The sequence below is a fragment of the Natator depressus genome, chromosome 2 (genome assembly GCF_965152275.1).
Source record: "Natator depressus isolate rNatDep1 chromosome 2, rNatDep2.hap1, whole genome shotgun sequence".
Classification (NCBI taxonomy): domain Eukaryota; kingdom Metazoa; phylum Chordata; order Testudines; family Cheloniidae; genus Natator; species Natator depressus.
The window spans coordinates 9178096-10132742 of record NC_134235.1 but is presented as its reverse complement, the minus strand read 5'-3'; the positions used below and the strand labels follow the sequence as shown (position 1 = coordinate 10132742).

General features: G+C 42.5%; 5 protein-coding genes and 1 pseudogene across 19 annotated transcripts; 3 read left to right on the top strand and 3 right to left on the bottom strand.

Moving 5' to 3' along the window:
• Positions 1 to 10517: 10517 nt before the first annotated feature.
• Positions 10518 to 103586, bottom strand: AGO2 (argonaute RISC catalytic component 2). The gene is made up of 19 exons (XM_074942936.1): positions 103426 to 103586; positions 73026 to 73221; positions 69201 to 69321; positions 58963 to 59147; positions 43519 to 43655; positions 43228 to 43362; positions 38748 to 38835; positions 36271 to 36418; positions 35965 to 36084; positions 35408 to 35530; positions 33289 to 33422; positions 30036 to 30220; positions 28741 to 28900; positions 22913 to 23003; positions 21595 to 21789; positions 20609 to 20743; positions 14147 to 14248; positions 11890 to 12089; positions 10518 to 11311 (listed from the first exon to the last, which is right to left on the bottom strand). The coding sequence occupies exons 1-19, from the start codon at positions 103463 to 103465 to the stop codon at positions 11203 to 11205; spliced, it is 2604 nt and encodes an 867-aa protein (XP_074799037.1). The 5' UTR covers positions 103466 to 103586; the 3' UTR covers positions 10518 to 11202.
• Positions 103587 to 123969: 20383 nt separating this feature from the next.
• On the top strand, positions 123970 to 127159 carry RPLP1 (ribosomal protein lateral stalk subunit P1). The gene is made up of 4 exons (XM_074943803.1): positions 123970 to 124168; positions 125117 to 125191; positions 126238 to 126349; positions 127019 to 127159. Exons 1-4 carry the CDS (start codon positions 124097 to 124099, stop codon positions 127096 to 127098), a joined length of 339 nt encoding a protein of 112 aa, XP_074799904.1. The 5' UTR covers positions 123970 to 124096; the 3' UTR covers positions 127099 to 127159.
• A 3260-nt stretch (positions 127160 to 130419) lies between these two features.
• On the bottom strand, positions 130420 to 506018 carry PTK2 (protein tyrosine kinase 2). 14 transcript variants are annotated; one of them, XM_074943797.1, is made up of 36 exons: positions 505882 to 506018; positions 485015 to 485071; positions 437371 to 437397; positions 372172 to 372398; positions 354381 to 354547; positions 340977 to 341064; positions 296060 to 296139; positions 294542 to 294604; positions 277497 to 277551; positions 265482 to 265622; positions 264947 to 265024; positions 263686 to 263793; positions 259140 to 259257; positions 250978 to 251008; positions 245980 to 246032; positions 226005 to 226088; positions 224743 to 224760; positions 220003 to 220059; positions 218733 to 218753; positions 217540 to 217637; positions 213498 to 213582; positions 201446 to 201546; positions 199075 to 199190; positions 197267 to 197367; positions 194880 to 194969; positions 192848 to 193052; positions 173032 to 173143; positions 170313 to 170399; positions 169022 to 169159; positions 167029 to 167160; positions 150431 to 150493; positions 146844 to 146883; positions 146202 to 146308; positions 140343 to 140498; positions 139550 to 139630; positions 130423 to 131682 (listed from the first exon to the last, which is right to left on the bottom strand). In XM_074943797.1, exons 4-36 carry the CDS (start codon positions 372364 to 372366, stop codon positions 131470 to 131472), a joined length of 3282 nt encoding a protein of 1093 aa, XP_074799898.1. In that variant the 5' UTR covers positions 372367 to 372398; positions 437371 to 437397; positions 485015 to 485071; positions 505882 to 506018; the 3' UTR covers positions 130423 to 131469. The 14 variants fall into 14 exon arrangements, with proteins under 14 accessions (XP_074799897.1, XP_074799898.1, XP_074799900.1 ...); XM_074943799.1 differs by lacking the exon at positions 505882 to 506018 and adding an exon at positions 498448 to 498465; XM_074943798.1 differs by lacking the exon at positions 505882 to 506018 and adding an exon at positions 490815 to 490898.
• On the top strand, positions 448967 to 449395 carry LOC141981256 (small nuclear ribonucleoprotein F pseudogene; annotated as a pseudogene).
• A 164430-nt stretch (positions 506019 to 670448) lies between the features above and the next one.
• On the top strand, positions 670449 to 738055 carry DENND3 (DENN domain containing 3). Its single transcript, XM_074943787.1, has 23 exons — positions 670449 to 670583; positions 677810 to 678086; positions 678849 to 678964; positions 679464 to 679603; positions 687233 to 687344; positions 688533 to 688652; positions 691398 to 691616; positions 694132 to 694253; positions 695315 to 695470; positions 699128 to 699224; positions 702319 to 702422; positions 708953 to 709134; positions 710280 to 710801; positions 712448 to 712707; positions 713316 to 713486; positions 716567 to 716696; positions 717015 to 717122; positions 722973 to 723112; positions 729343 to 729503; positions 732453 to 732586; positions 733803 to 733921; positions 734054 to 734191; positions 735737 to 738055. Exons 1-23 carry the CDS (start codon positions 670500 to 670502, stop codon positions 735935 to 735937), a joined length of 3813 nt encoding a protein of 1270 aa, XP_074799888.1. The 5' UTR covers positions 670449 to 670499; the 3' UTR covers positions 735938 to 738055.
• Positions 738056 to 753508: 15453 nt separating this feature from the next.
• SLC45A4 (solute carrier family 45 member 4) lies at positions 753509 to 893769 on the bottom strand. 2 transcript variants are annotated; one of them, XM_074943786.1, is made up of 8 exons: positions 893504 to 893769; positions 798543 to 799150; positions 769200 to 769388; positions 765273 to 765452; positions 762860 to 763932; positions 762675 to 762774; positions 761364 to 761575; positions 753509 to 760338 (listed from the first exon to the last, which is right to left on the bottom strand). In XM_074943786.1, the coding sequence occupies exons 2-8, from the start codon at positions 798784 to 798786 to the stop codon at positions 759976 to 759978; spliced, it is 2361 nt and encodes a 786-aa protein (XP_074799887.1). In that variant the 5' UTR covers positions 798787 to 799150; positions 893504 to 893769; the 3' UTR covers positions 753509 to 759975. The 2 variants fall into 2 exon arrangements, with proteins under 2 accessions (XP_074799887.1, XP_074799886.1); XM_074943785.1 differs by lacking the exon at positions 893504 to 893769 and adding an exon at positions 852195 to 852381.
• Between the last annotated feature and the right edge of the window lie 60878 nt (positions 893770 to 954647).

The following is a 954647-nucleotide window of genomic DNA, read 5'->3' as shown; positions in this document are numbered from 1 at the left end:
TGCAATACACAGGTATAAACTGGTTAATAAACATTTAGTACCGCTTGAAACGAGGCCCTTAACTGCTCAACTTCTTAAAAAAATAGTAAACTTTAAATGGTCATAAAAACATTTTGATTCAAAATGTCATTTTTTTTTATAATCAAGAAATAAAAAGGGAGCATGTACAATCAAACTTTTGAGTTCTTTTTTGGTTCTTTTTCAGTTATTTTACAAAAATAAGAAAAAAACGGTTTAAAATTAAGGGTTAAAACCCTCAGTAGGTGTCAGTTAAATCTGAAGTGTACCAAAGGTAGGAAATATCTGGATTTAAACAATACATTCTCTTTTCCATCCCACCTCCCTCATGATCAGTTAACCACTTTGTTGCACAGAAATTTGCAACTGGTCTCAGTTTGTGAACTTGACTTACTGTAAATTCTAAAGGCCAAATATTCTGCTTGTGTCAACTGATGAAACTCCACTGAAGTCAATAGAGCTGTGTCTATTTGCCCCAGCAGAAAATTTGTCCCTAAATCTCTTATATGGAGGCAGCCCCTTCTTTTAACCAAAAACAAAAACCCCAAACAAAATAAAGTATATTTGGATCAGAATAAGATAGCAATTTGTCCAATATGAATGGTAACATTTTTCAGAACAGAACACAGGAGAAAGTTTCCAGGTATAGTGCTTCATTATAACTAGTTTACATTTTAACAATAAAGGCCCTGATTTAGTAAAGGAAAAATATTTATTACAGATCCTTTTTAAAATGAGTTAAATATCTTCTTGCCTGTATAAGTGTACACTATCTTCCCTACAACAACTAGTTTAAAACATGGAATCAGTATCTAAAAAAGCAAAAAACAAACATACATAAACTATTTGAAGTTGCCCAAGTTCTATCACACAAAAAGAAATGCAGAAGTTGGGCTAATTTAACTGAACCTGATTTTAATAGAGGCATTCCTGGGGTTAAACATTCCTGCCAAGACAATGTATGTTAGTTGGATCTATCAAAAGACTTAAGTTCGTCAAGTGGTTAGTGACATGTTATTTTACTTTATTGCAAATAAAAACAAAATAATAAAATATACCAAAAGGGCAAAAAAAAAAAAAAAAAGCCCAATCTTTCAATGTACATGAGTAGTCCTAAATAGTTTAATGATTGTTTGAATGTAAATATGGGGTCTCAAAAATAGGGCCAATGTTTGCTTAAAAAAACAACAACAAAGTATTAAGGGCTTGACCCTGTGACAACTGAAGTAAATGTGAATATTGTCATCAACTTCAATGGGAGCTGGACACAATTTTTAAAAATATCTTTATTGCGTGGTATGTTCTCACACTAGGGGCTTCATCCTGCCATTTTTGCACACCCCAAAACTCCCACTAAGTAAATGGGAATTTTGGGTGCACAAGAAGTGTAGGAACAGGCCCTCTGTAGTTAGACCTACTCACAAGTTATTAAGCCACTATAAGCCAGAATGAATGGAGGAGAAGACATGGCAGCCTTAAAAGAATAATAAAATAAAATAAATAAAAAAAGTCCCAAACCAATGATATTCAGACATGACCAGCATTAATGTGCAATTTTACACACAGCTGCAAGATTTAGGGACAGTGTGGGTGCCAGGCCAAAGTACTGTATAATATTTCAACTTTTAACTTTGGGAGAGGAAAAGTTGGTAGGCACAGAATGAACCAAGTCCAAGTAAACATTACATACACTTTTTGAGTGGCAGCATAGCCTAATGGAACAGATATGGACCTGGGAACCAGGATCTCCTAAGTTCCTAATCTTACTCTGTGCCTCAAATCCTTCCTCTGTGTACCGAGCTGGGCTTTTGGGATGTTTAAGTAGTTAAAGCTTCAAAGCTCTCAGAAAAAATAAAGTGTGAGGTAAGTATATATTTAAAAAACAAACAAACATAATGTCCTGATCGTCATGTTGATCAAGTGTGCAACTTACACTGATGACTTGGCCCCAAGTGTTTCAGCAGGGTTTAAGGAAAAGAAACAAGTTGGAGCCTAGTACAACAGAGTGCATGCAAGGAATGGGGAAAACTGTGGTAAGGAAAATCAAATGTTTTTAAACAAACAGACTTTCTTTTAAAACGTAAGCGTACAAAGAATGCCACTTTGTTTTAATATGTCTAATTTAATTAGGCAAAACAAAAATTTAAAATACCTTTTTTAAAAAAAAATTAAATATAGCCATTCAATTTAAGGTCCATCTATAAATACAATAAGCGGTCCAATTAAAGAGTAATCCCTCCTTTGAAGATATTAAGATGTATCCTGGGAACAGATATTAACAAAAGTCTGCATTTTGTGTCATGGATCCATTTTTTGGGGGAGGGGGGTGGTAGGATTCTTGTATCCTTACAAATCTTCAAGTCCAGTTCTCCCCAAATCCCTATACTTAAGCCAGTGCCCATGCCAATGACCTTGCAATAGCAGCCATCCCAAGCCAATCAGAATAGTCTTTGGCAGTCTGGGAGGAAGCCAGATGGATAAAATTCTGACATTCTTGTGGAGTTGCCTGCCAAGCCTCCCCTTCTTGCGAAATTCATAGGGTCCATAACTCAGCAATCTGTGCCAGCAGAAGCAGTTTGAATGTTGATTTTTGCTTCCAGACTGATTTATTGCCCACCTACCCCAAGAGCTGTGCTGCTTTTGGGTTGGCACCTTGTAGCTGGTCAATAGAAGCCACAAAGAGAACCTAAAGGGAGCAACGTTAATTCTCATTTGAATAAAGGCAGGATAAGCAGTGCTCTGGAGAACAGTCTCCACAGCCAGTCTCCGCACCTATTGTCCTTGGCGAATGGGGCAGATAATGCAATAGAGGTTGCATACGCTCTCTCCTACAGATCCGTCTGTAAAAGGCTCCCTCTTTCCACAGATTCCCAGGAGGATCTGGGCCTGGGTTTGGGAACGACAGCCAATTATCCAAAAGGTAACATATAATGCTATTGTTGTGTTATGAAGATGGGCTCATGGTGTGTTATGCTTAATAAATCTACACGGTGGAACACTCAGTGGCACTTCTTCTAGAGCCAGTATGGCATAGAGATGGCACAGGAATCCATAACACCAGATGTAGTGGACTGTCTTCTGAAAAGCAGCTATTGTACATGGGACCAAATCCTGTGCTCCACACTCACTGGGCATTTTGCCTGAGTAAGGGCAGAGTAAAAACTGAGCAGTCTCAAGGATTCTGCCCTTGAATAGCTGCTACTTGGTAAGCCTTCTTTTTTGGGATATGAATCTATGAGCAGTCAGTCAATATACTAGACTGTTTTTAATCTGTAGACAAATTTGTTAATTATAGGAACATCAATGAGTCTAGCTCTCCCATTCATACACACAATTTACACTAGTGTCCATGGGTGCCATGCCCAAGCACTTCAGTGAGAAGAAACAGCAAAAAAATATAATAATTACTTCTCACTCGCCAACTTCTGTGGCTTAAAGAACCAAATGATTTTTAAACATTAAATTTAGAAAATTCCGATAATACCGAGCTAATGTACTGTGCATAAGTTGATAAAATTTCTGACAACAAAGTGGTTAAATACAAAATAAGGAAGCTTGTCTGGATTCATTGTAAACAAAATATGATGTATTAACAGAGTTTTCTACAGTTCAGTTTTAGATCATTCAAAGCACCTTTTGTGTATGTGCACTTATTTTAAGATCTGAGGTGTGGCCAAGGCCTTGCACGTTATTGAGAGCACATATTCACAATACAAACATATTCAAGACATTTTCTGTGTTTAAAATTTATATCCTTATCACTTGGAATATAGTATCTTCAAGGTTACAATCTCAAAATTACCTAAAAGGTATTTTAAAAAAATATTCTAATACATAATTTTTGTCTCAGCTTCAAAATATGTTTCAAGCACCTTCAAATGTCACCTTCAATTAAAACATGATATATTTTTCAGCAAATCATAGAGCTAACACATGAAAACAATTTTTGCTTGGAAACAGCAGCGTGAAAACACAACTACTACAAGAGCGGACTATTTTAAGGTGGTATCCCTATTAACAAAAGTAAACATGAATGAAAATGAACATGCCAGACTTGTGAAATCAGTTGCCTCACTATTTCCAAAACTTTGACAGACAGCATTCCATTAACACCATCCCAACCTGCCCTACATAAAAATAATAAGTGGCAAGCAGATATCAAGAATCACAGTATGGCACATAAGTTCTCAAGCCAGAAGCAAACAATTCAGCTCATTTGGGAATATTTTGGCTGTTTACAACAAACGACAGTTGCATTTCAAAAGCAAATATTAATCTGTGGAAGAGTATAGGAGGTAGCTTTTAACTGCACCTAGCTGCGAACTAAAGAATGATAGGAAATCACCTTCTGTAGTGATTTGGCCAAGCCATTACATTTACTTTAACACTTCAGACAAAGAAACATGGGGGAAAAACAGCTGAAGAACTTTAAATGTTATATCATGGATTACACTTTACACCATTAAACACAAACTTTTGGATTAAAAATGACTCACTTTGAGACTTTCCAAGGTGCTATACACTACAGCCATTAAGCCTTAGAGCTGAGAGGAGAGATTTACCAACGTACTGTGTATAAAACAGTAGGAGTGCTGTAGTTTTGGTCTCTCCAGCCTCTAAGAAGCAAACAATCAATTAATGCAAATCATTAGACTGGTGGCTTTCTAATGTGGGTGACCAAGAAGGCAACTTGGTAGCCCTGTTTCCTAAGTCACAGCTCTAAAAAATACTATAGGGAACAATTCTGCATCAGCAGAGGAATAGCCTAGATGCTACATTAGGCTTTTCCATCTCTAATTTCTATGATTCTATTAACACTGCCTCACAGACTAGTCCTTTAGAATCTGATGCCAGAATCAAGTGCTGGAAGGAGCTAGGGAAAAAAAAAAATGCATTACAGAGCTATGGTTATTAGCACAGATATTAGCGCTATTAATTATCTACCAGTGATATTAAAGAGAGGCATTTAAATGCTTTACAATCTGAATTTTGGTAACTTCAAAATGTTTTTACATTTTGTGCAGTGTGGTGCAGAAAACATGGGTAGAAGGGAGACGGTTAGGGAAGAATTGTTATGTAAATAAAGACAAAAAAACCTGACTCCATATTACAGAAAGCAAATGAGAAACTGTACCCTTTGTGGATGTATCTACCACATGCAAAATGAGAAAGTGTAATAAAATTAAAAAAAAAAATATACAGCTCATATCTTAATACTGTAAAGTGGGCAGTATCTCTAAAAATGCAAGTACAACAATGAATGGTATGTAGAACATTTCAATGTTTTGCTATTCATGCTACTATTTACAGTATTTTCAACCAGCTACAGCAGATGCAAAAAAGTCTGTTACAGTAAAAGGGAAGTTTTCAAAAAATCAGTGCAATTATTTTCTGTTTAAATTGAAATTTTCCTTAGAAAAGATTGTAGGTATGCATTTAGAAGCAAGTTACTAAATAGAATATAAAAATAAAAAATATACTGTCCTGTGTTAGAAACTGAGAAAGTCACACTGGGTCTAACAACCACAGTGACGATTAAAGCAAAGGAGATGTTACTTTTGGAGAAATTTTCAAAATAGAAAAAACAATTAAGAAGACTATTTATAATCTGATTACAACTGGCATTGAGTGTGAAAACCTGGAGAGAGAACTTATTTACATTCCTTTTCTCATGTGTAAGAAATCTCTTACATTATAAAAAGTCTTATGGCTTATCTATGCCACCCGAAGTGTTCTCTGGATTACATCAAATGAACCAACATTTCCATCTACATCCCCCAGTAAAGGTCCCAATTCTGCATTTATAATTTGTGCAGAACTGATGGACTTTAGTGTGAGCTTTGCACGAGTAAAAGCTGCAGGACTGGCCTATTCTAGTCTTAAAATGTCAGCATTCTTAGTCAGAAAAGATAATCCATTAAACACGCACTGTAACCTACAGCATCTAACTGAAATTTTCAAGACAAAAAGGCAGATTCTAATGAAGGGCCTTTTCCTGCTCTCATGCTCATTGCAGTGAATGAGATGTTTGCTAATGACTTACTGTGAGAATAATCGGGTCTCCAATAATGTGTGGTACACATTTAACTCGAGGAATTTACTGCTGCAATCCATAAGTGCAAAAGAAAATCTGAGTTATCCAGCAAAGTGCAATGCACTTGTGATTACAATTTGATCCTGAGTGCACATACAAACCAGACAATATTTGGATAAAATTTTCAAAAAAGCCGGAATGAGGTCAGAGCTTAAGTTACATTTTCAAAAATGATGTAGGCACTTTGGAGCCTAACTGACTAGGGCCCTGACGTTTAAAGATATTTAGATGTTGCTGTGCTCAGCATCACAATGCCTAAATACCTTTAAAAATATGGGTTTCAGTGCCATTTTCAAAAGTGATTTAAACCTTTTTGAAAATTTCACCTTTAATCTTAATAATAAAAAAGTGATTTACTAATAAATATATCATTTTTTATCAAGCCTTGTTTGGATCGGACTACTCATTTAAATCTACACAAAGGCCACAACATTTACTGAAATAAGTTAATCAAACGTGAAAACTAAACATATGCTAGACAAATTTTGGGTTAAATAATTGTGAAAGATATGTTTGAGAGTACAAGAAAGAGGGAAATGGGGTCAAGAACACCTCCCACCACACTTACACAATGGAAATTTCTTTTAGCATAATTACCTGTAAAATTTGCAAGCAGACTCTAGCAGATTATCACACAACACCTCCTTGTGACTTGGGCAATTGACAAAAGCCACCTGAAGGTTTTTCTCATGACAGTTCTAGAAATATGCAAGTCAATATGAAAAGATTTTGGAAAATAGATTACCAACTATTCCAATGATCTATGCAATAGTCAATAAAATATTTAATTACAGGCGTGAAAGTATTTTAGTCTGAATCAAGTCAAAACTATGCACACTAATGCAAACTGACAAATATGCAACTACACATGGGCTAGGGCAAAGCAGGCGGGGAAGGGAAGGTGCAAGGACTGCAAGGGCTACCTCAAACAAACAGTTAACCCAAAGAGGGCAGAGGGGAGAACGCAGAAGCATAAACTCCATCCCTCACCAGCAACTGCTAGCAGAGTACAACCTCTTAAAGGGTGATTCAACAGTTTTCCCAGGTGCTCCAAAAGGCTTTGTGACTCTGAGCAATCCCACTGGGTCAGTGTAACCCTCCATCAGCCCAAACACCAGAAGTACCTAAAAAGGCACAACAGAGCCCAATAGTAGTTTTGTATCTAGCTTTTTTAAAAAATGGCTTCCATTGAATATTTTATCTTTGCTGGTTTTGTTTTGCACCTTTGAATAGCAGCATTTCTATTAGCCTCTGAAGTCTCTCTATATTTCAGTAGTGTTAATATTTAGTACAAATAAGGCAGGAAATTCAAAGTTATAGCTGACACTTAACTCAGAATTGTTTAACCCTTCATCTTCCCACACACACACACACACACACACAATGTAAAACCTCACATACCTATTTCTAACGTGTCCATCACTTATCAGCCTTTTTCATAAGGATCATTTTTATATAAATATAATGCTAATAAAGGATCTGAGATTGACAGTTGTAGAGCCTGGATCCCGTTTTTCCAGAAAACGGTACATTGTGAACACACAATTGTTCCACATTGTTCAATCCTGACCTGGTTTTGCTAACAAGAAGGCCAATTTGCACCAATCATGAGACCAAGATACAAAATACCATTGCTGCAATTGGTGCAAATGTAGCTCAGAGCAGAACCACTGTAACAGAAGAGGGTCTGCTTCATGGTTCTCTAGCAACTGGAGTTAGATATCTTTTTGCACAGGCCAACGAATTGCAGATAGTAAGTACTTTTGGTTAGTGCTGACCTGAGTTGAATTTGAACCAGTGACTTAATGGTTAAAACTATCAGCCTTACGTATGAATTCAATAGCATCTGTGGGCATGTGTCACAATCCTAAACTTCGTATACACAATATTTTGCAACCACTTTTCCTTAGTTCTTAGAGAGAATATTTTGTGGGTAAATTTATACACGTTTACCCGAGATATTGCTGTCCTTGCAGGCTGGAGTAAACTGAAAAGGATAAAGGTGTATTGTTTATTTGATTGGAGCTGTTTTGGTCTATGCATGTTGTTTATATTAATCTTTACAAAAAGCAGTTATGCACACAGAGTGCCTACTTTTCAAAGTGCATTGCCCATTAAAAAACTTTTCCTAAAAATATTTAAATCAATTAAATTATATGATGGACTAATTCACTGTATATTTCATTAGGAAAAAATCAAAGCCATTTTAAAAATTAGAGTACTCTAGCTAATATATATATCTACAAACTGTAAACTCCCCAGTCCCACCATACTGACAATCATTCCTCAGGGGTTTGCATCCTTCATTACATTTGAGGGAACTGCACACAATTCCCATTCGTGCTAACAGGACATAGGGGCAACAGACACTTTGGTGGAGTGTCTGCAGAACCCCCACAGCAATCCTCTGCACCCATGCCTTTTGGATATCTTGGCTGCATGTTACGGGTCTTTGGAGTGGGGGCTTCTGGATCTTTGCACAGAGCCAGTAGACTGGAACTCCCACATTGGAGAAGCACCTGGTATTCTAGCCCATAGACTAGAACAAAAGCCACAGGAGGAGGCACCATAGCCCTTTGATCTACCTTGAATTCAGGATGTGGGATTGAGGTGGATCCTTGCTGTATCTGGTTCCCCATATAAAGTAAAGTAATTTACTCCAGGTTTGTGCAGCAGAGAAAGAGGAGAAGATGATGAATATCATCCTGAGCACCTAACCATAACAAATAGCAAGAACCACCAATGGAATTTTAAAAATGGCTGACTAATTATTTTAACTTCTTAAAGAATAACTCATACAATTGTCTGATAATGTGCCAAAATTAAAGCCAGCAATGAATTTCTACACTGCTCAAAATACTGTAGAGAAAAGTGCAACACACTCATCATAGAAAAGCTACTGCAAATCAGCTAAATTTGTTTTAGTGGTGGCTTTTATAACCTGCTTAGTAATTACAAAGGGCTGAATTCTATTTTCAGTTACCAGTGTAATCAGGAGTAACTGTATTTACACAACTATAACTGACAACAGATTCTGGCCCACTGATTTCAACAGCAAGACAGGAATAATAAACTAGCATGATGTACATATGACTGACTCATCCATTAACAGAATTTACTTTGTTGCTTCAGCCAAACAACACGAGCAACAGCATGCTGTGCGACAAGGTGCAGACCTGAACTTGTACACAAAATTATGCACCTAAACCTTTTAGGCAGCAAAGATGGGCATTTTCTGGCTTACTCAACAGCAAACAGTTCTAGTCTATACAAAATATGGCACTGACACTAATTCTGGATGAGGCTGTTTGCCCACCTTGATGGCTAGAGGTAAATATGCTTGTCAGGGGGAAGGGAAAGAGAGAGAGAGAGAGAGAGAGAGAGCGCGCGCGCGCGCTGAATGAAACAAAGGAAGAGAATGCAACTTTAAAAAAAAATCTACATGCTTAATATGTACTTGATTTAGCATACGAGAACATTAAACAAAATCAAGTCAGCATAAACAACTTTTGCTTCCCCCCCCCCCCATCCTCTTCTAAAATTGTTTATGGTGTCACAATTAGTGCAATGGTTTATACATGTATTATGATGTATATGAACCCAGTGTGCAAACTAACAGAAGCATATATGTCTAATAATTATCAGTTTCAATTAATGCTTCTCCTAAGAGAATGGCAAAAATCTCACTCATACTATTGACCTTATGTATAACAAAGAGTTTCACTTTCTTCCACAAGTAAACTTCAAAAGTTTCCTAAGAGTTATTTTTACTGCATAGATTCTATTAAATTTGGCTAGCTAAACTATAAAGAGTGAACCATTCTCCTCAATTTGAACTGCTGCTTCACCAATAATCAACAAATAAATAAAGTAGAATTGTTTTGTGCTTGAATGGATGGAGAATGTTGGTCTCACGGTGTGTCTCTCTGAATGCACAGGTGAAACCTGCCATGTTGTGTGCATGCTGAAAAAGTCTTTCCAGAAATTACAAGCTATACAATACACACTGTATACATCTCTGACCTCTGTCATATCCAACTCAATTGCATATTCCTGCATTTGAATAATAATGTCTCCATGATACGGTTTTAATGTCTAAAATCCAAAGCTTTCTTGATATGTTAACAGAAATATGATGAGCACTCCTTAGTAAATAAAATAAATAATAGCATCTAGTCTATCACATTAATACTGTGAAACATATAAAATTTCCAAAAATTCAAACATAACAGTGAGGGATTGTACTGTATTTATCACCACAGACCCGTATTCTTTTAGAAACTTTGGAAAGTAAGTGTCAGAGTCCTATAGGACAAATTCTATGATTAGCTGTCAGTATGATTTTAAAAAAAAGTTTAAAAAAATTTGAATGGCACATTTTCTTTTTGCCAATCTCACTGGACTTATTAAAGGTTCAGATACAAGTTAATTTTTTTCTGAAATTATTTCATAAGTCTATGAAAAAATCTTTAAATGCAGCACAATAAAAGACATTCTAGAACAAATTTCAGAAAATACATTTGCTCTTAGACATACAGAATGATCCTGTAAGACAGTGGAGGACCAGAATTATTATCTTTTTGCACTTTGAAAATAAAAAACTTTTGTAAATGCATACAGAATGATCAAGGCTTCATAAATACTGAAGTAGTGCTTTTCCTTTTCTTTCTTTGTTTTAAAAGCAAGCTCACAGCATCTGAGCCCATCAAATTTGACGTGAGTAAGGTATTTCCAAATTATTAACACACAAATAAATTGAATAGCAAACTACATGAAAAAGTTTTGTTTTGTTTTTAGCCCTGAGATCACAGCTTTTGATTTAACTACAAAATATGGGTTTGTTTTCTGACAAGCAGCTTAGAGATTTTGGCAAACCACATTTCCAACAACTGTGGGGTTTTGTACGGGTCTGCAGTTCATAATCAAGTCTGAAATTCCGGACGGAAGGCTTTCTTGCAAATGGAAAAACTAATAAAATAAAGATGCATCACTCATTGCTGGCTGTCACTGTAGCGTGGGCAACTGTTGGTCTAAGTGCAGCTGGTCTCACGTGAATCCAACTCTACTAAATCGCTAAACATTAAAACATGTCAAGCAAAGTACATGGTACGTAACGTGTCCTGATGAACTTGAACTGCTTTAGCAAGTGCTTGATGATCTCTGCCATTACTTTGACCAGAAGTGTGGCTTCCTTCAGCACTAAGACAGGGAAAAGAAAAGAGAAGTCCTATTTAACCTACCTCTCCTAAAATACATTATTTTATTTTCAAATAAAGCAACTCTTTTGAACATCGCCTCGTCCTCTAAGCACCACAAATGGATCATCTGAGGAGCAAAACTGACTGGGAACTTGAAAAGGGGAATACAGTTTTGCTTTCCCTGATGGAGGTAAGGTGCTGCTGTTCAGAGCCACTGAATAAGAGGACCAATGTAAGGACCACTTTTGCAGCATTCCAGAGTTTAGGGTCAAAGAGAATCCACCACCAAAGGGGTACAAGATTCCTTCATTCCAGAAGTTAACAACCCTTAAAACATATTTTAATTTTTGAAAGTACATACAGGTAACACTATAAAAAAGGAAAAAGAAAAAAAGAAGCAGCATCTTCCTTCTATCTCACAGAGTTTTATTATAAACCTTCTTCTTCAAATGCTGTTATTCAGCAGAAACCAAATTTACCCACGAACTGCTTAGAGAGAATGCCACAGAACCCAGATTTAAAAAGCCGCATACCTTCTTCCTGTTAAATTTTGTAGCACCTCATAACACTGTAACTCACCTATCATGTTCTTTATCCACCAGATGATACCTGGCTCTGAAGGCAACCAGGTGTGCATAGTATGCTGGTGCGGGGATTGAGACGGAACGAGTACAGCGTACATATGTATGACACAGCTGGTAGGTAAGAATTTGCAGTTCATCTGACGAGAAACGATTGTCATCCCAGAGGACATGGTAATGAGAAGGTCTGCTTGTTCCCTAAGGGCAGATCACAGAAGTCATTAAAAAGGCTTTTCAGAAGTTCTCAGTTTCCACATCTAGTAGAAAAAGAAAATGAAAACACTATATTTTAAGTATGTTACCTCTACTAAACCACATGCTATCAATCAAACTTGATTCTCTTACCCAACATCCTCCTGCTGGATGGACAGAGGACTATGCCCCACAGTCCAAGTTATAGGGAGGCAGGTTCAAAATATAAATTAAGGACACTTAGGGGACTAAGCCATCCCTCCTGACATGTTTCATTTAGGTGTTATTCCCTTTAATGGAACATAAATCTGATGTATTTGCGTATGCATGCCCACCTGATAATGATAATGGTAATATGAAGTGCGAACTCTGTTCTGTCACACACTGAACACATGCATTTTTTTGACAGGTGTAGAGAATGCGTGAAAGGTTGGCATGTGGCTGTTTGCATCTCCAACATTCACTGTGTGTTGCCACTCTCCCTTAAACGAAGGTTCTGGAGCACAGTAGTACCTATTTAATATCTTGCATTGGAAGAATCGCAAGGATAAAGAACTTGAAGGATCTTTCACATTAAGCCAGATATCCTTCCAGGTTTCCCTTGTGATAGGAAGGCTAAATTCTTTTCCCCATTTTATTTGAGACTGACATTGAGAGGGTAATGCAAAGCATTAAGCCACCTATAAATAATTCCTACCACGTGACTTTTGTTTCCATATTTCTTAATACGTTGTTCTAGAGGTGAGAGAGTTGAAAAAGACCAATTGTCGCCTATCCTGCATGAAACCTTGAGCATAGCTGCTGAAAGAAAGAACTCTGAGACAGTGGTAGCTGATATTTGTTACACACGTAATTAAAGGAAGCCAGTCTATTATTCTGTATTATATCATTAATTTTTGTTAATCCTTTTTCTATGCAAATTGTCTTAAGCATGGAGTTAACCTGTGCCTCAGGATCAACGCAATCTCACTGTAGCATGAGAAGACAATTAGTAAAATTGGATACTGTAATCATCTTAACGTGTTGGAGGATGCCCTATGCAGATGCAAAGACTGGATTTTTCTTAAGTGCATGGGTAACCTCTTAAGGTATATAAAAGGAAAGAGGGAACCAAATGGCATAGCTAAGCTTTTTTCAATTTCAAACCAGGCCGGTGTATATACAGAACTACTGGACAGGAACCACCTTACAATAGGATGCATTTGGAATGCTAGATAATATAGATACAAATCTGGCAACCCCCTACCTCCCATTGCCCAGGATTTTTAAAGTATCTTGTGTGACAAGCAAGGCTGTTTTTATCCCACATAAATTGCATGATAAGCCTATTTATTCAAGCAAGGAGCAACGGAGAGACCTTGAAAGGCAATAGGCTAATGATACAAGTCATTCTTCGGCAGATATTCATTCAGTCACCCACTACCTTGACTTAACTCCACCTCTGTGAGAGCTGTTGTACCTGGGCAACAGGGTTCCAGCTGTCAGTGCCCCACAATGCCTCACACAGTGAAGTCAGTAGAAGTGCTCCTGGTGAGGATGTGAACTACCGACAGAGTATAGCGTGGACATGAAACACCACTTTAATTACTGTGATGGCTGGACGTCGACTTAAGTAAACTTAATTTTGTAATGTAGACATGCCCCTAGTTTGTGTGTGCGTGCGCGTGTGTGTTAGTAAGAGGATCTACAAAATTGTGGCTCTGATAAAAAAAAAAAATCACTCTGTCTGCTACATCTTGCAAGTGAATTCAACGCAAGAGAAATTTTTTCCCTTAAAATGTTTATTTGTACAGGTATAAAAATGAGATGCTTTTCAGACAAATAAGAGAACAAGGTACCTGCCCCCCAAAATTAACAATCTAAACAGATAACAAAACGTATGAAGCACAATAAGTGCATGACCTTTGAAATATAATATATGCCTTATTGGCCCCATTGAATTTAGGGGTGGGCGTGGTTTATTTTTTGGAGCTAATTTATTAACTTTCTTCAGAGAAATGGAAAGGCATAATAGATAGCACCGACAAGAGTGAAAGGACACGATTAACACAATAAAAGCATACCTGAATACCAGCATGACTACAAAGGTAAAAGTCAAACTCTGATGGATGGGTGATTTTTGTGTCCACTGTAGTACCTGCTGGAATGTTTCCACTTTTTCCAACCTATGTAAACAAAATAAATCATAAAATACCATAAGGTATATGACAGTTTACTTAATTTTTTTCCTTCCATTGGACAATAAAAAGTATATTCAAGGAAACAAACACTAAAACTATAATATAAACAAGAATCCCAAAATATAACTCTTTTTTTTTAAAAAACAAAAAAACCCCCAAAACCCCAAACACTAGGGACTAGAAAAAGTGACAATTTATTCAACTAGGAATCCTGAAGTGGGGCTGCCGCAATTCAGATACACCAGTAAAAAACATGAGTTACTCATTCCTTTCTTCGATCAGTCAAACTTCAATACTAATTGGTAAAATTTACAGAAAATTTCCTGCCATTGGCTGATCACCTCCCATTCTCATTTTAACATTCCAAGAGGGATTATTCCACTGTTGCCTCTCTTGATGGAGCCTGAAGGAGAGAGAAAAGGAGTACTTGTGGCACCTTAGAGACTAACAAATTTATCTGAGCATAAGCTTTTGTGAGCGAAGTGAGCTGTAGCTCACAAAAATCTGTTAGTCTCTAAGGTGCCACAAGTCCTCCTTTTCTTTTTGCAGATACAGACTAACACGGCTGCTACTCTGAAACTTGAAGGAGAGAGGAAGATTGGAGGCAGGCCCCTTCCCTAAACTCAAGGTGTAATATTCAGATTCGTATGCAAACAACCCTTAATTTTTTGTCAATTCCCTAACTGGGATTGTGTCATCTATAAAGTAGTACACATATATATTAGTTCTGGGAGTCATTAATCTGAACCCACTACAGACTTCAAAGCAATGTAGTTCCAATAATGCATAAAAAGAGACTGATATTAAGCCATAGAGAGGACTGATTTGGAGGCCTGAGTATGGGTTTAGGAGCCAGGAAGTCCTAATTTCTAATACTGACTCCCTCTGTGACCTTGGGGAAATTTTGTTCCAATTTCTTCACTCTGAAAAAGGACAACACAAGTTCTTACACAGAAATGAACTTCTATACGTATCTAATAGGGGTGTAGACAGGGTTAGTTAAGATTTATAAAATATTTTGAAGATAAGAGATATTAACATGAACGCTGTGACGCTTTGAGTACGTGTAAATGAAATTCCATGTCTGTCATGTATAGACTTAAAAGAGGTGTCATTTCTCTGATGACAATGGACTACGAAGGGAAATTTAGCTTCTTTATTACATGCAGACAACTACTTTGCTCTAGAAGCTCTATTTCGGCCTCCAAGCCATTTAAAGAAAAACAGTAAGAAGTGATGAAAATAGCCATATTTAGGTTTTAAGCTAACACAAAGCTTGAAGGTAAGCTGCAAAGGTATTTTGAGCGTAGGGACTTTGGCTACACCTATACTACCATTTATGTCGGTATAACTTATGTCGCTCATGGGTGTGAAAAAACACCCCCCCCCCCCGAGCTACATAAATTACACCGACAGCGCTATTTTGGCAGCAAAGCTTCTCCCGTTGATGTAGCTACTGATGCTCGTTGGAGGTGGATTAATTATGTCGATGGGAGAGGTATTTCCTGTTGGCATTGAGGGGCTACACTAGAGATTTTACAGTGGCGCAGCTGCATGGGTACAGCTGCACTGCTATAAGCTGTCCAGTACAGACATAACCTTTACAAAGATGTGTAGACACATGGTTAATGGACACTTGCCGCTGCAGTTTAATCTTTTTTCAAAAACCTCACACTTTTTTTTTTTTTTTTAAATAAAAACAGAAATGAAGGTTTCTTTCTGCAGAAAAAGCCTGAGTGAGAGCCACTACCATCCCTCTGTGCCAAATCATGCACATGAACAACAGGGAGATCAGGAGAGGGAAAAGAACCATAGCCAATGCCAGCACAACTAGAAACTAGGGCTGTCGATTAATTGCAGTTAACTCAAAAATTTAACTGTGATTAAAAAAATGAATTGTGATTAATTGCACTGTTAAACAACGGAATACCAATTGAAATTTATTAACTACTTTTGGATGACAGGTTTCAGAGTAGCAGCCGTGTTAGTCTGTATTCGCGAAAAGAAAAGGAGTATTAGTGGCACCTTAGAGACTAACCAGTTTATTTGAGCATAAGCTTTCGTGAGCTACAGCTCACTTCATCGGATGCATTCATCCGATGAAGTGAGCTGTAGCTCACGAAAGCTTATGCTCAAATAAACTGGTTAGTCTCTAAGGTGCCACTAGTACTCCTTTTCTTTTCGCGAATACAGAATACATTTTCAAATATACTGATTTCTATTACAACACAGAATACAAAGTGTACAGTGCTTACTTTATATTATTTTTGATTGCAAATATCTGCACTGTAAAAATGATAAAAAAAATAATATTTTTCAATTCACTTCATACAAGCACTGTGGTGCAATCTTTTTATTGTGAAAGTGTAACTTACAAATGTAGATTTTTTTTGTTACATAACTGCACTCAAAAACTAAACAAAGTCCACTCAGTCCTACTTCTTGTTCAGCCAATTGCTAAGACAAACAAGTTTGCTTACATTTATGGGAGATACTGCTAACTGCTTCTTATTTACAATGTCACCTGAAAGTGAGAACAGGTGTTCGTATGGCACTTTTGTAGCTGGCGTTGCATGGTATTTACGTGCCAGCTATGCAAAACATTCGTATGCCCCTTCATACTTCAGCCACCATTCCAGAGGACATGCTTCCATGCTGATGATGCTTGTTAAAAAAAAAAATGTGTTAATTAAATTTGTGCCTGAACTCCTTGGGGGAGAATTGTATGGCTCCTGTTCTGTTTTACCCACATTCTGCCATGTATTTCATGTTTTAACAATCTCGGATGACGACCCAGCACATGTTCATTTTAAGAACATTTTCACAGCAGATTTGACAAAACTCAAATAAGGTACCAATGTGAGATTTCTAAGGATAGATACAGCACTCGATCCAAGATTTAAAAATCTGAAGTGCCTTCCAAAATCTCAGAAGGATGAGATGTGGAGAATGCTTTCAGATGTCTTAAAAGAGCAACACCGATGCGGAAACTACAGAACCTGAACCACCAAAAAAGAAAATCAACCTTCTGCTGGTGGGATCTGACTCAGATGATGAAAATGAACATGCATCGGTCCGCTCTGCTTTTGATCATTATTGAGCAGAACCCGTCAGCAGCATGGACACATCTTCTGGAATGGTGGTTGAAACATGAAGAGACATATGACTCTGACATGTGCATCTGGCATGTAAATATCTTGCGATGCTGGCTACAACAGTGCCATGCAAATGCCTGTTCTCACTTTCAGGTGAGACTGTAAACAAGAAGTGGGCAGCATTAGCTCCTGCAAATTGTAACCAAACTTGTTTGTCTGAGCGATTGGCTGAAGTAGGACTGAGTGGACTTGTAGGTTTTAAAGTTTTACATTGTTTTATTTTTGAATGCAGTTATTTTTTGTACATAATTCTACATTTGTAAGTTCAACTTTCATGATAAAGAGACTGCATTACAGTACTTGTATTAGGTTGTAATAAAAAATTAATATAAAATGAGCACTGTACTCTTTGTATTCTGCATTTTAATTGAAATCAGTATATTTGAAAATGTAGAAAACACCCAAAAATATTCAAATAAATGGTATTCTATTATTTTTTAAATATGCAATTAATCTTTTTAATCGTGCAATTAATTGCTTGACAGCCCTACTAGAAACAGATAGTAAAAGACCAACACAAGCAAAGAAACAAAATATACAACTCAGTACGTTCCCAGCAACTGCAGTGTGATGGATAGGGCACAGAATTGGAACATGGGAAACCTGGGTTCTATTCTCTGATCTGCCACTGACGTGCTGTGAGATTGTGGACAACTTACTTCTCTTGTAACTGTTTCTCCTCCCATCATTTGCCTGTCTTCCCTATTTCGATTGTAAGGTTTATGGGGAGGGACTGTCTCTTTCTACGTGTTTATACAGTGACTTGTACAACAGGGCACCAATCTTGTTAGAGCCTCTAGGTACTACTGTAATATAAATAATAATAGGCATTTTTCTTTCCAATCTGCCTGGTTCAACAACTTATAAAATTTTCAATGGGATGCATGTCTATCCTGGTGCTGAATTTGTTGGTTTAGGGAGAAATGGTATATTCTATTGAGATGTTACGTGGGCCAATCCTGGGGTGACTGGATATTGGCGCTCCACAGCACTTGTTATATTACATGAGCCCCACAGGCTTCTGACAATCTGAGGGAAGCTCAGCCATGTCGATAGCGGACAGTGGTAAGGCAAGAGCTGGGAATGACAGTGATTGGGTTAGTTCCATGCTAAGATTTTGTTTACCTGAGCACATCCTCAACATGTCTCTCATCTCCTCTCTTCACAGAATAAATGAGACGACTCAGCAAGCTGCTGAGGGTAAAACCACTGTTTTTTCCTCTGGCACAACAGAGGCTCAGATTCCCAGCTTTAGGGTATTGGAAGGGGGGGGTGTGTGTCTCTGTACCCTTTTCCTGAGAGCCCAAGAGAAGAGGTTGTGATCAAAAGGTGGCTCTAGCTGGGATGGTTTTCTACTTTTCTACCTTCTTTTATCCTCTAGTACCACTCCAGGAGGCAGGGAAGGAAGTTAAGGAAACTGCACTGGACAGCAGAAGCTCAGATTGCAGTTTAGGTAGGTGTATATACTAGTGATATTACTTTACCTTGCAAATGAAGGCTCCCAAGAAATTGAGAATAAAAGGCATGTCAGAAGTGTAAGTTTCAAGGGGCAGTCAAACAATTAAAAAAAAATATCAGGAGGACAACACCACAGATGTTGCATTTGAAGGCTGTAATGAGAACTGTTTTTCTTTAAGTGACAAAGCCAAATAAAGGAAACACTGACCTCAGTCCAATTCAAGGGACAGATAAAACTTTAGCACAACAGCCTACAGACTGACATAGAAAGCTTTTCCCACCTTTACATATTTTTATGCAATTAATTGCTTGACAGCCCTACTAGAAACAGATAGTAAAAGACCAACACAAACAAAGAAACAAAATATACAACTCAGTATGTTCCCAGCAACTGCAGTGTGATGGATAGGGCACGGAACTTGAACGTGGGAAACCTGGGTTCTATTCCCTGATCTGCCATAGGGCCATTACCAATAGTGCTGTGCTACTGCCAAGCCCAGAAACGACAGCTTGGAGCACAAAGTAGCTATTTCGTCTTCCCTCCATGCTGGTAAAACAACCTCAAGAAAGAGTTGAAAAAGAAAAATTTTACTAAGGGGACTGGCCTTTTCACTGTTAAAAATTCATTGTTTGAAGAATAAAACCACCATCAGATCTCAATGGAGGAAAATGGAATAAGTAATGAGAAGTTCTTAAACACCAAAACCTATGTTTTAACACTTAAAACCTATGTTCCATGTTGGTGGCTCAGACCAGATTGTCTTTAAAAGGCTGCTGTTAGTACTTAAGAGCCCTTTTCAGTGCTCCGTATGCAGAAACAATTCCCCCCAATATCAAATGGGAGTTTTGCCTCAGAAAGGAGTGCTGAATTGAGCCCAGAATAGTAAATTAGGACCAGATCTTGAAAACCCTTTCTGATATGAACAATTCTGATTAATACTGGTAATCTCACTGAAATGAATTAGGACTATTTGTGAATGGTTGCTCACTTGGGTAGGATTATGACCTTAATGCAGACCTCCCCCATTACAATGATCCCAAGTTTTACAAGAGGTAAGGTACATGTATAATCTAGGAATTTTGAGGAGCTGCACAACTAGGAATAGTGAAATTAAAGAAAAAAAATGGAGTTGAGTATTAGGGAATCTTGACAATGATCTATTGGGCTGTAGAACAGTCTCCTAAGGAAAGGACATTGAGTGGGACATTTGAAACTGAGCTGGACAAAGCACCAGAAAAAATGCACCGAAGGGAATAATTCTGCACTGATTGGGAAAGGAACTGACAGTTAACATACCTCTCTTCCATCTCTAATTCCATAATACTGAAATGTATTTATATATACAGTTTATATATATACAGTTGGAATAATGGTTTTTCAGTATGCCACAGAAAATGTCTTTGAAATGTATCTGACAGTCCTTTCAACTGTGTTCCAATCTAAGAAAAAACTCCTTGCATTCTAATTTTTTTGTGTCAGGAATACATTGAGATGGGAATATCCATTGACGTTGGGCAAAAATGAGTTTGCTGCTCTCCTCACCCCTAATATGTATCCCAAAGCAGACCAACTGTTAGACAAATGCAAATTTCTTCGAACACAAATATAATTTACTCATTAATCCATAGATATTTTCAAAATTACCAATACTCAAATAGAAGGCAGTTTTAATACAGTTGTGTGGGGTATTCAGGCAATATGCCAAAACTTGAATGAATATTTAGAACATACCCGTTCATTTTTGTCTGTACAGAAGAGCCTGGTGTGATGCCTTTTCTGCACAACAATAAATGTAATTCCAGGCTGGTAGTCCTTTTCTAGTTTAATGCATGCTTCTCTGATAGCCAGCAGTTCATGGTGGAGAACCTAAGTCAGAAAGAAACACAACCGACAGAAAAATGTGATAAATAGGGTGCATACAAAGTTAATAACATCCAGCAGATTATAAAAATAATTATACTGCTACTCATTAGCTATTTAGGCCTTGTGGAGAAAGACATGGAAGTTCATACAAAGTTGAGTATTAGAAAGAGGATTTGGCATATCCACAAAGACTGGAGAAAGAATGGGGTAAAGTCTAAGAAATGATTCAAATGAAGACAACAAGCATGGAGCTTACCAAATTTTATGAACTTTTTAATGTAATAAAGTGTGAAATTATTTTAAAACTATTCAGTAAATATTTTTAAAAAATTAAAGCAGAAAAACTATGTATATATCTGAAAAAATATACTAAAATACTTCATTAAAACATGAGGCTTCTGAGAAAGAAAAATAAATACAAAAAGATGTTTGCCAATTTTGTGTGGGGCAAGTGGAAAGAGGTAATGTATCAAAGTAGGATTTAGAAAAATGGGAGAAAATCAGAAATCTTACGTACTTTTTTTTTTATTTTTTAAAAATCATTGTTATTAGACTGTGCACTCAAACTTCAATGTTAAACCCTTGATTTGGTCCCAGACATCAAATACACACCCAATTTTCAAAACTGAATGACATTAAAACATTTTCTTTTGTTGTGAAAGAACGTGCAATCCTTTTGTAAAAGGAGAAGTAGTAAGATCCTGAAAGCTATGATGATACTTTCCCTACACTGCTTGGCCACTGCCTGAGACCTTTTCAGAGGGGAAACCAGGTTTACTTCTTTTCATAATTCCAATTTAGCATACTGTATAATCAAAAGTCATGCAACAACTCATAAGTGTGAAGAATCTAACCTGTTGAAATTGCCCCTCAGAAACACCATCTCTGTAGAAAATAATGCGAGTTGGTTTAAATCTGGTTGATTTGTAGAACTGAATAAGCAGCTCCCTGACCATGGCAGCCAAGTCTTGGATGATTTCTTGACGATGCTGCTGGACACGCACAGTGGCGCAGTATCGATTAGGGTGAGCATCCATGCTACCTACAACCTGTTTAAAAACAAACACACACACACACATATGACCCATGCTTAATACCAAGCCAATACAAAGGATCTCCTTTAAGGTTATTTTTTAAAAGAACACATTTAAAAACAAAGACTAATGATTCATTACCTCACTAAAAATGCTATAATCTATACAGTTCATAAAGAAAAGAGAAAATGCAGTCAAAATTATTGTGTGCATGGGAAAAGTTTTCAGTATTGAGCTTTGGGCTACCTGTGACTATATATAATGCTAAAACTGAAGAATTAATATTTTATTTGTGAAACAAATCTATGAACTTGTGTTCTGAAAAACTGAAGGAATTTTTAAAGCACAATCTTAACATAGACTTTAACTAGAAAAATATGTTTTCACAACTGGTTCAAAACATAGGGGTGCCCTGGATCCCCAACTGATCCTAGAGTCCCTGGTGGTCTTTGTGGCAAGGAACGCTGCCACCCCACCCCCCCATCTGCACTTAGCTGGCCAATAACAATCATTCCTCTTGGATACAGACTTCACTGTTATCCACGTCTTTGTCACTTATAAACTGGATTAATCCAGTATATTAACTCTCCATAAAACCACTTGCAAGGTTCAGATAGCACTTAATGCAGCAGCTTGTCTGAATGCATCAGAATGATCATCGAGAGCTCACTACACCAACATTCTATAGACTTTATTCAGCATGGGACAACCAGTGCATTTCTGGGGGATTACTGCATAGTTTGTGTTCATTGTAAGACAATTCACCACAGCCTCGTAATGAACCACAAAAAGTACAAGGTCTCCAAAATACACTGTGTAGAGTGTCTCAGTACTATTATAATATACGTATTATGTAGATATGGGGGGTTGCTACCCATGTTTTATGACATTACAGTCAAAACTCCATTTTTGTGCAATGTTTGAGTTATTGTATAAATTAGTGTTACCTCACAAATATCTGAGTAATTATTACCACAATAAACTCTCCAAAAGAAGTTTCATTAGACTATGTAGTAAAATACTATTTAATACCATAGTGTCGGATAACAGTATCCTTCACAACCTCTGTAAAAAAACAAACAACTAAATTTAAACAGCAAAAGAAACCCCCTTTGAACGATTACCACTGTTTACTCACTGCAGCAATGGAAGGCTTTTTTCCGTCTCCAGCTGGTGGATGAGTTACATCTGCACCCAGGAATATGACAGGCTGCTGAAATACCGGAGGCCTAATGAAAAGAAAGTGAAAGTGATAGCTAGCATTTATAGAATGCTTTTCCAATATTAACTAATTGATCCTCAACACACCTGTGACATAGACAAGTACTATCCTCTTTCACACCTAATTGTTAAGTATTTGTATTGCAGCAGCATCAAAGGTCCTGATCAGAGTTCCATTGTGCTAGGTGAGGAACACACACATACTGAGAGGTTTCAGAGTAACAGCCGTGTTAGTCTGTATTCGCAAAAAGAAAAGGAGTACTTGTGGCACCTTAGAGACTAACCGATTTATTTGAGCATAAGCTTTCGTGAGCTACAGCTCACTTCGCCGGATGCATACTGTGGAAAATACAGAAGATGTTTTTTATACACACAAACCATGAAAAAATGGGTGTTTATCACTACAAAAGGTTTTCTCTCCCCCCACCCCACTCTCCTGCTGGTATAAGCTAGTACCTCTCCATCAATTGTGTTGTGAGTTTTTGGCTAAATCTGGTCAGTCTGAAAGCTGACATTCTAAGAAGCGACAGAGGAAGTACACTGAAACACCAGGCTAGATGTTGTAAATTTCAACTCCCCCTCTCCCAACAAGACACTTTATTTTAAAGGGAGTTTTTGTTTTTTTATCAGAAGGGTGGTGGGTGGGGGAGGGGGCGCAGAGGAGAGTCACTGTGTAGACTCGGCAGCTAATTTTCAAAATTAAGTTTCTCAGTATTTCAAAGGCGAAGAGCACTTCGTGTCCATCTGTCAGAAGAAATGCTTGGACAATGTCATTTTAAAACTAATAATTCAGAATAATTTTTTTTTTTCCTGGCTGAAATAACAGTAAATGACAATCAATTAAAACAATTCTATGATCAACAAAAAAAAATCCACTTGTTTAGAATGTCAATATCTAACACCAGACATGTTTTGGTGTGAATGGTTTTTTGTCTGTCTACTTAGTTCTATTTTCATGAGAGAACAGTTTATGAGAATGAAAAGTAGGAATCGTATCTCTCTGAATGTCAATGTTTCAAGTTGGTGGGTTTGGATGCGAGGAAAGAGCATGTCACTTAGTGAAGTTAAAATGTTGCCAGTGCTAAAGCCCAACTTTTGAGGAGAAAACGGTTACTAATCCACTGTTGTACTTTGCACATGTCCATTGCACTTCAGGTGTGCGTGTGCCCACTACACTAGTGTCAGAGATTTTTCTGTCAGCTGTACCCATTGGGATGGCATGCACATGTACTCTCTGCCACATGTACTGCTGCATGATGGCATAAAAGAGTGTAACCGCCCCAGTCCCCTGCAGTTCTTTCTGATCAGAGAGACTTTGATATAGAGGGGAGGGAGGGTGGGTTGTGGACTGGATATGTGCCACACATCTCAAAGAACTACCATTACAGAATGGGTTAACAACTGTTTCTTCTTTGAATGAGTGCAAATGTCCCTTCCACTTCGGGTGACTCACAGGCAGTTCAGTCAAGGGGTGGGACTGGAGGCAGGTAAATAATGGTTCAAAGACCACATGTCCAAATCTGGCATCATCTCTAGACTTCAGGAGATGGCACAGTGAAAAGCTTAAGTATGTACTCAAGACCAGCTGCCGCTCTACAAAAGTTCAGTATAGGCACCCAAGCCAGAAAGGCTGCATGTGATCTTGTTGAATGTGCTGATCGGTGGAGTTTACAGGAGGAAATCCATAACGAGATTCCTTTCATCCTGTCTCCACCTGCCACGAACAGCTGGAAGGATGACCTAAATGGTTTCGTCCCATCCATTCTAGTGTCCATTGTGTGAAACCTCTCCTCATCTTTATGAGTATGAGGCTTAGGGCAGGTCTACACTACAGCTGGGATCAGTGCTCTGAGATCAATCCACCGGCAGTTGATTTAGCGGGTCTAGTGAAGACAACAAACCTCTCTCCAGTCGACCCTTGTACTCTACCCCCAATGAGAAGAGCAAGGTAAGTCAATGGGAGAGTTTCTCCTGTTGACCACCCGCGGTAACTCAACCTAAGATACATTGACTCCAGCTACGTTATTCAGAACTGGACATAATACTCCAGTTGAGGCCTAATCAGCATGGAGTAAAGTGGAAGAATTACTTCACATGTCTTGCTAGCAACACTCCTGCTAATACAGCCCAGAATGTTTGCTTTTTTTTGGTGACAGTGTTACACTGTTGACTCATATTTAGCTTGTGATCCACTATGACCACCAGATCCCTTTCTCCAATACTCCTTCCTAGACAGTCATTTCCCATTTGTATGTGTGCAACCAATTGTTCCTTCCTAAGTGGAGCACATTGCATTTGTCCTTATTAAATTTCATCCTATTTTCTTCAGACCATTTTTCCAGTTTGTCGAGATCATTTTGAATTTTAATCCTATCCTCCAAAGCACTTGAAACCCTCCCAGCTTGGTATTGTCTGCACACTTTATAAATGTACTCTCTATACCATTACCTAAATCACTGACGAAGATACTGAACAGAACCAGACCTGATTCCCGCGGGATCCCACTAGACATGCCCTTCCAGCTTGATTGTGAACCACTGAGAACTACTCTCTGGGAACAGTTTTCCAACCAGTTATGCACCCACCTTATGGTAGCTCTATCTAGCCTTACTAAAGTTAAGATATACCACATATACCACTTCCCCCCATCCACAAGGCTTGTTACCCTGTCAAAGAAAGCTATTAGGTTGGTTTGAAATGATTTGTTCTAGACAAATCCATGCTGACTGTTACTTACCACCTTATTATCTTCTAAGTGTTTGCAAATTGACTGCTTAATTATTTGTGTCATTATCTTTTTGGGTACTGAAGTTAAGCTACCTGGTCTGTAGGATGTATTTCATCAGGCCCTGGTCACCTGAAGACATCTAACTTGTCTAAGTAATTTTTAATTTGTTCTTTTCCTATTTTAGTCTCAGATCCTACCCCATTTTCACTGGCATTCACTTGTTAGATGTCCAATCGCTACTAACCTTTTTGACGAAAACTGAAACAAAAAAGTCATTTAGCACTACTGCCATTTCCACATTTTCTGCAAACCCCGATGTAGGAGGTGGACTGAGATTACAGCCCATTCCCAACTCCGGGGCTGGAGTAGCAGCCAAGAAGAAATTGCAATGTGAATTCCTCTCCCACAAATACCCCACGTGTCATTGAGTAACGGGTGTACTCTGTTCTAGCTCTTCCCTTCCCTTCTAGATTGGTCCTGGTGTCAAGTCATAGAAAGAATGATAACAGTGGTACTGCAGTGGACAGAACTGCTTCGTCTTTGGGAGAGGAGAGTAAACATCCAACGACTAGAATCTTCAGGCTATGACATTTGTCATTGGTCTGCTGTGAAAAAACATGTCGGTCCCTCAAAAGGAAGATCTTAAATGCTGTGCTGGACCTCGAGGATGCCCTGATTACTGGAACCATGAACATCTATGTATTGCAATGGATAATGCTGTGGCTCTGGCAGTATCCAGCGCAGCCTGAACCAAGGCCCTGACTACCAACCTTCCCTTATCCAATTCTGTGAGAAACTCTTGTCTCACCTCCTTTGGTATCTTGTCTGTAAATTGTAAAACACTGTCCCAGAGGGAGAAAAGAATGGTTGCTAACTTTACATAACTGTTGTTCTTCAAGATGTGTTGCACATGACCATTCTACTGTACGTGTGTCTGTGCCTCAAGCACAGTCACCGGGAATTTTTCCCCTCAGTGGTACCTGTCAGGGTGGCTCAAGTGCTCCTAACGCTGGTATAAAGCATCCAGATGATCCCACGCCCCCTCAGTTCCTTCTTTCTGGCCAGCTCCGACACAGAGAGGTAGGAGAAACAACAAGTACCACCAGCGGCACCTTAGAGACTAACAAATTTATCTGGGCACAAGCTTTTGTGGACTAAAACCCACTTCATCAGACGCATGGAATGGAAAATACAGCAGGTATATATATATGCATATACATGAAAATCTATCTTCTTACTAAAAAGAAAAAAGAAAAGGAGTACTTGTGGCACCTTAGAGACTAACCAGTTTATTTGAGCATGAGCTTTCGTGAGCTACAGCTCACTGCATCCGATGAAGTGAGCTGTAGCTCATGAAAGCTCATGCTCAAATAAACTGGTTAGTCTCTAAGGTGCCACAAGTACTCCTTTTCTTTTTTCTTTTTGCGAATACAGACTAACACGGCTGTTACTCTGAAACCTATCTTCTTACTGTATTTTAGCAGTGGCATTCTCTCTCTCTCTAGAGTGTCCATTCCATGACCCGCGCGCGCGCTCTCTCTCTCTCTCTAGAGAGTGTGGGTCATGGAATGGACACATGCAACACATCTCAAAAGAACAGCAGTTAAGGAAGGTCAGTAACCTTTTTCCCTTTGAGTGATTGCACATGTGCATTCCACTGTAGGTGACTCCCAAGCAGTTGCATAGGTGGTGGCTATAGTTGCATAGGTGACTGTAAAACAGCTTGACCAAATTTGGCATCATCCCTGGTCTGTTGCATTATGGCGTAAAGGGAAGCAAACATGTGCACCAATGACCGAGCTGCTGCTCTGAAAATGTCCTGAACAGGGATCTGCACTAGGAATGCCACTACTAAAGGTTGTGACCTTCTGGAATGTGCAGTCAGGTTAGCTCGTGGCGGAACACCCACCTGACCATAACACGTGAATACATGATGTGATCCAGGACAAAATTCTCTGAGTAGAGATGGGGAGACCCTTCTGTGATGTTATCTGATTAAAATATGACCATGTAGATCATTGTTGCTACCACTGTTATATAATTGCAAAGAATCTTGTACAAAGTATGTCAAGTAAGGTGTCTATGGAAAGGTTATGATTTGCTGAATCTGATTATGCTATTTGCATGCACTTACCATTTTTGTATCTGAAGTTATGAATATTAACTATGTATCTGTATTTCAAAAGTTTGCTCCTGTGGCACTTAGCCAGCACATTGTGAAGGAACTATTCTAATTAAATGGCCCATCAAATAACACTTAACTCACAATGGAAGACTCCTATCTACACTTAATGGACTTCCCTGTGAACCTTCTAACTGGAGTATGGGTAATGGCTTCTGCTATGACTAAGTGAAATCATGCATGTAATCACATGTAGAGTCAGTGGGGGAGCAGGAAATAGAATCCAGATCCCTTGCCTCCCAAGCCTATGCCCTGAAAGAGATGTTCTAGTTCAAACAGGAATTAATTCAGGGAAGAGCTGTGGCCTATTTTATACAGGTCAGACTAGAGATAATTACAATGGATCCTTCTGGCTTTATAATCATGGTTGTTTACTCCATAGATTACAATCAGCCTGTCAATAAGAGAATATTAATTTTCAAGATGACGTCTATTTGTCATTAGATACAATAAGTAAACAGATCGGGTAAGGGTTATTTCAAGTGGAAACTCTGAAACAGTATTGCAAGCTCCAATTTTCAAATAAAGTAGCAATATTTTTTCTTTATAAACTGACAGATTCCAATGGGAATGATTTTTTTAAAAAATAAGTATTTCTTTGCAGTATCCAAATATTGCAGCAGAGTGCTAATTACATTAAAATCCAAAAGTGAAATGGACTAGAAACTGATTATAAAACCAGAGTGAAGCATCATAATTAACAAAAAGTAAATTCATTTTTAATAGTTTTAAGGTTATATTAGTAACAGGTTAAAAAAAGTAAACTATTTTAACCTGATTCATGTCTCCCTTAACATATGGAAACAAAACAAAAAAAACTTCAAAATCAACTTACCTCCCTTGTGGCAGCAAAATGTTATTTACTCCTCCTAATTTGACATTGATCTTTAAACAAAGATTGGACAGAGTTTGTGGTGTTGTTCTTTGCACATTTTTCATCTGAACACATTGCGTAGCCATCCCCAGCACAGTGTCACCAACACGCTTTACTTCCGCTGCCAAGACACAAGGAAAAATAAAAACTATTCAGATATTCTTAAATAAGAAATAAGAAAAATGGCATTCATTTAGCTATGATCACTTTCTCCCAGAATGTTATTGGTTCATTTGTTTAAACTTTTATTTTCTCCTCACTGCTACTGAGTTTATACTACCATCCTTCTACTGAAAAGGTACAAGTTTTATTGGAGTCTAAATGTACAATGATAATTGCAGATTTATCATTTCAATTGCTCCCCCCCCCCCTTTTTTAAAATACCGTTACATACATTTTAAAACAGTTTACGGAGGCACTGGTTGCAACTCCCTGGCTAAGGCTGAGTTTTGAAATGGACTTAAGGGTATAAATTTCTATTTTGTTCCACATATAGGTAACTCAATTTTCCAGTGAAATTTCAGAACATTAATTTATTAGACCTTTGAATTTTTTATGCAGCCTTTTTATTTCACTCTGTCTAATAATTTACTATGAAGTGTTTGAAATTAAGCTCTGGCTGAAATGTTTCAGAGCTTTTAATATTTTATTATCAACATACCTTTAAAACAATGTTGTACATCTACACAGAAACTGATACAGGTGAATCTTGAGCAAATAAAGTACAAAAGATCGTTTAAGAGAAATTTTTAGGATCATTTTTAGGTTTTTTCCAGAGGTTGGTGGCTGGAGTAGATGGAGTTTTTTGGGGGAGTTGATTTTTGTCAGTTTTCTTTGTTACTTGTGACTTTCCGCTGATAGCAGGTGGACCCAGAGATTACGATGGTTGTACCTTTAATTAAATTTTAAAAAGTAGCGAAAACTTGGCCTTCAGAGGTGGCCATGAGCTCAAGTTTCCAGCTTATATTATGTGCCTCACTTGTAGCCCAGGAGAAAAAGGATAGGAGGAGAAGAGGGAATTAAAAATAAATAAAAAGAGCTGGTTGAGAATTAAGAAGTGGAGAAGGGGTCAGTTTCAATGGCCTGGAGCACCCTTGAAGGAAGGAAAGAAAATGTAAGGCCCCTACTACTTTCTTTGTGGAATTTTATCTAATTGCTTTGAAATATGTTTTTGGTGATGGTATTCTTCATACAACTTACATACTCGTGACTCAAACACCCTCCATCTCCCATATATGTGATCAATATGCACTGACCATAAACTGGAGTCTTCCCTGGCAGAATGACTACCACAAGCTGTAGCCCAGCATAGGTGTTCTTTAGATGTCTGAACATAGGTTCCACACTATCTGCACCCTGGGCATATTTACAGAAACATGGCTGCCCCTGGATTGGCATTCCTGCATCTCTTGATATCTTCCTCAGTTGTTCTGTGAAGGACCTAAAGAATGCAGATACATTAGATTACTATGAAGAGAGAATGAAACATTCTGTTCTCAGTTATACTGGTACAATGCTGTTGACTTTGACGAGGTTGCACTGACATAAGAACAGAATCGGACCCAGTATGTGTACATTTTTTCATATCAACCAAATACCATTTAGCTTTTAATGAAGGTACAAAGGGGAGAAGGAACAGGGAGAGAAACTCTGTCAATACTCACTAATATCGGAAGCTTCAATATGCACCAGCATTCTCAATCACTACAACAATATACTGGGTATCAAGGTACATGTATATAAATCACACCATAATGGCAGAAATTATTTCTTTTTAATTTCTTTGTGACAACAGTGTCTGGAGGGCATTTCCTATTGGACTGAGCTTAATTAATTAATAAGCAAAGTCAATTTCACTGTTGGTTTACTTATAGAACCCCTATTTTTAATCTTCTGACCTAAACCCAAAAGTCCTGGTGCAGTGGTCTAAGCACAAGTCTGAAAGCCTGGTTCTAATCCTAATTCTGAAACTGGCTCCCCACTTTTGGCTTCTACCAAGTTACAACCTCTCTACTTCAATTTCCTCATCTGTAAAGTGGAAATAAGATACCCTTTGATTCCACAGTGGTTTTACGTGGACTTCAGTTATTATATGTAGTAGAATAGATAAATGCCAACTTATTTTTATTAATGCTATCATCCTCCAAAAAGCAAGTCTCCAGAACTAATGCTAAATTCCTAGCATCAAAGAGTTTCCCTTATCTTAAAGGAAAACTCTTCAATCAGATTTAGTTGAAATTAGTCAAATTCAAGACCTTGAAGACTCCAGCCTAATGCTTGTTACACCCAAAAACTAGCTACACTTCTACCAGCCAGCCTCCCTCCTCAAAAGAAACAGTAGCACTGAGGGAACGCCATCCCTTCTCCCTGCACTCCCAACATCTGAATTCCAGAGAAAACCAACAGAGGATATCTGGGAGCAAAGAACCCCTTCCTTCTGCCCCCCAGCCCTGTGCAGGGGGTTGGGGAGTCTTAAAAAAAAATTTCACGATCATCCCTGACAACAGCTGCTCGCCAGCTCAGAACAGGGCCCCAAACAAAAGGAGATGTCTTCCTGACTCAAAAGTCAAAAACAGCAGCAGCTCTGCGGCTGCGCTGCTGGTAACTAACTTCTTACAGGATCTGCCAAAGAGCATTCCAGCAAGCTCCTCCAACAGAGCAGTACATGAGAGGGCTACACCTGCCCACCAGCTAAGGAAGGTGTATTGTCAGTTTCAGAGTTCTGTCAAAAGTACAAAGGAAGCAAAACTAAAGAGAATTTTTTTTTTTTAAATAATTTTTCTGGGCTAGTAATCTTAGGTAACAATTTTTCTTCCTAGTTGCTGTGCAAGACACATATATACAAAAAAGGAAACTGACTATATACATAGCACTCAAATGCACAAACTAACTAATGTTTTTCATTTGGTAACTTAAAATAGTAACATTAAAAGTTGATGTTCAAGTTTGTCATCTACTGTACAGCTTCCAGTGATGCAGAACGAATCAAGGCTGATCTCACAGAGAAGGATCTTAAGAGGGGGGCAATTCACTGTATATTCCATTGTTTGGATGGCTTCTTCACATTCAGATATGGATTGTCCTTCATTTTCCAAGCGTGTAGGAGATAACTGCAACACCCATATGAGCTTCTGGTACAGTTCACTGTGATCCATCTTACGTGGGATACTGAAATCAGGTGGTTGGTCTGCAGGATCCATGTTCAGGTTTTGATTCATGACCCTTATGTTTACTCACAGCCTTCGCCACTTGTCTTTTGATGACAGTCCCGAGGTTTTGAGAGCTTTGGCAGCTAACCAGAAGGGGTTCCTGGACTTAAGGCTGCATAGAATCATAGAATATCAGGGTTGGAAGGGACCTCAGGAGGTCATCTAGTCTAACCCCTGCTCAAAGCAGGACCAATCCCCAGCTAAATCATCTTGGGGTACACTGGAGATCTTTGTAGATGGGCAAGTCTGGATTCGTTATTGTGCAGTCATATTCACGTATTACTGCAGCTTCTCTTTGTGGGGATAGTGGTAAGATATGCATGAGGGCAGAGAGCCAGACAGCTGCTGTTGACTTCAGCACTCCTGTGACAATTCTCACAGTGTTCAACTGCACACTGACAAGTTTCATATGTACACTACCATACAGACAGGCAATATTCAGCTGCTGAGAAGACAAGGGAAAAAGTGGTTGTCTACAAGATGCGAGCATTTGTGGATTATATTGTTCCTAGTCTTTATTTTGGCAGCATTCTCCGTCAGGTGTAGTAGCCTCACACACCATGGATCCAGAACCACTCGGAGATCTGTTGGGAAATCCTCGTGCCAAAGTTTGTTTTGCAGGAGGTGACATTCAAGCTCTTCTTTGCAGTAAACTTTTCAGTAAACTAACTGAAAAAATATTTCCCTTAACCTTTCAACTACAGTAATTTTGGGTGTTGTAACAATAGTGGGTAGAAAGCTTTATGAATAAATTTGATTTGTAAGTTGACAATGTCCATTTAAATAGGTCCAATGCAGATATAGATTTTTTCAGATTAGAACAGTTTATAGAGACATAATATAGAGACACATGTACATTCGACATTTCAGTGATGAAAAGTGTTCAATAGTAGACATTTTTCTTTGCTTCGATTGCCTTCTTTCTTCCTTGCTCATCTCCATTTCTTGGAAACCCCTATCGATGGCAGGCACCTTGCCTTATCCAGTGCTGTGCACATTGCTTTTGATATTGAGGATTTTATGATACTAGCACACAGAAAAAAAACAAACAAGAGACACATACTGGCTTGTACACCATTCAAAACACAGAATTCTATGTTTGTGACAGGGAAAATACAATCAATAGTTTACAGCTTCTAAAGCAGAGATATAACAAAGGGAAAAATTATTTTTTTTAAATACAGCATTTAGAATATTACTGCAAAAAAGCACAAGGTACAGTAGTGCCACACAATCCACTTCTTTCAAAACCAGTAAGGAACCAAAAATCTTTCTAGGAAAAAAGAAAAAACATACTTACTTAAGATGAACTTCAGTGCACTGTCGCTGGGGAGCAAAGCAGGCAATTGCCCAGACCTTAATTTCAATTCCAGTGTGAAACTGTTTATTCCTCATATCCCAAACCCCTTGAACTGGTGTAGCAATTGCTTTATTCTAGAAAAAGGAGGAAGTGGTAAATGGGTAATACTTCCAAAAAAATCCCCAAACCCCTGCTTCACTATAAGTATTGGTCTATTCTATAGTCTCAAGTCTGTGTCTAAATATTAATCCAGTTATTACACAGATCACTATCCTTCCTATCATTACAGCAACATATGTTCAAGTACGTGAATCTGATAATTTGTGAAATTTAGGAAGAGATAATACAGTTTATTCAATTTTTGAATGCTTTTTAAAAAAATACAAATCCCTATATTTGTTACAATAAAAATCAGCAGAATATATATGGGTAGTAAATGGGAAGAGTAATGAATGGCTGATAATTAATACATACATACAAGCTTGCAGTTCTATAGTTACTTTCCAGGAGTTCAATACAGTTTGCAGGAATTAATTTAGCCTCACAACAGTCCACTAAGATAGGTAAGCATCATTACCTATATTTTATATATCAGTAAACGAAGGCACATAAAGATCCAGGGATTCACACATAGTCACAGAGAAAAGATATGTGGAAGATCCGAGAACAGGATCCTGGTTTCTGAACTCACAGTCATATAGAACAAAGTCTTTCCCCTATTTAGTAGGCACTACTGTGAGGAATTCACTACAAGATCACAAGTTATATAGGCAACAGAAGATGAAGACTGAACTAAATCTCAGGATGGGAATTATCTTAATTGGTATGGATATCTAAAAGTGTGCAGCTTTTCCTCATATCTTTGACTGAAAATGCATTCTTCATGATGTTTTATTTTAATTTTAAATTGTACTGCAAGGTTTCATGAAAATCCAGGATAAATTGGAAGATCAAGATATGTCCTTAAATTATGACCCTCACTGAAACTGTAGGGCAAACACTTCAACAACAAGGGTAGACACAGAGGCAGTAGCAGGAACAGTGTGAGCAAAGGAGCAACCTATACATCCACTCCAGACCCCTCAAAGCCCCAAACTCTAGCTTTTACTCTGATTTATTTAGGTTTTTATACTGCACCCACCAGCATGGTATTTGAGTATCTTCATTACCCTTTGTGACATTAGAGACCACCCTCTATAGCAGTCTTTCCCAAATTGTGGGTCCTGCCCACCAGTGGGTCGAAGGAAGGATCTAGCTTGGTCACCTGTCACTTGCCCCCCCATATCACCCCTTGCCTTACACATACCCTCAAAGAAGTCCAGCATTTAGGGGATGGGGGAAGAGTTAGGCATAAGGGGAAGTTTGCCCCAGATGCCCAAACCAAGTGATGTTGCAACATGGTACACAGAGTTGCAGTGCCACTCACTCAAATTTTGTTGTGTGGAGGGATTGCTGGGCCAAATCCACGTGGTGCTGCGATTCAGTGTGCCAGGTTGCAATGCCTGAAATGGGGGGACAGGAGCTGCTGCTGTTGGGTGAATGTGGGGTGGGTTCGCTCTCCAACCTCTTTCTCCCCACCCTGGGCCCCTCCAGCTAGCTGCGGCTGAAGTAGTAGGGGGCAGGGCTGGAAGAACAAGATCAAGGGCCACAGATTACTGATTGGTACCTTTTTGGTGCTACTACAATATAATAAATTTCAGAGCTGTTGAACATTCACAACTCCAGACAGAGTTTTCCTCAAGTCAAATAGAGCTTTGGGTGTTTAGCACATCTGAAAATGGAGACCTTAGGTGTCCTAAGTTAGGTACCCAAGAACAGAGGAACCCAAAATTAGAGGTCACTTCTAAAAATGTTGGGCCTTAACTTTCCTGTCTCAGTTTCCACATCTGTACTGTGGGGATAATATTTCCACATCTACCTCACAGGAGTGTTATAAAGGATTAAATTAGTTCATGTATGTAAAGTGACTTGACAATGATAAAAGTTATGTAAGTGCTAAGTATTATGGTGGTTCCCAATGGAGTTACACCCAGGACTGAACTGAAGCACTCATATTAAGGAAGTTGTCTATTACTACAAAGGAATCATCCCAGACACTGCAGCATCTCTGTTTACATACTCTGCCTCCATACAGGATTGAGGGAGGTTGTAGGACTCTCCCAGTCACATCAGTCATTTCATCTTTGACCATTATTCCAAATTCACGAACATAAGGATCAGTATTAAAACTTGCACTTCGCATCTAAAAAGAGAAAACAAATTAATATTTCTAGTGGCAAAACAAAGTCCTTTTTGCATAAGTGACCCAAATTTTCAAAAGTATTTTCTAATTTTAGTGCCCACCTTGGTCACCTGGGACCTGAATTTTGGTGATGCCAAGAATTCACAGCTCCCATTATAACTCCACTTGTAGGTATGGTGCTCAGTACTACTTAAAATTTGGTCCTGGGTGTCTGAAACAGGGCACCTAAAATTAGATGACTCTTGAAAATTGAGGATGTTATAAATATTTTTAAGCGTCTCATTAACTGACGACATGAGAAAGTGTTTTACAGTTTATTACAAACTGTGTTTATTACCTGTAATAAGCACTAGATAGTAGTTCATTAACTTCAAGAGAAAAACTTTGTTCCACACTGTACCTCTGTTCCCTCCACAGAGGAACACAGCACTCACCAATTTGCTAATCTCTTCTTGACGATCAGGTGCTGATCTGGCAGTTGCCCGTATCATAGTGGAAGTTTGATTGTCAGTTAGCTTCTTTATACACCTCTGTCCTGCCACTATGTTGCACACCTAAGGTAACCCCATACAAATTGAGTTAAAAATTCAGAAAGTATCTGTTATACTTTTCTATATTTATTCATGCAACAATTCCCTAAGCAGTAAGATAGCTGTAAGAGAAAACCTAAACGTTTTTAGCTTGTGCTTTTTTCCCCTTTCTTCTTTCCAAGAATACAGTATTTTGATGAGTTTACTTGCCTCAAGAGGAAGGTATGTATGTTTCTGCTCCTGTCCAACTTGTAAACATGGAAGGTGAGGATAACGTAGAACCAACTTGTGTCTGTCCTTAAAATATTGAGCTACAGTGCATTCAACTGTTTGTCCACTCTCCTGCTGAAGTGGGAATCTATAGGAAACCAAATGTGAAAACCAACCATTTTACCAACAATACTTTCCCAAACTTTCTCATAATGTATTTTAGCACAATGAAAGACCCCGAGAGAGAGAGAGAGAGAAAGTGTGTGAGTGAGTGTATATATATGAGTGAAATACATTATTCTCTGTAATGGAGTGGAGCGAGACTTCCTACATTTTCACTTTTCAGGAGAGAGAAGTCTACAGAGGGTTAAACACCTATCACAGGGGTTCTCAGACTTCATTGCACTGCGACCCTCTTCTGACAATAAAAATTACTACACGACCCCAGAGTGATCACTTTAGATAAGCTATTACCAGCAGGAGAGTGGGGTGGGAGGAGGTATTGTTTCATGGTCTCTGTGTATATAATGTCTTCTGCAGTTTCCACAGTATGCATCCGATGAAGTGAGCTGTAGCTCACGAAAGCTTATGCTCAAATAAATTGGTTAGTCTCTAAGGTGCCACAAGTACTCCTTTTCTTTTTGCGAATACAGACTAACACGGCTGTTACTCTGAAATCTGACCCCAGGAGGGGGACTGAAGCCTGAACCCGCCCGAGTCCCACTGCCCCGGGTGCAGAGGGACCAGGGCCAAAGCCTGAGCCCCACCGCCCCGGGTGGGAAAGGGGTCGAAGCCAAAGCCCAAGGACTTCAGCCCCAGCCAGGGGGCCTGTAACCTGAGCTGCACTGCCCAGGGCTGAATCCCTCTGGCTTTGGTCCCAGGTGGTGGAGCTCGGGCTTTGGCCCTGAGCTCCAGCAAGTCTAAGCCAACTCCGGCAACCCCATTAAGTTGGGGTCGTGACCCACTTCGGGATTCGAACCCACAGTTTGAGAACCGCTGACCTATAAAAAAAACAGTGCATCTTAGGGAATGGTCTACATCTACAATCTTCATCCCCCTTTTCTTGGAACCAAAACAGAGTGTATTGTTTTTGCTGCCTGAATCCCTTAAGATCTAGAGCAAATATCCAGAAAATGGGCATCCAAACGGCCTGACTATCACTGTAATGGTATGTATCTCCATTCCCATGCCATGGGAAATAACAGATCTGCTATAAGATGTAGTACTGGAGGAGTTAACGGCAAGTCAGTCAGAATAAACAGCTCTTTATAAACCTATATACTGTTAAACAAAATGGTGGTGTAAGTCTCTCACATCTGTTAAACGTTTCACATGTAACCTGCCCAACACCAAGAGATTGAACTACATCTCCTAAAAACAGTTTAAGTGAGGGTCTGTCAGAAGTAAAATATTATAGGCATTTTAGTGTTGAGATATAAATGTACCAAATGCAACTTAATTCTACTTCACTAATTTAAGATATTAATATAAATTAGTGGAATCCTGACAAAGCTTTAAGGCCATGTTGCTTTAAAATGAAAAAAGAAAGAAAAAAAAGTGTATGTATATATGTGTGTGTGTGTGTGTGTGTGTGTATATATATAAATAAAACTTATCACGTTTTATTACCACTGAAAAAATACAAAGAAGCCCAGCAACAGAACAGTTAACTACCAGTAGTTGCTGATATTGTTCAGGTGTCTTATAGTAAAAAAATATGCTGATTGCAGCCTCATTCTTTGCATTTCTTTTAATACCACTCAGCTGCAATATATGCATATTTTGAAGTTACTCACAAGACTTAAATAAAGAATTCCAAAAATAAAAGAGGAGAAAATTGATAAACATTAGTGCCACGAGAAGCACCAAAGTTTAGGAGAACAGCTGGCAAAAGTTTTGGCTGTTAGAGACAATGGAGTGTAATACTCATTTTTAAGTATGTAAATCAGCTGTAATTATACCAGTGTAAATGAAAAGAGAATCGGGTCCATATGTTGCAGAGGTAACATTCAGCCTACCTAAAAGAGTATCACTTTCTTACTAGCCAATTATTAAAAAGGCCAATGTCATCAATGGGCTTTCTATTCCTGCAGCAAGTGGGGAAATCCAAAGGGGGGAAAAGAAAAAATTCAGGTGTGAACAGCTGATGGGGCCAGATTGAAGAGGGTAACTGAGCTGTCACAAAAGTCCATCTTATTAGTAAAAATATAATTAAAACATAGAAAAGGGAGAGATTAGTTTGATGTCTATTTTTAGTATAGTTTATTTTTAAGTGCTTGAGACGTGACAACTGAAAGTATCATTATACTGTGACAGCTTCCTATGTTGGTATACGTCAGTAAGGCAGGTTGATAGCTTTCCATGACAAGAACTGGACCGGATATCCACAAATTTGAAGATATTCACTGTACTACCATTTTAAAATACTATAGGAGCAAAAGGAAAAACAAACAAACAAACAAAAAAACATATTTTACGTTTGGTGACTTGCTGGTCGTCTGGTGACATTGCACACTCGGTATTTTCTCTTCATTTGCCCACAGTGTGTTATCTCCACCTTTAGACCTAACAATATGAAAACATGTATCACTACTTCATTTCTTCAAAACCATTTTCAATCATTTAAATCTTTGGTTACTTTTGTTCTCCTATTACAGTCTTGTTATAATTTGTAAGTAATTAGGAATTACTTTTTTTTGGACTATTCAAGTACTGTACTATGCATGCTCAATAAACACAAAAGTTAAAATCCTTCTTAAACCTTAAATAAAAAAACAAAAAAGGTGGGTAATGCAGCAAGTTGTCCTTTTAACTTTCCTTTCCTCTTTTTACAGGTTCCCCCCACTTACGGATACGCGCATTTGCTAGTAGAGATTGGGGGTGGGGGGGGTGTGTGTCTTGGCTACAAAATGTACAAAACCAGTTGATATAAATGGCTCGACTGTTGCGCTGCAATTCTAGAATTAGCATCCATTCATTTTCTCTAATTTCTCACACACGGAAATAAAATTACTATAAAGGAGCAAAATATATTTTCAGTTCAACTGTTAATGAAACACTGAAGACCAGACTGGCTAAGGAAACGAGCTGTAAAATGTCAGCTACCTCAAGGATTTTAATGTCTTGTCAGTGTTCATGGAGATGTTGGAAAAGTGTTAGTTCTCAGAGAAATTATTTAATATGTGCCACATGTCCGGGCTTACATACAATTTCACTCAAGTAATCAACATTTTTCCACATATAAATCAATAAGTTAACCCACTCAACCAGTTACTAAACAGGATCAGTCAAACTTGCAGCAATAAAAAACTTACTAACTACTAAATAACAAAAATAACGAGTATTCCTTGTGGCACCTTAGAGGCTAACAAATTTACTTGGGCACAAGAACCCACAAAAGCTTATGCCCAAATAAATTTGTTAGTCTCTAAGGTGCCACAAGGACTCCTTGTTATTTTTGCTGATACAGATTAACACGGCTACCTCTCTAAAACCTGTTACTAAATAACACTGGTTAAAGATTCATAAAAGTTTTGCTTGGTAAGAATCCTTTAGGATATCCCAAACCAAAAAAAACAGAACAAAACTTTGTTTGTCTAGAGTTAAAGAACAAGCATTACAAACCCAGGAAATTCAGAGGTAAGAAACTTAAAAGCCCAAACACTTGAATGTATGAAAATGCACAGTTAAGGCACTCAAACAACTGTAACTCTACCACCGTGCAAGTGTCTAGGACACAGATGGAAGGCGGCTGAGGCAGACAACCTCATCATTCATTAAAGTTTTACGTCAACAATCACTACAAATACAAACATATGCTTTACAGGAGGTCAAACTAGATGATCACAATGGTCCCTCCTAGCCTTAGAATCTACAAATATACCCTTAATCAGACAGTGGCTGTGCAAACTCCAGCCTTTATACAGCCATACCCCGTGCACAGAAAGGAACACACATTTTTTATTTCAAATTATTTTTTAAAAATAATCTATCCCAGACTCTAGCACCCTTGGATACAAGGCAATTGGATTGTGTTTTTAATTAAGACAAAAATATCAGGAAAAAAAATAAATTCAGAAGCCTTCTACCACACAGAAGAAGCCAGCTAATTAACATGAACTTTCCCCATTTCACTACAAACTTGGGTTAATGGAAGCTGCCTTACATCTACCTAATAATGCATGCATCTACACTACTAGCTCCCTTCCACCAACCTAACTCACCTGTAACGTCAACTTAATTACTCCACCTCTGTGAGAGATACAGTGCTTAATGCTGATGGGTCGTCAGAGAGGTAGTATAGACACACCATTGTGTAAGTCAACTGAATTGGCCTCCTGGGAAATTCCCATTTTCTGTTTGACCAGTGTGGAGAGCTTCTGGTGACTCAACATCCCAAACACGCTCCAGCCTGGAGTACACAGGAGGTGGTGGATCTTATTGGTCAGTGGGGAGAAGAGTCTGTGCAGGCACAGCTCTGATCCAGCCAAAGAAACAGACATCTATGAAAAGATTGCACGGGGCAGAAGAGCTACACCAGGGACATGAAGCAGTGCCGCGTGAAAATCAAAGAATGTCAGCAGGCATACCAGAAGGGGCCCTGTTTACACACAAACTTACATTGCATTAAACTGGTTTAGTCCAATTAGTTTAGTTGAACTGGAGTAAACCCCTGTGTTGATTCTCATTTCAATGTAGCTTTAATCTGTTCCTAATTAACTTTTGCTAAACCAAATAAGCCTGGTTTAAACCAAAAGAAGAGTGCCCATAAAGCCTTTTGCACTGGTTTAAGTAAATCAGTTTAAAAGCACACATTTTAGTTAAAAACTCATGCAATGCTGTCTGTAGACAAGTTCTCATTGACTTCACTAAAATTATATTTAAGGATAAATATGGGCACACACTCCTACAGCAGGAGGAAAAACAGGACGGTTGAGGACTGAAGTATAGACCTGATTGCTGCAATTCTTAAAGTCTTGTTAAATATTTTAGGTTATGGCTACACTATAGCTTAAGTCAACATAAGTTATGTCACTCAGGGTTGTGTGTGGCTAATTCACACTCCTGAGTGACAACTTATGCTGATTTAAGCGTTCGTGTGGACAGCACTGTCGGCTTCTTCTGCCGACATAGCTACCGCCGCTCGTAGGGGCTGGAGTAATTAAGACGACGGGAGAACTCTCTCCTGTCGGTTTGGAACAGCTACAGTAGAGAGCTTGAAGTGGTGGAGCTGCATGGGTGCAGCTGCACTGCTGTAAATTCTCTAGTGTAGCCATAGCTTTAGGCCTTATCTACACTACAGAATTTTATCGATGCAAGTTACGCATATAGCCACTGCTGTAATTAAACCACTGTTGCACGTCCACACTATGCTCGTGTCGGTGGAGTGCATCCACAATAGCAGTTCTTGCATTGACACAGACAGCAGAGTACTGTGGGTAGCTAACCCACTGTGCAACTGGCCACAGAGTGCTTTGGGGAGGTTGCAATGGCTCACGGGGGCAGGTACAGCATCACAAGATGAAGGTTTCTCAATCCCATTGTTCCATGGGCATCCTACTAGATTGCCAGATGCTTTTCAACTGTCCTGGTAACCTGCCACTCAACCATCATTGTCAGCATGGATCCTGCACTGCTGTTCAGTATTGTGCTGTGCATTATGAACAGAAGGCTATAGAAGAGGAGCCCAAGGGGGGGAGAAGGGGGAGGGGACTATTCAGCTGGGGGATGCTTGAAGGAACATATTAACACTGAGCCACAGTACTGTGTGTTGCTGTAATGTGCTGAGCCTGGCATGGTTTTTTGCACCGTGCTATGAACCTTGTAATGATTGCTATGTGTGCCCGAAACGTAACACATTTTAAATCAGCTCTCAGTAATATGACAAAACTGACACTGCTGAACACTAACACAAGAAGCCCACAGAAGTATGTGGTGGGGCGGGGGAGACAGACAGACACACAGAGTGTTGGGGGAGAGTGAGTGTGTCAGCACGCTGTCTCTTCTCTACGTTAAGACAGCAGCCAGAAGCAACCAATCCTGAGGCAGACAGCTGGTGTCCCCTGGGCCCCACCTCAGCTCAGCGGAGATTGGTACACCAGCAAGGGAAGGGGACACCTGAACATCAGCCTCAGCCTCCACCTCCCTCCCTGGCTCTGCACAGCACGAGTCTCTTTCCCCCCACCCTCCCGCTCCCAGCAGCATCCCACCTTGCCTGCCTGCTGCAGTGTGCCTAGTGCCGAGAAGAGCAGGATTCCACGTTAATGTTTTGATTCCATGATTCCCTCTGAGTTCTCCCACAGCCTCCTCTCCCCACAGACCAAAGAGATCTACCCCCTCCCCTGTAGTCCAGGCAGGAGTGCTTTTGCTGCTCGGAGCCAGCATGCTCAGCTGGGCAGTAGATCTCCACACTAAGGAATTTCAAAAACTTTTTGGGGCTTTGAAAGGGGTGGGGTGAATGTCCATTTAGCTGGATGCAAGGCAGCGAAGTTCAAAACAGAGAGCAGAGCAGTTACAGTGGGCACTGTGGGATACCTTCTGTAGGCCAGTTACAGCAACGTAACAAACGCAGTGTCTACACTGACACTTTGTCGATCTAACTTTGCCACAAAAAGCTCTACACCTCCCGTTGAGGTGGTTTTATTTTGTCAGCAAAGCAGGAGAATTTAGTCAGTGGGAGGAGCATTGTAGTGTGTACACCTCCACTGTTTTGTTGACAAAAGCTGCCTTTTGCCGACAAAACTGTGTACTGTAGACAAGGCCTGAGTTATAAGATGCTTTGCTTAGAATATGACACTTTTGTTATCCAATCTCTGTTCAAAAGCATACATATAGGATTCTACGTCTGTCAATTTCTATCCAAAATAAATCTCCTCCTGGCATCCAAACTTAACTTGGCACTTGGAAGTTCACATCACAAAGAATTAAGAAGTTTTGCTCCAATTATGTAATTCATACCTTTTATTTCTTTGGTAAACTTTACCCTTTGGGAATCTGTGAGAGGTTTCTGTTGCTCTTCAATACTCTTGAAATCCAAAACTTCACATACAAACTCAATTACTGGCTGTGCCTTATAAAATGCTGTTGCAGACACTGCAGACAAAGAGAAACACACCTGTGCAATTAATTACATTACTGGAGACTTTACAGCTCTGAAGAAATTCTTGAGAAGTCCAGCAAATGGGATTAATTTGAATCATTTCAAATGAACAGGATGGAACACAAATGGAGAAGCAGCACTGTACATACCATCAATATTAAGCATCATTTTCCAGAGTGAAGGTCTGACTGATTGATGGAACCCAAACCAAACTTCTCTGCCACCACCCAGAGGATTTGAGCACCCTTCAGATGCAGTAAAAAAAGAACGGCCAACGGGAGTATACCTGCAATCAAGAAAATAAACCCATTAACTACTGAATCAGATCTTATAATTAAAATAGGAAAAAAATCCTATATTAATAAAGCTGCAACAAATACAAAAATCATTTACATTCCTTTCAATGCTTCAAGTTTGTGTGTGTGTGTGTGTGTGTGTGTGTGTGTGTGTGTGTGTGTGTACACACACCAAATAAAAACCCTATACGCACGCACACACACTTTACAATGTCAGGACTAAGTCTATATATCTTTTAACTTTTAATGAATCATTTTAAGAGATTTGCTATTCTTCATGTTTTATATGTTATACTGATAACTGTTGACCTTACAGAAAATACAAGCCAAAGAACTTTAACATAGCTCAGTATGCCAGTGCAGCCACAATTCAGTAAGGGAAAAAACCTAAACAATTTTTATTTAAATCTTGCAATATAACAATTGACCCCACTTAATATTTTCTAAATAATCATTATTTTTCATAGTATAAATGCATGACCACCATAAAAGAGAAACGATGGATTTATCACTTTGTTTCCTTTCTAAATATGTATTTTTAATTTAAAGCCACAATTTTCAAACAAACTGAAAAGTATATTTGTTACTATTAATCTATTTCAAACTTACTCACATTATTTTCAAAATCTGTATATGAAAAACAAGAGTATCACCAGAATATGTAGTAATGGGTCAAATCTTGAAGTCCTTGCTCAAGAAAACTTCCACTGAAACCAATGGAAGCTTTGTCTGAGTGAGGTCCAGCTGAGATATTTTTAAGGTGTCTATCAGATTGGTATCTCAGCGCAATACGAAATCAGAGTCTAACAAAAATCAGGTTAATCTTCTCCATTATCCCATGAAAAGAGGTATGAATGTAATTATGCAAGGGAGGGAATTTTGCGTGTTGTGACAAACTAACGAAAGTGAGTTTTCCCCCTTAATGTCAGGATTTGGCAATGATACTTGCACTTTTAACATATAAAGCGACCTGTTACATTTTGGGGATCACACAGACCAGTAAGGGATTCTATCACTGCTTGCCTTGAATGGTGGAATGTCTTTATGCTGTGCTGCTGTGGCTGAGATCCTTGACACCAGTATCAAACCGACAAGCAGAATGTCTCACCCTGGTTCTCACCAGCCTAGTCACTCCTTGCAGGGTGACACCAACATCCCTTCCAGTCTTAAGTCTCCCCAAATCCATCCTCCCCAAGTTCTTAAGTACCAGACACTTGGATTGTTTCCCTCTGGTTCATCACCTCTTCAGGAGTGAAACCTGCTCCCACCCAGTTATCAGTTCACTGTGGCGCACACACACACTCCCCAAAGTTTGCACAACAGACACCTGCTTCATGTGAAAATAATAAAAATTTTTATTTAACAGAAAAACCACAGACACAAAGATGAAATAGTAAGGGGGAGCTAATATATAAACGTGACAGACAGACAGACAGATGCAACCTCAGGCTTTACACTTCCATATTAGATAAAATCCCTTTTTTAATACAAAAAGAAAAGGAGTACTTGTGGCACCTTAGAGACTAACCAATTTATTTGAGCATAAGCTTTCGTGAGCTACAGCTCACTTCATCGGATGCATCTGATGAAGCGAGCTGTAGCTCACGAAAGCTTATCCGATGAAGTGAGCTGTAGCTCACGAAAGCTTATGCTCAAATAAATGTGTTAGTCTCTAAGGTGCCACAAGTACTCCTTTTCTTTTTGCGAATACAGACTAACACGGCTGCTACTCAAACTTTTCTAATACAAGTTACCCATTGCCTTTCAACAGTTTTCCTGCCTATCCCTAACTATAGCGGGGATTCCCCATTTCCTTGGCAGGTTTCTGCCCAGAGGCTGTTGCTCGGTTTCTGGATGCCTTTCACTTGAAAACCCTTCCACTTCAAAGGACTTGCAGTTTTTTTTCCTTCAAATCACCATAGATATTTAAACTGAGACAACTGGGGATTTCCCCAAATGTGTTTCTATTAACTTTAACAGCCCATCTTTGTCTTTTCTTGGGTTGTACAATGGATTGTTACCTAAGTCTGGTTTTGTGTAAACACCTGCCTTGGGAGGTGTCTCTCCCTGTCTGATTGTTCATTGTCCTGCTGTAAGGTGGATCTGAAGTTTATGAGCACAGTTCTCTATACACACAACTACATAATCTCATAATCATAGCTTGTATAGAAGTCACATAATAATTAAGTTTGGAACATTCAAGCTTTCATAAAAGATCTTACTCAACATATTTTGATAGCACAATAACACTGTGTACAATCAGTTGATTCAACTGCTTATTCTTTGGGGTTCAAACCCCCCGTCCTCCCTTTGGGGTGTCTGGACCCTGATTATCTCATGATTTACAGAGATTTAATTGGTTTCAGAGTAGCAGCCGTGTTAGTCTGTATTCGCAAAAAGAAAAGGAGTACTAGTGGCACCTTAGAGACTAACCAATTTATTTGAATATAAGCTTTCGTGAGCTACAGCTCATTTCATCCGATGAAGTGAGCTGTAGCTCACGAAAGCTTATGCTCAGATGAAGTGAGCTGTAGCTCACGAAAACTTATGCTCAGATAAATTGGTTAGTCTCTAAGGTGCCACAAGTCCTTTTCTTTTTTAGAGATTGAATTAATTCTCAACTTCTCAGAGATATTATTTCCATATTTACAGTTGGGGCAATTGAGGCAGAGAGATTAAATGACTTGCCCAAAGTCATAAAGATAGTCCGGGCCAGAATGTAGGTTATAACTTGGGAATTCCTGATTCCGAATCCTATTTTGAAAAAATGCATGCCAGGTAAAATAATATTGTCTTAATCACTGTTCACCTTTGCCTTGCTAATATTTAACTGTACACTACAGTATCCACAATTATATCCATCTTCCACTTCTTTGACGGGGCAGAGGGAGAGAAACAAGCGTTCTTAGCATTAGGAGATGGACAGTGTCAAATTCCTGTCTGCATATGTTCATGTTGTTATATTCCAATATCAAAATAGGATCTTCAGGTGGTTTTTAAATCTACATCTGATTGACTGCCAAGAGCCATTAGGGGGATGATGGCTGCATAGCTTTACAGCTCCTTTCCCTCCCTCCTAAAATCCCAACCATCAGCAATTTAACCATTCCCCCCCCCCAATCTAATTTTTATCAGATATTATTTTACAACTCTTGTCTTTCAATTTAATACCCTTGTGGATGCTGCTTCATCTCCAGATTCTCCACAAAATCCCCAAAAGCAGAAGTTGTCAGACAATCCTCTTTCAGCCTGACCAGGGACAGGCTGCCCCTCTGAGACTAGATGAAGTTATGGACTGGTTAACACACATCTCAAGTGAATAGACATTCTTGAGAAAAATATCTGAAGATAACCAAGATCGAAAATATTATTAGTATATTTCAAACTATTTACAAGGTTTGGCATCTAAACTAGAGGAAGCTGAGAACAGAATCGCCTCACTAGAAGACACAGTGATTACTATGAATATAACTGCAGACCAACAGAAAAGAACTATTAAAGCACTTCAGGTTTCAGAGTAGCAGCCGCGTTAGTCTGTATCCATAAAAAGAAAAGGAGTACTCCTTTTCTTTTTATTAAAGCACTTCAGGAGATGGTTAATGATCTCAAGGGAAGATCAAGGAGAAACAACGTGAGAGATGTGGGACTCCCAGATACGGGCTGGAATAAGGCAGGACTGTTGAATTTTATCCACCATGCTGACAGCACTTTTACCTCTGCCCCCTTTGATCAGAACTTAGATATTGAGAATCCATTACTCCCTTGCAGCAAACCCTCTCCAAATGCAAAGCCTTTGGCCATAATTTTAAGATTTTAAAAATACAATATTAAGGAACTCATTCTTAGAAAAGCCCATGAACTTAAAAATCTAACACAGAAACAACACAGACTGATGATTTTCCTGGATTATACCAAGGACATTGTAGAAAAGAGGGCTAAAATCAATAGGTCAATAGCCCTAGCCCAAGGGTAGGTGTGGACTACTTAATTTCCTTCCCTGATACTTTCGAAGTTAAAAAGGAAGGCAAGATGATTCGTTTCATGACAGCAGAAGAAGCTGAAAGGTATCCAAGCTCATAACAGCAAGACTTCTCAAAGATACAGACAGGATGCATTAAAACAACTCTACCAGATTTGTCACTGCAATGTGGGAATTCACTTCTCAGTCTAACAACAAACTGCACAGGGCAAATCCACCACTTCCTCTCCTCCCTTCCCTTTAGTTTTATTTCTCTGGACTTCCACAGTTTCACTAGCAGTGGGAGCAAACTGGGGAGCGAGTGGGTGGGGAGAAGGCTCTCATCTCTGACTGAATTTTGACTCACCTGACCCTCCATCCAGACCCAGGAAGCTGCTATTGGCTCTGGCTGCTGCTGTTGGCAGGCAGTGTTACAACATGGACATCCTGCTTTGCGGCATCTATCCCTGCCTACCTCATGATTCCAGTGCACAGGGAGCATACCCACCTTTGAAATCTTAACTCCAAGAAAATTGCTTCAGTGGACCTGGGGACTCCTTATATCTGTGGATCAGCAAGGCTCAAAAGAGCAGTGTGATCGTTTTCTATATCTGCCGTGGTACCTTTTCTGACCCCTTCCCTCCTCTCTATTTTAAATCCTCTCCTTCTCCCCTGATGATTTTACTTTGTTTCATCCCCATCTCATTTCCTAGATTCTGGGTTTATAGTAAATCTGGAAATATTCAATCCATTTGCCTTAAATTTACACTTATAAGAGATACCAGATCTAAAGAATGTAATGAAGATTTCAGTTTAATGATGAATTGTTTAATTTCCCCAACTGTCAAGAAATTTGATCTCCTAAAATCTTATCCAAGAACAATTATTTTGCTGGTTATGATTCACTTAAATTACTGAGAAAGTGTTAGTATGAGAAGGTCAGTTGTTTTTTCGGTAATATTAGTTTGTTCTTCTGTTTAGTTTTTATTTTTGTTAAATGAGCTGTAATAAATATTGTGTTGATTTATATTGCTGATAACACTATTGGGCAATGACATTCCCCCTATATTCCAATGTAGACAAGGCTCTAAGGGGCAAAATTTAGGCAGAACTGTTCTGCTAATGAACCCTTATCTGCAAATGATCCAGTTATGTTAGAATAAGGTTATTTAAACAATCTGCATAACTTTCTTATATATTTACTATAGTCTTGTTCTTAAGTTTAGATCCTAGCCTTCTCCTCTGCGCCCCCCCCCCCCCAGCTTTGGATGATGGTGAACAGTGCAGAAACCAGGACCTCCCTTGAGATGAGAATATTTCTTCTTTATAAGGCTAAAGGGAATCCTGTTAAACCCTAGTTGGGTGTTTTAGAGAGGCTGGGGAAGTGAGTGAAGAGGTCACCCCCTTGCAAACCTCCTGGACTTCGGTCCAATTTCTTTTGAATAAGAATTATGTATTTTTAAGTGATCCTTGGTCAACTTTGATCACTTAATTTATTTTTCTGTCTGTTTCCCATATTATACCTATCTTTTTACCTTTCCTGGTCTTCAGTTTACCCTTTTGTCTCCCCCTCATATCCCCTTAGGGAACTCAGATATACTTTTCCTAGATATGAAACTAACAATGGCCCAAGCAATGACACTATTCAGATGCCTGATAAAGAAATATTTGAGCTACACACTCCTTATGGCTAATGTTATAAATTTTGTTTCTTGGAACATCAAAGGGATAAATCACCCAATAAAAAGAAAAAGAATGATCATTCATCTAAAACATTGAAAGCAGTTATCTTCTCACAGTGAACCCACCTTAATGGCTTGGACGCAGAGAAATTTAGGAGGGCCTGGGTGGGGGAGGGATGTTTAACTATTTCTCTGCAGCCCAAGGTGCAGCAATGTTGTCTTACAAAAAACTCAATTTACAAATTTTAGATGTAAGTAAATATGAGGAAGGTAGATTTTTGCTGGTGAAGGCTAAGATTTCTAACTCTCTATATATCCTAATTAATATATATGGACCTAATAAAGACGATCCAAGGTTTTTGATTTTTTTTTTTCCAAAAATTAATAAAAACATAAGAAAGGCCATACTGGGTCAGACCAAAGGTCCATCTAGCCCAGTGTCCTGTCTTCCAACAGTGGCCAATGCCAGGTGCCCCAGAGGGAATAAACAGAACAAGTAATCATCAAGTGATCCATCCTCTGTTGCCCATTCCCAGCTTCTGGAAAACATCCATGCCCATCCTGGCTAATAGCCATTGATGGACCTATCCTCCATGAACTTATCTAGTTCTTTTTTTAACTGTTACAGTCTTGGCCTTCACAACATCCTCTGGCAAAGAGTTCCACAGACTGACTGTGTGCTGAGTGAAAAAATACTTCCTTTTGTTTGTTTTAAACCTGTTGCCTATTAATTTCATTTGGTGACCCCTAGTTCTTGTGTTATGAGTAGGAGTAAATAACACTTCCTTATTTACTTTCTCCACACCAGTCATGATTTTATAGACCTCAGTCATATCCCCACTTAGCTGTTTCTTTTGCAAATTGAAAAGTCCCAGTCTTATTAATCTTTTCTCATACGAAAGCTGTTCCACACCCCTAATCATTTTTGTTGCCCTTTTCTGAAGCTTTTCCAATTCCAATATAAATTTTTTTTATCCCAAAAGAATCAATCATCATTGCAGGATATTTTAATGAGGCACTGGACCCTCTTTTAGATAAGTCAGGCTGGCCCAAGCATACACAATTACACGCTAGAAACGTTATAAAAGACTTTGTGAAAGAATTGGGATTAAAAGATGTATGGCACTTGCACAGCTCTACAGTGAAGGATTTTACTTTTTTCTCCTTCCCACGTATTCATGCACAGATTTCTTCCCGATTTCTACCAGTCTGGTGGAATCAGTACTTAATAATGAAATCGAGTCTATCATGATCTTTGATCATGGATCAATGATACGACAATTTTTTCCTCCCGAAACAGTCTGGACTTTCAAAAGAGAGTCTCCATCTTTTATAAGATGCAATTTTTCAGAACCATGTCAAAAAATAAATTTGATTTTTCTTCTATACTAATGAGACTAGAGACACCCCCACTGCACCCTGTGGGATACACTAAAAGCTATTATTAGGGGCATGATCATTTCCTAACCATAAGGTAGAAAGAGAGGTAGCCAGGCTGAACTCCTGAAATTAAGTGAATTTAAAGCTATGTATTTAGAATGCACAAATTACCCCTCCTAAGAAAATCTTAAAAAATTAATCCACCTTTGGTCTGAAGTAACTAGACTAACTTTAGCAAAAAACTGAATTTTCTCTTTTTAGACTCAAACTTACATACAGGGAGTCAGGGGAGAGAGCAGGGAAAATTATTGCATATAGATTAAAAGTGAGAGGTCCTGAATAGTATCACTCAAATCAGAACAAGGCAGGTTACTACTGATCAAAAAGAGATCAGTGATCATTTTTTGAAATGTTACCACGTTCTTTAAAATAATGATTCACCACCTGACCCAGAAGAACTGAATAATTTCATTAGAACTCTTAACCTCTCACAAATCTCAGCAGAGCAACAGGCCAGAGTAGCCTCTCCCTTGTAATCAGACGAAATAATCAAGGCCATGGAGGAAAGGAGTCCAGGAAAGACCCCCAGCCCCGATGGCCTATCGATAGAATTCAAAGTTTCAAAGAAATTATGTCCCCTAAGCTATTATGCATTTACAAAAAAAGATGTCTTGAAGAAAGATAGCTTACCTCCTACTATGAGGGAAGCCCTAATTACTGTACTACTTAAACTGGGTAAGGATGTGCAAAAATCTAACAGTTATAGACCCATCTCTTTAATAAATACGGATATAAAAATATTTTCAAAAATATTGGCTATGAGGCTTGAAAAAGTAATGAGTGATATGGTTCATCCTAATCAGGTGGGATTTTTTAAAAAAAGGCATGGTTCAGAAAACACAGCAGTTGATTAATGTTATGGCATTCCATCAACATTCTAGAAATTCCCATGGAATCATTTCACTCAATGGAGAGAAAGTCTATGACAGAGTGAACTAGCAATGTTTGTTTGGTACCCTGGATAAATTTGGGTGGAGAAATCCTTTATTTCATGGATATAGCTGTTATATTCCAATCCTAACTCTCATATCCTAACTAACAGCACAATATCCTCCTCCTTTGATCTGTTTTGAGGAATTAGACAGGGATGCCCCTCCTCCCCCCTCCTGTTCAATCTAGCATTAGAACAACTTGCAGTACTAATTAGGGAACACCAGGGTATTCAAGAGATTGAGTCAGGGACTCTGGAGACAAAAATTCTTGTATACACAGACGTCATCCTCCTATTTATTAAAAATCTGGATCAATCTATTCCAAATATCCTACAAACAATACATAACTTTGGTAAATCCTCTGGCTACAAAATAATTTGGGATAAATTGAAAGCAATAAAAATCTCATGGGATTTAGTAAGAAGTGGCTCTCCTATAGGGACATTTAGATGGCAACAAACTTCCAATATCTTGGCATCCTGTTCCTGAAGGAAATTAACAACAGTCAAGGTTAACTCAGACCCATTAATCATGCTGTTAGCAAATGATTTAAATAAATGGCAAGCACTACCTTTCTTCCTCTGGGGAAAAACAAACAATTAAAATGAATGTCCTTCCCAGAATCTTTTTTATTCTGAATTTCCTCCCTGTCCATATCCACTTTTATTTTACTAAAATTGCCAACATGTTCAGGTCATTCTTCTGACGTTCTGGTAAAAAACCCAGAATCTCCTTACAAAGATTACAGCTCCCTATCGAAACAAGTAGTTTTAGATCTCCCAGCTTTAAACTTTATCAGCCAATAATTCTTAGCCAAGCAGCACTGTGGCTCATACCCTTGTGCTTTAGAGCCCCAGATCGGCTTCAGCTGGACGCAGAATTGGTTGCCCCTTTACTAAAGCCCTGAAAATCTGCAGATATCCACTTCATATCCGCTGATCATGTTTGCAGATCACATATGGATGCGGATACAAATTTTAGATTTAGAGCCCCATAAATCTGTGGATGAGGATATCCGTGGCCTGTGTTCGCTGATCTTGGATTGGATTTTGTATCCATGCAGGGCTCTGCCCTTTACCCCTTTCCAATGCACTGTACTCTGATTACTACCAATTCCCTCCAGAACAATTACCAACTATTGTGGCAGCCACAAATACTTGGCACAGTAGGTCTACTAAATTTAAAAACCACCCTTTCTGCATACCAAGGCCTCTATCTGGGGTAACTCGAAACTCTGTATAGCAGGCAACTCCATCATTTAGCCAGACTGGATTAGAAAAAGGATTTTGACCAGTCAATTTATTGAAAATGATACTTTCCTTCCTTTTACAAAATTAAAAGAAAGGTTCAATCTAGAGATTAAGAAGCAGTGGCAATATATCCAACTTAAACGTGCCATCTCCCATCTGTTTGGCCACGATTCCTTTGCTTCTCCTGACCCACCTGAACTACTTGCATTTCTCCAAATACTACCCAGATTACCAAGACCTATGGCAACACTATATTCATACTTGACCAGCAAATCTGAACTAAACACAGATTCCCTAAAAAAGAAATGCGAAGAGGAACTAGGCCAATTATTTTCTGCTAACCGATGGAAACAAATTTTAGCCAGTGCTCTCAACTGCTCTTTGGACCTCAATTTAAAATTAATCCAGCAGAAAATCATATGGAGGATGCAGTGGACCTCTCTCCGACTATTCAAAACAGGTGCCACTGAGTCAGTCAAATGCTGGCACTGTGATTCAGCAGGTACTAACTTAACCCATATGCTGTGGGAAGGCTCCTATACTCGTAGGTTTTGGGCAGAACTGAATTGCAGTTAATTTTTTCTTATCAAATAAAATTGTGTTACAAGCTAAATATGTAATTTAAAACCTAATGGATGTTAATGGGAAGCTCAATAAATCTGAAAAACTTGGGCTAAGCAGAGCACTAATTGGAAATCCAAAAAGCGACCAACAATTGAAGACCAGAGCATAGATATTGTAAGCTTGGCCACCATGGAAAGAATTGTATTCCATAACAGAAATACCCTTGAAAAATTCTCAGTGATATTGGATGCTTTTCTGGAAGTATCTGAAGGATCCTATTAAACACACTCCCCACCACCTCCTGCTCCTCTCAGCTCACTTCCTTCCCCTTCTGTCTCTATCCCCCTCCTCTGGATTTTGCTTCTATTACCTTATTTTAATAATTTTTCCTTAACTAGCTGGATTTTTATATGCAAAATGTGTTTGTAAATTGTGTAATACAAGTCATTGATTTATATTGTAACCATTCATATTATATATAATTAAATGTTTCAACCATAGCTAAGATTAGGCAGCAAGTGGTTATTATAAGATTATGTTTATGTATATTTTGTTATTCTTTATTTTTTTTATATATATATATATATATATATATATATATATATATATGGCTGAACTTTTCAGTTTTAAAGAGCTAAGTAATCAAATGTAGATTTTTTCTACATTTGATTACTTAGGGCTTTAAAACTGCAAAGTTCAGCCATTCTAATAAATGTTATTCCCTGCTTCCTAATCAGTTTTGGTTTCTATTCTAGTTTTGAGTAGCAGCCATAAAATATTCACACATATCAGTGTCCCAATTAGCATCTGTATTTTCGACTCCGATATTTTTACTAAATCAAGTAAATGTCATTGCTCAGAAAAATTAGTCTTTGGCATTTTAAAAAAAAGTCACATAGAATTTGGGTACAAGATTCCAATTTCCATATTTTCACTGACAGGATTATTTAGGTCCTTCTGGTTCCCTCCTGCAGGCCTATACTGAAGGGCTCAGGTCAGGAAAAACTGCTATTCTGCTGCTTTTGTAATTTAAGTATCTGTTTATTTGAGCACCTAAAGAATTCCTTCGGTCACATAAATTAAAGATAGTAGCTCATTCCTGATCTCTGTTTGCAATTTCCTTTTTGAAATCAAATAGCTTAGTCTGAATTTACACCAGTGTAACTGAGATCAGAATCTGGCCTTAGAGCTGCCATTTTATTCATTAGCAAATGTCAACACAAAGAAACAGGTTATTTAAATAAATCCTAGGTGATAAAAACATTTAAGTAAATTAGATTAATTAAAATTTGAAAAAGGCCCATGAAGATGACTAAAATAAACTGTCTGCTGATAGTCATCCATAAGTAGTCATCCTCTCTGATTTAGTCTCTTAACTCTCTTTCTCTCTTCCTGTCCTCACACTACCCCACACTCATCCTCAGTGACTTCATTTTCCAGGCTGATGACCCATCCAACCCCTTAGCTCTAGTTTCGTTGCCTTCACCTCTTCTTCAATTCTCCACTCACCAAAAGAGCCGTTCATTTCACTTGTCATGCTGTCTGAAGTGGCACATGAACATGAGTACCAGCCTCAGGTCAGACTGTTACAAACCCCACCACAAACCCCAAACTGATGGTGAAATCTAAGTGTAGAATTCACAAATAAAGTATCAAGTGTGAACTCCTAAAGCACTTTAACTACCTTAACATGGAGTCATGGACAGTCCCCTAGGTCCTCTGATCTATCTTGCCACCCAAGCAAACCTGCCTTTGTGACAGATAGTCCCTTAGACCAAAAAAATCACAACAATATTCAGGTTATCCCAAAGAACCAGTCATTTACTCCAGGTCAGTTGTATCTGAGATCTCTCACCAAAAACAATGCTTGAAGCCAATCCTATAATAAATGATCTAAAGATTTATTGACTAAGAAAAGAAATGAGGAGTTATTTACAAGGTTAAAGCAGGTAAACATACAAACAAATGAGTTATCGTCTTAGGTTTCAAAAAGTAATAGCTGTTGTAATGTGCAAGTTCCACAGGTCCTTTAGAGCTAACCCAAGCTACACAGCTGGGGATCCCTCACTTATGCTTGGAAGTCTTGCCCCCTCCTTGAAGTCCACACAGCACAGGGATAACAATTTCTTCTTGATGGGGATTTTTATTCCCTTCCGCCAGAGCTCAAGCTGATGGGACAAATCTTTCTGCACATCTCCTCTACTTGGGTATGGAGGGAGCAAACAACAAATTGTCTGTCCACTGATATTCCACAATGGCTTGTCTGGTGTCTATCGGCCTTTTATTGGAAAGGAGACGACATCTCTTGGGGTAAACTAGTATTTCACACTTGGCAATGCTTCCCTCCTGACTGGGGGAGGGTCTACATTTTAGAGCAAACATTTTTATGTGGTTACAGAGCAAACAGCACCAAGGCTTAATGATTACAAGAAGTATGAACAGAGGACCAAGGTGCCACTCTACAGACATCTGCAACCGGCATATCCTTAAGTAATGCTACAGAAATATATAGTGCTTGTGTGGAATGTGCGATCACTCAAAGGGGACTGAACAAGAGATCTTAATACAACTGGAGATCCACTTAGATAAACTCTGTTTCAAATTTACTGAACCCTTCTTTCTGTCTGCAAGAGATACCAATGGTCTGGGAGATTTTCTAAATGGTTTGTTTCTATCTAGGTAAAAGGCTAATACCCTCCTGACATCTATGGAATATGGCTTCTTGACTAGCCCATTGTGGTTCTCAGGAAAAAAACCAGGAGATTAATGGTTTGATTAATATGAAATTCTGACAGCATTTTAGATAAAAATTTTGGACGAGCCTATAGCAACATTTTCTCTCTGGTGAATACTGTAAAAGTGGGGGGTTTGCCATTAAAGCCCCCAATTCTCCAACCGTTTGAGCCTCTAACTAGGTGTTCTTTATTGGATTTATAAATGAGACAGCCTTTCTGGTAGCCATAACTTCTGCCCAAAGGGTTGGAGAATTTGGGGCTTTAATGGCAAACCCCCACTTTTACAGTATTCACCAGAAAGTGTTGCTATAGGCTAGTCCAAAATTTTTATCTAAAATGCTCTCCTTAGGGTACCTTAATTCTTGTGGTACCAATGATATCAAAGATGGGAGCAAGTGAGAACCTGTGGAAGATGGCTTTGGTCCCAATGCAGTTAGTACCAAGCGCTTGGCATGAAAGTAAGTCGGCTCAGATTTCATCAGTACTGTAGGTAGCTGAGCAGTTTTGGTACTGTTGACTTGCATGTTACTGGTATCAAGTGTTGTTCCACAGCAGGCTTAGAACTCTTCTCAACAGCATCTCTGCCATTCTGACAGGATTCAGAGTAACAGCCGTGTTAGTCTGTATTCGCAAAAAGAAAAGGAGTACTTGTGGCACCTTAGAGACTAACCAATTTATTTGAGCATAAGCTTTCGTGAGCTACAGCTCACTTCATCGGATGCATACTGTGGAAAGTGTAGAAGATCTTTTTATACACACAAAGCATGAAAAAATACCTCCCCCCCACCCCACTCTCCTTCACTTTAGATAAGCTATTACCAGAAGGAGAGTGGGGTGGGGGGGAGGTATTTTTTCATGCTTTGTGTGTATAAAAAGATCTTCTACACTTTCCACAGTATGCATCCGATGAAGTGAGCTGTAGCTCACGAAAGCTTATGCTCAAACAAATTGGTTAGTCTCTAAGGTGCCACAAGTACTCCTTTTCTTTTTGCGAATACAGACTAACACGGCTGTTACTCTGAAACCTGTCAGAATGGCAGAGATGCTGTTGAGAAGCATCTTTGGTAGCATAGATGTACTCGGTGCCGCAGTACCATCTACATCTCTAATGGTTTCTGGTGACAGAGATCTTGATTTTGATAGGGCACTAGTGGTACTGGGAGGTCTATGTACAGGCGGTATCGAAAGCTGGTCATAATCATTAGTTTAAACTTGATATCCCTATTTCCCACCCCCTGAGAGCTACCCTTGAAGGAAGTGCAGACCTTGCACTTACAGGGGATACGAGTAACACCCAAACAGTGGATGCACTGGAAATGTCTATCACTGATCAGAATAGTCTCATGGTAGGAGAGGCACCTCTTGAATCCCGGGGAGCCTGGCATTACCAAGTAAAATATTGAAAAGTAACTCCTAAAAGGGGAAACTATTAACTAACTAGATCTATGAAAAAAAAATTGTATTTTATGATTTTTTTAAAAGAAAAAAACCATAAGGGAACAACCGTTTCAACAACAATAAATGCTATAAGGTAACTAAGGGTGGTTCACCCATGCAGCCCCGTATAGCCTTGGCACGGGGCATGAGGATGTGCGAGGTACATGCGCAAGCTGAATAGGCACCGCTACCAAAAATCTCCAATCAAAGGCACAGACTTACCTCCAGTGCAGTACCCACAGGGACACTCCTTGACGAAAAAAGAAGTTTCTCATCTGCTCTCATCCTCTAACCCATCCACTTGCCCCAATGGCTCCACCTCATCCCTGCCAGCTTCCACCCCACACTTGTTATATCTTCAAACAAGCACCTTTGTGCTTCCTTTCATACTGCTCTTCAAGCTGGGGCGGAGCACCTCGTAAATATCCACAAAGCTACCTCATTATCCTCCTTAAAACTCTCCTTTGCCATGATACCCATAAAAAAAATACTTGACAACAGTTGGGCTGCTGGTGCACTGATACCACTGCCTATCACACTGACCCATATCATTTCACTGTACTCCCTCAGTCTGCATCCATTATCTCATCTGATACTTAGCTGTAAGCTGTTTAGGGAAGGGACCATCTTTTTGTTCTCTGTTTGTATAGCACCTAGCAGAATGGGACCCTGGTCCATGACTAGGGCTGCTAGGTGTTATGGTAATACAAAATAAATAAATAAATTAAAAACCCCTGGCAACATACACATATAGGGAGACTGCCAAAAAAATCAGCAGTGCCATTGTGCTGGCAGACCTGGACCTCTCCTCATTCCACAATCCCTTTCCTGCCTCCTCCAGGCCAAGGACCTGTGATAGGGCAAGAACATTCAGACAGTGGTGTGGTAAAAGACTTTATAGCACTGCTATGACTGCAACTGCTATGGGTTCAAAGCTTGCTGGGAGGGAAGTTTTAAATTTTGCACAAGCCAAAGCACCATATAAAAATGCAAGGAAAGCGGGGTGGATATTTTCTCAGTCCTGATATGTGCAAGGGGGGCGGGGGGGGGAATATAGTCTGTACAGAATATGGGGAAGCAGGCTTGTAGTCTTAGGCACTGGGGACTAGAAGTTGACCAGGCCAGTCCAAAAGCAGCGGTACTGCTACTTTCACGGTTAGCTCCCTGCACATGAAGAGACCTGCTGCAACAGAAACAGAGTTGCTGCTGTCATGAAAATACACATTAAATTAGAATGACCATTTAAACAATTCAAATAATAAGATAATTTTATAAAGACCCTCAAGGTGTTTCCCTCACCTCATGGAAGGCAAATGCCTCATCACTACATCCAGAGCCTGGATAGTTTCAAAAGGAACACTTGGCAGCCGACCAGAAAGAGCATCATGTAAAGCCTGCAGACTCACACAGGACATCCATTTTATAGCCACCTTAAATATTCTGTCCTTCCCTTCTCCTGGAAGCGTGACCTCCAACTCCACCTGCAACAATTGGAAAACAAAACAAGATGATTCTTTCCATTTAAAGACACAAAAAAGCAGGGGAGATAGAAGGGGCATAGAGTTGCTTTGCGTAGCAATCTAACACTTTGAAGAGAGCACAGAAAGAAAAAGATGTAAGGGGGAAGTGTGGAGAAACACCATCTATTAGTTTACATCTTATTACAATTATTATTTCCATGAATGTGCTTCCACCTCCCACCCCTTTAAGGCAATACCATAGGTTGGCAGTGCTCTTATATTAAGTGGACAGTCCCACTGGGAATATGATGGTCTGATTGCAGATATAAAGACACATATTGATGTAATACATGTAGGAGTCAGCTATTGTATAAGCAGAATTGAGCCTGGTCTGTTGTCATCGTCTGCTTAGGATTCATGACTCTCCGTTCAGACTTTCCCTTCCAACGTACTGCTTATATTGTTACTGCTAATCCATTGTAAATGATGTGAAAAAGAATTCAGAAACAGTCTTCCAGAACATTATTCTTAATAAGATTTGTAAATTAGTAAAGGATAAAGCCAACTTGAGTGCTAGGGAAATTAATATGTACAAAGAGGGGGAAAGGATATTTCTTTCACATATTATGATTAACTTTGGACTCATGAAGTGAGCTGTAGCTCACGAAAGCTTATGCTCAAATAAATGTGTTAGTCTCTAAGGTGCCACAAGTACTCCTTTTCTTTTTGCGAATACAGACTAACACGGCTGCTACTCTGAAACCTGTTTAGAGCCTGCCACTCCCAGGTCAAGTTTAAAAAAGAAATGTGAGGATGTTTTGTAACACACAAAATTTTTTCCTAACTAAATTTAAGAGTCAGGATTGTTCTTTATTTTTCTGTTCTTTATTATACATTGCAAAGACATCTGATGAGAGAGAGGTTCTTAAACTTTATAACTATAATTAGGGCTTCTTGAAAATATGCTTTTGTTTCCATTTTAGTAGCTCCCAGAAGTCCCAATTAAGTTCCCACTGTGGTGGGATGCTAAACAAAAAACACTAGAAGATGGACCCTGCCTTAAGGAGCTTACAATTTCAACATAAACAAAAGGCATCCAGTGGATGTAACAGGCAACTGGAAGGAATGGCAAAGAGAAGATAAGGTTAACAGTGACAGAACCAGATGGTTGCATAAATAAATTTGTTAGTCTCTAAGGTGCCACAAGACCTCTTTCTTTTTATATTAGCTGTGACGATTAGCTTGTTTCAGTCAAAAAATTGTAGGTAAAAATAAAGCAGAAATGTCAGTAATTCTTACTGGACAGCTCCCTAGCCATTATCAGTTGGGAATGTACAACAGGCAATTTGAAACTATACTATCTACTGCCTCTGCACTCCTCCCAGAACAACATTATACATTATCTAATGTGTCTTGTGGAGCGAATTGTATTACTCAGAAGAGGACAATAGGAAATGGAGCCTTTCATCTCTAGGTCACCAGTTTGAATGAAACCCAGACTGGGAATTCTCTACTGATAAAATATGCACATAAAAATTTAGGTTTCCAACAGCCATAGGCTGAGAGTTTTTTATGAGTTTTTTTTTTTTTCCACTTTAAACTTCCATCAGAATGTCTCCTCTTTACATGCAAAGTACAAAGGCTTAAAGGGGAAGAGAGTTAGAGTATGTCTACACTGCAAATTAAACACCTGCAGCTGGCCCACATCAGCTGACTTGAACTCACAGGACTCAGCTACAGGGTTGTTTAATTGCAGCGTAGATGTTTGGACTTGGGCTAGACCCCAGGCTTTTGGAGCCCACAAGTGGTAAGGATCCCAGAACATGGGCTCCAGTCCAAGCCTGAACATCTACACCACACTTAAACAGCCCCACAGCCTGAGTCCCGCAAGCTCAAGTCATCTGACACTGGGCAGCTATGGGTGTTTAATTTGCAGTGTAGCATACCCCTAGTGTTGTGTAGCTGACCCTAACTATACATTTCCATACTTTTTTCACCCTTTTACTGTAACCTTGACTTAACGGATACCAGAAACAATGAAAATGATAAACATAACAAATCTTCTGTTGAAAGAATAGTATAAAAATAATCCATGGTCAGATAAGTTATGTCCATTTCTTTTTATCAGGTTTCAATTTACAAAGCCCCTCATTTGTGATTGGTTCTTTATCTTTTTACAAACTTGACTACTTGTCTGGCAGTAACTTTGCATCCTTCATGGAAATAAAAAGACACGTGATTCAAGTGTTTGTATTCCACTAACCACAAAGTGAACTTTTGCTTAACCCATTCCGTGATACTGCCTAATTTAGGTAGCTACCTTACAGCCTTTATTTCTTTAGGTCACGTATTTGATTCATTCTGTATATTATTAAAAAACATGAACCTCAAAATCCTAACATGTACAGAAACAGCTATTTTAAAAGACTACTATAAAGGTAAGCCTTGTAAGAGAGGATGTGATGGATGAATAGAAGTTAAAGGGCCAAACTCATACCTAATATAAGTAAGCACAGGTGCAATGAGTTGCTGATTTAAACCAGATTTGGATCAAAGTTTTTACTACTGAATCCAGACCCATGTGAAAAAGATCAAAACACAGTCATCCCTAAAATATGTAGGGTTTTAAATCCAACATTCTCAGGTTATTTTCTTCACAGATGGTTTTGTCTGAATCAGACGTTACAAAAAGTTTTATGTTTTACAGAGTTCTTTATAAAAATGCACTTGGTCCAAAGGGTAGCCCATAATCCATGGCTGTAAGAAGCTCTTATAAACTTTTAAAGTAAGTGCTGCAAATCACAATTTAAATTTGGTAATAACCAACACGCATTATCCAAAATGATAAACATTTTTAAAGATCTTATTTACACATTCTAGTTTGACAGAATAAGCAGAATATGATGAAGTAAGAGATTTCAGTGAGACTTTTTCCATATGTTATACTAGCAGGAATAAGAGGAATACGGAGGGCCAAATTCATCCCTGGTATAACTCCACTGACTTCATTGGAATTGTACCAGGAATTAATTGGCCCAAAGAAAAAAGTTTAGTCTTGGCCAGTACCGTCTCTCTACTGATCCATCACCATAGTCTAAGCGCAATTATGCCCATTATACAGATAGTGAACTGAGGAACATAGGAATATTACGTGAGTTGCCGAAGGTTATACAGGAAGCCAACGGGAGAAATGGGAATTGAACTTTGTTCTTCTGAAACCCAGTCCAGCGTATTAACCTCTATAACGTACTCCTGGGGGCATTCTGCGTGACCTCACACCCACAGAAAACGCCCCCCACAGAATTCCTGTTTCCCTGGGGGGGGGGGGGGGGGGAGAAAAAAAAAAACCCAGCAGGGAAGCAAAGGGAAGCCGCACAGAGGGGAGGGGGAGAGGTGGGGGCAACCATGGGTGCAGTTTTGGGGGGTGGGGGACCTGCCCTCCTCCAAACAGAGGTGAGGCATGGGGGCGCACACGGGATTACATGCCACTGCCCTCCCTCATTCTGCAAGCGCCCAGCTGAAGGAGGCTGTGTCTCAGCTCCGCTGACTCTGCAGCCAAATGCCGCCTCCTGGATCCTAGTGCCAGTCTTGCTCCCCCTCTGTGTGCTGGGAGCCTTCCTGTTTTCTATTCTGTGCAACAGTGAGTGCCCGCGGTGAGGCTGGGTAAGGAGAGTGTGGGGGAAATGAGGGAAGGGGGAGTGGAATAGGGTGGGGGAGGGGAATGTGGGAGTGAGGGGAAGGGTTGGAAAAGAAAAGGGAATAGGGGAATCACAGGGAGAAGCAGGAGCCCAGCATGCAGCATCCACCTGGCAGCAGCTGGGGCTCCCCCCGGTAAGCTGGCCCATCCAACTGTCAACCTGACAGACCCTACCCCCCTACACCTGGACCCCTCCAATGAGCCTCCCACATCCAGACCCCCACCCCAGTAATCCCCAACCAGCTTCACCTGCACCCCCACCCCATAAAGCCCCACTTCCCCAGCACCCAGCCCCCCCACTGAGCCCCCTCCCCCACCCACCTTCACCTGGATCCTCTGCAGAGTCCTATTGCCCCCGCACCTGGAACCACCCAATGAGCCTCTGTGCATCCAGATCCCCCACTGAGCTGCCCACACCCAGACTGCGCAACACAGAAACCTCTCACCCCACACCAAGCCCCTCCACACTGGGATCCTGCTGGGCTGAGCCTGCCCACTCATACCTGGTGTACCTAGTGCAGAGCCCCGGGGTGTTTCTGGGGCAGGCCCAGCCTTTGCACTGTGTCAGGATCAGGTGCAGCCTCACTGCCAAGTCCCTGTACAGGGGGAGGAGGGGACTTCAGGGTGATCCCCCACCTCAATGCAGTCAGTGGCCTGTACTCCCCACTGGCATTGTGGAGCCACATTTATTTATTGACAAATAAAATTTTCAGAATTTTAAGATATTGTGTGCATAATTTTTTTTTTGCATAGAATTTTAAATTTTTTGGTGCAGAATTCCCTTTGGAGTAATAATGAAAGGCAGTATATCAAGTGTTAGAGAACAGTAGCTGGAAAGAGGAACTCCTGACTTCTGATCCCAGCTCTACCAATGACTCAGTGTAAGATTCCAGGGAAGTTGCTTTCTCCGTGGCTCAGTTTCTCCATTTACAAAATACATATTAAATAAGAATGGAGTAATAAGAATAATTTGACCATATATAGGTCCTTTCATTCAAGAACCTAAAATGCTTCAGGCTGGATTTTCAAACAAGCCTTCGGGAGATAGGCACTCAAAGCTCAATGGAAGTAGAGCACCTAACTCCCTTAAGTTCCTTTGAAAATCACAACAGCAGGCCATGTCAACACTGTGGGGACTATAGCAGCATAGCTACAGCACCATAGCTGTGCTGGCACAATCCCTTAGCGTAGACACAGTCTGCAGCAACGAAAAGTGGTTTTTCCATCACTATACAAATACCACCTCCCTGAGCGACAGTAGCGAGGGCAACAGAAGCATTCTTCCATCTGCCTACCTATATTTCCATCAGGGGCTAGGTCAGCATACCTATGGCGCTCATGGGTGTGCACTGTTCACACCCCTGAGTGCCATAGGTATGCTGACTTAAATTTTAAGAGTAGGCCAGGCCTTAGACATTAATTAAATAAGCCTCATGGTGCCCCACTGTAGTCGGTATTGTTATTCTAATTTTTAGAGATGAAAAAAGTGAGGCAGAGAAAGGTTAAGTAACTTGGCATTTGTGGCATTAACAGAAGAGAAGGTTACTAACCCTGTGCAGTAACTGAGGTTCTTCAAGATGTGTGTCCCTGTGGGTTTTCCACTGTGGGTGCGGTAGTGCCCCCTGCCCCTGGGATTGGAGATCTTTGGTAGCAGAGCCTATTGGACAGCGCATACGCACCTCTCCGTCTTGCGCCATGAGCAGCATCTATATATATATCGGTGTGTGGTTCAACCACCCACACAGTTCCTTCTCTGCTGAAGAGCTTATCTTTCAGCTCCAAAGCAGAGAAGATGAGGGCAGGTAGTGCACCCATAGGGACACACATCTCAAAGAGCCTCAGTTACTGCACAGGGTGAGTAACCTCTTCTTCTTCTTCTTCTTCTTCGAGTGAGGTGTCTATGGGTGCTTCACTGTAGGTGACTATAAAGCAGTGCCCCTAATTGGAGGGCTGTGGCTTAATTAATACAGATGATAGAACAGTGTGTCTTAGTAGGGCATCTGATGCTATGTCATGACTAATCACGCAGAGATGGCTAAAAGTGTCTGCAGATGCCCATGTGGCTGCTTTGAAAACGTTGAGAAAGGCAATCGATGTGGCAAGAGACCAAGTGGAATGTGCTTGAGTTCCAGGAGGAGGTTGTCTATTGTGTAGGTGGTGGGAGAGGTGTATACACTGCAACATCCACTTGGAAAGACATTGTTTACAAACAGCCGTGCCTTTCAATCTTTCCACCGTTGATAGGAATAAGAGTGGTGACTGTCTGAAAGATTTAGTTCTGTCCTGATAAAATGCAATGCCACTTCCTGCTGGTTGCTGTTTGGTTTTGGAAAGAAGCAGGGAAGGTGGATTGGTTGATTTAGACGGAAAGAAGATGGTATTTTGGGTGTGGAAATAAGGTAACCTTATCTTTATTAAAAATCGTGTACAAGAGTTATGCCATGAGCACGCCAATTTCTCTTACCCATCGAGCAGAGGTAATAATGATAAGAAATGCTGTTTTCATGGATAAATGAATACCAGAGCACATTGCCATTTGAACCAATGGCAGTCTAGTAAGGGAGCGAGGTACCAGGCGGGGGTCCCAAGCTGGAGTGGGATCCCGTATGTGAGGGTAAAGATTTTGGAGGCCTTTCAGGAATCTTTTCATGAATGGGTGGGTGAAAACGGAGTGGCTGTCCATACCAGGGTGAAAGGCCATAATGGTGGCTAAGTGTACATGAAAGAAGCGGGTGGATAATCCCAATCCTTTAAGATGTAAAACAACCTAGGATGAGCGGTAAGGGGGCGTTCATTGCATTGACATGGTTGGTGGAAAATGCCCTATGAGAAGCTAAAACTAGAAAATTGTAACAAACCTCTGTCATACACGTCTTGCCATACTCCAGTAAAAGCCTCCAGTCCTTAACCTCTCTCTCTCTCTCTCTCATACACACACACACACACTCTCTAATTATCCTGAAGCAAACACTTAATATATACACCAACAGGTTTCAACTGAACTTGGATCAAATTAGCTTCATGTGATAATTTACTTCAGACTAAATCTGTTTAAGCACGATTTAAACTGGCGTATGTTTATATTAGATGTTTCTTCCAGGGTAATTAAATCAATTTATTAACTCCCGTGCAATTTTATTTTACAGACAAAATTTTACATATGTTACAAGAAACATTAAGGAAAAAAGTCCCTAAACTCTGCCTTGGTCCACATCTTTGTTTTTATTGGGAAGAAGAGGAAAGTTAATTTAAGGTTTTTGTCTAATTGTGAGCCAATTATATATACCTAAAAACTTTGCTCAGAACACACACACACGCTGCATGAGATTAAAACATTCTGCCATTAGCCTTTTGTAAACTATCAGTAAGGCTACGATTTGGTCACAGAAGTCACGGAACCCGTAACTTCTGCAGACCTCCATGGACTTCAGTCCACAGTGGCTGGGAGCTTCAGGGTACCCCCATCTCCCCTGGTGGCTGGGAGCTGCGGGGTACTCCTGCCTCCAAGAGTGGCAGGGGTCCCCAGAGCTCTCCAGTCCCCATGGGTGGCAGGGGATCCCCAGCAGCTCCTCAGCTGCCACCGCTGTCCTGTAGTATCACACCCAGCCTCCAAGAGGCACTTACAAGAGGTGAGTGTCCCCCGTTATACCACGGTTCTACCCAACAGCTAACTTATTTAAAAGTTTTGTTAGATAACACAGAGGGAGTTATTGATGTAAATCGAACAGCTGGAGTTAGTTTAACCTCAGCAACTGATAGCTAAAGCTACGATTTTCTCATAGACATTTTTAGTAAAAGTCATGGACAGGTCACGGGCAATTATTAAAAATGTCCATGACAAAACGGGGAGGGAGGAGGGTTGAGCACCCTGCCCTACTGTGGCTGGGAGCTGTGGCTCCTGCCCCGTGGCTGGGAGGGACACCCGCCTGTGGTGGCTGGGGAGCTGCGGGGGATCCCCAGGAGCTCCTCAGCTCTTCAGTGTCTTTTCCCTCCAGCCAACTCACAGAGTCAAAATGAATGAACCCCTTCCGGTGTAGCCAAGAGTTCAACAAACTGTTGGTCCTCACCAGAGTCTTCAGCCCCATCTCTGGGCTCTTTAAATCCCACCCTTCACTCAGGCTTCTAAACAAGCTTTGTCCCCTTCTCAGCGCTTAGGTCACTTCCCCAGTGACTGGTGGAGGGACCCAGGCACACCCACTATTCCAGTTCCCAACCCAGGGACCCTATAAACAGCAGCCATGTACAGTACTGCTTCCTTTAAGCCCATCAATTAGCTGCTGCTGCCTTCTTTGGGCCTCTTCCCATCTAGTCCCTTTAACCCTAAGGGAGGTAGAAATTTCAGGTCCTCTCTCTTTTAGGTCCAGTAAAGGCAGCCAGTCAAGCTCCTGTGGCCAGAGCAGCACACCCTTCCTCCCCCTTCTTGTCCCAGCCAGGAACTGATCACCTCAGGCCCTGGAGCTCCTTTTATCTCAGTGTACTGGGCTCTGATTTTATGCTTCCGTGCAGCCTTTCTAGGTAGGCCTGAAGGACCCACCTTTGCTGCTCCTTCCTGGGGGGAAAGAGGAGGATATAGTAGGATTGATGGGCCTCCAATAGAGGACCACAAAGGGCCAGGTACACCCCTCACACCTGAATACTTCTTCCAAATTATAATTACAGTATTCACTTTGAAGCAAAACACTGGAATTACAGTTCCAAAACTATTTCCTCTATAGCCCCCATTTTCATTCTCACAGCTTTTGAGGCATTTTTAATTTTTAACTAAAACCAAAGTTTTTGAGTGCAGGAATTTGAGGTCAGTTTTTGCAAATGTGCGCTCTGGGGAAAGGCAGAGCAAGAATTCTGAGGATCTGCCTGTTGTGTCTTTCCCTGCCAGCTGCAATTGAGGCTTTCCCCATTTTGAGAGGAATATCACCTCTACCCAGAATGCCAGGTCTGACCTCTACTCCATACAGTTGAACAGAAGGAAACCCATAGGAATGGCAAATCTAGATGAGAGATAAATATGTTTCCTGCTGAGAAATTGTTGCCACACTTAATTCCCTCCACATATCATTTAATACAGACAGACTTTTGAATTTAAAGCATCAAGAGTAGGGCTCCCTTTCACAAATATGTTTGATGACAGTCCCTGCCCTGAAGAGCTTACTCAAGATATAAAATGTAATTAGGACCATTTAAATGCTACCATTAAGCACAAGCAATTTCTCTAAAAAATAAAATAAAAAGCTAAATGCAACACATCTGGGTTAATTCAATACTGAGGTTACAGTACAACAAAAAGTAAGGAATTCAGAGATTCAATGCCAGCATTCGCTTATCCACCAGACATATATATGGTATTTTCTATTTGTTTTTCTGGTTAAATGCATAGTTTAAAATATTTCTATTTGTCATAGAATGGACACTAGAAAATACACAAGCTGGGCAATACCGCTGTTGCCAATTAACTTTTGCAGTATGGGCTTCAATAGGACTTGCCAAACTCATGAAGACAGCTTTAGAAGTTAGAAGTACATTTGTTGAGAATACTTTAGATTAGAGATTCTTGCTTGAGTTAAATTCTGTAGCAACACAGAAGAAGAAATCTTCTAAGTAGTAAACAGATATAAATTTTAAGCGAAGAATTTGATAAAGAGTCTTTTGGTCACTAAGAATCTTAAATCCTCAATTCATAGTTTTCTTAGATATTAGTTTGTGGTTAAGTAACAATTGTTCGATAAGATAGGGACATAATCCAATCTTTTCTGTAGCACACCTATTTGATATCATAAAATAGTAGACATTTGTATAATCGTAATGACTAGAGGTCTGGTTGAGTTAGGTACTGTACAAACACATTGTAAGAGACCGTTGGAGACAGTGTGGTTTAGCGTATGGAACACTGGACTGGTGTTTAGGAAGCCCCAAGGTCTATTCCTAACTCTGCCACTGATCTGCTGTGTGACCTTGAGCAACTCACTTCATCTCTCCAAATCTCTGTTTCCCTTCTCACCCTTTGTCTATCTTGTCTATTTAAACCGTAAGCAACCTCTTCAGGGTCTCTCACTGAGAATTTGTACAGTATCTAGCACAATGAAGCCCTAATATTAGTTTGAGCCTCTGAGCACTCCCATAATGCAAGTCATTAATAATAAACTTGTTCCTACCCTGAAGAGCTTGCATTCTAAATGGACAAGTATTATAATATGAACTCAGACCACAGACACAGTGTGAGTTATTTTATCTGGAATTTGTGTCAGAATGCCCTAATAAGACTGGTCTTTGTCTAGGGATTTACTCTAAGTATAAAATCACTTGGTACCTAAAAGGCTTGAAGTCACAATGTGAGAAGCCATTATATTAAAACCTCTGGCTAGAAATTTATTTTTAAAACTTACTTTATCCCTCCCAATAGGAAGTGGCATAGCTGTATAAAGGTTTTTTCTTCCATCAAATACTGGTTTACGATCCCCAAAGATCTGTGTTTTAAAGTGCTGGACCATATGCTCAACTATTTCTCTGAAAATATAAAGAAAATTAAGTTATCACATAATTTGAACAGAGTACCAAAAGAACCCCAATATGTTTATGTAATCAAGAGGAAACAAAAAACAATGGCTATTACATGAAGGGTTATCAACAGCTCAGCATGAAAGATCATATTCATTTTATTCATCTGAAGAGACAATGGAAGTTGATTTTACGCAAAGAAAATTTCATAGAACAAACTGTTTCTGTTTCTTGGGACTACTAAATTTGATCCTGATTTCTCATTGGAAAGTTTATAGCCCCAGTGTTTTACCTACTGTTTATTCTATGAGATAGAACACGTACGTAATATAAGCTGCTCTTCTCCATGGCTCCCATCTGCAGAACACAACTGATGGGCTAGGCAGCAGGACAGCATTGGGAAAGGAAGAATTTAGGAGAGGGAATGATTTGGGGCTGTGCACAATGCATACACCAAATTCCTCTGCATCACACTCAAATAACAATCTTGACTCTGACCTCTACTCCTGGGGGAATTCTGCACCACTGCGCATGCGGAGAATTTATGTCCTCCGCAGATTTCTTTGCTTCCCCACAGAAAAAATAACTTTCTGATGGAAAAGCAAAGGGAAGTCACAAAAGCGGTCATGCAACTGTCCTCAGCAGTATATTTTGGGTGCCCAGGGCAGCCGGCAGAGAGGTAAATCACTGTGGGACAGAGGGCAGGACTGGGGAAGACCCAGCTGGGGGCTCCTAGCCTGTGCCAGGCTTAGCTGCTAGTCCCAGCTGGGCTGGGGACGACAGGACTTCCTCTTCCCCTGCACGGCATCTGGGGCTGTGTTAGACCCACCCCTAGATTTCTCCCCCAGCTGTAGGAAGCTCTGCAAACTCTTCCCCCTCCTTCCCTGCACCCAATCGCTCCTCAGCTCAGGGGGAGAGATCACTGTATAGGGAGCTGCTCTCCCATCCACCCAACCCCCAAGCATCCAGATTCCCTCATACCCAGACCTCCCGATGAGCGTCCCCGCAACACCCAGACACCCCCCGCCCCCTGCTAAGCTCCAACCACCTTCACCTGGACCCCCCTGCAGAGTCCCATTACCAATGCACCCAGAACCCCCCCACCCCAACAAGCCCCTATGCATGCAGATCCCCCCCACACCTGGATCCCTCACTGAGCCACCCGCACCCAGACTGCCCCACACATAACCTTCTCAATCTACACCTGGATCCCCCCACACTAAGCCTCTCCACATTTGGATCCTGCCTTGCTGAGCCTGCCTGCCCACACCTGCTGCACTTGGCACAGAAGGGCATGGCTCTGGGGCAAGCCGGACCTTGTGTGGTGTCAGGGTTGGGTGCAGCATCACCGCTGGGTCCACGTCCTGGGGGAAGCTGCACAGAGATCTCCCACCTCTGTGCAGTCAGTGGCCTGTGCTCCCCAATACCATGATGGAGCCTCCACATTTGACAAATAAAATTTGCAGAATTTTAAAATATTTTGCACAGAATTTTTAATTTTTTGGCACAGAATGCCCTCAGGAGTAGGTGAGCTCGTACTTTTTCATGTAACAACAACAGTGTTTACCAGTACACACAACTATTAAGACTACAAATTAAAAAGTGTGATTGGAATTATAGGTTGTGCATTAGAGTATGATGCAGAGGAATTTGGAATGTGTATTGTAGCTGGTTATATGTCAGATATGCAAATGAGTTTGTAGTGGAATTTGTAGTATATTGGAATTATTTTATTCCAGACATCTGGGTTTAAATCTCTTGAAGGACATCACTGAGACTATAAGTACATTTAAGTTGAAATCCATGAGGCACTTCATCTTGAAAATCTAGTTAACATGGGAGGTACACAGTAGAGTGGTATGTGCCAGTACAAAACCCTAAGACAGAAGTCTGAGTGCGTTTAATTGGTGATTTCCTTGACATTTCATAAATTTAGATTTTTTTTTAAGGCAAGAAGGGACCATTTTTATTATCAAGTCTGCCCTCCATAACATAGACAATAAAACCGCACTCAGTAATTTCATCATCAAGCCTGTAACTTCTGATTTAGCTATGACATACTGTTTTAGAAAGACAACCACTTTGATTCCTCTTATCTCCTCCAAAGAGATCCTCTTAGATTTAAATACTTCAATAGAGAATCCACTACATTACTAGGTAAATTGTTCAGATGATTAATAACACTCACTATTACAATTTTATGCCTTATGAATTTCTCCAACTTTGTCTTCTAACCATCTTTCGTAGTGGTGTCCATGGGATTTGGGGTTGAGCAATATTAACTGTAAGCAAATTAAGTTTTCTGTTTGAGTCTGAAGCAAAAAATTCAGACTTCACTAGGTTTGTAAATAAACTCTTTTTTCCCCACGCTGCATTGGGAAAACAGACATAGCGTGGAATTATGAAAAGTGCAAATAGGATCTTAATTTCCAGTAAACAGTGTCTCTTCGTCCAGGTTCTTACAATGACCTTCATCACCGTATCATGATGGCTACTGATGAGTTAAGGCAGATCTGAGCAAACAAACAGTTATATGTATTCAACATTATACTGGTAAGCAACTACCTGTTGTGAACATGATTTTCCCTGATCTGCACTGACGTGGTCACCATTACTTCAGTTGCCAAGACTCTTCATGATTTTTAAGCAACCTCCACTTAGATTTTTTTCAAGTACTCTCTTACACTGATGCAACTCCACTGAAATCAATAGAGTTGCACTGGTGGAAGAAGAGAAATTGCTCCAATGGAGTTACTACAGTGTTGATCTTAGCCCATTATGTTTGTTTTTAAGTTAAATACAATTTTTAAACTGTTTTTAAAATATTACATTTAAAAATAATCCAACAGAGCAGGAAGGTGCAGTATAGAACAGCTATTTGTATTCCATGCATGTTAAATATTGTCTAATAAGAGTGCAGTTAGGTTAAAAAAAAATTCTACATTTGTAAGTTGCACTTTCATAATAAAGAGACTGCACTACAATACTTGTAACAGGTGAACTGAAAAATACTATTTTTTTTGCTTCCCTGGCCATCAGTAATTTGCAAAATTGATCCATACCTTTTTGGCCTCACTATCTGTATTCATTTGCATATCTTCCATTAATACAGAAGATGATGAAGGAGGGTAATTTCTTACCTGTTATAATTTAGTTTCTCCAAAGTCCTCTTATACCAGCACAGACAAATGGGTTTACTTCCCCCTGTCAGTAGGTGAAGACAGGAAAACAAGTTGTTGGTAATATCACCTCCCCTTTTAAGGGGCTTGCTAGCTGACTCCACTTAGTTATGAACTAAGCAGTAAACAACAATGGTCAAATTTACAGCTTGTATAAACTGGAATAACTCCACTCAAGCTAATGGAGTTGTGCCTGCCTATGCCACCAGTAATTTTGGATCAAAAGCTGAAAACTTCACTCAAAATAAGCTACAACCACCACAAAAGTCAGGTGGGATTTCTAGGTTGGTATAGGAAGACTTGGAGAAACCAAACTAACAGAAATAATGCTTGCTGATAGATATCACAAAGCAGGACGTATTCAAATGGGAAGATACTACCACATCTGATGAACAACAAGGATATCCATGTCCCCAGGTGCCCTAAGTGAAAGCTTGTACAGGACCCTAGCTTCTAAAAGTTCCTCTTTTTAAAAGTGTAAATGGAGGGAAAACATAAATAAAACTGGGGGAATGCAAAGTATAATGATATTACCGGTTAACTCTTCTTGGGCATTTCTCTGGCTTTATATCCAATTCATAATGGTAGATATCAATTTTAGGAATGTCCATTTCAAAGAAGTTGGCCTGTAGTTTGATTGTTCTTCCAGAAGTACCAAAATCTGGTCGAGGAGGAGGTTTAAAGGCATATCCCTGTATTGGTGGTGGCAATGGTGGAGGAGGTGCAAGCACTGAAAGGGGGAGGGGTGGGGAGGGGGAAAAAAAAAAAAAGCACAAATTAAAATATCCATCACAAAAATTATCCACATTAGGTACATGCAGTGAGAAGAGTAACACACACACACACACACACACACGCTTCAATACCATTTTAAAAATGCATTTTTAAACCTAGTCTTCATCCCTTGCTTTTTTTAAAATACAGTGAATTAACAGATGAAAACCTGTATCCTGGGCTGGAAGCCAGCAAACCTGGACTCACCTGTTCCCCAACTGATGTTAACTACTCTGTATACTTCACAATCCTTTTTACTGAACAAGGCCACAGGAGGTAGGTTAGCTTTTACAGGTGAGTTAACGGAGCACCTGGGAAGCTAAACAAGAACTTCTTTAAGGGCTGGAACTAGGACCCAGTTGTCTAATATGGAGAACCTAAAGCTCATTACTTAGCCACAATGCTCCTCACAAAATTAGTATGCTAAATCTTTTGTGCTTGGCTTCAGTATTTGCTAAATGGAGCTACGCCCAAATACTCAAGCCAAGCACAAAGACCTCGCATTCTAAACTACATTAAAAATAGTAGTTAATCTAGTCTCTGGAAACCAAAAGATTCACACCTATTAATGTCTAAGTGCTGTAGTTTCTCTGGAAAAGGGAAGTGACAGACACTAGAATACTGTTAGCTACATGGCCCATTTAAAAAGTCATAGGAAACTTCAGATTACATTATTCCACAAAAAACTGCTATAATAAAATTGAACAGCACACAAATTACAAATCAACATTTAGGAATTCTACTCTAACCCAAAAGACAGACTTTATGTAGATTTTTTTCCACCCCAATTAAAATGGAAATCCGGGTGCAACCTTAACTGTGGTGGCACTACCACTCCATCAGAATATTGTTGCACAACATTAGAGCCAGGAGTAGAGTTAGTGGAACACACTGGACTCATTTGTTGGCCAAGAGGTTCCCAGTATACAGTGCCCCATGACATGAGCTGCTTTTACATATTCAAAATGCTCTAAAATCCACATGTATACGGAGATTAGTACATCCTGACACAACAGTTTTCAGAGGTGTGAACTCATCCATTCATCTTATAAGGTGTTCTCCTCCCCATTCCAAAGTCTACCTTAGTCCCTGGTGTTGAATACTCATTTTCGAGATAATCTCGTACCTTAAATTTGTGTCTTTAAACCCAGGAAGTACAGAGTTATTTCACCTTAATTTGTTATTTCCTGGTTTCCAGATGTTTAAATACTGGTGCCTTCGAGGTTTGAGGAACTGCTGGTCAACCATAACTCTGCATTAAATGTGGTTTTTGGCAATAAATTAGTCCAATTTCTGTGTTTAGACATGACCTTAGTTCAATTAGAAAGGTTCCAAACTAGTTATGCCTAAGGGCTTGTCTACACAATGAAATTTATCTGAATAGTTATTGTGTCAGATATGGCAATTTCCTCTAACTTCCTGGGCAAATCTTATTGAATTAAGTTAAGCATTATTCTATTAATAAGTATTTTAGTTCAATATATTAAAAATGCAAATGCTGATGTATTATGGTGGAATCATATGCAACTTCTTTAAGGGGGAGGCAGGACTAATGTAAACCCTGGCAAGTGTTATGAGTTTCAGAGAACTCTCTTAAACCAAGATCAAATTTTCAGTTGAGTAAGTTTACTAGGAAATACTTGGAGGAAGGGAATGCAAATTACCCATCTCTGGACCCATCCTTTTGAAGCTGAAGGAAGTGCCCTGCGGTAAAACCCATTGTCTGCTAGCATCTGTTAGGTGAGAAAAGATCAAAGGCCTGATCTACATTAGGAAATTAGGTCAATATAACTATGTTGCTCAGGCATGTGAAAAATCCACACCCCTGAGCGATGCAGTTAAACCAGCCTAACCCCAGGTGTAGACAGTGCTAGGACGATGGGAGAATTCTCCTGTTGACCTAGCTGCCACCTCTTGGAGAGGTTGAGTACCTACACTGATGGGAGAAACCCTCCTGTCAACATAGATAGTGTCTTCACTGTAGCGATGCAGCTGTGCTGCCGTAGCAGCTTATGTGCAGACAAGCCCCAAGACTTGAATGAGAAAAAGAAGGAAATCTCAGATTCATGGGCATACTTGTTCTGAGCTAACAGCTATTCCGAATTTGTGACAACAGAAAAACCCCTAGGTGGGGTCTGAAGGACTTTTCACCAGCCAGAGCCCTTATTGGAGTCAGGGAGTGATATCTGGTAACCTTATTAAAAGTGTGTGTAGATTCTTTTATTGTTTTTAATATGTTTTCTCTAATGCTTTTACCTTAAGAATATGTAATATAATTTATGGAGAAGATGGTATGATGGGATAACATGATTTTGGCAATTAATTGATCTTTAACTATTCATGATAAATAGGTCCAATGGCCTGTGATGGGATGTCAGATGGGATGGGATGGGATCTGAGTTACTACAGAGAATTATTTCCTGGGTGTCTGGCTGATGAGTCTTGCCCACATGCTCAGGGTTCAGCTGATCGCCATATTTGGGGTCGGGAAGGAATTTTCCTCCAGGGCAGATTGGAAGAGGCCCTGGGGTTTTTTTTTTTTCCTTCCTCTGCAGCATGGGGCATGGGTCACTTGCTGGAGGATTCTCTGCACCTTGAAGTCTTTAAACCATGATTTGAGGACTTCAATAGCTCAGACATAGGTGAGAGGTTTATCGCAGGAGTGGGTGGGTGAGATTCTGTGGCCTGCATTGTGCAGCAGGTCAGACTAGACGATCATAATGGTCCCTTCTGACCTTCATATCCATGAATCTATAAGAATGGCCATACTGGGTCAAGGATCCCTCTAGCCCAGTACCTAGTGCTCCAGAGAGAATGAACATAACAGGTCAATTATCAAGTGATCCATACCTTGTCATCCAGTCCCATCTTCTGGCAGTCAGAGGTTAAGGAACACCCAGAGCATAGGTGCATCCTGACCATCTTGATTGACCAGCCATTGATTGACCTATCCTCTGTGAACTTGTCTAATTAGTTTTTGAACCCACTCACACTCTTGGCCTTCACAACATACCCTGGCAACATGTTCCACAGGTTGACTCTCTGCGTTCTATTTGTTTTAAACCTGCTGCCTATTAATTTCATAGGGTGATCTCTGGTTCTTGTGTTATGTGAAGAGGCAAATAACACATCCTTATTCAGTTTCTCCACACTATTCATGATTGTATAGACCTCTATCATATCCCCTCTTAGTCATCTCTTTTCCAAGCTGAATATTCGCAGTCTTTTTAATCTCTCCTCATATGGAGGCTGTTCCACATCCCTAATCATTTTTGTTGCCATTCTCTGTACCTTTTCCAATTCTAATATATCTTTTTTAGATGGAATGACCAGAACTACATACAATATTCAGGGTGTGGACATATATAGTGGTATTATATTTTCTGTCTTATTATCTAGCCCCTTCCTAATGGTTCCTAACAGTGTTAGCTTTTTTGACTGCTGCTGCACATGGAGCAGATGTTTTTGGAAAGCCATCCATGACTCTAACCCCTCTTTCTTGAGTGGTAACAGCTAATTTAGACCCCATCATTTTGTGTATATATAGTTGGGATTAAGTTTTCCAATGTGCATTACTTTGCCTTTATCAATGTTGGATCATATTAAAGAAGTTCTGTATTAAAATCACAAATGAGTTTGATTCCCCATAGTTTAAATTCCAGGGTATTACTAATTAAGAGGTCTCTTGGGTTTTGGTACTGTTTCTCTCCCTCTATGTGTGAAACTTGCAAGCTGCTAATTGTGTTAGTACATTCTAAGACAGAGTCTGTTCTCAAAGCAATTCACAGAGACTCAAAGCAATACTCTAACAACAGAAACAGCACCCAGAGACTCCCCGCCCTTTTGTTGTATTAACAATTGTGATTAAAATAGAGATAGAGGATGTATGTGGACGGATGCTTGGTGTGGATAACAACTGAATGATCAGGGAGGTGCCAGCCTAAGAATCCAGTGTCCATCGGCTGAAGAAGGCGTCAAGTGGAAATAACCAGAGGACCCCCGGAGGGCAGACTGGAATCCACCCAACAGCCTCAAGAATGGGAGAACCAAAGAACAAGATAACTTCTTGGAGCCGTCAGGAATGTGCTATCTGCTGATTGATTCAGCAACAGCATGATGAAGCAATTCCCATAGACTGGCATAGGAAGAAATTCCTATAAAAATAGACTCTTAAAAAGTGAGAACTTTGGGGTCTGATTCTGCAAACCAACTTCCAGGAGCATCAGATGAGCATCTGACAAGGCCCTGCTCCCTCCTCATGTCCAGGCCACCTGGCCAGTGGCTTGGCATGAGCAACTCTAAGGCTGGTAACTATGATGACAACCTTGCAGAACCTCTGTGTGTGTGTGTGTGTGTGTGTGTGAATAAATATGAGATTGAATGGAATGTTATAGCTATAACTAACTGCTTACTATGATAACAACCTTGCAGAACCTGTGTGTGTGTGTGTTTGTATGAATGAATGAGTGAATAAAGATGAGATTGAATGGAATGTTACAGCTGTAACTAACTGCTTACTATGATTCTTTCTGTATTCACAATAAATGTGGTATTTTGCCTTTTTCCCTTTAATAAGATCCTGCTGGTTTTTAATTTATTGGTACAACATCAACACTAATTTTCATGTGCCATTTTTGATGCCCAGCCGCTCAGTTTTCTAAGATTCCTTTGTAACTTCGCAGGCAGCTTTGGACTAACTATCTTGGGTAATTTTGTATGGTCTGCGAACTTTGCCACTTCAATATTTACCCTTTTTCCAGATTATTCATGAATATGTTGAACAGCACTGGTCTCAGTACCAATCCTTGAGAGAGCCCACTATTTATCACTCTTCACTGTGACAACTGACCATTTTTTCCTACTCTTTTTTTCTATCTTTTAAGCAGTTACTGATCCATAAGAGGAACTTCCCTCTTATCCCAATTGCCTGCCTTCGATGAGGGACATTGTCAAAAGCTTTCTTGAGTCCAGTACACTATCCACTGGATCACTCTTGTCTAAAGTTTGCTGACCTCCTTAAAGAATTCTCAGAGATTCGTAAAAGGAAGACATGCCTCAAAGCTGTGTTGACTCTTCCCCAACATATCACGTTCATCTATGAAGCTGATAATTCTTTACTATAGTTTCAGCCAATTAGCCTGGTACTGAAGATAGGCTTAGCAGCCTGTAATTTGCCAGGTTTGCCTCTGAAGCCTTTTTTAAAAATTGGCATATTAATTATCTGACAGTCATCTGGTAAAGACACTGATTTTAAGTGACAGGTTTCAGAGTAACAGCCGTGTTAGTCTGTATTCGCAAAAAGAAAAAAAAAAAAGAGTGCTTGTGGCACCTTAGAGACTAACCAATTTATTTGAGCATAAGCTTTTGTGAGCTACAGCTCACTTCATCGGATGCATCCGATGAAGTGAGCTGTAGCTCACGAAAGCTTATGCTCAAATAAATTGATTTTAAGTGATAGGTCACATACCACACTTCTTTCAAAACTGATGGGTGAATACCATCTGGCCCTGGTGACTTATCATGGCTTAATTTATCAATTTGTTCCATCGTCTCCTCTATTGACAACTCAATCTGGGACAGTTCCTCATATTTGTCACCTAAAAAGAATGGCTCAGGTGTGGGAATCTCCCTCACATCCACTGCAGTGAAGACGCACGCAAAGAATTAATTTAGCTTCTTCACAACAGCCTTGTCTTCCTTGAGTATCTCAATTCACCAGTGGCTGTTTCGCAGGCTTCCTGCTTCTGATGTACTTTAAAAAAAACAAAAGCAGAAAAACAAAAAAAAACACCCTGCTGTTAAATTAAGTCTTTTGCTAGCTGCTCTTCAAATTCTTTTGGGCCTGCTTAACTGCACTTTTACACTTGACTTGCCAGAATTTAAATTCCTTTCTATTTTCCCCACTAGGATTTCAACTTCCAGTTTTTAAAATGTCGTTTTGCCTTTAACTGCCTTTTACTTTGTTGTTTAGCCATGATGGCATTTTTTGGTTCTCATACTGCGTTTATTTTGTTTATTGTATACATATAGCTTAAGGTTTAGCGGTATTAAAGTGGTTCCCAAACTGGAGTGAACCCCTGGGAGTTCGCGAAATGTTACAGGGGGTTCTCAGGAAAAAGTTCCCTAATGGCGCACAGAGCTGTCCCTACAGGCCCCGGGCAGCATGGGGCCAGCAGCATGGAGCCCCTGGACTTCCAAGAGCTAAGCAGATCAAAGCAAGCATATCTATCACACTGAGGAGATTTAAACTTCAAGACTCCTTATAAGAAATGGAAAGGGAGGTGGATATTTTTTGCTGTTTTTAAAATTAAACAGGCAGCTAGTATCGTTTTTAAAATTATTATGAACAAGTTTAAGCTTTGTTGTAATGTGCGTTGTTTGCCTGGACTGCTCAAGACCTGAATGCTTGCGTAGGAGTAACTCTGAATTGGCTTCTTAAATACCTTCATGCTGTTTCACATCTGATACTCCTTGATGAAACCTAGGAGCCTTGTCTTATAACAGGCTTATTCAAAGTGAGATCTTGGAATAGTGTTGCCGTTTTCATAATGTAATAAAAATACTATAATGATAAATAGTGTGTAATAAACCTGTCATAAAAACAAACTTTATAGTTCCAAGATCACTGTTTTTATAATTTATACTCAGGTAAAAGGAGAAAATCCCTGTAAATATTCATTTTCAGGAGTGGGTTCGCGAGACTTGACATTTTAGCAAAAGGGGTTCACAGGTTGCTAAAAGTTTGGGAACCACTGCTCTATTAGGATTTTAAAAAGTTTCCTTGCAACTTGCAGGCAGTTCACTCTTGTAACTGTTCCTTTTCATTTCCATTTAACTAGTCTCCTCATTTTTGTGTAGCTCCCCTTTTTTAAGTTAAATGCTCCTGCGGTGGATGTCCTTGGTGTTCCCCACACCCCAATAAGGATGTTAAATTTAATTACATTATGGTCACTATTACCGGCTCCTCCCCAGCACCTCACCCAAGTCTGTCTAGATGTCATGAGAGGTCTGCAACCTTCACACCCTGTAGCCAATTCACCATGTGGTTCTCCCGGTCATCACAAACCCAGCTATCTACATTTCTAATAATTGACTCTCACATTACTATTACTTGTCTCTTCCTAATAACAGGGGTCCCCTCCCCTGGATAGGTATCCTCAGTGTGAGAGGACACCATGACATCATCTGGAAGGAGGGTCCAACTATGTAATTGTTTCTCTCCACTGCAGCTTGATGCTTTCCTTCCTCGAGACTTCCATCCTCCTCAACAGCACAGAGGCTGTCAGACTGAGGATAGGACCGCTCTACTATGGAAAGTCTCGGTTATGTACCTCCCTGTCTCCCTTACTTCCTCCAATTCAGCCACTCTGGTCTCAAGAGCCCGTACTTAGTCTCTGAGGGCCATGAGCTGCTTGCACCAAATGCACACATGCCACCGGCCCACAAGGCAGGCAATGACTCATGTGCTGGCTTAGACAGAGTTGTGTGGTAACTTATAGCTGTGGCATTTACCCTTGAGGAGAAAGCAAAGCAGCGGAGCTGGCCTGTTTAGGCAGTCTGACTTTGCTGGGGAATTCACAATGTAGACAGGGAACTGTGCAATCTGGGAATACCGGTCAGGAAGGAGAGAGGGTGCACGTCTCCACACAAGAGAGGTGATGGCTAGGGAGCCAGAAAATTAAGAGTGGGTGCCCCTGCCGCTGAGGGTGCCTTTCCCCTCAGGGGGAAAACAGATGCAGTTGCCTTCAAATGTCAAAGTTTTACCAGGATAATTATGCCGGTAAATTTCCAAGTATAGACATGCCCTAACTTGTATTTAATAGTCAGATGTTTTCTCAGCGTGTAAAGGAAATTTTAGAGTTTGGTTAGCAAGATCCGGGTGAGTAGGCTGGGTTACTTAGTGACCTTGTTTTTAATATTTTAATGTCCAAATTTTCTATCAAGGGAAGAAAATTTTAGGAATCTTCAAAATAAACTTTCTTTATGCAGTGAGAGATCTTGATAGCTGGACTGTATTAATTCTCTCAGCCAATAGAGCAGAGACATCTCCTCTGGAGGAGCAGTGCAGATGTCTCCATATGCATGCAGCAATATCTGGGGTGTGGCAACTACCTTTAGTGTCATTTCAACAAAGGAGTCTTTTAAGCTGCTGCAGCTGCAAAATTTCTCTAGCAGTGTTCTTTTCATATTTAATTCTGCAGTTTAATTTTTGCTTATCTGAGATCATAAAAGTGAACTAAACAAGTTGCCTGTGTTGCTATAGGAGAACTTGCAGAAACCAAGCTAAGGGCATGTCCAGTCTAGAATAAGAAGATGTAGGTAACAAAGACAGGCCCAATTTCATTCCAGTAAGTGCATCTTTATCTCGCTAACCTTTCTAGAATATCTGAAACATAGATGTTTCCTTACTCCCAACTTGCTGCCAGATCAGACTCATAGTACATCCTCTCATTTGCTAATCAAGGCAGGATGACAGCCAACAAGAATCTTATTTTAGCACCTTCAGCCAGTGAGGTTCTCCCTTTTCTCTCTTCACAGTCTTCCTTCCTCCTTAGCTGTCTTCCCCTGCCTAGCAAAATTTCCTGTCCACTCCACTAGCGCAATCACCTCCTTCTGGACTAAAGTGGGAGGAGAGCAAGACTTAGAGGGCAAACTGTGCAAAGCAGTCAACTGGCCCATTCCAGTCACACCCTGAGCATACTATCTGGACAGAACTGCATAAGATAAGCTTTCAGATGGCAAGTGCTTAAGGGAGTTCTTTCTGTGCAGTCTTAGGTCTATTTTGTCTGAGCAGAAGAATGGAGAGAATTGTTCTACCTCTTTTATTGTTCAGATTGATCAGTTTTCTCCCCACCCATACCCATTCTCCTTCCTAACTGCCAGTGCTGTCCAAACCTTATCAGCTCATTTGCTGTGTTGGGTTGGGTCACTGCTAGACGACCATTTCTGTGCAGTGGTGAGCCACACAACAAAAACAGTCCTCTTATCTATTAATTGTGCTCTGTGGTGTGATGAAACCTGGGCAGACACCCTGGATTGGTCACTACCTGCTTGAGTGACAGATGTGGACAACATACCAATGTTCTCCAGTGGTGAGAAACCAGTGATCACTTGAAGTAATATATGGAAAATGCACTCCAATTAAAACTGAACTAATTTGTCTGAAAACAGATGAGTCTAGCATAGCAGTTCTCTAGCTCTCATTCTGTGGAATGCTTCATAAGGGTCTGTGAGACTGCATGTTCATCTCTCCTCTCAGCACCTCACCGACTCGTTCTCAAAATGTTTCATTAACCAAAAGGAAAGGCTCCATGATGGACCTTTTTTAAGATTCATTGGCCAACTCAGTAACACCACCAGACATCTGACAGTGATTTTTGATATCAACACCTCCAAGACCATTAAAAAAACAGTTGCGAAAAAGTCATCCTCCTGCTCATTTTTCTCACTGGTTTAATCTCTCCATTGGCTTCTCATTTTCCACTCATCAAGTTTAAGCTTAACCTCCCCTTTAAGACATCTTACAATTTTGGTCTTCTCTAGTTATCTGCTCTTGCGTCTTAAATTTCACCCCTTCACTGCACCAGTGATGCAAGCTACAACCATCACTTGTTCACATCTCCCACAAGAGTCTCTGTGCATTCTTCCACCTTGCCCTTCATGCATGGAACACCTTTCCCACAAAGCTACTATACCCTCCTCCTTCAAAAAACTTTCCTAATTTCTACCATGATGCCTATAGGAAATCATACAATAGACAAGGAGCCAGTGGGAATTACTGACATTTATACAGAGATCGTTTAAATGTTAAATGATTCAGACCATCAAGTTATGAACATAGAATCACTATGTAAAACAATTATTTTTAATGTGGTCTTTTTTTCTTTTACCCAGCACTTCTCTCCTATTGGTTTTCTTGCTGGATCTTGTTTCAAGCCCAATGGTAAACTCTTTTGGGACAGGGAGTGTCCCTTACTCTGTATAGTGCCTAGCCTAAAGGAGCATCAATTTTGATTGGGGCCTTTGAATGCTAATACAAAACAAAAACAAAACAAACGTGTCTGGGTAACTCCACAATCCCACAGAACGTGCATAAGTGAACGCAAGATAAAGATGTATACATTAAGACAGGTTCAAATTGATGTCTGTCTTACACAGCACTGTGAGTCTTAGTAGCTGCTGCTTAGCAGAGTTCTCCTTATCGTTAATAAAATGTTGCAGGTCTTTTTTCCTATCTTTCTCTAACAGTCCTTAACAGAAGACCAATGCTACAAAACACCAGGCTGTACTTTTTAGAGAACAGTTTTAAAATACCCAGGCTCATGAAGACTATTTCTAATAAAGAAAAGGGTTTTGTTAAATGCTATTTTCTTGTGAAAAATATTTGACTGACTTTTTATACAAGCAGTATTTGACTATCTAAGAAGACTTACTATATTCCTGTTTTCAAAGTAGTTAAGAGAGAGCTTTCCACTGTTTTTCGTGTGAATTTCTCTTTCTGAAGTGAACTTTTACATTTTAAATCTTATAATTTCCCCTTAATGGTGCCAGAAAGATCAATCAACTCTTCACATCTACCTATGTTTGCATCCACCCGTGGGATAGAATTGAAAGAGGAAAATAAACCCTTTCAAGTTTCTCACTTTTGAGCTATCTTAATTTTTCCATCGCCATATGAGAAATTCATTACTTTGCAGGATTCCAGTATTTCACCTATTGCAACAGTGTTGTTTGGTAGCATATACCCAATTTTATAAACTGAAGTTAGATAAACTAAGCTCTCTTCTACCACTTGGTAAAGAGTTCTCTAACATTTCATTAGCACACATCCTCATTCCTAAAAAAAATGGAGTTTGGAGGAATGTTGAGAAGGCAGCTGTTGTTCTGACACCCGGAACATTCTGGGTAATTGTCAGTCTTCCTCTAGAGTCCAGAATGCATTGCACAGGGTAAAGAACATTCTGCTGTTTTTTAAATTTGCATCAGTTGGCCATTTTGGACCTCTCAGAAGTCTTTCATATAATAAACTGTAAATTGTTGCTTCATTAACCAATAGATTATTTTAATTTGGGAAACTGTTCCCTCCTGTAGTTCCAGTACATACAACAGAAGAGGTCTATAAAATCATGAAATATGGGGAGAAAGTTAATAAGGAAGTGATATTTACTCCTTCACATAACACAGGAACCAGAGGTCACCCAATGAAATTAATAGGCAGCAGGTTTAAAACAAAGTACTTCTTCACACAACACAGTCAACCTGTGGAACTCATTGCCAGGGGCTGCTGTGAAGGCCAAAAGTATAAATTGTTTTATAAAAGAATCAGATAAGTTCATGAAGGATAGTCTATTACCCAAAATAGTCAGGGATGCAACATAGGCTATTAGCCAAAATAGTCAGGGATGCAAACCCATGCTCTGGATGTCCCTAAGCCTCTGACTTCCAGATGCTGGGACTGGACGACAGAGGATGGATCACTCAATTTAAAATTTTTATTAAAGCTAATGTTAAAAAGTATATAATACACAGGTTAAGAAAAGAGAGTGTCTGTACATCTGGGTGTAGTGCTTAAATTATCCACAATACAAAGTTTTAAGAAGTCATAAGATACATATAGTGCATAATCAGCAATAACCGAAATTCAGGTGAATAAATTTAACAATACAGTTTAGATATTAGAATCCGAATACTCGGGTACATCACTCATGAAAAGTTATTCAGAGAGTTGGTTGTAAAAAGCAAATATAGGAATGAGTGTAGATTGTCCCTCAGTAGACTGTCCATTTGGAAAATACAATCTATGAGAAAAGTATTTCAGTTACTTTCCAACTACCCTCTGATCATTCCAACTGAAGCATCTAGCATTGGCTACTGTCAAAAGAGAGGATACTGGGCAAGATGGACCTTGCCCCCAAAAATTATCACAGCAGGTCTCTTAAAATAATTTCCACTCTTGATGTAAAAATTGTCAGTGTGACAAAGTTCCTCCTCTACCTTGGTGGGTCTTGTGCTTATTGGTGGATCTGCTCGCCTCGGAGATTCACGGCAGCCCTCAGTTTGGCCGTTTTCATGAACCCACAGTCCAGGTCAACTCCTTCTGTGTCTGACCAGGAGTTGGGAAGTTTGGGGGGAACCCAGGCCTGCCCTCTACTCCGGGTTCCAGCCCAGGGCCCTGTGGAATGCAGCTGTCTAGAGTGCCTCCTGGAACAGCTGTGCGACAGCTACAACTCCCTTGGCTACTTCCCCATGGCCTCCTCCCAACACCTTCTTTATCCTCACCATAGGACCTTCCTCCTGGTGTCTGATAATTCTTGTACACCTCAGTCCTCCAACAGTCCGCGTTCTCACTCTCAGCTCCTAGTTCCTCTTGCTCCCAGCTCCTCACACGCATGCCACACACTGAAGTGAGGTCCTTTTTAAACTCAGGTGCCCTGATTAGCCAGCCTTAATTGATTCTAGCAGCTTCTTGATTGGCTTCAGGTGTTCTAATCTGCCTGTCTGTCTTAATTGTTTCCAGAAAGTTCCTGATTGTTCTGGAACCTTCCCTGTTGCCTTACCCAGGGAAAGGGGACCTACTCAACCTGGGGCTAATATATCTGCCTTCTATCATTCTCCTGTAGCCATCTGGCCCAACCCTGTCACACCAGTGATGGAGAATCCATCCACTGGTAAATTGTTCCAATGGTTAATTATTCGCATGGTTAAAAAAATATGCCTCATTTTGTTTGAATTTGTCTATTTTCAACTTCCAGCCATTCGATCACATTAATACCTTTCTCTGCTAGACTTAAGAGCCAATCATCAAATATTTGCTCCCCATGTAGTTAAGATCAAGTCACTCCTTAACCTTTTCTATGTTAAGCTAAATAGATTGAACTCCTTGATTCTATACTATATGGCAGGTTTTCTATCCTTTAAATCATTCTTGTGGCTTTTCTCTGAACCATCTCCAATTTATCAACATCGTTCTTGAATAGTGGACATCAGAACTGGACACAGTATTCCAGCAGAAGTCATGCCAGCGTGAAATACAGAGGTAAAATAACTTCTCTACTCCTACTTGAGATTGCCTTGTTTATAAAGCCCAATACTACATTAGCCCTTTTGGCTACAGCATCAAACTGGGAGTTCATGTTCAGCTGATTATCCAACATGACTTCCAAATCTGCTTTCCAGATGTGAGAAATGAAAGGGGGAGGGAGGCTCCCTTTTATGGGCACCCAGCCAGCCAGTTAGCTATAAAATCTTCTTAGTAGCTGTTCTCCACTTGCTTTACCTGTAAAGGGTTTTAAAAGTCCATAGGTAAAAGGAAGGGAGTGGGCACCTGACCAAAAGAGCCAATGGGAAGGCTAGAACTTTTTAAAATGGGGGGGGGAGGGGGAGAGAGACGACTTTCCCTTTGTCTGTGTTGTTGTCCGGAGAGAGGGGACAGAGCAAAGTCAGGGCTGGAACTACGCTGTAAATGATTGGGCCAGGTATGAAAATCATCAGATGATACCTAGAAACTACTCATTTGAAACCCCAGATATGTAAGTAGATTAGGAAATGTCTAGGAAGACGCGATTAGGTTTCTCTATTTTATTTCTTTACGACTTGTGCCCTCCTCTGTGCTAACCCCAGGTGCTTTTGTTTTGATTGTAACCTTTAACCTGGATCTCAAGAAGCTATCTTGATGCTAAATCCTTGTAATTGTTTTTTTAAAACATAGCAAAAAGCCTGAATTCCAGATGTATTTTCTTTCTTTTTGTTCTTAATAAAATTTACCTTTTTTTAAGAACAGGACTGGATTTGTGTGTCCCTACAAGGTTTGTGCATATGTTGTTTATTTAGTTGGTGGCAACAGCTGGTTTTGTTTTCTTTCTAAGCTCTTCCCCAAAGGGGACGTGAAAGGGCTTGAGGGTACCCTACAGGAAGGAATTCCCAAGTGCGCCTTCCTGGGTTCCAAAAGTGGTTTTTGCACTTGGGTGGTGGCAGCATCTACCCATCCAAGGTCAGAGAAAAGCTGTACTCTTGGGAGTTTAATATAATCCTGAAGTGGCCAATATTAATTTTTAGAATCCTTGCGGGCCCCAACCTTCTGCACTCAAAGTGCCAGAGTGGGGAATCAGCCTTGAGACCAGAATAGAGTCTGCCATCTTGTATGTACAGCCTACACTCTTTATTCCTAGATGAACTCATTTATATGTAGCTGTATGACAATGCAGTTTGCTTGTGCCCAGCTTATCAAGTGATCCAGATTGTGCCGTAGTAGTGACCTGTTCTCTTCATGATTTACCACTGTCATAGTTTGTGCATCATTTCTATGGTCCCCTATTTACAATAATATTGTTAGACCTGTCAGTTTTTAATCCACGTAATGTGTACCATTTGTAACACTTTGGTTTCTTAATCAAAATGTCATGCAGTACTCAGTCAAATGCCTTCCAGAGCTGTAAATATAGAACATCAACACTATTACCTTTATCAACCAAACTTGTAGTCTCACCAAAAACGATAAAATTAGACAAAAGCTATTTTCCATAAACCCATGTTGATTGGCATTAATTACCGTCCTTTAATTCCTTATTCAATAAGTCCTGTATCAGCAGTTCCATTATTTTATCCAGGATAGACTGATTGCAGGCTGACTAGCCTATAGTTATCCAGGTCATTTACTTGCCCTTCTTAAATATAAGCTTTGCAGGCAGGGAATGGAAAGCAGGATTTGATTGGCAATAGAGATCTTGATGGATTGTAGCTGGAGGACATAAGGATGGCCAGAGAGGGGAACTGATGAGGGGGACGGGGCTAGGATCATAGTAGGGAGCAAGGAAGCATGATAGGCTGTAAGGAGAAGAGGAGGCCAGGCAGAGAGTCAAGGAGACAGAGATCAGTGTTTCAGGAGAAAGACGACGACAAATTAGCAATCCTTTGCCATTCCCAGACTACAAATCTTGTGTGTCTCGTTAGAAGGTATGTCTACACTAAAAGGGCTACAGTGGCACAGCTACAGCATTGCAGCTAAGCCATTGTGGCATACACTCTCTACAGTGAGAGAAGGGTTTCTTCCATTGCTGTTGTAAATAAACCCCTTTGAGAGGTAGTAGCTAGGGCAAAATAAGAACTCTTCTGGCAGCCTAGCTGCACGTACAATGGGGGTTAGGTTGACTTCACTACATTGCACAAAGCATGAAAATTTTCATGGGCCTGTAGCTAGATTGACCTATGTTTTAGGTGTAGACCAGACTTCAGAGCTATGGCAAGGGGAAAAATAGCAAAATACCAGTGCTTCCCCATGCCCTTCCCTCCCGAAAGTTTGATCTCTTCCTCAACACCCCACATGAACACTCTGCTCCCAGCACACTGATCCATTCACCCTGGGTAGGCATGTCACTTACATGCTTATCTCCCTGCCAGTGCTGCTAAAGTGGGGTAGATTGGCTAAAGAACGGCACTGCAGTACAGGAAGAGGTGGTAGGGGGAAGAACTTATTTCCCTACTTTCAAAAGTTAGCTAAAGAAGGGGTTATTGTGTTAAAATATAGAGATTAATTCAATCATGGAAGTGAGAAATAAAAGGAATTTTAATCTTGTTTTAAATGCAATTCTCAATGCCACCTTAATTATGAAATTACTACATTGCTAGATTAAATTGAATCACTGATTAAAGTTCCAAACCTCACCAAAACAAGAGGTGGGTGCTTATTAGATCCCCCATACACTCTTTATTCATCTGCTACTTTGTTTGAGAAGGGGAAGAAAATGTTCTTTAGCTTATCATCTCTGGCCATGATACTTTTTTCTATATCTTAAAAATAATGCTTTTTGGGGGGTTAAGGCCCAGTTTTTTAAAGGTATAAGTGTTGGTGCACTCAATGTAGCAATGCTTAGCTGACTTTGGAGCCTAAGTCACTTCTGAAAATGAGACTTAAGCACTGCAACGCTGAGTGCAGGAGTACCCAAACACCTGAAACTAGGCCTAAAACAAGCAGCAAATTAGCCACCCATGACAGATTTGATTTTGTGGGAACCAATAAATAAATAAAACAAAACAAAAATTAAAAAAATCAAGATTAAAGCAGATTTTTCTATATCTATAAGGACCAACTGTTTCCTTCTCTGTTCAGAATCTGCTACTCCACCATTCTATAAAAACAGAAGAATCAGGTATATTATGTTAGTTTTTCTAGAATAAAATCCCAATTTCTGCCTCCTCAAGACCTTTTTCCTCATCAATGGGAAGGACAAGGCCTCTGATGGGTTTGTTTTGTTTACTGAATTGCTGGCATTATGGCAGAAGAGAAAAAGTATTCCCACCAAAAAATCTTCACCTCTGCATTTGAGTTCTTAAAACTTCTATTCTTGGCACTGAGGACTAAACGCTCAACAACTATGGCAATAAGCACAATGTGAAAACCTAGAGAGGATTACATAGGTGTAACTTTTCTTAATCTTCTGAATCACTACTGAGAAATTCACACACGGCTGTTTACAGGATTGTTAACTTCCCCTTCAGGGCTTTTTGCTCCACTTCAGGAACATGATGAATAGTAAGGGGTCCTGGGGAGAACTATAGTCTATGTCATCATCGCTCCTAAGGAAGCCTTGGGCAAGAGGAGGACACCCCCAATCTTGAGCTCAGTACAAAAGGGAAGGCCATTTCTGGCAATGGTCTAAGGGCATGGCTACACTGGAAACTTCAAAAGCACTGTCACGGGAGCACTCCCATGGCAGCACTTTGAAGTGCGAGTGCGGTCGCATGAGCACACCGGGAGAGAGCTCTCCCAGCATTCCTGGTAATCCACCTCCACGAGGGGATTAGCTCCCAGCGCTGGGAACCTGTTTACACTAGTGCTTTAAAGTGCTCTGACTTGCTGCGCTCAGGGGGGTGATTTTTCACCCCCCTGAGCCAGCAAGTTGGAGCGCTATAAAGTAAGTGTAGCCAAGCCCTAAGACTCCTCAAGTTGAGCTCTGTTTTTCTTATGCCCTCTCTATGTGAGAAGGGCCACTGACAACATTGAATTTTTATTCTGAGTTTATCATTAGTTAGTACTTATAGGTCATTATAGTATCTGAGCCCTTACAGTCATTAAGAGATTTTACCCTCAACACTCCTCTGAGGTAAAAGTCTATCTTCATCTTACAGGTTATGAACCGAGACAGGATAAAGCAGTGGTTCTCAGCCAGGGGTACACGTACCCCTGGGGGTACACAGAGGCCTTCCAGGGGGAACATCAACTCATCTAGATATTTGCCTATTTTTACAACAGGCAACATAAAAAGTCAGTACAAACTAAATTTCATACAATGATTTGTTTATACTCGTCTATACCCCATACACTGAAAAAGTACGTACAATATTTATATATTCCAATTGATTTATTTTGTAATGATATGGCAAAATGAGAAAGTAAGCAATTTTTCAGTAATAGCATGCTGTGACACTTTTGCATTTTTATGTCTGATTTTATAAGCAAGTAGTTTTTAAAGTAAGGTGTAACATGGGGGTACGCAAGACAAATCAGACTCCTGAAAGGTTTACAGTTGTCTGGAAAGGTTGAGAACCTCTGGGATAGAGTAAGTGACTTGATCAAGGTTCTATAGCACAGTCCTTGTATGGTGCCCTGTCCACTAGGACATCTTTCCTAACCTATAAACGCCAACCAAGATCAGAACCCTATTGTGCTAAGCACTGTACAAACACAATGATAAAGCCCCTGCCCCAAACAACAAATTATTGCACCTTCCTGCAGGCTTTTCAGAGTTTTTAAGCTTAGTTTCCACTCTCTGTAATTGCCTTTTCTCGATTATAGAAGAATAGAGTCCAAAAGAATGTTGAGTTTCTAGGTCTTCCCCGCTCACATAATGTCAAACACTTAAAATTACTTTAGGTGGTGATTAAATCCACGAAAGGATCCCTTTATAAGAGATGCATCAAAAGTAATACCTGCCTTCCTAATTGAAAAAGCCTTGTGCAAGGGCAAGGTGACTTACAGCTAAAATATACTCAGTTTTTAACTCTGAATTTCCTAACTTCAAATAAAGCTCTACAATTTTAATATGTTGTATTTAATCTATTTAGATAGTGAAAGCAGATGTGGGCATGTCTTTAGTTTACAGGAAACCCACTCATGTGTAACCCTGTTTTCAAGAGATAATGTTGTGGTTTTCTATATCACTGTATAAAGGCAGTAAAAAAGAACCTTCTATAATAGAATATTTTCAGTACAGGATAAAACTGTATTCTTTATTGTGATAATTATTTTATAATAAATTTTCCCCTTTTTTCATTATGATTTATTTTCTTGTTCTCTACCTCCTGAATTTCTCTGGGACCTAGCCAGAGCTCTAGGCACTACAATAATACTATTTGGTATCAAGTGAGCTCCAGTTCATGCATTGCCACTGATCTCAATTGTGACAATACAGCAAGAGGACTCAAGTGGCCAAATCATTTAGGGCTTTATGGGCTAAAGACCAGCACCTTGAAGTCCACCCTTAAACTTAACAGAAGTCAGCACAACTCTGACCGCTGGTAGTGTGAACTCCTTACAGGACATACTACTCACCAAGCAAGCAGCTGCATTAGTCTGATCTTCTGAATTGTCCCAGTATGTAGCCCCCTCATACAACATATTACAGAAACCTAATCTCGAGATGAACACACGAAAGATTTAAATGGGCCACTCATCGAGCCAGACATAGGAGAACATGGCCAGATATGGTCACAGCTGCTATCTAATCTCCTAAAAAGTAGCCACGAGTCAAGCAAAACTCCAAGATTGTAAATCTGAGTCAGAAAAGGTGGATGTGCTCCCTCAGCTACAGATTTAAAAAAAATTAAAAGCTAATGTAAAAAAAATTATATAATACATAGGCTGAGAAAAGAGTGTCTGTACATCTGAGTATAGTGCTTAGATTATCCACAAATACAAAGTTTGTTTTTAAAAGTCATGATACACAGAGTACATAATCAGCAATAACCCAAATTTAGGTGAATAGATTTAACAATAGAGTTTATATATTAGAATCCAAATACTTGGGTACATCACTCATGAAAAGTTGTACAGCGATTTGATTGTGGAAAGCAATGAATGGAGATTGTCTCTCAGTAATTGAGAATTAGGTTGGTTGTCCATTTGCTACACTTTCAAGCTCCTGCAGTTGGTGCCCCCGACATCACTTCAGTCTTATCTGGATTTAGCCTCAGACAGCTCACCATCATCCACACTCCAATTTCATAAAACACTGGAATACTTGTTCCTCGTTACCATCCAGGTCTGTTGTAACCCAAGTGTGGAGCTGGGTTTCATCAACATACTGAATACACCGCAGCCCAGGCGTGCAAGTCACTTCCTGTATAGCCCCAGGATACAGCACTTGAAAACTTCAGTATGCAGACATTGATGAGATTCCACTCAAGATTCCATCACCAGTTTTACTATTACTTTTTTTTTAATATCAATGTAGCAACTGAAGGCCCCGTTCAGGACTGGTCCCCATTATACTAGACAATGCGCAGACTAAATAGGACAGTATTTTCTGCAATTTAATTTACCACAGGAAACAATGATGGCTAGAAGAAACCATAGGGAAAAGGGAAGGACAGGGTAGTAGCTTTAGGGACTAGTATGGGGAAGGCAACCCACATGTGAGTAGCAGCATGGAAGAAAGCATAAATTGCTTGCAGGAAAAGCAAACAAACAAGAGACAAGCCCTGGCACCATCGACAGAATAGAGGGGCAGCCGATGCAATAAGTTAAGAGAATAGATGGGTTGGGGATAGGGTGGAGAGGTTATGAATTCCCTTACCCAAAAAAAAAAAAAAAAAAAAGAGAGAGAGAGAGACTGGACAAGGAGCTTGTATTCAGTGTAGTCAGTGGAGGGATTTCCAGGAGGGTGAAATGGTAAGAGCAATAGCCTACAAGATGATTGCTGCAGCATTCTGAATGGAAACTAAGGAAGCTAAGTGGTTGTTTACACTGCTAGAGAAGAAGTTGCAGTAATCAAAATGAGAGATAAGGGTCTGGATTACCTTTTAATTTTGTTGTCCAAGATAAAAAGGTATGATCTTAGAAGTGTTATGCCAGAGGAAGTGGCAAGACTTGAATATGGCCTGGATGTGAGTGTCTAAAAAGAGAGCAGAATCAAACAGGACACTGAGGTTGTGCATATTAACACTTTAGAAGATGGTGGTGCCATCGATGGTGAGGGAGAAGCTTGTGAAGGAAAAAGAAGAGCCCAGTTTTGACCATGTTAAGTTTAAGTTGAATGCAAACCATTTTAGCCATTCTGCCTCTCACTCAGTCACCACCCACCCGTAAACCATGGTAAACTATGAGAACAAAGCCAGCAGAGAGGCTGCTTTGAAGCCACTATAATCAGAGGAGATCAAAATAATGTTACACAATCCTCCCAAACCACTAATGGACTGTTCCAACAGCTCAATGGTCTTCCTCCGAGTTGTCTGGAAACTCATGTTTCAACCTCCAAGAGTTTAAATGTATACATAACAATAAGTCATAAACATTAGCTTCTATAGCCTGTCTCATGATAGACGAACAAGGGAGCATTCACCAGAACTGAAAAGCAGCAAATTCAGAATTGAGAAACAAAACTTTATTTTCACACAACACATAATGAGACTGTGGAATTCAATACCAGAGGATATCAGTGAGGCCAAAAATTTAGCAAGATTCATACAGAGACTGAGCATTTATACAGGTAATAAAAATACCCAGAGTTATAATAGGTTTCAGAGTAGTAGCCGTGTTAGTCTGTATTTGCAAAAAGAAAAGGAGTACTTGTGGCACCTTAGAGACTAACCAATTTGTTTGAGCATAAGCTTTCGTGAGCTACAGCTCACTTCATTGGATGCATTCAGTGGAAAATACAGGGGAGATTTATATACACAGAGAACATGAAACAATGGGTGTTACCATACACACTGTAACCAGAGTGATCACTTAAGGTTATAATAGTAACTGCTAACACCAAAACAAGTTTTTGAAGGGATACAAGGACAAGTTATCCCACATCCACCTACAGCACAGTTTCTTGCACCTTCCCCTGAGTCTTCTGCTGCTGGTCATTGTTAGAGAGAGAATATTGATCCAGTATAGCAATTCCTACATTCTTAAGACCTCATTTATCTACATGATAAAGTTGCATCAGTTTAATTTAAATTGTTTTTTAAACTGATTTAGTTAGACATGGAATCCTATGTAAACTCTTATTTCAGTTTAGCTTAATCAGATTCCTTCAAGTTTATGTTTGTTTTCTATTTGAACCCATGCTTGCTTGCGTGGCTAGAGGCACGGGTTAAAGCTCAAGCTGTGCCTTAGTTCAGGCTGCAACCCATTTGCGGCGAGGATGCAGGCAAGATCACTCAAGTGCTCATAGTATTCCAATGTCCTTTCCACAATTCCCTCTCCCTCCTCCGCCGCCCACCCCCCACAAGGGGCAGACAAGCTCTCTAGAAATTGACATAACTGACTGGGAAAAAAATCCCAGAGCATCTCAACACAAAGAACCGCACACACTGGTGAGGGAAGACACAGTGAAGGCAAATAAATGGGGAAGGGCTTTGCTGCGGGAACACTCGTACTCAGTCTGGATGAATCCAAGTGCTCAGACCTAGGTCTTAATCACCCAGTTAAGCGTAGACATACTCTTACTAATATCCTATCTGTGACATTACCAGCTATAATGGCACTTCTTGCTCTCACCTCACAACACTAAGCACTGCATCCTTATAAACCAGTTTATAACACACGTGGCATTCTAGTTTATGACTCTTGCTCTAGTCTAAGTACATGGCTTAGGCCTGGTCTACATTGGGGGGAGAAGAGGGGGGAAAAGAAATAGATTTAAGTTACGCAACTTCAGCTACGTGAATAACATGGCTGAAGTTGATGTACTCAGATCTACTTACCCCAGTAAGTCGATGGCTGACACTCCCCCATTGACTCCGCCTGTGCCTCTCAACCCGGTGGAGTACCGGAGTCGACGGGAGAGCGCTCGGCGGTCGATTTATCGCATCTAGACTAGATGCGATAAATCGACCCCCGCTGGATCGATCGCTGCCCATCGAGCCAGCAGGTAATTTAGATAAGCCCTCAGAGACAAATTTAAGATTCTGGCCCTGTCCAAATCAGGCAGCCAAAACAGTGTTCTACACCAATATAAAACTGTAGGAGTTTACACTGGTCTCATAGCCATCTTCTCAAGTATAACACTTTTAAACATGGCTCTACCCGGCAACAGCAGGAACTACTAACTATTTCTGTTAAAAACAATATTGGTAGATACCACGCATGTGTAGTTTCAGCTACGTGACACTGAAATTTGTAAATATAGAAGACAGGTACTTGTACTAATCCACCGCCACTGCATGAATGTACCTTTGGAATAATTTTACTTTCATTCTTCCTTCCAAACCCATCCCACCTATCACAATTTGGAGGACAGGACAAATTATCTACAAACTAAAACATTGTTTTATTCCTTTTATAGCATATCTAGCACACAAAAGCATATGTCCTTGTATTTGTTTTAGATGCATATTGAAAAGGCTCCTATTATTTCACCACTATGTTTGCAGAGATTACATGTCTGACATAAATTTAGTCAAAGAACTTCCTGCTGTACAAAGCAGATAAAAGTTATTGAAGCCAGAGACCAATCAAGTTTCTATTTACAATACTGTACTTTTGGCACAGAAGTGTCCTTAGTTAATTACTAAATCAAAGCTCAATCACAAGTACTGGTCAACATCTGGCCCCCGTAGCGTTTCATGCATCACCCAGCCATTGGCTATTCGTGGGGCTGCAGGGCCCAGAGTGAACTGACCCTATAAGGGCAGCTCAGTGCTCGCAGAAATCTGGAGGGGTAGGGGCACGTGACTCCGCATTACCTCTGCTCAGGGTGTGGATTTTTCACACTCCTAAGAGAGACAACTATGCAGATGTAACTTTTCAGTGTAGACCAACCTATGTTTTGTTTCAAATCAAAGCGTAGACTCTGGAGCAAGGGGTGGATTCTATGGCAAAATTATGTACCTGCAAAAAAACCAAAAACCAAAAATCACAGGGCCTTCACAATGGTCAAAGTTAGAGGATAAAAAACCACCACCACCACATGTACTTATGATAAGTACATAAGTTATCATGTGTAAGAACCTGAGGAGCATATGCTTAACTGCTGTACGGAATTTGTAGGCTATTTAATAATGAGGGTCTGAACTAGGCTACGCAGGTGAAAAGCTAATGTATTAAACTTACCAAAAGATAAGAGGGTAAGTTTAACTAAGGGCAACCAAGTTGTTACCAGTATTACTGTCAAGAAAGTGAAACACCTGAGACCTAATTATGTACTATTCTGCATTTTGTATACTCACTTCACCTGTGAGAAGTGACGTACTCTACCATCTTTCTCATTCCCATCATCTAGGGACAGGGGCTGTTGGGCTCTTCCCCTGGAACCTGCTAACCATAGACCTCACTAGTAGGAGTCCCATCCATTTTTCATATTTGCCTCTAGCTAGGTTGAGTCATTTAAAATATTTCAAGCCCTAGTTTAGTCAAGTCTACAAAAGACTGAAGAACTTCAAAAATAACTGAGCAGTGCTATGACAGATTAAATTTGATGTACCCAAGTGCAAGCGAATGCACATTAGAATCCATCATTATTTGCATACTTCAGGTTATTCTTTCTGAACTAATTATACTGACTCAGGAAAGAGACCTAGGCAGCACTGTGGACAGCTCAATGAAAAACAGCTGCTCAAAATGTAGCAGCAGTGAAAAAAGCAAAGATGTTGGACTGTATTAGGAGGACAGCACTTCTGATGTTATACTGATACTGTCTAAATCAATTGTTTACTTTCACCTTGATTACAGTGTTCAGATTTGATCACTCCATTTCAAAAGGGATACAGCAAAAATAGAAAAGAAAAATTAGAGGCATGAAACTACTTCCCTCTGAGGAAATACTAGAAAGACTGCCTGTTAGAAAGCATGTGTTTTTCTCACTGCCAAGTACATGGGGAGAAGGGAGAGGGCTGGTATTTGGGGCTGACAGGTGTTTGTTTTGTTGATGTTCTGGTTAATTATTCTCTTTGGGCTATGGTGAAGAAAGGTAACTGGACAGGTTTAATACAAATGTCTAGTATTTCAGTTATGTCCAAGATGACTATTAGAAATATTGAGAGGTGACAACTAAGAGACAAGATAGAGGTATATAAAATAATGAATGGTATAGAGAAGCTCAGTCTGATAATTTTACTGATTGCACAACTATCAAAGAGGAAAAATACAACAGATGTTAAATTCAAATGAAAAGTGTGTTTTACACAAAGAATAACCTGTGATGCTCACTAACAAAGATGTTGAGAGAAACAGACTACTGGGTTGAAAACAACAGCCATTTATATGAACATTCAAAATTACACTAAGGAAGATTAAAACCACAGGCAGTATTATCGCTCTTGCTTCAGGATATAAGACAACCATTACATGCCCCTGGTTAGAGAAACTTATGGGAAATTTACATCTTCCTTTGAAGCACCAGTTAGTGGCCCCTACAGGAATCAGGATACCAGACTAGAGAGACCAGTATAGCAACTACAATATTCCTGTGATGAATCCAGAGTAAAAGCCGCAAAAAGGTTTCTAACTCCAACCCTTTTTGTTCCGAGGGGTTCATAACTTTCTAAAACTTTTCACTTTTCAGGCTGACATTTTCTAGGTCTGGCCTCTAGCCCAAGAAAATTAATTTGAAAATTTAAGCAGAAAATCTTCAGCTATTTTTGAATGAAGAGAAGAAGAAATGCTTCCTAGTATTAAAAAAGGAGAATGTGCTCAAGTTCTACAGTTTACTGGATAGAGGTTGAAACTTGGAATGCAGAGAGCTTTCATTGTCAGTTATCTTTGAGTGCTGTAGAAAACAAAAAATATTTATTTTGGACTAGTCATGAACTTTTGAAAAATCATTTACTGTACATGTTCAGGTCATCTGAACAAATTTTTCACCAAGCATAGGAAATGCACAGATAAGGAGGGCTGCATGACTAATTTAAATGTACTGAACACACATATGGACTCAGTCCCTGCAAAACTTGTAAGGAGCAACAGGATTAGGAAGAGCTAGTATATACTTAAAGTGCCTGGGAGGGAACTGTGCTCATATGCACCTGCAGAACCTGTGGAGGCAAGGGTTCCCTTCTGCAGTCCTTCTAAGTTGTGTGGGACAAAGCTGTCTGTGATGTTCAACTAACTAGTTCTCTATAATGGAATTTATACACATTGACAATTTTTTTGCAAGCCAGCAGAGCTTCAAAATCCTGAATAGTTACGTTTCTCTTGCTTTCCTTTTTTTCTATCCTCTTGCTCAAAAAGTCCTATGGAATTCCACATAAAAGCTGTTCTAAAAGAACATTAAGGTTGCACAGTTAAGCATTCACAAGTCAGGAAAGTTCAACCTTAACTCTTCCTTCCTTCATGTATACATTACAATAATCTCTGACTGTATATTAAGTGTACTGTACGCCAGAAGCTACATGTCATTTATATGAAAAATGAAGTAGTAACATACTACCTTTGAAGTTTACAAGAATACAGTGTTTTTGCATATATAGGCCACCTTAATTTGCACTGCCGTAATTACCTCATCTCTTCAGGCTGTACAGCTGGTTGATAAGCCATACTATTAGTGCTGACAATTATGAAAATACACACCTTAAAAGTTTATGAGAAATCTAAATCAAAGGTGTACTAACCATGATGGCAGTGAGCTTAGAGTATAAACAATTACAATGTGCTGTGCACGTAACTAAGACTGTAGAAAGAAATTTAAGTTGGAGAAACAAAAGTGTATTCACACAAACGGACAGAGTAAAGTTAAGTTTAATGCACATTTTGTCATCTGTGCACTTAACCTTGCAATACTAAAGTTCTCAACACAGGTTTTGGGTTTTTTCTTTGTAGAATTAAACCAAGGAAAGCTTTGCTGTTGATATTAAAAGGACAAGACAATTGAAGTCACTTAGTTTAAAGTACAATACTGATCCTCATAGCATGATCCAGTGCCAACTCAAGTACGTGTCCCTAATGGTCTTTCAGAACAGACAACAACCAGCATCTTCCCATAGTAGATCATCAAGACAAAAAACCCAAGTATAAAAAGTGTCACACGATGGCAAAATAGACATCCTAATCGCCTCAAATTCCAAAAACCAGGTAAAGCATTTGTACATTTCTACAAAAAATCCTTCCCCCCCCCCCAAAAAAAACAAAAAAAAACCCACTTAGTTTTAGAGGCTACAGAATCCATTAGTGGCAACTCCACCAAAACAGACATGAGCTCCTGATTTTTAAGCATATTTGGAGTCCTGTTACACTAAAACTGATAAGAAAAAAAAAAAAAAATCAATGCATGCTATTTTCACTCAATTTCTCAACAAAATTATTTCTAACCTGTCAAGATTACGTTTGCCAGCTTTTAAAATAAAACCTTCTGAATTAGAGTACAAGAATAGATTCTGACCAATGACACAAACAGACAAGCAGTTTTAAAAGCAATTTACATGAGTAGAAACCATACAAGAAATATCTCAAAAGTTAATTTCGATGTTGACAGAGGAAAACAGAAACTTAAAGTGACACAACCCTCCCAAGTATTACTATAGCGGTGTTATTTATCAAATGAAAAGCCATAACTTTGTCTTTGTTGATAGACTTAGAGAACCAATGACACATTAAAGAGAACTTAGAAAACTTGTTTCTCAAACTTTTAGAATGCATTTTCAAATATATCTCTTCTTTCTTATTCTAAATGTGAAGCAATACTCGTGTTTATGAAATCTACTCCAAACATCAGATTTAAGCAAAAGCAAGTGTCCTTAAAAAAAAAAAAAAAAAAAGAGCGAGAGAAAACAAATATATCTAAGATGTAAACTTTACAGAAAAATTGTTTCTGTACAGAATTTTCTCTGAAGTATTCTAGGAGGTATCAGGGCACCCTAGATATTGTAATTTAAAAGTTTAGAGATTAAATTTACTACTTCTTTTATTACTAGTTACTCAAAATATAAAGATTCATTAGTTTAATGAATAGTACTATATTCTCTTGACCTGCCCTGGCCTTCTAGAATGCAGAATTTAAAGATCGTGCAATCAATCCCCCCCCCCCTTTTTTTTTTAAAGACAGGGTTTTCCCTATGGCGTTCTAGAAACTCTCATTTTTGAATAATGTTTTTGTGAGAAAACTAAGTAGTAAAGCACCAGGCTTTGTATCCTCAAATGAAGTGTCACAGCCAAGTTGTGAATCCAAAACAAACACTTTGGGAAAGAGGACAGAAGGAGAAGCCCCTCATCAAGACACCTTCTCTAATCCCCTTTTCAAAGAACATTTAGATGAAAGCTAGGATTGGTGCAAACAAATTTTCTCTCTCTTCCAAAATCCCTTTTAAGCACAATCCCCCTCACACAACAGCCTGTTAGAATTAAGTTGCCATATTTAGTACCAATAAAAGAAGTAGCAACACAGGAGTCAATTTTTTTTTTTTAAATGCTCAGTCCAGGAGGGGACTGGAGATTTAACACCAAATGCTATGGCAAATGAATGACTGGATTGGCAAAAGGGACAAGAGACCCTAATGGCAAGATCTGAGTGGACTGTGGAGACCAGTTTGGTGATGGAATCTGAATAAAGAGGTGGCTACTTGCGTGTGTATACTGCAGCAGCACTGTTTGATAACTCTGACGGCAGTGAGGTTTAAGTGCACAGTATTTAAGTGGTGACAGACATGTATACAGGCAGATCTACGGACACCTATCAACTCTGATCCAGCTGTATGTGTAGTGAGTACTCAAACCATATACTAACTAGCTCAAAGGGGTGAATGTAACACCAGCATACATTCATTTAAAAAAATAGCAAGATAGCGTAGAGAACTGTGATGGAGGTGTGTCAAATAGGAAGTGGATAGCGTAGTCCTGGCAGCAATGGCAGATTCTGAGCCATGACCTTTGAACGTTTATTGAGGGTGAATGAGATGAACCTGTCAGCAGTAGTGGGATGCACGCAGAGGCCCCAGTGTGTGTAAGTGGGAGGATGAAAATAATAGCACTAGTGTCTGCAGAAGCAGGGCATGAGCACAGGTGCATAGCAATAGCAGAATCTGAGTTTGATGCTGCTGCTACACACAGCATAATCAGTTTCCCCAGTATGTCTAGCAACAGGCCTGAGCTCCAGGGGTTAAAAGAAAGAAAAGCACAGCTCCCACTCCCTTGCTAAAAGAGAGCTTCTTTTCAACTCACTGATTGGGAAAGCCCTGCCCCCTGGATCTTCACTCTCCTCCTCTGCTATGAGATGAAATTTAGAGCTAGGTGCAATTTATTTTGCTAAACGTCCCCCAACCTCCCTACCACAAATGCAGATCTGAGTTGACTGAAACATTTAGTGAATTTATATCCATTCTGCCATACTGTTTGTCCAAAAAAAGGAAAAAAAAGTTTCAGAAGTGTCACAACAGAACATTTTGCTTTTTTAGATGAGATTCATAAGGGGACTTAGGAGTCAGTCACAAATCCGAAGTGAAGGTGCCCCCCTTACACCCAATAGCCTAGTGCTTCGGGCATTCATCTAGGATGTGGGAGACCCAGCTTTGAATTCTCACTCTGGAACAGGGACATCAACTCAGGTCTCCCCCTTCCCAAGGGAGTGCCCCAACCACCAGGTTATTAGCTATTCTGAGGTGGATCTTTTTCAATCTCTCCTGCTGAAACTGTTCCATTCTGTATTAGTAACTAAATATTCACTGGCCCAGAGAGAGTGTGAGATTGACCTTATAGCCTGGTGGTGAGGGCACACATTTGGGAAGGAGAACACCTGGGCTCCAGTCCCTGCTCCGATCAATATTTACTCTTCATTGTTTTTATGATCCGGGTACACAAACTCACACTTTCACTTGCTAGTTACAAGCTTGTTTGGGGACATGAACTTGTTTTGGATAAATTTCTTCTCTAGTCCCTTAGTCTTCTCCTTGATGAGTTCCAGCTCCCCAGAAAGATTATTTGTCACCACATGATCTAGTATGACAACACCCACCAAAACTGGTGAATTCCTCCTCACTTTCACCACTCCAGAACAACAAACCCAACTGCCACAGCAGTGGTGGCAGGGCTTCACACTAATGTTATAAACCCAATCGGAGCTGCAAAACCCTGAATGGCAATACCAGCACGTCTAATGGTTGTGCCCTCAGTGGCGATCACAGCATGTCCAATATTGGCAGCGGTGCAGCCACAAGTAGTGAGTGTGTGCAACAATGATCCTGATGGTCCACAGGACAGCCAGGGCATGCTCCTGGGCATTGACCCCAGCACTATAGTACTGGCAGAAGCAGCAGCAGGGTATACTGGAATTAGCAGCAGGGTCCTGACTGGCGACACCAGTACACAGGGTGGGTAGCAACAGGCCATCCCAGTGCATGCAATGACGACCACGGTGGTTACAACGGCCCCGCTGCTGCCATGCACTGTGCCCCCAGCACGTCCAGTGGCCTCCCCGGCTGGCGTAAGAGGTCCTGAGCAGGGGCAGCAACGGGGCACTGTGCCAGTGTCTGCGTGCGAGGCTCTAGGGTGAAGGAGGCGAGCAGGCCCCCCGAGTTCCTGCGGCTGCTTTGCAGCCAGGCAGCCCCTCCCCGCGTCCGCAGGCTTCCCGCAGGGCCTACACCCGAAGCCTTCCCTACCTCCGGGGACAGCCCCCACCGCGGCAAAGAGAGGAAGGGACCCCTGCCCACAAAGAGGCCTCAGGATACGCACGCTCGCTCGATCCCTCCCTGAGGAGGAGGGGACGGCGGCGGCCTGACCCCTCCTTCCCCGCCCGCTTCTACAGCACACAGCCGGGCCGCGCGGCCATTCCGAGAGACTCCATAAGGCCCGGCCGGGGGTGGGGAGCCGACGCGCGCGCTGAGGCTCGCGAGTGCTTCACGCCCCCCTTCCCCCAGGGCTGGGCGGTTGGCACCTCGCGCACTCTCCCCAGACAGACCCCCCACCCCCAGCCCCGTCTCGCGGGGGACTCGCGCTGCGTCTCGCGCTGGCGGAGTGGCTCACGCACCAACGGTCCCACGCGTTCAAACCCAGCTCGAGCCGGGGAGCAGCGGGTGGCTGGGGACTCACCGGGTCCGGGGGAGGCGGCGGCGGCAGCTCCCGGATACATGTCTCCGTGTGAGGAGGCGGCGGCGGCGCCTCTCTCCAGGGCAGGCGGTTCCTACTTCAGCAGCGGCTCTGGGGAGCTAGCCCGAGCCCCGGCTGCACTGACGCTCAGGGAAGCGAGGAGGAGGGCCGACTCCGAGCCGGGAAACCAGGTTACTCAGCGGCACTGGGCGAGGAGGAGCCGGGTGGTCACGGGGGAGGCGGACGCTCCTCCCCCCGGCTTCCTTCTCGTCCCTCCCTCTACTGGCGGGAAGCGGGGACAGCCACCTCAGCGTCCCGGATCTGCCGCCCCCAGAGCTGAGCGACGGACCTTCCCCGCCTCCCCGAGGCGGCGGCCCACCCCATCCTTCCCTCTCGGCGGGCGGGTGGGCCAGTGACACATCCCCGCTGACACTGGCATCTCCTTCCCCACTGCCATAGCTGCCCGACCCAGGGGCGCTGGAATAATTTTATAGTGGGGAAGCGGGATGCTGAGAGCCATTGAATCAAACGGTAAACCCTGTACAGGACTGAAACTCCTTCAGGCTAAGGGGTGCACTAGCACCAGCTGACCCAATGTCCCGCTATTTGGGGCTTTTTCTTATATGGGGCCAATTACCCCCACCCCCCATCCCGATTTTTCACACTTGCTATCTGGTCACCCTAACCCCACTCCCCTAGTTCCAGCACCCAAGCCCACCCCAACTGCTCCTACCCCAGGCACTCGCAATGCTGATCCTTCCAGTTTCCCCCCGTCCCAAAATCCTGTTGCATCTGTTCTCAGCATGCCTGCAGCTCCTGTCCCACCTTTGCCCTAGCTCATGCTCTCATTTGCCCCCACTGGCTCCAGTTCTTTCTCCCCCCTTCGTGTTTTCTAGGTGCAGACCATAGGGGCCTTTCCTGCCTTCCTAGCTACTAGTTTTGGGGGCAACAAGAAGCCATCAGCCCATTTCATAGACTTTAACATCAAAGGGGCCCCATCAGATCATGTAGTCTGAGCCCAAAGATTTTCATTAGCGGAAAGTATTTCAGTCCTTAAGAAAATAAACTACTGTGTGCAAAAGGAAAAAGAACAGAAGAAGGGTCACAAAGGGTGGAGTATTGTCCTGCCTACTTGGCAGCTGTTCTTCAGGGGCCTCTGTCCCTACTTCTGCTAGGTCACTCTAAAATGGTTGACTGATACTCTTGCCTTTAGGGCAGGATTGGAGGAAGCTCCTTCCCCAGCTGAGTGGGAATTCCCTCTGCTGAGGTAAGCACAGTTGTAGGAAACCCATGGCCAATAGGGATAAGGCCAGGACACAGTTTACCCCCCTGCTTATTTTGGGGATTCCTCAACAGAGGAAATCTCACCCCCTGGGGATTAGACTTCCTCAGACCCCACATATAAAGCAGGCAGACCCAATCCCCGTATTTGTTTACTGTGGAGAGGAAGAGGTGAGAAGACGACAGAATAACAGTCTTCAAATACATAAAAAGTTGTTATAAAAGAGGAGAGTGATACATTGTTTTTGGTAACATGAGAGAATTATAAATAGTCATATTGCAGATTATCAGTATTAATCAATCATGTCAACCTTCCTAATGGTCACTTTCTGCAGTATATTTCTTTCTATATATAAACTTATATTATACATTTAATAAGGGAACAAAATCCTAAAATAGAACATTAAGAAGAACAGGATACAATATATACTGCATAGAAGCAATAATTAAGTTCAAGCGGTTAACTACTCTGACATGTAATTGCATGTAGTTCTTAGCTTGGTGCATGACCTGGTTCTATGGAAAAAACAGACTCACTGCTGGAGCACCTCTTTGTGACCAGGTGAGGTGTAGAACCTCCCTCCCCAACTGGCATGCCCTGCCAACAGCACTCTGGTTACCCATCTCTTCCTGTGACTCAGACCTCCATTCAGGTCACAATTAAGTCCATCCCTTTTGGGTGTAACAGATTTCAATAAATAAAAGTCCAAATATCATCACAGAAGGTTAACTCTGGGCTCTGTCCTTATCCCCTTATATCAGGGAGGCTTCATGCCCACTTCTCTGGGTTCCAGTCCAGGGTCTCTGTAGCTAGGAGGCAGTATCTGTCTGTATCAGACCCACCCCTGCTATATCCCTGGGCTTCTACATGAGCCTGTCAGCAGGGCCTCTCCATAGCCCCTCTGTGATCCAGATCCTGAAAGAAGGGGGACTCATAGGATTCTGCCCTAGAATCCCACAACAAAATCCCAAACAGAAAGTACCAACTTAAGCCAACTTCTGCCCTCGCCAGGCTTGATTTTTTTTAACCCCTCTTCTTCATTTTCCCTGCCTTGCTCCTTAAAAGAACACTTCCTGGAAGACCAGATCCTACTCCTTTGTCAGAGCTTCCCACCAGAGACAGCTTCACCCCAGGGGCTATTTCATGTCTCCTCTGGCCTCTTATCATAGAATATTAGAGTTGGAAGAGACCTCGGAGATCATCTACTCCAATCCCCTCCTCAAAGCAGGACCAACCCCAACTAAATCATCCCAGCCAGGGCTTTGTCAAGCTGGGCCTTAAAAACCTCTAAGGATGGAGATTCCACCACCTCCCTAGGTAACACATTCCAGTGCTTCAACACCCTCCTAGTGAAATAGTGTTTCCTAATATCCAACCTAGACCTCCCCCACTCCAACTTGAGACCACTGCTTCTTGTTCTGTCATCTGCCACCCTTGAGAACAGCTGAGCTCCATCCTCTTTGAAACCCCCCACCTTCAGGTAGTTGAAGGCTGCTATCAAATCCCCCCTCACTCTTCTCTTCTGCAGACTAAATAAGCCCAGTTCCCTCAGCCTCTCCTCATAAGTCATGTGCCCCAGCTCCCAATCATGTTCGTTGCCCTCCGCTGGACTCTCTCCAATTTGTCTACATCCCTTCTATAGTGGGGGGACAAAACTGGATGCAAAACTCCAGGTGTGGCCTCACCAGTGCTAAATAGAGGGGAATAATCATTTCCCTCGATCTGCTGGCAATGCTCCTACTAATACAGCACAATATGCCATTGGCCTTCTTGGCAACGAGGGCACACTGCTGACTCATATCCAGCCTGTCGTCCACTATAATTCCCAGGTCCTTTTCTGCAACTGCTGCTTAGCCAGTCGGTCCCCAGCCTGTAGCGATGCATGGGATTTTTCCTTCCTAAGTGCTGGACTCTGCACTTGTCCTTGTTGAACCTCATCAGATTTCTTTTGGCCCAATCCTCCAATTTGTCTAGGTCACTCTGGACCCTATCCTTACCCTCCATCATATCTACCTCTCCCCCACAGCTTAGTTTCATCTGCAAACTTGCTGAGGGTGCAATTAATCCCATCATGCAGATCATTAATAAAGAGTTGAACAAAACCAGCCCCAGGACCCACCCCTGGGCCACTCTGCTTGATACCATACATCTCTACTCAGGAGAGGACCCCAGGGCCTTCTTCATCTTCAGGGAATTTTCCTTGACTATCTCCCCACAGGCTAATCCCAGAGAGCTATCCAACCAGCGGACCAAATTCAGTGATGAATCCTGGTCATGTGCCACCTGAGGCATGTTGCACATATGCTAAGACAACGACTGCAAGCTTCCTCTCCTCCCTGCAGCCCCATCCATTCATTTTCCCTCTTTTTTAATAGTGAAGGAGACTTGACTGGATATTCTATAGCCACCACCAACTATAAAACTTCAGTACTTAGTGGTTTACATTGTCTTGGTCTGTCATGTGTCTTTTAGGTAATGTAAGAGTGCCTTTTTTAATAATACTCCATTTTCCCAATGTTTTTACTAAACAACAATAACTTTTACACCTTAATACATTTGAATTCCTCAAAAAAGCTTCTCCCTTTTTTTTAAGATCAGAACCCTTACATATCTATAAAAGGTGAGTAAATGTTTCTTCCACCTAAGTGCACATCGTCCATCTGTGTCTAATTATTTGAAAAATATTTTTGTTTAAGCCACAGTGGCCAATTAGTACTCTAAACAAAAGCACTTCATTAATTCTATTCAGGCTCTGAAGTATGTCATAGTCCTCTACTCAAGGGCACAATTAAAAAAAACTTCCTCTTTTTCCAATTCATCCAAATCTTTTGCCATCTCTTTTATATTAATTCCTGTTTACTCAATGGTATTTGTGTCAATCCTTCCATTTCTTACAGCATTTTTAGCTGCTTTGTCTGCCATTTTGTTCCCTGTTTTCCCCCCACAATATGTGATGGGATCCAAGGTAATGCTCCATGTATCCACATCTGAACTAACTCAGTTAATAGAAATATAATTTCACTGATTAAGTCACTTCTACATACTGAAACACCCTTTTAAAAAAACAAAACAAAAACACACCACCATAAAGCCTGAGGTGGAATCAGAAAAAGGGACTGCTGCTGCTGGGGATACATTCCAGATCCAATTTAATATTAGCATTATTGCTACTACCTCAACTGTCAGACATATACTCCATCTGATATTCTTTTAGATTAGCTAATTCCAAGTTTTGGTATACAATGTGCTGCCCCTACTTTCTTGTTTTTTTCTTTTTTGGACCCATCTGTATATATATTTGAGGAAACCTACTGTACTTTTTATCTATATACTGATGCACTTCATTTTAAATATTTACTATCAAATAAATCTAATACCACATTTGGACATGCGACTTGCCATCCATAACTAATTCTCCATTGACTAAAAGTTTTGACTTCATTCAGTTTTTCCTTGTTTCTCCTGCATCCACTCTTAAACTCAAACGGCATATGGAGTTCTAACATCATGTGCTATAGTTCACGTATTGAATTCTCAACAATCCTCATATGTTTGGTACTTTCATCATTGCAGATTCCATTAACTTTGGCCCAGAAAGTTAGGTCCAGTGGTTTCATTCATACTGTAACAGGCATTTCACTAGAAGCTATCTGTAGTGCTCATATAGTATTGTAATAAATCTAGAGCACACAATTCGTAGTGCCTGGGCTTGTATTAAATCTAATTTGTTAAATTCTGATGCTGACAGAAAGCCATAGTCAAAAGCTAGTCTGATTAAGACTCTGTATAGCATCAGCAGTGTTTTCTTATCCATCTCTCCCTCCCCCCCATTAGTCCCAGGCCCAGCAAGACTTTTAAGCAGATTAATCCTTCTTGTACATTTATCTTTAGCCTAGTTAATATGATCTTTTCAACATAATTTAGTACTAATTACCCCTTAGAATTTGAACTCTTAATTATATCTATTTGTTCTCCATACAGATACAGTTTATGTTCTTTTATAACTTTCCTTTTTGTAAAGATCAATCCTTTGGTGTTAGCAATGGAGATCTTGAAACCCCATGCATTTCCTCAGAGGTCTCTCATAATGCTTTGTTGATTCTCTTTTCTGCTACCTCAGTATTCCTGTTCCTAACCCACAGAGCACAATTATCTGCAAATATAGTGATACCTATTGCACTACTTGTTTGGGAGATCATTTATCATATTAAATAAGGTTGGGCTGAACTTCAGTACCCAGAAAGATAATGGAGCAAATAATTAAGCAATCAATTTGCAAACACCTACAAGATAATAAGGTGATAAGTAACAGTCAGCTGGACTTAAATTCAGCAGGAGCCCAACAGAGCAGAGCTCCAGTAAATATTTTCAAATCCATGGGCGGTGACAGGGCTCAAGGCTTCAGCCTCATGGGAGAGGTCCGGAGCAACAAAAGTGATTAAAGGTCTCAAAATTACAAGACCTATGAGGGAAGATTGTAAAAAATTGAGTTTGTTTAGTCGGGAGAAGAGAAGACTGAGAAGGGACATAACAGTTTAAGTACATAAAAGGTAGTTACAAAGAAGAGGAAGAAAATGGATTCTCCTTAACCTCTGAAGATAGGACAAGAAGCAATGAGCTTAACTTGCAGCAAAGGTGGTTTAGGTTGGTCATTAGGAAAAGCTTCCTGTCAGGGTAGTTAAGTACTGGAATAAATTGCCTAGGGATGTTGTGGAATCTCCATCATTGGGGATTTTTAAGATTAGGTTAGACAAACAACTGCCAGGGATGGTCTAGATCAGTGGTTCTCAAACCGTGGGTTGAGACCCCAAAGTGGGTTGGGACCCCATTTGAACGGGATTGCCAGGGCTGGCTTAGACTTGCTGGGGCCCAGGGCCAAAGCCTGAGCCCCACCGCCTGAGGCCAAAGGCTAAGCTTTGACCCTGGGTGGCAGGGCTCAGGTTACAGGCCCCCTGCCTGGGGCTGAAGCCCTGGAGCTTCGACCCCCCACCGAGGGTGGTGGGGCTTGGGCACCCCTGCCTGGGACAGTGGGACTTGGGCCCCACCACCTGGGATAGTGTGGCTCAGGCTTTGGTCTCCCCTCATAGGGTCGTGTAGTAATTTTTGTTGTCAGAAAAGGGTCGGGGGTACAATCAAGTTTGAAAACCCCTGGTCTAGATACTTAGTCCTGCCATGAGTTCAGGTGACTAGATTAGGTGATCTCTCAAGGTTCCTTCCAGTCCTACAATTTTATGAACACTATCCTGTGGTGTACCATTTTTAATATTGTATATATTTGACATAACTTTCCCAACTTTGATCTGAATGATCCTTTTACTCAAATTCTGATCTACCCTACATTCTTCCCCTCTCTCTAGTGCACTTACTTTGTGCCATATGACTTCCCTCCACAGCATGTTATATACCTTCTCAATATCTAGAAAGACAGCTGTCATGAAACCCTTGTGCCTCAAATTTTTGTATTTCAGTTTCTAATTTAGCAATGCAATCAATAGTACTTCTTCCTCTCCTAAAACCACTCTATACTTCATCTATAGTACCATTTTTTTTCAAATAGGAACCAATCTTTCAGTCACCATTCTCTCCATAGTTTTACCAAAGGCAATTGGATTATAGGTATTGAGTTTTGGGGATAGTTTGCCTGTTTTTTGTATGGGAATTACTGCTGCATATTTCTACCTTACCAATATCACTCCTTTTCTCCCATATAGTGTTAAATAATTTCAAGATAAATACCTCTCTGAAAGTAGTTTGAGGATTAAGCATTATGTTACATATATTATCTTTACCTGGGGATGTAATCTTGCTTATATCAACAGCTTTCTCAAGTTCTCACATACAAAGCTATTCATTCAGCATAGTATCTTCATGTTTACCCCAACTACATAATAGACTATGACTCTTTTCAGTGAATTGTCTTTTAATCTGGAGGAAAACATCACTTTCATTTCCACCATTACTCACCCTTAGAAAGTTTCTGCTAAAACTTCTGTTTTCTCATTACCAGAACTTTTAACTATGTTGTCAATGCCAATAAGACCTGGCATGTGGCTATTTTCAGTCTAAATTCCATTCAATCTTCTGATTTGCCTGTATATTTCTGATGTCTTGTCTTTGTTTATCTGCCCACAGTACTTCCTCCAACTCTCTTTCTTTGATTTTTTTTTTTATAATTCCTTGTCCTAATGACTGCTTTTATAGTTCATTAGATATTTGCTATTCATTGTATATTTAGCTTTTCTGTAGGCTTTGTTCTTTTCTTTAACTGCCATTTTGGACTCCTCATTCTACCACAGAAGTGAGTATTTAGTTTTGGGATACTTCAATATCCTAGATATAGCTATAGTAACTGCTTCTATTAATCCCATTATTACATTATCATTGAAATTCTCTAGGTCATCAGTCACACAATGATTATTCATAAATTCTGTACATTTACTTGTAAATGTCTCCCAGTTATCCTTCTTAAAATTCTTGGTGGATACCTTCAATCTTACCTTGCCCTTGAAAAGTAAGAAGTATAGGGAAATTATCACATCCCATTCCTTCTTCCTTATATATTTCCAAGTTGCATTTACTTGCAGTATCTGCCGTTATAATTCCCAGGTCTAAGCAGGAAAAACTACTATCTGCTGCATTAAATCTAGTTGGAGTGTCATCATCTAAAACCACTGAATTGTTTTAATCAATTAACTTTTCTAAGCATGCACCATTTTTATCACTTGTTTTACTGATATCAACATCATCTGATTTTGCTTCTACTCTTCCCTCTCCCCTACTTTGTAGCCATTATCCCTCTCTAACAGACTCTTCTTCAGTTTCCTGAGTGACTTCATTTAGGATCAGAAAATCCACCATCTCCAATCAGTCCAGTTAGTCCTCCACCCTAAGTCCTAGCTCAACTTCCTCTGTTTATAGACCTCTCCCACCCCCGTCTCAACTAGGCTTCATCTCAAATTAAACCTTGCCCATCCTCCAGGTGCAGCCAGGTAGCCAAATGGCTTCTCAGGTCCGCATTAGCCCTTTCAGTGCCTGTGTAGGGTACACACCTCATCACAGGATTCCAAGTAAATCCAAGTCCTTTCATTTAGATTTGTAGCAGCTCTTATGGGTCAGTCCTTAGATAAGCAGTGTAATATCTAATGCCCATTACTGAGTATTTCTTTTCTTCTTTTTCTTTGTTCAGGACAATCATTGTTCCAAGTCAGAAAAATACACTTAATTGGGACCATCTGTAATACAAAAAGCACCCTGTAAGAAAACCATTTAAAAATTATTTAGAAAATGAATTACTTTGCTCCAATGTGGATAATGAGACTTATTCTCATTTGTAACTGTGATAGCCCTAAAGAACCAGGTACTTACAACCATGGAAAACAGAGACAGAATTCCACCTCTTTTCAACTAGTATAGGATTGTCTCTATGGGATATTCGTGTGTGTTTTGTCCACCAGTTCCTGGTCATAGTACAATTAAGTGGCAAACATTTCCCTTCAGCATGCCATCATTTATGCTTATTCCTCTTGGAATAGTACATTTTCTACACTGTGAGTCAAATGAGTGCTTAGGAGGATAGGTGTGTTTGTCTACTCTATATCTACATCTATATAGATATACATATGTCTCCATCATAAATTGGTCCACTGGGGCAAGGAAGCAGAGATTTAATATTAACTCAGGTGTTGGGACTATATTTCAGGTGTTGGGTTATGTCTATTTTGTATATTTGGCTTATGTCCATTTTTCATGTTTTGTATAATTTCAGGATCCCATACTGATTTTCAAAATGGAGTTTGTGCCCATGTGATCCAGCTGATCACAGTTTTCCCGCCTTTTATTTCTCCTCAGAAGTGGTAAACAACTTCTGGATAAAACTGGTTTTTACCACCCTTTCCACAGGGTTTCCCAGAAGGGGTTTTCTGCTCCTTCTGTGGGGTTTCCCGGGTCAGATTATATAAGTCTGCCCCAAGCACTGCTCAGCTGCTGTCCATCTGAGTGACAGTAAGGGTCTGACTTGTATTCACCTACCCATCCTAGTGGTAGAGGGGGCTAGGCTTTTTCTTCCACAACTCTGCTTCTACTTTGTCAGCACCTGCAAGGAGAAGAGAAGGACAGACAGCCACATTCCACTTACCATCAGCTGCTGTCCCCTAATGTACCTTCTACTCTTCTACAGACCTAGAGGAACATCAGGGGACTCCCTGGAGTTCCTTTCCAATGGCTTTCAACTAGCTGGAGGATAGAGGTCCCAGGCAACAATAAACGCTTGATCTATAGAAGGAGGTTTCTATTAAGGGGTTTACTTACCTGTTTATAGGGTTCATTTTGGGGAAATCACTGTATTGCATAATTTTACTGTTTACTGCCTCCTTTTCTTTGACCCATTTGTTGAACACCAATCCCTCAATACACTTCATTTGCTTTTCACCTTATCACGACTGACTCCTCGTTATTCAAGGTGGCAGGGACTCTTTATGGGAAGATCAAACCTACCAGATGACAGATGCTGGATAGGGAGGGTCGAATCTAAGGAAACAGGAAGCGTAGGAATCTCTTGCCTTATCCCACATATATTTCTTTGCCTTTCCACCCTTTCTACCCATTGGCGACCGCAGCAGGATCTCTCTTTAGGTTTTCTTTTCCCTGAGAAGTCCTGTGTTTTGTTTTAATTTGCAATATAGTGACTGATTAGCCCATTAGCTCAGGGTGGATATTGGAAAGGTCGGTCTGACCTTGGGTATGTCAGGTTCCCGCTACGAAAAAGGATTGTGTGGCCTGGACACAGTGTCCTTAATTTAGTTCTGGGTGGAGAACTGGCAGTGGGTCAGAATAACTGCTTTTCTCCAATTCCACTCGAAAGGCCTTTTAAAATCCTGCAGCAGCTATTGGGGCGACTGGACCCGGAGTCCGACCCTAATTTCTGTGGTACCCCAAACAAAGGGGTTAGTGACCAGCTGCTTGGTGGTCACAGAAAAGACACCTCCAGCCTTGTTTAAGGTTAGCTTCGGTATCTCTCCTTCATGTTTTTTTTTTTTTATGGTAGGGAATGTTTTTATTGGAAGTGTGAGTCAGAAGGTTATTATTTTTACAGTAACCATAAGTGCCTGCTCTGGAACTCCAAAACACCCTTCCAGAGCCATGCAGTGGCCATTTCATTTTTTTTTAGTGGGCTCCTGGAATGGCATAGTAGTGATCCCTTTGGTGGGACACAAAAGAAACCTTCATTTTCTAGAGGATTGGTAAGGTCCTTAGGTGTTCAAAGATGAGCAGAGTCTTCAGCCTTAAGGGATGGGAAGCTGAACATAATAAATTATCTGTGGACCATGGTATCGATTTCTTTGGAAAAGGGCACAACCCATGGAACCCAGGTTCCATTATCGGGCTGGAGGCTCTGGAAGTGTTCAACATGCTATGGGAATGTTACAATCTGAGTAAACCTGTCCCAAAGAAAAGTGAGCGACGTAGCGCCCTCATAAGAACATAAGAATGGCCATACTGGGTCAGACCAAAGGTCCATCCAGCCTAGTATCCTGTCTGCTGACAGTGGCCAATGCCAAGTGCCCCTGAGGGAGTGAACCTAACAGGTAATGATCAACTGATCTCTCTCCTGCCATCCAGCTCCACCCTCTGACAAACAGAGGCTAGGGACACCATTCCTTACCCATCCTGGCTAATACCCATTAATGGACTTAACCTCCATGAATTTATCTAGTTCTCTTTTAAACCATGTTATAGTCCTAGCCTTCACAACCTCCTCAGGCAAGGAGTTCCACAGGTTGACTGTGCGTTGTGTGAAGAACTTACTTTTATTTGTTTTAAACCTGCTGCCCATTAATTTCATTTGGTGGCCTCCTAGTTCTTATATTATGGGAACAAGTAAATAACTTTTACTTATTCACTTTCTCCACACCACTCATGATTGTATATACCTCTATCATATCCCCCCTTAGTCTCCTCTTTCCCAAGCCCTCCTATACCGCCTTGTCACTTTTAGCAAGGAACTTAACAGACTCTCCTACTTAACCAGGAGATCACCCTCCTGAAAAGAAGAAGGGTGAACATTTAGAGAAGCAGCATTTAATAGACCTCAATGCTGAAAAAGCTAAAGTTGCCTCACTTACACATGAGGTCTCCCAGTTGGAACAACAAATAGGGAAAGCAAGTAGGCGAGCCTCTGCTGCTGAAAAGGCAGCAGAAGTAGGAGCAATTGAGCTCCAAGAGGCACAAGCAGCCATAAGGCAGCTTATGAGGGAGATGCAGGTTAATCAAAACTCCTGTACAAGCCATGTAACCTGCCAACATAAAATCTCTAAACTGCAGAGGGAGGTACAATCATATAAGGGCATGGCAGGTGCAAAGTGTAAGAATCCCCTTGCAGCATACCATCCAGGAGGGGAGAGTGACAGTGAAAATGACACAGAGGGTGAGGAAACTTCCTCCCCACCTTATACAAAAGCAGCTTTACCCACGGCCCTTGAAGGGTTGGTGGGAGAGACAAATTAGCTGTACCCTAAGCTGCCAGAGGAATATAAAACACCACCTATGGCTTGTAGCATTCATGCGGGGTTCATGCACTTGGCAACATTCAGGGCACACCCGGAGTGTTGTGTAGGAGCAGTGCACACACGGCTCCTCTCAAGGGCATGAACCTTGGAATCTCGCCCAGATGACATGAACCGTGGGAAGCCTCCCAGGACTGGGCTCAAGGCCCGAGAGCAAGGAATGCGGTAGATAGAAATTGGTAAATAAGAATATTAAACAAAGCCAGTGTATTCCTTTTATCTGTTGGAGTATGTAATGCACAGGAGGAGGGAGAGAAATAAAAGAGAGGGTGGAAAGCTGACAGGAGACCAGCCCGTCAGCAGACCAGCCTGCTTGCTTGCTTAAAGCCTTGTTCTGTCTTGTATTTGAACCGCAACAATGGCTCCCGTAGTAACTTCGGTTACACAATATGGGGGAGTAAATCCACCTCCTCCCCTAATAAAACATGAAAGTAAACCATTAACAGCAGAGCAAGCCCATGCATTAAGTAAACAATTTGGGCCTTGTGATAAAAGTAATGTACTGGAATGGTTACCGCAAGGTTCCGTAACCCCAAACTTAATGCATGATGATTTTGTAACGCTCTTTATGTGAGTGTATGACACCAGAAGACTTTGTAAATGTACCATATGATGCTATTGCTAATACAAATAATGATCAAGCTGATGTATATAGACGTATTCTTAAGATGTTTTATTCAAACACTAATATAACAGGCATGGCTTATGCTGACAAACAGAGAGTGAATGAAAAACCCGAGAGAGTGTCACCTGATGTGCTGGGATGCCATTGAGTCAGCCTATTCTGCCAGCCTGGGTCCCCTTTACCTGGCCTTGCTGGGCTAGGCTCATCAGCCTCTTTTAGTCAAGCACACAGGCAGGGCCATACCCAGCTGCACAGAGAGACAGAGATCTGCTCTGGAAAGATTCAGCCTTAGGGGTTTGCTCCAACACTCTTGTGTCCATTCCCTTTATGGGGTACAGACCCAAAGGTTTTATGACATTCGCCCCCTCCCTCAATGTGAAGGGAGAGATACACAACTTCTTGTCCCTCCAGTTAGAAATTACATAAACTGGGTTATATTATAAACAAGAAATAAGTTTATTAACTACAAAAGGTGAATTTTAAGTGAATATAAGAGATAACAGACAGAACAAAGCAGATTACTGAGCAAATAAAACAAAGTACGCAAGCTAAGCTCAATATGCTTAAGAAACAGGTTACAAAATGTAATTTCTTACCCTAAATGTTATTTTAGGCAGGTTGCAAAGTTTCTGTGGTTCAGAGTTCCAGTTATATTTCTTTTCAGACTGGATCCCGTCTCAGTCTGAACTCCTCTGCTGCCTTCCCTTCAGGTGGCTTTAGCAGTCTTTCTTCTTGGACAGACAGGCCATGGAGAGGAGGAGTTCCATTTGCCTTCCTCCCCACCCTTAAATAGGATTTACATAAGGCGGGAATCCTTTGTTTCACAAACTTGACACCTCCCTACCCTTCCAATGGAAAGTTACAAGAAGTCCAAGGTAATGTCTAGTATCAGGTGATAAGACCACCTGACCTAGTAGTGTCACAGTTAGGTCCCCGGACGCCTCCCAGGAGGGAGAGAGATTAGTATCTTCATGGTCTTGTTCCTTCCTGATGGCCCATCAAGTTTGATGGCCTGTCATCTGGTGGGTGTCTTCCCAATACACATCCAGTTGTAATTCTTACATAGTCCATATTTCTCACTTTAGATACAGAAATGATACATGCATACAAATTGTATAATCACATTCAATAAATCACAACCTTTCCAATGATACCTTACAAGACCCATCTTGCATGAAGTGTATCTCAGTTATGTCATATCCATATCATAAACATGTATATAAAAAGTAAACATGGCAGGCGACCAGCTTGGCTTAATGGTGAAATCCTAGCGGATCTTAAACATAAAAAAGAAGCTTACAAGAAGTGGAAGGTTGGACATATGACCAGGGAAGAGTATAAAAATATTGCTCGGGCATGTAGGAAAGATATCAGGAGGGCCAAATCGCACCTGGAGCTGCAGCTAGCAAGAGATGTCAAGAGTAACAAGAAGGGTTTCTTCAGGTATGTTGGCAACAAGAAGAAAGCCAAGGAAAGTGTGGGCCCCTTACTGAATGAGGGAGGCAACCTAGTGACAGAGGATGTGGAAAAAGCTAATGTACTCAATACTTTTTTTGCCTCTGTTTTCACTAACAAGGTCAGCTCCCAGACTGCTGCGCTGGGCATCACAAAATGGGGAAGAGATGGCCAGCCCTCTGTGGAGATAGAGGTGGTTAGGGACTATTTAGAAAAGCTGGACGTGCACAAGTCCATGGGGCCGGACGAGTTGCATCCGAGAGTGCTGAAGGAATTGGCGGCTGTGATTGCAGAGCCCTTGGCCATTATCTTTGAAAACTCGTGGCGAACGGGGGAAGTCCCGGATGACTGGAAAAAGGCTAATGTAGTGCCAATCTTTAAAAAAGGGAAGAAGGAGGATCCTGGGAACTACAGGCCAGTCAGCCTCACCTCAGTCCCTGGAAAAATCATGGAGCAGGTCCTCAAAGAATCAATCCTGAAGCACTTACATGAGAGGAAAGTGATCAGGAACAGTCAGCATGGATTCACCAAGGGAAGGTCATGCCTGACTAATCTAATCGCCTTTTATGATGAGATTACTGGTTCTGTGGATGAAGGGAAAGCAGTGGATGTATTGTTTCTTGACTTTAGCAAAGCTTTTGACACGGTCTCCCCCAGTATTCTTGTCAGCAAGTTAAGGAAGTATGGGCTGGATGAATGCACTATAAGGTGGGTAGAAAGCTGGCTAGATTGTCGGGCTCAACGGGTAGTGATCAATGGCTCCATGTCTAGTTGGCAGCCGGTGTCAAGTGGAGTGCCCCAGGGGTCGGTCCTGGGGCCGGTTTTGTTCAATATCTTCATAAATGATCTGGAGGATGGTGTGGATTGCACTCTCAGCAAATTTGCGGATGATACTAAACTGGGAGGAGTGGTAGATACGCTGGAGGGGAGGGATAGGATACAGAAGGACCTAGACAAATTGGAGGATTGGGCCAAAAGAAATCTGATGAGGTTCAATAAGGATAAGTGCAGGGTCCTACACTTAGGATGGAAGAATCCAATGCACCGCTACAGACTAGGGACCGAATGGCTAGGCAGCAGTTCTGCGGAAAAGGACCTAGGGGTGACAGTGGACGAGAAGCTGGATATGAGTCAGCAGTGTGCCCTTGTTGCCAAGAAGGCCAATGGCATTTTGGGATGTATAAGTAGGGGCATAGCGAGCAGATCGAGGGACGTGATCGTTCCCCTCTATTCGACACTGGTGAGGCCTCATCTGGAGTACTGTGTCCTGTTTTGGGCCCCACACTACAAGAAGGATGTGGATAAATTGGAGAGAGTCCAGCGAAGGGCAACAAAAATGATTAGGGGTCTAGAGCACATGACTTATGAGGAGAGGCTGAGGGAGCTGGGATTGTTTAGTCTGCGGAAGAGAAGAATGAGGGGGGATTTGATAGCTGCTTTCAACTACCTGAAAGGGGGTTCCAAAGAGGATGGCTCTAGACTGTTCTCAATGGTAGCAGATGACAGAACGAGGAGTAATGGTCTCAAGTTGCAATGGGGGAGGTTTAGATTGGATATTAGGAAAAACTTTTTCACTAAGAGGGTGGTGAAACACTGGAATGCGTTACCTAGGGAGGTGGTAGAATCTCCTTCCTTAGAGGTTTTTAAGGTCAGGCTTGACAAAGCCCTGGCTGGGATGATTTAACTGGGAATTGGTCCTGCTTCGAGCAGGGGGTTGGACTAGATGACCTTCTGGGGTCCCTTCCAACCCTGATATTCTATGATTCTATGATAAGCATATTTTCATAAAGAATATGGAATGAAACATCACACCGCTATCCTGGAGATGTTTGACATATTAGGCTGGATTATCCACTGCCTTTCACCTTCTGGAGTCATTTGCCCTTGTGCAAAGTGAAAATAAATTGTTCTCAAATCAGATTGGTAGCATTTTATATCTATTTCCATTCGGTGTGCACAGAAGCAAATGACTATAGAAGGTGCAGGGCAGTGGAGAACTGGGCCTACCATATAGGTGTCTGGCAGAAACCTAATGTTCTGATGCTTTAACACTTTGGTGAAGGACACTCTGCCAATAAAGAAGTATAAGTGAAATGAACTGATCTTTTATCTGTGTTCCAGATCTAGTATGAGGCAATACTCTTGTTTTTGAGTGTATCTCCCTAATGGTTGCAGTGAGATAACTCCAGCTGTGTGTGCATGGAAAGACCTGCTATGAAGCAGTACACTTTTGTGTGTGTACATCTAGTGGCTGGCAGGGGGTGAGTGGGGCGCAACTGAGTGTGTGTTTCTCCCTCAAACCCGCCACATCCATGCTCCCTCATCTCTGCCACCCCCTTTCAAAAAATCCCTACTAATTCCAACTAGTTCCAGTGCTTTTTCTGTATCCTGTTTCCAGTCCCTCAATCTGTAGGCCCTGTGCAAATATCTGTCTGTTTGTGGGGAGGAGAGGTGAAGAGGGAAAACCAGGCTTTGCTGGAAAGACAGAGAAACAGGGGGAGCGAAGATGCAGGGACAATGAAGTGACTAACATTCAGCCAATGCATGCTGTGGTAATTACTGCCAAGGAGCCAGGAGTGGAGGGGGAAAGCTGGGTTGTGATAGATGGGGGTGCTAAGAATTTTTTTTAAAATTTCCCCCCAAAACAAGGAAAGTAAATGCCGCAAAATGTTAATGCAGAATTAAGATTACACAGTGATGTCTCTTGCCCTTTCACAGTGTGGAGAGTGGCTAAATTAAACCTCTGACAAGGAAATAAAGAACTAAAGTAATGCAAACGTAAACATCTGAAAACCAGGAAATACAAAGTTAAGGTACACATCAGCCTCACAATGCAACCTTAACTATGCCCTCCTTGAGTGATGCCCAGACATGTCAATAACACATAGATTAGTATTCTGTCCTCTCCAGTGGTACACAACACATTGGGAACAGAGCACATGAGAACTGTAGGATAAAGTCTAACACCTTCTCCTTACCAAGACAAAACTTGAGCTGAGGTCAGGTGTAGCAAACAGGAACTACCTACACCTCCCCTACACGCACATACTGAGCCTACCCCAAGCAAACCACCCCAGACTTGCAAAATGTTACAGCCCCTTCACCCTGGGCGTGAGGATTCCTTCTGAACATTGCCTTCACTCACTCCTCACTAAGCCCTAAAGACCACTGGCATGTATGCCACCCAGATTATGTGGAGAACTGTACTGTTCCACAGTTGGAACTGCACACCACATGGTACCAGGAGTGCAAAGAAATTAAGAAAATATCCTGAGCAGTAAAAAGCTCCACAAGGGCTGAAAATCTCTGGAAATGTGGACGATAAATGGAGGAAGTTCAAACAGTGCTTTCCTCTGTATCTGCAAACAATGGTTGCCATTAAAAAGGAAGACAGTCAGATATCTTATTTTTGACTGGTTCTGGAGCACTTGATGTGTTCAATAATTATCAGTTAATTCAGGCAGAGGAGGGTAACTAAGGGTATGTCTACACTATGAAATTAGGTCGATTTTATAGAAGTCGATTTTTAGAAATTGATTTTATACAGTCAATTGCGTATGTCCACACTAAGTGCATTAAGTCGGCGGAGTGCGTCCTCACTACCGTGGCTAGCATTGACTTACGGAGTGGTGCACTGTGGGTAGCTATCTCACAGTTCCCGCAGTCTCTGCTGCCCATTGGAATTCCGGGTTAAGCTCCCAATGCCTTATGGGGCAAAAACATTGTCACGGGTGGTTTTGGGTACGTCGTCAGTCACCCCTCCCTCCGTGAAAGCAACGGCAGACAATCATGTCGTGCCTTTTTTTCGTGCAGACGCCATACCATGGCAAGCATGGAGCCCGCTCAGCTCAGCTCAGCTCAGCGTCACCGCTGCTGTTGTGTCCTGGGTGCTGCTGTCAGCAGACGGTGCAGTACGACTGCTAACTGTCTTCATCCATCGTGTCTACTGCAACTCTGCTCTCCTGCTCTTGTAAATGAGCTCAGTCTCAATAGCAAATTTCTCCATGTTGTCGTCATCCACCGCTTCTGCTGCAACTCTGCTCTCCTGGTGCCATGAATCCACCTCACAGGTCCTCTCATCATTCTGTACAAATATCTAATCTTGTGGCATCCGTCATCATCCACTGCTTCTGCTGCAACTCTGCTCTCCTGCAGATGCCATACCACAGCAAGCATGGAGCCCGCTCAGCTCACTGCTGCTGTTGTGAGCACTGTAAACACCTCGCGCATTATCCTGGAGTATATGCAGAACCGGGCTAAGAGACGAGCACGAGGACAATTTTGATGAGGACATGGACACAGACGTTCCTGAAAGCACGGGCTGTGGCAATTGGGACATCATTGTGGCAGTGGGGCTGGTTGATACAGTGGAATGCCGATTCTGGGCCCGGCAAACAAGCACAGACTGGTGGCACCACATGTGATTCGTTGCATCCAACGAAGTGGGTATTCACCCACAAAAGCTTATGCTCCAATGGAAACGTTGATTGCGCTGAGGTCTGACCTAGTCAGCAAACAGTGCCAGCGAGCTTTTAAACATCCAAAGGCACATTCTACCACCATTCTGCACTTGCTCAGCCTATAGTTGAACTGCTCCTTACTACTGTCCAGGATGCCAGTGTATGGCTTCATGAGCCCTGGGAGCAAGGGGTAGGCTGGATAACTATTGGCATTTCAACATCCCCAATGGTAATTTTCTGGTCTGGGAAGTAAGTCCCTTCTTGCAGCTGCTCAAACAGCCCAGAGTTCCTAAAGATGCGAGCATCGTGGACCTTTCCCGGCCATCCCATGCTGATGTCAGTGAAATGTCCCTTATGATCCACCAGTGCTTGCAGAACCATTGAGAAGCCCCAGAAGCTGCAGCTGGAGCCCCAGGGCCTTTAAATCTTTATTTAAAGGCCCCGCCTCTTCTGGTTGAGGCCACGCCCCTGCTCAGGACTTGGGTACCAGTGAGTCTTTTAAGTTACTTTCACCCCTGACCATTACCCTTAATTTCTGTGGTGTTTAGATGCTGCTTGTAAATATTAGAACTGGAAGCACTGGCTGTTGGGAGTCTGAAAGGACAGGAAACAGGAAGGGGTGGGGCATTGAGGAAGCTGAGTGAGAGCTACCAAGGGTGCAGCAGCAGCTTGGTAAAGAGGTTTCCACTTTAAAAATAAAGTCCTGTTAAAGTTTGTTAGTACCTTGTCTGGTTGTTACAACAATTTCCTGGTTTTCAGAGGTTTAAATTTAGCTAATCTCCTCATTCTAGAAGAATAGGAGGCACCATGGGCAATCTCAAGTCTGTGTTAACTACAGTGGCCAGGTGTCCAAAACCAAAAGGTCTGGTTGAAAAGGGAAACTGGCCGCGATTGGTCAGCACAGCTGACCAGACACTAAAATTCCGGTTACCTGCAATAACCGGCCTCCGCCACCTGGGGCGGGAAGAGCAGCTGCTGCTGCTGGAGGGGCTTTGCTTCGCAGCTACTGCCCTTCCCGTCCCCCCAGCCTGACAGAGAGAACTGAACGCATCCGATGAAGTGAGCTGTAGCTCACGAAAGCTTATGCTCAAATAAATTTGTTAGTCCCTAAGGTGCCACAAGTCCTCCTGTTCTTTTTAGAGAGAACTGACTGGCTCCCGGCTCCAAAGTAGGTACCGGTGTAACCTGTCCGCCCCTTGTGCCCCGATTTCCTCACCCTGGCCCCTCGCTCTGGGAAGCCCCGCTGTGCCCTGATTTCCCCACCCCAGTCCCTTGCCCCGGGAGTCCGGGGACTGACCCCTGCTGTGCCTGACTGGGCAGGTAGGAAGGCTCCACGTCAGCTCCCCCCCAGCCCGGCTCTGCAGGAGGCAGGTGAGTCTTGGGGGATGGGAGAGGAAGTGATGGAGGGGAGGGGATGGCAGAGGGAAGGGCCTTGCAGGAAAAAACGGGGCGGGGCCTCGGGGAAGGGGCGGGGCCTCGGGGGGGGGTTTGGTTTTCAGGGGTTGCAAAATTGACAGCCCATGTGCTCACACAATTTTGGGGCATTTAATAACGTAATAAACAGGTGACTCACAGGAATGCTGGGAAAGAGATGACGCTATTTCCTAGCATTACGCCAGCAGCTGCTGTTTAGCACAGCGTGGCTAGAAAGGACAGGAGTACTTGTGGCACCTTAGAGACTAACCAATTTATTTTAGCGTGGATGTGATTTTTGTCCGGTGGTTGTTCTCATTTGCCGGCAGGTTGCGTGTCCGCAAAGCTCGCTCCGCTGTGTTTTGACCTTTCTGTGGGGATGCGGGGATGCACTCCTCTGCCCGGGTGCGGGGCGCGGGAAGCGGTGCGCGGGAAACGGCACGATGACTCCAGCGGGCCTGTGGCGGAGGGCGGGAGATCCTCTCTTGCAAGGCGCGCCGGGAAGAAATCCCTCCACTTCGCTCCTGCTCCCCCTAGCGGCTGCGGCGGGGTCGCTCTGCACACACCTTTCCCTGCTCGGCTGTCCTCGGGTACTTCCGTGACTGTCCGTCACTCCCGCGAGAGGCGGGGCCGAGCACTGATTGGCTAGGACCATGCATTCTGTGATTGGGCAAGAGTATCCAGCTTTCGACTGACTGGCGGAGAGATCTGATTCTGGGCTGTGATTGGCTAAGGCTGGCTATATAAACGCTTCCCCGAAGCACCCCCATTCTCTCGTCTCTGTGGCGGCCCAAGGTGCTGTGTCCTTCAGCTGAAGCTAAGGCCGTTACATCCCGGCGACTAGCACCGCGCCCCACCGCCACCCGCCCGTTCAGCCATGGCCTCCAGCTCCGAGCTCGCTTGCATCTACGCCGCGCTCATCCTGCACGACGACGAGGTCACCGTCACGGTGAGCGAGGCCGGCCCCACGCGCCGCAAGATGGCGGCGGCGCGGGGATGGGGCAGCTCCTCTGCCTGGGTGGGAAGGGGGCGCCCGCCCCGCCGGAGGGGGAGGTGGGGAGTCCCGCCCCTCAGCCTTACGGGGGGGGCCGCCCGGGGTCCGCGTTGTGCCGCGAGGGCGGGGCGGGCTTCCGTGGAAAGATGCCAGCCCGCGTGGCCGTGGGGGGGCGGAGTTCCGCCGCGCGTCCCTCCCCCCATGGTCCCGAGCTCGGAGGCACCGCCGGCCCCCCCCCCCTCCGGCCCCCATCGCTGTGCCAGCGCCACGGCGGGTCAGGAAGGCGGGGGTGGGGGAGAGGTCAGGGCCCCGGCAGCCGCGGCCTGACCCCGAGCCCAAACGGGCGGGGACCAGCCGGAACCGGACGTGGGTGTTCCTCAGGCTGGCGTTCGAGGCTCGAGCCGAACGGCCGTTACCTGTAGCGCCTGGCTCCTAGGTAGAGCTCTTCGGCAGCAGCCCTCAGGGGTGGGCAAAGGAGATCAGTGTCACTCTGCCCATTTTACAGATAGGTGTGAGTGGCTCTGGTCATGCTGTGGCAGCTTCTGTAATGCTGTCCACGCACTTGACAGTTTCTAGGACTGAGCAGAATCTCTGCACTCAAGACTGGTCTCTGTCCACATTCTTATATTCAAGGTACTTGATCATAGTTTGCAAAAGTTTTGAAGTGAGCTGTAGCTCACGGAAGCTTATGCTCAGATAAATCAGTTAGTCTCTAAGGTGCCACAAGTACTCCTTTTCTTTTTGCGAATACAGATGACGGCTGTTACTCTGAAACCTGTCAAAAGTTTTGAGGAATTGACATTATTTGCAATCGTGAGACTGGGCTACAGTGACATGAAGTGTATGCATTGTGCATGACTCTTTAGTTTCTGTTCTAACAACATTCTTAATGAATTTTTTCAGGAAGACAAAATTAATGCACTTATTAAAGCAGCTGGAGTAAATGTTGAACCTTTCTGGCCGGGCCTGTTTGCAAAGGTAAGAAATTACAGAAAGGCGGCTAAACAAAGTATAGTCTGATCCAAGCATAGCATGTGCCACAGATGCCTGCAGCCTGGACACAGCTATAAAATGCCTTGTGAGTAGTCTGCAGATCACAAAACAAAAGCTAGGTGGTTCTGACATGGGTCACTAAGATGGATCTCAAGATAGCTTTAAAATTACTGTGAATAATTATTTAATTGGGGTCAATGTTTTGAGAATACTCTTCCTTTGATGAAATACCAAACTGGCAGCAAACAGAACCCAATTAGCAAATTAAGCATTTATCAGCATTGAGTACTGTTGGTGGAGGCAGGTATTAGCAAAATAGAGACATTGACTGCAGTGCACACCTCTAATAGAAAAAACTTCAATGTCCCTGGAGGTTAGGATTGGTCATCTTATTTTCAGATCCAGTCTGAAAAGGAACTGACATGGAGTTTATGGAGAAACAAACTGACTTACCAATGTGTGTACTAGGCCTACAAGTGAAAGGATAACTTTTCTAACTACTACCCTGAAAACTTAATCAAGGATCTGGGACTCAGGATGGTTTGTTCTTTCTCCTGCCTCTTCGCTTGTCAAAAGTACTTCAAGCCAAATTATGCATTCTGACGTGTGCAGCTTCATTCCTTTATTGTGCACTGAGTCTTTTTAGCCAAATTTTGATAAACTGATCAAGCTGGGAGAAGAAAATTGCTTAGAATAGTTAATGTTAAAGATGGCATGACAGATGTTCAGTTAACAACTTGGTTTGATCAAAATTCAGTAGCTGTCTCAAGTGTCTACTGAATTGTTTTGATAAACTTGTTATAGTTTTGTAAATTGACATGGAAGATAGAGCAACTAATTCAGTACCAGACTGATAGCATCCCATGCACATTAGTAAGTAAATGCCTGATTAAATCTAACTTGAACTGGTCAGGATAAGTGTTAAAGAGCTGAATTATGCCAATTTTAAATTTCCTTACAATAATGGAACAGCTGTAAATATTGTGCAACTTTTGTAAAATGTGGTACTAATAAATGTTTAATATTCTTAGGCTCTAGCTAACATTGACATTGGAAGCCTGATCTGTAATGTAGGAGCTGGTGGTGCTCCAGCTGCTGCTGCTCCTGCAGGGGGTGCTGCTCCTGCTGGTGGTGCTGCCCCTGGTAAGTGAGCTCTTGGATTGGTGTGGAAGAAATGGGTGTATAAAATGCTGTTACTGTACAAAGTGTCAAGTATCTCACAGCTGTACCTTTTTTGAATACTTACAACTGCTTTGTGCTCTTAAGTATCTTAATGTGGGTGAACTTGTGAGAGGAAAGGAGTTTAACTTTAGGAAATACTGTTGATTGCAAATGGAAATTTGTGTGGTTTGCTACAGTAAACTTTTAAATTCTTTTGTCTCCAAGGTCTATGTATGGACTCAATCTGCAAAACTATACTGTTATCTGACTAGGTTAAAGGGCAGAACTCTTTTTTCATAATTGGAAAAGGAGAATATTTCTAGCTTGTAAACTTACAACAATGACATCTTTTGGATTGAGGGGGGCTTGTTACTATAATGCTAATAGCAGTGCCTTAGCTCCCTTTCTTCCAGTGTTGGTGGTCAAAAGCACTGTATGGAATAAGGGCATTGATGATGTGGATTAGATTATCTGTAGGTGGTGTACTAGCATGCCCCTGAATCACCACAATTGTAACTTTAGCTTTCCAATGTAATTTGATTCTTGTATCTCAAACTCTTTGTGGAGTTTAGTTATTTAGGTCTCCCTACATCACTTTTCAGTAATATCAAATTTTCAGGATGAGATGCTAACCATTTTTTTCTTCTTCAGCTGAGGAGAAGAAAGAGGAAGAAAAGAAAGAAGAATCTGAGGAATCTGATGATGACATGGGTTTTGGTCTCTTTGACTAAACTGACTTTTTGTACCATCTGTAGTAATAAAAAAACACTCTTCAATCTGGTCTTTAAAGAATGTGAGGAGGGGGTGTTTTTTTTTTTGAACTCTTAAAAGTGGAGAGGGGATTAGGAAACACAAGTCATCAAACTGGTCCTATATCCTCCCATGTCCCAAAAGTTGCTATTGTATTGTACACAACTATCAAAATCTTGATTTTTTTCTCTGAAAACTTTTTACTCACATTTTAAGACCCACTGTAAGGACAGCATAAAACTCTTGTATTAATTGCTGTAGCAGTTTAAAGACATTAGCTGAAGTTGCTACCACATTCAGGTCCAGCTTGTGTAGGGGAAGTTGTAGTCATCACTGTCTTAGTAAAATGACACTTCAACCTGTCCAGCAGCATTACTCTTGAAAATATACATGATACTAGGGGTGCTAAATTGATGGTTCTCATCTTTGATCTAATCACCCCCTTTTTTCAGTAGGACTGCACTAGGATGTTTAATCATTCAGACAAGGCATTTTCAAGGAGCAGGAAAAAAAATCTTGCTTTTTTGATAATAGTACTGCACCTGGCCTTGTGTAGAAATTTACTTTATGGGTGATGAAAGGCTGCTGCCTCCTTTTTTGAAAGCAATTGAAACTAAGACTTTGATTTTGGCCAATAGAGGGTGAATGATAAAATTGTTGCAGTTTGACAAAAAGTCAATCTCCTTATACCTTAATCAGGTCCTGGACAGAGCCCATGTGAACTTCCCCCTATGTAGGAATGAAGGGCTAGTGTATACATCACACCCACATACAAGGGCTATAGTCAACTCACATCTACACCAATGTTTTTATTTTTCATCATAAATAGATGTCAAAGGCTGGAGCTTAAGACAAAACACTGAGGGCCTACTATCCCCTAAGAAGCTTCTGTTTTATTCAATGTTTTGTACAGCCTAGTTTTAAGTTAAACCCTAACTTTGAACTAATAAATGTGACCCACACTTCTCTCACTTAAGATGAAGTTGTATTATGCCTCCTTCCCCCTTTCATTAAAGCTGGCAAGTTGGTTAAAATCTCTGAAAAAGAATTTATCTGAGTTAGTATACAATACTTAAAGCTAACAGCATTTTTTAGACCAATTCAAATTTCTGTACAAAACTCTGCTTCCTCTTGCAGAGGGTCAGGTAGCTACAATGGTTTTCTGTATCACAGAGAGCAACTTGAACTTTTATACAAAGTTACTCTATAATTAATGCAATTTTGTGAACATCCAACCCCCTTAAAATCTTCACCTGTTGCATGAGTAGGGAGAACCCCTGTTCAACTGACTTGAATTTCACTTTGCAACTTCAATTCTTTAAGAAACCTACAGATTAGATCAGTGGTTCTCAAACTTTTGTATTGATGACCCCTTTCACACAGAAAATTTGAGTGCAACCCCTGCTATAAATTTAAAACTTTAAAAAAAAATATAAATGCTGGAGGCAAAGCGGGGTTTGGGATGGAGGGCTCGCAACCCCCCATGTAATAACCTCATGACCCCAGTTTGAGAATCCCTGGATTAGATCATCATGTAGGAAGAAAGCCAAAATCCTTCCTTACAACACCAAGCAATTGCTCTGAATACAAGGAAAGGTTCAAATAAATGCCCACAAACTGAACCAAAACTTTGAAGTTGCAGTTCTATAATGAATCTTTTCAGGTTAACTTCCAGAAATCCTAAAGAGCTCTCTGTCATAGGGTCCCCTTCTGTTTTTCTTCAGTATCTTTGCTTTTTTTTAAAACAAACAACTGAAAGTAGCTCAAAAAAACTGGCTCATTTTTCACAGGAGCCCATCCGTAATTCCTAAATCTTTCACTCAAATTCAATTGTATGAAAAGCAAAAGGTATTTTTAAAATAAAGTAATTAACAAGGTAAAACAATAGTGCAACTTTTAAAATTGAGAGAGAGCTCATTTATCCACAGCACATCCCACGTCCTACTTGTGTAAGTAGATACATCTGTGACTACCCCCTGGGGGGTAACTTGGGCCAGGAAGTTACCTCATTTAAAAAACACTGAATTCTGAAATACCAATTTTAGGTGAGATTCTGTGTTTTTTTAACTTGTCTTATTGTCTGCGTCCAGGAGTTTCAGATGAAGTCAGAAACCACAATGTGTATCTGACTAGTCCTGAGTTGTCAGCCCATCTTTCAGTTTATGCTCTGCACTCAATCCCACCACTCTCACAGTACTGGATTTCAATTTGTCTTCGGTTAAGCGCTGAGCTGCCTGAGCATATTAGCCTGAAGCAGCAAAGAAGTTGGACAAAGATCAGAGGAGTCATGAAATGCTCCCGCACACCATCTGTCAATGAAATAAGCAGAGTAGTTAAACCTACATTTCCATGGTATTTTGGTGTTCAAAATCTGTTGCTTTTCTCAATGCAGACTCAATTCTTTTTTTCTTGACTGAATTCATGTCTATATAGCAGGAGAATGGTAACTTCCATGGACTATGTTAAGCGACAGCCACAGTTATAAATAAGTTGACAATTGAAGAAAGTATATCCTATTTTAAAATGTATTTGAATGGAAAAGCAATCAACCCATCCCTAGTTAAGGAGGAAGCTGAAATTTTCAGAAATAGCCCAATTTTCAACTTTATCTTCCTGACATTTCAGTTCTGAGAAGTTTTGGTTACACAAAATTAGAAATGCATAGTATTTTGATAATTTACATTAAGTTCACTTGTTTTTAACGATTTTGTAGGGTTCAAGTCCTAAATGGGTTGGCCTAGAAACTCCGCATAATTTTACTTGCTGAGATGTGCGTTAAGGTGGTTTTTTGTTTTTGTGGTGTTAGTGGGAAGATTTTAGCATATATAAAACAACTAGGGGTTCCTTAAAGCCGGCATATCAAAAGATGGGAATGCTGAGGAATGGGCTCTGAGGGGAGAAAATGGCGGCTCATCCATGCTACCAGGACAGGAACCTGTGAAGAACTGGGAAACTGAAGGATTATATATTGCTGAAAAACTTTATTTGCCTTAGTTTAAGCTATCTGTTGCCTTTTTTTGGCAACTAGGTTGTAGGAATGAATTTTTTCCTCCCTGAACATTAGGTTTGGGTGGAGAAATGCTCTGCAGAGTTGTGTGTACCTTAACATGGAAGGATTTATCATAAGGTCAGTTTTTTGGCCTTCCTCTCAACAGTGCCCTTCTGTTTTTTTAAGTCTACATAAACTGCTGAAATTTAGGATTGATGAAAAAAGCAAGCTCAGAAAACTCCTCCAAAACGCTTTGTGCTCTGCAGCATAGGAAGAAATATTACAGCCAGGACTTCACTGGTAACACCTTTTTAATAGGTCAAAGTAACTGTACAGTTCATTATATTCTTCCTGAGAATAATTTATAACCCCCATCAAACAAAAGGGAGCATGGTGGTTTTTATTTAACAGAACAGATGGTGTAACTGGAAAAAAAATCAAAGAAAACATTCACACTGCTCTGCTGTAACTCCTCCCAGGCAAGATAGACTCAAAGATGGGTTAGTTAACTACAGTGGGTTTAAAATATTCAACATGGCTTTAATCTTTCTGTATAAATTATATAAAAATGGGGAACACATATGGTTACAGAACTTCTCTTCTAAATGCGGCTCTGAGTTGCTCTGGTACAAAGCAGCTTTTTGCTTCCAAGGAAAATAACATTGCTACAAAAAACTGGCAAGTTATTCTGGTGAAAAGACATACAAGAGTTTTCAGTTGTGTTCTACGGCTAGTTTCCAAACAAATGTTTCACACATCCACATGAAAGTAAAAGGCAGAAAGATGAAGAGGGCTTTAGTTTCTTTTGAAATGACTGAAGTCTTGAAAATATAGCTTTTTTATTTTCTTTCTCTGTAAATCGTGATTAGCATATTGCGACGTAAGTGTTCTAATAAAAAATTCCAGTCTGGATAGCTTGCATACTGTGGGCAAGAATTCTCAGCCCTGAGGTTTCCCAGAATTCTTCACTTCACAATATTTTTCTCCAATCTGCAGCTCGGACAGTCCTGGCTCTGAGATTGTAAGCCCTTGGAAATTTTAGGTAACACACATCCTATGTGATGATGTAAAATGTAATTGTCTTCCCCAGTCACGATTCCCAAGGGCTTCTGTACAAACTTCATTCTGCGATAATGCCACATTTTGAATCCCAGACCATCTTGGCTTTATGGTAAAAACTTGGTTAAACTTTTATAATGAGAGAGAGAGAAAACCAACAGCTGTCAATCAGGTCTGATGAAGCAGGAGTCACTGGAAATCCAGGACTATGCAGGGTTAATCCTCACCGCTGGTGGAAGGCTAGATAACATCCTTACATGAGCAATATTCCTAAAAAGAACAACAAAAAATTCTTCCTCAGTGTTTAATGGGGTCTGGACTGACCAATCATTTTCAGTCTGGCTTGATCAATAACATCCAGCAAGTTTTTGGCATCCACAGCCAGAGCATGAGCAGCTGTGAGCATTTGCTTTTTGTATTCCTGCTGCAGGCTAGTCATGACGTATTGCTGTGCCAATTTCATCTTGTTAATCAGTTCAGCCAAGTCAGAGTTCAACAGCTTCTGTGCCATCTCAATCTGGAAAGATATAAGATTCAGTCAGGCCCTGCAGGCAGCATTTCAGAGGAGGCAAATAAATCTGGGGTATCACACTCACGATGGAATTCCTAACCGTGCAGTGTACTCCCCCTAAGGGAGTGCTCCTTCTTTGCTGGTGAAACCTATACTTTAGATACCATGTTGTGGCCTCCATCTCTGTAGCCAACACACTGGATGGGGCAGGGTAGTAGTAGTTGTGCGGACTCCAGCAGCTAATGGGCTTTGTCCACGACAAACTAGACCAAGAATTCGCTCTTCCAGGCCACTGAACAGCCATCTAGTGTTAATAACTAGAGGACACTATTCACCAGTGCTGAATTTGAACCTCTGTCCTAGACAGTGGTGCTGGAACAATTTTTATAGTGCTGGTGCTGAAGATGGAAACCATGTATTTGGGTCATTATTACTACTTCAAGCCATGAGCTGCGGCAGCACCCCTAGTTCCAGCACCTATGGTCACAGAGATCAGATTCCTAAATCTGTTTCCAGGTTCCTAAATCATCCCCTCTCAGGCCTTTTTCTTAAAATTATCTTAACACTGATTATCTAAGCAACAATAAAATACAATAAATACGAAGGTGTAAGCTACAGATATTTTAACAAACCACACAGCAGGTGAAGTAACCATTTGGAAGGGGAGAGTCACTCAGCATCTCTCATACTCTGAGAATCATATTCTTCTAGCATTCTCATTGATCCCTGTTCATTCAGATTTTGCAGGCACAGACACAATGACCTGGGAAAAAATTTAATCCTGACTTACTTGTGCTCTTGTAGAATGAGCCCTCACTCCATGAGGGGGAGGAATGTTAGCTTATAGCAGAGTAAGATACAGCGTGAGATCTATTTAGAGATTCTCTGAGAAGATATATCTTGACTTTGAACTCTTTCCGCTACAGCTATAAACAATCTGGGAGATTTTCTGATTGTTTTTGTCCTTTGCAGGCAAAAGGCTAAGGCTTGTCGCGTGTTGGGGGAATGACATCCACTTTCTTTTTCAGATGCATGTGGTTTTGGAAAAAAACACAGGTAAGTGAATTGACTGTTCGTGTGAAACTTTGAAACTACTTTGTGGATGAACTTAGGATGTAAATGCTATGACTTTGTTTCTATGGAATATGGTGTAAGGTGGATTGTCATCAGTACTCTGAGACACCTTCCTGGCTGAGGTGATGGCTACCAGGGACAGAACTTTCAAGGATAGAAGAGACATGGATTCTGCCTTTCTCCTGTGTCAGGAGATTGGAAAAGGACTGAATTTTGATCGGCGACTGAGAGGACATGTGTAGGGGACTCAGGAACTAGAACTGTCTGGGTAAGTTGGGGGGTGATGAGAATGACTCATTTAAGAAGGAGAGCATAATAGATTCATAGATATTAAGGTCCGAAGGGATCATTATTATCATCTAGTCCGATCTCCTGCACAACGCAGGCCACAGAATCTCACCCACCCACTCCTACGAAAAACCTCTCACCTATGTCTGAGCTACTGAAGTCCTCAAATCATGGTTTAAAGACTTCAAGGAGCAGAGAATCCTCCAGCAAGTGACCCGTGCCCCATGCTACAGAGGAAGGCGAAAAACCTCCAGGGCCTCTTCAATCTGCCCTGGAGGAAAATTCCTTCCCAACCCCAAATATGGCAATCAGCTAAACCCTGAGCATATGGGCAAGATTCACCAGCCAGATACCCAGGAAAGAATTTTCTGTAGTAACTCAGATCCCACCCCACCTAACATCCTATCATAGGCCATTGGGCCTATTTACCATGAATATTTAAAGATCAATTAATTGCCAAAATCATGTTATCCCATCATACCATCTCCTCCATAAATTTATCGAGTCTAATCTTAAAGCCAGATAGGTCTTTTGCCCCCACTGCTTCCCTTGGAAGGCTATTCCAAAACGTCACTCCTCTGATGGTTAGAAACCTTCATCTAATTTCAAGTCTATACTTCCCGATGACCAGTTTATAGCCATTTGTTCTTGTGTCCACATTGGTACTGAGCTTAAATAATTCCTCTCCCTCCATGGTATTTATCCCTCTGATATATTTATAGAGAGCAATCATATCTCCCCTCAACCTTCTTTTGGTTAGGCTAAACAAGCCAAGCTCCTTGAGTCTCCTTTCATAAGACAGGTTTTCCATTCCTCAGATCATCCTAGTAGCCCTTCTCTGTACCTGTTCCAGTTTGAATTCATCCTTCTTAAACATGGGAGACCAGAACTGCACACAGTATTCCAGGTAAGGTCTCACCAGTGCCTTGTATAACGGAACTAACACCTCCTTATCTCTACTGGAAATACCTCGCCTGATGCATCCCAAGACTGCATTAGCTTTTTTCACAGCCATATCACATTGGCGGCTCATAGTCATCCTATGATCAACCAATACTCCAAGGTCGTCCTCCTCCTCCGTTACTTCTAATTGATGCGTCCCCAGCTTATAACTAAAATTCTTGTTATTAATCCCTAAATGCATAACCTTACACTTCTCACTATTAAATTTCATCCTATTACTATTACGCCAGTTTACAAGGTCATCCAAATCTTCCTGTATGATATTCCAGTCTCTCTCTAAATTGGCAATACTTCCCATCTTTGTATCATCCGCAAACTTTATTAGCACACTCCCACTTTTTGTGCCGAGGTCAGCAATAAAAAGATTAAATAAGATTGGTCCCAAAACTGATCCCTGAGGAATCCACTAGTAACCTCCCTCCAGCCTGACAGTTCACCTTTCAGTAGGACCCGCTGTAGTCTCCCTGTTAACCAATTCCTTATCCACCTTTCAATTTTCATATTGATCCCCATCTTTTCCAATTTAGCTAATAATTCCCCGTGTGGAACCATATCAAATGCCTTACTGAAATCGACGTAAATTAGATCAACTGCGTTTCCTCTGTCTAAAAAATCTGTTACCTTCTCAACGAAGGAGATCAGGTTGGTTTGGCACGATATACCCTTTGTAAAATCATGTTGTATTTTGTCCCAATTACCATTGACCTCAATGTCCTTAACTACTTTCTCCTTCAAAATTTTTTCCAAGACCTTGCATACTACAGATGTCAAACTAACAGGCCTGTAGTTACCCGGATCACTTTTTTTTCCTTTCTTAAAAATAGGAACTATGTTAGCAATTCTCCAATCATATGGTACAACCCCTGAGTTTACAGATTCATTAAAAATTCTTGCTAATGGGCTTGCAATTTCATGTGCCAATTCCTTTAATATTCTTGGATGAAGATTATCTGGGCCCCGCGATTTAGTCCCATTAAGCTGTTCGAGTTTTGCTTCTACCTCAGATATGGTAATATCTACCTCCATATCCTCATTCCCATTTGTCATGCTACCATTATCCCTAAGATCCTCTTTAGCCTTATTAAAGACTGAGGCAAAGTATTTGTTTAGATATTGGGCCATGCCTAGATTATCCTTGACCTCCATTCCATCCTCAGTGTTTAGCGGTCCCACTTCTTCTTTCTTTGTTTTCTTCTTATTTTTATGGCTATAGAACCTTTTACTATTGGTTTTAATTCCCTTTGCAAGGTCCAACTCTACTTGACTTTTAGCTTTTCTCACTTTATCCCTACATGTTCTGACCTCAATAAGGTAGTTTTCCTTGCTGATCCCTCCCATCTTCCACTCCCTGTACGCTTTCTGGTTTTTCTTAATCACCTCTCTGAGATGCTTGCTCATCCAGCTTGGTCTACAACTCCTATGAATTTTTTCCCCTTTCTTGGGATGCAGGCTTCCGAGAGTGAAGACCTAGGGCTCTTTTGGAGCAGTATACGTTGCATTTTCTGTTTGTTTGAGAGGCGAACAGGTCCCTTGTATTAGTTCCCCTAGAGGAAAAATACTGTCCGCCATGGAGTTGTGTCACACCCACATGTGATCGATAGTGAAGTGTCTGCTGAGGGAGTCAACTAGCACATTCTGATCCCCTGGAAGGTAATTTGCAGACACAGTGATTTGATTGTTGATGCACCAATTCCATAGGGTGACACTGAGTTGATCTTTACATCAAGCCAGGGAGCTCCTCACTTGTAGAGGAACTGTCACCTGCCTGTCCAAGGTGTGTCTGACTGAAGAATAGGTTGTTCTGAGCCAACCTTGAATGCAGCGAAGGCATAGCGTTGTGTGGTCGGTCATCTAAGTGCAAGCTGCCGTGTGTCCCAGAAGCTGAAGACCGTTCCTTATAGCAGTCCAAGGACTCCCCTGAATTGTCCATACCAATCTGACAAAGTTACGAACATATCTAAGAGACGGAAGACCCTCAGTCAATGATTCTAAAGAAGCCCCTATAAACTGAATCTTCTTTAGGGGGTTAACATGGATTTCCTTATATTGAGCTGAAGACCCGACTCTTGGAAAAGAGCAAGGGCTGTCTGGGTAGAAGACAGAACTGCTTTGTAAGAATGGCCCTTGAGTAGCCAGTCGTCAAGGTACAGGAAGACTAGGATGTCCTCCTGTTGGAGGTAAGCAGCCGCTATTGCCAGGGCTTTGGAGAACAACCTTGGGGCACAGGATAAACTGAAATGAAATACTCTGTATTGGAAATGATCCTGACCTACAGTGAATTGTAGATATTTCCTGTGGGAAGGGCGCGTATCGTTATATGGAAATAGGCATCTAGTAGGTCGAGGGCCGAAAACCAATCCCCCTTCTCCAGTGAAGGAAATATAGCTGCCAGAGTCACCATACTGAACTTCTGAGGCTTTACAAACTTGTTTGGATGTCTTAGATTTAAGATCAGCTTCCACCCTTCATCCTTCTTTGGTCTGAGGAAATACTTCAAGTAAAACCTCTTGACCCTGTGAGGGGAAGGGACTGGCTCTATTGCTACTAACAGAAGAAGACAGTTCATCTCCTGTCTTAATATAAACCCCATGAGGAATTGAAGAGAGGCAGTGCTGTAAAATGGACAGTATAGCTTGATGTTATGACTTCTGTGACCCACTTATCTGTAGTAGCCCATCACCAGGAATGCTGGAAATAGGAAATGTGGTCCCTAAAGGGAGCGTGATGGGCAAATTGGTGCAGCTGTAAAACCAGACGCATCTGAACCCTCGACTGGCCCATCAAAATTGCTGCTTCGAACATTGTTGTGTGGTTGTGGAGGGTCGGTGGGCACCCCTCTTTCTCTGAAACTTATGTATTTTCCTGTGGGGTTTGGTGGATCTATGGAATCCAGAGAACTGAGCAGGATGCAGCCTCTGGGCAGTTCGTGACCTAAATGGTCCCATATTTGTAGGTGTATATGCGCCCAAGGAACGTAAAGTGGCTCTAGCGTCCTTCAGTGTATGGAAGGACTCATCTGTGGTCTCCAAGAAAAGCTTATGACCAATGAAGGGGAAGTCTTCAATGGTGTTCTGTACTTCTTCCTGAAATCCCAAAAGCTGGAGCCATGATGGCCTGTGCATAACTACTGTTGTGGAGATGGATCTGGCAGCAGTGTCCAAAACATCCAGGGATGCTTGAAGAAAGGTCCTGGCCAATAATTGGCCATCTGAAATGAAGGACTGGAATTGCTCTCTATGTGCCTATGTCAGGTGTTCAATAAAGACCATCAATCTATTCTAGTCTGTGAAACTGTATTTGGCATCTGATAGTTTGCAATCCTGAATTGCAGGGTTGCTGATGAACAGGACTTCCGTCCAAATAAATCCAGTCTCTTTTGGTCCTTGTCATGTGGAGCAGACCTGGAGAAGCGTTGCCTGCCCTGCTTGTTTACTGCATCCACTACTAGAGAGTTAGGTGGAGGGTGGGAGAATAAGAAATCAGAGTCCTTAGGGGGAACATAATACTTATCTGCCCTTTTACACGTTGGTGGAATAGTAGCAGTTGTTTGCTACACAGCCTTTGCTGGATCCAAAAGAGCTCTGCTGATGGGTAATGCCGCCCTGGAGTGTGCTCCTGATTGTGGGATATCCAACAGCTTGAGTCGTGAATCCCTGACCTCTTCGAGTGGAATTTGAAGAATGTCAACTATCCTCTTTATAAGATCTTGAACTTGCTGAAAATCACCAGCCATGGAAGGTGGTGTAGGCACAACAGCTTCATCTGGAGACAAGGATGAGATCGGCATTTGATAGGTGGCCTCTTTATCCACCCTGGCCTCCTGTTCCTCAAATGTCTCCTCCTGTGTGGTTGGGGAGGAGAAGACTGAGCAACCCTAGTCTCCCTTTGAGACAGTACTGGTGGTCTGGAGAATTGTTGTTGGTAAGAAGTCCAGGGATCCCAGTATCGCCACCAGAGAGGGAGCCCATACAGGAGTGGGGGTGGCATGCAGAGTTGGTTCCATCACCTTTGATGGCAGTTGCGATCTTCCCTGTGACTGTCAAAGAATGAGTTCTTGACAGGATATGTTGGGGAACACTAGACTGAAAGAAGAGACCAACTGGAAGTCCCCTAAATGCTCCTCAACATCGTTCAGTGGAGGAGCCCACGTAGAAAGGGGTGGAGAGTCCTGCAGTTCTGAGGGATGGTATCAGTCTTGAGACTGTGGTCTTGGTACCAAAAGATGCTCGATACCCATGTGGAGTGGGGATTCTGGCACATCCATTATGGACAGGTCTCTCACATATCTACACTCTTGCAGTATTGAGTAGGGACTTGGTACTGAGATGGTAGCCAAAGATGATGGTACCATGAATGGCAGGTGTACTGATGTAGGTGTCAATGGAGTTTGGCAGTGTTGCTTGCTCAGTACCGATGGTGCTGAATGGACAGGTGCCAACAGTGGGACTGAGTCTGACAGTACCAGATCACGGTGCTTATGCTTGCCCTCCTTGTCCCTGGATAGAGGGTACAGAAGCCCTTTTGGAGCCATGTCTGTCTCTCAAGCTCCAGGGCTTTCCAGCTCTGCTGGCCTCAGAGGAGGAGTTCTTCAAGTCAACAGTACCAAGTCGAGAGGTCGAAGCTTTGAAGGCTATAGATTTTACATGGGATTTGGGCTTTTTTGGAGTAGGCTCCTTCAGATGAGAGTCCATACGTCTCTTTTTGGAAGCCCTCTAAGAAGCCCCCAATGACCTCCTGTTCTTAGGAGAAGCCTGTGCCAAGGTCACTGGATCTGTGCAGAGACAGATGTACATGGGGCAGGTCCCCTAACCTGATTCAGATGCTGATCAAAGTGAGTGCTCCATCAACAACAATCTGAGCTTAATCTCTCTGTTCTTCCTTGTCCTTGACTTGAGAGCTGGCAGAAATTGCACTTTTGGGAGACATGGGACTCCCCCAATCAACCATAGCTCACAGATATGGCCTCTCGGCATGAGAGGGACCGTCTGAAGCCTAGCAACCCAGTCATTCCCTGCCAAGATGACAAGGCTCTCCAAGGAAAAAAGAGAGGAGAAGAAAAAACAAAGTATCCTCTCACTACTAACACTTACTAAGTAATTATAACTACTATTAACAACCATACTAACAAAACTTAACAAACATCTATAAGAAGAATATGAAATAGTCGAGGCACGCTCAAGGTGAGCACGTTCGAGCTCTGTCTCAGGCCAAGGCAGCAGAGACAGAGCTGAGGGTGGTTTGCCCACACATCCCTATGTAGCCTTGGTGTCCTGCACGAGGAGGCATAGGGCACAAGTGTAGGCCAAACAGGCACTGTTAGCAGAAAAATTTCCAATTTAGGGCTCAAGGCACATGTGCATCTGAAATGGAGCACTCATGAGAACACTACTTGAAGAAGAAATGTGTCGGTATGTGAATAAATTAAAAGGATCTAGTATTTTAATATTTATAAAAGCTCATGATACAATACATGTCCCGATAATTATCCTAGTTGAAAATGACTTGACACTTAATGTACTGAATCGTATATGAGCAAATCCTTACATACCTCTCGGTGAGTGCTTGCAGGGAGCACTGGAATGGTCTCATCTACTGTTGCCAGTAAAGTTCGTAGTGCCAAACCAACTTCCTAATAAATTTAAAAAAAAAATAAAAAAATCAAAGTGACATTATAACAGGACAGAGTGCAGCACAACAATGTACCAGTACTTTCCGATTCGATTATGCCCTTTCAGCACTATTTTATTTCTTTCATCTGAGGTATGTCATTTATGCCCATGGATACAATTACATCTCTTAACCAAACACCTATTACATCTTTAAAAATTATTGTGGATGTCAAAGGATTTCGGTTGAGAATTTCAAAAGCTCTCAGTATTGGCCTAACTGCTTTGACCACTGACCAAAATGAGAGCAGAGCAATGCTGCTAAGCAGTTTTGAAAATTCCACCCTGAATTTTTTGCTTTCATAAAATGGAAAAATGGCTTAACCAGAGAAAACACATATACACAGCAAACTGACAGTGGCTGAAGTTTGTCAAAAGGTCGATTTAAAAAAAAATCCACATTTCTTTGTAAAAAGTAAAGAAATTGCTGCAGACCACATTCAATTCTTCATGATCATAGACAGTCTTGCGTCGACTACTGATGGTAATGATTTTTCAATATCCTTCAAAGCACCCCTGTCCTGACAATGAAAATAATACATGCACAGACTCAGACAGGTGTGTTTCTGCTCACAAGCTTTCCAGTGTTACGCAGTTCTATTTTATGCGCTGACAACTACGGTGCCAGTCAGGACAGAAATAAAAGAATGATTGAAGAAAATGGCATCTTCTTACCTTCACCATGGGCACATACTCCTCTGGAGGGGCAGGCTGGATTTTACTGGACATTTCTATTACAGCTTTCACCAGTCCAGTTACATTCTCATACACCTTGTCATTTGAACGATCCAAGTTGGCAGTGGGGGGAGGGCTGATTTCCTGTGGCTGAAGCTAAGAGCAAAAAAAGATGCTGTTTTTCCTCTCTTTCCCCAAGAGATGGTGCTAGATTACTTCACAAAGTCAACAGAACTCCAGGATGTAGTTTGCTGATTTAAGAAAGATTCTTCCCTCCACACCCCCTGAAAATGTACCCAAGGTTCTTTTTGATTAAGCATTGCTGTCAAATCTGAAGGTATTTAAGTCTAATTATTTTTCGACTGAGTTTGGTTAGTGAAATGAAGTTGAAGGAATTTTACACCATGAATTCTTTGAAGAGCTCCCCTTATGACTTGCTAAACAGAACAAGCAGCATTGAGAGAATCTGGGAATGAGAAGTACCGAAAAATATTTACAGCATGTTTAAAATTCCTTAGAGGTTCTCAACTGCAGAGATTGTTCCCTCTGAAATTTTGCAAGAATTCACCTTCAAGGCAGGAATGAATTTCATGGTGCAAGTTTTAGGGAGCAAATTGTTCAACCTGACCACTTGGTTTTCAGACCCCTCATTTTCTCAGCAAAAACTTAGATCATATTTATTTTGATATAGGAACTGGTAATTCACACATTTACCTGCATGGTCAAAAATACAGTTTTTCCTGAAAGATAAAGAACTTGATTCTTCACTGCCTTGCACCTCATGAAGTCATTTACACCTGTGCAAATAGATGGGGCACACTGCCAAATCATAATTCTTTGCTTTACACCCACTTTTTACTTAGTCTGCCTGGGTGCAAATAATAACACAAAGCTCAAGACAATGGAGTATCAGAGCCCAAATTTTCAGACAACTGTTTTGATCCCTATGTCAATGATAAGTTGTTAGCAACATATGCAGCAGCAAAAAGAAAGAGTACTACTGCAGTGTATATTACCAAACATTTTGTTAGTGGAATCCACATGGAACATTAAGGAAAATGAAAATTTATTTATTTTACATGCTCAGGATTAAAGCACTGCCAATGCAGCTAAGACTCAACCATTTTAAATATTTTCTCTCTGGTAGATCAGAGAAATACCAGGCTATATCCTGCAATCCTTAACTCAAGCAAAACTCCCATAGATCCCCAGCTAGGCTAAAGCAGAATCTAAGCAAGACTGAGGTGATCCTGATAGGAAGAGGAACAGACTTCGAAATACTTGGCTCCTCTGTAAAAACCCCCCACTCTCAACAGCATCTGCCCTTAGATTGTAAAGCTAGTCCACAACCTTGAAGTTTTTTTTAGATACCTCAATGGTACTGGATGACCAGTGCCATTTTGTAGCAAAAAACGTCCACTTCCATCTGCAACTGAGTAGTATTCTGCTCTGTTGGACAGAGACCTGGTCACAGGGATCCAAGCATTTGAGCCTTCCAGGTTTGATTATGACAACCCACTATATCTAGGAATGAAGCCACAGACCCTGGAAAAGCTCTAACTGGTATAAAACAGAGCACTCCATCAAGTGTATCAACACAGCTCATTGTGGACACATTACCCCAGAGCTCTGCTCTCTACACAGGCTCTCCAGGGAATAGAGTCTAGTTCAATGGTTCTATCCTGTTATTCAAAGCCCTCCATGAAACTGACCCCAGCTACCTAGATTGCCACTCCTTCTGTAACCATGGCAGCTTGATTCCACAGGAAGCACGAGGCTCATGACAGTAGGAGGAGGACCACCGTTCATAGGAGCTGGGTTCACACTAGGGACCTTAGTCCCTGAAAAGAAAAACGACTATGGCCCTCACCACTTCCAAAGTAAAATGCAAAACTCATTTCCTTGCTTAGCTTTCCCTCAATAAATTCTCATGCCCATTCACACACAAATGTAAAAAAGCAAACAAAAAGCTATTTAAGCTTAAGTCTACAGAGTGGAAAGAAAAAAAAACGAAACCCTAATTTGTATTTTTAAATACCTGGGAAGCACTCACATACTACAGTGATGAGGCCATAGAAATGCCTAGGCACTTTGCCTGAGTAAGGAATCCAGGATTTAGCACAGAGTAATCCAGTTTTGTTGCATTCCGCTACATAGGTGCTGATAGAAAATACAAGGATAAAGCATCCATCTCTTACATTGACGGGAAAATGAATATTGTTATTGGTTATGCTGGTGGTGCAAGGTTGTGTGAATTCTAATACATTTCAGTGACACTGTAGTAGAAATTAAACACTTAAATCATCTCTATTGTCAAGTCACATGCAAAGCCATTTGTGAATAGCACGCACACGCCACGAACACATACACTCTGTGCTTACCCTCCATGGCTATTGTTGAGCAGAATATGTGGGAAGGTTAAAGAAATTTACCAAAGGAAGGGAAAAAAAGAAAAACAATATTAATAAAATGCAGCAGGAAAAACCCCAACAAAACAAGTGCAGTAACTAGAGATCAGTTAAAAAAAAGCCTGCAACAAAAATGCATTCATAACAATTTTGGCTGGCTCATGTTAGCTATTGGTCCATTTGTTATGGAAGCATAATGTCTGAGCAATCTTCTTAGCACCCCAGCACAGGAAATGAAGTTATTTGCCATGCACTCATGCTTACATTTTACAAAATAAATGAGGAAGAGGACATGCAAAGCTTGACAGGAACAAACCAATCTGGCAAATAGCAAAGTGGTAAATGGAGTTAGGGGTCTTTTTCATAGTAGGAAAGCGTACCAGGTTAAGTGCTGGTATTTTTTAACACGGCTAATAATCCATTGCTTGATAGCTCAGGCAGAGGTTGCATAATTCTTGCTTGAAGATTTGTTTTTGAAGTCCTCATAGTGGGAAATATTTAGTCATCTAACTGTACTGCTCTTGTTCATGAAGATTCTTGGTTAAGACTGTGGTTATAAACTACTGAGAGACCATTTTGGACTGCTTACACACAACCCATTTGATTCCTTTGGCTGGGTCTTGGAATCACAGAATAAGGGTATCTGTAATTCTTGATACTTAATTTTTTTCTCTTTGCTGTTTCTATAGCCAACACCAACACTGTTCCACCGCAAACTAAACAGCCAGGGTTATCTTCACATGGTTGGCTGACTTCCCCTGAACAAGTAACTGTATACTGTACATTTTTTTGATGCCTCTCTCTCCACAGGCTCCAGGGATTAAGAACCTCAAGTCTTGTCATTTTTACTTGTATTCTGGCATTATGGAAAAGGGAGTTAGGAATTTAAAAGTTCAACCAGCACAATTTGCAAGAGACTCACTTTACCATATTTTTATGCACTAATGATCCCAGGAAAATCATCTTTTTAACTTGGAAGACTTTGACAAAGCCATGTTGTATTCAAATACAAGCCTCCCGAAAGAAGGTAAGAGAAACTAGTTTCAGGAAAAACAGACTCTCAATGCAGAAAATTAACACAAAACTATTTTTCTTCTGAAAAGAAACCAATAGCTCTAGCCACTGAGAGTCTCTGCATCTTTTATTAAATCTAACGTCGCCAATTACCTTTGCATTGTAGTTTTTGTCTGGCCCGGGTGTCAAAGGCATATTTTTTCTGCAAATGTTTTTAACGTGCATCAAGTGTTAGTATTTATAAGGGAATTTTAGACAGAAAAGCCGAATTTAGTAACACATCTGTTATTGCTTTTTACATTTTCTGAGGTTTGGCAACTTGAAAAGCACTGGCATCATTTTATAATAAACAATCTAGCTCTAAGTGGCCAGTTCTGTTCATTTATGCTGATTCTGAAGCATTCAGATAATCTCAGAACAAAAAACAGAGAGAAAGAACCTTGTGGAAATAGTCTATTTTTGCTAAGCGTACGACTTCGATGGTTTGTTTTGTATTTCCCAGCTGGGGACGAACTGGGTTTCCGTATTTTTTTTAAAACTATAAAACAGATATCACTAACCATACCAGCGATGTCCACCTCTGCAAGGGAATCCAGGTCTTCATTGCAGACTTGGGAAGGTTAGGATTGGATAACAGAGTTTCTCTTTTCCCTTGAGGCATGTTTGTAAAACTTCACTTCAGTTGTCCTTGCTTTATATCATCATTTATTTGTATTATGGCAGCACATAACTTATATGGCTTTGTGGGAGCTTATGTTGGACAGTGCAAGTTTAGCAGTGCTATAATATCTTCTTCACCTTTTTCCTCTCAGGATATTGCTGGAGCACAAAAAAATCACCTCTATGGCCACTCTTGATGGCATCAGCTGAGAAAGTGGAGGCAGGGGAGGGAATGCTGTTGCCTGAGGATTCTGGGTCGGTAATATTACAACAGGAGAAATCAAATTTTCATGGTGCCGTATTTTACTCCAGAGATGAAATGAAAGGATGTCAGGAATAAAACACCGCACTGCATAAAGTTTGTTTCACTGTTACAATATCACCGACCCAGAGTTCTCAGGCAGCATCATATATTGCCCCTGAAAAACTGCTCCCACTGAGAACAGCTCCAGCCTCGTCCACTTCAGGAGGCACAGAGGTCACTTGAGTTTCAACTTCCTGATAATTTGCAAGGCAAACAAATCCCCAAAAGCAGCGAACAGACATGTTTAAAGGTGACCTGTATGTTAAGAAACAAATCCCATTTACGTCAGCCCCTGGAAAAGGGGCACTTAGCACATGCAGCTTTCTTGTGCTTTAGGCCAAACTGCAGCATCCACTCCACTGGGATGCTCCAGAGCGCAGAGTTTTGCAGTGTCACAGCCACCATGGAATCCCGCTTGGGGGATGAAGGGATCAGGTGATTGTTTAGTATATGGAGCAGTTCTGTACAGTTTCATATGTTGCTATTTCATCTCTATTAGAGATGAAACAGTGAACAAGAAAATCTTTTAAAAACCACATAATAGACTTAAATGCACCATTTACTGGGCCCCTCCCCATAGCCCCCTATCAGGGCTCTAGGGCAGTGGTTCTCAAAGCTGGTTTGCCGCTTTTTTCAGGGAAAGCCCCTGGCGGGCCAGGCCGGTTTGTTTACCTGCCGCGTCCGCAGGTTCAGTCGATCACGGCTCCCACTGGCCATGGTTCGCCACCCCAGGGCAATGGGGGCTGCGGGAAGCGGCGTGGGCCAAGGGATGGGCTGTGGGAGCTGCAATCGGCCGAACCCGCGGACACGGCAGGTAAACAAACCGGCGTGGCCCACCAGGGGCTTTCCCTGAACAAGCGGCGGACCGGCTTTGAGAACCACTGCTCTAGAGCAGCTGTGACATTGCAGCAAGAAGCATGCTGAAACATCACAGCAGAGAGGGGGACAAGAAAAGAAGTCCAGTGTCCCACACATCCTAATGAGCAGAGGCATGCACCAAAGTGCCTAGGACACCTAACCACTATGTAAATAATCATAACATTACTGAAATAAGTAGAATTGTGGTTATGCTATTTGCTTTCCACCAATTAACATCACTCTGATAAGCTGGGAGAATGGGCAGTGAGAATGATCTCTTGTACCCCACATATCAGTTGCTCTTCAAGCTGGAAGTAACGGCCAAATGAAATTCCAACTAAGCACAATGGCAGGTGAAGGGAGATGGATGGGGGAGGGAGAGTATTATTTTCAGGAATTCTTGTTCCAAACAAGGTCCGACTGGAAAGAGATGCAAAACCACAGTAGCAAACAGCCAGTGTGAATATGTCCCATGACAACATATTCAGTTACAAGCTTCAATTTTGTTTTCACTTACAGCATCAGCTCACACATTAGTAACTGCTGATGGTTCTTTTTTTTGGTGCATAATGAGCAATTAGCTAAAACATACTTCATTTGACACTGAGCATGTACCTTCACTCCTTCATTGTAGCTGTCCACAGGGCTGTTGAGACTGGCAAGACTACCCAAATGGCTGGGGGCTCCAGGACGAGGTGGTTTCTTTGGCGGAGCTGCATGATCTAGTTAACAACATATTTTGCACACCTTACAAAAGGACTAAATTTATTATATTGACTTTATAACATTTTGGGAAGGTATTCAGCACATTGAATAAGCTTGTTCTATTTCCATTTATGAAAACTCCATCTGCCAAACTATGCTTCTTATCTTTATTTCAGCTAAAGGAAGTCAGAGACTAAAAGATCCCACAGTCTTTTTTCAAGCCTTGAAACAATGAAGATAACAACATGAACATTTTGATAAAGCCTCAAAAATCTCAGCCACAAATTTGAAAATTCTGTGGCCAAAAGTTTGGCATTTAAATAAAATCAGCCAAGACACCTCCCAAAACAATCAATAGATGTTGTGAGTGCTTACCACTTCTGAAAATCATGCCAAACTGTATTTAGATGCCTAACCTCAGGGTATCCAATACTGGCCTAGATTATTATTTACTACTGTGGCAACTAATGCAATTTCTGAGATTAGAAGAAATGCATCAAGGATCAGGAACTTGAGTGTTCATGCTGATTATATAGTAAATGTATGGCTTACCTGGTTTACCCACAGGCTGATATATGTGCTGGTTACCAGCCTGTAAAAGAAAATTTAAGTTTAGTATTCTAGTTATTACAATTACGGTGTTTATAACTCAGGATCCTCATCTGAAAGATTTGTTGTTGTAAGCTTAGCCATTAGAGTTATCCAATTTCTTTAAGATTTCCAGTGACAGACATTCCAAAAGTATTTCCCCTGCTCCCCCCGCATTACTTTAAGGTATCACAAGACACATATTGCTTCCAACTACAATTTCAGATAACATTACTTAGGATAAAAACGTTCATTCATCTTGTGTTCTGCTGCTCACAACCACATTGGCCTTTATCTGTATTACTAATAGGTTGTCCTTGCAAGGCTGATACTGGCATTAGTCAAGTAGGATGGCACATTTACCACATATTTAGTTCTCTATCCAAAGATAATTTTTAAATAAGTTGTGGCTGTTAAGAGAAAAAATTGTAGCAGAACAATTAGAAGACTGCATGCCTAGGGTCTTTTCTATTGCTATAGTTTAAATCAGATTAAACAGACGTTTAGAAATTCACAGTAAAAACAGAATAAATAAAAGATACTCTACATATTAATTTGGAAATTCTTTATATTGGATTGAAATGAGTTGCCTGGCTAATTATATTTACACAGCTTACTGTCAAGTCAAAGGGAAATCTGTTTAGTCAGAACAGAACAAATGCTTTATATGAGACTTGCAGTTGCCTTCTTGAAAAACAACAATCTAAATACACTCATATATTTTATGAAAGAGCTTCTGCAGAGTGGGGTTTCTTTTGCAAATTAAAAATGTTGACATAGCTACAGTTCTCAGTTAAGCACAGCAATAAAACATTTCAACAGGACATTTATTTATTAAGTGAAAACCATTCTGAAACAGGCTGCATATCTATACGGTAAAAAGACTGGAAAGAGATTTAAACTCTCAATTGCATTAAATCTAAGGGAGCTGCATTTTCAACACTTTAAAAAGAACTAATTCTGAGAACTGAGGGTTCACCTAAACTTGTGCAAAGACACATGAGTTCTTGCACGAACTCACCATTAGCTATGGATGAATCCAGTATAACTCACTGCATAGAGTGCTAATTAATTAACATGCCCAAATTAGCTGTTACTAGTGTAACCTCAGCAATCAAACTTGATTTTGGGGTGTGTGTTAGAGAACATCTGTGCTTGCAAATCTCTCTCTTAGGTACTCACATGGCCTACATTACTGTAGTAACTGAGCACCTCAGAATCTTTGAAGTATTTATACTTTCATCACCCTGGTGAGGTAGGGAACTATTACCCGCATTTTAGAGATGGGGACTGAGGAACAGAGACATTAAAGGACTTGCCTAAGGTTGCACAGGAAGTCTGTGGCAGAGCAGAGAACTGAACCTGGGATTCCCGAGTTCCAGGCTAGTGCCCCAGCGAATGGATCATCCTTCCATTAGCAAAGCTAACAGGATAAGCAGCACTAGAGACAGCAATGCAGTATTTATCCAAAAGAAGTTTTGTCAGGTCTGCCTTATACCAGCTGCCTTATAAAAGCTCAATTTAACCAAACCAGAGGTTGCAACATTCGCAGAAATAAATTTTATGGTATTAAAATTAAAGGCAGAGATGGCAGTGATAGCTATAGTTAAAGTTGTCTAACACTTTCCATTATAAGACCCTGTTTCCAGCTGCTTAAAACTTGGCCAAATTTTAACCATGTGGTCTGAAAATTTCCATGCTGGGTCTCTGCCTCATATTTGCAGAAGTACTGAACATTCATAACTGCAAGTGAAGCCCACTGGAGCTGCGTTCTAAGTATTCTGAAAAATCAAGCTCTAGCCGTCTCAAGCTGAGCACCAAAAATTAGTGGACACTTTTAGCTTTTATCATTTTGTGCTTCAGCTCCCCCTGCTGTAAAATGGGGATAATTTCCCCACCTCATCTGGGAATGCAGGGCTGAGTAGTTTGAGTTTTACATATAGTGCATTTCTCATTTAGGGCACAAGCAGACATCCTGGGATCAAGCAGCCATGGGAAGCAAAATTTATTAAAGGGGATGGGGGAATTGAACTTCGGTGTCCACACATTGTGGGTGAGTGCTCTAACCACTAGGCTAAAAGTTACAAGGAACCATCTCTCCCACTGCCTCCCGTTGGGGCTTAAGTGTGTGCTAGGTGACCTGGTGCCTAAACTGAGGCTGCTGTGCACATGGCTAGTGGCAGATCTTTAGATGCCATGGGCACTTTACCAGCAGAAATTTAGGTGCTACAGAGATAGGCAGCAGCTGGGCAGGGGTTTTGAGGATCTAAATTTTGGATTTAGGTACCTGAAGTGGCAGTTAGGTGTCTTAATCCCTTTGTGGATCTGTCTCAAAGTCCCTCTCCCCTATAATATTTAAGTGATGAATGAGCACAATAGAATCTCAGAGTTTTGAACCACACACTTCATTTGGAACTGGAATCAGGCAGCAGCAGACACACCAAAAAAAAAAAAAAAAAAGAAGCAAATACTGTACAGTAATTACATTACTGAGTTAAATGTAAACTAAAAAAAATAAAGGGAAAGTTAAAATTTTTTTGACAAGGTAAGGAAACTGTTTCTGTGCTTGTTTCATTGAAATTAAAATGGTTAAAAGCAGCATTTTTTTTCCCTGCATAGTAAAGTTTCAAACCTGTATTAAGTCAATGTTCAAAAGTTATAAACTTTTGAAAGAACCACCGCAATATTTTGTTCAGTTATCAACCACCTCCATATCCAAGATGTTCGTACCTCTGAGATTCTACTGTATTTAACAATTTGGATTTTACAAGAGCAGCTCAAACTAATGAGAAAGGCGAATTAAAAAATATGAATTTAGAGAAACACTGATGAAGGCAATCACTAGAGAAAAGTTACGTCAACCAGTCCAATGAAACCATTAACACACACACACACACAGCACAACCCCCTACTTTCAATTACTGTGGTACAGAGACGACAAAGGAAGCAAAACTATTTGAGCCCCCCCCCCCCTTTTTTTTAAACACAACAGACATGACTTAAGTCAGTGAGTGAGAATATATCATAGCTGCAGCTGTTGTCTGGCAGTAAATGAATGAATACTGGATCTGCCCCATTTGTTTTCTAGTAGCTCATTTACCCCCAGAGAGATTGTTGTTCTTGCATTACTCAAGACTTATGTTACTTATGAGAAAGCACTTCAGTTACTTAAACATCCGCATAGGTTATTTAATTTTGCTTCCTGTTGACAGAAATCTAAGCAAAACTATCCCTATTTTTAAATAAAAGCCCTGGGTAAGCATCCCATGTACACTGTAAAATAATCAGAGTGTATTTGCTAAAACATTCAGGCATTTGTTTCAACAGCAGCACCAAGAAAAAGAACCCCAAACTGTTGTGTGAACAAATTTGCTGTTGCTGCCATTCCCGCAGAAGCTAAGCCTCTGGAAACTTTTAGACCCACGTAATAATAATGGAAACATTTAGCAAACTTTAACTCGCCTCCCATAATCAGGGCAATGTGCAGTGTGTTCTATAGAGACCTAGAGAAAGAGTTGATAGATGAAAAGATACCACACATACATACTTACCGGGCCCTGGAGGCTCCCGTCCTCTCGGTCTATGCTGCCTCTGGAGAGCCGCACATCAGGTTTCTAGAGGAATGAACAATGTGGTTTTGTATTTTGTTTATAAGAGCATTATAAATTCAAACAGCCTAGGATTAAATTCATCCTAAAGGCAAGAAAGTACCATCAAAAAATTTACACTTTGACTAATAGAGATGTGATTTCATTCCATTCCATTCTTCACATCCCCAGTTCCTGTAACATGCTCCTGCAAGTACAGATACTGAAACTATCAGTAGCTTCTAAAGAACTGTTTTTCAGCTACCCGTTTTCTGCTAGCACATAAAAATGCTTTATATAAATATTGATAGTACCATTTCCCCAACACAACATTGGAAAACCTGCATTTTAATTCTCTCAGAGGCAGCAAAGTCGTTTTTTATTGTATTTTCTTCCTAACAGCAAAAATTTCAACCACAGGATGAGAAATGCTGCGCATTAATTCCTGTTTCCTGCTTGAGAAAGGCTTATATGTACTTGGCTCCATCTCCAAGCCTGCAAATGGGGCCAATTACTGGAGCTCTTTAAACACTGCATTTAAGATACAGAAAGCTAATAAAGAAGACTGGTTTCGATACCCTTCTGCTGATAGAAGAAGCAATAAACAAATTTACCTTTTATTAGACTTAAAAACAGTACATGGAGGGCTCTTTTTAAATGGTACAAATGAAAAGCTTTAGGGAAAAGACTTTTTTTTTTAAAACTTAATTTATCACTCCCTTCCTCACACACCCAGGTATCCACTGTACTTATACTTCTGAGACAAATAAACATTTAGAAAGACCAACAGATAGGCAGTCCTGAAACAATGGCTACGGTTGATCCCAAGACCACAAGGTCAGCTCCGTTAGGAAATTCCTCTGATGTCATGGATAGACCAACAAAGAATGAAAGAAGATCTGTCTTCTACCTCCCTCAGCTAGGAATGTGTATTGAGGAGTCCATTTTCCACTGCACATAATGCCTACTAACTCCAGTGAAAATTACATGGAAATACAGTGGAGGCTTTTCTTATTTAAATAAATGCAGACTACGAAACGCTGGATTTCCACTAAAGTTATGTCATGTAGGGCTGTAAATTGTTTTGGGGTCAAACTTTTTGGAGGACAAAAATTCTGTGATTTTCATTTAAAACTACCCAGTCTCTATTCTCTGCTTATGAATGAAAATATGGGAGTGCTGTGCCCTGGATTACTCATGGTTAGGCATATCTTGCTAAATGTTCCAGAAAAAAATTGAAAAAATTGAAAAAAATCTGTGCTATACTACAAAAACACACCTAGTATCAGTCTTTAGGAATAGTCACCATTTGTTGGCAGCCAGTAAGAAGAGCCTGGGCTGTGGTACAGTCATACTGTCAGCATTCACTCAGGCTTTCACAGACTATTTACTATTTATATTAAGGTAGCACTTAAAGGCCACAGCTGAGACCAAGACCCCTTTGTGCTAGGCACTGTACGACTACATAGAAAGAGACAGTCCCTGCCTCAGCGAGACCTTACATTTTAAATAGACAAGACAGACAAAAGGTGGGAGAAAGGCAGTATTATTATTCTTATTTTACAGATGGAAAACTGAGGCAGAGAGAGATTGTGTGACTTGCTCAAGGTCACCCTGGGAGTCTGTGGAAAAGCTTGCAACTGAACCTAGATCTCTTGAATCTCAACCCATTGCCTTAACCACAAGAGCACACATCCTTTCTGACAAAAGATTCTTTTTTGCTAGCTATGTAGGTGTCCAGTATACATATAAATATGTATCTTACATAAACCATGTAATGTTTTTCATTATATTTTAAACTAAACTAAACAACACAAAAATTATCTTCTCTATCTTAGTAAATGAATGTAACCAAAGAGCTTTACATTACTATTGGATTTGGAGCTAGTGTTCAGAAATTGTCTTAGTTTCATATTTATTTACATGCAAATGCTCTTGGGCAAAGCGAAAAAAAATCTCAGTCACTAAAACACTGGATTGGGCAAACTTTAATGATTTTTAAGTTTCAATGAATTTACTTATTCTTCCAGGAAAGTGCCTAATAGTAGCATTCTCTCAGATAATGGTGAAATATTCTGTGTTTTTGAAGCAAAGGCAGAAGCATAATTACATACACTACACCTGATAGAATAAAATACAACTTTTGGTAGCATTAAATAGATACAGAGAAAGGGAAAACTGATGGAACGATAGTACTTCTATTTTCCCAACTTCAAAATACAGGCAGGGAAAAAAAAATCACTCTTTTTTGATTAAAAAGAAAAGGAGGACTTGTGGCACCTTAGAGACTAACAAATTTATTTGAGCATAAGCTTTCGTGAGCTACAGCTCACTTCATCGGATTCAGCTCACGAAAGCTTATGCTCAAATAAATTTGTTAGTCTCTAAGATGCCACAAGTACGCCTTTTCTTTTTGCGAATACAGACTAACACGGCTGCTACTCTGAAACCTGTCTTTTTTGATTGTGCCTTGTTTTTAATATTCTGTAACTTTGCCCTTTAAATGCCAGGATCACACAACAGTGCTGTCTGACTACTATATAAAGAACAGAAATCATTTAACACAGGTACTCTAGACAGTTAAAAAGAAACTGTAGAAAATTGCCTGAGGAAAAGAAAGTCTCCACATGTCCCAGCATAAATCTAGACTTTTCACACATGCTCAATTGCTAATACTTGCTCCCTGTCTTATCTCTACAGGCTGGATTCAGTGCCCACTGAAATCAAAAGAAAGACTCCCATGACTGAATGGGCTTTGGATCAGACCCTCTAATGAGCAATTCACTTATGTTGTAAACACATTTCAATTTTAATCATCTTTAGGGATTCTCTTCCTTTTGGGCTTTGCCAAAATCCATATTGCTGCAGTTCCTTCTATATTTACTCCCTTCTCCACTTTTGCCTATCTTGGTGCATCTGTGGCCACCCCCATAACAGTAGTATCTTAGTGGCTAATGAAGACCAAAGAATTAATCCTTGCAACATCTATGTGAGATAGGGAAGTGTCACAGATCCACAAGACCAGTCCTATGGCCCCAGCTTTGGAAGAGTCTCTGGGAGGACCCCTGCAGGGTGCCAGACCCCCTAGGGGGGTCTCACTCTTCCTCCAGGGAAAGCCACATGGATTCACTGGACCTCTGGGCCTTCAGCACCCCGCTTCACACTCAGAGCTCTGTTCAGCAAGCCCACCTGGGACAGACCCCCTGAGGGAGACTTGTACAATTTTAGGGAGCAATGCACCTCCTCTGTCAGGATTTGCAGTGACACACAGCCAGTGTTGTAAAACAGAGGAGTTTATCAGCAGTCTGGAACACAGCATTGGAAGTCCTTGATTAGCACAGAGAAAAGCAAGTTACAGCAGAGTCCATCTTGGTCAGCACGGAATCCCAAAGCTCTGTCACGCTGACCTCTCTTTGTCCCAGCTCAGGAGTGCACCTCCATTGCTTCCTACAACCAACACTCAACTACTACCCTAGCACCTCCCCAGCTGGGCAAACTCTGCTTGGCTTTCTGCTGAGAGGTGGGCCATCCATGGTTGTTAACTGCTAGGTATCAAAGTCCTCGTGATTAGATTTGTCACTGTCTTCTCAGATGCTCCACCTAAGGTCCAGACAGCCATGAGCCATTCATACCTGTATCCCTGAGCCTCTGCAGAGAGCAAACAACCCTTTCTACCCTCTAGGGTGTGTTTGTGTGTATATATATTATATATAAACTTAAAAAAATAGGAAAATATTAAAATGCAACTCTACCCTGAAAAGTGACTATGTAAAAATAGCAACCTGCTCAACAGACTTGTCTCATGCAGCATCAACAGAATTGTTTACTAAGGTCCAGTTGGTTAGACCTATGCAAACTCATTGAAAGCAATGATGTTGCACAGGGAATCACTGAGGACATGATTTAAAGACAACGATGCCTACAGGTAACTACCAACTGATGATGGCTAGGTAGAGGGCCATTTAATATCCATTTAATTTATATGTATCTTATTAAAAATATAATGGACTTAACGCTGTGCACACAGCCAGCCTATGTAAACACATGTACTTACAATTGTTACCATTATTCTCCAATCCCTGGCTCTTTTTGGTTGTCTATTACATTCTTTTATTTTATCTGGTCTTAAATTAGCTCAAAAGGTTTTTTTGACGCAGGGTCTGTCTTTTACTGTATGTTCTTACAATACCTACCACTATGGGATATCAGGGCCTTTAATACTTATCTATATAAAACCAACAATATGGATAGCCCTTTGCAAAGGAGCATATTTTCTAGGGGCTAGCTGGTACTGGCCTGCAGCACATGTGAGTACTTCAGAAACTTAAGTACATACACAACAATATAAACACTTTCAGCCTCAGTCTAAGAATACAGTGCTCAATGACTAATAACAGGCACCGGTATGGCTTTCTAAATCCCTTGAGATAATTCTCATTCTCAGTTATTCATGTGTATAGCTGTGGGTTATCAGTTCAGCAAAGCGAGAGTTCTAAAGGCAATCCTATTGCAGCTTTGATCTTTCTAAGTGACAAGATTTCACCAACCCTTTTTAGCCCCTGGGTGCTAGCACTGGAACAATGATATGGTGCCAGAATTTTAACAAGGAGCAAAAAAACAAACAAAAAGCCCCCACCTCAGTTAGCAACAATGCATGTGACACTCCCTGAATAAAATACTTGCCATCCATCACACACAAAAATCTACCAGTTTCATACTCTATCCATCATTCTGTACTGCCAAACCAAATCCCTCATCCTTTCCATTCCCTACCCCATTCCCAGTACCTTTTGACTCACCATGCTCCCCTTCCCTAAAACCTTATGGAGACTTCCCTACTTGACAGTGGCAGCTGACAGGCACTGTGTGGCTGGTTGGATGGGGGGCTGATCCCCTCTGATGATTAGTTGGTCTGTCCCCTTATATATAAAATATGTCCCCTTTGGTTCTTGAGTGCGCAGTGGAGGGAGTTTTCCCGTGCTTATTGGGGAAGGAGTTGGGGGAGTTTCACGGCATATGGAGCTGGGAGGTAAAGGGGAGCAAAAGTTCAGGCTTGACAAAGCCCTGGCTGGGATGATTTAACTGGGAATTGGTCCTGCTTCGAGCAGGGGGTTGGACTAGATGACCTTCTGGGGTCCCTTCCAACCCTGATATTCTATGATTCTATGATTCTCTGAGGATAGTCCAGTGGTTCGCATGCTGCCTGAGAACTCCCAGGGTGGTGGTTCAAGTCCCTGTGCTACCTATTGTCCTTGCTTGAGTTTGGCCAAGTCACCTAGTTCTGGTGCCTCCTAGGCAGGCACCCAACCCCCATTGAACTCAGCTGGCATTAGTCTCTGGGTAAAATTTTCAAACGTACCTAAATCCCATTTTCAAAAGTCACTCAGGCACTTAGGAGCCGAAATCCCCATCACTCTTTGGCTCCTGAGTGCCTCGGTCTCTTTTGGAAATGGGACGTAGGTGCCTAAGCCAGAAACATTTTTGCAAACATGACCTTCTGAGCCTCAGTCTCCCTGCCTGTGCACTGGGCATAATAGCACTGCCCTGCCCCGCAGCGGTGCTGAGAGTTTGAATATGTTAAAGATGGTGAGGCGCTTAGCTACTGTGGTGATGCGGGGGGCAGATAAGCACCTAGATAATGCAGACTAAACCTGGGCTGGATTTCTGTTGCTCTTCGAGATGCAAAAGTCTCAGATCCCATCTGTAGTTCCTAGTTCCCTGTCTATTGTGGCCCTGAGACTGGGGGCAGAACAAGGAGTAATGGTCTCAAGTTGCAGTGGAGGAGGTTTAGGTTGGATATTAGGAAACACTATTTCACGAGGAGGGTGGTGAAGCACTGGAATGGGTTCCCTAGGGAGGTGGTGGAATCTCCATCCTTAGAAGTTTTTAAGGTCAGGCTTGACAAAGCCCTGGCTGGGATGATTTAGTTGGGGTTGGTCCTGCTTTGAGCAGGGGGTTGGACTAGATGACCTCCTGAGGTCCCTTCCAACCCTGATAGTCTATGATTCTATTCCCAAGGAAACCAGTAGGTTGCTGAGCCCCATGAAATAACCCATCCAGCCATGCTGGTGTGTCTTGCAGATCTAGTTAACACTATGGTAAGGGACAGAAACAATTTATAAAAAATGAATTCTGAAGATGTTGGAGAAATTCATGGTTTAGGATCCCACATTTACCTGGGAAAGTTTATCACTTGCCACTGGCGAGTGGGTTTTTCAAGCCCTGATTCTCCTCATGACCCTTAATACTGACTGCAGCAATAAAACCACCTTCAAACCCATTTCATGCATTTCCATAATATGAAGTCTCTCTCTTGACCTTTCAGACTGTGGGGCTGAGCAAAGGTTTATTTCAATGGCAGAATTACTGAATGTACTAAGCAAAAATGGAAGTGTAAGGAAAATATTTTGTGCTTGCTATTTCTACAGATTTCTTTAGAGCAGGAAGAAATTATATCCTTCTGGTCATCAATCCATAGTAAATCAAAACCCTCCAAAAGAAAGGGGATTTCTTGTCTACGTCTAATAAAGTGTGATCTCACATATCTGAATTCTTTTGGAAATATCAACACGGAGTTTTCAGAATGGATGCATATGACGAAGAATTGGAATATAACCTACTGTACTTACATTACTGTTACTCATTAATAAAAACATATCGGTATTTTCAGGACATGCCAAGCTATATCATCTTGGTAGGATTTTCTCATGTTAAAAATTAAAACCCTATTTTAGTAGCAAGTCACATCAATTACTCTTGAGTTACCGTTCTCAGAGTCAAAGTTGGACAAGTATTAAACCATATGCATGTGGGAACTTTTATATACACAAAAACAACCAACAAGATAAGGAAACTATGCAAGTTATTTCATCCACAGCTATTGAGAGAAAGGAATATAAAGTTCTTAATGTAGCACTCTGTCTCTGATGCCACAAGTGCTGAGAAATTGCTAAACAGACTGCATATGTGCATAAAGAACAATTAGGCACTATCAACACAAAACCAGAGAAGGATCCAAAGAATGAATAAAATACAATTGGGTGAACAGATCATTAAAATGCTGTAAGAAAACATTTTACAAAAGACCAGCATTGCACATTTAGCCAACCAGAGGTTCAGAATCTCGAAAATGTGTCTGCAATTATTTGGAATTTAACTGGCAAAACTATGATGTTTAACCTGAAACACACACATCTATGCATATACAATATATTTCCTCATCAGGGTTTTTGTATAGGGCACCTGTCACCATGATATTTACGCACTACTAAGGTAAATTATATCTACATGGTGAAGGTTTCTTTTGGACTTCATGGGGGCTTCTGTTTGTCTCCTTTCTTTAGTTGTAGAAGGCTCTCCTTTTGGGTTAAATTATACAATCACACACAAATACATTCTATAATCTAGAAATGTCAATATTCAATTTTCAAAAATCAGGAATATATTTGATAGATCCAAAATAATCAGAAATCAGCAATACAAGTCTTAAAAGAATGATTAAAAATTATTATAACAAATGAATTAACAGATTTACTTGAAAATTCATTCTGTACTCAGAGAGTAAATGATGTAAGTTTGGTTTATACAAACACACACACACACACACACACACAACGACTCTAATCCTATAATCCCATCCATATAACAGACCTCTGCCAACATGGATTCCCTGTGAATCAACAGGGCTCCGTAAGGGCACAAGTACCAACCTACACAGATCAGAGAGCAGAACTGTGGCCCACGTTCTTTTCGTCAGTGCTGTAGAGCTGAAATTGAGTGTGGCAGAAAGGGTGGTTTGGTGTGGTAAAGTATTGTGACAGTAGTGAGGTAATGCTTGGAAATTGGCATTGTGTTGATGTGAATGTTGCCTTAACTTTGGATTTCCTTGTTTTGTGCTTGTGTTGCCGAGAGAAAAATACACATGAACAAGCGTAACTAAGATTTTGTGTGTAAATAAACGCATGCAAATCAACACACGTGAAAAAGGTGAGGTAGGCTGCAGTTCAGAGTGAGATCTTAATTTATTTCTTGGACTATTTTAGGCATTGTCTTAATTTGGTTACTGAGTTAAGTTATAGCTATATAAACCAGCAGTAATCTGATTTAAGTGGGTCCACAAAGGGGTTTTAAATTAATCAAAAAACAAATTATATTTGCACCGGTGCAACTTTGATGTTTAGACATCATCATCATGATGTTCCTATTATGCCTCTGGCATTTAGGGCAGTGACGAAGCCTCTCCACTCCTGTCTGTTTCTGGCAGGTCTTTCAATGGCTCCCCAGCTGTGCCCCACGTTTTTCAGCTCGGCTTCCGCAGCTCTTTGCTATGTTGTTTTCAGGTGGCCTTGTTTTCACTTCCCTTCCGGTGTCCATCTTATTGCTCCTCTGGTGATGGAATCAGTTTCCATCCGAAGCACATGGCCAATCCATCTCCAATGCCTCCAAGCAATGATGGTGCTCAGATCCTCTTGGCTGCACTGTGTCAGTAGTTCTTGGTTTGAAATTGTTCTGGGCCAGAAGATATGGAGGATTTTTCTGAGGCAGGTTGTATGGAAGGAAGACAGTTTGGACATGTCATACTTTCTCATTCCCCAGCATTCTGCACTATAAAGTAGTGTTGAAAGTACACAGCTCTGATAAATCTTGAGTTTGGTTTTGGTGTTGTATTTTGATGATATCCAGACTGTATTTAAGCTCCTGAAAGTGTTCCTGGCTTTACTGATTTTGTTTCGGATGTCCTGGCTGATGCTGCTGCTACCCAAGTATGTTTAGACAAGACCTTGATAAGTAACGACTCTTCACTTTTATAATCATTTTAATCTGATGATCTCACGGGGCTTTACAAACACCAAGAAGGCCTCACAACCCCAATGAGAGTTAGGTCCATATCCTTTTATTAGAGATGGGGAAATTAAAGTTAAGTGATGTGGTAAAAATCGGGTGACCAGATAGCAATTGTGGAAAAATCGGGATGGGGGTGTTAGTGGCAGTTATAAGTTGCCTATATAAGACAAAGCCCCTAATACTGGGACATCTGGTCACCCTAGGTAAAAATCACAATCAGTGAGAGACTAGAATCCAGAACTCCTACCTGGCAGACTCATGTTCTGTCCAATAGAACATCTGAAGAATGAAATAAGCAAATGATAGACTTCTGCTTGTTATGCATAACATGTTTAATACTATTATCCCATCTCTAGATTGTTAGCTGACAGGTTTAGAGACTCTTTTTTTACTTGTCTGTACTATACTTAATACAATAGCAAGCTGTTCCTTGATTGGTGCTCCACACAATTCTGTAATACAAAGGACTGTAGAGTAAATTTTTGTCCATTGTCTTTCAGTTCCACAGCACTGTGAGACACTGATCTCCAAACATTTACATTTTACTCACTTTTGCCAAGATAATCTGAAATAAAATGTCTTACTGCTAATTTAATTCCTCATAGTGCAATAAAGATGCCAGCCCAGACAGTGTGTAATATGATCTACCTACCAGCAGATGCAGACAAGAAAAAAAAAACCCTGATGTCAGGTCTGTACTAAGGAGGTGTCCTAGCCAAATACGTGACTTCCTAATTCACTTCCTGTCTCCCAGCAGGTAGAGTTTTCTGTGTCTCTGAGCTTGAAGTTTTTAACAGTTCTTTATCCTATCTAACCTTGCTTCTATACTGACTGAAGCAGTTTTAGCTGATGGCTTTCCTTGGGAGATTTGTTTATTATTTTCTTTTTTATAAGCAGGATTTCAGAATACTGAATTCAGTTAATACCAACCAGTTAATACTGACACACGCAAACAGAATTTCAGTCTGTCAGTATTAACTAGCTTTGCATAGTAAATCAGTTTTATGAAAGCTACTTTCACAGATAATTTCTTCTCTGCCCATGCAGTAACTTACATTTCGATGCCATTCCAATTTCATTCCTTGTTTGCACTGTTCTTGTTAACAATAATCATAGCATAATATATTCAGTGTTAACGATCTTTGTGCTGTTGTGTTTGGAGCTACAGTCTCCTGTTGCAGAAAGAACAGAAAATTCTGAGTCTATGAGCAAATCAGTGTTCTTCCTGGTAAGCAGTGGTTGCACTAGTGCCATCCTCAGCATGGCCTCTCTTCTTAATGCTCAATATATTATCATAGGCAATTGGTAAATTTCTGTTTTCCTGAGAAACTTGATTCTCTGTGGCAGAAGCAATGCATGGTTTAGGAGCCTGGGGTATGCTGACTGCCTCTGTAAACAGACCTGATTCTGACCTCACACCAGTGCAAATTGGGAATAACTTCATTAAAGTCAAATGAGTTACACTCGTTCAAAACCAGTCTAAGTGGAGACTGAAATCAGGCTCTGACACATCTATTCTCTACACACAGAATAATCCTCTGAAAGTTTCCCAATTTTAGGTGCATCATGCAGGAGGAGAATCATGTTTCTGTAGAGATTTTTTCCCCAACTCATAGTCCTCATGGTTTCTCGTTGGAAAAGTATTCTTACCAGAGCATGTGTGGGACTCAGCAATAGATTTGAGAAAATAATGAACTCTGCTCTTCTCTATGAGAAGAAACAGGAGCACAGATGGGAAATGCTGGTGAAGAAACAAGTGATTTCTCACCAGACCATGAAGGATGTTCAGAACAAACCTCACATTGAATCTGATCTTGCATCCTTACACATGCAAGACTCTCATGACATCTTCAGGAAATATGCACCTGTAAGGTCTGCAGATTGGACCTATTGTGAGGACAGCTGAAGACATCATATAAGATGCACCAAAAGCAATCTTCTTGGCCAGCGAGACAGAATTCAAAGGAAAGGTGAGAGCATCTAAAAACAAATTTCTCCTGATGGATGTTAGGCAGTCTGGATTTAACAGAGAAGTTCATAAAAAAAATGTAGATACAAAGAAGATTTTAACCTTTTCATATCTATGACTATGGTCCATTAGAGACATGTGCTAGTAACCTGTCCTCCACCATAATTTCCCCAGGAATAAACATGGAGAATGAAATCTCATTTTCAAGAAGTGCCTGGTTGTTAAGTAAACCATTTCCTTTGACAACATACTACGGATTTGAATACATTATGCTAATAAAATGTTAGCTTGTAATACCTAGCAATATATAAATCTCCATCAAATCTGTAACTGGCATCCAAAAATACCCCTTTAAGTCTCCGATCAGAATACATACAAAGCAAATACAAGCAGGAGAAGAGCCAAAGGTGAGGGAAGCATCCTTTCCCCCATCATTTGCTCAAGAAAAACAAAAATAATCATCCAAGATGAGATTTTGGAATTTTGTGTGTGACTCTCCATTCCCCCCCCCCCTTCGTATCCCACTAAGAGTTCACATCAGGCCAATCCACCCTTCTGAGAAATGTACAACGTAGCTGCTCCCAGAGCCTGGTCAACACGACTTCTAATTTTGCTGGAGTGTCACCTGAGTGCCAGTGGTGGAAAACAAAGGCTGACAAAGGCAGACTGAAAAATAACAATTTCCTCCAAGCTGATGCTGAAGCTATATTACAGGCTAAGAGAACCTTCCTATCAGTCTTCTTTGATGCTGCCAAATCCCACCCCATGGAATTATCCAGAGCGGTACACTCTGAGTACCCAGTCTGAGTATCTACATCCTGTATTTGAATTGAGTATCCAGAGCTATAAAGAACTATCATCCTACTTCACTGAAAAGATCATGCACATTTGGGAAGGCTTCCCAAAAAACTCAATCTGCCCTGTCTGCAGCCCATAGTTTGCTTGAATTCCTCAAGTTCAGTACATTCACTCATCAAGAAGTTCTGAATACCCTAAAGAAGTCTTGACCCAAGACTTGTGAATCCTATCCAAACCCTTCCTGGCTTGAAAGAGAGAGTCATGAGCAACTGGTGCCACTCATGACCAAAACAGCCAACACCTCATTCAGGGAAGGACCCTTCTCTTCCTCCTTCAAACATGCAAAAGTCCAACCAACACTAAAGAAACCCACCCTGGATACATAAATTCTAGCCAAATACTTCAGTGTCAAACCTTCTTTTCCTGAGCAAGATGGTAAGAGAAGTTAGTCAAAAGCCATCTTCAAGCTTATCTAACCGAAACTAATATCCTGGGGCTGGCACAATCTGGATTCAGGCCAGGACATGAAACTGTATTGATTTAGTGGCACTGATGGATGATCTGCTGCCAATAGACAGAAGGCAGACATCCATTCTTATTCTTCTGGACTTCTCTGCAGTATCTGATCCAGTTTACAATAAGACAGCTGTCTTGCCTGAAAGAGGTCGCAAGGGTCAAAGATAATACACTAAAATGATTTAAGTCCTTCTTGGAGAGATGAACCCAAAGAGTAGTGATGGGACACTGCACATCTACTGTGTTGCTTCACGAGGAGGCCCACAAGTTTCACTTGTCTCTCCAACCCTATTCAAAACCTGCATGCAGCCACTAGTTGAACTGGTCAGATGACATGGATTCAAGTGCCTGTAATATGAACATGACACACCACTTTACCTATTCTTCACCACATACAACTATAGTGCTATCACCAGTAATTGGATGAGATCAGCTCATGGATGAAGAACAGCTGGTTGAAACTGAATCTAGGCAAGACAGAGGTGATGATGGTATGCAAACGAAAGCATTCTGAAGTGTTTGCAGCCACTGTGCAATCTCCTTTGGTAGCGGGTCCAAACCTGCAATTGGTCCATCAGTCTGTAGCTAAATTCTCACATTCTTCCCTGATGCTAAACTCTCATATAGCAACATTGGTAAGCAATGCTTTCTACCATATCCAGTTGGCTAGGAGACTCCATGCCAGCTTGGCAAATGATGACCTGGCCTCGGTTATTCATGCCTTTGTCAGTTCTGAGCTGCACTACAGCAAGGTGATACACCTGGGTATGAGATGGTTGAGTTCAGGATTTCGAAAAAAGGAAGAAAGGAGAGTAGCAAAATACGGACCCTGGACTTCAGAAAAGCAGACTTAGACTCCCTAGAGGAACTGATGGGCAGGATCCCATGGGAGGCTAATATAAGGGGGCAAGGAGTCCAGGAGAGCTGACTGTATTTTAAAGAAGCCTTATTGAGGATGCAGGAACAAACCATCCCAAAGTGCAGAAAGAATAGCAAACATGGCAGGCAACCAGCCTGGCTTAACAGTGAAAGCTTCGGTGAGTTTAAACTCAAAAAGGAAGCTTATAAGAAGTGGAAATTTGGACAGATGATTAGGGAGGAGTATAAAAATATTGCTAGAGCATGCAGGGGTGTAATCAAGAAGGCCAAGGGACAACTGGAGTTGCAGCTAGCAAGGGATGTGAAGGGTAATAAGAAGGGTTTCTACAGGTATGTTAGCAACAAGAAGGTGGTCAGAGAAAGTGTGGGACCCTTACTGAATCGGGGAGGCAACATAGTGACAGATGATGTGGAAAAAGATGAAGTACTCAATGCTTTTTTGCCTCGGTCTTCACAGACAAGGGCAGCTCCCAGACTGCTGCACTGGGCAACACAGCATGGGGAGTAGGTGAGCAGCCCTCAGTGGTGAAAGAACAGGTTAAGGACTATTTAGAAAAGCTGTTCATGGGTCCAGATCTAATGCATCCAAGGGTGCTGAGGGAGTTGGCTGATGTTATTGCAGAGCCATTGACCATTATCTCTGAAAATTCGTGGCGATCACGGGAGGTCCCGGATGATTGGAAAAAGGCAAATATAATGCCCATATTTAAAAAAGGGAAAAAAGAGAACCCGGGAACTACAGATCAGTCAGCCTCACTTCAGTCCCCAGCAAAATCATGGAGCAGGTCCTCAAGGAATCCATTTTGAAGCACTTGGAGAGGAAGGTGATCAGGAACAGTCAACATGGATTCACCAAGGACAAGTCATGCCTGACCAACCTGATTGCCTTCTATGATGAGGTAACTGGCTCTGTGGATATGGGGAAAGCAGTGGATGTGATATATCTTGAGTTTACCAAAGCTTTTGATATGGTCTCCCACAGTATTCTTGCCAGTAAGTTAAAAAAGTATGGATTGGATGAATGGACTATAAGATGGATAGAAAGCTGTCTAGATTGTTGGGCTCAACAGGTAGTGATCAACAGCTCGATGTCTACTTGGCAGCTGGTATCAAGCTGAGTGCCCCGGGGTCAGTCCTGCGGCCGGTTTTGTTCAACATCTTTATTAATGATCTGGATGATGGGATTAATTGCACCCTCAGCAAGTTCGCAGATGACACTAAGCTGGGGGAAGAGGTAGATACGATGGAGGGTAGGGATAGGGTCCAGAGTGACCTAGACAAATTGGAGGATTGGGCCAAAAGAAATCTGATGAGGTTCAACAAGGACAAGTGCAGAGTCCTGCACTTAGGAAGGAAGAATCCCATGCATCACTACAGGCTGGGGACCGACTGGCTAAGCAGCAGTTGCAGAAAAGGACCTGGGGATTATAGTGGATGAGAGGCTGGATATGAGCCAACAGTGTGCCCTCATTGCCAAGAAGGCCAATGGCATATTGGGCTGCATTAGTAGGAGCATTGCCAGCAGATGGAGGGAAGTGATTATTCCCCTCTATTCGGCACTGGTGAGGCCACACCTGGAGTATTGCATCCAGTTTTTGTCTCCCCACTACAGAAGGGATGTGGACAAATTGGAGAGAGTCCAGCGGAGGGCAACGAACATGATTAGGGGGCTGGGGCACATGACTTATGAGGAGAGGCTGAGGGAACTGGGGTTATTTAGTCTGCAGAAGGGAAGAGCGAGGGGGGATTTGATAGCAGTCTTCAATTACCTGAAGGGGGCTTTCAAAGAGGATGGAGCTAGGCTGTTCTCAGTGGTGGCAGATGACAGAACAAGAAGCAGTGGTCTCAAGTTGGAGTGGGGGAGGTCTAGGTTGGAAACACTATTTCACTAGGAGGGTGTTGAAGCACTGGAATGGGTTACCTAGGGAGGTGATGGAATCTCCAGCCTTAGAGGTTTTTGAGGCCCAGCTTGCCAAAGACTTGGCTGGGATGATTTAGTTGATGTTGGTCCTGCTTTGAGCAGGCGATTGGACTAGATGACCTCCTGAGGTCTCTTCCAACCCTAATATGCTATGATTCTAAATCTTCAGCAATTAGGAAACTAACTGGTACAGAATGCTGTACCATGTCTCCTCAGCAACACTGAACACATCAAACCTGTATTCCATTCCCCTATACTTGCTTCTCATAGAATACTGAGCCAAATTCAAGGTCTCAGTTGTTTTCTTCAAAGCACTCAGTGGCCTGGGCCCAGAGAACCTACAAGATCACCTAAAGCTCCACGAAGACAATTGTGGTCGATAAATTTGTCCCTTTGGCACAATGGAACTTTCTGCAATGAGGGTAAAGCTCATCTGTGCAAGGGCCAGTTCAGGACAGTAGAACAGACTCCCACAGGAACTAAGGACCATCATAAACCTCACTGCCTTCCACTCTAAGTGCAACATGCACTTCTTTGCCTTTGGTGACAAACATACAGCAACATGTGTACACTAAAAAAATTCTAAAACAAAACATTCCACTGTGCACACTTCTCCCCCTGGGGAAAGAATGAAAAAACACATGACTGATATTAGTCATGATGCTTAATGCACTAATGAAAGGTGATCATGGCAAGCGGTAAGCATGGCATAAAAACCTATATAGAACAGAACAGAGCACTGTTCCTCATTCTGTGGTCTGACTGTGCTGTCTTTGTAACACTCCCAGTAGGTGTTGGTCTGAAGAGTAAGCATCTGAACACAGAACTTGAACTCTGAATCTGTGTTTTGCTGCTAATATAGATGTTTGGGAAACTAGAATTTTGATTCTCCCTGAAGACCTGGGTTCCACCCCAGAAAGCAAGACTATGACCTTGGCAAGAAGAGAAAAGGGATGATTCATCTGCAGAGATTAGGAAATCAAAGAAATTACTCTCCCCAATTCCCTGCCTTTTTTTTTTTTTTTAAAATTACGCCCTCCCATCAATTTCTCTCACTGCTCCTCGAGCAGAAAATTGGACAATTCTTTCAAGAGACAGGGTTGCCTGATAAATGTGAGATTATCTCTTTTCCTAGGGATTGGAAAAGATTTAGAAATCTCTCTGCTCTACCTGCTCAGAAGCAAATCTGGATGCCCACACAGTAGCATTTTGCACCAACCTTCATAATCTATAGAGGCCTGACTGTGGAAAACAAATGTGTGATGAAGATCCAGATATGGACCACAAGAAAAACAGCTGCTCAAGAAGTTTTAAAAACTGGATTTGTTTGCCTAGCAAAACTTTTCGTTTCAGTTATCAGTTTAAAAAAGTCAATATTTCAGATGTCAATAACTGATGGTAATGAATCACATCATGTTTGTGTGGAACAGACAGAAGTTTGTATTTAAAATAGACAGTGGAGAGGCATATATTGTGCTATTAACTGAGGACTAGGATGGCTCAAATAAATGCCAGTTAAGTTTCAGTAGTAACTTATCTGTTCAATTAATATTCCTGTTACACAGAAACTATTAATTTTAATAAGCTTTAATTGTTGACTGCTACTGAGATTAGTGGTACTCTGCAATGTATTACCAGGAATCTCTCCTCTTTTTCAAGCCAGCGCTGATCTTCCTCCATTTCTTGTTGCTGTCGTATCAATCTCTCCTCCATTAGATGTGTTGGTAGGACCTGTCCCATTCCTCGCATGTCCAAAGTGCCAGAATCCTAAGAGGGAAAGCTCAAGGGTTGCCATTTGCCTACCATGGCAGAATGTCATGGGACTCAATAGTTTTTATACACAGTTGTGAAAACTCTTGTATTATAAGAGAAGGGATTTAGAAAACCCAAAACCTACAGTCCAAGTCAAGCATGGTTCTCAGCTCTACTAAAGTATTAAAGTGGCACATCAAAAAGGACACTTTCCAGTTGTAAACATTTAGTTTGCCCTGCTTATTATTATTGGAACGGAATGAATTTTAGAAATCTATTTTACTTTTCAAGAACTTTGACGTGCTTTTTTTTTCTCTTTTCACTAAGCTTGGATGATGAAAACAGATGTGTCAGTATTACTGTCTGGGTCTTGGGCACTAGCACAATGTCTGGGTTGCTAGCACTGTAGGACAATGTTTCTATCCAAACAAACAAACCCTCCTCCTCACCTGTTTGTACTGACAATTTTTAAAAATATCATGGGAATATTTCTAATAGATTTTGTAAACTTCTTGTTCTACAGAATCTAAATTTTGGGCCTAATGTACCTGACACTGTCCCCTTAAAGTGGTTCTTTAAAGCACTAACCACAAGAAACGTAGGGAGGGGTCTTCATAGGAGCCAAAGAGAGTTAGGTGCCCAACTCCAATTGAAATTCAATGGGATTTGGTCACCTAACCCCCATACATTCCTGAGAAAAACTCAGCTGTAATGTATTAGTGATGAATATGCACAAAACACATGATGTTCTTATACTGCCTTCTCCTTCACCCCTACCTTAGCACATATAGGGCCAGATTCTATTGTTCTTATTGACTAGTTGGGGGATTTAGGGTATTACTCTACCTGTGTAAGAATGGAAGAAACATTTTCATCATTAACTAGCCATTCCAACCTCATGGAGGAATCCTACAACACCAACTATCTATCGTGAAGGTAACAACCAGTACAGTATAGGCAGAACATATGATCAAGTCGACCTAGTGCTCTCTTGGGCAAAGAAAAGCACAAATATGGGTTTCTTTGCATGACACGTCTCTGCTGTCCTGTATTTAGCAGCATATCCCACTTCTCTGTTCTGCTCATGCATTACAGGTAGAGAGAGAAAAGCACCACCACAAGGAGCAAACAGACTTAGTAAGATGGGAGCTGCATGAGGATCACTACCATGAAGAGATAGGGAAAAGAAGGAGAGATGAAGGGACTGCAGGGAGAAAGGAAGGGAAAAGGATGGAATGTTGGAAGGGGAATGAAAAAGAATTAAAAGGATGAAGGGGAGGGAAGGGTTGGGGAAAGAGTTTGGCAATCTGTGTGGCACTTAGTGGCGTTGGGATGCTGAGAGGTATGCTGTGATCATGGAGAAACCTTGGATTCATAAAGTGCACTAGGTATCCCAGGCACTATATATTTTTTTAATGGATGATGAATTAATATGTATTTTATTTAGCATGAACTTTTCTCCTTTAATAATAAGTAATAACAACTTTGCTCTTTTGCGGTGCATTTTGTCTGAGGAACTCAAAGAACTTTATAACCATTAATTTAGTCTCAACACCCCCAAAAAGGAGGGTAAGTACTAATACCCCCATTTTAACAATGGGTGAACTCAGGTATAAGTGCACCACAGCTTGTCTAAGCTCATGTAAGAAACCAGTGGTAGAACCATGAATAGACTCCAGTCACGATTCCCACTCTGCTGTTTTTATTGATAAATAACATTCCCTTCCTTCATTAATCAAACCATTTTAAAACTCCCAGGAAAATTGACTTAGTTTCCCTAGATTAAACTCCAGAGTTGTAGTTGCAATTTTTAAAAAAAGCTTTATAATGCAAGTACTGTACAATGTGCAATAAACTTTGTGAAAATTCACATTACCTCCATGGTGGGGGGCCACATTGATATTTCCTGAGGCCGATGGTTCCAGGAATCTGCTTGATCCAAAAGAGATGCCTGGCCAGGATAAATGCTGCCTGCCATGGCTGGTATCCCATGAGAACCAGGATAGCCAGAGACCTATAAAAAGAAAATGCTTGATGATCATATTAAGGCCCCCAGTTAAGCTCCTCCATGTTTGATGATTCTCTCTCATGTATCCAAAACAGAGAGCATAATAAATGCCTCATGGCAGGATATTAAGTCAATGAAAAAAAAAAAGAAAAAGAAAAAAAGAAAATGTAGAGAACCAGAAGAAAAGTCAGCAATTCAAGCTAAAATATGACGTACTCTCAAATACTGCTTTAACAAACCACGTTTATTGTGTTAGAACTAGTGTCCACAACTAGTGTTAAAAGTTATGTTTTAACCCTAGTAGCAGAGGACATCAAAATCCCTTAATGAACAAAAACATATCCATCAGTACATTTTCAACATAAGGAATTACACACGCAGCTCTCATTAATGTTAACAGGAATCGTGCACATATCTCCCTATAAACTATGCTAAAAATGTACCCCCTAGTGTATGTTACAAGCTTAAATCCTGAGTGACAGCATGTAATTATCATAGCTGCAGGATGGCCTGACAAAATTCCTTCTCCATAGAAAAATCAAAGCAATTTTAATGAGATTGAAGTGCGCTCATTTTAAAAAATGCTGCTTCAGTCAGGGTGCTCTGCAGCTTTGAGCAAATCTAAAAATTCTGAAACAGCTCCATGGCAGAAGATGCTTTAAATTTACTTTGATGGTACAAGACCAAAGTTAAACAGGCAAGTATACTATGTGTTAACATTTGGAGAGGGCTATCAACTTGAGGGAACTTGAAATACTTCTAAGAACTCACTGGAGAACACAGCATGAACAAGGCCAAGGTAATCAGACCACTTAACCCTATTTTGACATGCAAATGACTTTGTTAGCCAAGTGTAAATTGTCACATGCATGTTACATGAACACTGAACTTCCTTGATAAATATGAGAAAAAGTTTATTACTGTAGTTTTAATTGACTGGAGAGTCAGACAAACAGTTGACTTGCTTGCCATTTGGAATCAACCTACCAGACTCAATTCTGGTCTTACACTGGTGTAAATCAGAAGTATGTCTATTGAACTCAATGGAGTCTATTGAACTCAATGAACTCAAACTAGTGCACACATGAGAAAGACACCCACTACATGCAAATGGATGATAAACTATTTTAAAACAGCAGGCACAAAGATAATATTTTACCTGGTAATGATTGGGCGGTACCATATGCTGTGGACTAGGATAAAACCCTTCACTGGATCTTGGACTGGGATAACCAGGTCTGCTGGGCTATAAATATAAAAGAGTGCACTTTTTAAAGAGAACAATCATATAAATAAAATACAACAATCAAAGTAAGTTATTTTCAGGAAAGGCAAATTTTCTCATACTGCTAAACTCACACGAGATGCTTCATGAAAGCAAGCTTCAAAATGTAAGCAAAAAAGGATTGTAGGAAACATAACAGAGTTGAGTGAATAATTCATTCAATGAATTTTGCCTCTTTTTCTGTTTGCAAACAGTTTAGGCTAGTCTCACATTTAATATTCAAAATTATTTGCTGAACAATTTCTATTAATAACTCTTGTTCTGTAGGTTCTTTGAGAGTAGCTGATTGTGAATATCCAATAACCCGAACTATGGGTTGGTTCTGAGAGGACACACTATTAAAGCATAATAATTAAAATCAGGTCTCAGGTGTGAATGCTCACGTTTCCAAGTTCATAATCGGCTTCCTGCCAGTATTTGCCAACACTTCCCACGTATTTTGGCGAATGCTCCTGACAGTTAACTCCTTTGCTACAATAGTGGTCTAAAGTACAGGTAAAGCACAGTAAAGTCTAAACACAGGGAAAGCAAACTGAATTATTTATTGGAATGAATATTCACAGAAATTATCCTGAGAGACTCCCTGAGCTCTAACTGTTAATGTCCAATCCAGCGAAGCAGCTAGAAATGTCTCCCATTAGAACGGACAGCAGCATTAACTATAGGTGGCACCTAGCAAGTGGCCACAAAACTCCTTGGCTGGCTATTAGATAACTGATCCCTTTCCTCTTTAGGATTTGTTGCAACACTTCCTGTAACTGTACATCGTCTGGTCAATCATGAAAAAGTGAAAGATTTCAGAGGGTGGTAATATCCACTGTAATGTTAAAAGAAGCTTGCTATTCTGCATTGGCATCTAAGAGTGTATGATTTTGCTGGAATCTGTTTATCTGTGGCCACCAAATGGTGGAGGTATTGCTAGAGCGACATATATAATGCCACATATATAAAGAGAATAACTTGAACAGGAACAAAAATGATCTAAACCCCTCAAATAGAAAATGATGCACAATACCGTGGGTATCAGATTTCAAAATCAGCATACTTGATCAGGTCCCAAAGCTCATAAAATCACTGTTCTCAAAGGCGTTAATGATGTGCTTTTCTAACAGTTGTAATTCTTCATTCATTACATTAAAAAAGCATTTAGTCCACTCAGATTAAGCTTTAGAAGGCAAAATTTAATCCCTTCATCAAACAATCTTTTAAATTATTAACCACCATTGTTATTATGGGTCATGCAATTTATTTCCTTTGCCAATGTATATATTACTGACTATTTAAGCACTAAATCATGACAGTTAGGCCAGGTCTACATTACAGACCTATGTCAGTATAACTATGTCACTCAGAGGGGTAAAAAATCCACACCCCTGACCGTAACCCCCTGTGTAGATAGCGGTACGTCAACGGGAGAGCTTCTACTGTCAACACAACTACCATCTTTTGGGGAGGTGGATTAACTATGCCGATGGGAGAGCTCTCGTAGGAACATCTTCACTTAAGAGCTGCAGCAGTGTTTTAACTGTAGACCTGCCCTCAATCTTAGTTGATTAAATAGGTCAATGGGGTATTCTGAATTAATTTTAGAACAAAAAGTTCAAATCATTTTTCCATGGGCTATGTTTCTTGTCCTGTTGACCCTATTAAAATGCAGAAGTGGGGCTCACAACTCTCTCAGACAACAAGCTGAAGATGGTTTAAAAAAAAAAAAGACCCCCTCTTTTGCCAGGACTCTTTATGGATGCATGTGGCAGAAACAGCAGCTGCTGGCTTCAGGTTTTCATGGTCAAGTAGCTGGTAAAGACACAGCCAATATTTGGCACTGAGATGATGATGAAAGTCTGAACTCAAGGAGAAGCTAGTCAAAATATTTGTGCTCAATGGCTCCAATGAGGAGACACGGACAATAGTGGACTTTGGGGCTACTCAGCACCTTGCAGGATTAGACTTCAAAACTGCACGGCAGTGGTGTCCAGATGGATAATAGATAGGCAAACCAATGAAAATACAAAAAAAAAAAAATACTTAAGCATCCTTTAAATTATAAAAGGGAAACCTTCAGAGAGGAATCGTAACAGTTTCTTCAGAATAAAGTAAAAATGTAATGAACTCATTTCTATCCACTCACTATTATGGTATAAACTTTACTTTATGATTGTCAGGGATCTTACTAGCTATTAATTTACAAGAAATAACACAGACAGAAAGAAAGGGGGAAAATGTTTAGCCCCAGGCAAAACAATTTAATGGCAAACCATTCTAGTCTTTTTCAAGCTACATGACCATGAGAAAAGAGAGAAACAAGAGAAAGGTTTGTACAATATTGGCTAACAGTCTGACCCAACACCACAAAACTGCAATACAAATCAGCTGTACTAACTCAACCTATGGAAGGCTGGGTCCTTAAAGTGAAATCCATCTGAAATAGCGTAAAATTAGTTAAGTGTCATCATTAGCAACAGATCACCAAACAGGGCATGAGAAGGGAGCCATCCGGCTTCTCTCATCATTGAACAATATTTAACAGGTTAATGGACTAAAATCATAATATTGTTGAATGTAAAGTATGTGTTAAAAAAAAGTTGGCTACCTTGGGAGGGGCTTCATCTGATCCTCCTGAATCCCAGGACACTGTGACTTGTCGCCTTGATTCCATTCTCATTCGTTCTTCTTGCTGCAGCTTCTCTTCCTCCAGTATTGTACTAAGGACAAAATAAAAGTTACACTGAAGATAAGTAATATTCTGGTTCAGTGTCTAATAGATGCTATCTCCAAATTTTTTCAAACCCCCAGATTAATAGATCCCAGCCCACAGACTGACAGGAATATACAAGACAAATAAGGCTGCTTTTAAATAGGGAGAGGGCTGGTTCGGTTTCATAAAACTAATGCTAGGGGAAAATACCTTTGCAAAATTAGCAACTGAAACACAACAATCTTGATCTGCAAAGACATATGGTAACGAAAGACATTTTTAGAAAATTATGGGTGATCCTGTAGAAGAGTTTTTCACATGTGAACATTTCTTTTGATCTAGTGGCACAAGGCATAATTATACTGAAAAATCCCAAGAGGCAATTAATCAAGCACATACTTGCAAACATTTATTTTTCATATGGAAATATTCTATTGCATCTCTGCAAAGGTATAAAACAAACTGCAGATATAATCTTCATGGAAGCATGAAAATCTTTCAGTTCTATTAACAAGTTAAAAAAAGAAAATCTTAAATACTATGACTTATTACATTTCAACGTAACTAGGAACACATTTAACAGACTAATTCAGCCAAACAGAAATGTGATGGCATTTACTCAGACTCTTACTATTCAGGCCAAAAGATACAATTTCATCAAAATACAAAACAGTTGTAAAACTAGCTTGCTACTTACCACTGTTCTGACTATCACAGACTATATGAAGTTCAACATAATACTGCTGCCTCCACAGTAGCCTCCTCCCCGTTCTGCTATGTGGATTATTAATCTTGGATATTTGCCATTTTAAAAATACTTAGAATGCAGCTTTCATATAGGAGTTAAAAATTTGCTAGAGCTGCATGCTACATAGATTCTTCAGGGTTCTGAGTAGGTCTGACTGTTTTCGTATCAACCTCTCCAGAATGACAAACTAATCAATCTTGTAAAGGAGCAATTCCCCTGTGTTTACCACCGTTCAGTTTCTAATAAGGAAGCTCATTCAAAGTTTTTAATCTCCTGGTTTAGTCCACTAAAAGCCACTCAGAATTACACATGCAGAGGATGAGATCAGTTGCAGTACTCCATTCTAATTTGGGAACTTTCTTGCTCATTTCAAAAATAAATTCTGCTTGACTGGACACTAAAACTCTGCCTTTTCTCTTTCAGCCAAAAACAGAAAATACCTAATCTAGTCTAACAGCAACAGAAATGGATTTAAAATATGCTGCTGCTATTTCAATCCATCGCTGCTGAAGTAAAACACACAAATGTCAGAATATGCTTTGGAAAATCTGATAAAGAACTTGTTAATAGCAATTCTGATACAACTGTTGCAGAAGGAAAACTCAAGCTAGGGTAGCCCAACAGATGGAATGTAGTGAGACAATCCTCCTATTCCCTTCTTCCTTCATGAAGCACAAGGACAACACAACGTGAAAAAAAAAATCCTTTCCTGAAACTATCAAAAACCACCAGTAGCTTTGTGTTTAGGGCCAGGTTCATATTTCAGATGCTGGGTACACCGCTGAGCAGCTTGAGAAATCAGTCTCTGTGCACCCATAACCATGAATAGCAGATGATGATTTTTCAAGACACGTGCCATGTCTCCAAGTTAAAAAAGTGAATGCTTTGTGTGTAATATACTTGGAGAGGTTTGTAACAGAGCCTTTGAGTCAGTGGGCTGATTCTCTAATACTAGCAAATGGAATGGAGACATATCAGACATTTAGACATGGATGATGTCAAAAATTTGTGCCACAGGTTTAATGTTGTGGAACACCCAGCTCCTAACCCCAAAAAGGGAATCTAACATTCTCATCTTGTCTGCCTGTCTAGCTATGTGTCACGTTCATCATCTTGCTATCTGAGTAACGGATATTTACTAAGTCCAAAAAGATGGAGTGGGAATGCCACACATAGACATAAATGACGTGTTTTTCATAACATAGGCTAAGCCTCTTGCCTCACGACCCCAACTCAGTCCAGTGAGATATTTCTTAGTCCTTGTCATAAAGAGGCGTCGACCCCCTTACCAAAACATCCTGGGACCATTCTAGCTAAAGACTGATCACATGAAATACAGCTCGCACTTGGATGCCTGGACTCCCCACTAGAAAAAATGAATATAAAATGGAAATGCCACTGGGAAGTTTTAAACTGCTGAAAGCAAAGAGTATAAATAACTCACAAAAACGTCTTTGTTTTTACAATGGGAAGACCAACCCATAGATGGAGTAAATCAAGAGATATTTTTGACCTTCTCTCAGTACAGCTGCTTGAGTACTCTGAGCAGTTAGTCAGACGTCAGAGAAGGTCAGGAAAGTCAGATCTAGGCATATTTTCCCAAACTACACATATTTTTAGCCACAGTAAGGACAGATGCATTTCTATTCATATAATTTCCCAGCCATTTCTTAAGGCAATGCCATCAAACTTAACATTTTTCTAGGAAGGTTTAGATGCTTGACTTACATTTATTAAATGGTTTACTTAACTTGAGAAATAAATTTAACTTTACTTACAAAGAGCCCGTTTCTGGAACATCTCACTAAAAAGAAAACAGTTACCAATAGTTTCCACACAAGAGTTATCTGAGATCCTGCACGGTTTTCTTTTACTTAAGAAAAAAAAGTAATTCTAGTATCTCAGATATCACTGTGTGGAAACTGATGATAAATGCTGACATTTTAATGGCAACTTCTCTCTTTCTAAGAAATTTGTCAGTGTAGCATCTAGATGACAAACTCAACAAATACAAGAAGCACTTTCTCGAATGTATGTCACCATATTCTCTACCCTGCCCTCATTTTATTCCTGTTTCCCAAGGGGATCATTCCTAATGGAGGTCTTTAAAGGAAAACACAGTTTAGCAGGGTAGATAAAAATCAATGATTTCAAATTTTTTTTTAAAACTCAGATTTGTATTTAAATCTGATTTTTGAAATTTAAATTAAATACTTCAAAAACTAAACATTTCAAATTACATTTGAAATTATGACAACCAATGCCCTAAAGTTATTATAATCTACTGAAATGATTTAAATTAAATAAAAATAATATTCAAAAAGTACGTTTGCTGCCAAAGTTTTTAATAGAAGTCAAACCACTGACTTGCTAAGCACCTGGACCCATTGTTTTTTGAAGGGCTAATCCAGTTTTTGACAGCAGTAGCCTCCTCTGCAGGTCCAGAAAGACTATTTTCTTCAGTTTATTTAATTAGTTTGAGGATCCTGGCCACGGCGACCAGAAACAATGAGTTAAATTCACTAACTACAGATAATACCTCCTTTGTTTAATAAGTCAGTTTTAAATGCAAATCATGTTTTCATAAAAAACATTTTTCTTATACATCCTGCATTTAAGGTAGTTTTAAACCATTTTAAAAAATGCTGCTCTTTGCATTCTAATTGAATTCCAATTTCTATCCAAATAGAGCACGACAGAAATCCGGAGTAACTAAATAATTCTCTCGTAAATAAGAAATACATCATTCACCAATTTCTAGACATAATAAAAAATGGAAAAATTAAGAATCTGAATAAATGTATGGTAAAGTACATACTTTCTTAAAGAAATGTGTACAGATATACTGTATCCTCCTGGTGTAATGAGCTCTTACCCCATATGGAGGATGTGGGGGGATGTTTGCAAGCTGATAGAGTAGAATACAGCCAGAGACCCATTTGGAGATTCTCTGGGTGGAGATGGTGTGCCCTGACTCTTTCTGCTACGGTGACAAACAGCCTTGGGGATTTCCTGATTGGTTTTGTTCTCTGTAGGTAGAAAACCAAGGCCTGCCGAACATCGAGGGAGTGAAGTCTTGGTTCCTCTGTGGAAACGTGGGGTTTTGGGAAGAACATAGGTAAGCAATGGATTGGTTAAGGTAAAATTCTGAAAGTATTTTAGGGGTGAATTTGGGGTGCAGATGTAAAGAAACCTTATCCTTACGGAATACAATGTACGGAGGATCTGCCACTATCACTCCAAGTTAACTGATCCTTCTCGCTGAGGTGATGGCTACAAGAAAAACAACCTTCATAGAAAGGAGGGACATGGAGCAAGTAGCTAAAGGCCTTGTGAGTATTGAGAGAACAAGGTTCAGGTCCCACTGGGGAGTCGGGTTCTGTTTAGGAAGGAAAGTTTGATTAGGCCTTTCCAGAATCTATCCATCAGTGGATGTGTGAAGACTGAGTAGCCCTGAGAAGGTGGATGGTATGTGCTGATCACTGCCAAGTGGACTCTCAAGGAGCTGATGGACAAACCTGATGTCTTCAAAGATAGGATATAGTCCAAGATGAGAGGAATATCTGTAGTCTCAGGAAGAATGCCTCTTTGTTGTGCCCAAGAAGAGAAGTGCTTCCATTTAGCTAAATAACATTTTCTAATAGAGTCCTTTCTATTATTGGAGACAGTCGTGTAACATTGTCGGACATTGTAAGGACATGGTGAGAATGGATGAATTGAAGAAAGGACTCATATGCTTTCTGTACTGCTCACAACTCCATGACACTGATATGCATCCTGGCCTCTCAAGATGTCCAAACACCCTGTGCTGTGTGACTGTTCATGTGGGCTGCCCCACCTAATAGGGATGCATCCAGAATGATGGTCCTGTCCAGGGAGAAAGAGAAAGCCTACATAACAACTGCAGATTGGAGGCCAGTCCTCGCTATCAGTTTGCCCTCGTCTATCAGAGCTTTAAAATGTGCTCTGTCTTGTTGCGGAAGGCTGTCAGTAAACTCTGGAAACTTGGTATAGTTTAGGAAATGGTATTTAGACAGTAGCACCTGGTAACTGGCTATCCTGAACTGGAGGCTGGATGATGGAGAAGATCTCTCTTCCCAGTAGATCCAAGTGTTTGCCCTCTTTGTCAGCAGGAGAAGACCAGGGATGTTGTCGTCTAGCTCTTTCAGAAATGGCATGGACCACCAGTGAAGTGGGAGCAGAGTGAAAAAACAAAAATTCCATACCCTTAGCCTGCACATAATAAAGCTTCCTCACCCCTTTGGGGGTAGGAGTGCAGGTGGCAATTGTCCTAGCTGGCTCCAGTGTGGCTTCATTAATGGGGAAAGCTATTCTGTTGGATCCGGAAGTGTGCAAGATGTCTACAAGTTTGTGCTAGGATCTCAAGCGGAATCTGAAGCTCTCCAACAACTCTGCAGAGACAGTTCTGGAACTACCTGAAATCACTGGTAGAGCCCTGTGTGGATACCAAATTTATATCTGCAGATGTGGATATAAATTTTGTATCCATGCAGGGCTCTAGTCATTGGGAGGTTGGGGGGTGGGGAGAAGGGGATGTAGAAGTCACTGCTTCAGCTGGGGATGATGGCGGCAATCTTGCTGGTATGTACATGTTATAATTCTTGACGTCTGATTTGAGTCCATTTATTCTTTTATATCACATTGGTAGATGTGCAGGTGAACGAGTCTCTGATAGCGTGGCTGATGTGATATATGCCATGTGCCAGCAATGCCCCTCTGCCCTGTACATTGGCCAAACCAGACAGTCTCTACGTAAAAGAATAAATGGACACAAATCAGACGTCAAGAATTATAACATTCAAAAACCAGCCGGAGAACACTTCAATCTCTCTGGTCACTAGATTAGAGACCTAAAAGTCACAATATTACAACAAAAAAACTTCAAAAACAGACTCCAACGAGAGACTGCTGAATTGGAATTAATTTGCAAACTGGACACCATTAAATTAGGCTTGAATAAAGACTGGGAGTGGATGTGTCATTACACAAAGTAAAACTATTTCCCCATGTTTATTCTCCCCCTACTGTTCCTCACACGTTCTTGTCAACTGCTGGAAATGGCCCATCTTGATTATCACTACAAAAGGTTTTTTTTCTCTCCTGCTGGTAATACCTCACCTTAACTGATCACTCTTGTTATAGTGTGTATGGTAACACCTATTGTTTCATGTTCTCTGTGCATATAAAATCGTCCTACTGTATTTTCCACTGCATGCATCCGATGAAGTGAACTGTAGCCCACGAAAGCTTATGCTCAAATAAATTTGTTAGTCTCTAAGGTGCCACAAGTACTCCTGTTCTTTTTGCAGGAATATTATGTCCACTGCATTCCTGCTATCCAACAAATCAGTTACCCTGTCAAAGAAGGAATCAAGCTGGTTTAGTGTGATTTGGTCTTAGTAAATCCATGCTCGCTGCTAGTGATCACCCCTTCATCCTCCAGGTATTCTCAAATTGAATATTTTATACATTGCTCTACTAGCTTCCCAGGTATTGAAGTCAGGCTGACTGGTCTATAATTCCTCGACTCCTCCTTTTCCCCCTTTTCAAAGACGGGCACTGCATTAGCCCTTCTCCAGTCTTCTAGGACCTCTCCTCTCATCCATAAGTTTGTAAATATTATTGCCAGTGGCTCTGAGATTTCTTCAGCTAATTCCTTCAGTACCGTCAGGTGAATAGCATCAGGGCCTGCTGATTTAATACATTCAAATTAGTCCAAAGATTTCTGAAGTGTTCTTTACTTATCTGCATCACTTCCCCTTTATTGTCTATGGTAACTTTGCTAGTCATCTGAACATGTTATTTTTTCTGACAAGACTGAAGCAAAGTAGGTATTGAGCAGCTGTGCCTTCGTATCATCTTCGGTTACCAGCTCACCTTCTCTACTGAGCAGCGGACCCGTACTGTCCTTGATCCTTCTTTTTTGTCTGACACATTTGAAGAACCCCTTCTTGTTGTCTCTAACATTTCTGGCAGCTGTAACTCATTCTTTGCCTTGGCCTTCCTGATTTGATCTGTACACGCTCATGCCATTCCCATGTATACTTCTTTGGTGACATGTCCCTCCTTCCACTTCCTGAATGTATCCCCTTTGGTTTTTAGATAGCTAAAAAGCAACTTGTGCAGCCACATTGGCCTCCTGTAGCTTTTCTCATCTTACCTCTGTGTCGGAATAGCTCTAGTATTACATCTTTTAAGAACTGCCAGTTCCCTTTGACTCCTTTTCTTCCTCATTGGTCTTTCCATTGGACCTTGCCTACTATTTCTCTGAGTCCATTGACATCTACCTTTCTGAAATCCAGCGTCCTGGTTTTGCTGTCCTCATGTCCTCCTTTCCAAAGGATCTTGAATTCTATCAGATCATGATCACTTCCTCCCAAGTTTCCAACCACCTTTACGTTCACAACTAATTCATCCCTGTTGGTCAAAACCAGATCCAAAATGGAGGAAAACAGTTGTTGAAACAGAAAGCTCTCCCCTACACATGCTAAGAATTTACAGGACATATTATGTTTTGCTGCAAAAGTCTTCCAGCAGATATCAGGGAAGTTAAAACCCCGCACTAATACTAGCTCACGCATGTTAACTAATCTTGTTACATGCTTGTAGAATGACTCATCCACTTCCTCTTTCTGATTTGGTGGTCTTTAATAGACCCCCCTATTGTAACATCTCTATAGTTTTTTTCCCTTGTTATTCTCCCTCAGAGACTCCCAGTAGGTCTGTCGCTCACTTCCCCTCAGACCTCGGAAAAAGTGTATACATTCTTGACGTACAGCACAACACCTCCTCCTTTTTCCCCATACCTATCCTTTTGGAACAAGCTAGATCCTTCAATGCTGGTACGCCAATCATGGGAGTTGTCCCACCAAGTCTCTGTTATGCCAATTAAGTCATAATTTTCTTCATAATTTCACGACTTCCAGTTCATACTCCTTACAGTTGTATACAGGAATCGAAGATATTTTGCAGACTGCCCTGTTGCTTTTCTTTTTGCCTTTTTAATGCCACTGTGACTTCTAGATCCTTCTCCAGAAATGCGCTGCTTCCCCTTGTCTTCGGTACTTAAGCCTAGATTCGCATTGGCTGGATTAGTTTGATTTCTCTGAAGTGGACTTTGAGGAACACTTAGTCTCATGCTTATGAGAGTGCATCTCACCTTCCTGACAACACTCCACCATGAGGTTTGTGCGGGCAGATTCCCCACGCCAGAGTCAGATGTTACAGCAGGAGGTACATTCCTTGCTGAATCAGGCCGACACACAGAGGGGTTCCCTGGCCTGGGTCTGACTGGGGCCTTATGGCCTTCTCCATTAAGTATTTGCAGAGATGAAATTCCTGCCCTTCTTCAGTATGGCTGGGGAACGATGGGCAGATACTGCATCTTGCCGCAATGTGAGATTCCCCAAGGCAGTACAGGCAGCGCTGGTAGTCATCATTGACTGAGAAGGATTGCAGGCAGGAAGCACAGAATTTGAAGCTCAAAGTCCAGGGTGTAGCTTGCTACCTAAACAGGGTATGGGGGGAAGAGAGGGTCCCCTCAGGGAGAATAATCTAATGCAGTGGTTCTCAAAGCCGGTCCGCCGCTTGTTCAGGGAAAGCCCCTGGCGTACCAGACCGGTTTGTTTACCTGCCGCATCAGCAGGTTCGGCTGATTGCAGCTCCCACTGGCCGCGGTTCGCCGCTCCAGGCCAATGGGGGCTGCGGGAAGGGGAGCCAGTACGTCCCTTGGCCCGTGCCGCTTCCCGCAGCCCCCATTGGCCTGGAGCAGCGAACCGCGGCCAGTGGTAGCCACAATCGGACGAACCTGCGGACATGGCAGGTAAACAAACCAGTCCGGGGTGCTGGGGCTTTCCCTGAACAAGCGGCGGATTGGCTTTGAGAACCACTGATCTAATGCTAAATGGTACAAACTATTAAAACTGTTAAATTATTTACAAACTAGATGATTCTTATTTTTTAGAATGAAGCCAAAGCTGCAGACACTGAAGGTTCCAACCCAGACCATGTGGCAGTGAGAAGGAACTGGAGAGATTGTTGGTCCACCCTGACTTTTACCTCCTTGGTTGAAGGCATGAGGTGAGCCAGGGTGCATGTGTGGACGGACAGAGACTACTTTCAAATTCTCTGGCTTCGGGCACGTGGTGTGCATGTGTAGCTTATAACCAGGGCTATTTCAGATGCAAGAGAAGAAAAGTATTTTCTTCACAAAGCAGTAGACTTCATCAAAATAAAGAGGAACACGGTGTCACTATAACATTGGCTCCAGAGTATAGAACTAACATGGCCCTCAGCTTCAAAAGCTAATCTGGAAGGTATCCAGAAGAGAGCAGCAAGAGCACATACACAAAGAGCCAACAGGGAAATGGCTTGTTTTTGCAAGTTCATGGGAATGAGTTTTGAAACATGATCTTCTCTAATTGGCTGAGATTGTGTCACTGTAAGGAAATCAGCAACCTTAATGCTGAGGTTGGCATTGTCTTTGTGGAGTGCAAAGCAGCTCTAGGGACCCTTGTGCAGCTGAAGGGCGACTCCTCAGTCAATTGCTGATCTGCCAGCAGCCAAAGATCATCAATTCTGGAGCTGCAAGAGAGATCTTTCCCCCTACTGGCTGCTTCACATTGCTCAGCCCTGGCAGAGCAGCAGACTTCAACTCCACAACTCTCTCTTCTCAATTTAATCTCCATCATAGCTGCAGTTTATCCTCTGGCACCTTTCCTCTGCCCTGGTCTTTAATTTCTCCTCCTTTCCCCATGTTTTCATGAGCTCTACTGACTTCTCACTTCCTGTAGTTCAGTGTCACTTCCTAAATCCCCACTTTCACAGTTCCTGTTAGTCTTGGCCAGCTTCACTTCTCCCCTTACCCAAGGGATATACTCTCAATTCTGGTCTACCAGACCATTGCCTTCTCTTTGCTCACATCATTTAAGACTCAGGTCTCATTCACATTGACAAGAAGTTGTCAACAATACAATTTAATACATATACCTAAACTGTGTAACCATGTTATCTTCTTGTGTTATCTCCTTGCTGTAATTCTGGTTCATCAGTACTATCAGCACCACATCCCCTCCTTTCTCTACTGTGAATGCCCACTCATATAATATTATGACTGTAAGCTCCTTGGGGCAACGGCTATATTTGTCTACCAGTTATATAAAACCAGTGGTGCACTTTTGTGCACTGTGACAGTAACAACAGGAGTGCTACTGTAGTTAGTCCATTGGCTACCCCTGGGGGAATTCTGCACGCAATATTTTAAAATTCTGCAAATTTTATTTGTCAAAATAACACTACATAATCACCCCAGTTTCAATTATTTTGGTAATTTATTTCCAAATATCTGTCAGCAAATATGTCTGTAACAATAGAGACACACAAAATTCCGCCAGGAGTAGGGCATTGAAGAAACCCCTATGACAACCCAGTTCCTGTTTCTCCGCTGCCCCCACCCCCAGGAGCCCAGCTGGGGGGCCAGACACCCACAGCCCCTCCTCCAAGTCTAGATGCGAGGCCCCCGCAGCCAATACACTCGAACCCCCTCCCCCGCTGAGCCCAGACGTGAGGGCCCCCCGCAGCCCAGATACCGCACCATCTCCCCTGCAGAGCCCACCGTGGCCCCCACATCCCAGACATGCCGCCACACACCCCCCTCCCCGAGTAGGGTCGTGAGGTGTGTGGTTTTCGACCAGAACCCTGGGTTGAAAAGGGACCCTGGTGGCTTTAATGGTCGGGGGCCATTAAAAGTCCAGTTGGTGGTGCAGCAGGCTCCCTGTCTGCTCTAGGTGTGTGTATGGTAACACCTAGGTGTTACCTACCCTAGGTGTGTGTAGCTCCTGGAAGTGGCTGTCAGGTTCCTGCAACCCCTAGATGCATGGGAGGCCAGGGAGGCTCTGTGTGCTGCCCCCTTGTGCCAGCTCCGCAGCTCTCACTGACTGGGAACTGTGACCAATGGGAGCTGCGGGGGTGACGCCTGCGGGTGTGAGGGCAGCACGTGGCTCCTCCCTTCCTGCCCATGCATCTAGGGGCTGCAGGGACCTGGCAGCCACTTCCTGGGAGCCACGGTAAGTGCCACTGGGACCCCACACCTCAAACTCTCTCCCACACCACAACCTCACGTCCCCTCCCACATCCAAACTCCCTCCCGCACCCTGCTCCCCAACAGCAACCCCCCTGCCTCAGACCCCCTCCTGTACTCCAAACCTCCCATTTCCGGCCCCACCCAGAGTCCACACGCCCAGCCGAAGCCCTCACTCGCCCTGCACCCCAACCACCTGCCCCAGTCCAGAACCCCATCCTTCACCCCAAACCCCTCATCCCCAGCCCCACCCCAGAGTCCACACCCCCAGCTGGAGCCCGCACCCCCTCCCACACGCCGAACCCCTCAGCCCCAGCCCAGACCCCACTCCTTCAACCCAAGCCCCTCATCACCAGCCCCACCCCGAGCCTACCTCCCCAGCTAGAGTCCCCCCAACACCCTGTCCCAGCCCGGAGCCCTCTCCCACACCCCAAACCCCTCATTGCTGGCCCCACCCCAGAGCCTGCACCCCCAGTCAGAGCCCTCAGCCACCTCCTGCACCCCAATCCCGCCCCCAGCTTGGCGAAAATGAGTGAGGGTGGGGGAGAGCAAGCAATGGAGGGAAAGGGGATGGAGCGAGCAGGGGCGGGGCCTCAGAGAAGGGGCGGGGCCGAGGTGTTCGGTTTTGTGTGATTAGAAAGTTGGCAACCCTACCCCAGAGTCCAGCCGTGGCCCCCCAGAGACCAGACGTCCATCTCCTCCCTCCCAGAACCCAGCCGTGGCCTCCCCCCCAGCCCAGATACCCGTCCCCCTAAGCCTGGGATCCAGAAGGAGAAACAGCCTGCTTCTGGGTCCCAGGCTTACGTGGAGTTTCCTGCACGCCACCGTCTCCTTCCCTCAGGGCATGCAGGGAACTGCAGCTGCTAGTAACTCTTTCCTCCCCCCCGCAGTGTCTTCTGTGTGTGAGCTGGGCTCTGCCTGGTCCAGTGGCCCCCAGTGGCGGCAAGCAGCACTGCAGCCCATTTCTGTAGAGGAAAGGAAATCATGTGAAAAAAACATTAATTTCTGCAAAATTCTGCATATTGTGCAGTGGCACAGAATTTCCCCAGGAGTAACTGGCAGCTGCTGGTATTTTTATTTGTCTTGATCTGCTGTAAGCAGGGTTTGACAATACAACGGTTCAAGCACTGGCAGGTAGTTTACACAGGTCTTCCACCAATGGAGCTGCACCAGCAGTAGGGCAATAGTGGGATATTTCAAGAAAAAAGTGGTTACTTAAACACAGACAATGTCTTTATACAAAAACAGAGTAGAAGAGAAACCCATACTATTCTGTGCTATTAAAATATTACAGAGATCAGGACAAAAGTTCTCCATTTAGCTAAGGGGAGGTATTCATAATTTATATTAGAATTCAGCATAGCTTATATTTTAATTGCTAATGTTTCACCCCAATCTATGCTTTCCTAACTTTTCATCCGATGAAGTGAGCTGTAGCTCACGAAAGCTTATGCTCAAATAAATTTGTTAGTCTCTAAGGTGCCACAAGTCCTCCTTTTCTTTTAACTTTTCAGTGCTTGCAAAAGCTGGATTATGAAAATAAAATACACCACAAAACAGAACTTGGAGTTGAGAAGAAAAGCAACACTAAATTATCCAGCATTGAATTATTCACCAGAAGTTCTCAGATTTGTAGAGCTAATTTGAATATATAAAGTTTTAGACAGGATGTTTTGGATCAATTTAATAGAATCTTTGCAAATATTTTGGCAAGATTTACATATATATAAGTATCACTCTGCTACATACTTATTCTTTTGCATGCAGTGGTATATTAGTGAAAGGTTTTAGAAGTAAAAATATTGTAAAGATAAATGAAATAAAGTTCTTGAAAAATCAAATTTGGTTTCCAAGTTTATCTTGACTCAGGAAAACAAAGCAGACTACACTGTAAATGGGTTCTCAGTATGTATCATAAATAGGATAATGAATTTTCTTATTATACTAATAAACATCCCTCTCATGATGCATCAGAGAATCACAAAGAGCTTTACAAACATAAAATTTATCCTTACAAAATCCCATTAATATACCAGAAGTATCATCCCCATTTGACAGATGGAGAAAGTGAAATACAGGGTGGTTAAGCGATTAGCCAAAGGCCACAGACAGTTAACTTTGTAGCTGGAATTATAAGCACAGCTTGTATCTGAGGGAAAATAATTATTACGGCTTTATCAAACTCAAGAGAGTATATGTGACCCAAGCACCTGTTGGTGCCAACTGGCAGAGGGGATGCAGAGGATGTTACAGGGATCCCCTGGGTCAGATATATGCATAATAGTTCTCCAAAGGATGGCTTTAAGACTGCTACCTAAAGTCTGTCTCATGAAAGGAGGGCTACAGCCAAACGAGGTTGTAAAGTGCTGCAAGGATTTTGGGAGAGCCAAACTCTACAAGAGATGAGACTATCTAGCTAACTAAGTCTAGGCTCTAGAATGCATACTATGATTTTATTTGTAACCATTTGTTTCCAATACTTCTACTTGCTGTCACTTAACTCTCTTCGCTTTATTAAATGAATCATAGAATCATAGAATATCAGGGTTGGAAGGGACCCCAGAAGGTCATCTAGTCCAACCCCCTGCTCGAAGCAGGACCAATTCCCAGTTAAATCATCCCAGCCAGGGCTTTGTCAAGCCTGACCTTAAAAACCTCTAAGGAAGGAGATTCTACCACCTCCCTAGGTAACGCATTCCAGTGTTTCACCACCCTCTTAGTGAAAAAGTTTTTCCTAATATCCAATCTAAACCTCCCCCATTGCAACTTGAGACCATTACTCCTCGTTCTGTCATCTGCTACCATTGAGAACAGTCTAGAGCCATCCTCTTTGGAACCCCCTTTCAGGTAGTTGAAAGCAGCTATCAAATCCCCCCTCTTTCTTCTCTTCTGCAGACTAAACAATCCCAGTTCCCTCAGCCTCTCCTCATAAGTCATGTGCTCTAGACCCCTAATCATTTTTGTTGCCCTTCGCTGGACTCTCTCCAATTTATCCACATCCTTCTTGTAGTGTGGGGCCCAAAACTGGACACAGTACTCCAGATGAGGCCTCACCAGTGTCGAATAGAGGGGAACGATCACATCCCTCGATCTGCTGGCTATGCCCCTACTTATACATCCCAAAATGCCATTGGCCTTCTTGGCAACAAGGGCACACTGTTGACTCATATCCAGCTTCTCGTCCACTGTCACCCCTAGGTCCTTTTCCGCAGAACTGCTGCCTAGCCATTCGGTCCCTCAATCAATCAAATCAATCAAAATGTATACTTGAAAATTGTATACTCAATCAAAATGTATACTTGATTTCACTATAAACGTAACTAAGTGCTGTGCATTCAGCAGAGAGGTGATCTGAGGTGGAATTGGCAAGCTGGGGTTTAGTGTTTCTTTGGAAGCAGTGAATCTGTGAATATTGCAAGCATCCAGTGGACCAGGGGCTAGACACTCCGGGGGGGGGGAGGGGCTCGAAGATTGGAGTTTGCCTGTCACTAACCTCTAGAGAGACAGTGGGGTCTGCGAGGTCTAGAGGGGAGTACTTGTGTATCCTGTGGCCAGTGGAGTTCATAAATTTAAATATTCCAAGGCCAGAAGGGACAATTGCAATCAGTTAGTCCAACCTCTTGTGTAACACCGGCCAGAGAACTTCCCCAAAATAATTCCTAGAGCATATTTTAAAGAAAAACATCCATTCTTGATTTAAAAATTGTCAGTGATGGAGAATCCACTATGACCCTTCATAAATTGTTCTCATAGACATGAAGGTCAGAAGGGACCATTATGATCATGTAGTCTGACCTCCTGCACAATGCAGGCCATAGAATCTCACCCACCGACTCCTGCAATAAACCTCTCACCTATGTCTGAGCTATTGAAGTCCTCAAATCATGGTTTAAAGACTTCAAGGTGCAGAGAATCCTCCAGCAAGTGACCTCTGCCCCATGCTACAGAGGAAGGCGAAAAACCCCCAGGGCCTCTTCAATCTGCCCTGGAGGGAAATTCCTTCCCGACCCCAAATATGGCGATCAGCTGAACCCTGAGCATGTGGGCAAGATTCACCAGCCAGATACCCAGGAAAGAATTCTCTGCAGTAACTCAGAACCCACCCCATCTAACATCCCATCACAGGCCATTGGGCCTACTGAACATAAATAGTTAAAGATCAATTAATTGACAAAATCATGTTATCCGATCATACCATCTCCTCCATAAACTTATCGAGCTGAATGTTGAAGCCAGACAGGTCTTTTGCCCCCACTGCTTCCCTTGGAAGGCTGTTTCAGAACTTCACTCCTCTGATGGTCAGAAACCTTCATCTAATTTCAAGTCTAAACTTCCTGATGACCAGTTTATATCCATTTGTTCTTGTGTCCACATTGGTACTGAGCTTAAATAATTCCTCTCCCTCCATGGTATTTATCCCTCTGATATATTTATAGAGAGCAATCATATCTCCCCTCAGCCTTCTTTTGGTTAGGCTAAACAAGCCAAGTTCTTTGAGTCTCCTTTCATAAGACAGGTTTTCCATTCCTCGGATCATCCTAGTAGCCCTTCTCTGTACCTGTTCCAGTTTGAATTCATCCTTCTTAAACATGGGAGACCAGAACTGCACCCAGTATTCCAGATGAGGTCTCACCAGTGCCTTGTATAATGGTACTAACACCTCCTTATCTCTACTGGAAATACCTCACCTGATGTATCCCAAGACCACATTAGCTTTTTTCATGGCGAGATCACATTGGTGGCTCATAGTCATCCTGTGGTCAACCAATATTCCAAGGTACTTCTCCTCCTCTATTACTTCCAATTGATGCATCCCCAGCTTATAACTAAAATTCTTGTTATTAATCTCTAAATGCATGACCTTACACTTCTCACTCTTAAATTTCATCCTATTACTATTACTCCAGATTACAAGGTCATCCAGATCCTCCTGTATGATATCCTGGTCCTTCTCTGAATTGGCAATACCACACAGCTTCGTGTCATGTGCAAACACATCCACTTTTTGTGCCGAGGTCAGTAATAAAAAGATTAAATAAGATTGGTCCCAAAACCAATCCCTGAGGAACTCCACTGGTAATCTCCCTCCAGCCTGACAGTTCACCTTTCAGTATGACCCACTGTAGTCTCCCCTTTAACCAATTCCTTATCCACCTTTCAATTTTCATATTGATCCCCAGCTTTTCCAATTTAACCTTTCAATTTTCCAATTATTTTCCAATAATTCCCCATGTGGCACCGTATCAAACGCCTTACTGAAATCTAGGTAAATTAGATCCACTGCATTTCCTTTGTCTAAAAAATCTGTTACTTTCTCAAAGGAGGAGATCAGGTTGGTTTGGCATGATCTACGTTTTGTAAAACCATGATGTATTTTGTCCCAATTACCATTGACCTCAATGTCCTTAACTACTTTCTCCTTCAAAATTTTTTCCAAGACCGTGCATACTACAAATGTCAAACTAACAGGCCTGTAGTTACCCGGATCACTTTTTTTTCCTTTCTTAAAAATAGGAACTATGTTAGCAATTCTCCAGTCATACGGTACAACCCGAGTTTACAGATTCATTAAAAACACTTGCTAATGGGCTTGCAATTTCATGTGCCAGTTCCTTTAATAATCTTGGATGAAGATTATCTGGGCCCCTCCCTGATTTAGTCCCATTAAGCTGTTCGAGTTTTGCTTCTACCTCGGATATGGTAATATCTACCTCCATATCCTCATTCCCATTTGCCATGCTACCATTATCTCTAAGATCCTCATTAGCCTCATTAAAGACTGAGGCAAAGTATTTGCTTAGATATTGGGCCATGCCTAGATTATCCTTAACCTCCACTCCATCCTCAGTGTTTAGTGGTCCCACTTCTTTTTTTTTTTCTTATTATTTATATGGCTATAGAACCTTTTACTTTTGGTTTTAATTCCCTTTGCAAGGTCCAACTCTACTTGACTTTTATCCTTTCTCACTTTATCCTTACATGTTCTGACCTCAATAAGGTCCTTGCTTTCCTTGCTGATCCCTCCCATCTTCTACTCCTTGTAGGCTTTCTGCTTTTTCTTAACAACCTCTCTGAGATGCTTGCTCATCCAGCTTGGTCTACAACTCCTGCCTATGAATTTTGTCCCCTTTCTTGGGATGCAGGCTTCTGATAGCTTCTGCAGCTTTGACTTGAAGTAATCCCAGGCCTCCTCTGCCTTTAGATCCATAAATTCTTCAGTCCAATCCACTTCCCTAACTAATTTCCTTAATTTTTGAAAGTCAGCCCTTTTGAAATCAGAAACCCTAGTCACAGATTTATTTTTGTTTATCCTTCCATTCAGTTTGAACTGAATTAGCTCATGATCACTTGAACCAAGGTTGTCCCCTACAACCATTTCTTCTTTGAGGTCCTCACTACTCACCAAAACCAAAGCTAAAACGACATCCCCTCTTGTTGGTTCAGCAACTACTTGGTGAAGGAATCCATCAGCTATCGCATCTAGGAAAATCTGAGCCCTATTATTATTACTAGCACTTGTCCTCCAGTCTGAGGGTTAATTACTCACACCGCCAAAAATATACACCTTATTTCCAGTTTGAATTTGTCTAGCTTCAACTTCCAGCCACTGGATTGCTGTATTCCTTTCTATGCTAGATTGAAGGCCCTATTATTAAATATTTGTTCCCCATGTAGATATTTATAGACTGGAATCAAGTCACCCCTAACCTTCTCTGTTAATCTAAATAGATTGAGCTCTTTAAGTCTATTGCTATAAGGCATGTTTTCAAATCCTTTAATCATTCTCTTGGCACTTCTCTGAACCTTCTCCAATTTATGAACATCGTTCTTGAACTGTGCACACCAGAATGGGACACAGCATTCCAGCAGTGGTCACACCAGCAGCAAACATAGAAGTAAAATAATTCCTCTACTCCTACTAGAGGGTCTCCTATTTATGCACCCCAGGATCACATTAGCTCTTTTGGCCACAGCATCACCAGGGGAGCTCATGTTCAGTTGATTATCAACCATGACCCCCAAATTTTTTTCAGAGTCATTGCTCTCCAGGACAGAGTCCTCCATTCTGTATGCATGGCCTACATTCTTTGTTCCTAGATGATACATTTACATTTAGCCATATTAACACACATACTGTTCGCCTCCCCCAATTTTTGTGTAATCTACAAAGGTTAATCAGTGATAATTTTATGTTTTCTTCTAGGTCACTGATAAAAATGTTAAGTAGTGTAAGGCCAAAAACCTGATCCCTAAGGGTTCTCACTGGAAACACCTGCTTGCTGACAATTCCTTGTTTACAATTACCTTTTGAGACCTATCAGTTAGCCAGTTTCTAATCCATTTAACATGGGCCATGTTAATTTTATACCATTTTAATTTTTTAAATCAAAATGGCATGTGGTATCAAATCAAACTGCATACAAAAATTTAAGTATATTACACATCCACATTATCACCTGTATCAACCCAATTAGTAATCTCATAAAAAAATATCCAGTTAGTTTGACAGGCTCTATTTTCTATAAACCCATGTTCATTTGCATTAATTGTAAATCCATAACATGGATGTTGGACAGCTGACCCCCAGGAGGCACAGATCAGGCTTCCTCAGACTCAGGGCAGGTGGTAGCGAGGTGTCTCAACTCTGGGTGCCCCCAACAAGCGCCACATATACACCAAATAAAAATACAGACAGAACTAAATGAGAATGTAAGGGATAAATGCTGGGATACAGCTGAGGATGTCTGCACAAGTCTCTTGGGAATGTCTTCCAGTCAATGCAAGACTTACATACTCAGGAAGGTATGTAATTGGCTGTTTACCCCCCTTTTCACCAGCTATTCCTTTTTGGACTCTTTTTTTTTTTTGCCCCCATTTTTCATAAGGAATACCTGTTTTTCCTTGGTATTGTGCCTAATTTCTGTTTAACTCTGTGGAAGACCACAGTGTCACCAACACTGGTGCATTCAGATCTGGATGCTTTATTGATAATAGAATCATTAATAATGGATTGCTACAATGGTCTACCTTATGAGGAGATTCTAGGATTTCATATCAGAATTCCAGTCTACTTCTAATTTCAAGGATATTTTACTTACTGATGTTATGTAGCTGCAGATATCAATCTTTAATAAACTGGAGCCAAAATTTTCAAACTTGGGTGCCTTAAAATTAGGCATATAATTACATTTCCGCCCCGCAAATTCCTAAATAACAGATACCTATTTTCAGAGGTGTTGAGCACCAGCAGCTCCCATTGACTTCAACAGGTTGAACTGTGGGCCTTCTGTGCCTCTGACAATCAGGCCACTTTTATTTAGGAGCCTACCTATGTATTGAGGGTGGACACCTTCAAGGTCCTTGGGGTTTAGGAGCACAAATCCCAGTGACTTTCAGGGGAACTTGCGCTTCAAAATTCCTTAGGTAGTTTTGAAAATTTCCCCCCTAGATGCCAAACTCAAGGCACTCAAGTCTGAAAACTGTGAGCAGGGTAATTAAAAGAAACGTGAAATTTCTGTACTGCCTTAAGAGAGATGGATTATATGATCTAGCAAGTTCTTTCCACCTCTAACTCTGAGGACCCCTAACATACCTACCTATGCCTATAAACACACTCTTAATACAGCCTTTGGGGGGCCGGGTTTGGATCTCAATTACACTGGATTTAGCGTCAAGTGTAATTCCTCTGATTTAAGTGGAGACAGTCTAGATTTACAACATTGTAACAGCAACTCAGTCCTTTCAAGGCACTAGCCTAGCACACTAGGCATTGTACTTTCCTTGGAAAGAAAACGATTGTATGAAAGACACAATCAAATCACATTTCTAATCAAAGAAATAATAATTAAAAAAGGCCACCCTACCTGAGCTGTGCTTTAAGTTCAGTAAACCTGGGTCGTCTGCTGGGGTCATATGCCCAGCACTTGGTCATAAGGCTGTAGAGAGTAGGAGGGCAGTTTGGAGGCATTGGTAACCGTTCACCATTCTCAATTCGACCAATCACATCATTGTTCTTCACTCCTTGGAAGGGCTTTACTCCATGCATTAAAATTTCCCACATACATACACCTGGAAACAAAAAGCAAGAAACTTCCTAAAGTGAGCGAACAACCAAAATCTGTGTTCTTGAACAACAAACTCCACGTTAAAGCTTAAGACAATGGAGTTGCTACTGAAGTGCAGCGCTAGGGGGCAAAATGAACAGTCCTTTCTCCAGAATAGCCATGTTTAGTAATTACCATGTATTAGAAGTTTAACGAAGTTTCCAATGCACTTTGTCCAGTACACACAACCACCAAACACAACCCACTCTTGGCTGAGAAATATAGCTGGCTAATCTATCTTTTTTATATAGGACCTATCATCACATTACCTACGTGCTGACCACAGAAAAGAATACTGAGCTATGTTAACTCTATCTCTAAGTAGGTAGCGTCTATAAAATTACATGCATTACTAATCAGGTCTAAGTATGAGGAAGTATGACTTGCATCTAACTCATCGCAAGCAGACAACTTTGAAAGGCTTCAGATTTAACTACTTTTTATCTCTTCTAAGTCAGACTGGTTGCTCATATTCAAATCTACATTTTTTCATAATGCTTGTCCCAGTGTCTATTTTCCATTGCCTTGTTTTGACTTGTGTGTGGTATTTTTATACTTTGACAGTGTTTTATTATCGGCGTTTGTTCAACTTTTTTCTGTCGAAACTATGTATCAAAATGTAGTTTCTGTTGAAACTATGTTACATGTGTAATGAGAAAGAGATAGCCTGTGGGCCTATGAGCAGCTGGGGTACTCCACCTGCACTGCTGTTCTATGCCAGATGGAAAAGATACTTTATTTTGCAATTAGAGATTCCTTTTTTCAACTAAACAGTCATTAATCTTGATAAATCACATACAGTTTTGCTTTATATTACTTAGAACTCTTTTGTTTTAAAGAGAACAAGCTGATTTTTTCCCCTGTAACTTTCTGCTATTCATACCCTGCTTGCCTTTTCTCTGCCTGTCACAGCTTGTCTGGTCTGCAGAGCTGAGTATTCAAGACTGGGAGATCAGACTACTGCAAAAACAGGAATGGTTTGCATAGTGAAGGGGACAGGATCATGGAAGATGGGACGCATTCCTATAATTCCTCTTTTCACTCAACCTCTTGTCTTTTCTAAGATGACAGGAGACAAAGGGATGAGGAGAGCTTATATGCACCAAAAGCGGTTGGACCCACGGTTGGAGTGAGCGAAGAGTGGGAGGGAGAGAAAGCCAGGACAAGATTTGGATCTCAGCCCAATCTTGTGAAGTGACTGGCCTTAATTCAATTTCAGGCTTTTTTTAAACATTCAAAAACACTTTAAATATCCTGCTAATTCCTCTTTCATAGTTAATGTTAAAGGGTAGAAACAGCGTAAGACAACAGAGGAAAAATACCCAGAGCAAGGGTGAACTGAACACTAGGAAAGGAAGGAGACAAAAGCAAGGACATTCACTGAGGGAGCCCACAGCACAGGAAAAAGTTGTGAAAATAGGAAAGCAGAAAGTGCAAACAGCTGGATAAAGGAACACCAGCACAATTATACTAGAAGACAAAAAAGAAACAAAATAAGATAAAAAAATTCCTGTTATGACTATGGGTCTCATTTTCATTTACCTTAAGAGCAGCTGTTAGGAGTGGTGAAAATGGGCCTTATGATAAATGAGAATCAGGCCCATGGTGTACAGAATGAAAAAGCATGGAGAGATAATAAAGTACCCAGTAAGAAGTCTGATTTTGGGATATGTAAAACAAACAATGGAGAGGAACTGGAAATTGTTCAGTTTCCATTAATAAAAATGGAACCATTAATTATCTTCTCCTCCAACAGTGCATCTGAGAAAAACCACCATCCATATTCACTTACCAAACATCCACACATCACTAGCTGAGGTAAAACGTCGGAAGTTGATTGACTCTGGAGCCATCCATTTGATAGGTAATTTTCCTTTGGAAGCTATGGGGAGATGAGAGGAAAAGGCCATTATTTTAGCTAATAAGCTTTCAATGTAGATGTTCCTCTATAAAATAATTTAGGGCCAAGTCCTAGCTCCAGCAAACAACTTGGTCAGGCTTTGTGTAAGAAACCTCTGTGCTTGCCCTTTGGCTCCTGCACCTTCTTTCCTGTAAGAGTGAGTAGGTGAGGAAGAAATAATGGCTAGTAGACCTGCAGTGTTGTGAACAGTCTCCTCCAGCACCATTTCAGAGGGTTCCTCACCCCGCCTACAGGGGTCATGGAAATCTGCAATCTCCCTTGCAACAGAACTACCGTAGTTTTACTGGAGGCAGGGCCGTCTGTTACTGAAAAGGAAGAGCAGGATTTGCTGCTAAGGCTACAGCTACACAGCGATCAACATTATAGTGCTAAAAATAGTGGTGTAGATGTTGTGGCTTGGGCTTTGAAGCTTAGGGAGGGGTGGGCTTTAGAACCCGAGCTCCATCCCGAGCCACAATGTCTACATGGCTATTTTTAGAACTGTAGCACGAGCCTCAGAAGCCTGAGTCTGTCAACCTCGACTCAGACTCATTGCCACAGGCTGCACAGATATACCCTAAACGTACATACATTGGATGAGCTTTTCCATTCCTGTTTCAAGTTAATGCTTTTTATCTGAAGGTATTTAAACTCCTACAATTAGCAATTATTTGTACCAAGCTTGAAGCTGCCATACACAATCTCACATACGGAGCAACTGTTTTTTAACTGAACCAGGAAAAAGTTTGCTTGTTTGTTCAATTTAAAAGAATGCAACAAATATTTCATGGTTTCAGGTAAATTTCTCCTTTCACCTTTGTAAGAAAGTAGAGGAAGGTATTTTGTTCACATTATTATGGGACATCACAGACACCAGAAGCCCTACTGGAGAACGGGGGGAGGGGCCAGGTAAGGAGCTTTTAAAGTATGCTGCAAATTTAGAAACATTTAAAATATTTTTACATATTGAGAGAGAAAAAAAATTATAAACATTGTTCCTAAATGTGCACCCTATCACTAAAAATGCTACTTACTTGACCCTCTATAAACAAATTGTATTCTCCTGTCAGGGTCCCTACATATCAGCGGTTCTCAAACTGTGGATCGGGACCCCAAAGGACCCAGGTCTGGCTTAGACTTGCTGGGGTCTGGGGCTGAAGCCCGAGTCCCACTGCCCAAGGCTGAAGCCAGAGCCCGAGGGCTTCAGCCCTGGGTGGTGCGGCTCAGGTTACAGGCCCCCTGCCTGGGGCTGAAGCTCTTGAGCTTCAGCTTTGGCCCCCCTGCCCAGAGCGGTGGGGCTTGGGCTTTGGCTCCCTCCCCCACCCGGGGCAGTGTAGCTCAAGTGGGCTCAAGCTTCGGTCCCCCCTCCTGGGGTCATGAAGTAATTTTTGTTGTCATAAGTGGGTCGCGGTGCACTGAAGTTTGAAAACCCCTGCTATATATCATGCATTGTGGGGCATCACATCAGAGTTCAAGCCAGTCATCTTCAGTCTTGGAAACCCCAAAGGGAAAAAAAATGTATGTTTCAAACCTTGTGTGTAATGAATGTCCCTATCTCAAACTCACTGAAAACAATTTGCAGGTCCCCATGAACTCACCCTCAGGTACTTGGGCTGTGGTGTGAATATGGGTATTTGTTAAATGAGTTTCAAAACCATAGATAATATTTGATACTCTAAGGGCTTGTCTACATGAACATTTAGTTTGCTGCAAACTGGGGTGTGAATCTACCCTGCACTGGCTGCGCACTAACTGTCCCTGTGGACCCAACCATCTGGGTGGACTCTGCTGATGCACCCTAATAGTTCGTTAGTGGGCTTTCATCTACTCTGCTTTGAAATGGGAGCAGATTAAAGCACATTAACAAACTCTTAGTGTGCATCAGCAGGGTCCACATGGGCAGTTAGTGTTGGCAGGCTAGTGAGGGGTAGATTCACACTCCAGCTTGCTGTGAACTAAATGGTCATGCAGACAAGTCCTAAGAGTTGCAAAGAAAGCAGTATAATGCCGCCCCCAAACTGGAATTATACCCATAAATGAATTTCCTGTCTTTCACCTATTTAACTTAACCATGTGATTTTTTTAAACAGCTCTGTGTGTGAATTTATTGGCATCTGTTAAACTGTTTTACTTTGCATTTTTATGTAATTAACCAGATTTCCTTAAATTAATTGTTTTGATCCTTTCAACTCCTTAGCACACACTCAATTCCTGTGACTGGCAAATCAGCTCGCTGACCTGCCTCTGTAGTTTAGGTCCACTAAGTACAGTCTCCTTACCTTTATAGTAAGTACTATCTTCCATATATCGGGACAAACCAAAGTCTCCTAATTTCACGCAGTCTGTGGAGGATACCAGCACATTTCTAGCAGCAATATCCCTGCCAAACAAACCAGAAATTTATCATTTGTAGTCACCTGTTTTTTAGATTCAGGTTTTCTTAAAAACACAGAACCTTTGTTACAGACCAGAGGTATCAACTAACATGCTGGAGCGAACCAAACTAAATTTTTTATGATGGTGTTTGGGCCAAGAATATAAAGTTAGAGTTGTACACAACCAATGACACCCAACAGGATTGCCTACTGATGACAGTGGGAAGTTTACAGAAAGACTGAGGTCACAATATGGCCCTTATGAGTAATTACATTTTTATGTGATAAAGTTATTATTGCATTCACCATCACTCTGGGAAAAGGGGTGGAGACACTTTCAGGACCAGCGTTATTTCTACCTTTTGTTAACCAGCAATTTGCACAAGCAATTATCACATTGCATGGGCACACACTATTTGTTGAATAAATGCAGGTTTCAGAGTCCATGTATTTACAGTCACTGGATCAAAAATTTAGGTGGTAGGTCTTAGCAGCTAGAATAGAATTAGTTGGGGAAGCAGGGGGAAGGGAAAGTCTTTGATATCGCAGAGGTCGGGAACTGGGGTAATGTCTTTCGTGTAAAGCAGGCATCAACTCATGCTCTTTGCAGGAAGGGCTTGGATTTGCAGGGAGGCTATTGTTCTCATGGCAAGGCCTGGAGGTTTTCTCATGCAGTTACCTATATGGGACTGCAGGCCTTGGATTCAAGTGGGCTAGTTATGCCTGGGGCACGTTAGGAGCTTTGGCTTTCAGCACTGAAGCAGGTGAGTGAAAACCAATGGCAGCTTGGGGTAGCTGCTTTCTTCCATTAAAATCACTGCTTCCAGGACAGCTGCCTTGACATATTTTTTGCTGATAGAGATTTTAATAGTCACAGCCACTTGGTCAAAATTCTACTGCCTATCTGTGTCCTCACTGGCCTCTGCCATTTACAAGATAATATGCCACTTAAACATACACAATTTATACATTTATACAAATAAAACGCTTAAGTCCAAATTGGCATACATGGAATTTGCATGTAGAAAATTGTTCGCTGTATATAACAGTGCCAGAGATGAAGGACTTATGGCCTGTTTCTTGTCCTACACAACTAAGTTCAACTTACTTAAACTAAAATTCCCCTCTCTCGTATGTGTTTTTAAAATTCACTTGTTTGTTAAACATAGGTATTTCCATTACAGAAACATTTCTGTTTTCCCTGTTCTTTAATTCAGGATGAGCCTGTTGCTCTCTCAGATAGGATTTTTCATATTTTGAAGATTACAGCTGACTTGCAGCTTTGAAAAATGTCGGCATTGCAAAGCAAAAGAGCAGCTGGTAACCCACAGTCTTCTTCCTAAAATCAGGCACTTACTTCAAGTCAATATAGCTGAGGCCCAGCAGGTGTCACCCTTGGTAGTCTATGTCAGAAATGTGGTTTTGTAGTGGATTCTCTAAAATTCATGAAGTTCTAACATGAAGCTGATGTAAACACACATACAGGTGGCTTTTTAAAAGTCTCAAAATACTGTTCTACATGTGACACACTTTTCTTATTGGGGAAATCAAGAAAATAGTTGAAACCATTAGAGAACGTTGATCTGTGCTGTAAACATTTCCCTCTAGCGAACATATCTAATATCCAGCAACTCTGCCAGCCCAGATATTTGTCTAATAATCTGTGAACCCTTTTCCTTAAATTGAAAGTTTTCATACAGATATAATCTTACCTATGTACAAATCTTTTGCTCTCTAAGTAGGCAAGTGCTGTGCTAAGCTGATAAGCATATAGTATCAGAGAGGCCAGATCCAAACTGTATTTTCTTACTTGCAAAAATGATCTCAGCTTTTGGAAAAAAGAAGAAAAGAGAGAGATGTCATGACAAATTAAAAATGAATCCAAAGGAGAGAGAAATCTCTAATGAGGTTTACACATTTAACAGTAAACAATCCTCCCCTTTAAACTAGAATAGAAAAGAAAGGCAGTTGTCATACAGAACACACACCCTTTGGGCTAAATTCAGGCTGTCTTTAATGTATGACAAGAGGTAGTTAAGTGGGATACAATTTTTGCACCCCACTTCTGTCTCCTCTTGAAGCCAAAGAGCTCAAACACTGCTGGGCCCACTTGGGTCAGGTGCTTCTGAACCTCTCCACATGTTCACTCCTTGGGAACTGCTCATATTGCTGGCATGAACCGTCTCAGCAGGTAACTGCATGGGTTTTGTACCCACACCTGGGCCAGCCTGAACACAGGGCAAATCAATATTTCTTGGGCAGCATTACTTTATGCCTATAATTGCACAGATTTTACTAGAGGCCTGGATTTAGCTCAGAGGAACTAAAACATGACATAAATTGTCTAGAAAAATAAGTCTAGTAAAAGGCAATTATAACACAACAGTGCAGCACTGGCTTTTGTTTAGAGGATTAAAATAAAGATTGAGAAGAAAGTTGTATGCTGAGAAGGAGGATTTGGGAACTAAAGGGAAGAAGTGGTATCTCTGAATAAAGGAATGGAAATAAATTGCGATACCCATTTTGGACAAATCTAACAAACTATAGTTTAATCTATTTTATTCAGGTATTTTCATATTGTATTATAAACCATGTAATTACTTCACCTCTGAAGTCTTTCAGAAATGTCTGATTCAGAGAAAATTAGTTAGAATTAAAAACAAAGGGACACTCAGAAAAAGAAATGTAGGTGCATCGACAATGTACTGTGAAAAGATCCCTACTCCTGAAGATGCTATCAACTGCATTACCAGAGGCGAAACAATTGCAGATAGAAACTGCTTACAGTAGGTGAAACTTCATGAAGTAGCAGAGATCACCTATAGTTGTGCTGTATTAATGAAAATGCTGCATAGGTCTGAACCTGCTCAATGGCCTCATTTACAATAGCACCAAGCAAACCTCAACAAAGGCCATTCAGGATTAGCTAAGAAATGTGGATGATTCCACTGTGATATCTTTCTGCTATGGTTTTCCTCATGAGACACTCACATAATGCAAAAAGAAAAGGAGCACTAGTGGCACCTTAGAGACTAACCAATTTATTTGAGCTTAAGCTTTCGTGAGCTACAGCTCACTTCATCGGATTTGAGCTTATGCTCAAATAAATTGGTTAGTCTCTAAAGGTGCCACTAGTACTCCTTTTCTTTTTGCGAATACAGACTAACACGGCTGCTACTCTGAAACCTGTCACATAATGCAAGCTACTCCAGCATTTAGTGTCAAACAGCATGGTATACATATTTTTGCAAATGTTGTTTATAAAGCTTATTTAAAATGTCACCCTCCAGACACACTAACATATTAAGGCTTTACAGAACCTTACTAAATAAATTCTAATATAATCACAAATTCAAAACTACGATTACTGCGATGACATTAACTGTGCATATAAGTGTTATTGTAGGAGGCTGCTACCAATGAGGGTCCTACCTAGGCAGTGCTAAATATTAATAAATCAGTTGAAAGGCAGGTGCCTTTAGCAATGACTATTAGTGCTGTAACTGCATGACAAGTCAAATGAACTCAGTTTTCTTGGAATAAAAAGCAAAAAGGGCATAATATGCTTTCCTGTATCTCTCAACAAAGACGACAAAAAAGTGGATATTCTTAATCTTATTTTTTAAACTATACTCCATAATCATTTAAGGAAGTGGAGCTGTGAAACCTCTTCTACGCAATATTTTAAACTGAACCATTTGTGTCCAGATGTCACGGTCTGAAGCACATACATTTTAAATAATTCACAGTAACATTCTTTCTATTGTATATCACCATGTGCACCTCTTACTTGACACAGACATTAGTTCTCACATTATAGAAGCAATTCAAAGCATCTCTGAGAACCATGGCCTAAATCAACCCTGATGTAAACAGGCTAATTCCCTTGACTTCAGTGGAGTTATGCCCAATTCCACCATGGCTGGATTTGATCCCGGACTTCACTTGTTTGATGAATTTGCCTTAGAGTGTAATATTTAGAACCCAATCCATTAGACTGAATAAGCAGTTCCCCAATCCCATATGAAAGTGTCTGTGAGATAAGAGGGAAGAAGAAAGAAGATACTTGGGAATTTATCATACCTCCCCTAGTGTACAGAGCTCCATGATTATCCAGACTGGGTTTTCCGTAATAACTCCAATCAACTTCACAATGTGGGGGTGATCAAACTGACGCATTGTTACTAGAAAGGAGGAAGCAGGTTTACTCATTAAATACAAAATCTGCCTGTTAAAGCAATAGCTGTTAAATGAAAAATGTTTTTGTAATAAAAGAGGATTCATTTAACTGGCTTTTACTGTAGGTCTGAACCAACTGTCATGTAAGGACATATAACCAGATTGTTTTGGGCGTGATTCTCCACTGCCTTGAATATTGTCTACTCTTTTGCACCTATGCAGAGTGAGTCTAAAACGCTATCTGATCAGAATAATCTCTTTACATTGATGTAAATAACTACAAGGTATAATGTATATCTTGACCAACCACAGAGTATTCGTTATTTTTAAATGGCGTATGATGATAGGTTACTCACCTTCTGCAGCAACTGGAGTTTTTCCGGATGTGTCTCCCTGTGGGTGCTCCACTTCAGGTGTGTATGTGCCCCTGCACCTCTGATCAGAGATTTTTGGTAGCAGTGCCCTTTCTGCCCAGGCATGAACCCTACACATCCTTGTGCCCTATACCTAGGCTATATTGGGGTGTGCACACAAATCGTTCTCAGTTCCTTCTGTACGGCAAAGCCCACAGAGGCAGCTCTGAAGCAGAGGTGAGAAGGGTGGGTAGCGGAGCACCCACAGGGACCATATCTTGAAGAACTCCAGTGACCGCAAAGGTGAGTAATCTCTCCATCTTCTTCTTCAAGTAGTGTCCCTGGGGGTGCTCCAATTTAGGTGACTCCGTAGCAGTAGCCCGTTAAGGAGATGGGAGTTTCAGAACAGAGTCCATTACTGAATGTGCCTACTGCCCCATCTGATTTTGCAGAGTCAATTAGGATGAAGTGGTCAGAAAATGTGTGCACCGAGGACCATGTTGCAGCCCTGCAGATTTCAGCAACCAGAATGTATTGAGTAGAGCTACGGATGTAGAGTGTGATCTAGTAGAGCATGCAGTCACTCTTAGGGGAGGTGTAACCTCAGCAAAATCATAATAGGCAATAATACATCCAGAAATCCATTTAAAAAGTCTCCAGGTGGAGATAGGGCTCCCTTAGATCTGCAGTAGAAACAAAGTCTAGGGAGGGGGTTCTCAACCTTTTTCCTTCTGAGCCCACCCCTCCCAACATGCTATAAAAACTCCATGGCCCACCTGTGCCACAACAACTGTTTTCTATATATAAAAGCCAGGGCCGGCATTAAGGGGTAGCAATCAGGGCAGTTGCCTGGGGCCCCAAGCCACAGGGGCCCCCATGAAGCTAAGTTGCTCAGGCTTCTGCTTTTGCCCCGGGATTCAGTCCTGCATGGCAGGGCTTAGGCTTTCTGCCCTGGGCCCCAGCAAGTCTAAAACTGCTCCTGCTCAGTGGACCCCTTGAAACTTGCTCATGGCCCCGTAGGGGGCCCTGGACCGCTGGTTGAGAACCACTGGTCTAGGGTTCTTCCGGAATGGCCTGATCCTGTCCAAGTAAAATGCTAATTTCCTCTTAACATCTAGTGTATAAAAATTAGACTCCTATGTAGACTGATGAGGCTTAGGGTAGCGGGTGGGGGAAGGAAGGTGAATAGTTTGCTTGATATGAAATTCAAAGGACACCTCAGATAAGAACTTCGAATGAGGTCTTAAAGATACTTTGTTGTCCAAGGAGAAGGTAAAGGGAGGATCTGCCATTAGAGTTCCCATTTTCCCAAACCTTCAAGCAGAAGTGATGGGCACCAAGGTGGCTGTCTTCATAGACACTTGTAGCAAAGAGCACATAGCTAATGGTTCAAAGGGCTGTCTCATAAGATGGTTAAGAATCAGGTTGAGATCCCAAAACAGTGTAGAGGTTTTACTCTGCAGGAAAAGATGTAGGAATCTCAATGTACTCAGATAAGCAAATACTCAGAAAACTTCTCCTGGCACATGGAAAGCTGTTATTGCTGCTTAATGAACCTTGATGGAACTTACAGAAAGGCCTGAATTTTTCAATTCCAACAGGTAATCCAAGATCAAGAAAAGATAAGACTGGATAGGAGAAAGATGATGCCAGTTAAACCAAAGGCTATAGTAGATTCCTTTTTGTTATTTAATAGGGTATCTTTTGTACTTCCAATGAACATGTGGTCTCTAGTCCTGAGAACCACTGAGGAACCAAGCTTGTAGTTGCAGAACGTTCAAATTGTCATGAAGGGTCTGACCCACATCATGAGACAACAGTCAAGGTTTGATTAGGAGCCACAATGGAGGACAAGTTAAATTCCTTCTAAGCTGCGCAGCTGGGTGGCCGCCCAGCAGGCTATCAAGTGCCAGGCACTTCAGGTGTCCCTCCCTCCACTGCCGCGCTGCTCCTGCCCTTTGCCTTGGAGCCCCTGGCCAGCTGCTCCTGGGAGCCTCCTGCTTGCTGTGCAGAGCGCAGCAGCAGTGCAGGGGGAGGGGGCGCTAATGTCAGGGTATCCCCATCCTCCCTCCTCTGTACCCCATCTTCGCAGACCAGGGGGGACACACGACAGGGCTCAGGACGGAGGGAGCTTGCTGGCAGCTGTTGCTGTGTCTGAACAAGCAGGCTTCAGACTGCTAAGTGCCAATCTACTTAAAAGGGCAGCGTACTTAAAGGGGCAGTGCATGTCTCTCTCTGTCACTCACACACACACAGTTTTTCACACTCACCTCCCAACACATACTTGTATTATTATTGTTGTTGTTACCTGATACTTCTTTCAAAGTGTGTTTTAGTGTTTTGACTGGTCTATTCATTTCATAATTTTTATTTTTCTCTTACGCTTAAATTTAATTCTTTGAGTAGTGAGTTCTAAAATGCCTAACCTGTCCTGGCTAGAGTAATTATCCCTATGACAAGTTTTAAAAATATATATATATAGGTTTTTTGTTTCTACTATTGGCGCACATCCACACATTACCTAGATATGGTGCACATAATAAAATTCATTCTGCACATGGATGGAAAAAATTAGAGGGGACACAGAGGGCAAGAGGCGAGTTTGATCAGGTAAGGAAGCCAAACTTGTCTTGGCCAAGTTGGTGCAATGACAGTGACTTTGGCTTGGTGCAGTCTGATCTTGATAAGGACCTTCAAGAGCAATGGAGTTGAGGATATGCACAGAAAAGACCCTTTGTCCATGTAATGAGGAAAACATCTCCTAGAGATTGGGGATCGAGCCCCGACTCTGGAACAGAATTTCCTTCACTTTGTGTTGGCTGCTCTGGCAAAAAGGTTGATCTCTGGAAATCACCAAGCTACAGATATTTTTTTTGAGGACCTAAGAGTCCAACTCCCATTCGTAATTTAGGGAGAAACGTCTGCTCAGGTCATCCACCATGGGGTTTTGTAAATCTGGGAGATAAGAATCTGAGATGACTATCCAACTGGCTATGCACCAGTTTCAAAGGTTTACTGCTTCGGTGCAGAGTGAGGAGGAACATGCTCCGTCCTGACAATCAATATAATACATGCACACTGTGTTGCCTGTCATGATCTTGGTGGACTTGTTTTTGAGCTGGGGAAGAAAGTGGAGGCAAGCATTTCTGACTGCCCTTAACTTCAATAGATTGATGTGTAAGTGCTGTTCCTGTTGTGACCATCTGCCTTGGATTGTCTGAGGACCAAAATGTGCTCCTCATCCCAAAAGAGAAGCATCCGACGTTAATACAATTGTAGGGGGATTCTGGTTGAACAGGATTTCTGAACAAACTTTGGATAGATTCATCCACCAGGTGAGTGACTGTAGGACCTGTACCAATACCTGCTTGCTGTGAATGGGTTTTCTGGGTACAAAAATAGTCCTGAGCCATCCCTGGAGACACCCAACATGGCATTTTGCATCATAAAATCACAATCTGCCATATGTCCCAGCAATTGCAAGCATGTCTTTGATGGATCTTGAGGGATGAGCTGCACTCTTTGGAGAAGGTTCTTCATGAGGGAGATAAGCTCTGCCCGTTATCAAATCCAGAATGTTCTGTCAGGGTGGTTCTCGAAGAGTCTTTTCTAACTTCAAGTACAGACCACACTCACTCCCGGCCACCTTCATGACCACTATGCTTTATTATACTGTTCCAGCAAGCCATTGCCTGTAGTGCTATTTATATATTTACAAGTCAAAGCCAGCTTCCCACCCTTGCTTCTGCGGGGAAAGGTATATACTCAGACAATTGAACAAGCATGTTAGACATCTGAAATTCAGGATAGCATCCTTAGCAGTTATAATTCTGTCCCTAGAATTAGGGGACTGGTTTGTAACCCTCAACTTCAGAGATGCCTACTTCCACGCAGCAATTCATCCTCGACCTCTTAGCTGCTGGTTCTGGTTGCCTATGGAAGACAGAAAATAGAGTAGGGTGGGATCTTTGTGCCAATTGAGGCCTGCTAATTTTTCTTTGTTTACAGGCATGTATAGCCCTAAAGACCTAACTGTTGCCCTACAGTCCTTTAGGGTATGAAGCGAGTCATCCATGGAATCTGTGGAAAGCTTCTGGCCATAGAAAGGTAGATCTTCCATAGTTGATTGTACCTCCCACGGAAACCAAGATAACTGAAGCCGGGAAGTTTGCCTCTTCACTACCCCAGTGGAAATAGACCTGGCTGCAGTGTCCCCTGCACTGAGTGAAGCCTGCAGCAAAGCTTTTGCTAAAAGCTGACTCTCCTTTATTGTAGCACTGAACTGTTCTCGATGTTCCTGTGGTGAATGGTCAATAAAAGCATTAAACTTCTCATAGTTCAGGTAGTCCAATTTTGCATCAGAACCTGGGTGGTTAGCTGTCCTGAACTGAAGTTGCTGTTGAATAGTTCTACGAACAAACAGGTCCAGATATTCCTGGTCCTTGTTATAAGGGGTGATTTTTTTGGATATGCTGCTTGCCCCTTTCATAGTGGATGTGACTGCATCCACAACCAGAGCGTTTGGTGCTGGATGGGAAAATAAAAATTCAGAACCCCGGGGTGCGCGTGTGTGTGCGTGTGAGTCAGCCAACTTGCATGTAGGGCTGGGCCATTACTGGAGTTTGCTAGATGAAACTGGCAGGCTCAGCAGGGCTTCATTAATTGGCAGTGCCACCCGTGCTGAGGCAGAGGTGTGTAAGATGTCCAGGAACTTGTGATGGGAATTCTGGACTCCTTCCAGGGATACTTGCAGGTTGTCAGCAATCCACTTCATCAGGTCCTGGAATTGCCAAAAGTCGTCAGCTAACGATGGCAGCGGTGGCATGACTGCCTCATCCAGTGATGACAAAGAGATGTTTGTGAGGGGGGTAATCTTTTTGTCCGCTCTTGTCCTCTTGCTCCTCAAAGGTCTTGTCAGGCTCAGAATGGGGAAGAGGGATGGATAGTAACGAGGAACAAGGTCTTCTATGTTTTCAGTGAGACTGAGTTGAGGTCCCTTGAAATTGCTGGCAATACATTGCCCATGGATCCTAGTAAGGCCGGTGAAGGAGATAAGACATGGGGAAGGAATCCAGTGCTGGTCATCCCAATTGTTGGAATGTAGAGGTCTGATGCCTTGCATCTGCAACAGGGAATAACGCCTCCTGGAATAAATTGGAGATCCTTGAACACAAAGTTCAGAGTCTGAGTCAGAATGCTCTTCCACATGTTGTATCTGAGGTGACAACCCATCCTCATGGATAGTTGAAGGTGGAGAAGAGGTAGGTCTCCCAGAAACATAAGCAGTCAGTGACCAAGCTGATCTCAGTACCAATAGGCATCCAGGAGTTGCAAGGAGCAGAGACTCAGGCTCATTTGGTTCATGGAGGATAGGCCCATCAATGGCTATTAGCCAGGATGGGCAGGGATGGTGTTCCTAGCCTGTTTGCCAGAAGCTGGGAATGGGTGACAGAGGATGGATCACTTGATGATTACCTGTTCTGTTCATTCCCTCTTGGGCACCTGGCATTGGCCACTCTCAGAAGACAAGATACTGGGCTAGATGGACCTTTATTCTGACACTGTATGGCCGTTCTTATGTTCACGTCTTTTGGGTATTGGAATTCCTACAGGAGAGCGCTTGAGACCAGGATTTCGGTGCTGTCTTCCTCTTGGACGCTCTCGGTGGCCTTGATCTCGAAGACAATGGGGCACTGGCAGATGTGGAGGGTCTCTGTACAGGGGGGTTCCCTGTACCCAGATCCGAAGCCAGTCTTTAGGCTTCTTTCATCCTTAATAGTCTATACTTAATTTCCTTATTTTTAAGTGGATATCCATTTAAAAGAAGAGCAGATTTTACACTTGCAGGGAATGTGAGTCTCCCAAGCAATGAATGCTGTGGGACTGTCCATCACTAACAGAGACTGATTCTTGACAAGAAAGGTACCTTTTAAATCTCAAGGAGCCTGGCATCCCCAACAGAAGAAAAGTTGTTCAAGCCCCTCAATAGGGGAAACAGAAAAACAAAAAATGTATTTCTTTCAATAAAAGGGGAACAAAGGTTCCAACTACGAAATACTAAACCTACGACTAATAAGAACTAACTATACAGTTAAACACTAATAAAATGGGGAAACAGGTACACAGCAAACAGGCACATGCTAGACTTCATCTCTGCCAAAGGTGGTTGAGAATGATGTGACGGTGGTTTGCCCATGGAGCCCTATATAGCCTTGCTATAGGGCACAAGGATGTGTAGGGTGCATGCATGGGCAGAACAGGCACTGCTATCAAAAATCTCTGATCAAAAGCGTAGGGGTGCATGTGCATCTAACATGAAGCACCGACAGGGACATTACTCGTTGAAGAACATAATTTAGGAATAGTTCAATTGCACATTTCTTATTTGTTAGAAGGTAAAGGGAAAAGTAAAATGTGTAATTCAATAACCACATAAAAATGCATTTCAGTGCTATGATACCCATAGAAAATCTCATGTAATGATTTGGTTTACATCAGATTTTATTTGCTATGGGCATAATTAACTTATTTTTACTCCCAGCAGTGCAATAACGACACCTTTCATGTCATAGTTATACACCTTAGTTACTAATGCTATGGGGGAGATAATATTTGCTAGCTGAAGAAAAAACATCAGCCTTTTGATTAGGTTTGATCTCATGACACACAGCAAGTTTCCTAAAATATATCTTAAAATTATATTTCCTTTATCTTTGCAGCTCACACTGTTGTGGTGGCTCAACAGAAATGTATATTCTTCCCTCAAATTAAATGGTCTACTTTAGTTTACATAATATGTGCCAAAAATAAAAAAAACCTTCTATACTTTTGGCTGCTAAACAGCACATTAATGCTGCAAAAATTAAGGATTTTTGTACCATAGTCTGGTTAGTCCAGGGGTGTCCTCTCAGCCTCCACACAGCTGTCACATAATCAACACATTTTAAAATAATCATCCCTATTATATTAATAAGTATAGTCTAGTTAATAATTCAATATTGCACCCCTCTATGACAAAACTTATAGAACTTAGATATAACGAGGTGCCCTGTGATTATATTCCCTTTGAAGCTTTTAAAATACATTTATTAAACAATATAGGAAATTAACAGTATACATACAGCAGCATACTTCTCTCACAGAACAAAACAAAGGTGTAAGTAGAGGTAGGTTTAGTGGGGTAAGTCGAGTTGGGTGATAATGGATAACGGAATACATTGCATTTGTGGCTGGATCCCTTCCCTTAACCATTCACTTCCAGGCTTTTTTGAAACAGACAATTTTTGCAAACTAAGTGTCTCTTTTGAAGGTTCAGAGGAGGGGGCAAAGCTACTTGGACTCCTCTGAAATTCACTTCCAGTCTTAACTTTTTGTAAATACAATTGATTTCTTTGGGAACAGATTACACCATGATCTTGAAAGCTTCTGAGTGCTCTTGTGATAATCACACCCAAAGCAGTTTTTAAAAAAAAATCAGATTTATTAATGTGGAATACATTGTACTGATTTGATTATGAAGCAGGAAAGCAGCTTAAATTCACCAGAGAGGTTTCCTTAAAATGAAGTTACTGCTAAAAATAATAATTCATTATTTTGTCTGATAGGGTCTTGGCAGTTTTCAATACTACAGACTTTTTTTCTGGTGACAAATGTACTCTATGAATTAAATCAAATTGATTTTGCTTGCTTGAATCTCCCAGTTCCAGAGAAGCAAAGTTACTGTATCAGTGTACTACCTAGTTCTCACATTAGTATATTTTTTATCCAATTTTCTGTCCTGGGGATGATTTTCTAAAGACAAGATTCCCTCATCACTAGCATCTGAAAAGAATGAATATTTTGGAGGAAGAAGCTATTCATTATAGCAAGTGGAAGATGGAAAAAGCCCTCTGAAAAACTGGCAGCTGAAGTGGCAATATGCAATTTAATTATATACAGAGGTGTTAATGTTAACATGCAGCTTTGTGAAATAAAGAGATGAGTTTAAGACATCAACAAAAAAGCTACTGAAGATAGAGATGTAGATCTTAAAAAACATTTTCTCACTTCCAATAATTTTTCATTGGGTCATTTTTCATGTTAAAGGACCTGCACTATCACTTTTGTATCAGCATAAAAAACCCAAACAAGCCTCCCTCTCCCCTCAAAAAAACAAAACCCAAACCCCACAGGTTATGAATCGAAATCAGAAACATTTGAAGCAACATAAGCCAGAGTCAGCTCTGTCACTTGTAAATTATTATTACTGTAAGTATTAAAATTATGGTAGCGTCCAGTGGGTCCAGTCGAGGTTGGGATCCACTGTGCTGGACACTGTAGTAATATGGAAAGGAGTCAATCCCTACCCCAGAGAGCTAACAATCTGAAGACACACACAAGTGAAAGGGAATGAATGGGGATACAAGCATACCCACAAACAAATTAGTATGGTGAGGAATTGGCCCAGCTTTGTTAGTTACATGGCGATTGTAAGTTTGTTTTTTTTTAAACTGGGGCAGAGTAGAGATAGGAAATAAGGAAACAGAAAAAGAAAGGAAGGGGAAGAGGAACAACAATAGCTTGTCACCAGGCCATCCATGATCAACAAACTGGGTTTATATGCATCACCTCACAGAAGAAGAGAGTCTTAAGAAGGGATCGGAGGAAGGATAAGGAAGAGTCTGTGTGGATATTTACCGAGAACATTTTCCTATGCAGATGGGGTAGTATGTTTAAGGCTGGGAATGCTGGCAGAGAGACAGTGCAGGTCAACTTTGCAATGGGTTAACAGATAAGCCAGGTAGGGAGTGCCTACACTGTGAAGGGCCTTAAAAGTAAAGACAAGAAGCTTGTATTTATGTGGAGGTGAAGGGGGAGCTGGTGAAGGGATTCAAGCGGGAGCTGATGTGGTCAGAGCAGTAAGCCAAGAAGATTATCTTGGCAGCAGTAATCTGAATAGACGTTTCAGGGCCAAGGTTGCAGAAGTCAAGGTCAGAAAGGAGGACATTACAGTAGCCAAGACATGAAACGATGAGGGCTTTGATGAGAATTTTGACTGTCTGGACAGAAAGGAAAAAGACTGGATTTTAGAGCTGTTGTGTAGGAAAAAGTGGAAAGATGTTGAAAGGGTCTGAATACGTGGGTCCAAACAGATGACAGGGTCAAAGATGACATCCAAATTATGGTTGGTATTGTATGATTGGGAAGATATAATCAATGGTGAGGGAGAAAAGGGAAGAAGAAAAGGCTTGAGGGGAAAAAAATCAAGAGCTCAGTTTTGGAAATGTTGCGTTTAAGATGACTGGACATCCACAATGAAAAGTCAGAAAGACAGGATGAAATACTAGATTGAAAGGAAGGAGTAAGCTAGCTCATCAGTAGAAAGGTAGAATTATGAGTCATCAGCACAAAAACAGTAGTCAAAGCCACTGTACAGGGAGAAGAACAGAGGCAAAGAATGGAGCCTTGAAAGACACACACAGAAAAGGGGAGAGGGAAGGAGGATAACTCACCAAACAAGACACTAAAAGATGGTTCAGAGAGCTCAAAAGAGAATCATGAGAGGACAGAACTACAGAAGCCAACGGAGGACAAAATATCAAGATGTAGGAAACGACAACAATACAAAAAAGCTTCTGAAAGATCACAGAGGATAAGGATAGAGTACAGGTCCAATATATGACCAACAAGAAATTGTTAGAGACTTTAGGAAAAACAGTTTAGTGGGGTACAGAAGATGGAAGCCAGATTGAAAAACGTCAAGAAGAGAATTGAAGGAAAGGAACTCCAAAGGTCTATTGTAGACAGCACGTTTAATGAATCTGGGGACAAGGCGGAGAAAGAAAGGAGATTGGGAGATAGTTTGAGCAGGAGATGGTGCCAAGGGTGTTTTTCTTTCTTTCTTTCTTTCTTTCTTTCTTGCTTTCTTTCTTTCTTTTTAAATGATAGGGGAGACCCAAAGGATTCTTGTCATGGGAAAGGAAGTAACTATTAGCCAGGATGGGGAGGGATGGTGTCTCTAGCCTCTGTTTGCCAGAAGCTGGGAATGGGCTACAGGGGATGGATCACTTGATGATTACCTGTTCTGTTCATTCCCTTGGGCACCTGGCATTGGCCACTGTCGGAAGACAGGATACTGGGATAGATGGACCTTTGGTGTGACCTAGTATGGCCATTCTTATGTTATGTTCTTAACCTGATGAGAGTGAGAGGCTGAGAAGAAGGGACAGGGCAAGGAAAGTTAGAACATAAGAATAGAAAATGAAAGAAGGATGGGGTCACTGTGAAATAGTCAACTAGGGAAAGTGATGGCAAGCAAATCACTTAGAACTAGACTGTGTCAAGCATGTACTGTGGGAGCCATGCTGCATGGGCCTGGGGATGGACAAAATGACCTAACACAGGCTGATGATCTCCTTCTTTCAGGAAAGAATCTTTTCTAGGTTTCTACTAAAAAACCAATGCTCATCTGTTTACTATTTGGCCTTTTCTGATTTGCCATGTTCAAGATGCAAACAGAAGCTCTCTCATACGTAAATCACTCTTTTCTGTATTGTTAGGAAGCATCAACCTACCATGTTTCAACAACCTTCTCTTTGTTTGCTTAGTAAGTACTGTGAACAATACCTGAGTTTCCTACAGGTGACTAAAAAGGAGCACACAGCTAGATACATACCATGTTTTTAATTAAAAAACCTTGAACTCAAAAAGGAATAAATCTTTAGCATTGAACATAGCAATTTTGTACAGAGAATTTTAAAAAGGTGACAGACATGGAATAGGAATGTCTTCTTACCTTTGGCCTTAAACAATCAATATATTGATGCAATACAGTGATTTTACATGATCTCACAGGCGTACAGTAACAATGAACAAGAAGAACGTGAAATAAGACAGTTCTATGTCCTGTAATATCAATTTATTTTACAAAACAGGATGTTAAGGAAAGAAAATCTCTTAGGAATTCTTTTTGGAGGTTAACCCCACCAGCCCCATCCCACCCAATTATGAATATTCAGTTGAACTTTTATGGATACATTTTCTAACACACTCACAAAGTTCTGCAAAGCCTTCCTCTGTATGCATAAATGCTGATTTTGTTAACATGGTGAGTTCAGGTTATGATGAAATTCATGCTCCAAATATTCAAAATGTAGGCCCCTACGGTCTCCCAAACAATTAACAAATCCCTTCTCATGGCATAAAGTCTTTGCAATCTTACTATCAAACAGGAAGAACTGTCCCTCTGGAGTTTGTTATGACGCACTGCAATAGGTTAGGGTTTGTAATATCTAATGGGGAAAGGAGGATATGGGGTATTAAGTCTCACTTAACTTTCCAACAAGGTCTCTTTCCTGAAGTCTTAAATGTGTCACGCAGCACCATTTAATTTGGAAAATCAGATAAGCAAAATGGCTGATTTTTAAGATTTAAGCAGAGCTGTATGCCACATATCAAAGGACAGGACCAAGCTCATGTGTATTAATAAAATGTTTAAAAATATATCAATAGTATGTGGCACAAAAAGCTAAACGGACCTCAAGAAAGAGAAACCTGCAAAGAAATAAAGTGTTTTAAAGGACTGTTTCCAAAAGTTAGACCAAAGGAAATGTTTTGTAACTTACAGGCTTCTTGTAAGAATTTCTCTCTCACGCTGTCTGAAGTGCAGTTTTTACATGTTTTGATTGCAACAGCCATAGCTGGATTTTCCTGCAAGAGTGAAATCTCAAATAATAAAAATGAAACCAATCACAAATACACTTCTTAAACTACAGTATGTGTTTTAAGAGACAGTAACAGACGCTTAGCTAAGCGCAATATTTAGTTAAAAAACCACTGGGAACATGAAAGTGTTCATGAATTAATAAAAATATAGAAGATCAAATATTTATAACCAACATATTTTACATTACGTTTACATCTAGAACATCAAGTTAAACTTGATCAGTCTGAAAGTATTACTCTAATTTACAATAATAGATAATTATAAAAACAGATGACCAGCTAATCTGAACCTTGGAATGCATTTTCTAACATTGCTGAAAAGGTGGCACACTATGGACACAATGTTAAGTGATGCAGAGGAAACAAATTGCTTCCAGCTTTAAAAATGTATTTGGCTTGTGCAACAAAGAAACCTATGAAAAGCCACACAAAGGATTTTTCTCAGGGTTTCACACTCTTTTGTAGGCTTTTGCACTGGGGAAGCTGAATGTAATTTTGACTGACTCAAGCCTTTAGTAATAACCACATCATTAATAGGATGCACAGTAATTAAATGTTTCTATTTAACTCATAAGCTAAGAAAGAATGTTCAGTAAATATTTTATGAAATAGCCTGCCCACCAGTTAAAACAGGGATTTTAAAGATTTTTTTTGTACTTCATCTATATTCAAAATCAGAAATAAACAAAATATAGCAGCCAATCGTTTCTCCTCTGGGTGTAGAAAAATGAGAATATTGTTGATACAGCCTCAAGGAGGCCTCCTGGGCTAAGACATCATCTTTAATTTTCTTTTTCTATGGTATGTTTTATAAATACTTTTTTTACAGGTTGCAGACAGCACACAGAAACAGCATCAGTTTTTCTTTTGTAAAAAGCTTTAGGATGTTCAAGCTTCATTTCTACTGAAAAATGTTATTTTGAAATATTCATTTAAATCCAAATTAACTGAATAGGTAATCTTCAAAACAAGATAGTAACATTCATTTACTTGTGGTTTTGCAGCATTCTCAAAACAACAGCTCTTTCAAGTCACCATAACAACTGCTCCAATGGAAGCATATCTTGATGATGATATCTGAGCCAATACAATTAATTTTGCATGTCCCAATACAAAAACCCCGGTCCTGCGAACATGCAACTCACATGAGTTGTCCCATTGAGTTCACTGACAACTGACATGCTTTAACTTTACTATCTGTATTAAATGTGCAATGACCAAGGCCTAAATGACAGAACTATGCACTATTTGCAGAGATGAGATTAAAAATTCTTTTCTGCTCAAAAATGCTACTTAGATAGCCAGGGAACATCATCTTCTTGCTTATGGAGTTGAGCTCCTTACCTCTCTCTGAGCTAAATTGAGTTGAGGACGCTGGGCACCTCACAGGATAATTAATCCTGGCTTGTGTTCATTCTGTTCCTGTTATTATTTCTATTTTTACATACAAATGTTACTGGGATAAAGGAAGATTATACTTCTTGGGTTTAAACAATTTTATTATCTATTTTCTGGGTCACTCACAGCATCTGTTTCTTAATCTTGCTCCCTTTCAATCCCACTGATGAAACTATATTACAATTCTAAGAAGGACCCTGAGAGAGAAACAAATACATTTTAAACACAAAAATACCCCATGTCATTTTAAAGTTGATTTTGTGGATCTATTTTTCTCACACTGAAACAGTACTCTGAATAACTGAAGGCCTTATCTAAGTAACCTATAATATTTTAGGATATAATTGTAAATCTAGATGATTTTATTCTATTCTGATGTAAGTATGCAGTATGGTTTCTACAGAGGGTATTTTGGAGATTTCTACTGTTGTACATTTTATAGTAATCAGTTTTATTGTGGAGTGAAATAGTTTAAGTCTTTGTAACTAGCAAGAATTTCCTGGCAATGTGCAAGATAAATGTAGAAGGGACAGTCATAGGATGAGGTAAATTCAGAGAAAAAAATTAAATTGGTTAGGAAAAGATTTTGGGTGGGGTGGAGGGAGAGATAATATTAAGGATATGGATGACTGTGCTAAATCTGCCATTATAATACAAGGATAATGATCCTGAGTAATGAAAAACAAATAGCTTTTTATATATATGATATGATAGGGATAGCTCAGTGGTTTGAGCAGTGGCCTGCTAAACCCAGGGTTGAGAGTTCAATCCTTGAGGGGGCAATTTAGGGATCTGGGGCAAAAATTGGGGATTGGTCCTGCTTTGAGCAGGGGGTTGGACTAGATGACCTCCTGAGGTCCCTTCCAACCCTATGATTCTATGATCTAAGTCCTTAAAGTTTGTTCTGATTGGCCTCAATTCCTACCCCTAAGATGTAAGGTCCTATACATGTATTTTCCATTCAGCCTTTAGCATCAAAGGCTGCTAGTGATTACCAACTGTTACCTATCTTATGAATGTTTAATGTAAAAGTGACATTCTGTAAGAGTGAATGGTGGGCTGGATTCTTTTATGACTTGTGCACAATTAACAGAGTTAAAGATTCTTTGAGTGCAATTTAGTAACTACTGGGAATAAATCAGCTTGTTTTTTAGATTCCAAGATACAGCACTTTAACAATATCACTTTCAACAGTAATTTTTCAGACTAATCTTTCATCGAATTTGTAGAAAACAAAACTTTCACTGACTTAAATGGGTGCAGAATCAGATCATAAGACATTTTAATCAGTTACAGGAGCTTTTCTATAAATTTTGTTATCAATCAGAAAAAAAGACTTTTTAGAAATCTCTCTCACTTACTTCCATTAAATTAATTTTTCACTTATTTTCAGATCCTCAAAAATGCGTCCTTTTAGTCTTGATGACCCTAAACTAGCAAAACACTTAAGCACATGCTTAACTTTAAGTACATTAGTCTCACTGACATCAACTGGACTACTCATATGCTTAAAAGTGCATTGCTGGATCTGGGACAAAATTACTATGTATCTTCTGAAAAGAAAGTGACAAGTAATAATTTGATTAAGGCATTCGTTTGTGCAAGTGTATGTTTAGTGCTGATCAAAGCCTGCAATTTACAATGTGTAGGCCAACAGCTTTGCCAATGCAGAGCCCCACTGACTTCAATGGAGCTCCATGTGGGCACAACAATCTGCCGATGCATTGTAAATTCCAGGATTGGGGCCTAAATCTTTAGCCTCTTTGCTGAGTTTGGGAAAGGGGTTGGGGGGACAGGGGCAATTAAAACCAGCTATGAGAGTGGCTGCATATAGTGGATACTTGTTTACCAAGATTGAGGCAGACCACCAGCTTGTTTCACATAGGCAATTAGACAGTTAAAACTTGGGTGCGAGACCATCTAACATTATCACCAGAAAATCTCACTACGTAGTTAAGTATCTTCACTAGTAAAAGAGTAATATCACAGACTAGAGTCAGATATTTCAAGAGAGCTCAGCACCCACAACTGAAACTCAGTCTTCAAGAGAGCTCAGTTTCCATGAAGACACTGAACAAATGGCCAGACTAGATGATGAGCTCTTTTGAAAATCTGGCCCCCAGCAAGTGGGGCAAGTCACATTGTTCTGTTCCCAAGACAGATAACCTTAGCATGCTGAGATATTATCCAGATGAAAAAGAAATAGCACAAGGTGGAGTAAAAAATCATCAGTTCTAATCCTGGCTCAATCGATGATTTGTGTGTGGGCCTGGGCAAGTCTACTTTACCTCAGTATTCCCATCTGTAAAATGGGAATAATAGTACCTAGAGTAGCTACTTCACAGGGGCACTATGGGGATTAATGTTTTACAGCAATTTTTTAACATATTAAAGCACTATATAAGTGCTATACATTTTATAAATACTATTACATCAAGCCACTATCAATCAGCATTAGTTCACTCAGGTGGACCAGAGATAAGACACATCAGGTTTCTAGTAGATTTTCTGAAAATATATGTTCATATTAAAAAAGATACTTACTGGACTCATGTAAACTCCTTGATGTACATCTCCAAACTGTCCTTCTCCGATACAGCGTCCCAGTTCAATTCTCTCTCTCTGAATCTCATAATCTCTGGCTGTAATAATACAATGGATTTAAACCTCAAACTACCGATGAAAAGCATTCAAATGAAATAATGCACAAGACGCCAAACTCAAAGTAACCTACTCCAATGCCTAACATATGAATAACTAAGATTTAAATTTGCTGAAAGCCAACCTAGACAAAAACTATATACACAGTGGAATCCTCTTAAACAATTGTTTGAATGAAAGCCCTGAATAAGACAGTGAAATCTGACTTACTAAATTAATTACTATGCAATATTAATTTCAATGCAATAAATATAATTAAATCCTTCTTAATTATGGCTTTTAAAGGAATAAGGAAAGGAACACAAATAGCCTAGGGTAATATGGAATTAATTAACTACAACCTAAAGCCATATGTTTAAGAGGATTCCACTATATGATAGTTTAGATCTCTGAACCATCAAATGAGCCAAAAGTATTTTTAAAGAGGTGGCTGCAGGGGAAAAAAAATGGAAGCAGAGGACTGTAAAAAGTAAAATGAAAAAGTATAAAACTCTGACTGTATCACACTTTTCTAGCTGTGTATAACTGGTACAAAATTGACATAAAATGTTCGGTGATTTATACAGTTTTATTAGGTTTGTTCTTTAGTAGACTAGGTACACCCAAGACAAGAAATGGCTCACTAGTTCAGCAATCAGATTTATTCAGTTCCAGGTAAATTATTTAGTTGGCAATTTAATTTCTGGCAAGCACTGAAAAAAATACTATTTTGGGAACAGTGGAAACACATATAGTGTGAATTTCTACTGATGTCATCATCTCCAGGGGAAAAAAATTGATTCTCATCCAGCATAGGCCTCATGCCTGATAATTTTATGGCATTATTAGCGCTACAGAAATGACATCAGCTAGCTGGAAACTAAAGCAATAAATGCCTTTTTCATTTATTTTTAAAATATTGCATTTTCCTCTTTAAAATTCCAAAGCTAACCAAAGAATTGGTTTAACTATAGAAACACAATTAAACCAGTTAACACAATGCTTATTAAATGAAAGTAAACAACTTTAAACTGAAAAACTCCACAACATTTCCAAAATTGCAAGCACACAGAGATGGTTAAAGGAGCTCCTGTTACCTTCATCTATTCCATAGCTTTCTGCAGTGCATTTAAGAGAAAAATCAAACACTCACTTAGAAATATCTTCTTAAAATTAACGAGACATTTGGACAAATATTTCATAATATTTAAAAAGATGAAAAATGTTAGCTTTGCCAAAACGATAACTTACCCAAGTGATTTTATGTTTGTACTAACACAAATCATGGGCCTGATCCTGCAATCTTTATTGAAGCAGGGCTCAAACTTGCAAGATGCATGTAAGCACATGACTTGAATTGGACTTCTCTCATGACTAGGGTTAAAGGCATGTTTTAGTGTTTTGCTTCATCAGATCAAAGTGCTTAGCACCTTGCAGGAGCCCACAGGTTAAAGTTCTCATCTAAGTAAGGACTGCATGATTATTCATATGCAATATCCATTTTTACAATGAATAAAATATCCCATTTGTCATATTTCTCTGTGATCCTGGGTATTACTTTAAAGTAGATTAATGCAGTGATTTTCTGTACACTACTCAAAATGTATTATTCACTTTCAATAAACGTATGTTTTCTTGTTGCCAAACAAATTCCTCAGCAACAAACCAATGCTCTATTCTGAATGCCTAAGTGGTGAATGAAATGTCCCTCCGCTGTGACCAGAAACCAGGACTGCAGAAGTCTTAAGCAAATCATACCCTTGAACATTCCTGAGTTTAAAACATGGGTATGAATTTAACTATGTCACTGGGTTTTCCCCCCATCATCCCACTCCTTAGCTTCAGGTATGATTGAAGTGAGAGTTTTCTGCAAATCCATGTACCTGTTACTATCCTATTACAGGTTAGCAATAAAAAATTACACAGCCAATCCCAACATAAATTGCTTCCAGAACTTTTAACACCAGATTTTCATTTTAGGGTAGTTAACACTAGCCTTCCAATTTCCGACAATGGAACAAAATAATTTCAGCAGATGGTGTATTAGCCTTTTGCCTTTGAAGACATCGATTCACAAGAGCTATGTGTTTTCCTCCATGTCATCAACACAATTGAAAATGCTGTGTTTTGGTATGAGATGGGATTTTACTGTAATACAATTGAGTACAGTAAAATATATCACAGAATTTGTTTACCTTTGCTTTAGAGACTGAGCTTGAAGGGCTGCAGAATTCCTGAGGCCTCAGAACATAATCTCACATAAAGAACATTTTCTTTGTGAGGCTTTGAAATGCAATTTAGTGCTTCCGCAATCTAAGAAGCTTTTCAGTCAAGTAAGAATATTCCAAAATTAACTAGTGTACTTACTTGAGGGCATTGTGTAAGTATCTTCTTCATCTATAATCTCTGCATAGTCATCTGTTTCTGTAAAGGAGGAATCGGAGAATTTCGGGAAAATGACATGCTAACAATTTTAAAAAATCTTTATCCCACCTCCCACAAATAAAAGCTGCTATGTACTTAACAACCCACTTTATACCACTGCGGAAATGCATTTAAGATAGCATGACTAAACTCTGCACGTGCACAGAAATTACGATGACCTCACTGTCCACTATGTTTCAGTACACATCCTTGTTTCTGAGGGAATAAAAGGAGAATGCATTTTTTAATGTATTAACTCTATAATTCAGATCAACTAGTCTAAGCTCATGACTTTTTAATAAATAATTCCTCTCAATATCATTTATAGAGATTTTCCTCAATAAAAAAACAAATGTTAACAATGGACAGAGACTGCCCATATCAAGAGATTAAACTCCTTTCTCTTTGGTGAAGTGCAAATCAGATAGGCTTTTGCAGTTCTTGCTGTGTCACACAGGCAGAACAGACTGTGTCCAAGGACAGCAAAATGCATACTGTTTACTATGTGATTGTCTGTAGGTCATGAGGTGTGTAGATTTCCCAGTTTGTGTAGGGCAGAAAAATCCCTCGAGCTGGTACTCTCTCTTTGGAATAGTTATTTCCCTGTTAATCTAAGTTTACATAGTTTCCTGGAAATTCACTTCGACAACTAGCCAGATGTTATTCTCCAAGTTCGTTGGTGAGAAACAGTACCTCATGAATAGAAAATTTCTAACGAAGTGTCAGTTCTTAAAAAGCTGACAGTTTAAGAAAATTGACAGTACTTTTCTTTCCCTTTCCCTGTTTAAGCACTTGTTTATATATGGGCTTGGATGTATTAAATTTTTACAATAAATGTTGGTAAACACTGATTTCACCATACATTCTCCAACCAGGTAAAATTATTTCCATTGATAATAACCAAAATTTACAGATAGGCAAAGTAAGAAAAATGCCACTTAAGAACTTATTAAAATTTGATTTAAGGATATTTACTTTGTATATTTTGACCTGTGAAATTGACAATTTTGTGTTTTAACATTTATAAAGCTTTAATTTTTTGAATGTCAGCATCTACTGTCATTAAATAATTATCGTCCTCCCAATTTCCTGCAACTCTGAAAATTTAAATCTATAAAAATAAAAAAATGCTTGAAACCCATAATTTTGTGCAATTGTGAAAATTTAAATCTATAAAAATATAAAAAATATTTAAATAAACATTGATATTATCCGTTAAAATTATAAAAAATAAACATTTAATTCTGGTAAGCCTGTTTATGTAACAGTAACTCCCAAAATGTTCTAATCTAGGTGACAAAGTTATACAAGGAGATACATTCCCTGCCCCAAAGCACCTTCAGTGAGAAAGCAGCTACTCAAGTGCTCATTTCCCTAACAACCGGACACTTAATTCTCCCACGGAGCATAAATTTAACCCACAAAAGCAGGTCAAGTATGCTTGTAAGATTTCTAAAGCTCTGCCATAATGGCCCTTGCCTAAATATACACAAAAGGGTCCAGATTTTCGAAAGAAAGGAGTCTCAAGTTAGTCTCCTGAATTCTTATTTAGGCACCTAAATAAATGGCCTGATTTTCAAAGGTACTAAGCATCCAGCAACTTCTAATGATATTAATGGGAGCTGCTGCATGCTCAGCATCTTTGAAAATCAGGCCCACTTCCTTAGGTGCCCTAATCTTAGCCCAGGTATTACCAGATGAAGGCATTTGTAAGAGAGAGATTTTCTTCTTGAAATATATTGTGTTCTAGAAAAATAAAGCACATTGGCAGGGGAATTTCATTAATTTTTTTTTCTTGATGAGTCACTTCCACTCAGGACTCCACAAAACAGAATCATGTGTTGAATATTTGATGGATGGTAAAAGAGTTTGCTGAGTGTAAACTGAAAACATGCACCAGAGGAAAGAAAAATTAATTTATCCATTTTCTCTTGGCTCATTTACTTCTCTCTCGCTACCGATATGATGCTTCTCCAGGATACCAGCCTTGGTTTGAGAAATGCAAATCTAAAGAATTAGCATCCATTGGAAAAGAAACATTTAACTTCCTATAATGTTGATGTATTGAGATATGGCATTCTGTTTTCCTGCAATAACATGGCGAGATCATTTTAGCTTGTCAGGATAAATATTTCTGATTGATGACAGCTACTCTATCTGCTGTTGAGGAGATACCATAGAATGGATAAGAGACAAGAAGAATGACTTGAGTTTACTGTGGTTTTAAAAATTTCTTCAAGAGGAATCAAATAAATCCTGTGCTTTGAGACCGGTGTCCCACTGATAGTTGGAAATGCATCACCACATTAAAATACGGAGTGATACTTATAAAATGTGATAAAGGGTTCAAAAAGCAAGAATAGCTGCTTTCTTTTAATAGAATAAAAGACAACAATAGAAGTTGGGAGCAGTTGAGGGTCCCAACTGTGCTCAACATCAGTTCCTTTCTTGCTACAGACTAACAATCAAGGTTCAATCAGGAAGTGTGTAATGAAGACATATTAGCCAGGATGTCGCAGAAGGTTACTTTACAGGATTCCGATACATTGTCCAAGTTGAACTGGAAATAGAGTCTCAATGAGTCCAACGTGCACTAAATGTATGTAAATAATTAAGCAAAATTAGTCTTCAGGAGTTTGACCAAATTTCTTGCTACACAACTGACAGAGTTTAGACGGTACAGAAAATACAGGTATAGTAAAAGGTTTGTCCAAGTCTTCAGCACTTTTTTTGGAAGTCAGTGGGAACCTCCACCATTCTTGTTAAAATCTGGTCCAGGGGTATTGGTGGCCATCAGTTTTCAAATGGCTCAGACCAAGATATCACTTGCAGTCTTTAAGTCAAGACAGGACATCTTTGTAAAAGACAAGTTATAGCTCAAACAAAGCTATGGGCTTGCTGCAGAAGTTACTGGGTGGGGTTCCTTGCACTCTGTTATACAGGTGCTCAGACTATATGATTCTAATGCTCTCTTTAGTCCTTAAAATCTACGATAGTAACGTTGTCCCCATAGATAGAATTTCCTACCACACAATTTTTGATGCCCCTGACAATGTACAGAAATAAGGGATTAAACAGGGCTAGTGCCTCAAAAACAGCTCTGCACTTTCTCACCTCTATAGAAGAAAAACACACAGCCAACCCAGGAGTCATTCAGATTACATAACGCATACAAGTCTCTTTCAGAAAAATATAAGGTAGTTAAAATAGGGATATCTATGTAGAGTTTTACTTGCTAATCCAGATTTTTTTTTTAAATTAGGCTCTAGAAAAACCCATCTCAGCAAACTGTGTTCATCACGGCTGTTCCATACACTAGATTCATGTTCTCTCTGAAATGTTCTGCGTGACTGTCCCCTTTCAGAGCATTTTCAAGTATTTATTATTGCCTTTAATGTATAACATGAAATGAAACATACATATAACCTACTGTAAAAGATTAGTAAGGTTAGCACATAAGGGAAGAACAGCTGTGTAACATCTGAGTTTATAAGAGAAATATGACCAAATGTTGTTAGGTCAATAGCCCTCACTAAGCTAACAGATTTCTAAGGGCAGACAGAAAACTTAAGTGGTGCTACCTTACTATGATTTATATCCAAAAGAACTAAGCAAAAGTTGGTTAACACTTCCTGAACATTTTAATGAGGGGACAGCGGAGCGTCATTATCTTTTATTTCTAATTTTTGTCACTTTTCATACTCTTGTTGATACTTGTTTGAGGTCAGGGAGTTATTCGTTTCCTAATTATGTTATATGGACTATTGACTCAGTGATGGAAGTCTGATTTCTCAATAGTATTATGTAAGTGACCCTAGATTTTCAAAAATGAATAGTGATTTTGGATGTCCAATCTGAGACTGCTTAAAGCGGACTTATTTTCAGAGTGTGGCTGCTCAACACTTTATGGAAAATTAGGCTTCTTTAATAGTGTGTCAAAGGGGACATCCATACAGTGAGGCACCCAAAATCACTACTCATTTTTGAAAATACAGGACAAAGTGTATTTTAGGTATAAAGTTATTATTACAATTTCCACCATCTTAAGAATAACTGTAAAGATTCTGCCATTAACTTAGTGGTTTCACGCCTAAAACCTGCCAAACATTCCATATGCTGAATCTAAATTTCTCTGTGTTGCACAACTTCTCTTCACTTCAGGCATATGACCAATGGGCAGCAGAGGACTTTGATGTTACCATGCCTTTGAAGTGAAAGCATCACCTGATGGAATCATTTACCAGTTTGTGTCATGTCTATTGACGTTACTCATTGAAGAAAAGTTACTTAATTCATTTTGTCTACATTATGCCGGTTATCTTCATCAAAACGAACCAACACTCTTGAAAAGCCCACACTTCCTCTGCTCCATGCCAAAAGTCTCACTGCAAACACATGCAATTCATACTTGATAACATGATTGATAAAATGGTACAAAACCCACTGCATACAGTATTTGAGAATGTTTTCCTTATTCAGTCCCAGCCTAGCAGATAATACCAGTAGCGCTGTTTTCATAAGGTGCAATATTTGACTATACCAGCTGATCTCTAATGCATGTTGGGGTTTTTTCATACTATGATCTGTATAAAAATTGATCACTGAAATGCATATTAGTTGTATATGGATATAAAGGCCGCATATTGCATGTTAGTAAGACATAGACTAGAAAACACATATTACCGTCCCCACTAATTTCATCTGCAGATCCAGGTAGCATGCAAGGAGAGAGAAAAACAAAGGGGAGAGAGAAGGGACAGAGAGATAAGGGGGAGGGGGGAGGATATACACTATTAAAATCATGAATAAACCAAGAATATAGCAAAACTGCAGTTATCTTATACACTTAGCTCAAGAGAAACCAGAAAGGTAGTGGAATTTAAGACATTTCCCCTAAAACTCAAGATATGGAGGAGTATTTAAACTTTTCAGTGCATACAATTAAATGTAGGCTAGTGACTGTTGCATGAAGTACAACAATCGAATTTAGGAGGGGAACCAGTTAATTCATTTTGTTACAAAGTGTCAATTTTTTATTTTATATGACGCTTCCATTACCAAGATAAAGCTCCTAGGCCAGATGAGCAAAACTGATTTACACCAGCTGAGGATCTGGCCATTAAAAGCTTTGTACATACAGTTATACCTTCAGATACTTAGAATTGGTGCTACCGCTTTCATATTGGATGTATTATTATGCTATTGCTTAGACATTGACAAGATACGGAACAACTTAATATTCATTTTATTGAACAAACTATAGTTATATGAAACTGTGTTTTAAATAATGACAAATGGAACAAGTCCATAGGGCACTTATTCAAATTAACACTGATATTCTGGATTTAGTCTATAGGCCTTATGCCATACCAAATATCCATACCAGAATGTGATGTATTTTAAGCGTTAATTACAAATAAAATTAAAGATGCACATTTCTATTGTAAAATTAATGCACATATTATTACATCCATTTTCCCTTTCCCCACACAGCCCAAACTGTCCAGACAACACTGGATGAGTACACAGCAGCCAGCATCACTGTGTTCACTCTTTAATTCAGTATGTAATCTTAAATTACATTTATTGCTGCTATCCTATTTCATTCATTTGCATGCTATATCAGGGGTCCAAGAATGCAATCCAAGTTTACCACTGAAAGAAGGAAGCTGAGGGATTTTGTGGCTGAGCAACTGTACAATTAAAATTACTAAATCATTTGCCACAGTCACATACGACAGAACAAACTCTCCTATAACAATAGTATCAAGTATATGACACATCTCACTGAAGATCCAATTATAGGGGACAGCAGAAATTTAACGTGATTATTCTTGGAACTCTGTTTACCTGAGGCTGGAGTAAAATTGTAAACAAACAGTAACAGAGTTAGTATATTCCATTTTGGGTTAATAAGGCAGCCTGTACAAAGAGCAGTGCAGTACCCTTAGGCGGTGGCTCATGGGAACAGAAGACGAAAGGGAGAAAGCGCCTAGCTTTCTTTACTTTATGCTGACAGTGACTGACTCCTTTACAAAGAGGCAAGAAAAGGAAAGAGAAAAACAGAAACAAATTATTTGGAAACAAAAGAAAACAAACTTGAGAGCACTTCTGCAAGCGTGAATGTAAAATCAAAAGATTTATATTACAATTCTACATCTGCATGATGTATATTTGAATTTTCTAAAATGATAAACTATATTTACTATGTTACAGTGGATTCCTCACCTTAGAAATAAATTATTTTTCTTTTTGTTTCACTTTAGAAAAAGTGCTTTATGGCAGAATCTATTAAGAACTCAACATTTGCCAACCATTATCAAGCACATGAAGAACTGGTTCTCTGATATTTAATTAAATTTATTAAATCCCCTTCCTAAGCTCTGCTATTATGTGGTAACTGTTGGCAAATTCTATCTTTTTAATGGCAGCCACTCTTCTAATAAGGACACAATCAATTTCTTGGAATCTTACAAGAAGATGATAAAACAAAAACAAACATTTCACACAATACAGGTAACATGAACATGAAAAACACTCACCCCAAAACAACACTGGAATGTATTTTCCTGTGAAATCAGTTATTGGAGTGATCCCCCTCTATGAAGTCAGATCCAGCATATCTAGGGTCTTTGAACAAACCCCCCCCCCCTTATTGCCCCTACTCATTCTCCCATCTCCCTAGGAGGAGCAACCAATGAGACCTGCTGCATATGGCTAGAAGAGCTCTTTTCCTCTCCTCAGGAGTTGTTAGAAGTTTTGAGGGGCGGATGGGAAGAGGGAGGCGCCAATACCATTATCACAAGGGAACTCAAAAAAGGAGGAGGAATCCCAGCAGCTCGGGGTTGCTCTGCTCCCTCTTCCCTCCTCTCTTCTTGTAATGAGTTGGTTCCTCTCAGCTGCTCCCTCCACGCTTCCCCTTGCCTCTCCCTCAGCAACTCTAAGCCTGGGAAACAAGATGGGAAGATCAAGAACACGTGCTAGAGCTATATCCGCCAGACTTGGGGACGGAGGTGCAGTATCACCCCTGGAGCTGTGAGGAAAAAGAACCTAGGAGAGGTGGAGGAACATCAGAAGTGTGCCAGTCACAGGGCAGATAATGGGGGGCCAGAGGTACAAAAATGATGTGGAGCTGAGGAGCACAGAATTAATTGATGAGGCAGATATGGGGCTAGGCTGAAATGGGAAGGCATAGAATTAATTAACTGGAGATTGTGGTTTCGTCAGCAAGCTCCCACACTATCAGAAACACTTTATGCAAATTTGTGCGATTTTATGCAAATTTTTGGTCACATGATGTTGGCAGGTATATAGGGTGCAAAATTATTTGTTGTATAATGTTCATCACTGGCATCTGGATGACTCATGCTCGATTTTAAACCCACAAATTGAATGGGTGACTCAAAATTATACACAAACTGTTTTTTGCTGAGATGGTAATTAATTAAAAAACGGAACAAGTGGGTAAGCCTTATACTGTACCCTGAAGAATAACAAAAATACCACTATAACAAGCCTGAAAGGGTAATTACAAACAAATGCAAATACTTTGTCATCTTCTCACATATACCTTTCAATAAAATCAGGCAAAACAATCATATTCAATATTTTTGACTCATGGAGATTCAAGGAAAGGGTAGATTATGGACTAAATTAGTATGACATCAGTATTATATATGGCATACAAGATATTAGAGATGAAGGGGAAATCACCTTTTTAAAAACATACAACACAATTTTCAACTATTACAACAGTCTAGAGGAGTTTGCATCTAAGTCATCAATATGAACAATCAGAATTAACTAACATTCATTATAAAATATTAAATGTGCTAAAGGAAAAGTAATCCTACTAGTATTTTTTTAAGTGAATCATAAAAAGGTAGAGGAATGCAAAGGCCTGTGGCTGAAACTGAAGAACAGACATGTAGTGGCCAGAGGCAATGCAAGATATGTAGGACGTGGAGAGAGAGTTCAATCCTTGGCCTCTCTGCTGAGATTGTAGACAATTCAGCTACTTGTGATGGTGGTTTTGTTATATGAACATCTGTTCCCTAGGACCCTGACTGAAACCATCATTCTATTTCACATAAACTATGAAACAGCAATCAGATGGAAAGGGCTTTCAATAACCACCACCCTGGTCTGGATTTAAACTGGTGATTTGGGAAGAAAAACTCAATCCATTACTTGTTTACTGTATATAAATTACTGCAATTTAAAACTTTGCCTTTATGATCAGGTATCAAATTAAAACTGGTGAAAGATTAAAGGTTTATTTTGTGGGTTTTCATTTGGTCATTTTGTTTTTTATGTTCTAACTACTTTCAGGAGCTTACACAACACCTGGAGCTATTCCAAGTATTCCACATCAACTTCCAGCCATTTAAACTGACACTCCTATGCATTCTTAGCTTTTAACTGAGTGCACATAAAGCTTCTAAGTCTGGGTGAAAGCAGAGTTGAGTTTAGATAAGAGCAGCTCACTAAAATTAAATGCCATATACTTTCAACAAATTATCATGGAATAAACCATTTTATTTATTTTTAAACTTTTTCAGCAATATGAAATTTATATAAGCAATGTATTTAATAAAGGTCTGCACCCTAAACGAAAAATCCGAACACTTCTAGGCATAAACTGCAACATTACTACAAGCAGTGCAAAAAGTGACCATTCAAATGAGTGATGTAAGCCCACTGCAACAAAGAGAGTGATGAAATAGGGAGGAGCAGAGGGGAGAGACAAGAGCAGGAAGAAAGGATTCCTTCAGAAGTAATTTGGATCACAAAATCTATGCAATACTATTTAAAAGTCAAATTTAGCATTAAAATGCTATAATTTCATCACAGGTTTCTGCAAATTACACAAACCACTGAAAGTTCACCACGACTTCAAGAAAATGTTATATTCCACAGCTAACTATTCCAAAGGACCCTAGAAAGAACAAGAAGGAAGAGGATATTCCTGGTTTACAGGAGTATGGTACAACTTCACCTGTGATCAAGATGCTATCAGTCTTCTTGCCTATCTACTCTTCCTGTTTCTCTTCCTCTAGTTACTTCTCAGATCTCCCTGTTCTCTCTCTTGCTCGTGTCCTCCCTTCCTTCTCAATTCACCCTACTTGCCATTCTCCTCTTTGCCACTCCTACAGACAAACATGCACGCATGGTTCTTCAGGCAGTTACAATGTCTAGTGCTAACAGTGAACCAGCTGGATTCATATACAACGGAGAGCATTTAAAAATCAAGAATGATGCCTACTAGTAGACTTAGAGAATTCACTGCACTGCGACACAGTTTGTGTGCAAGAAGGCTAATATAACCTTTTTAATATGAGGTAGTAAGATACTGCACATTAGCAGCAGACAGAAAATCTTAAAGCGTTGGTGTCTAAATCCTCTTGGCAAAAGATCCTAATGGAGACAAGCAACTGAAAATACTAGTAGTTAAGAATGTTTTTGTCTAACGTTTCCCTCTCAATTTGAGTAAGACCAGACTAAAGCTCTTAGTGTATTTTGTTCGAATTTCCTACCTGATCATTTCTCCTCTCATGTAGATGGATAGATGTGTTTAACAATATACATGTTGAAACGCTGCTTGTGATTAAATAGTTATGCCTGTGCTAATGTTTCCGTTTGAATAGAAATCTATCATTTTTCCTTTCTAGAAAAAAAGGATGGTGGGATATGTTTGTAAAGCTTCCAAATACAAAGTTGTTTCTTTTCAGTGTCCACCTATTATTCTTGTCTACATGAATGGTTGGAGCTAAGTTTTGGGGACAACCCATAAGGAGCTTTAGGGATTTTCTTCACTTTTTTATAAGACCCTTAGTTTTCAACATTTATATGGCATTTACTTGCAAAGACTTTTGTTATGTCTTTACTATTCAATAGTAATTACAGTTCTGTAGAGCCAGTATACTTCACATTACTTTACCTACAATTTAGTAAACATTGCCTGATATACACATACTACTAATGCATTTGTCTAGTCTATGTAACTTCTCTATTGCCATCATTCCAAAACTTTTGGATAAGCACTCTTTTTACTGTGAAATAAAGAATATTAAAAAACCTTTGTTTTCTAATAATGAAATTCCATGTAACGTTAGCTGACAATGCATATGACTCCCATAGGGTTTTGGGGCAAAAGTAGTTTTAAAATTATTGAGTTATTTAATTTAGATGAATTACTGCTAGTTATGGGCACCACATTAGACAGCAAAAATACATATATTCCAAAGCCACAGGGACCACTGTGACCATCTAGTCTGACCTGTATAACAGAGGGCATAGAACTCCCCCCTTCTCTCTCCCCCCCCCCCCCAAAAAAAAAAATGCCTAGGGCATACAGAATCATAGAAATGTAGGGCTGGAAGGGACCTCAAGACATTAAATCCAGCCCCCTGTGCTGAGGCAAGATCAAGTAAACCTAGACCCCCCTCCCCCAACAGGTATGTTTGTCTAACCTGTTCTTAAAAACTTCCAACAGGGATTCCACATCCTCCCTTGGAAGCCTATTTCAGCGTTAGCTACCCTTATAGTGATAACGTTTTTCCGAATATCTAACCAAAATCTCCCTTACTGAAGATTAAGCCTATTATTTCTCCTAACTCCAGTGGACATAGAGAACAAGTGATCACATGCCTCTTTGCAACAGCCCTTACCATACTTGAAGACTATCAGATTCCCTCCTCAGACTTCTTTTCTCAAGACTAAACATGCCCAGTTTTTTAACCTTTCCTCACAGGTCGGGTTTTCTAAACATTTTATTATCTTTGTTGCTCTCCTCTGGACTCCTTCCAATTTGTCTATATCTTTCCTAAAGTGTGCCACCCAGAACTCCAGCTGAGGCCTCACTGATGCCAAGTAGAGCAGCACAGTTACCTTCAACGTACAACAGGAAACTCCTGTTAATACAGTCCAGAATATTAGCCTTTTTTACAACTGCATCACATGGCTCATACTCAATTTGTGATCCACTATAACCCCTCATCCTTTTCAGCAATACTACCACCTAGCCAATTATTCCTCATTTTGTAGTTGTGCATATGATTTTTCTTTCCTAAGTGAAGTACTTCGCACCTGTGTTTATTGACTTTTATCTTATTGATTTCAAACCAATTCTCCAATTTGTGAATTCTAATCCTGTCCTCCAAAGTGCTTACAACTCCTCCCATCTTGGTGTCATCTGCAAATTTTATAATCATACTCTCCATTTCATTATCCATGTCATTAATACAAATATTGACTAGTACTGGACCCAGGACTGACCCTGCAAGACTCCACTAGATATGTCCTCCCAATCTGATAGCAAACCACTGATAACTCCTCCTTGAGCACAGTATTTCTACCACTTGTGGACCTAATTTACAGTAATTTCATCTAGAGAACATTTCCCTAGTTTGCTTATGAGAATGTCATGTGGGACTGTGTCAGAAGCCTTTCTGAAATCAAGATATATCACACCTTCTCCTCTACCCACTAGGCTAATAACCGTGTCAAAGAAAGAAATTACGCTGGTGTGGTATGAATTTGTTTTGACAAATCCATGCTAGCTATTCCTTATAACCTTATTATCCTCTAGCTGCTTACAAATTGATTGAGTAATATTTTGTTCGAGTATCTTTCCAGATATCGAAGTTAGGCTGACTGGTCTAATTCCCCAGGTCCTTTTTGTTCCCCCTTTTAAAGACACTTACTATGTTTGCCCTTTTCCAGTCCTCTGGGACCTCACCTGTCCTCCATGAGTTGTCTAAGATAATAAATAATGTTTCCAAGATTGATTGTTGCTGGTTCTTTAAGTACCTTAGGATGAATTTCATCAAGCCCTGCCAACTTGATTACATCTAACTTACCTAATTTTTTCTTTAACTTGTTTTTTCCCCTATTTTGGCTTGCGCTCCTTCCCCCTTGTTGTTAATATTAATTATGTTAAGCATCTGGTCACAATTAATCCTTTTAGTGAAAACTGAAGCAAGAGAAGGATTAAAACACCGCATCGTTCTTGCTGTAATCAGTTATTAGCTCTCCTTCCCCTCTAAGTAGAATACCTACATTTTCCTTTGTCTTTCTCTTGCTTCTACTGTATTTAAAGAATCTCTTCTTATTGCCTTTTATGTCCCCTGCTAGGTGTAACTCATTTTGTGCATTAGCCTTTATAATAATTGAGCTCTTAAAGAATAGTTTGGTTAAATAACTTTCTGTTTTGGAAGGCAGACATAAATCTACAGAATCTAAAACAGTGTATAGGAAAATAACTGAGAAAAGAGGGAGGATTAACCTGTTACAAACTGGTAAGGCGGAACAAATATTTAGATATATTAAACAAAAATATTATGATACAGGCAATAAAGCTAGTAGGTTTTTAGCCAGAAAGTTACAAAAGAAAAAGGATTTGATTAGAAATAAATAGGGAGATTTAGTAACTGCCATCAAACAGATCTCTGAAATATTTGCTAACCTTTTCCTTACTTTGTATGCTTCAGAGCAACCAAATCCTGAACTTATAAATAGATTTTTAAGAAGAGTGAAACCACCTCAGTTCTCAGAGGATGATGTGGTAGCTCTTGATAGGCAAATTGCTGTAGAGGAAGTTAAAGTTATAATTAAGAATTTAAAATCTAATCAGGCTCCTGGTCCCAATGCGTTTTCTGGGAAGTATTATAGAGCTCTCAAGCAGGAGCTGGTCCCTACTTTAACTGACTTGTTTAATGGCATAAAGCAGGGAAACGAGACTCTGGATTCTTGTAAAGATTCAAAAGTTCTTTCCTAAAGAAGGAAAAGATCTTACCAATTGTACAAACCTATTTCTTTAATTAATGTGAATACTAAAATTTATGCCAAGGTGCTAACAAAACAGATTGAGTTTCATCTTGCCGAAATATATTCACCCGGATCAATATGGATTTGTTGGTGGCAGGCATCTAGCTGATAAATATCAGAAGAGGTGTGCATTTGTTCTATGATATTAATTCTAGCAATTCTTCCTGTGTGCTGCTTTGTTTGGATGCTGAGAAAGCTTTTAACAGGCTGAAGTTGGGAGTACCTCAGACAAATCTGGGTAAGATTTGGTTTTTTAAATTAGTTTTCTATGGGCGTATTGACTCTATACAATCATCTTTGAGATCTGCTTTAGTCATCAATCTCCTTCTTTTAATTTTTCTAGGGGTATGAGTTAGGGTTTGCTTTGGCAATGGTGCCATTTGCAATAAGCATGAGAAACAGCCCCTTGGTTATGGGCATCAAAACGTTTTCTGGATTAGAACACAAAATACATTTGTACATTGACAACATCATGTTATATTTGCAGGATCAAGAGCCTCATTAAAAATTATAGAACAACTGACTTTGGAATCAGGAGAGGTATCGGGATTCAAAATAAATTACGATAAACCTGGAATTTTAAGAATTAACATTCCTGAAAGGATCAAACAGTTGTCAGCTACATACATTTAAATGGGTAAAGGAATCTTTAAAATATTTTGGAAAAAATATTGTGGAGAAAAATAAAACACTTTTTAAGGAAAATTACCCTCCACTGTGGAATAAAATAATAATACACTTTGAGGAACGGAACAAATATTAAATTTCTTGGCTAACACGTACAGCCTTTGTAAAGATGAATTTCCTCCCGAAGTTGTTTTTGTTTCAGTGTATCCCTATTGGTATCCCTGATATGACATTAAAAACATGGCAGGATGCGCTATTAAAATTTATTTGGAAACATAAAAGACAAAGGGTGAATTCTAATGTTCTGTATAAGCCTAAAAAATGGAGTGGAGTAGCTTTCCATAATCTAGTTTATTATTTATTAATTATTATTACTATTATGCATCACAGTTAAAAGATGTGATCAGCTAAGTTCAGATTAGACCAAACACTGGGTAAACCTTGAACAAGAATGGAGCCAAAATACTGCTATTCATCATGATTGTTTGGTTAAAAATAAAGGTACGACACCAAAAATAAAAAATAACCCATTCATCCAGATCACCAAGCAGCTTTGAAAATTCCTGTCACCAAGGCCCTCTCTGTTAGTTACTTTCATTAATAATCAGAAATTTATCTCTAGCAAATACCAAAATGACTATTCATTGTGGGTAAGAGCTGACATTTATCAATTTGGTTGGACAGGTGTTCTTGGGTCCTGATTTTAAGTAATACCAAGAGTTATGTAACCATATAAATAATATAAACATCCCATATTTTAAACATGCATAAATAATATGTTTTATTGTGAAATCTGGGTACAAGGATGTCTATTTAGACACTAACCACATTTGAGAAGCTGATCCAGGAGCAAGTTGGAACAAAAGGTTTAATTTCTAAGATACATATAATTTTAATTGAAAAAGATGAATATAAGAAAACAACCCAGATGAAAAGGTGGGAGAGGGATTTGGACAAAGAAATTGATCTGGATGAGTGGATCTCTACATGGGAAAGGGAATATATATCTATATCTATATATATCTGCAATTTGCATATAAACCAGTAAAGAAAATTTTTATAAATTACTGATTTATTTTATGTCAGCTTCCAAGTCATCCCTTGACATGCTTACTTAATGTGCCAGTATAGGATCTATATTTTAAACAGAATGACAATTTTTTTTTATTGTTAGCAGCAAAACTTTGTATTTCATGTTAGGAAAATATGACTTCCTCTTATGGAATTGTGGCATAGTAAAATATAGACTGTTCTTGTAACAAAAAAGCTTTCACATTCAGTATGTGCACAAGAGAATTGCCAAAAAGGATAGGTATTTAGAAAGTTGGTCACCCTTCTTAGTGTACTCAGAGGAGGAGGACTCCCCAGCCAGCATACCAGAATCTTTAACTTGGTTCTCTGAATATTAGCCTGATTCTGAATAAGTAATATACGTGTAGTATGCTGACTTTTTATTGTACCTTTGCATTAATGTTTTGAAAAACAATTACATTTTGAGAACTATCAGTTACCCAGCTTTTAATCCATTTAACGTGTGCCACGTTCATTTTATATTGTTATAGATTTTTAACTAAAATGTTGTGGGGTACCACAGCACAACAATGGTACCACAGCCTTACAGAAGTCTAGTACATCAGCACTATTATCTTCATCAACCAAACTTGTAATCTCATCAAAAAATATCAATTTAGTTTGACAAAATCTATTATAAACCCATGTTGATACGCATTATTACCCTCCTTTAATTCTTTATTAACTGAATGGCACATCAGACACACTGTTATCTTGCCTGGGATCAAAGTCAGACTGACAGGCCTATAATGACCCACATCATTCTGCTTACCTTTTTAAAATAAAAAATTTAAAATACCTTTTTAAATTAGCTTTCTTCCAGTCTTCTGAAAAACTTACCCAGTGTTCCAAGATTTATTGAAAAATGAACATTTAACAATCCTGCAAGCTCCGCAGACAGCCCTTTTAAAACTCTTGGATGCAAGTTATGTGCACCTGCTGTCTAACATTTAGTAGCTGCTGTTTAACATTCTACTGAGATACTAGTGGAACAGAATGTCGTCATCATCAATATGACTACATCATTGTCCCCCCCCCCCCCCAAATACAGAACAGACATATTTACTGAACACTTCTGACTTTTCTGCATTATTATTGATAATTCTACCATTTCCATCTAGCAATGGACCAATACCACTATTATAATTCTTTCTGTTCCTAATATACTTAAATGTTATTATTGTCCTTATCTCTGCTGACCATAGGTTTCTCTTCGTGCATCTCTACTTCTCTTATCAATTTTCTAAAATTCCTAGCTTCTGATTTATATAGATTACTATCTTCCCCTTTCTTCCAAGTTGTTTTTTTAACCAGTACAGCCTTCTTCCTTGATTGAAGGATTGTGGCTTTTTGGACATCTACTAAGTGGTTCTTAAATGATTCCCAATTATCATTCACATTTTTCTGATGAAACTCTTCTTTGCAGCCGATTTGGCTCATAATTGTTTCAGCTTTGTGATCCCTTTAAAGCTGATCCCTTTAAAGCTCCAAGTATATATATTACTGGTTTGGACTTTACTCTACTTACACATTACAAATGCAATCAAGTCATGATCACTGCCTAAGTTACAATTAATTTTTAGTTCTGTGATCAATTCCTCTTTCTCTCTCAAGACTAGGTATAACACAGGATTCTCCCGTGGTGCTGGATGGAGTGCGTTTTGAGTTAGGAAACCGTCATCTATAATAATAAATTCCGAGGATGTTTTAGTACTTGCAGCATGAGATATCCAACATATGTCACTCCAATTGAAGTCTCTCATAATCACAGTTTCCCCACCGTACAAATTATAGATAGGTGCGTAAGGAGCTGGTTATCCTGTTCCTTAGTGTGATTTAGTGGTCTGTAGCAGACACCAACTAATACCCCATCCTGTACTTTTTCTATTAGGACATTGACCCATAAGCATCCAAAATCATTTTCTTCGGAGTTGTCAGTGACTTGGAAACAGGCAATGCCATTTTTGACAGAGTGCTACTCTCTCCCTCCCCTTTTGCCCATTTGGTCCTCCTTAAATAGGTTATAATAATTGATTTTAACATTCTACAAATGTGAACAGTACCACCACCTTTCAGTAATACCAACTAGATCACATATATGTTCATAAATTCATAAAGTGTTGGGGTTTTTTTAGTAAAACCCTCTTCCCCGCCCCCCAGCTTTGTAAACAGAGCAAGTTAACGCCACAACAGATCATAATAATACAAACTGCAATCTATTGGGGCAATATACTGAATTTCAAGGTGCCTATAAATATTTATATATTTGTACTGAATGAATACCATACTTGTAAATCAATAGTAACTCCTCAGTGTGTGTGTGTATAAATACACCCATACACATGACATGTACACACGTACACACCCAAGTTGGACAGGTTTTTGGTAGAAAAAGTATCAAAGCAGGAAAATAAAAGGACAGGCAACACAGGAAAAAGGATAGGAATCCCCAACACAATCTAATAATCAGTCTCATATACAAAAGTCCATCCTGGTCAAGTCAAAGGAAATTATGTCCATGTACATATGGGAAGAATTTGACCAACTGGAAGAAACCTCTAATAATGCGCCACCACCTGGCTCCAGTTGTATGCTAGTGTAACTTCAATAGAATAACACAGTGGTAAATCAGGCCCTGGTTTTAAAATATAATATTAAGGTTATGACACAAATCAACAAAGCCAAGGAAGTTTGCTTTTCATAGTTGATGCCTATCTTTAACTCATCTCACGCTTCTCAAGAGATATCAACTTCAAGCACAGAGACTAGTGCCTTGTTGAAGGCCACAGAGGGAGCCAGCATCAGAACAAGGATTAGGTTCTTTTTTTAATCACAGGAGTGTTTCATTAGGTTATTAAGCATGGTATTTTCAGGTAATTCTGAAACTAAAAAAAAAATAATATGAATTGTTTTACCAAATATAGCTACAAGTGCAAAGAAGAAACACTTAAGGCTTCAAAATTCTCCACTGAAATAATTCTGTTACCAAACAGCACATTCATTTTGAAGTGACCTGATAAAATGCATATGTCAGAAAGTCAAGCTTTTTAAGCTGTGGGCAAAAACCACCTTTTTCCCCAATTACAGTTTAATAATTCTGTGGGAATGTAAGTTTTACACAAGAAAGTCTTTCAGACTTGAGCAGAAGACAGACTTTCATTTTGGGCACAGGGGTCACAAAACAGAGAATGCACTGTGCTTTGCCAGCAAATGTTAAATTTAAATAAAATCTTGTTTGCCCTTCACCCTGAGCTCTTAACATTGCTTGTAATTAGCCTGGTCTCCCCCTACTCCCACACTTTTGCAGGCCATATCTGCATCATTATTAAAAGCAGTTTTTTATTTTAGGTGCTATAATACTGAAATTAACTTAGCTTGTGACATCTTTTCCTACACTATGTATCAAAATATGAACATTTGATTGGCTTCATTTTGATCTACAGTAAGCAACTGAAAACATCCATAGTTCGTTTCTTTTATACAAATTAAATCATATTTGTTGTAACACATGCTAAATCTTTTGAACTAAAATGATTCAACCCCCTCACATAAAGAGTGAATTTTCTTTCTACGTCCCTTCTTTCCTTAAGATGTAGAAAAGAAATTCAAAGTTCTGAATAACATTGCTGAAGTTTTAGGGGCAGATCCTCAGCTGGTGTGAACTATCATAGCTCCATGGACTTCATAATTTACACCAGCTGAGGCTCCACCCCTTAATTAGCACACTAGGACAGAACCGCAGTAACTTAGTATATACTGAGTTACTGAGAGTTCAGTCATAATATGTACTTTAAGGGACTAAAATTATACTACTATAAATCTAACTATGACTTTACAGCAAAAATTAGTAAGTTATCTTGGGGGTCACTACAGCAGGTGATAAGCACCTTCAATTTCCATAGATCACAGTATATTTCTCAAAGAAAGCCACTCATCTCACCATTAAAGGGAAATGCCCTATGATTTCAGAAATTAAACTACTTTATACCAATATGGTTTAATCTGCTTGCGTTTTGTACTTCATTCTTGACTAAAACATAAAAACCTGGATTTGGTCACACTTCAATTCCACCTCTAAATAGGCACATACTAATACTAAAAGTTAGACTCTATGAATTATTTTGGGGAAGTTCTATGGCCTGTGTTATACAAGAGGTCAGACTAGATCACAATGGTTCCTTCTGGCCTTGGAATCTGTGAATCTATGAATGCTGCAAAAGCTGTATTTCATTACGGAAGAAGTTCACCACTACAGCATATGGCCAGCTGCTCAACCACTTAAATTTTACCACAGAGTCCTATTTTGAGGGTTTAAATGAGATCTTTAATTAATTTCCTCTTACAAGTCCACTTTCCAGCCAGTTACAGCTCCATGCAACATTCCCTCCCTGCATACATATTTTTCTACCAAGGAATAGTGTGTGGGATGTGGGTGTGAGTGGCCATTCTTGATCAAGAAGTTTCCACACTAAAAAGCATGGACCATGCTCAATGGGCCCAAAGCACCAATCCGGGGAGGCCATGGTCTCTAGCTCCACTTACATTGTGCCTGTGGAATAGTCCCTATGAGAGATTTGGACAGCTAGGATTAGGAGAATCCCTGCCTATGGATTTCCTAGCATTAACAAGGCACAAAAAATGGCCAGAGGTTGACCACAAGGAGATAAAAGCATGGTAATTAATACTCCTAGTCATACTCATCTAAAGGATGAATAAGATACATAGATTTAGAAGAAATATATTTAAAACAGGCGTAAGTAAACTGAAGATGCATTAATTTAATTTCTGTGAAGGGAGTTATATAATAAGTATAACTGAGTGAATAAATTATTATTTTTGGAAGTAGTGTATGTCTTTTCTAAAGCTAATATTTGCTGTTCAGAAACAAATTGCTGGCCAAGACAAATTCTTGTAGACTAGACTAGACCATTTGCTAAGGAAGACTCCAAGCAGAACAGCCTGCAGTATAGTCAACACGATTTTAGTGAACTCATGTGTTACTTCTTTTAAATTAGATGTATTTATCTTGATACCAAACATACAGTATCAGTTTGCCAGCAGCACAACATGAAACACACAAGGTGGATGAAAACTGGGATTATGATGCAGAGTCACTTCTGTGGCTCCATAATAACTAAAACCAAAACAACAACACGGTCACAACTAATCTGTAATCCGGTTGAAGAAAGTACATTAAGTAAAATATGCCTATGTATAGATAAATTTAGTGACTTGTGACTGAAAAAGATTTAGTATTCATTATTTGTATTACAGTAATGCCTAGAGGCCCCAACTGAGACTGGGCCCAATTGTGCTAGGCACTGTACAAACACACAGCGAGAGACAGTGCCTGCTGCAAAGAGCATTGGATCTAAACAGGCAAGACAGAGGGGAAACTGAAGCACAAAAATGTGAAGTGATGTGCCCAAGGTCACACATTTTTTGACTCCCATCCCTGCCATCTACCAGACCATGCTGCTTCCAACTATGGGTGAGAGGTTTCTAGAACCAACCTGCTCATTCACCTTAGTATGAAAGGAACCTTGTTGCTTAAGGCTAGAAAAACATCAGGTAACTTTCCAGCTTGTTGTTTTTCATTTTCATGTACTCTATGCCTCTGAACACCTTGGAATGCCAAAATACCATGGAAAAGGTGGTGCTTGCTTTCACTTGGGCCAAACACACTTTAGGGAGTGTCAGATATTTCATGGAAAAAGCTAGAAATCTTGCAGAAACAGTTTAACATTGTATAGCCAATGGCTTAACACAGGGGTGGGCAAACTACGACCCGGGAGCCGCATCTGGCCCTACAGACATTTTAATCCAGCCCTCGAGCTCCCGCTGGGGAGCAGCTTTCAGGGCTTGCCCCGCTCCAGCCGGGGAGTAGGACTGGGGCCTTGCCCCACTCCGCGCGGCTCCCAGAAGCAGCAGAAACATGTCCCCCCTCCTGCTCCTACACACGCTGCCCCCGCCTCAAGCGCTGCCCCCGCAGCTTCCATTGGCCGAGAACCACGGACAATGGGAGCTGCAGGAGTGGTGCCTGCGGACAGGGCAGCACGCAGAGCCACCTGGCTGTGCCTTCACGTAGGACCCAGAGGGGGGACATGCCGCTGCTTGAGGTAAGTGCCCCACAGAACCTGCACCCCTGGCCCCCTCCCGTGCCCCAACCCCCTGCACCATCCCTGATCCCCCTTGGTCCCAGCCGAGAGCACTCTCTTGCACCCCCAACCCCTCATCCTCACCCAAGAGCCTGCACCCCAGCCAGAGCCCTCACCCTCCCTCGCACCCCAACCCCCTGCCTAGAGCCCGCTCCTGCATCCTCAACTCCTCATTTCTGGCCATACCCCAGAGCCCACACCCTCAGCCAGAGCCCTCACCCCTCCCACACCCCAACCCCCAATTTTGTGAGCATTCATGGCCAAGCATGAAATTTCCATATCCAGATGTGGCCCTTGGACCACAAAGTTTGCCCACCCCTGGCTTAACATATGCATTTGAACATGTAATGCATCCCCAAACCAAATAATGGCAGTGTCTGGTCTTTAGCTATAATCAGTACCTCATTAGCTTTGTAGAGAAATCATTTTGAAACTGTTCTTCTCAGCTAAGAGTGTTAAAACTACAAATATGGCTGGTTGGCAAACTTTGATATAACTATTTTTTGTTGCATCTCCAGTTCAAATTTTGCTACTGAGGTTCTAATATTGGGGAAATACTAAACAAAGAATAGCAATGTCAATGAAAACAAGCAACAAAGTTGTGAATTTATGCTTTCAAGCTATTAAGTGCGTGAAGGAGGGTACAGCTGTTAGATAGCTATAAAGGCCTGTCTTATTTGAAACCTCTGGATGTAAGCATTAAAATGTCATCAGAGAAAAGCTCTTTTTCTGCAGCTCACTATGGCATCATCCACAGATGGTTCTGCACTGGATGCTGTCAGCTGTCAGCCTCTGCTGATCTGCAACTCTGGTGTTAACTGAGCATTATGCACATCTGTTGCTTTCATTGTTCAGTACCATGTATCAGATACAGATTTCAACAAGAGTGCTACTTGTATGTGTCAACATGAAACATTAATATATTCAGGGAGCACAGGAGGCTCAAAGAGAACATCTCCTGAGGAAAAATATGTCCAAAATACCACATACTTACATGCTAACAATCTGTGTCTATGGTATAAATTCAGTGTTAAGATATCTGTGCCAAGCTTGACAGAGGACATGTAACATGACTTTATTTTGGGTAAACAAAGGTCAGAAAGTATTGGATAGTCTTCCATGTCACCTCACAGGAAAGAGTACCTCCCCCTCAACCTCCAAATCGGTAATAAGCAGGATTGCATGAATCATCTTTGTGCAGTGTCATTGTTTCGGGTGGTTTATAACTCAATATGAAACCCAAAGGCACAATGTTTTAGTATGAGATGACCTGAAACACTATAAAATAAAAACAAAATAGTATAAAAATACAAAATTTGTTTGGCTTTCTTAGCGGGGTGGAGGGGAAGAGATTTGCTGGTTTAAATTGTTTTGTTTTCTACTAGTTAGGCCCACCGTTGTTTCTTCAAGTTTACAGGCCAATGACTTAGAGAAGTGATTCCCAACAACAGGTCCACACACTATTTCTGTTTGTGTGTGCACAAGTGTGCAATGCTCTGCCGTTGGTCTCAGAGCACTGCTTGTCTGTCTCCCGTTCATATCTACATTTGACCCTAAACACCAGACTTATGGGGTTAGAAGACCATAACATCATCATACCAAAACATCTGATCACATTACTACAACAACCTATTTATATAGTTCCGTAAGTGTGCATGGTGCTTTAGAGAACAAATCAAAGGCAAGTTTCTGCCCAGAGACATTCACACTAATTCAGATATAATGTAACTGGGGATGGAGAGGCATGTGAGTACAAGGGTTAGAACAACAGGTTATAAATGGGCTGGCACCTGCCTCTTACAAGCACCCCCTGGTCGAGTGTCTGCAGTCTCAGTTTGTGGAGCTGTATCAGAGTGGCACCCACCTCTTGTGAGCGCCCCCCCCTTGGTCGATGGTTTCTTTGGTGGGGCTTCAGTGACTCAGCCCTCCAACCACGTCACACACCGTCTGCAGGTGAAACAGAATGAACTCCTTCTGGGGTATACAATCTTTACCCTCTCCCGGCCCTGGAATGGGGCCATATCCCCAGCAGTAGCACCGGAACTGGGAGAGGCCAGGGGGGCTGTCTCCTTCCTCACTCCTCTTCCGCTTGACGCCCCACCCCCTAGCCAGGCCAGTGTGGAGCCCCGTCTGTTGTGGGAGCTATGCAGACCCTCCACCTGCCCATGGTGTGGGAAGACTGACAGCAGCCCCCAACCCGAGTCCCGCCCGGCCCAGGGCAGGTGGAGGTGGAGGGTCCATGATGCTGCATCAGCTTACCACAGCTGCTCACATGGCTCTCCCTGACCCAGCTCTGTCCGGGAGGGGGTGAGGGTCCTCAGAGCCACAGCCTGGCCATGGTAAGAGCCACACCCACAGCTGTGGGGAGCCTGGGTCCCCCCACCTGCCCTGCGTGGGGCGCCCGGGGACATGGGCAGGGGGATGCTTTCAGCTCCCCTCTCCACGGGTGGGTGGGGGTCCCTGGCCCTCCTCTGGCTTGGCCGGGGGCAGGGCCTCTGGTGGAAGAGGAGGGGCGAGGGTGGGCCCCTGGTGTGAAGGGGAGGGGTCTCTGGGGGAAGTAGGAAGGCAGGGGCCGGGCCCCCACGCCCACCACTTTTGGGAAGACTCCGATGCCCTTCACCCCCAGGGCTTCCTCCCTGGAGACACTGTCTTCCTGGAGCCCTCCCTGGGCTCAGTCCTTGCTCAGTCTCTGCATCCAGAGGCAGGAGATCCTTCCTAGTTCCCCTGGTCCCTGCCCACACCGAGCTGTCCATGGTCCTGCTGCTCTTCCAGCCAGCCAGGAACAGTTCTTGCTCTTCCAGCTCCAGGCAGCAACTGATTGACTCTTGTGTCTGCTGCTCCCTCTTATACGGCCCCCCTGGCCCTGATTGGCTGCAGGGGAAGACAATCTAGGCCGCTTGGAGAACTTCTCTTCTGCTTCTATCTGGGATGGGGTATGGCAGGACCCTGACGTCACCCTGCCACACAGATCATGAGTAAGACTACGTTTAGTCACGGGTATTTTTAGTAAAAGTCATGGACAGGTCACGGGTTCACAACCTGTGACTTGTCCATGACTTTTAGTATATACCCCTAACTAAAACTTGGGTGGGGGGATGCGAGTGCTGTGGGGAGGACGGTCCGGGGGTGCTGTGGGTGGTGGGGAAGGGGGTCTGGGACCACACTGCTGCTGAGGGCAGGGGCAGCAGCACGTGGCCCAGGACCCCTGCTGGTGCTGGGGGGCGGGGTTTGACAGGGCTGGAAGGGGCTCCCTACCTGACTCCACGTGTTCCTGAAGCTCTTAGGTGGCAGAGGGGCAGGGGGCTCTGTGCACTACTCCCAGTTCTGCCACAAGCGGCAGCTGCGCAGCTCCCATTGGCCGGGAACTGCAGCCAATGGGAGCTGCAAGAGTGAGGCCTGTGGGTGCAGGCAGCGCACAGTACCCCCTGGCCCCTCTTCCACCTATGAGCTGCAGGGCCATGCCAGTGGGAGCCAGGGAGCCCTTCACTCCAAGGTAAGTGCCCCCCCCCCAGCACTCCCCAGCCCCTAGCCCTGAGCCCCCTCCCACACACCCAAACTGCTGCAGCCCCTGAGCCAGCACCGGCTGCTGCAGAAGTGACAGAGATCATGGAAAGTCACGGAATCCGTGATTTCCATGACCTCCATGACAGACTCGAAGGCTTCATCATGTGATATGTGCACTTGTTAATTTTATTTTTATATATATATTGGGTTTTTCATGTGGCTGTGTTGAGGGAGTTTAGGTGGAGGAGTCACGTGGGGTGTCTCACTTTAGTTTAGAGGGTTGTTTAGTTGGTTGGGGAAGGGGCTGCAGGATACAGGCTTATATGGATCTAGTGCCACCAAACCCTGCTTAGTCGACACTGAAGGATCAGATGCTGTTATTCAAGTGAATGGGCTGGAACAGTAGCCCTGGTGATGCTGTGTGGCAGCCCGCCATTTTGGTATGTGTATTAATTCCATCTCCTTTTCCATGCTTATTTCCCTGCACAAAAGTCTGTCTAATTGGGTTTTATGCAAAGAGGGGAGTATTTCACCTAGAAGGAGTAATATCAGGCAGAAGCAGAGTTAATATAATGTTCTTTAAAAAGGCTAAAGTCTCAAAAAAGCTTTAATCAGAGACACACTAACCAAATACCAATGTGCCCTTTCTACATAGCATGATGGACCATCAACTAGAGCTACGAACTCCATAGCTTCTTCTGTGCATGCCACCAATTTGTGACAAGTTGAAAAATATTATGGCAAAGTTGTAGCCTCTCTATAATTAAGATTGCAGCTCAATGTCCATTGTAAACCCCACTTGGTCCCAAAATTGGTACCTAAGGCCTGTGGCCAACCAATATAGCTCTACAGTAGTGTGGCATAATAATCATATTCTCTTGTGTTGTAAAGCTTCTCTATACACGGGTATATAACCATTACTAGGCAATACACATCTAAATCCCTGTGCATCAAGAAGATGGTGTATCCTGCAGAGGGACTCTCAACTACTTTTACATTTTCCTCTGAGGAAATGTCCATCCCTTCAAAGAGAGCCAATGTCATCTTGAAAAGCTTTACATAAATACAGCAGCTCTATCCAAACCGTGAAACTGCTACATGCTGAAGGAATTAGGAATCTATTATTTCCATACTATTATAAAATAGCGAATATGTATTTATGTTTTTCCTCACATCCTCTCATCCCCCAAAGCTCAGACTAACTTCAGTGACTTTTCAATATCTAAAATATAAATAGTGGTTTGCACAAAACAGCAGCAACAAAAAGCAAGCTAGTAATGATCTCCACTTCTCTCAGAAAACAAAAAAAAATGACTGTGGAGTTTTTATATTGCCTATTTTCCTTTCATTACAGCTATTACAAATTTCAATTATGAGTAGTAATTTGTAAATAAACACAATTAATTAAAAGCCATTACAATCTAGCATATTTCTAAGCCACTGCAAATTTTAGTACTTAAAATTAGCTTTGCTTTGAAGTTTTCTGACTTTATATTGTATACTTAAAAATAAGGATATAGTTACAACTGGTAGGTCTTATAAACAACAGTATGTAGGAAAGCTACAAAAAGTTGTTTTTCTTTAGAAACTCCACAAGGAAGGAAGCAAAGCTAAGGTCTTAGGAAAATTAGTAGCAATGCAATAAGAAGTGAGCTATATTTACACAAGTGTAAAACACCATCCAAATATTTGCTAGCTTTATGAACAAATGTATACTTTTAATGGTCCTTACCTGATACAGAGACTGTATGCGACCTTACTCCTTGCTTCTCATTGTTGGCCAGCCTGTAAAATAAAGGTTTAAATCGGTGAATGCTGTACATTCTTCACGGTTGAATACACTGTGAATTCATTCTAACAGGGCACCTACTGTAATTAGTAGAGCCAGTCCATTTCCACAGAGACAAATTTTGAGGGGGAGAAAATTAAAAGAGGAATGTACCATTTTAAGTCCACCTGGGGGAGTAAGAGTGAAGGGAATGCTTTAAGAAGCCCATTTTAAAAAGCACAGAAATTCATTATGACATAAGCATAATTCAAGAAAAGCTTGTTTTTAACAAATTTGACCAAACAAATTTTAAAAATACATTTCTAAACAGCATCAGTTTATTTACCTAATTCAATAGTATGTCCACTTTTTAAATTACATATTGGAAACTTAAAATGAAAACAGGTTTCAGAGTAGCAGCCGTGTTAGTCTGTATTCACAAAAAGAAAAGGAGTACTTGTGGCACCTTAGAGACTAACAAATTTATTTGAGCATAAGCTTTCATGAGTAGCTCACGAAAGCTTATGCTCAAATAAATTTGTTAGTCTCTAAGGTGCCACAAGTCCTCCTTTTCTTTTTGCGAATACAGACTAACACGGCTGCTACTCTGAAACCTAGGTAACTACTGGAGGCCAAAATATAATTTAAAGCAGAGTGATGGGTTACCTTGGTTTATTCTGCAATTTTTTGTGTATCCTTCTGGCAGAGTGAATTGGCTTTTTGTCTAAAATGTGATTTATTTATGTACAATTGAATAAACAGTTTTCAATGATTTTCTATGTCGGGTAAATAACTGTGACTAACATTGCATTTATCAGTCTACTAAACATCAACTGTAAAAGAAACACTCTGGTTAGCCGTTTCAGTAAATTATTATATTTTCTTTTTACAACAGAAGAAAAGAATCACGCACTCTTCATTTATGAAACAGAAATCTGATCTGCCAAAGGAAAGCCTTTCCAGATGCAAGATGTGTTGCCTAAAACTTATGAATATTTGACCCAAGAACAGTCTGCTACCGTCACACGAAGAGCATATATAGTACCTGTAATTCAACAGTATGGAATGTGCAAAATTACATTTTAACTCACTGTTACCAATAGAAGCTCTTCTAGAAAACTGTTATTTCATCACAGAAAGCTTAGCAGCTGAAAAAACTTTCAATACAAATCTAATGCATTTAAAAATTAATTATTTCCTACTTATCCCCTGTATCCATTTTATGTAAAAATATTTTTATTCTAGCATCTCATGCATTAGCCCCTCTGAATAACCACATAGTCCGATTGATTTTACCCTTGTCCTTCCTTTCCTGCAATCTTGTTGCCCCCTTTGTTGCGGCATGCCTAATATTAGGCAAGCTGCTCCTCAGAGGTGGCCCCCCTACTCTCATGTGGAGATCCAGTAAAACCAATGGGTCTTTACCATGAATAGATCATACCGATTAATTGCTGTGCTTCATTTTCATGCAGGAAGACACCTTCTTCTCTTATAGGAAAGCGATCATTTTGTTTTGCCCATATGGTCAGCTTAATAAATTACAACTGAAACGTACAGACAAGAGCAATTTTTTCTGAAGGTATTACTTCATAGATACTCTGGTTCAGGAGAGCACTGAAGCATGTGCTTATGTGCTGTCATGAACAGGAATGCTTTTATAAACTGGTGCCTTAAACTGTAAATAATGTATGCAGCATTGCAGTGCTTAATTTGTAATGAAAGAGGCACCAGGGCTCAAGCAATTTTTTTTACTTTCATAACTGATGTGGCAAGCCCAGAGGTACCGGGGCTCAGAATTGCTATGCCCAGAGGTGCCGGGGCTCAGAATTACTAAGCCTAGAGGTACCGCGGCTCAGATTTGGCAGCTCAGGCACAAATTAAGCATTGCAGCATTGTTGTAGTTATGTTGGTCCCAGGATATTAGCAAGACAAGGTGGGTGAGATAATATCTTGTACTGGACCAACTTCGGTTGGTGAGAGAGACTCTAAAGCTTGTCTCTCTCACCAACAGAAATTAATCCAATTAAAAAAAAACTGTAAATAATAGTATTTTTAGCCTACAGTCTGCTTTAAAATGTCAGGCTTGCTTTTGGAGAATCACTGATTTTCTCCTAGTGCCAGGGATCAGATATGCAACCACACACTTTATACATCTGTGGAAACTGATGTAACTTAGGTTGTGATTTTAAGTATTGTTAAAGAAAAAATGTTTTATGGAATCCAATAAGAATAGAAATGTAGCATGGGGCACGGGTCACTTGCTGGAGGATTCTCTGCTCCTTGAAGTCTTTAAACCACGATTTGAGGACTTCAATAGCGCAGACATAGGTGAGAGGTTTTTCGCAGGGGTGGGTGGGTGAGATTCTGTGGCCTGCGTTGTGCAGGAGGTTAGACTAGATGATCATAATGGTCCCTTCTGACCTTAAGATCTATGAATCTATGAACAGAATCCCTATGAAAATTATTTTTTGTTGGGATTTAAGTATTTGCTTGTGATGTTTGTAACCCATATTCTGCAACACTATGTTTATACCTGAGAATCAGAAACTGAAACTGACTTAAGGTATGTCTACACTTCACACTCCTTTCAGCAGTGGGTAGTGTATGGGTACTACATCCCACCTAGCACAGATATAAACAGCAATGTAGATGGTGAGGCACCGCTTACACAAGTAGCGTAAAGACATGCCTGAACCCTGTGGGTATGTACCCTACATGGCTCTCTGCTCGCCCAAGCAGTGCATCTTCCATTTGCACTGCTAAAAGGGAGCTGTTTCCCTGCTGCTGGAGGCTTTCCCCACCTCAGGGAGCTGACAGAACCTTTCCCCACTGCTTCCCCACACCAGAGCCTTTACTCACCACAGTGAAAGGCTCCAGCAGCAGGAAACTGCAAGAGCCTTTCCCCTCTCCTGCCAGAGCCTTTCACTTACACATGTAGCTACATGCCTCCTACTTGCCGCCATTAGTGACGTGTAGTACCGATGTAGCCTTAGAGTAGTTTCACTCTCCAAGATGAGTGAAATGTTGACAGGATTTTTAATTATCAAAGGTAGTGTTAGAACACAGGCAAGGACAAAAATAGCTATTTTTATTCTAACGGGCTCCCTAGGTGAACAGTTACAGTTTGCTAAAAACATCATTTTTAGGTATCCTTTTTTTGGAAATTTCCAGATTCAAGAGCTGGTACCTGGTTCTGCCTGCAATGGTCTGTGCTGTGCCTTGGCCGGAGACAACTTTCAATAGGTTCATTGGAGTGGGATGCTGACAACTGGATTTTTCCAAAATGAGCAGCCCAGCACGGTGTCCAACATCACAACATAGGGGTTGTGGAAGGTTTCCCAGTGAAGACATTAGGGCTTGATACAAAGCCTATGAGTCTTTCTGCTGCGTTCAAAGGGCTTTGGATCAGTGCCTAAAATCCTATCTAACTGTGTCTGGGGCAGGACCAGAGTCCCTGCTCCTGCATGATGATGGATAGTTCCTTCACGTTTCAGTTTAATGCTGAAAAAAAGTGACTCTCTGGTTGTACATAACTCAATTCACTCTAAACTTGAGCTGTCCTAAAAGTGGATTTTGGTGCCTAAGCTTTTCATGCTTAAGACAGGCAGACAGGTGACCAAACAATTCATATGTTAGAGTGGCTTAAGGATAAGGGTCAACAAGCATAAGGTTGGCAGGTGGTAATGGGGCTTTGACCACTTTTTTCTTAATGTTTTTCCTTGTCTTGTGTAAATTGTAGCTCCCCTGCAAAGATGGGCAACCAAATTCAGGATGAGACTGCACACAGGCTTTGGGGTGGACCTTCCCCTCTCATTTTGGCACATAATTAGTGGCTTTACCTATTGCCAGCCTTGAGCTTGATGAGTGTGTGGCTAAAAATACCTCTGATCCTGGTTGCTAACCTGGGAGAGAATGACCTAGTGAATGGAGCGGGTTTGTCAGTACAGGTCAAGTGGGTCTTGAAGTTGCTATAGCAGAGTTTTCCCCATGCTATAATTGGTGTGTTATGAAATGCAGCCCCAAGGACAAAATAAGCATTTCAAGGTCAAGCGGTACTGGAAACAGGAGATGTTAAAACGCTTGTCTGGCATTGGGTGGAAGTGGAAGGAAAGTGAGTCTCGACACCATTTCATTAAGAATTTCTAGGTTCTGGTGGCAGAGTGCCCCACCATGTCTTGGACACAGGATGGCTGCCTAGCATTGGTCGGAGATATTAGCATCTATTTGTCTGACACACATTGGCATTCTCTACAGCTCCACAGTCATGGCTGGAACAGTATTAGCTACCCACTTAGGCATTTTTTTTTTTTTTTTGGTAATTTAACAGGCTACAAAATTAAGGTGCATTTTAATATCACTGATATTATTTATTATTTGTCTTACAATAGTGCCTCAAGGACCCAGCTGAGAGTAAGCCCCATTGTGATAAGTACTGTACACACAGGAAGAGACAGTCCCAGTCCCAAAGAGCTTACAATCTAAATAGATAGGATGACCAATGGTTGGAGAATGGAAACATTACTTCCATTTCACAAATCCAGCATTGAGACAGAGAGAGATTAAGCCCCCTATTCAGCAAGGTACTCAAACACTTAACTACTCATGTGCTTAAATTTATGCACATGTTTAGAATACCTGATTTCCTGAATCCCATTCCAGTGCTTTAAACAAAGGATTGCCCTTTCTCCTAGTCAAATCTCATCCATGGTGGTTAACACTTTTTCCTCAGATCTTTTCTTGAATACCATTTGTATCCTTTACATCACCTGTCACTTATCTAAATTACGTGGTCTCATATGATTACACATTTTTCTTGTATTCGCCTAAAGCAACAATAAAAATGAAATATATATTTTAAAAACCTAGGGTATTCATTTTCATATTCATTTACATGAATCTCAACAAAACTTTTTAGAACTCAAAACTGATGTTTCTTAATGACAAATTACAGGCAAAACTTACTTTGGTATTGAAGGTAAAGCTCTTTCACCTTCTGCATAAAGAGAAAAAAACAAGGTTAATATTTTATTTACATGTTATTGATTAAATTCCCTGTACAATATTTATACACATAAAATCCTGTCTCATCACAATAGCCTCTCAGGGAAATCACCTATAGAATCGAAAGATCATTCTATATTCTTATTACAGCAGCATATCACACAATATTATAATCTTGTTAACAGGCTATACAGAACTTCTCATTGAATCTCATCCATATGGTTTTCAGTTTGTCCTCAGATCTTTAGCCTTTTTTCATTATTCAGAACAGAATTTAACTTAGTCAAATCACTGCAGAAAATGACAGTACTGTAATTCCTTCCTCTATTAATGAACATTTTATAAGATACACCTAATACACAACTATAGATGAAGAAGTTATTCAAAACTAATCTGAACCATCATAATCAGTACATAAGAGACACTGTATGAAGCATTACACTAGCTAATATAGCATTTTGTAATATGATTTATTATTTGGACTCTATAATAAAGGGACAACACCTGCTCAATAGCGAAAGATAAATTAGATTTTCATTATAAGTCCAATTTTCAAACTCTCTTCCCAACCTCTCCAAAAAGAAAATGTACTTCCTGAAAAGAATTCTGCTTTTTTTTTTTTAGCTAATAATATCACTAAAATGCTTGGGCCTAGACAAACTTAATTTTTTTTTTTTTGGCTGACTGTGATGAGAAGTGTCTTTTATCGCAGTATCTTTGTGGGAGGTTAGTAGGGAAGTTACAAAGAACAAAAACAATCTGTGATACTGCACCCTAAAGTAGGCAGGGAAGGAGATTATTAGTGGTTGTTAAAACAGAACTATAAAAAGGAGTCACTGGAATACTGAGGAAGTGGCCCTGAGGGGAAAAGGAAGAGGAAAGTGCCACAGGTTCAGGAAACAAGGAGGATGTGGGAACGGGCTATCTACTGTATATAAGAGACTCTGTAAGTTCAGGACTGTTTGTTTTTCCCTGGCTGAGCAAATGTAAGCTTTGACCAGATGAAAGAAAGCTCCAGTTTTGCCTCCAGGTACCTTAGGATGGGATGGAGAAACACTGCACACAGATATATGTGCTCTAAAATGTCAGGCTGAAATATTTTGTGTCTCCTTGGCCCTACACACAATTATAATACCTGTAGCTATGGCTTTGGCTACACGTGAAAACAGCTCTGTATTGGTGTATAAACAGGAAATTTTACATTATTTTTAATGTTTAGAAACAGAAATATATCTTCTGCAACTGACTCCAGGCATAGATTAGATAGAGTAGAATATGGGAGGGAACACAAAGGGGCAGGAGTTTGGGAGGGGGCATGGTGTGGGGTCAGTGGTCTGAGAGGGCCAGAGATTGGGGCTTGAGGACTGGACGGCATGGAAGCTGTGCTGCCAGTCTTGGAATCGGGGCTGGGGAGTGGGATCTGGGAAAGGCAGTGTCTGGAGGCGCGACAGGACTTTGGCAGAGCTGTGTTGGGTTTTGAAGGTGGCTTGTATGAAGGTGCTGGGCTTTGAAGGTGGCTTGTATGAAGGTGCAAGGGAATGACGTGAGAGACAGGGAAAGATAGAGATTCTTAGTCATGTTCAACTCAACATTTTATATATCTTTAAACTTGTAAACACTTAAAATTTTCATTGTGGATAAAAACCTGCCTATGCCCATCTTTTTCACTCCACTCTCCTCTACCCTCACATTGCACCCAAACCATAACCTTCTGCCCACTTGCCCCTCCTACATTTGCTAAAGTGTATAGGATGGATACCTTGCTTTGAGAGGCCTCATAAGATCAGTCAGAGTTGGACTCCTCTTTCGACCTCAATTCACCCCCCCTTTTTGTTTTGTTTTTTTAAACAAGGTTTCCATTTCCAAACTCTAAAGAGTAATGGTAATAAAACATAATAGTTTTAAGAACTCTCTTTAGTACCAGAGTAACACTGAACAGAACTTGTGCTCTTATCTCTGGGCTGGCTGGGGATGGAAGCGCAATGGAGACTGTATGCTCAACCTTGGGGAAAAAGAAGGAGCACACTGTACCTCTCTAAAGCAACCTCCTAATTTGTGCACAAATTAGCACTCCCTGTATGCACAGACCTTTGCTGCTGGACGATCACCAACAAGAGGAGAGACAATCAGGGGAAAAAGAGGAGGATCTTGAATGATATGTCCCCGAATGTCTACACTGTCAAGTATCAGAGGCAACATCACTGTTTACAGTATAGAAAAGATTGAACTGCATTGCAATGCTGTTAAAATTGCATTTCTTTAAATATGAATTGATCACTTCAGGTAAGCCCAGGCAGGCTGGCCTTTACAATATGAGACAAAAGCATTCCTGTAACAACTGTAAGATCATAAGTACTTGTACAGCTCTGAGATCTGAAACATATCACTAAGACTGGTCCATTGCAGAGGCATTCATTTTTCATTTCAAGAGCTGAGATCCCCAGTCACCCATTCCCAGCTTCTGGCCAACAGACTCTAGGCTAGGGACACTTCAGAGCATGGTTTTGTATCCCTGCCCATCCTGACTAATAGACATTGAGAAGAATGAGGGGGGATTTGATAACTGCTTTCAACTACCTGAAAGGGGGTTCCAAAGAGGATGGATCTAGACTGTTCTCAGTGGTAGCGGATGACAGAACAAGGAGTAATGGTCTCAAGTTGCAGTGGGGGAGGTTTAGGTTGGATATTAGGAAAAACTTTTTCACTAGGAGGGTGGTGAAGCACTGGAGTGGGTTACCTAGGAAGGTGGTGGAATCTCCTTCCTTCGAGGTTTTTAAGGTCAGGCTTGACAAAGCCCCGGCTGGGATGATTTAGTTGGTCCTGCTCTGAGCAGGGGTTTGGACTAGATGACCTCCTGAGGTCCCTTCCAACACTGATATTCTATGATTCTATGACCTATCCTCCATGAACTTGTTTAGTTCTTTTTTTGAACCCTGTGCTAGTCTTGGACTTCACAACATCCTCTGGCAAAAAGAGTTCAACAAGTTGACTATCCGTTATGTGAAGAAATATTTCCTTTTGTTTGTTTTAAACCTGCTGCCTATCAATTTCATTTGGTGACTCCTAGTTCTTGTGTTATAAGGAGTTAATAACACTTCCTTATTTATTTCCTCCACACCAGTCATGATTTCATAGACCTCTGTCATATCCCCCCCTTAGTTTCCCTTTTCCAAACTGAGAAGTCCCAGTCTTATTAATCTCTCCTCATACAGAAGCTGTTCCTTACCCCTAATAATTTTTTCTGCCCTTTTCTGTACCTTTTCCAATTCCAATATATCTTTTTTTGAGATGGGGCAACCACATCTGCACGCAGTATTCAAGATGTGGGTGTACCATGGATTTATATAGAGGCAGTATGACATTTTCTGTCATATCTATCCCTTTCCTAACGATTCCTAACATTCTGTTAGCTTTTTTGACTGCCACTGCACATGGAGTGGATGTTTTCAGAGAATTATCCACAATGACTCCAAGATCTCTTTCTTGAGTGGTAACGGCTAATTTAGACCCCATCACTTCATATATATAGTTGCAATTATGTTTTCCAAACAATTAGTGTGATACAATATCTAGTGAGAAGATATTTTGCTATTCTGACAGTAGGATGAAAAAATTCAATTAGTACTTGAAAATGAAACATTTCATATGACTGAATAATGAACACAATTATTTGGACAACTTTCCATCTTATTTAATTTTGATTTGAAGTATTTAAGATTGATTTTGATTTGATTATGATCTCATCAGAAAGGAGACAGAGGAAATAATGTTTGACTATAAAGATTGGTTTTGGTATATAGGCATAACCAGCTACATGCTTCATCTATTCATGTATTTCTCCATAGCATTTCAGAAAGAGTCTTTGAGCAGTTTGTTAATCAATGCAAAATTGCCAAACTGATATAGTAGCTCAAAAATTCAGTCACAAGATTTAGATTTCAGGAAAGGCACTGGACTGCTGTAACCATTTAGTGTACCAGATCATGAAGATGCTAACAACTTAGTTCCAGTCTTCAAGTCTTTATAAAAGTCATTTGATTAATACTCTTCTTCCATCAATTATTAGGTTAGCCTAATTTCACTTGATTTAGCAAAATATTTATGAAATAACAGGACAAATAAAAAGTAGAACTCTAAATTTTCAGGCTTTAAACAAAACTACTAATAGTGCTCTCTCAACAAATACAAATTTACAGCATCTCAATAATTTATGTATAGTGTTAATATCCCAAAGACATGGCTTTCTTCAGTGATCCAGAGTGATAATTTGTAAGGACCCTTGCCATAAGGAGCCAAAAGGAAAAAAATGTTCAAACAAGAGAGAAGACCTATTGAGTTTGGAGCCAGAGCTGCTATAAAGATTTTTTTCTGGCATAGCTTATATAATCAAAGCTCATTCCAGGAGAAGGCTCTTGGAATTCTGGATCCGGGTTGGGGAAGAGCTTTCACCGTAGAAAATTTTAATTAGTATTTGATGAGGCTGAATATTGCCATGAGATTAAAAAAAAAACCAACCAAACCTCAAAGAAAAAACATTGAAAAGACCCCAGTTGATCTTACATGACTAGGAAATGGTGTAGGTCAGTTTGCATCAATGAAGCCAGGCCTTTTTGAAGAAACTTGCCAAATATATATTCTATTTGAGGTATTCTTCTTATGTTAGTATATCGAGAACAAACTTACATACAGTAAGCGAAGTACAGTAAGGCATGTTGCTTTAAGAATAGCCCCTTATCTGAATCATTCATTACTCATTTGTTTCAGCTAAGATATACTTACAAGTACATCACACAGATCAGTGCAAATCACTGTCACTCTTTCTAAAGTAAACTTTTATAGTTGAGTATGGTTTTAAAGCTACAGCAATCTGAGGAGGAAAACAAATGGTCTGGAAAAAATCTTTCTTGCACAGACGGTAACAGCTAAGGTATTACATGGGGATTGCTGGCAGTTATACAGAAAAAGAGCGTATCAATAAATCCCACAAAGATTGTATCATTCTGATGCTTTGAAACCACTAAGGATCAGACTAAACACAGCATTTTTTCCCTTAGAAAGTATACGGTTTTATGGCTTTCGAACTGGGGCTAAACCTAAATTAGATTATTTTGTGCTAGCATGTCATCTGGTTTAATCTCAAATGTAACCCAATGGGACTGTCAGTATTTGGATGACAAGACACCCAAGTAACACTCAAGGTGTTAGTGGTAACTTAGTAGGTGACACTCTCCCCTCTCAGCTGGTACTGACCCAGCACCGTATGGGGGTGTGAAAAGTGGTTATGTTGTTGGAGATAGTGAGTTTCATTTGAGAGGTAGAAATGAGGCCTTGGCCAGTAGTTGTCACTAAGGATCCACTGAACTTTTTGGCAAGTCTATTAATTTGTAAGGAAGCTTGCAAGAGAGGTATTATCCCCAGTTTCTTGGCCATATTTCTTTCCAGTAGCTATATTCTACCCATTGAAGTGTTCCCTGTAGTTTCAATTTAGTGAGGTTTTTTTCCTTCATTTCCTGTTCTAAGCTATTCTGTTGTGATGCCACATGTAATGTTCCAGCACAGACATGGCTGCACTTGCACCACAGGTTATTATTTAACATTTCTATTGCAGTAGCACCTAGAAACCAACCACTGTAGGAAATGACAATCCTTGCCCTAAGGAGCTTACAATCTATAAGACAAGACGTAGCAAGTGACACATACAAGCGGGTTAGGATTGGGGGAGAAAAAGAAATGGGGGATATGGTGAAAAAAATACTCGGATGTGTGCAATTCTTAGCCAGCCAGGGGCAATAAATCACAACTCACCACCTGCCTAGCCAGTATCAGGTTGCAGTTAACTGTCGGCATTTAGGAAGAGGTGAGTTTTGAGGACAGACCTTGAGAATACAGTGGCTGTTTTATGGACTTTGGCTGGGAGATTTTCTTCTTGTATGGGTGGCAACATGGGAGAAAACACAGAGGGATTTGCGAGAGAAACAGAAAATCAGAATATCAAGGATGCATTATTGGTAGAGTCAAATCAGGAACTGATTACTTGAGAAGCCTGTAGATCAGATGAATAGGAACAAGGCTCAATGGTGAAGGGCCTTAAAGGTAATGACAAAGAGCTTATGTTTGATGTGCAGGAGAACAGGGAGTCAGAGCAATGAGCCAGAAAGATCCTGGCAGTTGTGATAGGAATTGATTTAACAGGGAGCAATCTGGTTTGTGTCATGAGTTGATGGGAGCCTGAAAAAGAGCCTTGGCAGTCTGGAGAGATAGGAAAGGCCGAACCTTTGAAATAGTACTTAGGCAGATGTGGCAAAACTTGGACAGGGACTGGATGTGTGGCTCCAGAGAGAGGGCAGTGTTAAAGAGGACACCCAGATTATGGACTGCGTAACTGAGAGCATGGTGGTGATGTGGAGAAATTGGGGTTAGGTAAAAGCTTGGGTAGGGGAAAGATCAAAAGTTCAGTTTTGGCCATACTGATTTAAAGTTGACATGTGGACATCTGAAATAACGGTTGCATGGTCTGGAAAGGAAACTTTTGGGGCTGGGAAGTGGCAAAAAAATCTGAAATTGTGGTGTTTGGGGGGCGGAGGAAGGATTGTGAATCCTGGTTGGGAAGAAGGTTGGAGGGCAGGAAAAAGAGAACCAGTCAGGGATGGCAAAAAATTGGACCTTGATATGGATGGTGGGTGTGGAATTTATACTTTTGGGAATGGAAGGGTTGGGAACCTTTTCTGTGATTGGAAGAGAAGGAAGTAGAACTTGAGGGATTCAAAAGCAAGCAGCTGTTTGTCTTGAGATGAAGGCCAATTGCACAAGAAGTCAGAATATACAAAGCAGAAGCATTCACCTTTAAGAATAAAGTTATCAATGCACATGAATAAATTATATTTAATCTGCATAATAGCAATAAGTAATTGCTTAATAGTCACATCTGTCAAGATAGAACAATTAAATGCTGTTCCTTTAGGGAGTAGAAGGGAAGAGTGCATGGAGTTTTCATAACCATGTACAAGTACAATATTTCAACGAAGACCACTGAAGGACCTAGATTGTCTCAACAACCCTACATCATTTGAATAGAATTGACAGAAAAACAGTTGCAAACAAGAAGTGAAAGGGGACTCAGTCTGCAGGTTCTAGAACCACATCTTAGTAACAAAACACAGGAAAGTGTGTGGTTCCTTAAAATGTAATTTTCATCCTGACAGAATCCAAGCTGATCTGACAGACAAGATAACAAAGCTGTTTGGACAGGAGGAAGGGTTCAAGCGGGCAGATTCACTAATAAGGATGTCAACAAGTGCAAGTGTTTTTAGCATCTCAGTGCATCAGTGTATGGTATACCTCACATTTGTAAATCTGCCTGGTATATTTACTCAGATGAAAGTAAATAAATTGAGCAAAAGTCTCCTTTATTTAATCCTTAAGAGACTTTCCCAGGATATTTGATAATAAATTCACACTTTCTGAAAAAAAATCAAGTTTCTGTCGAGGAGAAATGACTAAAATGACTAAAAGCCATACGCTTCCCTTGAATGCAGCTGTGACTGCTTACAGTCCCTCCCCACCCCCATTTTGTATTAAAACAACTGATTCAATTTGGTATCAAAATATTACAGAACACTTGCTCTGCTTTAACTATATTTTGTGAGAAAGGACCACAATACACCAAGGCTAATAAATGAAAATGGAGCAGTTTAAGAGTATTTGGGAGGAAGAGAATTTTTAGTTTCACCGTATCATGAGTCAGAAACCCATTCTAACTGGCCCAGATTGATTTTCAAGAAATAGTTCCTCATTAGATGTGCCTGTAATTACAATTTATAATTTACAATTTATAAATTACAATTTATTTTCTATCATTTGCAGCTACCTTTATAACAGTGTAAAGAAATTACTGGTGGAAACCTATCTAAATTATCCATCATTAAGTGACCTTTCAGATGAAGATATCTACTAACAGTTTTTAACAATAACAATCTCCCATATTTCCTGATAAAAAGAGAGCAGCCGCCCCCCACGAGTAAGATTTTGTTGTTACCTTGCATCTACAGTTTAATTTTCAAGTAGTATATCACGAATTGGACTATCACAAAGTAAATTCTTTCCTGAATGAAACAACAACTTACCTTTCTGAGGCCTGATAATAAAAGACTGCGTGGCTCCATTCACCAGTCTGCAGTATCCGTCTATCAGGTCAGCCATATTCTCTGCAATGGTTAAGGATGGTGCTGTCACTGTCAGAGGCTAAGAAAAAAAACACAAAAAAAAAAAAACAAGGCACCAACAAGAGAGGCATTATTTTGGTCGCAAGCATTGAGCAGAACAGCTGTGCCACTGTATCAGAGATTTGTACATACTTGAAAACATTAAACAAAGATGTGGGCAAGAATAAAATTAAATACAAAATTAAATTAAAAGATTATTAGCAGTGATTATTTGCACTCTGGTAGCACCAACAATATACTAAGTGCCATCCGCATCCACAGGAGGACACGGTAATACAGCATATATTAAAATATTTTTGCAGAGGAATATCAGTCCCAATTAATACCCCTAAAGAATAAGGTCTGAAGGGGCAGCAAATTAAAATTTTGTTCCTAAATGGAAAATTAACCTGGTCTTATTTAAGTGGTTTCTCAGGCTAGCCTCTAGTGGCCAATTGTCCACATCAAAAAAATCAACACTGAAGTCACAATCTTGACATATTTCAGAGTAGCAGCCGTGTTAGTCTGTATTCGCAAAAAGAAAAGGAGTACTTGTGGCACCTTAGAGGCTAACAAATTTATTTGAGCATAAGCTTTCGTGAGCTACAGCTCACTTCATCGGATGCATTCCGATGAAGTGAGCTGTAGCTCACGAAAGCTTATGCTCAAATAAATCTGTTAGTCTCTAAGGTGCCACAAGTACTCCTTTTCTTTTAATCTTCACATAATTTTCTTCTGCTGTGGAAGCTCTTTATTCCTCTGAACTCTTAAAGGTGATGGTATCTCCACCATGCTTTCCTTTTCTACGCTCCTACAGCAACACATTCCCTGCCCTAATAGTAAGTCTCCTCCAACTTTAAAAAGTCCAAGCTTAAAGACTGTTTTGGCATTAACTGTTCATTCCAACATTTTATTCTTTCTCCTCCATGTGGACACAGACAGCTTGTCCTCTCTCTTTTTCAAATCCTTAGAGGCTGCATTGTCCAGTGGATAGGACACAAGGACAGGAGATGCGATTTCTATTCCCAGCTCTGTCACTAGCTCACAATATGACCTTGGGGAAGCCACCTCTTGGTGCTTTGGTTTCCTGATCTATAAAATGGTGACAATACTACTTAATCACCATTTGGAGATCTATGAATGAAAAATGTGATGCACACTCCAATTCTTATTAATGCTAGAGCAGCAGGACACTTAGTTTATTTATTTGTGCTTCTTTAAGGCTTACATCTTTTTAATCTACGCTCTTTTACAAAAATTAAAAGAAACAAAACTGAAAATAGAATCACAGAGAATACGGTGAACTGCAAACACGATGTTAAAATAACTGGCAACAATAACCATAATAACCTGACCACTCTTTCTATTAACTCACCCTCTCCCCCAAAGACCCAAGAAAAAAAAGAAGAGTTTTGCAGAATGTCTGGAAAGTAATGAATGCAGCTGTTATAATTTATTTGTGTTATGTAAGGCTTAGAGACTCCAACAGACATCGGGGGTCCCACTCTGCAATTAACTGTAAAAACACATTGTAAGGCAGTCCCCTGTCTCAAAGAACTTACCATCTAAATAGACAAGACAAAGGGAGGAGGAGAAACAGAAGTACAGAAAGGTCAAGTGACTTTCCCAGGTCATACAAATGGTCAATGGCATAGGCAGGAATAGACCCCACTAGACCACAGTAACCTCCAGCTCTCACAGATAAAGATCATCTTCCTCATTCATTATTCTTTAAAAAAGGGAAGGAGGAGGATCCTGGGAACTACAGGCCAGTCAGCCTCACCTCAGTCCCTGGAAAAATCATGGAGCAGGTCCTCAAGGAACCAATTCTGAAGCACTTAGAGGAGAGGAAAGTGATCAGGAACAGTCAGCATGGATTCACCAAGGGCAAGTCATGCCTGACTAATCTAATTGCCTTCTACGACGAGTAACTGGCTCTGTGGATGAGGGGAAAGCGGTGGACGTGTTGTTCCTTGACTTTAGCAAAGCTTTTGACACGGTCTCCCACAGTATTCTTGCCAGCAAGTTAAAGAAGTATGGGCAGGACGAATGGACGATAAGGTGGATAGAAAGCTGGCTAGATCGTCGGGTTCAACAGGTAGTGATCAATGGCTCCATGTCTAGTTGGCAGCTGGTATCAAGCGGAGTGCCCCAAGGTCGGTCCTGGGACCGGTTTTGTTCAATATCTTCATAAATGATCTGGAGGATAGTGTGGATTGCAACGTCAGCAAGTTTGCGGATGATACTAAACTGGGAGGAGAGGTAGATATGCTGGAGGGGAGGGATAGGATACAGACGAACCTAGACAAATTGCAGGATTGGGCCAAAAGAAATCTGATGAGGTTCAACAAGGACAAGTGCAGAGTCCTGCACTTAGGACGGAAGAATCCAATGCACAGCTACAGACTAGGGACCGAATGGCTAGGCAGCAGTTCTGCAGAAAAGGACCTAGGGGTTACAGTGGACGAGAAGTTGGATATGAGTCAACAGTGTGCCCTTGTTGCCAAGAAGGCCAATCGCATTTTGGGATGTATATGTAGGGGCATTGCCAGCAGATCGAGGGACGTGATCGTTCCCCTCTATTCGACATTGGTGAGGCCTCATCTGGAGTACTGTGTCCATTTTTGGGCCCCACACTACAAGAAGGATGTGGAAAAATTGGAAAACATCCAGCGGAGGGAAACAAAAATGATTAGGGGACTGGAACACATGAGTTATGAGGAGAGGCTGAGGGAACTGGGATTGTTTAGTCTGTGGAAGAGAAGAATGAGGGGGGATTTGATAGCTGCTTTCAACTACCTGAAAGGGGGTTCCAAAGAGGATGGATCTAGACTGTTCTCAGTGGTAGCAGATGACAGAAGGAGGAGTAATGATCTCAAGTTGCAGTGGGGGAGGTTTAGGTTGGATATTCGGAAAAACTTTTTCACTAGGACGGTGGTGAAATGCTGGAATGCGTTACCTAGGGACGTGGTGGAATCTCCTTCCTTAGAAGTTTTTAAGATCAGGTTTGACAAAGCCCTGGCTGGGATGATTTAGTTGGGGATTGGTCCTGCTTTGAGCAGGGGGTTGGACTAGATGACCTCCTGAGGTCCCTTCCAACCCTGATATTCTATGATTCGGACCACATCACACACACCCATCTTTAAATTCTTCCATTAGCCCCCTCTTCTCCATTACACCAAATTCAAGCTTCTCTCTCTTCCGTTGCTTTGCCTTACTGTACTCCAGATTATTTATCTGACCTAGTCCCCTTATCACACTGCCTGCCTGTTCACCCCCCTAGTCTCCATCAATTCTGCCAGCCTCTATGCTCTGTTTGTATGTTTTTTCCACAGTGGTCTCCGTGACTTTTTCCATGTTGCCCCCATGCATGGAATGTCCTCCATGACCAAGTTCACCAAGCTCTCTCTTTCCCCCTATTTCAAATCCTTCCTTGAGGCAAAAAAAAGGTCCACCAAAACATTTTGTCTTATTTCACATATTTACTTACTTTACATATTTTTAATACAAAAAATCCCTAATAATATTTCCCCCATGCTGTGCACATATCTTTCTTGTGTAACCACAGAATTTTGTTACTGTGTCCACTGTCTCCCCTCCTTCAATACAACTGCACAGGGCCATGTCATTTAGATTGTAAGGGCTTTGGTGCAGGAAAGCTGTCCTATTTATTTGTGGTAGCAAATTTTTGGCTGCTGTGAAATTATTATTCATAATAATCCTATCTACTTTATTCTCAACTTTTCATAAAATCTAGTACTGATTTCAGACAGCTCTTGCTAATCACTAACATTTGTGCTGAATAAGTGCATCATAATGTGCCTATAGAACAATATAAAACCAAGCCAAGTACTGAAATCCAAGAATTCCAGAAGGGAAAAGCCAGCGGAACAAACCCCAGGCCCTATATTTTTCTAAGTTAAAAATATACATATATTTAAAATTCAAAGTAACAAACCTATAACGTTCAATCCAGTATTATTACAAATTCTTGTAATGTATTTGGTACTCTGAACAATCAATTGTTAGGACTATTTTTCCTCCCTATAGAACATGAACTACTCTTCTCTGAGCTTTGGTTAATGTTGACATGGTGTAAAATTCTCTTTGCTCTAATTTAAATGTTCCAATCTATAATATTAACAGGTAAATAAAAATGTCAGAGACTCAGCTTGGTGATAATTTAAGGGAAAAAAAGACCTCAAACAGGCAGCCACTTAAATATTTTCAGTAAACAAATTTATTCTGTTTTATTATAATTAGATTGCAAAAGAGAGACTTAAAAAGCATTACTACACACAGAATAATTTCCTCAAGCTCCATTATTGGTATTAGTATATATATATACGCACACACCTGTGTAACTGTTGGAAACCATTTCAATGTAATTTTCTTATAGGGTAGAGAAACAAATTATACATAAATTTTATCAATAACTTTAAGGTTACCACAGCAGTCAATATCTTACCTCAGGTGCTCCTGCTATTTTGAGCTGCAACATCCCTTTTCTATCCTTGTCTTCACTGTTTGAATACTGAATAGTCTGCACTTGATTGAAATCTGCCAGGTGGGTAGGCTGCAGAAAAGCATATATAAAAAATGAGATATGCATAAGAATTGCATAATACCTTGACTCTCCTCTACATTCCCGGTATCTCACATATGTATAGCATTGAACCGCTACATTACATTGAGCAAGCTTGAATTCATATCTACCTGATATCAATTCCGGTCTCATCATGTCATAACCCTCAACACTCCCTCCTCCAATTTCTATGGATTTTACACCCTCATCATGGTAATCATGTTTGTAAGTGAGGAGGGGTGGACTGAAGCCAGTCAATACCACTCCTTATTATTTGCCTGAAGGGGTCACTGTTAAATAAGGATAGTTATCTTTTCGCGCTTCAGTGCAAAACACACCACAATCAGTAGGTCAATCAGACTGTGTCCAAATTCATAGCATACTCAAAGGAAAACATTCTTTTGAGTGCTCTAAGTGGAATGTTCTCAACTGAACACACCACTGATTTCCAAACCTTTCTGTATCTCTGATTTAAATACAGTGAAAGTTAATACATAGGTTAACACAAAGCACAACAGTAAAAGCTGCCAGATGTGTGGTGATTATTCCTGTGTGTTTTCTCGAGGCAGGAGGGGATGGGTGTCTGGGTGCTATAACTTAGTCAAATGAATTTACTTCAGACAAAAGTAAAATGATGCAGTACAAAATAAATGAACTAAATATCAAAACAAAAACAGATATGCTACGCTTTCTGGTATCGAGATACTACAGAAATTGTTGCATTACAACAGCTTTTAAATGATAGATAAAAGTGCTGAAGGATTTATTTAGCCAAGTAAATATTCTGCTTAAAAAAAGCGTTACAGATGTGAAATACCTAAATTATTATTATTTTTTTTTAAGATGTCACCACCAATATTTTAGATTCCTTAAATGTGTGCCTCAATGGGTATCAAAAGCCAGCAAGTCCAGAGTTAAGGTCAGTCGTGGCTCTGTTTCACACCATTGTGCTTTCTCCCCATCGCACAGCATGAGTTAATGCTTGAGTAACAGCTTTTACTTTGAATTTTCTGCCTTTTCTTAGTTTGGCTCAAAGATTAGACTTTTCATTCATCTTTGTCTAAAGTCCCATTCACAACAAGCTGTGCCTCACTCCATAGCCTTTAAGACAATCATTGAGACAAGAAAACAGAAGCAGACTTACATTAGAGCCCTTGTCTGTAAGGTAACTGATTCCTTCTTCTGGGCCAATTGCCAGCTCCACTGAAATAATCCAGCTTGACTTTTTATGTAGAAGGAGGTGGAGACGGTGACATTTAAAGGGAAAAAGAACAAAATTGTGGACAAAGGCTCTCCAGCATCATTCATTACACTCTTCAGTGAACAATCTTTACAAACTTGTAAACTCTTCAAAACAAATCAAACAGATTAATATATAACTTTATTCCTTTCAACGGCTTTCAGAAGTTAAGCACCAATGTATATTAAATACAATAAATTTTTATATCTACTGACATCTAACTACCACACTTATTCCAAACTCTCATGCGTCTGAGATACTCATTTAGAGAGATATGTATGTAATCAATATCTTTTGTGGTTAATGAAAACTTAAAAAGAGAATCCTTTTAATCAAAACGTGTACTATGCACAGGCAATTAATTGCAGATCTAAACAATGTCAATTATACCCATTATTCCATAATGGGATCTGAAGACTACTGTGCTCCCTATACTTACACCCAGAGCACATTTGAAGCATTCTTTGTCAAATCTGTATACTGGAGACAGGATCTCAAAGAATTTCAGAATACTTTCTTCTCTATTGAGGATGGCAAACTGTCGAAACGTTTGTTGAATCAGTTTTCTTAGTGTTTTGGCCTGTGTAATGAAATATTTAAAGATCACTTAGTGTCTGTGCATCTAAAGCTGTGCCAGTGATGGTGAATATTAAACACATCTATTATTCAGTATCAGTTACTCAAATTACCACTGAAACATAAAAGATGTGATTCTTAATCAGAAAAGGATGTAGCCAAACATTAATAATGCACTATTCTATCTTCCAATTTTACTGCACACAACAAAATCCCTCCATATTTACTGATAGATGCTTTCTGTGTAAAATCAAGCTAACAATTTTAATTAAAAACATAAGAATGGTATTACTGGGTCACATCAGTTGTCCATCTAGCCCAGTATTCTGTTTTCCAACAGTGGCAGGTGCCAGATGCTTCAGAGGGAATGAACAGAACAGGGCAATTACTGAGTGATTCATCCTGTCATCCAGTCCCAGTTTCTGGCAGTCAGAGGTTTAGGGACACCCAGAGCATGGGGTTGCATCCCTGACCATTTTCGTTAATAGCCACTGATGGACCTCCCCTCCATGAACTTATCTAATTCTCGTTTGAATGCAGTTATACTTTTGGCCTTCACAACATCCTGTGGCAATGAGTTCCACAGGTTGACTCTGCATTGTGTCAAGAAGTACTTTCCTGTGTTTGCTTTAAACCTGGGTTGACCTCTGGTTCTTGTGTTATGCAATGGGGTAAATAACAGTTCCTTATTCACTTTCTCCACACCATTCATGGTTTTATAGATCTCTTATCATATCCCCCCTCAGTCATCTCTTTTCTAAACAAAACAGGACAAGACAATATGATTATTATCCTCTGCATGAACTAATTTTTCTAAGTTCCTTGTTTACCGCTACTTTCTGAACCTCTTACCAGTGTAAAAAATATCAGCAACCTATGCTTTCAATAAATTATGAAAAATTCTACTAAAACACTTTGTCTTCTAATTTGTACTTGCTCTTTATTTGTGCATATACTCTAGGCTAGGCACCTAACTGATCACCGGTGCACACAATTTGCATATAGCCCTTTTGCAGTTCACACATATCAGAAACACACGGTCAGTTTTGAAAATTTGTCCCAAAATCTTTTGCAACCTCCTACTGATAAGTAAATATATATTTTTCAAAATAAAGTCCTCTCCACAGATCCTCTTTTATTCAGACACAATGTTAAAGCTGTTATTTTCAGCAATCTCTTGATTGCGTTCTCGTTTCTTATAAAGGAACACTGCCTGTGAGTCAAACAAACATCACAGCACCCACCTCTATTTGTGCTCTATTTCTATTTCTTGTGAGAAGAGTTTTCAGTTCAACCGTATAATTAGAGTGGGTATATCCTGAACTAATGCTCTTTCTTGTACTCTCTCCATTAGGCCACAGGATGAAGATACCACAACCACTCTTCTTGAAGGATTTAACTGACGAACTGTGAGTGTACACATGAATCTATTTGCTTTGTAACGGATACTGTTGGATAGTCTATACGATCAAGTACTAAAAAAGCCCTGAATACAATTATTATTTTTATGGCAAAGTTTGACTAATTTGTACACAGAGAATTCTGTCCCCTTCTTATAAGTGCTGATCGAGCATGTGAGTAATCCCATTGAAATCAATGGGACTTACGTGCATGAGTAAAATTAAACGTGTCCTTGTGTGGTGATTCATTGGTTCAAGGCCATATATCCTTCAACTTCGGGGTTATTGAAGTCTGAGAAGATGTACAATTTAGTGAAAATAAATGAATTTTATACCATTTTACTAAAAGTCTCCCCTGCTAAAAATGAACAATGCACAAGTTGCAAAGGTCATCCTTCTGCCCAAACAGATAACGTCACTTCCAGTAGACACAGGAACCTGATTATGTATCCTTGAGACTTGAAATGTGTGTTTTGGTGAGTAAATGTTCAGGACTTGTGTAGGCGTCACTTTTTTATCATTAACTGTAGATACGCACTTTCATAAAAAAGTACTCATAGGATGAACTAAATATATATACCTATATTCATATATAAAGATACACACATCTGCACAAAATATTAAGCACAGTACCAATACCTGGCTGCATAGAGAGGAAATCCCTGGACTTTTTGCCTCCGTGTGTTATGATAAAGAGCAACAAACTCAGAAGCAACATCCCCAATATGCTCAACCAATCCCATAATCAGTAACCCCTTGGCAGTGGATCAAATGAAGGGACCTTATGCCATGATCTGGCCAACTGGCCAGGGGAACAATTCCAAAACCAAGGACCCCCTAAAGAAAATGCTCTGCCCTCAGAATTTATCTGGACACCGTTAGTACTAGTTTCTCCCCACCTGCTGGGAGGATACATATGGAAAGATGGTTTCTCAGACAGGCCGGAAACAGACCTCACAGAGCTTTATAGAGTAATACCAAGACAATTAATTGTTTTTGGAATCTTTTAAAACAAAAGTCAATGTAGCACAAGTAGCATGGAATTTACTACTTTAGGACAGTACTTGCTACTTTAGGGTATTAAGAAAAGAGAGCAGGCTTTTCAACAGTTCAGTGTAGGCCTAATTCTTCTATCTTTGAAGTCAACAGGAGATATACCCACCCATAAGATACAGTATCCATAAATTAAGTAAGCCCTAGCCATTAGAGCAAGAAACATATACTGTGTGTGGGTGCTTTAGAGCCAGCTTGATTATTGTCTCTCTCAGTTGTTGGCATCAATGTCAAAATGTCAACAATATCTATATTTTGCCTCTATATTTTTTTCCACACAGATAGTAGATTTTAATCTAAAATAACCGTATGTTATTAGATACAACAACTACTTAATGTTAAAAAGTAGTTTCCTTTAATGCCAGCTAATTTTTATGAACTGGCAACAGGAACTGTGCAAGCGATACTACCAAATCCATTTTTCTGTTATGTCAAAGTTAAGATGAACAGGAATTACCAATGGCTCCCTCTTGGGATACCCCATTGTACTAACTACTACATCTGCCTTAAAAGCACTTCACTCTTCTACTTGACCAAGGAATAGGGCAAGACATTGCAGACAAAAACAGAACTTCCTCTTTTGCTCTACTCCCTAGAAAATCTGGCTAACACTTTATGACAGGGCATGGACCCTACACAGGCTCTGAAGGGGTTAATGTGGGCCTGTGAGGCTAATTAACATAACTGGCAGCACCTGTGAGAGCAACAGGCTTCACTTATGATGGAGCCCAGCTGGGGAGGGCCTGGGTGGAGATTATAAAGTCAGGAAGTTTGTAGCTGAAAGAGGCTTAAATAATGAGAATTAAATGAAATATAAAAAAAAAGTAAGGTAGTTGTACAAAGGGCTATAAAAAGGGCAAAAAGAGAAACCTGGAGGACAGAATGCGGGACAGTAAAAGATAACAAGACAGCAGATGTATATAAGCAAATTAGGAAAATGAATGGAATAAAGAGTTAGAGACATATAATAAATACCAAACCTTGAAGAGTAATAAGCTCAAACAAAGAAAAAGCAGAAATTCTGGCCAATATGTTTCAAAAAGTTCAGTAATGATGAGGATTAGAGGATATAAATTAGGGAAAGGAAAAATATTCATTAAGGATAATTATGAGATGAAGAAGAGGGGGAAGGAGGATGTGGATAGTATTTTAAATTAAAACATTAGCATGAGGGAATTCCAAAAAGCAATAAAAAGGAACAAAAGCATCGCACCAGGGAAGGACCAAATAAGCTTTGAAATGCTTAAACACCTAAGTGAAGGAAACTTGAGGATGATACATCATAATATCATAACAAAATTATATAACAACATATGCCAAAAAAGTGAAATACCTAAGGACTGGAAATATTCAATTACTGTCCCAGTGAGAAAGCCAAGTAAGTGGCACTCAAGACCCGTGGCATCCAGACCAACTGCCCTCACAACATGTTTAGGTAAAACCATAGAAAGAATGGTAATGGAGAGATAACGAACACACCTAGAAAGAAATGGGTTCATAGATGGAACGCAAAATGGGTTCAGAAGAGGTAGGAGTGCTATTAACCATATTGTAAGGATAGACACAGAAGCACAAAAAAGCATGAGAACTAAAGAATTCATGATAGTAACCTTCCTGGACACAGACAAAACCTACGATGCATTATCGTAAGAGGGACAACTTTATAAAATGGTCTTCATGGGTAGTATAAGAAAAATGGACAGATGGGTAAGGGACTTCTTAAGCAAAAGAACTACACAAGTCCGAATAGGAAAAGCTTTTTCCAACATACATTCAACTGTGAATGGAATGCCACAGGGAAGTGTAATTAGCTCAACCCTCTTGAAAAATGACCTCTGTAAAGAGATGAGTTCAGGAACAGGGATCACATCATTTGCTTAAGACTGTGCCATATGAATCAAAAGCAGAACCCTTGAAAGCATCACCAAAAGAATCAATGATGCACTTAAGAGAAGTGCAGACTAGGTAACAAGTGGGGCTTCAAATTCTCCTTAGACAAAACTAAGGGAATGATCTTCACAGGGAAAGTCCAAAAAGATGTAAAGTTATACCTATATGACCAACAGATAAATATAGTGAAAAATTATAAATTCTTGGGCGTGATATTTGATAACAAGCTCACTTGGAGGGATCATATTGAAAATATTAAAGGTAAGTGCAAAGTTAGAATTAACTTTCTTAAAAGTATCTCTGGAACGTTCTGGGGAACAGATAAGAAAACAGTGTTAGTGCATCCGGAATGCTAATTAGACCAATTATTGAATACGGAGTCAGGCCCTTGGATCAGCACCGAACACAAATCTGAGAAAACCATACTATATCCAAACACAGGCAATGCGTACTGCGGGTGGAGCCTTTATTACTATGCCTCTGTGTGTACTACAGATAGGCATTTCAGCAGCTGCTATCACTCCTAGAATGAAGCTCCTGGATTTAATGTTTTGGGTCAAAACACTAGGTAATAGTGAAGATGACAACATGCAGCTAATATATAATGATTGCTGAGAATTAAGTGGAGGCTGGATAGGGCCAAAAAAAAAAAATCATCACAATTCTCCATGTAAGTAGGGTACAGAAGGGGATAAAGGATCTCAGTGAAAAGAAAGGATTGAAAAGACCGAAATCTATAGCCATGGAAAAACCACTGAAAAACCATCCCTCCTGAGACAGACATGGAATTATGTAAATAAATAAAAAAAGAAGAAGACTGAAAAATATACAAGATATAGCAAATCAATATATTAGTGATAAGTGGGGACACTATTGCCAAATATAGACAGACGGCTCCAAACAGGAAGGAACAAGAAGAGTAGGAACAGTTTCCTGTGTGCCCTCCCTCAGATTCAAGAAAGCTGTAAGGCTAACTAACTTTGTATCCATCTTTACAGCTGAGCTAACAGAGATTATGCTAGCACTCAACTGGACTTTAGATGTGTGGCCAGCTGCCATGGCAATCCTGTCATAGAATCATAGAATATCAGGGTTGGAAGGGACGTCAGGAGGTCATCTAGTCCAACCCCCTGCTCAAAGCAGGACCAATCCCCAACTAAATCATCCCAGCCAGAGCTTTGTCAAACCTGATCTTAAAAACTTCAAAGGAAGTAGATTCCACCACCACCCCAGCTAACGCATTCCAGTGCTTCACCACCCTCCTAGTGAAAAAGTTTTTCCTAATATCCAACCTAAACCTCCCCCACTGCAACTTGAGATCATTACTCCTCCTTCTGTCATCTGCTACCACTGAGAACAGTCTAGATCCATCCTCTTTGGAACCCCCTTTCAGGTAGTTGAAAGCAGCTAACAAATCTCCCCTCATTCTTCTTTTCCGCAGACTAAACAATCCCAGTTCCCTCAGCCTCTCCTCATAACTCATGTGTTCCAGTCCCCTAATCATTTTTGCTGCCCTCCGCTGGACGCTTTCCAAATTTTTTCACATCCTTCTTGTAGTGTGCGGCCCAAAACTGGACACAGTACTCCAGATGAGGCCTCACCAATGTCGAACAGAGGGGAACGATCACGTCCCTCGATCTGCTGGCAATGCCCCTACTTATACAGCCCAAAATGCCATTGGCCTTCTTGGCAACAAGGGCATACTATTAACTCATATCCAGCTTCTCGTCCACTGTAACCCCTAGGTCCTTTTCTGCAGAAGCGTCTGACTCCTTAACAGGGCTGCAGGCAATTTACATTGGTAAGTCTGAAAGCAGAAATGATATTCTATATTGAAAAGTTATGTTAACAACCAAACTGGCACTACTGGTTATAACCATAGTAAAATCTCAGCATACATGGGGATAGAAGGCAACAAACTGGCAGAAAATACTATTAATCATGAACGCGATGACCTAGGAATCCCTTTAAGCAAAATGGAATTTGAACACCTAATCAAAAATGAGCTAAGGGAGGAACAGGAAGAACTATGGGCAAACGAAACAAAAAGGGGAAAAATTCCGAGAAGTATGTCCAACAGCTGAGAACGCTGATACAATGCAAGGCCCTGAGAGGAAGAGTGAAGTGCCTCTAGTTAGAATTCTAACAGGGCAGTGTGGATTAAACAGTAATTTATTTATAATTAACAGCATAAAGATGGATTATCCATAACCTATAAATCCAGAAAATGCAAGATTATATCCTTTGTGATTGTAAAGATTGTACCAGTGAATGGAGGCGTTTATACAGAAAACTCAGGGGTCTTAAGGTAACAAAATTTTCCTTGCAACATCTATCAAGAATACAAGGAAAATGGGGCCCAATAAAAAAAAAGCTATTCTACAGTTCTTTAAGAAAACCAGGAAAGGTGGAAGAATCTGAGTCATGAAAAAGATATAAAGTACAGTGCATGGCAGTCAGGAAACAAGTCTGTTACGCCAAAAAAACAAAGAAGAAAGGGGCTGCAGGAAGGGAGTCTGCAGTGATTCTCTGGGAACAGAGAGGTAGTGAGGAGGAAACTGGGTGGCAGGGGCATGGAGCAGGAGGCGGCAGAATAACCCCTCGGATCCTAGCCCTGAAAGAAGAGTCAACCCAGACAAGTTGTGGGAAGAGAGACCACCGCAGCGACAGAGCAACCATTGGTGGGGGCAGCATACAGGGAAGACAGCCTCTATGCCATACCTGGACACAAAGAGGCGATCCTGGGGTGGGTGAACCCCTTTATATACTCCTTAGATCAATAAGTCTTTACAGAACATTTAGAATTATTCAAGATATTTAGAAAAGGGAGGATTACTCTGCGGGCAGAGGGCATCAAGATAGTAATACACAAATAAAGAGAACAATTAGTTTGGGGCACTTTGCTTCTAGCCCATTCCAACGACTACTGAGTTCTATTTCTTTCACTGACTTTGGTTAGCAAATGAATCAAGCTTTAAGAGAGCTCGAAAGGCTCAAGCAGTGTCAAGAACTATAGTTTCTATTGGGAAGAAGTGGAGTCACATAGGAAGTGTGAATGCAGGAAGAACGGTAAGAGCAAACTGGAACAAGCAGCATCAGCTCAGCATCCTGTCAAGATAAGTCAATGAATTGTATTTTCAGTAATATTTTATGTTTAATGGGTTACTCGTTAAAGAGGCTTTGCCGATTTTTTATTTTGTAAACTGCTCTTTGTCTGGCTCAGTCTGATAGCACTCTTTACCAATCACCATGCAGGCCATTATAACAGAGAATGGATAACCTGTTGTCTAAAGAAGAGGACTGAGGGTCAGACCTAGGTATTATCCCCAGTGTTGTCATAGACTCCATGTATAACTTTGGGCCTCAGCTTCCTCACCTCTAAAATGGGGATAATTTCCTCCCTCACAGGATAAGGGGAGAAAGGGATGTTAGGCTTAACTCAACATCTATTAAAAGGTAGAAGGAGGATATTATGGAAATTTTAAAAAGTATTAAATTAAAAAAACCCTAGGTTAAATGGTCCTATGTGTCTTAAATTACCTGATTATCAGAGGATATTTTCTTGCTACTCAGTGCAAGCTGCATTCAGCAATACCAACTTGCCTCCTCTTTATACTGGAAAGCATTATTTGGCTCTTGTAGGTCCACCAATACATCGCTGATACATATTGTTCAATTTCAGGTCAGCAATATAGAATCACAGTGCTGGAAGGGGCCTTAAGAGGTCATCTAGTCTAGTGCCCTGCACTCATGACAGTACTGAGTACTATCTAGACCAGGGGTGGGCAAACTTTTTGGCCCAAGGGACACATCGGGGTTGCGAAACTGTAAGGAGGGCCGGGTAGGGAACACTGTGCCTCCCCAAACAGCCTGGCCCCTGCCCCCTATCCGCCCCTCCCACTTCCTGCACCCTGAGAGCTCCCCTCAAAACCCTTACCCATCCAACCCCCCCTGCTCCTTGTTCCCTGACCACCCCCTCCCCCTAACTGCCCCCTGGGACCCCACCCCCACCCCTATCCAACCCCCCCAGCTCCCTGTCCCCTGACCCCTAGCCATACCCCCACCCCGACAGGCCCCCCGGGACTCCCACGCCTATCCAACCCCCCCTGTTCCCCGTCCCCTGACTGCACCCCCAAGAACCTCTGTCCCATCCAACTGCCCCCCACCCAGAACCTCCGCCCCATCCAACAGCCCCTGCTCCCTGACTGCCCCCCAGGACCTCCTGCCCCTTATCCAACCCCACCCCGCTCCCCACCCCCTTACCATGCCACTCAGAGTGGCAGGACTGGCTTATTGGAAAGCCTGGGAAGTAAGCAGGCGCAAGCTGCACGGTGGCGTAGCTGTGGGGGAAGGGCCAGGGGCTAGCCTCCCTGACCAGGAGCTCAAGGGCAGGGCAGGATGGTCCCAGCCTTAGTTTGCCCACCTCTGATCTAGACCATCCCTGATAGGTGTTTGTCTAACCTGCTCTTAAAAATCTCCAATGATTGAGATTCCACAACCTTCATAGGAAATATATACCAGTACTTAACCACCCTGAGTACTTAACCATCCTAATGTGCAACCTAAACTGCCCTTGCTGCAATTTAAGCCCATTGCTTCTTGTCCTATCCTCAGAGATTAAGGAGAACAATTTTTCTCCCTCCTCCTTGTAACAATCTTTTCTGTAAAGGTAAGTGTTCTCTTTAGATGCTTGCTATTCAAGACTAAATAGATCTTATTAGAGAGGATAAATATAAAATATTTCATTATTTTTATTCATATATTATAATGATACACAGGAGAAGTGACACAGATATAGGTCCTTTAGTATTTTCATTATGATTCCTGATTCTGAGTTGTTCACAACAAACTGTCACGATTTGCATTCAGGTGGAATTTGGGATACACATCTTCTACAATTTTAAATAAGTTCAATTCATTTTTGAAGTTCTTCTCCCTGTTCTACTGTATTTTTTTAGACAAACTAAAATGAGAATTAAGCCCTTTCAGCATTCTCTTCTTTTTCATAATGGGTAAGAGATATTAACTGAAAATAGTATATTGTACACATGAAAATACACCTTTCAACACCATATGAGTTGCCCTCCATTGCCATACTACAATTTAGTCTCTAAATGTATGCATATAAACTACTGAATACGAACAGTATACATAGTCATCCCATTCATTTCAAGACTCCTATAAAACAATGTTGAGGATTGTAAATTACTTAGTGACAATTGTCTTATCCTCCCTCCAATACCAGCATTAGAGCAAATCATGCAGCATTCCACTGACTTCACTGAGAGTGAGACTTGAGTAAAAACTGAGGGCTCAGTCCAGCTTCACTGAAGTCAATGGGAATCTTTTCTTTGATTGCAATGGGAGTTGGACAGTGCCTTCAGCAAGGACTACAGAATTTGGTTTATCAGGAGTACATGCTTTTGGTGACTTCTTAATCATGTCTCTTCCTCTTTTCCTCTCTCCAAATTTCCCCTTCTGCTTCAGAAGTTACATTCTAAGCAACATCACAACAGAGAGATTACTTTGGGAGCAGTCTCTAGCACTACTACATTGGGTAAGGAAGACAGAAGTGTAACCCTATTAGCTAAATATTAAATCTCTAAGGTCATGTGAATCGCCTCTGTGATGAGCTCAAACTTCATCAGTTCATATATGTGCTATTTAACTACATTGCATTACATAGGGTGACCATTTTTAAAGGGACAGTCCGGGATTTAAGCTCTCCTGCAGGTTTCCCGACTTTTTCTTAGAAACAGACAAATTGTCCCATATTTTCTGTCTCCCCCCGCATCAGTACTGGCGGGTCCTGCTGCTGACTGGAACCCAGCTCACCAGCTGCCCGCCCACCAGCGGTAAGTGGAGGTTCAGTGGCCAACGATTGGGGTGGGTGTGCAAGGCTGGTGGTGGGGCGAAGATGCAGCGCATGGGGCCAGCCGCTTCCTCTGCTGGTCCGCCAGTGCAGCCCCCTCTGCGTGCCGGCTTTTCAGCCAGCAGGGCCCTGCCCCATTTCTGGCTGGCACTGGCTGTGCGCTGCAGCAGCCAATGAATGCAGGCAGGTGCCAGGTGGCGGATGGTTACATGTTGCTTCTGCTGTCACCCATTGGCCCTTTATGTTCTCCCCTTCTCACTGTCCTCTCCCTGCTTTGCCCCCCCGACCCACTGGTCCTCCATATTCCCCTCCCCCCCCCGCCCCCAGCGGAGCGCGTCCCATTCCCAGCGCTGTGCGGAGAACCAGCCCCTGGTCAGAGCTCTCAGTTCACCAACAGCCTGGCTGGCAGCCTCTTTCCTTCCCCCATTGCCTCTGACTGGGCTGGTGCCCCCGGAAAGCCCAAGACTCTCCATCCTGTGGCGCTTGCCAGGAGGAGCTGAGCCCTGCATGTGCCAAAGCCCTCCACAGCACTGGCATGGAGAATCCTCTCCTCCCAACAGCTAAGTGGCGGGGGGGAGAGGAGGGGCTGTTCCATCCCCTAGGCACCCTCCCATGTGAAGTCACCCCTCTGGCTGGGTTCGCTGAAGTCCCTGCAATCAGGTTCCCTGGGCTTTGGTGCACAATGCATCCTTAGGGCTTAACTCCTTCCTGCCCATGCTGTAGCCGGAGGCGGCTGGGTTATGTCCATGGCCTGCAACAGTCTGGAGGAGTTAGCTGCCTTTCGACACTGTGTGGCCAGGAAAGGACAAGTAGGAGGCGGGGAGAGAGAGAAGAGATGACTGTGCAAAGACACGGGCCAGGTCATCTCTTCCCCACCTCTTCCTCCCCTGTGGCTGGAAGCAGCTCCCATCCCTTCCCTCCCGCACAGTGCCAAAATGATGCTGCTGGCCACATTCTGGCATGAACCCTGGCAGAAATCGGGGGGGGGACATGTGACCCTGTGTGCCCCCCCACGAGTTGCCTCAGGGAGATGTGGTGCCAGGTACCAGGGGAGGCGGATCCATCCTGGGGAGCCAGCCAAGCATGGAGGGTGGAGAGCCCTGGGAAGGGAGGGACATGTCGGTCAGTCATCCTCCTCCTCCCCACCCCGTCGTGTGAGAGAGGTGTATGGGAGTGTCTGGGGGGAGGGGGGGGAGGGAGGTAGGGTTGTGTTTGTCACCCTCCCCCTGTGAACCCTAAAGCCTTAAAAATAAGAGGGTAAATAAAAAGAATCCAACTAGCAGCATTTCTTTTTAACAGGGGCTCGGCCAAATTAACTTGATGTTAATTTGATGTTTGCACTGCATTGTTCTGATCAATTGCCGTTGAACTCACTTGAATACGAGTAAGTTTACTAGGTGTCCCATATTCAGCGTAGGGAAATATGGTCGCCCTAGCATTACATGCTACCAATGTGCGAGAACACCAGTGATTAATACTTTTCTCATCGAGAGAAAAATGTTTCCATAGCAGCCCAGTTACTACTATAAAAGCAAAATCATGACCCAATTTTCAGTCTCTGAAGCAGACTAATGGAATCCAAAGCCATTTTCATTTTCTCCAATATTTGAAAAATATGCTGTTCATGGATTTGAGGCTCATGATCAAGGGAAAGTATAATTACCTTTACAGAATCCAGCAAACTCTTCGGAAAAAATCTCTTTAAGCCAACATCTTTCCTGAAATAAACAAACACACATATACTGTTGATAAGAAATCTTATGAGATACCATGGTGATGGGGGTCTTTAGAAATGCATGCAAATATACTAGAGAGACAAGGTGGTTGAGGTAATTAATATCTTTTATTGGACCAATTTCTGCTGGTGAGAAAGACAAGCATTCAAGCTTTTACACAACTCTTCTTCAGTTCACATCATCATATGGTTACAATAATACTGCATGCAAATATAATCCTCAGTAACGTTCAATTTTAGAATGCAAATTCAGTGTCATTAAAACGTTAACATTAGCCACTCCATAGCAATTGCTGTACTGTAAAATATTCTATTTTTAAATATAGAAAGATACCATCTTTATAATAGGCCCCTGGGATGGAGAGTGTATTGCGTTTAATGGTGTCCGCATGCAATCACAGAGAAGTGCTGCAAATGAATTGCTTGCAGTACATATTTTATTGTTTCAAGAAACACTAAAAACACACTCACTGCACAGTATACTGAGAAAGGATGGGCATGAAAACTGGAACACCCAATCATACTTTTGCACCTGCAACAGTCCTCTGATTTGTAGAATTTACCATAAATGAGGAGTTCGAAGGACCACTAAGTCTGTTACCAGACTGGATTTCTCCCTCTTATGGGCATCCAAATAAATCTGTATTGCTATGTTACTTCTAGCATTATAATTATTATAATTAAGTTCCTGGCATGGATTTCCACTATAATTTTTTTTCTTAAACTTAAAACTTTAGGATTAAAATATCTTCTTGGTTGAAACAAGATGTACCCAGTGTAAGCCTGACATGTTATCTATATCCCCAAAAACCTTTTTGACTTTGATTTAAGATTGCAAGTCTACATATGCCACCAACACAAATTGTAAAAAAGCAATGAAATATGCACTGAATCATTCAACACTCAAGTGACAAGTTGCCCTCCTCAATCTCAACTACTTCCTTCCACCATACATAGCTACATTTCTAAGTGTCAGTGTTGGTACACAGGTGCAATTGCAAAACCATGTGATATATTTATCATGCACCCTTGACCACCTCACCTATCCTCTGCCCTCTAATTATTTTCATAGAATTTATTTTAATGTCCCAATCCCCTAGGCATCATACAGCCACTAGTTTTTTTTTCTTAACTAGTCTACATCTCTGAAAAATGTGACCATCCCACACTAATGCTAACAAAATGTTACCATCACACCCATACACTCCATATTTCAGACACACACGCACACCCTAGAAGTACAGACAGAAAGGATTAAAAAACCCAAACATAAATGGTGGACTGTGATGGGGCAAGGCCAGATGACTACAGGAAAGTAGTGAGAAACAGGTATGTTAGCCCCAGGGTAAACAAATCCCTGTTAACATGGTAACCAAATGGCAGTTGCTCCAGGTTAATCAAGACACCTGGGGCCAATTAAGATCTTTCTAGAAAGCAGTGGAGACAGCTAGGTTGATTGGGACACCTGAAGCCAATCAAGGGCTTGCTGGAACTAGTTAAAAGCCTCCCAGTTAGTGGCACATGTCAGGAGCTGTAGGAGGAAGCCGCGTTGCTGGAGAAACTGGGCAGGACAAATCCTATCAGGCACAAGGAAGGAGGCCCTGAAGTAAGGGTGAAGTAGATGTTGAGGAAGTGGGGGCTGCTGTGGGGAAGTGGCCCAGGGAATTGTACTTGTCCTGTTTCAAAAAGTCAGCTACCAATAGCTGCTACTATTAGGGTCCCTGGGCTGGAGCCTGGAATAGAGTGTGGGCCCAGGCTCCCCCCCCACCACACTCTTCCCAATTAATCACAGAGACTGTGAGACAACAGAGACTGTGTGAGGGAGGGTTGCTTCTTCCCACCTCCCTTGCTGGCTTATGATGAAAATGGCTCAGTAGGCTGTGATCCTTGCCTCTAGAGAGAGAAGGGCTACGTGGAAGGTCACAGTGAGCCTCTGAGGCTAGCGTAATCTGCCTGGAAGTGCGGGACCCACTGAGACAAGGCCGGAGATTTGTCACATGGACCCAATCTAAAAAGTTAGGATCCAGGTTCAGAATATCCCAACCTCTGGGTGTTGATCTGGAATTTTAGTTTGGCTCAATGTCTAATTTGGATGACTATATAGTATTCAAAATAGTGCTTAGCCTGGCTTATAAATATACCCTCAACTTTGAATTCTGTTGCTTTTATGGAGTAGTTGGCTGCCCCTATTTTCTCCCTAGCAGCCAATTTCTAGAGCAGATAAGACTGAAAGGGAAGAGCTGGAGAATTTCCAGAGGTGTGTCAGAGCACGAAGATACCATCATGCTGGTGCATCTGAGCAGCATCTACCAGGCTGTGTCAAACGCCACAATCTGCACGAACATAAGAAAACAAGGTTCAAAACTGGAAAAAAAATCTGTATTGAAAAAGGATTTCTGCCCTAATCTTCTCAAGGGGTCATACAAACTATACTAAAAATAAAATAATAATAATAAAAAAAAATTAAATTTGAGTGAGTCTGTGAACTCTTCATAGAAGGGACCATTACCTCTTCAATGAACATTAAGGAAAGCCTTCCATACTGACATATTCTGAACGGAAGGAGAAGATAGTAATGTACCTCAAACATCTACATCAGGTATGGCCAAACTTACTGACCCTCTGAGCTGCATATGACAATCTTCAGATTTTCAAGAGTGGGGCCACCTGCCAGGCCTCGGGGCTTCTGCCCTGCAGAGAGGTGGGGAGCCTCAGGGCTTCTGACCTGCAAGGACAGGATGGGCTTGGGGCTCCTGCCCCTTGGGGCACACCTGCCAGGGCACGAGACTTCAGCCCTGCTTCTGCTGAAGTCCTCAGTCCCGGAAGGTGCTTCCCACAGGGCTGAAGCCCCAAGACCCCTCTCCCTGCTGGGCAGAAGCTCCTAGCCCCACCACCCCACCGCAGGGCAGAAACCCCGAGCTCCCCCAAACAGTCTGGTAGGTGGAGAATGGTGGGGGTTCCGAGAGCCGTACTTTAACTGTTGGCCACCCCAATATTAAGATACCAGGATTGTCACGGTGTGTGTCATCCTGAAGCCTAGAATGTCTGTTGAGTCAGAGTGAAGCAAAGGAAGCAGTTACAAACATGGATGAAAGCTTTTTTCGTTAGAATAGCACCAGGTTCAATCATCACTGGGACTGCTGGTCTGCTACAATCCCATTTTTAAATTCTAAGCCATTTTGACTTTACAAATTACACCTGTGCAGTATATGGCTACAGTAAAGCATGTATCTATGCCATAACAAGACTCCTAGACCTCAGATATCAGAGGTAACTCAATCACCACCTTACTCTGCAGCTAATTTGCATGCAAGTTTCATTTGTTGTCTGAGGGAGATTGCACCGATCTCCAGCCTACATCAGAAAATTGCTGTTAGTCAACCTGTGAAGTATATACAACCAGCTGCCTTCCAATGGGCTAAGAGGGAAACAACATACACGGAACTGTAAGTCTTACTTATGGAATAAAAATAAAAAATGATCTTTTGAAGCACTTTCTCTGGGCACTCAGGATGTTATACAATAATTTCATAAAAGGCATTTAAAAACATTATAAATTGAAAGTAGCAGAATACTCATTCACAGCAGTGAACCCTGGAGTCTGTGCAATGACACTAAGCTGGAAAAGATTATAAAATTTCATAAACATTAAGTACTTTGATGTATTTCATCTCAAATGCAAATTATGTGCAGTTTTATCATTCTATGTAGAATTAGATAAACCTGACACACCATTACAGTCTAAATAATATGCAAAGACATTTTGACAAGGAATACATTAATTAACATTAAACATTTTAGCGAGAAGAAGAATTCTGCAAAAATTAAGTTCTCTAAATTAATGCAGCGTTGCCACCATCTTAACACTATTACAGCACATGGTTCCCACATTCTGCTACAATAATTTGTTTCTAAACTGAATCACATAACAGCTTTTGGTTACAGATCTGAGTTTGCCGCAAACGCCACACAAATCACCACGCAGAATTTAACAAATAGCAACTCTTAGTCACATTTGCTAATACAACATATCCTATTTTTAGAATTAGATTGTAAATCAAATTTTCTTAATTTAGCAGAATTTAACATAAAAGTATACAGAGTTCCAGCAGCGGTCTGTGACTGCAATATGCAACACTTTTATAAACGAGAACAAATAAGCATTATAAATTGAAATGTACCCACAGCCGTAACATAAAATACCACATGCAAACTCCAGAAGGCTGCATTTCATGGCTGTGGAGGAGAGAGATCAACCCACAATACCAGACTAAAACCTCACAGCCTTACTCCCATTGGCAGTTAGGAACAATTAATAGCTGTTACTGGTTTATATTAGGGCTGTCAAGCGATTAAAAAAAAATTAATTGCGATTAATCATGCAATTAAAAAAATTAATCATGACTAATAGCATGATTAATCGCACGGTTAAACAATAATAGAATACCATTTATTTTAATATTTTTTGATGTTTTCTACATTTTCAAATACATTGATTTCAATTACAACACAGAATACAAAGTGTACGGTGCTCACTATATATTTAACCATCTGGAAAAAGGGGTAAACAGTGAGGTGGCAAAATTTTCAGATGATACAAAACTACTCAAGATAGTTAAGTCCCAGACAGACTGCGAAGCTTCAGTCTTAGCTACAAAAGGATCTCACAAAACTGGGTGACTGGGCAACAAAATGGCAGAAGAAATTTAATTTCTGATAAATGCAAAGTAATGCCCATTGGAAAATATAATCCTAATCATATATACAATGATGGGATCTAAATTAGCTGCTATTACTCAAGAAAGAGATCTTGGAGTCATTGTGAATAGTTCTCTGAAATCATCCACTCAATGTAAAGCGGCAGTCAAAAAAGCAAAAAGAATGTTAGGAATCATCAAGGAAGGGATAGATAATAAGACAGAAAATATATTGCCTCGATATAAATCCATGGTACACCCACATCTTGAATACTGCGTGCAGATGTGGTTGCCCCATCTCAAAAAAAGATATATTGGAATTGGAAAAGGTACAGAAAAGGCAGAAAAAATCATTAGGGGTATAGAATGGCTTCCGTATGAGGAGAGATTAATAAGACTGGGACTTTTCAAAAGAGGCGACTAAGGGGGGATATGATAGAGGTCTGTAAAATCATGAGTGATATAGAGAAAGTAAATAAGGAAGTGTTCTTTACTCCTTCTCATAATACAAGAACAAGGGAACCCCAAATGAAATTAACAGGTAGCAGGTTTAAAACTAACACAAATAAGTATTTTTTCAAGCAACGCATTGTCAATCTCTTGAACTCCCTGCCAGAGGGTGTTGTGAAGTCCAATACTATGATGGGATTCAAAAGGGAGCTAGTTAGATTCATGGAAGATAGGTCCATCAATGGCTATTAGCCAGGATGGGCAGGAATGGTGTCCCTAACCTCTGTTTGCCAGAAGCTGTGATTGGGTGACAGGGCATGGATCACTTGATGATAACCTGTCTGTTCATTCCCTTTGGGGAACCTGCCACTGTCCACTGTCAGAGGACAGGATCCTGGGCTGGATGGACCTTTGGTCTGACCCAGTATGGCCATTCTTATGATCTTATTTATTTTTGATTACAAATACTTGTGCTGTAAAAAACAAAAGAAATAGTATTTTTCAATTCACCTCATACAAGTACAGCAGTGCAATCTCTTTATCATGGAAGGTGAACTTACAAATGTAGAATAATGTATGAAAAAATAACTGCATTCAAAAATAAAACAATGTACATCTTGAGAGCCTACAAGTCCATACAGTCCTCCTTTTTGTTCAGCCAGTCACTCAGACAAACAAGTTGTTTACATTTGCAGGAGATAATGCTGCCTGCTTCTTGTTTACAATGTCACCTGAAAGTGAGAACAGGCGTTCGCATGGCACTGTTATAGCGGGTGTCGCAAGATCATTATGTGCCAGATGCACTAAAGATTCAGATGTCCCTTCAGGCTTCAACCACCATTCCAGAGGACATGCGTCCATGCTGATGACGGGTTCTGCTTGATAATGATCCAAAGCAGTACAGACCAACGCATGTTCACTTTCATCATCTGAGTCAGATGCCACCAGCAGAAGGCTGATTTTCTTTTTTGGTGGTTCGGGTTCTGTAGTTTCCATATCAGAGCGTTGCTCTTTCAAGACTTCTAAAAGCATGCTCCACACCTCGACCATCTCAGATTTTGGAAGGGAATTCAGTTTCTTAAACCTTGGGTTGAGTGCTATAGCTATTTTTAGAAATCTTACATTGGTACCTTCTTTGCGTTTTGTCAAAGCTGCAGTGGAAGTGTTCTTAAAACGAACAACGTGCTGGGTCATCATCCGAGACTGCTATAATATGAAATACATGGCAGAATTCGGGTAAAACAGAGCAGGAGACACACTAGTCTCCCACAAGGAGTTCAGTCAAAATTTAATTAACGCATTATTTTTGTAACTAGCATCACCAGCATGGAAACATGTCCTCTGGAATGGTGGCCGAAGCACGAAGGGGCATACAAATGTTTAGCATATCTGACACAAAAATACCTTGCAATGCCAGCTACAAAAGTGTCATTGCAACACCTGTTCTCACTTTCAGGTGACACTGTAACTAAGAAGCTGGCAGCATTATCTCCCATAAATGTAAACAAACGTGTCTGTCTTAGTGATTGGCTGAATTAGAAGTAGAACTGAATGAAATTGTAGGCTTTAAAGTTTTACATTGTTTTGTTTTGAGTGCAGTTATGTAACAAAAAAAATCTACATTTGTAAGTTGCACTTTCACGATAAAGAGATTGCATTATGGTACTTGTATGAGATGAATTGAAATATACTATTTCTTTTATTTATCATTTTTACACTGCAAATATTTGTAATAAAAATAATAATATAAAGTGAGCACTGTATACTTTGTATTGTGTTGTAATTTAGATCAATATATTTGAAAATATAGAAAAACATCCAAAAATATTTAATAAATTTCAACTGATATTCTATTGTTTAACAGTGTGATTAAAACTGTGATGAATTGTGATTAATTTTTTAATCGCAATTAATTTTTTTGAGTTAATCGCGTGAGTTAACTGTGATTAATTGACACTCCTAGTTTATATGGTTATGCTAACAGCTTTATATTTACCATAATCCCACTCTACTACCAGTGGGAATGATTTGGATATAAACACTGCATTTTCTTGTCAGTGTAAACTTCATTAGGATTAACTCATCCAATACCAACTGCAGCGAGCTCTCTGGGTTTGCTACCATGGTGCTTATTAGTTGTAGAAAATATATCTTTTTCTTCTGTTAGTTTTGTATTTCTATTTTTTTCCTGAACACTTCAATAAAAAAGTTGATACAAAAAAGAGAAAAGTAATATTAGGACAGCATGAAGGGGGATGTGCTTCTTAAAGTTTTTTTTTAATGCAGTAGGTGCAGATGCTTCTTTCTATCTCGCAGTTTTGCGTCTGTGCAGCTTAATTCCTTCTCCTGGGTGTAGGAAAGTATATTTGTTAGGACCAAGACTCCCTTCATTGCAGTCCCTACTACAGGTCACTCTGAAGTTTGACTCTGTCTGCCTCTTTGGTCTACCTCCCTCCATCTTTGGTTTCATTTGAAAATCTGATCAACAGCGAATTTACATTGAACACACCTGACAATGATAGGCAATAAGCAGCCATATCAGGTGCAGAGGGGTGTTTGTTTATGTTCAGTCAGTCAAAAAAGTCTTCATGTACTACAAGTGCCAGAGTAGCAAAAAACAACTCTGCTTGAAAAGCGATGTTCACTGTTGTGATAAAAAACATTTCCATAGTCCACCTGGAAGGGATGGTCCATGAAGTACAGTTTGAGAATAAAACAACTACTAATCTTTCCGTAACTGTTGTTGTTCAAGATACGTTTCTCATACCCATTCCACATTAGGTGTGCATGTGGTGTGTGCACAGACACCGAGATTTTACCCTCAGTGGAGGCCGTTGGGCCAGCTCTAGCTCCGTCTGGGGCCACGTACTCATGCGCTGGTATACAGGCCCCAGCTGGCCCCTCACCCTCTCAGTTTCCGCTCATCAGCTAACTCCAACAGAGGAATGGCAGGGTGGGTTGTGGAATAGATACGAGCAACACATCTTGAACAACAACAGTTACAGGAAAGATAGTAACTGTTTTTTCTTCTTCGAGTGCGTGCTCACGTCCATTCCAAGTTAGGTGACTCACAAGCAGTACCTGAGGAGGTGGGCTCGGAGTTCATGGATATGTGGATTGTAACACTGCTCTGCCAAACTTGGCATCACCTTTTGCCTGCTGGGTGATGGCACAGTGGGAGGATAAAGTATTGTGACAGGGTCGGGCCAGATGGCTACAGGAGAGTAATAGAAGGCAAATATATTAGCCCCATGTTAAGTAGGTCCCTTTTCCCTGGGTAAGGTAACAGGGAAGGTTCCAGAACAATCAGGAACCTTTGGGAGACAATTAAGACAGACAGGCTGATTAGAACATCTGCAGCCAATCAAGAAGCTGTTAGACTCAATTAAGACAGGCTAATCAGGGCACCTGGGTTTAAAAAGGAGCTCACTTCAGTTTGTGGTGTGCATGTGAGGAGCTGGGAGCAAGAGGCACTAGAAGCTGAGAGTGAGAACGCGGACTGTTGGAGGACTGAGGAGTACAAGCATTATCAAACACAAGGAGGAAGGTCCTATGGTGAGAATACAGGTGTTGGGAGGAGGCCATGGGGAAGTAGCCCAGGGAGTTGTAGCTATCGCACAGCTGTTCCAGGAGGGACTCTAGACAGCTGCATTCCACAGGGCCCTGGGCTGGAACCCAGAGTAGAGGGTGGGCTCAGGTTCCCCCCAAACCTCCCAATTCCTGGTCAGACATAGGAGAAGTCAACCTGGACTGTGGGTTCAGAAAAACGGCCAAGCTGGGGGCTGCCATGAAGCTCCAAGGCGAGCAAATCCACCAATAAGCGCAAGACCCACCAAGGTAGAGGAGTAACTTTGTCACAGTATGTACTCATGACCAGGTCGCTGCCTTGCCAATGTTCTGAATAGGGACCTGGGACAGAAATGGCGCTGATGAAGCCTGAACTCTCGTTGAATGGGCTGTCAAGATGGCAGGAGGTAGGGTGCCCAATTCCTCATAGCACATACGAATTCAGGAAGTGATTCAGGATGAAATTCTCTGGGCTAAAACCGGTAGGGCTTTCATCCTATCTGCTACTGCCACAAAGAGCTGTGTGGATTTATGGAACAGCTTGTTTTTTTCAGTGTAGAAAGCCAGGTCGCATCTAACATCCAGAGTGCGGAGACGCTGCTCCTCTGTTTTCTTGTTCAGTTTTGGGAAGAAAATGGGCAGGAAAATAGCCTGATTACTATGAAACTGCAAGATCACCTTTGGAAGGAACACTAGTTGGGGGTGGAGTCGAACCTTGTCCTTAAAGAATACCATATTATAAGGGTTCTGATGTAAAGGCCCTGATTTCTGAGACCCTCCTGGCCGAGGTAATCACTACCAGGAAGGCGACCATCCAGGAGAGATACGACATAGGGCATGATGCCAGGGGCTCGAAAGAACCCATGAGTCTCGACAGGACTAGGTTTAGGTCCAATGGAGGGACAGGTTCGCAAATTTGAGGGTAAAGCCTCTTTAGACCCAGAAGGAAGCAAATGGACATTTCATGTGAGAAGATTGACCTATCATCCACTAGAGGGTGGAAGGCTGAGATTGCTGCTAGATGCACTTTGATCAACGAAGTGGCTAGGCCGTGTTGTTTCAGATAAAGCAGGTATTCCAGCACGGACTGGAGAGGTGACTGAGTTGGTGAGAAGCCTCGTTGGGAAGACCACACTGAGAAACGCTTCTACTTGGCTAGGTAAGTCGCTCTATTAAATGGTTTTCTATTAGCTAGCAAGACGTGGCAGTCTTGTTCTGAACGGGCCAACTCCATTAGGTTAAACCATGGAGCTTCTACATGGTCAGCTGGAGGGCCTTGAGGTTTGGGTGGAGCAAATGGCTGTCATCTGGCGAGATCAGGTCCACGAGAGGCAGGAGTGGCAGTGGAATTGCTATTGACAGATCCAGTAGTGTGCCAAACCAGTATTGGTTTTGCAGGGGCTATAAGAATCACCTTTACTTTGTCTCACTTACTTTTCAGAAGGACTTTGTGTACCAGAGAAATGGGGGGGAAATACATAGAACAGGAGCTTTGTCCATGGGAGTAGGAAGACATTTGAGAGAGAGCCTGGGCTGTTCCCATGCAGTGAACAGAACTGCTGACATTTCCTGTTCTGCTTGGTTACAAACAAGTCTATATGGGGAAACTTCGACCTCTGTGGGATGGATCTGGTTACCGCTAGGTGAAGGGACCACTTCTGGTGAGAAGAAAAAGACCTGCCAGTGTTCCAGGCTCCCGGAAGGTGGGAAGCTTTGAGGTGAATGGAGTGTTTCAGCCAGAAGTCCCACAGGAGAATGGCCCTTGACACAGGATAGATGAGCGTGCTTCTCCTTGTCTGTAGATTAAACCATGGCTACCATGTTGTCCATGTGCCCTTGTACAACTTTGCCTGTGATCTGGGGTATGACTGGCACGCCTAAGCAGATTGCTATGAGCTTGCTGATGTTTACGTGCAAAGAGAGCTCCTCCTGGGACCACAGGCACTGAGTCCTGACGTGCTTGAGGTGAGCCCCCCCAACTTAGATCGGATGTGTTCAAAATTAGGGATGCTGATGGTTGAGGGGTGAGAAAGGGATCGCACGCATAAATCAAGGGAGGCGAGGACCAGGACAAGAACAGTGAGCACCGAGTTTAAGTGGTGACAGCTTGGTGAGCATACCGAGGCCAGCCAAGCTTGAAAGGGTCTGAAGTGCAGTCTTGCGTGCTGAACCACTAAGTGCAAATGGCCATGTGACCTAAAAGTGTGAGGAAAAAAATGGACTGTGGGTTTTTTTTTTTTTTTTTTTCAGGCTCACCCGTTGTTATGGGGTGAGCCTGGACCTTGGATATTAGAGCCAACATTGCCTGGAAGCAAGCCTCTGGCCCCGGTAGAATTGAGCACTGCACTGATAGATTCTGTCCTCTGGATGGAGATGAGAGTTGAATTTTGCTCATTTATCAATAGGCCCAGGGTACGGAAGGTAGTTTGGACCAGACTGATGCTGGCTTTGATCTGGGCTTGCACTGGCCCTTGATCAGCCAATAGTCGAGATAAAGGTAGACTTGAATGCCTCCTTGCCACCACTACCATCCATTTACTGAAAACCCGGGGGGTTGCCAACAGGCCAAAAGGGGAGGACAGTGAATTGGTAGTGGGTCTGGTTTACAATAAATCTGAGGAATCTTCTTTGGCCCTGGAAGATGGAGATGTGGAAATAGGTATCTTTCAAGTCAAGGGCGGCATGCCAGTCCCCTGTATCCAGGGAGGGAATAATGGAAGCCAGGGAGAGCACGTGGAACGTCAGCTTCTTGAGATAACCATTGAGGTGACGCAGGTCTAGGATGAGTCAAAGACCCCATTTGGCCTTCGGGATTAGGAAATAGCAGGAGTAAAATGCTTTCTCCTTCAAGTTCCGAGGCAACTCCTCTACAGCCCCTACCATCAGGAGGGTTTGCACCTTCTGGACTAGAAGTTGCTCAGAAGAAAGGATCCCTGAAGAGAGATGGGGGTGGGTGGGAGGGAGAGGTGGAAGAAAACTGAAGGACGCAACCTTCCTCCAACATGCTCAGCTCCCAACAGTTGGATTTGATGAGGGACAGTGCTGGGCTGAAGTAGGACTGAAAACAAGAGGGGAGCAGGATCTGGTGGATATAATGCCCTCGGGAACCCCTTCAAAAATTCTGCTTTGGGCCTCCCGGACATTTGTGCATGCCTGGTAGCAAGGCTGAGGTGGAAGGGGGCAGTTGCCTGTGCTTATAACCCCTGCTCTGTTTTTTAAACAGGTCTTGGTGAGATGGTGGAGCAGAGAGACGGATAGGTTGCTGAGGTCTGAAATGCTTCCTTGAAGGTGCCAAGGAGTAGAGGCCCAGGGATCTGAGGGTAGCCCTGGAATCTTTCAGGCCATGGAGTTTTGTATCCGTCTGTTCAGAGACGAGTGAGATTCCCTGAAACAGAAGATCCTGAATGGACTGCTGAACCTCTGGTGGCAGCCAGGAGAGCTTCCCATGACCATAGCTGATGCCATTGTTCTGGCTGCCATGTCAGCTACGTCTAGGGCTGCCTGGCTATGGTCTTTCCTTCCTCTATTAGAGCAGAGAACTCTTGCCTGGATTCCTGGGGCACCGAGTCTTTAAACTTTGCCATGGAGTCCCAAACATTATAGTCATACCTTCCAAATAAAGCCTAGTGGTTGGAGATGTGGAACTGTAACCCGCCAGTTGGCAGGAACATAGTATTTCTTCTCTGTTCTTTTTGAAGTGGGGGGCAGAGAAGATGGGGTCTGCCAGAGGGACCTGACTGGACACATAACGGCCTCATTGAGGCGTAGGGCCACCTTTGCTGGGGCCACCACAGCCAAGATGTTGATCAGGCTGTGTGAGGACTCTAAGATTCAAAATCACCGTTTTCAATAGCTCCTGGTGAGCTCTAAAGTCGTCCTGTGGCGCCGAGCTGCTCGATCCTGACAGAGCTTCGTCTGAGAAGGCGGTGGCAACCTGCACTGGCAGGGGACCTTCCTCCTCTGCATCTGCACTGACCACATCACACAGGCCTAAGTCCTGAGTGTCGGTAGTGGGCTCGGTACCAGAGTCCAGGTCGGATGCCGGATGGTGTGGTGGTGACGCCCTTCTCTCAGACACCACTGAGTACAAACAGCTGGAAGGCAATCCTGGTACTGGGAGAAAATCCCATGGATTCCAAAATGGCCATTGGACCTGCACAGGCCACTGTTCTCTGGGCCAGGTGACCGGGGGGCACCCGCACTGGCATCTGGTGGAATGTATACTGGGTACTCGTAACGGCCCCTGGATTGGGTGCAGGACTCCACCTCCGACTACGAGTGTGCTTGGGGAGACCATGGGGGGGCAGTACCCCGCACTTCTGCCAGCTGGTCCCGAGGTCCAGTGATCAGTGCCAGAGTGGGGAAGTCTTCGCCAACATCAGCAGGGCCAGTTGCCCTCTGGTTGGTACTGGAGAACCTGGTGCCAGACAGGAGCTCGGGGCTATCTGCTCCCTTCTGCTCAATGAACTCACTGGTGCTGGAAGTTGTCCTGCTGGGATTAGGAGTACCAGGAGGATTATCATGTCCCTAGCTGCTGCAAAGGCCTCCGGGATGGATAGCACCGTCATCTCACTGGCACCAAGATGTACCCCTGCTAGTTTTCAATCAAGGTTATTAACCTAAATACTGATGCTTATACTTTCAAGTATGTCCAATAAATGACTTTGGAACATCTTATTGATGGTCATGCTGAAATCTAAACAAACTGCACCCACTGCCTTTCCTTAGGTCTTTCTTGCTCACTTTCTCACAAATCTATCAAATTTGCCTTTCACTCTTCCTGCTGAACCCCCAATAATTCATTTGTAGTCATTAATCTCACCATTTATCTTCCTTTTAAGAAAGTGACACTGTATCAGCCTTCCTCCAGGTCACCCATACAGTCACTTCCTTTATATTAACAACATTTTCAAATATTTTCTCTCTCTTAATATTTCCTACGGCATCTCTCTATTCCTTCCTCTTTGTATGTATCCTAAATGGGATTTCTCCTGATGATCACTGACCTTGAACTAACCCAACTGCCTCTTTGCTCTGCCCTGTTCTTTCCTTCACTTCCAACTTTCCACATGAAATGTTCTATTACTAGGGCTGTCAATTAATCGCAGTTAACTCACACGATTAACTCAAAACAAATTAACTCAATTAAAAACATTAATCGTGAGTAATCGCAGTTTTAATCACACTGTTAAACAGTAACAGAATACCAATTTAAATTTATTATAAATATTTTTGTTTATTTTTCTACATTTTCAAATATAATGATTTCAATTCCAACACAGAATAAAAAGTGTACAGCGCTCATTTTATATGATTTTTCATTACAAATACTTTCACTGTAAAAAACAAACACAAACAGTATTTTTCAATTCATCTCAGACAAGTACTGTAGTGCAATCTCTTTATCATGAAAGTGCCACTTACAAATGTACTTTTTTGTTACATAACTGCACTCAAAAATAAAACAATGTAAAACTTCAGAGACTACAAGTCCACTCAGTCCTACTTCTTGTGCAGCCAAACACTAAGACAAACAAATTTGTTCTCATTTACGGGAAATAATAATGCCCATTTCTTATTTACAATGTCACCTGAAAGTGAGAACAGGCATTCACATGGCACTGTTGTAGCCAGTGTTGCAAGGTATTTACATGCCAGATATGTTAAACAGTTGTATGCCCTTCATGCTTTGACCACCACTCCAGAGGACATGCTTCCATGATGATGACACGTGTTACAAAAAATAATGCATTAATAAAATTTGTGACTGAACTCCTTGGGGGAGAATTGTATGCCTCCTGCTCCATGGTTTTATCCACATTCTGCCGTGTTTTGGCAGTCTTGGGTGACGACGCAGCATATGTTTGATTTAAGAACACTTTCACTGAAGATTTGACAGACTCAAAAAGGTATGAGATGAGATGTCTAAAGATAGGCACAGCACTCGACCCAAAAGAATCTGAAGTGCCTTCCAAAATCTGAGAGGGACGAGGTGAGGAACATGCTTTCAGAAGTCTTAAAGGAGCAACACTAATACAGAAACTACAGAACCCAAACCACCAAAAAAGAAAATCCATCTTCTGCTGATGGCATCTGACAGATGATGAAAATGAACATGCATTAGTCCGTACTATTTTGGATCGTTATCGAGCAGAATCTTATCAGCATGGAAGCATGTCCTCTGGAATGGTGGTCAAAGCATAAAGTGGCATACAAATGTTTAACATATACGGCACATAAATACCTTGCAATGCCAGCTACAACAGTGGTATGAGAACGCCTGTTCTCACTTTCAGGTGACACTGTAAATAAGAAGCGGGCAGCATTATTTCCTGTAAACGTAAACAAACTACATTTGTAATCTGCACTTTCATGATTAAGAGATTGCACTACAGTACTTGTATGAGATAAATTGAAAAATACTGTTTCTTTTGTTTATCTTTTTTACAATGCAAACATTTGTAATCAAAATAATAACATAAAGTGAGCACTGTATACTCTGTATTCTGTGTTGTAATTGAAATCAATATATTTGAAAATGTAAAAAACAAAAATATTTAAATAAGTGGTATTCTATTATTAACAGTGTAATTAAAACTGATTAATCACAATTTTTTTTAATCTTGCAACTTTTTAAATCTTCCAATTAATCATGTTTAATTTTTAATCATTTGACAGCCCTAGATATTACATTTAATAAGTACATACTGCACACATACTACTGTTATATATTTTTAAAGTATGTTTGATATGTATTAGTATAACATTTTCTACACAAAAAGAACAAAGTCCTTGAAAATAATGAGACACATATTTTAATAATAAATTATCATAATATTCAGGCAGAGCTGAGATTGGAACCCAGGAATTCTTGACTCCAAACTATGTGCTCAGTACGGTTGATCTCTGCCACTGCATTATTGGAACTAATGTCCTTGCAGTCTTGCTCACAGCATAGCCTGCTTTCCCTGGCATATGTGCTTTGAAAGAGGGTTACCTATCAGTGGAGCATCTATTCTCATATCAATTGGATATAATTGCTGGAAGTAATTTTTTAACCTGTTTAAAAACGAGCCAACAAAAGAAGTATCTTTCCTCATGAGTCCTAAAACAACAATTTAATTGCCCTTAAAAGAATCTTCTACCCTACCTTCAAATGATCCAGTGCCAAACCTTAATCTGAATTAGCTCATTTTATTTTATTTTAAAATAAAAACCGGAAAGCTGAAACTTTTCTTGCTGCCCTGAGCTGTTAACCTAATTTTGTATTATGCCATACACCTTGTCTTCTCTATCCCACAAGGGTTTTAGCAGCAAAGCATAATAACTAGTTAGAGTATTTGTTGATACATTATTCCACTGAAGCTAATGAAAACACAATTGACCTTTAACAGGGTTGTAACAAACATTAATTGTCTCCTTTGGAATTGAATGCAAAGCTTCTCAGGTTTCAGAGTAGCAGCCGTGTTAGTCTGTATCCGCAAAAAGAAAAGGAGTACTTGTGGCACCCTAGAGACTAACAAATTTATTAGAGCGAAAGCTTATGCTCTAATAAATTTGTTAGTCTCTAAGGTGCCACATGTACTCCTTTTCTTTTTGCAAAGCTTCTCAAGCACTCTGTTCAAATTTGGATTGAAGCCATCTCCTATACAGCATGATTAAGTCAACAAATTAGATTTGCTATCAGGATGCTTCTTGGATGTTTTAAGTTTTGGAATATGTGGAGGACACACTATATGTTTATTGACTGCAAGATCATAACAACACACTTAACAGAAGCCAAGGGAAAATAAAACCTCAGATTTTAAATTTCAAGTAGCTGGTAAGTAATTAAAGAACTCTGTGTAAATTAGTCCTGTGACTGATTAATTGTACACGGAAAATCCATTTTTGTACAAAGCATTGTTAAATTTGTAGGACTAGACTAGCTTATCCCACAAGCACTAACAGAATACAGATGACTCAAACCAATGGTACTGCATATCTAAGTTTAAACTGTTAACAACCCAATTTGTCTTAGTCATACAGTGGTAAATGAGCTCTCACCACCTCTATAGATTGAAAGGTCTGAAATTTATCAGGTTTTAAGATTTCACACTTTATTTTAGATAAAATGTTGTTAATGTTAGATAAAAATAACAGTCCTACTGTCGTGACCTCACTACGAAAAATGGCAGCAGTGCTGCGTTCTCACTAAACTGGTCTTCATGTTCCTGTACAAGCAACCGCCCAAGCCTCAAACTGAAATGCAATACTTACTCTAAAACTTCATAGTTGGACTTCTTTTCTAGTGCATTGCCCCTCATCTCCCAGTAGGATCTCCTGAAGTCAGGGAAAAAATATTTGCAAGCAATAATTATTGGATGAACCAGCTTAAACCTACAATAAGGCATTCAGAGCTTTCAGAGACCTACCACTAAAAGCCATTTGCAGACTGACTTCAAATATGTGTTCACTGACATACTATTACACTACTACAACCGAGTAGACTTTAGTTGATTAAAGTATTTTTCATGCACAAGACATCCCAGAATGATACACTAATAACATAATACTAGCAGCACCATGATGAGCATGAAGACAAATCAGACAGCCACTATGTGCTGGGCAAAAATATCGGAGAGTAGAATCTGTATGAGAGAAAAGTGCCCAGGATAGTGGGTTGTTATATCCGTTAAATTTTCTAAAAAAAGGTTACTAGAATTTTCACTTCTTCCAAGACTGCCACGAAGGCTAGAGAAAACACTTCAAGCCCTTACCCACAATACCCAAGTGCCACATCCTCGTTATTGGTATTCCTGTTCCTAGTGGTAGTCCTAATCCTGTTTTATCTCTGAAAATTACTGTTCAACCTGCACTTTTTTCCTTTGCTCTATATCACTTGATTTGCCATTCATTTCTTAATGATCTTGTTACTGTCCTAGTCTTGCTCTGCAAGACAATAGCAGAACTAAAGTAATTATCTCAGCCCTCAGATTCTCCATAAAATACGGTGATCAGATGTCCCGTTTTTATAGGGACAGTCCCGTTTTTTGGGACTTTTTTCCCCCAATATAGGTGCCTATTGCCCCCCACCCCCTGTCCCATTTTTTCCACAGTTGCTATCTGGTCACCCTACCATAAAATAGCGAAAATACATTTCAAAAGGTTTAAAGGGGTGACTGTTTCAAGATTCTCAATGTGGTAAACATACACTGAGTATCTCAGGTGTTTATGTTTATCAGTTTGAAATGGAAAAGCTACACAAAGTATCAGTGCAGCTCACAAGATCAGTTCATTTGCCCTTTCAGAAACTTTGTTCTGAAAAAATATTTTGCATTCTTAAATTAGCATGTTAAAAATCTTCAACACCAAGTGCAGAGAGAAAAAGCGGCAGTGTTATTTTTAATTAAATTCTTCATCTGTATTATTAATAGAAGAATGAGGACGTGACGCTATCTGTTAGCAAATGCACTTCAGACTTATTTTCTTTTGAATATTCCAGTTTAGTCTTTAGGCCTTCGAACTGTTTAGTTGCTAATATGCACCAAATAAAATCAATATAAAAAGATAGTTAATTGATCTGTAAAATTAATTTGTAATTTACAAACCATTAGGAATTAGTTACAATATATTCTGATCATTTTTTCTTTGAAACGATAAATTAGTTTTCATAATTCCTAACAATATTTTACTAATTTATAGAGGTAAGAGAATCAGGAAAAATGAGAATTAAAAACAGCTTCAAAATTAATGTATACAGTATATCAGAAACAAAATACGCAGTTTTCAACTTACCGGATTTCAAGGCAACCTAGCTTCAAAGCAATTTCCTGGTCCACTTGATCTGCTATTTCTAACATATAATCATTTTTCACCTACGGTAAAATAAGTAGTTTTGTGTCATAGAAGGATAATGTCAATGCTACTTAAAGTTGCTTCATTGGTCCATCATATTAACTATACACTTGAATATTGTTCAAGCAACTTTGGATATGTGTACCTTAGGTGTAAATAATTTCAGGGGGTATCAGCCTATCATAGTGTATAAACAGAGAAAAAACTATTATGTTTCTCATCTGCATATATGGCGGAATGCCTGTAGGCAATCTCTTTCAACAGCAATTTTGATGCAATTTGCCACATCTCTGTCTCTGTTACTTACATTAGACTTTACTAATTTGAATCTAAATAGTCACAGGGAGCCTGGATGTCATAGCTGTGACATTTGCACTCACAATTAATGTGACTTGCATGTTCAATTGTGATACATATGCATGCCTTGTAATTTTGCATGTGTAATCACAGTAACTATGCATATACACTAGACACATATGCCTGCCGCTTATGGGCAACAAACATGTAGAGAGTTGTGAAAATTTGACCCACAACATCAATGTAAAGAAATAATAAGTAGAGTCAGTATGTGATCACTATACACTCAGCACACCTTCAGCCAAGTCTAATTTTTAAAGAATGCCTTTTATACTGGAATATACCAACTATATACAAACACCATTCACACAAAGAAATACACATTTTCCACAGAAAAGAATAGAACACAAAAAATTACTGCCCAAGATTTTTGTGTGTAACTGATGTTTTGGCTTATTCCAGTGTGAAAGGTATTCCTTAGAGAGACACATTTTAAATAAAAGTGAATATGAACTTTTATTTTCACAGCTTATTGTGTTTAATCTTGTAATGCGTTCAGAATCCTATTACTGTGATGCCGTGGTCTGTTGACATGCAAAAACTGCCATCTCACAAAATCAGTACCCACTGCAGATCAAACATGAAGACACTATGCAGTGTGAGGAGCCAAACCTTTCAAAAAGAACTGGGTAGTCACAAGGTATGGTGAGAAAAAAAGTACTTGAAAATTGTACTATGAAATTCTCTTTTTAAAAAATTCCAACAAGGAAAAAAGCAGCAACTTGATCACTGAAAGCAGCTCTGGAAAAACAGACATCTTTATGGACTTTGTAAGATGAGAATGTGAATTACTGTGATAGTTTCAGCAATGTCAGAGAAAAGCCTTTTAGGTCTGGACTGCTCAATATTTTGGCAAAACAAAAAACTTTTAATCCTTCTCAGTATAATGCTAACAAATACTAACCACATAATATCAGGAAGAGATTTTAATGTCAAAAGTGTAAATAGCTGTGTTACCCTGAAGGATGATTTGTCAATATAAACTTATTTATTTACTTGTGCGTGCACACACAATGAATTATAGCACAAACTGAGATGTTTATATGAAGGATGAATTATTAATTTTAGAATTGATAGTGCTTTACATCTTCAAAATGCTTACATTTTAGAGAGACAAAATCTTAGATTTGTAGAAAAATGTGAAGTCTATCGAGTTCTTCTGAACTATAATTTGTAAAAGTTTACCTGATTCCTGTAAAGAAATATGGACTTAAAAGTTATCTGGTCATTACAAAGGTTGTAAAAATGATACCATCTTTCAATGATGCATTTCCCAGGAAGTCAGAATTTAATATGCTATTAATTAAAAAGCTCAAGAAAATCCATTAAGCTACTGTAAAACACATCATATTGCATTAACCAGATAAACATGTATTGCTCTAAGTGAAGAATATCCCATCTTTTACATGCTGGTGTTTCAATACAAAAATAATCATACATGAGTCAAGGATAATTGTCTGTTAACGGTATTTTCTTCAAGATTAAATACTGTAATTTAACTCGTTTGAAGATGACAAATGGTGAAACTCATGGAGTTTGACATTCTACTCTTCTGTGAAAGCACATATCAGCTGAAGCAACATTATAAAATTAACATAATCTATACATTTGCCATAATTATACAATTATGTTTCCTTTTAAATACTTTATGGAATTCTCTCTCACTGTTTTATCCCCTTATTCAAAGCTACTAACTGTCTGTCACATCACTGATGTAATACAAGTTCTCTTCTGCAGTATGAAGTGGTGACATATTTGTACATATCATTAAGGTGTGGCAGACGTATTATTCCATTCATTTGCATGATAAAACTATTAATGTAACTGGGAAGCAGATTTCCCACAAAGAGGACTTCAACATCATGGATGTAATTATGAGAGAGAGAGCTCCTTAGCGGTTGAACCTTAAGAAATACTTATGTATAATTTTTGTTTGATTAAAAAGCACCCATTCAAAATTTATCAGTGGCTGAAGTTCAACCTTAACAAGACAGAGTATGCTGGTAGGTAAAGAAAAATACTATAAAGAGATTGCTGCAACAGGGCATTCTCCGCCAGTCAGAGACATAGAATCATAGAATATCAGGGTTGGAAGGGACCTCAGGAGGTCATCTAGTCTAACCCCCTGCTCAAAGCAGGACCAATCCCCAATTAAATCATCCCAGCCAGGGCTTTGTCAAGCCTGACCTTAAAAACTTCTAGGGAAGGAGATTCCACCACCTCCCTAGCTAACGCATTCCAGTGTTTCACCACCGTCCTAGTGAAAAAGTTTTTCCAAACATCCAACCTAAATCTCCCCCACTGCAACTTGACACCATTACTCCTTGTTCTGTCATCTGCTACCACTGAGAACAGTCTAGAGCCATCCTCTTTGGAACCCCCTTTCAGGTAGTTGAAAGCAGCTATCAAATCCCCCCTCATTCTTCTCTTCCGCAGACTAAACAATCCCAGTTCCCTCAGCCTCTCCTCATAAGTCATGTGTTCCAGTCCCCTAATCATTTTTGTTGCCCTCCGCTGGACTCTTACCAATTTTTCCACATCCTTCTTGTAGTGTGGGGCCCAAAACTGGATACAGTACTCCAGATGAGGCCTCACCAATGTTGAATAGAGGGAAATGATAACATCCCTCGATCTGCTGGCAATGCCCCTACTTATATATCCCAAAATGCCATTGGCCTTCTTGGCAACAAGGGCACACTGTTGACTCATATCCAACTTCTCGTCCACTATAACCCCTAGGTCCTTTTCTGCAGAACTGCTGCCTAGCCATTCGGTCCCTAGTCTGTAGCGGTGCATTGGATTCTTCCGTCCTAAGTGCAGGACTCTGCACTTGTCCTTGTTGAACCTCAGATTTCTTTTGGCCCAATCCTCCAATTTGTCTAGGGCCCTCTGTATCCTATCCCTATCCTCCAGCATATCTACCACTCCTCCCAGTTTAGTGTCATCCGCAAACTTGCTGAGGGTGCAATCCACACCATCCTCCAGATCATTTATGAAGATATTGAACAAAACCGGCCCCAGGACCGACCCCTGGGGCACTCCACTTGATACCGGCTGCCAACTAGACATGGAGCCATTGATCACTACCCGTTGAGCCCGACAATCTAGCCAGCTTTCTATCCACCTTATTGTCCATTCATCCAGCCCATACTTCTTTAACTTGCTGGCAAGATTACTGTGGGAAACCGTGTCAAAAGCTTTGCTAAAGTCAAGGAACAACACGTCCACTGCTTTCCCGTCATCCACAGAGCCAGTTATCTCCTCATAGAAGGCAATTAGATTAGTCAGGCATGACTTGCCCTTGGTGAATCCATGCTGACTGTTCCTGATCACTTTCCTCTCCTTTAAGTGCTTCAGAATTGATTCCTTGAGGACCTGCTCCATGATTTTTCCAGGGACTGAGGTGAGGCTGACATACTCATGAATTACACTGTCTGAGTTCTGGGGTGCTTCTCATCTCAGTATCAGAAAGCTCTCACATAGCTGCATTCCTAGGAAACTTGACTGACCACCTCAGACAGGCTAAGTGTTATCCTCAGCAGGGACAGGATGCATAGACTTTGATAGAGCGCTGTCAGCTTATGTGGAGACTGTGGTACTGCAATTTGTTTAGGCTTGAAAGCATCAGCCCTGAAGATTTTGCAACTCCTGCTAAATGCAGCCACATGACTTCTCAGCAACACTGGTTATAAAACAGCATAATTGTGCTCCCCTCACCTCACTGGCCGGCCCTCTGTAGAGCTCTGTGTCAAGTTTTGAAGACTTGATCCTTGTTCAAGCCTCTAAGTCTGGGTCCAGATTAACTATAAAACTCCCTCACCTACCCTTAACAGCTCCAAAACTACTAAGGAAAAATGAAGCTGTCTACACCAAGAGACAAATGTGTGTACAGGAGACACTTTTCTCAGGTGGGTGGTGGGAGTGAGGCTAGGGTTACCATATTTCAGGTTCACAAAAAAGAGGACACCGCCAGGGTGCGGGAGGAGGAGTTGGAGGGGGGACACAATTCTGCTGGAGGGGGTACCCTGTGGTGGGGGTACTCACTGGTCGCTCCCTGTTACGGTGGCAGGCGTAAGCCCAGGATGCAGTGACAGCTGTTAGTCAGTGCCTCCCTGCAGGACCCCCCCGCCCCAGGGCTGGGAACTGGTGCCTGGGTTGACAGGATCGGCAGCTGTGGCTGCAGGGGAATTGACTGATCAGCTGTGGAGGCAGGGGAGGGACCAGTCAGGAAGTGGACCAATCAGGGCTCTTTCTGAGCTGTAATGTCTGCTCTTCAAAAATCCCGGACATTTCCTGTTATTTGAAAAATCTGTCAGGACAGAGGACGGAGTCTCAAAAAAAGAGGCAATGTCCGGTTAAATCCAGACATATGGTAACCTCCAGGTTGGGCCTGGACTGTGGAATTCTCTCTCTCAGGCAATTCAAACAATAAACTTCACTATTTTCCAGTTCAAATGTGGCTCGTTCCTTCAATCTTGCTTTTCTACTAAGCAACATGGAGCACATTAGCTTTCAAATAGATAAGCGCGCACACACACACCCCTTCTACCTCTTTACCCTCTGGGGAGGAATGGAGAAGAAAACCGCACAACAGGTGCTAGTTTCACAGGCTGTGTATACACTAAGCATCTCCTGAAAATTTTCACACCACTGTAGTCCCACTAGCAGTAGCAATAGTGGGTGGACAAGACAGCTCTTGGAGTTAAACACTAAGTCATTTAGAACTGCTCACAGCTAGTCTATATGATATGGTGGTAACACACTGGCTGGCGGCCCTTTGTCTACACTAACACTTCCACTTTTTTTTTTTTTTTCCACACTACAGGTGGAGCTGCCCCTGTATTAGCAGTGGTAGGATATTTTTCAGAAAGAAAGCCTAGCATAGGTAAGGCCCTTGTTTATTTGTAAACCTGGAGTGTTACTGCATGCCATGGTGATGGGCACAGTAAAAGAACCTAAACAGAAAGTTAGATTTGGACTCCGGTAGACCAACAGGGATGTGAATGCTAAAGTTAAGCACCTATCACTGAAAACTTCAGCACCACCCCGTTTCATTTAAACCAGGATCTTAAACTCAGCTACCCACATTATTACCACAGGTGGTCTCTGCAGCATCTACAGATAAGAAAGGGACAGAACTGAATGATGCCTGCTGTTCTCTGAGGGCATGTCTACTTCGGGACACTCACGAAAGGTAAGCAAATTAACTGAAGGTGTGAATTTAAAATGCATTAGTTAAAATGCATTAAACCCTTGTGTGAATGCTCTCATCAGGAAGTGAGTTAAGCTAAAGCAAACTAAGACCACTTTTAACCCTGTAGGGACATTTATTCAAAAGTAATGTGCTTTATCTAATGTACTTTAAAGTCAAACCTTGAGTTAATGTGGCTTAACTTTTTTGAGTGTCCCCATGTAGACTGTTGTGATAATAAGGCTTACAAATCTACCCTAATTGTGAGTTCAACCGTAAAAATTGAGAGAAAGTTCATAAAGTGTCACAATAACCTATAATAATAAATGCTGATGGAAAAAGTTATAAGAAGGAAACAAAAAGACTGAATTAATGCAAACAAAAAGAAGGCTTACTGATATAATTTTCAAGGACTCTTAAGATCTTGCCTAGTAAACAAGACAGTGTGAGACTAAAAAATCAATGAATAAAAGCTGGTGTTTTGGAAATTAGGTATACAAAATAATGAGAGAATGGGGCTAGACTGCCCAACATGCCCTTTTGGGGTTCTTAAACAGAAAAGAAAAAAAGAGACATTGGGGGAAAAATACAAACAGACAGAGGCTACCGCAGTACTGCCTCCTTGAAAGAAGAGAAAGGAGAGAGCTTCATCATTGTGGCTGACACCCCTACTGCCTCCTGGGACCCTGGCCTTTCTGCATCCTGACCTTAAGGATTGTCCTAACCAGACCATGCCAGAGAAAGGGACCCAGATGACACCTCCACCTGCTAAGTATCAGCCTGCACATGGGACATGAAACTTTGTCACATACCCCTCTCTCCAACACACACACACACACGTACGTGTGTTCTCTTCCTTCCCCACACTATTTCTTTTCTTTCCTATCCCTCTCCTTTTTCCTTCTATCTAATAAGAGTCTGGCTTAGTCAGCCAAGACTATATTTTGCTACATTGCTGTGACCAGAAAGAGGTAACTAAATGAAATGCCCTAAACAGCTTGATGCTGGTGCAAGTTTGCCAAGTTTCAGAGTGGCTGATAAGATTGTGCGTGGTGCCTGTGTTTTTGCAGCAGTGAGATTGCACATGAAAGTCAACAACAGAGACAGAAACTGCATTTTCTATCTTTGCTGTTCTTTTCTCTCCTATTTTCTGTGTTTGTCTTGTTTCGTCTTCTAAGAAACATGATCAGACTTTAACAGCAGCAATGACAGCTTTAGCCCACCTCAACTAACTTCGTCTCTTTTCCTCAAAAGGATGGTTATTACCATCTTTAATACCATCTAACAGAATGTCAAACAAGGGGGGGTTTCTTTCTAAAAACTTTCTCTAGCTAACAGGAAAGAGAATGAGGAATGTTGTTAAAATGAAAGCCTTTCTTAATATTTCACCTTTCAAATGCTTTAGTGGATTTTTCCTTTGTTTTCTGCATCTTTAATAAATGGCTTAAATGATTTTTAACAGTGTTTGCCATGCTGCTCAGGTCTCTGTATATCAAACCTGGAGTCCTGTTTAATATTGGACAGTTATTGAGTTATGTTAATATCTTTGACTCGTTGGGCCCAGATAGTCCATCTAAATTAATATAAGACATGCCATGAGTTACTTCCTGAAAAGTTGACATACCAGTTCATGAAGTCTATCATCATGCCTTACTCTTAGCCAAATTAAATTTAATTGGCTACTTCATTTAGATCAAATGGATGTAAAGGTAGCAAATTGATATAAGGAATTTGTTTTAGCTTGCTTTTTCAGAAAAAAAAATACACAAGGTGAAGGAAATCTACCAACAGGTTTTGTGAAATGAACAAGGTAGTAAAACAGAGATGTTTACTTACCTGTGTAGTAATATGAATTTTTCAAGTTGCATGATCCCTATCTGTATTCCACTGTGGGGTATGCTTGAGCTCCATGTGTCTGAGAGCACAATTTTTTTGCTAGCTATGTCCATTGGTCCACACCTGTCTCTTTTTCTCCTCATGCTCTGAGCCAAGTGTATAAGGGGCAGTGCAGACTGACGGGTAATGGAATACAGATAGCGACCACATACCTCGAAGAGTTCTGGTTACTATACAGGTAAGTAAGTCCTCTTTTTCTTCGAGTGCCTATGTGTCCCTATGTGTATTCCACTGTGGGTGATTGATAAGCAGTACTCATTAAGCAGGAGAGTACGAGGACCTACATGATATTAAACTGAAGTATCGCCAAGCCAAAGGATGTATCAGATGCAGAGGCTTACACCTAATGCCCCACTCTGGAACCTGTACCCATAAAAACAGCTATATCACATACTCCATGGGGATTCCATCCTGAAAGAAATCTTTCCTGAACCCCCTCTTCTGCCCTTCAAATAACCCTCCAACCTTTCCAAACTCATCATCATCAGAAGCAAGCACCCCACAGACCAGAACAATACCAACTCAAAGCAGCACCAGACCTTGACAGAACAACAGATGGAAAATTTACAGACATATCTCCATTGCTACAATGATCAACACACATTTCAAGATCCTTGAGTCCTACACATGCCTATCACAACATGTGGTATAGCTCATCCAGTGCACTAAATACCCCACTAACTATGTTGTGAACCAGACAATCACTATGCTCTTGAATAAACTCACACAGGAAAATGATAAGAGACAAAAACACTCTATCACATGTGGGTGAACACTTTTCACGAATTGATCACTCTATAGTTGACCTGTCAGTCCTCATCCTCAAAGAAAACCTATCCGATACTTTCAAAAGAGGAGCCTAGGAGCTTAAATTCATTACTATGCTAGACACTAAAAATCATGGACTGAACAGAGACACTGGATTTATGGTTTATTACAACAATCTGTAACCCACTACCCCCCCCCCCTTTTGTCCTATGACTGCAGAGGTGTTAACGGGCCTCTCTACCTTGAACGGTCCCTTACAACATGTGCTAACAATTTATGTTAAACTATCTGTTTCACCTTGCATTTTGCTGTGATGCTAGAAGTACGTTTCCCAGACCTGAGGAAGAGCTCTGTGTGTTGTCATCAGACGTCACCAGCGTGCGTGTGTATTCTCCCTGTGTGCTGCCCAGCTCTGCACAGATAGCTGGCACAGCAGATCTCAAGCGAACCGCCCAATGACCTCAGACTCCAATAAGCTAAGAAGGCACCCAGCCAGGTTTATTGTCAAACAAAACACAGCCTCTAGCTCCCCGGATCAGATGTCCACGGTTCTGTTAGTACATATATGCTCCCTGACAATGGACTGGCTCAGTCAGTGGTGGGATTCTCCACTGCCCCCTAGGCCAGAACAAGACAACTCCTCAGGGGTAAATTCTTATACACAGGTACAAACAAGTTACACATCACTCCTGACATATTGAGGTGCAACCCCTCTACGTAGTAAGGTGCCACCTCTCACCTTGTACATGTTGGTTCAAACAAAACAACAGGGTCAGCCTGTTCCTTGTTATCTGTGTGGAATGTGCAAGTATTGGAGTGTTCTGGTACCTTTTAGGTATGTGTATTTTTGCAACATCAGCCCTTTCCTTGCCAGCTTCTGTGAACAGGGCCTGCCTCTGGCTCACAGTTTAACTTTGCTTTATGTTAACAAATTCTTGACCGTTACTTTAGTTCAGGCCTTAGGTCTCATATCGGGCCTCTGATACAAGGGTTTATGTTTCAGGGCCTCATCTTACTACATCTGGCTTGAAAGCTTGTCTCTCTTACCAACAGAAATTGGTCCAATAAAAGGTATTACCTCACCCACCTTGTTTCGCTACACCATATTTGTGAAGGTGTGTATGGAGCTCAACGTTGCCACTTTACAGATGTCAATGAGTGGTATGTCATGAAGCAAGGCTACCAAAGCTGCCTTGGCTCTGGCAGAGTAGGCCCTCACACCTTGAAGAGAAGGGGTATCAGCTGCTTTGAAACAGAACAGGAGATAGCCTAAAATCCACCTAGAAAGTCTCTGAGAAGGGATCGCTTTCTCCTTCATTCATTCTACCAATGAAATGAACAATTTAGTTGAGTTTCTAAATAATTTTATTCTCTATCAGTAGAATGCCAATTCCTAGCATACATCCAAGGAATGGAGTCTCCTATTCTCTCTGGTGGCATTTGAACTTTGCAAAGAAGACAGGTAAGTGTATTGTCTGGTTTAGGTGGTCAGTAATTACTTTGGGGGTGAATTTAGGGTGTAGTGTCAGTGAAACCTTATCCTTATGGATTATTCTATATGGTGGATCTGCCATAAGTGTGCCTAGGTCTCCTACTCTTCCAACCAAAGAGATGGCCATTAGAAAGGTAACCTTCATAGAAAAATTGGATCGTGAGCCCGTCACCAACAGTTTCAAATGGTGACTCAGTTAATGTCAAGAGGATCAAATTAAGATCCCATGCTGGAGCAGGTTTAGTCACCAGAGGGAAGGTTCTAACTAGACCCTTCAGGGAACATACAATCACTGGATGGGTGAAAATGGAATGGTTGTCAATTGGAGGATGGCAAATGTTAATCGCTGTCAACTGTATTTGTAGGGAATTAGGAAAGATCTGAAGTCTTAAGGGTGAACAGACAGTCTAAAATAGTGGGAATGTCTGATTCTTCTGGGGACATCTGGCAACGTTGAGCCCAAATAGTAAATCTCTTCCTCTTAGCTAAGTAGCTCTTTTTGGTGGATTCCTTCCTGTTATTGATGAAGATAGCTTGAATGGCTACCAAACATGTCTGCTCTAGATTGAATGCCCATCCAAATACAAAGGCATGAGATGGAGGGAATCCAGACGGGGATGTTTGATCTTGCCTTTGTCCTGTGTCAAGAGGTCTGGGAAAAACTGGATGCTGATGGGTACATGGGTTGACAGCTGATGAAAGCTGGGGAACCAGGATTGCCTGGGTCATCTAGGAACAATAAGTATGATTACCGCCCAGTTCTGCTGAATCTTCCTGAGAACTCTAAGTAAAACGGGATGGGGAAAAGGCATACCTGAAGTGTCCTGCCCCTGAGATTAGAAGGGCCTCTCCCCTGGAATCCTGACCTTGCAATCCGCTGGAGCAGCGTATCCTGCATTTCATGTTTTCTTGTGACACAAACAGATCCCAGGACAGGGATTCCCATTATCCAAATGTGCTCTTTACCATGGAATCCTGTAGCTCCCATTCATGATCCATCGAGAAGTGTCTACTGAGGTCGTCCGCTAATATACTGTGTATTCCCTGGAGGTGTATTGCTGATAGGGTAATGTGATGATGAATACACCAGTTCCATCATCTCTATGCACAGGCAGAGTGGATCTTGCTCCCCCTTGTTTGTTGATGTAAAACACTGTTGTCATGTTGTCTGAACCAAGGGATTGTTTGAGTAGTAAGAATTGTTTGCAGGCCTCTTGGACAACTTTTAGCTCCAGGAGGTTTATGTTCAACCTGGACTTGCAGTCCCCGGAAAAATCATGGAGCAGGTCCTCAAGGAATCAATCCTGAAGCACTTACACGAGAGGAAAGTGATCAGGAACAGTCAGCATGGATTCACCAAGGGAAGGTCATGCCTGACTAATCTAATCGCCTTCTATGATGAGATTACTGATTCTGTGGATGAAGGGAAAGCAGTGGATGTATTGTTTCTTGACTTTAGCAAAGCTTTTGACACGGTCTCCCACAGTATTCTTGTCAGCAAGTTAAAGAAGTATGGGCTGGATGAATGTACTATAAGGTGGGTAGAAAGCTGGCTAGATTGTCGGGCTCAACGGGTAGTGATCAATGGCTCCATGTCTAGTTGGCAGCCAGTGTCAAGTGGAGTGCCCCAGGGGTCGGTCCTGGGGCCGGTTTTGTTCAATATCTTCATAAATGATCTGGAGGATGGTGTGGATTGCACTCTCAGCAAATTTGCGGATGATACTAAACTGGGAGGAGTGGTAGATACGCTGGAGGGCAGAGATAGGATACAGAGGGACCTAGACAAATTGGAGGATTGGGCCAAAAGAAACCTGATTAGGTTCAATAAGGATAAGTGCAGGGTCCTGCACTTAGGACGGAAGAACCCAATGCACAGCTACAGACTAGGGACCGAATGGCTAGGCAGCAGTTCTGCGGAAAAGGACCTAGGGGTTACAGTGGACGAGAAACTGGATATGAGTCAGCAGCGTGCCCTTGTTGCCAAGAAGGCCAATGGCATTTTGGGATGTATAAGTAGGGGCATAGCGAGCAGATCGAGGGACGTGATCGTTCCCCTCTATTCGACATTGGTGAGGCCTCATCTGGAATACTGTGTCCAGTTTTGGGCCCCACACTACCAGAAGGATGTGGATAAATTGGAGAGAGTCCAGCGAAGGGCAACAAAAATGAGGAGAGGCTGAGGGAACTGGGATTGTTTAGTCTGCGGAAGAGAAGAATGAGGGGGGATTTGATAGCTGCTTTCAACTACCTGAGAGGTGGTTCCAAAGAGGATGGTTCTAGACTATTCTCAGTGGTAAAAGATGACAGGACAAGGAGTAATGGTCTCAAGTTGCAGTGGGGGAGGTTTAGGTTGGATATTAGGAAAAACTTTTTCACTAGGAGGGTGGTGAAGCACTGGAATGCGTTACCTAGGGAGGTGGTAGAATCTCCTTCCTTAGAAGTTTTTAAGGTCAGGCTTGACAAAGCCCTGGCTGGGATGATTTAATTGGGGATTGGTCCTGCTTTGAGCAGGGGGTTGGACTAGATGACCTCCTGAGGTCCCTTCCAATCCTGATATTCTATGATTCTATGATTCTAAGTTCACGTTCCTCATGTTGTGTATTTATCCAGATGGGTACTCCATCCTAAGAGGGAGGCATCTGTAATCAAAGTTTTTTGGGGGGGTGGGGGGCGGCGCTAAGAGAAAGGAACTGACATGCATACATGTTCCCTGCTCTTCCATCAAGCTAGAGAGCCCCACATTCTGGGGTGGGGGTGAGAGCGTATTGTGTATGGTTGATACTTATGCTGTCCGAAGCTCAACTGTAGACGGTGAAGCTGAACTCTCGTGAAAGGTGGGACATAGGTACAGGACGCCATGTGACCCAGGAGGATAAAGCATGAATGAACTGACACCTGTGCGGTCTTTCAGAGTTGACTGAATAAACTGTTCATTTATTAGAATCTGTCCAGAGAGAGGTAAGAATTGCTCCAATAAATTCAATGCTCTTCTTTTGCGCTAAAATGGACTTCTCTGTGTTTGCACAGATTCCGAATGACACTAAAGACTGAGCAAAGATGAGGTTGAAGTCAGTCCCTCCTAACTAAATTTCCGTCAACAGCCATTTGTCTAGGTAATGAAAGACTGTTGAGCCATGGCATTGAAAGCGTGCTGCCACCAGAGGTACTGTTGCTACTCCAAAGAGGAGCCCCTGTATCGATAATGGTTTGGACTTATAGTGAACCTCAGAAATCTCCTGTGATGGGGTGGATGTCCATATGAAAACAGGCTTCTTTCATGTAGAGAGCCATGAACCAGTCATCTCTGTTTAGAGACAGAATTATGGACACTAGAGCGACCATCCTGAATCTCAATCTGTGGACATAGGTGGTCAGTTGCTGGAAGTCTAAGATGTGTCTCCATCCTGCCTTTGTATTGGGGATGAGGAAATATTTGGTATAGAATCTCTTTCTCTGCTCTATGGCTCCCCACAGAAGTAGGGATTCTATCGCCTGAACGAGTATCCTCTCATGAGAGTGGTTCCTGAAAAAGGACAGGAAAGGGAGCTTTGTAGGGGGAGGAGAACTCTGTGGTGTAGCAAAAACAAATTATACTGAGAACCCATTTGTCTTATCATTTTTCATATATAGAAAAAATGGGCTAGGCAGCCACCAAATTGAATTTCAGAGGTGGAGAGACATGGTATTTAGGTTAGTTTACAGCTTTTCGAGGTTCCATCAGAAGTATTTCTTGACAGACGGTTGTGGTTGGAAGGAGGAGCGTTCTTTGTTTCTCTGAATCCTGTAACTTTCACGGTGCTTTCATATCCTCTCTGGTTGTAGGAAGAGTTGTGGTGATGGTCTAGACTTATAAGGGTGCCTATGATAATTCCTCTTTGATGCTGGCGTACATATCCCAAAGGAGTGGAAAGCTGCCCTTGAGTTTTTCAATGAGTGTAATGAGACATCAATCTTTTCGTTAAATAAGTTATTCCCATCAACGGGCAAATCCTCCAAGTTCAAGTGGGTTGAACTTCCTTGGGGAATCCCAAGGAGAAAAGCCAGAATTTGTGAAGCATAATGATAGCAACCATCACTGACCCTGAGGCTGTGTCAGCTGCATCTACTGCAGGGATGGTCTAGCCACCAATCTATCCTCCTCAATAAGGACCTGAAATTGTGCACTATCCTGAGGAAGCTTGTTTCTGAATCCTGAAAATTTAGAGTAGTTGATATAATCATACTTTGAAAGCAAGTTCTCATAATCGGCTATTTGGAATTGAGGCTGGTTGATGTAAATACCTTCCTTCTGAGAAGGTCCAAACATTTAGCCTCTTTATCTGAAGATGTAGACCCTGTGTGCTGTTGCCTACTACCTTCAGTTATCAGCTTGAACTACTGAAGAGTTTGGGGCAGGATGCGTGAACAAAAATTCTGCTTCCTCGACTGGGACAAAATACCCTTTCTGCCCTCTTGGGAGTAAGCGCACAGGTTGCTTGAGTATGCCACATGACTTTGGCAGGCTTTAGGATGGCCTCATTTATGGGGCGTGCCACTCTAACTCTGTAAGACATCAAAGAGTCTATGAGGTGTCTCTTGGATTTCCTCCAGAAGAATCTGGAGGGTTTGCAACACTATTTAATAGTTCCTGAAACTTGTTTGTGGTCATTTGGCAGATACAGTGAGGATGAGGCAACTGCCTCATCAGAAGATGATGATACTCCTGTTGGCACCAGCAGTACTCCTGATTTGGCTCTTCTTCTTTCTCTCCAATGGGCTCCTTGGGAGAGCTCTGGCAGATCTCTGGGAGGGAAGGGATTATATGAGACCTTACTGATTCATGATATTGCATGTATGAGTCCCATGGTCACTAGTAAGGCCAGTGGGAGGAGGAGGCAGAGGAGGACCCAAGGCATAGGGTACCAATAGTCCTGAGGATGGTACACAATTTTATAAGGTTATGAGTTGGCCCAGGAGACTCTGGATCTGCTATCTGGGCTTACATCTCTGGGTGAAGGTGATGTCGCTCCCTTCCTGATGTCAGATTCCCAGAAAGAGTGGTCTCCAGTTCTAATGGTAGTGCTGTTGGTAATGTCGATGCTGAAGTACATCAATTTGTAGATGGCATGCAGGATTGATTTCTCTCATAGAGTTCAATGGTGTCAGAATCTCCCTTGTAAGGGCTGGGTCCAATAGAAATGGAGACTCTTCCCCTTATGTCGTTGGTTTGGCATACAAGCAAAGGAAGGGTGCAGGTGCACACCAATGGACGCTGCCAGCAAAAATAATCTGGTCTCAGATACATAGAGTGCATGCATAATCCAGTGGAATACACACAGGGACCAGCGTTCGAAGAAGAAATTTCAGCTAACAAGACAAACTGACAGAGATTGCAGGCAAGATGGCACTGAGTTGTTCTACCTTAAATAGGAAGGGAAAGAAGGAACCAGAAAGGGACAAGTCTTCATTTATATTTGAACAGATGTTATGATTAAGACAGATTCAATTTTATACATTAGATCCAAAGAGGAAACCTGTGTATTTACCTATATAAAACACACCAATCTGAATTTAACATAAAAACAAACTAGAGAGAGAACAAAAACAGAAAGGAAACAAAGATGCAAAATACCTGAAAAGAAAACATTGGGAAATGCAGGATATGTTTGGCAAATCTGAATATGATTAAACTTCTGAGGTAAAGGACACAACAGCCAACAATGAACACATTCTAGTGGGCTACTTAAAAATCATTTCTGTTGTGCTGCAAATTTACACAATGCTTCAAAGATACACATTAAGATGCTCCTTGTTCCAAAGAACTTACAATCTAAGGTTCTGATCCAATGGGAATCTTACCACTGACTTTAATGTGACTTGGAGTGCATCTATATGCCCACCAGCTAGCAATAAACTACATATGAGGAGGATGATATACCTGATATCTCTGAAGAGATGTTCACCTATGGTGCCCCCTTCTCCAATATAGAAACAATCACCATTCTTCTCTTGCCCAGTAAAAATCCCACATTCAATCTCTCTGATGTCTATCCAACCCTATCCCTCCAAACTATCAGGAGACAGCTTTCTTTAAAATAAGAGAAATACAAAGGGAAAACATGACTCTCTCCATTCTGTTTCCAATACCCCACATAAATAGAAGAAATTCTCTCATCTGACTGGATGTTTTTTGACGGATTCCTTTCTTTGGATGGTAGAAGACGAAGACAGGAAACATGCTCAAAGTCTAGAAAAAGCTCTAGCTAAGAACCTAACAAAAGATCTGCTGTGTATTGCACAATACAGTTTAGCAAAGAAACAAAAGTTAAATGGAAGAGACTTATCAGGTCATTTAATGCAAACTCCAGGGGCCAGTGGAATACTTTTTCCTATAGTATATTTTCATGCTTTGTCCACTTATTATTGTTCATTATATTTTTAGTGTTGACAATGTGCTCAGTGCTACACAAGTCAAAGATGAAGACAGTCCCCTGCCCTGAAAAACTTGCAGGTTAAAAGACACGTATACATAAGTCAAGGTGCATTGGCAAATTTAGGAGGAGAAAACAACATAAGGATTTTTATACGATGGTTATCACTATTATGAAGCGACAGTTTATGGATGTCGTGATAGTTTTAGCTCTCAACAGTTTCCACCACTTCCTTTCAGAGACTATTCTACAGACTAAATCACCTGTCAATAACTTTCTTCCTCATATCTAGCATTTATTTGATTTCTCTTAATTTTACTCCCTTACTTTGATTTTTACCCTCAACCATTCCTCTCCTAGGTACTGACATTATTAAAAATGCCATTACACAAAGCCATGTGAAACTATAATTATCAGAGAATCCAAAGAAGCAGGTTAGGAGAGAAGGCAAATGTTGATTTGCAAAAACATTATTAAGACCTCCTATTACAACCAAGTAACTTTCCTCACCACCCTCCGCCCCAGTCAAGAATAGTCTCTTCAGACCCCCCTCCTCAGCTCTGGGATATCACCTAAGGTAACCAGCCCAGTGGAGGAAAGGCAGAAGAGTAACCCATTAAAATATAAAATGTTATCATTATGCTGTTTTTCTTTACTACATTTTCTGGTGTAACCTTTATAAAATTTAAGTGGTCCTATTTTCTTAAGGTACCAGAATCTTTCCACCTAACTCATGTAAATGCATGAAATACATCTAATTTTGTAAAAAACAAAAACAAAACAGCAGCTCTAACACATTCCCATTGATTAAAAGTAACCTTAAAAGCACTCCCACAAAACCCACATGACCTTAACTTATTTATACCATGCTTCTGAAACAGGATGCTCTGGCAAGGATTAGATTAATGAAATTTGCAGTCACCTTAAAAGCTCCAGAGCCTCTGGTCTTAGCAATCAAGCATATAAAGATCAACATCAACACATTCTGCATTTATTGAGGGACTTTGAAGTCAAAGTTTATAACAACACAAATCTATAATACAATTTTCTAGTAATAAATACGCACAGGAACTGTAAATATGTTACATCTTATTTGAATGAATCGAATTAATCTACTTCGCTAGTAAATTGTTCCTTTTTCTTCACATTTCTCTACCTGCATTCTACTGTACCAGCACATGCTTATCTGATCTTGCAGAGAAAAAAACACTGAAAAAAGATTAAAGACAGAAGTAAGCAAGAAATGACATTTCTATCTGCAAACAATGTTAAAACTAAGTATTCCTCCCTCAAAATTGTATTTGAACTGTGCTTATATTTTGTATTCAGTTTTATAATCTAAAAGATGTCAGCTCTTTGGGAAAGGGACAGTCACTTAGTATGTTTCTATAGTGCCTAGCACAATAGAGCCCCAAATTGGTTCAGTCTTCGAGGCATATAGTAACAGTATAAATTTAAACAATAATAACTGTAGTTCTGTTTGCTCACTGTCAGGGCGGCAAGCAAGAATACAGCTGAAGTCCATGGTTCAACAGCAGTTAACCCTCTAGTGCTGCAAGTCTATGTGTAGCCTACTGCCATTGAAGGGATACACGATGTGAAAAGCCAGATGCCTAGTATTAATGTGACTCCTTTTCAAGGACAGTAAATTAAAAAGAAAAACCTTTCACTTGCCTAGGAGGCAAAAAGATGGCCTGTCTATACCAAGGACGTGATAAAACGACTACTTTTTCTCTCTCTCTCTCAAACAAAATAAAACCTGCAAAATCCAATATTATCCTGTGCCACTAGTATTTCTAAAAGATTTACAATTGCCATGTCCTACTATTTGCTTAGAATTTCCTTCACTTGCCTCCTACTCTTACCAGCAGCAAGTTCCACTCATCTGCTCCTCTTATATCAACCAGAGGTCTCCTGCTGGTAGGAGAGAAGCTTTTTTGGGAAACATGATGCAACTTTGCTGAATGAAGGAGCCAGCTTCTACAAGGGCTTCTCTCTCTCCTTTGCCATTTCCCCTCCACCCGTTTCCCACTGCTAGAACACAACATACCACCCTAGACATCCATAACCCCTTGTCACTCACAGCCCTTCCAGCACCCGGGACTTGCAGCAACCTCACAGGTCAGCCATGGAACTTTACTGTCTCCCCAAACTAGATCTCTAAAAGAAGCCAAGAATGAGAAATATCTTCCCTGATGCACTGTCTCAGATTTGCAAATGTCTAACAATTACTCTATTTTACTGCTTCCCATCTTCTCAGTAGAATTACTCCCATCCCTGCTTCAAGCAGGATACAGAGGCAGAGGTGGATGAAAGAATATAGTAACTTGAAAATATTTACAAGATCACCTATCTGTAGTTTTACTGGAAGTCAAAGCAAGTAATTGAAAAGCTGTACTCGGTGAGTTGGGGTAACAGTATCCTTTAATGACAGGTTTCAGAGTAGCAGCTGTGTTAGTCTGTATTCGCAAAAAGAAAAGGAGGACTTGTGGCACCTTAGAGACTAACAAATTTATTTGAGCATAAGCTTTCATGAGCTACAGCTCACTTCATCGGATGCATTCTTTATCCTTTAAGACTTCAGAGCCTTTTTTGAGCAATAGAAGTGATCAAATATGCTCTTAAAGCAGAGAGGAATATAAGAGTGTGGACAAACTGGGATCCATGAGGTAGCATCTTTTCACATACTGCAGGCCAGCAGGAACCAGGCACATGCACAGAAAAGTTTTTTTTAGGACCACTCTTATTTTTGGTGACAGACACTTTCCAAGCATCTTTTCTTTACTTTCACAAATAAGTTGCTGACTCCGCACTTTTGAAACTTTAGTTATTATCAAATAATGGTCAAATTTTTCACACTATAACTGGTTAGCAAATTCCAAATGGCAAAACTTGTTATCATGATTGGAAGGCTGAGGCGTGTCTGTGTTCACGAACACTGAGAAATTAGTGAGTTGCCTCACTCTATGACACATGATCTAAGAAGAAGAAATCTAACACAGGCATTACATTTTACCTACCAGCTGCTACTTTGAAAAGCCATCTGCTTTATTCACCCACATACAATTTTTACATAGCTACACTATTTTGGGAAAATATTCACTCCAGGCAGACAGGCTACAAACATCATCTTCTTTACAAAATTGTTTGCAAGTGGAGTGAGAATTTCATAAAAGTGAAATAATTTTCACTTTAGGTAATGAACTTTTTCTCCATTCCATCTATGGATAAAAAAAATTTGAGAAAACAAATTCTTCCTATTCCACCATTATTATTCTGATTTCACTCTTGCATATATAATACAGAAAACAAATGTTTAATAAAAAGATCAAATATGTTTGATTGGATTTTATCTGTTTCCAAACTAAATTGCTATAGAAATTCTTTGATGGTGTCTAGAATCAAGTACTTTGTCTCAAACTGTGCTATAGACCAGTATCTAGATCAGCCTCTTACGCTGGCTTTCCAACCACGTTTCAAGTCAGCAAGAAATTTCTCACAGGAAATATCCTCCATTTTTCCAGGGGGATGATTTAAAGATAATAAGTGATCCATTTCTCACTTTACTTCTGTGTCTACAACCCACTTATACCAGACTGCTTTCTTACAAGCATGGTTTTGAGAAACTGCTTTTCGTGCAGTGGACTACCTGAGTGAGTATACAGAAAGTTTAAAATCCAGCTGTAATAGTCAACACTACAGCATTTAAAAAAACATACACAAACAACAATAGTATCTTTCTGCACCACAAATACAAGGCAATCTAGAAATCAGAACTAAATTAGTTTAAAGAAGCAGGGGTGAGAGGAGAAGATGGCTACACTTCGTCTTTATAAAATGTCTTTCATCCAAAGATGTCAAGGTACTTTACAAAGGTAGACTGCAGATTCCTGGCTAAAGTGAAATCAGTGTGAAAAATCACAGCTCTTTAGCAACTGTGATCCATTCCCAATAACGGTTGATACACATTAGGACCACAAAAGCCCAGACAAAAACAGCTAAACTATTGCTGAGGCTGCCCAGCATTCTCTTGCATCCAGATCAAATGTACCGAAGTGGTCTATTCAGCTTCAGAGTATATCAGTAACAAACTAGCAAAATACAGGGTTTCTTTGATTATAGTTTTAGATCTTAATCTGGAATATAAACATATGGTAAGTAAATGGTGCAACTAATTCTGGCAAATTTAATATTTGTATAAAGGGACTAAGAGCATTAACTTTTTAATAGTGTACCTTGCCATGAAAGATTGGAAGCAAGTAAGGAAGTTTTGGGGTTGTATACTCTTTTGTTTTTAGAAAGTAATTTCCTTTATTTATATACATTATACTTTCCCACAACTCCGTAGATGCCATCTGTGACGCTGGCAGACCAGGTGCCAGCTTATGTCAAGATCCTTAGGCTTCACTGAACACTGACAAATGTATAATTGGAAACTAGTCTGGCTTGCCTGTGTGTTAGCATTGTTAAAATAGATATTAGAGCTAAAAGAATGCATTTAGACTTTTTGGAATACTTGAAGAATGCTGCATGTATTAATCCTACTTATATCATCTGTATCCCGTGTTATAAGGTAATGCTTAAAATGTTTGCTCTGTAACCATAAAAATGTTTGCTAAGGCTGTAAACTCCTACCGTCAGGAGAGAAGCATTACCAAGTGTCACAGTAACAGCCTGTTAGTCTGTATTCGCAAAAAGAAAAGAAGTACTTGTGGCACCTTAGAGACTAACCAATTTATTTGAGCATGAGCTTTCGTGAGCTACAGCTCACTTCATCGGATGCATACTGTGGAAAATACAGAAGATGTTTTTATACACACAAACCATGAAAAAATGGGTGTTTATCACTACAAAAGGTTCTCTCTCCCCCCACCCTACTCTCCTGCTGGCAATAGCTTATCTAAAGTGATCACTCTCCTTACAATGGTGTATGATAATCAAGGTGGGCCATTTCCAGCACAAATCCAGGTTGTCTCCCCTGGATTTGTCCAGTGGAGGGCAACAAAAATGATTAGGGGACTGGAACACATGACTTACGAGGAGAGGCTGAGGGAACTGGGGATGTTTAGTCTACGGAAGAGAAGAATGAGGGGGGATTTGATAGATGCTTTCAACTACCTGAAAGGGGGTTCCAAAGAGGATGGCTCTAGACTGTTCTCAGTGGTAGCAGATGACAGAACAAGGAGTAATGATCTCAAGTTGCAGTGGGGGAGATTTAGGTTGGATATTAGGAAAATTTTTTCACTAGGAGGGTGGTGAAACACTGGAATGCGTTAGCTAGGGAGGTGGTGGAATCTCCTTCCCTAGAAGTTTTTAAGGTCAGGCTTGACAAAGCCTTGGCTGGGATGATTTAATTGGGGATTGGTCCTGCTTTGAGCAGGGGGTTGGACTGGATGACCTCCTGAGGTCCCTTCCAACCCTGATATTCTATGATTCTATGAATGACTCTGTTGATTGCTTCCATCCCACATGAAGAGGCTTCGTGCAGGAGTGCTTGTCCAATGATCCTTGATTCTGGGGTGACAGGGGATAAAAATCCCTGACAAGGAGAAACTAGATCTTTTATGCCATCTGGACTCTGAGGTAAAAAGATTCCTAAACATAAGCAAGAGACCCCCATGCTGCTTGGCATGGGTCATTTCTAGATGACATAGAAAACTGATTATAAAAGCTTATATTACCTTTTTAAATCTAAGACTATAACTCATTTGTGTTTGTATATTTCCTGTTTTCACCTTGTAAATAACTCATTTCTTTTCCCTAGTTAATAAATCCTTAGTTTATTACAGGACTGGCTACAAGAGTTGTCTTTGATTTGAAATCTGAGTACAACTGACTTGGGATAAGTGACTGATCCTTTGAGACTGGGAGTAACCTGAATATTGTGATTTTTGGTGTAAAGTTACCGTCTATCACACAGTCCATCTTGCCTGGATGCCAAGATAGACTGGAATGTCCAAGGGGATGGTCTGTGACTCCATGGTAAGACTGCTATAGCACTCTAGGAGTTCACACTTTTTACTGGATGGGTGAAATCTAATTATAGAACATACAGCCAGTTTGGGGTTTTTGACCTGAGCTTGGAACTCATGGTCACGAGCCACTCCAGACAGCATGACATTCCTAAGAATCCCAGTGAATTTCCTTGTATGTTTGACTGATTCTTAAAATTTCTGATTTTATAGCAGGGGATTCCAGAGTATAATTACAGATACTTTAATATCAGTCTGAACAGCTGACTTCATTTTCACCTACTGTCTACACTATCATTTATGTAGGCAAAAATTGTGTCACTCAGGGTGTGAAAAAACCCACCTCTGAGCGACATACGTTTTGCCAGTGTAAGTGGTAGCATGCACAGCACTTTGTCAGCGTGAGAGTGTTTAACACCATTATAAATACTGGATGCAAAGCGGGGTTTGGGGTGGAGGCTGACAGCTCATGACCCCCACATGTAATAACCTTGCGACCCCCTGTTTGAGAACCCTGCGCTAACAGAACAAGTTAACTGCAAGGAGACATCCAGCAGAACCTCACAGTTACAAAGACCAGAGAGTTACAAACTGACAGGTCAACCACACACCTCATTCAGGACTGGAAATATGCAATCAAGCAGCAGCAGAGACCAAAAAAAAAAAAAAAGGTAAATACAGTACATTATTGTGTTAAACGTAAACTATTAAAAATATAAAGGAAAGTTTAAAAAAAGATTTGACAAGGTAAGGAAAACTGTTTCTGTTCTTGTTTCATTTACATTAAGATGGTTAAAAGCAGAATTTTCTTCTGCACAGTAAAGTTTCAAAGCTGCATTAAGTCAATGTTCAGTTGTAAACTTTTGAAAGAACCACCGTAATTTTTGTTCAGAGTTACCAACAGCCTCCATTCCCGTGGCATTCATAACTCTGAGGTTCTACTGTAAGTACTTTTCCTCCTCTCCTCCCCATTTTACCCCAACGTAGAAAACTTACACCCTGTGCAAAATTAGCACCCTATAATTTTTGCTGTACTTTTGTTCTATATGGGTACAGGGCCTAGCACAACTGGGTTCTGATTGAAGACTAGGGCTCCCAGTACTACGGTAATACAAATAAATAACAATAGTAGTTTCAGTTGGAAAATGTGCTGTGCTTTCTGTCCTTATCTGTTGCGTAGTAGTACTGGCAACTGTTGGACAGCTGCCACATTTCACAAAATGTTGAAAGCGCTAAATGAATGTATAGTAAGGCAGTCACCGCAACAGAATTATTTACATTTATACCACACAAATGTCACAGGCCAAGGGGTCATTACCTTTTCATGGCCACAGACGCCAATTCATCGGTAGTCACCAGTGTAGCCCCTGGAGTTTTCCTCAGTAGCCTCCCATTCAAATCCTGCATGGCTGGTATCTCAAGATTCCAGCCTAACGCATTTGGGCTGCAGAAATCTTAGGCAAAAATCTATGGTATTAGTCTTAATTTTCTCCATTCTTCTTAAAAAATAGATTGCTGCTAATGTCATGAATACTTTACTTTTCAGGAGCCACTTTAATGAGCTGTTTAAGTATTACACCAACAACTTCTAAAATGTGATGTCTTTACCGCTCCACTACACGTATGTGCCTCCTCCCACTGTGCCCATCTGATAATACAAGATGCATTACATGCGGCAAGTCTACATTAGGGAAAATTTAAGCCTCAGTCTTTTCTAGGAGAGTTAAAAGCACAGATTCTGTATTAGGATAACATTCATCTGCCATCTGCCCTCAGCTGCTGCTGCTCCTCCTCCTCTAAGGTCGAAGTCTCTATATTAACAGGAGTTGATCTTTGACATCCCTCACTTATTTCACAAACCCCTATGTTAATAATAAGGACATTAGAGATTAGGAAAAAATCAACTCTTGACAAGGTATTGTTTGAGACAGAATGGCTAAAAATGATCCCTTCTGTCAGGGTGGGCAGATCTCCAGATGTCACTGTAATATATGCTGCTGCTTCTCAAATCTTTGATAAAGTAGGACTGTACACTTGGGAACCATATAGCACTGAACCTATGGGACATGCTCTGCTAACTGCTAATTTAATACTGTTCCCCTCCCCCATATTGAAGTTATCTTTTCTAGTTCAAATAAGCATCAAGACCAGTGTGACTCACTATCGCTCAATTTCTTGCCTGACACACTTTTCATATAGTTAATCTAGTATCCAGAATAACACAATATTCATCTTGCTGAAGATCTTTCATACAAATGAAGGATATTGTCTATACAACATGAATGTCCATACAGACACAATTATGTTTCCAAGTATGTTGTATCTAGGACCTTTAAAAACATGAAATTGGGGAAAAAACAGGTAATCTTTAAAAGCTGATGCAAGCTAGACTTGACAAAGTCCCATATTAATTGGAATTAACATTGTGCTACTGTCATGTATATCTTTCTCAATCAGTGAAAAAGCCTAGTGTGATACACTTAGTGTAAATTCTGACAACTCAAGCCACTAGGCCAACTTCTGACCTGGTGTAAATAGGCACAACTTTAAAATCAAAGCACGCATTTGCCCCAGGATTGAATTTGGCTAGGAACCTAGTAAACAGCAGATAGATACACATTAGTCAGACTGCTAGTATATTACACAAACACTGTGTTATTGGAAAGCAGAGATGTTTTATACAAGACTTAAAAGAGGTATAGAATAGCTTATATTATTATATAAATCAAGCCTATTTTGGTGGGGGAAGGCAGATGGGGTTTTGAGATTGCTCAATTGCAAAATTCCTACCGTAATGTTTATTTTCCAAATATAATGATTAATTTATACGCTTTAACCTCTTCAAAAAGGTATTTCACTTATAATTATCCTTATAAGCTGTTAGCAGCAGAAAGGTGATGTTTAGTTTGATTTATCTTTTTCATTTTTAAGCAGCTGCAAGCCTCATATTTACGAACACTTCCCTTTAGGGCATACTTTGTGTGTCAGCCATCAGCCCTTTATGCACATCTCTTTTATGGGGTATCAGTGCTGGTCATAATATAGAGCTCTTCTGCAGATGTCTTTGATTGGCCTTGATTTTTCTCATAGCTTTTATTGTCATCAAAGTAAGTCATTTGGTCCAGGCCTTCTATTTTTATCACCACCAAAGTTAAGAGATGTTAATACTTAATTAGGTTAAGCAGTCCTATTCCCTGCCAGCGCTGCTATTTTTCAATAGCCTACAGCTTTTACAACTAAGCTTTATAAAAAGCTTTAACAAAGAAGTTAAGTAATGTTAAATCTAATCTGAAATTACTTTAACACGCAGAAATAAATATTGTAAATGTTTACAAACTGTTTACTTTAGATGATACATTTCTACATCACAGTGAAAAAGATGATGATTTTCATTTCAGAAACAGAATTATAAATATTTTAAGAGCTTTAAAATTATATTGGTTCCTGATATAGACTGTTGTAACTGAACAGCTAAAAGCTCAAATGCGGCTCTGCAACTGTTAGAAACTTCACTTCTTCATACAGTTCCATAATGTTGTTTCCAAGAATTATTTGTTTTTAAAAAATCGTCAAGATATGTATTTTTCAAATTAAACACAACTGCTCAATCTCAAAACCAAATCACATGTCACCATGCTGGATAGTATATTGCTTGATCCCTCAAAAGTCTACATTTGAAAGGTATGAGCAAGGACATATTTGGGAAAAATGATCTGAAATGCTAATTTAACCCCCAATGACTAGGACTAGACTAGGAATATTTTAAGAGGGAAATACATGGCCAACACTGTGTTAAGGCATAACTGGTGAGTAATGAGGTGCATTACAAATTATCTTAAAAATGACAAATTATCCTCAAAGATCCACAATCCGACATTCCTCTACATGCATAGCTTTGACTATCATTGTTACAATGATAACTCCCAAATCTATGTCTCCCCCAGACCAAGCCTCCATCTCACTGTTTCCAACATCTAATGGACGTCTAGCCAACACCCTAAATTTAACATGACGAGAACAGAACTCTTGATATCAAAGGTGATGGGAGAAGTGGGAGGCTTGGGGAAAGAGCACTAACATCCCTCTCATCAGTCAGGCCCATACCTATGGGTTACCTTTCACTCATGCCCCTTTCTAGACATCACATCCAGGGAGCATCTGAATCCTGCCATTTTTTTCCTATGTGACAGGATACAGATCCAGCCTCTCCTTTGTGTCCAAACTACTAAAACTTTTTCTGAGGGCCTTATCTCACATCTTGACTACTGCAACCTTTGGGTGCTACTCAACTATTATTTAATGGAGTTATCTTGCAGTATCACCTACAAGCCCCTGTCACGAACCAGGGCCCCACTGTGCTAGGGGCTGTACAAACACAGAACAAAAAGATGGTCCCAAATATCTAATACATTTTAAACATTAATAATTCAAAGAACTCCCTAGGAATTCAAAGCATTCTTCTCCATATGGAGCAAATATACCCAGGACTGACCATCATTAACAGACTTTTGTACAAAAGTATGGAACAAAGTAAAAATTTTCCACTGCACAAGGCCCCACCCTGAGTCAAGAGAAGTAGGAAGCAACATAAAGGTAATGAACAATGTAAGAACCTAAACAGAAAAGGCTCGTAATCCCTGCTGGGGAAAAGGGTGATATACAGCAGTTCCCTATTAGGGAGACACCTTGGAGGAAGGAAAGCTATAAAGGGATTACTTTTTCCTGCACACTGGAGGACAAAGCCCAAACCCCAGTTGAAAGAGATTTTAGACCCTTTTGCCAGCATAGGAAAGCCACAGGCCAGCAGGAAGTAAGTAAAGGTGGGGCAGAGCCACAGGAAGCCCAGCAGGCAGTCAGGGAAGCTAGACAGAGCCAGAAAGGTTGCTCTTAAGTTTTTATTTTGCCATTTCCTATGGGACAGTCGGTTCAAAATGGTTTTAATTGCTGCTTCAATGTGCTATAAAGGACATCTAGAAATAAACAGTGAGAGAGAACCAGTGGCACAATCAAATATTTCTATCTCCGCTCTGAGTTTTACTGAAAGATAACCATCAGCCCAGCTATAAGCAACTGTTGCTCAACCTTCCTTATGCCTATTGAACTGTAACCTCTTTGCTGATCTGTATTGGCTATAGAATAGAATGAGTGGATTTGGATATTCTTCAATACAGTTTATATGGAGAAAAATATTTTTCGGTTAAATTACTAACTTCAAGTAGGACACTAACCTAGATGGGTAATTTTAGTAAAATATAGTTTAAAATTGTAAGGATAGAAAGAGCAGGAAACCTAACTTTAGATCAAGACTGAAATGTAGTCATTCATTAAACTCCACAACTCATGTCAACATTTTACACAGCCAGAAAGCCAAGAAGTAGAAAGCAAGATTACGAAGAAATTTTTTTTAGAGAGAAGCATGCAAAATAGCAGTGCTTACACTGTTACTCATCAGAGCACTTTGTGCTAGCATGTGTGTATCTGAATAACAAACTAAGTTATTCATGGGGTAAACAGTCAAACTGCACAGCATTTAAAGGCAGATGCTGAAACTGCTTCTAGGAGGTAAAGAAAAACTTTCTGATAATCAAATGCAGCTGTTTCAGTGTGCACTGTGAACCTGGTCTCATGCTTGGTATTATTTGAAAGCAGCTATGGATAGTGTTACACTGAACAGTAAATGAAACAGTGTTTGCTATTCTGAATCAGACCACTGGTTTGTCAAGTTCAGCTACTGGCTATGGCCAATAACCTGATGGTTCAAAGGCAACTCTCTATACCTTCATGAGCATAGTGTACTTAAGCCAAACATGCAATGGTGAATAAGGGGGGGGTGGGGGGTGTCTTCCTGACCACTATAAGCAATATCTTACCATGAAAGACTGATATTTGATTATTCTCATCACAGCTAGTATAACTGCACAAACTGATTAAAATTCTTAGCACTAATGTAGAACTTTATAGGTTTGATTCAGTCTAGAGATACTTCAATTTTCTCTACATATCCCAGGGCAATGAGCCACTGGCAGCAAACTATCTGCCTGGATTGATCCATGATGATTCAAAGACACCCACAACTCATACTCTGCCAGGACCTGGAGCCAAAAGGGCTGTACCAGCTGCTCTCTGAGAAGGCCTGAGAGATAAGCTGAATCATGCATGGTGTTTCAGCAATTAACTATTGCTACCTTCCCCTACAGAAAGACAGGGACAAAGCCCCTCTGGGATTCAGGTACAAATGTAACCCTACGTAACTAAAATATAGTGCAAAATAACCTACAGAAGGAAAGTAGTACAATTTCCATTATACAGATTTAGAAACAGATGGATAGATTACTAAATTAGGCTTAAAAGTCATCTGTGTCTTATCTATGGCCCACCTTGATTATCATGCACATTGTAGGGAGAGTGGTCACCTTGGATAAGCTATTACCAGCAGGAGAGTGAGTTTGTGTGTGTGTGTGTGTGTGTGTGTGTGTGTGTGTGTTTTGTTTTTTGTTTTTTTTTGGGGGGGACGGGACGGACGGACCTGGATTTGTGCTGGAAATGGCCCACCTTGATTTTCATACACATTGTAAGGAGAGTGGTCACTTTGGATAAGCTATTACCAGCAGGAGAGTGAGTTTGTGTGTGTGGTTTTTGGAAAGGGGGGGGTGGGGGGTGTGAGAAAACCTGGATTTGTGCTGGAAATGGCCCACCTTGATTATCATACACATTGTAAAGAGAGTGGTCACTTTGGATGGGCTATTACCAGCAGGAGAGTGAGTTTGTGTGTGTGTGTGTGTGGGGGGGGGGGGGGTGGAGGGTGAGAAAACCTGGATTTGTGCTGGAAATGGCCCAACTTGATCATCATACACATTGTAAGGAGAGTGATCACTTTAGATAAGCTATTACCAGCAGGAGAGTGGGGTGGGAGGAGGTATTGTTTCATGGTCTCTGTGTATATAATGTCTTCTGCAGTTTCCACAGTATGCATCCGATGAAGTGAGCTGTAGCTCACGAAAGCTTATGCTCAAATAAATGGGTTAGTCTCTAAGGTGCCACAAGTACTCCTTTTCTTTTTGCAAATACAGACTAACACGGCTGTTACTCTGAAATGTGTCTTATCTATGTGTCTGTGTTTTATGCTAAGGCTGCTGTAGCTGGGCACCTCTCTGTGATCTCTCTGCTGAAAGCCCCCTGCTGGAGTGGAGACTTCCTGCTGGGGCAGGCATTCAGCAGGAAGTCTTTCAGTTGAAAGATCCCTGCTGGAGCAGAGGGCAAAAAGAGGATCTCCCTGCTGGTAGATAAGGAAATGGGGCTGAGGGAGCGACAGGTGCATCTTATCTTTATAATGGAATGATTTTTACCAAGGGCAAAGCCTACATGTAGCCAATATTTGGCTGAAAAAGACAATTTTAATGAAGTTAAACAGAAAAGGAAGAAAAGTAGAGAGTACAAGAATAGTTACATTATGTTTGGATTTTTTTTTTTTTTTTTTGGTCTTGATATTACCATGGAAAGTCCCCAACCACAAGGTGTCATTTGTTTTCAAGTGTTCGTATATAAAAGTATGAGACCAGGAAAATTCAAGAGACAGTTAGAAAAGAAACACCTGGAATAATTAAAGGGGGGCTATAACTTTTTCCTTTGGAAACAAGAAGAATTAAAGCGGCAAAAAACATAATTTCTAAAGAAGCAACTGTCCCTCAAAAAAATCTTAGAAGCATCTTATGCTGTGGCTATGTGAATTGCAAAACACAAACAAGCACCTACCATTGGTGAGACCCTACTACTTCCAGCAGCAATAGATGTGTACAAAAGAACATGGGCACTGAAAAGCATTCCTATGTCAAACAATACCATCCATCAATGCATTGATGACCAGGCAGAAAACATCCAGGACCAGCTGACAGAACAAGTTAAAGAGTTAGTATTTTGCATTGCAGCTTAATGAATCCAGACACAGGCAACATGGCTCAGCTTCTGTGTTATGCGAGATTTGTCAAAGCAAGTACAATAGCTGAAAGACTTTTATTTTTCAAAGAAATCCCAACCCAAACAACTGGTAAGGAAATACTCAAGATCATCAATATATTCACAGTGGATGAACATTTTAACCAGGATGTGTGTGTGGGGCTGTGCAAAGTTGGGGCAGCACTCATGACCAAAAAGAACAGTAGCATTGAGCATGAGTAAATAAAGTGGTACCAGCACCTATCTGGACATGACAGCATGACTCATCGCCGAACATTGGTATCAAAAAAGTTGCAATCTGAACTACATGAAGCCCTCAACATTATTATTTAAATTGTTAATTTTATAAAATCCCAGACAATGAAGTCATTTGTTTTAGTATGCTGTGTGAAGAGATAGGCTCTTACCACACTCAGCTTCCATTTCACAGTGAAGACAGGTGGATGTCATGTGAGAAGTGTTACAATCAGTCTTTGAACTGCGTGATGAATGCAGAATTTTCCTCCTTGGGAAAACAGACCGTACAGATTACGTGTGTAATGTGGAGTTCTTGACTACGTTAGCTTACATGATAGATGTACTTGGCAAATTGACTGCACTGAATCTAACACTTCAAGGGAAGAATGCAAATATACTAGATATAAAAGAGAAAATCAGAAGATTCATGATGAAGCTTTGTCTGTGGAGACCCCACACTGAAAAGGGAGTTACCAAGCTGTTTCTAGGGTTATCAGACTTTTTAAAAGAACAGCATGCTATTGATCAAAACATTATTACAGACCAAATATTTGAATTTATTTGTCTGGATTGTATTCCCCTTTTGGTGAATATTTTTCTGGAGTTGAACATCAGTCACCACATACCAACTGGATTCAAAACCTGTTCTCAGAAACTATGGACTCCACTTTAACCTTAAGCATCTCAGATCAAGAAAACGGTGAAGTTTTCAAACCTAACAAACAAGGAATTCTGGATCTCTGTTGAAGGAGAGGATGAAATTCTCAGTGATGAAACTAAGAAAGCGTTGCTTCTATTCACTCCCAGTTATCTCAGTGTCAGGGTTTTCAACAACAATTTCTGTGAAAACTACATACAGAAATCTTTTAAACTTGGAAAATGAAATGTGTCTGGTGTTATCAGAGATTCAACCAAACACTGCACAACTATGCAGTTTGAAACATACTCATTCTTCTCACTAAAATCTTAGGCATGTCCAAACATGTCAAAAATCCATATTTTCTGGCAAAGTATAGTTTTTAAAAATCCAGATCATATAAATCAATGATATGCAGCTGAATAAAGACGCAAAACCATCCAAACTCTAGTGCCCCTCTTGAATCTAGCGTCCCGAACTCTTGAATCATAGGATCATTGCAATGTAGGTCTGGAAGGGACCTTGAGAGGGCATCCAGTCCAAATGCCCTCACTGACACAGGACCAAGTAAACCTAGACATCCAGTACAGGTCCTTTCCCAACCTGTTCTTAAAAACTTCCAATGATGGGGATTCCGCAACCTCCCTTGGAAGCCAGTTCCAGAGCTTACCTATCTTTAGAGTTAGAAAGTTTTTCCTAAAATACAACCTAAATCTCCTTTGCTACAGATTAAGACATTACTTCTTATCCTACCTCCAGTGGATATGCAGAATAATCAGTCACGGCCCTTAACATATTTGAAGACTTATCAGGTCTTCCCTCAGTCTTCTTTTCTCAAAACTAAAGGAAGCACAGGGTGAGGCAGCTGTGTTGCAGGGTGGCTAAGTCATTACAGGCAAATGCACCACCTTAAAGAACTGAATGCAGAAGTTAGTGAAGAGTTACAAGCAGGTTTTGCAGAAATTAATACTACAGAGTTTGGAGGGAGTTTGAAGGGAAGTAAACGGTTAAGAGTTGTGGAAATGTTAAAAGGTAACAGTTGTGAAGATGTTAAAGACTAACAGTTGTGGTGTTATAAGGAGGAAGATTTTGGTCTGATAATAAAACCCAGTTATGTAAATGTAATTATACGTGCAACTCCACGTTGGGTGGAATCCTTGTAGTTAAATAAATTATACAAGGGGGTATATATAGGGGTGGCTACTACCACCACTATAGTTTTGTCCCCAGGAGCCTTTACAGCTATTCTGAAGGAAAATGGGCCCTTTTCCCACAGGAATTATTTGTAAATATGATTTAATCAAAATCACTAAAGAAATATAAGGGGGGTTTCTATTGGAACTTAACTTGACTGCCTCAGATTGTACAAGATGGGAATGTAATTTGGATACAGTTGTATAAAAATAATCAAAGTGGTGCAAGGGGTGTTGGGCAAAAAACAAAACAAAACAAAACAAAACAAAAAAAAAAACGTGTGTGTGTGATTATGTAAGGTTTTAAGGACCTAAATCAACACTCATGGTTTGTAAAATCCTGTTTGTAGGTTTAAGATAAACTGGTTTTGTTTTGTTTCTTAAATTAAAAAAAACACAATGCCACTAAAACTCCATTTGAATCTCTCATTCAAACTTGCAACTCTGACAGACCCTTGTGCCAGACACCGGAAGCTAGTTTTGATGAAGCTAGATTGATTTAGTTGGGGATTGGTCCTGCTTTGAGCACGGGGTTGGACTAGATGACCTTCTGAGGTCCCTTCCAACCCTGATATTCTATGATTCTATGAGGCTTTGGTATTTAGCAGTTAACTCTTTGGGTACTTGCATGTTTTTATAAAGTTTACTATCTTTTTAAATAAGGATCAGAAAATGTGACCCTGGCTGGGGCAGCCAGAAATGGGAGAATGGGGAGAGATTCGGGATCCTTTTTTTAGTAATAAACAGCAGCTAAGAACTGCAGGAGGGGAACCAAACATTAAATGACCGTGTACATCTGAAGCAAAGGCAGGGGTGAAATGTACAAAAAAGCAATGTCAGAAACATTGAAGTATTGAAGTGGTGTTTTGAGGTGGCTCTGAGTAATCAAACTGTCACAGTGTTAAACCTTGGGATAAATGCAGTGAGTAACCCTGTAATAATGGGTTACTCACTGCTTGTAAACTTTGTCTGGTGTACAAGAGGGGAAACTGAGGTACACCACCTCATGAATTTCATGAATGAATAGTGGGATAATTCACTGCCTATAGAACAAAACAATGAAGTATACTCATCCTGCAACTGACGGGTGTAATCCTGCACCACCATACTGAGGACCCATCGGTCTGATGTTATAGATGCCCACTCAGGGAGGAAAGGAGAAAGAGGGTTGGCAAAAATAGGGGAGGGAGAATCCTTGGAACAGTCCGGTAGGTCGCCCTCGGGTGTAACCCTCAAAACGAGCGCTTACCCAAAGGACACTGAACTATCTAAACTACTACATGCCACAAGAGGCCACAGCAACGGTTCCCTTAACCCACCCAGCAATACTGTCAATCTATCCAACTATACTCTTAGCCCAGCAGAAGAATCTGTCTTATCTCAGGGCCTCTCCTTCTGCCCCTCCACCCCCACGAACATGATACAGTTCTGTGGTGACCTAGAATCTTATTTTCGACGTCTCCGACTCAAGGAATATTTCCAACACACCTCTGAACAACATACTAATCCACAGAGACCTTCCTACCAACACTACAAAAAGAAGGATTCTAGGTGGACTCCTCCTGAAGGTCGAAACAACAGACTGGACTTCTACATAGAGTGCTTCCGCTGACGTGCAGGGGCTGAAATTGTGGAAAAGCAGCATCACTTGCCCCATAACCTCAGCTGTGCAGAACACAATGCCATCCCCAGCCTCAGAAACAACTCTGACATCATAATCAAAAAGGCTGACAAAGGAGGTGCTGTCGTCATAATGAATAGGTTGGAATATGAACAAGAGGCTGCTAGGCATCTCTCCAACACCACTTTCTACAAGCCATTACCCTCTGATCCCACCGAGGGTTACCAAAAGAAACTACACCATTTGCTCAAGAAACTCCCTGAAAAAGCACAAGAACAAATCCGCACAGACACACCCCTGGAACCCCGACCAGGGGTATTCTATCTGCTACCCAAGGTCCATAAACCTGGAAATCCTGGACGCCCCATCATCTCAGGCATTGGCACCCTGACAGCAGGATTGTCTGGCTATGTAGACTCCCTCCTCAGGCCCTATGCTACCAGCACTCCCAGCTACCTTCGAGACACCACTGACTTCCTGAGGAAACTACAATCCATCAGTGATCTTCCTGAAAACACCATCCTGGCCACTATGGATGTAGAAGCCCTCTACACCAACATTCCACACAAAGATGGACTACAAGCCGTCAGGAACAGTATCCCCGATAATGTCATGGCAAACCTGGTGGCTGAACTTTGTGACTTTGTCCTCACCCATAACTATTTCACATTTGAGGACAATGTATACCTTCAAATCAGCGGCACTGCTATGGGTACCCGCATGGCCCCACAGCATGCCAACATTTTTATGGCTGACTTAGAACAACGCTTCCTCAGCTCTCGTCCCCTAATGCCCCTACTCTACTTGTGCTACATTGATGACATCTTCATCATCTGGACCCATGGAAAAGAAGTCCTTGAGGAATTCCACCATGATTTCAACAATTTCCATCCCACCATCAACCTCAGTCTGGATCAGTCCACGCAAGAGATCCACTTCATGGACACTACAGTGCTAAGAAGCGATGGTCACATAAACACCACCCTATACCGGAAACCTACTGACCGCTGTGCCTACCTACATGCCTCCAGCTTTCACCCAGACCACACCACACGATCCATCGTCTACAGCCAAGCTCTACGATACAACCGCATTTGCTCCAACCCCTCAGACAGAGACAAACACCTACAAGATCTCTATCAAGCATTCTTACAACTACAATACCCACCTGCTGAAGTGAAGAAACAAACTGACACAGCCAGAAGAGTACCCAAAAGTCACCTACTACAGGACAGGCCCAGCGAAGAAAATAACAGAACGCCACTAGCCGTCACCTTCAGCCCCCAACTAAAACCCCTCCAACGCATTATTAAGGATCTACAACCTATCCTGAAGGATGACCCAACACTCTCACAAATCTTGGGAGAAAGGCCAGTCCTTGCCTACAGACAGCCCCCCAACCTGAAGCGAATACTCACCAACAACCACATACCACACAACAGAACCACTAACCCAGGAACCTATCCTTGCAACAAAGCCCGTTGCCAACTGTGCCCACATATCTATTCAGGGAACACCATCACAGGGCCTAACAACATCAGCCACACTATCAGAGGCTCGTTCACCTGCACATCCACCAATGTGATATATGCCATCATGTGCCAGCAATGCCCCTCTGCCATGTACATTGGTCAAACTGGACAGTCTCTACGTAAAAGAATAAATGGACACAAATCAGATGTTAAGAATTATAACATTCATAAACCAGTCGGAGAACACTTCAATCTCTCTGGTCACGCAATCACAGACATGAGGGTCGCTATCTTAAAGCAAAAAAACTTCAAATCCAGACTCCAGCGAGAAACTGCTGAATTGGAATTCATTTGCAAATTGGATACTATTAATTTGGGCTTGAATAGAGACTGGGAGTGGATGGGTCATTACACAAAGTAAAACTATTTCCCCATGTTTCTTCCCCGACCATTCCTCAGACGTTCCTGTTAACTGCTGGAAATGGCCCACCTTGATTATCACTACAAAAGGTTTTTTCTCCCCCGCTCTCCTGCTGGTAATAGCTCATCTTAAGTGATCACTCTCCTTACAATGGTAACACCCATTTTTTCATGTTTTGTGTGTATATAGATCTCCTCACTGTATTTTCCACTGAATGCATCTGATGAAGTGACTGTAGCTCACGAAAGCTTATGCTTAAATACATTGGTTAGTCTCTAAGGTGCCACAAGTACTCCTTTTCTTTTTGTGAATACAGACTAACACGGCTGCTACTCAGAAACCCGCCTGCTTATTGCCGGTCAAGCTTGGCTGAGAAGCCTGTTGGTTAGGATGTCACTTGTATCCTCTAGATTTCTTAGGGGAAGGCTCCTGGCGAGGGTGGCTCCCCTGGCCCTCAGGCTGCTGTGGCTTGAGCCGCTTGTGGTCAGGGCCAGGAACATACAGGCCCAACGTTTTCAGGGTTGTGTGGGAGTATGAGAGGCCATGAAGCTTACTGTACGTCTGTTCCGCAAACAGGGATTGCCCGTCGAAGGGAAGGTCTTGCCTCAACTGCTGAGCCTCTGTGGACAAGCCAGAGAGGAGCAGCCAGGATGCCTGGCGCATGGCGACGGCTGAGGCCATGCTTTGGGCGGTAGTGTCCGCCGTATCCGAAGACGCCCGGAGCATCGCCCTGCCGCAGTCATGCCCTCCTCTATAATAGCTCGGAATTCCTTCCTAGAAGCCTCAGGAAGGAAGCTCCTGAACTTGGCCATGGCCTGCCACATGTTAAATTCATAGCATCCCATGCGGGATTGATGGTTGGCCAACCTCAATTGGAGATTAGAGGACGAACAAACCTTATGCCCAAACAAGTCTAGTCTCTTGGAGTCTTTGTTCTTAGGGGTAGCCCTGGGTTGACCCTGTCACTCCCTGTGGTTAACCGCTTCTACCACTAGGGAGTTGGGAGCAGGTTGGGTGTACAGGTACTCGTGGCCTTTGGATGGCACAAAGTACTTGCTCTCAGCCCTCTTGGAGATTTGTGGTAGGGAGGAGGGAGTTTGCCACAGGGCATTAATGATCTTAGAGACCTCTTCGTGAAGGGGCAAAGCCACCCTGGCTGATGCTGTGGAGCACAGGACATCGAAGAGAGAGTCTGAGGGCTCCTCTAACTCCTCTGCCAGAAGACTCAGGTTGGCAGCAACCCTCTTCAGTAGTTCCTGGGGCACTTTAGCGTCATCCGGAGGAACCAGGGGAGGAGGCCCCATTATAGCCTCATCTGGCGACAACGAGGAAGATGCTGATGCCATAGGGTCCTCCACAACCATTGGTGGCCCAGTGGTTTGCTCCTCTGCTCCGTCTTGGACCTGCGGGGTCCTCGCACCTTAGGAGGGAAGGAGAGAGAGGCAGCTGCTGTCTACAAGGCTCCGGACACTGAGCAGGCAGCCTGAGAGGGCTCGATGAACCCCCACGGGTTCCATGTGTACCACGGTCCCGGCCATTGTGCCTGAGGCCACGGGGCCAGTTTCGTTGCCAACAGTGTAGCTGGTATCGCTGGTACCGGACCTTGTTCCGCCATCAGGGAACCTCGCTCCAAACCAGGGCTGGATCCTGAGCGGTTGCTCCCAGGCAACCAGGACAGAGCAGAACGGTGGAGGGATAGCTCAGTGGTCTGTGCATTGGCCTGCTAAACCCAGGGTTGTGAGTTCAATCCTTGAGGGGATTTAGCATGAGCATTTAGGGATCTGGGGCAAAAAAATTGGAGATTGGTCCTGCTTCGAGCAGGGGGTTGGACTAGATGACCTCCTGAGGTCCCTTCCAACCCTGATATTCTATGATTCCTGACCAGTGCCAGTCACTCTGTCTGGAGTCCAATCTGGTGTGGAGTCTTAGGGACTGGTGGCGCTCAACGGATCCGTGACGACTTGGAGCCAGCGATCTATATCTCGCGCTTGACTAACAGTACCACGATGAGGAGTGGGACCGGGAGTCGGAACGGGTCCAGTGCCGGGAAGCGCCCGCACACAGTGATGCCCTCCTAGAGGATTGGTGACCGTCTGAGGAAGGGTAACGTCGATCCCTCTACGGGTCCGTGGAGTGGTACCGTGGTCTCCGAGATACCAGGTGCCAGGACTGGTACTCCTGCGGGGGGGGCACGTGTCTCCAAAGGTCTGTGCCCAGTAGCTGGTGAGCTGCATCTCGAGCCTCTCTGCCTGTGCCCAAGGTCTGGGGACCGAATGCGGCTGTGCTGCATCTGCCTTTCGTGGTCAGATGCATGGTGGCTTTGAGGGGGGCAAGCAACAGGAAATGGTGCCGTTGAAGTGGGGACCAACGTGATCTAAAAATGGGTTTACCCCATTACTGGGGGAAAAGCAGGAGCAGGTGTGGGTGGCACTGGGAGGGACACGATCTCCTGCACTGTCTGCAGGGCCTCTGGCATGGTCAATACCTGGAGCTGATGGAGGCCTCTGCCACTATCTGGGGTAGCCGGCAGAGAGTGGGCTGGGCTCCACCGGAGCTTGGGCCCAAGATCCTGATGGGGGTGAAGAGTTGGCTGGCATGGGACCTTGCTCTCATCATCTTCTTGAGCTTCTTGGTCGGAGCCACAGATGAGGACTGGTGCCAGATGGCGGACAGTCCCGGTGGGGCACTGTGTACCCGGTGCTCGGTGCCAAGTTGGAGTGTTGCTCTGGTGCCGGGGTGAGAGCCAACTCTATAAGGAGCGCTCTTAAACAAATATCACGCTCCTTCTTAGTCCCTGGCTTGAAGGACTTGCAAAATTTTGCACTTTTCACTAATGTGCCCTTCGTCCACGCAACACAGACAACTGCTGTGTGGATCACTAATGGGCATGGGCCTCTTGCAGCGATCACAGGGCTTAGAGCCTGGGGACCGGGGCATGCCCTGTCCCGAGGCAAAGCCTTTCAGGACCTACGAAGTCTCTAACTATAGCTAAAGGATTTACAAACACTAACAGTAAACTATAGTCACTATAATACAAAAATTAACTCGCTCGTACGAACGAGCAGCAGCAGCACTAGCTGAAGCAGCAACAGTTCCAGTCACTGGCGGCAAGAAGGAACTGAGGGTAGGGGGAGCCAGCAGCGCCCTATATACCACGGCATGTGCATGCCACTCCAGCCGGTCCCCTATGGATACTGCTGAGGGAAAAAACTTCCAGCACCGGTGCATGTGGCAAGCACACACACCTAAGCTGAATGGACATGAGCAAGCACTCGAAGAACCACCACGACTTTAGATTACATTAAAAAAAGTTTGATTGTAAAATTATGGTTTTCTTAAACCAGTTGGTTTCTGACTCCACATTTGGGACAGTGAACTCACCGTATGAACGCTAAACCGTCTGGGAATAATATTTCCTCTTATTATTGGTTCTCCACGGATTTTGCTGAGTGACCCTTTTTATTCTGACTGTGGGACAGGTGGGACAGATATATCAGTTCTAACTTTGGATTCAATCACGCCTCTATCCATAGCAGGATAAAGTAATGCACGGAAGCTGGGACTAGGAGTGAATAGGAGACTGGGATGGAGAGTCTAAAGGTGTGAGACTGGGTTTGGGATGAGAAGCCTGAAAGGTGGAAACTGGGACAAGGGACCAAGAGTGGGTAAAGACTTGACTGGGATGTTTGGAGGGGCCGCAGCAGAAGGGGTCATGCTTGAGGTGAACCTGCAGAAGAGCCTGGGATAACAAAAGCCTGGAATGGCATTCAAGATTCCTGAATTTCCCCATTCCTCTATTGTTAGCAAAGGGAAAAGAGAACACGATGAGGAGATTCTCTCACTGAAGTCCGCTTAGTGTGCACCTTTATGGTCAGCAGAAAAGCAGTTTGTTTCAAAGTTAATAGTGGCAGAGCCTCCTTCATAAGTTTTTAAGAGGGAACTCAGTGCAGTTCCGTCTGTACAGGTCAGATCTGACTCATCCGAAAATATGTCAGTGTAATTATGGGCAGAATCTGGTCTTCTGAATCTATACTACTTTATAATGCATGAGAGAAACACTACATCTTGACTTGCAGAGTCAAGTTGGCATTTGCAGAGCTGATAATTTTTTTTCTTTTTTTTTACTTCTAAACTGAGCAAATATGATATGCAGGTAAGGTAGATAAAATAAACATGGAGTCCCAGGAGGCCATCTTTTTAGAGTCAATTTTCCAAGTAGAACTGTACTGGAATGTCCACGGTGGGATTCATGAGTAGGGAGCTCAAGATACATACATGCTGGCATGTGATTTATATTTCCCTGTTCTTGAAGATATACAGCATGTAGTGTATTTGAATGTTTGATGCTGCAGATAAATGCATCTGCTTGCATGTGTGTGAGCAAATTTCTGGAGGTCAGCAAGTTCCATCATGCCATCTTTAATCATTTGTAATCTGTTCCTCAACTTTCCCCTGAACTTAGCAGGGTATGCATTCATCAGAAAATGCTACATAAATGCCAACTGTGAAGCGTCACAAATCCCTCACTTGTATAGCTAAGAAATAACGCCATAGAGGGGTGCTCAGGCCCTTTGAGCTGTGTAGTACACATCCTCAGAAGCCAGTAGCAGCTTACCAATTTCACAAACCAAAATAACCAAAACTTCACAGGTGTCAGAAATATAAGGCCACCAGAAGGGATTAAAAAGAAACAGCTGCTTCCTTCCCTTGACTCTAATTGTGGGATAAAAGAAGACAGCTGTGTTCTTATCAGGACTCTGTCTGTGAGAGCAGGTGGGTCCATTATTCTAATAAAAGTGCTCCCCCCCGATAAAGAAAGAAAAGGGAAGGGAAAGTTGCTGGGAAGAAAGTCTTCCCTGGGTATCTCCCAAAGGCTGGTCAACTAGATGGCTGACTAGAGTTCATTTAGTATTTTGGAATTAGATATACACTTGATTGTCTAATGGGAAAAGGCAGCTTGGCATCTAAGACTTTTGTCTATGTATGGAATAAGTACAAAGACTTTGAACACAAATATCTATGGAAGGACACCTTTTGCTGGAAACTAAAACCAAAGGGAACCCAGGTTTTATTGTCCCAGAAAGAATCCTACGCAGCAAAATCAAACCACAGTTGTCCAAATACGGTCACCTTCAGGCTGAGAATAAGCATGGAAAGATACAGCCAAAGAGTGCTTTTCTACCATCATAGATTCAAATACCAGGTTCATTCTGAGAAGAGAGATGTCTGAACTGCACTTTGGGAACTCAAGATCATTACTGATAAAACATGGCAATACATTCATTTCATTAAACTGCATTTTAAGAAAACGACATCAAGAATTATAACATTCAAAAACCAGTCGGAGAACACTTCAGTCTCTTTGGTCACTCGATTGCAGACCTAAAAGTGGCAATTCTTCAACAAAAAAACTTCAAAAACAGACTCCAACGAGAGACTGCTGAATTGGAATTAATTTGCAAACTAGAGACAATTAACTTAGGCTTGAATAAAGACTGGGAGTGGATGTGTCACTACACAAAGTAAAACTATTTCCCCTTGTTTATTTCCCCCCCTACTGTTCTTGTCAACTGCTGGAAATGGCCCACCTTGATTATCACTACAAAAGGTCCCCCGTCCCCCCCGCCGGTAATAGTTCACCTTTCCTGATCTCTCTTCTTACAGTCTGTATGGTAACACCCATTGTTTCATGTTCTCTGTGTATATAAAATCTCCCCACTATATTTTCCACTGTATGCATCCGATGAAGTGAGCTGTAACTCACGAAAGCTTATGCTCTAATAAATTTGTTCGTCTCTAAGGTGCCACAAGTACTCCTTTTCTTTTTACAATTCAGTTACTTAACAGAATTGCACCAGGAGAACACAAGGTTTGCCATCCTTAACATGGGAGCTGTAGTGACCAGGATTAGTATGTTTATTTCAAACCCTAATTTGAGGTGAAAGATGAAGGTGAAAGAGAATTCTCATTTTTTCTATTAAAAGGGCACTGATCTTATTAAATTTTCTTATATGTGATGTGACAGGGCTGGGCAAAGGGTTGCAGATTCAGCCCTCTGTCACGTCCGCTCCTCGTTAGGGGAAAAAAATTACAGCAGGCTGCAAGTAACCTGGCCCTAATTGGGGAGGCGGAGACAGCTGCTACCTAATTAGCCTGGGGCTGCATAAAAGCCTCAGGAGAAGGAAGCCAGGGGAGAGCAGGAGAAAAGGAAAAAGGCAGGGAACGGAAGCAGGAAGGTAGCTTTCCCCTCCCTCCTGCCTGCAGATGGTGAAGGGTAGCTTGTACATGGTGAAACAGTGGTGGGAACAAGCCTGAGAATAAAGTGCACCAGTGGTTACTAAACCTAGGGTCTCCGAGTGCCTTTGTGAACCTTGCAGAGGCAAAAGCCAAGGGGGCCCTGCCACACTCTGCTACAGTGAAATATAAAATTTTAGTAGGTTTACACCTTCCCATGAAGGTAAAAGAGTAACTTGCTCTGCACTTGCCCAACAGTTACTCCCTAATTTTTACGGGGTGTACACTAGGTTTTTGCAGCCCAGAAGAGCTGACTACAACAAGGATGTCTATAGTCCTGGCAGAAAAAGACAGACAATGGTCCACGAGAACAGTTATACCTGCATTGTAAAAGGATCCTAAAACAAAAGTTTAGCTTCTGAAGAAATCAGTGGAGTCAGATTATTACTGGCACAGTGTAAGACAAAGTGCAGGCTGACCTCTGAGCTGTTCACAAGGGTGTCTTTTGGTACAACAAAACACATCCCTGTTGTCTCAACAAATTAAAACCAGTTCATGTACAGATTTAATTTTTCCCCCACTAACCATACTCCTGGAAGATGACTGGTGATAATTCCAAGAAAATACAGCTTGGTAAGCAAACAGGTGTGATGCTGGCAGACCAGGTGCCAGCTTATGCCAAGGACAATGGGCCTCACTAAACACTGACAAATGCATAGCTTGAAACCAGTCTGGCTTGCCTGTGTGTTAGCATTGTTAAAACAGATATTAAGAATGTGTTATTTTTATGGAATGCTTGTAGGATGCTGCATATATTAATCCTACTTATAATATCTGTATCCCAGGTTATAAGGCAATGCTTAAATGTTTGCTCTGTAACCATAAAAATGTTTGCTAAGACTGCAAACTCCCACAGTCAGGGGAGAAGCATTACCAAGTGTGAAATATTAGTTCACCACAAAAGGTGTTATCTCCTCCCCAACAGAAAAAAAAGTTCTACAGACATCAAACAAGCCATTCTGGAACATCAGTGGACAAAAAACTTTGTTGATTGTACCCTCCACCCATGAAGAGGAGACCTACACAAACGCTTTGTCTCCAGTTTGAATGCTGGGGGGAAAGAATACAAATCCCTGTTAATAAAAAATTGTATTCCTAAGCTGCTTGAACTCCGAGCCTAAGATTTCTAAACATAAGCAAGGGGTCCCCAGCTGTTTAGCTTGGTTTAGCCTTAAAGGACATATAAAGCTTGCATATTACAGCAGCTACTATCATCTTTTGAAATCAAAGACTATACTCATTTGTGTGTGCATGTATGTTTACCTGTTTTAACCTTGTATATGACTCTCATTTCTCTTTCCTAGTTAATAAGTCTTTAGTGAGTTTACTATAGGATTGCCTACAAGCATTGTCTTTAGTGCGAGACCTAGGATGCACTTGACCTGAGATAAGTAACTGGTCCTTTGGGACTGGGAGTAACCTGAATATTGATATGATTTTTGGTGCAAGGGACCATCTATCACAAAGGCAGGCAAACTTTTGTTTTATTTCCTTAAAGGGAGTGAGGTTGTGCTTTTTTTTGCTTTCTTATGTGAAAAAAAAGCCTGAGGCATTTTTTATGGGTTCTTTTATTGCCTTTTAGTAAATCTTGGAAATACAAGACATGTCAAATCTGGCCCTCCTGCTTTTGGCGGAGATCTTCTGGGGAGGGGGTCTCCAAGCAGGATGTATTGTGAGCTTGTACCTTTGCTGGAGGAGTGGAAGTGTGGAATCTTTCCTCAACACATTTATTAGTCATTGGAGTTGGAAAAAAACCTTCTAAACACCATGGATAAAAATCTGTTCCCCTTTCAATGCTCCATAAAGATTCAAAAGGGGCACAAATGCATTTTCCCTTTTTACAGGTCACCTTTAAACTAATTACCTGAATTAAGTAGTTCTTTTTAGTGGTTGCAGCTACTGAAACACATGAAGAGGTGAGGGGCACTGTAACTTGTTACATGCATAATATAGGAATTTTGGGTAATACATAGCTGAGAAAAACAACGATCAGTATCAATTAAGTTATTTGTTAAACACTGACAGTACTTCAGTGATGTGCATTAACATCACAGCAATCAAACACATTGCAACAATCCTGTATGATAAGTAGACAGCATCAATATTTTTAGGGGCTGAGTTTTCATACATTGTTAGGGCCAGAAGGGAATATTATGATCTTCTAGTCTGAACTCCTGCAAAACACAGGCCAGAATTTCATCCACTAACTCCTGCAACTGGAGGAAACTATTCTTTCTACAATAGAGGGACATGTTTTCACTTAAATCTTGTCTGTCTAAAGTTAGGTACCTAAATCTGTACTTTGGCACTTAAATAACCATCTTAAGCAACTACCTGTTAATTCAGACATCAAAGTACAGATTCAGATGCTTAATTTCAAACATTCATATCTGAAAATTGGGCCCTAGATAACACTGAGACAGACAACAGCCCCAATCTGAAAATAAACTTGAGCCCTTAAGGACTGTTGTGAGGCTTAGTCTTTCAGTGCACATTTTTGTGATCACTGCTAAATATTATCAGAGGTGAAGAGTCTAGCTGCAGAATACTTGAAAATCCAGAAAATACCATTTTGTATTTAGGTTGAGCAATTAATATATGTTCATGAACACATTAATATACATAAAAACAGGTCATTTAGTTATACTTTCAAATTTAATGGAAACAAATAATTTAATAAAATGAGAAACACGAATAACAAACAGCCAAGTGAATTGTAAATTGCATCCAAGTTGTGAAAACATCTGCCAAAACCCCGCCCCGGAGAAGGTATTTCTCATCACTTCCCAGTGAGAAAGAAGCGACTGTCTCTTCCATATCTGTTTTATACACACAATATGATTTTTGTAATTTTCTGTTCCTGCAGCAACTTGTTCCTGTATAAGCAAAACAAACTTTCAGGATTGCAGATGAGAAAATAAACAACAGTCAAAATAAATTTACCTGCTGATAGAAAAAATTTAGTGTTGGCTTGTCCTCAGTAAACTGATTCAGAAATCCTTTTGGTAAATATCGGATTCGCAGTTCATATCTAAAAAGAAGGAAAACAGGATTACATCCATAATGCAAGGAGAAAAAATCTTCATCACTGTAGCTTTTAAAGAACAGGTTCGACAAGGACCTGTCCTGGATGGTCTACGTATACTTGGTCCTGGCTCAGCACAGGCGTCTGGACTTGATGACCTCTCAAGGGCCCTTCCAGCCCTACATATGATTCTATGATTAGGATGTTTAAAAAAAAACAAAAACAAAAAACAAAAAAACCCCACACACCCCAAACCTCTGTATAATTTGCAAGTGCTTTTAAAATTTTATTAAAAAGCAATTACAGTTTAAATTTAATTAATTAAATGGGAAACCATCATTTTGACAGCCCAGTTATACTGCAGTTCAGAGGAAAAAGTATACCTGGTTCCCTTTGTTTACTGGGAACCCTCATCTCATCGGGGTGATTTCGAAGGACTGAGCTTTGGCAGGTCTTATGGGTAGGAAGCATGGGGAGGTGAGTAGTAGGTTTGAACCTGTTGCTGGAACAGATGATTATGTTTTCCTGATGGGCTTGCAGGTCTATACTAGTTCAAAGAGGCTGTTATAAGGACTGAGGCATTTTCTTCACAGACCTGGATGGGCTGCCAGGCCCCGCTGTAGGTGGTGGTAGCAGCTGAAGCTAAGATGATGGACTACTGGTCTGAGCAAGTAACAATTACTAGGTTTCTTGGTTAGCACAAGCATGAATGTTTAATGCACAGCTGGCAAAAGTGAGTACACAGGTTCTGTTCCAAGTGAAAATGGCAACTGGTATAGCCCATCAGGGAGCCACAACCTGTGCATTAGCCAAAGGCTCATTTTCAGCTGGAAAAGGCTCAATCTCTTATCAAATAAAGGTGCTGCAATATCTATTCCTGGGACTACCTCAATGGAATTGTTGGGATTTACCTATAGGAGGATTTCCTAACAGATAGGCGTATCCCATATTAGGGTACTGAGGTGCATTTAGTAACTCAAAAATCTAAATCCCACCATGACATTGCCACACCATTCAATTACAGCAGGAGGTCCAGAGAGGCAGGACTATGGGTCACTTTGATTTACTGGCTATGCCAGAGTTTTAGATCTCCCTAAAGTTTTTGTTTATAAATAGTAAAACTGTTTGGAAACCGATTGGATATTATTAATTATTGGTACTGCAGTGGCACCTAAAGACTCCTATCAGGTGGTTCCTACCCTGAAGATCTTAGAATCTAAGTAATAGTCTCATTCAGTGTAAAACTAGCATTATCACAAACACCATAGCATTTTAGCATGATGGCCAGCTACATAATCTTTACTGTAATTAGAAACATTTTGAAACCATATATTTAATGGTTTTTGCACAGTGACAAGCTTTTGTTGTGAAATTTTATATTGCTGGTTTCAGCAGGACAGGACAGGCTGCTTAGCAATTTATAGAAAATAATGTTTAAGGATTGCAAGTTAAGGCACACATACCTGACAAGACAAAGTTATTGATTAAAATCACATTAACTTGTTTGAACATGTAATGAATCCCAGCCCCACAAAAATGACGAACAGTTACAGAATTTTGATTTGCTGTGTTGCCTATTTCTACTGTTGAATACTCAATCTATGGTGAATAATATATATAAACATTTTATTATATATATAAAACTATGGATTTACAATACTCAGTTAATTTTTCTTGATATTTTGAGGTTCTCTTCAAAAACACAAAGTGCATGCTCAGTCTTTGGCTAAAATGAAGCAAACATTTAAAAAAAACCCAATGAATCTTCAGACTCAGAGATATAAAAAGACAGCTGCATGATGTACAGCAAAATATAAACAAAAATAGTCCTTTTTTTCCCCCCCACCAAAAACTTAGACCACCCTGTAGCATGTGTGGGCTCATGTCTGGAGAGGCAAGGTAGTGTCATCCATACCTTGTCCAAAACCAGAAAAACTGAAGGAAGTTTATTTCTCCACTGGAAAAAGCCAAATCACCACTATGCTTACACTGCGGAGTCAAATGTAGAACAAAGCAAATTTCCTGTTTAAAAAGCAACTATTTTCCCCCTTTTCTCTCTCCTTGTCTTATTTTTCCCTTCTATTGCTTGATGGATCTTCAGTCTTCATCCACATACTAGCTTTCTAGATTTTAAATTTTTTAGAAGTTTTTGTTTATCTAAAAACTGCTTTTTCCGCAATCTTTTATTACCCCCTCTTTTGTACAAGAAGGGAATTGTTATCCATCTCATGTGATTTCAGCATCCTAGTGATTAAATACAACCTTAAGGAGGAGGTTGAGGTTAAATCGAACTATAAAATATACCAAGAAGCATAATATAAAGGCAAAGGAGCACGTACTATAGTTTTTCATCATGTATGTCACCAACTGCATCAGAGAAAATTAAAAACACTCATTATTTAACATACAATTTAATTTTAAAAGTAACTCTAATGCAAAGCCTAAAAGCTTCAGGTAGACTAGTACGATATTTAGTTTCCATTTTACTTTGCCTTTTATTACAACATGTAATATACTGTGGCTAAAACAGAATTATAAGGACAGATTTAAAAAAACAAAACAAAAAAAACCAAGATAACTTGAGCTACTGAACTCTACATATATCTGTATCTTGATATAGACTTAAGAAACCCATCTCCATCATACAACAGAAGATTAATTAGCCAAGACAGTACTGAATTACAGAAGCATAAGGTACAAACAGGAGATGAGACAGTCCTGTTGGGTGACAGTCTCTGTCCCTTTCAATGAGAATTGTTCCCTAACCATGCTCAACATACTGGTGTCAATGGCACTTCCACCATTTCCCATGATAGACTATTCTGCAGTATAATAATTACTCATGGTCCAGAAGTCTGTGGTGATCTACATTTTACATGTTCTTTCTCTTAACTTCATACATGTCTTTGAACTATCGTACATAACACCTCTCCTTCCCTGACGCTACTACCCTTCACATGTTTGTAAACTGCTGTCACCCCATGAGCATTTACTAAGCAAGATACAGATATTTAGTTCTTTTAATCTTTCCTAATAAATCATTCTCTACAACCCCATAATAATTTTTATTGCTGTTCTCTCAACTCCCTTCAAGTATCTTTCTGCTAATGAGATGCTCAGAAATTCTTTAGAAATTCTCATCATTAATCTTGGGATGTCAGTTATAATGGGATTAATGGCTGCCTTTTTGCCTGGTTGAGTAATCCCACACATTGAGGAAAAAAACAGAACAGATTATTTCTTTTCCTTCAGACAAGGGAAGTTTTTCAATTTTAATCCCCATTTAACTCAAAACCCCACTATGGTAGCACAGAAACCCCACCTATTCACAACCAAAGCCGGTTTCTCCTTCCCTTGTTTGAATGGGAACTGAAAATTCAAGTGGGTTACACACTTCATATCTCTCTGTAAATCATACAATTTAATCTATTCTTTATTGTACTTTTGTAACCTTAGGAAACCATCACATATCTTCTTTAATGCCATCAATTTAATGTGAATAGTCCTCCAATAAAAAAAAATACCTCTTCTTCTTTCCACATCTCAACATAAGAGTAAACATTTACTGAATACAGTGAGATTCATTCTAAACCACCTCTAAGAATAAAATATGGTAGAGTCACTCACAAGACAATTAACTTAAAATATATTGGCTGGTTAACCATTCATCTTACATTTATACAGATTCTGTCATTCCAAAGTGTTTGATGTTTTAAGACACATGGCTGGCGAGACGAAGGCAGATGGGAGGCTAAGGGAGTCAGCGAGCTGAGCTTGCCAGCAAAGAAAGACAGGGAAGCATGGTTGTGTGTTCCCCACTCCCCTTCCTTAATTTGCAAGAATTCTACAAGGAAGAACTGTTAATGGAGGAAAATGGCATGTTGCCAACATCACTGATAGCTCTTCCTCTGCTTGCACCTGTGCCCCCACACTGCCAGCCAGCCATCCTGACCCTGGAGACTTCCACCCAGGCCCTGGTCTTGACTTGCTGGGAATGCAGCTTGTATGTTCCTGCTGATGAAAGCCAGGCAGGGGGAATAACCTGGGTGTAAGAGCTGTTGGTTGGTGGAGTCCCACAGGAAACAGGCTAGAAAGCTGCAGGAGGAGGTGGCTCAACTGTGTAGCATCCAGGAGTGTGAGGGACTTCATTGACAGGACACACCTGGAAACATCTGGGACGGAGGATATTAGGCAGCCACAGAAGCACCAGAGGAGGAAGGCGAACCAGCTGCTCTATGGGGAGGACACTGGCTGCTGGCCATCTTGGGCTGCAGACAGTGTTCCACCCCCTACCCAGGTCCCCCAATCATCCATGTGAAGAACTGGTGTGCTATACCGGCAACAGGAGGTGACGGACAGATCCCAGTGGCTGAGGAGGAGCCCCTTGCCCCAAAAGCTGGGAGGCTCATGGCCATCTCACCCAAGGGGGAACATAAGGTGCTAGTGTTTTAGTACTCCCCCCAGGTGGGTGGAGGCAACCATCTCCTGACCTAACATGATGTCCCGGGGACGTGTGCTTCCTGCCTGGAGATGTTGCACATCGGAGAAGTTACAGAAAGGCTGCTGAGGCTCATCCATCCCTCTGACCACTACCCCAGAATGCTCATGCATGTGGGCACTAATGGTATTATCAGATATGACCCTGAGCAGATCAGCAGTGACTACAGGGCTCTGGGAGTGAGGTCAAGAAATCAGGGGCATAGTTTGTATTCTTGTTCATCATCCCAGTTGAGGGTAAGGGCCCAGGTAGGGACATGCGCATCTTGAAGATGAATGCATGTCTGCAAAGATATGCCAAAGGGAGGGCTTCAGCTTCCTCAACCACAGGATGCTGTTCTGGGAAGAAGGTCTGCTGGGAAGACATGGGGGTCCACCTGACTAAGAAGGGGAAAAGCATCTTTGCACCCTAACATGGCAACCTAGTGAGGAGGACTTAAACTAGATTTAAAGGTGGCAGGTGACAAAAGCCCACAAATAATCTTAAAAAAGGCAACCTTAACACAGGGCTAGATGTTAGGGGGGACATGGAAAATTACAGAGTCATGGGAGCAACAGAGGGAAATCAGTGGAGGAATCTGCTCAATATCTAAGATGCCTATAAACAAGTGCAAGGAGTATGGGAAACAAACTGGAAGATCTGGAAGTATTAGTACATAAACTAAATTCTGACTTAATTAGCAGCAGAGACTTGGTGGGATGAGTCTCATGACTGGATTAAGGTATCAAGCTGTTTCTCTCCCTGGGCTCTGGGGGGTCCCCCGTGGCTGGGCTATGGGGGAAGGTGGAGGAGGGGATGTGAGTGTCTGAGCTGGGGGGTGCCCCATAGCTGGGCTCTGAAAGAGGAAGTCTGAGTGTCTGCCCCCTCTGGCAGGGTATGGGGCAGAGAAACAGGAACTGGGTTGTTGTAGGGGTTTCTTTAACTCTCTACTCCTGAGAGAATTTTTGTGTGTCTTTGAATTGTTACAGATATCCTGACAGGTATTTTGAAATAAATTACCAAAATAATTGAAACTGGTATGATTATATAGTCTCATTTTGACAAATAAAATATGCAGAATTTTAAAATACTGTGCAAGAAATTTTTATTTTTTTGGAATAAGAAATATCCAGAACACAGTACCTAGCAGTAACGGGCAATTTTAACTATCCAGACTGTTGGAAGACTAATATGGCAAAACACAAAATTTCCAATAAGTTATTAAAACAACTTTTTGTTTCAGAAAGCGGAGGGTGGACAGCCATTTTAGATTTGATTCTGATCATCAGGGTTGAGTCAGTAGCAAATCTGAAGGTGGAAGGCAATTTGGATTAAAGTGATCATGCTTCATGACAGATTTCATGATTCTAACAAAAGAAGGCATGAGAGCAGCAGAAAAAGAACAATGGACTTTGAAACTTTAAACTCAGAGAACTGGTAGGTAAGGTCCCATAGGAAGAAAATCTAAAGGAAAAAGGAGTTCAGGAGAGCTGGCAGTTTCTCAAGACAACAATATTAAAAGCACAACTGTAAACTGTCCTTGTGTGAAGGAAAGATCGGAAGAATGATTAGAGGCCAATATGTTCTATCAGGAACTCTTTAATGATTTGGAAATCCAAATGGAATCCTATGAAAATGGAAACACGGAAAAACTGATAAGAAGGTGTACAAAAAAACAGCACAAATGTGTAGACAAATACAGAAAGGCTAAGGTAAAAATGAGTTACACTTAGCAAATGACATAAAAGGCAGTCAGAGGAGGTTCGTTAAATACATTAGGAGCAAGAGAAAGATGATGGAAAGTGTAGGTCTGCCACATAACAGGGAAAGAGAACTGTCATAAATATAAAGGGAAGGGTAACCACCTTTCTGTATACGGAACCATAAAATCCCTCCTGGCCAGGGGCAAAACCCTTTCACCTGTAAAGGGTTAAGAAGCTAAGATAACCTCGCTGCCACCTGACCAAAATGACCAATGAGGAGACAACATACTTTCAAAGCTGATGGCGGGGGGGCACAAAGGGTCAGTCTGTCTGTGTGATGCTTTTGTCGGGACCAGACCAGGAATGCTCTTCAGAACTCCTGTAAAAAGTTAGTAAGCAATCTAGCTAGAAATGAGTTAGATTTTCTTTTGTTTAATGGTTGGTAAAAATAGTTGTGCTGAATGAAATGTATATTCCTGTTTTTGTGTCTTTTTGTAACTTAAGGTTTTGCCTAGAGGGATTCTCTATGTTTTGAATCTGATTACTCTGTAAGGTATTTACCATCCTGATTTTACAGAGGTGATTCTTTTACTTTTTCTTAAAAGAAGAATTTTAATTAAAGAACCTGATTGCTTTTTCATTGTTCTTAAGATCCAAGGGTTTCGGTCTGTGTTCACCTATGCAAACTGGTAAGGATTTTTATCAAGCCTTCCCCAGGAAAGGGGGTGTAGGGCTTGGGGGAATATTTTTTTTGGGAGGGGAGGGGGGAGACGTTTCCAAGTGGGCTCTTTCCCTGTTCTTTGTTTAATACACTTGGTGGTGGCAGCATAGGGTTCAAGGACAAGGCAAAGTTTGTACCTTGAGGAAGTTTTTAACCTAAGCTGGTAAGAATAAGCTTAGGGAGTCTTTCATGCAGATCCCCACATCTGTACCCTAGAGTTCAGAGTGGGGAACGAACCTTGACAAGAACTAATAACTAACAACATCAGGTATGTTGAGGTGTTTAATGCCTATTTTGCTTCAGTCTTTACTAAAAAGGTTGATGATGACCAGATACTCAACACAATAGGTAATAACAAGGCAGAAGGAATGCAAGCCAAAATTGGGAAAGAACAGGTTAAAGAATATTTAAATAAGCTACATGAATTCAAGATGGTAGGGCTTGATGCAATTCATTCTAGGGTACTTAAGGAACTAGCTGAAGCCATCTCAGAACCATTAACAACTATCTTTGAGAACTCATGAAGGATGGATGGTCCCAGAGGACTGGAGAAGGGGAAGTATAATACTATCTTTAAAAAGTGGAACAAAGAGGACCTGGACAACTACAGACCAGTCACCCTAACCTGGAAAGAGACTGGAACAAATTATTCAACAATTAGTCTGTAAGCACTTAGAGAATGACAGGGTTATAAGAAATAGCTAGCATGAACCTGTCAAGAAGAAATCAGGCCAAGCAAACCTAATTTCCTTCTCTGACAGGTTTACTGGCCTAGTGGATGGGGGGGAAGCAGTAGATGTGATATACCTTGATTTTAGAAAGACTTTTGACCGAGTCCCACATGACATTCCCGTAAACAAGCGAGGGAAATGCAATCTAGATTATATTACTATAAGGTGGGTGCAAAACTTTTTGGAAGAATATACTCAAACAGGAGTTATCAATAGTTCGCTAAGTGGGAGGACATATCTATAGGTGTCATGCAAGGGTCATCCTGGGTTCGGTATTATTCAGTATTTTCATTAATGACTTGGATAATGGAATGGAGACCATACTTATAAAATCTGCAGATGACACCATGCTGGGAAGTGTTGCAAGCACTTTGGAGAATAGGATGAGAATTCAAAACAACGTTGACAAATTGGAGAATGGTCTGAATTCAACACAATGAAATTTAATAAAGACAAGTGCAAAATATTTTATGTAGGAAGGAAAAATAAAATACACAACTACAAAATGGGGAATAACTGGCAAGGTGATGGCACTTATCCTTGTTGAACCTCATCAGATTTCTTTTGGCCCAAACCTCCAATTTGTCTAGGTCCCTCTGTATCCTATCCCTACCCTCCAGTGTATCTACCTCTCCTCCCCGTTTAGTGTCATCCGCAGACTTGCTGAGGGTGCAATCCACACCATCCTCCAGATCATTTATGAAGATCTTGAACAAAACCGGCCCCAGGACCGACCCCCTGGGGCACTCCACTTGATACCGGCTGCCAACTAGACATGGAGCCATTGATCACTACCCGTTGAGCCCGACAATCTAGCCAACTTTCTACCCACCTTATAGTGCATTCATCCAGCCCATATTTCTTTAACTTGCTGGCAAGAATACTGTGGGAGACGGTGTCAAAAGCTTTGCTAAACTCAAGGAACAATACATCCACTGCTTTCCCTTCATCCACAGAACCAGTAATCTCATCATAGAAGGCGATTAGATTAGTCAGGCATGACCTTCCCTTGGTGAATCCATGCTGACTGTTCCTGATCACTTTCCTCACCTCTATGTGCTTCAGGATTGATTCCTTGAGGACCTGCTCCATGATTTTTCCGGGGACTGAGGTGAGGCTGACTGGCCTGTAGTTCCCAGGATCCTCCTCCTTCCCTTTTTTAAAGATGGGCACTACATTAGCCTTTTTCCAGTCATCCGGGACTCCCCCCGATCGTCACGAGTTTTCAAAGATAATGGCCAATGGCTCTGCAATCACATCCACCAACTCCTTTAGCACTCTCGGATGCAACGCATCCGGCCCCATGGACTTGTGCACGTCCAGCTTTTCTAAATAGTCCCTAACCACTTCTTTCTTCACAGAGGGCTGGCCACCTACTCCCCATGCTGTGTTGGCCAGCGCAGCAGTCTGGGAGCTGACCTTGTTCGTGAAGACAGAGGCAAAAAAAAGCATTGAGTACATTAGCTTTTTCCACATCCTCTGTCACTAGGTTGCCTCCCTCATTCAGTAAGGGGCCCACACTTCCCTTGACTTTCTTCTTGTTGCCAACATACCTGAAGAAACCCTTCTTGTTACTCTTGACATCTCTTGCTAGCTGCAGCTCCAGGTGCGATTTGGCCCTCCTGATTTCATTCCTACATGCCCGAGCAATATTTTTATACTCTTCCCTGGACATTTGTCCAATCTTCCGCTTCTTGTAAGCTTCTTTTTTATGTTTAAGATCCGCAAGGATTTCACCGTTAAGCCAAGCTGGTCGCCTGCCATATTTACTATTCTTTTGACACATTGGGATGGTTTGTCCCTGTAACCTCAATAGGGATTCCTTGAAATACAGCCAGTTCTCCTGGACTCCTTTCCCCCTCATGTTATCCCCCCAGGGGATCCTACCCATCAGTTCCCTGAGGGAGTCGAAGTCTGCTTTCCTGAAGTCCAGGGTCCATATTCTGCTGCTTACCTTTCTTCCCTGTGTCAGGATCCTGAACTCGACCAACTCATGGTCACTGCCTCCCAGATTCCCATCCACTTTTGCTTCCCCCACTAATTCTTCCGGTTTGTGAGCAGCAGGTCAAGAAAAGCTCTCCCCCTAGTTGGCTCCTCTAGCACTTGCACCAGGAAATTGTCCCCTACGCTTTCCAAAAACTTCCTGGATTGTCTGTGCACCGCCGTAGTGCTCTCCCAGCAGATATCAGGATGATTAAAGTCGCCCATGAGAACCAGGGCATGTGATCTAGTAGCTTCTGCGAGTTGCCGGAAGAAAGCCTCATCCACCTCATCCCCCTGGTCCGGTGGTCTATAGCAGACTCCCACCACTACATCACTCTTGTTGCTCACATTTCTAAACTTAATCCAGAGACACTCAGGTTTTTCTGCAGTTTCATACCGGAGCTCTGAGCAGTCATACTGCTCGCTTACATACACTGCTAACTCCCCCAACTTTTCTGCCCTGCCTGTCCTTCCTGAACAGTTTATAACCATCCATGACACTACTCCAGTCATGTGAGTTATCCCACCAAGTCTCTGTTATTCCAATCATGTCATAATTCCTTGACATCACCAGGACCTCCAGTTCTCCCTGCTTGTTACCAAGGCTTTGTGCATCTGAGAATCTACTGTACTAAATGTAGGCACCAGTACAAAATAGCTTTTGATCTTTGCCTTCTGGACAAGTTGTCAAGTTTCTGAAATCTTGATCTTTTAAGTTGTATTTTTCCTTAACTGCACTAATCAGTTATTTCTACAAAGAATTTTTAACAAAGCAGATTCATCACCAATGTTAAAAAAACAATATACATAACAATGGGATGCATCTAATGGTAACTGTCTTATTACTGGATTAACAAATCTTCCAAATTAAATTGAGACTAAGTGTTTTACAATAATTAAAAGTATAATCTGCACATAAATTTGGTATAACACACCTCTGTTTGCAATGCTTGATCTTGCATGTCGAGGAAATGAGAGAGAGCCAATGGTCATTGTAGTATACAATACAGCTGTGTTCCTCAACATTCGTTTCCTGAATAGAATGAATGTTATCAATGAACAAATAAGCACTTGGTTCCACTGCTAAAGTCTCCAGTGCTCACTGACATCTTTTTGAACCTATCTGGGGGTCTGTGACAGTTGAAGACCTTGTCTACACTGCTAAAATAGGTGTGTGTGTTTTTACCTTCAGATAACTCATGTGCATGACCTATCTCATGGTAAAAACATGGTGAAGACATGGCACTTTTGTTTTACCATCCGGTAAACTAGGCAAGATCAGCACTATCCCGCTGCCTTGAGATGACCTCACCTAGTTTACCTCACAGTAAAACTGAAGTGTCCTGTTTTCACCGTGTTTTTACCTTGGGATAGTTCATGTGTGTGAGTTGCCGAAGAGTAAAAAACATACCTTTTTCAGCAGTGAAGACAAGGCCATAGTGGTATCTTAAAGCAAGCTTAAAGCTTGGGCAATGGACTTCTTACAGCCAGCTACTTCTTGCTCCTTCACTCGCTACAGAATTGCATTCTGCTAATTTTCATTAGGATGGTTACCCATTGGCACTGCTGTAAAACTGGGCTACATATGCTCTTAAAGCTGAACTGAATGCCATGGGAAGACAGAAGAGATGTCTGGCTTAAACTGTGGCTGACCTTGTAGGTCTGAACTTATTACTTATCCTGAGCCTTAACCACAGCCATAGGAGTCTACTGCAGTGCGGTGTGAATACAGAGTCACCTCCCTTACTGTTATTCTGCTTTGCTATGTTTTCTCCTCAGGACTGGAAATAGTATCCAATAGCATCACAAAAATCACTTATGTTAGGGACAGAATTTGTTCCAAGAATTATTATTATTTTCTATCTCCTCCTGCTGACAGGAAGTATAATCTAAGCATCTGGACTGATCTAAAAGAACATTAGAGAATACATTTCCCGTGTATATTGAATACACAGTCTTAAATTAAAATCATTAAAAAATTCCCAGATGAGCAGCAGTTACTGGATTATTATTTTGTAGGAAGATATATTAATTCAAGCACTATTCCAGGACATCTCTCCTACTCTACTAATCTAAATATTTTAGCAAGTACTGTCATCTGATCCTAAATACTCTGTTTTATAGTATTACAAATATGACAGCAACATTTTGATTATTCAAAGCAAATCTCTATGGGTTTAAAAGGTATGTCAGGCTGCTTGCATTCGATAAAGCATAAAATGACACTCTGGAGATCTACTGAATAATTTATATCTTATCATGACACTTGTCTGAGGTTTTTGCACTCCCTTTATCCAAACGTCAAAACAATTATCTAACTTTCCTTTTAAAACTGATTAATTTTGTTTTGTAATGTGTAACATATGGGTTGCATCACATAATACAAATGAAATTGACACTTTGACACTAGGTAAAAATTTCCACTGCATAAATTATTCACATCTCATATTTGATTCTGGTCATATTATGTGAACAGAATATCCCCCCCCCCCCCCCGCAAAAGATACTTCAAATTATTATTTATGATAAATTTGATTGAAAAAAAAATCAATCTGCATCATTAAAGCCTTCAGGAAGCCATGAAATGTCATGTACACAGAAGAAAATGTGCAATATTTCTGACACCAATGTTTTAAACTTTCTCATTTAGTGTGACAGGCTAATCCAGGCTACTCCCTAAAAGTTAATTAATAAACTCACAGGATCAGATTTGCTAAATGTGGTAAGCATTTACTAGTAAATTATCTAGCAATTTAAGTTTCAAGAAATTACGTGCAGACTGTTAACTCTACTACAGTTCTTCAGAAGAACATATTTGTGGATTTTAAAATGACTAGTAATTCTGTGTAAAGTGTGTTATGGTCAGAAAACTGATTATAATCATAGATTATATGGCCAGAAGGGATCACTGTGATCATCCAGTTTGACCTCCTGCATAATACAGGCCATAGGATTTTCCTGAATTAACTATGAAAATTTCTTACTCAGTAGATCTGCTCCATGAATTTATTCAGACATATATCTCTTCATTTTTCTGACAAAGTTTTTCTACTGCTCTTTACTTCTATTAGCACTGCAGAAGCAAGCCATTTAAGACAGACTCTAAGACAGACTGAGCTACATTCTTCTGTGGTTTGTATATTAACAACAGATTTGGCAATTAAATCTCACCTGGAGAATCTTAACCCATTCTAAATCTGTACATTTCTAAACAGGAGTAATTAACATTTGTTGTAGTTAAACGATGGCTGTATTATACGAAGCTTAGCAACACTTCCCTAATTTCTTTTAAAGAGAATATAAAATGCCTTTTTAGAAGTATTTTTAAATGCATCATAGCATTTTTATGCTTAAACAGGGATACAATTAAATGTTATGATTCACTGGACCTAACTACATATTTAGCAAGTCTCCTCCTACTCTTATCCCACTCCAAGGTTTGCAGGCTCAAGTTAGATTTATCAGCTCTTCACTGTTGGCAGAATTCCCTTCTAGCTAATGAGCCTTTCCTCTGGAATACCAGGGCGCGTTCTCATTTCTTCTAGCTTTTTGCTGGGTAATTATAGGCAGCTGTCTCCCTTTCTACGAGCCCTATTCTCAGGAGTTCTGCAATAGGATTTTCTTTATAAAATAGAAGATTATACAAAGTTTATGGCACATAGAACAAAATGATTTGATTTTGAAACTGAACAGGTTTATAATCTTACTTCCATTCCTCTGGAGGGTGCGCTAATTCAAACCTCTCCCTCACATTGGATACACCCATGTCCAGATGTAGCCAGTGGACCTCCTCAGACTGCAGGTGACTGAGCCGTAATCCATAACAGGCCACATTCTTTACTTTGTGACTGTCCACTATCTTCTGAATTATGCCCTAAAACACATAAAAATGCACATTTGTTATACATCTTTTTGTTCCTGTCTGTAAAGGGTAATCATATCATACTTTATACATAAGGCTAATCAATGAATCCGACTTAGCTACATTTATTAGGAATGCAAGAAAAGAAGTTACTTATTTTTAAACCATAATTCCAGTTCTGGATTTTTAGTTATATGATTTACATGAACCTGTACCAGTCATGTATCTTACCAAAACTGAGCCACCATATGCTCTACACAGGGAAAATGCTGGGGAGGAAAAAGGGCAGATTTTCAGATTAAAAAAAAAGAGCATGTAGTTGTTAAATATTTCTAACTCTTCTGCAAACCTTGACAGTCACTCCCCACCTGTATTAGGAAATCAGTCATAAGCTTTCCTCTTTTTTTGTACCTGAACAGACAGGATTTAGTAAAAGGTTAATTCACTCATGAACCTTGATTTTTCCATCTAACTTGTCCTTGAGGGTCAACATTAATCTCTACAAAGGCAGAAATATTCCCTACACAAGAGGCATCTACTCAGGTAGATTTTTCTAACAGAAGAATTTTACCCCTGGTTTGTCCTTTGATAAATTATAGTTTAGACTACCTCCAGGCAAGGAATAGTCAGAGTCCAAGAAAAGTCCACAGGTATCTGCCATAGAGTCCCACAAGAGCGGGAGCAGGACTACAGGGGCTACGCAAGTAACAGTTTGTGCAATGTAGGGCAGTTCTGCAAAGTTCATTATTTTATACCCCAAAGGGTTTAAATGGTTGAAAAACAACTTTTGAAACTGTGCAATACTATAAAAACCTGACCCTTATGGGCGTCTCTAGTCCAGCAGGATCTTTGGCTGATGAGCCATCACTAGTATAGTGTATGCTGAGGTGCAAGAGGGGTGAAGATGATGTGGGGCCTACAAATAGGAAAGGCAAGACAAATTAAATAATACGCTCATGTCCCACTTAGCTTTGCTATTGAGGTACTGACCACAAGGGTGCTAAAGCTGGTGAAGTTTGTTTTTTCACATTTAACAGAAGCCTGCTTTTTATGTACCGCTGTTTGTATACTTTACCAAATACTGCAGAGTACAGTTGCCCATATCCAGGATTACAAACAGCAGCGCTACTTCCAAGAGTACTTAGATGTACAAAGGCAAATATTTAACCCCCTCCTTACACTAAGGGCAATTTTTGCTTAAGTAAAGCCTGATATTTTGGCAAGCATACTTTTTTCTGAAGGTCATACGAAGTGCAAAACATGCAGAGCTCATTTCAGAAATCTGTCCATGAAGGACAGTGCCTCGTCAATAATGAAAATAGAGGTTAATGTTCTGAAAAGGCAGTTGTACTCAAACCGAAATAGGACAAAGATGAGTTTGGGAAATGGAGTAAAGGCAAAATTGTGTATTTTCTACACCAACAAACAATTAAAAATATTGACAGATAAGCCACAGTCAGAAACTGCTACAGTAGATAATCAAGTGTGTGTCCAGAAAAGAAATGAGGAGATTCAAGAGCTTCCTGAACTATCAGCCTGGTATTTTCTAATGGGGCCCAGGAAATCAAGTGCCTAATTCTCACTGAAAGCCAGTGGCAGCTGGGTACCTAAATCCCTTTGAAATCCCAGCCTCAATTTAAAAACACAAAATTTTTCTCCACCTTACTCCAGAAGAGTGCAATAGCTCTTCTGTTCACGTAACTAATCGCATCAAAATCAAGTAAATATCAAGACCGTATTCTTTTGAATTAAAAAAATGGTCAATACACACACAAGTTGAGTACATAGATACCACAGTTGGCATACATGGTACTGCACTACACCGACGTGCAGCAGGTTAGCTGTGTTAAATAACATGTCCCAGCCTGAGAGCTTAACTGCTAAATACATATTATGATTTTTTGCTTTTGTATTATCCTATAAAGTGAGAACAAATTTTATCTAGAATATTTCACAGAAAAGTAAAAACAAGCAGAGGTAGGCCATTCAGTGAGAAATTTAGAAAACATTTAGAGAACGGAGATGAAAGGTAAATACAACTTAATAGATGGATAAAGTAAAATGGATTCACCTCTCTTCTCAAGTTTAATAAACCAATGAGAAGTACTTTTTACAATCTAATCAATTAACTTAAATACATTTATCAAAAATTAAATATGCTGAAGAATGAATTAAGACAACCTTTAATTTCATTATTATTTTACAAACTTGTACATTTACGCAGAGCGCAAGAACTGGTGCATACTACAAATCAAAATAAATATTGCATTTTGCTATCAGGCTTCCTTAGACTATTCCAATACTACAGCTTGACCCCAAAATGGAAAAATAAGAAAATAATGTGATTGAGACTTTCAAGCTTTTAATATAGAGAGTTCTTTCATTTTACACAAAAAACATTAAAGAAGCTTAATTTCAACTACTTGGGGCCAGATCCTCACCTTGAATAAATCAGGATAGCTCCATTGGGCAACAATTTACACTAAGTGAGGATCTGTCCGTGTGTGTGAAACAGCTACATACATATAATCTAGTAAATTCCCTCAGAGTAGAGCAGGGTTTTGTTTTAGCCTGCTAGTGTTACAAAGCAGCAAAAGATTAAATCTCCAAGAGCTTTACTGGCAGGACAGCCATAATTTGGGCCAGTGTACTCAACTCTGACCCTTGTTAAATAATGCAGGGAAAGTCTCGGAGTTCTGGAAAGCCTCCCCAGACTGTCTAGGGACACTTCCAATACCAGACAAAGAAATTGCCATAACTTGTGCATGGATGACAGCTTCTCTGTCTTTCATGCTAACAAGAGACTTCACAAGTTGGGAAACCTTGCCACAAGCATGCCTGATGCTCCTTATAATAGTGACTAGAATGTTTAATCAGAGGTTTTCAGACTAACAGTTTAACTGCTTAACAACTGTACAGTAGGAACTAAAACACCCTGAAGTAAGCCATGACTAAATGCTTGACGCTCTAACCACAGTGATATTTAAAAATTTCACAAGCTTAAGTATGACTAATCTTTTCTAGCTCATGGAATAGTACAGTGTGTTCTAGGACCAGGATTGTAGGGAAGGAACACCTGAGTTCCAATCCTGACTCTATCAATGACCATTTTGTAGCCTTGAGTACATTCCAACTTATCAGTTTCCCAGTTAAGGAATACATTTATCTCCCACACAGGTACATTATAAGAGTTAATGTTAATGCAGCACTTTACACACTCAAAGTGCTATAAGACTGCTAAAGTTTCATGCAGGAAGTTTAAGTTATGAATTGAACTGTACTGGACTCCAAAGCTTCAAGTAAGTCGGATTTAAAATTTCCATAGAAAAAACACAACTATGGAATACCCACATTCATGCTTACTGCAGTAGGATTTAGCCACACAACATCTATTCTTAAAATCCAAAGCCAAAAGGGACAATTATGATCATCTAGTTCAGGGGTTCTCAAACGTCATTGCACCGCGACCCCCTTCTGACAACAAAAATTACTATACAGCCCCAGGATGGGGGACCAAAGCATGAGCCCCGCCACTCCAGGTGACTGGGGCTAAAGCTGAAGCCCAATGGCTTCATCCCCAGTTGGTGGGCCTGTAACCTGAACCCTGTCATCCAGGGCTGAAGCCCTCAAGCTTCGCCTTCAGCCCTGGTCAGCGGGGCTTGGCCTCTTAACTTTGGCCCCAGCGCCCAGCAAGTCTATCATGAGCCCTGGGGACCCCCTTAAAATGGGGTCGTGACCCACTTTGCGGTCCTGATCCACAGTTTGAGAACCGCTGATCTAGTTTAGCCTCCCGTACAAGATACGGAACTTCCCCAAATTAATTCCTATAGCGTATCTTTTAGAAAAACATCCAATCTTGATTAAAAAATTGTCAGTGATGGAGAACCACCATAACTCTTGGTAAACTGTTCCAATGGTTAAGTACCCTCAGTCAAAAATTTATGCCATATTTCCAGTCTGAATTTGTGTAGCTTCAAACTCCAAACATTAGATCGTGTTATATCTTTCTTGGCTAGATTGAAGAGCCTATTAATAAATATTTGTTCCCCATGTAAGTGCTTATCAACTGTAATCAAGTCATTCCTTAAACTTCTCTTTGTTAAGTTAAATAGCTTGAGCTCTTTGAGTCTATCACTAATCATTTTTGTGGCTCTTCTCTGAACCATCTCCAATTTATCAACATCCTTCTTGAATTGTGGATACTAGAACTGGACACAGTATTCCTGCAGTGGTCATACCAGTGCTAAATACACAGGTAAAATAACCTCACTACTCCTACTTGAGATTTCCCTGTTTATGGATCCAACGATCACATTAGCCATTTTGGTTGCAGCGTCACACTGGGAGCTCAGGTTCAGCTGGTTATCCAACACAACTCCAAATCTTTTTTTTTTTTTTTTTTTTTTTTTTTTTTTAAGAGTCCCCGCTTCCCAAGAGAGAGTCCCCTACTGTGTAAGTATGGCCTACATTCTTTGTTCATAGACATTTAACTACATTAAAACATGTATTGTTTGCTTGCATGCAGTTTACCAAGCAATCCAGATCACTCAGGCTTACAGACCTCTCCCCTTCATTATTTATCACTCCCCCAATATTGGGGTCATCTGCAAACTTTATCAGTAATGATTTTATGTTTTCTTCCAGGTCACTGATAAAAAATAAAAAATAGCTTCGGCCAAGAACTGATCCCTGCAGGATCGTGCTCGATGATTCCATATTTACAATTACATTTTGAGATCTCTCAGTTAGCCATCTTTCAATCCACTTAATGTGTGCCATGTTAATTTTATATCTTCCAGGTTTTTTAATCAAAATGACATGTGGAACCAAGAGAATGCTTATAGAAGTCTATTACATCAACACTATTGCCTTTATCAACCAAACTTGTCATCTCATTAAAAAAGATATTAAGTTAGTTTGCCAGGATCTTTTTTCCATAAACCCATGTTGATTAGCATTAATTATACTACCCTTCTTTAATGCTTTATTAATTGAATCCCGTATCAGCCTCTCCATAATCTTGCCTGGAAATTATGTCAGACTGACAGACTATAAATACCTGGGTCATCCTTTCCACCCTTTTAAAATATTTGCACAACATTAACTTTCTTCTAGTCTTCTGGAACTTCCCCCCAGTGTTCCAGGACTTATTGAAACTTATTGACATTTTACTGAAAAATAATTATATTGTTTTAATCAATATATTTTGCCTTTTGCCTGTCATCCAAGGATCTCAGAGTGCTTTCCATCCATGTAAGAAATGTAACAATATGCAATTTATACACCAAAGGTATTTTTTTTTCAGTAGTAGTAGTAGTAATTAGCCTCATTACTGTGGTACAAAAGGGGACCATTCATAGTTGCTTCTGGACACAGGACTATAGATTTATGTCCATAGTGCTATTTCTGTAGATCTTTATCAGATAAGTGTATATTTCAATTGGAAGGAGCAGAGTTATGTCCTGTCACCTGGCTCAGGTACCCATCCATAATGTGGGCATGTACTAAATACAAAACAAGAAAAATGAGATACTTATGGAACAGCAGAGGGTACCTACTTTCTAGCTCATTTACCAATAATGCTCAAGAATGAGTCTCAGATTTCTTAATATGTAGTTAGTCTGACAAATTCTTCTGTCATTTGGGCTGTTCTTATCACTCAAACACAGCTCCACAGTTTCAACAGCAGACGTGTCACTAGTAATGTGCAGAAGCAATTTCCAGACAGATCTGTCCTGTGCAGGAGATGGACTGGTTCTCTCTATTGCCCAATAAAGCCACCTCAGGGCTGATTTTAAGTTTGGTCTGCATTTTGGCACTACCAAATGATGAAAGGCCCAAGTCCATGATATCTGAGCCATTCTCATCAGATGTGCAGGAAATCTCCTCTGTGTCCAAGCCCTCTAAGTACATTTTTGCCCAGATTCTTTCACAAAATGACAAGAAGACCACCAGTTTCTATGTATTATTGTATATTAATCTTGCCCTACTGCCTCTTATAGTTGGCTCTCAATGCACTAAAGCCACCTTCCTTTCCTCCTCTGTAAATTGTGCCACCAGATCACATTCTCAGGTCTCTTGTTAACTGTTGCATTCACCCAAAACCACAAGCCATGGCATAGGAATATCCAAAGAATGGTCCAAGGACCAAATGCAGAGGGAGACCTTGGGGCGCTGGGGAAGGAGTAGATATTGTTAAGAAAGCCAGCCAAGACAGGAATGGAAGAACACAGACTTTGTGGGAAAGAACCAAGCAATGGAAGTGGAGAGAGACTGGGAACCGCCATGGAAGGACAGAGTTTGGAGAATAGAAAGATCAGAGAGAGAAAGAGAAAAACACAAGGAAGAAAGAAAAAGCAATAGAAAGATTAAAATGAATTGTAGGAGGAGAAAAACAAGGCAAGGCACAGCTTAGAAAACTGCCTTAATTATTTATGTCCCCACATTTTACTGTATTTCTTGGTCAAGGACTGGGGAGTTCAAAGGAAGGAGGATCCACTTTAACTTGGACCATGGCAGCATGTGGAGGGAGGAAAAGATATTTTCAGGATAATTGTGGCTGAGCGCCAGGGACACAGCAACTCCTAAATTTTCTAATTTGAGCATTGCCTCTCCCTGTAACTACAGGATGAGGACAATGCAAATCAACTATCAGTTTTATTGCAAGAAAGATACAAGAATATATGGCTACACATATTTAATGGACAAAAACATTTATGTACACACATATGCAAATTACTTCAGGCTCCTGGCAAATTGCCACCATAGCCCTCTGTATTGCAAGGTTTAGATACCTCTTCTGTAGCCTATATGTTTGTTTCTATGGGTTTGTTCTATAAATCTTTCTAGCTCAGCAACACAAAGAACAGCTTATTTAGGAAGTGCACACATGACAGAGGCACAGAGCTAAAGGAACCCCAAATCAATTTTGTAAACAATCTGAGCTGTTGCTGTAATTGCTTAAAAAAATACTGAAAACTTAGGGCCAGATCCTCAGCCAGGGTAATTCAAGTTAGTTCCATTCACTTCTGGCCCTTTTATTATAATCATCATTAATCATCATCATTATTTGTATTGTGGTAGTCTCTAGAGGCCCCCATCAGGGATCATGCCTCTTTATGCCAGTCATGGTAAACATACATAACAAAAAGATGGTCCCTGCCTCAAAGTATATACAGAAAGATATTCAATGAAATAGGTTACTTCTTCCTCCCATCTGACCTACATGGAAGACTTCCAATGACTCTAAAGTGTGGGGGTCTTTTCCTCAACAGATCTTTTTTCTGTGTATTCAGTCTTATCTGTTGACTTGAGTAAAACATTATTTGATTCCTTCACCTTTTACCCCTGCACAGGCAACACATCTAATGGAAAGGGATCTGGATTCCTGACTTGCAGGTAGAGGCGCTCGACGCCCTTGAGGAACCTGGCAGTCATGTCCTGGGCAAAAAACAATCTACCCTTGAGCAGCGGATGGAAGGCCGAGATAGCAGCCAAGTGGACTTTGATAGATGAAAGGGACAGGCCTTGGAGCTTTAGAAGCAGAACGCAGCCCAGGATTAACCACAGCGAGGCCCGCTTGGGCTGAATGCCTTTATCCGAGGTCCAACAAGCAAACCGCTTCCATTTGGCCAGGGAGGTTGCTCTGGTGGAGGGCTTTCTGCTGCCCAACAGGACCTATTGGACACTGGCTGAGCATGCCCGCTCCTCCGCATTTAACCATGCAGCAGCCAAACCATCAGGTGCAGTGCCTCCAGGTTTGGAAGCAGAAGACTGTCGTGGTTTTGGGACATGAGGTCTGGCCTGAGCAGAAGCTGTAACAGAGCAGCCACTGAGAGGTCCAGAAGTGTGCCGAACCAGTGCTGGTGCAGCCAAGCTGTGGCTATGAGGACCACGTTCACCTGGTACTGCTTGATCTTCATGAAGATCCTGTGAATTAACAGCACTAGGGTGAAGGTGTACAACAGATTCCCCCAATGACGGGAGTAGAAAATCATCTGACAGTGAGCCTCTATCAATCCTCCAAATCGAGCAGAAAATGGGGCATTTCCTGTTCTGCCTGGATGCAAACAGGTCCACCTGGGGAGTCCCCAACCTCTGGAAGATGATGTTGACCACTTCCGGATGGAGGGACCACTCGTCGTGAGACGAGAAGGTCCCGCTGAAGCGATCTGCCAAAGCGTTCCTGGCCCGGGGAGATGTGCAGCTACGAGATGGATGCCATGCTGTACACAGAAGTCCCAGAGCCTGAGAGCTTTTTGGCAAAGGGCAGACGATCTGGTTCTGCCTTGCTTGTTGATATAGATCATGGCCACTGTATTGTCCATCAGGATCTGGACCACCCTGCTTTTTATGTGAATTAGGAAGGCTTGGCAGGTCAGGTAAATCGCTCTGAGCTCCCTTACGTTGATGTGTAGGGAGCAATCGTGACTCGACCAATGGCCTTGCGTGCTGAGATCACCCAAGTGGGCTCTCCACCCCAGGTCCAAGGCATCGGAGATGAGGGTCTCCAATGCAGGATTCTGCCATTAGGTGAGTGATGACTGTACGTGGTCCGGGACCCTGACAACCCAGTCATGCTGTGTCTGTTGGGGACATAGACTGATGCCAGCCACCCCTGCAGGGGCCTGAGACAGAGCCATGTGTGTCAGACCATGTAAGTGCTGACCGCCAAGTGGCCCAACAATCGCAGGCACATGTGAGTGATGGTGAGACGGTGGGCTTGCATGCACGAGATGAGGTCCTCCATGGCTTGGAACCAAGCCTCGGGGAGGAAGGCTCAGGCCTGAGTCAAATCGAGGACTGGTCCAACGAACTCTATGCATTGCACTGGATTTAAGGTCGACTTTTTCTCATTTATTAACAGCCCCGGATTGCGACAGATGGAACAAATCACACCAAGATGCTGCTGCACCTGATCCCACGTCCGACACTTTATTTGCCAGTCGTCGAGGTACAGGTAAATTCGAACACCCCGGCACCTCAGGTAAGTGGCCACTGGTGCTATGCACTTTGTGAACACTGTCAGAGCTGACAAGAGACCAAACAGCAATGCCGTGAATTGGAAATGGCACTGGCCCAGCGTAAAACGAAGAAAGTGCCTGTGTCCTGGGAAAATGGAAATACACGTCCTTCAAACAGAGGACGGAGTACCAATCTCCCAGATCCAGGGAGGGGATGATGGAGGCCAGGGAGACCATGTGAAACTTCAACTTTTTGAAGAACTTGTTGAGATGATGCAGGTCCAAAATGGTTCTGAGGCTCCTTTTTGCTTTCGGGATCAGGAAGTAGCAGAAGTAGAACCCCTTTCCTTTCATGTCTCGAGGGAGCTCCTCCACCGCCCCCAGATGCAGGAGGCTCTCAACCTCTTGGATGAGGAGTAGCCCATGAGAAGGGTCCCTGAAAAGAGATGGGGAAGGGGGGATGAGAGGGAGGGTCGGCCACGAACTGCAGGGTGTAACCTCAGGATATTATTTTGAGCACCCAACGGTCCGAGGTCAGCCGAGACCAGGGTGACCAGAAGGGGCAGAGGCAGTCGAGGGAAGAGTGGGAGTGTGGATCTAGGGAGGAGAGTGGGGCATCGTTCTCATGTGCATCCTCAAAATGACTGTTTCTGGCCTCCTTCGTTTCTGGAAGGGCCAGGCTGAGCAGACGAACGGGAAGACGACAGATGTTGCTGCTCAGACCCCTTGTCACTATCCTTTCTCCTGTAGGTGCCCAGCCAGGGAGCTCCCCAGGACCTAGACTGTGGTGGCGGAGGGCGAAACGGCTTCCTGGCCTGCTGAGGAGTATGGAGGCCCAAAGAGTGGAGGGTGGCACGGGAGTCTTTAAGGCCATGGAGTCTCAAGTCCGTGAGCTCAGAGAAGAACCCCGTCTCCTCAAACAGGAGGTCCTGTACAGTGGCCTGCATTTCCTGGGATAACCAAGAGGACTACAACCAGGAGCTGCACCTCACGGCCACCACGGAGACGACCAACATGACTGCATAGTCAGTAGTGTCCCAGGCCATCTGACGGCCCCCCCTTGCCACCATCGTGCCTTCGTCGACTAAAGTGGCGAATTCCTGGGCTTGGTCCTGCAGGAGGGCCTCCTTGAATTTGTTAAGGGAAGCCCACAGGTTAACATTGTACCTGCCTAACAGGGCCTGGTGATTAGACACTCAAAATTGCAGGCTTGCCGTCGAATAAATCTTTCTGCCAAATAAGTCCAGTCACGGCGTCTCTGTTTTTAACATGCCACTGACTTGGCCCTGCCCGTCCCTTTCATTAACAGCGGACACAACCAGTGATGCTGCTGGAGGGTGTGTATACAGATATTCAAACTGTTTTGCAGGGACATAATACTTCTTTTCTGCCTTCTTAGAAGTAGGCAGAATCGAAGAGGGGTCTGCCACAGCGATTTGCCAATCTGAAGGACCCTGGGGTGGATGGGCAGTGCGACCCGTTATATGGAGGAGGATATAACGTTGAAGAGGTTTTTGGACTCCTCAGCGACATCCTCAATTTTCAAGTTCTAGTTGGTAGTCACACTCTTAAGGAGGGCCTGTGGCTCCTTGAAGTTGTCAGGGGACAGAGGGCTGCTCATTTGGGAGGGACCCACCACCTGAAGCTCTGAAGCTGACGATGACGAGTGCACCGCCGGGGGAGGAGTGGGCTCCCCTTCCTTCTCTGGGGATGGCTCCTTAGTTGCTAGAGTCCGATGCGCTGCCCCCACATCAGATTCGGTACTATGTTCTGACTCCAGTGCCGGAGGCGGTTTGTCCGAAGCAGCCAGGGAGGACTGGTGGGAATACAGGCCTGGCATTATGGGCACGCCCCACGGGTTCCTGTACAGACACTGAGCAGGCCACTCTTGCTGCTGTCATGTCGTCGCTGCAGGTGCCGTGCTGGGTTGGCGGAGAACCACCCCTCCTTTGCAAGCGGCTGAACTCCCAGTCCAAGTAAAACAAGTGCCCTTCCAGCGACCAGGGCAGAGCTGTCAAGGTCTGAGTCTGCCAACTGACCCTGGTCGGCGACCTGAGAGGCAAGGATTGGTGCCTGCCCGACGAGCAGTACCGGGAGGATGGAGACTGTTGCCGTGACTGGGAGCCATCCCACCCCGGTGAGGACCAACATCTGGGAGACCGTCGAGGCGAGGGTGACTTGCGCCATGGCAATCTTTGATGGGAAGCTCCACCTAGAATGTAATTGATATGCGCAAGCACTTGAAGAAGAAACTCTCTTTTGGGTCTAGAGCAATTACCTTTAAGAACACTTGCTCAAGAACACTCCTGGGGAAATAACCTCTCAAGTATATGACTTTATTAAGTCCAACAGTTCTCAATCTCCCTGGGATACCACCTCAGGATCCAAGGGATAGACTTCTCTACCATTTGGGCAGTGCCTTTCCCCTCTGGTTTCCAAATATTTCATTAGTTTTAATTCAGAGAGATGATGAAAGGGAGGAGAAATCAGTATAGGACTCGCTCTCTTCTAATTCGAGCATGTTCCCCTCTTCTGACTAAAGGTGAGGGTCTAGTAACATCACCATCCTGACAGGTTTCAGAGTAACAGCCGTGTTAGTCTGTATTCACAAAAAGAAAAGGAGTACTTGTGGCACCTTAGAGACTAACCAATTTATTTGAGCATAAGCTTTCGTGAGCTACAGCTCACTTCATCGGATGCACCCGATAAAGTGAGCTGTAGCTCACGAAAGCTTATGCTCAAATCAATTGGTTAGTCTCTAAGGTGCCACAAGTACTCCTTTTCTTATCACCATCCTGTTCCATCATACATCCCATATAAGGAGTGGACCCCACAAAGAAACATAGCAGACTGACCTTCTAGGTCAGGTATATGGCAGGGGCTGTGATATTACCAAGGCTCCCTTTGAGACCAACTGCACTGGGTCTGTGCTGATCTGAGATGGAATACCAGTCTCGCCACTCATAGCCCAAAAAACACATCTTAACGAACTAGAGGGCTACTGCTGCAATCCTAAGTCAAGTGTAGGGAGTGGGCCTGAGAGAGTCTTACCAGTCCAGCATACTCTGTAGTGCCTGATTCTGCAGCTGGTATTCCCACAGCTGTCTGCTGAGACACAATCACTCCTGTCAAGAAGTGGAGAAATTCAGCTGCTGCCTTTGACTCTGTGGCAATAGCATTTGCAAGTGAGAGTCTTGTTGACAGTCTGGGCACATAAGAACATAAGAATGGCCCTACGGGGTCAGACCAAAGGTCCATCTAGCCCAGTATCCTGTCTTCCGACAGTGGCCAGTGCCAGGTGCCCACGAGGGAATGAACAGAACAGGTAATCAACAAGTGATCCATGCCCTGTCACTCATTCCCAGCTTCTGGCAAACAGAGGCTAGGGACACCATTCCTTCCCATACTGGCTAATAGCCATTGATGGACCTATCCTCCATGAATTTATCTATTTCTTTTTTGAACCCTGTTATGGCCTTGGCCACCACAACATCCTCTGGCAAGGAGCTCCACAGGTTGACTGTGCGTTGTGTGAAGAAATACTTCCTTTTCTTTGTTTTAAACCTGCTGTCTATTAATTTCATTTGGTGACCCCCTAGTTCTTGTGTTGTGAGAAGTAGTAAACAACAGTTCCTTATCTACTTTCTCTAAACCAGTCATGATTTTATAGACCTCAATCATGTCCCCACCATAGTCATCTCTTTTCCAAGCTGAAAAGTCCCAGTCTTATTAATCTCTTCTCATATGGAAGCCGTTCCATACGCCTAGTCATTTTTATTGCCCTTTTCTGAACCTTTTCCAATTCCAATCTATCTTTTTTGAGATGGGGAGACCACATCTGCACACAGAATTGAAGATGTGGGCGTACCATGGATTTATATAGAGGCAACATGATATTTTCTGTCCTATTATCTATCCCTTTCTTAATTATTCCCAGCATTCTGTTCACTTTTTTGACTGCCGCTGCACATTGAGTGGATGTTTTCAGAGAACTATCCACAATGACTCCAAGATCTCTTTCTTGAGTGGTAACAGCTAATTTAGACCCCATCATTTTATATGTATAATTGGGATTATACTTTCCAATGTGCATTACTTTGCATTTATCAACATTAAATTTCATCTGTCATTTTGTTGCCCAGTCACCCAGTTTTGAGAGATCCTTTTGTAGCTCTTCACAGTCTGCCTGGGTCCTAACTATCTTTAGTAATTTTGTATCATCTGTAAATTTTGCCACCTCACTTTTTACCCAGCGTGGTTTCTCCCTGCTGCTACAGGGCTTCCCTGCATATACTATGCTTCTTGGGCTTCCTCCTCTTCACCCCAGTCCGCTAAAACAAAGGACCAGGAAAAGGCTTTTGTACAAAATCCTTAATGCTTACAGCAAACTGCAGGCCAATAATCTCAAAGTCCCCAAAACACCACTGGCAACCAAATGATTCAGGAAATGTCTCTGTTAAAATTAACTAATAAAACAGAAAAATTAAAACTATTTCGGTTCCAGGAGCATGTGCCTACAGGGTGGAATTCTGGAGCCCCCTGAATAACATTTCTCAACTGCCTTCAAACATACCCAGCAGGACAGATAGTACACTCATGAGTATTGTGGAACAACCTTCTTAACTGGCCCTGGAGATGCCCACTGTAGATTAGTAAGCAGTAGAAAGCCACAGGGAGAGAACAGGGAAGGAGTAATGAAAGAGATTGAATTGTAGAAGTGTGAATGAAACTCCAAGCACCAGCCTTACAAATTTTAGCAACAGACACATTCCTGAGACAACCCTGTAAAGCAGCTACCCCTCTGTTGCAGAAGGAGCCCTTATCATGCTAGATGCTGAAGACAAAGTCTCTGAAGAGCTAACAGTCTAACAAGACAATTGAATTACCGAGTATGGAGTGAAAGGAATAGGAAATGGATACCATTTTTATACACATATGTACATTGGCTTTTGATTATTATAATAAATTGATAAAGGAAGTGCCAATTATTTCCATTTGCTTGTTAGGTTGTCTTGTGGCAGGTCTTCAACCTAGTCATTCTGGGCTAGGGCACTCAGCTTTGACCCACTCTGGCTGTCTTTGAACAGAAATAGCCTGGCATTTAATTTTTCTCCAAAGGGCACACACAACTGGAAGTCGTCTGTGTCATGGTTTGGTTCTGTCCAAATAAATACTAATGGCTCATTTCACACCTGGCCTGTGCAACACAGCCAGTCCCATTAAGTAATCAGGCCTAGGAAAGATAATGGGGAATTAAATAGATAGATTCACTGAAATTAAAAGGATATCTAGTAAAAACTATTAACCACACCACTGGTTTTAGAAGAAAGAACATTTTATCCTTGTGAAAAATAGTGCAGGGGTGTATGGGAATCAGCTCTGAGAGCCTAAATCTCTATCTGATGTGATGGCTAGTAGAAAAGCCATCTTCAAAATCAGATTATGATAAGGACATACCTTAACCGGTTCGAAGAGATTGTTCCTGAGCGGGTAAAGACTGAATTAAAATCTAACAGGTTTACAAATCAGTGCAACAATTCCTTATAAAAAAGTATTAGAGGGTTGAGAGAAAACCAAAGTCCCTTCCAGGAATACAGGAGGCTGCAGTAGTGTCAAAAAGAACAGGAGTACTTGTGGCACCTTAGAAACTAACAAATTTATTTGAGCATAAGCTTTCGTGGGTTACAGCCCACTTCATCAGATGCATGCAGTAGAAATTACAGTAGGACGATTTTATATACAGAGAGAACTTGAAACAATGGGTGTTACCATACACACTATAACACTTAACAAGTTAAGGTGAGCTATTACCAGCAGGAGAGGAAAAAAAACAAAAACCTTCTGTAGTGATAATCAAGATGGGCCATTTCCAGCAGTTGACAAGAATGTGTAAGGAACAGTAGGGGGGAAAAATAAATACAGGGAAATAGTTTTACTTTGTGTAATGACACATCCACTCCCAATCTTTATTCAAGCCTAATTTAATGGTGTCCAGTTTGAAAATTAATTCCAATTCAGCAGTCTCTCGGAGTCTGTTTTTGAAGTTTTTTTGTTGTAATATTGTGACTTTTAGGTCTGTAATCGAGTGACCAGAGAGACTGAATGTTCTCTGACTGGCTTTTGAATGTTATAATTCTTGACGTCTGATCTGTGTCCAGTGTCAAATGCATCCTTACCATGGATAAAGGCAAACCTGATTTGGTTAAAAATAAAGGTAGTCCAAAATGATTAGGGAATCGGACGTATCAGGAAGTGGGAAAGGAAATGCCATCATCTTGACATTAGTGAATGCCACAAACATCTACCACTTTAACTGCAGAAACACCTCTAATAGAAGGATTTGGGGTTTCCAGGAGAGCTCACAGACTTCCTTTGAAAATTGGAAAGTTCCCTGCTAAGATCCCATAAAATAGACTGACAGGTTAAAAGACTTGAAAACTTCTTTAAAAAAACATTGCACAACCATCTAAAAAAGCCTTGAAGCTTTGGATACGCTCAAGAAGTCATTCTGAAGCAAACAAAAAAGAACTTCTAATTGAGCCATGTGGGCCCTATTGTGGGATCTACCTCCTTCATAACAAGGTGGGAAAATCCAGACAGCTGCTGTAGAAGCCTTAAAGGCATTATTTTTATTTTAAGTTATTCTGCTTGGTATAATAGCAGTAATGTTAGCGAGCATGTGCTCCAATAATTGTTTACTGCTTCTAAAATAAATGTCAAGACATGGTAACAAGGTGGCACTACATTATTAGTATAGATCATGCACTCCTTCCAAAAACACTATCGCTTAAAGAAAGTTTGTCCCAATTTTTGTAAAGATTCAAAATTTCATGTTCATCATTCATTACAAGAATGAAATGTTTCAGTAACCTGTCCTGTGTCCAAAAAACACTCTCCCGTCTTAGCTAGAAAGAAGATAAACACAGGGGGAAATATTTGAACACTGTTCTCAGAAACAAGTGTGCAAAGAAATCAGTTACAACTGGTCATATGTAAAACCTGAAAATTAAAGTAGGCACAAGCATACAATTACAATTTTCTTTCTTTCTTTTTTTCTTTTTTTTTTTAAAAAACATACTTTTCGATTTGTTCAGCCTTTATAAAATTAAGACTTTGAGTGCTGCACTTTAAATGGCCACATGTAACTCTGAATATGGGCTTACTCTTGAATTTACTACTATTAAAGTTAGTGCTTGGGACCCTACATATCCCACAACTAAAGGCACTTTTGATTTGGGGAATGATAAAGGTACACAAGAATGTTAGCTTTCATTTGGGGGGGAAACAGTTTTTAGCCCCTCTCCCCATTCAAAAATAGCCTTGAAAAATTAAAGAATTGTAAACAGACTGCTGGTATCGAAAGGAATAAGCAGCTGGTATCCACTTCTGCAGTAGGAGGCACTTGCCTTCCCCTCCCCTTATGCCCCCACCACACACACATTTTATATAAAATGAGCTACTTTGGGGTTTAAACAAATAATTTCACTAACCAAACTCACACTTAGGTTGACCCTTAAGTGGGAAGATAATCATGGACAGGAATTGGTGACATTTTAAAGCGGGGAAGGGGTTCAAAAAATTGTTCCACGTGCAAAAATCCTAAGGCTGGCTATGATTTCTGCTCCTATAAAACTTGCCTGCTTCCCTAGATCCCTCTGAACACTAGGTGCTAATTTATTAAATTGACAAGATTCAGAAATTTTCTGGGTAACTTCCACTGGAACGCTGCATTTTGCAAGTCTACAACTACTGCCATAAAATTTACCCTCGATTCACAATGCTGTTAATTCTTTCCATACACAGCAGTGCTAAGAGAAACAATGGGAAGAGGGGAGGGCATTCTAGACTCTTTACATTTTGATTGTTTTTTTTAAAAAAGAGTTTTCTCTTACAGAAATGTCACTAGCAGTTACAAATAGAACCCAGGTCTTCTGAACCTTGTCTTCTGCTCTACGCATTACTTGTCTTCAGCAGATCCTGATTATAGGTCACTTGAAGAGGGATTATTTTAAAAAAAAAAAAAGGGGGGGGGGGTGCACGCAGAAAAATCTGGATTTTGGAGAAAACAAAGACACCAAGCAAGTAAAGAAATTGATCCTTGCATTTTCAGATGTTCTCTGGCTCCTTCCTTTAATTTAATAAACAGCACTGAGACCTCAAAGAGAGAATCCTCTTCCAGGAAATCTTAAAATAACGGTCTCTTAATATCCGATTGCTACTTGTGCCTTCCACATAGGCCTGCTCGTACTATTCTACCATCCACTCCAGAATAATTAATTTAAGGCTCTGCTTCTCACAGCTTTTTTCTGTTACTCACTTAAGTCACACATTTGCCTTTTTGGAAATGCACTGGTAAAATAATCTAAGCAGGTGTGATCAAGCTCAGCTGCTGTTCTTCCATATTGAAGTCTTTATGCCAGAGAAAATGAGAACTAAATTAATGTCAGTAGCCCTGTCAAGTTAAGGTACAATTTGCACGTCTGCCTTTTCTCTGAGAAAATTGTTAGAAATTAAAGCTTTGCCTGAAATGATTCACAGCATCTGTCAGATAAAGATTTAAAATAAACTGCAGAACATCTGTGTTCCTTAGCCTTTAGAGTTGCCTGTGCCACACTTGCTTAATATTAACATACACAAGCCTTTAGAGAATAAGAATTCTGGAAACAGACTTACCCGGACATCAGTAGCATCTCCGTGCCGGATAATACTGGCCCACGTTGTTGGCTCACTGCTACTTTCAAAGTAATGGAAGACCTTTAAGACTCGTTCCATGGCCCCTGGGGAACGCTCCACCCCAGTACTGAGGTGTGTCTTTGCACTTGAACTTGGTGTATGATTCAAGTTTGGATCAAGGTAAGCTGCTGCCATCGTTTTGCTAGATGCTAGGTATCTGTCATATTCTGGGAAAGGGGAAAAAGAGGAAATAAATTATTTTGGTTGCACCTCAGCCTGACACCGATTAATATATACATAAAAATCTTTATGGCAAATCCTAAAGAAAGGGGATGTTTTTCAGATCTTTAACTCGGACTCTTCAAGGATTAGTTATTTATTTTAATTTGCTGCTACCCAAAGCTGTAACCATTATACATATTTTCTAAAACATGTTTACAAAAATCCAAGTGGATTAATCTTCAGGAAAACTCTCTGACTCATCCCTAAACAAAATTATCTTCCTTCAAACCATTCAATATCCACAAAAGCTTTTCCTTCTGCCATTAACAAGATCATTTCCCCTCAACTTCCTCATCTCTCTCTCTCATACCTCATATCCCAACCCTCTTAAAGAGGTCTGTGAGACCAGACATTTTGTATCTAAATTATAAAGAATTAGCTCATGCTCTAGTTTTACTGTGATTGTAGACCTGTGGGAGGGCTGTAATGCCTGTCAAAACTGGAAGGCTACATTCTGAAGTGCCCTCTATATAAGCCTTGCACCACTCTGTGAAGGTCAACAATTTGGATATGTCCCACAACTGAATGCTTTGTACCGGAAGTGTCCAGTCACCAGGCCCTCCTGTTTAGACTAAGACTCTATCAGATCAAAACTATGTGCTAACTGTGAGTGTTACATTATTGTATGAGGAAAAAATGAGACAGTCAGGACCCAAACCATTTAGAACTGTATAAGTCAAAACCAACACCATGTTCTTCATCCAGAAACCAAAGGAAGTCACTACTGACTATGGAGAAAAGGTATAATGTGCCCGCTACATGAAACACTGCATGGTAAGAGGCATGGAAGTGCACTTTGTAACAGCTGAAGTTTCCAAGGGGTCTTTAAGCACAGGCCCACATACAGCATGTGAGAATAACTCTGCCCAGTGGTGGAAGGCGCGGATCGTTGTGGCAAGGTCTGCTTCTGAAAAGGAAAAAGGTCGCTGCTGCTAATGAGTCAACCATGAGCAGATGCGGCTCAGACGTGATTTCCAGCTTGAAAACCAGCTGGAGGAACAAATGGTAGACATACGCCCTCCATCAAGAAAGCTGCTACAATTCCAACTACTACTTCCTGTTTATCCAACCCCACACGAACATAGCTTGTTGAACTGTGTCTCCTGCAGACTGCAAAGAAATCTGAGGATACAGCCCTCCAAATACTCTGTACCTCATCATTAAATGCTGATGAGTTTTCAGTCCCAGAGAATGGGAAATAATGATGGGCACCATAGCCACTACTGTTTCATACAAGGATGGGATTTAGGGAAATTCATGAGAGCTTTGAAAGCATTTCAGAACACTCTTCTGAAGGACAAGTGACTGAACTGTGGGCAAATATGCAAGATATTTTACTTGCTTGTCTTCTGGTTATATTGCACATATTTGTTTTGAGGAAGATCACTAGTAAAAGAAGGGATGAAAATCAAAAGAAAATATACCCTAGAAGACGCTGTTAAACTGGTATCTCAGGAAAACCTATATTCTTAAGTCTACTGGCCAAAAGGACGGAGAGTAAGGACAGCTGGGTTCTATTCTTAGCCGACAGACCTTGGTCAAGTAATGTAAAGCCAAATTCTGATACCTTTACTTACACTGAGCAGCCAGGTGCTACCAAATGTAAGAGAATCTGAATCTTGCCATTAACTTTGCCTTTCAAGTACATGGAATATCGAAAGCTCAGTATAAGCACGCTATAAGGCTATGTTTTGGAGAGTTAACCAAGACTGACAGAAAGTATTCCAAAAATAAGAAAAGCAGGTTTTTAATAACAATTCAATCATTTTATGATTCATTGTAATTTTGTTTAAAAACCTAAAAGTTCCTCTTTTATTAGGTCCCAGAAGGGCAATAATTCTGATAGGTTTTAAATTATAGCAACACATGTTACATTTCTTATTATGGGTCTATTAACATTTCCATTAAACCAGCCCCCTATTTTCAGGAGCTTATAATGTGGCTGTAAGACTTTGCTCTAAGCTAAAGTCTGGTAGTGTACTGTTGGATGTAACAAAAAACAGCTAAAATGTTTATAAAACATTTGTTTGGCTATTTTAAGTTATAAAGAAAGATAAGATTACCAGTGTTATATGCTTATTTGTACTAATATAAACTCAAAACAGCCTTGGTTTTTGCACTCCCCTGACAGATCTTTGCTTTACAGTGCGAATTCAGCCCTCTTTGTATTCAACAGAAAAACTACTAAGTTACTAAGGATGAGAAATTATCTGAAGCACATATGGAGATATATTTCCAAAGTATTTTATTAACAAATGTATCCATATTTTAGAATGGGACAATATCCAGGCTGATGCAGCTACAATTATGCTAGTCACTCTTGTTTGGATTTGAAGTTGTGTGTCTAGCTACCCTGTCCTCTTGTCCAATGTCTGCAATGTTTTAGGTAAAAGTCCTATTCTACAAATTCCTAGCTTTTTAGACAGCAACACTAATATTTCTCAATATCCTACCAACATGCTAGAACGGAGCAGAGAGAGTAGAAGAATGGATCCTCAAGAAGCAGAGTCCCTGGACTGTTGGCACCGATTTTTATCAAATCATGCAGCAGGTCATTGACAGGTGATTTATCCAACTCTGCCACAGTGCTCAAAGTGTGTGCATGGCTGGGGGGTGGAGGAGGGGGTGGGTGGGTGTCACATGGGTATGGAGGGGAATAGAGAATGACTAAATTCTATTATAGCTGTCTTCATATTTTCCAGAGTGCCCAGAATGTAGTATCTAAGCCCTTCCCAAGTAAATCAGGATACACTTAGGTGCCTAGTGGACTATCTGGATTCTTCTTTTCCTCTTACTTTCCCTGCTTATAGGATTAATAAAAACAGCAACAAGCAAATCATCATCAGCAGCATTCTGGTTACATTTGGAGGATATTTTCCAACAGGACATCTTTCTTTATGCCCTACAAGCGATAAGGCTGAATTAGTCTAATCCCTTCTGGAACCTCATTTCCAGAGACTGTTTCTGCCTCAACCAAGAATACAATCTCCCTCTTACGCACTTCATCCTAGCTTTTGTGAACTGCTTATTCCCAGAGGAGTGGGTCATGGACAGAGTCAGTGTTTGTGAATAATCATCACACAGTGCGGACATGACCAATAAAGCTCAGTGTTATGTAACTCACTACCAGTACTTAGTGCTTTGATTTAAGGATTTCCCAGCAATGTGGGTCACAGAGATAAGACAATTTTAAAAATTATTAAATCAATCATTTCAATTGATTTAAAAATGATTAGTACAAATAGAGTAGGTACAGTGGTCATTTAATGGGCTCTCTTTCAGAGAACTCTTTTCTTTTCCAATAACCATATTGATGAATTTGAGTCAATTCGATAATAATCAGAAGATGCATGAAACTGGGACTATTGTGGTTCAATATCTGCTGTACGAAGAAGGGCGGATGGCCAGACTGTCCTGTCTGTACGTTCAAATACTATTTGAACCACCTTTTTGTCATTCTTCACACTGCAACTGCATATTAACGCTTGAATGTCTCACAAGGATCTATATAGATTATAATAAAAATTATTTCTACCCTCTCATTCCCACCCCAGGCTTGAAGATGTTCAGATATATGAGTTTATACCCCTGCTAGGTCATATTTCAGATAAATGACTTAGCCATTTCACTTCAAAACTATGAAATTCATTTCTCCCTTAAAAATCTAATTACCTGCCTCTTCACAGCTCCAATCAAGATTCAGACTTCATTTATTTATGTCGCCATGTTCAAAGTCTTTTACAAAGCCCTCTGAGTTACTTTTAGATGACAATTTTTTAAGTTACTGAGAGGAAACTAAACTTTAGATTATCTGTATTGTTAATGCAAGAGAGACAAATGAAGGTCTTGTAGAAATGTGTTGCTGCTGTACCAGCAACACAGTCTAAGATTTTATATTCAAAATGAGACTAAATGAAATATTGACCAGAAATAATGTAGTACATCCTAAAAAACACAGTAGTTTCACTTCAGACAGATAATGTAAAGTTGTTTCACTCAACTTTATCAAGCTTCCTTTTGCACTGCTTCCCCTTAGGAGTACTGACATGAAAATGTATCAGGTTGCTTGTTACATACAGTTTTAATCATACCCTAAATTTCCCATACTGAGTACAGATCTTGGTTCCTCTAAGTGATCAAAAAATTGTGTTATGCGTCACCTGTATCTGAAAGAAAACGTGTAATTTCATGAAAAACAAAAGCTCTCCAATTTTTTCATATACAGCATTAAACCCTACAATAGTTTAGCCCAAATGTATGAAGTTGTGTGTCTAAGCCCTGAAGATGAGTGTGAAATCTTAATTGGAATTCAGAGACATATTTAATAATAGTATTCTAGGCTAGAAGACCAAAACTCTGAACCGTCCGCATACGATTTCGCCCACAGACGACTCCTTCCAGCACCCATCTATTTGAATGCAAGTTCTCATTTGCCAGATTTGGGCCCAAGCTAAGAAGGTTCTTGAACAGTTTTAATGACCATTTAACGAGCAGTGTTACACAGAGGTACTATGAATTGCTTCTCTATAGACAGTCACTAACCATGCATTCATCTACCATTCGGGAAGTAAAGGTACAATTGCTTTTGTCAGTGTCCCTCTTTCTTCAATCACAAATCTTGCTACATCCACTTTCCTGTCAGAAATTCAAGACGTAGGATGGGAGAAAAAGTAATCAGTTGAAAACAAGCAATTACCTTCTGATAACTGCTTTTGTTATTCTTCTTCTTTTCCCTCATCCTCTCAAGAATGTGGCAGGTATCCTATATTTTTTTGTTATGCTGCATTACGCAAAGAATTTTACAGACAGACCAGAAAGGAGAGGCTGCTGCTTTTATTCTGGTTTTGCTTGCTTATTCCTTTTACCTCCTTGCCTCATTGGCTGGGAGTATAATGCTATCTGTGGATTTCTATTTCTAGACCCACGAAGAGTATATGTATTAAACTGCTTCCACTATGAATGTTACTTGTCTGGAAAATGCCTTGCCTGGAAAATACAAATCCTGGATGGAGATCTGGGAGCCACTGAGGGCCCCAGTAGGATTCAGTAGGGCTGCCACCTTTCTAATTGCTGAAAACCAGACACCCTGCCTCACCTCTTCCCCTGGGGCCCTGCCCCTGCCCCACATCTTCCCCTGAGGCCACACCCCCTGCTCGCTCCTTCTGCCCCACCCCCATCGCTCGCTCCCCCGTCCCAGGAAGCTGGTGTGATTGAGCAAGATAGTGCTGATTCATGAGACGTGCATCTGATGAAGTGAGCTGTAGCTCAGATAAATTTGTTAGTCTCTAAGGTGCCACAAGTACTCCTTTTCTTTTAGCTCATCATGAGAGGTTTAAAAGAAATATTTGTTCTTTGCCTTTTGGAAAACTTTTTTCTCATACTTGATTACTTTCTACAACAAAATTCTCCACAGAAAAATTATGTAAAAAACCCTCTAGCCTTAGGAGCGTTCATTAAATGTCTCACCTGTTCTATAGGTAGATTTTCCCCACATATCTTCTCGGAGACTTTGTTTTTTTTTTAAAAGAGAAAACTGATTGCACACTCAAATGAAGCAAACCTAATGAGCAGATTCAGTGTGGTATTATACAAATACATATTGACATTTACCAATGTGCATCTATTTGCAATTGTATTCTAATACTTCGGGCTTGTCTATATAAGAAAAGTCGTACAATCTTAACTAAATTAATTTGAAGTCTGTGTAGTTAAACAGATCATCCCTGATGTACATGCACTTAAACCCATTTAACCCTTGTTTAGCATGTACTAGTAAATTACTAAATTAAACTAAACTGATTTAAGTGAGGGCTAAACAGATTATGAGACGTACCACAGTCACTAATATTAAAAAAAGTTTAACTCTAATTTGGTTAAAGGCCCATCCCCACTCTTTTCTCTGTGTTATTATGTTCTCTATGTGTTATTAGATACCAAAAGAGACCCTGGCAGTTCTGATCAGCACCGCTGACCAGACTGTTAAAAGTTCAGTTGGCCACCTGCAGTGCGGCTAAGGCAGACTCTGTGTGGCTATCAGAAGTGGCTATCCCTTTGGCTCCTACGCGCAGGGATGGCCACGGGGAATCTGCGTGCTGCCCCACCCTGAGCACCGGCCGGTGGGAGCTGCAGGGGTGGTGCCTGCAGGCGGGGGAGCCACCTGGCTGCCCCTGTGCCTAGGAACCAGAGAGACATGCCAGCCATATCTGGGAACCGCCTGAGGTAAGCACCACCCAGAGCCCACACCCCGAACTCCTTCCCACACTCCAACCCTCTGCCCCAGCCCTGAGCCCCCACTCGCACTCCAAACCCCTCATCCCCAGCCCCACTCCAGAGCCCTCACCCCCTCCTGCACTCCCAGCCCAGTGAAAATGAGCGAGGGTGGGGGACAGTGAGTGACACAGGGAGGGGGGATGGAATGAGTGGGGGCGGGGCCTCGGGGAAGGGGCGGGGCAAGGGTGTTCGGTTTTCTGCAAATAGAAAGTTGGCAATCCTAGGCAGCAGTGCCAGTACCTACCTCTCTGCTGTAGAGGCTACAGCCAGGTCTGGAAGCCAACCAGTTCTCTGCAAGCAGCTGCTGCTCTTCCTACCTCTTGGTAGGGAGGCTGATCATGGTTACTCCAGTGACTGGGCACTGCCAGGTCCCCTTTTCAACCGGACTTTCCAGTTGAAAACCAGACACCTGGCAACCCTAGGATTCAGTGATTGGCATCCATCAAGGGACAACGTCCCTGTAAGCTCAGCCATTTATAGCATTAAATAAATAGTAGCAAGTTGCACTTGTGTTGGGGTGTGTTATGTGCATTTTAGTACTGGTATGAAGTACCGAGGAATGAAAGATTCAGGCTGCCCATGTAGGTTGTACAACAGAGGAAGACAATGCATACTTGAAAACTTCCCCACACTGCCCAGCCACGTTTCCTCAAATTTGCCCGAGAGGAAAAAACACTAGGATATAATTTGGTCTTGATGGACATTAAATTCTAAGCATCTTTGCTGCTACTATGGAAGATTTGTCACTCAGGAAGCTCTTAGAAGAGCTCTTTTTGGTACCGTGGCAGAGGCACAGACAGATTATCAGGAAGTTGTCCAGCTATTGTGTAGCCTGCAAGCAGGTCATCTGAAGGGAAGAAGTGAAGTTTTGTTTTGAAGCCTGGGCTCCAAATGGTGAATTTAATGGTCTAGGACTTGGGGGAGGGAGGGAGGGAGAGCGGGAGACAGGGAGCATTGATGGTCTTGAGGCAAGAGTGGAAGGGTAGTGTGGCTGGTTTTGGTCAGAGTGTGACTCTACTGTGAGCTTGGTTTAAGGTGTTTTGAGCCATCGGGCTGGACAGAGAAGGGAGTGAATCATAGAGGTAAGAGTTCACATACTTGGTGAAAAGGTAAGGGTTTCATTTTGAATGTATATTTAATATAGGACAAAGATGAGCAGTAAGCAGAAAAAAGTACAGAAGCAGACCTGATAGCATCAAGGCAATATAAAAAGTTTTCCCAATACCTTGGTCAAGACTTGAGGATGAGGCACTTCTAAAGGATCTGGTTTATTTAATTTTATTTATTTTTCTAAGTTAGGAATAAAGACAGGGAAAGACAGAGAAAAATAGGACTGTTCCTTCATGCTCACTTATTGCTCTCCGAGCAGTTACCATAAGCAGCGTCTCAGCATGAGTTCAGTAACTTTACTTCAACACATCCCAGTGTGTGATAACAGACAACTTAGAATCATAGAATCGTAGGACTGGAAGGGACCTCGAGAGGTCTTCTAGTCCAGTCCCCTGCACTCAAGGCAGGACTAAGTATTATCTCGATCATTCCTGACCAGAGTTCGTCACTGGAGATTTTTAAGAGCAGATTAAGCAGAGATTCCACAACCTCCCTAGGGCAATTTATTTCAGTGCTTAACCACCCTGACAGCTGGGAAGTTTTTCCTAATGTCCAACCTAAACTGCTCTTGCTGCAATTTAAGCCCATTGCTTCTTGTCCTATCCTCAGATGTTAAGAACAACAAGTTTTTTCCCTCCTCCTTGTAACCACCTTTTATGTACTTGAAAACTCATGTCCCCATTATTCCTCAGTGGGCTTTTGAAAAAAAGTAATCTACCATATTTTTTCCTGCAGCCAATGCTAGTAGCCAATGGTTTTAAAAAACAGAGATATCTGTACCACAGCAAGGTATAATAGCACCTTTCATTCATATGTCTATCCAGAAATGCATAGCTTTCCCATCAGCACCACAACAAAAAAGAGTTTGCTTGCATTTTATAATTTCTTTAAAGTATTAATTTAAACTTCACCTGAATGACTCACTGAATGATTCACTGCATGGCATTTTTAAATGAATTAAAGAATAGCACAGTTAATCAGAATTCAGCTGCCCATTGTGTTCAGAGACTATTGCCTACATACAGATTGTATCTTCAAATTCATTTTACCTGACAATGATTCAGACAAATGATTTACTCTCTTCACTTTTTCAGTTAAATATTTTGCAAATTTTAAGAAGCAGACTTGTACAGATACTACAAATAGTTAGTCACAGTATCAACAGAGATTTAGCAGTACAAGTTACCGACCAAAACCTCATGATAAAGATTTCTGCATTTCCTTTGTATGAATACTTTGGGTGATTTAATATTCTGGGGGACTACGAGACAGCTATTCAGAGTAGGCAGCTATGAAGCACTATGATCACTACACAATGAACATGTTAGTCATGCATTTGTCCTAAATTTAACAAGTCCATCGTGTCAAAAATCTATTCATAAGTTTGTACAAGCCCTAAACTAATTTAAATCTTTATTAAACCAGACACATTCATTTATATATTTTTGTTGCTTAGCCAGGCTGTTTCAACGGATGGTATGCCACCTTTGCTAAGTGTTATGAAGGATTAGCTGTCACCGATTGATTATTCACTGAATATGCGTTGTATTTTGGGACTAAAATAGATCTTGAGAAAAGAATATTTAAATAGTGTTGACACAACTGGCCAAAAGGTTTTGTACTATGGATTAACATGTCAATATATTTACTAACAATTTTATGTAAAGTAGTAAGTGTTAAATATCTCCTGACTCTCAAAATGTCCCCCTCCCCCGGCAGAATAATCCCACAGGACTAACTACTGACATTTCCTAAACATTTAGTTTAACCCAGTTTTACTGTCCTCTGATTTCTTGCTCTATACTACTCGGCAACTCCCTCTGGAGTTGGCACCAATTTCCATTCCAAGTACCATACTACGGAGTTGCACCAATGATTTAAGTAATCCACTGAGCAGAGAACACAAGGAAACCAATGTCAATTAACTTTAATTAGTACAAGGTACCCAGTTAGACTCAGATTTCATTTTCCTCTGCAAAAGAGGAAGGACCTGAATGGTTAATTCTCACTACTTAGTTTGCTTTCATATCTCCACGGAGTTTAGGCAACTATAATAACTTTGCCCATAGTCCCCTTGAAATTTCTCTTTAAAGAAAAAATTCTTAACCCAGTCAGATGAATCCTATTTTAATCAAATTATGACTTATCTGATCGTATCTGTTGAAGTAGCAGTGTGTCTGGCACTAGTTAGGCTACTGGCAAGCTGAAACTTCCATTTTCCTTCTAAACTCTGTACTATTTGTTATTTCATCCTCCAACCCACTCCCATCCTGTGTATTTTGTCTGGCTGTCACATCCTGTCGGACACCTAGACTGTAAATTCTCTGCGCCGGGGACTGTCTTTTTATCTGTCTGCACAGCAGCTGGCACTGTGAGGCCCTGAACCTTCACTGAGGTGCCCAGACACCACTGTAATAAAATACAAATAATAACCTCATTTTTGCATCTCTTGTTGTCTACTTTTACAGAATGCACAAGTCATTGAGAATAGTGAGAATATACATTTCTTAAATAAATCACAAGGAAATAAGCAGCAGAGGTTTAAATTTTCTACAGAATCTAGTTACACATAAATGTATTATATGCTTTCAAGTCACATCATATCCTAGCAACATCCCCAACCACGAAGGTGACAAAATAAGCTGGCAATGTAAACCATCTGAACCTGAAGTCAGTTTTCTTTACAACACGTATTGGCCTTGTTCTATAAATTCCCTAAGCAGCTCAGGATAGTCGTCTAAGCAGCACTATGTGGAACAAATTGAAGAACTCTGCTCTGAAAGTACCATAAACACTCAAAATATAAAGAGTAAATTAGTGCAAAATGGTGGCAGGTAATCCAAATCATCTTCACAGAGACAAGAGCAAGAACATTCCCTATAGGAATCTGTAGAAAAAAGAAACCAGGTACCATAAAGATGCATTTCCATTTCTTAACATGTTTGGATCTCTTTTACATTTATCATCAACTCTGACTTTTCTAGATTTATAAGGCTTGGTTCTGAGATAATTATACCACCCCTGTTATGTGTTTTATTCTGTATTACTGATGTTTGCCCTCAACTTTAACTCTTAACACACAGTTTTTGTCTATGATTTATGTTATTAACCTTAGTCAATTTTTCATAGAAATCAGTGGTCTCCTGAGAATTTTATAAAGATGTACGCATGCAATATAAACACTGAGTAGTCTGTCCTAAAAATACACAATAGCAGCTATTATTCATGTAGAATGAAAACAGCCTATTATAAACTAATAACCTGTTATGTTTTCAGAGTTGATTCTATTTTAGTTCAAGCAAAAAAAAAAGAAAGCTATTAAGCCAAAATTATTTTTCCAGATCTCCTAATAAAACTTGGCTAAACTAAATTATACTAGGTTTTATAAAATTAAAAATTCTTTATGGCATTCAGAACTTGTACAGCATTCTAACTTTAAGCCTGATGCAAACTAACATCGCTGAGTTACTAGTTCTCCAAAGAGCAGTAATTTCTAGTGTAAAAAAAAATTATTATTTTTTTTACTACAGCAATAGTGTCACACACCACCATACATAGAACACTATTCTATTGGTAATCATTCCTTCCTTGTGCATCTAACAGCTCATACTGAAAAAACTTGGGTTTCCTTGAAGTATTCAAATTAACAACACACATTCTTTTTTCTTTTCTTTTTTTAAATGGAAAGGATGATCAACAGGTCTTTCTATATCCAGATTCTATGATACTTCAATGGCGGCCCAGACACTGAAAACTGGGTGTGCCATTTCCAAGTGAAAAACAGAACAGCATGTTTAAACTCTTAGCTCCCCTTGGGCAACATGTTTAAAAGGCACTTCCGAGGCTCAGGTTATTAACCAGAGCAAGGTCCTAATGGCTGTCAGGTCAATCCGTTTGACATTTGCAGACACAGAATACAATAGGGGGCCCTTAGTCCATTGTTATCAACCCCTTAGTTAGCACAAGTCAAAGGAAATCAAAATACAAATTTCTAATGCATTTCTTTGTTAAGACTGTACGCTCTTCAGGACAGGGACTGTGCCTTCTTATATGTTTGCACAGTATGTAGCACACACAGGGCATTAATGGAAATAAATAATAATGTTAGACAAATGATCAATCATTTTAATATTTAGCACTCATATAGCTCTTTTCAACCAAAGATCTCAAATTGCTTTTCAAAAATGGGTAAATATAATTAACCCTATTCTATAGATGAGGAAACCAGGCACAGAGCGGTGGCTAGCCCAACATCACACAGTGGCAGAGTTGAGAAACAACAATTACTTACCTTACAAAAATGTGGTTCTTCAAAATGTTGTCAGTACAGGTCCTACTGTAGATGCACATGTGCCTCGTGTGTGAGACTGGAGTCTTTTGAATAGCTATGTCTGTTGGGGCCACACATGTATCCTGTGTGTCCACATGCTCCCATATGAGGGCATAAAGGATTGGACAGTGTGACTATCTGTCAGTTCCCTAACGATTCAAAGGCTTTGAATCAAAGCCCATGTTGCTGAGGACTCCAAAATACAGGGATGGAGAGAATATCATGGTTTCCGCACTGACCACTATATCTTGAAGAACCACAGTTACTCTTAGTGTAAGCAACCATTCTTTCTTCTTTGAGTACGTGCCAGCATGGATCCCACGGTAAGGTACTGTCAAGCAGTACCCTCCTTGAACGATAGGAATAAGGTGCTTCAACTGTTTTATTCAAACAACAACTGCTGCACTGCTCTCCCAAACTTGGCATCTCATCTAGCTGTAAGGTCAAGGGCATAATGTTTGACAAAGATCAGCGGCCAATAAGAAACTATAAGGATCATTCTGGCCTTATCCTGTCTAACCTTGGATATCAACCTGGAGATTGGTGGAAAAGCATATAGGAAGCAGTTAGTCCATTGTAGCAGGAAGGCATCTGACAATGAGCCTACACTCATTCCTTCTCTGAAGCAAAAGTTGGGGCATTTGCTGTTGTCTTTGGTAGAAAAAAGGTCTATTGTGGGAATCTCCCACTGATCAAATACTGGCTCTGTGATGGACTTCTGCAGTGGGCCCAGATGGTTGCTTACGGCATGTCTGCTCAAGAAGTCTGCATTCCAGGAAGATGCTGAGCTAGTGGGATTATTTGTACTGATAATATGAAGCCCATAGCTTGATAGCTTCCTGGTAGAGGGATGATGATCAAACTCCTTGCTGCTTATTTATATAGTGCTTTGCAGATGTATTATCTGTCTAAATCTGCACTGTAGAGTTCTATAGGATGGGCAGGAATACTATACAGGCCAGTCTTATGGTTCTAAGCTCCAGGGTGTTTGCATGGAAATTCAAGTGGTCCTGGGGCCAGGTCTTCTGCATCTGCAGATGGTTTAGATGGGCTCACCAACCTGTTCCTGACGTGTCTGTGATGACTATCACGGTCACAGAGGGGACAACCAAGGAAACCCCTTTTTGTGCATCCTTAGGGTCTAGCCACAGCTCCTGGAGGACTGAAAATGAGACTCTGATGTTTGGATGGGAAGTACACAGACCTCAGCCAGAGGCAAAGTCTCTTAAACAGTGTCACATACTGACATGCCAACACGTGACATAAAAGGCCTAAACAAGTACACACCATTGTGGGACCTGACTTTAGGTAGTGTATATTTGGAGAGATTGCAACCTGCCCTCTGGGAGGTAGGCTTTTGCTCACTGAGAGGCAATCCTACCCACTATCAACTCTATCATCTGAGACGGGAAGAGAGAGGACTTCTCATAGTTCACAAGGAAGCTTATCTGAACAAACAATGAGAGGGTGTCTCCCACTGGGACCAGCCTTTATTGGAAGCGCAATTCTGCCTGGGCCCAAAATCATCAGTATATTGAACAATTTATGAGATTTTTCCTTGGATAACTGATTTCTCCACCTCTAAAGTGTCTGCTATTATCATAAAACAAAGTTTAGGCCATACTTACAGGATGGGGGGCTTTATTCTAGGAAGAAATGACTGAAAGATTTGGGGGCCATGGAGGATAATCAGCTGAACATCTGCTCCCAGTGTGATGATTAGGCCAAAAGTGCTAATGCAATCCTGGGATGCATAACCAGGGGAATATCAAATAGGAGTAGAGCTGTTATTTTACCTCTGTACTTGGCACTTGAAGCAACTGCTGTTGGAATACTGTGTCGAATTCATGTGTCCACAATTCCAGAAGAATGTTGATAAACTGGAGACGGTTCAGGGAATAGACATGAGACTGATTAAAGGATTAGAAAACATGCCTGATAGTGATACACTGAAAGAGCTCAATCTATGTATCTTAACAAAGAAAAGGTTATGGGATGACTTAATTACAGTCTATAAGTACCTACTTGGGAAACAACTGTTTAATAATGGGCTCTTCAATGTAGCAGAGAAAGGGATATTACAATCCAATGGCTGAAGCTGAAAGTACACAAATTCAGATGGGAAATAAGGCATACATTTTTTAATGGTGAGAGTAAATAACCATTGAAACACTTTAGCAATGGTTATGGTGGATTCTCCATCACTGACAATTTTTAAATCGAGATTGAATGTTTTTCTAAAAGATATGCTCTAGGAATTCTTTTGGGGAATTTCTATGGCCTGTGCTACACGGGAGGTCCGACTAGATGATCACAATGGTCCCTTCTGGCATTAGAATCTATAATCAGATCTTGAAATTTATTAAAATCCTCCAGTCCTGGTACTCGGTCTACCACTTTGCCTGATGACAATGACAAAAAGTCTTTAGGAGGCAAAATAGAAATGTTTTGCTCCTCTGGGCCCATATCCTGCCATAGTTCCTGACATTCCTCTTGGCCCAATGTCAGTGGCCTGCTCAACGATGCCACTGGGTAGTCTGATATCCTTTTTCTAGAATGGAACGGGGTCTGCTCCTTGAAGGACGACCATGGTAAATATTCCGTTAGGATATGGCTAACTTGTCTGATGATGGCCAGTCAAAGCCACTCCTTCTGTTGGTGAGTCAAGATCCTATAAGGAGAAGTGCATGTTCGGTCCACAGTCAGAGAGAGGGTTCCATGCTTGAGGGAGTTGAGAAGTCATATCCTGGTGAGGGAGATGAGGAATAGATGTCATTTAAAGGAGGTACCATAACATATGGTGCTTTCGGTACAGGGGTCCACACTGGTGCTGGAGGTAGTCTTGGTACCAAGGTTGCTTACAATATAGGACTGGAAATCTCCAAGAATATATATATATATATATATATATATATGTACTGTGAAGGACTTTGCTGGAGTTCTTGGCTGCACAATCATCAGTTGCAATGGGGTCGGTCCCAATGTAGGTTTTGTCAGTGCCATAATAGGTCAGCTCCTTGTCACTAGCCCTGGATTTGGTGTGGGGCTTAGTCATTTCTTTATGCAGTTTCTACAGGAGAACATTAAAATCCATCTAGAATCTTTGTCCTCACATTTGGAATGGCCTCACTTGGTGCTGGGCTTCAGTACTGGTAGACTTGGCTCTGACATTGGTGCCAATGGTATTGGCTTCCTTACTGATGAAGTTGTTTTTGGCGTTTGATCTCTTTTATGGTGCTGAGATTCTCTCCATGTCAGCCTTGATCATTGCATGGCTACTGGAAAGGGGGCATTCATGAACACTGTTTAATCTGGTATCTGACTCCTGCAGATCCAAACAGTTTCATTGACTACTCCAGTAAGTGGAGCTTCAATAGTGTCCCACAACTTGTGAGTCCTCAAAGAGAACAACTGGCATACTGAGCATCTGACACCTGACTCTTGCCCAAGCACAAGAAGCATTTGCTATGCCTATTTGTTAGTGGGATTATCCTTTCACAGGAAGGGCTGGGCTTGAAGCCCAAAGACTCAGAGTCTACCATGAGACAAAACTGGTTGAGCTGCCCTGTATATGTGAATCTGTACTGGGGGAGGTATGTACAATGGTCCGAAAATAAGAAATTAGTCCAGATGGGTGAAGTGTATTTGGTGTACTTTCCTACAGCGAGTGGTGAGAGTTCTGGAGAGTTTAGCTGGAGTTAAAGGATGGAGGGGTTGGAGACTTGCTAGGTTCCATCTTGCAGTCACGGATGGTAAGAAGAAACCAAGGGATGGTTGTGCCCCCCATCCTTTATGTCCTCCTACGGGAGCTCAAGGAGGCAGAGAGTATATTGCGCGGCCCTGACGGACATGGCAATTCAAAATACGTCAATCTCTCACACTTGAGGCACATGTGCACCTGCAGTGTGAACCATACTGACGCATACTCAACAAACAGCATAATTTTTCATGAATTTGACTTTCTAGCTATTTCTTCCAGAAGAATTAGATAATGACAAGAAAGTATGTTTGACAAAGACAGATTTTCCCACTTCCACTACATAACACATTTTGCATTTTCTGCTTTGATGTCTACAGTTTGGATGTATCAAAGATATAGAAAATAGGATGGTGGCTAGATTATAGTTAAAACCACAACCAGGTTTCCGTCATAATCCATATTTCTTTATTTTCACAAAACCACTTTGGAGTAGGGCCTGCACATTGCTATTGTACACTAACTCACTGACCTCTTGGCTCCAACAATGCCAGTCTCCATCCTCTGTCTGCCTGATTCTCCCACAAGCACATAAACTTGATTTATAAATATTTAAAAAAACAAAACAAACTTTATTTTCATTTCAAACATGCCAATTATTTTGTCGTATTGAGGAATGTGCTGGAATTGCAAACTATTGCTTTAAGAGTGTGTGTGCACAGAGGAGATGGTTCTGGATCCTGCTTCCAGGTTAAGAGGTGCTGTGTAGAACTATGCAATCAGAGTCAGTATGGAGAAAGTCACCCTAGAGTAAAGTGAATTGAATTGTGCCTCAGTTTTAGGGAGAAGTCTGCTCTCGCTCTCTCTCTCTGGTTTTGGGTTCTTGTGTGTTATCATTCTGAACTCTAAGAAATAAAACAATGTAACACTGCAGCTTCGAGCAGGGACTACTTTATGTTTTTATTTAACTTCTCTGTGTGTATGGTGTGGACATAATTTTATAGCTAGTATATGCAATTCCTGTTCCTATCACTATTTCCTCAACCCTCATCTCCCATCTTCTCTATTACACCCACCTGGGACTTATTTTAGATTTGTGAATTCTTTGGAAGCAAATAAATATTAAGAAGAACTTAACATGTTGTAGGCAATACTGTAATCCTAATATAGTAATAGTTTCAAATTTCACTTTGAAAGACAGCAACAGCAATGGGTCAAGTATTTGTTTCTGTTTACCTTCTAGAGGTTTTACAACCCTAATTTTGCAGAGCAGTGAAAAATACTAAATCCATATCTAAATTAGGAAAACTTTCACTGAACTGACTCATAAGGGCATTACTTTGGAATATGTGCCTCATATGTGTGGTTGTGGGAGAGGGGAGAAGAAAGAAAAAGGGAATTAAAAGGAAAGATGAATCTCTCATAGCAGTCAATGTATTTTACTCAAACTATTTCATATTTGGTCTTGCCTGTATTTAATATGGTTTCATAAAACAAGCTGTAATATATTTAGTTAAAAATTTAACTGATTTCTGCACAGTGAGAAGAAAGAAGGGACGAATGACTGTGATAGGAAAGAGTTAAGACTTCTGAGCCAAAAAATATAACAAAATAAATCAAGATAACCTCAGACTTCTGACTGAATGAATAAACCATAAAACTAACCCTTAAGAAAAGACAAAAACTTTTAACCAATTTATTAACTAACCAGTTTTTAAATTTAAATTTTAAAACCAGTTTATGGTTTTAATGCAAACCTCCAGAAAAGCAACCCAATATCAGAAACATTTATTAAGAGGCCAAGGATTGGTCTTGTGGTTAGAGATACTGGACTAGAACTCACAATACCTGGGTACAATACCCAACTGTGTGACAGACTTCATGTGACTTTGGGCAGATCACATGATCTCAGTTTCCCAGCATAAAATGAGGATAATACTTCCCTATCTCATAGGAATGCTGTCAGGATCACTTCAACAAGTATAAACAGGGCGGTGATATAATATCTAGACAGACAGATACACATGCTCACTTATAGTATCATCTATTTGTGTCAGGATGATCCCTACCAGCACCAGCCCCTGATTGGAGCTGCATTGTGCTATATACTATTATATACTCACAAATAAACTATGGTCTCTGCCCTGAAGAGTCTGCAACTTACACACACACGAGTTTTCAAGAAGATAAAGCTGCCACATTAAGCCTGCTATTTTTTCTATTTAATTCTCTCTACAGAAATAAAAACTAATTCTCCTTCCATGTCATGACAACGGACCACATAATTGCGCACTATCATCTACGCATTTGCAGAGGCAGCAGATGGTAATCAATTAAAAAGGCCTGATCTAAACAAAGCACCTCCATAAACTATTATAACTCATTTCTACCCACACCAGCCTATCCCATTTCCTTTCAATCCCTTTTAGAAAGTGCAGAAACAAACAACATTCTGTTTTTCCCCCCTTTAAAAGGTAAAATCCCACTTTCAATGAAAACAAACAATCCTTGGAGCTTTATATCAGACTGCTACAACAAAGCCCAATAATCAAAGAGCAAAACACATGTATTTTAGTAAGCAACAAGAATTTTAACAGCTTCAAATTAGTACTTGTTAAAAGATGTTAATCTATTGTTAGCTAGAAGAAATCATACAGCTAAAGAGAACAGGGACATAGAGGATCTCTTCTTAATATGCTGAGTATTTACTGAACCCAGTTTTAATGATGGGTTATGAGACTATTTTCTCTGCCCAAGAGTAGAACAGACTGCTAAGCTGGAGCATAGCACTCATGCTTCTTCCTGCCAAAGCCAAATCACATTTCTTAGAGAGATTCCTACTTCACAACTTGGACCTGTCTCTACTCTTACACAATCTTTCTTTCAATCCTGCATACAATTAGGGGACCACATCCTGAAATAAATCTTTCTTGAACCCCCTCTTCTGGCCTTCAAACAACCTGCCAACCTCTCCAAGCTCATAACCAGAAGAAAGCTCCACACATACCAGGTCACTCCAACTCAAAGCAGCACCAGACCCTGCCAGAATAACAGATGCAAAATCTGTAGACATACTCCCACGGCTACAACGATCAACACACCTTTCAAGATCCGCAGGTCATATGTGTGCCTATCACAACGTGTGGTATACCTCATGCACTAAATGCAGATGAAACCAGACAATCACTACACTCTCGAACTCTCACAGAAAAATGATAGAAGATAAAAAACACCATATCACCTGTATAGGTGAACAATTTTCACAAAGTGATCACTCTGTATCTGACCTCTCAGTCCTCATCCTGTGCAACACCTTCAAAAGATGAGTCTTGGAACTTAAATTCATAACTTTGCTAGATACTAAAAATCATGAACTAAATAGAGATACTGGATTTATGGCTTATTACAACAATCTGTAGCCCACTTAACCCCCTGTGCTGGGGTGTCCACACAGGACTGAAGGCATTAAGGGGGCCAGGTGGGCCAATTAAGTCCACAGGCAACACCTGGAGGAGGAGCCAGGGAGCAGGAATTGATTGGAAGCAGGCTCAGCTGGAGGGCCCTATATAAGCCAGAAAGCTGGCAACAGAAGGGGCTGTAGGGAAGTAGGCTGCAATCACTCCCTGAGAGAAGGGAGGTGTGTTAGGGTCTAGAGCGGGGATCGGCAATCTTTGGTATGCTGCCTGCCAGGGTAAGCCCCCTGGCGGGCTGGTTTGTTTACCTGCCGCATCCGCATGTTCGGCCGATCGCAGCTCGCACTGGCCACGGTTCGCTACTCCAGGCTAATGGGGGCTGCGGGAGTCAGCAGCCAGGACATCCCTTGACCCGGGCCACTTCCCGCAGCCCCCATTGGCCTGGTGCAGTGAACCGTGGACGGAGCAGGTAAACAAACAGGCCTGGACCACCAGGTGGCTTACCTTGGCGGGCCGCGGGCCAAACGTTGCTGATCCCTGGGCTAGAGAGTAGTCCACAGTTACTTCCTGAGAGGAGGGAGGTAGGAGGCTGGCAAACCCAGAGGAGGGGGAAGCTAGGAAGGTCGGAAAAAGTACAGGGTGAAAGCAGCAAGGTGGGACAGTGCAGGGCTTGGCTCTGACCAGGGGGCCCCTGAGCTGCAACCCAGAGTACAGGGTGGGCCTGGGTTCCCCTACCAGCCAATGGGGACATGACACAGACCAGGCAGAGGATAGGGACTGCCTGGGATGATTTGTTCTGGGAAAGACTTTGTTACATACCACTGATCTGCAAACACACCAGAGAGCCTTCTATGTTTGCAGTGGAGACTGAACAGAATAAGCATTTTGCAAAGCATGCTGCTTCATGATCACAGGAACACAGCCTGATTTTGGTAAATCTCGGGTGCAAGTCCAGTAAAACTGTGGACTTTAGTAAGAGCACCAGGAATGACCATGCAACCTAGCAAACAGAAAAGAAGCTGGCAGCTTTGCAAATTTACCAGACCAGTGACCAGTGCAGGGTGTGGATTAAGCAGCTCAACGGTGAGTACCGGAAAACCAGGGACAAGAACCTCACCTTGGGCAACTGGCCAAAATCATGCCCGTTTTATGAGGAGCTTGACTGGGTGGTTGGCACGATGACCTGGTCAGCTGAGATGGTGCCCTGCTGGCCCCGGAATCCAACATGGGGATTGATGGGAGCCAGCAGCAGGCACCAAGTAGGGACAATCAAGTCACTCTGTTACTGACACTAGTTCCAGAGTAGGCTTTGGAAAAGGAGCAGCAGCAACACCACATTCTGGGTCCAGACTCACTGTAGCTGATGCAACCCCTGACAAATAGCCTGCTGTGGACCCTGCAGCAGACACAGATGGGAAAGAAGCCACCCCTAAGCCTGGTAAGTTTCTGGCTCCATTTTAAGGTTTATTAATACAGGAATGGGAGGGGATTTCCACTCTATGAACCAATGCAAAAGTTATGAGAAGCCCCAGCTAGCAGCGTGTAGCTGCTAATGGCGGATTGTATGCCAGTGGCATGGCACTCCCCACTCCACCCCACCAGCACATGGAGTTCAAAAAGGCAACCGGGACATGCAAACAATAACCACCACATTTAAAGTGTATTTTTACTGGAAAGACACAGATTTTTGCTAAGGTCATTCATTCCTATTTCTTAAAAATAATAACCTTACATTGCCATGCCTGTAAGTATGCTGCTCTGAATACATTCTATATTCTATTGAGCTGCCTGGAAACAGTGTTCCATTCACAAATCTAGTACATTTCAGTTAGAGGTATCCATGCAATCCATAAGTGACAATCATATGTCCCCAACAAATATGACTGCGGTTTGAATTTTGTCCAGAAACATGTCGGGGTGGGGAGGAGAAAGGCTGTGGATGTGTGAGTATTTGCATGCAGTCATAACAGGCTAAGCCATGTGGAAGCTAATGCAGCATCCTGTTGATTCCCTCATGAATTTTGACCCAATCCTGGGTGCTAATAGCTGCAAGCGTTTTGTGACACAGGAAATCCAGATTGAGAGTCAAATTCCAGGAAAGGGTGTATTTTCTAGCACTACCTGGAGGTGGTGGTGGAGGACAGAGCTCAGCAGAAAGAACTATCTGTGTGGCTCATATCACTAATGACAAGAGTAGCAGCTTCTGCTGTATTACTCACACCATGGCCTGAGTCCCCTGCATGGTACCCTGTGCTGCAGTTCAGAGGACTCCATGGCTGCATGGCTTGTGCAATTGGGCCCCATAAGCAGCTGGACAGGGCAATCCATATGGATGCTTCCACCTCCCTCCCACAGTGCTACCTGAATGGCAAATAGGAAACACCCCCTCCCTCCCCCCACCACCACCATTGTCGCAGAGCCAGCAATTACTTCAGGAATATCTTTTACACCAGCCACTTTGTGGTAAACCATATGCCCGGAGTGCTATTCGACACTGGTGAGGCCTCATCTGGAGTACTGTGTCCAGTTTTGGGCCCCACACTACAAGAAGGATGTGGATAAATTGGAGAGAGTCCAGCGAAGGGCAACAAAAATGATTAGGGGTCTAGAGCACATGACTTATGAAGAGAGGCTGAGGGAGCTGGGATTGTTTAGTCTGCAGAAAAGAAGAATGAGGGGGGATTTGATAGCTGCTTTCAACTACCTGAAAGGGGGTTCCAAAGAGGATGGCTCTAGACTGTTCTCAATGGTAGCAGATGACAGAACGAGGAGTAATGGTCTCAAGTTGCAATGGGGGAGGTTTAGATTGGATATTAGGAAAACTTTTTCACTAAGAGGGTGGTGAAACACTGGAATGCGTTACCTAGGGAGGTGGTAGAATCTCCTTCCTTAGAGGTTTTTAAGGTCAGGCTTGACAAAGCCCTGGCTGGGATGATTTAACTGGGAATTGGTCCTGCTTCGAGCAGGGGGTTGGACTAGATGACCTTCTGGGGTCCCTTCCAACCCTGATATTCTATGATTCTATGCCTCAGAAATCTCTACCACCCCTTTACCCATTGTTGACTTTCCAACACCAAACTAGTTTGCAATGGACCTGTAGGTCTGGAGTAGCCAGCTTCCACACAGCTATAGCAAACCACTTCTGGACCGGCAGAGGTGGCTTCATGCATGTGTCTTTATGCTGCGGGGTCAGGACAAGTGGCTCACAAAGCTTCAGAAATATAGCTTTCTTCATGTTAAAATTCTGGATCCACTGCTGGTTACCTCAGGACTGCATGATGATGTGATCCCACCAGTCTGTGCTTGTGACCCTGCTCCAGTAGCTACAGGGTCAACTACAACCAACATGACTACAAAAACAATGCATACATTAAACTACTGTGATTTTCCTCCTAGTATTAAATTGAAGTTTTCTCCGGAAACCCTCTTATGCCTGGGTTTTTGTTTTTTGTTTTTTTTTATAACTTTATTGCGTAGTCAACTATTGCTAGAGGAAGCACAGAAATTCCAGACTTCAATATGTGCAATGGAAAGACTCTGACTTCGTGTCAATGAGAGGAAAAGAACCAAAGGGCATACAAGATCTGATCTTAGATATATTGCATTTAATTAATTACATTCTTCCTATTTGCATGGAAATAATGCTGCTGAATTGGGGTAAGAAATTATCTTCTAATGGATACAAAAACCTTCTCAAATAATTGCATGTATTATATGGATACCTTGGAGTTAAATATTTTGGAAAAAAAAAATTCTACTTTTGACGTAGCATTCAACAGCTGATAAAACAGTCTGACCCAAAATTATGTTACGGTTAAAACTTTTAAAAAGTAGTTCCAAAACGTTTTAATTACAAGATTTACCCAACAACATTATTGTAATGAACAATGGAAAACATTCACATTTCAAAAAAAAAAAAAGAAAAGGAGTACTTGTGGCACCTTAGAGACTAACCAGTTTATTTGAGCATGAGCTTTCGTGAGCTACACCGCAATTGCATCCGATGAAGTGAGCTGTAGCTCACGAAAGCTCATGCTCAAATAAACTGGTTAGTCTCTAAGGTGCCACAAGTACTCCTTTTCTTTTTTCTTTTTACGAATACAGACTAACACGGCTGTTACTCTGAAACTTCACATTTCTGTAAAGAGTTTTTTCAAAGCACAGTTACTCTCTTGAAAGCAGGGCACCTGACTTTCAATAATCGGACATTTTTCCTTATACTTTTACTATTCTCTAATTTCAAGATGGTTGACAACATATCTGCATGGAAAACAGGGTTCAAGCAAACAATGAACAATTTCTTCTTTGAAAACTGTTATGTATTATTACTATTAGGCTTCGCACATAGGAATACATTGGGTCTTCATTCAGGGAATGAAATAGGTTCTAAAAAGATTCCACTCTCCTGCCCTGAAAAATTCGAATCCCAGCATCCAAAGCAAGAACAGTTAACAGCCTTGGTAGCTTTCCCTGCAACTATAAACTCGAGAGGCTTAAGTAAAGATGCTAGAAAACACAGCCCCACTGATTGAAAGCATCAACAAAAATCTATATAAATGCAAATGTCTACATTAATACAACATCAAGGTTGAGAATTTAAACAAACATGACAAAATTCAAAAAAGTTGATGTCCCACTGCCTACATACAGAATTTTTAAAATTAAGTTTATGCAGTTAAATATTTACCTTAAATATAGTTTGAACTTGTGTTTTCAGACTTGCATTATTAAAAACAATTAAATTTGACCCAAAATTTATATTTTCTAAAGGGTGAGCTGATACAAAACTAGAGAGAAAGAGATTTTCAAAGAAATAAAGGGTACTCACCTCCCATTGACACTGAATATGAGTTGGGTGTCTAACTGCTCTTTGCAAGTCTGAAATCTCTCCCAAAAGACTAATAATGCTTGTGATTTCTTCTCTCTCCCTCTCTCTTTTTTTTTTTTTTTTTTTAACAAGTCTCATGGAAACAGCAGCTAATTTCACAAAACAAATTTCATGTAGAATTTGCAACCCAAGTAGTGCACCACTAAAAATCTGAAATTGACAAAAGTGGTTTCATTGGTTTTCAGCGCCCAAGCTAAGAGAAAGGGATAAAAGGGAAAAATAATGAAAAGTAACTGCTACTTTTTCAGGTTTAACAATGTAAGGTATTATTGGTAACAAAGAAATTGGTTTACAATATCAATTTTAACTTGCGTCCCCCTTTAAGTTTTCAACTATGTTACATTATTTTTAGATTTCATGTCCTTCCTTTAGACAAAATGAAATTAAAAACTAAAACTAAATCATAGTCTGTCATCAGAATCCAAGCAGTGCAAGTGAGATTTTGTACACATGTGAATTGGAATTAAATTGGTTATCAGCTAAGCTGAGAACAGAACCCAGGAGTCCTGGCTCCAATACATTCCTACTAAAGGATGGATATTTTACTTTGCCTAAAAGGTGTGTGGTATGTTCCCCCCACCAAAATTACACAACTGTTTAATGCAATCTATGATTTGAGTACAACCTACTGGGCCAGATTCATTACAGCCTCTGGGCTAGCTTCCACTGAACATGGCCTTTTGGCAACAGAAAGTCTACCTAGGATGGTTTTGAAACAGTGCAGTGTGCCTGTAGCATCCCCTCTGTCAGGGAGCATGTAGCCAGCCAACAGCCCACAGAAAGGACAGTGCTGATGAACAGACGGCAGTGCTAAAACAGTTGGGATTAACCTGACTGCTGCAGCCTTCAGTAGCAGGCTCAGAGCCTGCTTCCAGCCCTCTGGTGGAAACACTGCTTGATCTTCCCCGGGTGTGATTCCACAACTATGGCACCGCAGCCCTTGCAGGTATATGAAGATGCCATTTACACTCCTCTGCATTCACAAGGGTGAGTGGCCCTTTATCTAATTGAAATCTGGTCTATTTCCACTACCACTGTTCCAATAGCTAAACATAGTAGGAGAGATGCTCACCATTCACTTTGGCCTCTTTACACCAACTAAAAAGGGACAGAGCAGCATTAAGGGCCCTACAAGCACTGGACTGAACTGGATGAGATTTCCTTTAATGCAGACACTGGAGAACACATATATGAGGCTACTTCAGAGGACCCTGTCACACACTCTGGAGTGGTTCACTACCATGAGTGCCAACCTCAGGGCAGACTGTCAAAAAAGGCAGGGCAGAGATCTCAAAGGAGTGGTATGTTCTATAATTAGATTTCACCAACCCAGTAACAAATGTGAACTCCGGCAGCACTACAACAGTCTTACCATGGAGTCACAAACAGTTCTCTTCGGCACTCCGGTCTACCTTGCCATCAAGGCAAGCTGGTCAGGAAGTCTACATTTAAATGCTGCAGCTGTGCTGGTGTAACGCTTAAGTGAAGATGCTCTACACCGACAGGAGAACTTCTCCCATCGGTGTATTAATCCACCTCTCCAAGAGGTAGGTGTATCGACAGGAGGAGATCGTCAACATTCTGCTGTCTACATGAAAGGTTAGGTCAGTATAACGACGTCACTCGAGGTGTGGATTTTTCACACCCCTGGATGACATAGTTATACCGATACAAACCTGGCCTTACTGATAGTTGGTTGCTATACACCAAAGATCATAAAAGATTCAGGTTGCTTCCAGTCCCAAGAGACCAATCAATCACTTACCCCAGCATCAATTAGTACCTCAGATCTCACACCTAAGAGAACACTTGTAGGCAATCCTATACTCAACTAACGAAGGATTTAATAACTAAGAAAATAAGAGAGTTGTTTCCAGGTTAAAGAAGGCAAACCTATATAAACAAATGATTTACAGTCTATGGTTCCAAAAGGTGATAGAGTTGTAATAATCTGTCAGCACCAAATGTCTTTTAGGGCTAACCTAGGTTGACCGTGGGGATCTCTGCTTCTGTTTGGCAGCTCTGGCCCTGTGAAAGTCCAAACAGCAAAAGAGATTAAAGATTTTCTAGTTCACTATCTTTATTTCTTTATTCCAGAATTCAAGCAGATGGGATAAGCCCTTTGCCACCTAGCCTCTTCATGGGTTTGAAGGGACAATTAACAGTATTTGTATTGTGATGTCCCACAATGGCCCATTTAGTTTTGACAGCCTTCTTAATGAGCAGGAGACAATCCCTTCTGACAGATTTGACAGTTTCAGTGGCAAACACTTTTTACTGTTATAGAGCAAAAACTTAAATATTATCTTATACCATGTGATAAAGATATACACAGGGTGAGCTGGACTGGTTTCCAGCAATGAAATTGTCAGTGCTCAGCTGAGGCCTAAAGCCTCAACAAGAGCTGGCACATGGTTTGCCAACATCACAGACCCCCTGGAAGGCCCTGGCACAGGTAGTGTACTGGGGGAAAGAGGGATGCATTGGGGTGGAGCTGCAGCACACAACACAAAAGAATTTCACTCAGTGCAACTATGTTCCTACAAAATGTATGATACAATATATCCTCTGAAAAGGCTCTTGATACATTACAAGGAAGACAATATAGATAGTGAGGGATCAGTTGTTGTGACCTGCACAGAATGTGCTATGTTTGTCTTTGTCCCAGAGGACAGAAGCAACTTTGTCTGTACCAAGTGCAAGTTAGTCTCCATACTGGAAGAAAAGTTTAAAGGACTGGAGGCCCAAGTATTGACTCTGCATTGCATCAGAAAATGAAGACTTCCGGGACAGTAGTCAGGATTTGGTACTGAGGGCACAGCATGCCAAAGAATCAGAAAGAGCAGTGCAGTGGGGGCTGTAGAACAGGGAAGAAAAATGGCAGTGTGTGACCTCCAGGAGGAGGACGACGACGACCAGTACATCCCCAACACCGATAGACGAAGCAACCGCTTTCACGCTCTTGACACAGATACAGGAGGGATTCTCAGCATTTGTTTGAATCAGATCCTAAAGTAACCGCCACCCCATTGGATTGGATTTGAGTAAATAAGATGCAGATTTTTACACCACCAGAAGGAACTGAATTTTCCCAGGTGAAAAACTCAACAGAAGAGTGTTACAGTAGTATAAAAAAGAATACATATCACCATGTCGAGATCTTGAGTAAATATTCAGATCTTCTGGCCTGCTATATCCTCTGTGTGAAAAACAGCTCTTAAATAATCTTTCACTTACACAGTGCCTGTGCATTCAGAAGCTTTTGAGAAGAACCAGTAAACTCATACATCAATCTGTTCAACTGTAATTTCCCATCTAAGTTGGCAGATAATAAAAAAACATAAGAATGGCCATAGTGGGTCCGACCAATGGTCCATCTAGCCCAGTATCCTGTCTTCTGACAGTGGCCAATACCAGGTGCTTTGGAGGAAATGAACAGTACAGGTAATCATCAAGTGATCCATTCCCTGTTGCTCAGTCCCAGGTTCTGGCAAACAGGCTAGGGACACCATCTCTACCCATCCTGGCTAATAGCCATTGATGAACCTATCCTCCATGAATTTATCCAGTTCTTTTTTGAATCCTGTTATAATCTTGGCCTTCACAACATCCTCTGGCACAGAGTTTCACAGGTTGACTGAATGTTGGGTGAAGTAGTACTTCCTTTTGTTAGTTTTTAACCTGCTGCTTAATAATTTCATTTGGTGACCTCTAGTTCTTGTATTATGAGAAGGAGAAAACAACACTTCCTATTTACTTTCTCCACCCCAGTCATGATTTTATAGACATCTATCATACCCCCCCCCATTGTCTCTTTTCCAAGCTGAAAAAAAAAGACTGAACTCTTTCTTTAGTCCTCTTCTCTTGTAAACTTTTTAATAGCTGTAGCGAGGGAGAAAAGAATACTCAGTGCATGTATTTTAACAGCCTGCGTATTCTGCATATTCTGCAGCAGAAACAACAAGATCCACATGAAGAGGGTGTTGTTGGGAGAAACAGTAGCAATAGTTGCATAACTTAGATTGATTCCCTCCCACCCCCCCCAGTGTAGACCAGGGCTAAATAAACGATGATGCAGCTTAGAAGGCCAAACCAGACCAAATATTTACATTAGTATTACCTTTAGAGGTAGGAATAAAGAATAAGGAATGTGCTCAATGAGCTATGCAATTGTTAACTAGAGCACAAGATGATTGCAGTTAGCCTAAACCTTGAACTCAAGACAGCAGAAAATAAAGTTCAGGAGCAGTATAACGGAAAATATTGGGTTACAGTTGCAAAAGTAAAACATGTTCGAAATTGGTGCATTTTATGTATATTATGTAGCGTATATACCAGTGGTGGGCAACCGCATGGGGCACATCAGGGTAATCTGACTACGGGGCTGCGAGACATTTTGGTGACCTTGATCGTCCACAGGCACGGCCCCCCACAGCATCCAGTGGCCACGGTTTGCCGTTCCTGGCTAATTGGAGCTGCGGCCACAGGGACATGCTGGCTGCCGCTTCCCGCAGCTCCCTTTCGCCTGGAACAGAGAATCACAGCCACTGGGAGCTCTGGGGGCCATGCCTGCAGACAGACAATGTCAGCAAAATGTCTCACAGCCCACAGTCAGATTACCCTAATGGGCCGCATGCAGCCCACAGGCTGCCCACCACCGATATACACACACTACTGATAGATGGATGGATGGATGGATGGATGAACACATTTTTTCTTCCGGGGTAGAAAAAGAGTGGGTACTAACTGTTTAATATAACTCCACAAAAGCAAAGACAAACAAAATCACAGCTCATCATTCCTAACTGTGGTCCTGTGGACAATGAGCTGAAAGTCTACAGCCATTGGTTATAGTCCTATCCGTGCCACTGATTTGATGTGACGTCCTGGGCAAATTAACCACTCTATGCCTCAGTTTCCCGATGCGTAAAACGGGGCTAACACCACTTACCCTCCTTTGTAAAGCATTTCACATTCCTCCTCCTCTGTCAATTTCTCTGAGTGTTAAATGGGGTGTGGCTGTCCCTCAGCTGTCCTGCCAACAGCTTATCTGTATCAATATTTCCAAAAGGCACTGCTCCTTTATGGAACTCTCTGCTTTGACTGAGAAATGGTATAACAATTTTCTACCAAAACTTTCCAGAAGGATTAACTTTTTGGCAGAGATCAAGTTTGCAGTGAGATCAGAATAGAAACGGTTATGTAACCTTAATCATAGTTGTTTCACCAAAATATGATCAAGTATTTGACAAACTTTAAAAACACATCAAAAGATTGTTATTTTCACACACACACACACACACACACACACACAAAGAAATGCAGAAACTAAGGGAGAACTACAGACTTCAAACATGCAACAGCAACATCACATGAACACTCAGAACAAAAATATCTTCACCATTTAAATTCCTCCTGCATTTTCACGTAGATAGAGCATAATTATCTGAAGTGAAATTTACCCATGCAAACTTGACTCTTGTAAAATGAGCCATGGAATTTTTACTGACTATCGTGGATGATGATCTATATTTTAAGTGTCAGTGGAAATATGCTGGTGGTGCTCCCCAACACAATGATGGGTCACTGGTACTAAAGGGAACAGAACCACCTACTGAATCTCCAATATCACTTTATGTACCAGTTGTGCTTTTCTGTGGGTCTTCCATCCCAGCACAGATCATGCCCAACACTGCTTAGTTTAGATCTGATGAGATAGAATATCCGAGTCAGTTTGGCTAAAGGCACATTATTTTCACAAGAGTTGTCTTTTCAAGCAAGTCTTTGACTTAGAAAGGCAAAAAATGGAATTCCCCCTACAGCAGTAAAAGGAAACAATGAAGAAATACCTTTAATTAACCCCTGATTTTATCACTAAACATAAGTTTTGTTTTAAAACCAGAAACTACTGTTCAAATATTAAAAGGCAACTTTATATCACTAAGAATTAAAAGTCCAGTTCATAGAATCCTACCTCACTTAGCAGAGCTTTAATTCTAGTGTTGCTAAGCTTATAATTTTTATAATGGGAAAAGGAACTCACGCGCACTGACAGTGCTAATGAAAGCAATACACAAGGCTATTCACAATATTATCCATGAAACCAATTAGAGGCATTGGCAGGGCTGTCTTTTCAGTGCATTGATGACAATTCAACAGTCCATTCTGATTTATGTATGAAATGGCCCAATACTTGCACAGGGGGAAAAAAATTCCTATGGTTGTATTAAGCTTTCAAAACTATCTTCTTGTGAAGTTCTTACTGGAGATCAGAACACCACAGACGCAGAATCTGCTGGTAAAGACACAGTGGCAAGGAAGTAAGGTAATGCTTTTATTTCCACCTTAACTTCTGTGGTGGGATACGGAAGGCGAGCACATGCGACGAGTCTAACTCTCTTTTAAGCACAGGAAAGTTGTGCCAGTTTGACTCAAGGAAGCTGTAACAAAAAAAAGTTGAAAATGGACAAAAAGTTGCCGTTTCAGAGGGCACATTAAGGGGGCTGGTGGCACACCACTGGAACGTCTTAACCAGCGATTCCAACCAGAGGGAAAAAGCTGTGGCTGCAGCTTAAGTACATTTGATAAGTCTGTTGGTCTTCTTATAAGAAGTCCAAGCCAAGAGATATAGTCATGGATCTCATCCACTTTTGTTTAGTCAAGAGGTCCGATGTTATGGCATGGAATAAAACTTTGGTCCTTCAAATGGCATACTGTGTGTTGAACTTCAAGAGCAAGATTAGAATTATTTAGCCAAAAGTACCTTCTAATAACCACAAAGGCAGCAGACTGTTGCTGTGCCACAAACATCAAAGACTCCCTATAAAGAATAAATGTACCATATATTCCAAACCTCCTTGCCCTACACCTCTAAGAGCTTAAGTGTCAGAGACTTTCTTAACCACCTGTAGTATAAACCAGTGGTTTCCAAACTGGGGTGCGCGAGATAATCCCAGGGGGTGCGCGGCACCAGGAGCGCTGCCAGACGGCTCTCCGCCGTTTTTTTTTCTTTGGAGGCAGCTCTGCACGTCCACGTCCTCCGGGGGCCCACCTGTGGTAAGTCTTCCGGTCTTCTTCCGTCGGCGGCGCGCCTGCAGCTGGTCTTCCGGTCTTCACCCTTGGGGTGCGCGAGCCAAAAAGCTTGGAGACCACTGGTATAAACCATACCATGACTTTACATCACCCATATGTCAAGTTTTCAGCAGTAATAAATTCTCTGCCATCTTCATCATCTGGACCCATGGAAAAGAAGCCCTTGAGGAATTCCACCATGATTTCAACAATTTCCATCCCACCATCAACCTCAGCCTGGTCCAGTCCACACAAGAGATCCACTTCCTGGACACTACAGTGCTAATAAATGAATGTCACAAACACCACCCTATACCAGAAACCTACTGACCGCCATTCCTACCTACATGCCTCCAGCTTTCACCCTGACTACACCACACGATCCATCGTCTACAGCCAAGCTCTGCGATACAACCGCATTTGCTCCAACCCCTCAGACAAACACCTACAAGATCTCTATCAAGCATTCTTACAACTACAATACCCACCTGCGGAAGTGAAGAAACAGATTGATAGAGCCAGAAGAGTTCCCAGAAGTCACTTACTACAGGACAGGCCTAACAAAGAAAATAACAGAACGCCACTAGCCGTCACCTTCAGCCCCCAACTAAAACCCCTCCAACGCATTATTAAGGATCTACAACCTATCCTGAAGGATGACCCAACACTCTCACAAATCTTGGGAGACAGGCCAGTCCTTGCTTACAGACAGCCCCACAACCTGAAGCAAATACTCACCAGCAACCACATACCACACAACAGAACCACTAACCCAGGAACCTATCCTTGCAACAAAGCCCGTTGCCAACTGTGCCCACATATCTATTCAGGGGACACCATCACAGGGCCTAATAACATCAGCCACACTATCAGAGGCTCGTTCACCTGCACATCCACCAATGTGATATATGCCATCATGTGCCAGCAATGCCCCTCTGCCATGTACATTGGTCAAACTGGACAGTCTCTACGTAAAAGAATAAATGGACACAAATCAGATGTCAAGAATTATAACATTCATAAACCAGTCGGAGAACACTTCAATCTCTCTGGTCACGCGATTACAGACATGAAAGTTGCTATATTACAACAAAAAACTTCAAATCCAGACTCCAGCAAGAAACTGCTGAATTGGAATTCATTTGCAAATTGGATACAATTAACTTAGGCTTGAATAGAGACTGGGAGTGGCTAAGTCATTATGCAAGGTAACCTATTTCCCCTTGTTTTTTCCTACCCCCCCCCCCCGACATTCTTGTTAAACCCTGGATTTGTGCTGGAAATGGCCCAACTTGATTATCATACACATTGTAAGGAGAGTGATCACTTTAGATAAGCTATTACCAGCAGGAGAGTGGGGTGGGGGGAGGTATTTTTCACGCTTTGTGTGTATAAAAAGATCTTTTACACTTTCCACAGTATGCATCCCATGAAGTGAGCTGTAGCTCACGAAAGCTCATGCTCAAATAAATTGGTTAGTGCCACAAGTACTCCTTTTCTTTTTGTGAATACAGACTAACACGGCTGTTACTCTGAAACTTCTCTACCATGATGATCTTGTTTCCTAGATAAATTATTTTAAGGATGATAATCAACAGACCTAGGAATGTATGATATACTATTAACAGCAGAAAAACAACAACTGGGCTAGGTGTATAAAGAAGTAGCTCAAGTCCTGTTCATTTACATGGTACAGCCTGTCTGGCTCTCCTAACACCACTGTAAATAAAACCAACTGAGTGCAATTATTCCTCACAGAATCCAAAAAATCCAGATTGACAAGAAGGGCCTCATTCTTTAATCCATTGGCTGAAGGTACACAAAATAGCTCATCTTGCACGGAGTATGTAAAATCATGATGGTAAATAAGGTCTGTCTGGGTAAGGAACCAGAAGTAGTCACCAATCATTTGGGACAGACTGAAACATATCCCTCAGTTTCCTCTTTTATTTCTGATCCTAAAAAGGAATTGCTCTAATACCTTGGGGCATTTTTGGCTCATTCATGGAAAGTCAAGTGGAGTAGGTGTGGGGCAGTTTTATGATGAGCAAGAATTCCCTTTGATTTAACTTGAAATTGTACTTCAGATCTGAAAGAAATAGTCTCTTCCTGTTAATGTTTATTATTCCAGTATGTCCAAAATGCTACAGCTGAACTGATTACCCTCTCCTTCTGTTCATGTCATGCCCTCCCCCAGACTCCTCTTTGCTACCTTCTACCTGAAAATTTCAGGTTTCAGAGATTTACCTACATACCTCCAGCTTTCATCCAGACCACATCACACGATCCATTGTCTACAGCCAAGCTCTAAGATACAACTGCATTTACTCCAATCCCTCAGACAGAGACAAACACCTACAAGATCTCTATCAAGTAGTTCTTAAAACTACATAACCCAACTGCTGAAGTGAAGAAACAGATTGACAGAGCCAGAAGAATACCCAGAAGTCATCTGTTCCAGGAAAGGCCCAACAAAGAAAGTAACAGAATGCCACTAGCCATCACCTTCAGCCCCCAACTAAAACCTCTCCAGCGCATCATCGAAGATCTACAACCTATCCTGAAGGACGATCAATCACTCTCACAGATCTTGGGAGACAAGCCAGTCCTTGCTTACAGACAGCCCCACAACCTGAAGCAAATACTCACCAGCAACCACACACCATACAACAAAAACACGAACCCAGGAACCTACCCTTGCAACAAAGCCCATTGCCAACTCTGTCCACATATCTATTCAAGGGACACCATCATAGGACCTAATCACATCAGCCACACCATCAGAGGCTCGTTCACCTGCACATCTACCAATGTGATATATGCCATCATGTGCCAGCAATGCCCCTCTGCCATGTATATTGGCCAAATGGGACAGTCTCTACGTAAAAGAATAAATGGACACAAATCAGACGTCAAGAATTATAATTTTCAAAAACCAGTCAGAGAACACTTCAACCTCCCTGGTTACTCAATTACAGACCTAAAAGTTGCAATACTCCAACAAAAAAACTTCAAAAACTGACTCCAACAAAAAACTGCAGAATTGGAATTAATTTGCAAACTGGACACCATTAAATTAGGCTTAAATAAAGACTGGGAGTGGATGGGTCATTACACAAACTAAAAACTATTTCCCCATGCTAATTTTTCCCCTACTGTTACTCACACCTTCTTGTCAACTGCTGGAAATGCGCCATCCTGATTATCACTACAAAAGTTTTTTTTCTCCTGCTAATAGCCCACCTTAACTGATTAGTCTCGTTATAGTTGGTATGGCAACACCCATTTTTTCATGTTCTCTATGTGTGTGTGTGTGTGTATATATATATCTTCCGACTGTATTTTCCACTGCATGCATCCGATGAAGTGAGCTGTAGCTAACGAAAGCTTATGCCCAAATAAATTTGTTAGTCTCTAAGGTGCCACAAGTACTGAAAATTTCAGACTCCTGGGTAAAGTTAACCATGTGCATTGGTCTTTGATGTCTTTTTTAGATTCCAGTTCTGCAATCTTACTGTTATACAAAAGAGTATGTGGAGACCTCATATGGATAAGATCCACTTTCCTTGAAACTTCCTGAAAGAAGAGAGACTGTCAAATGTTTACAAAAATCCTGGGTCCAATTTTAAAAAGAACACTGAAGAGCTTTGTTTTAGATGTTAGTGAAGTCACAGCAGTAGAAGCCAACCTAAATTATCTTGGCAAGTAAAAAGCTTTTCAGAGTCCCATTACCATTGAATGAAACATATTTTACCAATTTTTAAACAGATTCTTAGTCATTTTATTTGTTTGCCAAATCGAATCTAGGATATAAAAGACAAAACCTACACCCACATTTAGTACCAGGCGGCTTCTTTCTTTATAATCTAGTAAAGATAGCAAATGACCTCAAATGTTAGCTATATCGCAAATATTTCAGAACTTCACTCATCTCCATGCTTTGTAATCTGCTAAAAAAAATTGGCACCCTTGCCTCACTTCTTACCAAGATTTAACAACAGATGTTGGAGTGATGTCTCATTATGCTAAGATTTTGTTATTTTTATGAAGTATTCTACAATACTTTTATTAGTATACTATGACCTACTATCATACGAAATAAAACTACAGTATAATTGCCATAATTAATGTACCAAACATTTTCAGATGCCCCCCCAGGTTTCTGCCAGGGTGGGAGTCAAGCTGAGCATAGCTAGGGATGTGCCTGGGAAAGACACGAGCAGAGACCATTCCCACTGAGCCCCACTAGGTGGCACCAAGAGCAGGATGGCTGTACAACTCTCTGCCAGAGGAGGCACGGGGAGGCCTGCTCAGTTGCATCCCTTTCTCATGACCCATAGCCGCAGTTACCTGTTTGAGTATGTGTCTGGACTAGCCTGCCTAGAGCTCGGGGAGTCAACTGGTGCAATGGGGGGAAACCCGCGGGTCCTGGAGAGAGCTGGGAGTGGGGAGCCCAGTGAGGCAGCAGGGGTCAGGGACGATGGGGGTGGGGAGTTCCGGGCAGCAGTGTAGGGGCCAGAGGTGTGGGGGAGAGGCAGCAAGGGCCACAGGTGATGGGGAGGGGGTGGGGGTCTAAGGGAGGCATCAGAGACCGGGGGCAATAGGTGGGGGGCCAGGGAAGGCAAGGGGGCCAAAAAAAGTTTGCCCAGGGTGCCATTTTCCCTAAGGCCAACCCTGGAAGGGACAGCCTTAAGGGTGGTGACCACCCAAGGTGTCGTGGTCAGGGGGCACTGTGGTCAAGAGAGCGTAGCTGGAGGATGCCTCGGCAGTCAGCAGGAAGTTGGCCGTAGCTGGGGGGCGGGGGGGGGCTGCCATTGTTCCCCCCGCCACTACCAGCAGTTACCAGTTGCTTATGCTTCAGAGGGAATGCACAGAACAGGCAATGAACGAGTGATCCGTTCCCTGTTGTCCACTCCCACTTTCTGGTACTCAGAGGCTAGGGACACTTAGAGCCGGGGGTGGGGGTGCATCCCTATCCTCCATGAACATATCTGTTTGGTTTTTTTACCACATTATAATTTTGGCCTTCACAACATCCCCTGGCAATAAGTTCCACAGGTTGACTGCGTGCTGTGTGAAGAAATACTTCCTTCTGTTTAATTTTGTTGCCAATAAATTTCATTGGGTGACCCCTGGTTCTCATGTTATGTGAAGGAGTAAACAACACTTCCTTATTCACTTTCTCCACGCCAGTCATGATTTTATAGACCTCTATCATATCCCCTCTTAGTCATCAATTTTCCAAGCTGTTTTCAGTCCAAATCTTTTTAATCTCTCCTCATATGGAAGCTGTTCAATATCCTTAATCATTATGGTTGTCCTTCTCTGTACCTTTTCCAATTCTAACGTATCTTTTTTTAGATGGGGTGACCAGAACTAAAAATAGTGTTCCAAGTGTGGATGTACCATGAATATATATAGATCACCTTTGTCTACATGTTGATGACTCCTAAAAGAATTCTAATTAGGGCTGTCGATTAATTGCAGTTAAGTCACGCGATTAACTAAAATAAATTAACTGTAATTTAAAAAATTAATCGCGATTAATTGCACTGTTAAAGAACAGAATACCAATTGAAATTTATTAACTATTTTTGGATGTTTTTCTTCATTTTCAAATATATTGATTTCTATTACAACACAGAATACAAAGTATACAGTGCTCACTTTATATTATTTTTGATTACAAATATTTGCACTGTAAAAATGATAAACAAAAGAAACTGTATTTTTCAATTCACCTCATACAAGTACCATAGTGCAATCTCCATCATGAAAGTATAACCTACAAATGTAGATTTTTTTGTTACATAACTGCACTCAAAAAGTAAACAATGTAAAACTTTAGAGCCTACAAGTCCACTCAGTCCGATTTCTTGTTCAGCCAATCACTAAGACAAACAAGTCTGTTTACATTTACGGGTGATACTGCTGCCTGCTTCTTATTTACAATGCCACCTGAAAGTGAGAACTGGCGTTCGCATGGCACTTTTGTAGCTGGCATTGCAAGGTATTTATGTGCCAGATATGCGAAACATTCGTATGCCCCTTCATGCTTCAGCCACCATTCCAGAGGACACGCTTCCATGCCAATGATGTTTGTTAAAAAAATAGTGCGTTAATTAAATTTGTGACTGAACTCCTTGGGGGAGAATTGTATGTCCCCTGCTCTGTTTTACCCACATTCTGCCATATATTTCATGTTATAGCAGGCTTGGATGATAACCCAGCACATGTTGTTTGATTTACTAACACTGTCACTGCAGATCTGACAAAATCCAAAGAAGGTACCAATGTGAGATTTCTAAAAACAGCTACAGCATTTGACTCAAGGTTTAAGAATCTGAAGTGCCATCCAAAATCTGAAAGGGACAAGGTGTGGAGCATGCTTTCAGAAGTCTTAAAAGAGTTTGTAAAGTTCAACTTTCATGATAAAGAGATTGCACTACAGAACTTATATTAGGTGAATTGAAAATATTATTTCTTTTGTTTTTTACGGTGCAAATATTTGTTATAAAAATAAATATAAAGTGAGCACTGTACACTTCGTATTTTGCGTTGTAATTGAAATCAATATATTTGAAAATGTAGAAAACCCAAAAATATTTAAATAAATGGTATTCTATTATTGTTTAACAGTGTGATTAATCGCGCAATTAATTTTTTTAATCGCTTGACAGCCCTACTTCTAACAGATTGATGAGGCATGATTTTCCTTTACCAAAAGACAAATTGACTCTTCCCCAACACATTGCGTTCATCTATGCGTCTGATATTTCTGTTCTTTACTGTAGTTTCAACCAATTTGCCTGGTACTGAAGTTAGGCTTACTGGCCCGTAATTGCCAGGATCGCCTCTGGAGCCTTTTTTAAAAATTGGTGTCACATTAGCTATCCTCCAGACATCTAGTAGAGAAGCTGATTTAAGTGATAGGTTACATACCACACTTAGTCGTTCTGCAATTTCATATTCTGAAGGAACTCAAACACTTGGGTGAATACCATCTGGTCCTGATGACTTATTATTGTTTAATTTATCAATTTGTTCCAAAACCTCTTCTTCTTATCCCTCAATCTGGGACAGTTCCTCAGATTTGTCACCTAAAAAGAATGGCTCAGATGTGGGATTCTCCCACACATCCTCTAGAGTGAAGACTGATGCTGTCATAAATATAAAGGGAAGGGTAAACCCCTTTAAAATCCCTCCTGGCCAGAGGAAATCTCCTCTCACCTGTAAAGGGTTAAGAAGCTAAAGGTAACCTCGCTGGCACCTGACCAAAATGACCAATGAGGAGACAAGATACTTTCAAAAGCTGGGAGGAGGGAGAGAAACAAAGGGTTTGTGTGTCTGTCTACATTTTGTCTTTGCCGGGGATAGACCAGGAATGAAGCCTTAGAACTTTTAGTAAGTAATCTAGCTAGGTATGTGTTAGATTATGATTTCTTTAAATGGCTGAGAAAAGAATTGTGCTGAATAGAATAACTATTTCTGTCTGTGTATCTTTTTTGTAACTTAAGGTTTTTGCCTAGAGGGGTTCTCTATGTTTTGAATCTAATTACCCTGTAAGGTATTTACCATCCTGATTTTACAGGGGGGATTTCTTATTTCTAATTCTATTTTTATTAAAAGTCTTCTTGTAAGAAAACTGAATGCTTTTTCATTGTTCTCAGATCCAGGGGTTTGGGTCTGTGGTCACCTATGCAAATTGGTGAGGCTTTTTATCCAACATTTCCCAGGAAAGGGAGGGTGCAAGTGTTGGGAGGATTGTTCATTGTTCTTAAGATCCAAGGGTCTGGGTCTGTAGTCACCTAGGCAAATTGGTGAGGCTTTTTACCAAACCTTGTCCAGGAAGTAGGGTGCAAGGTTTTTAGGAAGTATTTTGGGGGGAAAGACATGTCCAAACAGCTCTTCCCCAGTAACCAGTATTTGTTTGGTGGTGGTAGCGGCCAATCCAAGGACAAAAGGGTGGAATATTTTGTACCTTGGGGAAGTTTTGACCTAAGTTGGTAAAGATAAGCTTAGGAGGTTTTTCATGCAGGTCCCCACATCTGTACCCTAGAGTTCAGAGTGGGGGAGGAACCTTGACAGATGCAAAGAATTAATTTAATTCCTCCACAATGGCCTTATTGTCCTTGAGTGCTCCTTTAGCACCTCAATCATCCAGTGGCCCCACTCATTGTTGGCAAGCTTCCTGCGTCTGATGTACTTAAAAACGTTCGCTGTTAGTTTCTGAGTCTTTGGCTAGTTGCTCTTCACATTCTTTTCTGACCTCCCTAATTATATCTTTACACTTGACTTCCCAGAGTTTATGCTCCTTCCTATTTTCCTCAGTAGGATTTAATTACCAATTTTAAAAGGATGCCTTTTTGCCTCTAACTGCATCTTTTATTTCGTTCTTTAGCCATGGTGGCACTTTTTTTGGTCCTCTTACTATGTTTTTTAATTTGGTATATACATTTAATTTGAGCCTCTATTATGGAGATTTTAAGAAGTTTCCATGCAGCTTGCTGGCATTTTACTGTTATGACTGTACCTTAATTTCCTTTTACCTAGTGTCCTCATTTTTGTGTAGTCCCCCTTTATATAATTTGGTCTTTCAAAGGCAGCTTTGAATTTGTTCAGCAGGTCTTCACTCGTTTAATCACTAAACACACAGAGTTTCACAGTTTAAGGCCAGAAGGTACCATTAGAAGATCTAGTCTGACCTCCTATATATCACCAGACATTGTCCCCCAGACCCCTCTATGTTAAGTCCAAAGACTTTATTTAGACAAAAGAAGTTCAGTCCTCAGGAGACTAAACTGTGTGCTAAGGTGCCACCAATGACCAAGGCCCCTGCAATGACAGGGAATTAACTAGGTCATGATTCCAGCAGGTGAACTATGGTCCATGCTTCAGAAGGTGGTAAAAGTCCCTAAGGTCCAAGCCAATCTGACATCGGGGAATAGTCCATCCTGACACCAAATCTGATGAGCAGTTTGACCCTCAGCATGTGAGCAAGACCCACTAGCTAAGCATCCAAGACAGAATTCTCTGGACCACTTCAGAGCATTTGGTCCACTCTTTCCGGTGTCCCTTCTCCAGTTGTGCCCAATCTGATGTTTCAGAGGAAGGTGAAAGAAAACAACAGCAAGAGACGAGACCCATACGAGGAGACCACCCAAATAGCTCATAGGTAAGGCTAAGATTTTGTCATGAATATTTTTAGTAAAAGTTATGGACAGGCAATAAAGAAAAATTCACAGAAGCCTGCTGTAACCTGTCTCTGACTTTTACTAAAAATATCCATGTTAAAATGGGACGGGACTGGGCAGCTGCAGGGTGGCTGGGAGCTCTGGGGCCCCCACCACCTGTGGGGACTCAGAGCTCCAGACTCCCCCTGCCCCCTCCCCTGCAGTGGGGAGCTATGGGAATCCCCCTGCTGCCCCCACAGTAGAGAGCTGCAGGAATCCCCCTGCACCGCAGTGGTGGCAGCCGGGGAGCTCCCGGTGTCGTCCTACCCCACAGCTGTGGCAGCTTGGGGATCTCCCGGGGAACCCCGGCCCCACCCGCAGTGGGTAGCTGCAGGGGTACCCCTGCTGCTGCAGCTGGCAGGTAGTTGTGGGGGTATCCCGTCCCACAGAGAGGCCAGGAGCTGCAGGGTACCCCCCCGCCTGCAGCGGCTGGGAGCTTGGGGGCCCACTGCCTCCAGCGGTGGGATACTTTACAGCCTGCAGCTCCCGAACGCCGGGGTTCAAGTCATGGATGTCTTTGGGGATTCCGTGACTTCCGTGACCTCCATGACAAAATTGCAGCCTTACTCATAGCTAACATTCAGTTCTCAGAGACTGCTCAAAATACTCATTTCTACTATTTGTACCTTATTTCAAATTCTACTCTCTGCTTCGCTCCATTTCTTTCTGTGAATGAAACCATCATCCTAATGGAAATGCATCAGCATTATCAAAGCCATATGCCTCCTTTGCAGAACATCAGACCTACCATATGATTTACCATATTACTGCATCAAAACACATCTATTCCAGCTAGTTTAAAAAAAACAACGCACATTCCAGCTCAAATTATTCTCTGTTTTGCACCATTTTTCCAACTGGTACTTATGTTTGGCTAGCTTTGCACACCTTCCTCTTGCAGTTTGTGAAACATTTCCAATAACAAACCAAGCTCAGATGCTCTAAGGTGACAGATGCTTTAACAGTTCGTAAATGTCTTCCCTTAAAAACAGTTACAAGTTTAGGTTAAATTATGGAGTGGGTGTGTGTGGTATGAGAGTGCCTTGTAGTCTGGTAAATGAGCAATTAACTATCATACATAGACTTCTCTTCCCCTGGTTCTCAGGCCCTCAGAAACTGAGGAAGAAGTGTTCCACATCATTCTCTAGTTATCCCTCCTGCCAGCTCAGGAGCAGCATTTGTTAATTTCATCAGATGTTACTTCCACTGAATCCCAATTGGAAGCTAAGCCAGTACAAAGTAGGGTTGAACTGGGAGAACGTTTAGGGATCACAGTACTCCTAAGGGTACAGCTTCTTTTTTCTTAATTAACCCCATGTTGCTCAGGAGTAGACCAATTAGTTTACTTATAGACTGAAACAAGTCTTGTGTCAAGGTTCTTCCTTAACTGACCACTTTACAGAAGCATTCAGGTCCCTTTGGTGGGATTATTGAGTTAAAAAGATCCTGGTGACTGTCTTGTCAGTAAAAGATAGACTTCATTTAAGTCACCTCCTTCCGAGATGCTGATAAACTGAGAATCATCAACTAGAAACAGCTGAGACACAATATATTTATAAGCTTTTATTTTGTGTACCTAACACTTGTGTTTCTATTTGCTAGGTGACCTTTAATTACTATTTGAATAACAACTCAAAAAGAGGACTTTGAAAAGAAAAATAACTAACTCTTTAAATCAACACACTTACATTGTTTGGAGGTTACTTTAAACCCCAGCAATGGTAACAGACTGCAGTAAGTAGGAGTGAAAATCCTTCCTGGAAAAAAAAATCCTACCTCACATTTCAGAGTAACAGCCGTGTTACTCTGTATTCGTAAAAAGAAAAAAGAAAAGGAGTACTTGTGGCACCTTAGAGACTAACCAGTTTATTTGAGCATGAGCTTTCGTGAGCTACAGCTCACTTCATCGGATGCATAGCATATTGTGGAAACTGCAGAAGACATTATATACACACAGAGACCATGATCTCTGTGATTTCATGGTCTCTGTGTGTATATAATGTCTTCTGCAGTTTCCACAATATGCTATGCATCCGATGAAGTGAGCTGTAGCTCACGAAAGCTCATGCTCAAATAAACTGGTTAGTCTCTAAGGTGCCACAAGTACTCCTTTTCTTTTTTCTTTCTACCTCACATTATGTTTTTTGGTTAAGATTTCGGAAAGAGTGTTTGACTATGTGGGGATAAGAATGGAGTTTTCATTAATTAATTTAAAACAGTTATTAATGTTAACAGTTAACACCTTTACTAAAATAATCAGAGATGGTTAAATCAAGTCCAGTGATGAGAAGCCAATTTACAGATAGCAAGCTATTAAAATTATTAAGGAACAGTTTAAAATAAGTTTTATATATCAAATGTATTAATTCTATGCAAAAATAAATGTCCTCTTTATTTAATAATATTGAATTAGGGTCTCAAAAATAGTTCTGTTGTATAGTAACTGTGTGTTTTATTTAGAGTAAAATACCAAGAAACTTAAGAAATAAAGAATTGTTCATGGTAACAAGGGCCATGAGCTGTCATTTTTCTAAAATGCTATTGTTTCCTGAAGTGAACACTCACTTCTAGGTGTTAAAATTACATCAGATGTGCTAAAACTTTTTTTTGTAACCTTAAAATGGGTATATAATCCAAAACTCAGAGTAAAAGGGTAGGGAGTGAAGGATGATGATACAAAAGTTCATAGTTCACACATCTCCGGATAAGCAGCCTCTAACAACTTTGCTAAGATTGACAGGTTTCAGAGTAGCAGTCGTGTTAGTCTGTATTCGCAAAAAGAAAAGGAGTACTTGTGGCACCTTAGAGGCTAACAAATTTATTTGAGCATAAGCTTTCGTGAGCTACAGCTCACTTCATCGGATGCATTCAGTGGAATGCTTATGCTCAAATAAATTTGTTAGTCTCTACGGTGCCACAAGTACTCCTTTTCTTTTTGCTAAGATTGTTAATTATCCTATAAAATGACTTGGTGCTTGAATTGTCAATCAGTTTTACTACCTAGACTACTGTTACAATTAAATCAAAAAGATGGTACCTATAGCAGCACCCCTTACACCAGGCTGGGACCTAGATTTAGTACAGATTCAGAAGGAAAAGCATTATCCACTGAATGACTAATATTATTCACCATTATTCACCAAGTGTTTCTTTAAGGTCTTTCATCCAAGTACTAACCAAGCCTAAATCTTCTTAGTTTGCAAGATCAGAGATATAACGGCAACTGTAAGGGAAACAAGTTCAAGCAAAAACAAAAACCTTCACTCCAAACAAAACAAAAAACAAACCTAATCAGTAAAGTAATTAGCATTGTGAGATGACAGAGATTCCAGCTCTCACAAATATATGTTTTATGAATAGGGCCCTACCAAATTCAAGGCCATGAAAAACATGTCATGGACCGTGAAATCTGGTCTTTTGTGTGCTTTTAACCTATACTGTGCAGATTTCACTGAGGAGACCAGCATTTGTCAAATTGGGGGTCCTGACCCAAAAGGGAGTTGCAGGGCGGTTGCAAGGTTATTTTACGAAGGGGACTGCAGTATTGCCACCCTTTCTTCTGCACTGCCTTCAGAGCTGGGAGGCTGAAGAGTGATAGCTGTTGGCCGGGCGCCCAGCTCTGCAGGCAGCAACCAGCCAGCAGCAGTGCAGAAGTAAGGGTGACAATACCATACCATGCTAGCCTTACTTCTGCACTGCTGCTGGCAGCAGCTCTGTCTTCAGAGCTGGGATCCCAGCCAGCAGCCACAGCACTCCAGCTGCCCAGCTCTGAAGGCAGCACTGCTACCAGCAGCAGGGCAGAAGTAAGGGTAGCAGTACCACCACTCCCCCCTACAATAACCTTGGAACCCCACCACCACCACAACTCCTTTTTGTGTCAGGACCCCTACAATTACAACACCTTGAAATTTCAGATTCAAATAGCTGAAATCATGAAATTAATGATTTTTTAAATCCTATGACCGTGAAATTTACCAAAATGAACTGTGAATTTGGTAGGGCCCTATTTATGAACCTGTCAATCAAAATGCTGCTCTGATTGGCATGAATCTGGAGAAACAATGAACAGCAGTTAAGCTCCTTGGAAATTACACTGCTGTAACACAGCAGAATTTGACAACAGTGCTATTCATCATGGATACTTTGTACAGAAAGTAAGTACTGAATAGCTAATTACAGGGAAAGGGCAACAGCTACATGAACTATAGAGCAGTGCCATATATCTGCCAGCAGAGAGAAGTAATTGCAATTAGGTCAGCACTCAGTATCAGTGAGTAGGTAGGAAGGAGATTTTAAAGTCTTAAAACAATAACGAAAGAGAAAGGAGCTACTGTTCTGAACAACCACACTGAATATGAATAGGGATTTAGAGAAACATTGTGAAGCATTTAAAGAATCAGTGCTTGCTACTGGGTTATGTATAGTGCACTTAAAGTTTTATCAGTCAAATTCAAACAAATAATTATCAACAGAACTATTAGAAAGTAGGGCAGTGGTGGGCAACCTGCAGCCCGTCAGGGTAATCCACTGGCGGGCCGCCAGACAGTTTGTTTACATTTGCACAGCCGCCCGCTCTGCTTCCCGCAGCTCCCATTTGCCGGGAACAGCGAACCGCAGCGACTGGGAGCTGCAGGCGGCCATGCAAATGTAAATAAACCGTCTGGCGGCCCTCTAGTGGATTACCCTGACGGGTCACAGGTTGTCAACCAATGAAGTAGGGACTTTTGGAGAAAATTAAGAACGTGAATTAAGACATTGGGGCACATTACCAAATATCTGATGAAATGTTAGATGTTAAATTACATAGTATTTATATTGGAGGTAGAGAAGGGAGCTGTACAATCAATGTAATAGATTAGTCAATGGTCCAAAATAAAGACATCCATCTAAATGTTTATTTCTTTAACAGATTACTTTTCCTTGACTATAGATATTTCACAGCTCTTATCAAAGTAGGCCAGATCTGTTTCATTTCCCTAAGGTTAAGCTGATGAACAGTACACAGAGTATTCGTTAGCTGAGGAATGGTCATCATCCAATTGCAAAAACAGTGCAAGCAATTTCTCCTGTCCTATTTTTTTTGGTATGGATGTGGTATAGTGTATTCTAGAAACGACTGATATTCCCAGATTCATATGTCATAACCTTTAATTCCCATGTATATTGAATCAAAACAAAAAAGGGAATTGTGTGGGACTGTTCTTAATTTATTTCAGGAAAGAGAAGGCTGGATAAGGAAGTTTTTAAAGAAATTATATTGCAGGATCTCATTAGATACAGGAAGTGTGTTCAGCCATTGGAAAGTGTATGCGGGAGGGACAGCTTTTCATTTGTTTAGTAGCTCAGTGAGCAACACTGACTTACTCCAGTGTGAGCTGCAACCAGCAATCCTCAGCTGGAAGGATAGGTTAGCCTGCTGTAGTGCCTTTAAGGTAGTAGAGCAAAAGGGGAAAAAAAAATCAAAACCAAACATGCCATGTCAACAAAATATTCTAATTCTAGTTCCACTAATAATTAACAAAATTAATTATTTGCTTTTGGAAAGTTTTCTCTGGACTTTTCCACTTTTATTCAAGAGCTTCAATTATAAAATAGTATAAGAAAAAGAGTTCTATTCTTTTAAAGTTGTACACATATTTGGTGCATCTTAATGGCAAAAAAAATCAATAGATAAAACTGACTACAGCCATTTCTAATATGGACAGGAGCTTTGAAAGTTATTCCTTGCAAAAGCATCTGAGCTTAGACCCCCTAGGTCACTGAACAGGGACTGCATCCTAATGCTGAATTGTGTCATAGCTATGTAGTTTTTGACGTATAAATAGAAGTCATCCTTATATCACCAATCATCAGTTTCCTAACAACAGTAAAGTACAGATTAACTGAAAACAAAAGCAATTAATTGCTTTTGTCAAATATTACTCCACAGTGAAATGGCATACTCTGTATATTCTCAGATACCATCAGCATGTGGTACTCAAGTTCTCACACAGGCTGTTTCTTGCTTATAGTTTTTTTTTTTTTCCTCTGATGCATATTGCAATAGTATTTTGAGCATTTAGCAAACAATGAATTTACCTACAACAGACCTATGATGCAGAGAAGTATTATTCCCGTCTCACAGGCAGGGAAACAGAGGCACAAAAGGGCAAAGGCGTATAGGTCACACATGAAGTCAGTGGCAGTGATGCAGTACGTCCATGTTTACGAATTTATTTTTTTTAACATAAAAATAAATATATTTACCATTAATTTAATCTAGGCCAATGAACATGGTATTAGCTACTAGATATTCTGTAGGTTTTGCTTCTGAATTACCATCTGCTTATTTTACATATATTTATTTCCCCCTACAGCTTCTGAACTAAATGTATCACTCTGTGATCTAGCTAACAATACTGCAATATTTCATGTCCAGTTACTCTTTTAAATATCCACAATGAGATCAATTTGAATATGAAAATAAACCCCAAATCTATACTTACTGTCAGTTACGTTACATGCTTTACAGGCTGCTTCTTTTCCAAACAGAAGACTCAGTTTTCTTGCTATTAGCTATATTTTGCTAGCGTACAATTGTGTTTGACCCATCGTATTTACATACGTGGTGGTTTCTATTACCACCATCCATGTAGGAAGTACACAAATGTCTTCTGAACTACAGTGTAAATATTAATACCTTGACATTCAGTTGAAATACACCAACCATGTAAGTTTTGTCCTTATGCCTCATTATTGCTCAATTTTAAGTCAGCTCCTATCATTACATTAGTTATAAAGTACACATCTGTTATTTTTATTACAGCTAATAAATGTGGAAATCAACTTCTCAGCCATCAAGAAAACAAATAATAGGTGTCAGTCTTTTATCCTGTATGATTTGTTTAACTGAAATCGAGCACTTTTAAAGAAAATAAATTGAGAACTTCTCCCCAAAGAAAAGTGAAAGGCAGGAATATATTCATAAGGAGTTTTTATAAATTGTGCAAATATTAAAACAAAATAATCTCTAAATTAAGATCAGTGAAACTAAAAACAAAATAGCTAAAATAAAGGCCATTCACTGATTTCAAAACATTTTTAAGAAAAAGCATTACAGCTGTCAGGTGAAAGAGGATTCAGCTGATTGTTTCACCTTAGAATTGCATGACCAGAATACATCAATTTTACTTTGTATTTTGTGTTAATTTTTTTTCTTTCACTATTACTCACCAGTCGTAAAACATTAATTTGACACAGAAAAAAAACACATAATTAAGTCATGTGTACCTTTAGCCCAGCATATTGGGAATGGACTACAGCCGCTTTTCTCCATATAGATAGCACCTGCTTGTTTCCGGGCCTGTTGGCCTGCCAAATCCAACAACAACATACACACAATCGTATAGAGATCAAGCCAGGCTTCAGCATACAATGTCCCAATTCAGTGCTCCAATAGTATTTGCTCCTGCAGGGGGGCTGGGAAGCCAGCCACTTGAATGTATTCAATCCACAAGCAAGGAGAAAACTATTAACCTTGCCTACATTTGGTCTCTTTTCATCTAGTTTGCAGGAGAGGTAGAAGCAAAATACTGTGGTATTCCTCTGGTAATATATTCCAGCAGCATGAAGAATGCCTTTCAGTTACAGAATCGTCTCATGCCTCAACAATTTCAAGCACAGACCATCCTTTTCCACGGTGAGCTACTGAACAGAATGCTACCAGCCAGTAATGTGACTGTGTGTGTGTGTCTGTATTCCTAGATTCATTCAGGAGGGAGGAGGGAGGGAAGGAGGAGCAGGAGGGAAGGCGATTAGCAAGCACCTTATTAATATGCTAATCTCACCCTTCTGTTCAATTCACACAGCAGACTCCTGTTTACAAAACTGACAGCAGATTCTAAAATTGACTAAGCTGCAAATCAAGCCTGACCCAGGTCATGTCTGTAGAGGTGCTCCCCCAACCATTTTTGTTTTAAATTCATGCCTCTGGTATTTTACCAACCTATCCTGACATTTGATTTTCAATAACTTCCCTAATAAGATAAAAACAATGAAAAACTGAACAATGAATAACTTGAAAATGTAGAGCATCCTGAAGTATCCAGCAGAACAAAAATGGTTTTAGTAAAAACAAAACAATACAAAAAATAAAAATAAAATAGCTTACTCACTTGATATTTTCCACCAGATTTAGAGATTATTTTACAGTAAATTTAGCTTTATAAAACGTACAGCAAGAGTTGATTCAAATGTCCCTAAACTTCAATGGAAGCAGGACTGAACTCTAGATCAGGAACCTAACTTAATCGCATTTTTTAGAATTAAACTAGAGGAGAAACAATGACAGATCAAAACATTGGTGAAAGGTTAAAACTAAGGAAATAGGACACCACAGTGTCTACTGTAATCAGTACCATAGCTAGCTCCCCTCTAAAAATATGACCACTGCTTTATTCTCTTGCAGCTGAGAGAAGGCACAGGTCATCACATATACTTACCTATCCACACATATTACACTTCATGTATAAAAGGTTAACTGAAGATAGATTTGATTTCCTTTCAATATCTGGGCACCAGGAATAAAAATGGTATTTTACATTATGTTTAATATACATTTATGCACATGCAATATACCATATAGAATTCATTTCTGCCGAATCACCTGTTCATGTTATATATTGAAATGAAATGTTTATTAACCATGTTGAAGAATCCTTTTTCTATAACAAGCTGTGTGCACTATTGGGGGTGTGTGCCTGTGTACGTGTATAGCATGTATGTAGACAAACAAAAATTACAAAACTCCCATCTTCTCTCTTCTAGTAGAAGGTTCCACAGTACACATTATAAACATATGTTTCATTACAGAATATAACAAAAAAGTAGATTTAGCCTAAATAATTATTATAAACTCTTAGGAGTGGTATATTTTGTCCCTATCATTAAACTATTCATAAATTCCATATTAGCCATCTCTAATGTACAGTCCTCAAAAGAGAGACAAGGTGAGTGACGTAATATCTTTTATCGGACCAACTTCTTATGGTCAGAGAGACAAGCTCTGTGTTAGCTCATAAGCTGGTCTCTCTCACTGACAGAAATTGGTCCAATAAAAGGTATTACCTCACCCAGCTGGTCTCTCTAGTATCCTGGCACCTGCATGGCTACACCACCACCACATCATCCTCTACAACCACTACACCACCACCATCCTCAACAGTAAGACATAGAGCTTAAATAACTAAGACTGTTACCAAAAGAGAGCTAGTTTTACGTTAACACAATCACTAAACTGACCCATTTGCCTAGGTGTAACAGCACAAACAATACTCTCCATTACATATTTCATTAAATTTGTTTGTCTACAGATTACATCCCTGCCATTTTGGTTTCTCAATGCAGTTTGATGCAGACAACCAGAAAGGTCCATTTAGAGTCTCTGGGTAACAAATACTGTTGCTTCCTTCCAAAAGTACAATTTTTTTTCAATTCAAAAGAAAAGTTATCCACTGCAAAAATAGAGATTAGAGCACAACCAAGCCACAGATGTTCTGCATCAGTGCCCAGGCACAATGACCAAAGATCTTTCTGGGGCTGAAGAGAGCCAAAGAGACTTAGGGATATGCAGGGTGTCTCCTCCCCTTAAAGTTTTTGAAACTACAGAATACTGCAGAAGCAGTCAAATCCTGTCAGCTGTGGGTTCTTATATGTTCACCTTTAAGGACATAACAGCACAAGCAATAGTACAGGTAACAGTTCTTATTCATTTCAACATATATCTGGTACAAGGTAATTATTGTTATTGCTACTGTTACTTGTTCAGGGCTGATAATGTGCTTGGTTCTGTGCAATAGGCAAATCTAAGAGGCAGAAGAAGGATGGTCTTGTAATTAAGACTCTGGCCAGGGGCTCAAGAAAACTGATTTTAATATCCAGTTCTGTTACCGACCTCCTTTATGACCATGAGGAAGTCAGTCTTTTTTTACCTTAGCTCCCCATCTGTAAATTAAAGGACAATATTTCCTTTCTCCCACCCTTTTCCTGTTTGTCTATTTAGAGTACAAGTTTCCCAGGACAGGGACTTTCTTACTATGCGTAGGTGCAGCCTCAAGCAAAACGGACCTGTGATCTTGGTTTGGGCTTCTAGTTGCCACTGGAATACAAATAAATAATATCTCGCCTACCCTGAAGAGTTTACAGTCCAAAAGAGAGACATACAGAAGACAGCACTTAAAAGGATGTTCCAGTAAATCCAGGAGGTCAGACTGGTTTTGGACTTTTTATTTAATTCTTATTTTAATAGAATAAAAACTCCTATTGGGTAAGTTTGCGGAGAAGTGGGTTATCAAGGAAGATCTGAATTAAGAGAATGCACTGGATCATGTTTTTTAACGCTTATATGGACGTTAATAAAGAAGTAGTGACACTCTGAACAAATGGATTTCAGAGGGTCCTGACCACCCTCTTCCCAGGACTTTTTCCTGTTATATCATGTTACAGTACGGGGAAAGTTGAAAACCAAAGCTTTGCACCAAACCAGTAATACAATTTTTAATATCTGCTCAATAGTTCTATACATATTGATTATAAACATATTTTTTAAAATCTGTAAATAGTAATTTACAAAATAGACCAAATGGTCCTACAGTGCAAAGATTTAAACTAACCAAACCTGCTTGTGTCTTTTCATCTGCCTTTGTAACAAAAACATTACTGTAGAACACAACTCAAAAAGAAGCCAGGGCAGCAGCATCCTACCTTAAAAATCACACCACTGTTTTCTCAGTATAGACCTGACTCAAATGCGTGACCCAGACAACGCTTTTAATACCTTAGAGGCAGGGATAACCAGAAGAGAAACAGCAATAGCTACAGGGCCGCACATTTCCCACCCATTTCACACATGACTTTTCAGTACCAGTAACTTTACCTGAAGCTGTTGACAGGGGGCACTGCATCAGACAGCATTCATGTGTTTGCGTAGGTTCTCTGAATTCACATTTGGAGCCGTTCCTCAGATTCCACTTGGCGGTATTGTTACCAGTCTTTGCCAACTCAGCTCTTGATCGAGTCAGAGTACACCAGTGCTTTCATTTAAGTTCAATCCCTGAAGGGATCTGTTTTGAAGGAACGAGGTTCTCCAAGACCATCCACATTTCCTGTCACGTTGTTCTCTGTAAACAGTGGTATTTTGGGTTAAGGGATTTTCAGAGGCAAAGCTTTTTCTGGACTTCCGCAGCTTAGGTGGTAAAATGTATCCATGCAGCAGATGTCTTGGATTATGCACCTGTTTTTGCCTCCCCTTTTTACTGAAGGCATCCCACCCATTGATGGTGATGCAATCCCCACAGGACAGTATGGTAACAGAGTGAGGGTTGGTTTCAAAGTTCCTGTGTTTATCCTACATGACTGAATGACAGTTCAATATCAATTTTATGCGCAATGGGCCGAGCAATACCATACTAGGCCATAGTACTCCGCAGTTGAGTAACACAAGTGCAAGACTGGTTGTCCAGAGCGTTTTGGGGTGAGTTCCCCATTTTTTGTGCTAGCCTGTTACTGAAGTACACAATTTCTGGAGTTTACTTTCTTTTTCAGCTTCTTGATGTGCTCTTTGAATGTGAGTGTTCAGTCTAATGTAACCCCTAGGTACATCGGATGTTCATAGTGCTCAAGGATTGTACCATCCCACGATATTTGCAGCTTTTGCTTGGCCTAATGGTGTTTCAGGTGGAAGGCGCATATGAGTTTTGTTAGGGGATCAGCATTAACATGTGAGGAAGCATGTGCAATACTATTTTCCAGGTATACTCAGTGAACCGCTTAGAATGTGTTCATTGTCCTCAAATCTTTCTGACTGGGTAGCCATGCAAGGATCATCTGCATAAATGAATCTTTGCACATCAGGGAATTCTGGTTGGTAATTCATGAAGATATTAAATAGCAAGGGTGATGGCACCAAACTTTAGAGCAGTCCATTCTGTCAACTCTGCCATCAACTTTTCTGACCATGGATCTCAAGAAAGAAACCTGTCGAGTCTCAATCGGAGGGAGGGAGGGAGGAGGAGATGACCTGGTCCATTTTGGTATTTCTCAAAATTCTTGCCAATTTCAGTAGAAGTCATGATCATTCACAGTGACAAACAGCCAACAAAGCAACAAACACAGCCCCTATAATTTTACAGGTTTTGAAGCCATCTTCAATGTACTGAGTTAGGTTTACGACTTGGTCACAGCGTAAATGTTCTGGGAGGAAATCGGCTTAGTCAGTCAGTCACCCTTCCACTATCAGCACTATTCTACCTATAATCATACACTCATTTAACTTGTGGGTCTAGCAAAATAAGAATATTGGGTGATAACTATCTGCAGAATTAGTGTCTAGGTGGTTTGGGTAGAGCCAACACTTTGGCTTTTCTCCACAGCCTGAATACGTGCATTGTCTCCATGCAGGAATTAAAAAGAAGTCAAACAGCCACTTCTGTGGTCTCATCCAGAAGTGTAGCAATAATTCATCAGATATACCATCGAATCCACCTGCCCTTCCACATTGCAAGGGTTTCATGACTAGTGTTAGCGCCTCAGTTTTGAGTTGCTCACTGTGGATTTCACTGTCTCTGAGGACTAACTGAAGTTCCTGCTTGATTTGTTTCATTCTGCCCTTTGCTTTGAGGACTGGTTTATATTTAGGATGAAAAAAGAAAAGGAGGACTTGTGGCACCTTAGAGACTAACCAATTTATTTGAGCATGAGCTTTCGTGAGCTACAGCTCACTTCATCGGATGCATACTGTGGAAATTGCAGAAGACATTATATATACAGACACCATGGAACAATACCTCCTCCCACCCCACTCTCCTTGATGATCACTTTAGATAAGCTATTACCAGCAGGAGAGTGGTACTCATGCTCAAATAAATTGGTTAGTCTCTAAGGTGCCACAAGTCCTCCTTTTCTTTTTGCGAATACAGACTAACATGGCTGTTACTCTGAAACCTGTTATTTAGGATGAGTTGGTGAGAAACTTGTTTGGAAGAGACTGTGGCAATGAGCTTTGATTGTTGTCCATCAGAGTTCAGCTTACAAATTGTGGGCATTCTACTATTATGGCACAGGTGTGTTGTTTTAATCATCCTCCTCCAGCAGCTGCACTGTGACATAGTTATAGCTCATTGCGGGGAAAGGTGGTGCAAGCTCCCACAAAAGCTACTGCTAAAGAAAACTTTCTAAAAGAAGGCTCCCAGTCCAGAGAATCTTCTGATGTCAAATGACACTGTGAGCAATATGCAGTGTAGCTGTAGACATGCGGGTCCCAGAATATTAGAGAGACAAGGTGGGTGAGGTAATATCTTTTAATGGACCAACTTCTACTGGTGAGAGAGACAAGCTTTTGAGCCACAAAGAGCTCTTCTTCAGGTCTGGGGAAGTTATTCCCAGCATCATAGCAAAATGCAAGGTGGAACAGAATGTTTAGCATAAGTAATTAGTACATATTGTAAGGAACTAGTCAAGATAGAGCAGCCCATTAACACCTCTGCAGTCTTAGGATCAGACAAGGGAGTTAGAGGGTTACAGTTTAATGAATTTAAGCTCCTAGGCTCATCTCTTGAAATGTATGTTGTTCAGGGTGTTGATCAAGCCATACTCAATGGAGACCCCATCCTGAAGGAAATCTTTCCTGAACCCCCACTTCTGGCCTTCAAAAAACCTGCCAACCTCTCAATGCTCATCATCAGAAGACAGCTCCCCGCAGACCAGGAAACCCCAACTCAAAGCGGCACCAGACCCTGCCAGAACAACAAATGGAAAACCTGCAGACATATCTTCACTGCTATGATGATCTACAACCCCCCACAACACACCTTTCAAGATTCATGGATCCTACATATGCCTATCACAACATGTGGTATACCTCATCCAGTGCATTACATGCCCCAATAACAACTATGTGAGTGAAACCAGACAATCACTATCCTCCAAATGAACTCACACAGGAAAATGATAAAAGACAAAAACACCCTACACCTGTTGGTGAACACTTTTCAGAAAGTGATCACTCTGTATCAGTCTTCATCCTCAAAGGAAACCTGCCCAACACTTTCCAAAGATGAGCCTGGGAGCTTAATTTCATTACTCGGCTAGACACTCAAAATCATGGACTGACCAGACACATTGGATAATGGTTTATTACAACAATCTGTAATCCACTAACTCCCTCTTTTTGCCCTATGACTGCAGAGGTATTAATGGGCCGCTCTATCTTGAATGGTCCCTTACAACATGTGCAAACAACTTATGCTAAACAATCTGTTCCACCTTGCATTTTACTATGATGCTGGAAGTACCCTTCCCAGACATGAAGAGCAGCTCTTTGTAGCTAGAAAGCTGGTCTCTCTCACCAACAGAAGTTGGTCCAATAAAAGATATTACTGCACCCACCTTGTCACAATGAGCAACAGGGAGTCTGACTATGCATGCGTGGCTCTAGCATAAGATGTGGAGGCAGCAGGCATATGAACAACTCCTGAGGTAGCTTCATTTTTATTGTATTATTCTTTAAATAAAGATTTGCTATTCCTTTAACCTGACATGAGGGCTGCATAAACTTTTGGTAATATAAATCGTTACAGATTTACTTGTGGGCAAACCAATTCCACTTCTCCTCACGTTTCCTTTATCAGGGACTCATCTGGAGAAATAAAGAGTCCACACAACACTCTCGAGAATGGTTTCCAATTCACCGCACAAGCACAACAGAGCAGTTCACCTGCATTTCTTACTGCCCTACAATACCAACACAATGTGCCTTCAGGCATCCATTCCTGAGATAGTGACTCACTGCTCTGTTACAGGTTTCAAAACCTATCTTCACCCGATCTAAACTGTCTCCATTCTATACAAAATCATCTTCATTAACAGCCCCTTTTTTTATGCTTACAATAAGAAAACAGAACACTTTAGTATTCTTTATGGGTTACACTTACCTATAAAATGTCTAGTGATTGATATTTCAAGACTCACTATAACCAAGCCTGTAATATTAAACCTTCTTAACAAAAATCTTACAGTATATGGAATATTAGTACTGTTAAAACCAAGTAAGAGACTGCCGAAAGGAAGTTTAGATAACCAACCTAAGAAACTGGATAAAAAGTTACCAATCAGTTATCAAATATCCCTAGTTTGAATTCTTTTGTAAAGTCCAGGTGGTATGAAAAGACCACCTTCTTCACTATAGCTATGATTCAGCAAAACACTAAGCATGTACTTAACTTTAAACTTTTACTTCAATGGGACGCAAATACGCGCTGACGTGCTTTGCTGAATCATAACCTATGTGTCCAAGAATGCTGCCTAAGGGGACTGACATTAAACACCAGTAGCTGATATTTCAGAATGTGCATTAAAAATTTTAACTGCATGCCTCTTTGCTAACCACATCAACAGATTAAATTCTCAAACAATATAGATCAGCAGTGATGTAGTCAGCACGTTCACTGCCCTAAATTGTCAAAAGCTCAGTTATCCAATAAATACAAGCATCTTAGATAATACAGCCAACAATAATCAAACTAAATAGGTTTCAGAGTAGCAGCCGTGTTAGTCTGTATCTGCAAAAAGAAAAGGAGTACGTGTGGCACCTTAGAGACTAACCAATTTATTTGAGCATAAGCTTTCGTGAGCTACAGCTCCGATCCATCCGACGAAGTGAGCTGTAGCTCACGAAAGCTTATGCTCAAATAAATTGGTTAGTCTCTGGGTGCCACAGTACTCCTTTTCTTTTTGCAAACTAAATAGGTACATGTCAAATGCCCATGGTCTACAAGTTCCACTGGTTTTTGAAACTGCTTTCAGTTTCCAAAGCTTTGTAACTATTATACATTTCACTTTTCTTCTTGGGGAATGGATGGTTGGAATCTAACTAGTATCACGGAGTGACAATTAGCAGTAACTTCAACACTAATTGATACTGCATTGTTGAGATGAGAATGTGAAAAAGCTCAGGCAAGATGCCTCCTAGATCAACTTGAGTGGATCTACTTGGACCCAGCAAACGGATGAACTAAGGATGATGGAAAAACTTAACCACAGCAAAGTCCTAACTAGCTTTTATAGATTGACTCCAAGTCATCAGATAAGCTTAAATCATAGTGAAAATTATATTTTAACAATGGAAACACAGCTGCAATATCTTCCCTATGATGAGTCTTACCTTTGTCCTATAACACAGGAGGAAGAGTTAGCTGAATGATGAAACCTCAGAAAAAGTACCAAAGGGAGCAATCCTTCATTTTCCCAGAGATTAACTAGATGAGCTAAGTCTCTTCTATCTTTAAGAAGAACTACACAGTGTGGAACTAGTATCTGGAAAACACAGAACCATAGGACTGGAAGGGCTAGATGACTAGAGATCATCTAGTCCAGTCCCCCGCACTCATGGCAGGACTAAGAATTATCTAGATCATCCTTTGAACCAGGATGTAACAGCTCCCAACAAAGCTGAATCAGGGTACAAGAAATTATTCTGCTTCTCCTTTGAGCTGTATGGTATCTAGATTTTTATGCCAGAAGTACAGTACCTCCAGAATGGCTTACAACATGGACCCCTGAGAGCAGGCTTAAATGTTGTATATAGAAAACACTAAATGATTACCTGATAGTAATCTTTGCTTCCAAGGTCAACCTCGGTTGAAGATCTTGGATGAGGAGAGCAGGAAACAGGAACAAAGGTAGGGTCACTATTCCCCACATCTCTATTAAGCATGGTTCCCAAATGAGTTCACTGGGGGGGAAGAGTAGGCACCTTATGCCATTATACAGATGTTGTGGCCAGTCCTCAGGAGTCAGGTCCCGAGGAAAAAAAATCTGTTCAGCAAGCAGTATCGTTAACAGATGGTATAGAATGCATTTGACTCTCCCTTATGAAATCTTCAAGAGCACCCGTTTCAGGCCTTGCAAAATAACTGTCTAAAGCATTTTAAATTCCATAAACCTTTACGCCCCAAAAACAGTGGCAAGGACTGAAGCAAACTGAACGTGGGTCATAAACAAAGGGACTTGCCTTTAAACAAAGTATTCAGTGCTTTAATATATTTTTAACACTTGGACTTAAAGGGCCACTGTCAATGGGACAACCAATGCACTTAAAAAAATTAGTAGTTGCAGGTACTACATGCATCTTCAACTTCCCATGCCAACATTTATGATTTTACAATCACTTTTTTTTAATTGACTCTCTTTTTCCTGCAGCTCTGTGAAAAATCTGCATGAATTAAAAAGCAAACTGGCTTGCTATGCCGGTAAAGCAGCAAAACTATCTATACACAAAGGACTGCCAAACGCATCACATACACGGACACTACCCGAAGAAATACGTATTTTTTCTCATCCAATCTTTCAGTTATAGTCATCTTATGTGCAACAGTAAGTTTGAAGAAAAAAAAAACAACAGACATGCAGGTGATTTTTTTTTTTTTTTTTGGTTGATGGTAGCCCATCAATTGTAGCTTATATTTTGGTAGGAAATTCCAAGCCACTCCTGATTCAAGCCCTGAGAACCACAAAACTCTCTACAAACTAACATCTTATGTACCTATACAAGATCTAATGTGATTTCCAAAGTCCTCCTTTCACTTTTCTTTCTTCCCACTCCCACCCTTCCTTTCTTTCATAGTTTCTGCCACCAAATCCTTTGCTACAATCATTTGCAGCCAGATATCTCTTATGGACTTATGCCAGAGGGGTTCCAGGATTTCTCAAGTGTTCTAGGGAACGTACCCAGTTTGTTAACCACTGTCCTTTGCACAAGTTAGTGAGTGTTGATAGTCCTAGAAACTGCAATTCAATGTTTACACATACTGCAGGTATACAATAGACAGCCATTGTGTAAGCTTCTCCCCACATTGGTTCTATCAGCATGTTTTAATCCTGTAATGGAGAGTCCACTACAAGGCGTTAGAGATACACAGACAGATTCCAGTAACTAGGGCATATGTTTTTAGAGGAGATAAGAAATAATCCCAATTTTTTTTTAAACTAACATATTTCTAAAACAATTCTTCTTCAAAATGTGGCATATTCAGAGTACATATCTGCATTAGAAAAATAAGTTATCTTATTACAGCACAAAACAACAACTATGCAGTTGGCACCTTTATTTGACTGTTGCTATAATATAGATACTAATTTTAATAGCACTTATTTGGGAATTCATCACTCTCTGCCCTGGAGTAAACATACGTTGATAAAACCGTTACACCACAATACAATGTATCTTATTATATACGCACAATTACTATTAGCAGTACAGTAGAACCCTGTTTATCCAAGCCTCCATTAGCTGTCTCTCCATATTAACCCACAACCTGAGCCCCACCCATTCTCCTGATTATCTGAATTTTTTATTATCCCATCTGGTCCCAGTCCCTATTAAATCAGATAAACAGGGTTCCACTGTACTGTGATAATGTCTAAAAGGCCTCAATCAAAATCAGAGGCCACATTATGCTAGGCACTGTACAAACATGGGATCCTACCGCCAAACACTTATAATCAAATTTGTACGCTCTGTTCACACACATGCTTCTTCATAGCTTCATCCCACACCCACCCATGTGATGCACTTCTGTCCAGTCAACCTCTTAACTGAAAACAAGCAGCAGGGTAAATGCAGTGCAGTACTTGGTAGAATAAATTTGAGTATTTTTACTGCTGCCACATTTCATAACATAGAAAGAAAACTGGTTACATCAGCAGGAAAGCTTTTCTCTCACTTGTTTGTTTCAAACCACCAGTGTATTTAATATTTACGTCTTCTAAGCTAAAACATATTGAGTTATGATCTCATCAGATCTCAAACTAAGCAGGGTCAACCCTTGGTAGTATTTACACAGTAGTATTGTAACTGGTACACTTGCCTCTAAACATCAGCATCAGACTAAATGCCCCCAGCATGGTGCCAACGATGAGACAAAAAACACTATGGACTTAACTATGTACTACTTATTGAAAATCCCATGAAACTTTTTGCAAACATAAGTTTGTAAATGACTGTGTCCTAGCACAAATTTCAACTTGGATAATTACATTTAACCTACCTGGTACCTCATTTGCAGAGTCCCAGAGCCTGAGCCTGAGCCTGAATGTCTACACTGCAATTTTATAGCCTTGCAGTCTGAGCTCTGGAAGCCCAAGTCAGCTGAAACAGGGTAGCTGGGGGAGTTTTATTTCAGTGAGGACATACCCTCAGTCTCTCTTTGTGCCTCCTATCTTTTTATCTGTCTTGTTTATCTAGATTGCAAAGTCTTCGGGGCACAGATTGTCCCTTTCTCTGTTTGTATTGCACTTCTCACAACAGAACCAAGAACTCAGTTGGAGCCTCTAGGCACTATTATAATTCAGCACTGAGTTAGAAAGGCTAGAAAACATCCTACAAATATTTGAGGTGTGTAAAAATACTAAGGTAGGAGAGAAATTTAGCATGATAAAGGGGTACTGCTAGGAGTAATGCGATGAAGTTTAGAATGGGAAAATCTAGCACAAACATCAAGGAAAGCTTTCTCACGGCAAAATCTACCAGCCTAAGGAACTTCCCACTGGAATTGGTGGAATCTCCATTACCTGACACTTTTAGAACTAGACAGACAAAAGTAATGGCAATAATCTTGTACTGACAGAAGAAGAGATGGCATGACATAATGGGCCTCTTCTGTCTCTAGACTCTGTCATTACTATCAGCTAATGAAAAGAAATGAAACTATAAAAACACATTCACATTACAGGGAAAATCCTCTGGAAACTTTTGAAGGGTGAAAGGTACGCAGACTGTCACTCCAATCCGGTAACTTTAATCTTACTCATGCTGGGAAATCTTTAATCCGGTCCTCTCCCATTTATAGCCACTAATCACTGTTACTCAAAAATATGAGCAAAGCTCATGGACTGAAGGTTGTAGAACTTTAGTATTACAATTAAAACAATAGTTTAAAAAATGGAAAAACGTTCTGTTTGCTGTTTTTACGAGCAACAGTTTACTATATGCACTGGCCAGTACTTTTGGTAAAATTTTGAAAGGCACTTAAGTAATTTAGGACTCCAAGCACTTTTGAAAATTTTACCGTGTGTGTGAAATCATCTTCCCTGGGCTGCCAGTTACCACACTGCATAGAGGGACCTTAGATACAGCAACAAAAGAGAGAAAGTAAATGTTTATATAGGAAAATGTGACTGGAAAACCAGAAGTGACGGAAGGACCCAGGGGCACGGGGAATACTTGAAATGTCACAGTGTTTTTTTCCTTTTACATTTGGCTACATTTCATTTTGACTGTAGCACTTTAAACAGAGTGGTTAGCTAGGATACAGATTTCCAAATATACTACTGAGCTTAGTATAAATAGTATAAACCAGGTAATTTCATAAATACGAACAATCTTTACATTTCAGTGAAAAACTACAGAATGACCATAAGAAGGAACATATGAATTGCCATGTTGGCTCAGACACAAGTTCATCTAGGCCAGTATCCAGTCACTGACAGGGGCCAATATGACTTGCTTCAAAGAGAAGTATAGGAACCATGCAGCAGGCAAATGTGGGATAATCTGCCCGTCCCTCCCCACATTCCTTAGGTCTCATCCTGGTCTCGAGTTAGAGACTGGCCTAAGCCCTGAAGCATGAGGTTTAATATCACTTCCAAAATGTATATTATAGTTAATTATGACAACTCTGGATAACCACATAAAATGTTCAATATTTTTTTTTTGAAACTTACTAAATTCTTGGCCCAAACAACTTTCTGTGGCAATGAGTTTCACAGACTAATTAGGAGTTGTGTGAAAAAGTATTTCCTTTTAACAGTTTTGAATTTGTCAACTTTCAATTTCATTGAACATGCCTGTGTCTAGTCTAGAAACCTTTGGTCAGCAATCAGAAAGCTTCATGTTCGTTATGCTACATTTAGGGTAATCAGGCAATGAGTTGCAGCTACGGGAGGGAAGATGTGGTTGCATCAATAACATTATGCAGCTTCTCAGTGAGTGCTAGCATATGGCATATTGTAGGTAAGACAGGGAGGGCTGTTTTTTGTGGAAGGGCACTAGTAGTTTTAAGTTAATGTATGTCTTCAGTTGTCTGATTTCCTGTAATTGTCAAGGCTGAAGTAGACCTTACAGGAGTACTGACTGAGGATGCATTTATAATGCAGGAAGCAAAACTTCCTCAGGCTGAGCTGAAGGTGTCACTTCTGATATTTTGGTTCTAATTAAGCCAAGAAAACCTGAACTAATTCCAAATTCTGTTTAATATTTCAAAATCATTGAAAGAAAGGTAATAATAAGAATTCTAACCATGCTGTTTGGCTAACATATGTGCTGTACACTAACGGCTGCATCTCTTAAAATGTATTACGTTGTATTCCATCAAAGCCAGGAGGGCGCATCCACATACACACAGAATAAATATTTATTTTCTATGGGTTGTTTTTTTCATTTTCACACCAAGAGAAATACTACCCTACCAGTAAGAGCGCTTCTCCCCTTCATCATTGGTGGCTATCTTTAAGGTCTCATTCTGTTAGAGTGCTTGTATTTCTGGCTGAGGCCAGAATATACCAGGTTAAACGTTTCTCACATGCCTTTCCTTCCCTCTAGTTGTCCAGTTATTGCGTTTGCACACCTGACGCACACTTATTTTAAAATTTCTTCTTGATTTCAACATTTTATACTACAATATCAAGGGTCCTATTGTGTGAAGTGCTGTATAAAAAGTGGTTAACTACATGCAAAGAACTAATTTTTTTTTAACAAGTAAAGTTTGTTTTAAAGACAGGAGGAGGCAGGCAAGCCACACTCTTCATCCAGGAGGAATCATTTTTAATTCAGTTGTAACTTTGAATTCCAGTACAAAATTGAAGTGTATGCGCAACAAAAACGAGTCCTTCATTCCTCTAGGCATGATATGAGCAAACTCCTTTGCTAAAGCAATTTTACATATGGATACAGCCATTGGATGCTGTCTTCTATCCAGCTTTGAAATTATAAAAATTTAGCAAGTTGCTCTCAAAGCCTCCAATGATTTGCACTCCAAAATCTGCAGTACTCATAGTCTTGGCCTCAATTAAAAGCAAGAGAAAAGTAAGCTGCACAGAGACTTCAAAGCAGTGATACAGATTAGAGAAATGTAGGATAACTCCCTTGTGTGATGGTTTAACAAAATACCTAATCAAATAACGCATTCAACATCGCACATTCATTCTTACAAAAAGGTTTTACTGTGAAATCAAAGTGAAAAGGAAATATTCTGGATGACCTTTATATGCCACTGACTACAAGAGGAACCACAGAATCTATATTTAATCCAATCTTAAACTATACATTACAAGGAAGTCCACTGGAAATATCCCTGTTGCTACTGTGAAGTCTTCAGATCCTGCAGGAAGATAATGCATTGTGATGCAAATTTGCAGCACTGAGGGAAACATGCTGCAGAAGCCAGAGCATTTCCAGTGGCCATAGTGATCTATTGTTAAAAAGGGACATTTGTCAAGTTAAAAAAGATTTCTAAAAACCTTTCATTCGTTTGTTTTTGTATATTCCACCCTCCTTGCAAACCTAAAACTGAAATCTATTTTCAGATCAACGTCGCCTGACTCCAGTTTTGCAGTATTTCTGAGGCTCAATTTACACTGAATTTTATGGAAATAGAGAATTTTAACTGAATTTTTTGTTTCTTGGTTTTCACCTGCACTAGCATGAGGGCATCATCCTACTCAGGAAGCCCATCGGAAATCTCTTTCATCCAGTCAGTGCAATACAGCAGAACTGCTGTTAAGTCATCAGAAATATAATTTCATACATCTTATTTGTTATGAAATGGATACAGTGCTTTTCTGACTTTTTCCACCAACCACAGACATTTGTTTGGTGTGGTTTGAATCCCCCGCTCCCCACAATTTTCAATGTTCCTTTTACCATAACCCCAGCTAGTAACTTCGGGCCTTGTTTTACCCCCTCCCCCGACCCCTTACCAATGCCTCTAAAACAGCATAATTTACCCCAAACATCCACAATATCAAGTCCATCTTGTCACTATGCATTGGGTTTGACCACCGGTCCCCAAGAAGACCTGAACATAAAATTCACACAGCTCTGCAAACCAGGGGAATGGGTGCGAGGGCAGGGGAGACAGAGAAAAAGTATAAACAGACAAAAAACGCAATTGCTCTGGTCTCTAATGCATCTATAAAATCCCGCCATGCTTAGATGCTGCCAAATACATCCATCCCTCTTCTCAAGTTGCTAAAAATCCCCTTTCCATTTGAACTTCCATATACACAGCAAAAAATTGCTTTTCAGATAAAATCTAACTATGAGGCCTAAATCAGCCTCACAATGTCCCTTGAAGATGGAAGAACACTCACTAGTAAAGCCGGAAAGAAGACTTGTCTAGAGATGCTCATCATGACTCATAGATGCATTGCAGTGGACATAAAACCTCAGAGCCCCAAATAGGAGGCTAGATGTTTTTTCATCTGTCCATATTACAACAGCTGCAGAAAAAATGACACTATCTAGAATGGTTACTTTTTTTCATGTTTTGAATTAACTGTATGGTATGTATTTATTCATTTTTCAATTTTGTTATCTCCTTGTGTACCTGCCTTCTTGTCAGCATGTTTTTAAGCATCCTAAAAATCCAATATGTGAACTTCTTCCTTAAAAAAACCTTTACTTTTAAATTAAAGATGCCATGTGTTCGTTGCACTGTGTTTGAAGAAAACATGCATTTTCTCAGGACAGCTATTTTAAAACATCATGTACAAATGAGTAATTTGCAGTACACAATTTTTAAACTGAAACTGGCATTTGATTCTAGAGGGAACGGCAGCCATCTTTTAGTGTTATATCAGAAAACAGCAAAAGAGCCAAAGTGGGTCCCCTATCCATGCCAATGGTCCTGACATGAAACATCCAATCTGAAACCCCACTGAACTTACAGTAAATTCAGTGTGAGCTCATGACTTGAGTCCTTCCTTAGTATCAGAAATGCCAGTGTTGTTAATTGACAAAAAGAAAGTCACAGCTTATATAGAGTTACACATTATGCTCAGCGTATGGACTTTTAAAATGCTGCAAGAGCAAAAAGAGCGTAGCTTCATTTTGCACACACAGAATAGCCATTACACCATAGGCACATTCATGAAGTTTTATTGTAAAGTTTACTGACAATTGTTAATAAGATTAACACCAAAGTTTAGATGTAAAGGTTTCAAACAGGTTACAACCATAATCTAGGAACATAACAGAACACACTACTGTTTTTAAAAATAGGAATAATTTATAAGGCCCCTGGATGACAGGAGATGCCGGATTAAGAGTAAGGAGACGAGAGTTTTATTCTCAGCTGCCCCACTGATTCACCTCGTAATTTAGGACAAATTAACTTGTCTGCCCCTCACTGCCGGCATTCTCATCTGTGCAGACTCTTCACAGGTCTAACCTTCCATTATTTAACCACTTGTTTTGTTTCACACTGCCCCTCTACCTTGCCAGTGATGCTAGCCCTGACTGCCCACTAGTCCACTTCTCCACGGTTCTCTCTGCGTCTTTTTCTATGTTGTTCTAACGCATCATTTTAAGAGAGTAAATAAAACATATGGATATATAAAAATTGTAAACAACTTATCTCAATTCCCCTACTCATTTGTCAAAATATCATTTATGAGGCTGTGAACTCCCTAAGACTCCCTTGTGTTTCTGCAGTCCCTAGCACTGCTTTGGACTCCACTCCCAACTGAAACTTCTGGATTCTAACACAATACAAATAAAAAACTCTGATTATATATCAGAATACTATGGTATAGAAAGCAAACTGTAAAAGCTACTCTATGTCACATTAAAAAATAAATGAGAGAATAGCGCTTACCTGTTGGAAAGGAAAGTCTTGAAATATCTGAAAGAAGAAGCAGATTTATTAGCATAAATAAAATTCTTCAATATTACTTCAACAGTCAAATTAGCTTAACCACACGTTATCTAAAACAGCCCTCTAGCTGCCAGACATGCTGCATGCAAAGCAAAATCATCATCCTTTATTCCCCACAGTTCATTCACAAGATTATCCTTCAAATACGTGAGTGAAGAACAAAGATTATACCAACTAGTTTACAGTGAAGATGTTACGCTATTAGGTGACGAGCATAATTATTCCAACAGGGTGCTAGTCACAAAGCACTCTACTGATGCCATTAGAACCACTGTTTTTACTCACTCATTTTTCTCAACCATTCACCTTATCTGGGATGAAATTTTCAGGTTCGATCTTTAAAGAAAAGGGTTTTGTTTGATGGTTTGTTTTTAAAGCTTAGACACAAACTATTCAAAATTTTGTTTAAATATAACCAACTAAAAAAAGATGAAATGGGAGTAGAAATAAAATTATATTCAAAGACAGTGAAGAGTCTTGAACTTCAGTCAAAGGTAGAAAGAAGGTATATCTATTACTGTTACTATTACTAACAATGGTATGCTGGTTGCTTTACAGACCGCTAAGATCATAAAGCCGTTATAGCATGCAAAACTGTATCTTGCTGTATTTCTGTCCCCAGCCTTTCATATATCACATGTAATCTTAATTTGTAAACTCGTCAGAACCCTGATCCTGACCGGGGCCTCAAGGACCAAGAGAGTTTTGAGGAGAGGAGAGGCAAGCAGAGAGAAGGGAATGGGACACGAAAAGTAAGGATGGGAGAAGCAAGAGATATCAGGAGTGAGAGGAGATGGGACTGATGGCACAAGGGAATGGGTGATCTGAAGAGAACAGGAGACACTGCTAGTTGGGAAGTAGGTTGGAGGAGGAAAGTGCACTGTGGGGCAGTTATGGAGAAAGAGCAAAAAGAAAGAAAGAAGTGGTGGGTGGGCCGTGGTGGATTAGCCACTGGGCCAACGGGTCCTGTGCCCAGGGGCCCCAGCCAATTGGGCGCTCCTGCTCCCCAACCCACCCCGCCCGGCGCTCCTGCCGGGGAGCAGGGTTGGGGCGTGGGGGCTTCCCCGGCTCCCTGGCAGGAGCACCAGGCAGGCGGGGAAGCCCCCACGTCCTGGAAGGAGTGCTGGGTGGGGAGAGGCGGGACAAGACAAGCCCCAGTACCCCAACCCCATTTCCCCGGCAAGAGGGTGGGAGTCAGACTGCAAGCAGAAGTGGTGGGGAGGGGAGGGGCCCCCATTTGCTCTGGCCCAGGGCCCCACAAAAGCTTAATCTGTCTCTAGTGGTGGGGACTGAACAGACCTCAACCAAAGAGGAGAAGCAGAGTTAGTTAGCAAGGAAGATGGCAAAGATGAATGAAGTGTGAGCAAATTTATCATGGATGAAGTCCATGTGAACTTTGGACTTCCTCCAGAGTAGCAAGAACAGGAACAGACTGACAGAGCGCCAGAGCAGATATTTTTCTAATATGCAGCAAACCAATGAGACTATCTTAGGTTAATCAACATAGCACCAGTAAATACAGTGATATCAGTGAGTAATCCTAATATTGTGTTTAGTTAGGCTTATTATAATCAATGCTGTTGCTGTGATAAAAACTGAAAACTTTAATACTGGTGAAAAACATCTAAAACAAATACAGATCTCTAAAGCCAACTAACTGCATATTTCAAAACTGAACTTCAGAGCTGTCTCTGAAGACATGTTTATTGCTTTAGTGGCAAAACATGCCAAAACTAAAACACTCTTAAAATGCAAAATGAGAACCAGTTACAGGACACTAATACTATTAGGGAAAACCCTGCACATTTTATTCTGGAAAAAGAACAGCAAGTTTTGAGAGGTAACAAAGTACATTTATAAAGATATGCTCACCAAGTCATTTGCTTACAAGCAACACTGGGCTGAGGTAATAAAATATCCCCTCAAACAGGAGAAAACAAAAAACAAGCAGGAAGGAGCTACATAAACTTCAGGAAGGAAAAGCCTCAAGTTGCCTCCGGCAATAGTTTCCGCATGGAATATAGATCAGTGTATATGGAATGAATCCTTATACTGGTTTTAAAAAAAATAATAATAATAATCAAGTTTTAGTGAAGCTTCAGATTCCTGTTGAGTCATTTACGTTTAGGAAAACTGTCGCACTGTTTATTTATTCAAAATACTATATTGTACCATTTACCCAAATTGTTTTTGCAAGGTCATTATCAGAAAGATCTCCTAGAAATAAGTGTATCCCCCATAATGGCTCAATCCACTTAGCTAAAATTACCAATTAAGTTTCAAGATTGAAATTTTATTTCAAAATTTAGCTAAGAGACAATAAGTGTATTATTATATTTCACCTGCCATGATGCAAATTAACCTCTAAATTGAATTTCTACTTCAACAAAAAAAAGTACTTAACTTGGAAGAATCTATAATTACAGTACAGACACAAGCAACAGTATATTATTCTTGAAATTCAGTAAACTATTCTTGATACAACGGAATAAATGTTTACACCTCAATGTTTTTCTCTTAAAAGGAGATTAAGTTTCACCCATCATGTCCAGGAGATACATTAAGAAAAAAATGTAGACAAACCTGAAGTCTATATCTGGCAATCATTATAATAAGTACGCAGATGCTACGATAAAATTAAATCCTAAATTTCCCAATCCTGAACTTGGGATTCAGCCATATAATACCTATTAACATTTTAATATATATTGCATGGCTAAAATACATGCAACTTTGAAAACACAGAGTGGTGTTTACTTAAGGACAGCACAACCGTTGAAATAATAGAGCTTTTTTTTAGCACTTTGGGCCCTAATCCTGTAATGGGCTCCACACAAGCAGATCCTTGCATTCACACAGGCCTCAATGACGTAACTTGGATTTGCTCAGGTGGGCCCACTGCAAGATCAGGGCCTTTGAATGCATACCTACTGAAACAATAATAGCAAGCAGTTAGATCCGTGTCTACTCCCAACTAATTTCACAAATGGATAAACTGAAGAGGCACTACACATGTGCGACAATTCCACTTAAGGCCGCAGTTCCCTGTGAGAATACATTTTTCCAAAACAATTCAATATTTACATGTAATGTATTTCTAAGATTTAAAACTAACAGTACAGGGAAATTAAAGCACACAGCATGAGGTTCAGATCTGGTTATTCAAAATGGTACCAAAAGCACTCAGAAAGTTGCTTGTGCAACATTTTTCAAAGGTTTTCAGTAAACACAAGCAGGTCTTTTCAAGGCCAATGCGTCTAGCTCCAGAAAATATAAACCATTGTGGGAATATGGGTTCATGACAGCATCAATGAAATGTGAAAATGCTGCATTATGATGTCAAAAAGAAAAAGCACAATCTGTTATGCATTTACAATCTGCTCACCACTGCTGTATCAGTACCACATAGGATCAATGTTCATTTGTTTCATGCAATTTATTAATTATGGCATCACAGCAGGGACTCCACTCCAAAGCTCAAAAGTGAAATAATTTTTCTGCCCTCTATCTTATTTTTGATCCCTTGTTAGTGTCCCCCCACCCCACCCCCAAAGCCTTATTTTGGCTTAAAAAATTGTATTCTTATTCTTAAATCAAACGATGTGTATTTTTTAAAAAGATCATCTGAAAGAAATCTAACAAAACAGGTGTTATAAGGTGCACAGAAGAGTAAGCCTCTCAAGGCAGGTGTGTGGTCAGTCAAGTAATTCCAGTTCATCGAGTTCATTACACACAAACTTGCCAATATTTTGCAAACTAGCCAAGCTTCAAAATCCCAATGAGTGAAGTTGCTTGTGTTCCCCCCGCCCCGCATTTACCTCTCTCCATTCTGAAAACTGACCATTTAATTCCTACCCTTTGTTTCCTTTTAACCAATTACTGATCCATGAGAGGACCTTCTCTCTTACGCCATGACTGCTTATTTTGCTTAAGAGCCTTTGGTGAGGGACCTTGTCAAGGGCTTTCTGAAAATCCAAGTATACTATAGCCACTGGATCACCCTTGTCCACATATCTGTTGACTCCTCAAAGAATTCTAATAGATTTGGGACACATGATTTCCTTTTACAAAAGCCATGTTGACTCTTCCCCAACAAATCGTGTTCATCTATGTGTCTAATAATTCTGTTCTTTATTATAGTTTCAACCAATTTGCCTGGTACTGAAGTTAGGCTTACTGGCCTCTAATTGCCAGGATCGCCTCTGGAGCCTTTTTTAAAAATTGGTGTCACATTAGCTATCCTCCAGTCATCTAGTAGAGAAGCTGATTTAAGTGATAGGTTACATACCACACTTAGTCTTTCTGCAATTTCATATTCTGAAGGAACTCAAACTCTTGGGTGAATACCATCTGATCCTGATGACTTATTACTGTTTAATTTATCAATTTGTTCCAAAGCCTCTTCTTCTGATCCTTCAATCTGGGACAGTTCCTCAGATTTCTCACCCAAAAAGAATGACTCAGGTGTGGGAATGTGAAGACCGATGCAAAGAATTCATTTAGCTTCTCTGCAACAGACTTTTTTTAATGCATAGTTTCACTCACACACAAGGATGGCTTGGGAAAGAACCTGCCACGGAAGTTCAGTCACTCCCTGGCAACATGAAGAGGCTGGAGAGACTTCCTTTTTTTCAGCCCACCTCTGCTTACGGGAGAGCCAGTGACTAGTTCAGTCCATGGTAGTGTGGCACTGGGGAGTATGATCCCAATCCAATCCTTAGCAATGAGGTAACAGTTTACCTCCCCAGTCTGTTCCCTGGCCACCTGGAAGAGTGGATGAAGATAGAGGGGAAAAAGTGCCTTATCTGCTCTCCTGCTCAGGTAGTGGTTCTCTAACCCACTGGAGGTCAGGAACTAGCTACTCCCCTACGAGAAGTTCCCTCATAATTCCTTTGTCATATAACGGACATATCTGCAGCCGAACAACTTTATAGCTGTTTAACCCATCTTTTAAATATTCTGACAACCTGATCCAAAGCTTCTGAACAGCGCCTCAGAAAAATGTCAGAAATTGCCAGTCTTGCTTTTCCATTTCAGGCACTTCTTGTTCTAACTGATGTAACCTTGAAGGAATCATACAGATTCCACACATAGATTCCAACACATTTTACTATCAGCTCCAAGCAATGACTGTTAAGGATGAGAGAGACTGTCAATTTCTAAACAGGACAAAAAGGAATAAGGTTCTTCGGCCACATTCCTTACAGTATTGTCAATCTTTCTAGTGGACACGTTCTCCTACTTTTCAGACATCATTGTTTTGATCTGACATATAAAGGACAGACAAGTTGTGAGTAAGAAAGAGATACGAAACAAAACAGAGCCAAAAAGACAACTGCCAACTGAAACACTGGAAATGACCAGTATAAATTAATTTAAGAACAGAATGGACATCTTTTGGGGGAAAGAATAATATTTCCTCTTCTATACCTGCTGAGATACAGAATGTACTGCCAAAAAAGTAAGCAATGGACTTAGTAGATCTACAGTTCTTTCCATCCAGGATATCTGTTTCTATGATGCGCAATACTTGAAGACAAAATCCACAACCCTTGATATTTTTACAAAATTATGCTTTTTTCATTGCACCTCTTTCTCAAATGTTATCTTGGAAATGGATCAGTGATTTCAGACACATTTCTTTACAGGGATAATATTTATAACACCAAAATAGGAACATTATGTGAGTCTGATATTCATAACTGGAGGCAAGCAGAGAACAAGTCTACCCATGAAATCAGCACACAGGCACCTGGATCTTTAGACTGTTTGCAAGAGTGACTCCCTTCTAGAATAGGGGTAAGTCTCAGACTGCGAGAAATTTAGCTCACTTCTCCTGTGGTAACAACTGAATGCCTCTAGCCTAATGATATTCTCTTGAACTGCATTTAGGTGAAACCTAGGTTCAGTTCCTGGTCTTGGTCTCACCTGGACTCATCCCAAAGGCAAGTCCACCCACAATAAGAGAGAAGCAATCATAGACCTCTTCACACTCTAACCTTCCTGAACACATCCACTGTAATTCATCTAATTATGTTGGATCATATTAAAGAAGTTCTGTATTAAAATCACAAATGAGTTTGATTCCCCATAGTTTAAATTCCAGGGTATTACTAATTAAGAGGTCTCTTCGTTTTTGGTACTGTTTCTCTCCCTCTATGTGTGAAACTTGCAAGCTGCTAATTGCGTTAGTACATTCTAAGACAGAGTCTGTTCTCAAAGCAATTCACAGAGATAGAGACTCAAAGCAATACTCTAACAACAGAAACAGCACCCAGAGACTCCCCGCCCTTTTGTTGTATTAACAATTGTGATTAAAATAGAGATAGAGGATATATGTGGATGGATGCTTGGTGTGGATAATAACTGAATGATCAGGGAGGTGCCAGCCTAAGAATCCAGTGTCCATCGGCTGAAGAAGGCGTCAAGTGGAAATAACCAGAGGACCCCCGGAGGGCAGACTGGAATCCACCCAAAAGCCTCAAGAATAGGAGAACCAAAGAATAAGATAACATCTGGCAGCACGGAGCCATCAGGAATGTGCTATCTGCTGATTGATTCAGCAACAGCATGATGAAGCAATTCCCATAGACTGGCATAGGAAGAAATTCCTATAAAAATGGACTCTAGAAAGTGAGAACTTTGGGGTCTGATGCTGCAAACCAACTTCCAGGAGCATCAGATGAGCATCTGACAAGGCCCTGCTCCCTCCTCATGTCCAGGCTACCTGGCCAGTGGCTTGGCATGAGCAACTCTGAGGCTGGTAACTATGATAACAACCTTGCAGAACGTACGTGTGTGTGTGTGTGTTTATTTTATTGGTATAACAATTACTACTAGACAAATTGTAAGGGAAGCATTCTCACCAATGAAAGATGAAAAAGACAACTGATAGGAAGCTACCATGTGATTCATGGGGGTGAGAATGGGTACAGGAAACGTATTTAGAGGATACTAATTGAGGTATCAGAGTAACAGCCGTGTTAGTCTGTATTCGCAAAAAGAAAAGGAGTACTTGTGGCACCTTAGAGACTAACCAATTTATTTGAGCATAAGCTTTAGCTCACGAAAGCTTATGCTCAAATAAATTGGTTAGTCTCTAAGGTGCCACAAGTACTCCTTTTCTAATTGAGGTATGTATATGGTCCCCAATATCATAGTATCTGAGCACCCCACAAGCATTAAAAAATGGATGTATCCTCAACAAATCCCAAAAGGTAGGAATGTATTACTTCTATTTAACAAATGGGAAACTGAAGCACGGAGAGATTAAGTGATTTGCTCAGGGTCACATACGAAGCACATGGCAAAGTGTGGAACCAAACCCAGATCTCCTCAGTCCCAATCCAGTGAATTAAACTATGCTGAGTTAAGGCCACTTGAATTCTGAATAAGAATGTTCACACAGAGATTTAACGAAGTTTAACTGATCCATTTTTAATTCATACCGTTAGTTAATTTGGATCAACTTTCCTGAGTGTCCCTGTGTCAACAAGCCCCAGTTCTGCTCAAGAAACCATTTTCCTGTCCAAATGTATTCCGATACGTAGCACACCACTCTTTCTGCCTTATGGGTCTTGAAGGTGCATGAATGGATAGCCATGTAGCCTTTGTTCCTTACATGAAGCCTCCCATGACTGCTATGTACTGGGTATCCTACCTCTGCACAGATGTACGATTTTTTGAGACAATCCATGAAAGAGCTATTAAACTGATCAATGAGACAATCTGGAGTTTTTTAGCTAGGATTAACGGGAATGATCTTAATTTACAATGACGTGAGTAACGTACCAGTCAACCTCAGGGACAGGGGAAAAAAAAAATGTGTAGATTGCTGATTTCTTTTTTTAAACTGAAGTCGTACATCATACATACTATTGCATTCAGTGACAAAAAAGGAATAAAGGCAACAGAGGTGAGATATGACGGGAATTCAAAATTAAGAACAAATTTTTTAAAAAAATCAAAATTTTGGTTTTGATGTAAAACCAGAAAATTAAAAAAAAAAGAAACAAAAAACAAAACACCCTAAAAGCTTTCCATTAATTATTTGGTTCAAAAAAATCTTTGGGGGGGAAAAAAAGTTTCAACTACTTAATTCCTACCATCTCTGCTCATATACTTACCTATCTCACAAGGGGCTTGAGAGGCTTAGTTAGTAAAGCACTTGGAGTTCCTTTGATGAAAGATACTATGGGCCTGATCCAGCTCTCACAGAAGCGAATAGAAAGATTCCTCTTGACTTCAGTGGGAATTGGTGTGGGCAAAATGTAATGTGCTACACCAAGGGTCAGCAACCGATGGCACGTGTGGCACGCGAGCCAATTTTTAGTGGCACGCTGCTGCCCGCCGGCCCCGCTCAGCCTGCAGCTGAACCCAGGCCAGCAGCAGGCTGAGCGGGGCTGGCGACCGGGACCCTGGCAGGCAGCAGTGTGCCATTAAAATTCCTGCCCGCTCTTCTCCGCCCCCCGCGGGGGCAGGGTGAAGAAGTTTGGTCTTGCCGGCTGCTGCTGCAGGGCAGGCAAGCTCCTGCCTCCCCCACCTCTTCCCCCAGCATACTGGGGTCCTGCCCCTCCCCCTCCCCACCGCCCAGCAGCTGATAGCCCTTGCGAGGGAGGAGGAGAAGCAGAGCCACAGCACGCTCGCTGCTCCAGGGAGGAGGCGGAGAAGAGGTGGGGACGGGGACGGGGACGGGGACGGGGACGGGGACGGGGCATATCCCCTCCAGCCCTCTGCCGGGAGCCGCTCAGGGCAGGGGGCCGGGAGCATCCCCACGACCCTAGTCCACACCCCAGCCCTGACCCCTGTACCCCCCTCACACACACCCAGCCCTCTGCCCTGACTCCTCCACCCTCCAGGCCTCTGCCCTGATTCCTGCTCCCCCCTCACACCTCCCCACCCCTCTGCTCCGACCCCTGCACCCTCCCACACCCCTCCATGACCTCTGCCCTGACTCCTGAACCCCCCTCACACGCCCCCAGCCCCCTGCCCTGACCCCTGCAGCCCCCTCTCACACACCCAGCACTCTGCCCTGACCCCTGCACCCCCCCACACCCCAGCCTCCTGTCCTGACCCCTGAACCACCCCACGACCCCAGCCCCTCCCACATACCCAGCCTCCCCACACCCCATGCCCTCACTCCTGCACACCCCACATTCCCACCCCCACTCTGAGCACCAAACGGAAGTTCCTGCACCCCCCCACACACACACACATTCCCACCTGCACCCCTCGCACCAAATGGGAGCTGCCCAGGTAAGCACTCCACACCCAAACCTCCTGCCCCAACCCTGAGCCCCCTCCCTCATTCTAGCTCCTGGCCAGACCCTGCACCCCAACCACCAGCCTGCTCCTTCACCCCCAGCCCTGTGCTCAGTGCACTCCCACCCTTAGCTCAGTGCAGAGAGAGAGGAAGAGAATGGGCTAGAACCAGGGAGAAATTAGGTACCCACTCTATGTGGGCAGGGCCGGGATCCCAGACCAGCAGCGGGCTGAGCAGGGCTGGCAGGCAGGACCCTGGCTGGCGGGAGCCGGTGGATGGAACCGCAGACCGGCAGCGGGCTGAGTGGCAGCGGGCTGAGCCGCTCAGCCCACTGCCAGTCTAGGGTCCCAGCTGCCAGCCCCGCTCAGCCCACTGCCGGTCTGGGGTTCTGGCTGCCAGCCCCTTGCCAGCCAGGGTCCCGGCCGCAGGCCCTGCTCAGCCTGCTGCCGGCCTAGGTGAACGGAACCCCAGGCTGCCAGCAGGCTGAGTGGGCCGGTGACGTAAGATTAGCATTTTAATTTAATTTTAAATGAAGCTTCTTAAACATTTTGAAAACCTTGTTTACTTTACATATCACAATAGTTTAGTTATATAATATATAGACTTATAGAGAGAGACCTTCTAAAAAAAGTTAAAATGTATTACTGGCATGCAAAACCTTTAAATTAAAGGGAATAAATGAAGACTCGGCACACCACTTCTGAAAGGTTGCCGACCCCTGTGCTAAACGTTGTTAGCATTTTTTGCTAATTTTTGAGCCTACACTTCTTCACTACACAGAAGTCAGTAGGCAGTAAACACTCATGCACTAGAGATTTCTATTAGATTTTACTGAGTATGAATACATACAGATAAATATTGGATGGATACACAGAAAGATATGGCTGCTGTTATAATTTATTTTCAGAACATGAAATCCCAGTGTAGTCAACAGGGAGTTTGCAGTGTTATGGGCATCTAACTTAAACCCGCAAAACCAAAACAAGGACAAAACGAGGACACAAAACACAGTGGAAGCTGACCAAGTCCTTAGATCGCCCCACTGCAAACAGATTACAGTTCTGGATCCTCATGATAAGAGCTATAAGAGACACAACGAGTGAAGGACAGTCCAGTAGCCATAACTTTCAATGTCTTTGCTTTTATAAATGTAAGTCAGACTCTAATACAATCTAGCATTTTAAGTACCTAAGCCCTTGGTAAAAGGCACCACCTGCAGCATTCCCAAAGGAAAGGGTGGAGGAAGGAACGATTAAATAGCACATGTAGTCTCATCACTAACCCCCCTTTTAAAAAAAAGTTGCTTAAGAATGTTTAATTAGTACAGGTGATATACAGAGAAAAGAAGAAAATAGGAAAATGAGGGAGATAACAAAAGGAGAATATTGTTATGTATATTGCACCACAGGTGTATATGGCATTTTACAGCCAAAATACATGGATCCTACCTGCAGAACTTGAATGATAATTTAGATGTAATATAAGTTGTGACAAAGTTCCTCCTCTGCCTTGGTGGGTCCTGCGCTTATTGGCGGATTTGCTTGCCTCAGAGATTCATGGCAGCCCTCAGTTTGGCCACTTCTGCTAGTGGCTCAAACCTGCCGTTCACTCAGCTAACCTCATCACTGGCCAGTATGGGAAAAAGGAAGGAGAACAATCCCCGCAGTCTATGCTGATCCACCATGTGGGTCCGGGAACAGCCCAGAGATCTTCCCCTCTGGTGGAACCCACAGTCCAGGTCAACTCCTCCTGTGTCTGATCAGGAGTTGGGAGGTTTCGGGGGAACCCGGGCCTGCCATCTACTCCAGGTTCCAGCCCAGGGCCCTGTGGACTGCAGCTGTCTAGAGTGCCTCCTGAAACAGCTGCGCAACAGCTACAACTCCCTGGGCTACTTCTCCATAGCCTCCTCCTCCCTACACCTTCTTTATCCTCACCACAGGATCTTCCTCCTGGTGTCTGATAATGCTTATACTCCTCAATCCTCCAGCAATACGCCTTCTCACTCTCAGCTCCTAGTGCGTCTTGCACCCAGCTCCTCGCACGCACACCACAAACTGAAGTGAGGTCCTTTTTAAACTCAGGTGCCCTGATTAGCCAGCCTGTCCTAATCGATTCCAGCAGACTCTTAATTGGCTCCAGGTGTCCTAATTAGCCTGCCTGCCTGAATTTTTTTCCAGCAAGTTCCTTCTTGTTCTGGAACTGCCCCTGTTACCTTACCCAGGGAAAATGGACCTGCTTAATCTGGGACTAATATATCTGCCTTCTAACACTCTTCCTGCCTTTCTCTTAGACTCCAGCGGGTGCACGTGCGGCCCTGCGAGCAATTTTTGTTTTTACCGCTGCCTTGTGCCAAGCCGCCTTACCATGAGCTTGCCCCTGAACCCCAAGCCCTTCCTGAACGGGCTGACAGGGAAGCCGGTGATGGTGAAGCTGAAGTGGGGAATGGAGTACAAGGGCTACCTGGTGTCTGTTGACAGCTACATGAACATGCAGCTTGCAAACACAGAAGAATACATAGATGGTGCATTGTCAGGACACCTTGGTGAAGTTTTGATAAGATGTAACAATGTCCTGTACACCAGAGGAGTAGAAGAAGAAGAAGAAGATGGAGAAATGAGAGAATAAGTTTGTATATTTCTGGAAAATAAAGATCAGTTTTTCACAACTTAAAAAAAAAAAAAAAAAAAAAAAACCAAAACACAACACTCTCCTGTAGCCATCTGGCCCCACTCTGTCACAAAGTGAAGAAAACAGAAATTTGTGGACAGTAAGAGGGCTACAAGAAAAGATCGTGTGATTGCTTTGATTAATTACATGCATCTTAACTGAGCGGTTTAATGTGTTTATTATTTGTATTTCAAGTTGGGATTATTTCCTAAGGGAAAGTTGATGGAGACATGGGGTGCTGTAGGGGGGAACAAGAAATGATTGCACAAGACGTGGTGATAGGGGAGCAAAATTGGAAAGAAAAGATTGAGGTGAGGGCAAGGAGGATGCTAGACACAGTGGGAAAGGGGAAAATTGTGATAGGACAGCAAAGCAGGCAAAGAGGCTGCAGATGAGAACTCCAGTAATGTAAAGCCAGTGACAAAAAACAACAAACTTAAAACCTAAGATAAGGGAAGTAAGAGGAGAGGAAATTAGAGGATGCAGAAAAAGAATTTTCAGTATGCAATACTAACATGGAAAATACTTTATTCTCCTAATTGGTGCTGTCATATATCTGCTGGCACCCTTCAACATGTACTCCTCTCTTTTCATATAAAAGAAGGAGTCCCCAAACTACTATTCTCTGAAAGTCTATGATCAAACAGAGGATCCAAGTGGCAGGTCAGAACGTATATGCAACTTGCATATTCCAAACATGTCCATCTTGCATGTTAATGTAATATATATATGACTTGCGTACACTGGTACGGCGGTATCAGAAATTTCCTATACATAAATAATGGTTTCTCATGTCCATAGATCAAATACAAAATTTTGGTCTGACATCAAGACTATCAGTCTTAAAATGTTATTTACGACAGTATTTTTTCCTTAATCTGCTGTAGTGTTTAATCAATTTATACACAGTAAAAACTTAATTTGACAGATGTGAATTAACTATTTCTGTCTGCCTCTAGCATAAAACAGTTTAAGACCATGGCAAATACTTGCAGAAAGATTTATATAGGAAGATTTGTGCATTTTAGGTAACATCACATATACAATATGTATCTTCAATACAGAATTTACAAAAGTTGGTTGCTGTAAATTAACATTTGAATTGTACATACCTGCCCAATTGCCTACACAAGATCTCTCTCTCGGTCACATGTATGTATCCCAGTATGTCCAGACTGATTTTTCTTTTTAATAAGAAAAGTTTCAGCTAATAATTTTTATTATATTATGACACAGAACACTAACAGATTTTATGAGCACTGGCAGAAGGGATGGGGAAAGCAAGACAGGGATTGAATGGGTCAGGAGATTGTCAATAGGATATGCAAAATTTATACTTCTAGGTTGCAGGTCTGAAGTCAGCAAAAGGTAATGAACAAAAGTTGCCACCCAATGGCTGTCTGGTGGCCTATGTGAAACATGTTTGGTGATGTCAGTGCAGTTCCTGGAGGGCAGGTAAACATATCATGAAAGCCACTAACACCATAATTGATGCAAACTGGCAATTGCAGCATAGAGGCAGAGTTCTGAATAGCCCTGGAGCTCCCTTTTCACTGCAATCAGTGGGCCCCCTCCCCCACAGGGCTCTGGCACAGTGTTTGGGGGAAAACAAACTGCTGCTTCCTGTCCTGTACCTGTGTCATCGGGATAAATAGAAGATTTCAGCCTCCAGGGCTGTTACAAACAAGTTCACAAACAAAAACACAAACATTTTTCAGATCAGTGGTGATTTCTGAATAATACTGTCACCTGAGAAAAAGGGCCAGAGTTTTATCTGTTACACCACAGTAAATCCTTCAGTAATTCCACTGACTTCATGATTTACACCAGTATAACAAAGATCAGAATCTATATCTAGCCCATTTTTAAATTCTACTGTAATCTTGTGATGACACCAGATTTATAGTAAAAATAACTATCGATTTTACATACTACAATATCCCGCCGCATTTCCTCATTTGAAAATTAAACTGAGATTTGTGCTATTTCTTACCTGGTAATGTTTTAGAAACATATTCTGGATGAAGTATTATGTGGGAAACTTTAGAAAGTTAAAAAGAAAAAAGAAAAGGAGTACTTGTGGCACCTTAGAGACTAACCAGTTTATTTGAGCATGAGCTTTCGTGAGCTACAGCTCACTTCATCGGATGCATAGCATATCGTGGAAACTGCAGAAGACATTATATACACACAGAGACCATGAAACAAAACTTCCTCCCACCCCACTCTCCTGCTGGTAACAGCTTATCTAAAGTGATCATCAAGGAAGGCCATTTCCAGCACAAATCCAGGTTTTCTCACCCTTCCCCCCCACACACACACACACAGACACACATACAAACTCACTCTCCTGCTGGTAATAGCCCATCCCTCTTTGAAACCTCTCTTTATAATGCGCATGATAATCAAGGTGGGTCATTTCCAGCACTAATCCAGGTTTTCTCACCACCACCCCCCCACACACACACACACCCCCCTCCAAAAACCACACACACAAACTCACTCTCCTGCTGGCAATAGCTCATCTTACAATGTGCACAGCAATAATCCAAGTTTAACCAGAACGTCTTGGGGGGGGGGGGGGGTTGTAGGAAAAAAACAAGGGGAGATAGCCACTCCCAGTCTCTATTCAAGCCCAAATTAATAGTATCCAATTTGCAAATGAATTCCAATTCAGCAGTTTCTCGCTGGAGTCTGGATTTGAAGTTTTTTTGCTTTAAGATAGCGACCCTCATGTCTGTGATTGCGTGACCAGAGAGATTGAAGTGTTCTCCGACTGGTTTATGAATGTTATAATTCTTAACATCTGATTTGTGTCCATTTATTCTTTTACATAGAGACTGTCCAGTTTGACCAATGTACATGGCAGAGGGGCATTGCTGGCACATGATGGCATATATCACATTGGTGGATGTGCAGGTGAACGAGCCTCTGATAGTGTGGCTGATGTTGTTAGGCCCTGTGATGGTGTTCCCTGAATAGATATGTGGGCACAGTTGGCAACGGGCTTTGTTGCAAGGATAGGTTCCTGGGTTAGTGGTTCTGTTGTGTGGTATGTGGTTGTTGGTGAGTATTCGCTTCAGGTTGGGGGGCTGTCTGTAGGCAAGGAGTGGCCTGTCTCCCAAGATTTGTGAGAGTGTTGGGTCATCCTTCAGGATAGGTTGTAGATCCCTGATGATGCGTTGGAGGGGTTTTAGTTGGGGGCTGAAGGTGACGGCTAGTGGCGTTCTGTTATTTTCTTTGTTAGGCCTGTCCTGTAGTAGGTGACTTCTGGGAACTCTTCTGGCTCTATCAATCTGTTTCTTCACTTCCGCAGGTGGGTATTGTAGTTGTAAGAATGCTTGATAGAGATCTTGTAGGTGTTTGTCTCTGTCTGAGGGGTTGGAGCAAATGCGGTTGTATCGCAGAGCTTGGCTGTAGACGATGGATCGTGTGGTGTGGTGTGGTCAGGGTGAAAGCTGGAGGCATGTAGGTAGGAATAGCGGTCAGTAGGTTTCCGGTATAGGGTGGTGTTGATGTGACCATCGTTTATTAGCACTGTAGTGTCCAGGAAGTGGATCTCATGTGTGGACTGGACCAGGCTGAGGTTGATGGTGGGATGGAAATTGTTGAAATCATGGTGGAATTCCTCAAGGGCTTCTTTTCCATGGGTCCAGATGATGAAGATGTCATCAATATAGCGCAAGTAAAGTAGGGGCGTTAGGGGACGAGAGCTGAGGAAGCGTTGTTCTAAATCAGCCATAAAAATGTTGGCATACTGTGGGGCCATGCGGGTACCCATAGCAGTGCCGCTGATCTGAAGGTATACATTGTCCCCAAATGTAAAATAGTTATGGGTAAGGACAAAGTCACAAAGTTCAGCCACCAGGTTAGCCGTGACATTATCGGGGATAGTGTTCTTGATGGCTTGTAGTTCATCTTTGTGTGGAATGTTCGTGTAGAGGGCTTCTACATCCATAGTGGCCAGGATGGTGTTATCAGGATGTAGAAGCCCTCTACACCAACATTCCACACAAAGATGGACTACAAGCCATCAAGAACACTATCCCCGATAATGTCACGGCTAACCTGGTGGCTGAACTTTGTGACTTTGTCCTTACCCATAACTATTTTACATTTGGGGACAATGTATACCTTCAGATCAGCGGCACTGCTATGGGTACCCGCATGGCCCCACAGTATGCCAACATTTTTATGGCTGATTTAGAACAACGCTTCCTCAGCTCTCGTCCCCTAACGCCCCTACTTTACTTGCGCTATATTGATGACATCTTCATCATCTGGACCCATGGAAAAGAAGCCCTTGAGGAATTCCACCATGATTTCAACAATTTCCATCCCACCATCAACCTCAGCCTGGTCCAGTCCACACATGAGATCCACTTCCTGGACACTACAGTGCTAATAAACGATGGTCACATCAACACCACCCTATACCGGAAACCTACTGACCGCTATTCCTACCTACATGCCTCCAGCTTTCACCCTGACCACACCACACCACACGATCCATCGTCTACAGCCAAGCTCTGCGATACAACCGCATTTGCTCCAACCCCTCAGACAGAGACAAACACCTACAAGATCTCTATCAAGCATTCTTACAACTACAATACCCACCTGCGGAAGTGAAGAAACAGATTGATAGAGCCAGAAGAGTTCCCAGAAGTCACCTACTACAGGACAGGCCTAACAAAGAAAATAACAGAACGCCACTAGCCGTCACCTTCAGCCCCCAACTAAAACCCCTCCAACGCATCATCAGGGATCTACAACCTATCCTGAAGGATGACCCAACACTCTCACAAATCTTGGGAGACAGGCCACTCCTTGCCTACAGACAGCCCCCCAACCTGAAGCGAATACTCACCAACAACCACATACCACACAACAGAACCACTAACCCAGGAACCTATCCTTGCAACAAAGCCCGTTGCCAACTGTGCCCACATATCTATTCAGGGAACACCATCACAGGGCCTAACAACATCAGCCACACTATCAGAGGCTCGTTCACCTGCACATCCACCAATGTGATATATGCCATCATGTGCCAGCAATGCCCCTCTGCCATGTACATTGGTCAAACTGGACAGTCTCTATGTAAAAGAATAAATGGACACAAATCAGATGTTAAGAATTATAACATTCATAAACCAGTCGGAGAACACTTCAATCTCTCTGGTCACGCAATCACAGACATGAGGGTCGCTATCTTAAAGCAAAAAAACTTCAAATCCAGACTCCAGCGAGAAACTGCTGAATTGGAATTCATTTGCAAATTGGATACTATTAATTTGGGCTTGAATAGAGACTGGGAGTGGCTATCTCCCCTTGTTTTTTTCCTACAACCCCCCCCCCCCCCAAGACGTTCTGGTTAAACTTGGATTATTGCTGTGCACATTGTAAGATGAGCTATTGCCAGCAGGAGAGTGAGTTTGTGTGTGTGGTTTTTGGAGGGGGGGGGGGTGTGGGGGGGGGGTGGTGAGAAAACCTGGATTAGTGCTGGAAATGACCTACCTTGATTATCATGCGCATTATAAAGAGAGGTTTCAAAGAGGGATGGGCTATTACCAGCAGGAGAGTGAGTTTGTATGTGTGTCTGTGTGTGTGTGGGGGGGGGGGAAGGGTGAGAAAACCTGGATTTGTGCTGGAAATGGCCTTCCTTGATGATCACTTTAGATAAGCTGTTACCAGCAGGAGAGTGGGGTGGGAGGAAGTTTTGTTTCATGGTCTCTGTGTGTATATAATGTCTTCTGCAGTTTCCACGATATGCTATGCATCCGATGAAGTGAGCTGTAGCTCACGAAAGCTCATGCTCAAATAAACTGGTTAGTCTCTAAGGTGCCACAAGTACTCCTTTTCTTTTTTCTTTTTACGAATACAGACTAACACGGCTGTTACTCTGAAACCTGTTAGAAAGTTAAGTATTTCAGGACTAGCGTTGTTTTACTAATCTTAGTGTCTAGATGGAAGTAATGTGTAAACATAGATTTTCCAAGTCTGTACAGTTGAATGTTGTTTGAATCAGCCCTATTGATATATAAAATGCTGTAGCAGAATACATGCCCAATATTACTATGTCCATATATTTACTCCATATTAGTTTCAAAACAGCCATAACAGCACAGGAATAAACAAGAAATAGCCCAGCCAGGACTATCATAATGATTAATATAGAAGAACCACAACAAAGGTTCTAATATCATCATATTGGATAGAACCATTTTTGTTTAAATGCAGGAAACAGATATATCTTTTGCACAAACATAAAGACTTGTAATACATTTAAATTAGTTTAAAATAAGAAAACAAATAATCTCCCACCCTCAGCACTGAACTGGTGAATGGCAACGTTACCATAAACCTTACTTACCACAGTATAAGCTTTCCATATAGATTCTCTACCACTTAATTATTTCCTCTGGAATTTAATAAGGTTTTATAATCCTCAACATCCAAATGCTTAGTTGGTGTTGAATATTTTCCCCCGATTTATAAAGCAAATAGTGTGGTATCCTTTCCTGGTGAGCTCGTCATGATCTACACTTAAGCCAAGGGAGTCTCTTTTGTCTCCTTTCACTCAAAGTCAGGCAGAGCAAACAAAAGGCATCCATCATTAAGTCTATTAGCTTCAGCTGACAAGACAACTCTAGGTTGCCAGATGGGCAAACGTATTTTGCTAAATCTGGCAGCAGCCACAATAAATCGTAAAAGAAGAACAACCATAGTGATCTGCTTTTTGAATTGCTTACTCTAATGTTTTAGCCTGCAGGTTATCTCACCATTCTATTTGCTTGAAACACCAACTCCTTTCATTCACTATTTAATCAAGATAGAGTGTATAGCAAGTACCCCCAATGCAGCTTTTCCTTCCCTTTTCATTTTTGGGGCATGGGGGAAGAAAGTGACACATAAGAAATCTAATTTTCTTAAGAGAAAGGCAATCTCCATTCCTTATCCAACTAACTTAAATTAAGAAATTATTAAATCTCACAATGTGAAAAACAAAGCAAAAGAAGAAAGAAAAATAAATGTGAGCCCCCTTGATAATGGACAACACCACCACACTAACAATTTAGAAGTGAAGTACACCAATGATAAGCCACTGACAATGAAGGTATGTAAAGCAACTTAAAAAAAGAAGCAATAAATACCCTGTTTTAAGATCCAATTATGATAAAATGTATATTGTGTTGATTGCACCAGAAGTTTTAATAGTTAGCACCATGCTAGAAATTGTGCACAAATATTACTATCTAGAATCAATTATATTGGCTACTTTATCTATAGTTTAACTCTCCCATTGGAAAGGCTGCCTCCACTTTCTGTCAACAGACTAACCACATGTAGGATAAGAGGAAACTGACATTGAACACCAAAAAAGGGGTCTACCAGATGTTCATTTTGAGCAGGCTGCTGTATATGGTGGCAAGATCTGGATCACCTACAGAAGGCATGAGACAAGACTAAACACCTTCTATGCCCTTTGTTGTATTTTTAGTATCAAGTGAGAAATCAAAATTCCTGAAACCGAAGTACTTGAGAAAGCAAAACTACAAAGTCTTATCACTGTTCTCAAACACAGACTGTTAGCTTGGTCATCTGCATCAGATTGGTGATGGAGGCATGCCAGAGAATCTCTGTATGGACAACCTGAAGATGCTTCAAAGTCACTGAGCCAACCTAGGCTCAAGGACGTTTGCAAGAGGGACATGAAAACTTTCAAAATTTTGACATTGCAAGCTGGGAAGATGCAGGTAAGAAAAGGCTGCACTGCACCAGGGAGCTACGGAGACTAAAGAAGTGCTTGAGAGAGAGGAAAGCGAAGAGCGAAAAGGAAAGTGTTACAGGCCTCAAGCACTGGTAGTGTGTTGGCTTCATCTTCTGGCCCTGCGCCTTATGCCTGCATGATCTGTGGCAATGACTGTCCCTCAAGAACTGGACTTTTTAGCATTCATGATACTGCAATAATGACACGCAGTAACTGAACTGCTTTGGTGCTTACACAGTCGTCTTTTGAGCTGGACGGTTACCATCTGAAAGACTAAATTACTCAAGACAGCGACATCTTCCTCCACTCTTTTTGACAACCAAAGTACATTGATAGTGCTCATTAAATAATGTGCCAGTAGTTTTTCAGGTTTTTTTACCCTTCTGTAGTTAGCGCTATCGTAATATCCTTTCCGAATTTACATCACTATACACCATCATAAAAATTCATTCAGATTAAGCTTAGTGTAAAGCATAAATTTGGGGTTGGGGACCTTTTTTTAAAAAAAATTAAGTTAAACTGTAAAACAAAGTAATCTGAATCACATTTTAGCTTTAATTAGATTGGTTTTGGATTATTAATGCAAAAAGATTTTAAATACACACTTTTCAGTGCAAGGCAGTTCAAATATATTCAAAATTGTGTGTGAAGTTAAAAATACTTGAAACAGTTAAGATACTGAGGCATAAAATCTAGCTATTGCATAAGCACAGTAATACTTCAGGTGCTTTTCAGTACATACACTTACTGTTAATATGCAGCACAGGATATACATTGCACCGTTCTTTCATTTAAACTGTTTCTACACATATTCCATTGGTGCTGTTAAAATCTATTTTTCAGTCTGCAGGGTGAGTTCTCGACAGTATGAAGCCAATGCAATTTCAGACTGCATATGCTAAAGACATCACATCATGGAATTGGTGTTAAATAATAAAGTTAAGCAGTTCCTCTCTATACTGGTCTGCTCCAACACCACCTGGGAAAATACACTGAATTTTAGCCACTTAGTCATTAGAAATATATACAAACGGGAGGAAGCTCAGGGAACAAACAATAAGTATGTACAGTTCTAAGAAAAGGAGTACTTGTGGCACCTTAGAGACTAACAAATTTATTTGACCATAAGCTTTCGTGAGCTACAGCTCAAGTGACTGTAGCTCACGAAAGCTTATGCTGAAATAAATTTGTTAGTCTCTAAGGTGCCACAAGTCCTCCTTTTCTGTTTGCGGATACAGACTAATACGGCTGCTATGCTGAAATATGTACAGTTCTGTAAGCGACAGTGACTTCCCTTTCCTATCCTTCTTCCCCAAAGAGCAAGCTTTTGCTAGGGTGCCAGTTCATCTCCTTTCCCTCAGCCTCTGAGTCATACCTCTGGTTGGGGCTCGCAATAGTCCATGAGACTAATGGGTATCTATGGCCTGGTTCTTTCTCCCCTCTCCACAGCCATGAAAGGGGTTAATAAAGAAATCCTGTAGCTGCCCATGTTAGAGGGATGGGGAGGAAAAAGACAACTCATTACCAGATGCCAGGAGACACTTCTACCACTTTCCAGAATTGACTGCCTGCCAGACCATATCTCCCTCCTTGCATGGCCAAAGAGGCATGTCCTCTGGCAGTGTTCAGGAGATGCCCTTTGAGGTAAGGAACATATTCCCATTCTCACCCATTCTATTATATCACAGCAACTTCAGATCTCATACCACAGAATGATCAAAATAGATAATGTTACTCCTTTTTAGATCCCAGATCTGGAATGAGACCTGAAAGTTCTGCCAGGGACTGTGCAGTCACAGGACAGAGAGCAGGAGGAGGAGGACGAGGTAGTTGCTAATGTATGTTGTCTACATACATACCAAGTTTCAGGGGGCAGAGCAGAGGCAACACGTGCAGTGGTCATGTGCCCCCACAGAACCTTGTGCTCTCCCCCACTATCCATAGTTACATGTCACTTCTGAATATACGGCTCTGAAACTCTGAAGTCTGCACAGTAATTAAACAATGTTCAAAATTCATTACAAACTACAATTCTGAAATTATGCATATGGTACTCTCATGGCAATATGACTCATTCACTAAGGCACCTTTTCAAAAGAGTAATATGCCAGAACTCCTAAGTTTTAACTTTCTATAACCTGAACACCACCAAGCAGATCTATTTCTGAAATGCTTGTAGAAATATATTACCATTTTTCGCTATTTAATGAAAGTAGTGCATAGTAAGACAGGTAAAAAACAAACAAAATATAAATGGCCTTTATGGTATCAATTCATTTCTCTTTGCTGTATTCAGGCTTTCAAGATTTAACCTCTGCGGGAGCTACTGCTCCCACCTACTCTGGTGGGAGCCAACAGACTATTTTGGAGCCAACAGACTATTTTGAAACCCTTAGGCCAACATGGCTCTTTCTCAGATGACATTTCCTAGATAAAAAGAGAACAGACAAGTAATCTCCATTCTACACTGCAGAGAACTTAAAGTCAACATAATGTGATCAGTGTGCCCAATCAGCTGATCTAAGTAAATGACAAAATTTCCAGCTAAGAAATAGTTCTTTCCAGATCAGACATGAACAGCAGTCCTCCACCAAATCAAGTTTATGGTATGTCTATAAATCTTACATCATGACAAGAGATCAGAGATTTTTTTTTAAGACAACATTTGCCTAACACATCAAAACATAAGGTTTAAACTAAAAGCAAACAGCCATCCTATTAGCAAGGCTCATCCCAGGTTAAGAATAAAACAAGAACACTTAGCTCATAGACGGTTATTTTCATCTTCCAAACAATTTTAAAACGTTAACTAATTCAGCCTTAGAAAATTTCAGTAATGAAAATTTACGGTCTCAAGCATCAAAATCCTGACATCCATCCCTACAAGAAAATGGAATAATAAAATTCAACTCACCCATCAAAAAAGTTACTTGACCCAGATGAGAAAAATTATGCAAAACTGAACTAATTAATGCCTTTCAAGGAATTAGATAATAGTCTTACTTCTGAATGGACAACAGCACTGATTAACAGAGGTGCAGTGATGCTTTTGGTGAATTGCTTCAATAAACTGAAGTCCAATCATTGGTGTCATTGGGAAAGTGCCACAGTTGTTGACAGACTCAGTGTAGAATTTCTTAATAACATTTTTAAATGTAAATGTGAACAAATTCATTCTCACTGCTCTCATGTCATCAACTTGTTCCCAGTGTTAGAGGCACCAGCTTGTTCTTATTTTCCCATCATATTAGCACAGAAAAAGTAATAGTAAAAGATAGTAAAAGTAAAAGATTTTAGGCATCTATGCTACAAGCTTGTTTTCAATTTGTGAAGTTAGTTAACGTAGAGACGAGTATATATGGATAATTAAAACAAAAAAATAAAACATTAATTCAAAAACCAAACCTCATTCTCTGTCACTGAAACCAGTAGATTTTCAAGTTCAAACTAGGAAAGCAATTTACCTTGTAAATGTCTACATTAGCTTCAGACTTCAAAACAGCAAGTTTAAAAAAATCAGCAATACACAAATCAATATCTAATTTACAGTCAATATATAGTCGGCTAAACCTGGGGCAGAGGGTTATTAGAGATTTAATAGAAATATTTTGTAAAGTGAACTATACTACAGCAAAACCACTGAGTCAAAGATTTATTGCCAGTTACACAAATGTATTCCCCCAGAAATCTTTTAGTATTCATGGGCTATGAACACACTTGTATTATAAAGGCATTTTTACATAAATCCATTTCATAGAATCATAGAATATCTGGGTTGGAAGGGACCTCAAGAGATCATCTAGTCCAACCCCCTGCTCAAAGCAGGACCAATCCCCAATTTTTGCCCCAGATCCCTCAATGGCCCCCTCAAGGATTGAACTCACAACCCTGGGTTTAGCAGGCCAATGCTCAAACCACTGAGCTATCCCTCCCCCTCCATATTTACATTTAATTAAATATGTAAAGAAGAAATATGTTCAATATACATACTAATACATACCACTATTTGCACAATTCAAAAATCCAAAAACCTGCATTTTTGCACTGTGAAAAAAGGCAGCCCTGAAAGGAAAGTATGTTTGGGATGGTTTCCTTGTCCCTGGGCTGCTCACATCTGTCTCTGCCTCCCTCCCTCAATTCTCTAAACACTAGAGAGCTCTCAAATTTCTTACCACGCAAATCAAAACATGTCCTCACTCCAAAAACATTTTACGCAACTTTAATGATAAGAGGCAATAGGATGATTTTTTTTTTTAAAGTTACTAACGGAACTGTTTTAAGCTTTCCTTAACAGGCTCCTTATTCTCAAGAGACCAAACCACCCATTCAGGTATTAGCTGCCCAGGAGTTTTTTTTTAAAAAAAAAATTAATTGAAAAGTTGAAGTTTGTTAGATTCCTGCATCACTGCATTTCAGACAAGGGTCACTCTGGTAAAAATGACAGGTTTCAGAGCAACAGCCATGTTAGGTTTCAGAGTAACAGCCGTGTTAGTCTGTATTCGCAAAAAGAAAAGGAGTATTTGTGGCACCTTAGAGACTAACCAATTTATTTGAGCATAAGCTTTCGTGAGCTACAGCTCACTTCATCGGACGCATACCTGAAGTGAGCTGTAGCTCACGAAAGCTTATGCTCAAATAAATTGGTTAGTCTCTAAGGTCCCACAAGTACTCCTTTTCTTTCTGGTAAAAATGAAGTTTTATATCATTTGTGGAAGCAACAAATGGGATTACGCAGAGGTCTTCCAGGGGGTACATCAACTCATCTAGATATTTGCCGAGATTTACAACAGGCTACATAAAAAGCACTAGCGAAGTCAGTACAAACTAAAATGTCATACAGACATTTTTAAAGTAATAGTGTGCTGTGACACTTTTGTTTACACCACGCAGCTTTTAGCGACAAGGCAGTGTCAACACAGCCTTGTTGCTAAAAGTCACCATGTAAACACTCTTTGTCGGCACTCTGTCAGCACTTTTGCCGACAAAATACTTCCAGCCCCGCGAGCGGCATTAGCTTTGTCGGCAGCAGAGCATTCCTGCCGACAAAGCCGCATTCACACTGCCACTTGCGTCGGCAAAACTTCTCTCTTTTGTGGGTGGAGGGCTTTTTAAAATACCTGTGAAAGACAAAAGTTTTGTTGATAACTTTGCAGTGTAGACATACCCTTAGCTAGTCCTTACTCCTTACTAAGGGCATTCTCCTTGGCATTAATTGTAAAACTCAACCTAACTCTTCTGTATTTTCCCCATTACTTAAAAAAACACCACACATACAAAACTTGCATTAACAAAACATTAAGACTGGAAGTCAAGAAAAAAACAACAACACACACTTACAGTAACTAAAACTTGGCCATTTTGCATATTTCCATTTCTGTGCTGCTTTTTGAATGTGTTGTGAGAGGATTTGGGGGTTTTTAAAATTGCATTTATTTATTTATTTATGGCCTGCTATGCTATGTTTGTTTGTTATTGAAAGCAAGGTCAAAGAATTGTGCTTTCCTTGTATTGGAATTGGAAAGTAGTGATATTTGAGTCATGAAATTCCATAGTATGGATTGTGTTCTAAAATGACCTTAAAGTGGAGTATAAATTCCTCTTTTTCTTCTAAAAGTAGGTGGTTAATTGGTGTGAAATTTCACAGCGAACATTTTTATGCCCTTTGAATTTGCTGTGTAATTTTTGTTTCATTTCTCTTCATTAGTTAATAATAGGAAACCTCTGAACTTGAGCTCAGATTGAAATTTTCCTTGGCAGTCCTACTTTTCCATTATTGGCTGACATCTACATAAAACTTAATAGAGAGGTGGACCTAGAGGAGAAATGGTTGTGACCCAAGAACCAGATGCCAACTGGTGGAGCGCACTGAGGTATTTAAGAGTAGAGGAATCCCCTGGATTCAGCAAAAGAATGTAATGTAATTTATTATTGAATGAAAGCTTGTGTGCCACTGGTCATCATAACCATTCCAAAATGTACGTACGGGGAACGTGTGAGGAGTTATGTATACATACAAAAAAATTTGTTCTCTACGTCTGTAGTTAAAAACAGGTAATTCAAAGGCAGTGTGTCTTGAGACCAACTCCTCACGACAGGGATTGGGAGACACTTTTTCTGGGGAAGATAATTGTGTATTTTATGTCACACAATAGGAGTCTGTTAGCATTTTAAGCCTTATAAGCATTCTAAGCCAAGAGCTGGCAGAGACTTCAGAAGAAAATTAACAGGAAGAAGTAAACAGCAGGTAAGGGAAACCCTATCTTGAACATCAAAGGTCTGTTCTGGTATATTTGGGGATGCCAAGAGACACCCTCTCTTCCTTCACGTAGGAAGTAAACTGACAGAGAGTTTCCTTCATGAAAAAAGGATCTCAGCCAGGCTTGGCTGAAAATCCTGACGAAAACTTTGGGTAAGGTAATCTTTAGACAGGAGGATAACTTGTTCGTTAAGTTTAGGCTTTAGAATGGGTGTTACAATGTTGTTTCATATGTAACCACTTGTTCCCATCTCTCTCACTTCTTTTTTTATTTGAATCTCTATTCTTTCTTAAATAAATTTCCTTTGGTTTTGTAATGGAACTGAAATGCTGTGCCCAACACTGTAGCAGTGGTCTAAGAAGCAACGGGTTAACTGAAGTATATTATTCCTCTGGGAACAGAGGATATGGGATCTCTGTAGGTATCCAGTGATTTGGGGCTAGGTACCACAGGGGCCACTTTGAAGGGACTCGATGACAGGGTTGCATCTGTTGTCAACCTGCAAGGCAAAAACAGGACTACTGTAGCTCAGAGAAGAGTGCTTGAGTGGATGACATGCTGGCTGTGTTAGGGAACTAGTACCCAGCTAGTAAAGACAAGGCTCCCTCACACTGGAGGCAGGTGGAAACAAGGTGACTCACAGCCCTGGATACCCCAAGAACTGTCACAGTGGTGCAATGGGGAGTTCATAGAATCATAGACTTTAAGGTCAGAAGGGACCATTATGATCATCTAGTCTGACCTCCTGCACAATGCAGGCCATAGAATCTCACCCATCCACTCCTGTAATAAACCCCTAACCTATGTCTGAGCTACTGAAGTCCTCAAATCATGGTTTCAAGACCTCAAGGTGCAGAGAATCCTCCAGCAAGTGACCCGTGCCCCATGCTGCAGAGGAAGGCGAAAAACCCCCAGGGCCTCTGCCAATCTGCCCTGGAGGAAAATTCCTTCCCGACCCCAAATATGGCGATCAGCTAAACCCTGAGAATGTGGGCAAGACTCATCAGCCAGACACCCAGGAAAGAATTCTCTGTAGTAACTCAGATCCCACCCTATCTAACATCCCATCACAGGCCATTGGGCATATTTACTGCTAATAGTCAAAGATCAATTCATTGCCAAAATTAGGCTATCCCATCATACCATCCCCTCCATAAACTTATCAAGCTTAGTCTTGAAGCCAGATAGGTCTTTTGCCCCTACTGCTCCCCTTGGAAGGCTATTCCAGAACTTCACTCCTCCAATGGTTAGAAACCTTCATCTAATTTCAAGCCTAAACTTCCCGATGGCCAGTTTATATCCATTTGTTCTTGTGTCCACATTGGTACTGAGCTTAAATAATTCCTCTCCCTCCATGGTATTTATCCCTCTGATATATTTATAGAGAGCCATCATATGTCCCCTCAGCCTTCTTTTGGTTAGGCTAAACAAGCCAAGTTCTTTGAGTCTTCTTTCATAAAACAAGTTTTCCATTCCTTGGATCATTCTAGTAGTAGCCCTTTCTCTGTACCTGTTCCAGTTTGAATTCATCCTTCTTAAACATGGGAGACCCGAACTGCACACAAGATTCCAAATGAGGTCTCACCAGTGCCTTGTATAATGATACTAACACCTCCTTATCTCTTCTGGAAATATCTCGCCCGATGCATCCCAAGACCGTATTAGCTTTTTTCATGGCGAGATCACATTGGTGGCTCATAGTCATCCTGTGATCAACCAATACTCCGAGGTCCTTCTCCTCCTCTGTTACTTCCAACTGCGTCCCCAACTTATAACAAAAATGCTTGTTATTAATCCCTAAATGCATGACCTTGCACTTTTCACTATTAAATTTCATCCTATTACTATTACTCCAGTTTACAAGGTCATCCAGATCTTCCTGTATGATATCCCAGTCCTTCTCTGTATTGGCAATACCTCCCAGCTTTGTGTCATCTGCAAACTTTATTAGCACACTCCCACTTTTTGTGCCGAGGTCAGTAATAAAAAGATTAAATAAGATTGGTCCCAAAACCGATCACTGAGGAATCCACTAGTAACCTCCTTCCAGCCTGACAGTTCACCTTTCAGTGTGACCCATTGTAGTCTCCCCTTTAACCAGTTTCCTATCCACCTTTCAATTTTCATACTGATCCCCATCTTTTCCAATTTAATTAATATTCCCCATGTAGAACCGTAACAAATGCCTTACTGAAATCAAGGTAAATTAGATCCTGAGTTTCCTTTAACTAAAAAATCTGTTACCTTCTCAAAGAAGGAGATCAGGTTGGTTTGGCATGATCTTCCTTTTGTAAAACCATGTTGTATTTTGTCCCAGTTACCATTGACCTCAATGTCCTTAACTACTTCCTCCTTCAAAATTTTTTCCAAGATCTTGCATACTACAGATGTCAAACTAACAGGCCTGTAGTTACTCAGATCACTTTTTTTCCTTTCTTAAAAACAGGAACTATTTTAGCAATTCTCCAGTCATATGGTACAATCCTTGAGTTTACAGATTAATTAAAAATTCTTGTTAATGGGCTTGCAATTTTATGTACCAGTTCCTTTAATATTCTTGGATGAAGATTATCTGGGACCCCCAATTTAGTCCCATTAAGCTGTTCAAGTTTGGCTTCCTCCTCGGATGTGGTAATATCTACCTCCATATCCTCATACCCATTTATCACCTTATCATTATCCCTAAGCTCCTCCTCAGCCCCATTAAAGACAGAGGCAAAGTATTTATTTAGATATTGGGTCATGCATAGATTATCCTTAACCTCCACTCCATCCTCAGTGTTTAGCGGTCCCACTTCTTTCTTTGTTTTCTTCTTATTTATATGGCTATAGAACCTTTTACTATTGATTTTAATTCCCTTTGCAAGGTCCAACTCTACCTGGCTTTTGGCCTTTCTCACTTTATCCCTACATGTTCTGACCTCAATAAGGTAGCTTTCCTTAATAATCCCTCCTGTCTTCCACTCCTTGTAGGCTTTCTGCTTTTTCTTAATCACCTCTCTGAGATACTTGCTCATCCAGCTTGGTCTACAACTCCTGCCTAGGTTTAGGATCATTTCTGGTCATTATGCAAGATATAGCTGGAAATGTATGTGCTGTGCATACAAAATTGATTGATGGGAGCAGGGTACATACACGCCTGATTAGCTGTTTTGGTGTGAGGGTGGGACACAAAAGCCTAATTATGTTGATATTGGAGACCAGGGAGATTGAGAACATGCACAACTAAGCCCAAATGGTTGATACAGGCTGGATACACACAATCCTGATTGGTAGGGCAATGAGAAGGTGGTACACTCAAGCTGATTGGTGGGGCCAGGTTCACATAAAGCGTCACATTTTCTTCTGCCAGAGAAGGGTTTATGTGCAGCTACTGATGGATAAAATATTTCCCCATGGCACTTCTACCCCCAGTGCCACCCCCTCCATTGCCTGATCCCAAAAGGACATTACAGAAACCTAGGTAATTAATACACAAACGGGTTAGTTGTGAAGGAGTTTGGGTTGAGAGACACACACACGTGACACAAACCCACAAAAGGAAAGAAATGAAAACTTAAGCCACCCAGTGCATATCTTACTTTACTACATCTACTATATATCATACAGAGCAACACTAACTCTGCCCCCTTCTTTTCCCCCTAGGAATGCTAGCCTTCCATTACCTTCCTTAATAAAGGGTGTTGTGCAGCAGGATGGTTAAACTACCATCTCCTAACACACCCAACTACTACTGTTAGGGTTTGAGGGGGGAAAAGTCTGCTGAGTGGGTGAAAATAAAACAGAATTAAGGTTGAAATGCATAGTCCGTATACAGTACTTACAGTAATGCTAAGATATATGCTTGTGAGTAGAGGAGCAGAGGGTGTGTATTGTGAGATGGCTTGACTTTTCATTTCCTTAATTTTTTGAGTTTGTATCAGGCATGTTGGTGTAGCAACCCTAACGGCTTCATAAAAAATTCTAATGTATTAATATAAAATATACCCGTGACTAAATTCAGTTTATGCAGTGATGTTGTAGTCATGTTGGGCCCAGGATATTAGAGAGACAAGATGGATAAGGTAATATCTTTTTGGACTAACTAACCAAATTGGTGAGAGAGACAAACTTTCAAGACTACACAGAGTTTACCATTCATGATCTGAATAGACCTTTATCACAATCCCCTTCGGTCATCTCTTTTCTAAGATGAAAAGTCTTTTTAATCTCTCCTCATATGAAAGCTGTTCCATACCCCTAATCACTTTGCTGCCCTTCTCTGTACCTTTTCTAATTCTAATATAAGTTCTTCTGAAACAGGATGACCAGAATGGCACACAGTATTCAAGGTGTGGGAGTTCCATGGATTTATATAGTGGCATGAGATATTTTGTGTCTTACTACCTATCCATTTCGTAATGGTTCCTAACACTGTTAGCTTTTTTGACTGCCACGGATCATTGAACATATGTTTTCAGAGAACTATCCACAATGACTCCAAGATCTCTTTCGTGAGTGGTAGCAGCTAATTTAGACTCCATCATTTTTTATGTATAGTTGGGATTATGTTTTCTAATATACCCAACTTTGCATTTGTCAACACTGAATTTCATCTGCCATTTTGTTGTCCAGTCACCCAGTTTTGTGAGATCCCTTTGTAACTCTTCACGGTCAGCTTTGGACTTAACTACCTTGAGTAGATTTGTATTGTCTGAAAACTTTGCCACCTCACTGTTTACTCTTTTTTTAAGATCATTCATGAATATGCTGAACAACACTGGTCCCTGTACAGAGCCTTGGAGGACACCACTATTTACCTCTCTCCACTGTGAAAACTGATCATTTATGCCTATCCTTTGTTTCCCATCTTTTAACCACTTACTGATCCACGAAAGGATCTCCCCACTTATCCCTTGACTGCGTACTTCGTTTAAGAACTTTTGGTGAGGGACCTTGTCAAAGGCTTTCTGAAAGTCCAAGTACACTATATCCACTGGATTACCCATGTCTACATGTTTGATGACACCCTCAAACAATTCTAATAGATTGGTGAGGCATGATTTCCCTTTATAAAAGCCATGTTGACTCTTCCCCAACATATCCAGTTCTTCTGTGTCTGATACTTCTGTTCTTTACTACAGTTTCAACCACTTTGCCTGGTTACGAAGTTAGGTTTACCAGCCTGTAATTGCCAGGATTATCACAAGAGGTTGGTTTGTTTTTTTTTCGGTTGTTGGTTTTTTTGTTTGTTTGTTTTTTTTTAAGATCGCCACATTAGCTATCCTCCAGTCATCTGGTACAGAGGCTGTAGCACAGAGCGCCTCTGCCACTACCCAGTACTTCACTGCCTGGCCAGTTCATTTGATTCCACAGTCACAAATACACATCAGGTTGTTACTTTCATCATGTGTGTATTTATTCTTTCATTACCAAGTTTACTGCAGGCTTACAGACAGAGGCGGTTTCCCCACAGCCTTCACTCTTCAGCCCCATCTCACCCTCTGAGATCCCCAGGCTTCCTGTTCATTCCACTTGTATCCTCCCAATTATATCATTAGCCCAGCGATTGCCATCCAGGTGCTCATCATCCTCCAATGGAGAGATTAACTGCCTCCAGCTGGGCCTGCAGCCCTCTTCAGGCTGCAGTAATGTCATTGATCAGGGTGCTGCTCCAAGTTAGCCTGTGACAGGCTGACTGAAGTGGTAAGTTACATACCAAAGTTAGTAGTTCTGGAATTTCATATTTGAATTCCTTTAGAACTCTTGGGTGAATACTATCTGGTCCTGGTGACTTATTAATCTTTAACTGGTCAATTTGTTCCAAAACCTCCTCTGTTGACACCTCAATCTGGGACAGATATTCAAATTTGTCCCCTAAAAAGAATGGCTCAGGTGTGGGAATCTCCTTCACACCTTCTGCAATGAAGACCAGTACAGAGAATCCATTTAGGTTTACAGCAACAGCCTGGTCTTCCTCGAGTGCTCCTTTAGCACCTCAAACGTCCAGTGGCCCACTGATTTTTTGGCAGATTTCCTGCTTCTGATGTACTTAAAAACAAATTACTGTTAGCTTGTGTCTTTTGCTAGTTGCTCTTCAAATTCTTTTTTGGCCTGCCTAATTATACTTTTACACTTGACTTGCCAGAGTTTATGCTCCTTTCTATTTTCCTCAGTGAGATCTGACATCCAATTTTTGAAGGATACCTTCTGCATCTAACCACCTCTTTTACTTTGTTGTTTAGCCATGGTGGCATTTTTTGGTTCGCTTGCTGGTTTTATATTTATTTGCGGTATACATATTGCTTAAGCCTCTATTAGGATGATTTTTAAAAGTTTCCATGCAGCTTGCAGGCAGTTCACTCTTGGGACTTCCTTTTCATTTCCGTTTAACTAGCCTCCTCATTTTTGTATAGTTCCCCTTTTTTAAATTAAATGCTACTGTGGTGAGTTTCTTTGGTACTTCCCCCCCTCCCCCCCCCCCCATAAGAATGTTAAATTTAACTACATTATGGTCTCTATTACTGAGTGGTTCAGCTCTATTCAACTCTTGGATCAGATCCTGTGCACCGTTTAGGACTAAATCCAGAATTGCCTCCCCCTTGTGGGGTCCAGGACTAGCTGCTCCACGAAGCAGTCAGTAATGGTGTCTAGAAATTTTATCCCTGCATCCCATCTTGGGTGACATGTACCCAGTCAATATGGGGATAGTTGAAATCCCCCATTATTATTGGGTTTTCTGTTTTTGTAGCCTCTCTAATTTCCCTGAGCATTTGACAATCACCATCACACCATCCTAGTCAGGTGGTGGGTAGTATACTCCTACTGCTTTACTCTTATTGTTCAAGCATGGAATTTCTAACTATCCATACATATTCTACAGTATGTTTTGATTCATTTAAGATTTTTACTATATTTGACACTATGTTTTCTTTCACATATAGTGCAACTCCCCACACCATTGCGACCTACTCTGTCATTTTGTAGCGTGGCAATACTGTGTCACATTATCATCATTCCACCAGGTTTCTATGATGCCTATTATATCAATAACCTCATTTAATACCAGACACTCAAGTTCACCCATATTAGTATTTAGACTACTTGCATTTGTATAAAAGTACTTTCAAAATTCGTCAATATTCTTCTGCCTTCATGTGATGTAACTGAATGGGGCTCTTTCGTTGGGACTCTCTTCAGTTCCCACCTGTACTTTATCAACTTCAAATCTCTCCTCTTTCCTAAGATATTGAGTATCCCCTTTGATAACTCCTCCCCTAAGAGATGTGCCTGTCAAAACTGTGTGCTCCTTCACCCCTGTTGGCTTTCCTCCAGCCCTTAGTTTAAAAATTCCACTCCGACCTTTTTAATTTTATATGCCAGCAATCTGGTTCTGTTTTGGTTTAGGTGAACCCCATCCTTCCTGTTCAGGCTCCTCCTTTCCCAAAAAATTCTCCAGTTCCTAATAAATCTAAATCCCTCCTCCAAACACCATCATCCCATCCACATATTGAGACCCTGAAGTTCTACCTAACTGGCCTTGTGCATGGAACTGGAAGCTTTTCAGAGAATGCGGCCATGGAGATATTAAACTTTAATCTCTTACCTTGCAGTCTGAATTTGGTCTCCTACCTTTCCCTATGTCATTGGTACCTACATATACCACGACCACCGGCTCCTTCCTAGCACTGCACATAAGTCTATCTAGATGTCACGAGTGGTCTGCAACCTTCGCACCTGACAAGCAATTCAACATGTGGTTCTCCTTATAATCACAAACCCAACTATCTATATTTCTAATAATTGAATCCCCCATTACTACTACCTGTCTCTTCCTAACAACAGGGACACTGTTCTCTCAGTTCTGCCCACACAGTAAGTGTTTCCTTTCCACTCCAGCACCAGCTGGGGGAAAACCATCCAGTTTCCCCTTTGCTTTTTTAAAAACAGCACTGTTCTCTGTCTCCTGGTGACCTGCCTCCATGTTAGATTCTTCCTTGTCAGGGCAGCCTGCAGAGGTGTACATAGAATATTAACCTATTCACTGCACCCACATAAAAAATGAAAAGAAGCCTCTATCCATCCACCTCCCAGCTCCAAACCAAATGTACTTTAAAAAAACATCTTACGTGTCTGTAACCCCTACCCCCACACCTACCCATCTCCTAAATAAAATACAAGGAGCCTGTAGTACGGGGAAGTAAGTTGGGAAACATCTTATTAACTCAAAGTGAACCACAGCGTAGGAAGAAGATGAGAATGAGATTCCAAAATTATGGGAAAAGAAACATTTTATCATTGTTATGACAAAGACTATGAGGAGTTTGACAATAAGTTATTTTTTTTTCTTATTTTCCTTAGCACCTGCAATGGCGCAAAGAGGGAAGAGTGGCTACCACCACAAAGGCTTTCAAATTTCAGGGAAAATAAAAACAAAAAACTCCAATCTGTTCCATTAAGTCCTCAATTCCCAACAACAGAGGGCCATGAAGACAGAGTTGTGGGGGGAAAGATTTCCTGAAGCATTCTCAAAAGGTTGAAATGGAGCATGTGACCACTGATAGGGAGCAAGTGGCCATTGAGAGGGACATGATGCAGATACTTCAGAGGCAAACAGCTGCGATGGAGCACTTTCTGCTGCAAAGGTCAAACACTGTGCCCCAGAATTCCAATGTCCTGCAAAATGTAGAAATACACCATACTGGGACCACTTTTTCAATCAAACAGTTTACATCTGCCTCTCACTACCTTTAGCCCCACGGAAGATGGTATGTGCATTATTTTCTGGAGTTCAGGATTGTAGCCATTCCTCAGTATAGCCATCCCTCAATACCATCATTCTTAACTTTGCACTACATTCCCTGTGGGGCATGGATCAGCATTCAAATTGCACTCTCCATCAGTACCAGGCCCAAGCCGGGGAAGCTAACAATCCAACTAGTGGACCAAATTTGGTGATGAATCCTGGTCACGTGCCACCTGAGGCACGTTGCACATATGCTAGGATGACGACGACTACATTCCCTGATCAATTGTTTATTTTTTATTGAAGCAGCATTGTCACTTTTTTCATACTCAATAAATGCAATTTCTAAAAGCCAGTCTTGAAAACTTAATTCAGATACAACTCAAACTCTCATTGGCACCACACACACCACCCCCTGCCTTTAATTCATAATAAAAATCAAACCAAAAAACTTATTTCCTTGCTTACAAAGCATTTATTAGCACAACTACTCACTGGCCTCAAAGTAGAAAACACAAGGTATCCTTCACGCTGTTCCCTTGACCACTTGAGCTATTCTGAAGGGGTACCCTCTCTGGATGACCATAATTTTGAAAAAATCTCTGCAGCTCCTGTTCCCATCCATCCTCCAGGATTTCTCCCTTGGTTTCATATATATTGTGCAAAATATAGTAGGCACTTATCACACGTGGCACAATGATGAGAAACACCCAGTCTTCTCATAAGGCACCACCATTTCCCTTTCAGCCATCTGAACACACTCTCCACTGACATTCTACAACTCCTCAGGGCAAAGTTAAATCTCTCCTTTTCATGTCCAACTGTCCAGTGAAAGACTTCATAAGCTAGAGAAGCAGAGGGTAATATGGGTCTTCCAGACTGAGTGAAGGAATCATAACTCCATTAACATCCACAATGTGCTGAGGAGCAAAAGTTCCCTTGCTCATTCCAACAAACGGGCATGGATTTCTAACTGTCCTGGCATCATGGACCCTAACAGACCACTCCACATTAATACTGATGAATCTTCCACTGTGATCAACCAGGTCTCACAGCAGGATGGGAAAAAAAACCTCTTTTCTGTTAATAACGTCTTTGAATCAGAGAGAGTGTGTGTGTGTGTGTGTGTGTGTGTGTGTGGGTGTGTGTACATACACACACACACACACACACACAGAAAAGGCACAAGTGTCTCATCAATGGCCTCTATACACACACACACAGAAAAGGCACAAGTGTCTCATCAATGGCCTCTATACAGCTTGGGAACCCCATCCATGCAAAGCCATCAATGACATTCTGTGCACTGCCAAGCTGTATGACACAGCACAACAGCACTCTCCTGATTAACTACTGACTGGTAGCCACTGGGTGTGGCGAGTTTCCAGATGTCAATGATACCACACTTCTTCAAGCACAGGGGAAGTCTCATGTTAGTCTTCTCCCACTGCTGCTCCACAGATTTCTAGGAAAGTTGCCTTTGCCATTCGCAGTTTTGCCGCCACTGCTGGTCATCCCAGGTCTTCATCGCTACCCTATCCCACTTGTCACTGCTAGCCGGCCAAGCCCAAAATCAGAACTCCACTATGCTCAGGTACTCCACGGACAGTCTCTGCAGAAATAACTACTTGATTTCATCCTCCTGCTCCTCATTTGCTAGCTGGATTGCTGCAGTATCAACAGGCCTATGAAACTGCGAGGCCAAATCCATCTGCCTGTGTGACTCAAAATGCACATGCATATGAACAACTGCCATGCTCATAATGCTCAGCACAGGGTCCTCCATGCTGCCTGACATCAGTTTGAAAATGATGCAGACAAAATGAATGAATGCTAGGAGAGCTATCATAGGAAGTTGTTAGCTTGATCCCATGTCCCAGAATGGAGTGCGGGGTGGAAAGAAAAAAAAAGGAGAGAGAGAGAGAGAGAGAGCGCGAGAGAGAGAGCAGAGCAGCAAAACTCTACACCATGGGATATCTGCCCTAAATACTGAGAGGTCAGTTCAAACTAACACTGAGCTGTTTGACTGATGCAATGATTAAGAATGAAAATACCATAATAAGGCATGAACATACTACCATTTGCCACAGTTAAAAACCACTCATTTTAGAGCCAAACTACATCGCTGTTAACAGCACTGTGCAGACATGGCCTAAGAATGGTCTGGTTGTCTGAATTAAAGTATCCTGTTTGCCAAATCTTTTCTAAGCGACAATGCTAACTGCATTATTGGTAACCTATATTCTGCAGTTAGTTCTCTTTTTAAATTTCAGCAAATTACAATCATTAAGCACTTTAACATATTAACCAAAACAAAGAACAATGGATAGGTAATTATAAATTGCTAACTATAAAGATAATAGTGTTCTCATGATAATATTGCACTGCCACCATCAACTTAGATTTATATGGCCCCTTGTATCCCAAAGAGCTTTAAAGACTGTGTATATAGAGATAACTGATCCACCAATGGAGGGAATACAATAGCCATTCTGCACAAGTAATGCTACACTTTTTTTAAAAAGAACAGCGGTGGAAGTGAGCCTTCTGTTTCTCTATAGAGCCTATCACAATGATATAGGTAAGCATGTGCCTACATGTTTATAGGATTGGAGACAAAGAAGGAAAGAACTTCAGTTCAGCTACAATGGCAGTATTTTCATCTTTTGGTGGGCAGACCATACTTTTCCAAGTTGGAATAAGGCCACAGAGCAGAGGTTAACATCATGACACTTGCAAAAATAATAAAGTGCCATGGAATATTTAATGAAGCCAACCCTATGATTTAAACTTATTCTGAAAGATAGCACCTCCAGAAGCAGGATGCCCCTAGCATTACGAGGATGCATTACTCCAGTTCCGTCACAATGAGCAGTGACACCTAATGAATCACCAACACCACTTCCTGTAGTATCTCTTGTCCTAGGGTTTCTCTTTTCATACTCACCTGGGAGGGAAAGAGACAAGAGAAGTTCCCTACACCAAGGTATGCAGGTCTTTTGGCAACTCTGGAAGGAACCCTAAAACACTGCTGAATCCTGCTTTGGGCATGCATCCCTAGGAGGAAGCCCTGATGAGCCAAACTATAGCCTGGGGTCTTAGGGGTTACTTCCTAGCCACACCTCAGAGGCAGCTAAGGAAGGCATTATTAGCTAGGCACTCCATAAGTTCAGCTGCAGAGGAGAAATACAAAGGGGTTATGTGGACCGGAAGCCAGGGCAGGAAGCTCTGGGGAACAAAGGAGCTATCTGGTATAGTTTATACTATTTGTATTTCAGTTTACTGGTTGCAAAATTACATAGAAAGAAGGCAGCTAGAGATTTCTGCCAAGCTAGTGTCGATTTGGGTTAAACCAGAAGCCCTGCCAAAAAAAACCACCCTAAGAATGAGATCTTGTCATAGAATCATAGAATATCAGGGTTGGAAGGGACCTCAGGAAGTTATCTAATCCAACCCCCTGCTCAAAGCAGGACCAATCCCCAACTAAATCATCCCAGCCAGGGCTTTGTCAAGCCTGACCTTAAAAACCTCAAAAGGAAGGAGATTCCACCACCTCCCTAGGTAACGCATTCCAGTGCTTCACCACCCTCCTAGTGAAAAAGTTTTTCCTAATATCCAACCTAAACCTCCCCCACTGCAACTTGAGACCATTACTCCTCCTTCTGTCATCTGCTACCACTGAGAACAGTCTAGATCCATCCTCTTTGGAACCTCCTTTCAGGTAGTTGAAAGCAGCTATCAAATCCCCCCTCACTCTTCTCTTCTGCAGACTAAACGATCCCAGTTCCCTCAGCTGTTCCTCATAAGTCATGTGTTCCAGTCCCCAAATCATTTTTGTTGCCCTCCGCTGGACGCTTTCCAATTTTTCCACATCCTTCTTGCAGTGTGGGGCCCAAAACTGGACACAGTACTCCTGATGAGGCCTCACCAATGTTGAATAGAGGGGAACGATCACGTCCCTCGATCTTCTGGCAATGCCCCTACTTATACAACCCAAAATGCCATTGGGCTTCTTGGCAACAAGGGCACACTGTTGACTCATATCCAGCTTCTCGTCCACTGTAACCCCTAGGTCCTTTTCTGCAGAATTTTTTTTTTAAACCCATCTAGGAAGGACCCTTGATTAGGGTCTGCAGCCTCTTGACTGAGGATACCTGTCCCAACCCCTTTTTGTTCAAATCTGAACCACTGGGGAACATATACTCCTTTATTTATCATAAACCTTTTCCTCCAACATAATACTGTCTTCTTTTGCCCTGAAAAACTCGAGATAGCCAACCAGATAAGAGGACCAGCCAGACACCACTTCCAGAAGTCAGGTAGAGCTGTAAGCACTTCTAGGCGATTACTGTTTTAAAGAGATAGTTTCACACTTTGTAGCTTCTGTAGGCTGAGCTTATTAAACACACCAGTGGCTCCTTGCATTCCTCCATTTCACCTCACAAATTCTGTGTACACACTCCCATCCCCCTCTATTTCATGGACTCACTGCAATTTCACTCTCTTACCAGCAATTCACATTCCCCTCTTCCCCCATACCAGGATATCCCATTTTTTCCCCAATGCCAAGGGCTGTGTGCACACTCCCACGCCCTCCATCATTATTTTTCTTTCTGCCTGGGAGATAAACTCCATTGGGATGAGCAAAGAAGAGTACTGTTATGTGAAAGGCATTAATGGGTGACATCAACCACTTGTTTGATCTATAGACAATCGCAGAGCTGCTTGAGGCTGTGCCGAAAGGGGCTTCATGTGTCTCCCCTGATTTTTCCCCAGAAGTCAATAGGGTTCCGGCCACTGATGCCTAGAACATTCCCTGAAATTATGGAATTGATCAGATGCAGCCTTCAAAAGTTACTGTGTTACAGATAAAGAAATGAAAACATGCTGTTGAGTTGCATGCAAGGTCTTTGCAAGCTCAGCCAATAATATTACCTCCCCTCACTTTTGAAGCTATTAGGATATACAAGTCCACTGGTTTCCCAGCAATTTTTAAAACACATTGTACGGGTTGAGGCAAGGTTGCTTCACAAATAGTCATTACTATTTTTAAATCCAATACATCTAAATATCGATATAACATTCATCACAACAACATCAGCGCACCTTTGGGTGCCTTGCTTCTTATAGGTGGAGCTGATAGCACCACCTATTACTGAAGGTTGCCCAACATTTCCCTGTTTTCAGTTGCTTATTACATTGTCAAAATTTAACAACCTGGGCTGAAATTTTCCATGCCATTTTTCCCCTCAGCCTTATTCAGTGCCTCAGCCTTATTCAGTGCCCAGAATGTATGGTGCTCAGCTAACGAGCAGCTACTCAATATTTTGTTTTCTCTTCATCGTTAAATACATGGCTCCATGCTTTATTTACTGCACGCTATTCAAAGCGTGGTCTGAAAACAGAATTAAGTTCCTCATAAGCTTTTTTCTTGTCACTTGTCACTCTAGTATATGAGTGTTTCACAAAGCATAATTTATTTTCATAACACCCCTGTGAAGTGAGAGGTGGTGATACCCCCCTTTTACAGATCGCAAACCAAGACAAAGAAAGTAAGGTCAAAAATATCCAATATGGGTACTCAATTTGAGATGCCTAGGGACCGGACTGTCAGCGTATTTAGCATTATATAGTGCTTTATATGTTCAAAGTACAGTTCCCATTGACAAAAGTGGCAGCTGTGAGTGTTCAGCACTTCTGTAAATAAGAAACAAAGGTCTCAAAGTCAGGCACTCAAAATGAGGAACACACGATTAGTGACCATCTGTGAGAAGTCTGGTTTAAATCAGGGTGCCCAACCTTCAGCCCACCAGAGCATTTCATAAGGTCCACAGCCGGCTTCAACACAGTAAGTGTGTAAACAGACAATACTATACAAACAACGTATCTAAATACATACTGAACTTAAAATATAAGTCAATACAGGAGACTTTAAATCTTATTAAAATATGTAGAATCTGTTTGGCCCACACAAGGTTATGCCTCGGTTTATGTGGCTCCCCTTTGTAATAAGGTTGGGTGCCACTTGTTTAAGTGACTTGCCTAGCATCATATAGGAACTCTGTGGCAGAGGAAGAGATGGAATCCAGTTCTCCAGGGAAGTATTCATCTCTCTTACCCCTGAGATCATCCATTCTCTTCCTATAATCCCCTGCCTTGTTCATTACACACCTTCCAACTTCTGCAACAAATGAAATAGGGGTCCTACAGACATGCTCATTCACGACACAATCCTGATTTATCCCCCAAGCAAGTCTGTCTGCCCTGTGCACAGAATTGACCGGGGTCCTGGGGAAAAAGATACCATGTGATCATGTAATTAAAGACTGTCTCATAATGCTTATGCACAAGGACGTAAATTAAGGCTGCAACAGGCAACCTTAATTCTGGCATTTCCTAACTTTTGAGAGCTTAATTTTGCAACCTTAATAATGTTCTTTTAATGTAGTTTTGTGTGTGTAATAAAGAAGTACAGCACATTAAATTCATAGCGTATATTGTATCTGTCACATAGGTATCTGGATACGTAACACAGATAAAAAAGGGATGGTGCAAAAAAAATGGCAAATAATTAAATTGAGCTAATCCCAGCCTCCTCCATTCCCCCAAACTGCTGACCAAACAAATCCCTCCCCATAAACATACCAGAAAAATGCTATGTTAAATGTAATGTGTCTTGCTAAGAATTATTTTGAGAAAGTTCTGGCCTGTTTTTTACAGGAAGTCAGACCAGATGACCACAATGGTCCCTTCTGGCCTAGGAATCTAAGAATCTATCTTTGCTTACTTGTCATGGTGCTATATTTTACAATACGGTGATTCATGGAGCTGAGTGAAAACTTTATAACAAAGTCTTATCCAAGAAGGTGCACTCTACTGCAAGATATTTACCTAACAAACTAATAAATACAGGGTTGTCATGGTTTTACCAGGACATGACTCACTTCAGTCTTTTACATATCGTGTATTCCAAAGTACAAATGGCTGCAGACCAAAAAGCACACTTGTACATGACATCATGACATTAACAGCTGTTCATTTTAAAAGGTCAACTGAAATGAAAGGAAACAATCAAAAAAAGATTCTAAATCCGGATAGTTCCCATCTAGGCTTTTTACACATGATAAATACATTTTGAGATGAACTGGAAGTCTTTTTACCAGCAGACAGACAATTTCAGGCTCTGACTTTTCTGGGTTATTCATGCTACTGTTGAAGACACTGCTAATCCCTAAAACAAAGCAGGAATTGCACTGCCTTCATTATTGTAGATGTCAGGGATATCAACTGCTACATGAAACACATGGACTTGAACTCAGGTATTAGCAAGTAAGGGGCCCCATATTACCCTTTAATCGCTGGTGTTATAAACAGTGTAAAACATTTCAGAAAAATTGATCATGCCTCCACTGCCTGTTACCATAAGTCTCAATTACTGCCTCGAAACCAAAATTCGAACAATTCCCCATGCCTTACCAGCTGCCAATGGCCCAGCTATCTCTTATCCAGCTAACAAAATCTTTAATATACTCCCTCCCAACAATTTCTACTCACTGTCAATATAAAAATTTAAGACAGACTGAAAATCTGGGACATGGTAAAAAAACTAAGTTTACTATAAAAAATGTAAACACGGTATGACCCTGGTCCATAATACAAATAATAATACTTAAACATTATATTGATTAGACCTGACCTAAGGAGAGAAGTAAGGACAGTAAAGGGGAAAGAGGATAGTGGAGGCCATCTCATGTAACCCTGAGGTCCAGGCTGCTTAATCCAGGTCTCATATGCAGCATCCTGGCACTTTAGGGCTTTATTGTTTGATCTAACTACAAAGCTTCAGGTTTTTAAATGAAGTGATAAAACTGAAGACTACTAAAAACTTGAACTTCACTGTCTTTAACTTGCATGGGAAAAAAACAGGAAAACCAACTTTAACCATACCAAGGCATTAATCTATTCATAGCTATGCAACAGTTTAGTACAAATAGACACGGCACTTTAGAAACAAGGGGAAGAGAAGTAATTATTCACCGAGAATTTTAAGAGCAAAAAAAAGACTAATTAGCATCCATGAAATCCCTGAGCAAGAAATTCCAGAAAGTATTACTGTACAAGAGAAGACCGTCACACAGTGCAACACATTTGGGTAGCGATGAGACAAGTGAACCAGCATTAGGTGACCTTTACTGGTGACGGAAGGTGTACAGACCAACTATATCAGACAGAATTTGAAGGGCTTTAGCAGGTGAAAGAGGGTACCTTGAAGTTAATCTGAAAAGCAGTTTGCAGTGTATCAGAGCCAGGGATGCAGTTACATTATTGGTACATCCAGAATGCTAGCAGAAACATTTTGTACCTGCTGTCATGTATTAATCATGATTGCAGCAAGAAAGCCATTACAATAGTCTAAACGGGCAAAAATAATGGCATGAACTGCATCAGCAAGTGAGGTGAGGAGGTGCACTGGCATTCCTGAACTGTCGGCAGAAAGATTTTGTTACAGTTCAAAACATGAGTGACGCAAATCTTGCTGGACTCGTCACCCACGCTGCTCACCACAAAAGAGAATGTAGCAACAAAAAGCATTAAAATGTGAACAAGAGTGAGTAACTAGTTTCCACAATTCTCCTTTTACTATAACCAATTGTACAAAACCCCCAGACATGGAAGTATAACATCATGTAGCCAATTATTTTAGTTTATTGCTCATTCATTGTGTGATGTTAGGACTAAGGCTAAGATTTTGTCAAGGATATTTTTAGTAAAAGTCATGGACAATAAAGAAAAATTCACGGAAGTCTGTGACCTGTCCCAGACTTTCACTAAAAATATCCATGACAAAATGGGAAGCTGCTGGGCAACTGCGGGACAGGCTTGGAGCTTGAGGGGTCCCCCCCACCCTGGCTTGGAGCTGCAGGGGTCCCTCTGCCGCTCACAGGGGCCCGAGGCTGCAGGGATCCCCCTGCCAACCACTGAGGCCGGAAGCTGCGTGAGTGCCCCGCAGCTCCCTGCCCCCATGGGAAAAAACAGGACCTGGCAGCTCCCAGACACCGCAGGCTGAAGTCACTGAGGTCTTCAGAAGTCTCAGAATCAATGACCTCTGTGACAAATTCATAGACTTAGTTATCATTAACTAACATGTTATGTCACATATAATCATTGTATACTAAACAGAGTTAAGTTGTAGAATGACAGACGTATAAGATTGATCAGTAGTCAGAAGGGATAAGTATGCATTAGATATCTAAGTAAGGAGGGATGAAACGCAAGGCCTACAGGCTAAGGCCTGTAAGACTTTAGTTTAGCCATACTAGACTACAGGCTTAAGAAATGCTTGATGTAAGTAACTGTGCCACAAGATTACAGGAAAAGATTTAACAATGGATGATATTGTGAAAAATTAAAAGTAAGAGTAATTTTTTTTTCCCCTTTACAAGATACCCGGTAGTCACATTATTCTACGTGCCCTAACTGCAGGGTATGAGATATAGTCTGAATCACATTATAAAAAGAGGACGCCCAGAGTGGAAAAATTGAGCTCCTTATGTGAAACTCCAGCAGGAACCATCCCTCTACTGATAATCAATTGGCAAGGCAGCCATCAGACCTTAAGAATATCCTTAAGGATGTGAGTATAACTATATTTATAATTTGTGCATAGATCTTTATAGAATTTCTCTTTAATAAAACTTGCAAAACAGACTAGACCCTGTACTTGCATGTATAGTCACTATCCTTGGTCGTTATGAGTTCCTAGAGAGTCTAAATCTGAAGCAAGTAGCAGAGGTGACTTTCACTCTGTTGAGCTTGAAACTGTAGCCACAACAGCCAAACCCATGCTGGTGTAATATAACATCACTAAAATTAACTTTAAATAAAAATAAAGACTACAATCAGTAAGGGAAACAGAAGTCAGAAAAATATCAGTCTCAATGCAGATAAAATATAACCCTGCAATGATGGATTAAAGCACTTAGGGAAAGCACAGATGAATTAAAAAGGGGACCAAACAGGACTCATGGCAAAAAGAACAGAAGTAAAAGGGTTGAACACCGCAGGCTACAGACATATTGAATGTTTGTGATTTGGCAGAGTGAATGTACAGCAAATACAGTTTCTACTTGAGACCATAGCCCATAACTATTTCACATTTGGGGACAATGTATACCTTCAAATCAGTGGCACTGCTATGGGTACCCACATGGCCCCATAGTATGCCAACATTTTTATGGCTGACTTAGAACAATGCTTCCTCCGCTCTCGTCCCCTAATGCCCCTACTCTACTTGCGCTACATTGATGACATCTTCATCATCTGGACCCATGGAAAAGAAGCCCTTGAGGAATTCCACCATGATTTCAAAAATTTCCATCCCACCATCAACCTCAGCCTCGACCAGTCCACACAAGAGATCCACTTCCTGGACACTACGGTGCTAAGAAGTGATGGTCACATAAACACCACCCTATACTGGAAACCTACTGACCCCTATGCCTGCCTACATGCTTCCAGCTTTCATCCAGACCACACCACACGATCCATTGTCTACAGCCAAGCTCTACGATACAACCGCATTTGCTCCAACCCCTCAGACAGAGACAAACACCTACAAGATCTCTATCACGCGTTCTTACAACTACAATACCCACCTGCTGAAGCGAAGAAACAGATTGACACGGCCAGAAGAGGACCCAGAAGTTACCTACTACAGGATAGGCCCAACAAAGAAAATAACAGAACGCCACTAGCCATCACCTTCAGCCCCCAACTAAAACCTCTCCAATGCATCATCAGGGATCTACAACCTATCCTGAAGGATGACCCAACACTCTCACAGATCTTGGGAGACAGGCCAGTCCTTGCTTACAGACAGCCCCCCAACCTGAAGCAAATACTCACCAGCAACCACACACCACACAACAGAACCACTAGCCCAGGAACCTATCCTTGCAACAAAGCCCGTTGTCAACTGTGTCCACATACCTATTCAGGGGACACCATCATAGGGCCTAATCACATCAGCCACAATATCAGAGGCTCGTTCACCTGCACATCTACCAATGTGATATGTGCCAGCAATGCCCCTCTGCCATGTACATTGGCCAAACTGGACAGTCTCTACGTAAAAGAATAAATGGACATAAATCAGACGTCAAGAATTATAACGTTCAAAACCAGTCGGAGAACACTTCAATCTCTCTGGTCACTCAATTACAGACCTAAAAGTGGCAATTCTTCAACAAAAAAACTTCAAAAACAGACTCCAACGAGAGACTACTGAATTGGAATTAATTTGCAAACTGGATACAATTAACTTAGGCTTGAATAAAGACTGGGAGTGAATGGGTCATTACACAAAGTAGAACTATCTCCCCATGTTTCTTCCCCCCCCACTGTTCCTCAGATGTTCTTGTCAACTGCTGGAAATGGCCCACCTTGATTATCACTACAAAAGGTCCGTTCCCCCTCGCTCTCCTGCTAGCAATAGCTCACCTTACCTGATCACTCTCGTTACAGTGTGTATGGTAATACCCATTGTTTCATGGTCTCTGTGTATATAAATCCCCCCACTGTATTTTCCACTGAATGCATCCGATGAAGTGAGCTGTAGCTCATGAAAGCTTATGCTCAAATAAATTTGTTAGTCTCTAAGGTGCCACAAGTACTCCTTTTCTTAATATGGAACTAGAGGATTGTTAAAATTCTTCTCCATTACCATAGTGTCATCCTGATTCTACAGCGTTCAGCTGATCAGCTTTGGTATGAAGCAGCTCCAAAGCTTTTGTAGGTAAGATAGGGTCTTTCAAATGCCCCTCACACAAGCTGTCCACATGACATATCGAGCTTAGCAACCCCTGTGCCCATCAGACTGGCAGGAAGACTGCAATAGTGATGTCACAAAGATGCTACGTCTTTACAGGGTCCTGATAAAAAATAAAAAACTTCAGCAGATATCATTTACAGCTTTAGGGCATAGTGTAAGCCAGTGCTTCTCAAGCTATCTGATGTGGGGGACCAGCAATTTTTTTTTTCCAATGTAGGCGCAGACCGGCAGCCAATGGCTAGCGGACCGGCACCGGTCCGCGGACCACCACTTTGAGTAGCACTGGTGTAAGCAACATACACAGACACTCCTCTGAAGAAAATAGCTTCAATGGACACTATTTCCATACCTGTTAAGAGCTCAGCAAGTGTGGCCAACTTCCCTATAGCGTCAGTACTACTACTCATTATTAAAACCTTTTAGCACTCATAGCGCTTTTCGTCAGTAGATCTCAAAGAAGATCTCAAAGTGCTTTACAAAAGAGGCTAGCATCATTATCTCCATTTTAGAGATGGAGAAATATAGCCACCAGGAGGTGAAATGACTTTCCCAAGGTCACCCAGCAGACCACTGACCGAGCCAGGAATAAAATCCAGGCCTCCTAAGTCCCAGTCCAGTGGCCTATCCACTAGGAAACACTGCATCCCTTATACTTAAGAGAAATATATTTTTGAGTGCTTTGCATAACTCAAAAATGGCTTAATGAATTTTTCTCAAGTTAAAAAAAAAAATTACTTTTCGACTAAGTTCGAACATGGAAAACAATCCAAAATAAGATTTCCCACCCACCCCACTTTCAGAGAAGTGAGTGAATGAACAAAAGGGTCGTGAATTAGACAGTTAAATGTAGGAATCTGGGATGATTCTTGTTACAGTTTAACATCAATTGCTTACCAGTGGAATCTTCAAAAGCACCTAACAGAGTTAAGCAATGCAAGTCTGATTGAAAAATCAATGGGATTTGTGCCCTCTTAAGGTCCTTGGGTGCTTTAGAATATCTCAGCCTAAACAGTTTTACCCAACATTAATAAACCCAGTGAAAAATTAGTTCACTGGAAATTCCACATACCTTAAGTAGATTTTCCAGCTCTCAGTAGTAGGTACTTGCTGTGACTGAGATGGAAGTCTGAAATGATAATTTAGACTTGATCAGGATTCTTTCTTGACATAGGAAAATTCAGATTAGTCACATACTTGACACACGTTGAATGCAAATAGTTTAACAGTGACCCCAGCAATATTAAGTCAAAATAATTTTCCAAATAAATGGACTATGTGGCAGTCAGTTGGGGTACATCTTCCGTTATGATATCTACTGGAGATGGAAGTGAATGCCTCATAGAGTGTTAGTGTGTGTAGCTGACAGTACTGTAGGTGATGTGAAGGTGGTAAAAAAAAAAAAAAAAAAAAAAAAAAAAAAAAATGCTGGAGACTTTTCCCTTATTATTTTCATGATTTTAAGGTTTTGGATGGATGCGTCCTGATGGAACCTTAACCGTCTAAATCAGGGGTTCTCAACCTTTTTCTTCCTGAGCCCTCCCCAGCATGCTATAGAAACTCCACGGCTCACCTGTGCCACAACAACTGTTTTTATGTATAGAAAAGCCAAGGCCAGTGTTAGGGGGTAGCAAGCAGGGCAACTGCCCACAGTACAGGCAGCCCCACGAAGCTAAGTTGCTCAGGCTTCAGCTTCAGCCCCAGATGGCAGGACTCAGGGCCCCAGGATTTAGCCCCATATGATGGGGCTTTGGCTTTCTGCCCTGGGCCCCAGCGTATCTAATCCTGGCCCTGCTTGGCAGCCCCCCGAAACCTGCTTGCGGCCCCCACTAGGGGCCTCAGGCCCCTGGTTGAGAACCACTGGTCTAAATGTATCTTGAAGTTAGTTTTGTGTGTGTGCGAAGTGCATACCACAAAAGAAGCCCCAATTCCTGAATGAGGATTCTAGGTGCTACAACACTACAAATAATCAAAATAAATAAATAAAGTCTCCCTGAAGAAAATCTGAAAACAGTATCTGGTGAGAACTGGTTACTCATCCTGTGCAGTAACTATAGTTCTTCGAGATGTGTGTCATTCTAGATGTGTTTGCCATCCCTGCACCTTTGAGCAGAGACTGACATAGCAGTGTCTGTTTGGCCTGTGCATATATGCTAGTCAGTCTCATGCCCCATATCATCATTATATAACATTGCGCAGGCGAACTGCTCTCCATTCCTTCTCGACCGCAAATCCCCATAGCAGAGAACTCTGAAGCAAAGGGGAAGGAGGGAAAATAGTGTAGCTCCCATAGATACAGACATCTCAAAGAACTACAGTGACTGCAAAGGGTGAGTAACCATTTCTTCTTCTTTGAATAGTGTCCCTATAGGTGCTCCACTTTAGGTGACGACTGAGCAGTTCCCCATAAGACAAAGGGGGCTTCAGAGTTGAGTCCAGTATGGAAGAAAATAAAGCCAAGCCGAACCCAGTATCAGAAGCAGAGTTGTGAGTAGCATTCAGTGAACATATTCATAGAAGCCCAGGTAGTGGCCTCACTTATTTCAATAATGGGCATGTTTTCGAGAAATGCCGTAGAGGTAGAAATGGACCTCATATAGTGACTTTGTATGTCCAAAGGTGCTTGAATATTACAAAATTCATAGCAAGAATTAATGCAATCAGATATCCGCTGGGAAAGTCTTTGATTAGAGATTGCAGACCCTTTCAATCTATCTGTGAGCAAGACAAACAATTTGGGGGTCTTTCTGAAGAGTTTAGTCCTAATTCAGAGAGAAGTGCTCTCCTGATGTCAATGGTGTTCAGTAGTGCCTCTTGTTTATCTAGGTGAGGTTCAGGGTGGAAGACTGGCAGGTAAATAGGTTGGTTAATATGGAACTTGGAGAACACTTTAGGTAAAAATTTGAGGTGAGGTTGCAATGTGACCTTGTCCTTAAAAAAAATACTGTGAAAAGGGGGTCATGACATAGGGGCCCCTTTTTTCTCTAATCCATCACGCCGATGTGATGGCTATCGGGAATGCCATTTTCATGGATAAATGGAGCAGCAAGCAGGTAGCCATCAGTTCAAACAGTGGTCTTGTAAGGCAGTGGTTCTCAACCAGGGGTACATATACCCCTGGGGGTACGCAGAGGTTTTCCAGGGGGTACGTCAACTCATCTAGATATCTGCCTAGTTTTTACAACAGGCTACATAAAAAGCACTAGCAAACTCAGTATAAACAAAAATTTCATGCAAACAATGACTTGTTTATACTGCTCTATATACTATACACTGAAATGTAAGTACAATATTTATATGCCAATTAGGGCTGTCAAGTTATTAAAAAAATTAATTGTGGTTAATCGCCCTGTTAATAATAGAATACCATTTATTTACATATTTTTGGATGTTTTCTACATTTTCAAACATATTGATTTCAATTACAACACAGAATACAAAACGTACAGTGCTCACTTTATATTTATTTTTAATACAAATATTTGCACTGTAAAAAATAAATCGTATTTTTCAATTCATCTAATACAAGTACTGTAGTGCAATCTCTTTATAATGAAAGTTGAACTTAAAAATGTCGAATTATGTACAAAAAACCTGCATTCAAAAATAAAACAAAGTAAAACTTTTAGAGCCGACAAATCCACTCAGTCCTACTTCAGCCAATCGCTCAGACAAACAATTGTGGTTACATTTCCAGGAGATACTGGTGCCTGATTCTTGTTTAGAACCTACAAGTTCATTCAGTCCTACTTCAGCCTATTGCTCAAACAAGTTTGGTTACAATTTGCAGGAGATAATGCTGCACACATCTTGTTTACAATGTCACCTGAAAGTGAGAACAGGCGTTCGTATGGCACTTTTGTAACCGGTGTCGTAAGATATTTACGTGCCAGATACGATAAACATTCGTATGTCCCTTCATGCTTCAACCACCATTCCAGAGGATATGCATCCATGCTGATGACGGGTTCTGCTCAACAACAATCCAAAGCAAAGCGGATCAACGCATGTTCATTTTCATCATCATGAGTCAGATGCTACCAGCAGAAGATTGATTTTCTTTTTTGGTGGTTTGGGTTCTGTAGTTTCCGCATCAGAGTGTTGCTCTTTTAAGATTTCTGAAAGCGTGCTCCACACCTCGTCCCTCTCAGATTTTGGACGGCACTTGAGATTATTAAACCTTAGGTCAAATGCTGTAACTATTTTTAGAAATCTCACATTGGTACCTTCTTTGAGTTTCGTCAAATCTGCAGTGACAGTGTTCGCAAATCAAACAACGTGTGCTGGGTCATCATCCGAGACTGCTATAACATGAAATATATGGCAGAATGTGGGTAAAACAGAGCAGGGGACACACAATTCTCCCTCAAGGAGTTCAGTCAAAATTTAAATAACGCACTATTTTTTAAACGAACATCATCAGCATGGAAGCATGTCCTCCGGAATGATGGCTAAAGCATGAGGAGACATTTGAATGTTTAGCATATCTGACGCGTAAATACCGTGCAACACCAGCTACAAAAGTGCCAAGCGAATGCCTGTTCTCACTTTCAGGTGACACTGTAATAAATAAGAAGCAGGCAGCAGTATCTCCCATAAACATAAACAAACTTGTCTTAACAATTGGCTGAACGAGAAGTAGGACTGAGCGGACTTGTAGGCTCTAAAGTTTTACATTGTTTTGTTTTTGAGTGCAGTTATGTAACAAACAAACAAAAAAAGTACATGTTTAAGTTACACTTTCGATAGAGAAACATCAACAAAGCATTGTAAAGGATACCCCAGGTTAGAGGGCAGCAATGACACAGCTACTCATTAGTCTGGATTGTACCCTCGTATGTCACACCCATAGGGACACTACTCAAAGAATAAGCGTTTGTTTCCTCAAGGTACATGTATAAGCAGAAGAGCCAGGCCACATTCTAGCTAATTTTACAAACACGTACCAATAAAACTCAGAATAAGCATGAGAGATTTTAGTCCAAAGGATAGTTCTTTTTTCAGGAAATGACTGTAGCACTTTAAAATCTAAGTGCCTTATCATCCATAAGCCACATGGTAATTAGCGTGGCATGACTATACTTCACCTTTAAAAACAAACTGAAGATTTTTTTTTCTGTGCTGCACCACATTGTCCATCATTGCTGAAGGTAGCACAACCCTGCATAACAAGTTAGTAAAACTCCATTTAGTAATACAGTGTTTTAGAATTTGATTCAGTATACAATTGTGGGAGTGAGAGCAAAAGAAATCATGAACTTTTCAAAACTGCCCAATGATCTTTTATTCACCTTAAGCAGGTCAGCCCTGAACAGCACAAACACTGCTTGACCCGTTTTATGCTGACTTCAGTTCTTTAGCCAGTCAGCTAACCTAATGCAAGGCTGTGAGAGTGCATGGCTTGAGACCACAAACGCCCATTCTCATTAGACCAAATCTGCTAATTTAATTATTAGTCATGAAGCAGGACAGGAGTGAAGGTAAAAGGACTGTAATATGCTGAACAAGGAACACAGAGCCCAGCCTTGTTTAGTTCTTCAGAAGAGAGGCAGCCATGGCTAGGTAGTCCTCTTTGGTCACATGATATCAGCAGTGAACCCCTCCTACCTCTTGGAATTCACACTGCTAAACTCAGTGTGCTCTTGTGTTCTACAGTATACTCTGTCAAGTGCTGTCTGTGGTTGCCAGGCAGTCCTACACAGAAAGTTTTGTCAGGTAGAAAGAAAAGGAGTACTAGTGGCACCTTAGAGACTAACCAATTTATCTGAGCATGAGCTTTCGTGAGCTACAGCTCACTTCATCGGATGCATCCAATGAAGTGAGCTGTAGCTCACGAAAGCTCATGCTCAGATAAATTGGTTAGTCTCTAAGGTGCCACTGGTACTCCTTTTCTTTTTGCGAATACAGACTAACACGGCTGCTACTCTGAAACTTTGTCAGGTAGGGGGACAACAGTTAAGGCAAGGAGCTCGCACCAGAGCTTGCAGGGATAGCACTTAATCCTCAAGAGAATGTGTATGTGATGGTAAATATTTGAATGGGAAATACCAAAAAAAAAAAAAAAAAAAAAAGGGAGAAAGGAAACTAGTGGGAGAATTCACAAAAGGGCAGAAAAGAGAACAGCAGGAGAGAAAATCTGAGGAATGGAAGGGAAAGGAGATACATTTTCTTTCCTCTCCTGTTGTGTATGTCTACAGAAGAAAGGACAGTGAAAAAATGCAGAGACAAGATTTAAAAATAAAAAAAATGAGAAAATATCATATGAATAACAGAGCACTACATTCTACTGCAAAGATTCATAAAAGCTATAAAAAGGATCAAAAGGGACTGAAAGAGAAAACCACACACAGATTCACAGTCCGTACATGAAATGTCTACCAAAGCTAAACAGCTTGAAAATTCATCTTTGAGGTCATAAAAAAATAATACATGTATGTCCTCTCTTCCCCTCATACCAAGATATAAGCATATTTGAAAAATATTCTGCACTGAGTACGTCCTGAATTTTTAACTCAACAAAATACTACTCTCCTTTTAAAAACACTGTCATAAAAAGGAATGTTTCTCTCTGCATGACTCCAGAGATCTCAGGAGTTCTTTGAGCATATCTCAGTGTTTCCCCCAATACGTATGTGGCAAGTCCTCCACGGAGTGTTGGCCACCTACCATGCCTTCTGGTGGCTTCTACTGACACCTGCCTGTATGCACCATCAACAATGAGTCATTAGCTAGCAGCTGCCAAAGTTGTATTCACAGTGAAGGCTGAGAAGGGAAACTGACTGGGTAACTGGGCAATGAATTGGCACATGAAATCCAATGCTGATAAGTACAAAGTAATGTACATTGGAAAAAATAATCCCAACTATACATACCAAATGATTAGGTCGAAATTAGCTGTTCCTATTCAAGAAAGAGCTTGGCTTCATCATGGACAGTTCTCTGAAAACATCAGCTCACTGTTCAGCAGCAGTCAAAAAAGTTAACAGAACGTTAGGAACCATTAAGAAAGGGATAGATAATAAAAAAGAAATATCATAATGCCACTATATAAATCAATGGTACCCCCACACATTGAAAACAGCTTCTTGTTGCGTTTACCTCATCTCAAAAAAGATATCTTACAACTGGAAAGGTGCAGAAAAGGGCAATGAAAATGATCAGGAGTATGGAACAGTTCCACATGAGGAGAGATTAAACAGACTGGAATTATTCATTTTAGAAAAGAAACTAAGAGGACACATGATAGAGGTCTATAAAATCATGAATGGTATGGAAAAAGTGAATAGGGAAGTATTATTTATCCCTTCACGTAACACCAGAACTAGGAGTCACCCAATGAAATTAATAGGCAGCAGGTTTAAAACAAACATAAGGAAGTACTTTACACAAAAAACAGTCAACCTGTGGAACTCGTTGCCAGGGGAAGCTGTGAAGGCCAAAAGTATAACTGGGTTTAAACAAGAATTCATAGAGGATACATCCATCAGCGGCTACTGTCCAAGATGGTCAGGAACACACCCCCATGCTGCAGGCATCCCGAAACCTCTAACTGCCAGAAGCTGGACCTGGACAACAAGGGATGGACTACTCAATAATTGCCCTGTTCTATTCATTCCCTCTGAAGCACTTGGCACTGGCCACTGTCAGACACAGAATACTGGGCTAGGTGGACCACTGATCTGACCCAGCATGGCCATTCTTATCAACTGCTTACAACTGGGATGAAGAATAGTCAGAGTGAGCACAGAGACAGAAAGAAGGATGGGAAGAAATAAAGAGAGTGACAATCACATATTATTCTTGGGAATTGGGAGACACCTAAGTTTAGAGCTGAACCATGAATATATATTTAATAGTTTTATTATGACAGTCTAGTGAACTATTCGTTTACCCTTACTAACCGATTTAAAATTAGGACAAGACAACTCTTAAGGGAAATCCCTCACTTTATCCCTGTCCTAAATCTCCGATGCCTCCTATGGTGGTACACCATCACAATGACAAAAACTGTCAAGGTCACTACTCCACACATCTTCAGCCTGGTTCTTGTCAACCCCCGCTGGCTCTATTTTATCACCCCACCTTGCCTACTGAGTGGCAATGGCAGCTTTCACCCGAGCTCTATCTACTCCAATTATTTCTAGAAAAACTATCAAGACTATAGTTAATTAATGAAAATAGGAACTTACACTTGGATTTGCATAACACAAAGATTTTTGTATCCTTTACAAAGAGAGATCCCTTAGCAGCCAGTCACTCAGACAAAGAAACATATGCATTAACTAGTTTGTGTTGGTAAAGCTCTTTGAAGATATAAAATGCTATAAAGTTCCGAATCTGAAAATGATGTGCTCTCACTCTGAGAAATTATGCCACTACTACATCTAAGCCTTCTGTAAAAAACATTCTGCGCAGACTCAACATGCAACTCAACATGTAACACCAGACAGAAAAATTTAAAACAATACTCCATTTAAATCAAATTGCTTAGGCCTCAAAACACTTAAGAGCATACGAAGGGCCATACTGGGTCAGACCAAAGGCCATCTAGCCCAGTATCCTGTCTTCTGATGTGGCCACTGCCAGGTGCCCCAGAGGGAATGAACAGAACAGGTAATCATCAAGCGATCCAGTCCCTGTCGCTCATTCCCAGGTTCTGGCAAACAGAGGTGAGGGACACCATCCCTGCCCATCCTGGCTAATTTGTGTCAAGCTCTAGCTAGACAGAAATTCAAATTCAATTTAAAATGCACAAAACCAGCATTTTTTAAAAAAATTAAATAAAACTGCCTTAAATGTGCTGGATACATTAAAAAAAGTTTATCAAAATCTGTTTTGAATTTAAAAAATGAACTGATTTATTAAACAAAGGAAGAATTCCGCAGTTAGTGAACTGAATGATTGTTTCTGGTCAATTTGTCCTTCAAGGTCTTAGAATAAGTGGATCTCATCCTCTCACACCTAGTTTTTAAATATTGATTAAAAGAGGAAAACAAGCTTTTCAACTCCCAACTGGTTTCTTAACTTTGAATTAACAAGTCATTGAACTGAACTAGCTGAATAAACTTGAAACCAAGAAAATATTTTCTCTGCACCTCTAAAAGCTGGTTTAACACTTCAACAAACTCTGGATCCAAGAGCTTAGCCAATGTTTTCCACCAGTTCAACTGTGTAACTTTCTTTAAAAACTTGTCATCAAACATGTACTACTTACAATTATTTTTGTATTTAAATGTCAATAGATTATAAGTAGTTTAGGCCCTAACACAGGATGTCAGTTTCAAATTTATTTTTTTTAACGAGTTAAACTAGTATTTAAAGAAAAAAAATCCAATTTAAAATAAAAAAAATAATTTTCTTTCTATTTTTATCCACCTTGATTCGCAAGGACATTTAAACTGCCAGGAACTAGGCACCTCAGGAAAATTGGTGCACCAATACTAGCTCCTCCTTAACTCCACTCCAGAACTCAATCACCAGATGGACAGAGTCCATCAGATCTAATTTCAGAGCAAGAGACCTATTGCACCTGAAATTGGATACCAAAAAAATACCCAAACACCTCTCCGCCATAATCCCCTGTTGGATCACCTCAACTGTATGCCTGTATGGAGTCAATTGTGCGAGCAATGGCTCTGAAGCAGCATCCAGCCAAGTCTTCGTGACACACGTAAATCCTTCATAATCAAAACGTTGTATTAAACACCACAAAGCAAAGACTGATGTTCACCATCACCCTGAGCTCATGAGAGTTATGTGACAAAACCAGTGGATCAGATATAAATCCAAACTAATTTTTAATTTCTTAGAAACTTCTTAATCAAATTCTCATTCTTTGACCATAATCATATTTAAATTAAGTCTTTAAAAATGTAAGACTTAAACAGTAATACAAGTAACTTATTTTAAATGATTGTTCTGTAGATGGTATTCATACTATATGCACACATACACCACTTTCCACTGTCTCTCACTTTTATTGTGACAGTCCTCTAGTGCTGTCAAGCAAGTAAAAAAATTAATCGCACAATTAATCACACTGTTAAATGACAGAATACCATTTATTTAGATATTTTTAGATGCTTTCTTCATTTTCAAATGTATTAATCTCAATAACACAGAACAGTGTACAGAGCTCAATTTATATTACAAATATTTGCACTGTAAAAAAGAAATAGTGTATTTCAATTCACCTAATACAAGTACTGTAGTGCAATCTCTTTATAATGAAAGTTGAACTTACAAATGTAGAACTATGTACAAAAAATAACTGCATTCAAAAATAAAACAATGTAAAACTTTAGAACCTTCAGCCTATTGCTATTAAGCCTACTTCAGCCTATTGCTCAAACAAGTTTGGTTACAATTTGCAGGAGATAATGCTGCACACATCTTGTTTACAATGTCACCTGAGAGTGAGAACAGGCGTTCACATGGCACTGTTGTAGCTGGCATCACGAGATATTTGCGTGCCAGATGTGCTAAAGATTCATATGTCCCTTCAGGCTTCAACCACCATTCCAGAAGATATGCATCCATGCTGATGATGGGTTCTGCTCAAGAACAATCCAAAGCAAAGCAGACCGACGCATGTTCATTTTCATAATCTGAGTCAGATGCCACCAGCAGAAGGCTGATTTTCTTTTTTGGTGGTTTGGGTTCTGTAGTTTCTGCATCAGAGTGTTGCTCTAAGACATCTGCATCAGAGTGTTGTTTAAGACATCTGAAAGCATTCTCCACACCTCGACCTTCTCAGATATTGGACGGCACTTCAGATTCTTAAACCAGGGCTGGAGTGCTGTATCTATCCTTAGAAATCTCACATTGGTATCTTCTTTGCGTTTTGTCTAATCTGCTGTGAAAGTATTCTTAAAACGAAAATATGCTGGGTCATTATCCGAAACTGCTATAACATGAAATATATGGCAGAATGTGGGTAAAACAGAACAGGAGACATACAATTCTCCCCCAAGGCGTTCAGTCACAACTTTAATTAACACATTATTTTTCTAATGAGCATCATCAGCATGGAAGCATGTCCTCTGGAATGGTGCCCAAAGCATGAAGGGACACATGAATGTTTAGCATAGCTGGCACGTAAATACCTTGCAACACCGGCTACAAAAGTGCCATGAGAACGCCTGTACTCACTTTCAGGTGACATTGTAAAAAAGAAGCAGTCAGCAATGCTGACCGTAAATGTAAACAAACTTGTTTGTCTTCGCGATTGGCTGAACAAGAAGTACGACTGAGTGAACTTGTAGGCTCTAAAGTTTTACATTATTTTGTTTTTGAGTGCAGCTATGTAACAAAAAAAGTATATGTTTAAGTTACACTTTCACGATAAAGAGATTGCACTACAGTAATTGTATGAGGTGAATTGAAAAATACAATTTATTTTATCATTTTTACAGTGCAAATATTTGTAAAAAAATAATATAAAGTGAGTACTGTACACTTTTTATTCTGTGTTGTAACAGAAATAAATGCCCCTCTGCCATGTACATTGGTCAAACTGGACAGTCTCTACGTAAAAGAATAAATGGACACAAATCAGAGGTCAAGAATTATAACATTCATAAACCAGTCGGAGAACACTTCAATCTCTCTGGTCACGCGATTACAGACACGAAAGTTGCTATATTACAACAAAAAAACTTCAAATCCAGACTCCAGCGAGAAACTGTTGAATTGGAATTCATTTGCAAATTGGATACAATTAACTTAGGCTTGAATAGAGACTGGGAGTGGCTAAGTCATTATGCAAGTATGCATCCGATGAAGTGAGCTGTAGCTCACGAAAGCTTATGCTCAAATAAATTGGTTAGTCTCTAAGGTGCCACAAGTACTCCTTTTCTTTTTGCGTAATCTCAGCAGTGAGTTCAGTCCCTCAAATGACTTAATATTGGAACAGCAATAAAATAGACTCACTTTCAAGTACATTTGAGAGGGAGCCTCCGACATTACATCAAAAGTGAGAGCTGGCATATTTTAAGAGTGAAAAGTAGTGGTAAAAATCAGTGCACATCAAGGAAGGACAATCTCATCAAGAGTTCCAACCAACCTGTTATTTTGAAAGCAGCAAAGCTAACAATTGCATAAAAAACAATATTCATGACATGAGAATTGCATCAGTAGGCAGTTGCTATCTTTCCTTCTTCATGGAGAGAAATGTATGAGACTACAAAATGGTGGCTAATCTAGTTGTTCGCAGAAATATGAGCATTAACGGCATCTTTAAAATCATGATATTAAGGGCTACAAACATTCAAATCCACAGAATACCTGCAGACAAAGAATATGATATAATTTGAGGAGAAATCCTCCCCTATTTGGTCTCTACAGCCACAAATGTGAATAAAAGATGTCCCTGCCTCAACGAGTGTAGAAATGATGTCAAACAACAGGTAACAGAGTTGGCTAGGCAACAGGGATGGGAAGACAAGTGCTAAGAGATATTATGCAGTTGCTGTTATTGATAACTGCATCATGAGTATTAACATGATTTTTAAAAGTGTACCTCATCTTCCTACAACATGCACGTGCATGGATGTGCATACCGCAGCTTACACATGAAGTTACTAAAAGGGTTTGTATGCCTTGCAGAAGCATATTTTGTGGATAGACTTGAAAATGGCATGCGTAGAAGCATGGTAGGCAGGATCAGAAAAGGGGCTGCAGGGAAGACGACACAGAAGTGCAAGTGAGAAGAGTGTGGTCAGCTCTACAGTTTGGGTGAAGCAGAAATTAAAAGACAAAGGCAAACAGTAGACAAGGTACATACTAAACTGGGCAGGGTCTTGAAGCCTCAGATAAGGAGCTTAAATCTGATATGGAAGATGATGAAATGATCAAAATGTGCTAAGAAGCTACAGCATTTCCACAATGGCACTGTAAAGAGAGGAGCAGGAGCCATAGCTAACTCTTTCCAAAATCCACAGCGAAGAACCATAGAGCAAACAGGACAGAACCTTAAACTCTCAGACCAGCAAAATGTTACATTTCCCTGGATGGAGCTCACCAACTCAGGCCTATTGAAGTGAGCTGCAGAAATTAAACCATTGTCTATATAATAAAAAACAAAAGGCACGATTTTAGACCCCGACAAGTTGCATGTTACCCCAGAGGAATAGATTCATTTTCCGAGATGTAATTCACCTTATCTACTTTGATTTTATTTAGTACATTCAAATGTAAATCCTAAGTCAGACACTATGAAAGGTTAACAAGGACACTGGCAAGCGTGAATCATTTAAGACTGCTGCTGCAAGATGCATCGGAAGCACCTTGAGTGAGCAATTCTGACCCAACATGCCTTGGGGGATAAACAGTTTAACAGCAATTTTTGTACCGTTCATTAGGGGATCTCAAAGTGCTTTAGACACTAGTGAATTAAGCCTGAGCTAGGCGTTATCTCCATCATTTTACAGACAGAAGAATTGAGGCAGAGTGATTAAACTGACTTGCCCAAGATAATTCAAGTCTTCAGAAGAGGCAGAAATAGAACTCCAGTCTCCTGAATGCCTGTCCTTGGTTTAAGTCCATCATTCCTACCTTTATCTATAAGTGATTGGTAGTAAACCTATAGACCTTAGATGCAGGAAGTGTTATTAGATATTGGACACTAGAACCACTTCTAGACTATCAGTAAATAAATGTAACAGCACTAGGGGTAAGGACTCATACCAAGGAATCTTTACTCTTTACAAAAAAATCCAAACCGAAGTAAATGAACTACCAAGGTACATACTACACTTCTTGTTGCTTTCATCACTTCTTGTTCACCCTCTAATTTGTATGTAGCCTCAACTATTGAAAGTGCTCTAAAATCCAAACAGTTAATCAGATTGCTTTGAAATTTCGTGTGCCTCATGGAGGCATAGGATAGTGTTAGTGATCCAAATTTCAGATACTTTGACTGAGGGGTTCCCAAGTTGCAGGGCCCACCCTAAAAAACACTGGTTTTCTTCTGCCACCTTGTAAGGTTAAACAGAGGTATAATGTATCTTCCCCCCCTTTTTGTTCTTTACTAGTGTTAGATGGAATCCTGTAGGTGAGAGCGAATGGGTTGCAAAAAGGAGGTGAAGAGCTTGTATATTTCAGCAACTGTTGTGTTGTCAGAGTTAAGGTATATGTGTTAAGAAGGCATATTGGGCATTACTGAAGAACAGCAAAGTTAAGATAAGTTATTTTAAAGAAACTCATTACAGGTGTTCCTTGATCTTCCTCTGGAGCATCTGTAGGAAACAGGCTATCATAGCACAAGGTTCTCAAACTGAGGGTTGGGAACCCTCAGGGAGTCAAGAGGTTATTACATAGGATTTCACAAGCTGTCAGCCTCAACCCCAAACCCCGCTTTGCCTCCAGCATTTATAATGGAATTAAATATATAAAAAAGTGGTTTTAATTTATAAGAGGGGTCGCACTGAGGCTTGCTGTGTGAAAGGGGTCACTAGTACAAAAGTTTGAGAACTACTGTCATAATAGGTGAACCAGAGGTCTTACCTGGTATGGCAAATCCTGTGCTCCTATTTTCAGCTGCTTGCACGTCATTTATTGCCCTTCACTGCATCAGAGAAAAGGGCTGGGAAAGGAGGAACGTGGAAGAGCTGAGCATCCATGTCTCTGGGTTAAAACACTGCTGTACTCTTCCCCCTCACCCCCATATGCTCTGTTTCAGAAAACCAAGAAATATCCACTACTTAGTTAAAAAAATTAAAACACAACCAGCCCCAAAGATCTTGTCATTTAGTTTATTTGGAGGCTTGGCTAATTTAATTTTTTCCTTCCTTTTCGTAGTCCACATAGTTTAATACCCATTATCAGGCAAGGGGGAGGCAGCAGCAGCTCCTACTAAACACAGAAGGGGCTCCTGCCATTTCGAACAGCTCCGGGAGGGAGAGAAAGCATTTGGTAGCCTGATCTCCTCTGCTCCCCACAAAAAATAAATGGAAGGTGGGGTTGCATACAGGAATTGGCTTGGGGTAGGTGTGTGAGATAAACAAAAAGAAATTAGATATGGAGTGGGAAGTGCATATTACAGACAGTGAAGCCCACTCAGTTCTTTCCTGCTGCCCCAGCCAGTATCAGCTGGCCTGGCAGTCACCCTTTATCTTCCCCCTGTAAGCCTCTGATTTGTTGCCACAAAGGATCACTTCTTCATCCACAGAGTGCAGGGACAAAACCATTTTCCTGATAGAGGACCATGGTAGTGCGAGGGGTCAGAAAAAAGGTTGATGATCTCTTCTACCAGCAATTCAAAAAAAACTTTGGAAGAAAGCTTTAAGGCAACCTACTATAATCTCTGCAGGAGCAGCAGGACGTGGCTCAATGTTTGAGCAGGCAGCTTCATTGTCTATTCACTGACCCCAACCCAAGTGCCAAGTTGCTTCATCAACTTAATATTTAGGATGGTGGAAGTGGGAAAACACATGTGCTTTCCTCCTGCTATACCCAGGGCACCAAATGCCTATAGGCTGCTGGTGCAGTTTGAAGCAAAAGGAAAAAAGTTAGCCTGGGGACAGGTCCCAAAATTAGAAGAATTACAGTTTAATTGTGTGTCTGTGTGTGTGGAACGGGGAGGGGTGGGGAAAGAGTTAAAACTTTAAATGGACTTACATCTGTATAAAAGCAGAGCCGTGCTGCAAAAGGAAACTAGCTAGTGTACTACTCATTCCCCCCTTCTAGCCAAAGGATGAGGAAATAGTTTGATGCCAAAGGAAACTGAATAATTTCTGTTCAGGTTCCCTCTGCAAGCTCTTTTAATGCCGAAACTGGTAAAAAGGAGAGAGGCATAGAAGGAAGATACAGGGGCAAAAGGAAAAAAGGGCAAATAAATAAAAACGGAATAAAACAGAATGAAGATAGGTATAGAAAAGACAGAAAAAATAATGAGGGACAGAGTGTGCTGGAAGTTCTGGGTCTGGTAGAGGCTCCTCATTTCCACCCTTGGACTGCTGTTAGATTTGAGAAAATTCAGATATACACAATATTTAATGTTAACCTATAAGCAAAAAGTGATAATCACTTACTATACAGAGCCTTCAGCTCTAAGTTCTTTAATGCTCTATCTACAACATGGGCTCAAATTCCTCTCTTCCATCTCTATACTTGATTCCCACCCCACACACACATCTGGAATCTTTTCTCTGCACCTGACTGAAACTGCTCTTAGCAACCACTTATGACCAAATTTTAAGAGCCTATGTTCCATCCTCATCGTTCTCAATCTCTCAGCTGCCTTAGACTCCTCTGATCAATCCCTCCAACCAGAAGGCTTGTGAAAGCCAAGGGAGAACAATTCCTTCACTTGGCTCTCCTACTACTTCTCTGGTCACGCCTCAAGAATCTCTTTTGGTGGATCCTTCTTATTCTCTCTTTTGAAGGACCATGCGCCTCTCTCTCTCTCAAGACAACATCTCCTCCATCCACATGATTCCAACTATGAGCTCTCTGACCTGTCTCCCTCCAGCCAATCCCCAATCTCAGCCAGTCTCTTTGACATCACCTCCAGAATCTTATTGTTAAGGACCTACTTGAATCATGGGGTGATTGTCAAATAATTGCAGCTGAGTTCCAGACAAGACATGGAAAATTGCAGAAAAGTAATAATGGACCTTTATTAATTGCAGTAATTTGGAAAAGCCAGAGAAGACTTATTTGTTTAAGAAGAATTTGCTGGAACAAAACAAACACTCAAGTATTATGTTATGCCTGCTAATTTTTTTCTGATAACCAGACATTTTGCTGCAACTGTATTACAGTCATTAAAACCTGGAGCTGCCAGCGGGACTCCCAGCCACCAGTGGCCCAGGGCTGTCAGCCAGGGCTCATGCTGTCAGCACCGTGCATGGCAGGGCTCCCACTGGCAACCCCCGGGATGACAAAACTGTGGTGGAAGCCTAATGCTGCAGAATCCGCAATATCGTGAATTAAGTAGCGCCTTACTCATTGTCAATTTAAATTGAATTTATACATCTTCTAGTGCAAGGCGTGGGGGGGAATCCAGATCTTGGCCTTTTGGCCCTACCATAACACAAACAACAGGGAGCCAACTTCAGGAATACTTTAGAATTCAAATTGCCTCAGATCTGCACCCCAGAAGATCAAAGAGAAATTTTACTGAATAGAGAGCCTGGTATTTTTGAGTATCTGCATCACCGTCCCAGTTGTGCTAGGTGCTGTACAAACAAAGACAGACTGTTCCTATCCCAACAAGTTCACAATCTAGGAAGAAGAGAAACATACAAAGAATAGGAAAGGGAGAAAATCAAATAATATACAGATTTATATATACTGCGGTTTTTTTGAAGATATTTTTAGTTTCTTAAATAAGTACCTATGAACTTTCATCCCATTTGCTAGCTATTAAACATTGCCTGATTTCTTGGAGTACATGTGGCAGAAATGGTACTGGAATAAGTCATTTACACAACAGCTGTAACTTTAGTTGAATTTGACTGGAAAAACAACAAAAGCCTTCCGCCCTCAAAAAATAAAATGAAGTAAAATAAAACACCAACCTACACAACTCATCAGGTAGGTTTTTCCACCCTATCAACTCCATTTCCCTTCCTCAGCCCTCTAATGTCTGTACTTCTAACTAATAAATGGTAATCTGTGTTCTCTGAAAATTTCTGGAGTTTATCAAATCCACCATGCTATGCTAGCTTTCAACCATAGGTGCACCCAAAAACACTAACCAGAAGCCACCAGCATTTTTACAACATTTAGCGTTGCAGAACGCAGTTAAAATGTTTGAATCCACTCCTGTTTTCCAGTTCTATTCTTAAAAAAAGGATAACGTTCAGAATAAAACAGCTACTCGGTAGAAATCAATAATCAGGAAGTGTTGTATTTCAGTTCCTAAGTATCAGAATAGCAGCCGTGTTAGTCTGTAGCCGCAAAAAGAAAAGGAGTACTTGTGGCACCTTAGAGACTAACAAATATATTTCAGCATAAGCTTTCGTGAGCTACAAGTAGTACTTAACAGTCATATCTGGCATTAAAAACTATTGGGTTGTTCTCATTTTAAAGTGTTTAGCAACCATTCCATAGAAGAACTGCCTGTCAGAATGATCACATTAAAACAAAATTATCACATGTGTATGTTTTTGGTTTGCTGATGTTTAAAAAACCTTAAGATTACTAAAACATTTTCACGAAATTAAGAGTCAGTATGAAACTGGCTTGATAGTATCCCCCTACAGCATTTGAATTGCAAACATCAACCTCATGCTAGTGCAAAATAACTAAAAAGTGATATGGACTAGAAACTGCCTACAGACAAAAGTGAAACTATTTGATTTTCATCGTCCTTGCTATATGAAATGCAAAAAGTAAACAACCAGCTTAAATTATGAGAAAAATTCAAATGTTTAAGTTTTCACTTTTAATATTGAAGAGTGTTATTTGTAATAAAGATAAAGATTTTTTTAAGTGTGATTTCTAACCTGATGTTTGACATTTTTAAAGATTCTGCAATATCTTTTTCTTCTTTTCACATTCTGGGTATCCTTTGGAATATGATGATATGGAGCTTCTATAAGAAATACTCAATGTCTTTTTAAGGGTCAAAGTTTTCCTAAGTTTGAGACAAGAGATATTCTGACTGGAGAGTTACACATTTACAAGATTTGAATATTCAGTTTTGAGAGCAAAATATTAACCTATTTACAGCAAATAATACTCTTTAAACATTAAAATTATCAGATAATATTTCACAGTGTAACTGCCAAGAGCTCTTAATGGAAATAAACAATGTACTTTTATAAATATTTGGAGGACATAGAATGTTTGCAGTTATTGGGAAAAGGTGTTTCCATGATTCTAAAGGAATGTGAAAGGAGTTAGAACATCCTATATCTCCAAACTCTGTACTACACTATACCAAATATAGTGCTGCAATGCAAAGCAGCAACTGGAAAACTAGGAAAAGGTATTGGAGTTTTTTATGTTGTTTTTGCAACGATATAAAATGTTTTATTCGTTTTGCCGAGATGCACAATTGCTGGAGATAGTCACAAAGAACAAAAAAAGCTTCAAATCAAATAGAAACTGTCCAACCCCAGTCCATTACTAGTTCCAGAAGTGTAATTTCTGCATAGTATCCAAAAACACTGTTGCCTCAACAAATCTCTTAGCATGGTAGAAATTACAATACCAAGAAAGTCAACTGTTCGGGTATTAGTCATCAGATGTTGGAAATATAATGGTTTACCACAGAAAGAGATTTTAATACTATTTGACAGATACGTTGAAACAGACTTATTACAACTACCTTAAACACTTATAGTATATATTAAAAATGTTATATTACTGCTTATAAGAATCTTTTATTCTGAAATAGTGTATATTTCAGATACAGTTAGTTTACAGACTGATACAATCAACCACACATGTTCAGTACTTTTAAAGATACCTAGGGCTTAATAAAGCTCACAGCTTTTAAAAAGAAGTACTATGCTGTTTTATTCGCAATTCTTTGTGTGCATTTTATCTTTTCCAAAAAGTCTGAAGAAAGAATAACAATCCAAAGCCATGTTCTACCAAGACTAGATTTAAAATACATGTAAGATAAATCCTTAAATGAAAGCAAACTTATTTTAAAAACCACACCAGTTTTCCTAGCTCTTCACATTTTCACTCTTTAGATGACAGATACCATTTACAACCATGTAAATTAGAGAAAACAGTTTTTGTATTGTTGTATATTTGCCAGACACCTCACAATACAGAAAGTGATACTGGCCCCAATTCTGCAACTTCAGTGGGACTATTCACAAAGCATAAAGGAGTACTTGTGGCACCTTAGAGACTAACAAATTTATCTGAGCATAAGCTTTCATCCGATGAAGTGAGCTGTAGCTCACAAAAGCTTATGCTCAAATAAATTGGTTAGTTTCTAAGGTGCCACAAGTACTCCTTTTCTTTTTGCGGATACAGACTAACATGGCTGCTACTCCAATACTTAGGAACTGAAATAAAACACTTCCTGATTATTGATTTCTACCGAGTAGCTGTTTTATTCTGAACGTTATTTTTTTTTAAGAATAGAACTGGAAAACAAGAGTGGAGGATCAGAGTCATAATCCTGGCTGCAAAAAGTTTAAAAGCTGTACCCATAGTCCTGCACCTGGATCCATGAGGGGACAAGACTTCAACCCCACAGATCCAATGCAGAATCAGGGCTTAATTTCAGACATGAAGCAAAGGGTAGAGAGATAACAAAGACCTAAGAAGAGATATGGAGAAGGATGGACAGGGGCAAGCAATATCAATACGATTAAAGTTATTCATTAAACCACGTTAGGTTTAATACTTAAGAAACTGCTTCTACAAAATGATTCACACAAGTGCACCTTGATCTCAATGAGGCTCCATGCAGTCACAGCACAGAGCCTCAAGGTGGTTCAGATTTGCTGGATCAAGAACTTTATTGTTTAGTATCCTATACACTGAGAACACTGTACAAGCAACACAAGGGTGAAAGAATGCAAATTAAGTGACACCATAGTGCAAGTTTGCTTTTAAACTAAGTGAATATTGTAATTAAACATATTAGTCCCATTGATGAAAAATATGAAGCCCCAAACACTCTGCCTTCTGTTGAACTTTTTATTTCAACTCATTTACTATAGCACTGCCATTATCCTGGTCACACTGCCAAAAACCCAGCTACAGGCTGACTCTGCAAGCCTTTGACATTGGTGTTAAGGCCCACAGGACATATTCTGCTTTCAGAACATTTAAATAAGAAACACTGCAACTAGTTAAAGCATAAAGCTACACAGTTATGGAGCCACGTAGTCTTTCAGTTAGGAGAGAACAGAAGAAGCTAAAAAAGGACTAAAGCAAAGAAAATTATGTAGTCCAATATTGCAAAGTTAGGAAAACAGAAAGGAGGCAAGCATCAGCTATGTACAAAGTATTGTACTATAAAATGAGTCCCCTGGGATCGGAAGAAAAAATGGGTATTGTTACAATTGTGTAATTGTGCATTTCTGACTATATCCTGACTTCAGGTCTGTATCAGATTTAAAAGCAAAAATCCTGGGAAGCTTAAGAGAACCCTTCATGGCAACTACTCCAATTGCTCTGGTACTAGGTGGCTAAATAAAAAAAGGCGTCCTCATCGATGCACAATTCCCCTTCTTCACCCTTTGCTTAATAATCGACTAGTGTGAGCGCGAAACCAACGAGCCTCTCTTCTCCTTCCTCTCCGATCAAACGCCCGGCTCCGCAGCGAGCACCACACAAAAAAGAAATCTCAACCACTTCCCCGGGCCCCCAAGCTGGATGAGAAAACCGCAGATTTAAACCCATCGGCCCTGCGGAAGGGGCCGCCCTGCTCTAGCCACGGCCCCCCCATTTCCCTTTGTTTACTCTGCGGGCTAGTCACCCCCATGTGAACGCGCCAGCACCGAGCCCCGTCCCACCACATCCGGTGGGGTGACGAATCCCACCTCGCCGCCGCGCACAAACGGCCGCGGCTCGCAGGAGGGGGCGGGCGCGGTCTGCCCCTCTCCCCACGAAGGAGAGAGGGTGGGGGGGCGGCTAGGTAGGGATCTGAAAGGCAACCTCGCCTCCTCGTGCCCACCCGCAGCGGGGGCCCCACCCGCTCGACGACCCGCCCCCCCTCAGAAAAGGCCACTGACTGCCCCCTCAGGCCGCCCCCACCCAGCCCGCGTGCCCAGAGCTAGAGACTCCCCCCGCAGACACGCGGGGAAGGGGAGCCAGCCGCCGTAGGGCTTCTCCCCCTCCAGAGGGGCGGGGGTGTCTCACCTCCCCGGGGGCGGGGAAAGGAGGCGGACACGGCGGCGCCTGTCGCCAGGGGAGACACCCCCTTCCCCATTACATAAGTTGGGGCCATTCTGCCTCACTTTCCCTGCCTGCCCCCCCCCCCGCGCGCCCGGGCCAGCCCCGGCCGCTGGCACTCACCGGCCTGAGCTGAGCGGGTCTCCGCCCGGCGGAGCGCGAGCTCTCGCGGGGAGCTGGGGAGGGAGAGACGCCGCGAAGTTGAATCGCCTCCGTCCGCCGCTTCTGCCGAGGGCCCCGACCGGCTCCCGTCCCTCCCCGCTGCGTGTGTCTGTCCCGGCCACTCCAGGCCGCTCCCCCTCCCTCCCGGCGCGCTGCACCATGGGATACGCCGCTGCCCCCTCTCCGTGCCAGCCTGCCTCGCTCCCCGCACGGCTGGCTGCGATGGGAAGGGACCGGTGTGTGCCCGCCCGGCCTCGGGGGCGGAGTGTCCCCTCTGACCCACACGGGGGCAGCCCCCCCACGCGGGGACCAGCCACAGCCGGGCCGCCCCGCTCAGATCCGCAGGGGGCCCAGCCCCCCCCAGCCTCAGGGGGCCACACTCCTCAGATCCGCAGGGGGCCCCGCCCCCCCCAGCCTCAGGGGGGCCACACTCCTCAGATCCGCAGGGGGCCCCGCCCCCCCCAGCCTCAGGGGGGCCACACTTCTCAGATCCGCAGGGGGCCCCGCCCCCCCAGCCTCAGGGGGGCCACACTCCTCAGATCCGCAGGGGGCCCCGCCCCCCCAGCCTCAGGGGGGCCACACTCCTCAGATCCGCAGGGGGCCCCGCCCCCCCCAGCCTCAGGGGGGCCACACTTCTCAGATCCGCAGGGGGCCCCGCCCCCCAGCCTCAGGGGGGCCACACTCCTCAGATCCGCAGGGGGCCCCGCCACCCCAGCCTCAAGGGGCCACCCCCTCAGATCCGCAGGGGGCCCAGCCCTCCCAGCCTCAGGGGGCCACACTCCTCAGATCCTCCTGATGGCCAGTCCTTCCAGCCTCAGGTGAACTGCCTTCTCAGATACCCCACGGGTCTGGGGATCAAACCAGGCAACCCCATTCTTAACCAAAAAGGGGTCTGGCCCGGGCTCAGAGAGCAAACCACTGCCAGCACCAACCCTCAGGTAGACTATACCCACTCCTAGCTCATTTGCTGAAGGGGAGTAGACAGCCAACCTCCTCTCCCTCCCTCTCAAACTTCATTTGGAGCAACTAGTCTTCCTTCCCTCACTGAGAGGGAATCAGGGCTGGTAGAAGATGGAATTTATTAGGAGAAAAGGGAAATTTAACCCATTGTTCCCCAAACTCTGTCCTCCCCAAGCAAATCTCAACTGCAAGGAGTGTATTCCATCTCCACACATTCACAGCCTTTTCTCTCTTTCTGTTGGTCTGAGGGTTTCTGTAGTGGTCACTTAAATGTAGTACACACCACACATTTAACTCACTTTGCAGCTTTCCTGGGATTTCTTTCACCCCTGCACATCTCCAAGGTGGCACTCTTTACCTCTCTCTGCACTTTCAAGGCTAGGATACCCACCTTAAAAAAATCTATCTAACTTAGTTATTATATGGCCCCCAGTAGTACCAGTACCATAGTACCTGAGTGCCTCACACTGTTTAATGTAGTTATTCTCACAACATCCCTGTGAAGTATGGAAGTACTATCATCCCCACTTTAGGTGTGGGGAACTCAAAGTCTGTGACAGAGCAGAGAATTTAACTCCCATTTCATGGATACCAGTCCAATGTCCTTTCTTTTGGATCGTTGTTCCTGTCCACACCAGCTAATGGACAGCTGTACAATAAGGTAAGGACAGGCCTTATGTATAAACAGCTGCACCTCACAAAATTTTATTTGTGGTACAAACTCCTCATACCTTTTGGTCAGGTACCATTGTGAGAGGATTGGTATAAAATCCTAGACAAATAGAGATGTTTTGCATGATTATTGAGAAACTATAAGACACAATATAATCCATGTAGGCTTAACTGGATATGGAATAATTAGGCACCAAGTGTTATAATTTATTTGTGTCATTGTAGTACCTAGAAGTCCAAGTCATGGAGCAGGATCCTATTTTGCTAGGCAGTGTACAAACACAGAACAAAAACATGGTCTTTACCCCAAAAAGCCTGCAACCTAAGTATAAAACAAGAAATAGCAGATAGATACAGACAGATGGGGAGTACAAAGAAACAATGAGACAATATTGGTCAGCATAATAGGCAGTGGTTTCAGCATACCAGCAGCCTAACTATGGTTATGGTTTTTGTAGGCATCATGGCAAAGGGTTTTAAGGAGGGATTTGAAAGAGAAAAATTAAGGGGCTTTGTGAAAATTTACAGGGAACTCCTACCAAGCATGAGGGGCAGCACAGGAGAAAGCACAAAGGTGCTTGTTTGAAAATTTTGAATAAGTGGGTGATGGAGGCTGGCATCATGTGCCAATCAGAGGTAAGAGTCAACAGCTCAATAGTGATTAGAGATGGTAGGCGGGGTGAGGATAAGCTTCAAAAGGCTTTGAAAATAAAGACAGGTAGCTTATGTTTGATGCAATAGAAAAGGGGGAGCCAGCAGATGGCTGCAAAGGGATGACACAATCAAAGTGATAGGTTAGGAGAATCTTCTCTGCAGCAGCATCTGGAATGGATTTGAGTGGGGCAAGATTATATTTCTCAAGGCCAAAGAAAAGGATGTTGTAGCAATCAAGGTGCTAAATAATGAGAACCTCAATGAGATACACATTGTAAGGAGAGTGATCACTTTAGATAAGCTATTACCAGCAGGAGAGTGGGGTGGGGGGAGAGAAAACCTTTTGTAGTGATAAACACCCATTTTTTCATGGTCTGTGTGAATAAAAACATCTTCTGTATTTTCCACAGTATGCGTCCGATGAAGTGAGCTGTAGCTCACGAAAGCTTATGCTCAGATAAATTGGTTAGTCTCTAAGGTGCCACAAGTACTCCTTTTCTTTTTGCAAATACAGACTAATACGGCTGTTACTCTGAAACCTGTCAATGAGATATGTAGCTGGATAGGAAAAGCCATATCTCACAGATGTTATCTAAAAAGAATCAGCAAGATTTAGAAATAGCTTGGATGTGTAGACCTAGAGAGAGGTCAGAGTTAAATTTGACACCTAGGTTATGGGCTTGAGTGACAAGCAGGATGGTGGTGTTGTCCACAGTTATTAAGAAATGAGGTCGTCTGGAGGGTTTTTGCAGGGACAATTAAGAGCTCTTAGTTTTAGCCAATTTGAGTCTGAGATGACAGAAAGACATCCACCAGGAGATGTCAGAGAAACTGGCTGAGATTTTCTGTTTGGACAGAAGGAGACAGTTCTGGGGTAGAGAGGCAGATCTGTGAGTTGTCAGTGTAGAGATAGCTGAATTTATGTTTGCAAATGAGATTATCCAGAGATAAGGTACACAGGGAGAAGAGAAGGGGACCAAGGACAGAGTCTTGAGGAACTCCCACAGAAAGTTGGAAGGGGGTGAGAAGGATTCTTTGAGGACACACTGAAAGAGCAATTTGAGTGGTAGGAGGAGAACCAGGAAAGGACAGAGTCATAGAAGCCAATGAGGGACAAGATTTCAGAAAGAAGAACATGGTAGATGGTGTTGAAGGTATGACTGCTCAGAGCTCCGGTATGAAATTGCAGAAAAACCTGAGAGTCTCTGAATTAAGTTTAGAAGTGTGAGCAACAAGGGTGATGTCGTGGTGGGAGTCTGCTCTAGACCAACAGATCAGGGGGATGAGGTGGATGAGGCTTTCTTCCGGCAACTAACAGAAGTTACTAGATTGCAGGTCCTAGTTCTCATGGGAGACTTCAATCACCCTGATACCTGCTGGGAGAGCAATACAGCGGTGCACAGACAATTCAAGAAGTTTTTGGAAAGCGTAGGGGACAATTTCCTGGTGCAAGTGCTGGAGGAACCAGCTAGGGGCAGAGCTCTTCTTGACCTGCTGCTCACAAACCGGGAAGAATTAGCAGTGGAAGCAAAAGTGGATGGGAACCTGGGAGGCAGTGACCATGAGATGGTCGAGTTCAGGATCCTGACACAAGAAAGAAAGGAGAGCAGCAGAATATGGGCACTGGACTTCAGAAAAGCAGACTTTGACTCCCTCAGGGAACTGATGGGCAGGATGCCCTGGGAGAATAACATGAGGGGGAAAGAAGTCCACGAGCAGTGGCTGTATTTTAAAGAATCTTTATTGATGTTACAGGAACAAACCATCCCGATGTGTAGAAAGAATAGTAAATATGGCAGGCGACCAGCTTGGCTTAACAGTGAAATCCTTGCTGATCTTAAATACAAAAAAGAAGCTTACAAGAAGTGGAAGATTGGAGAAATGACCAGGGAGGAGTATAAGAATATTGCTCAGGAATGCAGGAGTGAAATCAGAAAGGCCAAATCACACTTGGAGTTGCAGCTAGCAAGAGATGTTAAGAGTAACAAGAAGGGTTTCTTGAGGTATGTTAGCAAGAAGAAGAAAGTCAAGGAAAGTGTGGGCCCCTTACTGAATGATGGAGGCAACCTAGTGACAGAGGATGTGGAAAAAGCTAATGTACTCAATGCTTTTTTTGCCTCTGTCTTCACGAACAAGGTCCACTCCCAGACTACTGCACTGGGCAGCACAGCATGGGGAGGAGGTGACCAGCCCTCTGTGGAGAAAGAAGTGGTTCGGGACTAGCTGGACAAACACAAGTCCATGGGGCTGGATGCACTGCATCCGAGAGTGCTAAAGGAGTTGGCAGATGTGATTGCAGAGCCATTGGCCATTATCTTTGAAAACTCATGACGATCGGGGGAGGTCCCCGACGACTGGAAAAAGGCTAATGTGATGCCCATCTTTAAAAAAGGGAAGAAGGAGGATCCAGGGAACTACAAGCCAGTGAGCCTCACCTCAGTCCCTGGAAAAATCATGGAGCAGTTCCTCAAGGAATCAATTCTGAAGCACTTAGAGAAGAGGAAAGTGATCAGGAACAGTCAGCATGGATTCAGCAAGGGCAAGTCATGCCTGACTAATCTAATTGCCTTCTATGACGAGATAACTGGCTCTGTGGATGAGGGGAAAGCAGTGGACATGTTATTCCTTGACTTTAGCAAAGCTTTTGATACAGTCTCCCACAGTATTCTTGCCATCAAGTTAAAGTATGGGCTGGATGAATGGACAATAAGGTGGATAGAAAGCTGACTAGATTGTCGGGTTCAACAGGTAGTGATCAATGGCTCCATGTCTAGTTGGCAGCCGATATCAAGCCCAGTGCCCCAAAAGTCAGTCCTGGCGCCGATTTTGTTCAATATCTTCATTAATGATCTGGAGGATGGTGTGGATTGCACCCTCAGCAAGTTTGCAGAGGACACTAAACTGGGAGGAGTGGTAGATACGCTGGAGGGTAGGGATAGGATACAGAGGAACCTAGACAAATTAGAGTATTGGGCCAAAAAAAATCTGATGAGGTTCAACAAGGACAAGTGCAGAGTCCTGCACTTAGGACGGAAGAATCCCATGCACCGCTACAGACTAAGGACCAAATGCTTAGGCAGCAGTTCTGCAGAAAAGGACCTAGGGGTTACAGTGGACGAGAAGCTGGATAGGAGTCAACAGTGTGCCCTTGTTGCCAAGAAGGCTAATGGCATTTTGGGGTGTATAAGTAGGGGCATTGCCAGCAGATCGAGGGACGTGATCGTTTCCCTCTATTTGACATTGGTGAGGCCTCATCTGGAGTACTGTGTCCGGTTTTGGGCCCCACACTACAAGAAGGATGTGGAAAAATTGGAAAGCGTCCAGCAGAGGGCAACAAAAATGATTTGGGGACTGGAACACATGACTTATGAGGGAACTGGGATTGTTTAGTCTGCAGAAGACCGATCAAATCCCCCCCTGCAGAAGAAGGGGGGATTTGATAGCTGCTTTCAACTACCTGAAAGGGGATTGCAAAGAGGACGGCTCTAGACTGTTCTCAGTAGTAGCAGATGACAGAACGAGGAGTAATGGTCTCAAGTTGCAGTGCGGGAGGTTTAGGTTGGATATTAGGAAAAACTTTTTCACTAGGAGGGTGGTGAAGCACTGGAATGCGTTACCTAGGGAGGTGGTGGAATTTCCTTCCTTTGAGGTTTTTAAGGTCAGGCTTGACAAAGCCCTGGCTGGGATGATTTAGTTGGGGATTGGTCCTGCTTTGAGCAGGGGGTTGGACTAGATGACCTCCTGAGGTCCCTTCCAACCCTAATATTCTATGATTCTAAGGTGTCTGACAGGTCAAGGTCAAAAAGGGTATGCCTAGAGTACTGGTTATAAGTGTTGTCTAGGAAGAGGTCGTTAAGAGACATTGGTGAGCGGTTTCAGTGGAGTGCAGGGGGAGGATACTAGATTGGAGATGGTCTAGAATGGAATTGGAGGAGAGAAATTCCAGACAGCAATAATAGACAATGTAGTCAGTGAGCTTAGAGATGAAACGGAGAAGGGAGATGGGGCAGTAATTGGAGTGGCAGTTGGGGTCAAGGGTGTTTTTTTGTAAAATGGGAGACATTCGCACAATACATACTTGTGTTGTGAGGAGGGAAAGCCAGAGAAGAATGAAAGGTTAGGAGAAGTTATGGAAGGGGAAGAGAGTGGACACAGGTGAGACCGGGAGATGGGATGGGGTTACTGTGGCAAATGGAAGTGTTTGAGGAAGAGAGTAGATAAGAAACTTCTGTGTCTGACAGAGGAGAAGGAGGAGAAAATAGTAGGGGAAAGGGGGAAGAAAGGAGGGGGGCAAGGTCACATCATATTTTGTCAATTTTCTCTCAGAAGAAATCAGTGAGATTCTGTGTGGAGGTAGGAGGAGTGAAGGGTTTGAGGAGTGAGTCAAAGGTGGCAAAAAGGTGGCTAGAATGTTCCTTAAAATATAGGACAGATCATCATCCTATATAAGATTGTTGCTGAGCTCTTCACACCTCCAAAACATCTTGCTCGCCAGCTTCTACAGTTTCATGTAGTTTCTTGGTCATATGCAATAATGTACCATTTACCTCAGTGAAGAGTTTTGAGAACTTCATAAAGGTTCTCTCAGCATTACTTCCATCATGCTATGTATCTCTCTCTGCAGCTTAAAGTTAGCTATGTGTCTTATTCTTGGGAATTTTTACTAATAAATCACCGATGGGACAATTTGAACAATGGAGGGTTTTTAAAAAAGATGTAAGGGTGATTTCAAAACTCTCTCACACATAAAATCCTTTCTCTTAAGGAGAGACTTTTACAACTCCGTAATTTCTGTTATTCTGTAATTACAGTAGAATGCCTATGTGACAAACTAATTGGGGATTGAGGAGTTCATAACATTTAATATCTAGAAATTATAGTAGGTACAGTGCATAAGTTGCATTATGGTGCACTGTATTACTTTCTTCTTCTCCTTTAAACCACTCCAAAATAGTTTCCAATCCACTGAAGGTTTTGGAATGTGAAGGGATGTCAACTTGTTCTTCATCAATATCACTTTTGTTACATGATTTTTTTCCCATGAGGGAAAAATGGTTTGTATGACTGGTCATTCATAAGGTTGGTTTTCATAAAATTCCAGTTCTACTGTATTGATATGTGCAACTATGTCTGACCTTTCAGCCAAGGATGTCAAAGCACTATTAATGAAGCCTCAGAACAGACTTGTGAGGTAGATATTGATCACATTTTATAGGCAGCAAAGCTAAAGGCTAAAAGAACCTGTCCACAGTGGTACTTAGGCACCCAAGTCTGGAGTTTAGGTGCATAAACCTAGTTTTAGGGTCAACTGCTATCCACAAAACTCCCAGCAAACCCTGCAGGCACTTAAACTCACTCAGTGCTTAATTTTTCAGAGTAAAAGTCCCCTCTGTGCCTAAATTTCGCCTCTAGGCATGTGCACTGCAGCCTCAGTCTAGGCATCCAGATGCCTATGTCCTGACTAAGCCCCAGAGCAATCCACGAACTGGGGGAAGATTTATCCACCTAACTTGAACAGGGGCAGCCGCCAATCCAACAGGTGTGCTGAGAGGCTGCTTTGTGGCTTGGGTCCGAATTTAGGGTACCAGGTGTCCGGTTTACAGTTGGAACACCTGGTCGAAAAGGGACCCTGCGGGCTGCAGTCAGCAATGCTGACCAGGCCATTATAACTCTGGTTGGCAGCACAGTGGGGCAGGCAGACTCCCTGCCCAGCTCCACATAGCTCCAGGTAAGTGGCCAGCATGTCTCTCCATCTCCTAGAGAGAGGGGCAGCCACGGGGGCTCCGTGTGCTGCCCCCGCCCTGAGCACCGGCTCTACAGCTCCCATTGGCCAGGAACCGCAGCCAATGGAAGCTGCAGGGGTGGTGCCTGCAGGCAGGGGCAACGCAGAGAGACCTCTGGCCGCCCCTCCGCCTAGACATCAGAAGGACATATCACTGCTTCCCGGGAGCTGCCTGAGGTAAGCACCACCTAGAGCCCCTCACCTCCTTCCACACCCAACCCCCTGCCCCAGCCCTGAGCCCCCTCCTGAACCCAAACTCCCTCCCAGAGGCCACACCTCAACTCCCTGCCCCTGCCTGGAGCCCCCTCCCACACCCTGAACCTCTCATCCCCAGCCCCACCCCAGAGCCCACACCCCCAGCTGGAGCCCTCAACCCTTCCCACACCCCAACGCCCTGCCCCAGCCTGGTGAAAATGAACGAGTGAGCAAGGGTAGGAGAGAGCTAGCGACAAAGGGAGCGGGGATGGAGTGAGCTGGGGCTGGGCCTCAGAGAAGGGGCAGAGGGCAGGGCAAGGATGTTCGTTTTTCTGCAATTAGAAAGTTGGCAACTCTAGGTCCCATTCAAAATCTGGCCTGGGGCAGTGGTGGTGGTAGAAGTACTGCTTAGCTTTTAGTCCAGTGGTTAGCGCACTCATCTGGGATGTGTTCAGTTCCTCCCTTAGGCAAGGTGGAGAAAGGATTTGAGCAGGGACCTCCCACAAAGGGGACTCTTTGTGGATCTGGGCCAAAGAGCTTAACTTAATTTGCCAGAATCACACGATTTGTCAGTGACAGAGCCAGGACTAGAAGTAATGGGTTCTCTCTGCCAGTCCCCTGCTTTAACCATATAGTACCAATTCTTAATGTAAGGCTGTGCATACTATATACTATTTATAATTTTTATTATCTATAAATTCTTTTTATATACAATATCTATTTTCAGATACTCTGACTTGAGCAAATACAGGCAATTCACAAACATTTACAACTTTATCCTCCCTACATCCACTGGGATGTATCACAGCTAAGTGTGTATTATTAACTCAATTTTACAGATGGGGAAATGCTGACTGGATAATTAAGTGACTTACTCAAAGCTACACAGCAATGCCTCTTCGTGTGGCCCAATTATATTCTCCTTGAAGTCACTGGGAGTTTCCCCATTGATTCCAATGGGATCTGGATCAGGCCCAATATCCTTCTTTCAATCCCTGAGATTTTAATGTTAGTTTCAGACCCTGCATTCTTTTCCTATGCCATCTATGACGTTGGAGAAGGGATATGGTGCTCCAGTCTTCCCTTACGTTAGTAGGAGCAGGCCACAGGAATCCTTGTGCTGAGTGCAGCCACTGCAGTTCCATTCACCCTTCTAATGCTCTGTGCGCTTCCTTAGTATTTACTTCTCAAAGTGCTTGGCCTTTCTGAACCAGCTAAGCAGAGGGGGAGCCTGAGTCCTGCTAGGGCGGGAAAGATGCGATCTGTGGTGACAGGTCTCTTTCACATGGTTCAGAGAGGAGGGAAACTTGGAACTGAATTCCTGCCACCCTAGAAGTGGTGTGGAAACACAGGACACACTGCTCCCTAGAATTCAGCAAATACTGGAGTAACTCATTCAACTGAACACTAATATTATTTGTCTTATCCATGTTATCTAATTTAACTCTGTAGCAGTTATTAAGCCTGTGAAACATTGTGCTGCATTGTTATAAACAATAAAATAGCAAACTTCATTATAGCATAGCATTTGTTATCTTTTGGTTATTGAACGATAGGGCTGGAGGGAATAGCTTAAAAAAACTCTAGTTCTTTTCAGTGTTTTGGAGCTTAGCAGCAGTCAGGCATCTACAACTGTACTGCAGAATGGTAAATATTCATTAAAACAACCACAATGATCAGGCTTATGAGAGAGAGAGAGCTCTGAACTGCAGGGCTATTTCAAGCTGTGACAACTAAAATCAGAAGGATTTTTAAAATTCTTCATTACTACAGGGAAAGACATTTTAAAAACTGACTTAAATTAATCCCAAATGAAAGATTCTCCTTATCCGACTGGGGAGACTTGACAGATCTGATTCCGGGGGGGAAAGAGGCTGCATTTGCACTGTGATTCCAGGGATTGAAAAGTGGCTACTCATTTGATTACAGTGCCATAGGGGTGCATATTAATAAAATAACAGGGCCCTTCCCAAAAGAGGTGCTGTTGTTAACTAAATCCTTTGAAGCATACGTTTCTTCATTGAACACAAAGAACACCAATTTTAGTGTACTGTGAGAAAGACCCAGTGTTGTACTGGGAGGACAACCACACTTTCTCACAACTGGTTTTGAATACAGTTTCATTAGCTAGACAAATATTTTCAACAGTAGCTCATAGGAGAGCCAGGGGCAGTGGGACACCCACGTTTGACCTTCCCAGTGTCAAACATAGCAGTTTTCACGGTGCAAACACAGCCTTTTTGTCTCTTTCAGGGGTGCTCTGTGAAGTATCTTTAGCACTCGGGCTGCCTAGTATTTCTGTAATAGCGCAGCAATAATGCTAATATGCAATGCTGTATTTGAACAGTCCTCTCAGCTGACCATCACAATACCACACTGCACCCTTTTACTTCACTGGAGAGCTGCTGCACTAGAGAAGGAAGGGAGAAAGCCTCTGGTTTACAGTGACCTTGTCTTTGCTTTGGAGAACTAAATCAGTTGATTATGGTATATCTAGGAGATATTTACTTTAAAATAATCCCTGAGGAATAGACCTTTTAACGCATAACTTTACTTGCAATTACTTTAACAATCAGGTTGTCCAAAGCTTCAGCCTTTTGCATAATGAGCACTGCACAAGTCAAATGGTCCTCTAGGCACCTTTACTCCTCTTTTCTATTAAACTGTTGTTATGATAGAGGAATACTGCACACAGCTGTAGTTCATTATGCAGAAATTCTTGCTCTTTGTACAAGTCTAAAACCACTAAAACCACCATTAGGTGCAGCAGTGTGTATTTTACAGGAACAGTTATTGCAAAACTTTATATATAGACATGTAAGCTCCCACAAAATTTCATGATGATTAAAAATGAGAGACACTTGCAATACACTTCATTTTTATTGACGCCGTAAAAGAACTCGTATGACTTTCCATCTTTATGATAACTATAGAACTATCTTATCTTATTAGGGTCCTTGCTGCCTCCAAGATCAAAAGATCACAACTTGTTAAATTAAGGCTTTGTTCTTTACTTGAATGTGTGCTAACACATGTAACTTTTCTAATACTAAAGCATTTCCATCTTATGAACATCTGTCTCCTTAGAAAGTTATGTAGCCATTTGGGTACCTGTTTAAGAAAAATAGCATTGTAAATCAGCTGTAGATTATTTCTTCTTGTTTGTAAGCATATTTTTTCATATCCCAGTTTAACTTTATTAGTGTATTATACATAAATAGCATGGATGTACATGATACTTTACTGGCAATTAATAGGACAGCAGCCAAACAGCTTACAACTGTGAGCCAAATTCTATTTTTAATTTCACCATTATAAATCTGGAGTAACTCCACTGACATCAGTGATAAAATTGGTCCATTGACTTCAATGGAGTTGATCTAGATTTACACAGGTGTAACTGAGAGCAGAGTTTGGTCCCACCGTCTCTATCAATAGGTCAGGTGTGTTGGGCCTTTGTTACTGTTGCTGACACTTCCTGGACCTCATCGAGATCTTCTAGAATGACCATTTCCCATCTGTGACTTACGAGAATTTTTTTAATTTTTAATTTTTTAAAGAATTTCCTCCATATGTCCTATTTCTCTTTCTCTATTCTTTCATCCCTCCTCTCCCCAACCCTCTTATCTATACTGTGATGAGGTGCCCACCCCACACGAGGCCTGGAGGGGTTAAAGTGGCGAGGCAGGCCAATTAACTGCTCAGGCTGCACCTGAAGAAGGAGAAAAGGATCAGGCCACTAACTGAAAATAGGCTCAGCTGGGCAGGATCCAGATGGGCCTGTATAAAGCCCTGGAGCTGTAAGCAGCAAGGGGACTGCAAGGAACTAGTCTATAGTCACTCCCTGTTAGGGTGACCACATAGCAAATGTGAAAAATTGGAACTTTTTTGGGGGGTTACTTGCATGTATAAAACAAAGTCCCTAATATCAGGATGTCTGGTCACGCTTCCTTCTGAGAGGAGGGAGCTTGGGCTGGCAAACCCAGAAAGAGGGGGAAGCCAGATAAGTGGGAAACAGTAGCAAGGAGTAGGACTGTACAGACCATGGCTGCTTTTATAGGGTCCCCGGGCAAGAACCAAGTGTAGAGAGCAGGCCTGGGAAATGGTGCAGGGCATTGGTGACACCAGCTGGACATCTGGTCTGGAAGGACTTTGATTTCCCCGGAAGGGGAGGACCTGGCTGGAGGGCCAAGCCACAAACAGGAAGCTGCAGCTCTGGGAGTGAGAGGGGCTGCAGGGGGGATGAGATGACTAGTAGAGACCCCGCCAAAGGAGGGCAGTGCCTGGCAAGAGCTAATCCCCAGAGCCACCAGGTGGAGGCACCACTAGTGCTGAGTGAAGCCAATAACATCTACCTTTTAAAAAAAGCCCACTTTTTAAAAATGTCAAGTAACTTTTGGGCTTGTGCCAAGTAGGGTGGTGAATGATTCATTATTACTTTGTTCTGCCCCTACTAAATCAGCTTCTGCAGCACCTTTTATTTCTTATTGGTGTGTGTGAAGTCCATTCTCCTGGAAGGTGCCATTGCAGACTGAACTCCTTTGTTTACCAACAGAACTGGCATAGCATATGCAATGGCTGTTCAAGGTTCTCCCCACCAGTGTCCTTTACTGTGACCTGAAAGAAGATCAGCAAGGACAAGATGTTGGTACAACTAAAACAGTAAAAATGAAAGGTAATTAACATCAAGAATTAGAAATAGTTTTATATTTAAGAGACAAATTCTGTCCCTGGAGGTACATGCAGTGCTCCCGTAGACTGTAGTGGGAGGAGACTGGCAAATTCATCTGAGAGCAGATGTCTACAGAGACTTATTTTGTGACTGAAAAAAAATCTACCCTTCTGTCTGGGTGGTAAATATAATCTGTAGGTTTGCTGAAAATACTGTTTTCAAGTTCATATTGAGCATCACATTACAATTTCACAGGAAATAAGCATAGGGATTTATTTGGAAACATTTAAATATTTCATCCATATTATGGGTTAATATGAAGAAAAATCATATTCAACATAGCAAGGTCTGACAGCAGCCATCTCACAACCTCAAAGGCAGCTGCAGGGCCACCAGTTGAAATGTCTGCGTAGGTTAACAAAGCGCCGTATGCTACTCCAAAAAACATCCTCCAGAAATTAGCGTCTGGGCCAGTTGAAACGGAAGGCTTTTGAATCCTTTATTTTTATTTTACTTATATGTTCTATAGAGTATCAATCTTAATCTTTGTAATGTTTCAAAAGTCTACATTACAAAATAATTTGATTCTGTCTAATTTGATTCTGTCTAGCATGTCTTTAAAATAATTCTTTATTAAAGGTGAGATTGTCCTTAGCCCATGCAAAAACAAATATATATATAAAATTACAATCATGTATATATATATATACTATTGTAATTTTTTTTACCAAGATATTAGGAGGGAGGAAAACCATACTTGGTAGGTAGTACACTTGGGAAGAGGAGAGACAGCTTGCAAACTGGGGTATAATGTTTAATGCAGGATATTATTCCACTGAGCTTCAGCAACTTCATTGTTTTAAAATTCGTCAGCAACTGCATTGTTCTAATTCTACTATATTTTAAAGAAATTTTGAGTTTAAAAGATTTGCAAGATGCTAAAGAAAAGAGTTATTTGATAGATTTGTAAACATAAAACTCTAGTTTGCCTTCGGATGATACCTGACGTATAAAAATAACCTTTCCAATTAATAACTGATAGGATCTTTAATGATAACCAGGGGCCAGGACCTCAATGTTACAACACATCTGAAACATGACACCTCCAACATAAAAGTGAATTGCAATATCATGATGGAAGACTGGTTCAGGACCAATCAGAGGTGAAAGTAAGCCAGTACTGTCTGGTACGGTGTACTGGTAAGAAAGTGGCTACCGGTACACAGCTGACCATACCGGCAGGGCCGCTGCTGTTGGGGGGAGAGGCAAAAGGGGCAGCTGCCCCAGAGCCCAGCGATTTAAAAGGACCTGGAGCTCCTGGCAGCAGCTGGAGCCCTGGACCCTTTAAATTGCCACCGCTACCCCAGGGCTCCAGCAGCAATTTAAAGGGCCCGGAGCTCCCGGCTGCCGTTGCTGTACTGCACCAGCAGCAGGAGTCCCGGGCCCTTTAAATTGACACCAGAGCCCCGGGCGGGCAGGGGGAGCCTGGCCTCGGCCCAAGCCCCGCCCCTTCCGCCTGCCCAGAGCGCTTCCCCTCCTCCCCCCCACCCCCGACCTTGCCCAGGACCCTGGCTGCCCTCCGTACCGGTAAGTCCTTTAAGTCACTTTCACCCCAGGGACCAATTCAATAGGAAGAGTTCTTTGGAGTTATTAACACCAAGATTTCATACAATACTTTGTGTTCTACATGCTTCAGAAACATTATTTAGGGCCCTGTCCAATACTGACTGAAGTCAATGGAAAGACACCCACTGATTTCAGTGGGCTTTTGATCAGACCTTTAATCCTTAAAACCCCCTAAAACATACTGTAGGTAAGTATTATAATCCAAATTTTACAGAAAGGGAAACAGAAATAACTTACCAAAAGCCACTTAGGAGTTCCTGCTCTCAGTCCTTTCTCAGTCCACTAGACCACGTATGTATCTGAGGACAGAAACCACAGATTTTGTAGTGAAAATCTTGAACTACTTGTAAATTCTTTAATTGTATTAAAGTTGAACTATTTTACACTACACTTAATTCCATCTTAACTTGGATGTAGCATACTAGAATGTACCATCTTAAATTCTTACAAATACTCCAGGATCATGGTATATTACTCTTTGTTTAAAAACTTCATGTTGACTTTTAACAAGCCCATCTATTGGGTTTTTTTAAACTGTTGCTTTGATTTTGTCAGGTGTGTTCAGTCTTCTTACATTTTTAATTCTTTTAAGTTAAAATTTCACAATCCACCATCTATTTAATTTCTCCTGAATTTAGTTTTGTGATAAAAAGAGCTAAATCCTGTATGCTACATGGAATTATTAGATTTTTTTTTCTTAAGTGGTATCTGAGTGCCTTTAACCATTAAAATATGGTAGACCAGCATTCTGGTGTATGAGATAAGGGGGAAAGTGCTCCAGTAGAGAGAAAATATTCTATAAGTTTTGCAAATGGCCTGTCTGGAATTTTGAGTGAATATATGATTTTATTGCAGTGACAGGTTGAGAGATTTTTACAAAAAATTCCCCCCTAGTTTTCCTGTGTGACTAGCTTATTTTTATTTGCATGTAGAGAAAAAGATGAGAGCAGGACTGGGGCCGTGTCTGCCTCCAGTCCTCATATAACCTCAGGCTGCCTCTGTTTGCTCCACAGGAAACTAAAATAAAAAGGGGAAATCCAGTAGCAGTAATAGTGTTGTTTTCAAGCTACTGTACTTGACAGCGTTATTTCAATTAAAATATGGCAAGTACTATACTACCTACTATAATAAATAAGGACTGAAGTGGAGTCCATTAGACTTCTGGTGTCTAGCTAACATTTGTCAGAGTAGCAGCCGTGTTAGTCTGTATCCGCAAAAAGAAAAGGAGTACTTGTGGCACTTTAGAAACTAACAAATTTATTTGAGCATAAACTTTCGTGAGCTACAGCTCACTTCATCGGATGCATTCAGTGGAAAATACAGTGGGGAGATTTATATACACAGAGAACATGAAACAATGGGTGTTACCATACACACTGTAAGGTGAGCGATCAGGTAAGGTGAGCTATTACCAGCAGGAGAGCAGGGGGGAAAAACCTTTTGTAGTGATAATCAAGGTGGGCCGTTTCCAGCAGTTGACAAGAACATCTGAGGAACAGGTTTCAGAGTAACAGCCGTGTTAGTCTGTATTCGCAAAAAGAAAAGGAGTACTTGTGGCACCTTAGAGACTAACCAATTTATTTGAGCATAAGCTTTCGTGAGCTACAGCTCACTTCATCGGATGCATGTGCTACAGCTCACTTCATCGGATCCGATGAAGTGAGCTGTAGCTCACGAAAGCTTATGCTCAAATAAATTGGTTAGTTTCTAAGGTGCCACAAGTACTCCTTTTCTTTTTATCTGAGGAACAGTGAGGGGGGTGGAATAAACATGGGGGAAATAGTTTTACTTTGTGTAATGACGCATTCACTCCCAGTCTTTATTCAAGCCTAAGTTAATTGTATCCAGTTTGCAAATTAATTCCAGTTCAGCAGTCTCTCGTTGGAGTCTGTTTCTGAAGTTTTTTTGTTGAAGAATTGCCACTTTTAGGTCTGTATTTGAGTGACCAAAGAGATTGAAGTGTTCTCCGACTGGTTTTTGAATGTTATAATTCTTGACTTCTGATTTGTGTCCATTTATTCCTTTACATAGAGACTGTCCAGTTTGGCCAATGTACATGGCAGAGGGGCGTTGCTGGCACATGATGGCATATTCACATTGGTAGATGTACAGGTGAACGAGCCTCTGATACTGTGGCTGATGTGATTAGGCCCTGTGATGGTGTCCCCTGAATAGATATGTGGACACAGCTGGCAACGGGCTTTGTTGCAAGGATAGGTTCCTGGGCTAGTGGTTCTGTTCTGTGGTGTGGGGTTGCTGGTGAGTATTTGCTTCAGGTTGGGGGGCTGTCTGTAAGCAAGGAGTGGCCTGTCTCCCAAGATCTGTGAGAGTGATGGGTCGTCCTTCAGGATAGGTAGTAGATCCTTGATGATGCGTTGGAGAGGTTTTAGTTGGGGGCTGAAGGTGATGGCTAGTGGCGTTCTGTTATTTTCTTTGTTGGGCCTGTCCTGTAGTAGGTAACTTCTGGGTCCTCTTCTGGCTGTGTCAATCTGTTTCTTCATTTCAGCAGGTGGGTATTGTAGTTGTAAGAACGCTTGATAGAGCTCTTGTAGGTGTTTGTCTCTGTCTGAGGGGTTGGAGCAAATGCGGTTGTATCGTAGAGCTTGGCTGTAGACAATGGATCATATGGTGTGGTCTGAATGAAAGCTGGAGGCATGTAGGTAGGCATAGCGGTCAGTAGGTTTCCGGTATAGGGTGGTGTTTATGTGACCATCGCTTCTTAGCACCGTAGTGTCCAGGAAGTGGATCTCTTGTGTGGACTGGTCCAGGCTGAGGTTGATGGTGGGATGGAAATTTTTGAAATCATGGTGGAATTCCTCAAGGGCTTCTTTTCCATGGGTCCAGATGATGAAGGTGTCATCAATGTAGCGCAAGTAGAGTAGACATTTGTGTCTCTTACACTCCAGCTTTAGAGTCAAATATTTGTAATCACTTGAAAGTCATTTTGTATTTTGTAAAATATCTGATGTACGACAATTTTTACCATTTTTGATATTTTTATTTAGGAATATAGCAAAAATGTCTCCTTATTTTGTCTCCTCATTCTAAATTCAAGTATTGGTTTCTTTAGTTACAAGGGACATAACTGGAGCTAAAGTAAACCAATGCAAGCCCCTAAAGGAAGAATAATATAATCATATAAATTTAGGGCTGAAAGGGACCTTGAGAGGACATCTAGTTTAGCCCCCTGTGCTGAGGCAGGACCAGGTCTATCTAGATCAGTGGTTCTCAACCTGTGGCCCAATCAGCTCACAGCTGGAGGCCATGTGACATCCTCAGAGCTATACAGGTAGTATACATCAATCCACTATGTGGATGCAGCCCACATAACACAGAGCTGCATATGTGGCCCACAATGGTAAAAAGGTTGAGAACCATTGATCTAGACCGTCTCTGACAGATGTTTGTCTAATCTGTTCTTAAAAACCTCCAGTGATGGGGCTTCCACAACCCCTTAGTACCTAATCCAGAATTAAACTATAAAGTTTTCCATAATATTTAACCTAAATCACCCTTGATGCAAACTAAACCCCTTTACTTCTTGTCCTATTTTCAGTGGACATGGCGAACAATTGATCACCATCCTCTTTATAGGAGCCCTTTGTGATGGGTTCCCCCGGACCCCGGGTGCCACCTGGAACTGGGGTACCACTGAGCCCTCTGACCCACCAGCCTGGGCTTCCTTTCACATTGTGCTGCTCTGACAAGCTGCAAAGCCCTCCAAGCTTGCACTTTCACTAGCATTCATACAGGTAGAGACACATCCAGCTGCAGTTACATTAGGCTCTCTAACCACCAGTCTCCCAGCCTAGAATCCCGACAGTACCATCCAGCCCTGATCAAATCTGGCCATTATATGGATTTAATACCTGGTCTGCCTGTCCCTCAATGTGAAGAGGACCATGCACACTTGTGACAACCCAGCTGAGATTTTTCCCAGGCACTATAGGCTTGAATAAAGACTGGGAGTGAATGGGTCATTACACAAAGTAAAACTATTTCCCCATGTTTATTCCACCCCCCTCACTGTTCCTCAGATAAAAAGAAAAGGAGTACTTGTGGCCTAAGAATCTGCCAGCCTGTTTATCACTCGGGGTGAGAATTTGCCAATTCATATCCTACCTATCTAGTACGTTAAGCTCAGTTTGTGTTTTTGTTTATTTACGAGGTAATCTGCTTTGATCTGTTTGCTATCACTTAAAATCTATCTTTTTGTAGTTAATAAACTTATTTTATGTTTTAATCCAAACCAGTTCCTGGGGTAATCCTTGTGCTTGTGTGGTGTGATTACTATTAATAACAATATTACAATAGTAGCCAGAGGCTTCAATCAAGACTGGAGCATTATTATGCTGGTTACTATACAAAACTCTAGGGCTGTCAATTAATCTCAGTTAATACCTGCAATTAATACAAAACAAATTAACGAGATTAAAAAAAAGCCACGATTAATTGCAGTTCTAATTGCTCTGTTAAATAATAATAGAATGCCAACTTAAATTTATTATATATATATTTTTGGATGTTTTCTACATTTTCAAATATATTGATTTCAATTACAACACAGTATACAAAGTGTACAGTGCTCACTTTATTTTTGATTACAAACATTTGCACAGTAAAAAAGAAACAAAAAAATAGCATTTTTCAATTCACCTCATACAAGTCCACTATGTCCTATTTCTTGTTCAGCCAATTGCTAAGAAAAAGAAGTTTGTTTACATTTACGGGAGGTAACGCTGCCCACTTCTTATTTATAATGTCATCTGAAAGTGAGAACAGGTGTTCGCATGGCACTGTTGTAGCCAGTGTTGCAAGGTATTTACGTGCCAGATATGCTAAACATTCGTATGCCCTTTCATGCTTAGTTTGTAGGCTCTAAAGTTTTACATTTTTTGTTTTTGAGTGCAGTTATGTTAAAAAAAATTCTACATTTGTAAGTTTCCCTTGCATGATAAAGAGATTGTACTACAGTACAGGCTCTCGTCCTGTCATGAACGCACGTTGTGTCTTGTTTTTTTCTCTTAATCAAAGTGACCTGCCTGCAATACATACAAATGCCAATTTTCTAATTAAAAACATTTTAAAACTTTCCCATTATTGCATCTTTTACCTATGGTATGTTGGATCAGCAAAAACAGACATTTGTATCTAGTATATATCTAGGGCACATATTCTGTATTTAGGCTTGATTCTACACAGCATCCACATATAGTTTACAATAATACATGACCGTATGTGGTGTTTCATCTGAAGATTGCAAAGCACTTTAAAAACATTAACTCAGCTTTACAGTACCTCTGGGAGATAAGAAATTATACCGATTTGCAGGTGACTGACGTAATACATAAAGAAGTGAAGTGTTTTGCTTGAGGTCACGCAGTGAGTCAGTATTAGAACCAGGAACAGAACTGCTCCTTCCTATATTACCACATGAGGTAAATTTTGACAGCAGCCAGCTGTCCAGCTGCAGCTGTGTTCTAGAAACATTGATCTTTTGCTTGTTAATGCAAGTGAACTTCTCTAAATGTCACATACAACCAAACCATTTCTCAGTTAAGAGAAATGGACTCTATAATGTTAGGCTGTCACAACTGTAATGCAGGCAGTAATTACTAAGCAACAAAGTGGTGATGCTCTTCTTGGATCCTTGGTAGACACTCCCAGTAAAGCTTTGGTCACATACAGAGTTATTTGCCAATGCCTTATCTTAGTGCAGTGCATGTAGATGCAGGTCCCAGGAGACTTCTTTTGGAGGCATTCCCCACACCCATGCTTTATTTTGATTACATTTTGAGTGCCTATCTGGCTTTGGTATTCTAGGTACTTTGTAATAACACAAACGCAGCTTAAAGCTCAATTCTAACAAGGAAAAAGAGGAAAAAATAGGCTTAACATTTAAAATAAAATCGGTGTGCCATGCTGAAGGCTACATGAAAACTATTTTGCATGCTAATTAAAATGGGAGAATTCAATGGCCTTTCCAAAAAGAAGGCCCAAGCTACACAGACAAAAATATGAACCAGCACAATAAGAATAGTGTTGAAAGTGTAAGAAGCTCAGTGAGGTATCTGAGACATTTCTAATGCATCTGTCATAAATATAAAGGGAAGGGTAAACCCCTTTAAAATCCCTCCTGGCCAGAGGAAAACTCCTCTCACCTGTAAAGGGTTAAGAAGCTAAAGGTAACCTCGCTGGCACCTGACCAAAATGACCAATGAGGAGACAAGATACTTTCAAAAGCTGGGAGGAGGGAGAGAAACAAAGGGTCTCTGTCTGTCTATATGCTGCTTTTGTCGGGGATAGAACAGGAAAGGAGTCTTAGAACTTTTAGTAAGTAATCTAGCTAGGTATGCGTTAGATTATGATTTCTTTAAATGGCTGAGAAAAGAATTGTGCTGAATAGAATAACTATTTCTGTCTGTGTATCTTTTTTGTAACTTAAGGTTTTGCCTAGAGGGATTCTCTATGTTTTGAATCTAATTACCCTGTAAGGTATCTACCATCCTGATTTTACATAGGGGATTTCTTTACTTCTATTTACTCCTATTTCTATTAAAAGTCTTCTTGTAAGAAAACTGAATGCTTTTTCATTGTTCTCAGATCCAAGGGTTTGGGTCTGTGGTCACCTGTGCAAATTGGTGAGGCTTTTTACCAAACCTTGTCCAGGAAGTGGGGTGCAAGGTTTTGGGAAGTATTTGGGGGGAAAGACGTTTCCAAACAGCTCTTCCCCAGTAACCAGTATTTGTTTGGTGGTGGTAGCGGCCAATCCAAGGACAAAGGGTGGAATATTTTGTACCTTGGGGAAGTTTTTGACCTAAGCTGGTAAAGATAAGCTTAGGAGGTTTTCATGCAGGTCCCCACATCTGTACCCTAGCGTTCAGAGTGGGGGAGGAACCTTGACAGCATCCATCACTGTGGTAGCTAGATGCCGATGACATCCAATATGTTAAAAACTTTACATATCTTAAAACCAAAATCTTACTCAGTTTCTGCCCCAGACATGTAGCGACTTTATTACCTACCAGTCTGGTGACATTTTAAAACCTACTCTCCTTACAGCTGACACCTGATCTTATAGTTTGAACTTAAGATACCTTAAGTTTCTTGCCTCTTTTCCCAGAGGAGGTCAAATGGTTCTACCTACCCAGCAGAGACTCTTCAATATTAAAAGGACGCTCTTGGGTTAAAAGTAATCTAGTGTTTACATTTCCTTCCCTCTGTAATTAGTTACACCTTAGCTTATGAAAACTGGAAATTAAAAAAGAAATCTAATTTACTTATGCTGTTTAAGCTCTTTATTTTTTGCATTTCATTCCTCTTGGAAATTTAAAAAGACTAGTCTGTCTCATTCTTGTTTACACTAAGTTGCCCTTATTGGTTCTGCCCTCCTAGCTGGAGTGTTTGGGTTGCAAAAACTGCAAAGAGATATTTAAATAGTAACTAAATCTGTAATCCTGCAGCTGCCTTAGCATGGGTGGGCCCCCTGTTTCCCACTGGAGCCCAATTGATTTTCTAGATATTTATTTAGGATTTCAAGGATATCTGCATATCTTGTATGGTTCCTGTGTATATGCTGGAATGTGTGTGGGTGCCTCTGACAATGCTGGCATGCACTTGAGATTGCACGACATTTCTCTGCACATAGGTAAGTTCTCAACTATAGAAGCTTTTAAAAAATATATCTCTGCTATTTTATTATTTCAGTCACTATGTAAAAGGAAGCAAAGCACATGAGTATCTCACCAGGTTTTTGGCTTTACTGTGCTATAATAAAAACATGGTAACTACCACAGCTAAGATTTAGTGGGGGTGATCAGTTCCCTGCTCTTTCTATTTAACAGAAGCTCCGTTTGCTGAAATTAAGTGTCCCTATTGGTCCAGTATGACAGTTTCACTTCTCCTGTTAAGCATAGTTCTATTTCTGGAGCAATTCTATACCATTTTTTAAGTTTTCCTATCTGAGAGAATGTTACCTTTTTTCTGCTTCATCTAGTTTTACATCTAAATTGGGCTCTGTATGGCATCATTGTTAATTTTTCTCTGGGACAGAAAGTTAGGCATGTGACTGGAATCTTTATTAGAGGTGGAGTGTGTAGCCCAACAGATGTTAAAGTTGTGTACCTTCTCCTTGAGTTCCCTTTTTAAGAACTGCTTCTACCGTGACACTCAAAAAATGAGTCAATAATTACATCTATATGTTCCATTGAAAATCTAGTGTGTATTACATTTTAAAAGTACTTTAAAAGTCAGTTGTTAAGGAAGCAAACTTCAGTATTCAAACATTAGAAAATGCCAAAATTAAGGGTTCCTTGAACTAGATTTTTAAAGTTTTTCACCTTAAATCTGAGGTGTTAGGAGTTTTGTTTAAAACACAGGCCTTCCACAGTAAAATGCATGGAAGGGGACTGAGGGTGCAAACAGCACCATAAGGATCCCCTCAGATTCCTCCTCCCATTATCCCTTCAGAGGGTGAGGTGGTTCTTCAGCCCCTGGAAAAGGCTGCAGGACACAGACCCTAAATCTGGTGGATCTATGAGGAACAAGAGCCATCTGCACAGTGGCCTTGCACCTCTACACTGGTGCTCTGGCCCCTATGAGATCAACAGCTCCCACGGAGTAGGGATCCATTGAAATCACATTACTAAGGACTCCTCCTGCCATGGCTGTCTGTCAGCCTGACAGTGATCCTGAGCAAGATAACATAGAAGCTGATATGGGACTTGATTAACTATATTACCTTCCTCTAATTCTTTATTAATGCCAATCAACATGGGTTTATGGAAAATAGATTCTGTCAAACTAACTTGATATCTTTTTTTTTAATGAGATTACAGGTTTGGTTGATACAGGCAATAGTGTAGATGTAATGTACTTCAGTAAGGGGTTTCACTTGGTACCACACAACATTTTAATTAAAAAAAACTAGAATGATGTAAAATTAACATGACACACATTACATGCATTAAAAACTGACTAACTGATAGGTCTCAAATTATAAATGGGAAATTGTGATCAAGTGGCTGTGTTTCCAGTCCCACAGGGATGGGTTCTTGGCCCTATGCTATTTAACATTTTTATCAGAGAGCTGGAAGAAAATGCAAAATCATCACTGATAAAGTTTGCAGATGACACACATTGTGGGAGTGATAAATAATGCAGAGGACAGGTCACTGATTCAGAGCAATCTGGATTGTTTGGTAAACTGGATGCAAGCAAACAATGTATTTTTAGGTTTCAGAGTAACAGCCGTGTTAGTCTGTATTCACAAAAAGAAAAGGAGTACTAGTGGCACCTTAGAGACTAACCAATTTATTTGAGCATAAGCTTTTGTGAGCTACAGCTCACTTCATCGGAGCATCTGATGAAGTGAGCTGTAGCTCACAAAAGCTTATGCTCAGATAAATTGGTTAGTCTCTAAGGTGCCACTAGTACTCCTTTTCTTTTTAATGTATTTTTAATACAGCTAAATGTAAATATGTCCATCTAGGAACAAAATAATGTAGGCCATACTTATGCAATGGGGTACTCTATCCTGGGAAGCATAGGCTCTGGAAAAGACTTCAGCGTGGTGGTGGTGGTGGATATGAACATCAGCTCCCAATGTAACACTGTGGCCAAAAGACCTAATGTGATCCTAGGATGCATAAACAGGGGAATCTTGGGTAGGAGTAGAGAGATTTTTACCTCTGTGTTTGGCACTAGTGTGTCTGCTGCTGGAAAGCTGTATCTAGTTCTGGTGCCCATAATTCAAGAAGAATGTTGGTAAATTGGAGAGGGTTCAGAGAAGAACCACGAGACTGATTAAACGATTAGAAAACATCCTTTATAGTGATAGATTCAAAGAGCTCACTGTTTAGCTTAACTAAGAAAAGGTTAAGGGGTGACTTGATTACAGTCAATAAATATTTTATGAGCTCTTCAATCTAGCAGTGAAAGGTACAATATGATCCAGGGGTAGGAAGTTGAAGCTAGGCAAATCGGACTAGAAATAAGGTGGGATAGTGGGAGTAATTAGTCATTGGAACAGTTTACCCAGGGTCATGGTGGACTCTTCATCGCTGACAAATTTTTAATCAAGATTGAATGTTTTTCTATAAGATCGGCTGTAGGAATTATTTTGGGGAAGTTCTATGGCCTGTGTTACACAGGAGGTTGGAGTAGATAATTACAATAGTCCCTTCTGGACTTGGAAGCTATGAATCTATGACCTGCAGGGTGGGGTGGGTGGGACTGGGAGGGAGAGGGAGGATTGGAGGCTCAACTGAAAAGATACTACCATCCCAGATGGAGTTAGTTACCTTGTTCAGAGATTCCTCTTGGGCTGCACAGGGTGATGTGTGGCCCTGCCCATTCCTCCACTGCTGGCCTACTCAGCCTCCACAACCTCACCGCATTCAAATCTCTGAAATTCTAGAGAGACCACTGCAACATCCAGTGGTTGAAGGGAAGGTGCCACGGAGACAACTGAGCCCCTTTTACCTTCAGGAGAGAAGAGGTCCATGCATGGAGGGGATCCTCCATGCATGGATCTAGGTGGCATGATAGGTCATGGTTTTGACGATAGCACAGACCAAATTAAGTTGAAAGTAAGTGATTTGTCACATTACTTTAGAAACATGAAATATGTCTGACTGTAACATGGTTCAAACAACTACATTAATAAATCTGCACACTCACCTCAAAGATTTATTTTCTTTTAATTTGGACAATGTTGTATGTTGTGAGGGTGTCTGAAAATGTTAGCAGCTGCTGAAATTTAGATTGCCCATAATAAACACATGTAAATCCCTCTAACACTGAGGGGAGTTATACGTATGTATCAAGGGAAGAAGAAACCATTTGTGCTTAAGTGCTTGTAACTAATTAAAAATTCAGGAGAATATACAACATAGGTATTATATTGTGGGCTAATGCCCCTGAATAAAAAAATTCTGGATGAGATGAACTCCATGTACAAAAACTAGGACAAATTCTGGTTCGCTGTGTGAAAGGCTGGGGAGAAAGAGCTCCTGCCCTTTGCAGATCATCACCAGAATCCTGGTCTCTTCAGGTCTGTATACACTGCAATAAAACCCCACAGCACCAAGTCTCAGAGCCTGGTCGGACTTGAGCGGACTTGAGCTCACAGGGCACGGGGCTATGAAACTGCAGTTAAGATGCTTAGGCTGGAACCCAGGCTCTGAGACCCACCCTCCTCACAGGGTCTCAAAGCTTGGGCTCCAGCTCAAGCCTGAACAGGGTGATGTATGGCCCTGCAATTTTATAGCCCAAGCCCTGTGAGCCTGAGTCTGCTGACCTAGTCTCTGAGACTTCGTGCTGTGGGGTTTTATTGAATGTAAGTTTTGCCACAGGTCTTTTATTGCTGACCCCAAGAGTATGTCCACACTACATACTAATCCTGGGTGTGTGGGACGTGGGTTTGTGGACTTGATGTTTTCCAAGCCCATGCTTGAGCATCCACACTGCATGGTAAATTTGGATTTACAATTGCCGGATCTGGTTCTCAGAGCCGTGTTAATGCATCCATTCTGCACTCTGCAGATCTTCTGACTTGGGTTTATAGCTTGACCTGCATCCACACTGCACAATGACAGAGCTTGGACCCGAGTCATAGCGGGACTCTGGCTCTGACACATGCCCTGCAGGGTCGTAGGACCTGGTCCCGAGTGTTTGCTGACCCACGTCAGACTGATCTGTGTGTGGATGGAGGAAAGGCTTGGGTTCAAACCTGAGTCAGAGCTCAGGCTTAGTGTGCAGTATAGACATACCCAACCACGTGTCTGGGTGAGGTGGACACAATGCCAGAATCTTGCTACCTCAACTACTAGCTAGAAAACTGAGGCGGGCATTGAGGAAGACAAAAGTGCAAGCAGTGCCACGTAAAACCAGGTGTAGGAGCCTCTCCCAAGCATTCATCCTCCAGTACCATCCACCAACATTTTGCCTGCCTCAGCACTCTGCAGAAATGCTGTCAGTCACCGTCTTCCACAGCACGCAGCAGCCTATCAAAGCCATGACAGGGCCTTCAGTTTTAAGGCAGATCATTCTCCTGAGAAGAATTAGACACTTTTCTCTGAGGGATGATATTTAGGGATCTTGCTAGAAGTACAACAGGACTTCTATTCAGCAACTGATTGCAAAGAGAAACTTGAATGGAGCAATTATTGTTATGAATGGTAGTGAAAAGGGATCAATCCCTTCTTGATATTCTGCTCCATTATATGAGAACAAGGGAATATGAGATTAAATCAATGGCAGTTTCATATAAATAGTCTGTCTGCCTGTTGAATTCACTGCTTTGGGAGGTCACTCAAATACTATAGCTGTATTATTCTTTATGCAGGTTTGAATAATTTTTTATGGCCAATAATTGCTGAAGTTATGTATGTTAAAAGTAAGGGTAATTAAATTTCATACCTCTAGGCCCTAATCTGATTGCCATAGGGATCAGGGAGATATTCCCTGAATCTGACAGGATTCCACAATAGCGGAGAGCTAACTTTTTTGCGTGGCCACTGATTTTAGGTACCCAAGGTGCCTTAAGTTGGGCATCCAGGACAGTTTTGAAAATTTGGCCTTAGTGCTTTGTGTACATGATGGGGAGGGGATTCATCTTCCTCTGAAGCATAAGGTACCAGCCACGGTCAGATGTAGAATACCAGGCTCAATGGCTCTGATTTGTAAAACTAAAACCTATATCTCCATCTTCCCCAGCTTAGAAAGTTATGTTTTATCCCATTGAGCTGTTTTGTAGGTATAGTTAGAGGATGTTGTCAAGGTCCCTTCCCCACTCTGAATTCTAGGGTACAGATGTGGGGACCTGCATGAAAAACCCCCTAAGCTTATTTTTACCAGCTTAGGTTAAAACTTCCCCAAGGTACAAACTATTTCACCTTTTGTCCCTGGACCTTATTGCTGCCACCACCAAGCATCTAACAAATATAACAGAGAAAGAGCCCACTTGGAAACGTCTTTCCCCCCCAAAATCCCCCCAAGCCCTACATCCCCTTTCCTGGGGAAGTCTTGATAAAAATCCTTACCAATTTGCATAGGTGAACACAGACCCAAACCCTTGGATCTTAAGAACAATGAAAAAGCAATCAGGTTCTTAAAATAAGAATTTTAATTAAAGAAAAAGTAAAAGAATCACCTCTGTAAAATCAGGATGGTAAATACCTTACAGGGTAATCAGATTCAAAACATAGAGAATCCCTCTAGGCAAAACCTTAAGTTACAAAAAGACACAAAAACAGCAATATACATTCCATCCAGCACAACTTATTTTATCAGCCATTTAAACAAAACAGAATCTAATGCATATCTAACTAGATTGCTTATTAACTCTTTACAGGAGTTCTGACCTGCATTCCTGCTCTGGTCCCGGCAAAAGCAACACAGACAGAGAGAAGCCTTTGTTTCCTGCCCCCCCCAGCTTTGAAAGTATCTTGTCTCCTCATTGGTCATTTTGGTCAGGTGCCAGCGAGGTTGTCTTAGCTTCTTAACCCTTTACAGTGAAAGGGTTTTTCCTCTGGCCAGGAGGGATTTAAAGGTGTTTACCCTTCCCTTTATATTTATGACAGATGTCAGTCGAACCTTCCTGTAATTATATGTTCCCAACAATTAACACAGATAAACTGATAGAGATGAGTTCCCATGCTTCATGGGCAGATGCCCCACTAATTCTTTTAGCACAGAATGTTAGGTTACTCCCATTTCCTTTCTCTCCACTGATATTTTAGAGAAGGCCTTGTAATGTATAAAGCTATCATGTGCTTGTTCTACTCTATGTGATGTACCACTGTTTTTAATTTCACATCCATTTTCAAAGAGGAAGTGGAGACTATACAAGATACAAGAGCAACCATTAAATTAATAGCTGGTCACTATTACGTATATTGGAGTAGGGTTTTGAATTTATGCCAAGAATCTCCTGTCATACGAACTGCCACCCGCAAATGTTATAGTAAAAGGGAACAAAATGTGTGCATGGCTTAAAGTGCTATTAAAAGGAATACAACTACTTGTTTTACTATTGTAATGATGAATTAATTTCAGCAGGACTTTGAAGGTGAGTAAAGCCTTAGTTCTCTTAGAAGACAAAACAAACAGTACAGACTTTATTCAGATTTTGTCCCTTTATATTTTAAGGAATTTTGTAAAATTCAACCGTGCGGTATTTATAACTAACAAGGACACAAAGGTCAGGGTCATATCTACCTCTTGGCTTCAAGAGATCAGTAGTAAAAAGTTCAAGTAGTTTCATTTACTAAATGTTAGGATGAACCTAAAGGTTTATACAAAATAGTACTTGTTTACTCGTCAGTATGTCGTGTGACAAAGTTCCTGCTCTACCTTGGTGGGTCTTGCGCTTATTGGCGGATTTGCTCGCCTTGGAGCTTCACGGCAGCCCTCAGCTTGGCCGTTTTTCTGAATTCACAGTCCAGGTCGACTCCTCCTGTGTCTGACCAGGAGTTGGGGAGGATTTGGGGGGAACCCGGGCCTGCCCTCTACTCTGGGTTCCAGCCCAGGGCCCTGTGGAATGCAGTTGTCTAGAGTGCCTCCTGGAACAGCTGTGCGACAGCTACAACTCCCTGGGCTACTTCCCCATGGCCTCCTCCCAACACCTGCTTTATCCTCACCATAAGACCTTCCTCCCGGTGTCTTACAATGCTTGTACACCTCAGTCCTCCAACAGTCTACGTTCTCACTCTCAGCTCCTAGCGCCTCTTGCTCCCAGCTCCTCACGCGCACACCACAAACTGAAGTGAGCTCCTTTTTAAAACCCAGGTGCCCTGATTAGCCAGCCTTAATTGATTCTAGCAGCTTCTTGATTGGCTGCAGGTGTTCTAATCAGCCTGTCTTAATTGTCTCCCGAAGGTTCCTGATTGTTCTGGAACCTTCCCTGCTCCCTTACCCAGGGAAAAGGGACCTCCTTAGCCTGGGGCTAATCTATCTGCTTTCTATTCCTCTCCTATAGCCCCCTGGCTTTGGCTTTTCTCACTTTTTGACCCTGCTTCAGCTCCCCACCCGACCAGGCCAGACGCTTTTTCTTCGTTTTGTTTTTTTTTGCAGTTTTTCTGCTGCCATTTGAGTGCTGGTCGGCTGCCAGCTAGCTGTCAGCCCCCCCACGCCTGCCCTCGGACGCTGCTACTGCTCCAGCTGAAACCCCCGGAGGGGGGGGGGACTGCCGACCCGCTCCCCGGAGGAGGGGAGTGGAAGCCCCCAGACCCAGCCATTTGCTGTTCGTTTGTGGACCCGTAATTAACCGACAGGTTATTTTTTTCTTCTTATCTGCTTGGCATTTTTTGGAATGCTCCACAAAGCCCAGGAGAGAAGACAGCCGACAGAGGAATCGCCCAGGGAAACTACAAATCATCGTGGAGGGGGCCGTAAGACTGAGTAACTTTTGAACTGTACTCTCGTGTGGAGGGAGTTTGACTGTGTCTTAACTGCATTTGTAGGGGCACAGGGGGTATGGCACGGAGCTGCCCCCCGATCCATCGGTGCCCCCCCCCCAACACTACTACAACCGCCATGGCCCCCCCGCCATCCGTCCCTGCTGGCAACTTGCCATCTGCCTCTGGATTCAGCTGTTTGCTCTGATTCCACCGTCCGGACCGGAAACGACAGCCGACCAAACGAGACTCTTTGGACAAACGTGCGTGGGTCTACGTCCCCAGTCCCCCGTCCCCCCGGACTGTCCACCCCACAGTTTGCCCCTACTACCTGACCCCAACTCCTGTTTTCTCCCCCTGTCCAGTCCGACCCATTTGGCCCGCCCCTGCCTGCAGCCCAATAGGGAGAAGTGGTTAATCTGCTTCCCCCTCCCCCCTCCTCCTTCTGGTGTCTCCCCGTCTCTGCCTGCTCACGATGGCGGGGAATGAGAGGGGTGAAGCCCCTCTAACAACCTCAGCTGCCCCTCCCCCACCTACCCCCCTGCCCAACCCCCAAGCCTCCCCCCCACCACTGCTGCCAAAACACCTGCCACTGCCCCCGCTGGGGCATCAGGAGCCGGAGGCACCAGGGCGACTACTGCCACTGCTACGCCCACCGCCCCCCCAGATTCTAGGAGAGCCCCCCCTGGTTAGCCAGAAAGGTGAGGGTGTGAAGAAGAGAAAGGGCCCTGCTACAACCACCAGGCCCTCCATGGTAGGGGCTGCCCCCACCACTGTGGCCTCGTCATCGACCATGGCGTCCCTCCCCGCTATTCCCTCCACCAGCTCTGCGAGCGTCCCTCCCCCGACCCCAGGGTGTATGCCCGGGCGGTGGCAGCCCCCCCCCGCCAGCCTGCCGCCTCGTCATCTCGCCCACCCACCACCTCCGCTACCATCAATAGCGGCCGGGGCCCCTTTCCCACCATGACCAGAAAGCTTAGTGTCCGTTGCCTCCTGGTGCCCGCCTCGCCCCACGTGGAGACATACGTGCAGGAGTTGGCGAGGGTGGTAGGACCCACGGCTATTGTGGCGGCCTCCAAAATGTATGGGAAGGTCGTCTTTTTCTTAGCATCGGAGGCTGCTGCCCAGGAGGCGGTGGAGAATGGCCTGGAGGTGGGGGGGGGTGTTCGTCCCCCTGGAGCCGCTAGAGGACCTGGGCGTCCGCCTAGTCCTGACCTCTGTCCCTCCTTTTCTACCCAATGCCGCCCTGTTACCTGCTCTCTCCACCCTGGGGGAAACCTGTCTCTGTCATCAGCCCTCTCCCGTTGGGCTGCAAGGACCCCACCCTCCATCATGTCCTCTCATTCCGCCGGCAAGTGCAGCTTCTACCGCCGCCGGCGGCGCGTGATGGAGAGGCGCTCGAGGGTCCTTCCTAGTCCCCTACCAGGGAGCCCGCTATCGCATCTACTACTCCACGGGAGAGGCCCGGTGCTACCTCTGCCGATCAGCGGGGCATGTCCGAAGAGACTGCCCCTTGGCCCGGCGGGAAGGGGCACCCGAGACCCCCGAGACCCGGCAGGACATTGGCTCCGTTGTTGCCGACGCCCCTGGCCACCCAGCACCTGAAATCACCTCTCCTCCTGCTCGATCCACTGCTGCTCCTGCCCGGGCTGAAGAGACACCTCCCCTACAATGCCCAGACGAGCGAGGGAGCCCCGCCCTTGCTGTTAACAATCCAGCAGAGCCTATGGAGGAGGGTGCAGCAAAGATATTACCAGGCATAGGAGAGGCCCGCTCCAAGGAGAACCCCCCCCATGCTGCCTCACCGTTTCCCTCCCCCCCCGAGTCCCTGAATTATCACCTCTGTCCCCCGACACAACCCCTGCTAACCAGCCCCCAGACGATGCTATGGAGGGCTGGACCCTAGTCCAGGGGAAGCGAGGCAAGCGGAAGGCTCGAGCTCCGCTGCACCCATCCGATGTGGAGGGCCCCCAGAAGACCAGGAAGGGAGGCACTGATACTGAGCCTTCTGCTATGCCCACGAGTGAGATCCGTCCACTGGTGTCGGGGGGGGGGGGGGAGACAAAATAGCACTGGAATGTAGGATCTCCCCTCCACGGGAGACCCTCCCCTCCGAGACGCCTCAGGAAGCCCCTTCTGCCCGAATATCACCCGAACCCCCTGTGAACCCCAAAGCGCCCGTCGAAGCGGGCGCCAGAGGGGAGACCCCCAGGGTGGCAGAAGACGACCTCTCCTCCATGTATGAGGCGATCGAGGCCCTAGGTTTGACCCTGGTCACCCAGGGAGAGGATGACCTACTGCCAGCTGGCCTCGATCAGGGCAACCTTACCCCAGTCCCCCTTTCCCCATGCTCCCTCCCCCTAACCGCCTTCCCAGGCGGGCACCCTACAGAAGGTGGTCCACCACCTGATGCCATGGCTGCCAAATCCACCTCAGAGCCTGCACCTAGCATCACTGGGAGCCCCCCCCCCAACCCTCGAATCTGCTCGGGAGGCGCCACCGCTCAGCTGCTTGCCTCCCGAAGCCCAGAGCCTCGCCTCTGCCCCCGCCCCCACCCCCACCCCTGTCCCTGCCCAATCCACCTCCTCCTGCAATGCTATTGCTGCCCCTGGGGTTATTTCTTTCCCGTTTTTTGCGGATTCCCCCCAAGGAGCAGCCTTTGCATTTTCCTGCCACGACCCATTAGGAGCTGCAGTTTTCCCTCCGCCGTCCCCTTCTACCCCAAGGCTTGAGACGGACCTAATAACTTTAGCCTGTCAGACTCCCCGTCGGTGGTCCGCACCCTGCCTGCCCGTCTCAGCGGACCACGAGGCTGCACCAAGAGTCCCACCAGGGAATAACCGGGAAATCGCAACCCCACCACCCCATGAGCTGCGAAAAGCGTTGCGGGAGTTTTTTAGAAAACATCCGTGGCTCCCGCAACAGGATACAGCTAGCTCTCCAGCTATGGGGGGACTTTGATCAAATCCTCCAGGCCACAAGGGCCCTTATAAAGGAGGGTAGAGGGAAAGGAAGACATGGTGCTGCGGCCTACGGGCGGGCCCGCAGTTTTCGTGACAATTTACTCACTTACGGGATGGGTCACGGATTGTTGCGCGACCTGCCGGGGGCTGCGAACACCCCCGCCAACAAGGAACCCCCACACCCCCAGCCCTCCGCATGATGCCTCTCATTATTGCAACTTTGAACACCAGGGGCTGTAGGATGGCTCTCCGCAGGTCCCAGGTGCTCTCTTACCTTCGGGAAGGGGGGTACTCTGTGGTTTTCCTGCAGGAGACCCATACGGATCCGACCGCCGAGGACAGCTGGCGGTTGGAGTGGGGGGACGGGGTCTACTTTAGCCAGTTCATGATTTGACAAGCTGGCGCGGTGACCCTGTTCTCCCCCAACCTACGGCCCGAGGTGCTAGGGGTCAGTGAGGCCGTGCCGGGCCACCTGGTGCATCTCCGAGTCCATATGGAGGGGCTCGTGGTCAACCTCGTTAACATCTATGCCCCGACAACAAGCCCGAAGCGCCGCAATTCTATCAGCGGGTGTCCGACTTCCTCAGCACCCTAGATTCTCACGAGTGCCTAGTCCTGGGAGGGGACTTTAACACCACCCTCGAGGAGCAGGACCACTCAGGGGCCGAGCTGAGCTCGGCTGCCACGAACATTCTCCGAGGAATAGTCGAACATCGCTCCCTAGTGGACATCTGGCGTGACCACCACCCAGATGACACTTCCACGTTCACCTTTGTCTGGGTGGAGGCCCATCGGTCACACCACTCTCGGTTGGACCGTATTTATTTATCCTGTTTCCATCTTTCACGAGCCCACTCCTCCAACATTCAGCTGGCCCCTTTCTCCGACCACCATCTAGCTACCAAAACAGCCTCCCACCGTGCAGAGAGGCCGGGGCCGGCCTATTGGCACTTTAACAACAGCCTGTTGGAGGATGAGGGCTTCGTGACATCCTTCCTGGAGTTCTGGCTGGCCTGGCGAGAGCAGCGGCATGCCTTTCCCTCGGCACAGCGATGGTGGGATCTAGGGAAGGTGCACGCCAAGCTCTTCTGCCATGACTACACCCGGGGCACCAGCCGACGGAGAAATGCCGCGATAGAGCAGTTGGAACGTTAGGTCTCAGAGATGGAGAGGCATCTGGCCGCCAGCCCCGAGGACCCGTTCCTCTGCGGAGCGTGCCGGGAGAAGCGGGAGGAGCTCCGGACCCTCGAGGACCATCGGGCCCGAGGTGCCTTTGTTTGATCCCGCATCCGCCTCCTTCGGGAGATGGATCGCGGCTCCCGTTTCTTCTATGCCCTGGAGAAAACGAGGGGGGCCAAGAAACACGTCACCTGCCTTCTAGCAGAAGACGGCACCCCCCTCACGGATCCAGTGGAGATGTGTGGGAGGGCCCGTGACTTCTACACAAGCCTTTTCTCCCCGGATCTGACCGATCCTGGCGCTTGCAGGGTGCTCTGGGAGGAACGCCCCATGGTCAGCGTGGGCGACCGAGACCGACTAGAGCTGCCTCTCACCCTGGCCGAGTTCTCAGAAGCCCTCTGTCGCATGCCCACCAATAAATCTCCAGGCATGGACGGGCTGACCGTGGAGTTCTACTGCGCGTTCTGGGACATCCTTGGCCCAGATGTAGCTACTGTCTGGGCCGAGTCTTTGCAGGACGGGGTCCTCCCTCTTTCGTGCAGGCGTGCTCGCCTTGTTGCTGAAGAAGGGGGACCTCCGCGATTTACGAAACTGGCATCCCATCTCGCTCCTTAGCACGGACTACAAAATCGTAGCGAAAGCAATCTCGCTGCGGCTAGGGTCCGTGCTGGCGGACATGATCTACCCAGACCAGACCTACACTGTCCCAGGCTGCAGCATTTTTGACAACCTATTTCTAGTCCAAGACCTTTTGGAACTCGGGCGTAGAGACGGTCTGTCGTTCGCCCTCCTGTTTCTTGATCAGGAGAAGGCGTTCGATAGAGTGGACCATGGGTACCTCCTGGGCACTCTGCAGGCGTTTGGATTCAGACCTCAGTTTGTGAGTTTTCTCCGGGTGCTGTACGCTTCCGCGGAGTGTCTGGTTAGTCTCAACTGGACCCTGACCGAACCGGTCAGCTTCGGGCGAGGAGTATGGCAGGGGTGCCCCCTCTCGGGCCAGCTGTACGCTCTGGCGATCGAGCCCTTCCTCTGTCTCCTCCGAAGGAGGTTGACAGGGTTGGTGCTGCGGGAGCCGGAGCTGCGGCTGGTCCTGTCGGCGTACACCGATGACGTGCTCCTCGTGGTCCAGGACCCAGGCGACTTGGCGCGGGCGGAGGCTTGTCAGGCTATCTATTCAGCAGCCTCCTCCGCCTGAGTCAACTGGGTCGAGAGCTCTGGCTTGGCGGTGGGGGACTAGCGGCAGGTGAGCTCCCTCCCACCCGCGCTTCAGACCATCCGGTGGAGCGCGGGTCCACTGCTCTACCTAGGCGTTTACCTTTCTGCCACGCACGCTTCTCTGCCGGAGAACTGGCAAAATTTAGAAGGCGGGGTGATAGAGCGGCTCCGGAAATGGACGAGGCTACTCCGATGTCTCTCCCTCCGAAGGAGAGCACTGGTGCTTAACCAACTAGTCCTGTCCATGCTCTGGTACCGGCTCAACACCCTGGTCTCGGCCCGGGGTTTCCTGACCAACCTCCGGACATCGATTCTAGAGTTCTTTTGGTCAGGAATGCACTGGGCCCCTGTTGGGGTTCTTCATCTACCCCTGAAGGAAGGAGGGCAGGGCCTGAAGTGTCTGCACACTCAGGTCCGTGTCTTCTGCCTCCAGGCCCTGCAGAGGCTCCTTTATAGTGCAGGTAGTTCGACGTGGAGCATACTGGCGCACGCCTTCCTGTGCCGCTTCCAAGGGCTCCGATACGACCGGCAGCTCTTTTATCTCTGTCCGAGAGGTTTTCCGCGAGACCTCTCCGGGCTGCCGGTCTTCTACCAGGACCTCCTCCGGACCTGGAAACTGTTTTCAACTACCAGGTCCGTGGCGGCCACCGCGGGAGCGGATCTCCTCGCGGAGCCCCTGCTACACAACCCCCAGCTCCGTGTGCAGGTGGCGGAGTCCCGCTCCGTGTGCCAGAGTTTGGTCCTGGCTGAAGTCATGAGAGTCGGAGACCTCCTGGACTACGACTGGGGAGACTGGCTGGATCCCCTGACGCTCGGTCAGCGCATGGGGCTCTCCAGACCTCGTACCCCCCGGCGCGTACTTCAGGAGGTGAAGGCCACCTTGATGCCCGCTGCTCGGGCTTATCTCAACCGAGCCCTGCGTGAGGGCGCACCCCGCCCACCCTCTACCCCAAGCCCGCCGGACCTTTCAATTGGGCCCCTACCCCATAGATCCCAACAAACCCCTCACCCTTTCACTGCGAGCCGGCTGCATGAACTGCAGCTGGTCAGCTTCCAAATTGCGCCACGGAAACATCTATACACACTCACGCTTCACACCCTTCATGCCCACACCCTGGTGTCCCGCCCCGATACAAAGTGGCAGGACCTCCTGCCACCTTTGGAGGGTGAGCAGCCCCGCTGGGCCAGCCTGTATTCCACCTTGGTCCCGAGGCCCGTCGGGGACATCAGTTGGTGGCTCCTTCACGGAGCTGTGAGCACGGGCGTGTTTTTGACGCGGTTCAACCCCATCCCAGATACTTGCCCTTTTTGCAACGTGAGGGAAACCCTAGCACACGTATATTTAGAGTGTACCAGGCTGCAGCCCCTTTTCCGGCTCCTCACGAATATTTTATTATGCTTTTGGCTGCACTTTTCCCCTCACCTTTTTATTTACATACTCCCCATCCGTGGCCCCACAAAGTCACGGGATCTCCTGGTTAACCTCCTCCTAGCCCTAGCTAAAACAGCCATCTATAAAACCAGAGAGAGGAGGTTGGCCGATGAAGCTTCCTGCGACTGTAGGGCCGTTTTCTGATCCTCAGTACATTCACGTATCCGGGCAGAGTTCCTCTGGGCGGCGTCCACCAACTCCCTTGATGCCTTCGAGGAGCAGTGGGCGCTGTCCGAGGTTCTCTGCTCAGTGACCCTGTCCAGTTCCCTCTGTCTGATCCTTTGATTGAGGGGAAAAGCGAGAGACCCCAGCCCCAGCCATTGCCACTGTGGATACCATCATCACCACCACCTAGGAGGGGTCCTTTCACACGTGGGTGCACGTCCCCCCCCCCAAACTGCCCATCCCGCAGCCTTGCCCATCTTGTTGGGCACTCTCAGGAGAGGAATAGTTGGTGACACTGGGCGTGGCACTAGGTAACTTGAGGGGGTGGAAGACCATGAGTGTCGAGGAAGCCCCCCCGCTCTGGGCCCAGGCAAGCCTGAACACTTCTCTCCCCTGAAGGCTACTGTGTTATACACTGCGTTTGCTTTTGTTTTGTTGCATAGTTTTGTTTTATCTTTTTTGGTGATTTTCTGTAAGTGTGTTATGCAAATAAAATTTTCTCCTGCTTCAAAAAAAAAAATTACTCTCCTATAGCCATCTGGCCCGACCCTGTCACAGTAGACATAAAAATGGGTCCCTCAATTATTTTCAGCTGCAGCAGCTTTCATTTTCAGCAGCTCCCGTTTTGTTAATTTGCTGCAATCAGCAATACTCAACTAATGCCATTAAAATTAGAGAGCCAGAAAAATGTTTAACACCTTAATAAACCACCTACCAGCAAACCTAAAATGTGTGCCAAGCATTTAGCTGGTCCCACATCACACTTCTCCTGAGCAGCTCATTACTTCTCTCATAAGTAGGGTGACCAGATGTCCCGATTTTATAGGGACAGTCCCAATTTTGGGGGCTTTTCTTATATAGGCACCTATACCCCCCACCCCCGTCCCGATTTTTTACACTTGCTATCTGGTCACCCTACTCATAAGGCATCTCTGCAAATTCAGGCTCTTCTCAACTACAGTAGAACCTCAGAGTTACGAACACCTTGGGAGTAGAGGTTGTTCATAATTCTGAAATTTTTGTTTCTCTGAACAAAACATTATGGTTGGTCTTTCAAAAGCTTACAACTGAACATTGACTTAATACAGCTTTGAAACTTTACTATGCAGAAGAAGAATGCTACTTTCCCTTTATTTTTTTAAGTGGTTTATGTTTAAAATAGTACTGTAATGTATTTGATTTTTTTTTTTGTCTCTGCTGCTGCCTGACTGTGTACTTCTGGTTCCAAATGAGATGTGTGGTTGGCTGGTCCGTTCGTAATTCTGATGTTCGTAACTCTGAGGTTCTACTGTAGGGCCAAGATCATACATAGCTACTCCCTGTACATCACTTCCATGTATTACTTGTTCCTTACTCTTGGCAGGTAAGGTTAGTCTAATGTTTCTGCTTATATGCTGTCCATGCAGAACCCTGAATCCAAGAACAAATTGTTCCTTATGTTTATTCACCGTTCCACCCCCACCCCTGCTGTGTTTGCTTCCAGCTCTCTTCCAGAAGATTCAGAAAACAAAACAAAGAAATAAGAGGGGTAGCATTAAATACTGTATCTGAAGCCAAATATATTCATTTCAGTCTGTCAGCCAGCCATATTTGACCTTTGATTAACCATGATGTTTGGCCACTATCCGTCAAACGGAAGCGTCAAGAAGCTCCATAGAAACAAACACTAACTAGAATCAACTGGATTATAGGTAAATATTCATTTCTCATTGCAGAGTCTCTGTCATAAGGCATTCCAAAATGTGTCTGTACCTAGCACACTTCAGTTCATTCAGTTCTCCCCTCACTCAAACTGGCCAATGCCAGGTTCCTATTGTTACCCTTTTTGCGGAAGGTCTCTGCAGTTCTCTTGCTTCTGACTGTTACCTCATCCCTTGATTCAGCCTCCTTTGAAATAAGAGATCAGAGTCCTTCTCCTTTGGAGCTTTTGACAGTGCTAGTCCCAAACCAAACAGACTTATGCCACCAGTTTCAAGTATCTTAAAGCAACATTTATTTGGCATGGGGATCAAAATAAAGAGGAAATCTACAAAACAAAATTAAGCAAAATAAAACCATAGCTAGACAAGCCTGAATTCTTAGTCACAATCTGTTGCCAAAGCAAGGTGAAAACTTTGAACTGTAGAATAAATGCTCTTTGTGTTTTAACAGCTCCCTCTTTTTCTCGGAGTCTGTTATATGATCTACCAAGCTAAGTCCTGGAGCAGAGTCTCTTCCCCATGACTAGTATCACCCAGGGTAACCAGAGATTCCCTTCTTTATAATTCTCTGAAGGCTTTATTGGCTTAAGGTGTTTTTAAAAGATCATTAGAATGCTGGACATAACCTCAGTCTTCAATATACTTCAAAAGTCTGTCTGACTTCTCAGGTACTTGGAAGGAGAGGTGGGGTAGACTCATTCTTTGAGGCAGAAGGGAGGAAATGTGTATTCTGTTGATATGTGAGGGATGGTGGGTCTCATACCAGTGCCCAGACCATGACCACCACCTGACAGCTCTCTGGAACCAGCAACCAGCAGGGAAGGATGTTAACAGAACTCTGGCCCATCAGAGGCTCTGCCCATGAAGCCCCTGATTGGAGCAGACATCTGACCCTACCGATTGGCCTGGATGTACTACTTACGTCAGAGGGAGGAACAGCAAATTGTCTGAGCAACTGAGTGAATGCCTAATCTGCTGCTGTATTGGACCTGACTCTGGTTTGACTCTTGATATTGCTATCTGACTCTGACTGACTCTAGCTTGACCCTGGTACTGATTGCTGACTCTAATTTGACCTTTGGCACTGCTGACTGTGGCTTGACTCCTGGCACTGTTTCCTGACTGTGGCTCAGCTGTGGGCATGGCTGCCTGATTTCTACTCCGTTCTCAACCATGTGACTTCTGATACTGATTCCAGCTCAACCTTTGGTGTGCCTCCAGCCCTGACATTTGGCACAATCCTGACTCTATCTTTGTTTCCTGGCTTCAGACCCTGGATCTGACCACTCAAGCTCTGGTCCCTATGCCATGAGGTTGGGCTAACTGGACTGGCTTTCTGTTACATTAACTTTTTTGTGATGTATTTTAAACGATTTATAGGTACCTAAATTTATTTCCAAGGACACTTTTTTTTGTCCTTGTGTAGAGATACATTGTATGTAAAGATAAATACATTATAATTGTATTTGACTAAATGTAGTCTTACAGTCCAAATAAGTTCTCCTAATTTGCATGGTGCATGTGGGACATTTCAAAGAGCTGTTTATTTCAAACATCTGTTGAACTTGGAGAAGGGAATTGTTGAATGCACTAACCTGCATTAAAAAAAAAAGTTATGAAATCTGTAATAGTTACCTCAGAGATCTTGTCTCTTCCAAAGCTTAGGCACCCCACTAATTTGTCTAAGAAACTCACCTCCTACAGGAGCCTCTTTATTTCCAGGCTAATAAGGTAAAATATATTACCATCAGTTTAATTTTGTGTCTGTGCAACTTGGATTTGGATTCAGAAGTGGATAGGATGCTAATTAAGTAATGTTGTCTAAGGAGAATATGGGCCTGCTCCCTGGCATGAGAATATGTAATGAGATATTTTATACTTGTGTATTTTGGACTGTACGATCATTGAGGATATTTCTCTACTTTCCATGGTTGCTCATTTCCAAACGTTTAAAATGCTTAGATTGTTTTTAACTGTAACGTTCCTTGGTGTACATAAATTTCAAGTGAATGCTAATGAGTAATTTCAACATAAAGGCAACTGAGAGAACCTCCCCTAACCCCAGTGTTTCTTGTTTAACTTATAGTGGCCAATGCTGTTACATGGGAAACTAGATCTACTGTCTAAACTGGGCCGGTCTGCTCAGCAGTCCAATGATGTTCTGAGGTTCAGTTTTGTTGCCAAAGAAGGGATTATTCAGCAGCAACAGCCAGAACAAAAACCATTAAAAGAACAAAATAGAAAGGCTAAGATCTCTGAAGCCAGGGTTTATTCATGCTAATATGCACTAGAATGAAATTATGGTAGCTATTTGATTTGCTGGACTGCATACTTGATTATATGCAAATTTCAGTCCAGCAGGGTCAGCCACTTTGCACATGCTAATTAACATTATTGTCATACAGGCTAACAGACTAAACTATGTGGGATGGAATTAGTGAGCACAAGTAAGAAAAAGAACATCTGTTTTAAAAGTAAGAGTGGGTAAGTCAATTATTATTAAGCACTAATGCTCTCCTGTGAATCTTGGTAGGCAGCAGCAACTCCATCACTACCTGTGGGTTACCCTAGAGTTTGGCAACTTCAGATCTGCTGTAATCAGGAAGTATGAAAATTCTGTCTGCTCTGCAGTTTTTCATCCCTTGATCTGCAAAAGGGATAAAATGTGTTATTGCTGCTAATAGTTAATCAAACAGAGAGCAAAGTTGGCCTTGTGGAACTAATTGAGCAATCATAACATTAGGGAAATTAGAGATTGAAAGGATTTATTAAACTATTTAGCCCATCTTACTGCCATGCAGTATTGTTCTGCACAGTAGATTCTCCACTGCAATGTCCAGTCTGGTTTAAATGTCTCAAGTTTTGGGGCTTCCAGCGCTTACTTTGGGAGATTATTTTAGTCTCCTAGATCTCACTGTTTGGAAGGTTTTTCTGACTTTCAGCCTGAGTGTTCCTTTACTTAATTTCATCCCATTACTTTTACTTATTTCTCTTAGACCACTTTAAACAAATTTCCCTTCAGATGACTGTAATTCAGATCTCATAGGTAAAGCTTCTGTACTTTAGGGCTTCTTTTCCATTCATAGAGTCCAGACATTTTTCTCTGTGGTCACCTCTTTAAGTAGCATGACTATAATTTGTATAAACAGACCAAAACTTACAAACCTAGGAGCCTAGTGTTAGGATTCTAAAGCCATATTCAGGCATCTAAATAGAAGTGATTTGCTAATTAGTGGTGTTGAACAACCCCAGCTCCCACTGAAGTCACACTTTGAGAGCCTATAGGACAGTTAACAATTTAATGTATTTGGGAGTATTCCCTTTGAAAGCTTTACTACACATTTAATAAACAACAAGCCTGATTCTCATTTGCATTAAGGCAATTTGGCAGTACAATGTTGCCTTTAAATATAAACCTAATTTGTGACCACTTTATATTGCCTCAAATGTATATAGTGTGATGGATCTACTAATCAGGGGACTACAAATCCCTGCTACACATCCCCTCTCCAGGTAAGGGGAAAGGTCCTGAACCAGGAGGTGGCTGGGCTCTGTTTGGGAGTGGGAGCAGCAGCCACATGGCTAGCCACTAGCCAGGAGCTACAAAAAAGCTGAATGCAGAAGCTGCATGGCAACCAAGGAGCTGAATAGAAGCTAGAAGCAGAAAGATTTCCCCAAGAAAAAAAACTGTCTGCAGAGCTGCATGTGGAGTAGGCTGTGACTATCAGACATTACAGCTGGGTTCATGTCTGTGGGATTTATGGGGGAGCAGCAGTGGCTGGGCAGGGAGCCAGTGAGAGACACTAAGTGAGCCTGGCTTGGAAATCCACAAAGCTTCTATTTACTAGAATAGACTAGACTGGAGAAGGCACCTTAGGCCTGAAGAGCCCTGGCTCTTGAGTGGATTGTCTCAGGGACCCAAACATTTACTGATATTGCTCACTTTAAAGTGTAACTGTTAAGCCTCTGTACCTAGGGTGTTTGCAGCCTTCCCCTTTCCTGTCAGCCCTCATAAAATACCCTTTCTGTTAGCCTTCTGTCTGAGTGATTATTGGGACCCACCAGGGCTAGCACCTATCTGCTACAGCACCTATGGTTCTTGCCTCTTTAGTCTCAATACACCTTGCATGCTCCTGGCACTCTTAGGAGTTTGGTGTACTCCATTGTGAAGCAGCCTCAATACTTAGAGTAAAATGTCCTTGATGTATATGAGAATGAGACCCAAAATATGAAATCAACAGAATAAATCCAAAAGCACATTTCTATTACGGAACAAAACAAGGAGGCGAAGGTGAAGTTGCGTGGGATGGCCATGAGTGATGAGGGATTATATGGCAACAGGGAACTGGCTGGATCACTTAACAATATATTTTCAGACTTTTTAATGTGAATTTTTTAAACATTGTAGAAGTTTTGTATAGTAAGTGTCTGAGTATTAGCTCGACTTCCCTGAAACACACTTTCAGTCATAACTCTTGAACAATATTTTTGTTTGGGAATTGTTTAAAAATCAGTTTTATACACGCATCTTGAAATCCTGAAACTCAAATTATTTTTGCTTCTGAACTTGTTTCTCTTTCCACGTTAACACTAGTTTGCTATTGCAAGATTGCTCATCCCAACTGCTAGGTGGCTAGTGTGGATTTATATTTAGGAAACTAAGATGAAACACTTGTTTTCAGCTAAAGTAAACACACAAAGAATTACATAGACATTGCAAACACATGGAAGCACAATAAAAAGTGGGCGGTCTCGGTGTCCATGGCCCCTTAAATATGATTGAACTACATTTGTTTTAATGTGGTCAACATATGAGCATCAAAGAATTTTCACCAAGGAGAAAGGTAATTGAATGATCTAAACTGCGGGTTTGAAATGCCTTGACTCTCTCAAACAAAATGTTCCAGTCCCAGTAGGATCTGCTCAGCCTTTTAACCTTTTGAGGTATGGAAGGTGTTGTTCCATGTACTTTATTGCATCTGGATTTTTTTCAGATGAAACCTTGAAGCTCAGAATTTTGTCTGCTCTGTGTGATGGGGTGGTATGTATTTATAGTTTGCACGGCACTTCATGATGAAAGGTGTTCTATAAATAAAACATTGTTATTCAATGTTAACTGGGCCATTCCTTTAAAATATATATGCAGAAAGGCACTGCCATCCTAAATAGATATGCTTAACACCCAAATGAGAATGGGGTGCTGTTGTGCTAGTCACTGTACAAACATAGGTTTTACAATCTAATAGACTAGACAAGATGGACAAAGGGTGAGGGAGGGGAATATAGCATATAATATGAAGTGCCCTATTTCTTTTCTGCACCTCACCATGGTTTTTCAAGCACAAGGATCACCACATTTACTACTCCTTCCCTCAGACATGTGTCACAGCAAGCTGACCTGTGCTGAAGGACACCAGCTAGAGGGGTTTGATTTGGAGAAATGTGAGGTGTTCTCTGCTACTCCTGGGCTAAGTGTGCTGACTCTGTCCTTGCAACTGAGGAACAACTGGACTCCAACACCTTCCCTTCTTTTGCTTAAAAGGCAAAATCAACCAAAACAGTTTAATAGATTATATGTGGAAAGATAGTCCTTCCAACGGCCTGGCTGGGGAACACAGTTAATGATAACAGGCCAGATGCACTGTGCATGTAAATGGATGCAACCTGAGTGAAATCACTGGAAAGACTGGTGTTGAATTAAACCCAGTATTTCTGAAATGAGGACCATCAAAGCCAAGACAAAACATTTGTTCTAATAGGACCGCATTATATTTTGTGTGCTGTGAAGGAGACTATTCATTTTAATTTTAAACTAGCTGAATTAAAAGTTCTATGTGCAAAAATAACTCTCTACCCTGTTTGAGTGATTCACTTAAGAGAGTGTATGCTTCTTTGCTAAGAGGGCTCATTGAGGTTACAATTTCAGTTCCTTATTCTAAGGATTTTAAAAATAAGCGAGACCCCCAATAACTTCTGATATCCGTACCTACTGTACCTAATTTCCAGAACTATTGCTATTACTAACAAAAGCACACCTTGCTTACTAGCAATTGCAGACCTTAACAGATTTGGTTCAGATGCTTAGCCAAATCAACCAAACTTCCTGAGTGTGCAATACGGGCCTAGAAATCATATGCAAACAGATTTCCTTGTGAGATTTCCACCACTTCCTGCCTCTTCCTGGCTCAGAAATACTCAAGCACAACTTTTCCCCTTAAGGCTTTTGGCATTTTCACTTCTGGTCCTCTCTGGAACTTGCATATTTAGAGGTGTGTTTATAACCATGCCCCAAAGAAATAACCCAAAAGAGCTAATTACTTTTCAAAAGTACAAACTAATTTCGGTTAGAATTTTGAGACCGTTTTTATTTTACCCAAACCATTTCACCTATCTCTGTTGCCCTTTCACCTGTGTTTCATACATGGGTAGTAATGGTTTGGCTTCAGTGATTTATAATTCGTGTGTACTTAAAAAGCTGTGACCAGCTTCTCTGGAGTTCGACCCACATCTGTCTTGTCTGATTGGACGGGAATGGGTGCCATTGTGGTAGCTGCTATACAAACATAGGTTTTTATAATCTTAGTAGACTAGACAAGACAGACAAAGAGTGGCGGGGAGAGAGAGATTCTTCCTATTTGTATCCAGGTACAGTTCAAGGGGTGGGTAATTGTGGTATGTGTTTTGAAGGTTTAGAGTGACCAGTAGGGGGTATAGAACAGAGGTAAGAGTCTGTGTAAATGGGAAGTAAAGTCAGTTTTTCATTCACCTGCACCATGGTGCATTGGATACTTGTAATCTCTGCATGGTGTCAGAATGGGATTAACAAAGATCCAACGGATCACAGAACATCCACAGGAAAAGGAAAGCAGACAAGACAGTCCTCTAGCCCAGCTGGTAGAGCTAGCTGAACAGCCAGAGAAGAGGCCTGAAAACACAGAGCCCAGAGAGATCCACTATGGTGAGTTCAGGCTGCAACAAAGTAGGAAAGAAACATTGGCTATGGCTATACTAAAGAGATTATACCGGCGCAGCTGCACCTCTCTAAGATCTCTAGTGTAGCCACTCTAAGACAACAGGAGAGAGCTCTCCCACTGATTTAATTAATCTACACCTAACGAGTGATAGTAGCTATGTCGGCAGGAGAAACTCTCCTGCCGACATAGACTCATAGATATTAAGGTCAGAAGGGACCGTTATGATCATCTAGTCTGACCTCCTGCACAATGCAGGCCACAGAATCTCACGCACCCACTCCCACAATAAACCTCTCACCTATCTAGCCCATCCCTGGGGGGGGGGGGTGAGAAAACCTGGATTAGTGCTGGAAATGACCCACCTTGATTATCATGCGCATTATAAAGAGAGGTTTCAAAGAGGGATGGGCTATTACCAGCAGGAGAGTGAGTTTGTATGTGTGTCTGGGGGGGGGGGGGGAAACGGTTAGAAAACCTGGATTTGTGCTGGAAATGGCCCTCCTTGATGATCACTTTAGATAAGCTGTTAGTTACCAGCAGGACAGTGGGGTGGGAGGAAGTTTTGTTTCATGGTCTCTGTGTGTATATAATGTCTTCTGCAGTTTCCACGATATGCTATGCATCCGATGAAGTGAGCTGTAGCTCACGAAAGCTCATGCTCAAATAAACTGGTTAGTCTCTAAGGTGCCACAAGTACTCCTTTTCTTTTTACGAATACAGACTAACACGGCTGTTACTCTGAAACCTGCCAAAATCATGTTATCCCATCATACCATCTCCTCCATAAACTTATCGAGTTTAGTGCTGTCCATGCCCAGGCTTAAGTTGGTATAACATATGTCACCTGGGCGGTGACTTATTCACACCACTGAGCCCTGGTCTACACTGGGGGGCGGGGATCGATCTAAGTTACGCAACTTCAGCTACATAAATAACGTAGTTGAAGTCGACATACTTAGATCTACTTGTTGTGGGGTCCACACTATGCTATATCGACGGGAGATGCTCTCCCGTCGATTCCCCTTGTGCTTCTCGTTGAGGTGGAATACAGGAGTCGATGGGAGAGCAATCTGCGGTTGATTTAGTGGGTTTTAGACCCGCTAAATCGACCACCAGTGCATCAATCACCATGCATCAATCCCCCGGTCAGTGTAGATAAGCCTATAGTTTCAGTGGCGATGGGTTTGTCTCCACAGAGACACTGCAGAGTGTTGATTTCAATTTACCAAAGGTGTGAATTAACAGTTGATTAGTTAAACTGCATTAAATCACTGTTTGGATGCTCTCATTCAGAATTAAACAGTGTTAATTTGGTTTAGTTTAATTCACTTTGAAAGTGAAATAAAGTGCAAGTGATTACCCAGATGAAGGAGCCTTAGTCATTGAAGTATGTTGATTCATGCCCATAGCGACACGTGGGAAAATTCCTACCTCACCCGGTGGAGAAGTCAAAGCCATTACAAGCTTTCCTGAGCCCACAAAATTCCAGGCATTGGGGAATAAACAGAGTGAGGCATTCAGAGAACTAAAGTAAGACCTGAGCACTCCACCAGTTCTGGCCCTATATAAACCAAGCAAAACTACCATAGTTTCTGCTGATCCCCCATCCTACGTGATAGGAGCAGTTTTCCTCCAGGAACAATCACCTTCACTCGGGCATCCAGAGGCATGTGACCAACCCCCTGTCTGCCCACGTTGAACCATCATCATGTCCTCCAGATCCTCTCCATGTAAGGAGAGATCCATCTAGAGACAGATTGCCTCCTGCATTCCTGGAAGATTACATGAGATCTTGAGAATTCAAGAAAGTGAGGATTAGTAGCTGGATGTATTAAAAGAACAGGATAAATCCTTGACACAAGACTGAAGGTTCAGGTAGTGTACTCTGTCCTTCACAGGGCTGCTTCTTCTTCTTGTGTGGATATTTTATTCCTGTTACATGTTGTTGTTTTTGAAATTTGGCTAAAGGCTTTGTCACCCAGGGGGCATAGAGCAAGCAGGTGGGAGTCTGTGTTAACAGGAAATAAAGTCTTGCATTTACCCCAGCTAGGGCATGCTGGGTTTCTGTTTCTGTAATCTCTACAGGAATGACCTTTGAGGAGGTGAGGGCAGCCTTGCCTCCTGCTCCTCTCGCTTTCCTCAAGCAGGCCCTGCAGGAGAGTGCTCCCTGCCCACTCCTCACTCCAGGCCCCCCAGAGCTCATCATTAGGCCCGTACCCTGGGAGTGTCCCTAGCCGACCCCTGATATGCCAGCTGCATGACATCCAGCTGGTCAGCCTCCGAACTGCACCCAAAAACATCGGTAAGAGTTCATGCTTCATGCCATGCACTTCCTCACCTTTGTGTCCCCCCCTCCCCTAACTCTAAGTGGTGGGACCTGTTGCCACCTGCAGAGAGCAAGGAACTATGGTGGGTCAGTCTGTATTGTACACTGGTTCCACAGCTCACCAGGGATGTTAGTTGTGGCTCCTTCATGGGCATGTACCTGGCGTGGTTCACAAACTCCCCTAACACCTGTCCCTTTTGCAGCAAAAAGGAGACCCTGCTGCACATGTGTGAAGTGTGTTGGGCTGCAGCTCCACTTCACGGCTCCTCCAGAACTTCTTACTGAGGTTCTGGCTGCACTTTTCCTAATTCTTACACACCCCATCCATGGCCCCACAAAGTTGACCTACTTGTCAACCTCCTCCTGGCACTGGCCAAGATGGCCATCCATCACACCAGTAGGAGGAAGCTGGACTGGGAAGATACTCTGACTGTGGATGAGAGATCAAAAATAGGCCCCAATCATGTCCACTGACTCCTTTGATGCCTTTGAGAAACAGTGGGTGCTGCTGGGCCTTTCTGCTCGGTGTCCCCCCTCACTCCCTCACTTTTAACCTTTGACCTTGCTCCTATTCCTTTTTCTCTTTCATTGTCCCACATACTCACTAAGAGGCCTGGGCTTAGTGGTTCATCCCCCTTAGTTGAGAGGGCAGGCCTGGACGTGCCTGTCCCAGTCCTGCAAATAGTACAGTAATGAACTTGAAAGCCCAGAATGGACTTGGACCTGATTATCTGGAACTACTTTTGACTTACAGCCCACTTTGGCAATTGGAGAATGCTCCACTTGTCTACTACAGCTTGACTTTGGGAAGTTTTAGAGCTTGACACAAGAGAATTTATTTTATTTTGCACTTGGTTAAATGTTAGGGGTGAAATTCTAACACCAACCCCCAGCCCCTTTATGCTGGCTAAAAGGGCCAGAGTGGTGTAAGGGCTCTAATAGCCCCGGATCTGCTCAATGGAGAATTCCACTGGTGCAGAAAATGTGGACGACATCTGCAGACTCCCTTCCAAGACCCCTGTGCAAGCCTTGGTGTAAGGTGTGGGGCCCAAGCACACAGCACTTTGGTGATTTGGAGCAATGTTGCTGTCCATAGATCAGTCCAGAGAGAGTGCTATGATATAGGTCTCCAAGGCTTTCTAAGTTATGCTTGGGGAATCTCTCTGTCTGGCCCTCAGAGCTGCCTCCAATCTGCAGGGAGAAGAGGTGGTTTAAAGCCATTTTAGCCATCCCTTTGTTGTAGAATCTGCACTGCGCCTGATCGAGGTGCATCACAGACTCTCATCCTTGCTCTACCTAAGGTATTAAGGTGTATGGAATCCTTGGTTCTAACATTTGGCTATGACTTATTTAATTTGTTTGAATTTTTTATTTGATACACCTGGATGCCTTAGTGATGATAAATAAATAACACATCTTGTAGGAGCAAAAGTCAATTTTTACTCTGGTGCAATGAGTCTATACTAGGGTTTGGCACGGGTGTAAACAAATATCCCAGTATAAACATGCTCTCTGATTCAGAATCTGCAAGGTTCGATGTACTTAAAGAAAAGGAGTACTTGTAGCACCTTAGAGACTAACAAATTTATTTGAGCATAAGCTTTCGTTAGCTACAGCTCACTTCATCGGATGTATGCAGTGGAAATTACAGTGGGGAGATTTATATACTCAGAGAACATGCAACAATGGGTGTGTCAAGGTTCCTTCCCCACTCTGAACTCTAGGGTACAGATGTGGGGACCTGCATGAAAAACCCCCTAAGCTTATTTTTACCAGCTTAGGTTAAAACTTCCCGAAGGTACAAACTATTTTACTTTTTGTCCCTGGACCTTATTGCTGCCACCATCAAGCGTCTAACAAATATAACAGGGAAAGAGCCCACTTGGAAACGTCTTTCCTCCCAAAATCCCCCCAAGCCCTACACCCCCTTTCCTGGGGAAGGCTTGATAAAAATCCTCACCAATTTGCATAGGTGAACACAGACCCAAACCCTTGGATCTTAAGAACAACGAAAAAGCAATCAGGTTCTTAAAAGAAGAATTTTAATTAAAGAAAAAGTAAAAGAATCACCTCTGTAAATAGGATGGTAAATACCTTACAGGGTAATCAGATTCAAAACACAGAGAATCCCTCTAGGCAAAACCTTAAGTTACAAAAAGACACAAAAACAGCAATATACATTCCATCCAGAACAACTTATTTTATCAGCGATTTAAACAAAACAGAATCTAATGCATATCTAACTAGATTGCTTATTAACCCTTTACAGGAGTTCTGACCTGCATTCCTGGTCTGGTCCTGGCAAAAGACAACACACAGACAGAGAGAAGCCTTTGTTTCCTGCCCCCTCCAGCTTTGAAAGTATCTTATTTCCTCACTGGTCATTTTGGTCAGGTGCCAGCAAGGTTGTCTTAGCTTCTTAACCCTTTACAGGTGAAAGGGTTTTTCCTCTGGCCAGGAGGGATTTAAAGGTGTTTACCCTTCCCTTTATATTTCTGACAGGGTGTTACCATACACATTGTAAAAAGAGTGATCAGGTAAGGTGAGCTATTACCAGCAGGAGAGCGGTGGGGGGAAAAACTTTTTGTAGTGATAATCAAGGTGGGCCATTTCCAACAGGTGACAAGAACGTGTGAGGAACAGTAGGGGGGCGGGAAATAAACATGGGAAAATAGTTTTAATTTGTGTAATGACACATCCACTCCCAGACTTTATTCAAGCCTAAGTTAATTGTATCCAGTTTGCAAATTAATAACATTCAAAAACCATTTGGAGAACACTTCAATCTCTTTGGTTACTCGATTACAGACCTAAAAGTGGCAATTCTTCAACAAAAAAACTTCAAAAACAGACTCCAACTAGAGACTGCTGAATTGGAATTAATTTGCAAACTGGATACAATTAATTTAGGCTTGAATAAAGACTGGGAGTGGATGTGTCATTACACAAATTAAAACTATTTCCCCATGTTTATCCCCCCCCCCACACACACTGTTCCTCAGATGTTCTTGTCAACTGCTGGGAATGGCCCACCTTGATTATCACTACAAAAGGTTCCCCCCCCCGACCCCGCTCTCCTGCTGGTAATAGGTCACCTTACCTGATCACTCTGATTACAGTGTGTATGGTAACACACATTGTTTCATGTTCTCTGTGTATATAAATCTCCCCACTGTAATTTCCCTGCATGCATCCGATGAAGTGAGCTGTAGCTCACGAAAGCTTATGCTCAAATAAATGTGTTAGTCTCTAAGGTGCCACAAGTACTCCTTTTCTTTTTGCGGATACAGACTAACACAGCTGCTACTCTGAAACCTGTACTTAAAGAGAAAATCAAAAGCAATAAATATCCTGTCCTGTTTGGGGCCAAAGAAAGACAAAAGGGCTTTCCTGAGTAAGAGTGCTTCAACCAACTTCCATAGAGGAAGCAAAAACCTACTGTTGTCTCAGCTCCAGCTCTCTTTCCCCTTATTGTGATGCCTCCTCAGATGGTCTGCTGGCAGTGACGCTCATCAGCGTTCCTAAAGAAACACCAGACTGGTTTACAGTGGATACGGGTGGTTGACTGTTAGCGAGATCATAACCCTACCCGTACCAAAGCTTAGGGGAGAGTTTCTTTTACCCCATTAAGGCAGAGGACACTGAATTATGGTAAATAAAATGACTAAATTCCATTTCCATGACTTGAAATTCTGGGCGTGTTAAGAATCTGGATCTAGGAGTCTAGGTAATAAGCAAGAGGAATTGGAAATTCTCACTGGTGAAAAAGCAACTTGATGTAATTGGCGTTACTGAAACCTGTTGGAGACAATTTCCATAACAGGTGTTAAAATCACTGGATACAATCTGTTTATGAAGGATAGGTTGGCTAAAATAGATGGGGGTAAAGGGTAGCACTCTGCATTAAAGACATCATTACTTGTTTTAGACATTGATAACTGAGAACAGCAGGCTCTAGAATGTATATGGATTCAGGTGCTAGCTAACAATGTTCAGGAGGGGTATTATGGGGGTCTGTTACAGACCACCAAATCAAACCAGAGAGCAGGACAACCTGTTTCTTAAGCATCTATTTGTAATATGTGGAAAGAAACTACAGCATTTGCTCAAGAAACTTCCTGAAAAAGCACAAGATCAAATCCGCACAAACACACCCCTGGAACCCCGACCTGGGATATTCTATCTACTACCCAAGATCCATAAACCTGGAAATCCTGGGCGCCCCATCATCTCAGGCATTGGCACCCTGACAGCAGGATTGTCTGGCTATGTAGACTCCCTCCTCAGGCCCTATGCTACCAGCACTCCTAGCTACCTTCGAGACACCACTGACTTCCTGAGGAAACTACAATCCATCGGTGATCTTCCTGATAACACCATCCTGGCCACTATGGATGTAGAAGCCCTCTACACCAACATTCCACACAAAGATGGACTACAAGCCGTCAAGAACACTATCCCCGATAATGTCACGGCTAACCTGGTGGCTGAATTTTGTGACTTTGTCCTTACCCGTAACTATTTTACATTTGGGGACAATGTATACCTTCAGATCAGCAGCACTGCTATGGGTACCCGCATGGCCCCACAGTATGCCAACATTTTTATGGCTGATTTAGAACAACGCTTCCTCAGCTCTCGTCCCCTAACGCCCCTACTCTGCTTGCGCTATATTGATGACATCTTCATCATCTGGACCCATGGAAAAGAAGCCCTTGAGGAATTCCACCATGATTTCAACAATTTCCATCCCACCATCAACCTCAGCCTGGTCCAGTCCACACAAGAGATCCACTTCCTGGACACTACAGTGCTAATAAATGATGGTCACATAAACACCACCCTATACCGGAAACCTACTGACCGCTATTCCTACCTACATGCCTCCAGCTTTTACCCTGACCACACCACACGATCCATCGTCTACAGCCAAGCTCTGCGATACAACCGCATTTGCTCCAACCCCTCAGACAGAGACAAACACCTACAAGATCTCTATCAAGCATTCTTACAACTACAATACCCACCTGCGGAAGTGAAGAAACAGATTGATAGAGCCAGAAGAGTTCCCAGAAGTCACCTACTACAGGACAGGCCTAACAAAGAAAATAACAGAACGCCACTAGCCGTCACCTTCAGCCCCCAACTAAAACCCCTCCAACGCATTATTAAGGATCTACAACCTATCCTGAAGGATGACCCAACACTCTCACAAATCTTGGGAGACAGGCCACTCCTTGCCTACAGACAGCCCCCCAACCTGAAGCAAATACTCACCAACAACCACATACCACACAACAGAACCACTAACCCAGGAACCTATCCTTGCAACAAAGCCCGTTGCCAACTGTGCCCACATATCTATTCAGGGGACACCATCACAGGGCCTAATAACATTAACCACACTATCAGAGGCTCGTTCACCTGCACATCCACCAATGTGATATATGCCATCATGTGCCAGCAATGCCCCTCTGCCATGTACATTGGTCAAACTGGACAGTATCTACGCAAAAGAATAAATGGACACAAATCAGATGTCAAGAATTATAACATTCATAAACCAGTCGGAGAACACTTCAATCTCTCTGGTCACGCAATTACAGACATGAAGGTCGCTATCTTACAACAAAAAAACTTCAAATCCAGACTCCAGCGAGAAACTGCTGAATTGGAATTCATTTGCAAATTGGATACTATTAATTTGGGCTTAAATAGAGACTGGGAGTGGCTAAGTCATTATGCAAGGTAGCCTATTTCCCCTTGTTTTTTCCTACCCCGCCCCCCCCCCCCCCAGACGTTCTGGTTAAACTTGGATTTATGCTGGAAATGGCCCACCTTGATTATCATACACATTGTAAGGCAAGTGGTCAGTTTGGATGGGCTATTACCAGCAGGAGAGTGAGTTTGTGTATGGGGGGGCGGAGGGTGAGAAAACCTGGATTTGTGCTGGAAATGGCCCAACTTGATTATCATACACATTGTAAAGAGAGTGGTCACTTTGGATGGGCTATTACCAGCAGGAGAGTGAGTTTGTGTGTGGGGGGGTGGAGGGTGAGAAAACCTGGATTTGTGCTGGAAATGGCCCAACTTGATTATCATACACATTGTAAGGAGAGTGATCACTTTAGATAAGCTATTACCAGCAGGAGAGTGGGGTGGGAGGAGGTATTGTTTCATGGTCTCTGTGTATATAATGTCCTCTGCAGTTTCCACAGTATGCATCCGATGAAGTGAGCTGTAGCTCACGAAAGCTTATGCTCAAATAAATTAGTTAGTCTCTAAGGTGCCACAAGTACTCCTTTTCTTTTTGCGAATACAGACTAACACGGCTGTTACTCTGAAATCTGTGTTTATACTGGAGGACTTCAATCTAGAAGACATGCTGGAAGCCTCACGCAGCCAGGAGTAAAACCTCATTGGATTTTTAAAAAATGACAGATAACTTTTTAACTCACAAGATATTGCAGCCAACATGAGGTTACTTTATTTTAGGTTTCTTTGTGATAAATAAATAATAATACCTGATTACATTCAATATAGGCAGACAGTGGACAGTTCCAAGTAGTAGTATATACATGTAATACTTTAAAAGGGATAGTCTCCTAAAGCTGAGGAAAATTATGAATGACATTCATTGAGCAGAAAAATTTAGACAGAACATCATGAATGGAAATTGGGAGATGTTTAAAAAGCATTTACTAGGTGACCAAAAATGCCACAATTCTGAAAGAGGACAACTTTGTTAAAAGCCCATGCTCGTTAAAAGAGGAAATCAAGGCAGCAATTAGAAATAAAAATTCATGTATAACAAATGTAAAAAAAGGTGAAAGAGAAAAATGTATAAATTAGAAGTAATTAAATGTAGAAAATTGATAAGGTAAGTGAAAGACAGCAGGGGAAAAAATCATGTCTGGCAGGGCCTAGGACACCAAGGAGGAGTTTTTAAAGTAAATCAGGAACAAAAGAAATCCTAACAGTAATGTAGGTTCACTACTAGATGGAGAGGGTAAAATTCATCATCATAATTCAGAAAAGGCAGGAGTGTTTAATATTTCTGTTTTGTATTTGGAAAGAAACAGATTGACGCACTTATATCACACAAAGATGATGAACTACTTTCCAATGCATTCATACTATGGAGGATATTTAACAGCATCTACTAAGGCTAACCATTTAAAAATCAGCAGGCCTGGATAACTTGCACCCAAGAGTCATAAAAGAGTTGACTAAGGAGAACTCCGGCCCACTGTTGTTAATTTTTAATAAATCTTGGAATACGGGGGAAAGTCCAGAAAATTGGAAGTGTACTAAAGTCAAGCTAACATTCAGAAAGGGCAAGGTGGGTGACCTAGGCAATTGTAGGTTGGTTAGTTTGACATCAATCCCAGACAAAATAATGGGAAAGCTAATATGGCATTCAAACAATAAAGAATTAAAGGACAGGAATAATGCCAGTCAACATAGTTTTATGGGAAATAGGTCTTTTAAAACAAACCTGATTTCATTTTTTGCTGAGATTACAAGTCTGGTGGATAAAGGAAACTGTATAGATGTAATATACTTAGACTTTTGTGAGATGTTTGACTTAGTGGTGCAAGACATTCCGATTAAAAGTTAGCACTATACAATATCAATAAAGCATGCTAAATGGAGTCTGAACTGGCTGACAGTTGTCGATGGAGAATCGTCTTTGAATAGAGGTGTTCCTAGTAGAGTTCCATGGAGATTGGTACCATGCCTGACAATATGCAATATTTTGACCAAAGATATATGGAAGTACATATAAAATCATTGCTGATAATATTTGTGGATGACACAAAGATTGGTGGAGTGGTGCATAATGATGAGGACAGGGCAGCCATAAACTGCACTCCGGAGAGCTTGGTAAGCTGGACCTATTCAAGCAAAATGCATTTTAATACAACCAAATACAAGGTGGTATATCTAGGAACACAACATGCTGGCTGTCCGTACCAAATGAGGGACAGTATCCAGGAAACTAGTGACTCTGAAGAAAATTTAGGGATCATAGTGGAGAAACAACTGAATGTGAGCTTCCAGTGTAATGCTGTGGCAAAATGTGCTATTGCAAACCTTGGATGTATATATAGGGGAGTAGGGAGGTGATTTTTACTGATAGAAGAATACTGTGTATAGTTCTGGGGTTCACATTTTAAGAAGGGTATTGAAAATTTGGAGAGGGTGCAGAAAAGAGCCACAAAAATGATCTGAGAGCTGGGGAAAGGGAGAAGCTTTATAGTGAGAGACTTAAGAAGCTCAATCTGTTTAGTTGATCAAAAAGATTGACAGGTGACATGATTATGATGAGTGAGTACCTACATGGTGAGAAAATAGCGGGTATGAAAGGGCTTTTTAATCAAGCAGAGAACATCATAAAAAACAAATGGCTGGAAGTTAAAACCTAACAAATTCACCTTAGAAATAAAGTACAACGTTTTAATGGTGAGGGTGATTAACCACAGGAACAAACTACCATGGTAAGTAGTGGATTGTGCATTTTTATGTCTTCAAATCAAATATGCCTTTATGGAAAATATGCTTTAGACAACCACAGATATTGGGCTCAATACAGGGGTAATTGAGTGATATTCTTTAATCTGGGTTATACAGAAAGTCAGACTCGATAATCTAATGGTTGGTCCTGGCCTTAAAATCTATGAAAAGCTGCTGTTCAGGATGCCACTAGTGTTATAAGCCTACTGCTGGCCATGTGCAGTATTTGTGGATGATAAAGCATTGTGTTTAGCAGGCAGCAAACTCAGCATAGTGGCACATACTGGTATGGGGGACTAACGCCAGCAAGGGAAGTACAGTGGGAACTATCACTTTGCTTTTTCACTGTAAAATGAATCTGTCAGGACACAGGTGGGAGCCAGCAGAGTGGTAATTAGCTCAGCATCGGGAGAATCCATTCTGAAAGCTTGGAATGGTGCTAGCAGAGGCATAGGGTTTTATTGAAGATGTTGGTTTCCAGGCATTATTTTAATTCTAGTACTTCTAGATAGATAGCTTTCAATGAAATTTCATCTAGATAGTCTGAGAGCTAGCCGGCGTTCTGTGTCTATCCAAAGAGGCTGTTGCAGATGTTAAATATGATAAGTGATCCAGAAAACTACAGACAGTGCGTGTCACCAGCTGTGCAAAACCTTGGTTAAAGGGACTGCATGGTGCAATAAAGATATCAGAGCATTTCCCTTGAACGTTCAAGGGATAAATCCATTGTTTCAATCCAAGTCCAGCAGAGGTTGAATGATTCTTTGTGAAACACATGTTCCCAGACCTTGGCAGCAATGCTGAATGTGTAGCACTAACAGGAGAACACAGGAGTATCCTGGCAGGAAGTGCAGTATCATTAAAAACAATGGCCAATTCTCAAGTCTTTCAAACTGAAGACAAAGCCTCAGAGCATGTTTAGACAAAGGGAGCATAGAACTGAGCTGCACTGAGCGTAGTATATGAGCAAAAGCTGAATATCCTGTGGTCAGAGGAAAGTTGGAATTGTCATGCTCTGCTGAAGAAGAAAGAGTGTGTCTGTTGACTTTATTTTAATCTCACAATATAGGGTTCGGGCAGCTGATGGCTTAATTACAAATCTGGGCTCTCCAATTTGATTCTTTCTTTAAAAAACCCTGTGAGTGTTTCTGGGATGGAGCCAAATTAATTTTTGTTACACCCATTACAACATCACTGGCAGCAACACCAGTGTACTTCCTCTATTGTTTAGCAAATCCTTTGGATGGCTGCTTCCCTCGTTCACATCTCACTTCGCTTAGCCTGAGCTGATGAAAATACTATGCATGACAGTGAAATAAGGGGAGCGATTTGTAGTGGAAGGGAAGCATGAGTCAAAATAACAGATGCTTTTTAATGTAAAAGGAAACAATTCAGAAAGGAGGTCAACTGGGAGAGTTAGTGGCTGAGAACGGTGACACCATTGCTGAAGTTCTAGCCTTGTCACTTGTTCTAAGAAATAGAGTATACTTAGGGAGGCAGTGTGACCTAGTGGCTAGAGCACGGGACTGGGACTTAGGAGACCTGGGTTCTATTGTCATATGGGTGACCTTGGGCAAGTCACTTCCCCCTGTGCAACTCAGTTTCCCCATCTGCAAAGTGGTATGATGCCACTGCCCTCCTTTGTAAAGGCACTTTGAGATCTACTGATAAAAAAGTGCTATGTTAGAGCCAGGTATTATGATAATATTAATGTTCCCTGGTGGAAGGGAATGACTCTCTAGACATTGAACAAGTACAAAAGTGAGGTTGATGGGGTCCAGAAAGTGAGCAGCAACCAATATGCTTACGTTGGCCAGAAAACCAGTCAAAAGCCTAGGGCGTCTTAGGGGAGCCAAATGACTTGATATTAAATTGTAAGGTGCTTTAGAAATGCTGAGAGAGAGTAAAGGGAGGAATCTGTGGGGTTTCAGCTAGTGATTAGAAGAGTTCTCTTCCTCACGCAACATAGGGAAGGAAAAGGAAATGATAAAAGCCACTGGTTATAGGAAAATCAAAGATGTCTCATGTTCTTTCATACTCTGACCCTATATTCATCCTCCCTACATTGTTCTCCTCAGATGGGATCCTGAATCCTTTGCTTCAGTTCTCACAGAGCTTTGTTAGGGCTGCCATAGAATTTGACAGATTAGTGTGTGAGGTACTTCTGGCATTTCAGAAGGATCAGTTTCAAGTGGGTGAATAGATCCATTTCAGCAGAAGGCTGGAGACCAGGGGCCTGATTCTCACTTACACCATTTTCCATCAGAGTAGCTCCATTGACTTCAGAAGAATGAGACCCAAGGAATGGGATGGGAGCAAGCTCGTCATTTCCAAGACAAATGCTGGCAACCCAGAATGAGAGCTGTTCCTATAGTGTTATGAACATGAAATACATGTTGCAGGTCATATTCATAATATATCCACCTGGAAGCATCTAAACAGACCAGAGCCTGAAAGACAGATGCCACCATAAAATGCAGTGTATAATAATTTCTTGCTCAAAGAATTTGAAAATAGTAGATAGGCTGTAAACAAAACCCCTTCAGCATGATATAAAACCATGCATTATTATTCTAATGTTGAAAAGACACAGATGTACTTTATGTATGGTAATTATTGCAAGTAGTAGAAAAGAAAAAAAAAGCCTGCAGTGGCCCATAGCAAATCAGGCATTCACCTTGAATCAGTGCTAATGAACCCAGCACCAGATCAAAAGCCAGAGTAGACTCCAACAGAGAAGGATATTAAAAAGTATGAGATAAAATGAAACTAGCTTGTGTGACATTTTTCCTTCTACAAATTAAAGGTAAAATGTAATCCCTTCCCACCTCAGCACCTATTATTTGGTGTCACTGATTAAAAAAAGACTCCATGGAAGTTTCCAATAGTCTTTTTAGGGGATGATTAGTACACAACATAATGAATAACCTGACATTTCTCTTCCAGTTTTCACGGATGGAGGTTAAAAACTACACAAGTAGGGTCAGGAACACTGATACATTTGTTAAAATAATGGAAACCAAACACCTAGACTCCTTTAAAATACTAGAGCAGGAAATATGTCAACTGCATTGAGCCATGGAATAAACTAAAAGAATCTAATTTCAAACCAGGTGGAAATATAGTAAATACAGTTTTGTTAAAGAGGCAATGCCAACAACCCTTAAGACTTCTGAAAATCACTTACCTCTAAATATTATTTTTTGTACTACCCTGCTGTTCCATTTTCAGTCATGTCATTCAATGCGAGACCATATTAAAAAATCCAAACTCTCAGTAATATTTTACAAACTGTGAATTGGGTGGATTATCTTCCCCTTGTAACAGTTCATTCTGCTGAACTGTCCACACAAGAGATCCACTTCCTGGACACTACGGTGCTAATAAGCAATGGTCACATAAACACCACCCTATACCGGAAACCTACTGACTGCTATGCCTACCTACATGCTTCCAGCTTTCATCCAGACCACACCACACGATCCATCATCTACAGCCAAGCTCTACGATACAACTGCCTTTGCTCCAACCCCTCAGACAGAGACAAACACCTACAAGATCTCTATCAAGCATTCTTACAACTACAATAGCCACCTGCTGAAGTGAAGAAACAGATTGACACAGCCCGAAGAGGACTCAGAAGTTACCTACGACAGGACAGGCCCAACAAAGAAAATAACAGAACGCCACTAGCCATCACCTTCAGCCCCCAACTAAAACCTCTCCAACGCATCATCAGGGATCTACAACCTATCCTGAAGGACGACCCATCACTCTCACAGATCTTGGGAGACAGGCCAGTCCTTGCTTACAGACAGCCCCTCAACCTGAAGCAAATACTCACCGGCAACCACACACCACACAACAGAACCACTAGCCCAGGAACCTATCCTTGCAACAAAGCCCATTGCCAACTGTGTCCACATATCTATTCAGGAGACACCATCATAGGGCCTAATCACATCAGCCACACGATCAGAGGCTTGTTCACCTGCACATCTACCAATGTGATATATGCCATCATGTGCCAGCAATGCCCCTCTGCCATGTACATTGGTCAAACTGGACAGTCTCTACGTAAAAGAATAAATGGACACAAATCAGATGTCAAGAATTATAACATTCAAAAACCAGTCGGAGAACACTTCAATCTCTCTGGTCACTCGATTACAGACCTAGAAGTGGCAATACTTCAACAAAAAAACTTCAAAAACAGACTCCAACGAGAGACTGCTAAATTGGAATTAATTTGCAAACTGGATACAATTAACTTAGGCTTGAATAGAGACTGGTAGTGGATGGGTCATTACACAAAGTAAAACAATTTCCCCATGTTTATCCCCACCTCCCACCCCCCACTGTTCCTCAGATGTTCTTGTCAACTGCTGGAAATGGCCCACCTTGATTATCACTACAAAAGGTTCCCCCCCCCCCCCCGCCTCCTCCGCTCTGCTGCTGGTAATACCTCACCTTAAGTGATCACTCTGGTTACAGTGTGTATGGTAACACCCATTGTTTCATGTTCTCTGTGTATATAAATCTTCCCACTGTATTTTCCACTGAATGCATCCGATGAAGTGAGCTGTAGCTCATGAAAGCTTATGCTCAAATAAATTTGTTAGTCTCTGAGGTGCCACAAGTACTCCTTTTCTTATTTGAAAAAGCCTAACTTTAAAAATTTAAGAGAATTAGTTAGGGAATTTGATTGGACTGAAGAACTTGTGGATCTAAAGGCGGAGGAAGCCTGGAATTACTTCAAGTCAAAGTTGCAGAAACTATCAGAAGCCTGCATCCCAAGAAAGGGGAAAAAAGTCATAGGCAGGAGTTGTAGACCAAGCTGGATGAGCAAGCATCTCAGAGAGGTGATTAAGAAAAAGCAGAAAGCCTACAAGGAGTGGAAGATGGGAGGGATTAGCAAGGAAAGGTACCTTATTGAGGTCAGAACATGTACGGATAAAGTGAGAAAGGCCAAAAGCCATGTAGAGTTGGACCTTGCAAAGGAAATTAAACCAGTAGTAAAAGGTTCTATGGCCATATAAATAAGAAGAAAACAAAGAAAGAAGAAGTGGGACTGCTAAACACTGAGGATGGAGTGGAGGTTAAGGATAATCTAGGCATGGCCCAATATCTAAACAAATACTTTGCCTCAGTCTTTAATGAGACTAATGCGGGGCTTAGGGATAATGGTAGGAGGACAAATGGGAATGAAGCTATGCGGGAGGGATAGCTCAGTGGTTTGAGCATTGGCCTGCTAAACCCAGGGTTGTAAGTTCAATCCTTGAGGGGGCCATTTGGGATCTGGGGCAAAAATTGGGGATTGGTCCTGCTTTGAGCAGGGGGTTGGACTAGATGACCTCCTGAGTTCCCTTCCAACCCTGATATTCTGTGATTCTGAGGTAGATATTACCACATCCAAGGTAGAAGCCAAACTTGAACAGCTTAAAGGGAATAAATCAGGGGGCCCAGATCATCTTCATCCAAGAATATTGAAGGAACTGGCACATGAAATTGCAAGCCCATTAGCAAAAATTTTTAATGAATTGGTAAACTCAGGGGTTGTACCGTATGCCTGGAGAATTGCTAACATAGTTTCTATTTTTAACAAAGGAAAAAAAAGTGATCTGGGTAACTACAGGCCTGTTATTTTGACATCTGTAGTATGCAAGGTCTTGGAAAAAATTTTGAAGGAGAAAATAGTTAAGGACATTGAGGTCAATGGTAAATGAGACAAAATACAACGTGGTTTTACAAAAGGTAGATCCTGCCAAACCAACCTGATCTCCTTCTTTGAGAAGGTAACAGATTTTTTAGACAAAGGGAACGCAGTGGATCTAATTTACCTCGATTTCAGTAAGGCATTTGATACGGTGTCACATGGGGAATTATTAGCTAAATTGGAAAAGCTGGGGATCAATATGAAAATTGAAAGGTGGATAAGGAACAGGTTAAAGGGGAGACTACAATGGGTCACACTGAAAGGTGAACTGTCAGGCTGGAAGGAGGTTACTAGTGGAGTTCCTCAGGGATTGGTTTTGGGACCAATTTTATTTAATCTTTTTATTGCTGACCTTGGCACAAAAAGCGGGAATGTGCTAATAAAGTTTGCAGATGACACAAAGCTGGGATGTATTGCCAATTTAGAGAGAGACCGGGATATCATACAGGAAGATCTGGATGACCTTTTAAACTGGAGTAATAGTAATAGGATGAAATTTAATAGTGAAAAGTGCAAGGTCATGCATTTAGGGATTAATAACAAGAATTTTTGTTATAAACTTGGGACGCATCAGTTGGAAGTAACAGAGGAGGAGAAGGACCTCGGAGTATTGGTTGGCGGCTCATAGTCATCCTGTGATCAATGTGATATCGCCATGAAAAAAGCTAATGCGGTCTTGGGATGCATCAGGCGAGGTATTTCCAGTAGAGATAAGGAGGTTTTAGTACCGTTATACAAGGCACTGGTGAGACCTCACCTGGAATACTGTGTGCAGTTCTGGTCTCCCATGTTTAAGAAGAATGAATTCAAACTGGAACAGGTACAGAGAGGATGATCCGAGGAAAGGAAAACTTGTCTTATGAAAGGAGACTCAAGGAGCTTGGCTTGTTTAGCCTAACAAAAAGAAGGTTGAGGGGAGATATGATTGCTCTCTATAAATATATCAGAGGGATAAATACCAGGGAGGGAGAGGAATTATTTAGCTCAGTACCAATGTGGACACAAGAACAAATGGATATAAACTGGCCATCAAGGAAGTTGAAATTAGACGAAGGTTTCTAACTATCAGAGGAGTCAAGTTCTGGAACAGCCTTCCAAGGGAAGCAGTGGGGCAGAAGACATATCTGGCTTCAAGACTAAGCTTGATAAGTTTATGGAAGGGATGATATGATGGGATAGCCTAATTTTGGCAATTAATTGATCTTCAACTATTAGTGGTAAATATGCCCAATGGCATGTCATGGGATGTTAGATGGGGTGGGATCTGAGTTACTACAGAGAATTCTTTCCTGGGTGTCTGGCTGATGAGTCTTGCCCACATGCTCAGGGTTTAGCTGATTGCCATATTTGGGACTGGGAAGGAATTTTCCTCCAGGGCAGAGTGGCAGAGGCCCTGGGGGTTTTTTGCCTTCCTTTGCAGCGTGGGGCACGGGTCACTTGCTGGAGGATTCTCTGCACCTTGAAGTCTTTAAACCACGATTTGAGGACTTCAGTAGCTCAGACATAGGTTAGGGGTTTGTTACAGGGGTGGGTGGGTGAGATTCTTTGGCCTGCATTGTGCAGGAGGTCAGACTAGATGATCATAACGGTCCCTTCTGACCTTAAAGTCTGTGATTCTATGATTCTGTGATCGCAGGTTTGCATCCTGACCCAATCTCACCACTCCATGCTCATAGTACAGGCCCAAAACCACGTCTCCATCCTCTACAGTTAGTCAGCAAATACCTGAAGGTATTCTAGTTGTTCATTCTCTCTCTTGCAGTCATCCTCAGTACTGTTGCTGTGGTACAACAAATACAAAAGAATGCCTTGCCCCAAATGTAAAATGGACAAGACAGTTCAGATGTGTTGGCATGGCATCCATGTTTCTGGATGGTGGTGAGAAAGAAAAACAGTGTGGAAAGGAGTAGATTACAGAATGGAACAAAGGAAGTTGTGGGAATTTGACCCCAAACTCCCATAGTTACCTGAGAGCAGTGATGGTATCCCACAATACAAAGTGGCAGCCCCACCATACACTACAAAAAATTCCCATAAGGTAGCACATTAGACAGTGGAATGGTACACACAATGGTCTTTTGCCACTACAACCTGTTGCTGTGAGGACACATGAGGATGGTGTTTCAAGAAGAAGGAGTGCTAGGCAGAGATGGGCTCCACCTAATGAAGAGGGGGAAGAGCATCTTCGTAACAGGCTGGCTAACCTAGTAAGGAGGGCTTTAAACTAGGTTCACCGGGGGAAGGAGACTAAAGCCCTGAGGTAAGTGGGGAAGTGGGATACCAGGAGGAAGCATGAACAGGAGAGCGCAAGAGGAGAGGACTCCTGCCTCATACTGAGAAAGCAGGATGATCAGCGAGTTATCTTAAGTGCCTATACACAAATGCAAGAAGCCTGGGAAACAAGCAGGGAGAACTGGAAGCCCTGGCACAGTCAAGGAATTATAATGAGATTGGAATAACAGAGACTTGGTGGGATAACTCACATGACTGGAGTACTGTCATGGATGGATATAAACTGTTCAGGAAAGACAGGCAGGGCAGCAAACATGGGGGAGTTGCATTGTATATAAGCGAGCAGTATGACTGCTCAGAGCTCCAGTATGAAACTGCAGAAAAACCTGAGAGTCCCTGGATTAAGTTTAGAAGCATGAGCAACAAGGGTGATGTCGTGGTGGGAGTCTGCTATAGAGGCTTTTTTCAGGCAACTAACGGAAGTTACCAGATCACAGGCTCTGGTTCTCATGGGAGACTTCAATCACCCCAATATCTGCTGGGAGAGCAATACAGCGGTGCACAGACAATCCAGGAAGTTTTTGGAAAGTGTAGGTGACAATTTCCTGGTGCAAGTGCTGGAGGAACCAACTAGGGGCAGAGCTCTTCTTGACCTGCTGCTAACAAACCGGGAAGAATTAGTAGGGGAAGCAACAGTGAACGGGAACCTGGGAGGCAGTGACCATGAGATGGTCGAGTTCAGGATCCTGACACAGGGAAGAAAGGAGAGCAGCAGAATACGGACCCTGGACTTCAGAAAAGCAGACTTTGACTCCTTCAGGGAACTGATGGGCAGGATGCCCTGGGAGAATAACATGAGGGGGAAAGGAGTCCAGGAGAGCTGGTTGTATTTTAAGGAATCCTTATTGAGGTTGCAGGAACAAACCATCCCGATGTGTAGAAAGAATAGTAAATATGGCAGGCGACCAGCATGGCTTAACAGTGAAATCCTTGCTGATCTAAAACACAAAAAAGAAGTTTACGAGAAGTGGAAGATTCGACAGATGGCTAGAGAGGAGTATAAAAATATTGCTCAGGCATGCAGGAGTGAAATCAGGAAGGTCAAATCACACTCGGAGTTGCAGCTAGCAAGGGATGTTAAGAATAACAAGAAGGGTTTCTATAGGTATGTTAGCAACAAGAAGAAGGTCAAGGAAAGTGTGTACTCAGTGTACTCAATGCTTTTTTTGCCTCTGTCTTCATGAACAAGGTCAGCTCCCAGACTAGTGCACTGGGCAGCACAGCATGGGGAGGAGGTGACCAGCCCTCTGTGGAGAAAGAAGTGGTTCAGGACTATTTAGAAAAGCTGGATGAGCACAAGTCCATGATGCCGGATGCACTGCATCCGAGGGTGCTAAAGGAGTTGGTGGATGTGATTGCAGAGCCATTGGCCATTATCTCTGAAAACTCATGGCAATCGGGGGAGGTCCCAGATGACTGGAAAAAGGTTAATGTGATGCCCACCTTTAAAAAAGGGAAGAAGGAGGATCCGGGGAATTACAGGCCAGTCAGCCTCACCTCAGTCCCTGGAAAAATCATGGAGCAGGTCCTCAAGGAATCGATTTTGAAGCACTTAGAGGAGAGGAAAGTGATCAGGAACAGTCAGCATGGATTCACCAAGGGCAAGTCATGCTGACTAACCTAATTGCCTTCTATGACGGGATAAGTGGCTCTGTGGATGAGGGGAAAGCAGTGGATGTGTTATTCCTTGACTTTAGCAAAGCTTTTGACACGGTCTCACAAAGTATTCTTGTCAGCAAGTTAAAGAAGTATGGGCTGGATGAATGGACTATAAGGTGGATAGAAAGCTGGCTAGATTGTCGGGCTCAACAGGTAGTGATCAATGGCTCCATGTCCAGTTGGCAGCCGGTATCAAGTGGAGTGCCCCAAGGGTCGGTCCTGGGGCCGGTTTTGTTCGGTAGCTTCATTAATGATCTGGAGGATGGCGTGGATTGCATCCTCAGCAAGTTTGCAGAGGACGCTAAACTAGGAGGAGTGGTAGATACACTGGAGGGTAGGGATAGGATACAGAGGGCCCTAGACAAATTAGGGGATTGGGCCAAAAGAAATCTGATGAGGTTCAACAAGGACAAGTGCAGAGTCCGGCACTTAGGATGGAAGAATCCCATGCACTGCTACAGACTCTGGACTGAGTGGGTAGGCAGCAGTTCTGCAGAAAAGGACAAAGCCCTGGCTGGGATGATTTAGTTGGGGATTGGTCCTGCTTTGAGCAGGGGGTTGGACTAGATGACCTCCTGAGGTCCCTTCCAACCCTTATATTCTATGATTCTATGATTCTAAGTTAGTTTGACAGGATCTATTTTCCATAACTGTATGTTGATTTGCATTAATCACATTACCCTTCTATAGTTCTTTATTCACTGAGTCCTTTATCAGCCACTCCATTATCTTGCCCAGGATCGATGTCAGGCTGAAAGGCCTATAATTACACAGGTCATCCCATTTACCCTTTTTAAAAATTGGCACAATATTCACTTTGTTCCAGTCTTCTGGAACTTCCACAGTCCTCCAAGGCTTATTGAAAATCAACACTAATGGCCCAGTAAGCTTCTCAGCCAGCTCTTTTAAAACTCTAGGATGAAAGTTATCTGGACCTGTTGATTTACATTTTTTGTGGTCTTTGTCTTCTGGTAAGCCTGTCACTTCTCTTTCCCCTTTGTCTGGCATTCCCTGCTGTATCTCCATGCCCTTTGAAATTTGCTGGTACAGTCTTTAGTCCTGTAGGAATTTTGCAGCTGAGCCTGCATGTGTTCCTCCCCCCACAGGTCAAGGAAATCTAGCGTTCTCTCATAGATCGTGCAGCAGCACCAGGGCAAGGTTCAGTTGAAGCCATAACTATATGGGTGGGCTTGCAAATATGGGCTAGAAGGAAAAGAGGCATTTTCAGAACATGCTGGAGATTTTAAAGCGGGGAGGGAGGGGCGGGCGAGGAAGACATCCGGTCACTGTGACCTCTAAGCAGAGTTCAAAAATTTGACCAGAGTTATAACTGCTACAGGAACCACTGCATCATGGGCTTGTTGCTGGAGGACTGGTTGTGCTGGTACAAGAGCTTCTGCATCCACAATCATTGTCACAGTAGAGCTCTACCACTAGAGGGTAGGTACGTATGGACACTGCAATCGGAGCTTCTCACAATGACATAAGCTCATTTCTGATAGCAAAATCTACACCATACTCTCTCCTTACGCCTTCAGGTTTGACATGCCAGGGAATGGTGGTGTCCTTCTCCCTTATGACGCCTGTGTCTGAGAGCTGCAATGTCAATTTTGAAACAGGCAAGCCCATTACGCAACACAGCTGTTTTCCCTGAAATCTGCTGCTTGGATTCATAGCATTGCTCGTATGTGGGCTTGCCGTACCGGGGACGGGAGAGTCACTCGCACATCGGACTCAGCAGCCATCAAAGAGCTCATCAGCACATACACCTTGCTCTGTCAAGAGCGATGGTGCCATTGACAGGATACAAGCAATACCACATCCAGGTAGGAAGGCAATAGGAGGAATTTCGGGAGGCAGAATGTAATTACCCAAGATGAAATGTAACCACAATACCAGCGTTAACACCCCCACGCTTGTGAAAAGTCCTGGGCTCCATACTGGTCCGCATCTTAGTTTAACTTCTCATCTGAAAGATAAGGCACCTCTGACACTGTGCTGAGGCACTGCTTAAGTGTGAAGTCAGGGTATGTCTAGAGCGCAATCAGAGGTGTCTGTGCAGCACAGGTAGACATATATGAGCTAGCTTTGATCTAGCTAGGTTGAGTAAAAATAGCAGTGTAGCCACGACAACATGGCAGCAGGATGGGCTGTAAAACCTCTTGGGGGACCCTGGGTATTTACTCAAGCAGCTAGCCCCTGCTGCCAGCTGTGTTGCTAGTCTGTTACTAGGGCCTTCGCTGCTGTTGTTGTTCGAGCTAGCTAGATCAAAACTAGTTCAGGTCTGTCTACATGCACTGCAATTAGCCCTACCCTCAGAGGAAAGAGTGTTAATGACTGAATCATTACCAAGGCTTCCTATGACATCCTGGCTATTTCTTTGAAGGTCCAAGTACTGACTAAGCCCTGTCTTTAGTGTGTGAGAAATGATCTGATCACAGCCTTTAGGGGTCTGACTGCATTTACTAGTATGGACAGATACTTGCTATAAATGTCCACGTAACATTTGATATTTCTATTATTTTAGAGCTAGCTGATAGTTAGCTATTTGTATCCCATACACAGAATCAATTCACTCTTTTTTTTTTCTTTTTGCAACATTCCATATTTTATTTCTAGCATATCTGTACTGGGCCCAGTCCTATTTAACATATTCATAAACGATCTGGAAAAAGGGGTAAAGAGTGAGGTGGCAAAATTTTCAGATGATACAAAACTACTCAAGATAGTTAAGTCCCAGGCAGACTGTGAAGAGCTACAAAAGGTTCTTACAAAACTGGGTGACTGGGCAAGAAAATGGCAGATTAAATTTAATGTTGACAAATGCAAGGTAATGCACATTGGAAAACATAATCCTAACTATACATATACAGTGATGGGGTCTAAATTAGCTGTTACCACTCAAGAAGGAGATCTTGGAGTCATTGTGAATAGTTCTCTGAAAACTTCCACTCAATGTGCAGTGACAGTCAAAAAAGCAAACAGAATGTTGGGAATCATCAAGAAATGGATAGATAATAAGACAGAAAATATCATATTGCCTCCATATAAATCCATGGTACGCCCACACCTTGAATACTATGTACAGATGTGGTCGCCCCATCTCAAAAAAGATATATTGGAATTGGAAAAGGTTCAGAAAAGGGCAACAAAAATTAGAGGTATAGAACAGCTTCCGTATGAGGAGAGATTAATAAGACTGGGACTTTTCAGCTTGGAAAAGAGGTGACTAAGGGGGGATGTGATAGAGGTTTATAAAATCATGACTGGTGTGGAGAAAGTAAATAAGGAAGTGTTATTTACTCCTTCTCATAATACAAGAACAAGGGGCCCCCAAATGAAATTAATAGGTAGCAGGTTTAAAACAAACACAAGAAAGTATTTTTTTCATGCAATGCACTGTCAAGCTCTTGAACTCCTTGCCAGAGGTTGTTGTGAAGGTCAATACTATAATGGGGTTCAAAAGGGAGCTAGATAGATTCATGGAAGTTAGGTCCATCAATGGCTATTAGCCAGGATGGGCAGGGATGGTGTCCCTAACCTCTGTTTGCCAGAAGCTGTGATTGGGTGACGGGATGGATCACTTGATGATCCATCCCGTCTGTTCATGTCTGTTCAATCCCTTTGGGGCACCTGCCATTGGCCACTCTCAGAGGACAGGATCCTGGGCTAGATGGACCTTTGGTCTGACCCAGTGTGGCCGTTCTTATTGGTTTTTTTTAATGATACTGATTTTTCTTTTGTTTCTTTATTGAAGGATGGAGTCACATCCTCAAATCTATGTTCGTGTTTCTTAACACTGTAATACATTAGAAATATATAATAAGTATGCAAATAATATCTTAATGAAGCAAGTAATATCACCCACCTCCACACCTAGAATATATTTGACCTCTGAAGTATGTCAGCTATCAGGAGGGATCAGCTTTGTGAGCAGAAGGTTGGGTTCCCAAATGCCATTTTATAGTAGCCTATAATATTAACTGTTTCTGCGCCATAAGGGTGTGTGTGTGTGTGTGTGTGTGTGTGTAAAAGGTGAAGGACTGGAGGCTTTTACTGGTGAACGGCAAGATGTATATGGCAGAGAAAGGTTTGTTACAATTGTCTAGTTTTAGCTTATCATAGGGCATTTTCCATGTGTAAAGCAGGTATTTAACCGCCTAAACAAAGGCTGAGGTGCCTAACTATAGTCAATTTTTGCCTTGATACTTAATCTGAGCCTCAGTTTTCCCATCTGTACACTGGGGATAATACTACCTCCCTAACTCCCAAGGGTGTTGTGAGGCTCAGATAATCAATGGGGAAATTCAGCCCTGTGTAGAGGACCAGCACAAGCCCTATACACTCATGTAAGGCCAACTTGAGACCAATTCTGATTACTTGATTGGGAGTTAACTGTTGCTTAGACTTTGTGTGGGCCCTCTGCACAGGGGTGAATTTGCTTTAATGTCTATAAAGCGGTTTGACTTTGGGTTGAAGGTGAGATTAGAATGCAAAATATTAATAATATTAATAGAGATTAAACTGAACCAAAAATCCAGCTCTGAATGACCCTGAACCTTAGGAAAATTCATCTAAAGACGTAGATAAGAGCTTTGCAGCTTGGGCCCATCACTAATTATTATTTATTACAGAGCTAAAAGCAAATCAGATGCCTTTTCCAGAATGGCCTTCGTGCTGCTTTCATATCAAGAGAGAATTAAATGCCATTTTTGCTGGTTTTAGATTACAGTGAAATTATCCTTTTCCTTCTACTAATTAGAAGGAATTGTACTCTCTATTAATTAGATACAACTTACCATGAAAAGATCTGAGTACTGTGCTAAGCTTAATAATCATCAGAACGTAGTGAGCACATTGCACAACACACTACTTCTGTGAATGCTTCCAAAGATGGCATTTTAAATGAATTATATTAAAAAAAGAAGAAATATCCTTAGCGACTTATACATTTTCCCTCCTTGGAGCAATGCTTTTTAAGACCAGCACTGTCCGCCCTTATTTACAGGTACCGAGCCTACTCACTGTGGTTGTTCTTATAGTGTTTTTAATCTAAATCAAGTTGCCAGCTCTATGGAATGGTACCCAATTATTTTATGTGTTTAGAATGTGGCTGGCACATTCTAGATGCCGGCTGAGTAATAATAGTTAACCTGTTCTCTGCCGGCACTTGTAGATCTAAACAGAGGGGTAATGATTGGCTTATACAAAAATACTCTACTGATTCGGGAGAAGGGGATGGTCAATGACAAGGTGTGTGGTTTGAAGCCTTCTATTTAACTGTCAGTGATTTGAATAAAGCCCATAGTGATTGAAAGGGGTTTCTGAACTGGGGGAGGCCTGCAAGTGCTGAATTCGGCACAGACGTCCACAGCACAGATCACACCAGCACAATTACTGCCAAAAACTGAATGGACATGGGCCACAACTTACCCTTCCAACCAGGTTTCGATCGACAGGCTTGTGCAGGGAAGCTTGCACTGCTGCAGCTAGTAGAGTACCTTTTCTGCGGGTGAACAGAGGACTTCCATCTCTGCTGATGTTAGCTGGACAAATGTAGTCTGCACTCATCGACTTTAAAGTCAGAAACGATCATTCTGATCACAAGCGCCTACTTTCATTTCTCCACCACCAGTCCGCCCCGAGGCCCTGCCCCCACTCCACCCCTTCCCCCCAGACCCCACCTCGCTCAGCCTCTTCCTGCCTCCATTCCACCTCCTCCCCCAGTGCCCTGCCGGTGCTCCGCCTCTTCGTGCCCCTTGCGCCGCTCTGGAAAAATAATTTGAAGCTCTGATTTTCAAATTCATTCCATTACAGATCAATGAACAGTGTTCTCTTGGACTGGGATAGTGTGAGTTGTGATATACCAGTGTAAGAAAGTGCACCAAGGCAGGTAGAGTACCCCCCACCATTTAGGTTTCATTAAAAAGAATTTTCAAAACCTAATACTAAAAGAAATGTTTCCATGATTTGACAATAGAAAATAAGATCACCTGTTTAGAAGGTAAATACAGCTGAACTGTTTTACTGCATCATAACCAGAAAAGGAAACTGACTAGAAATTACAGAGAGACGGGCCAGTCTAATTTCACTGTCCAAGCTGTATGAAATACAAAAAGTAAACCAGGAACGCAAATATTGACAAGTAAAGTAAAATTATTTCCTCTTTAATGATCGAAATTAAGTTTATATTTAAAAGCAAAATCTGACACCAAGACAACTACTGATTTTTGGCCTAAATTTTTTTAAAAAAAGAATAGTGCCTTCACTTCAGTGGGGCCTCAATTTTTGGGTACCCAGTCTAGAACTCCTTAAAGAGGCCTGAATTTCAGAAATTGCTGAGCGCCCATCTTCTGAAAATCAAGACCCTTCACTTCATCTACAGTTGGGCACCCAGAATAGCTGGACACTTTTGAAAATTTAGGCATTTATAGCTGGGATTTTTAAAGGAGCCTTAGGGAGTTGGGCACCCAGCTCCTATTGAATGTTGGGTTTGAGTGGTTAACTCCTTTAGGTGCCTTTGAAAAGCCCAGGCTGTTTATTAGCCATACATGATCTCTAGTTTCATTTTTACTGTAATGCATTGATCTTATCATCCATAGTCCTTAGTACTGCAAAACTAAACATGACTATAGACTCTCTCAGAGGTGGTTTCAGTATGCAGATATTCTGCAACCAATTTTTCAGCCACATTTAGTGGCCCTTGAAGAAGAGAATCCTTCCAAGGCACATATTGCTATCACCTGGGGATGTCTTTTTCAGTCCGGGAACCATTTATGACTTCAGATTAGAAGGCTTCACTATATGACAATTTATTTTAAGACCAAAACACTGGCCACAGAATGGATCCCTACCAGAAACATATACACCTGTAGGAAGCTGTTCAAGCTAAGAGAGACAGTTACACTTAAGGCCGTTTATTCTGCTTGAAGCTGATTTCTGCTGTTAGAGAAGAGGAAACGTGGATAGTTTCTCTTGAAGTGCAGAATATGTAATAAGAATTTAAACTGGGCTTCAATTTCATCTAAAGAAATTACAGGGAACTCCATATTTTGTAGGATGGGTTAAATGTATGTATGTAAGAGAGCAGTATGACTGCTCAGAACTCCGGTATGAAACTGCAGAAAAACGTGAGTGTCTCTGGATTAAGTTTAGAAGCGTGAGCAACAAGGGTGATGTCGTGGTGGGAGTCTGCTACAGACCACCGGATCAGGGGGATGAGGTGCACGCGGCTTTCTTCCGACAGCTAACGGAAGTTACTAGATCACAGGCCCTGGTTCTCATGGGAGACATCAATCACCCTGATATCTGCTAGGAGAGCAATACAGCGGTGCACAGACAATCCAGGAAGTTTTTGGAAAGTGTAGGGGACAATTTCCTGGTGCAAGTGCTGGAGGAACCAACTAGGGGCAGAGCTCTTCTTGACCTGCTGCTCACAAACCAGGAAGAATTAGCAGGGGAAGCAAAAGTGGATAGGAACCTGGGAGGCAGTGACCATGAGATGGTCGAGTTCAGGATCCTGACAAAGGGAAGAAAGGAGAGCAGCAGAATACGGACCCTGGACTTCAGAAAAGCAGACTTTGACTCCTTCAGGGAACTGATGGGCAGGATCCCCTGGGAGAATAACATGAGGGGGAAAGGAGTCCAGGAGAGCTGGCTGTATTTTAAGGAATCCTTATTGAGGTTACAGGAACAAACCATCCCGATGTGTAGAATGAATAGTAAATATGGCAGACGACCAGCTTGGCTTAACAGTGAAATCCTTGCTGATCTTAAACACAAAAAAGAAGCTGACAAGAAGTGGAAGATTGGACAAATGACCAGGGAAGAGTATAAAAATATTGCTCGGGCATGCAAGAGTGAAATCAGGAAGGCCAAATCACACTTGGTGTTGCAGCTAGCAAGAGGTGTAAAGAGTAACAAGAAGGGTTTCTTGAGGTATGTTAGCAACAAGAAGAAAGTCAAGGAAAGTGTGGGCCCCTTACTGAATGAGGGAGGCAACCTAGTGACAGAGGATGTGGAAAAAGCTAATGTACTCAATGCTTTTTTTGCCTCTGTCTTCACAAACAAGGTCCCAGCCTACTGCACTGGGCAGCACAGCATGGGGAGGAGGTGACCAGCCCTCTGTGAAGAAAGAAGTGGTTCAGGACTATTTAGAAAAGCTGGACAAGCACAAGTCCATGGAGCCAGATGCGCTGCATCCGAGACTGCTAAAGGAGTTGGCGGATGTGATTGCAGAGCCATTGGCCATTATCTTTGAAAACTCATGGCGATCGGGAGAGGTCCCAGACGACTGGAAAAAGGCTAATATAGTGCCCATCTTTTAAAAAGGGAAGAAGGAGGATCCAGGGAACTACAGGCCAGTCAGCCTCACCTCAGTCCCTGGAAAAATCATGGAGCAGGTCCTCAAGGAATCAATTCTGAAGCACTTAGAGGAGAGGAAAGTGATCAGGAACAGTCAGCATGGATTCACCCAGGGCAAGTCATGCCTAACTAATCTAATTGCCTTCTATGATGAGATAACTGGCTCTGTGGATGAGGGGAAAGCAGTGGACGTGTTGTTCCTTGACTTTAGGAAAGCTTTTGACACGGTCTCCCACAGTATTCTTGCCAGCAAGTTAAAGAAGTATGGGCTGGATGAATGGACAATAAGGTGGATAGAAAGCTGGCTAGATTGTCGGGCTCAACAGGTAGTGATCAATGGCTCCATGTCTAGTTGGCAGCCGATATCAAGCCCAGTGCCCCAAAGGTCAGTCCTGGCGCCGATTTTGTTCAATATCTTCATTAATGATCTGGAGGATGGTGTGGATTGCACCCTCAGCAAGTTTGCAGGTGACACTAAACTGGGAGGAAAGGTAGATATGCTGGAGGATAGGGATAGGATACAGAGGGCCCTAGACAAATTAGGGGATTGGGCCAAAAGAAATCTGATGAGGTTCAACAAGGACAAGTGCAGAGTCCTGCACTTAGAATGGAAGAATCCCATGCACCGCTACAGACTAGGGACCGAATGGCTAGGCAGCAGTTCTGCAGAAAAGGACCTAGGGGTTACAGTGGACGAGAAGCTGGATAGGAGTCAACAGTGTGCCCTTGTTGCCAAGAAGGCTAACGGCATTTTGGGATGTATAAGTAGGGGCATTGCCAGAAGATCGAAGGATGTGATCATTTCCCTCTATTTGACATTGGTGAGGCCTCATCTGGAGTACTGTGTCTGGTTTTGGGCCCCACACTACAAGAAGGATGTGGAAAAATTGGTAAGAGTCCAGCGGAGGGCAACAAAAATGATTAGGGACTGTAACACATGACTTATGAGGAGAGGCTGAGGGAACTGGTATTGTTTAGTCTGCGAAAGAGAAGAATGAGGGGGGATTTGATAGCTGCTTTCAACTACCTGAAAGGGGTTCCAAAGAGGATGGATCTAGACTGTTCTCAGTGGTAGCGGATGACAGAGTGAGGAGTAATGGTCTCAAGTTGCAGTGGGGGAGGTTTAGGTTGGGTATTAGGAAAAACATTTTTCACTAGGAATGTGGTGAAACACTGGAATGCGTTACCTAGGGAGGTGGTGGAATCTCCTTCCTTAGAAGTTTTTAAGGTCAGGCTTGACAAAGCCCTGGCTGGGATGATTTAGTTGAGGATTGGTCCTGCTTTGAGCAGGGGGTTGGACTAGATGACCTCCTGGGGTCCCTTCCAACCCTAATATTCTATGATTCTAAATGTAAATCTGTAGTGAATAATCTTTTACATATACCTGTTTGATGTAGAATAACACTTTAACAGAGCCATTTGCCCCTTTAATAGACTGGGGGTGGGGACAGGAAGCAGCCGATCCTGCCCAAAGAGAAGCCCAGCAGACAGGTGCTGGGAATCAGCTAATCAGCACCTTGTGATTGGCCCACACTTTCAGCTGGACAATACAGTGGAGAACTCAGCTCCATGAAGGTGGGGCAGATGGGAACCAGGAGAGAGAATACTCTCTGGGAACCAGAGCAGGAGGCTGCAAGCAGGCAGGCAGACCCTCAATATCGGAAATAGCCCTATCTGGTAGCTACCAGAGGAACCCAGCGTGAACCCCTAACCAGATTGTTTGTGTTGCTTTTTGTGCACTTTTCTTTCTTTCTTTCTTTCTTTCTTTCTTTCTTTCTTTCTTTCTTTCTTTCTTTCTTTCTTTCTTTCTTTCTTTCTTTCTTTGTAAAACTATAAACAGATGCCTGAACAAAGGGACAGACACCTAGCCTGCATGTGGCTGGTGGTCTGTCTCCAGCTGGTGCCTAGTGCCAGCAGTGAACATACATCATTGATCCTGCTACCCTAGGAGGCACAAATGGCAAATTAAAAAGAAATATAGCTGTTGTTAAACAAAGCAAAATAAAGAATACCTACAATAACTGTAACCTTGCAGTTATACCTTTATAACAGCCTAAACATGGAGTCACAGACATACCCTGGGGTACTCTGATCTTTCTTGCCACTCTGGTGAGCATACGTTTGTGACAGATAGTCCCTTATGCCAAGAATCACAATATTCATGTTACTCCCAATCCCAAAGGACCAAACATTTTACACCAGGTCAAATGCACCTTAGATCTCACAGCAGAAATGACTTGTGTAGCCAATCTTGTAGTAAACTATATGTAGATTTATTAAGTAGAAAAAGGAATCAAGAGAGTTATTTACAAGATTAAAGCAGGTAATCAAATATACACAAATGAGTTACAAACTTAAATTTCAAAAGGTAATAGCTTCTATAATAAACAAGCTCTATATGTCTTTTTGGGCTAACACAGGCTAAGCAGCTGGGAATCTCTTGCTTATACCTAGAAAACCCTTACCCTCCAGAGTCCAAGCTGTGTAGAAATAACCAGTTCCTTCTTGCTAGAGGTTTTTATCACCTTCCTGCCATGTGCTCTGAGCTGCAAGCTCAACTAATGGGAGGAATCTACTTGCATAACTCATCTTCATGGAGTGGAGGAGGAAGAGCAGAACAACAAATGTATTTTATCCTCTTTAATATCCCACAATAGCCCGTCTGGTGTCGATGGATCTTTGCTGTTGGGAAGGTCATAACACCTTCTGTTAGCGATCAGCACTTCACAGTAATGTCTCTCTTCTTTCTGGTGATTTACACAGTCTCAGAGGCTCACAATACAGCTGCTCAAATACCTCACAATATGGGATACAGATGTTATAAGCACCAGCTGGGCTGCCAGCATCATACCACCATTACCCTTATCTTCTGCCTCTCCTTTTCAGCCCTCCAAACCCCCACTCCACCGTGCTCCAAGCCCCTGCTTCTTTCTCCCCAGCCTGGCCCAGCCCCCAAAACTTCCACCCTCCTTGCTCTTGTGCTCCTAGTCTTGCCCCAGCCAGTCCCTTTCTGCCTGTGGTTGGGCTATGATTACTAACAGGCTGCCCATTCACGGGCTCCAGCCACTTCCTCTGCACTGCTGCTAGCGCTGCTGCTGTTGCCCTGGAGAAGTGAGAACGCAGTGGAGGGCAGTACTGGATTTGCCATGGCGCCGGGCCCACAGTCCAAAGGGGCCCCAGCCTGGCCTGCTCCTCTCTGTCTCCCCGCTCCCTCCTGTGGGGGCAGAAGCTTGATGCTGCCGGCTCCTGGGCCTCCTGCTGCAGCAGAGCAGGCTCCGTTGGCAGCCAAGCTCCCCCCCTCCCCGGCCTCTTCCCCCAGGGTGCTACGTTTCCCCCCCCCCCCCCCCGGCCGCCAATCAGCTGTTTGCCGGCAGGAGGGAGGGGGAAGAGTGGAGCCTCAGCATGCTTGCTGCTCCGGGCAGGAGGAGTAGAAGAGGCAGGGGTGGACCTTGGGGAAGGGGCTGGTGTCAGGGCTACCCCCTCCAGTCCCATGCTGTGAACACCCCATGACCTCAGCCCACACCACCGGAACCGTGCCCTGACCTCTGCACCCCCCCTCACACCTCTCCAGCCCCCTGCCCTTCCCCCTTCACCCCCTCACACCTCCCCAGCCCCCTGCCCGACTCCTGAACCCCACACACACACACCCAGCCCCCTGCCCTGACTCCTGCATCCCACACACACACACCCAGCCCCCTGCCCCAACCCCTGCACACACCCGCAGCCCTGACTCCTGCACCCCCACACATATCAGCCCCCCATCACACCCCATGCTCTGACTCCTGCACCCCCCCCACACATTCCCACCCCACCCTGAGCACCAAATGGGAACCCCTGCACTCCTCCCCCCCATTCCTACCTCACCCCTCGCACCACATAGGAGCTTCCCCAAGTAAACTCTCCACACCCCAACCTCCTGCCCCAGCCCTGAGCCCCCTTCCTCACCCTAGCTCCTCGCCAGACCCCCACCCCAAAGTGTTTTTACATTTTTTAAATAAAGCGCTCTTATCCAAAGCACTTTACAGTAGGTAGCTAACGGTACAAACAATATTTGGAAAGATCATTAAGCGGTCCGCCGAGACCCTCCGCGATTTTCAAGTGGTCTGTGGAAAAATAAGTTAGACTACAAGAACAATCAAGGTACCTCACTTTATTTTCATTTACTTACTATTACTTATAGGAGGAGGATGAAGAAAAAAAGAATGAAAAACGGGGGTGGGGGGAGATTAGAGAGAATGTTCTTTTTCTTGGGTGGGTCCCAAGGAGGGGCCCCAAAAATAAAGCTGAGCACAGGGCCGGGGGGCCCCACTAACTCTAAATCCACCACTGGCTGTCATGTCACCTGGGCTGGGGATACTGAGTCGACTGATCCCCTCAGTCTCCATCCTACCTGGGTAGCAGTACTGCAGACATGGCCCTGCCCACTAGCTCCTCTCCACTCCCTAGCCCACCCACCACTTGCTTTTCCTCCACCCCCCGCTTAAAAATGTTTGCTTGCCTCTCCCCCCTCAGGCATTTCTGGCAGCCCTGTTGCCAGGTATCCAGTTTTAGACTGGAAACTCCAGTGAGTGTCCGGTTAGCAGTGCTGACTGGAAACTGAAAGTCCGGTTATAGGAGTAACCACATTAGCCTCCGCTCCTCCCCCTCCCAACACCCACTCCAGAGGGCTGGAAGAGACTCTGTCCTGCTGCAGCGGGAGGAGGGGCAGCTCAGTGCAGAGAGAGATGAAGAGAATGGGCTAGAACCAGGTAGGCACCCGGTCTATGTGGGCAGGGGCGGTGGGGGGGGATCCTGCTTACCCCATCCCCAGCCCTGCTGCACTTGCAGTTTACCCGTGGCCCCTCCCTTGCTTCAGGGACCACCCTAGCTCCCGCCCCACTGTGCTTTTGCCCCTGGCCCCTTTTACAATCATTCCCCAGGGGGGCCCCACAAATATGTTTGTTGCTGGGCCCACAAAAAGTTAGTCCAGCCCTGGTGGAGGGAGCAGTTCTGGGGCACAGACTGGACAGGGACTGGCCCCTGATTGTCTGCTCGCTGGTGCCAGCTGCTTCCTCCACACTGCTGCCGCTGACCAGATCCTGCTCCCCATGCTGCTGCTATGTGGAAGTGAGAGTGCCCCTGGGGCATGTGCGACCCACCAAGAACCTTCCTGCAACCCACTGGTGGGTCAGGATCCACTGTTGGGAAACATTGTACTAGTTTGACACCATAAGTGGAAATAATAGGGTCCAATTCTCCTCTCATTTATATTAGTTTTACACTGGTGTAACTCCACTGACTTACTAGAGTTAGTCCTGACTTCTAACTATGCTTAATGAGATGGGAAACGAGAATAAGGTCCATGTATTCTATCCAATCCGGAGATTCTAAGGCCAGAAGGCACCTCCTGTAGTCTCACCTGAACTGAAACTGCAGGAATCACCTGAGGTAGGCAGAACATAATTATCCAAATTGCATACACACATAGCTAACACTCCATGCTTGTGAAAAGTCTGTGGGATCTTTCCAGACCACAAGTGGACAGCAGCAGTTTTCCATCTTATCCTAAAACCAGCGCCGTCAACAATGCTTTTCTCCTAAAACTATACCGGGGCATAGCATCAGTGCTGACTCAGATGGAAGAGTGCCACTCAGTGCACCACCATTACCACTTCTTTCTGTACCCTCGGTTTTTCTTAATCTTCTCCCATCCTAGTATAGACCAACCCCAACTCCGCAGCATGGGTGCTCTGATAAGATCACACTCAGAGGTGGTCTGGCTGCAAGCAGCTTTTGAATCTTACGCTTTTGACTTAGCCTAATTTTAAATGATAATAGCAGGGCTCAATGCAGTCAGTGAAACAGAAACACTCTTCTGTTGTTACTGCTGTTGTCAAACTGTGGTCCACAGAGCACTTCCTTGGAGCCCAAGGAGAGCTAACGAGTCACATGGTGCTGACTCCTCTTCCTACTGCACTGTAAAAGACAGACAAAAAACCATTGAATATCTAGCCAATTTTGCCTTCCCACGTATATGTAGACAGTTGCTGTAGTTACCACAGGGCAAATGTAAATGGGCATGAAAGGGAGAGCCATGCCGTTGTGAATGAGCCATGACAGTCCATCTGTCTGTTAAAATGTAGCCCATACTGTGAAATGTTTGAGAACCCTTGGCCTATGGTATTTACTCTAAAAATAATTAGTTGTGCTTTTACAGCACCCAAAAGTGTGCTGTGTGACTTACAGTGCAGACGGAAAGAAGTGGTCTCTGCCCAGAAGAGCATGTAATCTCATGTTTAGGGCCCTACCAAATTCATGGTCCATTTTGGTCAATTTCATGATCAGAGGATTTTAAAAATCATAAATTTCATGATTTCAGCGATTTAAGTCTGAAATTTCACGGTGTTGTAATTTATGGGGTCCTGGTCCTGACCCAGAAAGGAGTTGTAGGGGGTGTCGCAAGGTTACTCTAGGGGAGGTTGCGGTACTGCTACCCTTACTCCTGTGCTGCTGCCTGCAGAGCTGGGCCCTCAGTCAGCAACCGCCACTCTCCAGCTGCCCAGCTCTGACGTCAGCAGCAAGAAGAGTGACATGCTATGGTATTGCCAAACTTACTTCTGCACTGCTACTGCTGGGGTGCTGCCTTCAGGGCTGGGCGCCTGGCTGACAGGTGCCGCTCTCCAGCCGCCCAGCTGTGAAGGCAGCTCAGAAGTAAGGGTGGCAATACCATGACCCCCCCCCAAAAAATAACCTTGCGATCCCCCCTGCAAATCCCTTTTGGATCAGGACCACCAATCTGAGAAATGCTGGTCTCCCCTCTGAAATTGGTATAGTATAGGGTAAAAGCACACAAACGACCAGATTTCACGGTTTGTGACGCGTTTTTCATGGCCGTGAATTTGGTAGGGCCCTAGTCATGTTAAATGTGTTATGACTGGAGGTAATCAGAAGTAGGAAGAGGATGGGGTAAACACCTCGCTGCAAGAAGCAACAACATTGTTGTTCAGTTTAGTTATGGATACATCTTGGTGTTTCAATAAATGGGGACCAGATCCTTGGCTGATATAAATCTCCATAGCTCCATTAACATCAATGGAACCATGTTGATTTATGCCAGCTGAGTATTTGGCCCAAGGTCTTTTAAAAATAGTTAATATAATATATTATTGATCCACATATGGTGAGTAGTGGGGAAAAGGAGTGACTCTTAGGGAAGGACCTGAAAAGCGGGTGTAGTGGTTTGATGCCTCAGAGAAAGTGGGAGGCACTGAAGAAAGCACATTGATGCCTGTGAGAAAAATGGAAAAAAGGGTATCGATGCTGGAGTGGAAGCGGGGAAGATGGGGAGCAATGCAATAAGAGACCAGGGCTGGATAGATAGGGAAGGGTGTGTGCGGGGGAGGGACGAAGTGTGAGTGTACCATATAAGCATGGGAATAGGCATTCATATACCTTTCTGAGTGTGGTATAAATAACTAGATAGATAGATGTATTTCAGTGAAGGAAAAAAACAGTTACGTATAGAGGGGCTCCACAACTATTCTTAACACAGCAGGTAACATCAATAAGATGAATCTTAATGGAGAATTTTGCAACTTACAATAAACCTAACTCTCCTGGGCCCCCAGTAAGTACTCTATGGGCCACAATTTGGGGACGACTGCCCTACAATATTGGTCCTAAAATTGAGCAAAGACTTCTTTGCAGTTTATTTATTCAACCGATGTAGCCTGTTTTCCTATCAGGAACTATCAGAGGAGCTGATCGTTTTCTCAACCTTATTCATTATTTGCCAAATCACTTCTGCCAATGGTTCATGGCCTGTAAATTGTTTGTCAGCTGGTCCTTGTGGATATTCAGAGTATATAATCTGAACTGTGTTGGTCAGTTTTGACAGGGCACATGGGTCACATGGTAAGTTTCAGTACCCTGAGTCGATGGGAATAACTCTAAGAATTACTTTTCCAGTTTTGATTTCAAAACTCTTTTTTTTTTCTGCAGATGTTCTCCAATTGTTTCCATACAATTCATGAAATTGCTCCCAGTAAGCTCACTCACTAGCAAGCACAAGATGGATGTCAGTGAGTGTGATTCAGGTATGCGAGGGGGTATATACAACCATTGAGGTTTGTGAGGGGATCCATACCTGGCTCATACCATCCTGTTCCAGGCTGGCCTATGAGAATCCCTATATGACTGGCAAAAGAGACACTATCTCTGAGGGAGAAGAAATGATCTTGGGGAAGCAGGATAGGGTTTATATAAGCCAACCTCTTTTGCTAGCCCTGGCTTTATGGATGGAGTGCCATTAGCAGGATGGGCTGAGAAGATTCCTCTTACCTCAGTGACGAAAGACAGTGCTGGCTACTGGGAACATCCAACCAGCCTTTGAGATTTAGAAGTCTGGAAACTGTAGTCTTATGACAGGCATAGTTGTTATTCTAGCTTCCAGCAATGACTGCTGGGAAACAGGGAGTATATACCCAGTACCCTTCCCACCGACTCAGTGAGACTCCTGGAGGGAGTCAGGCTATCTGGGCAGTGTCTTCTGGAAGAAATGGGCAAGTAAGCCATTTTTCTTATGTTTCATTTTATAATGGTTTTCAATGCAGTGACTTTGGGGCAGGTTAAAATAAAGTTACCCAGACAAGGGGAAACTTCTGTTACGATTGTCCATGAAAATCCTCCTTTGGCCAGCCTGGGACACACTATAGTGCACATTTAAAATGCATTCACTTTACACTAATTTTCTCTAGCAATCCGTCTGCACCCATTCTGCGTTCTTTCTAGTATTTTACAGTATGGTCTATATCATGACACTTATGTGCTGAATCTAATTTTTAATGACTTTTCTCTTTCACTTTATTTTGAAATACCATGCAAGTGACTATTTCTCTTGCTTTATCTCCATTAGTATCTACACAAAACCAAGCTGGTCTTAACTTTTTTTTTTAAAGGAACTAGGTTTACTTTATTATGTATTTTTCCTCAGTGTTTTATTCTCCCTTCATTTCCATTGACTTTAATGGGGAGTTGAATCCACAAAACGTTCAGGGTTTATTTTCAATGCTCCCTAAAGACTTTGAATACTTAATATGTAATGTGATTTTGTTACCTGGGGTTTTCAGAACACCCAACAGGGGCAACTTAACTATTTCACTCCAGGCAGTGTAAGAAATTAATCAACAGGAACACAGCACTTCCGTCTGATAAGATTCATGGAAGTAAGCATGCTCTAACTAACACTGCAGTTTATTAGATGTAACTACACACAGACATAAGCAATAGCTTTAGAACATCCCAGATATTTACCTAACATCTGGGATGGTACTGAGTAATTAACAGCGGGTTTGCAGTGGCCAGTTGCTCACCCATTAGGGAGAAAGGGTGTCAGGAAAAACGTCTCGCAAGATATCGTCAGAGGATTGCTCCAAAGTACACTCTATTAGCTAATCTTTTATACCTAACTTCTACAAAACACATAGGTCATAAGGACCCCCACTGTAGCATCACTTTTCTAACTTTCCATAAACTTTTAATATCAGAGTCTCTAGATTCAAGGTTTTCCAACCACCAAGGTTTTCCGTCTCAGTTGTTTACTTGTCTGTCCCCTCCTCCCATTCTGATTAATAGAAACTGCCAGCTAGATATGACCTTGCTTCTAAAAGCCTGTCTCCAAATTAACCCTTCACTATGTGGTGTTCTGTTTCATTACTTCAGGTGGCAGAATGCACATAATATGGTTCCAATTAGCTTAACCAAATTTTGGGCTATACACACCCCTCAAATCCAGGGCAACAATTTAGGTGTCTGTATTCTGTAGGTGGCTCTGAAAATCCCAACCTTAATTCATATTTCAACAAACCAAATAATGATGGGCTATGAACACACACACTAAGAGGAGTGGCATGAGCAGGTGCTTCAGAGTCAAGATCTCCTGAGTTCTATCTTGACTCTACACTGACTCATTCTGAGGCCAGGCTAGGATTGGCCTACAGTGCAACTTTCTGGAGGCTTCAGGGCTTATGTCTACACTACGAAATTAGGTCGAATTTATAGAAGTCAGTTTTATAGAAAGCATTTTTATACAATCGATTGTGTGTGTCCCCACACAAATGCTCTAAGTGCATGTAGTCGGCGGAGTGTGTCCACAGTACCGAGGCAACTGTCAACTTCCGGAGCATTGCACTGTGGGTAGCTATCCCACAGTTCCCGCAGTCTCCGCCGCCCATTTGAATTCTGGGTAGAAATCCCAGTGCCTGATGGGGCTAAAACATTGTCGTGAGTGGTTCTGGGTACATATTGTCAGGCCCCCGTTCCCTCCCTCCCTCCGTGAAAGCAAGGGCAGACAATCGTTTTGCGCCTTTTTTCTTGAGTTACCTGTGCAGACGCCATACCACGGCAAGCATGGAGCCCGCTCAGCTAACCGTCACTGTATGTCTCCTGGGTGCTGGCAGACGTGGTACTGCATTGCTACACAGCAGCAGTTTATTGCCTTTTGGCAGCAGACAGTGCAGTATGACTGGTAGCCGTCATCGACGTAGTTCTGGGTGCTCTTTTAACGGGACGCCTGGGCAAACATGGGAGTGACTCAGCCAGGCCATTTCACTTGTTTCATCTCATGGCGATTGAGTCCTACCGGCAGTGCACTGTCTTTTAATCTGCAGCAAGCAGAAGATGATGGCCAGTAGTCATACTGCACCGTCTTCTGCCGAGCATCTAGGAGATGACGATGGCTAGCGGTCGTACTGCACAGTCTGTTGCCAGCAAGATGTATAAAGATAGATGAAGTGGCTCAAAACAAGAAATAGACCAGATTTGTTTTGTATTCATTTTCTCCTCCCTCCCTCCCTCTGTGAAATCAATGGCCTGCTAAACCCAGTTTTGAGTTCTGTCCTTGAGGTTTTGAATTCTATCCTTGAGGGGGCCATTCAGTTTCTCACAAAGCCACCCCCTTTGTTGATTTAAATTCCCTGTAAGCCAACCCTGTAAGCCATGTCATCAGTCACCCCTCCCTCCGTCAGGGCAACGGCAGACAATCGTTCCGCGCCTTTTTTCTGTGCAGATGCCATACCATGGCAAACATGGAGCCCGCTCAGATCACTTTGGCAATTAGGAGCACATTAAACACCACACGCATTATCCAGCAGTATATGCAGCACCAGAACCTGGCAAAGCGATACTGGGCGAGTAGGCGACGTCAGCGCGGTGACGAGAGTGATGAGGACATGGACACAGACTTCTCTCAAAGCATGGGCCCTGGCAATGTGGGCATCATGGTGCTAATGGGGCAGATTCATGCCGTGGAACGCCGATTCTGGGCCCGGGAAACAAGCACAGACTGGTGGGACTGCATAGTGTTGCGGGTCTGGGATGATTCCCAGTGGCTGCGAAACTTTCGCATGCATAAGGGCACTTTCATGGAACTTTGTGACTTGCTTTCCCCTGCCCTGAAGCGCAAGAATACCAAGATGAGAGTAGCCCTCACAGTTGAGAAGCAAGTGGCAATAGCCCTGTGGAAGCTTGCAACACCAGACAGCTACCGGTCAGTCGGGAATCAATTTGGAGTGGGCAAATCTACTGTGGGGGCTGCTGTGATGCAAGTAGCCAACGCAATCATAGATCTGCTGATATCAAGGGTAGTGACCCTGGGAAATGTGCAGGTCATAGTGGATGGCTTTGCTGCAGTGGGATTCCCTAACTGTGGTGGGGCCATAGACGGAACCCATATCCCTATCTTGGCACCGGAGCACCAAGCCAGCGAGTACATAAACCGCAAGGGGTACTTTTCAATAGTGCTGCAAGCACTGGTGGATCACAAGGGATGTTTCACCAACATCAACGGGGGATGGCTGGGAAAGGTACATGACGCTTGCATCTTCAAGAACTCTGGTCTGTTTCAAAAGCTGCAGGAAGGGACTTTATTCCCAGACCAGAAAATAACCGTTGGGGATGTTGAAATGCCTATAGTTGTCCTTGGGGACCCAGCCTACCCCTTAATGCCATGGCTCATGAAGCCATACACAGGCAGCCTAACAGTAGTCAGGAGCTGTTCAGCTACAGGCTGAGCAAGTGCAGAATGGTGGTAGAATGTGCATTTGGACATTTAAAAGCACGCTGGCGCAGTTTACTGACTCTGTTAGACCTCAGTGAAACCAATATTCCCACTGTTATTACTGCTTGCTGTGCGCTCCACAATATCTGTGAGAGTAAGGGAGAGATGTTTATGACGGGGTGGGAGGTTGAGGCAAATCGCCTGGCTGCTGGTTACACACAGCCAGACACCAGGGCGGTTAGAAGAGCACAGGAGGGCGCGATGTGCATCAGAGAAGCTTTGAAAAGCAGTTTCATGACTGGCCAGGCTATGGTGTGAAAGTTATGTTTGTTTCTCCTTGATGAAACCCCCCGCCCCTTGGTTCACTCTACTTTCCTGTAAGCTAAGCACCCTCCCCTCACCCCTTCGATCACCGCTTGCAGAGGCAATAAAGTCATTGTTGCTTCACATTTATGCATTCTTTATTAATTCATCACACAAATAGGGGGATAACTACCAAGGTAGCCCAGGAGGGGTGTGGAGGAGAGAAGCACCAGGAGGGGTGGTGGAGGAGGGAAGGACAAGGCCACACAGCACTTTAAAAGTTTAAAACTTTAAAACTTATTGAATGCCAGCCTTCTGTTGCTTGGGCAATCCTCTGGGGTGGAGTGGCTGGATGGCTGGAGGCCCCCCCACCACGTTCTTGGGCATCTGGGTAAGGAGGCTATGGAACTTGGGGAGGAGGGCGGTTGGTTATACAGGGGCTGTAGTGGCGGTCTGTGCTCCTGCTGCCTTTCCTGCAGCTCAACCATGCGCTAGAGCATATTAGTTTGATCCTCCAGCAGCCTCAGCATTGAATCCTGCCTCCTCTCATCACGTTGCCGCCACCTTTCAGCTTCAGCCCTCTTTTCAGCCCGCCACTTACTCTTTTCAGCCCACCACCTCTCCTCCCGGTCATTTTGTGCTTTCCTGCACTCTGACATTGTCTGCCTCCATGCATTCATCTGTGCTCTGTCAGTGTGGGCGGACAGCATGAGCTCAGAGAACATTTCATCACAAGTGCTTTTTTTTCGCCTTCTGAACTTCACTAGCTTCTGGGAAGGAGAAGATCCTGTGATCCTTGAAACACATGCAGCTGGTGGAGAAAAAAAAAGGGACAGTGGTATTTAAAAAGACACATTTTATAGAACAATGGGTACACTCTTTCATGGTAAACCTTGCTGTTAACATTACATACATAGCACATGTGCTTTCATTCCAAGGTCGCATTTTGTCTCCCCCCAGCGCATGGCTAGCTCCTCCCTCCTCCCCCCTCCCCGTGGCTAACAGCGGGGAACACTTCTGTTCAGCCACAGGCAAACAGCCCAGCAGGAACGGGCCCCTTTGAATGTCCCCTTAAGAAAAGCACCCCATTTCAACCAGGTGACCATGAATGATATCACTCTCCTGAGGATAACACAGAGAGATAAAGAACGGATGTTGTTTGAACGCCAGCAAACATACACTGCAATGCTTTGTTCTACAATGATTCCCGAGTACGTGCTACTGGCCTGGAGTGGTAAAGTGTCCTACCATGGTGGGTGGAATAAGGCTGCCCTCCCCAGAAACCTTTTGCAAAGGCTTTGGGAGTATATCTAGGAGAGCCATGAATGCCAGGGCAAATTAATCATTAAACATGCTTGCTTTTAAACCATGTATAGTATTTTAAAAGGTACAGTCACCAGAGGTCCCTTCTCCACCTGGCGGGTCCAGGAGGTAGCCTTGGGTGGGTTTTCTGATAGGCTTGCCTCAGCTCCTTAAGTTTCACGTGGCACTGCTTCGGGTCCCTGTTATGGCCTCTGTCCTTCATGCCCTGGGAGATTTTGACAAATGTTTTGGCATTTCGAAAACTGGAACGTAGTTCTGATAGCACGGATTCCTCTCCCCATACAGTGATCAGATCCCATACCTCCCGTTCGGTCCATGCTGGAGCTCTTTTGCGATTCTGGGACTCCATCATGGTCACCTCTGCTGATGAGCTCTGCATGGTCACCTGCAGCTTGCCACGCTGGCCAAACAGGAAATTGAAATTCAAAAGTTTGTGGGCCTTTTCCTGTCTGTTAGGATATAGATATTCAGGCCTGTCTGTAAAGGTCTGTACTTTAAGAATTTAGGGGTATTCTTATCACTTCGCTAGTTCTAGAAGTATAAAAGAAAGAATCAAAATCACTGTCTGCTGGTGTAAGGGCCTTCTCTTACTGTGACAGTTTGAGGCCCTGTTCTTAGGCTACGGCCTTTGGCTAAGCAGCAGAGGCAGCCATAAGCTAGGAAGCGACCGGTCACATCCTCACATTCCAAACTAGTCACATTGAAAGAAGGTGCTATTGGGCTGTTAGGAATACAATCCTGTCCTGATAATGCCTATCACCTCCAGAGAAAGGGAAGTGCCTAGAAAATGTAAAAGGAAACAGCATCCTGTCTGGCAAGAACTCACTTATCAATACTGGGATGTGAAATCCTCACTTCTGTATTGTTTTGTCATTATAGTTCCCACTTTGCTATTGTTTGTCTGTATAATCTCTGTCTGGTTCTGTGATTGTTCCTGTCTGCTGTATAATTAATTTTGCTGGGTGTAAACTAATTAAGGTGGTGGGATATAATTGGTTACATAATCATGTTACAATATGTTAGGATTGGTTAGTTAAATTTCAGGAAAATGATTGGTTAAGGTATAGCTAAGCAGAACTCAAGTTTTACTATATAATCTGTAGTCAATGAGGAAGTGAGTGGGCGTGGGTGGGTGTTTGTGGGGGAGATGGGAACAGGGAATGGGGGTAAGGAAATTGGAACCATGTTTTGCTAAAGGGGGAAATGGGAACAGGGAATGGGAGTAAGGAAATTGGAATAATGTTTGGCTAAGGGCAGGAATGGGAACAGGGACACAGGTGTAAGGCTCTGTGGTGTCAGAGCTGGGAAGGAGGATACTAAGGAAGGAAACTGGAATCATGCTTGCTGGAAGTTCACCCCAGTAAACATCGAATTGTTTGCACCTTTGGACTTCGGGTATTGTTGCTCTCTGTTCATGCGAGAAGGACCAGGGAAGTGAGTGGGTGAAGGAATAAGCCCCCTAACACTGTCTACCTGGCCAGTGCATCTGAGTTGAGAGTGCTGTCCAGAGTGGTCACAATGGAGCACTCTGGGATAGCTCCCGGAGGCCAATACTGTCTAATTGCATCCACAGTACCCCAAATTCGACCCAGCAAGGCCGATTTCAGCGCTAATCCCCGTGTCGGGGGTGGAGTAAGGAAATGGATTTTAAGAGCCCTTTAAGTCGAAAAAAAGGGCTTCGTTGTGTGGACGGGTGCAGGGTTAAATCGATTTAACACTGCTAAATTCAACCTCAACTCCTAGTGTAGACCAGGGCTTAGACTGCCTCCCTCCTCCACTTACCCTGAATTATCCAAGCAGTGAGCGATACAACACAGATCCCATTGATCTGTGGATCTAAGTCCTCGTTGACGGGAACCTAGGCCCAACAGAAATTAAAATGAGTGTATCCTTCAAGGGCCGCACCTCTGGAGAATGGTGAGGTTAGGAGGCCCAGGAGCAGGGTGTTTTAGGAGAGGGGAGAGCGGGACCCCGCTGATCACTGTTGCCTCTTGTGTTTGAGTTTAGCACGCTGCTGTGTTAATGGGTTATGAGTAAGGCTAAGATTTTGTCACAGATATTTTTAGCAAAAGTCACGGACAGGTCATGGGCAAAAAAGAAAAATTCACAGAAGCCATGACCTGTCCGTGACTTTTACTAAAAATATCTGTGACAAAATGGGGATCTGCGGGTCCCCACACCAGCTAGGAGCAACCTGCAGCACCCGAATGCCTGCTGCCTGCAGCTCTGGGGGTACCCCTGCTGCCTGTGGGAGCCAGGAGCTGTGGGGTGCCCCTGCCTCACATGTCAGCCGGGAGCTGCAGGGTACCCCCGCCACCCGCAGCTACAGGAACCCGTGGTGGTTGGGAGCTTGGGGTTTCCTCTGCAGCCGCGGTGGCTGGGAGCTGGGGGGTGCCCCTACCGCCCGCACAGCCAGGAACTTGGGGGTTCCCCCACCACCACAGCTCTGGGGGTTCCCCTGACACCTGCAGAGGCTGGAAGCTGCGGAGTACCCCGCCACCTGCAGCGGCTTGGAGCGGGCTGCGGGGGACCCTGCAGCTCCCAACCACCACAGGCTGAAGTCATGGAGGTCGCTGGAAGTCATGGATTCCGTGACTTCTGTGACCTCCATGACTAAATTATAGCCTTAGTTATGCACTCTAGACTGCAAAGAATTGGACTGTCTCTTATAAACAGATTCAGACAGATGTGTCCCTTATAGGGCAGTTCAGGGCTCTTCCAATAATCTCATGCAAATCAATAAGAAGCGCTCTGTGTAGCTTGAAAGCTTGTCTCTTTCACCAACATAAGTTGGTCCAATAAAACATATTACCTCACCCACCTGGTCTCTCTAATATATTTATTGTGAGACTAATAGATCCTTGTCTGTATTTTGGTTTATTCAAAATAGGCATTAAGGACTGACTAGGAATTCAACAAACACATATTTAAATAACGGAAACTTACGCCTAACAGGAAGCATTATTGTAGAGGAAATGGCCACAGGGCCCACTCCTGATAAGTGTAGCTGCTACTGTTTTTGCATTGTCTGTATTTTTTTTTTTTTATTTTAGAAAATGTCACATCAGTAAGTCACTGATAGATCAGAACTATTTGCAACAAGAAGCTCATAGTACACGTTGTCATCAGGCTCAACTCCTTGAAGCATTTCAGGTGAAAACTGTCACTAAAAAGACCAGGAAATAATTCACACTGTGCTAGTGAATAGGGCCAGATTTTGTGCTGCACTGAGTTTCAACTTTAAGAGAGAAGAGGCAGGCTGGCAGGGAGCCATAACTGTCTGCCTGATTCCCTGTCCAGACTCTTTTCAATCTACGGGCTGCTCTGATCTGTGCCAGCTAGCCCCCGTCCCCAAGGGACTATCGCCAGCTGAGGTAACCAGGACACAGAACGCTCAGCGATGCCCCAGTGGTTTTGGGGGAGTGTGGGGTAGGGGCAGACTGCCAGCTCCACGCTCTCTGGGGAATCAGATAGGAGATGGAATCTGGCCCTTTGTGCTGCCAGAGCAATGCAAATAGGACTGATGGGTGCAGGGAATATTACCCATAATGCTTCATTGGTAGAGAAGAGTAGGACTGCTACAAATCAATGATGTTTCCTCCTGTATGTCATACATCTCCCAACTGTAGCTGTTTTTTAAAAAAAAAAAACAGAAAAAAACAAAGAGGAAACAATGACATGTTCAAGCTTCTGTCCTTCTAGTAGCCTGAATGTCCTGTTCAGGATCTGTGGAACTGGCTATAGCATCCTCACCCCAGCCAGTCAGGTTAACATCAGGCCTTGTCTATTTAAAAGTTATAAACAGCAAAGAAATTAAATGTAGATAAATGTTTCATCTCATTGTCATCTTTCACACCCACCAACCTGGACGGGCTCCCCTTGGTACAGGCTGAAGTCTGAATATAGGACAAGGTCTTCAGCTGCATGGCACCCTTTCTGTGCAATATTGCCAGTACACTTTGGGAGGAAGAGCTAAGTAAATGACTGAGGGAGAATCACCTCAGAGCTCAGGTGATCAGGTAGATGATTTAGGGGCTTATATGCCATGCTCCTGCTTTCTGCCAGCATAGTGGGGAAAAGTTACCTGAAGGGGGTGGTGTTTGGGAAGCAACTCTGCTATGTTGATCATAGACAGTTATTTGGCCCCTTATGGCCATTATGGACCAGCCCTGAGACTGTTTTAACAGAGTATGGTGGGGGTATACACTGACCTGAACCAGGATCATGGCAGTGCAAATGGAAGCTTTTACACCACCTTTGCACACTACCTCCAACATCTGCTGTGAATTTTAGAAGTTCTCATGGATCGTCTGGCCCAAGAAATGTAGACAGAAAGGTCGGTAAGCCCCTTCAGGCAGGTATTGCCTTTTTGTTCTGTTTGTATGTACAGCATCTAACATGGTGGGGTCCATGGCTCCTAGATCCTATAGTAAGACAAATAATAATATAATAATGGGTCTTCAGTATTCAATTGCTTTATTTGATTATCTTATTTTCTTGGGCCTGTGTTCTCCTGCTCTGGTCTTCAGCTTATTACTTCTAGTTTCTCTTTTTTCTACCATGATTCCATTGTTTCATGGAAAATACAGCTCTTGTAGTCTTCATCAGTATGAAGAATTTGCTTCTGTCCATTCTATAAAAAGGTAGGTTGGTCACAATCAAAACATGCCTTTCTGGTACATTATTTCAACGGCTGTATTTAACTAAATTATCACCCCTTTGTTTGTTGTTCCTCTGGTAATAGAATTCAGCATCCTGTTTGCCTTTCTACATTGCAGCTGATGGCTTACTGAAATCCCTCATGGATTTTCCTGAAATAGCTTCTTAATTGAAACATCTCAATACTGAATTAGCAGTCCAGGTTCTGGAACAATTCAAGATTTCCTGTATCAGAGTTTTGTAACTCATCATTTCACTCTGCTATTTCAGTACCAAACATAGATCTGCAAAATGTGGCTAGTCAATTTGGCCACAGCAGTTGTTTATAGTAAATGCAAAAACCCCTAGCAATATAACTTTATTTTTGCAAACTCAATGACTCAAAAATCATGAAATCCCCAGAAGGTGGGTTACTCCAGCAACCTTAACTCAGTTATGTTGCACATCCTATGTTAATAGTCCATTGTCCACCACAGGAAATACGGATGCTGTTCACCAGTCATTATCTGATTACAGACAATGATCCCTAAATCTGCTGTTCTGAGTAATTTTGACCAGTTTCCCACACCTACTTTTCATTTTCATTACCCACTATTTCATTATTAGAACTGTATACATATTATATATATATATATATATATATATATATATATATATATATATATTGTGCTGCGTTGAAAGTGTGCAAAGTTCTATCTTCTGATAGTACTTTGCACTCACGTTGTGCTTTACCTTCCATAAGGAGTAACTTCTAGTGATCTGAATAAGAGATTGGGTTCATAAAAACTAGAGATGGTCAAAAACAGGTTGTGTTGTGTTTTGCGAATCCAGAAGTGGTTTAAGTTCGGGCCCCATTTTATCTGCTTTGGTCCCTATCTAATAAAAATGGGTACCTCTGGAAAAGGTTTGGGTTCTATATTATTGCAGAAGAAGGAGGAGTTGAAAGAGAGACCTGTGGAAAAATTGCTTGTTCCTGACAGTAGCACACTGGGAGTTCCAGATGTCTAAAATATGAACAACTTTGTGAAAGTTTCACAAAAATGATGGCTAATGTGGTGTTCTAGATCAGCAATTCTCACACTGTGGGGCGGGACCCCAAAGTGGGTCGCGACCCCATTTTAATGGGGTTGCCAGGACTGCCATTAGCCTTGCTGGGGCTTGGGGCTGAAGCTAAACCCAGAGCCCGACCACCTGGGGCTGAAGCCGAAGCCCGAGGGCTTCAGCCCTGTGTGGCAGGGCTCAGGTTACAGGCCCCCCAGCTGGGACTGAAACCTTTGGGCTTCAGCTTTCCCCCCCCCCAACCCCCCCGGCTCTTTCCCAGGGCAATGGGGCTCAGAGTTTGGCCTCCGCTTCTGGGGTTTGTAGTAATTTTCATTGTCAGAAGAGGGTCACAATGCAATGAAGTTTGAGAACCCCTGTTGTGGATAAATTTGCATCCCCAGTACAGCACACAAAACTACAAGACCTAGAGGGCCAATCCTGTGTTCCCTGCAAACCTGAAACTCCCACTGAAGTCAATGAGAGTTTTGAGTGTCTGAGAAATATAAAATGAACTCCTAAGATTTTGTAAGTTCTCCCTACTTAAGCACATAAGAACGGCCATACTTGGTCAGACCAATGGTCTATCTAGCCCAATGTCCTGTCTTCTGACAGTGATTGGTGCCAGCTGCTTCAGAGGGAATGAACAGCAAAGGACAATTATTGTCTGATCCATCCAGTGTTGTCCAGTCCAGCTTCTGGCAGACAGAGGTTGAGGGACACCAAGAGCATGGGGTTGCACCCCGACCATCTTGGCTGATAGCCATTGATGGGCCTACCCATGAACATATCTAATTCTTGTTTGAACCCAGTTATACTTTTGGCCTTATAACATCCCCTGGCAAAGAGTTCCACAGGTTGACTATGCGTTGTGTGAAAAAGTACTTCCTTTAGCTTTCTTTTAAACCTGCTGCCTGTTAATTTAATTTAGTGACCTCTGGTTTGTGCGTTGAAGGGGTAAATAACACTTCCTTATTCATTTTCCCCACACCATTCATGATTTTATAGATCTCTGTGATAGCCTCTTTTAGTTGTCTCTTGTGTAAGTTGAACAGTCTGAGTCTTTTTAATCTCTCTTCACATCAAAGTTATTCCTTATGCCTAATAATTTTTGTTGCCCTTCTTTGTCCTTTTTCCAATTCTAATATATATTTTTGAGATGAGGCAAAGAAAAATGCATGCAGTATTCAAGGTGCGGGCGTACCATGGATTTATATAGTGGCATTATGATATGTTCTCTCTTATTATCTATCCTTCTCCTGGTGGTTCCTAACATTCTGTTAGCTTTTTTGACTGCTGCTGCATATTGAGAACTAACCACAATCTTTCTTCAGTGGTAGCAGCTAATTTAGACCCCATTATTTTGTGTGTGTAGTTGGGATTATTTTTTCCAGTGTGCATTAATTTGTATTAATCAACATTGAACTTCATCTGTGTTTTTGTTGCCCAGTTATCCAGTTTTGTGAGATTCCTTTGTAACTCTTCACAGTCAGCTTTGGACTTAACTGTGTTCAGTAATTTTGTATTGTCTGCAAACTTTGCCTTCTCACTGTTCACCCTTTTTTCCAGATAATTTATGAATATTTTGAACAGCACAGGTCCAAGTACAGATCCTTGGTGGTCCCTGCTATTTACCTCTTTCCACTGTGAAAACTGACCTTTTATTCCTACCCTTTGTTTCCTATCTTTTAAACATTTACTCATCCATGAGAAGACCTTCCCTCTTGTCCCATGACAGCTGACTTTGCTTAAGAGCCTTTGGAGAGGGACATTGTCAAAAGCTTTCTGAAAGTTCCAGTACATAATATCAACTGGATCACCCTTGTCCACATATTTGTTGATACTCTCAAATAATTCTATTAGATTGGTCAGGCATGATATGCATGTACAAAAGCCAAGCTGACTCATCTGCAACATATTGTGTCAATCTGTGTGTCCGATAATTCTGTTCTTTACTATAGTTTCAGTCAATTTGTCTGGTACTGAAGTCAGGCTTACTGGCCTGTAATTGCCTGGATCGCCTCTGGAGCCTTTGTTAAAAATTGGCATTATGTTAAGTATCCTCCAGTCATCTTACACAGAGGCTTATTTAAGTGATAGGTTATGTATTACGGTTAATAGTTCAGAAAGTTCATATCTGAGTTCCTTCAGAATGAATACCATCCTGGATACTCATTACTGTTTAATTGATCAATTTGTTCCAAAACCTTCTCTACTGACACCTCCGTCTTGGACAACCCTTCAGATTTGTCACTTAAAAGAATGGCTCAGGAGTGGGAATGTCCCTCACAGCCTCATGCAGTGAAGGCCAATGCAAAGAATTTATTTAGCTTCTCTGCAACAGCTTTGTCTTCCTTGGGTGCTCTTTTAGCACCGCGATTGTCCAGTGGCCCCACTCATTGTTTGGCAGACATCTGCCTTCTGATGTACTTACAAAAACGAACAGCAAAATTTTGTTTATCTTTTGCTAGTTGCTCTTCAAATTCCGAGCTAGCGAACAGGAGCAGCATACAGGAGAGTTTTGCTAGGGAGTTCTCCAGGTGAAGAAGGAGCAACTACAGGACCCTTGGAGTGAGTTTGTTGTCTGCTAGTGTGCTTGCTTGCTTAGCCACGTGACTGTTTGATTGAAATGTATAGTGTGATCTGTTGCAAGGGAGGCTGTTTGCTGAGCAGTAAACAAGGGCGGTTTGCTAGGGAGAGAGCATGAGAGCCAGATACACCTAACCAACATTTGCTAAACATCGTCCAATAACAACACCCAACCCACAAAAAACCAAAAAAACCAAAGAACAAATAAAAACTCCTTCAAGAGTAAAAATAATGCACACAGTGGTGTTGTAGCCATGCTGGTCCCAGGATATTAGAGAGACAAGGTGGGTGAGGTTATATCTTTTATTGGACCAACAATAAAAACTACTACCTCACCCATCTTGTCTCTCTAAAAATAATGCAGGCAGAAGTCCAGCAGCAGAGGGGGGCTATCCAGTTTATTGCATGGAATGCAGCATGTGTGATTACATACCTTGTGGGCAGGTGGCATATGTGTGCGTTCGGTGCAAGCAGCTCATGTCCCTTCTGAGACCCTGTATGGGCTTTGGAGACCAGAATGGCTGAACTGGAGGAGCTAAGGGAAACAGGTACATCGAGGAGAATTTCCAGGACACAGTCTGACAGCCCCTGTGCTGTTGAGGAGGATGAAAATCTTGGAGAAGAAGTGGAGGGAAACAATGCCATAGTTGGGACCCTCCTTCCAGATGATGTCATGGTATCCTCTCACACTGAGCGTAGCTGTCTGTTGTTAGGAAAAGACAGATAATAGTACTGAGGGATTTGATTATTAGAAATATGCTTCTAGTACTTCTTAGCTGTTAGATTCAGTGGCTATAGCTTTATAGATAGGGTCACAGAGCCTCTGAAAGGACTAAAACTATAGAAACTGCCCACACACAGAGAGGGCATATCTTTATTTTAGTTGGCTTTCAGCACTCAAAGCTGTGCTGCTTAAATGTGCCAGGACATTACAATAGCCTCTGTGCAAAGGCTCAAAACTGAAGAAGGACTGAGAAGAATAAGAGTAACTTCAACTGCGCTCAGTCCAAAACTGAACGTAGATACAGTACTACTGGGTATGGACAACAAGAGAACCAATGAATCTTCATGCTGACAGCACTGTGGCAAAATTAATGTGAGTGGCAATTTTATTTACTCCAGAAGAACAAGCTGATTTCGTAGTAAGTGAAGCAGCCCTAATGAAGCTCCTTCTGCCAAACAGACAATCTTGCATATGGAATCCATTTGGCCACACATGGAACCATCCACAGATAGAGCTGATTACAGACAACACAGCTCTCCAGTAACTCTGCAGCTCCACAGTAACTTGAACCACTCTGTAAGGAGATATGGGTTTACATATAGTACATAAAGGCTTCATTACCCACACCCAGCAGATTAGAGGAGAAAGGATCATGGAGACAAAAGACCCTTAAATCCGCCCCCCCGCCCCCTCCCGGGGGCAGCTAACAGCACAGAAGAGTCTCACTTAATTTTGCTAGCTGAGCAGACTTGTTGCTTGGTACATCACTTACATGAACCTAGAGAGCAGAACAGGAAACAAAACTGTTACTCTCCCGCTGAACATTATAATTTCATATTTTATTAAGATTTTAATGTGGGAAGAAGAAACTTCCCAGCATTTTATCTTTATATAAACCTGGAATAAAAACACCATGTCAACATAAAACTTCAGACATGCATCAAGAGCAGAGTGTTAACACAAACCACCCAGAAGGCGCCCTTTCATGGTATCAGGCTTGGAATATGCAGCAGAAACAACCGTGTAAGTATCCAGCTAAAGAGCTCCTGGACCAGACGTGGGAAAGAAGGGAGAGAACATACACTGCTCGACACATGAGAACTGAACAAAATATATTCTTAAGAGGGAGCAAAGGAGATGATAGCGGTCAGATAGCATGGGGGTGGGTGTGTTATAATTGCCCAGGTGGAGCAGACTAGGACAGTTTCAGGTGGTTGGGCCCAAAATTTAGGGTTTGTCTTAAAACATCTATTTTTTTTCCCATCCTCTATTATTAGACACTTTTATAAAATGGCACTTTTATTCTTAAATCTTCATATAAATAGTTTTCAGAGTAACAGCCGTGTTAGTCTGTATTCGCAAAAAGAAAAGGAGTACTTGTGGCACCTTAGAGACTAACCAATTTATTTGAGCATGAGCTTTCGTGAGCTACTTCATCGGTGTGTCTGGATTGAAATAGGGTTGGAACCCAGACTCAGCAAAATGCTGCAAGTATACGAGAGACACGGACAGTGAAGGTGACCAGTCTGTTTTTATTATCCAAATCAAGGGAAAAGCAATAAGTAGCTGAACTGCATAAATGGTGTCAAGGAAATCAAAGTTTAAAAAAAAAATGCTTCCAGTCTTCATAAGCTATGGAGGTGTTAAAGGAGTGGGAGGGGTTAATGCACATTTAACCTGACAACACCTCTTGAAAGAAAAATGTTCAGTGGCTTATCTCAAGGCAGTAAACCCAGACTAGGAACGCTCTTTCCCAGTTGCTCAATCGCCTGCACATGAAGTGTGGAAAGCTGCCACAGCTGCAGCACCTCTCTCTCCCTCGAGTCCCTCCCCTGTGGCTCTGTGCAAAAGAGGCTAGCCTAAGCTGGGCTGATGTCTCTGCCTTCCCTTCACCACTGCCTCCTGCTTGTGGCAGGAGTTGGGAGGGAAACAGGAGTAATGAGAGATGGGGAAGACAAGAAAAAAGGGTGAAAGTGATGAGGGGAAATGAAATTCTCCGAGAGGGGAGAGGAAAGGGGGAGAAGTTTGAAGAACAAGCAAAAGAGAAGGGAAAAGCGCAGAAAATCTGAGTGAAGAGTGGAAAACCCCTTTTTCCCCCACCTTGGCCTTCAATTACCAAAGATCTCCTGTGTGCGCCTTCCAGATCCTGCACCAAAACCATCTTCTGTGGTCCCCAGGAGATGTGTCCATTGGTAACCTTGCACTGGCTCCTGCCTCTGTGGACTGCGGAAAGAGTGGGTGTTCCTGACCCAATGATCTCCAGGTTCTGTATGTTTAGGAGGCTCATCTCACTCCAAACTCTGAGTTCACCAATTTTTATCCCAATGAGGGGATAGTTCACAAGAAGCTGCAGGGTGAACCCCTGCACTTTCATGCCTCTTGACCTTCCCTTTCCTCACAAGTCTGTCCATGGCAGGGAAGATCTGGCCCCTGCACTTTAGATCTCTTCAAGTTTTTTCTATATCTAGTGTGTTTTAAACACTGTCCAACTCTCGTAGATTGAATCTGGGCTTCAGTTCAAGGCAGTCCTCACTTTTTTGAGGGTAGATTCCTTGCTAGCTGGTTGGACCATTGCACCTTGAGAAGATGAGGCATCGTTCCTGGATTTGGAAGCCTGATGACTATTAAGGAAGTATGCATTCCAGGTGGGACTGCAAACTAAAACCCACCACCATATGAGAGCTGTATGCTGACCTATGTGAAATGAGCTGGCAGAGTCTCCATCTAGTTCCCAATGGACAAGTGTCTCCTCACTAAAGCTACCATCACAACTAGCTAGATATGCTGGCAAACTCAGCAGAATAGACAAAGACTGAATAGTCATGGAAGCTGAATTCCTCTCTGATCTCTTGGGCTGGTCCCTCCAGGTCAGGGGTGAAGTACATTGGTAGGGCAAGGAGGAGCAAGCTTGTATTTCCACTGTCTATGTTTTACGTGTTTTGGTCACCTCACCACCTTCCATCAGAATCAAATTTAGTTTAGAAAGTGTGTGTGTGTGTACACAAGAGACCTTTGTTTTCGGCATTCCAGTGTGGTCTTCACTGCTGAGACCAGAGTTGGCCAGAAAAATAGCAACATTAAAAGCGAACTGACTAACGAAGATTAGAGTACTCCGAACAGTCTGGCAGAGATGCAACTCAAACCACACACGTCTGCTCAACAGCTCACGCAGTACACAAGGGCCACCCTCCTTCTACTGAACTTCGAATGAACTGAAAATTGGACACAGGGTTACTGGCAACTTATCACCAGCTTGAAATCCTGGAAATACAAAGACTGCAAGACACCAGTGAAAAGGCAGTAAAAGTGCTCCACTAAAATAGATCAAGAACAGTGACTTGTGGTTTCCAGGGTGACACTGTGGATAAGCCCAGGGGATTTGATTAACTGCAGCTCACATGAGGTGGCATAAATTATTCATTTCTGGCCTATGCAAACGTAACTGGTTTCTGTGTCAGCAAATATGCCAAGACTTGGTTCCAGTACACTTTGTGCTAAGTTGGAAATTCTCTTCCAACTGAGCCCTTGATTCACCCCCACTGGCATGTGGGACATGGAGGTGCAATTGCTACTCGATGCACTAGTGCAGGGCTGGGCAAAAGTTTTGGCCCGAGGGCCACATAGGGGTTGCGAATCTGTACGGAGGGCTGGGTAGGGAAGGCTGTGCCTCTGCAAACAGCCTGGCCCCCGCCCCCTATCTACCCCCTCCCACTTCCTGCCCCTTGACTGCCCCCATCAGAACCCCCAACACCCCCTGCTCCTTGTTCCCTGACCATCCCCTCCCAGGACCCCCCGCCCCTAACCACCCCCCCGGGACATATCCACCCCCTATCCAACCTCCCTGTTCCCTGTCCCTGGACTGCCCCGACCCCTTTCCACACCCCTGCCCTTTGACAGGTCCTCTGGGACTCCCACGCCAATCCAACACTACCCCCCGAACTCCCACCCCATCCAACCGCCCCTTGCCTGTCCCCTGACTGCCCCCCAGGACTCCCACACCTATCAAACTGCCCCCTGCTCCCTGACCGCCCCCCCCCGAACCTCCACCCCATCCAACCACCCCCTGCTCCCCATCCCCTGACTGCCCCCCCCGAACCTCTGCCCCATCCAACTGCCCCCTGCTCCCCATCCCCTGACTGCCCCCCAGGAGCTCCTGCCCCTTATCCAACCCCTGCTCCCCGCCCCCTTACCATGCTACTCAGAGCAGCAGGACTGGCTTATTGGAAAGCCTGAGAGGTGGGCGGGCGCAAGCTGTGCAGCCCATGTGGCAGTGTAACTGCCTGGGAGGGGAGACAGTGGGGAAGGGGCCAGGGGCTAGCCTCCCTGGCTGGGAGCTCAAGGGCCGGGCAGGACAGTCCCGTGGGCCAGATGTGGCCCGCAGGCCGTAGTTTCCCCACCTCTGCACTAGTGGGAACTGTTTCCTTTAGGGGAATGCAGCTTTAACTTGCCATTGAGCCTCCATAGGCGTCCCACTGACAGAGGTTGTCTGGCAGGATCGCGGAACTGGTGCATAACCTGAGAGGTGTTGGCCACGCCCCCAACTAGCGCCATACATTTTGGGACTACATCAGTCAGTTCCTGGCCTCCCTATCAGAGCAGGACTTGTGGGCCCCATGCACTGCTGAGACCCCTAGTCTAGGCAAACTTTATCCTTCTGGTTGGAATGAATCAAGCCTGAGACCTGTTAAATAACCAGGCAGTAGCCAAGCTATTCCCTTGACAGGATGGGTATTCCTCCAGCAGGCTTTCATTATCTTGTGAAAAATGGTTTGGAACCCAGAAAATGTATAAAGTTAGGAGATCTGCTGTATTAACACCATTCAGTTTTATCTGTATTGAACCTTTCAGTGCACAAAATTAAACAGACTTATTTCTTCTGTATCCAGGATTGATTTATAGAGGGTTTCTTTGATTTTTTGGGGGGTGGCAAGGGCCGGGTTGGTAAATAAAATTATTTGTTTTATCTCCAGCTCCACCAGTTCTATCCTTAACTCTGTTCCTAAAGCAATGGTGGTATCATCCTTGTCCATGAACTTCCTTTGTTCCCCGCATCTTTCTGGTCTAATTACGGACCTTGCCACTGATGGTCCTTCCCTTGACCTTGTTTCTGCTGAAATGTGTCTTTTCCCCGTATTTACTTCCCATTTTGTCTCTCTCTATCCTTCTGGTGTCTGCAGTTTAAAAAGTATTCAGGGGGTTGATCCTCGCTCCACAACAAACTGGATTATTTTTTTATCAAGATAGGAGGCTTTAGACTCCCCTCCTCCCCATTTTCCTGTCCCTCCCCGCCCATACCAATTATTCACGTCTGGCACTTTCAGTCAGAAGTGAATTGTGTGAGTACAGCATATTCCACGCACTTTCTGGACTCAGTAACACCCAGGAGCCTAGTCAGATCTGTAGTTAGAGAGTTCACTGGCTACATGAGCTTTTGTACATCTTTCAGCTAACTCAGAGATCCAGATACACAATGTAGTGCTATGAGGAAACACATGGATTTGTGACCATCTGAGGGAAGTGGCTTTGGGTCCATAAAGAGGTGAATGGATTACGCTCATCTGAGTGTAGTTTCTTCAACAGATAGAGTATGGATTATATACTCAATTTAGTAAGTAATCCATGCATAATTCACAGCCAGTGACTAATAAAAACTTAAAATGTTCTCTTACTCCAGCTGTCTTAGAGGATGAGAGCCTACAGCAGGCTGGAGACGGCTTAGACAAAATGTAAGGATGTTGAAACATTTTGTAGCATGTGCAATACCGTGTCAGTGAAGTGGAAGGAGTATTCCACCCGAGTGTGTTCCACTTGAATGTGTATCACAGCCCCAGCGGCACATCACAACCCTACGGTTGGGGGAGACACCATTTCCATTTCATGGAGAGGTACACAACATTCTTTACAGCACTCTGTGACTATTGGCAAGACATGGCAAGTGAATACTATTGTTGGCATAACTAGCAGTCGTACTATTACAGTTGTGTTTAGAAATCTCAATCACAATCCCGGCCCTGTTGTTCTAGGTGCTGTAAAAACCCAGTAGAAGGTGGTCCCTGCCCTGAAAAGCTTACAGTGTAACTAATAAATACCTGCCATTTATATAAATACAAGGTCTTGTATAGTGCCTTGCATTGTAAGATCTCAATGCACTTTCCAGAAGGTGTAAACTTCACGAGTGTACGTTAGCATCGTCACTTAATGCAAGGGCAAAATGTGGTACTGAACTCGCGACTAAAGCCAAGAGAGAAATTAACAAAGTGTAGTTGCATACTCAGTAAACTTAGTTTATTTTTCTCTAAACAGTGGCTGGATGGCTGCGAGCAGATCATTGTTTCCTCATATTGCTTGGACAAACCTCTCTTCACAGTGTCTGTTCTAGGGATTGATTATGACTATTCAAAATTAGATCTAATTGGTCAGATAATTGCATGGTATTGTCCAGTCCCCTGACTAGAAGAGCACACTAAGGGTATGTCTACTCTGCAATTAGACACCCGTGGTTGGCCCATGCCAGCTGACTCGGGCTCACGGGTCTCAGACTAAGGGGCTGTTTAATTCACAGTGTAGACATTTGGGCTAAGGTTGCAGCCCAAGCTCTGGGACCCTCCCACCTCACAGTTGGATGGACCAGTCGTGGGTTTTTAATTGCAGTGTAGACGTTCTCTAAGACTTCAAGCGTAAAAGTTTAACACTTTTTGATTGTTCAGTTTGAATGTGAATCTTCTTTCTGCCAACATTTTCACCAGCAAAATTCAAATATTTTGCAGAAAACCTATGTGCTACTCTTTGTAAGATTATTTAAACATCGGAACAAATATTCATGGAACACTGTTCTGTTTTTCAAGTTAACTCAGCTGTAGGAGTGACTTGCTCATAGTTGCACATGGCAGAGCTAGGACTAGAACCCAGGTCTCCCAACTCACAGCCCCCTATGCTGATTACTGGAGAGTAGTGCCTCCCTCCTACTTCACTTGTAATAATCAGGAATATGGTATAAATGGAGACAGTCTCACATCTATTGTTTTCCCTAATCAGGTATACGTTGGCTAATCTCTTTGGTACCTATTTTAGTTTAAGGTTGTTTATCTCTTAATTACTATTTTGGTTTATGCTTTGGTTATTAAATAAATGACTAGGAAGCCCACTTTGGGTTGGATAGCTGGAACAAAGGATATTGTATATAAAAATAAATAAATACAATAAGTAGAAACCCATAAGTAGTCCCAGGTGTCATTTAGACACAGATCATATTGACCAGATACACAGAAGGGGAAACCCTGCCCACAGTCAGAGCTGCAGAGATGGACCTGCCCAAACAGAAAGCGCAAGCTGTGCTGCCTTTGAGCTGTGCGCAGAGATAGCCCTGCTGGGAAGTAGTGTCATCTAACAGCTAGAGCAGAGGACTGGGAAATCCAGATTCCTGGTTTCTACTGCCAGTGCTTTCACGGACTCTCTGCGTGACCTGGGGTGTGTCACTTACCCGCTCTGAGCCCTAGTTTCCTGTCTGCAAAACGTATCTAGGAACACTTACCTCACAGGGCTGTTGGGAGGATCAATTCGCTAATGCAATGGTAAAGCACGTTGAGAGACTTACGTGCTAGGTGCTCCAGAAGTGCAAGCAATGACTGTTATTTACACCATTTTGAATTAGCTGCTTTCTTTTTCTTTTGTTTTTAAAGTACAGACTGTCGTGGCTGCATCCCGTGGCTCATGGCTTTTTCTGGCATAGACAGCCAAGGTTTCCCAGTGTTATTAGTACTTGATAACTATTCAAGCATTGCTGCTCACTAGCCTGCAGGAAAGGTGGTGTCACTAGTTCCATGATAAATCCTATCTTGTGGGGACTTAAATCTTGGCTGCAAAATCACAGTTTTTACTAGAGTTTTATAAGACGCTGGGAGCGTGGTGGGGCGGGGGGGAGGGAAGGAAACGTAGCCACAAAACATCACACAGAACGACATGGGGCCCTGTCCCGAGAAGTACTGAGCACACACGACTTCCGAAACTTCTAAAGTGTCTCAGCACTTCTTAGGATCAGAGCCATGTAGCAAAGAAAGTGTTTGTGGGAAACTGTTAATAGATAATAATATTAGATCTAAATCCTTATTTATATGACGGTCAAAACCAGCTCCTTCTAGCCTTCTGTGTCACAGGTTGCAAGGCTGGGTTACTAACGGTCACAGCTTGGCCAGTGTCAGCCTTACCAGAGCATGTGTATGCACTGCCTGAGCGCCCCCTGGTGCTCCATCAGAGCAGTGGAGACTACCTTATGATACAGTCTTTTCATGAGCACACACCCTATATTTTTCCATAGGACCCTGCCTCATTCAGTGTACAGGATGGACACATAGGGCTTAAGCAACCATAAATCTGCCATTTCCTAACTTTTGTATGTGTAAAAATCAGATAAATACCAGCGATCCTTACTGGCTTTCTAGGTACTCTCCTTTAGCAGTATTGCACCATCCATAGGGAATGTGGTAGAAGCAGATTTTGAGGAGGTACTTGAAGGACTGAATAGTGGCTTTATGGATTTAGAGCTGGTCTAAATGGGGATGTTATACTGCTATAAGGTAGGTGTGAAAGTAAAGCACTATAGTTATACTGGTATAACTCCCCCTGTGGACATGCTTACTCTAGTATAAGAAGGCCTTTGTCTGGTTTAGCTTATGTCACTTTGGAAGCTAAGTCCAAAAAAGCCACTTTTATTTCTGAATCAAAAGTGTCCTAACAGGGGAGTCCTACCAGTAAAGGTCTCCCATATAGATATACCCCACTTCAGGGAAGGTGTTCCATACACATGGGGCAGCATGGAAGGAACCACGAAGGTGCATGCAAGAAAAGAGGACAAATGGATAATGGAGGCTCCCAGTGAAGCAAGGGCACATGTGGATGACATGATAAGGTAGAGCAGATCAGCAGGAAGAGGCTACAATGTGGCTCCTGGTTCCTCCCATCTTTGATACAGAGATGTAGCCTGGAGAGCTCACAGATAACTGTAAGTGATAGAGTCAGGCTGCTTGGGTCGATTCAGAGCTTTGGGGTCCATAGTCTTGGTGGGTTTCACCTGTGTAGTGAAGATAAGGGGGACTGCAATCTGTTCAGTTTCATATAGCCTTCAGGATCATGGCAAGTTGTTAAGGGGAAAAGTTTGGGAGCCTTGTATCTAGGTTCATATGGTGCATGAAACACCCGTGAAAGAGTTAAGCCCAACTGAGTGTGTTTAATGGGAGTGTGCTGACGTTGTACGCCTGGCGAGGCTGTCACTGGGAAGTTGTTCAGTTTCCTGCAGGGAGATAAGTGGGTGGGGTTCTTCCCTGAAGCCTTGGATAGTTGAGTGATTAGCAAACACATTGCTCATTTGCCCCGGACTTTAACGGTAGGTCTATGTTGCAATTGGGCGCGAGCCTCCCATTCTGGGCAGACAGACTTCTGCCAACATGCTAAAAACAGCTGTGCGGATGTTGTGGCACAAGCAGAGGCTGGGAATAGCCACCCACGCTGAAGCCCCCCCACCCTCTGGGTCTGAGCTCGAGTGGCTAGCCTGAGCCTCTGCCAGTGCTGTAATGTCCATACAGCTACTTTCAGTGTGCGAGCGTGAGCTCCACTCGCACAGCTCTGGCTGCCCAGGCTGGGGGGCTCGCTTCCAGCTGCGGAATAGATAGACCTGAAGAATTCTTACTGCCAGTGCTTCACTTCTCTAGCATTCAGCCTGGTGGTGGAGTAATTCCGTGGGTAGCTTTCCTTGCTGTGGGTTCTCACGAAGAGCAGTTATAAAGTACCCCATAACAGTGCTCAGGGTGCTGAGCGACTATCATAGAAACAATTGCTCATTAACTAATAAAAAGATTTACTCTCTTGAGTGCCCTGGCCTGTATGGAAATGGCCCAGGGGTAGGAAAAGGTGCAAGGGGCCCTTGCACAAGGCCAGGCACAGTTGTAGTCTCTGTGCTCAAGAAATGCATCTGGGTATGCCGACCATGCCAACGAGGGAGGGGAGGAGCAGACTGGGGAACATGCCGCTCCACATTGAAGGATGGGGGTAATGTCCACACCTCCCGCACATCCTGGAGCTCCTTCATGGGCTGTCCCTGGGGCAGTGGGATACTGCAACATCCCTGGGCTGGACCAGTATCTCCAAGGTACAATCTGGCACTAAAATAGCCCAAATCACACTGTTTTAACCTAGAATTTAGAGGTCTTATTCTAGAGCTGGCATTTCCTGTCCCTGTTACTATGACTTTTACGCACAACATTCGTATTCCAATATAATGTGAATGGACAGCAGGGAGGGAGAAGGGGGGCAGGGGAGGATCCCTGGGGAGAGGAAGAATTAGCCCCATTCATAAGGGAGGAAGTGAATCTTGCTTTTGTGCAAAAGAGACTCACACAGATGACAATGAGGCTTAAAATCATAAGTGTGTCTGGGCTAGGGCTCTGATTCATTCATCACATACAGCCCCTTCCAAAGGAAGGGAGGAAAAACACAGTGGTCTGGCCTTTCAGAAAGGGCTTAGGAAAACAAAGGAAGGGGATCCAGTGTTGCCTTAAAAGGTCAGATGCAGGAGTGCACAGCCCATCTGACAGCTATTCATGTGCCTCTGGGCACTGAGTCTGTGTCATTTTCCTTCCAACCAATCCAAAACAAAACAGCTGAGGCCTGCCTGATCGAAGGCCCTGGCTGGAGTCTGGGGACAAAATCCATGGGGCACTGGCACTGCAGAGAGTTCGCAGTGAAACGCTGCTGATGGGCCAACAGAAAACGCTGCCAAGGAGAGAACACCAAGTGGCAGTTCCAGGAGGGTTGAGGAGAAGGCCTCAGCTTGGACTCACTCCTGTGAGGAAAGAGCATCTAGCTCTAATTGCACTTTATGGTCTGGAAAACTCCCCTCTCTTGTCTTGCAACAAGATCTCTGCCAGTTTCTCTGCCTTGGGTCTTTGTCTCCTCCCCGCCCGCCCGCCCACCACAGCCCTTGGTGCAGTGTGACTCTGTCCAGCCACTGCATTCTTGCCTCCTGTTACTGTCTCTCTCTCTGCTTGTCTGTAAGGATCTGCTTAAATAACCCTAATGCTACTAGTTTTTAAATAAAAAGCCTCCGTCTCCAGGCTATTAGAGAGACAAGGTGGATGAGATAATATCTTTTATTGGACCATCTTGTCTCTCTAATATCCTAGGCCTGTCACCACTACAATTACATTGCATTCACCTAAGCTATGGCACTTATTGCTTGCCAGCGCTCCAGACTGCAACATGTGCTGGAGACTGCTGCCTCTCTTCTTGCGCATGTGTGGGAGTGTGATCGCCTCATTTCCACCTTCAACTTCACTGGCTTCCCCCACTCATTTCAGGAGTCAGTGCAGGAAATCGGAATCAGTCTATGGACCGTAGGAGCAAGAACAGGAGCACAGAGTTATTTACACAGAAAAAGTTCCTAGAAGCCAGGAGATGAATTTCTGATGCAACGTCAATTCTCACAGCCAAAACATCACCCAGTCTGTTCTATGCAGGGTCCTATATCACATCAGTCACCTGGGTATCTCAGCATCTTCCTGTAGGGTAGTGTGGTGGGGTGGCTGCCTCACACAGGGAGAAGAAGGGGTTAAAAGCAGCACCAGGGAGGCTGTGCAGAACCCACTAATCAGGAAAGGGCTTATTGAGCCCACCAATAGGGAGCAGGCAATCAGGGCTGGCAAGGGCCATATATAAAGGGCTGCTCAGCAGGGAGTTTCTCTCTGGAAGGCAAGGGTGGAGGACTGGCTGCCTGAAGAAGCGCCAATGGGGGGCAAGCTGAGCTGCTGGCTGACCACTGCCAAGCTGGGGCTTTGCTACCAGGGCTGAGAGGGTGCTAGGGCTATGAGGGAACTGGCCTAGGGAAAATAAGCAGCAGGTTGGAGGAAGGCAGTAGGTGGCTGGGGCTATAGGGTCCCTGGGTTGGGAACCAGGGTAGCGAGTGGGCCTGGGTGGTGCCTCCCCACCTTGCACCCCAGTTGACAATGAGGAGAGTGGCCAGTATCCAGACTGCAGTTTGCCCCTGTGGCACGGGGCTGGATCTTGGACTGCAGTTGGCTGCTAAGGCAAGTGGTGGGACTAAGGACTGTCAGACCCCCTGGAAGGAGGGGAGAAAGCAGAGTGGGGCACAGCTGGAGGGCTGTGCCCAGAAGATGCTGCAGTCTGGGGAGCGATGTGGGTCCAAAGAGTGGAAACAGCAGTGATGGCAGCTGTGACACCACTAGCTGAAAGTGGACTGGAAGGGCTGAGAGCTAATTCCCAAGATGGCCAGCAGGAGGTGCTGCAGGGGTGAGTCATGCCCTGTTACAAGTAATAAGCTGCCACATAACATCTGTCCTGTGATTCTCTCTTCCTGTTACCAGGTGGAACTCTGCCTGGAGACTTTCAAACAAAATGGAAATGTTTAGTTCTACATGGTGTACTATGGGTGTTTTTATTATTGAAGACAGATGAAGGAAGTGCACCTTGCACTTGGAATGGAAAGAGGTAAGGTTTACGGTGGCTCCTGGATTCTGTGGGAGTTTGTTCCACTATCTCTAGGGCTTTACCAAATTCATGGTCCGTTTTGGTCAATTTCATGGTCCTAGGATTTGAAAAATTTCATGATTTCAGCTATTTCAGTCTGAAATTTCATGGTGTTGTAACTGAAGTGGCCCTGATCCAAAAAGGAAGTGTGAGGGACTTGCAAGGTTATTGCAGGAGGGCTTGCAGTACTGCTACCATTAGCGCTGCACGGCTGTTGATGGCAGCGCTACCTTCAGAGCTGGGCAGCTGGAAAGCAGCGGATGCCGGCCGGGAGCCCAGCTCTGAAGGCAGAGATGCTGCTAGCAGCTGCTTACCCTTACTTCTGTGCTGCTGCCTGCCTGTCCAACAGCTGCTGCTCTCTGGCCACCCAGCTCTGCAGGCAGCCCATAAATAAGGGTGGCAATACCAGGACCCCCATAAAATAACCTTGCAACTCCCTTTTGGGTCAGAATCCCTATTAGAGAAACACTGGTCTCTGCTGTGAAATCTGTATAGTATAGGGTAAAGCACACAAGACCAGATTTCACGGTCCTTTGTACATTTTTCATGGCTGTGAATTTGATAGGGTCCTAACTGTCTCAGATCAATTGCTGCAAAGCTCTGCCTCCTGCACATACAGTCCTGAGAAAGGAAGGATGGTCCACTGGCTAGAGCATTTAACCTATGATATGGGAGATCTGCATTTGAACAATTGCTCCACCACAGACTTCCTTTGTGACCTTGGGTGATTCATTTAGCCTTGCTATGCCTCCGCTCCCATCTGTAAAATTGGGATAATAGCAGTGCCCCACCATAAGACAGAAATTTCATTGGGCATGAGGAGGGGAGTGGTTGACTACAAATCTTTCCAAAGCTATAGGTGACTCTTCCTGGGCTAGATGTCGAAGTGCCCTGAAAGTCAGGACTGAGCTTCTGCACTTGACACAATATACTAGCGGGAAGCCTCCTGGCTGCCTTCAGAGCATAGCTCTCAAAATCCATTGAGTGGGAGATGCAGGTGGTCTGCACCTCTGGAAAATCAGAGTTATAGTGTACTGGGGGGTTTACTCCCTTGATACCTGTACTTAAGCTAAGGAGCTTTGGGTTCAAAGAAAAAGAATTAATTCTTTGCCAACCCTTAACTTGGGTCTGTCTCTGCTACACTCAGAAGGCAAAAAAATAATAAACTCATGATGACTGACACAAGGCCATAGCCCCTTCCTCTGCAGTCTGGGGGAATGTGACAGTAGTTTATCACATTTGCAGGTAGCTATTTTCCCAGGAGCCCTTGCTGCAGATGCAGTACACTAGAGTCTTGTCACAATTTAATACCAAAAAATTTTTAGAGACAGGGTAGCCAGCAAGGGGAAACTGTGCAATCATCAAGAGATGCTGCAGATTCCCTCTTCCTGGCCTCTAAAGCAATGTTGTTGGTTGGTTGTTTTTTTTTCTTGGTTAAGAGCATTGTTTTCATGGTGGAAAATTCTGAGAAGCATCAGATCTTTCCTGCTGCTGCTTGCTTCTTGCCATCCTCATTAAGATTCATCTAACAAAGCATTGTTCCAGCATGCCCCACAAACAAGCAAAAGGCCCCCGCCTCCTGAGTGACCTCCATCTGCCTCTTCCCAGCAGGAATTCAGCCCATTCATCTCTTCCCACATGCTCCTCCTCCTGTAATGCTTGTGTGGGTTAGTCAATGGCCAATTATTAACCATAGAAAAGGCAATGTGCAGCTCTGTGATTTACCCACTGTCTCCTAAGACAATTATAAAATACATTTTCTACTCAGAATGTATTCTTTCCAGAGGATTTTTGCAGCTGAGATCAACACAAGCAAGTTATATTCACCAGCAGAAAGTTTCATTAGAAAAGATTTAAGATTGCAAGTGTTGATAGTCTAGCCTCACAACAATATTGCACTGTTCACAAAAATTCTACATTTTGTATAAGATCTATGCTGTAAACTCTGGAAATGAATAGTTAAGATCCAGCCATTTCCCGATGGCTAGGGAACCCTCCCCTTTAGAGTGGAGGAGCAGGGAGGGAACCGGAGGTAGCTGAGGGTGGATGTACCAGTATTACCAATGCTTTGCAAAGTTGTAACCAGTCTCATGACATCTAGTGTTTTTTCTTAAATCCGCAGCACCTGCTGGAGTCATGTGATTTGTGAGAATCTCCACTTTTGTATAAAAACAGACCCAGGAGTAAGTTTCTAGCCCTTATGGTTGTGGAGGGAAAAACTTAAACATGACCCCTAAACTCTCCAAGCCAGAAAGCAACTAAAGAACTCAAATTATTGAGGCTTCTAAAATTCAATTTGGAGGAGGCCTGACACGATTGTTTTTTTAATGCTTGAGGATGGCAATGCTTGTGAGCTTGGGGCAATTGGCTGGATGGCAGGGGTGTGTGAAGTGGCCATCCCCACCTTGTGTTGGAGCTGAGGCAGATTCCTCCATGTTCTCCTCTCTGCTCCTGTCTGTTGTTTTGCCCAGGCTTGTGGCCAGCAGGGGGAGCAGTGAGGGGAGGAAGAGAGGTGATCTGACTACCTGTAGCCCTGATGCCTCCTCCAGTTGCTTAGGACATTTACTGGGACTAAAAGTCCCAGGGACAAACATTAAAATCCCAGGCTAATCTCAGCCAAACCATATAGCAACTATGCAATGTAAAAAATAAGTAGCACTTTAACTTCCAAGATCTCTTCTAAGCAATAAGTTTTTCTTTTGTCCAGTTCTAAAGTTGCCTTCCAATTCCAGCAGAGAAGAATCTCTGTTGACCCATGAGGATAGAAAGCCCCAGCTTTGCAATCCTTACAGCCTGCAGTGTGTACGCAAATACACTTTAAGGTAGGGCAGGCGATCACTGGTCTCCTTCCAGAGTTGAGTGCCCTTACTGCCCACTGCCCAGCCATAGGGAATTTCACATTCACATTCTTAGCAAGTGCAAATTTGGTATGGAAGAATCACAAGCTCTTTAATAGGGAGCCACAGGTCACAGCTTCTGAGAAAGAGCAGTGCAGAACAAGCATACAGTGGCAAGGTAGGGGTGCATCCACCTAGCTTGCTCATAAGCAGAATGAGAAAAGTCCTCAGTATTGCAACTGAACTTTTCACTGGAGTGCCTGGATGACAGAGCTCAGAAAATAAGGCTTATGCTCCCAGCAGTCCTTTCTGCCATTGCTTCACTATGGAACACAGGTGCAATTCATGTAATTAGGCAGCAGGTGGCAGCTGTTCTCATGTTACCAGACAGCACCAGGTGCAATTAAATATACTTAATGATTCAACAACAATTAACAGATTTTATTAGTATTGCTCTCAGCAGAACCAACCTTTTAGCAGAGGCAAGGGGGTATCATGCTGGTGCATCATTCCACTGGCAGCAAGTCTGGGGCTGAACTGCCCACTTAAACTGAAGTTCATGGGCCTGCTTTTTGCTTTCACATCAGTGTAAACCTGAGGAGCTCCTCTAATGTCAGCTCTGATTAGTTGGGCCTCAGATGGCTTCCTGAGTCATTAATTGCCTGTGGAAGAACATTAAAAAAGGCCTGCAAGAAACAGACACAGATACTGAGACACTCAAGTTCACCCCAATACTGCTAGCCCTGGAACCCAAAGTACACGGCCTGGTGTCTAGAAGGTTCATATAAATGTGGCAATTCTCCCTGCCCCTCTCTCCATAGTCAGACAGGGTGTAGGTGGCCACCTGGCCCATAAAGGGGGACTCCTGTAGCCAGGGCATTCCCTGATTCAGTTCCACCAAGAGGGAGTACTAATAAACTGGAAAACAGGATAGGGTGGTTTCAGGGACCTGGGTATAGACTGAGGTCACTTACAGCTCCAAGGGAAGCTGAACAAAGTCAGCTGGTTTCCCAATGAAACATCGGTCCATTAGGGAGCTGAGCTTTCATTCCATCCTCAGGGGCTTGGAAAAGACTCACTCATTCCTCAGGGAGGGATTGGAAAGGTTGCAAAGAGGGAGGCTGTGGAGGATGTAGCTCCGCAGTCTAGCGGGAGCTCAAGAAGCACCCAGTTTATACACCCTAGACTACAGTCTGTTTTTTTAATCTAGTTTGTTTAGTGGCCCCAAAAGCTAAGGACTGCATAGTGATTCAGACACTCGTCCCTTGTGGGATGTTTTGCTGTTGGACTATAGCAATAAGTGTAAATTGCTCTCTGAAAAACAGATTTTTTCCCTTCGCTGCTGTCATAGGGTGGCCATCTCCATAGTGCGCCCTCACTGCTTAAGGCTGTGGCCCTGCACATGACTCCCATCTCCATTCCACTCTTCCCAGGGGCTGATCACTTGCCCACATTCTCCATCACATGCAATAAGGCAGTCCCGCCTGGAGTACCTTCCAGCGACAGGCTGCAGCACGACTGTGGCTGCCTCAGTTTCCCCTTTCTTCCAGAGTCCCTTGTAAGCCTAAAGAAGCTTTCAAAGCATAAATAGCCTATTGTGGGCTTAATTTATAACAAAAGGTCCCACAACCATAATTCAGATTTCCCCAGCATGGTCCAAACAATAGTCACTCTTTCAAGCCTCCATAATCCATCAAGAAACCAAGTACAGCTCCAGCATCTCTCACCGCACCTACTCGAGTCCTTCTAGCTGGGGTGCTTCCCTGCCCTGTTTCCTTGCCAGGCACGGTTCCAGCTTCTGCCTAGAGACCTCAGGGGCTAACCCCCATTCCTCATCCTTCAGCCCTCTGGCTTCAGCTCTGTGGCTCAGAGAGCCAGCAGGCATCTCACTCTGCTGCTGTCAGCTTTCAGACCTCTCCTGCCATGGCTCTTTGGCCTAGGGAGGTTTGTAGGTGACCCGTGCTCCTACCCCAACAGCCTTTTGGTTTCACCAGCCTATCTGGCTCCACTTCTCCCTAGGAAACTGTTCTGACTCCCTCTTTCAGGGGCATCCCCTCCCTGAAACGCTCAAGGCAGCTCAGCTCTCTTCAGCTCTCACCAAACTCTGGGTTCTGAGTTGTCCATTACCGTTGGGCTGTCTCCCGTTTATATCTCCCGGGGCAGCCCCTCCCTCTTCTTTACACTAGATTAGGGGCACCTGGCCTGGAACAGGAGTGCTGGGCCTGATTTCATTTCAGGGGTCCATTACCCTGTTACAACCTCCAAGTAACTCATGTGATTTTTTTTTTTTATGTTGGGGGTGGGGGGCAGATCTTGGCTCAGCCATACAGAGCAGTCCATTGTCATGGACAGCCTGACCCATGAGGAGTGGTAGGAAAGATCAGTCACTTTCTCTTGCTCTCATTTTACAGCGAGAGTGATGAATCATCTGGTTCCCAGGAGTTGGAAATCTTCAGGAATCCCAGATGTCATCTCAGAGCTCTGAGCATGCAGGGGAAATCCCCCCAGGCTAGTGAGGTTAGCTTCCTTCCTGATAGAACACCGTAGCTGCGATGGAATATTGTTTCTGGAGCTGTGTGGTATAGGCAATGAGAGGTGCAATCGCTCAGCATTTGTGCATTTCACTGTGAATTCAGTTGCATTTCTTCTCTGCTCATGTCCCCAAGAAGTGACTAAAACAAAACACCCCCAGCAACATTAATTCTTCCTTTAGGCTTCCTAATGCATCCCTCCTTTTCCACAGCATCTTTGGAGTTGGGGCTGCTTCGTCCTGTGGCTTATACAGGGGGTGCACGCTTTTGGTGATGAACCATCAGTAAGCATTCCAAAATAGGCTAATCCCAGAGCAAGACTCTTCTCAGTCTGAAAATGTGCATAGTTTTGATGCAGACATAACTTTGAGTTGAATTGTTTCAGGAAAGATTCGAATGGCACAAAAATGGCAGAAAATGGCCAGAGTACTTGGCTTTTACAGCATGAAAGCACTCCTGCTTTGAAGGCACTTGGAACAATGCCAGATTCTGGCTCTTAAAGTATAGCTATGAGTCAGATTTTTACTGTCTCGGTTCTTATACTGTGCTCACTGCAGTAGTAGCTGAGTGTCTCATTCACCCTAAATAACTTGCATTGTCAAATGTGCCCAGTTCCAAAAGCAAAACAAGGTTTGTCTGGAGCATGACAAGTACCAGCTATAATTTGAGAATCTGAAAATGCCCTTTATGTTTGTATAATTGCCGGGGTTCTCACGCGACACTTGTGCAGGTACCAACATCTCCTTGCTATGAACCATGGGTACAAACATAAATGTTGCCCTTAACCTCTCCACAAGGACGGCTTCAGGGGAGTCTCCCCTCCCAAAGCTCCCTGAAACGCATCTTTTGGAGGAGCAAGCAGCATCTGCTGCCCTCCACTAACTTGGCTATGTGGGAGTAGAATCGCTGATTACTAGCAGTGAAGACTAGATTCAGAACCCAGCAGGCAGTTTTATTGATAAAGCAGAGGGTAGGATATGATCCACCTCTTCCCAGGATTATTGACTCATGCCTGCTGATAGTGAGCCGTTTTTTTTTTTGATCCCCCCGCCCCGCTTCAGTAAACTGCATCTTATAAAATGCATAGGGCCAAATTCTACTTTTTGTTGGGTTTTACCCTAAAACAGTCCTAAACCAATCATCCTAATGCAGTATTCTTTTGTGCTCCTGTTTTTCTGTCTGACTCCCCTTGGAAAGATTTGTTCCAATGAATTTGGGGCTGCCCAAACAAATTACTCTATGAGCAGCAGCAATCTGAGCAGAAGGTTCATGGTCGCAGATTCGAAGGCTCCATGCTAAATCACATGGTTCCTTTAACCAGGCACCAGACTGGCCCTCCACACATGTGAAAAAGCGCGAGTGGCTGCAGAGCAGTAACTCAGTGCAACTGGAGACCATCCGGATTCAGATCAGCATTCACACCAGCTGTTCTTCTGTTCTTCAATCTCCTTTCCCACATCTTCATACACAGAAGGGCCAGCAGGAGTTTGGCCCATTGGCCCTGATTCAGCAAGTTATTGAAGAACATGCCTAACTTTAAGCATGTGAGTAGTTCCACTGAAGTCAATGAGGGCCATAGAAAGAAGTTATACATGCTGTTACCTGTGCTATTTGTACAGACTCGCATTTAATACTAGCAAAAATAACGAGGAGTCCTAAGGTGCCACAAGGACTCCTCATTATTTTTGCCGATACAGACTAACACGGCTGCCACTCTGAAACTTGTCACATTTAATATGAACAGCCTGTTTTATTTTTAAGCAGAATATAGGGGCTAGTTGAGTAACTTTCATTTCCTGAAACCATGACAGATGTTCTTGACTTTTGCAAGAAGTTAATAAAAAAGACTGTGGCAATGCTTTTGTTTCAGTAGGAATGTAGCTCACAGGAAGTCATCTTGCAGTCTCCAGAAAAATTTCTCTTTGTAAACAGTTAAGGGGATCTATTTTCTATGCAAGCGGGAGGGGGGAATGCAGATGTAGCAGAGTTACCTACTTTGTCTGGCTTTTTGTGATGTAGATCAGCTGAAAAAGACTTCAGAGCTTTGTGCGTACAGCACAAGTGCAGATGAAAATCAGCAAGCTGAGCAAAAAACAATCTAAATTAGGGCTGCAGTCCTTTTCTTTTCTGTGATGCTGGCTGGAATTAGGTCACTTGATTTTCATATAACTGTACTGCAAGAAATGCTGTTTCATACAGCTGGGCAAAGCTGGCATGGGCCACAGCTGTGAAGCCAATTTCTTTCAAAAAGGGCTCCCACTGTATGATCGTCCATCATCAAGGAATTTTTCGTTCATCCCGGCACATGACAGATGCCAATGCTGACTCAGTTTTCTTGGATTTGTTCTCATTTTATTTTAATACTGCTTCTTGCTTCAGAAGCCCCTCTCCTCAGAAGATCTCAAATTGTTTTCATATTTTAGGGAAAAAAGCCCCACAACCTTGCTGTGATGTAGGGAAGCATTATTATTCTCATTTTGTAGGTGGGGAAACTGAGGCTCAGAGAGGTGAAGTGGCTTGCCCAAGGTCACCCTGCACACTGAGGAAGGGGGTGCAGACCTGCAATGGTTAACTAGAGTGCTGTGTAAACACAGGGCTGTACTGACCCACTATGGAGGCTCTGCACTGTTGCTGCTTGAACTAGTGCAATCCCACCCATGTAGTTCCCAATGATTCAGTTCTGTAATGTAGCAGTCCTCAGACTTTGGCCCATGGAGCACTTGGTGGTGGTCTGCAGAAAGCTGGCTGGTCACATAGTTCTGGCTCTTCCTCCTTGTTTCCAGCTGCTAAAATGCAGTAAATCCTTTCTATCCAGAGAAGCCATAGGGATTTGGGGTGATCAAGAATGGGACAGGGAGAGTCCATGGGGCTCTTTTCACTGAGACACAATCCAGACTATATAGAAGTTAGAGAACCCCCTAGTCTAGTGTGGACACAGGGAGTAAGGAGAGCTGAATAGAACATCGTACAATACTCTTAAAATGTGCAAAAGTGAAATGTCTCAGCTAATTAATCCTCCCAATGCTCCTCTGCAATAGACACGAAGTATTGGAAAGATAGTCCCTGCCTCGGTGACATCTCAGTTACATGGAAAGTGTCTAGTACAATGGGGCTATGGAGAAAGAAATAAGAACGTCAGTGGGGCTGCTTATGTTTTTTTTTCAGGTTTGTTTGGCTCTTTTCATTTTACCAAAAAAAAAAAAAAAAAAGATGGTTTCTTTTCCAAGTGCAGTTCCTATAGTCAGAATTGTATTACAAACTTGAGACCTAGCCTTGCAAACACTTATGCACATGGGTAACACTGAACTCTGGGGACTTCTCAGAGGTTTAAGTGTGTAGAGTCAAGGTGTTGGTGGTATCCAGTTGAAGGCGTCACAGCTTCAGGGTAGTGAAAAGTTAACGAATGCTCACATCAAATCTGGGGGCGGGCCTTTTTCTCATTGTTGAAGACATGGATTTCAAAATGTCAATTCATTAATTGAGGCAGGAAAAAGAAATAGAAAAGAAATCTCTCTGCAGCTAGCCTTGTGTGCTTCTCTAAAACTATTCAAATAACTCAGCCATTTAATGAGGAATTTCACAGGAATGCAAAAATCTCCCTTGCATTTTATTTTTTATAAAGAAGGACACTAAAAGTATCCTTCCTCAATTCTGGGCACCCTTTACAAGACCTAAAATTCATAGTACTCAAAACATTACATCAGACTCCAGCTGGTATGCCCACAAGCGCAATCAATCATGGACCGAAAACCTAATTAGCCTGTACTAGTAAACAACCCTAGCCAACCCTCATTCCATCTCCTCTCCTGTGTCTTCACTAGGAAAAAAGTGGTGTGATTAACTCAGGTTAATTAACTCAAGATAAAAGCCTAGTGAAGACACAGTAGTTTTCACATGAGTTAGCAAGTCAAGTTAAATAGACAGGAGGAGGGATCAGAGCAAGGATGCAATGGCCATTTCTTTGCACATGGCACATTCAGTAGGGGAGGAGGAAGCGTTCTAATCCCTCCTCTGGGAATGCTGTGTAGAAAGAAATGGCCACTCCATCCTTTCTCAGACCTCTCCCCTTTCCTCTTTAACTTGCCCTGATAACTCGTCTCAAAACAACCAACCTTCTTGAATTTTGATCACCAATACATGGCAATTGATGTAGACTCTTCTTTAAATGCTGCATGCAAAACACCATCCTCTAGCATATTCAAGGTGCTCACTTTCTCAAATCTCCTAGATCCCTTCCAGTCAAGCATCTAGGCTGGATATGGCACCCAGACTGCACTGGTCTTTCAAAACTCTCAATATGAGTTTTCACTCTCAATATGATTAAGGACAGCAGAAAGAGAAACCATATTTGTCTGAAGGTATAGGAAGATGTAAGAGAAATCTGAGAAACTAGTGATTTGGCAAAGGTACACAGCCCGTCTGGGCCAGAATTGAGGAAAGGAACATGGGAGTCTTGGTAGACACTTTCTGAAGCTTCAGCAACTATATTTGAAAAGGTACCAGTCCTGGAGGGGGAGGGTGTAGCCGCAGCAGTCAGATAAAGGTCAGGGAATACACCAAGACTGTACAGATCTTAGTCTGAGGAAGGATGGTCTTGTGGATCAAATACAGGATGGGAGCAAGGAGATCTGGATTCTACAGCTGCCTCTATCTTTGTGTGAAACCTTGGACAAGCCCCTCTCCCTGCTCCCCCATTTGTAAATTGACAATAATACTGGCCTCCCTCATAGAGGAGGTGGGAAATTTAATCTGTGAACCCATTAGGTGCTTTGGGTGCTATGGAAGGGCAGAGGATTCTAATTTGTTAACAATTGCGTTTCACTGACGGGGAACATCTTAGCATCTAGAGCTGGGAAATTGACAAATTAGAACTCGGTTGTAGACACCTGGCAGATTACTGAGCTAGCAGCTTCTTTGTTCTTCATCTCCTGCCATGTTCAGAGGACGTTGTGAGTGTGACAGTTGCCAAGGGGATTTTCCAGCTGGTGGCAGACTCTGCTGTCAGATTGTTGTTGTTGCAGGAGAAAAAAAGTCAAATATTGACTGCTGTAGTCCCAGCTTCCAACTCCAATGGGAGTTTCCCTCCAAAAACCGTTTTGTTTTATGAAATGTTAGCAGACTGTTTGGGCCAAGGGAAAGAGAGCTCCTCGCTTGCCTTCTGGGATGGGGCTGATAAACTATATAGCAGCATCCCTAGTTGATTGGTGTTGCTATCAAAACCAGTGTATCGGGGTCATTAAAGTGAATAGGTTGTCCCTGGTCATCAGACAGATGTGTCTCAGTACCATATATCTGATTTTGAAGCCATATGGTTTGGAAAAGAGAAACATTTGCAAAAAATCTTCTAATTTTTAATCCTACTCAAACTCCCCAGAGCCTCTTTAGCAGAACTTTATCCTCCTCCCGTGACCCTTGGACACTGAATATTTTTGGTCTGCTGTCTACAGTAATAGCTACTAGGATTTCTTTTATGCACAGGATTTGGTAGGAAATTACCGCTATTCATGCCACGCAGAAGAAGATAAAGCGCCGTTCTGGGAACACAGATCCATCTAGATTAATAATCTGTAAAAATTATTGCTTTTAGTTTTAAAAAAAAATCTGACAGATGCTTTTTCTCATTATTTTAACTTGTCTCTGAAAGCAGTCCTGACAAAATCACCTTTTTTTTTTTTTTCTGACTTGAGTATGAGGATGCAGGGTTGAATCAATATGACCATTCTGTGTCCCATTTTTAACAAAGACAAAAGCAACTGCCTGCAGCTGTGTCCGCTACACAATTAAGTGATTTTTTTTAAAAGCACTCCATGAAAAAAGTATGTGCATATAGAATAGTTTCCTTCATTATCGGTTGAAATAACGCATTGTTTTCTCCTTCACTCCCATAACTAGCACCAGGGCTTTCCTCCCTCATGGGACTGTGTAACAGAATTGCTCGCCCCTATAAGGGCTAAAGGTTTGGGGCTAGGCAACTGGAGTTACGAAGTAGGCACGCCTCACTAGGGATTAGGTGACTTCCCCTGTAAGTGCAGCAGGATGCTGTGGAGAGAAAGGAATGCTTGGTGAGAGACAACCAAAGGAAGCTGTGGCAGAGATGTTAGAAGAGCTAATCTGAGTAGGTGTTGTATGTGTCTTTTGGAAGATCCTTGACTGGGAGAAGGGCTTGGGCTTGAAAGCCAGAGGGCTGAAGAAGGATCCTCTTGCACCAGCAAGGAAGCCTTATGCATGGGTGATTTTAATTTGTACCTAAAGAGAGGCAGTGGATTGACATAGAACTTATTTAAGAACTCCTGAGTTCCTGTCTCAGCTCTGACACTGGCTTATTGCCTGGTCTTGAGCACAGGTGATGGGTTATATCCTGGCCTAGATCAAATCTTGGGAGCCTCCATAAAACCTGGACAGTCTAAATCTAAAGCCCATAACCCCATTTTTCTGCCATATGTGCAAGTATGGAACTGGAACGGAGAGAGGTTAAAATGGGTGGAGAACAGATGCAGCTGGGGCTCTTTAAACTACAAGACACAGCTGCCATGCATAAAAAGGAAGAGGAAAGAAGGTTTGTGGTAAAGAGGAAGTCCTGATCTAATTTGGAGAGGACAGTGACCTGCTCTACATACATTCTGGAGAGAGAGGAATGTTGATTTCAGCTTGTTTACAAGCTGGAAAGGGACAAATAATTGTTTGTGTTCTTATCGCTGTTGGTGAGGAAAGCCTGTCCTTTGGCGGGATGTTAGCTAATTCTGTGTCTGGGGAAGGGAGGGTAGAGTTAGTCAATATTCCAAAGAGTTATCTAATTTTGGGTGCCCTAATTGTGTCCCCTTGGGCTGATTTTTCAGGAATGCTGAGCACCTGCAGTTTTTATGGACTTCAGCTGGAGATTTTGGGCAATCCACATCTCTGAAATTGTGGCTGGCAGTGTTTCTGACAGGGCATGCAAAAATGTAGACACTCAAACTGCGGCCACTTCTGAAATGTTTGACCTTAGCTTCTCTGTCTTTTCCCCATCAGATCCTTCCTCAGCTGCCTCCCTTGCAGGGATGTTATCACATGAAATGTTTGTACAGGGTTTTGAAGGAAGAAAGAACTCAGTGATTAAAAAGAATCAAAGTTCAAGGGTTGCATAAAACTGCGAGCAGAGATGGTTGAGTGCATTCAGCCCTGCCCATTGCCTGTCCTGTTCAGGATGTTGGTTTCCTTTAACAGATAAAATGAGATAAAGCAGGTAGAATAGCTACACTGGAGTTCATAATTAGTTCAGAACAGTTAAGAACTGGGGAACCCCAATCAATTTTAAGTGTAGACTAGAAGGCATCCTTTCTAACCATTTGGGTACATGGCTTGGTGTTACACACCCAGATAATATCCAGTATAGGCATTACATTCTTTCCTGTGCTGCAAACAAAATGATACAGAGCTGAGTGATCCTCCATCTGTGGCTGTTGAGTCACTTATAACTCTTAATTCTTTTATTTCTATTGTGGCTTATCTTTGTGCCTCTTGGCTCCCTTAGGATATTAAGTGGCTCCTCAGCTGCTCAAGGCAGAGTAAGTGCTACTGGTGTAGATGCTTCTGGTAGCACTGGAACTCAACAGGCCCTTTGTGGGCCCCATCCGTAACCCTAATCCCTTACAGAGATTCTATTCTAGTAGCTTAGGGGGATCATGCGGAGTCTGCTGGAGAGCACCTCCGTTCCTACGCTGCCTGTGCAACATCCTTGATGCTCACCAACCTTTGCAGTGTTGGTTATTGGGGCCAGTGCTGGAAACCAGGGAACATGTGATGACAGAGTCACAGTGGCTTATTTCCAGAAGGGGCCCCAAGTGCTCACCCAGGGTGCTTAGTCAAAGGCAGACCAATTCTGAACCTTCACTTTTGATTCTCTGGCTGGCTTCCTGGGATTTAGGCTTGTATACAGCTAAGAGCCTTAAGGTAGAGACCATGTGTGGCTGTAGAGTGTCAGGGACAACCATGGGGTTAAATAAATAATACTCTAGCTCTTGAGTTGTTATCTCTTCAAGAAAAAACTCTTATAACAAAAATGAGGAGTCGTTGTGGCACTTTGGAGACTAACAAATGTATTTGGGCATAAGCTTTTGTGGGCTATAACCCACTTCGTCAGATGCATGGAGTGAAAAATGTGCTGTATATTTATACCTGCCTACTTTTTTTTTCCACTCCACGCATCTGATGAAGTGGGTTTTAGCCCACTTATGCCCAAATAAATTTGTTAGTCTCTAAGCTGCCACAAGGACTCCTCATTGTTTCTGTTAATACAGACTACAACGGCTACCCCTCTGAAACTTCTTAAATAGTTCCTCCCCCCACACCCAACAATAGCAAGAGGCTACCATAATGATTGATCATAATTCTTCCAAATCAGCATAGGTGCTGCTAAGGAATTGAAATTAGAGATGGAAAACATTAATTAATCGAACCATCTGCCTGGCAGGGCAGGCCTGTTCTCTACAGGACACTTTCACATGTTTTCTCTAATCTAGTTTTAAAAGCCCTAAATAGATGGGCCTATCTCTGCTTCCCTTGGGAGACTGTTTCACAGCGCAATAGGGCTCTCTGCCAAGATGGTTTTCCTGAGATGGTTTAAATATTCCCTTTCTTAATCTCACCCGAATAGCAGTAGTTTCTCCATCTTTGGCCACCCCAAACAATTTGTCTCCATCCCCAGCCTTTGTATGCTTGTCACCCACTATCACGTCCCTACTTACTCAAGCTTTTAATACTTCTCTCTTTTAATCTTCTACTACCGTAGTGCTTGAAGGCCCCAACCAAGATCAGAGCCCCATTGTGCTTGGTGCTGTGTGAGTACGCACACCCCCACACAGCCTGCCCAGAAGAGCTTCCCAGACCAGACGAAGGGTGGGAGGGGAAGTGCAGGCATAGAGGGGGAGTAATTTGTCCAAGGCCACACAGCAGGGAAGTAAGTCTCAGTCTGGTGCGTTATCTATTGCACCACACTCCGTCTGCAATCTTTCCTCAGAAACCACTCTCCTAATTGTCATGTTTCTCTTTCCTGAACTCCCTCCACTTTGCCACTACCTTTTCTGTACTGAGGGACTCAGACTTGGGTCCAAGATTCCCACAGCTAATCACAGATCAAAGTTCCCAAGACCAGACAATTAAGCAATCGTGTTAAAACAATGTTTCAAAAAGAAATTGGGGAAGCAGCACACGTACGGGCTAGTTACACTCAGTCTGATAGTCTGTGTCAATCGCCATGTGCATCTTCAGACTGTCAAGTTTCATCTGCTGCTGCACAGGGGATATGGGGATGAATTCACATGCAGGAGCATCTCTTGTGTTGGGATGGAAGTGCTTGCAGCAAATACCAAGGTGTCTCAGTGTAATAAATGTGCATGGTTTATCTAGGAAAACTGTTACACCTCATGCTGGTATGTAGCATTGTTTCTGTGTGTCCATTCATTTTACACCTTTGGATACAGTTCTGGCTTTGCATCTGAGTCTAAATTCTGCCCTCAGTGACACCTGTGCAACTCCATTGACTTGCCTTCAATGAGGATAAACAGCTATAACTGAGGACAGAATTTATTTCTTACCAGTTTGAGCCCTTAGCTTTTGTGAATGGACTCCATAAAGTTCACCTGGATAATCCACAGACCCTGAAGACAGTGGTGCTCTGGCTTTCTGATTGTTACCAAAATCAGTAGAGTTCTTCCCACTGATGCCTAGAAGATTCCCTGGAATTTTGGAATGTATTGGACCCAGTCTTCAAAAGTTACCATGTTACAGAAATGGCATGGAGTTGAATGTTAGGCCTCACTTTGCTTGGCCAATGATAGTTTCTGTCCCAAATTTCTTGCAGCAGATCATGTGACTGATATAGTGTAAGTACAAAATAGACCCACAGCCAGGAGCCCAGAGGATACATTATGAGTCCTGCAAAATGAACAGAAAACTTTCAGGAAGACCAGTAAAGTAGATCAAGATGTCTCCAAAGAGATTTGTGTTGAGATTGTAGCCACAAATTTGTCCTATACTGAGATACCATGTTTAAGTTTCTTGGCCCTTTTAGCACAAAGAATCTTCTTATGCCTTTACTGTTTGCTTGAAAACTTCCTGGCTTTAGTGTCGTGGTAATAAAGCAGCTCTTTCAGTTTGTTTGAATAAGAAGGTGTGTAGAATAAACAGAACACTGTTTACTTATCTACCTGTTAGAAGTCTAAAGAATAATGGCTAGCAAGTGATGGCAACACAGAATGTAATACGTTTACCCATGTGACCCCTTTAGAAGTGTACCTTGGACAGTATTCCTCAAAGGCAGTGAAGTAGGCACATTCTCTCTGAAAGTTTAGAAGTGAAGGCTGTATGTCATCTAAAGATCATCAGCATAATGGCCTTTATATATAACATACTGTGACTACTGTTTATAGATCAGTTTTTCTCCCTTCCTAAAAAGATGATTGTCAGGGACTATATCTCACTGGCTGCTAGCCATAAAAAAAACTAACCCTCTTATGCTCAGTAAATATTGTCATGACATTTCCTGTTTCAAGAAACTAACACAAAAGATTGTAAATTTTTGACTTGACTGAGCACAATGAATGTTTCTTGTGGGTCAGAAGGCTTATCATACAGAAAATCTGGTGGTAGGAAATGCTAAATCTCCCCCCAGATTTTCCCCACTGGAGACTTATCTACACTAGAAATTTTGTCCGTATAACTGCAGTGATATAGCTATACTGGCAAACCCTACTAGTGTAGACATAGCTTCTACTGGCAAAAATGTGCTTTTGCTGATGTAATTTACAAGAGTTCCCAAATAAAATAAGCTATATCAGCAAAAGCACTTTTTTTGCTGGTATAACTGACTGCACTAGGGCTTTTGCACCTAAAAACAACTAATAGACATTATTATATTGGTAAAAGTTTCTAGTGTCGACGTGGCCTGAGTAACTGGGACACTTCCTGAAGTTTTTGCTTTCCTCATTCCAGTTTCTAAAACTGATCATTAGAATTGGTCAGAAAATGAATTTTATGGTCCATGGGAAATTCTGATATTTTGACTCCTCCCCTCCACCTCAGATGAAATAGAAATTCTGAAAAATTTCAATTTGAGACCATTAAATCATTTCATCAAAATGTTCTGATTGTCAAAATGACACATTTTAACTTTATTTCAATTCATTTTGTTTAGACATGTGAATTGAAAAGAAAGTCAAAATGACATGGTTTACCTCGGGTGGCCAACCTGTGGCTCTGGAGCCATGTGCAGCTCTGCAGACGTTAATATTTGGCTCCTTGTATAGGCACTGACTCTGGGGCTGGAGCTACAGGTGCCAACTTTCCAATGTGCCGAGGGGGGGGGGGGGCTGCTCACTGCTCAACCCCTGCCTCTGCCACAGGCCCTGCCCCCACTCATCCCTTCCTGCTCCCTCCCCTGAGCCTGCAGTGCCCTCTTCCCCCCCAGCCTCCTGCACACCACAAAACCGCCAATCAGCAGGGCTGCTGGTGGGTGGGAGGTGCTGGGAGAGGGGGAGCTGATGGGGCGAGGGGGGCTCCTTACATATTACTGTAGCTCTTTGGCAATGTACATTGGTAAATTCTGGCTCCTTCTCAGGCTCAGGTTGGCCACCCCTGGTTTACTTTATCAAAATGAAACATTTTTACTTTATTGAAATGAGCGAGCTGAAATTATTCATTTCTACTTTTTGTCATCAAAAGCTTTGTCTAAATCTACACATTACCATGAAACACTTAGATAAAGCTGCAATTTTTGTTGGAACACTGTTCTGTTGAAAACTTGTCATCCAGCTCTCCTGGTAATATGGATGTATTTCTCATAGTCTTCATGTGAATTTATGGGTGGTGCTAAGACCGGCAACCACAAACATTTAGGGCTCAATCCTCTCTTTCAATGAAGACAAACCATTACCTTAAACAGGCAGTTGAGGATATCTCCAGAATGGCAGAATTCTTCTATGGTATAAAACTGCTGTAGACAGTCTACCTTAGTCTCTTCTGCTCTCCCCCCAGTGCTGGGGGTATATGGGGTTCAGGTCTGGGTTCAGCTGTCCTGGACTGGTAGAACAGCCCATTTGAAGCTGTTCTTACCAACATAAATTGGAGCAAGGCTGGTCTATTTATGCCAGGATCAAATGGGGATCCAGCTGGCCCTGTGCCTGGTGCCCGCACTCCCTGTCTGGACATGGAGGCAGTGGCTCCGCTCCCGGGTGGTGCTCAGCGGAGCTGAGGCTCTGGACTACTGCTTCCCGGGCCGGGCCGGACGCGGAGTGATGCCCAGCTGCTGGATTATGCGCTCGGCCGGCTGAGCGGGGCTACTGCGGCCATCATGGCTAACATGCGGCGGATCAGTGGGGGACTGGAGAGGATTCTGGAGGATAAAGTGACTGTGGAGGAGCTGAACCAAATGCTGATGTGTCAGGGGAGGGGGCCTGGGCTAATAGTTTCTGTGCAACACCAAAAGAGCTTTGAGTCAAAGTAGCTATGGGATCACCCTACAGAGAACCACGACAACAGCCTTCTGCTTCCAAGAGATGTGTTGGGGCCCTGTATGAGAGAGTGGGACCCAAGCTGCTCAAGGACATGCTGGCTTGTTGCCAGCTGGAGACGCTGACTTCATGAGGACACTTGGAACACTTTTGGGTGCTGGGTGGCAGTTCTGCCCCATGACGCTTGGAGATTTTCCAGTCACTCTTTGTTCTCACAGATAATAAACATGAGACATGATCCCTGACCAAAAAAACCAAAACAAAATACCACACTATCTCTACTCCACCCTCCTCTTCAGGTTCACTTTGGCTGAGTTCATTGCTCCTGAAAACTGAGCCCTAAATATCCACCGAACAAATGCAGCATGTGAAGCAGTGCAAGCTTCCCTCACACATGAACTTTCCTGATCTAAGGGGATCTTCTGTAGAGGAAAGTCAATAGTTCAGTCTTTCTGACCCTGTCACTCCTTAACCTTTGTGCTGGGGTTGCTAATTGGTGCCAAAGGTGATGAGTTTTTGTGATGTGGGTACCTATCCAAAGGCAACGTAACTGACATTACCAAACTCATTTCATGCAGGCTACCAAACAGTCATGAGATGGTAACAACTTGTAGTCACTATCAAACTAGGCTGGATTTGTACCCATTACATTGAAGTGAAAAGCTCTGTTTGGCACTACCAATCAATCCCTCAGCCATCATCTGGGCCCATAACTTTGTTTTTTCGTTCCCTTCTTTCTGATATTCTGCATCAGATGAGTTCTTAAAACTTTGCTTGGATGTGTTCTGAAGCTAGCTCCAGTTACCATAATTTTCAAAAAAAAGTTTACACTGAAACACACAAGATGAAGTGGAACACATGCTAGTGCTAACTGTAGCATGCCACAATACTTAGTGGTAAAACTCTATGCTCCTTCCCTTCGCATATAAATGCCAGAGCTGAAGATTGTTTACTGCTTTAAACTCTCAGTGCTCCCCAAATGCAGCCAACACCCTTCTGAACAAAGTGAAGCAAATTGGAACAGAGGATTAAAACCTCTAAAGAACATACATGCAATGGAGAAAGAGATGATTTTGCCAGCTGTTTTAAAACTGGCTCCTGCATACCTATAAATGTGAAACTTGATCAGTAATTCAGTCTGATGCAAATAGTGCTTTGGTTTGCCATCCCCTGGTATTGCTTGAAAACAGTTTTTTTTATGGTTTTTGCTTTGTTCTGTTCTGGCTGAGAGATTTGTCCGCGTTGTGATTATATAGCTGTGGTGTTCCCCTCTGGTGTTATCTGGTCTGGTGATCAGCCTTACATATGCTTAGGAAATGCTCTTGAGCAACAAGATCCAACATTCCCTCAAAACTTGCCACCTCCTTACCCCTCACCCATTTTCCCAACAAATCTTTCATTTTGTTTACATATTCCCCATTACTCATACCAATATCCCTCTTAGGATTCCTTTAACTCTATATGTTTCAGGGGTAGTCTGAAAACTTCACAAAACCATATCTTTACATTTACAATCGTCTAAAGCACCTTCACTAGGCATTCCGTTGAATACGTTTCAAGCTTTATCAGTTAATTTTGCAATCAGGGTAGGAAAATTCTTATCAGGGATTTCATGTATTACACACAGCCTGTCGAAGGTAGTCCGATATTCAGCAATATCATCCTCCTCACTGTATGCAGGACATAAGTGTTCCCACTTGTGGATTTTTGGAGTGATGGGAGTTGGTGGGGTCAGGGGGTTCTGATTCTGCTTCTCTAGCAGGTCCAGTTGGTGTTTTTGCTTTCCCTTTTTTTTCCATGGCCCTTCTGTGTGCAGCTTCCTCTTCTTTGAGCCTCATTTCTGCCTGCCGCATTTGGAACTCACGGTCCTTTGCCTTCTCTTCCACTTCCAGTCCAGCCAACTCTAGTTTTGTAGCTGCCTCACTGGTAGTCATTTTTCTGCTTTTCTGTTCCTACTTCCCTTTCCTGAAATAAGCAAACAGAAAATAACAAAACTGTGACCTCCTCCTGTCCGTTCTTAGCCACTGCACTTAACTCACTTAAAATCACAAATATCAGTGCTTACAGGGTGAACTTCACTTGGAGTAGCAAGCCGTACATACACCCTTCCTCACTGCGACGTTCCCCTCTGCTGCACCGTGATCTGCTAGGCCTCTCCAATCCTTGACTCTGGGAGCCAGCCTTACCCTGCTCTGCTGTGAGAACCCCCACTCCTGGGCCATTCATGCACAGCCTCTGGCATGTAAGCTGCTTCCAGCTACTTGCAATAGTGAATGACACTAGCCAATATCTCCGGTCCCAGAAACAACCCTAGGAACCTCCGTTTTGCAGTGTCCAGTTATGCCAACTGGATGCTGCAAGCTTATTTAAGTTTGTCAATTTAACAAAGAAATTGATATGTACCAGGCTTGTTCTCCCAAGTGGAGTTTGACACACTGCAAACCAAATGCACTGCTTCAGGTAGAATAAACAAACAGATTTGTTAACTATAAAGGTAGATTTAAGTGGTTATAAGTCAAAGCATAACCAGTCAGATTTGGTCAATTGAAATAAAAGCAAAACGCATTCTAAGCTGCTCTTAACACTTTCAATGTCCTTACAAACTTAACAAGGAGTCCGGTGGCACCTTATAGACTAACAGATTTATTTGGGCATAAGCTTTCGTGGTTTAAGAACCCACTTCTTCAGATGCATGGAGTGAAAATTAAAGATGCAGGCATTATATACAGACACATGAAGAGAAGGGAGTTATCTCACAAGTGGAGAACCAGTGTTGACAGGGCCAATTCTATCAGGGTGGATATAGTCCACTCCCAATAATCGATGCAGCGGTGTCAATTCCAGGAGAGGCAAAGCTGCTTTTGCAGAGAGCCAGCCACTCCCACTCCCTGTTCAAGCCCAAATTAATGGAGATGGTTTTGCAAATGAATTTTAGTTCTGCAGTTTCTCTTTGAAGTCTGTTTCTGAAGTTTTTTTGTTCAACGACAGCTACTCTTAAATCTGTTATAGAATGTCCAGGAAGATCGAAGTGTTCTCCTACTGGCTTTTTTATGTTACCATTCCTGTTGTCCGATTTGTGTCCATTTATTCTTTTAAGTAGGGACTGTCCAGTTTGGCCAATGTACATGGCAGAGGGGCATTGCTGGCACATGACGGCATATATCACATTAGTAGACGTGCAGGTGAATGAGCCCCTGCTGGTGTGGCTGATGTGGTTGGGTCCTCTGATGGTGTCGCTAGAGTAGATATGGGGACAGAGTAGACAATGAGGTTTGCTACAGGGGTTGGTTCCTGGGTTAGTGTTTCTGTGGTGTGGTGTGTAGTTGCTGGTATTTGTTTCAGGTTGGGGGGCTGTCTGTAAGCAAGGACTGGCCTGCCTCCCAAGGTCTGTGAGAGTGAGGGATCGTTTTCCAGGATAGGTTGTAGATCATTGATGATGTGCTGGAGAGGTTTTAGCTGGACGCTGTATGTGATGGCCAGTGGTGTTCTGTTGTTTTCCTTGTTGGGACTGTCCTGTAGTAGGTGACTTCTAGGTACCCGTCTCACTCTTGTCAATCTGTTTCCTCACTTCCCCAGGTGGGTACTATAGTTTTAAGAATTCTTGATAAAGATCTTGTAGGTGTTTGTCTCTGTCTGAGGGATTGGAGCAAATTTGGTTGTATCTTAGGGCTTGGCTGTAGACAATGGATCATGTGATGTGTCCTGGATGGAAGCTGCATGCATGTAGGTAAGTATAGCGGTCAGTAGGTTTCCGGTATAGGGTGGTATTTATGTGACCATCACCATTAATTTGGGCTTGAATAGGGACTGGGAGTGGCTGGCTCACTACAAAAGCAGCTTTGCCTCTCCTGGAATTGACACCTCCTCATCTATTGTTGGGAGTGGACTACATCTACCCTGAGCGAATTGGCCCTGTCAGCACTGGTTCTCCACTTGTGAGGTAACTCCCTTCTTTTCATGTGTCAGTATATAATGCTGTTGTTTTTTGTGGATACACACTAACATGGCTACCCCCCTGATACTTACAAACTTAGATGCTTCTCACCACAGGCTGGCTCTTCAGCCAGGATCTCCCCTTTGATCAGTGGTTCAGTTGCTTGGTGGTGGTGGTGTCTGTAGATGTAGGTGGAAGAGCAAGAGCATGGTAACATGTCTCTCCCTTTTATCATGTCCTTTCTTTCCTCTTGGCTTTGCGGCCCCCACCCCGCCCCCATTCAGAGTCAGGTGAGCATTGCCTTATCACAGTCCCAAACTGCCCAAAGGAAGAAGGTGGCTCCCTGGAGGGTCTAACAGATTCTTTTGTTGCTGCTTAAGCCAGTGTCCATTGTTCCTGTGAGGCTGGGCTGGGTTTGTCCCATCCGTGCCCTGTTGAGGTGTGAACTGCCTCTGTTCTTGGAGAGCTTTTGCATAGGCTTGCTTTAAGCCATGAGGATTCATTTTCAGCCTCATAACTATATACATGAAATTATAACCTTACTGTAACAATTACTATAACATCACAATAACAACCATGCTCGGTGCATTGTGAGCCTTCCGAAGACAACCAACATGACAAACTTTGCACTGGATACCACACAATCATTTTATAAAGATGAACATGGGGGTGCTGGGTGTTCCCCTGAGGTACAGAGCATCAACATAGCACATCTGCATTTGTGCATTGAGACACCCCAGAAAAGAAGTCAGTGCTGAAAGCAAAGGCACCGAAGCATTGAAGTTTGCACACAAAAATTATGGTATTGTTTTATGATGACAAAGGATGCATCCATGTTAAATAACTTTAAGCATGTTAATTAACTCATTATACATAGAAATCCTTATCCCAGAGCTGCTGCCAGATTTTCACTTATTTGCCACACTCCTTAATACTGTTGTCGATTAAATATACCAGGTCAGATTCTCAGCTGGTGTCACTCCCTTGGTTTTGATGGATTGACAGTGATTTATGCCATCTGAGAATATAGGCCATTCGTATGGAGTGTTTCAGATTATGACTACAGGTGTTCAATACTCTTCCAGCTCTGGGAAGTACCGACTCAAAGGGCTTGCTGTTGGTTGAAGCACCTGACTGGTCACAAAGGACACGTCATGCTCCCCTTACTCATCCGAGTAGCTCCAGTGAATTCAATGAGCCGCTCATATGTCAGCTGAGCACAGTTTGGTCCTGATTACTTGCTAAATGCACCAAGAGCGCTCCACCCCTGGTTTTATTAATCAAAAGAAAAAAGACAGGATGAGTTGGTGACTGAAGGGGCTGGTAATAATGGAGAACAGAATTTAGGTTACCTGTCCAGACCTAGCTCTGGTCAGTAATGACAGAAAGTCATGAAGCCAGCTCTGTGGCCTAGGTGAAATGAGTGTGTGTGTCAGTCCAAGTGGCAGTGGAAAAATGGCCACATCACAGCAACCACCATCGCAGTTCGGTTAATTGACAAAGGGAGAGGAGAAGCAATCTCAGATGAAAGACTAAGAATTTAGTGGCTATGGAGCGGGGATAATTTAGATTGATAGTTACCTGGGGCAAGCAGGTAGTATAGGGCCCTGATCCTTATTGGGGGTTTTAGAGACTAGTGGAATATAAATAATGACCTCTAGAGGTGTCATTTCCCCCCACCCGCCATAGGCAGGAATCATGCACATTGCGGGGGGGTGGGGGAGGGGAGATTGCACTGTTGTCCTGTGGATAAATAGAACACTTCAGCTTCCTGATGTCTCAGTCTCTTTCTTTTCACATAAACCATGTATGTGAGAATTTGACATAGAGCAAGGTAGAAAGAAAAAAAAAGTCACAAACAATTCTTCAGGTATTTGGACTGATACTTTAGACAGATGTTATGGCTATGGGTTAAGTGTAAAACAAACAAATATGCTAAGCAGTGAAAACCTGAGGAAATCTACAAACTACCAAGGCTTTCAGAAGTGAGATTAGTAGTGTGATGTAGAAGGGAAAAATAGCATACGATGATATGGGAGCATGTAGCATACATGGATTTTAGGGGAAGCTGGATATACTGCATATTTGTGCAGTCAATATTAGGGAAGGTGTAGCCACGTCATGCTTAAGCTCTGATTTGTTAACTAAGCACAGGTGAACCCAGTCCATACATAGAGGACAGACAGCCAAGGCAAATGCATGTTTAGCTTGTGAGCTCTTTGATGGAGGGGTTGTTTCACATATGTGTGTGTGTGTGTATAAAATCTGTATTGCACTTTGCACAGTGGAGACCCAATCCTTTAGGTGGTACTGCACTATGACAAATAAATCATAAATACTAAAAGGTTGTACTCCTACATTCCTTTTCCCTATGAGTCACTACTGAACCACTGCACTTTGTGGCTTTGGGCTGTTTGCTTTGTGAGTTGCCTTTCAGCTGAGCCATAAACCAAATGGCCCAACCAATGACCATAGCACTGAAGAATGAGATGTGTGGGGAGTGCTGTCTTGGCTGAATTTCAATGTAGAGGTTACTTTCTTTTTTCATAGAGTTTAAGGCTAGAAGGGCCCACCAGATCATCTAGTCTGACCTTCTGTATATCACAGGCCACCAGCACTACAGAACATCTGCACACTAAACCAAACGACCACAGTGACACAACAGTATTAATAGTCTAGTCTCTCCTGTGGACTGTATGTGCCACAGGGAGAGAACTGGAGGGACCGAGGTGCACCGGTGCCAGAGGCCTCTGCAAGGACAGGGCAATTATTAAGTGAGATATACCCCGATAATTCTGCCAAGGGACCTGCACCCACATGCTGCAGAGGAAAGAGAACCCCCTCCCCCCAAGGTCCCTGCCAATCTGTCCTAGGGGGAAATTCCTTCCTGACCCCAGGTATGGCAGTCAGTTAGACCCTGAGTGTGGGAGCAAGAACCAGCCCGCCAAGCCCCTGAGAGAGTGAGTGCTCAGTGCCACCTTATAGCATCGGCCCACCCTGTCTAGTGTCTCATCTACAGCCATGGTCCTCTCTGATGCTTCAGAGGAAGGAGACAAACAAAACACACCAAATATATTTTGGGGGGAGTAGTGGGGGAATCCTTCCCTGGTCCCTGTAGCATATATTTTTGGGAACATAAGACATAAACAAGAAGTGAGACCCAGGGCTGCTGAGCCCTGACCCCTACCCTGGGAAGCAACCTCCTCATACAATCTCATTCAAATGTGTTCAGCTCTCTCTGTCAGAACTAATTAAGTTGATTGCCCTGACCTCCTATTGGGAGGCTGTTCCAGAACCTCACCCTTCTGATGATTAGAAACCTTCTTCTAATTTCCTTCCTGAATTTGTTCATGGCCAGTTTATACCCATCTGTTCTTGTGCCAACATTGTCCTTTATCTTAAATAGCTCTTCACGCTCCCAAGTGTTTACCCCCCTGATGTATTTATAGAGAGCAATCATGTCCTCTCTGTCTTCCTTCTGCTAGGCTAAACAAGCAATTCTCTTCCAACTCTCTAATTGTGCAAACCCAGAGACCCTTGCCCCACCCCCTTCCCTGCTCCTTCCTTGAGGCCATGCCCATATCCCGCCCCTTCTCTGAGGCCCTGCCCCCTGATCACTCCATCCCCCCTCTCTCTGTTGCTGGCTCTCCACCAGCCTCACTCACTTTCACCAGGCTGGGGCAGGGGTTTGGGATGTGTGAGGGGGTGCAGGGTGCAGGCTCTGGGAGGGAGTTTGGGTGCGGGAGGGCATGCAGGCCCTAGGCTGGGGCAGGGGTGCAGGAGGGGGTCAGGGGGTTGGCGCTTACCTCAGGCAGCTCCTGAAAGCGACTGGCCCCCCTCTGGCAGCTGCTCCTAGGTGGGGGGCCCAGGAGGTCTCTGTGCGCTGCTGCCTGCAGGCACTGCCCCTGCAGCTCCCACTGGCTACAGTTCCCAGCCAATGGGAGCTGTGGAGTCGGTGCTGGGGGCGGGGTCAGTGTGCAGAGATACTGTTCTGGCTGCTTCCAGGAGCGGCATGGAGTGAGGGTGGGCAGGAAAGCGGCCTTAGCTCTGCTGCGCGGCCTGGCTGTGTCCGTCATCTCTCTGCAGGCACTGCCTTCCCTTTCCCTCCTCACCAGCCCATTTCCTACCTGTTTCTGCTCCTTGTTTCCCAGCACAGCCAACCTATCACTCAACTTGATTTCGCCACCACTAGCTGGTCTCTTCCTCTGCCTTGTCCTCATGGAGGAGAGAATGTTATGGAGGAGAGGAAATCGAGTGCCTCTAGGAGAGCCAAACTAAATTCTTCCTGTATTTTTTAAATGTTTACATTAATTTTTGAATAACCACAACATTTATGACCCATTGTAAATACTATAGTTCAACACTGTACATTTTTGAAAATATATAACAATTTTCAGGCATTTTGTTATTAAACAGGCAGGAATGACCAAGGCTGTTAATTCAAATTGGTCTTGTTACAGCAACTCTAAGTATTTCCTTAATCCGATTTAGGTGTCTCTCCATGCCAAGAGGCTTCACGTTCCAGAACTGTAGGTAAATAAATTACAAGCCTGCCTTTGAAGCCTTTATCTTAATTATACAAGTCTAGGTGTAATCTTGCATGTAATTGGAGGTGACCATATCTTATCCAAGTCAGTTGATTATACTTTAGTTTTATATAATGATGTGCTGCCAATATTTTAACAAAGCCTGAGAGAAAAAAATCTCCTTAAATCCATGATAACCCCTCCTGGGGGCATATGTGACAGGAACAGACTGACAGGGGAATCTGTTCATAGAGTCATATTAATCGGAGAATCTATGAGATCCGTTTATTTTCTTTCTGATTTAAATATAACTGCTTTCTTATAACCATTACCCAGGAAGGGTGCACCCACTTTGTTCAGCCAGATTTTGCTGAAGAAGTATACTCTGTTCTCAAAAACATATATGGAATCTATTGACAGTACAGCACGGTGATCAACTGGTACAGTCTGAAGAAGGAAGTTGAGGTGAAGGTCTTTATAAAGGGATTCATGGGCATCCTCTCCTAGGACACTTTAAAATGATTTCATTTGGTGCAATCTGGAGCATTTTTATGGCAAAACATTTGCTCTTCAGAGCTTTGTTTTTGTTTTTTGGGTTTTTTTTAATGTCACCTCTAGCAATATCTGGAGAGGGGGCTGAATGTCATTTAAGAAAGATGGAAATTTCCAGGCCTTCCCCTTAAAATGCAAGCAGAATTTTAAAAAAGCAATCCCTGCAACAACCTAGTGTTCCCTTCTGCGGGTCAGGTACATTGTATTTATACCGCTGTTTGTATTGTGGTAGCATGCAAAGTCCTAAATCAAGATCAGGGACCCATTGTAGGAAGCTCTGTACAAATGCTTAGGAAGACACAGTTCCTGCCTTGAAACTCTTCGAATGAACGGCTCTGATCCTGCACAGAATTGTGAGGGCACCGGGCTATGCCCCTACGGATCAAAATGCTGGATCTGGGCTTAATCAGACAAGATACATCAAGCGAGCGTAACAAACGCTGTGAGGAGTGAGTGGACGACGGCACTGCTACTAAAAATACATGACAGCATAATCAGATTATTTGGAACAAGATTTGCTCAAGCAGGATAATGCAGTTAACAATAGAACTGTTTTCAAATCTAGTGTGACTCATGTGCATTTCAGTTCTTCATACAAACGTAATATGTGTATTTTGGAACTATGAGGGTTTGGCGTTTCTGTCATATTGGATGTTATAGATGTAATTTTCCTTCAAAAGGTGAATAGTTGTAGTTGTAACCCTTCTGCCCGTCAGAGTTGGCAGCAACAGGGCCGGGTTCAGTATCTAGGGGTTCCATTCCAATAACACAATGCAAAACCGGCTCGAGCCCCCACCCAGTGACCTGGGACAAATATATACCACCCCTGCTGGGCGCCTCTAAGAGGCAATACTTCCCCTCTCGCAAGCACAGAGTCTAAGTATAGCAAAAGCCTTTTAATAACAGAGAGAAACAACGTGGCATTATGTTGGGGAAACACCACCAACAGGATTCATGAGACAACCCATCAGCAAAAACCCACCCCAGGCAAATTGGGCCATGTCCTTTCCCTTTGGTTCTTGAGTCTAGCAACCCAAAAGTCACCCAAAGTCCAACAACCCCAAAGTCTCTGTCCCTGGTCAGTGCAGCCCCAGAGTTTGAAAGTTTATCTGCAGAGTTTTACCTCCCAACCTGGATGGAAATGGGTGGGAGGGGGGTAAAGGACACCTTATGTGGTCCGAAGCCAACTGCCCCACCTCTCCGTGGGGCTCCACTCTGCTCTGCTCCACCAACCGTCCCACGAATCACTCTGCTCTGCCAGCCACTCCACTCTGCTCCACTCCACCAGCCATCCCGTGAGCCTCTCCGCCAGCCGCTCCACTCCGCTCCACCAGCTGTCCCATGAGCTGCTCCAGCCGTCCCACAAACTGCTCCGCTCTGCCACCCGTCCTGCGAGCCGCTCCAGCCGTCCCGCAAACTGCTCCGCAATATATCTTCAGGCCCCCCCACTACTTAACACAACACTCAGTGATTTCAGCTCTCAGTAATTTTAGTTCTTTAGTGATTTCAGCTTGTAGTAGGGGAGTCCCAGTGCTGGTACACCATTGAGCTAAAGTGAATTCAGCTCAGTCTAGTTGTAACTAGACTCCTAGTGGAATCAGAACTAGCTCTGATATTCCACAGTGAAGGAGAAAGTGCAATTGGCATGTAGTACCCTCACCAGAAACCCATACCACCAAGCATTCAATTCACTGGGTTTTGGAACCCATTACCCTTGCCTAACGAGTGCTGCTTAGTTGATGGTGGGTCCCTCCATCATAACAAAAGGCCAAGTACAGTTCCACTGTCCTTGGTTCACATAATCAGGATAATAACTGTTTATTCCTCCTGCCCCAATAACAAAGAAACTGGAGCTCCTACAGCAGCCAAAGTGACCATGTAGGCAGGGTGGGTGTGCCTATGCAAATGAGATCAGCCCCTGAAGTTCTTTTCCACAACCCACCACAACTCGCTACTAGATGTCAGGGCAGAGCTCATCCTGACTCTGCTTACATAGTTAAACATAGTTGACTGCCACCTTTGTAGTGTTTTTATCTGAGCAAAATCTTATGAAGAAAGTGCTCCCAAATCCACAAGATGAATTCCCTTTATAGTCTTGGGTTCACATAATGACTCACTTTATATTTTGTTACACTTAACTAAAGAAATGATTTCATTAGTAGTTACTTAACATTTATATTACGGAAGCACATAGAGGCCATCAAAATGAGGCCATAAGTGCTAGGTGCTGTACAAATATATAGTAAACAACAATCCCTGTCCCAAATTGCTTACCGTCTAAAAGATGATACATAACAGACGGATGAGCCAAATAAGAAGCTCAGGGTGGGGAAGAGAAGGCAACAACCACCAAAAACAGGATGTGCACAATTCTTAGCCAGTCAGGAGCAATAATCACAACTCATGAGAAATAAGTGTCCCCTTTACATAATTGTTAGGGTCCATATTGACCAATTTCCATCATGGGCCTGTACTTTACTTACATACAGGAGACTGCTCTGGCCATTGAACATGTCATCTCACTGATGACTCATGTCATCTTAGGATGATGACTAAAAACCTGGGGTATCTATACATTGCTGCCTCTAAACCTTACGGTGGGGTTCCCTTGCTTGCTCCTCACTTCCATTTATATCTGGTTACATTACCTTGCAACGTTGTGTTTACACTGACTTCCTCACTTCATATATGTGAGGTATATTAACTGAAAAATTCTAAAAACACCACAGAAAAGATAAACCCAACTCAAGATTCAGCATTAGATTCAGTAGAAAAAAGCGGGCAAAGAATGAAAGCCTGAATTACTCTAAGAGTGATCTCTGAAAAAAGGCTTTGATGAATAATTCACCTTTGTAGAGGAAAAATTCACTTTGCTCTTCGAGGAACTGGATACCCTACAGAAAAGGGAGATTGTTATTGCTCTGGAATAAATGCGATCCTGAGAAAATAGACTGTCACTTCACTTTTCTTAGCCAAATTTTGGCAGTTCCAGGCTTCTTTTGAATACAGAAAAACACAAAGTAGGAAGACAACCATAGGATATTGGGCTGTTGGGGGTACTAATGTAATCGTTGTCTGACTATGGAGAAAATGAAAACGACGATTAAACCATATGATCCAATCATTTACAAAAACAAGGTCTCTATGCTCAGCCCTGGTATGAGGAGCAAAACCTTAGGAAGATGCCATGATTGCTTAGCACAACATCATGGCCATGGGGTTGGTTGCGTTTTGGTTTGGAGTTGGGGATGGTCTTGTGAAGGACTGTGGGAGGCCTCTCTCCTAAGTGCTATGATTCCCCATCCCCTCCCAAAAACCGTGGCAGAGCAAAGGGCTTAAAGTTAATGCTGCTTTCCTCCGCTTTATAATTCATGACCCTCTCAACAGAGGAGTTGGTTGGTAGCTCACTTCTGCACCATGCAATCCCTCATAGGAAGGGGATTATATGAAGCAGGAACTATTGCTTTTTGAAGCTCTAGGTAACATGGTAACAGGCATACAGCTGTTCTCTGTTCTATGAGGTTAACACACTGCCATGAATGCAATATGTGAACTGGATCACATTTTATAATGTATTATACAAGATTATTATAATACAGGCAGTATATTTAGCTACATAAATGTTACATCTTTGCTTTCTGAATATTACTCTTTTAAATCTCTAAGAACTACTGCATTCAAAGAAAGGTGGCAATTTTGGGCCCGATTCACTGTTGCCCTGCACATTGCAGAGTCGTGTGTCGATGCAAAGTGAACATAACATGCTGCCAAATCAGAATGGTACCATTTTGCATCCACTCTGCGCTTATGCAAATGATTGCGGACAAGGTCCAAAGCAAATGATGACTCAGTCCTCTGGGCCAGATCCTTGGCTAGTGTAGATTTAAATCAATGGAGCCACGTTGAGGATTTTGCCATTAGCATTTAGTTCAGAGAAGACTGTCACAGAGGGGAGACGCACACTGTGTACTCTCTTATGGAGAATTTACTTTTGTTCCTTCTTGTTTTGTTTTTCTTTTAAACCTAAAAGTCATTCAGACTGAAAATATCTGTGTGGTCACTCTTTATATATGGAAAACATAACAGTTTAGCATTTTGAGTGGTGAGGAGAAATCTGGAATAATGTTCTTGAATTACCTTGTAATGTGGATTTGAAAGTTAATTTATCAGTGCACGAGGATGTGGGTTGACAGAAGATTAGGTTGTATTTAACATAACACATTCCGTTTGTTCATGCTGACTTCTTATGGAGTGTGTGATGTAGAGGTTACTACACAAGATTGAGAGGTAGGTGGGGCCTGGTTTCTACTGTGTGTTGATTCACTGAATTAACTTTGTGACCTTGGGCAAGAAATTTGATTGTAATGTGCTTCAGTCAAAGTTAGTTACAAAACACTGATGTTTTCCAAACACACTTCAGCACTCTAAGCATTTCTTGGGACAGTAAAGCAAAACAGAGAAGGTTGTTTTCTTTATTTAAAAACAGTAATTTGTTGACTAGCCCATGTTGTAATTGTGGAATCAGGGTGTGGAGCTTGTACCCATGCGTGGGCAGCAGAGGTATTTGAAGCATTAGTAAATTGTTGCATGGGTGAAGGAGGGCTGTTACACAGTGACTGCACACCCTGGTGTTTTTGTGTATTTATCCAGATCTCTCACTGGGTTAATGCACTAACAGACTCTGGTACTTTCTCACTTGAGCCCACATTTCTTTATAGCACTGTAATAAATCCACAAATGCTACAAAGACCAAAAAGTGCCATGCAGCATAAAAACAGCTATAAAACTATCAAAATCCCATCAGTGGCCTAAGCCTGGGTAGGATTTAGGGAACTTGAAGTACAAGTGTCATGTTGAGCAGGTCAGATTTGAGGGATGTGTCATATGCCCCAGGCAAACAAAATAATGTTGATATTGACCCTCTACGCAGGCTGAGGGAAGGCAGCTGTTCTGCTGTTATATCTGACAATCTTTCCTATGCCAGATGTTCGTAATATTCAGACTACGTGTATCAGTTTGGATCTTTGCAAGGACAGGGCAATTTAATGGTAGTTAATCCCTCCAGAGGGAGGGTGGTCATGAAAAAACAGATCTTTCCCCCCTGAAATCTAAGCTGATTGGTACTGTTCAGAAACCCAAGGCCACTGGTTGCCTGTTTATTACAAGCATAGATAAGTTAGTGAAACACAGCGCTGCATTGATGCTGATGCTCTGTGGTGGTGGTGTCATCATGTCTCTCATAATTAAGGCTACGTTTTAGTCACGGGTATTTTTAGTAAAAGTCATGGACAGGTCATGGGCAGTAAACAAAAATTCACAGCCCGTGACCTGTCCATGACTTCTACTATATACCCCTGACTAAATTGGGGGGGGGGAGGTGCAGCCTGGGGGTGCTGCAGGTGCTCGGGGGTGGGGGGCGGCCCGGGCCCACCACGGTTGATGGGTGGGGGGGCGGCCCAAGGGGCGTCACGGATGCTGGCGGGGGGGGGGGGGGCGTGTAACGGCACATGTCCCAGGATCCCCGCTCATGCTGCGGGGAGGGCTAGTGTGGCTGGCTGTCAGGCTCCCTACCTGGCTCCGCGCCTCCCCAGAAGCAGCGACATCCCCCTCCCTCAGCTCCTAGGCGAAGGCGCAGCCAGGCACTTTTGCGCGCTGCCTCCACCCCGAGCGCCAGCTCCGCAGCTCCCATTGACCAGGAACCATGGCCAATGGGAGCTGCGGGGGCGGTGCCTGCAGGCAGAGGCAGTGCGCAGAGCTGCCTGGCCACGCCTCCGCCTAGGAGCTGAGGGAGGGGGATGTCGCTGCTTCCTGGGAGCCCCCAAGGTAAACGCTGCCCAGAGCTCTCATCCCATCCAGTGCCTGAATCCCCTCCCCGCTCCCACCCCCAAACTCCTGCTGCTGCTGGGAGGTGTGGTGAGGCACGGTGGCCTGAGACTGCTCCAGCAGCAGCCAGTGTGACTGGCCCTCAGGGACTGTCTGAACTGCCAGGCACAGCACCCACTGCAGAAGTCTCCTTCCTTAGAAGTTTTTAAGGTCAGGCTTGACAAAGCCCTGGCTGGGATGATTTAATTGGGGATTGGTCCTGCTTTGAGCAGGGGGTTGGACTAGATGACCTTCTGAGGTCCCTTCCAACCCTGATATTCTATGATTCTATGATTCTAAGTCATGGAGGTCACAGAAAGTTATGGAATCTGTGACTTCCGTGACCTCTGTGACAAACTCTCAGCCTTACTCATAATTCATTTGGTTTAACAAAGGGTCACTGACTACACAGGTGGCCCAAGAACCTCTCTGCCTGGTTGGCCACATCTTTTTTACATAAGGACGGCCATACTGGATCAGATTAAAGGTCCATTTAGCCCAATATCCTGTCTTCTGACAGTGGCCAATGCCAGATGCTTCAAACGGAGATGAACAGAACAGGGAGAGATCCATCCCCTGTCATCCAGGTCTAGCATCTGGCAGTCAGAGGCCTAGGGACACCCAGAGCATCGGGTTGCATGCCTGACCATCTCAGCTAATAGCCATTGATGGACCTATCCTCTGTGAACTTATCTTACCCCTTTTTGAACCCAGTTATACTTTTGGTCTTCACCAATGTCCCTTGACAATGAGTTTCGCAGGTAGACTATGCATTGTGTGAAGAAGTACTTTCTTATATTTGTTTTAAACATTCTGTCTATTAATTTCATCAGGTGACCCCTGATTCATGTGTTATGAGAAGGAGCCAATAACACTTCCTTATTCACTTTCTCCATTCATAATTTTATAGACCTCTACAATATCCCCCCTTAGTTTCTTTTCTAAGATGTCTCTTTTCTAAGATGATCAGTCCAGTCTTTTTAATCTCTCCTCATATGGAAGCTGTTCCATACCCCTAATAATTTTTGTTGGCTGTATCTATATCTTTTTCAATTCTAATATATCTGTTTTGAGCTGGGGCAACCAGAAGTGAGTGCAGTATTTCAGGTGTGGGCATACCGGGGATGTATATTGTGGCATTATGATATTTTCTCTATTATCTATCTCTTTCCTAATGATTCCCAACATTCTGTTAGTTTTTTTGACTACTGTTGCACATTGATGTTTTCAGAGAACGATCCACAATGACTCCAAGATCTCTTTCTTGAGTGTTAGTAGCTAATTTAGACCCCACCATTTTGTATGCATATTTGGTATTATGTTTCCCAATATGTTTTACTTTACATTTATCAACATTGAATTTCATCTGCCATTTTGTTGCCATTTTGTTGGTTCATCTGCCAGTTTTTGCAGTCTTTCCAGTTTGGTTTGTATTTAACTATAATGAGAAAATTAATATCATCTTCAAACTTTGCCACCTCACTGTTTCCCCCTTTTTCTACATCATTTATCAATATGTTGAATGGCACTGTCCCAGTACAGATCTGTGGGGACCCTGCTATTTATATCTCTCTGCTGTGAAAACTGACCACTTATTCCTACCCTTTGTTTTCTATCTTTTACCCAGTTACTGATCCATGAAAAGACCTTCTCTCCTATCCCCTGACTGCTTACTTTGCTTAAGAGCCTTTGCTGAGGGACCTTGTCAAAGGCTTTCTGAAAGTTAAAGTGCACTATATGTACTGGATCAACCTTGTCCACATTTATTGACACCCTCTGTAATGATGCTGGTTCTGGCGGGACCCAACTGAGAGTGCCAGTTCAGGACAAATTGCTTCAAGCAGGGCAGTTAAGCCCAAGGCTGTGGTTTTTTCCACCTCTAAGGCAAACCAAACCAGCCAAACAGAACAGACTTTGGTCTCACCTCACTGGCTAACCACAAGTCACACAAGCAATTCCCTTAGACACTCCAGTTTCCCAGTATCTCCACCAGTGCCACTCGTTAAGGGATGAATGGTTATGAAAACCAATACCCCAGTAAAAGAAAAAAGGTTCTCTCGATCCCAAAGGACCAAGCCCCAGACCTAGGTCAATATACAAATCAGATCTTACCCACAAATCACGCTGTTGCCAATCCTTTAGAATCTAAAATCTAAAGGTTTATTCATAAAAGGAAAAAGATAGAGATGAGAGCTAGAATTGGTTAAGTGGAATCAATTACACACAGTAATGGCAAAGTTCTTGGTTCAGGCTTGTAGCAGTGATGGAATAAACTGCAGGTTCAAATCAAGTCTCTGGAGAACATCCACAGCTGGGATGGGTCTTTCAGTCCTTGGTTCAAAGCTTCAGTGTAGCAAAGTCCCTCCAGAGGTAAGAAGCAGGATTGAAGACCAGATGGGGGAGCTGCAGCAGCTTTTTATAGTCTCTTGCCATGTGGTCTCTGCTTTCTTTGTCTCAAGGACAAGCTGTCCTCACATGGCATGGAAAAACCTCAGAGTTCTGTCCATAGGCATGTCCCTGCATACCTTCCTGAGTCACAAGGTGTCTCTCAATGGGTCAGTTGTATAGCTGATGGTCCTTAATGGGCCATCAAACAGGCTAGGCAGAGCTGACACCAACTTGTCTGGGGTGTCACCCAGAAGCATAGCATAAGTTTGAAATACAGACAATATAGAGCCAATACTTATAACTTTAAATTCAAAAATGATACATGCATACAGATAGCATAATCATAACCAGCAAACCATAACCTTGTCTTAGACACCTTATTTGACCCCTTTTATACAAGATTTGGTGCTACTACAGGACTTTGGTTGCAACAATGTTCTATATGGTCCCAGATTATGTCAATAATATCAAACCCTCAAAGAATTCTAATAGATTGTTGGGGCATGATTTCCCTTTACAAAAGCCATGCTGACCCTTCCCCAACATATTGTGTTCATCTATATGTCTGATAATTCTGTTCTTTATGATAGTTTCAACCAATTTACTTGTTACTGAAGTCAAGCTTAGCAGCCTGGAATTGGCAGGTTTGCCTCTGGAGCCTTTAAAAAAAAATCTTTGTTACATTAGCTATACTCCAGTCATCTGGTACTGTGATAGGTTACACTCTGTATTTAGTAGTTCTTCAATTTCATCTTTGAGTTTTCAGAACCCTTTGGTGAATACCATCTGGTCCTGGTGACTTATTACTCTTTAATTTATCAATTTGTTTCAAAATCTCCTCTATCGACACCTCAGTCTGGGACAGTTCCTTCAGTTTTGTCACCTAAAAAGAATGATTCGGGTGTTGGAATTTTCTTCACGTCCTCTGCAGTGAAGACCAATGCAAAGAATTCATTTAGCTTCTCCACACTGGTGTTGTCTTCCTTGAATGCTCCTTTAGGACCTTGATCATCCAGTGAGCCTGCTGATTGTTTGGCAAACTTCCTGCTTCTTGCTTTTGTTGTTAGTTTTTGTCTCTTTTGCTAGTTGTTCTTCAGATTCTTTTTTGGCCTGCCTAACTATACTTTTACCCTTGACTTGCCAGAGTTTATGCTTCTTCCTGTTTTCCTAGGTATGATTTGATTTCCAATTTTTAAAGGGTGCCTTTTTGCCTCTGTGTCTTGCACTCTGTTATCTAGCCTTTTTCGACCCTCTTACTATTTTTTTATTTGCGGTATCCATTTAATTTGAGCCTCTATTATGGTGTTTTTTAAAAGTTTCCATGCAGCTTGCAGGCATTTCATCCGATGAAGTGAGCTGTAGCTCACGAAAGCTCATGCTCAAATAAATTGGTTAGTCTCTAAGGTGCCACAAGTCCTCCTTTTCTTTTTGCGAATACAGACTAACACGGCTGCTACTCTGAAACTCTTGTGACTATTCCTTTTAACTTCCATGTAACTAGTTTCCTCCAGTTTATTTTATTTTCACAAGGGTTCTTAACTTTCGTTCTGTAGCTCCATACAGAGCCACTTGTAACTGTTTTTCCTCAGATTCAACCCCAAATCCTCTGCACAAGTTCCTATGGGGCTTCAAAGGCGATGCCAGTCCCTAAAGAGTTTTATAGAAGACATGATGGAAATTATTAAATATCATGTATATAGTATCATAAATTAACTGGGTGCTTCACAGATTAAGGTATGCAATGTAGTTGTAGCTGAGTTGGTCCTAGGATATTAGAGAGACAAGGTGGGTGAGGAAATGTCTTTCATTGCAGCAACTTCTGTTAGTGAGAGACAAGCTTCTGAGCCAAACAGAGCTCTTCTTCAGGTCTGGGAAAACTACTCCCAGCGTCACAGCAAAATGCAAGATGGAACAGATTGTTTAGCATAACACATTAGCACATTCAAAGTAGAGTGGGCCGTTAACACCTCTGCTGTCATGGAACAAAAAGAGGAGGTTAGTGGGCTACAGATTGTTGTCATAATCCATAAATCCAGTGTCTCTGGTCAGTCCATGATTTTGTGTGTCTAGCAAAGTAATGAATTGAAGCTCGCAGGCTCGTCTTTTGAAAGTGTTGTGCAGGTTTTCTTTGAGCATAAGGACTGATAGGCCACATATCGAGTGTGATCGCTTTGTTAAAAGTGTTCACCTACAGGTGATAGGCTGTTTTTGTCTTTTATCATTTTCCTCTGTGTGTTCATTTGAGAGCATAGTGAGTGTCTGGTTTCATCCACATAGTTGTTGTTCTGGCATTTAGTGCACTGGATGAGGTACTCCACATGCTGTAATAAACATGTATAGGAGCCATGAATCTTGAAAGGTGTGTTGTGGGGGGCGTTGATCATTGTAGCAGTGGAGATATGTCTGCAAGTCTTGCATCCGTAGTTGTCACCTGCCATCCCACACTGGAATCCATACAGGGTATCATCAAACAACTACAAGCCGTACTTCATGGGGACCCCATCCTGAAAGAAATCTTTCCTGAACCCCCATTTCTGGCTTTCAAACAACCCCCCAATCTCTCCAATCTCAGACCAGGACACACCAACTCAAAGTGACACCAACACCCAGCCAGAACAATAGCTTGCTCGGTTGTAAATTTTAAAAGATGTACCCTTCTCCCCTGGAGGGAGTGTCAAAGCCTATTAACAAGAATTCCTCTCTTCTTACAAGTGTGGTGAATTTTCCTCCTCCGCGATCAATCCAGACTAAAGAATAGGAAACTGGGAACGAGCTCATGCAAGACTTCCAGATGCAGAAATGTCATTAAAGCCAGTGGGAGCTCAACAAGCCAAATGTTTGCAGAACTCCCCAAGCTTTGCTTAGAGATGATCATTCACAGTGATTAAGTAGAATTGCATTTAGATCCAAAGGGGTTCATAGATTCCAAGGCCAGAAGGGACCATTGTGATCATCTAGTCTGACCTCCTGTGTAACACAGGCCCTAGAATTTCCCCAATATAATGCGTAGAACTTCTCTTTTAGAAAAAACATCCAATCTTGATTTAAAATGGTCAGTGATGGAGGATCCACTATGACCCTTGGTAAATTGTTTCAATGGTTAATTACTCTCACCATTAAAAATTTCTGCCTTACTTCCAGTCTGAATTTGTCTAGCTTAAACTTTCAGGCACTGGATCATGTTATACCTTTCTGTGCTAGATTGAAGAGCCCATTATTAAATATTAGTTCCCCATGTAGGTACTTATAGACTGAAATCAAGTCACCTCTTAACCTTCTCTTTGTTAAGCTAAATAGATCAAGCTTCTTGAGTCCATCACTATGAGGTATGTTTTCTAAGGTCTGGAGATGCAGTGCTTCAGACAACAAATTTTGCTGCCAAGTGAATGAGATTGCAGTATAAACACAGGTTACTTCATACAGCCCAGACGAAATGGCTTCTATTTGGCTGATTGGGGTTTTTTTCAGCTGGAGTAAAGAGTTATTTTCTCTGTAACCTTGCACAGTTCAGAAAGCAAACAAATCTTAATACACAAGTGTGTATTTCTGTGACCAAGGTGAAGGAAGGAAGCCGTGGTTTTTGGTATCAATTCTAACCCTACACATTGCTGTGAAAAAGCTTGTACCATAACAGGAGGAGAGAGGATGCAGAAGTGAGGAGCATACCAACCAGCCTACACTAGCATGGAAGGATTTTTTTAAAAAAGTCTCTACATTCAGTAAAACAAAAAGCAATGCACTATACATTTCCTGCAGTCCCGAAACACAATATGGGGAAACCTTCAGAGTCCATCTGAAAAGTCCTGTATTAACTAACTAACTAACTAAATATCCAAAGCAAGTGTGAGGAAAGCTGAAGCCAAAAAATAATAATTATTTCTTCACATTTATTTTTTTAAAAAGCCTGTCTGTAGGTCTAAATGCTTTTACAAATGTGCAAACCTACACACAACCATGGATAAAACTCCTTTCTATAAGGATAGCCCGCACAGCAGTTCCATTTTACAGCACCCACAAGTGGGATAGGCACTTCACTGGCAATCCCGAGAAGACAGGTCCCAAACCTACAATCAGATCTGACGACAGGAATTCCTGTGCTAGTGTAGAGCCCCACTCACCTCTATGGATAGGAGGGCCTGCCTATGTGGATCCATTTGCAGGTCTGGGCCCTAAACAATGAACATAATAGATGAGAGAGGCTATTCCACATATCAGGGAGGAGAGGGTATGAGGAAGGGAAGGATACCTTGCACAGATATGTGATTACTGTATGTCTAGGTGTTTGTTTGTTTTTTAAATTTATTTTAAATTGTTAAAAAGTGGACTTTTTTTGCAGGCAAAGTGACAGAAGTGAGATTTTAGCAGTGATTTGAAAAAGGTGGGGCTGGAGGTGTGTTAAATAGATTTTGGACGGGCGTTCCAATGTAAGAGGCAATATGGAAGAAGGTAAGGAGATTAAAGAGATTTTGGAGGGGGCATCATTAGCAGAGTGGCAAGGGTGAGAGAGGATGTGGAAGGAGATGAAAGCCGGGTCTCTATAGTGTAGGGCCTTGAAAGCAAGGACACATGTTATGCCCAGTAAACAAACAGATCAGTAAAGTGATTCAAAGAGGGGAAGGAGGAAGTGACGTGGCTCAGATGAGAGCCGTAATTTTGGCAATAGTACTTTGGACATCCTGAAGGAGAACAGGGTTAGCATCACAGAGATCAGAGAAGATGAGACTGCAGTAGTCAATGCAGGTCAGGGATTGTCACATGGGTGTGGACCTGTGATTTGGCCATTGGGATAGACAGAAAAGGTGGAAAATATTTATATAATATAGGGACTTCCTCATGAAGTGGTCACCACTTGAATAGGTGGTTAGGAAGATGGGATCATCCCTGGCTTCTCCCACAAGTTGTATGCTTGAGTGATGAGGACATGTTGTTGGCAGCAATGGAAAATGTAACTAACAGATTCAGTTTGGTCATAATCACACACTACCACAAAATTGCCTAACAAAACAACAGTCATATTCATCTGACCATTATATCCCACAACCCACCACTCCCCCAGAACCTGGGACTATAGATCAATCTTGTAGCATAGAAACATAAAATTGTAGACTGGAAGAGACCTCAAGAGGTCATCTAGTCCAGTACCCTGCACTCATGACAGGACTAAGTATTATCTAGACCATCCCTGGCTACTGTTTGTCTAACGTGCTCTTAAAAAACTCCAATGATGGAGATTCCACAACCTCCCTAGGCAATTTATTCCAGTGCTTAACCACCCTGACTGGAAGTTTTTCCTAATGTCCAACCTAAACCTCCCTGCTGCAATTTAAGCCCATTGCTTCTTGTCCTGTCCTCAGAGGTTAACAAGAACAATTTATCTCTCTCCTTGTAACAATCTTTTATGTACTTGTGTCATAAATATAAACAGAAGGGTAACAACCTTCCTGTATACAGTACTATAAAATCCCTCCTGGCCAGAGGCACAATATCCTTTTCCCTGTAAAGGGTTAAGAAGCTCAGGTAACCTGGCTGGCATCTGAACAAAAGGACCAATAAGGGGACAAGATACTTTCAAATCTAGGGTGGGGGGGAAAGGCTTTGGTCTGTCTGTTCTGTGTGCTTGCCGGAGAGAGAACAAGAAAGCAAGCAATCCAACTCCATTGGAATTAGTAAGTACTAGCAAGGAAATGCGTTAGTTTACTTTTGTTTTGGCTTGTGATTTTCTCTGTGCTGAGAGGAAGGTTATTCCTGGTTTTCTTTTTGTAACTTTACAGTTTTTTCCCAGAGGGAAATCCTCTGTGTTTTAAATCTGATTGCCCGTGAGATTAGCTTCCCTTCTAATTTTACCGAGGTGTTTCTATTACCTTTTTTTCTTTCTAATAAAGTTCTGTTTCTTTTAAGAGCCTGACTGATTTCTCTATTGTCCTAAGACCCAGGGGTTTGGGTCTGTGATCACTTTGTAACCAATTGGTTAGGATATTATTCTCTAGCCTCCCCAGGAAAGGGGGTGTAAGGGCTTGGGGGGATATTTTGGGGGAATAGGAACTGTAAGTGGTCCTTTCCCTGATTCTTTGTTAAATCACTTGGTGGTGGCAGCGTACCCTCCAAGGGCAAAGAGTTTGTGCCTTGGGGAAGTTTTACCTAAGCTGGTAAAAATAAGCTTAGGGGGTCTTTCATGCAGGTCCCCACATCTGTACCCTAGAGTTCAGAGTGGGGTGGGAACCCTGACAACTTGAAAACTGTTATCATGTCCCTCTGTCTTCTCTTTTTTCCAGACTAAACAAACCCAGGTTTTTACAATCTTCCCTCATAGGTCACGTTTTCTAGACCTTTAAATCATTTTTGTTGCTCTTCTCTGGACTTTCTCCAATTTGTCCAAATCTTTCCTGAAATGTGGTGTCCAGAACTGGACACAATACTCCAGTTGAGACCTACTAAGCACAGAGTAGAGCGGAAGAATTACTTCTCGTATCTTGTTTACAACACTCCTGCTAATATAGCCCAGAATGATTTTTGTTTTTTGCAAGAGTATTACACTGTTGACTCATATTTAGCTTGTGATCTGCTATGACCTCCAGATCTCTTTCCACAGTACTCCTTCCTGGGCAGTCATTTCCCATTTGTATGTGTGCAACTGATTGTTCCTTCCTAAGTGGAGTACTTTGCATTTGTCATTGAAATTTCATCCTATTTACTTCAGACCATTTCCTCAGTTTGTCCAGATGATTTTGAATTTTAATCCTATTCTCCAAAGCACTTGCAACCCCTTCCAGCTTGGTATTGTCCACAAACTTTATAAGTGTACTCTTTATGCCATTATCTAAATCACTGATGAAGATACTACACAGAACCAGACCCAGAACTGATCCCTGAGGTCCCACTTGGTACGCCCTTCCAGTTTGACTGTGAACCATTAATAACAACTCTCTGGGAACGGTTTTCCAACCAATTATGCACCCACCTTATAGTAGCTCCATCTAGGGTGCATTTCTGAGCATGCTGCGATGAACTAGAGAAACTGCCCACCAGCATGGCAGGGTTTAAAGAGAGCCTTTGAGCCCAGCTAGGCTTGCCCCATTATACCTGCAGCCAGTGCTAGGCCGGGAGGGGGAGAAAAGGAGAGAGCCTGGCTTAATTGGGAGTTAACTGGCAGAGGCAGGAGCTAGCTCCCTGTCTACCTGAGGGGAAGTGTCACTAGTCTGAGAGCTGAAGCAGCCACCAGGGAGTAAGGACTTTTTCCCTGGGTAAGGGAGGCTGTGGAGGAGACCGAGGAGCCTCTGGCAATTCAGGGAACTGGGTAACTGAAGCCCAGAGATATTGTGGGGTTCAGCCTCACCAAACCTATGGCTGCCCTGGCCGAAGGAGCCTGGGACAATGGCTGGACGCCGCCGAAGGTCCACAAGCAGGTGCTACTGGGGGCAAGGCACCCCAGTTACTTGAACTATAGGAGCCATGCCGCAAACGAAAGGGACAGTGGCAGGAAGTAGCGCAGGGCAGTGGTAGGGCCCTCTGTTCAGGGATTGACTCAGACAGGGCCCTGGGATGGGACCCGGTGGAGAGGGAGGGCCCAGGGCCCCCACCTCACCGCCTAGAAGACTGATGCACCTCGACCAAGTAAACAAGGGTCCAGAGGTCAGGAGTGCCCACCATTAGGCTGCCTGGCCCTCCAAGCACCCTGTTACACATGCCTTGAAGGTAAATAAATTCAGGCTTTTGTGGATCAGAGAGAAATATGAACACATGGTAAAGACCCTGTTAATTTAGCTAAGGCACCTCTCTTAAACCAGAGGACTGTTAACTCAATCACCTATGCTGATTGCAGTTGTAGCAATATCTTGATTTTAAAATTTCCAGTGATGGAGAAATTGTTCAAGTTGTTAATAATCCTCACTTGTAAAAATGTGCATCTTATTTCTAGTTTGAATCATCTAGCTTCCACTCCAGCCATTGGATCTTGTTATACCTTTAACTGCTAGACTGAAATTCCCATTATCAAAATTTGTTCCCTAAGAAGGTACTCTAGACTGTGATCAAGTCACCCCTTAACCTTTTCTTTGTTACACTAAATAGATTGAACTCTTTGAGTCTGTCACTATAAGGCTTGTTTTCTAATCCTTTGATCAGTCTCGTGGCTCTTCTCGGAATCTTCTTGAAGTGTGGACACCAGAACTGGACATAGTATTCCAGCATCGGTTGCACCAGTGCCAAATACACAGATAAAATAATGTCTCTAGACCTACTCCAGATTCCCTTGTTTATGCATCCAAAAATCGCATTAGCCTTTTCGGCCACAGTATTGCACTAGGAGCTCCTGTTCAGCAAATTATCCACCATGATTCCCCAAATCTCTTTGAGTCACTGCTTCCCAGGATAGAGTCCCCCATCCTGTAAGTATGACCTACATTGTTTGTTCCCAGATGCATACATTTCCATTTGGCTGTATTAAAATGATGTTTGTTTGAAAGAATGTGACTTTCCCCCCCTCTCATCTTGGATGACAGGTTACTCTGAAACCTGTCATCTTGGATTGTTATCTGTCGGGTCTGAAGGTGTTAACTTCTTTTCTTTATCAGGAACAAACATCACTTGCGGGTAATTACTGCAAGTCTCTAGACACATTAACAACACCCAGCAGAAGTTCCACCTCCTGGGGACAATTGCATATACTGGTTTTGACTGGGTTCAAGAGGACCAGCAAACAAAGAACTCAGAATTGTATGAAGTGGCCAACCTGACATGGAGGAGGTATCACTCTCCTTGGATCCAAGAACTGACATGAGGCTGCAACCAAAAGGGACAGACCCTGCAGGAAGGGTTTGAAGGACTTCAAAACCTACAAGGGTCTCCATGTGGAAGACGGGTGACACGTTATAGGACAGGCATACGTATAAGCTGTTTATTGTTTTCAAGGTATGCTTTCTCCGTAATGCTTTTGTTCTAAATAAATACATTGCTTTATGAAAGCTGGCTGGGTACTGGTAAACTCTGTCATAGCCCCTGGAAGATAGCAGGATGGCATTTGCTAAACTAACCTCAGACTTACTAAGGTGATCACAGTGAATTTCAGGAAGAAATTGCAGCCTAAATCCCCAATCTGGAGGGCAAGGAATATGAGTTCCTGCCTTGACTAAGGATGTGTAGCGATATCCTTTGTTAGAAGGGCCCAGGGCATCTAGGAGGGTGTGTGTGTGGTAGTTCCTGAGCATGCTCAATAGCTATCTCTGAAGCTGTACACAGGATTTCCGTTAAGGACAAGTGGTCTAGTAGGTTCCACACACCCACAATCTGAGAGCTGAGCCAATCAGAGCTCAGTGCAGAAAGGGTTATAAATAGAAGAGTTGGAGACAAGTCTGGCCTGAGGACTCGGGGCTCGTCTTCATTTGAAACGCTGCAGTGGCACAGCTGTGCCACTGTAGTGCTTCAGTGTAGGCACGGCCTACACCGATGTTGGCGCAGGTAATCTGCTTCCCAAAGAGGTGGTAGCTAGGTCGACGGAAGAATTCTTCTGTCGACCTAGCACTGTCTAAACGGGGGGAGGTTAGGTAAGGAGATTTTTCAGACCTCTGAGCGACATAGCTGAGTTAACCTAACTTTTTAGTGTAGACCGGGCCTCAGTGGCTGAACAATGCAGGACTAAGATATGTTTGCTTTGAGATCTGCATCCCAGAGCCTGCGCCACTTTGGATCTAAGCCACAGACTCCCTGTTTTGCTGGAAGCTGAGGAGATGCCAATTATTGACTCTGGGACTGGAATTACTGCTGACTGGGAGGATCTTTGGATTGCTTTTGCTGAGGACATTATGAAGAATTTGGAGGAGAATTGTGAAGCAGCTGTTCTCCTCTGGCTTCTTGATGCCATGCTGCAGACTGAACTCCTCTCTGTGGAAAAAATGGAGGAGAATGTGTGCATGTGTGAAAAGATTGGAGGGGAGTATGTGTGTACTAATGCATATCTAAGCCCTTTGTTTTCAGTTTTTATTGAATTTCCCTGAAAATTTCCCAAGTTTTGAAAAGCCCAGTATTCAGGTTTTACTGATTTGTTTTTTAACCTGAATTTTGTAATTCCCCAGACCCGTCCCCCTGCTCTGGAAGGACAGATGGTGGCTGCCTTCTGGAGGGTCTCCCACCCTGCAGAGTCCCTGCCGGGTGGCACAACACACCTGCACAGAAGATAACTGCTGGCTGGACTGGGGAGCTGGGTTTTGGCAGCTGAGACTGCCCAACCGCTGCAGCGACAGGACCTCTTACCCCCTTCCCCCTGCCCCAGGAGTACAGGGCACACACCCTCCTCCCTCTCCAGCTGGGAGGAGTGAGACAGGTTGGGGAGCCAAGTTCTGCAGCCAAGATCATCCAGCTGCTACAGTGACCGGCCTGCATGAAGCGGAAGGCAACCATCACCACCTCCCTGCCCACTGGCCCCCATGAGTACTGGCACCCCTCACCTCCCCACCTGTTGGCCCCTGTGGGTACTGGGCACCTCACCTCCTGGTCCCAATGAGTACTGGGCACCCCTCACCCCCACCACCTGCTGGCCCTTTGTTTTTTACCCAATTTTCACCCTTTTAAAAACTTTTTTAATAAACGCTGCTTCTGACGCTGTATGGAATCTGGGGTACACTTTAGGATATTATGAATATCAATATTGTGAAATTACAATGAGTTGTGCCAGATACACTGTGTAAGGTTAGGTATCTGCAAAAATGTTATAATTTGCTAAGTATGATAATCTTGTTTATGTGTTTGTATCACCTTTGTATGGTAAATTATATGTATGATATGTCTGTAGTTCCAAACTTGTGCTGTGCATCTGGGTGACACCTCTAGACAGATTGGCATTAGCACTGTCTAGCCTGCTTGATGGCCCATCAAGGGACATCAGCTATACAATTGCCCCTTTGAGAGAAGGCAAGGGATACAACTTATGTTTCAGCAAAGCATGCAGGGACATGCCTATGGACAGAACTCTAAGGCTTCCAGGCCATGTGCTGGGCAGCTTATGTTTGGAACAAAGGAAATACAAGCTGCATGGCAAAAGACTATAAAAGGCAGCTTCATCTTCTCCATTTTATCTTCAGTCCTGCTTCTTGTCTTCATTCCTGCTTTGCTGTAGCTCATGAAAGCTTATGCTCAAATAAATTGGTTAGTCTCTAAGGTACCACAAATACTCCTTGTCTTTTATCTCAGTAGTAACCTTTTACAAATGAATGACCCATCCAAGCTGTGGATGTATTCCAGAGGGACTCACCCATACTGCTAAGAACCTGATACAGGGACTTTGAATCTTTGTAAGGGTATGTCTTCCCTACCCGCTGGATCGATGGGCAGTGATCTAGACTAGATGTGATAAATCGACCCCAAGCGCTCTCCCATTGACTCCTGTACTCCAGCGCCATGAGAGGCGCAGGCGGAGTCGACGGGGGAGCAGCAGCAGTCGACTCACCGCGGTGAAGACACGACGGTAAGTAGACGTAAGTACGTCGACTTCAGCTACGTTATTCACGTAGCTAAAATTGCGTAACTTAGATTGACCCCCCCCCCACCCTCCCGCAGTGTAGACCAGGGCTTTGTATGTATCTGAGTGCTTTACCATTTAACTTTCTTCTTGTTCTTTCTTTTTTCTTTATAATAAACCTTTACTTTTAGACATTTTAGACATTTAGACATGGCTGGCAACTTGGTATTTTGGGTAAGATCCAAACCTATACTGAGCTGGTAATGTGGCTGACCCTTTGGGGTCAGAAGAACCTTTTGTATATGGGAGCAGAGTGTTTTTTTTTTTTTTTAAATAACTTCTCACTGAACTGGACCTAGGTGCTGATTGGGAGCCAGAGAACTGGAATGCAATAAAGGGAGTTGTGTGATTTCCTTTTTTGCTTCTTAATAACCAGTGTGGGAGATCAGGAACACAGTTTGTGACTGGTTGGGGAGTTTAATTTCAGTGTTACCCACCAGTCTTGGGAGTATCTTCTCTCCCTTTTGCAGCCTGCCCTGACCTTGGCATTTCCAGTGAGGGCTGCCCTAGGCACCCCAGGTCACGCTGATAAATTTCTGGGAAATTTTAAACAAAACGAACACCGAAAACAAAGGGCCTTACGTATATCTTGCACTGAAACTTATGTAATGGCAACAAAGTGGAGACGTCTGTGTAAGAACACCAGCAGAGTTACTGCATAATAGTTGTTTAAGAAAAAGGTTTCATAAGTATTTTAAATTCTCAATCTACTTGCAGATTTTTATGGATTAAATGTAATGCCTTAAGAAATTGTATGTTTATCCGTGTCAGCGGTTTTATTCTGTGTAATACTTTTAAACAAGTCCTGAAAAGACTGAGCTCTGGTCTGTGCTTCAGTGGAAACGTAGGCTGACGTGCAGAAATAAAGGATTATATTAGTTATAACACCTCAGTACCCGCCTAGCCCATTACACATACTTGAAAAGAATATTGAAAAATTGGAAAGGATACAGAAAAAACTACAAGAATCTGAGCTCTACAAAAAAATGCCTTATAGTGAGAGATTTAAGAAGTTCAGTCTGGTTATTTTATCCATCTTCTCTTTGATAAGCTAAATAGGGTAAGTGACTTGATCATGGTCTACAAGTGTCTATGTAGGGATAATAAGATTTTGTATAATAGAGGGCTTTTTAATCGAGCAGACAAAGGCATAACAAAATCAAGTTGCTGGAAGCTGAAACTAGACAAATTCAGACTAGAAATGAGGTGCACTTTTTTTAACAGTGGCAGTAATTAATCGCTGGAACAGATTACCAAGGGAAGTGATGAATTCTCCAACACTTGACGTCTTTAAATATAGATTGGCTGTCTCTCTAAAAAATATGCTTTAGCTCAACAAGAAACTATGGGGCTGGTGCAGGAATCACTTTGCAATTCCTATAGACTCTGTTATGTAAGAGGTCAGATTATCATTGTAATGCTGGGAGACCAGGTGCCAGCTCATGCAAAGGCCTCAGGCCTCACTGATCATTAACAAATGCATAGCTGAAAAGCAGACTGGCTTACTTGTGGCTTAGTGTAGTTAAAATAGATATTAGTCTTATAAGAATCTGTTCAGTGTTTAGACTTTATGGAATGCTTGTAGGATGCTGCATGTATTAGTCCTGCTTATACTATTTGTATCCCATACTATAAGGTAATTTTAAGTGTTGGCTTTATAACTGAAATTCTGTAACTCACCAAACAGGAAAAAAACCTCACCTAATGCAAAACGCTGGATCCCTGTATTAGGTGTCATCTCCTGTCCTTGAGAGGGACTGTTTGATCTGAACAGACCACTGTGGAACAAAAGACTTTGTTGATTGGTCCCCACACCCACCCATGGAGAGGTTATGTACAGAAGTGCTTGGACTCTAGGAAGGTGGAGATAAAAATTGCTGACCAGAAGGAACTGTGGGCTTTTTATGATGTTTCGACTCTAAACAGCAAAGATTCCTAAACATAAGCAAGGGTCCCCACAACTAACCTGGGTTTGCCCTAATGGACGTACGGAGCTGGCACATTTCAGGAGCTCTATCACCATCTAATAACTAAAACTGCTTTTGTGCGTGAATGTTCATCTGTTTCAACTTTGTAAATAACTTATTTCTTTTTCCTACTTAACAAACCTTTAGTTAGTTTATTACAGGATTGGCTACAAGCATTGTCTTTGGTGTGAGATTTAAGGTGCGAATTGACCTGGGGTAAGTGACTGGTCCTTTGGGACTGGGAGTAACCTGAATATTTTGAGATCTTTGGTGTAAAGTGACTATTTATCACAGAGTAAAGCTTGCCTGGGTGGCAAGATAGATCAGAATGCTCAAGGGGACTGTCTGTGACTCCAAGTTAAGGCTATATAGTGCCTGAGGAATTTACACACTACTTGGTTGGTGTAATCTAATTTTAGAATTTACAACCAGTTTGGGGTTTGTGCCCAGCTTCTTAACAGTCCATCTTGAGGTTGGTATTCTAGCTCATGTGCTACTCCAGACAGTGTGACAGTCATAATTATCCCTTATGGCTTTAAAATACACTCATATGAATCTATACCCCCTTGCAGAGAGGATCTTTGAACTTCCAGGTTTTCAACCATTTCCTTCTTGTGATTCTTCCACTGTATACAAAAGTTTCGCACATTCAACCACTTGTGGCTTCCTCTAACTTTTTTCAAGAAGTTGTACTGCTGAACTAGGCTTTTTTTTAAAATCCAGAATTAAAATCCCATTAGAACAGTGCTTCATAATTCTGATGAACTGTTTATTCCAAAGGTTCCTTGTTTGCTCTTAACCCTGAATTGATAGTGTATAGCATATTCTTGAAAGCTGTGAGCCATCTAGGTCATATCTATATGGGGATTTTTACTGTGATTAAACTATGTACACATGGCTCTATTTAAAAGTTGCAAAGTTTGTCTGACTGGTGTGAATGGGCCTATCGTGAATGTATTTAATACTGCACCTTTAATTTCCAAGAGACTGCTGCCTGCAGTGTCAGGTGTTATTTTGTGTAATGGAGGAATGCAGCTCCTTCCAGAGGAAACAAACACTGCTCTTCGCTAAGACTTTAGTTTTGTCCTTTCTTGCTGATTTCTTTAAACTAAAATAAATTATTCAGGATGAAAGCATAGGGTTATTCTGTGTGTATTGAAAAGAGAGGCTAAATTTCACTGGAAACTCTCAGCTGGAAAAACCTTTAAATAGTTTCCTAATAAAGTAAAACCTTCATATAAAAGCAGGTTGAACAACACACTAGAAAATACATTGTAGAGAATGATCCAGAATTGTGTTTGTGTCTGTTTATTAATTTTTTGCATTTTGTCTAAATGCTAAATTGTGAGCTCTCTGGAATATAGGGTCTGTCTTTGTGGTCTTTATACAATATCTAATATAATTCCTGATCAGGTGCTACCCTAATGGAAATAAATAAGTTTAAAGGGGATGGACTAGATGATCTAATATAAAGGGATGAAATGTAATAACTTAGAATTAATAAAATCTTGTAAAGGAAAGCATGCAGATCCTATTCCCACAGAGATTCCTACTGTCTGTGTTTTATAATCATGGGGGGGTGGGGGAAGACAACTCCAAACCTGAAAACAACCTTACTGTTCAGAGTTAGGACCTGACCCTGCACCCCTTACTCTTATTAACAGTCACGCTGTCTTCAGTAGGACAACTTGTGTACATAAGGGCTGCAGGTTCAGTTCTTTGGATCCTTCCTCTGCTGTGTTATTGTGTGCGTGGACTTTGTCAGTGAATCATTACTTTCTGGGAGCAGCAGTGCCATGCATTCAGTAACTGGCTCTGCTTCTTGCAACTTGTAAAGTTACTTGGAATTATCCTGTGGCTTATACTAATGGGATGGCTCGCCTAGCTATGGCCTCCCTTAAGAAAGTGTGGAAAAACTGTGGCAGCTTGAAATGTACCAAGGTGCAATTGGTGAAAACTCCAGTTTTCTCCATAGTGATTTATGGATGCGAATCATGGGGAAGTTAATGCTGCTGAGAAGAAGAAACTTGACGCTTTTGAAATGTGGTGTTGGGGAAGACTCTTGCATATCTCCTGGATGGGAAAAAATGATGAAAGCTTGTGTTAAAAATATTATTGGTGAGATGAAGACTCTGATTTGGAAATCAACAGACGCAAACTTACGTACTTTGGTAACATTAGGCGTAGAGATGGAAATAACCTTGGGAAAGTTATTATGGAAGGAGTGGTGGAAGCTTATTGTAATAGGGGATGACCAGCAAGGATATGGCTGGCTGGTGTGCTGCAGATTACTAGAAGGTCAGCTGCTGAATGGTCAAATTTAGCAGTGGATCATGAAGGCATCAGGAAATCCTGCTCTAATGTCACTGCTATCCAGACATGAACAAATGGATTTGCTTATACTAGTAAAGAATACTGTGACATTATACACCCACAGGTACATGCCAAGTAGCACTGAGGGACTCTCCAAACAGAAGCTGAATCATTATGCAATCCGAATAATACAATAGGATAATATTTTTTTCAAATTATTCAAAAGTACAGGAGCATTCTAAGGACAAAGAGGCCATTTCCCAAGTTGGAAGCCACTTTAGCCACTTAAATCTTTATAGCCACTTTAAACTTCACTTAGAAGCCAGAAGACAGTCACTGTGTCAGGAATAGTCAACAGGCAGACTGCGGGCCAAATCCAGACTGTCAGACACTTTTGAATGGACACTGAAATGTTTGTATTTACTTATTATTATCATCATTATTGTTGTTGTTTTTTAATTATTTTCTCTGGAGTCTAGACCTTGACAAAAAATAACTGTTCTTCCCCTGCGTGTAGATTCTGGAGCATTGGTGTCACATTCCCACTGAGAAACACAGCTTTATGTACCAACTTTAGTTCCAAATGGATTTAAGATGTAGCCTGAATAACAGCACTTTGCACCTGTCTAAAGTTTAGATGAAGAAGGTTTGATGGTAGCAGGGTCTACACAGCAGAGAAAAGGTTGTGATATCCTCGCCAGATTTCAACCAATGAAAAACTTCCCAATCACAGCCGCTGCCTAATCATTTAGCAGCAGCACTGGGTGTAACCATACCTACTGACTGGAAATATAGACCTCAAACATCAGCCACACACCCTCGGTTAAAAAGACACATATAATCCTACCATATCTACCTGTTACATTCCCTAATCTGCTAACATTACCTCAGGGTTAGCTGGATTGGGCACCAGCCAAGTTGTCCTCATCCAGGTCCAGATCTCTGCAAGACATTAGGTAAGACATTCAAATACCAAATGAAATGGAAACATAGAGCTGGCTGCTATCACTATGTTGAAGACACTTCAGTTCAGCTCATTAACTCTTCCACTAGCTCCCATACATGCACTGGCCAGAAGGGGTCTATGGAAACAACATGTGAGCACTCTTGTAAAAGAAGAATAGTTGCCCAGAACCACACACTTGGGTCTTTTCCATCCCCTGCTGCAGGAACTGACCCCCATATTTTTTAAGGATGTGTGTATGTGGAAGAAAGAAATGGGAGGAGAGAAGTGCACATGGGTCTGGCACATGCTAAGGCATCTGGGGTTGGTGGTAACAGTGCTGCTGCTACTCTGGTGGGTTGCTGGCCCAGCACCGAGGCTGTCAAGAAGGGAGTGTTTGCTGTGTGGCCAGTCTGGTGCTTTCAAGAGGGGCACACTTCATCCAGGTTAGTTAGCTTGGTGCTGAGGAGGGTGCTTCCCGCCAGGTTGGCTGGCCTGGCCCGGCCTGGCCCAGAGTTTGTTGAAGGTGCATGGTCTACTCGAGTCAGCTGGCCTGGGGCAGTGTCTGTGAAAAGGGGGGTGCTCTCCAAAGTTGGCTGGCCTGGCACAGAGTCTCTGGATGGGCGCACACACACCCCTAGGTCAATCAGCCCATCCTAGAGTTTGTGGAAGGTTGTGCGCTACCCTGGGTCAGGTAGCATGGTACAGTGTCTGCTGGAGGGCAGCGCTCCCTGTGTTGGTCTGCCTGGTGCAGCATCTGTAGGAAGGGGACGCGCTCCTGCTGGGTTGGCCAGGGGTGGTGTCTGTGAGTAGCGAGTGTGCTCCCACTGGGTCAGGCTGCCAAATATTTCCTGATGAAGACTCAAGGGCTGATAAATGTACATGGGTGCAGGGTGGAATGAGTTAGCTGCACAGGAGAGGTGCTGAGTGGGGGGAACAAGATAGCTGGAGGAGAGGTGTGTGTGTGTGGCGGGGGGGTTTGAGCCAGCTGGGGTGAGGAAAGGGGAAGGTTATGTGTGGTGGGAACGAGACAGTGGGTAGAGGTGTGTGGGGATCAGCTAGCTGAGGAGAGGGGCATGTGGTTGGAGGGAGGGGGAAATGAGCCAGCTAGGGTGATGGGTGTGGGGGGGGTACGAGCAAGTTGAGAAGGAAGGGGTCAGTTGGGGGGGAGGGAAGGGGCATGTGTGTGGGGAATGAGTGGAGGGAGGGGTGTGTGTATATGAGTGAGGAATGAGCCAACTGGAGGGGAGGAGAGGGGCATGCATGTGGGGAATATGAGCCAACTGGAGGGGAGGGGAGGTGTGTGTGTGTGGGGGGAATGGGCCAGCTAGGAGGAGAAAAGGGGAAGGATGTGTGGGGGGAACAAGCCAGCAGGAGGGGGGGAATGAGCCAATTAGAGGGGAGGGGCATGCATATGGGAAATATGGGGGGGGGGAATGAGACAGCTGGGGGACAAAAGGGGAGGGCTGTGAGAGGGAATGAGCCAGCAGGAAGAAGGGAGTGTGCCTGGGAACAAACCAGCCAAAGGGAAGGGAAGGGAAGGGAGGTGTGGTGTGGTGAAGAGCCAGCAGGGGTGTGTTAGGGTGAGACAGTGGGAGAGCGACACGTAGGTGGGGAACAAGCCAGCTAAGAGGGGGATGAGCCAGCTGGAGGCAGGGCTATGGGGGGACGACAAGCCAGCAGCAGAGAGGGGTGTGCATGTGGGGGAATGAACCAGATGGGGGGGCAGGTGTGTGTGGGAAACAAGCTAGCTGAGGGAAGGGGGGGGGGGGAATGAGCCACTTGAGGGGAGGGATAGGTCAAGGGGGATAAGCCAGCCCAGGGGAGGGAACTGGTGTGTGTGTGTGTGGGGGGGGGAATGAGCCAGCTGAGGGGAAGGGATGTGTGTATGGGGGAACGAGCCAGCCGGGAGGAGGGATAGGTGGAGGGGATGAGCCAGCTACCGGGGGGAGGTGTGTATGAGTTTGGGCTGGAACCAGTCAGCTACAGGGAGGTTTGTAATTGTAAGTGTGTGTGGGGGGTGACTGAGTTCGTGGGGGAGGGGGGGTGAGCTGGGGGGGAAGGATGTGTGTGGGGGAGGATGAGCGAACTGGGGGGGATGTGTGTATGTGGGGGGCTATGAGCTAGTTGAGAGGAGGGAAGTGTCTCTGTGTGTGAATGAACCAGCTGGGGGGAGGGATGTGGGGGGGAGGGGGTGAACGAGTCAGGGGTGGGGAGGGGATGAGCCAGCAGGGGGGAAGGGTGTGTGGGAATGAGCCAGCAGGAGGCAGGGAGGGAGGATGTGTGTGGGAGGATGAGCGAGCTGGGGGGCGGGGGGAAGGGTGTGTGTGGGAACAAGACAGCTGCGGGGGGTGGTGGTGAAGGGGAGACGAGCCAGCTGAGGGGGAGGTGTGTAGGAGTTTGGGAGGGAACCAGCAGAGCGGGGTGGGGGTGGGTGTGGGTGTGCGCGTGTGTGTGTGTGTGAAGGGAGGGGATGGTGGTGAAGGATATGTGGTAGGGTTGCCAACACTGACTGAAATTATTCCCAGAGATTTTCTCCCCCAACATGAGGTAATGTCATTTTCTTAAGATATCCCGGATGGCTTTCAACCCTAATATGGGGGGGGGAGGTGTGTGTGTGTGAGAGAGCAGGGGACAGGCGTGTGTGTAACTGGGTTACTGGTCCCTTTCGGCCCTCCTTGAATCCCCAGTCACGACCCCGGCCGCCGCCGCCGCCGCCGCCGCCGTTCAGGGAGGGGGCAGCAGCGGAGCGCCCCTCCCCTGCCGCTCTGTGCGCACAAGTGCTGCGGGAAGGGCGGTCTGGCTGCCGCGCCAGACGAAGGAAAGAAGGAGCCCCGCGGCCTCAACCTGTGCAGGCGGCTCCGATTGGCTACACGTCCCGCGGGGGCGCGCGGGCAATGGGGCAGACAGCCAATCAGGGGCTGACTGCGCCGTGGAGCCTCTCTCTCTCTCTCTCCCTCCCTCCTCCCGCCCCCAGGAGCGCGGTCGGGGGGCGCGGCTCCGGAGCAGGTGCCCGACCCCGCCCGGGGGAGGAGGGGAGTCTGAGGGCGGCTGCCGTGCCGGCGCCATGGAGGAGGTGCTGCCCTCAGGCTTGCTGGAGATCTGCGTGCTGGCGGGAGCCCCCAGGGAGAGGGTGGAGGACGCGTACCAGGTAACTCCCGGCCTGGCTTGCCCGCCGGCCCCGCGGAGCAGGCTGGGCTGGGCTGGGCTGGCAGCCACGGGCTGGGGAACCCTCTTGCCCTGCGCGCCGCCCCAGCCTCGCAGCCGGGCTGCCCCGGGGAAGCCGAATTGGTGCCCTGTGGGCAGTGGGTTGGACAGCGCCGGCTGGCCGGACAGACCGGCGTGCCTAGTCTAGCGGTGAGAACCGGCTTGCTTGGCCACGCAGCGGATGAGAGAAGTCATCGGGCCGCCTGCTTTGCTGACTTCCTCTCCTGCCTCGGTTGGGACCGTGTGACCCCAGAGTGAACCTCCCAAAGAGTCAGCACCGTTAATCTTGCGTTAGTAAGGGAGACATCCGACTCTCTTTTCTTGGCAGTTAACTGAATTTGAGCTATAGCTTGTCCTTGCGAAATACAAGGTTTTGCTAGCGTGATGGGCAGGAGAGATGTAGGGAGGGTGCTCTGCCCGAGTTTGGCTGTTACTGACTCGTTGAGGTTGCACTGGTCTGTTTTGGTGCAATGGAATAACTTCAGCACGCTGCTTCAGAAAGGCTTTGTGCATCAGCACCCCATCACAACTTGATGGGAGCCTACAAAGGGACGTGGGGAATCCAGACATGCCCCTGTCAGTGTTTGCGATGTAGAATCATAGGACTGGAAGGGACCTTGAGAGGTCCTCTCGTCTAGTTCCCCTGCACTCAAGGCAGGACTAAGTATTATCTAAACCAGGGGTGGGCAAACTTTTTGGCCCGAGGGCCACATCTGGGAATAGAAATTGTATGGCAGGCCATGAATACTCACAAAATTGGGGTTGGGGTTTGGGAGAGGGTTTGGGCTCTGGTTGGGGGTGTGGGATCCAGGGTGGGGCCAGAAATGAGGAGTTCGGGGGCTCTGGGCTGGGGCCAAGGGGTTCAGAGGGCAGGAGGGGGATCAGGGCTGGAGCAGGTGGTTCGGGTGCAGGAAAGAGTGCTAGAGTACTAGCCCAGATTGGAAGACCGTGGGTTCAATTATTTAAACCCCCCCAGACTTTCCTATATGACCTTGGCAAGTTACTTGGTTGATCTGTGCCTCTGTTTTCCCCATTTGTAAAATGGAGTTTGGGAAGTATTTTGTAATATTTGTTGAGGATAAATACACAAGATTTGAGAGATGCTTAGATACTGTGGTAAAAGGCGTCATGTAAGTGTGACTGATGGCAATATCTTGGACAAACCTCAATGACTTGAGTTTAATATGTTTGGGGTCCAGTGTATTAAAATGCAGTTGCTTATGTGTTGTTGTGAGATTATATGTAATTCCTGTAGGAGGATGGGGTATGTTAATGTAATTCCTCTGGTTATCAGCCCTTTGAAGACACCCCCTGTAGAGGTTTGCATATACTGCTTCAAACTGGATTCTTCAGGGACCATCAGACAAAGAAAAGATTTTTGAGTTTTAAACAGGCTAAGGGCTTTCTGTTCTGATCCAGCAAATGGACAGGACCTCCAGTCCACGGAGGGCCCCAATCCTTGGGGAAGAGTTGGAAGGACTGACACTGACCAGAACACTTATGATCTCTGGTAAGCTTATTAGCATGCATGGAGGGTTTTTAAATTGTTTTTAATATATTTTTTCTGTAGTGCTTTTACCTTAAGAATAAAATATGTTTGCTTAGGAAGAACTGTGTGGTAGCTAATAACTAAGGGCAGTTACACTGTGTCTGAGAGGAGAAGCAAGTAGGCCTATTTATGTAGACTAACTTTTTTGCTGAGGATAACACACGGAAGAGAGGGAACTGTTCAGGCTGGAGATACCTGTGTGTCTCTCCCTTCTGACCAGGGTCTCCACCCAAGAAAGGCAACAGGTCAGAGCTGGAAGCCTGAGAATGGGTACCAATGCTGACCCAGTAAGGGAAAACATAGATGCAGTTGCCCTGAACTGTCCTGGTAAGTACTTAAGATAGAAGACATTTGTAGAGCAGTCGGTTACCCTGTAGCTGATACAGGAGCATCTGACTCCAGAGGGCGCTAGATCCAGGTTTCTTCAGTAGTGCGGTTATGGCAACATGAAGCTGGGGTTTGTTGCATGGATTAGATAAAACTTCTAGGATGATATCACAAGTTACTCTATTTATTATATTTTTGAAAAACCCTTGATGGTCTGCCAGAGGGCATCAAATGTCATTGTTGATAGTGAGTAGTCACTTTCAAATGGTGGCGCTCACGTTTGGTTGTTAAAAATCTAAGCCTGTTTCTTCTAATGACAAAACATGATCAAAAGGGAAGAGAGAAAAGAATAGCAAAAGGTAGGGGAATGTAGTGTGTCTCTCTGATGCTTACAGTTCTGTTGCTGGAAGATCATGTGGCATAACCCGGTTCTTCATTCTTGGAGCCTAGTTTTACTCCACTGGCCCTGAAAAATATTGTATTAGACTGTTCTTATTTTCCTTTTGCATGTCTGTGACTAGAATACCTTTCACTTCAGATCAGGCTGCTAGTTATCACTTTTAGCTTGTCAAAAGGAATGCAGCAAAGCAGTTCAAAGATAGATTTCCCTTGGCTGGCTAAACGGACTCTCTCTAGACAGAAAGAGAAAGATAGATAGAAAAAGGTGGAAGAGGAAACGGACACACTCAGGAGTGAGTAATAGGAAATGTAGCTTCATGTCTTAGAGTTATGCAGGGTACAGCAGTGTAGATGGTATTGTTAACTGATTCCTTTTCCCCATCTGGTCAGGTCAGATCATCTTCTCTAGTTTAAATATGAATTATTTTGGGGATGTTCTATAGCTTGTGTTATGCAGGAGGTCAGACTAGATAGATGATCACAATGATTCTGTCTGACTTTTGTGGTTGGCTAAAAGAGCCCGAACTGTGGGATGGCAAATCCTGATGTCCTGGCATGTTGTGGTGTTGGTGACAATGATGGTTACTCCTTTGTGTTGCATGTAAGCAAGTTGCCAAGTACTCCTCAGAAAAACAGTACGTAAAGGGTGACGTTGTCTGATCAAAACTGATCAATCAAAACAACTGTCTAATGATCTTTTGCTAGGCAGGCGTTTAGTAGTGGATGTGTTTTGCATTAACAAAAAAAGTCTACTAGAAGCAAGGGGAAGTTAAGGATTTCATAAGCGCAACCCTAGAGATATGATCGTGGAAGTCAAAATGATTGAAGTGTTCCTGGTCTATGTAACCCCTCAAAAGCTGGTTTGGAAAATCCCTTTTGTTTCATAGACACCGTTTACATCATTTCTTCAACTTTATTCTGTGCTTTCTTTCAATAGCAATTTCATGTCACATATTTGTGCGTTCAAATGACCTCTTTGCTGCTACTCACTCACTTTGAATGATATACGATTTTAGCTAGCAGTAGAGTTCAGTACAAGAGCTTGAAGATTGTAGTAGGGGCCTTTCATTGCATTTTTGTAGGTTTGACATGAAGAGCTTTTTTTATGGTTGTAATGGTAAATGGATGAACCAGTTTTCCTTAGGGCTGATCTACACTACTGTACATAGTTTTACCATATCTGAACACGGTTGTGAAGAATCCATTTATCTCAGAGTGTGTTGACTGTGACTTTGCACAGTCCAGGATAAATTGCATCCAGCATTATATCAGCTAATTGTGATTAAACCCGTAGGCCTTTAACTAATTTGAGTCTTCAAATGATATTAAAACATGGAAAAATTTGTAATATTGATTCTTGCCAAATGAATCCATGGACTGCATGGGAGGCTGTTAGAACGCTGGAGCTCATTAGTGATGCTGCTGAGAAATAAAGGACCAGCCCAGTAAACTCTCAGCTATGACTTTAATTTCTTCCTCTTCAAGCCGGGGGGGAACCCATTTAAAAAAAACAAAAAAACTCTGAAGAATTAGGAGAAGCACAGTATTTGCAATAACATGAGAAAGTAAGTCCTGTTACTTGACTTTTTTAAAGATATGACTCTTGACTTTTATATTTGTTTTTTGCTCCCCCCCATGATGACACTGCATCAGTCCTTAAAATTGTGTACAGTTAAACTACAGTAAAACTACTCTAATAATAGATTTATTAATTATTAGCAATGGTGTCTGGCAACTGAAATGAGGTAAAATGAAAACAATAAGGGAGAAATTCTGGTCCCTGTCACAGTATTATCATCATACAAATTCTGTGGCCAGGCCCCCTGGTTTCTGCAGCACAGTGGTTTGGCAGATTGGAAATTCTGGGTTAGCTCCATGTAAATGTTTAAGAATGGGAGGTTTTACTGAACTAAATACAAAATTACATAATTTATTTTGTGTTCTCTGTTTATTAGTGAGGGGCTGGCTGTGGCTCCATAGTTAAAGCTGAGTTGAGTCTTTTGTACTTAAAGCAGGGATTTAATCTCTGTTGTTTTAGCTATTAGTCTTCCCTCTCCTCTCCATGTATCCAAATTGTCAGCAATTCTTGCCACTTCTCCCTTTTTGTTTAAAAAACAAACCTTTCCTTTGTCTCAATTTCTACATATTTTGATCTTCTCCTGCCTTGCTTTCTGGCTGCCTGCCTGCATCATTCTCCTGTCCATACAAAGTGAGATGCTAAATTGATATCTCCCTTACTTGTTGATTAGGCTTCTTCATCCCTTACCATTTACCCACCATATAAAGTTTAAATTGCCTGTCTCCCTCAAAACTCCACCCTGCACCAAGTTCAGCCTCTGCACATCTGCCTTCATGCCCTTTTCATTTCTTTTTCTCACTCCTATCTTCTTGCCTTCTCTGTGCTGTCTTCTCTGCATGGAAGGACTTCTCTGTCCCAGTTGGCATGTTCTAATCCTCTTCTCTTCTCTTCTCTTCCCCCCCCCCCCCCCCGAGGCACTTCTTCTATGGCCTCCACAAATACGCTCCATGAAACATTCTTTAATCTAATGTTAGATGAGAAGAGAATGAGATCAGGAAAACAAATATATCTAAGATTACACTCTCCTCTGGATCCTCCAGTGCATCTTATCCTGTCTTCTCATTTTCTTCCCCTGCAATGGTAAGATGTTTGGAGCAGGGTCTGTCTTTATGTCTGTCCCCTATACGTGACCTAGCACATTATTGGGGGGGTGGGGTGTCATCTTTTCCATCACTGATTTCTAGGATATTATTGGATAACAGTGGAAGAGCATGATAAATATATAGAAGGTGAAAGTTGACATTCCCTCTCAATCACTGAACTGCATGGTTAAACTATATGACTTTGGCTAGAAAACTTAATGTCAGCTGACTTTGATCCTGACAATAAGGTCACTGTGTCGGAACTGACCATGCAGTAACGAGAGAGGTTGGATTTAATGCTGCTGCTGAAGACAGTTACATAAATGAACTACAACCCCCCCAAGATGTCACAGCCCTCAGTACAAGTGAATTATTAGTTGAGTGATAAGTGAATTTGGTAATTCTCTTGTAGCGGGTTTAATACAAATTAAGATTGCTGCCACCAAAGTAACTTCTTTTTTTTTTTTCTTATATAACAGTTTCAGGGCTAAGGGATAATTCCTTGATTTCCCTCTAAAATGCTTAGTAGCATGTTTTGATAGTGATCAAATTAGAAATGTCTTGTTTCTCGATTACTTCATTAGACATTAGAAAACTGCCAATTAAGAGAAAAATGAAGCTTCAGACTCTTACCATGTCAGTAATACATCAGTCACCACCCCAATTTATTACATTAATATATTTTTAAGTTAATTGCCATCCTCTGGATCTCCCAGTGGATATGTATCTAGCCTTTGTCTTAGATTGTAAAGTGCTTGTGGCAGAGACCATGTCTTTAAATGTTTTGTAGAAGCGTGATTTTTTTCACCCTTATTTTCTTTGACATATACTATTGCAGTACACTTAGCAGAAGATACAGAAAAATTAGAAGGAATATATAATTTCAAAGATACTTTTTGTATGTACACTCCAGTCTGGAGGAACTTGCTGGTTTGACCCAACCATTACACAGAGTTCATAGAATCATAGAATATCGGGGTTGGAAGGGACCTCAGGAGGTCATCTAGTCCAACCCCCTGCTCAAAGAGTTAAGTCATTTAAAACTTTTTCTTAATTCCAAAACTTTTGATATAAAAGGCCTGTTTTTAAATGAAGCAATGATTTATTGTTGAGCTGTTCAAAATAGTGGAAAAATGTACAGGAGGGAAAGGGCAGCATTGTCTCTTTGGGAATATTTTTCGTATACATACTATATTGTGTTTGAAGTTGAAAGTAAATAGCCATAGGTCTGATTCATCCTTCCCTTAGCCTTGAAGCAAAAATTTGAAGATTGAGACACACATTCAGTCACAGGGAGGTCTAGCTTCCCAGTTTCCACATACCCTTAAGACGCACACAATTTTCTCTTGCAATTTTGAGGCTGTAGAATTAATCTGTTCCTGCAGCCGAAGAGTTAGAGATGGAACTATTCAGATCTGGCCCCACCACTCAGTCACGAGCATGTAAGGGAGCACCCCCTTGCCCATCTTCTGCAATCTTCCAGGGTAAGTTGTTACAAAAAGAGAGAGCAAGAGTTTGTAGAGCTACAGGTTTTTTTTTTTTTACCAAGCTACTTACCAGAAAGCATTGCAATTTGCTGCATAATCTTATAGGGTCTGGCCATGTACCTATATAAGTCAGAGGGAAAACTCTTATTAAGGTCCGTAGGTACAGTATTACACCCTTAGTGCTTAAAATGCCTCTTACCGTGTGTGTGATAGTGTTGGTAGCATGTAGTTTTTAACCGTGGTATAAAATTATGTGGTAATGTAAAAGTATGGTCTCTCTTGAAAACTAGTATAAAAGAAATGTAATTTTTATGAAACCAAGGATACACTTGAGGGGGATGTGGACATATTTTCCTTTTTGTTCTTGTTTATCTCTGAGAAAACTGTAAGACAAATAGAATTATTTGGGTCTACTCTTAACACATGAAAGGAGGAAAAAGTATCTTTTTGGTATGTGCTGATGTTAGTTTTGGAAGCGTTGCTTGCCAAAGAGAAACCATTGATATAGTAAGGCTTGAATCATGAATAGATTAAGATAAGGGACCTAATGCTGTGACTGTTGAAGACAAATGGAGTCTTTCCATTGACTTCAATGGGCTTAGGATGAGGTTGTGGAAGGGAAAACGAAGAAACTGGAAAGAAGAAAATAATATTCTTGTCACATTTACAATCACTAGGGCAGAATGGAAAATATGGCTAAATACATTAAAAAGAATAACAATAAATGTCTATTTATTTTGTTTTTAGCTTGCTCAGAAAGAAGAGAGAAACTTTCCTCCACTTGATCCAGAAGTTCTGTCCGTTTTTGTGCCTCCGTTTATCAGCAAAGAGGCGATTCAAGCGACAAACATAAATAGTAGTAACTTCAACAAAACAAAACGACGTTCTTTCCGAAAAAAGAAAGAGAGACCTAAGCTTGAAAATTTGAAAAATCCAAATGGGGAACAGAAAGCATCTGATACTGAGGATATTAGTGTTCCAAAAGATATTGATCTTATTGGCTTGCCACAACTATGCTTTCCAGGTATGATGTGGTTTTCATTTAACTGTTAGTTTAGAGATGTTTATAAACACTTTATCTATTTGGTGGCCTATAATAATAATACCTCTTCCCTTATTGCTGCTGTTTATGGATATTGACAGGTTAATTTTTTTTTATTTGTATTATCATAGTACCACGAAACCCCACTCATGGAGTAGGACTTCATTGTGCCAGGGCCTGTACAAGTACAGAACAGAGAGATGCTCCCTGCCCAAGAGAGCTTATAATCAAATTTTTCTACTTTCCTGTATTTTATGGTATTTTTAAGGCTGTCATCTCGTCTCCCCTCTTCTCTGCCTTTTAGGTTGAAGAAAATATCCTTTTAAATATGAATGAATACCCTTTCCCACTCCAATACCATATATATATTAGGATGTCCCTAAAATAGAGACCATTTCCCAAAAGCCTCTTTTTTTTTTTTTTTTTTTTTTTAAACATAGGCAGAAGTCCATCAGCTCGACTTTGTGATATGTTTTTGGCATGTCACAAATACAAAATGAGCTGTGTAGTGTTTTCACTTGTCCAGTGAAATTTGTGTATGGCTTAAGATGTTGTATAACAATTTCAGATCAAGTGAATTATGTATGTAGGTGTGCTATAATCCCTTTAAAATGAAGCATTACAGTGGAAGTAAAGTAACAAGTCTCATAATACTTGCTGTAACTATAGCAATGCAAGCTGCGTGATTAAAACAAACTATTTTTCAGTAATGTATATTTTGAAAAGTACTTGTCTTATTTGCAGGAGGACTTTACATAACTTCTGAATCAAAAGAGAATCACATTCATTTTCTGGTCTTCACAGATGTCTGTGGTAACAGAACCTATGGTGTTGTTGCACAGTATTACCAACCTATTCAAGTATGTTTTTTAATTTACACTTTTAATAAAACTTAAATATTAGGTAATACATTTTAATAATACGTACTTAATTGGATGCCTCACATAAGTTATTGGATATTTGTATATTTTGATACCAATCTGGAACAACTCTTTAAGAGTAGTACTCCCCACTTAATACAATATTGTGCCCATATACTCAAGCACAGTTCCCAATAGAATTTAGTGGAAATGGTGCTGGAGTATCTGAGAGCAAAATTTGGCCTTAAGAATATTTTTAGGTACATTAATGTTTGTGAGTAATATACTCAGTGTTTTTGGTAGATGTTCATAGTGCAAATAACTTGCTTTTAGCACGTAGATCTAATCTTTACAAACTGAGATTTTTAAAGGAGTCTAAGGGAGTTAGATGTCCAAATCTCAATGGGAGTTGGGTGTCTAACTTGCTTAGGTTCCCTCAAAAATACCAACCATAATTTCATGAGTAACGTCACAATATTAATATGTAGCTTTCTCATAGGATGGTTATATCTCTTCAAATGGGCAAGCCCACAGGGAATCTGTGCAGACTACTAAAGCTTTTGGCTGGTTCGTACCATTTGCTATTTGTGTCATATCCAGATATCCATATTTTAATGCCCTTAAGGACTGTCTTTCTTGGTAAGTATTACTGTTCTATCATTTATGCCTCTGCTGCAAATACATTTACAGTCAGTCCTTTATGTATGAATTGTCAAATTTTGACAATGTAGTGGGAATGTTTGAGTGACAATAAAACTGGAGTTTGTTAAAAGTGATTATGGCATGAGGCAGGGGAAAAAACAAAATTAAAACAAAAGCCCCCTGAACAGTAACAAGATAGAAATGCAGTTTCAAAGAAATTCCAATGTTGGTGTTCTTTGAGATTTTATCTGGCTGTGCAAAATTAATATCTGCAGGGAACTGATTTTTAATACAGATTTATCTAGATTCTCCCTGAAAGATCTCAAACTCTACAGGTCTCTCTATTTGGGGGAAATTTTAAAACACTTCACTGTGAACAGAATAAGTTTCACAAAGAGGATAAGTAAACTTGTCTGTAATTGGTGAGGCACACTGTGGAATAAGGTGACCTAGCCACTCCATGTGAAGGAATACATGATTACTTGGATTCTGATAGTCCAGAGGCAAATTAGGGGGATTTAGTTCCCAAATTACACTGTTTTTGAAGGCCTAACAGTGAGACTAATAAGCTACTTTCTAAAACTTCTTAAAATACTTCAACTTTAGCAGTGGGCCAAGAGATGGGGTGGAACTTGGGAAACTGTTTTGTTGACTACTGTAGCCTCAGTTTATTGTGTAGGCTACCATCTCAAGTTTTCATATTTTCATCTTCAACCTGTTTAATATGTATATGCTTGTGTCTGAAGTGGATTGTAAGCTCCTTAGGGCAGGTACTCTTTTTACATTTGTACAGTGCTGAATAACTTGCAGTTGTAGGCCTGCTGTAATAATCTAAACAAAAAAACCGAGTCTTTGCTGTTTTCAACGAATGCTAAGTCTCAAATTCCAAGAACCTATTCATGAATTTGCTGAATAGTTCTTATCTCTTTTTTTTCTCCCCCCCCCCCCCAAAAAAAAAAAAAAAAAAGGTTGTGGAGGAATCCCTTATAAGCTTTAGGCTAGTGGTTAGAAAACTCACCCAGGTTGTGGGTCACCAGGTTGAGTTAAACCCTCTGCCTTATGTGGAGAATGGGTCTGAACTTGAGTCTTCCACATTGCAAGCCAGTGCCCTAACCACTAGGTTATGTGGGATATTGTGGAACAGGGCTCTGTCAGTCTCTCCTGGTGAAGCTGTTCCATTTATAAATAAATAGTCATTGAAGGGGGGACTTGAACCTGTATCTTCCACACTCTAGGTGAGTACCCTAACCAAACCACTAGGCTAAATAGTCAATCGCTCACTTTCCCTGGCCCAATGATTATTCATTGTCCATCATAATGCTAATTTATAGGTTTCAGAGTAGCAGCCGTGTTAGTCTATTCGCAAAAAGAAAAGGAGTACTTGTGGCACCTTAGAGACTAACCAATTTATTTGAGCATAAGCTTCCCTGAGCTACAGCTCACTTCATCGGATGCATTCAGTATTTTCCACTGAATGCATCCGATGAAGTGAGCTGTAGCTCAGGGAAGCTTATGCTCAAATAAATTTGTTAGTCTCTAAGGTGCCACAAGTACTCCTTTTTCTTTTTGCTAATTTATAGTCATTCATAAAGACCGAACATAAGAATGGCCATACTGGATCAGACCAATAATCCATCTAGCCCAGTATCCTGTCTTCAGAGGAAATGAACAGATAATCATCAAGTGATCCATCCCTGTCTCCCATTCCCAGGTTCTGGCAGACAGAGGTTAGGGATGCATCAGAGCATGGTTTTGCATGTTAATAATCTTAAACCTCTTACTGATGCTTCAGAATGGACAGAGCAGAGACTGGCTTCTCTAGTGGACAAACACCCATTATGATAAAACAAAACCTTTCAGAGACCTTGGATACAGTCAACAAAAGGCTATCACTGGCCCATCTGTGCAATGTAGCAGAAGTAAAGAAAGTTTCACCCAGCTCTAAATATGATCATGTCAGTTTCCTCATGAAACACTAGTTAGTAGGTAAGTTTAGATCTTGCATTCTCCTGGCTTTTAGCTCGCTGCATTATCCACAAGGAAAAAGAGAATATTTTGATGTGGGGAAAGCATTCACCTCTGTCCATTTTATCTGCTTTGAAACTGAAAGCTTAATTCTGTGTGGCAGGTTGAAGCAAAGAGCTGGGGAGCATGCTCAGTGTAGGTGGAATATTAGCAATCTCTAACTTCAGCCTTCAGTTTGATTTTTTTTTTTTTTTTTTTTTTTTTTTAAAGCAGTTGGGTACTCAGATTTGGCTATGTTAAGTCTCATGCAGCAGCCTCTACTTCCCGTCATTTCCCTAATTCCTATCGCAGAGCGCGGTTTGGCTGATGGATCCATGTAGCTGCAGATCCATCAGCCAGGCTCTTCCCATTCCCCAAGAATGCTAGACCAGCAAAAATCCCCACAAAGCATCGGTTGCAGTATACAAAGAGTGCAGACTCTCTCTTTTGGGCCTTCTGTTGTTATAGAGCAGTGATACTCAGACTGAGGCTCGGAAGCTGCAAGTGGCTCTTTAATGGGTCCCCTGTGGCTCTTTGCAGCATGTGATATTAAAATACTGTGTATTTAATTATTAACCAATCAGGATGCTTATTACTATGTTCTTAACCAATTGTAGTTGATAAAAATAACAACACTTGATCAGTCATTTTGCTGTGAGAATAATATATAAATAAAAATAGTAGATGAAACTCACGCTACGGTGGCTCTTTTGGGCAATGCTGGTCACTAATTTGGTTTCTGAACCACTTAGATCTCAGTATCATTGTTATGGAGGAACAGTATTATCCTCTCTCTTAAGTCCGCTAACAATTTTTTCCAACTTTATTCATTTTTTTTTTTTTTTTGAAGAGCTCTAACACACTGACTTGAACAGGACTTTGCAAGTTGGAATGAAGATAGTTCTGGGGGCAGGAAGGTGTCTTTTGCTGCTACTTATTCCGCTCTGCAGCTTGGGGGGGGGGGGGGGGGCAAAAGATTCTAGTTATCCCAGAACACTCCTGTGCACAGTTCCCATGCTCCAGCACCTCCAGTGAACAGGATTTGGCCTGAAGTGGGATTGATATTTTTATTCATTCATGATACCTCCAAGGTATTTTTATCTTTTTTTTGGCATTCAGCTCAAGTTCCTAACATAAGTCAAAGAGAAGCCAGTAGTAGAAGTTACAACTTGTTCTTGTCCCAGTTAATTTTTTTTAATCTGAGACATGTTCATATTTTGTAATTGGATACATTAAATCCTGGTGTGTACCTTGCGTCACATTACTGATTTGCAAATTTCCATCAGAACAATCAAGATCTTTATATTCTATATGATTAATCTTAATGTTACAAATACGTGTTACATTACAAATGGGCAGTGCTGGTGATTCCAGTGCCAGAACAAACTGAAAGGGAGACTGGGAGTGTGTGATTCTGTCTCCAATGCAAACTGAGAGTCCAGACCGTTACAAAACATTGTTGCTGTTGGATTAATCTACAGGAGTATAGCTCTTTTCAAAAAGTTAAGGGTTTCAGGAGTATTGAACAGGTATTTCCATTCCAGTGTGTTTGTATGCTATCCATGTCCTGACACACATCAATAATAATACTTTTCATCAGTAGATCTCAAGGGCTTTACAAAGATCAGTATCCTCTCCATTTTACAGTTAGTGAAACCGAGGCACAGAGAGATGAAATGACTGGCCTAGGGTCACCTATAAGCAGGAATAGAACCCAGATTTTGTGAGGTCTAGTCTAGTACGCTCGTCCCTAGGCCTCAAGTTCTACTACTCTCCAGCTAAACTGAAAAACATCTTTTAGTTGGTGGCAATCACCCATTTCTGGGTGAATCCCCATCTTGGATGGATGAACATTTTTTCTCTCTCTCTCGCAACATGTCTCTAAGTCTGTTCTACATAAGGTTATGAGCTATTTGTGAGCCAGCCCAAAGATGCTGTTAGAAGGCCTTCCTTTCTGAAAAATTTCTAAAGTAAATCATGCTTAGTTAATAGTGTTTAGAGAACCTGTACACTCCTTTGTAATCTCTTTGCTTGAAGTATATTTTTTGTTCCCACAGCTCATTTCCGTCGGGCAGGCTTTTTTCCAAGGCGTCGCTATCAGATACTATAATAGTATATTAATAGGCACAGTTCTGTTTAAAGTTGTCTGTCCCTTTCCTTTCGTACATTTTCCCTTCTTGATGCGAATGTCAGGATTTAACCAGACTAATTGTGACATATGATTTATTGGACATGGTAAGGTACTGTTTATGCCTCAGACCACTCACTGGCCTTCTCACTGTGCTGGTAATGTCTGTTGCAGATACTAGTGAAAGACGCAAGGAGCTCAGTCTGTTCAGTTTAACAAAGAGATAGTTAAGAGGTGACTTGATCATAGTCTATAAGTAGCTGTATCCTTCTCTTCTCTCATGGATCACCTGGAAGCTGACAAGTGCTCATGTCTTGCTTGTGAGTCTGATATTCTTAAGGATCATGAAAATCCTAGCAGCGGTGTTGGGTAGGTGGGAATATTCAGCCCACCTATCTGCAGCAGCTCTCTGCTTATAGAAAGGATGACAGTTGGCTGTGCCTCCATCTGAATAAGCACTATATAACTCTGGTAGGGTACCTTGGTAGCGTCCAGGAACAACTCTCTGGCCTAAACGATGCAATAGGCAAGTTGGATCCGTGAGCAGCTTTACTTAAAAGTAATATAGCAAAATACAATGACAGTGCAACAGAATAAAATAGGTACCTACCGTAGCAACGGTGACAAGGTAATAGTAGTGGCAGCTAATGGTGGCGACTTTATAAACGTGAAAGTAAACTTAACCGCTACTCACTGCAACAGACTTACGTTAAAAAAAAAAACAACCCAAAACCCGTTAAATGTACACAAGAACACTCGCCATCAGCACCTTCAGGGTGCGTGCTCCCTTGTAGTTTTAAAACCCCAGACACTTTTTGTGATTGTGGGTGTGATGAACAGGGGTTCAAAGGTGGCACTAGTTATCTCTGAATTAGCAGAGGCAGTCCAGATAATAGGAGTGAGACACTTTTTTTATATAGAGCAGGTTAAAATTGATACAGTGGTAGCTGGTAATAATCCCAGTTATTAAACGACAGCCATCAACTATGAACAGGCAATTGCATTTTCGTACAAGCTCCCTGGTCGTCTCCTTGATTAGTCTGTGATGAGATGCTGTTTCTAGCATGAGGACTTTCATACCACACCACCCCGACCGACAAGGTCTCCCCAGATACAAAGGATAGTCTCCTGGTTATTCACACAATTCAATAACAGCTCAGGTTCTGCCAGTACAGCCAGCAATTCTGGATGCAACTTTCAGTAGCTGGCTGCTGAGAGAGAGTAAATGAGATAGAGCTTGCTGCTAGCAAGCCTGCAGGTGCAGTGTGTCCTTAATACCAGTCATGTGGTTTCAGCAGGGATTTCTGGGCAACTGAGTCTCCCAAATCTCTTCATCTAAATACAGGCAACTGCTACTAGTTCCTATTCTGCTGGATGCCTAAACCTGATAAGGTAGCACAGCTGGCTCCCCTCCCTTCACATGAAATTCTGGACACACTTTTTCACGCCATGATCCTTTAATGTGGCTTGTGTAGTCGTGGCAGAGCGCTGGAAGAGAGCTCTCCCAGTGCTCTCAAATAAAAAAAAAACCCCCCCAAAAACCCCACCACAACAAAAAAACCTCCACGAGGGGTGCAGCTCCCAGCGCTTGTGCACTGTCTACACTGGTGCTTTACAGCGCTGAAACTTGCTGCGCTCAGGGGTGTGTTTTTTCACATCCCTGAGCGAGAAAGTTGCAGCGCTGTAAAGTGCCAGTGTAGACAAGCCCTTAATCTTTCCTGGCTGAAGGGATGGGGCCAGAAAGTGGGGTTGGAGGTTGAGGTCAGGAGAAGAGATGGCAAAATCATGGGGGAAAAAATTGGATCACTGTTCCTTTGATAGGGAAGAGGTGTCATCATCTGAAAGGAGGGGCCAAACTAGGAGTGAATTTTGAAGCTATTGGCCAGATAATCTATATAGATTTCTGTTCAGGAGAGAACATTGGTCTAACTTTTCAAAAGTGACTAGTAATTTTGGGTAACTTTTAAGTGGCAGACTTGAGATGCCTTGAAGAGGTATGAGTTTCAGAAAACACTGAACCCCCACCTTCTGCAAGTTTGGCCTCTCTGGTGTTTCAAGTTGGACAACCAAAAATGTACCCAAAATTACTAGTCACTTTTGAAAAATTAGATGGCTGTATGAGACTCCTGAATGGCTGGCTCAATGCTAAGAAAGGTAAAGTCCGATTATATCTTGTGTTTAGGAAATTTCCTTTGTCCCAATACTGGATCTTTCCTAGGTATCATACCAAATATTTCAGAGAAATTTTAGACTGTCATTACATAACCTTGTAGTTTGTCAGAAAGGACTTCCAGCACTGAAAGTAGAACCTCTCTGTGATGTGACTCCTCCAGTTATTGGCTGGAATAAACTCTTACCTGTTTGTCTGTGTCTCCTAGTGGCTGATCAGGATCCACATTCTCTGATTGTGGGGCACAGTTGGTGGTCTCCAGTTCGTTATTGTGCTCTGTGGAGCTCTGTCTGTTTCCTAGGCAGTGTGCAAACATAGGGAAAGAAATGATCACTTCCACATGGAGCTTAAATCCCAAGTTAGACACAATCACAACAACTATTGCACTGAAAATATGCAAAAAGAAAAGGAGTACTTGTGGCACCTTAGAGACTAACCAATTTATTTGAGCATGAGCTTTTGTGAAAGTGAGCTGTAGCTCACGAAAGCTCATGCTCAAATAAATTGGTTAGTCTCTAAGGTGCCACAAGTACTCCTTTTCTTTTTGCAAATACAGACTAACATGGCTGTTACTCTGAAAACTGAAAATATGATAATGTTGTGGTATGAATTGGAGCTGACAACAGTGTCTGAACTTATTTTCACAGGCAAAACACAATAGCGCATTTACGTACAAAAAATGAACCAAAGCATTTTTAAAAAAAAATCTGATGTAATTTAAAACTGACAATTTATATGAGCACAAAAGTCCGGAAATTCCAAGTTCTAACTTCTTGTAGTTAATTTTTTGCTACAATGCATGTACGTTGAAGCACACATTTTAATGGTCATTTATTGCACTACTTACATTCGTGTACTGATTTAGGAAATTAAACTTCTGAGTTTGACGTGCATTTAATTGCTCAGTTGTAATGCTGCAGTAGTAATGCTTTTTTTGGATTGTGTATTTTTAATTTATAACTGAATAGTGCGTGTAAGCCTGCAAAAACGGGCTAATTTCCAGTAAGCTTTAGCCTTCTGTGGTTTTGAAGTGGCGAAGAAGTTCAACTCCTAAAATAGAAACATTTTGACAGACTTCCACACATGAAGAATAAATAAACTTGTGTGTGAAAGATATGAAGGAGCAGCTTCATACAGAGCAACATTGTTAAAATCAGTTGGAGCCTCTAAATTATCTAATAAACCAGAGGTTAAATAGTTGCAATAATACTTTTATCCATCCCCCCAAATTTTTTTTTAGTTTTAAGGTATCAAGGAAGAGTTTATTTTTTAGCCTCTTTACATGTTACATTTTAAAAAAATATTTGACATACTTTAATTTCAGCTTACTGGTACATCTGACGCCTCGCAGGGATTTAGACGTTGATGATCGTATAAAAGAATTTGCAGCAAAATTATCTTTAATACCCAGTCCTCCACCAGGAACACTCCACTTGGTAATTAGTGAAGCTCAATTTCACAATTATTTTAACGTTATCTACTATAAAATACTAAGTGTGCTGTTTGTGTTAAATGGGGCATATTCTGTAACACTGGTTTTAATGCCAGTGTGACGCCACTGAAGTCAGTACCTGTGCTCCTGGGGCACAGACTACTCTTACCCTGTTTTCTAATGGACACATGGTACACAGCAGATAGGGTAGTAAGGAGAGGAAGGGTTTTTGAGTGTTTAGAGTGCTAGTCTAGTACTTGGGAGATGTGGCAGAGCAGGGAATTGAAACCACAGATGTTTTGTGTGACCTTGGGCAAATCACTTAGCTTCAATTTCCCCATCTGCAAAATGAGGACAGTACTTCCCTATGTTACAGGGGTGTTGGAAGAATAAATACATTAAAGAGTGTGAGGCTCTCTGATACTACAGTAACGGGGTCCATATATAGATGCACTGTAAAAAGAGGTCAAGTATCAGGGGTAAAAAAGGGTGTATTCTCCCTATGTGCACCTGGGAGCTTCAAGAGGCTGCTTTTGGAATGGTTCAGCTCTCCACAGTTCGTTCTGTGGGTCGTCTAAATGGCATGATTCAGCTCTTAATTATTAACCTTATTTATATCAAATCAATTATTATAAGCTGGTTTACACTTTAAGTTGTAATCAGCAAGCAGTGAAATTACAAATTATGTTTTGGTAAAGTTTCTCAGTTAGAATTGGAGAAAAAATATTAGATAATAAAGCAGGTGGATCCAGACAGATTGTTCTGATAAAGGCAGAGGTAGCCTAGAAAGACAGAATGCAGTTAGACTAAACTTACAATAGACATAATTGACAAGAGTCCATTAAAGATGATTATGATTACATCAAAATACTTTTTATAATTTTGTGTAAAAAGATATTTCATTTCCTCAATTTTAATATCTGTTTCAGTATCTAAAATCTCTTACTAGACTGAAAGGAAACACAAAGTGCTTTATAAATCTTTATGGAGATGGTTATTATTGAGTTTAATACTTCCAGTACTGCAATTATCTTTTGTACATAAAGCAAAATGTTAGGTTCTGTGCTTTTATTTATTTATATAATTTTCTGTCAATAACCGTAATATTTTATTATTAGAATTGGGATTTAAAATTTCATGTTCTGTGGGACCATTTCTTCATTTAAAAATTGAAAAACATGTGTTACTACAGGTATTTAATATGAAACCACTACAGATAGTCTTTCCATCACGGGAGGATCCAGACAGCCCAATTATTGACTTGGATCTCCATCTTCCATTACTGTGTTTCAAACCAGAACAGGTGCTACAGGTAAAAACAAAACAAAAAACTTTAAAGAGGATTCTGTAAAGTGTCACCATTTTTTTTGCTTGTTACCTTGATTCTTTTCTTGTTGTTCCCAGAAAAAAATCTGCAAGATGGAGTTCGGGTGGAGAATACATATCAGTAATTTAGGGTTAAATACATTACAGAGATGTAATTATCCCCAAATCGTGCACTTGTAAACACAGGAAATTCAGAGCTAAGGTTAAAGTTTAAAATAAATCCGAATACATTAAAATACATGGAAATGCACATTTAGGGCACTCAAACAATTTAACTCTGTGTAGTAACATCATGCAATAAATATGTTTCTGATTAAGGCATTTTTGTGTTTTGGGGTCCAGATTAGATTAAACTGATTTTAAAGATACATTAGCTTGATTGTTCTTTTTCCTTCATGGTCTAACACCAGGTGCTAAATTTCTTAAAGGACCAATTGTTAAAACTCCTAAACTAAATAACAGATTTACTTGTAAACTCTCATAAAATTCATTCCATACTAAAACAGTAAGTGCTATAATTTTGGGGAGTATACACTGTTTTTATCATACATAGCAGAGAATTCAATCTGTTTTACATGCAAAACTCAGCCAGCCATAACAATGGAGCCGCAACAGGTGCCACCATTATATTTGTCTAATGTAATTAATGAAGAAAGGCAAGACAATGTCCTGCCAGCAGCCCCTCTTATTTTCTTAATACATCACCATTGTCCCCCTCAGCTGATTCCTCTTTTGAATTGAAGGGCTGATTGGATCCTTGTTTCATCTGTGCCTTTGGTTTGTTCCTAGTGTGCATCTCAGTTCTGAAAATAGGTAGTGTTGGCTTATTTTTTTTAGCCATGCCCACTATCTCGTGTATTTGTCTGCATGCATTTTGATGCACAGCCAGCCTTCCCATTTGAAAATGTTGTGCATGGTCACCTCCTTCTAGAGCCCATACAAGCGTAACAATTTGTGGCCCGTTACTCTAAAAATTTATGTGGTACATTTGTGTGTTTCATCAGTGTCTGGTTTTGCTTCTTATCCCTTTAATTTGAGTGCTATAAAGGCCTCTTACATTGTAGTCTTGTGGCTAGAGCCAGTGGACTGATAGACAGGACTGGTTCCAGTCCCTGGAAAAATCATGGAGCAGGTCCTCAAAGAATCAATCCTGAAGCACTTACATGAGAGGAAAGTGATCAGGAACAGTCAGCATGGATTCACCAACGGAAGGTCATGCCTGACTAATCTAATCGCCTTTTATGATGAGATTACTGGTTCTGTGGATGAAGGGAAAGCAGTGGATGTATTGTTTCTTGACTTTAGCAAAGCTTTTGACACGGTATCCCACAGTATTCTTGTCAGCAAGTTAAGGAAGTATGGGCTGGATGAATGCACTATAAGGTGGGTAGAAAGCTGGCTAGATTGTCGGGCTCAACGGGTAGTGATCAATGGCTCCATGTCTAGTTGGCAGCCGGTGTCAAGTGGAGTGCCCCAGGGGTCGGTCCTGGGGCCGGTTTTGTTCAATATCTTCATAAATGATCTGGAGGATGGTGTGGATTGCACTCTCAGCAAATTTGCGGATGATACTAAACTGGGAGGAGTGGTAGATACGCTGGAGGGGAGGGATAGGATACAGAAGGACCTAGACAAATTGGAGGATTGGGCCAAAAGAAATCTGATGAGGTTCAATAAGGATAAGTGCAGGGTCCTACACTTAGGACGGAAGAATCCAATGCACCACTACAGACCAGGGACCGAATGGCTAGGCAGCAGTTCTGCGGAAAAGGACCTAGGGGTGACAGTGGACGAGAAGCTGGATATGAGTCAGCAGTGTGCCCTTGTTGCCAAGAAGGCCAATGGCATTTTGGGATGTATAAGTAGGGGCATAGCGAGCAGATCGAGGGACGTGATCGTTCCCCTCTATTAGACACTGGTGAGGCCTCATCTGGAGTACTGTGTCCAGTTTTGGGCCCCACACTACAAGAAGGATGTGGATAAATTGGAGAGAGTCCAGCGAAGGGCAACAAAAATGATTAGGGGTCTAGAGCACATGACTTAGGACGAGAGGCTGAGGGAGCTGGGATTGTTTAGTCTGCAGAAGAGAAGAATGAGGGGGGATTTGATAGCTGCTTTCAACTACCTGAAAGGGGGTTCCAAAGAGGATGGCTCTAGACTGTTCTCAATGGTAGCAGATGACAGAACGAGGAGTAATGGTCTCAAGTTGCAATGGGGGAGGTTTAGATTGGATATTAGGAAAAACTTTTTCACTAAGAGGGTGGTGAAACACTGGAATGCGTTACCTAGGGAGGTGGTAGAATCTCCTTCCTTAGAGGTTTTTAAGGTCAGGCTTGACAAAGCCCTGGCTGGGATGATTTAACTGGGAATTGGTCCTGCTTCGAGCAGGGGGTTGGACTAGATGACCTTCTGGGGTCCCTTCCAACCCTGATATTCTATGATTCTATGACTCCTGAGGAGAAATCCTGGTTCCACTGAAGTAACGGCATGTAACTTTCATTGACTTCAGTGGAGCCAGTATTTCACCCCAGTTTTTATTCCTAGCACTCTGGCTGTGTAAGAATCCTTTAACTTGTCTTTGTCTCAGTTTATCAATGTGTAAAATCTGTATTACTGTAACACTGATCCTCTGAAGGTGAACCTTAAATTGTAAAGTACTTGGAGATGCTTTTTATAGAACTTGCTCTATGTAACAAGTATTATTACTAATATTAATCATTTTCATCGTTTACAGATTATAACTTGCATCTTAACTGAGCAGAGGATTGTTTTCTTCTCTTCTGACTGGGCCCTGCTAACACTCATAGCTGAATGCTTCATGTTGTACCTTCATCCTATTCAATGGCAACACACTTTTGTACCTATTCTGTCTCGTCAGATGCTGGATTTTATAATGGCCCCAACGTCTTTTCTTATGGGATGTCACATTGATCATTTTGAAGAAGTTAGCCAGGTTTGTCATAGAACATTCCCACTCTTGCTGCTGCTTTTCCCTAGGTCTGTTTAGTAAGTCATCTCCCTTGCCTCAATTCAGTCCCTCTTTAAAACAAATTTTTGCCAGATTTCCTACAAAATTTTTTTTAACTTCAACAGAACCATCATTTAGTTATTGAGTGGATTTAAAAAAAATTTTTTTTTGTTTGTATTCTTATAACTCTAGTCTGTCTTCTCCTTCCCCAGCGTGGTCTATGATCCTTGTTTGTTATGTGATGTCAGATTTGGGTCCCAATCCTGCAAATGTATGCTCAGATGTAATTTATGCACATGAGTAGTCCCATTGAAGCCAGTGGGAATTTTCCTGTCGATAACGTTTTGCATGTATGTATGTGATTGCAGTATCAGGACCTCACACTGTCAATTTTTCAGGGAGGGCACATATCTTTGCTTGTTTCTCTGCAGCACCAAGCACAGCTTTGAAAATGCTTAATATTTTTGTGCAGTACATGGGCCTCAAATTCCTAATTCTTTGTCATGATGGATTTCCAGATTTACATTAACACTTTGACTTTAGCAATATAAAAGTGAGTTTTTAGAATGGGATTTCAGAATTGGATTCATAGTTTTCTTCTTCTTTGATTTTTAATATTTTAACAAGTGTTTTGTAGGTTGATATATAAAGAGCATTTTCAGTGACAAATAAAACTTCAATTGCTCAAAATGACACTGTCAGATAGTTTGGGCCCAAAATTTAGAGTTTTACATTTGTTTGAGGGTGTGTGACTGTATGGCCACGCTACGAGGCTTTTAGTGACATGGCAGTGCCACTGCAGCTGTGCTGCTAAAAGGCGCACAGTGTAACTGCTGTTCATTAGCAGGAGAGCACTCTCCTGCCAACAAAAAACTTCTGCCCCCACAAGTGGCAGTGGCTTTGTTGGCAGGAGAGTGCTCCTGCCGACAAAGCACTGTTCACACCGGTGCTTTGTCGGTAAAACTTTTGTCATTTGGGGGTGCGTGGAGTGTGCGGGTTTTTTTGTTTTTGTTTTTTTAACGCCCCTGAATGACACAAGTTTTGCTGATTTAAGTGCCAGTGTAGACAAAGCCTGAGAGAGACATTCCTTTGCAGCGTTGGAAACCCAAACACAACAGCATTGTGCTAGTAGATATGAGATTAATGAATATGACTATAAACCAAATTAATCAGTCTAGTCTTGTCCAGGATCAGTAAAATGCAAAACCAAACATCTTAACCTGTGAAAGTAAATTGTAGTAAAAAATATTTTCAGTCTACATAATGTAGGTTGGTGCAACGAACACAGGTACAATTAAAAATATTATTCTTATCTCAGTGTCACTTTGAAGTTTTTTTATGTACACTGCATTATAATCTGAATTATGTAGTCCTTGACCTTGCAAATAGATTTATGAATTCAGAACTTTACACACCTTCATTTATTTCTCCAGTTATTTTCAGTATGAAAACTGAATAAGGACTATTCTGAGGTGATTTAAAAAAAAAAAAAAAAAAAGGGTGCTTGTATCTTGTCTCACAGATCCTGTTGTGTCCCTTCCTGGCCACCCACTAGGGTTTATTTGAGGGGAATCCAAAATTCTGCTGCTCTAGATTCCCAAGGGGTGGTAAGCTTCTGGAGTCTGAACAGAATCTGGCCACAGACCCAATTTCAGGGTCCCTATGCTAACTCACAGGGCACAGACCTAGTATTTGTCCCTATATGCCTTCCACATGAGTGGTACGCATGTGCCACAGTCTGGGAATTTTTACATCCTAAAGGCTATGTCCCTCACTAGCTCACCATTCCCTTGGGGGGGCGGCGGATTATCTGTGTTCCATCAGGCAGGCAAGCAGGGTTTTTCACCCCCTTGCCTATCCTGCCCATGCAGTAGCCTCCCTCATCTTATTCTGGTGCAAGATGTCACTTTCCCCTATTTCCCTACATGAGTCCCTTTATAGTGTCCTGCTGGGGTCACCTTCTTCTTCTGCCTTTTGGTAATTTTCCATTACTCCGAAATCCCCCTTCCTTCAAGAGAAGTTACATGCAATCTCACAATAACACACAAACAAATGCATTTTTAATACAATGGACCCCCAAAGGTGTTTAACTTAATTCAGAAAGGTTTGTCCCTGATATGCAGGAAATTTCCAGCTGTTACAGCTTGTACATATATGTTGATGTGTGGAGGATTTATGGACTTATTCATTAATACTACATGGAGAGAATATTAGATCTCCAAATCTGTGTGTTTTTTCTTTGAAATCCTAATAAATTAATGTGAGATTCATTTATATTGAAAATAATTGTGTAGTTGTCTCAGTCCTCCAAAAGACCAAGTTAAAACAGAACCATCCCTTTTTGGTTATAAATTACAATGCATTCCTAACAAGTTAAGAGCAATCACTGTGCTGGAGTAACTCACTTTATATTTAAGTGTCCGCAGGCTACATCAAGAGGAAATAAATATTTGATCAACATTATTTATATTTAATCATGAACATGTTTGTCTTTACAAAGGAAGCTGAAGATTTAATTCTGATCAACATTGATAATGGAGACATTACACATTCAAAATCATCTGTAGATGAGGCTGTAATTCCAGATGTCCCTTCACAAGCAGCAGAAACATTTATAAAAAGGTAAAAAGACACTTGAGTGGTTCATGCCCTAAGTAGGATAAGTCCCATGGAAAACTCTTTATAACAGATTTTGTTTACTTCACATAAATAACACCAGACTGGGCAAGGGCAAATTGGACTTTTTGTACAGGGAGCTTTATACAGTTATGGTGCATATGTCATAAACACAACCACAGTATCCTTTCTTTATTATCTGATCAATGTAATGCTCCTTTCCTTATGGTTACTAATGTTGGTATTCCATAATCGTGATCTATCTGTACTGGAAGAAGAATAGGAGACACTGGATATGGTTTAATTAGGCCACAAATTTATCACTACCCAGCACATAAAAGCTCGCAATGTAGGTAACTCCATAATTCTTTAAATATCTACCTGGGGGCTTTCATCAAACCCTTTCTACCCCTCTCCCCCCACCTTTTCCATTTTGGTCCCTAGCCAACCTGCTGCTGGGACCTTAACATCCTCTTCCCCCACACCCCCTCAAATGAGGGTTAAGGTGGGCTATAAAGGATGTGGGGGAGAGGGGTTTGGCTCCCTACTGAGCTGGTCATAGGCATCCTGAACCTCTCCTATTCTGTTCCTTTAACAAACATGTCTTCCTGGTGCAGGGAGGGCTTGTCCTTTATCAAGTCCCTGCCCTTCAGGTTCCTGGGGGATGAGTCAGTGTTGCCTTGCTGACCTGTTCTGCTTCTGCACCTCTCTACCTCCCGCCCCCCCACCCTTAAAGTGGTATACCCCTTCCCCTGGCAAGCCAGATAATGGCCACCCCACTTAAGGTGTAATGCCGTCATTGCTGACTTATTAGAAGTCAAATATTGCCCATACCACACAAGAGTGTTTCCAGGGAGTATGTACATTGAAGATGTCCAGAGTTCCATGTTTTATTACGAGTAGGCTTCATAAGAAATGTTACTGGCTTTATAGCAACACTTGCAATTAAAATCTTGTAATTTCTTTAGTTGAAAGTAGGGTAAGATGCAAGTTTCTCTTTATTTTTAAAAAAACAAACAAAAACCCCTTGTTTTTAAGGGATAACTCGTTAATTTTTTCTTTTCTAGAGTTGAGAGCCTTCAGTTGCATTATGATCTAGAACTCTGTCACCTCAGCTCCAGTACAGACTTCATTGAACTACAAATGCGCAGGAGGGCTTGGCAGCAAAAACTGAACACTAAAGTTCAGCAGATTACTTTGCAGTTAATTGTCAACATCTTCAGGTGGGTGATGATATTGGTTGTATGCCATAAAACCCTAGTACCAGTTAACATCCACACCTACTCTATCTCTGCGAATATTATGTTGCTGTTTTTTTTTTTAAGGTACTATGAAAAATCTCTAGATCTGTTGAAGGACACTGATAAGAATTTTTTTGCTAGCTTAGTACAGTGGCCAGTGGTAAAATTTCAGCAGTTCACATATTTGGGTATAGTTTCATTATGTTATCTATAACTTCAGATACAGAGTTCATGGTATTTTGTTATATCTTGAGGAAATTAAAATTCTTGTTTTAAACTCCCTGCCATTTCATGTGAAAACACCAGGAAGAGAGATGTAGCCCAAATGCCTCAGATTTGAGAGTAGATTATGGTTCAGTATAAATAGCACTAATAGTCACAGAAGTAGTGCCAATGCCTTCTAGACCTGCAGACTCTGCAAGGATCGTAAGGAAGAATAAAAATATGCTTAGGGAAAAGGGATTGTATAGACATAGCCCGTGGACACAATGCAGAACTGATTGTTCTTATTGTTTGTGACCCTTTAGCTCTGTGTGACTCTGCCATCGTGCATGTGAGTTCGGATGCGGTGATTGATCTTTGCAGCCCCTTGACACTTACTATTGTCTGTTATGTGTCACGAGTCTGCTCTCCCAACCATGTGAAATTTAAAGCATAAGAACACAAACAGGAAATGAAAAGTTATTAAAGTGTTTTGTAGTGTGGTTACAGATGGCATGAGTCATATTGATGGCAATCAAAGTACCAATACGTTTGTTTCATTTTCTCGTAAGCGGACGAAAGAACGCAGTCAACTTGACTTTGATTTTTCTTGTTGGTTTCAGTCACTTTCATGAATCTTTGCCCCAGAAATCTATTGTAATTTGCCTTTACATTTCTGGAAAATCTCAAATTTCCCTTTAGTTCCCTCAGATCTTACTTTATTAATGCAAGGTTGTGTAGGTTTGAGCAGAAACAGATTATTTCAGAATTAGTAAAATGTACTTGTCAGGTCCTCTCCCAGATTTTCTGAGTATCTTAATCACTTGGACCAGAGTCACATTCTTCTTTTCCTCTCAGGTATTTGCCCAACTGCTCCAGCTCTACTGGTTCTGAGACCCTAACCCAATACACTAATATTCATGTAGTACCTCAGCATGCTCGGAACATTTACTGAACATCCCATTCATGTGGGACGTCCATAGGTTTGTGTGTGTTTGGAGAGGTGTCACTTCTAGTGCCCAGGTCCTACAAGAAAATAGAGGACAGAACAGAGAGAGAACACAGATTCTGTAAATCTAGATTTACCAGTGGGAGAGCTCCATGGTTTACAGGTGGATTTATCACGATGATATTTTAGCTTAATACAAAGGAATAAAAATACTGAAGGTTTGATGATTCTGCAGGCTCCAGTGAGGGAGTTGGTTAAATTCAAATTATATATTTGTGATGGTTGCTAATGTAGCACATTGTGAGATAAATGGAACAGTACACTAATGAGGAGAGTGTCAGCATATAGCTCCATCCCAGTAATAAATGTAAATTGACATGTTAAGACTATTTGAGCTCACCCCTATGGCATTTGTTCAATTCCAGGTAGCTGGCTTAGTAGATACTGACATAGTCTGGAGAAGGAAAAAATGGTTTTTCTAATGAGTCTGAGGAATCTGATATGCTGCCAGTGTGAGATTTGCTGAGCTTTTGCTATTGACTGTTATACACTCAAAATAAATATTAGGTGAAATATACTTTGCTATCTGACAAGTTTAACTCTTAAAATTACGTTAAATACTTGTCTACAAAAATGCTTTCTCTCTAAATAGATAACAGATTTTAGTTCTAGATCATATTAGCATTCTGCAAATGGGGTTGCCATCTTTCTTCCTCTTTTCCTTCAAACTTTTTCTTTTTTGTTCTTTTTTCCAGCAATGTCTCTTCTGTCTTCTAATGCTCTATCTACCAGAGTCCAGGAATGAAGGAAAGTAAATCTTTGTTGATGAAATTTCTGTTTCCAACTCAAGCTGTCTGTTTTTATTCTCAATAAAGTATCTTGTATTTCTGTATGCAGAGGTTTTATCCTTTAAAAAAAAAAAACCCACACCCCTAAATAATGTAGGTTTATATCCTTTTATTAACCACCATTTTTCTAAATTCATATGAATATTTAAGCTGCAATAATACTATTAAGGTAATACCATCAATCAGTGATTTATGACTCAACCGGAGGCAGTATGGTCCATTGGACCATACACAGAACTGGGCAGTTGAGTCTTGGGTTTTAATCGAGCTCTGCCAGTGATTAGGTGTGTGACATCAAGCAAGTCACTTCTTCCATCTGTGAAACGGGCTGATATCATCTACCTGTCCCTTAGATAGTACTTTGAGATCTATGACTGAACAGACCTAGGCATTTTTAGTCCTTATGAAAAATCATAAAGAGCAGCAAACATATTGATAACTCTTGCAAGATTCTGCAAACACTTCTAGACAGAATTGCCACGCTCCATTTGCCATGTTTGTCTGCTTCTCCCACAACCACTATGTTTGTACATAGTGAGTGGAATTTACAGCTGTGCAGACGGCCAAACCAAAATCTAGGCACCATTTAAACCATATTTTAATCATACTTGAGACTTGTGGCACATAGGTCTTGTACTGGCTCTCTGCACAGGAGTGAACATCATCTTTGGGTATGTTGTCCCAAATTTAGTTCACCATACCATTACCATCTTCATTCAAATCCTTCCTGAAAATTCAGTTCATCCTTGATACTCAATATGAATCAGTAATTATTATATAATAACAAAACAGATCCTTTATTTTAACCACCATGATATGCATATGTCTAGGATAAGTAACCTCATGTTTTTTACCCATAGCCCTTGGTTCAGAGAGCAGCCCTCTCGCAATCAATCTCTCCTTCCTGTTTCTAGAGTAACTTGCTTTTTTGGCCTCTTTCTGGAGCACATAAGTTGCTATTAACTCCTGGTTTGCAAGGGAAAGAGAAGAGCCTGTACTTCCTGCCATAATATATATGCTAAAATTATAGATGCTTGCTTTTTTTTTGTTTAACCAGTTCTCCCTTTTTTCCTGTCTCCTCTTTTCTGAATTAAATTTCTTTTGCTTAACATGGTTATCAGTAAAGCTGGTTTTATGGCTAGACTTAGTGGACATTGCAGCTGGGTGTGCACGCAAAACATTACAAATGATCAAATACCTTGCAATGTAATGGCACCAAATAAGGCCCTGATCCTGCAGCTAGATCTGCACAGGCAGATCTTTTTGTCTGTATGGTGCCCCAAAGTGGGGTTCTTGATGGCTTCATGGGTCTGTCCACACACACACAGTTGCAGGATTGGGGCCTAAATTATTACATTAATAAGCAGATGGTACTGCATGGTAATTCAGATATTGAAGTTGACCCCAATGTGTCTCAATGGATTTGCTGATGGAAAATGTCAGTGATAGTAGGTAGCCTGCCTTACTTCTATTGATAAGATTCTACATTTAATTTTCTTTAATTCAGTGATTTAAAAATAGTTCAGAAAACAGAACCTGCCTTCTCGTTCTACAGTGTGGTTCTATTGGTACCAGTGGTTCACGGCAAAAATGCATTTCTGTACAAAGTTTCCAGATTTATAACATGCTCTTTATTAACAGGGAGGTCAAGGACCATCTAAATTATGAACACAGAGTGTTTAATAGTGAAGAGTTTCTGAAAACAAGGGCACATGGGGATCAGCCATTTTACAAAAAGGTAATTACATCCTTGGTTTATTCTAATCACCTGTTAGCTTATTATTTCATTATTATTACAAAACACCCCAAATTAAATTATTGAAATTTGGACTATATTGTATAAGCTACTAGTTTTCATAACACATTGACTAGATTTTAATTAAAAATATACAGGCAAATATGGTAACATATTGTTCTCTGAAATTATTTTTGTCTCTTCCTCAGGTGCAAATGAAACATTTTTTTCAAAGTGAAATTTTCCTTTTGCAAATGGCCAGCATGAGACTGAAGTCACAGCTAAGGCTTCAAAATAGGACTCAAGTGGGCATGGATCTTTTGCTCAAAAGGGGTGAATTTTGCCCTAAGTGAGCCACAGTAATTTATAGTCCAGGAAAATTAATCCTTATATTTTTGAACTGGCTTCAAGGGTTTTACACGCAATGATTTATATTGATGGTAAAGTCAATTTTGCAGCTAAACCTCTGGAAGATGCATTTAAAAATTTTAGGGATTAGATTAAAAAACAAACAAAAAAAAAACACTTCCCAAAGTTTGGAAGAAATATAAATCCTCATGTTTCACTGTGTAAATCAAACTCTAACTACTGAGGGTTGAAAAGATGGTTTCTCGATGGGCAGGTTATTCCATAACTGTCTACTTCAGAATTTTTTGCATGCTCCTCTGAAGGAGCTGGTTCTCACCACTGCTGGAGACAGGATTCTGGATTAGGTGGACCCCTGATCTGACCCACTATGGCAATTCCTATTTAAAATGACAAAAGCAAAGGAATACAGGGTTTACGTTTATTTTTAATCTACTCCTTTTTTTACAGTAATGTCACTTTAAGAAGTGTTGAATGCGTATGGGACCATGTAGGAGAGTTTGAGGGAGTGGGAGCATCCAAAATCCTATCTGCCATTTCAGATTCACTCCTCAGAAGGAGTAAGATCGCAAGTGCACTTACAAAATTTACAAAAGCTTCATTTATTATAATATTGCTACTTAGACAGTTGGTTCTTCAGAAGCTGCACTCTGCATCTTGCAAAGAAATCAGATCACTACTGCTAATAGATTGTAATAATTAGTTTTCACCTCGACTAGATAATGAAGCTTTTTGAGTTCGCTACTCAAAACCACAAGTAGAATATTTTTGAATGTTCTATTTCTAGAAGATGCCCAAGGTTGAAGGAAATGGGTCAAAACACTAACTCATTTTACTTAAATCTGTTCTGTAGACTATACTAACGTTCATGCAGATTTAATAGGACAAACTACCAAATCTGGTAGGATAACTTTTTATTTTGGAAAGATTTTTATTGTGCAAAATATGCATAGCAAACAGAATAAGGACAATGTACAAATCACGAAACAATCCACTAATATTTCTAATCAGGAATATTTCCTCAAGACAGCTTAAAATGTTTATTTTAAAATGTTTAAAGAAATTTCAAAGCCATAAAAAATGTTGCGTACAATGAATTATTTGTTTTTTAAAAAAAGTTTATATAATTTCTCATACTTCATTGTAAATGAAATATTAGTAAGTGAAGAACTAAAATTGATGGGTGTGTGTGTGTATATATGCTTTACATCTTCAAGTTGCTTTGAGGATTTGTGCCATCTAAGTCCTCAATTTACCAAAATAAAATCAAATGACCTTATTTTCTTAAATGCTAAATAGCCTAATGATATCTTCATTTACAACAAAATTAAAATTGGACCACCGCATTTAATAAAGTGGCCAGTAATACCAAGCACTATATTAAAAGGGCAGTTGGTTCAGTTGCTGCTACCTGTTACCTTAATAAACACAATTGTCAATATAGCGTGCCATCTAGTGGGAAAATAAAGTTACAAATACATATAAATAAAATTCCCAGAATTGCTGCTTAGATGCCACTTTGACAAGTGCATTAGAAATACTGTATATAGAGCAATGTATTTTGAGTTGGAATCGACCACCTGGTAATTTTAGTCCCGCCCCACTGCATTGTAGGAGAACTTATATATGCAGTTTATTTTTTCCTTATTTTTTAAATACATTAATATATTATTTAAATTAACTGAAGACCTGTGAGCATAATTCCCCCTGGCCCTTAGCCTCTGATACCTCTTCCCAGACATGGAGTTTATGCCCCAGGCAAAGTAGTGGAGAATCTGTCTGTTTTCCCATTTAAAGAAAGCTCGTTTTCATAACTACAACCAAAGATGTAGATAGCATCTTGCGTTAATCTTACTAAATTTGTAAGGAGGTCAGGTATCACCGGCATAGGTATGGTATAAAAGCTTAGATGGATAGTAGGGAGACAACATCAATGAGACTTAAACATGTGCTTAAATGAGTAGTTTGGTGCATTGGTGAACAAGATTAAGAGCCCTGTGCTAGAAATGTTTATATTCTGTTTCTAGAAATGATACAAATTATTGGTTACATATGGTTGTGGTCATTTTCTGTCATTTGAAGTGGTACGGGAAGAAGGGAGACCTTTTGGGAGAGTTTGGATGTATGTGTTGTTTTTGACTTTTTTTTTTTTTTTTTTTTTTTTTTTTGCAGTCTTGTCCATTCTAAAGGGCAAAATTTGGGGCTTTAGATGTGTTTCTGGAAGTCTCAACAATAAATTAAATTACCTTAAGGAGGGATAATTTAATGGCTCTCCCAAGAGGGAATATTCAGTCAACGGCAGGGATATCATTCCAATTTTCTCTTCAGTTTGACAGTGTAATTTTTTAACATGGAGCTGTGAGGAGCCTTTTTCTTCACATCATGAATGAAGTTTAAAGTTGCACGGTTACAATAAATATTAGAAAATATAAAATTTAGGTTTTTTCTTGTTAAATTTGAAGTTTAATATATTACTGTCTGTCATTAAAATGTATACCATAAAATTATACAGGGTGTGTAAAGAGGTTTACCTGATGTTGCTGTTGGAATTTAAGTTTTTTACTTTTCTTGACTTTTGTGATTTTTTTTTTTTTTTTTAAATTGTGCAACGTTAACATTGCATTCCTATGGGCTCTTGCCTTTAGTTATTTTAGGCCAATAAAATGGATGAAGGCTAGTAATAAACGTATACGATCAACAGTTAATATCAGTTTGCTGTTGTGTATTGCAGGTGTTAGAGACCCATATATTTCACTCGTTTCTTAAAGCTCGTCTGAACAGAAGGATGGATGCTTTTGCCCGACTTGAGTTGAGCACTCAGTCTGAAGAAGATAGGTAAAATTTTCTCACTACAATTTATCACAGACTTGATTTTCCTTCCACTGAAATCAATGGAAAAATGTCTTACAATGTTAGTGATGTAGGATCATGTCCTGTATATATAAGTAAGTTCTTCAAGGAGTGTGTCTGTGGGTGCTCCACTTCAGGTGTGTTGGCACCCTGCGCTTTTAACTGGAGATTTGTAGTAGCAGTGCCTGCTTGGGCTGCGCACGTGTAGCAGCTATCTCGTGCCACTCTGAGTGGTTACATAGCAGTGCGCAGCCAACCGTCCCCCCAGTTCCTTCTCCTACCACCTTTGGCTTGAGTTAGAGTGACAGTAGCACCCTCTCTTACTTTAGATAAGTTAATAGTTCATAGCTGTTCCCAGTAGTGTTAGCTACCCTATCCCCTTGCTCTTTATATTTTATGTTTTACTTTATTTTTCTTCTTAAAAAATATATATATTTATTTTCCTTTCCCTCTTTTATCCCTGCCTCCCCAGCAAGTACTCAGCTCTTGCCTTGAAAAAAAGAAAAGAAAGAAAAACAGAGTTTATCCCTGTTCTTTCTCCAAAGGACTTTCTCTTTCAGGCATGCCTAGCTCACCAGGCTTTAAACGCTGTCCAACTTGCAGACTCTCCATACCAGGATCTGATGGCTACGCACAGTATGTCAGCTGCCTTGGCAAGACACACATTACCCAAAAATGTCCACACTGTTGAAAACTGACAGGAGGACAAGGAAGGCCAGGGATCTCCAATTGAAGCTCCTTATGATGGAGAAATCCCTCAGTCCAGGACGCCTCCTGGCCAATGAGTCCAGGACGCCTCCTGGCCAACGGTTGCCAGCGGCAGCATCTGACGGGATCTGCTTCAATAACAGCTGCTAAGGAGCCTGCTCCTAGAAAGGCTACCAAAAAGTGGCCCCACACATCCCCACGCTGAGCATCACCTGAAAGAAAGTGATCTCCAAATGAAAAATCTGCCCCGGTAGCAATGGCACGGACTGCGTCTGACCGTGAGGCACCGGGAACATCTGGTACTGAGACTTACCGAGACGCTAAAGACCCTATGTGGGCAAGCTCTAATGCAGGTGCACATAGCAAAGTCAAACCTCCCAGCTCAGCACCTACTGAGCTGAAGAAAACCTCGGCACCGAGCAGTACAATAGCACCACCTGCTGTACCTATGTAGAACAGCTCTAAGTCATCGGCACCAACAGCTAAAACTCTAATTAGTGGTCAGTGCACGATGCCTTCCCGGCACCGAGTTTCATGGTCCTGCAGCAATTCATGAGGCATGTGGACCTGATAGAAGCCTCAACGCCTGAATCTCCTCTACTCGGTACCAACAGTACCCCATCTAGACTGAGACCAAGTTTGGTAACCATTCCCTGTGGATCAGCCCCTCCTATCTCCAGTGATGAGGAAGAAGAGGATAAGGCAGTAATATACACTCCTTGCCTAAACCTGGACCTTCTCATTACCAAACATCTACAGACATGCGGGGCTGGTATGGTCAGCCATGGGCACCGCCCCCTATACCATTCCCACCCAGCTGGCCATACTGGGATCCATGGGCAATGTATAGGGCCCAAAATCTCAGGCCCCCTAACCTGCTCATCTTTGTCACCGGATGAAATGACAATGACATACACACACACAAACACACACACACTCTCTGGAGGATGATTTCAAATCTTTTTATGCGCTCTTCAGAAGGGTAGCTGAATCCCTGGACATTTTGCTAGCACAACTACCAGAGATCAACACAAGCTCATGGACATACTCCAGGCATCCCCAGCGGCAAAGATAGCCCTGCCAATTAATGATGCTGTCATGGAGCCTGCAAAAATAATTGTGCAGACACCCACTACAGTTCCTCTCTCATGTAAGAGGTCTTACAAAAAGTATTATGTGCCAGGAAAAGGAGCTGTATTTTTATTCATCCACCCCACACCAAACTCTGTGGTGGTGGATGCAATCAACCAAAGGGGAAAACACCAGTCCAGAATGACCCCATATGAAAAGGACTGGAAAAGGCTAGTCTTCTTTGGATGGAAAGCCTACTCCTTCACCACACTCCAGTTCCACATAGCCAATTATGTGGCCCTACTGGCAAAATATTCACACAATCCGTTTGTGAAAATGTCAGAATTTGCTGAAAGTTTCCCTGATGACAAAAAAGAGCAATATAAGGCAAAAGTTTCTGAAGGGTGTCTCATCGTCAGGATGGCCCTACGGGCCTCTCTTGACTCTGCAGACATGGCAGTATCGTCCATCGCTACATCCATGGTCATGCGCTGTGCATCCTGGCTCCACCTTTCCAGGCTCCCAAGGGAGATTCAAGCAACTGTTGAGGACTTATGCTTTGAAGGGTTAAAATTATTCGCAGACCAAACCGATGTGTCTCTACACACCTTAAAGGACTCAAGGGTGAGCTTAAAAACCCTGGGCATATACGTACCTGCAAATAAAAAGAAACAGAGCAGGTTTTATAACCAGAGATTCTGGTCTACACCATACTTCCAGCCACAAAGACAGTACAACCAACAGAGTAAACAAAAACAGAACAGACATCGGCAGAACCAAGGTCAGTCTTCAACGTCTCAACCATCCACCTCCAGACAATCATTTTTAAAGGTGTGGTCAAGGGCACGAGACATTCACACTCTCTCTGGTCCCGGAACCAGATATGGTCCCCCACCCATTTGGAGACTGTCACTCTACTATCCAGTCTGGAACACCATCACAACAGACAAATGGGTTCTAGAGATGATCCAGAAGGGCTACTCCATCCCCTTTATTTCTATCTCACCTACCGAACCCCCTTCCCTTTCCCCGTCCCTCTTCAGGGACCCGTCTCATGAGCACCTGTTATAACAGGAAATAAACCCCCTTGTACAATTAGGTGCCTTGGAACCCGTACTATCCCAACACAGGGGGAGAGGTTTTTATTTCCATTACTTTCTAACTCGGAAAGAGAGCGTGGCGGGTGGAGACCCATTTTGGATTTACAAAAACTCAACAATTCCATGAGAACATGACGTTTCAAAATGGTGAGATTAACCATAATAATTCAGGCATTAGAGAAAGGAGATTGGTTCTTGGCCCTTGACCTCCAGGATGCTATTTTCATATTGCCATTCATCCGTCACACAGAAGATTCCTGAAATTCACCCTAGGGAATCAGCATTTCCAATACTGAGTACTACCTTCGGCCTGTCCGCTGCCCTAAGAGACTTTTTTCCAAGGTTCTTGCTGTCGTTGCAGTTCACCTCCGCAGACAAGGAGTGATGATATTTCCATACTTAGACGACTGCCTGATAAGGGCACCAATGCAGTGAGGAGCAATAAATGCCACGCAGACCATGATAACCCTGTTCATGGACCTAGGGTTGCAAATAAATGTACAAAGGTCCACATTAGTTCCTGTCCAAAAGTTGGAATTCATAGGGGCCTACCTCGATTGTCTCACAAGCAACGTTACCCTGACAACGATGCTTCACTCTTGTCAACCTAATTTCAGTGGTGATGAACAGCCCGCAAACATCTGCCAGAACATGCTTACAGCTCTTGGTGCGCGTGTCTATGACAACCTTTGTTCTAAAATATGCCAGACTCCACATGAGGTGCTTACAGGCATGGCTTCGAACAGTGTATATACTGCACAGATACTCTCTCAACACGCCTCACAGTGCCATGCAGGGTAAAAGACTTGCTAACATGGTGGACACAAACACAAAATGTCTGCTCAGGAGTCCCTTTCCAACAAAAGGCTCCAACCATGATCATCACGACAGACACTTCCCCAGTTGGTTGGGGGGCACGTCTACGTGACAATACAATCTAACGCCGCTGGTCCCCAGCGGAGTCCAGCCTTCACATAAACTTGTTGGAGCTAAGGGCAGTCCGAAATGCATATGAGTACTTTCTCCCTTTTAATCAAGAACAATACCATCAAGATCCTTACAGAAAATACAGCATGCATGTTCTATATAAAATGCCAAGGGGGAGCACGATCATACTCCCTATGTATGGAGGCAATACGGAGGAATTGGTGCATCGCGAACAACATAGAGAGATCATCATCTTATGTGCCGGGATGTCAGAATACAACAGCAGATCAACTAAGCAGGGATTTTTCACAAACCCATGAGTGGGAGATGGATCCTGGAATTTTCAAAGCCATATTAAAACTATGGGGGTTCCCCACCATAGATCTATTTGCAACAGCTCAAAACGCCAAGTGCCCACAATATTGCTCCCGGGCCAGATTGGGACATCACTCCCTAAGCGACACTGTCCTCCTAAACTGGGAAGTGCCACTGATGTATGCTTTCCCCTGACTCCACTCCTAAGCCGAGTCATTCACAAGATCAGGCAGAACAAATCCAGGATCATTCTCATTATACCCACGTGGCCCAGACAGACGTGGTTCCCATACCTGTGTCAGATGGCAGTGAAACCACCTCATATCTTTCCCTTACTGCCTCACCTCCTATCACAAGATTCAGGATGCATCTGTCACAGTACTCCACTTCAAGACCTGGTTACTCCATGGCTGATGGGGGTGGGTCGGAGGGAGTGTCGATCAAGACTGTTCTGAGCAAGTGAAAGATATACTACTGAGCAGTCGGAGACTAAGCACAAGAAAGACCTATATCCAGAAGTGGAAACAATTCTGCACTTGGTGCCAGGACAAACAGATCTGTCCACTGTTGGCCCCACTATCGAGAATTCTCGACTATACACTGGCCCTTAAAAAATCAGGGCTATCCACAAGCTCCATCAGAGTACATGTGGCTGCTATCACCTCCTTTCATGACAAAGTGGACGGAGTCACTATATTTGCTCACCTGATGATTAAACGCTTCCTTAAAGGCATAGAAAACGCTTATCCCACACTAAGAAACCCTACACCCATGTGGGACTTCAACTTTGTTCTGTGCAGTCTCACAGGAAAACCTTTTGAGCACCTTGCAACTTGCTCCTTGTTGCACGTATCCATGAAGGTGGCTTTCCTCAGTCTCCCGCCCATCTTGCAGATGTGATAGCAATTAGGCGCACCTAATGGTGCATCCATCTTATACAACATTCTTTAAGGATAAAGTAATCCTATAGCCGCACCCTAAATTCATAGCCCAGGTCACCTCCCCTTTTCATTTAAATCAGCCCATTTACTTACCTGTATTTTTCCCAAAGCCACATGCTGACGGGAGGGAAACCTCACTCTACATGCTAGATGTTCGCAGAGCATTAGCTTTCTACATAGAACAAAAACATTCAGAAAATCACCTGGACTATTCGTTTTCATAACAGAACACTCGAGGGGCCAAACCATCTCAAAACGGAGATTATCCAAATGGATATCTGGATGTATCCATTTGTGCTACCAAAACAAAAATCTGTAACCCCCACCAGGAGTCCGCACACGCTCCACCAGAGCATTAGCAGCATCTGTGGCCTTTCTAAATAACGTACCTATCATTGACTTTTGCAAAGCAGGTACCTGGACATCAGTCCAGACTTCCACTAAACATTATGTGTTAGAACAACAATCAGCAGCAGATGCTCAGTTGGGATTTAGTGTTATCCACCATCAATAAACCAACTCCGAAGCCCTTCCCCTCCACTGAGAACTGCTCAATAGTCACCTAAAGTGGAGCACCCATGGGAACACTCCTCGAAGGAGAGGGTTACTCGCCTTGTGCAGGTTTCAGAGTAGCAGCTGTGTTAGTCTGCATCCGCAAAAAGAACAGGAGGACTTGTGGCACCTTAGAGACTAACAAATTTATTTGAGCATAAGCTTTCGTGGGCTAAAACCCACGTCATCTGATGCATGCAGTGGAAAATACAGTAGGAAGATATATATATACACACACACACACAGAGAACATGAAACAATGGGTGTTATCATACACACTATAACGAGAGTGATCAGTTAAGGTGAGCTATTACCAGCAGGAGAGAGAGAGAACCTTTTGTAGTGATAATCGACATGGGCCATTTCCAGCAGTTGACAAGAATGTGTGTGAGTAACTGAGGGTTTTTGAGATGGTTGTCCCTCCACTACCCTCCTTCCTCCCCTCTACTTTGGAGTTTCTTGCCGATTCTCTGGGGTAGAGAAGGAACTGGGGGCGGTTGGCTGTGCACTGCTCTGTAACCACTCGGAGTGGTGTGAGACTGGTACAGCGGATGTGCGACCCAACTGGGCACTGCTACCACAGATCTCCAATTTTAAGCGCAGGGTGCCAAGATACCTAAAGTGGAGCACCCACAGGGACAACTATCTCAAAGAACATCAGTTACTGCACAAGGTGAGTAACCTTGTCTTTCTAGGTAATTGATGAGCCATCTTTATGAAATTTACTGCAAAGGATGTGACAAAAATGTCCTGCAGTAAATTGGCCATAGAGTGCTGTGAGTTGGTAGGTGTTACTGTAATACAAAAAAGAGCAATAATAATAAATTACTATTTATCTTCATTTATGCTGATACATAGTATAATATGTGTAAAATGTAATTAAAAATTGTTTTTTCTTCAGATTAAATTCAATGCTTGATAGCCCAAGAAGACTGACTGTGGTGAAAATGGCTTCTAAAAGATTTAACCCTCAGTATATGATTAGTAAACGTATGGTAATAAGTATGCCTAATTTACAAGATATTAGGTCTCATGATAGTCCTGCTAGGACTTCATCACTCCGAAGATCAGAGACAGAGCGTGGTAAGGAAAAATGTGTCTAACAAGTACAGTACCTTGTGATATCATGGACCAGGTACTTGGGTGCTCACTGTCATGGTGCCTGGTGTGGCTCACACTTGAGTGAGCCAGTTTCTGGTCAGACTGTCAGAAAACAGGGCAAACACACCCAAACTGGTGGTATATTCTATAATTTAGATTTCACCAAGCCAGCAACGAATGTGGATTCCTGGAGCACTATACTAGTTTTACCATAGAGCCATAGACAGTCACCGTAGAGCAGGAGTGGGCAAACTACGGCCCGGGGGTCACATCCAGTGCTCAAGTCTCACACCGGGGAGCAGGGTCTCCCTTGCCCTGCTCTGGTGCTCCAGCTTGCCCCACTCCGCATGGCTCCCGGAACCAGCAGCATGTCCCTTCTCTGGCTCCTATGCATAGGGGCAGCCAGGGGGCTCCGCACCGCAGATGCCTTAGTTTGCAACTCCTTTGTTATTTCTAAAGAGCTAACCTGTGGGTGTTTCTCAGACCCACAACATGTTTAAGATATGCACACACCAATTTCATAACCCCACACACAGTGTCTTGTACTTAGTACAAGATTTATCACAGTTTTGCAACAGGACCATATTAGTGTAGATGGTCATCTTCTTTTCTATACAGCATCACACTGACCACGTAAACACAGCAGAAGTCAGGAGGTGGTAACCAAACGTTACATGAAGTAGTGACTTGCATTATCCTGAACGTTTGGCTGCACTGTGCTCAGAGTTGTGCTATCCTGCAACCACCACAAGGAACACCTACTCTAGTGTTGTCATTGTGGGGCTGCTTCCCGGACCAGTTACTGGACCAATTTTATCCTTTCCCACCTAAGGCTCAGTTCAGAAATACACTTAAGCAGATGCTTAAGCTCATCTCTGTTCAGCAAAGTCAATGGGATTTAAACATGTACCAGAAGTAAAGCATGTGCTCAAGTGTGTTGCTGAGTAGGGATGGACTACCTAATCAGGGCCTGCTGGTATTCAGGAGTGTGTGGCAAACAATTTTATTTTTCTCACAAGCATAATACTGCATTACTGGGGGCGCAGGTCACAAAATTCCTTGTTTGAAGATACTTGTAGGCTTTCATTTTTCACTTTTATATCTAGCACTTTATTTCTCTTTTTTAGCTGTAAAATTGTCATCTAAATCAATTAGTACGTTCAAGATCCCAGAAATTCACTTTCCTCTGATGAGTCAGTGTGTTCACACCTACTATACAGATTTTATCAATCATCTCACCAGAGCTATAAATATTTTACAACATGATAACTCAGCACTGCTGGCAAGATATTTCTACCTTCGTGGACTTATTGGTTTGATGCAAGGAAAACTACTGGATGCGCTTTCAGACTTTCAAAATTTATATAAAACAGACATAAGAATTTTCCCTACTGATCTTGTGAGGAAGATGGTGGAAAATATGCCTCCTTCTGAACGTTCCCTAGCAGACCACAAACCCGAGCTGAAGAGGTTGATTAGTCAAGTGATGGAAAAACAAAGAGAAGTCATAAAAGTAGATGACCATGTGAAAAATTTTAAATTGCCAAAAACACACATGCAGTTGGACGATTTTGTGAAGCGAATCCAAGAATCTGGGATTATCAAAGATATAGACACAATACATCGGCTATTTGATGCCTTAACAGTAGGTAAGCAGAAAATGTTGTGTTAATGAACATCTATTTTGTTATGTAAATATTTTTTATACTTTTATTGATAAGTGATGTAAGTTGCTGTCTAGAGTCTTTTTTTTTTTTTTTCCCCTCCTCTGGCCTTCAGGAAAATATTTTCAAATGTTTCTCAGCGCAAGAAGCTTGTGGGGGGTGTGTGTGTGTGTGTGTGTGTGTACTGAATCTGTATGTGTGTCCATGTAGCATAGAACTTTAAAATTCACCGTAAAATGTTCTTGTAATTTTTGTACACAAGCATTGTTACCACAGTCTGTCATTTCCGTTACATTTTATGGGAACACTGATAACTCAGTTATGCATGTAGACCCAAACTCCCCAGAGTAATAAATCGTGTTATTCATGTGCTTAAAGTTAAGCATGTGCTTAGGTATCTCACTGAATTGGGGCCTTCGTGCTATATTCTCATCATTTTGGTTGTGAAATTTAACAGTTCCACAGAAACTGAAACTCCACCTTCTTGGCAATTTTTAATTGGGTAATTGCAGGAAATCTTATTTAGTGCAGTACATTTGACTCCTTCTACACCAGGTGCTAAATGGTGTCTGCTGTGGTGTCTGCAAGCCTGTTTGTCATAATCAGTGGGTGCAGATTTCAGTCTTTTTTTTCTTTTGTATTAGCATTTAATTGTCCAGTGATATGCCAGCTCTATCTTGATTTAGATTACAGATAAAATATAGTCCTATCCTAATCCCTAGCAGATAATATGTCCGTATGTTAAAGCTACTAAACAGTATAGCAAACTAGCAATCTGTTCAATAAAGGTCTGGAATTTGAATAGCAAGGGCTAAATTTTTCCTGAAGCTACCATTAGAGCTTGAATAAGTATCATAGATTGTAAAAGAAAAGTTCCAGATGATGTTTCCAGGATAATTTCTTTACCTCCTAAATCTGAAACATGAATTTTGTGTTCTGGTTCTCTAGGGTAATAAAGGCCACATCATTTGCAATTTGCTGTGCATAATAACTGGAACAGTTGTCATAATATGGTCACTGTATATTAAACATTGACCAAAATAGCAAGAATTTCTACATTTTAAAACAATAGGTGGCATCCAATTTATAATTTATCTGTTTGAGTTGGAATATCTGGAGTTCAAAAGCAGCCAGTTTTATAATTCTTGGGATGTATATGGTTTATAAGCTTTTGATCTGCAAACTAATTATTATTATAATCAATTCTATTCTTATCCACTATCAAGTAAATACGATTTAATAATCGAGAATAAAGAGCTAGAAAATCCTAATAAAGAGTATCCAATTTAGCAGAGGAGTAGGAATTCCTTTGTGAGCTGCTTGGGTTTGTGGACGTAAGAGAGGCTGTGCAGCTGTTTACTTCCTCCCTGGAGCGGGTGGTGAGAGAACCAAATGGATGGATGGAGGCCCATGGTATAAGCTAGCAGCAAAGTACTCCTTCCCCACAGGGACAAAGAAAAAGCAGGGGAGGAATTCTCACTCTGAAATGTCTCCTGGGGTTACTTTTGGCAGCTTATAAACCAACCCTTGCTCAGGGCTTGGACACAATCTAGCCCTTAGTATCCTCAAAATATATGAATTTAAAATAAAATATAATGACTTCAAATAATTAACTTTTAAAAACTTTTAAGGACACCAGAAACAAATTGACCCTGAAACATTCAAAGATTTCTACAACTACTGGAAGGAAACAGAAGCAGAGGCTCAAGAGGTTAACCTGCCACACACTGTACTAGAGCATTTAGATACAAATGAATGTGTCTACAAGTTATCCTGCTCAGTTAAAACTAATTTTGGAGTAGGAAAAATAGCAATGACCCAGAAGCGCTTGTTCCTTTTGACTGAAGGAAGGCCTGGCTATGTTGAGATCACAACTTTCAGGAATATAGAGGTGAGCATGAAGTAATTAGTTGTTACGATCTGTTACATGATTGTGAGCAAGAATATGCCAGACTCCATCCTGGTAGCACAGCCTCTCTCTCTCAAGATAAGACATTTCATGAATGTTTTACAAGAGGAAGAACTATGATGGCAGGGAATGTATCTTTAAAAAATCACTAATTCTATCCATGGCTACAACCAAAGTTTGAGGTATTTCTCAGTGCCAGTTGGCCTTGCTAATGGATCAGTGCTGAATAGGGTAGGTGCTATACAGACCTGTAGAAAAAAGGCAGTTGCCCAAAGAGCTTATAGTCTGGATTTATGAAAAGATACAAGTGTATGAAAAAACGAATTGGGGATAGGGAATGAGAATGGATGGAGGTAACAGTAAAATGAGCACATTTTATACAATCGGAAGTAGTCTTAGCTCACCCCCTGTTTAGCAATATACCTAAACATAAATTGTCCTTTGATCAGAGACCCTGCCTGGGTGTTTGTGGATGTGAACGCAAGAGAACTAGTTTTGGCTAGGAATATTGGAAGTTGTCATGCTTAATGAATACTGCACATTGTCTGTGACTGTGCTTTACTGGGTTCTTTGTTTCTCTGCATTTACAGGATGTTAAAAGTACTACTGTAGCTTTCCTCCTTCTGAGAATACCCACTCTGAGGATTAAGTCTGTGTCCAAAAAGGAAGTCTTTGAAGCTAACCTTAAGACAGAGTGTGATCTTTGGCACTTGATGGTGAAAGAGATGTGGGCTGGGAAGAAGATGGCAGATGATCACAAGGTATAAATATTACTTTACTAGTTGAGCTATTTGTAATAATTTATAATTTTTTCCTGTTCCTCGTGTACTTTGGAGTTCACATAAAAACCTGGAAATGTATTTTCCACTTTTCAGCAAAGAGTGAATAAAAGAGCATAGGGACGTCTCATATGGCAAAAAAAATAAAATGAAGATTTACTAAAACATGATTCTGTTTGTTACTATAGTACAGCTTGAAGTACTATAATTTAAGAAGAAATCATTTAAAATATGGTTGGAAAAATAAATGTGCAAAGTAAGTTTTTGTCATATGTCAGCCTTTTGGTTTTTTGTTTGTGACCTTTCTCTTCACACCCCTTTTTAAAAAAAAAAACAAGTCAGGAAAGTTTGAAATGGAGGCCTTAATAGAAAATTTTTCTCATTTTGCTTGGCACATAATGATGAAAGGTCACATGGCAAGAGGACTTTTACCATGCCTGGACATGTGGTCCTGAATCCTGTGAGTAGATGGGCTAACATGGATTCTTGCACCACAGAGACCCCACGGAGAACGTTTATACAAACAGAATATTCATCCAATCCAAAGACGTTGACAGTGATCCAGGAACAAATAGATCACTGATCTATGTTGGAGAAGTAGAGAACCTGCAGGACCGAGAATGATTACAGGGCACATTTAATATTCTTTGTAGTCCCAAAGAAACTGGGCAGCTCAAGAACAGTCCTGTATCTTTATTTCTGAATATCTGTTCAGGGTTTTTATCCAGAATTGAAATAAATGTCAATTCCACAGTAGCTGTAAAGAGAGCTAAAAAGCCATGCAATGTAAGTTCATATTGCACTCTTCTAGAAAGATGTCCATATTCTGGGCAGAAAGAACTTGAGTCTGTTATGAAGACATATGAAAAGTGGTCACTTGATCTAAACTGTATGTATTCACCATAGCACCTTGTGGCTTCAGCTGATGCTGCCTTCAGCAGAAGGATGTGGTATACTGTAGTACATGAGCCACACATACTAACATGCCAAAATTCATACACACTTTTTTCCAAGTATTTACTCTGCCTATTTACTTGCTTTGTCTTACTGCTGACAGGCACAGTCCTGTGCACCATTTAGCATGCTGGGGGCTGAGAATGGTAAATGTTGTTTTACCATACCTATTAATTTTCCTTCCTTAGATGTCTTGGACACGGGTCCAATTCATGCCTAAAAAAATGTGATGGGGTGTCATGAACCTCTTGTACATGGTAGGTTGAACGGCTGCCACTAGCAGGTCGGGCTCTTGTACTAGATAAGGGCTGGCTGCAGATTTTCCTTTCTTGAAAGGGAGAGAGATGCAGGAAATGTCTTTCATAAGATCCTTTAATGCACTACTGGCTCTAGCTATTACCAGCTCAGGTAAAGTATGTTACACATGGCACCATCTACATTATAATACAATTTAGTATTCCATTAAGTGGGGGATGGCACCAGAAAAGTGGGAAATGGTGTATCTGGCAAGGTTGGGTTAGATTTCAAAGTTGTTTTTATCTAATTTTAACAGTGGAAATCAGTGTCTGTACAGCTCTGGAATTGTGCTTCTGGGATGGGTTTATTCAAGACAAAATTGGTTCTTACACTGCACTCATTACTGTAGTATATGAGCACTTTCCAATAGTGTCTAAAGCCACATCTGTGAACAACATCTGTCCTATATGTATGCGTGCGCATGCACCCCCCCCGTATGTTTGTTAGAGAAGGTTTGTGGGAGTTCATTCCACAATCTTGGGCCAGCCCCTAAGAAAGCTCTGCTCTTTCACAGACAAGTTTGTAGAACATTACATTGTGCCAGAGGAATGAAGTTGTTGACCACGGATTCTGTCTTGGAACTGCAGTCGCTCTTTTAGCTATCCTGGCCCAGGCCACTGAAGCCCTGAGTGCCTTGAACTTAGTCTAGGGGATACCAGTGTAGGGAGCAGAGGATGGGTGTGATGAGCTTGTGGTAGTCAGTGTTGTGTTGCAGCGTTCTGTACCAGTTAGTTTTCTAAGCTCTGAAGGCTTCAAGACCAGGTATATTGCTTTGCTTGTGGCTCTCCAGCTGAGAGGTGAAAAACTGAAGTATGGTCATTGTTCACCAGGATGGGGTCTCTTAACCAAGTGGAGATAGTAGAAAATGTTAGTTTCAGATGCTGGTACGAGAGCTTAGACTCAGTGAGGAATCCAGGAGTACTCCAAAATGATGGCGTAAACAGACCAATTGCAGGTATGTACCTTCAACCAAATGAGACTGTACGATGGCTGCCAACTCTTCAAAATGTTTTCTTCTATCCACCAGCAGGAAAGTACCTGTCTTGCTTGGGTACAGCTTCAGACAGCTGTTCTTGATCCGTGAGATGATCTTGCCCAAGCACTGACCTATCATGATGGTAGTGGTTATGATCATATGTGGTGAAGGATTAATAGAGCTGTGTGTCATCTGCATATTGTTGCCACTTGAGTCCATGTCAGCTGACCAGCTCACCTAGTGGCTGCATGGAGATGTTGAATAGGACTGGAGAGAGAATTGATCCTTGTGGGACTCCACAAGTGAGGTGGCTAGTGGTGGAATTGCACTCTCCTGTCACTGCTCTTGGGTGCATCCCTCCAGGAAGGATTCTCAAACCATTTTTGCACATTACCTTGGACCCCTGCAACCTCTCTCAGGTGAGACAGTAGTATCTTACGGTCAACAGTGTTGAAAGCTGCAGGGGAGCTCCCAAAGGATGAGTGGATGTCTGTCCTCTATCCACTGATAGCAGGTGACCATCCATCAGTGCCACTAAAACAGTTTTAGATCCATGTCCTTGCCTGAATCCAGATTGGGCCAGGTATAAAATAACAGCTGCAATTAAGAGTTTGAATTTGGCCTTTTGGGTAGCTTCTCTATGAGCTTGTTCAGGAACAGAATGGTTGACACTGGGCAGTAGTTTGCTAGAACCGACGTGGCTTAGACAGCAGATGCAGCTATAGGTGTAGGGATGCCTCTAATAATATTGAGAGATCCCTGTAGTGAGTATAGAGAATGGGACTGTGTAAGAAAAATTTATTAGATGAGCTAAGATCAGGTTTTTCATTTTTAGGATCCTCAATATATTCAACAAGCCCTGACCAATGTCCTCCTGATGGATGCTGTAGTTGGTGCACTGCAGTCCTCCAAAACCATTTATGCTGCTTCCAAACTATCTTTCTTTGACAAGATGAAAAATGAAGGTCAGTTTTATATATGCTTCAAGGGTGCACTTGCCATTATAATTAAATCTGCTTCAACTTTTTCTAAATTGTTCAAAGGGTTGTGTCTAAGAAGCTGAAATCTGATATACTTGTAAGTTGTTGGCCCAGGTGCATTCTTTCATGTCATTTATAGAGTTTTCTCACAAGGCATTGTTTTAAATTTAATTTTTTTTCACACTTTAATCTCCTAATCTGAATAAATGGTACAAGTTTATTCTCAAATTCTTGAGTTTTATATTATTTGAGGTTTACGTTTTTACACTTTTTTGCAAATTGTACACTGTCTTTGTGTTTCAGTGCCCATGATGGTCCCAAAAACTACATCAGAAACACTAAAGCACAAGATTAATCCCTCAGTTGGCGAGACTTTTCCACAAGCAGTAGACGTCTTGCTCTATACACCAGGTACCGTGATATAGTTCATTCTTGAAATTCATCCACTTTCATTTAAAATGCAAAGCATAAAATCACTTGCTGCTATAACTTGTGGAGGGAGTAGCCTGATGTTGCTGCTGTTATGGCATGCTTTGTGTGTCTATAAAATACTGCACACAAAAAACTATGTTAAAAGAATATTATTAAGCTTGGAAGATCAAGTACTCAAAAGTTAGCAAATGCCAAAATTAAGGTTGCCTGTGAAACCTTAATTTACCCCTGTTTTGCATATGCATAATGATATAGTCTTTAATTACATGATCACATACTTTTTCTATAGCTTTCCTGCCTGACTGAATGCAACAGGGTGGTGCTCACTTAATTAGAGCTATTCAGTATTTTGTTTTATCCTCATTGTTCAGTGTATAACCTTATTTACTGCACTACTTAAAACCTGCTTTGAAGACAGAATTATTAATTTCCTCATTGGGCTTTTCTATGGTGTTCATCACTATACAATATGAATGTTTCACGGATATTAATGATTTTACTTTCACGACATTCCTGTGAGATGAGAGGGTATTATTATCCCCATTTTACAGATGGTGAACTGACAGAGATATTAAGGATAAAAGTTTTCACTAATTTTGGGTGCCCAATTTGAGACACCTATAACCAGATTTTTCAGAGTAGTAACTGTTAGTCTAGTTTCAACTTCCAGTCATTGGAGCATGTTATACCGGTCTCCGCTAGATTGAAGAGCCCATTATTAAATATTTTTTAGTCATGCCAGTGCCAAATAGAGGTAAAATAACTTCTCTGCTCCTACTTGAGATCCCCCTGTTTCTGCATCGAAGGATCGCATTAGCCCTTTTGGCCACAGCATTGCTCTGGGAGCTCATGTTCAGTTAATTCCCACACATTTTTTCAGAGTCACTGCTTCCCAGGATAGTTTCCCTTCCTGTAAATATGACCTACATTCTTCATTCCTAGATGTATATATTTACATTTGGCCATGTTAAAATGTATGTTTGTTTCCGCTCAGTTTACCAAACAATCCAGATCACTCTCTATCAGTGTCCTGTCCTCTTGCTTATTTCGCCCTCCCCCAATTTTTGTATCCTCTGCAAATTTTATTAGTGATGATTTTGTTTTGTTCCAGGTCATTGACAAAAATGTTAAATAGTGTAGGGCCAAGAATTGATCCCTGCAGGACCCCACTAGAGCCACACTTAGTCAATAAGGAGTCCCCGTTTACAATTACGTTTTGAAACCTATCAGTTAACCAGTTTTTAATCCATTTCATGTGTGCCATGTTAATTGTCGTTTTAGTTCTTTAATCAAACTGTCATACAGAACCAAGTAAAATGCCCTGCAGAAATCTAAATATATTACATCACCACTATTATTTGTATTAACCAAAACTGTAATCTTAATTTTAAAAAAAAAGATATCAAGTTAATTTGACAGGATCTATTTTCCATAAACCCAGGCTGATTGGCATTATTTATATTACTCTCCTTTAATTCTGTATTAACTGAGTCCTGTATTGGTTGCTCCAGTGTCTTGCATGTCAATGACCCAGGTCATCCTATTTAACCTTTTTAAATATTGGCACAACGTTTGCTTTTTTCCAGTCTTCTGGAATTTCCCCAGTGTCCCAAGACCCTTAAAATCAATGTTAATGGTTTAACGAGCTTCCCAGCTAGCTCTTTTAAAACTCTGGACCTGCAGATTTAGAAATGTCTAACTTAACATCCTCCTGAGAGAGAGATTTTTTTTTAATAGCGAGTTTCACTTTTACTCAAAGCCAGGTCTGTCTTTTTTTTTTTTTTAAACCAGTAAGACCACCTTCCTCATTTGTGGGACTGGCTTTTTGGGTATCTAGTAAAGTGTTCTTAAACAATTCCCATGTATTGTGAGACAGCAGGGCCAGAGAGCAGCAGAAAAGTGGTCCTATTGGGTTCTGGGAAGCAGGTGGGCACAAGCCCGCCCATTGCTAAAGGACCATCTCCCAGGTCCAGGAACTCAACTAATTACGGGGGACAACCAAAAATGTAACAGGGGCAGGTGTGAAGGTCAAAGGGTCAAACAAAGGGAACCTGAAGGGGATACCAAGCTGAGAAACCTGGACAGCGCCCGCTGCTCCTCGAAGGTGTCAAGGGAGCCAGCAGACACCGCCCAGAGGAACTCTGCCTGGATGCATGAATGGAGGGAGGACTGAAAAGAGACCCACAGTCGCAAAGAATCCCCTCAGCCAACATCCTCTCCCTGGTGTTGTAGATGGCAGGAGAGTGGTAGATGGGAGGTATATAAGCCACAGGATGATCACGGCCTTGTTTCCTGTGGACTGGGGAAAGGTTACTACAGGTTAATTGGAGCACCTGGAACCAATTGAGGCCCTGCTAGAGACCTAATAAAACTCCCCTACTTTAGTCAGAGGGGGAGGAGGGGAAGGAGAGTTGACTGGAGTTGGAGGATCACTGCTGTTAGCCAGAAGACCACAGTACCAGGGGAAGGGCACAGACGACTGAGGGAAACGCTACCCAAGGAGAAAGAGGGTAAGCAGCCTGCAAAGCTGAAGGGGCTGTGACCCAGAGTAGGAGGCGGACCTGAGTCGCTTCCCTTCCCCACTCCTCTCCCTCCCACACTGGGGCACGAGCAGAGCCCACAACACCCAAGAATAGGGGCAGTGGGCGGCACCCTGACCCACCACACTAAGGAAAAGCGTGGGACCCACCACTGTAGCGTTGGCCATTTACCACAATATCATTCACTTTTTTTTTCTGATTGTTAAATTTTTTCTCTCAGCTGATTTGGCGCATAATTGTTTTCAGTTTTGTGAAATTGGTCCTATTAAAGCTCCAAATATATATATATTATTGGTCTGGATTTTATTCTGTTTGCAGATTATAAATGTGATCAAGTCATGATCACATTACCATTGACTTTTTTTTTTTTAGTTCTATATTTAGTTCCTCTTTATCTGCCATGACAAGTTTAATATAGAATTCCTCTGTTGGCACACTTTTTGAGTTAGGAAATTGTCACCTATAATATGTAGAAATTCCCGGGATATTTTCGTACTGGCAGCATGAGACCTCCAGTGTAAGCCACTCAAGCTGGAGTCCACCATGATCATGCAGGTTTTTTTCCCTACACATTATAGACAGATGTGTACATATGGTATGATATGGTGGAATTAGCGGACACCAATTAATATCCCATCAGATCCCATAGTCTCAAGTCAGGCCTGCAGAAAATGAGAAGACAGTTCATGACCACCAATGAAAAGTTTGGTTTAACTGACTTGACTAGCATCACACACAACTCTGTGGCTGAGGCAGGGATAGAAACCCATACTCCAGTGCACTATTCAGCTGCCTTAAACATGAGGCCATCCATTCTTTTCCTGCAATCCCCTTAACATTTGAATGTAGTTCTTTATATATAGATGTTCTAGCTTTTTTGCTTAAAAAAAAAAAAAAACTGAAATAAATGGAGATTCCAGCATATGGTATCATATTGACACCTACATGGGTCATCAGCAGGGTTGGGACCTTTAGCTCCATCACCCAAATTTTTGCCACTTGAGCTAATAGAGTAACTGATAGCAGTAGTAGGTTGTCATATGGACCAGCACTGGGGGGGATGCAGCAACATTTTGCCAGTGGATTTCACAATTATTGGCTGACAGCAGAGGCATGGTGAGACTCGGGAATCTTGGGGTCCATTCCAGTCTCTGGAGCAGGGCGGTGTGTTTGAGGGCCCAGACTCTTCTGCCCCTTCCCTCTGAAGTGTGAACCCTTCTGCCATGTTTCCTCCAAATTGTCCCACTCCTCTCTCCTACCCTGGCACCTTGTCCCAGTCCCATTCTTCCCATGTAGCCAGTCCCAGTGTCCACTCCTCAGGCTTCTAATCCCAATCTCCTTCTCCCCCCAGTCCCAGTTCCCAGCTCCTCTTCCAATTTGTGTCTCTCTCTTCTCTGCTGTGGCCCCCCAGTGGCCTCCCTTCCTGGAGTCGTAATCCAATCTCAGTATCCCTCACCCACCTCCCCTTTGGCTCACTCTCCTAGTCTCTTTGCACAGCTAGTCCCAAACTCCCCCAGCTCCTCATCCAATCTCAGGGCTTGTTTGCCCTTCCCTGCAGTGTGAATAGCAGTGCAAACCAAAGTTCTGTGCTGTAACTCCTGTGTGGGTCATATGAGTGTGAACTCAGTTTCCTAGTTCGTGTTAACATTGTCCTCTTCAAACAGGAATATGTTAACGTGAAGTAGGAACCTTTTACTTTGCATCCACACAGGGAGTTACATCACAGCACTTTGGTTTGCATTGCTATTCAGACACCCTTAGTCACATAGCCTCAGCCTTTCTCCCCACCTTCTGGCTCATAGTTCCAGGCTTGGGCACCCCCTCCACTCCCAATCCCAGTTTACCTCTCCCTACAGGTCTGCCTCTTGTCCTTTCTGTATTCAGATCAGGCATCTTCTTCCTCTAGGCTTCTTTGGCCCAGCAGAGGGGTCAGTGAGAACACAGGGGAGACTATCTTCTTTCCTTAGTTCTGGTGCTCAGACCCTCAGACAGCTGTAATTGCAGGAAGAGTCCTGCTCAGCCCCAGGCAGGGGCCTGCCCAGTCAGGACAGCACGTTCATGGAATTTAACTGCTAAAATTTTAAGTCTCACTGAGCATATTTTATAACTTGGCCAAACTTGGATGAATTTTTACAGGGAAGCAAAAGGCACATCCCAGACAGAAAGGCCACCCCTTGCCAAATTTCAGGTTCCTGCTCCCAAGCATGGAGGCAGTAGAGCTTTTCAAAGAAAAAGTCACCAGAATTTTTAAACATGGATAAAACAGATTTTTCATTAACGTCGTTCTTGGAACCTGCTGTATCATTTTGGCTGAAATTTTCCAGAAACATTCAGCATGCGGCAGGTACCCAGCATGGCAAATTTCAGCCCAAACAGTTCGGAAAAGTTATGAGCAACTGAAAGAGGGTCTTGTAATATGACGGGTCAAGCAACCTTAATAATAGGTGATGCAACTAGCTCTGTGTATAATAAAAAAATTACCTATCCCCCCTCCCCCCCAACCTCTAAACACAGTTGCCATAAATTTAAAAATACAGTCCTCCTAAAAGACTAAATCAGCACCTTCTTTAAATCAGTAAAGAAACCCAGAAAATAACCCAAAGATGAATACATACCCAGGTTATACCCCACCTTTCCCACAAACCCTAGCCTTTGTGAAGCCCACAGCCCCTAAAGTCTGGTTAATGGGCCTTGCAGCGTGTCATGAAAGCAAACTCAGGCTATTTGAAACCAGAAGGGAGAATAAGTTCCAATGTTAAGGGCACACTCTGTTTTATACTGAGGGGGTTCCAGCTGGAGCTGCTTTTGCGTGCAGATGTGGCAGTCCAATGCAGGGAAAGAAACATTCTTGCAAGTAGGTGGCTCCCAGGCCTTTTAGAGGTTTCTAGGTCAAAACATAGCCCCTTACATTTTACCCAAAAACCAATAGCCAGTGGGTGTATTATCTGTTAAGTATATTGACTGGGGCATCTAGATGCTCCAGTCAGGGATTGGGGGTTTAGCATGCTAGGCATGTTACAAATATACAGCAAAAAGATGATCAATGCTCTGAAGAGCTTACAAGTATGAGATGCAAAACAGGTGGACTCAATAAACAGACATGGAGGAGCACAAGGTACAGTGGGATGATTATAATTAGCATGATATGAAGTGGTTGCAACTCAGTAGCTATCTAATGTAGGTTCTGGGGCACGGATATCATGTTCTACCAGGAAGATATACTGCTTAATAACATCTCCAAATGTAGCTAGGAGTACTGTTTGTTCCTCTTTTTTCCCCCCAATACTAGGGCACCTCGATGCAGGAGATAGAATTGAAGATGCCCGTCCAAAGTTATGGTGTGCTTTAAGTGAGGGGAAGGTGATTGTGTTTGATGCATCTACCTGGACTATTCAGCAACACTGTTTTAAAGTGGGCAGCTCTAAACTGGTGAGTGAGACTCGCGTTGTTGTTCTTATTAATTATTTGTATTACCATAGCGCTTAGGAGTCCTAGTCATGGATCAGGGACCCCACTGTGCCAGACATTGTACAGATACAGAGCAAAAATATGGTCCCTGCCCCAAAGAGCTTACAATCGAAGTATAAAACAAGCTACAACAGACAGATGGGGGGAGTTCAAGGAAACAATGGGACAATATTGGTCAGAGTGAAAGGCAGTAGTCTCAGTACACCTGCAGCCTACCAGTTATGAAGGGTTTTTAAAAGGCATTATGGCAAAGGAGACTTTTAAGGAGGGTTTTGAAGGTGGATAACGAGGTAGCTTTGTGGATGTTTACAGGGAGCTCCTCCCAAGTGAGGGGCAGCACAAGCGAAAGCACAATTATGTTTGAATATTTAACAAGTGGATAACGAAGGCTGGTATCGTGGGCTGATTGGAAGTGGGAATTCACCTCTCGATAGTGAATGAGAGGTGATGGGTAGGGATGGGCTGGAAGGGCCTTGAAAGAGAAGACAAACAGCTTATGTATGATGTGATAGAGAAGGAGGGAGCCAGTGGAGTGAAGCAGTAAGAGGGATAACCTGGTCAAAGCAACAAGCTAGGAGAATGATTTTCACAGCAGCATTCTGAATGGGTCTGAGTGGGGCAAGATTGCATTGTCAAGTCCAGAGAGAAGGAAGCTGAAGTAATATAGATATGAGGTATCGAGAGCCTGGATGAGAGTTTTAGCTGCGTGCATGGTCAGGAAAGGCTGCGTCTTAGAGATGTTATGCAGAAGGAGACATCAGGATTTAGACATAGCCTGGGTATGAGCACCTAGAGAGAAGTCAGAGTTGAAGAGGACACCCTGGCTACGAGCCTGCATAACAGGCAGGTTGGTGGGGGGAGAGGGGTGTTCGCTGTGAATGAGAAAGGGGTGGGGAGGACAAGATTAGGAGCTCTGTTTTGAGTCATGTTGATCTTGAGCTGTTGGCTAGACATCCATGAGGAGATGTCAGCAAGACAGGTCAAGATTTTAGTTTGGAAAGAAGGGAGACAGGTCTGGGGTAAAGAGGTAGATCTGTAAATCATCAGCATAAAGTCAGTCGTTGAATTTGATGAGGTTACCCCAAGATAAGGTACAGAAGGAGAAGAGAAGGGGACCGAGGACGGAGCCCTGAGGAATCCCCACAGAGAGTTGGAGGGGTGATGAGGAGGTTCCTCAGAAGGACATGCTGAAGGAGCGTTTTGAGAGGTGAGAATACAAAGATAGACCGGAGGACAAGTGCTAGTATAATAATAGGGCTCAGATTTTCCTGGATGCGACAGGACAACCTTGGTTTAAGGGATCATGAGCTAATTCAGTTCAAACTAAATGGAAGGATAAACAAAAATAGATCTGTGACTAGGGTTTTTATTTCAAAAGGGCTAACTTTAAAAAAATTAAGGAAATTAGTTAGGGAAGTGGATTGGACTGAAGAACTTGTGGATCTAAAGGCAGAGGAAGCCTGGGATTACTTCAAGTCAAAGTTGCAGAAACTATCAGAAGACTACATCCCAAGAAAGGGGAAAAAATTCATAGGCAGGAGTTGTAGACCAAGCTGGATGAGCAAGCGTCTCAGAGAGGTGATTAAGAAAAAGCAGAAAGCGTACAGGGAGTGGAAGATGGGAGGGATCAGCAAGGAAACCTACCTTATTGAGGTCAGAACATGTAGGGATAAAGTGCGAGAGGCCAAAAGCCATGTAGAGTTGGACCTTGCAAAGGGAATTAAAACCAATAGTAAAAGGTTGTATAGCCATATAAATAAGAAGAAAACAAAGAATAATAAAAGATAATCTCGGCATGACCCACTATCTAAACAAATACTTTGCCTCAGTCTTTAATGAGGGGCTTAGGGATAATGGCAGGATGACAAATGGGAATGAGGATATGGAGGTAGATATTACCACATCCGAGGTAGAAGCGAAACTCGAACAGCTTAATGGGACTAAATTGGGAGGCCCAGATACTCTTCATCCAAGAATATTAAAGGAAAAATTGCAAGCCCATTAGCAAGAATTTTTAATGAATCTGTAAACTCGGGCGTTGTACCATATGACTGGAGAATTGCTAACATAGTTCCTATTTTTAAGGAAGGGGTGAGAGAGAAAGTGATCCAGGTAACTACAGGCCTGTTAGTTTGACAATTGTAATATGCAAGGTCTTGGAAAAAATTTTGACAGAGAAAGTAGTTAAGGACATTGAGGTCAATGGTAATTGGGACAAGATACAACATGGTTTTACAAAAGGTAGCTCGTGTCAGACCAACCGGATCTCCTTCTTTGAGAAGGTACGGATTTTTTAGACAAAGGAAATGCAGTGGATCTAATTTACCTCGATTTCAGTAAGGCATTGGATACGATTCCACATGGGGAATTATTAGTTAAATTGGAAAAGATGCGGATCAATATGAAAATTGAAAGATGGATAAGGCACTGGTTAAAGGGGAGACTACAGCAGGTCATACTGAAAGGTGAACTGTCAGGCTGGAGGGAGGTTACTAGTGGAGTTCCTCAGGGATTGGTTTTGGGGCCAATCGTATTTAATCTTTTTATTACTGACCTTGGCACAAAAAGTGGGAGTGTGTGCTAATAAAGTTTGCGGATGAGACAAAACTGGGAGGTATTGCCAATACAGAGAAGGACCGGGATATCATACAGGAAGATCTGGATGACCTTGTAAACTGGACTAATAGTAATAGGATGAAATTTAATAGTGAAAAGTGCAAGGTCATGCATTTAGGGATTAATAACAAGAATTTTTTTAATAAACTGGGGACGCATCAGTTGGAAGTAACGGAGGAGGAGAAGGACCTCGGAGTATTGGTTGATCACAGGATGACTATGAGCCGCCAATGTGATATGGCCGTGAAAAAACTAATGCGATGCATCAGGTGAGGTATTTCCAGTAGAGGTATAGTGGTACTAACACCTCCTTATTAGGCACTGGGGAGACCTCTTCTAGAATACTGTGTACAGTTCTGGTCTCCCATGTTTAAGAAGGATGAATTCAAACTGGAACAGGTACAGAGAAGGACTACTTGGATGATACGAGGAACGGAAAACCTGTGTTATGAAAGGGGACTCAATGAGCTTGTCTTCTTTAGCCTAACCAAAAGAAGGCTGAGAGGAGATATTGCTCTCTCTAAATATGTCAGAGAGAGAAATACCAGGGAGGGAGAGGAATTATTTAAGCTCAGTACCAATGTGGACACAAGAACAAATGGATATAAACTGGCCACCAGGAAGTTTAGACTTGAAGTTAGACGAAGGTTTCTAACCATCAGAGGAGTGAAGTTCTGGAACAGCCTTCCAAGGGGAGCAGTGGGGGCAAAAGACATATCTGACTTCAAGAATAAGCTTGATAAGTTTATGGAGGGGATGTTATGATGGGATAGCCTAATTTTGGCAATTAATTGATCTTTGACTATTAGTGGTAAATAGGCCCAATGGCCTGTGATGGGATGTTAGATGGGGTGGGATCTGAGTTACTAAAGAGATTTCTTTCCTGGGTGTCTGGCTGGTGTGTCTTCCCATGTGCTCAGGGTTTTGCTGATTGCCATATTTGGGGTCGGGAAGGAATTTTCCTCCAAGGCAGATTGGCAGAGGCTCTGGGGGGTTTTCACCTTCCTCTGCAGTGTGGGGAATGGGTCAATTGCTGGAGGATTCTCTGCACCTTAAAGTCTTTAAACCATGATTTGAGGACTTCAATAGCTCAGACATAGGTTAGGGGTTTATTACAGGAGTGGGTGGGTGAGATTGTGTGGCCTGCATTGTGCAGGAGGTCAGACAAGACTATCATAATGGTCCCTTCTGACCTTTTGTCTATGACTCTGTGGAACCAAGGAAAGACAAGATTTCAAGAAGAGGAGCATGGTTGATTGTGTCAAAGGTAGCTGACAGGTCAAGGGGGATGAGGATGGCATACTGGTTCTGAGCTTTGTCTTGGAAAAGATTATTAGAGACTTTTTGGCAAGCAGTTTCAGTGGCGTGCAAAGGGCAGAAACCTGATTGGAGAGGGTCTAGGATGGAATTGGAGGAGAGGAACTCCATATTATCAACAGTGCATTCAGTGAGTTTACAGATGAAAGGAAGAAGGGAGATACAGTGGGCTCCAGGGTGGGCTTTTTAAAATAGAAGAGACTAGATCATTGCTTGTATTGTGAGGGAAAAGAGCTGGAGGATAGCGAGAGGTTAAGGAGGAGAGTAAGGGAGGGGGAAAAAAGTAGTTGCAAGGGGATCGGGGATGGGATGGGTGGGAGGAGAGGGCAAGTGGAGGGGTTGAAGGAGAGCAAACAAACTTCTGTGTGTGTAACGGAGGAAGAGGAGTAACTTCTATGAACTAGGAAGATGGGAGAAGTGAAGGAGGAGAGAACAAATATATAGTTGAGGAAGGCAGCCTGCTCGTAGGATTTCCATCAGAGATGATCTGCAGTGCGAGAGCAGGAGCAGAGGAAGCAGATGTTGAGGATAAGCCAGCGCTGGGGTGTTGGCAGGGTGGGAGATGGGAGAGAGGCAGAAGAGTTGAAACTGGAGGAGAGTGAAGCTTGGAGAGAGAGAGAGAGTAGTCAACTGTATCAACGGAACTAAAGGAAGAGAGGGCAGGGAGGACAGAGGGCTGAGAGCAGACAAGAAGTCATCAATGCTGATGGACTGCAAGACACAGGCTGCCTTGCAGGTCACTGTGGGGAGCTGATGGGTGATGTGGAAAGAAACCAGGCGATGGTCTGAGAGGGGGAACTCAACCATAGATTAGAGCAAGGATTGCTTGGTGAAGACCAAGTCAAGTGAACAGCCCTCGTGACTGGGTGAGTTGATCCAGACCTGCAGATCAAAGATAGAGGTGAGGTACAGCTAAGAGGTCATATGAGTCATCAGCATGGGAGTTGAAGTCCCCAAGGATGAGTGGGAGACAGCAAGGAGAGGAAGAGAGAGCATCTGGAGACTAAATCAGAAAGGAAGGATGATGCGAGGAGTTGGGTGGATGGTAAAGGACAGCAGCGTGAAGCGGGCAGAGAAGGTGCAGATACGGTGCTGTTCAAAAAAAGGAAAGCCTGGGAAGGGGGAGCTGGGAGGGGCTGAAACCGGCAGGAATGGGAGAGGAGAAGCCCACCACAGTCTGACCAAGGGTGGTGTGTGTGAAAAGAGGAGAGGCCTCCCTCAAAAAGGACAGCTGCAGCAGCAGTGTCTGATGACAGGATCCAGGTATCTGAGAGCTAGGAGCTGGAGGGAGCGAGTTACGAAGAGGTGGTGGATGGCTGAGATCTGTTTAGAGATGGAGTCGGTATTAATGTGGGAAATAAGAAGTACATTATTTCAGAACATCCTGTGTTTAAAATACTACTGCTGCTATTTCTAGTTCAAAAATTAAATTAATGTTTCACTTCTAATTGAAGAGAGAAATGCATTTGATACAAACGGAAGAGCGTCTCTGTTATGTAGGAAAGAAATGTGTAATACTTTGAGGTTCTGTGGTGTTTTTCATCTGAAGGTCTCAGAGTTTTACATTATATTTTAAGCCCCAAAACACGCCTTTTGAGTTAGGTATCAGTAAGTATTATTAAGCCTACTTTTTTGAAGGATAAACTGAACCATAGCGATAACATCGCTTACCTTCAATCATACAGCCTTTTAGTGACAGAGCCAAGAAAGAAGTGAGGAACTTTGATTCTTGCTCTGACTTCAGCCACTAGAAAAACTCTGTCCTTTTGTATAATACAGTGGTTTTCAACCAGGGGTACGCAGAGGTCTTCCAGGGGGTACATCAACTCATCTAGTATTTGCCTAGTTTTACAAAAGGCTACGTAAGAAGCTCTAGCAAAGTCAGTACAAACTAAAATTTCATACGGACAATGGATTGTTTATATTGCTCTATATACTGTACACTGAAATGTTAAGTACAATATTTATATTCCAATTAATTTATTTTATAATTATATGGTAAAAATAAGTCAGCAATTTTTCAGTAATAGTGTGCAGAGACACTTCTGTATTTTTTATGTCTGATTTTTATAAGCAAGCAGCTTTTAAGTGAGGTTAAACTTGGGGGATACACAAGACACATCAGACTCCTGAAAGGGGTACAGTAGTCTGGAAAGGTTGAGAACCACTGGTATAACGTGTTTGTGTGCTTCTTTCAAGAGTGATAGGCTTCTGTGCTGAACTTTTTAAAGAAATCTTGCACTTTTTTTCGTCTCTAGACTTGTATGGTAATGGTAGAGCAGAGCCAAGTATGGATTGGTTCTCAAGATACCATTATTTACATAATCAACACCCATAGTATGTCTTGCAATAAGCAACTAAATGACCACCGCTCTCATGTTATGGACATCATTGCAGAGAACAGGAACAGTGTATCCAGGTAAATTTGATTACAAAGTTCCATTTTTTAAAAAATATACATACCAGCTAACGTGGGAGGCATTCTTGGTACTAGAGCTTCTGAAGTTGGACAAATGTGTAATATTAGAGAGAATTTTAAACAAGATAATTTGTGTTTATTTCCTCTAATCGCTAATCAACATCTTGACTAAATTTAACCTTAAGAGAAAACATGTAGTTATATGTAAGGGTCCGTGTAAAACAGTCAGCCACAAGACACTATATTTAACCTTCTGTGTAGGTAGTCCAATTGATCTGATGTGATCAGATTCACAATGACACCTTATTTCCAAAATAGTCCTGCTTTCCTGAGACAGAGATGAGACTTAAGGGGAGTTGCAGGCATCCAGTGATAAATTGCACACCGAAGCCTCTTGAAGATCATTCCATTCAATCCTGGCTGTATTTTAAAGAATCCTTATTGAGGTTACAGGGACAAACCATCCAGATGTGTAGAAAGAATAGTAAATATGGCAGGCGACCAGCTTGGCTTAACAGTGAAATCCTTGCTGTTCTTGTAAGCTTCTTTTTTGTATTTAAGAAGTGGAAGATTGGACAAATGACCAGGGATGAGTATAAAGATATAGCTCGGGCTTGCAGGAGTGAAATCAGGAAGGCCAAATCACGCCTGGAGTTGCAGCTAGCAAGAGATGTTAAGAGTAACAAGAAGGGTTTCTTCAGGTATGTTAGCAACAAGAAGAAAGTCAAGGAAAGTGTGGGCCCCTTACTGAATGAGGGAGGCAACCTAGTGACAGAGGATGTGGAAAAAGCTAATGTACTCAATGCTTTTTTTTGCCTCTGTCTTCACGAACAAGGCCAGCTCCCAGCCTACTGCACTGGGCAGCACAGCATGGGGAGGAGGTGACCAGCCCTCTGTGAAGAAAGAAGTGGTTCAGGACTATTTAGAAAAGCTGGACGAGCACAAGTCCATGGGGCCGGATGCGTTGCATCCGAGAGTGCTAAAGGAGTTGGCGGATGTGATTGCAGAGCCATTGGCCATTGTCTTTGAAAACTCATGGCGATCAGGGGAGGTCCCAGATGACTGGAAAAAGGCTAATGTAGTGCCCATCTTTAAAAAAGGGAAGGAGGAGGATTCTGGGAACTACAGGCCAGTCAGCCTCACCTCAGTCCCTGGAAAAATCATGGAGCAGGTCCTCAAGGAATCAATTCTGAAGCACTTAGAGGAGAGGAAAGTGATCAGGAACAGTCAGCATGGATTCAGCAAGGGCAAGTCATGCCTGACTAATCTAATTGCCTTCTATGACGAGATAACTGGCTCTGTGGATGAAGGGAAAGCAGTGGACGTGTTGTTCCTTGACTTTAGGAAAGCTTTTGACACGGTCTCCCACAGTATTCTTGCCAGCAAGTTAAAGAAGTATGGGCTGGATGAATGGACAATAAGGTGGATAGAAAGCTGGCTAGATTGTCGGGCTCAACGGGTAGTGATCAATGGCTCCATGTCTAGTTGGCAGCCGGTATCAAGTGGAGTGCCCCAAGGGTCGGTCCTGGGGCTGGTTTTGTTCAATATCTTCATAAATGATCTGGAGGATGGTGTGGATTGCACCCTCAGCAAGTTTGCAGATGACACTAAACTGGGAGGAGTGGTAGATACACTGGAGGGTAGGGATAGGATACAGAGGGACCTAGACAAATTGGAGGATTGGGCCAAAAGAAATCTGATGAGGTTCAACAAGGACAAGTACAGAGTCCTGCACTCAGGACGGAAGAATCCAATGCACCACTACAAACTAGGGACCGAATGGCTCGGCAGCAGATCTGTAGAAAAGGATCTGGGGATTACAGTGGACGAGAAGTGGGATATGAGTCAACAGTGTGCCCTTGTTGCCAAGAAGGTCAATGGCATTTTGGGATGTATAAGTAGGGGCATTGCCAGCAGATCGAGGTATGTGATCGTTCCCCTCTATTCGACATTGGTGAGGCCTCATCTGTAGTACTGTGTCCAGTTTTGGGCCCCACACTACAAGAAGGATGTGGAAAAATTGGAAAGCGTCCAGCGAAGGGCAACAAAAATGATTAGGGGACTGGAACACATGAGTTATGAGGAGAGGCTGAGGGAACTGGGGATGTTTAGTCTTCAGAAGAGAAGAATGAGGGGGGATTTGATAGCTGCTTTCAACTACCTGAAAGGGGGTTCTAAAGAGGAGGGCTCTGGATTGTTCTCAGTGGTAGCAGATGACAGAACAAGGAGTAATGGTCTCAAGTTGCAGTGGGGGAGATTTAGGTTGGATATTCGGAAAAACTTTTTCACTAGGAGGGTGGTGAAACACTGGAATGCGTTACCTAGGGAGGTGGTGGAATCTCCTTACCTAGAAGTTTTTAAGGTCAGGCTTGACAAAGCCCTGGCTGGGATGATTTAGTCGGATCGGTCCTGCTTTGAGCAGGGGGTTGGACTAGATGACCTCCTGAGGTCCCTTCCAACCCTGATATTCTATGATTCTATGATTTTTGCTTTGTCCACAGAATAGATTCATCATACTTTTACAACCCTGTTCTGGATTTACTTTTCTTTATAAAAAAGTGAAGAACAAGAAAAATAAGTTACGATACATCGTATGATACTTTTTAAAATGAACAATGCAGAAGTGCGCGTGCCAAACCTGATTTCTGCTGCCAAAGCCACCCTCTCCCTGCCACCTGCTGTGATTCCCTTCCAGCATGCTGCCCTGGCACTTTGGAACTATTCCTGTGCTACTGTCCTATAGACTTTAATGCACACTCTCTGTTGTGGCTCATTGCTGTATTTTAATCTAATATTTCTACTACTCTTGGCAGTAAAGATTTCTGCTTTGACTTGGCATTAATGTTTGTGGTGGTGGGAGACCTCTAACAACAGTCTGTCTTATTTGAGATCTCAGTTCTGGATTTGATTGTACACCATGCTATTTTTAATTTTTTTTTATGTCAACAGCGAAGCATATTCATGCAGTTTAGATGGGACAGTGATTGCTTGGAACATTAGCACTTTGAAAGTAAACCGTAGATTTCAGCTGCCCTGCAAAAATCTTCTTTCTATCAAACTCCACGACAACCGTCTTTGGTGCTGTAAGTTCTTCATGCCTCAGATCTTGGAATTTTTTTTAAATAAGTTTTTGCATGTTATGTCACTTTAATGTAAAGAAAAGTGCAATTTAATGCCAGTTCTTTTATTTTGTATGATTAACCAGTTCTCTTCATCCACCCATCTCCATTCAGGCTGTTTAAATAGCATAGAGTAGTCCTGTTGAGTTTATTGGGATTATTATTGTGCTTTAAATTAAGCATTTTGCCTGATCAGGGTCTTACAGATATCCTCTTGTGATAGCAAGAAGTCCCACAAAGGACAAAATTGCTGGATTACTGCATGGGAGGATGAGAGTTGCCTCTGGATGGCCATGTCTCATCTGGATTGAACATCTTTTCAGGGATGTTGCATTGGCTGCAGGGTATGACATCTAGAAGCATCAGGCTTTGGTCTTGCCTGAAGGTGCCTGTAAATTGGCATGGAAACCCTTAAAAGAGAAGTTCTTTTACGTCTGTGGGGTCTAGCGATAATAGTATTGGCAGTTGTGGATCTGTGTTTGAGCCACCTGTTATGGCACAGGTCCAACTTGATAGTCTCGACAGTCACCTTTAACTGCTTCTAAGTGTTCTGCCATCCTGTGTGTAGGAGCTGAGTAGGATATGCTAAGGCTTCAGTGCCAGAGTAAAAGGTCCTTGATAAGCCATCTTTTCCAAGTACAGGTTGGTTCAAGAAACCTAAGGCTTATCCACCCAACATTGCCTTAACACTCAATGCGACCATAGACCTATAGAGCTTGGATCCACTGTATATCAAGTATGCACACTGAGTGACAGAAAAGCTACTGAGTCTATGGGTGAAATCCTGGCTGGATGTGCTGTCAGTGGTAACGCTCCCATTATTTTCATTGGGGCCAGGAATCCACCCTACAACTTCTGTAGTACAGAATCTCTGTCCTAGATCTATAGCAGCAAATACTTGTGCATGCTGAGAACCAAATAGTGATATGCAAATTTAAGCAAGTTCTCTTTTCGCCTTCTGTTAGCACCTAGAGTACCAACAGGCATGCCTGTAATTTCAGAATAGACATAAGAACGTACACTGTGAGAAGTCAATTGGAAATGTATGTATAGTTTTCATTGTGTGTTTTAGAAAAGAGTTCTGCGTGTACACATTTACTCCTTCCTAACTTTCCACGGTTTTGTTGGGAAATAAGAAGTCAGTACTTCAACTACTAACCTCATATTTTTACTATTGAAGGTACAGGAAGTTGTATACTCGTAGCAACAACTAATGGGTCTCCTCAGAAAGAAATGAAAATTGAAGAGAATCTGAAGGATGTGTGTTCGGATTTTCTCTGTTTCCAGCTGTTTCCTGAGGTATTAAATTTACGCTGGTAATTTGTCTTATAGGAAGTCTCTGCTTTATAAACAGTGCTGTTGTACAATTATTTTTTAGGATATGTTTGTGAGTACACTGGTAAGATTGGTCGTATTCTTTCTGTGCTTTAGGGGGACCAAGTATGGACGTCATGTTCGGGAAGTAGTGACCTGTATATTTGGAATGCAACAGATCTCTCCAGAACTCCTCAAAAGATTCATCTTCAAGACTGTTCTGAGATTACCTGTATGATAAAAGTAAAAAATCAGGTAGAATACATTCTGTTAATTTGATATTTTTATTTGTTGCCCATTTCCTAGATGTAATGCAGTTTGTGTTTACAGCACTGTCAAGTTTTCATCAGTTGAGTTCTTTTTTTGGGGGCTTGCCACGCCCATTGTTCTAAGACATGAGTAGCCCTGAGCTAACAGCAGCCCAACATAATTGACCATCTAGTACTCAAACATACAAGCAAGGCCAGAAGCCTCATCCATGATTAAATGCATGATGACTTTATTAGCCGCTGATCTTTTCACTGAACATTATGAATCAAACATTAGGTCCCCTGACATTTAATGCCTTATGCTCCAGTGATAAAGCCCAACAAAAGACTAGTGGAAAAATAATAAATGCTGATTAGCTGGCCTGTGTCTGAAGATGGCCTCTTCCTATCTAATCATCATGTGCTCACCATAACAGGGTTAAAGGACCTGAGCAGTTCCCCATATCACCATGTTCTGGGAGTGTCACTCAGCTCTCTGTCACAATATACCAGTCACTTTCACAGGTCTGCGGCTGCTGCAAGTGAGTGCACCATTTGGTCCGGGGCAAAGGTCATTTCCATAAATAATACCGAAAATATTCCACAATAAAGTGGTGACAGTAACTCCAGACCCTTCCAGTCAGACTCCCCAGCCCTTCTCCCACAAAATGTACAGTCACTTCATAAAGCATCCTCTGGAGTTGGGTAGCTGCTCTGCCACTGGGGCTAGGCTGGTGAGCCAGGACTTAATGGGAAAACCAGAGAAAGGTGCTGTAGAGACAGAACCTCACAAGCTCTGGGATACCCAACCAGCCTGTAAATTAAAGGATTACTCAGAAACCCAGAGCCCTCTTCTGCTCCATCTGGAGTATCATCCCTCTTCCCCTCCACTCATTTCATAGCCCAGTAACACCATACATACATTATTGACTAACTCCCTTATACAAAAAAGGAAAAACCAGCGAATATTCCTGAGCTTTCCACCTCCCCAGTTTGAACATTCAATATTCCTGTCTTTAAGTCTACCAGCGACGCAGCAATTTGGCTCTTTGTTTCCTAGGATAGGACAGAGCCAATGGTAAGAGCTATAAAACCCACATATCCCTGTTGTAAAAACGAAACAGCATTTACTGGAGTTGCCAGGCTGGGTCAGAATGGCTGCTTGGTAATGACAGAAGATTACAGTGTTACAGCTGTCTGTTACAGGCTTACTTCTAAATTCATTTAATTAAAATTAGACAATTTATTTTAGCAAGGAAGCAAAGACACAGAATTTCGCCCGTTTTGTCATTCTTAAATATGCTGCTTTTTAGTTGGCAACCCTTATTAAAAATGTAATAGTGAGTATACATCCTGCACAGAAACATACAAACCGTATGGCTCCAACAAATAGCTTTGAGAGACTTTGGGTATTACCGTTTTCAAAACTGACCGGAGTACCGCTGACTGTATCTTTGGGGGCACATAAACAACTCCTTTGCTGAAACAGCTTAGGCTGTATCTTCGAACAGAAGTGGAATGTATTGTATTAAAAATAGATTCTGCTTTTCAGATGTGGATTGGCGGCAGAGGACTATCCCAGGGCAAAACCAGGGGAAAGATCTACGTGATAGATGCTGAAAAGAAAACTGTGGAGAAGGAGTTGGTGGGCCATGCTGATACGGTAAAGGCACTGTGCTCCGCAGAGGACAGATATGTTCTCAGTGGTTCTGGAAGGGAAGAAGGGAAGATTGCTATTTGGAAAGTTGAATAGATTTAACTTTTCCAAGTGTGTGTAAATACCACTGTTGGGAAAACTTACCGGTTTGGATTTTGTTACCCCAACTTCACCCTTCAAATGTTTTTAACAATGCATCAGTGTTATTTTTAATATATTAGTATAATTATTTCAGTGGTAACTACATTATTGTAGTATATAGAAACAAAAGGGGATTTCTGTTTGCACCCTGCCATGATCAGCCACGACCTGCACACTCGGTAAGGAACTGGAACACTGAGTAGAGAAATCACTGGATTTTTAAACCTCAGAGATTATATTTTACAAACATTGTCATGAAAGGTCAAGGTTATGGGCCAAGTTCTTTGCTAAGGTAATTGACTTCAGTGAAGCTGAATTGGCAGAGAGTATGGCCCAATAATTCAGCTTGATCTAGTTCTTAAAGATACATAAATATCCTCCTACAAAATATTATTATTGATATCTTGACTACTTGACAGCTTGAAATGTTTGGAAAAATATTAAATTTGGGTGATAGAATTTGGGTGATAGAAGTACTGTAAATTCAAAGTATTTTTCTAAGCTGGCAGCCACATTAACACAAGGATGACTTTTCCTTCCTGCTGTATCTATATTTGTGGTGCATTATTTAAAATGCTGACTTTTTCCCTAATAGCACTTATAGTCTGCTAGTGTGCCAAGATAGCTGGATATTTCCAGTTACGGCAACTTTAAGAAGTAAGCATTCCTTTAAAAAGCAAGTGCAGAATATCTGGGATCTGCCAGGTTCTTAGGAATGGAACCAGTGCTGTAGTAGCCCTGTCTTTGGCAAATTTAATTTCAATATATTCTTGCTAGTAGCAGCAACATTTGTTGGAGCTATGCAAATGAACCCCACCCCAATACCACTCTGTTAACTGGGACTGCCCAGCTGCCTTAGCCTGTTTAGGGCTTCTTGGCCCAAAAGACCCTCTGTAATTTAGATTGCCTGCACCAGACGTAGAAGAAATCTTTGTTTCATGTCCTTGAACCCTAGCCAGTGGGGAAGTGCCTTGCAAATCATTAAAAATTCTACTGTTGATCTACAACTAAGGCTGATTTGGCAGAAAAAAATTGTTTTGTCCACACTTGTTTTCCGGAGCCCTAGTGGCTAACATGTTTTGGGACTGTCCCAGGATACAATCCTTTTGGCTAGAAGAAGGCCCGAGGATTAATATGTTTTGGATACCTCCATAAAAATTACTTCCAAGAGCTGTGTTTTGGGATATAGCTCATTATCTTGGAAACATCCCAGCTTCACAGAATGCTTGGCTCTCCAGAGCACTGCTTGTAGACAAATGACTGATACTGTTTAGCTGGAAGAGCAGACTGCCTCCAGGGGTAGCAGCTTGGAACACAGACTTTGCTGACCTGGCAGCTAAAGAGCGGGTAATGTTTTTTGGAGAGGAGGGACCTCAGCAAACTTTGAAAAGATTGGGTCTGACTTTTTAGAAACCTGATGGAAACTGAGATGTTGCTCTCCTTTCCAATCCCTGCCCCCCTTCCTGCCTTTACTTTCCCTCCCTTTCCACTCCTTTACTCTTTTTTTTGTTCTTTTTGTCTTTTTGCTTTTGTTGCCCCCTTATTTTGGTGGGGGAGGAGTGGACAATGACAATTTCAATGAAATATAAACAGAGAAATAAAACCTAAAAAGGCTGCCGCCATTATTTAGCTCAAACATACCTAAGAAAATAAGTTGAATTATTTTTAAGTTAAATGAAGGCGCCATATGCTATCACACAGATAATGCAAAATAATTGAAAGTAAATGCCATTGTACTGCGGTCTGGTGTTCCATTTGGCTTATGCTTCCTAGTCATTTCCTTTCAGGAAATATGTGTGAGTTGGAGAACTATATATATATGTGCAGAGTAGTTGTGTCTATATCCATGCAGGATAAAGTGGGATATATAATTTCTATAAAATACTGTAAATAGATGGAAAAATCAGCTGCTACTTTCTTTGTTCATTATATATAACCTATAGTAGTGCAGTGCTAATACAAATATTGTTATGTAAACTAGTGATAGTCTCTGCGTTAAGTCTTTCAGTCTGGCTATTTGATGGTGATTGAAATTCTCTCGTCATTTGTTCAGTCACTGAAAAAACTAATATGAGAAACAGAATATTAAACACTATTGCAATTCTAGCCTCTTTGTAACTTGTTTTTATTTCCATGTAATTCAACACACCACAAGGACCTAAATTTAGAGTCGGGGCCAGCATCTGTTGGGTGTAGCAGAGATAAGGCTGCAAAGAAGATGGCTGTGGCTGTCTGATACTAGGACTGCTCGGTTCTATTCCAGGCTGAAGGCTGCTTTACTCTATGCTGGCTGGCTATGGTTCACTATAACTGCTAAGCTTCCCTTATCCCTGACATGCCTCCTATGCCAGGGACTAAAACAGGTTGTGAAGGAGCTGGCTATCCTGGCTTTATCTCATCTGGGGATTCTCCCATCCCATGGAAGTTCTAAGTTGGGGGCTCCCGCACCCTCCCCTAAGCCTGCTGTGTCCTCACTCCTCCTCCTCCACCCCTCCCCCACCCTCCCAGAGCCTCCTGCAGTTGATTGGGAGGTGCAGGGAGGCACTGATAGGCAGAGCTGCTGGTGGGTGGGAGCCACTGGGAGCTGGAGGGTGGGGGAGGTGATGGGGGCTGCTGACATATTACTGTGGATCTTTGGCAATGTACATTGGTAAATTCTGGCTCCTTCTCTGGCTCAGATTGGCCACCCCGGCCTATGATGTCAGCAGAGATGTCTGGGCCATTTTCCCTTCTCCTAAAGGAAAGCAGTGGAGCCAACACTCTCTCCCTCTGGAGCTTCTTTCCTCTCTGCAAATATTCCCTAATTCTTGTTCCTTGGTAAATATAACTTTCCCTGTTAATACATCTCAAATCCTGAGAAAGCTGAAAGTATATTATGAGAACGAGTTATTTTCTCCCCCAAAACATGGAAAGGAGCTCCTGGGCTGGTATTGGCAAATGAAATGACGACTTTACTGCGTGAGTGGTTTCTCTACAGGGCGATATATGCAAGAGCTGGCAATGACAAAGTTAGCTACTGTACTACTCAACCCTGTTACTTCATCTGGTCATCCGTTCATAACTGCCTTCGTTGTCACTCTCACAAAGCATTTGATAATTAGCTTGCCTCATCAGTGGGCTGTCAGTGCACCAGGAATGAGCTCTCATCCTGGCAGTGATGCCCTCTGTGATATTGGGCAAGTGTTTGCCTCTGTTCCCCAAGTATAAAAGGGGTAGAACAGTACAGTTCCCTTTCTGACACCAGTGTGGCCCCACTACAGAGCAGCAGCAGATGTTCTGGGCCTTGCAGTTCTGCTTTCCAGGGAAGGAGACATTAGTGACCGAGTCTGGATATACTCTTAAGTGCAACTTGCTTTATTTGCGCGCGCACGCACACCACAGTCCTGAAATGAAATGGTCAAACAGCAGGCGGGGCAATCCTTCAGCCACAAATCTCAGCTCAGCACCAGTATGTGGTTTCCTTGGAGCAACCCTGCCTCAAGAACTGACTCTAAGCAGAGCCCTAGGGAGACTGCAGACACTCCTGCTGCTTGCACAGTGCCCTGTCTCATAAAGCTGCCTCCACACACAACTTGTAGAACTCAAAACTAACCACAACACACACAGCATATCTTCCCAAGAGTGGAAACCTGCTCACACGTCACAAAAAAGAACTTTAACAGACAATGTAACAGTGCAGCCTAGTGCCACCTGCCATAATACTCAGGAATTCCTGGCTTCCAATCCCGTGCTCAGACATACTCCCTCTATAGCAGTATTAATAAGAGTGTTCTCTAAGCCAGTTAGAACACAGTATGGCAACACGATCACCTGCCCTCCATGACTAATACTGAGTTTATTGATCTAGTCCCCTTTATAAGATCTGTATCTCTGTGTATAGCCATGTCTCCCATCAATGTCCCCTGATAATGTTAATACCCAGTTCTCTTGATCCTGTTAGGCCTTTTTCCTCCAACCTTTCCTCAGTTTTGCTTGTCTGCCTTTGAAGTTACTCACTACTTTTTCCTCTTTTTAATAACATGGACCCAGATCCTCAGCTGATCTAAATCAAGATAGCACCAAAGGTAATCAGTGGAGAGAGGCTGATTTACATCAGGTGAGGATCTGGCCCATGCTGCTGAAAACTGAGTGCAGTGTTTCAGGGATCGAGAAACTAACCAGAGGCAAGTAGAGGTGGATAATTTCCTTGCTCGTTGGAGCACTCATGTTACTCTTAATATGATCCAATATAATATGCCTTTATTTTGCTATAGTATTGACTCTTACTCAGTATTATCCTACTAATCCCCCAGGTCCTTCCCTGGGGTGCTGTTGTGCGGCCTATATTGTGTGTCATTTCAGTCCTTCCTGCATAGATGTCATGCTGGATCTACTTCAGAGGTGGGCAAACTACGGCTCGTGGGCCATGTCCGGTCTGTGGGACCATCCTGCCCAGCCCTTGAGCTCCTGGCCGGGGAGGCTAGTCCCCGTCCCGTCCACTGCTGTCCGCGCTCCCCCGCAGCCTCAGCTCTCTGTGCCGCCAGCGCTCTCTCCTGCTGGGCGGCCCGGCGGCGTGGCTGGCTCCGGACTGCAGGGCTGCGAGCTCCTGCCGCTCTGAGCAGTATGGTGGGGGGGGGGGGTTTGGGGGCAGGGGGTCCCAGGGGACAGAGGTGTGGATAGGAGTTGGGGCAGTCAGGGGACAGGAACCATGGGGGGGGATCCTGGGGGCGGTTAGGGGCAGGGGTCCCGGGAGGGGGTGGTCAGGGGACAAGGAGCAGGGGGAGTTGGATGGGTTGGAGGTTCTGAGGGGGGCAGTCAAGGGGTGGGAAGTCGGGGTGGGTGGATAGGCGGCGGGGGTCAGGCTGTTTGTGGAGGCACTGTCTTCCCTACCCAGTCCTCCATACAGTTTTGCAACCCTGAGGTGGCCCTTGGGCCAAGAAGTTTGCCCACCCCTGATCTACTTCAACAGATTTCAGCTCTCTTCTGTAACTTACGAGAGTGAATTGTATCTTAATCATGTGTTCTTTAAACCATTTACAATCTCTCTTAACTTCAGGACAGCCACAACCTGCATTATTATAGTTTCCTTTCAGCTTCCAGTGAGGATGAGGAATAGCACTGGTCCCAGGAACCAATCCCCCCTGGCCCCCTCCCTTCGATACCTCTACCCAACTTGACGCTAATCAGGAATATTTACTCTAGTCCAGCCTTGTGTTTCCATTCTACCACATACATAGGTTGAGTAAGCAAATCAGAAACTATATCCTGCAATCACCTGCACTGTCACTGAACATCTGACTGACTTCTGTGGCTACACGTATGGTAGATTCAACCCTGGTAGTACCTACTGATACTGTTTGTGGAATGGTCTCGAATGCTTTCCTGAAGGCAGCTGCATTGCCTCTTTGAAAAAAATAACTTGGTCCAGATCCTCAGCTGATATAAATTGGTGCAGGTCTATTGAGGGAAATACTAATATACGCCAGCCCAGGATCTGGCCCAGGATCTCTAGCTTAGAATCATAGAATATCAGGGTTGGAAGGGACCTCAGGAGGTCATCTAGTCCAACCCCCTGCTCAAAGCAGGACCAATCCCCAATCAAATCATCCCAGCCAAGGCTTTGTCAAGCCTGACCTTAAAAACTTCCAAGGAAGGAGATTCTACCACCTCCCTAGGTAACGCATTCCGGTGTTTCACCACCCTCCTAGTGAAAAAGTTTTTCCGAATATCCAACCTAAACCTCCCCCACTGCAACTTGAGACCATTACTCCTTGTCCTGTCCTCTTCTACCACTGAGAATAGTCTAGAACCATCCTCTCTGGAACCGCCTCTCAGGTAGTTGAAAGCAGCTATCAAATCCCCCCTCATTCTTCTCTTCTGCAGACTAAACAATCCCAGTTCCCTCAGCGTCTCCTCATAAGTCATGTGTTCCAGACCCCTAATCATTTTTGTTGCCCTTCGCTGGTCTCTCTCCAATTTATCCACATCCTTCTTGTAGTGTGAGGCCCAAAACTGGACACAGTACTCCAGATGAGGCCTCACCAATGTCGAATAGAGGGGAACGATCACGTCCCTCGATCTGCTCGCTATGCCCCTACTTATACATCCCAAAATGCCATTGGCCTTCTTGGCAACAAGGGCACACTGCTGACTCATATCCAGCTTCTCGTCCACTGTCACCCCTAGGTCCTTTTCCGCAGAACTGCTGCCTAGCCATTCGGTCCCTAGTCTGTCGCTGTGCATTGGGTTCTTCCGTCCTAAGTGCAGGACCCTGCACTTATCCTTATTGAACCTCATCAGGTTTCTTTTGGCCCAATCCTCCAATTTGTCTAGGTCCCTCTGTATCCTATCTCTGCCCTCCAGCGTATCTACCACTCCTCCCAGTTTAGTATCGTCCGCAAATTTGCTGAGAGTGCAATCCACACCATCCTCCAGATCATTTATGAAGATATTGAACAAAACCGGCCCCAGGACCGACCCCCTGGGGCACTCCACTTGACACCGGCTGCCAACTAGACATGGAGCCATTGATCACTACCCGTTGAGCCCGACAATCTAGCCAACTTTCTACCCACCTTATAGTACATTCATCCAGCCCATACTTCTTTAACTTGCTGACAAGAATACTGAGGGAGACCGTGTCAAAAGCTTTGCTAAAGTCAAGAAACAATACATCCACTGCTTTCCCTTCATCCACAGAATCAGTAATCTCATCATAGAAGGCGATTAGATTAGTCAGGCATGACCTTCCCTTGGTGAATCCATGCTGACTGTTCCTGATCACTTTACTCTTGTCTAAGTGCTTCAGGATTGATTCCTTGAGGACCTGCTCCATGATTTTTCCAGGGACTGAGGTGAGGCTGACTGGCCTGTAGTTCCCAGGATCCTCCTCCTTCCCTTTTTTAAAGATTGGCACTACATTAGCCTTTTTCCAGTCATCTGGGACTTCCGCCGTTCGCCAAGAGTTTTCAAAGATAATGGCCAATGGCTCTGCAATCACATCCGCCAATTCCTTTAGCACTCTCGAATGCAACTCGTCCGGCCCCATGGACTTGTGCACATCCAGCTTTTCTAAATAGCCCTAACCACCTCTTTCTCCACAGAGGGCTGGCTATCTACTCCCCATGTTGCGATGCCCAGCGCAGCAGTCTGGGAGCTGTCCTTGTTAGTGAAGACAGAGGCAAAAAAAGCATTGAGTACTTTAGCTTTTTCCACATCCTCTGTCACTAGGTTGCCTCCCTCATTCAGTAAGGGGCCCACACTTTCCTTGGCTTTCTTCTTGTTGCCAACATACCTGAAGAAACCCTTCTTGTTACTCTTGACATCTCTTGCTAGCTGCAGCTCCAGGTGCGATTTGGCCCTCCTGATTTCATTCCTACATGCCCAAGCAATATTTTTATACTCTTCCCTGGTCATATGTCCAACCTTCCACTTCTTGTAAGCTTCTTTTTTATGTTTAAGATCCGCTAGGATTTCACCGTTAAGCCAAGCTGGTCGCCTGCCATATTTACTATTCTTTCGACTCATCGGGATGGTTTGTCCCTGTAACCTCAACAGGGATTCCTTGAAATACAGCCAGCTCTCCTGGACTCCTTCATGTTAGTCCCCCAGGGGATCTTACCCATCCGCTCCCTGAGGGAGTCGAAGTCTGCTTTCCTGAAGTCCAGGGTCCATATCCTGCTGCTTACCTTTCTTCCCTGTGTCAGGATCCTGAACTCGACCATCTCATGGTCACTGCCTCCCAGATTCCCATCCACTTTTGCTTCCCCCACTAATTCTTCCCTGTTTGTGAGCAGCAGGTCAAGAAAAGCTCCCCCCCTAGTTGGCTTGTCTAACACTTGCACCAGGAAATTGTCCCCTACGCTTTCCAAAAACTTCCTGGATTGTCTATGCACCGCTGTATTGCTCTCCCAGCAAATATCAGGGAAATTAAAGTCACCCATGAGAACCAGGGCGTGCGATCTAGTAGCTTCTGTTGAGTGGTACCACCTTGGTGGTGGTTGCTCATTCTCCCATTGGCCTTCAGGTGCTCATAAGGTCACTGCTTTCTCAGCTCTTGCTGGTTTCCAGGAAAGGTGGTTAGACTGCATTTTAATTGCCCTTGCCCCCTTTTTCTTCCTACTGCCTCAAAAACTGGATGCTGAGAGGAGCACACTCCTGTAGAAGTCTGTGGAAGCTGCAGGCACTCAACCCCCTTTAAGAATCAGGCTGTTTTTCCTTTTGTAATCTCACCATCCTTCATCAGGTGCTGCCAGCTAGCAAGGCCAGTGGTCTCACTACAGCTAGGTCTTTAGCACTCTAACCTGAATTTCACAGGCTTAGCCTGAATATATTTATCTCAGTATCTGGCCACTTTTCTTTGTTTTCTTGTTCCAGTGACATTCCAGTAGTATCTTGTTTTGTGCACCTTGGGCAATGCAAGCCCAGTGCTGCCTCAAGCAGGCTCTGCAATGGGGATCTCTTACATACCTGTAGTTATTTAACGTATGCAGTGTTATTGTGTCGGTCTCCGATATTAGTACAACAAGGTGGGGGAGGTAATAGCTTTTACTGGACCAACTTCTCTTGGTGAGAGAAACAAGCTTTTGAGCTTACACAGAGCTGCTCTTCAGGTCTGGGAAACTTAATCAGTGTCACAGCTAAATACAAGGCTCATCTTGGATTCAAACTGGTGTGGGTCTCAGATGCTTGGGATGAACTTCCTGTGAGCAGAGGATGTAAGTAAGTGTTGCTGGATCCCTCTGGGCCTACTCTGCAGATGCCACGTGTCTGTTAAAGCCCACAATGGCAGAGACCTGGTATTTTAGTGCAAGCTGTAACAGCTCACGCTCATAGCTCTGGAGAATCCCCCGTCACTACCTGGTGTGTCAGCTAACAGGGAGGCCATCCCCTAAGAGCATAAAACACTCTCTGGTGTGCTGGCTTCTGGGGCAGATCCATGCTGGGAATCAGGGAACTTGTTTGAGCTTCGTGTTCCCATTTCAAAAGTGACTCTAAAAACCGTTTCATTCGGACATCGAAATGCAAAGGGGAAAATACTGAGCTGCAGCTTAATGCAGCTGTTTTTAAGCAGTGGCTAGTTAAGTGTAAGTGCCACAGCCAGGGAAAATGAAATGTCTCATTTGGCTCTATTCTACGGGACTGGGGCGGGTTTTGTGTGTCTAAAAAAAGAACTACGATTGTTTCTTGACACAGACAGCAGAGGGCACCACTGACTTAACTAAATAAACTTCTCTCTTGGAGAGAAAATTCAAAGCTTTTTGCGAGGACCCAATGCTCAATATCAGGTATTCTGTAAGCTATTTGATGGGAATATTTTTGCCTTCATTCTTCCACTGACTTGAACCTTTTGTTGCAGTTATTCTCACGTGTGAACAGTAAGTGTAAACTGACCATTCTAATCTGGTAGCATCATTTGCACCATAAAAGATGGATTAATTTAGAGCAACACTAGCTAATGGACAGGGCTCTTTGAGTGTAGGCAGCTGTTTTAGGTAAACAGATGCATTACATACCACATTTTAAAATGATTCACTCCTGGAAGTAGGAGCCAGCAGTAACAGTTCCTGGTTGGGGAGGTGAATATAGGACAAAGTAATTCATTTTCATTACTGGGGGACACACTGGGCAAGAAGATGCTCAAGTCAATCTTGAAGGATTGCAGATTCCCAGGCTGGGTATGGGTGAGGAAACTGGCATAGCCCAGGAGCAAACCCAATAAGTTGTAGGAGGGTCTGGGCTTTGCTGAAATACTATAGTCCCTGGGGCCTTGCTGCCTAGAGCCCCCCTCCCAGCACCCTTACCTCTCAGTGCGGTGTGAGCCACTTAGCAGGTCACAAGCTTGCTGGGAAATGCTAACGGGGTGAGGCATTAGAGGCAAATCCTGCCAGCTCTTTCTAGGGGACATGCCAGCATTACCAGCAGAGTGACAGAATTATGTGAGTGTTTTCCAGCCCTGTGTTCCTGAGTCTATGCAGGGAGGCGGCTGATTCATCAGGCTCCTGCTACCTTCCATGCTACAGACCTCATCTGCACTTGTGCGTCTTCCTGCCATTGTCCCTCCTGGGCTCAGTCACTGCTCGGCCACCTTCCACCTCGGCCTAGAACCTTGCCTGTTTCTTGAGAGAGCAGCAGGACGGTGCGTCCCTCTCCCTGTAGCCCTCTCGGTGCCCTGCCAGCATCTCCAGCCCCATGTTGGGGCTGTCCCTGTGCCTTCAACAAGCTGCTTTCCCCTTGCTCAGGCTCCAGCTCTGTACCCCATTCTCTGCCTGTCTCGCCATAGCCAGTGCTGGTGGCAGCCCTTACTGCACTGACCTGTCCCGCTATGCTTTTCTGAAGGCCTTTGGCACTAATCTGCTGGCACCCAGCCCACGTGCCCGCGGCCCCTTCCATGCGGTCTTGCAGCTGGTGGACAGCACAGACACCTTGGGTCACAGTAAGGGGGGGGGCACTGATTGGGGTGGTCCCATTTCCTGCTCATCAGCTCCATGCCCCCTTTAGCGGCTTTAGGTGAAGAAAATCAGCTCCCCAGGGCTCTTGGGTTGTGCTGCCTGGCAGCTGACCGCTGGGCTAAAGCCTGACACAGTGCGGCGGCCAAACCAAACGGGCTGGGAGTGCATGAGTGGCAGCGCCGTGGGGTAGCGTACCTGGGGCCAATCAGCGGGCGCATGAAATCCAAGCCTGACCGGGGATGAGGCAATGCTGCCATTATTGCTGGGTGTAAAGCGCTTGTGTAACCTACACACCTCCTGGGTGTGGTGTTTTGTCCCAGCTCATGGCACTGAGACCAGAGAGAAAGCAATAAACGAGGCTGCTCTACCCCAGCTGGCGTTTAGCTCATGCGGTAGAGGGTAGAGGCTCATGCACTAAGCTCCAGAGGTCCTCGGTTTGATCCCGCCTGCCGACGGGTCTGTGGGCATTACACACGCTCTGCTAGCTCCCCGCACCCGACTGCTGACCTCGTAGGCCCTCCCAGGGCTCGGAAGGGGGCGAGCAGGCGTGCATCACGGCCTAGGGCACAGTGCTCACTGCTACCAGGCCCGCCTGGAGACGTGCACAGCTGCTGCCTCCTCGGGTGGTGCCCGCCCTCCCCCCTCAGAGTGTCACGCGGGCCAGCCCAGCCTTTCCCTAGCAGGCAAACGGCTGTGCCTGCTTTGGTCACTCCTGGTGGGCGGGACCGGGGGCTAACAGTCACTGCTGGGCCTTTTTGGGTGAGGCGGAGCAAGGGGCCTTGCTGCTCTCCGGCCCTGAATTTCCCCAACACGGGGCGCTCAGCCATGCCCAGCCCGCTCCTGGGCCTTTCAGAGCCACGCTAAGGGTTGCTTCTTCCTTTAAAGCTACAAGGCCCAGCAACGCCCCCCCCCCCCCCCCCCGCCCCCCTTCCTGCTTTGCAGCACCAGGGTGAGCCAGGAGTGTGCTCAGCAGCTCCCCCGCTGGCTGCCTGCTGTATCGCAGGAGAAGGAGGCACGTGCTGCTCCATTGCTCGCCAGGGTCGGCACTTTGGTAGGGACCGCGAGGGGGCATTGAGCTCTGCTGAGGCAAGACCACATCGGCCCGGCCCAGCGAGCCCACGGCTGTAAGGTGCCCAGCTCTGGCTGGGTGCATGCAGCCATAGCTCCCCCTCCTTTAATCATGCAGGGGTCCCTCTGGTTCTCTGCTCCAGGGGCTGGTCTGGCCCCTCGGGCCTATGCAAAGGCGAGCCAGCACTCAACGCTAGCCAGCCACTGCTCCACCTTCCCCCCCCCCCGACCTTCTCTGACCCAAGCACCTGTGGGGAGGGGGGTGGTGCAGCAGCTTGCTCTGTGTCTGCTGCAGGCCCCCCACTCACGCTGCATTTTACTCCCTTTGGCTGAGCAGAACAGAGCAGCTGCCCTAACGCACCGATTGCTCCTGTGGACCTTTCCGATGTCATACACCTGCCCAAAGGTCCAAGCTGGCCCAGCGTTAGGGTGTTAGCCTCAGGCTCAGCCTACACGAGCTACTCAAGTCACTGCTCTGCCTGTGACCATGGGCAGATCAGGTACTCTGTGTTCCCAGGTGCACAGTGGGGACTATAGCACAGCCCCAGCTCCCAGGGTGGTGTGAAGATAAAGGTTGTGAGGCTCTCAGCCTGTAGTAGGCCACAGAAATGATGGGGAGTTGCAGGGAGGTTGGGGGGGAGGAAGAAATAAATCAGGCTGCTGGCAGATGAGTCAAATAGGTGTTAGCTACTTGCCTGGGCATTGGGGCACCCTAAGGGTAGAGCTAGGTGATGCAAGCTTGCTAGCTGAAGAGCCCTTCTGTTGTGGCATCTGAAGTCAGACACCCCTGCCCCCTCCACCCAACAGGGTGTGAGCAGAGCAGGGGGCAACAGGAGTGAGTGAGGGGTTATTGCAGGAAAGACTCATGCCTTCACCTCGCTAAAGGAGGCAGCCACACACCCCCGCTGAGTCCTGCAGCCGGTCGGTCCACTGTGCACAGGAGCTGATCAGCTGGGAGCAGGTTCTTCACTTATGAACCAGGAGGGCTCTTCTGACCAAGACAGCAGCTGGCTTTGCCCTTCCAGAGGACAGATAAGGACAGCAGCTGTTCAGCTTTGCCTCTGGCAGAAAGGATTAAGTCTCTGACTGTCTCTGGTCAGCTAAGGACTTCCACAGTAGCACAGCCCGCCAAGCCCATTAACTCAGTGAAGACCAGCCTGACCTTTCCCTCCAGCTGCCCCACAGACAAAAGTGCATCACATGCAAGCAGATCCAGTGTAATTTTTGCCCTACAAATAGATCCTGGCCTCGAGGGATGTTTCTCATCAGTGTCAGAGAATTTCCTGGCAGTATTCGGGCAGGCCTCGCATGCAGAGCTCAGCCCTCCGAGCAGCGTGCCTGCCCAAAGCCTTGCTAGCCTTCCGTCAGTCCCCTCACAGCACACAGGCCATAGCAATAGGGAGGAGCGTGCAGTTTCAGGCAGTGGCTCTCAGTGACCTGGGGGAACCAGATCATGTTTCAGTGTTTCCAAAACATTTTCAAGTTTTTAGCTTTTCATCTCAGGGTGGGATAATTTTTCTGGCAACTTAACTATTGGAATCCAATTTTCTGTTCCACCAGCCAGCCCTACTCATAAAATACTACATAGAGCGCAGTGAACAAAGCAGCACACCATGAATTAGCATGGGCCGTACAAGCATGCAAAATATCATTGCTCTGTGTTTGTACACCACCTCCCATAATGGCACCTCCTGGGCCATGTCTCCTAAACAAATAAGTAATAATACTATTAAATGACGTTCACAACCCAAGTCCCTCCCCAGGAGGAGTCAACAAGCCAGTAACAAACCAGAGGCAGAGAAAGACTGAAACTTTCCATAGATGGAGATTAAAGCAAACAGTTCAGCTCTTTTCAGACTGAGACACAGTGAATAAGGGGACATGATAAAAAGATATGCAAAATAATACATGGTATATACAAAGTAGAATGGGATCCCATCCCACTGTCTTGTACTGAATGTGTGAAAAGGACAATAAATCAATTAAATTAAAAGACAGCTGATTTAAAAAGGAAATACACAATGCAAAATTTGCCAGTGGAACTCATTGCCAAAAGATACCACGGAGAGATCATGAATCGCTGAGCAGGATTCATAAACATGATTAGATATTTATTTAGATAAGAACATTCAGAGTTTAAAAAAAAAGTTTGGAAGAGATTGAAACCGTCATGCTTCGGGTCATAGATCAACCTATAATGGATGGGTTTGGAAAGAAACGTTCCCTATTGGGAAGTTATGGAATAACCTGCCTTTGCTGAAAGGCTTCTTGCACCATTGTGCAGTGACGGTTGGAGACATACCACCAGACCAGGAGTCATTTAGTTGTTTAGTTCTGTAACCAGACTGTGATAATTTACTTTCAAACTGTTGGACTATATTTATAAGAGCTTAGGGTGACCAGATAGCAAGGGTCAAAAATCAGGACCAAGGCAGGGTAATAGGTGCCTATATAAGAAAAAGCCCCGAAAATGGGGACTGTCCCTATACAATCAGGATATATGGTCACCCTATAAGTGCAGTTACAGTACAAAGCATAAAGAGCTAAGTCTTATTATTGCCAAGGTAAAAACCAGGTATTTTGTTCAGATCTAGACAGCAGTAAATGCTCATCAGCAGCTAAGGAGGAGGAGCAGCATTGCAGCGTGAGACAGTGCGTCCGGCACAAGTAGCAGTGAACATTCTGGTTTGAGGGAGCAAGAGCTTGGGCTTGGGCTTGTCACCTCATGGAACAGATTTTAATCTTGGAGTCAGTGTTGCTATCACTTCAGAATTCTATCAGAGAGGTTTTTAAGGTTATGGGACTAGTCTATGGTTTGGCATCACAAACATTGAATGCAGACAATAGCTGGAGTGATGGAACCCTCCCTTTTCTCACGTCTTCAATGGCACTTTTCCCCTGATGCCAAAACCACCCCATCCCTCCCCCGTAACCTCCTTACATCACTAGCTGTTCCCGATCCTCTGGTGAAAAACATTATGTACAAGAACACTGGGCGAGGCTGCTCTCGCAAGGGGAACCGGGCTGATTCATTGGTGCTTTTTAAAATCCCCATTTGGGGAACCCGCTCCTTGGGGGAGATTTGTCATCCAGCACACAGGGCAGAGCCCAACACATCAGAGAGCCAAGCTGTGAGCAGGAGCATTAGTCATTTTTCCTGAGCTAGACAATGGGCATTTTCTCCTCCCTTTGCAATATTCTCACAGGGTACTGGTTGTATCCCCTGATGCAGGGATTAGTAGAAGGGCTTGCAGTTCTTTCTAGATCCTGGTTAATTCAGGACACTTTCCTCTCTCCTAGGATTTAGTGCACACTGCAGCGTACCCCTCCCCTCTACTGTCATGAGTAAGGCAAGGCCCATCTTTCTTCTCCCCCTCAGAGGAACAACTTTCTGAAGTGGGTTCTCCCCTGCTCAGCCCCTTTCTTTCCAGAGGGAGAATCTCTCCCAGAGTCATTTCAAGCAGGACTCAGCAGCACAAAGGTTGACCAAGATGATCATCTCTACACGCCAGCAGCGTACCAGTGGCCAGCAGAATCTTTGTGGAGTCAGTTTAGATACATGTGTAACAGGGCCTTGTGAGAGGAATTAGAAGCGAAGCAGCTTGTTGGAAGCAGCTTGTTAGAAGTGAAGCAGCCCCATGGGCTTTGCCTCCCTTCTCTTGAAGCACAGAATGTGGGAAGACACTCCACTGAGGTAAACAGAGCTACTACGAGCTTGAGGGTCTTTAAGCAAGCTGCCTGAGCACTCTGCCATGTCAGAGAGGAAGGCTACAATCTGTAGACTATACTCTTAATGGGTACATTCACAGGCACCACAGAGCAGACCAATTGCCGGAGGCTTAAGACTTCTTCTGTGCTAGGTTTTCCTTTTCTTTCACACTCCTTATCCCCTAGCACTTCAGTTTTATAGCTTGGCTGCTCTCAGATCTCTTCATCCTTTTAACATTAAGTCAGGCTGTGGTTTGGCATGGATGATGAAAATCCTATGCGACTGGGACAGGTTACTTCACTTAACTGCTGTGTCATGCAATTGCTCAGGGCAGACCATGAAAGGTCCTGTGAATGCCAACAGAACATTGCACACTTCTCTTCATTCCTGAATGATGGGGGGGGGGGGGGGGCGGGGGTTGACAGCGCTATGTTCATGGAAGAATTCTTCCACTGACCTAAACGTAGCCTCTCAGGGAGCTGGAATAGGTACAGAGATGACTGAACCCCTCCAGTCACTGTAGTGAGCATCTATAATCAAGCACTGCAGTGCTACAACGGTGCCACTGTACCATTTAGAGCGTAGACACAGCTTATTTTAAAACCAACGCTAGGAAACACAGGTTATGTGGGTAGATCGGGATAAGACCGAAATGCATCCAGTCTCCACTAGACAAAGTGAGCTAAATGCTGAGCTGGCGTAACAAGTGCAACTCCATTGACTTCCATGAAATTGCACCTGCTTATACCGGTTGTGAGTTGTTCCCATGAGAAAGGGTTCAGAATAAAAACCTTCGAACAGACAAATAGCATCGGAGGTTACAAGTGAGACCGTATTGAGAGAGCTTCATGTTGCAAATTTGCAAATGTCAGCTGGTAGGGCTAGTCTGATTACTGATGTGTCTGCAGAAGCCTTCAAGACTTCTTCAGTCCTGCCAGTTTACCAATAAAACCAAAACTGATGGTCAATTTGAACTCATTTCTTTGGACAAAGGCAGACAAACACTGGTTTCAAAGCCAAGCTGGGCTTTGTTTCCTCCAGATAAAGAGACAGATAGACTGTGGATTCAAACGTGCCTCCCAGCAACATGGATCCTAAGTAGGTCAGAAATATGGGTAAAGTTATTGCCTAGTGATATTGCCTAGATCACTCTGTACCATCTTAGGTAACAAACTACGGATGCAGAACCACTGCCTCCTCACCTGAGCAAACCAGTTTCCAGAACATGAAGTCTGTAGAAGTCCTAGGAATCAAAGTCATCAATAGCAGTCTCTCCAACATAAGGTACCTCTGCCAGTTCAGAGGCTAAATGGGGGTTTGCAGTCAGGCAGAATCTACAAGGCTCAGACTACAATGTCTCGTATGCAAAAATCAAGGTATAATAGTACAACCCAAGCCCAGTACTGCTTGTGTCAGATGTGGGTTTTATTATTTTATAGACCTGCTATTGAAAAAGATAAACAATCTCAAGTGCCTTTTAATGGTCTAGCTACAGACGTACGTTTTTGATAACTCAGTAAGTGACAGCTTCTCATTACACACAGGAATAGTTCAATCCAAAGGAGAAGACCCAAGCCACTCTGTGCTTATGTAGGTTTACTACATTCCAGGCTGGTTTTGGTGTTTGACAGATGGTATGTTCTAATATTTCTAACTGTGTCATGACAATGTCACAAGTGTTAGTCAAATATGTGAAGGGTGTAATGTGTTTGGACCACTGTTGAGGCCCGAACTGTAACACTTTGTGTTTACATTGTGTTGTATAAACATTTAATTAAGACTCTCAAACCTTGAATTTTCCTCCAGGGCAGATTGGAAGAGGCCCTGGAGGTTTTTCGCCTTCCTCTGTAGCATGGGGCATGGGTCACTTGCTGGAGGATTCTCTGCTCCTTGAAGTCTTTAAACTATGATTTGAGGACTTCAATAGCACAGATATAGGTGTGAGGTTTTTTGCAGGAATGGTGGGTGAAATTCTGTGGCCTGCGTTGTGCAGGAGGTCAGACCAAATGATCATAATGGTCCCTTCTGACCTAAATATCTATGAATCTATGAAAGGTTGAGGATTATTATTTTCATTTGACAGCTGAGGAATGTGAAGAAGAGAGTGATTAAATGACTTGCCAGAGACTGCACAGAAAGTTAATATTAGAGGGCAAGAGTACTTGGCTCAGTCTTGAAACCAAGTCATGCTCGCAGACTCTCCAGAACACTTGGCTAAGATATGCACCATACGTGCGTTTTCAAGGACAGTACTGGCCCTTGTACTTAGGATTCAGACATCACACACAGGAACACATACAAACTCTTATTTAAATGTTTATTAAGTTTGAATTGTAGAACAACAGATTGGAACACAATGCAATGTGGAGTAGAGTATTTCTAAACCCATTTTTTTCTATGCATAAATGAAAAAATCAAGATTATACAAAAGAGAACAAAGTGCAGAACACAATAAAAGTTTCTCATGCAATAAAGTTTGACCTTAAAAACAGAAAACAAGCTTAACAGTGTAGAAATAAAAAAAGCATGCTGTCTACTCAAACACATTCATCTGTGACATTGCTTTTCTTTATCCCTTTTTCCTCATAAAACTTATTATGTGTTTAACACACGCTTATAAACATTGCTAAACTCAGCAAGAGCTATTACAGTGCCCCAACTTAATAAGTTGATAAAAAAATAGTTGTCATATGGCCAGTCCACAATGGAACCAAATTTTTTTTCATTAGGAGAAGCCTAGATGCAGCTTTCTATTCATAGGAGGCATTTTAAATAAGCTGGTCATTTGGCTACCAAAATGGTTTAGTGTCCATGTTACATCAGAAAGAAAAATTAGGAACCACCGATTTGTTCAGAGTTAATTCCATCTGGGGTTTGTTCGACTAAATACAACTTGGAAATAATCTGGCACTAGTGGGTATTAAATCAATAATACTAATAATAGTGTTTTAGGGGCACATTCCTAGATCTTTAAATGTGATTTTAAAATTTGAATAAAAGGAGCCAGAGTTCATGGAACGTGAACTCGTGCGGTGGGTTCTCTCTTACGGAAGTTTGCACTGGAGACCTGGTATGTTTATATTCGGGTGAAATATTTGCTGGGGAAAAGATTTGTTAGCAGTTGTGTTACACTGACAGCAGCTACAGCACTGCAAGTCGTCTGTTTACTGCTGGCATCAGAAGTGACAGCTCCTATTGCCATCGGGTTAATCAGGATGCTGTATGATGCAATAGGTTTTCAGTCCCCTCTGCATCAGACAAAGCTATTTGTTCCCCAGAGGGCCATAGCAACAGTTTGCAGACTGGAAAGGCAAGGTTAAAAGCAAGACAAATTTGAAGGTTGTTCAGGTCTAGAAATTCAAATCACTCTTACAGGAAATTATCTTCAATTTAATCAGGGCAAAACCAAGCATCTTAATGGTGGTACCTTTCTGCCCTGACTGGCTGAAGTCATGCACGAGTGAGATCGTGAAAGTCCTGATACAATTTCCCCTTGCTGAAGTGAAAAATCCCTTAAAATAAAAACAGTTCAACATCTGAGTAAGTAGAAGATGCATTTGCAATACGCTTATTCTGGATGCAACATGAGAAATAGGAAACTTTGGGTAGCTTATCCTTTGAGAATGACCCTTTCCAATGCAAATTTACAAATTTGCAGTGCAGTGGCTTAAGCTCAAGGACTATCTATAGCCATAAAAATCATCTTAAGGAAAAATAAAATTTGGAATTTCTTACACAGTCATCAATACCATTCATGTGCAACATCTGGCGTGCATTACATTTATTTGGCCTATCAACAGAAAACAAGGAAAGGACAGCTGCAAATAAAAACAATCGCTCTTCCACAACAGATACTTCAGGTGCTTGGAGTTTCATGCAAGTGTTCTTTAAACAGGATATATATTTTATAGCTTAGTTCATCTTGCAGCAGACTAAGAAGTGGGGAAAACGGGAAGAACTCAAGTGAAAACACAACATTACTTAGTACAATTCAGGAAGAGCGTACAATCACCAAGGATATTTTGACCCAAGCTATATAGTTCAGTTCCTAGTTTTATCTCTAGTTTAGTCACTGAATGTTTTAAATTCTATATATAAACTAGAGGTAAAACTAGGTACTGAACCACAGGATGTCACGCAACCAAATCACATTAAATTGCAGTGAGGAAAAATATGGAAATGTTGAACAAAAATAATCTGGACTATCAAAATAGGTTTCAAGGAGGGAGCCTGCCAGCTGTGCTTCTGTTGTCTCCAGCAAAACTATTTAAACTTCCTCCTCCTGCCGTTTGTAAATTTAGTCTTAATCCAGAGAGCTGTTAATGGGTATTAAGGGCCTGATCCAAGGCCCACTGGAGTGAATGAAAGTCCTTGCATTGACTTCCCTGGGCTTTGGAGCACGTCCTAGATCACCGAAACCCACGAGTAGGTATATGGATTCTAGCGAGACTATTTGCCTTCAGCAATGTACTTCCCCATACAGCCACCTCTGACATGTAGTTATTGAAATGCTCTGGGACAAGAGGAATTCCTACGAGAGTGAGACTCCCCTGCTATAGTATCCATGCCCCTTAAAAAAAAAAAAAAAAAAAAAGCTTTCTGGGGAACGTTTGGCATGTTTCACAACTTTCTGTCAGCCAGAATTTCCATAGTGAAAGTCACTCATAAACCTGTGGCTAGTGATGGGGAAATTCTGATTCCCAGGAGCAGGAGTCTACGTTCAGAGTGTCTCTGCTGGTCAGACTTCTGAGGTGGGGAATGTTCCATATTTTATACAAAGGCCCATCTCTGATAGGCCAAAAAAGGACACAAGATTCAGAGAGTTGTAATTTGCACTGGATTTGTTGTTTCTCCTCCAAATGCTTCTTTGCACCTTGTTGTGAAAGACATATGTCTTTCCTTGCCAACAGTTGTCCTGAACTGACTGTTGACAGCGTGGATCAGAGATAAATCAGCTTAAAATTATTTAAAGGTTATTTAGGTAATAAATCTCCATGCAAATAATTTGAGTAATTGTAAGAAAACATTCCTAAGAAATTATTGCTTCTATTTTTTGAAATCCTTACTGAGCTGCTTGGTTCAAATACGATTAGACTATGATAAATCAATGCAGCCAATTCAATTTTATAATTTCCAAAAATGGTTATGTTTAAGCCTCTCTGACTTTACGCAGCATAATGCTAGACTTGATGCCTAGCAACTGGATATCTCATGCAAAGAGATATTTTTAACTAATTTAACCTTTTAAGAACATGAACCTAAAGCTGTTAAATGTTATCAAGAAACAGATTTTTAATCAGTGGATGTAACATTTTATATGGTAAAAAGAAATACAGGAAGAATTAAACTACCAAAACTTAAACCTGCTACAGTATGTATCTTATTTGATACCGTACACAAGATGAAGTGGACTAAGTAGTAATAGTGGCAAACCTAAACACTATTTAGAGTCACCAAGAAGTTAAACAACTCCCTCAGCTTTTTCCTCCCTTCAATTCCACAATAAGAAATAAGGTGATTACACTTTGATGGGTTTGACTAGTGCAACCTTAAAGTAACAATCTCTTTGCAGCTGAAGTTAAGGGATACGCTACCTACCCCACGGAAAAGCCTGGGTTGCAAAGGGAATCTCTCAAAATCGAAGAGCTCTAGAATTAAAAACCTCCGATAGTCATCACTAAGCAGCAACCTGTCCACGTCCAAAGCTGAAAACCATCTTTAATTTCGTCAGGCTCCATAACCTGGCTAGGCAATGGAACTAGCTACTATGGTTGCAAGTCTTTAAAGGCCTAGGCAGGGCTACCCAAACATGAAGTATTGCCAGCAGGACACAAACGTGTTTACACTGAATGATTGTTTCCCTGGGACCTTTACTTTGCTGCCGCGCGGTAAAACGTCGTGCTACAAAGCAGCATAGCGAGTTTACATTTTAATGTGATAATCTAAACAATGCTTTCCCAGCCCAAACTATGCACCCTCTAGTCTCCAATTCTTAGGAAAGAGGCTTGGTAAAGGCTGGCCAGCACAAAATTCCATCTGACCTGACTGAAATCCTCTGGATCTGAAACAGAGCTCCACCCCACAACCAAACCTTCACCTCCCTCTTTTAGAGGTCTGTGTGTGGGGGTGGGGGGCTGAAGTAAGTGTGCATTTGCCCAATTCCAAAAAGCAAAGTTTTATGATCCCTCTGTTCGCTGTGTAGCAAGAGGCAGCCAACTGCTCTTTCCAAAGCTAAATTGTCACCAGCTGATGATGCCAGTGCACATTTTGGCTCAAGAAAGTGCTATGCTGGGTAATGCTAATTTAAACAACATCCAGTGAAACATTTGTCAAGAGGGAAAAGGACCAGATTGGTATGAAAGATTAAATTGATAGACAAATCTCACACGCAATGGGAACTTTAAAACTTGTTTTATGTGTCAGTTACTAAGAACTACTGAGTGTGTCCGTTTAACAAAGAAGCAGAATCCTTAGAGTATTTTAAAATAAAATATTGATGCCAGACTTTAAAACTGTATAATTAGGTTTGTATTTCACAGGAATGCCAGTTTTATGGTGAAACAGCACTGCATTTCGGTTATATGTGAAGCCTACAAGACGATATACACAGAGATGATAAAACTCACTCCAAGAGTTCAGTGAGAAATATTTCTAGCAACTGATTTCTTCAATAAGGTCTTAAATGCTTCAGTAGTATTATTCTCCTGTCTGAACACAAAATTCAGAAGTGTTAATAAAAATATTCACAGAGAAAAAAAAAACAAAAAACAAACAAACAAAAACAACACCACAAAAAAACAGATTTCTTTTCCTTAACACACTTCAAACAAGAGTCCTGTGCAATTCTGTATACTAGATGGAATTTCATAGCACTCAAATGTAAAAACAGTATATTCATGCTTGTCAGAGGGAGACATGAGTACTGCCTAAAATCCTTCAGCTAAGAAGAAAACATATGATGCCATCAGTAATTTATCAATGACATTGGCAAGATGGCCAGTTAGCCTCAACTCCACCAGAATATATATTGTCTCTTAAATACACTTACAATTCAAGTAATTAAAACGGCTTTTCATTTTGAAATATATATATAACTTTGCTTTCGAGTGACTATACTGCAGCATGATTCAGATGCACATTCTAAAGTACTGAGACTATTTAACGAGTTTGAGGCGGCAGAAATATTACAACAGTGGTCTGGATTTGCTTGACTAAACCTGTGAACTTGCTGAGGTCTCTTCTGTTCCACCTGGAAATGAGTAAATAGAGTTAGGAACACTTCTTATAAGGAAAGGACCGGAAGTTTGTTGGTTTTGTTTATAAAGACATTTTAAAAGGCTGCTGCGTCCGAGTTACAGCTACCCATGGTTTTGGGCATTGCTAAAAATTCAGTTAAGCATTTAAGTTAAAAATAGTTATCTTTCCTATCGCTCTTCACAGGAAGTTTCTTTGCACTGCAGCTATGTCCTGAATCCAGTATTATGCAGGAGGGTAAAGAGGTCAGACTGAAGGAATCAGGACAGCAGCTCAAAAGAGCTCCAGTATACAACTCCTGTGTAGGGACAGGAACAGCATTACATGCTCCTGGATTGGATTTTAAGGACCAAAGCTCTTTATGACACAGATTTTTATATAACCAGACTATGGCATAAAGTTACAGAGGTAGGCCTTCGGTTTACCTTGTTGTACTGATACTGACTATACTATTGTGATTCCCAGCCAGAAGGTTAAAGGATCATAGAAGTGCAATCAACAACCTCCTTCCTCTCTAAAGAGGATCCTCACATCAATTCCATGAAGCCAACTGAATGAAATTCCCTTCTCCATGGCAGTTTCATCAAAATGAGATGATCAGTTTTAAATGCCGAAAGAAAAATCAACCCTAGTAAGTTCAACACACAAAACTCCCTGCTAAAATTGTCACAGCATGTTCCAGTGCTGCTCATTAAATTCTGCACTCACTGCAAATGCTTGCTGCAAGTGCTGATCACCTTCCCAGCTGCTGTTACTTCCATCAGCAGCTAAACCATACACGCAATACCATCAATTTCTGACAAGCAGCAGTACTTGGGAACAGATTTGTTGAACAGTTCGAATAAAAGAATTGACAGCAGTTCTCTTAAACTGTAGTAATTGCTTTTTTAAAACGTAAGTAATTGCAAAGAAAAATACTTGGTAGTAATTGCACCCACTAAAATAGGATGAAATCCAAACAAATATTAAAAAATTGTAGCTGTCAAACCAAATATTGTGTCTACAGAAAAAAAAAAAAAAAAAAGAGAAAGGCATCTACGCATCTGATTCACCTATTACATTAGCAAGATCTGAAATGTTCAGACAAAAAAATTAGCGAAGCCTATGGTCAAAATAGCTTTTGTTTTCAATTACAGTCTAAAAATTGCAAGCAACCTTCATTTTTCTAAACTGCTAATTGTATACACTGTGACTCTGTCATGACATTTTAAAAAACATGCAAGAACGAACAATGTACCTGCAGATTTATATATTTGAAATCTAAGTGTGTTCTTAATTTAAAAAGTGTTCAGAAGTGACAATTTCTAAATTGTAGAGAAAGCCATCAGCGTAATAGCTATCTGTTCAAACCTATCCTAGGACTACAAAATTTCATCTACGTTTTTGCATGAAAGAGCCATTTTTTGCTGCAGTTTAAGCAAAAAGTAACTACTGAAGAGAGTCAGAATTTTTTCCTTAAGAACGTCCTCATTCATGCACCTGCATTCATGCACCTGAACTGCTTGGAATGTGTATAAATAACAATGACCAGTTCAAACTATTGACTCGCTTTCCAATTCTGACGAGGCTGCCCCTTTACGCGAGAGCTTTATAGCAGTTGGTTTCTCTGCAACCACACCATTGCTTTCAGTGGTCTCTGGAGGGCTCAGTCCTTTCTGTTCTTCCTTTGGGTCCTCCGTGACATCAGGATAAATCACCAAGAATGTAGCTGTCAAAAAGCCCAGGAAGGATCCTACTGATGCCACCACTGGAATAACCTGGACTGTGCCTACTACATCCACCACTCCACCAAGTGCTGAGGCCACCAGGATCTGGGAGATGTAAACCTGGCATGACAGGATAGCACAGTCTATGCCAAATCCTCGCTTTGAGTTTCCAGGGCTGTGGTGAATATACTGAAAGACAAGGAATGTACATTAGAAGTCAGGCATCTAAGCATAAGCAATCTTCCCAGACTTCCTGAACCACATCCTCTCCTGGACACACCATCTCTCTACCCGAGACAGAGAGGGGGGAAAACGCTGAATAGTTAAACAGGCAACACTTTCACTTCTGCTTGAAGATTAAATGGTACAAGGAGGCAATAAAAATACTACTATCCACACAGGTCCTATTAAGGTCCATCAGCTAGCTGGAATCCCTTATTCTGGAGTGATAATTCCTGCTCATTTTGCACCAGACAGGCCACTGATCACTCCAGTTTAAGGGCCTTTGCCATCACAGTTGGCTCCAAATTAAGTTTTTATAAAGGTCATTTTTTAAAATGACTTGACCAGTAGAAACTTCGATGATTTTAAATAACGTAAATGAAAACAGATGTCTCCAAGAAGTATGCTTACAGGTTGGAACCCAAACACAGCAGTGCTAAGAATATGAAAGTGAAGTTGACTGCACTTCTGTTGTCCTGACTGATTTCCAGCAGAATCTTTGCACTTACGATACCTGTGGTTGTATCTCCAGACTATTATCAGAGCCTCTAACATGTTTATAATACAGCAGATGGTGCTTAAATGGGACAGCTCTGTAGCCAGCCTATTCTCCCAATTAAGGAGACAGGTCCTTTGAACAAAAAGCTTCGCCAAGATTTAAGATATAGTAATGAATATGAGTGCAATGATTGCATTTATAGTGTCACTTTTTCCTTTTAATCATTATTTGACCACTCCTTTTTAATTAAAAGGTCTGCACGTGCATTTCATATGCACTTAACCCCTTTTACACCATCACTTATCAACTTGGCATCAAGCTAGTATGTCCCCACTGAGCAGAATTTATGCTAACCGTGGCCTGATTAAGTAGCAGTCATTACTGTTCGCTATCATAATCTTTTCACTGGGGGATGCCCCAACAAAGCATATATCCCAAGCAAGTGGATGTGGCAAATCTATTTGGAACTGCTGTGATTAAATATTTCACATACCTGTTTAATATCATGGTATTGTCCTAAAAGCGCGTAAGGACAGTAGGATATGCTCATAGAGACTATTCCCATAGTGCTGATCATTATCATAGCCACGTACACATTGGGGAAAATAGCCATCACTGCAGTTCCAATAGCAAAACCCAGCGTGCCCAGAATGTAGATCACCTTTATGCTAAGGTCGTAGTTGTCCAAGTATTTTTGTAGTAAAGCTGCAGAGAATTAAAAACCAAAAATCAAATACACATCATCAGTCTACTGAATTACGTTCTACAATACTCAGTCCTTCAGTCTGACATAACAGTTAAGTGCTACATACTTTTTTTGTACAACACTCTGAACATGTACTGATTAATCTTCACCACCTACCTAGGAGGTAGGAACATGTTATCCCCATTTCAAAGAACGGGGAACAGACACAGGTTAAGTGACTTGCCCAAGGCCACAATTCAAGCCTGTGGCAGAACTGAGACTAGAATTCAGGCGTTGCGGGATTCCAATTCAATGGACCATGATACCACTCTATGTGATCAATGGTATTAACTAACATTTTCTGTTAAAGGAAAAAAAAGTGTCCAGCTTTTTTAAGCACAGGATAGATTCAGTTCCTAACTCAGAGATATTTACTAAATTACACGCTTTTGATAATTAAATAATCCAGGCCTAGAGCCAAACTTCCTTTTGTATTTTAGAATGAGACATCTGGCTGGACATGCCTGAATAATGAGATGGTCCCAAGGATATTAAATTGTAATTCACATGTGTGGGCTGCAAAAGGCAGAATTAAAGTACATCTAAAGCTCTATATTACAGTATATTTCAAGTGCAAATGGTAGCTCTAAAGTTTATAGGGTGCTTATCTGTCAGAGACTTAACACAGATTCATGTCTTAAAATGGTATATTTAAAGAACAGTCTTTATAAATGTTTTACATAAGATTAATATTTTTGATAGGCATAGTTTTAGTTTTCTGATGGCTGGCTGGCTAAAAGACACAAGTGTCCTCAGAAGTGGTTTTAGGTTTCAAACTATTAGAAAAGAGCTGTTTATATTTCTGCATTTGAGGTACTTTACCATACAGACACTTGAGGAGCCAGACTTAAGACTCCCATTATAACATGTGAAATGCATTTTCAAGTTCTCATGCCCCTCCCTCAACCTTGCAAGAACTGATTGGAAGGTGCACTCTGGAGTCTAGACAAAATTATATTTTTACTTAGAAAAAAATATTTAACGTACTGTCCCAGCAGCATCCCACCTCACATGATTAGTGAGAAATATTTCATTGCTTGTCTACATAGAGTCTCTTACCTGAGCAAACAGCAGCAGTCGCAGCATAAATGACCAAGCCCCTGCAGCCCATCTGAACTCCGGCATTGTAGGCATGCAGTTCAGTAGAATTAGAAGGGCCCTGCATGAAAAAGATTTACCAGAGTATAATCAAAACAGAATAATTACCAGCAGTTCTGTATTGGCAACACAGGCTATTTGCTCACCTTGGGATCCCCTTTAAAGATGACCTGTCCCATGAAATCCGTATAAAACACCGCTTCAGCAATGATGGAAAACCAGGTTAAGAGGTGACAAAGGCAAAGCCTCAGGAGCTCATTGGGCATTTTTAGCATAGACAGCCACAGAAGTCGGACAGTGGTTTCCGTTTCCCCTTCTTCACTCTCAGTGTCTCCACTAGAATTCGTTGTGCCACTCTGATTCCTGTGTCTGTACCTCTGCCGCTGTCTCTTCTGCATGTCGTAGATGTCATTCATGCTGCGGGAGGACTTGATCAAGACAATGGCATTGGCCCGTCGGAAACGATAGCGGTGAGAACCTATTTTGCCATAGTAGGAGAAGGTGTAAGATGGCTGACGATAGAACATGTGCCTTCGTCTGCGCATGGAGTTTGAAGTACTAGATTGCTTCATGCCAATCCTAGCATGTCCATTGAGGAGATCTTTTGGTAGGGAGCCATTGTCATTTGGGACTTTGGCTTCATTCAAGTGATTATCAAGCAACATCTCCTCTTTTTCATTTTCCCTGAGGAAAGCAGAGAGGCGGTTAAATTTGCACTTCAGAAGTTCCTGGCTGGTGCTGAGGGGAGTATTTGGGTATGAAGGGTCTTGAAAAATGGAGGGCTCAATGTCATGTAGAAAAAGCAGCTCTGATTCGATTTCCAGAGTAGCATCTGGCATGTGCAGAACAGAATCGCTCTTACTTCTTACAATGTCCACCTCAAGGAAATCCATATTGAGGTCCTGCTCTGACTGAACTTCCTCTGGGTACACAGAGGTCCCATAGGGATCTTCCTCGCTAATTACATTCAGTCGATTCAGAGGTGGAAGGCTGCCACTGAGCTTAACACTAGAAAGTGTATCTGCTTCATCTTCAATTCTGTCTTGTTGAGGGTTATACTGCTCTTCTTCAATGCTAAAAAGGTGAAGAGCAACAGAGACAGAGAAAATAATGGCTGCAAAAAAGAAAAGTACTTGTTCTTGAGATTTAAAAAGGTCACCCAAGAAGGTCTGCATCCAGTCCAGCCCTCCTAACATATAGCCAATGGCTCCTCCAAGACCTAAGGAAGGGGAAAAAAGAAGTGTTACTATTTTGCTGCATGAAAATAAAGAGGTTACATTTCAGTCTGACCCTCCACAGTCAGATCTCAAACTTAAGTTTCCCTTGAAGTACCATCTCATCTAAAGCACCCAAAGGTGATCCAGAAACACACAGAATCAGAAAGTGAGACATGTAGAAGTTTCCACTTTCAAGTTTAAGACATTTCTTGTTTCATGGGAAGTATGAGTCTCTGATTACAGGCAAAATATTTTTGAGACTGCCATGAATTATTTTAAGTGGTGGTGCACTTTAATTCTGGATTTCCCAGCTTTAATTTAACATATATTTCCAGGCTGGAGTCAACTCTCAGTCGGACAATGGGAAGAGGTTCAAGAAATAAAAAGCTGTCAGGCAAATTCTCACAAAATGGAAAATTCATTTTTTAAGTCTACGGCTTTAGATAAAACTCTGAGACCATATGTGATCCGTTAGTCCAATGTTATCATGTGATAACAAGCTGATGCAATTGGCCAGAGAACATAATTTCAATATTGCCCTAAACCCACATATTTCTCATGATGTGGTTTCACTTACAACGATGGAAAAACCAGAGTTTTAATATTAATGTCTTTGAGGAAACAAACAGATATCCATTTGGTATGTTACCATATATTTTACATATACACAACACCCACTTTTCCTTTCGGTTACACTGGTGTACCTCCAGATTACTCCAGATTTATTTTAGTGGAATAACTCACTGACACCACCATAATGGTGAAACTTGCCCCAGTTTTTTATTGTTTTGTCTGTCTTTTCTATTTAGACTGGAAGTACTTCAGGGAAGAGAATGCCTTACTACATGTTTGCAGAGTACCCAGTGCAACAGGGTCCTAATCTTGACTGGGTCCTCCTCTAAGTACTTTGGTAATACAAATACAGGCTGTCCTCAACTTTACGAAGTTTGACTTACGACAAACGGCCCTTACGTTTCTGAACTGACACCCTGATGCGACTTACGATCATTGTTTTTGACTTTACGATGCTCAGTCTCACAATGGAGCACATTGCGGTTCTGAGTTACGATGCAATTTACAGGAACCAATTATGTCGTTAGTCCGAGGACTGCCTGTAATCATATGATACTTTATTTTGCGATAGCCAGGGTTCACATAGTCGTTCTCTTCATATAAAGTATCAAGACCCTCCAGATTGGGATGACTATGAGGCAGTACCGACACGAGGAGCAAGTTCAGTGAACATCGAGAGCTAATCTTTCAATGAAAGTCAGCTAAGTAATGACTTGTCAACTTCATGCAGATACAAAAACTGCAGGAGATATATAAGTGAACTGCATACCAGCTGAAAAGGCATGGATGTTGAGTGCCATGTCTTGTTCTTCGCTGTCCACCACATCCAGTAAATAGGCCCGAATTGGCCCCTCTGTTGCATCAGCACAAAAATCCAATACCACCACTCCAAGCACTGTGAGAACTATGCCAATGGGCTGCTTGTCTGGGACATCTCCAATAGCCAGACCTGTGAAAAAAACGGGGGGCGGAAATCTTTAAAGCATTTTATCCAAAAGGAGCAAACTACTCAAAAGCGAGGTTAATCTCCTTAAGAGAAAGGCAGCCAACGCACTTACTGGAAACTTTCCTTTACTCAATAAAATGGCCATTTCAGTTCTTTGGCACAGCTTCTTGCATAGTCTGGGACAGAAGATACGTTTTTACATTTATGAGAATGATACTTGTTTCTCAAGAGTTTATCTGTTTTAAGCACCTCAGAAAGTATCAGCTACTATTTTTCATTTCTCATACATGTTATCCTCCAAAATCCAAAAGCAATTTTTGGTGAAAGGCAGCCAGGTTAGAGAGGTCAGCATCCACAAAATTACATAACTGGTCAAAATACTGGTTATAAATGCAGTTATACTAGTTTCAGTTTTCCCCATTCAATGTTGTAGACTGCACCCTTCAATACAGAGCACTCCTAGATGATCCCGCTGGTGTAAGCTACACTAATGGTACATTCCAAAAGTGGGAATGTGCAGAGCCCACTCAAACAATACTGCTTCTGTGTTTTAAAAAGAATCCTATGGAACATATTGAGCATGATGCTATTACATGTACCTCTGTTCCCTTGGCAATACTGCAACAGCCCCCCCATAGTGACAAAAGGGTAATAATTAGGGCTGTCAAGTGATTAAAAAAAATTAATCATGATTAATCGCACTGTTAAATAATAGAATACCATTTATTTAAATATTTTGAGATGTTTTCTACATTTTCAAATATATGGATTTCAATTACAACACAATGTACAACAAAGTGTACAGTGCTCACTTTATATTTATTTCTGATTACAAATATCTGCACTGTAAAAAACAAAAGAAATAGTATTTTTCAAGTACTGTAGTGCAATCTCCATCACGAAAGTTGAATTTACAAATGTAGAATTATGTACAAAAATAACTGCATTCAAAAATAATACAATGTAAAACTTTAGAGCCTACAAGTCCACTCAGTGCTACTTCTTGTTCAGCCAATCACTAAGACAAACAAGTTTGTTTACATTTGCAGGAGATGCTGCTGCCCGCTTCTTGTTCACAATGTCACCTGAAAGTGAGACCAGGCATTTGCATGGCACTGTTGTAGCTGGAATTGCAAGATATTTACATGCCAGGTGCGCTAAAGATTCATGTCCCTTCATGCTTCAACCCCCATTCCAGAGGGCATGCGTCCATGCTGATGACAGGTTCTGCTCAATAACAACCCAAAGCAATGCGGACTGATGTGTGTTCACTTTCATCATCTGAGTCAGATGCCACCAGCAAAAGGTTGATTTTCTTTTTTGGTGGTTTGGGTTCTGTAGTTTCTGTATCGGAGTGTTCCTCTTTTAAGACTTCTGAAAGCATGCTCCACACCTTGTCCCCCTCAAATTTTGGAAGACACTTCAGATTCTTAAACCTCGGATCAATTGCTGTAGCTATCTTTAGAAATCTCACATTGGTACCTTCTTTGCGTTTTGTCAAATCTGCAGAAGTGTTCTTAAAATGAAGAACATGTGCCGAGTTATCATCCAAGACTACCACAACATGAAAGATATGGTAGAATGTGGGTAAAACAGAAGAGGAGACATACAATTCCCCCCCCAAGGAGTTCAGTCACAAATTTAATTAACACATTTTTTTTTAAAACGCATATCATCAGCATGGAAGCATGTCCTCTGGAATGGTGGCCAAAGCATGAAGGGGCATACGAATGTTTAGCACATCTGGCACGTACATACCTTGCAATGCGGGCTACAAAAGTCCCATGCGAACGCCTGTCCTCACTTTCTGGTGACATTGTAAATAAGAAGTGGGCAGCATTATCTCCCATAAATGTAAACAAACTTGTTTGTCTTAGTGATTGGCTGAACAAGAAGTAGGACTGAGCAGACTTGTAGGCTCTAAAGTTTTGCATTGTTTTGTTTTTGAGTGCAGTTATGTAACAAAACAAAATGACATTTGTAAACTGCACTTTCACGACAAAGATTGCACTTGTATGAGGAGAACAGAAAAATACTATATTATTTTTACAGTGCAAATATTTGTAATAAAAATAATATAAAGTGAACAGTGTATACTTTGTATTCTGTGTTGTAATAAGAAAAGGAGTACTTGTGGCACCTTAGAGACTAACCAATTTATTTGAGCATAAGCTTTCGTGAGCTACCGCTCTCATGAAAGCTTATGCTCAAATAAATTGGTTAGTCTCTAAGGTGCCACAAGTACTCCTTTTCTTTTTGCGAATACAGACTAACACAGCTGTTACTCTGAAACGTGTTGTAATAGAAATAGATATTTGAAAATGTAGAAAAACATCCAAAAATATTTAATACATTTCAATTGGTATTCCATTGTTTAACAGTGATTAAAACTGCGATTAATTTTTGTGAGTTAACTGCAATTAAGTAATAATTACTTAAAAAAAAAGTATTCTCAAAGTTTGAGAACACAGACCACTTTGATTGATTTAGTAAAAAATGTAATCACAAGAAGATTGCCAAGTAAAAGTTTTAGCTGATGCATTAAGCTATGTTTGCCAATATCAACAGATGCAGATCTAAACTAACATGCAGAGGTATCTTAAATCAGAATGAGCTTCCTCTCTATCTAGATAAATCTATTAGGCGGCCTGCAGTCAGATGGCTTTTACAAATTTGCAGGGGGAGAAGGAATAGCAGGAGCAGAGACACAACTAGCGGACAAAGCAACAAGCACATCATATATTACCCATTCCACCAAGCATTAACATTTTCTTGCAGGGACTAAGTCTAAGAAAACTGGTAGAGCAAAGCAATGGAAGCTGCCGATGTCTAATAAGTAGACATGATTTGTTTATGAACAGGAAGAGTTTTTATCCTGGACAAGCTGTAGGAAGTTAAAAACATCACGTGGTGGGTCAGTCAGGCTTTGGAAAGGTAAAATGCTGACCCAGTGTCAAATGCTCAGTTTACTTCCTACAATATTAAGACTTCTGTTAAAAATAGAGCTGCGTCTACCACACAAATAAGAGCAAAAGAGTTATGGCTCGGTTCCTTGCTATTGTATCAATCCAAAGGTGATGTAAATGTTTGCCCAAATTTTACTTGCTGCTGCCAGTCCCATACTAAATTTCACAAAGATTCTCAGATCCTAGATTAAATCTTGTAGTAAACTATGTTCTAAGCAAACAGTTTATTTTTAACAACTTTGATGGGGACTCAGAAAAAATTATTTTCCCACATACAGTTTCTGATAAACAAATATTAACAGTGTTCTGGACATTTTCAATACCAGGACTAAGAAAAGAACAAGAAAAAGTGAAAAGATAATTTTTGAAATAATGCTGGAAACAGGATGTGTTGCCAGATATGCATTAAAGGGAAAATGGATCACAACAGGAAACATTTCCCTGTGAACAGGTTGCTACAGTTTTCCCATGTCAAGAACTGGCTGAATTCATCTCAGCATCTGCAAATAGCTGGCAACCACGATTAATGATTAGTTATTAACAGTTACAGCTAGGCTTGCAACACATCTACTCTAGTATTTAGCACTGTACTGTGATTTTTTAAAGAGAAGAAACAACAAAGTTTGGGATAGTTCACATGTTAGAAATCTCAAGACTATATATTAATTTAGTACTAAACATCATATAAATCAATCAACCGCATATCATCTCAGTTTCTTAAAGAAATGTCTTAGATCCAAGACTGCAGCAAAATAGGAAGGCAACTGATTTTCCCATTATTTACCTATAACAGAGCCATTAAGGAAAAGTGCAACACCAAAGAGGACACCAATGCAGAGAGCAAGAATAAAAGGCCGCCGGCGGCCCCAGCTCAGTGTGCAGCGGTCACTAGCCGAACCTATGAGTGGAGTGAAGATCAGGCCCAGGATGGGGCTAAGGAACCAAGTGAGGCTGTAGTATTGTTCAGGAAGACCTAAAACAAAGACAAAGAGGGTTCACAGATTACATGCTGGGCAATGAACATTTTAGATCTAACAGGATTTCTAGGTTTATGAAAAGGTATAATACACGAACAATACATCCGTCTCCAGTAACCACTCTCCTGAATGCACAACTGCCATTAGATTCCCTAAAATTATGGAACTTTACCTTTAACTGGCAGAGAACTCACAGGAGTTAAAAAGGTATATTTTCAATGTAAAACCCACATGCAGCATGAAGACTACAGTTAACATATCCGAACTGCTGAAATAAAGGTTATAAAATGAGTAGCATTATTTAGGAGTCAGTGGGGAGATTTAATTAGTCAATGCCATCCAAAAGGCTATTCTGATTTTCGCATACATGGGAGATCTGACCCTGTAGGGAGAGCAAAATAGAGGAGTCCGTGTCAGCTGTGTAGGAGTTTAGCAATAGGATTTTTGGACTTTACTTGTACATGGACATATAAAAACCGCAGTGAGCCTTCTGACATTCTTGAAGAATTACCTGTAGGCCACTGCGTCTGGTATTTCCCCTTCTTGCAGAACTATTAATGCAAAACTATTGTGATAACCAACTGATGCAAGTCTGAGAAAAGCAACATGCAGGGCTACTAAAGCTTTAATGTCTCGAGACCTATAGACAATTTTACAGCCATATAAGTGTTCCTTTTCCCATAGAACCCTCACCAAGCAGTATATATTCCCTGTGCTCAGTTTTTGAAAACTGGACTTATTTATAAATATCTTAAAGTGTTAAAATGAAACCAGTGCGCTACTCATTGCTGTGCTTATAATTTTGTACCAAATGGTTTATTCGGGATAAAATTGAACAATGGACAAAAAGCAATGATTTGCTAGCCATCAGAATGGATAAATAGGTTGCTCCTCTCTAAAACCAAAAGGGTTTTTTTGTATTGCTTTTTTTTTTTTAGGTTTCAGAGTAGCAGCCGTGTTAGTCTGCATTTGCAAAAAGAAAAGGAGTACTTGTGGCACCTTAGAGACTAACAAATTTATTTGAGCATAAGCTTTCATGAGCTACAGCTCACTTCATTGGAAGCCTGCTACCCACATTTTGTGTGAGTAATACTGTCCTGCAGCCTATAGATGGCTGGAGTGCTTCAGAGCAGTTGTTACATTCAGTCAGAGTATGTTCAGAAGTGTTTTCCTTCTTTAATACAGCACTACCTCATATACCCTTTTGACACAATTTATAACAAAGCAATATGGGCAACAGTCCATTGTTTATTGTCTAAGTAGCACGGAGCCTAAAAATACCAATATTCTAATGCTAAAGAAAAATACTCAATTCAAAACCATAGGTAGTGATCACAACTGTTTGATCTTTACCATTGAGATCAAGCTGCACTTCATGTTTTCATCCTGTGGGTATTAGTTATCAAGTGGGATTATGGCAATCATTCAGAAAAACCCATATGGTAGTTCAGGAAAGTCTAATCTCATTGCTATTTAAAGTACCATCGAATCTTGACTAACATGATGACTTGTTCTATGAGAAGTTGGTTTCCCAAGACAGCAGGAAAGAGTCTAGTGGTACAGTGAATAAGCTATATAGACAGAGAATTTAGTTGTTGCTTACTAAAGAAGGGTATTTCATCCTAAAGGCTCTCAGTGACGATCGGAAGCCAGGAACCTCTGTGATGGGACCAGCTTTTGCCCACTGTAACAAGTTTACAACCACAGCTGCTTGGTCCAATATTGGGCTATTAAGATCATCAGACTGCACTCTTCTGAGCTTTGTCACGACTTCTGCTACTAGTGGAAAGGCACACCCAAGCTTTCTTCCCAGTGGATGGAGCAGGCACTCTTTGATAATAGTATTTTCTTGGTTGGAGCTGAAGACCAGCAGCTTCCTGTTCAAGTGACTGGCAGAGATCCACCTCCAACACCCTCCACTAGAAGAGGATCTAGTCTCTCCTTGATGTAGATACCACTCATATGGCTTAAGTTAGCTTGCAGTTGCGTTCTCCTGTGCTAGCTATGAGATAACTACGAATGGCCTATGGGACAAAGCTCAGAGAGACGTGCCAAGGGAACTACAAATAGAGGGGGCTGAGAGACCAAGTGTTCACACCATGGCTCATGCTGCCACCTGCTGGCTCTTGCTTAGCTTTTCTGACAGGCTGATGAGGTCTTGGATATTGGCCATGGGCAGGAAGGCTTTGAGTTGAGCTACACCTAGAAGGGAGCATCAAGATCTTCTGGGACATGTAAAGTCTACCTCCCAGTTTTCAGGGACAATTAGAAGTTAACAGCTCTGATCTGGACTCTCCCCAATCTCTGCTCGGACTACAGCTCTAGCTTGCATCTACACCCGCCAGCTCCCCTTCTATTACTGGTAGAGCACTGCACAAAGTCAGCCAGCAGGGGTGCACTCACACAGAAGTAGGTCTTAGGATACAGTCCTGCCTGGGGGCCAGCCTCTGCTTGCACACTGGTTTTATACCAGTGTTAATTCCTTTGGCTTCAATAGTTTACTCCAGGATGAGAGCAGAATCAGGCCCTGAATGTTTAACATGTACCAAACCAGACCATACAAAATGTTAACACTTATGCATGCCTGATCTATTGCACAGGCTGGGGCTAATTTAATGCAGAAACCAACGCACAGGAGGAGGAAATTTTTCAGCACAAGAATGTACAAAGCTCAAACCCAGACAGGTTTTTAAGTCTCTTATGGTTGGATGACTTTTTGCACCCACTACATACCTGCAAGACATAAGAAGAGAAGGAAACGCCCAGCACTGTTTTACTCACTAGAAATCCTCTTTCATCAGGTTAGCCCTGCATCAGTGGTTCATGTCATGTAATGCTGCTTGTTATAACAAGTATTACCTTAAAAGACATCCAGTAATTACAGATTCATTAACATAACTGGTCTGTGCAGAAGTCACCATGACATGAAACAAGTCAAATGCCACAAGCCTTTTGAACGTGTGTATGCTGGGAAGAGTTTAAATTTTGAGCTTCGAAACTGGGTAATTTTTGTTTTGGGACATTAAGCCCTTCTGAGTTGAGCTCAGAGGTCAATAAATCTATTTAAAGCCAAAGAGAAGGTGTTGCATGCTAACCATAAAACTTCACCAAACAAACGCAGCTGAAGACATCCAAAGCTAGCAAAGTTTCAATTACTTACATTGACAAATATCAACTATTTGAAGTCAAAGAAATGTACCACATATGTAGGTACAACAGTACATAAAAATTCAGAGACTCTCTTAACTGAAGGATGGAATACCAGAGGAAAGGAACTTGATACGGCATTAACTTGTATACCAATCTTTAATCCGATCTGAACTGATCACCCAGGTACAAAATTAAAACCCACTTTTAAACCTTTTCCGTCAGCTGCAATAGAATTTGCACTTCTCTAAATTTTACAGACAGGGAACTTAATTTGCATGTTTTGAAACAAGGTTAATGAATTGCACAGAAAGGTTACTGAACTGTTGCACAAGTGTCACAAGATCCTTAAAAAAACAAAAACAAAAACAAACTGATTTTATTGCTAGCATTACTGCTTTCTGTTTACTACTTGCGAGGTCAGCTTGTTTCTATACATTATATAAATCATGTAATAATCAAAAGTCAGGCTAAGACAAATAGCTGTGATGGAAGTTTACAGTCTTAGTTGCCAAAAGCTAGGCTCCTAAATCCACATATAAGAGGCACTGAAAACCCTCATTTGCAAGAGTTTCAGAAGGGGCTCAGTACTTCTGGGGGGGGGGGGGGGAAATAGGCCATTTAGACACCTAAAGTAAATATGGTTTTAGATGTCCAACTTTGAAATTTTTCAGGAAATTACTTTTTAGTAGCCAGAATATTCTTCTTTAGAAATATAAAGGCTTGTGCAAAACTTGAGCCACGAACAAGAGAAAAATTAAGAAGTACAACTCCTGTTTTTCTGCAGAGCTGTCAAGGCACCTAAAACTTGAATGGGTCAGAGGTAACTTTGTAGAAATTGCTTCAACAGTGATTTGACCATTGTACATTTATTTAGTGGTCAGAAGAAAGGAAACCTTTGACTGCAGCTGCACCTTATCTTGTCTGACCAATCACATTGCAGTGCCAACACTACCACGCTCTACCATTACAGTTCAGCTGCCACATGTGAACCTTGCATCCACCCTGCTGTTTGCAGGTCAGAAGTTTGCAACAGCACTTCTCTTCCCATGAAGATTCACAGTGGACAGAGAAAGGCATGTCTGACTTCCCCAAACATTGAAAGTATGCCTACGCTGGGAGGAAGCCTCTCAGGCTGGCCTGACAGGGTGGTGTTGGCAGGACTCACACTAATGCACTAAAAATAGCAACATGGACTTTGCAGCTTGGGCTCTCAAGCATGCAGAGGGAGGGGATGGGTTTGGGCACCTGAGCTCCAACGTCACAGCAACTTCCAGACTATGATTTTTAGCACGCTAGGGCAAGTCCCACAAACACAAGACTGTTGCCCCAGGCTGTGAGGCTGACTCCCAGATGTAGCATAGACATAGCTTGCCAATTCAACAGAGCTCCTAATCTTAACAGGCCTCAGTGGTAAGACTCCTCAAGACATCCCTCCTAGATGTTCTTCATAAAGTCCAAACTATCTGCATGCCTAAGGGCTTTTATTTTTTGAGGAACAGAGAGAGGGGAGCACGGTAGGGGCGGGGGACTTTCAAAAATAGCATCTTGGTCACTCCAGTAGTGCTAGGTTTTGTATAGCAAGGCATTTTATGTTACAGTGAAAAGACTAAAAAACACACTTTTGTAGCAGTTCCTGGCAAGAGTAACTCACATGTTAGGATAGAAGTAGAAACAATCTGTCACAGTATTTTCACGTGCGTGTGCATACACACATATATACCATTCGGAGAAAAAAAACAGAGGGAATTTGAAAGGACGAAGCTGAAGTGCCGCAAAATGTAAGGTGCCTCTTAACAAGTATGATCCCTGCTCATGAGATGATATGTCACATTTAGACACTGCAAAGTGAGGATCAAACACACGACAGAGGAGGTAAGAAGGGGGAAAATGATATTACAGATACTTATGAAGGCACATGTGCATCCCGATAGTTCAATTTTTTGCATTCTTCTCTCCCCTTTACAGGCAAGATTTAAATAAGGTGAGTGAGATGGCATGTTGAACATGTCCAGCCGTAAGGAGAGAAGATGAAGGGAGTACCTTCTTAAAGTTTTTGGCACTGAAAAATCCCCTACTGTGTTTTGCTGGAGAATATTCATTACCACCATCTAGTGGTAAAACAGGCAGCCACGTGGCATTTTAAGTGAATTTCAGATTATTAGCCCTATAGATTCCAGTTCTCTACAGGTACAGAGGCAGACATTTTGACTGAACTTGAAATGAGTACCACACTGTACAAGATTAGTTCATCTATTCCTACCCAGTCACTGGTCCTTTCAGCTGAGTCTTGCTAAGTGAAAATTTCTGTCAATTGCTATATTCAGCAGGGAACTGGACTGTAATACGTTCGTGATTGAGCTTATATGGGCCAAACGAGCTATCAGACAGTAAGCATTTTTAGTCAGATGGGGCTTGAATTGGGGAACCTAGAGGTGAAAGCACCTGCATCCTGTTACCAATCCCATGAGCTGTCTGGTGCTGTTCCTTTATTATAATCCTTTTGCCTGGAATTTTCCACTATTGTGTTTGTCCTGTCAGGGAATAGGATCCAAACTTTATGCTTTGTGACCATTAACAGTCATGCACTGAGCTAGGCAACACTTGTAATTGTTTTTGATTTTTCTGTTGACCTCTTAGGGGGAAAAAAGTAATTCAGGTACTGTTATTTAGCAGTCAGCGAAAACACACAAATACTGAAGAGGAAAAAATACCCTGGATAAACAAGCTCTAGCACTGGCCCCATGAGCTCACAGTGTGGAGAAGGTTAGAAGTCCTACACAACTCAATGAAAAAAAACAATTGCATTTCTATTAGCAGCTACCACTGCCACTGAGACGCTTGCAACATGGCATTTCCCAGCAAGCTATCAACAAACAGGACACTGGCTCCCAGTAAATAAGTTTTTGTTTTTTCCCCAGACAAAAAAAAGCCCAACAATAGTGGGACCAGCACTGCTCCTGGTTCACAGGAAATGCTTACTGTGTCACCACTAGTCTGAGGGCTGTATGAGGTCACAAGTTGCATGGAAGAAAGACTAAGTCACATGCAGCAGTTTCTATTCAAAGTCTCTTTCTGATAAAGTTCTATGGGGGAAAAATAGCTTCTTGTAAGTATAAAACAAAAGATCTGACATGGGAATAGGAATTTAGCTTCTATTTTCACCTGTCAAATTATCACCTAGAGATTTGCTTGTATTCTTGATATAACCAAAAATCAGAACCAAAGAGAAACAAACACCAGACAAGTATATGTGCACATAACATAAAAAGCCATTGTGTTTTGCAAATACTATGCATTCTGCACTACTGTCCCTTAATTAAAATACTGAATTTTGCTCAATATTGGCAATAATCCTTTACCTAGTTAAGTTTTCCAGACCAGTTGTTACAGACCTTGTATTTTGTTATTGTAACAACAAACAGTACTAGGACAAGATCAATAAATATTTGTCAATCTCAACACAAAAATAATTTTCAAAAGCCTGAAAATAAGTGTAAAAAACCCTCAATGTCTGCACATATTCTCATTAGAAGAGAATTTTATAGAGCAGTGTCAGCTTTGTTAATTTCTTCCTCTTTCAGAGGGTTTGTATAAAGAATGGGGCTTCTGAGAGAAGAATTCAATTTTAAATAAAGGTTTTTATATTCCTTCCCTTTGAATTAGGCAAATATTTTTAATGCTAAGTTGTAACTCATTCATTATTTCCCCAAAGACAGTGGGAACATGGAGGTTGCCAGAAGATTGCATGCTTACCCTGGTGAGCATTATTTTCACTATGAATCTTTATCAGAAACATTAAACGGACTAAACCCCTCTACTCTTCATACGAAACCTCCTTGTAACATTCCTGCAAATCAGATGGTTCAATCTCAGAAGGTTTAGGGTTCAAAATAGACTCTGAACTACCTAGCAGGTTCCCTTTACCTGGAGTAGTCATCTCCCGTGATCTGCTACTCCTGATATGCTCAGGGGAGGGATGCAGGCCAGTTCCCACCTCTCCTGGAAACTTCAGAAGTTGTCTTCCCCATTATTCACCCCAGATTCCTATCCTCCCCATAAATGATTCTTTCCATTCCTCTCTAATTCTCCTATTGATTCTGTTCTCTTAATCCCCCACCCCCAATGACAGTCCCATTTATCTGATTCATTCTGCGTTACTCTACTGGCATGTCCCATAACTGATTCTCCCTTCTCGCCATGAAGGAAGCTGCTCCATGGCTAAAAATCACTTGGGTCTGTGAACTTGACATCACTACTAGCGGCAAAAGGACTGGCTTGGAGCCAGGCAGAGGGCATAGCATTCTTCAATCAGCCTACCACCCGTTCAACTCTAAGATCACTACTGAGGTGAGGCTGACTGGTCTGTAGCTCCCTGGATTCTCCTTTTTTTTAAAAAAATGGGGACTATATTTGCCTTTTTCCAATCGCCCTGGACCTTCCCCAAGCACCATGAGTTTTCAAAGATAATGGCCTATGCTCTGCAGTCACATCAGCCAACTCCCTCAGCACCCTCTGATGCATTAGATCTGGACCCATGGACTTGTCCATGTCCAGCCCCCCCCCCCCCCCCGCCCTCAAAAAACACAAATCAGCAAAGGCTCTGAAATCTGTAGCTCTGACAGTAATAATCAGTTTGCATCCTGGTGCCTAATGAGCTGAAACAAACTAGAAATGAAATTTAATTCAACCCTCTAGCTTGTTAAACCGGCAGTGATTGACAAGTTCCTTTTGACCTTTCAGCAAGAGCAGCATGAGGATCTAAAGAAGAATATTAACTCCAGATACAAACACTTTAAACAAGAATCCCTGAAAGCTGACAGACCTCCCCACATCTGAGGGGTGTTGGTTGTATGCTCCATGACCTACAAGTTACACCTAACCAGCCCCTCAAGATTAAGTTCATAACCTAGGTCTAATTGTCCCTAGAAGGCACAGGAGACTGCCGGTTACTGGCAGTTCAGAAAAGCTACAGATACACAAGGACTTAAAGGTCACATACAGCAGTACAACGAGTATGCAGTGCACATTGGTTTATAGCTGCACATATGTTTATGTGAATGCAGCAGTCAGTAAATTACTTTTCTGCACTGTAATCTCTCTCTCTCTCTCTCACACACACACACACACACACACACACGGGATGGAATTAAAAGGCATAACCTGTGCATGATGCCCCACTTATACTCCACATGCGCCATATGCAAGACTGGAGTATTTAGCACCATTCTGTCTCACTGCAAGATTAGACAATTACCGTGATGTGTGTTGCCTGCAGATATGCAGCATCCCAGTTTACCCAAAGCTCAATCGTGGGTTTTTTGGTCACAATTTCACATTTAGAAACAGGAGCGTTCCAGTTAAGGATGTAATTTAATAAGCTAGAGGAACACAAGGAAATATTATTTATAATTTAAAAGCTTGCAATACTGACCAATAATATGAACTCTTATTTACCGCATTGATTAACATATTATTGTCCCTGAATAGGATTATACACTTCTCATTGGAGAAACTTTTAAAGCCAAGTCATCTCTGCAATATAGCTACCTTTTTGCATCCAGGACTTTAAACTGTATACAACTAGAAATACTAAATTTACTTGAGAGGTCAAATTAGATCATCAGTGAAGAAGGGAAGCCAATGATTGTTCATCAAGTTAGAAAGTTTAGGAAACTAGTGCAGACCATTGAGGACGCTGCTTGCAGCTTTTAGGTTTGCCAAAGCCTCTCAATTGGATTCCGAATGGTCTTCCTTTAATAGGTGACCAGATGTCCTGTTTTTAAAGGGACAGTTCCATTTTTGGGGTTTTTTTTCTTATATAGGCACCTATTACCCCACACCCCCTGTCCCATTTTTCCCCCACAGTTGCTATCTGATCACCCCATCCTTTAAGAATATGAGTAGGCAATACCTGGGATCTTCAGTTACATGAAGTGTTCATTTTTCAGTTAGGTATAACAAGATTCTCTCTCACATTTACAGAGTGTTTTCCTTTCCAAAGGATCCCCAAATTTGTAAACTGTACACGTAATGGAATAACTTTAACACGAACGCAGCCACTGTTTGAATGGATGGCAACAACTCAACATAGAAGGAAGTGGGGGTAGAGTGAAGGGGATATTTTGGCCAAGGACATCAGGGGAAAACTAATCCTACGAAGACATCTCACTGCAGGGCAATTATGAGCTTCTCTCCCCTTCCCTAGATCTCATCTGACAGACCCATGCACAGAGACAGGACAAATCTGACTGTTCTGGGAGGGTTAGGACAAACAAGATTCCAATCTCAACATGACATACAACTACTTAGTGCCTGCCAAGCAAGCTACTAGCCTGCACTTAGTCTTGGATACGCTGACCAAACAATATACATTAGCCAAGGCTGAAGAGGCAGAGCAAGCAGACGGAGGGCAGGTCTACACTTAAAAACCTGCAGTGGCACAGCTGCATCGGTGCTGCTGCACTGCTTTATTGAAGACGCTACTACGCAGATGGGAGAGCTTCTCCCGGCAGCATAATCAGGTGGTAGCTGTGTTGACGGGAGACACTTTCCTGTCGACATAGTGCTACCTACACCAGGGGGTTAGGTCAGTATAATTACGTCGCTCAGGGGTGTGAAAAATCCACACACCCCAAGTGACATAGTTACACTAGTATTTTGTAGCATAGACTCGGCCTGCGTGGAGCCTAAGGCAAGAGTTTAGTAAAGGCACAGGTAGGCATGTTATTTATTCCTTTTGTTACTTGATATTTACAAGGAAACAAAGACCAGTTTTTATTTTCAGCCTCGGGTTGTTTGCATTGGTGAGACTAGGCATCTAGGATACAGAAATGCCAGATCACAGCAGCAGCCAGTCTTTGAAGGAGTGACATACAAGTAATGCACCCACACTTTTTTTGGAATTGGAAATTGTCATAAATATAAAGGGAAGGGTAACCACCTTTCTGAATACAGTGCTATAAAATCCCTCCTGGCCAGAGGCAAAATCCTTTCACCTGTAAAGGGTTAAGAAGCTAAGGTAACCCTGCTGGCACCTGACCCAAAATGGCCAATGAGGAGACAAGATTCTTTCAAATCTGGGGGGTGGGAACACAAAGGGTTTGGACTGTCTGCGCGATGCTTTTGCCGGGAACAGATCAGGAATGCAAGCCTTACAACTCCTGTAAAGTGAGTAAGTAATCTAGCTAGAAAATGTGTTAGATTTTCTTTTGTTTAATGGCTTGTAAAATAAGCTGTGCTGGAGGGAATGTATATTCCTGTTTGTGTGTCTTTTTCTAACTTATGGTTTTGCCTAGAGGGATTCTCTATGTTTTGAATCTGATTACCCTGTAAGGTGTTTACCATCCTGATTTTACAGAGGTGATTCTTTTACCTTTTCTTTAAATTCTTTTAAGAACCTGATTGATTTTTCATTGTTCTTAAGACCAAAGGGTTTGGGTCAGTGTTCACCTGTACCAACTGGTGAGGATTATTATCAAGCCTTCCCCAGGAAAGGGGGTATAGGGCTTGGGGGGATATTTTGGGGAAAGACGTCTCCAAGTGGTCTCTTTCCCTGTTCTTTGTTTAAAACGCTTGGTGGTGACAGCATACTGATCAAAGACAAGGCAAAGTTTGTACCTTGGGGAAGTTTTTAACCTAAGCTGGTAAGAATAAGCTTAGGGGGTCTTTCATGCAGGTCCCCACCTCTGTACCCTAGAGTTCAGAGTGGGGAAGCAACCTTGACAGAAATCATATTTAGAATCCTGGTTGAACAATTGTAAAATGCCACTTTTTTTACTGAATGTAATGTTGTAGCCCTGTTGGTCCCACGATATTAGAGAGAGAGACAAGGTGCGCGAGGTAATCTCTCTGGTTCTGTATAAACTCAAAAGCTTCTTGTTCTCATATATACAAACAGCAGTTGGTCCAATAAAAGATATTACCTCATCCAACTTTTCTCTGACCTTTTTACCGAGTATCGTTTTCCTCTGTGTATTTAGAGTACTATTTATTTTAGAGCCAACATAGCTAAGAGGGAGTGAGATGGGGTTTTTTCTTCTTAGGTAGCACCAGAATTGTTTACTAAATTCAAATTGGTCACACTTGTGCAATCTCACTGAAGGCCGTGGCACTGCAAAGGTATTATTAAAGCCATTATGAGTTTCATAGGCATAGCTAAGGGCTTAATTTAGCATTTTTGTTATTGGTGAAGACACATGAGAAGGAAGAACCCAGCTGGAGACTCGGCCCAGAACAAATCTGAAAGGCTGGCAGCTAGAAAACATTTTCATCTGCAAGATGAGCAAGTTTGATATGGAATCAGAAATTCATGGGGAACTTGAGTGTCACAGTTCAGGGTTAGCTGCACCTCTGACCTGGTTTCCAGTTTCACCAAATAAACCCTTTCAGATGTCAGGCCCCTCATCTGCTCCTGTCCTGGAGTGATGAAGTGAGCTGTAGCTCACGAAAGTTTATGCTCAAATAAATTTGTTAGGTGCCACAAGTACTCCTTTTCTTTCTGCGAATACAGACTAACACGGATGCTACTCTGAAACCTGTCTTGGAGTGGGATCCCACAGTTCTCCTACTCAGATCAAGTAGCCCCTGAGATTATGTACCAGCTGTGTTGCTCAGCAGGCCCAACTGAAAAAATCTCTTTTGGGAACTGTGACCAGTAGGTGAACAGAATGAACCAAACCAGCCTTTTAAAACGAAGTACACTACACTTTCTATAGGAGGAACAAAGCAGAACAAAAGAAAAAAGCATTTTTTTTTTTTTTTAAAAACAGTCTACACACGTCTTTACCTAAAGTTTAGATAAGTCTAGCTTCTCCTAGGCACCCCCACTTCTGAGAACTGGGGTTCAGTCTGCTCTCCACGCAGTCCCTGTCTCTTCCCCCTTGTGCTTCAAGGGCATCATTTTTAATCCATTCCAGAGATCTTAGACTAGAATCACCCCATCTTTTTTCCTAGCTTGATGCAAAGAGTGACCTTAGAAGGATTAAAGGCGGAGTTGATTCTGCGTGGATTCAAACTCTATCAAACAGCCATTGCTACTGTAATATACATTTATGAGGATTTTATTGTGAATTGTCATCATGCTGCAGCAACAACCTCCTGTCTTTTCTAAAGGCTTTAGGACTGACGATTGGGTTGTTTATAATAGGGATAAACACACTGCCATTGGCCCAATTATTTTCTGTCCCAGTTGTGCTATCGGGATGCTCTACTGACTAAAGTCCACCAAACAAAAAACTCATTCCTAAATTTATTTAATTTAATTTTTTTTTTGGCTGGTTTGGACATTCCAGATGCATCAATCCTTTTAGCCCACTATTCAATGTGGATTTTTTTTTTTTTAAAAAAGAGGAAATTCTAAAATAATGTATACTAAGCTCCTAAAAAAAGAAGTACCTCTTTCTATGCCATTGCCTTTATTGCAGTTAACACCCCATATAGCCACATCAAGAGGTGCACAAATCCTATTATTGCTTTTCCTATTATCTTAGACAAATGAACTGTGAGTTTTAGTTTGGATGCACGGTTTAATACTTAGACAATTGCTCCAGGAAAGTAGTACAGTACATTGGTTGTTAATTGAAATGTCATATGAATGGACTGCTATATACACTAATGGTGGTAAAAGCGCCATCATGTGTAGCATTTAAATTCAACAGATAAATAGCTTTTGTTTTGTCTGTCTTTTGCAAACAGTTCTCCCTCTCTAAAGCTACCAAGCATATTCAGCAACAGTCCCTTAGCTGCCTTCCTGCCCTTGGGAGGTAGAATCCATGTTAAAGCAAACGAAGGAGGCTGATTAAAGAGGCAGAGTTCAAACTAAAAAAATTAATGTCCTGTAAGGCGGTTTTTTGGAAAGTTTGAAAGAGGATGTGACAGGCTATTAGAGAGCAACACTAAGCTAACTGAAATATATCCCAAGAATAGTCTTTCCGGAGAAGTTTAAATGGTTTAATACTTTTTATAATAAATCACTACTTAATACAATCTAGGATATTAAAAGGAACTTCAACTACATATATTTTGAACCGAACGTTCTTTTAAAAAAAACAACAACACACACCAAAAACAAAACACACAACCAAAAACAAACAAACAAACAAAAAAACAACCACATTTCAGTAGTAGTACAATTTACTGGAAAAAAAGTCAATTTTCCCATTAACCTGTTTTTGGTGGTCAGTGGAGAAAGTTAAGCAATATTTTGTGTTAGTTAACGTGTATATTTCTTCACTAAGAGAACATCCATCTTGAAAGTAACCTTTTTGGCCACATTCTGCCAATAATTAAGATCTACAATTTGGCAAAAGGCATAAATGTGGCAAAATGCCCAATTCCGCAACCCTTAAAGGAGTAATCCTTATATGCATGAGTCCCATCTTAGTCACTAAACCTACTCACCTAAGTAAGGAAATCAAGAGGGTAGCTAGTTTCCTAAACTTAGAAATGCATTAAAAAGTACTGCAGTTTTAAAAGTGTATTAAAACTCAGGACAGTCCCAGCCGAACTGGGGCTGTTAGCAGGTATGTTTATTGTACGCTATATGTCATTGAACAAATTTTTTTGCATTGATGTTTTAAACTGAACAGTAGCAGGGCACATAATCTGAAATTAGAGAGATTGACAGTAATGTTACCATCTGTTCCCAATTTTTGAAAGTCAGTATAAATCAAGCAAGCTATGCATACACTTCATGCTGGGAAGGCCTCAACACTAAGCCATCTATCCTCTGCTTTGTGGCAACAGAATTGCAGAAAACTTTGTTCAAACTGTTTTTTACTAAGTGTGCTTATTCTGATAAGCAAAAAAGGAAAGACCAGCCAACACTTGGGAGAATAAACTGACTCTGCAACTGAACTGTAGTGACCAAAGAAATCTTAAATGTTCAGCTACTGGATGGAGTAAAAGAAAAATAAGTACTGCAGTAATCAAGACAACTAAATGGTCTACCGGACCTAGTACAATTCTGTTATGTACCCAAGTTCAATGCAAAACAAAAGGAAGTATGTATTTGAGACTCAGATTGAGGCACTTTAAATGGAGTATTCTTAAATTTTGTCTAATCTGCAGAGTGCAACAGAATTGTAATTATATTTTAGTCACACCATGAGACCTATGTAAGACAGAGCAGGTATGCTTGTCATTACTATTGATTGCCCAAAAATGTCTGGCTATGCATGACTGCCATGCATGACTTTCCAAATGAGGAACTGCTATGCATAACTTTCCAAATGAGGAAACAAAACAGAGCGAACTCCACAATCTATCCAGTGCAGCTAACTTTTGTCCATCATAAACTCTCTGATATCTGCATAGCAAAGGCATTTTGTACTGTTCATCTTAAAGCCTAGAGCAGTGTTATAAATAGAACTAGAACTCTAACGTAACAAAAAATGGGGGAAACTTTTCTGCACCTCCAATTAGTTAAGTGGAAGTACAATTTTATATTGTATTACATTTTACTGGCTCAGAAAAGGCTCAAACTGAAAAACACAGGAGCCAGTTAAGGGACACAGAAGAGAACAGGGTAAAAGGATATGCAGGTGAAAGTAACCTTGACAATTCTTCTCTAAATGAGCTTTTAAACATTAAAACAAATGAATAGTGCGGATCTGGTGTTTTGAAACCAGCCATGCTGCTGGTTTCAGAAACTGGATCACTGGGTTGCAGTCCCCAACCATATCAATCATCTGCAAGAAGATAGCCCTCAGGGAGCCTGAGACCTGTTCATTAAAGTGACCCCAAACCAGTTTCCTCAAAACAAACATTGTTTAGGATTCCAAAAGGTACATATGAAGCAGAAGAAAGGATTAACGCAATAGAAGTTTATATGCAGCTGGTCTCACCTAAACTTTACCCTTTCCTTGCAAGTTTTGGTAAGCTCCGCTTAGCCCAGCTTCCTCCATCTCTGGGCTGCAACAGAGACCACCCTCCTGCAGTTCTCTGTCCCACATGTCCAACCAGCTGCTGCCCTCTCACCCCATCCCTGCAGGCAGGGGTTAAAGATTTAGTGTTCTTTTGATATTTGGCTCTCGCCTTGGAAAAATAAGCCTGTTAAACTGACTGGAGACAGGCAGGTAGGCATGTTCCAATTAATAGCTCACTCATTGTTCTCTTAAAGACCCGTGGTATTGCTCCTGGAGATATCTTCTCTTTGTCAGTGTTTCCTTTCCCGTTTGCTTCTCCCTACCAGCCTCCTTTGTTTTAACTCCAAGCAGTGGAGCAGAATATTTCATGCAAACAAAAAAAACCAATCCCCCCAAACAGATCTTGGTATTTTTTCCACCTTCTAGTAACTAAGCATTACACAAAAGCTCACATGAGACACAGAGCAGATAGGCGCAACTCCAGAGTTCATCTGCAGCTTTCACGTGATAGGTGTGCACACTACTGTGGCATTGCACTGTGACATGGGCAGCTCTCTGTCTGGGTGGACCAGGACCCAGGATTGCGCCAAACATTTCCCTTTTCTTAGCTTCTGAAGCAAGGGAAGCCTAACAGGTGAGACTAGAAGTTAATAGTCTCCTCTGGATAGAGTCTGGGGTCTCCATCTCTCTGTGCCGGACGCTGCTTGTGGCTGGTAATTGCACGAGCCAGTGACTGGCTTCTCTCCCTGCCCAGTGTTTTCAATGCCCCTTACCGCCTGAGAGCTAGGCATTTTTGATTGGCTCAGCCATGTGGCAGAGGCAAAACGGAGTTCTTTCTCCTCTACCCCACAGAGATTAACCCAGAAGCTGTTCCTCTTTCTCCTGCTCCAAGCTCATACCCAGTAGCCAAACATCTCCCACAAACACACCATATCTGTCCAAGACCAATGCATATTTGGGCATGGGCATTACGGTTACCACCCTTGCACGATTGTCCTGGAGTCTCCAGGAATTAAAGATGTCATGTAATGAAACCTCCAGGAATATGTCCAACCAAAACTGGCAACCCTAAATTGGGCAGGCTGTCCAAGCCTGCAGTGAGTCTCCCTAGCGTGTCTATGTCTACTTCTGAAAACTACACCTCTCTCTGACCCAGCCCCCACTGCTGGTCTGGGTTTCAAACACAGACAGGGCAAGCATTTTCCATTTCTCAGCCTCTACCTCAGTGCTGCTGGCTATGGGAGCTACAGTTCTGAAGTTCCCAAAATGGCTGAGGGGCTACATATGAGATTGGGTGGGGGATAAAAAGAAAAAAAAAAGAGACTCTAGTAAGGAATTCTAAAGCCTGAACATATTGTTTCATACTACCACTGACAGAAGAACAGAAATCACCACCAAACAAAATGAAACTTGCTTGAAAGTCTTCCTCTTCATCCATAAAAGAGATGAAGAAACAGTGGTTGGGCAATAATTTTTCTTAAGTCAGCATAACTGCTAACTAATTGCATTTGGCATAGACTCATAGATATTAAAGGTCAGAAGGGACCATTAGGACCATCTAGTCTGACCTGCACAATGCAGGCCACAGAATCTCACCCACCCACTCCTGCAATAAACCTCTCACCTATGTCTGAGTTATTGAAGTCCTCAAATCACGGTTTAAAGACTTCAAGGTGCAGAGAATCCTCCAGCAAGTGACCCGTGCCCCATGCTTCAGAGGAAGGCGAAAAACCCCCAAGGCATAGAAGTGTGCCTGGAATAGACACGCTTTAGCTGTTTGCTCTTAAGATCTTGTGTACAAGTAAAAGGTCATGTCATATACATGTCCTAGATCTTTCCAGGCTTCTTGTATAACCCATGAGATTTAGCTCTCCAGCTAGATTCTTCAACTCTCATTAGAGAGCAAGAGTGTATTCTCATGTGCAACTATACTGAAAAAATTAGAACAAGGGAAATAATTCACCTGTTTCCTGATTGAGATTTTCAAATCCATCTAGGAGATTCAGATAAGTTTCATTAATCAAAGTGGAAAATATGCCTATACCCCTGCACTACTTGAAATTCAGCCTCCATTTTAAAAATATTTTAAAAGATTAATTCGAGGCTTATACAGGCTTCAAGAACATGACGCCAGCTCAAGTCCTCATATTAACTTGAGCTGAACGTCTGGCTACTTATCGCTGGTGTCTCTGAAGCCCAGGCTCAAAGTTGTTTATGAAAAAGCAGCATTTTATGCTGCCTGTGCAGCTATTTTCCTGTAAGTGATGTGGTTATCCCACAGCTGTCAACCTAAAGGCTTCCAAAGGGAGTGGCACTAGCATTTTGCTTAGTATGAGGCAAAGTATGTGCTCTATTTCCTACAGGCACCTGTAGGATCAGAAATCCCATAGAATTATATTTTGTGACAAAACTCTGTCCTTGTCTCCATGGGTCCCATGTTTCCTGGCGGATTTCGCTAGCCTCAGAGACTCCCTGTGACCCTCCATGTAGCCCTTCTCTCTCTCTAGAGGCAAGGGTCACAGCTTACTGAGCCATTTTCATCATAAGCCAGCAAGGGAGGTGAGGAGAAGCAACCCTCCCTCACACAGTCTCTGTTGTCTCCCAGTCTCAGTGATTAATTGGGAAGGGAGGGGGGAGCCTGGGCCCGCCCTCTACTCTGGGCTGCAGCCCAGGGACCCTAATAGTAGCAGCTATGGTAGCTGACTTTTTTGGAAATAGGACATGTACAATTCCCTGGGCCACTCCCCCACAGCAGCCCCTACTCAATATCTCCTTCACCATTACCTCAGGGCCTCCCTCCTTCCTTATGCCGGATATGGATTTGTATTACTTAGTTCCTCCAACAACATGGCTTCCTCCTACAGCTCCTGACACACGCACCTCACTAACTAACGGGGAGACTTTTAACTAGTTCTAGCCAGCCCTTGATTGGCTTCAGGTGTCCCAATCAACCTAGCTATCTCCACTGTTTTCTAGAAAGATCTTAATTGGCCCCAGGTGTCTTGATTAACCTGAAGCAACTGCCATTTGGTTACCATGGTACCAGGGATTTGTTTAGCCTGGGGCTAAACATACCTGTTCCTCACTACTTTACTATAGCCATGTGGCCTTGCCCTGTCACAATTTGCATACCACTTCAGGATCCTTGGATGAAAAGGTGCTTTCAGAGAGATAATCTGATGCTTATAATGTTACATAGACCCCTCTCTAAGAAAATAAGACAAATCACAGATCATGTCCCAGGTACTGATTTTATGTCACAGTAAGTTATTTAATGATAAAAATTAGATTCACGGTACGAACACAACTAATTTGATCCTTGGCAGTATGCACAGCAACATCTATTAATTTTGAGACACCCCTCAGGGGCATAAATTACCAGTCGTCTATTTTTTAAAAAAAGAAAAGTGATGGGTGGGGATGTTTCAAGATGTTTTTAACATTTGCCTCAGGTGCACTGTTCACAGTATTATACGTTCACCACCTGAGATATGTATTAATGGAATAAAACATCATATCCTTTAGGGTCTTGGACTATAGATAAAATTAATGGCTATATATCTAAAATCTATTTTAGAGGTTTTATTCAGTTAGTAGTAGTCTTTCCATTCTGGACTCCCTGCCCCACATAGTGGAAGAACTAGAGAAGGAAACTGAAGAGCTTAAATTTTTTTCCTTGAGTTTCAAATACAAATATTTTTTTCCCCTAGCTCCCAAATCTCTATTTTGCATGAAGAATTTTTACTCAGGACAATAATAAGAGCCTAATTCACCAGCTGTATTTGAATAAAAAAGGTAAGGAGCCCAGGTTACCATGAGCAACTTATAGACTGGGGAGGTGGGAAGCAGGCCATAGCCATAACTTGAAAACATCTTTCTGAAGTTTGTACACTTACTATCCAAAGCACACTGAAGGCAATAGAGAGATGCCCATTGATTTCAGTGGGCTTTGGCTTAGGCCCAAGAACTTCAAATGGCTCTTAGTTTTCCCTTCATCCTTCCTTACTACTTTGTCATTATCATTTTGATTGTTTCAAAATTAGATGTGGGACAGGGATGGTCTCTTCATGCACGACGACTGCACGACTTCTCCAACCACAAGCTTGTAATATTGCCCAACGCATCATTTTCATTTGAACAGTTTTGCCTGCACCTGGGCTATAAGATCTTTTGAGCAGGGATCAGAGATCCTTAGGTTTGTGAAGTACCCAGCATGCTATTAGCACTGTCTCATTGTGCCTAAGTTGACAAAGGCAGACCAGAGGACAAAAAGGCTACTCTGCATGTAAATCAGTGAAAAGTGAAGTGCTTTCTTGATTCTACAGTATATGAGAAAATTTTCAGACAAAAATAACCCATTGTATTCTGCTTGAGTTGGTTCCACCTCTTTATTAGAGCCTATTAATTAGAATCAAAGTATTCGTTTCCTGAAATACTATTGCTTAGCATCACTGACTGACTAAACATTATATTCAGAGGTAAGCCTGAAACAAAACGTGAATATTTAATGTGCAAATGGCGAATGTTTACAATAAGTGGCCATTTATTCCCACATTACAATGTAATATCAGACATCCACTTGAATATGAAATGATACATAAAAAAGTTAGAGGTACTGTTGTACTAAAGCATGAATTTCAAAACATGAAATATGTCAAAGACCCATTGGGCACCTGAAATGGGGTACCCCTTATTCATCACCTTAGAGAAGGAGGGATTAGAGTTTGTCTCTCTTTTAGGGAAACTTTCTTACATTTCTAAGTCACACAAAGGGTAGATGGGATAGTGTTAAAAATGTTCACTTGAACCTTAAGTAAGAGTTCACTTATTTCCCTTTTCTAAAAGAAAGAGTAATACATTTAATAATTTATGCTGCTTTAGAAAGAGGGAGAGTGGAACATTTCTGTTGCTGACAATCGGTTCTGTGCTTATTAACTATTCATAGAATACTCAATGGCATGGGGAAAAGCCTTTGAAATACAATAAAAGCTTAGTGAGTCATTTACCATATTAACTATAAAAACTGTTACAGTGACTATTATAAACTTCAAATTTTATAGACACTGCTGAAACACCATCACTCAATTGCAATGTTATAAACTTCACATTAAAAATATGATACATTAACAGTTACAAGATAGATTTCTTACACTGGAAGGCCTTAAGAATCTTCCTGATTTCATGGGCATACATATTTTACCTTTTAAGAAAATGGTGAATAGATTTACATGAATTAACAAACCCAGCAAGCATTTGTCTGTTGGCCACATTATGCATACATTTTCCTATTTTCTAAGGATGTGAAAAGTGTTGGTAACAAAGGCCATGCACAAACAGTCTAATGAATTATCATTTTCTCTGGTATTATGAACCAATTACTTTCTAGTTTAAAAAAAAAAATCAAATTTAGTAAGTTTAGCAAAGCAGCATCAAAAGTGCTCACCCGGTTTTGTTCTTTTCAAATCATTTCAGTGGTGTGGTAGACAGATACATTGTAGGAACTGTTTTGACTGAAGGAAAATTTATACCATATAGGGTTAAATTTTAGAAGAGCGTTAATAATGAAACGACATCGTTTGTCTGGACGGAGCATTTTGTCTGGACCAACTCATAGTTAGTATAGTTTGAAAATACTTGTGTACACACACACAAAATTCATGGAAATCCACCAACTCTGCATTTATTGCGATTTCTGCAGTCTTTTGAAGTGTACTAAATTCAATACTCGTTTAGTTAGTGCGGTCTAATATTCTCTTACATGCAATGCTGCCACGTGCTACTTTGGGATAGCAGTTGAAGGACTACCAAACTGCCTCGGGGGGCCTCTGTGGCCAAACTATCTGTTGACCTTTGTGCCCACCACTACTTGGAGTCAAGCTGATCGCCTCCCCTCTGTAAAATCTGGCACAGTGCCAGGATCAGCCCATTTGCTCCTGGATTCCAATATAATGGCATTACAGTGATATTACTCCAAGAGCCTTTACAACTTGCCTTGAGCAGCTATTTGGCACCACGTTAAGACCCAAGATCTCCTTGCCATATGGACAGAAGCACCAGTGCAGCAAGCTCTTGGGGCCAGCCACCATGATAAAGGGGTGTTTGTGGACATCACTATTCAGATTCCCATGATGGGGGTTACAACTGGAATACTGCCCAGTAATGGATAAAGAGAAAACTGCTTAGGAGAACTTGCATTAAAGCCAGGGAACAATCCAGCTGTGGAAATGTAACCTGTAAATTTTCTGAGGCACTGACAGGTTTAAGCATTTATACCACCACCACCCCTAAGCAAGTTGGGGACCCTGGGCACTCTACACAAGGACAAGCAGCAAAAACCATCACAGGAGGAACATGGAGAGCAGTGAAACGCTTTTCCCAGAAAGCCAGAATTGCTTCAGAAACCAACTGGGTAGGAAGCCAGCCCAACTGCCAGCCAGACACTCAGGAGGCAGATCCTAGGCATGTAAGTATCTATCTTTACAGTTTATTATTTTACCATACTACCATTCTAACTTCTGCTCCGGATGCTCCAGGGCTGCAGCCAGTTCTGGTGGATGTGAACTAGGACCTTTGTCTCTAGCCCCTGCCTCCCTCAGCCCACACAGCATGATGCAGCCACAACCTATACTCCACCTCCCCTTGCGCAACATTTGAATAATTCAATCATTTAGTTTTGCAAAATTCAACAATTTAAGACCGTCATTATGAGGGAAAAAAGGTTGGTTAGTATTCTCAGTTGACACGAGGCGGACAAGGTACTAAGACTACAGCTCCCTGCTGAGGTATGTATGCCCTGATGTGCACATTCACACAGGAAACGTTTACCTTGGGATGGCACAGCCATACAACTCTTACTGGCTTTGCACAAGTTTACATAGTGAAAGACTGGGATCAGTTAAGGGTTCAAATAATCAGTGCAGAACCTGATCTATTTTCCCTGCATGTCTACAGGGGTTAGATTCTGCTCTAACACTAAGGAATTGCTCAGTTTTGGTCATTATGTGGGATAGCAACAGTTATTGCCCCGGCATAGCTTGCAACTGCCTTCCACTCCTGCAGCACTTGGTGGGGGGGGAGGAGACCATCTTGGTGAATAACTTCACAGAGCATGCCGTCCACCCTTTGCCTTTTTGAATAAGGCTATTCTCTACCTGCTAGTCCCCCACCTCACTGTAATGTCATCAAGAGTCAGGAAAGCCTAAAGCAGGGGTCTCAAACTCAATTTACCTTTGGGCCAGTGCCAGACCTCAAATCCTCCCAGCGGGCCAATAAGGTCACTGAAGATGGTGCTCAGAAAAGAAAACGTTTATATTGTATTTTTTATTTCGAATTTCTTAGAAATAATAAAAAGGTCATACAACTTGATACAATTCTTCGCCTGCCGGAGAGTTTTCAGTGTTTGCCAGACACCTGGCAATGCTTCAATTCTGTTAGTTTGTAGATGTTTGGCCTCAATGACTGAGCAGTTGAAACTTTCAGGATTGCAGCAAGGTGGGCATCAGATAGTGGTGTTCGGTATTTTGACTTGTTTATATTCATTGTGGAAAAAAGTGGCACTGCCTCCATGGTTGACTCTGCCTAGCAACTAATGATGCTGCCTCCATGGCTGACCCTGCCTGGCAACTAGTGATGGTATCTCTGTCCCTCTGCCCCAGCCAATGGGAGCTGTAAGGGGGGTGGGGGGACGGCACCTGCAGCAGATATTGCTGGCAGCATAGGTCTCTCCTCTGCGGGCCTCAGCGAGGAGGTTCTCAGGACGCAGATGGCCTGCGGGCCAGGACTTTGAGACCCCTGGCCTAAAGGAAATGGGGATTGCTATCCAGTTCACCCCTAGATGCTCCTGCTAATCCCTCTAACATCACAGAAGTGCCTCCAAGGCACAGCATAGACTGCAGTGTTGAAGGGGGAACAATGCTATCCCTCTCCTCTCCCCTGCCCCCGCTCCTCCCCCCGCAGCCTCCCAGGCATAACTGCAAACCCAAATGGAATAGACTGAACATCCAAAAATCCCCATCTAGCCCTCCTCATGCACCCCACTTACCAACTGATGTTCCCCTCAAGAATGGGAAGAATCTCAGAGAGGGGTAAATACATATTTAAAAAAAAAGACTGACAAAAACCCACAAGTGATTCCTACTTCCCCAACCACAGCACTTGCAGCTGCCTGACCCTCAAGGACAGGGCCTTTATCAATGGCTGGCTAACCTGAGAGGGGAAAAATGAAAAACTGGAGATGAAGTGTTAGAACTCACTGCAAATGCTCCAAAAAACTGAAAAATAAGGGAGAGCTGGTTGTTTGAGATCAGAGAGGAAAGACACAGGGAGCTATCAAGAATGCGAGCGAGAGATGAAGTGGCCAGAGACCGCACTGTCATGGCAAGAGACACTGTAGTGAGAGACAGGGGCATGCAGAGGCAACGCATTGAGGCAGTACAGAAGCAGGATGCTTTGCTACAGCATTTGCTGCTAGAGGATGTACATACAATTCAGTGTCCTCAACCAGGACATAGCCATGTTCTCCTGCCACTGGACACAGGGTACTAGGAACATTGGCATATGTTACCTGCTATGCCCCTACAGCAGTGCTTCCAAATACTATTCCCTTCTGGGCCAAGGTCAGGGCAGGGAGAACAATTGTACCTGGGAGCCCAGCTCTTTCAAGTCATCATCCGAGAGTGCTAAAGGAGTTGGCGGATGTGATTGCAGAGCCATTGGCCATTATCTTTGAAAACTCATGGTGATCGGGGGAGGTCCCGGACGTCTGGAAAAAGGCTAACGTAGTGCCCATCTTTAAAAACGGGAAGGAGGATCCGGGGAACTACAGGCCAGTCAGCCTCACCTCAGTCCCTGGAAAAATCATGGAGCAGGTCCTCAAGGAATCAATTCTGAAGCACTTAGAGGAGAAGAAAGTGATCAGGAACAGTCAGCATGGATTCACCAAGGGCAAGTCATGCCTGACTAATCTAATTGCCTTCTATGACGAGATAACTGGCTCTGTGGATGAGGGGAAAGTAGTGGACGTGTTATTCCTTGACTTTAGCAAAGCTTTTGATATAGTCTCCCAGAGTATTCTTGCCAGCAAGTTAAAGAAGTATGGGCTGGATGGACTATAAGGTGAATAGAAAGCTGGCTAGATCGTCAGGCTCAACGGGTAGTGATCAATAGCTCCATGTCTAGTTGGCAGCCGGTATCAAGCGGAGTGCCCCAAGGGTTGGCCTGGGGTCGGTTTTGTTCAATATCTTCATTAATGATCTGGAGGATGGCGTGGACTGCACCCTCAGCAAGTTTGCAGATGACACTAAACTGGGAGGAGGGTAGATACGCTGGAGGGTAGGGATAGGATACAGAGGGCCCTAGACAAATTAGAGGATTGAGCCAAAAGAAATCTGATGAGGTTCAATAAGGACAAGTGCAGAGTCCTGCACTTAGGACGGAAGACTCCCATGCACTGCTACAGACTAGGGACCGAATGGCTAGGCAGCAGTTCTGCAGAAAACGACCTAGGGGTTACAGGGGACGAGAAGCTGGATAGGAGTCAACAGTGTGCCCTTTTTGCCAAGAAGGCTAACGGCATTTTGGGCTGTATAAGTAGGGGCATTGCTAACAGATTGAGGGACTTGATTGTTCCCCTCTATTCGATATTGGTGAGGCCTCATCTGTAGTACTGTGTCCAGTTTTGGGCCCCACACTACAAGAAGGATGTGGAAAAATTGGAAAGTGTCCAGGGGAGGGCAACAAAAATGATTAGGGGACTTGAACACATGACTTATGAGGAGAGGCTGAGGGAACTGGGATTGTTTAGTCTGCGGAAGAGAAGAATGAAGGGGGATTTGATAGCTGCTTTCAACTACCTGAAAGGGGGTTCCAAAGAGGATGGATCCAGACTGTTCTGTCATCTGCTACCACTGAGAACAAGGAGTAATGGTCTCAAGTTGTAGTGGGGGAGGTTTGGGTTGGATATTAGGAAAAACTTTTTCACTAGGAGGGTGGTGAAGCACTGGAATGCGTTACCTAGGGAGGTGGTGGAATCTCCTATCTTTGAGGTTTTAAAGGTCAGGCTTGACAAAACCCTGGCTGGGATGATTAGTTGGGGATTGGTCCTGCTTTGAGCAGGGGGTTGGACTAGATGACCTCCTGAGTTCCCTTCCAACCCTGATATTCTAGGATTATCTAACATCCCTGATAACTTTGAGCCCTGACATTACTCACAGGAAGATAGAAGAACAAGAGGCAGCAGAGGAAACAGATGTACAGCTGTACATTTTCAGGCCTGAAATTCAATGTAACAGCAATACATATCCCTGACAGTACTAATCTGGCTCTTGCCATTTTCTAGTGGGTGCCTGGCTGGCTGCTCAAACTGCTGAGCAAGTCTCTGTACCTCAGCTTCCCACCCACTGGCAAGGCTCTCTCTCCCCCTTGCTCTCACATTATTGTGCAAAATACAACATGCAGTTATAATCTCAGGCTTTTTCCCCCCTGCAGCTTCCAACCTAGCCCATTAACAGTGCCACCTTCCTTTCAGATAGCCAAACGCACACTCCGCTGTCATTCTACAACTAGTGATGTGACAGTTAAATAATTCCTTCCTTCCATCCAAGCAGTCTGTGAATGACTTCATTAGCCAGGGAAGCAGAGGATAAGCCAGGTCTCCTGGGACAATCTGAACAATCTCCACACTGTTAAAGCCCATAGCGATCCTGGGGGCAAACGGTCCTTTATCCCTTAAGGTAAATAGGCCTGAGTTCCAAAAGATCCTAGCATCCTGGCCTTTTCACACCATCCTCCATTTGTGAATGTTAATCCACCATGGGTAGTCAACCAAATCATAAAGCACCATGGAGAAATACCCCTTTGTTTAGAAGCCGACCTCGTGCAGGGGGCAGGCTGTAGGCACATGGGTTCCATCAGTTGCCCCAGTGCAGTTTGGGAACCCCATGTGTGCAAGCCATCAACAATCTCCTGAGCATTACCAAGCTTTATAACCGACTGCAGCAGTACCTTATGGATATCAAGTGCCTGCATGACAATAGCCCCAGCAGTTGATCTCCCTTCTGCTGAATTAGTTGGCTATGGACTGGTATCATTTAGAGGTGGCTAGCTTCCAGATGGCAGCGGTGAGTGGGGCACTGTGCTGGTATGCTGCTATTGCAGCTCTGGAGCTATTTCAGCACAAAGAAAAGGAGTACTTGTGGCACCTTAGAGACTAACCAATTTATTTGAGCATGAGCTTTCGTGAGCTACAGCTCACTTCATCGAAAGCTCATGCTCAAATAAATTGGTTAGTCTCTAAGGTGCCACAAGTACTCCTTTTCTTTTTGCAAATACAGACTAACACGGCTGTTACTCTGAAACATTTCAGCACAGATATCAAAAAAAGGTTGCTTTCACCACCCTGAAATTCTCTCACCACTTACTTGGTCATCCAGGTGTATAGAATGATCCTTTCCCCCCAACAGATCTTGGCTTCCCAAGCCCTGAAACGGCAGCGCATGAAGCTGTTCCAGGAACAGCTTTGTTGTCGTCATCTTCTTCCTCATCCCCCTTCCTGTCACTGCTGGAGGAGCTGCTACGGCTACGTCACTTGCTTGGTGGTGCAGCAGGCAAAGTCCAAACTAAAGCTACTCAGCTTAAAGAGGTCAAATAAAGCCCAAGCAGCCTCTGTATATTTGTGGTTGCAAGCATAGCAATGCAGCCAACAATTAAAAAAACGTTACTAGCCTGCCCAGAAAAAGAGGAAGCATGGGATGGAGAGAATGGAATCACAGATTTTTTTTTGGTTTGGCCTCAAGTCCCAGAATTCCACAGGTTTCTGCTATGCATCCGACAATGTTTGAGGAAAAAAACCCAGAGTATACAATGCTCAGCAGTGACGCAAAGGATTGTGGAATACCTTCCCAGATAGTCATGCGCTTAGTATGCTGCATGTACATGATGCAAATTGAAAGAGGGCAGAGCTGTCCTGTGTGCATGCTATTGGTATGGCTTCTGTATAGTGCAGCAATTAGCAAGCGTCAACTGAAGACAAGCTACACCCTACTCCTCCCCTGCCCATTTAGACAAGGCCATGGTTCTCCTTCAGCAACGATTGTTTACTTTTGATATAACATAGTCACTCAGTTTCAGCATGTGCGCATACCTTAATAGTTCAGTTGTATCTTTTAATCATAAAATGCTGAAATATATAAAGTTAATAACACATGAAAAAACACACTGAGTGTTACTGACTCACATCTTCTATTACTGTACAACCATTCAGCACTGTCAAGTTACCATATAGATTACCTGTTGGGGCAAGCCTAGGGGAAAAAAAATGGTTTGAAGTTGTGAGGGAGGGGGAATCTAATAAATTCATGCAGGACTGGAAAAACAACAACAACTAATGTGCCAATATTTAAAGAGGGTATATGGTACGATCCACAAAATTATAGCCTCATTAACCACTGATTCCACAAACCAATCTTCAGGTTTCCAAACCACATAGGAAGGTCAAAGTAGGACTTGATCAAATGCGGCAGTGTCAGGTAATGAAGCAATACTGTTTTAAGCTGTATTTTAAACCATATCAATATTACATACAAATAATTCACAGGTACCACTAAGCCTGCTCAAATTCTGTCCTCTTCCCATTCACCACTTGCTACAGCAAGGGATACTGAAGTTTTTATTAATCTAAAACACTTAATACCTGGCCTTCATCTTTGGTTAGAAAGTCTGGAGACTCATGTCTTTTAATGAGACCAGCAATTATTTGTGAAACTGACACAAACACTTCCTTAATATGCAAGAAGCAGAACCGTCTACACTCATTTTAATCCTCATTTTATTTCTATTACACAATGCACTGTGGACTGCAGCAAGGATGGCCGAAGTTGTTCTGTCCATTAATGGACTTCTTGTTGGCCCTCTTGGCTGGTAACAGGAAATCCTATGGACCTCCTGTACCAACAACACTGACCTAATTAAGGGACAGAGTTGTTGGCAGCTAAATTGCAATCTAGTTTTAAAACATGCTAATAGTTTAAATCAGCAACTTTATTTGAGCAAACAAAAACTATTAGATGTTTAGTTAACATTAGCCATGGCATATTACTTCAGAGCTATACAACTTAATGACAGGTTTCAGAGTAGCAGCCGTATTAGTCTGTATTTGCAAAAAGAAAAGGAGTACTTGTGGCACCTTAGAAGCTAACAAATTTATTTGAGCATAAGCTTTCGTGAGCTACAGCTCACTTCATTGGATGCATTCACAACTTAATGTTGACCATGGAGCCATTCTATCTTCATTTTGAGATTTTTCAGACTCAAGCATAAAAAGTTGAAATATAGTTTAACATTCGGAATGATATACAATGTAAGTGAGAGGTTGAACTTGGTATAAATACTCTCTCCTTTTCCTCATGTGCCAGTTGCCTATTGCATAATATGAGCAAGTTCTTGGCACAATATTGCTTTGTATCTTTAAACATAAAAAAAAGAAAGGTACCAAGCAAGAGCTTCACTGAATTACAGATAAGATAAAAGGTTCACTAGAAGCTCAATATAGAACATACAATATTATATAGCTCAACAGTTACTGTCAAAGCCAATCCACACAATAGTCTAAGCATTTTCTTGGGCAAAGTAACCTGATTAAATTTCCCAGTTCTTGTGTCAAGACTACTGAAAACAAGTTTGTACCTAAAGTCCACTGGACTCAATATTTGTCCAATATGTTAAAATGGATATTTGGATATAATCTGACACGATTTGTTCTTAGTGTATTTTTAAAAACTTTACACATTTGAAAATACATAGGTTTTATATATTTGTACTGACAACTTACAATATTAGCAAAAAATACTTGGTACTTTTCCCTCAAATCTCCTATAAGATTAACCCTAAGTTAACCCTAAGAAATAACAAGAAAAACCATTATACAAATGGTATATGCAAGTTCAAGGTGTTTAACATTTTGTTAAAGGTTACCATTAGTCCGTAGCAGAGCCAAGAATGGAACTCAGATGTTCCAATTTACAGCCTATTGCTCTAGCTGTAACAAAACCACTTCTTCCTATGGCATTAGCCAAAAAACGTTAAGAACAAGCAATGGCTTTGTTTAAAACACTAGATTAGACATGAAAAAAATGTACTTACCAATTTGCAACAATACCGGGGTTACCAATGCTGTCTCCATGGCATAACAGAATTCCCTGCCAAACATCACTGCGCCATGCATCACCCACAGGCGTATTGGTATCCGGTTTATGGATCCTTCGCTAATAGTCTCCTCCCTACTCTCATTCTCTTTGTTTGCTGGTTTCTGAAGATCTGTCACAGGTAGCTCTTGAACTTGCATAGATTCTGAGTCAGCATTCTGGGGAGCCATTTTCATTACCATAAAAATATATATTTATTATAGCTCTATAAATAATACTATCATATCTCTAAGATGTCTTCTCTTTCCACTTCTGTTGTGTTCCTGATGCAAGTAATGCTTATATTCCTCTTGTACAGATAGGTATTTTACAACTTCTCAGGTAGGTATGAAAGAAAGAACAGGAAGCTACTTAGTAGGAATTTCAACATATGGCTTGCTAGTTTACTGTGAATTAGAGTTAAAAATCCATAATTGCCATTCAGTTAATACCAGTTTCATAATTATTATTGACAAAGTGCTGAAGTTGTTATTCTTGCTACGCAGAGGTGGAAAGGCGACACAAAAAGGTGCTCCACTGTTAATCCCCATCGAGTGGCTGATTAATCTGCAACAAAAGTGAAGTGCAAACCATTAGATATCTAAGCAATAGGTGTCAAGATGCCACCACCCTTTGGAATGTATACACTAAACAAATGTTTTCTTCACTATCAGCACCCCCGTCCAATATAGGGCCTTTTATCCCAAAGCACTTTAAAAACAGCTAACAAGCTTCACATCACACATCATTAAAATGCAGCTGCTGTTTAACGGCACTGAAACATTACGCTACAGTTTTGGGCATGAGCTGAAGGTTATTTAAGTTTGCTTAGATGACTTGCAGGAGAAAAATCTAAGTGTAATTACTATATTTAGGCTTTGGCCAGAATACTAGGTATAAGACTCAGTACACTAACTTCTCACTTAACGTCCTCCCGCTTAATGTTACTTCAAAGTTAAGTCGCTGCTCAATTAGAGAACATGCTTGTTTAAAGTTGTGCAATGCTCCCTAGGAGTCGGGAAGCGCCGTGTCTCCGCTCCTCCCCCCCCCTCCCAGAAAGTCCTAAGCGCCGCCAACCAGCTGTTTGGCGGCGCTTAGGACTTTCCGGAGGGTGTGTGTGGGGGGGGGAAGGAGCGGGGATGAGGCGTGCTCAGGAGAGGAGGTGGAATGTGGGTGAGGGTGGGAAGAGGTGGGCCTGGAGTGGAGTGGAGACGGGAAGAGGCGGGCCTGGAGCATCTCCCGGCAAAGTCGGCACCTGTTCTTCTCCGGGTAAGCTGCCACTGCTGCTGCAAAGGTGCTTTCTAGTGTCCTTGCCTGCAGCGGGCTGTGCCCGTATGGGGTAAACTAGGGGCACTTCCCAACCACAGTACCATACAGTACTGCACAGTATATAATGCCTTTTGTCTGCTCCAAAAAAATTTCCTTGAAACCTAACACTCCACATTTACATTAAATCTTATGGGAAAACTGGATTCGTTTTACAGTTTCACTAAAGTTGCATTTTTCAGGAACATAACTACAACATTAAGTGAGGAGTTACTGTAATTCACAAGTTCTTTTGTCAAGTCAGCTTTAGGTTCCATTTAAGAGATGTCACAGCATACTCCAACACCACTCTCCAGGACACAGGTTCAATGCTGACAGGTGGGACCACCACGTACTGACTCACCAAATACCACTTCCTGAAACACCTACAATGGCCCTCCGAGATCTCAATGGAAGAAAGTACTATGCTTTAAATATTTGAGATCCACAATTGTCATTTACACTAAGCACACAGTAATATCCATTATCCCACAGTTTCCTCCCCAAATCTCCATAATACTTTGAATACATGATCTATTGTACAGGCTGGTAGACGTTGACTTCCATGGTTTACTTAACAAATCTGAATACCCAAGAGTTTAAAAAAAAAGAAAGTGGCGCATTCGGTTAGGAAAAACTTGATAGTCTTTCCTGTAACAAATTTAAGCAGAAATGTAAAAAAAGTCACTCAGCTGGGAAGAAACTTTTGAAGTTCAATATTTCAATATTGAACTTTGAATATGTCATGTCCCTAATGCTTACCACTTCCCCCCTGCAACACCAAGACATTCAATCACAGCTCTGTCCTGGCACCATAGACCACGCTGCGCCCCAGAAGCTGCCAGCAGGTCCGGCTTCTAGGTGCGGGGGCTCCCCATGTGGCTCCATGCGCTGCCCTCACCCCGAGCACTGGCTCTGCACTCCCACTGGCCAGAAACTGTGGCCAATGGGAGCTGGGGGGTGCGCGTGCCTGCAGGCGAGAGCAGCGCAGCACTGCCTGCCGTGCCTCTGCCTAGGACCTGAACATGCTGGATGCTTCTGGGGCACAGCGTGGTCCACAGTGTCAGAACTGGCAGGAAGCCTGTCTTAGCCCCCGGGCTGTGCCGCTGACTGGGAGCTGCCGCAAGCGAGCCTGTGCCCTTGCCCCAGCCCAGAGCCCCCTCCTGCACCCCAAGCCCCTCAGCCCCAGCCCAGAGCCCCCTCCCACACCCCTGCCCTTGGGGCTCCAAGATGCTCCCCCTCACTGGGTTTCAAAGCCCAGGCTCCAGCCCAAGGCCAGATGTCAACATTGCTCTTTCTAGCCCTGCAGCCCAAGCCCCATGAGTGCAAATCAATTGCTCTGGGTTCAGTCTCTGCACCATGGGTTTTTCTTTGCAGCAGAGACACACCTTTATAATATTCATGGAATTCTCTCTGAAGTAGAAGATATTTGGAAGGCATCTGAAGGAAGCCCAGGTGGTACTTAGTTTATCAGATTAGAATGTTTTTCCATGCATAGGGGCAGGACCAACATGCAAGTGGGAGAAGGATGAGGGTGGGGGCTGGTATCATTGGCAGAGTGAAAGGGATAAGGAGATGATGAGATCAGAGAGTTAGGCCAGGATCCATTTGAGCAAGACCCTGAAGGTGAGACTAAGATGATTAAACTTGATATGGATGGCAAGGGGGAGTCAGATTCAAAGAGTGGAGTGACAGGCTGTGATTGACAAGGGATCCTTGTTTTCTGTGATAATCCTGCCCCCCCCCCCCCAAAATTATCCAATAAACCCCCAATAAATCCATGTTTTTCTGTGATTAAAATGAAATGCTGAACTTGAGTTTCCCTAGCACATGTGCTCTCTATATATCATCACTGGAACACAATGTTTTATTGAGATTGTTACAATTTTTAAGCAAGCTCAAAGCCTACCAGTGCCATCAATCATAGTAAAATAAAATTAATGGAATTGCAATTTGTATTTCTTACATATACCAAATACTTCTATGTACTGGGCTCAGGCTGTCAGCACTGGGTCAGTTAATATGGAGAGCTGGATGAAAAACACAGTATAATCCAGTTTATTTTTTCACAAAACGTAAAAACTAAATGGTTTTCTGTTAAAATGTAAATTCCATGTTTTTCCACAGCAAATAGATTTCTAGGATCTCTGTTGAACAAAGAAGAAAATGTTAACAGCTGCATTTTTCTTGTCTCTTTCCAGTACAATCTGGGTATCAGAGAAAGCAGTAACGATAATCAAGACAAGCGACCACGGCATGGTCAGGTTTTATCCACTGAGACAAGACAGGATGACTAAAAACCCAACACCACCTGCTTGATGGTTAAGGATTACAATGGGTTTCCCTCACTGCTGCAATTCAATTCCAAATGCAAATCTAGCACAAAAATACTATCTTGGAAGGGACTATCACATCTTCATAGTGAGGTCTTTTGCAAGACTTAAGTATAAACACAACTAGTTTATTTTAGAATAATCCCGCTTCCTCCTCTCCCCAAAAGTTATCTTTGCAGTGACATGAAGATTAATACAAGAATAAAGTTTGCCAGGACAAGAGGTTAATGCTCATTTACAGAACCATGGGGGTTCTTCCTTACAAAGATTCCAGGTTATAACAGGTCACTGGTTTAGCGATCACTGGTTTCATTTTACTGGATCTGAAGGCTGTAGGGAGAGATTAATTCCTCTGAATCACGCTCTGCTCTTCTCCCCGCCCCATGGCATGTGGAAATCAGAAAACAGGAATACCAAGTACATTAATTTCTTGCCTTTGGGGCTAGCTAGGGTTGCCAACTTTCTAATCAAAACAAAACTGAACACCCCTGCCACACACCCTGCCCTGAGGCCCCGCCCTTCACTCCTTCCCTCCCTCCCCACTCGCTCTCCCCCACCGTCACTCACTTTCGGGTTGGAGCAGTGGATTGAGGTGCAGGAGGGAGTAAGGGCTCTGGCTGGGGCCAGCAATGAGGGATTCAGGGTGTGGCAGGGGGCGAGGGCTCCGGCTGGGAGTGTGGACTGGGTGCAGGAGGGGACTCAGGGCTGGGGCCAAGGGAATTGGGGTGTGGTCTCCAGTGGGGCCAGGGAAGAGGGGTTTGGGGTGCAGGAGGGGGTTCCGACCGAGGGCAGGGGTGTGGGAGGGGATTCAGGGTGCGTGCTCTGGCCAGGCAGCACTTACCTCAGGCAGCTCCCAGTCAGCAGCACAGCGGGGCTAAGGCAGGCTCCCAGAAGTGGATGGCACAGCCAGCTCATAGGTGTGGGGGCCAAAGGACTCTGCGTGCTGCCCGTGGTGGCAGGCGCCGTCCCGCAGCTCCCACTGGCCGCGGTTTCTGGACAATGGGAGCTGCAGAGCCAGCACTTGGGATGGGGGCACCACACGGAGGCTCCCTAGCCCCTGCGCCTAGGAGCCGGACATGCCGGCCGCTTCTGGGAACTGCGGGGAACCAGGGCAGTCAGGGAGCCTGCCTTAAAAGTCCAGTTGGCAGCGCAAAGGGGTTAACGGCCTGGTCAGCGTTGCTGATGGGAGCCACCATAGTCCCTTTTTGACTGGGCGTTCCCGTCGAAAACTGGATGTCTGGCAACCCTAGGGCCAGCAAACAATGGGGAAAGTCGCAAGTTTTCTAGAAACATCATAAAACTTAATAGCTGAGAAGAGTTACTATAGTGGTATCACTTCAGAAGTAATTATTTGAAAGACAGTGTTTGTGCCCATTTTTCAATACAGTAAAACCTCAGTTACACAATCCACCACACACACACACACCCCCCCTCCCTTATTTGGGACCGGACGTATGCAATCAGGCAGCAGATACAAAAAAAAAAAGCAAATACAGTGCTGTGTTTAATGTAAACTACTAAAAAAAAGGGAAAGTTTAAAAAAAGATTTGACAAGATAAGTAAACTGTTTGTGCCTGTTTCATTTAAATTAAGATAGTTAAAGGTGGCATTTTCCTTCTGCATAGTAAAGTTTCAAAGCTATAGTAAGTCAGTGTTCAGTTGTAAACGTTTGAAACAACCATAACATTTTGTTCAGAGTTATGAACAACTTCCATTCCCGAGGTGTTCGTAACTGAGCTTCTACTGGATTATGAAAATCCTTTTACTAGTGTCTAGGGCTCAAAAAAAAAAAAAAAAAAAAAAATCTTACATTTCATGCAGCTTCCATTTAACAATGCAGTCTATTCATTTTATTTTAAATATATCAATAAGTAGCACAGGCCAAATTTCAATGTTAGAATTACTTTGTTCCAGTTCTGTTCAATAATATTAAATCTCAGTTATACTTTTAGAAGCAATGCGTTTGGTTTATATTTTACCTGGCATTCCAGCAGTTTAGGCATTAAAACAGCTGGCTTCCCTTCCTCGAGCAGTGCAAGCAGAGAGGCATAGTAAATTGATGGCAGTGAAGGTCCCTGTGTAAAACTAGAATGTTATGAACAAGCTACATGGCATCTTAAATGTAAAGGAGGACAGAGTCAGCATATTATGCTAACTTTGTAAAACATTTGACTCAGGAAAACTAAACTATTCCTCCACCCTGCCATCTGAGTTCACCAAGCTTTTTATCATTGTTTTTGTATCATACCCAGCACCGTAGTATCTCTGCTTGTCCGATACGGCAAGAGAAAACAGTATGAACGATTCTACTACATTTATTACTGCCTACCTAGAGGTAATCTTAATAAGCACTGTATAAAAGGTTGGGTAAAAAGCCACAAGACGCTTTAGATACGAACAATTCTAAAGTGGTAAGGTGTGTATTGGGGAGGATGGACTGCTAATATAATAGCTCTTCTCTAATTCTGATTTCTAGGAATCCTAGTATTTTACCTTGACCTTTAGCCAAATAAAGACAGTAACAACTATAAGTTTAGTTAATATTTCAACAGGAATATTAAGTGAGCATTATTTTGTAATATATATATATCTTCTAGTGCAAGTTCATCTGTGCTAAGTTTTTTCACAAATATCCTGAGAAACATGAGACTTCTAGAAGGGTGGTAATCTTATAACTTCGTGTCAAGTTTTTGGGTAGACTAAAAAAAGAGAACAGTTTTTTTCTATCTTTCACAGCTTTCTGGTCAAGCATCTACCACATCATCTGTTGTGTTGGGGGTGATGCTGCCCAATGAAGGATTATGGAGATGGTGAATGTCTGTCCACCCCTGGCTTATAATCTGTGGCTCCGGAGCCACATGTGGCTCTTCAGAAGTTAATATGCGGCTCCTTGTATAGGTACTGAGTCTGGGGCTGGAGCTACAGGTATCGACTTTCCAATATGCCAGGGGGTGCTCACTGCTCAACCCCTGGCTCTGCCACAGGCCCTGCCCCCACTCTACCCCTTCCCGCCCCCTCCCCTGAGCCTCCTATGCCCTCGCTCCTTCCTCCTGCCCCCAGAACCTCCTGCACGCCATGAAACAGCTGATTGGGAGGTGCGGGGAGGGAGGGGGAGGCGCTGATGGGTGGGGCTGCCAATGGGCAGGATGCACTGGGAGCAGGGGGGGCTGCTGACGTATTACTATGGCTCTTTGGCAATGTATAGTGGTAAATTCTGGCTCCTTCTCCAGCTCAGGTTGGCCACCCCTGCTATAAGCAGTAGGAAAAATAACTGGAAGTTGAGGGAGGTGGCAAGGAAAAGGACTAGTTACACTGGATCAGACTCAAGGTCCATCCAATCCAGTGGATTTTCTCCAGTGGCTAGTAGTAGATGCTAGAGAAGTGTAAAATGCTCAAACAAACAATTACACACTAATATGTATCAGGCAATTGCCTATGAACCCTCATGCTTCACAGCATGTATTATGCTTTCTAAGAGAGGTAGGCAAATATTACACTTCTGCATCTGTGAAGCTCTCATTAAAGAGATCAGAGTGCAACACATCAGTCCCAAACTGGTGGATTCAGGGGAGCATAAATAGTTACCACTGTTTTCCTCCAGAAAATTCTAATATTGAACATATTATAAACATTTGTTCTCTGTAAGCAAAATAACACTGATGGAATGCAGAAAATGGATCGTTCTACGAACAGTCTCAGAGAATACTAACAATCATCCCCGTGGTTAGGACTAATATTCATCCTCTGGAGTTGGAGATTCCAACTTTTTTCTTTTTCTTTTCTTTTTTTTTTTAAATAAAGTAACCAGGCTTTGCAGATCCAGCTACAATCTGCTGAAGAACTGTCCTTTCCTTGTAATGCAGGACACTTTCTCCATTGATGCTTTGTATAGCTGGCTTTCAAAAAAGAGGCTAGACTTTAGCCTAGTCTAAAAATTTAGACTGCATTCTTTAATAAGCAGTTTTACAAAAACCTAATAAAAACGTACTTTCAAATTTTTCCAATGGAATTAAATATTTGCTTGGTGTGTTTACAGTCCAAACATTGCTGCAAGAGTGAAACCACTAGTATATTTTCATTAGCCGAATTAAGTAAGAGGCTAAGTAAACTATTCAAACTGAGTATTTTAAAGATAAACTAACTTTGTAGATTATCACAAGTAAGGACATTTGATAGCCTTACAAGTGCCCCTTTGTAAAAGGAAGTCATAGAATATCTATTGCTTCTCTCCATTTAAGGGGGGGGGGGGGGGGAGAATGGAGATAATCTGGACTTCCTTCCACAATTCTGAGTATTTAAACTTCCAGACTATTTAATGAAGTACACAAGTGAACTGGTAAATGGTCTATCTAACTTAAAGTTCATTGCTTAAATACAATGCAGAAATTCTGTAGAAGTTTAATAAAAGGTTTAAAATAACCCCTCGTCCAATGGTACCCAAAATAACTTATTTTATAAAGTGACGTGTTTGCTAAACTGCATGCCTGAACTCCTTAGCCAGAGAGGTGTGCTTTTGGGATATATTGCTGGGTGTTTCTGAACATTCAGGGACAATATTGTTATGATTTGCAAACACAAGGGGAGAAGCGAAATACAATTGTTGAAGTCAACAACTTCCTCTATTGTCCTGTTTGAAATTTAAGGGTAAGGGATGCCAAAACATGTGACTTTGCTAACTCAGTAAACCCCAGCTAATGAAAACATGTTTACCATATATTTGCTAAGCTCGAATTGTACTACAGATCAATGCTGTGGATACAATTATGAGGACTATCCAGGTGCTAATTCCTTCCTCTATTAGAGATTTGTTATTCTATATTTTAAAAGCAATACTTAAAGTTAAAAATATGGAAACTCACAAAAAGAATAGTAACAGATACCAGAGAATATAAACAAGTATACATAGTTGCAAGCAAGAGGTTCTCTGAAAGATACAAGTTCTAGCCATAGGAAAAATGGGATCACCCAAAAATATTCCTTGTGATCTAATTTGATGCTATAGTTAGCCCAGCAACTTTCCTAAAAAGCCTTTAAGCCCACTGGTCTGCTTGTGAGTTTCTCACCCACCCTGATTTCCAAAACCGAATATGAAATATAAACAGAAAAACAGGGCCATTATCATACAAGTGGAACAGCAGCATGACAGTTCTACAGTTGTGTTAGGGATGGAAGATGGACAATGACTCCTCTGCAGCAATCATGATATTAAGAACTTCCTCGACTTCTCTCAACTAGGCCTGTTACTCTTGACCAGTTTAATTCTTTGGGTGGAGGGAAGAGATGAACTTCTGCTGGGATGGGGGGGGGGGGAGAAGAGGGGGAGTTATCCTGCCCTTTTCCATCAATCAATATTCTCTGTAGCCCAGAAAGGCAGATTTGAGCATTCTGGATTCATAGATAAGGCCAGAAGGAACCATTGTGACCATCAAGCCTGACCTCCTGTATAACACAGGCCATAGGACTTCCTTGAATTATTTGAACTAAAGCATCTTTTTTGGGGGGGGGGGGGGCGGAGGGGGGGAGAAGAATAAATACTCTGGATTTAAAAAAAAAAAAAGTTTCCAGTGATGGATTACCAATCACAGCTGTTGGTAAATTGTTCCAATGGTTCATAATCCTAACCTGTTAAAAATTCACACCTTATTTCCCATCTGAATTTGTCTAGCTTCAGTTCCAACCATTGGGTCTTGTTATACCTTTGTCACTGTAGAGCCCTGTTATCCAATTTCTATTCCCTGTGTAGGTATTCATGAACTGTGATCAAGTCACCCCTCAACCTTTTCTTTGATAAACTAAATAGACAAACTCAAGGAGCTCAAATCACTATAAGGCAGGTTTTCCAACCCTATAATCATTTGTGTAGCTCTTCTCTGAACATTCTCCAATTTAGCAACATCCTTCTTTAATTCTTGACAGCAGAACCGGACACAGTATTCCAGCAGCGGTGGAACCAGCAACAAATACAGAGGTAATATAGCCTACTTACTTTGACTGAAAATTCCTCTCATTATACATCCAAGAACAGCTTCATGCTGGGAGTTCATATTCAGCAGATTATCTGCCAAGACCCTATGTTCTTTTCAGTCACTGATTTCCATCCTGTAAGCATGGCCTGCATTTTTAGTTTCTAGACGCATACTTTAGATTTGGTCATATTAAAGAACATTGTTTGTTTGCACCCAGTTTACCAAGCAATCCAGATCACTGTGCACCACTGACCTGTCCTCTTCGTTATTTACCACTCTCTGATTGTTGAGTCATCTGCAAATATTAGCAGTGATGATTTTAGGATTTCTTCCGGGTCATTAACATTTTTATCAAATAGGAATTGATCCCTGGCCCTATGCTACAGGGACCACACTGGAAAACACCTGCTTGATGATGGTTCCCTGTTCAGTTACCTATAAAATGGCTTAAAAACTGGCTGACTGATACCAAGTCACAGGAGCCAGCAAACAGAGCTGTAAACAGGAGACTTTGAGTGGGCGTTTGAATGGGGAGTTTGTATTGTGGTGCTTGTTTGGGGTTTGTTTTTGCTGTGGGTGGTGGTGCTTTGGTGTGGTTTGTGTTTCCCAGATTAATAGGATTGAGGTGGGAAGGCTGTGACAGATACAGAGGCAGCAGTGGGAGTGACTCATGTCGTGGAAGACACAATGAAGATGACTGGATGTGGAAGCTGCGGTATGTACATGATCCTGGAGGGGGTACCTGGTAAGAGTTTTGTCTGAATGAAATGACATCTGATAGAGCTGATGGAGGAAAAGATCCGAGGTTTGGAGATGCAGGTGGAAAGTCTGGTTGAGTTTAGGAAGGGATTTTAGCAGATTATGGAGCAAAGACATGAGGTATCTGAAGGGAAAAGCTCAGACTTGCAGATGGAAGCAGGACTGGGAATTCTGAGGGGAGACTGGGTGAGGAAAGTGGTCAGTGGAAGCATGTGACTAAAAGAACTAGGCAGAGGAAAAGACAGGCTAGTGAAGGAGAAACAGAGCTCAAGAACAGGTTTGCAGAATTGGAAAATGAAGAAGCGTCTCAGCAGGTTGTCACTGAAGGTGGAAGGGCAAGGAAGAAGAGAAGATCAGCTAGTCCTATAGAAAAAAGGGGAAGAGTCAATGGAGACTACACCAAATATGAGCCCCAGGAGGATACAGGATGGGTTGAAGAGGATTACAAAGGAGAATAGGAATGGAAAGAACTTGCAGACAGAGGGAACAGGCTGGAGAATAGCACCGTCACCAGGAAAAGGCAGGTCTATGTGATCAGGGACTCTTTACTGAGAAGAATAGACAGGCCTGTAACCAGAGCTGATCCAGAGAATAGAAGGGTGTGCTGTCTTCCAGGTGTTAAGATACGGGATGTAGACCTGAGGTTGAAAAGGATCCTAAAGGGAGCGGGAAAGAATCCCCTAATTATCCTTCATGTGGGAACAAATGATATTGCTAGATTCTCCCTGGAAAGTATTAAGGGAGACTATGCTAGGCTGGGGAAGACGCTTTAAGGAAATCGAGGCTCAGATGATCTTTAGTGGGATTCTGCCTGTTCCTAGAGAAGGGCAACAAAGGTGTGACAAGATTATGACTATCAACAGATGGCTTAGGCAGTAGTGCTATAAGAGGACTTTGGGATGTATGGCCACTGGGAGGCGTTCATGGACAGAGGACAGTTCTCTCGGGATGGATTTCATCTGAGTAGGGAAGGAAATAGACTTTTAGGATGGAGCCTGGCACAACTGATTAAGAGAGCTTTAAACTAGGAATCTGGGGGAGATGGTTGGGAGATGTCCAAGTAATCTCCACACCAGATTTTAGCATTGAGAGGGAAGAAAACAAAGTAAGAAAGGATACAGCTATGGGTAAGAGAATGTATATAAGGAGGAAGGGCAGTGTGGATACCAGTTTAATAGGTTATACTGGCTGTAGAATGACCGTGTCTAATAGGATACAGAATGTGAGCGAGGCCAAACAGCAAAAATTAAGATGTTTGTACACCAATGCGAGGAGCCTAGGTAACAAAATGGAGGAACTAGAGCTACTGGTGCAGGAAGTGAAACCAGATATAGGGATAACAGAAACATGGTGGAATAGTAGTCATGACTGGACTACAGGTATTGAAGGGTATGTGCCCTTTAGTAAAGACAGAAATAAAGGTAAAGGTGGAGGAGTAGCATTTTATATCAATGAGGAGGTAGAATGTAAAGACATAAGAAGTGATGGAATGGATAAGACAGAGTCCGTCTGGGCAAAAATCACATTGGGGAAGAAAACTACTAGAGCCTCCCCTGGGATAGTGCTTGGGGTGTGCTATAGACCGCCGGGATCTAATTTGGATATGGATAGAGCCCTCTTTAATGTTTTTAATAAAGTAAATACTAATGGAAACTGCGTGTTCATGGGAGACTTTAACTTCCCAGATATAGACTGGAGGACGAGTGCTAATAATAATAATAGGGCTCAGATTTTCCTAGATGCGATAGCTGATGGATTCCTTCATCAAGTAGTTGCTGAACCGATTAGAGGAGAGGCCATTTTAGCTTTGGTTTTGGTGAGTAGTGAGGACCTCATAGAAGAAATGGTTGTAGGGGATAATCTTGGTTCAAGTGATCATGAGCTAATTCAGTTCAAACTGAACGGACGGATTAACAAAAATAAACCTGCAACTAGGGTTTTTGATTTCAAAAGGGCTGACCTTCAAAAATTAAGGAAATTAGTTAGGGAAGTGGATTGGACTGAAGAACTTATGGATCTAAAGGTAGAGGAGGCCTGGGATTACTTTAAATCAAAGCTGCAGAAGCTATCGGAAGCCTGCATTCCAAGAAAGGGGAAAAAATTCATAGGCAGGAGTTGTAGACCAAGCTGGATGAGCAAGCATCTCAGAGAGGTGATTAAGAAAAAGCAGAAAGCATACAGGAAGTGAAAGATGGGAGGGATCAGCAAGGAAAGCTACCTTATTGAGGTCAGAACATGTAGGGATAAAGTGAGACAGGCTAAAAGTCAAGTAGAGTTGGACCTTGCAAAGGGAATTAAAACCAATAGTAAAAGGTTCTATAGCCATATAAATAAGAAGAAAACAAAGAAAGAAGAAGTGGGACCGCTAAACACTGAAGATGGAGTGGAGGTCAAGGATAATCTAGGCATGGCCCAATCTCTAAACAGGTACTTTGCCTCAGTCTTTAATAAGGCTAAAGAGGATCTTAGGGGTAATGGCAGGATGACAAATGGGAATGAGGATATGGAGGTAGATATTACCATATCTGAGGTAGAAGCGAAACTCGAACAGCTTAATGGGACTAAATCGGGGGGCCCAGATAATCTTCATCCAAGAATATTAAAGGAATTGGCACCCGAAATTGCAAGCCCATTAGCAAGAATTTTTAATGAATCTGTAAACTCAGAGGTTGTACCATATGATTGGAGAATTGCTAACATAGTTCCTATTTTTAAGAAAGGGAAAAAAAGTGATCCGGGTAACTACAGGCCTCTTAGTTTGACATCTGTAGTATGCAAGATCTTGGAAAAAATTTTGAAGGAGAAAGTAGTTAAGGACATTGAGGTCAATGGTAAATGGGACAAAATACAACATGGTTTTACAAAAGGTAGATCCTGCCAAACCAACCTGATCTCCTTCTTTGAGAAAGTAACAGATTTTCTAGAGAAAGGAAACGCAGTGGATCTAATTTACCTAGATTTCAGTAAGGCATTTGATACGGTGCCACATGGGGAATTATTAGTTAAATTGGAAAAGATGGGGATCAATATGAAGATTGAAAGGTGGATAAGGAATTGGTTAAAGGGGAGACTACAACGGGTCCTACTGAAAGGTGAACTGTCAGGCTGGAGGGAGGTTACCAGTGGATTTCCTCAGGGATCAGTTTTGGGACCAATCTTATTTAATCTTTTTATTACTGACCTCAACACAAAAAGTGGGAGTGTGCTAATAAAGTTTGCGGATGATACAAAGATGGGAGGTATTGCCAATTTAGAGAAGGACCAGGATATCATACAGGAGGATCTGGATGACCTTGTAAACTGGAGTAATAGTAATAGGATGAAATTTAACAGTGAGAAGTGTACGGTTATGCATTTAGGGATTAATAACAAGAATTTTAGTTATAAGCTGGGGACGCATCAATTAGAAGTAACGGAGGAGGAGAAGGATCTTGGACTATTGGTTGATCATAGGATGACTATGAGCCGCCAATGTGATATGGCTGTGAAAAAAGCAAATGCTGTCTTGGGATGCATCAGGAGAGGTATTTCCAGTAGGGATAAGGAGGTTTTAGTACCGTTATACAAGGCACTGGTGAGACCTCACCTGGAATACTGTGTGCAGTTCTGGTCTCCCATGTTTAAGAAGGATGAATTCAAACTGGAACAGGTACAGAGAAGGGCTACTAGGATGATCCGAGGAATGGAAAACTTGTCTTATGAAAGGAGACTCAAGGAGCTTGGCTTGTTTAACCTAACTAAAAGAAGGTTGAGGGGAGATATGATTGCTCTCTATAAATATAGCAGAGGGATAAATACCAGAGAGCGAGAGGAATTATTTAAGCTCAGTACCAATGTGGACACAAGAACAAATGGATATAAACTGGCCATCGGGAAGTTTAGACTTGAAATTAGATGAAGGTTTCTAACCATCAGAGGAGTGAAGTTCTGAAACAGCCTTCCAAGGGAAGCAGTGCGGGCAAAAGATCTATCTGGCTTTAAGATGAAACTCGATAAGTTTATGGAGGAGATGGTATGATGGGATAACATGATTTTGGTAATTAAATATTCACGGTAAATAGGCCTAATGGCCTGTGATGGGATGTTAGATGGGGTGGGATGTGAGTTACCCAGGAAAGAATTTTCTGTAGTATCTCGCAGGTGAATCTTGCCCATATGCTCAGGGTTTAGCTGATCGCCATATTTGGGGTCGGGAAGGAATTTTCCTCCAGGGCAGATTGGAAGAGGCCCTGGAGGTTTTTCGCCTTCCTCTGTAGCATGGGGCACAGGTCACTTGCTGGAGGATTCTCTGCTCCTTGAAGTCTTTAAACCACGATTTGAGGACTTTCATAGCTCAGACATAGGTGAGAGGTTTTTCGCAGGAGTGGGTGGGTGAAATTCTGTGGCCTGCGTTGTGCAGGAGGTCAGACTACATGATCATAATGGTCCCTTCTGACCTTAGTATCTATGAATCTATGAAAAAAAACATGGTACACTGAGACCATTCTAGTTTTTTGTTTTTTTTTTAAAAATCAAAATATCGTGTTGTACTAAGTCAAATGCCTTAAAGGTAAACCACCTATATTACCTTCATCAGGCCTGTAATCTCAAAAAAAAAAAAAGAAGAAGATAATTGCTAACCAATATGGGTTTATGGAAACTAGATCTTGTCAACTAACTTGATATATTACTCCCCTTTAATTCTATATTTGAGTACCATATCAATCGTTAGTCTTTTGCCCAGGACTGATGGGAGGTTCACAGTACCTAGGTTGTCCCATTTACCATTTTAAATACTGGCACAACATTAGCCTTCTTCCAGTGTTCCAAGTCCTGCTAAAAATCCCAACATTACTGGCCCCAGCAAGCACCTCTTCCATCTTTTAAAAAACTCTTGGAATGCAAGTTATCCAGACTTGCTGCTTTAATAATGTCTAGCTTTTGTAGCTACTGTTCAACATCCTCCTAAGTTATTATGGATGGAAAGTGTTTAATCAACATAGGATATAAATACCTCATCCAGCTTTTTCTCCCAAATATAGAACAAAGTATTTATTAAACACATCTGCCTTATTGCTAATCTTATCGTTTTCATTCAGTAATGGACCAATGCTTTTTTAGGATTCCTTTTGCTCCTTAGAGTTAAAATACTCATTGTCCTTAGCGCTGATTAAATCATGCCTGTAGCTTGCAAGCGAGGTTGGTGCTTGAATATTAGGCAGAGGTGTGCTGTCTAAAAGTGAAGGGAGGTAGCCAACCTGGGAGTAGGAACATAGAAATATCCTGCAACGTGAAGCATGATAGCTAGGACGAACAGACAGCCTCGAAAAGGAGGCGCTTGGATGTTCCCCATAAGGTAGATGAGGCAGCTTGAAGATTCTTGGCATGCACACACGGCGAGCTGGATCATTATGCTCTTCCTTCCTTCAACACCAGCAGACCTCTACTTTGATGTTCTGAGGCCACAATGTAAACACATCAGCTGCAGGGAGTCAGGTTTCAGAGTAGCAGCTGTGTTAGTCTGTATTCGCAAAAAGAAAAGGAGGACTTGTGGCACCTTAGAGACTAACCAATTTATTTGAGCATAAGCTTTCGTGAGCTACAGCATCCAATGAAGTGAGCTGTAGCTCACGAAAGCTTATGCTCAAATAAATTGGTTAGTCTCTAAGGTGCCACAAGTACTCCTTTTCTTTTTGCAGGGAGTCAGGATCTCAGAAACTTCCCAACTAATCTCATCCTCAGTATTCTAGATTATACCATAACATGACTAGTTTTTAAACAGACCACTAGCAACAATTTAACTTTTATAGGCAACATAAGTGGGGGTTAGTGTTATTAGGAGAACTTATGCATTTCCTGGTACTCAGTAAGCTATTAAAATAATAAGGTTGTAGATAAAAAGTAATAAATACCAGCAATACCTAACTCTTATCTAGGTGCTTTTCATCTGCCAATCTCAAAATGCTTTAAAAAGGAGTTCAGGATCATTATCCCCATTTTACAATGCAGCAATAGCAGTATGGAGAGGTAAAAATAAGATTAATTTCTTAGTGCATGCATTTTAGATTTGTTAAGTTTTGCGGCTCTCCACTCCATTGGACTTTTGAAGCAGCTCTTCAATTGTTAAGGTGGTGGAATGCCACTGCAGTGAACAAATCCACACTCATGCTTCAGTTAATGAAGACTTTCAGATGATCTAATTATGACAAACACTTCTTTCTTCCCCCCCGCCACCCTTTGAAAAGCCTCAGATTAAGTGGCACAAACATTTCTTAAAAGATTTGACAGACAGAAAAGAGTAACAAAATGGCTATATCAGCACAGGAGTTCACATCCATTTTAAAGTTTAACAAACAGGAACTTCTCCTTAGGCATTAGTGACATCAGTTCTGCTGAGGGGCTGGCCTGTCTGTTTTGATTGTTCTAGCTGCACATAGAATGGACTGATTAGTGAAGAACCTTTCAAGGACTTTGTAATCATTTCACTGGGGTCACATCTTTCATACTTTACCAAGGACTGTCTTTCTTTTGCATTCGTACGGCACCTGGCATAATAGGTTTTTGATCTATGACTAGGGCTCCTAAATGTACCAAATACATTTGTATTTCTGTACTGTCTACCCCCCCACCCCCACTACGGGCAGGAAAAAAAAAAAAAGCTAAAGTGTCTTTCAGGAGACACTTTGCGCTTATAGTTTAAGGCAAAAGTATGCACTTTCCAGCTAGCCATTCATAATCTTGGTTACGTTTTGAATAATGAACTGAAAGTGCAAAGCTCCTCACTGTGCAAGTTAACACAGACTGAATTGTGGTGCTAAAGAAGTTCATCTTTAAGCACTGATGTACTGTATGTCAGTGACACCTCAAAACTGAAGATCCATTTCAACCAACGGCATCACAGTGCCACAAAATCATTCCCTGAGGCGGACATTGTACTGCTTGTTGTAACAGACTATCTTCTTGACTTAATGTTTCCATGCAGCATACAATGAAAATCCCAGTGAGAAGAAAGTAGTATGAGGACATCATGCTGCAGTTTTATGACTGAATTTATTCAACAGTATTTCTCTACTCTTTCCCATGCCCTCAGTGGGAGGTGCTATGTTCCCTTCTTCAAAAAAAACCAAACAAAAAAACAGACAACTATCCAAAAATCTCTACGCCAGGAGAAAGCCTAGGGACTCAAGTATTTTTGTTCAACGCTCCCAAAGCCTAGCTGGAGTCTGCGAGCATGGGAAGCACTTTTGGGATCAAAGCTTTGCTCAGAGATCAGATCAGTAGACTTCTCAAGAGTCACAGAAGGAGGCCACCAGAAAACTATTACTGCATATAGAGCACTATTTGAAAGGACCTCCTCTTTCATGGCCTTTAATAAGGCCAAGAAGATACTTTTTTCAGAGCAGCCACTTCACTGTTCCTTATAATAAAAGGAAGGGAGAGGAGGTAGTGTTCTGTTCTTAACTCAGTCAAGACCAAACTCATAAAAGGATTTTAAAAAGAACTAGATAAGTTAATGGAGGATTGGTCCATCAATGGCTATGAGGCAGGATGGTCAGGGGTGCAACACCATGCTTTAAGTGACCCTGGTCACTGTTTGCCAGAAGCTGAGAGTGGATGACAGGGGATGGATTGATGATTGCCTGTTGGTGTTTGTTCCCTCTGAAGCACCTAGCACTGGCCAATGTCAGAAGATAGGATACTGGGCTAGATGGACCAGTATGGCTGTCTTATGTTAACTCCATCAAAAACTCAAAGTTCTTTCTTAGGCAGTGGTTCTCTAGGTATTTCATTGGGAAGACCACTTTATAAGAGAAAAATTTCACCAAGACTCCAGCACGAGATTCTCAAAAGTAAATTCAAGACACACATTAAACGGGAATTAATGGTGAGCACATATCAATAATCTAAAAAGGTAGAAATATTTTACACAGCCAGGTCATCCCAAAGCCTAGCACTACAAATTCAGGAAATTCAGAGCTAAGTTTAAACCTGAAAAACTCAAAACATGTTACGATATGGAAATACAGTTAGGCACCCAAACAACCTTAATTCTGCACTGTAGCAATGCCATGCAATAAACCATAGAAAGAGCACACAAGAATTTGTGTTCAAAATTACTGAAAACTGACTTTGAATGGTTCCCCCTGCCCCACACACATTCTCATTCTCCCCCCGTGAGAACACTAGGTCAGAATTAAGGTGATTTCCGGGCCTTTCAACTACTTTCCCTAACATGCTGGTGGTTTGGGTGGCAGGGATCAGCATGGACCTCAGAATCTGCATATCCAAGGCGACTGCTACCAGCAGCATTAAGGGAAGGGGTGGGCTTCCTGTGTTCTTTCATGGCTGCAACATCACTCTCCCCCCGGAACTGCCAAAGACTGCAATCTGGGAGGCTTAATGCTGGTCTCTGGATGCTGCTTTGAGACCATGTTGCAGGGAGGTGAGGGGGGCCCCATTGTCCACCTGCTCACTTGTGCTCCTGATGCAGGTTTCCCACAAGTTGCAGCACAGGGCCCGTTGCCCATGCCTCTAGGCGATACTCACCATGGCTGGAACAGCAAACCAGTTTATTGAATAGCTAGGGATTCTGATTATGTTCCGGCTTGCACTTTAGTGTTAAATAGCAACCTTGCACTAGACCCAGGGTTTGTGCTTTGCATGTCTTACTGTGGAAAGCTTGACCTTCAGCACATCCTCCACACCAGCAGAGAGGCTACAGCAGATTAGAAGGCAGAAATAGAACACATGATGACATGTTCAGTGAGATAATGAATGCCTCTGGGACAGATGGTACTGAGCTCAGAGCCTGGAGGATTTCATGGTCAGAAAAACTGACCATGGGGATGTTCTCCTGCTCTCAGGAGCTTGAGCATGCCACACAGGATGAGATGCTGTGGATTATGACAGACCAGACACGTTGAAGCATCTGGCTGAACTTCAAGAAAAACAGCTTGAGACTAGACTCCCTCTGCAGTCCCTACACAATGGCCTGCAAGTATCACCCTGTTCCCAATCCCCCTTCCCCAAATGTTCCAGGAGGTGGGTACCAAGAACAAAAGGCAGCCATTCAAAAACCTTTGATGGGCAAGATTTCTACGCTTTCATAGACAAGCTGACTTTGTTTCTCCCTTCCCAGTTCTCTCACACTGTTTGCCCAAGGTTAAATTAATTTTTTTTATTACACAAACAAAGAACAGGAAAAGTCAACATTGTGAGAATGAAATACTCTATTCCAAGCATGCGGGCTTGGGGGAAGGGGAGATACAGGGAAACCGAGGCAATGGTGTTGGATCATATTAAAGAAGTTCTGTATTAAAATCACAAATCAGTTTGATTCCCCATAGTTTAAATTCCAGGGTATTACTAATTAAGAGGTCTCTTGGTTTTTGGTACTGTTTCTCTCCCTCTATGTGTGAAACTTGCAAGCTGCTAATTGTGTTAGTACATTCTAAGACAGAGTCTGTTCTCAAAGCAATTCTTTGTAACAACAACTACTCACACAGAGAGAGACTCAAAGCAATACTCTGTAACAACAGAAACAGCACCCAGAGACTCCCTGCCCTTTTGTTGTATTCATCTCACTTTGTTAACAATTGTGATTAAAATAGAGATAGAGGATGTATGTGGATGGATGCTTGGTGTGGATAGGTTTCAGAGTAACAGCTGTGTTAGTCTATATTTGCAAAAAGAAAAGGAGTACTTGTGGCACCTTAGAGACTAACAAATTTATTTGAGCATAAGCTTTCGTGAGCTACAGCTCACTTCATCGGATGCATTCAGTGGAAAATACAGTGGGGAGATTTATGTACACAGAGAACATGAAACAATGGGTGTTACCATACACACTGTAACCAGAGTGATCACTTAAGGTGAGCTATTACCAGCAGGAGAGCTGGGGGGGGGGGGACTTTTTATAATGATAATCAATGTGGACTATTTCCAGCAGCTGACAAGAACGTCTGAGGAACAGTGCGGGGCGGGGGGGGGGGGGGAAATACACATGGGGAAATAGTTTTAACTTTGTGTAATGACCCATCCACTCCCAGTCTCTATTCAAGCCTAAATCAGACGTCAAGAATTATAACATTCAAAAACCAGTTCAATCTCTCTGGTCACTCGATTACAGACCTAAAAGTGGCAATACTTCAACAAAAAAACCTTCAAAAACAGACTCCAACGAGAGACAGCTGAATTGGAATTAATTTGCAAACTGGATACAATTAACTTAGGCTTGAAGTTAAGTGGTCTCTGGATGCTGCTCTCCTGCTGGTAATAGCTCACCTTAAGTGATCACTCTGGTTACAGTGTGTATGGTAACACCCATTGTTTCATGTTCTCTATGTATATAAATCTCCCCACTGTATTTTCCACTGAATATATCCGATGAAGTGAGCTGTAGCTCACGAAAGCTTATGCTCAAATAAATTTGTTAGTCTCTAAGGTGCCACAAGTACTCTTTCTTTTTGGTGTGGATAATAACTGAATGATCAGGGAGGTGACAGCCTAAGAATTCAGTGTCCATCGGCTGAAGAAGGCGTCAAGTGAAAATAACCAGAGGCCCCCCGGAGGGCAGACTGGAATCCACCCAACAGCCTCAAGAATGGGAGAACCAAAGAACAAGATAACATCTGGCAGCACGGAGCCGTCAGGAATGTGCCATCTGCTGATTGATTCAGCAACAGCATGATGAAGCAATTCCCATAGACTGGCATAGGAAGAAATTCCTATAAAAATGGACTCTAGAAAGTGAGAACTTTGGGGTTTGATTCTGCAAACCAACTTCCAGGAGCATCAGCTGAGCATCTGACAAGGCCCTGCTCCCTCCTCATGTCCAGGCCACCTGGCCAGTGGCTTGGCATGAGCAACTCTAAGGCTGGCAACTATGATAACAACCTTGCAGAATGTGTGTGTGTATAAATATGAAATTGAATGGAATGTTATAGCTATAACTAACTGCTTACTAGGATTCTTTCTGTATTCGCAATAAATGTGGCATTTTGCTTTTTCCCCTTTAATAAGATCCTGCTGGTTTTTATTTTATTGGTATAACAATGGAAGGGATGGTACGGGGAGGCACAATGCAGATAAGTGGCACACATTACTGTGGCTCATTACTGAAGTCTCCTGGAAATGCAGAGCTCCTTGCTGGGCTGCTCTTATTGCTCTGGTATCTGGCTGCTCAAAAAACTAACTGCCAAGCTATCTGGTTCCTTGCCCCACCACTGCAGAAACTTCTCTCCCTTTGTCTCGGATATTATGGTGCATGCAGGAGCCAATGAGAACAATGGGGATATTGCTTTCACTGAGGTCTAACCTAGTAAGCAACATGCACCAGCGACCCTTTAAATATCCAAAGGCACATTCCACCATCATTCTGCGCTTGCTCAGCCTATTGTTGAACTGCTCCTTACTGCTGTCCAGGTGGCTGGTGTACAGCTTCATGAGCCATGTAACCAAGGGTTGGCTGGGTCTCCCAGGATCACTACTGGCATATCATCAATGGTTCTTTCCAGGTTGTAAAATAAAGTCCCCGATTCAGCTTTCTGAATAGACCTGTGTTCCTAAAGATGTGCGCGTCATGCACCTGTCTTGACCATCCCATGTTGATGCCCTGTGATCTACCAGCTCTTGCAACAGCACTGAAAAGTATCCATCACTGTTTATGTACTCTTTGGTTAGGAGGTCTGGTACCAAGATAGGGATATGCATGCCATCTATCGCTCCGTGGCAGTTAGTGGATGGTTTTGTCGCGCTGCGGTTCCCAACGTCCTGCATGTTGCCTGGAGTCACTACCCTTCTTAGGGGAAGTTGATTAATGGCCCTGCATACTTGGATCACAACAGCTCCTACAGTGCATTTACAAACTCCAAATTGATTCCCCACAGACCAGTAGCAGTCTGGCAGTGCAAGCTTCCACAGCGAGATTGCCACTTGCTTCTCCACTATCAGAGCAGGGCTCATTTTAGTGTTGCTGCGCTTCAGCCCTGGGGAAAGCGCTGCACAAAGTTCCTGGAAATTGGCCTTCCTCATGCAGAAGTTCTGCAGCCACTGCTTGTCATCCCATAGTTGCATAATGATGCGATCCTACCAGTCACTGCTGGTTTCCCAGGACCAGAAACAGGGCTCCACCATATTCAGCTGCTGCACAACTGCCAGCAGCAACTGGGAATGGTTTCATTCCATGGCTTGCAGTAGGACTGCTTGAATGACATTGCAATGTTCTGTGTGGAGGCTCCTGTCTGGAGTCTGGAAATACAAACACCTCACGCCTTATCCTGCAGTAATAAGAACATAACAGCCATATTGGGTCAGACCAAAGGTCCATCTAGCCCAGTATCCTGTCCGACAGCGGCCAATGCCAGGTGCCCCAGAGGAAATGAACAGAACAGGTAATCAAGTGAACCATCCTCTGTCACCCATTCCCAGCTTCTGGCAAACAGAGGTTAGCAATGACATCCCTGCCCACCCCAGCTCACCAGAGTGGAACAGCTGAGCGGGGTCCATGCTTCTCGGGCTATGGCATATGCACGGCTAAGCCAGGCTTTCAAAAAAAGCGCAAAAAGGGTCGTTTGCCATTGATAGAGGGAGGGAGGAATCTGCACCATTGGCAGTCGAAGCCATGCTCCCATCCCCTCTGTGATAATGCTTTGGTCCCATGAGTCATTGCAAGCCCATCTCAAAACCCCCTGCAGCTAGTTGCACTGTAGGCTAGCTATCCAGAGTGCACTTTTCTGTGTATCCATGCAAGCACTGTAGTCAGATCACACTCGCGCACTTAATCAATGCGGTGTCTGGATTTCAACTTAAATTGACAACTTTGCAGTGTAGACATGCCCTCAGTGTACAAAGGAGGCAAGACAGTCGTGCCACAGAGCCTGTGAAGCATTGACGCCCAGACTGTGACCATGGGACCTTTGAAGAGTAGTAAGAGCTGGGCCGAGAGGTCTCATAGGGCACATTACTACCAACAGAATTGCTGCATGCAAATTAGCTTTAAAAGGATGGTGATCCCTTGAGTTATTTTTGAAGTAGCAATGACCCCACTCAAGAGTAATCTGAGCTGTTTACTCGAGCCTGTCAGGAATGTTTAATCCTCAATTAGCTAAAACAGGTTATCTGCTACCTAATTTATTCAAATATAGCCAAACAAGATTTCAGTTAATGTTCTTTATAAGGAAAGTTTGAAGAGAGATTATTCTGCAACTAAAATCATTTGGTGCAAGGCTGACATGCTAAATTTATAAAAGGGATGCAGTTTTTAATTTTAGTTCTAACTAATGGATTTACTTGTAAATTCTCAGAAAAGTCACTCAGTACTCAAAGTGTTGTAAATTTAAATACAGGGGTGGGGTCTAAAGAAGGATGTGGTAGGAAGTACAAAAGCAGAAGGATTACATACTATAATCCTATAGTATGTAATCCTATAGTATGTAATTATATTCAAGTCCTCTCCCTCACTATAAGTGATGATAGCAACTGTGTCCGGGCCTCCATTTCTTCCTATACCTCACCTGAGAATTTTGAGTTAGGTAGGTAAAGTCATTTTGTAGGAAACTTTTTAAAAATACACAGCCAACAATATAGCACCATGTGCCGTTATGCCAGTCTAATTTAAAAAGTGTACTTCAAAGTAATGCTGTTATACTAGATATTTGCATTTTCAAGTTATGTACTTTACCCTCCTAGTTCATCCAGGCTTGTGGGTTTTATTGGTTTATAACCATCAGAGTCAGGAGACTATCCTGCAGAAGGATGGGTTTCCTCTTCCATTTAAGAGGCCCAGTCAGCTAAATATCTGATATCACAGGTCATTTTAGCTAAAGTAACTTGCAGTAATGAACAAAATGGACATGTATTGCTTCTCTGCCCCCCGCCCCCCCAGCAGATGGCTGCATGCATTAGAGCAGCAGTTCTCAAACTTTAGCAAGCTGAGGATTTAAAAAGACCTCTGCTCAGCCCCCACTCCACCCCTCCTCTTTTTGCCCCCTCCCTGCTCCCCCCCCCCAGCTGTTCCCCAGCATGCAGGAAGTGCTAAGGAGTTGATCAGTGGGGCCCAGAGACACGCGTTTGAGAAACGCTGCATTAGAGGACAGAAATTTTTAAGTAACAGTACAGAAGTCTCCATTGTAAGTAATTTTCATAGCCTAAGGGACATGTTAAACCCTTCAAGTTCTCGCAGAATTCACTGCGCCAAAACTTTCTAAAACAATCTGTTAGAGCTGCTGAATGTTCGTCTCCAGGATTTTCTGACTGCAGCACAATTTACCCCCTATCCACACAAATACTCCTAGTTGCATCCGCATAAGTACCAAAACCACTTACCCTCTCAGCCTCTAGACTGAATTCAAAGTCAGTCTTACAGGTGTGAAGAGAAATTTATAGCTAGGGCCCTACCAAATTGATGGTCCATTTTGGTCAATTTCACTGCCACAGGATTTTTAAAAATCGTAAATTTGATGATTTCAGCTATTTAAATCTGAAATTTCATGGTGGTGTAATTGTAGGTGTTCTGACCCAAAGAGAAGCTGGGGGGTCTGCAAGGTTATTGTAGGAGGGGGTGTCGTGGTACTGCGACCCCTACTTCTGCCCTGCTGCTGGTAGCAGCGCTGCCTTGGGAGCAGGGCAGCTGGGGAGTGGCAGCTGCTGGCTGGGAGCCCATCTCTGAAGGCAGAGCTGCTGCCAGGAGCAGCACAGAAGTATTCTGCACTGCTGCTGGCAGAGCACTGCGTTCAGAGCTGGGTGGCCAGCCAACAGTCACTGCTCTCCAGCCCCCCCAACTCTGAGGGCAGTGCAGAAGTAAGGGTGGCAATACCATGACCCCCCTAAAATAACCTTCTGTGACCTCCTGCAACTCCCTTTTGGGTCAGGACCCCCAATTTGGGAAACACTAGTCTCCCCCATGAAATTTGCATAGTGTAAGGTAAAAGCACACAGGAGACCAGATTTCACGGTCCGTGACGTGTTTTTCATGGCAGTGAATTTGGTAGGGCCCTATTCATAGCCCAGGCACAAGTACTGCCTACTGTTTACTACAGTGATGAAATCAGCTTAAAAAACAAACAAAAAACCCCCCATCCTTCATCTTTTACAAAACTAAAGCCCATGTCCCCATCCCCAGCCCATATTGCCCCAGTAGTATGAATAGAGAGCTTTTAGTTTGCTCTGATTTTTTCAAAACTATCTCCCCGAACACAAACACACCATATGAAGGGGGAAGCTATTGCTGGCCCAAAGTTTCTTAAGATGAGAGCTCATTCCCTCCTACCACCACTTAGTGAGGGTCTCAGATGCGTGGCACTGTTCCATATAATCTCAGAGAAAAGGAAATGGGAATATTTAGTTAGTGGTCCAGCTCTACAATTTTTTTTATTTATTTTTTAAAAAATCCAGTTACATTTAATCTGACTGCAGATAAAAAACAGGTTAAAATGCTGTCCCACTTATTTGTTAATGAGGCATATAAAGACATCACTGGTAAAAGGGTACAAGAAGAACTGTATTTAATAAGCTTCCATAACAAGACTACGTACTAAAACATCAGGTCCTAACATTTAATCTGTAGTCCTCAGGTGATCAAAAATCAAAAATGTTTTGTTCTGAGTATAAGATGGCGTGAGGATCTGAAACCTTTGACACTAAGTCATAAATAACATTTCTACACAAGATGGTTTGTAGCCAATAGTTGATATTTCTTTAAAGAAAATAAAAAGTGTTCCAGCATCAATTTGATTTCACTGACAGTGTTTTTACGCACTGCAGTACCACGTAACTGACCCAATTTTAAAATAGCAGTCGATGTACAATGTCTAAGTAATGGAGTCCAAAGAAATAAGTGTAAAAGAACAAAATGCATAATTTTACAGTGCATTCAGAAGCTAGTTTTAAGCCTTTATGAAAATAGTTCTTCATCCACACACAAGACACTCACTTTTGCCAAGATGACTTATGTCAGTTTGTACAATGTTTAGTTGTTTCCTTCCTTTCCATGACCAAACAAATTGAAGACATCTGTCTCCAGGAGTCTTCATCCACTGATCTATGGGTGGCTTTTTATATTCTCTGCATCACATGCCCAATTCTTGTGGTCAGCAAGGTCTCTTGTAAAAGTCAGTCATCCACAATACTCCTTAAGGTCAGAGGAGTGGCTGTTAAATAACCCAAGCCCTGTTCTCCTACTACAGGAGGCAGGCATGCTGTTTCTGCAACTTTCCAGACAGTGCAGGCTTGAAGTGAAAAATATGGAAAACCAGGATCCCTTCCAAAACAAAGTGGAGCACTACCACCAGATGACCAGGCTGGCCCAAAGTTTGGGTCATGTTCTCCTGAGGGTTTACCCCAGCAATAGCAAAAAGCTATGACGGAAACTCAGTGTGTCACCTTGAGGAATCTGCTCCAAACTCCATAGGAAAAGATATTAATTCAGCACAAGGTTTTAACTACATGAAATATAGGCTACTCAGTGGTGACTATCAGATCCTCCATGAGGTTTCCTGGCTGTGCTGTTGTGGGAAAGCAGTAGCCTCCCCATGAGACATGCTGCCACTGTTCTCTCCCTCACCTTATTCTACTAGGCCCTGGTCTACACTAGGAGTTTAGGTCGAATTTAGCAGTGTTAAATTGATGTAAACCTGCACCCGTCCACACGATGAAGCCTTTTTTTCGACTTAAAGGGCTCTTAAAATCGATTTCCTTAATCCACCTCTGACAAGTGGATTAGCGCTTAAATCGGCCTTGCTGGGTCGAATTTGGGGTACTGTGGATGCAATTAGATGGTATTGGCCTCCGGGAGCTATCCCAGAGTGCTCTATTGTGACTGCTCTGGACAGCACTCTCAACTCAGATACACTGGCCAGGTAGACAGGAAAAGGCCCGCAAACTTTTGAATTTCAATTTCCTGTTTGCATAGTCACCTGGAGCTTGCTACGCTGGCCAGAGCTCATCAGCAGAGGTGACCATGAAGAGCTCATCAGCAGAGGTGACCATGATGGAGTCCCAGAATCGCAAAAGAGCTCCAGCATGGACCGAACGGGAGGTACGGGATCTGATCGCTGTACGGGGAGAGGAATCCGTGCTATCAGAACTCCGTTCCAGTTTTCGAAATGCCAAAACATTTGTCAGAATCTCCCAGGACATGAAGAACAGAGGCCATAACAGGGACCCAAATGCCGCGTGAAACTTAAAGAGTGGAGGCAAGCCTACCAGAAAACCAGAGGGGCAAACGGCCGCTCCGGGTCAGAGCCCCAAACATGCCGCTTCTATGATGAGCTGCATGCCATTTTAGGGGGTTCAGCCACCACTACCCCAGCCGTGTTGTTTGACTCCTTCAATGGAGATGGAGGCAACACAGAAGCAGGTTTTGGGGACGAGGAAGATGATGATGATGAAGTTGTAGATAGCTTACAGCAAGCAAGTGGAGAAACCAGTTTTCCCGACAGCCAGGAACTGTTTCTCACCCTGGACCTGGAGACAGTCCCCCCCCCGGACCCACCCAAGGCTGCCTCCTGGACCCGCCAGGCGGAGAAGGGACCTCTGGTGAGTGTACCTTTTAAAATACTATACATGGTTTAAAAGCAAGCATCTTTAATGATTAATTTGCCCTGGCATTTGCGGCTCTCCTGGATGTACTCCCAAAGCCTCTGCAAAAGGTTTCTGGGGAGGGCAGCCTTATTCCACCCACCATGGTAGGACACTTTACCACACCAGGCCAGTAGCACGTACTCGGGAATCATTGTAGAACAAAGCATTGCAGTGTATGTTTGCTGGCGTTCAAACAACATCTGTTCTTTATCTCTCTGTGTTATCCTCAGGAGAGTGATATCATTCATGGTCACCTGGTTGAAATGGGGTGCTTTTCTTAAGGGGACATTCAGAGGTGCCCGTTCCTGCTGGGCTGTTTGCCTGTGGCTGAACAGAAATGTTCCCCACTGTTACCCATGTGGTGGGGGGAGGCAAAATGCGACCTTGAAACGAAAGCACATGTGCTGTGTATGTAATGTTAACATCAAGGTTTACTGTGAAAGAGTGTACCCGTTGTTCTAGAAAATGTGTCTTTTTAAATACCACTGTCCCTTTTTTTCTTCCTCCACCAGCTCCATGTGTTTCAATGATCAGAGGATCTTCTCCTTCCCAGAGGCTAGTGAAGATTAGAAGGCAAAAAAACCGCACTCGTGATGAAATGTTCTCTGAGCTCATGCTGTCCTCCCACACTGACAGAGCACAGATGCATGCGTGGAGGCAGACAATGTCAGAGTGCAGGAAAGCACAATATGACCGGGAGGAGAGGTGGCAGGCTGAAGAGAGGGCAGAAGCTCAAATGTGGTGGCAGCGTGATGAGAGGAGGGAGGATTCAATGCTGAGGCTGCTGAAGGATCAAACCAATATGCTCCAGCGTATGGTTGAGCTGCAGGAAAGGCAGCAGGAGCACAGACCGCTGCTACAGCCCCTGTGTAACCAACCGCCCTCCTCCCCAAGTTCCATAGCCTCCTCACCCAGATGTCCAAGAATGCGGTGGGGGGGGGGCCCTCCGGCCACTCCACCCCAGGGGATTGCCCAAGCAACAGAAGGCTGGCATTCAATAAGTTTTAAACTTTTAAAGTGCTGTGTGGCCTTGTCCTTCCCTCCTCCACCACCCCTCCTGGTGCTTCTCTCCTCCACCACCCCTCCTGGGCTACCTTGGTAGTTATCCCCCTATTTGTGTGATGAATTAATAAAGAATGCATGAATGTGAAGCAACAATGACTTTATTGCCTCTGCAAGCAGTGATCGAAAGGAGGAGGGGAGGGTGGTTAGCTTACAGGGAAGTAGAGTGAACCAAGGGGCGGTGGGTTTCATCATGGAGAAACAAACAGAACTTTCACACCGTAGCCTGTCCAGTCATGAAACTGGTTTTCAAAGCTTCTCTGATGCGTACCGTGCCCTCCTGTGCTCTTCTAACCGCCCTGGTGTCTGGCTGTGCGAAACCAGCAGCCAGGCGATTTGCCTCCACCTCCCACCACGCCATAAACGTCTCCCCCTTACTCTCACAGATATTGTGGAGCGCACAGCAAGCAGTAATAACAGTGGGAATATTGGTTTCGCTGAGGTGTAAGCGAGTCAGTAAACTGCGCCAGCGCGCTTTTAAATGCCCAAATGCACATTCTACCACCATTCTGCACTTGCTCAGCTTGTAGTTGAACAGCTCCTGACTACTTTCCAGGCTGCCTGTGTATGGCTTCATGAGCCATGGCATTAAGGGGTAGGCTGGGTCCCCAAGGATACATATAGGCATTTCAACGTCCCCAACGGTTATTTTCTGGTCTGGGAATAAAGTTCCTTCTTGCAGCTTTTGAAACAGACCAAAGTTCCTGAAGATGCGAGAGTCATGTACCTTTCCCGGCCATCCCCCGTTGATGTTGGTGAAACGTCCCTTGTGATCCACCAGTGCTTGCAGAACTATTGAAAAGTACCCCTTGTGGTTTATGTACTCGCCGGCTTGGTGCTCCGGTGCCAAGATAGGGATATGGGTTCCGTCTATGGCCCCACCACCGTTCAGGAATCCCATTGCAGCAAAGCCATCCACTATGACCTGCACATTTCCCAGGGTCACTACCCTTGATATCAGCAGATCTTTGATTGCGTTGGCTACTTGCATCACAGCAGCCCCCACAGTAGATATGCCCACTCCAAATTGATTCCTGACTGACTGGTAGCTGTCTGGCGTTGCAAGCTTCCACAGGGCTACTGCCACGTGCTTCTCAACTGTGAGAGCTGCTCTCATCTTGGTATTCTTGCGCCTCAGGGCAGGGGAAAGCAAGTCACAAAGTTCCATGAAAGTGCCCTTACGCATGCGAAAGTTTCGCAACCACTGGGAATCGTCCCAGACCTGCAACACTATGCGGTCCCATCAGTCAGTGTTTGTTTCCCGAGCCCAGAGTCGGCGTTCCACCGCATGAGCCTGCCCCATTAGCACCATGATGCCCACATTGCCAGGGCCCCTGCTTTGAGAGAAGTCTGCGTCCATGTCCTCATCACTCACGTCACTGCGCTGACATTGCCTACTCGCCTGGTATCGCTTTGCCAGGTTCTGGTGCTGCATATACTGCTGGATAATGCGCATGGTGTTTAATGTGCTCCTAATTGCCAAAGTGACCTGAGCGAGCTCCATGCTTGCCGTGGTATGGCGTCTGCACAGAAAAAAGGCACGGAACGATTGTCTGCCGTTGCCCTGACGGAGGGAGGGGTGACTGACGACATGGCTTACAGGGTTGGCTTACAGGAAATTAAAATCAACAAAGGGGGTGGCTTTGCGAGAAACTGAATGGCTCCCTCAAGGATAGAACTCAAAACTGGGTTTAGCAGGCCAGATTTCACAGAGGGAAGGAGGAGAAAATGAATACAAAACAAATCTGGTCAATATCTTGTTTTGAGCCACTTCATCTATCTTTATACATCTTGCTCGCAGCAGACCATGCAGTACAACCGCTAGCCATCATCATCTCCTGGGTGCTCAGCAGAAGACGGTGCAGTATGACGACTAGCCATCATCTTCTGCTGGCTGGAGGTTAAAAGACACTGCCGGTAAGACTGAATCGCAGCGCACTGCTGGTAGGACTGAATCGCCATGAGACGAAACAAGGGAAATGACCTGGCTGAGTCACTCCCATGTTTGTCCAGGTGCCCGATTAAAAGAGCACCCGGGACTACGTCGATGACGGCTACCAGTCATACTGCACTGTCTGCTGCAAAAAGGCAACAAACTGCTGCTGTGAAGCAATGCAGTACCAGGTCTGCCAGCACCCAGGAGACATAGGGTGACGGTTAGCAGAGCGGGCTCCATGCTTGCCGTGGTACGGCGTCTGCACAGGTAACTCAAGAAAAAAAGGCGCAAAATGATTGTCTGCCCTTGCTTTCATGGAGGGAGGGAGGGAGGGAGGGAACGGGGGCCTGACGATATGTACCCAGAACCACCCGCGAAAATGTTTTAGCCCCATCAGGCACTAGGATTTCTACCCAGGCGGCGGAGACTGTGGGAACTGTGGGATAGCCACCCACAGTGCAACGCTCCGGCAGTCGACGGTTGCCCCGGTACTGTGAACACACTCCGCCGACTACATGCACTTAGAGCACTTGTGTGGGGACACACACAATCAACTGTATAAAACTGCTTTCTACAAGACCGACTTCTATAAATTCGACCTAATTTCGTAGTGTAGACATACCTAGGAGAGGCAGGGAAGGACAGTTAACTTACAATTGCTGATGCAAACAGTATTAATTATGCAGATTTACCAAAGGGAATCCTGCCGGTAACTGACAGTAGCCTGCCATGTACAGCAACTGTTTCCCTGGTTGGCCCATTTTCTGGGCATGCATATATATTTCTTCATCTCCTAAAGATAAAACTCTAACTGTACACAACAGGCATGGAAGGCTTCCATGGTGTCACTGTACAGAAGTGTCATTTAAGGAGCACTACTTCCTCACTCTCCTCTGCATGGCGGCCCATTAGGAGTGAATGGGTAGGGAAGTGGGTTCCTTTATCATCCTTACAGGTTTCAGAGTAGCAGCCGCGTTAGTCTGTATTCGCAAAAAGAAAAGGAGTACTTGTGGCACCTTAGAGACTAACAAATTTATTTGAGCACAAGCTTTCGTGAGCTACAGCTCACTTCATTGGATGTTCCACTGAATGCACCCGATGAAGTGAGCTGTAGCTCACGAAAGCTTGTGCTCAAATAAATGTTAGTCTCTAAGGTGCCACAAGTACTCCTTTTCTTTTTATTATCCTTGATAGAGTTCTGAAACACTGCTGGGAAGACATTAAAAAAAAAAAAAAAAGATTCTACAATGTAAAAGACTCTTTGCAATGGCTGTTACTAACATTAGATTCGATCCTGCTGTTAAATCACTACTGAAATCTTCCCCTCCCTTACTTCTTTTTTTAAAAAAGACTGGAGATCACAAAACCTAATTAAACTACTTTGGTTTATTGCTAAACAAATAACTTCACAAATCTGCTTTTAAGAAATGAGCTAAATACGCATAAGTACCAGATATATGACCACATATAGTTTGAAGCACGACTGCTTTGGAAATAAGTAATGTAAAAATTTGGCTGACCGATTAGCTACTTCCACCCACAGTGGCCTTCATTTTGACTACACTCCACAACACAATACTAGTTTGCACTGTATTAATCTTAATTAACAAAATCCCCAAAGATAGTGTACAAATACAACTTTAAATATACCTCATTGATCGGGGGGCAGGAATGGGGAAGTGAAAAGGAAATTACAATAGAAATGACCACTGCTGGTCATAGCTAGACCAGTCCTTTGGAATAAAAAGTTTTTTTAAAAAGTATGAAGTGGAGAGGTATGAACATTCAGAGGGGAAAAAATTAATTCTCTCCAATAAACCAACAGAAAGGCATAAGCTCCTGTTGACTTATGGCACTGGGGTCCCCAAAGAGTAGGTGCTGTCCAATATCAGGATGAGGCTCAAGAGTGTCATTTTGCATAGCCAGGTATAAACTGTTAAGGGCTTTAAAAACAAAAAATACCCTGTTAGGATATAGATATTCAGGCCTGTCTGTAAAGGCCAATACTCTAAGAATTTAGGTGTATTCTTATCACTTAGCTAGTTATAGAAGTATAAAAGAAAGAAAAAATCAAAATCACTGTCTGCTGGTGTAAGGTCCTTCTCTTACTGTGACAGTCTGAGGCCCTGTGCCTAGGCTAAGGTCTTTGGCTAAGCAGCAGAGGCAGCCATAAGCTGGGAAGCGAATGGTCACATCCTCACATTCCAACCTAGCCACATTGAAATAAGGTGCTATTGGGCTGTTAGGAATACAGTCCTGTCCTGATAATACCATATCGCCTCCAGAGAAAGGGAAGTGCCTAGAAGATGTAAAAGGAAACTTAGTTTGATAGCATCCTGTCTGGCAAGAACTCACTTATCAATAGCTGGGATGTGAAATCCTCATTTCTGTGTTTGTTCTAGCACTGTAGTCCCCATTTCCCTATTGTTTTTCTGTATAATCTCTGTCTGGTTCTGTGATTGTTTCTCTCTGCTGTATAATTAATTTTGCTGGGTGTAAACTAATTAAGGTGGTGGGATATAATTGGTTACATAATCATGTTACAATATGTTAGGATTGGTTAGTTAAATTTCAGAAAAATGATTGGTTAAGCTATAGCTAAGCAGAACTCAAGTTTTACTATACAGTCTGCAGTCAATCAGGAAGGAAGTGTGTGGGGGGAAATGGGAACAGGGAATGGGGGTGGGGAAACTGGAATCATGTTTTGCTAAGGAGGGGAGTGGGAACAGGGACACAGGTAAGGCTCTGTGGTGTCAGAGCTGGGAAGGGGGACACTAAGGAAGGAAACTGGAATCATGCTTGCTGGAAGTTCACCCCAATAAACATTGAATTGTTTGCACCTTTGGACTTTGGGTATTGTTGCTCTCTGTTCATGTGAGAAGGACCAGGGAAGGAAACGGGTGAAGGAATAAGCCCCCTAACACCCTGTAACAGTTTAAAACCCATCCACCACTTACAGGCAGCAACCTGAAAATTTAGAAAGTAATAGGACTAAGGATTGTCAAGTCAGTGAGCAAAACGGTGCTGCTGCATTGCGAGTAAGCTGCAAGTGACAAGATGTCTGCTAAAACGGAGTTCATCCAATCTAGGCATGGGTGTTCCTGGGAGTTCAGCATGTGATAAGGACACAGAGCAGGTAAACCATATTCCTTAAAAACTCGCAGTCTCTGAATGGGATCCTTCAATAAACAGGGACACAAAAGAAGAGAACCTTCATGATCACTTAAGGATATTGCCAGCTGGATGCACTGGAGCAACCTCCTCGTCCTTGCTACTGGGAAGAGGCAAAGAATAAGCCACCAAGGTCAATGGGCAAGAGCTATTGAACTGCAGCCATATAATCTGTGCTACTCTGGCTCCATATTTGCTAAAGTATTTCACTAAGAGCTTTCAAGGGGTTGCACAGTATGGGAAAGGAGTTTATACCAACATTGCAATAGTTGGTAAATTGCTCTCCAGTATGAGCTATGCTTTCGAGTCATGGAGAATTTTATGTTTTGCATATATTAAAATACATACCATAAAAAAAGGTTTATCAAGTCAAAGATTGACTAGTCAAGGATGCATAGCCTTAGTTGTTCCCTTGCATATAACACTTTAATGAATACATGCTATTTCTTAAATTGGATACTAATTTGCTCCTCAACTTTACATACAGGTATTTAAAAAGGTACTGTAATCAGTCTTACAAGCAGAGATCACTATTTGTATAATTAAAGTAGATTAAGTCAGTTTCTCTTTGAGGCTGTTAGTATTCCCAATTTTTAAAGATTACTCATGTAAAATTTTCCCGTAACAATGCATCTCATCATAGTTTAAAACCTTGTAGGAAGCTATGGGGAACAGAATTATTTACAGTAGATGCAGATTTTAAAAAGTTAAAGATTTATAACTGTCAAAACATTGTATATTTTGACATGTGATGTTGACTCAGACATTAAGGTCAGAAGGGACCACAATCATCTAGTCTAACCTCCTGCACAAATATCCTTAAATCAAACTGGCAACTTCTCAAGCAGCCTCTTATTTTATCTGTAACTTTTAAACTACTGCAAATATTTGACTGTGTGTGCGCACACCCCCCAACCATGAAATTGGTGTTTTACTGATACTATAATTAGGCTTTGAAGATTGATTTAATGAAAACATTGCAAAGATTCTTACAATTTAATCCCAACTGTCTAACCTCAGCTATCCAAAACCAGATCAAGTCCATATTCTGCATAAATTTGGCTAAAGGGGATTTTCAGTCATTGTGACATTTGGATAGAGCTTGAACTGTTCCTAACTTCCTAATATAAAATGGAAATAAAGTTCTCTGGCTTGCCTTCCATAACAAACAAACAAACAAACGGTACATCAAGCTGCCATTATTATTTTCCACTGTCAAATAATTATGGACACACCTAGAGGTTTATGGATGTGCAGAGAAATTTTAGGTTTCAGAGTAGCAGCTGTGTTAGTCTGCGTTCGCAAAAAGAAAAGGAGTACTAGTGGCACCTTAGAGACTAACCAATTTATTTGAGCATAAGCTTTCGTGAGCTACAGCTCACTTCATCGGGTGCATCCGATGAAGTGAGCTGTAGCTCACGAAAGCTTATGCTCAAATAAATTGGTTAGTCTCTAAGGTGCCACTAGTACTCCTTTTCTTTTTTAGAGAAATTTTAGTCTCTTCTGTGGTGCAGTCATTTGTTATCAGTGACCCTAGCATGCCATGTGCAGGTACTGTATGTAGTACAAATGCCAACATTCATTTAAATGGCTTCAAGCTCAAGGTTTATCATTCCTAGCCTATATTTAGCTGCTTCTAGCCTGATGTATGATCTCTCAGACAACAGAAGAATGCTGACAGGTAAATCAGGTTTAGTCTCTTGTAAAGATTCTACATATATGCAAGCCTTAACTTTTTTTAAACTAACCACCCAGTGAACCAGAGTTTTAAATATGCTAAGGCTAAAGTGTCATATTGTTATTATGAGGTATTCAGTTTGCCATTCACATTGCAGGCACAATTGCTTCAGTGTTTTGCTCTGTAGTTAGGCTTCATAGGAAACCAGAATTCCTCCAGGAGTAACTACTGAACCTATGCCAGCATAGCCCACAGTGTAGATCCAGCATAAACTGACAGAAGGCAAAGTCCTGCTGCATAGGAACCTCACCTTCCCTGAGCTATGTTAGTTATGACACCATATGGCTCTTCTGATCCCATCATAGTTCTACCTGTCCAACAGCATTTTCAAAGTTTAAGAGTTCCTATTCTTTTCCTCTTCTGTGAGAGCAGACCTACAGGACTGGTGTCTCATTTTCATCAGTCTCCAGACGTCGTCCTCAGCTCCAATAGTTTCTATAGTGTTTATGCTGCCTCATTACAGGTGTGCGTTCACTCCTGCCCCATCCCCTTTACGGGGTCTCAGGTTTTGAAATCTCTTGCTTCTTTGAAATCAACACAGCCAGGACAGGACTATTTATTTACTCCCTCCCCCTGCTGTAGTGTCCTATTACCTCTTGTTTTTGAGAGCTCTCCCATTCTATTAATCTCTTAGGCTTGCAAGATCAATGTTATTTTACTACTGAATGCACATCCAGGCTGCTTGTAGGTTCTTGGTGTTTCTTTCACCACAAGATTAAAATAAAAAAAATTAGATAACCTGATGGCTAGATTACTTGTCCAAACTCTTGTTGCCTCTTGCCTTGGATTACTGCAACCTCTCATCTAGCCTCTCAATACCCACACCAATCCCTTCTAATCTAACCAAATCACCACAACCAAAGTGATCTTCTTTGCCTGCTCAGGCCACATCAGTCCCATCTTTGAATTGTTCTGCTGGCTGCCACTTGTCTGCAGTATTGCCTTTGGTGCCCTGCACAATTTAGTGCAGACCTGAGCTCGCGCTACCTGTTATTCTCTATACCTTATTTGCATCATTTGCCATCAGCCTTACCACCCACTTTGTCCTTTCTCACACTCATTTCTTCCATTTTGCCCCTTATGCACCGAAATTTTCCTAGTTTGTCAGAACCTTAAGATCTTGTGATTAGTAGGCACTTGAATGAATAAGTTGAGAGTCTAAGGCAACTCCTTCCTCTCCCTACAATGCATCTTCTGAATTGTGAAATCCCTACGGTAGGGCTGTCTTGTACAATACTCAGATACATATGCAAGCACCAGCAATGTATGCCTAAAGATGCTTGTAGCTTTACACTTTACTTCGTACCCATATAATTGAAAACATTGCTGAGGATATGGATTATAAGTGTTTCACTCTTAAGACTGAATTCCTAAACTGTTAAAAAGTTTACAGTGGAAAAATGTTTGCAAGATTCCTTAACCCCAGATGAAATGTAAAAACTATGAATACTATAGCCACTGGGGAAGAGAAATGTGCATAAGAATTATGCATATTATAAACTTCAGTTTTGTTGTCATAAGCCAGAGAAAGAATGGGAGGAAACACTTATGAGACACGTTTTGACAGATGATGGAAAAGCTCATTTTTAATTTAAAAAAATGAGTCTATCCTTCTGGACTAAGTTTTATTTTGGCAAGTCTGTTCAGGAAGAACAGTCATCCTCACATTCATTTCAGTGACAGCGCTACTTTACTGTGATAAACATGTTATAGGACTTGCATAGCAACCGCCAAAATAGGTGGCAATAAGTGTAATCTGAACGGAGTGTGCATTCAAACATAACCATACGTGATGCAATATATGCTTACTTGTATACATTACACAGGCAGGAAGCCGGTGTAACACATGTACACAGGCACAAAATGTGTACATATTGCTGTAGCTATATTTTAAACCATTATTCCTTTTCTTTTGTCATAAGCTCAAGTGGGGAGCACCAGGTCACTGTTTTTATTTTCTTCCACCACCCTCTCAATTTGTCTATTGAAGTAAGAGCTAAACAGTGTTATTTCTCCATCTTCATATCTTGTCGTAAATCATGTCATTGTTTTGCACCTGTTCACTTTCACCACAGATGTCTGAATTTCACTGGTGGCTGAAGCATTTCCTATATGTAATGTGTTTTGGCATAAATAAATACTACTTGATAAATATGCAAAGGTCATGTTGGAAGGCAATACTTTGACACACCAAATCTTTTCTGGAAGGAGGGGTGGGAAGGTTAATGAAGCAGGGAAATAAGTGGGAAGGACTCACTTAGGGCAAGAACCATCTTTTTATTATTTGTTTGTACAGAACTGAGCACAACAAGATCCTGGCCCACGATTATCTGCATTATGTAGCACTTCACAGTTCAACCAATAAATATGATAAACTTGTAAAAAATTAAGGCATAAGAAATCACATTAACAATGATCTTGGCTCTTGAAGTAGAGACAGGAAAACTAAGAGCAAAAATTTCAACTAGGCCATTCTGTACTTAAATATAAAAAATAAACTACAATACCTGATCTGAACTGATTCTAGATCTTCCCTGACAACAGGCAAGGAAAAGTCAATCTTTGTCCTTGATGTTTCCCCTAATAGTAGTTATTAGTGGGATTAGGGAGTAGTGTATTTTTACATAGTCAAATGGTTGCAAGATGGATAATTAGCATAACTTAAGTCAGAATGAAGGTGACACTACCATGGAAACACCAAGTCTCTAATTACATTCTCCAAAATAGAAGCAAAGTGAGGCTAGATTTACTGGCTCACATCTTCTAGTGAAGAAGTTGCCTTTTGCAGCCACTGCAAAAAGGTGAGGTAGACGCTCCCACAGTTGAGGGACAGGCCACAGTGGGTTTTAGCAAGAGATGGATAAATTCATGGATTAAGCAAAAATCTGTTCACCAGGAACTTGAACGAGCTTTAAAAAAAAAGAAAAAGAAAAATCTATTTTAATATCCTTCCCCTTCCTCCACCTCCAATTTTATGTAGTATAAATAGTCTAGCTTTTATTTAAAAATTCAAGTTAGTCACTCAACTAATAAGCTGACTATTTTAGCTGGGTTTTAATGTCAGAGTACTTTGCTAATGTGTTCATACATCTACATCCGCTAACCAAGTAGATTACGCTTGTAGGTATTTAATGAGCTACATATACAACATCTGCCTGGTCACCAGGACTCATTCTCACTTCGCTTTAAGATCCTGCCAACAAAACATGTGGATAAAATCTTTAGAAGGACCCAAACAATTGATCTGCTGACAAAAAAAGCTGAATGAAAGGTTGGAAGTTCAGAACACAATGCAACTATTGCTGTAAATAATATCCTGGTTTATCAGTGTAACAATGACTTTCATTCAAAAGATTAATAAACTGTTTGAATTAAGCCAGGACTGTAGATTAAGATATTTTACAAGATAAACATTTGTTTGGCAGTGTAACTAGTCAGGAAGTGAAGACTGCTAAAGCTGCAGTTTTTAAGTGGGAAATTAAGTGAATGGTGCAGTTGTCTTGATAACCTACAAACCCTTCCAGACTATTCTGATAAATATACATATTTCAAGATTTGCAATTTTGTATGACTGGTTTCATACCAAGAAAAAACAAGTATTAAAAACTCATGTGAACTACATTATATAGCAACCCTGTGCCCTCTGCTCCAACTCTATTGTAGTTAGCTTCAATAGCTGTGAAATAGCATATGCTGAGAACATGGGACATTTCCATATTTATGAAAATATGCATGACCCCCACCCCCAATCACTTCTGTATTGCTATTTCTGTCCAGGGACAGGGGAATAATATTGGGGTGGTCTTGGAAAGCAGACTATGACAGAGAATGGTGCCTAGAGCCTGAAAACAGAACTTAGGTGTCAGGACACTGGAATAATAAACACCCTCTGCTGCCCTGTGCCAGTGGAAAAGATGGCATCTTGACTGTTTTGGACAGAGGAAGGTTATGCTGCTGGAATGGACATATAAGCTTCGCTTTTCCATTCAAAGCAAAGAACCCTGAAATACTGTATGCCAGTTGACTAATAAATGCTGGTTTGTTTAAAAAAAGGCTGTCCTGTGTTGCTACTAATATATGCTGGTTGCATAGACCCTAAAGGGGTAAAGTGTCAGTGAGACCAAAAGAACTTGCATGCCTGTTGAAGGAGCAACAGCTAGAGACAGCAGTGAAGCACTCCCCTCGCCTTGCAGGAAGTCTAGCACTAAAAGACTTACTTTCTCTGGGAAATTGTACAAAAGCTGGTGACAGCATAGGATGGAAATCAAAATGTATGGATTATTTTAATATATTGAAAACTGGTGTATTAGAATCCTATTATCTAATGGAAGTTCTAAAACATCCAGCCCTACATTTTAAACAGAACGTCCATTTTATAAAGTCATAAGTTTAACACCTTACGTAAGTGCTATTGGAATAAGTGCATGTGTAGAACTAATACTGCTTTCCCAAGTAGGTGAACAGCAACATATATGTGATGCTCACACCACTTTCACAGTAGAAGTGCCTCTTAACACATCACTGTGTTATTGTCTGTCAATATCTGAACTACCTTCTCTTGGATGAGGCAAGTGTGCCTTGAAGGCATCTTCAGAAAGATAGGCCAGTATTGCCATGTTTACACTGGATTGTCAGACAAACAGTTGCCTTTCTCCCTAGTGCCTTTTACTTCAGAGGAGGCTGTAAGAAGGGGAGTGGATTTAGTTTGATTTTACATTTTAATCAAAGAAAGGGAATCTTTACTTGGTTTTGATTAGAGCCTTGCTCCTTCAATCAGTTCTTAAGAGAAAGGAGTACTGAAAGAGAGGTAGACTCTTACCTGGGCTTTTGTTCTGCAGATTGAAAGCATCCAAGTAGCAAAGACCTTTCCATAAATTCACAGACTAAGTAGAGACTCAGACCTCACCCTCATCCCTTTATGCTACTGAAAAGGGATTAACATTTTATTCTATTCACAGGTTGGTTGCCCCTACTTCATCATGTTTCCATTATGCCTCTGGCATTTAAGGTAGTAACTAAAATCCTCCACTACTGTCTATTTCTGGCAAGTCTTTCAATGGTTCCCCAGCTGTGCCCCAGCTCTTTGCCATGTTGTTTTCAGACGGCCTCGTTTTCGCTTGCCTTCAGGTTCCCCTACTTACTACCCTCAAAATTACATCTGTCCTCCCCTATCAAAAAGGGAGCATGCTGTTAAGACATTTGCAATGCTACCAAACAGTTACACCTGGAATCTAGAAGAAATACTTAGACATTCTTGCATTATGCTGAAAGCCAAGGCTTGGTCTACACCAGCTGTTCTCAAACTGTGGGTCACGACCCCAAAGTGGGTCACAATCCCCTTTTAATGGGGTCACCAGGGTTGGCTTAGACTTGCAGGGGCCCAGGGCCAAAGCCTGGGCTTCACCACCTGGGGCCAAAGTACTGAATGCTAGAGTTATATGACTTAACTCCTACATTTAGACAGTACTATGTTGACAGGAAAAGCCCTCCTGTCAACATAGCTACCGCCTTGTGGAGGTGGAGTACCTACACCGATGGGAGAAGGTCTCCCATCAGTGTAGGCAGCATCTTCACTAAGCATTGCACTGGTGCAGCACTGTGTGGACAAGCCCTGAGTCACCTGAGGTGTAGTCAAAAGCATAAAAGTAGAAACAGTTCTCTAAAATATATCTGTCACTGGTGGGGGGAGCTGGGCATTAATCTCAGATTAATAATCTGAGATTAGCGATCACTATTCCCACCTCAATTGTCCTGCATTTTCCAGGACGTGTGTGATAGGATGTGCACTAGATAAGAGTGCATGCTCTTCAGTATGATGTGAGCACTGAGGGTTTTCTATTTTTTGAACTCTTGGGAGTCAAAGCAGCAACAGTTCAGACTGCTGAATCACTCCTCCGGGACAATACTAGACGATTATCTGCACAGGCAGATATATTTGCACAGAGCTTCTTCTCTGCGGCCTGCCCCCCCCGGGAGCAATATTACACTAGAATTATATTTCCACAGGCTGTCTGAAAGAACATTCTGCAAAGGATAGGAAGACAACAGGACAGTGTGCTGCCTTCCTGGAGCCAAGGCTTTTGAAGTCCAAGGGAAGTGATCCACTGGTGATGGTTCATATCAGCATTAATGACACTGCATTGTGGGATATCATGTTGATAGATTTCAGGGAAACTCAGAAGCATGCTGAAGAGCATCCAAGCAATCTCCTAAAACAGAAGGCAGGCTATTCTGGAATAGAACTGCTACCTAGCTAAATGGGGTAAGTTGGAAAGTTTTGTGGAACACTGGTTCACCTTCTACTAAAGTGGAGTCCATCCAAATTATACAGCCCCATCTCCCCATAGAAGGTGGGCCAATCTTCTGAGGGACAGGTTGGCTACAGTAGTCAAGGTGTTATTAAAAGCAGAGGGTAAAGAGAGGGAAGATATGAATCCAGCACAAGACTGAGATGTTGAGAACAAGATTAGTCAAGGAACCAAAGAAATTTTTTAACTGCCTATATATCAATGCTAGAAGCCTGGGTAACAAACATGAGGAGTTGGCATAAATTTGATCTAGTTGGTACTACTGAAGCCTGGTGGGATGACTCCCATGGTTGGAGAGTTAAAAGTCAATGTATTAGGAAGGATCAAGTGGGCAAAAAGGGAAGAGAGTAGCATTGTCAAGGTGGCACTACCTGTTTCCAAGTCACTGATCTCAGATGAAAATGATCTTGAAGGCTTATGGATCAATGTTCTGACATATGAAGCACAAGATGGTGTCTGCCATGCAAACTAAGACAAGCCAGCATATCACACTAGGGAGCAGGATAACCAGCTCCTTACATACCAATCTATAATGCATAGGAAAAGAGCTGCAGGATCGTGGGGGACTACAGTTTGGGTTACATATGCTGGGGGTCTCATGCTGCCAGTACTAACATATCCTTGCAACTCCTAAATATTCCAAAAGACAGTTTACTAACTCAAAAAAAAAAAAAAAAAAGTGTTGCATTCAACAACACAGGGAAATTATATTAGAACTCATCTTGAGGAAGAGGAACTGATCACAGAACTAAAAGTTAAATGGTAGTTCAGGTACAAGTGTTCATGCAAACAAAATCCATATCCAAATCCATATACTGGCCTTTAAGACAATTGTTTTCAGCTTTGAAATTTGGAGTCAAATCATCAAGAGGAAGAATTAAAAAAAAAAAAAAAAAAAATCAGAAAGTGAATGATAGTGGGAACTGTTTAAGAACACTACTTGATGCCCAAAAAGTCTCACTCAGTTGTGGAAGAAGGCCATATTGGTTAAAATAGCCACCTTCACTTCCCCCCAAACCTGGTTATCTATATTAATGGAAAAAAGGGAAAGTTGATAGTAATGAATATGAAGCAGAAGCTAGAAATTGTAGAAAACTGATAAGGGATACAATGGCCAGAGTCTATTAGGATCTAAAGAATCCTAACAATGGTACTGGGCCATTATTAGATGGAAATGGTACACTTCATGCAGAAAAGTTCAATAAGTTTGTTCTGCATTTAGAAAGAGATACATCATATGATAACTCTTTCCATTATCAGCCACTATCCGCCTGACATCAATCCAAGGCAAGATAGAGTGGCTAACATGATATTAGATTAATAAAGAATTAAAGGAGGATAATATAATTAATGCCAATCAACATGGGCTTATGGAAAATAGATCCTGTATAACTTGATATCTTCTTTTGTAGAAGTTACAAGTTATTGCCTTCATCAGCTAAGTGTTGAGACTTAGACTTCTGGAAGTTTAAAAAACTAGAAAGATAAAATTAAATCAGACTGGTGAACTGATGGGTCTCAAAATGTAATTGTAAATGGGGAATCATCATCATCAGAAGGGTGGGTTTCCAGCATAATCATGCAGGAATCAGTTCTTGGCCCTATGCCATTTCACATTTTCAATAATGATTTGTAGACTTCAGTAACTCAGCCAGAGATTAGGGGGTCTATTTCAGGAGTGGGTGAGGTTCTGTGGCCTGCAACGCCCAGGAGGTCAGACTAGAGGATCACAACGGTCCCTTCTGATCTTAAAATCAATTTTTTTTGTTTTTCATATTTGCAGAGGACATGAACCGGAGGAATAGTAAATAATGAAGAGGACAAGTCACTAGTACAGAATAATCTGGATCACTCGATAAACTGGGCAGAAGCAAACAATGTGTTTTAATATGGCTAAATGCATACATCTAGGAACAAAGAATGCAGGCCTTACAGACAGTATAGAGGATTCTATCCTGGGAAGCAGTGACAAAGATCTGGGGGTTGTGGTGATAGGAGGTTGAACCTGAGCTCCCAGCGAGACATTGTGGCCAAAAGAGCTATACAATTCTTGGATACATAAAGAGGAGAATCTAGATAAGGAGTAGGGATTACTTTACCTCTGTATTTAGCACTAGTGCGATAGCTGCTGGAATACTGTCTCCAGTTCTGGTGTCCATAATTCAAGAACGATGTTGATACAAATGATTAAAGGTCTAGAAAACATGAACTATGAGGAAAGATTGAAAAAATTGTGTTTGTTTAGTCTAGAGAAGACAAGACTGAAGGGGGATATGATAAGAGTTTTAAAGCACATAAAAGGTTGTTACAAGGAGGAAGGAAAAAAAATTGTTCTCAACCTCCGAGAAGATTAGCAGCAATGGGCTTTAATTGCAGCAATGGAGGTTTAGGTTGGACATTATTAATAAAGAGAAGGTTAAGGGTTGATTTGATTAGTCTATGAGTACTACATGGGGGAAAATATTTCATAAAGGGCACAACTTGACAAAGGTGGTTGTTGATTCTCCATCACGGATTATTTTAATGTCAAGATTGGATGGGTTTCCTAAGAGATGCTCTAGGAATTATTTTGGGGAAGTTGTATGACACAAGCCATACAAGAGGTCAGACTAGATCAGAATGGTTCCTTCTGGCCTGAGAATCTATGAAGTCCATTATGGTCTGAAAATGAAGATCCAGCACTTTGAGACTATAAATTCCTTCTGTAAGTCACCAAGAAAAAAAAGGAGTCGTTAAACAGCCTTAAGGATGAAGTATTTTTCACAATAATGCTGCTTGTGTATAAAAATATTAGAAGGAATAGGAAGTTAACTGGCACAGAAGTCTGTTTTACTGTTCTGTAATAAGACATCAAGTGACCCAACCACTGCTTTCTGGATATGGTCCAGACAATCTGATCACCTATTCAAGGACAAAACAAGAAAAATAACTCAAGTGTGAGCATAGCAGTAACGTTTTGTAAAACAAAAAACAAAAACAAAAAAACAACCCAGCACACTGGGTTCAACCCCCAGCTAGGTCATTTATTTGGCACTCAAGGGTGATAATGGATTTGTTTTTGAGCTTCTCAAAATAAATGAGCTAGTACTGCATGCAGAAGTAACCCAGGCTGGCTAACAGGAGAAAGAAAATGCAGGGTCAGCAAAACACTGGTTTCATATTCAGCTACAAAAACAGAGCCCTTATTTAAAGCAAAATGAAGAAACTGAGTTAAGGAAGAAAACCCAGCTAAGGACTCCAGTCAATCTTCCAGCAACATTAGTTTATTAAGCTTTTAAGTTATTAAAAGATTTATAAATAGCAAAAACTTAACACAATTAGCATTTATATACTTTTTTATAGTTCTGCTTAAAAAAAGCATTACTACCAATCCTTATTTGATCAGATGATCTTTCATTCTGTTTCTTCTTGGCTAAGAACTGCCCAAATCCTATTTTTGTTACCTGTTCTCCCCCCTTACCTCCCCATTCCACCCTAATGCGCGTTTGTCTCATCTACCTGTTTTGTCTTTTAGATTGCAAGCTTTTCAGAGCAGGGACTATCATTTTCCTATGTTTGTACAGCACCTAGCACAATGGGACTCCAACCTGGTTGGCCTCTAGGTTCTACCACAATATAAAGTGTTAGTGTGCAGTGAAGGCTAGTAAATGTCAATGCAGCTATTTAACTTAATTCATACCACTTATGCAATTGACACTGCTGTGTTTAATGGCCAGTGCCCATTGGCTAGACAAGGGGATAAGGTCCAGGAAAGTGAACCTACCCATCCTTACTTTAAGTGGTATTTAATTTTACATCACCTATCACAAGTGCACATAATAAAACATTTTAAGGGCCTAAGTTATTTATGTCACCCTAAATAAGTTAATAGTCTTAGTACCACTACCATAAGAGAGCATCATTCCCTAGCAGGGCATGTTAATACAAAAAGTCAACCCACAAACCAAAACAAATAAATTGGAACTTCACATTAAGCTAAACCAGTTAAAACTAAAAGAGCCTTAAGTTATGCCCTAAAGCTCGACAAACTGGCAATATGCCAATACAACCTGTTTCAGATGCAGAGATCCTCTGACAACAAATCTCTGCAGCTGGTCCTGGAAGTGTTGTACACATATATTGTAATGTACATTGAAAGTTAGTTCCCCCCCAAGTCCCAGACAATTCATGATTTCAGAGACTCACCAAACACCAGGAAAGAGTGCTACTGCAGAGACTTGAGTACTAGCATTAGTACTCAGAAGCCCACTCTATACAGGAAGTAGGAAGCCATATCCTTCATCTCCTGAAGTTTCTGGGTGGTCCTTGTGCACACTCCTAACCGCAGTACAACTTGAACCTACAGATGTGTGGTTAACTATTACAAGCTCTAAAGTGAAGAGGAGCAGCTTCAGCAGCTGTCCAGGGTTGATTTTAAAATCTAATTAGGTCTCATAGTGCAAAGACACTGCTTAGAGCAAAGTTTTATTATAGACAGAATGCACACCAATATGAGTTTAAGTTATTTCAGTGTTTCACTGTAGGAGGGTCAACTTTAGCAAACTTAGCTTTCAGACTAAAATTTGGCATGTTTGTCAGTGTGACTTGGAAGCATTTGAGCAGAAGTGGGCGGGGGGGGGGGGGAAATCACAAAGCTCTTTCCAAATTGACACAACTATGGTACCTCAGCATGATGTGTCAAATTGGAAGGTATATAGTTAGAGATGTAACTCACTGGCCCAGTAAAGAATTTGATTTGACAGGGGGTCCCAAAAAAAACCCCACAAACAAAACCAGATACTTCACACTGAAGTTATACCAAGAAATGAAACACTGGCAGATGCTTCAATGACACTGTCACTCAACTTACATGTGCACAACTTTTCAGCTTGGAAAAGAGAGCTAAGGAGAGATAATCGAGGTCTATAAAATCATGACTGGTGTAGCGAAAGTAGATGAGGAAGTGTTATTTATTATTTCTCATAACACAAGAACTAGGGGGTCACCAAATGAAATTAATAGGCAGCAGGTTTAATACAAATAAAAGGAAGTATTTCTTCACACACACAGTCAATCTGTGGAACTCCTTGCCAGAGGACGTTGTGAAGGCCAAGATCATAACAGGGTTCAAAAAAGAACTACATAAATTCATGGAGGATAGGTCCATCAATGGTTATTAACCAGGATGGGCAGGAACGGTGTCCCTAGCCTGTTTGCCAGAAATTGGGAATGAGTGACAGGGGATGGATCACTTGATTACCTGTTCTGTTCATTCCCTCTGGGGCACCTGGTACTGGCCACTGTCGGAGGACAGGATACTGGGCTAGATGGACCTTTGGGGTCTGACCCAGTAGGGCCATTCTTATGTTATGTTTATGTTCACAATCTCCACGAAATAAATTTAAGTATTCGCCTGAACTGCACTTTCATGCTTGAGCGTGGAGTGGAATTTCAGTGCAATATGTAAGGACTTGCAGAATGCGCTAGTTATTGAAGGATGGAGAACCCCACAGGAATGTCGTCAAGTCAGTTCAGATTTGTTTGATCTTGTCTGTAAAATAAATGACAGTTTCACACAGCCAGGCACACTGGACTAACTAAGACAAAGTACAACACAGGCATGCAAAAATTCTTTGACGCAAACAAGCATGCTCAGACTAATTCTTTCTTGACCTTTTAAACTATTAGTCTCTACCTCTAAACCAACTGTTCTCAAACTTTGAAATAGGTCACCAGTACCACATAGCAAGCCTCTGAGTGCAACCCCCATATAAATTAAAAACACCATTATAAATGCTGGACGCAAAGCGGGCTTTGGAGTGGAGGCGGATAGCCCGTGACCCCCCATGTATTAACCTTGAGACCCCCTAAGGGGTCCCATCCCCCAGTTTGAGAACCCCTGCTCCAAACCATTGTTTGCAAGCATATTGCAGGGGGATGACTTCTAATTGCCTTGGCCTCAGTGATCATGGAAGACAAATGGTTGTGAAGTTTGCAACCATTTGGAGTAGTTGTTTACATCAATATGACTGTTAAGATGTTTGCTAATACAGAATCAGGTACCATCATCTCTAAACCAAGATCTTAATTGCCTTTTTGGAACATGGAACAAAATCTACTTCTTATACTGACCACAGGTATTTATTCATACCGCAGATAATTGCCATTTAATTCAGAGAGTGATACAAGTTTGTGAATGGCAGTGTTGAGTACAATACAGATGTTCCAAGTTGAAACAGAGCAAGTGGCTAAACAAATATTAAAAAGCCCGTACTAAGCCAGTAAGTCTCTTTAGAGTCATGGGAACTTGGACACTGAGGAAGTGGAAACTTGAGAAGTTTCCATCTTTTACTTTCTTAAAAAAAATGTAGATTTGCATTAACCTTCAATGTACAATTCTGTATCAGAACTTTTTTGAAATATCTATTTATAGTCAATATTCAGAAGTACTCTGGCATCAAGGTTATATAAATTTTTACCTTTTGTAGTGTCTGCTGATCCATATGCATTTTCAGTAATAAATATTGAAGTTTATCTTTAATGACACGGGAAAGATTCAACTTACAATAAGTGTTGGCAAGTTTAAGATTGTTAAGTCTACCCAAAAAGTCATTTTACATCTTTCAAGGTCACAACCAGTAAGTTAATAATCATGGCAATGTCATTAAGTCCAAGTCCATGTTCAAGCTTTTTTTAGTCTAATCTCTGAGAGAGGTCATGTAATTCCAATTATCTGGGGGCAAGCACCCAAAGAAAAAGTACAGACTGATTTATTTTTAAAGAGAGTCACAGCTACCATGTACTCAACAGCAACCCTACAACAAAACAATTCCCACTCCAGCACTTGGGTATGTGATATTTGCCTTTTGGAATAAGGGTATAAACAAAACACAAAAGGGCAAGCAAAACATGAGATCAAAAATGTTAAAGAAAATTGTAAAATATGTAAGCCAGTAAGCTTGCATATTTTTTTTCCTAGCCACACAAAAAGCCTCAAAATCAATAGTGTCACCATAATTTACATAAATTCTAATGGGAAGCCAGTGTTCTTTCCCACTATTAGTAACCCAAGTGTTGCATCATTGTGTTTATACATGAGAACTAGGAAGTGGAAGTGAAACTGAGTGGTGTATTTTCATTAATTAAGGTAAGACAAATAAACCAAGGATCAGAAGCTACATAGACTTGGATTAAACATTTCTGTTTCAATCATTTATGGTGCTATAACACAAGGATAACGGTCTTTAAAATATGCTATACTTGCATATTTATCCTTAAAGCCTGTTTCATGTGTTAGATTTTCTATCAAGCTAAAGCAATGCACAACAAAAAGCAGGTATATACAAGATAATCTAATTCAGTTATAAATCAGCCAACTGCTAATGAAAACAAATTTCAGTTTCAAAAGGTAAGCTATTAAGTTATTTTAATTATGATCAGTGAGACAGTTGAAGACTCATTTACCAAATAAACAAGAACAATTTGCAGACATAGCTCATATCACCAGAGTTCAGTGTTTAAATAAATGTGAACACCTGCAAACATATGAAGTGTCCTCTGCCCTTCAGGGGTTCAATAGAAAACTAGAGAGTGCACACTTCACACAACTCAGAAAAAGGCTGTACACAAAACAGGAAACTCTTTTGCCTGACTTAAGGCCCCTCAGTTGTCTACATTCTGTCTTCCACCTATATGAAGACAAGAAAATTACAGCCTCTTCTTTATTCAAGGACACCTGAACTGACTTGAATGTAGATTCGCCTCCAATAATCTAAGTACCTAACTAAGAAATATAACTTACCAAATTAATGCAACTATCCATTAGGTCATGCAATTGCTCATTACTGTAATGAAGTCTCTCTTGAATACTTAAGTTAAAAAACAAACAACTTACTAAAACCTATACACCATAGATTAAAGCTATGGATGTGAGGTATTTCTAAGACAACAGCTGACAGTACCATTATAGTAATTTTCATATCTATTCCCTCATGTGCCTTTTGGCAGCCTACTTAATGTAAGGATCCCTGGATTTGCTTTAAGCCTGAACAAGGCAGGTTCCTTTGTTGTGAAGATTGATGAGTCAATCTTAAGATTATAAGCCAACAGTATATTTTTTCTGTAAAAGAAAACATTTGTTAAAAATTGTCTGTTATTAAAATAGAAACATATTTAAACAAGTAGTTTCAAAACTTCCCATTTGAACTTTACTAGTGCAATTTAAAACAGATCCCAGGAGACAGCGTGTTCATTGATTTCTAGTACAATAATTAAACCAAAACAAGCAGACCTTGTCTTTTGTAGGTACTGCTTCCCTGCAAACACTGCACTATGCAGTACTACCTTAAGATCCACTGCAGATGTTAGAGAACACATACTACAGCTTAAAGTGATTCTTTCCCTCACATTTCAATCACGTATGTTTCCTTAAGAAATCTTGCAGGTTGCAAAGCAAAAAATAGGTAAATAATCCACCAACTCACGCTTTAAATGAAGCAATCACTAAATTGTTTTAGTGGACTAACTTCTGTTGTAATAGACATGCTTTTGAGCTACACAGAGGTGACCTGAAGAGCTCTGTGTAGCTCAAAAGCTTGTCTCTTTCACCAAGAGAAGTTGGTCCAATAGAAGATATTACCTAACTCACCTAGTCTCTCATATACCAGGATCAATATGGCTACAACACTGCAAACATTAAATATTTTAGCAGCACTGTCTGAGCCAGGCAGTGAATGTGGAGCAGATAACATTTCGACAAGTTAATATAACAGCAGCATGTTATGCAAGTTACTGTGACCAAACACACCTGTAACAGTGAGCTCTCTTCAGCCACTACACTCCTAATGGATATTTGAAATTCTAGATCTTTTTCTACCCTACTCCCTATAATCCACTTCATTTCAGGTCCACTTCTGAGCTGGGCACACCCCCCTTGTGGCCAGAATCAGAACTATTCAATATTGCCTAACCTAGCATGACAGACAACTTGAAATATTTTTATTAAGCTTCTTTCCTGACCCCTCCTACTAGTCACTATCAGCAACATTAGACTTCCCCCCTCTGCCTCCAAACTTGAGTCACAGCCAAGTCTTCATTCTCTCTACCCACTAATTAAAGACACTAGCTGAGACACTCTCCCAACATATAACATAGAAAGTTACAGGACTTATTGCATTGTTTCTATTGCAACAAAGAGCGCACACTGCCTCTTCTGGGGCAATCTCAAGGTCAGCAGCACTTTTTTCCACCTTCCATAAAGAAGTTTCTCCAACAGCACCACACCCATCATTAGCCACCTTAAGAACTTTTTATAATAGTTGTGTATTAACTTTTTCTTCAAGAGTTTAAATTGATGCAACTCAGTTCAAGTTTCAACCTATCAAAGAACATCAGGTTCTGGAAGTGAAGGGAAGTATTCTATTACTGTAACCTCTTACTGGATTCAGCAACTAGCATTTCCCTTTTCTCTCCACCAGGATGGTGATAAATTAAACAGAAACCTGCTCTCATGAAAACAAAAGGATTAAATCTGGTTACAGTTAAAGCATGCAAACATTTAACAGGAAAAAGAGACCAACTCCAGATCTCTGATAGCCTGGCTGCTCAAGGACAAATCCACACCCTTAGAACCCTGCAAAACAACTCATCTCCCACACCAACCAAAACCAGCACTGGGGCCTCCTATCTACAGTACTTGTCTCTTCTGGCTTCTGTTCATCTTCCCCTTTCCATTCACCCACTCACTTTGTTTTATCTGTCTTACCCCAGTAACAACCACTTGTTTCCTACTCCTCACCTACACTGTCATCCAGCCCAACTCACTGTTCTGTTATCTTCCTCCTCTCAGCCCCATCTCACCACTCAGCCCCATGTCCATTTACCTCACCTTCCACCTCCCCATTTTACCCTTTACCATCCCCAAAACTATGTGCCTTACCCCCACAGGGACCTAGTATAAAGTAAGACCTCCCCTTCCACCTGTCATTCCTCAGACCTTTCCCCCTCTCTTGTTGTTCCTCTACCAAAAGACCCCATTCGCTTTTACATGTCCCATGCCCCAGAGCCCCCCAGCACCTCACTCCCCATTTATCCCCTCCACCCAGCACCTCACTTGTTTGGCTGTCCTAATCCAGCAAAACAACTCCCTCACCTTCCTCCTAAGCCCCTCATCCAGCCACACCCCCCACCTGTCAGCCATACCCCTCACCTCATCACCCACCTATTTACCTCCCTCCCCTCCACCTGTTCTGTCCACACTTCCTCAGCCACCTTCCCATCACCCTCCATCGCCCCTCCTGTCCATTTACACCCACCACCTAACCCAGTCCCTCAATCAGTTGCTCCCCCCCACCTGTCCCAGTCCCATGCCCTCACCCAGCCACCCCCCCCATCTCACCCAGTACCATTCCGTTCCCCCCTCACCTGTCACAGTCCGTCACTAAGTCACCTGTCCCAATGCCCCAGGTGCTCACCCGGTCTCATCCCAGCCCAATCCCCCCCAGCGCCTCACTCGGTCCCATCCCCCGCACCTCTCCCGGTCCTTCACCCAGCCACCCCCCTCCCCACCTGTCCTGGTCCCTCACCCAGCCACCTGTCCCAACGCCCCCGGCCCCTCACCCGGGCCCATCCCCCCCACCTGCCCCGGCCCCTCACCCAGCCACCTGTCCCAATGCCCCCGGCTCCTCACCTGGTCCCATCCCATCCCAATGCCCCCTCACCCAATGCCCCGGCACCTCACGCGGTCCCATCCCCCCGGTGCCCCCTCACCCGGTCCCATCCCCCCCACCTGCCCAGGCCCCTCACCCAGCCACCTGTCCCAATGCCCCCGGCCCCTCACCTGGTCCCATCCCATCCCAGCCCAATGCCCCCTCACCCAATGCCCCGGCCCCTCACCCGGTCCCATCCCCCCCAGTGCTCCCTCACCCGGTCCCGTCCCATCCCCCCCACCCAGCCACCTGTCCCAATGCCCCCCAGAGCCCCCTCACCCGGTCCCAGCCCCCCCACCCCTCACCCAGCCACCTGTCCCAGCCCCCCCAGAGCCCCCTCACCCGGTCCCAGCCCCCCCACCCCTCACCCAGCCATCTCTCCCAATGCCCACCAGAGCCCCCTCACCCGGTCCCAGCCCCCCCACCCCTCACCCAGCCACCTGTCCCAATGCCCCCCAGAGCCCCCTCACCCGTCCCCAGCCCCCCCCCCACCCACCCGTCCCAGCCCCCCCCCAGAGCCCCCTCACCCAGCCACCTGTCCCAGCCCCCCCCCAGAGCCCCCTCACCCAGCCACCTGTCCCAGCCCCCCAGAGCCCCCTCACCCGGTCCCCCCACCCAGCCACCTGTCCCAATGCCCCCAGCCCCAGCCCCCCCCTTGCAATCCTCCCTAGCGCCTCACCCAGCCACCGCCCCCCCCCATCACCTGTCCCGGCGCCTCACCCCGCCACCTGTCCCAATGCCCCCGGCGCCTCACCCCGTCCCAGCCCAGCTCCCCGGCGCCTCCTTTACCTGCCGCCGGGTCTCCCCCTCTGCCCGGCACCTGGCCCCTGTAGCCGCGGAGGGGGTGGCTGGCTGGCTGGCTAGCTCCGGCAGGTAGGTAGGTAGGTAGGTAGGTCGGGGCGGGGCCCGGCTGCTCCCCGGGGTCGGGTCGGGTCGGGCCGGCGCGGACGGGTGCGGGCAGCAGCGTCCGCTTTATACCGGGCTCCTCGGAAACCGTCTCCCTGCAACGCTTCCGCTTCCGCCCCCTCCTCGGGGCTCATGAATATGCAGACAGGGGCGGGGCTTGAGGGCAGGCGCGCAGCCAATGCGGGAGGGGGCGCCCTGCGGGAGACCGCACGCCCCGTGGGCGACCCCGCCGGCCGCGGGGGGGGGCGCGCGCGCGCGCCAGCCAGGGCCCCCCTGAGGGACGCGAGGGAGGCCCAAGGCTGGGATGCTGGGAGGGGGCACCTGGGTACACCTAGCGAGTGGGGGTAGGGACGGGGGGGGCCCAGCTTGGCAAGCAGGAAGGGGCAAGATGCGCTGCCATAGGGGGTGGCACAAAATGGAAGCGGGGTAGGGGTTGGAGGGGGTGTCCCAGCCCGGGTATCACTCCAGGGTGGAGGAGGAGGAAGAAGAAGGGGAAAGGACGAGGCCTCACAATAAAGGGGAGATAAAGCAAGAGGGAGGGGCACCAATAAGGAGAAGGGGGTCCCATGGCGGGTCACGTGAATGGGCATGAGGACTGGTGGGAGAGTCAGATTAAACACTAGATGACATGGGATCCTAGCCTGGGTATTTGGGGGAAAGAGGATGTCCCAGACTGAGTGGGGGCGAATGGTAGCCCAGGCCCCGCATGCCAGTTCTGCCTCTAACAAAAACACAACAACTACAAACCCTAAAGGAACCAAATATTTTGTCATATAGCTCTCTCAAAACTGTGTACAATATTTTTAATACCTCACGCTAATTCATACAAGGGTATCAATAAGGGCACAGTTTAGTAATGATAGGATCTATTTATAACAAGATCATCCCTAGAGTCCATTGAAAAACAAGGGCTGAGAAGCCAGAGTCAGATTTAGTGGCAGCGTTGCCACCTCTTGGTGAACAAACTCATCTGTCTCACACTGCAGTATCAGCACAGGGCAGTGCTGCCACTGAAGGTATTGCCTTAACAGAGATAACAAAAAGGAATATGGATACAACCATGGAGACTGCTGCCTTTGGGACAGCAGGGCATAGTTTTTCAGTTTTCAAACCCTGGGATGATCAGGAGAATCCCACAGAACTTGGGAAAAAGAACGAGGAGTCCCTGTGGCACCTTAGAGACTAACAAATTTATTTGAGCATAAGCTTTCATGGGCTAAACCCCACTTCATTGGATGCATGCAGTGGAAAATACAGTAGGAAGGGGTGTGTGTGTGTGTGTGTGTGTGTGTGTGTGTGTGTGTGTGTGTGTGTGTGTGTGTGTGTGTGTGTGTGTGTGTGTGTGTGTGTGTACCCATACACACAGAGAACATGAAAAAATGGGTGTTGCCATACACACTATAACGAGAAAAGGAGTACTTGTGGCACCTTAGAGTATACCACAGTATGCATCTGATGAAGTGAGCTGTAGCTCACGAAAGCTTATGCTCAAATAAATTGGTTAGTCTCTAAGGTGCCACAAGTACTCCTTTTCTTTTTGCAAATACAGACTAACACGGCTGTTACTCTGAAAACTATAACGAGAGTGATCAGTTAAGGTGAGCTATTACCAGCAGGAGAAAAAAATACCTTCCGTAGTTATAATCAGGATGGCCCATTTCCAGCAGTTGACAAGAAGGTGTGAGTAACAGTAGGGGGGAAAATAAGCATGGGGAAATAGTTTTACTTTATGTAATGACCCATCCACTCCTCTGTAGCTCTTGTGACCCTGTTCCATGTGGTCCATAGTACATTGATCTGTGCAACAGCAAATGCATTGATTCCACTGCTTACCTGTCTTGCCCCGAAAGAGCTTCTGCACAGCAAGCTGCAATGGAATTGCATTCCTAATTGCACACTCCCTGTGCAGCCTCCTGAAATCCCTCTCCTCTACCCATCAAGCAATGGAATGAGTTTGGGAGGGCTCCTCCACATGCCCATGCAAGAAGGAAATAGGGAGGGGCAAAATTTGTTCTTAGCAGCACTGTGCAAGTTAAAGTAAATTGTAATCTAATTGGTCAAATCACCTCTTGCTCAGTAATTACCATCTTGAAATCAAACTAAGTGTAAACAAGTTCAAAGAGCTGCAGTCATGGAAAGCGCAGGAGACATATTAAACTCTGACCAAAAAAAAGCCACTGTGGTTTTATGCATTTCATGGATCACACAGTGTGGGAAAATGGCAAGTCTGTATGCACATCAGAAACCAGGAGATCTCTAGCTTGGTCCAGGACACTGTCAGCTGTCTATGTGACACCCTCCATCTAGAGACACAAAATGGAACTGCTGTCTCTTCCTTGTTCAGGGATGCTTTAATTAAGCTGAACGTAGGTTCGTTGTCAAACAGCCATCAGTTACCATGCTCCACTACTTGGGTTTTTCACTGTAATTTGTAAAACTGTTATGAAAATTTACCAGCCACGACCCAACATCTACTTGCCTACCCTTTCCCATGATTATTAGGAGGAAAAACAAAAAGCATAATACAATTTTACTTGCACATCAAAAGAAATAACTTGCCCCAGGCTAGTGGGTGACCGGGGTTTGCAAGGCTGCTTATGAACCCCACCCCCAAACAGTTAAATAAATGTTGTATGAGGAAAGGCACAGAAAAGAGGAGACAGTTGGTTAGTAATTAATTAAAAGTTTTAACATTATCATGAGATAATGGATTATTTAGATGATTATTCTCTAGTGTTCAGATCTGGGGTGAATAGCTTGCATGAGATGCTGGCATGCCTAGATTATTTTAACCTTACTTGCCTCTACTGCTCAGTCCCTTAAAAGCCCTGGTTTTTAAAAGACTAATTAATAAACAGAATGGGCTAAATCGCATGGATTGTTTTGTCTGCAAACTCTGGGGAGGAAAGTATCGTGGCAGTTTTTTAAAGTATTGTCTTCTGACACAGATCACTTTTCAAAGCGGCTTGTAATTTAGATGACTTCATTTTTAAAACAACTGGAGCTTGATATTAAGAAGTTTAAGAGCTGAGCATCCACAACTCCAATTCAGGTGTCTCAGGTTAGGCACCCAGAAAATGGGAACATGCACAGTTAGTGGCCACTTTTGAAAATGTGGCCCTTCTTCCACAGGAATCTCTTGTAAAAAGCTTCAGATTCTTGTTATTGGAGGGAACACAATGTCCTGGGCTGGAGACTGAAAATGGTTTTTTTTACTCTAGTGTTTTTGCTGCCAATATGCAGTCATTAGGTTAGCACTTTAATTACTGAACCTAAGGGTTACTGGTGTAAAAAGTCTTTATCTTACAGTATTCTTCCTAAAGAGCATTTGGGAAAATTCTAGATTTTTCTTATTTGAGATACAGGATATAGTCTCAGGGTAAAACTACAAAAGGTGTTTTGTTTAGACACAGAAAAGTCATAACAGGACCTAGTATAGCAGGAGAGAGCGAGAGTGAATGTGTGGGTCTCTCTCTCTGTTTCCTACTTTGGGGCCAAATTATGAGATTGAATTTATAAAGGATTCCCTCAAGAATCATCAAAGGCCAAGGGGCAAAATCCTTAGCTCCAAGGTCTGCCAGCTGCTGATATCAACCATGAGGTAATGTAATGGACTTATGCTGCTGTCACCGCCACCCATGAGTTGTCTAGATCAGTTTATGCCCTGAAGAATGAGATTTGCCTATAATTATTTTTCCTGGTTTGCAGTGTTAAAAATTATGTTTGTCATCATAAAATTATCCTGCCCTTTTAAATTACAGCCTCAGTATATGATTAACTTCACTATAAAACATCAAGGAATTAAGTTAATATGCAGTTTACAGTTAACAAGGGATGATTTGATAGGCCTCCAAGTAACATAATGAATAGCTATGTGCTAAGAGCAATTAAAATACTAGCACACACACTATGAGAACTGCAGTCAGTGTTTAATATAGTCATTCTTCTCTTCAAAGAACATTGTCAGGAGAGATCCGAATTTCTAAAAATTTACTTTCCCCTCCATTTATGCTGTTTGTTTACTTCTATTTCTCTCAGCCTGTACAATGCAACTAGATTAGCTAGTTTCACTTCCTGGTTGTCACATAGTTGCTCTTGGCTACTGTGTTTGCATTTGCAGTATTGAACAGGAGTATTTAAACTCTGATCTTTAAAGTTTATTGAAAGCAAAATAAAAATATTCTATTCATAGTGGGTTTTGCAAAACACTGAAAAAAAAATCTTTACATTTTAAGCCTAAACTACTACCCAGTGTCTAAGTACAACGATGCTAGCACTGATCTCATGCATTGAAGTTTTAAACTGGAATTACACCTGATTTACACTTGTGAAAGAGAGAAGACAATCAGGCCCCAGAACTTCTGAATATTAATTCTGTTGCCCCATGAAATCCTGAGTAGAGCTCAGTGAAATTTTTTTGACTATTTTTTCATTGAAAAATGCATTTTTCAGGACCTAAAATTACAGTATTTATTGAATTCAGATCAAATTAGACAAATAGTTCCAGCTGAAATTTTTTTCAAAAGAATTGAAGCATTTTGTTTCAACGGTTTGATTCAAAATGCCATTTCAATTTCAAATTTGTCCAATAAAATAAAAGGGTGAAAAACACCCAAAACTGCCAAACTGAAATGAAACACTTGAAAATATTTTTTGCTTTCAGTCAACTACTCAGAATGAAGCGTTTCTGAGTTTTCAATTCAATGAAAAATGTCACAAAAATGTATTTGTTTGAATTGAAACAGAATTTTTAAATTTTTTGGTTTGGCCCCCAAACCTAAAACTCCATTATTCACTCAGCCCTGCCCTGAATAGCAGTCGTAAGTGTAACCTCCTGGATGTGGTGTTCTGTCCCATCTAGTGGCACCGAGCCCACTTAGAGAGAGAGATTAATGAGTGTGCTCTACTACGTTAGCTAACAGCCACATAACCTTTAGCTCATGCAGTAGAGGCTCATGCATTTAGCTCCAGAGGTACCAGGTTCAATTCCGCCTGCCAATGATCTGTCGGTGTTACATAAGCACGCCCGAAAACTAGAGTTTTCATAAGAGTTTAATGAACTCTCAATTGTGTGCTGACTTGGATCCTTCTATGCTATCAGAAGGAAACAACTCTGCTTAAGCATGGATTACACTCTTCTGTAGCCAAACTAGGTCATAGAGCAGGTTTGGCTGGCCCAGCATGCATGGAAAGAAAAATGTATTTTTACCAGGATAAAACAAAAATCTGCTTTAGCCTATCTGATTAGAAATCAAAACATGTTTTTCAACTGGGTGATAGCAACACAGTATTTGGTCCTGCTCACACTAGCTGGTTATCTTGTAAACTGATCAGCCACAAGAGTTTAAACAACATTTAGTATTATTAGACATAGATGTTTTGATAATTTAGATAATTCTAATGTCTTTCTTGGAGGAAGTACTTTATTCTTTGTTCTGACGTTGTGTTACTACCATGCATCAAGCCTTATCTGATCTGTACCCCTTGACTTAACAGTGCCAAGTCTACAGTGTCTATAGATGTCTACAGTAGATAATGGTCTGATTTCCATCAATGGTGTAGTTGCATCAGTACTAGTAAACATTATAGGAGCTAAGACAGACAGGGCATTTTTAGCATGGTCATGAAATCTTGCAGCTGGAAAACAGATGTAATATTCTCTACTTTAGACAAGGCCTGGAAAACTGCTTGGTGTGTAGAGTTTGAAGCTGCATCTCAGCTAGTGGTCGTAGCTGTAATTCACCACCAGCGCTGCTCCACTGATGACAGTGTACCGGGGAGGGGTAAAAGGAAGAGGGGAGGAATTGGGGGTGGGGATCTCAGGCACTATGCTGTATAACTACTACACATTCCCCGTCCTTTTGCACCTCACCGTAACTCTTTGCGAAAGCACAGGCCAGAGTTCTGTCTTTTCAGGATGTTTCAGAAAACACTACACAGGGTTAAACATCAGGGCAATTGTATGTAAAACCCTCATAAAATGGATGGTAATAGTCCCCAGTAAATTTTAAAGAGTGAGCACCTTTCACTTTCTGAGTAAAACAAACATTTAATGCAGGCAGAGCACATTGTAAGTAGTATAAATATTGTGAACAGTCTTTGGAATACTATGAATAACCTTTCAACAAAAGCTATTTGTGGCCCAGAGTCCTTTTGATGCCGACAAGCAGAAGGTACAAGGATGCATACGAGTTACTAGGTCTACATACTGCTTTGCCAAAGGGTGTAATAATGTAACATCTTTACTGAAAGCCTGTGTCATGCTGGTCATCATAATCATTGCAAGATGTATGTACAGCAAATACATAATGTATGTAACTCATGTAACTCATGCCTGCTTGATGTAGAGCTCTGTCCCCCTCTAATGGCACTTAGCCCAGCTAGAGATTGATGAGTCTGCTACAGCCTTGGCTAAGAGCCACCTGTAGGGCCCTACCAAATTCAGTCCATTTTGGTCAATTTCATGGTCATAGGATTTTAAAAATTGTAAATTTCATGATTTCAGCTATTTAAATCTGAAATTTATGGTGTTGTAATTTTAGGGGTCCTGACCCAGAAAGGAGTTGGGGGGGGGTTCGCAAGGTTATTATAGGGGAGGTTGTGGTACTGCGACCCTTACTTCTGCGCTGCTGCTGGTGGTGGCTCTGCTGTCAGAGTTGGGCAGCTGGAGAGTGGCAGCTGCTGGCCGGGAGCCCAGCTCTGAAGGCAGAGCCACCACCAGCAGCAGTGCAGAAGTAAGGATGGCTTGGTGTGGTATCGCCACCCTTACTTCTGCGCTGCTGCTGGCAGAGCACTGCCTTCAGACCTGGGTGCCTGGCTAACAGCCACAGCTCTCCTGCCACCCAGATCTGAAGGCAGTGCAGAAGTAAGGGTGGCAATACTGCGACCTCCCCCTTAAAATAACCTTGTGACTCCCCTGCAACTCCCTTTGGGGTTAGGACCCCCAATTTGAGAAACACTAGTTTCCCCTGTAAAATCTTTACAGTATAGGGGGTTCCAAAGAGGATGGATCTAGACTGTTCTCAGTGGTAGCTGATGAGAGAACAAGGAGTAATGGTCTCAAGTTGCAGTGGAGAAGGTTTAGGTTGGATATTAGGAAAAACTTTTTCACTAGGAGGGTGGTGAAACACTGGAATGCGTTACCTAGGGAGATGGTAGAATCTCCTTCCTTAGATATTTTTAAGGTCAGGCTTGACAAAGCCCTGGCTGGGATGATTTAGTTGGGGATTGGTCCTGCTTTGAGCAGGGGGTTGGACTAGATGACCTCCTGAGGTCCCTTCCAACCCTGATAGTCTATGATTCTATAAAAGCACACAAAAGAGCAGATTTCATGGTCTGTGACATGTTTTTCATTGCCGTGAATTAGGTAGGGCCTTAACCATGTGGCATTTAGCTCATGCAGTAAAGGCTCATACACTAAGCTTCAGAGGTCTCAAATTTGCTCTTACCTGCTGACATCCGGGATCTGTTGGTGCTACAAGTGGGGGCTCATTCAGGATATCAACTGGAAAGTCTCTGAAGCTTGGGATATGCTTCCTCAACTAGGGGAAGTATGTAACCCATGCCTGCTTGGCATGGTACTCTGTCCTCCTCTAGTGGCACCTAGTCAAACTACAGATTGCTGAGTCTGCTACAGCCTTGACTAAGAGCCATGTGGCCGTTAACTAATATACTAAGCTTCAGAATCCCAGGTTCAATCCTGCCTGCTAACAACTGGAGTCTTTTGGCATTACACGTATACATACATTGCGTTCTTAAGGTCTGTGAGTTGGGACTAGTCACCAGAAGGTGATAAAGAAATCTCTTTCAGGCAAGAGTTGTTTTATCTATCTGGCTATATGTAAATTGAGTATTATGTGCTTCACAATAGCTGCCTGTTTACAGGCTGAGCAAATGCTAATCAAAAGTTTGCAAAGGCTATAGGGGAGATTTTCTACAGAAAAAAACCCCAACAAGCAGCAGGGGGTGTCCTGTTTGTAAACAGACAATTGAATGTTAGAACTATATCTGGAGATAAAAAGATCTTTCCACTGAGGAGGCAAGAGGACAGTGTGTCTTGCCTCATGAATGGAGCATCACAGCTAAGCCTGGAAGGATTTTGGGTGACCTTTTGCTCTATTAAGAGAGGACAATAACCAGTTAAGCAAGGCTAGATTCTAGAAAACATGTTATGGTTTAATTTACATGTATCCAGCTGTTTCTAATACTACTATCCAAAGGCGCCGACTTCTACTGGCACTGGTGGGTGCTTGATCCCCCTCTGCCCCCAGCCACACCCCGACTCCACCCCTGCCCCCTACCACTCCCCATTTCAACCCCTTCCCCAAATCCCCGCCCCGCCTCTTCCTCTGAGCGCGCCATGTTCCCACTCCTCTCCCCTCCCTCCCAGAGCTTGCTACTGCTGTTTGGTGGCAGCAAGCGCTGGGAAGTAGGTGGAGGAGTGGGGATGCAGTATGCTCAGGGGAGGGGGCGGAGGTGAGGTGAGCTTGGGGGGGGAGGGCAGGCGGGGAGCTTGGCTGCCGGTGGGTGCAGAGCACCCACTAATTTTCCCCCATGGATGCTCCAGCCCCAGAGCACCCACGGAGTCGGCGCCACTGCTACTATCTACTTGCTATTATCTGAATCTCTGTTCTTTGTTAAATAAACTTATTCTTGTTTTCACTATAAACAAATCTAAGTGCTGTGTATTAAGCAGAGCTGTCTGTGTTCAAAGGAGTAGCTGGTAAGCTGAGGTGTACTGTTCCTTTGGGAACAGCTTATCTGTGAATACTGTGTGTGTCCAGCAGACCAGGGGCTGAACACAGAGAGCTTGGGGGTAGATGTGTTCACATCACTAACATGCAGACAGACAGGGGAGTCTGCATAGGCTGAGAGGGGAGGGCTTGTGTTGCCTATGGCTGGTGGAGCCAGGGAACTGACTACTGGAAGGCACACCCAGGGACTGGTGGTAGCGAGGTGCCTCACAAACCTGGGTACCCCCAGGAAACATCACACTATTAGACAGTAAAGCTAGTAGTGTGCCTTATACAGCCTTTCCCCCCTTTTGTTTCTGTTACAGACATTCAGATAGAAGGTTTCAGCATAACATTACCTATACTTTAGGACACATACATGTAAACCAGGGGCAGGCAAACTTTTTGGCCTGAGTGCCACACTGGGTTTCCAAAATTGTATGGAGGGCCGGTTAGGAGAGGCTATGTCTCCCCAAACAGCCGGGCATGGCCCAGCCCCCGCCTCCTATCCGACCCCACGGCTTCTCGCCACCTGATGGCTCCCTGGGGACTCCTGCCCTGTCCAAGCCCCCGTCGCCTGACGGCCCCCCCGGACTCCTACACCATCCACCACCCCTTGCTCTGTCCCCTGACCACCCCTGACTGTCCCGCACCACCCCATCCAACCCCTCCTCTAATTCCTCACTGCCCCCTGGGATCCCTGCCCCATCCAACTCCCCGTCCTCTGACCACCCCAACCCCTATCCACACCCCTCACCCCCAACTCCCCAGCCCTCTATCCAACCCCCCCCCACTCCCTGCCCCCTTACTGCGCTGCCTGGAGCGCCGGTGGCATTACAGCCACGCCGGCCAGAGCACCAGGTCAGGCCGTGGCTCTGCAACTGCCCTGCGCTGCCCTGCCACCCAGAGCGTTGTGCCAGCAGCGCGGCACGCTGAGGCTGCGTGGGAGGGGGAACAACAGGGGAGGGGCCGGGGACTAGCCTCCCGGGCCAGGAACTCAGGGGTCGGGAAGGAGGGACCCACAGGCCGTAGTCTGCCCACCTCTGATCTAAACACATTGCCTCTGATCTTCTCTCCGAGATGATTTCTCACTCTTTATAGGGTGACCGTAGGATGTAACATGGGTCATCTGGAGCTTGAGAAATGGCAGCACCTCAGTCCTTTCAAACACTTCAGAACCTGGTCAGCAAACTGTCCAGGGATCTCCACAGCTAGCTGCATTCCAGCCCTTTGGTTAATAGCGGACTGGTCCTCTCAGTTGCTGGTGATACAGGTCTGGAGCCTGTACAGAGTGGTAGAGGGACTGGGATCAGCATATAAAATATTCATTTTCCAGCTCTCTCCAAGGTTCTTGCTCTATCAGGCACCATCTTCTCCCCATACACTCAGTGAAGTCAGGCAAGAATCCACAAAATCCACCTCACCTCACCTCAATGTAAATTACAGAGCCCCTGTAGCCTCCAGGGATAACAAAAGCTCCCCTGGTTCTCCGTATAAGTCCATAAAACACACTGTGGTGGACCAAACATCCTAATGGAGGGCTTCCCTAGTAAAAGTGGAATAGCACTGACCTGTATCGAAAGTAATACAGGGATTGGGACCTAGCACAAACATCTCTTGGCCTGGGCAGATCAGCCACTGAATCCACAAGTCTGTCTGTCATTCCTGTAATTATAACCTTTTCCCCTTATGCTCTGATTGGCTCATTTCTCAGAGGGTGACTAGCGTCTGACCAGCCAGGTGGGTTGCTCACATAATGAAAACTTCTTATACAGCCTCAAACAGCTTCTGAGCATATGAGGTTACTGCCACACCCTGTTCTGGAAGTTTCTGGGTCTTTCTAGCTGAGGTGCATTGCTTTCTGCATGTGTGCAGAAACACAGAATATCCAACTAACATCCCTGTCTCCTCTTCACTGTTCTCTCCCCAGCGCAGGGAAATGCAAAGTCAAATGCTGCTATAGAAAGCATATGGGTTTACCATAACAATGGTGGAAGCTGTTGTGTTGACAAGTTTCAGGTGTTTTTATACTCCTCTGAGTAGATGAGGAACTCTTACCTGAGTAACTGAAAAGCAAGTTGGATTGACATTTATTGGCAAGAGAATGAAAAAATAGTATTTAAAGAATCCAGAGATTAAGATAATATAGTGATGTTAGAGTCATTAATTTGGCCAAGTTTTGCAGCCCTGGAGCTTCCAGTTATGAAATTCTTGGCTCCTGTCTCATCTCTGAAACTTAAATATATCTAACAACTTTGGTAACTCAAGACTCCAGAAAGCTCAGCCATGCCAGTGTGTGGTTGTGATTTTGATCAAACCACTGAGTACTGGGTTTCTATTAACAGCTGTGCAGTCCCACTGGTTCAATTAGCTAGGGTACAGTTTTCTAGTGCATACAGACCTTTCATACCTGCCTGTCAAAGCTGCGTGAGCATGCAATTGTTTGTGCAGTTATTGCAATTGCATATGCAAATTAAGTATTAATAGGCACAGGCAGGCCAGTGACTCATTTAGATATGCAATTAACATGCACAATAGCATCAACTGCATGTGCACAGTTTTGAAAATCAGGCCCTTCGTGGCCCAATACTCCCTTTATAATACCAAAATTCTTCATAATTCTGATTTTGTTGCTGACAGTTAATGAACCAGAAATTAAAGCTAAAAGGATTGCATTCAGGGGCACTTCCTACTGGAAATTAAGGCCCCTTTCCCTGGTTGGCTTTCAGGCCATTATTTTCAGGCTTTTATATTATTTTCTTTGGATGTAGCTTGCTGCTTATGAAAACAAGAAGCTTCTAGCACTACCCTGAATCATAGCACAGACAGACTATGAAAGCTCCCACACATGCAGCTGACTGCTCTCCCAGCTCCAGAGAGAAAATTTTGGGAGTAGTGATGCGGGAGGGACAGCAGAAGATGAAAAGGTAACAAATTTTAATGCAGGAAGGGAATTATTCACAGTCTCAGAAGCTTGTAAGACACTAATGGCCTCAAAACAGGAAGGGAAAGCTTAGGCTAGAGAAGGTTCTTATCAATAAGATTCTTTGGGAAATTTAATAAGTTCCCTGGGGAGGTGTTGGAAACACCGTCACTGTAAAGAGTCAACAACAGATTAGATGAATTGTTTTTAAGAGGTTTAAGGCTTTTTCTCCCTGATAATTACATAGTGTGTTGCAGGGGTGCAAAAACTGGGCCCATTCATGCAGGAATTTACCTGACAGAACACTCAATCTTTGTTTTTTTATGGTTGAAGAAAGTTTCATGCATTTTCCTCCCTCTTTTTCAGTTACTGGTTTTGGTCAGACCAGAAAAAGAAGTCACAAAAGCCTGCCAGAAACGTTATTTTCTCAATAGATATTTTCCTCAAGTGCTCTTGAAAATTTTCCAGTTGACAACTTTTATGTAGCAACTAGGGTTCTCAATTAATCTCAGTTAAGTCATGCGATTAACTCAAAAAAATTAATCGCAATTAAAAAAACTTATCGCGATTAATAGCACTGTTCAACAATAGAATACCAATTGAAATGTATTAAATATTTTTGCATGTTTTTCTACATTTTCAAATATATCAATAAAAATTACAACACAGAAAACAAAGTGTACAGTGCTCATGTTATATTATTTTTAATACAAATATTTGCACTGTAAAAATGATAAAAGAAATAGTATTTTTCAAGTCACCTCATACAAGTACTGTAGTGCAATCTCTTTATCATGAAAGTACAACTTACAAATGGAGATTTTTTTGTTACATAACTGCATGCAAAAACAAAACAAATGTAAAACTTTAGAGCCTACAAGTCCACTCAGTCTTACTTCTTGTTCAGCCAATCGCTCAGAGAAACAAGTTTGTTTACATTTATGGGAGATAAAGCTGCCCACTTCTTATTTACAATGTCACCAGCAAGTAAGAACAGGCGTTTGCATGGCACAGTTGTAGCTGGCGTCACAAGATATTTATGTGCCAGACGCACTAAAGATTCATATGCCTCTTCATGCTTTGGCCACTATTCCAGAGGACATGCTTCCATGCTGAAGACGCACGTTAAAAAAATAATGCGTTAATTAAATTTGCGACTGAACTCCTTGGGGGAGAATTTTATGTCGCCTGCTGTGTTTTACCCATATTCTGACAAATATTTCGTGTTATAGCAGTCTCGGATGATGATCCAGCACATGTTCGTTTTAAGAACACTTTCACTGCAAATTTGACAAAATGCAAAGAAGATACCAATGTGAAATTTCTAAAGATAGCTATAGCACTCAACCCAAGATTTAAGAATCTGAAGTGCCTTCCAAAATCTGAGAGGGATGAAGTGTGGAGCATGCTTTCAGAAGTCTTAAAAGAGCAACACTTTGCTGCGGAAACTATAGAACCAAAACCACCAAAAAAGAAAATCAACCTTCTGCTGGTGGCATCTGACTCAGATGATGAAAATGAACATGCGTTGGTCCGCTCTGCTTTGGATCGTTATCAATCAGAACCCATCATCAGTAGGACGCATGTCCTCTGGAATGGTGGTTGAAGCCTCAAGCAACATATGAATTTTTAGTGCATCTGGCACGTAAATATCTTGCAACGCTGGCTACAACAGTGCCATGGAAACGCCTGTTCTCACTTTCAGGTGACATTGTAAAGAAGCAGCAGGCAGCATTATCTTCTGAAAATGTAAACAACCTTGTTTGTCTGAGCGATTGGCTGAACAAGAAGTAGGACTGATTGGACTTGTAGGCTCTAAAGTTTTACATTGTTTTATTTTTGAATGCAAGTTTTTTTTGTACATAATTCTACATTTGTAAGTTGCACTCTCACGACAAAGAGATTGCACTGCAGTACTTGTATGAGGTGACTTGAAAAATAATATTTCATTTGTTTATCATTTTTGCAGTGCAAATATTTGTAAGTATAAAGTGAACACTGCACACTTTGTATTCCATGCTGTAATTGAAACCAATATATTTGAAAATGTAGAAAACATCCAAAAATATTTAAATAAATGGTATTCTATTATGGTTTAACAGCTCAGTTAATCACGATTAATTATTTTAATCGCGCGATTAACCACAATTAATTTTTTAATCACTTTATAGCCCTAGTAAAAACGTAACAGGTACATCATAGGCAATGACTACAGCAGTTTCCTCTAGGCTCTCCCCTCATGATTCAGACCTGAACTGGAGAAAGGGTAGTTCACTCTCTATAGCTCATTTAGCCCTCTGGTACACTGCCAAGATTCCTAACAAGGGTGCAAATGTACAAGGTTGGCATTTGTGAATTTTTGTGGTATTGTCCATCTGATAAGAGAGCCTGTTCCTCACAAGATTCCCAGTTTGGAGTAGTTCAGAGGAGTAGTAAGCTTTGGGGTACTTATCTGAGTTAAAGCTTTTAGGTTTTGTCTCACTGGTGGATAGTCCTGAGAATTACCAGAGTCAGACTGGCTAGCCCCAGGAGCTCTGTGACCAGTGTTTCTGTGAGTTGCAATGATCACCCTGGTGTTCATCTCCTGGGTCTTCTGACAGGGGTGACTGCATTTTGTGTTGGATGTGTCTCTATGCAGAAGTGGGAACAAGGAGAAGATCAAACCCGTGTTCACTTTTGTCCTAAGTTGGTGTTTGAACTTCACTCTCCAGCACTAAGAAGCTAATGTGCAAATCCATACCACTAAAAATAGAGATGGGTTCAATCCGGAGAATTTGGATATAGATTCCAATCTTCCCCAAAGTTTGGGGGGGGAGGGGAAGTGTTTGGATTGCAGGTTTTGGTTTGCTCAAAGCCATTTGTGAATTCCAGATGACCCAGGTTCCGGAAAGTTTACAGTTGCTCAGATCTCTGGCTTTGCCTTAGATTTAGATCTAATAAAAATCTTACAATGGACACTAGTCTGATAGATCCTTGACAACTGATGGTGCTGTTAATGAGAGGAAGTGCTCTTTAGTGGCTGGAGCACAAGGCAGTCAGGTGAGCCATACCTATTCCCAACTCTGCCACTGACTTACTGTGTGAACTTTGTCAAGTCACTTAACCTATGTATGTCTCACTTTCCTAAATAAATATATCAGCACCTTCCTCACAGGGGCTTTATGGGATTTAATCTTTCTAGAAAGTATGGACATTCTGGGAAGAAAGGTGCTATGTAAATACAGAGTATTATTATGATGCAGAATTGGGAGCCTTGCATTATTTTTGGACTAGAACTAGGTGAGTTTTTTCACATTTCATTCATTAGCTTTGCTTACTCTTTAATGACCTCTGTGTGTCTCTCTTGTCTCTTGGAATTGAGTGTTTGTGCTTGTTCACAATTTCCTTTCCTTCCGCTATCCAGCAAGAAAGTCAGCTGAAGTGGTTTTTATGAACTCTTTCAAGATCCCTAGAAGGATGATACAGGAAATAGCAAGTTTCCTTTCAGTTAACTTTCTATACAAAATCCTAGGGTACTCCGACACTATTACAATTTCTCTGCATTCAGCTGATTGCAGTTGAAAAAAATAAAAGAGGGATTTTTATTGCATTTGCAAGGGATAATACCAGATACAAGTAAAAACAACGAGGAGTCTGGTGGCACCAAATACGAGTAACATTTCAGAAAGGATAGCTCTCTTCATAAAATAATCTGACATTTGTACAGCACCTTTGGTCCCAAAGCATTATACTGAGCTTGCCAAACACTGTCCCTTTATACCTTCATATTTCCAAGTGCTTACAGTTTGGCCAAATGTTAACCATTCAGGCTGTAATTTCCCATAATTGCTGTCTGCCGCAGGTTGAGTGACTACTTGTTTTGGAAAGTTACAGCAAAAACAGTGCAGCCATTTTTCAGAAGGAAAGAGAAGCAGCTTTGCCAATGTTAAAATTGTCTGACCACTTTCACTGGAAGAGCTCTAGAATCTCAGGAGTTTGGAACAGAAATGTGACATTTTGCAGAAGGTGCACAGGGAGGTGCATTTTGCTGTCCTGGTGAAAATCCATTTGGACCGGTCCAAATTATAAACCACTGCAAAACCACTCTTTGATTTGTTTTAGATGGTTGCGCCTTAATTTTTTGCACATGCCCACTGTGGTGTGCATGTTCTCCAGCCCCAGCAAAGCAGCCACACAGACCAGAATATTTGGACAGGACAGAGACAAGAAGGATCCTTTTCCTCCCACTGTGACAATGCATCGCTTGTGAGATCTGATAGAATCACAGTAGCAAGCAGGATGTCAGTACCTGTGCATAAAGCAAACAGGGTTGATCATTAAAAGGCAAAACCCAAACTAAATAAACGAGTTACTTGTGCATTAGCCATCCCCTCCAAAATCTATTTTGGACGGCTTATTCTGACACTCCATGAGTCAGAGAGTCTCCCACGAGATGAGAGCCACACTTCACCAGAAATAAACATAGATAAAGGTATTAGTGCTCAGCTAAATACAGTCTAAGAGAACACGCTCTCCTCTAGTTGGATACGGAATCTGCTTTCAAACATTTATTATCCTGCCCATCCCCTTGCCTTTTAAGTGGTCAGATCTGGGCAGGCTTTAAAACATTCAATATACTGTGGTTAACATGTCATTTCTTTAGGGAACAGGAAATTTTCTTGCCAACTCTTCTGGAGAGAGAGCGCGAGAGTGTGTGTGACATCCCCTACCCCCAGTATTAACCCAGCAATAAAAATCAATGTGATACTGCTCCTTCTAACACGCCTGTTAGCATTTCCACAGTGGTCCAGTTACAGAAGTCAAAGGACTACAAAGGGATCATGTAATATCGAGAACAAGGAGTCTGCCTCAAAGATTCAACTATCAGCTTTGCCTTAACCAATCTCTCCACTTTGTAAGGCCTGTTCTATTTTCTCAAGCAGTCTGTAGCAAAGAACAGCTTTTCTCTGAGAGAATAATTTGTATTTTAATAATATTTAGCAGTTAAACACTTCTTCTCATGTTCCTAAAGTTATACAAGTATCTATTTTATCTTCAGCCCTGCAACATAAGTTTCTGTGTGTATATGCATGCACACATACATATACATTAGAGGTGTTTGAAAAATAAATTTGAGAGAAATTTTGAATTTTTAAAAAATTTCCTGTGAAAATGTCAGGTTTTTTTAAATGAGAAATTGCAATTTTTTCATTAAAAAACTCCAAAAATTTGTATTGAACAATTATGGATTTATGATGTCAGAGAAAAGTTGGAGTATTTTGACCAAAATGAATTTTGTTTTGGTTGAAAAGCCATTTTTCCATCAAAAATGTTTCAGCAAAACATTCCAACCATATTTACTATATACCCATGTTACAGGTGGAGGGAATAAGGAAGAGAAGTTAAGTGTCTTGCTCAAGATCTCAGAGGAGAGTGTGTGTATACAGATCTCTGTATACAGCTATGGTGAAATTACTACTGGAATAAGATCCAGTCCTGGTGTCCACACTTTGTGTGAAGAATACTGAAACATTGGAGGAGGTTCAAAGAAGAGCTATAAGAATGATTCATGTTCTGGAAAATGCACCTTACAACGAGAGATGTAATGAGCTAAATACGTTTAACTTACTGAAGAGAAAGTTAAGAGGTGAGATGTTCATGGTGTATAAATACCTACACAGAGAGAAGATATTTGATACTAGAGCACTCTTTAACCTAGCAGAGAAAGCATAGCAAGGTTCAGTGGCTAGAAGCTGAAGATAGAGAAGTTCATACTGGAAATAAGGGGCAGAAGGTAATTAATCATTGGAACAACTTATTCAGGCAGTCATCACTTGAAATCTTTTATTCAAGATTTGGTGTCTTTTTCAGAGCTATGCACCAGTGGGTTTTTTCTCTCCATAGAGTTTAAGGCCAGAAGGGATGACCAGATACTCTAGTTTGACCTCCTATGTCTCACAGGCCACCAACACCACCCAGCACCCACACACTTAACCGAAAGTATTGCAGCCTACAGGAGACTAAACTATTGTGTGCCACACAGAGAATAGGAGGGACCAAGGTGCACCAACGCCTGTGGCCCCACAATGGCAGGGAAATGATTAAATAAGATACAGCAGATAATCCTGGCAAGTGACCCACACCCCATGCTGCAGAGGAAAGCAACCTCCCCCAACGTCACTGCTAATCTGACCTGACGGGAAACTCCTTTGATCCCACATATGAAGATCAGGTAGACCCTGAGCAGCATGTGAGCAAAACCCAGCCAACTAAGCATATGAGAGAGAGAATGGTCAGTGCCACCGTAGAGCACCAGTCCACCCACCTAGTGTCCCACCTCCAGTCATGGCCACCCCTGATGCTTCAAAGAAAGGAGACTAAAAACCAACCAACCAACCCAAACAAATAAACAAAACTATCCCTTCCTGACCCCTGCAGGTGACAGGCTGAAGCCCTGAAGCATGAACTTTCAGGAACATAAGACTTAAACTGGAAGGGACCCTCATGGAGGCTGAGCCCTGCCCCCACCATCACAAGCAACATGTCATCCAATCTAATAAATTTGTCCAGCTCTCTTTTAAAATTAACTACATTGTTTGCCCCCACAACTCCTATTGAGAGGTTGTTCTAGAACATCACACCTCTGGTGGTTAGAAACCTTCTAGTTTCCAGCCTGAATTTATTCGTGGCCAGTTTACACCCATTGGCTCTTGTGCAAACATGGTCTTTTAGCTTAAATAGCTCTTCCCTCTCTTTGCTGTTTACCCCCCAATGTATTTATAGAGACCAATCACATCCCCTCTCAGCCTTTTTTCTGCTAGGCTAAGCAAGCCGAGCTCTTCCAGTCTCCTCTCATAAGAGGGTCCCTCCATTCCCCTTACCCTCCGAGTAGCTCTTTTTGGCACCATTTAAAGTTTGAATGAAACTTGCTTGAACATGGGTGACCAGAACTGTACACAGTATTCCAAATAAGGTTTTGTCAGTGCTTTGTACAATGGCATTAATACTTCTCTATGTCTATTGGAGATGCCTCACTTGATACATCCTAGGATTGCATTTGCTTGGCTCACCGTCATCCTGTGAATGACCCCCACACTCAAGTCTATGCCCCCTCTGTCTCTTCCACCTTTTACAGCCCCCAGCTTGTAGCAGAAATTCTTATTAGACTTTAAGTGAATGACCTGATATTTTGTCCTATTGAATTTCATCCCATTTCTGTCACTCCCATCTTCAAGGTCATCCAGATCTTCCTGTATAATATTCTGATCCTCCTCTGTAGTGACAATGCCTCCTAGCTTTGTATCATCAGCAAATTTCATTAGCACACTCCTAGTTTTTATGCCAAGGTCATTAATAAAAATACTGAATAAGAGTGTTCATGTTGTGATAATTGGGTCTACAAATTTACTCTAATATTGAGGTCAATTGTAAAAAGTTAATAAGATGCTACAATAATCTATAATCAAAAATGCTGATGGAAAATAGGTCAAGTTGCTTTCAATAATGAATGTTATAGACAGGTGTAAGAGAACCAGACAAAGAGACTAAATTAGTCCAGTTAAAAAAAAAAGCCACATTGCTATAATTCAAGGACAATGTTGAAATCATGCTTAGTGGTAAAAACGGAAGATGTGGAACTAGCAATTAATAAACCAAAATTGGGGGTGAGGGGTCAGATATTAGGCCTAATTGATGGCCAGAATAAGAAGGGGATGGGCTATTCGACTCATCGCTCCCTTTGTGGGTCCTTAAAGAGACTTTTGGGGGAGAATATAGAAGAAGGGATGGAGGCTACTGAAGCAAGCTTCACCATCATAGCAGCCCCCCTGAGTCTCCTGGGACCTTCTTTGCCCGAATCGTAAGAGATGTCCTGACCAGATTCCGACCAAGATGGGGGCCCAGATAACATTGCTATCTCTACTGGGTTCAGCTGAATCCCAAACACACCTGGGATGAAATGGGTTTGGATTTTTAACAACGACAGCAATAAGAGCTCCAGTCCATTTCAACTAACTTCTTTTCTTTTCCTTAAAAGAACCGTTACCACCATCTTTGATCCAGCTAAGAGAGGGGTTTTTCCTTCTAAAAGCTCTCTCCAGCTAAAGGGAAAGGGAACAAGGGACACTGTTAAAATAGAAGCCTTACTTAATACTTTACATTTCAAATGCTGTAACTGTTTTCCTTTTTTTCCCCCTTTATCTTTAATAAAAGGTTAAAATGATCAGCCATGGTGCTAAGCAGGCAGAGGTCTCTGTAAACCAAACCCTGAATCTTTAAGACTGTTTAATGTTGGATAGTGACTGGGTCATGTGGGCCATTTATTCCATCTAAATTAATGCAACAGTCCCAACACAGATCCTTGAGGAACTGCACTAGTAACCTTTCTCTAGTCTGATAGTTCACCTTTCAGCACAATCTGTGGCTCTCCCCCATTTAGCTAGTTGCTTGTCCACTTTCAATTCTTGTACTGATCCCCAACTTCCATAATTTAACTAATAATTTCCCACGTGATGCTGTGTCACATGCTTTACTGAAGTCCAAGTATATTAGAACTACAGATTTCCCTTATCTAAAATAAGAGTTATTTTCTCAAAGAGGGAAATCAGGAGAGTCTGACACAACCTACCTTTGTAGTTGCATTACATCCCCTTTTCTACTTTCCTTCATGAATTTAATTTCTCTTTTCTTCACAATTGGTGCGAAAACCCTGCATACTACGGAGATCAGACTAGCAGTAAGTCTGTAATTGCCCAGATAACTTTTTTCCCTTTCTTAAATATTGGTACAATATTAACTATTCTCTAGTCATATAGTATTGCCCCCAAATAGATAGTTTATTAAAAATCCTTGCTACCAGACTAACAATCTCATGTGACAGTTCTTTCAGCATTCTAGGATGGAAATTATCTGATCCCACAGATTTGAGTGCATTAAGTGCATAAAATTTTTGTTCCATCTCAGATGTGGAAACTTCCATTTCTATACACTAATTTCCCTCAGCTGGCCTGCCTTCATGCTGATGGTCCACATTATCATCCTCACTGAAAACCAAGGCAAATTATTCATTTCGTTTTGGGGCCATACCTATAGTATCTTTAATCTCCTCCCTTTCCACACTGTTCAACCTCATCCATCCTTATTCTCTTTTTATTTATATAACTAAGGCATCTTATCCTTGCCGAGAGCTAATTCAGCATGCGTTTTAGCTATTCTCAGTTTATTTCTACATTTCCTAACCTCTAAGATGCAGTGTTCTTTGCTTATCAGTCCCCTTTTCCATTCCTCGGAGGCTCTGTTTACTCCTAACAACATTTCTGAGGTGGTTCTTCATCCATTTGGGTCTAGAGCCTTTCTCTAGGAATTTTTTCCTCTTGCTTGGGATGCAAATTGCAGATAGTTTTTGTGTAGTTGTTTTAAAGAAATTCCAAGCCTCCTCCACATTTAAGTCTGTGAGCTCTTCAGTCCAGTTGATTTCTTTAACTAATATCTTTAATTTCCCAAAGACTGCCCTTTTACAGTAAACCATAGCTGATGACCTCATTTTGATTATCCTTTCATTTAATTTGAACTGAATCAACTCATGCATGATCACTCGATCCAAGGTAATTTCCTACGACCAGCTCTTCTATAATGTCCCCACAACTTAACACACACAAAAAAAAGTCTAAACATTGCATCACCTCTTGTTGGTTCAGTGATGATTTGATGAAGAAAACGGTCATCTGGCACACATGGGAATAACTGGGCCCTACCAGTATTGCTAGCATTCATTCTCCAGTCTGTATCTGAGAAGTTAGGACACAGTTCCCAGTAGGATTTATCGGAGCTGGCCCTGGGGACTCTATAAATGTACCCCTAACACTATTCCAATAGAACCTCTTTTACAATCCTTCCCCAAAGTGATTTTGACCTGAACAGATTCTGTTTTGACAATACTATCACTTCATATTTCTCTACAGTTTACCGCATCATGGATGCTACCCCACCACCTCTGGCCTTTATTTCTCTCTCTCTCAAACAGCATATACCCTTCAATACTTGTATTTCAGCCATGAATGCTATTCCATCATGTTTCTGTAATCCCTAAAATGTCTGCTTTGACTTCCTGCACCAGTAGTTCTAGTTTCTCCCTTTTATTGCCCAGACTCCTTGCATTTGTGTTCAAGTATCTCAGTTGTTTCCCTCAGACTCACCCAGTTTTCTAGCCAGATTGGGGATAGTCCTTTCACTAACTATAACATGCTACTCCAATCAATATTTGTACAGTACTTTCTTGCATCCGATGAAGTGATCTGTATCTCATGAAAGCTTATGCTCTAATAAATTTGTTAGTCTCTAGGGTGCCACAAGTACTCCTTTTCTTTTTGCGGATACAGACTAAAATGGCTGCTACTCTGAAACCTGATTCTTGTACTTTGTACCTCTGCCCCTTACTACATCTTCATTTAGCTGATTTCCCTCCTCCTCTGTATTGAATCCAGGCGTGGAAATTTCGTGAGTCTCTTCCAACCCAACATTTCCCAACATCCCCTAGTTTAAAGCCCTTATAAATCATGCCAGCTTTAATCCGAGAAGGTTAATACCCCAGGTACTCAAGTGGAGTCCACCAGTCATGATGTCTCTACTTTTTGTGAATGCCTCCCAATGGTCAATCATACCTAAACCTTCCTTGTAACACCAATCCTTGAGCCACCTGTGGATCTTCATTATCTTGTCACACCTTCACCCTCCTTCTCTAGGGCCTGGGAGTATTCTGCTGAAGATCTTACTCATCCATGTGTAGTTGCCTTTGCTCCATTCCAGTGGGAATCCAGCAGTGTCGTTTATCCTGATAGGCAGCACACTCAGTGGGTTTTTCCCTGTTCCGTTCAAAATCCTTCTCAGCCCCACATCCACATCTCATATCCTTGCTCTTGGCAGATAGCACACTGTTCTGTTCAGATGACAGGCCTGTTGATTCTTGCAAGTATGGAGTCCCTGATCACATAAACCTCTCTTCCTGGTATTGACATGAATCGGTCTTATGTTCTGTCATAGTCCCCTGTTTGCCAGCCTCATGTTTGCTTGGGCTCCGGTGCCTGGCTATCTCCATTGTCCTCCTCTCTTCTGCATGGGCTATCTTCCCTGCTTTTCTTCCTCATCACTCCATCTTACATGTGTCTTTTCCTCATTCCCCAGTGTAGCAAACCTGTTACTCAACTCAATTTTACCACCACTAGCTAGTCTCTTCCTCTGCCTTGTCCTCATGGTCATGTTCTTCCATGGATCACCTTCCCCTTCTGGCAGTCTGCCCTCCAGATCCTTTTGTTCAGCAGGTGTCTGCAAATCTTGAGTTGTCTGTACCACCTCCTCTTTTATCTCCTCAATTCTACCCTGAAATCCCCACCTGAATTCTAGCATCATCTCCAATCCTTGGATCCTCTCTGCCATGATCTCTATCAGGCAACATTTCATGCATAAGTAGCTTCCATCAGATACCCTCTCAAGGATGATGTACATCCCACAGCTTCTGCATCCGACCATCTTCTTGTCTCCTCTCCTCCTTGGGTCACTTCTTGTGCTGCCTCAGTAAACATCATTGTCTCCTCTTCCTAGTCCCTATTGCTAGAGAAAAAGAAAGTTCAACCAGAAGCTTTTGGACTTGGAATTACTGCATTAAGTTCTGTAGCCTGGTTATGCAGGTGGTCAAACTAGATGATCACATTGATACCTTCTGCCTTAAAATGTATGGCTCAGCATAGAATAGTCCATGCAAAAAAAAAAAAAGTTTAACAGTATGGCCTATTTGTGGGCAGTGGGTATTCAGTGTTTTGAGACTCACAGCATATTTATAGGTCAGCATTGCCTATCCACTTTCATGTGTCACCAGACTCCACAGTATAGGAGCATGCCACAGTTGAGGGGTGTCCTTGATGTTCCAAACACAGCACTGACTGTTACACAGGCTTTTCATCCTCACAAATTCGAGTTAATGCTGAGTGGTCTGTTAAAAGTCTCTTAATTGTTGATTCAGCCCTGTTGAGACTATTCTAATGCAAAAATATGAAATTATTTGTGCACAAAAATTGAAATTGAATGTGGTGGGACGTGGGCAGGCAGTACATTTAGTTCTGTCCCTAGGCAACTCAGTCTGACTAGCCAGAAAGTTACATGGATTTTCACATCCTTATGTAACTGCTCGATCAACATGTTACCATGACAATATTTGAATCTCACAATACAGGTGTAATTCCACACATTTGCATCAAAAGGAATATGTAAAGGGCAAATCAATCTTTCCTAACAAGAATTTTCCCTGTTTAGTCACCTTTTTGATCAGATATTTGTAGCCAGGCCCAACTATTATTGTATTCATTAGGAAAAGGAAGGAGTGGATCACAGTAAGGGAACATCTGCACTGTGTTTTGAAACCCTCGGCAGCGAGTCTCAGAGTCCTGGCTGACAGAATCGGGCTTGCACTACAGTGCTAAAACCAGCTCTGTAGATGTTCCCTTAGTGAGCTCCCCTCCTACACAGCTGGTTTTAGTGCTGAAACATGAGTGCCACAACCCCGAGTCTGTCAGCCTGGGATCTGAGACTCACTGCCATGCACAGGTGCCAACTTCTCCTGGTGCCGGTGGGTGCTCGCATCCCCCCACCCTGACTCTAACCCTGCCCCACCCCCTCCCATTCCAATCCCTTCCCCAAAGTCCCCACCCCAACTCTGCCCCCTCACTGCCCCATTGGACCCCTTCCCCAAATCCTCGCCCCGGCCCCACCTCTTCCCCGCCTCCTCCCCTGAGCACACTGCGTTCCTGCTCCTCCCCCCTCCCTCTGACAGCTTGTTACGCCATGAAACAGCTGTTTTGCGGCGGTAAGCCTGGGAGGAGAAGCGGGGACGTGGCGTGCTCAGGGGAGGAGGCAGAGGCGAGCTGGAATGGCGGGGCGGGGCGCTTTGCTGCCGGTGGATGCAGAGCACCCACCAAGTTTTCCCTGTGGGTGCTCCAGCCCCGGAGCACCCACAGATTCGGCGCCTATGCTGCCATGGGTTTTAAAATGTAGTGCAGACGTACCTTAAGCGTGTCTGTGGTCATAATACGTCAGAGAACGATTGGCCAGGTTGCACAACATGAGGGTAAAAATGCCTGAGCTCAGTGGAGGCCTTGCCTACACTTCAGCTTCCACCAATACAGCAGCACCCTCTGGGAACTGGGGAGAGGTTTTCAAAAAGGCTCAATATGCAACAGCTCTCTTTGTCTCAGCAGAGGCTGCAGAGCTCTTTTGAAAATAGTTGTCCAAGAGATCCTAGTGCCAACAAGGCTTTAGCAACAGGAAGAACAGTGCAGGGAGAACATCGCCTCATATCGCTGGGAGGGTTACAGAATATCAGTGGTCTAGCAAAGGCCTGAATGCCCAATTCCTCACTCGTCTGACCCCTTTTGCCTTTGTCCCTCTTCCCAGCTAGTCTCTGTCCCAGTCCTGTCTCTTCCTCTTCTCTGGTTCCTTGTCCCTGTCTACCAGATTCCCGCCCCCTTTACTACTTCCAGTCCCATGGGCTTTTTGTTCCAGTCTCCTTTTCCAGTCAGTCATAGTCTCCTTCATCTACCCACCAGTTCCCAGTCCCAGGCTCTCCCACCCATAGTCACCTTGTCCCAGTGTGCCCCTTCTGCTACCCCCATCTCAGGTGCTTGTCCCCTGCATCCTAGTCAGGCGCCTTCTCCTCTATGCTGCCTGGATGCCAGCAGAGAGACACTGAGAGCACAGGAGAGAGAGCTTCCTGATGCCCCGTGCCACACCAGCCCACAGTCGGGAAAGCCCTGCAGCCTACGGCTGGAGCATGCTCAGTGTGGATGGAATCTTTGGAGAATTTAGCTTCCAAACTCTACGCAAGTTTCTACTGTACATGTGTGAACTGAGATTTTTCCAAGGCTCATAATTTGGGTGTCCCCCCCGACCCCGCAGGGAACAGCAGTAGGGACATCTCTGACACCGGGACTCGGTGGTTTTCCCAGGAATTGAAATTACGGGGGGTGTTTGAATTTACAGGAGGAGGGGGTGTCCGGGCTGATGAGGGGTAAGACTGAGGGTGAAGGTGGGCTGTATGGCACCATAGTAAAAACTGAAAAATGTTTCATGACCATTTTATTCGATTTAACTATGTTTTAAAATCATCACACAAATTAAAGTTGGCTACTCAAGCCTTCTATGAAGCACTAAGTCTACATCCTTCTTGGTTTGTTATACTTTTGCACAACTCTGTTAATGAACTTCTTGAATGCAATGCATTCATCTTTGGTGGCTTCTCGTGTGTCCGGTACTTCCATTCCTTCAATTGATATGCTCATTAATCCATTCACATGATCAGGCAGAAGGCGACTTCTTTCAGAACACAAAATTCTATTCAATGATGAAAAAGAATGCTCAGCTGTAGCTGTTATGAATTCCTTCTTCTTTCATCCCAGGAAACATAGCACAGAGATTGGGTCGAGCCACTAGTGATGATAAAAAAGTTGAAGTCAAATCTTCGTTCGTCGTATGGTATTCCACTCTGTGTTCAAATTCTCTGTTCTGTCCTGAGCACATGGAAGCCCCATTGCTGGTAGTGCCTCACTCCACTCAACTGTCGGTGTTTTATAGGACCGGCATCTGTAAGAGCTACGTAGAGGTTGAGTAGAATCTAGAAGTCACTGTTTTAGATTTAAGAATCAAGTCTCTGTACTTTTTCAGTTGTCTGAAACACTTCTTGTCCTCTTCACTTAAGGATTCAGTATAAACGCCTTCATTAGTCAACTTCTGGACTGAAGTCTTTGCTTCTTCCAGTACTTTTTCAATGGATAGCTCTCTGATTGATCCAAATGTAGCTTCTATTGCTGGACAAAGATCTACTACTGTTGTAGCAGACGCCTGGATGGCATTGTTTAATGACCTAAGTGGTTTCAACAGTAGACTTACGAGAGAGAGAGAATGGCAATAGTCTTCTCTGAATGTAGTAGCAAAAGTAATCCACCAGCCTCACTACTTAAATCCATCCCATCTTTGTAGAACTTTCCAAAGCCAGTAATAACGGCTGCAGTAATTTTAAGACAACAGCCAAGGATCGCTCATGAGAAAGCTAGACGGTTTTCCCAGGTTGGACTAATATGAACTTCAGTCCCAGTGTATCTTCTATATTTTCCAAGATATTCAGTCTTTTCGGACTCTTGCTGAAAAAAGAATATAATGAACACATTAAATATATAGCTTTTTAAATGTATTTTGAAGAGTCTACAGCTCGTACTAGCGCTAGCTGGAGTAGATGGCCTCTGCAATGTGTATAGGCGAGATTAGGGTTACACTTTTCTCTGAGCAAAGCTTGTACTCCACCATGTCTTCCTGAGAAGTTTGCAGCTCCATCAAATGCACAAGCAGCCATCTGTCTGGGGTCCAATTGACAAGCATTTAAGATGTGGGTTATCACAGATGCAGCCAGTGTGTCTTCTATAACTTGAACATCTAGAAATGCATCTACTGGCCTACCACTGACATCAAGATAAGACTTGATGTCCATTTGCATCAGTGCATTCATCAGCCATGTATGCAAATTTTTTGCATGTGGTGAGAGTTCTTAACTTTTTCAGCTGTTGAGTCTTTCACTGTTGCACCGCATGCATCTAGCCAGTCAGTTGAGTTTCTCGCAGAAAGACAGTGAGCATTTGCTGGTCTTGTTCAGAACCAGTGTTCAGCTACAGCATGAACAAATGACAATGCACTTAACATTGGCCTCCAGGTTGTAGTGTGTGGTATCTCTTGCTTAAATAGAAAGTATGATGCCACGGCCATGTTTGTTCACATGAATTGTGTTGTGTCTCCAGTATTCGTAACAGCCTCATTAAGTACTTCTAAAATTGGCTTTGAAAGGAGCTTATAAAGCTTTCTGCATGTTGACGCAGCCCAGAGGCCTGGTGTTTTCCTGCCTTTTCATATAGTTTGTCAGCATTGGCTTTGCTGATCGATTTGACAAACCAAGCTCCTCCACTTTTACCAGTTATAGCATTGGGAAGCTTTCCTTCTTCGTAAGCTTTTTTGCAGGAGGTGCACCAGTAGCCATCTTTTGTAACTTCAATAAATGGGAACACTTTGACTGACAAACATCGGGAACTGCCTTTAGGTTTTGGACACACTGTTTCTTCAGTAGGTAGGTGTATTTGCGCTTCGGTCTGGTCGGGTGTAGATACACGACTGGAACCTTCAGATGACATTGATATATTCTTGGTTCTTGATGTGTTCTTCACCTTGGTTAGTTTGAGGCCTTTGAGTGGAAAAATTGTTGTATTGTTTTTTCGTCTTTTCATTTTCACTTTGACCTGCAACATATAAAAGAGATATAAATAAATTAAATATTTTGTTAGTATAATGAAAATTTAACATAAGGATAATGCAAAATACACCAAAACATATAACAGGTCTAGATTTCTAAAAAAATATAAATAAAAAAATGTATTTAATTTAAATTGAGTTTTGAAAAGTAAGCCATTATGGGATAAGAGGGAAGTCCTCTCATGGATCAGTAACTGGTTAAAAGATGGGAAACAAAGGGTAGGAATAAATTATCAGTTTTCAGAATGGAGAGAGATAAATAGTGGTATCCCTGAGGGGTCGGTACTGGGACCATTACTGTTCAACGTATTCATAAATGATCTGGAAAAAATGGGTAAACAGTGAGGTGGCAAAATTTGCAGAAGATACAAAACTATTCAAGATAGTTAAGTCCAAAGCAGACTGCGAAGAGTTACAAAGGGATCTCACAAAACAGGGTGACTGGGCAACAAAATGGCAGATGAAATTCAGTGTTGATAAATGCAAAGTAGTGCACATTGGAAAAACAATCTCAACTATACATACAAAATGATGGGGTCTAAAGTAGCTGTTAACACTCAAGAAAGAGATGTCGGAGTCATTGTGGACGGTTCTCTGAAAATATCCACTCAATGTGCAGTGGCAGTCAACAAAGCTAACAGAATGTTGGGAATCATTAAGAAAGGGATAGATAATAAGACAGAAAATATCATATTGCTTCTGTATAAATCCATGGTACATGCACACCTTTAATACTGTGTGCAGATCTGGTCACCCCATCCCAAAAAAGATGTACTGGAATTGGAAAAGGTACAGAGATGGGCAACTAAAATGATTAGGGGTATGAAACAGGAGGAGAGATTAAAATGACTGGGAATTTTCATCTTAGAAAAGAGATGACTAAGGGGGGGGGAAGTATAGAGGTCTATAAATTCTTGATTGGTGTGAAGAAAGTGAATAAGGAAATGTTATTTAATCCTTCACATAACACAAGAACTAGCAGTCACCCCATGAAATTAATAGGCAGTAGGTTTTAAAAAAAACAAAAGGAAGTACTTCACACAACATAAAGTCAAGCCATGGAACTCTTTGCCAGGGGATGCTGTGAAGACCAAAACTATAACAGGATTAAAAAAAGAACTAGATAAATTCCTGGAGAATAGGTCCATTGGCTATTAGCCAGGATGGGGAGGGATGCAACACCATGCTTTGAGTGTCCCTAGCCTATTTGCCAGAAGCTGGGAATGGGCAACAAGGGATGGATCACTTGATGATTACCTGTTCTGTTCATTCTCTCTGAAGCACCTGGCCTTGACCACTGTCGGAAGACAGGATCCTGGGCTATATGGACCATTGGTCTGACCCAGTATGACCATTCTTATGTAAAAATTAATTAGAATAATAAAAATGTTTAGTACAGAAACTCCCCAACATAATGACCTCTCAAGATAGCAACGATTCGGGATAACAACCTTGGCAAATAATGCATTTTAGAAATCTTGGCCTACTACGAAACATTTATATAAGTTTCCATTCCCAGTCACAAATCTAGTATTCTGGAGCAAAATCACTAAAATATAGTCCAAACAAATAAATGTTCATTTAACGTGCCCCTCACTTTTCCCTCCACTGCACCCCACTCACCGGTGTTGTCCTTGGTCAGTGGAGACTCAGAGTTCAGAGGTGCTTTCACAGGAGTACACCTCCCAGGTGGGGGGGAAGAAGGCACCTCGCTCGTTCCTTCAGCTGCTCACTGTTCGCTCTGTCCTCTGTTGTTCATTGTGTCACCTTTCACTCCATTGCTCTGTTGCCAGTGGCCCTGCGCCATCACCTTCTGCTGCCACCTGCCACTGTGACCTCTGAGAGTTGGTCTCTTGAGGTTCCACCCAGCTCTCAGCGATTTCAGCTCAGCTCTCAGCGGGGGAACCTCGCTGCTAGTGCAGGCTGGGCCGTCTCTTCCACAGAAACGCTGTCCCACAGCAGGTCTAAGCACTTAGCCCTGATTATCAGTGATTTCAGCTGCAGTGATCACTTAACACAACAAAAGACTCTCTATGGAGTCTAATCAGCTCTGTCTTTAAACAGCGGAGAGGGGCAGGTCAAATAGTACTTGTGACTCAGGCAGACCATCAAAAAAACACCTGTCCCCACCCTCTCTCTAGATGCCTTCAATCAGCACAGGCTACTGCCCTTTACTCAGACAACAACAACATTTCATTACCTCCGCCTCCTGCATTCAAGTGATTTGTAACCCAACCCCAGCCAAAATCTATCACTTGGGCAACACAGCTCTGTTTGCTGGATACCTAGGTAGATTAGGTGTGAATGTAAATACAACTGGTCCTGAAGCCTTTCCCCCCAGCCCATCACTAGCTGTCAGGGAGAGCTCATTTAGACTTGGCCAACCTAATAATTTCAAATTATGACTTGTAAGCAAACACCGAAATGAATGCTCTGACAGTCATAAAAAAACAGCTGTATAAGGAAGCTAGTCTATGTTCATACTTTTCAAATCTATGTGTATTTTATCATACAGTTTATAAGCTTTTAAAGTGTGTATTAATGTTTCAATTTCAGTTCAAATTTCCAAACAGTCACTAAATTGGCATGTAACTAGTTGGGGTGTTGGGGCAATTCAAGGGGGGTCTAGGGAAATCACTGCCGGGACTCTCCTTGCCAAATTTCAAGTCCTTGTTCCAAAGCATCACTTGAGGGTCTCCATGAAATGGCTGTGTTTGTTTTTGTTTTTTATTTTAAACAGGGGCAACATTCATTGCGATTTTGGAAATGGCTGATCCATTTTGGTTCAAACTTTCAAGAACAATTCATGCTGAGACAGACTCAGCGTGGAAAATTTCCACCTGAGTGGTTAAAAGTCAAGGGTCTTACAGCTCGAAGTGTTGGGCAACTTGAATTCTAAGTGGTGCTACCAGATCTGCCTATAATATAGATATAAAGACTTTGCAAAGCTTCTTACTGTAGGGGATTAATTTTCTCTTTTACTTCACATATAAACTGCTTCCTGGGTGAAACCAAAAGTTTTAACACAGTTGAAAATTCTTCTGACCCTAGTACATTTCATAGACAGCTGCTAGTTTTCCCCCCTAGTTTGCTAGAGGCCTGCACAACCAGAATCACCACTTTCGTTGCAGCAGAAAATCTAGGTTGAAAATTAACCTAGATCAGCTCCAGAGATTACAAGGAGCTGCAGACAGTACTGGAGATGGAGGAGCCAAACATTCAGCTGGTGGAGTTTACTACATGGCCTATCTTAAACCATCCACAGATCCTCAGCCTGCCTTCCGTTGAGTTTCCTATGCTTGATATAGGAAAGAAGGGAACCCCTGGCAGGCAGGTGGCACAGGTGGCTAAAACCAGCCTAATCAAAAACCCAGGAGTTCCTTAAAAATCTTGGATGTTTTAAAATGTTCCAGACATTTTTACATGCTTTGGCTTCCCTCCAGGAGAGCTGATGTCTTTGTTGAGTCTCTATCAGGGAAGCACCAGATAACTGCTGAGCCTGCAGAGCTGCTGGAGGGGTCAGGAATAGTATTCTGGTACCTAACTGTATTGCAGGACCAGCACAAGGCCTGAACTGCTGGCTCCAGAAAGATCCATTTCCCTCCTCCTGTCCTCCAAATTAGCTGCTCCCTCCTGCCTGACCTGGTTCTAGACACCCCCTTGCCTTATGCTTTCACTCAACTCAAGTAGAGGACCCCTCTGCATTTACCAATGCACTCCTGTGGCCTAGATCCCGTTCCCATACATTAAAAAGGAGAGATACGGAACTTAGCCCAACATTCCAAAGCCTCTGGTGCAGATCTGGTTTTGAGTTCATAGAGGGCAAAAATGGTTGGGGCTTGAGTTTATTTTTAACTGTGCCACGGTTTCCCTGCCCCCTTGCTTCTCATATAGGGAAATAAAACACTAGAGTGGAGAAGGGACAGCTAGTGAATCCTAGTTACTAAGGTGATGGGCTGCACTAGAAAAGAGGAAGTTGGGTAAATAGGATTTTTGTAATTAACTTTTGAAACCCAAAAGGATTGTGCCTTCTTTTTTAAGAGCCAAACAAACTTGTCTGAGAGCTTGCAAACTCATTGATGTAACAGAAGCTGCCCTAGATTAGTTCACTGTTTGAAGGTATCCATGATTACTAATGCTTTTTCGAGATGTGCCACGTGAGATGAGCTGTGCCTGCTAGAAGGAGACACAACCTACCATACAAAGGCATGGTGTTCCATTATTTGTTTCAATCGATCAGTCATGTAGAAACAAGGAAAATGAAATTTTTGGTCTCTCAGACGAGGCAGAGAGAATCAGGTTGTCTGGAGAAGGACAGTCCCTTTTGGCTGATCCAGAACTGCAGATTCTCTCTCTCAGTGAAAGGTCTTTATGAAATAGCCATCTGGCTTTGCAAACAAAGGAAGAGGCTGCTGGGAAGAAATGACTATCAAGCAGTTTTCCCTCTTTTTTAAAGTATGTGGTACGGAATGGCCTAAAAATGACTTGGGAGAGAGCAAGGAAGTGGGGCACATTCGGCCCAGCTGCGGAGTTTTGGAAAAAGGGGAAACTCAAGGAGACATGGTTTGTTTTGTTTTAGTAAAAAGTTAGTCAAAGTAAGAGACAAATCCCACCTCTGTTAGCACACTAATACCCAGCAACAGCTACTCAAGCGTTGAGCGTAGGGTTCTATGGTAGGACCGTGGACATACATAGCTGGCTATGAGTGAAGCATATTATCGCTCATCCTGGCTGGTCTGAGCACTCCTGAGCGCCTCTCTCTGTTTCTGTTTGTCCAAGGGGAAGGGGAAGAGCAGGCAGCAGGGTGGGGAAATGCAGCTCCCTCTCTTCTGCTAAAAGCAGCGGGGAGCTCCCACTCTTCTCTCCCTGGCATGGGTAAACAATGCACCCCCCCCCCCCAATCCTGTTTCAATCTACTTCAACCACTGCCCAGAACTATCCTGCTGGTCTCCACAGCTGCTGAGGAGCGGGACACCGGAACACTAAAAGGAAGAAAAGGAGTACTTGTTGCACCTTAGAGACTAACCAATTTATTTGAGCATAAGCTTTCGTGAGCTACAGCTCGCTTCATCGGATGCATCCGATGAAGTGAGCTGTAGCTCACGAAAGCTTATGCTCAAATAAATTGGTTAGTCTCTAAGGTGCCACAAGTCCTCCTTTTCTTTTTGCAGATACAGACTAACACGGCTGCTACTCTGAAACCTGTCACAGTAGTAAGAGTTGCTTCTGAATAAAGGCAGCTTTCGACTGGTGAACTGAAGAAAAAATAAATGCAGGCACCTGAATGTAGGCAGCATTAGCTAATCTGGATTTGTTTTCACAGACTTTATTCTGCCCTGGGTTGTGTGGGACAACATGCCCTGTCACTCCCTGTCCTTGCTACCTTTTTCCTGCACCGCAGGGACTGATGCAGTTACAGTGGGTGGGTTCCTGGAGTGGGGAGAGCCACATTTCTCTTTTGCACAGCCCCAGTTAAGGGCATTGCCTGCTCAGCTATCCTCAGCTGGGCTGGAGGTAGCACAGGACCCTATGAAGGACTACAGAATTATCCACATGCTAAACCTGTCTAATGCCAGCAGCAGTCTGGCACTCAAAAGTGACTGCTTTCTGGAAACTATTAGGCTGGACACGGGGGAAAAGTCTGTAGAATAGTCTCCTATCAGGAAGATGTATTAGGCTTCTTAAGGGAAAAGATGGAAACTCCATTGCTTGGGACATTTAAAACAAGACTGGATAAAATGCTAGCAATGCACTGCAGGGACCAATCCTGCCTGGCAAGGCAAAGACTATGCATTCCCTAGAAGTTAGAGATGGAAAGTGACTATGAAACCTGTTCAGGTTGTGATTGTAAAATTAGGTATTTATGTTCATGTAAATCCCCAGGAGATCCTCAAATAACTGAGGCTCCAATCTCGGCAATAGGTGTACTCCTGTGCTTAAAGTTAAGCACGTGCTTAAATCCCTTACTGAACCAAGGCCTGAAATAAGAGATGACAAAGACCTATTAGGCTACCTAGTCCGTCCCCAGCATTGAAGAATTGTTTTCCATACTATTGTATTGGAGAAATATTGTCCAGGCCAGCTTTGCATGAACCACCATTTCTCTTCGAAGACTATACTCAATAATCTAGGAAGGCTTCACTATTAGGACATTTTTCCTATTGGTTTAAGTTTTCCCTTCTCATAGTTTCCACCTCAAATTACACTTCTGAGCATTATCTAGTGTTGCACATTGTAAATAAAATTACATCTTCACAGATACATTTTAGAGTTACTCTCAGGCTTTTAGATTAATTGGGAATGGCCAAAAGCCAAAGACTTAGTCATGGCCAAAGAAACTGAAGATCTAATACAGATAGTAAAGGACTCCCAGGCAAAGTAAGCTTCAAACAAAACAGCGCCTTTGGTCAGTTCGAAATTAAAGGAATCTTCAGAGCGATTGAATTAGATCCAAGGATAATTTGAATGTCACATTTCTAGCGAGTGAGACAACTCAAGGGAAGTTTCCTTGAGCTCCCATGTAAATAAATCACCCCAAATACCAGTCCTCTGTACTGCAGATCTGAACAATCTGCCAAGGATGAGAACAATGGAAGTGACATGGATTGCAGCCATCATATCCATAAATATCAGGCCTCCTTAATCATGAGCATTTAAAAAAAAAAAAAGAAAGACATTGGCAAAGGTGGGCAGCTGAAAATGTGACTTCTTTGTTTAAGTGTGTTTCCAATTTCCATACAATCTTTATGTGGGTTTTTTGTCCGAGCCCAAATGTTTCCATGCAGTTAAAGATATTTTGCATAGGAGTGAGGCTGCTATGCAGGTCCTGGGAGGGGACATCATGGGCAGGCGTCTTCCCCTTCTTTGCAGCCTCCACAGCTTTGATCGTGGGTTTGCTACCCCTCCAGCAGACAGGAGAACCTGAGCCCACGTGATTTCAAACTGCACTCAAAGTGAAATGACTGACTTGCTGGGGATACGTTACTGTTGAAATTTAGGCAGCACTTTCCTCTTATGAAATGTGAAGAAAAAGAATTAAACCATTACATTTACTTAATTAGCCACAACTGACGTGTCCATCACTGACAGTTAATCACAAATCACTGTATGCATTTAGGGTTCCTAATAGCTTTCCATGCTTAATACATCTTTGTAAAACAGTACCTGCCATGTGCTCAGACATCTGGCATGGCTTGAGTGACTTTGTTTTCACAATAGGTTCTTAGTTCTATTCTTCAAAGCACTCCAGACATTTATCCTTTCAACCCTCCTATGAGGTAGGCACATGTTCCCATTTTACAGTCAGGGAAACTAAGACAGCAGGAACTACCAACCTCCCTTTCTTTCAACAACTACTACAGCCATAGGATGCCCTCAGTTTGCACATGCAGTTCCCACTGACAAGAACAGAAGTCACATGCACGGCTTGTGGGCACTGTATGACCCTTAGCTTCATATTAACATTTTAGTACCCTCTGCGGATCGCTATTGATCGGGAAGAAACCTAGCCATGAAGGATGTTTCTGCAGTGCTGGCTCCTGTATGAAGGCTGATGGTCACTCCTGCCAAAGGGCCAGCGTAATGCCCTGCCTGGTCGGAGTAGCCCTGGCAGTAAGGAGAGCGATGAAAAAGGAAGAACAAGTCGTGCCTGCAAGATTCAAGATCTGGGGCTGGACTGTGATTTCCCTTTGACTAGTGGGAGCTCTGTGGACTTCATTTGAATCACTCATGTTAAACATGGTCAGAATCAGGCCATGGATCCCACACTGCTCGGGCTCTGGATTTTGTGCCCAGAACAGCCTATGCTTTAGGAAATGAGTCACAGAGTCATAGCCAAGCAGGAGTTGCATTAGACTGTGATGAGGAAGCCACACCGTAGATTAAAGCCCTCCCGCCTCCCCCTTAAATATAAAATCAAATTGAATAAAACAAATAACTCAAACATCTGGCATAAGATGGCAAGCATTCCTGGTGTGGTGTTCAAGGGAAGCCTGTTTGTGTGGGAAGTACTGGAGAAATTGCTCAAGAACAGTTCATTCTCATAACAGTCTCTGGCTGGAATTCAGGTCACTGTTTTCATATTTTAGCTGTTGCGTACATGGCTGCTTTGATGTATATGTACAACCGGTGGGAACTTGTTTGTTTCATATGCAATACATGCCCCAGCTACCGCAGTGTCCTAGAGCTTATGAGATTCTTCCTTTATAGTCAGTCTCTGTCCCCTTTTGGAGTGGAGTGCTCACCCTACCTCAGTCCAGCATTGCACCATCCCCTCCATTCGAGTCGTACATGGAGAGTGTCCTACTGGCAACCAGGTAATTCATATCATCTTGGTGGCCTGTGGTCTAAGTGCCATATTTTGAATGCCTGGACACTCAGAAAACCAGAGCTTCAAATTCTGGTAGCAACTCTTATGAAGAAGTTAAATGGAGTATCATGCACACTGCTTGTGAGTGGTGTGGAGAAAGGATAGTCTTGAGACAAAGGTGCTGGGGTGGGAGTCAGGAGACCTGGGCTCTGTTCTCAGCTTTGCTGCAGACTTGCATTGTGACCTTAGGCAAGTCACTGATGAGTCCCATGTTCTCAAAGGTATTTAGGGTCCTAACTCCCAGGAGTTAGGTGGCTAAATACTTTTGGGGATCTCGGCCTGAACCTTCATGGCTCAGTTTTTCATGAGGACAATGATCCTTCCCCCCCGGCCTTTTGACTGTCTTATCTCATTAGATTGCAAACTCTCCAGGGCAGGGACTGTCTCCTGCTATGTGTCTGCAGAGGACAATGGGACCCTGGTCTCCAGCTGAGGCCTCTAGGTGCTGCATGAATAGTGGTGGTGGGGAGGTTTTCCCAGTGTTCAGGGCTAACGTGTCCCACCAGCCTCAGTGCCATGCAGCATGCTGCACATTGGTTCCTTCCTCCCACCCCCGGGCTACATTTTAGTGGCTACATTTTAGTGGTGCGTGAAATGATTCCTGTGAATCTAATCTGTGAATCTGTTAAGTCTCCAGGAACCTCCTTGAGGAAAGGAATTGTAGGAATGTAAGATTGTTATCTAGCAGCCTCCCACTGCATCCAGGGCTTTCCAAACCACCACAAAGTTTGATGATTCCACGTGCCCCATGTATTATTTTCAAGCCCTGAAATTTTTTAAAGTGCCTTCATCCATTTCAAACGAAGCCCCAAGGTAAAAGCTAACGCCCCCTTTCAACAAAATAAAACAAAAAAATCCAGAACAAGTTAATAGCAAGCTTGTTGTCTGTAATTGTCTTCTGGCATGTGAAGTTCTTGTTCTCCTCCCCTCAAAGCTCAAAAGTTTTTGACAATAACAGCCTTGCCCTACATTGTATTCCTATAATCTTAAAGATTAGAAATATCAGAATCACTACTATGAAAAGCCTATAGTGTTCATTCTCCTAGGTTTTGTGGTGTTAGGTTTAATAACTATATTAAAGTGTAAACTCAGTTCACAGGGTCCTTTGTCCAGCACAGTAATGAAAAATAATCCAGCCCATAAGTTTAGCAAGAAAAATCAAATGAAAAGGAGTCTAAGTAAGAATATGGAGGAATAGTGTTACTGATTCACTGGAGATGCAATTAGAATGCTAGAGTAATGTTATGATACAATTTGTTAGTCTCTAAGGTGCCACAAGTACTCCTGTGCTTTTCACAATAGTTGACTAATCAGTCACCGGGAATTTGGAGGAGATTAAAATTCCTCAGGAGATCCAACCATGGAAAACTTGTTTTAAGTTTCTTGTGCTACTGTATTTACAGTAAGTTTGTTACAAGTTTTCCCTCCTAGAAGACAGACATGACAGAAAAGGCAGTTCTTGGGTTTTAAATAGACAAATAAGAACTATGCAAGGATCACGACTTGTGAATATGTACTACACTAGGACATGCACTGGTCTGCAAGTATTTACTGAGCATTTCCAAGCACAAATTGACGAGATAACATGGGGAACAATTACCCAATAGGCACATGCATAGGAATGTCAGCATGCATCGTGTCCCCCTCGCCCCCACACATCCCAGACATGGCCAAATCCTCTTATTCCTTTGTCCACAACAGTAAAGCAAAAATCTGCCTCTTCCTTTCCAGTCCAGATGGTCAAGTCGCTCCTGTACTCCCTAATCATCTTCTCTGGAGTCTCCCTGATCGTAACCTGCCTTTCCCTTCTCCAAGCCACCCAAAAATGCCGTTCCCAAAATCATCTTTCCTGTCTGGCCCCTCCACCAGATCACCTTATTCCAAGCCACTTGCCTGGCTTCCCATTGCCCTGTGCATCAGCTTCAAATGGCTTGTCCTTGCCTACATGGCCGTAGCAAGCTGATGACTCACCAGTGCGGCACCTCCTGTCAGTCATCCTGGGAATGAGCTCTGCTGCCCTGGAGCGCCTTCTGCAGGCCAGAGTCTCGCCTGCCACTGGCCCCCGTGTCCCTCCCAGGCCCCAGTGCCCCTCTACAGCAGGGTTCTGCCCCCTGCAGTAACCCCACAGCTCTAGGTCTCCCCTCCCCAGGGAACCCCCAACCCTCTATCCCCACCTCACCTCAGTCTACAGCTACTGTCAGTCACCATCTAGCCCCCGCTCACTGGGGCAGACTGCAGTGTACAAGCCATTCATCATTGGCAAAGGGGGGTTTGGATCTGCTGCCTTTGCCTAGCCCCTGGGCTGCAGCCTCTGCAACCCCAGTAGCTGGTTTGGCCTTCGACAAGGCCTGCAGCCTGGGGACTTGCCAGGCGGGAGCTCCCCTGCTCCTCTCGCCTTTCCCCAGCCCTGCTCTGTTGCCTGCACCCTCAGCTCCCAGGCAGCTAGGTCCTTCTCCCACTGAAGCTAGAGGGAGAGTCCTGATCCAGCTCCTCCCTGAGCCCTTATAACAGGGCCAGGTGTGGCCTGATTGGGGCGTGACCCAGCTGTGGCTGCTTCCCCCAGTCAGCTTAGCCTTTGCTCCCAGCCCCAGCCCTCTCCCAGGGCTGGCTTTAACCTTTTCAGGGCTGGAGCGGGTGACCACCCCGCTACAATGGCCCTATATCATCCAGCACCTGCCTTCTTCTCTGACTTGCCCTCCTTTCACATCCTTCCTCCCTTCCAGCACCATCTCGGACACCAGTCTCAATATTCCCTTTGTCTCCTGTTCTCACAGGCATCTCTATATCTTCTTCCATGCCACACCTTGGGCGTGGGATAACCATACACAATCTATTTGGCAAGGCCTCTCCTTCACCTCATTCAGGCCAAACCTGAAAACTTCCCCCTGCAGCCTCACTTACCAAAACAGGGGATATTGCATGCAAGCAAAGAGAACCTGGACCACCAAGACATAAAAACATACGAACTGAGACAATATGCTCATGTATCCCGAACTGGAGCACGCCCTTGGCTTCCACTTCCTGTTAGAAGTAGTAACCTCACTTGTCATGTCCATTGGGTTAGGCTTCTCTGCACAACTGTGTAAGGGTATTGGGCCCTTTGACTGTAAGCTCTCTGGACACAGACCAGTCACTTTTATGAAGGGCGTAAAACACTGATGGTGCTAGAAAAAATCAGAAATCCGAATTAAAACCAGACGGGGCTGTGTTTTCAAAATACGGCCCTCTACGTTATCTGGATATTTTTACTGAAGACATAATGAAAAATGCTTTGTTAGACTGGCTACAGACTGAGACTCAATATCTTCATAGAATCATAGAATATCAGGGTTGGAAGGGACCTCTGGAGGTCATCTAGTCTAACCCCCTGCTCAAAGCAGGACCAACACCAATTAAACCTTCTGTCCACATTTCTCCCCCCACCCATCCACACATGCACATGTGCAGAGCAAGAAAATTCCAATGAATGCACATTTTCTCCAAGAGGAAGCAGACTTGCATGGATGAGATCTTCCATCTATGCATGCTGTTCCATCCTGTCCCTAAATATTTCAGAAGCACCCATCACTGTAGTATCTAGGCTTTACATAGAAGGGTTTATGTAAGTCTTTGTTTAACAAAACAGGACTAGCCCTTTAAAAAGAGGTCTCCGTCCTCCTAAGTATTTTACAAAGTAAGTCACACAGATCTATGCTCCCCTGCTTTGGGAGAATTATATAATTTAAGGGCACCATTCAGCATCATCTAGTATTTTGCATCTCCTCTCCCCCCAAGACTTAGCTAATCACAGCAAATATCCTAACCCTAATTCAACCTGACCAAAATGAGATACAACTGCATCCACCCAATTGTTGTTTCCATTCAAAACAACAGACATTTAAAAAACTGGACAGCTTCTGCTGTACCAAAATCTGCAATATTCATGATATTTAGCCTGGGAAATGCTGTAACATCTTTATTCCCGGAAGATGGGAGATGTGCAGATTTTAATAGCATCCACTGTATACTGGAGAACGACAAAATGCCTTATTTACATTCCAGCCCATGCAAGCAATACAGGATAGTCTTGGCAGACAAGGGGTGTTTATCATCAGTTACCATCAGTTATCATCAGAAGGAACATCATCAGCTGGGGATGCTTTCTCCCCTTGAGGCATACATGAAACTTCCACTAGCATTAAAAGGAGCAGAGCACTCACTCTGGCAGCAGAATGCATCTTTTAGAATGGCTTAACTATGATGGGGTTTTAACCTCTTGCATGAGGATCAGAGAATTTTTCCACCTTGCTGAAATTGACATGCATCATGTGTGGCAGAGGGTCTTCAGAGCCTGGCTTGCCAGCTGACATATCAAAGCTGCCTTTTATTTAGTAAGTAAATTGGGGGGGGGGGGGAAAGGCAAACAAACCTACACATCAGTGTAAACAGTCTTTCCCGCTGTGTGTGTGTGTAGGATCTCCGGAATATATGTAAGCAGATGATGCATCTCTCATTGCTATGTTTTATGCAGACAAATCACATGCTCCCTCATCTAATTCATTTCCTTGTTGCTAGCCAGCGTTTTCTGTAGGTGTTATAAAAATATAATCAAGAATGTTCTCTGTTGATTTACCCAACAGTGCCAGCCAGGCAGAATAGCTGGATTTCCTGTAACCTGACTTGCTACGGTGTGTTAAAAGCATTTGCCTGCTTTCTCCTTACACATTTTTTTTTCTGGGAAAGAAAAAAAAAAGGGGGGCCCATGCAGATGTTTCCATCTCAGCTAAAAGCAGACTCAGAACTGAGCTAGTTCTGCTCTGCCCATGGCTGAAAGTCGAGAATGTTTACAACACATGAAGCTGATTTGCTGACTTACCTTTCATCTCTCTCAAGAATTCCAGGGGGAAAAGCCAGTCTCTTTCCTGTGAAATAAACCACAAAACCCAGACAGCAGCCACTGCAGAGCTCGCTCAGAAGTTCTCTCCGACTGTCACATTGTATGCAGCTTGTCAGGTATAAGCATGGATGAGAACACCCTGTGCTTTTCCCCAGATGAATGAGATCAGCACATATTAGGATAAAAATGGCCTGGAAATGTATGTGATGGTTTAGGACCAAAATGCAACGTATTAAACCACAGGTTATTCTGTTTTACAATCCTGTATTTTCTGTGGTCTTAATTAACACAGATTTCAAAGAGGAGATGATGCCTGTATCTCTCTGCTTTCCATGGTGTCCTGAATCATAGAATATCAGGGTTGGAAGGGACCTCAGGAGTTCATCTAGTCCAACCCCCTGCTCAAAAGCAGGACCAATCCCCAACTAAATCAACCCAGCCAGGACTTTGTCAAGCCTGACCTTAAAAACCCCTAAGGAAGGAGATTCCACCACCTCCCTAGGTAACCCATTCCAGTGCTTCACCACCCTCCTAGTGAAAAAGTTTTTTCTAATATCCAACCTAAAACTCCCCTACTGCAACTTGAGACCATTGCTCCTTGTTCTGTCATCTGTTACCACTGAGAACAGTCTAGATCCATCCTCTTTGGAACCCCCTTTCAGGTAGTTGAAAGCAGCTATCAAATCCCCCCTCATTTTTCTCTTCTGCAGACTAAATAATCCCAGTTCCGTCAGCCTCTCCTCATAAGTCATGTGCTCCAGCCCCCTAATCATTTTTGTTACCCTCAGCTGGATGTTTTCCAATTTTTCCACATCCTTCTTGTCGTGTGGGGCCCAAAACTGGACACAGTACTCCAGATGAGGCCTCACCAATGCCGAATAGAGGGGAATGATCACGTCCCTCGATCTGCTGGCAATGCTCCTACTTATACAGCCCAAAATGCCATTAGCCTTCTTGGCAAAAAGGGCACACTGTTGACTCATATCCAGCTTCTCGTCCAGATCGTGAAGATATTGAACAGAACCGGCCCCAGGACCAATCCTTAGGGCACTCCGCTTGATACCGGCTGCCAGCTAGACATGGAGCCATTGATCACTACCCGTTGAGCCCGATGATCTAGCCAGCGATCTCCTGGTGTGTATATTAAGAAGTAAAGCTAATGGTATATGCCCGAGAGGAAGCAGGAGCCCTGTCCTCAGGCTTATTAGGATGGAGGACAAGTGAAGGGCACCATAAGAGGTGACTGATATGTTTTTACAACTCGTAAGCTGATGTCTGGCACTGGAAGTGTGTGCCGGTGACTCAAACCAGTGCTTAGCTGCTGTTGACCCTGCATGGTTTACATGGAGGTGCTAGGACTCCGCTTTCCTGTGCGGGACGTTGCTCTGATTCGTTCTCTTGGACAGGATCCCTTTGCTGAGCCCTTGGGCTTGTGAGATACCCTTCTTTTGACTGCCACCTCCTTTCTGTAAAGTGCTCACAAGGCCATGTTGCCTGACTTTGCTCAGTCCTCCAGGATAACCATTACACCTAGGAGTACTGAAGCACTGGGTGACTAGTAAGCAAAGGAAGCATTACCTGCCCTAGGGGTCCTTATTTTGGCACCCAGATGTGGCAGCTGCATCCCTTTGATGACCAGTATATTTAAAGCCCAAAGATTGCCTTATCTGTCTTCTAGCGGGGGAAATTGTAAAAAACTTACTGTAAATACAGTAGCTCAGGGTAGCTAAGGGATCAAACAATATTGCTGCATTCTGTGAGGAACATCACAGAGGGCTGGGTCTCTCTGTCCCTGGTCACAGGCAAGCGGAGAAAAAGCAAGGAGGAATATGCCGTCACATACTAGTTGGTGCAACACCGACAAACTAAGGTTGCAAAGTTTAATCTCTTCCTTGGGTTTCATCTTGTAGCAATTCTCAGGAGTGCACAGTGGCTGGGAACAAGGATCTGTTTTTTCTTCATGCTGTACAGTGCAAGGTCAGTGGCTAGTAAAGTTAATCCCCTCCATGACTTGAAAATAAAAGAGCAAACCCCTTTATGAAGGCACAGAGAGATTCGTCAATCAGAATCATAGGACTGGAAGGGACCTTGAGAGGTCTTCTAGTCCAGTCCTCTGCACTCAAGTCAGGATTAAGTATTATTTAGATCATCCCTGATAGGTGTTTGTCTAACCTGCTCTTAAAAATCCCCAATGACGGAGATTCCACAACCTCCCTAGGCAATTTGTTCCAGTGCTTAACCACCCTGACAGTGAGGACGTTGTTCCTCGTGGCCAACCTAAACCTCCCTTGCTGCAATTTAAGCCCATTGGTTCTTGTCCTGTCTTCAGTGGCCCACAATGGCAAAAGGTTGAGAACCACTGGACTAGGCTTTTCAAACAGATACATGAGCCTTTCTACAGGGCTATAGGTCTTATCAGGCCTGCCAGCAGTCTCTATTCTATCCCCAGAACTATGCAGCTTCCTAGTTTATCCTGGCCAATGATTTTGGTGCAGATTCCCCCTCTTGTGGAAATATCTGTAGGAGGGGACACTGAGGGATCCCTCACAGAGCATTCCCCAAATTGTTCCCTTTAGAGAGATCAGGTGGGGTTGCTCCTCTGTGAAATGGGCCAGGGTTCTGTCTCTAAACTCCATATGACACCAAAGCCACCAGCACAGAGTCCCCCCATGCCAGATCTAGGGTCCTCTGCTCCTGCCTTCTTGAGAGTAGAGCTCCCTTAGATTTGTAGCTAGGGCTTCATTAAATTCCTGTCAGCATTTGCCCTGGTATCTGAGTGGACAATGCAACTCACCCTCATCCCAACCTACACCCCAGTTCTCCCTTCCTGCTCTGGACCAGCTCTTCCAAACCCATGCTCTGTGCATCTCACATGTGGGTTCTCTGTAGGTCCGCTTGTGGGGAGGGATGGTGCCATACAGGTCCTCCATGCCGTGGGTCCCACATGGGCTCCTACAACTACTGTAAGGGGGAACAATCAGTCTCTTTAGAATTCTGGCTTTAGTCCCTTCTCTGGCACAGACTTGCAGTGTGGCCCTGGGTGAGTCTCTTAACCATTTGCAAGATGGAGATAACGCTTACTACCTCAGAGAGGTGTTGCATGGATTAATAAACTAATGTTTGTAAAGTGCTTTGAAGATTTAAGATGCTGTGTAATTGCTAAGTTATATGACTGTCAGTTCACCAGCAGGCTGGGTGTGTTGTCTGGAGGCACACTAAGATGAATCAGCCTCTTACTGGCAGGTAGACAGATGAGAACGTAGGGCAGCAGATGGAGGGAAATTCCTGAGTTTGTGTGGAAAAAGGGATTGGTTTATTAGGAAATGCTAGCAATTATTCAGATCCACCACGTTACCTTATCTGAAGGGTTTGAACTATCTCACATAAGCCACTCTGAATAACTGAACAGGATTTCCGTGCTCTTGGGAGACCTGCTGCACACATACCATAATAGGAGGACCCATTTAACTGGTCCAGGAAAGCACGATTGGGGGTGGGTAGAAAGTAAGCTTTCAAATAAATAGTCAGAAGCTCAAGGGGTATTAATCTGGGATTTCCAAGAATGCCGGCAGGTTACCTGATTAATACCACTCTCTCATCTGGATTGTTGATCTTGGAACTAGGTCTGAGACTGAAAGCAAAACACCCCACAACCCCTTAGGAAATGGGAGTCTTGTTGAGACTGGTGGTGTCTAGGGCTAGTTGCACTGGCGGCCTTTTACATGGTGATACACATTGTGGGTTGCACACAATTCAAGGCAGGGACCGTCTCTTTGTCATATGTTTGTATAGTGCCCACCACAATGGAGCCCTGATCCACGACTGGGGCCTCGAGGCAGCACTGCAATGCAAATAAATTATAACCACCCTGAACAGGGCTCAAGTCAGATCTCCCGGACATGGGTTTTTCCATTCTTGGAACCCCACTGATGGCAGTGGAGTTACTCTGGGATGACCGTGAGGTCAGTGGGCTGAGGATCAGGTCCTTAGTATTTAAAGCCATAAATACAGGCCCTATTCCCATCATGGCAATTGATTGCAACTCAGTCCAAAGGACTGAATGCCCCGTTATAGTCCTAAGAGAGTGGGGCAGTGTCTTCTCCTATGCAGCCTGTGACGGTATAATCCTCTTTCCCACCACACACACCACATTAGGTCAGCAGTGGCATCCCTGGCAGCCAGGCACATGACTTTGTTTCTTTTGCAGTTGGTGCCAGTTGTTTTGTGGTTCTATAATTCAGAGGTTTTGTTTCCCCCTTTCCCTCCACCTCAACATCGTGCTCCGGGTGAGGTTTATCCAGGCACGTTGCCTATTCACTCTAAATCATGGGTGTTGTTTGTTTAGGCTCCCAGAGACCCTTGGGCAGGGACACCTGGAACTTAAAAGGCGTGGCTCTGCTCTGAAGAGTGACTGCATAGAAATGGCACTTTCTTAGCCAGCCGATCTGCTCTCTGTGCATATGCAGAATCAGATCTGTTCACTTAGGGTGAGATTCTTCCTGTTAGGAGGATGTAAGTAGGACTCGAGGGTGCATTAGGCTGGTGTTGGCGTTCTGCACAGGGGTGAATTTCCCCCTTTTCTGACTACAGTTAGTTTTTACACCTCTTTTCCTTGCAGAGCCAACCACGGCTCTGGTGGAACAAGCTGGGAACTCAGCTACCTCGTGCATCACCAACAGACTAGTTACCAGAATTCCACTGCCAGATCTGCATGGTTAGAGGCGCATAAGCCAGAAAGAACACAGCTTAAGTTTCAGATTCCAGGCTGAGTCGGCAAGGCTGGCAATTGCACAAAACCCTCTCTTTCTGCTGGTACACGTACGCAGGAGAGTTGAGATAACGCTGGAACCCCACATTGCTATTGCAATAGAATTGCTCTGCAAGAAAGAACCTCACTTAAAAGACTGTGGTAATTACATCGGGAAAAAAATACACCTGCTTCTGTTCTGCCCTCTACTCATTCAGACCTTTCTCAGGGGTTCTCAAACTTCATTGCACTGCGACCCCCTTCTGACAACAAAAAATACTACACGACCCCAGGAGAGGGGACCGAAGCCTGAGTCTGCCCGAGCCCCACTGCCCCAGGTGTGTGTGTGGGGGCGGGGGGGAAGCAAAGCCAAAGCCTGAGCCCCACCGCCCTGGGTGAGGAGGTCAAAGCTGAAGCCCAAGGGCTTCAGCCCCAGGCAGGGGGCCCGTAACATGAACCTCGTTGCCCAGGGCTGAAGCCCTCAGGCTTCGGCTTTCGCCCTGGGCAGCAGCAAGTCTAAGCCAGCCTTGGCGATCCCATTGGGTCCTGACCCACAGTTTGAGAACCACTGCTTTAGATTAATTCTTCCAGACAAGGAATAACTACTTGTTTTACACATATCCATATGCATTATTGTCATGAACTGGCTGTTTATACATAGGACCACCATCTAGTGGATGGAATCAGAACTGCTCAACTGCATCATACACCCCATGCTGCTAACAATGAATGAAGATTTTCTCTCAGCTCAAGTGGGAGGGCCTGTGCTTTTGGACAACAGGATCGGTGTTCTAGCCTTGCTGTCCACAGGAAGTTCCATGTACCTATCACGTGGAGCGTAGAAGCAATGGAGAGATGCTCAGGCAGCCAGATTTGTTACCGGCGTTGTGATGATAAAACTACCTAGCACTGCCCTGTTTAAATACCTTTCCTGGGCTCCTAAGCCTGCCATGGGTTATCCTTTTTCTGCAGTGTTTAATAAAGAGGAGCATTGCAATGGTAAAAGCAGATGAAAGTGTTTTCTAGGTCACAGATTATGCCCGCCATAGCGTTAGCAAATTTAGCACTACAAACAAACGACCGATTGCTACTTAGCACCACCTACAGGACACAGCACAGATTATTAAGGCACCTCCTGAGCTCAGCCATAACTAATCATGTCACTACCATGCTGCCCTAATCCTTTTAAAATGAAAACACAGGGCAGTGTAAGGGTATCATGAGGACGGGGGTGCCTCTGGGTATTTCTTTAGGGTGGATGTATGTGCCAGCCAGCTAGCGTAGTTACAGTGCTTCACTATAGAACTGGAGCACACCGAATGGCATGCTCACGAACAGTCGGTCAGTTAGCCAATCACTTAGTCTTTTTCAGTGCTGCCTCCTGTGCATGGAATGTCCTCCCAGTTCCAGTTCGCCAAGTTGTCTCTCTCTGTCTGCAGTCAAGTCTCTCCCACAGACTCATCTTCCAGGATGCCGACAAGAAAGGCATTTAAAAAAAAAAAGCAGCAATAACTGACATTTTCAAAGTCAATTTCTCGATCTGGATTTCCCACTGTGCCTCAGCCTCATTAAGTCTCTTAGGGTAGGGTTTTCAAAAGTGCCCAAGGGAGTTTGGCACCCAACTCCAATGGAAAGTCTTAAACTGTAAGTTCTCTGTGGGTAGGACTGCCTTTGTTTTGTGACATGTGCAGTGCTAACCGCAGTGTTGACAAATAATAAAACAGGTTAGCATGTTTCATTGGGTGAAAATAAAGGCAGGGCACTGTTACGTTCAAAAAATGACATTACAAGAATGTAATTAATACTGCAAAGTCAAGCGAATCAGAAGATAACCTTAAATTCTAATATTTCCTACCCAGTGAAACCTTAATTCGGACCCTGTGTGTGTACACATTGTGAGACACTCTTTAATTACATGATCACACATTATTTCCCCCCTACGGAATGGATGGTGCTCAGAGAATTAACCAAGGTTATGTAATAAAGGAGGCTGCTGTCTGTAGGAAGATGCATAAATTGGAAGATGTGTAATGAGCGAGGCAGGGGATGGTTTTGTGGCAGATGACTATGAGCCCAGGGAACTGGGCTCTATCTGATGTGTTCTGACACAGACCTTCCTATGCAATGATGGGCAAGCTAAGTTCAACACCTCTTTCCAAGATGATTACAATTTGCACACAGACTGGTCCATCACTGAGCAAACACCTTATAATTACATTGTAACTAAATCAGGAGACGACAGGATTCTTACCAGGTCCCTTGAATTGGCTGGAGTTTAGTGCCTTCTTCAATACAGAGTGAGTACGCTAATGCCCTAGATTATTGGAGTGTCTTCAGTAGAGACCCCCGGCTGGGGAAATGTGCCAATGTTTGCAGGACTCCCACATGGGAGAGTCACACCGGCAATCAAGCCCAAGTCTCTTGAAATTCTCTTCAGTCCACAGATAAAGAGTTTAGGCAAATACGAAGGGTCTGTATGAAACTGAACCAAGCACATTGCCAAAGAGGAGGGTGAACTTCTGCTCCTGCCAAGTATTTAACATGGTGGCAAACTGCCTCCTGTATATTATAGTGCAAGCCGTTTGCTGCTGCTACTGCTCTTCTTCTCAACTTGCCCTGACTGAGGCGCCCAAGAGCAGGCAAAGGGCCAAACACCCCTATACCTGGTGATCCCAATATATGAGAAAGATCTAATGGCACTAACTCTGCTGCAAAAGGCTGATGTTACCATCTTTCCAGTCCACCCCGGGTCCAGTGATCTTTGTTATCTCCACCATGCAGTACATACAATTCCCCGGTGATGTGCTATACCGAATGTCAGAGCAGGTGTCTGTATTCCTTGGATTCTCTAGAAATACTGTGACGAGAGCCGCTCAACAGTTTGACAACCGAGGTTTCGTTGAAAATGACACCGTGAAAAGGTTTCGTGTTGATGCAAATATTCAGGTTTCCACTGGAAAACAGAAAAGTGCTCAGGGTTTTGGATGCCAGAAAAAATTGGTTGCTCACATTTTTTTTTCCCCTTCAATGAAAAAAAAATGTTGGTTTGAACACTAATCGCTTTGCCATGAAACGCCCAAACGCTTCACTTAGAAAATATTGAGACGCTGTTTTGACACGGTCAACTTTTTTTTTTTCGGGGTTTTTTTTGGGTGGAAACTATTTGCCAAATTCGACCTGAATTCGTGAATACTTTTCGTGTGCCCAAAATGCTTTTTGGGGGGCCCAATTTACCATTCACCATAAAAATTTCACCCAGCTCTATTACACCAAAGTGAAAGAGCAGAATTACTCTCAGTAAGGCCAGTATATCGGGAAATACAAAATACAGTGACAAAGATGGCTGTTCCCTGCAACTATCATTAGCTAGGAAACACAAAAGAGGGTTGAGGAGTGACTTGATCGTGGTCTACAAGTACCTTACACGGAGAAGAGATTTCTGGTAGAATATGGCTCTTTAAACTAGCAGAAAAAGGCATAACAAGATATAATGATTAGGAACAGAAGCCAGACAAATTCAGACTAGAAATCAAGCACAATATTTTAACAGTGAGAGTAATTAACCGTTGGAACAATTTCTCTCGGGGTCTGGTGGATTCTCCATCACCTGAAGTCTTTAAATCAAGACTAGATATCTAAAAGATATGCTACAGCTCAAACAGAAGTTATAAGTTTAATGCAGGAGTTACAGGGTGAGGTTTTCTGGCCTGTTTTATACAGGAGGTCAGACGAGACAATCACAGTGGTTCCTTCTGGCCTTAAAAATATATGAATCCGTGAAACTGCAGCTGGTTCTCTGCTTATCTGAGAGTCACGTGAGACCTCAGTGCTGATAATTCCATTATGATCTGGGTGCTGCCATGTATCACTTACAGAATCTGTGTTTCTAGCTTGAATAAATGTGCAGTGAATTTAAAACTGAAGATGACAGAGCTGTCCTTACCTCTGCAGAAAGCTGGCTTTGAGTCGCCCACAGACTGCTGAGCTAGTGAAGTGCGAGAATATTAGTTGGAGCAGGCATGGCTGCTTATATAACATACACACAGGGTCTTTCCTCCTCCCCCAACAAAAAGCTGTGTGTTTGGCCTGAAAGTGCAGTTCTGCTTGGAAACCTGACTGCAACGATGAAATTGTGGGATCTTATGTTTATTCTTCCTCTGTGTTTTCCAGATCAAATATGCTTAGTTTTACATTGCAAGCTGCTGGCCCTGCAAACTCAAGCAGTGATCCCAGAGAGAGTTAGACTGGATTATTTCCTTCTGACATCACTCTCACCAGCAATTCAGACTGCCAGTCACAGGTTCTCAGGAACACCTGTACAACCCCACAGTCAGAGTCAGAGTTTAGGAGCAGAAAGGACCACCTGATTATTTAGTCTGACCTCTTGTGTATCACAGGCCACCAGCACCACCGACACCCACGCACTAAACCCCACACTCAAAAGGAGACCAAAGTGTTACAGCCCACAGGAGACTAGATTATGATGTGCTACAGGCAGAAATTAGGAGGGATTTAGGTGCCAGAGGCCCCTGCAATGATTAAGTGAGATATACGCAGATGATCCTGGCAAGTGATTGACACCCACATGCTGCAGAGGAGGGTGAAAACCCCCCTCCCCACAAAGTAACTGCCAATCTGACCTAGGTGGGGGAAGTTCCTTCCCGACCCCACATATGGTAATCAGTTAGACCCTGAGCAGCATGTGAGCAAGAACCAGCCAGTCAAGCCCCTGAGAGAAAGTCATCAGATGATGCCCTCTGGGACATCCATGCACCCACCTTGCCTTCCGTGAGTTTGCAGAGGTGTAACTGGAATTTAGTAGACAGTTCTGTTCATGAATACACAAAAAGGAACAGAATCCCCCAATTTTTTGCCCGAATACAAACAAAACAAACAAATGCTGATTTGGAGATGCCACTGCAGTGCCTCATGGGAGTTGCAGTTCAGGGGCCTAGGGCCCCTCAGCATTCACCTCTGCCCCAACACTGCATTTACACAGGGAGAGATTTTGCACTGAACAGCACAGACCTCTGTCAATTTGCAGGCTAGAACTAAATATACATGAGCTCAGACTGAGCAGATGGGAACCCTCAGAGACGTACAGAAAAAAATACCATCAGGGCATTCAGTGAGGTGAAGATCTATGGCTCTGGGGTGTACTCCTGTAGCCTCTGCATAACAAAGAGGCCAGCAAAAATTCAAAGATTCCAAGGCCAGAGGGGACCATCATGATCATCTAGACTGGATTCCTGTATCACACAGGCCATAGAACTTCCCCAAAATAATTCCTAAATCAGATCTTTTAGCAAAAGATCCAGGCTTCATTTAAAAATTGTCAGTGATGGAGAATCCACCACCAAGCTCTTTGGTAAATTGTTCCAGTGGTTAATTACTCTCACTGTTAAAAATTCATGCCTGATTTCCAGTCTGAATTTATCTAGCTTCAACTTCCAGCCATTGGATCATCTTAAACCTTTATCAGCTAGATTGAAGAGCCAAGTATCAAATATTTGTTCCTCACGTAGATTCTCACAGACTGTAATCAAGTCACGCTGAACCTTCTCTTTTTTAAGCTAAATAGATTGAGCTCTTTGAGTCTGTCACTATAAGGCAGGTTTTCTAACCCTTTAATAGTTCTTGTGGCTCTTCTCTGAAACCTCTCCAACTTACCAACATCCTCCTTGAATTGTGGACACCAGAACTGGACACAGGATTCCAGCAGTGGTTGCACCAGTGCCAAATACAGACATAAAATGATCTCTCTACTCCTCCTCAAGATTCCCCTATTTAGGCATCCCAGAATCACTTGAGCTATTTTGGCCACAGCATTACAGTGGGAGCTCATGTTCAGCTGATTATCCCCCACTACTCCCAAATCTTTGGCAGAGTCACTTCTCTGGCAGGGTCCTTCTCGCCTTAAAAATTGGTGAATCTATAAGGTAAGGGGGAGAGAGAGAGAGAGAGAGAGAGAGAAAAGAAAAAAAAAAAGCGGCCAGGACATGATCCACCTTGCCAAAAGTGGCAGGTAAATAGGGAGGATGATAGAACAGGCCATTTTATTTGTCCAGGTGGAGATCACTAGTGATATAAGTGGGACTGGTTTCTAGAATGTCCTAAATACTAATAACTTCTGCCTATTTTTCTCTGGGTTTCCTGTCTGTTTCTCCTTGAGAGGCTCATCAGCAATGGCTGCCACTTTCAGTACTCGATACAGCAGCCATGCCCTGACCATTTCCTTTCTCCACTTCTCCAGAGAGCTCCCTGCCTGCTGCACAAGGCCAGTCAGTGCAGATGGTGCCATGAAGCACAAATGAGTTACTCTTTAGGAAACAATGTTTAATCCTAATCATCTGGGGAATGTTCATACTTTGTGCCACCATGGCAACCGCTTTCCAGCAAACAGCTCCAAACGCTGATTAACAATACTCATCTGTACACCGTGCTGCATTTCTAAAATTCTTTTCCTCCTAAAACCAGAACGTGAGCCGTAGCGAGTTTTTCTGAAGTGTCAATGTCACGCTGTTGTGAATGGGGAATCATCTGAAACAATGAGCGGGGTCTCTTCTTCAGGGCGGTTTCAAAGGAAAAAGGGAAGTGTGTTAGTAACATGTGCAAAATTTGGAGGCATTTGGCCTGTTGCGTATATCCTCCTTGGAGTCCAACGCTAAAGTCCTTACTCACCGCCAGGCTCCCGCTGGTATCAGTAGTAACCTTGCCTGAGCAAAGAGTGCAGGGTCCAGCTTTTCACCACACAGATTGTTTTATGAACCGCACGCTGGGTAACAACATGAGAGGAACCCATGCTTGTAGAGCGAACATGGTTCTTCATTCAGAGATTCTCAGAGATGAAGGGTAGCTGAAGTAGCAGTAAGCCATGTGCATATTGACGGGCCTCCTTGTGCCTTCTTCAAACTCTTCCCTCCTGCAACCTGTGCTCACCCCTCCAAGTTCCATGCAGATTGCTACACAGATCGTTTGCCCAGGACAGTAGAATCTCAATTTTTATGAACATCAATCTTATGAACAACCAATTACACAAACCATTTTTGTTGACAGGGAAAGAAGCCAAAAAGCGTAATGAAAGTGATGTCGATGAAGAACAAGTCAACATCCCTTCACAGTCTGATGCCTTCAGTGCACTGGAAATCACTTCACAGTGATTTGAAGGACAAGAAGAAACTAATGCTATGCATCATACTGCGACTTAAACACCGTACCCACTGTCATTTTTAAAGGGTCAATGTTATGAATTTTTTGCTGTTATTAATTTCTTAATTCCCAATAGTTCATGAAATAGGGATTCTAGTGAGATCTAATGCCTGAGAGTGATTATGAACATTAGTCCCACTACCTTATGTTAGTTCTTTTCTTAACAAGGGAATGGAGTTCTTTTATACAGCTATAGGGTCCGTAATAGCAGAATACTTTTGTTTTTGTTTTTTTAAAAGAATAAAATTTAAAAATGCTAAATGATTTGGGCCACCTGCTTGTGAAATTTCTCTAAATGTAAACAGAGGGATTCTTTTTAAAGGTGTATGTATTTTAAGACTAGCATTAAACCAAATATTGTGGATAGTGGTTAGCTGTCTGAGCTGGAAACAGGAGGGAACTTTTGACAGCTGACTTATTTTGGAGGTCTGCATTGTTGTGCTTTACATTTTCTCTCCCCCCCCCCCCCCACACACACACTGTGGGTCTCATTAAAGACTCAGCATTTGCCATTCCAGCGATTGTGGAAAGGCAGAAAGATGTCACTGTTATTGTGGCTTTCTGACATAACGAATGTCGAGTTTAATGGTGTGTAGTCAAACTAGGCAATGTGCTACAAAAAGAGTTTTAACAAGGAGAAATGCAGAAGTGGTTTATTTGGGGAGAAGAATCCACTCTATAAAATACAAGGAAGGAAGGAATGTAATGGCATACAATACATGGAAATGTGATGAGCCTGCAATATGATGGTCTATGCAAAGTCTATTGTTTAAGAACTGGGGGGTGGAGGGATAGCTCAGGGGTTTGAGCATTGGCCTGCTAAACCCAAGGTTGTGAGTTCAATCCTTGAGGGGGCCATTTAGGGATCTGGGGCAAAAATTGGGGATTGGTCCTGCTTTGAGCAGGGGGTTGGACTAGATGACCTCCTGAGGTCCCTTCCAACCCCGATATTCTGTGAAAGGGCACATGTTTTGCAATCAAAGGTAGTGGAACTAGAGGTGCTGGGGTTAGGGTTTCCATCATATGCAGGGTTTACAGTTTGGTACAATGGGTCTCAGCACCTCCACTATACAAATTGATCCAGTGCCCCTGATTGCAATGTATACAGAGAGGCAATACATGTAGACATGAATTTAGAATATTAGGAAATGAAGCACACTCATTGTGGGGTTTGCATGGTGACAGCTATGTTTTATTGTCATGACCTTTGCTTTTGCAAGACATTCCTTAGGCCCCAAGCTAAAAGAAGCACTGTCCTCCCTGCTTTAACCCATGAGTGTAGCACCCGGGAAGTAATTCTTAGAGTTGCAGGAAACTTTCTTTACAGATCCAAATTCCAGGGCTGAGAATCAAGTCAGGCTAGGGACAAGTTGGAAGCAAGGTAGATTTTCAGTTTCTTTGAACTTAATCTGAAAGGTAAACTCTATGGGTGTGAACACAAGGGGGCCAGAAATGGTAAGAGCCCATGTGAATCGAAATGATCAGTTTCCACCCAACTTCCTCTCTCTGCTGGGCTAGAGAAACCATATTTGATGGGTGGCCTCAATTTCTCAGAAGTTGTATGGAATAAATCTGAGAGAATTCAAAGGAGAACAATGGAAATGCTAGAAGGGCTTGAAAACAAGTCTATGGAGAGAAGTGAATTTGTACAGGAAGGAGGATAGGCTAGTGTTAGGATTTTGCACGTCTTTATCATCTGTCCTCTCAGAACCACTTCACACTGAGCAAACAGCAGCTAATCTGCATGGCATGTCGATAAAGCAAGTAAGCATTATACTGCCATAGTGACAAGCGCTCTATAAAGCACTGCCACAGGGACAAGCAAGGCAGAAACCAGTCAGTCATACGAACTTGGCTGCCCAAGTCCAGGGATGCTAAAGGCAAAAAGCACTTTGCAGGATCAGGGCCAAAGTGAGTTGTCCAGAGCCTCTGAGAAAAGTCAGTGGCAGACTTAGGAATAGAAGCCAGGAGTCCTGGCTCACAGCCTCCTGTTCTTGCTGCTAGATAAATAAGAGGAAACCCTTTTCGCAGTGCATTCAAACAGACAATGGACCCACTTGCCAAAGGAGGTTGTGGGAGCAACGAAGTAATTAAAAATTGACACTGACAGCTGCTAGGGGGCAAGGAAAAAAAAAGATTTGCTTAATGACTTAACGGTTAATTTATCCCCCAAACCGCAGCACATCACTTGTTGTTTATTTCCCCAAGTTTTGCTGCTAACCAGTTTTGCTTGGCAGATGTAGGACAGAGACAAGGGAATCTATTCATCTGGGCACAGGTAAGTAAACAACGAAATCAGAGCGGAACGGTGAACTTTTAGTTCACACCACAAATCCAAATATCTGTGACTAATTAAAACCACCACAAAACAAAACAGGGAGTTGTTGCCATTCGTGCAGCGAGACATCTGGCGGCCAGTGAAAGGAATTAGAAGGCCTTGTCTCAGAATAGATCTTGCTAGCAGAGAAGGATGGATGGACAGCAGGCTACCTATCACCACCAGCACCGGGGCTCTTCTCTGAGATCCCTTAGAATCCTGCATCACGGGAATGAATGGGAAATAGTGCTGCGCTGGAGACTGGCGCAAACATCTCCCAGAGCATCCCCATGACCGCGCCTTGTATGGTGTATTCTGAATTCAGGAGACATCAGTGAGAAGTGACAGACATTGGATGGGCTGGGGATCTGAGTGGCCAGGAGCATCACCTCAGGAGTTCTGCTTTCTAGACTGTGATGACCAATACAATGCCTTTCGATAGCACCTCCCCTCTGAGGAGATCAGAGGGCTTTACAAAGTTGGTTAAATAGCCTCCTTTCACAATGGGGACACAAGCACATATGTCTACACAGTGTTCTGGAGCAAGCCTCTCAGCTTGGGTCCACAGACTCGGGCTAGTGGGACTTGTGCCAGTGCTCTAAAAATAGCGGAAGAGCTATGAAGTTGCAGTTCAGGCCCTGAAGTGTAGGGAAGAGGGTGGGCTTCAGAGCCCGAGCTTCAACTTCAAAGTGCTGCCCTGGACAGCTATTTTTAGAGAGCTAGCACAAGCAAGAGGAAGACCAAGGGCAGGGTAGGCCTGTTAGTCAGTTTGTGGGGGGAAACATTAACAGAAAATGTGGAAATTGCAGAAGTGCTAAATGCCTTTTTTTGCTTCAGGTTTTCACCACAAAGTTTAGTAGCAATTGGATGTCTAACAGTGAATGCTACTGAAAAGGAGGTAGGATCAGAGGCTAAAACAGGGAAAGAACAAGTTAAAAATTACTTAGACAAGTTAGATGTTTCCAAGTCACTGGGGCCTGATGAAATACAGCCTAGAATCAGAGCGTCCCATCCATAGGATGGACCGGGGCAACCGCCCCTGACCCTGCGCTTTGGGGAGCCCCACACTTCGGGATGTGGGGTCCAGGGCAGCCTGGGGGTGGGGAGTCAGTGTGGGTTCCTTCCACTTAGGAAGGAACAATCAGTTGCACACGTACAAAGGGTAAATGACTGCATAGGAAGGAGTACTGCGGAAAGAAATCTGGGGGTCATAGTGGATCACAAGCTAAATATGAATCAACAGTGTAACGCTGTAGCAAAAAAAAAAAATAGGAAACATTCTGGGATGTATTAGCAGTAATTCTTCCTCTCTACTCCACACTGATTGAGCCTCAGTTAGAGTATTGTGTCCAGTTCTGGGTGCTACCTTTCAGGAAAGATGTGGACAAATTGGAGAAAGTCCAGAGAAGAGCAACAAAAATGATTAAAGGTCTAGAAAACATGACCTCTGAGAGAAGACTGAAAAAACGGGGTTTGTTTAGCCTGGAGAAGAGAAGACTGACAGGGGACATGATAAAAGTTTTCAAGTACATAAAAGATTGTTACAAGGAGGAGGGAGAAAAATTGTTCTTGTTAACCTCTGAGGATGGGACAAGAAGCAATGGGCTTAAACTGCAGCAAGGACAGGTTAGGCTGGACATTAGGAAAAACTTCCTAATTGTCAGGGTGGTTAAGCAGTGGAATAAATTGCCTAGGGAGGTTGTAGAATCTCCATCATTTTTAAGAGCAGGTTAGACAAACACCTGCCAGGGCTGGTCTAGATAATACATAGGCCTGGTCTACACTCTGAGTTGAGGTCGAATTTAGCAGCGTTATCTCGATTTAACCCTGCACCCATCCACACGACAAAGCCCTTTTTTTCAACTTAAAGGGCTCTTAAAATCGATTTCTTTACTCCACCCCGACGAGGAGATTAGCGCTGATATCGGCCTTGCTGGGTCGAATTTGGGGTATTGTGGACTCAATTCAACGGTATTGGCCTCCGGGAGCTATCCCAGAGTGCTCAGTTGTGACCGCTCTGGACAGCACTTTCAACTCAGATGCAGTGGCCAGGTAGACAGGAAAAGGCCCACGAACTTTTGAATCTCATTTCCTGTTTGGCCAGCGTGGCAAGCTGCAGGTGAGTGCAGAGCTCATCAGCAGAGGTGACCATGCAGTCTCAGAATTGCCGAAGAACTCCAGCATGGACCAAATGGGAGGTATGGAATCTGATCGCTGTATGGGGAGATGAATATGTGCTGGCAGAACTCTATTCGAAAAGATGAAATGCCAAAATATTTGAAAAAAGTCTCCAGTGGCATGAAGGACAGAGGCTATAACAGGGACCCTCAGCAGTGCCGTGTGAAAATTAAGGAGCTCAGGCAAGCCTACCAAAAAGCCAGCGAGGCAAACGGCCGCTCCGGTTCAGAGCCCCAGACATGCCGCTTCTATGATGAGCTGCATGCCATTCTAGGGGGTGCAGCCACCACTACCCCAACCGCATGCTTTGACTCCGTCCAAGGAGTGGGAGGCAACAGGGAAGCGGGTTTTGGGGGCGAGGAAGATGATGAGGAGGAGTAGGAAATTGTAGATAGCTCACAGCAAGGAAACGGAGAAACTGGTTTCCCCAACAGCCAGGATCTGTTTATCACCCTGGACCTGGACCCAGTACCCCCAGAACCCACCCAAGGCGGGCTCCTGGACCCTGAAGGCAGAGAAGGGACCTCTGGTGAGTGTATCTTTGTAAATATTATACATGGTTTAAAAGCAAGCATGTTTAATGATTAATTTGCCCTGGCATTTGCGGCCAGTACAGCTACTGGAAAAGCCTGTTAACGTGTCTGGGGATGGAGTGGAAATCCTCCAGGGACATCTCCATAAAGCTCTCCTGGACATACTCCCAAAGCCTTTGCAAAAGGTTTCTGGGGAGGACAGCCTTATTCCGTCTCCATGGTTGGACACTTTACCACGCCAGGCCAGTCGCACGTAGTCAGGAATCATTGCAGAACAAAGCACTGTAGCGTACGGTCCCTGTGTTTGCTGGCGTTCAAACAACATCCGTTCTTTATCTCTGTGTTACCCTCAGGAGAGTGATATCATTCATGGTCACCTGGTTGAAATAGGGTGGTTTTAGTAAGCGGACATTCAGAGGTGCCCGTTCCTGCTGGGCTGTTTGCCTGTGGCTGAACCGAAATCTTCCCTGCTGTTAGCCATGCGGTGGGGGGAGGGGTGAAGCCATCAGCTCAGAGAATTGGGGTGTGTGTGTGGCGGGGGGGTGGGGGGAGGTGTTAGTTGGGTTTCTGCTGCACGTGAACTCGGAAACCGCAGCCCTTCCTTTTAAATTGCCAACCCATTGTTAATGGCCAACCCAACGGCTACTTTGTATGGGAAATAAGGGCGCTGCTGTTTGAAGCCATTCCCACATGTTATGAAGGTTAAAGAAGCCAAAAGACTGTTGCTTACCATGGCACCTGCAAGCTGAATTCTGCTGCCCGGCCCTGAGTGAGTGATCTCTCATGCCAAACCAGCAGACCCTCAGTAAGAGGCAAAATGCGACCTTGGAAAGCACATATGCTATGGAATGTTAACAGCAAGGTTTACCGTGAAAGAGTGTACCCATTGTTCTATAAAATGTGTCTTTTAACTACCACTCTCCCTTTTTTTTCCCTCCACCAGCTGCATATGTTTCTCCTTCCTAGAGGCTAGCGAAGATTAGAAGGCGAAAAAAACGCACTGGTGTTGAAATGGTCTCTGACCTCATGCTGTCCTCCCACACTGACAGAGCACAGCCAAATACATGGAGGCAGACAATCTCAGAGTGCAGGAAAACACAATATGACCTTGAGGAGAGGTGGCGGGCTGAAGATGGTAGGTGGCGTCAGGTTGCTGAAAGAAGGCAGGAGTCAATGCTCAGGCTGCTGGAGCGTATGACTGAGCTGCAGGAAAGGCAGCAGGAGCACAGACCACCGCTACAGCCCCTGTGTAACCAACCGCCCTCCTCCCCAAGTTCCATAGCCTCCTCACCCAGACGCCCAAGAATGCGGTGGGGGGGGCCCTCCGGCCACCCAGCCACTCCACCCCAGAGGATTGCCCAAGCAACAGAAGGCTGGCATTCAATAAGTTTTAAACTTTTAAAGTGCTGTGTGGCCTTGTCCTTCCCTCCTCCACCACCCCACCCAGTGCTTCCCTCCTCCACCACCCCTCCTGGGCTACCTTGGCAGTTATCCCCCTATTTGTGTGATGAATAAATAAAGAATGCATGAATGTGAAGCAACAATGACTTTATTGCCTCTGCAAGTGGTGATTGAAGGGGGGAGGGGAGGGTGCTTAGCTTACAGGAAAGTAGAGTGAAACTGGGGGGCGGGCCGGGTTTCCATCAAGGAGAAACAAACAGAACTTTCACACCATAGCCTGGCCAGTCATGAAACTGGTTTTCAAAGCTTCTCTGATGCGCACCACGCCCTCCTGTACTCTTCTAACAGCCCTGGTGTCTGGCTGCACGTAATCAGTGGCCAGGCGATTTGCCTCAACCTCCCACCCTGCCATAAATGTCTCCCCCTTACTCTCACAGATATTGTGGAGCGCACAGCAAGCAGTAATAACAGTGGGAATATTGGTTTCACTGAGGTCTAATTGAATCGGAAACCGCGCCAGCGCGCTTTTAAATGCCCAAATGCACATTCTACCACCATTCTGCATTTGCTCAGCCTATAGTTGAACAGCTCCAGAGTACTGTCCAGGGTGCCTGTGTATGGCTTCATGAGCCATGGCATTAAGGGGTAGGCTGGGTCCCCAAGGATAACTATAGGCATTTCAACATCCCCAATGGTTATTTTCTGGTCTGGAAAGTAATTCCCTTGCTGCGGCTGTTGAAACAGACCAGAGTTCCTGAAGAAGCAAGCGTCATATACTTTTCCTGGCCATCCCCCGTTGATGTTGGTGAAACGTCCCTTGTGATCCACCAGTGCTTGCAGCCCCACTGAAAAGTACCCCTTTCGGTTTATGTACTCGCTGCCTTGGTGCTCCGGTGCCAAGATAGGGATATGGGTTCCGTCTATCACCCCACCACAGTTTGGGAATCCCATTGCAGCAAAGCCATTCACTATGACCTGCACATTTCCCAGGGTCACTATCCTTGATATCAGTAGATCTTTGATTGAGTTGGCTACTTGCATCACAGCAGCCCCCACAGTAGATTTGCCCACTCCAAATTGATTCCCGACTGACCGGTAGCTGACTGGCGTTGCAAGCTTCCACAGGGCTATCACCACTTGCTTCTCAACTGTGAGGGCTGCTCTCATCTTGGTATTCTTGCACTTCAGGGCAGGGGAAAGCAAGTCAAAGTTCCATGAAAGTGCCCTTATGCATGTGAAAGTTTCGCAGCCACTGGGAATCGTCCCAGACTTGCAACACTATACGCTCCCACCACTCTGTGCTTGTTTCCGGGCCCAGAATCGGCGTTCCACGCCATGAACCTGCCCAGTTGACACCATGATGTGCACATTGCAGGGGCCTGTACTTTGTGAGAAGTCTATGTCCATGTCCTCATCACTCTCGTCACCACGCTGCAGTCGCCTCCTCCTCGCCTGGTTTCGCTTTTCTTGCAGTTTATGATTCTGCATATCCTGCTGGATAATGCGCGTGGTATTTATAGTGCTCATAATTGCCACGGTGATCTGAGCAGGCTCCATGTTCCCAGTGCTATGGCATCTGGGCTGAAAAAAGGCACGAAATGATTGTCTGCCATTGCTCTGACGGAGAGAGGGGTGACTGACAACATGGTTTACAGGGTTGGCTTACAGGGAATTAAAATCAACAAAGGGGGTGGCTTTGCATCAAGGAGAAACTGAATGGCCCCCTCAAGGATAGAACTCAAAAAGCTGGGTTTAGCAGGCTGTTGATTTCACGGAGAGAGTGGGGAAGAAGAAAATGAATACAAAACAAATCTGGTCTATTTCTTGTTTTCATCTACTTCATCTATCTTTATATATCTTGCTGGCAGCAGACAGTGCAGTACGACCGCTAGCCATCGTCATCTCCTGGGTGCTCGGCAGAAGACGGTGCAGTATGACTGCTGGCCATCGTTGTCTCCTGGGTGCTCATTAGAAGATGGTGCAGTAGAACTGCTGGCAGGACTGAATCGCCAGGAGACGAAACTTAAAAGGGAAATGACCTGGCTGAGACACTGCGATGTTTGCCCAGGCACCCCTGACCAACCTCACCGAGGTCGGCTAAAAGAGCACCCAGGAGTACAGCGACAACGACTACCAGTCATACTGCACTGTCTGCTGCCAAAAGGCAATGAGCTGCTGCTGCGTAGCAATGCAGTACCGCGTCTGCCAGCACCCAGGAGACATACGGCAACGGTGAGCTGAGCGGGCTCCATGCTTGCCGTGGTATGGCGTCTGCATCGAAAAAAGGCGCGAAACGATTGTCTGCTGTTGCTTTCACGGAGGGAGGGAGGGAAGGGGGGCCTGACGATATGTACCCAGAATCACCCGCGACAATGTTTTAGCCCCATCAGGCATTGGGATTTCTACCCAGAATTCAAATGGGCAGCAGGGACTGCAGGAACTGTGGGATAGCTACCCACAGTGCAATGCTCTGGAAGTCAACGGTTGCCTCGATACTGTGGATGCACTCCACCGACTAAATGCACTTAGAGCATTTGTGTGGGGACACACAATCGACTGTATAAAAACGCTTTTTACAAAACCAACTTCTATAAATTCGACCTAATTTCGTAGTGTAGACATAGCCTTAGTCCTGCCATGAGTGCAGGGGACTGGACTAGATGACCTTTCGAGGTCTCTTCCAGTCCTATGATTCTAAGTCCTGCTAGCCCTACTCTGGTGACCTGGGCTGGGAAGCTTGCTCCTGCTTGGTCCAAAATGCTGTGTAAATGTACCCAGAGAGGTCAAGCAATTTGCCCAAACTCACAGCTCATTGACACAATTGCAGCTAAGTCCTGCTTCCCAGTGCTATTCTCTAATCACTGAGCAATGCTCCCTCTTCGGATATTTCTGCTCCAGGACTGCCTGCTAAAGAGTAAGATGGTGAGGCTAGAAGCATAACAGTTAGAAATAGAAAGATCTTGGGACACCTAGTCTATCGCTTACTAACGTGAGATTCTTTTCTACAGGATGTTCACCCGTGGTTTGTCCAGGGCTCCCAGAATCCCTTCTGGCATTGACTGTGCTCACGTGCGTGGTGGGCAAGTGGGTTGCTCCCTAAAGGAGACTATTGCTCATCTCTTGATGATTTCTCCCACTCACCAGGCTCATTTTAGGGCACTGATCCTCAGCCTTGTCCGTATTGGACCATCCCTGCAATTCAGCAATATGGGAAATGCAGTGCGGTCGTGAATCCCTGCTACCTCTTCATGACCCTGCAGGTCAAGAACCCATCTTAGGACATTTGTCATGATTCACCTTCTGCTTTCTCCGGAGCGAATGGGAAGCAGCTTCTCCAATGAGGTGGAAGACTTAATAGAACTGTAACAGGGACTCTGTCCTCCCGTCACAAATACACAGGGACCCTGCACGAAGCCCTCACGGCCCTCTGCTGTGTACTTGAGTCATCATCCTGCAGCAGAAGCTGCTGAGAATACTCTATAGGATGAGTTCACAAGGCTTCTAGCTCTGATTCTAACATGTCTGAAGCACACATTTGTTTTCAATGAACAATAATCCATGTGACTTTGAAATGTGCTTTCAGTGAGCTTATTCTCCCGCGTTTGTACGAACGGTCAAAAAGAAATGAACATTTCAGCTAATCACAAGTGTATTTTCTTCAGCTTGTTCCCAGCTCTTCCAATAAGTAATAACTAGTACTGGCAGAAAGATTTTGAAAATTAAAAGTTAAAGTGAAAAATTGGAAGCACTTTTTGCTCACCTCCAGGAATAACTAATGCATGGGATGGCTAACGGCTAAATGTACCAGCAATTTTTTTTTAACTGAACTTCAGTGTAGGACTTCAAAGTGTTTGATGTATCTGATGCTAAATCTTCCTGATTTGGTGTCTGCTTTGTTTTCTGACCCCACATCTCTTAATCTGATAGCCCTGCCTGCAGTGAATCATCACGCTGTGACATAGTGTGGGATCCCTCAATGAAACTCTATGGTCAGTGTTATGCAGGAGGTCAGAAGAGATGATCCAAATAGTCCCTTCTGGCCTTGAAGCCTACATAAATACCTCTGCACTAGTGATATCAACCCCCATTTCCAGAACTTACAACTGTTTTAGAGACAAGAGTTTACTTACTGGAGGAAAATAAAGAGGGTTGGGTTTTTTAATATTGAAACCTAAGGCCGGTCAGGCTTTGGGTGAAACCGGGCAGAGCCCTCAGTGTGGTAAGAGGTAATTCGGAACTCTGATTTCTCTATTTCTATCTCTGCCTCCTTTTCTCCTCTCAGGGGTCACCCAATGAAATTAATAGGCAGCAGATTTAAAAACAAAAGGAAGTATTTCTTCACACAACGCACAGTCAACCTGTGGAACTCATTGCCAGGGGATGTGGTGAAGGCGAAAACTATAACTGGATTAAAAAAAGAATTAGATCAGTTCATGGAGAACTTCCTCACAACAAATGGCTGTAACTAAGGGGGAGTGCTACAACAAATGGCTGTAACTAATGGGGAGTGCTATGCAGTAGTTAGAGCAGAGGGTTGGTTCTGTTCTTTACTTACCGAGACCTCGTGCTATCCTATACCATTGACTGGCAGGGGTGAAATGCTGTGAGCTGCCTTGATTACTAAACAAATGAGATGTGAGCACACAAACCACATTTAGAGCCAGCCAGGCCGATAACTGGCTATGAAGTTGGATGGAAGTTGTAGCATGGGGAGGGCCCAAAGAAAACACTAAGGTCACAGGTCTGGTGTGTTGGGTGCATGCATTCTCTCGCCTTGTGTAGGATTCAGATGTTGCCTGGCTCTGACCTTCCTGATATGCCAAGCATTTCACCGGAAAGGCCTGTTCAGGCTTGTATGGGCTTGCTGGTTAGAGCTAAGCCTTGAAGCAATCTGATATTTCAAACAAAGTGCCAATGTAGGAGGTGTGAGGAGGGGCTAGTCAGTGTTAAACACATCACTATGTCAATGGAACACAACATAAAACTCTCCCTTAAGTTTCCATAAACTTTGGGAACCACTTGCTAGATTGTGTGGCTTTGACACATGGTCAGTATAACAAAGTGGCAGATGTGACATTCAGCATTGCTGAGTATTAGTTCTTACATTTTTTACGGATAGTGGACAGGTAGGATGTTGTTCTTCTATCTACCACCATTGCCTAGGGATCTGCAGTGCTTTACAGACTTCATTGGCGTCCCGCCCCCTCAGCACTGAAATGCACAGGCAACAGCTTCCCTCTTCCCATGCACCAAGTACAATCCCTCCTCAAACCCCATTCTCCCAGGCCTGGGGCATTGGAGAGAGAGCAATGGGCCTTCAGGCAGGAGCATGAGGGTAGAGAGTGAGCAAATGTGCTCTGGGTTCTCTTCCCAGCTGTACCTTTCACCTTGGGAAAGTGACAAACAGGAGGATAATTTCTTTCTCCCATCCTTATTGGGTTTTGTCACTTTAGACTGTACCCTGCTGAGGGCAGGCATTGTCTCTTACTGTGTTCATACAGCACCTAGCACAGCGGGCCCAGACCTCAGCTGGAGCTTCTAACTGCTGCCGCAATACCAGTAATAATAGGAATACTCAGTGTCCATCTTAGAGTTAAGAAGCTGGCTTTCAAATGCTCCCTGAGTTTTTGCAGAGTTGCCTTTTATGCCATAACGGCGGTGCCAGATGAATGTGGAGTAGGAAAAAACCCAGTGCAAGTAACTAAACAGGGATCTTTGAATAACAGTGTCAGGCTCCACACATCTACTCTGCCCTTTGCTCGGGACAGAGCAAGATGGCTTGCTAGATTACGCACAAAATATCTGTTGGTGCCTGCAGCTACTTAGACGAATGGGGCATTTCAGTGCATGTCTTCTCTGAAGCACCTTTCATTAGTAGAACGTACACCCCAGCCCTGAGAAATGAAAACATTTCGAGCTAGTGGGCTCAATTTCTCCCTGAGAAGAATCAGATCCACTGAACAGCACAAACTGCTAATCCAGATTCCCACAGCATGAGGGCAGCTGGCTTTGCAGAACACAGCGTACCTTCCCGTACAGCCTTCTGGGGGAGACTTTCACCACACAGGTGTTGTGGAGAAGGAAACTTCCTGTGGAAAAGTCAGACTGCTTCTCCAGGTCTAATGAAATCCCACAGCCTCAGGAACTGGATGGCTCAGGGGACTTGTAAGTGTGCGTGAAAACCTTGCAACTGTTGCTCATCAAAATTCAGCCCTGCTCAGTTAAAGCTGTTACCATCAGGAGACCAGAGGGGAACCTACAGGAGATGAGTGTGGACTTTGTCTGGTTCCTAGCTGACAAATGCTGCACTGCAGTTATCATGAGCTGGTGCCCTTGTGCACACTTTCAGCTGAGAGGCCAAGCAATGAGAAGGCATTTGAAAGCCAATTCAGCCGTAGTATTGTCCTGGCTTCCAGGGCAGGCTGAGGGGATTGCCTGGGTGTGGCATAGGGTGAGATCACACAGTCTGTGTTGTGCAGAAGAAAGGACATTAGTTCGTCTGGTATCTTACACCACCACTAAATTCATTAACTCCCACAACATCAAGCCCTGAAGCTTGTTTCCAATGTAAGAGCTAATTTCCTGCTCTCTGGGGTTCAGAGAGGAGAAGGCTCCTCAGAATACTATTGGCTTTGAAGCCACACAACTGTTCTTGGATGTGATCCTGTAGCTTTTCCAGCAGACCAGATGAAACGTGATACAATATGCTAGCAACAAACTCATCCCCACCCTGCTAAGGATTGTAGCACAGGAGACCAGGCAGGGAATTGCCACAGAAAAAGAAGATAATGACCGATTGATTCTTGTCTCTCAGAATTAGTTCAGCCCAGCTGGGATATGAACATTGTTGCAGGGAGTGAGTGCTGACTCCAGCAACATAAACAACAGCTAATGATAAAGGGCAAAGTGCTGTGCTGATGGGAGGAGTCTAGTGGGGAGTCTGCAGGGACCAGAGGTAGGTCAGATCAACAAGGGGACTTGTAGTTTGCATTCAAACGAAGGTTGCAGCAACAATCTGTTCCATCTCATGCAGACCGTGTGCAGAAGTTGGGCTCCTGGCAGGCTGTCATAGAATCATAGAGTATCAGGGTTGGAAGGGACCTCAGGAGGTCATCTAGTCCAACCCCCTGCTCAAAGCAGGACCAATCCCCAATTAAATCATCCCAGCCAGGGCTTTGTCAAGCCTGACCTTAAAAACCTCTAAGGAAGGAGATTCTACCACCTCCCTAGGTAACGCATTCCAGTGTTTCACCACCCTCCTGGTGAAAAAGTTTTTCCTAATATCCAATCTAAACCTCCCCCACTGCATCTTGAGACCATTACTCCTTGTCCTGTCCTCTTCTACCACTGAGAAGAGTCTAGAACCATCCTCTCTGGAACCACCTCTCAGGTAGTTGAAAGCAGCTATCAAATCCCCCCTCATTCTTCTCTTCTGCAGACTAAACAATCCCAGTTCCCTCAGCCTCTCCTCATAAGTCATGTGTTCCAGACCCCTAATCATTTTTGTTGCCCTTCGCTGGACTCTCTCCAATTTATCCACATCCTTCTTGTAGTGTGGGGCCCAAAACTGGACACAGTACTCCAGATGAGGCCTCACCAATGTCGAATAGAGGGGAACGATCACATCCCTCGATCTGCTGGCTATGCCCCTACTTATACATCCCAAAATGCCATTGGCCTTCTTGGCAACAAGGGCACACTGCTGACTCATATCCAGCTTCTCGTTCACTGTCACCCCTAGGTCCTTTTCCGCAGAACTGCTGCCTAGCCATTCGGTCCCTAGTCTGTAGCAGTGCATTGGGTTCTTCCGTCCTAAGTGCACGACCCTGCACTTATCCTTATTGAACCTCATCAGATTTCTTTTGGCCCAATCCTCCAATTTGTCTAGGTCCCTCTGTCTCCTATCCTTGCCCTCCAGCGTATCTACCACTCCTCCTAGTTTAGGATCATCCGCAAATTTGCTGAGTGTGCAATCCACACCATACTCCAGATCATTTATGAAGATATAGAACAAAACCGGCCCCAGGACCGACCCCTAGGGCACTCCACTTGACACTGGCTGCCAACTAGACATGGAGCCATTGATCACTACCTGTTGAGCCCGACAATCTAGCCAACTTTCTACCCACCTTATAGTGCATTCATCCAGCCCATACTTCTTAAACTTGCTGACAAGAATACTGTGGGATACCGTGTCAAAAGCTTTGCTAAAGTCAAGAAACAATACATCCACTGCTTTCCCTTCATCCACAGAACCAGTAATCTCATCATAGAAGGCGATTAGATTAGTCAGGCATGACCTTCCCTTGGTGAATCCATGCTGACTGTTCCTGATCACTTTCCTCTCATGTAAGTGCTTCAGGATTGATTCTTTGAGGACCTGCTCCATGATTTTTCCGGGGACTGAGGTGAGGCTGACTGGCCTGTAGTTCCCAGGATCCTCCTTCTTCCCTTTTTTAGAGATTGGCACTACATTAGCCTTTTTCCAGTCATCTGGGACTTCCCCCGTTCACCACGAGTTTTCAAAGATAATGGCCAATGGCTCTGCAATCACAGCCGCCAATTCCTTTAGCACTCTCGGATGCAACTCGTCCGGCCCCATGGACTTGTGCACGTCCAGCTTTTCTAAATAGTCCCTAACCACCTCTTTCTCCACAGAGGGCTGGCCATCTACTCCCCATGCTGTGATGCCCAGCGCAGCAGTCTGGGAGCTGACCTTGTTAGTGAAGACAGAGGCAAAAAAAGCATTGAGTACATTAGCTTTTTCCACATCCTCTGTCACTAGGTTGCCTCCCTCATTCAGTAAGGGGCCCACACTTTCCTTGGCTTTCTTCTTGTTGCCAACATACCTGAAGAAACCCTTCTTGTTAGTCTTGACATCTCTTGCTAGCTGCAGCTCCAGGTGCGATTTGGCCCTCCTGATTTCATTCCTACATGCCTGAGCAATATTTTTATACTCTTCCCTGGTCATATGTCCAACCTTCCACTTCTTGTGAGCTTCTTTTTTATGTTTAAGATCCTCTAGGATTTCACTGTGAAGCCAAGCTGGTCGCCTGCCATATTTACTATTCTTTCGACTCATCGGGATGGTTTGTCCCTGTAACCTCAACAGGGATTCTTTGAAATACAGCCAGCTCTCCTGGACTCCTTTCCCCTTCATGTTAGTCCCCCAGGGGATCCTACCCATTCGTTCCCTGAGGGAGTCGAAGTCTGCTTTCCTGAAGTCCAGGGTCCGTATCCTGCTACTTACCTTTCTTCCCTGTGTCAGGATCCTGAACTCAACCAACTCATGGTCACTGCCTCCCAGGTTCCCATCCACTTTTGCTTCCCCCACTAATTCTTCCCGGTTTGTGAGCAGCAGGTCAAGAAAAGCTCCCCCCGGCAGTTGGCTCCTCTAGCACTTGCACCAGGAAATTGTCCCCTACGCTTTCCAAAAACTTCCTGGATTGTCTATGCACCGCTGTATTGCTCTCCCAGCAGATATCAGGAAAATTAAAGTCACCCATGAGAACCAGGGCATGTGATCTAGTAGCTTCTGCGAGTTGCCGGAAGAAAGCCTCATCCACCTCATCCCCCTGGTCCGGTGGTCTATAGCAGACTCCCACCACTACATCACTCTTGTTGCTCACACTTCTAAACCTAATCCATAGACACTCAGGTTTTTCTGCAGTTTCGTACCGGAGCTCTGAGCAGCCATACTGCTCCCTTACATACAGTGCTACTCCCCCACCTTTTCTGCCCTGCCTGTCCTTCCTGAACAGTTTATAACCATCCATGACAGTACTCCAGTCATGTGAGTTATCCCACCAAGTCTCTGTTATTCCAATCACGTCATAATTCCTTGACATCACCAGGACCTCCAGTTCTCCCTGCTTGTTTCCAAGGCTTTGTGCATTCGTATATAAGCACTTGAGATAACCTGCTGATCGCCCCTCATTCTCAGTATGAGGCAGGAGCCCTCCCCTCACAGACATTCCTGCCTGTGCTTTCTCCCGGTATCCCGTTTTCCCGCTTACCTCAGGGCTTTGGTCTCCTTACCCCGGTGAACCTAGTTTAAAGCCCTCCTCATTAGGTTAGCCAGCCTGCTTGCGAAGATGCTCTTCCCTCTCTTCGTAAGGTGGAGCCCGTCTCTGCCCAGCACTCCTCCTTCATGGAACACCATCTCATGGTCAAAGAACCCAAAGCCTTCTCTCCGACACCACCTGCGTAGCCATTCGTTGACTTCCACGATTCGACGGTCCCTACCCAGGCCTTTTCCTTCCACGGGGAGGATGTACGAGGAGACCACTTGCGCCTCGAACTCCTTTATCCTTCTTCCCAGAGCCACGTAGTCTGCAGTGATCCGCTCAAGATCATTCTTGGCAGTATCATTGGTGCCCACGTGGAGAAGCAGGAAGGGGTAGCGATCCGAGGGCTTGATGAGTCTCAGCAGTCTCTCCGTCACATCGCGAATCTTAGCCCCTGGCAAGCAGCAGACTTCTTGGTTCTGTGCATGTGATCTTAGCTGGACAGAATTTAGGGACCCTTCTTTGAGTTGTTACATACCCCAGCTCACACCAATGGGACTGGTCTGGTACATATCTGTCTGCAGAGCTGCTTAAATTTTTCCTAGATTCCAAGGCCACAAGGCACCGTTGTCATAATCTAGTCTGATCTCTGTGTAACACAGGCCAGAGATCCTCCCCACAATAATTCCTACAGCAGATCTTTTTTAATCAAGAGTGGATTTTTTCTAAAATTGTTATGGATGGAGAATCCACCATGACCCTTGGTAAATAGCTGCAATGGTTAATTACTCTTACAATTAAAGATTTATGCCTTATTTCCAGTCCACTGCAGACTGGGCTGTTGACTGTCTGGTTGGCGGCGCTGCGCATAGGGGCTGGCAGGCTCCCTGTTAGCCTCTGCGTCGCACAGCTCCCAGGAAGCAGCCAGCATATCCCCCCTCCAGCTCTTACGGGTAGGGGCAGTCAGGGGGCTCCGCATATTGCCCCAAGCACCGCTCCCACAGCTCCCATTGGCTGGGAACCACTGCTAATGGGAGCTGCAGGGATGGCACCTGTGGACAGGGCAGCGTGCAGAGCCGCCTGGCCACACCTCCACATAGGAGCTAGAGAGGGGACATGCTGCTGTTTCTGGGAGCTGCTTGAGGTAAGCGCCACCTGGAGCCTGCACTCCTGACCTCCTGCCCCAGCCCTGATCCACCTCCCGCCCTCTGAACCCCTCGGTCCCAGCCTGGAGCCCCCTCCTGCACCCTGAACCCCTCATTTCAGGCCCCAAATCCCTCACCCCTGGCCCCACATCAGAACCCACACCCCCCATCTGGAGCCCTCACCTCCCACACCCCAACCCCCTGCCCCAATCCAGAAACCCTCTCCCTTACCCTGAACCCCTCATTTCTGGCCCCACCCCAGAACACCCCCCCCCAGCCCAAAGCCCATACCTCCTCCCACACCCCAACCCACTGCCTCAGCCTGGAGCCCCCTCCCGCACTCTGAAGTCCTCACTTCTAGCCCCACCCCAGAGCCCACACCCCCAGCCGGAGCCCACACCCCCTCCTGGTGAAAGTAAGCAAGTGTGGGGAGAGCGAGCAAGCAACAGAGGGACAGGGGGATGGAGTGAGCGGGGGGGGGCAGAGCCTCGGAGAAGGGGCAGGGCCTCAGAGGAAGGGTGGGGCAGGGCAGGGCAGGGCAGGGCAAGGATGTTCAGTTTTGTGCAAGTAGAAAGTTGGCAACCCTACTCTTCCCCCCCTTACCTGGGCTGCACATCTGCCTCTCCTAGGCCTTTGCCCCACTCTCTAGCAAGTTGAGGGAAACTAGACAGATCTTCCTCACTCCCTCTGAAGCCTCCTCCTACTCTGGGCTTCCTCCCTTTATGCTCATAACCCAGCTCCTCTCCCAGCTGGGCTTCATCTTCAGTTGGGCCTGGCCCACCCTCCAGGTGCAATCAGAGCATTAATTTCTCTCTGTCTCCTGTTAACTCTTTCATTACCTGTGTGGAGCACATAAGCCCAACAGACCTGCTTTGTGTTTTAAAATTAACCCCTGGCAAGCTTGGCTTCTCCGGATCACGAGTCCCTTGCACACGCCCTCCAGTGATTTCACGCACCCAGATCTTTTCAAATTGCACCAGGTGAACTACACGCTATGCTACCCGTATGTGCAATAGATTGCCCAAGAACAAAATGTCAACATGCCCAGTCAGTGCGCTAAGCATGAGTTGGTTTGCCAGGTGGGCTGCCTGTCTCCTGGGTTATGAGAAGGCATTTTGTTTGAAAGGGAAAACAAAATGAATAGGTTTGACTCCAGTGGAGTTACTATGGATTCCCACCAATGTGGCTGACAAATGCTGACTGGGCACCTCGGTAAGTACCTGTATTTTTCACTTGGCTGAAGCTCTGTAGCAGTGTAACCCACTGATTCAGTGTGTATCACCTCAAGTCAGTGGTGGATCAGCATAAGAGGATAAAAGCCTACTGCTGCCACCAGCTACGGGAGCTAGGGCCAGATCCTCAAAGGTATGCAGGCTCCTAACTATCACTGAAACCAGTGGATAAGAGGAGCCTAAATAGCATTGAGGTTCTGGGCCTTAATTCTCTAGCTGTAGTGGTAGAAGGCCAAAGTTCACTCCCTGCTAATAGCCCGTGATCTGTCTGTGTGTGGGGGTGTTCTTTATACCAGCACTTTTCCCCCTGTCATTAAGAGTCTGTTGCAGCCCCATGGTTCATTCACACAAGAAGGCCACATTGCTCACACTGACAAATGCGTCATCACTTATGTCACAGGTGCCGACTTTCCAATGTGCCAGGGGGTGCTCGATCCCCAGCTCTGCCCCAGGCCCCGCCCCCACTCCACTCCTTTCCCCAAGTCCCCACCCCACCCTACCTCTTCCTGCCCCTGCCCCACTCTTGCCCCGCCTCTTCCTGCCCCATTCCACCCCTTGCCCGAGCGCGCCGCGTCCTCGCTCCTCCCCTCTCCCGCCCAGAGCCTCCTGCACACTGCAAAACTCCTGACTGTGGTGGGCGGGAGGCACGGGGAGGGAGGGGGAGGCGCTGACAGCGGAGCCCACTGGCGGGCAGGAGGTGCTGGTGGAGAGGGTGGGGCTGATAAGAGGGCTGTCGGTGGGTGCTCAGCACCCACCATTTTTTCCCCTTGGGTGCTCCAGCCCTGGGGCACCCATGGAGTCGGTGCCTATGACTTATTTGTTTGTAGCTGAAAAGTGGTGCCGTGGAATGAAGTGTCTGTGGAACTGCAAGGATGCGAAACCCACAGAAATCCTTTGTAGGCGAGTGCCTCATTCATTTGCATTTGTGAGGCTCTCCTGTTTTGCTCCCTTAACTGTGTGTAAAATGGCCTTTGAGTCGTTTGTGAAATTTCCTCTGCCGCGATGCTGTGCCCGTCAGATGTTATCATCCCAGAAATAGCAAGCGGCAGCAGCTGAGGCCCAAGGAATATGCTCTGGGGCTCAGGAAAATGGTAGATGAAATTTGCCCGAGTGAGGCAGAATTAATCAGGTTTGAAAAAGAACACAGCTCTTGAGCCCTGTGGGATCCTAGCTAAAAATTCCTGCCTACATAGATCATCTTGTCCTGCTCCTTGACATAACTTCTAACAGAAAGAGATTGGTTTATTTCCCCGATTGCACAAAGCCTTTCTCATGGAAATAGCGGGCTAAAGAGATTGAGACTTACATTTGACTTGGGAAAGAAGAGAGAGAAATATTAGCACGTGAAATGCTCCATAGTCACAAGGCCCGAAATCCAGCCTCCTGGGTTGCATCTATCTAGCTATGGCTTTTGTTTTATACCATGCTAATCCCTGTAGGAGCCTAGTGTATTTAGGAGCCTAGCTTTGGACTCTCAGTTTGATCAAATCTGGGCCACGAGGTTTGAACCCAAATTGAACCCAAATTCCACAGCGTGCCTGGGCGTCTGAGACAGAAGGCAGGCCTTTGGAGGTTTTCGATTTGCCACTCGAGGCTGCACTGAGCACTCGGCACAAAGTAGGCATAAACTCTGGCCACTTTCCTTTTAGAAACAAACCCCTCAGTCTTTGCATCCATTCGAAGCCGCTCTTGGAGACCCCTGTGTTTGTTTGCTCAACACAGGTTTCAGAGTAACAGCCGTGTTAGTCTGTATTCACAAAAAGAAAAGGAGTCCTTGTGGCACCTTAGAGACTAACCAATTTATTTGAGCATAAGCTTTCATGAGCTACAGCTCACTTCATCGGATGCATACTGTGGAAAGTGTAGAAGATCTTTTTATATACACAAAAAGCATGAAAAAATACCTCCCCCCACCCCACTCTCCTGCTGGTAATAGCTTATCTAAAGTGACCACTCTCCTTACAATGTGTATGATAATCAAGGTGGGCCATCTCCAGCACAAATTCAGAGTTTAACAAGAATGTCTGAACGGTGGGGGTTGGGGGTAGGAAAAAACAAGGGGAAATAGGCTACCCTGCATAATGACTTAGTCACTCCCAGTCTCTATTCAAGCCTAAGTTAATTGTATCCAATTTGCAAATGAATTCCAATTCAGCAGTCTCTTGCTGGAGTCTGGATTTGAAGTTTTTCTGTTGTAATATAGCAACTTTCATGTCTGTAATCGCGTGACCAGAGAGATTGAAGTGTTCTCCGACTGGTTTATGAATGTTATAATTCTTGACATCTGATTTGTGTCCATTTATTCTTTTACGTAGAGACAGTCCAGTTTGACCAATGTACATGGCACAGGGGCATTGCTGGCACATGGATTTGTGCTGGAAATGGCCCAACTTGATTATCATACACATTGTAAGGAGAGTGATCACTTTAGATAAGCTATTACCAGCAGGAGAGTGGGGTGAGGGGAGGTATTTTTTTATGCTTTGTGTGTATAAAAAGATCTTCTACACTTTCCACAGTATGCATCCGATGAAGTGAGCTGTAGCTCACGAAAGCTTATGCTCAAATAAATTGGTTAGTCTCTAAGGTGCCACAAGTACTCCTTTTCTTTTTGCTCAACACATATCTGTATTAGCATGTAATTAAAGAGGACAAACTGCTGTGCTCCAGCGCGTGAAAGCAATGAGTGCTTAGCACCAAATATAAAGTCAAACACTGCAACCAGAGAGCTTCTGCCTTTCAGGCCAAGAGTGTTTGCCTGGAGTCCGTGCAGTTTCTGAGCCAGCTTCTCAGCGGCTGTACATCGGCATAGCTCCACTGAAGCCAATGGGGCCTACGCCCATTCACACTGGCTGAGAACCCTCTATTCCTATTGTACATGGGCCACAGAAGCCTTGTTCAGTCTAGAGATGCAGTGGTAATTTCTGCTCATTGCCGGCCCTTTGGTTTATTTCCCTCTCTCTGCCTTGGTGCCTGGAGCACAAGCCCAGGACAGTGGGAAGAAGCTGTTTGCTATCAGTACCTCTTCACCAGGAAGGGACTTTCCCCTTTGCCTGCTGTAAATAGCTTTGTGGCTCTGACCAGATCAAATGGCTATTAAAATACTCGACTAGTAGAACAGGGAAGTAAAGCAAGTCTGTGTAATGTTATTGGGAATAGATTGGCCTTGATGCTTTGCAGTATCAGTTTGTCACCAGCAAAACTTCTGACTTGCACTTGCCAGGGAATAGACAAGATCATGCAATAGGTCTAGCCTATTTCCAACTATTATCACTAGGGTTGCTGGCCTAGAGGATGGACAGGATGGAGTAGATGTGGTCGATCTTTTTTTAAGAAAGGCTTTTGACACAGTCTCACGTGACATTCTCATAAGCAAACTAGGGAAATGTGGTCTGGACGAAATTACTATAAGGTGGGAGCAAAGCTGGTTGAAAGACTGTACGCAAAGATTAGTCAATAGTTTGCTATGAAACTGGGAGGGTGTATTTAGTGGGGTCATATAGGGGTCAGTCCTGAGTCTGAGACTATTTGATGTTTTCATTAATGACTTGGATAATGGAGCGGAAAGCATGCTTACAAAATGTGCAGATGACATCAACCTGGGAGGGTTGCAAGCACTCTGAAGGACAGAATTAGAATTTAAATTGGCCTTTACAAGTTTGAGAATTGGTCTGAAATCAGCAAGATGAAATTCAATAAAGACAAGTGGAAAATACTTCACATAGGAAGGGAAAAATCAAAGCACACGTACCAAACAGGGAATAACTGGCTAGACAGTAGTAGTGCTGAAAAGGATCGGGGGTTATATTGGATCACAAATTGAATATGAGCCAACAATGTGATGCAGTTGCAAAAAAGGCTAATATCATCTGAGGTGTATTAACCGGATGCCACATATAAGACAGGGGCAGTAGTTGTCCTGCTCTACTTGGCACTGGTGAAGCCTCAGCTGGAGTACTGGGTCCAATTCTGGGTGCCACACTTGAAGAAAGATGTGGACAACTTGGAGATTCCAAATGAGAGCAACAAAAATGATAAAAGGTTTAGAAAACCTGACCTATGAGGAAAGGTTAAGAAAACGGTGCATGTTTAGTCCTGAGAAAAAGAAGACTACGGGGGTGGGGGGAAGGAGGAGGGGGATCTGATAGTCTTCAAACAAATTAAAGGCAAGAGGATGGTGATCAATTGTCCCACTGAAGGTAGGACAAGAAGTAATGGGTTAATCAGCAGCAAGGGAGATTTAGGTTAGATAGTAGCAAAAACTTTCTAACTATGAAGATAGTTCAGCTCTGGAAGTGGCTTCCAGGGGAGGTTGTGGAATCCCCATCACGGGAGGTTTTTAAGAACAGGTTGGATACATACCTGTCAGGGATGGTCTAGGTTTAGTTGGTCCTGCGTCAGCACAGGGGGCTGGACTGGATGCCCTCTCAAGGTCCCTTCCAGCCCTACATTTCTATGATTATCATAGGGCCCATTCCCAGGCGCTGTGCAGGCCCCTGTTCCCTCAGAGGGGGCCTGTGTGTGGGCCTTACCCATCTTGAGGGTGGTCACGTTGGCGAGGTGGAAGGTGTGGAGTGGCTGCTGCGTTGGGACCTGCAAAGGCCCAGATGGGCTCCTCACCTTTCCCACCTGATACTTATGCTCTCTGTCCCCTATGGAACGGTGTCTTTTGAGGAGCTAGAGGGGGGGATCTGGTGGAGCTGGGGACTCAGTGGGAGTCCCCCAAAGAATAGGTGATTGGGGTGTGGGACTGGGTAGGTTGGGGGCAGATGGAAGGGGACATGTACGTCTCCCTCCTCACCTTCCATTTTCCGGGAGCAGTCAGCCTCCTCAGCTGTCACTACCTGGGGGAATCCCAGTCCTCCATGCTGGGTGTCAGAAGGTTCCCCCTTGCCTCCCCCTGCCCATGGTTGGGAAGCAAGGAAGCGAAGTCAAAGGGCAAGTGTGGGCTGCTGTGGGGTTCAGTCATTCAGCAGCTGCCCCCAGCTGAAGCTAGTCCTGCCTATTAATGTCCCCACTTTCTTCAGGTAAGGGAGTAAAGGAACAACATGGAGAATGAAAGACACGTCTCTGCTGCTATTTTCCCCTTGGCAGGCTGCAAGTAGAAGCCCTTCTCGCTGGTAGTGTTAGGTGTATGGAATCGCCTTGTCTCCCCCATTTCATTTACTTGATGCAAGAATAAATCTGCCTCATGAATTCACAGAACTGCTGAATGCCCACAGTTGCCATAGCAGGCAATGGGAGCTAGTGGTGCTCAGCACCTTTAAAATCAGACCATGTAAATGCACTGGGAGTGTCTGCCTGCCCCTGTAAATAGTGCTCGTGACCCAGGCCCCATGTTCTGCACAGCAATTTAGACATTAGTTAGGCAGCCGAGACCTCACAATGATGTACTGAGGTATCCGTTCCACCTTCTCCCCCAGACCAATCAGGAAAGTGTAACTGACTTATTTTCAATATTAAAATCAGTTCATTTTCCCACTGTCCCCAATTTTAAATGTGCCACAGATGTGTCTGCTGACAAGGAGTTGCTGCCATTGGATGAGCTGTCCAGGGAAAGTTGGCAATTATAGCAGCTGGGTAGGGGAAGCGTTGTGGCTTTTGCATTGAAGAACATGTGGAAGGTGAGTTTATTTTTTAGTATCCTGGGGGCTGCTGAGGCAGGGGATACATTGCCCCCTTTTGGACAGGGTCAGATTATACATTTCTGGGGAGAAGAACTTTGACTTCCTCAATCCCCACACCCATCACCCTTGAAGGCAACCAGCTGACATGCTTCACTTCACTCCGATATCTGCGACTGCATCCAGACAATGAGGATCTCAGCTTTGGTTTAAAAAATAAAAATCTGTAGCTCTCATGGCTGTAAAGAAAACTCTCAAAATTTGAATCACATATAAATGGCTGCAGTGATGTCTGTGCTTAAAGACCACTAGTTTAATGTTTCTGCTAAACAGATCTGCTGGGAAATAGTAATGTGACAGTTAAATTCTCATCAAGACTACAGTGTTAACATCCCATTGAGATGAATGAAGCAGTTCACACCTCTCAGCAGAATTGTTTCAGGCTGTCTGGAGCTCAGGCAGACATTGCCACACCGGGGTACATTTGATTCACATTTTGAGGGTTTCTTCTCAGCCAGGAGGGCTCGAGGGTTTTGTCTTTAGTTAGGTGAAAGCTGAGATTCTGGAACACAATTGTGTAGGAATTTAAAAATAATCTGCAATTATGTGGCCGTATAATCGTGTTAGACACGCTGCCCTAGTTTGACTCAGGTCGGTGATGATACAAATCTGGCACCTTCTTCCTCCACGCAGCAGTTCCCTGTGGGTACCTGAGTCATGGTAATGTACTCTTCTGCAGCAAACACACTGTTTTGCCTCAGTCCAAGGCTTCTCCAACCCTCAAGCCTTCAACAGCTTTGAAGAATTTTAAATGGAATTTGTAGCATTTTTGAAATGTGCCAGATCAACTGTCCTGGAGACTGATGCCCTCAATGTAGTGATAGCAGGGGCAGTGGGGGCAAATCGAATTTTCCACTTGCCAAAGACCTCAGAAGGATGTCAGGACGCATCATTGTGGCAACTGAGCGCCTTCTAGAGATGGAGTTGATGAGCATTTGTGCCACATGGTACAATCTTGTAAGAGCTAAAACTCTTGTAACATCTTCTCATTCCACTAATGTAAAAGTAAGCAAGAAACAACCCCTTAGGCTTTATGAGGTCGCCTATATTTATCTTAAAGGAGCAAAAGAGGGTACAAACAACTTTGCAGTTCACCTTTAAGGGCATCCACTGAGGATTAGCTAGAGTTTATTCAGTTTAACCAGTATTAGCTGGAGTTTATGTAATAAGAAACTTAATCTGAGGATGGTGGAAAGAAAAAAGAAAGGGATGGGAGAGTTATCAAGTTAAAGCAGAAATTAATCCATTGGGGAGAGATATCTCTTGACCTCCTAGGGAAGGGATCAGAGGCTACAGAGATGTTATTTTTGTAGGGTGCAAAAGAGGAATGAATTGGTAGGCTATTCCTGGTAGAGCAGTACTGGTTGGGAAGGAATACCCCCTTAAACCTAAGGAAAGAAGTCACCCATAATCCAGAGCCCGTTTGAAATGCAGTGCAATATTTTCCATGCCTTTCTGGGCAATCGGGATGTTATTTTTGGTCACTGCGGCACACCAAGTGTGGTTTGTAGCATGTGCAACAAGAAGGAAGTTCTCAGTTGCTCCTCATTGTTTTTGTTCCTATTGACCTAACCATTGATAGGTCCAGGATGTGAATATAGCTCCAAGGATGTAATTGGGGAGACTTGGAGACAGCTCGTCTGCTAGGGACAGTGAGTTGTCACAACAGAGTCTTTCATGTTACTCCTTTTCAAATGAAACATCAGGCGAAACGAACACTTTGTTTGCTGTCTCTGTTGACCTCAGTATAATTTGTGGGACTAACGGTTTAATCCTACCACATTTGTTTTTGGATGGGAGGGGTCTTCAAAATGTATTTTATGGGTAAAAAGCACAAAGAAAATCATATTGTTATTGTGTCATTAGTGAAATACATGAATATGCTGCACAACCATGCAGATAGGATAACAGCCTCATGCAGTTAGATATTATTACTGGATATCTTTTGTTAAGCTCTGACAATATGTACAAGACCCAAAAGGGCCAGATCTTGTTGGCTTTAAATCACACATAGCTTCATTGACATTGGTGGAACGATGTCAATTTACCCTAGCTGAGGCGCTGCCTGAGAGAGCTTACAGTGTAAATGGGATATAGCACCTTTCATTTGAGGACATCAGATTGCTTTACAAATACGAGTTGATTAAACTTCATCTAGGTATTATCATTCCAGTTTTACACATGGAAAGCTTGGCTAATAAATTGCTAGCATGCACCGATCCAAGGGCATGTCTACATTTACCGTGGATCGATGCTGTGGCAATCGATCCATCCACCGGGGCTTGATTATCAGATCTTGTGAAGACCCGCTAAATCGACCACAGATCGCTTTCCCGCCGACTCCGGTACTCCACCGGAACGAGAAGCATAAGGTAAGTCGACAGGAGAGTTTCTCCCGTTGAGCCAGCGTGTTGTAGACACTGCAATAAGGTGACCTAAGCTACGTTGACTCCAGCTACATTATTCACATAGCTGGAGTTGCGTAACTTAGGTCGACTTAACCCCATAGTAATATAGCTCAGTAATTGCACCAGAAAGCATCTAGATACAATGCCAACGAGGTTAGCTGAACAAATGAGGACTGGCTGCCATTAAGATAACCTCCTGAAGTAGGGAGACCCCAGAAGAGTGATGTCGTGGTTGCTCACCCAATATACACCAGATGTCTTATTCTCGTGCTACATGGTAGAGACCCAGTAATTATGATCCATATAGATACATTCCAACACGATGACACTGAGGTTGGCGAGGTGGAGAAGTTTAAGAAAGGTTCTGAATGTCTTTATTTTGACAACCCAGATGCCTCTGCTTGGCTTGTATGGAGAAATTTGTGCTTAGCATTTTTGGAACAGGTATCCTGTCCAAATTGAGTCCCTAGTGCTCAGAGTTATGGGCTGGGAAGATTTTAGCTGCAGCATGTTTTAGTGACTTGAGGGGAGTGATGAGTGAGTGGGTGAGTCTAGAGAAGAAGTTTATACTAGTTAATTACCTTCCTTCAGGTCTGTCCTTAAAATTCTCCTCTTTTGGTGAATAATGGCCCCCTGAAAGTGGCTAGGCAGGTGGTGAGCTGTGATTGCTGCTACAGATTGGCTAAGAACTGTACACACAGCCAGTGTGTGCTAGAACATCCTATTATTTCTGTTACCCTGTCATCCCCTCTGACTCTGCCTATTTGTTTCATCCGTCTGCTATGTCTTGTCTTTTAAACTGTATCCTCTTTGAGGCAGGGGACTGTCATTTGCTATGTGTTTGTACAGCATCTAGGACAATGAGACCTGACTTGGTTGAGGCTTATCAGAGCTACCACAATATACGTATTATATAGTCACAAGTAAAATCAGAGATGTCTAGGGCACAGCCCCAGGGTTAGCAGCCGGGATGGATTTGGAAGTTGCTGTAGAGAAAGAAGTGGCAGGAACAGATGACGGGATGAGTGTGGGAGGGGAAGGAGACAGAGAACCATGTCAGCATCATGCAACCTTGTGAGACAGTGCGGATGGTGGAGTTATCCCATGGGAGGGAGAGGAAATTCCAAAAAACACGTGCCTGTAATTCCAGAGGGACATTGTGCATTGGTTAGTGATTAGAAAGTGGCATTTCTCTAGTGCCTTTTATCCAAAGACCCCAAAGTGTTTTAGAAAAGCATTAAGATCCTGGGGAGGAAGGTACTACCACCCCCGTTTTACAGAGGGAGACACTGACAAACAGAGCGGAGAGCCCCCGGGCCAAAACCCTGCAGGATGTTTGCAACAGGGCTGTGAATAAACAGAACCACCCCTGTGCCGTAACCTGGAGGCCATCCTTCTGCTGTACATTCCACCCATCTTATACATTTGCCTAGTGTCACTTTTAAGGGAGTATTATCTCAAACTTGCCCAATTCAAGTGTCAGTTTAGATGAGTTATGCCTCTAAAGAGGGTAATTGAGACTAGTGTCACTTAGCGTAACGGGCCTTGTGGGTTTTGATTCTGCATTCAAATCATCCTGCTGGCCATAAAGCACAAGGACCTTAGTGTCATGTTGCTTTTACAGGTTTCATAACTTATCAGTGTTGGTGGAGGTGCCAGCGCAGCCCTTCTGCAAAGTTTCATAATAAGAAATAGCATCTTGCATTTTCTGGCATAGCTAATCTGGCCGAAAAGGATTAGGAGAAACTAGAAAACAAATTATTTCTTCGTTGCTTCCGCCAGGATACATTATTTGTTGTGATCACAGCCATGTGCTACTCACACAACAAGCGGGAGGTTAACCAATTAGCGCTCACACACGAAACACCCCCAGTCACGGGACATCATATTAGAGCTGTGGGTTTTGTTTGCTGATAAAATTAAGCTTTATCAAGATGGTTTACGGCTTGCTGTAGCCAGAGTGTTTAATGGTTTGAGAGAAAAAAAGTACGGCTTCTTAATATAGCCAGGTAGCAGGCACAAAGATTACCTGGTTGCAAGGTTTGGAGACAGGAAGGGATTTTCCCCAGGGCATATTGGTAGCAGCCGTGCCCATATAACAAACTGTGGCCACGTATATACAGGTAACATGGTAGTCATGCAGGGTTTGAACCCAGAAACTTCAGCAGCAGAAACACAGGTCTCTGCCCCTGGTGCTAAAGGGAGAGCTCCTTTAGCAGCTGATAGGCTGTGTAGCGACTGACAAATCATTAGAGGGTGCCCTGATCTCATGCCATTGGCCACTATATATCAGGTGGCTCTCCTTCCTCTGCGGCACGGAGCAGGAATTGTTTATTCATAGCCCTTCCCACCTCTCTGTGGAACTGCGGTTTGTTCTCAATCAGCCATGAGCAGAGGGGAAAAAGCTCTCCAAAGGTGAAATCATAGAATATCAGGGTTGGAAGGGACCTCAGGAGGTCATCTAGTCCAACCCCCTGCTCAAAGCAGGACCAATCCCCAATTTTTGCCCCAGATCCCTAAATGGCCCCCTCAAGGATTGAACTCACAACCCTGGGTTTAGCAGGCCAATGCTCAAACCACTGAGCTATCCTTCCCCCCAAATGCTACTCCCTTTCTATGCTCAGCCCTGAACAGAACTGCCAGTCATTCTACATTATGTATAGCTGGAGCTGGTCTCTCCTAAAGCACTTTGAAGTTAACTTAGCAGAGGCCATCACACTGACATAATGTATTGCTATATAAGGAGAGATTCATGGAGGGAATAATGCTTGCCGATGAGGCGTAAGCATGGACGTCAGAAATAACGTGACCAGTGCAAGATGTAATGCAACAAAGTCTCTGCTGAAGACAAAACGTTTACAGGAATGTAGATTAGCCTTGAGCCTTTGGAGAATAAAAATCCATCTGACTTTCCAAGCATAGAGAAGTCTTATCTAAATGCCCAGATCATAATGTTTGCAAGTGCATAGTAACAGGGTAGTTTCCCTTTAAATAGTCTGTGAGCCCTCTACTGGAGCTCACAGTGTTCTATGCTTTGGAAGCTGCCAGACACAAGTTAAAGCAGAAGTAGGTGTATAGCTAGGCATTGTGTGTTTGTGTTGGCCAGGGTTCCCTCCCCACTCTGAACTCTAGGGTACAGATGTGGGGACCCGCATGAAAGACTCCCTAAGCTTCTTTTTACCAGCTTAGGTTAAAACTTTCCCAAAGTACAAATTTCGCCTTGTCCTTGAACAGTATGCTGCCACCACCACGTGATTTAGACAAAGAACAGGGAAAGGACCACTTGGAGTTCCTATTTCCCCAAAATATCCCCCCAAGCCCTTACACCCCCTTTCCTGGAGAGGCATGAGAGTAAACAAGATGAGCACAAACCAGCCTTGGATTTTTAAGACCCAAAAAACCCAATCAGATTCTTAAAAAAACAGAACTTTATTAGAAGAACGAAATAAAAGATAAGAGAACAACTCTGTGAGATCAGAATGGAAGATAATCTTACAGGCAGTCAGATTCAAAACATAGAGTATCCCTCTAGGCAAAACCTTAAGTTACAAAAAGACACAAAAACAGGAATACACATTTCCTCCAGCACAGCGAATGTCACAAGCCAAAACAAAGAAAACCTAACGCATTTTCTAGCTAGATTACTTACTAACTCTTCAGGACCTGGAGGGCTTGTATCCTTGATCTGTTCCCGGCAAAGGTATCACACAGACAGACAAAAGCCTTCCCCCCGCCCCTCCAGATTTGAAAGTATCTTGTCCCCTCATTGGTCATTTTGAGTCAGGTGCCAGCCAGGTTACCTGAGCTTCTTAACCCTTTACAGGTGAAAGGACTTTGCTTCTGGCCAGGAGGGATTTTATAGCACTGTATACAGAAAGGTGGTTACCCTTCCCTTTATATTTATGACAGTTGGTTACTAAACACAATCATTTGACACCCAGCTGTGCTAGTCTGGTTTCTTCACAGGGTGAACTGGTGTGTAAAGAGCAAAAGACACAGTAGAGACAGCCTTGGACACTCTTGCAGGTTAAACAACGATTGCTTTGGCTAGAGGGGGAACTAAAACAACCTTTGGCTGAGGTTCATCCTCTGGGCCGTAATATGGACTTTTGTTTTATCCTCCACATGCACAGGGTGAGGTAGAACTCATCAATAAAGGGACCCCTCACCCTGCCACTTCTATCTATGCAGGGGCATCACTGGCATGGTAAGGGACCAGAAGAGGGTATAAGTTTGAGCAGGCTGTTTCCTACCTTAACACACCCTGACCGCATCCTGGGGCTTTTCTTACACTCCTTTTGGACACCGTGATTGCCACCAATTTACACTTGTTTAGGCATAGTGTGCCGAATGCAGGGTGATGTGCAAGAGGGGTTAGTAGGTTACATGTTGGTAAATGCAGGTGAGATTAAGGATGCCTAGAAGGAGTCTAAATTTCCATAATGGACATGCTGAGGACCAGCTCTACTTAGCACCTTGATCGCACCGCACAGACATTAACCAATTAATCCTGCCCTCCCTGGATCTCCAAGCCCTGAATGAATTAAGCCCCCCAACAAGGTATGCAAATATTATCCCTCCTGTACAGACAGGGAAATAGACACACACTGGGCTTGTTTGCCCAAGGTCCCAAGGCGTGAGGGTCGGTGTTAGAGCCGGGATTAGAATTCAGAAGAATCTGTGCCCCAGGTCATGCTTAGTTCACTAGACCATCCATGGGGGTCTGAACTAAGTCTGTCTGAACAGGTTTAATTCTAAGGGAACAAGGGGCCTTCTGGAGTTGCCCAGATGCTGTTAACATGTTGCAAACTATAGGCTATCTCAGAACACACTTTTACTTCTAATCGACTTGTCCTTCTGAAATGGATCAGCACCAAAACAGACTTCAGACACGCCAAGGCAGAAAATCCCACCCCGCCCTGTAGACTGGGTTACAAAAGAGGGTCAGTGGGTTTGCCCCATTTCGGGTTTGCATGAATCGCTATGGCACCATTTGCTCACATCTCCGTGTCTGGAAACGTGTTACCCAGCTGCTGTTGCTGTCTCTGGAGGGAGGCAGCAGAAAGTCAGGACAGTCTAGTTTCAAAAGCTCTTCCTTGCGGGGGAGGATTTGTGGCAATTTGCTCTACTAGATTCACAAACAGGCTACGTGTCCAGTACACGTGAATGTGAACTAGAGGGAAGGTTACAGGATTACTGTCAATTCTCTGGCTGAACTGCTTGCTGGATTGTATATTTCACAGGCTCAACGAGGCTCTCTGTGAGGGCCTTTTGCTCTTTCAGGTGCTAATTAAAGATGGGTGAGCCAGCTGGTGGTAAAACCTGTTAGGTTTGCCTGACCTGTCAAATTGTTAGAGTTCAAAAGGATTAGAAAAGGAATGTCAAAGAAGGCTCCCAGGAGACAGAGGCCCCAGGTCCTAGCAGCAAATCAAAGAAGTGGGAGGAGGCAAGGTCTTTGTGTAACCGGGATAGAGAGAGACCAGAAATATTTGAAGACAAATGATCTCTACATTGTTCCCTTGCTGAACTGAAGGCCATCCGAGTGCTGATATCTAAGTAAGTGAGCATCTGTTTGCTGTTGATCTGGTAGTATCTTTTGCGGCTGACATGTCTTCCATGTGTTGGAAGACCAACTAATTCTAAAAGGTGTACACCAAGGAATACTGCTACACAGCCGGCGATCATGTGGGTGTCAGAAGCTTTGGGGGTGTGACAAGATCGCCAGGGATAGACAAAAACTGAAAATACAACCCGTTCACATTAAACACTTTGCCAGAGATCAATCCAGGTAGCACATGATCTGCAAAGAGGCCAGATCCATTTGGGATTTGCCATGGCCCAGATCCCTGATGCTTTCAATGGAAGTTAGGATCCTAAATACCTCTGAGGAATGGGGACTTTTTGTCTGAGAACTGGGGGGTGAGGAGGGGGAGGGGAAATTAGGCATACTCATTTTCTAAGGTTTGCTAGTAAAGGTGAAACATGATATGGAGCAGCACAAATAAAACATGCTTGTTCATTGCTACTGTACGTCAGCAAAAGAAAAGCCAAGAGAGACCTATGCAGTGCAGAGCTGCCCATGTGGTGGCATCACGGCATGGAGCAGAAAGGGAACAGTCTGTTCTGCTCTGGTGAACGCACGTTGGTGGTATTGTACTCAGCTGGGGTACAGGAATAAGAACACAGGAATTGCCAGCCTGGATCAGAATAGCATCCATCTAGTCCAGTGGCCCGTCTCTGCCATTGGCCAGCACCAGATGCTTCAGAAGAAGGTGCAAGGAGCCCTGCAGTAGGCAGTTATGGCCTAGCCTACTTTCAGACTCCCAGACTCCTAACTCCCAATCTCTAGAGTTTACCAACCAGATTCTGACAAATTGGATGGAGTTCAGAGAAGAGCAACAGTGCTGACACTCCAGAGGAAAAATTCCAAGAGCTGACTGTACATAACTTGGCTAAGATCTGACTAAGGGGAGGACATAGTCAGAGTCTGACAGCATTTGGAGGGCACACATATCAAGGTTCGGGAGGAACTATTTAAGCTTGAACAAGGGAGCATAGCAAGTGGTAATTGGCCTCCCCAACCTTGATATGTGTGCCCTCCAAATGCTGGCAGACTCTATGTCCTCAAGGCAAACTCTAGATTGAGCGTCAGGCGGAATATGATGGGTTAGTCTGTGGAACAGTATTCCAAGGCAAGCGATGGAGTGCATGGAAATTGTAGAAAGGGTACTAGATCATCTGTTGACTATTGCCCAGACCCTAAAGGTATTTAGGTGCCTAACTTCTATGGGAGTTAGGCACCTAAATACCTTTGAGGATCTGAGCCTATGTCACCTAAGTATCTAGATGAATAGGCATCCTCCCCACAGGCCATTTTCCCAATGCACATTTATCAGAAAGGTTCAGGTGAGTGGGAAGTACTGGAGCAAGCTAAAGCAGCATCCTTGCCCCTGTGCAGACCTGGTCAGCACGGGCATGGTACGCCACCTTTTATGGTGCCCACTGGCCTCTGCTAACTTTGGGATCTAGGAGACAATTCTTCAGTACTCGTGACAGATGGACACACTGGGCCAGATCTGTGGCTCTGGCTGAGCTATGCGCAAGGCAGGATGTGAGGAGGGTTGCAGAGAGGGCACTATGCTTCCCTTGTTTCCCCTCCAATGCTGGGGGCACCCAGGAGCTAGTTGATGCAGCTTCAGAGTTGTTCTATGTGATGCCAACTGCTAGCAGTTTCCTAGAGGTCATTGCACTGGCCCAGATTGCCAGTGTGCAAAGAGCTTGGCCAGACCTGTTCCTGTTCTTCCAGGCCCCATGCTTGGAGGGGGTCAGGAGTGTGTGGAATAATGCCAGCAACGCTGGCTTTGCAGCATCCAGCTGGCAGTTTCAGGGTATTTTCCCTCCCCTTTCTGCTATTGGAGTGACACTCAGGGGCCAAAGCTGGGCGGAGGATCTGGCCCATTGTCTTAGTTACATCAGAACTCATTTCCCAATGCACTCCACAACAATAACCGGTGCGTAACCATGTAGTCCCTGACATAAGGGTCTTATAAAACCAGCAGAGACACATGTCATGCCCCAAGCTGTTGGCTTTACTGTAATATGAGGAGAGTGCACAAAATTGATTAATTCGCCTTTCGGAATGCAGTCGTTGTGGCTTGCCGATGCTCTAATGCTTGAATTGTGCTGGTTAAGCTCAGTGGTAACGCTTTGGGGGAAGAGCATGTTTAAGTGAATGGGTGTCACAGTGATTGAGTCATGCATCTGACGAAGTGGGTATTCACCCACGAAAGCTTATGCTCCAATATGTCTGTTAGTCTATAAAGTGCCACACTACTCTTTGCCGCTTTTACAGATACAGACTAACACGGCTACCCCTCTGATAGAGTGATTGAGTGTAACACTGAGGGTTGCTGAAGCCCCGTGACAGTGCTCCAACCTTTTGTGTGAGCTCCATCTAGTGCACTCACAGAGGAAGTTACACTTGCAGCGAGCTGGAATGTTTCCCAGAAGGGTTCAGATGGCTACACTGTGCCAGTTTAGGGAGACAAGGTGGGTGAGGTCATATTCAAATTGGAACAGTACACAGTGTTGGTGTAGCCGTGTTGTTCCAACGATATTAGAGAGACAAGGTGGGTGAGGTCATATCTTTTATTGGACGAACTTCAGAAGAAGATTCTGTGTAAGTGCGAAAGCTTGTCTCTCTCATCAGCAAGCTGGTCCAATAATAACCGCTGTTGGTGAGAGAGACAAGCTTCTGTGCATTCGCGCTTCTGAAGCTGGGCCAGTAAAAGAGCTGACCTCACCCTCCTTGTCTCTCTAATATCGTTGGACCAATATGTTTACCACAACACTGCATACTTGTTCCAATTTGAATTTCATCGACATTAGGCCTACATGCAATCCAGTCACCGGAGCTTTAGCCAATGCAGTTTTGAATGACTTGAGTTTTGGGGCCTTCCACTTGGAGACTATTCTACAGTCTAATAGATGTTACTACTAATTCTTTTAATCTCCTTTCATAACTCAGTCCTTTCAGGATCTTAGGCAACGGACTAATGCCCAGCCTTATGTCACCAGGGACTGGCTCAGTTGAAGGGTTTTTTAGACCCACTTGTGAGGGAGGGATTGCATCTGTTGGGAGGCAGGAAAGTTGGGACCCTGACATGGAAGGAGACCCAATTTCTTCCTGCCATGGCCTCCCCACTACACTCTCAGGGTTCCAAGGATTTCACAGATGTTTTTAAAAGGCAGACGATGGCTGCTTGGGACCTCATGAAAGCAGCAGGATTAGAATTCAGCTCTTCTTATTATTTGTATGTGGAGAGGCTTGTAGGGGCTTTGTGCTGGGAGAGAAGCTGAGCCCTGATTAGGGGGCAGGGCTTCTCTGACTAGGGGTCCCATAAAGGTAGCCAGCCAGTCAGGCAGCGGCACAGACAGCTGTAGTGGCATAGGAGCCAGCAAACAGAGCTGTAAACAGGGGAGTTTGAATGGGGAGTTTGTCTTGTGGTGCTTGTTTGGGGTTTGTTTTTGCTGTGGGTGGTGGTGCTTTGGTGTGGTTTGTGTTTCCCAGATTAACAGGATTGAGGTGGGAAGGCGGTGACAGGTACAGAGGCAGCAGTGGGAGTGACCCATGTCGTGGAAGACACAATGAAGATGACTGGATGTGGAAGCTGTGGTATGTACATGATCCTGGAGGGGGCACCTGGTAAGAGTTTCGTCTGCATGAAATGCCGTCTGATAGAGCTGATGGAGGAAAAGATCCGAGGTTTGGAGATGCAGGTGGAAAGTCTGGTTGAGTTTGGAAGGAGGTTCAAGCAGATTATGGAGCAAAGACATGAGGTATCTGAAGGGAAAAGCTCAGACTTGCAGATGGAAGCAGGACTGGGGAATTCTGAGGGGAGACTGGGTGAGGAAAGTGGTCAGTGGAAGCATGTGACTAAAAGAACCAGGCAGAGGAATAGACGGGCTAGTGAAGGAGAAACAGAGCTCAAGAACAGGTTTGCAGAGTTGGAAAATGAAGAAGGGGCTCAGCAGGTAGCCATTGAAGGTGGAAGGGCAAGGAAGAAGAGAAGAGTGGCTAGTCCTATAGGAAAAGGGGAAGAGTCAATGGAGACTACACCAAATACGAGCCCCAGGAGGATACAGGATGGGTTGAAGAGGATTATAAGGGAGAATAGGAATGGAAAGAACTTGCAGCCAGAGGGAACAGGGGATAGGCTGGAGAATAGCACCGTCACCAGGAAAAGGCAGGTCTATGTGATTGGGGACTCTTTACTGAGAAGAATAGACAGGCCTGTAACCAGAGCTGATCCAGAGAATAGAAGGGTGTGCTGTCTTCCAGGTGTTAAGATACGGGATGTAGACCTGAGATTGAAAAGGATCCTAAAGGGAGCAGGAAAGAATCCCCTAATTATCCTTCATGTGGGAACAAATGATACGGCTAGATTCTCGCTGGAAAGTATTAAGGGAGACTATGCTAGGCTGGGGAAGACGCTTAAGGAAATCGAGACTCAGGTGATCTTTAGTGGGATTCTGCCTGTTCCTAGAGAAGGGCAACAAAGGTGTGACAAGATTTTGACTATCAACAGATGGCTTAGGCAGTAGTGCTATAAGGAGGGCTTTGGGATGTATGGCCACTGGGAGGCGTTCATGGACAGAGGACAGTTCTCTCGGGATGGACTTCATCTGAGTAGGGAAGGAAATAGACTTTTAGGATGGAGGCTGGTACAACTGATTAAGAGAGTTTTAAACTAGGAATTTGGGAGAGATGGTTGGGAGATGTCCAAGTAATCTCCACGCCAGATTTTAGCATTGAGAGGGAAGAAAACAAAGTAAGAAAGGATACAGCTATGGGTAAGAGAATGTATATAAGGAGGAAGGGCAGTGTGGATACCAGTTTAATAGGTTATACTGGCTGTAGAATGACCGTGCCTAATAGGATACAGAATGTGAGCGAGGCCAAACAGCAAAAATTAAGATGTTTGTACACCAATGCGAGGAGCCTAGGTAACAAAATGGAGGAACTAGAGCTACTGGTGCAGGAAGTGAAACCAGATATTATAGGGATAACAGAAACGTGGTGGAATAGTAGTCATGACTGGATTACAGGTATTGAAGGGTATGTGCCCTTTAGGAAAGACAGAAATAAAGGTAAAGGTGGAGGAGTAGCATTGTATATCAATGAGGAGGTAGAATGTAAAGACATAAGAAGTGATGGAATGGATAAGACAGAGTCCGTCTGGGCAAAAATCACATTGGGGAAGAAGGTTTCAGAGTAACAGCCATGTTAGTCTGTATTCGCAAAAAGAAAAGGAGGACTTGTGGCACCTTAGAGACTAACCAGTTTATTTGAGCATGAGCTTTCGTGAGCTACATCCGATGAAGTGAGCTGTAGCTCACGAAAGCTTATGCTCAAATAAATTGGTTAGTCTCTAAGGTGCCACAAGTCCTCCTTTTCTTATTGGGGAAGAAAACTACTAGAGCCTCCCCTGGGATAGTGCTTGGGGTGTGCTATAGACCCTGGGATCTAATCTGGATATGGATAGAGCCCTCGTTAATGTTTTTAATGAAGTAAATACTAATGGAAACTGCGTGATCATGGGAGACTTTAACTTCCCAGATATAGATTGGAGGACGAGTGCTAGTAATAATAATCGGGCTCAGATTTTCCTAGATGCGATAGCTGGTGGATTCCTTCATCAAGTAGTTGCTGAACTGACAAGAAGGGATGCCATTTTAGCTTTGGTTTTGGTGAGTAGTGAGGACCTCATAGAAGAAATGGTTGTAGGGGACAACCTTGGTTCGAGTGATCATGAGCTAATTCAGTTCAAACTGAACGGACGGATAAACAAAAATAAATCTGCGATTAGGGTTTTTGATTTCAAAAGGGCTAACTTAAAAAAATTAAGGAAATTAGTTAGGGAAGTGGATTGGACTGAAGAACTTATGGATCTAAAGGCAGCAGAGGCCTGGGATTACTTTAAATCAAGGTTGTAGAAGCTATCGGAAGCCTGCATCCCAAGAAAGGGGAAAAAATTCATAGTCAGGAGCTGTAGACCAAGCTGGATGAGCAAGCATCTCAGAGATGTGATTAAGAAAAAGCAGAAAGCATGCAGGGAGTGGAAGATGGGAGGGATCAGCAAGGAAAGCTACCTTATTGAGGTCAGAACATGTAGGGATAAAGTGAGAAAAGCTAAAAGTCAAGTAGAGTTGGACCTTGCAAAGGGAATTAAAACCAATAGTAAAAGGTTCTATAGCCATATAAATAAGGAGAAAACAAGGAAAGAAGAAGTGGGACCGCTAAACACTGAGGGTGGAGTGGAGGTCAAGGATAATCTAGGCATGGCCCAGTATCTAAACAGATACTTTGCCTCAGTCTTTAATAAGACTAAAGAGGATCTTAGGGATAATGGTAGCATGACAAATGGGAATGAGGATATGGAGGTAGATATTACCGTATCTGAGGTAGAAGCGAAACTCGAACAGCTGAATGGGACTAAATCGGGGGGCCCAGATAATCTTCATCCAAGAATATTAAAGGAATTGGCACCCGAAATTGCAAGCCCATTATCAAGAATTTTTAATGAATCTGTAAACTCAGGGGTTGTACCGTATGACTGGAGAATTGCTAACATAGTTCCTATTTTTAAGAAAGGGAAAAAAAGTGATCCGGGTAACTACAGGCCTCTTAGTTTGACATCTGTAGTATGCAAGGTCTTGGAAAAAATTTTGAAGGAGAAAGTAGTTAAGGACATTGAGGTCAATGGTAAATGGGACAAAATACAACATGGTTTTACAAAAGGTAGATCCTGCCAAACCAACCTGATCTCCTTCTTTGAGAAAGTAACAGATTTTTTAGACAAAGGAATTGCAGTGGATCTAATTTACCTAGATTTCAGTAAGGCATTTGATACGGTGCCACATGGGGAATTATTAGTTAAATTAGAAAAGATGGGGATCAATAAGAAAATTGAAAGGTGGATAAGGAATTGGTTAACAGGGAGACTACAGTGGGTCCTACTGAAAGGTGAACTGTCAGGCTGGAGGGAGGTTACCAGTGGATTTCCTCAGGGATCAGTTTTGGGACCAATCTTATTTAATCTTTTTATTACTGAGCTCAGCACAAAAAATGGGAGTGTACTAATAAAGTTTGTGGATGATACAAAGCTGGGAGGTATTGCCAATTTAGAGAGAGACCGGGAAATCATACAGGAAGATTTGGATGACCTTGTAAACTGGTGTAATAGTAATAGGATGAAATTTAATAGTGAGAAGTGTAAGGTTATGCATTTAGGGACTAATAACAAGAATTTTAGTTATAAGCTGGGGACGCATCAATTAGAAGTAACGGAGGAGGAGAAGAACCTTGGAGTACTGGTCACGCGATTACAGACATGAAAGTTGCAATTCTTCAACAAAAAAACTTCAAATCCAGACTCCAGCGAGAAACTGTTGAATTGGAATTCATTTGCAAATTGGATACAATTAACTTAGGCTTGAATAGAGACTGGGAGTGGCTAAGTCATTATGCAAGGTAACCTATTTCCCCTTGTTTTTTCTTAACTCCCCCCCCCCCCCCGACGTTCTTGTTAAACCCTGGATTTGTGCTGGAAATGGCCCAACTTGATTATCATACACATTGTAAGGAGAGTGATCACTTTAGATAAGCTATTGCTAGCAGGAGAGTGGGGTGGGGGGAGGTATTTTTTCATGCTTTGTGTGTATAAAAGATCTTCTACACTTTCCACAGTCTGCATCTGATGAAGTGAGCTGTAGCTCACGAAAGCTTATGCTCAAATAAATTGGTTAGTCTCTAAGGTGCCACAAGTACTCCTTTTCTTCTTGGAGTATTGGTTGATCATAGGATGACTATGAGCTGTCAATGTGATATGACCGTGAAAAAAAGCTAATGCGGTCTTGGGATGCATCAGGCGAGGTATTTCCAGTAGAGATAAGGAGGTTTCAGTACCATTATACAAGGCACTGGTGAGACCTCACCTGGAATACTGTGTGCAGTTCTGGTCTCCCATGTTTAAGAAGGATGAATTCAAACCTGTCTTATGAAAGGAGACTCGAGGAGCTTGGCTTGTTTAGCCTAACTAAAAGAAGGTTGAGGGGAGATATAATTGCTCTCTATAAATATATCAGAGGGATAAATACCAGAGAGGGAGAGGAATTATTTAAGCTCAGTACCAATGTGGACACAAGAACAAATGGATATAAACTGGTCATGGGAAGTTTAGACTTGAAATTAGATGAAGGTTTCTAACCATCAGAGGAGTGAAGTTTTGGAATAGCCTTCCAAGGGAAGCAGTGGGGGCAAAAGACCTATCTGGCTTTAAGATTAAACTCGATAAGTTTATGGAGGAGATGGTATGATGGGATAACATGACTTTGGTAATTAATTGATCTTTTAAATATTCATGGTAAATAGGCCCAATGGCCTGTGATGGGATGTTAGATGGGGTGGGATCTGAGTTACTACAGAAAATTCTTTCCTGGGTATCTGGCTGGTGAATCTTGCCCATATGCTCAGGGTTCAGCTGATCGCCATATTTGGGGTCGGGAAGGAATTTTCCTCCAGGGCAGATTGGAAGAGGCCCTGGAGGTTTTTCGCCTTCCTCTGTAGCATGGGGCACAGGTCACTTGCTGGAGGATTCTCTGCTCCTTGAAGTCTTTAAACCATGATTTGAGGACTTCAATAGCTCAGACATAGGTGAGAGGTTTTTTGCAGGAGTGGGTGGGTGAGATTCTGTGTCCTGCGTTGTGCAGGAGGTCGGACTAGATGATCATAATGGTCCCTTCTGACTTTAGTATCTATGAAAAGCAGAGCTTTCTACACCTTTTTAGCTACAGGAGAAGCATATTTAGCTACTGGCAGTTGGGGGGCCTATGACACAGAATTGAACAATTCTGACTCCATCCAGTAGAGGGCAATGGTGCACATGCACACTAGCCAGCTCATTACAACACTCACACATTTAATCTAAGGATCTTAACGCTTATAAATCACTGAAGCCTCACTGCACCTCTGTGAAACAGCTCTTATTGCTAAGGCTAAGATTTTTTCATGATTATTTTTAGTAAAAGTCACGGACAGGTCACGGGCAATAAACAAAAATTCACGGAAGCCGTGACCTGTTTGTGACGTTTGCTGCTGCGGCTTATGGTTTCCTGTCACCGTGGTGGCTGGGAGCTGTGGGGCTCCCCCTCTGCGCATCGCAGTTGGAAGCTGCAGGGGGGCCCCCCCTCAACCCACGGCGGCTGGGAACTGCAGGGTGACCATATTTCCCAAAGAGAAAACGGGACACCCCCAGCTGCTCGCCAGAGACATCCCCATCGCTCCCCGCTCACGAGGCTGTCGCCCGTCACTGGAACCCTAAGGCAGGCCCGCTCGGGAGTCTGGCACTGTCACTGGAACCTTGCAGGGGGCTGCCTTTTGCCTATCGCTGGAACCATGCCAGGGCCCCACGGGCTGCCAGCTCCGGAGTCCCGCAGCCCTTGGGGCTGAAGTGGAGAATGTCACAGAGGTCTTTGGAGGTCACGGATTCTGTGACTTCCATGACCTCCGTGACATAAACGTAGCCTTACTTATTACCATCTTGCAGCTGGGAAACCTGCAGCTCAGAGGCATTAAGTAACTCACACAAGGTTACACTGCACATGGGTGGCAGGGCTGGGAACAGAAATCAATTCACCAGGCACCTGGTTATGTGCTTTAACCACCAAATCACACTTCTAATGCGACGTAATTATTTTTCATGCCCTTCAGCTTGTTGAAAGCCTTCGAATACTGAGATGCCCGGGAGGAGGTGTAGTGAACTGTTAACTCCTTCACTGACTGCATCTTTTTTAATTTTTAAAATGTAAACAGAAAGAGCAGTTAGCTAAAAATGAGATACAAAAAGTGGTGTAAACAAGTCTAGCATTAGTCAGGAGAGCTTGCAAATCCTGTTTTCTCTCTGCTTATCATTAATCTCACCACAGGTTTTGCAGATACAATCTAGGATTTTCCTTTTATTATTGTCATTTTTGACTGCTGCTTTGTTCTGGGATGGAGGTCACAACAGCAGCAGAAAGTGTTTCTGCAGCCATACAGAAGGTGGCAGAATATTCACCCCTCTGCCAAAGAGGGGCCTGCCTGGGGAACAGATGTTAAAGACATTAGTCTTGCTATTTTGCAGAGGAATTGGGAGGCTCCCAGTCCGCGATGGGCTTCTCACCAGCATCAAAGGAAAAAACAGGGGCCAGATCTTCAGCTGTTGTATATAAGTGCTGCTCTGTTCCAGTCAATGGGACTATGCCAATTGGGGATCCAATCCTGTGTGGCAAATTTGGGCCTGGCCTAAACAGGTCAGCTCCTGCTGACTCCAGTGGAAGCCCTACCCATTTAAACCAGGGCTGAATTTGGCCCTGTGTCTGAGCTATCTTGACTATATCTAATTCAATCCCATTCCAAAAAGGACAAATCTAGCCCTCTCTTACGTGCAATATATGAGAGCCTTCACTTTGATTATATTTAATACATGCAGACAGGCCTGAACTCCAGTCCAATTTCTCTGGCATATCAAACCGCCCAGGAGGTGGTTTACGAGAAGCATCTCAGGCCGGAGCTCAGAACGTGTTGAAAGCTAACCATTGTAAGCGAGCCTGGCCACCTGCAAACTCTGCAGTTCGATCGCTCCTCTGCCTTGTTTTTCAGCTCGGCTCCAACGTTTCCTACAGCGACAATAAACAGCACACACAGAGGGTTGCCAGGCCTCTGGTTTTCGACTGGAACGCCCGGTCGAAAAGAGACCCTATTAGCTCTAGTCAGTACCACTGACCAGGCCATTAAAAGTCCGGTCGGCGGCGCAGCGGGGCTAAGGCTCCGCACAGCTCCCGGAAATGGCTGGCATGACCCTATGGCCCATAGGCGGAGGGGCAATCGGGGAAGCTCTGCGTGCTACCCCCGCCCTCTCCAGCGCCGCTCCCGTTGGCCGGGAACTGCACCCAACGGGAGCTGCGGGGGCAGTGCCTGCAGGCGTGGGCAGAGCCCCCGGCCGCTCCACCTAGGAGGAGCCGGACATGCCGTCTGCTTCCAGGAGCTGCACGGAGCGAGCCTTAGGCCCGCTGTGCCGCTGACCGGGAACCACCTGAGGTAAGCACTGCCCGGCCAGAGCCCACACCCGAACCCCCTCCTGCACCCCAACACCCTACCCCAGCCCTGAGCCCCCCACTCAAACCCCTCATCCCTGGCCCCACCCCAGAGGCCACACCCCCAGGCAGAGCCCACAACCTCTCACGCACCCCACCCCCCCTGCCCCAGCCTGGAGCCCCTTCCCGCACCCTGAACCCCTCTTTTCTGGCCCTACCCCAGACCACACACCCCCAGCTGGAGCCCTCACCCACTCCCGCACCCCAACCCCCTGCCCCAGCCCAGTGAAAGTGAGTGAGGGTGGGAGAGAGCGAGCGATGGAGGGATGGAGTGAGTGCGGGCAGGGCCTTGGGGAAGGGGCAGGGCAGGGGTGTTCGGGTTTGTGCAATTAGAAAGTTGGCAACCCTATGCACGTCTCTGGCACTTTCCAGCTAGGGATTTCAGAGCACCACACACACATTACTGAATTAACCCTCCCATCAGCCTCATGCAGGTGGTGAGTGTTATTACAGAGACTGGAAAGGGAGACCTGGTCTGGGAAGAAGTGGCGGGTAAGGGACTCAGGCCAGTCACACCATGAGTCACAGTGGAAGAGCTGGCAATAAAATTCAGGCACCCTAATGGCCACGCCTCTGCTCTAACCACTAGACAGAACTCCCTAAGCAACAGGTGGAGGGGAGGCGTTGTCTGTCTCTCCTCACAGTGGAATGGAATCAGTGCTCTTAGAACAAAACCAGCCCAGAGAAACAGGATGGTTGTACAGATAAGGAACTAGCCTAGAAGTGAGGTGCCCTAGGAGGAAGGATGGTCCAGTGGTTAACACGACTAATCTAGGACACAGCAGACTTGGCTTCAATTTCTAGCTCTGCATAGATTTCCTGGGCTGCCTGTTGCAAGTCACTTTGGCCCAGATACTCGAAGGCTCCGAATTCCTATTGAAATCAATGGGCATTAGAAGACTAGATACTTTTGAGGAGCTGGGCCTTAATTTCTCCATGCTTCAGTTTGCCATCTGTAAACTGGTGGATAATCTTTCCTTCCTCTTTGTCTAGACTGTGAATGCTTCAGGACTGGGACTGTCTCTTATTATGTCCAAGTACAGCGCCTAGCACAATGGGGCCTTGATTTCAGCTGGGACCTCTGGATGCGACTTAATGCAAGTAACTATGGAAGTGCTGGTCATGGCTCCATGGTTAAGGCTGAGTTGGATTTTGCACTCAAAGCAGAGATTCAGTCTCTTTGTTTTGCAGGAAGAATACACTGGATTCTCCCCAAGAGCAGGACAGCACTTACCCTTTCAAGGGTTTACTGGAGCTCACCCTGGGTCTCTCCAAAGAAGCAAATGGAAATTAACTCCATCCTTAAAAAGGCAGCATCAGCCCCGCAAGTAAAAACAAGGGCTGTCAAGTGATTAAAAAAATTAATCACGATTAATCGCGTGATTGATAAAATTAATCGCGATTAATCACACTGCTAAACAATAATAGAATACCATTTATTTAAATATTTTGGATGTTTTCTACATTTTCAAATATATTGATTTCAATTACAACACAGAATACAAAGACTACAGTGCTCACTTCCTATTTATTTTTTATTACAAATATTTGCACTGTAAAAAACAAAAGAAATAGTATTTTTCAATTCACTTAATACCAGTACTGTAGTGCAACCTCTTTATCATGAAAGTTGAACTTACAAATGTAGAATTATGTACAAAAAATGCCTGCATTCAAAAATAAAACAATGTGAAACTTTAGAGCCTACGAGTCCACTCAGTCCTATTTCTCGTTCAGCCAATCACTCAGACAAACAAGTCTGGTTACAATTTGCAGGAGATAATGCTCCCGCTTCTTGTTTGCAATGTCACCTGAAAGTGAGAACAGGTGTTCGCATGGCACTATTGTAGCCGGCGTCATGAGATATTTATGTGCCAAATGCTCTAAAGATTCATATGTCCCTTCATATTTCAAGTTTCAGAGTAACAGCCATGTTAGTCTGTATCCGCAAAAAGAAAAGGAGTACTTGTGGCACCTTAGAGACTAACCAATTTAGTTGAGCATAAGCTTTCGTGAGCTACAAAGCTTATGCTCAAATAAACTGGTTAGTCTCTAAGGTGCCACAAGTACTCCTTTTCTTTCTTCATATTTCAACACCATTCTAGAAGACATGCGTCCATGCTGATGACGGGTTCTGTTCAATAATGATCCAAAGCAGTTCAGACCAACACATGTTCATTTTCATCATCTGAGTCAGATGCCACCAGCAGAAGGTTGATTTTTCTTTTTCGGTGGTTCGGGTTCTGTAGTTTCCGCATCTGAGTGCTGCTCTTTTAAGACTTCTGAAACCATGCTCCACACCTCGTCCCTCTCAGATTTTGGAAGGCACTTCAGATTCTTAAACCTTGGGTTGAGTGCTGTAGCTATTTTTAGAAATCTCACATTGGTACCTTCTTTGCGTTTTGTCAAATCTGCAGTGAAAGTGTTCTTAAAACGAACATGTGCTGGATCATCATCCGAGACTGCTATAACACGAAATATATGTCAGAATGCGGGTAAAAACAGAGCAGGGGACATACAATTCTCCCCCAAGGAGTCACAAATTTAATTACAGGTTTCAGAGTAGCAGCCGTGTTAGTCTGTATCCACAAAAAGAAAAGGAGGACTTGTGGCACCTTAGAGACTCAATATAAATTTGTTAGTCTCTAAAGTGCCACAAGTCCTCCTTTTCTTTTTACAAATTTAATTAACGCATTATTTTTTTTAAGGAGTATCATCAGCATGGAAGCATGTCCTCTGGAATGGTGGTCGAAGCATGAAGGGGCATGTGAATGTTTAGCATAGCTGGCACATAAATATCTTGCAACGCTGGCTACAGAAGTTTCTGGCAGCCTTAGTAAAGAAATCCCGTGTTCTTTCCTGGGAATCTGTGAGTGTGTATGGGACCCCATCAAGGGCCACAGACTCCAGACCCTAGTGCTTGCAGTGCCTATAGTGCCTGCTCTTCTTTAGGTCTGGGAAACATACTCAGCGTGTCACAGCTAAATAGGAGGTGGAACAGATCATTTAGCACAAGTAGTTAACATATTTCAAAGGACCATTCGTTCACCTTGTCTCTCTAATATCCTGCAATTAACACTGCATACAAAAAAACCAGGAGTACTTGTGGCACTTCAGAGACTAACAAATTTATCTGAGCATAAGCTTAAGTACTCCTATTCTTTTTGTGGATACAGACTAACACGGCTGCTACTCTGAAAACTGCATACAAAGATATCCAATCGTTTAAAGACTTCAAGTGATGGAGAATCCACTGCTGCCTAGGAAGTTATTCCAATGGTTAATTCCCTTCATTGTTGAATATATGCGCCTTGGTCCAGTCTCCATCTCCTCTTCCGCTGGAATGTAGTAATAGGGGCATGTTTATTTGAATGCCATCTAAGGGTAGTTCGGATTATACTTTGTACAGGAAATTACCTTTTGGAGTATGGTAGCCAGAACCCCTAACAGAGATCGATGTGCAAGTGAATATAAAGCCTGGTTGGTTGTTAGCAGCAAGCCTCAAAGGCTGTCTCTCTCTTTGTTAAAAAATCCCTCTGGCCTATAATATAGTATAACATCCATCCCTCAGCAGGGCTAGAACTCAGAAACTCTTGCTCCAGGAACACAGGACACTAACGCTTACACTGAAGGGGAGAATTGTTAGCGATATCACTCCACCTACTCAGAAATAACAAGTCTGAAAGTCTGGGGATGTTCCCCCCAACCCTGCAAGCACAGCTTAGCGTTCGCAGAAATTTTCTGACCGGCTTGTCCGGTGACACAAAGTTGGGCACTACTGATTCTAATTCTGTCCAGCAGAGGGAGATGGGAGATCAATATGCCTGACTCGAACCTACTGCACATCCATTTTCTCCAAGCCAGTGAGCTATCTCCTTTCTCATAAAAATTTTGCCTTAAAGCTTTCCATTTATTTTTAGCATAGTCTGAAATCTCTACAGTGTGTTATGCTTTTGGGCGTTAGGAGGAGACAACACAAATCTCAATTATATTCTCATTCTCTGCAGTGGTTCAACACACTTGCTATGCTGGGCAGCAAAGCCTCTAAAAAAATCCAACAAATGTTTCCCTAATGGCTTCTTAAATAAAAATTGCAAACATCTGGAACAAATTACGATTGGCTGATATGGTGTAAAATGGGTGATTTACTGCTGGATTTTAATACTCCGGGTGTTTAGTTAACTGCAAGTGTTTAAATGAAGAGAAATTGAGAAACGTTAGCCATGTTTATAAAACTGCACCAAACAATATATTTAACAAACTCTGCCCGTGTGTGTAAGCAATACTGAAGGGCATTCCATCTTCTGGGCATCCCATTACCCGGGGAAGGGAAAAGATGCTGGAAAAAAGAACCTCTAAAGGGATACTGGCTAGTCATGGTCTCCCTGGCCTTGCATCCTGGCTGCTTTGCGCCATTCCATAAAGGTAGCATCATCAACCATACGAGGAGCACCCCAGAGTAAGGGGAGTTTGAGTTGGCAGAGAGCTGTCATGGCGGCTTCTCTGGCAATCTCCCCTCTGGCTACTGGAATTGGGAGTGTAGCCGTGAGAAGCAGGGCACGGCGGGGTCTTGCCTATGTCGAACCAGACCCTGGCTGCCATATTGGCCTCTTGGGCTGATGGCACTTGGCATAACTTCTAATTGCTTTAAGTACAGCTAAGGCGTGGGCCCACGCAGAGAAGCCTGAGGACTTTGAGGGGAGCCAAAGTCTTTTGCAGAGGTCAAATCTGCAGCCTCCCTCCTGAGCTGTGCTCTCCCCCAGCCCGATACTCATCTTGGGAGACACCAAGAGAACTCCGCTGACTTGAGTGGAGGCCTGTGTAAAATCAGGAAGCGAGGAGATGATGGCCCTCCGAGGATCTGGGCCAGGGACTGCAAAACGGAGGAGCGGGGGAGAAGGTTGCTATTCAGATGTGGTTGCCACTTACACTTAGTTTTCACCCATTTGGCCCATGTTTTAGGGCTGGATTAATATGCCCTTATTCAGCTCGCCAAGTAACCTCTCTGAAGTCAATGGGGCTACTCCTGAAGTAAGGCTCAACTCAGCATGAGTAACTTGACCTAAATGAGTACCTAAGGTGCAAGACAGTGGCGAATCAGGCCCTTCTACCTCTGAAATAGGACTGGTAATGGGAGCAAAAAAGCAGGGAAACACAGGAGCACAGTATAGGGGCCATGTGGAAACAGAGGAGCTCCATCGTGTTGCATGGCAGGTCTGCGCTGGGGAGCAGAGCACAGTGGGAGATGGGACAGGAGAAGTCAGAGCAGCTCCTTAAACGTACCCTCGTCTCTCCTTTTCCTTAAACTTGCTAATTCATTCTCCCACACTTTGTATAACATCCCCCAGTGCGAGCGAAAGAGCTTGGCTGTTTTTTGTTTCAGGGTTAACATGGCTTCCTCTGACCATGGCTTGAAACGTTATCGGCAGCTCCAGCTGCAGCTTGTGAATCTGCAGTCACAGAAATCACCCCTTGTTGCCGAGTCGTTCAGCGGATCCTGAGCATTAGAGACATGGTTTCCGGCTACCATGGTTATGAAGAACACCTTCAAATGTCACCGACACTGT

What these genes read in the sequence shown, in the direction of transcription:
- DENND3 (XM_074943787.1), top strand. Translation starts at nt 670,500, where the DNA reads ATGGAGGAGGTGCTGCCCTCAGGCTTGCTGGAGATCTGCGTGCTGGCG. An exon ending in AACCAGAACAGGTGCTACAG is followed by an intron (nt 688,653 to 691,397) that starts GTAAAAACAAAA and finishes CATCGTTTACAG; the next exon opens with ATTATAACTTGCATCTTAAC. An exon ending in GCAGAAACATTTATAAAAAG is followed by an intron (nt 694,254 to 695,314) that starts GTAAAAAGACAC and finishes TTTCTTTTCTAG; the next exon opens with AGTTGAGAGCCTTCAGTTGC.
- AGO2 (XM_074942936.1), bottom strand. Translation starts at nt 103,465, where the DNA reads ATGTATCCGGGAGCTGCCGCCGCCGCCTCCCCCGGACCCG. An exon ending in AGGCATTTGCCTTCCATGAG is followed by an intron (nt 43,656 to 58,962) that starts GTGAGGGAAACA and finishes TCTTGATTGCAG; the next exon opens with GTATACTCCCGTTGGCCGTT. An exon ending in AGGGAAGACTCCAGTTTATG is followed by an intron (nt 28,901 to 30,035) that starts GTCAGTGCATAT and finishes GTGTCTTGGCAG; the next exon opens with CGGAAGTAAAGCGTGTTGGT.
- SLC45A4 (XM_074943786.1), bottom strand. Translation starts at nt 798,786, where the DNA reads ATGGTAATGAAAATGGCTCCCCAGAATGCTGACTCAGAATCTATGCAA. An exon ending in CCCGGTATTGTTGCAAATTG is followed by an intron (nt 769,389 to 798,542) that starts GTAAGTACATTT and finishes TCTTTGTTTTAG; the next exon opens with GTCTTCCTGAACAATACTAC. An exon ending in CATCCATGCCTTTTCAGCTG is followed by an intron (nt 763,933 to 765,272) that starts GTATGCAGTTCA and finishes CCCCTTCCTTAG; the next exon opens with GTCTTGGAGGAGCCATTGGC.
- PTK2 (XM_074943788.1), bottom strand. Translation starts at nt 419,837, where the DNA reads ATGTTGTTGTTGGATTTGGCAGGCCAACAGGCCCGGAAACAAGCAGGT. An exon ending in AAGCTATGGAATAGATGAAG is followed by an intron (nt 217,638 to 218,732) that starts GTAACAGGAGCT and finishes GTATTATTACAG; the next exon opens with CCAGAGATTATGAGATTCAG. An exon ending in TCAGCCTGTGGGTAAACCAG is followed by an intron (nt 146,309 to 146,843) that starts GTAAGCCATACA and finishes GTTGTTAACTAG; the next exon opens with ATCATGCAGCTCCGCCAAAG.
- RPLP1 (XM_074943803.1), top strand. Translation starts at nt 124,097, where the DNA reads ATGGCCTCCAGCTCCGAGCTCGCTTGCATCTACGCCGCGCTCATCCTG. An exon ending in GGCCGGGCCTGTTTGCAAAG is followed by an intron (nt 125,192 to 126,237) that starts GTAAGAAATTAC and finishes TAATATTCTTAG; the next exon opens with GCTCTAGCTAACATTGACAT. An exon ending in TGCTGGTGGTGCTGCCCCTG is followed by an intron (nt 126,350 to 127,018) that starts GTAAGTGAGCTC and finishes TTTCTTCTTCAG; the next exon opens with CTGAGGAGAAGAAAGAGGAA.